At 41.4% G+C, this 1,153,433-nt stretch overlaps 3 protein-coding genes, 5 long non-coding RNA genes and 1 pseudogene across 14 annotated transcripts; 4 read left to right on the plus strand and 5 right to left on the minus strand.

The window, feature by feature from the left end:
• The first annotated feature begins 14,051 nt into the window (after positions 1–14,051).
• Ctnnd2 (catenin delta 2) lies at positions 14,052–828,252 on the plus strand. 5 transcript variants are annotated; one of them, XM_040757687.1, is made up of 23 exons: positions 14,052–14,136; positions 169,005–169,141; positions 320,145–320,257; positions 440,990–441,024; positions 441,605–441,721; positions 456,999–457,171; positions 470,624–471,179; positions 492,734–492,928; positions 505,174–505,429; positions 595,105–595,237; positions 621,875–622,088; positions 665,954–666,137; positions 710,910–711,027; positions 716,749–716,934; positions 731,851–732,024; positions 746,783–746,857; positions 747,837–747,987; positions 781,375–781,585; positions 787,053–787,137; positions 812,201–812,327; positions 816,289–816,420; positions 821,932–822,005; positions 827,074–828,252. In XM_040757687.1, exons 2-23 carry the CDS (start codon positions 169,010–169,012, stop codon positions 827,332–827,334), a joined length of 3,702 nt encoding a protein of 1,233 aa, XP_040613621.1. In that variant the 5' UTR covers positions 14,052–14,136; positions 169,005–169,009; the 3' UTR covers positions 827,335–828,252. The 5 variants fall into 5 exon arrangements, with proteins under 5 accessions (XP_040613621.1, XP_040613618.1, XP_040613617.1 ...); XM_040757684.1 differs by having other exon boundaries at positions 14,062–14,252; XM_040757683.1 differs by lacking the exon at positions 14,052–14,136 and adding an exon at positions 14,938–15,007.
• LOC121144283 lies at positions 212,367–222,869 on the minus strand. The gene is made up of 3 exons (XR_005881602.1): positions 222,029–222,869; positions 221,382–221,488; positions 212,367–212,638 (listed from the first exon to the last, which is right to left on the minus strand). It is a non-coding gene; the product is annotated as an uncharacterized LOC121144283 (long non-coding RNA).
• LOC121144409 lies at positions 239,220–239,347 on the minus strand (annotated as a pseudogene).
• LOC110343664 lies at positions 429,443–431,300 on the minus strand. The gene is made up of 3 exons (XR_002385973.2): positions 430,984–431,300; positions 430,222–430,375; positions 429,443–430,090 (listed from the first exon to the last, which is right to left on the minus strand). It is a non-coding gene; the product is annotated as an uncharacterized LOC110343664 (long non-coding RNA).
• A 156,281-nt stretch (positions 828,253–984,533) lies between the features above and the next one.
• LOC121144258 lies at positions 984,534–986,400 on the minus strand. Its single transcript, XR_005881572.1, has 3 exons — positions 986,302–986,400; positions 984,890–985,064; positions 984,534–984,777 (listed from the first exon to the last, which is right to left on the minus strand). It is a non-coding gene; the product is annotated as an uncharacterized LOC121144258 (long non-coding RNA).
• Positions 986,401–996,623: 10,223 nt separating this feature from the next.
• LOC101830654 (death associated protein) lies at positions 996,624–1,045,205 on the plus strand. The gene is given in 5 exon segments (XM_040757688.1): positions 996,624–996,808; positions 1,006,828–1,006,924; positions 1,042,879–1,042,921; positions 1,043,969–1,043,980; positions 1,043,982–1,045,205. Coding segments are annotated over 5 exon segments (309 nt in total). The 5' UTR covers positions 996,624–996,753; the 3' UTR covers positions 1,044,084–1,045,205.
• Positions 1,024,286–1,027,868, plus strand: LOC121144284. The gene is made up of 2 exons (XR_005881603.1): positions 1,024,286–1,024,581; positions 1,027,124–1,027,868. It is a non-coding gene; the product is annotated as an uncharacterized LOC121144284 (long non-coding RNA).
• A 13,031-nt stretch (positions 1,045,206–1,058,236) lies between the features above and the next one.
• Ankrd33b (ankyrin repeat domain 33B) lies at positions 1,058,237–1,122,900 on the minus strand. Of its 3 annotated transcripts, XM_040757689.1 has the most exons (4): positions 1,122,067–1,122,899; positions 1,084,310–1,084,439; positions 1,073,393–1,073,533; positions 1,058,237–1,066,094 (listed from the first exon to the last, which is right to left on the minus strand). In XM_040757689.1, exons 1-4 carry the CDS (start codon positions 1,122,421–1,122,423, stop codon positions 1,065,262–1,065,264), a joined length of 1,461 nt encoding a protein of 486 aa, XP_040613623.1. In that variant the 5' UTR covers positions 1,122,424–1,122,899; the 3' UTR covers positions 1,058,237–1,065,261. The 3 variants fall into 3 exon arrangements, 2 of the variants coding, with proteins under 2 accessions (XP_040613623.1, XP_040613624.1); XM_040757690.1 differs by lacking the exon at positions 1,084,310–1,084,439 and having other exon boundaries at positions 1,122,067–1,122,190; XR_005881604.1 differs by lacking the exon at positions 1,084,310–1,084,439 and having other exon boundaries at positions 1,065,963–1,066,094; positions 1,122,067–1,122,900.
• LOC121144285 lies at positions 1,119,929–1,124,628 on the plus strand. The gene is made up of 2 exons (XR_005881605.1): positions 1,119,929–1,120,164; positions 1,120,756–1,124,628. It is a non-coding gene; the product is annotated as an uncharacterized LOC121144285 (long non-coding RNA).
• Positions 1,124,629–1,153,433: the final 28,805 nt, after the last annotated feature.

The following is a 1,153,433-nucleotide window of genomic DNA, read 5'->3' on the forward strand; positions in this document are numbered from 1 at the left end:
TGATAGGTTTGCCTTTATATGTTATTTGACCTTTTTCCTTAGCTTCTCTTAGTACTCTTTCTTTATTCTGTATGCTTGGGGTCTTGATTATTATATGGCGAGGGGACATTTTTTGTGGTCCACTCTATTAGGTGTTCTGTAAGCTTCTTGTATAGCAAAGCTAACGATTTAAAAGTTGTACTTAAAGCTGGAAGTGGCAGTGACCACATCTCCAAACTGGAGTCACGCTTACACCTGCCATCTTGGAAAAAAACCAGCAGTTTAAAACAGCCGCGGTTTTAACAGATAAGACACGTGGCCAGAAAAATATAAAGATTTACAGTAAAGTCAGACTTGGATGAAGAAAAACCTCTAAAGGTTTACAGTGTGTTTCAAAATAGACATAGGATTGAGAGAGAAAAAGAAAAACGGCATAGTGATAAATAAAAATAGAGAAGCTGGCTGTGGTAGCACACGCTGGTAGGATTTGCTGGAGAGGCAAAGGCAGGTGTATTTCCAAAGAGAAACCCTGTCTCAGAGAAAAATAAATAAAAGTAAAAGAAATAAAGTAATAATAGATTAATAAATAAGCCACACAAAGATGGAAAATACACACAGAGTCTGGATAATGTACGCTATTGTGTTTTTCAGTTTTTTGATTGCTCAGGAAGGAACAACTGCTAAAGTACACTTAATTATAAGTGCTGCTGAATTAATTCAACTTATATCTTTTGAAATTGCCTTGACTTCAAAATTTAAGTATAAGGATATGTTACTTGGAAAAGGAGTTTTTATTTATGTCTCTACAGAAAATGAAAAGCTGAGGATTCCTTCCAGGCTTCTGTGGTTTGATGAACCAAGACCCCTGGAAGCAGTGGTCCAGGTGTTCCAACAACTGAAACAGCTAAGATGATGGAGCTTTACAGACCCTGAAAATAAGGACTTATACAGGTTTCTGAGTTTTGTCATGATCCCCATGGTATGAAGAGCGCCCCCTTCCAGCACGAAGCAGTTTGGAATGAGTGAAGTCCTAATTCCCATCGTGTTTATAAACCTTTGTTTTCATTTAAATGGGATTGTTTATAATTGGTTAACGATCACAACCAATCTGTTTTTAATGGTAAAAAGGGGAATTATGGTATGAGTATGGTTTTTCATTTATTGATACAAATTCAAGGTCAATTTTGTGATATGTATATTTCTCCTCTTGATTAAGTATTGTGCTTATAATGATCTTTTAAAATGTAATGCATAATTATAAATACAGATTATAGATAGTTATTTATAAGTCAGAACTTATAGTTAGGTAAGTTAGGTTTTCTAGATATACAGAAATATATTTGAGATAAATAGACAGTCTTCAAACCTTTCAAAGACCTTCAGAAAATGGCATTTAACATGGTTTAGGGTTTTTCTTGACAATGAGAAATGTCTGCTCCTGGCAGCACCAATTACGTCTGAGAGGAAGATGGGCATCAAAGAAACTCGTTATGGAGTTTGCTTTCAACATGGCAAGATTAGCCATTTGGGCAAGAAATTGCTCTTGCCTAGACTGCCTGACTGTTGTTGTATAATCTGGACATGCAGGACCCACAGGAAAGTCACTGCTGAACTCAGTCTTACAGGGTTCCTGCTTCATGGAAGAGTCTACGAGACTTTCTGCAGGACACAGAAAAATGACTGACAGACTGCCAATGCAGATGGACAGTTTGAAATTTCCTGCTTTGCTGAGAAGTCTTCCAGACACATTGTGGCCTTATGGGATGAAGATGGATGCCCCAACGTTACAGAGGAACTCCAGGTGACTGTCCAGGAAGCGAGATGTCTCTGTTAGTTCTAGTGTTTACATATTATCCTTCTGAGGTCTTTGATAGAGTTGAAGACATATAGTTATAATTATAGTTTTCCTTAGTTATGATAAGAGATAAGCTACATATAGGACTTTGGACTCACAAGAATGAGATAGATGATATTTTCTTTAAATCTTGTTAAATGTTGATAGACAAAATATTGTAAATATGTTCTTACTTGATAACTGTTATTTTATATATAATTTGACTATGTTAAAGTTAAGACCTTTCCTTTTGTTTAAACAGAAAAGAGGAGATGTTGGGGGTAAGTCCTGTGCATTTGTCAATAAAGCACTGCTGGCCAATAGGGAATCAAGATAGGTGGGACTAGGAGTCCAGAAGGAGAAACACAGAGAGTCAAGATGTAACGCCATGGGGTAGGAAGCCCGGAACTATTCTCCGGTAAGAGAAATACTTAGATTAACAATTATAGGGTAATTACTTAAGTCAGAGCTAGCCAGTAAAAAACAAGCAAGGCCAACAGCTTCATAATTCATATAGCCTCCTGTGTGTTTATTTGGGACTGATGCGGCTCTAGAACCAGGCTGGCGGGAAGGCTTCTCTCAAGGAAAAAGGTTCTCTTTACAAAGACCTTATGTGTTTATATATTTAACTAAGCCCCAAGTCTGTGGTCAAAGAGAAACTAAAATATTCAAAGTACTTTTCAACTTCCCAAATCCAGTGGTTATCACATCAGTCTCTCTTCAGAGAGAGAGAGAGAGAGAGAGAGAGAGAGAGAGAGAGAGAGAGAGAGAGAGAGAGAGAGATTCAGTGTCAGCCTGTGGAAGCAAACTGACCTTAGGCCTCTTAGGTTACACAGTGTCTAACCACCCAACATTTCTATCATTCAAAAACATGCAAAAATTCAGAGGGAAGAAATTCCCAGCAGAATCCTTTCCTATGTCACTACCAACAGTGGACAAGGATTGGCAGTATTGTAAGATTCTTGGATAGTATCCTTTATTTGACCCATAGGAAGGGGTAGAGGAGTCCAGCTCTTTCAGAATCAGTTTTGCTTTGTTCACATTGTTGTCTGAAAAAGTGAATTGTTTTAGACTCTAGCACATCACATATTTGTGAAGAGCAGACCACACATGGTGCTGTGATGCCACAAACCCCAGGAATACTTGTTTTGACTGGGGAGTCCTGGACCTGAAATTCCTTACCATGCCTAACTCCATCTATGCCTTTGCAATCCTTGCCCTGGTCTGGACAAAGGCATCATTACACCTACTTGTTTCTCTGAGTGTCCCTACTCAACAAATAGTACATTAGACAAAGGTTCTAAATCAGATAATAGCAGGATCTGGTCAAAACTCACCTATGCCCCCTCATAAGTGTTATGTAGAAGTCTTCCTGTGACCTAAAGTGCATGATTTAGACCGTGAACATGCTATGTCCATTTTCTTCCATAATTGTATTTGCTAAAATAGCCATTGGTGTGACATCTACTTAGAATGTGTGCATCTGAGATATTAATACAATTTCTCTATGTGTAGAGACCGGAAATGTCATCTACTCAGAGAAGGGCCTACTGAGCACAGAATCTAAAGGGCATGCTGTAAAGCTCCAGCACTTGCTTCAAGGCCCTTCAGGTTTCAGCACTGACATCTGATGCTACAACAATATGGAGAAAATTTCTTCTCTGCTCATTGCTTTTGTCCCCCTCTACAGTGTTTGTTCCAGGACAGCAGTGGTGTCTGCCACTCCTAGACCCACAGCATGACCTACAATTGAATAAGCTCTTAATATTTGATGAGCTAATGAAGGAATGAATAATGAATTAGCAGGGTGAGTGAAAGAGATCTAACTCCCCAATTACCAGTACAGACAACCAGCAGATGGCCATGCTTACAGTTAGAATTGTGACCCACACATTAATTGAAGCCTTAAGCCTCAATTCTTAAATTATGACTACTTTTGGAGACAAGGCTGTGAAGATTGTAATTACATTAAAACTATAGGGAAAGATGGAAGACTCATAAGCCCACAACAGGAGACAAGAACAGAGCAATGGTTCAGAGGAAACTGCAAGAAGGAAGCCATGGGAAAGCCGGGGCAGTCTCCATGGAAACCAAGCCTGCACCCGGCTTGATCTTGTACTTCTATCCACCTGTAGTGGTATATTTGCTTTGGAAATCTTTGTAAACTAGCATAGTATCTGAGCTGGTTAAACCAACAACTGGGGTAGAGACTGATATGTAAAGGTGAACAACAACAAAACACAGGATATTACTAATTCACAGGTTAGTAGGCATACTGAGCTGGAATCTAAAAATTTAGGCTTTAAAAATTATACATTTGTTAACATTCAGATCATACAACTTTCCTTTTAGGTCTATTTTTGAAATAGTGTTGATTTCTGTCTTAATTAGAATATTTGTCTGAGAATATATTCTGAGTCAGTCTAATCTTATAAAGCTTTCTGAAATTTTCCTTACAAGTTAGTGAATAGTTTATCTGTTGAATGTTTAGAAAATATTGTTGTCTAAGGTATTAGATACAGTACAATTAGCTTCAGTTATGACAGACATTCTTAGACTCCTGACAGTTTTCCTTTCAGATTCTAGTGTTTTGGTAAATTTGCTGATCTTTTGTTTCTTTGTCACTTCCTTGATTTTTATATTACCTTGAACATATAGATCATTACTGTTCTAAACATCCTGTCTCCTGATTCCAACTTCTGGAGTACTTGTGAGTCTATTTCCAGTGTGAATGTGTTCACTAGTTTTTAGTCATTGTTGTATAGACATTATCCACACTCCTGACTAATACATTTCACTGAGTAGTAGGTCATATGTATACACATTTTTTAAAATTTGCCTAAAAGGTCTCATGCTTTCCCTACCTCTTCCAGGCAGATCTTTGCATTCAGGGACTTCACTAATTGGACCTGAGCCATCATAAAATACACCATTATTATTCATTCAACAAGAATAGCACAACCTCTTTCATCATTCAAACAACTTCTCTATACTTGGGAACCCATCCTCTTCCACTGCCCTGTACTGGCAGAGACTCCTAAGGGAGAGGAAGAACGTAACATCAGCTCTGACCTGCTCACTTTGTTGTTTGGAATCTTGGCTTTTCTAGTTCTTTCTGCTTCATCAAGGTTCAGTACTTTCCAGAAACATTTCTGTTCTGCATTCAAGACATCTTCTTATACCCAGCAGAGATCGAGAACTGCCACAGACTAGCCCATCCTACCTAGAAAGAGAAATCGGAAGTATTTCACAAATGAAACATTTATCCTTTAATGAGTGAGAAAAGTCTTCATTGAATATTTTGTTGACATGTGAAAGATCATATAAAGTGGAATACTGGATATTTAAGGGATGTTCTTGCCTTGGAACAGAGGCATGTTAGAAACAAGTTAAAAGTACAAAAATATGGTTTTAAGTTAATACAAGGATAGGCATTTTGTACAATATCTCAATTTAAGAAAAATATGCAATAAACATTAAACCAAGTGTTTTGAGGGTTGATGGTCTTGCTTTTTTGTGTATTTCTGAAATTTCCATTTTATTTAGGTCAGAACTTGCTGATTTTGTAACCAAAAAGGAAAATATATGACAATATACACACTGCAAAAATAAATTTGATTTCAAAAAGCATAAAATATCACTTCTATATATCCCATGTAGAGAGATAGAATTCTCTTAAAATATGGATCTCATCTGATAACGTATTAGTGAGTAAATCAGAGTGATGTACTGATAAAGGAAAAAAAACCAACAGCACCTAAAGATACATGACACCATGAAATATAGTAAAACAGATAAACTCCTTGTGTCTGTGGCATAGATTTTCCCATTTTAACTCCTTAAAATTCAGTGAAGGCATTTAACAGAGCTAGTCTACACAGTGGAACTGATTGTGAAATCTCATCATTAATCTGCAGGATATAATTACCTGTATATAGGAGAAATTCAGCTAATGCTTCTTTGAAATAAATGAATATGAAAATACTTTATTGCAACATTGCATATCACCTGTGTCTAAAGACAAAAAAAATGCAGTAAGTGTCTTTTGTTACAGCAAGACCAAGACAGCAGCTGTCAAGGACATTTCAATGTCATTGCTCATAGCAGTCATCAATTATTAACCATTTCCTTGCCCAGGCACAGGGGCATTTGCTTGTGATATGCCGATTCACTAATTTCAGACTCACAGCAGGTTAGCAAACAGCATTTTGCTTATTGGAGGTGACAAAAATGAAACATTCAAGGGCTTTATTGAAATGAGTAGATTCACTTCATATTATACTTTATATACCATCTTGAAAGTAACCCTTGTGTCTGAGGGGGGGAAAGGCTATCCATTAGGGACAATGGTAAAATAATCACTGATACAGCCTCTTTACACAAAGCTCTGAATGAGATGCCATCTGTGGATCAGTTAACAAATATGTCACATCACATACTTCTCACTGGCCTCTACTCTCACATATGATGTTGCAGACACTCCAACTACTTACTTCATTGAAAAAGTTTAACTTTTAATTGAAGAGAATTTACATGTGAGGATAAATCCACAATACAGATTCTGCACCAAAAACATGTTTATCTAGTTTTCATTTATTGAAAATAGATGTTTTCCATAGAATATATACCTACCAGTTTTGCTTCCCTCAAACCCTCTTAGATCCCCTCACTTCTCCTTCCATGTACATTCAAACCCTTCCTTTCTCTCCTTTAAAAAATAAGTATCTATGGAATAATAATAAAATAAAATCAGAAAGGACAAAAACAAACAATCTGAAATAGTATAAAGCAAACACACAGAATAAAAAGAGCAAAGAAAACACACAAGAAGTTAGTATAGAGGCAGAGTTATGTTCGCACACATAGGACTCCAATAAAAAAAAGGCAACACAAAACCAGAAGCCACAATATATATGCAAAGGACCTTTAAGGTAAAACAAACAAACCAATGTCCTGAGAAAACATGATAAGACAAGGAGCCTCTAAAGATGACAGTAAGTTCATTTTGTTTCAGACATCTATGTAGGGGCATGGGGACTTAAACCTCAATAAACCTTAAGAGTGCTTTGTATCCCCAATGAGATTGTTGAAGAGAATTAATTTTTCATTTGCAAGTGGTTATCAATTGGAGGTAGCTTCTGGTTTAGGGATGAAGGCATATGTCCCCTTCTCCTCGCAGTGCTAGGAGTCCATTTTGGCACAGACCCATGAACGCTTTGTGCATGCTGCCACAGTCTCAGAGAATTCATGTGTGTGTTGGTGCTGTCATGCTGTGTTTGAACAACAAGGCCTTGTTCTCTTGGTGTTCTCAATCTCCAATGGCTCTTAAACTTTTTCTGATTCCTCCTTTACAGAATTCCCTGAGCTCTAAGGGAGAGAGTTGAAGAAGACATCCCACATAGGACTGAGTGTTCCATGTTCTGTCGCTCTCTGCACATTGTCCAGTCTCTGTATTTGTTTCCATCACTGTGGCAGGAACCTTCTCTGATGATGATTGAGTATAGCAGAATATCATTAGGAGACATTTTAGTGCTATGTTCCTTTAACAGAAGAGTCCTATTTAGTTTTACTCTAGGTCCCTGGCCTGTCCCTTCTCAGGTTCTTGGATACCTGGACAGTGTAGGACATGGGTTCCATCTTATAGAGTGGTCCTTAAATAAATCAGGCATTGGTTGATTACTTCAACAAGCTTTGTGCCATTAACGCACTAGAGCATCTTGCACGCAGGTCACCATTGTAGATGAAAGACAATGCAGTTAGGTTAGTGTTTATCTTTCCCTTACAGTAGCATACAGAGCACATTCCAGTACTGCAAACACTAGTCAGTATGGGTGAAGGCTCTAGCTAAGCGCCACCTCAGCTTCTCCATGTTAAATGAGTGAGTTGTGTAGGCGTTGTCTTCAGCAATAATGCTTTACTGTCAATTTGAGGAGAGCAACCGAAAGCCTTTGCAATAGGCTTGGTTATTTGGGAGTTTCCATGGGGTCTCTTTGGCCAAAAACTCAATTAGATTTTTTTTCTAACTGGACACATTCATCTGCGAATTTCATGATTTCATTCTTAATGACTAAATAATATTCTACTGAATAAATGTACCACATTTTTTTCATCCATTCAGCCATTGATGGACAACTTGGCTATCTCTAGTTTCTGTCTATAATGAATAGAGCAACAATGAACATAGTTGAGCAAGCGGCTTTATAATAGAGTGAAGCGTCCTTTGGGTATATGCCCAAGGATGGTTTATCTGAATCTTCCGGTAGATCAATTCCCATCTTCCTGAGGAACGACCACACCGATTTCAGCAGTGCTTGTACAAGGTCACACTCCTACCAGCAATGGATGAATTGTCCTATGACTCCACATCCTCACCAGCATGAGCTGTCACTTTTTAAAATTGATTTTACTCATTCTGACACATGTAAGATAGAATCCTGAAGAAGTTTTGATTTTTCTGTCACCATGCCTTTATTCCATCATCATGAACTCTAACTCTTTGGAATCATAAGCCCAAATAAATCCCCCTTTTCTGTAAGTTGCCTTGACCATGGTGTTTTATCATAGCAATAGAAAGAAAACTACCACAGGGTATTCTCCAGCATCCAGGAAAACTCCCATTTTCCTGATGTCATTGGGGGTAATGCTGAGTGATACCAGGAATTTTGCGCCCAGCCTCATTTCTGTAATATGTATTTTGGTAAATGTAACAAATTCATCAGTTCTTGTTGGCCTAGACTCCCAACCCACAGTCCATTTCTGATGACTAATGTGTGTTGTTTCTACATCTGACCAGGCCACACAGAATTCAGAAATGTCAGTACAAACTGTGACCTTGATTCCTGCAAGGATATTTATTAGACTCCTTCACTGAGCCCCCAGTCTTCCTGTCAGTATAAGTACTGGATGCACTGTGATTCAGAGAAACTCCGCTCTTAACCTAATATGATTGCTCCTAGTTTTGTGTTAGTACTACAACACTATTCTTCTCCATTCTACCTTCAGTGGTTTAAATGATAATGGGCCCCATAGGTTCATATAATTGAATAATTAAACTCTATTTGGTGGCATTTTGGGAAGGATTAGAAGGTGGGGCTGTTGTGTATGAGGCTGTGCAATTGTGATTGGTTTAATAAAAAGCTGAGCAACCAGTAGATAGGCAGAAAAGGATAAGCAGGATTTCTGGGAGGAGATAATAATGCTGGGAAGAAGAAAGACAGGATTTTACCAGTGAGATGCAGAGCAAGTTGGATGCACAATACTGATAAGAGATAAAGATTCACGTGGCAAAATATAGATTAATAGAAATGTGTTAATTTAAGTTATAAGAGCTAGTTATAAACAAGTGTAAGCTAAGCATAATCTTTCATAATTAATAAATCTGTGTCATTTTGGGGGGTTGGTGTTCCAAAGAAAGTATGACAAGAAAGACCTGCCATATGTGTCCTTGCTGGAGGACATATATCATTGGGGCAGGATTTAAGGTTTCAAAAGACTCTCACCACTTAGAGATCTCGCTGTCTCTCTGTCTCTCTTTCTCTCCCATTCTCTCTCCTTACAGTTCAATATGTGAGCTCTCAATTGTTCATGCCAGGCCTTCATGGACTCTAACCCTCTGGAACAATAAGCCCAATTAAACCCTTCCTCTTATAGATTGCCTTGGTTATGGATTTTAGTCCAGCAAAAAAATGTAACAAACACATCCTGTCCTGGCATAGTAAATAGCACTGCTTAAAGAGAAATGAACAGTTAGGAAGCATTAGAAGATGGAAATGAATCAATGACTCATAGTACTACATAGCACACATACAAGCATGAAGAAGGAGAATGTTTTCAATCGTAGGTTCTGTTGGGACTTTCCCTTGGATGCTTTCTTCTATTCTTATTCAATATCCCTAGAATAAGTCATATGAATTCATCATCTACTCTATTTTATAAATTTATCCTGGTAGTAAACCACAATAGACAACCAACAAACATTTTCTGAATGAACAAATAAAAGAGTGTCCCTATTATATGAGCTTTAGTGGTAATAAAGGACAGTTTACTTGGGGTGCAAAGTTTTTAATAAAATGATGAAATGACCATGACACTGAACTTCACAAGTGTGGTTAGTAAAGATTAGAATCACTGTTTTATTTTTTCACAAGTCCTCAAAAATAGTAATGCTCTAAACCAAGATGCTGTATCTCTCATGCTTACTATTATTTATGTGCATCATATAAAATCACATGTCATGATGACACTCACAGGTGTCCATATATATGGAAAGAATTGCAGTGCCTGTGGAGGCCAGAAGCAGGCATCAGATCTTCTAAAATCTGAGTTACAGGTGGTTGCGTGCTGACTCACATGGGTGCTGGAACAAACTTAGGTTCTTTCCAAGAGCATTATGTATTCTTAACCTCTGAGACATCTCTCCAGCCTATAAGTTATGAATTTAAAGGGATTATTGTGACTATCTGTGTTGAAATACAGAAAAGCAACTAAAATTTCTGACATATAGTTATACTTCCCAATTTCAACAGTTTTGTTTATCAACAGGTAATACACTTTAAAAATGACAAGCCACTATTTTCTAGTTAAATTTCCTGACCAAGATAACAATTTACTAATATAAAGTGAGGAGGCCTAGGTAATCTATTGAGCCTTGGGCAGTAGATCAATATTCATCCTGAGTATACACATGGACTTTGGACTCCCATCCAACAATGTGAGATGCACTCTAACCCTGAACTCTTGGGGGAGGGTCTGGGCCCTGCCCTGGATGAAATGACAGTCTGTGGACAACCCCATGGAGGGCCTCACCCTCCCTGGGGAAATGAGGGGATACCGGAGGTGGGTTGGGGGGAAGGCACCGGAGGAGGGGAGAGAAACGGAGAGGGACCTGAAACTGACTTGTGAAGCAACCTTGTTTCTAATCTAAATTTAAACTTAAAAATAAATAATAAAAAATAAAAAAATAAAAATGACAAGCCACTATTTTCTATTTAAATTTCCCGACTAAGATAACAATTTACTAATATAAAGATTACACTTTTCCTAAAACCAGCATACTTTGAACTCTGAAAAATGACATAGGACTTCATAAAAATGTTTTTCATTATGATATTTTATTCTAAAAAATTAAGCCAAACTTCCATGTAAAAATATGATTGCTTGCCGGGCGTTGGTGGCGCACGCCTTTAATCCCAGCACTCGGGAGGCAGAGGCAGGCGGATCTCTGTAAGTTCGAGGCCAGCCTGGTCTACAAAGCGAGTTCCAGGACAGCCTCCAAAGCTACAGAGAAACCCTGTCTCGAAAAAACCAAAATATATATATATATATATATATATATATATATATATATATATATAATTGCTTTGGGGCTGGAAAGATGGCTCAATGGTTAAGATCACTGACTGCTCTTTCAGAGGACCTGGGTTCAATTCTCAGCATCCACATGGCAACTCACAACTGTCTGTAATTCCAGTTCCAGGGGGCTTGACATCCATGGCTACAGCACCAATGAATATAAAATAAAAATTAATAAATTAAAAAATAAATTCCTTTGAAAAACATAATTGGTTCAAGTAATGAGCTGATGTGGAGAAAAAATCAAGAGACAGGTGCAGCTTTTCCATGTGCTCTCTGTAACACATGACTCTAGTAATTTGCAAACAGAAGAGCAACAATAACGGATTCTCATTTAGCAGCGATTGCTATGGTTTGAAAGTAACAGAGTAGCACTTTTCTGGATTCATAGTGGATGGGAGAATTTAGGGTACTGCTTGTGACAGGCGCCACCAGAAGCAGGAGGCAAAAGATGGCAGCAGTGAGTCGTCCCAGCATTCAGCATCACACAGCAGCATCTCCTCTTATTTTTCAAAATTATCTAATTGTGAATTTAATAATATCTCCAGTTACGAATCATTCTGGAAGAATAGAAATCATAAGTGTTTCAATGAAATGCTGCAAAGAGTAATTTAATCAACGTAGTCCAGGGCACTTCTGTTTCCTAAGTACCCACACCCACTACAAGAAATTCTGTAGGGACTGGTCCTGGGTGTTGCCTCGGTGCCCAAAAAAACAATGCGAATTTTGCAATTGCTCATAAAAGAAAGAAAATAGAGAGAGAAAAAGAACTCTAAAAGATCATTTTGTCACACTGAGTCTGTTTGGACACAAAAATATGCATATGCTTGAGAACAGAATCTGGCACCTGCTACATACAATAACTGATTTTGCCTTAACCTGCCCCTTCACCCCATTGCCTCGCTGAGTTAAAATACAGAATAAAAACAAGTGACCCAAAGAGATGGCTGGGTAAGTAAGTGTGTTTGTTCTACAACTGTGAGAATCTGAATTCAGATCCCCCGTACGAAAAGCCCTATAAGCCCAAGCTCACGCCTGTAACCCCAGAAGTGTGGGGACCTGGAGACGAGAATTCTGTGGCCTGCTGTCCTCCAGATTAAGAAGTCCCAAATCAATTGGAGCTGATGTAAATGACACCTAAAAATTACCACAAGTCTTCCCACACAGGAATCAGGCTATGTTAATGTCATACAAGATTCAAAGTGATACCGGTACCGGAGAACTGCTTCCTTGGGTGAGACCTAGCTCAGGTGAGACCACAGGTCAGCGGAATGATGGCACATTTCACTGCTGAGAACAGCCATTGCTCCATCTTCTGTTCATTCCTTACCCTGCTCAGTGTGTTTAACTTTTCTTTACACTTGCCTCAGCCTTTAACTCCAGAGAATAATAGACGATGTCTTAGATTCAATACAAGCAATTTGACTTCGTTGGATAATCTCTTGCAAGCTTCGTAGAAACTTCCCTGAGATGACTGAAGCTGGGACGGACCCCGCCTCTTATTACAAGTTCGTGCTTTCTGTCATGTTTATCTGTGTCTCAGAACCTGGTTCTAGGAAGGGGTGGAGTGAAGAGGACAACATCAGAGTGTGGGATCTTCAGGGTCAAGGAAGATGAGTACTGGGGCAATTATGAGAAGTATTTGTCCTGAGTGTGACTCTTAGGTTTTGACACACATGAATACTGCAGCACAGGGACATAGGGGAAGGGTCTGGTGGCCTGCCTTGCTTGACATGTGGCACGGGTTTTGTTTTCCAACAAGACTTTTCATAGCGTGACATTGCTGGCTAGTGTTCACACTCTGTGAACTAACAGTTATCTAATGGAGAGACAAATGGAAAACTCAGTTGGAAATGGAGCAAGCTGTACAGGTTTTCTTGGGAAGAGGAGAAGGGAATAGTGATTGCAAGCGCAGAAGGTACAACTGGATAAGAAGTGACAGGAACATGAGAAGAAGAAATCGACAGTCTTTAACGCTCTAGATCCGACACGGGTCTTCCTCGCAGGAAGTTCACCTATATACCAGATTTGAAACCAGACTGAGTTTGCACAAGGAGAGAGTATCTGTGGAAAAACACAATCCAAACACTGGAGGTGGTGAACACAGAGCAGACAATGTGACCAGAACCTGACAGACGTCATGTGTTCTTTGCTTTGGAAACCTAGAATCTGCAAGAGCATCCATCCCCATCCACTGGCTCGCACGGCTGGCTCGGTGCTCTCCTTAACTCCCATGCTAGTCTAGAACCTCTCCATCGCTGCCCTGCCACAGACTGGCATCTGCCCCGCCAGAATCTACTCTCCACACCTGCTCCAGCCTGAGTGCGGTGAGCTCCCGAGGATGCTCGCCCAACCTGCTCCGCCTCCTCCTCCCCTCACAGCTGCTGTTGCTGCCGCCGCGAAAACCTGAAGTGGAATTCGCGTGGCGAAGCCGCCGCGCTCTCTCGGCGGCGGCACTGGGCATGCTCCGCACCCGGGGCGGCTTTCGGCGGCGGGGCGGACGCTCGCTCACTAGCCAGGCGCCGGAGTCGGCCGCCGCGGCTGAGCCGGAGGCTGAGCTGCGGCGCGCGGCGGGAGGAGCCTCGTTCTCGGCGGCGGCGGCGGCGGCGGCGGCACAGGTGGCGCGGGCCGCGCGCAGGGCGCAGCTCGGGAGCGCTCGGCGCCGGGCGCCAGGGCGGCCCAGGCTCGCGCCCGCGGCGGCAAGCGGCCGAGCGGAGCGGCGGGCGCGGCGGTTTGGTAGCCCCGGCCGAGCCCGGGGAGCCCCGCGGAAGCCCGAGCAGCCCGCGGCGCCCGTGGAGTCGGGCAGGGGGCGCTACGCTCGCCGCGCTCGGAGGGGCGGCCGGGCCGGGCGCTGCGCACTCGCGTCGGGAGCCGCCTCTCGCCTGCCGCGCTCGCCCCTGCTCCCCGCCAGCATCACTTGTCCCGCGGCCGCGCTCCGACAACAAAAGCGGAGGATGCTGCAGCTGGGCAAGGTCAGGACCTTGCTCTGAAGCCGGGCGGCGGCGCGCACGCCTTTCCCCCGACTGAGGAGCTGTCTTTGGCGGCGGGTGCATGTTCGCCAGGAAGCAGTCGGGCGCTGCGCCGTTCGGTGAGTTGCCTTAGCCGAGCTGCTAGAGCCGGGCGCATCCTCCGGGCGTCGTCCTCTTGCTCGTCGCCGGTGGGGGTTGGTCCTCTGCTGCCGGCCGGGCCAGGGGTGGCGGCGGCGGCTGTGGGGTGCTGTCTGCCCCCGGGGAGGACCGCGATCGCTCCGGGTCCCCTTTCGAAAGACCGCTTTGCCCGGAACGGGGTCCGGGGCCAGTGTCTTTCTTGGAGCGGTTACCAAGTGGCTTCTCCGCGTGCTCCCCTCCCTGCCGCCCCTCTCCCCCGGAGGATGCGTATATAGGGCAACACCGACTGCTCCCCGCCACCCTCCAGAGCAACCCGGTTGCATTCATGACGTCCCTAATATAAGGGAGAAGAGGGGGTGGGGGTGGGGAAGACTTCCTTCCAGTCTTTTGCCCTTATGTTCAATGTCATTACGATGTTTGGCTAGAACAAAATGGAAAGACTTGGTCATATGCGTCCATGGCCGTTTCTTCAGTCTCCCGCTGCTCGCCAGACCCAGACCCCTTTGGTCTATATTTAGCGTTTCCGAGGACGCATTTTCAGAGGGATTCACAGGCTTCCGGGGCTTCGCTGCCCTGACAATAGATAGCGAGGCGCTGGAAAGCGCTGCCTGTCAGCCAGGTTTGGCAAGGGTGCTTGTGCTTGGGAGATACGCGTAGCGATATTTGGGTGATTCGTAATTAATGGCTGAAAGCAAAGCTGCGTTTCGCTCTCCTCCCACCCGACCTTCTTCTTCTGGTGTGTAATGTGTTTTCATCGATTGCTACTCAGCAGGTTTGAGCCACTCTGTTCGGAATAAAGTCTCTAGGAAGGAGGTGCAGCCTCCTTGGTTTGAGGGTGGGGGTCTGAAAACAGAATTGGGGGCCTAGGGGGGTGTGAATCTCTGTATTTTCCACAAAGAGCCACTTATTTCCCAAATGCCCAAAGTTGCGCATCAGTGTAAACACCCACCGGGGTGATGAAGGGTGTGGAAGAAGAGGGTAAAGGGGGAGGCTCTGCTTGCAAGGGGGTTTGTATTTCCCTCAGTTGAACTGATCTGATGCGCTTTATCTCTGCAAGGCTTTATAAATATGCATGCCTGATGTTCTCAAACAAATATGTTGGCTTAGCAAAGAGATATGTGATGAACAAAAATCAGGCCTGAGAAGCATGACGGACCGTTCACTTTTAGGAACTGTGTGACTGATATGTAAGATGCTGGGAATTTTCTGCATTGACTTCCATGAAAATGGGGAGGTGTTGCCACTGCCCATGAGTTACCTCATTGTGCGCCCTTCCACTGATGGTAGTTTAGTTGATTTCTGCTGGTGGGCACAAGTCTACATAAATAGAAGTCTTCCCAGCCACACCACTAAAAATGCCATGGTAGAATGTTTGATATGACTCCATTTAGACTGTCAAAATAGATCTGTGCATGATTTGGGTATTCAATCTATGGGAAGTATGACCAATAGGGGCAAGAATCCTACTGTATGAAATAGCTGCTTTCAACTACCGGATGATCTCTTCCTTTAGTGTTTCTCTGTGCCAAGCAGAATCCATTGTTAATGCTGAACAAGTATTCCTACTGGTGTGTGGGTCACAAGGTCTCAGGGCTTGACTGAAGATGGTTATGTTTAGAATGAGTTGTTGACAATTTGTAATTATGCTAATAACCAGTGAGTGTGGTGGGCGCTCTGCCGCCAGAGGCTACACTGCTCAAGTTAAGGGAGCACTGTGGCTCTTTCTACCATTGCTGTACTTCCACCTTTATTCACATTTCGGGAACTTTACAGGGGCATTCTTATCATACTGTGGCAGCTCTTGCATTATATTAATGTAAAATTTCTCTCAGAAGCATGCCTTAGATGAAGGAGGAATGCCTTTCTCCCTCTTTTCCTTTCCTCAAGTCTAGTGTTTCAGTTTCAACCATGAGTCTCAGAGACTAATTGACACCACTGTGTAGCAGTGTGCACCTTCAGAGAGCATCTGGGCATGGGAGAAACCTCCATGTAGTGTGCACTAGGCTTTTATGATAGTACCTGACTGAATGGTAGTTACAGCAAGTGCGTGAGGTTGTTGCTGTAATGAAATTGTCTTAGTCTTGTTGAAAGAGGTTGTTTAATCTTGTGTGTGTTTGCACAGTTGTAAAACCCAGTCATTATAGATGTCACTGATGTTTGCATTGTTTGTACTAAAAGTCACGCACAGTCAAATTACAGCATTACCAGCTACTTCACATCTTTCACAATAAAAGTCATCAGTCCTTCCTTGCAATTCAGTAGTTCATCACAGAGAAGAAACAAATGAAATTCAAATAATATTAGTTGGAAAAGGCAATTTGTAGTTTAGTTAAGTATTTTCTAAGAATAATGTCATTTTCATAATGAGCTGTAAAATTGAAAAGTGAACTTACAATATTCTCCAATATCTCTTCATGCACATAATTGGGTGTATAGTTCATCTCCCTGAAATGCAACTCTTTGATGTTAAGCACAAACGTGGAATTGATGAAGAGTTTTACACAGTTCTCTTATATTTTTGTCAGGCTCCTCTTGTAAAGAAAAGCCATCGGTTTTAAATTGGAAATGACTTATAGTAATTTGTCTATAAAACCACACATTCTTTGTATGGATCATTATATCTAGTTGTAACAAGACAACTGAAAGCAAAATAGGAAATGTTGTATTTCAGACTTCCCCAGAATGTACCCCTTGCTCCCCACATTTTGAATAGAATATGGACACACCCTTCTTGGTGGCTTCCTTTATGAATGCTGCTGTTACTTTTTTATTATTTTAATTTTAAATAGCTTGTTTTGCATGTCAATCCTAGTTTCCTCTCCCTCCCCTCCTCCTGCAACCCTCCACAATCCCCCCATCCTCCCACCCTATTGCCAATTCCTTCCACATGCTGCTGTTACTTTTAAAGAAAGTGAGGTTTGTGTTTTTCTTGCTGACATAATTTTCATTTTATAAACATCTTACATAGCTGGATATTTAAGCTCAAATTTATACTGTGAATAAAGTCCAAGCATGTACTGTACAGCTTTTTTTTTAAAGCCAGTAGTTTGGTTGAAGATGTCACACAATGGGTTTCTGTTGACTAGCTTATGAGTAAGTAATCTTTAAATCCAAATTCTCCCACTGGATTCCAAGAGAGTTGTCACTGTCCATATTCTAAAAGTGAAGTCTTTCAATGGCTTCATGAGGTATGTGTTGTGTGTGAAAAGTTAATTTCAGTAAAACAGCTTACAAATTTTTGCTAACTTCAAGTTTATCTGATTACATGCCAAAGTAGCAGCTTTTTATATGAGTATAAAATATTAAACATGTCATACATAAATAGTTTCCATAACATTATCTGCCAATCCAGCCTACTGATTAATAAACTGCCTGGTTAGGTTTAATGAATCCAATTATGTTCACAAACAGTACCTCCAACACAGGAAACTCATAGGAATATTTTATCATTCTGTGATTTTAGTCCATTAAATTATGACTCAGAACAAAAAATAGGATAATGATAACTCCAATTTTTCATCTTTTAATTACATGACAGTTGAGGTGATTTCAAGGTCTTCGTCTTGGTTAATTGATTTGTAGGAAATGGTTAATCAACATTAGGATATTGAAGTTAAATTCTGTATTAATTATTTTTTGACATGTTACAAATAATGACCAAATAAATGAGACAGTGATTCCTAGAAACTTCGGTCTTACATAAGCATCTAGCCATTTTCCTGGTCAAGTTGTATGCTGAGTGATAAACTTATTTTTATGTTTACAAATATTGCATATTACAACACATCCCACTATTTCAAATTCTTTCAACAATGGCACATCAAATGTAGGACGTGGCCCAGTTTTCTGTATACCTATGATCTGCAATACAAGTTATTAGAAAAGTGAATTTAGATAATGTAATGCTGTCTTGCATCTCTCCCAATGGAGAGAACATTGGCTTTGAATGAATGCCAACTCATGTCTTTTAGATGCTTGCCCCTGACCATTTATGTGATCATCAGACCCAGATTATTTATCTGTAATATGGATAAATTAAGGTAGAACATCTGAAAATGAAATGGTGGTTTGAATATAAAATATGTGAATAAATGGCTTGTAAATTTATGCATACTAATTAAGATGTATGTTTTGAAGGAGATTATTGACATTAAATGATTCCCATCCTCTCTATCTAAGATTAGACATGGTTGTAGTATTATTTTATATGCATACACCATTATGATATTTTATTCTGTAAATTGACGTGTCAAATGGCAAATTTTCTATCTTGAAATACATAATTACTTTATTTATTGAAATATATAACCATTAAGGTAGAGGAAATTAAGCTATATTTCCTGGCCCTATTTCTTTAAAGATCGTCATATCCCAGTAATCAGAATTTTCAAGACTTTGATATTCTTTATTTTTATATCAGCCTAATGATAAAGATCAAATTTTCTACAAAGATTAATGTTGTACAGAGACTATTACAGACTGTTTAATCAGCATCACTCTGTGAGGTCAGATATTAAACAGCTGCTCAATTTAAAGGCAGATAGTCCCATCCTCAGCAGAAAACTCATTGTAAGGGAATAAAAGGAAACACCAGCAGCAAAAACTGTCTGGAAAGGAGACAGCACCCCCCTTTAGCTGATGTCACCAGAAACAGAACTGAGCATGTGCATTGGTGCCGTTGTGAACATCAGTGGTCATTTTCATGCATTCCCTCATCCTGGGGATCTACAGTGAAGACAGACAGGTTGGCTTTAGTTCCTCCAGGCTTGAGGGTGCCTCCCTCCTTTGGCATAGCTGAATTCTCCAATGTGGGTGCAACTGTGACCTTCTGTAGCTTAAATTTTACGGTTACTACACTTTGATATGTAGTAGGATTTGTTACAGAATGTGACCCCTGTGACAGCAGACTAATTTATCTTCAGTCAAGGAAACATTTTGACAATCATGCACAGTTATTGATATTCAAATTTATGTTTTGTTGTGAGAAGTGCCAGTTATGTTTTCAGAGTAAAGTACATACTCTAGTAAGAGGCATTACTGGCTTTGTTTTTTGTTTGTTTTTGAGCAAAGTAAGTAGGTGAGCCAATTATATTTGACTAAATCAGTGTAGGTATATGCGTCTCAAAATTTTCTTTAAGTCTTGAGTGACATGAACACACTTCTTTCTGAAAGTGATAGTAGCATTAATCTAGAAAGACTGTTAGTCGTGTCATTAAATTTAGTAAGTATGGTTTTCCTCCATAGGTAAGGACTGGGATTTTCTCATTGTTATTGTTTTATTCATTTAATAATTGTGGCTACCACAACTGACTTTAGAAATTAGATTTAAAGATGTGTGTTGGTTAAAATACATTTTTGTAGCTGTTGCATGTAGTTAGTTCTGTTGGTTCAGGAAACTCTTAATGTCTACTGAAACCCTCTCATTTACAGATGTAACATTATTATAGACTATATAGTTTGTTTTAAAATTATAAAATACACAGTCATATTGGTTACTGATGTCTTTAAAGAGCCAGATAAGTAACCCCACCCCGATGATCTGGGCAAGCTGGTAAATTAGAAGTGGAAAGATGAAGGAATTCTCTCCAGGGACCAAACTTTGCTTTGTGTGATCACTGAGTGACATCCTAGGCCCTTGGTCTCTCTTCTTTCTTTTTCCCTTTGGAGATTCAACTGCCTCTGAGCTGGTAGAGCCTGGCCTTGCTCCAGGTTGACAGTGGTTTTTTCCCAGAGAAAGAAGGAAGAAGCAAGGTAACACGTTCCTGTGTTCTTCAGAGGCACAGATAGTGGAACTTTGGACAGGGACAGGAAGTGTTTCATTAACTAAGTTGCCTTCAACTGGAAGGAAGCATCAGAAGTAAGATAGAAGTGTTCCCTATTGGCATGGGAATTATATAAAGAATTATGTATCATAGAATTCAGGACAGAGAGGCATCCACAGCATTTCATTTAGTAGTTGAGTTCTTTAAATATTTCATGCTGTTTTGTCACCATATGAGGAATCATCAGGGGAGTGCCTACTGCCCTGCTGATTTATAATGAGGGTGATCCAGGAAATTCTCCTGAGTTATGAATGGAGTACTAGAAAGTAACTTGCCTTAAGGTTTCTTTCTTACTCTCCATGTTAGCTTTTTAACCAAAATTAATTGGATGGCCTTGTAGGTGACAAATGTTGACCATGATAAGGATCGTGTCACAGGCTAACTTCCCAAACCACATACAAATACTCATATAAGATAGCTATTACTCAGAGCACATTTCACCTCAGTGGAGTTAGAGTCTGACTGGTGTTTAATGTCTTAGGACTAATAGGCACAATCATGGGCAGAGTTAAGAAGGAAAAAATACATTTAAAATAAGAATGTTTTATGTGACTCTGTGCATAGTGTTCAAACTAAAAAGCCCACTTCTTATGTAAATTTTATTCTCTATCAAATATTTTATTTAATCCTTCAACTATTATAGTAGCACAGTAGTCATTATCTTCAACATAGAGTAATTTAACCTCCAGTAAGAACAGTTCTTCAACAGTAAATAAAATTGTCAAAATAAAAAAGACCTATAACTCAGCCCTCTGCCTCCAAGTAGCCCTCATAGGTACAGAGTAGCATTCTTGAGTTGTAGGGAGACTGACTGAGAATTATCTAGATATTGTCAAGGTGTCTTCCAAAGAAGTTGTATCATTTATATTTTACCACAGCAAAAGTAAGATTGTTTTCCCATAATGATGACAACAATTGTCATTAGAAAAGGAATTGCCCATTTGATTGCCAAAATGTTGTTTTCCTGTTGTTTAGTTTGCTTCTTTTAAAAATATTAAGGTTAAACATTTCACCAGCTTGTGTACTTTTCTTTGGGGAATCCTATATTCCTACCCTCTATTTATCCTTTTCTCTATTGCCCTTTAGTTATTTAAATTATTTATTTCTAGTAATTGTATTTCCCCTTTCTATGTCTTAACAGCTGTAGGTCTCATTCCATTAACTCTTATTTGCAGGGCATTGTTCTAAACCTTGGCCTGTGGCTTTTATGAAAGACAATATCATATAACTCACACTGGTTTTGTGTCTTGGTGATAAATAATGCAATGAAATGGCTACTGAGAGGACAACTTAAAAGTTGGCCCCAAAGGGGTGGGTTGCTACTGTCCTTATAAGTCGAGGGGGCATACTAATTCCTGCATTCCACGATATTGTTTCATGGAGTTCTGCCTGTTAGGTTCAAGTACAATGGGGAAGTAGAGTTTGGCACTGATCTAAGGAAAAATACATTTTTATTTACATTCATCTTTTTTCTCCAGAGATATGTGCCCATTTCCCTTGTTATAAATAGTAGGCCTTTTACCAGAATTAGCCCATTTCAGAATTTATTTTATCAGTGTTCCTCAAAATTTAGGTGGTGATTGGCACATAATAAATATGTTAATCATTACAAGCCAAATGTACAGCTATGCTTTTATTGTCTAAAGTGGTTCGTGAACCTTCATGAGGTCTTGTTGTTATTCCTTTTGGGTTAGTTTTGGATACTGACCACTGGAACTTTATTTGGGAAAGGGGTTGTGGATGCGATAAGGCAATTAATGTAAAAACTGTGTGGGAAACATTTAAGTTCAAATTTTTTTTGAATTTTTGATGTTCTCCAAATATGGTAACTTTTTATGAGTTGGAATAAAAATATTTTTTGCCTGCACCATAGTGTTTGAGCTCCATTATAAAAACAATTACAACATTCCCTCACTAATGACTTCAATGATTGCTGTATGGGAGGACATTGGGAGATGCACAAAGGAAGGAATCTCAATGGTAATATACTTGTTAGTTCTTTATACTACTTCAAAAATTGTAAGTTACACTAAATCGAATCAAGAAATTTGGAACTGTCAAAGGGTACCAATGGGGCCTGAAGCCCCATTGCTCCTCAGCAATGAAATCTGTCAAGCTTTCTGTAGAAGTTTTCTCTCCCAGAGGGCTGCTATGTCTGGTGCCAATCAGACTTTATCAGAACAATTTTAGAAGTGTGAACTCTGTTTTGGCTTCTGTTTTTTAAAGCATATTTCTTTTAAAAATACTTTGGAAAGAATTGCAGAGACTCTTATCACTCCAATTGTCAATTGAAAAAAGTCAAGGGCAGCCACAAAACCTTAATTCTCCAAACCTTTGAAGGAAATAAGGAACAGACATTAGAATTCCCTGCTGAGTATTATCACTTAGCAAGTGGCAAGATTTTAAGAATTGGAGAGGACATGTTTCTGTTGCTGTTTATTTGGTCTATTTCCCCTATAAGTCTTTTCTGCAATTCAGGTGCATAAGTTGTAGAACGACACCATTTTTCCGGCTTGAGAACTTAGAACATGTACAAGGGGCAATCGTACCTTGCACTTGTGGGCTCTAGATAGAAAGGAAGGAGCTGGAAGATGGTTGGTGTGATTGAGAGTTAGGAGACACCCCTTGCTCAGCAGGTTTATGTATGGACCCCTGGGCCATGCGTGTTGGGGCTTGGTTAAAGAGTGAAGACATTTTGAGAACTGCCAAAAAATGAATGAGTAGCTTAGAGTTTGTTCACTAAACTGGGCAGAATTAACTTTTAGATAAGTAAGAAGCCCACAAAGAGGAGCAAACAACATGTTCTGGGTGTGCTTCTCCAAAGCAAGAAAGGCCTTCTTCCCATTTGAGGTGTGGGCCTCTTGACTGACCCAGACCCCTTGGATGTGGGTGTCAGTGAGGAGGCCTAGGTAATCTATGGGACTTTGGGTAGTATTTATATATACAAATATACTTTGAGTGTCCATGCCACAATGAGGGATACTCTCTCAGCCGGGACTCTTGGGGGAGGGCCTAGGCCCTGCCCTGGATGAAATGACAGACTCTGGAGATCCACCACGGAGGGCCACACCCTCCCTGGGGATTGGAGTGGAGATTGGGTGGGGGACTGGGGGACCTGGTGGAGTGGGTGGGGGAGGAGGGGAGGGAGAGGGAGCTGGGATTGACATGTGAAACAAGCTTGTTTCTAACTTAAATAAAAAAATTTAAAAAAGAAAGGTTACAACTTTCCCGTTGTTCAAAATCAGTTTTTAAAAATGTAGATGATGGTACAGCATTATTTTCCATCAGGGCTCTGACTTACTTTCCTTCCTCTGTGTGCACTCTCCTTAAAATATATTAATAGCCACAGGGCCTCTAGATCCTTTAGCATTGTGCACATACTCTCTGTTGCCTGCAGTGTCACAAGATGAATTTGCCTGTCTTTCATGTAGCCTGACAAACTGTCTTATATAGTATCTCAGTTTCTTCACAGAGGATGGCAGGTGATGCCAAGTCGGAAGATGGTGCACAGCTGACAGCGCCTAGAAGCACTGACTTTCTTTGAACAGGATATTGAAGGAAATAAAAACAAAGTAATTTTTTGAGATTTCATAGCACATTAGTTTTTACATATGCATTCTCGTATTCTAGCAATCGAAAATGATAAATATTTTAAAGTAACATATCTGATTTCTGTCCAGTAAGTTTTGTTGTGCTCATGGATCTTCAGAATACCCTTCAATGACATCTACTTTATTGCAAATAGCAGGAAGTAGTCTCAGGTGTTTCTCATTGTAACATTTGAGGTGGGGTGTGGCAGGATTCAGTTCACAGCTCTGATCCAAAGAGGATAATAATACTAAACTATGGGTCACATACTCTCTCAGTATTCTTCATGCTCACACAATTCTATTTATTGCATGATACTCTTTCTTTTCCTTCTTATATTTAGAACAAACTGCAGTCTACCAGTGTCTTTTTTTTGTTTGCTATAGCTTATTAATGCTCAGTGTGCTTACTCATAATTGAGTGTTGCTACCTAGGAGTTTATTGCTGATAGGTCTTTGAGGGGTCATTTAGAAAGAATCATGCTGCTTGTATGTTCGTTACAAGACATCAAGAAGGACACTCGAGATGGTCATTCTGGGTTTTGCACATCCTGCTCAACAGTTTATAGTGGAACTTCCAGCATGTGGAAACTCTCATCATTGTGTCAGGAAGTAAACTGTACATGTGTACTGGTTTTAAGTATGGGTACACAATAGGGTTCCAGGTGTAGCAGTGTGTGGCTGTTGGCTGTAAGGAGTACCAGGATGCTAGAAGACTGTGAAGATCTTAGGGATGGCAGGGAACAGATAGCATTTTAACAAAGTGTCTATGGATGATCTGTAGCATTATAACATTGCAAATTGAGTAGAATGCTGAATGGCATAACTTAAACGTAAATCAAGGCCGAAGAACATGCCATGTTTCCATTTTGTGGGTAGTCCTACCTGACTTTGGGGGAACTCCATTAATCAAGATACAAAAAGACTCTTGGCATGCTTAGTCAGCCAAAACAAGATACCAAAGTGTGTCAGGACAGGCAACAAACAGACTTCTTTTCACATTTTAGAGGTTGGTTTCTGGTAAGGACTCTCTTCTTAGTTCCAGATACACCTTTTAGCTGTAGCTTCCTTTACATGGTCATTTGCTATCTGACTTTTCCTGAGAGGTATTTGTATCCATTCCTAACAACAGATTGAAGGAGTGATTCTATCTAAGACAAGCTTGGAGAATCAATGTGTTTGCTTAACAGAAGTATCTCTGACTCTTGAGCACCTGCATCATTGAAACATTCACCCCAGAACAGATGAATGACTGATAGAAGGTGTATTGGCACAATCCCCATACAGTTTTTAGGTAGTTACCCCACTGAAGAGTTTTGTCTTCATTCCATAAACCATGGGAAGCACTTTATGAATCTTATGTTTTCTTAATGAGTCCTGTGAACTTTTCTCTGTTCATGTTTCACTGTGGAGGAACAGCTGCACACTCATGTTCCAGATTTGTTTTTACCCTACATTTTGTAAGGTTGCTGATTCCATAAGACTTCTTCGACTTTATCTGACCCTACTTATCTTCAAAAGACCCCAGTCCAGCCATTTCCAGAGCTAGGGCTTCATCAGACGCATTTCTGTTGGGACCAGCAAGTGTTTCAGATGTGACTACAGGACAAAGCCAGTGAGGTCTCCAAAACCAAGAAGGTCAATATAAATAGGCTTTCTGACTTTAATACAGAATAATTTCCCGAGTGATTGAGAATGTTCAATAGATAATGTTGGCAATTCTTGGAGTAATTTTAAATTATTCTCCAGGTCTTCTTAAATATTTGGCTTTGATTTATAAGCTACAGATGATAATGTGAATCATGCTATAGAGTACTAGACACACACGTATGTTACTAAGGTTTGGCAAAGCTATTTTTGCATGTATTGTTCAAAATTAGATAGGGTAGATGGGTGCTTCTCACCTTGGTAAAACCTATTGCATCTCCTTGCTTGAATTCTTATGCTGGTTCAGTTAGCCCTACTTCACACACACACACACACACACACACACACACACACACACACACACACACACACTTAGATTTCAACTGTAGATTCCCGATAGCAGGAACACTTGCCTTTGCCCTGCTTCTCTCAAGTACATCATTCCCACAGTTTCAAGAAGGCTTGCATCTTGCTTTTGCTTATGACACCTGCAAAGATGGTTAAGTAAAGGACCAAATCTTATGATTGTCACATTCCACATACCCCCCATTCAGTGTTCTTACTTTATTCAGCTTCAGTTCCTTTGACCAAGTTTCTGCCTTTCCCAGGTTAACATAGACATTTCTCTAGTAAAAAGGCCTCCCCCATTTTTATCACCTTCATAATATGCAGGTGAAGCAGAAGTCATCTCATCTACCTATTAGTTTGCATCCTTGACGTGGATGTGGCACTGCACTCTGTGAGCACTACTGCATGCCTGGCTTCTAGGCAGATGCCTTAAGACAGATATATTTTTAATATATGATCATCACTGAAGCCTGTCTTACGTGCATGTTGAAAGCAGAGGAGTTAGAAGGCAGATAACCCAACAGTAGATGGCTGTGACTGATCAATATGGCTGGTAGTGAGGAAGAGTTGACTGAATTTACATAGACAGGTCTTACACAGTCCCCTCCCTAGTAATTTAGCTGCCTTGTATTTCTTGGCATCATCAGAGACAGCAGGTTGTTTCTCAAAGGCAGATTATCTCATTGTAAATAGGATTCAAATAATCATAATACGTTGCTGCAGAATAATATTATGCATATTTCTGGAAACTAACCAACTTTATATTTCCATGGGAAAGTAAGTGTTACCTTGAAAAAAGTTGTATGTTATGAGCCACATGGGAGATGCTGGTTTGTGTAAGAACTTGGTGACCTTCCTTCTAAGAACATCTTTTTAAGGGTAAATGTAGATGAATAATGATAACATTAGAAGTGATTAGCACATTTAACTATCAAGACCAGATTTGTTTTCCTAAAGTGTATACTTACTGTCAGATGTAAATTTCAGACACTATTATGTGATAGAATATTGAAATTGAATATTGAAATATTTAAACTGAAAAGAATATTGAAATGGTATATTGAAATATTGAAACTAAAGGGTAGATTATTTCTGACTCTGCCAGTGTCCAAATGTTGATGCTGGGATAAGACCTTGATTGTTTCATGTGATCACATTGTATTGTCTTTCATAAGGAATACATTTTAGTGTCTATGGGTTATTAATGGTTTTGAAATACTGCAATGTAATAAAAATGTTAGGTCCCAATGATATGACTTCAAGAGTAGAATTTGAGTAGTTTCTTGGATACTTTTGGTTTTGTTTAATTCATGTTTGTGACACAGAATTAATGCATTTGCTTTTATAAACATTCATAGCTGTTGTTTGGACTTTCTTGTCACAAAACCCCCTGCTTAATTAAATTTAGTGTGCCTTAGTGAATTTTCTTCAAAACAGAAAACTTTCACATTTAATCTGTGTTATTGTCAAATGTGCTACCACACTTGGGATTCTCCTTCTGACCCAGGAAGTGTATTTTAAGGTAGTTTCCTTGTGAGACTTTTTTTTTTAACTCTCCACTCAAAGAACATTGTAGTGGTTTGTAGAGAGAGATCTATGTACCTGTAGCGCTGGCCACACTCAAATGGGCATGGTCAGTGCTGTGGGTATGTGGATCTCTCCCTACAATTCCCCTTTCAGTCTAAAGAAAAGATTTATACTTAAAACCACGGTTCTGTGTTTATGAATCTTAGGCTTTTGGATACTCCATTCTGTTAATTTTTCCTTAAAACGCTTGACTCAGTTTAATTCTAGAGAGGGCTCTATTATTCCTTACCTAGTGTGTGTCCTCAGTGGCTGTGCTGAGAGAGGCTAGTGACCTCAGGGCTGGGTGTCAGGTGACATTCTGGCTTTTCTTACCATTTTCATGGGCATTGTTGACATTCTGTGTGCTATTTCAGATTTTGGCTTTGAGTCTCACAGAAAGCAAGAAAAAGAACATTCGGCTGACTATTTGCCAAATGTGTCCCATGCCTTGAAAATGTTCCTGAGGATTTGAAAAATATACACTCTGGCCAGCATTACCACAGTGTTCCTGAGAATATTAGATAGGCTCAAGAGAATCCCTGCTGTGTGTCCTTTTCCTCATTTTATTCTTTCCATTTTTCTTTTCTTGAAATAGGGTGTCACATTATAGATCAACTATTTTACAACTCACTATATAGCCCAGACTGGCCCTAAATTTTCCATAGTTCTGCATCAACCTTATGAGTGCTGAAATCGTCACGTAAGGTACCATGCTTTTACATCCATCTTTTGTCTACAAAAAAATATAATTTCAATGTAATTATTTTTCCCCTTAATTGAGGAACTGATTGATCATTTAAATACAATCTTTAAGCTTTTTTTCACTGAAATTTTCCACTTGGTGGCTTACCAAGTAAGACACTCAAATCCTCCTGTGTTTTCAAAACACTAAGGGAGATGTGCCAACTGCTAGGTCACAGGTCACAGGGGACCTCATGATTGGATTAAGATTGGTGTGGCTGAAAAGAATTATCTGAAATCCCCAAGCAATGGAAGAACCTTTGGGCTGTGTGTGTGTCTCTGAGGAGGGATGCAGAGTCACTCTGCCACAGGCAATCATTCTTATCTTCAACAGCACTTTTGTTTTTCCTGGGTTTTTATACCCAGCTGTAATATGTGTTTGATATTTAATCCCCAGGGAAATCAGTTGAAATACCACTGTAATATGCTAGAATTTTTCAAGAAAATTTTATCTCCCGAGTTTTACCTATTTTTTAAAAATTATCCTTCTTTCACATATTGCACTCTGACCACAGTTTCCCCTCCCTTCACTCCTCCCAGTTCCCTGCCCCACCTCCCCTCTCCCCCAGTTCCAGTTGTCCATTTCCCTTCAGAAAAGAGCAGGCCTCCCATGGATATCAACTGAAAACAGCAAAACAAGTTAAAATGATAATAGACACAAACCCAGTAGGAGGAAAGGAGTTCCAGGAATAGGCAAAAGAATCAGAGACACCCTTGATCCCATTGTTAGGATTTTCACAAGAACACCAAGCTATATAACCATAAAGTATATGCAGAGGACCTAGATCAGACCCTGAGTTTATGGTGTAAATACTTGCAAGTAAAAATGCTTATTAAATATTTGAAAAGAAATTGTAATTAATATAAGGCACCACTCACTTTAAAATAAAATTTTCAACTTGGAAGCAACCTAGATGTCCCTCACCCGAATTGTGGATAGAGAAAATGTGGTACATCTACACAATGGAGTGCTATTCAGCAGAAAAAAATAATGGAATCATGAGATTCGCAGGCAAATGGATGACACTAGAAGAAACCATCCTGAGTGATGTAACACAGTCACAAAAAGAGAAACATGGCATGTACTCTCTCATATATGGATTTTAGACATAGATCTGGCGAGTGCCAGCCTACAATCCTATGGCCAGAGAGTCTGGGAAACAGAAACTTCATTTAGTGGCTGATCGAAGAAGAGGCAGACTCCCTTGGTTAAGTACTGAGCTGAACTCAAGAAAGCCAGTAACAGAGAAGGAGGACTGATGACCAAAGGGATTAAGACTGGGCTGGTTTAACCCCCAGAAACAGCTGACCAGACAAAGGTTAACTCTTGAATCCCAGGCATCAGCCTGGGAATCCAGCATGGGACTGATCAAGACCCCCTGAATCTGGGTGTCAGTGAGGAGGCCTAGGGAATCTATTGAGCCTTGGGCAGCAGATCAGTACCCATCCCAAGTATACACACGGACTTTGGACTCCCATAGAACAATGTGAGGTGCACTCTCACCCTGAACTCTTGGGGAAGGGTCTAGGCCCTGCCCTATATGAAATGACAGACTATGGACACCCCCATGGAGGGCCTCACCCTCCCTGGGGGAATGAGGAGACAACGGGGGGGGTTGGTTGGAGGGCAAGGGAGGAGGGGAGGGATTGGGAGAGGGACCTGGAACTGACTTGTGAAGCAACCTCGTTTCTTATCTAAATTTAAACTGGAAAATAAAATAAAAAAATAAATAAATAAAATTTTCAGCCAGTGACAGTAAACCTGAAAACCTGATTGTAGTCCTTGGAAACATGGCGGAGTAGAGAACCCCTGAAATGTATGTGTATGTGCACATGTATATATACATACACATAAATAGATAGTTAAAATTATTATTATTATATATTATGTATAATACAAAAGTGAATCCCGTCCAAGGTTTCAATGCACTTTGAATATTTTGATGATGTATCTGGCCTTCTGTATGTAGTATTCTTCATCCAGCGACTCAACTAAAAGGGAACCAAAAATAAAAATAAACAAATACTATCTATACTGAATATACACAGCGTTATTTTCATTTTTTCCTAAAAGTTTCCATGTGACAGCTGATCGTATAGTGTTTGCACTGTTTTTAATGCTGTGGCATTGAAAACTGATATAAAGCATAAATACCATGCCTATAGGTCATATAGACACTATCATTTAGCCTAAAGGGTTTTAATATCCAAGTACCATGGCAAGTGCTAGAACCAATACACTGTGGATAGTGAAGGATCACTGTACCAATTTGTGGGAATTAAAATATAGTTGTGTAGTCAAGGATACGAGCAACCAATTTATAAATTGTCAGTGACAATGATGCAGTTTATGCTATTGATAAAATGTGAAGAGAGTAGCACTTGATCTTTGTGGGTTCCTGTGAAATGCTAATGACATCAGTCTCCTGTGGGAAGCATTCTGTGTGTCATAGGAACAATGCTATTAGAATTGCTAAGGTCCTCAGAACAAGGGACGTTTTAGCTGCATAGTTTTAAGTCCTGAATTCAGAATTCACTGCTTCAGAACATGCAGTTTGATCCACAAAACCACACCCGGTTGATGGGGATGTCTTCTGTATGTATGTTTCTCTTATTGGCTGATGAATAAAACTCTGTGGCCAGTGAGGCCAGAAGTATAGACAGGGCTAGGAGACTGGAGATTTCTCAGAAGTGTAGGCAGACAGCAGATGCTATGTGTGAGACCATGAAGGTCGGATGTGCCAGGCATTCCCCAACAAGATAAGACCACGTGGAAATACTTAGATTAATAGAAATGGATTAATAATTAAGACAGAGCTAGCCAATAAGAAGCCCTAGTCATCAGCCAACAGTTTCATAATTAATATAGAGTCTGTGTTTTTATTTGGGGCTCAAGGCCAGTGGGACCAGCTGGGACAGAAAGCTCTTGTTACACACTTTTTGAGAACTCTTGTACTTATATATGTATTTTGTGCAGAAGAAAGAAAAAAATGTCAAAGATTCATTTGTCAATGGCACAGAATAGTATGTGAAACACAATTGAGATTCAATATTATGATAATGTGCCCAAATAAAGTAGCAGCACTTTCCAAAAGCAATCTTGTTAGCTTTCAAGAACTACTGTTTCCAGACATCAAGAAAATCAAGACCCATTTTTTAATAATATTAAAGGCATCTGTGTTTATATGTGTGCCTATGCATATATTAAACAAGTATTTGCGTGTATTTGGGTGATAGATAGGTTGACTCATGGGTTAATTTTTATTTTGTTTTATTTTCATGTGTTTACTTATACATGTGTGCATCCCTGAGTGAGTTTTATGTATATCACATGTATTCAGGAGCCAGGGCTGACCAGAAGAAGGTCTTAGATCCTCTGCAACTGGAATTCCAAGACCTTGAGTTACAAGAGGTTGTGAGCTACTGTGTGGGTGCAGGCAACCAAACCACGTTCTTTACCAGAGCAGGAAGTACTATTTGGCTGTTGAGCCATTTTCCAGCCCCCACCGATTTTACATTTTTGTCTTTATTTGGTAGAAGCAATGGCTCCTCACCAGAAATACTTGCTCATTTTCAGTCTCCGTCTCCCCCCACTTCTTCCTTGCTGCCCTCTACCCCCATCTTACTTGCCTGCCACCCGAACCTCAAGGGTGTTAGTTCAGCAGTTATGTTTCCCTGCTCCACTTGGCTTCTACCTCACCCTCCCTCTTCATGCTGGCATTGTCTCCATGGCAACCCCAGGCTGCTCCACAGGCAGCTGGCCATGCAGGATGGCTAAAGCTGGCTGGCAGAAGCGATCAAAGAGTGAGGAGGCCTTGAAGAGCCCCAGGAAAAGCTTCTAGTGTAATTGCAGAGACAGAAATGAAAAATGTTATTAATTTGAGATATTCAGGAGAGTGGTGATAAAGTCCCAGGAGGACCCATCTTACACCTGCACATTGCAAATGCTAGTATTCCCAAGTGCCCATGCTTCTTCCATGGGTGTGTTTACTCTCTTGGTAGTTGCAAAAATATGGGACAGGCAGATTGACCACTGAACAAGGGCTAGTATCTGCACTGGGCAGTATGAACAGATGCCAGACAGCAAGGGCTTTAATGAAATACTAGCAAAGGTGGTGGCACCAGATACCAAGGTCACTGCATTTTATGCTGCAGATTTCAGTGTAGTAGTCTAGAAATCACCTTTAATAAGTTCCTTATTCTACATGCGCTAGAGTTGTTTGATTTGCTTGTGCTCAGTGTAAGCTCTGGACTGCAGAGCATTGTCCAACATTTACTGGTCCTGTGTCCTTTAAGTATTGATTAGTCCTGAAGACATGAAGCAAGTTGCAGAGCAAGCTCTGCTTATGCCTTGGGTTCCTCTGAACCTTGCTTGGCTTGATTGACCTTTCTCTAGGGAGTCCATCCCAGAGACAAGCTATCAAATGTTTACAAGAAATAGCACATAGTGGAGAAGAGTGAGAACAGAGAGCAGTGGGGAGACACTCTTTAGAGACCACTTCCAAAGAAAATGTACAATAGTCATATTACAGTTTAAAATAATATCCCCTATGTGGAAGGATTTGGCAATAGGGTGGGAGGGTGAGGAGGAAGGGGAGTGCGGGAGGAGGGGAGGGAGAGGGAACTGGGATTCACATGTAAAACAAGCTATTTAAAATTAAAATAAAAAATGATAAAAAATAAAATAAATTCCATGCACACACTTACTGCTCTGTGCTTCTTAATGCATGTTGCTGTTGTTTTTCACCACAAAGTGAAATACAATTCAGACAAAGATATATCTTTAATCATGTCTCTTGCTGCTTCTAAAACACATTCATTTTTGCATATGTGTGTGTATGAAACTGTTAAGTGTTCTACACTGAACTTTTAGAAAGATAAAGCTGGATTGGAAAGTAATTGTTTCATGTGTTTATTTCCTTATAAGATTCAGTTACTTAATCCCACTGTCAAAAATGTTAATAATTTTGCTCTGTGTCATTTAAATAATTTCAGTTATTTGGTTAATGTATATGTGTAAGTACAACATATGTCTAAAATACATAAAATATATATGGAATTTGCATATAGTTTATAGCTGAATGTACTTTCAGTTGTAGTATGGAGATTTTCCTGATGTAGAATAAACTACATGCATTCGTTGCTTCATGGTTTGATGATGTTATTTGTCTTACAGATTATTGATATTCCCAAACATGTGTTAATGATGTGATCCTGGCAATAATGAAGAGCATTACTGAGTGTGAGGAATATTTTTTCCATACCTGTTTCCAAACTCTAGACTGGATGGTTACATGTAGTAAAAGCTTCACAATAGATAGCTACAGCAATTCAGGCAAAGCATCTCTAAGAATATTCAAATATTAATAATGATGATAATTGAAACAGGTATTTCTTCAGCCTTCAAAACCTTTCTTTCAAGAGTTAAATCTGATTTTTCAATGATAATTCAAAAGTTTTAAAAGTAGATTGAGATGCCACAATGATTCGTGGGAACCATATGCCTTATTTCCCATTAATAAACAAGTATAACTGAAAGAACATATCTAGCCAGTAGCATTTGATAGTTTTTAATGCACATACTGGAAAAGAAAAGCATCTGTGCTTATCTGAAGGCATAAGGAAAAAAGATAGTAATGAAAATGAAAGAAAGCAGTTGAAAACTGGCCCTTCCTGATATGTGTGGCGTAATCAGTCCTAAGAATATAGAAATGATTTAATAATTTAAAGTTATAAGTTGCAAGTCACTTCAGGTTTTACAACAGAGCGAATTTAAAGGAGGGTGTTGGATGCACAGTTGATAGGAAAGCTGAGAAGCCAAACAAGAGATTGGAGAACTTACTTAGGGACTAGTCTAAGACAAGCTTTGCTCTCTTTAGCCTCATCCATTGGTCCTTACATGGGGCTATGTTGAGTGCTCCTCTCCCATCCCCCATCACCAATTTCCTCACAAGTAAACCTGTTTCTCATGAGCAGGGAGAAAGGGAGGACTATTAGTTGAATCTCATATATAGACAGAAGGGATGCTAAAATGGAGGGAGAAATGATGGCCTAGAAAGATAATGGAAGGCACTTCCCATGAAACAACAGCATGGGCTATACAGGAAAGTTACAGGGAGTATGTAACTGCCAGCTAGGAGTTTGAGGAAGGCAGAGAGGAGGGACAGTGAGGTTCTGGGTCTTCCATTCTTCCTTCTGTTCAGGGTGTCCAAGTGGATAAAGTTCATTAAAATCCCACAAACAAGTACGGAGGTCTAGCTACAGGGCAGCCCAATGATATGGGCCAAGCCTTGCTGTGGCAGGCATGGAAGTAAAACATATAGAGAGATGAACCAGCTAGCACTTCTAATCAGTGCCTAAAATATAATAAATTCCAAAATTATACACAGTCAGCAACTCTCAGTAAACTAGGAATTTAAGAACATATTCTGAACCTAAATAATACTGAAACCCTAATTTTTTTTACTCATTTTGTCATGAAAAGGGAAATAACAGTTTCCTTAGCTACAATAGTATATATAAAGGCTAGGCTCACAACCAACAAAGTAATAGTTCATGAAGATTTGATTATTCTGATATTCAACTGTCATGCAAAGCTCTTTCTGTTTTGGTTATTGCTTTCTTTTACATTATATGTGTCCATATGTATGTTACAAACGGACTTAATTCTATGATATTTTGTTAATATATGAACCTATAGATGGAATTTCTTTTTTCTGTGAAATGTGTACATGGCCAAGATTACTGTCTTAGTTACTTTTCTATTGTGCTGAGAAAACACCATGACTATGGCAACTTAGAGAAGATAAAGTTCATTGGGATTACAATTTTAGAGGATGAATTCATCTATGACCACCTTTACATGGAACATGGCAATATGCAGACAGTCATGGTACTGGAAGCGTGGCTGAGAAGATGCATATTGAGACACCAGCCATGAGGCAGAGAGAGAGAAAACTGGAAATGGATTCACAGTGACACACAGTCTAAAATAAGGTTGTGACTCCTCCAACAATGTGATGCCTCCTAACCCTTCTCACACAGTTCCACCAATGGATATCAAGTATTCAAAAATATGAGTCCATGAAGCAGTCCTTATTCAACATTTACCTTGTTGAAAAATTACACATATCCTTTTTATATCTATCTACTTACCATCTATTCACCTTCTACCTCAACTCCCAACATCAATCATCTATCCATTCACTCATGGGAACATGACTATGCAGTGACTTTTGTCTTCTGTTTTGTCAATAAATATGATTGAGTATAATATAAATAGAAGCCATTTGATGATATTGTTCAGTTGTGATTTGAAAAGTGTAGTGTATATACAACCTTTTCACTATTTTATTTGCTTAATTCATCACTAACCATGGTCTTTATAAGATTGCATGGAAGCAAAAAAAAAAAGATTTATCAGAGAACCAGCATTTGAGGTCTTACATCATTGTAATAAAAATCAGAATCTACTCATGATCATGGTGAGAGTTAACTTAGGATCCTGGGAGAAGAGGAGTGGGGAGGAGAAGGTGAGGGATCAGGAAGATGGAGTTGGGGGAAGAATAGAGGAGAGCAAGAAAAGAGATACCTTAATAGAGGGAGCCTTTATAAGTTTAAAGAGAAATCTGGAACTAGGGAAATGTCCAGAGATTCACAACAATGAACCCAACTAAGTATCCAAGTAATAGCGGAGAGGCTACCTAAAATCCTTTCCCCTATAATCAGATTGATGACTATCTTAAATGCCATCCTAGAGCCTTCGTACAGAAGCAGATATCCACATCTAAGCACGGAATCCAATTGTAGAGACAGAGGAGTGATGAGCAAAGGTGTCGAGACCAGGCTGGGGAAACTCACAGAAACAACTGACCTAGTTCACAGACCACAGTCCAACAACTTGGGAACCAGCACAAGAACGAACCAGGCCCCCTGAATGTGGGTATCAGCTTGGAGGCCTGGGCAATCTATGGGACATCTGACAGTGGAACCAATGTTTATCCCTAGTGCAAATGGTCTTTGGGAACCCATTCCCATGGAGGGTTACTCTCTCAGCCTAGATACACAGGGATATGACAAACTTTGATGATCCTCCATGGAAGGCCTCCCCCTCCCTGGGGGAGTTGATGGGGGAGTGACATGGGGGATCGGTGGGGAGTATAGGGGGGTGGCAGTGAGAGGGAACTGGGATTGATATGTAAAATAATATTGTTTCTAAATTAAATAAAAAGTATGCTAGAATGGATCCTGGAGTTTCTTCTTATAAGAACATTGACCACATCACAAGACTGTAGTTGTTGGTTTTACTCTTTGGCTCCTTGAAGGGCCTGTCACTCAGCTCCCAAATAAATACATGCAGTCTTATTCTTATTTAAGAATGGCTGGCCTTTGGTTGACTTATTTCTAGCCAGCTTTGCTTAACTAATTATTTCATCTGTAGTAATTTAAGAAAAGCAGCCTGTGAGAGAAAGATGCCATATGACAGGGTTCAAGCAGAGGGTTATTTTTTTTTATTAGGGAAAGGGATCATTAAAAGGGGAAAGGGAACGGGAGACCAGCCTCCAGGGACAGGAGCAGCAGGGGAAAGGAGAAAGGAAAGATGGGGAGAGAAAGGAAGGGGGAGAGGAAGATAGAGAAAGGAGTAGAGAGAGGGAGAGAGAAAGAGAGAAAGATGGGAGGTAGGTAGGGTTCCTTTAAAAGAGAACACAGTGAATGTGCACAGGCGGTGCTCATAGTGGCTGCAGCTGAGGATGTATCCTGTCAGGACCCCAAGGACAGGCCAGTACAGATGCTTGAATACTAACACCATCTATCTTTTACTTCTGGGCTTTTGTCTTTCTCTATTTCTTATATTTTTGGTTGTGAGCCTAGTCTTTAACGGCTGAGCCATCTATCCAGCCCGTCTTTCTCTATTTCTGTATACCTTTTTTTCTTATTCAGTGGCTGGCTGTTTAGCTTGAGGCCTCCACCATCTTTTTCTCCTTGATCCTATCATATTTTTCTTCCCATTTATTCTCTTTGCTGCCAGCCCTACCCATCCTTTCCTGCTAAGCTTCTGGCTATTCAGTTCTTTTTTAGACCAATTGTGTTCTAGGCAGGCCAAGTAACACAGCTTCACAGAGTTAAACAAAGGCAATGTAAAAGAATGTAACACATCTTTGCATCATTAAACAAATGTTCCACAGCATAAACAAATGTTACACACTTTAAAATAATGTTCCACAACACCCAACTTTGTAAAATTCTGTAAACACTTCCTCCCCCACAGTTCTATCTGTCAGTATCATCACACTGGGAGTCGAAATATCACCATTGGCCTGGGGGAAAGAGAATACATTCACTCTGCTTCAGTCACTGACCACAGAATCTAACTCGATTTCAAACAGTCAACCCTCTTCCTAGATCCAAAAGTTTTGAGAAGAGATATATGTTCTTAGACTAAGAACAATAAGAAGTGTTGGGTGTGCTTGCACAAATTTAAGCATGATTATAGAGTTAGGAAGCAAGACCCAAAGTTGTGGGTAAGGTAAGTAATTTCAAGTTGAAGAACTGAACACCTTAATAGACTAATAGATAGTCTGAATCTAGGGTTTGAAATTTAGCAGAATACAGGTTTCTTCCAGAATGATTCAACAGTTTGGAAACCTTTGTTTGTAGAAGAATAAGGGCTTTGTACTTTTATACAAAAAAATATTTTTAAGCTATCCACCTAAGTGAAGAAATCCAGCCTTAAATACTCTCTGAGGCTAAAATCTTACTTGTCTTCTAGCTGTGAAGACCAATTTGGTATAAATAATTTATAATTATTACCATAACTGTTTGGAATATTAAAATTAATAACTACTACATAAACATTCTTTCATGTCTATTTTTACATCTATTTGTGTTATATTTTTCCTTCAAAATTAATAAGAAGATTTGCCTTTTTTTAGGACAGGCTACCTAGCTGACAAGTTACATAAACTTATTCCCTGAATTAAAAACCAGTACATCTCCTTGGATCCATGATACTTGATCCTGCTTCTCTGTCTTCCATGGTATGGAGGTTAATAAGTGTTTCTCAATGAAGTAGTGTTCAGGATAAAAAGAAATTATCAAATCTTGTTATTTTCACTTAATGGTAGTTGAGGAGTAGAGCTTTGACGTTTTGTTACTGAATTCCAAAATTTCCTTTGTTCTCAGATCCTTTCTCTTAAAAGCAAGCCAGTATAAACTTTTATCAAGAGTGTTTCCACCAAGGACTGAACAGGCTCTGAAGGAGTATTGGGAGTGTGCTCCATTCCACTTCTCTCCCACTTTTCTGTAGATGACTCCTTCCTTTTCTTTATAATATCCCTCAGTCTCTCAAGAGGCTACCTGCTAAGACACCCAGTAGATGCCTACAACTGTAGCTGATACTGAACAAGGTGTACAAGAAGCGATATTTATCCTAGATGGCTTTGAGGTAGGTGGTATATACAGCTGGGCCACTCATTATTCCTTTATTTAGATATTTAATTTATATTTGATTTATGTTTATATGGGTGTATTGCCTGAAATTGTTTGTGCACCAAATGAAAGCAGTGCACATGGAAGCCAGAACAGGGCATCACATCCCCTGGGACTGATGTTACAGATGGTTGTGAGTCTCCATGCAGGTGCTGGCAGTTGGACCAGGACCTGTCTGAAGAGCAGCCAGTGCTCTTAACTACTGAGTCATCTTTCCAGCACCAACATGACCACTTTAGATGACAAGAATTCTCATCACAATTATCAGAAATACATGCAGTTTCAAACTTACTAATTTTAGAATTACTCTTTACATTAAAAAGTTATATGTATGGATATTTTGCCTTTATGTTTGGCTGCAACACACCGTACAATTGCCTGGTACCTACAGAGATTAGAAGAAGGTGTTGGATCTCCTGAAACTTAGTTTGCTTATGGTTGTGAGCCACTATTTGGGTGCTGGAATTGAACCTGGGCCCTCTGCAAGAGCAGCCAATGTTCATGGCACACAGAGCAACCTCACCACTCCCTACAGTTTCCCCTTTAAACTCTTTAAATTTTGGTTAACTAAAGGTAATCAAAACTATAGGAAAATAAACCATAGCTAAGAAGGAATTACTATACTTTTGCTTTGACAATGGAGGGAACAACATCCACCAGCTCTATGTGTTAAAGAAATGAATAGAAATTCAGATTCTTCTATTCATACACTCCCTCTGGTCACTTCCATGTTGAGTTGGTATCATAGGTGCAGCCTTGTTCTGGCTCCTTCTTCAAGTGGGAGGGTTTCATTGAAAAGGGAAGTTATAGTCTGCATGCTTTGGCTACTGATCCAAGCTTGTGATTTGTTCCATCTGTAATAGAGTGGATGCATTCTTGTATTTCTTAACTAGTAAAGAATGAAGAAGTATCTTATATACTATGTATTCATTTTGATTTTAATCTTGTGATAAGGTGGTAAACTCAGGGACTATCAATTAAAACCAGAAGCTTTTGTGACTTTATCTTGGAAGATAAATGCATACTACTGATGAAAAGCCGTCTCATTCTTCCTGAGATGTATCTGTGTACATTTGCTGACTTGAATTATGTATTACTGTTTCATATTCACCATTGTCTATGGTGCCTTGTTCAGCTGGGACAAGATGGTGTTTTCATCCTTCAGTCTGAAGCCTGGTCATTGCAGGAAGAATTATAATATGGTCCACAGTTTATATATTTAATTTAGATTCATTTTAAAAAATAATTTAATTAACTTTATTTTATGCACATCGGTGTGAAGGTATCACACCCTGTACTTGGAGTTACAGAGTTATAGACACTTGTGAGCTGCCATGTGGTGCTAGGAATTGAACCTGGTTCTTCAGGAAGAGCAACCAATGCTCTTAATTGGTGAAACATCTCTCCAGCCCCTCTAGATTCAAATTTGAGTGTGTGTGTGTGTGTGTGTGTGTGTGTGTGTGTGTGTGTGTGTGTGTGTGTGTGTGTGCCATCAGAGGCCATGAGAGGCTGGGATCCCCCAAGGCTGGAGTTACAGGCTGCTGTTGGCCATCAGATGTGGATGCTGTGGGTGCTGGGTATTGAACTTTGGTCTCTAGAAGAACAACAAGTGCCCTCAACTGCTGAGCTATCTTGCCAGCTCTTATTCACATCTTTACTACTTTCGTTTAGATATGCTTCAGTTTTCATACCATAAGCCAACCACCTTCTACTTTTTGATATGTTTTAAAAAGATGCCTTGGGTGAGTCTGTTGAATCACTGATTAAGAGTAAATATGTTTTTTCTAGAATATATATTCAGAAAACATCTACCAAGTCATGCTACTACCTCCCCTGAAAAGTTTGCAGAGAAAACTCTTCCTCCTGTAATTAATTCTTGTTTTAGCTGCTCTCCTCTCAAGACTCCAACTGCTCAATAAGTGTTGAAGATGTGCTGTGTCTTAATTTACTAAATTATAAACCACATCAAAAAGAGAACCAATTATTTTAAGGTCATTTAGAGGCCAAAGTATAAACCTAAAGGGGTGTTGGGGCTGGTTTCTTTAGAATAGTAGTGATGATAGGAAAATTCAGCTTTTAAATATTTTATCATAGCACACCTTTTAATGCAATATTTTTATTTATTCTGTGAAGATTTCAGACATGCCTACAATTTATTTTGATCATGTTCTACACACACACACACACACACACACACACACACACACACACACACCCCATCACCAGCAAGTTCAGTTTGTATGGCCCCTCTGCTGGTGTGTGTGGAACCATGAACAACAGTGTGGAGTACAAATAGCTGAACCCTTAAGGAAAAACTGATCTTTTGTTACCCTTCAGAAGCTTCCCACTGTCAGTAGTTTCTGATGATTACAAATATGTTAGTTCTAAAAAAAAGATGGCGCGTAGAAAGGAGGGGATCTCTGGCTAACATCCCTACTGAACCTGTTGTGTACGCTGAAGGGATGCCATCTCTAGCAGATCTCAATGCTTGTGCACAGGCTAGTTGACAGTGGCAACCAAGTGAGCACAGTGGTAGCAACGGACTGGAAAAGATTCTCTGCTGTACAGGAGCTGTAGAAGTCACATGTTTCTTGCTGTGCCCTGTAAGCCAACCTGGCTCTGGGAATATTTTTAGCACCTTTTGGTACAGAGGAGTGAGTCCAGAGAGCTCCCATTTATCATCAGGCCTGTTTATGTCAAGAGATGTTGCAAAATAATGTTTGCTATAAGCAGATTTGTTTTTTTTTTAAATATTTTTGACTGTGACTTGGTCACTGTGCTCCTGTTGTTCCAGTTTTAATGGAATGAGCAAACTTCACAGAGTTTGTTTTCATGTAGCTATTGACTATTGACACTGTGGATTTAATGACATCTGAACAGTCCTTTTTGTTACAGGACTTTTAGCAACATCCTTGGACTCAAACTTACTGAATGATTCTCTTTTTTTGGTTTTTACAAGACAGGGTTTCTCTGTATTGTTTTGGAGGCTGTCGGTCCAGCCCAGCCTCGAACTCACAGAGATCCACCGGCCTCTGCCTCCCAAGTGCTGGGATTAAAGGCGTGCGCCACCACCGCCCGGCTACTGAATGATTCTTGACTTCCATCTCCCAATGCCATAGCTAATGATGTCATAGGCATGGATAAATATCTCCTGGAGAGAGAATCATAGATGCATATGTAAAGAGCCTTTATGGGAGCCCAAGCCCTGCAAATGTTCCTGGTGACCCTTTCAATAGGCTGTGAGACTGTGTTCAGTCCTCTGCAACATGTCACTTCCTACCTCATCACTTAGCAACTATCTATCAAGTGAATGACCTACCCCAGCAAGATCTCTGTCATCTTCCAGACACTTTGAAATTTTTGTGTCATGCCATTTAGCAACTGTGTCCAGAGAGTTAAAAAATCTTACTTTCTTATTTTCCCTTATTTCATTCCCAGTGCCTCAGTTCTATTGTTCAAGGAATTAACTCTTCTGTTCTGTGACCAACAGCCAAAGGATTGGTCCTTGGCGCTCTTTCAGAACTAATAAATGGTAATTTTAAAAGTGCTGATCACTTACTGCTCACACGATAGCCCCCGCGTCTTTGCATCTTCTGCCAGACTGAACAGCTATCATCTCCATGTGGAAGGGAGAAAGGAAATCTTAAACAGCTCATTAAGGTTCTGATTGGCTGATTATAATAATCTGACATGTTCTTGTGAGCCTGCAATGTTTTCTGTGATTTGTATTTTCTTCCCCCAAATAAAAACAAAACCAGCAATTATTTCTTGCCTCAAATAATCATTGGACGTTTTCTCTGAAATGAGTCCAACGTCTGAGCAAAGGGCAAATTTTCTGGCTAGAATGAACGTGATATAAAATTAGCACTTGAGCCTTCAGCAAGTCCGTGTTTTTCTGGAATAATTTGACTTGTTGAATCCTTCCCTGGCTTCAGTGCATTTTGCATCAGCCAGCCAGTTGGGCATTCTCGGCAAGGTCATTATGATTTGGCAGTCCAGGAGGAATGAAACTTCAAGCCTTGATCAGAATCACGTGGTATTATAGACAGGCTTGTGGTATTAAAACAAGGCTGGGAAGAGAAGGTGTAATATCATGTCATGCAGCTGTCACAATGATAGATGTGCTTTCAGATACCTAGAAAATTTGTTCCAGCTTATCTACTGCTCCTGATAAGGTGTCACAGAGGCAGCTACTAGGATTGTGTGCATGATGACTGGAATCACGTATTGATCCAGACCACACTGAGTAGCACACAGTTATCGATTGTTCTAAGACTTCTAGCAGTGGCAGGGTAGCACGTGACTCCCCTCTCTGCCTGTGCATTTTGCATGGGCACCAGAATTGATTTTTATGAGTTCAGCACAAGGAAGACTGCTTTTAGGACAAAGATTCCCTGTCTTTCAATGGGAAAACACAAAAATGTTCACAATGAGTAGTTATTTAGAACTTAGGAGATGCCAGGCACTGTGCTGCCCATTTTAGGTATCAAGTCTCTTCAAAGTCTCCCAGTAGCTCCCTAAAGTGGATTTTTAAAAACAATTTCAGTATTATCTAAAACCTTCTGATTTTTTTATGGAGAGTTGACTGGGCTCACAGTGATATTTATATAACCATTGAGCATTCTGTATTAAGAAGTTTTTGCTAATTCCCTTTGACTTTTTTGAGATTGGGGTTTGCTGTGGAACAGCTCTGGCTATCCTGGAATTTGCTTTGTAGGCCAAGCCTTGAAATCACAGAGATCTGCTTGCCTCTGCCTCATGAGTGCCAGGATTAAAGGCCTGCATGATGGTTGACTTGCATAGTCTTCCAGGAGTTCGTTACATCCGAGTACATTAGTTCCTTTTTCCACTGTAACAAATCACTGTCTTGCAGTGCTGTAAAATACCACATATTTATGCTCTTAAACTGCTGTAGACCAGAATTCTACCTGGGGTCTCATTGGTACCATGCAGGCTGTGATGTCTGTGGATGCTTCCTCCATGAGAGAATCCATTTCCTGCCTCTCCCAGCTTCTGGGGGTGGCCATAGTCCTTGACTTGTCTACTGCCCTCTACTTTTTCAAACTCAGAGACTCACAATATGAATTGTTTGTGTTGCACATTCATTCCATCCCCCTTGCCACCTCCTCTGGCTGTATCACTCCCCTTTATCACTTTCCATTCTTTCATGAGTTGATCTCATGAAGGGGATCTCAAACCAGAGTGTGTGAACCACAGGGTGTGAACCAGAGGGCGTTTCTATGTTGTTTGGAAATCTCCTCCCCTTCAATAACAAAAGATCTACCAAAGGGGGATGGTGGTAAAAAGAACTTCAGAGCTGTTGGATGATCATCCTGAAAGAAATACCTGAGTGGACTATTTCTTCTTTTGACCTCATTTTAGAAATTTAAGCCATAAATCCCCTGGGATTTGACGGGTGGGTTGTTTGTGGTTCTCAATGGAGGATGTTGATGCTGTGTGGGACACTCTGGGCACTGACTCAGGCTGTTTTTTTTCCTCACCTGGGCATTATGGGATGACTAATAGCCTCTAGTTTATAGTGTTCAGAGAAGTCTCTAGCACCTTGCTTCCTTTGGGAGAGCCTCCATAATGAATGGTTATCCAATCTGCAGTACTGTTGGTTCCTTAACACGAATGGTGCACAGGTAAATGCTCAGTCCAGTAGCACTCTGAAGTCCATGATGAGGCTGCCAGATGGTTACAAGGGACCTGAGACTAAGGAGCTTTTATCTTTCAAGAGGTGACACCTTGGGTAAAACTGTTCTTGCTATAAGTCGGTGTACTCATGAATTATGAATTCTGGTCAGGGGATTTCTAAGTTTACACCACATAGTGCTTTCTTTGCTTGATGTGACTTACACCTTTTAGATAATGATGATTTTTTCCATAAATAAACTCCGTATGGATTTTTAGGAATTGTAGCATCATTTGTTGGACTTTACATGTAAATGAATACTAGCTTCTGTCTTTCCCTGAAGGGACTAGAAGTTCACCAAGGTCATTCCTAGTAGAAGCTTTTGACCTGGGTCTTAGAACTTTCTTTTTTCCTTTGAGGACAATGCCATTTGCTATAGAAGAAGACAAAGAATTCAAGGAACAATTAGGATGTGGAGAAGCTGATATGAGTGAATGGAGAAACAGATCTGAATGGAGAAGCTGATCTGAGTTCTTTAAGAGGGAAAAGTGCAGTTCATGATCTATTTCACAATCATGATCAACATTTCATGCAGCTGTGAAGAACCAGGATGATCAGACCTAAGCTGCTGAAAGAACTCCACCTTCTGTCCCAGGTGGATGTCAAATGAAATCTTAAATAAGTGCCTATTAGTCTAGATGAACTTCTGCTGGTTTCAAATACACACGCCTCTTTTGTACAGAATTGTGGAGAACATTCTAGAGTTTGGTGTTCCTAATTCATTCCATGGTCAAACAGCCCAGTTTTATACCCTTAATTTTGTACTATATTCAGTTATGTTTCCTTCATATACATGATTACATTATTGTGACATGCATTCTGGACAAAAGTCGTACTTTGCATCTTGGTATTTGTAGGAGTTGTTTACTTTTCTGGGCTTGCATTTATTATTATTTTGTTTTAGAAAAGTCAGGATGTGAAGGAAAGAACTCCATTCCATTCTTGTCCTGCCTATAATGATTATATGCAAGCACCTATTAGGTGAATAATTGAATTGACCGTGGCAAGTTATTAATAATTTTATTGTCCTAGTAGCATCTGCCCATACAATGCCTATTCCAATCAGAAATAATTGGTTCCCTGGTTAGGGAATCTATTGTGCTTGGGGTCCTGGTGTGATATTTCTAGCCCTGTAATTTGATTTATTCCTGTGAGCAAAATCCTTTGAGACCTGCATCCCTTAAGCTCTAAAGTAGAATATTTTCAGGAACAACGTTCATGCTAAGAAGCAGCAATTGTTGGCAATCAGCAGTTTTATTATTGAGTATTTATTTGCATAACAATGTGCTGAGTACCATGGAGAATGCAGATGGATATCTATGTAGGATTCACTTTTTTGAAGAGAAAGTTTTCATCTTTATTAGGAAGAAACCATATAGACACATGAAATTCAAGGGTTTTAGGAAATCTGATAGAAGAGATGACATCTGGCTGCGTTGATGACTCCATGCCAAGCTTCTCAATCTAATTCTGAGCTCTGTCCCTCCACTCTTGAAGTCTGAATGGACTTAATATATTATTTTAGCCCCAAGTTTCCTACTGAATTGGATGTAGAGGACTTTTTTGCTTTAACTTGTATCTTCAGATGATATTCACTCTATTTCATTCATGTTCAATTTAATATAGCTCTTGTTTGTATCACCTTAGATGTATTCAAAATGGATTTACAATAACTATAAAGCAGTTTGAGAACTGTCAAGAGGCTAAGAATGGAAGGGTTTCCTCATGTGTAGAAGGAAATAGATTGGAGTCAAGCCTAGGGGTAATGGCCTAATAGCTATGATAAACAGAAGCCCCTTTGACAGAAGAGGTTGGGATGTGGAAAGGAAGTTACAGTCAGTAGCAGTAGGATTATTATTGTTTTTTAAGTCACTTTTCAATTTAAATGCTTACATTTGTTACAACCATAGGTAACTGACCAAAAATAACTACTTTAGCAATAATGATTAGGAATGCATCACGTTTTAAGTTTCCTTAACCTGTGCATATTCTGTGAGCTCTTTTAACACATGAAGTATGTTATTTAGCTTTTTCAAACCTTTGGTCTTTTGAGGTGGACAGGGTCATGTGGTTAGTGCCCACTTCAGTGTTTCCAAGGAGCACTGTCTGGGAAATGCTTCAGCAAATATGAATTACTATTGAAACACATGGCAAAAGAAATACTAGCATTATATTGTATGATACAAAATTATATGAGTAACTTTTCAAAACTAATGACCAAATTAAGAGATTACACATATGAAAATATGGTCAAATCTGCAGTTGAAAGAAGCCTCAACTGCTGTTTTTACTGAATCCAGTTTTCCTTTAGTTGAGTATGGAGTATTTTACGAAGTGATGTGTCATTAGCAACTGTAAGGCAACCCATGAGGGGTTGTGTATTAGAAGGTAAGGTGTATCTTTTGTAGTTGAAAATAGAGTAGTGAGAGACATTCATTGAAAAGATATCATTCAAGATAAAATATCAGGAAGGTGGGACAACAGACAGTAGACATGTGGATGATTAGGTGCTAGGCAAAGAACCAGTAACTTAGTTTCCTGAAGAGTGAGAATGCCTCGTACTTGCAGAATGTCAAGGAGATCAACTGGCTGGACCATGTAGGCAGGGCACACAATATGAGATGTAGGGATGATGACAGAGTTAAAACGAGAAGTCAAACCAAGTGAACTTTGTGAGTCACTGTGAAGGTTTCAGAACTTTCATTCTATAAAGTGGGTACAACCCACCTCACATTTTCAAATGGTATTTTTTTCCTGCCTTAATTGTATGGGGACCAAAGTTGGAGCAGCAAGTTCAGTCAGGAGACCCTTCCAGGGATCTTGACAAGAGAGATGAGTTGTTTTGTACGATGACACTGATTGTATTATGTATGTAGGTTTCCAACAGCTCAGGTAGGGTAGAAGAAATGGTGCCATAGAAGGTGACTGTAAGATTTGGCATGAAAGAATCATCTGAGCTGTCATTGAGCGTGCACTGAGTTAATCTTTGGGGAGAAAAGTTTAGTAGGTCAGCTACGCATTGAGATGAAGCAGATACACTACATTGTGTTAGGCTATGCCTGGTTGTAGAGGTCTACCAGATGTTTAAGTTGAGGGTCCCATTAGGTGATAGGTTGTACATATCTGGCACTAAGCAGAAAAGTCTCATTGGAACTCCAAAACATGAAAGTATATAAAATAGAGAACAGTATGCTATTAATAGAATTAAATAGGCTGCTAATATTCTGCAGAAATAAAAGTAGGCTGCATAGAATAATGATGCATAGGAGTTTGTCTTCTATTTAAGTCATTTCCTAAAGTTTAAAACTTACAGGAAAATAATAATAAGAACAGTCTTTTGCTTTTTAGGATCCTGTTACCTAAAAACAGTAACTTAATTATGATTGGCAATAGAGATTTCCAAAGACATTATCTTTATTTATCCCTTAGAATAAAAACAAATTATGATGTGTTGAAATGATAGAAACTCAACTGCGGTAGTAATGTATTGATGGCCCTTTAGACAGGTGCACTGCCATGATTTATGCTTTTTATATTGCTAGGATGGGACATTTTATACAAAACCTTGAAGTAATGGAGATGTGGCAGCTGTCTTTAAGAACTAGTGTATTTAAACTCCTTGTTGCAGTTCATTGAGATCATTGCTTGAATAAAAGTAAATTGCAAGTTCTAATTGATTTCTAAGCCTCTTTACACATGTATTGCAAGGTAGGTTTTCACACTTGTATAAAAACAATCAGCCTTCTTCTGTTTCCAATAGGATACAGTTTATAAGTGAAAGCAACTACATGAGTTTTGCTATCTTCTAACTTGAATATTTGAATATTTCTCACCTCTGTGACAACTTTCACTGTAATTATACAATACTCAATTAAAATAAGTTGTGAAAATGATAAAATTAGAAATGAACTTAGAAGCATGTAGTTTTTATAGTTTGTTGCAAATCTCAGTTTAAAAAAAAAGGTACATTACTTGTCTTTTGCAATATTCCAAAACATGATATTCGGATGTGGCCATTGTAACAGAACTTTCATTATTGAGAAGTGAATTGTGCAGTTAATCTAATTATTCAAATGTCCAATGGTTAGAATAGTTGCAAATATGCACAAACAAACAAGCAAACAACAAAGCTGCTTCTAGGAAAGAACAGTTGCTCTCTTGATCAGAATGTCTAAACCCTTATCAATAGAAGAATTAAAATAAGACCAAGATGCTGCTATGGCCAGTTGATCTTGCTTATAAATCATTTCTACTATAAAATTTTGTTGTGTATTGTTATAATCAACGCATTCATTTTTCTAAGGATTCGGAAATATTATAGTACTTTAATACTTAATAAAACTACATGCAACCTAAATTCAGTGTGAGTGAGCAAATATGATACACATGAACACTGCTGATGAAAATGAGCTTTAGGCTAGGAATTGCCTGCAAGAACTAGCAATTTTTTGCATTTTTACAACTCCCGCCCTTTCTGTTTTCATGAGAAATTGAAGTGGAAGTGGGAAACCTTGATGAGATCATTCCCCAACTCAAGCATTTGGAGTCAGATTAGGCTTCACAGCTGAACCCACAACTAGGCATGCATTGTCTGTGCTTTGAATGAATTTGTAAGTTTACTTTCCAATAAAGTTCTCCGAGTTTTCACATTGTTATTTCAGTGTAATCCAATTGAGGTTGGAGTATTTTAAGAGACATAAATCTGATTGACTCACAAATGAAACCAGGGTGCACATCTTTTTCTTATTGTGATGACTCCTATATGACAAATAAAAGGTTAGGGGGAAAAGTGGCTAGTCTTTCCTGGTAGGACAGTATTGTGGGTAGTGCTTGTATTTGTAGCTTAAAACAATGGACCTAGCTTCTACTCCAAGGATGCTCATTTTTAGCTAGAGGAAGAGGTTAGCCTGTGAAGGCAGGATTCTGGGAAGAAGTGAGAGGACTGAGACAAAAGCTAATATCCTATAAGATGTGTTCAAAGAAGAGATACTTAGGTCAAATGGAAGGACAAAATAAAAGAAGGAAGTTCAGAGAACACATGTGTAATGAACTCTGAATTGAAAGAAGGCTCTCTCAACAAGGGATGGTGAATGATCGAGGCTCTGGATCTGTGTTAAGACCTGGGGATTTCTAGAAAAAAATCTTGTTTTATTCTAAGAATTAGGAACGGATTCTTATAATATTCTTCTGATCCTTGGAGCTAGTAAGTGATGGAGAGATACTTAATTATTGCTGTCGTTGTTTATTGTACTTTGTCGTGTTTTAGCAAACTGTCTTAGGAAGGTTGTCATTTGGAACTTAACTCCCATAGAAATAGTGGTATAGGATAATTCAGAAGAGAACTGCTCCAGGCATTCACAGGAAAGTGATGTTAGCACTGACAGGAACTGAAGATTCTATAGGTGATGGAGCTTAGGCTGTGAATAAGCTGGCAAGCCTGGAGCAGGTGCTAGTCACACATTTTTAATGAAGGCTCAGGGTCCTCAAGATTCTAACAGTCTGCTTCAGACTTCATCAAAGTACAACTTATTTATATCACTGACTTTTTTACATGAATGGTGTCATGAAGACAAGATATTTAATCTGAGGACAGCATATAGAAGCTAACCTAAATATTAAATACCTAAAATTGTTGTTGCTCTTGCAATTTTGTTTTGTTGTTTGAGTTGATAAGAGAAGGGTTGGATGGTCCTAGAATATTTAAAATTTCGTAGATAGGAGTGAGGGTCTGCTATAAGACTCTATATCAATAAAATATGTATACTATTAGCAGATAAGACTAGAAAGAATGAGGTAATATTGTTATATTTTGCTAACATTGAAACCTCACATTGTAGGTAGAAATTTTGTTTTACTTATTTCACAAACACTTCAAGTTCTTACTATCCAAACTTTTTTTAAAAAGCCATATTCCTGTCAATTAGAAATTTACCTTTAAAATTACCAGACTCTCTGTGTGCGTGTATGTTGACATCACTTACAAGGAGCTATGAAATAAAGCCAACTATCTATTTTTATTGTTAATTAGAGTCCTGTGTTTGGGAAGATGTTTAAGAAGACTTCTACAGATACCATGGTAACTAGAAAAACCAAATTAAAACTTGGGGGGAGTAAGTGGAAAACAAGGATGAGCAGTCACCAAATAAAGTAACTTTAAAAAAAAGGTACATGGCTGAACCAAGCTGTCTGTGGCTGAATTCTACTGCAGCCACTCTTGAGTGTCCAAATACCACACTGTTGCCGTAAGGAGTGCCATCCTTATTAGTAACCCCTAAAACTATTCCTAAGGGAACACAACCAATGCTTTCCTCTCTGATAAGTGTTCTTTGTCCCTTTAGGGTTTTATGATCTTGAGCAGAAGACTGTGCAGAAATAATGATATTAGATTTTGGGTTTTATATTCTTCCTTTGCATGCACATGCACTATTTAAAAACATACCACAGAGCAGAGAGGCACAACTTTCTTTGTATTGAGTTTCTTTGTCTTTAAAAGCATGTATATCCCTGATGAAATATGCACATCTCAGGTTTATTAAACATGACACTAAGTAGGTTAACCCACTCTTAGTTCATATCAACTCTGGTGCTTGCTGACCGTAAAGCTCATAGTCATGCTTAAGCATCAGAAACTTTATATTATTCCGGGTCTCGTTAGAAAGCAAGTGTAAAGTCATTGGCAAGGGGTACTCCATCCTACTGTCATCCTGCTCAGGACACTTCCAGTCCTCCCGTGTAAAAAAGAGCATCTTTGTGTGTGTGTGTGTGTGTGTGTGTGTGTAATTGGTTTGCTCTTTTTAGCTTTTATCTGCATTCCTTTTTTTTCTTTTCTTTTTTTATTATTTATTTTTAGGTTTAAATTTAGATTAGAAACAAGGTTGCTTCACAAGTCAGTTCCAGGCCCCTCTCCCTTTCCCTCCCCTCCTCCCATGCCCTCCCGCCAATCTCCCCATTATCCCCTCATTTCCCCAGGGAGGGTGAGGCCCTCCATGGGGGTGTCCATAGTCTGTCATTTCATACAGGGCAGGGCCTAGACCCTCCCCCAAGTGTTCAGGGTGAGAGTGCATCTCACATTGTTGGATGGGAGTCCAAAGTCCGTGTGTATACTCGGGATGAGTACTGATCTACTGCCCAAGGCTCAATAAATTACCTAGGCCTCCTCATTGACACCCACATTCAGAGGGTCTTGATCAGTCCCATGCTGGATTCCCTGGCTGATGCCTGGGATTCAAAAGTTAACCTTTGTCAAGTCAGCTGTTTCTGGGGGTTAAACCAGCCCATTCTTAATCCCTTTGGTCATCAGTCCTCCCTCTCTGTTACTGGCTTTCTTGACTTCAGCTCAGTGCTTAGCCATGGGAGTGTGCCTCTTCTTCCATCAGCCACTGAATGAAGTTTCTGTTTCCCAGACTCTCTGGCCATGGGATTGTAGGCTGGCACTCCCCAGATCTATGTCTAAAATCCATATATGAGAGAGTACATGCCATGTTTCTCTTTTTGTTACTGTGTTACCTCACCCAGGATGATTTGTTCTAGTGTCATCCATTTGCCTACAAATCTCAGGATTCCATTGTTTTTTTCTGCTGAATAGTACTCCTCTATGGGTTTCACCAGCCTGGTCATGATAAGTTTGCTCATCACTCCTCTTTGCAAATGGATTCCAGGAGGTCAGTTCAGTTTTTAGCTGTGGGTGTCTGTTTGTGCTTGCATCAGCTACTGGATGAAGGTTCTAGGATGGCATAAAGGTAGTCATCAATCCCATTATCAGGGGAGGGCATTTAAGGTAGCCTTAATGTGAGTTGGTGTCATTTTTGTAGATCTGTGAAGATCTCACTAGTGCTGGATCTCTCCTCCAGCTTATAATGGCTACCTTTTATGGCATCTCTCATCCTTCTCTCCTCTATTCTTGCCCTGGCTCAACCTTCCTGCCCTCCTGTGTACTCCTCTCCCCTCCTCTTCTCTTCCTCTCTTTCTCCCATCTCCTTCTTCCATCCCCTCCCCCCAGCTCCCAATCCAATTAGGGGATCTCCTCCTAAAACCCTTTTCCAGGTTACCATGCATATCTCTCTTAGGGTTCTCCCTGATCTCCAGACTTGCTAGTGGTGGGATTGTAGGCTAGCAATCCCCTGCTCCATCTCTAAAATCTATATATGAGTGAGTACATACAATGTGTATCTTTTTGTCACTGAGTTACCTCACTCAGGATGGTTTCTTCTAATGCCATCCATTTGCCTGCAAATTTCAAGATTCCATTTTTTTCTGCTGAGTAGTACTCCGTTGTGTAGTATTACAAATAATGCTGCTATGAACATAGTTGAGCAGATGTCCTTATTGTATGAGTGGAGATCATTTGGGTGTATACTTAAAAGTGGAATTGCTGGATCTTGTGGTAGGCTGATATCATTTTCCTGAGAAATCTCCATACTGATCTCCACAGTGGCTGCACAAGTTTGCATTCCCACCGACAGTGGAGGAGTGTTCCCCTTTCTGTATATCCTCTCCAGCATAAATTGCCATTAGTGGTTTTGTTTTTTTTTATTTTATTTTCCAGTTTAAATTGAGGTAAGAAACAAGGTTGCTTCACAAGTCAGTTCCAGGTCCCTCTCCCATTTCCTCCCTTCCTCCCGTGCCCTCCCCCAACTCCCCCCCCCCCCCCCGTTATCCCCTCATTTCCCCAGGGAGGGTGAGGCCCTCCATGGGGGTGTCCATAGTCTGTCATTTCATATAGGGCAGGGCCTAGACCCTTCCCCAAGAGTTCAGGGTGAGAGTGCACCTCACATTGTTCTATGGGAGTCCAAAGTCCATGTGTATACTTGGGATGGTTACTGATCTGCTGCCCAAGGCTCAATAGATTCCCTAGGCCTCTTCGCTGACACCCAGATTCAGGGGGTCTTGATCAGTCCCATGCTGGATTCCCAGGCTGATACCTGGAATTCAAGAGTTAACCTTTGTCTGGTCAGCTGTTTCTGGGGGTTAAACCAGCCCAGTCTTAATCCCTTTGATCATCAGTCCTCCCTCTCTGATACTGGCTTTCTTGAGTTCAGCTCAGTACTTAACCAGCCACTAAATGTAGTTTCTGTTTCCCAGACCGTCTGGCCATAGGATTGTAGGCTGGCACTCCCCAGATCTATGTCTAAAATCCATATATGAGAGAGTACATGCCATATTTCTCTTTTTGTGACTGGGTTACCTCACTCAGGATGGTTTCTTCTAGTGTCATCCATTTGCCTGCGAATCTCATGATTCCATTATTTTTTTCTGCTGAATAGTACTCCATTGTGTAGATGTACCACATTTTCTCTATCCACTCTTCAGGTGAGGGACATCTAGGTTGCTTCCAAGTTCTGGCTATTACAAATAAAGCTGCTATGAACATAGTGGAACAGACATCTTTGTTGTATGAATGGGCATCTTTTGGGTATATGCCTAAGAGTGGAGTTGCTGGGTCTTGTGGTAGGTTTATTCCCATTTTTCTGAGGAATCTCCACACTGATTTCCAAAGTGGCTGAACCAGTTGGCACTCCCACCAGCAATGGAGGAGTGTCCCCCTTTCACCACATCCTCTCCAGCATAAATTGTCATTGGTGTTTTTGATTTTAGCCATTCTGACAGGAGTGAGATGGTATCTCAGAGTTGTTTTGATTTGCATTTCCCGGATGGCTAAGGATGTTGAGCACTTTCTTAAGTGCCTCTCAGCCATTTTAGACTCTTCTATTGAAAACTCTCTATTTAGTTCTGCAGCCCACTTCTTAATTGGGTCCTTTGCTGTTTTGGAGACTTGCTTCTTGAGTTCTTTGTAAATTTTGGAGATCAACCCTCTGTCAGATGTGGGATTAGTGAATATTTTTTCCCATTCTGTGGGCTGCCTTTTTGTCTTGCTGACTGTGTCCTTTGCCTTACAGAAGCTTCTCAGTTTCAGTAGGTCCCATTTATTAATTGTTGATCTCACTATCTGTGCTACTGGTGTTATGTTCAGGAAGCTGTCTCCTGTACCAATTCGTGCAAGGGTACCACCCACTTTCTCTTCTATGAGGTTCAGTGTGGCTGGATTTATGTTGAGGTCTTTGATCCATTTGGACCTAAGTTTTGTGCATGGCGATAAACATGGATCGATCCGCATTCTTCTACATGCCAGTCTCCAATTATGCCAGCACCATTTGTTGAAGATGCTTTCTTTATTCCATTGTATATTTTTAGCTTCTTTGTCAAAGATCAGATGTTCGTACGTGTGTGGGTTAATACCCGGATTTTCAATTCGATTCCATTGGTCTACCTGTCTATTTTTGTGCCAATACCAAGCTGTTTTCAGGACTATAGCTCTATACTAGAGCTTGAGGTCAGGGATGGTGATGCCTCCGGACGTTGCCTTGTTGAACAGGGTTGTTTTGGCTATCCTGGGTCTTTTGTTTTTCCATACAAAATTGATTATTGTTCTTTCAAGGTCTGTGAAGAATTGTGCTGGGATTTTAATGGGGATTGCATTGAGTCTGTAGATTGCTTTTAGCAGGATTGCCATTTTTACTACATTGATCCTACCTATCCAAGAGCATGGGAGATCTTTCCATTTTCTGAGGGCTTCTTTACTTTCTTTCTTTAGAGATTCAAAGTTCTTACGATACAGGTCTTTCACTTGTTTGGTTAGCGTTACCCCAAGGTATTTTATGTTGTTTGTGGCAATTGTAAAGGGTGATGTTTCTCTGATTTCTCTTTCAGCCCTTTTATCATCTGTATATAGTAGGGCTACTGACTTTCTTGAGTTGATCTTCTAGCCTGCCACTTTGCTGAAGGTGTTAATCAGCTGTAAGAGTTCCCTGGTAGAGTTCTTTGGGTCATTGATGTAAACTATCATATCGTCTGCAAACAGTGAAAGTTTGACCTCTTCCTTCCCAATTTGTATCCCCTTGATCCCCCTTTGTTGTCGTATGGCAATAGCTAGAACTTCAAGTACCATGTTGAAAAGGTATGGAGAGAGTGGACAGCCTTGTTTTGTTCCTGATTTTAGAGGAATTGCGTTGAGTTTCTGTCCATTTAGTTTGATGTTGGCTGTTGGTTTACTGTATATGGCTTTTATTATGTTTAAGTATGTCCCTGTTATCCCAGATCTCTCCAAGACCTTTATCATGAAGGGGTGTTGGATTTTGTCAAAGGCTTTTTCAGCATCTAGTGAGATGATCATGTGATTTTTGTTTTTCAGCTTGTTTATATGGTGGATTACGTTGATGGATTTTCGTATGTTGAACCATCCCTGCATCCCTGGGATGAAACCTACTTGATCGTGGTGAATGATTGTTTTGATGTGTTCTTGGATCCGATTTGCCAGTATTTTATTGAGTATTTTTGCATCAATGTTCATGAGGGATATTGGTCTGAAGTTCTCTTTCTTGGTTGTATCTTTGTGTGGCTTGGGGATTAAGGTTATTGAAGCCTCATAGAAAGAGTTTGGCAAAGACCCTTCTGCTTCTATTGTGTGGAATACTTTGAGGAGAATTGGTATAAGCTGTTCTTTGAATTTGTGGTAGAATTCTGCACTGAGGCCATCTGGACCTAAACTTTTTTTGGTTGGGAGACTTTTGATGACAGCTTCTATTTCCATAGGGGTTATAGGTCTATTTAAATTGCTTATCTGTTCTTGATTTAATTTTGGCAAATGATAGCTGTCCAGGAAGTCATCCATTTCCCTTAAATTTTCGAATTTTGTGGAGTACAGGTTTTCAAAGTATGACCTAATGATTCTCTGGATTTCCTCAGAGTCTGTTGTTATGTCCCCCTTTTCATTTCTGATTTTGTTAATTTGCATGTTCACTCTCTGCTGTTTGGTAAGTTTGGACAAAGGTTTGTCTATCTTGTTGATTTTCTCAAAGAACCAACTCTTCGTTGCATTGATTCTTTGTATTGTTTTCCTGGTTTCTACTTTGTTGATTTCAGCCCTCAATTTGATTATTTCCTGGCATCTACTCCTCCTGGGGGAGTTTGCTTCTTTGTGTTCTAGAGCTTTCAGCTGTGATGTTAATTCTCTGGTATAACTGTTTTCCTGTTTCTTCATGTGAGCACTTAGTGCTATGAACTTCCCCTGTAGCACTGCTTTCAAAGTGTCCCATAGGTTTGGGTATGTTGTGTCTTCATTCTCATTGAATTCGAGGAAGTCTTTAATTTCTTTTTTTATTTCCTCTTTGACCCAGGGATGGTGCAGTTGAGCATTATTCAATTTCCATGAGTTTGTAGGTTTTCTGCAGTTTGTGTTGTTGTTGAATTCTAATTTTAAGGCATGGTGGTCTGATAAGATGCATGGAGTTATTCCAATTTTTTTGTAGCTGCTGAGGTTTGATATGTTGCCAAGTATGTGGTCGATTTTTGAGAAGGTTCCATGTGGTGGTGAGAAGAAGGTATATTCTTTTTTATGTGGATGAAATGTTCTATAGATATCTGTTAATCCCAGTTGGGTCATTACTTCTATTAGAACCTTTGCTTCTTTGTTGAGTTTCTGTCTGGTATTCTTGTCTAGTGGTGAGAGTGGTGTGTTGAAATCTCCCACTATAACTGTGTGGGGCTTTAGATGAGATTTAAGTTCTAATAATGTTTCTTTAACGAATGTGGATGCCTTTGTATTGGGAGTATAGATGTTTAGGATAAACACTTCATCTTTGTGAGTTTCACCTGTGATGAGTATGTAATGACCTCCTTTATCTCTTTTGATTGATTTTATTTTAAAGTCTAGTTTGTTAGATATTAGGATTGCTACCCCTGCTTGTTTCTTGGGTCCATTTGATTGAAAAATTTTTCCCAACCTTTAACTCTCAGGTAATGTCTGTCTTTGAGGGTGAGGTGTGTTTCTTGTATGCAGCAGAAGGAAGGGTTCTGTCTTCGAATCCATTCTGCTAGTCTGTGTCTTTTTATGAGTGAGTTAATGCCGTTAATATTGAGGGATATTAATGACCATTGATTGCTCATCCTTCTTCGATTTGTGATGGTTGATGTTGGTGGAATTATGGGTGGAATTTCACCCCTTTGTTCTTTTGGCTGTTGGTAGAGAGGGATTCTCTAATGCTTATGTTTTTCTGGTTGTAGTTAGCTTCCTTGGGTTGGAGTTTTCCTTCCAAAATTTTCTGTAGTGCTGGGTTAGTGGACACATATTGCTTGAATCTAGTTTTGTCATGGAATATCTTGTTTTCTCCGTCTATAGTGATTGAGAGCTTTGCCGGGTATAGTAGTCTGGGCTGGCACCCATGGTCTATTAGTATAGGTAGAATATCTATCCAGGACCTTCTGGCTTTCAGAGTTTCCATGGAGAAATCAGGTGTAATTCTGATAGGTCTGCCTTTATATGTTACTTGACCTTTTTCCTTAGCTGCTCTTAATATTCTTTCTTTATTCTGTATATTTGGGGTCTTGATTATTATGTGGCAAGGGGATTTTTTTTGTGGTCCACTCTATTTGGTGTTCTGTAGGCTTCTTGTACCTTCATTGGCATGTCTTTCTTAAGGTTGGGAAAGTTTTCTTCTATGATTTTGTTGAATATGCCTTCTGCCCCTTTGAGGTGGATTTCTTCTCCTTCTTCTATACCTATTATTTTTAGGTTTGGTCTTTTCATGGTGTCCCATAATTCCTGGATGTTTTGTGTTAAGGATTTGTTGGATTTAAGGTTTTCTTTGGTTGATAAATGCATTTCTCCTAGTGTATCTTCAACACTTGAGAGTCTCTCTTCCATCTCTTCTATTCTGTTGGTAATGCTTGTATTGGTAGTGCCTGACTGTTTGTGCAGCTTTTCTATTTTCTGCCTTTCTTCAGATTGTGTTTTTTTTAATGTCTCTATTTCAGTTTTCAACCCTTGCAGCGTTTGCATTGCTTCTTGCAATTTTCTGTTTATCTGTTTGTCTGTTTGTTGCCTTTTATGAACTTTTTGGTTTGTTCTTTCTTCCATTTCTTGCATTTTTTGGTTTGCTTTATGTTCCATTTCTTGGATTTTGTGCTTTGTTTCTTCTTCCATTTCCTGCCTTTTTTGGTTTGTTTCTTCTTCCATTTTTTCCATTTTTTGCTTTGTTTTTTCTACCATTTCTTGCATTTTTTGCTTTGTTTTTTCTTCCATTTCTTGCATTTTTTGCTTCATTTCTTCTTCCATTTCGTGCCTTTTTTGGTTTGTTTTTTCTTCCAATTGGTGGAAGAGAAGATCTGGAGTCTGGGGTGCTTGGCTCCCGCCGGGATTGGGAGCTCTGTGCAGTTCCCAGGCGATCTGCAGGCTCTGGAACACAGGCCGGGAAGCCTGTTTACCTGATGCTGCTGGAGGGACAGCTACTTCCCTGTACTCCCAGCCTCCTCTAGTTTCCTGGTCTCGTTGGTGGAAGAGAAGATCTGGAGTCTGGGGTGCTTGGCTCCCGCCGGGATTGGGAGCTCTGTGCAGTTCCCAGGCGATCTGTGGTTTTGATTTTAGCCATTGTGACAGGAGTGAGATGGTATCTCAGAGTTGTTTTGATTTGCATTTCCTTGATGGCTCAGGATGTTGAGCACTTTCTCAAGTGTCTCTCAGCCTTTTTAGACTCCAGTCAAACTTTCACTATTTGCAGATGATATGATAGTTTACATAAGTGACCCGAAAAACTCCTAGAGCTGAAAAATACCTTCAGCAAAGTCACAGGACACAAGGGTAACTCAAAAAAATCAGTAGCCCTATTATATACAGAAGATAAATGAGCTGAGAAAGAAATCAGAGAAACATCACCCTTTAAATAGCCCCAAGTAACATTAAATATCTGGGGATAACACTAACCAAACAAGTGAAAGACCTGTATAACAAGAACTTTGAGTCTCTAAAGAAAAAAATTAAAGAAGATAACACAAAATGGAAAGATATCCCATGCTCTTGGATAGATAGGATCAACATAGTAAAAATGGCAATCTTAGCAAAAGCAATCCACAGATTCAATGCAATCCCTATCAAAGTACCAGCACAATTTTTCACAGACCTCGAAAGGACAGTTCTCAACTTTATATGGAAAAATAAAGATCCAGGATAGCCATAACAACCCTGTGCAATAAAGGAACTTCAAGAGGCATCACCATCCCTGACTTCAAACTCTACTACAGAGCTATAGTCCTGAAAATAGCTTGGTATTGGCACAAAAAGAGACAGGTAGACCAATGGAATGAATCAAAGACCCTGATATAAACCCACACACCTTTGAACATCTGATCTTTGACAAAGAAGCTAAAACTATACAGTGGAAAAAAGAAAGCATCTTCAACAAATGGTGCTGGAGTAACTGGATGCTGGCATATAAAAGACAGCAGACAGATCCATATCTATCACCATGCACAAAACTTAAGTCCAAATGGATCAAAGACCTCAACATCGGTCCAGCCACACTGAACCTCTTGGAAGAGAAGTTGGGAAGTACCCTTGAACAAATTGGTACAGGAGACAGCTGCTGAACAAAGACCACTAGCACAGACACTGAGATCGAGAATTAATAAATGGGACCTCCTGAAACTGAGAAGCTTCTGCAAGGGAAAGGACACAGTCAACAAGATGAAACGGCAGCCCACAGAATAGGAAAAGGTATTCACCAACCCCACATCTGACAGAGAGTTGATCCCCAAAATTTACAAAGAACTCAAGAAGAAAGTCTCTAAAACACCAAAAGATCCAATTAAAAAGTGGGGTACAGAACTAAATAGACAATTCTCAATACAAGAGCATCTTTTACACATCCTATAAGGCTATGACCCCAGCAGTATTGCTGGTTTCTGTGTGACACAAAACAGGTCAATAACTGCCTTGGACCTTTGTGATTGTCATGTGTTCTGCATAAAAATGGCTGACTGGCTCTTATCAACCCAAGCTCCATTGAAGAATTTTTTCTGAGCACATCCCTGCATTGGTCATGCGAGAGTACATAATGCTGATATATGAAAACCAATTAATTAATTGCTACTAGGCATGTGGGACATTAAGAATAAAATCTATAAATCAGTGATATAAGACTGAATTTTAAAGCCAGATGTGATAGCACACACCTTTCATCCCAGCACTCAGGAGGCAGAGGCAGAGGCAGGTACATCTCTTGGGCTTGAGGTCATCCTGGCCCGCATAGCAAGTTCTATGCAAGATTTACATGGTCTCACACACAAAAAAAGATTTTTAAGTACATGTAGCCAACATGAATGATAGAAAAACAATTAAATCATTTTAAAATCTTGTAATTGAATACTGGTATATGTTTTAGACAGATTTTTTAGCAATATAATTCTTTACATGAGGATTTGATAAATGAGTATAAACTGAATTAGTTTATATGCAATAGATTTCTGTAATTTTAGTTCCTTATTGCCTTGACACTCCAAACTGATGGGAGTTTAGTTTTTATTCCAATGCTAGTAATTAATCAATTCAAACTTAAATCTGTTCCTGTCCAAGGATACACTTAGAAGAGCTGCACATAATTCTGATTTAACCATGTTGTTGATAGACTGTGTTACATGTCAATTGTTGAAAAGTGTGTGTGTGTGTGTGTGTAATTTTCAACCCCAGAACCACACAGATTTATCTAGAAATCCATTCTAGAGATGAACACTACTTCACATTCTTATTTGCTATGTCTACTTCCTTTCCCTCCCTCTCAGATCTTTTCTGGACAGTTTCCAGTTCTTTCCATCTCTGTTTTTTTTTAATCAAGGTTCAGTTGCTGCTACAATTCTACCCTGGGATGTTTGTTGTATATAGAGAAAGACAGGCATTCTTTAAGCCTTTGGCATCTTTGTCCCAAGAGTAATAAAGGGCAAGCTACCCGGGATGACCCTTGAGCATTGGAATGTTCCTTTTGTACTACAACTTGTCCTACAACTGTCCATGTTACCTTTTCCCTGTCCTTAGACCACAAACCTCATTTGAATCTTTGGTCATATCTTGAGTCACCTAGGGGTTTCATAATTTCTTAGCCGCTGTAGCAGGACTTATATTTGTCCTTTTCATTTCACCCTATCCTTCCTGTATTGACTTACTTTATCCTATTATAAATTCTCAATGAGTAACCCACATTTGTTTGTTGATTTCATTATTTATATATTTTTCTTGGCTTACTGCCTTTCTCTAGTTTTGGCATGACTTTTTTTTTTTTTAACTCTTGAGAGCTTCAAACTTTTATTGTTTTTTCCCATTTTTTTAATTTAACTTTTTATGCATGTCACTTTCAGTTCCCTCTCCCTCCCCTCCACCCCCACCCCCTAATCCTCCCAACCCCTCACCCCCACTCCATCCCTGCCCCTGCTCCCCAGGGAGGGCAAGGGCTTCCATGAGGGATTTTCAGAGTCTGTCACATCATCCCGGGAAGGGCCTTGGTTCTTCCCCATGTGTCCAGGCTGAGAGAGAGTCCCTCCACGCGGTATGGGTTCCAACAGAAGCAGCTGCCCTAAACAAGGGGGAACACATGGACTGATGACTGAGGGGCCAACATGGGACTGATCCAGACATCCCTCCCACCGAACCTGGGTGACAGAGAGGAGACCTTGGCAATCTGTGGGACCTTAGAGAGTAGAGCAGTATTTATTCCTGGCATACATAGGGACTTTGTCATGAATTCTTACAAGTTGTTATTGCTGTATTTTTTGAGTTAAAGTTTCTATATATTATCCAAACAGTGTGATCTTTTAAATGAATATCATGTTCACTCTCTTTTACAAATATGTTTATAAGTTTTATAAGCTCACAGACTTTATAAGTTCACAATATATGGGAAATCAATAGATAACCAAGCTAAATTCTCCATCAGTAGCTTCATTGTCTTGTAGTGGAAGACTTCAGACACTTTTGCCTCCATCTTCTTCATCTGCAAGGACTTTTCAAACTCAAATTGCTAACCCCTTGATCCAGACTCTCTGACTAATTTGATCTGGAATCAACTTTAAGAATGTGTATGTCTGCAGGCTGGTAAGATGGCTTAGTAGGTAAGGGCACTTGCTACAAACCCTGGTTACCTGTGTACAAACTCATAACCCCGCTTGTTGGGAGGAGAGAACCAACTTCCGCAAGTTATTCTTTGAAATCCACATGCATGTCATGACTCATATGCATACACACATACATACTAAGTAAATATTTTTTTAAAAAGGGAATACATGTCTAAGAGGTTCTGGATGACCTGGACAAGGCTGTGGTACCTCCTCAGTTTTTAATTTTCTTTGCATTTCTACTTATGAAGAATCTGTATACAAACCTTTTCCTGACCATTATTCATTTAGAGGACAAAATTCTAACTTCTGTTTATTCCTCATGCTTAAATGTCCAAAAAATACTGCTGAATAGGTGATTGTTCATATGTGGGTGGTCACCAGTTTTCAAAAGGATCTTGTGGATTGTTCCTGTTTTCAGAGAAGAAAGGCCATGTTATAGGCTCACTGTGATCAGCAAAAAAAAGCTGATAAACTAGGATGCTAGTCTGGGCCTGGGAACTTTACCTCACAGTTCTCTCCTCTCTCTGGTGCTGAAACAAGCTGCTGTTGTCCCAGTTTCAGCTGGTGAGATGATGTCTTTTACACAGATTCTTTTGGCATCTCGTATTAATCCCTGGTTGACTGCTGCCCTTTGGGCATTACGAGATTACTTCTGCTTGAGTGGGAAAGCCCAAGAAAACATCATTCTTTAAGGAACTGTGACTTAATAAGATTTATTGGGGGATTTGAATGCAGCTGCACATTATAATTATGGTATATTTTTAATGCTTCCTTTATGGAAAGTGACAGCACATCATAACTGGCCAGGTTTGAAAGGGAATAGTGGGTGGTCATCACAGTCACCATATAATCTTCCTCTTGTGGATATATAACTCGACAGTGTCAGAATACTTAATCTTGGAAACAAAACAACCAAACTGTGAAAGGTGATCTTTAATTTGTAGAGAAAGAACTTTGTGAAAGAGAAGTTGAAGAAGTTCTTCAAGGCTAAGCCATATATTGTAGCCCAGAGCAGGCTGTTCATTTCAATTCACTGATGGGTTCTCAGGATGGCTGATGTTCGTTATGAAACATGATATTTACCTTTTGTATTATGGGGTGAGATCTTTCAATTACTCAGTACAATTGTTAATTTTTAGTCTTCTAATCAACAAATATTTGCTGAGTTTCTCATTTAAGTTATAGGGTCTTGCAGTTCCTTGGACATATCAGTGATCAAAGCAATATGGCATTGCCTTTTTGAAGTTTTCAATGTGATGGTGGGAGAATGACAGTGACAGTAAATTATTTTGTATAGAAACTGATGTGTGCTGTGGGAAATGAAGCAACAGTAGATCAGGGTCAGGGAGAGTACAGTCCAGGCAATGGCAACATGGCTAGATTTTGACTTAGGGTGACACATAGAAATGAAGGATTCGTGAAATTTGGCCCCATCTGAGAAATCACTGGTCCATAGAGAGCAGCAAGAGCCTAGGTCCACATATTGGAGTGCTTATACTACATTATGATTAGTGTCTTGGATGCTGTAACAAAAAGAAGAGTAGTATAGTACACTTTAGAGAAGTAACCAGCAGGTAGATTTTATAGGTCATTGTAGCTCAGTGAATGTTTTGAACTAATAATGCATAGTCCAATATAGCCTTAGATAAGCCTAAGTCTATGATAAGGAGAGAATGGTGGGCATATGGAGACCTGTTAACAAACTATGACACGACTTCAAGTGATGACTCATGCTAGGAGGGGACAATAAGGTAAACAGGTGACCACATGTTGGGCATATCAGGATGAAATGCATTGAGTATAGAATGAAAGAGGGAATGCTAAAATTAGAATGATTAGGGGTAATGTAGGCACCAGCTAAGGGGGACAACAATGCGCATTGAGCATGTTTGTGAGATGAGTCAGCTTATGTTATCCATTGTGAATTCAAAAGGCCTTGCAAGCAATAAGACCTCAGTGTAGACATGTGTACATAGAGAAGCGGGGTCCAGCTGGAGACAGTGTCTACAGACTCATTCACATAGGCATGATGCTGAGACATTCCAAATTGCATGTTACCCTTGAGCATGCAAGTTACACAGAGAGAGCCTATAGGATCACTGAGCCTGAGAACATTGGCAATGCAACATCAGCAAGAGCCCCTGAGGATTTTCCAGAGGCTTTGCAAGTGGTGCTTCTCAGACACAATGTCACAAACTCCTATGACAGAAGGAGTTGGAGTCATGTGATAGAAACAAAATTTTTTTGGAGTGAGCTTTCCATAGACTTGGAGACTGGGTGGGAAGAGGCTGCAGAACAGGTGTGTTCTTTGCAGATTTATATCCACTTTCTAGTTCTGAGAGGCTTTCTGTTCTCCAAGTGTAAATGTGCCTCTGGTATTTGAAGCTCATTTAACAGCAGAGAGGAAAACAAAAACTTTGGAAGAGAGACAGAGAAGTAGGTAAGAAAATCACTCAGAAGCAGCAGGAGAGATTCTCAGAAAAGTGGGTAGGACTCTCATTACTTAAAAGTGCATGGGTAAACATTCTAATGGCTTCCACTTGCTTATTTCCAGATGCCTCTTGGTGAGCAAAAATTCAAATATGTATATTTTGGCTCTCCCTTACATTTCCTGATTATGTTTTCAAATGTATACTATAAATCAGTGTGGTTGAAACAACTACAATATTGTTTCCCATGACAAATCTATGTTTCTGAAATTTACACATACATTACTTTTTATTACTTTTTAGTAGATATATGTTATTTGCACTGAATATTGTTTTGATCACACCAAGGGCAGGGGTTTACATCAGTGGTAATTTCACAGTGCAAATTTTCACAGTTATAGTTCCCTTTGACTGCATGTAAAAGTGCCCCGTGTGTACACTAGTGAATTTTCTCACTTTATCTCCTCACTTTCTTTGTACATTCTTGTCATGTGTTTGTTTCTGCCACTAGACTTTCACTTAGGGTCAAGTCAGCAAAATAGTGTGGCTGATCAAGGTTGTTTATTTTGAAATTGAAGAATAGACTTTTAAAAGATCTCAATTGTCCTCTACTGTTTGAGGATTTATTTTATTATGAGGTTGTCTCATGTAGACCAGAATAACTTTAAGCTAACTACTATTCACAAAATAGCTGAGGATAGCCCTTGACTCAGTATCCTCCCAAGTGCTTCAATCATAGATTTATACAACACTATAGTTCTTTGGGCTCTTTGTGTTTTTTAATAATGAATTTCATTATAATAAATTGTATCACAAAATCACATGTGTGGCACTCTTATGGTATTTTGTAGGTTACAGTTTGGCTATAGTAGGTATTGATAAATGAACAACTGAAATTTGACAAGGTGTTGGGGATATGCATCCGTTGGCAAGCAGGAAGCCTTGGGTTGAATCCCTAGTGGCACACACATCTAATCCCAGCTCTTGGGTGGTGGAGGCAGGAAGATCTGAAGTTCAAAGTCTTTCTAGGCCATGTAACAAATTCAAGACCAATCTGAAGGACATGAAAATTTTGTCCCAAACAGCAAACTAAAAACAGCAAAAATAGGACCAGAGAGAGTAAGCAATACATACATAGTGTTCATCTAAGAGTGTAGAACAGTTAAAAGTAAGAAACCAAGAATCTCAGAATCTTTCACTTGTATTTTTTGGAAATTGTGGAATGAAGTCAGCTGCCCTTTGTCCTCACCGAATCATCCCATGCTGATTGAAAAATAAATAGCTTGTCCTAGCCAGGTTTTTTTTAATATCAAGACAGTTTTTGGGATTCCTTTTCTCATCAGTACCTTTTGAACATATTGTGTTTATCAAAATCACAAATGGAATCCACATTGCCCAAGTGAAGACTTGGCAGCCGCAGCAGACCAAGCAAATTCCAGAAAAACAAACATGCCTGCAGACTGACGGAGAACCACAGACAGAGGACAGCACTTTGTGGCAGGACCTGGGTAGAGCTGGATTACCAAATAGGCTCTGTATGAACATGGCTTGCCACTTCAGTCCAGTAGTGGGTTGAGGACACATACCTGAGATCAGCTTGTTACATTTCCTCTAGTCATGAAGAGCACAGACTTCTCATGGGCTGTGGGGTGTGCCAGTCATTGCATTGTTGCCATGCCCAAATGCCTGACAAGAAACGGCTTAAGAGAGAAGGGATTTATGATTGGGTATATCTCAGGAGGCTCCATCCTTCTTGGTTGTAGAAGTCATGGAATCATGACCAAGATAGTTGGCCATATTTCACCTACAGTTTGGAATTAGAGAGTAAAGCAAGAATTGGAACTAGACTATAAAACCTCAAGACCATCACCCATAAATCTACTTCTTCTGTTGAGGATTCACCCCTTAGATTATGCAACTTCCCAAGCTACACACTTTCTTGGAGCTAAACATTCAAAAACATGATCCCATAGAGGATATTTCTTATTGACACCACAATAGTAGAACTCAGCCAGGATATTTAAATATTTTTTTAACGTGAGATTTTCTCTGGCCCAGCTGGGTCCCACTGCCCTTCTCTGCTCCAAAGAGATACACAGACACTATAATTGTTATAAGCTGTTGGCTTTCAACTTGGGATTCTTATTGGCTTGCTCAGTCTTAATCATTCACCCATTTTCTAATAATCCATGTATTTCCACATGACCATATCTTACCAGAGAAAAGATCCGGGCCTTGTTTACTTCACATCTGCTCAGCGTCTCCACAGAGAAGTGAAAAGAAGACTGATTCCCTGCCTGTCCCTGCTTATATACTGATTCTTCCCTGCTATGTCACTTCCTTCCTGGATCACATGGCAACTTCTCTTTACTACATTTCCCAGAATCCTCTTTGACTAGTACCAGCTATCTTGCTTCCCTATTGGCTAACAGTGCTTTATTCATCAACCAATAAGACAAGCATATACACAGAACATTCCCCATCAAATACCACGCCAAGAAGCTATACACGTATGAATAAAATGTGTTATGTGTGACTATGTTCTGTACCTGTGGACATATATACCTATGTATTGTGCACATTCAGAGAAAGAATGAATTTATTGTTATTCATGAAATTCTGACATCATGAAAAAGTCTAAAGTATTCATATTATATTTCTAATGTAGTGTTCTTGTGACAGGGGTATCCCACAGAAGTATTTCTACTTCAAGATGAAATCTAATATTACTAACTCTCAAGTCACATTCTGTCATTATTCAGTACAATTGTCTGTTTACCTAGCATCTATCTATCTATCTAATCCATCCATCCATCCATTCATCCATCCATCCATATTGCATAATGATTGTAAAGATTTAACCCTGCTACAGCAGATTTCAAAATGTTTGAAGTAGGCACAAGACACAGAAGCTGAGAGAGATGCAAAGAGAGTTTCTGTAGGTATATGATAACTGTTACAGCCTGAGGTTGCTAATGCTATTGCTGCCATACAGTCTGGCTGCCATATTGGTTAGGTGTGAAACAAGCTGCAGCAGTGAAGGACAGAATGACATTGAGATGACTGAACAGGCAAAGGGGTGAATGGCAGGTCCATGTGGGTAAATGGGAGAAGAGACAGAAAACAATTTGGGAAGGACACATCAGTGACCAATTCTTAATAAAGGCAGGATGAACTTGAACTTCTTCTGTATGATGTATGCAATAAATTCTTAGACCTAGTTCTCTTCATTGGATATTAATATGTACAATCCCAATTAACTTTGACATATATAGGGTGACAGCCTTTCTTCTATTAGGAAAAAGTTATTTATTGGTCTCTGCCATTTGGTGTTTTTAGACAGAGTTATCTATCAAGGTGCAATTCCTGCAGATGTAGTCAGAAGCTACTTATCAAGTTGTGTATCTTTGGGGACAGCACAGACTGAAAAATTATTGTTTTACACAATGTAGACTAACCTTGAACAAGGCAAAACATTGTCTCAGCTCTTATATATGAACAAATTTGGGGTATATAACCTAGTCAAGCCGACACATGTACTTCCTTATCACAGTAAATAAATGTGTACTTTATAAAGTAAATACTCTGAACTATAATGAAATCTATCTCCAATGATGCAGAATGTGCTCCATGCCACAAACTCATGCTTGCTGTTAAATGAAATGCAAACTTTTGATGAGTATACTGCGATCTTGAGTTGGCACTCAGGGTACTGGCATCTCCTTTGCCACTCAGTAGTATAAAGGATTTCAAAGTAAGTGAACAAAAAAAATTCCCATTAGTTTTATAAATACTCTTAATATTCTACATTAATGTCATTTGCCTTCATCATCATTCCTTAATGCAATGTGTTCTGCCAATGTGATTTTTATTATAGATATGGGGTTGGATAAAACTACTGCTCACACCTAGGCAATCTATGGGGCCTTGGGTAGTAGATCAGAATTTATCCCTGGCATACAAATGGACTTTTGGTGCCCATCCCACAATGAGAGATGCTCTCTCAGCCTGGAATCTTGGGGGAGGGCCTAAGCCCTGCCCTGGATGAAATGACAGACTATGGATACCCCCCAGATCTACAAAGCAAGTTCCAGGACAACTAGGGCTACATAGAGAAACCCTGTCTTGAAAAACCAAATAAATGAGTAGATCTCATAGGAATCAATTTTATCAAGAGAATGGAATAATGAGACTCAGAAGGCATGGTTCCCCTTCCACAGTTCCACTAGCCTTTGCCGGTGGAAGTGTACATGGAGGCTTGTGTTTCGGTGCAGAACAGGTATCCCTCATGAAAAGTATGAGAAATGGCATGAAGAGTATGTGACATGTCAAGGTATGGGATTGAGACATTTCAGCCCTCAGGAGATAAGATGAGGAGAAGGGCTCAGAGATCAGATGACAAGTAGGATTCATGAAGAGAACATTGGGCCAGAGAAAAGAGCATGAGGGGCACAACTAGAGTTGTCAGAGGATGGATGTGTGTGTTAGGTTAGGAACATGGACCTTATTGAGATCATGAGCAGGACATCCTACTGAAGCGGTGTAGGCAAGGCCGCCTGGGGTCTGTTGATCAGGACATCCTACTGAAGCAGTGTAGGCAAGGCCACCTGGGGTGTGCTGAGCAGAGACTTATAAATGTTCTGCAGCAGTGATTTTAGTCACCAGAACTGTCATATTTCTAGAAGGAAGACCAAGGATTGGCTGAGGACACCTGCAAAAATTCATTCACAGTGAAGATCACTATGTCCTTCCTGAAAAAGGTAGCAGAATTGAGTCATCCCCTGCAACCAAATTCCCAAACTGTAATATTTTATTAGTACAACTCCAGGTTCATAGTGTGGACGGTGACTTATCTTCCATAACAAATATTACCAAACACAGGATATCAATGCCATTTACTTATATTTTATTTATTGTATAATAATGAATAAAGTACTTTTAGCTGAGTTGTGTATGATTAGAGCACTAGTTAATTTAAAGCTAGATGTCTTCATTTATTTTTATTGAAGGATATGATTTTGTGGAGCATGCCATTTTTTCTCCATAAAACATGGTCATGGCAATATCTGAATATAAGAATGTAATTTGATAAGCAGTTTTAAGATTCATTTTTAAATAAATAAGTAGAAGGAGTAAAAGGTTACTATTCTTGTTTAGGTAGTGCTCCATCTGCTTCTGTATTGTGTGCATTTTAATCAGCCTTTTAAAAATATAACAACTTTGCCACCTGCACAATATGAGATAAAATTTGGCAAATAGTTCTTTGATGCATTGAAAACACTATTGTATGTGTGTGCTTGTATTGCTTTCACACTGCCAACAAACGGTGTATTTCTTATTTTTCCTCTAGAGTTTTTTTTATTTGTGTTTGAATATCTGATACACAGTTCTTCAAGTAGTAAAGAAATAATATTTTCCTTTGCCTACCTCTGTTTCAAATTTCTGATTTTTCAAATTTTGTGAATTTAGTATATCCCTTGCTCATGTATTTTGAATTAATTTTTCTGCATTATTATTCAATAGACAAACCAGGATGGTTTGTGAGCACAATACAATAACTTGTTTTTTTTTTACTTTTGAGGTTGTGTACAGTTTTATTTCTTTTCTTCTCAAATGGCTTGTGTTGATTTTCCCTGACTAATTTAATTGTTCTGTTCTTGCTTCTCTAAGAGTAAACAGACACTATACATTAAACTCTAGATATTAAATTTTATAACGTATAATTTGACACTTTTTCTCAGCATTGGAACACTGTTCATTTTATTTGAGTTTTTAAAAATCTCTAGTTCTTTGTTTTCTTTTTATAAATATTAAGATGTAGACTGTCTGGGCTATAGTACTGGTTGCTAAGACTTCTGTAACAAAGGCTACAGAAATGTACTGCCCCCTTCCAGGTCTGCAGCCCAGAAGTCTAGGGACAGGTGTCCTCCAGATCCATGAGGGAATTTCACATCTCTCTCCTGTTCCATATGTCAGTCTTTGGTAATATTGTTCTCAGTCTCTGCTGTCATCCTCCAATGATATTCCCTTTCATGTGGACACTGGTCATATTGAATGCCAGTCTTTCTCTGCACTCTTAGGACTTTGTTCTCAGTAGCTGTATGGCAATGATGCTTTCTATTTACAATTAAGTAAGACATTCTGAGGTCTTGAGGGTATAAGACATCCACACAGGAATTTTCTGAGTGTACAGGAATCAAACCATTTCATAGCAGCTACCATTGAGTTGTAGGAATTTTGTGAATGTGTGGGAATTACATCAATTCATAGCAGATACCATTGAATGGATGATCTTTATTTTACTAAACAAATTTGCTACTTATCTACGAAGCCCTCCTGTGATAGGAAGAGCCATTCAGCATTCACAGGAAATTAACTATATTAAGACCCTCTCTCCCTTATAACAAGTCAGCTTCACAGTAGTGAAGAGGCATGGACACCTTGGCTATCCAGGTGTAGACACTGATGACAAAATATGTTCTACTTAGACATGGTCTCCAAACACAAGTCTGGGTTCCTTCTCTGTTCACAGTTATCCAGCTCCAGAGAGTCAGGTTCATTGACATGTCACATTAGGTGACTCTAGTTGGACTACCCACTCATAACAGGACTTATCATAGATGAAGTTTAGGAGTAAAAGAGTTTCCTGTAACTGGAGAGTTGGCTCAGTGGTTAAGAGCACTGCTTGCTCTTACAGAGAACTTGGGTTCATTCCCAGCACCTATATCGCAGCTCACAAGCATCTATAACTCCAGTCCCATGGTGTCCAATACCCTGTTCTGACCTCCACAGTACCAGGCATGTATGTGGTACATGGATGTACATGCAAGTAGAATACTCATACACATAGAAAAATATTATAATTACAAGTGGTTCTCTGGGTAAATGTACTGGTTAATTGTTTTTTTAAAAAGTAGTATTTGATTGTTTTATTTATTTATTTTTTGACCCTTCATTTTTCTAAAATCTGATAACAGAAGGTACCTGGCTTCTGTGAAAGACTCAGGTAAATTGAACCAAGTGCTGGACGCATTTACTTACTTGTGTCTGTATTATAAACAAGGTGAGACAGACATTCTAGTCTGGGCTGGTTTACACTGGACACATTCTCCAAATTCCAGAATGAGTGAGATACTTACAGCTGGACCTTGCCTTTATTTAAGTGGGATCTGCAAGTGCACATCCTAATTTGGCTTCAGGAGCTGCCTGAACAGATTTCAGAATCTGTCAAGGAATGTTGCACATGTGTTTCTGTCTCGCATTCCTTTCTTAGGAGACCTTCATAATGTATTCAAGATAAATGACTTTTTAATTTTTATAACAAGTCTTGGGAATTACCATGAAAGCATTGTAGAAATAGGTATTAAACTATCTGTAAGGATGTTTGTTCTTAAAGATCACCTAGGCTTTTATTTGGGTAGGTAAGGTCTTTATTTTGCTAACTATGACACACTTTCCCCCCTTCCATTTACATGAAAAGTATGGAATGTGGAAAAGTTAGAGTTGTAAGGAAGCACATCAGCACGTCCATGCCCCTCTCAGAGATAGGAAACATGCAGTCTCAGAAACTGCTTGAGTGTGATGAGAATGGCGGTCTTGTTTGCAACCCTTGAGCCCAAGTTACTATCTTGTGAGCGGTGCTTCAACCATTTTGGACTACTGATAATTCATAATTTGGAAATTGGTCAAGTTATAGCTATTACATGTTCTTATTTTGTATGTGGAAACAGAACAAAACACTTGCCCTGAAAGTCAAATTATTGTTACTAAGGAGTGTGAAGGGTTTAAAGTGGGACAGAGAGTGCAAGAAAGGTAACTAGAAAGCATCAGTGTATACTGCATCAGTGATGTATACATTTGTGGTGGCGTTGTGCTAAATTCCTTCAACATTAAAACACTTGATAAGTGTATAAATTCTTTTCAAATGCCATTGAGCTAGTGTCTTAGCATATATCAATTAGCATTCCTCATATGCATCTAAAAGATAAAGTACTTAGAATTAGTGAGACATGAGTCAAAATATATGTTTATAACTGTAGTAATGGAAAGGTAATTATTTGCTCAGATCATAGTATATTACTGGTAAAGGCAAAATATAGGAGAGATGGTTAATTTTGTTTCACAGGTCTGAGCAAGAGGTCCATCATGGTGGCAGGAATTGAGGCAGCTGATCACATGGTATCACAGTCAGGAACCTGAGAGTGCTGGATGCTGGTGCTAAGTTCACTTTGTTGTTCCTACTGAGTTCAAGACTCCATCCCATTGAGTGATGCTGCTCACTCTTTGGGTAAATCTTGCCAACTCGTTAAACCTTTACAGTCATGCTCAGTGTCCTGTCTCCTAGGTGACTCCATATTCTGTCAAGTTGACAATTTGTGTTAATAATCACACATAACATCATAATGATACTTCTGCTGTTTCCTGTTATACACTGTTGTCAGTCTGGATGGTGCTTTGTTGAGGTCAGGGTTGTAGAAACAGTGAGATTTTATTCATTTGTTTTCCTTCCTCAGAAAATGAAACAAGCTGGCAGGCAGTTGGTTAGTTTCAGTACAGTGAATAGATGAGGATATTTGGCAAGAGTAATTAAAAGGCATCTGCAGGAGTGTGTTCCCTTGGCATTAAGAACACTCTTTCTCCACACAGTCAATGATGTTGAGTTCACCAGAGGAGTCAAGTGGAGAATGGATTAGGAACATCTCACAATACAGTGGTTTTATTCAATAGTTAGACATGGCTCTCTCATGCTATTGGCATTTGTTGAGATGTTTTTATATGATAGGCAAGGAAACCTTTCAAGAGTATGTGGATATGATGAGTGTCTTTGGGTGATTACACTGTTTACCTTGTTTGAGGGAAGAATGGTTCCTTTTTGATTTGGCTTATGCAGCAGGATTCAAGCTTAGTCCTAATCCTGGTCTCTGGTTAGGTTGGTATTTCTACTACTCAGCAGTGTTCCACATGTGTAAAGAGAATTATCTTACAGGTACCTACTTTACTGTAAAGCAGAACTTTCTAGTAGGAATTCCACAGAGGTAATTTTGCCTTTCTAATAGGAATATTAGCAAGAGAAACAAAAATAAGAAAAATTATTTCAGTAGTCTATTAACATTTAATATCATCCAAAAGCCCTATTTTAGTCAAGTTATTTGAAGTGTAATTTCTATTGGTTTCTCTTCCTGGTGATCCACAGCTTGTGGTGTACTTTAGGTATATCCTTTAATACTCAGATTATCACAGTTTTAAGTGCTGAAAGCCAAATTGACTAGGGGCACCATATTGATTATAAGCCAAACATTCAGAGTCTTGGGATATTATTGATAGTTTCAGAGGCTCAAGCTTGTCATGGGCTGGCCCAACTGACACGTGTCATAATTATGTATATTGGGCCTTGGTGGGAGGTGTCAGTCTATTCTAGATCACAGTGTCAACCATCAATGATAATAAACATTGGAAACTGCTTCTGAAATCTGGGTGTGCATAATATATCTTTGAAACTTATTTTGGAGGTGATAGAACTAGATTTTGTGTTCTGAGTTCCCTGGTGGTTCTTACACAGTTGGACCAGAGAATGTACGTCAGGGGTAGCTGTTGGGGAATGTCTTACTGTAGCTGCCTCTTTTGAACTACCAGCCCCCAAATAATGACATGGAGACTTATTATTAATTATGAAAGTTTGACTTTAACTTAGGCTTGTTCCAAACTTAAAGCATTTCTATGAATCCACATTCTTCCACATGGCCCTTTACCTCTTCCCTGTCCTGTGTGACTTGCTCAACACCTCAGTGACTTAATCCCACATGCCTCAAATTCTTCCCAAATTCCTCTCTTTTTCTGGAAGTCCCACTTATTCTCTCCTGCCTAGATCTTGGCCATTCAGGTCTTTATTAACTAATCACAAGGCATCTTGTAGGCAAGGTAAAACAGGGACTCATTTTCTCACACAGTGTCATCACATATTCTGCAACATCTTAGCATTGGTTATTTTGCCTTCTACTTCTATTGCTAAAGCTGCCTAGTAAATTTTATCCATACACATCAATACCAAGCTGTGACTTTCCATGCACTTCTGGTATATTTGTTTTCCTAAATTCAGCTAGAACTATGCATTTGTTGTTGGTATGTCTGTTTAGATTCAGTTCATCAAGGGCAAGAGATCGTTGTGTGTCTACTTCTTCAATTGAAGTATTCTGAACTGGCTCCTTCCTTCAAATAGTCACTATGTTCCCAATGCCATGTCCTTCATATGATGTCTTATGTCAAAAATTGGTCAGTAACTTTTTGCATTGACAATGAGTCAGAGACACTTTTTCAGGTTGTGAAAGTTTGGACCATAATTAAAAAATAGATTATTATCATTATCATTATGGAGACTCTCAAAATCAGCCAATGTGGAATACTATAAACTGTTTGGTGATAGTCAGAAATACAGTGTCTCTCATGTTTAAATATTTACTACTAAGTCTTAATGGATTGGAAAGGGAGCAGCCGCTCACTGCTGGGGAAAGCTGATCTTTGTAAAGGGATATGAGGAGGACACTGTTGGAGCAGCTGGTCACTGTAAACATTTCTTGTGGCAGAAGGTGTCAAGTCACAGGATTTCAGAGCCTGATGTTACATTCTGTGCCACTTGAGGCCAGTCTCTAGGTTTTATAGATAAGCAGCCTCAGTCATGAAGTGGTTACAGCAGTAGTTTCTGAACAAGCTATGTCACCTTGTCAGAAATATCACCACCGAGGAAGCCCTTCCCTGCCATCACCTTCCCTCTCCTTGCCTCCATCTCATTTCCTTTTGCCTTTTGATCTGGCATGTCTCCACTTGGGATATCTCTCAGCCTGTAGTCTATAGGCTACATAACATTGTCCTTTGAACCATTTACCTGGTACCTGGCAGAGTATGTACATGTGGCCCAAAACTTTTTTTTACTGATTTAATCAACTTGTGACCTAAATCTAGAAGTCCACATTAAAAATATAGAACAGTTTACCTATAATGACCAATGTGGCTGTGTTTTTTTACTCTGAAATTAATTTTCTGCTGATCATGAGGGCTCTTACATGCCTGGCTGCAGTGCTCATAATTGATTAAGGGACTGCAATGAGTGAAAAAGTGGCGAAAACTGATAAGGGAGGGTAGGGTGACAGGTAGACACATTGTGAAAAGTCCACATAAACCTTTGTATTGTTGTGAGAAATGAATGATCTGTACAATAGGTGTGTCAAGTCCAAAACATAAGGAATGTCACTAAGTGTTTGGGCTGGCATATTAATTGAAATGGTATATTCCTGACACTAGCATAGTACTTCAGATACAGTGTGTTGTTAATGCTTGTGGAAGTTAACACCGTCAACTTCACAGACTCTGGGATCACCCTGGAGACAACACTCTGGGTATGTCTGTGAGGGATTATCTTGATTATATTACTTGAAATGGAAAGATCCACCTTCATTGTGGGGCTGGAGTTTTGGACTGTATAAAATAGAGAATGTGGTCTGAGCACTGGAATTAATTTTTCTTTGCTTGCTACATGTGGATTGCGTAACCAGCTGCCTCATTCCCCTGTTGCCATGACTTGTCAAACAGTGATAGTTTAGACCCTGTAACTGTGAACTTAAGATAAACCTACCCTTGCTTAAGTTGCTTCTGTCAATTTATTGTGTCAACAAGACAAGTAATTAATACAGTATAGGTAACATGAAAACATGCTTTAATGTTTGTTAATAGCTGCTTGGTATGAGAGGTATATATATAGTGAAAAGTAGTTTCCAAAGAAATCTATAAGTACCTGGGTTTTTAGATTTTAGGTAATTTCTATTGTAAGTATAATAATCATATAATTTAATTATAATAAAGACATTTTAACAAACATTCATTCATAATAAGCTTATATAATTCTCCTATGTCTATTTATTCTTGTTGGTAGGTTATTAAAGAATGCTAGGTGCACTGGGTTTTCACAGTCATGATCCGTTATGTAATATTCATATTAATTCTTTGATAATCCATATACTATATTTTGATCATATTTAACCTCCCTTCCCCCAATTCTTCTGAACCATTCTTTTTTAGGTGGATTCCATACAGTACTTAATGTTTATATTTTCATAGAGTATTTGACAAAAAAAAGACAGTCTTCAAAGTGGACATGTGTTGAGTGAACCTGGCCTTCATCCTAAAGTATAGAGTGTAAGGAGTCAGTTATAGCATTGCTTTCTGTGGCAACTGAATTGTGTTACCTCCAATCCTGGTGGCACCTTTTAAATACTAAGACATATCCCAATCCTTACCCTGAATCAATGACAGTCTGGACTTGTCATTTTACTAAATTGCCTGGTGACTCCAATACACACCAAAGTGTCAAAACCAGTGCTCCAGTGTATAAAACATCTGTTAGAAATATGGTGTATTTCAGATCTTTGAAGGATACGTAGGGGAATCCAAACATGTAGATTTAGCAAAGGAGAAAATTTTCACAAAACATAGATGTCAACCCTAGGAACTGTAGGCTAGTGCAGCTGGGAGAATTATGTTATCAGAAAACTGGTAATCACTGTTGCTCTTTTAAAATATTGGAAAGGGCAAATTCTCCAGGAAGGAACAATGAAGATATGAAGGAGATGAAATACAGGGATGTTCTGTGTCATTTGATATAAGCTCTGAATAGATTGATGGTCCCAGCATAGTGGGAGACTGGAGTCAGGAAAGCAGTCCTCGCACCTGGGGTCAGGCTACAGGCTGTAGTGGCAGCTTGTAGTAAAGAAGTGGCTGCTGCAATTAGACAGTCGCAGGCTGGAAACACAAGGACACCAGAACTCTGCACCTAGTTGTTTTCAGAACTAAAATTCTTCTCCAAAGATGAACCAAATTTCCAATCCCCACTTCCCTGTGGACATAGAAAACATGAAACAGCACCAGTTTCTGTTCTACAGAAGAAAAAAGAAACTCAAAAGTCTGTGCTCTGAGGTGGGGGTGCAAATATATTTAAGGTACATGTGCCAAAGATCTGACTGTTCTCTGAAGATCCTCACTCTGGAAAAAAAATGATCTCCGTATTGTTACTTACAACTCAAAACATGTGCAGGATGGAGATGTACACATTGGATGATGTTCAGAATTACTCAAATTTGAGATAACCTCGACTACAAGGCATCCTTCCTAATTCTGCCTTCATAGTTCATGTAACCAGTGGCAATTCTATGCCAGTCTGTGATTATAATTTGCAAACCATATCTACTTACATTATTCTATCAACTTTTGAATAATCCTTTCTTATTGGATAACACAAATTTAATGTCAATGGCTTGCTAGTCTGTACAAGTAATAAAATATAAAAACAGGTAATAATAATAGTAATAATAACTATGAATTTAGCATTTTTGTTTTTATTCTTGGTAGTCATAATCATGCTATGGGCTCGAGTATAGTGATTTGATACATATGTACACTACTCATTGGTCAACTTGGGGTATCACCTACCCTAAAAACTTATTTCATTGTGGTCTCGCGTACTTTAATACAAGTTCTTTGATATTCCTCTTCTTTTACCACTTTCCCCATGATGTTGAAACTAGAGCTTTAGGCCTCAACATGGCCCATCTGTGGAAGTGGATATTTTGCCATTGGAATGATTTCTTCTTGTAGCCCTGAAATACACACACACACACACACACACACACACACACACACACACACACTCTGCATAAGTTGGCAGCTCTCTGGGATATGTGTCCCTGCATTTTTATGGCCAGTAGGGCTATTCTTAGTAAACTGAAATATGGTGTAAATGTGTTGATTCAAAACAAATGTATTCCAGGACTTTAAATAAAGTGATTTATTAGATTATTAGGAAGTAAGGGAAATCAAAATAATTTCAACAAGGACATAATGTATCTCCGTTTTTAGGTGAGAGGACTTTCTTTTTTGGGTTTTCTATCTTTCTTTGAATTTTAATTTGTATAATGCTTGCTGTATAGAAATAAAAGTTTGTGTGAGTCATTTCTTGTTGTTAGTTTGTTTTGTTCAGTGATGCTATTTAATTTCTTAGAATGAAGGGAGGCGTTGTGATTTTGCAGTATCAATCAATGGTATCTGTACCCAGTGGGAGGCAGAGAGTCTTTGTGTTTACTTCCTCATCAATACTCATTCTGATAAACTAAGTACTTCCTATCAATAAGGGGAAGCACTCTTCTGCAGTTCTGAGATTTCACATAATAAACCTACTTACTCCCCACCTTCCAGAGCTTTCTGTGAGATGTCGAAGAAGCTGACATGGACTTCACTTTCTTCTAAATTTTCTATAAATTGAGTATTTGAAAGTTTCCCATTTACAAAATACTTCATTCTGTTTTCAAATCATCCAGATCATTTTATTTGTCCATCTGAAGAGAGATGACACCTTCATACTTTTGAAAATTAAATATCACACTTCTGATGAATCTGTTTATCAAAGAGGAATGTCCATGAGAAATAAATAAAATACACTGAGCCATTTGAAAATTAAATGCATCACATCAAAATTTTGTGAGCACAAATAAAACACCATCGGGAAGGAAACCTCTATCCCCAAATGCTGAAAATATAAAGTGCAAAAGAAGACATATCCAAGATTCAGCTAAAGAGCCTAGAAAAAGAGGAATTAAACCCTTTGGACAATACATTAAAAGTAATATTAAAACTATAGTATTTCACAGAGACAAATATTAGCAAGAATGATAAAACAGTTGCATCTTTAGGATTGTGTTAGAGCTCTGTCAGTGTGACAAACACATGAAAAAAAAGCAAGATGTTTGATTTTGTCTCACCAGTTGATAGGGTTCAATCGATTGTCATTTGACTAACTGGTCCTGGGACTAGTGCAGGCAGAATAGCATGATGAAGAGTGTCAAGGGCAACATATTTGTTGAGCTAATGACAGCCAGCCAGACAGAGGACAGGAGGGTCTAAGATACATATATCTTCCACAAAGCCCTACCTCTGTTCTACTACCCTAGTTGTGCCATACACTGGAGACTGTCCTTCACTATGATGATTTGTAGAGGGGACATTTGAAATCCAAACAGAACAATAAAATTAACATTGCTAACATGGGGAGACAGAAATTACCAATATCAGAAAGCAAATGAGAATTGTTATTACTATCATGCGCACAATAAAATGAGGTACCAGGGATAGCTTTATATGTGTTGATCTGGCAAATGAGGTAGATAAAATATAACAAATCCTAAAGAATCATAAACTAACTATACTGGTTGTAATTAAATAGATGGTTTGAATAATCCTACAGATGTTATTGACATTAAACCCATAATTTAAAACTTCCAAGGTGAGAGTGTTCCTATGAAGAATTATGAAACATATTTAAAGTTGAAATAGCAGCAATTTATAATATGTTCTTTTGTGTGGAAATAGAAGAGAGAAAGTGCTTGCCAACTAATTTCATAAAGCACATTATTACAATGTGAAAAAACTGCAGGCCAGGATAACTTATTTTGATAATATGTAAGAAAGTTTCAAAAATATCCAATCAAATCCAGATGTATGAAAGAAATAATTTACCATGACCATGTTACCTCTACATCACATTTCAAAGTTGGGTCAAGGTTTAAAACTAATAAAAAAAACCAAAATACTTGTAAGTATAATGCATATAATACATATGCCTTATGAGAGAAATTTACATAATCTTACCAGTTGTTACACTAAATATAATTTTCAAAAAACCAATGCCTATTCATGGTAAAAATGAATAGAAGAAACTATAATTGTGGGAAAATGTCTTATGCAAAAGACTTACAGCTGTTTTACTTAGCAAAGATCTACTGACATACATGTATGTTTTTCCATCAGACTGAAATATAGTAAATGCATTTACTCTCAACAGTGCTCACTAAAGTGCTACAGTTATAATCAGTGCAATAAGAGAAGAAAATTCATCTAAACAGATTGAGGAGAAAGCAACAAAGCCCTCATAGAGGACAGGCTGATCCATGTAGAATACTACAAGTAGTTTTACAAAGAGCCTGACAGTAGATGTGTATGATGATACACAAATCTAATGATATTTAAGTTACCATCAGGGAACAATTAGAAACCATTATTTTAAATGATTTCATTAGTTTTCCAACAGAAATATGTTGAGCAAACTATATGCTGAAAAATCACAAATGCCTATAAAAGAAATTCATGATATTTACGAAAGAGGGACCAACAGACATTTCTTTGTGAGACTACATAGTCTGTGCTATCCATCTTATCTACAGTTTTAATGCATTTCTCACCAGATCTTTGTAGGAAACTTTGCAGATGCCAATACTGAAAATCTTCATTCCATGGAAAAGGAAAAATAACTATATTGTTTAAAGTAGTTTAGGTTTGAGGAATCTTAGAAGCTAGTGTTAAGCTTCTTGATCATGTGAAACAATCAAGACACAGTAATATCTGAAGGAAACAGACCCAGGGGAACATAATAAAGACTCTAGTTATAGCTTTCCATGAATATATTCTATTGATTTTTGTGAAGTAGCTGGCAAAATAAATGTAATAGCAAATGATTTTGATCAGGTGGAGAGACACATTAAAAATGAAAAAGAAAACTCCTCAATTTAAATTTGACAAAATTAAAATAAAGTCTTATGCATATAAACACAAATAATGGGTTTTTAGGAAATATTCCAACCTTAGGTAGGTAAAAATTTACTAGACTAGCCTCCAATTCAGGGTCCATGAATATGGACGCTGATAAATGGACTTTAGCAGTTAAATTTTTCTGTGACTGCTGCATTAATAAAATGAAAAGATAAATTACAGATCACCTGGCAACATTTGCTTATCATCTGCTCAAAAAAGGGACTTGTATCCACTACATGAGAAACTGTCTAAGTTCATGTGTAAGGAAAAAATACAGTTAAATAATATCTAAAGATTATTTCGGTGGTATATGCCTCTATTTGAAGCGTCTAGAAGGCTGATACAGGAGGATTGTGAGTTTAATGTCAGCCTAGGTCACATAGTAAGAACCTGTCTCAAAATTTAACAATGGAGATGACGATGATGACAACAAGTGAGTGAATCAGAATGACACTGCATCAAAAAAGATACACTGTGCCATTTTGTGTTCTTTCCTTCAAGCTGAAACATTCCCTCTTGGAGAGATGAAGGAAGTTCTTATGACTTACCAAGCTAAGGAAAGTCATAGGCTTTGGAAAGCTCAGATAATGACATGCTTGATAAGGGCCCTCAACAAGATCACAAGACTCACCAAACAACCGCTAAGAAGAGAATCCCTAGTCGAGCTGCCTCCAAGTTGGGCAGAATGCTCTATTGACGTAGCTTTTTGTGTGTCACTGCCCATACATGCTTGGCCTTTCCAATAACAAATCTGCCTTTGATTCACCATGTTCCTGTAAGGAATCCCAATAAAGTCACTGGGTCACCAGCCTGGATTTGGGTGGAATCTTGCCTTTGGTTTGTTATTTTTGTCTAATCAGAGTTGAGTGGTCATTTGTTAATTCTCCCCAGGAAAAGTCTTACATTATATGACAAATATATCAACATGGATAGCAGACACAAAGAGATATGAAAGATAACTGTTAGGAAATTATAATTAAAACTTTAATGAATTTCAATTTATGTATCTCATAGAATGATTCAAATAAATGATACCAACTATTATTAACATGATCCGCAGAAACTTAGAACTAGGAACCCTGCAGTTTCCTGGTATGAGTGAAAAATGCTTTAGCCACCTGGAAAAATAGCTTGACATTTAATATATATCATATAATCCAGCAATTCACCTCTTCAGTACAGTAGTATGTTTTAGGTGTATAAGTACACATTTACATATAAACTTGCAATGAATTTTTGTATGTGCTCTCTCTACAATTTCCCTAAACTTGAAACCTCATGGTGTTCTTTAATGAAGGGACGTACAATTCTGGTTTATTCAAACAATGATGGTTATTTTTGCTGATAAAACTAAATGAATGGTGCAACATGCTTATGACCCACCCCCTGAGGGTGGCGGCATTGCTAAGCATAGTTGCCTGAGATGTAAGAAAGGTAGCTGTGAAAGTCAAGGGAAACATGGTTTCTGTTTCAAGTTACTCCTTTGGCATTTCTCAATGACTGACTATAAACTGTAAGCTAAAATAAACATGCTCCTGTCTGTGGTAGTCACCTTTAACCTCCACAAACATGGGGACCCAATGTGACTTTTGTCCCCATGATTTGTCTTTTCCAGAGTTTGATGTACAGAGAGTTACACTGCTTAGCTTTCCTGTGGTGTGTTCCTATCACCCAGAAAAAATGCATTGGAGATGACAATGCACAGCTTTTTGTAGTGAACATCAATAAGGCCTTAAAAACATCTGATTAATATTAAGTGTGGGAATGTATCACACTTATTTATCCACTTACTAGTAATGTACTTTTGTATTGTTTCTGGTATATAGCTATTATGAATAAATTGTAGTAAATATTTCCTTACAAATACCAATGGTTTTTTTCCCCAGCTGCATGCTAGTAATGGGGTATACTTATCTCTCTGTGGTACTGGGGCTTGAACCTCGGATGTGTACATGCTAAGCATTTGCTGTACTGAGCTGTAGTTCACCCCATTTTAATTTTTTGTTTTGAGGCAGGACTTCTCTAATTTGTCCACACCATCCTTGACCTCACCTTGCAGCTTAGGTGACACTTGAACTTGAGATCCTCTGTCCTGGCTTCCCAAGCATTTGATGTTGCAGAACAGTGCCTCTAGTCCTGGCTAGAATACATATCATAGGTCTATTTAATCTTTCCTAATACATCACACCCTACCAGACTCCCTGTACATGCTTATGTTTTGACCAGCAATGTCAAGTGGTTGTAATTTTTTCGTATTTTTCAAACCACAGTGTAGTTCCTTTATACTTTCATTCATGCTAGTTGATGGGTTGTGTTATTTCATTGTGGTTTTTAGTCCATCTCTAATGGACATTGGCATTGAACATATTTTTATGTCCTGTCTGTGATGCACATCCTTCCTTCCATGATGTCCATCAGGATCCTTCACCAGTGTTTTAATTGAGTCGTTTATTTATTTATTTTTATTTAGGTTTGAAACTATCTTGTTTGACATGTCAATCCCAGCTCCCTCTCCCTCCCCTCTTTTCCCGCCCTCCCCACCAGGTCCCCTAGTCCCTCAACCAATCTCTGCTCCGATTGCCATGGAGGCTGAGGCCCTCCATGGTGGATCTCCAATAACTGTCATTTCATCCAGGTCAGGGCCTAGGCCCTCCCCCAAGAGTCCCAGCTGAGAGAGCCTCCCATATTGTGGCATGGGCACTCAAAGTCTAATTTTACGCCAGGGATAAATACTACCCAAGGCCCCATAGATTACCTAGGCCTCCTCACTGACACCCACATTCAGGGGGTCTGGATCAATCCCATGTTTCCACACAGTCATCAATCTGGAGTCCAAGAGCTCCCCCTTGTTCAGGTCAACTGTTTCTGTGGGTTAAACCAGCCCGCTCTTAACTCCTTTGCCCATCAGTTCTCTCTTTTTGACACTGGACTCCAGGAGTTCAGTTCAGTGTTTAGCTGTGGGTATCTGTCTCTGCTTCACTGGGTGAAGGTTCTGTTTCCTAGACACTCTGGCAGTGGGACTGTATGCTGGCACTCTCCTGATTCATGTCTAAAATCCATAAATGAGTGAATACATCCATGTTTCTCTTTTTGTGACTGGGTTACCTCACTCAAGATGGTTTCTTCTAGTGCCATCCATTTGTCTGCAAATTTCAAGATTCCATTTTTTTCAACTGAATAATATTCCATTGTGTAAATGTACCACATTTTCTCTATCCACTCTTCAGTTGAGGGGCATCTAGGTTGCTTCCAGGTTCTGGCTATTACAAATAATGCTGCTATGAACATAGTGAAACAGATGTCCTTGTTGTATAAATGTGGATCTTTTGGGTATATGCCTAAGATGGGTCTTTCCAAAGTGGCTTTACAAGTCAGCACTCCCATCAGCAGTGGAGGAGTGCTGCCCTTTCTCCATATCCTCTCCAGCATAAACTGTCTTTGGAGTTTTTGATTTTAGCCATTCTGACAGGGTGAGATGGTGTCTCAGAGTTGTTTTGATTTGCATTTCCCAGATGGCTAAGGATGTTGAGCACTTTCTCAAGTGCTTCTTAGCCATTTTAGTCTCCTCTATTGAGAATTCTCTATTTTGTTCTGTACCCCATTTTTTGATTGGATCCTTTGGTGTTTTGGAGACTTGCTTTTTGAGTTCTTTGTAAATTTTGGGGATCAGCCCTCTGTCAGATGTGGGGTTAGTGAATATCTTTTCCCAATCTGTGAGTTGCCTTTTTGTCTTTTTGACGGTGTCCTTTGCCTTACAGAAGCTTCTCAATTTCAGGAGGTCCCATTTATTGTCTATCTTAGTGTCTGTGCTACTGGAGTTATGTAAAGGAAGCGGTCTCCTGTACCGATTTATCCAAGGGTGCCTCCCACTTTCACTTCTAAAAGGTTCAGTGTGGCTGGATTGATGTTGAGGTCTTTGATCCATTTGGACTTAAGTTTTGTGCATGGTGATAGATATAGATCTTTCCGCATTCTTCTACATGCCTGCATCCAGTTATGCCAGCACAATTTGTTGAAGATGCTTTCTTTTTTCCATTGTATATTTTTAGTTTCTTTGTTGAAACTCAGATGTTCATATATGTATGGGTTAACATCAGGGTGTCCAATTCAATTGCATTGGTCTACCTCTCTATTTTTGTGCCAGTACCAAGCTGTTTTCAGGACCACAGCTCCGTAATACAGCTTGAAGTCAGGGATGGTGATGCCTCCAGATGTTGCTTTGTTGACTAAGGTTGTTTTGGCTATTCTGGGTCTTTTGTTCTTCCAAACAAAGTTAATTATTGTTCTTTCAAGGTCTGTGAAGAATTGTGCTGGGATTTTAATGGGGATTGTGTTAAATCTGTATAATGCTTTCAGTAAGATTGCCATTTTTACTATGTTGATCCTATCTATCCAAGAGCATGGGAGATCTTTCCATCTTCTGGAGTCTTCTTTAATTTCTTTCTTTAAATACTCAAAGTATTTTGCTATGCAAGTCTTTCACTTGTTTGGTTAGCGTTACCCCAAGATATTTATGTTGTTTGTGGCTATTGTAAAGGGTATGTTTCTCTGATTTCTTTCTCAGCCCTTTTATTGTCTGTATATAGTAGGGCTAATGATTTTCTCGAGTTCATCTTGTATTCTGCCAGTTTGCTGAAAGTATTTATCAACTGCAGGAGTTCCCTGGTAGAGTTTTTTTTTAGGAGTCACTTATGTAAACTATCATATCATCTGCAAATAGTGAAAGTTCCTTTCCAATTTGTATCCCCTTGATCTCCTTTCATTGTCATATTGCTCTAGCTAGAACTTCAAGTACAATATTGAAGAGGTATGGAGATAGTGGACAGCTGTGAATTGTTCCTGATATCAGAGGAATTGGTTGAGTTACTGTCCATTTAGTTTGATGTTGGCTGTTGGTTTGTTGTATGTAGCTTTTATTATATTGAGGCAAGTTCCTGTTATCCCAGATCTCTCCAAGACCTTTATCATGAAGGGGTGTTGGATTTTGTCAAAGGCTTTTTCAGTATCCAGTGAGATGATCCTGTGATTTTTGTTTCTCAACTGGTTTATATGGTGGATTACATTGATGGATTTTTTTCGTATGTTGAATCAACCCTTCCTGACTGGGATGAAGCCTACTTGATCATGGTGAATGAGTTTTCTGATGTGTTTTTAGATCCGATTTGCCAGTATTTTATTGAGTATTTTTGCATCAATGTTCATGAGGGATACTGGTGTGAAGTTCTCTTTCTTAGTTATGTCTTTGTGTGCCTTGAGTATCAAGGTTATTGAAGCCTTGTAGAAAGAGTTTGGCAAAGACCCTTCTGCTTCTATTGCATGAAATACTTTGAGAAGAATTGGTATAAGCTGTTCTTTGAAATTCTGGAAGAATTCTGCACTGAGGCCATCTGGCCCTGGGCTCTTTTTGGTTGGGAGTCTTTTGATGACTGCTTCTAATTCCTTAGGCATTATAGGTCTATTTAAATTGCTTATCTGTTCTTCATTTAATTTTGGCAAGCAATATCTATCCAGAAAATTGTCCGTTTGCTTTAGATTTTCAAATTTCCATGTCTTTAAGGGATTTTCTCATATCTTCTTTAAGGGTCTCCATCATTGTCACAAAGGTCTTTCTCATCTTCTTCTTCTGCAATGGACTGTTCAGGTCTTGTGGGTGTAGATTCTCTAGTTTCTGGTGGTGTCATATTGGTTATTCTGTTGGTGGGTGTGTTTTTGTATCGTCTCCTTCACTCTTTTTCTTCCTGTAAGTGCAGAAGGAGTCTCTTCCTCCCCAGGTGGGTATATAACCCTGGTTCCTTGCCAGTGGGTGGGAGCAGGTTAAATGCCTTGGTGGGTTTCCTCTTGCGTGGATGGAGGCTGTTCTAGTATCAGGACCATAGCAAACTCTGAGTAGGCTGGACCCTCACCTAGCCTGTCCCTTGGGTGGAGACTGGGACTTGTAGGCTGGTAGGCTCTGGGCAGGCTGAATACCATTGGGCTGGGATCCGGATCTGCTGTACACAGTCCTAAGGTCTCCAGTGTTTCTAATTGAGTCATTCTTAAAGCTAGCAGTAGGGAGATTTTTTTTTCTGTATTGTTATCCTAGATATATACTTCTTTATTTTTTATATAATATTTCAAAGAATAGATGCTTTGTTTAGGTGTTTTTTGTTCTCTTTTTTCTGATTTCTGTGTTTTGAGTTCTATATTCGAAAACTTTTAACTTGTAACTTGGATTTCTAAGGACTTTTGCCAATTGAGTCACTGAATATTTGTACCTGGAAGCTGTTTGTATATAGTATGAGAGTTTTCTGTGCATTCTCATAATTTATGCATATAGATGATAAATCTGCCATTCTTTGTTAGGAATACCTTTCAGTATGCTGGGAGAGACTATGATCAGAAAAAACAACTGACCCTCTTGTGTGAATGTATATATTTCTGAAATTTCATTGGACCCTTATTCTACATATCTTGTCTTACATCAAGGTGACACAATCTAGACTCACTTAATTTTTCAATGTTGTCTTTGAAGGAGATCAAATATGCTTGTTTTTCACTCTAATTTCTTAATGTTGTTGTTTTAAACCATGAAAAGATACTCCTACCACATTTAGTATCATCTGTTCTATTTATGTGGAGATGCCTACAAGAATTTTGACTAGGATTCCATTGAATGTGAGGAGAAGCCATTTGAAATGAATTTATGAAAAGTCAACATCAACTCTTTGAATGCAGCACAGTCAGCTATGCATGTGAACTTAACTCTTTTAATTTTTTTAGATGGTTGTTTTAGAACTTTCCTTTTGTAAGTCTTACAGTTACATCTATCCTTACACATCTCATGTGGTTTAATGTTTTAAATAGTCTTGGTTCATTTCAATTTATAGTTGCTAATTAAGTTTTTTAGCATTTTTAGAAACACTCTTATTTATATATTCCCCCCCCATTCCCTTGCCCTCCCATCCTCCCATGTTTCCCACTGATCCCCCCAACCCAGCCACCACACACTACCCAGTGAAACCTGCATGAGGCTCATCAAAGTCCATCACATTATTTGGGGGAGGGCCCAAGCCCTCCTTTCTGTATCTAGGCTGCAGTAGTGTCCCTCAATTGGGAATGGGCTCCCAGAATCCATTTGTGGCCTAGGAATAGTATATATTTAAAACATACCTTTTTTTGTATTGAGACTTGTCCTGAAACCTTATTCTTCTAGTAATTTCAATAAATTCTTTGAGAGCCTTTAAGATCTAATGCATTATGCCGGACGGTGGTGGCGCACACCCTTAATTCCAGCACTTGGGAGGCAGAGGCAGGCAGATCTCTGTGAGTTCGAGGCCGGCCTGGACCAACAGCCTCCAAAGCAATACAGAGAAACCCTGTCTCGTAAAAACCAAACCAAAAAAAAATATCTAATGCATTATTTGTGAATAATTAATGTGTCCCTTTTTTCATTTATTTTTCAATAGTGTGAATTTTTAATTCATTTTTAAACTAGTAGTGAGACTGCCTGCCCTTACCACATATACACCACTAAATATCTTCACTCAGACCCTCCCTCATTATTATGCCTGTGCTTTATGCCTTTCAAATTTTACTTTTATTGACAGCATTCCTTTGATTCCTGATTTGAATGATTTTTATTATTCAGATCAAGATGATTTTTCATTTATTAACATAATTTAGTCTGTATTCTTTGTTCTTAAACATGAATTATACTTCTACATTTCTGTATCTTAACTTTTTCCACTAGAAAGTAGTGTTGAATTCCATAACATACAGTGGATTTTTCCCTTTCTTCCTTTACCTCTATACATTTTATTTTCTGTACAGATCTGAATTTTGTCTCAGTACACTGGGAGAGACTGAACCCAATGTCTTTGTACGTTAAGTAACACACTACCAGTAGTTTCTTCTTGTATCTCCTTGATGAATTGGTCATCCTGCATTAGTCCCTGTACTTAATATTATTGAAGCTATCATGTTTGGCAGAATGTTACCACTCTAAACATCTTTGCCTGGTGTTTGATGTTATACAAAGCCTGTTTGTAGTTACTGTCTCATACAGTATGCTGAACTTCAAAACATACTGGCCACAGCACATGCTGTAAGTGTTGATGGTTTCCTATTATCAGTGGGTACCTGACTGAGAGCTTCAACTCCCAGGGAGATGTTAATGTCCAAAGAATCTACATTCTACAGAACGCAGTTCTTCAGATTAACAGGGAAGCCAGAAGAGGAATTGCTCAGATTGGAGCCATGTGATCCAAGAGTCACACAAAACTTTTGCTTCTGCTGTTGTATTTCTCACCACTTTCATCACTACTTTGGATTCATTGGAGTTCCTTCCAAAACATTTCTTGATCACTACTTTTGGCATATTAGTTATATATTTTCCTTTTATTATTCAATGGATGTTATATGGTTATTAATGTATTTGTAACTTACTCAGTTTCACATTTTATTTCAGAGTTTATTACGCATTTTGAGAAGCTAAAAATAGTATACTTTGCTCTTATTAACTGTATACTCTGTCCCATACTTTTGCATTTTTTTCAAACCCCACAATACAGCACCATTTTTGGTCAATTGCTATTTCAATGATTAAAACATTTGAATATAAGAATATCTCTGCCTAATGATTTTTTTATTAAGAACATGTTTTCTAAAAAAAAGAACATGTTTTCTGTGTTTATACTGAACCTTGCCTTATATATCTCACTATTTGCATGAATGTTTTCATACATGCCCATTTATTATGCTTCCATAGATTTAATTATGAAGTACTACCAAGTAGTTTGATATTAGTATGATACCTAATGACCAAGAAGACTTTTAAATATTGTTATGAATAATGGTTTTCTTGAACACTCTCTGACATGACAGCATTGTTCTGCTTTGTGAAGTATTTATCAATTAAAGAAAATATGTAACAGTAACTTTAGTAACAAAAATATACTATATGTTAGCTGAGCACATGATCATTTTACAAAACCTCATATTTCTTTATGCACTTTAGCCTTGAAATTCTGTGCTTATGATTTGGGCTAGCTTCTAATGTGTTTTTTAATAGTAGTTGCAACATTTTCTGGATCAAATTAAAATACAAATAATACCTTCGGACAGATTTTCTTTGAGAAAATTCCTGATTGACTGTAACACTCTTTTGTTTTAATTGAAAATAGATTCTTCTCTGAGGCTCCAAAGGATGCTGTAACGATAAGCGACACACTTACTGAAAGTAAAACTAAGTATTTATTGTAGAAATTACTCACAAGATACCAAACAAGTAACCCAGATGAGCCAAGTAGTTTTCCGCTGCCGAACCGGAAGCCGAACTCCGGGAATAGAGACCGAGACTTCCTGTGTGCTGTCTTTTATGCCTTCCCCCCGTAACGCCCCCTAGCCATGCCCAAAAGTGGGCCTGGCTAGTGATGTAGTTCACCGCCTATGTACGTATACATCTTTACGTCCGTCCGTATACGTCTTTAGTCATGCTTAAAGTGGGTGTGGTTAGCAGTGTGGTAAACCGCCCTTTTATTACCTCATCCATATGCGCCTCTAGTAAGTCACATGGTTAATGGCGGCATACAGGCTCTCTCCTACACTTCTCTCATTAAAAATTGGAATCCCAACCACAGTTTCCTTCTCCCTCCACTCCTCCCATCTTCCCTTTCTTTTTTTCCCTTTCCCTCGGATCCACTCCCTATCCATTTCTTTTCAGAAAAGAACAGGCCTCAAATAAGACTATAGCACTCTTCATGACATACATAATCATAGTAATTGAAAACATTGCTTATGTCAGGTATGGTTTCCTTCACTGATCTTTGCATTATCTGTTTGTGGGATGTTAAATGTCAGTATGAATTCTTTATCGAGTGTCATTGTAGTCCTCATTTATGCCAGTCGTCTCAAACATTATTCCAATATAAAATGGGAATCCTGCCCTACTGGTGAAACCTACTCATTCTTAGTAAGATGAGTGTACTATTTCCTTATTTGGGGTCAGTTGTACTCCTGTAATGGATTGTTAACAAATAGTTCCAGCATATGCATTGCTAATTAGATGGTTAAAATAACATAATGCTGAATTAAATTAGAATGGCTTCAGATTTTCTCAATTTAATAGAAATGTCAGTACTCCTAATTGACATCACAATGTGAATTTAAGTGTCCCTTATGCTGGTATTAGGTCATTGACACTGACATTTAGCTTAGGAAATGATTCCTAAGTGATGTATAATGGGATGTGGTAAATCATATATAGAAAGTTAAGCAGCTAAAGCAATGAGGTTCCAAAATAATTAACCAGCAATTCACATATAGAGGGTCTAAAGTAAAGTGTTGGGTGAAATTTATGTTTTAAGTTTTTATGAGCGATTTAAATAAATTTTCTAGAATTTTGCTGTAGAAACTTTAACACGACAAAATGTTGACTTTTCTAGTAAGTAGCCACACAGATTTGTTCTACAAGTGGTAATTTACTACCTTAACTTTTTTCACATTTCAATTCATTCTGTCTTTTTCTTTATTCTTCCAACAATCTATTGTTGGTATTTACAGCTGGAGCAGCAACTATTTTAGCTTGTTTGCTCTCAGGTGCAACTTATGTTCTGACAAAAGGAATTTAATCCCCCACCTTTATAGGATATATTGCAGGTAAAAGCCAGCTGGAAAACAAGGAGGTGTTGTTTTGATAACTTGTTAAAATGTTTGGATGATAATGTTCTCACTAAGAATGCTACAGATACATGATTTATTTTATAACATAGACCTTGTGAGGGACTGCCATGGACATTAGCAGTTCGGCCATTGATGTCAGGTTCTGAATTGTGCATGCCTCTGAAAGCTTCATTTCCTATTCAGGATCAGTTCCACTGTGGGAGTAATTCTGGCCCCATGAGGCTATAGTGGATTAGCCAGTGGGATGAGTCTGATACTATTATGCTTCATAGTCTACCATTCAAAACCTACATCCTATAATTCCTCAAGTTTGAAGGACTTTATTTCACAGTTTTAAATGTATTATAGACCAAAGGTGAAAAAAAGCATCTGATTTGTAGTTAACTCTTCTTGCAGCAAGATAATCCTTTAGCTAGGGTACTGACCAAGAGAGTCTCAATAAGAGCAGAACTTCCTCTGAACTAATTTAACAGAATTAAATACAGTTTGTGAGCACAAATAGATGAAAGAAAGTAATGTAATGAAATGTAGCTAATGTTTTAGAAATAAAGTATTTTCTTTTTATTTGTTTGCATGAACTTGTCTGTTACCATTTTCTTTTAAGCTCTATCGTATTGTTTATAGTGAAGTGGAAGATGAAAGCAATTGCTTTATGAGACAAGGCAACTTTGAACTTCAGATTGACATTCTTGACCCTTTAGCATGATGGAATCATAAATTTCATAGGTTGCATACTCAGAGAGGGTTTTCCTAATTCCCTATAATCCATGCACCAAATTAGTAACAATTACTGGCAGATTAGTCTATGTCAAATTTCATATTTACTTCTTTCTCAGTTTGGGTTTCTACTGATGTGAGGAGATACAATGACTACAGCAATTCTCATAAAGGAGAACATTTAACTGGGCCTGGCTTATAGTTCAGAGGTTTAGTCCATTATCTTCATGGCGGAAAGCATGGCAGCATGCAAGCAGATATGATACTGGAGAGGCAGCTGGGAGATATAACTCCCAATCTGTTGGCAACAGGAAGAGAGAGTGACACTAAGCCTGGCTTGAGCACTCAAAACCTCAAAGCACACCTCCAGTGACACACTTCCTCCCACAAGGCCACTATTCCTAATTGTGTCACTCCATATGGGAGCTATTTTCATGCAAACCACCAGAGTTCAAGCAAACAAGTAACAGAGAATCTAGATTTCCTCTGGTTTTGCATTGGGGAGTTGCAGAGCTGAGGCAATGTACAGAGAACAGACTGACATATGAGTCACTGTAACTATGCTTCTAGCCAGTGTAGGGGTGTGGGATCTGGGGAAAGCCAGTGGCTGAGGGCTCTGAGTTTGCCTCACTGAGACTAAGTCGACTACATAGGTTGCATTCTGCTCCGTTAGACTCCATTAGGGGTGTAGGCCCCTTTCCATCCATCTTCTGCTCTCCTGAGTGTCTTTCCCTTAGCAGTCAATCCTGAGGTGGCACAATCAGGACAGACATCTGCTGAGATGGTTCCTGGAGTGTTTCAAGATCGCTGCCATGACCCTGAGGACACTTTCACAGAGGCAGAAATACTTTTTCTTTGGCTTAGACTTAGTCAGACTCTATGCACATGACAATGGTTGCTTCAGCAGCCATGCAGGGAAGCTACCTAGGGATTTATAGCCTCCAGCTGCCCTAGCTTATGCTGACAGAACAGTGCTGGAGTTAGTTTGCCTACAACACTCCTGGGACCCTCATTCTTCAGCAGATCTTTATAGAGATCTAGATAGAAAATAAGACTTGCTGCTGCCCATGACCCACTGAGCTGAGAGGGGGAAATCCATCAACCTAGATCCTGCTTTTCTTGTGTCAGAGAAAACATTCCCTACAGTTGTGCAATGTTTATTTTCCCATTGTGAGGTTTAAAGTCAGATGGAGACTGACTGCCTTTAAACATCCTATTCTTAACAAGAAGCTAGTTTTAGTTCATAGCATTAACATCAGGCCCCTTAGACCACCTTTAACACAAGCCCAAGATGATCTCATATTCTCTTCTGGCCTCTGTAGGCAATTGCCTGCATGTGGACATATTCACCTGCAGATGCACACATACACATAATTTAAAATAAAACAAATCCTTAAAAGAAAAGATATTTATAAAGATGTTTTTATTTCTTTTAAATTCCATACCCTTTTATTCTTCCATAGTTTCAAGACCTGATATCATCCTGCCAATTAGATATTCATTAGATTTTCACAGCTCATATATGTAGACACAGGGACTTCATAGACTAACTCATAGCACCTGTCTACAAGGAACCACCAGTCAAAGGGGAAAGAAAGGTAGCACAGGCCATGTGTACTCAAAGGGGATGGAATAGACCCTTGTGTCAGTCCGTGCCCTTTTTCTCAGCCACCCCACCTTTACCATCATGACCACAGTTCCCTGCTATTAGAGGAAAAATCCAGTGACTGAACACCTGGTTCATTCATTGTATACATTACTTAGATTTAAGGGTTAATTTTGGATGGCATTTGGATTTTCTATCCGTGGGTGTGTACTCTATACTCTTTTGTCTTAGTGACTTTTTTATTCTGTTAAACGTGCATTTCAATATTTTCTTGCTACTTCGTTGTAGCAGGACACAGATTGGTCAAATTAAATTCCTCTATTTCCCAGCTGTGAGTTTTGAACTTTAATGAATTTATTATTTTCCTACATTCATGTTAAAATCTTTCCAGTAACACCTAGATTGTAATCACTGTACATCCTTCTTTCTGTCTATCTTTCCTTCTTTCATATTTGCATAAATACTGCTAGTTGCTTTCCATATTAGAAACTATAAGGATAGACTAAGGAGCCGCAATCGTCTTCCAAGTTAATGACACAACTGTTCTCTGAAAGGAAATATACCGTAGGCTTAATATTAGATTGAAGAGAAATGATACACAGCACTTCCCTGTAACACATATCTTCCCTTAATCAAAACTTGAAACTCCCCAGAAAGATTTTTTCTTATTGGAGTTGTAATTTTCTTCATAGACTCCAGGTCTTTATTTGGATGATACCCAAGCATTGATTTTCTTATTTTATAATCATGTTTCCCTTTAGGGCAAAAATGTGCTTCCAATGCCGTTTGACATGAACACAGCATCCTGATTGAGATGCTTGCATCCAGCTGATCTCATGGACTCAGTTCCAGTGGCTCCTGGGGCCCTGCCTGTCTCCACCTCCTCTTTCAGCAGAGATGCGGGATCCCTAACTGCTTCTCCCATGTGCACACACAGAGCACAGAAACTATTTCAGATAGTGTAACTGGTCAGAGTTCAGTAAGACCATGACTTTCATGCATTGTTTGATTTAGAGATTCTCTGATGTAAACCAAAACACCAATCCCTGTCTCCTTTCCCTTCCTCAACCTAGACTTGACTTAGGGGATGTGGAAACTGGAGATTTCTGGTTGCTTTATCTGTCTGCCTGTCTTCTCTCTCTCTCTCTCTCTCTCTCTCTCTCTCTCTCTCTCTCTCTCTCTCTCTCTCTCTCCCTCTCTCTCTCTCCCTCTCTCTCTCCCTCTCTCTCTCCCTCTCTGTCTCTATATCTCTGTGTGTGTCTGCTCTCTCTGTCTCCTTCTCTCTCTCTGTCTCTGTCTCTTTCTCTGTCTCTGTCTCTCTCTCTTTTTCTCATCTCCTCTCTCCCTCCCTCTCTCTTCCTCTCCTTTCTTCTATGTAAGAGAAGGGAACTCACCCAGATAGTGACAGGCCCTCCATTGTGACAGGTATCCCAGAGCACCTCTCTGTGTTTTATAAAGTTTTACTTACACTCTGATTCACAGACTTTGTAGTTTAGCTGACATCAGGTGACAACAGAATTCTGCCTTCACCTCCACCCATCATAGAGCTCACTGTGTCCTTCACATATGCCATTAGCTGCATGAAGATTTGTGGTGCATCCATGCTCTCTGTCCTTCTGATACAAGACAGTCCACATTTTCTGTAGCAAGCATGTAGGGGTCATCTCAGCTGTGTTCCTGAAAATGAGCACTTCTCTGGACATTTGCTGAAATGTCCATGCAGTAGGAAGCTCAATTCCTCATACCGCTAAACTAACAAATTGATTGTCCATACCATTTTACTTAAAAATAATACTCGATTCATTCACCGCTGTCTCTAAATACTAATACTTGCCAGTTCCAGTGTGGTACAGTTTGACAAAGCAGATAAAAATAGAAATAGAATCTCAGTCCACTTGATGTTGGTTTGTGTATTGAGAAGAATAACTGTTCTATAATTAGGTTTTCCTAATATAAAATTCCTAATGATGGTCAATTAGTTAATATAGAATTTGTAAGATGGTATCTTCTTGTAAGCACTGGTTCCTGTTCATGTGATAGATGGTGAAAGTAGCCTTAGTGATGGCAGTTGCCTTACCAGGTCACAATGCAGAGTGAATTAGAAAGTATCAATGAAGGTTGTATGCTAACCATCATTTTAATTAACATTTAATCTTAGTGGGGTGTGTTTTTGCTGCATTTCTAAATAGGTTTAAATTAATTTAAATATACTTTTCATGTTGATTTCATCCATGACTATTTTCATGCAATTTCTACATTTGGATACATGTAACTTTTCAAATATAATATCCTATTATATTTTCACTTGCTATGTTTGTGTGTTTATGTATCTATGTGAGTACAATCTCTCATGTCTGGAAGCCAGAGGGCCATTTATTGGAGTCATATGTGGAGATAGATGCACACTAAGCCATCTTATTGGCCCACATGCCACTCCTTAGTAATATTTTCCCTGTCTTCATGAATCTTCATTTCATAGGGATTTTTTTTGTTTGTATAAAAGTTTTAGGTGGAATCCTTTCAGCAAGTACAAACCTGGAATTCCAGAATTTCTGTAAGGTGAGAAGAGAGATTTAAAGCAAAGTCTTCTAAAAGCTCTTATGTCTATAATACACATCTACCGTGTTCAGTAATACCTGAATTCCCATTGATCTTGATGAGGGAAATATGAACTCATTCATCTTATTTAGAAGTCCTAAGCATAATCTATATTGTGGCCTCACAGCCAGATATATGGAGCTATTTGTACAGCAGTTCCTTTGGCATTTTTTTACTTTGTCAGCCAGGCCAGCTTTGCATTAGGATGACTGTGTGGTCTGGTATAGTGTGAGAGTGGGGCTGGGCTAGCAAGATTGCTGTCATTTGCCCATTGAAACCTTCAGCTTGTGTGCAATTGCAAACAACTTATCTCTAACTAGTAGGTGCCCGTTACTTTTTGGGTGGGATTTCTTTTCTGGCCAGAAGCTGCTTCCTTAACTTATTATGTGTTCTATATAGTTTCCCCCACATGCGTGTTTGCAGTTGTCACTGATATAAAGTTGAAGGCAAATTGTAGATATATCTGTATTCTGTATAATATCCACATTGTATAACAACATTCTGTAAGTTAGTAATCAGCATCAGAGTATAAATATCTCCATTCCTCCATGGTGTCCCACCCATGTAGACTTGAACTTTGGTCATATCCTTTGTTAAATGCATGTCCACTGAACACTCAGGGTTCTGTGATTTAAAGATGTCTTCACTTTCTTACCTGGAATTTCTAGTAACTCTCTGCAAGTATTCAAAAGTATGCATATACAATTTGAAAATACAGATGAATTCAATGCCTATTGAGCATCTACTTTGTCACAAGTTAAAATGTGTCAGCAGCAACTTTAATGAGCCCTGATCATTTGATTTTCATCACCATCAAAATGCCGTATTATACAATTAGTACATGTAGAAGTACATGAAATACATAGACAGTAGAAGAAGAGGCCAGGGGTTTGGAAGGAAGGCTCAGCAGTTAAGAAACTGGCTGCTCTTGAAGAAGACCAAGGTCATTTGCGAACGCCTACATGGTGGTTCACTACCTTCCTGTAACTCCAATTTTAGGGGTCTGATACCCTCCTCTGGCTTCTGTGGGCATTGCTTGTGTGTGGTATGTATATATACATACATACATACATACATACATACATACATACATACATTCACATAGAATCAAAATTAGTTTCTCAGAAAATAAATGCAAGACACATTAAGTTTAAAGGAAAAAAATGTCCTCAATGGAATTCTATTCTATTAGCAATTATCTCATACTTACATTTGATTATACATCCAAATAACTATACATAGTCTTGTAGGATTTTCTTGGATCAGTGAATAAATATGACCCTCACTGATTTATACTAAAGAGTGAATTGTGGCTTCATTCTAAGATCTTGTTGATTTTTAGTTAAAATACTCACTAAAATCCTTGCTAAAAAGCAGATGCAGACTATTTTATAGAGGGGATGCTGGCATAAAATGTTTATACAAACATATATACTTATATATGTGTATACATATATATACATACATATATATACACATACATATATCACAGTTCCAGTTGCTAGGAGATAAGGAGATATATGATTTAGTTTATATAAAACCCAACCAAGGGTAGAAATAATTGAATTCATTTTTATAACAAGTGGAGGGGGAAAAGGGTTGCTAAATTTTATAAAATGAGCAGATTACTTCTGATTGTGAAAATTTTGCATGATCTGGTGGATGAGACAAATTAATGCTCCAATGTATTCTTGAAGAGAACATAATATGAATTCTATAAAAATGTGATTATATAGCCACTGAATTGTTGTTGTTGTTGTTGTTATTGGTGATGATGGTGTTTGTGTGTGTGTGGGTGTGTGTGTCTTTGTGTCTCTGTGTGTACATGTATTGTAAAGTACTAGTAACTTAGGATATTTTTGCCCATTAAGCATGAAGCCTTGTAGCATAGGAATATGTTGCTTGACATGTCTGAAATTTTACTGTTACTATGGGATTCAGGATCTCTGAACGGGATTCCAATAACTTTCATTGGCTTCATGCTGCCCTCTGCTAAGAGGCAGTTTGATCTTAGGCCCAGTCCCTTTGCTGTATAGCAGAGTGTACCTCAGTACTGATTCTCACATGCTCAAATACATCAGCTAAAGGAAGGGACCCTCTGTTTCTTGATCATAATACAAAATGCTCAACACTGCTGTTGTTTTGCTTTCTTAACTTCATCTCCACTTGAGCTGTGCACAATTACAGCTGCATGATCTGCTTGGATGTCCACCATTGAAAACAGCAGTGCTAGGTTATGTCAGTTCAGTGCAAAAGTCATGACTATTGACAGTGAGATAGAGCAGGAGTCAATGCTGGTGAAATTCAGTCTGTTCTTGAGAGGAGTGTAGAGTAGGAAGCTTGGAAGGTAAAATGGACCATGTTGTGTCAGGCTGAGGATACTTTTCCAGTTAGCTCTTTCATAGAAAATGCATTTTCAGACTGACTTCTTAACAAGTGTATATTTTTACAGTCTTCTATTTAATCTGAAAGCTAAAATGAATAGGATAGCAGGGATGGCAAATTAGGCAAGAACAACCTGAGTCAGATGAATACAGAGATTTGGATTCCTGTCCCTCAAATGCTACCATAGTGTTAACATGGCATTCTCGGGAAGAGTAGCAGCATGATCCACTCCATGTAAAGAGTGAACCTTACCCACTAACTCTGTCTTTAAACTCCTCCAACAGTGAGACTGTTTCTCAGGAAGGGCAGCTTGATTCCCCCCCCCCAAGTAAAGAGTGATCCTTACTCACTAACTTTGGTCTTTAACCTCCCCCTACAATGACACATAGAAGATAAGCCACACAGAGGCAGGGCTTTCACTCTTCTGGATTTTTATAGATAGCCCTTCCATTTGACAATGAACTTCATCATCATTTGGCAGGTGTGGTACTCTGAATCACTTCATTGGATGTTAGCAACACTTGAATTTCATAGGAAAGGACAGTTTGATAAAGTATTTTAAAGATCATTATATGTAAAATGACTATCTTTTTCCTCCTACTGGTAGCTCTAACCCAGGATGTCCAGTTCCTGCTTTTCAGCCAAGGATAGCTAACCTGTTGATCAGTGTCCAGGATAAGTCTGCTCAGCCAGCCAGGAAATTAAAAGCAACAGCGGAATGTAGTGTGCTAGGGTCTTGTTAACCAGATCCACATAAGATTAAAAATTGGAAATGCATTGCCTGGCCTGTTACTTCACTTTACTTAAAATTTCAAAATGAAAATAGATTATAAGGTTAATTCCATTTTTGTCACTTTATAAGCAATAAAGTTATCAACTGGATATTATGTGACCAAAAAAAGAGAAAAGAAATTAGTAGATATAGATTTTCAGTGCACAAAATGAAAATGTTTAGAGCCTTGAAAACATTTTCACTTATGCATGGGGACTTCAGATGCAGCTGAGTGTTATCTGTGTACAGAAACTTTCTTGATGAAGATCCATAAAAATTCAACTCATGGCATGTAAGTGAATAAGTAGTGCATTCCCCTGGAGAGACCAGTATAGACAGAAAATAGCACCCCCTCTCCACAGTTTCAGTGTCCCCTACCATCCACAGTTTCAATGCCCCCTGATACAGTAATCCAGAGCTAACTTGAGTTCCCAAAGCAGAACTGAACTACTTTCTCCATTTTAATAATGTTTACCCAATTGTTTATAATTCAACCTTACGTTGCTATGAAGAGGATATAGAACTGTAGTTGGAAGGCTATGGGCAAACTGAGCTTGGTTAGAAATTATGTGAGAAAGTTTGCGTGATGAGTGGTATGAATCCATGGGTCTCTTTCTCCTTCTAATCTCACATAGACCCAATGGTAGTGGACCACAAAGAAACCAAGGCAGAATGTGTTGGCTCACTGTAAAGTACACATAACTTTAGAATATTGCTTTTTAAACACAAACGTCTCATTTTTAAGATGACCTCCTAAGGATTACAATTGAATGCACATATGTAACATTATATACATTATATTAAAGTTCAGATGATCTGCACAAAATATAAATTGTTGTCATATCACAAGCAATTTTGTGTCACGTATCATAAAGTTTGTCTTTCATTGAAAATAGTTTTCCCTGTGTTAAAGTGAAGTACTGATTAATTTCCTCCTATTTTAAACTTTCATTAGAGGTAATATGACAATACTTAATTAACAAACTTAAATGGTGTGTTGCTTTTAATTTCAATAAGTAGAATACCTGTATGTAAATGCACATGCTTGCACAGGCACACCAACAATTTGATTGTTTTCCAAATTACTCATGTCTCATAGTAAGCATTAGAAGCAAAGTTGTTTTTCTAGTTAATGATTTTCTGACTTGACACAATTGATGTAATTGCAAATTATGTTTTATAGTGAATGGAAAATACGATCATTTTTAATTTCGAAATCAACATTTGTTAAAAGTAGTAATCCACATTAAAACATTTAATTCAATGCACATTTAATTTTCAAAACATTGCTTCAGGCAAAGATTTGACATTTACTTACAATTATAAGATTGATTTTCAGGATTAAGCTGAAAAAATTAATTTGCTATAGCAAATTCTTGCAAAAACTATGAACACCATCCAAAACTTCATACCCATTTTTAGTGAAGGCCTTTGTTTGTCAAAGTCAGTGTCATAGTTACACTTAATTACTCTTTAAGCTTATGTCATTATCATGGAAATTTAGCTTAAATTAACACAATTGCTCAGATGGCAACATTAGTAAAGCTCCAGAAACATACTTATCAACAATGAAAATTGGCTCAATAGACACTGGAAATGGATTGTGTAGTATCCGGGAAGATGAGCTAGGTGTGGTGGCACACACATGGAATTCCAACATAGGGGAGGTAGAGGTTAGCTCGCTGCAAGTGGCCCTCTCTCAAAAGAAGTAAAACCCAACATATATTAAGAAATAGAAAATACAATTGGGGTGCATGCTATCTTATACATAACTCCTTACATTAAGATATCACATTGGTCAGGGGACAAGTATTCCATCCTGTTTAGAATGTAAAATGTTGTCAGGGTGGATATTCTTGCTTAGCCACCAACAATTTCTTTGGCACATTTCCTAAATGATTAAGGTCAATATTTACATTTGGGAACACAGCATAAGATATGTTCTTAAAATGAAAAGCAGTCTCCCATCCAAGTACTAACCAGGCCCGACCCTGCTTAGCTTCCGAGATCAGACAAGATTGGGAGCGTTCAGGGTGGAACAATGGAATCTTGAAATTTGCAGGCAAATGGATGGCACTAGAAGAAACCATACTGAGTGAGGTAAAAAAGACAAACATGGTATATACTCACTCATATATGGATTTTAGACATGGATCAGGGGAGTTCCAGCCTACAATCCCACTGCCAGAGAGTCTGGGAAATAGAACCTTCATCCAGTGACTGATGGAAGCACAGCCAGATACCCACAGCTAAACACTGAACTGAACTCATGAATCCAGTGACAAATATGGAGGAGTGATGAGTAAAGGGGTCAAGACTGCTGGTGAAACCCACAAAGACAGCTGACTGGGCAAGGGGGATCTCTTGAACCACAGACTGATGGCTGAGAGGCCAACAGGGGACTGATCCAGACTCCATTAATGTAGTGTCAGTGAGGAGGCCTCAGAAATTTCTGGGGCCTTCGGTAGTAGATCAGTGTTTACCATGGCATACTTGAATGAGCTTTGGGAGCCCATTCCACATGGAGGGATGCTGTCCCAGCCTGGACACATGGGGAAGAGCCTAGATCCTGCCCTGGATGAAATGACAGACTCTGGAGATTTCCCCCAAGGAGGACCTCATCTTCCCTGGGGAATGATGTGGGGATGAGGTGGGGGCTAAGGGAACTGGTGGAAGGACAAAGGAGGAAGGGTGGGAGAGGGAGCTGGGATTGACATTTGAAGCATGCATGTTTTTAATTTAAATAAAAACAGAAAAAATTAAAAGCAGCACAAAGCTTTCCTCCTATTACAGTATTGTTTTGGCTGCAGTCTGTTGACCATCGGCACACTTTCTACCCAGTGAGTCATTATTCTTTGTCTTGTATGTTTGGCAAGATATCATTATGTTTACAGTTGCTTTTCAAATGAGAGACTTCTATACTAAAATGTGAGACTTCTATTAGCTGGCACTCACTCATATACCTAATAGAGGATAGGGCTATAAGTTTTCTGAATGACTGGTGATTAAACACTATTTGGGTCAATGAGGAAGTGACATTGGATATCTGTAGTCTTTGAAGTTCCCTTACTCAGTTGTTATGACATCAAAGTTTCAAAATTAATATATTTTTCATTATCATTTGTGAGATTTATGCTTATTAGCATCCAGTCACGGCACAGAAGAGCAGAGATTGTTTATTAAATCTTGATCATGTGTCTGTATTTTTAAATGGGCCCCTGAGCCTCTGCATTCTAAGTACAGGTACTCAGCATTTCACGGCTTCATGTGCTACACACATTTGATTTTAGAATGCTGGCCTTCAGAACTTTGTACGACTCATTCAGAAATCATCCCTAATGCACTGCCATGATGTGTACAGTTTACCATCACTAATATAGAATGATGATGTGCTAGCATTAGTGAATGCAGATATAGAATGTGATGCTTCAGTTACCCAAAAGGCATTAATATAAGATAGCCATTATTGAAAAACTTGATTATGAGAGTATCCAGGTTCCCCATCAGTATCTGGGATACTCAGGCTTTCACACATTTCACAACCATTTATATTTTAGTATAATGCTCAATGTATCTCTTCAGTGAATTATGGACCAAGAATCCTGCTCTCCATTCTTACCACAGTTTTACTTGGTTTGGGGAGATCTGACCTTTGGTCTTCTTGCTTGTGTGATTTGTTTTAACCACCAACCAACTCTACATGCCTCTGATGCTCTATTCTGGTTTTGAGATCATATTTTACAAGTGTCTGCTGTGTATCTGAGCTGTTTGCACAGTAGTTAGTTTCCTCCTTCACATGTCAGTGTCCTCTGTTGGCCACAGTCTGCCTTGTAGTCACTGGACTAGTAAGGTTGTCATCACCTCCAAACTTCCCAGATCATAGTGGTGAAGGTTCTAGCTGGGTCATATCTCCTAAATGGATTACAAGTGGAGGAAGCAACCACATCATTGGCATCTCCATATTGAAGCTCTTACATCACACTTCCTACACCTTCTCAATACCGATCACCCCATGGAAGAATATCACTGTACATAGAAAGTTTCCCACTGGAATTTCACTAGTGGTTGGATGCTACCAAAATGTTTGATTGGATAAGTAACCATTTAGGCCAAGCCACTTGATGACCCAAGGATAAGTCTCACCAACTTCAAAGGTTCTCTTTCCACTTGCATGTCACTGGCTGAATTTCAGCCTCTTCTTCCAGCATCCATTTTTCCTGTATTTCCACACCTTCATCTGGCCTACAAGCTTGTCCTCGGTGTGTAATGTAGTCAGCTTCCTCCAGAGCTTCCTGGTCTACCTTTTAGATGGGACTTCTGCTTCTCTGCTCACCAGAAAGCCATATAGCCTCTGCTTTGCCTTCCTTCTCTTTTGATAACTCACCTGTCATTTTCTCCTCATTTTCCCCATGACCTTTTATTAATTTTGTTAACTACTGAAACTCTCTATAGAAGAGTCTTTTTTCTTTCTCGTTTGACTTACTTTTCCCAGGTCACATGGAACAACCTCCTAGTCCATTCTCTTACTCAAAGCTTAACCAATATTATTTCTAAAACATCTCCTTATATTAGATTGACATACCGTGGGTGATGGCCCTTGTACTGAGTCATGTGGAATGAAATACTTGGATGTCTTACCTGGAGGTTGAAGCTGGCATACCTCTGAAAATCATCAGCTTCTTGTTTTCATGGATATCATATGGAGAAAAATGCTGCCCTACCCTGATGCACAGCTATTTAGAATTATTTTGTGTATCTTGCATATTGTGGATATTCATAATCTTGTCTCAAATATATAAACATAATTTTCACCAAGTCTTACCTGACACATTACTATGACTTACATAAAAATGATACATTAATTTCTATACATCCAAAAATGATTACACATGGAAACACATGTAATTCCTTATAGCCATATAAAACATGGGGGGTATAAATGATGAAATTTAATAGTTAATCTTGAGCTTGGGATATTGCTCAGCAGTTAAGACCATTACTTGTTCTTACAGAGGACCCAAGTTCAATTCTGGACATGCACATGGAGGGTCACAACCATCTGTAAGTCTAGTCCCTGATGATCCACTGTCCACTTCTAGTTTCTGCATATACCAGGTACACATGTGGGACTCTGACACTAGTGCAGGATGAACACCCATAAAATAAAGTGTTTCTTTAAAAAGTAGCTGATTTTACTTAAAAAAGATATGTTCATGATCAGGCATAGTGTAGTGTTACCATGGTTAAGCAAATGCAGAAATCTCACTACATATGTCTAAGTCTTTTGAGTGACTGTAGTTTATATTTTTTTCAGTGTCTGTGTCTCTGGTAGAGAGTTGGAGAAAAACAGAAGCAGGTGCATCCGAGGTGGTCGACAGACCAGCTGGAAGAGGAAGAATTAGAATAGAAACCATCTAGTTGTAACAGACTTCAAGTTCTGGCAGCTATGGAAAATACCACAGAACAGTTGGCATGAAACTGTTTGAAGACCCAGAGCGACAGAAAAGCCCTGAGAGGAGCTGGTTCCAAATGAAAGAACTCCCCGTGGGAGCTAGGGCTAGTTTGAGTAATGACTGATCTCAGTTCAGATTTCACTAGGCTGTAATCTCCTGTTTGTATCCCTGCATCCTATCTAGACTGTGAGCGTGGGCAGTAGTCTGTCTGTGCTGCCGATGGGGTGGGAGAGCATGCACTCCTCAGACATCATCTGGCAGCTGGTGGGTGTTCATTAGCTATTTGGCAATATGGTTAGAATGGGTCTCATGACTTTAAGTCTGCACCATATTTTCAATATTTGAAGTTTAATGAGTGTGCCCCAGTTGGAGCAAGGAAAGGAAGTGCTTTGTGCTTTTAGACATTTAGGAGGAAGCACTTTGGAGGGAGGGGTAGGATTTATTTTGACCTCACTGCTTCTGACATCCCATTCAAATTCCCCATATATCGTTGCAGTCAGGGTATTCTATGTCTGATGCAACTTGCTGATGCACAGCCAGAGTGACTGATATGCTTTTTCCCATGCTTCTTTGGTACCAACATGGAATATAAGGGTGAGAACCACTGTTGGGAAGAGGTCCACATCTTACTCAAACACATTAATGAATGGTGAAAGTTAGTCTGTGCACTTCAAAATTGTAATATCAATGTCTGTTTTAATCTTTGCTGGAAAGTAAAACCATGCCATGTATTCTTTTGGGGCATTTGGGCCCTGGGAATGATTTGAACAGTACCGGTGCACCTCCACTCCTATAGCCAAGCATGTGAACACTGAGAATGGTGGATAGTACTGGTACACTGGCACTCCTATAGCTAAACATGTGCACACTAGGAATGGTGTGGACAGTACAGGTGTACCTCTACTCCTATAGCTGAGCGTGTACACACTGGGAATGGTGTGATCAGTACCGGTTTACCTCCACTCCTATAGCTGAGCTTGTGCACCTGACAGATGATGTTCAGAGTGGAAATCCAATATTTTGGAGATAGATTTACAAACTCTTTCATCTCACAATTCTTGGGCTGTAGTAGTTAACAAATATGTGTTTCCAAGATTTACAGTCCTGAAACATCTCATACCTGGTAAGTGCATTAATACTATTTTTCTGGGCTCTGTTACACCTGGTGAAGTAATGTTAGGCAGTATTAGGCAGTATTGATGACAAGAGAAGTAAGGCTCACATATATTAAAAAATTAAAAGCTGAGAAATGCATGGACTTTGTGAATAACAAAGCTTGGGAGGCAGATGGAAAGTAGGTGAGTTTAGAAAAACTGCATTGTGACTTATGTAAGCAGGAAGACAACAGACAGTGTCTGACTGGATACAGTAAATATCCTTGATCTAGGTGTGTTATCCAAAGATGTGGAAGTAATGACTGGACAGCACAAAAACAGAACATGCTTTCAAATCACTAACAGGATAGAAGCAAAGGTTGGGGGCAGGGTAGAATTGATTCTCAACAGAACAAGTTCTGGATGATTAGTATTTAAATTTGTGCAATACTATTATCATAAGACAAAGGATAGAATACAAATGTAGTTGCGTATGTCTCAAATGCTTGTTTTATTATAAGTTAATGCATAGTTATCTAGAGGTTGAAAATAAGAGAACAGCATAAAGAATATCACCCCTGACCTGAGCACTTAAAGGTAATTACTGCTTGCCCTGCCCCTCTCCATTCCACCCTAGTTACTTAATGAAACTGGGGTGAGAGGAGTGACTGCCTCTTTGTTTAAGATAACATCTTAATGATAATCTTCAGGATCATAATGGCAGGTAGCACTTGTGTTCATTATGTTAGAGATGCCTCTAAGTATTTCATGAGCACATCTCCCGAACACCCGCTGAGATAAGTGTATTTGGGACAGACATGTCATAGGTGAGGGAACCTATATGCTAAGACCGCTTGGCTCACCCAAGATGTTCAGTCAGACAAGAGAAGACCCAAGAATCAACATTGGAGTAGAGTCAGGGTGACAAAATAATGTCTGCCAAATGTTGATGGGATGTGTTCTACCTTATTAAATATAGATTAATTTGAGAATACCTTTGAATACCTTGAGTTTACTTTAGGAATTTATTTTGTGGTTAGAATAATGTTGATTTTGGTAATTGGCTCCTATTGTTATTTGATTGCATTAGCTGTTGCCCAAAGATTTGTCACTGATGAGTGTTCAGAGCTGTACTGATCTTATGGGTATATATTATTTAAAGGCAATTTGATATGATGGCCCTTTAGCAAAATATTAGTAGTAGGCACCTCCTAGGATCTTATGGACTTAGTCCTTGGTTTCTTGGCCAGGTTTATAGTAACAGTCCTGAGTTCTACCTGTGAAGAAGATCTTAAATCGAACCAGGAAGAGGTTATTATCGCCATAACATCATGTCACTATTGTACCAATGCACAGATCTGTTTTAACTATAACACTCAGCATTTTCATCTAGATAAGACTGTGAATGACTTATTCAGCCTCCTGCATGGTCCTTCTGTCGCTATGAGAGCTGCCCAGTATGGAGGAAGGATCTAGCTCAATAGACGCTCGATTTCTTCATGTTTTGTGAGCAAATTATAGGATGTATTTTGCAATATAGTCTCATCTTCAAGTTCTTGTTGCCAACAAAGAACAATGACAATGTACTGTGTTGTTTTGGGGAAACCCCTTGACTAAAAACTTGGAGGAGGAAATTCTATACCCAGAATTAGTATTTTTGCTAAATAGCACATGTCTTCTGGGAGGAGCATTATCCCCCACATATGCTGTACATCCATATATATATATATATATATATATATATATATATATATATATATGTAGAGAGAGAGAGAGAGAAGAGTTTCTAAAACAACATCCTACATGCATCCATATGGCTTTTTCAAACAATAATTTATGTATTTTTATTATTTAAAGCAATCTTCAAACTCAAAAGTTTTGATTGTATTCTTCTCCTCCCTCAAGTCCTTCCATATCCTCTCCCCTTCTTACTCACTGAACTTTAAGTTCTTTCTCAAAAATAAAACAAAAAATCCCAATACAACAAACCTATCCAAAAACCAAGAAAAAATAAACCATCACTGTAATGTGCAGCCTTCCCGCCAGCCGCTTGTGCCCTGCCGAGCTGTCTGAACCCCCAAATAACACATAGGATACTATATTAATTTTGAAGCTGTTGACCATTTGCTATTGTTTCTCATTGGCTAGCTCTGACTTAATTATTGACCCATAATTAGCAATATATATTTTTATAAGGACTTATCTTTCCAGGAAAGCAGACTTGTGTCCCCTCTTCCCAGGAATCACATGGTGACGTCTCAGTTCACTACATTTCCCAGAATCCTCCTAGACTCCTAGTCCCACCTATTTTGCTTCCCTATTCACCAACAGTGCTTTATTGACATACACACAGGACTTCCCCCATCACATCACCACCACCAAACTGTAACCAATAAAAGCATACAAAACTACTCTGAAATCCATTATATGTTGGTCAACTACTCCTGAACAGGTTTAATGTTAGTTGACTTCCTAGCTCCTCCTCTTATGCCTCCTCATTCAAATTTCTCCATCAGTATATCCCTTTCACACCACCACTTTTTTATTATTCCCTCCCATAAGTTCATTCTTTACCCATAAAAGCAATTGCTGTTAGCAGCCTTTTTGTAAGAATAGACTATTTTACCAGCTATGTAGTAGTGTGTTAGTGTGTAATATTTTACTAAACATAAATTAATACTAGTAATAGCATCTTCTTTGAAATTCCCCAGTCAGTCTTTGTATATATTTTCCAGAATACATGAAAGCTCTCAAAGGGTAGAAAAGTCAAGTGGGTCTTCAGAACACAGACCAGACCAGTAGCTGGAATTTGTATGATTTTTTAAAAAATTTTTGCTGACTAGATAGGAGTAGGGAAAATGAGTAAAAGGATAAAAGAGTAGTATAGCTTTCCCATATGGGAAAAAATGGAAACTCGCAATAGACTGTCAAGGATTGTAGAAAAAAGTGGCATAAATTACAATATACTAGTGCTAGGATGATTAATGTTCAATACAGTGCTGCTCATGGTGAAAGGAAAAAATGAGTAGGTAACTACAGGAAATTGTTAAATAAATTAGTTTAAGTCAGGATAGATCTTCCAGATATGGCAGGACTGATAGACATGTGAACTCACACAGGGGTCAATCCAAATGAACTCGCAGTGTTCAAAGGGGAAAGGGCCATGGACTTCCATCCCTAATCAAGAAGTTATCTCTAATTAACTACTGCTTACAAAGAAAAAGTTAGTTTCTCCAATAGCCTGACTGAGCATATTAACCACTTTTAAAGGTAGGTCCTCATGGCCACCAGGAACTCAGTGCTACTTTCATAGACGTTTTGTCTCATACTATTTTGTTCAGGCACTTTTGCTTGTATATTATGGTTTCTGATCTTTGAGTTTTTAGGGGTTTTGTTTCATATGTTTGTATGTGTGAGATTCTTATGCTTTTCATTAATTCTGGTTTGTGTGGTTTTGCCTATTTGTTGTTTTTTTAACAGAGTTGAGGCCTGGAATTGGATAGGGAAATAAGAGAGGAGTTTGGGGAGTGGACACTGTGATCAGAATATATTTTACGAAAAGAAATAAATGTATATACATAGATATCTGCACGGTAGCTAATATTATAATTTAATTCTATATGATCTGATAAGTTTATAACACCTTGCAATAAATAAAGTATATGTAATGTGATGCAATACTCAGGATTACAAAAGTCCAGAGAAAATTATTCAAATTCCCAGAGCATCATAAGTGTATTTTTTCAAATTTTATAGAGCATATAATTAATCATGTAGTATTGTTTTTTGGGGTTTTTTTTTTGGTTTTTCGAGACAAGGTTTCTCTGTATTGTTTTGGAGGCTGTCCTGGAACTCGCTCTGCAAATTAGGCTGGCCTCAAACTCACAGAGACTCGCCTGCCTCTAACTCCCAAGTGCTGGGATTAAAGGTGTGCACCACCAACGCCCGACTGCTGGAATTGTCTTTTTAATCACTATAATAATATATAATTCTTGGCCACTGACTTAAGCTGAAAGTCACTTATTCTTACTGATTTTTTTGGTGTTTTAGGATTACTTTTACTTTAATATCAAGACAGTGCTCTTAATTTTTATTGAAAATAGATTTTTGTAAAGTCAAACACTACTGGTCTCTCCCTCTCCCCCTCTTTCTCTCTCCCTTTCTCATCTCTCTTTCTCTCCCACCTCTTCTTCTCTTTCTCCTTCCCTTACTCCCTCCCTCACTTCTTCCCTCCCTCTCTCTACAATTTCTGGCTGTGGGTTTCTGTGTCTGTTCTCTTCTGCTGAAGGAGGAAGATACTCTGATGGTGACTGACTAAAGCACCTGTCTGAATATAGTAGAAAGTCATTAAGAGTCATGTTATTGATAATTCTTTTATTTTTAGACCAGTAGTGTTTGACTTTACCCTGTATCTCTGGTGTATCTATTCCCTGGTTTTTGGTCACCCAAGCAGTGTCAGATGCTGTTTCCATCTTGTGGAGTGGGCTTTAATCAAATCATATATTATTGGCTACTCCTACAAGTTCGGTGCCACCAGCGCCTTGGCATATCTTACATAAGGGACAAATCGTAGTTCAAAGTATTTGTGGCCTACCAGAGCTATGGACACCTGGACATAGTAGTGAAGGCTTCATGTAGGCACCCACTCATCTTCTCAATTTTCAATGAGTTGTATAGATATTGTCCTTAGTAGTGGGGCTCAGGTGTCTGTGTGTGGAGGTTGACCCATTGTCTTGTCAACGGCCTGAGTTTTGGTGGGATTTATCTGGGACATTCTTGTCCAACAACTCAATTGAGTGCAACCCAGTCCTGGTACTGGAAGCCTCATTTGATAACAAGAAATGTCCATCTGGGACTCCTTTTCCCCCATTATGAGAAGATTTCATTAGGATCATCTTTCTGTATTTTAGGAAGTTTCCCTTTCATTAGGTTCCCATACTATCCCTTAAATGCCCCTCAATTCCAGTTGTCTCTCCCTGCATTCACTTCCTCAATCCTATCTCCCCTTCCCTCCTCCTGATTTTGTTCATGCTTCCCCATCACCACCTCAAGTCCACCCATAAAATGTATTCTGTTTACTTCCTTGCTATGGATTGTAGGTTGCTTATCATTTATTTAATGGTTAATATTCACATATAAATCAATATTTATGTTTGGGCTATTTTAATACTAGCACCTGTATAGTAAACATCAAAGTTTTTCTTTCAGTATAGCACAGCACAACACAGCTAAGTACCTCTAAACAGATGCCAAAAGAAAATAGACTTGATTGCTACCTATGGAGTTCCTATTGCACACGTGGATGGTGCCAATCATGGTTGCATTGTACAAACGGAAATTGTAATTGTTGGGTTATCATAGGTAAGGAATCCTAACCTTGGCTCTACACTTTCTGTTCCTGCTCAGTTAAGCTGTTCACTACTGAGGAAAAGCCCCTTTCGTTGTTGTCTTTTAATTCCAAAGCAGCCGTATTGTCATTCTAACACTGCGCCCTTGGTAAATGTAGCCATAGCTGTTACTCACCCTAGGTGATGAAGAATTTGCTCATTAATACATTTTTTCTATATTGGCTCAGAAAATAAAACCACTGTGCATGCTTACGCAGAAGCACCGGGCTTAACTGGTACCTGTCGGCTAGCAGGACATTCTGCCAGCATGCTATTTCACACAAGGAACAACAACAATCAGTGAATGTGTTCATTTGGGGAGACACAATTGTGAAAGATAATTATGGAAGAACAGCCTAAACGTGTCTGAGCCTCGTATTATTCCTGTAGGAGATGAGATTCTTGAATCCCTTCTTTCTTTATCACAGGTGGATGTAAAGAGCATCCTCGGGAACAGTCAAGGAACGCCATCTGCACCTCCTCATTACAAGATTTCACGCTGTGGGTTGTTAGCTGCAGTGTTTTCAGAAAGTACTGAGTGTAGGAGAGGCGAGTCATACCATGTTTACATGCGTAATAAATACGACTTGTTAAGCATACCCTGCTTTGTCTTAGGGCTTCAGATATATACTAGATTTGAAAACAGGATGCTCAGGATTACAAATATTCAAAAATATTATAAGGAGGTACTAACATTTAGCTTAAATAATGGCTGTCTTTGCCTGATTATTTTAATTGGCTTCTTTTTTATCAGTTACTATTTGATATGTTGATGAACCCACAAAAGCTTCCTCAGTGGCATGAAATATAACCTGCTTCCCACTGTCACTTGTTACCCAGACACAGAATGGGACACAGCAAATATCTTATGCTTGGAGGAGTACATTAGAGATTTTACATTGGCCTGTCTCTCTTTAGCACTAGTGCCAACTGGCTCAGAGGCTTGAAAATATCCTTCATATGTATCACATAATTCCATGATCACAGTGCTGGTTACATTACATTTATAGGAGGCTTGGAGGAGATAATCTCCCAAAATTTATGTCATGAAGCATGTTGAATCACATATGTAATTCCTAGGAGTAGCCACATAGGTGTCTTTCAATCTCAATGTACCAAAGTATCCTTGCCTCCAATTCAACTCAGAATTAACCTAAATAAGGACAGAAAAACCAATAATGCATGCTCTTCCATGAAGACTTACATTCCAGTGAAGAAATACTTACTCAGTGTTTATGATATGGCAGCATTTAACCATACTCAATCTTATTTTATCATCTGACTGACCATTTTGGTTGCTGTTACCTCTCAAAGAAACTATACAACTGTCTAAGAAGCATTCATTCAGTAGATATAAAGTCATAGATAGCCACTCTTGACAACCCACAGTTCTAAAATGACAAGTTCTGTAATTTGACAAGAGGTGAATGTAAGAAAGTGTTTTTTTTTGTCACAGTTGGAATCTTGCACTGCTGTTTGTATTTTGCATGAGAGAATAAAGTAAGGAATGTTTTCAAACTCATGTCCCTTTGTTGATGATACCTTGACTGGCACAGAAATAGTATCTATTACTCTCCATGCTGTCAGGACACTGTCTTATTGTCTTTATAGATATTATTAGCCCCTATAAAACATCATGTGCCAAGTCTGTGGCCAAGAACATATCTCGACAGAGAAGAGTGACTTCTCACAGCACTCTAGGACAAATATATAATATTTTCTATTAAGTCTTTTAAAATATGTACAGGTTGTCCCAGAGATAGTCAATGTATTGAAGATAAAGCAATAAATCAAAAAGGATGTAGAAGATGTCTTAACAAAAGGCATAGAAGATAACTGTTTAGAAAATACACTCTTGTTTTCAGGAGGGTGTGACCCAATAGAAGTTACCAGATTGAATAATCTTTGACACTGTGGAACATAAATAATGAATAAATTAGCCAGAAAGGAATAGAACCTTCACTATAACATACAGAAAAGAAGGAAACCAGTAAATAAAAATAGCATGTGAAAACAACACAGATTTTCTATAGGAAGTAGACACAGAAACGAAAACTAAGGCTGTGGAGGTGAGAATAAGGCATGAACCAGCCAGAGGAGGTGGGGAGAACTGTTTCAGAGGAAACCAGATAGATGACAGATGATAGGCATCCTCAGGCAAAGCTGAAATCTGACAGGTGTGCTCTTTCTCAAAGGTAAAGCATATGTCATGAAATAGCCACATTCATATATACACAGCAGAAAGAGAAATTTAGTTTCCATAGGAGGTCATTTTAGAGAACTTGAAAATGAAGCCAAAAAGGGATTTAAAGCAGACTAATGTTCAGTTTTTAAATGGGGACATGAAGTATTATATTAGTTGAAAATGGTGTAATATTCAACGACTTTAATTTTCCTGTATCATAGTAAGGATGACATAATGCATATAAACATACGTCAAAGCATGAATTTTCTATATCACTATATACAGATGTATATGAATAATAAGGTAAGTTGTGATTTATGTGTATTCTCATGTTGTACAGAGATAAATTGATGTAGTGAAAGAGAACACTTCACCCCAGAAACTCTTACCACTTCAGAGGTACACTCTTACTCTTGAATGGAGGGTGGAGCTGTTACTGTGGAAATACGCGAATGGAGATATGGGTGAGCCAGGCAATTTTATAATGATGCCATTCATTAAGAAAGAAATAGAGCATCCATTGAAATACTTAAGAAGTCCAAAGTTTGTCTCAGCAGTATCTTAAGATGTTAATGCTTGTCAGTAATTCACAGTCACCAGATGAAAGCTCTACTTGCACCCAAAGGGGCTTGTTAATGACCCTTATACACACAACAACATGGACTTCCTACTGGTCTCTTAAAAAGTGATGTGATTCACAGAACACGGTCATTTTCTACTAAAGGATGCTCACTCATAGTAGCCTCTAAAATGTCAAGTAACTGGTAGTGATTCCAGTTACAATTAATTATACATGTGGTCTATAACAACTTCAAGTGCTAGTTGTGCTTGTTCTTTTATTCAGCAGTGTTTGGGGCATTGCCTGTAACATTTGTCATTGTGCTTAAATGCTGTGTGTGTGTTGTGTGCTTTGAAAGTGAGGTAGAGTACTGCAGTCATGTGATTTCTGGAAGGGCAGAATGAAGTGAATCCCTCTCCTACACCAACCTCCCTCTTGCCTCGTCCTGTCTCCTACTCCATTCTACCTCTTGCCTCATCCTCTTTGGTTCCTCAGGATCTGTGTCCCCAGTGTACTTTAGTTGACAGTGTAGCTAGTTTTCAGTATCGTTAGCAAGTCATTCCTATTAATAATAATGATTAAAATAATAAGCTATACTCTTTAAGAAAGTGCTACAAGAGAGAGTGCATGTGTTTTTAAAGTTTAAACATGCTAATTGTATTGAAACTGAGCCTGGTTTCTGGAGGGGAGGGAACCATTGCATGCTTCTCACTGAAGTAATCACCTTAAAATGAGTGATGAAAATCCTTGGTGTGCTTATAGTGCCGTGTTCCTTGGGGAACAATGATGGAGATAAAATGGCAAAAGGGAAGCTCACACTTGGCTTTGAATACTCTTATTAATGTTTTATGAGAAAGCTAGCTTTTAGTAGCTTAAAAATGTATTTGTTTTAAAAGTACTGGTTTAGAAGTTTGGATTAACACCTTTGGAAAATATAAGAGAGAAAGCAAATACATCGACTGATTAGATATGTCTGTCATAAATTTTTCCCTTTCTCACGTTAAACAAACATGCCTTCTCAGTACTTAATGACAAGAGTAATATGTATTGAGGTAATTTTCACTAAAATAGTTTGTTAAGTGCATATAATAGTAAATTCACATCTTGGTTTGAAGAAACAGAAGTTTTTAAAAATATACTAGTTCCTTAATTTTGCTAAAAATATCTATTATAATTTTATTCTGTCTGACAAAATACATACATACTTAGTAGTTACAAGAATGATATATACCAAAATAATTTCTGCAAAAATAGTTTATGAGATGCATGCAATAGTAAATTGGTATCTTAGTTTGAAGAAATGCAAATTATTTAAATATTTTCTCTCACTTTGCTCACTCCCTCAGAAGTCAGGGTTTTTGTTTGTTTGTTTGTTTGTTTTGTTTTTCTTTTTTTTTTTTTTTTGGTTTTACGAGACAGGGTTTCTCTGTATTGTTTTGGAGGCTGTCGGGTTTGTTTTGTTTTTCAAGACAGGGTTTCTCTGTATTTTTTTGGAGGCTGTCCTAGAACTCACGCTGTAGACCAGGCTGGCCTCGAACTCACAGAGACCCACCTGCCTCTGCCTCCCGAGTGCTGGGATTAAAGGCGTGCTCAACCAATCAGTTTTTGAAGAAAAAGTTTCACAGAGTCATGCATAAAATGTTACAAAATTTCATTCTTACCCAGGATCCAGGGATGACTGAGAATCTTGTGATTTCACTAAAAAGAAATGTGTCTATTTAAATTTGTTCTCCACTTCAGAATCATTCCTTAAAATCCTGCACATTATGGTATTGCAGATGTGGCTCAATGCTTAACAGATGTGCTGGTCTTACAAAGCACCTGAGTTTAGTTCTCCATATTCACCATTGCCTGTAACACAATATCCAGGGGATTCCATGCAATCTTGCCTCCTCAGGGGACTGCACTCATGTGCTGTACATGAACCCATTTAGGCATGCACGTATCACAAATGCATAAATACATAGAAACCTTAAACACATTTACATTACATTACATTAAAATAGCACATTATTCTGGATTAAACAATCATTTTAATCTATACCTATGCTATTTAAATCTGCATATGGGTCCCTTTTACCCACATTTATTAGTGATAATCTAGTCAGTGTACATGCTAAAGGTGCATTGTTTAATTAAAATACTGAAATATAAACATGTTTATTTTTAATTGGCCATATAATGATAATGTATTTCATAATCCATATGACCTGTTAATATTCCCTTCACATACTTTTGTTGTTCAAGTTCCAAATAAATGCTTAGTATGCTAAGAGTCTACAAATAAACAAATTGAGGCTAATAGAGGTTAAGTTACTCAGAGACAGATTAGCAAGGAAAACGAACTGATGAAGACCCAGGAGTCAGCTTCAGCTAGTTCACATTCTGAGAGAGTATTCACAATCATGAGTAAAACTGACTGTTCCTTCCCCTAATGTTTTAGATTAAACTCATGATCATTTGTCATTTAAACTACACAAGACAACCACTTTCTATAAAGAACAGTTTGGTCCACTCTGTAAAAAGTTAAATGTGCATTTTAATACAAAACCTTTAGGACAAATTATTTTCTATTAAATATTACTTCAGACTGTGTCTTTGAAATAACAGATGCTGATAACTATGTAAATTCTCTGGTTTTATAAGGAAACATTACTTTCATGACACTTTCACACAGATGTTTGTGCACAGATAGTAGTTATCACAAGATTAATTAGACAAATGTGTAAGAAAATAACTTAAATGAAAATAGCATACAACATGTTAATGTAATAAACTAATATCTTGGTTGGAAGAAACATAGGTTATTAAAACATTTTTGTTTTCATTTTTTTCTTTTTGATAGACTTAGCATGTATCCAAAGTTGAATTTTGGAAGAAATTGCATATAAACATACATTAAAAACACAATGGCATTTCATCATCACTGAGGAGGAGGGGAAACTTGCTGTATCTTTCTGTGTTGTATCTATTTTGTTATTCCCTGTATGTTATCTTTCTATATTGCAGCCTCAAAGCTGTGCTGTAAACAAATAGCATTGAAATGTATAGTAGGAAGAAAATAATTAAAATTTTAAGTCTAAATCAGACAACCTTAAATTTCTTGAATTCTAGTAAATACTTACCCTGATCATATTTGAAAACAGTTTCTTATTGTTGTCATAATTGTGCCTCTGAAAAATTTTCACTTGAAAATTTAAATTATTAAGGTAATTAGTAAGGAAGCTTTGTTTTTTTAGAGATAAGTTATTTGTGGATAATAGTTAATTTAGTATGAAAAATTTTATTTTGGGGTGTATGTTTACAACTAAATCAATGTAACATACATATAGTTTTTATGCTTGTTTTCAGTTTATTTTGGCCTCTGGTGAGATACAGGCCAGTGCAGAAGTATGAAGACTAGAGGAACATAGTGTCCCCTCCTGCCCTGGGCCCACAGCCAGGCTCTTCACAAAAGCCAATCAGTGAGCATTAAATTGCTTTAATAGAGGTGCCCTTTAAGAGTCTTTCTCCATTGTTCACCAAGAGTATTTTATTTTGGAAAAAATATTTTTTCAGTTCAATTTCCTACTTCAATATTCTTCTCCTGGCTTATTTACCTGTTTACTGCAATTAGTAATGAAATGAAAACAGGTTACATATGAACTCCAGTATTTTGGAATGTTCTGTAAAGCCCTCACCGTGGGACACATTAAACACAAACGTAGTATTGACTCCGTACTTGTAATGACTCCGTACTTGTCGTCAATAGTCTGGCCCTTAAGTTTTACCAGCAGAAGCAACTCTGGTTAAAGCTTTTTATATGGCTTCTGATGATTTCTTTTACTGTTAGACTTTAGCACTAGTGAGCATTCTTGCTGATTGTTTGTTACAAAGAGAAGAAAATGGTTTGTATTGATAGATGCTTGTTTTTGTATATGGATTTCCCCCTTCTATTGAAAATAGATTCTTTTTCTCATACAATATATCCTGAATACAGTGCCCCCATCCCTCTACTCTTCCCAGTTCCTCCCCATTTCCCACCTCCCCCAACAAGTCCTTTGCCTTTCTGTCTTTCATTAGAAACGAACAGGCTTCTAAGAGATAACAACCAAGCATAACAAAATGTAATAAAAGATTAAACATAAAGTTAAAGCAAAAAAACCTGACATCGAAGATGGGCAAGGCAAACGAACAGAACTTGTTCTCCTGATGTCATCCATCTACGCTGGCTCTTACACTCTTCCTGCCTCCTCTTCAGCAGGGTTCCCTGAGCTCTGAGGGGAAGAATTTGATGGTGACATCCATGTAGAGCTGAGTGTTCCAAGGTATACCCACCCCCATTGTGTGTGTGTGTGTGTGTGTGTGTGTGTGTGTGTGTGTGTGTGTGTGTGTGTGTGTGTTTTGCCTTTCCCCGCTTTGACCCATTAAATCTGGAATCGCAGCCTGGTTAGCACCAGTTCACTTGGGTGGTTTCTTAGTACTTCAAAGATGAAGTTAACTTCATTGCATGTTGAGTCTTGCTGCCAGTTTTCCCTTCCTTCTCTGTTTTGTCTCCTTGTGTGTGGGTTTAGCCACTCCTTTTTTATCTCAGTGCACAGCTGACATGTCATTTCCTTTACGGGTCATTCCTGGTCTGTGTGCAATAATCTCCCTTACGATAATTCAGTTGATGGACAACCATTTTTTAATAATACTCAGTGGGGGCTTAAGAGCATTTCCTACTTTTGCATTGGGCCTGGGTTCTATTCACAACACTCATATGGCAGCGCATAATCATCTGTAACTCCAGTCCCAGGGGACCCAGTGCCCTCTTTTGACCTCTTAATATATAGTGCACATATATACATATGGCAAGACATTCATACACATGAAAAATAATAAAAGAATTTAAAAAGTACTCAGCGAGGGAATCAGATGGATCAGTGGTTAAGGACATGTGCTGTTTTTACAGAGGACCTGGGTTCAATTTCTACTACATTCATGGCAATGCACAGCTATCTCTAACTCCAGTTCCTGCTGATCTAGTATCCTCTTAAAAACTTACTCAGTGGGAAATTCCAGAAACAAATATGTAAGTTTCAAGTAAATTTTATGTATATTGTTATAATTTCCCCAACTCATTATTGTTGTTGTTTGTTGTGCTTAATTTGAGTATAGATGAAAACAGTATAGAATTTGGTATTAGCCACAGTTTCATCATCCACTGGAATGTGTCCTCTGTGAGTGACATGATTATATATAGATGGTTACAGATATACCTGGCACTCATTGTGTCTACTTCCTCCCTTTGATGTGCATTAAGGTTTACAACTGAATTCACTCACAGTACCTAGGATGGCATCTCTAAAATCCAACTGTGTAAATTTTGTTTCAAAATTGAATGAGTTGATAAGTTTTTTTAATCCCTGAATAGTATTGTGTTTCTTTCTTCCAAATTTCATAAGGTTGTGATGAGGAGAAATCAACATATAAAAAGAAATATGAGATTTGTAAGTATGAGCACCGTGGTATTTGAAAAGGGATATTTCTGAATTAATTTCTATTGGGATAATAACATGATTTACTGAATCAAGCCTACTAATCATTACTACAAGTGTTTGAACCAATATGAATACACGAAGTCATCCAAATGGATGAAACTCCTACCCCGAAGAGGTAGACCCAAGTGAGTTGAGAAACCCATCCCATTGTGTCCTAAAAATTTTGTTTCATAACCTATAAATCACTTATTTTCTGGAGGACAGATGATATAAAATCTAATCTGGTCAATGACTGCTGTTGATAGTTCTTGTTTCCTAATGACTGAAAGTTCTCATCTTTCAGTCCTATTGAAAACCATCCTTGTGGACAAAGATGTTTAAGCATGCTTTCAAATTTCAAATGAATTCTAAGTACTTAATATCCCAAACAGAGATTAATCCACAGACAACAAAGTAATTCAAAGAGAGAAACACAAAGCCACACAGCAAGGCTCTTGTGCTCAGGCCAGCACTTATTGATCTACGATGCTCTGATCTCTTACAGACTGTAGCATCCTTGCCTGCAGTTCTGTACCTAATTACAGAGTGTCTTTCTCAGTAGCAATTGTTTTTCAGGTTCACAATCTGATTTTTCCCCCTAAGTTTAGCTCAGTTTCTAAATTTTCTACAAACCAAAAGATAAAATATGAATATCCATAAAACTTGAGACCATTCTTGCCACGTTGGCTCATTCATGAGAAATACAATAACATGAGGAGCTAGCTTGTGAATAATGAATGCTGGTTTTAGTGCTTGGAGTGATTCATAGTAAATATTGCCTGCTGTGTGATTGACAGGAGCATTGGCATAGTGTTTGGATGACTAGGTTCACTATGAGCCAGCAGTGGTACGGATAGCATAAAATCATCATGGCACCTTATAATTAGTTCTTACTAGTAAAGTTGACTTAACTGTTTGCCATGTGCATATGGTTGAGACAAACATTGTTTCTTAGAAAAATTTCTCACAATAAAATATATAAGAATAAGCCCATTAGTAGTAAGCATTTACCAGAAATTTTTTGTATGGGTACATAAAATATATAGTATTGGCTGATCCAGTGAATATAGTCCAAATTTATTGGGTGCCTTTTCAAAATATGGTGCTTGAGTGGTGTAGAAAAATGAAGAGTTTCTTACTGTTCTAGAGGCCAGAAGAGTAAGGTCAAGGTGTCAGTAGGATTGGACCTCTCTTCAGCTGCTTTGGGATCTGACTCACAACTGGGTCTTTGGTTTCTGGCCTAATGGAAACAGAATTCCCAAGCTCAGGTGGCCAGTTCCAAATGACGTTTTGTCTGAGTGCTTGTTTGTGTCCAAAGGTTATATAAGATAGAGGATGAGTGAGGATCTTTATTTATTTTTTAATTTTTTATTTATTTTAGGTACCAACCACAGTTCTCCCCTCTTTCCCCTTCTCCTGCTCCCTCTCACCTCTCTCCATCCCCATCCACTCCTCAGAGAGGTTAAGACCTCCCATGGGGAGTCAACTAAGCCTGGCATATCAAGTTGAAGCAGGAACAAACTGTATCTAGGCTTATCAGGGTATCCCTTTTAGTATTCAGTCATCTCTACTGGCCTGTTCTTGGGGTTCTGAGAGGATGGATATGCCCTCAGCTGCAGCCACTAAGAGCAACACCTGTGCATATTCACGATGTTCCCTTTTAACTCAGATTAGCTGTTGAGTGAGGATCTTTAGAAAGAGCAACTAGAAGAGTATGTAAAACATCAGAAAGAATAAAATTGGGAAGACCAGTTTGATGATATCAGAGGTGGGGCTTCAGGTACATTGACCTTGAAGAGGCTCGTGTGAGGTGTGCTATGTTTATGCTTTGAATCAGAGTATCACAAAACTACCAAATGATAAGCCATATGTATTTGTTTAATTAAAAATTCTACTAACAACTCAATATCTCTCTGTGGGTAAAATTACAGACCTAAAGCATTTATAACTTGCACTGACATGTATCACTAATCAGTCATTGTGTGCAGTTCTTTTTTGGCTAATGTGAGCCTTTTACGCCTTCATAAATAGAGCTTATGTATTTATCCATGAGTTGGTTTACCATTTCAGGACTTTTTGGCAAGAATTTGTTGGCCATGAATGGGATCTGGCAGATGAGCTTCCCTTAGGGGATGAGGAAAGACAAGGAGAATAGAAGCATTGTAAGCTGCTAGAATATTTTTCTTTCAACAGGACATTGCTGCTTTATTGGTGGAAGTAACCATGGAATTTGATAATTAAAAGAAAGAATAAGCAAAATTTTAGGCAGCAAAAAGTGAAAATTATTAGAAAGCCATGTCAAGTGTGAATAATAACTTGAACACACAATCCGATGGCCTTGATAAGCTTTCTTTTAGACCCCTGCTGTAATTGTGTTTGAATGTCTGCAAGTTCTCACACTTACATAAAAAGACTTAGGGAAAGGGTTTTCAAGACTTTTCCTGTCTCTTATGCTAGGAGACCCTGGGATCATTGGACCCATTTCTTTTCTTATTTCATTGGTACTTTTGAATTACTTAAAAATACAAAACTCAGTATAGCACTGAGAACTAATTTTCATAGATAAAATTTGGACTACAGTGATTATTAGTGATGAATTTTAATAGGCATATTCAGACTTTTAAAATATGTGTATGAATATATTTTAGAGGAAATGGGATCCTGGTGTCTAAATCAGCATTGCCTAACAGTTTATAAGTGTAGAACATTGCCATAATTATTATCAGTCCTTCCTGACTATGTAATTAGAGCATTGAGTTTGGCAGGAGTTCCCTCATTTAAATTGATTATCATCTGAGAATAAAAAACTTTGAGACTGCCTAGTCTAGTGAAGAGAAAGGAGAATTGATGGGGAGAAATTCTGGTTTCATTCCCAGATTTAGAATAGCTCCATCATATGACTTGGACAGCAAGTCAATTAATTCTATTTGTAGAGTGTTAAATGCAGCCACCCTGTTCCTTGGCATGGCATCTGTGTCATCGATCCTCTTTGACCAGAGGGAATGCAGCACGGCTTCTCTTTGCTTGCCTCATGAAGCTGATCAGTACACACTAGTTGACTTCTCCCTACTCATCAACCAGATAATGAGGTTGGAAAAACAAAATTCCACAGTACAAGAGCTGGGCTTTCCAAGAGGAGTTTTGGATGTCAATATTCAGCAATGATGGATTGAGAGCACAAAAAGAAAGCACAAGGTGAGGATTGTGCTTCCATGGCCAAGATATATTTTCAGGAGCAACTTTCATTGATACACTGGAGATTTCTTTTGTGTCTCTATGGCCCATGGAGTAAGGTTCTTAGGCATTGTTTCCCAAATATATTAACGAGTCTGTTTAGCAGTTAGAAACAAAAGGGATCTGAAAAACTTCTGATACAATGCTGGTGACTTCAACACACAGTCACCATGCCTCAAGTGACTGTGTTTATTGTAGCCTTCCACCCATCCCTTTACAGGTGCTCTGGCTCGCATGCTGCTCAGAACATCCTCCTGATTTCATCCCAGTTGGGATAACATTTGACTTAGTGTCAACATTTTCTTGTTGCTGGTGGCATACCATCTGGCTCTTTGTTTACTTCATTGACATCATGAGTCTCTATCTCCTCTCCTGGCTTGGAGCCATTGCACCACCTTCCTGTAGCTCCCTGAACAAAGCAACATCAGTGGCACTTCTAAAGAACAGAAGTATCTCACCTCAGGCTTCTGGAGACTGAAGATATGAAATCAGGGCACATACAGAGCCACGATCCTCTAGACCCTGTAAAGAGGTTTCTTCCACCTCCCCAACCTCTAGCAGCCCCTTGATTTGTAAATGTGTCAGCTCAGATTCTGTGTCTGTCTTCCTATAGCATTTTTTCCATTTGCTACTATCTTTTAAAAACTATTTTCTTTTGATCATGCATCTTGATCTCTCTCATCTCCCTATCTCTTTCCATCTGCCCTCTACCCTTGCAACCTCTCTGCACCCAGGATAAAACAAAATAAAAATTTAAAAAGAAAGTAGAAAAATAAAAAAGAAACGAAAAGAAAATCTCATTGTAGAAGCTGTAATGTTACAGAGTGACTCACACAGTATATCATTTTATCCATATATAATTACTTATAAGTCTTCATTGCAATGAGTCATTGGGCTGTTTCGAGGTCTCTGTTGTTTTTTTTTTTTCCTACATCATTAATATTGGGCTTTCATGGGAGCTCCTCTTGTATATGTTGTAATTTTCCTGTATCACAGAGATCCTGCATTTCTGGGTCTATAGGACCAGTCTCTTTACATGCTCCAGCAGGTCATAGATGGGGTGGATTATGGGATAGCCCAACTCATAGCTCTGGCTTTGGGTCTAGGTGGTTGCAAGGTTGGTTGACTCTTCAGTTCTCTCTCATCCAGGACTAGGATGAGCTTCCTAGCTGGCTAGCTCACCCTATGTAGTAAGCAGCAAGGGGCATGGCTGGCTTTCCTGTTCTCATGTCCTTTGGGTTGGCTGGTCCACACCTACAGCCATGTTGGATGGGGCCCATCCTACTCCAGTGTGATCTTACGTTAGCCAATTGCATCTATAAAAATCCTATTTCCAAAAAAATGCTATGACTATAGATACAGTGGCATTAGATAGACCCTCTTGTTCTTGGTGGATGACAGTCAGGTCTGCACACTTGCCTCTCTAAGTCTCTAACTCTGCCGTATGATTTTTATTTTCTATATTGCAAGATTGTCCCATTGTCTACATAACATTCATGACTCCATTTTTTCTCATAAGAATGCCAGAAGCCTTTCTTATATGAATATTGTGGGAACTGAATGAAATAAGTTCACCTGTTAGTAAGTACAAACATGTCAGGAATCAAGGGAATAAAAAGAAATTTATGGAAGGGAATAAAAAGAAATTTATGGAGGAGAACTCTGGGGATAATACCCAAGGGAGTGTTTTCCTCAAGCAGGCAGAATGGGGCTTATATTGGTTAAAATCACTACCAGTGCATTCTCATTCAGGATGAAATTCTCAACACATAATGTGAGTACGTAATGCTTAGTACAGGATAGATCTTTATACAGCAAGTAATCATAAGTAGACTGTAAGTTCAGGCCTGTAACCCCAGTTACTTGGGAAGCTGATGCAGGAAGATTAGAAGTTTAAGACCTAAGATGGCTTTAAAGTAAATTAAAACCAGCTTAGTCAAATTATAGAGACTTGTCTCAAAATAAAAATATAAGTAAAAATAGGCATGAATACAGTTCATTGGTAAAGTTCTTATCTAGCATACAAGAGGCTCTTTGTTCAGTCTCTATTACTAGACAACGGGGATTGCTGAAAACCTTTTACAGAGAGTTTAATATTATAGTAATCAAAATTTACTTCCAAGTCACCTAAATCCTTGTGTCTCAGTTCACTTCAGATTATTTGTAGGTTTATCTGCCAGGCCTTACCTGAAACAACCAAATCCAATAGAGATTGGTTTAAAGGCTTCCTCAGGGTACCCAGCTTCTTTATTGGGTGTAGGCTTAGGTGATTGCTTTTGAAGGGAGTGGACTAGCAGCTAACAATGTTGTATATCTCCCATGTAATCACTGTGTATCATGCAGAAATCAAAACAGACAGAGAAACAAATATTTTTGTCCCATTCATCAAGAATAATCATCATCGTTGTCATTTGTAGAAATGCTCCATGAGCTTTACTCAACCACCACAGCGGCATGCAGTTGAGAGGTCATACGTACTTCACAGAGGTAGAAAACATGAGGAAGAGACTAAGGTCCTATCAGACCTAAACCAAAGGCCCACACTTATTCTACATCTCACTCACGCAGAGGCATCTGGACAAGAACAAAGTAGAATGTACTCCTGATGATCACCCATAACAACACAGGCAGTACTAAACTGGGCGAGACAAAAATTATGGGGGATGAGAGTTAAAGGACAAGCCAATGAAATGATATAAATCAAATTGAATAATCCAAGAAATATTGCTTTAGAGAGTCTCATTTTTATAACATTTTTAAATGCAATGACTCTGATGAAATAAATAGTAAATGAAAACAGATCAGTCTCTGTTTTCATCATCAAAACAAAACTCAGAAAAACTAAGTCTAAGTGCTCAAGCTAATCATAGGAGAGTGAGTCTGACTTCAGAAAGGCAAAGAGGACTGAATTTTAGAAAACTAATGAATTAAATTCAGTAGGTAAATACCATGAGGACAAGCCTTATTGTCTTCCCAAATCATATCAAATTACATTTGAGAAACTTTAATTCATAGTATGGTTTAAAAATAATACAGGCCAATAAAAGTGTTTTCAATAGCAAACTATTAGAAATATTTCTGTTGAATTCTAGAATTGTAGGACATTGTATAATCTCTAACACTCAACATCAACTGATCCTAAACATCAGAAGTGCAAAAATGAAGAAGCATGAGGCATGCTGTTTTAAGGACTTTATAACCATACATTCAAGAAACCTAGAAAATAACCTGTAGGTTATTAGAACTAATCCATAAGCACATTTAAATACCCATATCAAATCTCAAAATATAATACCAGATATTTTTTACATAGCAGCCATAACCAGGAAATATAAAATGCAATTGCAAAAAAAGTGTAAGTTGATAAGAAACAAGTAAAATCTAAGCAGTTTTATGAAAAACACTATAGGAGAAAATTATAAAATTTTATTGGAGCTCATAAAGGAAGCAAGAATAAACTTTGGTTATAGCCACTTAATGGATGGGAAAAATGAGTATATGAGCCTTATCTAAAATGATTTATCCTAATAAACAAATGCATTAGTCAGAATTTCCTAAGGTGTTCAGGAGTGGCAGGAAATTCTCAAGTATTAAATATTTCACACAAGTGAACATGAACAAAATAATCTAAAACAATTTCAAAAATAATAAGAATTGTCATAGGACAGAATATGTAAGCATTGCTGGTTTCCATTCATAATGATTGCCCGATCAAGTCAGAAAACTATATTTCATTATATAACATCATATAATTAAGACTAGGAATATACTCTTGAGTGTATGGGAGTTTCCTCTGTTGGAAGAAACTTGCAGTCAGTGTCATTGTCATATATGGGTCACTAAGTATCTATGTGGAAAAATGACCGAGCTTGGACTTTTCATTTCACACTATAAACATGAATCCTGGGTTAGTTAAACCTGGAATTTAATGTTTTCAAATTATAAAATGTTATGTAAGGTTACTGTAATTTGATCTATATTATATTCAAATTAAGGAACATAATCACTCTCATAGATGTTAGTGAAGGACTCAACTTCCTTAGCACCTTGTTGGATAGGAATTTAGTTTACTAAATTAAGGACAATGTATAAGAATAGGTTTAATAGCTAGTCAGGGCTTTGTAGTCTTGAATAGCCACATCTCTATATAACCTGTCACCTGACTGACTATCTATCTATCTATCTATCTATCTATCTATCTATCTATCTATCTATCATCTATAACAGCAAATGTCAGGAGTCTGAAATATATATTTATGTTGTTTTATTTATGTATGTAAATTATAATATGTACATATACATATATATATGTCTTAGTTTTGCAATCCTCTAAAAAGACATTGAAATAACATTTTAGAAGAGGAATTTATTGAGGGAATGGTGTTGAACACTTGTAGAATAGGTCTTTCCACCCTAGTTAAGCAAATCCCTCAAAAGCATACCTCATAGGTTTATCTGTGGACTTTTTACCTAACTAATTCAAGATTCTGTTAATCTCAACATCAACACTATCACACAGTATGCATTCTTCAGATATTTTCATGACCTTATTCAATCCCAAAACTCCATAGAATATTAGGAGAAAAAAGTTGTTACTTAGTATAATAAAATTAAAATGGTGTTACTCTAAAGCCTTCCCAAAGCTCACAAGTTCAGTTAGTGTAGCTTTTAGAATTTCAGACATGTTAAAGTAATTCTAAGGCAGTTATTGAGGGAAAATGCTTAATTAGAAAGAAAATGGTCTTGAGGAGTTACCCCTTCTTTCTATTTTCTTTCTATTTTTTAAAAAAACTTCAACATATTTTTTCAAAAATAAATTACAAATGTGATGATCCTAGCATAGTTAATGTTTTTTCTTTCTGTCTGTCTAGTGTCAGAGTCTTTTCTATAACTGTGCATTTTTTAACTTGTGCATTTGTTAATGTTAGGAAAGAATTGAAGTATCAACATCAATTAATTTATCTAACATTTCTCTGGAAATCCAGTGGCACTTAACTTTCTGGGTTGGATACTTAGGGATTTAAGGTGTAATACTTTATTTATAGCCAACTCAATGATTTATCTGACAGAGTGGGAAGCTGCCTCACTTTTAAAAAGTGTTAACAAATTAATATATATCTGAATGAATTTCCAGGAACTATGTAAATTGAAGAATTCCCTTCGGAGAGGGCCATCGTCCACTTTACATTTCTAAAATAGAATTGCGACAGCTGTAGAAATGTGCCATGATTATTGTGAGAGAGAAAAACAGCCCTTGCCCTTCCAGAGAAGATTGAGTACTCCTAGCTGTGTTTGTGGAGGCTCAGCCTGTGTGCTAGTCTATCATACACTACACAGAGAGAGAGAGAAAAAGAGAGAGGGGGGGGTGGAAGGAGAGAGAGAGAGAGAGAGAGAGAGAGAGAGAGAGAGAGAGAGAGAGAGAGAGAAAGAGAGAGAGAAGGTAATTAAAATACAATTACCCTATAATTGCCCAATAGTGTCCCTTCTAGATACCAAAGGCTAAGAATGGGTTTCCTCTGAATTGTTGGTCAGTGTGGTAGCTTAGAACCCCAAGTATTAGAGGTTATTATCAATGTTATTTGTTACTCTTCATAACTTCTTAGTAAGACCTGTTTGCTTAAGACATGATGTACTTGAATAATAGAACATGACACTATTAATCTGGTACTTCTAGAAGCTTCATTCCCACTTGCCAGATTTCATAATGCTGGAAGGTGCAAGCTACTGGAGGAGAAAGTAAAAGTGTTCATTGATCATGGTTGGCTGGGAAACCTATAAACTACAATAGACACCACCACTGGTGAAGTAGTGGCATGAACATGTGGGAGTAACTAACCAATTTCTGATTGAATGCAAATCCTGCTCAACAAGGTGAAACCCAAACCTGTCATTATTGCTGTCTAGCTTTCTTGTATAGCACAAGACCATCTACCCAGGGGATAGTACCACTCAAACTAATCTGAGTCATCCTACTTTGTCCTAGCTTTCTTCTTTCTATTCCTGTGATAAAGACCTGGACAAAAGAAGCCTAGAGAGAAAGGGGCTTATTTGGGTTACATGTCCACTTCACAGTCCATCCTTGAGGGAAGTCAGGTCAGAGACCTTATCCCACGTGTAGGTCATCTGAAAAGAGGTAACCTCAGGTGAAAGAATACCACCATCAATTGACCTTTCGGCAAGTCTTCAGAGACATTTTCTTAACTGGTGGTTAATGTATATATAAGAACCTACCCTACCAAGGGCAGTGGTATGTCAGGTGGTCCTGGATTGAATAAGAAAGCAGGCTGAAAAAGGCATGGAGAGCAATCCAGTATACAGCATGCCTTCATGATCTGTTTGAGTTCCTGCCTCCAGGTTCCTGCCTTAAGTTCCTGTCTTGACTTCCCCTTTTAAGAGACTCAAGCTATAAGATGAGAATAAATCATTTCCTCTCTAAGTTATTTTTGGTCATGATTAATAGTCAATTAGACAGGTATAGAAAACAAATCAAGATATGATTTACATCAATTAACAGTCAAGGCATCCCTTCAGAAATATACCCACAGGACAGCCTATCTGGGCAATTCGTTTTTAGGTAACTCTAGGTTATATCAAGTTGACAGTCAAATCTAAGTAGGACACTCAATTTCTTCTGCAAGATAAATTCTAATATTTATGAATTTTATTCTACTTAAACCAGAAGTGTGTGATCTGCTTTTACATTTTTCTTCCCTTTACTAAAATATGTTCACAGTGTATTTCCATCCCTCTTTCTACTTGTTAAATTCTTTAGAATTATTTTTGATGGACATATATTATGCAACTGACTCATATTTTATTCACTTTAAACTGGCACTTAAATATTTCAAGCATTTTTATATATATTTGATGTTCATATTGCGGGATACTGCTTTTTTTTAGATTTATTTATTATGTATACAGTGTTCTGTCTGCATGTGTCCCTGCAGGCCAGAAAAGGGTACCAGATCTCATTACAGATGGTTGTAAGCCATCATGTAGTTGCTGGGAATTGAACTCAGGACCTCTGGAAGAGCAGTCAGTGCTCTTAACCTCTGAGCCACCTCTCCAGCCCACGGGATACTGCTTAAAACAACTATTTTGGGAATCTACAGTAACAATTTCTTTACTTAAATCATTATTATTTAAGATCTTTTCATTTAAAGTCTCTCTGCAAACTGTTTCCAAAGAGATACCTTGCAAGATAATCAGCCTTCTGTTTTTTCATCCACATTGAGTTTCATGGCAAAGTAAAAACACATTTAAACATATTAATAGGAAATACACAGAAATGTGACTGTATTTCACTTTTCTTACTGCAAGTCAAGAAAACTGGATGAACTACTCTTCATATCAGTGATCCTTATTGATTTTTATTTCTTTTATTTCTGATATTATGTTATAATTAGATCATTTTTCCCTTTCCTTCTTCCAAACACTTCCATGTATACCCCTTTCTCTCTTTCAAAAGAATGCCCTCTTTTTTTCATTAATTGTAGTTATATACATATATGTAAATATATATCCATATCTATTCCTAAATACAATCTGCTGAGTCTGTATAATTTTTCTTGTATGTATGACTTCAGGGTTAGGAATCTGGTATCAGATAACAACTTGATGTGCCCTTCGCTGTGCAAGATTATTTATTCTGCTCTCAGCATTCTGAGTTGTTTGTACTTTTTTGTGGTAGTGTTGGTGCCTTTTGTGCCTTTTCCTTTCCACATTAGCATGTCTACTGTTTTCTTTGTTCAGTTCGCATTTAGTTAGTCATGTTAACCAGGTATTATGGATGTAGCTTCAGCTGTTCCTAGGAGGCACAATCTGCCCACCTCTGCAGTGACCGCTAAGTCTCAGGTGTAGTGATGCTGGTCTTGAGCCCCACTTTTCCTGGTATAATCAGGCTATTGTGGACTAATGGGACCTGGGAGGAATGAGACAAGCACAGCCAAAGAACACTGGGAGACTATGTCAATGGAGAGCTCGTTTATTCAGAGGGGATAAGGGGACACTTATACCCTAGGAAGAATGGTTAGTTGGGGACAGGTACTGGCATATTGGTTGGGGCAAGAACATTCAAGGGTGCTTCATTTGCATACTTAGGGGATCAAGGGCCAAGGGAGCTCCCTGTAGCCTTGGAGGCACTTCAGTTTATCAGTTGCTATGCACAGTTGGGACACATCTTTATTGGGAGAAGCCTAACTGCTCAGGTCTGCTGGCATCTGAGCAGTGGGGGTGGGGAAGCAGCCAAATTTCTGCTGCTCTCTGGATGATAAAACCTGGGGTGTTAGGCATGCTTCTACCCCCACTTAGCTTCAGGCCAGCCCTATGAGAGTTGTTTTGGGCTCCAGAACTACGTTTTGATTGGTTATGGTTTTCCATAATCTCCATCTATCACAAACAGAAGTTTCCTTGTTGAGTTGTGAGGACTACGTGTATATGTGGGTATCCGGACAATTTAGATTACAGTTAGGGATTATGTTGGTTATGTAAAGTAGTTCTTTTCCAAGAACCATGAATTCACTAGCCCTTGATTTTGACTGGGTTTCCAGTATCAGGCACAGTTTCTTTTTTTGTCAGGTAGATCTTAAGTACAATGAGAGAACTGTTAGTTAATGCTGAGGGATTCATGCCACATGCCACATGCGGCTACTGCACAGTTAGGGTTATTGTGCCAGGATGGTCATTGTTGTGGTTCATAGGTGTTGCAGTGGGTAGGATGGCTGGTTGCTTTCCTCCTTTGGAAGCTTCAGAAAGCTAGTCCTCAGGGTGTGGGGGACATTCAGGTCAGTTCCAACTTAGGGGTCTCTAGGCACTGTGTCTGAAGTTCATGTTTTTTCTACATATATGGGAATACACTTTTCTATATGTTGATTACATTCTCTGATATATTGTTCTTCAATTATATTTTTAGAAAGAAAATCATGTACCACATACAACATTTTGGCCAGTGATGGACTGCATGTGATTATATCATCTAATGATGATTATTTATGATGTTTGTCTTAGGACAAAATTGACTGAAAACTCACATTTCATGATAGTATAACTGTAAAGTAGTATATGACTATGCAGTATTTTAAACTACTAAAAGTAAAGGTCAGTATTTTTTTTACCTTGTATGAACACGAGTATTCATATATGTATGTTTTTAATTAATTCATGAGAACATGAAAAAGAACAGTTGCACACATTGTCCCAGTGTTCGCTCATGTTTGGGTGTCTTAATTCTACCTGTAAAACTCCTTCTGTCTTTGTCATGAAACCCTGCCTTGTCACAGTCACTGTATCCACAGGACTTTCTTCTGGGCATCTTTTTACATGTTTGACTCCCATCATCAAGAAAAATCTAGAAACAGTAAATAAGCCATCATGAGTTTCAGGCCTGTGATAGGTGCTGTGCTATCTTCATCTCCTACACTTTTAAAGTCATCTTTTCTAAAACATGTGTTGCATGATTTCCTTTCCCTTGTATGTTTCTCCTTGCCCTTTGCATGTGCAAAGAGACACCTGTCATCAGGGATGGAGGGAAGAGGATTTTTTTTCCAGGATTTCTCTTTCCATGGAGGAACCACACTCAGGAAGTCTGTGCAACTTTCTTAGATCCCTTGTTCTTCTTTTCCCTGGATGATTAGGAACCTAAAAAAAGGAGATGAAGGTGGATGCTGCCCAACTCTTTCTCCTTGAGTTCAATTCTCTCCATAATGCATTAAGATTACAAAAGTGTTGTTTGTTGGTTCATCTATGCATGAGCTTTGACTTTCGGATTCCCTTAGATCACAGCTCTGAAGAATCTCTTAGAGTCTATTAGACCAGCACCCAGAAAGTACATTTCTATGTCTCCATAATCCCTTCCTCAGGCTCCTGTGTATGAACATAGACAGAGACTATGAGTAGCAATTTACTCGGTTCCCTGAAATGTAAACGTGTTGTCTGGGAAATTCATTCTAATCCAGTGAAATAAGGATCAATATGTAGATGAAAAATGAAACCTAAATCTCATCCTGGAATATGGTAAAAGTATATATAAATCCCACCAAATGAGATAACTCTAAGAACTCAGGGAAAAGTTATCCTAAACAGTAATGAATGATTTAGGAACTATTAGTGGGAATAAGTTTGTGCTGATAATATATAATTATTATTAAAATATTTGAATAGTAGATGACAAAGGATAAAATTTGATGAGAAAAATCACATATGAATGGTATTCTTTGTGCAGGTTACTCTTGGATAGTATTTAAACGAAGGGTCTACCATGGCTAGTCTCTCAAACTTTCCCTGTCCTCATTGGTGCACATTCAGAAATCTAGCTCAGGCTGGACTTAGGACTCGCTAAGGATGAACTTAAAGGTTTGATCTTCCTTTCCCGTCCCAAGTGCTAGGATTACAGGGTGTCACGATGTTTGCCTCAATTTCTTTTAAAACAAGTTCTAAGTGTACTAAATTTACAAAAGAGTATCATGTTTTTGTTTTATTTAAGATTTAGTGGCACAGTGGTTGTCAACTTTTGAGCTTCTTAACATTCCTTCCCTAGACCAGACCACAGTCAGCTCTAGTTGCTTGAGCATCTCAGATCTCAGTTTTTAGAAACCCAGGCATAGCTTAAAAGTTGTACATTACAGAAAGCATTTTGAAAATAGAAATGTTGGGAAATGAATATGGAAGACCAATGAGATCTCATTGTGTATTGTTGTAAGTAAAATGGGGCCTCATTGTGTTCATTGTGACTATAATGCTGTACGGAGAAATAGAAAAGAATGATAAACTGATGCTTATTTTATCTGCATTCACAGTATAAAATCAGATGTAAATATGTGTGATTTATTGTGTAAATTAACTATTGAATATATTAAGGGAAAAGTGGAGATTTTCTATTGAATATTACTTTCTACTTTACAGCATACCTTCATGTGTATTCATACATATGTTCATGGGTATGCTTATGTGACTTTCTGAATTTGTCTCCAAATCAATAATAATAATAATAAGTAATTGTTACAAAAGACAATAGACGTGCAACATAACACAAAACAACCTAAGGTAAGAAATGAGTTCTTTAGTTGTAACTAGTTCTTTGTAGTTTGAAAAATCCTTGACTTTATTTAACAAACTCTGTTTTTAGCAACGGACCATCTTAAATATCAGAATGCTACAATGAAGATAGCAGCTATAGAGGAAAGGGTGGAAATTACATAGCATGACTCATATATGAAAGCCTCAACAAATAAAAAGCTTAAAGAAAAAAAGAAAATGATAACAAGAAATTGAAAAGTGGAGTTTTTTGTTGTTTGTTTTGTTTTGTTTTCAAATTAGCTAGGCACAAGTTTGGGTCTGTCTGTTACTACTTGTTTTCCTTCTAGGTAAAGCAAGTTTTTACTGTCTGTTGTTAGGAAGGCTGTGTGAGGTAGTGCTTTTCAGACATTTCCTGATTGTCAGTAATAGGTATGTTTTAATGACCACTCTCTTCAGCACTAGCCTAAAAATAGCCTGTATGTGTGCTTGATTAAATCAGTGCCTCTAAAAGGGAAATAAAATAGTTGAAGGAAACACGGCATTTAAATGGAAGGATATGTAGACAATCCATGAGTCCACAGATATGACCTGCTCTCTCCTCAACATTGAAGTAGCCACCTATTTTCAAGGAGACTCCTTAGTTTGTGGGGACATTGGTGGAATTATCTGAAATGGGGTTAGAAGATGCTAAGTGGCATCTTCTGTTTTTGAGTTGGGAATGGAGGGTGCTGGTTCAGGCACACTAAGTCCAGAGGTTTCCCTGAGCAGGGGTGGTTAGAAATGGCATTTTACAGAATGGCTACCAGGGTCAAAGCACTGTCCAGGCAGAGGGAGCATGGTGTTGTAGTCTTAAAATTTACAAGAACTAATTTTTATTAGTGGAAATGGCATCATTTTATTTAAAAAAGCTTCATTGATAACTTAGCAAGTTATATTGACTATCATTGAAGACACAAGCCACTCAACATGAAAGGGAAGTCTAAAACACAGCAGGTACCAGGTACTTGGAAGAAAGGGAGGGAGGGGGTAAGGGAGGAAAGGAATTGCTGTTTAACCATCAACAGTTGGTAAGTCCTCATATAATCACATTGGATGTTTCAGGTGTAAGAGAAAACTCTTCCATCTAAGGGATTGCTGGTCTACCAACCCCTAGTGTTCCAACACTGTCTCATGCCACAGCCCATGCTGCAAGGGTAATGATCCCACCACATTCATGTTCTCCTTTTCCCCCTCCTCCTCCTCTTTCTCCTCCCCATCTTCATCCTCCTTTTCTTTCCCCTCCACCATCAAGCACCTGCATCTCACGCACCAAGTGAATGTTAGTCAACAGGGCTTGCCACGCATATGCTTTTCCTTGTTTGTTGGGTTATCTTCAAAACACCATTTAAGCAGCAATGAGCCACCTGAATATAAGGACAGAGTAAAAAGACAACTGTTGTTTCAGTGTAAGCTATAAGAAAAGCCTAAGGTAAAAAAAAAAAAAAACCATACCTGTTGGATCCTAAGGGGGTGAGAAAGCACTGAGAAAGCTTTAAACAAGTGCTATAAATCTAGGATTGTTTTGCACTCAACCTGTTACAGAGATTTGTTTTTTGTAGTTAATTAAACACAGACCTACAGAATCCACATGTTTTCTTATGAATGACATGGTATGGCTTTAGACCCCAATGCTTAGATATTGAAGGACCATACTAAAGATGGGAAGGGTGTTGGCTAGAACTCTTTTATGTCTTTTATAAAACATGTTAAAGGGTGTATTATCCACTATTATTATTTTTTATTGCCTTGACTGAGTTTTAGCTAAGTTTTAAATTTAGAACAGTGTTAGAACCAAAGCGTTTTGGGGATACTAGAGTTCCCACAGGCTCACCCTCAGTTGCCTCTGATACTCACTTCTCTCAGGGATACAATGCACTAGTCATGATGCATAGTCCAGTATGGACACAAGATCATCAACTAAAGCCTCCAGGTACCCTGCCTCCTCCATTTTCCCTAACACTGTATATCTGTCCAGGACCCAACAAGGGCTGGCTAGAGACTGTACTCATAATCAAGTCTGCTTCCGCTGTTTCTTCCTTACTGTGACAGTTTCTGCCACTGTTGTCTTTTTGATGAACTTAACAGTTTGTGGGAGTACTACTCAGACATTTTTATGGAATATTTGTCATTTGGTGTCTGTCTCATGTTTCCCTCATGATTAGTCTAGAGTTATGAATTCTGGAAAAAGTCATGAAATGTCTTCATCATATCATTTTATGGGTTCATGCCTCATTATAACTGAAAGTTGTGAGGTTTTGCTGCAGAAAAATGGCTGCTGCTCTTGTCTGACAGTCATTCTACTTCCTAGAACACTTACTATTGGTCAGAGAAGAAAATCTACCCAACCCTCCCCCCTTTCAGAGTTGCTACTAAAACTCTAAGATTCTGTACCAAAACTCACCTGTGAATCTATGCCATCTCCTTGATCTTTGAAGTCTGTGAAGGGCCGGAAACACTATAGAAATCAGCATGTCTAACCAGAGATTTGCCAATGAAGGGGAGAGGGGACCATAAACTTCTGCCCTTTGCAGATGAAAACAAGCATTCCTTAGATCTGGAAAGAAATGGTTTTTTTTTTCATTTGCAAGTGAAACTATAAATGACTAGTATATCTTGGCCTCCAGTGTGGCCAATCAGTATTCAGAGTGGATCAAAAGTTTTGTTTTCTGCCAACAAAATGATACACACTTGAAATGTATCCCAATGAACAAGTGTGTGTATGTGTTTTTCATTAATAATAATCCTGTAGATTTATTAGTTTTGTTAAAAAAACCAAAATGAAGCTACTACTTGGATTTCCTTCTGCTCAATATTATTTGATAACCAGATGCAGCCCCACATATAATGTAGTTTCTCATCTTGTTTAGCTTCTCATTATCATGATTTTTGGAAAAGAGTTTTGATCTAGGTTTATGCATTTCCTGCATGCTTCATTGTTAAATTTGGATACTTGGTGCCTTAGTGTAAATCAAAACAAAATTTAGGTATTCTGTCTATAAAGAGCACCTGAAATCAGAGCTGTATTTTGTATCCCAAGAGTCTCAGACTCATTGGCTGAAGAGATCATTAAAAACCATATCCGTGGCACACACCCTTAATCCCATCACTATGGAGGCAGAGGCAAGTGGATCTCTGTGAGTTAGAGACCAGCCTGGTCCACAAGAGCTAGTTCCAGGACAGCCTCCAAAGCCAGAGAGAAACCTTATCTCACAAAACCAAACAAACAAACAAACAAAAAACAAACAATGACAAAACCCATACCTGACTCTTTTCAGCAGTGTTATCATCACTTGCACAGTTTGTGATCCTGTACTAAACGGAAGTGCTAAGGAACCTAAACCTACTTCCAGATGAGGATCGCTGTGTTGATGTAGATTTATGGATGTGTTGAAATGTGTTCACAGATCTATTTCCCTCCTCGATTACTAATTCAGATGAGTGGAACTTGGTCACTCATTGAGAGAAGGGATTGGAGCTCAGTTTTCTCCACTGGCATTTGGATTGGCTTTACATCAACAGAAAACGTTCAGCACAAAATCGTCCTGGGTATCATAGTACTGATCTTGCAGGAACTCCAGGCTTGTTGACGATGCTGGCCAGGGCCATCTCCTACTCCACTTTGAGAAAAAGCATGTGTGTCCCTTACTTAATCCAGAGTGTAGGGTATTGTTTTTTGCTTGTTTTTTTTTATCCTATTTTATTAATGAGTCTAAGCTACAGTGAGTTACTCTGGACTCACTTTCATTTAGAGGAAGAAGATGAGCTCTGATGACATGGGCAACCTAGAGCTGTATCTCAGTGCAATGATTTTGAGTTCTGTAGTAGGTTCTAGGCTCTCATGGAGCTCTCCAGTAAGATGCCCTCCCTCTGTTGGGCTGACATCACAAACCCCTGCTGTACCCACTGAAGTCAGAAACCCAGAGGTTTCCGTCTCTGCTTTCTTCTTTCAGAATCCCTAAAATGGCACAACAGAAATCTGTTACTACATATTTGGGGTGCAGATCGTATGTATGAGAATCTGTTATCTCCTTCCCTGAGGGCCCCAGGTTGTCAGGCCTGGTGGCAAGTCTGTTTACCCCTTTACCTACTGAACCATGTTGCCAACCCTCCTTCCTTAAGAACTTATACACTGAAATGGATAGGTTAGCAAAGCATCCTCTGTAGTTCCTAATGGGAAGTAGGAGACACACTAACTTTGTGGAGCAGTAGATCAGGTGATAAGCTATAAGCATCAGCTAAGAAGAGACTATGACACCACTAAAATGACCGCATGGATGATTTCAGTGTAGAAAGGGATCGATCGGGAGAATGTGTTATTCAAAGAGTACATGTGAAACGTCATACAACATTGCACATCTGTCCGTGAAAAATAGCGAATCAATATCAGCATATTAACATTGATTTATCTGGATATTTATTTTAAATAATCTTGTTCTTTTGTGATTATGTTCCTTGTCTATGTTTGTATTTTCTCTTATTGACCTGCATTTAATAAATTTTTTAAAGTTATTTTAAAAAATTCAAATTGCTACAGTACCAGTGTTGGCCAGCAGAGGGGATCAGATCCCTGGAACTGGAGATACAGATGGTGTGAACTGTCTTGTGTGCTAGGAACCGAAGGCATCATACTTTTTCATTTTTTAGAAAGCACAGTTTTTCTTTCTGTGTCTATCCTGTGACCTTGAGTTCTTATACCTATAGCAGACTTGTTTGGTTGTGACACAATTCAATTCATATGCATTTAGGAAAGGAAGTGGTTTCCGTTGGTTTTAGATGGCTGTGGTTGCTTCTCTCATAAAGAAGAGACTGAGTGTTAGGGGTCACAGAAGCCCTCTGCTGCTCCTTTGGGGCAGCTCCTATGCCTTCCTCTCTGTCCTTTGGATCTGGTCTTTAGCTGTGGCTTCCCCTCCCCCACTTTCCTCTTCCCTCTCCTCCTTGTCTCTTTCTCCCTTTCTCTCAGTCTATCTTGTTGAAAATTCAAATGCATCTCTCACACTTTTGACGTCTTCCAGCTCTCTTCACTGGAAAGCAATGTGGGAAACCTAGATGGAGCTGGGGACAGTGGGATTCTCTCCCACACAAGGAGGTGGCATGCCAGCGCCTCCCATTGCTGATGTCACTTGCACAGCTCAGGGTAACCCCCGTAGCATTGGAAAATCCCCTGTCAAATTAAAAATATATTCACCATATTTAAAAACACCTGTTTTTTTCATTGTAGAACATGTAACAAACTAGACCGGAATATTCCATGGCGTCACCAAATCTTGCCATGTTCTAAATATGTTTGCTTTATGTAGTACACAGTGAGACAGCAGGAAGAGTTTCTGTCAGATTCTCTGACTAATATCCCTGAGTTTGAGATCTGCAGTTTCAGTATTTCTCGTACTTTTGTCTAGTTTGTGATGCTGCTGTGGTCTGTCTCAATCTAAGGCAACTGTCTCCAGTTCTCTGTGACATTTCTCTCCAAAGACTTCCCCAACCCTAAAAGCTTACATTCTCCCTAGCAGTTTAACCTGGAGGCCAATTGCATTCTTTGAAATTCGCTATTTTAAATTTTATGGTTTTCTCCTGAAACTTAGCAGTGTATATTCCTGAAAATACACAGAAAGTTATTAAACCTGGAATTAGACTGCCAGCATATTTTCAAATCGAATGTTTAATTTCATAATTGGAAAATGATACATCTGCCTAGAGAAAATCAGTGGGGTTGGAAAACAAATTATGTCGGCAGTGTTGGTACAGAAAGATTATACATATTTATGAATGGCCAAATCATCTTATTACTGGGATTTGAAAATATAATTATTAACTATTTATAATGTAATGATTTCATTTGAATGTCATATCCTGCAGCATGGTGTGTGTGTGTGTGTGTGTGTGTGTGTGTGTGTGTGTGTGTAAGCACATGTGCATATTTAGATGAATGATTGTATAGGGTCTCTGGTTAAGATCTCATTTGATCTTTAAACCTTTGCTACATAACTCAGCCTGGTGAGCTGAGTGTCTGCTTCATTGCTATAGGCGAATAGATACAAATGATATGATTAGTAAAACAAGTTGACATCTTAATCTGTAGAAGAACACTATAATTTACAGAATCTTAGTAAGGTATGTAATTTACTCCTTCAGTATATCTTGTTTAGTGCTCTAAAATCATATTAAACTAAGTTCTTTTGAGGATAGAGTTGGCACAATAAGAGTGAAAAGAGTGTGTTCTGTCGGTAAGTTGTAATTGAAGTTAATTATGAACACTGGTATGCTATCCACCTCAGTTTATGTTAACATGGTTAGGAACCTTATACCAGCACCTTTAGGGGAGACGTCAGGAGGGCACTGTGCCAACCCTCATAAAGCTGTCCCCTAAGACTTGGCTTCTTTTTTTGTCTGGTCATTTGTGTGAGGTGCAGGGTGGAAATGAACAAGATTTGTGGCCCCAAAGGAATTTGAGAACTTCTACATCAGAGTTTCTGAGCATGCTGTCTAGAATTATGTGTTTTGAGGTTTGAGACGTACTGATTTGATTCGGAGGGAAAAGGTTTCACTTGTAGAGTGCAGCATGGGAGAGAAAAGGCAAATGGTCTCCTCTTCCCTGTAAGAGAAATCAGCTTTGTTGTGTTAGCCAAGGGAGCTGAAGCAACAGGAGTCTGCATCGAGCAGTACAGCAAAGGTAGGCGTGTCTGCCTGAGGAGGTGGGACTCTGTCCTGAAAAGGTTGCTGGAGCTGTAGGAGTGTGCTTCTCTTGGGAGCCTCTGACTGACTGATCTATCGCCCTGTTGGGTCTCAGGAATAACTGTAGGGTGTGTGGGGGGGAGGGTGTTGGAATACTCTGTGGTTCTGGGAATCAGGATGATGTTTTAGTTGTTAAGAAACATCTCATGCTGAGCCAGACTATGTGAGTTCTTGCCCAGGCTTAGTTAGCTAGATTTGGCTTATAGGAACCTTGTATACCTGTGTCCCTGATGGTCCCCCATGCCTTGTTTTCTTCTTGACTTCCTGAATAGGAAGAATACTCTCTGGCCTCTGGATGTCCTTCATTGTCATTTTCAGTAGACTATATCCATAACAGAGTGCAGGGCACTTGTCAAAAAGGCCACACACTAATGAGGAACCATAAGCAGCCTGCTGCACATAATTGTGAAAGACTTCAAATGAAAGCCTTGATGTGATTAATATTATATTGGAGATTTGGTATGACAAAGACATGCCAACCTCATTTGAGATTATTAATAGAAGTGAAGTAAGGAACTTGCCATTTCAAATCCAAATCCTTGCATTGTTTTTAAGGATTTAGCAAAAAATTATTGGAGTGTTGTCTTAGTTGACAAATAAACCTGGGATATTTTGCATAGTCCTTGCTTCTACATGTTTTTTTTGTCTTTTCTCTATATTTGGCAAACAATGTTGAAGCAATGTAGGATGAAGTAGCTAGTGGCTGCTGTAATACAGGCTTAGTCGACACATGGAAGAGTTAGGGGTTGTTGTAATATGGGTTCAGTCAACAGGAGAGGTAGGTAGGGGGTGTTGTAATGCAGGCCAGTCAACAGACAGAATACCTAGGGAGTATTGCAGTAAAGTCTCAGTCAACATTTAGAGTAGTTAAGGGTGCTATAATGCAGGATCAGCCAAAATTCTTTCTAGAGTTATTTATTAGACTGCCAAATAGCAAGTTGACCTTCTAGCCTTTAGTGATACCTTCAAAAGTCAGCTGAAAACTAGCACAGATCCCAGGACAAATATGCCTTATGGCAATTTGCTTTGATAGGTGGCCTCTAGAAACCACATTTAATTGTCCTTAAAAGTAGGCTGAAACATAACAGAGGTACTAAAAGGCACTACATTGTGTGGAGGCATCCATCTAACTCCCTTTGCTGAGGGGAGACTTACTTTTCTCATTTAAAATAATCGCTTGAATGTAATATAATATATACACTTTGTGGATTTTTTTTGTTCCTGTTTATAGTGATAATGAAGCAGAATATAGCATTGCAGAAATTGCCTGCCTGCCACCATACACCTGACATCACATGACACACTAGTAATAAGTAGGTGATATGTAGCCGGTGGCTTTCTTGCATTAAAAAATCATTGATATATTTAATTACTCAAAATTAGAGACCATGAATTTGAAGGAGAACCAGGAGAGGATACGGAGGATTTGGAGGCAGAGAAAGGAAAGAGGAAATGATGTAACTATACTGTAATCTCAAAAACAGTGTTTCAAGAAATAAATAAAGCTAAAAATAAAATTAACAACACTGAGTCAGCACGATGTTGAGGTACAGCAGAGGCCTTGCGCTGCACAAGTTGATCAGTTGCAACTTCCTGCACTCCTCATGTGGCTTTGATCTTAAAGTGATGGTTGTACTCAGCAAGTGTGGGGACAGGTGCTATTTGCTACTTTCATTGATCTCCCAGCTGATAGCACACGTTACACAGACTCGGAGACAATGGGCCTGATTCCGGTCACAGCTGCATGTGTTAGACGCAGAGCAGCTTCCTGCATCTCCTGACTAAGGAAGATCCCACACCCACAGAGCTTCTCTCCTTGGCAGCTTATGTTTGAGGTCTTGCGTTGCCATGCTTTGTTTCTAGAAGAGAAGGGAAGTAGACTTTGCAGCAGTCCTAATTGTGTGCATTAGTTCATATTCCATTGCAAGAGCAGAATGCCATAGCCTTGGGGAGTTGCAAGGAAAAGATGCTTGTCATTTCTACCTTCAGGGTAGGGGAGAAAGAAAGAAAGAAAAGAAGGTAAAAGAAAGAAATGTCCAGCAGATGCTCAGAACTCCAGGGACACCGGTGGTATGGACTGGTCCAAGGTGCCACCATTGCAGGGTCACATTAAGTCATTTATGAGGCTGTTGTGGCTTACCCAGGGGCTGAAGCACACACACCTGCAGTAGACCCAGGGACGACGGTTGTTAGAGTATCCTTTGACTTCTGTGAAAACTTACCATGAGTGCAGTGGTTTAAAACAACGCAGATGATCATCTTCTGGCTTCAGTCATTAGCATTCTGAAACTGATGTTAGTGAGGCTGCATTGCTTCTGTAGTCTGAAGGAGCAAGTCCGTTTCCTTGAAGTTTTTGATATCTCAAGGCTGTTTGAGTTTCTTGGCTCCTATCTCCCTTCTGCCTTCAAAACCAGCATAACCTTGTTGTGTCTACTCCTCTGTCCCACCCTCAATCTTGGTTCACTCTTTTACTTATAAAGCCCTCTGTGATTGTACTAGGTTCAAACAGACAGTTCAGCCTGGACTCACTATTTACTAATGACCTATTTATTTCCATCCACTTAGTAGAGTCTCAAGTCCAAGAGAGTGGAACAGTGATATTTAGGGGGACCATTTGTCTGCTTCACATAGATGATGACTCTGTTAGAAGCCACCTGAAATGCATGCAGTGCTGTGCAGATCCATTTAAGTTGCATTTAAAAGGAGCAGGGAGAGAGGCTGCATACAACAAAGGATGCAAATTTGCAGCACAGATATTCACATTCATATTGTCTATGTACATTGCGGAAGAGGGCGTTTTAATGGTTTTTCTCCATGTGGTGAGGAAATATTTAAAATATTGTTCAAGGAAGGCATTCTTCATGCTTCAGTATGAAGTAACACTCTTTGGCCAACTGTGATAGGCACTTAAGTCTGATGACTTTCAGTAAAAAGGGTTTGTTTTATCTTACTCTCAAGTAACACTCCATCACTGGGAGAAGTCAGAGCTGGAACTTGAGGAAGGAACCTGAAGCTAGGATCTGAAGCAGAAGCCAAGGATATACACTCCTTACAGGCTTGCTCCTCAAAGCCTGCTCAGTTTACACTCCAAGATCACATTCCCAGGGTTGTCACCCCCTACAGTGGGCTGGGTCTTCCCACATCAAAGATCAATCGGGAAAATGCACCACTGCCTTGCCTACAGGCCAGTCTTGTGGGGACATTGTCTCAATTAAGATATAGACCCCAGCCTGATAGCTGAGAGGCTAGCATGGGACTGATACAGACCCCCTGAACGTGGGTGTCAGTGAGAAGATCTCAGCATCCTTTGGGGCCTAGGGCAATAGATCAGCATTTAACCCTGTCATCAAGATGGACTTTGGGAGCCCATTCCACGTGGAGGGATGCTGTCTCCAACTGGACACATGGGGGAGGGCCTAGGCCCTGCCCTGGATGATATGATAGACTTTTGAGATTCCCCCATGAAGGGCCTCACCCTACTTGGAGAGTGGAGTGAGGATTAGGTGAGGGGTTGGGGGAGGCTTGAAGGGGGACCAGAGAGGAGGGGAGGGAGAGGGAGCTGGGATTGGCATGTGATGCAAGCTTGTTTCTAATTTAAATTAAATAAAAAATTCTTCTTTGCATATAACTCAAGCTTCTGTCACATTAAAAAACAGCAACAACAACAATAAAAACCCCAAAACAAAGACAAACAAACAAAACCAGGGCAGTGTGTGAGTTTGTGCTATTCCTATAGAAGACTTCAGTTTGATTTGCGGCACTCACATTGGGCAGCTCACAACTGCCTGAAACTCTGGCTCCAGGGAGACCCAACACCTGTAGTCTCAGTGGCACTGGGACTCAGGACACTCTCACTCTCTCTCTCTCTCTCTCTCTCTCTCTCTCTCTCTCTCTCTCTCTCTCACACACACACACACACACACACAAACACTTAATTAAAAATAAAGCAATTCTTTAAAAGATTTACTAAGCAAAGTAAGTTGAAAGTAAGTTGGCCTTTCTCTTACGAAAGTTTGCCTCATCAGCTGAGCCACAGGCAAATTAGGCACCAACAAGCCAAATGACTAGGTTACCACACAGCAATAAAGTGAACTAAAAGACTTTAGTCAGTTGCTTATTTTCATAGAATCGTTTCGATTTGTGTTACCGGGCAGAAAGGTAATGACTAAGATTTACTGATTCCTTCTGTTTCCTGATCTCTTACTAGCAGTAAGAAGAAAGATAGTCACTGCTCTAGGTTACAAACTTTTTGACCCAACTCATCAATTTTTGTTTTCTTGCAAACTATGGTTTGATTCAAACCCGTGCATGAGACAGAGGAAAAAACAGCACAAGAAGTACCTTCCCCATGCCAAGTACCAGTAAAAGCAAAAGTGTTCATATGCTTATGTATTGTTCCCTGTCTTAGGCTTTCATTTGGAGATTGCAGGGCACATTTATGTTGTCTCTCATTTGCTTTTAAAATGCTCCTATTTGAGGTAATCCAGCGTCCTAGATTAGCAAGTATTTGCATGCGTGTGTGTGTGTGTGTGTGTGTGTGTGTGTGTGTGTGTGTGTGTGTGGCTTGATGTCAAGTGCTTTCATTTTGGTAAGATTGGAAGCAGCCCCTGGACATTGCAGTTTACATCTAACAGCCAGAACTTATGGTTTTGTTCCCTGCTCCATTAAAGAGTCAGGGTATGACCTTGAAAATATTACTTAATTCTTTTATGCCTCATTACCCTCCTACTTATATTATCTCGGCAAAGAGTCCTTCCTCTCCCTGGGGCTGCTCAAGGACCACTCATGTGCTTCTGAACTCTTTGTTCTATGCCAAGAAGAAATGTGTAGAATGACTGTCATTATTTTAGGGGGCTGTAAAATTGACAAGGGAAAATTGGAATTTCACCTCATCAAACCAGTAAATACTTTTCAAATTTAAAACTACATTTCTCCCTGCCTATTCGAGGAACTAAGTGTGTTAGAAGTCACTTATATGTGCCAGAGATAATGTCATACAACCATGATCCCTGAAAATGGACAGCTAGAGCAGGAGAACTGCTAGTTAAGGTTAGCTGGGACTATAGCAAGGCCCTGTCTGAAAAGCAAAGAGGAGCCAATGAGTCACACAGCTATGTGGATGACTTGTTTTGTGACAGATTGCATCCATGTCAGCCCTTGTACTTTTATTATCTAATTTTCTAATAATGTTCCAAATTTTCCCATCACTTTCATTAACATAGCCATTTTTTGTTGTTGTTGTTGTTTGGTTTTGGTTTTGTGTTTCAAGACAGGGTTTCTCTGTATTGCTTTGGAGGCTGTCCTGGAACTCACTCTGTAGACCAGGCTGGCCTCATACTCACAGAGATCTGTCTGCCCCTGCCTCCTGAGGGCTGGGATTAAAGGCGTGTGCCATTAACGCCAGGCATAAGATAGCCAATTTTAAATATGAAGCTGGCAGTTTTCTTGCTGGCCAATATAATCCACACATTTTGTTCAGTGTAAAATAGACTGTGGAGATAACTGTCTGTAGATACTGTTGGTGGTAGGTGGCTACCTGGTGATCTCTCAGATAAGCAGGACAGACTCTATTGTGCTCAGAGGGGCAGACTATAATAATGTTGGTCCTAGTTCACATAGAAACCCAGGAAGATTGGATTTAGTGATACATTTGCATATGATAGTACAAATTTAATTTTTTGTTACTTATCTTCTCTAGGTGTCCATGCAATTTAATATTTTGTTACTTATCTTCTCTAGGTGTCCATGCAATTAAGTAGTGACTTAATCATGTGTTTGATCACATCTTGAAAATAAAGTGTGCAAATAAATTTGTAATTGATGTTCCTCTTCCTAGCTTATTCAGTCTCTTTACTGTGTCACTGGGGCTTTAATCTTGTGTTCAGAGTTCAGAGAGCTGTACCACTTTTTAAAATAGCTAATTGAGAGACATCTTTTCTCAATTGTGCAAATTATATGTGTGGTATGTAGAAATTAGATAATGATTTGCCAATAAGATGATGTGTAGATTGGTTATTCGAAATTGAAATTCAGTCACTTGTACAATTTAAATTTAGCACCCTTCTGAGAGTAATTACCACTCCATAAACTCAGCCTGTCTGTGTTGCCTCTTGTGACTGTCATGCACAAACACCCTCCCCAGGGAGCAGAAGCAGAGTCCCTGTAACACAAAAGGCCCTTCAAAACCAGGCTTCCATTTCTCTGGAGGAATTACTGACATCATCAAACACCAGTAGCCACTTGTTTGTTAATCAAGTTAATAAATGACTAATTGATCCAATAAGTAAATGATTCTAGGCAAAATACACACTCACACTATGAAAAGATCAACTAAAAAATTCACATAACACACAGACAGGGTTTAAGCATCAAGTCGATTATTACTCATTCCATCAGTCACTCGTTCCACAAAGATTACCGAAACACTAGTTGGTAACAAAAACTCTGCCAGCCAAGCCATAGAGAGCAATGGGCTAAGATGAGTTATTCCAATTAGGGAATCATAAAGTCCCTGTGTGCCGGTTTCCTTCCGGCTCACTTACCATGTAACAACCAGGTTATTTACAGAAATAAGAGTCTGCTCCTATGTGGGTCACATGAACATTCCTGCCCTGCCCCCTCTTGTTTGCAGTTTCTGCTTCTTTAAGGAGAGTGGGGGATCTAAAATGCTGCCTAGGCCTGCTGATGGGAGAATCATTTCTACGTTTATAATGTGTCCCTTGCCATTTAACATTGACTCCTCTGTAATTAATTTCACGGTGTTTTAATGGTTTATCTTAAAGGGGGTTTACCAGAGCAGGCATTTAGTAACAATAAAATTCTCTTCTTGATGCAGTTATGTTTCCTTATTTTACAAATATTTAATTGAATAATTTTGAATTAAAGCGAGGTTAGTGGTTTTGGGAGCAGCATAGCCAGCTTCTGGTAATATGCCCTTCAAACATTTGTGGGAGGGGTCCCCAGGCTTTCTTAAGGTAAACAGCTGAGCATAGGTGCCCAGAGCCCTGAGCAGCAGAGTGACATAATGGAGCTAATCAAGAGTGCCTTTTTAAACGTATTTTTTGGATGTCGTAGTGTAGACAGATATTGGGGCTCAAGCTGAAAATCAGAAAAGCAAAACAGTCAAACACTAGAGTCCTTACATCTACCAGGGCTGGGGCGATCCTGTCCTTAGACTGCAGACTGAATACCCTGTACTCCTGTCTCCACCTGCCTTTTATTACTCTCTAGTGCTGGGATTAAAGGTGTGCACACACACAACCCCCCTCTGCCCCCCCAACTTCTGTGACTAACTAGTGTGGCTGCTGGATTAAAGGTGTGTGCCACCACTGCCTGACCTGTATGACTAACTAGTGTGGCTAGCTTTGCACTCTGATCTTCAGGCAAGTTTTATTGTTAGATCATAAACAAAATATCACCATGTCGTAGTAGAAACCAAAACACCTAAATACTAAGTTTGCCTTGGAGGAACAACCTCAGCTTGTTTGTTGACCAGTCAGCATTGTTGATGAGCTTAGCCTGGTGCACAGTAAGCGTTCGGGTAGGGCTGCCATTATATGGTTTTGAGAAAAGTGTTCGTTTAGATACAGCTTAAAGCTTTGAGCCTTGAAGCAGGAGAGAAGCCTCAGTGGTTAAGGGCATCTGCTGCTTTCCCAGAGGACCAGAGTTCGGTTCCTAGCATTTGCAGTCCTGTGTAACTCCACTTTCTGAGGATCTGATGCCCTCTTCAACCAGGCATGCATGTAAACTTTTTAAAAAATAAAAACTTTGAGCATATACTCATTTCTTTGACAGATATCTAAGTGCATATGATATTCTTTAGCATAACTTCTGGGCCTGGTGTACCACATTGCAAAATTCCAATTGCTCTTTCTTCTAAGAAAGACAGAAATGGATTGATATGGAACCTTTCAGGAAGCAAAGAGAAAGGATATGCTGTTAGGTGTTTGTGGATTTTTTTTTCTAGCCAAAATCTGTATACTTACATTGTCTTTTATTTTTCAGTTTTCTTTTATATATATGGAGTCATAGGCATCATAGACTGGCCTTGAACTTGCTATGTATGAGCTGAATATGGAATTGAATACCTTATCTTGCCTGTGTCCATCTCTCCAGCACTAGAATTATAGGTGTGCACCAACTCACCTGGTTTATACAGTCCTAAAGATTAAACTCAAGTTTTCATGCAAACATTCTAGGGTATTTATATAATGGGGAATAGGGAATTTTAAATTCATAGAGAAAGGGCAATTAAAATGTGTAAATTAATTTTGACAAACAATTCCCTTCAAATCCTTGGACAGTTGTATGAAAACAAACTTATTCCTTGAGAATTTGCTAGCACGTCCCTCTTGATTGGAGGCGCAGGTGAAAGAGGTTTTCACCCTGGAAAGAAGGCAAAGTCGTTCCTTCGCCCTTTCAGAAATAATGATGCTATTGATGAAAATTACTGTTACACAGAGTAACCCTGTATCCAAATCCAAAACCAAAACAAACAAACAAGAAAACGTTGTTTACCAGTCATCTTTAGAGATATGAAAAGTTTATCCACAAGATAGAACAGAAACTAAAATCTGCTTAATCTAACTACTGGAGCTCTCAGCTACAACAAAGACACCATTCTTAAGTTCTTGTTCCATAGAGAAAGATCAGTGCTTTCCACCAAAAAGAATTGCTTTGGGTAAACAGCAGTGCCAAAAGTTTTCCTAAGTGTTACACTTCTTTGTTTTATCTTTTTGTAAACATTTTAAACACTTGTAATTCAGTCATTTTATTGCAACTGCATGTCATGGTATTTGACATTTATTCAGTATTATAACACCATGAAGCACGGAAGTAGAAAATGGGAAACCTGATGGCTGACAGAGGGACAGCATCCCCAAAGGCAGAGTCATTATACAGGGTGTAAAGAGGACAGCATTTAAAGGCACAAATTAGCTTAAAAAGGCTAAGTATTATTATCACTGCATTTTGAATAAGTAATCTTGAGTAAACTTTTCGTTCATCAATGATTTAGAATGTGACATGTTTATATAAAACAGAAAACCTACCTATCTAACAACTTGGATGAAATTTGCCTTTAGAATTTTCAACGGACTTCACAAACACTGGGAAGGTTTTCTGGGCTCCCAGGTAACCAGGTGCTCAGGGAGGCAGATGAGGAAAACTATAGTGTTGGCTGTAGGATTCAGAGTCTCAGAGAAACAGAGGGATATACTCGATGGATTTATTGTGCACAACAGTGATTGTAATTATAATGCATAGTATGTTCCCAATGTTTACATCTAAAAAAGCATCTTCTGTACATTTACAAATTATCTTTTCATTTTATTCTACAGTGATAATATAGTAGTCTAGCCTATAAAATATATACAGTATTATTTGTCAATTAGAGTTTTATTTAAAAGATAACTAATATCATAATGGTTAAGACTGTAGCATCCTATATCAGGTTCTCAAAAAAAGTGAACATCTTACATACACGCATACAGAGAGAGAGAGAGAGAGAGAGAGAGAGAGAGAGAGAGAGAGAGAGAGAGAGCCAGGGGGAAGAGAGAGAGAGAGAGAGAGAGAGAGAGAGAGAGAGAGAGAGACTCTTGGCCCATGCCTGTAATTCCAGCTACATTAGACATGGGGCTGATATTCAAGTATAATGCCTGCCTGGGGTATACAGAGTCAAGACCAGATTGAGCAATTTAATAAAGCTGTAATGAAAAAAAAGTGTCTATGATTATAGTCCCATTGAAGAGTACTTACCTGATACCACTGGCCTTGTTTTTGCTTCTAGCTGTGGCAAAAAGCAACTGCAACAGCAAAACAAACAAACAAGCAAAAACAGAACAAAAGCACCAAACCCTTGAAATTTAAAATGGATGAGCATGGTTTTAAAGTAGGGTTTGTAATGTTAAATAATTATGGCATTTGTGACCCCTCAGGGATAGCTCAGCCTGCTAAATGCTTGCCTTCCAAGTACAAGGGTCTACATTTGATTCCTGGAACCCGGAACCCTGGTTAAAAAGCCAAATGGCAGATAAAATGAGGTATATTTGATATCTTTACTAGGGAGGCAGAGACAGGAAGATCACTGGAGCAATAAGGACCGTCTTAGGAGATGAATGGTCTTCCTTAGGATGACTTTTGATGTTGTCCTTTGGACTCCCATCTATATGCACACAGATATATGCACACCTACACAGACATGATCATATAGACACATGCACAGTGAAGAAGGCTGAATTACCACACTGAAGTATTAGTAGTGATGCAGAATAGCCAAAAATTTAGTGCAAAATACTAAATTGCTGTTGACCACATACTGAGAAGATATGAATTTGATTAGTCTCATCGTTTCCACTTATGAAATAGAGTCATTAGTGTCTTGTACTTTGGTGTGAGAGTCAGAATAGTTTCATTGGTAATGACACAGAAATGCATAAGTGCTATAAGGAAATAGAACACACAAGTCATGAGGGGATGCAAGTGACTTTTGTTCTTTGTGGCTGGAATCAACTGTTTATGTAATGGATTGTTCGGCCTAAAAATCCAGTTTATACTGCATAAGACAATGGTACATTACACCTTAAATATCACATTGTCAAAGATATCAAAGATCACTCATTAGTACTTGCTACAGTGCATGCAAATTGTCATTCTTTTATGACATAAGTGAACCTCTGCTAGAAAATCTCTAAGGGAAAGATATTATCTCTCTCTACCTAACATGTTCAGATTTTTAGATGCAAAACATTTCCTAGGCATCTAAAATAATACATGGATGTGATACAATAAAAAGTGGCCTCAATTTAATATCTTTTAAAAGATTGTAAATGGACAAGTAAGAAAAGAAACACACCTCAGTGGCAAAGACATGCACAAACTGTGAGGCACAGGGTGAACAAGCCTCCCATCCACAGAAATGAAAGTTCTTAATTATCTGGAGCCCCAAAACAGCTTCATGTGGCTAACTCAGGTGTGTAGTGTACACCTGAAAACCTTCCCTAATAATTTGCTTTCCTTTATGGATATTTGCCATGAATTAGAGTAAAACAATGTTTATGCATGAAGGCCAGCTTTATCTCAGAAAGTTATGAGTGGTGGGAGAACTATGAGGGTTGGTCAGCTGCAAACTTGCCAGTAAGGTGCTTAGTAAATGGCTTTTGAATTTGCCTTTGATTATTACCTGAGTAGAAGGTTTGCATATACATTGAAGGAGCATTGCTTTATTTGCCTGTTATGATAAGCTGAGTACCTATGTGGCCTGAATTTTGTCCCATAAAGGTTTCAGAAATGCATCCTTATTTTATTTAGAAACACATCTTTGCCTCTACAAATGCATCATTTAGATCACACCTTAAATTTTGTGTAATATACCATGTGTGATTATACTTCATTTATCAGTAACTATTGATTATATCTCAACATATAAGATGGCTTGGTATATAGCAGACATTTTTTAAAACTTAGAATCAACTTAATAATAATTCTAATGCCAAGTGACAAACTCCAAAATTTTTAACATATAATAATGAGTGCACTTTTGAAACAGACATAATCCTTGAACAGAAATTATTGGCTGCTCTGCCAATTACAGTGGGGCATGCAAGTGTATTTCCCAGTGGTATGGTAATTAAACCTGATCACTTTCAACTCTTTAGTCTGCCACAAATTGCAGTCACTGATTTCCAAGCACAAAGCAAAAGAAAACAAAGAAAAATGAAGAATAAAATTGGTCTTTAAAAGAAACTCATATTTCCATGTCTTTTTTTAACTGAGCAGGCTTTGTAAGGAGGCTTCATTGGGACCTAAGGAATGATATGTCAGTCAGTTTGGGCTGGGAATTGTGGAATAAGGAAGAGTCTCAAAACCCTGCTGGCTTTCTCTAGGCAATGGCTGTTTGATATCCCAGGTGATGTTTCTACTGGAGTTGACTAAAACCTTTACTTCTTACAGTCACTTTTCAAATGTTGTGCATCTGCCACCCACATACAAAACACATAACCTCTAAGAGCAAGGGGGGACACAGAATGAAGGTCATGTCCAGGTTTTGAAGTATATATACACATGTACTCTGCCATGTCTGTGAGAGAAGACAAGAAATTCCCCGTTTCATAATCATAACATGGAAAAAAAGCCGTGCTTTTGGGTTCATATGAGTTTACTTGCGTGTGGCAAAGAAAGGAAAAGCACACATATTAACTACAAAAAAGAAACACAAAGAGTCATCAACAGTAAACAAATAGGCACATTCATTTTGGGTACTTGACTGAGGGATTTTTTTTTCAGACAGGGCAGAGCAGAGGGTTGTAATGTGTAGTCTTCCCACCAGCTGACTGGGTTCTGAGCTGTCTGAGCCCCTAAATAATACACAAGACACTATAGGTGTTTATCAGCTGTAGGAGTTCCCTGGTAGAGTTTTTTTGGGGGGGTCACGCATGTAGACTTTCATATCATCTGAAAATAGTGAAAGTTTGAACTCTTCCTTTCCAATTTGTATCCCCTTGATCTCCTTTTGTTGTCATATTGCTCTAGGTAGAACTTCAAGTACAATATTGAAGAGGTATGGAAAGAGTAGACAGCCCTGTATTGTTCCTGATTTTAGGGGAATTGCCTTGAGTTTCTGTCCATTTAGTTTTATGTTGGCTGTTGGTTTGCTGTATAAAGCTTTTATTATGTTTAGGTATGTTCCTGTTATCCCGGATCTCTCCAAGCCCTTTCTTTATCATGAAGTGGTGTTGAATTTTGTCAAAGCCTTCTGCAGCATCTAGTGAGATGATCAGGTGATTTTGTTTCTCAGCTTGTTTATATGCTGTGTTACATTGATGGATTTTTGTATGTTGAACCATCCCTGCATCCCTGGGATGAAACCTGCTTGTTTGTGGTGAATGATTGTTTTGATGTGTTCTTGGATTCTACTTGCCAGTATTTTATTGAGCATTTTTGCATCAATATTCATGAGGGAAATTGGTCTGAAGTTCTCTTTCTTAGTTGTGTCTTTGTGTGGCTTGGGTATCAAGGTTATTGAAGCCTCATAAAAAGAGTTTGGCAAAGACCCTTCTGCTTCTATTGCATGGAATACTTTGAGGACAATTGGTATGAACTGTTCTTTGAATTTCTGGTAGAATTCTGCACTGAGGTCATCTGGACCTGGGTTTTTTTTTTGTTTGGGAGACTTTTCATGAGTGCGTGTATTTCATTAGGGGTTATAGGTCTATTTAAATTACTCATCTATTCATGATTTAATTTTGGCAAGTTTCTCTGGATTATCTCAGTGTCCGTTGTTATGTCCCCCTTTTCATTTCTGATTTTATTAATTTGAATGTTCACTCTGCCATTTGATAAATTTGGATAAAAGTTTGTCAATCTTGTTGATTTTCTCAAAGAACCAACTCTTCGTTACTTGATTCTTTGTATTGTTTTCCTAGCTTCTACCTGATTGATTTCAGCCCTTGATGTGATTATTTTTTGGTGTCCACTGCTCAGGAGTGAGCTCGCTTCTTTGTGTTCTAGAGCTTTCAGTTGTGCTGTTAATGCTCTACTGTGACTATTCTCCAGTTTCTTCATGTGGGCACTTAGTGCTATAACTTCCCTCATAGCACTGCTTTCAAAGTGTCCCATAAGTATGGGTATGTTGTGTTAATTTCTTTTTTATTTCTTCTTTGACCCAGGAATGGTGCAATTGCACATTATTCAATTTCCATAAGTTTTTAGAATTCTCCAATTTGTGTTGTTGTTGAATTCTCACTTTAACGCATGGTGGTCTGATAAGATACATGGCGTTATATCAATTTTTTTTGTACCTGTTGAGGTTTTATATGTTGCCAACTTTCATGAGAGGGTTTCATGTTGTACTGAGAAGAAGGTATATTCTTTTGTGTTTGGATGGAATGTTCTATATATATCTGTTTACTGTAAGTCTTTATGTTTTTCTGGCCATGTGTCTTCTATCTGCTAAAAACAATGGCTGTTTTAACTGCTCTCTTTCCAAGATGGCAGGTGTAAGTTTACAACCAGCACTAGCCAAGCAAGTCTCTGCTTGTTTCTAGCAAAACAGAGCCCATCCGAGAAAGTGCTGCCATCAAGAAGCCATGCTTCTCTGTTCTTCTGTTTCTAAAAGTTCCTATTTAAGCTTTTGTTAAGTGGAAATTTGTGCCTCAAGTCATGGCGCCATATGTAACGTGTATTCTTCTTGCCAGCCTGGTTCCAGTGCTGCATCAGTTGCAAATGAACACACAGGACACTATATTAATTATGAAGCTGATAGTTGTTTGCTTTGTTTCTTTTTTTTTCTCTTCCCTTTTTTTATTTAAGTTAGAAACAAGCTTGTTTCACATGTCATTCCCAACTCCCTCTCCCTCCCTTCTGTCCCCGCCCTCCCTACTAGGCCCCTCAGTCCCCCACCCAATCTCCACTCTGATCCCCAGGGAGGGTGAAGCCTTCCATGGTGGATCTCCAGAGGCTGTCATTTAATCCAGGGCATGGTCTAGACCCTCGCACAAGAGTACATGCTGAGAGAGCATTCCCTCATTGTGGGATGGGTACTCAAAGTCTATTTGTACGCCAGGGATAAATACTACCCAAGGCCCCATAGATTACCTAAGTCTCCTCACTGACACCCACATTCAGGGGGTTTGGGTCAGTCCCATGCTTTACACACAGCCATAAATCTGGGGTCCTAGAGCTCCCCCTTCTTATTGGCTTGCTCTGACTTAATTATTAACCCATAACTGTTAATCTGAATATTTCCACATGGTCTTGTCTTACCGGAAAAAATGGTGTGGATCTCTTACTTCTCCAGCGTCCTACATCATGACTGACTGTGCCTCTCTTTCCCAGAATCCTCCCTGACTCCTATTCCCACTTGTCTTGCTTCCCTATTAGCCAACAATGCTTTATCTAATCAACCATTAAGACAACATATACATAGAAGGACTCTCCCCCTTCAGAGGTTGTTCTCCCCAGCGATGAACTTCCAGCTACTTGTTTCCAAGATGGACAATTTTATGCCATGGGATAAATAATAGTGATCTCATTTTGAAATGTTTCACTTTTGAGCTGGTACCATATATACAGTGCTTTTGATAGCCACAGATATTTGTCATTCTTCTTTTCCCCTGTTACAGAGCTAGGGGGACAATATAATCCAAAGAACAGGGCCTTGTAGGCTTCCAAGTCTACTTTCAAAAATGTAATCACCTCACTCAGGATGGTTTCTTCTAGTGTCATCCATTTGCAAAGAGAAACATGGCATGTACTCTCTCATATATGGATTTTAGACATAGATCTGGGGAGTGCCAGCCTACAATCCTATGGCCAGAGAGTCTGGGAAACAGAAACTTTATTTAGTGGCTGAGCGAAGAAGAGGCAGACTCCCTTGGTTAAGTACTGAGCTGAACTCAAGAAAGCCAGTAACAGAGAGGGAGGACTGATGATCAAAGGGATTAAGACTGGGCTGGTTTAACCCCCCAGAAACAGCTGACCAGACAAAGGTTAACTCTTGAATCCCAGGCATCAGCCTGGGAATCCAGCATGGCACTGATCAAGACCCCCTGAATCTGGGTGTCAGTGAAGAGGCCTAGGGAATCTATTGAGCATTGGGCAGCAGATCAGTACCCATCCCAAGTATACACACGGACTTTGGACTCCCATAGAACAATGTGAGGTGCACTCTCACCCTGAACTCTTGGGGAAGGGTCTAGGCCCTGCCCTCTATGAAGTGACACACTATGCATACCCCCATGGAGGGCCTCACCCTCCCTGGAAAAATGAGGGGATAACGGGGGGGGGGGGGGGGAGGGCACGGGAGGAAGGGAGGGAATGGGAGAGGGACCTGGAACTGACTTGTGAAGCAACCTTGTTTCTTATCTAAATTTAAACTGGAAAATGAAATTTAAAAAAAATGCAATCACATGGAACAATTTTTCAGTATGATTTGCATCACAGAGTATTTTGCAATGTATATGTAGCTTCTCGGGAGGCTAAAGCAATAGTGTTACACATTCAAGTTCAACCTTAGCTACAGAGTGAGTTCAAGGCCAGTTTGAGCAACTTAGCTAGACTGTTTCAAAGGGAAAAACCTGCAAAAGGAGTGGGGATGTAGCTCAGAATTAGTGGTGAATTCTAACCCTAAGAAAATAAAAAATAATAGATAACTTAATTAACATGTGCATGTAGTTACTAATAATTTATTGACTAAAGCAAGTACTAATATCAAGACCTTTGTTTTGTTTTGTTTGTTTTTTTTTAAGACAGGATTTCTCTGTGTAGCTTTGTGGACCAGAGAGATCAGTCTGCCTCTCTCTCCACGGTGCTGGGATTAAAGGCATGCACCAACACTGCCCAGCTCATATCAAGACTTTTTTAATGAACAATTTTCCTGCATAGAAATATACAAAGAGCAACCCTGATTTCTGTCTGGATACAATTTCATACCATCTTGTATTAGGGAAGAATGCAGTTCTTTTAGAGCAAGACCTGAAAGGGACCAATAGAAAAAATGGAAAGAACTTTATGTGTCTAGTGACTGACTTCAACTAGAACACGTAGGAAGTGAACAGGACCTGCCAAGAAAATCTCACAAAAATACTTTCAGGAAATTCATCTTAGAAACTTAATGGCAGCCTTAGCTTCATAATGGAGGATTACTATGGGCATTCACTAAGGGGGAGCAGATGAAGCTGCAATGCATAAGGATCTGTTTTTTTTCTTAATTGAGGTACAGTATATGAATGAGATTAGATCGACTTAGGGTATTAAAACATTTTGTCTCTATCACCGTTCATGTAAAAGAGACCACTATTCTATGTATATTTAATGAAAATTATAGAATAGTCATGCAAATTAACAGAATTTCTAAAAAGAGCATCACAAACTTAGCTATAATATGAGATACTTACTTTACAAATGTGTGCACTGTTCACTCAAATCTCTAAGCAGACCCAAATAAAATGTTCTGTGTAGTCATCATTATACTCAACTAATCATTAATACATTGTTTGCTGTGATTTCTCAGTACCCTTAGTTCTATGTAAAGATGGTTGCCTATTGGAAATGATGAGTTTGTGATGCTAACATGGACATGGGAAATATCAGGAGTCCCCAGCCCTTGTTGAAGAGCAAAAAGCAGTTAGCAGCTGCTGATAGAGAAAGTCTAGTCTTCCTCATGGATACAACCTTTGATTGGTTATGCAATACTAAGTGGTCAGCCCTAAAATCACATATATATAAGTAACACTAAATGGACTTGGAAGATTGTATTTATTGTGTGTGTGTGTGAGTGTGTGAGTGTGTGTGTGTGTGTGTGTGTGTGTGGTATAACAATAATAACTAAAGAAAAAGAGACCATGCACTTGAGCTTGAGGGAGGCATAGAGGAGGTTGGAGAAAGAGAGGAAAGTAGGAAATGAAATTTAAATTAAAAAATAAAAAGACAAACCAAAGAATGAGCTTATGATAAATCATAACATCTAAGTAATTGTCTGGAATAGATTCTTGAGGATGAGGGATGATTGTCTGGTTAGCTTGTTTGTGGTTTGTGCTACATGGCTGCCACAATAATGTTAGCATTGGCATTGAACACTCAAGCACATGAAGACTGACAATGATTTCACTGTTGTTTATTTGTAGGTACAGACGACACTGTCCAGTAATCTAAGAAACTAACTCGTATCGTTTAGTTCTTTGCCCAGGAGTTTGGTAGCAGCTTAGGTACATGCCGATGGATTTGTGTTTCTAATCCTGTGTCTGTGAGGATGTCAGCCAGGAAGCTGCCTTCCTTAGAACCCTAGGGAGACTTGCCATTCTAGCCCTCTTATACCACTATGACTTGTAGGTATCTGTCCTTGGCCTTTGTTGGAGGAGTCTGTGATTTCTGCTTATATGTACTTCTTCATGAGAATGGTAGAGCTTTCTCTCAACACGACACCTTGTTGTCAACACAAGCCACATGGGCAGCAATCACAATAATTGTTATAATTCATTGTCACAATCTCACATCAACCCTTCTACCATTTTTTTGTGAAAGAGTCATCAAATCATGCCTACTCTCAGGAGAGGTGAATTAAGCTTCAGAGCCTGAAAACAAAATATCAAAGGATTTGTCAACATATTTTGAAATCACCACATTCTTTCAAATAGCCTAAGAGAATATTTTGGAAGCATTAGCACATAAAATGGATATGGAAGTGAAAGGCATATTTTTATTACTAATTAATAAATTCATATTTATAATGTATAATATTGATCCTACCCCATCTTTAAAGAGGTAACAGTGCTCTAAGCTTTAAAGATTAAACAGGGACTTAGGTGTAGGATCTTCATATATTGAACAATGTCTAAGGTACACAGATCAGCAGTAAGCTTCAGGAAACTTATAGAAGGAAACCTTGCAATGAAAAATGTGCAGTCAGTGTTGAGATCCCAGCTGTATGAAGTTTTTACTAGCATGCAGTATTATAGTTGGTGTTTTCCCAGAAGTTCTCAACTGATGTTTATCTATTTTTGGAAATAGTCAATTGATATAAGGAAAAAACACATTGTTCTCAAAAAGTAGACCTATGCTATTATGGGCAGCATAAGGATATGTCTATAAATAAATAGGAATCTGGAGTAGTGTGATATAATGTGATGACATTTGGTCATCACTTTGCAATTTCATGTTTGCTGTCTACATTGTTATATAAAGTGATACAAATTTGGTCTTCATCATCAGTCTCTGGACCAAGAACACTTAAAATCCTTGAAAAATCCTGAGTCTAAGGGTGACAAAAGCATCTTACATCATTCATAATAAGCACCTTTCAAGCATACCTTGTGTAAAACTAGTGAGGTAACCTTTTTTGCATTTAAAACAAGATGAAAGATCTTTTTACTTCCTTTTTTATTTAAGTTAGAAACAAGCTTGTTTCACATGTCAATCCCGGCTTCCTCTCTCTCCCTTGATCCCCCACCTCCCCACACCAAGCCCCCCCCAGTCCACACACAATCTCCACTACTATCCCCAGGGAGAGTGAAGCCATCCATGGAGGATCTCCAGAGTCTGTTATTTCATCCAGGGCAGGGCCTAGGCCTTCCCCAAAGAGTCCAGGCTGAGAGAGCATTCTCTTATTGTGGGATGGGCACTCAAAGTCCATTTGTATGCCAGGGATAAATATTACCCAAGGCCCCATAGATTACCTAGGCCTCCTCACTGACACTCACATTCAGGAAGTCTGGATCAATCTCATGCTGTCTACCCAGCCATCAGTCTGGTGTACAAGAGCTCCCCCTTGTTCAGGTCAACTCTTTCTGTGGGTTAAGCCAGCCCAGTCTTAACTTCTTTGCTCATCCAGTTCTCCCTTTTTGTGACTGGATTCCAGGAGTTCAGTTCAGTGTTTAGCTGTGGGTATCTGCCTCTGCTTCCATCAGTCGCTGGATGAAGTTTCAGTTCCCCAGACTCTCTGCCAGTGGGATTGTATGCTGGCACTCCACTGATTAATGTCTAAAATCCATATATGAGTGAGTGCATACCATGTTTGTCTTTTTGTGACTTGGTTACCTCACTCAGGAAGGTTTCTTCTAGTGCCTTCAATTTGCCTGCAAATTTCAGGATTCCATTGTGTTTTTTTCTGCTGACTAGTACTCCATTGTGTAAATGTACCACATTTTCTCTATCTACTCTTCGGTTGAGGGGCATCTAGGTTGCTTCCAGGTTCTGGCTATTACAAAAATGCTGCTATGAACACAGTGGAACAGACATCCTTGTTGTATGAATGGGCATCTTTTGGATATATGCCTAAGAATGGAATTGCTGGGTCTTGTGGCAGACTGTTTCCCTTTTTCCTGAGGAGTCTCCATATTGATTTCCAAAGTGGAAGTAAGAGTCGGCACTCCCACCAGCAGTGGAGGACTGTTCCCTTTTTTCCACATCCTCTCCAGCATAAACTGTCATTGGAGTTTTTGATTTTAGCCATTCTGACAGGAGTAAGATGGTATCTTAGAGTTGTTTTGATTTGCAGTTCCCAGATGGCTTGATAACTCTTGATGGTCTCCTAAATAGATTCAGGATGAGAAACAGCTATGTGACTTTAGTAATAGAAATTTAAGCCCCACCCCAACCTTCATGCTCAGGGGATGAATACCATTTAATTATTAAATACTTAAATAAGTTAATGTATCATGGGTTTGTAATGGGTATTCATAAAAGCTCCATAAGATGAGAAAGTGTCTAGAAACTCTAGGTTGGGAAACTCATGCCTTACAGTCCTACCCCTTATCCCATGCTATAAACCCCATGAAGGACCCTTCTGAACTTGGTCCTCATGACCCTTTTCACCTGATCATCTGTGTCATTTAGATTGTGCCTCATAATAAATAGTAATAAGTTAGAGGGAATTGAAGAATGGAGCAAATAACTAAGACTCTTATTTTTGAGACAAAGGGAATTTCTCAATAATTTCTGTACCTAAATTTTGATAGAAATAATGATAGTTGCAAATTGAAAAATTTGAAGATGAAGATAACAGATTTCAAAGATAGGATTAATGACTGGTTAATAATCTTTCTCTAGCATCCAACTATTTTTCAATTTAAAATCATCTGTTGATGATTTTATATATGATATTTAAACATCTAAAACAAAGTATTTAATGGATATACATATATATGTATATATTTGTTCATAAACAAACACACTCACAAAAGGAATGTTTCCCCATTTTGCAAATGTTTTGAGACCATACCCACAGACAGAAGAGGATCACTTATTGGATTTAGTGAATTAAATTAATTAATTAATTAATTATAAAAGGACACAAAGTTGGGAGGGAGATATGATGGGCAGAGCCTGAGAGGAGTTTTGAAGAGGAGCAAAGAGAACAAACTGTTAAAATACATTATATAGGTATATGGACATTTTTAAAGAATGAAAAGTCTTCTAGTTACAATTTAGAACAACACTTTAATCAAAACTCGCTTTATTTTTTTCTTGCAGTTATATGATGTAGTAAGTGAAATATGTAACTTAAGATTTAGACATTTCAAGTCTCTGAGTAAAAAAGAAGTGTAAATTTATCTTCCAGCTATTGTATTTCCCTTCAGCTTTTTTCTTTCATTCTCGTTAAGGAATGGTTTTTGAAAAAAATATTTCAAGTCAATCATAGCAGCTAAAGTTGTGTAACATTATTAGGAACACCACGCTCTGTCTTTGGCGGTGTCTCTGTTGGAATGAGATAAGTATGCTCTCTGACAATGAGCGTTTCCTCAGAGTGACCTGAAAAGCTCACTGATAGTCATGGGGGACAAGTGGCTTCCCTCATCCTGAGAAATTGTGAAGAATCTCATGTATGTTTGTGACCAATGTGAAGGGTAAATTGCTGTAATTTTGGTGGAAACTTTCAAATGCGACACAGTAAGAACATGTTGCTGACCAGTGTGGGGCTGGCATTTGGGGACTTTCCAGTTAATGGATAGTGACAGTTAGAATTGGTAATTCACAGCAGTTAATTTCTTTTGAGGGCTGGCTGCTACACATCATGGGACACACTTTTTAAACGAGGATTTCATCATGCAGACCTATAATTGAGTGTGGGAATAGAATGGAAATCTACGTATTTATTTGAAATATGGTGAAAGAGAGTATTTTGGAAGGCACACTCTTTTCCTTGTCAAGCCTAGATTGTTCAGCATCTTGCACAGACCCCAGAATTAGATGCAGCTTTCAGCTGCAGGAGCTGAGAAGGGAAATCCTCAACACTCTGAGGCAGTGGCAGGCTGCTCTGGATGTTCACTGGGTGGCATGCGCTGTGTGGTGGACTTTTTATATTTTTCTTTTCTTTTGCTATTCAGCTAAATCATATTCAAGTAGCCTGAGAGAACCTCCCGTTATATAGATAGTCAAAACTCTTAATGTTGCCTGGACCAATTTTCTATTCAGCATATTGTCATTGTGACAATATTGTCATTCTAGAATCCCATGCTTCATTTCTTTGTCCTGATGAGAAGTGTCTCTGCAGCTGGTCCACTCGGGAAAGGCGTTTGTGTGCTTTTGGCATTGACTGCGGTTATTGACTCCAGAGGCGGACATCTCTAACTTGTACCTGCAGTGATGCTTTGCTGTCATCTTTACATTCACTTAAGCCTTCCTGTTGTAACTGGGGCGCAGACGGCTGTGCCATTGGCCCACAAGTATGGTGCTTGAGCACTTTCTTAGTATGTGAGTTGTCCAAACTCATTAGTTTGTCACTTTCACAAACATGGAAAATATATAGGACAATTATATGACAATCAGTGTTTTGGCTATAAAATTCCTTGGCATTTTAAAATAAGTCTGATGGTGAGGTCTAAGTCTCTTCCCATTTTGACGTATTCAGTGAGCACTAATCATGTCAGAACTTTATAGGGCACGGTTCTAGGCACTGAGTCATAAATATGAATGAGGCACAGTTTCTGAGCCCAAAGAATCCATGGCCTAATTAAGAGACATAAAATGTAAACCTACAGTGTTCCCAGAAATCTAAGTGCATCATTGATTTACTAGCACTTTTAGTTGCAAGTGACACAAAAATCCATCCAAATAGCTTAAAGGAGAAGGGGATAGCGTTATCAAGTACTATCGTAATTAAAAAAAAAAGTTAAAGGATGCTGTTTTAAAAAAAATCGAGAAGTTAGATCGTTAGATCTCCCAGTGATAAATGCAGTGCCAGAGGAGAGCTCACATATCAAGGAAACAGTGAGGAGGAAATTATTCATAATGTCTGGAGTTGTCCAGAAGGGCTGCAAAAAGAAAAAAAATAGGAGAATTCATAAAGAGAAAGTACTCATCTTGTTGATGATTAATGCATGCAGGAGAATGCTATGTAGTAAGATTCAATGTTATAAGGTATGGTGTGATGATGAGTGTGTGGGGGAAAGTGCCCCGTGACCTGAAATTCGTCCCTGGAACTTACATGGTGGAATGAGAGGACTGTGATCTGGAAGTTTTCCTCTGAACACACACATTTTATGGCATGCACATCCCTATATGTGTGTAAATAGCTCACACACCCACATGTGCAATACACATACACAACACACACACAGGTAAAATAAATAATAAAAACATGATGTGCATGGGACTACAAGAGACTGTGTGTAGGGCTTCTAGGTGTAGAAAAGCATGACAAGAATTGAGAAAGAAACATAGTCTTCACACTTTATTCCAGTGTTTTATTGCCTACTTTGCTCCCATCAGTTTAGAAGGGACTACTGTTTCAAATGACATTTATTTATTGTGGGGGGGGCAAGGTGTGTACACCTCAATGCTCATGTAGATGTCAGAGGGCAGTCTGCAGGAGTCCATTCTCCTGTCTGGTATGTGAGTTCCAGGACTGAACAGGCTGTGAGGCTTAACATCAAACATAAGTACTGCTGAGCCATCTCACTGGTACTACTGTAAGCGTTTTTTAATGAAAGCAAAGGAAACAGAATAGTGTTTGTGTGTTATTTGGTGATAATTTAAAATACTCTTCCGTCCCAAAGAAAATGAAAGGCTGTGTTTCAAGTGTTGGTGTTCAGTGAAACAAAGAAAGCAGAGTGTGGTAACCAGGCAGAGAAAGTTGACTCTTATTGAAAATGTTGCCATTGGAGGAGGCAGCGCTGCAGGGAGATGGATGACTTTTGCTACTGTTCTGTTAAGAGATAAGAACTATCCCGAGCTTGGTGTCTGTGGGATTCCCAGGGAGATGATAGCAGGAAATGACCTGTGTGGATGTCGGGGTTCGGCTCACAATAAACTTCCGGGTCATTATTTGCATGTCTGGCCTCAGATGAGTCTGGATTTCCCACAGTGATATGTAGACAAGGTTTGGTGATATGAATGAAGCAGGAGGTTGTACTCCTTATGAAGGTTTGTGTGAGGTTCTGGGTTTCAGTCTCTGTGGGCCATGTACTAGAACTCCCTACTGTATAGAGTGCCTGACTGGTGTCACTAGGTAATGACATACACAGAATGGGTTTTTTTGTTTGTTTGTTTTTACGAGATAGGGTTTCTCTGTATTGTTTTGGAGGCTATCGGTCCAGCCTGGCCTCGAACTCACAGAGATCCGACTGCCTCTGCCTCCCGAGTGCTGGGATTAAAGGCGTGCGCCACTACCACCTGGCCACACAGAATGTTTTAAATGGGTAGTTTTCTAACATTACAAATCCACAACCACTAACAAATTCAGGGTTGCCTCTATGTTTTAAAAAATCTTCTTCAAGGTTCTCTTAACCAAACTGCTGCTTCCGGTTCCTTTCTTCTTACTGTTCTGAGAGTCATCCTGATGTCCCCCAAATTCCATCGCAGTGGCTCATTTTCCCTGATCCTCTCATCTTACTTAATCTGTCCATTCCTATCCCTTTCATTATATTCCACTTTTCTAACCCTAGTCATTCAACCTTCTACTCTCTTTTGCCATTTTTCCAGACACTTAGATTCTTTTTTTATTTGTTTATATTAGAAACAAGGTTTCTTCACATGTCAATCCCAGCTCCCTCTCCATCTCCTGCTCCCACACCCCCACCAATCCCTCCAACCCCCCACCCAATCAACACTCCATTCCCCAGGGAGGGTGAGACCCTCCATGGGGCATATCCAGAGTCTGTCATTTCACTCAGTAAAAGGCCTAGGCCCTCTCCCAAGAGTCCAGGCTGAGAGAGCATCTCTCATTGTGGGAGGGCACCCAAAGTCCACTTGTATACCAGGGATAAATACTGACCCAAGGCCCTATAGATTACCTAGGCCTCTTCACTGGCACCTACATTCAGAGGGGTCTGTATCAGTCCCATGCTGGCCTCCCAGTCATCAGTCTAGGGTCTAAGAACTCCCCCTTGTTCAAGTCAGCTGTTTTTGTAGGTTAAACAAGCCTAGTTATATGCCATCCTAGAACCTTCATCCAGTGACTGATAGAAGCAGAGGCAGACACCCACAGCTAAACACTGAACTGAACTCCTGGAACACAGTCACAGAGAGGGAGAACTGATGAGCAAAGGGGTCAAGACTGGGCACTTAGATTCATAGGATCACCAGAGGAAACTGTCAGCTCTCATTGTAAACTTTTCCTGTTCGTTGACTCTACTCTACCTTTGGTATTAGTCTTGGCGTCTCAGGATGGAAGCTCAACTGGAATAGGCTTTGGGATGAGCATGGCTTACCCTCAACTGCTCACTGTCACCTTTTGCAAAAATACTTTTGGATACATGATTGACATGGAAAATAACTGATCTCACACTTAAAAGGAAGAGGGCTTTTCAACACTCAGAAAAGAGAACATGACTCTTCCTCTCTCACAACCCTCTGGGCTCAAGAATGTGACTGTGCATCTGCCATTCCCTGATGTAGCCTCCACATGCTCTTCTCTTTGACCTGAAGATGGAAATGTATGTCCCAAAGAGTAAAAAGACAACAGACCTTAAGTTTATGGTGACTCTCAGTTCATTTCATCTTCCCTAATGATCATGCAATGATACAGAATGTTGCTGTTGGACCTCCAAGCTATGATTAGTTTCCCACTGTTCTAATGTTTCTGATACACAGGTAGACTGTTTATCCAGTGTTTATGGTATGAATGAATTCAACACTTCACCCAAGAGTTTCCCATGCTGATATCACATGTTCCATTGCAGCAACAAGTTGCAGCTGTGTCTCTGACATCGTATGTCTCATTTCAAGTTCTTATGTGGAAGTGTTCATTTCTCCACTTCCTGGCCTTGCCTTCTTTGGCCCTTGCCATTCTGCATTCTGAATATAGTCCAATCCTGTTATTTTTCCATCCCTGAATGGTATGTTACATATGTTTTTTTCTGATTCTTCAAGTTTGCTATTTTCATGTATCAAGTCCTAGAAGCCTGCCTGATTGTTGGTTGTACCTTAGTGGCCAAATACCCCCGATTCAAGATTGTTGGTGTCCAGTGAGACAAAAGCTTTAACTAACTTTAGGATTTGCTAAAATGGTTCCTAAGTCAAAATAAATCACTCAAGTACTGTACAGCAAAGTGCTCCCCACCAAAAAAAAAACCATTTTTCTCGTTACACGCTGTAGTAAGCAGCCATTATTGATGTTACTCTAATAGTTCATACATTAACGCAACAGATATTAACTGGCTGATATATGTCAGCTACTGAGCTAGGTGTGGAATAGTGAACACAGATCAAGACAGATCATACTCCTATCCTAATCAGTCAGTCTTGACAGTGATTAACTATTATCCTGTTTACATTATGATGAGCTGTGATTTTTAAATTTCTCTTTTAAAGGACAGTGAATAGTGTTCTGCCCTCCCCGCCCCATGGTATATTACTAACAAATTTAAGATTCAGCTAGAGTCCACAGTGATCACACAGAGGAGGAGTTCAATGTTAGTGTTTTGATGCTAACCTATACTAGAATGGATTCTATACACCTCACTTTTCATAAAAACTTGGATGCTTATTCTTAAAATCTTTGAAGCATTGCAATATGAGGTACAAAACATAAAATCAAACATTGAAACATGTTAAACTTTTAAACATTAAGCCACTCATATCCATATGTATATTCAAATGGCAATACTTTAAGTACTTCATTATTTAGTATTAATTTTGTATGAGTGATACACTGTAAACGTGATAATAAGTGATGGAAGCAAAGCGAATAATCAGTCTGTTATGACAGTGTGTTTGTGTTTTAAAACATGCAGTCAAGAGGTCATCGTCATGAGGAGGCTGTTCTACACTGTGGGAGCCCAGGGTGTTCTAGTCTGGAGTGAGGAGTAGTCCAGGGGAGTAACATAGCTTTTATAGAGTTGAAGTCATGGGTTGAAGGTAGAGATGAGAAGGTCAGAAGGTGTGCAGACATCCTTACCAACAATAAAGTAGAAGGTAAAATACATTATTGGGAGAAAAGTAAAGTACAGGAAACATGCAGACTTGATATGAAGTATTCAGAACCATCTGATTTTCATTCTGATTCCAATGAAGATGTGGTTTCTGGCTGACTATTCAGTCACATGGGTCTTAGCAGCAAACAAGGACCAAGGAGGGTTGATGTGGGTTTGAAGTTTCCATGCAAGGAAGGCTGCTTTATACTTTATGTTAGATCCTGAGTGTTTCCTAAAGGTTCAAGTGTGAAAGGTTTGCTCTCTGGGGTGGTCCTTGAATGATGTGGTGGAACTTTTAGGATGTGGTGCCTAATGGGAAGTCAGTGGGTTATTGATGGAGACTGTAGATCATGCCCTCTTCCTTTTCTTGCTTCCAAGCTCGTGAGGTGAGCTGTAGTAAGACATTGTTTTGTGGTACTACCAGCCTGCAAATAATGACATGGAAACTTATTAATTATGATAGCGTGGTCTCAGCTTAGGTTTTTTCCCAATTAGGTCTTATAACTCAAATTAACCATATTGTATTAATCTACCTTCTGCCATATAGCTCAGTTGGTATCCCTTTAGTTATTGACAATAATTGTTCATTTACATCGTGTGAGTTTTCCTATAAAGGGGAATGTGTAATAGATGATCTTGAAAACATACTGTTAGAAAAGAGTAGTTCATTTGTATAAGTCAGATGTCAATCTGTAGATAGACTAGATTCTTAGACTCAATGTTTTTATTCCTTTTTTCATCCTTAATATCTGTGTTCTACCTTATCATAATTTATTGTCTCACATGTAGGATAAAAGACAACAAAGGGAGGGAACTGGGATTGATATGTAAAATGAAATAGTTTCTAATTTAAATAAAATTTATTTAAAAAATTGTCAAAAAAAAAAGACAGCAAAGGTGGACCCATGCTGTCTCAGACATGGTTGGGCTTGGTAACATTTTTTTGACTTTACTCCTATCCTTGTTATACAATTATACTACACTTGTTGGGGTAGCTTATAACTTTTATTCCTCCAACTGTTTCTATTTATGATTATGTCTGGCTGGTCTGAACTTGTCCTTTTGTGTTGCAGGAGCTATGCCTGTCCCAGACCAGCCTCCTTCAGCTTCAGAGAAGACCAGCTCCTTGAGTCCAGGCTTAAACACCTCCAATGGGGACGGCTCTGAGACAGAGACCACCTCTGCCATACTCGCCTCCGTCAAAGAACAGGTAGAAGCATTCCATTTGTGTTTCATTAATGGGGACATGTAAAAATTGTTTCTTTGGGTATACATTGATGGTTACATTGTTTGAGAATAATATCATGTTAGTATTTGCTAGATAAATAATACTAAAATATGCTTAAAATTGTTTTTGACTCTATGCTTTTACTTAGGCAGCTTTGTGGTTTAGGCAGCCTTTCTTTAAAACATAGTACAACATATTCCATAAGGAGAAGAACACCTTTATGGGGTTGAATTTTTGAATAATATGTTAACATTTATTGTTTTGGGGGGTTTCAGGTCAAATAATTGGTATACTGAAATAGTGTCTAATAAACTGTCAGCATTTATCTGCAAAGCTAAAATTTGGGACTATGTTGATAATAACTAAGTATCTCAGGAGGTGAAGGGAAAACACCCTTCATGGTGTTTTTTTGGTGGGGAAACTGGATCATACTGGTATATCAAAGGTTGTGAGGAAACATAAATACTTGAGAGTTTAAGAAAAATCAGTAGAATTCATCATATAAAACATGTTAATTACAATTCAGGAAAAATTCTACAACTTTCCTTGTCAAAGTCATCAAAATCTGATTGACTTCTCAGATATGACAACACTATAAAAATAGATTACTTTAAAAAAAAAAGCAAAATTCAAGTCTGAGATTTAAAAAGAAACTGTTCCACGAAAGCTATGCTTTTATAAATCAAGGATGGTAAATGTTACAGAAATCTAGATGGAGACTCATATTTTCTTCTGAGCATATTCTAGGGAATAAAGCAGGATTCTTCATTTAAAAAATATAATTTATATGTAACTTCTGCACTTATTTAGAGAATGCAGTATTATAGCTTGAAACCTGACCTATATAATCTGTAGATGGGGTAATAAGCATTTCTACCTATGAAATAAATTCGGGCTGCTTTCTTCCAGTTATTTAAGTCAACAATGGATTCTTGCAAGCTTTAGTTGCACTGTGATGCTGTAGAACACTAGACAAATTCTTCTGTTCAATTATGTTTTGTTGCCCAGCGCGCTTTACCTCTCTGCACCTTCACACCCTAGTCTCTTTGGGCCTCATTCAGCTTTCCATTGGGTTTGAGTCATTTTATTCCATGATGCTGGCTTAGCAAACGCTTGTGGAGATGTGACACAAGTGATAGCAGAAACACTGTGGCAGAGCACAGCCCAAAGCTGGAAAAACTAAGAGTATTCACTGCTCTGTGTGCAAAATGAAAGGGTGCAGAGGAAGCAGATAATGCTTAGTAAGCAGGGCTGATTGGATAAGTGTAGGATGCCTCCTACATGTCAGTCTCTCAGTGAAACCAAAGAAGATGCCATTGACAGGAAAGATCAATGATACTGACAGATGTGCCCCACCCCCAGCCCTACTTCAGGAAGTGTGCAGCTAAATCGCTCTACAGGGAGAGCTGAGTCGATCAATTTGATGGACTAGAGTGGGAAAATGTTAAGTAGGAGCTTGTGCTGCTCCATGAGTTTGCTAGTGAAAATCTCACCTTTGAGTTTTCTGATCATTCTAAGGAAGAGCAGGAGCCAATTCAGGAACTCAAGGTACTTCCTCACCATAGTTGAGCTAGCCTCGTGATCTGGAAGTCTTCCTGAGACACTGACTTTAGTTCAGTGATGAAATATAGAATGTGAAGTAAAAATTTAACAAGGAAATAGCAAGACATGTCTAATGACAACTATGGTGTTTTACTGTGGGACTCAGTCGTATAGCTTACAGTGAGTGAAAAGGCATGTCAACTCAAGGTCCTGTGTAGAGAAACTTCAGGTCATCACATTATCACCATCTCTGAAAGGGACACATAAAGCTAGACAGCTGTGTAGCTGTTGCTTTGAGATAGTCTCATGTAACCCAGTCTGAGCTTGAAATCATTATTTTTCTAAAAAAATTGACTTTGAATTTCTGATTCCCCTGCCTATACTTTAAAAGGGCTACAGTTAACAGCATGTATGAACATGCTTGGCATATGAGATTCTGAGGATTCAATCTACGGTCTCTTGGAGGCTAGGGAAGCACTCTACTGAGTCACATACCCTGCCCAAGTTTAGGCAGTTGTAACTAGTGTCACCTGTCTGCCAGTGTCACCTGCTTGTAGACCAACAGTATTTTTAAGATCTTATGAATGTACAAAGATTTGAAGGTTCAAAGAAGGATAGTGTCTACTTCATCAAACATAAAAGCCACAGCAGTATCAAGTAGATGGAATTAGAAAGACTTATCTATGTAGGACACAATGAAGGGCTTAGTGCAGATTCAGATGTAAGTCTGGGCCAAAGTCATTTCCAGCTAGTATTTCAGTTTAGTGCTGAGAAACATTTAAATGATGCCAGTGAGAATCAACATCTTAAATAAAATTAAAGTTATTGCCTTTCAATATATAGAAAACATGCCCAAGGGAATACTGTAGCCATAGACATGGAAAATAAGCACACTTGAAACAATATGGGGAGATAGTTGATATAAGGCAATGTGCTGAGGGCTTTTAGGCAGAAAAGGCAAATTATTAGGGAGTGTGGGGTATGTGAGGCAGTGGGGTATGAAAGATAGTTAAGTAAATTATACATTAAAAAGTAGGAAAGTGGGCTGAGAGATGGCTCAGTGGTTAAGGACACTGGCTGTTCTCAGTGCTGTTGACCCCTGGGTTCTGTTCTCAGCACTCATATGGCAGCTTACAGTGGTCTCTGCAGCTCTAGTACTGGTGCCCTCTTCCGACATCTGCAGGGACCAGGCACGTGTATACAGGCAGGCAAACCACTCATATACAACATGAAAATAATAATTATTTAGCGGAAAGTGGAACATACCCAAGAGGCAATATATGCCATCCTGTAACAAATGTTAACAGAACTACTGGTCCACTTTTTAATGCTGATGAGAAAAAAAATAGACAAGACTAGGAAACTAAGTAAAACATAAACATGAAATTCACAGGAGGAAATGCAAACAAGCCGTGACTATGTATTTAACCATGGCATGTATTGTGAATGCTGAATTTCAAATACAAATTCTCATTTGATTCTACCAAGTATACAAGTATAAAAAAATACTAATAATTGATTCCAGCTAATGGTTAAGGATTATGGAAATCCTCGTTTTTTGTTTTTGTTTTTTTATTCCAAAAAGAAAGAGAATTGCTATATGTTTTCCTTGGTCAAAATCTGTTTGTATGCAATGACACTGAAGTGACATATAAAATATTCAATAGGAGTATTGAATACTTTCAAATTTGGATATATCTTTTAAAACTTCACTTTATATATATATACACATATACGTATATATACATATATATATGGGGGAATCTATCTATGGATATTTAATACAATACTTTATTGGGGGTCACAAAAAAACCTAGAAGACTGTTTGCTAGCAAAAGTGGAAGCAATGAAACAGCAAAGGACCCAATTAAAAAGTGGGCTGCAGAACTAAATAGAGAGTTTTCAATAGAGGAGTCTAAAATGGCTGAGAGGCACTTGAGAAAGTGCTCAACATCCTTAGCCATCCGGGAAATGCAAATCAAAACAACTCTGAGATACCATCTCACTCCTGTCAGAATGGCTAAAATCAAAAACACCAATGACAATTTATGCTGGAGAGGATGTGGTGAAAGGGGGACACTCCTCCATTGCTGGTGGGAGTGCCAACTGGTTCAGCCACTTTGGAAAGCAGTATGGAGATTCCTCAGAAAAATGGGAATAAACCTACCACAAGACCCAGCAACTCCACTCTTAGGCATATACCCAAAAGATGCCCATTCATACAACAAAGATGTCTGTTCCACTATGTTCATAGCAGCTTTATTTGTAATAGCCAGAACTTGGAAGCAACCTAGATGTCCCTCACCCGAAGAGTGGATAGAGAAAATGTGGTACATCTACACAATGGAGTACTATTCAGCAGAAAAAAATAATGGAATCATGAGATTCGCAGGCAAATGGATGACACTAGAAGAAACCATCCTGAGTGAGGTAACCCAGTCACAAAAAGAGAAACATGGCATGTACTCTCTCATATATGGATTTTAGACATAGATCTGGGGAGTGCCAGCCTACAATCCTATGGCCAGACAGTCTGGGAAACAGAAACTACATTTAGTGGCTGGTTAAGTACTGAGCTGAACTCAAGAAAGCCAGTATCAGAGAGGGAGGACTGATGATCAAAGGGATTAAGACTGGGCTGGTTTAACCCCAGAAACAGCTGACCAGACAAAGGTTAACTCTTGAATCCCAGGCATCAGCCTGGGAATCCAGCATGGGACTGATCAAGACCCCCTGAATCTGGGTGTCAGTGAGGAGGCCTAGGTAATCTATTGAGCCTTGGGCAGCAGATCAGTACCCATCCCAAGTATACACATGGACTTTGGACTCCCATAGAACAATGTGAGGTGCACTCTCACCCTGAACTCTTGGGGAAGGGTCTAGGCCCTGCCCTATATGAAATGACACACTATGGACACCCCCATGGAGGGCCTCACCCTCCCTGGGGGAACGAGGGGATAACGGGGGGGGGGTATGGGGGGAGGGCACGGGAGGAGGGGAGGGAAAGGGAGAGGGACCTGGAACTGACTTGTGAAGCAACCTTGTTTCTTATCTAAATTTAAAAAAAAAAGAATAAAAAAAAAGTGGAAGCGATGACAAATCCTTTCTGTCAATAATGCAATCATAATAAACATCAGTTGTAGCTATATGAGTAGCATTTAAAAGACAAAATTGTGAGACATTGTATAAGAAAATGGTATATGATAATGTTACCCCATCTTTAAAATAAAAGACCAGAAACTAGTATTTTAAAAAAAAAGAATTGAAGTTGGGTAGGTAAGGAAGTGGTAAGGATCTGAGAGAAGCTGGGAGAGGAGAAAACTATGATCAAAACATAAAGGATGACAGATATGTGACTTGATCATTGTGTATGTGGAGGATTCCTGGTAGTGGCACTAGGACCTATCCCAGGTGCATGAGCCCATTCCATATGGTGGGATACTTTGCCCATTCCCTATGGTGGGGAGGGGGTTGGTCCTGCCTCACCTTGGTATGCCAGACTTCGTTGACTCCCCAAGGGAAGGCCTTACACCTTCTGAGGAAAGGATGGGAGATGGGAAATGTGGGAAGTTGGGGTGGGAGAAGGAAAGGGAGGAGGAATTTGGTTTTGTATGCAAAATGAAAAATATTTTAATAAAAAATAAAAATGAATCATTTAAAAATCACTTGTGATATTCTAGAGAAGTAGGAAGAAAATATAAAAATGTTGCCTGTGATTATATTGGTTATGGTGTGTTATTTTTTAGGAAGATATTTGAATATACTGTGTTCATGGGGGAGTATAGAAGAAATCAGAACTTACAGGGAAAAATTATGAGTGCAAAATAAATATTTGTAGGATTTGCTATGTAGGAATTACTCTTCAAGCTGAGTTAGTGTTGGATCAATGTTGAGAACTTAAACATGGCCCTCAATGCCAAGATTCATTGCTGTAAATAAAGAAGCTTCAACAAACCCTTTCCCATGCACACAGTTTTTTTTTCATTATAAAGGATAAATCCAAAGCACCAACATCCTAGTCTGGACCTGTAACACCGAGCTACTCTTCTACTTTCAAAATTCTAGAGGAAAAGAATATAATAAAACCTAAATGTTGATTCTTTCTAAGTAATTGAATAATTCACAGTTTGGCTTCAGGGAGCAAAGCTGAGACTATTCCATGGTAGATGATTAAGATGAGAAGGAATCAAACACCTTCCTGGCAACTTGACATAGAGCAAACTGAAGGCATGTGTGTGCTCTGATGTGCAGTGTTTGCTTATGGGGGGTGAGAAACCCATAAGGAAAATAAGGAACATTCCTGGGGTAGCCTGACCCAGAAAACCCATCACATCTATCTGCATTGGGGGATTTTAGTACTAAACAATTTTAAGGATCATTTGCTCTCTTAAGTATAATTTTTATCCATACAGTTTAAAAAAAGAATGATATACCCACCAAACAATATGTATTCATAAAAACTGACTTTAAAAGTTAGGCTTTTATTTTTCAAGTTTTCTTTTTATCCATGGATTTGTAGGTATGTCTGTGTAAGTGTAGTAAGTGTATGTCATTTTTCCAAGTGCCCTTAGAGGTCAAAAGAGGGTATAGGATCCTCTGTAGCTAGAGTTATGGGTAGTTATAAGACACCTACCTGTGGATCCTGGGAACTGATCCAAACTTCTGAGATTATGTATGATATATACTATATATCATATACATATATGTCTTTTTTACAATTAGAAACCTGCTTGCTTCACATGACAATCTCAGCTCCCTCTCCCTCCCCTCCTCATCCTGCCCCCACCAACCCCCCTCAAACTCCCACCCATTCCAACTCCACTCACCAGGGAGGGTGAGACCCTTCATGGGAGATCTCCAAAGTCTGTGATATCATCTGGGGGGAGGGCCTAGGCCCTTCCCCATGTGTCCAGGCTGAGAGAGCATCCCTCTGTGTGGAATGGGCTCCCCAAGTCCATTCAGGTGCTAGGGATAAATACTGATCTAGTATCTGAGGCCCCAAAGATTGCCAAGGCCTCCTCACTGTGGGTTTCACCAGCCCAGTCTTGACCCCTTTGCTTATCACTCCTCCTTCACTGCAACTGGTTTCCAGGAGTTCAGTTCAGTGATTAGCTGTGGGTGTCTGCCTCTGCTTCCATCAGCCACTGGATGAAGGCTCTAGGATGGCATACAAGGTAGTCTTCAATCTCATTATTGGGGAAAGGCATTTAAGGTAGCCTCTCCACTATTGCTTAGATTGCCAGTTGGTGTCATCTTTGTAGATCTCCAGAAATCTCACTAGTGCCAGATCTCTCCTCAAATCTATAATCTCTTCCTCTATTATGATGACTCTCATCCTGCTCTCCTCTATTCTTCCCCTATCTCCACCTTCCTGCTCCCCCATATCCTCCTCTCCCCTTCTCTTCTCTCCCTCAAATTTCCCCAGCTTCCTCTCCCTCCCCCATGCTCCCAGTCCACTCAGGAGATCCTGTCCCATTCCCCTTTTCTGGGGTGCCATGAATATCTCTCTTAGGGTCCTCCTTGTTTCCCAGACTCTCTGGCTGTGGCATTCCCCTGCTTCATGTCTACAATCCATATATGAGTGAGTACATACCATGTTTGTCTTTTTGTGACTGGGTTACCTCACTTAGGATGGTTTCTTCTAGTGCCATCAATTTGCCTACACATTTCAAGATTCCATTGTTTTTTTCCACTGCGTAGTACTCTGTTTTGTAAATGTACCACATTTTCTCTATCCACTTTTCAGTTGAGGGACATCTAGGTTGCTTTCAGGTTATATCATAACTGCTCACCCATCTCTACAGCCCCAGTTATTCATTTTTATCATTAACAATAACATTATATCTCTGCATTTTTCATTTAAAGACTATAATTTTATATCAATTCTGTTGGTAATTATGAAAACTGGCTGTTTGAGCAGAAATCCCATTTATTAGCAGAGAATTTCAAGTATGATATTTTATATCACATCATGTTCTAATCCCGTCTCTTTGGAAGTCAGTCATTCCTGCAGCAGGGAAGTCATTCTTTTGTAGGGCAGGCATATGTTCTGAATTATCATGCACTAAGTTGAATAATTCATTAATCCATCCAGCCTACACACTGAGAACACTACGGCAATGTGCACAATGAAAATCTAGTAGCGTTCATTAGAATAAGTCGTTAATGAGACTCAGACTGGTATCGAACTTTGAATGGAAATAAATTCTAGTTTATAACCATAGATTGAAACATGATTTGTGAAATGCTTGCTACCACACAGGAAGACGTGAGTGAAATGCTTTTAAGATGAGTCCTTAAACACAGCAGTCCTTCATTGTTCAACACAAATGTGTTCATTGATTTTTCTCTTTCCTGCAATTTCCTATCTTGATTGTCATTTAACTGGTGGATTTTCCACTTTCCTTTTAGCATAAATAAATGGTTTAGCATGATAAATGATTAGTTAAATCCCATGCATAAGTTTCCTTGTCTCAGAATCCTTCCTCATTCCCAACATTTACAAGGTCTCTCCTCCTATAAGATTTTGAAGAGATACCTAACCTTTATTTCCTGTCTTATAACCAAGGGAGTAGGGAAGGATGAGGGGTCATTGTGTGGTGAGGGTGTGATGCCAATCATCGGGATAAATTAGCAGAGTGGTACCTTCATTTTAGTCAAAGGGCATAATTCAGTAGTGTTTACCAGGTTCCTATTGTGTGATCAGCACTGTGATTACAAAGATTGATTCTCAGGTTTGGGTTTTGCCTTCATGACAGATATATGATGCATTTCAGAATGCAAGGATGGTTGAGGCCACGTGGGTCTGAAAGCTCAGGAGAGCTAGTGTTATGATTTATGATGGAAATGACCCATGACTTAAGTAACCCGATATTACCTGAATGTTATTGAGTGGACAAGAGTGAACTGGATCTGTATGTAAGTTGAGTAGAGATAATTTAACCTTTACAAAAGAACTAGGACACGCAAAAAAAAATGGCTGCTGTGTCAGTCTGACTGAGTCTTGTTCAGGAAATTTGTGTTATTGTTTTTATTGTAATCATGTGTTCATAACTTCAGAATATGTAAGGAGCTGTGCTGAACCAAGTTAGAGAAGGAGACACATGGGAAATGAGAGAAAGATTTTATTTCCAAGTCTTAGGACGCCTCACTGAGTGAAAAAGTTTACTTACTGAAATGCTGACAGAGACAATGGATTCATGGTCACACTGTAAATGATGATGTAAGCCTTGGAATGGGTACTTAAAACAAGAAACTGAGAAGCAACCATCAGTAACGCCAAGACTCACGTTAAAACCATGAGAATGAGGAAACTGAATAGAAAAAGGAGACAGCACATCTGCTGTCTATCCTGTCTGACAGCTGGTGTGAGAGCAGAGCGGAGCAGTTGTGAGGAAGGCCTGGCACTCTCTCCAGCGAGGAAGAGAGAGAGCGGGAGTTTATTCTTCGCTGCCAGAGAACAAGCTTGCCTGCCTGTGATCTGCTGGAGGAAAACCACTCTGCTCTTCATTTACATGCCTTCATTTAAAAAAAATGGTATGATGTTGACATGTCCTTTTGGAAATGAATTTGTATTCGCCATCCTTTTTGACTTTTTGTTTTGTTTGCAATGAATATTACATTTGCTCTTTGCAATACTATGAATCCCTTGGAAATACACTTTTGATTAAAAATGACATCTCTGTTATTTGGCCACTATATCATCTGATAATCACATGCTTCCAAAAATTAGTATCCAGGAGCAGCTTTCTTACATTTTTCTTTGCATGAGGGTCTGGGTTGTGCATAGTTTGTTTACGTGTGTGTGTGTGTGTGTGTGTGTGTGTGTGTGTGTGTGTGTGTGTGTGTGTGTGTGTGGCGGGGGGGGGGGGAGGAGGGAAGGCGAGAAGTTGCTATCTAATAACTATTCTGATGACCATCACCTTATATATTGAAACAGTGTCTCACTTAAATTCACAGTTAACCAATTTTTCTAGTCTAAATATCCCGGTCAATGCAAGCATCTTCTGTATTTGTTTCCTCGATGACTGGGATTACAGACAGGCTGCCACACATACCTGACAATTAAGGAGGTGCCAGGCATCCAGTCTCTAGTCCTTGCGGATTACATGGCTAGTGCCTTTACCTTCTGATGCATCCCCCAAATACTCCAAGTCTCTTGATTATAAGGCAGAAGAAATCAGTTGAGGAGGTCTACAGTCTTACTTAGTGATTATTGGCATTTGCAAACTATGTTAGCTAGATAAATGACTTTTAAAGGAATTCTACTATCCAGGTGAATGGGCTACACAGATGATTTCTGGGCACATGCTAGTCTGTGTAAAGGCATTTCTAGTAGTGCTTACTGGCTCCTACTGTGTGTTCAGGACTGTGATTACAAAGGTTGGTTCACAGATTTGGAGTTTGCCTTCATGAAAAACATATATAATGAGTTTTTGAAATGTAAATATTGCAAAGTTTTATACATTATTAAATTCCAAATGATTTATATAGAAAAGTACTCAAAACTATGAAGCCTCATAAGCACTGATTCCCTATTGCTGTCCTAGTTTTACCTGTTCTTCCAGTGTCATACACTTTGTAAATTATATTCCTGATTTTAGAGGAATTTTATGGACCAGTGAAGATGGGGGTTTTTGTCCCACTGGATTCCACAGCTGCTTTGCCCCAAATAAACACACAGATGCTATATTAACTATAAAACTGGTGGTTGATGGCTAGGGCTTTTTATTGGGTAGTTCTGTCTCAATTATTAACCCATTTCTATTAATCTATGTATTTCCACGAGGCTGTGACTTACCCATAGTCTGGCGTCTTACTCCTTGAGCAGCCTGGTGTGTCTCTGAGGCCTCCCTCTCTCAACTTACCCTTCCTCTCATAGTCCCGCCTATCCTTCCTGTCTGGCTATTGGCCAAACAGTGTTTTATTCATCAACTAATTAGAGAAACATATGTACAGAAGAACATCCCCCATCAGGCCACTGTTGAGTATATTGGTATCTCTTAGATAGCAGAAACAGTCCTCTTGTTTATAGCCAATTAATCAGTTCAATATAAGAAACGACAGAGGTAGAGGCAATTTCTGAGCTTCTACTGAACCACTCCACTGTGTACTTGACACATGATGTGCCATGGAGAGGCATATATAAATTGTATGCAGTTTTCTTTTCTTTTCTTTTTTTTTTGGTGACTCACCCTTGAGAAGCTTATGTCCACACTTGTCTTGCCCTAACTCTTCCCCTGAGCAATTGTTCTCCTGTTAAGCCCTGTGAATTAAATACATGTTAAATGTGTCTCCTAACAAACTCCAAATCTGATTTTTAAAAAAAAACCTTTCTTAATTTTATCTAAAATTAAAATAAGTCTTGATTTTTTGTATTGCTCCATAAGATGTCATACCTCCCTTTAAAAAATATGACTTCTAAATTTATGTTTAAAGAACCTTAGTATGGTGTATGTCTCAGGATTTCTATTGCTGCGATGAAACAGCATGGACAAAGAACAAGTTGGGGAGGAAAGGGTTAATTTGACTTACACTTCAGCATTGCTATTCAGTCACTGAAGGACTTTAGGACAGGAACCCAAACAAGGCAGTGTCCAGCAAGCTAGAGCTGATGCAGGGGCTATGGAGGAATACTGTTTACTGGCTTGCCCCTAATGACTTGCTCAGCCTGCTTTCTTATAGAACCCAGGACCACCAGCCCAGGAATGGCACCACCCACAGTGGGCTGGGCCCTCCCCCATTGATCTCTAAGTGAGAAAAGGTTTTACAGCTGGATCTCATGGAGACATTTCCTCAACTGTGACTCCTTCCTTTGGAGACTTTAACTGGGTCAAGTTGACACAGAAAACCAGCCAATACAGTGCAGAAGAATACTATTTTTAAAGTAAGATTATCTTTTCCCTTTATAAAATATTATTTTAATTGCTACTCCCTAGTTTTGCATATTGCGTGATCTTATTAATGATACTACAAGCACAGCTGTAGCTCTGATAACACAGTATGGAACATGACAGAGCACTGGTAAGCATCCTCCAAACAGTATTTTGGAGAAACATTTTGTGACAGAATTATTATCCATGGAGAGAAGGAAATTAAAACACCTTTGGGAAAGGTCAAGTACAGAAAGGATTACCTACAAAGACCAGTGAACTTTAGATTCATTTAGTCAGAAAGGCAAGGATTATGCATGCCATAATACTAGCGGGGACATTTTCCCACATGCCAACATTTAAAAGAAACTTACTTTGTTCTTGACTTTAAACTTTCTATCTTGTTTCAAGCCTTGAATAGATAGAAAAGAAGTAGTGAGAGTACGGTTGCCCCTACATTTTCTTACTGGATCAGCAGCTGCTTTGGGAGCAGAGTGTTTTTCAAGGTGAGGATTCAGATGGGAAGGTGTTGCTGGGAGCCTGAATAGTGGGGTCTCTGTAGTTCAAAATATAGTTTATAACAAAGATAGGACAGAACTTCAGAGCAAGATGTCTGCATGTCACAGACAAGGGTGCCCTACCGGGGTGTGTAGAGCTCTGGAGTTCCGGAGTATGGAGGTAAAGGATCCTCAGGTAGGTCAGAGCAGTCACACTAATGATGGACAAACCTAGAAATGAGGGGCAAACAAGGCTAACAAGCTGGCAAGAACTTGAGAGTTAATGCTACAAGTAGCAGTTATGAGACTCATTCTGAAAACTATGGACACATCATCTTTTCCTCCCACACCATTCTCAGCTCACTTGTATGTGTTCTCTTGTTTCCTGAGAGATATTTTGTCTTTGCCTCTTAAAACAGATTTTCTCCAAAAGTTTCCGAATACATCTCTCCTCAAGACATTTCTGTATCCACTCGTCTGTTTGAAGACCTCAGCTCTATTCGAAGAGTGAATTCTGGGGTTCCTATGGCACTGGAGGGTGGGAAAACTCAATGTTGCATGCTAAGCTGGAAGGAAGCTTTTAGCATATAGTGATTGAAAAATATTTTAATGCCTCTCATTATTCTTTCATATTTGACAGAAGAAATCATTGTTAAATATTCATCATGTGAAATCTTATTAAATATTTTAAATGTGATATTTTAGTGCTTTATGGATCCTATGATGAAGGTAATTCTTGAATACTATGGGAAATCCACAAATACCAAAATTTTCTTCTATGAGTTTTATATGAAAATGTGATTATTGAGATAAAATGTTTAGTTTGCTTAATAACTATTTTAACCTGTCTTAGCTCTTTTAACATATCAGTAGTATTTTTATATCATTAAATTTCTTTGTGACATTTTTCTAACACATATAAAATGTAAAATTATTGCGAATTATTTACTAGTGTAATATTATTTGAATTTTATACTGTCGTTGGTCTTTTCTGTTGATTCAATTTTGTTAGTATTAGAAAATGCAGCAGCATGTCACACTTTCTTATACATAAGTCATTGGGTCTGCTCTGACAGAGATGCCTGGAGCAAAGTTTTGAAAAGGAGTTTAACGACCCTTACAAACTCACTGGGAAAATATGTCATAATTAATTACTGATAAGAGCCTCAGGCAGGACAACAGAGCAGGAACTCTGGAAGTATAAAAATCAATTCCTCATGAGTGGTTTTCTCAGAGCAGGAAATGAACACGTAGACCTCCAGGGAGAATAAACAGGGAAAGCTCTTGTCCCTCAGAAAAGCAGGGCCAAAATACTGTCAGCCTAGCATCTGCCCATCCAATGTTCAGATATGTTGTAGGCATAACTGGGATAACATACAACTTATTATAGAACAAGGAGGAAGACATAAATAATAGTTCAAATAAAAATGCTTTCTTAAAAGAGTATATATTAAGTTTCTTCAAAATTTCATTATTTTATAATCTATATGTAATTTTTATAAAGTCACATGCAAAATGTTCTATCGGGCATATAGTTAAATATTTTTTATTTTATAATTTTTGCTTAACATTTTTGTGTATGACAGAAATTCCTAAGACTAAAAATTTCTTAGCTTATCTGCTAAAAATTGTATTCAAGGAGATTTCTGGTAAACTCAAATGAAACATTAGAGTGTTTGTTGTGAGTTAGTGATGGCTTTTATTACAGTACACAATCTCCTGTCTTAAATACAATGACAGATATGTAATATGCTTTCTGCTGATCTTCCTAAGGAAATATTTTCCTACCACAAAGGTTCTATTCAGGCTAAGACAGGTTCCTCTTCAGCTCTGAGCTCCACTGTACTAAGGATTGGGTAGGGCTAACAATATCATTAGCAATTTCTGAGGAGGTCACTAATGACAATCAAATGGACACTGTAGCATACTTATAGTATTCTCAGTTAAATGCTGTTCTGCTTTATTGGTGCATCCCTATTGTTGAGAGACAGTGTCTGAGACTGGAGTTATCTGTAGCATGCATCAATGACATAGGTAAACATGCCCGAGGCAGGCTATCAATCATGTTCAAGTTGTTGTCACTTGGCTGCAGTCATAAAAGGCACATCCAGGTTCAAGCCCCAGGCTCTAATTGAGTTTGCTCTGTGGCCTGCTGCCACTGGAATGTGAAGATCAACATTCTCCTTTTTCAATAATAATGGGTTCTGACTTCCATGCTCTACTCACGGCCTTAGTCAGCTGGACTACTTGCCTAATTATTGTGAAAAAAAAAACAATTCAATACCAATAAGGCAAAAAGAGAATAATCACTTTTGACATATGATCCTCCACATTTAGAGAGACAGGGCTAAATAGCTCCATTCACCAAGTCAATAGATTGAATGACGTGGGGATGCACGTGCAGTCTAACACAACTGTGATGATATGCTTCCGGGTGAAGTCACATGTTAAAACACAGATTTTCCCAGAGTTGTTTTAGGGAATCACAAACAATTTGGTGTGCAATTTTGATACTCATTTATTCTGTTAGAAATGATATTGTAAGCCCCATGCGCTGGTCCCTGAAACTGCCATATCCATGATAGAGGAGAAGCTGCCTTCCCAAACAGGTAAGCATAATACTCAGATCACTTATTAGCAAAAGAATGTACCACTAACAAATAATACTGCTTGTTCCAAGTGCTTGTCAGAGACTTGGAATGACTTGCTATTGACCTCCTGCCAAAAGTCGCAGGCAATTTATTCCTAAAATTAATAATCTAGAATGCAAACACTCCTTCTTTGGGGAGCTCTTCTCAAATTGGGAGAAGCACCTTAGCCCTCCGTGGAATAGTGTCCAAGAACTTGGCCTTAATAATGCCAGCAAGAAAATACACATCCACATCTAAGATGATGCAAGATGAGAAATAGCCATTCTTGGAGCTTTTCTGGGTTGCACAGAAGGCTGGCATCAGAAACTTTTCCTGTGTGTTGACAATTTAATATTTTTTAAAAAGGTAACTTAGAAGTAGATGTACAGTGCTGCCATTAACTGGTAAAACAATTCATAGGAACTGACATTTTATGAAACTTTGGCTAATTACTTTATTTTAAAGCATTCATTCAGATCCTACCAATTTTTTAGCCCAAATTATGTTTCCTTGTCAGCATATATCTTACTTCATTGACCCGTTTACCTGTTGAAGGTCATTTGGGTTTCTTTAACTATTTTTTTTTTTTTTTGGTTTTTCGAGACAGGGTTTCTCTGTATTGTTTTGGAGGCTATCGGTCCAGCCCAGCCTCGAACTCACAGAGATCCGCCTGCTGGGATTAAAGGCGTGCGCCACCACCGCCCGGCTGGGTTTCTTTAACTATTATGTGAAACTATTCCCCAGAGATAGGGAACCAAAGACAGACCAAAGTAATGATACTATCACAGTCAACCTGGTGAACCAGAGATTTTGAGAGAGGGTTACTTACAGGAGCAAAATGACTCAAGAGACAGCTGCATCAACCTATCCCATCCCAGCATGGGCTACAACTCACACACACTGGAAAACCAGAGCTCATCACACATCTTGTAGGCAGCTCAGTTAGTCTGAGCCTCTTCTAGGTGGCCTGGCTTGTCTCAGAGTGTATAAGCAGTCTTTATTGCAAATACAACTATTTCTTTCTGTCAGGAATAATCATGCTGTGAATATTCAAGATTACGATTTTGTATGGATTATTATTTTTTATTTATCTTGTGTTATGATCTGTGAGTAAAATGTTAGTTTGCATGACAATTTAGGTTTTCACACTTTTAAAAGATTTAATTATTTATTTATTATGTACACATATAGGGTTCTGCATGAATGTATGCAGACAGATCAGAGATTGCACCAGACCTCACTACACATGGCTGTGAGCCACCATGTGGTTGCTGGGACTTGAACTCAGGACCCCTGGAAGAGCAACCAGTGCCCTTAACCACTGAGCCATCTCTCCAGCCCCCTAGGCTTTTACATTTTAAGAGCTACTAAAATGTTTTGGAAAATATGTTACAAATGTGAGGGCTCCAGTTTCTTCATAACTTTGCCAGTGTTTGATGACATCTTTCCTATTACACCAATACTAATGGGATGGAAAGAATTCTGAAATGAACTTAATTTTGTACACTATATGCACATAAATGAATGAGATAATGTTTATTTTATTAATGATGTACATTTGATTATTATAATATTTAATTATCTCTATATGTAACTAAATTAGAAACAATTTTGCCGTCCAAATTTGTTTGTTTTTAAAAAGTATTTTGTTTGTTTGGTTGGTTTCTTTTGAGACAGGATCTCACTGTTTGGCCTCTAGCTGGGCTCAAACTCAGAGAGATATGATTGCCTCTGCATCCCAAATGCTGGCAATAAATTCATAGGCTACCGAGAAGCATTTTAAATTAATAATCATGTAGTATCATATCTAATTTGGTGTGCTGGTTTATTTTGATTGCCAATTTGTCAGGATCCAGAATCATCTTGGAGACAAATTCATAGACCCATCTGTGAAGGGTTTTTAGATTCAGAAGACTAGATGATTGGTTTTCTAGAGTTGTGAAGTCTAGCCCCAATTGCCTGCTAGTAAAAAAGATACAGGGAATTGAGCACAATTATCATCCTCCTTTGTTTCCTAGACTGGATATAACATGACTAGCTCTTGACTTCATGATGTCCTTACCATGCTGAAACCTCAAACTATGAGTCCAAATTCACCCTTCCTCCCTCAGTAAGCATTTGCCATGACAGTTTGTCCATGCATAGCAGTTTGTCCATGCAATGAGACAAATAACTGGTACACTTAGTATGAATGGGTCAAGAAGTTATTGTAGGAGACACCTTTGTAGTGGCTGTCCAACCACCCTAAGGTCCATACTGTGTACATTGCCCCAAATCCATGCTAACCATGAAGGGTTGATGGCCAGTGAGTGGCCAAGTGAACTGATGCGAACATCTGAGGTTTGCTGTGTCTTTTTTTCTAGGTTGCTGCTTTGAGAGTACTTCATTGACTTGTAGCAAGAGTTAGGATAATTAGAATTTGTGTTCTGTGAAAAAAACCAGCATGTGTCATTGTCTGATTTTTTTTTCAAAGATTTAGTGAGATATACAAATATCCTTTTGACAAAGTCTTTACTGTTTGATTTAGTTTGCCGTGGAGGACACCTGTTTTTGATTGTTTGTTGAGTAATTAACATTAAGCTGGCACAACCAAATAATACTCAGTAGGTCACATATATGGGATCTGGTGTCTATCACTTTATAAAACACTGTGGTATACAGTGCCTTTGATGGCAGACCTGTGACATGTCTTTTTCATCCTACAGATGAGTATGAGATTCTTTTAAAAAACTTTGTGAGCTGCTGCAGCATTGCATGCTATTGACTTCTAACAAGGCATCCTAGATCTGACTTCCTAGGAAAGAGTATGATGGAGAAGTCTGCCTTCTACTTGTTTCTGTGACTTTGCTGGCATTCTATAGTTAATTAAAGGCTATTTCTTTAAGCAAAATGGTTCATTTACTCATAGGTAAGGTTTGCAATTAAGTCAGTTACTGTAAAGAAATGATTTAAGGAACCACTCAGGGTTGACTGAAAATGGAGCCTCTGCAGACAGACCGCCCTGTTTGCTTTGCTTTCCTGCCTTACCATTCAGAGAGAGCAGTGACAGACCAGAGAGAGTAGAGCGCTTCAACAAGGTGTTGGGCATTCTTTTGAGATAGCCTTTAGCAAAATGTGGTCATGAGGAGCACATGTATAATAGACTCACTCCCATCTTCCCACTGGGCCAAAGACAAATGTATGTTAATTCAGAGTCCTCTTTTGTCAACCAGTCTGAACTCACATATGCTGACGGATATTGAATCTGCAACAAAAAGCGTAAGGTATTTTATTTCCATGCATCTACTGTTGGTGACAGGATTAGCTAACAGCAGTGTGGCAAAATATAAATTTCCCTATTTATATTCCTGAATCCTTATCTTTTCCAACATAAGGAAGATTGCACTCTACCCATGTTTAAGTTAACATGAGACTGAGAAAAAATATGTAACTCATATAGTCACAGACTGTTAAGTTCCCAAGTGGGATCCAAAAATAAATTTCTCCACCTTTAGAGTAAATTCACTTATATGCTTTATAACTTCACTTATATGCTTTGTAACTTTATCTGAAGAAAGTATTAGAAACAAGAGAGAAATTCAGGCAATGAGCTTTAGGAAAACAAAGAACAACAACAACAACAGACACACACCACATAATATCGAGGAATATAGAGATATTTAAAGACTTAGAGAAACAATTCTTCATCTGTAAGATCAACTACAGTCAATTTTACTGGGTCTCCTTTTTTTTTATCATTTTCTACACATGTTAGCTTAGCAGGGACACTCCTCTGTCATATTTATTCTGTGTGTTTTTGGATAGATTTGCAAGAAAAATCTTTCAAGTTCTCTTTAAAAGTAAATTAAACCATCACTCACAGCAAGCACAAGCTCCCCATGTAATAAAATTATGTGTTTGAGTACAATTTATATTTAAACTAATATTGAACTTGCTGTTGGCACCACAGCCTTGTTACATCCCTGTCGTTTGGATGACTGCAACTGTGGAGTCCTTGGGCCCCTGTTACCCTCTCTGACTCATTCAGTACACCTACAGGACACAGGTCAGGAAGTCACAGTCATTTGTGTCAACATGTTTCAATTCAGTTGATGGATTCTTCAGACTGACGGTAACTTCCATTGCAATGTGCTAAGAATGCCACAGAATTGATGATTTGTATTTCATGTTACCCAGTTTAAGCAGACTTAATTTAAAAATGTTTTTATGGTACTAAGATTATTTGTGTAGAAAATCTTTATGATGAAATATTATGAAAAGTAACAATTTTGAGTCCTAATTCTCAGGTGGCTGAGGCAAAAAGAAGGTACACATGAGGCCAGTCTGATGCTATGGGGAAAATGTTATATACCTGTGAATAATTGCATTTTCTATGTAGATAAGCACTCTACAATCAGTAAGTAATTTTAACTTGGATGATATGTACACAGTAGTCATGAAAGTAGCAATAGTGTCCATTTTCATCAGTGAAATTTCTCCTTTTGCATGTTTCTCATTCCAAAATAAGAAAAGAAACTACTAACTGTACTTACTGTTTCTCTCCGGTGAGAGCCAATAATATTCTCTCTAGAAATTTTTAAGTTCTGGTCTCTTGTTGCTTTCCCCTGTGAACATGCTATTGTGTAGCCATAATTGCTGGGATTGGGATGGTGCCTTCTCTTTCCTGTACATTCAGGTCACCTCCAGGCAAAGATAGATTTTGATAATAAGAAATAAGCATGCTGTCAAATACTGCTATTTAATCCTATTTATGTCTCTCTTTTAAGACTTTATTTGTATTTATTTGTTTTGTTTTGAAACAAGATGTTGCTATGTAGCTTTGGCTGTCCTGAATATCCTTCAGGTGGAACTCATGGAGATCCACCAGCCTCTGTGTCCCAAGTATAGGGAATTATCACAGGCACCGCTATATTCAGCTGCTGATATTTGTTCTTAATTATGTATATGCATGTGGGGGGGAGGGGAGCCCTGTGTATGTGAATGCAGTTGCCGACATGGGGTGTCCATAGTCTGTCATTTCATCCAGGGCAGAGCCTAGACCCTCCTCTGGGAGTCCAGGGTGAGAGTGCATCTCTCATTGTTGGATGGGCGCCCAAAGTTCATTTGTATACCAGGGATAAATACTGATCTACTGCCCAAGGCCCAATAGATTACCTAGGTCTCCTCACTGAAACCCACGTTCAGGGGCTCTTGATCAGTCCCATGCTGGAATCCCAGCCATCAGTCTGGGATTTAAGAGCTAACCTTTGTCAGGTCAGCTGTTTCTGGGGGTTAAACCAGCCAAGTCTTAACCCCTTTGTTCATCAATCCTCCCTGTCTGTCACTGGATTCCTTGAGTTCAGCTCAGTGTTTAGCTGTGGGAGTCTGCCTCTGCTTCCATCAGCCAGTGAATGAAGGTTCTGTTTCCCAGACTTTCTGGTCATGGGATTGTAGGCTGGCACTCCCCAGATCTATGTCTAAAATCCATATATGATAGAGTACATGCCACGTTTCTCTTTTTGTGACTGGGTTACCTCACTCAGGATGGTTTCTTCTAGTGCCATCCATTTGCCTGCAAATTTTAGGATTCCATTGTTTTTTTTCTGCTGAATAGTACTCCATTGTGTAAATGTACCGCATTTTCTCTATCCACTCTTCGGTTGAGGGGCATCTAGGTTGCTTCCAAGTTCAGGCTATTATAAATAAGGCTTATATGAACATAGTGGAACAATGTCCTTATTGTATGAATGTGAATCTTTTGGATATATGCCTAAGAGTGGAGTTGCTGGGTCTTGTGGTAGGTTGGAAACAGTTTTAAATAAGTAAAAGCTGATGACAATTCTTGACATTTGTAAGCACTTTTTTTTTACTTGAATTATCTTATAAAATTGTTTTTATCTTGATCTGTATTTCTTGATGAATTAAGAACAAAAATGCAGGTATTTGGACATTTTCATGACCTCTTAGTATAATTAGTAGGAAAACTAAATTTGGGCAGTGGGCTTCATCCATGAACATGGATGCATGCTCTATAAAATGCCAGAAGGCCTAGTTTGTATCTCAACTGGTCCAGAAATTGTTTTACAGATCGCCCACACTTCACTGTAAAAAGTATGGAAAACTTTATCAGTGCAAGCCCACAGGAGCCCAGGGACCTTGAAGCTGTATGAAGAGGTAATTGTGGAGTAACTGATGAGGCAATTTTCTCATTGTTGACTTAATAAAAGGTGATAGTTGGTATACTTGATACAGTTTTCTGACTACCTCTGCAAACATTGTTTGATTTGACCTTGAACTGTGTGATGTGGTTTCAGGGGGGCATTTAGCTAATCTCACAGCACAGGCCCAGAAACTGGGGAAGAAATGGGCTTAATCAGTCCATACGGATTATAAGAGCTCCACATTGGCCAGGCTTCGAGCTTCTACTAATAACAATACCAACTAAAAATCACTGAGGATTTATTGTGACCCAGGGACCATGTCACTCATACTCTCTTACTCCACATGGGAACATAGGCAGTCACACAGTCCATCTGACAGGAAAAGCTCTCACAGCAAGCTTAGCTGGCCAACTGGCTGGCATATAGAGGAGTGTCAAGATGTAAGGATTATCCAAAACACAGAGCTACAAATGACTTCATTTTAATCATAAATGGGAGTGTTGTAAGATATGTGTTATATTTGTTTAACTTGTCTCTCCTTCTGTGTTTCCGTCTATTAAAGTCATTGTCAAGAATGTTTACCCTGAAGGGTTATGAGAAATTCAAAGGCAATCTCTAATAACAGCTTAGAATCATTTATAGTAGGAAGAATACATAGGGTAAATGTTAGGTACTATTGTTATTTGTTTTATATAAAAGGCAATAATTAATCTAGGGCATTTAACATAAAAAACTTGAGACAGAGAGTTAGATATTTCCATATGAAAATTCTATGTAATAGTACTGTTGAATGTGCAGTTTAACACTGTGCCAACTGAAAGAAAGAGCAATGCCATCAAATTGTCAATAGTAAGAGGAATGTGTCTCTCAAAGACTCCCCTTTGACATTAGTCAACACAAGAGATATTTGAATGCAATTGAAGAGTAATAATGTCTGTGTAAATATTCAGAATGGCAGGTGATGAGAAGTTGTTTTTAATTCTACATTTTTAAGTTGTTACAGTATCCAGTGATAAGCTGTGTTACCTTTCCATGACAGAAGACAAATGAATTATTAAGCAAAACTTTAATCCTGGTGTAGGCTCAACTCTAACCTTCTCTTCTTGTGTATTGAAAATGCTGTCCTGGCAGTTTACTGCCTTGAATTTCTAATGGAGGTGACAGCAGGAGAAAGACTCAGTACATAGAATTAAAGATTTATGTGAAAGTTATGCCAGTGTTGTTTTGTGGTGACATAGACAGGTATGGGGACTGCCATCTACCCCTTTCCTCTCTCTTGACTTTCTGAGTCATCTTTCTTACCACCCTGACTTTAGAACTAGGCTGTTTTCCAAGTAATCAGGAAGGACATGTTCAGACACAGGAATTTTCCATTTTTCATGTAGACGGTGAAAAAAAACAATACAAAGGTAGAGGGGGTAGTTATTCTGTTTTGTGACACCAGTCCTGGGGAAATGTAAGCAAATGTGTACTCATCCCAGATAGAGAATGAATGGCAGGCTAAAGTCAAACTACATAAACAAGAGTTTTGGGGCATTACCTACAGGAGTAAGGGTGAGATGTTAGGGGGGCAGAAACGGTTCAAAGAAAATTGCATCACCAAAAGCAACATCCCACACTAGGATGGGAGACAGTTCACAAGAACTGGAAAACTGGAACACACTGTACAACCTGCAGGTAGTTCAATATGTTGGAGAATCGTTTCCTGTAACTCAGTTGGTCTGAGCATCTTCTGGGCAACTCAGCTCTCTGTCTCTTTCGGGTGTCTCCCATAGTTTTTGCGTCTTCCAGGAAACTCGGCTCTTTTGAGCCTACTCTAGGCAGTGAGCTTGAATGTCTTTCAACAGGCAATACTGCCTACATATTGTTGTGGAGGGAGGGGGTCAAGTGAATCTTGCCAGTTTCAGGGACTTCCTGGAACTATTGTGTTGTTTACTTCCTGAGATTAAGGAACTTCCCTGTAGGATAGAATGATTTGCCTTTCTTTAAAAATCTTGTCATTTGGTTTTAAAGCAGGAAGTATAGTTGAAGGGACTTTGGGTAGCTCAAGCGTGGTGTATTAGCTCTGGCAGGAATTGCTCTTCTCCCCCATTCTCTCTGTCTTGCTAAAAACCATTGGATTATATTACTAAAGCTAAGCACCAACGTCTATTACCTTATTTGTTCCTCTTCCTCCTGAGGCTGACTACCAAGGTCCAACTATCAGAATATTGAAGTCCAGCCATCCAAAGTCCCCTTTAGCTCACCCAAGTAACATGCCCAATTAAAATTAAACACCTCATCTTAATGGGAGCTTTGCCTTTTACCTTTATAAAATGTCATTTTTCTATGTGACACTTCTGTTTCTCCTCTATCCAGAGGCAGCCTTTTATCCCTTCAGGACAAATGTCCCTGCTCCCTTCTCTTACTACCTTCCCCTTCTCCCTTGTCCTCTATTGGCTGTGTTTGTCTCTATTCCCTGCCTTCTGTTTCCCTTGAGTAAATAAATCTCTTTGTGCTGAAAACTTGGCTTTGGTGATCCTGAGTCAAAACTTTTCTTTGCAACGGTGAACAAATGACACTTTGGGAAAATCATGATGCCAGTAGCCTTGTGGTAGATTCTACAGAAAAGGTTAAGTTAAGGGTTTGTGTAATATGCTAGAACAGAGACAATAGAACAACCCCAAAAGAACACAGGAAGTGAAGTAGGATATGAGAGTTTTAGGCAGCAAGAATTTTTCTATAACATTTAGAAGAGTTTGACAAACACAGGAAGGCGCCAGCATGTGGTTCAGCCTGAAGGATCAAGGATCAACAGGTCCTTTAGGCTTTCATCTGACTTAGGAAATGAAGGCAAAGGGAAGTGGTTGAGACAGAGATGAATTTTTTCTTGGCTCTCTAAAGCCAGGAGAGATAGATGGCTATCTCTCTTTCAGGTATTGAGTTTAGCAATGTGATACATTCTCTCTCCATCTCCCCTATCCTTCTGAAAATTGTTTTATATTTCATACACCATAGAATGCATAGCATCCATGGATTTTAATTGAAATGCTCAAGGCTTCCAATCATTACCTCTTTAGTTTTTATATAATCTTCATCTAATTTAATCAGATGGATCTACACTTCAGTGACAACTTCAACATAGTATCTTTTACCTAATGAGACATAAATTTAATGTTAAGTGTTTTGTACAAAAGTCTTACCATGTTGAAATCAAACCACCCTCAGTCTTCTTAACATTTTTGTATCTTTTTAAGTCTTCTGTTTCCTTTGTTTAGACTTCTTTTTTTAGTGAGCAGTTCAATTCTCTTTGTGCTGTTCTTTTTGCTTCCTGCATAATTCTAAACTTTTTACATTGGTTTGCAGGTGACTGAATGTTCTTAGCAGGCAAAAAAAAAAAAAAAAGAACACAGGAAGTGTTTTGCATTGTTTTGTATAATTTTAGAATACAGTGTTCATTCATCATCTTCCTTTATGTGACATTTTGACAAGTGTCTTAACAGATTGGAGAATAGAGATGCTCTTACATGATTAAATTAGACAAAGAAACACACATACAAGCCATGTCATGGTGCAGTTCCGTTTTCCCAGAGTCACTGAATAAGAGATGCTTGACACCTCTGTGTGTTGGGGGCTGAAGCCAGCTCTCTTGTTAATGCTTAACAATAAAACTTTGACATCGCTTTGATCTTGCCAAGTTTCTGCCAAGCACTTCTGATGGGCCAGTCAAGACACCTCCACTCCTGGCTTTTGCTGTAGAAGTTGGAATGCTGAATTTGATCTTCCCAGCTTCTTCTGTAGCCAGATGTGCCTGGCGTGATATGATTTCTTGCCCTTTTAAAGTCATTCTTAATAAGTTTCTCTCTTGAGTAAACTGAGGCACATTTTTTGACATGAAATGCACACTCACCTCTACTGGATATTTTCACACTTTATGCTAATAAATCCATTCATCTCACTCCTATGTTTCAAAAAAGTTACAAATTCAACAATATTCTCAATTTTGTTTATTTCTTGTGAATGAGTTACCACTTAGTGTCACAACTTACATTTTGGAATTAGAGGAACAGATAAGAAGAGTATGGAAGTTTTCAGAAGTAACTTATTTTCATCTCTTTGCTTTGAATGTATATAAATGGAGGTTCCAAGAGGCAGTAGATTTTTCTGATCCCTGTAAATGGTAAAATACTAAAATTTCCATCTTGGTTTACTCTGTAAAATGCTTGAACATTTATCACTCCCCAGTGCTAGGTTGCTGCATGCTGTTTGTTTCGGTTTGGGACATGATTCATCATCTCTCACAACCTTTCTCTGCAGATCTTTCTGAGTTACAAGAAGAGTATGCCAATACTTTCTGAGTATTGACAGTGAATTTCCAAGACTGCTTTCCAGCCAGGCTTCTGGACCTGATACAGTTCGATGATTTGTATGAAACTGAGAATGCAGAAGTAATGTGAGGGTCTTTATTTTATAAATAGACATGGGGTGTCAGAAAGCACTCATTTATCCATGGTTCATGGGCTTCAGTGGGAGGCTAGTGGTCTAGCAGGTCGGCTGTTTCTGAAGTCATCACTGGGTAAAAGTCAGAGGAATGAGACACCTCCTTTTCCTTTTATTGTATGTAGCAAGTTCTCTGAGGAGAAAGGTCAGAAACAAAATTACCAACACACAGTAACAACTGACATGAGGCTCAGATTCTCTCTTTGATGATTTGTGGACTGCACAACCAGATGGCATTAGATTGAAACTGTTAGCAGATGCCTGGAGGAAGGGAATGGCACTGATCAAACTTTCTGTTCCTTGACCTGGTGACATGCATCTGTGTGCATTTGTCCAATTTTTCTTAAAGTTTATATACACATGGTGGATTTTACAGAACGGAATTTTTTTCAGCCCTTGACTCTTCAAAAATACTTAAAAGCATAGTTGTTATAAGTATCTATGTCCTGTCCGAATTTTGTCACCATGATTCAGACCATACCATACCACTGGTAAAAGTGTTGGGGGTGGGGCTTTGTTTCGTTTTAGATTTGGTCTAAAACAACACAGTGTGCAAGTTGTGAGTTCTAGCCAGTTCCTCTGCTCACAGTGTCAGAGAAGCATTCAAGGTGTCTGCTGTCGTTGGATTTTTTTTTAAAGTCCAAAGGAGGAAATGATTTGTTTCCATGTTTATTCAGATTCCTGACTGAATTTCTTTCAACCTGTCATATTCATCTGCTTGCTTGTCCAAGACTGTCATGCACCCATGGCTCCCAGAGGTCTCCCGTGGTTCTTGAAAGTTTCCAACCTCTCTTGGTCCTGCAGTCTTTCCCAGCAAGGCTGCTGACTTTAGCAAACTGCCCAAGAGGCTCTCTTAGATGCTGTCTGATGGCAGTGCAGTCCTCTGTTGTGCAGTTTGTATGATGGAGTGTGCTCATCATATTCTGTTGTTGAGAGCAAGTTACAAACTCTGGTTACTCTCAGGGTAGGCAGAGTGTAAGAAACTGACAAGACATCATATAGGTCACCCTGATGTCGATGTAGAGTTTAGAAGATGCTGTTACTCTGAGACATTGAGGACATCATGGGAGTAGATGGAAAAGGACAGTGAGTGTTGGAGCAGGAGGACACTCGACCTGGAGACAGTTGCAATGCCTTCCTGGGGGTTGTTCTAATTCTTGGAGAATAGAACCCATGCAAATTTTTATAGATATATGTTGAGAAAGTGAAAATGTAACTATATAGATAAAGAAAAAGACGGAATCCCTCCCTCTGTATTAACTACTCAAATATATGCTTTTAGTTTTGGACACCTTATCCCTGCCATTGTTGTATATGTATGCCTTCATATGTGTGCATTTTACATATGAAGAAATACAACATTCTTATTATCTACTGGGGAGACTTCTTTCTCATACTTGATTCTCTCAAATCTGGACAATACCAATTGGAGTGTGGAGTGTTTTGGATGATGCTCTGTTCAACTGTACTGTTTTCCTACACAGACATATGCAGACATTTCCCTGGGCAGAGCAACCAGGCACCCTCGTAAGGATTCCACACAATGTTTTCACCTTAAGGGCATTTGAATTACCACTTGGAAATTATTTATTCCTGCCCCAGTGACAAGTGTCAGTTCTTCACACACTTATAGCTATTTTCTCTTCCCTTCCTTTCTGGCTTTGTCATCATCAGAAAGCTTTTCTACTTTTTAATTGCAAGAAAATTGTCTCTTGTTTGTGAGATGCTTGGTTGAGACATTTCCCATTTATTTCTAACAACAGCTGCCTCTGGCTTAAGCCCTGCAGAGCAGTACATCAGCTCCCTGTGCCTCCAGTTGTGTTCAGCTGGGTTTGAATTATCATTATAAATACTTCCCATGTTAATGTGTGTGACTGTGTTATTTCCCTTCTATTCCAGTGACTTTGAGCAAAGAGCCAACCAGGTGTGTGGAGGTAGTTTTCCTTCTTTGCTAACTAGCTACAGCTAAAGGGAATCAGCTGTGTGATAATTGGGCAGGCTGAAGACTTCCAAATGAACAATTTCAACCTATATTTATTTATATGTGAGCAGAAGTACATGTCTTCATGTTAATCAAATGATGGGTTTACTTCATTAAGGTCAAAATAAATGGACTTATCTAGTGCCAGCACATTCAGTACCCAAAACTAATTTAACTGCGTCCATATTTGTGCTTATCTGGAACCTGGAACTTGAGTAGCATCTAATGCCAGCCAGGGCTTAGCACCAGCATCCTGCTGCATGGTGGAGGTGCCTTAAATACCAGCACCAGGTGGAACTGGGTGATATTCATTCCTTTTCATCAGGCTCATGTTAACCATCTGTTACTGTGTCACCATGTCTTGACCCAAGTGAAAAATGGGACCTGTCACTTTGACTCTGGTTAGGTAGCCTTCTGCACTGTGAGGAGCACTTTTAATTAATCTTCATAGAGTGAATGTCAGGCAGTGCCATGCATTGACTGTGTTCTGATGTTGGAGCTGTCTTCACACCTCTATAGCTGACTCTCTTGGGTTATGTCCATGCTAGATGGATGGGATGACCTCTCTGCTTTTCATATAATGAACTTGAAATTAGTTTAAGCAAATCTCATCTTCTAGTCATTGTTTTTAAAATTGCACATTCAAAGTTTTGGTCAAAAAATCATGTTCCCCCTGGATCACCTTCCCTGACATTCTTGTCAATTATTTCAAAAGCCTATTGATTTTTGCCAGAGACCCTGAGTATTGGTCACATCATCCTTTGTTTAATGCTTAATCTTGTCAACTTGATAGGCTTAGAGTCGCCATAGAAATAAGTCACTGTGTCTGTCTGAGGGCTTTTCTAGATTCCTTTAATAAAGGTAAGGACATTCACCTGAGTGATGGGGTGCAACATTCTATGGAGTCCTGAACTGAATAAAAAGGAGCAAGGGAGCCAAACAACAGCATTCAGTGTTCCTTTGTTCCTAAGGAGGCAGTGTAACCAGCTGCTTTAAGCTCCTGCTGCCATGATGGACTGTGTCCTCGCACTGAGAACACAAATCTCCTTTCCCTCTTAAGTATCTGTTGCCAGATATTTTGTCAGAGCAAGGGGACAAGTCACTGGCAGAGTATTTTTATTCCAAGTGTTAGTTTGTTAGGTTTACATTACAGTAAGAGGAATACTTTACGTAATTAGGGTTTTTGTTCTTCTGTTTACAAATCTAAACACTGAGAGTGATTTGTCCATTTCTTTACTAAATATTCCTGAGGAATGACTGGTCTGTTTCCCGAGGCTGCCCTCAATGTACCTAGTCAGTGTTCTGTTCTAGTCAAAATCCCCAAGACACCATAAGTGCCACCATTAACACATTATCTGTTGAGTGAATACTAGAATGAGGGTTAATGACTTATTTCCATTACACTTGGTATCTGCAGAATGTATTACAATGATAAGGTACAATGACATATGTGCTCTACTCTGTTTCTTTGACTCTTGACACCTAGTTAAAGGATGCTCTCAGTAGCTAATGAATACCATGCAGCTATACTGAGTGTAAAGCAACATTTCCCACTAGAAGCACTGGGCCAACCACACTTGCATCTGTCCTTTAAAGACTGGTCTTATTTGGATCATATTAAATCTTTTTTTTACTTGCCAACTACATGTTTTCTAGTTCCAGTGAAAAATGGGAAGATAGGAGCTGGCCATGAGGACACATACTGGTATTCCTACCACTTAGGAGATACAGGCAAGAAAGTTAGGAATTCAAGGCCATACTTGGTTTCATAACAAGTTGGAGGCCATCATGCTTTAAACAAATGTTCATTCACTTCAGTTTGGACTGACAAAATTAACAGGTTTTCATCCAGAGTCTCCAGGTACCCAGTTGAGTGTAGGTGTTTTCTCCAGTGCTGACAATGATTCCCAAAGCTTCAGAGCCAGCAAGGGGTTGCAAGTTACCCTCTCACAAGAATTCCAACAAGGGGACTAATGGAATCATGTCTTATGAAAGCAGAAATAGATACCCACTCAGCCAGTGGTGTCTTCAGATAAAGGAGAGAAATCTCCATCGAAGGTCTGTGTTTATTTGTATAGAACTGTTAGAGTTTTGACAGGTGATTTGACACCTGAAAAGGTTCCCATCCCTGGGTCAAAGAGGAAATAAAAAAAGAAATTAAAGACTTCCTCGAATTCAATGAGAATGAAGACACAACATACCCAAACCTATGGGACACTTTGAAAGCAGTGCTACGGGGGAAGTTCATAGCGCTAAATGCTCACATGAAGAAACAGGAGAACAGTTATACCAGAGAATTAACATCACAGCTGAAAGCTCTAGAACACAAAGAAGCACACTCCCCCAGGAGGAGTAGACGCCAGGAAATAATCAAATTGAGGGCTGAAATCAATAAAGTAGAAACCAGGAAAACAATACAAAGAATCAACGCAACGAAGAGTTGGTTCTTTGAGAAAATCAACAAGATAGACAAACCTTTGTCCAAACTTACCAAACAGCAGAGAGTGAACACGCAAATTAACAAAATTAGAAATGAAAAGGGGGACATAACAACAGACTCTGAGGAAATCCAGAGAATCATTAGGTCATACTTTGAAAACCTGTACTCCACAAAATTCGAAAATTTAAAGGAAATGGATGACTTCCTGGACAGCTATCAATTGCCAAAACTAAATCAAGAACAGATAAGCAATTTAAATAGACCTATAACCCCTATGGAAATAGAAGCTGTCATCAAAAGTCTCCCAACCAAAAAAAGCCCAGGTCCAGATGGCCTCAGTGCAGAATTCTACCAGAAATTCAAAGAACAGCTTATACCAATTCTTCTCAAAGTGTTCCACACAATAGAAGCAGAAGGGTCTTTGCCAAACTCTTTCTATGAGGCTTCAATAACCTTGATCCCCAAGCCACACAAAGATACAACTAAGAAAGAGAACTTCAGACCAATATCCCTCATGAACATTGATGCAAAAATACTCAATAAAATACTGGCAAATCGGATCCAAGAACACATCAAAACAATCATTCACCACGATCAAGTAGGTTTCATCCCAGGAATGCAGGGATGGTTCAACATACGAAAATCCATCAACGTAATCCACCATATAAACAAGCTGAAAAACAAAAATCACATGATCATCTCACTAGATGCTGAAAAAGCCTTTGAGAAAATCCAACACCCCTTCATGATAAAGGTCTTGGAGAGATCTGGGATAACAGGGACATACTTAAACATAATAAAAGCTATATACAGTAAACCAACAGCCAACATCAAACTAAATGGACAGAAACTCAATGCAATTCCTCTAAAATCAGGAACAAAACAAGGCTGTCCACTCTCTCCATACCTTTTCAACATGGTACTTCAAGTCCTAGCTATTGCCATACGACAACAAAGGGGGATCAAGGGGATACAAATTGGGAAGGAAGAGGTCAAACTTTCACTGTTTGCAGACGATATGATAGTTTACATCAATGACCCAAAGAACTCTACCAGGGAACTCTTACAGCTGATTAACACCTTCAGCAAAGTGGCAGGCTACAAGATTAACTCAAGAAAATCAGTAGCCCTACTATATACAGATGATAAAAGGGCTGAAAGAGAAATCAGAGAAACATCACCCTTTACAATTGCCACAAACAACATAAAATACCTTGGGGTAACGCTAACCAAACAAGTGAAAGACCTGTATCGTAAGAACTTTGAATCTTTAAAGAAAGAAATTAAAGAAGCCCTCAGAAAATGGAAAGATCTCCCATGCTCTTGGATAGGTAGGATCAATGTAGTAAAAATGGCAATCCTGCCAAAAGCAATCTACAGATTCAATGCAATCCCCATTAAAATCCCAGCACAGTTCTTCACAGACCTTGAAAGAACAATAATCAATTTTGTATGGAAAAACAAAAGACCCAGGATAGCCAAAACAACCCTGTCCAACAAGGCAACGTCCGGAGGCATCACCATCCCTGACCTCAAGCTCTAGTATAGAGCTATAGTCCTGAAAACAGCTTGGTATTGGCACAAAAATAGACAGGTAGATCAATGGAATCGAATTGAAAACCCGGGTATTAACCCACACACGTACGAACATCTGATCTTTGACAAAGAAGCTAAAAATATACAATGGAATAAAGAAAGCATCTTCAACAAATGGTGCTGGCATAATTGGAGACTGGCATGTAGAAGAATGCAGATCGATCCATGTCTATCGCCATGCACAAAACTTAAGTCCAAATGGATCAAAGACCTCAACATAAATCCAGCCACACTGAACCTCTTAGAAGAGAAAGTGGGTGGTACCCTTGAACGAATTGGTACAGGAGACAGCTTCCTGAACATAACACCAGTAGCACAGGCAGTAAGATCAACAACTAATAAATGGGACCTACTGAAACTGAGAAGCTTCTGTAAGGCAAAGGACACAGTCAGCAAGACAAAAAGGCAGCCCACAGAATGGGAAAAAATATTCACTAATCCCACATCTGACAGAGGGTTGATCTCCAAAATTTACAAAGAACTCAAGAAGCAAGTCTCCAAAACACCAAAGGACCCTATTAAAAAGTGGGCTGCAGAACTAAATAGAGAGTTTTCAATAGAGGAGTCTAAAATGGCTGAGAGGCACTTGAGAAAGTGCTCAACATCCTTAGCCATCCGGGAAATGCAAATCAAAACAACTCTCAGATACCATCTCACCCCTGTCAGAATGGCTAAAATCAAAAACACCAATGACAATTTATGCTGGAGAGGATGTGGTGAAAGGGGGACACTCCTCCATTGCTGGTGGGAGTGCCAACTGGTTCAGCCACTTTGGAAATCAGTGTGGAGATTCCTCAGAAAAATGGGAATAAACCTACCACAAGACCCAGCAACTCCACTCTTAGGCATATATCCAAAAGATGCCCATTCATACAACAAAGAGGTCTGTTCCACTATGTTCATAGCAGCTTTATTTGTAATTGCCAGAACGTGGAAGCAACCTAGATGTCCCTCACCCGAAGAGTGGATAGAGAAAATGTGGTACATCTACACAATGGAGTACTATTCAGCAGAAAAAAATAATGGAATCATGAGATTCGCAGGCAAATGGATGACACTAGAAGAAACCATCCTGAGTGAGGTAACCCAGTCACAAAAAGAGAAACATGGCATGTACTCTCTCATATATGGATTTTAGACATAGATCTGGGGAGTGCCAGCCTACAATCCTATGGCCAGAGAGTCTGGGAAACAGAAACTTTATTTAGTGGCTGATCGAAGAAGAGGCAGACTCCCTTGGTTAAGTACTGAGCTGAACTCAAGAAAGCCAGTAACAGAGAGGGAGGACTGATGATCAAAGGGATTAAGACTGGGCTGGTTTAACCCCCAGAAACAGCTGACCAGACAAAGGTTAACTCTTGAATCCCAGGCATTAGCCTGGGAAGCCAGCATGGGACTGATCAAGACCCCCCTGAATCTGGGTGTCAGTGAAGAGGCCTAGGGAATCTATTGAGCCTTGGGCAGCAGATCAGTACCCATCCCAAGTATACACATGGACTTTGGACTCCAATAGAACAATGTGAGGAGCACTCTCACCCAGAACTCTTGGGAAAGGGTCTAGGCCCTGCCCTATATGAAATGACACACTATGGACACCCCCATGGAGGGCCTCACCCTCCCTGGAGAAATGAGAGGATAACGGGGGGGGGGGGGGAGGGGAAGGCACAGGAGGAAGGGAGGGAATGGGAGAGGGACCTGGAACTGACTTGTGAAGCAACCTTGATTCTTATCTAAATTTAAACTGGAAAATAAAATTAAAAAAAAAAAAAAAGGTTCTCCTGTCCAGAATGAGTATCAAATTATCATGAGAATTTTTAACTGAAATGAACATGTGTTTAATGAAACAACTGCCTTTTGATTATGTGTGACGTTGCCAGTGAAGGATAATCTGTATAGCAGCGTGCTGAGTTAGCAAGGCCTGCCTTCAAAGCTTCTCAAGTGTTCTCTCTACAGGAAGTGCGCACAGTGTTGGCTAAATTGTCAACTTCAAGTGGACCACTTGCTTTCCTGGAGGCCTTTCTCCCTCTTTAGCTCAGTTGTTCAATAAGAGTCTTATTTAAGGAACTTATCTCTTCTTTTTCTTAAGCTCCTAGCCCTATTGTGTCTTTTAGAAATGCTCTGAGATCTGAGAATATTCTTTCTAGGAAAAAAAAAAGGTCTTCTATTCATCTGTTTCTATTGACTGTTGGCTTCACTGAGTCAACAGGAAACATAAATAAAAAATGATGCCAGCTGAGGAGGATGGCACTGTGTGTGTGTGTGTGTGTGTGTGTGTGTGTGTGTGTGTGTGTAGTAGACACTGCAAAAACTTCCCCATATAGCACACTTTTACTGGACTTCATTTCCCAAATACTTTAGAAAACAAAATAGGCATTTGATTCTTTTATGTAGTTTGTTGAGCAATAAACTGGAATCTCCTTAAGGTGAGAGCAGTCATCTTTGGTAATTGAATCTTTGACTCAAAAATTAACATAAAGGATACACAGATACGCACAGGGGAAGGAGAAAGGGAAGGAGGCAGGGACGGTAGGGGCGGAGATTTAAAGCCAAGTTATTGTAAGTGATTGTATGAAGCTTCGATTAGTCAAATGGATTTCATCAGAGGACCATGTGGTAATATATTATTTATGATTTATTAAAACTTGCCTGAGGATTCAGAAAGCAAAGTCAGCCTCAAGCTATAGAGATCAGGCAGTGGTGGTACACACCTTTAATCCCAGGACTCAGGAGTCAAAGGCAGATGGATCTCTCTGTGTTCCAAATCACCCAGGCTACATGGGATTGAATCAGTCTAAAAGAGTAATAGAGCTCACACCTCTAATCCCAGCACAAAAGAGGCATAAAAGATAGGAGAAAGGTTTTCAGTGGTCAGTCTCAGCACTCTCCAGCCTTGTTGATGAGACCATAGAAATCTGAGTGAATCTGAGGAGTAGTGAAGTTGGGAGCAGTCTGAGGATTGCCCCTTTGGTCTGAGCTGTGGTAGAATAAGAGCTAGTGGGTGGCTGCATTGCTTTCTGGTCTTCAACTTGAAGCTTGAACCTCAATATCAGTCTCTGGGTCTTTTAGTTTTCATGCAACAGACCCAGCTTCCTCTGCTGATGAAGAAATGCTACTGGACCAAAGAGAGAATCCATCTGCCTCTGGAGATTCATTGGATTCACACTTGGGGGCATTGCACTCATTTCATGCTCACCTTTGTAATTTCTAACTTCATAAGAACTAATTAAGTTTCTTACACTGGTACAAGTTGGAACACTTCAACAAAGATTTCATTTTAAAAAGAAGCTCTAGGCTACCCATTCACAAAAGTGGGCAAGATGTAAATACATGGCTAGAAGAGGAAAGCAAATGAGCCCTTGTGTTTCAAGTCTGTCAATATCACTTCCATCTTGGCCCCTCTTCTTTCTAAGATGGTTTTTTTTTCTTTTGTCTTATTGTACTTAAATAAGTTTCTGCTGAAACTCTGCAAAACTTTGGTTTATTGATGTTTAGTAATTTAAATTTGTTTCAAGTTTTTATAGTCCCTGGACACATTGAACTCTACACACCCTTGACTGATCTCCTTCCCATTGCCTCCACTTTTACCTCCAATCATTTCATTCTTAATCATCTGATGATCCAGTCATCATCCAGGTCCTTAGAGTAACTGTAATTCTCCATCTTCACAGGACACAGTCCATCAATTTCCAAGACCTGGTTTTTCTCTTGTTTGGATCAAACCCTACTCTCCCACTGGCCTCTCAGGAGCCTATAACCACTTCTCTTAGTTAAAGACCTAGTAATATCTCTGTTCTCCTAGCGCTTAATATTATAATTGTGTGAGACAACTATTCTGTAGTCACTGACTTGATAAGATTGACATACTTTGTCACAATTATCTTAGAAGTTTCTCTTTCTAGAAGCATACCTAGATGATTTATAGGTACACTTACATTTATGTTTACCTATATGTATTTATGGGCACATCACACAAATGTAGCTAACTAAACCAAATTGTAAAACATTTTAATAATAGCATAATGATATAGCAACTGGTAAAAGACAGGTAATATGCTTATTGATATCCATTAGATTGGAAAAGTCTATACATTGTGTTTTAGAGTAAATTAAGTAATTTATAAATTCTCTGATGATTTCATTTTCTAAAAATAAATAATTGGAATAACTACTTGTATTTTACAATTCTTCCAATTTTGTGACAATACTAACTAGATACCCTTAGTTATACTTTAACTGACATTGTCTGTATGCTAGCTGGAAAAGAACATTTTCTCCATGTTACAGTTCATCCCCTTACTCGTTTTCAGGGCCCCTGAGAGATAGGTAGAAAGTAATGTGCTCCTCCCCTAAAACAATGCACTGCATTCATGGGAAGTAGTATCAAACGGCTCAGAGAATTAGGCCAGGAGATTTTGCGGTGGAGCTGTCTCCTTAGCAGATGTGGTAGTTTTCCCCCTTTTTCTCTGCTGCCTTCACTTAAATTTAAGCAAAAAGCATATCTTCAGAAACCTCTAGTCTTCCCCCTTTCCATTCTTGTTTCCCACCCCTTATCTTCCAACAGTACAGCCACCAGGCAGATTGATTTGTTAAAATGAGATTGCCACTGGGATGTCTCTTTGGCTCCCTGGTCCCTGTGAGCTCTGATAAAAGAATTTGGAGGAGACAGAGGGTAGAATAAAAGCAGAGTTTGTTACAGACAAAAGTGAAGTACTTTCAAGGGACAAGGGTGGACAATGACAAAAAGAATCATTGAAAGCAGAATACTCTCACAGGGTGAGAGTAGACAATGAGCGAAGAGACTATGGTGGTAGCCCCCATTTTAGTGGCCCTTACGTTATTTCTAAAGTCTCTAGATTGACAGTTTTCCTTGAAGGGTATTGTTCTTCCCAGATGATTGACAAATCCATTTGGGTTAATTCAATGGAAATGGCAGTAGACTTTGTTCTTCACTAGAAATCCTCCAACCAGATAGCACTCTTAGAAGATTTAGATTTTTATCTGTTAATGATCTCTGAGGCAGCCAAACTATTATATCTCTGCTTTACTCTTTCTACTGAAAGATAATTATCAGATCACATTCATTTGAGTAATCAGATTCCTGTAGGTGAAATTCCTTATTTTATAAGCTATGGAGTGTGAGGGAGGGGTCCATCCCCATGGAACTTCAAGACTTTCATTTCTAACCACCAGCCTAACAATATCTGATTTGTAACTCTTCCTTGTTCAACTTTTTGTTTGATTATTTTTTTGGTTTAGCCCAGGCTTGCTATAAACTTGTTATACTCCTGCCTCTATTTCCTAAGAGTTAGGATTATAACACTACACACAGCTCTGCCTGTCTTTGGAAGACTCCATAGCTGTCATTGTTGTGGGATAAAAGTTGAGCTCCTAACCAAAGGTTTTTCATGTTCCAGGCATATCAGCTTTCCCTTTGTACAAGGAGCAATGTAGTCTTCCAGAAATAGACACTATACTTGCTTCATTTAAAATGTCTATCTCTTCTCACTGTTGATGCCCTCCATCATTCTGGCTTGGTTTTAAATCACCATTGCTAAGAAAGACTTTCCTTGACCACCCTCTCCTCAAATGACCCCTCCCTAAAGTTTATTATCTGAAACTAAAATACCAAGATTGAGATCAGGCCTCCAACTTCTTGGGTTAAGATCCAAAACCCAGCATAGGTGTGGTGGCTCATACCTTAACCTCAGTCATGAGTCATCAGTCATCAGTCATCAGTGGCAGAGGCAGAGGCAGAGGCAGAGGCAGAGAGGCAGAGAGGCAGAGAGGCAGAGAGGCAGAGAGGCAGAGAGGCAGAGTCCGGTGTTTTGTACCAAACAGGACTACAGAGTGAGAATTTGTCTTCATAAATGAAAGAAAGATAAAAGTCCCAACTTACTCTTTGAAGGGTTATATTTATATAACCAGGTTGGAATTTTGAATGCATTTATGTGTCCTGTGCTTAGAATTTATTGACATACTGAAAGGTGATAGTTGTTATAGCATCCATTTCTTTCATTTATTTTACATCCTGGCCATAGTTTCCCTCTATCCTTTCCTCCCAGGATTTCCCATATATCCTCTATACCCACCCCACCCAATCTACTAATCCTCCATTTCTGTTTAGGAAAGGACAGGCCTCCCTTGGGTATCAACAAAAAACAACATATCAAGTTGAAGCAAAACTAAGCACCTCCCCATGTATTACGGCTGAACAGGTGACTCAGTATGAGTAGTAGTCCCAAAAACTAGTAAAAGAGTCAGAGATAGTCACTGTACCCACTGTTACGAGTCCCACAAGAGGACCAAGTTATACAACTGTAAGATATATGCAGAGGGCCTAGGTCAAGGACTGACTTAGAATCCCATTCTTGTAAAATGCTAAGTAATATTTCATATATATTAACTGGCTGATTCTTAAACTCTTATCTGAAGTAACAATGGCAAGTTAGGAATGGCTTTTGCCTTTTTCTTCAATAGTGTTCTGGTAGCTGCACAATTAAGGGATTTCAACATTTTATTAAAGAAATGAAGATTGGGGTCAGACATTTCTTATTCACACATTTGAGGGCCTTCATTCCTTCCAAGCTACTCCTGTGAGCACAGAATGGCCGATGCCACTCTGATTTCTGAAAGCCCTTTTGGGGACAGCTGACCTTTAGCTTCCTTGCACAGGACAACCATATTCCTCATTACATACTGCTGTTCAGACTGGGGGTCCTGGACCTCCATTAGGATAGAGCTGTAGGTACTCAACCCAAATGACCACAGAAGTCTTAGGAGCTACCTGCCAACATCACTAACTTGAGCAAGAACCCTTGTCTAATAGCTGTTATGTTAATGTACCACTGGTTTCAGCTGTGGAGACTCATTCTACTGCAAATTCATTAGTGTCCATCATCCATCATATTTAGGGATGGGTGATTCACTCTTGATAGTTCCTCCTTGAAGGAAGAGATTTCTGGTTGGAGCAATAGATGCTTATGAGGCCATGTAGCTAAATCTGTACATGGATCTAGATTAGAGCTCAGCAAAATACAACTAGAGGTCAAATCCAGTAGGCTGCCTATTTTTCTGTGGTCTGCGAACATACAGTGATTTTCAAATAGGGATAGTTGTGAAGAACTGAAAGAAGAAAACTTCATAGGGTATGTGAAAATTACATAAAATTTAAAGTGTGTTTTTTGTTGGAACAAAGTACATTCATTTATTCATGTCTCTATCACTTCTAGACACCAACATGATGGTGTGGGATGCCTTCAAAAGAGTCATCATTATTGACATAACACCCAGTTTGCTGCTTCCTAGTTTAAACTACCAATATCATATTCTCAATTTTAAATGTGTGTGTGTGTGCATGTGTGTGTGTGTGTTAAATCATCATAAAAGTGCAAAATATCAGTAATACCTGTGGTGAATGCTTCAGGCACATCAAAGTCATGTTTTTTAAAGAGTGTTTCATGACATTAAACTATGTCCAGTATATTTCAAAAGATTAAATACTTTAATAATTAGATTAAAAAATTAAATAAGACAGCCAGACATAGGGGGATACTCCTAAAATCTCAGTACTCAGCAGGCAGAGCCAAGTGGATTTCCATGAGTTCAAGGCCAGCCCATTCAACAGAGCAAATTCTAGGCTAGTCACAGATGGCAGTGAGTGAAAGCCTGTCTCAAAAACATTTTGTTTGTTTGTTTCTGTTTTCTCAATGCAAGGTTTCTCTATATAACAGCTCTTGCTGTCCTGGAACTCTAGTTGTAGACCAGGCTGACCTTGAATTCACTGAGATAGTCTGTCTATGTCTCCTGAAAGCTGGGATTGAAGGCATGCATCACCACCGCCTCCACCTGGACCAAAACCAGTTTTCTAAGTAAGCAAATACAAGACTCAATATATAGCATCATCTAACTTTCATTATTTATCTGTAGGCACATAGTTTTGTTTGCTTTATTAGGAAGTGCGTGGAACAGATTAAGAACCTGTGAACAACAGTAGTTGTACTGGTTACATAACATCTCTAAAAAAGCCTGCATGTGTTTAAAATAACCAGGCCACATACTAACATGTGACCATCCAGTTCATGTCAATGATTAGCTAGTAAAAGGAAGTTTTGTATACTTTTTCTCATTTGTGAAGTAATCTTAAGATGATATTTCATTTGTTTTCAAGAGATACAAAAACATCTCTGTAATCCACAAATGAGAAAATAGCCCCAAATAGCTTCTTGTTTGTCGAGTCTATTTCACAGTGCAAAAGGAAAATTGTAGAATGTTCTGTGCCTGGTCCTTAATCAGTCTGTAGACAATAACTCAAGCCTTGTGCCTCAGTGCAATGAAAAGCAACAAACCAGGGGCTGCTGGGACAGAGATGTTTTCCTCATTGTTATTGCCACTAAACAACAGACCAGGTACAGAATGATGGCATAGTAATTTCCCGTAAGGCCGCTTGTTAAATAATTGTCTTGAACAATAGTCAGTGTGAAACAGTATAAAAGAGTTGATATTTTAAATCACAGATGGTATGAACCCTCCTCTTCCATTGTGTGATCCCAAATCTTCCAGACCATCTCTTCCCAATCTGGCTTTCTATGAATGAAATAGGTTCCTGATCCACAGGGGTATGTTTTAAGAGCTATCTCCCACCCATATACACATTCACAGTGGATACTCAAAACATCAAATAGTACCTAATTCATATATACTGTATTTTCCCCTCTATACTCTGTGGTTTGGTCAAATAGAGTGCATCTGTTCTTCCATGCATTATACACCAGGGATGCCTCTACAATTAATATTCCCTCCCCCCTTTTTTATTTAAGTTAGAAACAAGCTTGTTTCACATGTCAATCCCAACTCCCTCTCCCTCCCCTCCTCTCCCACCATCTCCACCACGTCCTCAAGTCCCCCACCCAATCTCCATTCTGATCCCCAGGGAAAGTAAGGCCTTCCATGGTGGATCTCCAGAGTCTGTCATTTCATCCAGGGCAGGGCCAGCATCCCTCATTGTGGGATGGGCATTCAAAGTCTATTTGTATGCCAGGGATAAATACTACCCAAGGCCCATAGATTACCTAGGCCTCCTCACTGACACCTACATTCATGGGGTCAGGGTCAGTCCCATTCTGTCCACCCAGCCATCAATCTGGAGTCCAAAAGCTCCCCTGTGTTCATGTCAACAGTTTCTGTGGATTAAACCAGCCCAGTCTTAACTCCTTTGCTCATCAGTTCTCCCTTTCTGTGACTGGATTCCTGGAGTTCAGTAGAGTGTTTAGCTGTGGGTGTCTGCCTCTGCTTCCATCAGTCGCTGGATGAAGATTCTGTTTCCCAGACTCTCTGGCAGTGGGATTGTATGCTGGCACTCCCCTGATTCATGTCTAAAATCCATACATAAGTGAGTACATACCGTATTTCTCTTTTTGTGACTGGGTTACCTCACTCAAGATGGTTTCTTCTAGTGCCATCCATTTGCCTGAAAATTTCAAGATTCCATTTTTTCCCGCTGAATAGTACTCCATTGGGTACTCTATCCACTCTTCAGTTGAGGGGTATCTAGGTTGCTTCCAGGTTCAGGCTATTACAAATAATGCTGCTATGAACATAGTGGAACAGACATCCTTATGTATGAATGTGCATCTTTTGGGTATATACCTAAGAGTGAAATTGCTTGGTCTTGTGGTAGACTGATTTCCATTTTCCTGAGGAATCTCCATACTGATTTCCAAAGTGGCTGTATGAGTCGGCACTCCCACCAGCAGTGAAGGAGTGTTCCCCTTTCTCCACATCCTCCCTAGCATAAACTGTCATTGGAGTTTTTTATCTTAACCATTCTGACTGGAGTAAGATGGTATCTCAGAATTGTTTGATTTTCACTTTCTTAAGTGTCTCTCAGCCATTTTAGTCTCCTCTATTGAAAATTTTCTATTTAGTTCTGTACCCCAGTTTTTTATTGGATCCTTTCGTGTTTTGGAGACTTGCTTCTTGACTTCTTGGTAACTTTTGGAGATAAGCCCTCTGTCAGATGTGGGGTTAGTGAATATCTTTTCCCATTGTGGGGGTTGCCTTTTTGTCTTGCTGACTGTGTCCTTTGCCTTTCAGAAGCTTCTCAGTTTCTGGAGGTCCCATTTATTAATTGTTGATCTCAGTGTTTATGCTACTGGTGTTATGTTCAGGAAGCAGTCTCATGTACTAATTAGTTCAAGGGTACCTCCCACTTTCTCTTCTAACAGGTTCAGTGTGGCTGGATTTATGTTGAGATCTTCGATCCATTTGGATTTAAGTTTTGTGCATGGTGATAGACATGGATCTATCTGCAGTCTTCTACATATAAGCCTCCAGTTATGCCAGCACCATTTGTTGAAGATGCTTTCTTTTTTTCCATTGTTTAATTTTAGCTTCTTTGGCAAAGATCAGGTGTTCAAATGTGTATGGGTTAATGTTGGGGTGTTCAATTAGATTCCATTGGTCCATCTGTCTATTTTTGTGCCAATACCAAGCTGTTTTCAGAACTATAGCTCTGTAATACAGCTTGAAGTCAGGGATGGTGATGCCTTGTTGAACAGAGTTGTTTTGGCTATCCTGGGTCTTTTGTTTTTCCATATAAAGTTAAGAATTGTTCATTCAAGGTCTGTGAAGAATTGTGCTGGAATTTTAATGGGGATTACATTAAATCTGTATATTGCTTTAGGTAAGATTGCCATTTTTACTATGTTGATCCTACCTGTCCAAGAACATGGTAGATCTTTCCATTTTCTGGTGTCTTCTTTAATTTCTTTCTTTAAAAACTCAAAAGTTCTTGCAATACATGTCTTTCACTTGTTTGGTTAGAGTTACCCCAAGGTGTTTTATGTTGTGTGTGGCTATTGTGAAGGGCAATGTTTCTCTGATTTCTTTCTCAGCCCTTTTATGGTCTTTATATAGTAGGGCTAATGATTTTCTTGAGTTGATCTTGTATCCTGCCTCTTTGCTGAAAGTATTTATTAGCTGTAGGAGTTCCCTGGTAGAGTTTTTTGGGTCATTTATGTAAACTATCATATCATTTGCAAATAGTGAAAGTTAAGGTTTAAGTCTATTATTTAAGGCAGATTATGGTCACTTGAAATTCAGTCTTGTAAGTGATAGGGTTAAGTGACCTATAGGCCAATAACATATATATATGGGGAAATATGTAAAAGTTCATATCCTGAACATAATGGAAAAGAAAGACCTGGGATTTAATCATACTATCCAAGCAGCCATGCAACTTATAACTGTTTGTGTCTAGAGCTTTCCGTTTAAGTATTTTCTCACTTTTATTTTACTGCTGATAATTGAAAGGTGGAAATCAAAGCTCTTGGTAGGGGTTGGGACTTCTGTTCTGCTAGCCATAACCTTTAATTGAAGGTAGCAGCTTTCCATATACTTTCTATCCACTCAGTCTCATTGTGAATCAGTGTTTTGTACTTGCCTTCTTGCTCAAATTCATTGGTAACTCTCCAACTAATTGCCAGTGTGCTCTTGAAGTCACATACCACATTTGGTCATGTGGATACCACCAAGGATGCGCTGATTTATATGCTAAAAAGTTATGTGAAGATATGAATGAGTTTGCTTTTAAATTTTTGATGCTTATATGAATGGTAGAAAAAAATCATAGTTTGTAATTATAACAGGCTGTTATTTAATTTTCAGACAGCATAACCTTGCTCTCTTTCAAATTGATATCATCTTACCCCAATTAATGGATCATGGTTATCCAATACCAAATGGTCAGTCCTGAAAACATAAATACAAGTAATATTATATATACTGAGCTGGTTTTATTAGTAATACACATGTATATACATATACATATATACATGTAATAATCACTTAAGAAAGAGGCCATGAATTTGAAAAAGTTTGCAAGGGGCATATAGGATGGTTAGGAGGGAGGAAAGTGAAAGGAGAAATGATATAATTATATTACAATCTCAAAAGGAAAGAAATGATTAAAAAGTAATGTCTAATATATCCTATGTAATAAATGGAAGTCTTTGTCAAGTCTAGTAGGGTGTTAGGTTTTTATTGTTGCTATGGCTGCACAGTCTTCTGTATGATGTAACTGTTATAAAGAAATAGGATTTGACAAACTATGAGATTCTAAAGTAGCAATGTGGAGAATAAATCCCATGAGCAGCAACACTGGTGTTGCTCATTCAATACCTCTCATTCCAAGCCATTCCTCACTTCTCATAGCAATAGGTCTTAAGTCATCCCAACTTCTCATAGCAATAGGTCTTCTTTTGTGGTCCTTGCCGTGATCTTCAGCACAGGGGCCCCACTGTGATCTGTGAACACACAATAGATTGTTCCTACTGGTGTTCTGTGCCCACACTCCTGAGGCTCACTTAATTCCCGTGGCCTGTGGTTATTTTCCCTGCCTCACTGTGATGCAACATTGGGAAGGAGGTGTAGGCGGTATGAGAGGAAGCAGCTGTAGGGCCTTTCTCACAGAACAGATTCTTGATCACATGACTAAATTTTCATTAGCTGCTTCATATTTTGGTCTGCACTTTCCTTTCTTGGAAAATGGAGTTGTTTAAATCCGAATATCACAAGGTTATTTTTGAATTGTATTTAGATAACACATGCAAGAGTTTTGAAAATTATAGAAATGAAATAATTTTAGCAAAATAGCCGAGCACTGCTGAAGTTTGTGCTGACATTGCTTAAAGTTGAAAATATGTCAGGGGAGGGGACATGCTTATTTCCTGTCGCTATTTTCAGACTCTTCCAGAGCTGTGTGTGCACACGCCTCTGTGTTTGTGTGTATGTGCCTGTGTGCATGAACGTGTGTGTGTTTAAAGCTTTTCATTAATTTTTTCTCCTTTTCCTTTAACACCCAGTCTTTGGAGGACCACTCTTCTGTGTTAAATAGCCATGAAGTACTGGAGAATTGAGATGACTACCAACCCTGGCTTTCCAGAAAGTAACTGAGGGTGTAGAAGTGTGACTACAATAAGTTATAGGAGAGGAATAGACTGTTCTATGACAGCTTAGACCTGGGAGTTGGAGAGGAACCACAGCTTCCAGAATTACAGTAAGCTGCCCAGGTCCTTAGGCCAGGCATGCTAGACAATAGATTTTTGGACCTTGGTAGCTCTGGCACTTGTTAGGGACTCCACATACACTGTACCTAAGAACCCTGCCAGGAAATGGGATGTGGTGTATTTGGACAATAGCACCCCATGATGTGGCTGAGCCTGCCAGGAACTGAGGCTGGAAAGGTAGGCAGGTAGCTTTGTGGACTTTCCAGTACAGTTTGGTTCCCATGGCAATCACTGGAGGTTTAATGTGAGAAGTGATAGTGTAGCAAAGTCACTCTTGATAGTAGTGTAAAGAAGGAAGGGAGGAGAGGGAGAGAGACAGAGAGAACACTCTGATCACTGATCATATATTTCTGAAAAGAAGAAATGAAACAAAGGATCCGTCTCTTACTTTCTTGATTATATTTTCTATTTAACTCTGAGTTTGGAAAATAAATATATAATAATTAATACCCATATATATACATTCCTTACAGTTTTATGTAATTATATACTACTCATATATTTATGTATGGATATCCTATGTCTGTATATAACATTTATAAATGTATATAAAAATAAATATATTCCATTATATAATGTACTTTTATCTATACTGTACATCAATCCATATTTCCTGATCATATATTTATGCTGTATTTAATCTCATATAACATTATTATTCATATACATGTTTTCAATTATGAAGCACAGTGGTTAGGAATTAATCCCCCTTCCTCCACTCACACTGTCCCTTATCAGAAGTTTTGCTTGATGAAGAGCCAGGGAGTGACAGAAAGGATGCCTTTCTGGAACTCATGGAGTCCTGAGAAAGTGCTATGATGAGATGCATGAAATACAAGTGTTGTTGCTGGAGATACCAGGAGCCACCATTCCCAAGGAAACATCATTGTCTAGCAGGCTCCCAACTAATGGCTTCCTCCTTACAAACATTTTTTTTTCTAAATTCTTAGAAGAGAAAGATTATTGAAAGTGAAGGACTGTGGCCACGGGTATCCAATGAGATGCTCTGGTATGTCAAGTCCTCCTATTCTTCCTAGCAAAATTGTCCACACTCAAAAGTTATGTAATAATAAAAAGATGAATGTTGATGCTCACTTCCCTTTCTCCCTTTTAAATAATGCAGGAGCTCAGTAGAACAGCACTGCTCACATTTCCAGTGAGTTTTACTGGTCTACAAAACCAGTCTGTAAGGTTCTTCATAGATGTGTAACCTGGAAATACTAAGCAACACAAAGTAGGGTTTTTCCTATGGTATTTATTGAGGGAGAAGTCACTTACATGAGAAGCCAAGAAAGTGGAGAACCAAAGGTCAGCACACTGCTCTCAGGAACACAACTAGAACCCAAAGAGAGAACATATCCTTCCTCCCAGCTCTTTTATCCCTGTATATTCTAAGTACCTGTGACCACACCCTAATGTTCATCATCAGTGATATGGGTACATAAGATCTCTCCCTACAGATGTGTCAGGTGTTTGTTTCCTAAGTATTTCTAGATCCTATCTAGTTGTTAAGCTCTCAGTTTTCAGTGGTCAGCACATGCATAGGCAGAGAAAAGGTTGGGGTTTTTGCATTGTTCTAATTCATTTAACTATTGCTTTTGGGAAGCATTGTCAGCAAGGAATTTCAAGGCACTTAGGAAATGAAGAAAAATCTTAAAGGGATTAAGACCATGATGTGGAAACTACACAAACAGCTTACCTGAGCAAGTGGGAACTCACTAACTCCAGACTGACAGCTGGGGAACCTTCATAAGATCAAACCAGGCTCCCCGAATGTGGTTGTCAGTTGAGTGGCTTGGGCAGTCTATGGGACCACTGGCAGTAGAACCACTATTTATCCCTCTAGTGCATGAACTGGCTTTTTGGAGCTCATTCCCTAGGGAGATATACCTTGCTCAGCCTAGATGCAAGGGGGAGGGCCTTGATACTACCTCAAATGATATGACAGACTTTGTTGATTCCCCATGGGAGGCCTCACCTTCGCTGAGGAGAGGTTGGGAGATGGGAGGGAGAAGGTTGGGGAGCAGGAGGATGGGAGGGAGAGGGAACTGGGATTGGTATGTAAAATAAGATTGTTTTAAAAATATAAAATAAGGTAAAGTGGAAGCTGATTCGGTTAATAGCTTCAAGAAGTATGACTGACATGATTTACCAAGGGGACTGAAGCAGCTCACACACTCATCTGTCCCCTGGTGATGAAGGCAGCAGATGCAAGCACTGTAGAACTGGCATGGTCTCCAAGACGTCCAGCATTTCTGCAGCCCACCTTCCTCTTTGGCTTCGTGTGTAGAATAAGCCTGACATCTATCTGCTCATTTTCTGCCTTGATCCTGTCTTCGTCCTATGGTAGGCCTTCTCCTCAGGCCTTCATTTGTCCTTTCAGTCATCTGTGTCACTAAGCAAAATCAAACTGTGAATTCAGAAATGTTGCTAAACATGCCCACCAGTTTCTTGGTTGGGGCCAGCAAGCCCAGCTGTTAACTTGGAAGCTGTCTTGACATGTAAAGTTCTCTCTGGGGGGGCTGGGGGACCTGCTGGGGAGGGCAGGGGAGGAGAGGAGGGGAAGGGAGCTGGGATTGACATGTGAAACAAGCTTGTTTCTAACTTAAATAAAAAAAAGAAAGAGAGAAAAAGAATCACTCTGCTGCATCAAACACATTGTCTTGGTAGTTACGTCATTGAGAGCCACAAAAGCAGGTCCTAATCTGAAACATGCTCTTTCCAGTCACTAGATTACAGTGGATAAAAAAATACCCAAAAGAAAGTGCTTAACCCCCAAAATGCAACAAGGAAGGTTTTAACTTAGCATATGCCTGGTGTGTGTGTGTGTGTGTGTGAGTGTGTGTGTCTGTGTGTGTGTCAGTGTGCGTCTCTGTGTGTGTGTCAGTGTGTGTGTGAGTGTGTGTGTGTCAGTGTGTGTGTGTGTGTGTCAGTGTGTGTGTCTCTGTGTGCGTGTGAGTGTGTGCTTCAATTACTTTCCACTTTATATACTGGGGCAGGTTTCTCACTTGAATTTAGAGCTTGCTGATTCAGTTAGCCAGCTTGCTGCAAGAATTCCATGTAGGCGATCATGCTCACCTGGCTTTTATGCAGTCCTTGTGAAATCTGGCCTCATACTCAGAAAGCTCCTTATCCCCTGAACAATTCCCACCCCTCCTCCATGAAGCCCTGTGGAGTGTTGTTTGTGTTTTTTATTTATTGTATAGTTCTTGGCCATTCACTTATTTTCCATACAGGATGTTCAGGTGGGACTCACAGGAGCTCAAAAATTGAGTGTGCTGAGAGACTTTACTACCATGGAACAAGTCCGTGGACGTTTAAGTCCCTTACCTTAAGTCTTTAGCACACATTTCAGTGCATTTCTTTCAAGATTTTAATTGAAGTACTGGATAATTGTGTCCCTTTCCATTGAAAACATTTTGTTCAGCTAGGGTGTGGACCTACAACCCTGTAATCCTACCACATGCCAAGATAGTATATGGAAAGCAAACCAACCAAAACAATCTGAAAAGAAAAGGTTGTTACTGTGAATATTGTATTGTGTCTAGGCATGATAGGTTTTATATCATTTAAGGAAAACTATACTATTCACAAGTACACATATACAACTTCAAAGTTTTTATGTATGTGTATTAGTTGTGTGTGTGTACACATGGGCATGAGTGTGGGGGTGTGGGGGTATGAGAGTGCGGAGGCTAAAGGACAACCATAGATGTCATCCTCAGGAAAGCTATCTCCCTGTTCTAAAGCTTACCAATTAGGCTAGACAGGCTGGCCAGGGAGCTCCATGATCCCCCTCTCTCTACCCTCCCAGTGTTGAAATTTTCAAGTACACCGTCATGTCCAGCATTCTAGCAATGGGGTGGGGGGGACTGGTTCAGGTTCTAATGGTTCAAATCATTTTCTGTAGAGACAGAGACTTCCTCTCAACCCTTAACTTCAAACTGAATTCCCATGTCTTCTTTTAGGAAATAGGAATGTAGGAGGACACATACATGCACTATCTGTCCATCATTGTATTCTGGATTCATAAGTACCTTAAAACACTTCATACAATTTGGGGGGATAGCCATGCTTAAAAGAAAAGGTGTAGAATGTTCTATTTTTGCTTAAAGTAGTTAATTTGTTCAATAAAACAGTTTCTCTTCAAATATTTGAGCTACTTTTCTTCATATTGATAACCTATCTAATTGTGATGGTGGCAGCTCCTCTTTATTAAGAGTGGATTAGCCCTGTGATGTTATGTTATTAAAGCTATGTCCTTTTCCTTCTCCTTCTTCAAATCTCAAAATCCTAACTCTTTTGCTCTCATGGTGTTTTGGGATTATTGGGAGTCTGGAGTTTATTTCCTTCAAACTGCTTACATTGAAGTGAGGAAGCAACGGCATGGCTGACAACTGTGACTCAGGGCTTTAACTTAAGTGTGTCACTCAATCATGGTGAGGGAAATACAGTCATGTTGCCTGGAGCGCTAAATGTTGTCGCTCTGTGGGATTTCCACAGATTTTCAGGTTACTGAATGGATCCCATATGGTTTTTTGAGTGAGAGAAATTAGAAGCTTGTCCAGGGCATGGTCATCCCTAAACTTCAGAAGTTGTGCACTCATTTTCTGAGTATGTTGTGAAAAGCAGCTTTACAGAAATTGCTAAGTACCATTCAATGCAAAGGCAACAATGTCAAGGATAACATTGGTTATGCTAAGAATCAATGGAACTGATAAAATTTGCATTTTGAAAAAATTGTTTTAAGTTGAATTTTATTACTTCTTATTATGAATGTTTATGATATGGCTTATAAGACAGTAAGGTTAAGAGAAAATGAAACCTATCTATATTCTTCTACAGTTTGAAAACTAATGTGCCACGCTAGGGCATTTAATTATTCTGGATGGATTTTCATTTTTCATTGGACTTTGCATTCTTACCTGGAAGTTTGACATTCTATTTATTGAATTTCTCTTCAAATAATATTTAAGTGTCTTGAGGCTCCCTGGTGTGTCTGTGGATTTATAACTGAGGATTAAAGTAGTTATAAACTAGTTAAGTAAAATATTAACACAGATATGCTAGCATGTCAAACTGAGCCACTTTAAAATATAGTACATGCCTGCATGTATGTATATGCACTTCAGACATGCATGGTGTTCACAGAAGCCAAAAGAAGGCAGCAGATCCCATGGATGAAGAATTACACAAGGCTGTAAAATGCCATGTGGGTGCAGGGAACTAAATGCAATGTTCTCTGAAGATAGCAGGAGCTCATTCTTACAAGCATCTCTCCAGCCCTCTCTTAACTGCACCTTCGAATGTGTGTCTCCATGTGAAGACTCTTGTCTTGGTTGTATTTCTAACCTCTTACAAGACGAGAGACCATTTCCAATACCTTCTTCAGTCAGCACTTTTCCTGGCACATTGTCTACTCGGGGGATTCAGTGCTGCCTGCTATAGTCTGGATCTACAACAGCTCCCAAAGGAACACGTGATAAAGTCTCCGTCACCACTTAGGGCACCAGAGGGACATGTGAATCTTCTAGGAGAGAACCTACCAGATGAAGTCAGGCCATTAGGATCATGTTCCTAAAGGGGAAGTAAGACCCAGATGCTACTTGCTGCTTTGTATCCCAACCATCAGCAGTGCCACCCACAGCTACCAGGACATGGTTCCTTACTCTCTACTCAGAAGCAATTGTAGTAACGGAGATTGGAATCTCCAAAACTGAGCCCAGAATAGCCCTGTCTCCTTGTGGGTTTGCTAGGATATCAGGAAACTGACTAACATCCTGCCTTTGAGTATAAGATGGTTCACCTTTTATACACATTATATGACCTGCATAATGTCCTCATTTGTTTTCTACTGCTATGATGAATGCCACAAACAAAAGCAACTTGGGGTCAAAGGTTTTATCTTACAGCTTATAATACAACATGAATGGAAGTTAGGGCACAGACTCACCACAAGAATGAGGAGGGAGGAACTGAAGCAGAGACCATGGAGGAATGTTGCTATTGACTAGCTCCTCTTGCCTTGCTCAAGCTCCTCTCTTAGACTACCCAGAATTACCAGCTCAGGGATGGCATTGCCTACACTACAGACTTTCCTACAAGAATATCTGATAGAACCATTTTTAACTGAGGGTCCTGTTCTCAGATGACTCTGACCTATGTCAGGATGACAGAATACTAACCAGAACACACACACACACACACACACACACACACACACACACCACGTGCGTGCATATGCACGAGCAGGCACTCACTCACAAACATGCGCATGCACGCACAAGCACACACACATGCACATGCACACATCTTGCTCTAGAGGTGAGTGAACCTGGGAGAATGAAGCCAATAGACGAGGCCTACTGAAGTCTCATGCAATAGCTAACTTTATTAAAAGCATCACAAAACTTACTCTCTAAGAGAAATCATGACTAAAGTTCTCATAGGTTCAAGCTGTTTACAATCAAAAGTATATGGAACACATGGCAAAAACAAACAAGTTTTCCATAGAGGAATATAAAGGATAGTTTAAAATTTTAAGTGAATGACAGCAGCAAGCAAACATGAGTAATCCGAAGTAAACTCCTCTCACCCACCACACCTGGGAAGACAATGATACCATTATAAGAACAATTCTGTGTTTTCTTTCTTTCTTTCTTTCTTTCTTTCTTTCTTTCTTTCTTCCTTTCTCTCTCTCTCTCTCTCTCTCTCTCTCTCTCTCTCTCTCTTCCTTCCTTCCTTCCTTTCTTTTTTTATTCCTTCCTTCCTTCCTCCCTTTATTCCTTTTTTTCTGTTTTTTTTTTTTTTTTTTTTTTTTGGAGACAGAGTTTCTCTGTGGCTTTGGAGGCTGTCCTGGAACTAGCTCTTGTAGACCAGGCTGGTCTCCAATTCACAGAGATTCGCCTGCCTCTGCCTCCTGAGTGCTGGGATCAAAGGCGTGTGCCACCACTGCTTGGCTTAATTCTGTGTTTTCAAGTAACTGAGGTTATACGATTCTTGTCTTGTTTTCTTGGAGTTTTCTCACAAGCACTCAGAATTCTCATACAAATTCATTCCTGGATTGTGCTCCACCATATATGGTATTAGAGTCAACTACTTGGTATTGGATAAACAATTAAACTTATTGTAAATATAAACTAACAAAGGCACATAGTTCCAGATATCTTTCATATTTACAAATACAAGAAGTATTACTAAGGAAGAAAGAAGTTTTATTTTCTCCTGTATTTGCTAAAATTAATATTCTTCTACTATCAGTTTGTGGAATCTTTTTAGTTTAAATATGCTCACTATGCAGAGTAGACATCCTTGTATTTTTGTAATACTGGTATATGTATACATTGTTCTAAGCAATGTGTTTTGTTTGAAATACTGCGCATTCTAACCACAGTGTATCATTGTTATCGATACTGTGGATCAGGTGTAGAGCCCTATACATGCTAGGCAAGTGTTCTACACTAAGCTATTTTATAATCAGATTTTGGGTTTTTTTTTGCTAAGTTATTCCATCTTCCCTTAACCTCACTCTATTGCACAGGCCGGCCTTGAACTTGTAATCTTCCTATCTCAGCATTCTGAATAGCTGTGGTTATAGGCATGCACCACCAGACCTGACTAGTAAATTACTTTTGATCTCCCATGGAATATTGCATACTGAGGTGCCTGGGCAATCATCAGTACCTGGGCAGATCTCTATAATGTTGTTCCCATCTATTGTTTTCTAGTAAATATCAGCCCAAACTATGTACTCCAGTTGTTATATAAAGGCGATATATGCAATATAATATTTTGAATGTCTAGTAAGAGAGTATGAATTTGCCTTGTATTAAGATAAAGTATACCATCCTACTCAGTTTCTCTTTTGAAGCAGGAAATGATTCAAATATTGTCTGACTTTATTCTGTGACTCTGCAGTAGAAAGTTACAGTCAGGCCAGTTGCTATACCCAAGTACCCAGGGCGAACAAGATGGCACTCACCTGTAGAGAAGGACAACATGCTATTTCAGGACTCTCCTCGGCAGACAGTTTGGCTGTGTCTTACTGCATGGTGAGATTTACTTCCAGTGACAACTATAAGGATGCTGCTGAAAAATATTAACCCATTCCTGATAGGTCAGCAGATTTCTCATAAGTAATTAGTAACATCACAGGTAGCTGGCAAGCTCAGCCTTTCTAACAGGTGTGTGCAAACCAATTTGTTTAAGGAATCAGGCACACAGCTCTAACACATATCTTAATGTCATGGCCAGTAGTCATTATATTGTGATAAATGGCTCTATAATTAAGATTATTATGTAAATATATAATTGTTGGTTGACTCAAAACTAGCATTTATATTTCCTGTTGCAATTATTATTCCTTCACTATCTCTGCCTGGTGAGAATTGCAGATATTTCATTTCATGAACATCCTTGACCAGGTGCAATAGAAGCCAAGATCAAGTATTCTTAAGATAAATTAAGACTGTTTTAGAAAAGATGCTAGTTTTGACTTACATTTGAAAAGACAAAAACCACACCTTCCTATTTTATGTCTCTAAACTCTTAAGTTAATAACTGCAAGTAGAATTTTCTCTCCAAAACCAAGTCCTCTCCTGGACATGACTGGTAGGTATTTCTGCTTACCCAAATGTAGAAGACAAAACGGGGGAGATCACTTCTTGGATCCTCCCCTTTTACACTCCTCATGTGAAGGCCAGGATGTAATTGTATCACTAGACGGAAGATAAAGGATAAATGGGTGTTTATTGAGTACAATTACACAGAAAAATACAAAGAACCACCTGAGCATTTCCCTGCTCTTCCTACCGGATCCACTGACCTAACAGAAAGAGCACACGAAGGAAAGCCAATCCTGAAGCTCCTCTCTTCCCACTTCTGTCCCCCTGAAGCCACACCAGGGGTGTGTGGCCAATATTTCAGGTCCACAGACCAGAAGCCTCCAGTCATGGCTGACTATGGACAAGCCTATTAGATTTTTACCTTTCTGCTTCTTGCATATGCCCATACCATCCTTTTCTATAGGCACCATGCTGGTCTGTGACATTGTCATCCTTACATCATGGATTATTTCTAAATTCATCTTCCTCACATATGTGTTTGCTGTCTTTTTATTCATTTTCTTCATATAGCTACCAGAGTTTGTGCAGTTTTAATTGTATATTTCACATATTTATTACAGTACTTCTCAGCTGACCCTCTTTACAGCCTTCCCATTGTGTTAAGGCAGTGTTGTTGTTGTTTAACACTAGTATTATTGGTCTTCAATCCACATGACCCTCTGCTATGGAGAGCAACTTTCTGCAAAATGGGTGTTTAGCAACAAGCCTTAAACTATGCCAGATGGATGTTATTACAACCCACCTATTACCCCTGACACTTGTGACAACCATAATTCTATGACAAGTATTGATGATATAGGGATAAAACTAATTGAAAATTACTCCATAGTCTTCATATAAGCCTTTCCTTCTCTATCCCTTCCCTTGTCCCACAACTACCTTATGACTTCCTTCCCTATTTCTCATACCTCTAATCTTACATCTTCATGTATCTAATTGCATCCTTATCTTTTCATCTCTGACTTGTTTTCCATGTACTTATGGTTCAAGTTCACTCTCTGTGTATCTAAGTGACTTGTTAGAAGTACCACTGATGAGGCTGGAGCTCTCTGATGGAATCTAGGAGTTGTGTGTGGGAACCACAGAATCTTTGACTAAAATAGAATTAATTTACAGTGTTCTCTCATATTTTGAGCAGTGTTGACTGAACAACACAAAATAAATCTAGGTACATGGGTTTATAAAAGATGATATATACTTTTCTTTTGTAAATTTGGGGTTTATATAACTGTATATTCTCTAAATATACTTATTTTATATTGGAGTTTTAGGTACTTGTACCCAGAGCTATTTCCATTTGTTCATAATATTACATGTTCATATTAACTCTCATTTCTAGACAATAACAACCATGGTGCATTTCTGTGGGAGATAATTTAGAACCCAAGGTTAAGACAGAATCAAACAGTAAAAGAATCACAGCTTCACATAGTTAAACAAATACAGCCTAAACAAAACTCACACACCTTAAAATAATATTGTACTATACCTAAGAGCTTCTTGGTAAATTATGACAGTGTTGAGCATGACACAGCAATGGGAGAACTATAGAAATATGATATGGACCTTTTTCTCAGATTTTCTGCAAATAAAACTATGTACTAAGCTGGCTTTATATCTGAAATGCAGTAGAAAGAAAATGAGAATAAGATAAGAAATTTTATTTATATATTGCATAGATATAGATACAATACATTGTATAGGTAGGTCAGTAGATAGATAGATAGATAGATAGATAGATAGATAGATAGATAGACAGGCATTCTTTAAAGTTTTGTTTAATGAACTGAGAAGCTAATGATAATTTTTATCATCTTTACAATAAAGTCTTTTCAGAATGACCCATGATTTCAAGGAGTAGAAGATGAAAACAACAGGAATGAAAGGAAGAAAAGTAAAAAGAGATAGACACTGGAGATCCTACAGTTACACAAAGGCATTGAGGAGAAGACACAGGGCCCTCTTTGGTTTCTCCCTGTGGAGCCTAAAGCCTTCTTTCCATCTCATCACAGTTCCAGAGAGATGGCATCCACATACTTACATTGAAAGTCTCTGTCCTCACCAGGAAGCCCAAACTGTGTAAATATGTTTCTGTTGGCAATGTCAACAGCTGTTTGAAAATAGGATTACAAATAGAATGGATTGGGTAGGCACCTGGAAGACAAGTTTTATTTCTGACTACATGTTAGTTGACAGAATTAACCTATTTCCCATTTCTAGTGGCATACCAAATGTCATTTCTGTGCTTTACTTGAGTAAATGATGGTGTTTTCTTCAGTTCATGTCTCTCAGAACAGTTCCATCTGCAATATTTCTTTAAATATTTGCGTCCCTTTAATTCCTGCCTGCTTTCAGCTGTATCCAACATTGTAGACCCAAACTGACAACACTACATTCTTTCTAAACAAATTTTCTCTGCACTAGTTATTTTCTGTTGTTGTGACAAAATAACTGTAGTAGCAGGCATAAAAGGGATATGACATGTTTGACTCTTCATTTCAGAAAGTTCAGATCCTTAGATCGGTTGACTCTGGGCTCAAGGAAAGACTGAAAATATTGGGACTGTGATAATGTGGAGGGAGAAGCTGTATTCAGAGAATAAAGTGAAAGCTGGGAAGCAGAGCACAGGATGAGGACACAAGTCAAAAGAAAAGTGATGAGGGTGTGCCACCAGTGACCCTGTTCCTGAATTCGGCCTTTGTAAAATGATGTCATCTTGTGAATCCTCCCAGTTATTTAAACAGCCATCAGTTTAGAGCCTTCATGGTCTCACTCTCCATGGAAATGCTCTCTGAAACAAGACTACTAGAAGTACTTCCGCCTTCATGTTCTCACCCTCCATGGAAATGCTCTCTGAAACAAGACTACTAGAAGTACTTCCGCGTGCTCAGTCCAGCTGGATGAACTACCAAAGATAACCATTACACTGTCTCATATTCTGTCATCAGAAGTTGTGACCAAAATCATGCATACTTTGTCAAAAGTCAGTTGACTCCTTGATACTGAAGAAATAAACTGGCTTGTTGATGCCAACTGGGTCTTTGATGCTTTTGACTTGAGACCATTGCAGAACTCCCAGCAACAATAAAATATAACCTAGAGAAAAGATTGATAATGCAGAGGAATGTTTAGACGCATTGGAAAGCAGCAATAGTCCAAGTTAATTTGACTCATAAAAAAGCACCTAATTAATTATTTGCTATAGTTTCTATTGGTCTTGTTAGAGTTCCTAGGTCAAGATGATATTTAGCCCTAACATTTCAATTGGACCTGATCCTTCACTTAGTTACAGGGCCATCCCTAGGAGGATGAACTCACTTTATTCCATGCTAAATATATGGGTGGAATCATTAGTCCTTTAATGGATACTTTAATTTTTTTCTTCCCAGAGTCTCTGCCTTTGGTGCAGTAGCTTATGTAGGACTGCAAGCCCATCCAGTTTCCCGAATTATTCAGAAAAACCCAAGTTTTCCTTTTCCTTCTTCTATCTCTTCTCTATGCTTGCTTATCTTTAACACGTTGTGCTTTCCCAGTCTTCCCTGCAGCCTCTCCACCATGTGGCTGCTTGTCCACCTTGTCCCTGACATCCATTCCAGCTCAAAATGGCACGGACTTGTTTGCTTCTCTCCTCAGTGCTCTTCCTCCAGGATGCTGCTGATATCTTGCAGCTTGACTGCCCTGGCCAGTTTTTTCTTTTCAAAGTCTAATAATAAACCTTGAACTTCTTTTTGGTTCTGTTTATAATTGCCTTTATTAACAAAACTAAGAGCCTCACCTGAAGGCCTTGCTTTCTCTTCTATTAGTCTTTGTACAACATTAAAGCAGCTTTTTAAAAATAATCTCTGAGAGCCACAAACATCATTTTCTAGTACAGTGACATTTGTATCTTTTTTGTTTATGTATAAGGCAAGATTATATCTATGAGTTGGTCAATATACGGATAGTTAAAAGAGACATATAGGCAGTTAAAATCACCTAGAGATGCTTTCTGTCCTTTCCTTTCTGTTATTTCTTGGGTAGAAAAGGCAACCCTTCTGAGAAATGTCTAAACTATGTTCACTCTATTCTGGACCCTGACTTCCTGTTTGTCCTCACCTGGAAGAAATTTGATCTCCTTTCCAGGCCTGCATCTGAGCTCCTTACTGGTTTCTTAGAAGTCACTTTCTCTCAATTTCAAGAGTAGAATTTCTTCCTTTACATCACAAAAGAGTAGCTAAGCATCTCAAGTGCTCTCTTTGTTTTGTAACCCAAGGGAAAGTAAGTGCCAAGCAGCAAGCTCTTCTCTGCAACTCAGATGTGAAAGAGAGCAATTCCTATGATGAGGCACAATTAGTTCCATTCTGTAATTTCATTACACCGCACTTTTATTTTTACCCAAATATATTCCTTCAACTTAGTCTCAGATTTTTTTCTCCTCATTTTGTAATTTCTAGTTGTTCAAATGATCCCATGTATGAATACTCTTTAAAATCTTCCACTCTGAAGAGTGCATTGGAATTGATTCCTGCCTTAGTCTGTACTTTCCTTAAAGTGCTTATTGCTTAAGGATGGGCTGAATGTGCTGACTTGAGACAGTGCTTTTTTCTAAAAGGAAGCCCCTATGCACCAGGATGCAGGCAGCATGGGCGGTGTGAACTGCAGACAGAGGAAGAGAGGCCATTCTCTTACCTAAGGTCACAATTTTTATACTTGTGTTTATCCCTCTAAGGCTTACATTTGGAGCTTAAGTCTTGTCTTTATCCTTTGTTGATACATCTACATCTGATTAAACTGGTTACTATCTGATAGGTATTACATACAAGTGAAGCCTTTACTCAAAGCACATGTGAGAGGAATATATATATATATATATATATATATGTATTTTTTGGTTGCATAAAGTGGGAACATGTAAAATGGGAACACATGCAGGTGATGTTTTGGGAAGAACAAAGGCATTATTGGCAAGATGATGCTGAAAAGGCCGGGGGTCTTAATTGCCTGTTCTCTCATCACTCAGCTATTTCCTAAATACACTGCATGTCTTTTCTCTTCCCAGTTCCATGTCATTATAAATTACAGAGAAAAAATGGCATCCTTCACTCAGTATGTGAGTAAATATATGCCTTTCTGGAATGTTAAAATGGGAAGGAGGAAGGCATACTTGCATGGACTGTCCCATAAAGCATGGGCAGTAAAGCAAAATTGCAAACACTGAAAAGAAAACAAACCCTCTAGTGACCTAGTGTGCTTTTCTCTCACAGGAAATCCCAAAAGACAGTAGTTTTCTGTGTTGTGGAAGTGTAGAAAGAATTATACTGGTGTCTCGGGGGCTCCATTTTTATCAAGTAACCTTCATATGCTATAAATTGATGGCATTCAGAACAATGTGTACGAAACGGAACTACAACTGTTTGATGTCAGTTTCACTGCCCCCACTCCAGCCATGAAGCAGTCTGCTGGAGTAATTTGCTCATTTTACAGCTGCTAAGCAGTGGACTTGAGATGCTTGGACTGGGTTCCCAGATGGCCCTAGACTCAACCGCCAACACACACACACACACACACACACACACACACACACACACACACACACACGAGAGAGAGAGAGAGAGATAGAGATAGAGAGAGAGAGAGAGAGAGAGAGAGAGAGAGAGAGAGAGAGAGAGAGAGAGAGAGAGAGAGAGAGACATTTATGTGATTCATTGGTGTGCTCTGATTGGAGATCTCATATGCACCAGTTGCACACACTAGGCTTTCTTTAAAGTAAACCCATGATTTAAATTATTCTTAGGAACTACTACTGTGTGATTGTTTTTCAGTTCATTCTCTTGCTTCCTGATTAAAAAACACTGACATCTCTAACACTAAAATGTCACTAAATATGGGCGGAGTTGGTGTCAAAGAGGAAACTGTCAGTGATGACTCGCAAGAAGCCATTCTTACTTGGATACTGTACTCAGAGTGCTCTCTCCACTCTTGTGCTGCCTATCATTCTACAATTGCATTGCCGATCCTACAAGCAAAGGTGACTTCACAGTGTTCTTGCACATATTATGTTGAACAGTTCATTCTGGGGAAGAAGGATGATGCAATGGCCAATTGAGACTTCCCTTAATCAAGTGTCTCTAGTGAAGGTGGTGGCAGGAGTGGCAAGGGATAAGCCCAATTAATTCAATTGAAGTTGATAATTTTATGAAAACAGTCACAGCTCAATGGCCATGCGACCACATGTTTTTCAGTGATAATTTTTGTTTGTATTTTTGTTACAACATTTAAAATAAATTAATTTTTTAAAAAATCTACTTAATGTACCCATCTTTGGAAACTCTTGTTCAAACTTACGACACAGAAGAGATTTTTTATTAAAGTGTTGTTTAGCGTGGAAGTATTTGATGCATATAGGACAATTTTGACAGAGTTTTGATAGTACCAGCCATTTCTAGTACTATGAAGTTGTATTTTCTTTAGAACCTTACAATAGTCAGATCTGAAAAAATTTTAGACTAACATTTAACATAACTGTTGGCAACTTGTGCAGTTTGAAGATGGAAGAGCACCTGGGTGAATGAAAAAAAAAGAAATAAAAGAAAAGGAAGGACATGACTGCTCCCAGGTATGGTGGAGGGGAAAGTTTATTGTAGACATGTGGGAAAGTATAGTTCCAGGCAGGGATATCTGGTAGCATGTAACATGAGTTCTAAATGGTCTTAATAATAAACACCCTCAGCCAGATATTGTGGCAAATGCTGAAAGATCAGAGAGAGAGAAAAGAGCATACATTTTGCTTGTGTATAATGACGTTAAAGAATAGACTGAGGCTAAATGGAGATTCTTATCCAGAAGTCAGGGCTGCCACCTGTCTGGAAATCAAGGCTGGGGCTGGCTCATGCACTTTTCAGGATTGCAGAGCTGTCTTGTTGAATGTAAGAGCAACCAAGAAATTTGGCTCTTCCCAACTTTCTCTCCCTTCATCTCAACCCACCTGTAATCTGTCCTTCTTGGCAACTCTTACTTTGCTAACTCCTTGGCTGCAAGAGTCCAAGTTCCTGTCTCCTTCTGCCTTATATTCCTCTCTCTGCCCACCAATATCACTTCCTGTCTATCAGCACAGACCTCCAAACCTCTATGGTTAGTTAGTGGCTAGCTCTGTCATCTGATCTTCAGGCAGTATTAACAAGATATCTCCACAGGAAGAGTCCAGAGTGGACATGACCAGGCTGAGCTGGGCCATATGGGGAGAGGGGGAGGGAAAAGGAGGGGAAGAGAGCAAAACCAAGGGCAGCATCAAGGAGGCCAAGGGTACAAGAGTAGGAGGGTAACAAAAATCAGTGGGTTTGTGATGGTTTCCACTGTTACAAGTTCAGTTGCAAAGGAAGAAATCACCAATCTGAGGTGTCCAGATAAGTCAAACTTCACTCTTGATCAGGAAGGGTGTGTTGAGGAAGAATAAACACGCAGGAAGGCAGGAAGTGCATTTGGTTTTATTTTAAGGAAGGGTGATTGGGTCTTTTTCCCATTTGCTCTCCCACCTCCTCCACAGGTCCCCCAATCATATTCAGTTGACTGGTCTGAAAAGAATTGGAGCATAGGAAGTGGAGAAGGGCAAGGGGTCACTGTCATAGGCCATCAAAATCCTAGACTACAGGGCAATGGGACTTTCTGTTACTGGCTGGACAGGATTAAAACATTTGCATAAAATGTTTACTGTCTTACTAGGCAGGACAGATGTAAAAGATGTTAATTTCTTGTCCTAAAAGCAAATTTCATATTATAGAAAGCAATCATATTCGATATTTCTTATACAGCCACCACAGATAACTAAGAACTTGCTTTCAATTTCAAAAGGCTGCATAATGCACCTAGCATTGAAAACATGTTTTTCTTAAGACATGACAAAGAGGAGTTCATTTCTTAAGATTCTATTGTGATAAAATAATCATTAATGAGTGAGTACATATATGGAGATGTACTTCCAACCACCATGAAAATTAAATTTATGAACTAATTTAATTTACTTTATAATTTTAGTTTCTGAATATTGTTGGCCTTGAATGTGTTGGCAAAGATATCAAATATCTTTATTATTGTATTACATGTCTAACACCTTACAATAATTATTTTGTTATTTCTAGGTCAAATTATGACTCCTTTGGGAATTATTTTATTAGCAATAACCTTTTATTTATACACACTTTTTTATTGAATGAGTGTGTTTTAGTACTTTGTGGAAGTTTAGAATCTGATCTTACTAGTCTTTCATTTCTAAAAACTCCACTATTGTGTAACTCAGGGAAGTTGGGTTCCCTTTTGAATTATTAGTCTCACTAATAAAATAGTCTACAAAGGGTCACAGGGAAGTTCAGGGAACATTGTATTCGAGCTTGAAAGAAATACAAAGGAGGCAAGCTGTCACTCTTAGCAGGTGCCAGGGCAGAGACAGGGAAGAAAAGGAAACAGAGTCAAGCCCTTTTGAGATAGAGTCCATGAAAGCTGCTGTGTTCAGCAGTAAGGAGCATGGTGAGCAGGAGAAGACTTGAGAGAGAAAGTCTAGAGAGTCAGGGAAAGAATACTTAGACATTGAAATCAGGAAAAGGAAAAGTTACAATTTTTGAGTTAGTATTGAGAAAAACTGCTGGAAGCACTATAAGCAACTGAATCAGAGGAAGAATTTTGCACCTGAATGAATTGTGGCAACATTATTTTGCAATTTCATTTTTTAAATTTTTATTTATTTTTTATTTGTATTTATTTATTTATTTATTGTTTTCTCTGTATAGATTTAGAACCTGTCCTGGAACTAGCTCTAGTAGACCAGGCTGATCTCAAACTCAAAGAGATCTGCCTGTCTCTGCCTCCCAAATTCTGGGATTAAAAGGCATGCACCACCACCACCCAACTTATTTTGTAATTTTGTGATATAACTTATTCTCCAAATTGCAGAGGCATAGAAGACCATCTCATTGTATGTCTTGTCTTTATGTAGACCCAGATTGGAAGTACTCCTATAAAAAAAGACATCTTGAAAATTGTTGGAGATCATTAATTATCAGCTTTATTTCCATTATTGCCCTTTAACAATTACTAAACTTAGTCCTGGATTTGACATCATGATTTGTTTATTTCAGCCCTTAGTAAGTACAGACTGGAAACATTTGTACTGTTTTATGTATCGCATTCTTTGAAGTAATTGTTTAGCTGGATGCAGTATATAGTGGTGTGAACCTGAAATACCAGTGTTCAGGAGACCAAGGTAGATTCAATGAAAAAAAAATGTTTTTTGGTAGTTGGAGATGTCAACATATCTCTGTCAGTAGCTAATATAACACACACATAAAAACATTACGCACAATATTTTCAAATAGTCATTGTGGTTTATGTGCAAGGATACAGACTATAATAGCAAATTATAATGAAGTTGAGTAAACAAGTCTCACATCAATTATATTTCTTTAATACCAAAGTAATGTGTTAAGGCTAGCTCAAAAATCTGAACAATTTTGAATCAATTCTAATGAGTCTAAACCAGGAAAGTTAAAAATGGAGCAACATTCAGGGTCTGTGGCGGTTTGAATGAGAGTGTCCCCCGTCCCCCACACATTCAGATGTTTTAATACTTGGTCCCAAGTTGATTATGCTATTTACATATGTTTAGTGTCTTAGGATTTTATTTCTGAGAAGAGACACCATGACCATGGCAACACTTATGAAGGAAAACATTTTTAATTTGGCTTGTAGTTCAGAGATTTAGTCCATTATCATGGCAGGAAGAATGGTGGTTCACCGTCCAACATGGTGCTAGACAGGTAGCTGAAAGTTCTATATCTAGATCCTCAGGAAGCAGGAAGAGACAGTAACACACTGGCCAGGCTTCAGCTTCTGAGACCTCAAAACCCCAGCCTAGTGATACACTTTCTCTCGCCAGCCTCACCCACTCCAACAAAGTCACACCTCCTAATGGTGCCACTTGCCATGAGCTTATGGGGACTATTTTTATTCAAACTCCCACATTTGAGAAGTCTGGCCTTTCAGGGTAGTGGTGGTACATGCCTTTAATGCCAGCACTTGGGATGCAGAGGCAGGTGGATCTCTGTGAGTTCCAGGCAAGCAGGCTCTACAGAGTGAGTTCCAGGACAGCCAGGACACTGTTTCAAAAGACAAACAAAAATGTGGCCTTAATAGAGGAAGTGTGTCAATGGGCTGGGCTTTAGGTTTCAAAGACACACGCTTTCCCAGTGCACTCTTTGCTTCCTGCTCGTTTTTCAAACTGTGGGATCTCAGCAATTCTTAAAGCCATGCCTGCCTGCTACCATGCTTTCTTCATGATGGTCATCATGTACTGCCTTTCTGGAGCCATAACCCCCCCCCAGTCCCTTCCATTTATAAGCTGCTTTTGGTCGTGATGTTTAATCGCAACAATAGAAAGAGAAAGGGCTACAGAGTCAACATTGTTTAGTCAAGGTGATAGCCGTTTTTTTTTTTCAGCAGGAGAGTGTAAGTACAGAAATGTTGGAGAAGAGGGAATGGGGAAGATATTAAGTCACCAAGAGTTACAATAGCTAATGATGGTTGTGATATAGCGTTGAGCCTTATGTTGACATGTGTTTCAATATGTGGAGGGGCCATGCTATTTATGTGTGGTCATTCCATTGAACAACATTACTAGACCTGGTCCTTATAATCCTCTGTAGTCATGTTCCAGTTAAAGATGACACACACCTTTTAATCCCAGCACTTGGGAGGCAGAGGCAGGCGGATCTCTGTGAGTTCAAGACTAGCCTGGTCTACAAGAGCTAGTTCCAGAACAGGCTCCAAAGCTACATAAGGAAACCATGTCTCAAAAAAAAAAAAGAAAGAAATATGTGCAAGAAATTATCTATTACCATGCAGTCTACGGAAATGAATTTTTAAAAGCTTTTATTAAACTGTTAAATGGTTTCTAAATGTTATGTAATTATAATTCATTTTATGATAATATTTAATTCATAGTACATCTTTAAATGCTTTTTATTCATCCTTTGTAAACTACAGTAAGAGGGCAATATTTGTATTTTTTAGAGAATGCAGTGAGTTTTCAAATTTCAAGTTCCGTATCTCTTTGTCAAACTCATTTTAATAGTCAATAATGCTGATTATAGGCAATGTATTCATATTGTATGAGTAAAATTTTAATTCATCCATTTGTCACATCCTCCCATCAGCAATCAACTGTCATTTGTGGAAAGCTTGCAAGCCGAGTTCATGGAGCCAGAGGGCTTAAGTGACTTTAAGACATTGACTGTAATGTTTTTAAGGCTTTGACAAAGATGAGGGATGTCAGGATTTTTCAGTTTAGTGAGATTCTGACTGAATAAGGCAAAACCCATACCACTTGAAGCCAGGAAGTAAGAGTTTTGCAATAATGGATTTGGTTTAGTTGTTCACTGTCTATAATTTGACTTGACTGAATCTGATCCACTCAGAAGAGTGGGTACAGTCCAAATGTCCAATACCACTGCATATCCTTGATGTGAAGAATCTGCATTGATATAGAGGGATTCTTTCCTTAAGGTGAACTATGTAATGAGAGAGAGTTTTTACAGACCAAATATTTAATGGGGAAAATGTTGAAGTATATAAGAACTATAAAACTCAAATTTTTTTTTAACCACTAACCCAACTAAAAGAAATGAGAAAGGAATAGACATTCTTGTTTTCCTCAGAGAAATGCCTGACAGGTTTATCAAAAAGTGATCAACATTGTTCATCATCAAAGGGATACATATCAGAACTACAGTAACATATTTCTTCACACATTATGATAATGCCCATTATCAAAGAATAAAGTAATAAGTGTTGGCAACAGTGTGAAGACAAGAGAATCATTTTAGAAAAGTGTTGTAATGATAAACTGGTAAATCTATTATCTATTATCATAGGTCGGTTCTTCATAAAAATAAAAGCCATTATATTTTATACTACAGTAGATGGTATATATCCAAGAATAAAAGAGTCAACACATTGAAGAAATATTTAAAGTACCATGATTTCTGAGGTATTTTTAACAATATGTAAGATATGGATACAACCATCCAGGGTCTATCACGGGTAAATAAATAATGAAAACTTGGCAGAGACGCAAGATGCATACACTCAGGTTTTAAATTATATTCTTTTCAAATTATCAATCATTTATGTAATGGACTTTATTATATCTATTTTTCACTCCCCCTCCTCCAACTCTTCCAAGAACTCCCCATATCATCCTCCCTCTAACTTAATGTCCTCCTTTTAAATTAAGTCCAATTAGTTGCTCTCTGTATGCATGCAAGCTTGGGACCATCCTCTGGGACCTGGTGAACCTGCCCATGAACACACTTCTAAGGAAAAATGACTTTCCCTCTTGCAGTAGTCATCATTTGCCAATAGCTTCTTCACTAGAGATGGGATGTCCCATGATGGAATTTTTAACTGACTTGATGTTGTGCAGGTCTTGTGTGAGTAAACAATACCATTGCAATAGGAAGATTATCTGCACAAGGTTAGAGCAACACCAGCATATTAATATAAACATGAATATAAGGCAGTTTGACAATGTGACCATTTAGAATAATAGTATCAATAGGTTGTCCCCTAGGGGCAATGACTTCTGAGTCATGGGTTTTGACTATACTTATAGTATCAAACAAAAAATTCACTCCTGTGGAGGAGACTTAAAATCTAATCAAGAGACTAGTTAGTTACCCTCTAAATAGCTTTGCCACCATTGTATTACGGAGCTTCTTTACAAAGAAAACGAAGTCCTACACATTTCAAGTAACATGGATAAACACAAAAGACATTAAGTTAAGTGAAATAATCCAGGGATGGGAATATGGCTCAGTGGGTAAGAGTGCTCACTCCTCAAACATGAGGCTCTGACTTTGAACCTGCACCTACACAAATAGTTGAATATTTTGCTACTGTGCACTGGTAACCCTAGCATTACACTGAAAAGATGGGAAGAATCCAAGGGATTGTTGGAAAGCCTGCCTAGTAGAAAAGATGAGTTTCTGATTCTACATGGGACTCTGTCTCAAGTCCCAAAGGGAATACTCCACAAAGGAAGGCACCCAGACACTAGAGCTCATCCTCTATCTCACGCCTACATTCCTCCCCAGCATAGGGAGGTGGAGGTACTCCAGAAACCCAAACCCCATCTGATCTCTTTTCTTTGTGGAATCTGGTGAAGGGTATAAGTAGAAACACAGAATAGGATAATTGTTTCCGGGGACCAGGAAGAATGGTGGGGGGGGCGCATCTAGGCCATAGAGCACAGACAAACTTTAACTTTACAAATGAACAAACTCTGGAAATCAGTTGGACAGCATGATCACTAATATTAGTAACAATGGATATCTCAAATGACTAAGAGAGTCTATCTTTTGTGCTCTTACTAAAGAAAAATATGACATAATAGGATGTTTACCAGTTTGACTATGTTAATCAACCTATAGTATGTGCCAATATTTAACTATTTATCATACTCATAAAGTATACCTAAGAAAACAAAGACTTTTCCATAAACTACCAATAGCAAGAAAAAATACAACTTTTCTTGATGGTAAATTTGAGGAGCTAGAAATACATTTTGTCAGGTATTTGAGAGCTAGTCTAAAAGGCCATCACCTGAATGTTAATCAGATGTTCTGACCAAAGATTGTAATAAATTATGAGTTTTCTACTCAGTGATTATTGATTTATTTAAATAATATGCCTGTGCCTAGACAAGGAGGAAGATACTAAGAGTTATACCAGTTCATATGATCTAACAAAGTTAGAGCAGTTGATTTTTCAGACATTCAAGTAGTTCCTGCAGTGTAATAAGTTCTCTGAGTTATAGTTTTATGTTCATTTGGATGAACGCACCACTGCACATGAGTCCAGGAGCCATTCTAGTGTCATCAGCTTCCTGAGCTCCAGGACAGGAGCTCCATCTGAGATGATTTCTCACAGTAGGAGTCCAGGCACTTGAGAAAGCTCTCTGTCCACAGATGTTCTCATGGAAACTGAGGCACAGGCCTTACCACTGACATCTGAGAGTAGATGAGGATTCTTCCTATTTGATTATGGGGAAAGTGGATAAAGTGTATTTTAAATAGAGTGAACAAAATTGGGTCTAAGAAGAGGAAAACCAAAGTGGAGCATGTGTTACACTTAAAATATTTACCTAAAATCATGCAAAAGTATGTATCAGTTTGGTTTTAAAATTAGCTTCCTAACAGTTCCACTGACAGAGGTGTATTCCAGGGATTGTTCACACAAGAGTATAGTTTCATGTCGTGTGTGTGTGTGTGTGTGTGTGTGTGTGTGTGTGTGTGTGATGTTTTAGGGTTGTGAATGTAGACATCAAACCTCCTGAGTTTAATTCTGCCCACTACTACCATGATCCTGCCAAATCTCCCAGTCTGTCTAAGCCCCTCTATAATTATCTCTAAACCAGATGCCCTAATAATGACTTCTCATAAAGTTATGAGGGAAGTAGAATGATTAAAACACACCTACATAAATAAATAAATAAATAAATAAATAAATAAAAGCATATGAATGTAAAGCACTGAGTATAGCTTCTAGGACCCAATTCCATAGGTACTTACCTCTTTCAACCAATCTGTAATAGAAATGACAAAAGAGAAGCCACACAGAAGGGGCCTGGGTTGAAAGCAAGACAAAAGATGGGAAGGGAACTAGGTGGAGAGGAAATAAAGATCATTTACACACCATTATCAGGGCAGATATATTCCATAAGATGGAATAGCATATAAATATTAAAATTATATCATGTTATTAAGCATATTGATTGACAGGTACAGATGTGAGACTTAAGTATTTTAAATTTAAAAACAAAACATGAGCCGGGTAATATGAGTAGTTTCTTTTGTTGAGAAACATTAGTTTTTATAAAGTAGTAAGCGTAGATACAAATGAAACTGCTACATTTTCTCTATTTCTTTTTGGTTTTCCTAGACATGGTTTCTCTGTATTGCTTTGGAGCCTGTCCTGGCACTCACTCTGCAGATCAGGCTCCAAAAACAGAGATCTACCTGCCTCTGCCTCCTAAGTGCTGGGATTAAAGGTGTGTGCCACCAACACCTGGCCATTTTCTCTATTTCATAAGAATTTTGTAAGTACAGATGTATATACATAGATAGTGACTAGAAGAATGTTTTTCCTCTATTTAAAAAGAAAAAAATGCATGATATAAAAGCAATACATTAAACATGGACATCAGCACTTAGGGTTTGTTCAGTATTCAAATATCTGGATAAAGATTGCTAACGCGTGGTTAAATTTAGTATCACTTACTTGAGAAAGTAATTTTATGTCAGGCTTTTAGACAGTTCTTTCAGATGCACAGAATTTCTGGCATGCAGTTCTCTGTTCTATGTACCAGTTTTAGAATGTTGAATAATGTAATACATATACAGAATGAATTGTTGTGAATCATAACTGTATACCAAAACTAATGTATGATTTTGCTACTTTGTGGTTTTGGACCACATCAACAATTCTGCCATTAAATCAAGATACTTCTTTCATATTTCTACATTCACAGAATTATCTGCAAAATAAATTCATGTTTATATTTATCTTCAGTTTGATTTCTGTGAGATAAGCATCCATTCTTCAACTGTGTGCATTAAAGTGCCAATACAGTGAGCATGTGAGAGGCAGCCACGACTGCCCGCTCTGCTCTTCTGGAGTCAGGAGAATTAAAAATATATATTGTTCGGTGATACACAGAGACTTTATCATTGAGTAATTACCCATTTGCCTTTAAAATATTTTGGAAGTTTAAAGCAAGAGAATATCTTGTTATGAAAAATATATAAGCTGTCACCTTAAGTTTCGTGTCCTGTATCTGGAATGATATGTTTCTGTAATATTCTCAAGTACTATTGATAGTGTATAATAGTGTCTCTGGAATGGCATGTTCTCATCAGACTTTCAAATACTATTTCCTTTTTTTTTTTTTTTAACTCTCCCTTAATGACCTGCATATTGGTTTTCCTGTTACTGAGACATTCCCGTTCGGAAGAAAACAGCCAACATAGTAAAGTCAGCCTCTAGCCTAAGCAATCTTATTGTACTTCATGTTTTGAATATTAGGAAAAGAGAAGTCAAGGTGGGCTTCCAACCTGTGACCTAATTTATGTGTTTGACAATTGGAATGGGTCTCTTTAAAGGTTTCTTCCCTCAGTCCAATAGTTGTTTGCAACAGTAACCATGAAATCAGATGGATGATACTGTAACCTTATGAATAATGATGACAAACAAATAGAAATGGAAACTTCTGTCAGATCAATTTATATGTTTATGGTAATAAAACATGATATTACAGTAGAAAAAAGAAATAGATAATAACCATAACTATGTCACTGCATTTTGAGATAATGTTTTGTAGAAATATAATTACCTTTGCTTCTTATGATAATATGTACTGTTACACAATTTAATAGCATATAGCAATTTTGTCTAAAATAATTGAAACATAATATTTTTTATTCCTGAGGTATGTTTGAAAACCAGTAAAATAGGTATGTATGAACCTAACATCTGCATGTGTGTGTACTCTCAGCATTGACACCTAATTGCTTTTGGTCTATTTCACTGTCTCAATTTGGAGCACAAATAAAATGTCAAGATGCTAAGGGGCTTCAAGTGTACTCAGAGCTAGAATAGATGCTTGGCCTAGGCCAGCCCCAGTTTTAAACCCTGACACACAGGAAAGGAAAAGGCCAGGAGCTTACACAGATTCCACCCCAATGTCTTCACTCTAGAAATACCTGAATTATTATTATTTCTAAATGCAGGCTTATGTTGCCCCAGAATTCTGCAAAGGAAGTTCAGATAGTTGGCCCCTCTTGATGCAGATGTGAGTGGCTGAGAGCACATCTGTAGGAAGATTATAAAGCAGGGAGTTATATGTTAATTATGCACATTAGTGAAACTTCAGTGTAGCCACATGATGTAGAATTTAGACAAACAAACAATTCAAATATCAAGGAACATTGTCTCTCTGACACTAGTTAGAATTGTTGCTACCTTTTGGCTGGCTTCCTCTCCTCCTCTAACTTTTTGATCAGAATCATGTTAGACACCCCAGCTTGCTTTTCCCACATCAGACTTCATTCTCTCTCTGTCACATTCTACTCTCCTTTAGAAGACATGATTACCTTCTTGGAACATAATATGTAATTTGTTGACTTGCTATGATATTCTTTGTAATTGTTCTCTGCTTCTTGCTCCAAGAAGGCAGTGCTCTTTATTAAACTGAGAAGAACAGATAATACTCGTGATCTTAGCCAAAGGGCAAAGAAGCGATGACAGTACTCTTTATAAATTTTCATCACTGATACATTCCACCACCTGGTAGGTAATAGATACTTGACAAACATGTCTTAGTTACTTTTCGGTTGCTATGACAAAACCCCATGACCAAGGCAACTCAGAAAATATTTAATTTGGGGTTCATAGTTCCATCACCTGGGACAAATGACTCAAACTTATGAGCTTATGGAGGCCATGTTCACTCAGACCACCACACATCAGTACTATTGCTTTTAACATGTATTCACTGTACAGGTCAATGGGTTTCACTGTGAAATTTCAATACATGCACACAACATATATTGGTCACATCCACCCACCCTCTTTCTCCTCATTCTTCTTACTTAATCTACCTCAGCAACATCCCATTCCCAAGTACATTAGTTATTTTTCTCATTGTGACAATATACCAGACTAAGTACAATGTAGCTATTCCTCATGGTCCCTTGGCCACCAATCTGCCAGGACAAAAAGAGCAGAGGTGGCTTCCAGGGTTTGTATGGCTGTGAGTATGATGGCAATAGCCCTCTATGAGTCAGCTTCACTGAGATAGAGCAACTTTATGACAGAATGAGGGGGAATATATAAGACAGGTACAGCAGCTAGGACATCACCTACTGGGTGCTCATTGTATGCTTCATTTGCACTTGACAGCATGGTCCCATCATGCTGATGGGTGCACAGCACCTACTTATCATGTGGGGAGCAGGAGGAAGGCATTTGTGGTGAACTGTGTCAGAGGTCACAGGAAAGATAAGTCTGGCATGCAGGCTCAGGGACAGCTTCCAGATGAGGTCAGGCAGAGTGTAGGAGGTCTTGCTAGAAGGGAGTCTTCCACTTTGCTCTGAGCTCAGAGAGTTGTCCAGACATGGTGTACTGAACTTTAAGCAGTAGGGTTTTCCAACAGTGTTCCCTTAAATTTTAGCTAAAAGTTTTGGGGGTAAAGCCTACTTCACACTGTTGGGAAACTATGGTGATGGGAGGATGGAGCAATGGGTCACGTTATATCCAGTCAAGAAGCAGAAATGAACGCTGATATTTAGCTCTTTTTCTACTTTTTATTCACACTAAGACTCCAGCCCTTTGGATAACATCATCCATGAAAGAATATTCAGTATTAGTCTTTGCTTTCAAATGCTGTAATACTCATGTTTACAACGCAAGGAATTTAAATCTTTTTATTTCCTTCACCTTGTAAGATTTTTATGCAAATGTTTTAATCCCCCCACTGATAAGGACTGTTATTTGCACAAAGACCCTGCTATATTCTGGGAATCGAATTACCTACATGCAGGCTAGTTGCTCTCTTCATTCACTTCCTTTGCACTGATTATTTGTAACTCACCAAATAGAAAGTGACTATGTGGTCTGATCCCAGCCTCTGGGGAAAAAACAAGAATAAAGTCAGGTGCATTTTCTGCCTTGGTGCTCTTGCTCTTCTGTATGCATCATCTTGATCAAATGTGAAACTTTGCCTTGTTGAGCAGGGGTCTCCTTGAGACCCCGAACTTAATTCTAACAGCACTGAGGATAAGTCTCTCTTCATCAGTGATTCTTTTCTGGGAGCATCCTCATAGATACACCAACTGGTGTGTTTCCATGATGATTCTAAATTCAGTCTGGTTGATAATGAATATTAATCATATACCTGATAGTCTGTGCTTTCAGATCAACTTTTGACTTCCATGTGTAGGAGATTACGTGTTATAATTGTTTCTATAACTGCCTTCTTTTGTTTTATATGGTGTCCTCTGATACTCTTATGTAGCTGTGAATGACAGGGCTTCATTATTCTTTATGGTAGAATCATACTCCATTGCTTGTGCATAAAATTTAGTTTACTTTTCTTTTCATGCATCTGTTGACAGATACATGTACTGATTCTGTATAATGGGCATTGTAAATAGTGCTGCAATAAACACCAGTGGACAGATGTCTTTTCTGCATGCTGACCTCATGCTCATTAGCTAAATGTGAAGGTTCTGTGTTTAGTGTTGTTTTTCTCCTGGATTCTTTGTAACATTTTCCATAGTTGCTGTCTTAGTTGTTTTTCCTATTGATGTAATAAAATACCCCAATCAAAAGCAACTTAACAGAGAACAGGTTTATTTTTGCTCATAGTTTGAGGTCACAGGTCCATAATGATAGGGTTATTAAGGCAGCAAAATCTTGAAGTAGCAGGTCACATTGCATCAGTAGTTGGGGTGAAGTAAATGCTTTTGCTCAGCTCAATTTCTCCTTGTTACACAGTCAGAATCCAGACAGAGCGAATAGTGCCAGCCACAGTGGACAGGTGTTCTTCATATTATTTACTTAGGATCATCACCACAGAATGCTCAGAGGCTAGCATACCTCACAGCTATGCCTGAAACTGTCTCCTAGGATACCATCACTTTTGCTATATTATTTTATACTTTCAATATGTAGGAGAGTTGTTTTTATCCATGCCCTTACCGACAATATTTATAATAGTTTTCGTAACTGGGGAGAATCCTATGGGAAAAAAATCATTGCTTATAAGTATATCTCTAGGAGTTTCTTATTTTTTGTACTCATTCCAGTCTTACACTAAAGGTTTGCTTTTACGGAATGAAGGTTTGGTGTTGAATTTCACTGCTCTGCAGAGGGTGATCCAGCTTTCATGGGACAGTTGTTGAAGATGCCCTTTTCCCAAAGGGATGTAGCTCTTTTCATTGTGTGGAACTATGCTGAAAGAAATGTTTTTTCAAACTTCACTTTTTTTTCACTCTTAAGAAATGATTTCTCTAATCTCACCAGTGAAGCTTCCTCAATTTAATATTCACCATGAAAAGCAAGCAACGATTGCCCTAAGCCTTGTGAGAGAGAAAGCTGTGATGATGTTATGTACCATAAAGAAAAAGGTTGCTGGGAAGGCAATGGAATCAGTGACTAGCTTTATCATTTTTAACTGTATAAATTGTCATATATTACCTAAGTGAACACTTTCAATTACATTGTGAGTAGGGGGAAAATGTCCTTTTGTTCTAAGAAGGAAGTAGATGCTAAAAGAGATTAAATATCTCTTCTCAACTTAAATGACTAAAGCTAAAGGGAGCCTGGGGTGTGGTTTATCTTACTCTTTAACTGGAGCTGTTATCATTATTGTACATTAGAATAAATCTGAGACAGTGAGATGTGGTCATCACATTTTCTATAATCTTAAATAATTGTTTTTTTATCCATTCCATGTATATTCAGGAAGCAAGCACAGCTCACCTTTTCCAAAACCCTGTACCTTGAATGAACTTAGGACATACCTCCTCTCAGCACCCACCCATCAATTGTTGTGCAGAAAGCACTCAGGGAAGGATGGATAAAAGTCAAGATCACTGTAGTCTGTGCTGTGTGGCGCTGGCTCTTTATTACCTCATTAATCGGCAGACTTGATTGGCCTTATCATTCTCTCATCACCTATTGACCCGATTCACTCCAATACTCAGAAAAGAATGACTTTGGTTGATCAAAATGACCATTTATCATCCAAAGATGATGAGTAGTTATTGGGTCCAAGATAGAAAACTTTGTATTTGTGTGTGTGCATGTGTGTCAGTGTGCATGTGTGTGTGTGTGTGTGTGTGTGTGTGTGTGTGTATGTGTGCATGTACCACATGGAAGTTAAAGGTTACCTAAGGAATTGATCCTCACCTTTCACCTTACCCCACCAAGTATAACAGTGTAGTGGGCCCATTAGGTGCCCAGGAGTTTCTTCAGATTTGCCTCTCCACCTCCCATCTTGTCATAGGACTTCTGGGAATGGAGATAAGCTCATTGTACCTAGCCTATGTGGCTGCTAAGGATTCACATTCAGGTTTTTATGCATTTGGGACAAGCGCTTATACTCACAGAGCTAGACTCCCAGAACTCTAGAGCCATAAAAGAAATCTGAAATCTAACTAAAATCATACTTGTGTATACATGCATTATGGTGTGTGTGTGTGTGTGTGTGTGTGTGTGCTTTGTCAAGAATAGTGATTGGTGATTGTCAAGAATAGTGGAAGTAGAGAAACACTGCTACTGTTGCACACTGCTGCCAGCATCCTGTTGTTCTCAAAGACCTCCCCTTAAGTGAAGCCAAATATTTCACCATAGAAAATAAGTTCAGGATGAACTGAAATGGAGTATAGACTTTAAGCATGGGAGAAATAGAGAGATGCTTAAGAGGAAGTCCTGATTTAAGGGTCTTATAGTTGCCACAGTTTCTGATGGCTTCTGAAACTTCATCTCAAAGAACACTAAAAAATCTTTTCCTTTTTGGCAAATTACATCATGAGTTGGTTCCTGAGTTGGTAGTGATAGCTTCAGAGTAGATAAGGTAAAGTCACCATAGGTTAAGACCTGCCAGGTAGTTTTGATGTCTGTGATACAAGCAAAGGCTTAGTTCTCTCATTGAGGCTGTCTGAAAATATCTGAGAAGAGACTAAAGCCACACATGGAAGTCATGTGGGCTTAGGCCTTATGCATGGTTCATTGCTATTTTAACATTTTTAGTAGAAAACATCTCTCTTATCATCTTATATATTAGAGAATATATGAAAGAAATACTTGTGTCAAGAATCTGAAATGTTATTTTGGGGGTTTTTATTGTGTATGTGTGCATGTATGTGTGTGCATGTATGTGTGCATGTGAGTGCAGATTTGTTGGCCTTGTACATGTGTGTGCAGGTGCCCATGGTGGCCATCAAATCCCCTGAGAGTGGATGAAGTACAGGCAGTTGTGAGCAGACTGATGGGTGCTGGGAAGCAAACTGGAGTCCTCAGTATCAGCAGTATGCACCCTTAGCTGCTGAGTTATCTATCCAGCTGCTAATGCCTCTGTTTTTAAAGACCTTTCTTTTAGTTTTTTTTTTATATGTCAACAGTCTTCTAAGCCAGGGTTGTCACTTGTGCCAGAATTTTTGACTCTCAGCTTATGAAAAGCTTCAATATGGCTTCTACTGCTTTCCCTGTCACCTTAATTTTCTTTCTCTCCCTGTCCTGCCTTAGTGATTGCTAATGGACTCTCTGAAGAGGTCTTTGCTTTGCTTTCTTACCTGTCATTCAGTTCATGCCACCTTTCACATAACATTTGATAGGTACGGCGCTTTGCTCCGTTTGGCAGAGGTGTGGGCATGTCCGTAAGTTTGAGGGGTGGGATGCATAGCTCCATTGTTCGTCATTAGTTACACACAGGAACACCTTCTGTGCTTGCTTTTTCTCAAACTCTAACATTGCATCTTTATGCACAACTACATATCTGCATGGAAAAGCAAGGACACAAACCCAGGCTGTGTGACAACCTGAGGAACTGTTAATTGCTGAGGATGTGCTCATGGTTCTGCAAAACTGTCTACACTCAGGCAATTGCCTTCATTAAGTAAACCTTCAGTAACCCTTAATATAATTAGTGATGAGAAAAGACAGCCTGTGACTGTGTATAATTTATGCGCATAATAAAGCCAACATTGATGTTATGAGTCACTCATGGTTTTCCTTTCTCTTTCACAATTGTTTCCAAGAATTGCTGAATTATTTTTTTTCCTTATTCCACACTGGGCTAAAGCAGCTGGATGATGTGAGGGAAAATTGTAGTCTGATTCTGAATGACGAGAATCTATTCCTAGGTCTAAACTATAATAGTTCTTTCAGTGTCTCACACTGGCACTGCCTTGATTTTTTTTTTTTTTGCATCTTGCAGTGTGTATGTAAGAAAATGTCCACTGTAGGATTCTCCTCTGTTACAGTTAACCTTTTCCCTTATGAACTTCTTTGGGATTTTCATCATACTGTCCTTGTCCTGGTGGGCCTTGGATGCTGTCCTTTATTGAGGCAACATATATCCTCAAGAATAAGTGATCCAAGTCTCTATGTAGAGAAGTTTGAAATTACTCAATTTCTGCTTATTTCCACACTGAGAAAAGAATCTGTGTTCTCTGAAACCCTACCCTTACTAACGCTCTGGGGAGAAAATAGATTCTACAGTAAAATGATTTTGCAGAATGATACTTGTACTATCACTCCTTTCACAGATTCTTCAGGTGCCTTAGTCTTGTGGAGTTTCTGTAATCCATTTGTTTGGTTTATATAGAAATTTCCACATTAGCTGAGATTTTTTTTGGTGACACTTTGTATGTAATACTAAAATACTGAAAATAGTGACAATTGCATTAGAGACAAAATGCTGTAAGAGGAAGTCTATTGTTTAAGTAAATGATATCCTTTGGGGGCTGTCAGACACATGCTAATATTTTAGGGTTGCCCAAGTATTATATAGTCAGTCCTTTCAAACTTTCCAAATATTTGAACCAGTTGTTACTTTAGTAAATATAAATTACTGGAGTAGATTTTGGATGTGCCAAGATTTGGCAACAAGATCATATAAGAAGCCAGAACCGCTTGAAGACAGTGGTGTTCAGTAGAAATGATTTGGATCAGTGTTCTTCCCTTGACATTTTACATCCTGGGTACTGGGTAATTATTTCCTTTGTGGGTAACCCATGGCCTCAGCCTGAGCCTGAGCCATTAGTGAATTCATGACTAATAATTCTCACTATGGCTATGACAAACACAGTGTCTCCTGGCAGTGGGAATGGGAACTAAATTGCTCTAGAGAAAGGACTATTGGTTTACATGATTTTCATGCAGCTGACTGTCTCTCTGACTTCCCAGGTATTTCACCTTTGATGGAGAAGGTCAGCTAGCACTGGAAGTCTGTTCAAATGAGTAGAGATGAAGGATACTATTATTATTATGAAATATAGTAGCTGTGAGTGTAACTTTGTGATTCAATCTTTGACTAAAAAGAAAAAATGTAATAAATAAAAACAATGTCAGAGAAAATATGAATAAGTAGGTAGATGAATGGTTGGATGAATGGATGGGTGGATGAATGAATGAATGAATGAATGAATGAGGTATAAAAATACTAGACTTGTTCCAAATTTGTGTTTACTGGAACAAGAATGGAGAGCTGTGGTTTTCTTTAGTTACATTCCTTGTTGGTAAGAATGTTTGTTGACCTTTGCCTGAATAGTATGTTTGTGGTCTAAGTGGACTTTATAATCAAGGAAGGGATGGCTGGAAGGTAATCTAAGGTCCCTGAAGAGGGAATAAAGAATGAAGCTATCTTGCTCTTTACTAGATGGCCTGACATTCATTTGATAAATATTATTCCTTTTGGCATTTTTTAAAATTTAAAAATGAAAGTATAATTATAAGAGAAATAAAAGATTGGCAGCCATAATATGAAATATCAAACATTAAATGTTACTAGGGTTCTAAGCAGCTAAGTTCTGTAGTATGAGTAATAGACTGAAGGTTTCAGGATATGGTTCCTTCTAGAGAGAGGCAAGTGCATTAGTCAAAGGATAAGGAGAAGAGATATTCTATGTAGACTTGTGCTGTCAGTCTCCCAGAAGGGCCGGAAGGAAAAGGAAATGTGACTTCTGATCTACCTTCACCAATCTAAAGTTGAGAGAATATATTAAAACCTTAATAAATCTGAAGCTAATTCATTATTACCAAAAAAAGAGAGATGCTATTATCTTTTCTCATTAAAAGCAAAGACTTTGGAGACCAGTTCTTTACATTAGATTTTACTGATGGCTCCTTACAAGGTATTACTTTTCTTAAGCAGATTAATCCTGCATCCAATTTATGTCAGTTCTCCGGGCCTTGCATCCTGGTGTATAAAGTGAAGGTTAGATAAGATGGTCTCTAAGGACTCCTTCAGTTTCACAACGCCAGGATTCAGCCATTCTGTATTGGGTTTGCTGGAGGGCAGAAAAGTCAAATTAGATATGAAAGAGAAATAAGAAATGGCAGATTTTTTAGAGGCAGTTTTATAAATGAGTGCACTGTTCATAAGCAGTTACTTGATGAAAAAAATCAATAGATGGCCTTTTAATGGTCAGTTTGGGGGTGTTTACAAATATCATAATGTTCACAATTAATTAGAAATAATCTTTGCAGTGTTGTGCAGAGCTACCCTGATTTCCAGCAGTGTTGTTCTGAGGCTAAAGGGGTAGAACTCTATGCTAAATACACATTTACCAAGCAAGTTTTTGAAAATAACTTGGGCACATGACAGTCTGCAGTAGGGACAGCTGGATGGCTTAGTGGGTAAAGGCACTTTCCAAATCATGGCCTCAGTTAGATACCCTGAAATCCACATGATGGAAGCAGAGATCCAACCCCTGAAAGCAGTGCTCAAACTTCCACCCCCACATCACCTAATTAGTAGTGTTAAAAAGAGTCAACAGTGTAACTGGGTAGAAATTGTATATTAATTATTTTCTTCCATAACCACAAGATGAAATTGTTTCTCAAGTTTGTTTTTCTGAGGTCAGCTGATTTGGGAGGCCCCCATACTCATTGTTTGAGATGTCTGTACTCAGCTCTCAGCAGAATGTCATTGTTGTTATCCGCCTGGGTGATGCCTAATCATTTCATTGCAAAGTGCTTGGGTTATTGACAACTGTAAAAATTGTTTTTCTCTTCATCTTTTCAAATATTCAGTATGTGTTTATAAGTGGAAAAAAATCAAGGTAAACATTTGTAAGTAGAAAAATTTAAAGGTACATTTAAGCATTTTAGGGTAATATTTTAAAAGTTAAAGAAACTATAAACTCTGAAATGAGAAGGCTAGCCTTGTTATTCTAAAACTGCCATCTGTCTGAAGTGGTGGGTGCTTTCTTTTACTTTCTTTCTTTCTTTCTTTCTTTCTTCTTCTTCTTCTTTTTTTTTTCTTTTTTTTTTTTTTTTTGCTTGTAGCTATGGGTTTTGTTTTGTGTAGTCGCTTCTGTCATGGTGTTCCAGATCATAATATTATTCATTCATGGTACAATCTACCTGCACCTTGGAACCCTGAGAAATAAATTCTGAATGCACAAAAGCCTGTGTGAGGAATTGCCTCTAACTCCCAAATGGAAGGTCATTGCTTAGTATTTATGCGCCCTCCTCTACTCCTTCTTCATGCTCCATTCAACACCAATGTGCAAACCTTAAAGCCAATCCCTGTGCTTGCTGATAAATAGATCTGCTCCAAGTGGTCGCACTCCAGCTGCTTGCCAAGATGAGACACTTTATAATGTCTCAGAAGTGTTTCTCAAACTTGTGCATTGAATCTGATATCCTTTGATTAGCAATATTCTACTTTTCCGGGCAGTAGAGTTGATACAAGCTTCCCAGGTTGTGTCTGAGAACAAGAACTATCACAGTAAGAAGCTCTCACATATGGGGGCTGCCCTGTTCTACCTGTACCTTGCTTAACTGTTCACACAGCTCAGCCATTTACACAGCTCCCCCACCACAAGTCTGTATTTTCTTACTACTCAAAATGTTATTTCCCTGACTCCTGAGGACATATAGTGTCTGATATAACCACTATCCACATGGATGTGGAAACATACTGTTCTCCTTCACACAGAATTATCTCCTACTCTAATAGATGTTTTTATCCTCAAATGGAAGGAGATAGGAAGGCAATGATATTTTCAGATACAGTTGTATGTACAATTATCCTTGGGCAGGAGTAGGCTTAAGTTTGGCAGTAGTTAGATATTAAAATATTCTACAACCAACTTACAAACAAATTAAAAATGTGTATGTGCTTAATTTTTGGTTTGGTGCTTTTATTATTTTTCCTGTCTATTTGTGGGTAGTAACAGAGGGCTAAGCCATTGATGTATGGAATGTCTGAGGAATTTGAAAATATTTGTAGAAAACTAAAATTTATGGAATAATTTTTATTTATGATATGAAATAAGTGTGAGAGAGATATAGCATAGATATCAAAGAAGTCATAAAGGACTCAGGGCAGGAGCAGCCCTGGTGAGACTGTGAGTTTCCCAAGGAAGGATGCATGCAAGACAACATGAAAAAAGGCCCTCATAACATGTCAAAAGATGTCCTGCATATAATGGATAGATTGGCCTGTGGTGGTACAGTAAGACAAGGTCTGAAAATTCCCAGACTACAGGATATTAAATGTGTTCATTTAATTAAGATATTGAGCTCTGGTTGAAAAACTGAGGGAAATTTGGAAAAGAACTGTTTTGTAATTCTGAGTGCTGTAGAAGTCAGTGCTAGAAATACATTGTTATCACAATCAGGAATGGTGACTTTCATCCTCTTCTATCACAGCCGATCTCTGGTTGTTGTTGTTCTTGTCACAGACTCTCCTTATCCCTCTCATTTCCCCTCTTCACTCTTCTTTGCCCTGAGGTCACTTGGCTATTCCAGTCCCACCTCTCTGGACTCCAGTCTTCTGCTCCCTTGTCAGCCCCTGGGCTCCATGTTTTCATGGTCTAGTACATTCCTGCCCCAGATTCCTAAGCTGTGTTTCCTCTGTGCTCAGTAGGCGACTTCAGTTTCTCTGTTCTTCTCATCACTTTTCACTTCTGGGTGGCCTCTTCTTTTTTTTTTATCATTTTTTATTTTAATTTTAAATAGCTTGTTTTACATGTCAATCCCAGTTCCCTCTCCCTCCCCTCCTCCCGCACTCCCCATCCCCCCCACCCTCCCACCCTATTGCCAAATCCTTCCACATAGGGGATATCTAGAGTCTGTCATTTCACTCTGGGTAGGGTCCAGGCACTCCCCTAAGAGTCCAGGCTGACAGAGCATCCCTCTCTGTGCTATAGGCACACGAAGACTGTTTGTATTCCAGGGATAGACACTGATCCACAGCTCAGGGCCCCATAGGTTGCCCAGGCCTTCTCGCTGACACTCACATTTGGGGGGGCCAGATCAGTCCCATGCTGGCCTCCCCACTGTCAGTCTGGGGTCCAAGAGCTCTCCCCTGTTCAGATCAGCTGTGGGTGGCCTCTTCTTAATAGAAACATTGTACCATACTCCAAGTCATTTTGTTACATATTGGAATCTTGGATCAGTAGTTTTCTTTTTCTCAAAATTGAAGGCAGTCCCCTTCTTAAAGCTGCAGGTTCTTGCTGAAACATGTAGCCAAATCCCGTCTTTACTCTAATCTCATAGCCAGAGTACTTTATTTTTCTTTCTCACTATTCTTTCCTTGCACTTATCATGGAATGCCCTTAAAGGACTTCTGTAAAATCTCTCTCTCTCTACTTTATTTTTTATTGATCTTTCAACCCCTGCTGCAGTATGACATGATCTCCCGTTGGCTGAAAGAAATGTTCTCTAATACCTCTTAACTCACCTGACATACTGTGGAATCTGATGAATGCTGTGAGCTACACGAACAGGAAAATCTTCCTCTGGATTTTCATTGCTCCCCCTCACCCTTATTTTCCTTTTCTTGTTCATCTCATATCAATCTTTGTTTCATTTCTTACACATTTCCCCCCATGGTTCTTCCTTTTTTATTCTTTTTAATTTTTTATGTATTTAAAAGTTTTTATTTTCATTTTACACACCAAGAACAGATCCTCCTCCCTCTCCCTCCTCCCGTCCTCCTACTCCACCCTACCTTCCCCCCCACCTAATCTCCCCATCCACTGCTCAGGAAGGGTAAAGCCTCCCATGGTGAGTCAACAAAGTCTGACATATCAAGTTGAGGCAGGACAAAGCCCCTTCCCAATGTATCAATGTTGGGCAAGGTATCCCTCCCTAGGGAATGGGTGGCTCCAAAAAGTCAGGTAATATACTAGGGATAAATCTTGGTCCCACTGCCAGTGACCACACAGACTGCCCAAGCCACAGAACTGTCACCTCCATTCAGAAGGCCTAGTTTGGTTCTATGTAGGTTCCTCTGCTGTCAGTCCAAAGTCAGTGAGCTCCCAATAGCTTATGTTAGCTGACTCTGCAGGTTTCCCCATCATGATCTTGACCACTCTGCTCATATACTCCCCCCTCTCTCTCTTCAATTGGACTCTGCGAGCTTGACCCAGTGCTTAGCTGTGGATCTCTGCATCTGTTTCCATCAGTTACTGGATGATGGCTGTAGGATGACAATTAGGAGGTTCTTCCTTTAAACCTCTTGTCATTGTACACATAATTTTTGAGTCATTTCGTGTTAAGATGCATTCTGTCTGCTACCCCATCACCAGAAAGTTAAGTAAATGTTCCTCTTTTTGATGTGTCTTCCACATTGTAAGTTCGCAATTTGCAGGGACAGAGAATCATATGGAGAGCCCTGACTTGTCACTTACTCAAGAGTAAGATGGCAGAACTCATAATCAACTTATAAATGGAGGGGGAAAAAGATCATGTAGCAGCAGCTTTTGTGCACAGGGAAGTCACACTGTACAAAGTGCTGAATTGCCGTTGGGATCTTCTGCATGAAGTTAGTACAGGGGCTTCTTAACTGGGGTGCATTGCCTCTGCTCAGATGACTGATGCTAAAGACAGATGCTACAGAAATGTGCTGTTATGTCCACTCAGATATGTTCTCTCCTTCTGGTGAATGAGTGGTCCCTTGAAAATAGATGTGTCTCACTATGACAAAAGTTCCAAGAGTCACAGAAGAGAACAGATAGGATCAGGACAGCTGACATGGGGTTGTGTCACATATGTCAGAGGCATAAGCCTGATTTGTACAGCTTAAATTTGAACCAGATCTCACAAGTCTTTGCTTGTGAGTACTGCCTGGGACCGTTCTTTTAGGAGTGCCCAGGCTCACAACTAATGCAAGCTTCCATAAGTTTTTGAATGTGCCACAATGAGAGGAACAAGATGTATACTCATCTTCTCAAGACTACAATAGGGATATTCTTGTGCTTATAAACAATTACTGAAGTCAACTAGTCTCAATGACAGATTCTTGATCTGTATCCTTGAACAATACTCAAGAAGAAGAAAATGGACATTTCATTCTAAGTTCCAGAACCTTAAAGATGACCTACAGTAAAGAAAGGAAGACCTTCCCATCAAAAAGAATGTTTTAAAACAATGGCTAGAATAAAGTCCTTCAAAGGAAAGCTTTGAAAAAAGCCATGGATTCAGAATTAACTGCCTGAGAAACTCTGCAACACACAGGAAATATTACAGAGCATGTCAATCTTTGCTGCACTGTTCTGTTTCTTGGCTTTCAATTCCATTCCATTGATAAAAGCCATGTCAAGTGCATTTATTTGCTACTTTAAGGAGTGCATTTATTCTTTTTCAGTTACTGATAGGTACCAATTTGTAATTGTTTAGTAACCAATCCGTACTGCAGAATTGTCCCTGTTTCTTTTCAGATCTGTTTTTGCCTTGTATATTTGGGGAATACTGTATTAATTGTAGGCATATTAACTTTGGATATTTCACCCTCACTGTCCTCTGCACTTTTCTGATTAACAGTTGTTCGTTTCCTTGGCATTTCTGTGTATATGTTGGACCATTTTTTCCCACTTTCAATCTTTGACTGTAAAATGCTTGTCTTGATCTGTCTGTTTGTGCCTCCTTGTAGCTTTTTGAGCTTTTTGGATGTGTGAGCTATGGTTTCTCACTGAATTGTGTAAGTTATAGTCATTAGGTGTTTGGCTTTTCTCCCTTCTCTGTCACACCTTCCCTTCTGGATGCTGACTGGTGTCCCATACTGTTTTGATATTTTGTTCAATTTTTTCCAGTCTCTTTTTCTCCATCATTTATGTTTTATATCATGTGATAGTCTACCCTCAATCCATCCAGGTTACTCCTGTTAGCTTAAGTCTGCTATCAATGTTTTCTGATAAAATTTTCATTATGATTATTTTCTTTTTCTACCACAGAATTTCAGTTTGATGAGGAACTGCTAAAAATGCCATTTGGGACCTTTATGAGGAGGCCAGTAGTGTTTGCATTTTGTTCCTCTATCTGACCCATATTTTTGTACTTCTCTGAAACCTTGTAAATAGTTTAATTGAAAACTAGACATTTCAGATAACATCATCTCTGGATATTGAGTGTCACTCTTATTGTTAGCATGTGGCCACTGTATGTTTGTTTGTTTTGTGTTGTAGTCTCATGAGACAAGGTTTCACATACCCTATGCTGGTCTCAAACTCCTTCTATAGCCAAGGGTGACTTAAGCTCCTGATCCCCTTTTGCCACCTCCCAAGTTCTGGGTGTGCCACACCTTGGTTGTATATTAGCAGAACTCATTTTATGATATTCAGTTTTCTCTGGTAAGCCCCTGCAGTCACTTCATATGTGACTTCAAGTCACTGCCTTCCCTCTCTATCAACACCTCATGGTTGATGTTCAAAACCGTAGCTCTGGTGTTATGAGAAGCTTTTTCTTTTGCTAGCCGTTTTGGTTTATCCCCCGCCAGTCGCCTGGGCTCTGCCGCGCCAGCCTGGTTCTAGATCCGCATGAGTCCCAAATAAACACACAGGAGGCTATATTAATTATGAAGCTGTTGGCCTTGTTTGTCTCTTACTGGCTAGCTCTGCCTTAAGTAATTACCCCATAATTGTTAATCTAAGTATGTTTCTTACCGGAGAAGTTTCCGGGCTCCTACCCGGCGTTACATGTCGACTCTCTTGTTTCCCCTTCCCAGAATCCTCCTCGACTCCTAGTCCCTCCTATCTAGGTTTTCTAGTGGCCAGACAGTACTTTATTGACAAATGCACAGGCAAATAACAGGACTTCCCCAACACTCTGGTAAGGAGTATTGGAGCTCACTCTTCTTTGCATCTCTTTTGAGCTTCTTCTTCCTCATCTGACGAGATACAAGGCTTTGTGAATAATCCTGACCACAAGAAGGGTCTTCACAGATATCTCACTTTTTGAGTCTTCCTATAACTTTCTCGCTAGTCTTGATGCCATTTCATTTATTCCAGTTTTGACTTAAGTGAACTGCACAGATCAAGGATGTCTCTGTCTAATTCAGTATTCCCATTCACTTAACCTTTTTATGCTACGTTAAAAAAAAAGTCCCCTCAAGATAACTCTGGATTCCTCTGTCTATTCACCCTTTGTCTCTTTGGGCAGCACTTGTCTCCCATGACTCTGGAGGCAGAAGGCAAGATATTGAAGCGTTGCTTTTGGAGTGAATCCTTTCTCTTCTCCAGGCAAATGTTTCTGCACTTGCTATGGGCCCTTTAGACAATTTGTAGGTAATTTTAATATTTTCATTAAAAGACAGGTCTTACCAACTATGGTTGTCATAATGAAAGTAGATCTTTGGAGCCCATAGTCTCTCATTGTCAGGTGGATATCCTTCATGAGTCCTGTTTTAGAACATCCTCATCACTCTACACTATTCCTTTATGTCATTTGCAAGCAAAGCCTTGCAATTTGCTCTCAGCCATAAAAAGCCACTGATCTAACTTTTGACTCTCTGACTTTGCTTTTCCAAAAGTTTCACAAAAATGAAGACACCTGCCTCTGATCTCTTCTTCCTACTACTGCCTTTGGGTCCTTCTGTTTGGAAATTAGTCACTCATTCCTTTTAAGTGCTAGATAGCATTCTATTGATAGAATAAGTTCCTGTTTACCTACTTACCACCAAATGAACATTTGTATTATTGCTGTTTTGAAACTAATAAGTGAATAATATTTCTATAGAAATTTGTTTACATGTCTTTGTAAAGATAAACGTCTCATGAATGTGTCTGATGAAAGTGTAATTTCTGGGCATACTCAGTGCATGTTTAACTTTTAACCAACCAAAAAAACTGCTTTTTAAATGGCTGTGTTATGATGTATTCTAACAAATACTGGGTCACCGTTTCATGTGCTGAACAGATTTGTTGTTATCTTTCTTTATTACACATATTCTAATGATTGTATGATGCCCTGCCTTTTGTTTTTATAGATTTTATTTTTATTTTTAATTATGTGTATGTGGGTATGGATGGGCTGTGCACATAAATGAGATATCTGACAGAGGAGGGCATTAGATTGCCTAGAGCTAGAGTTACGAAGTTGTGAACCATCATCCATGAGTATTAGGAACCAGAGCAGTATGTACTTCTAATGGTTGAGTCATCTTTCTGGTCCCTGTTCTTCCATGTCTTAATTATGGTAATGAAAGTTTTCAATTGACTCCAAATAAAATCTGCATTTTCAAAAGGCGCAGTGGGATCCCTCGAGAATATTTGAGGATACTCAAGTTTGTCTCAGGGAAAAACTGGTTTAATTGTAAGTTTTCAGCATTTTCTTAAAAATGACATTATATGGAATATTCAAAAACTGTATATACTAAAATGAGATTAATAACTCCAGAAACTCAGATACGGTTTATCATATCATATGGTTCCTGTCTCATCTTTTTCATCTCCGTTCTCACTGAACTGCTTCTGTTGTGGAGCCTTTGCTGACATTAACTGCATATGGATCTCATTCTTCTGTGCCAGCTTGCTTCTTTCATTCTTAAGTACCTCACTCTGCAGTGACAGATGTCGCTGATTCCTCAGCTGGCCCCTGCGTGGTTGTCTAAGGCAAGGCATGAAGGTGAATGCACAACTGAAGACTCCTTTCTAGGAAATTTGTCCAAAAAATGGAGACAAGGAAATTGCCTTTTTTTCTGCTGAAGTTTCTATTTGGGTGATTTTTATAGGCTCATAAAAATTTTAGAGCTTAAACAGACCTTCAACACTATCTTGTGCATTTTACTTTAGAAGTTTGAGACATGGGTCTTAGCATTGTATTTTACTAGATTTAAAAAAAGAAAGTATTTGAGTCTGATTAATATTTCTATGTTTTAAAAAGATTATTCTTCAGAATAAATATGATAGGGTGAGTCTTTGTCAGTGAGTGTGCTTGAATTTCTTCTTAGTAACTTAATGCTATTTCTTTTCATATGGCTTCGGTATTCTCAAGAATGTAAGGGTTTCATTAGAGAGGGTGAAACGCAGACGTCAATGTTTGAATGTAGACATCTGCTCCTTAGTATGTAATTGAAATATCAGCAGTTCTTCTTGGGAAAAAATAAAATTGTTCATAGTAAAATAAAGTATTTGTTTAAGAGTAAACAAACATATCATTGTTATAGAAGAGTTCAGAGAGTATAAGCAGGAATATGTAACCTTGAAGTCATGAAAAAGACAATACAACTTCCATAGAAACTTGACTTCCTGTTTGATGATCCTATTAAATTTCAGTTAAAAAAAAGACAAGACTAAATATGACAGGCAATCTGCATTAGTTAGCTTTTTGTTTTTGTTGCTATAACCAAGCACCCGAGTCAGGCCACCAGTGAAATAAAAACTGTATTTAGCTCATGCTTTTGGAGGTTTAAAGGCATGGTGCTGGTGTTGACTCAGATCACGGGAAAACCTCCCTTCCTCTATCACTGCAGAAGGCCATGGTAGATCAATTGCTTAAATCACTAATGAGGACCCCAGACAGCAGGCTAGGGGCAGGGTGAGGCTTAGGTAATAGTCCTCTTTCCAGAATCCTGCTGGAAATGACCAAAGTCTTTGGAGGCCATGCCCCTCTTTACTGAGGTGATCCTACTAAGTCCTACCTTTCGACGACTTCTTCATCTTTGAACATCAACTACCCTGGGATCAATCTACCTGCACAGGAACATGTGAGCCCCCTCAAGTATTTCATTATAGTAATAACAACAACCCAAAGGCAGCTACAGCATTGTGCTAGCTATTTTAAGGAGATCAATGTAGTGAGATTCAGTTTGTTTCTCTGTGTTCTCCACTACACTGTGATGTATGTCATATTCTCCCATGGCTCAAAAGATGGTTTAAGGGCCATTTGCTACAGCATTGTTGTGGGAAAAATGGTCAGAAACTCCTCTAGCAGTGGGTAAGTGAAGTGTGGTTCATGCATTTGCCTGTACTAGTGTGCATGTCACTGTCCAAGGCCAGGAACAAAGATATAATCTGATGTGATAACAGCAGGAAGCAGAATCAAAGGAGAAGGTATACTGTATTTATAAAGATGTCGAAGGAGCAAACTATTCTGAGACAGAATTCAAATGACATTAATTTGCTTCAGTTAGTTACTCCTAGGGAATGGTGCTTGAATGGGAGCTGGCAGATTTATAGAAAGATAAGCAAAGCAAAGCACACAAAAGCAGACATTAAAAAAAGAAATGACATTGACAGACCAAAGGTAAGATCTCAACAGAGAACAATTATATAAAAAAGTTTCCTTTGCCCATAAAACTAAGGTAAATTAACATTCAGTTCATTGTAACTAGCATTGTTCTCCCAACAATTGAATGATAGTAAATCATACCATAGCTTAAATGATTTAGAGATCAATAATATGTTAAAATAAAAAAATCAAGTTATGCTTGAAAGGTAAGTGAGGTGAGTTACAGGTTCACAGCTTTTAATTTGATATGCTTGAAATGTCTGGGAGTGGAGATAGAAGAACTTCTGAGTGGAAAGTGTCACCCTGTGCAGTCATGTCACCAGCCAGGTGATCTCAAGGTACCTGCAGCTGGCGTGGGCAGGATGTTTTTGTGAGGGGCTTGTGGAGAGCATTTGTCACTCCAGGCACCAGAAAGGTCTGTTCCATCATTTACCTGTCCTTTTGGTTTGTGGGTTATTGATTGTTTTATACATTCTACCTTCCCGCAGATGGTGGGGACATAGCTAGTGTTCAGTGATTCAAAGAAAGACTTTATGTGCACTATTCAAAAACATTGGCTTGTAACTTGCCAAATCATAGCTTTAGCATTCTTACTTGTATTGATTAGTAGATCATTGGTAAGTAGTTATGGATATAAGCACAGGGGAAATTACTCTGTGCTAGTCTACCCAAGATGCCCACCCCATATAACTCCCTGTGATTCCCTGAAGCAAGGAATTGACTTCATGACATTAGGATTCACTCATTTTCCAAAACAGATTTTTGTAGGATCAGTCTTATCATCCAAATAGGGATAGACCTCTATAAAAATCCCAATTAAGAAGAAACTTAGAGGTTATGAGAACTTCCAGCCAATTGAAACAATCAGTATAATGTCAAAATTATTATTGGGAATATACCTGTATGAGCCATTACATATAGTGTTTTCTTCATTTTCATTATGACTTCAACTGCTGGTTTTAAACATTTGTTTAGTGCCTGTGGGTTTGTGTGCACATGTGCTTATGTGCATATAACTGTGTGCATATGTGTGATGTGCACACAGGATGGAGCACTTGTGGAGGTGAGGGACAACGTGCAGGGGTTGATTCTCTCCTGTTTTGTGGGTTTGGATGATTGGACTCAGGTTGCCAGGTTTGGTGGCATGTACCTTTCCCTGCTAAGCCATTCAGCTGTCTCTTAACAACAGATGCTGTTAGTAATTGTTAGAAACCTTAATACAGACACACAGTTGGCTGATACTGTAGCATTCTGTTCTGGAAGATGCTGGTGCTAGCAAACTGTTCAAAGATTCGATGCAGAGCTGAGTAACTGTGCCTTGATGCTGAAGGAGAGCTGCTGGTGACTGTTGAAACCTGGAGAGGTCTTGAAATGTGATCACAAATGCTGAGAGTCAGAAGGACATCCCAGGGTACTGTTACCAGCCTTTTCTGATTGGAGACCAATCACATTGTTTTTACCCAATTTCCCAGTTCTTCCCACTTGCATAAATCTAGCAAGTCATAAAGACACCAAGACAGCCTTGAGGGATTTGCTCTTCATGACCCAATATGGGAGCTTAGTGATCAGCAGTCAGGTTTTTTGGGTGCTTTGCATATACTTCTGTGAATTAACCCTGGTTGTATTCAATATATATCTGCTACCTGACAGCTAAAAACAGACCAAATGGATTTCAGGGTTAACAAAAACAGTCAGAGCCCAGAACAGTTGAAAGAAACAGTTGGCATTCTTCCTAAGACTTAGAACAAAGTGGCCAGTGCTATCTCATGCTTTGCAAATGTGTGTGTTTGGTTTGTAAACTCTGTAAGCTCTTCCCATACCTTTATTTTTGAATTTGCATGAGTTTACTACATTTTTATTTTTATTTTTTTGAGCTGTACCAAAGAAACAAAAGCAAACACAGCATGGCTTTGTATACTTCTTGGGATGGGATGTGTGGTTAAACAGCTTGCTATACCTGAGATATTGTTTCTCTTCCTGCTTCTGCAACTCTAAAGAAAGTACACTAATTACACAGTGACAGCCACTAGAGACAAAGTCAGAGAGTTTAGCAAAAATGAAAACACATTCCAAGGCTCAACCACTTAACAACTTGTTGAGACTTAAATACCCCGACTACACAATTTGTGCTAGCAGATGGAATATAATTTTGTAATTAGCAGTGTGTACCTTGCTAATATGATGGTGTTTCCTGAACTCTCAATGAATTATGCAAATCTCTTTACCTGTAAGTTTATGTTTTACCTCTCCCCTCATTACTAAATATCATGCATAGCACAGTGTTCACTCTGAAGACAATGCAATTAAAATCTTTAAATGAAGTAGTCAGTAGGCCACAACAGCAGTCCTCCCTGAATCTTTAGTCACACAAAGTAAGAAGCAAAACTCTGCTGCATGTTTCCCTGAAAGCAGACTGGCTGATGGAGCATGCAAGCACAGCCCTGAGTGGAGTGGTTGCTGTGCCTGTGCCGAGCTTGCATTGACGGCTCTATGACCAAATGGCTTCTGACAGTTGTCCTGGATTGTGCCTGCAATGGGTCCTTGTAATTTATTTACTTTATATTCAACCTTGAGAGAGCCAGTCACACTCTACTATATGTATTTCCAGACATGCTATATAATTGAGGTAGAAAGGATAGGCTCATAATACTAATTCAAATTAAATTTGTTTATAATCCACAGGTAATTCTATGGTAAACATTTACAGTGTTCAATTTCTTAAAGGGCTTTATTGAGGCATAACCTATGAATTGTAGAACTAACCAATATTTTAAAAAACTTACAAATATTTAAAAATAATTCAAGTGATTATTAATTTATGTATTATGAATGCTTTGCTTGTATGTATGTTTGTGCACTTCATGCCTGCCTAGCACCCACAGAAGAGGGTGTCAGAGCCCCCAGAACTAGAGTTACAGAAGGTTGTGACCTGTTATGTGGGTGCTGGGAACTAAGTCTTGGTACTCTGGAAGAACAGCAAATGCTCTTAACCACTAAGCCATTTCTCCAGCCCTTAAAAATAATTTTATTAAATTTTTAAAAAATTATTTATTTTCATTTGTTTCATTTTTTGAGATTATAAGACAATTACATCATTTCTGCCTACCCTTTCCATCCTTCATACCTTCCAATATAGTCCTCCTTATTCTGTTGGAAATCCATGGACTCTTAAAGGCTTTATCAGCATGACTGAACAAAGCGCTAACAACAATAAGAATGCTGATGTGGACAGCAGAAAGCGAAAGCAGCCTCAGCCCTACATAAACAACTGTAGGCAACTAAGGCATGCTGAAAGCAGGAGAAAATAGCCTTGCCTAGAGAAGCACACACCAACTGGTTACATTTGTTTGTTGTTACATATGTAAGGCCTTCTAGTTACTTTCATTCTCTGCCATGTCCTGTCTCCCTCCCATTCATAGCCTATCCCCTTCCCCCACAGTTCCTTTCTTACTTTCATATCTTTTTGTTTTGCTCTGAGAACTATTAGGTATAACCAGGTCCCCCTGTGTTTCCATGAGTTTGCATCTTTCTGGGAGCTCCTCAGCTCAGCTATGGGTACACTGCTGAAGACAATGACTGCCCCTCTCCCAGAATCCACCTGTTGCTGTAGTTCAGAATGGAGGAATAGGGCCCAGGAACCTCTCCTGGATCTGCTGCTGACTTACAGCAAGGCCAGTAACAGGGCCAGTGCTGCTAAACTGACTAGTTTTAGCAGGACCATTCAATACACCTATCCTTATGAGACCTGCTTTGTCATTCTGTGTGTTCCCTTGTGTCCCTGGCAGGTCAATGACTTCCCAGCACTCACTTGCAGTTACACCCACTGGCCTGTTTCCTGTCACTTTTCCATGACTTACATGTATAGATTCTGGGTGTTTAGTCTTTGGGATAATACTCTTCTACCCTTCACTCCAACAACCAAACAAAAGAAAACAAACTTGTAGAATGAAGATTAAATGGCAAAGTCACTTTTTTATAAAGACTAGAAGTTAGAAACAAACAAAAAAAAAAGAGTATATTTACTCATAGTAGTTTTCCTTTACTGGTTAAATATTTTTACCTTCATTTATGTTCTAACAATTCAGAACATCTGACCATTTTTGTGAGTGCTGTATCCATAGAGAATACTGCTAGAGTTTAAAAAAAAATATTCTTGTTGCTGTGATAAAACATGCGGGCAGAAATGCCCTAAGGGAGAAAGGGCTTATTTGGTTAACAATCCCAATCCATTGTTATGAAGATGAGGAGGCAAGTGCTTGAAGCAGCAAGTCATGTCACATGAGCAGTCAACAGAGTGTAGTCAAGGGCTTTCCCAGCCCAAAGTTAAAGCTCTCCTTCTCACTCCTTCCATAGAATAGTCCCAAGCACCTAAAAGCCACATGGTATCCAAGTTTGTCACAAGTGATGATCCCACTCTTGGCAGTACAATCTGTACTACTCGGGGTTCCATCAAGGAACAAAATGAATAGACTGAATATATATTACAAGAGTATTTACTAGATTAATTTCCACAGGTCATGAAGTTAAGGAGGAGTTGGAAGAGGAAGAATATAGGGTGGAAATGATACATACTTGTTACCAATGGATGAAAGTCTCAAAAAGATTTAAAGTATTTATGTTTGTGTCTATGTGTGTACATGTTTATGTGTAAGGGTGTCTACATGCCACAGTGAACTTGTCTAAGTCAGAGATCAAATCCAAGAGTCATTCTCCCTTGCTTGTGACAGTCTCACTTATCAAAGCTACCCTGCATATGCCATGCTTTCTGGTTCACATTTTCTAGGGAGTGTTTTATTCTGCTCTTATATGCTATAGAAGTTCTAGAACTAAAGATACGTGGTTTCCAAGTTCCAGCACAGGTCCTCAGGTTTGAGACTCAAGTGGTTTTGTTTATTTGTTTGTTTTTTATTTTGTTTTTGTTTTTTCTTTCCCATGATCTCCATGAGCTCAGCAACTTTAACTTTAAAGCAGAGAGAACACACAATAAATAATAAATCCTACAAGTGTGAATGCATCCGTCTTCAATGTCCTTTTCTTTACCTCCCAACGGGTGGACACTTCTCTTCTGGTGTGTTTTCCTGTAAAGTGTGTTCATCGTGGAAGTCAAAACAGTTCATGAGGTTGAAATGATCCATGTTTAAGGTCAAAATGTTTTAGTTTTCCTGAGATTAATATTGCTAGAAGTAGAACTCTTTGTTTGTTGCTTAGTTCCTACATTGATGTCACTTTTTCCTGTCCAGTCCAAAATAGATAGGAAATATAAATAGATAGACAAATAATTAAACAAATAAATACTATGAAGATTAGTTTAGCATAAAGATAGGAAAGGTTTCTGAGCCAAGTTCTGTAGGGATAAGTATACATTCAAGGCTATATCGTTTTGGCAAGAGCTGTAAGAAAAAGAGTTATATCTATCGATTTGATCATTTTAGCTGCATGGTCAGTCTAGTTGATTGTGTCTTTTAGGATGGCTGTTATAAAACCATATTATCAAAACTGTTTATGAACCAACATGAATGCAAGGAAGATTGTTCTTTTAGACAAGGATTCTCTAAGAAAACAATAAAAATTTATTAAATTGCTATTATGCTCACTGTAGAACTATCAATTATATGTATATGTATATATGCTGTACTCTGTTGAATTGACTCTTCTCTAATCTCAACCAATATTATGTTAATAATTTTCATATTGTTAAGAAAATAAATTCAGCTTATCTTATGATCTCATTTGAAGTAATTAATAGTTCCAGAAACAGGTTGTACTCAATATGTATTTCTTGAGGATGGCAACATAGCTCAGCAGGTCCTAGGCCCTCCTCCATGTGTCTAGGCTGAGAGAGTATTCTTCTATGTTGAATGGGCTCTCAAAGTCCATTTGTACACTGGGAATAAATACTGATCCACTACGAGAGGCCCCATAGATTGACCAGACCTCCAAACTGACATCCTCTTTCAGGGGGTCTGGAACAGTCATATGGTGGTTTCCCAGCTATCAGTCTGGGGTATATGAGCTCCCCCTTGTGTTTCCATTGGTTCATGCTAAAAAGGCCTTTAGTACATTACTTTAGACAGTTTTTGGAAAAAAAAAGAACAAAAAAGTCCCACAAAGTACTCCACATTTGTCTTTAACTCAAATTAAGATAAACTGGAAGCTGCACCCTGAGAGAAAACACCAATAGAGCATACAGCATTTGGAAGCCCGGAGAGGTCAAGCCAGGAAGAACTTCAGAGATGGTATTTCCAAGCTTCAAATGCTAAGGTGACTCCCATGAGTTTCCTTCTGTGAGGATCCAAACCCCTGCCAGTTTGGATGCCATTCCATTAGTACCAACAGATGGCACCAGTAGTTAATGGAGAAGGGTTATGACTCTAACTGAGATAAGTAGAGGGGATTAGAAAGTCCCAGCTACTTGTGAAGCATTAAGAAGCTGGGATATTTCAGATAATGTCATTTTTATATCCTTACCTAAGCCAGAATGCTCATACCATCTGTTTGGGATGCTCAGAGTTCCTACTCTGCCATCATATGAGCGTACTCAGAAATTTAAAATATATTAATTGCAGCCCATGGTGGGAGTGCAGATTGCTTCTGATCAGCAGAGACTCTTCTTGCTCATTTGATTTTTAATAATTCTAAATAATAAATAGCAGGTCAGGGCCACACTCATCTCTACCCTTAAATTCTATGGAAGACCGGGTAAAGGAAAGAAGGCATACTGAGAATCTGTGTTGAACTCTTTTCCCTTCTAGACTTTTTGTTTTATTTCTTTAGTTTTTGAGGCAGGGTCTTACGATGTGCCACCGGCTAGGCTCATGCTCACTTTAACCCTGTGGCAGTCCTTGTGCCTCACTCCCCTGTCCTGTGCCACCACACTTGGCCATTTGAAGGGCTGTTAAGTCAGTAAGTTTGTTAGTGTTGCTGGTGTGGCATGTAGTGTGGGTATGCTGTATTTGTGGTGTATATGTGTGTGTTGTGTGCTTTGGATATACTGTGTGTGTGTTGTGGTAATTGTTTGTGTGTGTGTGTGTGTGTGTGTTATATGGTGTACAGCATGCAGTATGTAGTATGTGTGTGGTATGCACTATGGATATACTATGTATGTGGTAGATGTTTGACATGTATTATTGCTATATTTTGTATGTGCTGTGGAGGTATTATATGTTTGCTGTGTGCACACTGTGTATGTGGTGTGTATGTGACATGTTTGCAGACAATCTTATGAAGATGCATCCTTGGAACATTTAGCAGAGCTGGCAGTGAGTTGTGAAGGACACCATGATCAAAGGCCTCTGATTTTGAGGCTAAATTTCACACAAACATGCATGAAGCCATTTAAAGTGCTGTCAGTCTCACAAATATATTTGCAAAACCTTTATTTTGGTGATTATAGGTGTTTTTCCTTAGCCCTCTGTCACAACACAGAAATATGCTGTGTTTACAGCTTCCCAGCTGAGATGCCTGTCTAGCTCTAAGCAATACTTGTAAGGGGCTATTTTCCTATGACTGGTAAAGGATGCTGTACTGTTAAGATGCTTTGAAGTGGGTGGCACCAGTCAAGTGTGGCCAGCTTTGAAGGGAGCAACAACAACAAATACACAGTGTTTGGATTGAAAGGAACACAGACTATTAAGGATGTAGAGCATGTAAAGCCAAATTATACAAAGCAAAGGAGAAAATACAGACTTTATTGATAGATATTGACGATCATTTTATAGTTTATTACTACAACTGATTTCCCAGACATCAGTTTCTTCAACATGTGTAGGCACCTCAATACATGCATAAACACACAGATGTATGTACACACATACATACATACATCTCATATACATATGTCCATCCATCCATACATGCATACACACAATCACCCATCCATATATGTATGTCTATCCATTCACACAAGCACATACACACATCCATCTACACACACATACACACACACACACACACACACACACACACACACACACACACACACACGTCCATTCATAGACATACACATAACCAGTTTGAGAAAAGAGAGTTAAGTCTCCAAATCTCCAGCAAAACAATTAGGGGGGATTTGCTCACCCATCCCTTTCTAAGAAATTTCTTCTGTCTACTAAATATAACTCATCTAGAAGTTCAGGTAGTAAAGTTCTGGATCACCTTATGGAATGCTAAACTTGCTCACTAATATTTGTGAATTTGCTTTTCCTGCAAGGTATTTTAGGAAATGGCCCATATTTCTCAGATCATACATATTAATCAAGAACTAAGGCTGTCAGCATTTTTTCTATTCTTATTATTGTATTGTACACTACAATAAACCCAGAAACCAATAACATCTCAGTGCATGATTGTCAACACACAAAAAAATTATTCATGTCTCTGTATCTATACTCAAATCATAAACAAACACTAATAAATTTGCACAGTTCTACATAGAAAATACATGGATGAGGCATAGGGGATCATGGTATGAAGTACCTTGTAAGTTTATGTCAGGGGAGATTGGAATGATCCCAAGGACCCAGCCATAGAGGATGCCATAGTAATTTACTTCCAGGAGTAAGTAATAAACATGAATCACATGTCTGACATGTGACTGGGACTTCGAAATAAGCATACAGTGGGAAGCTGAGCAAGAGGATTCAAAGCCAATATATTGATTTGGAATTCGGTGAGAGCAAGAATAAAACATCTTAAGGAAGCCAGAAATGTGAGTATTTATATGATAGAGAAAATATTATTGCAGGTATGATTTTTAATAACATGATGGGTAGTGAATGGGAGAGAATGTGAACAAAAGTCATTCCTTACAAACAGAGGGAGGAAGGCATGCCATTTAAAGGAAGCAGGGAGACTGGTATCAAGAAGCCACAAGAAGTGGTGGCTAAGGTCATTTTAACAGCAGTGCCACAGGATGTAGTGAGAGATCTAGGTACTTGTGGCACTGACCATGTATGCTTTGGGTGTGGCCACAGATGCACAATAGAAGTGTGCTGAGCAAGAAATCTCGAGTTGGGAAATTGCAGCCAGATAGGGGAGACCTCGAGACGTGGTGGCTGTGGGTGGCCACAGCAAGGGTGACCACTCCTGACCCCACTTCTGGTACCAGTTGTTGAGGAAATGTAACAGTGCACAGGATATGAATGTTGTAGGTTATTTATTGTGGGAAATCACTTACATGAGTGTGGGAAATTACTTACATGAGAAACTGAAAACCCAGGTTAGTCTCTACAGCCTTTTGAGACCCTGGAAGACAGTGAGTGTCCCTCTTTTCAACAATGTGGACTGTGTCTTCATGGAGGAGCCATCCACAGGTACACCACAGTCGTGAAAATTAATTTCTCAGATGACTCCTGCACTGAGAGGTCAGAAAACCCTGGCTGGTTAAAATCACCATGTTTGTACAGCAGAGGCAATGGAAAACCTTTTTCAGTGAGCTGAGACAAAGATGGGAAAGAGGAATTAAAAAAACTGTTTTCAAGTCCTTCACAAAAATTACCATGGTCAAATGCATCTTGACAGAAAAAGAAAAAAGAAACAAGGATTAAAGAAAACTATAAAATGTTTTTTCAGATATAGTGAATATTTGACTAGAATGGAGGCAGTGCTGTTAAATATGCATGAGAATATGGTTGCATCAAGTTAGCCACTCCCAGGAGGAGGCAAGCAGAAACATGAAAGACCTAGTGTAGAAGGGATGAGGAAGTTGGTGCCAGCCTACCCAGGAATTTGGAAGTGGAGAGAAGTCAGAAACTATGACATTAATCTCTTTGGAAATGGTTTCACTAACAGTTTGAGGCATACTGAATTAGAGTTCTGAGAGAGAAGTCCTTATCACCCCCTCAGGCATGACTCTGCTTGCATTCCTTTGAACTTGCTTCTCAAACATTTTCTGCTTTGTATGTCCAGAAAGCCCTGTCCCTCCTCACAGATAAGATATCTAGATGTCCCTCACACAAGGAGTGAGGTACCCATGGTCTCATGATTAGCACCTTTCACATGGTTTGACACATTATTTAAAACAGGTCTTGAAGTATGATTCCCAGAAAAGACTCTAATACATGTTTCTACTTATTATTTTGTCATCAAATCTTGCAGTTTTTAAATCATTTACTGATGTCTCTAGGTCTTTGCTTTCTTTCTTCTAAATATCGAAGGCTTTTAAGGGACTCCAGTTTCAAAAATTTACCACAGTTTAGATTTTTTAGACTCTCTTGGTTTCTGTTCCCTGCTTCACTGGACTATCTTCACCTTGCTTGACGGAAAGGGAGTCATCAGACTGGAATAAACAGGATGCAGAGTTCTTGGTCCTTCACACTTATCATGAATCAGACTTCAGGACAATGCTAAACACTTTTTAGCATCAGTATATACCTTTGAAATTTTAAGATTTCATTCAATTCACTAAAGATAGTATCTACATAATAGGTAAACCTCATGGGCATATCCCAGAGCTGAGAAGACTGAGAGGGAAATGGAGATTCAAGGACAGCCCACACTACAAAGGAAGAGCCTCTTTAAAAAACTAGTGAAGGGCATACAGGCACTCAGAAGTCAGTGATTCTCTTAAGACTCAAGTCCTCTATAAATAGTTAATATGATTACATTGTTTTTAGAATTGAAAACTCAGATGAAAGTAGAGTATCAAATAGGAAATTATGTGATCTTTTTATTGAAAATATGTATGCATTTTTAACCACAAATGCCCATATATTAAAAATAGAGTTCTCTCGAGACAATTTATGAACAATGATTAAGACTTAAATAAATTAGTAAATCTGATAAAGTGTGAGTGAAGATTTTTGTTGAGAGGCAAGAGGACCAAGAGAAAAATTCATGGGACTCTGATGGGTTCACAGAAAGTTAGACAACTGTACTATTGTTACATCAAAAATTTAATCCTAATTCCCCCACCTAGGTTACTGATACTAGGGAGAAGTGGACAGATTGGAGGTAAGACATTAGTAGGCAACATCTTTTAAGTCCATGAGGTCCAATTCCATGAAGTCCACCTGAATGGAAAGTACGCAGTTTGGTCCAGTATTTCTTCAACATGCCTCATTCCTCCCTCTCTTTTCCTGGTGGTTGTGTGTCAAGATGTAAACCCTCAGTAACTTCTCCAGTCCCATGCCTGCCTAACTGCTATCATTCTCTTTGCATGATGGCCATGGACTCTTCCTCTGAAACTGTAAGGCCCCAGTAAAGTATCATGCTATCCTATCACAGCAATACAAAAATAACTACGACATTTATTTATCCTTGTAGAATTGTACAAACAAAAATTAAATTCAAAACAGGGGCAATTAATTGCTTGAAACATAGAACTCAAATTAATGCATAAATACCAAAATCATCTATTTGAATACCTGAATGGACCCAAGTTTATCCAGTCCCTCAGCTCCTGGTTTATTCCTAGATGCCACAGAATTTTGGTTTTTCCTGGCATTCCTTTTCTTATCATTTTGTAGGAAGCATGAGGTTTACTTGAAACTTATAAGTGGCCTTCAAAAACATTATTCAGTGACATTTAGAAACATTTCAACTTAACGTTCAATAATAGAATTTCTATACCACATAGTTGTGGTGAAGAAGCAACTTAAGCTTTGCTTTCATTACTTACACATACTACTTGAAGGAGGATAATTGGTATATGAATGCTGTCTTGACATTAAAATAAAATAACTGAAGCAAAAACACATTTTAATGAAGGAGTTTTGACATTGGTGAATCTTCTTAGAAAATGTCACAAAGGGCATTTTGGACAACCGACATATTTCATTGTCATTGTCAAAGTGAAGCAAGAAAAGTACACATTCAAGAAATGGATGTCGCTCTCTCGGATCCCATGGCTTGGGGACTGCAGCCAGGTAAACTTGCCCCAGAAAGGACAACCAAGTGATTAGGAGCCTGCAGAGAGAGCTGGTCCTCTTCTGCCCAAACTCAGGGCAGAGGCCAGAGGTGAGCTCCAGGTCCCCATCTTAGACCCAAATCCCTCCCACTTGCTCTCTCTTGGATTCCCCTGACCTGGGGACTGCAGCCAGGACGACTCGCCCCTGGACTGATGACCAAGCAACCAGGAGCCTACAGAGAGCTGGTCCAGTTCTGCCCACACTCAGGGCAGAGGGCAGAGGACAGATAGCAGAGGCCAAAGAGTATTGGATTTGCTTGTACCCACCAAAAGGGAACCCTGGTCACCTAACCACCAGGAGAGGAAGAGACTCTTTCTACACCCACTGGAAGAAGTGATGGGGAAGAGGCAATATAAGAACACACACAGCAACAGAAAAACAATATGACACCACCAGAGTCTAGAGATTCTATACCAGTAAGACCTGAACAGCCTGATGCAGATGAAGCAGAAGGGAATGACCTTAAAAACACCTTCATGAAAATGATAGAGGTCCTCAAAGAGGATGTGAGAATATCCCCTAAAGAAATGGAAGAAAAAACAAACAAAAAATCCAACAAATGCAAGAAAGGGAGGAAAACACGAAGCAAAAATTACAAGAAACAATTCAAACAGTGCAAGGGTTGAAAACTGACATGAAGACAATAAAAAAAAATACAGTCTGAAGGAATGCTGGAAATAGAAAAACTGGGGAAATGGTCAGGTACTAGAGATGCAAGCATAACCAATGGAATACAAGAGATGGAAGAGAGACGTTCAGGTGTTGAAGATACACTAGGAGAAATAGATTCATCAATCAAAAAAAAAAAATCTTAAGTCCAACAAATCCCTAACACAAAATGTCCAGGAAACATAGGACATCGTGAAAAGACCAAAACTAAGAATAATAGGTATAGAAGAAGGGGAAGAAACCCAACTCAAAGGGACAGAAAACATATTCAACAAAATAATAGAAGAAAACTTTCCCAACCTAAAGAAAGACATGCCAATGAAGGTACAAGAAGCTTACAGAATACCAAATAGAGTGGACCACAAAAAAGTCCCCTTGCCACATAATAATCAAGACCCCAAGTATATAAAATAAAGAAAGAATACTTAGAGAACCTAAGGAAAAAGGTCAAATAGCATATAAAGGCAAACCTATAAGAATTACACCTGACTTCTCCATGGAAACTCTGAAAGCCAGAGGGTCCTGGATAGATATTCTATCAACACTAAGAGACCACAGATGCCAGCCCAGACTACTATACCCAGCAAATTTTCAGTCACTATAGATGGAGAAAACAAGATATTACATGAAAAAAACAGATTTAAACAGTACATATCCAGCCCTACAGAAAGATCTGGAAGGAAAACACCAGTCCAGGGAAGTTAACTACAACCAGAAAAACATAGGCAATAGATAATCCAACTTCACCAACACCCAAAAGAGAAAAGGAGTGGAAATCCACATACAATTCCACCAAGAACAACCATTCCAAAAAAACCGAGAACCAGCAATCAACGGCCATTAATATCCCTCAATATTAATGGTCTTAACTCTCCCATAAAAAGGCACAGGCTAACAGAATGGATTCGAAGACAGAACCCATCCTTCTGCTGCATACAAGAAATACATCTCAGCTTCAAAGACATATGTTCCCTCAGAGTTAAGGGTTGGGAAAAGATTTTACAATCAAATGGTCCCAAGAAACAAGCAGGGGTAGCAATCCTAATATCTAGTAAACTAGACTTTAAACTGAAATCAACAGAGATGAAGAAAAAATCCATCATATGCATCACAGGAAAAATCCACCAAGATGAAGTCTCAATTATGAACTTCTATGCCCCAAATATAAAGGCACCCACATTCGTAAAAGAAACATTACTAAAACTCAAACCACACATAAAACCTCACACACTTATAGTGGGAGACTTCAACACCCCCCTGTTCCCTCTAGACAGGACTACCAGACAAAAACTTAACAAAGAAACAAAGGAACTAATAGAAGTTATGACCCAATTGGGTTTGACAGACATCTATAGAACGTTCCATCCAAACACAAAAGAATATACCTTCTTCTCAGCACCACATGGAACCTTCTCAAAAATCGACCACATACTTGGCAACATAGCAAACCTCAACAGGCACAAAAAATTTGGAATAACTCCATGTATCTTTCAGACCACCATGCTTTAAAGTTAGAGTTCAACAACAACACAAATTACAGAAACCCTACAAACTCATAGAAATTGAATAATATGCAATTGCACCATTCCTGGGTCAAAGTAGAAATAAAAAAAGAAATTAAAGACTTCCTAGAATTCAATGAGAATGAAGACACAACATACACAAATTTATGGGATGCTTTGAAAGCAATGCTAAGAGAAAAGTTCATAACACTAAGTACCCACATGAAAAAACTGGAGAAAAGTTACACTAGAGAATTAATAGCACAACTGAAAGTTTTTGAACACAAAGAAGCACTCATCCGGGAGGAGTAGATGCCAGGAAATAATCAAATTGAGGGCTAAAATCAATAAAGCAGAAACTAGGAAAACAATACAGTCAATGTAACGAAGAGTTGACTCCTTGAGAAAATCAACAAGATAGACAAGCCTTTATCAAAACTCACAAAATGGCAGAATGTGAACATGCAAATTAACAAAATCAGAAATGAAAAGGGGGACATAACAACGGACACTGAGGAAATCCAGAGAATCATCAGGTCATACTTTGAAAAACCTGTAGTACACAAAATTCGAAAATTTAAAGGAAATGGGCAACTTTCTGGATAGATATTACCTGCCAAAATTAAATCAAGAACAGATAAGCAATCTAAATAGACCTGTAAACCCTATGAAAATAGAAGCAGTCATCAAAAGTCTCCCAACCAAAAACAGCCCAGGGCCAGATGGCTTTAGTGCAGAATTTTACCAAAAATTCAAAAAACAGCTTATACCAATTCTCTTTCAAAGTTTTCCATGCAATAGAAGCAGAAGGGTCTTTGCCAAACTCTTTTTATAAGGTTTCAAAAACATTGATACCAAACCCACACAATTAAGAAAGAGAACTTCAGACCAATATCCGTCATGAACATTGATGCAAAAATACTCACTAAAATACTGACAAATCGGATGGAAGAACACATCAGAAAACTCATCCACCATGATCAAGTAGGCTTCATTCCAGGGATGCAACAATGGTTCAACATATGAAAATCTATCAATGTAATCCTCCATATAAACAAGCTGAGAAACAAAAATCACATGATCATCTCACTAGACACTGAAAAAGCCTTTGGCAAAATCCAATACCCATTCATGATAAAGGTCTTGGAGAGATCTGGGATAACAGGAACATACCTAAACATATAAAAGCTATATCAGTAAACCAACAGCCAACATCTAACTGAATGGAGAGACACTCAAGGCAATTCCTCTTCCATATAGTACTCGAAGTTCTAGCTAGAGCAATAAGACAACAAAAGGAGATCAAGGGGATACAAATTGGAAAGGAAGAGGTCAAACTTTCACTATTTGCAGGTGATATGATAGTTTACATAAGTGACCCAAAAAAAACTCTACCAGGGAATCCATACAGCTGATTAACACCTTCAGCAAAGTGGCAGGATACAAGATACAACTCAAGAAAATCAGTAGCCCTACTATATACAGAGGATAAGACAGCTGAGAAAGAAATCAGAGAAACATCACCCTTTACAATCGCCACACACAATATAAAATACCTTGGGGTAATGCTAACCAAACAAGTGAAAGACCTCTATCGCAAGAACTTTGGGTCTTAAAAAAAGAAATTAAAGTAGACACCAGAAAATGGAAAGATCTCCCATCCTCTTGGATAGGTAGGATCAATGTGGTAAAAATGGCAATCTTGCCAAAAGCACTCTACAGACTCAATGCAATCCCCATCAAAATTCCAGCACATTTTTTTTCAATTGTTTGAAAGAACAATTCTCAAGTTTATATGCAAAACAAAAACCCAGGATAGCCAAGAAAACCCTGCTCAGCAAAGCAACATCTGGAGCTATCACCATTTCTGACTTCAAGCTGTATTATAGAGCTATAGTCCTTAAAACAGCTTGGTCTTGGCAAAAAAATAGACAGGTAGACCAAAGGAATCAAATTGAATACTCTGAGATTAATCCACACTCCTATGAACAGCTGATTTTCGACAATGAAGCTAAAATTATACAATGGAAAAAAGATAGCATCTTCAACAAATAGTGCTAGCATAACTGGATATTGGCATGTAGAAGACTGTAGATAGATCCATGTCTATTGCCATGCACAAAACTTAACTCCAAATGGATCAAAGGCCTCAACATAAATCCAGCCACACTGAACCTGTTAGAAGAGAAATTGAGAGGTACCCTTGAATAAATTGGTATAGGAGACGGTTTCCTTAACATAACATCAGTAGCACAAACACTGATATTGACAATTAATAAATGGGACCTCCTGAAACTGACTAGCTTCTGTAAGGCAAAGGACACAGTCAGCAAGACAAAAAGGCAACCCACAGATTGGGAAAAAATATTCACTAACCCCACATCTGACAGGGGCTGATCTCCAAAATTTACAAAGAACTCAAGAAACTATTCTCCAAAACAGCAAAGGACCCAATTAAAAATGGGGGGGGGGACTGAAGTAAATAGAGAATTCTCAATAGAGGAATCTAAAATGGCTGAGAGACACTTAAGAAAGTGCTCAACATCCTTAGCTATTAGGGAAATGCAAATCAAAACATCCCTGAGATATCATCTTACTCCTGTCAGAATGGCTAAAATCAAAATCACCAATGAGAGCTTATGCTGGAGAGAATGTGGAGAAAGGGGAACACTCATCCATTGCTGGTGGGAGTGCAAACGTGTACAGCCGCTTTGGAAATCAGTATGGCGATTCCTCAGGAAAATGGGAATCAGTCTACCACAAGACCCAGCAATTCCACACAAAAGATGCCCATTCATACAAGAAGGATGTCTGTTCCACTATGTTCATAGCAGCATTATTTGTAATAGCCTGAACCTGGAAGCAACCTAGATGGCCCTCAAATGAATAGTGGATAAAGAATATGTGGTACATTTACACAATGGAGTACTATTCAGCAGAAAAAAAACATTATAGCTTTGAGAAGAGAGCTGAAACTAGTGAGATTTCCAGAGATCTACAAGGATAACACCAACTGGAATACTAAGTAATAGCGAAAGACTATGTTAATCTCCCCTACCTGATGATAAGGTTGATGACTACCTTATATGACATCCTAGAACTGATGGAAGCAGAGACAGATACTCACAGCTAAACACTGAACTGGCCCCCTGGAACTCAGTGACGGCGTAATGAGCAATGGGGTCAAGACAGCTGACTCGACAAGGGGAAGCTCTTGAACCCCAGACTGATGGCTAAGAGGCTAACAGGGGACTGATCAGACTCCATGAATGTGGTGTCAGTGAGGAGGCCTCAGAAATCTCTGGGGCCTTGGATATTAGATTAATGTTCACCACGGCCCACAAATGAACTTTTGGAGCCCATTCCACATGGAGGGATACCTTCTCAGCCTGGACACATGGGGAAGGTCCTAGGTCCTGCCCTTGATGAAATGACAGCCTCTGGAGATCTCCCCAAGGAGGGCCTCATCTTTCCTGTGGAATAATGTGGGCATTGGTCTGGGGGTGGGGGGGTAGCTGGTAGAGGGACATGTGGGGGACTGCTGGGATTGACATTTGAAGCATGCATGTTTCTAATTTAAAAATCATTAAAAAAGATGGATGTCACCATAGAGAGATGATGTCTGTGCCTGTAGATCAATGGAGTTACAAACTTATGCTGATGTCAGTTTACCCTTAGAAATTTTTAGAAGTTTGAATTTTTTATTCTTAGAAATAACACTATAGTCTTAGTGAGCAATTTAATCTCTACTGTTTGCAACTATGGTTTAAGTGAATAATTTTTCTTTAGATTTATGTTTGGTTAATGCAGATACCTTGGAAATGTAGGCATAGTTCTGCTTTTTTGGGATGCTAGCACTTTAAGGATCTTTGAGAAAGACAGACATGCTTGGTATTGTTCTTGAAAGTAATTAGTGATTACACCTGACAGTTTCTTGTTCCTATGAAAAATAAGCTTCCAAATATAAAGCATGAGTAATAATTTATTGAAAGAAAGAACATATAATCAAGCAAGTTCATTCACCTTCTAATGTTTCTTTTGTAAAACCATCTTCCTTTTTATAATCTGAGACATTTATCCTTTTAGATAAGCTCTCACCATATAACCCTGGCTGCCCTGACACTCACCTTGTAGACCAGGCTAGCCTCAAATAGTAAACCTCCTGCCTCGGGCCCCTGAGTGCAGATATTAAATGTGCATGCCACCATGTCTGTTTTTTTAATCACTTTGATTATAATGTATAGCAGTACAGAAGGATGGATTTCATTATGATGTTTTCATACTTGTATGTAGTATATTCTAGTCATCCTTCCCCTCCTACATATCTCTTTCCTATTCTCAAATACAAACCCTTAAATTTTCAGGTAATGAATTCTGATTATACTCACCTCCTTGCCTTTGTTTGTTTGTGGTTTTTTTTTCTTTTTTACTTACTGAGTTAAACACGGGAACTTTTTGTGAATATGTGTTTGAATTGTCTCATTAGAGTCAGGTAGAGTAACCAGTAGGTACACAAATAAAGAAAATATAAAGTCTTGTCTTTCTAATACCCAAACAAAACCGTAATGACATGACAGTATGGAACATTCACTTTCTAGAGCACAGAATTTTCTGTCAGTCTTGTTCTTGTGTTTTATATTATGTCAGACTTAATGTATTGTAGTCTCTCCATAGATGTGACTTGCCTTTCAGTCTGTATGTAGTGAAAACCTGAGACTGAGATTAAGCATTATGACTATATGTATTTCAATCAAAAGAAAATATTCTGTTTGTAATGACAAATTATCCCTTGATTTCTTAATGAATTAAGGACACATAGATATAAAACCATTGCTGTCAACTGTATCTGAAGGGACTTAAGGACAGAAGGATAAATGTTTTTAACACATTGTAGTGAGACACTCACTGGATCACATGCCAGGAATGTAAATGCATATGGAGACCTACTTCTTGGCAGGAGCAGACTCAGTTGTCTGTGGCATTTGACCCTGAATGAGAAGTGAGGTTTTCTAGACTAGCATGGGGGTGACTCTGTGTAGATTCCAGATGCAGAAAGCACAAGCATAAATGGGGGAAAAGCATGAAGGTGTCTTTGCAGATGTGATGCAATTACAAAGGCGAAAATGGTACCTAGACTTATGTGCTATGAAAGATACCATGTGAACAGTGTGCTCACCCTAGTTTTGGTTTCAGGGAAAATATTTATCATTGAACACTGATAAACATGGTTAAAATTACATTATGTAGACTCCATGATCAAGTGACACCTCAATGCTAAGTCTACTTAAAAACAAATCTTAAAGTTTGAACATGTTTTTCGGTTAGACTTTTGCTAACAGATTGACTTACACCTCATATTCATGGACTAACTCTTGAGTCCAAACCTGTGTATATCTAAGCTGTAATGTGTCTTTTCCTCAGGCCACAGAATAAAGAGGAATATCCCTGTTACCCTAAGCAAATAGGCATACATGACTCAACCAGCAACTGGGTAGCTAAACAAAAATGTCAGTGACTAAAATATGACTTCATAGCATTTTTGAGGACTAGGTCCCTGAGGATGTTTTCAGCAACATGTTTTCTTGCAATTGATGTGGGCAACATCTTTGAGAATGACTGTATTACTTAAGTTATGGACCATCATATATAACCCAAAGTGTTTATTTTGTGAACAAGGGGAAGGGAGTGGATTGTTGAAAGGGGGCTTCCCTGGCTGTGAGTCAAACTCACTAAGTCTTCAAACATTAACACATATTGGCTCATCAGTCCGAGCTGGTTACTTCCCTTCTCAGTTTATCAATGTTGAAATTGGAATACTACTGTTCTCTTGTATGAGTTACACTGACTTGGTAAGGGGTTATGGAGAAATTAGTTGTTCTTACAAATACATTACTTCTGAAATGAAATCCTCCCGTCAAAAATCCATACATTTGTAAAGGATTACTTAAGGGCAGGAATGTAGCAGGCCCCAAATTAGTTTGTCTTGGGTATTCTTCAGATCTACTAATAGCCATTTATTTCTTATCTCTGTGTTTGACCTAATATCCATTTTGGAGCGTTAAAATTGACTCTAGCTAACACCAAGTCAAAGGCTAAGAATGGCACCATGCAGCATCTGAGTCCTTTAGCAAATACTTTGCTTTGCTTTGTCAAACCTACCTGAGCTTCCACCAATGAATTTTAAAAATATCTTGGTTTATGTCCTTCTTTCATCTGTTACTATATCAAAAATTGAGAGAAACCATTACTATGTTGGAACATGGAATTTGTGGACATCTAAATGCAAGTTTCCAGGCCATGGTTACTCATTTTTTGACTCTAGTATAAACTGTCTTTTACCTTGAAGAGAGAACTCTGTTGTTGTTTTCAACATCTTTAAAACTTTTGAGTATGCAGCTTAAAAAGGCTTGGTATTTCAATATAAACTATAGAGGGCATAATGAAAATTTTCAGTATTATCTTCTTGATAATGCACATAAAATATTTGCCTTCTTTATGTGGTCAAGTATTGAGATTTTGCTTAAGATTCAGCTATGAAGGTCAACACTGTCATTGGACTCACTAAGTTTTACTGAGCTTGAATTTCATGGAATGACCTAGTCATTTCAGTGCAGCGGTGTGGAGGTAACAGCATATGGGCTACTCGAGTGGCACTTTGTGTCCAGAACAAGCAGTAAAAGTCTGTCACGGACACTTATATTGTGATCATAAATCAATAGCAAATATGAGGACTCAAACCAAATTGCTGTCAGATAAATCAGTTCTAAATTTCTGCTTATATTTAAACGAGGTCATTGTGTAGGTTAAAGGATTCTCAGTGTGGTTTTGTTAGGCAGGACAACTACAATGATAAAAGGTTGAGGTGGGCTGGCCAAGTGGAGGAGCTTAGTTCTTTATTACCTTGAGTCTGTGAAGTGTAGATGGATAGGGACCATCTCAGGTTCAGCCTTCACTTGGCTTTAGCCCAACCTGGGACTGAGCCAACCTTGGTCTAAACATACCCTCAAAAAAAGTTTTTTCCTGCCCTTTCATTGGTTAGAGGTGCATATTATTAACAATACTGTGCAAAACATAACTTTTGTTCATTATAAAGTTCTAAAAATTGAATGTTATATTTTCTAAAATTCAAAAAATGTCCTTCTTCCATTAGGGGTCAGTGAGCAATGAATAAGTCTTTTCACACTTATCCTAGTGTGACTATCCTAGTGAGGGGTAGCAGATCCTACTATTTTAGAAAGAGGGTCATACTATTTACGAACACATAATTTTCTGTCTATATTAGGAAAATTGTTTTAAATATCAACCACTCAAAGTTCAAATTAAAGGAATAAAACACTCATTTTTGTAGAAAGTGTAAAAGAAGGCAAATTTCTATTTTACATTGACATTCTGGGAAAACAAGTATGTAAACAAAACCATTAAAATTCAATAATTCATATTTGTAGTGACAGAGAATGGTACTAATACAACAAACCCCATGGGACATTGGAATTGTAAATTGGAGGGCAGTGGAAGAGGAAAAGAAGGTTGCTTGGTTGAGTTCTATGTGACTCGGACATTCTGGAAGGAAAGCTGGACATGGGTGAAGATGAACTGCCATACAGGGTGAAGGAATTGCTTCAGTCATTCAAGGAAGACATGCTGCAGCATGGTTAGGATTTGGAGCAACATTAGAGAACAGAAAAGATAAATAAAAGAAGAAGACAGTCCTATCACATCTGATTCACTGTAAGATCACAGTGATGGCCATGATGATTGTGAGTGACAGGACACCACTGTCCATGTGAGGGCAATTGTGGGTGACATCTGTCACCCTGCTGATCACCAAGGTTGACTTGGTCATGGATGGTTTACCCTTGCCTCACCCCCCTCTGTGTATCTGCCAACCCCCAAGCTATTGGCACTCAAACATCAGAGCCTCCCAATAAGGGGTACCCTACTTTGGGCAGGGTTATATGGATAACTGCATTTCTTTATTAAAACCTCCAAACAGGTTCACAAGGAAGCCATTTCAACTTTTGTTGCAAAGTATGTGGTTAAAAATCAAGAAAGCCCCCTACTCTGTGGAAAATAGAGTGGGGATAATGGCTCGGAATTAGGACAAGAACTCAAGGTAACTAAGCAAAACAATGTTGCAGAATTTAAATTTTTGTTATTTATTTACATTTTAAGATAAAGTATCACCCTGTTGCCCAAGATGTTTTTCTTTTTTAACTTATATGGGTTCAATTGTTTCTCCCTCTCTCAGGCTTTGGAGTAGCTGGGTCTACATATGAGTACTGCTCCAAGTTAGACATTTAGAGCAGAGAAGGAAGGGTAACTGGCATTAGTAGAGCTCATGGGAATGTGTCAAGGTACAGTGTGCAGGGGAGTGGACTGAGCAGGATCTGCCTGGTGTATTTTTGTGGTGTGAAAGGAAAAACAACTTAACTTGAACCTTCAATGAAGTTTCTATCCCTTAGGCCTCCAGTGCTGAAGATCTCATTTACAGAGGTGGGAATGACTAAGAACTAGAAAGGCTAGGAGGGATTGGACAGGGATAACAGGAGAACTAACAAATCTATTCTGGGGCACAAACTTAAAGACGTCAGATACATAAATACCGAGAGAAAGGGGGAGGTAAGTAGTTGATTGGATGAGCCAGAGCTCCACAGGGTCATAGAGCTGAGATGAAAGCCTTGGGAGCCATCAGCATATAGATGACATTTAAAGACTTAGGCCTGTCAGAGTTAGGCTCTGCATTAACTTCTACTTCTAACTAGGTATTTTCTGGGTCTCTATGAATCACGGTGATTCAGAATCTAACAGGACTCGTCATAGTTTCTGTTGCTTTGAGTCAGTCCACGGTGCATTTAGCACAGTACACTAAGGCGGTGACTTCCATTCCAGAGCCTTTTGCAAATTGTTGATAAAATTCAGAGTTGCTCCAATTCATGAGATTATTTTCCCTCTGGGTTCTTTTCATGGTTTACCATGGACTTGAGAATTTATTATAATGCATGGTGTCAACCTTAAACACATTCCTTGCATGAGGCCTAATTATGTATCAATTTCTGCTTATAGCAGAAGGTGTGCTCCTTTTCAAGTTGGAGGGGGTTAGATGCCTGCCGTGTTCACAGACGTTCAACTCAAATTTTGAATTTATGCCATTTGGATTGTTGACAGTTTGACATTTTTAACTATTTTAAGTTAAATAAAACATTACTTGGATAAACACAAAGACCATTATGCATTAATGGCTTTATAGTTAAGAGTATCACTAGTTTTCTTCCCATAATTTTTCATACAGGATTAATAGTTATTTGTACCAATTGAATCTCAATAGATTTTGTAACAGATCATGAAATAAAAGGATTTAGTTTGTAAGTCAATTTATGCTTGGTAATGAATGGTTGCTTTCTGTTTCTTAAACATTTAAAATTACATTTAAAATTATGAATACTGCTGTAATTGGGTGAACAGATTATCTTTCATTGTCATATTTTTATATCTATCATTTATTATGGCATGGGTGAAGGCCATTATGCTCAAATTACTACTGGCTGTATCTGTCACTGGCCAATTTTTCTACAATGTGTGTAAATTAATTTATGAAGGCTGCTATCACAAAGTGCCTGTCACTGGGTTGCTTAAACAACAGTGATTGAATGTGCCAATCTTGAAGTCAGACGTTCAGTTCTAGGTGTACTAGCAAAAGTGTTTTCCTCTGAGACTGTGAAAGTGAATCAGCCTCATGCCCCTCCCCTGGTCTTTGCTGGACTGTAGGCTATTGCTGCTATCCCTTGGCTTCTAAAAGCATTGTGCTGGTCCATGTTGTCACATTGATAGAGGCATGCTTACTTTGTGCAAATCTATCCTTCACTCTCAATTCTTACAAGGTCACTGATCACTTACTGAGATGCTGAGCTACCTAATGACCTCTTTTCAATTTTATTACATCATTAAAGACTCTATCTCTAAAGATAGTCCCATTTAATTGTTCTCGGATCAGGATGCCACAATTTTTTCCCTTATAATTTAGTCTGTTATAGTTTAGCCTCTTCTCATTCTTAATGTTCAAGGCTTTCCTGACATGCAAATGCATTCTGAAGGCTTTCTTTCTTCATCAGTACTTCCTGAAGCACATTGCAGCTCTACTTTATCATGTGGTCCTGACACAGCTTATGTCTCTTACCCCTCACATCCTCACTGAACTCCAAATGTGTGTTTCGTACTGTCTACTGCAAAACTTACAGACATCTCAAGTTTGGGATGTTCAAAAGGCATGTTGCTTGTCTCCTCTCAAAGTTAGAGCATAGAGCCCTCTGAGCCCATAAACTCAGTTTTATGAGCCATTCAAATGCTTCTTTCCTTTAGACCTTTCCATTATGATCTTACTGCTGTTAGATATGTATTGTTGCTATATCTAATTGTAACTACAACTGTGTTACAATTGTAGCACGAACTCTTGTGTCAAATAAGGTTTTCCTTGAAGAATTGTGATGGAATTTTGATAGGGATTGCATTGAATCTGTAGACTGCTTTTGGCAAGATTGCCATTTTTATTATGTTGATCCTACCAATCCAAGAGCATGGGAGATCGTTCCATGTTCTGGTATCTTCTTTGATTTCTTTCTTTAAAGACACAAAGTTCTTGATATACAGGTCTTTCACTTCCTTGGTTAACATTATCCCCAGATATTTGATGCTGTTTTTGGCTATTGTAAAGGGTGATGTTTCTCTGATTTCTTTCTCAGTCACTTCATCATCTGTATATAATAGGGCCACTGATTTTTTTGAGTTTACCTTGTGTCCTGCCACATTGCTGAAGGTGTTTATCAGCTCTAGGAGTAACCTTGTGGAGTTTTTTGAGTCACTTATTTAAACTATCATATCATCTGCAGTGGGTGGGGGTAGAAAAGGGGGAAGAGGCCATTCCTGATAATGAACTTGATGTCTATAACCATCCGGGAGCCTTCATCCAGTGATTAATGGAAGCAGAGGCAAACACACAATTAATCACTGAACTGAACCCAAGGAACCCAGTGACAGAGAGAGAAGTGATGAGCAAATTGGCAAAGAATGGGCTGGCAAAACCAGCAGGGACAGCTGATCTGAACAGGGGAGAGCTCTTGGACCCCAGACTGACAGCAGGGAGGCCAGCATGGGACTGATCTGGACTCCCCAAATGTGAGTGTCAGCGAGAAGGCCTGGGCAACCTATGGGGCCCTTAGCTGTGGATCAGTGTCTATCCCTGGAATACAAACAGTCATCGTGTGCCCATAGCACAAAGAGGGATGCTCTCTCAGCCTGGACTCTTAGGGGAGTGCCTGGACCCTACCCAGAGTGAAATGACAGACTCTAGATATCCCCTATGTGAAAGGATTTGGCAATAGGGTAGGAGGCTGGGGGGGGGGAGGGAGTGCGGGAGGAGGGGAGGGAGAGGGAACTGGGATTGACATGTAAAACAAGCTATTTAAATTTAAATAAAAAAATGATAAAAGAAAAAAATAAGGTTTTCCTTCTCGAAAGACCAACATGACCCTCATTGACCTGAAATCCAGGTGCAGTAAGTCAAGATTCCTTTATAGCTGACTAGGACATACCCTGCTTCGGTGATGGAGGTTGTTGACTGACTTCAGAACTGTTATCCACTGCAGGTGTTGGGGGCTCTGGTCCCTTGCTATTTTGGTAACTAAGTGTCATCTCCTCTTGGCAAGACTACCTGTGTTCTTTGGCTCATGGCTCTCTTCTCTCTGGCCTCATCTTCTCTATTAACTACTGTCTCTTCTTTATCCCCCTGATTGTAGCCACATAGCATCTTTTGTGTCTGTGGACTCCTGTGATTTAATTTGGTTAACCAGGATAGATTCTAAATGCTTCCTATTTTATGTCAACTATGGAGAAAGCTTAAGCTAATTTCAAAGCCCCTCCACAGTAGAACCCAGGTGAGTGCTTAATAGCTTAACTGTGAATGGGGGATGTAATTCTTCCACTAACAACAGCCTTTTCTCATTAGTTCCATGCTGACACATTCTATCTTCTCTACTACAGCCTTGCTATTTCCAGTCCCCAACTGTTTCTGGGTAATTACAGTAGCTTCTTTTATCATTCCCTATATGATTTCTGTGAATAGTGGGCAGACGGATCATTTTCTAAAACAATACCTATAGATCATGAAATTTAGGAATCTCTTCAGTTTTTCTTTATAAAGCAATCAAGACTCCATGGGCAAGGGAGAACCAACCTGGGAATACAAATGCTTGAAACATGTGTTTTCTTATTTCTACTGTCTATATATGATAGGCATTAACCAACATCATTGATTTCTGAGCTATATTTTAATATTGTACATTCATCAACTTAAAAGGGAAATACTATTTTAATATTTTCGGCCGTGATAAAATTCTTACTATAAGGAATTCACTGTAGAAATAAACAAATGGATTTGCTTAGCAGAGATATCAAACAGTTCGTAAAAGAATTGCTTCCAAGCTCAAGTAGATTGTACACCCTGTGGAAGTGTGGTCACATCTCTCAACTTCCTTGACCTTCAGTAAAGCTTCCATAACAAAGCAGGACATTAATTATTGGGAGTCAGTTAACAAATGGGAAAATAATACTTCTCAAGCTAATAATTTATTTGGTTATATAATAGATGTCTATATTTATAATTTATCATAAGTTTAAGCTCTGTCTGTATTTATTGTCTTTTATTCTTAAGGAGCATAATCTTCCTGGGTTTTATATTTCATACTAAAATATGTGATAACAAAACCACATACAGCAAAGTCTATACTTAGCCATTACTCTGGATTCCTTTGAGTCTGCAGTCTATTTGAGTTCAACGCAGATATGTAGAGGGATCTTGGTTATCTAAAGACAAAAAATTTGAGGAAGAGTCTTGTAGTACATCAGGCCTTCACAGTAACATTGGAAAAGGGTGTTAAGTTTGAAAACAATCTGCAACTACAGCATTAGCAAGTAAAATACAGGTAAATTAATTGTGTTTGCTGCATAGGATGATGTGTTGGCATGTTCTGAAACTTATGACATTTTGCAATATTTTCTGAGAACCACAGCTGACAGTGTTAACCCTGAAAGGTTAGATGCTACCCGTCTAGTACATTAAATGTAGATGGAAACCTGCTGGTGTTTGCAGTCTAATGCAAGCATCCCATCTGATGGTGGGTGTGATCTCCATTTTAGAATGAAAGGCACAAATGTTCAACAATTTTCTCTGTTTTTAACACACATATTGTGAAGTATTCTCCTCTATTCCTCTTCACAGAAAGATACACAACCTGCTATACTTAGCTTTCAGTTTAAATTGCTGACTAATTTAAGTATACTTACCAAAATCCTGCAATAAAACATTAACATTCCCTGTGATGTAATGTGCCAGATCCTTCGTCTCCCTGATGTTGTGCAAAGATCGCTTCTCCCACCAGCGTATTTTAATATGCTTAGTCTGATAAGTGAAAAGCAGTGTTATGGTTTAGTGATTTTTACTTCAGCATTGAAAAAGAAAGTGAGCTCATGCACTAGTTTCTTGTTCATTTCTGAATTCTGTAAGTCTATTCCATTAGCATTTCCCATGGCTTAGCGCGTCACTCCTCCATCTGTACTGATGACTGGAAGAGACACTCTGGTCTCCCTGGCCAAAGGGCAGTGGCCTTGTTTCTTGCTGTCCTGCCAAGAAAGTGTTTGAATAGCACTGTGGAGTGTCACCGTGATTATTATGCATACTGACACATGGCCCAGAGGAACTTGCCTGAAAAGAAATATTCTTTTGTGTTGCTTTGAATTCCCAGATACTTCCAGATGACAAAATTCATGGAACTATTCTTGGTACCAAAAATGAAAATAAATAACTCACATCCACATCTCCCTGTAATTTATAATTATGACTCTATTAACACTGAAGCAGTGAGGCATTGCTGTGAACAGTTTCCAGCATTAAAAGTTAAATTATTATGGTTGGGTCCTTTATAACAACAAGATGGATAAAAAGAGAAATGTTCTTAATTTTCCTAGTGGGAGAAGTGGAGTCCTTTAGTGATTTCTGTATGTTCCAACTCTTTGAACATTGTTGTTGTCTCCCTGACTCTTGGGACCAGAGGTTACTAGGAGGAAGGGGCTTCTTTTTTGCTTCATAGAAAATCTCTCTGGAAATTTCTGTATGTGAGATTGGAGGCAGCGGGTAAATGGTGTAAGATATAATAGTACCTACATGTGTTCTCAGTATGCAGACAGTACCTAGATATGTTTTGATTGGTGCCTGAGTATTTTCTGTAATTTTAGCCTGGCAATTTAACTTCCCAACTAAGAATTTTGGGGTGATGCCTCCGCACCAGGTCATCTGTGTATATGCCATGGCTGTTAGGGATAATGAGGTGTGGGTTGGGACCACTGGTGGCAGGTCCCCCATCCTGCACTGGGTGAGTGATGGATGGTGGCAGATCGGGAAACAGAGACCTGTAGACCTGACTCATATTGAAAGTTTTACTGAACTCCTGGAACCCAGTGACAGAGAGAAAGGAGTGATGAGCAAATGGGCAAAGAATGGGCTGCCTGGCCAAACCAGCAGAAACAGCTGACCTGAACAAGGGGGAGCTCTAGGACCCCAGACCGACAGCTGGGAGGCCAGCATGGGACTGATCCAGACCCCCTGAATGTGAGAGTCAGTGAAGAGGCCTGGGCAACCTGTGGGACCCTGGGCAGTAGATCCGTGTTTATCCCTGGCATACAAATGGACTTCTTATGTTCATAACACAAAGAGGGATGCTCTCTCAGCCTGAACTTTTGTGGGAGGGCCTGGACCCTGCCCTGAATGAAATGACCGACTCTGGATATCCCCTATGTGGAAGGGAGTGGGGATAGGCTGGGAGGCTGTAGGGGATGGTAGGGGAGTATGGGTGGAGGGGAGGGAGAGGGAGCTGGGATTGACATGTGAAACAAGCTCTTTTCTAAAAAATGTAGTAAAAACTAATGAAAAAAAAGAGAAAGTTTTATTGAGGGGGAGGTAAGAAAATAAGGTAAAGAGACACAGAGAGAACAGAAGAGAAGAGTCCTGTCTGTCCCAGGGGAAGAGCAGGAAAGAGAGCGTAAATGGGCAAGGTCTGTCCTTTAAAGGGGTTCTTTACACCTGCATGCAGACTAGTAGTCTTGGAACCCTGGGCTGACCATGGCATTGCCTGAGTGCATTCTGACAGGTGGCATGGGCAGGCCAGAATAATGCCTGAATCCTCATAGGCTGTTAGTTTGGTGTTTTGCAGGACTCCTAACAGTGAGAGTGGCTGTGTCTCTGACTCTTTTGCCAGCTCTTGGGACTCATTTCCTCTTATTGAGTTACCTTTTCCAGCCTCGTTATGAGGGCTTTTTTGCCTTTTCTTATTGTATCTTGTTATGCCATATTTGGCTGCTGTCTCTTGGAGGCCAGCTCCTTTCTGAAGGGAGTCATAGGTGAAGAATCTATTTTCAGTTAAAAAGTGAATGCTGTGGTGGTGTAAATTAGCATACTGTTATTAAATTCATAATAGCTTTCTGGTTTTAGATATTAATAAGTCCCTGAAAGATTGAGATTATCAAATGATTTATTTAAGATCATTTTGTAAACCATGAGACAGGAGATATATTCATGTATTATCATAATGATAGATTTTTTTATTTAGAAAATTATAACTTCCTAAAATCATAATGAGATCTAAGAAGCAAAGAATTAAATATTTCCAATTAAATCTAATAAAATAATTTAAATGAATTTGAAATGATTAGGGATTTTCAAACAGATCACATTAAAATTTAACATCTAAACTTTATTTTTAATAGTCTGAATTAAATCTATTTCAGCTATTAACATGATTATTTAGCAAAAAAGTCCACAAAAAATAAAATTCATGTAAAATAATATACTATTCATTGTCTGTAGTAATGAAAGACATCATCAATACAGATTAATAGTTACAGCAAACAAATCATTTTTATTAGTTCATATGCTTTAAAATGTATGTATATCTGTGTGGGGGATTTGGAGAACAACAGTCATTGGTCATAGGATTCTTTATGTTTTGTTATCTTGATCTGGGCTGTAGTTTTGAACTTCCAGTGACATCAGCAAACAAGTGCTGTCAGATTTCTTCAAACATCTACCCATGTGTTTCTCATGAATCTTTCCCCATCAGTGTTTTCATTTCCTTTCTGTTCCTGTCTTGACAACTGCTGACATTTCTTTCCAAATCAAGCCTTTCATAAGTAGCATCATTGTAATTCTTCTACTCAATAATTTTAAAATAACAATATCCTGCACTAGAACTCATTTTAATAGATTTGTTCATTTGTTGACCTATTTTTCTACTTTGGAAAAACAAAGCACAAGATGTATTAAATATATGTATAGAAATTTTTTGTTACATATTATACAAAAGCTGCTTTTAGCTTTCTTTTGTTTATCAATTAATATTTCTTATTGGGGAGTCATTGAATACTTTTCATAAATTGAATGCAGCCCACATACATATGTATGTATGTATGTATGTGAATATATATATATACACACATTTTTGAACAACTCCTTTCCTGTTGTACACAATAAATGCTCAGGTTTCTGGTTGTTCCATAGTTGCACATATATGTATATAATCTTGATAATATCTCCTCATTGACTGTCTTGGAAAGCCAGCATTATTAGGTGAGGAAATTTAAGTCATATACTCCAATCATAGATCATTTCAACTCAGACCTATAATTATGATTGCACTTCAGAAGGCAAAAAATTAATCTCGGTATTTGAGACTTTTTACCTTCCTCGCCTCTGAGTGTGAATGCTGGCAGTGTGTGCAAAAACTAGCAACTTCTACCTTCTCTTTCCAGATGTTTATAGGATGAGACTTTTGGACTAAGAGACCACCTACCAATGTCTATCTATGTCCTCCTCCTGTCCCGTTCTTAGCAAATACGCTCAGGTTCTGCATGTTCCACAGTATGTGTGCTGGGTTAGAGCATGCATGGCTGTCCTGAGACCGACCTCTCTGCACGTGCATCTGTGTGCTCATCTTTTCTTCATTCCCTGGCTGTCCTGAGTCAGGATAAACTGCAGTTGTGTTCAACACATTATCAGACACATTTTACCATTGATCTCCTAGATGAATAGAGGCGGTCATTTTTGTATGGACTTTAGGAGCTGGCAAAAGTAAAGGGAACATTAAAAAACAAAACAAACAGACAAACCCTGTTTCTTTTGTCAGCATGGATGTAATACTTTGAGAAAGTGAAACACATGGCAAAAATGCTGTTGGTATCTTACCAATTTCATACACAATAAATTAACGAAAGCCCCCCAATAATTTTATTAACTTGGAATACATAGGGCTGGTTAAATGACTTGGTGGATAAGGGCACTAGTCACTAAGCCTGATGACCTGAGTTCATTCCCTGAATTAACACGAAGGAAGGAAAAGAATTCACAAGTTCACAGTAGCTTACTCTGCCTCTCTCCATCACACAGTGCATACCCTAATCTTAATAAAAGGCATAAACCTTCCCGTGTTAAAAATCAGTAACTATACATGTGTCATAAAAGATCTATTAGAGGTAAATTGTTTTCTGGAGATGACATTTTCTTTCAGTTTTGCAGAAACTGTAGCAAGCAGACTGACCTGTATATTTTTGTCGTAGTATGCAATCCCTTTTGATGTTTCTTTTCTTTCTGAGCAAGCCATTACTAGATACTAATGAAAATGTACAGGAAAGGCTCCTACTTTTGGTTGAGTCCCATACTTTTCATAATTTTCATGTGCACTAACAGAGATTTTTCAGGTCTTCACCCTCAGTCCTGCTATTAAAGGACTAAGTGGTAGATACTGCCACTCTGTCTTCAATTTGCAAACCTTCCCACAGAAGGCTTATTGAAAGGGAAAGGGAAATGTATTTCCTTTTACTTAAAGAAGTGTAAGTGCACCATTCAAATGTCTTCATATACAGGATTTTAAATTTTGGGGTGCGTAGTGGTCTTTCACTGTGCCTAAAGTGACTAAGGAAATCATGTCTGATGTGGAATTGCTTAGTGGATAGATTGGAAGGGAGACCGTCATAGCTATTCATGCCAGTGGGGCTTGGTTGATGTTGCTTGAACTGGAGGCTCTCACCAGAACTGTGCTGTGTACTGAGGGAAGGGTAATTTCAAGCCTTCCCTATATTTTTTTTTTTGGTTTTTCGAGACAGGGTTTCTCTGTATTGTTTTGGAGGCTATTGGTCCAGCCCGGCCTCGAACTCACAGAGATCCACCTGCCTCTGCCTCCCTTGTGCTGGGATTAAAGGCGTGCGCCACCACCGTCCAGCCAAGCCTTCTATATTATGCAAACATTTTAAGCGTATAATAGAATACACCTGAAGTGTGACTGCTAGAAGACAGACTTAAAGCTTCAGAATGAACCCTGGTCACTAATGGGTAAGAACTCTGAGCTCCTAAAATTCAAGTATGGCTTCTGCCACTTCAAGTATGTGTGATGTGGGAAAAATAATTTAATGGCAGAAAGTGTTTCTTCATTGATGAAATGAGATCATGACCCACTTCCCTGGAATGTGTTCATGAAGTGTGGAAATTCCTATCTTATACCTAAGCTGTTGTTTTAAAGAAACTTAATTATAGCTATTTCGTATCTTATGAACAGATGTGTACAAATGCACATTCAGTAGTACAGGAAGTAAGTTACTCTTGATATCCAGGAAAATTACATGCAGTAGAATACTGACTATTCTTAGCTTCATTATTCTTTAGATATTTTTTGGTCCAGGATGTTCATAAGTAAATAACTCACCTTATAGACTGGGCCTGGTTATATAAAGTCAGACAAAGAGTTAGAAAACATAGCATGAACAAAGAGGGCTAAATGAACCTCAATTTTTCATGAAGTACTTGTGTGAGAGTAGTTCTGAAATGTCATGGAGTCATTCCATTCTCAGTGTTCTGAGGATATGAAGGGACAGACTTCAGTATTTAGGAGCTTTTCAGAGCTGTGAGTGAATCCATGTAGATTCTTACTAACTCAATTATAATTCTAGAACCAGCTTCAGTTGTAGCATACAGTTACAACTTCTGGTGTCATAGACTTGTATGAAAATGTCAGGCATGAAGAAAGATACATTCAGAGTCCTATAGAAAAGGCTTCAAAATTCACAAAGCAATAAATTTACCAACAAATGACAAGGCTCTGCTCCCATTGTATATCATTTTAAAGTGGTATAGAATGCTACCATATTATGAGCAAACTTCCCTATATGTGTTGTGGGATGGCCTGGGTGCTCTTTACCAATGATGCATGTTCAGGCCAGAAGTTGACTTAGAGATAGCTTCCCCAGTTGTTTTTCTACCTTTTTTTGTGACAGGGTCTCTTATAGAACCCAAAGCTTACTGATTAGCCACACTGTCTATCCTACACGCTAATGGAATCCAGGTCTCTCTCTGTCCTCAATCTCTGGGGTTGCAGATGTATGCCACATGACCTATCTTTATGCAGAAGCTAAGGATTGCCTCTATAATGGCCTCATGAAATCTTATTTCACCTACATAAAATCTCACTCCATGATCACCTCACAAACAAGCACAAGGACAAGCACTCCACCCACTGCATCATAGACCCACTCCAAAATCATTTTATTACAAATTAGTTTGGTCTAATTGGATCTAGTACCCTAAATTACTCCACACACAAATAATCCAACTGTAAGACAGAGCATGTAAAGTTTGATTTAGCTATCTAAGATGAAAAACAACAAGCAGCATAATTCATGAAAGACTGATGGTAGATGGTTTTAATAGTGGTACTGGATTTTTTTTAAACCACAGACCATCAAACTAAAGCATAAAGAGAATACCAAAGTCCAAGAGTTACAGGAACACTGGTTATAATGGGCCTCCCCAACCTTGTTTATTCCTTTACCTTTGATGACTATATACTATCACTATAGTCCTCTACATTTAGCTGGCCAAGGTGCAAGTTTACTGCTTAGAGGACAGAATGTCCTGGCATCCATGCTGGAAATTGTAATAATACTCAAATGCTGCATAATCTACAGGAAATAATTTTACGCATATACTTACAAAAATATAATTTGATATATTGAGTGGTCGTATGTTTTCAAGAATTTACTCATGCTTGTTTTAAAGTGTTGTATTGGTTTCTTTGCATCTTCCTGTGGGTTCTCTGTATGTGTCTGCCCGCATGCAAAAATAGTTTTCAAAAAGTCCCTTTAGCTGGGGTCTTAGCCAAGCACATTGTGTGAAGAACTAAAATGCTTAGTCTTGTGCATTTTCTTATTGGTATTCCTCTGGTGCCTTGGCCAAAGGCAACAGAATAATATGTAAATCCAACCAAAGAAACAGAGCTCACTCTGTTTTGATAGGGTATTATTCCCGATCACCTTATATAAATGTTAGAAAAATATAAGAGTAAAAAAATGAGCTAAGTATGTGAAAAATTGAAACAAATGTCATTTCTAATGCTGGGAGATTAAGATGCAATTGTTAGTAACTAGATGAACTGAATTGTTCCTCCAAAGATAATGTCTTAAATATACACTTCAGACATAAAGAGTAAAATGTGCTAAACATTCTCCAGCCAGTTATAAACATAAGAGAGGGCTCAGTTATACCACAAGGGAACTGTCTTTTATAATTTAAAACTGGATCACATTCTGCCAATGCTTTCCAATGTATGTGTGCCCATTTGTGTATGTGTCAAAGAATTAGAAACAGAGAGGAAAAGTGACTCCTTTCCATATGGGAATCCTACATTTGTTTTATTTCTATTATTTGGTAGAACATCATACATTACGAGTAAACCCAGTACAGCTTGCTGTCATGTATCTAGTAGCCTAGGAATTCTAGTTTTATTTTTCCCCAAAACACAAGTCACAGTTTTAATGGACTAATTATTTACAGCATGAAGAATGCCGAGGGGTCAAGGAACCACTGCCAGGATGGTCAAGTTCACAGCCTGCTTGAGAAACTCAGATTGCCCCTAAGACAGTGAAATTAGTTTCATGCCAGGACGGAGAGCTACAACCAACATTGTTTGTTAATCTATCATTGCTGGAGCTTTATTTTGAGATAAAATGAAGGAGAGCATGTAATTTGCTTAGTGTGAGGTCCTATATTCCTTGATGGAGCAAGCAGTAACCAGAACACATTTGATTAGTGAGATTTACAATTCTCTGCATTCCTCTTGACAGAGTTCAAGTTTATAATGATCGACAAATACGAGCTCGTGTGTGAAGGCGTGTAATTCTAGACTCAGTAACAAGAGGCTTGCTTTGTGTCTGAGGAGCTCTCAATAGTTCAGAGAAGCTAGAGGCAGCACTGGCACTCTGATTTTATCTGAGAAGGTCACTGCTAAGTCCTAGGCACAAGTCCAGCACTGTTTGCAGATCCCTTCCTCTTCTGCTTCTCCTTTTCTTCCCTTTGCCACCCCCTACAATCTGCTTTGGCAATGGACAGCAGAGATAACTGCAGGCCTACATCTGAAAAGCTGAGCTAGGTCCAAAACTGTTAATCCTTGCAATTGTTTAATTGCTATAACACCCCCTACTAGAGTTTCTTCACCACCCTTGGAAGGCCAACTGGGTAGTTTGACTGTCCAACACTTGTCATTTTATAACTTAGACTTTCGAAGGATAATGGATAGAATTATAGACTCTTATATAGGATTGCTTATTCTCACAAAAATAAAAAGACAACATTTCTGGAAAGATTTGAGTTGTAAAAGACTCATGGAAATATCAAAAAATCTTATTAAATAAGAAATTGTACACGCTGATGTGACACTTAATAGCAAATTACTACGAAGCCACCTGTACAAAAGCCACAGAGCTTTCAGTGTTAGTATTACTTCTCTTACTGCTCTGAATTTACTACTAGATGATAAAGCCAAGTCATTAAATATAACTTTGTTTCTGTTGTGGTTTGAGAAGGCCACAGCATACCAAATTATTATTATTTTTAATTTATGATCCTGTATTTTGTGGCTATTCCTCTACCCCTGCTTTTTGTTTTTAAAAGCTAAAATCTTTTTCTTTCAGTGATATTGCTAAAAACTTAGATTATAATGTATTTGTTTTTTAAATCATGAATATATAGTAGCTAAATAATGGTCCAATTTTCAAGTGCATATACCTGTAGTACCTGTAATAGCTTACAAAAATCTTGCATGGAAAGTAATTTAGGACTTATAATTTTAGTAGGATATGGTTTAGTCTTTAGTATTTGCTGTCAAAATGGATATAACATAATTTCTGATATATATTGGTGTAATACAAATGTTTCTGGCCTGGCAGGTCCCACTGCCTTTCTCTGCCCCAAAGAAGCATACAGATGCTATATTAATTATAAAGCTTTTGACTAGCTCTATTTTAATTATTGACCATTTCTATCAGTCTATGTATCTGCATGAGGTCTTGGCTTACCGGGGAATGCCGGACCTTCAACTCCTTTGCCTGCTGTATGATGACAGAGAAGAGTGTGATTTCCTGTTTGTCCTTGCTTATATCCTGTTACTGCCCAGCTTCATCACTTCCTGCATGTCTATACAGGCCTCCAGACCTCTATGGTTAGCTGCTGTAAGTTTATGCCCAGTTATGACACTTTCTATCTGACCAATCAGCCAATCAGTATTATATTCATTAACCAATAAGAGACATATATACAGAAGAACATTCCCCATCACACTGATACATCAAAGTCCTCAGTCAACTGGCATTTATGGGACATTTACTATGGATTTTAACTGTTAAACATGTGTCTTTATTACCTGCAAACTTCTAGAAATACTTAGTAATTAGTGTGATTAAATCATCTTGTAGGTATAACAATAATGTTATTAGCATATATTCATTTCTCATTGTGATGGGTTTAATGAAGACATTTTCATTCAAGTATATGATATACATCGACTCTACTCACTCATGAATTCTTTTCCCACCCTCCCACTCCTGGGACATTATTTCATTGTGACACACATATGAAAGTTCTGAAGCCATCAAGAGTAGCCGGCCCTCTATCATTTGTCTACAGCCAGTCTTAATGTCATACATGCGTCTGCTGCTGTGCATTCTTGCTGAGTAGTAATCCATTGTGCACATATGTCCCTCTGCATCTATTCTAGTTGTGAGACACAAAAGTACTGTAGCAAATATACAGTTTGCAGTATCACAGTAGTTGAGCTCTGGTGTGCTGGTATGCACATTATAGGGTGTCTTTTCATCTTAATTCATCAAATTTAATTAATAGTTACATACTCATCTTCATATTTAATGTGCAGAAACATCAAGACCCAAAGTAAACATTGTTCCTGCTCTCCACTGTTTTGTTATTATTATATCGAGGGATTCCTCTGTTTTCCTAGTTTTCCAAGGTTACTATGTCCTCCTGTGTTCTGATGTATGGGGCTTGAACCCAAGACCCTGTGTGGTATACTGAGTGTGGGCTCTGACATGGAATCGTATCTCTAGCTCCTAAAAGGTTTGTTGCTTTGTTTTGTTTTTTTAAGATTACAAGTTTTGTTGTATTTGTCACAAACAAATATTAACTTATGTGTGTTTACGATTTGCCTTAAACCATTTTTATGCAGTCTCACAAGTTTGAGTTCATTCTGCTCCATTTCTGTGAACAATAAAAATAACCAAATGACAAAATAGTGGTGGGAGTATAAAATTCCATTTATCATCATGCTAGGAACAGAGTATTCCTGATATTGTGAAATGCTGAATTTAGGTGTATATTTATTGATAACATAACAGGAGGGGACAAGGACAGTCTATTGAGAAGAGGGCCTTTGATTCCTAGCCAGAATCTTCAACTGGAAAGCCATCAAGAATTGGAGGGACACAAGTGGCAGGGAACCTCAGTTCAAATTCCCATGAGACAGAACAGAGTGTGGTTTGGGGTTTGCACTGGAATTGAGGGCGACACAAAAGCTGCAGTGTTAGTTGACGGCCACTTCCCTCAGCACTGTGCATCATACCTCTCCCTTCCACATCTGCTCTTATGGACATGGTTAAGATAAATTTTCCATAATGCAAATAATATACCAAAGGGTTTAAATATGACTGTCGGTGCTATGAATTTAAAAGCATGAAATAAATCAGAAAGAGGAAAAAGAAATCCAACAGTATACAAAAGGTCCAGAAATTATAACTCTGGAGTAAAATCATTGTTTCACCCCGAAATACTGTTAAGACAAGGTTAACTATGTTCTGTGTCATAACATAACAAAACTTAAAATGTTGAAAATAATATAAAACAAAGCAGATGTAAGGCAAGGTATGAAAAGACTAATTGAACTCATGGAAAATAGAATAAAAGAAAAGGAAGTAAACCCGTTGCCCAAGTGAAATCGTTTCAGAAGCATCAAGAGAAACCACAAAATATTGGGGAATTGGGAAAACAAAGCTGGAAGAAGAAAAAACTACAGGAAAGCAACCAAAAGGAAGATAATAGATGCAGAACATACTTGAGTGGGAAAAGGCCTATCAATGGTTAGAACAGCCCTTACCTCAGTATGTTGTTTACAGACAGGAAATGGCTAGCTTTCCACACCTTTTCTGCAGGGGTCAGTGTCGGAAGGCATCACAATGATTTCCTTAGAAATACTTTGGGGGAAGAGCTCTCTACTTAAAGGTTTGAGTCCCATACCCACCAAACTTGGCAGGACCCCAGCAACACTTTCACAAAGTATGGTTCCCCTGCCGTTGGGGGGATCTTTCCTTCTGGGATTATGTAAGGGGCATTTGCCTACCTTGCTGGCAACAGAAAACTATCTCTAAATGGTGTCACAGAGAAAACAGTACAAAAAAGATAAAATTGAGATGTGAAATTTAGATTTAGACATGGTATTATGTTAAAACACTATTGAAATTGGAGTGGAGAAAGTTTGGCCTAGAACTACAATATAATCTATGAAATTTGATACTCATTGCTTTTGTTATTGATTTGGTGGCTTTGGAGGGTGGTTAAATTTAGAACCCTGATGGCTAGAAAAGTGTTTTGTAACTGATTAAACTTCCATCCTTGTGTGTGTGCGTGTGTGCATGTGTGTGCGCACATGAACTTGTGCTCACACGGGTATGCACCCATGACAGGGGAACCCTCAGGAAAGCCTCTGCTGTGTGTTTTTCAGGTGATATTTTGTTTTGTTTTTTTCTTTGAGAGACAGTTTCTCATTAGTGTAAAACTCATTAACTAAACTAGGCTCGCTACCAACAAGCCCAGGGTTCAACTTGCCATAATATCCCCCAAACAGAGATTTAACATGTCTGGCTTTTAAAACCCTGGTTTTGAGGTTTAAACTCCTATCTCAGTTCTTAGTTCTTGCTAGGTATTTGCTTTACTACCTGAGCTATTCCCACAACCTTGTGTGCATGTGTGATGTGTGTTATTGATGTGCACATATGATATATTTGTGATGTGTGTGTGTGTGTGTGTGAGAGAAAGAGAGAGAGAGAGAGAGAGAGAGAGAGAGAGAGAGAGAGAGAGAGAGAGAGATGACACGGGTGCATGGCTGATATGTGGATGTCAGAAAATAGCCTTCAGTGTTAACCCTTGCCTCCCACCTTGTTGGGAGAAGGCTCCCTTAGTTTTTGTTGCTGTACTGTGAACATCAAGATAGCTGGCCTGTAAATTTTCAGGAACTCGCCTACTTCACCTTCCATGACTGGGACTATACTAGGATTGCAGATAACATGCTACTACCCAGTTCACTTGATTTAATATGGGCTATGGGAATTGAAACCCAAGACTTCCTACTTTAACAAACCCTTCACCCATCAAACAGTCTCTTAAACCTTGATGTGTTAATAAGCTTGCACTGTTTTAAAAATCACAATTTCATTTTACAAAGTTACCACGTGTGGTGGTTTAAGTTTGAATTGTTTGAACTTGGCGCTTTGTTGGTAGAGCTATTTGGGAAGGATTAGGAGGTGCAGTCTCCTGGAGGAGGGCTTTCACTAGGGGCAGACTTTGAAGTCTCAAAAGCCTTTGCCATTCTCAGTTGACTCTCTACTTTGTGGTTGGACCCAGGCACAGACTCTCAGCTGCTGTCCCAGCACCATGCCTGCTTGCCTGTTTGCCTGTCATGATGGTCATGTATACTAGCCTCTGAGATCATGACGCCCAAAATGAAATGTCTTCTTTTACAATTGCCTTGATCATAGTGTTTCAACACAGCAATACAAAAATGACCAAAATGCCACATTTAGTTCTTGTGTGAACCAATCTTAAATTGAATATCTGTAAGTTGGGTACTGGTAATGTTTCTTTTATGCTTCACCCAACATTATCCTGATATCTTACAATTGTCTCTAGTTATAGAATTGAAGCATGTGACCCTGGATACTCACAGCAATCTTATTACATAGGAGTGCAAGCTCAGTTTGCAAGTGACTTTTTTTAGTTCATGCATTATAAAGTTGACTTGCTACTAATTTGGTCCACAGTTCAGTTAAAAATATTTTAAAGGTACAAAATTTGGTTTGGGCTAAAATTGAGAGACTAAGATTTTGTTTGAGGTTTACAATAGCTTTGTTGGGTGAAGACTTATATCAGTATATAAAATTTATACCCGAGGTCAGTATCTAGACAGGTCTGTTTTCAGAGCCTCTGATGAGCACTTTAGATTTTTTTCCTCATTTTATTCCTTTGCATTACAACCACATTTTAAAACCAAACATAATAAGAATAAATGCATGTTTTTCCAGTAACTTCATCTTTGAAACAAACACTATGTTGGCTACAATATGAAGTAGGTAAAAGTTGCTTTTTAATTCACCCAGGAGTCAACATCTAGAATTGGTCTGGGAATCTTATTTTATGATCTTTGCTTTAAAAAAAATGGTTGATGTGGTTTTTGTTTGCTCTGTTTCTTCAGATTCAGATAAGGACAGCTAAGAACCCAGGTACAAATCTGGGGCAAAAGAAAGGAAGATTAGAAAATTAGACTTTGCTAGGCTGGTTAGTGGGAGGGTCCTTTTGTGATGAAATGTTGCATAAATAATGCCGGTGGGGGTCTAAATTCACTGTTGCCATGGAGACCTTTGTGCCTGGTTGAACTCTATTCTTTTCTCTTTTAAGACAGTCACCACTAGGCTTGCACTATCTGATGCGTCTTGCTTTGCTTTCTCTTAACACTGTTTGCTAGTGGAAGCAGAAATTAAAGTGTGGAAATTCGACATCCCGACTTTTCCAGGACTGCTATTCCCTGTTTTCTTGGGCTTTGAGCCCTTTTGCTTGCTTTTAGCCTTCTTTCCAGGAGGGAGGAGCAGGTGGTTGGAAAGCCTGTAACAGCCGGCTCTGTGCCTGGGGAAGGAAGGCATTGCAACCCTTCTTCATCTTTAGGACTGGTGGACTTTCCTGCCTCGACTACTGTGTTCAAGTTTTTAAGGATCCTTTCTTTCCAAAAGTCCAGCAAAGGTAACAGAAACGAAATAAAAACTAACCGTTTGGCTTTCCAATGCTTTCATTACTATCCGTGTTTTTTTCATGATGTTTCTCAAGTTTTGTAACTGCGGACTGAGAGTTGTGTTTAGAATGTAAGGTAAGAGTGTATTCCTGACCTCACAACAGTGGGTTTATTCACTGTGTGAACACTGAACTTGGGAGAGCCAAGTAAGGAACTGAACGGAAAGTGATTGTGAGGTCTGTTGCTCCCGTTCTGTCTCTCTTATCCATCGTGTCCAGTGACTGCTTTTAGTAAAACTTGGTGTATCATAGATGCATGTTTTTGTTTCGAAAAGTTATGGTTGTTCATGTCAAAAAAGAGTGGTTTTATTTCTGGATCTTTAATTTTTTTCTTAAAGAAAATAAGCCAGAACAAAATATCCATAGAGAATAAAGACATAAAAATCAGCTGGTAGTGTAATTATGTGAAGTACATGACGAATCCAATACAGTGGGTAACTTGTTTCTTGTTGCTCACTTTCTTGTACTGGTTGTTCGGTTCTCAATGGAGAGTTTTACATTAGAGCCAGAATATGATAATTACATGTTTTGATTATTGCAAATAGTGCAGGTGTAAATTGGATGCACGTATCCCATAATTATGGAAGGCCATTATCATGCAAGTGTCTTCACCTTGCCTTGATTTGGATACTTCATTGAGGGCATCATTGCCCAAAACTGGCAATGGCTTCCTATTTTTCCACTGTCGTTAGGAAAGTGTTTGAGATACTTAACAGGCTGTTGAAACCAATTGAGAGCAGACAGGCAATGTGACAGTCATCACCATGGTGACAATCTGCCTATGGGAACCAGACGTAAGGTTGTCATATCTGTGTCATACATGTATATTGTAGAATTGTGAGTGATAGAACATGGAGAGGCAGGGAATGCTTATACTTTTATCTTTAAAACTGAAGTATTTCTGAGTGAGTGATCATCGTGACAGGAAATGATTTCAAATCAATGATACCAGTAATAGATGCATCCCTATTAAGTTCTGAGAATTAGTTATCTCTTCAAGAGGATCATAAATGTCTTCTTTAATGCAGGTGTGAAGGTGAATTACCATATTGGTGTAAACATGACTTCCTATTTTTAGTTTTGTGTGGCGAAGGTCTTTGTAAACACATTCATAAAGACATTAATAAAATTTTGATAGAAACATACTTTCACATCTTAAGATTTTAATGGCCCACCCTGGGATATTTTTATTTCAAAGATGTTCACAAAGTAAGCTCACATATACTCTGCAGGTGCACCTTTAGCTCAGTATCTCATTGAATTAAAAGTTAAAATTTATGCTAATCATATTACCTTTAAGAAGACTTTTTATTTTTAAGACATGGAAGTAAGCTTCATTGAGTGGGTTTAAAATCTTGCTCTAAAGACTGGGAATATGCCTCAGTGGTGGAATGATTGCCTAGCACTCACAAGCCCCTGGATTGAATTCTCAGCATGGACAACACAAACAAAAAGGAGTAGTAATTTTACAAGACTTTTTTATCTCTGGCAATATGCTCTCTATTGATCATTATTTAATAATATTATGAAATTGCCTATGAAGATTCACTGTAGGCCCATATGATAGACACATTTTTTAAGTCAATGTGATGCATTTGGGATGACTATAAGCCTTCAAACTGTATGACAAAATACATGTATAAGAGCAAACAGTTACTTTTATGTTAACCATTAGATAGTATGGTTGCCTGTTTCCCTAAGTCACATAGTTTAGGTATTTGATGTGAGAAAGTAATTTGAGTGGTATTTTTAAGTTTCTGTGTGAGGTGGATACAGCAAAAGATACAAAATGTAAACCGAGCTGAATGTGGTTCAACAGGAAAATTCACCGTGAAACTTTCCAAATGCCAAGTTGAAAAATGCTATCTGTGCAGTTTTATTTCTAAATGCTAGCCACACAATTAAGAATAAAAGGCAGTTCCACTTGTCTGAAAACATCACTTTCTTGAGAGTCATAGAACTGGTACAAGAGGCCTCACTCTATCAAGCTGGAGAGTCCTAGGTAGAAAGTCTGACAAACAATGCTTGGATCAGCTGAAGATTGAGATTGTTGTATTTTTCCAGTGAGTTAGTTATGTCTGCATTTCTTAGAGTTACGTCTGCAGTTATCTGAAAGGAGAGAATTTCAATTGAGAATATGACTCCCTAAGATCCAGCTATAAGTCATTTTCTGAATTAGTGATGGGGGGAGGGACCAGCCTACTGTGAGTGGTGCCTTCCTTGAGCTGGTATACCTGGGTTCTTTATAAAAACAAACTGAGCAAGCCAGGAGAAGCAAGACAGTAAGCAGCACCCCTAAGTGACCTCTCCATCAGTTCCTGTCTCCAGTTTCCTATCCTGTTTGAGTTCTTGTCCTGGCTTACTTCATTGATGTGAAAGTATAAACCAAGTAAACCTTTTTTCCTCCCTACCTTGCTTTTTGGTCATGGTATTTCATCCCAGGAATAGAAAACCTAACTAAGATATTCACTGTTTTCTTCATTAGAATATATACTTTATGAGGGGAGGGATGTTTGTCTCCCCCCTTCAACATCTGCCTCTTTGCCAAGCATATTTGGTTAATGATTAATGAATGTATATGTATACTACCCTAAACACAGTGTTCTATTGCCTTTCCTAGATGTTTAAAAATAGAGGAAGTAGTGAATATTCAGGGCTATCGCTTGCAACATAATATTTTATCTTACAAGAGAGAAAGTGGCCGTGCTGACACTGCCGCACCCTCAAAGAATGCATCATGACCAAAATGGGGATCCAGCTTTAGCACTGTGTAAAGTCAGGTAGACGTTTAGTGAGAACACATGATTTCTTTTCAAGGTATTTTTTTATTTTTAACAATGTGCACATGTGTATGTATATGTGTGAATAACCACTCTGAGTGCAGGTGCCCTCAGAGGGCAGAACAGGACACTGGATCTCCTGAAGCTGGAATTGTAGACAGTTGTGAGCTGCACAGTGTGGGTGCAGCAAACAGAGTTGGACTGGGTTCTCTGCAAGAGCAGTAAGTTCTTCTAACTACTGAGCCATCTCTCTAGACTATGTTTGATGCATCTGATTCTCAACATGTGATTTTAAAATAAACTGCCAACTCAAGGATGTTGATAAGCATGGCATTGCGAATGATTACACAGCTTCCTTCTCCCAGCTTGTATTAATTTATGCAGAGATCTGATAATTATTTTTGTCAGGAATAAAAATGTAGAATTGGTGTATGACTTCTGATTGCCTATGTTGGTTTGATTTGCTTTTTATCTTAATTGCTTTTCTATTGCTGTGCTAAGATACCATGACCAAGGAAGCTTATAGAAAGTAGAGTTTAACAACGACTTATATTTTCAGAGAATTAGAGTCCATATCCATTGTGGTGGGTAGTATGTCAGTAGGAAGGTGGTGTAGAGCTGGAGTACTAACTTCAGAGGAAACGAGGGGGGGGAGTGAGGAAGAGAGAGAGAAAGAGAGGGGGGGAAAGAGAGAGCTCATTGAGAATGTACACAGGGTTTTGAAACCCCAAAGTTCACTCCTAATAACACACCTCTTCCAACATGGCCACACCTTCTAATCCTTCCAAATAGTTCAACCAACTGGAGAACAAGTATTCAGATATGAGTCTGTGAAGGTCGTTATCATTCAAACCACCGAACTTGTTTTGCTTTTATAAAACGCTAATTTGGGCTACAGAGACGTATCTCCCTGGCTAAGAGCACTTGTTGCTCTTGCCGAAGACTCGGGTTCAGCTCCCAGCACACACATGGTGGTTCACTCCCATACATAACTCCAGTTCCATGGGATCTGATATCCTCTTCTGATCTCTATGGGTATCAAAAGTACAACTGAGGCACACATGCAAACAAAACACTCAAACTTTACAAAATTTAAAAAGTCTTAAAAACAAGAGCTTTTTAAGAAGTGTTTGTCACCTGTCTGTTTGGTTGAGTATAAAGTAAATAGATATTTAACAGACTTTTGCCTACTGAGTGACACCCACCCTTTTAGGCACAGGCGGTAACCCTGGAGTGCATGTTCCTGTAAGAAGGGATTCTCTGGATTGGATTACTTATTGCAGAGCTCCCTCATTAGTCACACATTCCCTCATTGTGAATTGCATCTGCTTTACTTCATTTCAAGATCCTATGCTCTTCTGAACCAATTTCTGGTAATTTTCATCAGCATTTGTAGAATTTCTTTAAGAGATATATTCAGTGTCAAGCTGTTAAATGTAATTAAATTTAGTTGCTGAGGTTGAAGATTGAATGTGTACACATTACTACAAGTACATGCCATAAAAATTAGAAAAGCTTAACTATAGAGTTGGAGATGGTAAGGAATTAAAGAAGGAGACATTGAATGTACTAGGGACAGTGACCCTGGAATCCTTTGACCATTTAGCTCAGGGCTCTGAAATTCTTCTCCGTTGTTAGTTGTTGGCACTGGCAACATTCCACAGCTGTGTGGACCTCAAATTTGTTTTCAGATTCAGGTGTATTGTGAGATATATTTGGACAACAGAGAGCACATGTGTTGGCTGAGGACCATTCATTTCCAGTCAGGATTGGTAAACGCCAATTTTAATGCAGTAGTGTTACACTGTTTGCCTAGAACAACATAGATAATTATAGTTTTTTGAGTACCTATTGTATAGGAGTCTCAAATTAGATGAACATTCCCCATGAAGAAGGCAGCTGAGTTTAGTGATGCTCACAACCCATGTTGTTTCACTATGCTTGATGCTTACTGCTCTTTCTGGAAACTAGTTAACAAAGCAGAACACTGAGAAATGTTCTCTGCCCCTCTCTGGTTTATTATGTTTTTTTTTCTTGTGTTTTTGCTTCATTGACTTGTTTGCCTCCGCACTGGGGTAATATATTTTGACAATGGATTACAACCAGCTCTGGCATTAACTCTACTTCATTTTTCTTCTCCTTGGTTATGTCCCATGTGGACTTTGAAACTGCATAGTCTAGTCATTTAATTCCTCTCTGCCTTCGTTTCCATAACTGCAGAATTAAGATCTTCCAATCTGTGATCCCTTATAAATGAATAGGATTTTGTTGTCTGTCCTGTGGGGCTCTCCATTACAAGTCTGGAAAATATATTTTAACTATGGAGGAGCAAGCCAGAGTGGCTCAGGTGAGCTGTCACCTGAGTTTCTGGCCCAGCACCTCCATGTCTGTGGTCTGGCAGTCACTGGCCTTTGTTAATTTTCCTCCTAGATGAAAGTCTCTTGAGCAAGAATATCTATCACAAACTCGTTGAGTTTTATAAGAGAAAAATATGTCACTCTACCAAAACATACATGTCATAAAAATAGCCTAGGTTTTTGGGTATGAAAGCAATGCACTTAAATATATACTTGAACCTTTATACGCATGCTCTATAGAATCATTGTGTATACCTTGATTTAAAAACAGCTGCTTCTCCTAGACTGGATTGGCAGGTTCAGCATGAAACAGGGGTGATAGATAGCACTCCATTTTCCAGCCAGAGGTATGGGAAGTAGGCCAGGAAAGAAGTTTAAATAGTAATTCTTCTAAGGCTTTCTGCCTTAATCACCATCTCAGTTGAGGGCCTCTAAAGAAGATTATCATACAGTTGTGAATAATTGTTTGTTTCTTGCAAATGAGCATATAACTGCCTCTTTTTCTTCAGAAAGAGGGGCACTCAGACAACGTTGACAGCACAGTGTACTCCATAAAGATATTAGAAATCTACCCATTTTATGCAAATGGTGTGTATTGGGCATATGTTTATATATCACAGTGATGTCATGTTTATGAATAAACTATTGGTATGAAAGTGAGTGTCAGGAACCTATGAACTGTTCATTTACTACTCAAATTTGTATTCAAAGAATTGTACTGATGACTTCAAAGTAAACACAAGCATATCATAATATATTCATTTTTGATATAGCACATTTTGCTAAGAACACACAATGCTAAGAGCTAGCATATAACAACAACAATTTAAAAATGGGGGAATATATTTCCTGCCTGTCTGTAGGCATAAAGTTGTCAACTGCAGGGTATATACTGTAGAGATGTCTGTTTCAACAGAAGGTTCTAAAAATAGTTTAGTTGAATTGTGATTTCATTTGATACAGCTACTTGGCAAAGTTACGAAAGTTCATTTTAAAATATGCTAATCCAGTGGAAGTCCTATTCAGAAAGTAAGAGAAGTCTTGGTACTAGGCACTTGATACTTGTTATGATACGTCTGGAGTAGTATGTGAATTGTTGTGAGTTACAAAGTGGGGTAAATGGAGTCAGCAAACATGAAAGGAAACAGATATGGCCAATAGGAAGTTTCCCATTTCAGTCACAGAAGATGTGAGATTTTTCACCCCACAAGTAGTGCATGCTATCAGTAGAAAAGTCAGCATCATGTTAGGTCTGAAAGTGGACTGGAATCCAAGCACAGTCAGAATCAGATTTTCCTAAGTTTTTTTTTTTTTGGTTTTTCAAGACAGGGTTTCTCTGTATTCTTTTTAAGGCTGTCCTGGAACTCACTCTGTAGACCATGCTGGCCTCGAACTCAGCACTCTGCCTCCTGAGTGCTGGGATTAAAGGTGTGTACCACCAAAATCCTAAGATTTTGATTTTGATGATAAAAGCTGACATTTGGTGAATTTGAGGTGCTGTTCTTGGTAACCCTCCATGGAAATCAAACTCCATGGTCTACTACATACCACCCACATAAAACAAGCATGAGACTCTTTAGGAATGATGCCTAGATTGACTAGAGTCATGGGAAGTTTGTGTAGCATCTGAAACTTCCAGTCTTGAGAGGTAGTAAATAAATTGCTCATTTTGACTGCATAAGGAACTAAATGCAGTCCCCAGAACTGTGTAAAAGCCAAGTGCTGTGCTACTGAGTTTGAGTTCTAAATCTGGGAAGCTGCCTGGAGACAGATCCCTGGGACTCTCTCGCCTCCATCCGACCTATCAGACTCTGTGAGTAACTTTGACTAAGAATTAAGGTAGGCAGTTTCTAAGGAATGACACTTAAGACTCCTTTTCATCTGTACACTCACACTTAGCTACTATATGCACACACACAGACACACACACATGTGCACCTACACACACACACACACACACACAACTTTACGTATGAAATAATGTTTACAGCACTCAATTTTATGAACACTGAGGTTTCTGGAGGTGAGGGCTGAACTGCAAGAGTGAACATGCTCTCCAAAGAATGGAGGATGCCTAATGATTAAGGTGCAGAAATGATAAGAAAATTAGAATACTCACAAAAATGCTGACCTATCCTGTACATAAAACTGCTTAAAAATACATTTAATTAAACATATTTGTAGATTCTTGTCCATATTCTAGTCCTGTTTCTTCGTCTATAAAACATAAGTAACAATTAAAATAATGGTTATTTTTTCTTTTGCATCACTTAGGGAAGAAAAGTGGGACATGACTTCTATGGCAGAATGCATTGCCTGAGTTTATTAAAACAGGTCCTCCATGCTGAGTGAGATAGGATCGGAGTAAATCATTTGATTTGACTAAATCTAGTTCTGTAGTGTTTATTAGGCACACATATCTTGTTGACTATTTAATTTCCTCCTAGACTATTGCTTTCCCTTTTGATTAACAAGGGAAAATTGTTTGGGCAAAAATTGTCCTAATAAGTATGAAACAGCTGCCAGAATCTGGAGCAGCCCAAAGCCCAATGCTACAGCCCAGGGGGGTTAATGCTAGCCGGCCCTGCCCCCATTGCCAGGTAAAGCTGCATTTGATGGGGATTTTAGTACCTGGTTTCAGGGGACAGGAAGATAATTTGGCTGTTCCTAAGAAGGCATAAACAAAATATTGGCTGAGTGTAGACAGATGCTAAGGTTATACTTTGTACATGAATTCATGTGCTTGAATTCACTTTAATGGAGTCTAGCTTATGGTGTAGAATCCTGCCACCCATTATAACTAAGTTGTTATGAGCTGCTCATTTGCTAGAAGCTGCTGTATCATGTGCAAACCCAACTGCCTTGATGGGTCTCATGGTACTTACTTTGGATTAAATGCGGAGTCTTTTATTTTTTCCCCTATGGTCTCACATAATGATATTAGCTTGTCTGCAGTGTGACAAATTCAGTGTACCAGGAACATCTGGTAAGCTGTTCTTGATAAGTGAAAATAGCCTGCAAGCTCAGTGATGCACACCCAGTAAGACATTTCACAAACTGAGGGCTGCGGAGGCATGGTGACTATGGAGGGCAGGAGTCATCCTCACAGTTCATGTAGCTGCAATGTAAGCGATTCACACTGTGGCACATTCATCAACACAGCATTTCTACAAGCTCCTGTGTGATTATCAAGAGGCAAATATGAGCATACTCCTTGTCAAACTATGCTTTATTTATCACTGGTAGAGGAATTTCAAAACGGGGGAAAATAATAAAGGGAAAAGAAAGTAAAACTTCACAGGTTGAAGAGAGATTTAAACTCAGTCTTTTGATGTTGATCTGAAAACAGATCACACCGGTAGGTTCAAACCACAAACCTACTGTAGTGAAGAGACTTTTAAAATTCAACACATAGTGCTGTAAGAAACAATACATCTGATTCTACTGTCTCATTTGGATTTAAACATGTTAATATAAGAATGTTCATGTTTTGACTGCTATACCTAAGCTGAGGAAGATATATTTCAAAGATGAAAGGCAAGAGTTGACAAGTATATGCATATTAAATAGTTTATCAAGAAATGGGGAAGAACTCTGAGTTGTCTCTGTTGGTTTTACTGCAATTCTACCGACTAACTGAATGATCTTAAATTGTTTATTTAACCCCCTGATTGTCAGTTTACTCCTCCTTACACTAGTGGAATACTTTTCATATTCCAGATCCTTCACTGGGTCACAGTGAAGAAGAAATGCAGTAGGACCATAGGTGTTATTATGTAAATAGCAATGCTCTTACAACTATTACATAAGGTACAATTATAGGTATGACTCCTTTTATCTGATACTGCCCTAATGATGACCTGAGACCCTTCAGTCAATATCAGGAGTTACAGTACCAATGAAAATGCATATAGAAATGTGTGCTTAATGTAAATGGCAATAATTTATGTTCAAGTGCTAAGTTGGAAATGCACTCTGAGCTGAGGATATACAACAGTATCTAGACTTTGTTGTTGACTTAGAGTCACTGCCCATATTCATTCAAAATGTTTTATTTCAGGAAAAATAACACAAGAAAACAAACAAAATCACAATGGGGCAATGCAGAAAAGAGGTTCCTAACTTTGTATATCCCAGATGAATAAAGTATTGTCAGCAACAGCAATGAAACAGAAGCAAATGAGGCTTTTTCTTTGGATAAAACGAGTAACAGTTTTATATTCTAAAACCCTGGAGTATTTTACTATGAACTTGACTATATAAAGTTTCAAAGTCAGAAATGATATGAAGGCACAGGCAAACAGAGGACTTCATAGTTTAACTTTGGACACAGGCCACATTTACACTACCAGTCCTGAAATTTCCCCAAATAGTCATTTTCATTAAGTACTGTATTGTCAATGCAGCAGAGCTAAAAATTTACTAAGGGGTTTTTACTAGGTATATGAGAAAGTGTTAACATTTTTGTCAAGCAACTCATTTGGCTGACACTCTGGCCCATACTGAAATGCAATTACATTGAGCAATTGGTTGTACTTCCTATAATATGATGGCTTCCCTACACTCTTACATGTGGTCACTGGTAAGTCCTTATTGTCCTGAAATGATAACTCCTGCACCTGACATGGGCTCTGAGTTCTTCCTTCTCTGCTGTCTTCTTTCCTGATAAGTTGTCTATAAGTTTCATTCACATTTCCTTCTTGCTACTTCAACAGGCTACTTTGTACTAAGGTAAATTTTGAATAGAGTTCAACTCTCTTGCTAGAATTAATCCCATTAGCATGATTTATGCCTGACTTAATTCTACATCCATATCCTCCCTGCCTATATCACTCAGTACATGCAGAAAGTACATATCATTTTTCCTATTGTTAATTTATTATTTTAACTTTTGTTTATTTGTTCATAACATGAGTCAATGGAAGAGCTTTGCGTGGAAAAGATACAGTTTTGCCTTTGAGTAAAATGCAATTATGTAAGAATGATCGGGAACTCGCCATTTGTTGCCAGAAAATGGGAATGAAAGATTCTGCACATGTGTTTGTTATGATGCAAAGGTGGCCTTTCCTTACATTTCATTAATATGAGTTTAGGCAAGAAAGGGAAATTCACCATCACATTTATACAAATGTTGCTTTTCAATGACTCAGTGAGAGATAACTCATTAGGAACTGTGAAGTCACCAAAAAGAGGGGCTAATTACTCCTCATACAATACTAAGTCATTCCCACCTCTCAAACAGCTACCAGGAAACTTAAGAGAATTTTATGCCACAAAAAGAATAAATTATGGGAAAATGGAGAGTTCTGACCCAGAAATGAATTAAGGTAATAGTGTATGGGAAAAGCATCTCAATCTTAAAATAGTTAGTTTTCCTCTATATGTACTTTACTTTGGGGAAGGGCAATCAGTGGGTGGAAGGCAAAAATGTCCCAGTGGTTTTCTCATGGCCAGAGAAGTTTGTCTTCTCTCTGAAAATTGTTACAAACGTTCCTGGCTTACAAAGCATCTATTCCCTTAATGTCAATTGAGTATATCCTTCCTATATAAGGTGAAAGAGGTAAGTATGGTTTCTACTGCCGGGCATAGACAGTTGAAGAAAGAAGACAAGTGTATAGTTAAGTAAATTCAAGAAAGTACCATTGGTCTTGTGAATGTCCGGGCCAGTTTTTCCCAGGCTGAGATGAGAAATAAACCTACAGAGAGCAGGTGGCAGTGGCATGATGCAGACTTGAGATTTGTTGCCACAAAATCAAAAGGCAGATGCATTCTTCTAGACTTAAGGATCAGGAGTTACAGGGAAGAAGAAATGGGTTTATGGAGCAGGGAGGGAAGCTGAGTGCATGCAAAGTCCTTTTGAAAATGGGTATTGATTTACACCGAATCTAGTCTTTCCCTTTTTGTCCTTTAAACAACAGAAGACTACTGTCCCAACTACTGCAAGAATGTTGAGGTATTACCCTTCTGTCTTGTCATTGCCTTTTTAGGGTGTTCCCAAATTTGACAGTTACCCTCTTAAAAGTTTAGGATTGTGTTAGAAGGCATTAGTTCCATCTCAGTATGAACTTAAACATCACAATGGGTATTCTTCCTATCATTTTATTTCCAGATGTGTGTGGGAGCGAGAAAGTAGAGAGAGCAGTATGAAAAGAGGGGTTTTACTTGTTCTTCATTAAAGAAATTTGTATTTCAGTTATGGCTGCATGATTCCTGCTTCTGCAGTCTGCATGAAAACAGTGTATGCGATTAGCACTAGTGTTCTGAAGCAGTGGAATTCTGAACATTGAGATTGGGTTAGACCTTTAGTTCAAGGTCTGGCTACATTTGTGGAAACCATTTAACATCTTTATTTCTGAGATGTCTCAAACAATTAAATGTCTACTTTGTTGGGATAATATTTGTTGGAATGAGTAAGTAATGTCATGGGAAGCACTTAGGCAAGAAGGCTGTAATTTACTATTTATCAACCTGTTGCCTCAGTCATATTTATTGAGGGCATTATATACCAAGTAAGAAGAAATACTTGAGTAAATTATGGTTTCTAAGATCATGTATATAGTTAAAGAGAAAAAAATAGTTAGGTGAGTTCAATATCCTCCAAAACTACTTATATGCATTGTCTTTGGGATGGCTATGGAGCCAGAAATAATATAACTGTTGCATGCCAATAAATATTTCAAACATTGACTGTCACTAATATGTGCTATTTCCATAAACATAATAGATACTTCTAGCAGATGTGAACATCAAACTTGTTACCTGAAAAAAATACCAAAATACAAACTCCAGAGCCCTTCTGTATACATATTTATACTCTATAGTCTAAGAGATTTACAAGGCTTTATAATTTTTCTAGAAATTACTTGGTATAGCTAACAGTCATCAATATAATTGTATTCCTAAACTAAGACCAATGGAATTAACATCACCTTGAACTATGCAGAAACTAGTCTCTCAGCTGAGTTAAGAGAATCAACTCACATACTTTAAATACCTGAAAAGGCCTTTGCCAAGCTAAAATAGCAGACCATGCAGATTAGAGCCCGTTGAATTAAAGAGTTGGTCAGAAAAGATGTTTTGTTATGTTTCATTGTGACTACTCTTGAAAGGTGCCTTCGAGTCTGCTTTAGAGTGCTCAATCCTGTCATCTGCTGTCTTGCTAGGTGACCCAGAATGACACCATGGTTGTTTAAAACATTTTTCTGTCAGCTTTGTAAACTTTTGTAGACAGCTCTTCGCCATAGTTTTTGACTCTCCAATGAGGTCTACAGAGCTGAACAGCTGACATTGATTTGTTCCATTCCATCTTGACATCATGGCTTGTTTTCCCCACATTTGTTGGACACTTGACTGTAAGATTCCTATTATTACCCTGTCATTTCACCATTCTCTCTTTAGATGTGCCTTGCAATATATCTCAGTTGGACAGAATTAACATTTTCAGAAGGTGGTGGCTATGAAGTCAAGTCATTCATGTGAAATGGCAAGTTGGTGTTATATAAGAAAGTAGGTCATTCAGAAATATTTATACTGCATGCCCTTGATTCATAAAAACAAGAGACATTAGACTTCAAGATACTACCTCAGCAATGAGTTGTTGAGATAGAGAAGCCATCCTGTACTGTACTGCGACCCCCTCCCTGGTAAATCAGCATCCAAAGATAAAATATTGATAGTAATCCTGACCAAAATTGACATGAGCCTTGATTTTGCTCCAGTGTTGAATGTGTGCTGCTGTTAGAGGCCCTGAAAGCATTGTCTTAGAACCTGAAGACAGAGACAGCAGTGATCTTTAATCCTCTCATTGTATAAGGAACTGACTTGATTGTGTTAACAGCAATGTTAGTAAGGACCAGGTCTCATCTGGAGACAGAATGGCCACTACACTGAGAAAATAGAGGAATATGGAATCTGGTGGAGGGAGAATTCTGAAAAAAATGGACAATCCTGTGAGATCCACTAAAAGCTGTGGTTGTGGTGGAATTGACTGTTCTTAGATGGGAGTAAGAAAGAGTCCAGACTAGTACAAGGGTTCATTAGGATTGTAAGTCATTAGATGTCAAATCTGCCATCAAAAGAAGCCAGCATCAAATGAAAAAAGGCTAGGGAGAAGCAGAATATTGGTCCCCAAGAAGTTTGAATTGTTAAAATTCCTCCCATTAAGAGGACATGCCTAAAAATTGACTGCTATCTTTATTTCTCACCCACTGATTTGCTCAAAATAAAATAAAGTATGAAACCAAATTCCAGAAATAGAGGCCATAGGAAGAAAGTTGACCAAATCGGAAAGTATCAGACATCTAGAAATTAAAAAAAAATCTTCCAAAATAGGAACATTGCAAGCACCTTGGTGTATAACATGTTCGTGCTTTGAATGGGAGTGTAGGGACCAAGCTGTGCAAACCCACATATTCAAACTCAGGGAGTTTCACAGTTGGTGCAAAGTCTTGGAATGTAATAGGTTCACCATTCCTCTTAGGTATCCTTCTTTGCTCTGAAATTCTCAATTTTCTTTCAGAAATTAACCAAAACTCTTAAAGGTGAGCTGAACCTGTATTAACCTCTCTTCTCTGGCCCAAATGGCAAGGAAACAGTTTTAAGAGCCTGTAATGTATAAAATGCAGATGTGATAAAGAATTGTGTTTCACTAAGGTTGCAAAGCATCAATTGTTTGAATGTCCTTAATTAGTTCTATGAGGAAAACAACAGTGTGTTATAACTCAAGAGGCCAAAGTGAAAAGTATCTTTGGACTTCCTGATAGGAAGTATTGATGTGGTAGATGGACAAAGTGTCAGATTACTCATTCCACTCAAGAAAATGGAATTGTAAAGAATGAAGAAAGGTTAAATTCTAAGTCATAGACACAGAATTCATTTCCAAAGGGTGTGTAGAAATAGAGGTTTGGGTGGGTTTTAGGAAGAGGGCAACTAATATTTCCAGCTATCTTTCATGGGGTGCCACATGGTACTCAGTTATCCTGAGAAAACACAGCCAGGGAACCCCACTCAGGCTGTATTCACCATTTGTATAATAAGTACTCAAATGGGAACCACGGGATGTAGTATTAGAATATTTTCAAAGATGCTCGGTCATGAAAGAGTCTGTCACATATGGAAAAACATTATAAAATCAAGAAAAAGAAAAAAACACTAAAATAATGGAAAGGAGAAATAACATATATAAATTTAAATTAAATTAAATACCAGATGATAAGTAAGGAAAGTGTTCATGGCATGGTATTTATCTCTTAAGTTATCAGCCCAGGAACAGCAACAAACTAAAAGTAAAGGAAGGAATGCTTACACATGGGGAAATGGAACGTAACATAGTCAAGAAGTAAAGAAGGATGCCTGAATGAAGCAGCCTGGGGACAGGCATAGCTTTTATTATGTGAATAGCAAAGAAACAATGATAAGGAAACTAGTTAGAAGAAAGTTTTAAAATGAGAAATGAAAACATTAAATATTCTGTAGAACTGTGTTACTGAACTTTATACTTCTCAAAACATCATGCTGAATGGCCACCAGCATTTCTAAAAACAGCAATTATATTAAGACAAACCACCCGCAAAGCTTGTAGCATGAGGAATGGAGAGAATATGAGCAAGGGATTAAAATAGGATTTTCCTTAAGTAAATAAGTACCTCTGAAAGTTTACCTTCTCAACAGTAACACTGACCAACTCAGATAACAAACTCCACTTGACACCTTGAGAGGAAATAATTTCCCTACTTTCATACCCAGCCCTAGTATTAGCTAGGTGTGTATGTGCTAAAATAGAGAGCTGTTCAAAGTCTTAAAAGAACGATTCTCATTCTGTCTATCTTGAAAGATATTTTTTAATCAAGAGAGGATATCAGGTGGAATTAAGAAAAAAAATCTACAAAAGAAAGTAAATGCTAGAGTGCAGAAACCTGGCAGTCCACAGATGCACAAATATGGAGGTTTGAATAAGCAGAAACTCTGGAAAAGATTTCTTCCATACCTTGCATTGATGGCATTTTTCACATCGCTTGATGGGATATTCCCAAAGAATTTATATCATGAGAACTTGATTTAACTGAACTAGGAGAATGCTATGTTGAATTTATAATAATTACACAAATAACTAAGCAAAGGAACAGCAACAACAAAGGCATCCAACAGTGCTAACCAAGTTAAAAAAAAAAGGAGGCATTAATGGATACACTGGTTTGCTATTTGTTCACAATTGTTTCTGATCATGAAATGTATTTTGTGGGAATTACCTTGCATTAAACAACCTGCATTTTGCACTCAAGAAGCTATGATTTGTGTTCTTAAACAATTCATTCATAAACAAACACGTCCTAAGCCAACTACCGGCTAGCATTTTCTCAGAGGTAAAATTACAGATTAGGAACTGGCCCCTTCTGCATGATTCTTTCCACCATGCAGGGACAGACACTGAATAAATAGTGATTATAAATGAAGTTTACTAACGAATTCTATTGTTGGGTCTTTGAATCATGTGATCTCATCATACATACCTTATTTTCATTTTACTCACCTATTTTAACTGATCAAATGTGTATATTCAGTTGTCCAATATATTTTGAAAGCCATATATATCATGAAGTGGCTCAAGTTAAATACTACTTCTATCACCTTACATGCTTAGCACTTTTGTAACAAGAACCTTCAAGTCTTATCTCATCAATTATCAAGAATCTAATATATTGTTGTCAGTTGTCACCACCCACAGTGCTCATTAGACTTCTTGCTTGAACCTGCCTTTCCTACATAATTGAAAATTTCTGTCCATTGACCAGATCCACTAATCCACTAAATGTCACACACACAGTTCTGAGTAACTAGCATTTTCCTTCTGTAAATTAAACTTTAGATTCCCCATAAAAATGGAATGTGTTTGCTGTGTTTTATTTTATTTTATTTGACACTTTCTCAAGGAGCTTTTTACATTTTTACTAGTGACATAATTTCCTACTTTTTAACGGATGGATAGGGGATATGTGTGTGTGTGTACATGTGTGTTTGTCTGCATATACATATACATACATACATATACACACACATATATATGTGCTTTTACATTCTCATGTAACTAGACACAGCAGGAAGAACATGCTCTTTTTAGTGTTATGGTAGAGAATCCTGATGTCTTCAGTAGTGTGATTGTGATTATATGCATCATCCTTGGTTCTTTCTACTACTAGTTATCCTCAGGCCTGTTCCCATGCTGTCAGAACACATAATTATCTTTCTCTGCACGTCTAATGAGTCCTTTTGGACCCTCTACATAGGATTCTTTTCCTCTTCATGGTAGAAAGAAGTCAATGAAAACAGCTCAGCATGTTAAGTACACATGGAAAGTTTTCAGACATACTTGCAAACAACCTCCCTATTCCACTTAGTGCTAAGCCTTGATGCAGGAGGTTAAAATCTCATGTCATTGGTTTCCTGCAAGCAAACTACATTATAGCATAAACATAATTTCTATTTTGGAGTCCAATCTGTCTTCTCTGTGCTGACCTAAAATCTGGTCTGCTGTTTATCTTCCCATCCTAGTAAACGCATCACAAGTTTATTTTATTCATGACTCTTTCTCAATTTTCACCATTCTCAAGTCAGTTTGTTCCTTCCCAGCTGATGGTCCATCACAATAATACATAAAACATTTACTGCAGGAATTAGATGAAGTATGAGTTTTCTCATTTCAGTTTTTATACTGACTAGCTAAGCTCCCTCAGGAGACTTTATATGCTCTTAGACACTTAAAAACATTTAATAAACCCCATTTAATTAAAGGAAATAAATTATTAATTCAAGCTCCTCAGGACAAAGTTATAAAACTATATGATAATTTTCTCAATAATCCAAATGTATAGTATGAGTCAGTGATGCGCTGTTCTAAAAGTAAGACTATTTATGTCTGCTCATGTACATTTCAATAAACTTGGAGTCATAGATCTGATGTTTTTTAACAAATGTTTGTTCCCTATGAATCAGTGCAATGCCTATATATTGAAGGAACAGAGAAAACGTATGTTTAGTGTTTCTTTATATTTCTTAAAGTGTCCTTCACTGCAGGTATTTCTATAACCCTTGCACAAGATTCTCATTTGATCCTGGTGTCTCTAGCCAGTTTCCATATTGCATATTTTGTAGCCTAATTTGTATTACTTCTTCTTCCCTGGAACTGTGCAGGTGAAGGTCTTAGTAGACAGTTATTCTAGAGTCCCCCTGCCTCACTTTTTTTGTCTAGTCTGCTCTCCAAGTCTATGCATTTCCTCTGTCTTATCTCAGGACAACCTCATCTTCATTGAACCAATTCAGTGTCATGTAGCTGCAGACGTCTAGTGTTGTCTGTTTGACTGTGTAGTTTTCTTCTTCCAGTCGATCTCATACATAGTCTCCAGATTGGACTAGTGTCATCTCTCTTCTTGATTGCTCGGGCAGCTCACATTCTTTGAAAAGAACTTGAGAGCTTATTCAGGCCTTAGAGGCCTGTTCTCCCTCAAAACACCATGCTAATTCGGCATGTCATCTTTCCACCCCTACCAACCTTGCAGTATCCCCTATGGCTGCAGGGTCACCTCCATTCTGAGAAGATAATGGCTGTTCTAGATGCAGATGCATTTTTGATGAAATTGAGGGTCCATGCCAAGGGAAAATGAACCTTCCACTGAATGGTCCATTACTTTTCCCATCACTTACAGATCTTCACAGCTCAGCTGTTAATCTATATATAAGGGTATGCAAAGATTGGGTGGTTATAGCCCAAGTGTTTCTACATCCAGAGGGTGATGCACTGTGGCTTAAATAGCCTTTCTCATAAACCTTGAACCATTTTCTTGGGAAAGGAAAGATACTGTCTATGATCAAATCGTCTATGATATAGGATGGCAGAAACAGTGATGAGAAAACAAATAAAGCCATTGAGGTTCCCAGGTTCCTGTATTTTAAAAGGTGCAGGAGGTTATGTTACTAGTTTCTCCGGAAACAAAGACTCCAATTTAGCAGAGAGTAGAGAAGGGAACCTGAGTAAAAAGTTACTAAGGAACAGAAAAAGAACCATCTGAAGACACAGGAGGATATGGTTTCTGGTGTTCAGTCTGAGCTAGCAATACATGCTAGCTTCCTCTAGTAGAGCCAGGCCTCCCCGTCTATTCATGATGTACTGAGTAGAGCTCTGAAAGAGTCCTGTAGGATGATTGACACTAGTTTAGACGGTGTGGTTTCCCAAGCAAATCTTCAGTATCCAAGGAATCAAATTCCTTCTAGTGACTTCATAGTGCCTCACATGGATATATGGTCACATTTGTAGGAATATGAGGTGTTTAGAACCCAAAACAGGAAACTGCAAAACATTTCATATCTAAAGGTCACTATGAGTACAGAGGAGTCAGGACTGACATCCACAGTGAAGACAGAAGTCAATCAGCTGGACAGGGACACAAAATGCTGCAACTAACAAAAACAGACATCATATTAGTGACATGAATGTATTCCTACATGCCAATGAGAAGCCCAGTTGAAAGACCCAAACAAAGCTATTCGGAATTTTATTTATCTGAGTCTGAGATAAAATACTCTGGGAATAATTAATGAAATGTTGCACAATGCAGAACAAAAGACTATTTAACTGGGATATACCAACAAAAACATGCAAAATGAAGCACAAAGAAAATTTAATTAAATAATCTGTGAGTTGAGGGTTAGTAACATATAGTATTCTCACTGAAGGAAAGCATGAAATGAAGAACATTAATAAAGATAATGATTTATTTTTTCTCCCATATAATGAAAGCTAACAATTCACAAATCTGATCCGCTCAGTGAATTCTAAGTAAATATTATGTCAAGGAACATTATCAAATTTCACATAATTGATGATGGAGAAAACTTTCTTACAGGCAGAAAGAAAAATACCATACCTATCATGTTATAAAGGCAAGGAAAGGTAGGCATTTATAAAAATTTTATCAGAGACAGTGTAAGTGAGAAACATTATGGAAAAATACTTTTAAAACAGATCATTTTTCTTTACATCTGAATAGTATTCCATCATGCACATGTACCATATTTTCCTTATCCATTTGTCAGCTTTAGGACATGTAGGTTGTTTCCATCTCCTAGTTACTGTGAATATAGTAGCAACGAACATGAGAAATTATCTGTGTAGTATGATGTTAAATCCTTTGGACAGATTCCAAAGGTGGTATAATTCAGCCCTAAACATACATACAAATGAGCAACTTTGAATGGACTCTGCAGATTATTTATAAATATACATATTTAACAATAATAAGTAAAGAAGAGATCAATAAGTTGAGGAGTCAGGGGTCATGACAAGTGTTGGAAGAGTAGAAATTATGTAAATGCAGTACTCATGCATGAATTTCTCAATAAATATATTTTAAATTAAAAAGGGTAGTGTAAAATAAAGATATATTCAAGTCTTGTACATTTCAAAGTATCTTCCCTCTTAAAAACTTACAATATAGGAAATATTCAAAGATACTCATCAGAAAGATAAATGCTGTGTCTATTTAAATGGATGTCAAATGCTGGAAATTATTACTATCTGTTCATAATGCAGTTTTCAAATGAAAATTTGCTACTGTCTCCTGACAACCGATGGTCTCTTGACCAAGATACTGTATCCCATGGTCCTGACTGTTGAGTGTCTCCCATCGCTTTTGACAACTGACTGTCCCATCCCCTTGTAATGACATTGTCTGCCACCTCTCCTGACCATTAACTGTCTTCCGTTGTCCCAGACTGTTGGAATGGCATGAAGAAAGCATACTAAGGAGCAGCTGCAAGTAAACTGTGTGTCCTAAGTGTGTGCCACTTGATTTTGTGGATTAGATTGTTGGACTGTGTCACCATAGTAGTATTCTATGGAAAAGCTGAAATACCGTAATTTAAACACAAATCACAGACTTCAATCTGACTGGGAACAAGCCTTTGCAGTCTTTAAGTTCATTGTTTTAAAAGTGTACTCAGTACAAAGAATAATTTGGTTTCCTGTAGCATGGACAGATTTAAGACAGAATATTATTGAAATACTAGAAATGAGCCATTGGATATTTCTATGAGGAGGAAGTTCCAAAGAGATAGATCTTTTGAGAGGAGGCCAGGATATAGGTCAGAGATTCATCCACCAGGGGTCTTCATGTTCACTTCGTTCCAGAAGGCATTTGTACCATTCAGAGTTTTAAAAGGAAAGACTGAACTTGACCAACATGCTTCCTCAGATGTACCACTAGTGTAGGAAGAACGGCCTCTCATTTGCAATGTGTCTTGTATTTGAATCTCAAATAATGTCAATATTAAAAAAATTCCACATTTATGAACAATAGGTTTTTTTTTGTTGTTTTTAATAAAACTAAGGGAATCATCACAGCCTGTGATATAAAACCTCATCCATAAACAAAATTTTCTGTTTTTCTTTCTTTCATTTTCTTTTTTTTCTTATTTATTTATTTATTTGTTGTTTTTTTGAGACACGTTTTCTCTGTGTAACTTTGGAACCTTTCCTGGAATTCTCTCTGTAGACCAGACTGACCTCATACTCACAGAGATCTGCCTGCTTCTGCCTCCTGAGTGCTGGGATTGAAGGCATGTGCCTCCAAAGCCCAAGGAGAGGTTTTAATTTTCAAAACAATCTATTTCTGCTCTACTTTTAGGTTACAATAATATTTTTTCTTTCTTATTCCTGAAGTATAACTGTGCAGATAATTTAATTTTTGAAATAGTTAAATATGAAATTGCAAAATAATAACTTAATTTTTTTTCTTAAATATGGGTCTTCTTATAATTTTGCTTGCTAAACAACAGGATAAAAATTGTAATTAAAATATGTAAGAAAAGTGCTTTAGCTAGGTATTTCACAGAGTTCTCACCTTCTGTTTATGAAATTAGTATTTTAGCCCATTTTGAATATGATGAAACAGATAATAAATAGCTTAGATCAGTGTCTTGGGGTCAGTATCTTACTTACCTAATTCTCAAGCCCTTGCTTTATTATACAGCAACATCCTCTGTTTCTCATAGTTGATGCCTTTAAAAAAATCTTATTTTCTCCATCCATCATCCTGCCATCTTGGTTCTAAACTTTGTATTTCATATAGATGCTACCATTCAACTTTTTGGTGGATTTCTTTCAGGAATTACAGTTTGAAAGACTGACCCGAGAGCTGGAGGCTGAACGGCAGATCGTGGCCAGCCAGCTGGAGCGATGCAAGCTTGGCTCGGAGACAGGCAGCATGAGCAGCATCAGGTACAGGCTCTGTGCTCCCTGCATTTTTTGTACTTTGAGTTGCCATTGGAAGTGGTTGTGTTTGTTTCCTCAGTCAGACATGGGAAAGAAATTGTAAGTGACCTGAATTAAGATGTGAGATGTTCAAACAGTGTCCGGAGTAGCCTGGTTTGTACTTGAAACTCTTCTGAACAAAATTAGTGCTTGTCCTGAATACAAAGTGTGCAAATTTTACACAGTTTTGCACAAAGGGAGGCTTTGCTGCTGCAGTCAACTTGTTGGGGGGTGGGAAGATGCCAAAACATGAGTTTTATCCTTCTTACCCAAATGATACTGAACTTCAGGTTACCAAGATGAATGTTTTGATAGAATCCAAGTTGTTTGTTAATATATTATACTGTTAAAAAGTACTCCTTCAGTAGCAACTGCACATGGAAGAATATTTGTTAATTCACAGCAGAAAGTGTCCAATTAGTTTGAGACTTATATCCTCTAAAAACACTTTTTGATAGCCACTTGATTACAAGCAAATTATCCTTCTTGGAACTGTGTGTAAGGCTTAATTTTCTGTTCTGAAACAGTGTAATTCTTTAGAGTCTGTTTGGTGGTGTATTTTGGGTACTTTACATCTGTAGGAAATGTCCTACTATTGCAAATGGATTCCGACATCTCTCTGACTGAATGTCAGAGCAGTTTGTTGATCACTGACAGACTGAGGCAGGGAGTCTGTGTCGAGGCTGCCTCTCTTCCATACCAAGAATTAAGGACGGATGCTCCTTCCACCTCCAGGGCTCTGACATTCCCTGTGGACTTGCCCCCAATTGCATTTTTACTTCCTTCATCGCTACCACAGTCTGCTTGTGGGAGCCAGCACCATAGCCTGTCATGGGTAGAAGTGTGCCAGAGATTTTATTCTTAGGCTCTACAGACTTTATTCTGAAAGGTACATTGTGTGTTTGGTTGGCTCTTTGCTCTGAACTCCAACTCGGAACTCCAAGGTGAGAATTAAACTACATAGTATCAGTTGACTGCTAATATTGTTCTTTTCTTATTTCATTATAAGCAGTTTTTGGTAGAAGTCTTCCCACTCTGTTTCTGGACCAGGTTAGCATCATGGGCAGGGTGTTGTTTTCTGTTTGCAAAGCCTTATGTAAGGTCTTAGTTACATTTTTATTGGTATGCAAAGACACTGTGACCAAATCAACCAGTTTAGGAAAGAACTCATTTGTCCATCCATTCTTTTTCTAATTTTTTAAATTGTAATTGGTTTTTTAAATTTAAATTAGAAACAAGCTTGCTTCACATGTCAATCCCAGCTCCCTCTCACTCCCCTCCTCCCCCGCCCCTCAACCCTCCCCCAGCCCCCCACCCAATCCCAACTCCACTTCTAGGGAGGGTGAGGTCCTTCATGGGGGATCTCCCATTCTTTATTGCCTCCATTGGTCCATAAATAATTCCTCTAGGGAAGACATCTTCAAATACAGGCAGTGCCCATGAATAGTAATCATTCTACCTTTGTTATATGTGTAGATAGGGAAAAGATGCATACAACTCCTGTTACATTTCCTCTGTATTGTTGTTGTTGTTTTGACAATACCATTGACCTTATCACATATAAACACTCCATCCTACAAAGTATAGAATACATCTTATGGCCATTTTCTTTAGATTATATATTTGTGTATATAATGTCATCATACATAGTGTATGATATTTCAGTCAATATTCAACCACGAATATGGCAGCTATGCCATAAGATTATATAACTTCATGATGTGATCATCGTGGTTGTGTAAGTAAATACAATATTGTTTGCACAGTAATAAAGCTCATCTGACTATGCACCTCTAAGAATGTATGTACCTGCAGTTAAGTAACACACAATTCTACATACTTGTCATGATCATATTTATGTACTAGTATATGTACCTATTGTATATGCATTATATAAATATATGAAAAATAATACATTACCCTGACATTATCAAATAATAATGTAAACTCTTACTGTTCATACCAGTTAGATTTTGTGAATACAACTTGCTAAGATAATTACATGAAGTTTAGCTATATTTAGATTGTTAAATGTAGACTTATGTAAGTTCTAGGCTTATAGATTTTTATGATTTGAAGATGATAATACCTCTAAGTCTTGAATAGATCTTCTCGACCACTTAAGTAGGATTCAATAATACTATATATTATAATACCTAAATTATGATAATTTAGTGATTATTAAAGATAATATTTGCTGAGTAATTCTCATAAGCTAGACAAAACACCATATGGTTTACCTAAACTATAGAATGTACTGTAACTATCCTATGCATTAAGGTTGAGATTTTCATTTTTTAGATGGAGTCTTTGTGACAGAATAGAATATTTCCCAAACTATTAAAGGTGTATACTACTTTTTGAAACCTGGTATCTTTCTTCCCTAAACATGTGTTAAAATGCCATGACATAGGATCTCCTGTTTAAAAGAACCCTGTCTATGTCTCCTGTCCTTTTTTGCCTTTGGAGTATGAATACTCCTGAACTGACTTTCTGCACTCTTCTTTCCATCTGCCGAAATGATGATTATCTTGAGATTATTCATCTGAATATATTTCTGAGATTTATTCTTCTACAAGTAAGATAAAGTGGTACTGCTGTTATCAAAATATATAGAAAGCCCATTTGGTATTCTCCTGTGAAGTTTTGGTTCTTTCACATACTGTTCATGATCATTTGATAATTTTATAAGACTTATGTCTATAAAACCAGTTACCATATTAAGCCCATTGTTTTCAAATTAACAATAGTCGTCATTTCCAAGAATTTTATGTAGGATATTAAAAAGGATGAAAACTTAATGCTTTCAGTTTCTCATGAATAATGGGTCTAAACCTTTCTACCATTTTTGGAGCCAAGCTCCTTTCCAAAATGTCATTTCAAGTAACTAGTATGTATTTTAAATCTAAAAATAATCAATTCACAAAATTTTGTTCACAGATATTTTATCATGAAACAGATGGTGGATGATAACTATAATGGATTTTGAAATTTAACATTTTGATTGGGAGAGAATTGAAATCTGTGTTTAATTAGCCTAGAAGACTGTGTGTGTGTGTGTGTGTGTGTGTGTGTGTGTGTGCTATCTTTGTAACTGTTTTGAAGAGATGTGAAATAATGAGTCTTTAGTTGCATAAATTATATTTCAGTTTCACCATTGTTGGGCTGGGCGTGTACCTCAGTGGTAGAGTATTTGTCTAGCCAGCATGAGACCCTGAATTTAATTGACAGCACCCAATACTAACAAAACTAAACACAGGACCATTGTGTTTCTAGGTATTGACTAACTTTGCCTTGGAATATGTTTTCCATGTCTTTGAATTTCAGTTTCCTAGCTATAAAATTGCTATAATGCATTTCTGTATCTCTCCAAAAAGAAAAGGAAAAATGTAAATATATAAGGAACCTCATAGTTTATCACCTGTAAATCATGTATGTTTTTCTGTCTAAGCAAACACACAGAAACCTTTTCATTGCAACAACTTGCTTAATTATTGAGCAACACAGATTATACAATCCTAATTTCCTTGCACTCTGGACAAAAATATGTGTCAGGAAATACAGTGCTTGTGTTCACAATCTAGACCAGGAAAAGATAAGGTACAAGGAATATAAACTCACACAGGGCAACTTACCAAACCAATTTTGTTTCATTGATTCTATGTATGTTATATTTGTTCTATTTCACAGATGTCAGCTTTGAGTTTTATCATTTCTTCCCTTTGAGTCTTTTTGGGTGTTGTTTCGTCTTATATTTTTTAAGCTTTTAAATGTATCATTAAGTTATTTGTATAAGATCTACAAGTTGTGTTTTTGTTTTATTCATTTTTAGTTTTAATTAGGCACTTAGAGCTATGAAATTTTCTCTAGGAAATGCTTTCACTGTGTACTACATATTTTGTATAATTGTAGTTTCATTTGGTTCATAAAGGTTTTTTTTATTTCCTTCTTTAAGACTGTCTTGACCCAACTTTCATTCAATAGTGAGTTATTTAGGTTCCATGAGTTCGTGTACTTTCTATAATTTCTATTGTATTTGGTATTTAGCTTTCATCCATGGTGGGCAAATAGGGTGCAGGGTGGTTTTTTTTTCAGTTTTCTTATATCTGTTAAGACTTTCTCTGTGTCCAAAGATGTGGTGAATTTGGAGTAAAGTACTATTTGTTCCTGAGGAAAATACTGCATTCCTTGTGTATAATTCTTTGTGGATGTCTGGTAGGTCTTTTTTAATTAAGACATTATATTTAGCTCCTGAATTTTTCTGTTTTTTGTCTTGATGACCTGCCTATTGGTGAAAGCAGAGCATTGAAGTCATTCACTATTACTGTGTGTAGTTCAATATGTGATTTTACCAGCAGTAGCGTTTCTTTTATGAAATTGGGAACACTGTTATGAACTGTTATAAACATAGACATAATATTTCCTTTAATGAACTTATAGTGTCCTTCCATACCTCTTCTAATAGTTTTGGTTTGAAGTCTCTTTTGTCAGATAGTAAAATACCAACTCCTGCTTGCTTCTTGCATCCATTTGCTTGGGATGGCATTTTCATCATTTTATCACAGGTTATGTCTCTCTGTGATGGTGATGTGTGTTTCTTGGAGGCACCAGAAAGATGGACCATGATTTCTAATCTCATCTGTTAGGCTGTGTCTTTTTATTGGGGAATTGAGACCATTAATACACAGAGTTATTATTGAACAATACTAAGTAAGTACTCTTATTTGTTGTTGTGATATTATTGGTGTTCCCTTGCTTGTTCCAGAATTCTTTTGGTTAAATGCTCTGTGAGTATTATTCTTCAGTATCCTCTTTGGTGCAGTTAACATCTTCAGGCTGAAATTTTCTTTCTAATATTCTCTTTAGAGCCTGTATGGTATGATGTGGATGTGAGACGTTTACTTGTATTTGTGATTGGTGGGTACTTCCTCACCTGTGCATCAAAAAGCAAATGGTCCAGGGTTTGCTCCAGCTTTCCCTCCTAAGGTCTTCCCTTGTTCACACTGTCTCTTTTAGTCAGGAGGTGGACATTTTTCTTTCTATTTTTCATGCATGATCTGTGTGCATGTTATACATGGGATCATGTATACATGTGGAGTTTCATGTTGGGGTCTGTCTCAATTGTTTCACCTCATTTTTGAGACATAATCACTTACTGAATCTGGAGGTCACACGCTAATCTAGATGGGTAGTAAGCAAGCCTTGGGGATCTGATGGTACCCTCCCCTTTCTAGAGATAGGCCACAGAAGTTAAGCAAAAGTAGTTAGTGTCTCCAGAGATTTCCAAAAAGAATAGAAAGTGATTGTTTATTTAAAATATTTTAAAAACATTTGATGCTCAAGACCAACACTATACGCTTAACTTGTACTAGAAGCTTTCCCATTTCAAACAAAGACTCCTTGATTTGTTTTACTGCATCCTGTGTGAATGTATTCTAATTCTCTTTTATCCAGGAGAAACTATCAGAATTTTAAATTTAAGAGATTGCTGTGTTAGCAGCAGGCAGCAAGGATGTTGCCTAATTTGTTGACAGTACAGCGGTATTCATAAGCCCCAGCCTTCTCAAACATCTGCTTGTTTAGTACCTCAAGAACTGAAGAGGTTTAAAGACTGCCACATATTGTTTCTGATTCTTATGTACTTATTTGAGAATGTAGCTCTCAGCAAGATTTTATTGGAAAGATCTGTCCAAGGAATTAACTGCCGACTTTTCTCAAATTTTAGCAATTAACCTTCTTTCCCTAATGTTTGAATGATGATGTCCACCTGTTGAGAACTCATTGTCATTTTAACATGCCTCATTTAAGGTAAATAATTAAATTGTGTCTTTAGGGACTCTCATATTGCCTGTTAAGTCTGAATATCTAACAAATGCTTGGCTTTCAGTTAAGGAGTTTTTGTAGGGTGATATATAAGAGACAGTGGAGTTGGAACCTGTGTGTTCTAGATTTGAGCGTCAGAGTTACATATTACTAACTTCATGCATGTCCTTATAAATGTCCCATAACTACTTGAATTTAGGACATTACCTTTTAGGTTTGTTACAAGGATTGCTTGTGGAAACAAGAAAAAATTATTATAATCTTTGACACTAAAAAAGTATTTGATTCATATGGACCAGCCTTAAAATAGTACTTCATTTATCCAAAGATAATATGACAGTGTTTAAGTCACATTCACAAGAGGTCAAAGAATGCCCTGATTTTTACACAGACAGAAAAACAGATGGACTGACAGAAATACACACACAGATGGTTTTTGGTCTGTTTCTTTTAGTTGGTGGGAAATTATGACAACTAGAGATGCGGTTTTAAACTATTGTCATTTCTGGCCAGAAATGCCATGGTAAAATTATGTATGTAATAGGTATGTGGTATTATAGCCAGGGCATCTTTTATGATGGTATATTTAGTTTGAAATTTGTTGTTTCTCTCATATTGATTATTGCATTATGTCACTGAAATTCTTAGGTCTTTGTTGAACTATTGATAAGGTACATTTAATTCCCAGCCACCTGGTGCCAAGAAAGATTTTACCAATGAGATTAATGTGGGGATAGATAAAATTCATATTATCACTTAAACCTCAGAATTGTTAGTGTTCTTTGAATACCATGAAGTGTTTGAGGGGTTATAGAAACTAAAGTTATCGTGTAGGATGTGTGTCCAAAACTTGGACTCTGTCTATTGCTATATAGGTGCCAAGGGCAGTGCCAAAAGAGAAGCAAAGGCCATAAAATTTTATATCCTCTAGTAAAAAGAGGAATGCAGACCATCAATTATTCATCCATCTATTCACTCAATCAGTGTAAGTCTTGGACAGTGTAAGATACTGAAAAACAGCTATATATAAAAAGGGAAATTTACCTTCTGTCATGCAAACTACAGGCTGACTTACATGGATCAACAGGCTGTTCTTCAGTGACACATCCTGAAGGGAAGGAGCAAGTCATCAGAAACTAAAGAAAATAGGGAAATTGGGGTCAGAAGGTCTTGAACAAACTCTGTGTTATGAGACCCAAGTTTATTAATAATTGCAACATCTTATATATGTTTTGCAGGAGAGAAATGGGGCAAAGTGAGCAGAAAGTTATCGTACAATGGGATGAAGTCAGCAGGAAGCTAATCTACCAATGTTGCAAAGGGTGAATAGGAAATCTCCTCATGTGTGTCAGAAATAATGTGTTCAACAACCCTGGGGGTTGATAGTTCCAATCTCTTCCGGGGGGGGATCCAAGTTCCCAGGAACTGAAACATAACTCTTTTGAGACCCTGGCTTTAGCCCCAGTCCCAGGTTAAACCCTGCCATGTCTGCTCCCAGGCAAAGACATAGAACTAGGTTCTCTTTGTCCTTTCATCAGAACCTCTGAGAGAGCATTGAGTGACCCAGCCTTCAGTGATTACTTCTATTTCAAAGATAATACTTCATTTAGCATGGATGTAGCAACATCTTGCCCAGGTGAGAATGTTTCTGTTAAGCATCTATAACAAACTATCTGCTGAGGTAAGCTTTGTGTTTTTTTATAGACTACTCTTTCCCAAGAGAACACAGAGAGAGAGATAATCAGAAATTCAAAGGAAGGAAACTAACTTGATTCCTTTCATTCAGGGAGAGGCTGCAGAGGTATGATTTAACCTTAGCATTGACCATTTGAGACATTGATTAGACTACCTAGTGAACTAGCATTCCAGAGAGGTGTTAAGCCCAACCTTGTTTTGTGTGCAACACTTGGGGTCAGAACAGATGAAGCATAAACTAATGAAGAAACAAAACTCCAAATGATATTTGAATGGTTTTAAAGAAATAATGAAAACAGAAGACTAAGGAGATCTTAAGTAAAATGTAGAAGAACGGTTGGTGGTAACATCAGGGGATTGGATTTCCAGTTTTTCACAGATTTAGCTGTCCTCTTTCCAGGGAGAATGTTTTCATTAGCAATCAGGAAAGTACAAAGCAAGCGAATCTCCAAGATGCTAATTAGATCCAGTGATATTTCCAAATAAATCTCTTCTCAAATAGTAGACTAAACCATACAATGTTTTTTAAAAGGTTTCATTTATTATAGGGTTTTAGTTGTAATGGAAAATGAATATATTCAAGATTGTGCTGTATAAATGCAATTTTCAGAAGCAAATGATATTTCAAGATAGTAGCATGCACAGTTAAACTATAGTATTACATTGAGAATATAGAATATTTGTAAGTCCATGGTTCTTAGGAAAATGCCTTAGTTCTGCTGGCCAGTTGCTACCAATGACTGTATTTCTCTCTCCACTTTCTTCCTCATGAGATTAGACTAATACATTTATGTATTTTCATTTTATTCATTTCATTAAATTCTTTATATTTTCTCTCACAGATGTATTTCATGTATAAAAATTTAGGTGTTTGTTTGTTTGTTTATGTTGCTTCTTGGGATCAGTTGGGTTGGTATGGATGCTTGTATTACATGCATTTTCTTAGCTGGTAACTTCTACTGAATCATGTGACTATGTCCCAGAGAATTTGTTATATACACAGAACATTCTCAAATTTGCAGAATTTTGACTTCATAAACATTTGGCTAGGATATCGTTGAATGACATTCATGGTAAGGGCAACCATTGGTTCCCATGGGATGGGCGAAAGAGCAACAGACATTGTGTAAGACTAAGAAATTTCTCAATTCTTTCAATTAACTTGGAGCAAATATTTCCTGGATTGTTATTTGTTCTTTTAATTCTGGTGGATTTGAAACTTTCATTATTCTGATTTCTACTCTAATAGAAGGCTGTACACATTTATTAGATATAGATGTTTACAGTTCTCCTAAATGATGTTCATATTGTTTTCAATTGGCATCTTCATTTTAACTTAGGTATTTTCCTTCTCAATATATTCAGTTACTAACTTTCTATTACTTGGTATACTACAGTCACATTCTCCAAAGTCTTTGTCATTCATCACCTTCTTGTGTCACCTTTTGATGGACAGATTATCTTTCTTTGCTTTTATTTTCTTGCTTGTGTATTTCCTTTTTGGTTCTAGTCTCTTTATTCTTAGGCACTCCCTAGTGCCCAACACACCATTTTAATTCCTGTGGTTACCCAGTCAGCATTTCTTCTGGTTTATGGCTTTAGAAACTTGTTTATGAATCTTTAAATAATTCCCAGGAGTAAAAACAATGACCTATGAGAGTGATTCATTAACTGAGAATGTATGATTTTTATGTCACAATCTGTTGATTGTTTTAAATTTAACATATCAAAATGCATTCAATTTTTATTTTTTCCCCATGTAAACAGCTGATTGTCTCAACAGCTACTCTTCAGTAGACTTCCTTTTGCTTCATAAATGCCAGTGGTCTCTGTGACAAATCACATTTTTTGCAGCTGTGTGGTATACTTCTGGGAAATTGATGCTTGACAGTTACAAGTCATTCAGTTTGTGAACACAATGCCCATTTATTTCAGTCTTTGAACATGTCTCAGTGGAATTTAGACAGTTATCCTTAAAGGTTTCATTCATTCATTAGACTGTTTCATGTATCTGTCAGACACACTAGCGTGTCCCCTTTAAAACTTACAAACAGAAATCAGATCATGTTCCTTAGACTATATTCATGGGAAATGAAACTAAGGACTGGATTTAAAATATGGAATTCCCAGGAAAGTTTGGACTTGTTCTGCCTAGCACAAATGCTTACCAATCACTCCTCATGCCTGCGAACTGAACTGTTAGTCTATTCTCGGCAAACATAGTAATGAACACAAACTCAGTAGCAAACACACAGGAGCAAGTACCCTACCATTTTGAAATGACTGTCCCTTTTCTTATATTCTGGTGCTCAGGGGTGCATGTCATTCACATTTCCACTGTTCACCTATAGTCCCCTCTGCACTTAGCGACAGGATGTACCACAGATAATATAATCATTGTTTTCTCCTACACATAATCATTTGTGATAAAATTTAGTGTATAAACTAGGCACAGCAAGGCACTGAAAACAGTAATAATATAGGACCACTGTAAACCATAGAGTATAATCAATATTATTTGAATATGTTTTCTTATTCTATCTCTAAAATTATCTCCTTATAATATGTTCCCATCTTGTGATGATAGGAGATGATACAATGTCTATCTCATGAAGGGGTGTGAACTAAAGCATGTAGATATTGAGACATGATGTTCAGCTGCTACTGGCCTTCTGCTACTGGTCCAAATGTTCACTGAGACTGAATGATATCGGATGACCAGGTGTAACTAGAACTGCAGAAAGACAACTTCAGATAGGGTAGGACTCTGTACATGTTATTGCTATAAACAGAATTTGTGTAAATAATTATATATCAGCTCTGCCATTTTTCATTTATCAGCAGTGACTGGGTCGCATGCAACAAAATAGCACAACCCAAGGTTACAGCTCTCTCAAACCATCTTGTAGCAAAAATGAATTATACAAGCATTATCAGTCCTGTTTTTATTCTCTAGTTAGAAATACTTTATCATGCACCCTGGGACATTATTTTAGTCTTTATCGCTGTAAGGAATGTTTCTTCTTGGGAAAGAAGCATGTCATTATGCCCTTTCTGAACATATGAGAAAGCTACAGACTTAATCAGTGTAAGGTATGAAAAGGAAACCACCCATCTTTGCCCCTTGTGAATGATAGGAACCTGAAAAGAATGACAGAATTTAGACATCATTTGATTAAGCATCTTATAAGCAATGGGTATTTCCATTTGCCTGAATACTTGTTTGTTCTCAAGTTAATTAATTTCTAGAAGATATAAAGAATTTTTAAAAATGTAGATGCAAGAAATTAAATGATCTAGTCAATTAATAGATCAAAGAAATGGATCATTCTCAAAAGACAAAGTGTAAATAGCCAATAAACCCATAAAAAACCTTCTTAACCATCAGAAAAACATAAATCAAAGCTATGCTGAAATTATATCTCACCCCAATCAAGATAGCTATCATCAAGTAAACAAGTAACCACAAATACTGCTGAGGATCTGGGATATCTTTATTGCTAGTGGGAATGGAACTGAATAGGCCACTGTGAAGATCAGTGGAAGTTCCTTGGACACACTAACATTAAAGAAATAGAACTACCACAAGATTGTTTTGCCAGTCTTACATACTACATATATTTTCAAAGGAATAGGTGAAAGTACACCAGAGATTCTTCTTGTGGGAGCACTGTTCATAATAGCTAAGCCATAACATCTGTCTAGGCATCAATCAACAGGTTAATCAATAAAACATTCACATGCACAACACTACACAATGTGTTACTTTCAAGAATAAAATTATGCTATTTGCAAAAAATGAATACAATTGAGACCTTCATATTAAATGAAATAAGTCAGATCCCCATTAATATGTCATGTTTTCACTTACTTGTAGACTCTCACACTTATATAAAAACAAAACAATGGGTATACAACAAGAAAGTGGAGTTCAGGGGATGCTTTATTGAGGGTTTGTAATGAAGAGTTGGCATGGGGTTTCAGTTGATAGGTAATTTAAGATTAAAAATAGATGCAGCGGTCTTTCTTGAGATTCTTGAGACATTGCTTTTGAAATGCACAAATTTAAGTTGATTGCATTGTGTGCCTTCTCAAACAGATGATTAAAAAAGCTCATCATTCCTGAACCTTGCCCTCACTAAAGTATGAACACTCATTGTGTCTTTTAAATGGGAATGCACTGCGTGTCATTTATCATAGTTAGCGACAAAACATTTGATGTTAGTGGCTGGTTCATATCACTGACTTACAGTGGTGGCTGTAGCTATTTTAGCATTTATTTCAAAACTAATTAGAGTTAATGCCCATGATTCTCCTTTAGAGGCTTTGCCATGGGATGAATAGAAACATGGCTTAAAATACTTTGGTGCTAGAGCATAGTCATTATTTTTCTTTTACTTTTTAAAAATTTAAATAAGAAACAAGCTTGCTTCACATGTCAATCCCAGCTCCCTCTCCTTGCCCTCTTCCCTCACCCCCCACCAAATCCCCCACTCCCACCCAACCCCAACTACAGTCCCCAGGGAGGGTGAGGCCCTCCATGGGGGCATCTCCAGAGTCTGTCATTTCATCAAGGGCAGGGCCTAGACCCTCCCCCATGTGTCCAAGCTGAGAGAGCATCTCTCCATGTGGAATGGGCTCCCAAAGTCCACTTGTATGGCAGGGATAAATACTGATATACTACCCAATACCCCTTCTTGCTGACACCCAAATTTAAGAGGTCTGGATCAGTCTCATGCTGGCATCTCAGCAATCAGTTTGGGAACCAAGAGCTCCCCCTTGTTCAGGCCCACTCCTACCACTAGAAAGGACTACCAGACAGAATAGAGTCATTATTTATTTTTAACCTGGCCATCTCTTTACTTTGCTAACACGGAAGTTGTCTTATCTCACCATGAAGAAATTCTCAATATCATTCTACAAGTTCTGAGTTACAAACTCACACACTGTACCACCTAGCGGGACAGCTGATTGATTCTGAGGATGGGCTGTGTTGTTTTTTTGCAAATCCTCATGTCTAGTATTTTTTGTTGACTGAGCCATTGCACTGGCTCCTTTCTTGTCAACTAGACACCAGCTAGAGACATTTGGAAAGATGTCACCTCAACTGAGAAATTGGGCTCATTATTCTGGCCCTGGGAAAACTGGTGGTACATTTTCTTGATTGATGATTGATATGGGAAGTTCCAGTTCTCTTTGAGTGATGCCATCTCTGGCTGGTCATCCTAAATGAAGTAAAAAAGTTGGTTGAGAAAACCAGAGGGAGCAAGCCAGTCACAGCATTCTTCCAGGGAGTCTGCATCAGTTCTTACCTCCAGGTTTTTGCCTGCTTTGACTTCCATCAGTAATAGATTGTGCTAGGGAATTGCAAACTGAAAAGAAAATTTCCTCTTCAGGTTGATTTTGATCAGAGGTGTTTTATCACAGCAATAGAAACCCTAACAAAGAAAGCCTTTCAAGATATGCTGTGTATTTTAACATATATTAATTATGCAAAAGGGTTTTTCATACCGTTTTCATACATCATATGGAAATATACTGTGATGATATTCACTCCCACCATTTCTCTTTCTTAATCCCTCTTCTTTCAATGTTTTTTCTACATCACTGAAAGTCATCATATTTTCACATCCTGCTTTCTTCTCCATAGTCTACTGATGAGAGAAAAATGTGACACTTATCTTTGTGAAAGTGGTTTGTTTCACCTCATGTGATTTGTAGTTCTACCCATTTTCCCCCAAACATCAGTTTCAATCAGTATAGCTCAACAAAACTCCATCGTGTGTATATCCATTCATTTAGCTAGTCCGAATGTCTTCATAAACATGACTGTGCATGTATTGCTACAGTAACCCAACTTTGATACTTTGGGGTAAAATGCAGAAGTGTTATGATTCATCCTGTAATGAAAATTTTATTGGACCGCATTTCTGGTTTTCCTGTGGCTAGACTAATTTATAACCCAACCCCAGTCTAATTTTCTCCTCCATCCCCCATTTTCACCAACATTTGTTGTTGCTTATTTTCCTGATGGTAGCCATGCCAACACCAACCCATAATGTACCTTTAGTTTTCGTTATTGACATGTGGATGGGAGGATGTAGCTCCTCAAGAGACAAAAGGATATTTATTTATTTATTTGTTTGTTTGTTTGTTATTTATTTATTTTTAACTGGATTGTATCAAAAAGCATTAGAATCATTGTAGTTTGTAACCATCCAATAGCCACAGGACATAATCAGGCTGTAGTTGGTTGAGAGTCAGTGACAATAGTGAGATAACCACTGCAGTTTATGCAGAGCAGGGAAGTCTGATGAGGAGCAGCTACTGACATGATTGTTTAGATGGGGGAAAGATAAGTAAGATGACATTTAGCTAGATCTGCTGAATTACAAATCACCAACAAACAGATCAGAGATTGTAAAACTGAAAAAAAAACACCAACAATGTAACTTTACAGTTAATATGTGTAACCCCAGAAGAGAGTGCTTTAATTTATAAGATTATTTAAAGATTGAAAAATCAAGTTTCTAAAAGCCACAAATCAAAAAGAACAGTGACTAGACTGATGTGAGGCTACGCAATGTATATACTTTTAAAGTAGTGGATCAGTCTATGTCCCTGGCACACAAATGGACTTTGGGCACCCATCCCACAATGAGGGATTTTTCTCAATCTGAACACTTGGGGGAGGGCCTAGGCCCTCCCCGGAATGAAATGACAGACTGTAGAGATCCCCCATGGAGGACATTACCCTCCCTGGGGAATGGAGTGGGGATTGGGTGGGGGGTTAGGGGTTTGGTGGTGGGGAGCAGGCATGGAGGGGAGCGAGAGGGAGCTGGAAATGATATGAGACACAAGCTTGTTTCTAATTTAAATATATAATTTAAAAAGTGTTTTAAAAAAGCGGAGTGTCAGCCAACAATCCCAGGGCCAGTGAGTCTGGGAAATAGGGAAGTTCCCAAGAGATATGCATTATACCCCAGAGAAGTGGAAAGAAGCAAGATCTCCTGAGCAGACTGGGAACATGGGGTGAGAAGAGAGGGAACCAGGAAAAAAAAGATATGGGAGAGAATACACTACATTGCCGATATCCTGTCATTTGACTTACTGCAATATCAACTCATTTGGCTCAACCTGAATGGGCAGTTAAGATAGAATAATAAGAATGCATGGGCCTTTTGGACACCACAGTCTCTAAAAGACAGCATCTGCCACAGTGCAGCTGTGACTCCAGCTGCTCCATGGCATTGTCCGGGGATTACTGATTGTACAATGTCACACTAAGAAAATCCTGACAGTTGAATGATTTGCTCATCTCAATCATGGGCCCGCAATGCAGGTCCCTTAAAAGCATCAATCCTGGCTGATTCAAGTAGTATTCAGCCACATGTGAGTAGACAGGGTACAACGATGATCTGGGTGATGTCAGCATTTTGGAATGAGAGCTCCCTGTCTTCAAGAACCTCAGGGAAAGGCTTGTGGAACTGAACCCCTACATCTGAAGACAGACAAGGCCTTAAGGAAAAGATGAGTGAGCTATTTCCCACGGCACCAATTGTCAGGATGGGGCAACAATTCAGATGCCCTTCATAGTCACTCAGAGTGACTTTCACAGTGGAGAACACAGTTCTTATCTATGTTATTATTCATGAATAGCATGTCTAGCATCCGCTGAAAATTAGAGAGAGGTCCCTGATGTTTTTGTTATTGCTCTTCTTACTTTCTGAGTATAGGACACAAGTTGAATTGACCTTAAGTATTTACTGAATATCTAGGCATCTGGAAATAAAAAGTTTGTATTAATGAAGAAATGTAATTAATCTTAAAAAATAGAATATTTTGAAAAAATACACATCATTTTTATCCAATTATGTTTTATTATAGACATTCAGGTGAAAAAGTTTTTATTATGTCAGAAAACAATTGCACATTTTGTGTGACAACATCCTCGTTAAAAACAACATCCTGTGAATTGCCAGGGCAAGCTACAAAACAGAATACATTGACCTAAGTATTCCCAGCCAGTCTTATTATTGTGAAAGCTCTTCAGAAACAATAACTAACAAGACAGCAAGAACATATTGCTTACTTTCTCCTCGTTAAGTATCTGTACCTCAAGCCACATGTCCCTGAGTAATGATGGGATATATATAATAAATAAAATAGCCCAATTGCTGTTTTGCTGGCCTCCCGGGCATTCAGAAAGCTTACAAAAATGGCAAAAGCAGCACCAATGAATCTTTGAAATTAGGACAAGAAGAAAATGTTATGATAAATCTTGTTTGACCTGTCCAATGCATCCTTCATTACTTCGGTATTGTGAGAATACAATTAAGAACGATGCTTATAGGTCAAGGGGAAACTGTTATAGTTAACAAAAGTGCTGGGCCATGTTTTGCCGGAAGAGCCTCCTTGTTGACATGTCAATGTGAGGTAGCAGACTCCAGTGGTTTGCTGAGAATCTACGGTGGAATGTGTATTATTATCATTTTGCCCCACTTTTAAAATATCCTAATATTTGAAAGCAAGTCTTTCTAAAGCTCTTGGAATTTGAAACTGCTGTCATTTAGCCACCTGTAAGGAAGGAAGTGCCTTATGGGCATGTGGCTATCTTCCTACTGTAACAAAAACAGTACAAAATGGATAATCTGCTCCTCAGGACTCCTCATGAGGGTTGTTGTGGTTGTTGTTGTTGTAGATGCAGTTGTTATTTTCACATGTAGTCCATAGTGAATCCATTATGTGATAGGTAGGCAGTTTCTTCAGAAGCTTCAGATTTTTTTTGGCCATAATTAGGTCATACGGAGAATCTTCTGTTGGTGTTTGTGACTCATAATTAGCACTTACAATTCCTAACCATCCTGAGTGAGGTAACCCAGTCACAAAAAGACAAACATGGTATGTGCTCACTCATATATGGGTTTTAGACATAGAGAAAAAGACTAACAGCCTAAAATCTACATTGCCAGAGAAGATAGGAAAACAAGGTGGACCCTAAGAGAGACATACATGGTCCCCCAGAGAAGGGGAAAGGGACAAGAACTTCTGAGCAAATTGGGAGCATATAAATGAAAAATCTGTCTCACATATTTATCTTTTTGGTGGTGAAAATATTTAAAATCTATTAATTTATCAGTTGTAATGTAAAATGCTTTATCATTAACTATATGACCTATTTCAAGTGATAAATCATTAAATATATTCCTATCCTTAAGATGAAGATACATTACAACAAAATAATTTCAATGTTATTTTTTAAATGTTGACTTTAGCAAAGGAAGAATTTTGTTAAAGACTGCTGAGGGCTCAAAAAACATCTCTGAAAACAGTTTTGGGAGAGTTAGATCATCTGTAAGTCAGGTGTTGGTGATGCTGAGTGGCTTTTCCCCTACTGCACAAATTAATTCATACATGAAACAAAGTTGGAAAGCACTAGCAATTAATACCTATGAAAAGTCAGTGATATTTTTTCTCCCCTTACATTAGTGGTTTGCAAAGGAGAACAAATATATATGTCTATATATGTTTTCTTTACAGAAACATACTTTTACAGTGATGCATATGCACCCCACTGATATTTACACATTTACATAGAAACTATAATTTATCTACAAGACTGAGTTAGGGTTCAATTTCAACGCTGTACTTAGATGAGTCAGTGGAAGGTTGAGTAGTTTGGCAAAGTCTTCTAAGTGTACTAAGTGGCAGATAGTAGTTTTAAACCATGCATTTTTAGGTTCAAGCCTCTAGCTTATAATACTAGCAACAACTGGTGTTATAACACATATTTATTAGCTGCATTTTTTTCAGTGTGCATTGTTATGTGTCATGAATTGTGTTTTCCTGAGGTGGGTCAAGCATGGAAATACCATATTTCTTGCAGGAGCAGATGTAAACATGCTTTTATCTTCCCTTTAATTTTTGAATTACCAAGGAAAATGACCTATTTCAAGATTACACTTGGAACAAAAATGTTCTTTTTATATTGAAGAGGAAAAGGAAGGGAAGAAAATTCATGTTTATTGTAACGCTGTGTATATAGGAAAAACAAATAAAAACAATATAAATATCAGTATTCACAAGAGAGAGGTCTATATTGTTTGGGTGTGTTGAAGTACATTTGACATTACATGGCAAGCTGAGGATTTTACGGAAGAATTACAAGGTGTGTATTTGAGTGGGAATATGAATTATTTCATCATAGTTCCCTTTATACTTTATATTAACACAGATGAGTGAGTACCCCATAAGAAATGGGATTCATTTCCCTTTCAGGACTCATGCTCACCTAATGTCCACTCAAGAACAAGTCAGAACAGAGAATGGTTGTCACAAAAGCCTTTGAGAAAATGCTCCCGTGTGTGTTTCTGAGAAGGTGTGAATCACATATAGTGCCCAACACTTCATCTTCCCAGTAACTTTACAAAAAGAGGGAGTCATGACTCCTACCTTTACACAGTTTTAAAATGGATATCACTAGACCTTAGGGGAGAAGAGGAGTCTCAGGACTTCTGCTTTCTACCTACACCAGTCTTGTTGTTCTGGGTTTTCACTCTAAAGTAGTGGAATGTTAGTGTCTACAAAAAGCCAGGAAGGCTGTGGGAATCTTTGGGTTCTTGCAACAGCCATGTGGTCTTTAATTTCTTTGCAAGATGTTCCAATGACTTCAGCTAAGTTGAACTAACGAAAGTGAAAATGGTTCACAAAACAAAAACAATATAAAAGTCTAGTGAGAAACGCTGCTTTTATATTCCTCCAGTTTGAGAATGAAAAGACAGATGTTGCTGTTGTTTTAAATTTGGGGAGACATCAAGGGAAAACTATTTGCATGAGAGAATCCTGGAGGCAGCACAATATGCCTTCTTGTAAGCAGTGTGAGTATAGATGGTCACCAGCATGATAGAGGAGGGCCCCCACTCTTCAAAGTGCACACTACTAAACTCTAGTTACATAAAATGATGCTATGGGCTCAGATATCATGTGTGCCTGCTGAGAGCTAAAGACAATCAGAATTAAAGTCTATAACCCAGACTCCTGGGTCAGATTGCATTTTAGCAGGATCTGGGAGCATTAGAAAACACATCAAGGTTGAAATAACTGTCATGAGTGGTCTACTGATGATGAAAATGGCCTTTGTGGATTGCAATTGGCAGAGTTGCATAAGGTACTGATGGTGATGTTGAGAACCATGGAAAGAGGTTTGCTTTAGCAGGGCTGGGCTATCCCGTAACTATAGTCTTCTGATAGAGTCCTGAGCTGTGGTCAACATGGAGGCTACATGTTACCTGAGGGCCATGTACATTTTACTCCTGGTTCCTAGTAAAGCTAGTTGGAAAACATTTTCTCTGGGAGGCTCTCCAGTATAGCATCTATACTGTCAAGTGCCATTCCAGGTGGAAGAAGCTATGAGGTCAAGTGCCCTTAGATGATCAGAACCTTCCTGAGTATGTGGGCAATCCATAATCCTTACCATTTACTGATCACTCCGAGTCATCAATACTTCTTAGTATGTTGTTTACTAAAATGCATGTCCCTGTGTTCATTGGAGGTTTTGCATTTAATGCAGGAATTAATGCTAATTCAAAGTTTTTGGAAGAGAAAGCTACCTCCTGTACCTGTGGATGTTGACTTCTCTTGGATCCTCTTAATGCTGAGAGTCTTTGTGGACTTACATCTCCACCTTCCCTGTTTTCAGCCCCCTGTGGCTGCCACTTAAGTGTGTTACTTCCTGTGTTGAAATTCTCCACTAATTGCTTTATTATTTCATGAAAAGGCATTAATTGCTAACATAATGTTCCCTCTCTTCTGAATTGATTACTCTTTTAATGCAAAGTGACTACTTCTAATTCTCTCCTATTTGTGTCCCAACTCTAACCCCCACCCCCACACAGTAATTTTTTTCCCCTATCATTGGAGACAGTTCACCATTTGGAATGACTATAGAAATCTCTGCCTATGGTGCTGGATTCTTGCTTTATAATAGAAAACTTATTTTGTGACACATCAAAGTTCAGTAGATGTCTGTTTTCTCTAAGATCCTTCTTGATGTTTTTTGTTTTTTGTTTTTGGTGTTGTTGTTGTTATCTTTTTAAAAGGTTGACCTAGTTTTAACTTTCTAAGTGCCCACATTAAAGTTTTCATGATCAAAATAGTTAGTAAACCTTGAGCTGGGAACCAGGTGTGAGCTGAGGATGCCAGCATGACTCGTTGTATCTAAATTTACAATGTGTATGCCAAGGAAAGAGTTCTTTGATAAATATGGATAGCCTCAGATGGTCAGAAATTGCCAAGAAGAGAATTATCTGAATTCTGTCTCTACAATGGTACATTCGTTAAAGTGAATCCAGTTTTAGACTCAGTTCAGCTTAGTTTCCAATATTTATCATGTGACAGTCACAGGCGTCACATGGCCCATGCTTATGCTCTATTGAGACTCTCAGAACATTGGTTATGAGAATCCATCATGCTTAGGCAAGGGGAGGAACCCCTATCAGAATAGGTAGGCCAAAGATAGGTAAGTAGCAGTAACAACCCATCTCTGGGTCAGTTCAGAAAACTCAGCCTTTCTAAGGTGGATATCTGGTCCACAGAGCTCTGTACCTTGAACCCCGAGAAATACATTTGAAACACTAAAATGTAGGATTTCCTAGAATGTGGCATCTCTCATACCAGAGTGGCAGGGTCTTGACAACCTTCCTAATCACATAAAGATCTTAACATTATTCATATTGTCAGTTTCTAAACACCTCTAGCATCTCTTCTAAAATCAAACCTGATTTTAATTTGCATGACCTGGGGATCATACCCAGATCTTGGCCCCGCACCAAAGCTTTTCCATTGACAACTAATCTAATCTCTCATATTAACTCCCACAAAAGCAGTGCTATGTTTATTATGGAGTACCTTTAAAGCTAATCACTGTGGAGACAATATGACACATGACTTTCTTGCCCTGCAAGCAATGCGAAGGCTATTTTCCAGATGGGAAGAAGCAACATAGCCCTTGTGAGAGGTGATAATTCTGAATTCACAAGACATCAGATTCAACTTGAATATGCAAGCATAGTGGTTCAAGTATCTGAAATACAGTATGCCTAGCCAAGTCACATATGAGGAGTGTCAGAGCCATAATAATAAGTATATATGGATGAGAATATGGAGGTAAGTAAAGACATGACTGAGGTTATCACAGTCAACTCTGAGAGTCAGATGTGACACTGTCATTATGAAATTTTATCGAATGATACAAAATATTGTCAATACATGAAAGGATACAGGCCAAATTTAAGCCACCCTGAGATAACACTAACTATACTTAGGTATGCTTTCTAGCCTTCTTTCCTGTGAGTATTTTACACCCTTCATTGTCTTTCCTACCATGGCTATTTTGGGGTGTTGGAATGACTAGATAAAGATCTGTCCAGCTGACAGAAAAATCATTCTGGGTTTGTGATACTGAGTCCAGAGCAGAGGGTCTGCATCAGTGGACTGAATGGAGAAGGTCCATCCTCAATTTGAGTGGAGACATTCACATTGTTAGAACTTCCATTAGTATGCGGCCCAGATAGAATATGAAGAAATTCCTCTCTCTAATTTTTGTCCTGCAGCAGGAAGATTCCTTTCTGCCTGCCCTCAGACATGTGACCCCTATGCTCTCTGACTTCTCGCTTCTAGGACTGAAACAAGTGGCCCTTGGGTATTCAGTTTTTGATCTCAGACTATGGTGAAATTATTAGCATCAAAACTCTAAGCCTGTGGGACTTGAAATGTGCCATTTCTCCCCCCTGTGTCAGATAGCCTATAATGGGACTTCTCTGCCTGAATAGTCAGATGAGCCAATTGCCCTAATTCCCTAATAAGTCCCTTTGCAGCTATCTATAATTTATACCTACTGCTATATCTGAATGTGTCTCTGTGTGATCTATCACAAAGTGATCCATTTCTAGGTTACTACCTTACCTCAGTCTTTCTGTCTGTGTCTCTACCTTTTGGTCTGTTGGGAGAACCCTGACTAATACATCACCCGCCTTCCCCTTCCTTTTGCTGTTTGATCCCTAGAGAGGCTCCACTAAACTAGCTGCTTTCATGTTATACACTATATCCAAGTCAGATTCTTGGGGAACCAGAATAACGTTTATTAAAAACATAGGATATTTAGTCTCCAACTGTTTATAGAAAAGCATTCTTCAAGCCAACTTCAATTCCAAATTATTAAAATCTTCTAATTAAAAGGATATTAAAGAACTTTGAACTCTAAATTTTCAATAAATTATTGAACAACTACTGTATTTCAAATACTATAGAGCATCTACTTGGCTGGGAGGCTGAGAATAAGTGTGTGTGTGTGTGTGTGTGTGTGTGTGTGTGTGTGTGTGTGAGAGAGAGAGAGAGAGAGAGAGAGAGAAAGAGAGAGAATGTAGAGAGAGAGAGAGAGAATGTGTACATTGTGTGTGCTGTGTTATAATAAATGAGTTGTGTGCTATGAGCTGTAAGTGTGTATAGTATATGTCCTGTTGTGTCTTGTATGTGATAGACTGGAATGGGCAGTCTAGAGGTTAGAATATTTGAACATATGATATAAAACTAGTGAGGCTGACAAGAAAGCCACTGTACATAAAGGATTTTGCCCTATTATTTCAAATTATTCCTATGCTACAAGAAAATGTAGGATGCCATTTTTACAAAAATAGTTTAATATATGTAAGGTAGAATACTGAATAAATTCTAAGGTAATGACAGATTTAAAAAAGCAATTTTATAGTATATATTATGTGATTTCTAATATAAATGACTATTCTAAATAATAGTAGAATAACTGAACTGTTTGAACAAAAGAATTTTGTAATTCTACTACAGATATTGAATATATTGAATTATTTTAACAATAAAGCAAAGCAAGATCTCTCAAATCCATGATTTCAGAATGTTTGAAAATACCATTAATCTCTTTATCCACCCTTTTTAATGAAATATTTCTTAGTCTGTTTGAAAATTTGCCTTGACTAAAGCTTAAGATAGCTCCATAATCATAGTTGACTCTGAAGTGCCATTCATATTCATAGTTATGCTAAAGACTTACCAAACCCATCCTAGCCCTTTGTTTAGCAGAGGCAGCCGGTTTCCAAACTCAGCTTCATTTGACTGTGGTCCCTTGGGGATATTGCTTTTTATTGAACCATTTTTCCCTGTGAGTTTCTCTTAAGCACCAAAGCAGAGCTAAAAATAGATCAAAGATGGCTTAAATCATGTGGAACTGTAGTGTGCATTTCTTATTTATGAACTGTGTAAGATTTGTCCTCATTTGTCTCCTTTTCTGGGTATCTACAAATTAAATGGTCATTCCTGAGACAGGTTTTAACTTTCCAGTACATTTGACATCTTAACTGAAATTAAATAATCTGTTAGTAATCTTGTCTAAATAACAATATTTTAAAGTAAAATCTGACTTTTTTAAACAATCATAGTAGGAGATCATTACTAAGTAAGGTGAAAATATCAACACCGTAGACAAGGTATGCCTAACCCCTGATATGTAAGCAGGATTGTCTTCAAAGTTTATGATAGAGAACTCACACAATCAACTTTCCAAGCATAGATAAATAAACAAAATTTGGCAATACATCTCATGATGTTTTACACAAGCTTGCCCTTGATTTCCTAGATCTCAGAGGCAGTGTCCGCAGAATATCTCTATCACCATTTACTACAAGTGCCCATCTGCCCAGGTTAGCACTGTGCATGTAATGCCGGGGTTTCTCTTCCAAAATGTTTTCCTCACACCCCCAATGTAAGCATCGATAACACAAAATAAGCATGATCTTTGACATATGTCTTATAGCCAGTTCACATCAATTAGTTGTCAAGTGCAAAGAGCTGCCCTGATCCCAGAAGACTTTGGGGTCACCTCTCAAAAGATGAGAGGAAGTCTGAGGGTCCCTCCTAAGCCAGGGATGACATTTGCCTCACAAGAATAACTCCTTATGTTCAGACTGTGCCCCTAGTGACCAGCAGGGAATGGCTAGCATGTCTAGTTTTCCAAATCATTTTCTCTGATAGTTGCTCAGGAAGGGTTGAAGATAGTTTAGCATCATTTGTAATTGGACATGTGGGATAAGCTCCCTGGGAACTGCATAGAAGCCTTTGTCACCAGCCCCAGACACCTTTGTCACCAGCCCCAGACTCTCAAACTTCTTTTGGTGGTTTCTAGAGACTTTATTTCCCTTTCTGATCAGAGCTGTCACACTCTCACTGATACATTTCAATTGTTGTGAAATTTCTAAAGTCCCCATTAAATGGAGACCAGATCCTGAACATATATATGAAACTCCTCTGTGTGTATGTACATATATGTGTACACACACACACACACACACACACACACACACGCACACACACATCTCACTTTCAGTGTGAACCACTGGAAATAAAAGTTCTTTGTTTTATGAGTGGTTGCATTTTGCCTGATGAACCTAGAGTGAATGTATAGAGGGGAAGCTGGCAAGTCATTCTTTTGCATGGCTTTGAGGTGCTGAGAATAATCACAGATCCAACGAACCCCTGTGAATACAACTTGTGCGAGTTCAGCTTCCAGTGAGTGTGACTGGATGACGGATGATATTGTCACTTGACACAGTACAGTTGCAGGGGGAACAATATGTTCATTCTTTGTGAACCCTGTATGTGATGCTCAAGTTTAGAGACCAATTCTGGAAGTGACAGTGATTGATCAGTCCCACAGGGAGCTTTTAAATGTGCTTTTCTTTACAAGAATGATCATACTGCAGAATGCTTTAAGAACTGACTCTATTAGTATTGTTGTGGTTTAATATCATTTCAATTTATTGACTAGTATAAGATCTGTTTAGAGAAACCCTCTTGACCCTTCTGAGTCTCAGAATTCATGTCAACACTGTGGCTCTTGTGTGGACTGTTCCCCAGGTACCCATTTGGCAGACGTGCATGGCAATTTGTATACTAAACAACCTGCATGTCCACTGTTCTCTCCTAAGCACTGGACAACCTCATCCTTCCTCATTATTAATATGCAGTAATATCTGCAAGACCGAATTATATGGAATCTTAAATATGCACAGTACCCTCAGAGAATGTCATTTTTGATCACTCATAGGGGAGAAAAAAATAACTAGAAGGAGAAAGCAAAAGTCTCAGAGACACTGGAATAACCTTTGACCTCACCTCAGGTTCTGTCCATCCAAATGAAATGAACCTTGAAAGGTGATCTTTAGCACCTAGAGGTGTGGGGAGGGACACAGCGAGTTTGGTGGGGTAGAACAAGTACAAAAGTCTGAAACCAAGGCAAAGGTGGTTTGGAAGGAGGCCAGGAGTCAGGACAGGCAGGAAAGTGAGCTGTCAGGGTGGCATAGGGCCCAGGAGGAGCTGTGACCAGGCATGGTGAGCTTTGTACGTGAGTATCATGGTTCACCAACAATCAGGACAGCTAACAGAGGTGGATGCTGCCTGAGTACCAGTCTTTTGGCTCACGGGTGAGAGCTGTTAGCCATGTTCCACTGAACTCTGGACTTGCTGGAATAAGCAGGACATTCCACTCCTTTGAATAATATTCCTGTACATATTATGTGATTTATTATGTATATCATATACATGTGTATAGTGGTATCTTCAAAGTTGCCATGTTAGCTGTTTTAATGATCAAATTTGTATCTTTAGTACATTTATAGCAATGTACAGCTGTCACCATCATCCATTTCCCAAATACATTTATCACCTACAACTGAAATGCCATGTCTATCCCATGGTTTGAGAAGGGAACCTATGCTGAAATCTGATTGCTAGCCATTGGGGCTGTGTTGGTAGATGGCTTTTAAGAACAAGGCTACATACAGGCAGCAATACCTGTCCTTGACATTAATGTGAGACTGGGCAGTTAAGGAGCCACTTCTCCTGCTCACATACTTTGTGGGTACTTACTTGCACTCTTCTCTGCAACAGGTAGAATCAACAAAGGACCTTTGATTATACCAGGCTCTTGAATGTCCCAGCCTACCTAATGTGAGCCAAAGCAAACCTTCCTCCTCACAAAAACCTAACTTCAGCTACTTGGTTGCAATAATAGACAATTGGCAGATGGCCTGTTGAGCAAGAAATCTCTACCCTGACCTGTCTTCCTTTGTCCAAGACAACCACTCATCTTTTGTTTCTGTTCATTATGCATTTGTCTCTTGCATGTACCACATATAAACAAAACATACAGTTTTTTTTCTATGCCTAGCTTATTTCCTTGGACATCTTCAAAACTGATCTATGTTGTAGGATGGTTGATTCCATTATCATCATCAATGGTGATGGTGCAGGAGAAACAGTGTTTCTAAGGTAGAGTCTTGAGTCAAATTCAAGATCCTTCTGACTCAGATGCCAATTTCTGGAATTGAATCCTGGATTCATTCTTTCATGGGGTTAAATGTAACTACACTGTATATGGAAGCCACATTCCCTAATGCATATAGTTATCCTTATCTATTTGGTTGCTTCCATATTTGGGCCTATTGTGAAGAAGTATCTGCCTCAGTCTCTGTATTTCTTTTGTATGTATACCCTGGAGTAGAATTGCTGAACCAAAGACCATACTGCATTTAACCTTGCATGAAAGTTTTCCTCTGGCTAAAATGAAAATATAGGTATTCCTCGCAGGCAGTGATCTTGGAAGCATTAAGTGCTGGTGCATACAAAATGTATAGCCATGTGTAGAAGCATGCTGGCCCAAGAAAAGCTGTTATTTAGTGCTAACCGCTGTGACTTCATATTGCCTCAGTGTCAGACCATCTTGATAAACACCTGTAGGTGAGACCTGGTCATCAGCACTATCTCAAGAGTATTAGGAACCTCATATGCCTGTGGTGGTCTTCAACAACCCATACATTTTGCCTTTGTAGGTTTCTGGCGCACTGTCACTCCTTCAGTGTCTGATTGTTCTAGCAGGTGAGGTAGCTCATTCAGCCCACTGACTCATAACAACTGAGAGCCCAGGTCATAACAGTTAAATGTCTACTCTATCAGTTTTCTTTGAGGAAATAAAATGTGACTTTGTTTTAATTGATAAATGCTAATTCATAATATAAAAATACAGTATATAGCTCACAAATAGTTTTCTCTGAAGCATCCCATATTAACAGGAGTCTCTTGATACAGGGACTGCCCAGAGAAGCTGATTTAACATATAGCTCATTGAACTCAAAGTTATATGTGCTGGTCTGAGTAAGAAAAAGCATTTCCCCCAATACAAAACTGAAGCATACGAGTGTGGCCATGCCTAAAAAACCTGAATGCTCATTCAGTTTACTTTTTCCTGCAGAAGATAGTTTTGTCAATAGCTTGCTTCCTGTAACTTGTCAGAGGTCAGCTTACAAAAACAAACAAATTAACAAACAAAAGTCTTTCAACCACTTTTGATAACCTGATTTTTCTAAAAAAATAAAAATTAATCAACTATTCCATTTAAATTCTGGAATGTCAAGTCATGGCCCTTGCGGGTTTCTGAGAATTGTAACAAACAAATAGCATAGAAATGATTCAAATAAAAGCACCATTGAGGGGCGGAAAAGGTTCTATGAAACGAATTGATTGCATGGGCATGCATTCATGTACAACAAAAGCACTAGTGTACATTGCCACCAGGAAAAATTATAGAACATCTATTTTCCTAGGGACAATAATTATGTTAAAGTGAATAGGTGCTTTGTTGAAAAGGTGGGCTCTTGTAGAGAGGAATTTGTCTGGGACAGTAGACAAAAGCAATTCTCCTTCATTTGCCTCCAGCATTAGTCTTCAAATTACTTGTAATCCTTTTGAGGTTGGAGGGTTTGTTGGGGGGAAAGAGACTATTAAACCATCACTCTCTGTGTCACCATCAATGTCCTCATTCAGCCCCCACTTCAGCCTGAGGACTTCAATGTCCCTTGTTGGACCTTTCAGACATTAAAGAACAATTAAAGTCCCTTGGTTGCTGATACTGAAATTCCCTAAATGAAGAACAAAAACCTTTTAGTCTGCCTGCAACTTACTACAAGCACACTTTTGGGGTTCCTGCTTTAGAATGATTTTGTTTTGAGTTAGGATGCAGTTAGATCAGCAGACAATTTAAATACCTCCATTTCATTAGGATACAAATGTGTATGTGCTTTTCCAGACATGGTGGGAGAAGCTGGACAGGTGGACCAGGGCCAGGTTAAGGGAGGGACAACTAGGGGTGAAATGCCATGGAACTGGATTAAAGATGCCAGTGACAATTTCCTGCCCCCTCCTCTCCATCCCCTTCCCTGTAGCTGAGGAACTTCCCAAAGGAGCCTGCCCTTAAGAGAGCTTTTATTTTTTTCTTTTCCTGAACAAGCATTTCTGTCTATCATGATTTATGAGGATCACTTTTTAAATATGGCTGAATTTGTATAACCAGGGGATTAATTAGCTGAAGACTCACAGTGGCAATAGCAACTGATAAAGCACCAGAAACCTAGAGTCAAGATTGGAGGCCTCTGTTCAGCCAGTACATGATGGAAAGAGAATGTGCAGCCTGTAGAATCTGTCCCTTGTACATCCTGGGTATGCTCACTGTGTGCTAGCTTCAGGAAGGGCAGAGATGTTCTGATTTGGAAACCTGAAGAGAGGCCATGCCAGACACAGAAGGGGGAGCCTTCCAAGCACTGGTTCTTTATGGATAGCCATGAGTAGTTACTTTATATTCTGCTTTGAAAGGACACAGGATAGTTGCTGTGATGTGTTCATCAAATTTATTCTTCCAAGAGGCATAGCCTCAAGCCTGGAACACTGTGCACTGAAACAATAAACCTGTCTTCAATTGAAAAGTGCCCTTTTTCAGACTTGTGATTATCCTGGTCTACAGCTCTAAAGTATAACTAGCGTTGAAGGATCCGGTGGCTACTAAGGTTTAGGGTAATCATGCTATTGGAATTATAGAGAATCTCTTTGTGAAACTGCCATCCACAACTGTGGTTCTTAGTCTCATTATTTAAGAATGGACTCAAACAGAAGCAATAGCACAAGTTTATCAATTTAATAGGCCCTAACATGAAGACTCCAGTCTGTGACACAACAATGGGAGATAGTTGAGTTATAACTTTTAATAACTTTTTGATCTTAGAATTGTAGGTGAAATATATATATATATTGAAAACAAGTTCCCTTTATTTACTTTGATTTTTAACTAAAATATATATATTTCTATGTAATAATCTATGTGCATATGTAGCTTGGAGAGAAAGAATTTATCATGTGACATTTTTCTTGTATCCATTTTTTTCCTCCTTTATTATCCAAGAATGGTAGTTTTGTCTATATGGAATAATGAGCTTCAATTAGTCTTGAACAATGCAGTCAGATACCTGTTGCAGCCCTGCCTGGCACTCTGCGACAAGCTGGCTGTGATGACAATGAAAGGGAAATCCAGAGTAGGATAGCTCTGGACGCTATGCAGATTCAATTTGCACTGACAGTCTCATTCACATGGAGGCAGAGCAGGCGGCTGTATGTAGCACACCCTCATTGTGAATGCTGATTTGATATTGTCTCCCTGTAGATAGAGCCTGGGTGGGATGCTGAATTCTAACTCAGATAATAGAGTTGATTGTGGTCCATGGTAATGGCGTGGGAGAATGACACTAACAAAACAACAGATTGTGTTGGTGGACTGTTGTTAGAAACTTGGGACTTTATAGCTCTAAAAGGAGGATAGACAAATTTCAAATAAAAACTAAAGCCTGCCTGTAACATGGCTTGTCTGGTATCAAAAAGCTAAGACTGACCACTATTGCATTCCTGGAACTTACAACTCATTCCCTTTCCATTCAAGCATTCATTGTAGAGATTCAATAATAAATTATACTTCCATTATGCCTGTCACTCAAAACTTACATTCTATGCCCCCACACAGAGATACAGAAATTTGTTTAAATGTTAGACTCCAGGATGTTTAATATATACCTTTCTTTTTAGCAAAAGAGTAAGAAAGGACAGTTTACAAATTATTCTTATTGAAAGTGCATCTGGTATCACTGGCATTACAGTGGAAAGCATAAAACTCCTAATTGTTTACTAATGGGTATCTAACACTGGCAATGCAGTCTTCACTCAGTGAACACCCTTGTGTTGCCCTGCCTCAAGAAGAATACAGAATAATCATTGCTTTGTGGCCAATATTTAGTATTTGCGCAATGCCTAGTGTCTACTGGAAACTTTGTTTGAAACTGAACACTGACATGTGTGGCAGATGACTTAGCTATGCATCTGTTTAATTATAATGCTGGTGAAGATAAACATACAATGAACAGTTAATATGAGGCACACATTATGCTCACTATTTTGTGTGGATTATTTAATTCAGTCTTTAGAACATCTCTGTAATATAAGAGCTATTGTAACCCCCTGCCATGAAGAAGAGAAAGAACAGAAATACACACTAAAACGTATTTGGAAAATTGCATAAGAATAATCAGGAATACACATTTAACAACAAGAGCCCTTTAATTCATGCTTTGGGCTTTCACAATTTACATTTGGTTCCTGGTAGAGGAGAAAACTTGGAGATAGTATTGAAAGGTAAACACTTTTAAAAACATGCCAAAAGGCTAACTTTGAACTCATGTTTCACTTCCAGCTTCCTCAGTGCTGAGATTACAGGCATGTGCCAACACACCTCATTTGGTCATTTCCATTTTGGCGAATTTCCCTCTGCTATAAATATTTCTTCTGTTTCCTGGTAGTAATAAGTGCATCTGCTTAAACATTCAAAAATTTCCTTTGTTTTTTTATGACTTCAAATTGGAAATGTAGAAAACAGGAAAACAATGAAAGTTCCATTAAGTAAATAATCCAAACAGCATAAACAACTCATTCTCATTTGTTTCCTTGGGTTCATATAATCACAGTGTTTCACTGTAAGATGTGAATTTTACCAACATTAGCATTTCTTACAGAGACCTTGCCTATATTAAGTCTGTTTCTCAAACTGCTAGGCACTAAGCTCTGACTTATGACTGTTATAATGGTGTAGCTTCCCCACCAAAGATACTGAGATACTCCCAGCCAACAAGGGAGAGCAGGATACATGGCAATCAGTGAGGTACCCCTGGGTTAAGTAGAAAAGAGGCATGGTTAGAGCAGTCTCAACAGCACCAGCTAAGACTCACAAAGAACAGAAATACACTTTAGAAAGTCTCCCAGTGATATGCTGAAGTCAACGTGGGATGTTAACTAAAGGCACGTTGGAACAAAGAAAGGAGCTATTACTTTAGGCAAGTGCACACAGTACTATACTCCCATGATATCAGCATCATGGTATCTGCTCCCCCGCCGGAGATTTATATTCATAGCAAGCATCACAAGTTCCTCTCCCAAATGTAGGTTAACTTTGCATGTTGGCAAGCTATGACGGTACTTTGAGTCAACATTTCTAATGCAATTGTCCTCAGATATGGAATGCAGGGAGATGATATGTGTAGGCAGAGTGGATCTAGCTCAGCCTTGTCAGAAAGGAGAACTTTATAGTCATTCTTTACTACATCAAGTGACTGTTTTCTTGGGAATGAGAGATTGATGCTTGCAGGCATCCATCCCACACTCTGTCATTTTATTACATGTATACCCCATCAATCTCTCTATTCAGCAGTCTAGTGATTTGTTTTTAAACAATTTTGTATGTTGTGCCTCATGAGCTTACATACTATTCTGAGGAGACAAAAGCTAATCCAGTAAGTAAGGAAGTGCAGTCGCTTATGGTGCTTCAGAAAGTTCTGGTGTGGAAGCCAAGATGCCAGTGTTCTGTGTCTGTGTCTGAGAGCTGTGGAATCTACAGGCTGGCTAGAAAGGCTAAATCTACAAAAGTGAATGAAAAGCAAATAAGCCTTTGAGTCCTTGTGACCAAGGATGGAGGACTTTCAGTGTGGCTAAGAACATGTGTTAAATGAATGATACCTAGGAAACATTAAATATGCCATCAAGAAACAATGCTGCTGATGTCTCCAAGGTCACTTTCAACAAATCATGGAATAGAAGTCCAATAAAGTCCCCAGACATATCCTAAGTATTAGAAGCAGTTTTGAAAAGTTTTTTTTTCTTGGTAAAAGTGAGTATGTGACTGTTTGCTTTTGAGGTGTGATCTAACCACATGTATAGAATGGCTACTGAGCATGTTGAGGTTCAGTAACAGATATGCAATGGGTCTCAGTTATGCTTTCCAAGGAAGAAGACACTAGTTGAATCTTCTCTCTTTTTTCTCTCAATTTGCTACAACTTGGTACTCTTACCCTGACTCACCCAATGACTTTTTCTCCCCTGAAACCACTCTTCACATGTGCTTCTGTGAGTTTCAATATTTTAGATCCTACATTAAAGTGAAGTCAGTCAGTGTTTGTGTGTATGTGTGTCTAGATATCTTATATGTGACAATCTGGTCATAATAATATTATATTGTATGCTTGAAATTTGCTACCAGGGGTAGACACTAAATATTTTTATTATATACACACAAAAACTAGAAAGAAAATTATACTATAAGAGGTTATGGATATGTTAGTTACTCTTATGTAGAAATGTTTATATTTGTGAGAATATGCAGTTGGACATGTTGAAAATGTGGGCTCCCTCCTGTTTATTCAGTAATCTGTTGACATTTCCTTGAGTACCAAAATCACTTAACTAGAGATATCCTAGCAGAAATGAGAATGTAAAGCTTATTAGAATTATTTAAAGTAATTCTGCATGCAATTTACTTAGTTTTGGAGTGGATAAATATGAGAATTAGGTGTTTTAATTTCTTCTTCTGAGATTAATGTCATGGCAGTATATCTAAAGTAGATGTAACATTTGAAAGATTAACTAAGTCAGTATTTTAACCATGATTGCATGATTTAAGTGTGTTTGTGCTCAGTTCTTATTGTGAAATTCACAATGGAATTTCACATTGAACATGAACACAGAGGTCAAATGCTGGAATTTATTTTAATATTAGAAAGCAATTCTTAATCTATACTCACCAAAATATGTATATTCACACTCACTTTATAATTTTTATAAAAATAACAATATATTTTTATATGTTTATATAAATGTCTGTGGTGATAACTACATAAGCCTCAGTGAGTTTGAGTGTTGGAATTTCAGTTCTGCATATTTAGGCTTCTTTGTCACTTCATTAATTATTCCATGTCATTGTATTGCCATTTAAATTTCTTGATCATTACTTTGTTATTATATGTATATATATGCATACATATATAATTATATAAAGCTTATTACATTCTGCCAAAACAGAGAAAAATTACATGGTATGTTTTATAGCCATTGTGATCAGGCTGAGGTTTGTTTAATGGGCATCATAATCTTAACAAAACTGGGTTTTCCAGGTTATGGACATGACTAATCTTTGTGTTGACTTAGATCACCTTTAATTTTTGAACACTGATTTTTGGGGAGTTTTGTTTGTTAATTTCATGCTACATCTATTACATGTATTTTGGTAAGTTTAAATATGTTGATGCTTGTTTAAGTAAAATCATATTTCAACTTTATGTTTTGAGCAGCTCATTTCTATAGTGTTAAAAATAATTATTTCTGTAATGATGTCAAAAATTTGATGAAACCCACTGCCAGTCTAAGATTTGTGTTTCTGTACTTTCAGGATTTGTTATTTGCAAGATTATGTCAATTGTGAATTGAGGATAAATTTATTCTTTACCCTCCTGTCTAGATGCTGTTAATTTCTGTTTCATGCCTAATTGCCTTGGTCAGGACTTCCTTTACCATGTTAAATTGAAGTCTTGAGAGCTCCCTGTTTTTACAATTATAATTTGCTGTTAGAGAAGATTACTCATAATTACATATAAATGATGTATGGTGATGGTAAAGGCAGTTCCTGTTTTTTCTCCTTATTATTTAATAGCACTATTGTTATTACACTTTATAAGTTAAGCAAATGTTTTAACTGAATTAAAATATTAATAAGTTTTCTATTCACTATAGTACAAGGTTCCATAATTAGATTTTTATAGATTCTGTAACTACTTTAAACCTTTGTAAGAGAAAGTTGTACCTTTGAGTATTTAGGTTTTCCCTACAGGTAACACACACTTCAAACAGGACTGGTATTTAACATCTCAGTGTGGTGCTACGTTCATAAAAAAGGCATGTTTATAGGATTGTAAAATTCACATAATGGCATACTTAAGGATTATTTTTTTATTTTTCGAGACAGGGTTTCACTTATGGATTACTTTTATGTCAGGGATTGTCAAATTCACAGAAATTCAAAGAAACATTATAATACAGAACATGCTATAAACCAGCTAAGTGTGTTCCTTGCTAATAACATCAAATCCTCCTAGGCATCATTTAAATAATCACATACACTAATACATGCTACCTGCTAGAATGGAATGATGGGAGATGTTGTTCTGTATATATGTTTCCCTTATTGGTTGATGAATAAAACACTTTTTGGCGAATAGCCAGGCAGATAGTATAGGTGGGGATACCAGCCCAGGAGAAGACTGGAGGGAAGAAGGCAAAAAAGAGACGTCATGTGGCGGAGGAATGAGCACCAGGTATGGTCCCTTCTCTGGTAAGATAAGACCATGTGGAAATACTTAGATTAATAGAAATGGGTTGATAATTAAGACTGAGGAAGCCAAAAAAGCCCTAGTCAACGGCCAACATTTTATAATTAATATAGCATCTGTGTGTTTATTTGGGGGTAAGTAACTGGGCAGAAACTTCCATCATCAGTGGTGCCCTGCTAGTTACCGTACATCATAAACTGAATCTTCACCTGAGACACAATATCCCTCTTCTTGATTGTTCATACTGCATTAGTGCAATCTTGTCAGCACAAAGAACACAATAGCTTCTTTTTTCCCACAGAGCCTCACATCATTAACCTTCCAGTGTCACTTTTATTATTCAAGGAAAGTAAATGGACTGATATTTGAGGAAATACACGGCAACGTCCCCTGTGCAGAGAAAGTACAGGGTGTGAGGACTGCAGTCCTTTAGCAAAGAGGAGCATCTCCCTTACATTAGAGGATTTGTTTTGTTGGTGTGAATCATTAGGCTGAACATTTCTGAGGTCCTTTGCTTGCTTTTCCTTCCAGGAAATGTCATTGATACTGTTTCATGTACAAATTACATGGAAAAACATCGAACGTTATTCTTTTCATTGTTTCAAAAGTGTCTAAAAATGTCTCATACACACAACACTGCCTGAGGTATCTCAAGGGGTATTAGCACACACTGGTTTTCAGTCAGGTGGCAAGTTTGGAGCCTAGTGAAGTGGATATTTCAGAGTCTGTTGCCTTCCTATAGTTAGTGCAGAATCTGCCATGTGACTACTTGCAGTAGTGCTCAGGAACAGAGCATAAGAGACCTCTTTTAGAACAAGGTACGTACTTATAAATGCTAATTCACAAAATCTAGATCATTTGCTTAGAACCAGAGAGTCGGATTCATCTCAAATATGTATACGCACAAGCACATTTGTCTTTAGTCTGGTCAGACACCACATATTTGGTCTTAAAACATGTATTTATTTATTTAGTGTGTGTGTGTGTGTGTGTGTGTATTCCACAGTGCACATAGGGAAATAAGAAGAAAACTTGAGTTAATAGTATTCTCCACAATGTGGATCCTAAGGAGCTCCCCAAAATTCTCTGACTTGATGCCAAAAACATCGACACATAGAGCTATATAGCTGACCTTCATGTATTTTTTTCTCTCATTATTTTAACAATGTATTTTTGGATTTTTACTGGTATATATTATAGTATTAAATAGATTCATCTATGTTTTATAACAATGTAATAACATGATATTAATATATATCAAATATTATGTAAATATCATGGGTTGTTAAATATCTCATAAATGAATGGCTGAACTTACACTAAATTAACACATATACAATGTATTGCTTATTATACTAGTTTTGACTTTATTATATATAAAATCAGGAGCAAAATTTATAATACCAGTTGGGGTTGTTCAATAACATGTTTTTGCCTATGTTCTACTTCGGTGTCATTAGTCAATTTTACATGCCTATAATACCAGAACTTTGATGTGATGTGGTGAGTAGCATGCAAGGTTGGAATGTAGACAGGCAAAGCTGGAGTCCCCACACTTGTCTGTAGATTTTCCCTGTACCCACTTATGGATGCCTCCAGTGAGCATCCCTGTGCATACTAACAACTTTAGAGAACAAGTAGTGATGGTAATGGAGTTGACCATGATTAGAAGTGGGCATACTAACTACAGGAACATAAGGAAGAAAGGATTTGTGGCTTTTATGAAGACCTCAGTTGATGTGGGATGCTTGAAGGATATGTAGGGTTGAGTGTATTCATCTTCTTTCATGGTGCTTTTACCCAAAGTCAATGTAAGTAAGAAATCATGTAGCTACTTATCCATGTTTGGCCTTTTGTTCTCATCACATATGCTGGCATGAAGAAATCCAGGACACGAGATCCCTACATGGATGAGATGACTGTCACTGTTCTTACTAATACTCTTGAATAGGAGTGATGAGCCACCCAGAGTGGGTACAAGAAGGCCAAGGGCTAGCACAGTGTATGATTATAAATAATGCTTGATGAATAAGTTATGTGTCAAATAGGAGTAGGAATGAGTTCAAGTCCCTGTTCAATTACCGCAATCACAGGCCTACCAGGGCAGGCAGCCCTTTTCAGCAAGATGCATATTGGTAGTTGTATGATTGTCTAAGTTCTAAGATACTTACTTTAAAATTATTCTTTGGAAAACGAATGACAAATTATGTTTTTATTAATGTGTCATATGTGGGTCTATGTGACTGTATGCCAAACGTGTGGGTGCTCCAAGGTGGTCAGAAGAAGGTACCTGGTCCCTTTGAGCTGGCTTTAAAGATGTTTGAGTGCCACCTGACATGGGTGCTGGGAACAAAACTCAGGTTCTCTAGAATGATAGCAATTGCTCTAGCCACTGAATTCAGCCCTAGTGGAAGAATATATTTTTCATCACCTTTTCTGAGTAAACAGACTGTCTAAATACAGGGAAACTCTTCCAGTTCTCCTGTGAAGGGACAGGCTAGAAAGAAATACCAGGAAGGACACCATTCACACAGTTGGTGACAGGAGAGTCATGCATGTCACAGGGATGAATTTTATCATGATGGACTAGTGAGATGGCCTAGCTGATGAAGGCATTTACCGCTAAATTTGACAACCTGAGTTTAAACCCTGTAGCCCACATGCTGGACGGAGAGAACACATTCCTGTGGGTCATCCTCTGACCTCAATGTACATGCCTATATGCAAATAAATAAATAAAATGTAATTTTAAAAATGAAGATATCAGCAGAGAATTAAACTAAACACTGTGTTCTCTGGAGTATGAGTCCTGTGTGATGGCATGAATCACATGACCTTGGAGCAGTCTTGGATGGGGAATGAGTGATAGTTGAGTTAAATTTATGAAGGCAACAGCATCCTATTAAATCATATTGAATTCAGGGAGACAATATGCTCCTCCGCCCCCACACACAGAATGGATTTGCTCTAATAAGTCTGAAGTGACTTCAACAGAGAAAGCTCTTTGGCTGTGCCAAGAAGAGACAGAAATTAAACCTCTGGCTCACAATTGTGAGTGACGCTCTAAGAAAACTGAGTGTAGTGATATATAAGTGGCATATAATGCTTTAGGGAAAACTGTATGAAGATGTAGATGGGATGGAGGTTGGACAAGGATATAGACTGTGAGACATAAGAATTCAAAATATAGAATTATTTCCTCTTTTTCTATAATAGAGTCTCACTATGTATTCTAGGAAAACCTCAAGCTCGTTGTTCTCCTGCCTCAGGTGATAAAATTCTGAATTTGCAAGTATATATGATATGTGCCACACCTGATTATATTTCGAGGTGCTCTGTCCATGGTTCTGAAGATCACTCTTCATTGCCTGTGTGCGCTATTCACATGCTCTACCATGCCACTATATTTCCTCTTGTGGGAAGTTGTTTTTGAGATCTAGTGTTCTAATCTCAAGTATAGTGCCAGGCATATAAGTGGTTAATTAATAGAAAGAAGGAAAACAAAAGCTAAAATAATTATTTGAAAGAATATACCTGTTTTTGCTACATATCTAGAAATAGTCCCAAATGTTTCACATGGACTTACACAGTTTGGGAAAATGCAATGGGATTTTACTATTCTTGCTGTTGTTGAAGTTCTGGGGTATCTCTCCTGGTCCCCAACTCACTTGGCTTGAGCATACCTTTTCCGCATTCCCAGCCCTCAGCTTCTTCCATTTTATAGCCAAGACCAACCTCATGTAGAGGCCACACTGGTTCCAGTCTCCCCTGGAACATAGCTCTAGGTCTTTGTTCTAATCTCTAACACATCTGGGTTAAAACTGTGTTTTGATCTTTGCCTGTTGCAGATAGAAACCAAATAGAATGCTGTACCTGCAACTCATTAAATATTAGATTTTTTTTCTTGAGAAAGTGAAATGACCTTTAACATTTTCTAAGAAAACACGACAGAAATGCTGTGAGCAATGATTCCTTTAAAGAATAGCTCCAGTCCTCTCTCAGCAAGACTATGTGAAATGCCACAGGGCTTCTACTGTGTGGGCTTTTATTATCATAAAGTTCAACTTCCTAGACACAGCACTGCATTATAAAAGTCTCCTGTCCTGTCATGTATAAACTGCTACAGGCTTCACTTCCAGATGTGGTGTGAAAGCTAGTGATATTCTCTACTTGAAATGTCTTTGAAACTTGATCATATTTGCTTTGTGTGTGTGTGTGTGTGTGACTTTGTTTATGAAATTTTAGCACTGTTCACAAGTATGTGCAATTATAGGAAATCCTACTGATAAGTTATGAGCAAGGATTAATGTCAATCAGGCGCAAAGACAGGACTGACAAGCAAAACTTGCCAGAAATGGAACTCGAACAGTGCCTATTTCTCTCTTCTAGCAATTTTGTGATAATTAATTCTCAACTTTGCTGAGTGTAGGGTTCAGTGTTTTTTTTTTACCCACTTACAGCTGAGTAGTTCGGGATGGGAAGTGTGGTTCTGTTGTGCAAATAAGTTTATTAAATGATGTACCATTGCTGCGACTGTGAACCACACTTAGACTGTCAAGGATATAGGTAGGGGGATAAAATGAAATGGAAATTTATTTTATTTTTTCTGACTTATGTATCTTTGCTTTTGTATGCAAAATAACAGGAGGCATTGCTGCGTATCTAGAGAGAGAATTCCAATTAGAAAAGATGAGGAGAGTGAAAGATTGAGGAGGAATTTCAGAGAAAAGGGATTATGAGAGAAAAGGCAAGACTAAAGAGAAGGGGAAACTAGAGAGAAAAGGAATAAATAAATGCAGGGAATGGTTTAAATAAATATAACCAAAAAACCAATAAGAGACAGAATAGGAGACAGTGTGCCAGAGGATAATGATGAAGTACACATATATGAAAATGTCACAATAAACATATTTTTGTATGCTAAGCATTTTAAAATCCTTTGGGTCCTCTCACTAGTCCATTAAATAAAATTTTGGCATGCCCCCTCATAATCCCTGTCTGTAACCATCCTATGCTAAAATTAAAATCCATTTCTGTCTAAAGAGAAAGAGGTTGGATCCATTTTCAACATTTTCCTACCTTAGAGATTCTATGAGTTACAAGTTAAAAATATAAATGGTATACTAATTTCTCACCTAGCTATCTTGTATTTATTTATTGTGTTTTCCTTTACCTTTCCTTTCCTTTGAAATGTTCTGGGCATCTTATCTCTGGGGTTTAGTTTTTCTAACTGCCATGATCTATACTCTGATGTAAATTCTATTCATAGGGTACTCTTTTAAATTACTATGTGGTTCTTAACACAGTGTTAATTTCCGTGCTTACACTTTTCTTGCCTTTTCATCCTTCCAAAAAGTAAGGTTTGGGTGGGGACAACAGGAGACATACACACTTGTTTTGAACTAAATAAATGTTATAAAAATATCTTGGGTGATGGTTTTTAAATAGTTTTTATAGCTCCACAATGTGTGCAGTCTCTGGAATCTTCTATCTGTTTTATAAGCACCTTTTATAAATCTAAATGGCTGTATTTACAGAGAATTGTTCCCGTTAGCCAATAAAGCTAAAATCTGTTCACTGCTACTATGTCTGAGAAAAAGCCAACTCTGAGCCAGACCTTAGTGTCTTTGGCAGCGTGTTCCTTTTTGTTAGTGCTTGGTTATTTGATTTCCATGGCACTCTTGTATTTTAAGGCAATAGTTTAGTCTTCATGTTAACAAAGTGCAAGCTTAGCAAAAAGTTATACAGACCAGAGGACAGTTGCATCAATATCTTACAGCCAGACCTTGCTCAATTATATTTTTAGTTTTTTTCCTTGTATTCCAGTATTAACATTATCCACTCTATAGCTTTAATGATGGCATGGAAGGTGTTCTGGATCCTCAGAAATTTCTATATTGTTTTCCTTTTCTGCTAGTAAGCATTTTTGTTATTCCACATGAATATTAATTGTTTTTTTAGAGTACAGCATGACAGACATTGTTTCACTTGATAATGTGTTGATATATGACAATTTGGGGCTACGTTAAAGAAAACTGATTTCCTCTTTGGCTTTATTATGTCAAAAGCAGAAGGGAAATTCTTTTTCTTTCTGACTCCACATCTGCTATTACAGCCTGATGTCTCTGTAGCCCGGCAGTTGTCTGTTTAATAGACACCGACAGGAATGCAAGGGGGAATCCAGGTCCCATAGCACACTAGCGTTTGCTTTACGGTGCATCTGTTGAGGAATGAACCTTTGCTATAAAACAGACACTGACATTTTTACTTTATCACCAAAATTACTTCTGGCAGAGGAGAGCCCCAAACACTTCCAGGTGCTGAGTTGTTTCCTTAGAATGACCTCCTGGAAATGAGAGGGAGCATCACTTTCTATACTGGAGTCATTCTCAAACCTAACTATCATCACATAAAAAGAGGACTATGGGACAAAGGTGGTAATTATATGTCATTTTCCTCTGTCATTAATGTAACGAAATATGAACAACATTTTTATATGGCTGAAGCACCAGGTTTCTTAGCCTTAATGTTTAATGATTCTGGACATTGCTTGACTTTCAGAGGCTTAGTTCTCAGTGTTCTTGGTGTGTGGTACAGGCACAGCCATGTTTCTCCTGTTGCTCAGTAACCCGGATGTTGAAGCAACAGGTTATGGGATGCTTTCCCACATCATCTAGTTCCCATTGCATATTTATCTCTGGAAAACTTCAAAGAGAAAGACGAGTGAATCTCAGAGTCCCCATTGCTTTGGATGAGGGTACCACATCTTCTTTGCCATGTCCCTCATCCCTTTGAGACTGGGGTCACTGATCTTGTGACACTTAGCAAGGCAAGGGTTTTCACTCTAAAACCCAGCCCAATTGTAACTTTGGATTATGCTCTTGAGACCTCTTCATTGGAATCCCCTTATCCATGTTTTAAAGGCAAACTCTGGGTAGTGTCATAGAATTTCCATTCAGTCGATTTTCTTAGATTAAATGAATAGGGGTTGCAACCATGTACTCCAGGAAATTAAGAATCAAATACAATGCAGTTTCTAACCACAGACTTCCTTGAATGGAGCTATTGGAGTATCACACTCCACTGTACCTGTCCCTCATCACTACTTCTCAGATCTTCTAAAATGTCTTTGTACAATTGTAGACAGCTCTCAGAACTAAGGGTGATTTCAGACTTACCGAATACACCCAATTCATACAAGTAAACAGCACTCAGAAATGTGACTGAACCATCTATTATTTTCATCTCCATAGCCAGCCAGAGAGCTTCCCTATGTCACCTTTTCCCTCCTGTCCCCAAGGAAAAACTACAGCATGAGACCAGGTTCCATGTGGTAGCCTCACGTTCAGCACCTGTAGTGCTTATGGTTGTAGTGCTCCAGCTCCAATAGTCCCAAGATCCTTCCCCAACACACTGTCATCACCATGGAAATAGGACATCACAATTAAACCAGGATATTAGTCAGGAAGTGCAGAAGGTGACTGCCTTTCAAGGTGTCTCAGATGTCCCCCAAATTCTGTCAGAATGAAGAGTAATCACCTCTTTGGCATTCTGAAACCTGGTAATTAAGTCATATCAAACAATATACTTTCCAGTAGCCATCTCGTAACTGCAGCCTCTGCTGAGAATTTTAATAACAACAAGAGATACACATATTGAGGATGAGATTGGATTGTGTTGCTGCAGAGCTCAGAACTGTCTGGATGTCACATATCATCCACAAATAGACTATGAATATCACAATCAAAGTATGAAACCAAGCACAGGCAGGATGTTGCATTTGTCTTGTTGTCTTAGCATCTTGGAGAGGGAAAAATGCATTTCAGCTTACGTGTTCTAATCACAGTCCATTATGAAGGAAAGCAGGACAGGGAACTCAGGTCAGGAACCTTGAGACAGGAGCTGATGCAGAGACTATTCAAAGAAATGATGTTTTTAACTTGCTCCTCGTGGCTGGTTTAGCCTGCTTTCTTATACTATCCAGGACCATCCTGGAGATAGCATCACCCACAGTGGGTTGGATGCTCTTATACCAATCATTAATTGAGAAAATAGCCCCCAGGCTTGCCTATAGGTTAATCTTATGGCTGCATTTCATCAATTGAGGTTTGGTTTCATCCTCTCAGATAACATTGACAAGAACCTATCCACCAAAGGAAGAACTGAAAGATAGATTTTTTTGTCAGGTAGCTCCCATAAATTTCTTTATGTTGATTTATTCAATGGGTAGAAAGAAAATCAAAACAGTCTGTGTCTATATATTATTTAATAAGGTGGTGGATGTTCACTGAACCTTGTACACAGATTATAATTAGACCTCCCTGCTGTGGGGACTTTTTGATGAGGTTCGATGCCTCTTTTCCACATGGCTTTCTGTTAAGCAATAATCTAAGCTTTGTCTTTTTCATGTGAATGGTTTTCTGATCAGCTTGTACCTTGTTTTATATAAATGGGGTGGGCCACTCCCAAATACAATGCTGTAGTGTTCAGTGCTCCAGACTCATGAGAGTTGAACAGACTCCAATAATCTAACACACAATGGAAACCACAGTCCTGAAGTAAATTTCCTCTGCACACTTAGAAGGGGTGCTCAGGTGCACTCTTGCTTCCTATCTATAAAAGAAAATCTCAACCATTAAGAAAATGAATTTCTGCCATATAGGGGGAATAAAAGTAAACAGGGATAACCAGATTAAGTGAGTTATACCACACATGTTTTCTCTTCTTTGTGCTTCCTAGATTTTAGATAGATGCATTAAATTACATATAACATGAGAGTACAAGAAAACCTGTCAAGGAGACAAAGGGGACAAATAAGAAGTATATGGATGAAAAGAAAAGGTAGGCATTTGGGGGAAAATATACTCATCATAAAATACCTACTTGTGCAATGCTGAAAAATAGCTGGGAACATTATGATGTTGAGGTAGTTAATTAACTCTTTAAATTTAACCTGCAGAGTATACATAAACCAATATATTCAAAATTGGGGCCAAGAAAGGAAAAGAAGATGTGGGAGGGTAGTCAGGGGGCACCAAATTTAGGAGGCCTTGTTATTTTCCATTCTGCTTCATTGTTTATAGTTTTCCTTCTTATTTTTTACTGTACCCTGTAAAAGAAGGTGACACCTTCTCAAGGAGACACTTGTTGCTACAAATCCATAATACTTTGTTGATGAGATATTAGAAAAATTGAACCACAAATAAAATCATAGACATGATATATGTATTTACCAGAATGCTACTTTTAACATGAATTGTGTAAATGCAAGCTTATAGTCAACCTTTGCCTGAAGGATTATGCCCTTTCCTGGCTATATGCTTGGTGTGTCTCCCCACTAACCAGAGTCTACAAACGGCCTCTACCATCAGCTCTTTTGCACAAGTTATGATTTCTTTCAGTGGGGAAATATGGAATGACTTGTAAAGCCATTTGAAAAATAGGAATGTCCTTGAATCCTTATGAGTTCATCTTTCGTCATTTTCCCTTTCACATGCTGTTGAACAATTTTGGATGATGTCTTTCCAAGAACTCCACTTATGGAAATAACTCTCTTTTTCACAGCACTATCTTCCAATTTACAGTATAAATCAAGTCCACATCAGTCTACAGGCACGAAACTAATAGAAGTGGGCTAGGACAGGAGAGTCCTCCTCCAGGAAACAAAATAACACTTTGGAGTATAAGGGGCAAATTAGGGAGTCAATATTTGGGCTTGGCAAGCAGGGGCTTTCTCAGAGCATTTGGAAGAGGCGTTGCCTCAGGAGACCTACCAAGAACAAGGACTGCTACATCAACGAAGGATGGCTGAATCGTGAGAGAAAAGAATAGAGAGCTATTGCCTAGGAGGCATGCCCTAGAAAAGGCTGCCAACTGTTCTCTAGAAACATATAAAATGCACCCAGCAAGGAAAAGAATTGACTCCCAACAGTCATCTACACTGAAAGAACAATGGCCCAACTATAATACAGCAACTAAATTAGACTGTCCTGTTCCTAAACATCCTACTCTAGAAGAATGAGACACTCTGGTCACAGCAAGTGGATTTTTTGAGGGAGAGCCTCATCAGGGTGGTGAGTGAATTAGAAGTGAACTATACTCCATTTAGAAGAGAGGTTTCTCAACTGAAGGAATCACTGATGTAAAGATAAAATATGTATGTACCATAGCCATCTTGACTTCTTGAAAAGAATATGCATTTGAGTTATTAACTTTTTCTTGACTTTACAATTAAAATGGCCACAATGCTTACAAAATTACTATTTGAATAACAATCTAATCATCATTCAGAATACTTTCATCCCCACCTAATTTCCCTTCCTATCCCTATTAACCTCTTTGTATCTTACCGCCCAAGTATGCAGTGTGTTCTGCAGTAGGGTCGTACCTTCTAGTTCTTGAAGGCAATTAAAAAGAATGACAAAAGAGAGCCTGTATTATTTTGTGGGTGGGGCTGTGAAACATCCTTGACCAACAACCCATAAGGAGTATCCCACACTTGGGAATTGGTTGTTCATTTAATAATTACTAAAGAAATATTAGAAACTATGGCTAAGATGTCATGGGTCTAAAATGCATCTATACAAAAAAGGAAGCAGTCAATTGAGTGAAGAGACAGCATAAAATGTTGAGGAAAATCTTTGCCAGATGTGCATCAAACAGATAATATCTAAGATGCCAAAGAACACAAAAACAAAACACTAAGATAAATCCAACCCAATAAAAAATATGGGCTTTAAATCTGTAGAGAGTTCTTAACAGAAGAAATATAAATGGCAAATGAACATTTTCAAAAGTGTTCAGCATCATTAACTACAAGATAAATGCAACTTAAATGTACTTTGAAATTCCCTCTTGCCACAGTCACAATGCCTATTATCAATACAATAAATGACAGTAAAGACCAGTGAGGGTGTGGGAAAAGAGAAATCACCATCAGTTATTAGTAAGAATGCCAGTTGGTGCAGCCACAATGGAAATCAGTGAGGGGTCACTCATAGAACTAGAAATACATCTAACATATGATCTACCTGTACTACTGTTGAGTATAGCTTAAGAGTATAGTCAAAGGACTCCGTAATTTATTATAGAGGTAGTTGCTCACCTATGATCATTACTCTGCTATTCAAAATAGCTAGGAAATGGAATCAGTTTAGATATCCATCAACCAATGAGTGGATAATGAAAATATGGTGTATATATGGGATGGAATTTTACTCCGCCATAAAACATGAATTAGAAATTGTGCCTTTTGCATATACATATTTGTCTGGGAAAGGGGAAACTGGTGTCATGGTTTGTATGTGGAGGTGAGAAGACAGCTTTCGTGAATCAGTTCTCTCCCTGCTCCATATGAGTTCCAGGATTGAACTTAGGTCACAATTCTTGATGTTTAAATCCCCCTTGCTCACTGAGCCAAGAAAAATAAAAATGGAAAAATAAATAAAATTTTGAAAATTACAAATAAATGTATAGAACTGGGAAAATTTTAGTAAATAAGGAAAGCGAGACCCAGAAAGGTAAATATACACATTGTTTCTCCTGTGTGGATCTTAACTTCTGATCTTTTATTTGTTGGTTTAACATGGAGCATTTGCAAAACCTGGGAAACTGGAAATGGACAATTGAAGAGATAAGGTAGGAGAAAAGTAGAATGCGGGTGCTATGGAAATAAAGACGGGGAGTTTCGGGTGTAAAAGTTTAGACAGGTATTAAGGGCAAGGATGGGGAAAATGAGGGTGAGAAATTAACCAAAACCAAAGGTGTATAAAAAGACATATGGAAACCTACTGTTTTGTAAGCCAATTAAAAGAGAGAAACAAAAGGAGATAGCCTGCCCATAACTTTGGCAGAGCCTGAGTCTTCCCTCACAGTTAGGGTAGAGAACAAGTTGGGAGAATCAAATTAGACTGTCTGTGCTCTTTCTGGTTATCCCATTAACATGTAAAAGATACAAAGCATGGCCAAAATGTAGCTCAGTTTCAAGAGATTCCCAATTATAAATATAATGAGTCTTTTGCACCCTCATTCATATCCTTTGTATGTTTGTAATTATCTTTCAGAATAAAGTAATAGTAAATCTATTTAAATGGAAATATCAATTTCACATAATTCATGAAGAGGTTCTTTTTTTTTGTTTTTTTTTAATCTAGAGGCACTTCCATTGAGCTATGCTTCCTCTCCCCAAGGCCAGGCATGTGGAAAAGTGGTAGAAGGAGACTGTTTTTAAGATTAGATATTTTCTTCTACCCTGTGTTTCTTATAGTATCTTTATTTGTGCCATAAATATTTAGCACATGTGAGGAGGCCTAGGTAATCTATGGGGCCTTGGGTAGTATTTATCCCTGGCATACAAATAGACTTTGAGTGCCCATCCCACAATGCGAGATGCTGCTCTGCCTGGACTCTTGTGGGAGGATGAAATGACAGACTCTGGAGATCCCCCATGGAGCGATTCACCCTCCCTGGGTATCACAGTGGGGGTCTGAGGGGCCTGGTAGGGAGGGATGGGGAGGAGAGGAAGAGAGGGAGCCAGGATTGAAATGTGAAACAAGCTTGTTTCTAACTTAAATAAAAAAGGAAGAGAAAAAAACATTTAATTTGACTGTGGGTACCTTAGATTTTTATATTAAATACTTTTTAAAGGTTTTGTACTACTATTTGTACATTTCAGATTAAGATAGCATTGTATTCTAAGAAATTGATTTAATTAAATTAAAATCTATGGTAAAATTAGAAAGGTCTACAAATATTTAGCACATGGTATGTATAAAGCATCACCAAGGTGCAAGTACAAATAAAAAATATACAGAAAGATAAAAACAAATAATTGTAAATTCCATTGTGTACTTCAGCTTTCTCTGACTTGAGTAGAGCTCTGTTGAATTCTTTCAGCATTTGTGCCAACATGGCAGAAGCTCCCTTTGTACAAAGTCAATATTGTGAGGAATTGTTGATTTCTGGGAGAAAAACACCATGATTAAGAACATTTGAATCCATAGCAAAGATGAGGTGACTTGGTGGCTGATTGACAGGTAAAAACTTATAAAATATAGATGACAGCCTAAGGAATTTGTTCAAAATAAAAATAAAAGCAAAATCTTTAAATAGGAAAACCTCAAAGAAGGCAAACCCCTGTGACATTCAGTGTATTGTGGACAGTAGGTCTTCAAGTTGAGGTCATAATTTTCAAGTGAAATATGAATATGGTCTGCTTTTCTGAGAGTTGTTTATGAACAGACATTAATACTTGTAGCATTCAGTAGTCATAGTACTAGACCCTTGCATCATTCAGATACTGTTAGTGAAGGACATTTGATCAGCTATGTCTTCAGGCATTATGTTGGCACCAGCCTTTATATATATATAAAGAGAGAGAGAGAGAGAGAGAGAGAGAGAGAAAGAGAAAGAGAGAGAGAGAGAGAGTACAGATTCATCTGCCAATGCTGAATTGACAGAGATAAACTGGTTCCTATAGTGTCATAAATACTCAATACCATAATTTATGCATTTATTTCTATTGCAGTATAAGCTTCATTCGTTGATAAACCATTTGGTATGAGTATGATAATACAGTTATTTACACTTGGTAATACTTGGGAATACTAACTTTGAGAACTCCAAAGTCTTTCAGTAGATTTCACATTGGATGCTAAAATGCAAATTGTGTGTGTTGATAGTTTAGGTAGCCATATAGGTGAGATTTTGTGGTATAGCTTCTGATATTTTGTGACTGAGGAGAGGAAGCTTACATGTCCTCAAGCCTATCCAAAGAACTACAAGCAACTAAGGAATGCAAAAGCAAGAGAACCATCTTCCCCATGGAGGAACACACAGATCGGTTATCCAATACCACATCGTCAGCCATTGTAATATACTTACAGGTAAGTAATATTATACAGACTGAGAAGGTTGTACTTATGTATTGAGGATCACACACACACACACATCCATACACACACACCAACATTTAAAAATGAATTTGGAAGACAGCAAGTGGGTACATGGGAGATTTTAAAGAGTGGAAAAGGAAGGAGTAAATGGTGTGATTATATTATCATTTCGAAAAATACTTTTAAAATGCAAAGCATGCCATTAGACATACATTCACATTCCACGATTCTACTGACATTTCCATTATGTCATTATGTGAAATCTACTTGTCTGTCTGTGAAGACACAGTAGATTAGAATACAGTAGGAAGCTCAAAGAAATGAATGAGGGTGGATGATGAACTTAGATGAGAGGATATGCAAAATAGTATGAATATGATGAAGAGAGGCTGGTGTGAGCTTTGTGCTGTCTGATCCAAGCAAGAAAGAAATGCACAATTAACCCCACTTAGGCTCAAGATAAATGGTAGTGATGAGAGAAGGGATAATAGTATGGGGTCTATGGAAAGTGAAGGTTTGTTTTAAATTGTCTTTATGAATACTCTTCTTTATAAATAAGAAGCTTTCTCTACTTAAATAATATTTTTATTTATTCTTGGATAATGTATAGAATATATAATACTATATAGAGATCATATTCTTTTCCCTCCCCAACTTCTCTCCACACTTCTGTACCCATCCAACTTTATCTTCTTCCTCTCTCTTAACACAAAATCATGGAGTCTCACTAGAGCTCAATAAACATTCTTTATCATGGGGACTACTCTGGTATAGATGTACAGATTAAGATATATGGGACTTAGTTAAATATAGGTTAATTTTATTTGGGGAGAAGTCACTTACATAAGGAACTGATGACCCTCAAGTTCCAGCTTCAAGTATCCACACCCAGTCTGCTCTCCATGACCCGACCAGAACCAAGAGAGAGCAAGCCTGCTCTGGACCCCAGACCAAATACCACATGCTCACACACACATCTGTGGCCACGCCAAATGGGAGTGGTCAGCACCACAGGTGAGGCTGGGTGGATTTCTCACTACACTCTGGAGTGTGGTTGATGTATCCAGTGTCACTTTATTGAAGAAACTAATTGTCTTCTCCAAGAAGCAATCAATTATGAGTAGCTCTGGATGGAACTTTGTACCCACTTTTCCCTTGTCCTGGTTTGAGATTGAGCAGGTCTTTTGCACATGTGTCACAATCTCTGTGAGTTCATAGATGTGTCTGTCCTGTTGTATCTGGGAAAGAGTTTCCCTGAATTCATCTACCACCTCTGACTTTTATACTCTTTGCACACTTCCTCTTTATGTATCCCTGAGCCTTGGAAGGAGGGGTGATATATATATATACACACAGAGGGCTGAGCATTTCAAAGTCTTTTTCTCTGCACACTTGTCTAGCTGTGGATCTCTTTTAATTACCATCTACAGCAAGAAGCAGCTTCTCTGATGAGTATTGAATGCTGCAGTAATGTATGCATGTTCTGGTCCTGTGTGTGTGTGTGTGTGTGTGTGTGTGTGTGTGTGTGTGTGTGTGAGTGAGTGCTCACATTATGTGTCTCAACCTGACACATAATAGCGTTATCTAAGAAAGCTCAGTTGAAACAATGCCTCCATAAGATAAAGTCTATGGGAAATTTTCTTCATTTATGATTGATATGCCAGGGCCCAGCTCATTCTGTGTCATTCCACCTCTGGGCAAGTGGACCTGGATGGTATAAGAAAGTGAGATGAGCAAGTCATGAGGAGCCAGCCAGTAAGCCAGTAAGGTGCACTTTCCCATGCCTTCTGCTTTTCCTATCTCCAGCTTCCTACTCTGATTGGGTTCCTGCCCTGACTTCCCTCAATGATGGACTAGCCTGAGAGTTAATAACATGAACTAATTCCTTGCCTACCCAAGTTGTTTTTGGTCATGGCACTCCTGCCTCCCCAAGTTGCTTTCAGTCATGGTATTTTATCACAGCAATAGAAAGGCAAGGGGATATACCATTAGGTGTTTCTTTATTGCTATGCTTATTTATCATAATAAGAGTAATAGGTTGCCCCTAGGCCTATGACCTATCTCATGGTTTCAAGTTTTTGACTTCATGGATAGTGTCAGATGTGGGTTACATATCATAGAGTGGAAATTTATGACATAACTAATTCATGGACAGAGTCTCAACACCTTCCAAGTGTAGGTGAGAATGTAGCTCTTGTTTTGATTTCACATACAGTACTCCCAAGATCAGACCTCTTGACCAGGCTTTTGCTTACAAACCAGAGCAACTTCCAGCTGTTATTAATCATGCCTTCACAGTTACATAGGATTCTGCCTTCTCCATCAGATTCCTTGAGTTCAGTTTCTTAGAAGCAAATTATCAGTTTGCTCATCACTGTACACACAGTACCTAGAAACATACCCAATTCATAGTACTGCATATTTAATATCACAGCCAATTTGGGCATCAGTAACAGGCTGTCATAACCTCCATTGCTTGGAAACCATACACGTCTTTCATTTCACAGATTTTGTGATCATGGTGAAACAGAGTTGTGTTCTTGATATAAACTCTCTTTGTATTTTAAATCTTTAGCTATGTCCTCACATGGAAAAAATAGATCAAGCTAGCCCTCTATCATTTTTTTGTTAAAGTACTAATCCTATCTAGGTAGCTCCTCTTTATTGACCCATGTCCCCAATTCCAACCTCTCTAAATTCAGTCCTTAGGAATAAACATGCCTCAAATTATGTTGAGCCTTAAATAATGATTTCAGCTGGTGATAAAAAGGCCTCTCTGAGTTTGAACCTAATAAATACTCTAGTAGCTTTTACTTCTGACACCATGGATGATCACTGGTCAGTTTAGAACAGTGGTTCTCAACCTGTGGATTGTGATCCCTTTGGCAAACCTCTTTCTTCAAAAAATATGTACATTACAGTTCATAACAGTAGCAAAGTTGTAGTTGTTAAATATCAACAAAAATGATAAAAATGATTTATGGCTGGGGTCCCCACAGCATGGGGAACTGTATTAAAGGGTCTGCAGAATTAGGAAGGATGAGTGCCAGTGATTTAGAGGCTCCACAGTTGCCTCCTACTGGGAAGGCTGGGAACATTTTTTGGGAACACACAATTCTACAGTGTCATTTTCATTCATTTTAGGGTGGTAATGGGCTTACTTTGAAGGAGTTAATCTTGAAGGCTCCTAAGACTGTGCTTTTTCTGATATCTCAGTAATACTTTAAGGAGATAAGTATAATACAAAACAACAACCTTGAGGCTCTTGGGGAGAACTGACTGAGGTTTTTCTTTTATTAGTCATGTTATTCTATAAAAGAATCAATAATCAAACAACTCCTAACTTCACTTAGTGTCTTCACTAGAGTAGCCATTTTTAAAGATTTTAAATATGTTTAATTATGGAAATTAAAACAATAAGAATACTCAATATAAGAAGAGACTTAAAAGGAAATTGACTAATTACAAGTTAAGAGATGTTAATACCTGGCATGTTCATGCTTTTCTAAATGCAACCCAAGGTTATGGTTCATTAGTCATATTCTATATAACAACAACAATAATAATAATTCTTAGTTTTCTTTGACTAGTAAACTTGGATTTTACCTGAGAGAATAAATCAATTTGTCTGTATTATTAAGAGCAATGTTGTGTACTCTGAGACACAAAATCCTAACCAACTCTGAGATTAAAGTAGGACTCTAGATCAGCCTGGTAGTCAGTGTGGATTCTAGAATAACTATAGGAGGAATGAACTGGGCAGCATGGTAAGTCAGATTGAGGTTAGGTGTTCCTGATGTTCACGTTCCCACAGCCATGATGCACAGGTGTTCTGAAATGCGTATTCCTCTACCGTCCTTGTCTCCTAGGTCTTTACGGCTTTGGCTGGCTGTTTTTGTTTAAATCATTTTTCACTTCAGCTAAGAATGGGAAGAGGGATCCATACTGCACTGGCCATGCAGAGCACATTTGTGCCTTAGTGGTGATGGGCTATAAAGTACTCTTGACCTCAGCCTGGACACTAGTTATTTTATAGGCGATGTTCTGTTATTTTAAAGACAGAATTATATCTCTTTCAATTTGATTTTAACTTTGAAATCTTGCCGTGTGCTGGGGATTGTGCATACACTGCTCTGTGTAATGTCTCAGTGCAAGATTTGGGGCCTGTTTCACTGCAGCCAACCCAACATTCAAAGCAGGACATGTTCGAGGAGAGGAAAGGCTTGTGCCATTCCAGAGAAACACCTCAATGACACGCCTCACTCTGCTTATATGAGACAAGAAGGAAGTGTGATAACAGCAATGTCAATAGTAATCACCTGTGTCTGTCTATGAAATACAGCAACAGATTGGGTAGCAGTTCAGTGAAGTAATTAAACAAACTCAATGTGTATTCTAATAAATATTTCAAGAAAATAACTTTTTTTAAAAGTCAAAAAAATAAAAAATAAAACAAAGAAGAAGCCGTTAGATAAATAGGAACCTCAAAATGTAGCAAGGCAATCAAACAAACAGGTTTTTAAACTCTTATCCAAATTATAAATGAGCAAACAAACAAAAACACTTTCAGAAGAGAATTTTTAATATCAGCTAAGAATTTGGCCACCTAAGAAGTTTTTGGAAGTTGTCCTGGGCATTTGTAGTTAACCAGGATAATAGAATATACTTCTTATTTGGAATTATATACTACAGCATCTGTAGGAGAAATCCAGGTGTCTTGGATTTGCTTGAAATACTTTCACCCAGGGCTGGGGAAATGACTTGGTGGGTAATGTATTTGTTGCAGGTGTGTAAAGGCATTGAGGTCCACTCAAGCTGTGTCTTTCACACATTGCTTTTTAAAAAGAGTTATGACAAAAGGCAATCCTTATCCAGGAGACTTGGGCTGGACAAGGTTACAGGAGTGGTAAAGTAGTTTCCAGCTCTCAAAGTCAGAAAACATGTATCTTTGAAGAAGAAGTTTAATTGTTCTATTTTTAGAACTCTTTGTACAGGGGAAAGGATTCCAAATCTCATGAAATGTGCATCTTAATATATTCAGATTCTTAGGATAAAAATAAAATGCATTTACCAGGAAAACAAATCACATTGAGGTCTTAGACTGGCTCAGCCATTGATACAATGTCAGAGGGTATCAGTAGATACTCTTCAGTGTCATCCCAGAGTCTAAGTAGTAAAACTTCATTGATAAAGAATCAGCTTCAAAGAGAAATAAATACAAACTCTCTTGAGGTGGAGAGAATAGGGGCAGCATAAAAATCCCAACTTTACACAAGAGAACAGTGTGACAGCAGAGAGAAAAATCTACACGGATCATAGGAAACATCTGTAGCTTGCATGGAAATGATGTGTATGGAAGGCAGTAATGAATTGCTGTTTATCTCTCCATCTTGCAACCATGCTTTTTATTTTGGAAAAATGCAATTTTATCGGCAGGTAATTTACCACTAGTTTTTGTTTTGTTTAAAGTATGAGTTATGCTATAGAATGGGTATACAAGGAAGCTTAAAGCAATAGGCTTAGAAATAGCAACCCAATTTTAATCCAGTTACTAAAACACAGCCTTACATGCCATTCTCTGTGTCTTCCTGTTTTTTTTTTTTTATCAAGTCCAGGTCTAAGCCCAAGCAGCTGATCTGTTATGTGTTTTTGTTTGGTTGTTTGGCTGATTGTTTTGTTGTTTGTGGTTTTTTTGTGCGTGTGTATATTAAAGCTTATATTCATCAGTTGTTGCTGTAACAAAATTGCATGATAAACAGCATGAAAACTCAGTGATGTCTAGTACACAGAATGTACATGCACACTCACATTTGTGTGCACTGACATAAGCAAAGGCTTGCCATTCCTTAGCTGATCATCCCTGACCCCTTGCCTCAGACAGCATTCAGACCAATGCAGTGTGCAGGCATCCTGGGTCCAGGATGAAGTGCTTGGGCTTCTAGTAATGGATTGCCAGAGCATCTGACAATCTGCTCTTCATAGTCTCCCTTACTATTGGCAGAATTAATTTACCCATCCAAATCCAATGCTGATGGGGCATGGCAGCCCATTCCATGGAAGTGGGGAGAGGAGGAGTATAGATGCTGAAAGATAATTGAATTTATTACAAAACCATTTCACCACACAATATTACACAAGCACATCATTAATTTTTCTCGCTCAATTTCTAGATAATGTGTTATATAAACACATTAGATTTATGTTTGACTCAAACATACAAATCAATGTCCAAAAAATAAGCCCCAGGATTGACTGTAGTTTGACTTATATTTTCCTAATGTAAGTTGGCTGCCTTTTTGAGATGCTCTTGCCTCACCCTTCCTGTGTTTACAGATCCTCTCCATGCAGGTAATCTTTCAGGACTCCAGGATATCTTTTATGCCCCAATGCCATTAGTCCTGATGCTCCTTCTGCTCTATCTAGCTGATTTTTTACACTTCCATTAGACTCAGGGCACCTTACTTCTTCCCTCATAGTTACACATAGCTTGTGGAGAGATTATATCTGCCAGTCACATTACACAGTATCACTGATGCACAGATGACCTCTCCTCTCCACTTTTCATTTGGAATCATCATTTGAGTATTTTAGAATGTGTGTCCAAATGCTTCAATTAGTTAATTAAATACCCTGGATGTTCAATTTTCTCTTTTCAGATGACTAGATGTCCCAGTTTGGAAGCAGGTAGAGCTGCACAAGTTTGAGCCCCATTCTAGTGATTCATCCTTTCTAAATGCCTGGACTTCTCTGTGCCTATATTAATAACCCTATGTCCATAACTCTGGTTATGATTTTACAGTCAAGCAAGATAGTTACTGCAGTTTCTAGATCAATAATATTCTGGCATCAGGCAATCAAAACTCAGGAACTGAATATGGGTTTGATCTTTCTTCTCTATCCTCAGAATCTTATCTTATCAACTGCTGGTTATGGCCAAGAGTAGTCCTGGATACTACTGTGATATTGTGAGCCAAACTTAGAAATAGAGTGTCTATTATAACAGTCGAGCAAAGGGCTTAAGATCACTATGATTCGGGGCCTCTCTGTGAAAATGAGTACAATCAAAATCCTTTAGTTATATCATTCAAAGCTGCAACTAGAGTATGCAAACTCTTTAAGTCTTTGATTTCAAGTCATTAATTTAACAAGTGATCATTTTAAAGATGATGGAGAAAACACTGGAAATTCTACAGTACTACTACTGTCTTAATAAAATTGTCTTGAGTCATTATTTTTCTGCTTTCATAAAGGCATGTTCATGCTGGTTGATGACATGCATTGACCATGTTTTCCCTTTGTCTGACCCTCCCCTCTTTCCTTTCTTCCTCCAGTCTACCTCCTAGTTTCACTTCTGCCTTCATGTTCCATATAAACACATGATCTTATGGATCTAGGATCCACAAATGACAGAATGCATATAATTACTTTTCTTTATTGGTTCAGCTCAAAGTGATAACCTTTGGTTGCATACACTTTCTTACAAATGACCTAACTTTGCTCTTTCTGATGAATGAATAAAATTATATATATACATATAATATACTTTATAAATATATAATGTGATATATATAGCAATCTTTTTATTCATATATTAATTGACACTAGGTTGAAGCCACTAGGTTGCTTTTGAGTATAGTATCACTTTTTAATTGAAATAATTTTTACTTGGTAATTTATGCTGCAGATTTTAATGCCTTAAAATATTTATATCAATAATAAAAAAACAATCAATGAACTTGCAAAAGACTTCCAACTTCAAGTCAGGACAGTTAGTGAGGTTGTCAACAAATCTAAAGCTTAATCTTATTTTAATTGTTGATCCAATGGCAACTGTAGTAACTACATTCAGTAAGTCTCTCCCTTGGATGCTGTCTGTTCTTTCAACACTAAAACAGAATAAACCCATTGGGACATTAAAGAACTTAGACAGAGCAACGAGAAACATATTTTTCTTTCTGCCTTAGAAGCCACAGTGAGTGAAAAGTTATCTTGATTATTGGTAACAAAATGGCAGTCTGGATCTGAAAAGAAAACTGAGAATAGAATTGTTGGACCTTTTAATCAAAATACTAGGAATTATCAGTTATTGCCTAAATGGTATCAGAGAAGAAACAGTAATATTCTCAATTCCTGTGAAACTCAGAACATTTCCCCATTTCTGAAATGGATATTTTCTAGAAAGTGGCATATTGACATTTGGGAAAAAAATGATTTCCTACCAATGAGTATCCTTCATACCTGTCCGAAAAGGTGGAAGCTTCTGAAAAGAAGTAGTGATGGGTGGAACTCTTCTTTGTTCTGGTGTTTGTAATACATGTGTACATGTGTGGTGGTTGCAAGTCTATACACATGTTTAGGTGAATGGACTGCAGTGCATGGCTGACTGTCCTGAGTATATTATACCTCACAGAATAGCTGTCAAGAATTGGTGACACATCTTTAGGAAAATATTGGTTTATTTCACATCCAATATTTTCTTCTAAATACCAATTACAGATCTGGTTTGTGAGCCATGCAATAATAAGCATTTGTAGATATAAAAAAATCTCCTTCCCAGTGCAAACAAAACATGCTGAAAAGCTCAGTCAAATTGATCTTCTGAAAGGGTTTGCTCCTGAAGGTGTGTGCTTCCTTCTACATGTATGAACTGAAATGATAAAACATGCTTGTCTGTTAAGCCACTGACTCCAGCTTCAGAGTCAGGAAAGTTGCACTGTGTCACATGATCAGTCTTCAATGATTGTAGTGATTCTCCAATGGAAGGCTTAGGATCTTGCTCATCAGGACATTATGAAAACCAATGTGTTGTTATGGATTGCAAATAGATCTTTTAAATACACACTGAATTGAAAAATCTTTAAATTGATTCTGTCTTCCTTAAGTCTAAATTCTACCATGGGCTTCATGAAAATGATTGTAAATCACTGTACTATTTGACAACTTTTAAATGTGTAATATGTGTTTAAATGATTGTTTTTAAAAGCAACCAGTGTCATCGGGGGAACTGGTGCAGCACTTGCTGTGCAAGCTTGAGTACCTGAGGTTGGATTCTCAACACCCACATAAAAGCAGGGTGTGGCTGCATGTGCATGTACTTGTGGAGGCCCGTAATCTCAGCACTGGAGGGATAGAAACATGCTGACCCTTGGAGGGGCTGCTTGGTATCCTGTCTAGTGGGAGAGAAAATCACCAGGTTCAGTCAGTGAGCAATCACTTTCAAACAATAAAGTGGGACACAAAAGAAAAAAGATACCAGAGTCAACCTCTGGCCTCTACATGTGATATATATATGCAATGCACACACATGCAACCCACACACATGTATACATATATATCATCTTCATAGTATAGCACACACAAAGAAATTAATATAACAATAATTCTAAATTATCCAGATTGCACACTTGTCTTTCCTAGATTAGAGGTTTTCAGTTTCTTAAACTTTCTTCACTTATTCAATTAAGTTTTTTTTTTACAAATTAGTGATACCAAGTGAATACCAAGTGAACAGTGTTTCTTAAAATAATAGTCTGCCCTCCTGAAATGAGGCACTAAATTAAAGCTCACTGTTCAAAGTCTAAAAACAGTAGTTCTGTTTCATGGAGTTCCATTTCTGTTGGTGCCTAGAGACTACTTAACTTGAACTCTCAAGACAGTAGCTATAGCCAATGCTCTGCTTTGACATATACATTATAAAGTGGTGTAAATGATATCTAGGTAATGAGTGAGCTTCAATAAAGTAGCAATATTATATCTATCTGTGCTTTGTAAAGATATCTATAAGAGCACAATTAATGTAAAGATCAATATATCTCTAAGTCATTAAATTATTAAAACATACGTCTATATGGGACCTTTGAGGTCTGAGACATTTACATCTTTTGAAAGAGGTTTTCACAACAGCCTTGATTTCAAATTTCTAGCACTTTTTATTTATCTGAAGGCTAGTTTATAAGCCAGCCCAGATGGGACATTTGAATTCCTGAAAACTGTGGCACCTTCTCTCACCTACGTAGCCTCTGAACCCCAAATTTGCCAGATTATGCTTGACAGCATCAACAATTGGTGCAGTGTGTGTGGGGGCATATATCAACTTCAGGTGTTGTTTTAACTATGTTTCATTGTCATGATAAAACACTACGATCTAGACAACTTATAAAAGAAAGCACTTAATTTGGGGCTCACGGTCCCAGAGGGTTAGAGTTCATGACTGTTGTACAGGGATCATGGCAGCAAGTAAGCGAGAATGGCATTGAAGCAGTAGCTGAGAGCTCACATCTTCAGACACAACCACAAGGCAGAGAGTAACTCGAAATGGCATGAGCTTTTGAGCCTCAGAGTCCATTCCCACTCGTACACTTCTTCCTACAAGACCTCACCTCCTAACCATCACCAAAGGATTCTGCCTACAGGGACCCAAGTGTTCAAATAGATGAGCCCATGTGATGTGTGGGGGGAAGCTTACATCTTCAAAGCACCATAGGTGTTGTTCCTCTCACTGTCAGTAGGTAGCCAGTAAGCCCAGGTGGTTCTGTCTCTCCAGTCCTGGAGGCTCACAGCAACACACCTAGCTTTCTTTTTAATGTGGGTCCTGGAAATTCAACCTCAAGTTCTCATGTTTGCATAGTAATCTTTTTACCAAATGAGCTACATCCTGGTTTTTACACTACTATAATTTTAAGTCAATCTCTTTAAATTACACATGGAAAGTCAGAATGCGTCTATCTAAGCATCTGGACAAAGAACACAGTGATTATCAAGAATCAGCCAGTAATGGTAAGGATATTACATGAAAGAAACATATACATGTATTACAAATTTCATATTAGTACTCTTTGTGTTTCATAATGAAAAACTATCTGGTTGGGGAAAGTCTGGATGCTGATAGAGATATAGATGAAATTCAGCTCACAGGAAGGATTCCTATATGCAGACATCTGCACAGTTATCTCCAGATACATTTTGATATTTATAAATATGTATATCATACTCACACTATTGAGTAAAACTTTCCTTGAGCCAAGACCCAAGGAAGTGAAGAATGCAAACTGTTCTATACTGGGAAGCACACTAATTCAGAAGCTCGTTCATTAACTCTGGATCATGTTTTCACTTCTTCATCTTTGACAATCTTCTCCTAGATACACTAGTGAAAATGCATGTTCCTCTGTCCTGCTTACTGAATGTAGAAAATAGGAAAACAAGGTAGCAAGTGTGACTTATTAATACTGTGCACCAGAGTAGATGTTTTGGGTCTGAGGTAAATGTTGAAGTGTTAAATCTGGTTCCCACCTCACCAATGGGGCTACCCAGTTATCCAGTAGTTAATTTCATGATTCTTCACATTGCAAAGGTTATGATAATCTTTGACAGCTGTCCTTGCTCTTTTTGAAAATATTTTTGCTAGGCAAGTTCTCATGCATGAAACTGGTGGTTTAGTGACAGCAGAGTGTCTAGAGAACCAAATGTTCAATGGTAATTAGAAAGAAAGCATCATGCATAGTTGCTGAATCCTTGGATTCTGTCTAAAATACGTTACTTAAAACATTGAGTTCTGCCTGGAAATCAGACTTGTCACTCTAGTGTCCTTCCATTTTGGAATCACAGAGTTCCTGCTCTGACAGTGTCAAGGTTCACTTGCCAGGGAGGGTGGACTGTGGTGGTGGGTACCATGGAGCCTTTGATCTTTACAGAGCAGTGAGGTTGAGGTAAGGTCTCAGTGCTGGGTGCTCCTGACCTCCTAGGATACAGGGCCGTGTAGGATGTTCAAAATAGGATGAGACGATGACTCTGCCGGTAAAAGTAAAATGTTGCTGTGTGACCATGAACACCAGAGTGCAAATCCATTAGACCCAAGTAAATGCTGAGTGGGTGTGGAGGCGTCATAACATAGAGATAGAAAGGGAGGATACCTGGAGAAATCTGGTTAGCAAAACTAGCTAAAGTCATGGACTTTAGGTTTAAAAGTAAGAGTCCTTGACTCAGTATATAAGAGTGAGAACCAGGCAGTGGTGGTGCATGTGTTTAATACCAGCACTTAGGAGGCAGAGGCAGGGGGATCCCTGAGACTTTGAGGCCTATTTGGTCTATGGAGTGAGTTCCAGGACAGCCGTAGTAGTCAGCATGACTTCATAGTGCTCTGGGGTTTTAACTGCTGCAGTCCTTATGAAAATTCATCCTGCTTCCTCAAAATCTGAAAATTGCTAATCACATTCATGACTTTTTGATTTCTTAATCATAATTACTGCTTTCATCATAAACAGTCTCATGTTTTTATTTTAATGCACATTTATTTTGCATATTTTATTCCAAGGACAGGGCTTACTAAAAATTATGCAAGGTTTTTGATAAACTGTAGGCTATGCATCCTAATATGTTTATTTACGTCTGCTAATGTGGAGATGCAGACTGAGTAAACAATGTAAAGACAAAATTCAAGGTGTGCACAAGTGCATTTGAGTGAGGGAGTGTGGGGGTGTAATTGTGAGTATGTTCATGTGTGTCTGTAAAGTCTACATTCTTTATCTTTATTTACTAAAATCAATACTTGTTGTCAGGCAAAAAATTTGGGCTATAAAACTGAAAATGAGATGGCTTGAGATATTAAGTAGTTCCATTAAATCTGTCTGGCACGTCATGGATCTTTCAGATTTTGTAGTTAGTACATAATCCATGTTTGCCAAAAACTAAATGCATAATAAAATTGCATTTAATTTCCAAAGCTATGAAAAAATTAATACCATGTAGAGTAATTTTTTATCTTGTTGTTAGGCTTAAGTGTTGTAAATAAATGCTACAGATAAAACATGTTCCTCAAATATATCATTTCTTTTCTTTTTTTTTTTTTGGTTTTTTGAGACAGGGTTTCTTTGTATTGTTGTGGAGGCTGTCCTGCTGGAACTTGCTCCGTAGACCAGGCTGGCCTCGAACTCACAGAGATCCACCTGCCTCCGCCTCCCAAGTGCTGGGATTAAAGGCGTGTGCCACCAATACCAGGCAAATATGTCATTTCTTAATAGTTAAAGCAGTTTTGAAGCATTTAAAATTTTTTGACTCTTTAATGTTTGGTATCAACTGAAAATCTAACCTATTAGTGTTCTTAAAAATGCTCTTCATTAGCTTCCTGTAGTTCTTTATCTAAGGGTGAGACCCTGCAACATCTTCCTCTTCCCACCTCAACAAGCCCTTAATTATTGCCATGGTTCTGCTCTTGTCTGTGCAGCCATTCCTAGGAGAGACTGAACAAAATTGCAATGGTAAGTCCTGTGCAGCCAATCGCGCCAAGTGGGAAACTGAGATGGCAAAGTGCTGAGACCTTGCCTTTCCTGGAGGTGTGCCTGCGATGTACGCCTGCACGAATTTGCATTCCAGATTCTTCCTCTCTTCCCTGTTAGATGGACAGATACTGAGGTAGTTGCAGAAGTCTTTCTAGAATCTGAATCTGATCAACTACCAGAGCATGTGGAGACACAAGGCAGGAGTTGAGCACAATAAGCCTAGAACAAGATTTCTAGGCAGCCTCAGCCTCTCTCGCGTTCACTGGGTTCTCATTTCACACACAGCTGTGCCTGCAGATGACAAAATCCCTTCCTAATGACAAATCTAGCTTGTTTCGTTTTTAAAGACAATAAATAAAATGAGTGACAAGCGAATATGTATCAGGACACCTCGATGAGCAGGCACAGAGAATAAATTCACACAACTGTAAAAGTGATATGGGAGCTAAGCGTCTATCAGCACATTATTATCCATTAGTTTATCTCTACATTTCCAGTCACATGATCCAGAATGCATCTTCCTAAACAGTCTGTTTCATTACGCTTCAAGGAAGTAAAAGTATATGCTAAGCAATCTTCTATTTAAATGTTTCCTCCTCTTATTGTCAAATCATAACTTACTTTGTTTTAAAACATAGTTTATATCTGGTAAGTTTTAGCTATTAATCTGATCCCTGTAGTTGAAAGTGGAAGGTGACATGGAGAACTTGAACAGACATTTCACCAATAAGAATACAAAGATGACACAGAAGCCCAGACAAATGCTGGGCATCATCAGAACTCAGGGAAGGGTCAACCTCACTGAGCACCGTGGCAGTGCTTACTGGCTGCAAACTAATATCACAAAACACTATGAGTCTCGACAAGCATGCCGATAATGTCTTACAGAGGGACACTCACCAGGTCATTTGGAACTTCATCTCTGGGCATTTATGATCAGAGATGAAAATGTGACTTTGTACCAGAGCCTTATGGATTAGCTTCTCAATATTAGATGCAAGCTCAACCCTTTAATGCTGAAACAATGTTGTCTGCATCCTAGGACATGCCTCTGCCCCCAAAAGGCCCACCTTTAAGGAATCTTAGTACCACCAAGTCACTCAGGAAAGATATGTGTGTGAATCTATCTGGAGCCTTCTCCAGGAATGACGTCCCAGTGTTGAAAAACACATTTGTGATTGGCAGGGACTGGGAGGAAAAGAAGTTACCTGGGCATCTTCATTTCAGTAATTAAATATTATCTTAGTGAGTATTTAAATATGGTATAAAACATATCAGATTGGTAAGTTCATACATTATGTTGCCTAAAATCAGGCTGCCTATAAAAAACAGCATATTTCAAGAAGCACTTATGCAAGGTTATAAATAATATGTGAACAAAGATAGCCCAGAAATCAGGTGAAAATTGGGAAAACTGGATAGACGGCGGTTCACAGAGACAATTGGCAATTTACATTATATGCAGCAGAAGAGAACATGTTCTAGGAGACTAGCTATATGACCAGATGCTTAATTTAAGTAAAAATAACCATCTTTTTCTGAAAATAGAAGAGACTACTAAAGGATGTTGATTGTTTGAATGTAACTGTTTGTATACGAGTGGTTTATACTATCAAACTAAACTGCAGAGCAGACAAGAGAAATTTAGATTGTGTTTCATAAAAATAAAACCTAATAGTTAAAGAAAGAATAAGCCCAAGCCAACATTTTGTCTCACTTTAGCCCTGTTAAATTATGACCAATATCATTATTGACAGCCTGTGTTCAGTATTTTCATCAATCAAGAAAATAAAACCTTACTAATGTACAAACAAATAAAAAAGTTAATTCCTTTCATATTTTTACTGAACTGGGAGTTGTTTTATGTGAACATAAATCTGGATATTTAGAGCAGGTGATTTTGCATACTGTAAAGTTTGAGGTTATTGCTATATGTGTCAATTGCTGGTAAAGCCTGTGGGTAATTTCATCTATGTTTCAACTACTTTCATGGTTATTTATTTCTCATTTGGGTTTTATTAGTCTCAAGTGTACTGATCTTGCTGAGGTTTATTTTCAATATTGTATGAGATAGTCAATCATTTTCCTTCTAACATGAAAATAACATGATTTTAGAGACACTGACTGAATGGTATTGTTTGTTAGTAAGCAGTACACTTAACAAGTCTTTGCATGTTCCTGATATCACCTGATGCCTCCTTATTCTTTCAAGTGTCTGCATTTGCATTAATTGCAAGGTATTTGACATATTTGCTTTTATAAATTAAATGTATTTGTTTTCCATAGTTTCCCCTACCTCCTCTCCTTGAATTCCCTTTCCCACATCCTCTCCACCCTCACCCCAACCCACTTCCCCTCTGTTTTTGTTCTCAGGGGTATCAACAAAGCATGGCATATCAAGTTGCAGTAAGATTCAGCACCTCCCATTGAATTAAGGCTGAGAAAGGCTACCCAGTGTGAAGAACAGAGTCCCAAAAGACACCCAAAATGTTAGGGACAGCCCCTACTCCCACTGTTAGAAGTTCCACAAGTAGACTAAGTCACACAAATATGACATATATGTAGGGGGCCTACATTGGTCCCCTGTAGGCTCCCTGGTTGTCGGTTCAGACTGTGAGCTCCTATATACCCATGTTACTTGTTTCTTGTTAAGGGAAGCTTTTTCTTTGCTAGCCGCTTTGGTTTATCCCCCGCCAGCCGCCTGGGCTCTGCCGTGTTGTAGTCCCCAAATAAACACACAAGACGCTGTATTAATTATGAAGCTGTTGGCCTTGCTTGTTTCTTACTGGCTAGCTCTGACTTAAGTAATTACCCCATAATTGTTAATCTAAGTATTTCTCTTACCGGAGAATAGTTCCGGGCTCCTACCCCATGGCGTTACATCTCGAACTCTTGTGTTTCTCCTTCCCAGAGTCCTCCTGGACTCCTAGTCCCTCCTATCTAGGTTTCCTATTGGCTCAACAGTACTTTATTGACAAATGCACAGGACTTCCCCCAACAGTTTCTGATGGTTTTCTTGTGATGTCTTGACCCCTCTAACTTGCACAATCCTTCCTCACTCTTTTCAGCAAGATTCCTGAGTTTGGTCTAATGTTTAGCTGTGGGTCTCTGCATCTGTTTCTATTAATTATTGGTATGAAGGCTCTCTGATGACAATTGTGGTATTCAGCAATCTATGAGTATAGCATAATATGGCTAGGCATCATTACATTGACATTTTTTTTCTGAAATCATGTTTGGTTCTATCTTAGGTCTCTGAGCAGAGCATCCTCCAGGTCCCCATACTCCAGGGAGTATCAGGGGTGGATTTACTCAACTGACACGGGTCTCAGGCTAGACCAGTAATTAGTTGGCCACAAAATTTGAAAATATAAAAGAAATAGACAAATTCCTTCACATATACCACATATAAAATTAAATCAAGATCAGATAAACAATTTAAATAGATCTATAACCCCTACTGAAATAGAAGCTGTCATTAAAAATCTCCTAACCAAAATAAAGCACAGGACCAGATAATTTCAACATAGAAATCTACCAGACTTTCAAAGAAAAGCTAATACCAATACTCCTCAAATTATTCCACAAAGTAGAAACAGAAGGAACATTACCAAATTCCCTTTATGAGGCCAGAGTCACCCTGATAACAAACTACATAAAGACTCAGCAATGAAAGAGAATTACAGACCAATTTCCCTCATGAAATTGATGCAGAAAATATTCAGTACAGTACTCACAAAATGAATCCAAGAACACTTCAAAAAGATCATTCCACCTTGATCAAGTTGGCTTCATCTCAGAAATGCAGGGATGGTTCAACATACAAAACTCTGTCAGTGTAATGTGCCATATAAGCAAACTGAAAAATATGGTTTTTAAAGATGTTTAGTTGCACCGGGTGGTGGTGGCTCACGCCTTTAATCCCAGCACTCGGGAGGCAGAGGCAGGCAGATCTCTGTGAGTTCGAGGCCAGGCTGGACCGACAGCCTCCAAAACAATACAGAGAAACCCTGTCTCGTAAAAAACCAAAAAAAAAAAAGATGTTTAGTTGTACTTTCTTTTGTTAAGGCAAGTATCTAGGTCATTTGCAAGTGTGCAAATAATTTCATCTAGACTTGATTTTTCAAGTAGAAAGAGAATCCACATAGATATCAGGAAACTGCATTGAATATAATCAAGCACACACATACAAACACACACACATACACACTTTGGTTAGACATGGTATTTTAAGAATTCCATGTATTTCCTTCTAGAAATAAAATACCTTGTTTTCTGGGTGCATACTATTTCCTTTAATATAAATTAATTTAACACTAAATTTCTTTTACCTTTTCTTTTGAGTCCATTCAGGAAATTAAAAACTGTGCATGACTGTAGAGAAGTTATCACTCAGTGGTGTGCATTTTTAACCACTTTCAGAAAAGTATTGTTTTTTGGTGTATGTCACATCATTTTCTATTAAACTGGTTTTCAGGATAGCTGATTTCATAGTTCATATTTTAGATTCTCTTGCATATACATGGAAATCAAGCATAAATAAATATGAGGTGTTTAGCATGTTTTATCCTTGCACCTCATTTAGAACATTTTTGATAAGTTGTCAGACAGGAGCGGACTGTCAATGCATGTTAGGGTCTTGGCATCAGAGCAAGACCAGTGGACACTGTGCTCTGCACTGGCTCAACAGCTGTTTGATTTGCTAGGCTTTATATTATTTTTCACCACTGGTAATCAGTTTTAGGTTGGCACATAAAGCTATGGGTTTGTTTATCACATTTCCAATGCACAGGTGTTTATGTTTGTCCTCTGGTCGTGTCCCCAGTCCTTCCTTCTGCAGGTCACCTTCCACTGACTCATAATACCCCTTCTGCTTTACATTCTCAGCATTTATTTACTGACAAGAGTGACCTGTGTTTCCAGTTCTCACAAGTGTCTGATTGTTGCGTATAACACACATGGAAACCTTCTGTCATTCAGAATAGCAGGACATAATACACAACATCATTGGCATCAAAGATGCCTGGAATGTGGACGTTTCTCAATAAGCTAGTGTGTGTTGGTTAGTAACATATAGTCTGGGTTTAACTTCCAGTCTACTTTTAACTCTCAGTTTGCTCTTGTGCCCTTTGTGTCTTCATTAAAAACCATTTTGTGGTTTTTGTAGCACAGTCAACAACAGCAACTGTAGAGAAATATCCACTCCACCCACACCTATAACACTGTCTTGAAAAATAAAAAAATAAAAAAATCTAAACTTATCAAGAAGATAACAATATATCTTGTAATTGGTTGAACTGTGAAACTCCCTTACTTTCTCTTCTTATTTTTTTCCAGGTTTTGATTCATAATTTTTCTGGTTAAATTCGTTTTAGTCATCCATAAAATACCAACTAATTGTGGCAGAATCTAATCCAAACAAAAAAGCTACCTTTTAAGCCACAGTTTTTTTGTTTTGTTTTTAGAGACAGGGTTTCTCTGTGGCTTTTGGAGGTTGTCCTGGAACTAGGCCTTGTAGACCAGGCTGGTCCTGAACTCACAGAGATCTGCCTGCCTTTGCCTCCTAAGTGCTGGGATTAAAGGCATGTGCCACCACTGCCTGACTAAGCCATACTTCTTATTTGTAATGTAGAAACCATAAGTCATGAACCTCATTGAAAGTCATATATTTCCCATTTTAAAACACTGGGTAGTAAACTGAGGCTCACCTCAGCTTTAAATACCATCCACTTTTGCCAACTGTCATCTCTCCAGCCTGGTATTATCCAGAGATCTCTCCCAGAGCCATCAGGATGTTTCAGAGATTCCCGGTGTTCATTCCACTGGAAGTAAACCCTGATATTCCCCACAACAAGACTCACTCTTCTTTGCTAAGAAGTCTGGTCAGGAAATGGCAATTCCACAATTTCAAATGCTTGTCATTGCCTTTGACTGATACTGTTTTGTCTTGTAGCTTGTTCAGTTAGAACAAGTTAGAGTTCAGGCAGGTCTCTGTGCTGTCTCTGTTGCCAAAGCAGGCTAGTCTGTGACCTTCTCAAACCATGCCATCCTCTCTAAGCAGAGCCCTTCCGTGTTTGCCCGTTGTAAAGAAAAGACCGTCTTGAAAATGGCCTCCAAGCCCCTGAACGCTGTGCCTTCTCCTTCTCTACTTTGCCTTCGGACATTGTTTTCTCTCCCTCTAGTGCCTGCTCACACTCCACTCTCAGCCCTGTTTCTGCTTCAGCATCGTCATCTCCTGCCTGTTCCTGAATATTCCATTCTAAGTTCCAGCATCATCGGTGAGAATTTTCCTTCATCTCTCAGACATCACCACCCTCCCTCATCTCCAATTTTGTTTTTGTTTTTACAAAATATGTTTCTTGGGGAAGGCTTTTAGATTTTCTGATCAACTGAATTAGAACATGTCCTTGCCATTGATAGCTGTCTCTGCTAACCATCCCTGTTTTTTGTTCATCCCAGAACTTTCTTTTCTTTTGCTAGTATATGCTTCTAGGTAGTGATCCACTGAGATGCTCTCACCTTGAGACCAAGGATTTGGAGTTTTATTCATTTATCCATGTTTAATATAGAAAAGACATTCAGTGCTTCTTTGTTTATTAAAGGAGTATAGGTCTGCATTTCAGAAGCTTCCCATTCACTAATCCTGTATTGATGAATGAATATTGACCAGGCAAATAGTGTACATGTATCTTGATTAGGAGCTTGACCCTCGGAAACCTGTTACCCTGACATTATCCACAAGGACACCCCCTTATATCACAGGTATAAAAAACTCGGATGGTGGAGCTGCTAGAAAGATGTGATGAATGGCAGTCTGCAAACAAAGTGCCCTGGGAAAGCCAATTTGTGTCATTTTGAGGTCAGTGCCACAGGGTCCAAAGTTCATGCGTGAGTCTGGATTCTACTGGTAGGAGAGTATTAAATTTTCTAATAGCTTTTGGACTGGTATGAAGATGTGTGTCTCAGACACAGAAAAGCACCGGAAAGGGGCAAGGCTGGCTCTTTCTTCCTCACCCCAAGGCTATGTACTGTTTCTTAAACTTTACACTAAAAAAAAGATGTAAAGTAATACAGAGAGAGAGAGAGAGAGAGAGAGAGAGAGAGAGAGAGAGAGAGAGAGAGAGAGAGAGAGAACAGCATAGTAAAATGCTCTGAACACTATGCCCTGGCATGAGAGTTCCTCGGCCATCAGCTGTCTATCTTTCTACAAAGACCTACAGAAGAAATGAATGTCCTATTTCAACCCGGTCCATACAATTGTGACATTTAAAAGCAAACAATACTTTGTGTGAGATGCTCACAAAATTGCCTTTTAGTGCAGTTTTATTTTATTTGTAATTTTTGATGGCTATTCATAAACCCAGGAAGAGGGTTAGACAGGAAATTAATCAAAGGTTAATATTAATATAGCTAGCCCAGTTGCACCTGGATCTACTCGCTCCATCTTCTAAACACTGAGATTATGGGTGAGTCACATCCCTTCTGGCATTTTCATGAGTTTGTACCCTGGACTCCAGTCCTCATACTTTAACACTTGCCGTCTCCCTAGCCCGGTCACCTGTCACTCTTGTTTAGATAGTGGTGCACTTTAAAAAAGATGTAAACACAGCTGTACATTCTTCCAACTTTCCAGAACTGAGTGCATTGTTAATAGTTGGTCTCAAGCTCCTAAGAGCATGTAAGTTTGTTCTAGCTTTGCAACTCATTGCATTGATAGATAACTATGCTTTCAGGAGCCCAGTATTCAAAAACCACCGCAGATTCCACTAGACCATGAATTAAAATGCATAATTAGCACAGGTCAGTGATTTGCTTGGACCATGGAGGGAAGCCGTGGCATATGTCTTTGGGATGTACTGAAGCAGCAATATGCCCATCTTAAGAGTAGAGCTGTTTTCTGTACCTCACGTTAATGAACAGATGGATCTGTTGTGATGCATTCTGACAAAGTGCTCCAAAAGCATGCCACTTACAACGCTGCAAAGTCACCTCCCCAGCAGTCCCTGCCTTCCAGAGTCACACTGTCAGATTCCACAGGCCTCCCGAAGGAAATGAAATGACTTTATAGGAGTGCAGGGGACATGGGCCCTTTTGAGCCGTGGGTAAAATGCAAGCTTTTAAATTCAATGAGTTGTGTGATAAAAACCACTTCGGTAAAATAGATATCAAATTCATGGGTCCCCCAAGCACAGCAAAGGGAATAGGCTCATGGTGAAGTGGATACAGGTTGATAAAATAAAGTGGGAAATTAGTAAAAAAAATTTCAGTCTTCTACAAAGTGAGGGAAATGTACAGACACAAATGCTCTTGTACATGCATATATAAGTGCACACACACACACACACACACACAAACAACACACGATGGGACCAGAACCCACATGAAAATCCTGTATATTAAAAATATTTTCATTGACTAGTTTGGAAGTTATGTGATTTTTAGCCAAGCCACATTGTCCCTGATCTTTGAGTGAATTTGGGAAGAGAGTCACTCTAAGCTGGATGTCCTGTGATGCGCAGCTCAGGGATGCTATCCTGATCCCTGACATAAAAAGTCACAGTGGAATGTCATGGCTCATGGAAAGAAAGTCTTCCTAGATCAGTATATAACAGTGGGAGGGTAAGTAAGGGTGCTGTGGGGGTGTAAAGATAGACAAAGCATGTTCACGAGCAGTTTTCCTTACCATGACTCTAGTCATGGTTGTAAGCTGAAGTGTGGCCGGTGGGCTCATATGTTTGCAAGTCTGGTTCTGCAGCAGCTTACACCCATGGGGTGGATTCAGTTGGGTGAGGCTTTTGAGGGCATCCCCTCAGCTCTGCTTCTGGTTCCACTCTTTGTTGTATGCTTTCTGGGTATGACCTGTCATCTCATCTCACTGCTTAGATGATCAATCTCCTGCACCCACCATGCATTTTTATCCCTGATGAACAGACACCCTTGTAAAATCATAGGTCAAAATAAATCCACTGAGCTGCTTCTGCCATGTAATTTATCAGTGTAAGGAGGAAAGTGATGAGAAGTACAGTCTCCATTCCCAACTAATGTATGTTTGCTCAATAAAGCATTAAACGAGTGTGTTTGTTAAGAAAAAAAAAAAAAAACAAAGCTGAAAAAAAATGAAATAAAGGGCCAAAGTGTTAAGAGTTAATTGTGGTTCATGGGAGTTAATTACCATGATAACTGCAGAATAAATCATTAACTGCTAGTAAAACAGTGAGATATAATGATCTGCCTATACAGTTGATGAGTAAACCCATTGCACAGTCATTCCGTGGGTCTTCCTAACACTTTCTTTTGGTTCATTAAGAACAAGATCATTACAAAAGACCTATTACTTCTACTTTCACATATCTGTACTAGTGAGACCCCCAATTTCTAATGCTAAAGGGTTCCTCACATCAAAGTCAGTCATTTGACTTCAAGCAGCTCATTATTAACTGAAATCCATTCATTCCTTCATGGTGCAGTTTTAAAATCTAGTTAAAGAAACAAAGAAATAAATATAAAAACAACTATAAATACAGCAGTTACTAAAGTGGTACACTTATTTGGTCGGCATTATTAAAATATCTAACTTTTGGAGCTGGAGAGGTAACTTAGTGTCTGAGAACACTTTCTGTTCTTGCAGTGGGCCCACGTTTGGTTACCACCACGCACATAGGTGCTCCCAACCGCCTATCACTCCAGTTCCATGAGATCTAATCATGTCTTCTGTGGGCACCAAGCATGCATGAGGTACACAGATATACATGGGGGCTGTACACACACTCATAAAGTAAAATAAATAAATCTTTTTAAAATGAATAAAAATTATATTGCATTTTACAGTGATATTTTAAAACATAATTCTTTATTGATTCTTTGAGAATTTCACATCATGAACCTCAATCCTGCTCACTCCCAATCCCTCTATATCTGCCCCTCACCCTTATAGCATTTCCCCAAAAGAAAACACCCCCAAAATTAATTTAAAACAAAACCAAACAAATAACCCACCTTGTTCCTCCATCTTTCCTACCTCTCCAATGCTTCTTCATTCGTATTGGCCCCACCCACAAATGTTCACTACAGGGAGTCATTGGTCTGATTCAAGGCATCTGGTCTCTTGCAAACCATCATCACTGGACCCTCACCAAAACTCCTCTGGGATATCCTGTTGTTGCCATGATTCATTGAATTATCCTTCCATAGGACCAGTCTCTTCATGTCCTCCATCAGGTCGTAGGATCAGAGATGGAATAGATGTTAGGGTGGGCTAACGTATCTTTGAGCCACTGAAAAGTTGGGCCCACTCAGAATGTGGGCCTAGATGGAGGTCTGGATGGGATCCACCACCCCCTTAGGCAAGGGGCAAAGCCAGCTTTCCTAGGCACATACCATCAGGACCAGCTTTCCTGTCCCTGTGGTGAGTAGCAGAACCATCTCTCCTGAGTGCACATGTAAGGGTATGGAGGAGGAAACACTTTTGCTTTAGTGTCCAGCAAAGGGCAGGGGCAGTTATCTCAGGGCCAGTGAAGGATGGTACCTGCTCAACATGGCTTTCAGATTTCTATGACTATATGTTAAATAAATTCTGAAAATATCACATCACTTTAGTTTATGTCTCCTGTACTGATAAATATTTGTCTTTGGGCAGAGTCCTCTACTGGATATGAAATAGATGTTATAATCATAGAAAAAGTAACTTGTGATTACACGGGGGAAGATTGCATGACTGTGTGACATTTCTCCAGGGGAAGATTTCTCATCATCTCTGCCTTATCATGAAAGTGTGATCATTGATCATTGCTAAGTTCCCTGGCCCAGCTGAGCCTCCCATTCTCTCTCCTGCAAACATGAATAACAATTTTTATCTTGCATTGTTATTCAGAAGTTTAGTTGTAATTGTACACAGAGCTCACATAGCATGTTGCGTAGCACGTGCTAAATTGTCTGAGTAAATTATAGGTGAGCATGGAAGGGTCAGGGGAATTCAGAGACATCCAGAAACTCTGAGAAGTCATTAATAATGCAAGACTATTGATAGAGTTACAAGTCCTTAAATAGATTTTCCAAGTTAATTAATCTCCCAAATCGTCTACTTTAAGTCCGGCTGTGTTTAGCAACATAAACTCACTTAATTTTTTTCTTTATGTGAATATAGACATAAAATGCCTGTGGCAACCATACTTTAAATATATAAAATCAAAGTTTCATTTTATGGGCCTCTGCCCTCCACTATCAGTTGATTCTTTCAGCCCTAAACCATATTATAATATATCATCTGTTTGGACTTCTGTTTCTTGGTTTTGGAGCTGACCTTAATGTTTTGGGAAAACTGTAGCTTATACAAGCTCAACATTAGCTCTAACTTGATTGGAATTTAGTTTTCATACATGTATATCTCTACACATGTGGAAAGATGGAAGAATCAGAGTGCCAGTGTTTTAGAGGAAAGCTGCTGTGTCTCAGCCAGGAAGCAGAGAGGATGAGTCTTACTGTCATAGCAACATTTTTCAATGATGACATTTAAGTTTTCTTCTGTTTCCCTGAAATTAATTAGAAGAACCTTGATAATCCCTGCTCTTGTCAGTTAGGTAAGGAGAGTTAGTCATAACATCTATTCTAATGCTAGACTTAGAGCTACCAATCAACTGAAATATTAAACAAGTGAATTATAATCTGTCCATATAACTCATCCATATCTTAACCATACAGGCCATATTTGATTCTCCTTACCCAATTTCACATGAACATTGTGCAGCTAACATCTTGAGTTTTCTTCAGACTATAGAAATAAAAAGAGAGATAACATGAATCTGGGAGGAGATGAGGAAGTGTGGGGGTAGATCTGGGAGGAGTTAAGGGAAGGAATAGGGGAGAAAAAAAAACAGGAAATGCCACAATAAGATCCAGTTTGGTACGGCTATATGGTCTAATAAAAATCTGGATTTTTCTTTCTTCCTAAAGATTTGAAGTAAACTAAATAAAAATGGAGTAATAATTTGTTTTGGGGACTCTGCTCCAGAGAGATGAATTCTCCGAAGATTTTTTTGGCTGCTTATGAGTATACATGAATCTGTTTGATTCTAGTTGCACTTAGTCACAAATCACATGCCTTATAAATATTAATGTCATGTTAAACCTGTCACTGAAGATTCACAAGGAGCTGTGTCAACCCCTTGTGTGCTGAGGATATGGCCAGTACTCTACTGGAAAGCCAGTGGTCCCCACAAAACACCCCCTTGGATACTACGATCTTAGACTTTTCATTCACTGGTGTTCCCTACATTGTTCTTCTTATGTCCTCTCCTCTCTGAATAGTCATGTGTCTTATCTCAGTATGTTGTCTGTGCCTTATCTCTTTCTCTCATTGTCTGGTGTGTTTTTAACTTTACGTTGGTTTGATTAATGTTTATGAACATAGTGATAATGATGATGTGGGCAAGAAGATGCTATAAGCTGCAGTACTTCTTACTGAGTTTGCATTTGCTCCTTCCCTCCATTGGCTTTTTGGTGAAGACCATAAAATCATTGTGCTATGTCCCTCTGTTACTCTTAAATCCCACCGTCCCATAATCTCCCTATACAATAAATCAATGCATCCTATTACTTGAGCCACTGAGCTTTGTCAATCTGTTTACTATTCCCTACCGCACCTTTGCTGCTACCACTAAATATTGAGACATGACACTGGTCAAATTGAAGCAGTAAATACCTCTCATCTTAGAGAAGACTAGGAAACATTTCATTTTTATACGTTTGACTCTTGGAACATAATTGCTGGTCAGCCTAACACTTTTTTCCTGCATATCTTCTTCAAATCATAAAATACACTATAATGGAAAAATCAATAGCACCTATCTCCCAGACATGTTAGAAAGTCCAATACTATGAAACTGTTAAATAAAAGTGAAAAAAAAACAAAATCATTACATTATTAGAAGTCAGTTGGAAAAACTAAGTTAAGGTCTAAATATTGAGCTTATGGAAATAATTAAGAAATAAAAGTATAATTTACAATGTTTGTCAATATCACTCAATACACTTATATACTGACTACAACCCTGACATGAACACAGAGAAGTAAGGAAGAAGCAAGATCCCAGAGATAAAAATTAATCTAAAATCTATCAAAAAAAGCCAATGAGGGAAATTAAAAAAATAGGAAAATATTAAAAGAAGTGATATTACCCTTCAACTGTGAAAACAAAATGCTAAATCACATAGAACTAAATGGTACCAGTGATGCCAGGAATTATAAACAAAGTCAGGACAGCTATGAGTACACTCTACTGAGAAAAACTATAATTTGTGTCATTGGCTATGAAATGAAAATTAACATTGGGGAGGATTCTATATTCAGTTTGAAATGGTCCATGAATTGTGAAGATTAGTTGGGAATCTACCAACGAATGCAAGGGTGGGTAAATAAGGCTATGAAGACTGAAGTCTTAACAATGACAACTTTTAATTTTTGTTTTACATTTATTTATTTGTTTTGTATGCTTTACTTTTCCTTAACGATAAAGTCATCATCTGCATGTGGTGCATACCTGTAGCCTAGCAGTGGGAGGCTGAAAAAGACAGAATTGCAAGTTCAAGGCCAGAGTAGGCTTCCTAGTGAGACACTGCCCCCCAAACAAAATAACAATATCAGTAATGATAAATGAGCAGATTTTCCAGCCTCTATTATGGAAAGAGTGGAACATAGTCCACCAGTTTGTATTTTGCATAAATCTATCCATCTTTTTACTACCTCATAGCGATGCCATCATGTAAATAATGCTAATTTACCTAATTTTTTGCTTCTCTTTGAGAATTATTATATTAAACTTAATTTCTCCTTTTCCTGAAAGTTACATGTATCCTTTTGGGCACTGGCAATTCCTGATTAGAGATCAATCCTTGACAATGACAGGAAACTCCTGTGTCAAATTTTCTCACCATGATTTTGATGTGATATTTAATGGACCAGTTTTGGCCTTTAGAGAATGAACTGTCTGTGCTTTAAAAAGTCAAAGTCGATATGTGTCCATCAGATAGAGTAGGGTACACTAATTAACCACAGGAGCTCAGGAGTTGGCTAACATTTGCTGTACATAAATATCTTTATCAAAACCAATATTCTCTTCCTAAAATTTGCAGTTTACAAACATTGATAAAAATCAATGTGAGTTTAACAATAAGGATTGGTGCTTCCTGAATATAGTCAGTCCTGCTTCTCCTTTTTAACATAAAAGAAAAAATTAATCCAGTAGAAATATACAATCAGCTGTGATTATGTTCACTCCTGAAACTAGTAAATATATACTGAGATATTATAATATTATAATAATAATATACACAGCTAAATTAAAAGCTAAAATGCATGAAAATTATAGATTTCTTTCATCTGTGATGGAATAAAATGTAGGCATGCCCATACTAGCTGTTAAGAACCAAGAATAGACAAACGAAAATGTGACCTGAACCATTCATTAAGGTCGGCATCCACAGTGACATGCAACCTTGAAGTATGTAGTCTTGCAAAGATACAAGATGGATAAATCACCAAGCAAAAGTCAGCAGTTTCAACAGACAGGATGATTAGCCTCCCAGGAATGCTAGCTACTTCAACAAGATGCAAGAAACAATGAAATTAGTGTAGAGACTCATAGCTGCAGTAGAGGTAAGGCAAGTGATGGTTGAGTACACTGCTCTAAATAAGACATTTATACAATCCCCCCTGAGGCTTGGGAAACAGAGGACCAAAGGAGTGGGTGGGGACAAGAGAGGGCAATGGGATGAATATGACCTAAATACATTATATACACATATGAACATGCATAAAAACTCATTATTATGTTATTAGACTTCAGTCTCCAATACATGATACTTACATAGCAGTGACATTCCATGAGTAACAAGAATAAAGCACAAATCATCTTTCCTTAAAACTGAATGGTACCAGTATGAGATAATCATGCAGGGACCCTGGCACTAGAGCCCTTCCCATGTTCTGTGCTGCACTGTGTTCAGCCCCTACTCCTGCCTACTTGGTGGCATGGACAATCACAAACTACAGTTATTTTAGATAAGTTATATCTATGTAGATTTGGGGTTCAGCTCTTACATGCGTTTGAATCTGACCATGATGCAGACCATTGTTTTCTCAATCTCAGAGTTTGTCTAAAGGAATTTATTTTTGTGGTATGAGTAAAGGATGAGACAGATAATAATAAAGCAACAATGATCTCCCCACTGAAGGTCCCTCAGAACCCTATAAGTGGTTACAGAGGTATTGGAAGTGTCATTAAACCATCTCAGTCCATTTTTTTTCTGACAGCTCAGTGCTACAAATTGGTAAGTTGTAAAGAAAAAGCAGCTGATTTTGGCTCATGGTTCTGGTCAGAGTTTGTTGGATGCATCTTTTTGGCACAACTCTGAGTATGTGTGTGTAGAAGCTCAAGCAAATGAGTGTATGTGAGTGTGTGTGTGTGTGTGTGTGTGTGTGTGTGTGTGTGTGTGTATTCAAGTGTGTGTTTCTGGAATAAAGCCACCAGGAACTCAAAAATGAGTGTTCTATCCCAGGGATTTTGTCTAATCCTAATCTCTCTAAAACTCTACCTGTAAACACTATTCAGATTAACTTTCTATTGCATAATAACAGTAGCAAGGATAGCATTTCAACATGAGATTTCTGGATGGAATAAACTGTAGCTGTCTCCTAAACATTTAAGAAGTTGGAATAAAATGACCTTGCAGTTATCATTTTTAGAAACCTGATTCTGTAAGGGCTCAAAGATAAAAGATAGGTTCCTGAGAGTGTTTAGCCATTTGGAAACAAAATGGGAAGGAAACAAATTTCATATTCCACTTGAGTTTTTAGGCCTTTTTCTGTGTATGGTGTGCCACATTAGTTAAGGGTTGTATTTGCATTGGATATGGTATACATAACCCATTTTTTTCTTTTTTCAAACATGGAACAGAGGGGACTCTGTAAGTTGACAGTCCAGACTTAGGACACAGATGAAAGGCTTAGGACTCAGTGTAATTACTAGCTGTCCCACATGCACTTCCTTCCAGGTGAATGACTGGAGGGCAGAGCACTTTGTATCAAAAAAAATGCTTTTATCTTTGTAAATGAGGCTCAAAGCTTCCATGAAGTTCATTTTTAGTTGCACCACTGGTTTATTTCCATAGAATGTGCTGTTAGGGAAGCATTCCAAAAATGTCATCTGCCCCTCTAGATTTGCACTGACTGTTGTCTTTAAATGTTGTGCCCTGAGTAAGCCAAGTGTGAAAGCTGTGGCAACACCTCCATTTTTGTAAGGAAATTCCAAAAAAAAAAAAAGCAAAAGTGACAGGAAACTTCGGATGCATTTTGGTCATCTTTTCTCCGGTACTTTTGGAAAGGATTAGCTAGACCAGCCTACTAAGTGGATTTAATTGCTTTAATTGGTTTTAATATTTTGAGAGTCTGCACCATGTGGAAGGGGAAGCAGATGTTGAGTCACAGTGTGCAGCTCCTAAGCAGCTATGCTGAAATTTTATAGATCAGGATCCGCACAGTCAGAAGTGATCTCCATTCCAGTCAGTCTGGCAAAAACAAAGGTGACAGGAATGCTGCCTGACTTTTGTCTACTTAATCCTTGAGCTTCAAAATTAGAATACAGATCATGTAAAAGTGCCCAGATACAGAGTCCCTGCATTAATTGTATTTTTTATAATCTTTTACCATTTGTCAAAATATGCATCCTACAATAATCTGGAGCAAATCCACAGTTCTACACTATCAGTGGGCAGACAGAGAATGCTGAGAGAACAGCTCAGTGTAACATATGTAACATATGTTTGAGCTTTGTATCAAGTTTAAATCTTTTCTTTAGACTAACAGGGGAATTGTAGGGAGTGATTTTATGTATCTGTAAGAGCTAACCACTCCCGTGTGGTTGTGTTCATGGGTACTTCCACAATTAAGTAAAAGGCAGTCACCCTGTCTGAATGCCCTGTAGCACTCACTACTTACAGTGTCTCACACATTTATGTAGTAGAGTTTATGAACCAAGCTTGGCAGTTTTTAACTTCTGAAACTCTCACAATTGCATACCATGGGAAGTATGTTACATGGTCTCTGAACTTGAGAAAGCAATGGCAGTGTCCTCAAAGTCATTTTTCTCATTATAAATATGTTTATAAGATCTTCTTTAGAGACTGAGAGAGCTCATACAGAGAATACTTACCTAATACACTCAGGCTTGGGTTTGGTCACTAGCACCACCAAAATGGAGCAAATAAATAAGTAAAAAGTAAATCTGTAAGACAAGAAGATGGAGTACATGTTGGATGGTGGCAGCTCATGCCTTTAATTCCAGCACTTGTTGACAGAAGTAGGCAGATCTCTGCGAGTTAGAGTCCACTCTGGTCTGAAAGTTAGTTCAGGACAATCAGGACAGTTACACAGAAAAACCCTATCTCAAAAAAAAAGAATACAAAAAGCTAAAACAACTAAAGAACAATTATTCGTGTTATTGAATTTACTTATATTTATGTTACTATGCAGTTTAAAAGACAGATGAGTGGGTGGATAGATAAATGACTCTTAGTTCTGAAGAGTCTTGTAAGTCCATTTTCAGTATTGTACATAAATTAACATGGGGAACAGTCCTAGGAGTGTATCATATACCAAAATAGAGTTATTATTTAAATACATTTTTCTAACTTGGCCAGAAGCAATAGAATATAATTACAGTATATTTGAAATGAAATGTTGAAGGGGAGAATTTAAACTAGCAAGATATTATGCTGGACTTGTGTGATTAATCTTTGAAAGGAATGGAAAGCAGTTTTTTAATGAGTTTTAAATGTAAGACCAAGATTGATGGATAGTCCACACTTAGTATCAAGACTGAAGAATATGCAAAAGAAACGGGGAGGGCATCTAGGCAAAGTCCACATGGGACAAAGGTGGTTTCTGGGTGGCTAATTCCATTGTCATTTTTCTTATTTCTCTGAAATGTAATTGTTTGTTTGCTATGGACCAGTGTTAAGAAACACATAGATTAGAATCATAGTGCCTCATTTCTTTGCTGACATTCACACAACATATCATAAAAATAAATTACTTCCCAGATCTCAGTAATAGAATTTAGCTTTCATTTATATTTCTAAATTTGTCTTTTCTTTTTATTCCCTTTTTTATTTCTGATGTCTTATTGATGTTTTCCTTCATAGCCTATTTCTGTAGACTACTGATTATCCTGTAGAATAAAATTAAAGACAATATTTGTTTCTTGTTCGAAGGTCTGACATCCTAAGAATCAAGCCTGAGGCTACAAATAGTACGTATTGTCACCCCCAGATTTCAATCTACTACCACAATAACAAATGAACAGCAAAGGGCAGAAGAGCCAGCAGAGACCAGTCCAGAGCCCCAGGCGAGAGACGTCTGGCATATATCAGTGCTCTGTTGTAGGTCAGTTCGGAGATAATGCTAAGAAGTCATGCCATGCCTAAAGGAGAGAAAGCACTTATCTGAGTCCTATGCCTGATTGAGCTTCACAACCAATGAGTAAACAACTCACTAATAACACCTCAACTGTTTGATTTGGACAGACATTATGTCTTGGTTTGGTATGAGTATCTCAGCCAAACCATGCCTTCAGATGCTAGTAGACTGTAGCAAGGGTTAGCAGGTAGCATTCATGCTACAGTACCCTCTGTTAAAATTATGAAATAACCCTGGCCTCTTTATTTCTTAGTATGTCAGCCACTGCTGTAGAATTTAGCAATATCATAACATAACCAAGTGTCATTTGGAAAAAGCATCAAAGCTAATGCAACTTTATTATATACATATAATATTTGGGTTTTCGAGACAGGGTTTTCTGTGGCTTTAGAGGCTGTCTGGAAGTAGCTCTTGTATAGCAGGCTGGTCTCTGATTCTCTGATTCACAAAGATCTGCCTGCCTCTGCCTCCCGAGTGCTGGGATTAAAGGCATGCGCCACCACCGTCAGATTATTGTAGAAGTATTAAGCTTTACTTCAGATCTACATAAATGTTCTATAGAATCCCCCAGAAACAATACCCCATCTTTTTCATCTATAATCACTTCTTAGAAAATAGTTGACCAAATAGTTAGTATGGTAATTTGATTCTTTTGTGCATATATTCTATGGTTTAGTTATTTGTGAGAAGAGTTAGTTAAATAATCCAAAAATCTAGTGCAGCTTTGAGTATGAAAGGTTTTATTATATTTGTTCTTTGGCACTAAAACATGCCCCAGATGAGTTGGGTCAATAGCAAATTCCATAGTAACCTTCACCTTTGTCCTCTGGCCTTACAGTACTCTAAGGAAAAGTAATTTGAAGTTCATATAACTGTTGGTTAAGACACATACAGTTCCAATATGAAATTTATGAGCAACCTCTGCCCTTCTTGCTTCTTACTGGAATTCTTCCCACCTGGTTGATCCTGGTTTCTGTGAGTTGTGCTTGTGTCTAACATGACATTGAGGTTGTGAGTCCATTTCTTATTGTGCTCCCTGTATTCCTAGTGGATCTGAAGGTGAGGAGCAAAGTGCTTTACTATTCTGGTCATCCAGATCCATTCAATACATGAATTCATGATTATCAGAGGTGCCTTTTCTCTGTGCTCTTATACAGGCTGAAGGAACATCAGTAAACTAACAGGAACACCCAGCCTTCATCAAGTTTGCACCTGGAAATAAGAGAAGCAAATGGAGGAACTGTAAATAACAGAATGTGGAATAAGAACGAGGGAGGGTTGCTGTTGTGTACACTGTACTCAGTAAAATATAAACGAAGGAACCTTGTAGGAAAAAGAAAGGGAGTGATCCGTCTTTTAAAGTATCAAGTTCAAAGGCCACGTGATGCTGGGAGAATAGTCCACCTGAAAATAGCCTAAGTGGGCATTAGCGCTGAGAATAGGCAGAGAAATGCAGAGGATCCACCCTTTTGTACAGAGCATTTCACCCTTTGAAGACATTGAAAACTCATGTTTTGATTTTCGTATACAAATACACTTGTCAATATTAAAATATAAAACATACTAAATCTAGTATATCACCACTTAGATTCACGTACCAATCAAATCCCTAAATTGGGTGGACAGTTACAGAAACAGGTGGCCAATATTATATGTGATGTTCAAGCACAGCTGTTGAATGTCTTCTGTCAAGTTGCTCCCATACTGTTCCATTTTTCTATTTTTTCTTGGACTGTTGTTTCCAAATACACCTTAAAATTTATCAATCATCATATGATCTCCATGTGGCATGAGATTTATTAGGCTGTGGGCAAGGAATGCTCTGGTCTAAACAATCCTGTATACTTGGGGTGTGTGTGTGTGTGAGTGTGTGTGTGTGTGTGTGTGTGTGTGTGTGTGTAGACTGTATTTAATAAAAACAATCTAATTGGGATACAGACTGTAAGAAAGACAATTAAACCTATTGCTGAAGGATCAATGACTCTCTCTCTCTCTCTGAAAAGTGGTGGATATTTAAATAGTACTGTTTCAGAAAGCTTCAACTCCATAAAAATTGTAAACATTGGTTTTTCAATGAAAGTGGACAATTTTAGGAGCTGGAGTGAGATGTTAGATCTCAGATGTTAGATCATCAGTACATTGACTCCATGTTTGTTATCTGTGAGAAGAAGGTATTTAAATTCAGTTGCAGATGGTTGCACTGTGTCAGTGACCTTAATATATCTGTGCAGCCATAAAAAGCTAAACTGAATTGAAATGTTAATTGAATAAATACTGTACATTAGATATACAAGTATACCTGTACCCCTTACATTAGAAATATATGATATATGAAGTGTTTTATTATCATTAAATTTCAAATGAAACTTTATTATATTTCTGCTTGTTTGAGTATAAGTAAATGAACCACCGAGATATAATCTCCATTCTTATAATAGAGGTGACTGATAATGCATGTTCCTGTATAGTAGGCAAGGTTATGGCTATGGGGATACATGATGTTTACACTGTTGCCCATAAAAAGAGAAAAATCCTTTTGTATTTCTATATGTTAGAGTTAATAACAAAGTAAACCCCCTCCTTTAAATGACACCAAGTAGATCTTCTTATGGCAGATTTTAATTACCTTGGACTGCACTCATTTTCCTGCATAAAGTAACAGTTAAGCCTGTGATACTGTTTGTAAAAAATGAATTTTGAAAGAAAATCTAAGTCTGCAGTGCTCTCGCTATAGAAAACCAATGATTTTTGTCGATGAAAGAGATTTGCACTAAACTCTTTAAACTCCTTTTAGCATGTAATTAATTTGTGCGTGTGTGTCCCATACAAATGCCATGCTGCACTGTAGAGGTCAGAAGACAACTTGCCTGAATCCATTCTCTTTCCACAATGTGGTTCCATATATTTAAGCACAGTTTCTGCAAGTTCTTGGACCTACTCAGCATCTCACTGTCCCTTGTTTAAAGTTCCTAACTCTGTAAATGGTATGATGAAATAGTAACACTAGAGAAAGAAAGAAAGATAGATAGATAGATAGATAGATAGATAGATAGAGATAGAGAGATAGATGGATGGACGAATGGAAGGATGGACAGACAGAGGACAGATGGAAGATAAATAGGTAGACAGGTAGGTAAATAGGTGGATAGATAGATGATAGATGGACAGACAGATAGATGAGCTGACTTAACAAGAGAGAAGGTGGCTGCCTGAGCAGACAGAGTAGAGGAAGCAGAGTAAGAAAGAAGAGGTCATCCATTCATCAGCTCTGTGAATGGGGGCAGGGGAACAAGAACTCTGAAGACACTAAGAGCTATATCCTCACGTGGCCAAGCTCATTTTGAAACAAGTAGGAATATCAGGTAAATTTGATGGGTGTCCCTATAATGATTCTTGAGTCTATATCCATTGAGCCCTCCTTCCTTTGCAAGCAGTCAGGGCTGAGTATGTTTATACATGGGTAAAACAATTACGGTCTCCTTGATGCTGGAAGAAAACCAAACACAAATCTTAATCTCCTGGGGAACATCAAGAAGGAGTAGAACTCATTAACACCAACCATTTAGATGATTGAAGTAGATCGCATATGAGTGACAGTAATAAGTGCTTATTTGACCAACTTGAGCTGTGATTTGCAGTATTGTGGATGCTGTACTCTATGCAGACATATATAATAACAGATAAAAGTTTCACTGCTTTTATTGTGTTCATTCGAATTATTTGTTCTTTTGGCCTGTAAAAGGCTTGCTTTCTCTATAATAAATAAGTAAGTACACACCCATTGCCAAGGGGGAGTTTTATGCTGACAGAATCTAAAGCAGATGCTGTCGTGTTTCTGAAAGGGCCTGAGCAAGCATAATGTTGGTTTGGATGGAAAGCAAAATTCTAAGCTCTCATTTCATCTGATCACTTTAATTCTGAGTAGAACAAGCCTTCCTTGATAAGCGTTAGTTACTATTATTTGAAGTAAAAAAGTCATTTTTCCTCATGCCCTCAATCTCTCCACTGTGAGAAATAGTCAGCCTTTGTAGGATATGATTGACAGTAGACAACCGACACATCAGGATGGGAGGGAGGTAGCAGGAAGAACCAAGTACCACAGAACTTCCTAAGCTGTCTGTAAAGAAATTTGTTTTGTTTTGTTTTTCCAGGCAGGGTTTCTCTCTGTAGCCTTGGCTATCCTAGAACTCTCTCTTTATAGACCAGGCTGGCCTTGAACTCACCGAGATCTGCCTGCCTCTGCCTCCCAAGTGCTGGCATTAAAGGCTTGCACCATCAAGACCCTAAAATAATTTTAAATATCACGGTTTACCATCTAATGAGACATCCCTAGTGCAGGAACCAGAAGAGGAACATACTGGTTCCACTTCTGCTTCTGAGTACACTGTCTTTCTGTGTGCAGTTCAGTTCCATGTTGGGTCCTGTCCTTGCTGTTTTTCTAATCTAACATTTGAGCGTCTTAAAGGTTCTGCTGCTATGCATTCCTCTAAGTTAGCCCCGAACGCACACAGACGGACAACCCAGGCGCTGGTTCTCTGCCTGTATCACTTAGACCTCTAACAACTCTCAATCTCCCTTTGTTAAGGCTCTGATACAAAAAGGAGAGACCAACTCTTTACAAGCAGTTAGTTTTCTCATACTCGGAAATTACACCCTATTTGGAGAAAGTGCCTAAAAACCCACTCTTATTTTTAAAAAAAGATATTCATTTTTATGCTTACAAAAGGTCATTTAATGAAAAATACACACAAAGCCTTCTGATACTGATATTTTGTTTTATTTTTTTGTTTTCAAATTGTATTTTATTTATTTATTCTTCTCTCATTCAGTACTTCCCAACTGCAGCCTCCCCTCCCTCTCCTTCCTCTCCTCCCAGTCTCTCACCCTACCCCATGTACTCTCTATTATGTCTTAACATACAGCTTGGAGCAATCAAAGGAGACACTTGATTTGAAGATAAAACTTATTTTAGCATGTAAAACTATGCTAATTATATTTAATTTCTTTATTACATTTTGGTAATAAACACAATGGAAAATATTCATAGATCAGAACAAAGAAAAAGTTTGCACATTGAAACAGTCAATTCTGCCTGTTGCATCTCTTAAAATGTTAAAGCTTTTAGGACCAACCATTTGGTGGTGGATAAGCAATTCCTGAATTCTTCCCTGAGGAAGGCTTTCTCTGGCTCTCAGCATTTCTTAGCTGCCTGCAGTGCTTTGTGTAGGATTGAGGCCTCTTGGGTTTTCCTCCATCCACTTTAGCATGTCCATTGTTGCTATCCTTGTTTGGCTCATGTTTATTTGTGCAGTCGTGTTGGTCAGAATTCATGGTTGTGCATATACATGTACATATTCACACACACATATATATATGTATGAATGTAACAACAATGAAGAAAGGAGGCCACATATTTTAAAAAGAGCAGGGGAGGGCATATGGGAAGATGTATGGAGAGGAAAGGGAACTCAGCTCCCTAGGACCCAAGTGATTAAAGGAGAAAACAGTACCCCACGAAAGTTGCCCTCTGGTCTTCACATGTGTGCAGTGCATGTGCATGTACATACACACATGCACACACACATTCACACACACATGCACACGCGCATGCACATACACACATGCACATATCACACATATGCGTGCATATACACACACACGCTCAGAAAAGACATAATGAAGCTAAATAAGTTAACAAAGTAAACTTATTTATTAAATGAGTGAATACTTTAAAAATTATAGAACTATATATCGCACATTATAATAAACTTGAAACCTTACATATTCTTTGGTTTTGACAGAACTGAGCTTGAAATGAAGCTTCTTGGGAGGCACAGCCCAGTAAGTCTGCTAGGTCTTCCCTGAACTCTGTTGGCTGTAAAACTCTTAAAATTATATGACCTAAAATGTTTGAATTTCTGAAAACCTTGTGACTAGCTGGCATTTAGAAGGGGCTCTTAAATTACATTTGTTTTGTGTATTTTAAAAGACAAGCCATACAATTTTAATCTGATTTTGGTTTATATTTTTCCATAGCAACTCAGTTTCTCTTTGTGAAGCATAAAATGCATTTCTATTTACCAGCATGTTCTCTTCATTAAATTGGAGAATTTCAATAAAATTATGTCTATGATAATAGCTGAAAGATTAGGACAAAGGAAGCAAATATTGAATCTGTGTGCCCTCTTTATGGATGGCCTGTAGCCTGGCTTGTCATCGTTTCTCTTCCAGCATAGGGTACTTAGCCCAGAGGGGTATAAGAATTCTAAACCATCCTGGGTGAGGTAACCCAGTCACAAAAAGATAAACATGGTATATACTCACTCATATATGGATTTTAGACATGGATCAGGATAGTGCCAGTCTGCGCTTCCACTTACAGAGAGTCTGGGAAACAGGAAAGAACCTAAGAGATATATATGGTACCCCAGAGAAGAGGAATGAGGCAAGATCTTCTGAACAGATGGGGAACATGGTGAGGGTTTGGGGGGAGTGGGAGCTGGGAAGAAGAGAGGGGGAGAAGAGGAAGAGAGAGTAGGTCATGGGGGAACAGGAAGGTTGAGTGGGGGGTAGAATAGGGGAAGAGGGAATCATAGGTTAGAAGACGGATCAGGTACCAGTGTGACCTTTAGTGATCTAAAGGTATGACACCAACTGGCAAGCTAAGCAATAGTGGAGAGACCACCTCATATGCCCATTCCTGATAATGAACTTGATGTTCATAACCATCCTGGAGCCTTCATCCAGTGACTGATAAAAGCAGAGGCAAACGCCCACAGTTAAACACTAAACTGAACCCATGGAACCCAGTGACAGAGAGAGAGGAGTGATAAGCAAATTGGCAAAGAATGGGCTGGCAAAACCAGCAGAGACAGCTGATCTGAACAGGGGAGAGCTCTTGGACCCCAGACCGAAAGCTGGGAGGACAGCATGGGACTGATCCAGACCCCCTGAATGTGAGAGTCAGTGAGGAGGCCTGGGCAACCTATGGGGCCCTGGGCAGTGGATCAGTGTTTATCCCTGGCATACAGACATCGTGTGTCCATAACACAAAGAGGGATGCTCTCTCAGCCTGGACTCTTAGGAGAGTGCCTGGACCTGCCCTGAGTGAAATGACAGACTCTAGATATCCCCTATGTGGAAGGAAGTGGCGATAGGGTAGGAGGCTGGGAGGATGGTGGAGGAGTGTGGGGGGAGCAGAAGGAAAAGGAACTGGGATTGACATGTAAAACAAGCTATTTAAAATTAAAATAATAAAAAATAAAAAGCAAAAAAAGAATTCTTACCCATGCAAACATAAGACGTCATTAAAATAAAATAATCCCCTTTTCAGCTCCTTTCTGATTTTACCACTATGAGTAGGATTATCTTTGTAATGACTACAGAATAGTTGACTGTGGCCATTAGAATTTTGTGTCTACTGGTTGCAATTATCAAAGTATAGAAGACTAAAGTTAATGTGGGTTTTGAGGAGCATATGCCACTGTCTTTATTTTTGATTCAAGAATGTTGTATCAACATGTATTGTCCAGTCTAAATATGTCTTCATCAGTTAATTTTTCAAGTTAAAATAGGCATATAATAATTTAGGTAAATACATAAAATCCTGAATATGTGAATCACATGAATAATAATATGGACTAAAATTTCTATTACAGATAGCATGCCCATAGGAGTAGAAACTTGTCATGCTTTATCATTTATCAAAAATAGTCATGATAAACATTGCTCTAGAAGGCCAGATTTAAGGAAAAACCATGGTTAATTTATCTAATCAAAGTTTCTTCGTGACTTAAGAGACTTAAGAAATGAAGACAGTGGTGTAGAAAAATGGTATCCATGTAACTGTGAAGAATGGACCGTGATGGAGATATGTGAATGAAGACTGGTAGGGACTGATACGTATCGACTTACTCCCAGGCAGTAAGCAAGACCTGCCATTCATAAACTTCTTTACTTCCTGTGTGGACGGAGTCCCTGGGAACATGGTGTTTAAAGGATAATAAGGAAGAAAGACACAGACTATGATTAGTTCTGGGACTTGATTAGCCTGTCTATGACCTACTTTGAGGAAATAAAACTCTGGCTTCTAGTACTCCTTTGGTAAAGGAAGAATGGCAAGAGACAAGAGGGCAGATAAGCTTATAGGAACTGCTTCTGAGGACTTGCAACTCTTTAAGTAAAGACAGCAGGCAGTAGGGTCTGATTTGTGCTGATTACAAATACAACCTAAGAGTTTGGTATTTTGGTATGACCATACTACCTGAATGCACCAAAACTCAACTAAGTCAGAAGTCAAGCAGGTTTCAAGCCCAACTAGTAGTTGAATGGGACAGACCAGTATTTTCCTCTGGTGATATGGTAACATTGCCACCCGTGAGACAGTCTTACTCACTTGTCTTCAGATACATCCATGGAAAAGGAGAACTACACTATAGTTAGGTTTTTAGAGTACCTATTGATGGGGGATGTCTTTTATATGCTGTAATATGTTTGTCTTATTGGTTGATAAATAAAGCTGTTTGGCTAATAAAACTGACAGACAGGAAGTGTAACCAGGCAGGAAGAACAGGTAGGTCGATGATGACAAGAGTTAAGCATGATCATGTGCAATATGAGGAGACAAAATAATACAAACAATAGTGCCACACACACAGTACCACAGATAATGATTAGAGTTTGCATATAGAAAACTCATTGTCTCTGGTTAAGCTGTATATCATAGGATTTTGTATATATATATCATGTATGTAGGAAACCTGTTTTTTTATTCATTTTGTATCTGTAGTGTTTGAGGTATAGCACATTATGATGATTTGATAGTTTCATAAGGAAGCTGAATTTAATCTCTCATTACTGAAAATGATTATAATTAGCTACTTTTCTCTGATGCTATGATAAAACACCATGACTAAGACAACTTAGGGAAGAAATTGGATTTTGCTTAAGGTTTCAGAGGGATAATAGTTCATGATTGTAGGGCAGAGGCATGGCAGCTGGAGCTCAAAGCTAAGAGAGTTTTCATCGTTAAATATCAAGCGTGAAGCAGAGTGTGAACTAGAAGTGAATAGGGTTTTTAATCCTCAGAGCAGCCACAGTCACCTACTTCCTTTAGCAAAGCCTTACAGCCTAAACCTCCCCAAAGTGCCACCCACTAGGGACTAAGAATCCATATGTCCAGGACTGTGGGGGGCACTTCTCATTCCAACCATGAACACATTTACTATCCAAAAGGCGATTTATAAAACTGCTGTGAGATCTTAAATACATCTCTTTCCAGACCCCCCCACCCTTGTAATGATACAGTACTAGGTGCTATAAGGAAGCTTCTGTATGCTAAATTAGCAGCGCAAACTTGGGACTCCTTGGCTTCCTGTCTCCTGCACGAACACACTGCATGCGATAACTATCAATAAAACTCCTTTCAACGGTGTGAGTCACTTTTCAAAGACTTGTGTTTCCTCACTGGCACCATGGCTGGAGGCATGAGTGGTCCTTGTAGAGTGTGACTCTCAACACTATAGTCACAGGAACTTGGGGATGCCATCTGGAATAACACCGTCTATAGATTGTGGTAGTTTAACCAGTGTGACCTCGGACTGATACAAGTTTGATATACACCATATTCAAAGAATTGTTGGTAGTGAGATGTGTTGCATGGCTTGGAATGTAAATGGTAAACCACTGTACTTAATGATACTTAAGTTGAAAGATGGTTTGGAACAGCAATGGAGGGATGTGGGCAAAGGATTTTATAGTCCAGACAAAACAGCCCTTGCTAATCTGCAAAGGGATTTTCTACACTCAGTTTCTGGTAATTCTGAGAAAGGGCTTTGGAATAAAATTGTGCAAATAATACTATCCGACAACCATACCGATGATGAATTCCTTAGGCTTGTGTTATGACCATACTCAATGGCTGCTATTTCTGTAGAGTTGATATTTATTAAGTGCCCATTTGCCAAATGTGATAGTATATGTTGCAAGTACAGCAATAAGGGACATGGTCACTACATTTACCCTTGGGGAGATTATATTCTGGTGAGTGATATATATAATAGATAACTTAGCAATAAGTAAGTTGAGTTAATATAGAATCCAGGATCATACTGAAGACCAGTAAAAGCACATAAGGATGCCACTAATTGCATGAATGGAGAAGCCAATAGTGTGAAGCACCCTATTAACTCAGTATGCCACTTCCTTTGAGGGGAGATTGAGGCTGATGGTCAGTCACCTGGGTCATTATTATTTAGAAAAATCATGTGGTTTCAAACTCAACTCCAAGTTATGTTTGGTCTATGATATGTGATATCCACCTCTATCCCTGAGGCTGTCAGATGGCTCCCAACATCGACAGAACCACCTGCCACTAGGTCATGTAAGCTACCACAGACTAGCGTCTTGATGAAAATTTGGTCCAAAGCTTGGCAGATACCAGAGCAGCCAATGACAATATGGCCCTACATGCTTACTGCCAAAGCCTGAAGATGCTTCAGAGTTTATTTAAAGAAGTCAGTTAGTTAATACACCATCAGAAACAGGGACAGCTAGCCATTTTAAGCAATCATATCACTTGAAGGAACATTGACATAATTAAGGTTGTGGTGACTGATCTATCACCGTCCTGCCTTTTTAGGAGATTCCATCTTTGTCTTTCATCTGTTGCTTTCTATAATACTTTCCAAAGGCTTGGCTTGAGGGCCATTTCCATGTCTCAATTTCCATTCATCACAAGGAAAGCTAAATGCCATACATTTGTATACTAGACAATCTCTAAGCCTCTTAGTTACTTACTTAATGTAATAATGCCTTTAGCACACAAGACTTATAGAACACAATCAAAAAGACATTTTCTCCAGTTCCCTCTGTCCCCTAGGCTGTATTCCATTTGGGAAAATCCATTGTTGATAACTATGTCTATGGCAACCATGCCACACATTATTCCTGCTCATGTACCTGGGTGAATCCCCACCATCTGTGTTTAGTTACCATACCTACCCACACCAGTGATGGGCACCCATCTTTCTCCTCATTACCAGACTGACCTCTCATGTTCCACAAATAGAAGGTGCTATAGGTGACTTCATGGACAACAGTAGGGTTATCTCTTTAGTTGATTGGTGCTCAGACAATAGTGATACTATATCTTAATATATGCCAATTACTATTATTGGTTTGTAGCATAAATAATAAAAAAAACCCAGAGACAGATACTGGGGTTCAAGCTGAAGAAAAGTGAAGCAAAGCAACCAGCCAGCCAGTAGCTCATATGTTTACCTCAGGCTGAAATGGAGATGCTGTGACTAGAAACTAAATCTCTGAATACATCATGAGACACTGGGCCTCCGTCATTTATATACTTCTCTAGAGCTGGGATTAAAGGCATGAGCTCTGTTTCTCATTTAAACTGAGATCCATTTGCCTCTGCCTGCTGAGTCCTGGCACCACTGCCCAGCTCTATGGCTGTGGCTAGCTTTGCATTCTTATCCTTCGGGAAATCTCGTAAACTATTCACCCTTTCCTGAAAACAGCTCGAGTGATTATGGCAACCTCCCAGAACACATGGCAAGGGTTTGCTGTATGTTGAGGGAACAGGGTGTGGATGAATGGCAGCAATGGAAGAGTGGAGAGGAAGAACATCAGACTGATATTAAGGAAGTTCTAGAATCCTTTGTAAACCATTACTCCACCATCCAAGCATCATGACCAACAGCATCTCTAAGGAAAAGTCCTTTCTAGTGTCTTGGTGATGTGCTCCCCTGCCTATGCCTACTCCTCTGTGACCGTGCATAGATACCCTTAAAATCTGAGTCACTGCTTATGCTCTACATCTGATCCAGCAGCTCTTTGTTCACTTGCTAACCTGCTCTCTGATATAGCTTGAGCCTTGTTCAGGAACATTTACCTGTATATCCAGACAGCCTGTAGCCAAATGGCGTATTTCTTAGCTTCTCCCATTGAGAGTGAGATTCTGAATTCTCTGAGTCACCTCAAAGATTGTCCACAGACTTGGAGGCAGTGGTGCCTCTGCAGAAGTACTAGGTGTGCTGCAAGTACTTCACGGAAAAACACCTATTTGCTTGCACCTCACTTCCTGTTTGATCTTGCTACAGGCCTGTGCACACACTTCCTTTTGTGACATTTGCATCTGATTGTCGAGGATGAGAGAAATTTCACTTTACAAGATAGGTTTCCTGGTTATTTATAGAATTTATTGTCAGCAAAATCTCCAGGCAGTATGGAGTATTTTCAACTCTGCCTTCCAGAAGTTCTACCTCACCTCCCTGTGTTCCAACCATGTTTTTAAGTGACCTTCTCTGAGCAAATGTTCCAATTAGTGCAATATGACAAAAAAAAAAAAACTAAGACACTTATGAATGTTGTCTTAAGGGACAGAATTTAACTTACAATGGGAAATAAATAGTACATTCCATCCTTCTCTGTCATGGAAGTGCCTGTTGATAAGGCCTGACTATCTATCTATCATCAATGAGAATACTCATGAGTTGTGAAGCAATTGAACATGGAGCTCAGAAAGGCAGTCAGTCCACTAGTTCCAAACAGGTACCCAAAAATGTCTTTGATGTCGTCACTCCCACTGCTCCCACAGCTAAAGGCGAGTGGAGATGGAACTTACTATTTAGTTCCTATTATAAGTTGAGTTTTATTCCCTAAAACAATGTTTGTATTGCCTTAGGTTTTCTTTTTCCTGTTGCTGTAGTTAAATAATCTGACACATAGAGAAACGGTATCCTGGCTCACAGTTCTAGAGGCCAGTCCATCATTCCAGGGAAGTCAAAGCTACAGGTCCTTGAAGCATTTGATCACATCACATCCATAACCAGGAAGCAGAGAAGGACAAATGCATGCTTGTGTTCAGCTCATTTTCTCCATTTTATATAGTCCAGGACCCACAAGTAAGATGACTCTGCCCACGTCAATTAACATGATCAAGATACCCTCCACAGGTATGATCTATGTGCTGTCAAGTTGACATTTGACTCTAGTTACTACAGTACAGTACTTGACTTGACACAGGGTCAATGCAGATAGGTAAGGGTGAAATCACACTGGGTTAAAGGGTGACTGACCTCCCTCACCGCCCAATGTGAATGGTGTTCGTATAAGCAGAAGACTCTCTGACACTAAGACAAGCAACCAGATGATGATGCAAGTTAGAAAGTGAAGTGATATGTCTGTAATTCACCCAAGGAGCACACCAAGACAGATGAGGCAAATATCTGCTTCTAAAGTCCCTAGAGGGAGCACAGCCTGACTAACTGCTGCTTTCAGGCCTCCAGCCTGAAGAACTCTAGGAACATGCATGTCTGTTGTTAGAAGACGGTTGTTCTGCCCCTTTAAGGAAGCTCAAACTGTTCCATTTTGCCTCTGAGGGTAAGCAGGGCTTGTTAGCATTCAGACATCTGTACTGGCCTGTCCTTGGAGATCTGACAAGCTATGCAGTCAGCTGCAGCCACTAAGAGCACATTCACTACCTACCCTTTTAAAGGGGTCCTGCCCACCTCCCATCCTTCTCTCTCTTTCTCTCTCTGTCTGTCTCCTTCTCTCTCCCTCTCTCCTGCTTCTCCTGCCTCTAGAGGCCAGTTTCCCCCTTCCCTTTTCCCCTTTTTATGATCCCTTCCATAATTAAAAAAACAAACAAAAACATCTCTGTTGTAACAGAGTGCAAGCAGAAGGTTTTTTATTAGGAAAAGGGATCATAAAAAGGGGAAAAGGGAGGGGGTACCAACCTCTGGGTACAGGAGCAACAGGAGAGAGGAAAGAGAGGGCAGTGTGAGGGAAATGGAGGGAGGGGGAGAGGGAGGAGAGAGAGAGAGAGAGAGAGAGAGAGAGAGAGAGAGAGAGAGAGAGGAGGAGGAGGAGGGAGGAAGAGAGAGAGGGAGAAGAAGGGTCACTTAAGGCTGGACCTGTCAAAAAATTACATTTTAAAAATCAATTATTAGGATCAATTATTAGAGCCAACCAAGTTTGGAGAAAGGGAAACCACTTTGTTCATTGTTTACATAAACTTCAAAAGTGATCTGTAGTGAGGGAAGGGAAAAAATATGATCAATGTATTTTATAGAAAAAGGTGATAACTTATTAGAGTGATCAGGTAGATAAGCTCTTCAGTAGTCTAGCATCCTAATTAGCTTTAACTGTCAACTTGACACAGCTTATAGTCACCTAAGAAGGATATCTTTACTGAAGGACTGCCCAGATCAGATATATCCTTGCCCAGTTTATAGGGGATTGACTTCATAGTTTATTGATATAAGTGGGCCCCATCTTAAGTTGTATAAGAAAGCTAGCACCCCATGATACTGTCAGTGGGCTAGTAAGCAGTGTTCTTCTATGACTTCTGCTTCAACTTCCTGCCCTGACATTCCTCAGTGATGGACAATAACCTGTAAGCTGAAGTAGACCCGTTTCTCCTATAAGCTGCTTTTGGTCAGACTGTTTTTAGCAACACAGTATAACTAGGACTCCTAGTAATTTATCCAAGGCCCATGTCACTTGCAGAGTGCACTCAGTCTGTTGTGTGCTGCATGCTTCTAAGTCTTTTAATTGCCCTGAAGCTTGGCATTAAGTCAATGCCAGGATAGCACAGTTAACATCTTTGCGAATTACTGCTTCTGAAGTGTGTCAAACAAAGCCAGCATTCTACATCGTTAATGGGGAGTAATTAATCATGTCACTTATCAATATGTATAAGTGAAATTGTGCCATTGTCAAGCAGCCAATGGACAGGAGGTATGAATGTGGAATAAACGGATGAAGTAGAAATGGATGTCTACCCAACACCTAGTTGTTGCTATGCCCAACTGTAAGTTGGATATTATAATGTCATCCTGGAGGAGAGGCCTGCAGCTCAGAGTGTTTACATCTCTCTAAAGCTGACACTATGGAGAAATAACAAAGATTCAATTTGAACTTGATTTTATTAAAATTTCATATACCTTCTTACAGCACAGATTTTTCTTTCCATTATTTGGAGTTACTTTTTTTTCTTAGGGTAACAGTATATAACTAAAGGAGATATATAGATAACTAAGAAAAAACACAAAATAGAGTAGAAAACAAATCTAGAAGTTGAATTTTACTACAGAATTTAATCAGCATACATCTGCGTACTTACATACAAAGACTCATGCATGCATACATCTCCCTCTTCACACACACACACACACACACATACACACACTCACACACACTTAGAGAATGAAGTCAAAGGCAGTCTGGATGTGCTGTTAGAGACAAAGGCACTGGCTTATACCAATTCTACTGGGCCAGGTACTTTACATTGAGTCACATTAATGCATATTGTTCAGGTACATTTTTGAGAAAATGCCAATAGAAATCAACATACACTCTTTTTAATGTCCCCCTTGTCTTTCTTTTGTCCTCTTCGACTGCTAATAGAAAATGGAGAATATTCTCGATTATGTATGTGTGTGAAGAGCAAAGAATACATGAACATATGTGTGTGTACTTACACATGCATGTACATACACATGAATAGATGATAGACATAATTAGATAGATGTAGATGATATCAATTCACATAGGGCAGAATGAATACACCACCTGTTTTTACACTATCTCTCATTAAACTTCAGAATTTATTTCTGTTCATAGCCAGAAAACAGTGCATCTGATGTTTAGCCTGGGTTCACACCTTGAGCACTGAGGATCCTCTACAAAAGACAAACATATTTCCCAAACCTCACTCTTAGTTCAGAACTTAATTCAGACCCTCAATAACTAAAACTTAAACTTGATTCAAAGAAATACACTTCTCTTCCACAAAGAGAAAATAAATATTTTTAATTATTATACTGAATGTATGTAGCTCCCACTTTGTGCCTATTCGTTCAGCATCAATTATTTTTGTATTTCATAATACCAACTCACTAAACAAAATCTAGACAAAATGTATTCTGAGTATTCACAAAATACTCTGGTTTTACAGTTTTTCAATTAATAAAACTATCTGCAGCTACACTACCCCTTCTTATACAGAAATGAAGTGTAGAAAACCTCAATACATAAATCATTTTGGTGAAATTCACGTTATTAGCATACTCTATTGAGCAATAGATTTGTTTCTGTGTGAAATGTGTCTGTGTGTCCTTTCCCTGAGCTTTAAAAGCAAGATATGTTTAGCAGGCTTTACACAGTAAAGTATGCCTACATGGGAATGACAATAATAGAGAAGACATAATCACATCCTCACTATACTGGAAATGTCAGAGTCAAACTCCTCACATCTAAAGACTTCCCCAGTTCTTAAAATTAAATATTAAATAAGTAAAGGTGGACAGACATATGCCTTACAAGATATTAAACAAATAAAATGAGAAATCATATACATGTCAATTGTTTCTCCAGCAATCATAGACTCAGCTTCTACATTGGAGCTTTACACAAATGCATAGTTTTCCAAGTACAGGTGAAGTTTCAATATATTGTGTTGTAAGAACAACATTCAACACAACTCTTCACCCTTAAGACACTTCATGTAGGTACTTTCTCCCTGTAGCATAATGGGCGTGAGAAAGCTGAAAGTGGTTTTAATGGTTCTATCAGCACAGAATGTTGTTCAATCCTTTTCATTAGTTATTTGTTAGAAATTATAGGGAGTGTTGCATGACAGATATCTATTACTATAAAGAGAAATTGAATTGTTGTTAATTAAATGGTTCATAAGCATCTAAGTGGTATATTTTTAAAGACATGAAGGATAGAATGGCTAACGATTCCTGTCATCCACAATATTTTTCTAAAAAAGGAAATAACACACTGAGAAATATAGTTATTCTTTCTTCCTCTGCTTAGGTAAGGTTGATCATAATAAAATAAATTAGACACTTAGATGTATTGTTTTAATATTTAAGAAGGTTACTTCTATAAATTACTTGGGAGAAATTGGCACAACAAAAATAAAGACATAGTGCTCTATTAACAAATAGACTTTTCAGCATTCTAATCAGTTTGGGACTTAGTGTGCAACTTATTGATTTTATATACTCATGTGAATATATGTTAAACAATTAGGGAGCTAACTTACTGAGACTCCCATTTCTGTATTGACTTATGTATAAATCTTAAAGTTAAATTCGAACACTGGAAAACTTTAACTGAATTTGAATTCTTCTAAATTGTATCATTTGGGAAGGAAATTGTAAAACAAGTTGATAACAATAAGATAGTTTATATCTTGTCGCAATCATTTTGATGTCAACTCTGGAAGTCTGTCTAAGGAAAAACAGCAAAGCCTCACAGGATACTTATTGCAGAAGGTTAAAAATGTAGATAGAACTCAGGTGTCACAATTTCTCAAATACATATCAAATTGCAACAAATTCAATTGACTGTTAAGAAATGAGAGAATATGAAAATACATACATAGCAGTCTGATTATAAAGTCAGTAAAAATTACTTATTCAAATTCTGAAGAAATACTGAAAAATTATACCTAACAAAAACACATGTTAACATGGAGTAATAGGGGAAAATACAGCCAAATGTCCACAAATATTTGCTATGCTTTACAAAATTCTGAATGGTTTAAATATTTTCAACAGTACTGATTTTTATAACCATAAATATTTATTACTTAGGTCTTTTTTTTCAAAAATAATTTTAGGCAATCAAAATACATTTCACTGAAACACACATAAAGGACTCTCATACCTGTCAACATTGGGGAAAAAGTCAGACAAGAAACCCATGTGGGCATATTTGATACTGTTAATTTTGCCAAATTCTATTAACGAAAAAGAAAGTAAGATAATTATGGCCCATAGTTATGCTAATGGCAGTGAAGGTTAGAAAAAATACTTTGTTAATACTCACAGTCACTGATGACTAAGGGACAGGGTGGTCTGACTGCCACTCTCCCCTCCTACCCTGTAATGGAGCTGAGAAAATCACTCACTAGTTTTGTGAATTCTGTTAGAAATAATTTCAATATTTTTGTTGAGAATTGAATACTTTTCATGTTTGTACATTGTAAACATAATGAACCAATGATAAAAGGCTAGAGAAGCAACTTTTTAATTTTTATCAACTCTTCAAGGCAAGTGAAATCAGTTATTCTGAGACCTTCAATATAGGTGCAAGAATAACTCTAAATATCATTGGGGTCCTGACACACCTTTCAAGAAAGTCATTAGCATTCAAGCTCCTGGTATGCTATTTTTCAATTTTCTTTCATACCAAAATCATCATCATTTAAAAGAAATCAGCGTATGTCAAATGGTGACACCACCAGGCTATAATGGTTATATAGACAGCCCTGCATCACTCAGGGGAGCTGCAAAAGAAAAAAAAGGCATGATTGTAGGAAGAGGGTCTGGAGGGGAGTTGAAGGGTGAAAGCGAGATAACAAGAGTTGTTTGAGAGCAACAGAATGCCCTATACTCTTATATGAAATTGCCAAAACAAAGCTTAACCAATGAAAAAAGTTAGTTCAGCAGTGGAACATTAGTTTTTTTGTATTTATTTTCTTGGGGGACATACACATATGTGTCAGTTGTGGGCCTCACACTCAGGTGATTATAGTTGACAACAAGCAACTATGCTCCTGAGACACCTCACTGTCTCAAGGATGCTTTATATTTTCAGCTCTCAGATGGGCAAATTCATATTTTTTAAACAAAACCCAGACTCTTTCTCTCAGCTGTAGTTTATATACATTATGTATTTTTACAAGACAATCAGAGATGACAAAATTGATGCACATGATTATATTTAAACTATATTTAAGCTCAGCATATAAAAGCTAAAATGCAGTTCTACAGTTTTATAGAATAGACAATATAAGGAATGATTCTGTTACCTAGAAGTTCAACATAAAATTTCAAAGAATCATATATCTGCCCATATTACATTTGTCTGATATATATTTTGTCATAAATACATTTATGACTGTGTACCTTTACCCTGAACTATAGTTAATCTACAGTGGCCATTGATATATATAGTTCACAAATCTAATACTATGAGCATTTTCAAATGATAACTAAAAGCTGAGACATGTTTCTTTCCATCTTCTCAAATCAGGCATGTCGTCCAGTAATTCTCATGTCAGGATTATCCACAATCAGTCTGTTCTTATGTAGGAATAGAGCACAATAGTTTGGAAATGCATTTGCTCTCATCTTTTCATAAACATTGAAATAGTCTTAAATAGCTTATCTTATTAAGTGGGTTTTTCCCACATTAGGATCTTAGCAAATCACAGCTGGAGTCCCTTGTCATCAGTTGACTAGGAAAACAGAAATGGACTTTGAAAGACATAGAAACATGGCTGCATCTTCACACAACCTGTTGAGTCCAATTAGAGTTACTACTACACCAAAATATTTAGGCCTAACCACTTGGTATTGAACAAACAGTTAAGGAGATCATCCCTGGGTAAAACTAACTATTTTCTCTCAACAGTCACTAATTGCCTGTATCTCATTCCACCTGTGGTTGGGATGGTAGGGACCACATGAGATTTTTGCCTATCCCTGTTGGAATGTCAGCTGGTATTATCATTGTTCAGGATCCATATTTTTGAGATTTCATGGGTGCTGCTTCCCTGTCGAGAATCCAATCTGTGATGGTTTGGATGAGAATGAAACATCCCTCTCCCAAATACATAGGCTCATAAATTTGCATTAGTTCCCCGGATGATAAACTGTTAGAAAGGGTTAGAAGGTGTGGCCTTGTCGTATCCTTGTTGGAGATGTGTAACTCAGAATGTGCTTTGAGGCTTCACAAACCAACATGAGGCCCTGTCTTCTACCCACTCTCTCCTCTCCTCTCCTCTCCTCTCCTCTCCTCTCCTCTCCCCTCCTCTCCTCTCCTCTCCTCTCCTCCCTCCCCTCCCCTCCCCTCCCCTCCCCTCCTCTCCTCTCCTGTCCTCTCCTCTCCTGTCCTGTCCTCTCCTCTCCTCCTCTCCTCCTCTCCTCCTCTCCTCCTCTCCTCCTCTCCTCTCCCCTCCTCTACTCTCCTCTCCTCTCCTCGTGTCACCTCTCCTTTCCTCTCTCTCCTCTCTGTCCTCCCTCCACTCTCCCATCTGTCCTCTCCCCTCTGCCCTCTCCTCTCTCTCTCTCCCCTCCAATCACCTCCATTCCTCTCCCCCCTTTCCTCTCTCTGTCTCTTTCCATCTCTCCTCTCTCTCTCTCTCTCTTTGTGTGTGTCCCTCCCTCTCTCTCTGTCTCTCTCTCTCTGCTTGCTGCCTGTGGATCAGGATGTAAAACTCTCAGCTATTGCTCCTGCTCCATGCCTGTCTTTCGCCCCCTTCCCCATGACAATAATGGAACTGTGAGAGAGCTCCCTAATAAATGATTTCTCTCATAGGAGTTGTCTTGGCCATGGTGTCTCTTCACAGCAATAGAACAGTAACTAAGACATGATATGAGGAGAGCAAATTAGTCATCAAAAGAGCAACTGGACATTTCCTGCGCATTCTGCATTCATGTGTAAGGGAATACAGAGGTGAAATACAAAGTGCTCCGCTGAGCAAATGACCCTCTCATAGATCTACATGCATGCTAGGTGGGCAGATTTCTGATTGATCACAACCCTCTTCCTGTTCCAGCAGTTTACCTTAGCATAACTCTTTCTAACCTCCTTCCTTTATCTTTCTCTCCTAAAAACCAGCCAACTTGATTTACATTTCAAATTATCCATGGGTAGTTAACTATATCTCTTATCCCATATTCTCCAATGCAGCCCATTAACAAAATAAAGGATGGAGAAGGGACAGTATTGGGCCATCCCTTTTGGGGTAATGGCATAGCTACAGAGCTTCTTGCTAAGTCACACACGGATCCAATGTAGATATGTCACTACTGAGTCCATTTGATGCAAACTAAAGCCCCATGGATGGTTGCAGGAAGCCCATGTGGTTAGATCTCATCTTCAGCTCTGAAAATGCCATCTTTGGAACCCTGTACACTGGACATCAGGCCTGTATCACACAAAGTATTTTTTATTATTGAGGGAAACTCCCAGTGTGGGGGAAAAAAGCTATGGTTGCACCCACTACGTGATGTGATTTTTAACTCAAATTAAAACCAGATATTGAATTTAAAGCATTTTAAGACATTTGTCTTACATCTTTTAAGTATAGCTATTTTTGAAACTAATTTTGACTTTGAGTAAAACAACAAAGAATATAGCAGGAAGAATCTATGTTGCCATACAAAAAGATGTCTATATACTCATGCTTTTGCTATACAATCCATAGCTATGTTATAGACTCTGATAGACCCCCATTATCAGAAAAAGTGTGTGTGTGTGTGTGTGTGTGTGTGTGTGTGTGTGTGTGTGTGTGTGTGTCCATGTGTTACATGAAAGTCAATGGGTGGGGTGCTATTGGGATATGAAAGAGTCAGAAAAGGGAAGTCGGGGCATAAAAGTGGGCAATAAGAGCTAAGTATAAGAAAATATATGAACTGTACTTATGAAAGTGTCATAATAAAACTAATATCTCATGCAATGAATATATCTAGTAACAGAAGAAGAGGCATCTAATGTACTTAGGACCCACAGAACAGACTGGTCTGCACTTTCATATGCCCAAGCTCTACACACGTAAGTGACAACTGATTAGGTAATAAAATGTCATTGACACTGTTCCCTAAGATTCTGTGTTCCTGTCTTCTCTTTTACATTCATCACCATGACATTATAAAACTATCAACAAAAACATGGAGGAAACTCTTTTTATTCCATTTTGTACATTACATGCCTTCTGTTTTAACACTGATTTGATGTGAATTGGCAGGTGCTTAACTTAAAGTAATCAAAACCTGAAGGAAACCTAGTGAACACCATGAGAAAAGCATTGGCAATGACTATCCCCTGGAGTCCAGAGAAAAATGTAGGTATGGGTAAAAATAACTGAAAATACTATAAGCATCACTTGTGTTGCAAGATATGTCAGTGTATTCACACGTTTCCTCACATCCAGTTTCAAGTTCAATTTGTAAAGTGATCTGATGCCATATTTGGGCTTTAGAAATGTGTCACTGAATATTTCCAGAGATGCTGAGCTTATCTGCCACCCAGTGTAAACTTAAGCTCATATTGTTCCATTCTTGGGAAGGGCTTCATAATGAATGATGGCCTTTCCCATACATCTGCTGTCCATTTGGTTCATCTCTAACACGTCCAACAACACTGTAAATGCCACAGTAGAAAAATCATGACTAATATTGTAAACCTGGTCAAGAATCCATAACTAGGAGGTGGGCCCTAAATGGGCAAACTACTGTGATTAATTTGCTAAATGGACACGGTAAACTGCCTTTAAAAACATGTTTATAACTATAGGTTAGCCCGCTCTCAGCATTCATCAGAGAAGTTTCTTTTTGAAGTGGGGCAACAGTTGTTTCTGAGCCTCATCACTAGCCAAAGTGCTGAAAATAACAGGGACATCTGCATCACCCCCTCCAAGACTTAGAGAAGATGACAGAAGACTCAGTGGAAAGGATATAAAATCAGAGGATGGGAATGAGTGCTGTGAAATGTTCTCTTCTGTCATACATGTCAGTCACAACATTGCTGGGAAGGGCTCACAAGGTCCCACCCAGTCCTGAGGGACTAACAGTCACTAATAGTTGCAGAGACCAGGGAGTCCGTTTCAGGGGTATAGACATTAGTAAACTGCTCATTGCTCATGCTCCAATAAATAACCCTCCACCCATGCTTATTCAATCTATTTTAATTCAAAGGGTCTCTCTCCCTCTCTCTCTCTCTCTCTCCCTCTCTCTCTCTCTCTCTCTCTCTCTCTCTCTCTCTCTCATACACACACACACACACACAGAGCAAAACAAACTATGAAAGTGGATGAGGAACTTGTTGGAAGAGGTTTTAGTAGTGGAGGAAGACAAGGTGATAGAAATTACAGGGTTTGTAAGAACTTTAAAAATATCAACAGAACAGTCTCCCGAAGTAAGCTATAAATTCATCATAATTGGAAGACTTGGGAAAGCCAGGTTGACACACACTGAATAATGATGTCACTGGCACATTATCAGTGCTACAGAATCTGTGATGTGACATTGCAGGGTAATTTCATCTGAGGATTGTTTGGTTCTATAGAACTGGAGCTGGAAAACTGCAGCTCTTAGGCAACATCAGACCTTTTGCCTGTTTTTATAAGTGCTGTTGTAATGAAGCATGGCCCATGGCCATGGTGGTCGCTCATAGGTTTTGGGTTTTGTTGGTGGCTAATTTGGTTCGTTTTTTATCTTGTGGCTGCTTTTCAGTTTTGTCCTGTAGTCACAAAGTTGTGCATCTGCTGCAAAGACCTGTGTCCTGAACAAACTTCAGTATCTGGCCCTTGGTGAATGGAATTCATTTTTCACATTACCACAAGTCTGTTATATTTGTGCACACTATGTTTTCTATAGAGCACACAAACCAGACAAGATTATATAAACTGGTGAGATAGAAAACTTGTTCCTTTTGACATACCTTGTTAAATCCAGGAATTTTAACCATGCTGGAAGTAATTAATTTCTTACATTTATTTTGGAATGTTAGCTATTGGGACAATTTAAAAGAATTTAACCAGGAATTTGTGAAAAGAACTAAACACACTCAGCAATTGCATTTTCTCATTGCTATTTAATACACTTAGCTGATCAAATGTCTGTTCATCTGTCTATCTATCTCTGGATGTTATTTGTTGCTACATTTTATATAGCATCATAGACACTGGTATAGTTCTCCTAAACGTTTCCTCACATGTAGCCATAACTGGACTTTAGTCTTTATTTTCCATTTTCCCCTTTGTGGTACCATATACATATTAGGAAACACACAAATATTAAGAGCACTCTATTAGTTGCTTTCTCATTGCTAGGATAAAGCACCATGACCATGTCAACTTATGGGAAGAAGACTATATTTGAACTTATGGTTCCCAAGGTTTAAATCTGTAATGTGAGGGACAGCGTGGTAACAGATGGCTGGTGTCCATTTATAAGGTTTCTTCCACTGGTTGTGCAGCTCTGAGATGCCTCCTGGCTGCCACATATCACTGCAGTCCTGTGTAGCTTTCCCTTTGGGAAGTAACTCTCCACTGCATGATCACACTCTGCTTATCTATGCTCTTATGGATAAACAATGGGAATCTTCCCACTTTGGGAAAGTTATGAATAAAGGTGCATTCTTCGACTGATCTTTTTTCCCTTTTGTGCTTCCTTATAGAATTTATTGGGTTGGAATCACTCAGCCACGGGTTCAGGTGTAGTTTTCATTTACAAAGAAACTTCCTGCCAATTCCTCACATTTTTGTGCAGTTTACATTTCCATAACAAATTGTTTGAATTTTGGTGGCTTCACACCTTTGCTAAGATTGATAATGTCAGTCTTCTTAAAAATGACTCTCCAAAGGGCCCCAGGAAGGGAAAGTAGTTAACATCTCCTGGGAAAACTAGGAGAGGGATAGAAGAGGAACATGGGGGATGGGAACATGAGGGATCAAGAGGACCAAGTTAGGGGAGGGAAGGGGGGAGACCAATGAATGAGATATCTTGTTAGAGGGAGCCATTGTGGGGTTAGTGAGATACCTGGTTCTGGAGAAATTCTCAGGAATCCACAAGAATGACCCCAGCTAAGACTCCTATCAATAGTAGAGAGGGTGTCTGAATGTGTGTTCCCCTTTAATCAGATTAGTGTCGACCCTAATTGTCATCATAGAACCTACATCCAATAACCAATGGTAGCAGACACAGTGACCCATAGCCAAGCACTGAAATGAGCTCCTGGAGTTCAATTAAAGAGAGGGAGGAGGGGTCATATGAACAAGGGGGAGTCAAGATCATGATAGCGAAAACCACAGAGCCAGCTGACCCAAGCTAGTGAGAACTCAGACTATGGACTGACAACTGGGGAACCTGCATGGGACCAAACAGGGTGCTCTGAATGCGGGTGACAGATATGTGACTTGATCTATTGGAGCAGGGGGTGGGTGACCCTGGCAGTGACACACCAGGACCTATCCAAGGTGCATGACTGGCTTTTTGGAGCCCATTACCTATGATGGGATACCTTGCTCAGCCATGATACAAGGGGGTGGAGCTTGGTCCTGCCTCAACTTGGTATGCCAGACTTTGTTGACTCCCCAAGGAAGGGGACAGGTGGGGGCAGGAGAAGGGGAGGGAGGGGGAACTGGGGTTGGTATGTAAAATGAAAAATAATTTTATTTTAAATAAAAGGAAATTACTGTCCAGGGATGACCCTTTGGTATCGGATAAGCCATATATGTGCACTTCCCTAGGGAAGACTGTTTCTCCTACTCTCAGCATTACTTAGTTGCCTTTAGTTCTTCCTGTAGGGTTGAGGCCTATTAGGCTTCCCCTTGAACACATTAGCATGTCTATTGTCATTGTGTGTGTGTGTGTGTGTGTGTGTGTGTGTGTGTGTAGTTAATAAAAAGAGGCCATGAAAACTTGATATGCCAATTTTCCATGCTTGGTTGATACCCATGGGAGGCCTGCCCCTTTCTGAACAGAAACAGAGGGGGAGTAGATAGAGGAAGGGTGGAGGGGAGGAGAGGGGAGGGAATAGGTGGAGAGGAGGAGAGGGGAGGGAATAGGTGGAGAGGAGGGAAGAGAAACTGCAATCAGGTTGTAAAATAAATAGGCCTTGAATTTGAAAAGAGGGTTTAGAATGATGGAGGTGGGAGGATGCAATTATATTATAATCTCAAAAAAACACAGAAGAATTAATTTTAAAACTTACTCTCTCGTGCTCCCCGGGTGAGGGGACAGGCCTGCTCTCCCAGAGTGTTGCAGCTGGTAGGGGGCACAGCACTTGGCCAAGTGGACCCTGCACCTCACCTGGGCAGCACAGTAGAGCTGACTCTGTTGCAGGAGGTGTGAATGAGCCAGCTCCGACCTTGTGAGCTTGGGAGAGCTGTCTCTGCTCCTCATCAGGTGCAGCACTTGGAAGAGTGGCCCCTACATCTTGCCATGGAAACACAGTAGAGTGGGCCCTGAAGGTGTAGGTATAGGAGAACTGACTCTGAGGACTTGATTTAGGGAGAAATGGCCCTGCCCCTTTGCTCATCACTGCAAGGAGTGAATGAGCTAGCCAGGGCAATGCTGAGAGCTCACCCTGGTGCCTCAGAGAGCTAGCTGGTGGGCTCACAAACCCCATACCTACCCAGGCCCAGAACCACAGTTCTATGTTGGCCCACCCCAACATCTACCCCATCTGTGATCTCCTGGAGTACAGGCATAGACAGAATTTTGGATCCAAGATCTCTATGTCACAGCGCAACAAAGGGATGTCCAGGAAGTGTCCCAGTGAGCTCCAAGATTCAATGGTGTAGCAGAGACCGGGGACCTTTAACAAGACCAATGGCTCTTTGAGATAAACTCCTGCATGTAAATATCTGTGGATAAAAGGGTTTCTTTGTGACTTACTATATCGATGTCGAGTGAGGGAAGGGGATGGGTAAGACCAAGAGACATGATGTGAAAGACACAAAGAATAAAGAAAAAGTAAGTTAAGAATATTATTCTCCAACTACATGTAAGGCAATACCTTAGTTTGCTCCCAGTGTCGAGTTCTATGATAACTAGTGATACTGGGCACTTTGATGTTGTTGTGAATTATTGTAATATTGATGTTTACTGCTGAAATGACTGTGTTATAAATATGATTCCTATATAAATTTGATGTGGAATACACACACAGTTATGTTACTTTACAGGCGATCACCCCCTGTAAATTTTCATTACATTAAGAATTGCAACTGCTTTCTCTATAGAAGTGCCTAAGATACACACTGCTTCAAATGTGTACCTGCACATACAGAGAATTATCTAGAGCCAGGTGCCCTGCAGCAGAACCACATTTCTGTGCCTTTTGTGACTGCTGTTTCATCATGTCATTTAGCTTCTCCCATGACAGAGACTCTCCCCACTATCACAGTGTGACTGAAACAGTGACCCAGGTGATTCCTTTCACCATGGTAACATGGTGGTATCTCACATCTACACAGTCCTTTTCTTCCACCTGTAACATCATCTATAAATGCTAAACTGACTTAAATAAGTCATTACTTTTTTCTCTCATGCTTGTCTTATGTTGTAAATCTGCCATGTGGATGCTGCTGTATAGTTCCTTTTCTTTCTTCGTTCGACTTTGCCCCACCATTTCTTTCAAGAACTGATTCAAACTATGTTTGTGCTCAGATGTCCTCCCTGGTGCAGGAAAGCTGGGGGAAAATTTCCAGTCCAGGTCTTAGCTCACTTCATATATTCTAATTTACATCACTTTCCATGTCATCATCGTCTCTTTATAATTTCCATGTTGTTTCCATTCTGAACATTTTCTCAAAGTAATAAGACTTAGCGCTTTAATAGTTTTGTTTTAAAATCTCAATTTCAGAAATACAGAGTATGGAATACATCTAGTGCTTCTTTTAAAAATTAAATAAATTCCAAGATTGACTCATGTAATGAAGACAATACATGATTCCTAACCCAGTGTTTCTGCACTCATCTTTTTCTTGATAAAAGTATCTTGCAGAAATTCAGTCTGACTAGTACACTTACTAGTCAGTCATTTGAGCGGTTTCACGGAGTGTTGGCTGCCAAGGAGCACTGTGCTCTGTGCACACTGTTTTGATTATCAGTTACACTTTAACAAACCTTCCCAAGCTTAGGGCAGGAACACAAATGTGCTTGCTCCAGATGCTGTGATCAGAGAATATAAGTGGGGCGTATGGGGGGAGCTCTCCCATCATTTGTGGCATTAACCAAGGTCATTCACTCTGTCAGCTGATCTCGGAAGAAAAGTTCAAGACCATTTCTCTCATGTATCTGCCAACTCAGTGTGCCTCTGTGCAGCTCCTGTCTCTCCAGCTGGCCAGCTTGGGCTTTCTCATAGCATGGTTGTCATAATTGCAGTCAAACATCATCTATGGAAGCCGGTGTCTCAGAGGTACTTCTGTTTATTAAAAGGACCAGCAGCTGAAGATCTCCTAAGACTCAGCCTGCAGAAGCTTGAAATTAAAAAGTTCCAGTCTCCCCACTCCTAACTCCTCCCTTTTATTAGTAGAAATGGGTCACTGGCCAGTCCAGACTCCAGGGGAGGTAGAGAAATGACCGTTTCTTCCTAAAGGCTGGAGTTGTGGGGATGGCAAGTCTAATGGACTACTTAAACTTGTTTCGTCCGGATTAACTGCTTCCCAGGAGCTGTGGAGTATCAGTAGTTATTGTTTGATTTCTTGACACTCCCATAGATTGATGGTGGGCTTTGCTGAGACTGCCTCCAAAGACTTTTGTCACCTTTCACTTTAAGTTGTTGAACACAAACTAGAGGCATGCAAGTAATTTAACACCTGCCTCCAAAAAGGAGCCCAGAAGGAAAAAAGAAAAAGAAAAGAAAGAGTCCATACAAATCCCCTGCTATGTAGATTAATCTCAGTAAAGAAAAGCTGCTGGATACCGTTGCCTTCACAAAAAAATGTTTCAGACTACTCTAACACATAGCACAGGCTTACTCTTTTCTTTAAACAGTTGTGAGAGCCTTTAAGTAAACTCAACTGCACATCCCTACAGAATATACACTCCCTTCTGATAGAATGAAGAGTTCTTGATTGAATCTCTACAAAGGAAGAAAATGAGAGACATGAAGTATGACCCTTATGCACAGTTTATTCCTCCCAGACAAACTGAAATTTCATTCCCTGTGCATCATTAACCCTAGGGTTAGATACTGACATTTCCAAATGTCCCCATTCTAAATTAGGGCAAAAAGGATGGTCTTGTTTTTGTTATTGTTGTGTGTAGCCCTGGTGTGTGTGTGTGTGTGTGTGTGTGTGAGAGAGAGAGAGAGAGAGAGACAGACAGACAGACAGACAGACAGACAGACAGAGACAGAGACAGAGAGAGAGCTCTCAAAATCACGTATGCATTCACATGTATGAATATGCTAATCAAAAGTTTCTATACCAACATTTCACCCCATTTTGTCTGTGTTTTTCTGTTAATGCAACAATTTCAAAGGATCATTTTATATTTCAGCAGAGAAATCAGATTAAGCCTATCAATTACAAGTAAAAGAAAACAAAAGTCACATTTGATTTCCTTGTTATTTCTTCCTGACCACAAAAGGAAAATGAAGGCGGCCTGGACCCTGGGGATGGGCACGATTTTCTACTTAGTTGACAATTATCTCTTTTAACCTTACCCCACTTCCTAGAGACCCTTCCCTTATTTCACTTATGCAAAAAAATTCAGTCACCTCCACTGAACTCCCCTTTACTCTCCTTTTCATTTAAGTTGCTTATAATTACTGTATGAAACAACAGATTTCATTAGACCATCATATACATGCATATCATTACACACAGTGTCTTTTCTGCACAGATGGCTCATTTCAACATTTTGTTCAGGGCTGTAGACTCAAGGAGTTGGGTAAGAACTAAGTCAACACCACCCACTAGGTTCATTAGGACCATTAAACACCTCAGGTAAGGAGTATTTTGTGATTTCCTCTCAAGTCATATTAAACTAACAAATTAAAATGAAGGATGTCCTCTCGGGCTATGTGCTTCCTGTACTGCTGCTTCATCAAGCCTTGATCTGATCCTGAGTTCCCTGTTGTCTCAAACAAACAGGAAGTCCTGTGGGGCTGAGCAGGGTTATGGTAATGACAACTGCCACTGCTGAGTTTACATTTATCATCTTCTTCTAATTGTCCCCAATTAGAAGCCACTAGGAACACATGACAGAACACTGATAAGTGAAAATAATGTTTCATTGAACAGGATGCTTGAACGAGTGAAATATTACAATGGGCTTAATTAGACAGGGGAAAATTAGTTTGCTCAAGTTTATACATTGGGCAGAACATAACTGAAAGCAGAAGGCATACAATAATGAAGGATAAAATCTAATGGTATTTAGATAGGAATATACAGACATTAAGAGAGAATGGCTGTCATCACCAATGGCTCTGCCTTTTCCTGTCCTTCTGCCCCTTCTCTTCTGTGATGATCTCTGAGCCTTGGTGAAAGGAAGAGGGAGATAGGCATGCGTGAACACACAGCAGTTGTGATGGCATGAACAAGACGTTTGCAAGATCGAGCCAGACAAAAGTCCTAGCCTGGATCGGAGAGAATATGAGAAAGTCTCACCCGGACCTGGGGATACATTGTCAATCAATGGCTGCTAGAGGAAGGATAATCACTTGTCTTCCAGGAGATAGCCCACACCCATGAGCACAGCAGCAGGAAGGAGTGCATCTAATCAAAACATCATATATGCATGTATGGAATTCTCAATAGATAGCTAAAGAACCAGAAGAAAAAGAAAAAAATGGCTGTGTAAATTTAGGTGTGTAAAATATAAAATAAAAATTCCCTGGTGCTATAAATGATTCCATTGGGGGGCTGTTAAGTATAGTTAGTGTTCTTAAAGTATTGATCACCTAGGGTGATAGGGGCAGGTCATAGCATGCCAGATTGGTGAACTATTTTATTCCCAACAAGGTTTTGTCAATCACAACTTTTACTCAGTGGGTTAATTATTTATTCCAGCCATGCTTTATGACAAAGATAATGAAGGGTTTACTCCCTTTTTTTCCCAGTAAGTGTCCAAATAAGATGGACTTCTTCAAAAACAAAAGTAAAGGATCCAATTAGGGAGAGGAAGCTCTGCTCTGTATTTACTGTGGTGACTCCCACCCCTGAACACAATGACTCATGAGTGGCAGTCCCCAAACCCCAAGTTTCCTGGGCTACAAGATAGAAGTTTCTGGATCTCTGTCTTCAAGGAGCTCATAGTTCATCAAAGCCGAATACAAAGTGTCTCAATATGCTTTGATACGTGATAAAGCAAGGCTGGGGTCTCAGAGATGCAGAGCCTGGCTCATCTATACCTCACTGAATCATACATACCGAAAATGGACATCTGAGATAAGGTCCTCAAGGCAGGTTGGGGGTGTCTCCACAGACCTACCAGGGCTCTTCAGAAGAGCTGGGGTTTGCTCTCACATCAGTGGACAATCTCTGGCAGCTTCTGAGCTGGGGTTGCTTGATTAGATTCTGTTTAGAAAATCAATTCCAATAATGCTGTGCATAATTGATTGGAGTAGAATCACTACCAGCCTAAGGAGGCGCAGCTAGATACAGTGAAACTGAAAAGAGGCATGAAGTTCTGTTAGTACTCTGCCCCTCAGAACTTCATGTCATCTAGTTGCCATGCCATCAATCAGTCACACATCATGTTGTCATAATCGACAAAGCCCAGTCCATGTGTAAGCTATAGTATACAAAAGGTTTGGGGAAAGGTGCTACTGAAGGTATTTAAGGGACTTGAGGGATGGCATGGCTCAGTTGGTAGCACACTTATCTTGCAAGCACAAGAATATGAGTATCTGGGACTGGAGAGATGGCTCAGAGGTTAAGACCACTGACTGCTCTTCCAGGGGTCCTGAGTTCAATTCCCAGCAACCACATGATGGCTCATAACCATGTACAATTCAATCTGGTGCCCTCTTCTGGCATGTAGGCAGAACATTGTATATGTAATAAATAAATAAATCTTAAAAAAAAAAGAATATGAGTATCCATCCCTCAGAACCCACATTTAAAAAATAAGGCATGGTTGCATGTGTTTGAAATTCTAGATGTGAGTAGTCAGAGGAAAACAGGGAAAGAAAAGTAAGAATTTAGCATTATCAGCATAGATGTTACTTTTTGTTTATACTGTTCGGTTCCAAAGTGGTTGGCTCGGGTGCTACAGCACTGAAATCCTAGAGTGTGTGGTTTGTGGACTGTGGGTGTGTGGGCACTCACACACCTGGTCCTCTCCTGAATAGAGAGATTCACTCCTATCCTCTAGATACAGAGCTCCCTGTGCCACTGCACAGGAGACAATACAAAGTTCCAGCCATGACAATGGGGATTATGGGAATCAAAGGACATTGATAATGGAAAATAAACAGAAATACTGTCAAATAGAGAGGTGTTTTAAATATCTTAAAATGTGTTAATTTGTGGCTCTGTAAAAGGCTTGACACGTTTTGCAAAGCATCACTGTGGTTTAGCAGGAATTCTTACTCAAATCTTCATTACTTCATGAGCATAGTAGTTCAGAACAAACAGCTGGTTTGTACCTGCAAAAGATAAAAAGTCTTATCTAATCTTTCAATTCTAGATCTTCTATACTAAACATTTAGGAGTTTGTTTTAAATGTGTGATTTTAATTTTTAGCACAAAATATATGGAAAGCAATGGACATATGTTAATAATCAACGGGGGGGGCAATTTCCAGGCATGCAGATAGTGGTTTATAAGACATGGACTCTGCAGTGATCTGCAAATCTGTGGGAAGAACAGGAGAATGTCTACCAGACAACAGCCCATCTTTAATAAATGTTGGTAGAGCCACAATACATTGCATTATGTGAGATTTTCTGAATTTAAAGCACATGCACTACAACTTGCATTCAGCTCCAATACATGAAACCAAAATATCACTTTAAATTTTCCTTGAAATCCTAGGGGGAGGATGGACAGTAATTTTGAGTCCTGATGATCAGAGAACCTAAGGTATAACACATGAGCTTTTCTCCAATGACAGCTCAGTTCTTGCACCTGATTGGCAGTGTGATTGGTACATTATGTTGCAGAGATAACACCTAATTTGCAGAACAAAGCATCAATGAGCCTGGGTAGGTCCACTCAGCTCTGATAAGAAAGAAGAACAAAAGGATAATCACAAGTGAACAACACCCTTTTCCCCTCCATCTTTTCTGTTCTCCCATCTCCATCTCTTTCTCTGTCATTATCCCAGTGTCTCCAACCTTCATTGCATTCTATTTTATATTACATGGGAGAACAATCAAACACCATCTTGCATACAGAAAAACCTACTCAGGGGAAAGAAAATGAAGCATTGTCAAACCATGCTCCACTTTTGTTTCAGTTTTTATTTGTGTATAGTTACAGGTGCATGAAAATACAACAATTTACACAGAAAGTTCACTTGCAACTTTGCCTGGTTCCCTCTGCAATGTAACATGTAAGACATTGGTATAATCCACAATTTCCTATTTTAATGTACTTCTCTCTCTACTCTACCCCCCGGATGTGTGTGTGTGTGTGTGTGTGTGTGTGTGTGTGTGTGAGAGAGAGAGAGAGAGAGAGAGAGAGAGAGAGAGAGAGAGAGATTTGTATGTGTGTTCTTAGTTCTATGAGACTCTAACACCACAAATGTCAGTTCAAAATAATTATATCATGGCAAGGCTCACTCATCCTGCATCCTACCTATCCTTAATATTTCACTATCATTAATCTATTCTCCAGTCCTTTAGTTTTGTATTTCAAGACTATGACTTCTTCTTTAAGGCAGCTTTGTCATTTGAGATTCATTACCCACTGTTTCAGAAGCCATCCTTTCATTTGCTGTAGGGGTTTCCATAGTGTGATATATAGGTACCATACACTGCTCAGTTGATAAGTTATGTTTGTTGGTATTCTAGACCTTGGTAACTATGAATATTTGTACACCCATTGAATTTTTCATTAAACCTTTGGATGATTTCAGGTGGCTTATATAGTCAAAGGCTGCTACTACCCTTCATGAAGTGAAGACTGTAAAGCTTTGGCCACTGTTGTCTATGGATGCCACGTGGGTTATTCTCTATAAAAAGTCAAAAATAAATTTTTATTTTTACAAATCATATATTATTATTCACCTTTTTCTCTCTTGAGAAATAGAAGACTATTATTTGCATATATTTCCACTGAAGATCTAAGAGAGATAAGCTTCATATATACTAACAAAACCATATTATTCAAATCAGTGCCCAGCTTTGACATATTCATAACACACACATATTCATAACAGGAATATACCTATATTCATGTGTGTGTAGAAAAGATGAATGAAAAGCTGGGAGATTTATGTACACATGCACACACATGCTCAAGAATCACACTCATGTTCAAACTCATACACATAATCAGAGAAAACAATAGAACAGGAGTTTAAGTTTATTTTACTCAGGAGTTGAGGTATTTCAGTGAAGATGACTTAAAGGACTGGTACTTGGAATATCTTGCTGGGAGCATCTATCAGCAAAAAGTTACTACTCTTTTCCCACTCCCTACTCTAAACTGCAGTCATGAGCAGTCAGCTTCCAGATCCAGAGAGCTCTGAACTCCAAAGATCAGAAAATAAAGTGCTCAAATTAATAAACCTCTGCCTGTGAGTCACAAAAGAATGCCAATGTTAACTGATCCATGTAGCAATGTGCAGTTCAACAGTATTAACACATAAACTACACAAATGGTTCATTAAATGCTTTGGACTGCACTTTACCATAGGAACCCTAGCGATCAAAAATTACAATTTACTATACTCAAATTTTTGGAGTGCTCACTGGCAGAGATACTATGATATTTTATTTTCTAAAGTAGAGTTCTCCAAATAGTGTAAATTCCTTGTGTACTAGTAAAATCATTTAAAAAGTAATTTCTAGCCCATGCATGAGAAGATTCTCAGGATCTGTGGAAGGAGATATAGCATGAGAAATTCATATTTCATAATACATCATTTGTTGCTGCTTTCAATATTGGACAGTGTACATAATATGCCTCTTGTAATATAGCTACAATCAACTCTGAAACTATAAAATTAATTTCAAGAAGAGAAACTTGAATTCATTTCCTTCCCATGGTAAGTGCTCAGCTTTTGTGTAGCTAGCACATTTTTGGATGATGGAGCCTTGGGCTAATTCTTTGTGTTTGTGATAAACTGGAATCTGTACTTCTAAGGAATTAAACCCAAATGGCATACATGCTTTTTCTGTCTTGCTTAACTCTAGCTGGCTCACTCTCACATGTGCTGTGGCCCTTTGTGATACACACAGGAGCAACTTTTACTCTGGCTACCCTGGGGGATCATGTGTGCTTTGCTGTATCAACTGCTTGCAGATTTTGTCAGTAATCAATGCCAACAAAATTAGCTTAGGAATTAGCTTCTGGCTCAAACTTAAAGAAATTCATAAGAGCAATTTGAGTCCTATATATTTTCTCATATGGTTTTGAAAACAGAAAATTATCCTGGTTTTCACTATAGCAAAAGTAATGGCAAACACCAGGAGAGACAGTCTATATGGCACTGGTTGGAGAAACTTACAGTTCAAAAGCAAGTGTTCTTTCTTTTTAAATCATATACCCCTGTTTTAGTCCTTATTTTAGTTTTGGTGAAAGCATAAATTCTGCAGAACCTGTGACATAGTCATGTGGTAATATTTATCTGTCCCCAAGCAAAGACAAGTTGACTTCTATGTGAATGTATCATGGAAGCTCATTTTGTTTTGTGAGTTGGCCATTCTTTCCCAAGTGTTTGTTCCTCAGGATTCTATTCAAGACATCCCTCATGATACCAAAACCTATGTTCCCATCTCTGTTCTGTGGACTTAGGTTCTTTAGAATCTTAGTTTTCATGAATCCCTATGAGAAAGGTATCCCTATCTTTCAAATGAGGAAACTGACAGTTAGACAGCAGACATGCCAAAGACTCCATTGATTTTCACACAAACTCCTTGAACAGGACTCTTGATACAGTACCTCCCAGCTCTGTGAACTTGACTGTAGATAACCTTGTCATATTGTCACTTAGGTAAATCCACTTTCCATCACTATAATACAATACCTGAGATAAGTAACATATAAAGATTAAAATTGTTATTTGGGCACCCAACTTTGCAGGTTTCTGTCAGTGGTTGGTTGAATTCATTACTGAGCATATCACAATGAGAAAATGTGGCGAGGCAAACTCCTAACCACACTAATAATACAAAAGAAAGTAGAAGGCCAGAGTCCCACAATCCCTGTGTGGGGTCATGTTCAATGACTTAAAACACACACACACACACACACACACACACACCGTCTCTCAAGAATGCCACAGTCTTTCCATAATTTCTGCTTGGGACCACATCTTTAACACATGAACCTTTGGGAACCTTCAAGTAGCAAACTATAGTGAAAGTCAGGGGAATCTGGTGACATGTCCCTTCTGTATCCTCAAAGCTACACTGTGACTGTGATGTTCAACTGGGGCTATTTCAGGGACAGAAGCCACAAGCAGTAACGAAAGGGTAAAAAAAAAAAGATATATGCCCTAACAGACTAGGAAGTGGAATGCACATATAAAAAAGCCGCAGTGGCCATAGCAAAGTACCACACATCAAACAGACCAGTTTCTCATCATTTCACCACACACAAATCATCCCCACAGTATTTAAAGGCTTTTGACTAAGATCATTTAATTTTGCAATCACTGCCTACAAGTGTGAGGTACTGTGTACAAAACTACTAAAAGCTATATTTTCTGTTAGAGCCAGGGTCAAGACACACAGATGCCATCAATATGAGGATCTTTGTCCCTGCAGGGTAGAATCAAACATTAGTTTGGAAGCAATTTATTTTAGAGGCGCTTCGGCTGGCCTGTGTTTTAGGTGCTGTGCTCGGCTTCAAAGCAAACTTAACAAAAGCCTCCTAGTTTTGAACCCTTTATTTCATTTTGAACGAAGTTGTGAGCAATAATGCCCCGCACAGTTCAGGGTGGAGAGTGATGCTTTGGGCATCTGAAAGTCACAAAAGAAAATATATTATAGCAGGCCCATCGGGGAGAAAGTATCAGTAGTAATGGGTTACACTGTGTCTTTTCCTGACGTTGAGAAAACTTCTGAACTTTCATGTTTATTCTTTATTAGAAATGGCCTGTAGGTGGGTGAGATGGTCATCATAAAATACAATGGTGGAAACCACCTTCAAGGCGGGTTTAGTTGACTCTTCCATCTAAACCAGTCTCGCGAAACACACACTTCACGCCCGCAGATCATAGAAGTTATTGGTTGCTAGCTAGAAATGTCCCAATGTCCTCTACTTCATTATTTTGCAGAAGCGATTCTGTTGTTTTCTCACATGTGACATGGAGAAAAAAATGATTTTTTAAAAATCGTTTCGGCATTTTAAGCTACAGCTATCCTATTCAGCAACTGCAACTCCTCCGCTACCAGTCGCACTGAAACCTGAGGGAATTCTCTTCCCTCAGGAAGTGACTCTTTCAAAGCTACTAAGGAAACTTATTTAAATCTCTGACACACTAAAGAACTCAAGATTCAAAGGCTGAGGTAGAATCCTGCTTCCTAGAGAGGTTCAATAGCAAGCAGCTCACCCAACTCACCTCTGTGATTCTCCAAGAAGTCCTTGTGATCATTCGAGCCCCTCCTTATAAACCTTTCTCCACCTGGCTTCTTCCTACCATTTCCTGTCAGCTAGTTGCTGACCCAGCCTCCTGACCACAGGTGAATTTTATTTAATCAAACACATTTTGCATCATTAAACAAATGTTCCAGAGCATAAAGAAAAGTAACACACCTTAAATTAATAGTCTACAACAATGAATTATGTCTTTCTACAAATGGATTTTTCCATTGTGCTAAACTTACTTATACAATTGAGAATGTTTACTGCAGGTAATCCCTAACTCTGTATATGAGAAAAACTGTGACACAGGCCTGTTCCTTGATCATTTAATCAATACTTGGACTTTTTGTTTTTGGAGTTTTGTTTTAAAAGATGGGTCCACCTTATAGTACTTCTTAAGGGAAGGAATGAAGCACATAAAACATGCAATTACATGGAATCCTGGAGCAGAGAAAGTAAAGTATGCACTTAAGGAAACAAAATTCAAACCAGGTTCCTCTGGGGATGTCTGCACTCTGTGATCAGTCTTAGTGCTAATGCATTTTAGCTGTGTGAAAGAAATCAAGGAAGCCACTGAAGTGATTAATGCTCTTTGTCTGCCCCAAAGGAATATGACTTTTTTCTAAGAGGATATTTCTCTATTACCATCAATAGTGGGAGTTTTTTCTATTGTAATAGAAATGATAATAATAAAATGTTCTTTCTCATTTCTGTGGCATCATAAAACCAAAACACTTTAGAAAGAGATGAACCAGAGAATAACTATGTGGTCATGTGATGGTATGCAGTGATTCACCTATTACCTATTACCATAGAGGAACAGACAGACCCCCCCTCATGAACAAAAGTCCCACCTTCTCTTTGGGCCACTTCTTTTCCAGCTCCATCCTCTGCAAGGGTTTAGTCAAGAAGGAAGAACTACCTGTGAACACCAACAATGGCACATTTCTCTAATGGTTAGTGTGATGTGACTTCTAAAGAATCAAACTTCAACTTCAGAGTTTGCACACCACAACACCTTATTTCTCACCTGCATTCTGTGTGCTTGGGCAAGAAATGACTCCCTCCTCTTCTTCCCTTGAGGCTTGTGTAACACCATATACATATCATGGGCTGGGGCAATGTGTATCCCAGTGTCCCACAGGGAGACAGCAGGACACTGATGATCCCAAGGACTTCAGACCCAGGAAGCTTAAGAAGCATCCATACTCCACACCCCAGTGAGTGACTTTGAATTGTGGATGAGGGGTTGACATGACATTGTCATGTTGTGCATGTTAGTTCAAAGGTTAGATGAGACTCTTAGTAGATATGTGGTCACATTCCTTAACATCTCTAAGTTCTGCTGTTAAAAGGAAGAAAAAGATTGGTGAATGTTGAAGAATATCAAGGACCTGTTGTATACTAGGTCTTAGTACCAATACCTGGATTGCTTTCTGCCTTCTATAGTGTAGAGATAGTAGCAATTATTTCATTGTATCAGCCAAAAAAGTAATATTAGAGTTCTCTGAGGCTGCCATGATGTCTCACCACATCTGCCTGACTTACAACAACACACATTTATTCTCACAGTTTTGGAGGGCAGAAGTTTGAAGCCATTGTGTCAGCTAGGTGACAATGCCTTACAAGACAGAAGAGGAAATTCCTCTTCTCAAACCTCATCCTGATTGTTTGGTTTCTACTTGCTTGTGTCTGTTTCACCCCAGTATTTGTCCCTATCTTTGCCTGGCTATCCCCATGTCCCTGTGGGTCCTCTTCAGTCTATTATAAGGATATGACATTTAAATACATGGTATAGAAGACGTGACTGAAGAAAGTTAATTGATAATACATCCTCCAAACTTGTGTACAAGTTTCAGGACTTTGATCTAGAGTTTACTTGGGGGGAAGCCTCTATCCTTCCCAGTATATTATGAGAATATTTTCTATTCTCATAATGATATACACACTCAGGAGGTTATGCCACCTTTAAAGTTTGTCTGGTCTTAATATGCAAAATAACAAAGCTTGGATCAGCACTAAACCAGCAATGAATGTCTTACCTAGTAATTCTGACATTCATAGCACTTAAGGACTGTAGAACGTATTGTTTACAGCAGACACTCAGCCACGCCTACATCTTTTCTGAGCTTTTAGGTTTCTGGTGGGGCATCACTTATACATTGAAGAAGTGATCCAGATGATTATTATATAAATAATATGCACTTAGAGTTACTCAGAATCAACATTTCCAAGTTCTAGTACAGTTTCTGAAAAAGTCCAATGATACTGACATATATATTAGAACCATGACAGCAAATGCTTGATAAATGGTATTTTTAAAGGAATAGGATAGCTGTGATGGCTGTGGTAAAGATGTATCATGGTGATTCTTGAATTTTAATATGGAACAGCCTTATATTCTATGTTACCTATTAAGGGAAGCTGCCTTTTAATTTAAGAAATATTGATTTGTGTATTGCATTCCTATGGTAAGGGTTGAACTTTGAGGTTAGAAATAGCTTTTTTATAATGCTATATCTCTTTAATGCATGTAAGAGCTTCATGGAAATGAATTTGTAGTTACCTTTTCATGTGTCAGATCTGTCTTTAGCTCTCAGCATTGTAAATATCTTTTACATTTTGCTGATATGAGTTGGCTCAGGAGCAAGACACCCTATTATAGTCATTTCATTTCTAAAGGGACCATTCTTGTTCTCATTTACATCAATCATGGCTTTTCTGAGTGCTGATTTATACCAGAATTCCCCCTTTCCCACATAAATGTATTCAGAAGCTGCCTCCAAGGTACAAATTAAGGGTCTAAAATCCACTTACTGTTAAGGGACTGATGAGCCATTCATAGAAGTTGCTTGATCAAGGTAAAGATCGGGTGAAATACATGTAGAAAACCATTCTCAAAATGCTGTCTGCCTCTGATAGCCCTATTTCTCATCAGTTATGGTGGTACTGTTAGAAGAACATACAATGGAAGTTGTTCAACCAGAAATTTCAAATGTATTTGTCTATTTTATGATTAATAAGTCATGCAAAATAAATCAGCCATCTATGTGGGCCTACCCTGAAATGTCACTGACATATCATAGTCAGACAGACAGATATGAACAACTAGCTGGATCACTTTATAAGATACATTGTTAGGAAAGAATTCCTAAATCTACATTCAGTTGGTGGTAATACATTATGATTTTTAAGTCACATTTTTTAAGGCACACAATAAACTAGAAAGAAGGATTAATAGGAAATGTTGAAGTAAAGGCAAAAAGTTATTTTATCTTGTTTTTAATAAAAATGGGGGTATATATTTCTTTACTAAGCTTCATTACAATGTCTACTACTATGCAGGCTCGTGTTTTAAAATAACCAAAATTGAGTAAACCTGAATTACCCATAAGCTATTGTTCAATGGATTGGATTGGTGAAAAAAATGAGCTACCTTTATTAAAATTACTGAACAATGTCCACTTGTAGCATGGCATTATCTGTGAATCAAAGAATGATATAGGCCAAATGCATTAAAATTAAGATTCTATCTCAATGGGACCCTCTGCCTTTGTGTAGACTTACAGAGAGCTCCAAGAAGCCCTCTTTCATGTTCTGAGGTCCCCGTGTCTTGTGTTTTGGGTCCTTCCCTTGCTAATCAGTTCATTACAGCTGTGTGTTCTCTTTCTTGCAGTTCAGCAGGAGAGCAGTTTCATTGGCAGACACAAGGTAAAGTATGGCCGCTTGATGGAATCTTACTTTTTCTACATGTACCTCTATTGATTCATTTTCTTATGAACTGTAGATTTCTAAAAATGAATTGAAAAAAGGTAGTAAGAATTAAGTGAAGTTATTACGATAGCTCATGATTTGGGGTGAGGGGGCTAACTTCTCTTAATTTTCTGACAACTGTATCTTCTCCAAGGATACACATAATTGATTAGCATTTGCTTTTCTACTTGATGTCATGGCCTGCAAAGGCATTGTCTGATAGACACAGCATTTGATTGTTAAATAATAGACTAAAATAGTGTTCTCAACCTTCCTATTGCTGCGACATTTTAATACAATACCTCATGTTGTGGTGACCTCCCCGAACATAAAATTGCTTTGTTGCTACTTCATAACCATAATTTTGCTTCTGTTGTGAATCATAATGTAAATATCTGAAATTCAGGTGACATGAAACCCCTGTGAAAATACCCTTTGAGTCGCCCAAAAGGGTCACGACCCACAGGTTGAGAACTGCTGACTTAGAGCTTCAGTATTACCCTATCATGTTTACTGTTTTATATATATCTCCTTACAGATGGTCAAAAAGACATCGAAGATGAACTTACAACAGGCCTTGAGCTGGTGGATTCCTGTATTCGTTCTCTGCAGGAGTCAGGAATACTTGACCCACAGGATTACTCCACAAGTGAAAGTAGGTCAAACAGTAGCCCCACTGGGTTTGGATTCTTGGCATTTCTTTTTTTCTTAAGGCAGTCTCATATGACCCAGACTGTCTTCTCACTCATTATGTATGGAGTGAAGAATGACTGAACCACTGATCCTAACTCCTTTGTCTCTGGGATGCTGGAACTACAGGCGTGTGTCTCCACACTCTGAAATGGAAAGTTCATACTAGGCAAGCTCTCTACAAACTGAGCTATACTCCCAACCCGAGGAACCACACATAAGGGAGCTAAACTAAAATAAAAGTACAGTGACTTTTTAAAACATAACATCAGTACGGATTATGCTTGTTACTTATTGGTCTCGGATAAAACCCCATGACCAAAGGCAACACATATAAGAGTTTATTTTGGCTGAGGGTTGCAGGGTGGTGGTCCATGGTGAGGAAGGCATGGCAGCAGGCAGGCATATTTAGAAACTCTCTGATCCCATTTTGTAGCACACAAGGAAATACAGAAGGCAAAATGGAATTGGGGCAGGGTATGTACTCTCATGGCCTGCCCCAGTGACGTAATTCCTTCCAGAAGTCATCCTGTTTTAAGCCTCCCCAAACAGTGTCCACCAACTGAAAAACAAATGTCAGATACAGAGACAAATATTCATAATATCTTTCTCTTTCTTCACTCTCAACAATTCCCTCATAGTCAATTAGGTTACATAGTCTCCAAGTCAGCAGTTTTTCACCCAAGTTTCAACTTCTTGACAAACATAGCTTATGAACTTACATGTTTGTTTAACCAACACAACAACTACCTTAAAATTAACTGTCCCAATGGATCATTGCTGGGAGAGATCCTCATGACCCCAACTATATAACAAAATGGGTTTTCCATATACTATAATCACTCCTAATTATTCTGTACTATGCCAAAGCAATTTTGCAACAACTTTATTATTTCTGTATTTAAATTGTGTTATCACTATGATATTTAAAGATTTATTCATATGCAGTTATGTTTTTCACCTAGAACAGTTGAAGCTTAGAAATAAAGAGTGAATACATTGGAATGAACCCTTTATTAATAAATTTCTGTGCACTTATTTTAGTAAAATTTCACAAATGACACTATCAAACTATCAAAACACGCATTATCTTGGTAATGACAGCATCAAAAAATCAATGAAGCATTAAAAAAATTAAATTTTCTCCACTGCACATCAAAGTTTATCATAAAATGGAACACACAAGAGTAAGATACCACAGTTGTTTTTAAAATAATTTAATATATATATATATATTACTTTCTCTACACTATCATTTCTCTGTAGTATACATAATACCACTATTATTTTAGATAGTCATTGTGCTCACCCAGACATGTTCAGAGCAAATTTCCTGCATTTATACTCACAAAATAAGATGCAGAGTTGGCATTATACTTGGTCTCCATATTTATATTTTAAAATGTGCAATTCCCAGGGCTTTTAATGGAGCTATTATATCAAATTGTGGTAAACTAATACTTGAAATGCACACACTGTATTGAAGAGTACGGAAAGCACCACACAGCACAGTGTGTCTTCTTGCTCAGGGGAACAGAGAGTAGATGTCTCATTTTCCTGTAATAGAGTAGCATATTTGAATATTAGTTTTAGAAAAAGGTTAACCTTTAATAAATAGAAAGTAAAGAAATTACTACTAAAGACCTAGTCAGGATTTTTTTCTTTTTTTATTTGTTTTATTTAAGTTAGAAACAAGCTTGTTTCACATGTCAATCCCAGCTCCCTCTCCCTCCTCTCCTCCCCAGCCCTCCTCACCAGGCCCCCCAGTTCCACACTCAATCTCCACTCCGATCACCAGGGAGGGTGAGGCCCTCCATGGTGGATCTCCAGTGACTCTCATTTCATCCAGGGCAGAGCTTAGGTCCTCCCACAAGAGTCCAGGCTGAGAGAGCATCCCTCATTGTGGGATGAGCACTCAAAATCTATTTGTACGCCAGGGATAAATACTACCAAAGGCCCCATAGATTACCTAGGTTTCCTAACTGACACCCACATTCAGAGGGTCTGGGTCAGTCCCATGCTTTCCACACAGCCATCAATCTGGGACCTAAGAGCTCCCCCTTGTTCAGGTCAAGTGTTTCTGTGGGTTAAACCAGCCCAGTCTTAACTCCTTTGCTCATCATTTCTCCCTTTCTGCCACTGGATTCCAGGAGTTCAATTCAGTGTTTAGCTGTGGGTGTCTGCCTCTGTATTTTCTTATTTAAATTAGAAACAAGCTTGTTTTACATGTTAATCCCAGTTCCCTCTTCCCTCCCCAACTCCCCTACCCCACATTGACCCCCTATCCTGTCCCCTTTCTGCTCCCCAGGGAGGGTGAGACCTCTCATGGGGGATCGTCAAAGTCTGTCAGATGATTTGGAGCAGGGCCTAGACCTGCCCCTGTGTGTCTAGGCTGAGAGTATTGCCCTATGTGGAGTGGCCTCCCAAAGTCCATTAGTTTACTAGGAGCAAATATTGACCCGCTACCAGAGACTCCATAGATTGCCCAGACCTCCAAACATTGGGCAATGAGGTATCAAAACTGTTTTCCCCTGTAAAGATGGGATAAATGGAAGACTACAAAGGAAAGAAATAGAACAGCACAGGCTCTGGGTGATCAGGCAAAAATTCAAAACTTAATGATCAGCCCTGAAAACATACATACAGGTGACAGTATACAGATTAAGCATGTTATATTTCAGGATATATATATATATATATATATATATATATATATGCATGTAATGATAATGAAAACACAGGCCATGAGCTTGAAAGAGCAAGGAGAGGTACATGGAAGGATTTGGAGGGAGAAAAGGGTAAATGATGTCATTATAATCTCAAAAATAAAAGCAATAAAGTATTAATTTGACCTTGTCAGTGCACACTTAGAATGAATAATAAAAGAAAGAGTACAAGAAAAGTAGATGTTACTTAACAATTGATAAGCACAGACTGTGGAAGTGACTGCATTGTCAGACTCCTTAGGTAACATGCCCAGAGCCTAGTCTTCAATCCCACAGGATGGTACACATCTGAATATCAATCCTTGGCATATGCAGACAGGAGAATCATAAAGTCAAGACTACAGAGAGACTTTGAGGCCAGCCTGGAGTATATGAGTCTCTGTCTCAATTAATAAATAACGAGTAAGAAAGTATTTGAAAAATCAACATATTTATTATTTTTCCAACTTTTGTCATGTGATTATAAAAAGTATCCAACAAGGAAATTTTGGCATGATGGATCAGAGAAGAAGTAAAGACATCAGATAAAAAGTTCACATTCACTAATAATAATTCACAAAATTTAAAAACATAAATAATAGTACCCAGGAACCATGCTTCTGGGAAACATTGACTCTGATGAGAAACTTATGCACTGTTTACAAAACAAGAATGTTTCACCATAAAACTTGTATTTGGTGGAAATCTAAACTTTATTATTAAAAATATAGGAATGTTGTATTTATTTTTGGAAAATCTTAAGAGCCAAACAAGGTCTGGAGAGATAGTTAAGTGGTTTACTGTGCATGCAGCTTTTACAAAAGACCTGAGATTGTCTCTCAGTACCATGTGAGGCAGCTTACAACCTGCTCAAACTCCATCACTACAGGAACATGATTCTGTCTTTTGGACTCGATAGGAGCCTTCACTCACATGTGTTCATTCTCACTCAGAGACATACATCTACACACATAGCTAAAAGTAATTTAAGAAGCTAAATAAACACCAGTGAGAAATATGGAAACGGTGAAACGTTTTTCAGAAACAAAACAACAAAATGAAATAGTTGAAAATATGAATATGCATGATGTTTCATTGTTTAATGAAATAAGTAACCACCACATTTACCTTCAGTTGAAAAACTCTCTTTAAAGGACTCTAAAGAATGTCTACTGAAGGCTTTCCTTCTTGAAGTGTGTGCGGAAAAGTCATCCACAAAAGGCACCACCCTTTATTTTTATGCCTTACAGGTCGTTAAACACTCCAGTCATTGCAGATACATTTTGTTCTTGCTCTGTGTTTTAATGGAGATTATGTATTTTCTATAATGGACTGAGTAGTCTGAGTCAAGATAGCTAAGATTTTTCTCCTAAACTCTGGCACCCAACTTTAAAGTAAGGAAAGGTAACCAAAGCAAACTGCCTGCTAGCAAGACAGCTGCTCTTTAGATCTGTGTTTGCTTTTCTGCATTGCAAACAAGTGCACTCACATAAGTATCTTCTTTGAATTGTGGCTGTGATATTTGTTCATTCTGTTACAAAACACTAGTTAACTTTTTCAGTACTAAATAGAGTTACATTGTAAAAATATATTACAACTTGTCCTCTGGAATTTTGATTGCTATTTGGCTGTTTTCTAATTTGGGTCATATACATAATGTATTATAAATATATATTTTTATATAATGTATTATATATTTCTATATAATGTACTAGATGATGAGGGCAGCACCAAATTTTTGTGCCAAAGGCTTCTGAACCACAGCCATGTGGAGAATGCTGTTACTCAGGAAAGAAATCTGCTCATAACAATTTCAGAAGCACTTTGAGACTAAAGTCACTGTATAAAATTTAGGGGGAAAATTGAAAATATCGGATGCATAACTGTAGTTGGAGATATCAATGCATTGCTAACATTGAGTGTTGAAAGGATCTGAAAATTAAAATGTCAGTTGTTCCCTTTATGTCTATCAGCTAGGGGTCAGATAGAATAAAGATTCTATTCAAAAGAGTTTAACTAAAAGCAATTTAATTAAGAGGCTATTTACAAAGAGATAGGCAAGATTAAAGGAGCAGACAGCACATGCTGGAACTCCTGGGAATTAGTAACAAACTGACAGAAGCTGTCACCACCCTTGAACCTGAAGGAACTTGCTAGAACTGGTAGAAGCAGAGTCAAGCAGCAAAAATTGGTAAATTTAATCTCCTTGCTCCTTTCCTAGATCCCCACCTCACCCGTGCTTCTGTCAGATCCCACAAGTGGCAGGCCTCCTTGTCAATGGAGGGATTTAAAGGAATGAGTATGGGGGTCAGAAGTTTAACCAGCATAGTGGTCTACTGTGTGGTGCAATAGTATCCAATGTGAATGCTCTTGATCTAGAAACAGCACATAGATATGTAGCACCCTTGGATACATCCATCTAATTAGCAAAAGCACATCAGATTTGGGGAGTCCCTTGTGATTATTCAATCAATGGCTTCATTAGCTAGAATAGCTGTGAACTAGCTAATGCCAAATTGAACCTGGCATCATGCCCTTGAGTCTCCTAATCCCCACTCAAAGGGGACTGAAGCAACACTAAATAAGTGTAAATCAGCCTGGAAAAAAATTAAATAGGAAGTTATTTCATTACCTGAGTGTGTGCTACTTGATTTGTCATAATGTAAAGCTTTTGTTATTTTTCTTTCCAAGGTCTTATTCAAAATAAATGTTAAATCATAGTAATCTTGTCTTAAGAATGTCATGATGAGCAGTAACTACCCAGCTATATTAATTTATGGTGTGATAGTTGTAAATATCTTCCAACTCTGTTTTTTAAAACCACTGTCCTGAACAGTATGAAAACATGAACAACCTTTGCCATCATGCCATTTTCTCATACATATATGTGTCCCTGAGTAAGTAGAAGGATGGCTTAACTTCAGTTACATGAACCAGAGCATATGACCAACAAGAACAATTTACTGATGGTGCTAGGAGCCATTAGCTTTTCAATGTTCTGCACGGCTTAGCCTGAATGAACTTGGATCAAGAACTTCATTTAACTCATGCATCCTTTGAGATACAAGCAGATATGATTTATAAGGCTGATGGTATCTCAGCCAATAACTAATAAAAGTACTGTCAGTCAAAATCAAAACTAAAGCTGGACAAATACAGAAATAAATGGACAGCTTAGGAGAAAATGACATGTAAGTTAACCAGAAATTAAGATGTCTAATATATTTTAAAAGAGGGATTACTTCTTTATTTAGTGTACTAATGAATTTGAACTCTACTATATTGTGGATAGTTCTGTCATTCAGTGGGAAGCTCATGAGAGCTCATATATGAAGAAAATTTTCAAATCATGTATAATAAAATGTCAAGAATCAATCATATATAGAATTCCACTTAGAGCAGACAAGACCCAAATATAATGTATGCAATGTGGTTACTGTGAATGCGTTATTCACTGTGGATCTACAATCTGTCCTTTTCATTTTGTTGTTAGAATATTTAATTCACATGAGAACCTTTGAGACATCAAGTTATTAAAATGCTGTAAAATGTAACACCATATATCCATATGACTCATAATATTAAAAGCAGGAGGCATTTTGTGGAGTGACTTTTCTTTATCCCAGAAAGGAATACCAATAGCGAAGATAGAAATAATAGCAATAAAAATGAAACCTACTAACCAAAGTAGTTCACCACAGGAAAGCCATGGTCAAGGGAAAGAGGATCATGTGTTTTCTTCCCTGTCTATCATGGGATAGACCAAGATTCAACAAGACAGAAAGCCTTGGCTACTTTGTGGACTTGCTCCCTGGTTCTTTTTTTGTTTTGTTTTGTTTTTGTTTTTCGAGACAGGATTTCTCTGTGGCTTTGGAGGCTGTCCTGGAACTAGCTCTTGTAGACCAGGCTGGTCTCTAATGCAGTCTCGAACTCACAGAGAACCACCTGCCTCTGCCTCCCGAGTGCTGGGATTAAAGACGTGCACCACCACCACTTGGCTGCTCCCTGATTCTTATGACATATCTTTTCACATGGAGAGCTGTTGGTGCCCCAGCTACATACATGAAAATAAAGTGTTCTTGGGAATTCTTGGGGGTAGAGGTCTGTGTTGAGATTCTTGCAGAGAACCCTCAAAGTCACATGATCTTCACAATCTAAGAGATCAGTTGCCTTTCAGTGATTTTTTTTTCTTCCCACATGACAGTTCAGGGCATTTCCCTGATACCATGGGGAATGTGCTGCTATCCATGCTATCACAGTAGTCTTACTAGTCTTCTGTTTTAAATATGCCACCAAATACCACTGCTTATAATCCATATCAATACAAACTGGTAGAGATCCTCAGGAGTGTATAAGGACACTAGTTTGGGGACCAGAAAGTTTGAGAGCTACTAGAACTGAGAGATGACGTAGCACCAGTATATTTCTATGTGAGAAGATGGATCGTAAGAAATAGAGACAAAGTTCACAAGCAACCATGAAGACCTCAGGGACAGGGACAAGTCCACCATTGTGAGACACTGGCTGTTGAGTTGTTAGATTGGTTTTAAGTCTTTTCTCCTTCATCACTGGCCTCCATTAATTTTCCATTTCTTTTCAAGATTTTGGTATGCAGAGATGAATCTTCTTTCATTAGATTATTAACTTATTGTGATACATTTAGTATTTTTGTCCTCATTATACAACAGTAATACCAATGATAAGTAATCAGAAGATAAACCTTATTTAGAAAGGACCACTTGGGAGCTATGATGTGAAGTAAAGTCACTGCTTTATGGTTATACCCACGGGCTTTGTCAAATTCTTTACAGAGCATTGCAAACTAAAATTACATATTTGGTCTCTGTGCTTTTGAAAAACAGGCTTCCTCAATATTCTCTTTCATGTACAAACCTAAAGAAACAGATACTGTATTGTGCAAGACACTTACCAAGTGTGGGTCTATGTCTCTGTATCAATCTGGCTTGCAAAAGCTGCAAGACAATGACATTTGTTGGATTTAAATCAGTTTAAAGTCTGTGTGTGTTCAGTCTTCTTGGAACTATTGAAGTTTTAATTCTCACATAAATCATTTTGCACATTGGAATCAACCAGATACAGAGACAGAAATGAAATGTGAATGCCTCTCTGCTCACAGAGCTGCCCTGTCAGCTCTAAGTCTGCTTGTGTAACAGGCCCCTGGAACTTCTTCTGCCTGCAGTTACATTTTGATGGGGATGGGTTAGGCCACTATTTCTAGGGCCTCCTCCCTGGGACTTCTCCAAATGGTAACTCATAAATAAGTTACTAATGAGTTTCAGGAGAAAATAACCAGTTTAGTGCCACCTGGTACATCTTCTAAGTGTCTTGGTAAAGTGACAGGTTCTCTTAGAACCCAGGAAGAAGAATCCTCTCCAAAAGGTAAACAGGATTTATGGTTCATTTTAAACAAAGTCAGTGTTTATATTCTGCAAAACAATGTGTGGTGATTATGACCATAATAATCTTACAAATAATTATCAGTCTTCTCCTTTATTTTGTAATTTGTAATAACACCCTTGTATATAATCACCATCGCATACTTAGCCCAACCTAGTACTTTCCATCAGCCAACTCCCTCATATCCCTCTTATTTGGTATTGTTGTAAGAGTTTATTCTCATTTAAAAAAATTCTTCATCTATTATTCTTAACCTCCTCCAAAGGTCAAATAGCAAGAATGCAGAAAAAATGCCATTTTCTCCATTGTTACAGATATGTGTGTGAGATTTGGTACAACTATTTTTCATGGCCAGGATAAAGTAAGTTTATTAAATTATCTTTTAAAAAGAAAGTTTACCCCAGAATGTATCCCATCTCTGTTTTTCCCGAGAAGCATAAATTTAACTAAAGTTGTGAGTGTGAGGTATTCCCCTTTCCTGAAGGTATGAGTAGTTTGCATGTTTATTTTTCTGTTGATTATTCTAAATTAACAGTCTCACAAAACATCTCTTTGTTTGCCTGTTCAAGCCTTACTCAATCTTCTTAGGGTGGTTTTCCTTTTTTTCTTAATGCATTTGACAATAGTAAATAATTCTTTGAAATCAACTCTATAAACTCTGCCCTTCGAAGACCTACCCTAGTTCTTGGGTCTTGGCACACTTCTACAGATGACTTCCACAACCACACTTCTACTCTAGAGTTTTATTTATTTATGATTGAAATATGTCTTTTTAATTACTTGGGAAATGATTAAAGACCTAAGCTATTACATTAGCCAAGTTTCATTAGGGTCTGAAGTGTCTTTAACCTCCATAGATGAATTCCCACCATCTTCTCAAACTGCAGGACTGAAGCAGTCAGGCAGGCAGTCTCCAAACCTGGGTCGCACACACACACCTTCCTGCCACTCATCCTTTTGGGAATGTTTCTCCTATCTGCTGAGTTCTTTGCATACATCTCTTAAATGTGTGTCTCCCTTTCCACCCTTTGTCTCCCTGCTTCAGCTATGAATTTTAAAATCATCACAGATTACTTTGTCTGCACTGAAAGGGGTTCCCAGTCTCTTGTCCCTACTGCCACTCAGCAGCAACCTGCTGTCACTATAGATGCCTGTGGCTTTATAAACATACCCCATGCTAACTCATTTGGCACTGGCACAACACTTCTGTAGTTCCAGCTCTCATCCCATATTCCAAGAACCTTTTATTGTGCTATACAGTACACATGCATCTGCCTGACTATTAAAACTTCTTGGAGTTGGGTCTACAGAGAATTAAGGTAGAAGGGGAGGACAAGGTTAATTTTCCCTGGGCTGTTGGCCATCAGAGAAAGGTTCGTGGGGGTGATGTTTAATATTTGACATTTGATAATGAGCTCCACAGCTAGCAGAGAAAGGAATATCAGGTTGAAAAAAAAACAAGAACAGATTTCTCCTAATGACAAAGATTTTAGCTTTTCAACTCTTGGATGTGACAATAAGTGTTTGTTTTTTTATTGCAGCAGGCCACTTTGCTGAACAATGCATTAGATGCCTCCACCTACAAAACAAAAGTATGAAAAGAAAACCATAAATAATGAGAAATATCACAATAACATGTTCCCAGGTAAACAAACCCACTCTGGGTTTTACCATTAGTAGAGCACGTGGCTCTGTAATTGGACAAATAGATAATTATTGATGATGATGGTGATGTGGCAGAAAATAATTCACATAAAATCTTGAAGTCTGTGAAGAATTTTCAAACTCACATTTGGAGAGATTAAAATGTGAAGCAACAGAATAGAATATAAGGCAAGCTCTGGGTTAAAAGCACTACTGAAGCTTGACAGCAAGTTTGGCAACTCCCCTCAGTGGTGCCACTTACTAAATCCCTTCAGCTGGGGGACTCTTCAGTCCCCTCAGCAGCAGAGAGATTGATAGTACTATTCCTTGCTGAGACTCGTTTCAACTTCAATTTGTTAATAGGTGCAAAGTACTCCCTTCAGTTCTTGGGACCTAGTAAAGAGCACCCTCTACTGCTGCCACTGCTACCCCCATCAGCATTTGTGACTATGGAGATATGTAGGAGGACTTGTCTCACATCTGCTGCCTTCTGCTTCTGGATTGATTTTTTTTCAGCACTTACCCCATCATTTTACTTACATGGCTGTGACTTACATGATACCTTGCAAATGTCACTTAGACGACCTCTGGCCTTAATGTGCTATTGCACAATGTGTAGTTTAATTGGGATTTAATGTGTCTAGAACAGATATTCAGCTAAATCAGAGGAGAGCTGGGAATTCCAGATAAGTTCTCCTTAAACCTTTACAAACATACATACATAGTCAACCATGCATGATCATAGATACTCTTAGAGTACCCAGTTAATTTCATGAGAAACTGACTGTGTATCGTGGTGTCTGTGTTAATATAACCTATAAGTGGGTCTAAAGTTCTATCTAAAAATTAACAATTTAGCCTTTGTGTTTACGGAGGTTCAGTCTGTTAAATTAGCAGTAGGCAGTGAGCTCCTCCAGCCCCAGTATCAGTTCACTGGGGAAATAATATCTGAGAAGTGAAGGCTTTCTGCTGTCTATTTTGTAGACTATTTCATGTTTACTGTGCTGATGTGTACAGGAGACTTAATGTTTGGGGTTTAAAGACAGCACTTCCTGGATGTGGAAACAGAAGACTGGGGTTCATGCATCATCTTCAGCCACTAAGCCTGAGACCCCAGCTCTAATTCTGCTTGTCCCTCTCTAGTCACATTCTGGGAGCAATGAAAACAAAGTATAACCTTTCTGAAAGCTTGCTGTGTGGTCTTGTAGTTGGTTCATATATGTGAGAGCCTGTTGAGGTGTTACCATCACACTCAGTAGCCCTTGCTTCCTGTATCCTATAGAAGTAGTTGAATCAACTATGGCAGTTCCTGGGAATTTTTAGCCTCCATCCAGTAGGAATGGGGAGCATTGATTAGATCAAGAACAAAAAGAGTTTTTAAAAAACAAACTTATCAAGAAATGGTTTCACCCCTCTCCCTGACCTTCAAGGGACAATCCTTCTCCACTTACTTCTGACCCATGTTCAGGACTCCTCTATGATGGGCAAGCTCTACAGTGATCAATCCTGACCTTCCAGGTCAGTTTTCTAAAAGCATGCATCCAGATCATGGCTTCAATTTTCTGTGAAGACAGAAATTGTAATTCTCAGCTGCTAGGAGTTCAAATGTCTTCTGGTAGAGTTATTGGCATTGAAGACATTATTATCCATGCAAATTAAGGGGAAAATGTCCTTTGTTTCTCTCACTAAATTCTTCCATATTACCCCATCATTGTCCAACACATACACCCCATTGCCTCAAGATTATTGCCTAAATTTGCTGCTGGCCCAAGCAAGCTTACATTATTATTGCCTAAATTTGCTGCTGGCCCAAGCAAGCTTACATATAAATCTAAGATTTCTAGAGAAAAAAAAGAGAGATATAATTCAAATCCCTAAGCTAAAATCTTTGACAAGTTTACATTTTTTTCTGTCTCAATGAACATTAATCAACTAATGGAAATTTGTATGCATATTTGATTTCCATTATAAAGTGATTTAGGGATGTTGTGTGATATTTTTAAACCATTTTCATTTTCTCATGTATGCATGTTCTTCAAAACTAGAAAAAAATCATGTTGATTTGAAGCCTAATGAGCAGTGGGGAAAAGTCATTGTATGGTACATACAGGGTCTGGGCTATTTTCTGCCTGTTCTGTCCTTGACAGGTAACATCACTGTGTTGTGATGTTACGATACTGCTCGTTGCTGTGATTATCATTGTCAGAGCACATCTTGGTTTCAGGGCTTGACATGTATTAGCGGGATAATGAGATAGCGAGTCTTACTTTGTTTTCATTGAGTATTGATCAAATACATGACTGATTCTATAAAAGATGAGCAGGTTTGATTACCCATGATGCATTTCTCAGAAGAAGATAAGCCACAACTATAATTGCAATTCTTTTTTCAAAAGAACCTTATGTTGTTATTTGAAAATCCTTTATCAGCAACAGCATTTTTATGTTTCTGGGGATAATTGCAGGAAATTCATGAGACATAATATTATTTAACTTGCTACTCAGGAAAAGTTCATTGGAGCAAATTCACATACTGTCTTAAAAGGCAAATAATTAGAGCATGTGAGCCTTTTGCTTTGTGTATTATGTTAAATGATGTGAGGTGTCTTCCTTAACCTTCCTTGCCCTTGAGGTGCACTGTGGGAATAAGCTATGCCCAGTGCATGATGTTACATGCCCATCTACTATCCTGAATGTAATAACAGTTGAAGACAGCGTGAAGCTTCCTGTTTCTGGTTGGTCAGTGACTATCAAGAAAGAGCCATTGCTCTTCCTCCATGGTCACTCTCTCCCTTGTAGTCTCCACTGGGGTCCAGGACTAAAGCAGTTAGCCAGAACTCATCACTGCTCTTCCAGTGAGGACGCCCTATCTCTTCTCCATGGGCATCCCCTGTGGATCACTACCCCTAACAGTTTCCTACTGTGCTTACAAAAGCTCTTCCAGAACTCTGCCTACCCATTGTCTAGAATGTAGAGACCAGCTGTTGTCTTTGCTATGCCTAGCAGCTTCCAACACTGCCATCAGAATAGTGAACTTCTGGTGCCCTGAATGAAAGGAGATGCATCTCTGCACAGAGGCAGCATCATTCTGGTGATTAAACTTGCAGTACTCTCAAAATAGATGACATGGTCTTTTTGCAAGCTGTTGAAAATATAACTGTCTGATGTGTACTGTTTCCTTGGGACTATGTTTTATGTTAAAAGAAAAGAGTTGTGCTTGTGCTTTTGTGAAGCCTTTCATGATAAAGGTGGGACTGAATGGAAACAGTTTAGAATGGTATCCTCATGCTGTTTCAAACTGCCAACAGGGAATGAGGGACTGCAGAGATTCACAGGATCATGTGAATGAATACTCCTAAAAATAGGCATGTTATAGTTATCAAAGAATGGTCCTTGTCACATCTACGATTTCAATTGAAAGAGAAGGCAATGTTTAAACACAAATAAGAATCCTGCAATTTCTAACTTACCAGAAATGATACTGTTATTTTAAGGAGCAAAGAAAGCATCCAGGATGTTCCATGACTGTCTTGTAGGCCGTATATTTTATTACTCTGCATGAGTGAAGAGATGACTTCCTACCATGCTAAAGGAAGCATGAGGACATTGGTATTGCCAAGTTCTAGCTCTTCTAACACTGTTCCTACATCAGCCACCTCAAACACACTCAAGGAAAACTAACAAATACTCACTCACTTCTTCGTGAGGGCTTCAGTTCCCAAAGTGAATATTAAATTTGAGTTTAAATTTTTTCCTAAAATAAAATGTGTAAACTCCTACAAGAATTCAATATAAGTAAACTACAAGAAAATAAAGTCAAATTGTACATGCAAACTGTGATTTTAAGGTCAGGACCTGCCATTCCTCTCCTCATTCCCTCTAATGCACCCCACATTAACAGTACCAATGTTTTTTTTTCTTTTTTCTTTTTTCAAATTTATTTTCCATACCAACCAGTTTCCCCTACATCCTCTCTCCCTATTACTTCTGACGACCTCCCATCTACCTGCCCCCATTCACTCCTCCTCCATTCAGGTTCAGAAAGGGGAAGGCCTCCCATAGGAGTCAGCAAAGCATGGCATATCAAGTTGAGACAGGATCAAACTCTTTCCCCTGCCTCAAGGCTAGGAGAGGCATCCCAGCATGGGTAATAGGTTCCAAAAACGCCAGGGTATGTGCCAGAGACAGGTCCTGATCCTACTGCCAAGGGCCCCACAAACAGGCCAAGCAACTGAAACCCACATATAAAGGGCCTAAGTCACTCCAATGCAGGTTCCCTAGATGTGTGTTCAGATTCCATGAGCTCCGACTACAGCACATCACCTATCTCTGTGGGTTTCCCCATCATGATTACACACACACACACACACACACACACACACACACACACACACACACACACACACACACGCGCGCCCTTGCTCCCTCTCTTCAACTGGACTCCTGAATCTGGGCCCAGTGCATGGTTGTGCTTCCATTCCTTACTGGATAACAGCTCTAAGGTGAAGACTAGGGCAGCCATCAGGTCAGGTACCCTCTCTATTATTACTAGGACTCTTAGCAGGGGTCATCCTTGTGGATTCCTAGGAGTTTCCTGGCACCAGGCTTCTCCCTAACCCATAATAGCTCTCTTTATCAAGGTATCTCTTTAATTACTCTTCCCCTCCATCCTAACCCCAACTCAACCAACCAGATCCCTCATGTTCCCATCCCCCATCCCTACATTCTACCCCACCCCTGGCCCCCATTTTACCCAGGAGATCACATCTATTTTCCCTTCCCAGGGAAGCCCATGCCTACCTCTTAGGGTCCTCCTTGTTACCTTGCTTCTCTGGACTTAACAGAGACAATCTTAACACTACATCTTTCTCTTTGTTCTCCTGTGGAGCATTGCTGTGATGACAAAGATAACTAGTCAGCGGGGACTATGTGAGATGAGGGTGAATCCTACATTATATGAACAGCTATTAATATTTTAAACACTATCTGTTCTCTGGCACTGTGGTATTACATCATTATTTATACAATGGAATCTGTCACTGATCAGAAGGTTTTGAGTGTTTCAGCATGCCAGTCATGAAGTGGGAGATATAATTATATTAATGCAATTAAAATGTACAAAAAGGTGAAGATTTTTTTACATTATTTCAAATGTTTCTGATATTGTCTGATCCAAAAATAGCTACTTGATTAATTTGCTTCATAAGAAATATCTCTATGTAGGTCAGGATGAGATCATTTGAAAAATCTACTCCTCTGAGAACTTTTAAGCCACACACACACACACACACACACACACACACACACAACCTCATCTGGAGCTGAATTATATGGTCATTTTAGTTCTCAGAATTCAAAGCATAGACGGCTGGAATCATGTGCATGTGATAATTCTAGGCTACTCTCAATAAATAATACATGTCATTTCTGCTTCACTGAGACTGCCACTGACTGCTCTAAATGACTTTCAACGCAGGGCCCAGCCTGCTCTCCCAGAGTGCACTTCAGCTCAATTCCAAACCTGAAGGGTCTTTCCAGTATCCTGCCAGCTACCATAGCAACCAGACCCTGGCCCTGGGTGACACAGCCCCTTCTCAGCTCCCAGCACGCAGCACACAAGCCCGAGCTGCCACCCAGAGCTTCAGCCAGGTAAGCGCCCTTTGCTCTTTTGTGGGGTGCGCTCCAGGGGAGCAGGTTTAAAGACAGAGGACATAAGGAATGTGGGAACCAGAAGGTTTCTGTGGATGTGTGAAACAACTTACCAAAGGTCCTTTGCTGTGAATGAATTAAAGAAATGTCTAACTATGAGTGCAGAGTAACATACAATAGGCAACGTTTTCTTTATGAATGTCTGTATTTCTGTTGTAAGTATTTACTGCATGAATATGTAAATGAGCATATTGTTAACATATTTAATCTGTCTGTGTTATCAGTAGATCAGACAGTCTGAATTTGTGAGTTTACCTGGGAAAAGGACAATAGTCTTTATCCTTAAAAAAAAAAAAGAAGGCATGCAATTATTCTTTGAAGTTAATCCTATCAAGAAGCAGTGCCAACTCTTAATCAAGTATAGAGAACTAAACTGTAGATAGTTGTGATTACCTTAGGAATACTTACACGTTGTCAAGTTAGATTTTGAAGTATACCCTTAATTGTTTCTTTAAGGCATGTGAGTATTCTTACAATTTTATTGCACAAATTCATTATCTGTAGTTAAAAACAACTTGGTTAAAAGCATACAGGTCTAACACTTGGGGTACTCATGCATAGGGGAGTGTACATGCACACATAGAGGTGCACGAATGCGCGTGTGCACACACACACATTCTTGTTTGATAACTTTTATACCACCTAAAAGAAAATCTGTGTGTGTGTGCATGTGTGTGTGTGTGTGCGTAACATTTTTGTTTTTATGATTTGGGCATATTATATATTCAATTGTATGTTATATATCCAGACAGTCCATAAGAATTAGTATATTCTACTGTTATCTTCTTTAATGAAATTTTGAGCATATTTTCAACTGTATATGAAATTCTAAACTTATATGCTTTAGATCCTGGAACAACAACTCTCAACTTTTAAATGAGGAGACTAGTTATTTCTTAGGCACTTACTGAGTACTGCATTTACCAGGAACCCTTACCAAGTCCTAGGGTACATCACTGAATTCTGTAAGCCTCTAGTCCATCTGTCTCTCTCACTGATTTCATATTATTCACCCATGTGTTTTTCCAATAAAACTGAGAGGTGCTTGAAAGCAGACTTTCCTCTATGAAGCAGAAGGGCCTCAAAGGCACAATGTTTAGAGGTTAGATTATAATGGCCTCATGTAGCCACTATACCAATCAAGTGACATTGTGTATTTCATTTCTTAAAGTTAAATCATTCTGCTAATTGTATTTAAAAATGACTTCTTTCCTGGACAACTGCCTTGACAGATGTAGTTTTGTAAATGTTGCTGTCTTGTGTGCTGGGCTGTAACAAAGTAGATAAAAGAGAATTAGAAAACAGTTCATGGACTTGAATGCTTGGCTCTCTGCCTCTCATGAAAATTTAATCAGAAAGTGTTACTACCTTGTAAGGATGTCACAGCTATGTGTTTGGAGTCATCCTGGTCGTAGTTTGAAGGCACCAATGAGTGCAAATGCTCAATATATAACTTGAGTGGGTGTCAAATGTTGTAGAGTAGAGAGGTAGGATCAAGAAGTCTGAAGACTCAAACCAGACACTGATGGACTAATGACGAAATGGGAACTGACCAACTCAACTCTAAAGTCTCACTGGTTATTGGTGATTGGAACCATGATGAACTCCAACTGTGTGCTGTATATGAGAAGCTGCTTCACTGAATATCCCACAGGACCTGTAATTTCAAAGTAGTAGCAATAAAATGCTGAACCAGAAAACTAGCAATTAAACCAAACAATTAGTGTTACCCTCTTAGAAACAGAGCAACCAGGTCACATTTCTGATACATCTCATTGAGATCCATTGTTTTCACAAAGCCCATTGATATATTCTTGTCAATATTCTAAATGATGTTACCTCTCTCCTTCAAGCAATATTAATTTTTTGAATGTCCTGTGGTTAACAAGTGTTGCAAGGACAAGTAAGCCCAAATTGTGGCTAATGGATGATGATCTGAGTATGATCAGCTGAGTAAGATCAATGATTAACAGAAAAAAATTTATTCATTATCTCTAAAAACATAAATTCTAAGGTGATATGAATTGTTTCTCTCTTACTCACAAACCATACCCCAACGTGAATATGAAGTAGTGTCATCGGTGTCTAACTTTCCAGTTTTAACTTTACGGAAGACTCTAGTTGATCTAGCCACCTAAGGGTTTACTGAAAGGCCATGGCTAATTCTGCAGTAGGCCTTGGGGAATGATTATATCCTCGTCGTTGTGTCCTCTCAAGAGTCCATCCGTCACGGGAGTCACATCAGACCTTCTTCTGTGCTACTGGCTAGACTTTTTTCAGATGCTAAGGTGAATTCATAAAGTTGAATTGGAAGACAGCAGATGTACAGCCCACTCCAGCAAATGTCACATCCAGGAAGTGATGGAACCTGATTTGCCTCCATCCCTCTTTTCTCCATCTCAGAGGCTCTGCCCATTCGAGCTGCTTACCTGTCCTAGTTTTTAAGCAGACAATGTAGATTACTGCTCCTCATCTGCTTGCTGCTTATAAGACATTGGCTCTTATAAGCAGCCCTAATAGAATCGAGCTTCCTTCCCACTTACTTCATCTATTACTTTATCTGTTCATTGATTCATCAATACATTTATTCTGTGCTTGTTTATGTCATAAGCCTGTGTTCTTGGGAGTATGAAGAATAGAAAAAAAAGACATGGCCCTGGTCCTTAGGAACCCTTTTTTCTAGCAATACACATGGAAATCAGAAAGTCAACACTTTAAGTAAGTATATCTTATGTTAGAAGGTAAGAGTCACTGAGGAAAGGAAATGGACACAGAATAGGATGATACTCAGGGAGGAAAGTAAGACACTGTAGAATTTTGTATAGGAGACATTTAGAGAGGTGCATGGTTATCTGGGGGATGGTGAGTGTTTGGCCTCCAGGTAGAGTTGTCGGGCATGTTAATAAAACAACACGTAGGTCAGGGCAACAAGATCAGGGTGCAGAGATTTGCCAAGTGACAGGAGACTTAGTGGATCATTGGTAGAGCCCATCTTTGAGTAAGCAAGAAGCCAGTGAAGAGTTCTGAGCAGAGCACAAGGATATGTGAAGGGGATTGCCCAGTCACATTTTGTTGCACAAAAGGTTCCCATTGGAATGATTCAGTTTCCATTGGTTTGATTCAATTACTGCATCCTCACTAACTTTCCTGAGGTCCACCAAATTCCATCAGGTTCTGCCAGCATCAGGGAGATACACTATAATAACTCCATACCAGCTTCTGAGTAGGTTGGAGAACAAGGAGTTAGCTATCCTATAGGCTTTGCTTGCTTCCATGCATGCAAAATTTCCAGTGTATTGCTTGAAATGCTGTGCATACAACTTATGGCATAAAAGAACCACTCTGAAAATGACTTTTTCCTCATGTCTAAACATAAAATAAAATCATCTATCAAGTCACCGCTAAAAGAAACAAAACAAATGAGGATTTATTAAATTATGTATCTGAAGACACAAAACTGGGAAATGGTATTGGAGCACAGACATGTTTTTTAAAGCCACCCACATGCTTTTGTAATCCTAGGGAAATAGCCAGCAGGAAACTCAGAATCATGTGACAGAATCATGTGACAGTTATCTAAAATGAAACCATACAATAACGGACATTCTGGATGAACAACAAGCTTTTTTATAGAGCAAAATTCCTCATTTATTTTACGTCTGGCCTATCTGTTCAGTGTTTGTTACACCGACTTCATGTCCTAAAAGTCCCTGTGTATGCTATATCATAATTATGAATATGTCAATGCTCGTGTCTCCCAGAGGCAAGTATGTACATTGTTGGAACACTGACAAGTAGATAGCTACTTTCTGAGTGATGGTGGGGTAGATCCTAAAGTCTCCTATGGTGCAGAGAAGGAAAAAGTTCCCAATAATCAGCCAATGTATTGATCTCAGCTTGGGAAGGGCATTCTTTCTTGCTTATTCATAAATGATCTTGAAGTAATAGTTTGGTAGACAAGTTACCATTACATTTAGAGGACACACCTTTGCATAGATGTATGTCATGTAGAATGCACAGAATGCATCCAGCATGCAGTATTTAGAGGAGAAAGCATGTTGTTTTATGCATTTTATTTGGCATTTCTGTGGGACTCCTTCAGGAGAGTTTTTTTTCAGATAGTTTTCCAATGCTTCTGGTAAATCTACATTTTATGCTTTGCTTTCGAGTCTTCTCCCCTATTTTTCCTTTCTAGCAAAATATGTTTAATCTGGCTTTGGCAATTGAAGTGTTTTGTATTGCAGGAAGTGTGTATTTGTGTTCCAAGCTAAGATTTCCTTTTCTGCGCAAATATTTAGGTTATTAAAGCTGTACTGACAAAGTTTTGTGCTGAAGTGGAACCTTTATGTGATTTATTTTTCCAGTGTTCATGTAGGCTTTAAAAAGATGTGCGACTAAGACACCCTTCCTATGTATTAATTATGAGAAATGTTTATAGGATCTTTGTGCCATTATTTCATGATCATGATTTCTTCTCCACTTTTCTTTCTATTTGGGGGTTTATTGAAGTAGCCATACATAAAATACTTATTAGAATACCCTATTAGCTATGACCCTCTCAAATTTTATTAAAGGGAAGATAAAGGACAGGAAAAATCAGTATCCAAGGGTCCACAAATTTGTAACACTGTGTTTGTCCTAATGACATCTTGAAATACTAAGGATTTAAGGAGTGAAGAATTTAAATCTTGGTACCTCCTGTCTGCATCACGAGGAGCCTGACAGCTTGCAGGCTCTCTTCACATCTCTGATGTGTCTTCTCCTTCTCCCTCCCCCTCTTCTTCCATGCCTTCTTTTCTTATTAATTAATTTTTCATTTATTTTGCATCCCAACTGCAGCTTCGCTGTTCCCTGTCCCATTCCTACCCCCTCCCCCATGCCCTCTGCCCCTCCCCCCAATTCACCCCTCTTTCACCTATGTTCAGAAAGGGGCAGACTTCCGGTAAGTGGTAGCAAAGCGTGGCATATCAAGTTGAGGTGGGATTAAGCTCCTCTCCTTGTATTAAGGCTGGACAAGGCAACCCAGCATTAGGAATAGGTTCCCAAAAGCCTGCCAAAGCCAGGCCTTCTTGCTCCTTCTCCTATTCCCACTGTCCTCACCCTCTTCCTTCTCTTTCTCCCCCTTTCTTCTTTACCTATCTTCCATAATTTTGGGAACCTACAGTAAAAAGTAAGCAATGAGGTGGTCTCTGTGATGATTTACAAGGCGATACTTGGTGTTTTGGCCCTTTAACTGAAGGAGGAGAATTACCTTCATTTTTGTTTTCAATAAAGTTGAATTTGCCAGTGAGATGTTACTCACAATTTTACTAGCCCTTCCCTTCCCTCTGATGGTAATCTCTGTTGCAGTTAATGCCTTCAGGAACAGTGCAGGCCCTGTATGTAGATGTTGTCTCTTCTCTTTATGCTATCGGTTTTTATCAAAGCCAGTACCCTTAAGAGAATCGCTTGACAGGCATCACATCATTTCATTTCACCGTTTCCAAAATCAAATCTTGCTTACAGTACCAGGATTTTCTTCCTCTGCAGAGGAACAATTAACAAATTCCTATGGACAATGATAATAATACAGAAGCCAATTCATTACAATACAGGGAGCAAATTCAGGGAACATAACTTATTTGGGAATGTAAATTTATCCTCATAGTTACATTTTCTATAATGCTTTAGTGAAACCATTGGCATTTTAGAGTTGGTAATTTTTTTCTTTTGAAAGGTGGGAGAGTCAACAGCTTTGTCCATACTTGTGGGAACCCCTGAATGCCAGGCAAGTGTCTTCTAAGAAATCACAATGATTTTTCTAGAGCTCTAATCAGTTCTGAGCTGATGTTACAAAATCACCTTGCTTGATGATTCTCAGTGAGAGATCAGTGTCTCCAAAGCTGTCATTGCAGTGTCTTGTCATTCATTCTGGGTTTTCTGAGTCACTGGAGGAGTACACCTCAGCCATCACCTTACTGTTGGCTACATTGCAATCACCTAGACTGCCCTGTGTTAGTTCCTACAAATGTCATGACAAGGCCTTCTGGATGCAAGCTCAGGCTGCCATTCCTGCTCCTCTCTTGAAAGACTTTTTATGGAGGTTCTGCTTACTTTGAAATGTGCAGCCCAGACTTTCTGTTTATGACTCTGTACTGACCCAGAAACATTTCTGCTAGCTAAGACTTAGTCACCATCATTCAGAGCTGTCTTCAGGAGGGACACCTTTAGTGACAGGTCTACCCATGTGTTGTAGCCATGGGAAACTGAGAAAGGGCAAAATATGCTAAGATGGAGGCAGCAGTCTATAATAGCCATCCAGGAGGCTCATCTTGGGAAGCCACCAACCAGTGACTTCAGTTGCCCATTCCCGACTACACCACACTAGCTGCCTAGCATTGTGGTCAAACAGCTATACTCTCCCAGAGCTGGGGGCCTTCTGACTACTTCAGCAAACTTGGCAGGTCTCAGTGTGTCCTCACGAGGATTGTCATAAATCAGGGATCTGTTTTATAAGATGTGGCTTCATTTAGTGTGATGGTAGTATACCCATGATTGGAACTCAAGATTCCTGAGAGCTTGTTAGCTGTCAGGTCACTGGAGTTTCTTTGTTCTTCTCCCCTTTTACTGTGCTTTGCTTTGTTTATATTGTCAGAATACCAGAAAAAGAGAAGAAAATAAGCATCTGGGCTCCAAGAAAGGTCCCCTTTGTGACCTCTTTGCTGTCCCTGGTTCTTTTGTAGATGATTCAGAATGAAGATCAGGAAGCAACAGTATGCTACTGAGGCCATTGCAACTTTCTGGATTAAACCCATTATATTCTCAGGGACTCCATTCTTCCAAAACAGGACAGTATTATGTTTGTGAGCCAGATAGTACAGATAGGATACAACACTAAAATACAATGAGATAATATCATAGACAGGACTGTATTCAAGAGGATTGGTGAACCAGCTTCAAGAGCACATGTCTTATTGTGCTGGGGCAGTTCCTCTAGTTGATGACTTGTGGAGGTAGTGAAGTAACTAAGTGATACATCAAGCTGATGCTCTGCTTTGAAGCCTGTTGTGCCTTGCCTAATTCTCATATCAATTGTCTCTTGGTAGCAATTGGACAGTATATCCTCTATTCAACAGTTCTATCAAAGAGGCTTGAATCCATTGCACAGAGACATCCACAATAAACAAATGAGTAGCACAAACACACACACACACACTCACACACACACACACACAAAAATAGAATATAAAATGTATAACCATAGTATATCCTAAGTCTGTCCCAACCAAAACTTACATACAAAGAAATGTGAACTATTTGTTTTATAAAAACCACTTAGGAGTTTGTGGTTTCTGTTTTTCTTTAGGATTTTCTCACAATAATAAGATAAAACATAGCTACACTGAGCATGTACCCAGATTCAGCCTGTTGGAAGCTATTCATTCAGTCATATCACCTACTTGATAGCTGTTTGTCTCTGATATCTGCTTCCTTCTAAATTCCAAAGAAGTGAACCCCTACTTTCTCAGGAGACAAAGTAACCTTTGTTCTGGTACTAATCCAAGGAACTAGGAAGGAAGGTATAGTTAAGAATGATCCCTGCGAGCATCCACAACCATGACAAAGTACAACATCAGGGCTTGCTCTGCTCCAAATTCCTGTGCAATGTGTTTTATCATTATTTGTTGGGGGACATTTTTGTCCAACCTGGTCCCACAGCCATTTAGTCCCAAATAAACACACAGAGGCATCTATTAATTATGAACTTTTTGACCTATTGCTCAGGCATACTACAATCTAGCTCTTACAACATAAATTAACTCATAATTCTTATCTTTGTTTTCTCAGTAAGGCATTTTCATCTTCCTTCCTTCTGCATCTGGCTGGCAACTATGCCTATGCCTTTCCTCTTCCTAGAATTATCCTAGTCTGGTCTCCCTGCCTACACCTCCTTCCTGGCTACTGGCCAATCAGTGTTTTATTAAACCAAAGTGAGTGACAAATCTTTATGGTGAACAAGAACATTATCCCACATCGTTATTGTTCCTTAAGAGCCTTTACAAAAATGACACATTTCTTTCCATTGTCATTGCTTATAAATATCACTATGGAAAGGAGTCCAGTCTTTAATTTTTAAAAAGTCAAATTTTGGCTGATATCTAATTTTAAAAATAGTTTTATTGTATGAACTCATGTTTGAGGTATAGCTGAGCCCCTACTGGAGTGGGTTGAGTTCTTTACATCTATTGTGTACTGTTTTTGATTCAACAATGGGTTATAACAAGCCATCCTATGAATTGTAAAGTAGACTTGAACTGCAGCCTTATGTCTCCCAAACTGGCTAAGAGTTACTAAATGAATTTATGCAGTGAAACAGGAGTGGATTTGTGCTCCCAAATTCCCACTTTTGCACAAATGATGAGCTATTCTTAGACATTTATTACTCCATCAGCCCCTATGATGGACCACAGCACCTCTGGACTATTTGTTATGAGCTATAGATGGGCTTGTGCAGCTGTGCAGCCCAATAAGGAAGTCTCCAGTAACATGTGGCTATGTAAATTGAGGTTAATTAAATGTACACTAAATCCAGACCTTCAGCTGACAAGCAACATTTGAAACACTCACTAAGATTCTCTGCCCGGTGACTGCCATACTGGAGCACACCAATTTGGGACATTGCCAGGCTTACAGCAGTGGACATGGACATGCTACTCAACAGGTACTGGTAAGGGTGGCATCATGAGAAGGCCAAGTGATGAAGGCTTTTGAACAAATGGAAACAGCAGGCTGTGTTAAATTTGTATTCAGTACACAGTGAATAACCCCTGCTTACTGCCTCAGCGAGAATATATGTTGTCATTGTTTCTTTCTCCTTCCCCTTCTCCTTGCTAAAAATTTCACCAAAATCCTAGGGTCCTGAGCAGTGGATCAGTGTTTATCCCTCGAATACTAACAGACATCGTGTGTCCATAACACAAAGAGGGATGCTCTCTCTGCCTGGACTCTTAAGGAAGTGCCTGGACCCTACCCTGAGTGAAATGATAGACTCTAGATATCCCCTATGCAGAAGGAATTGGCAATAGGGTGGGAGGATGGGGGGGGGGAATGGTGAGGGGGTGCGGGAGGAGGGGAAGGAGAGGGAACTGGGATTGACATGTAAAACAAGCTATTTAAAATTAAATTAAAATTTTTAAAAATCCTCCTACTTGGACACCTTTGCTTTCAAAATGTCTAGAGATAATATGGCATTTTCCGAAATTTCTACAGATTAGGGAACAATTTAAGGAAACTGTGTAGATGTTCACATTCTGTTGATCAATGTAAAGGCAAGGTATTTACAAATTCTAGCTTTCTTGGGTTACACACCATTCAAATACAGAAATATTGAGCAACTTTTCTATGTAATTAGTTAATTAGCATGTTAATTGGGTTATTCCTTTTTAGATTAATTTTTATTATTAAAAATTTCATACAAGTGAACTGTATTTACATTATATCCACTACTCCTTCTCCATGCTCCAACTCTCCCCCTGTGTCACCTCTCAAATATATGACCTCTTTTTTAATTATAATTCTTTTACACACACACACACACACACACACACACAGAGAGAGAGAGAGAGAGAGAGAGAGAGAGAGAGAGAGAGAGAACCAAGTCCATCTAATTTTGCTCATATGTACATGTTTTTATGGATGACTACTAGGGTTTGCAAAATCTCTTGGGGAGCTCATCCTTGGAGAAACCTGATCCTTCCTTTCTCCGGAGCTTGTAGGTCATGATCTAGGCTTGGGGCCTTGTGAAATCTCTACCATCTAAGTTGACATGTTGGGATGTCAACTTGTGTGATCATTTTGTAGATCATGTTTAGACAGACACATTGTTGAGGTTTCATATATAGACATATAAAGTTACTGTCTCCCAGTAGAGGTCCTGTCTTGTGTCCTGGCTCTTAGAATCCAACTACCCCTCTTTAGCAATGATCCTTGAACCTTAAGTATACAGGCTGTATTATAAATTTACTAACTGGAGCTAGGCACACCACAGTCATTTATTCTATGCATTTTTACTCATTGTGGGTCTCTATAGTAGCATCTATCTACGATGAAAGACATATAAAATATATATTTATCCCTTGAGAATTTCAAACATGCACACAATGTTTTATAGTCATACACATCCCTCACTCTTAACCCTGTTTGCCTCTTACTCTTCCTAGACCCCACCAATACTCTGTCCATCTTCATGCCCCCTTCTCATTTGTTGGAAACCCAGCCAGTCCAATTTGTGCTGTTTGTGTGGTCATGAATGTATGTATAGTCATCCACTGTATCATAGACAAACTACCAGGGCCAAACCCCTAAAGAAAACAAATTCTCCATCCCTCAGCAAGCATCTCCATTCAGTATCTCCTGGGTGGAACCTTTTGATACACTGTCCCATTCATACTGGGACTGACTTTATCTTATTAAGGTCCTCGGCAGGCAGCCACAGCTGCTATGAGTTACTGTTGTATTGACCTTGTTGTGTCCAGAGGACACTACTGCATGGCACTGCTCCCTGTTCTCTGACTCTTACAATCCTTTGGTTCCTTCTTCCACAATGTTCCCGAGCTTTGAGAGGAGGTGGTCCAATACAGCTGAGAACTAAGCAGTTCACAATTACATATTATTAGCACTCTTACCAGTTTTGTATCTCCATATCAACCTTCATCCGTTAAAAAAAGGAGTGACAGCTGCACTTAAACTAGTTATATTTATCAGTATTTTTAAAACAATGTATGCCATTTGGTAATGCAATCATCAATGTGTTAGCAGGTGATTATTAGTGCCACAGAAGACATAATGAAGTTTTATTGTAAGCAGGGTGCTCGTTTTTCCCCCCATCATTGTCTTTCTGTATGAAACTCTCCCACCACTTACTAGCTGGGCACCAGGTTGAGAAGTCCTAATCAATAAGGAACATAACAGAGCCTCGGAAGGAAAATGTCTATGTGCTTGTCAGATTTTTTTCTTTAGATCAGTATCGTCTACCTCCCTTGGCAGATGGTTTGAAATGCCAACCCCAGGACCCATTTTAGACTCCCAGAACTAGGTAGTCTGCCATTGTTGATTCTCAAAGTTTGGTGGGGACTCAGTCAGCTAGATAGCTTGTCCAAACAGAGGTATCTTGGCGTCCAGTGGGGTTTCTGTTCTGTTCAAAGTAACACTGCTGCTGCTTCATAAAAAGGCAGCACCCTCTAAAACCCCAGCTCTCAGAACTGGTTCTCTTGTGTGTTGGGCATTAGAGTCTCCTGGGAAACTGGGCCGCTTGCCTATGGCTTAGGTACCAGCTTAAAGGTTCTGAATGAAATGTCTAGAGTAAGTTATGGGTGTTCCAAATAGTTTAGAAGTACTGCTGGCAATTTTCACTTATAGTTTGATGTTGAAAACCCAGCCTGTTATGTTCCATGCTCAGAATTACTGCTGAGAGAAAAGCTCCAAGCTCCTCAGGGTGAGGCTGGACCACAGGTCTGGGATCCATGGAGATAAGGGAGTTCTGCAGAGCTTGTACATTCTTAAGATTCACAAGGCCAAAGCCTCAGGAGCCAAGTTTGTGAACCACTCCTTCATTATTCAGTAAAGGCTACTGTGGTCTCCTTTGTGGATGAGGTCCTGCTGTGGTTGCTAGAGAGACTTCTTGAAGCAAACACATGGGCCTTCTACTTCTAATCCTCCTGTTATTTCAAAAAATAATTCCAGTTCAGATAGGACACATAATGCACTTATGACATTTATATTAGAATACACATTATATATAAACCAACGTGTGTGAGAGAAATACACACATATACCTTCCACTGAGAATGTCTCTTAGCAAATCTCAGGCACACAAAGCTGTGCTTACAGTGTGTTTGTGTATCTGTGTGAACGAGTGTCTAAGTGCTCATGCCTGTGGGTGCATGTGCATGTTGGGGTGGGGTCCTGAGACATCCCTTCATTCTGTACACCTTTCTCCCCAAACAGTGTCTCTCATTGGTCCTGAATTTTCCCATGAGGCTGTACTGGCAAGCCAGTGAGCCCCAGGGATGCTTAAACTATGCCTTCCTATTAAATATGAACCACATTCACCCCTCCTTCAAGCTGGGTTTTAAGGATCAAATTGGGCTCCTCAAGCTCAGGGGGCAAGATTTTACTAACTGACATGTCTCCCAAGTCCCAGCTTGTTCTTACTAGAGGAACTTGATGTTACCCAGCTAAACCCTCAGCATTTCTCTTGACATCCCAGAGACAGTTTGGGATGCTGTGTGTGTGCAGATAAATTGCCCAGGCTCCTGCTTGCCAAATGCCACCCCAAAGGGCAGAGACACGACTGAAATGTTTGGTGGAGAGCACGCACCTGCTCTTCTGCCCCCTTCCCTCCAGCTCCTTCCTCTCTTCCCTGCCCAACCAGCACTCCTTGTTCCCAAACCTCCTTTTCCAGCTTCTCACACAAGCAGAGCAATACTCCTAGCTTTTCACAACCAGGGACTCCCAGGACGTTTTCTATTCCCCAGAGGATCAAGACCTTCTTCCCCACTGGTTGACAGTGCAGTGTTTTCATTGTGATGTAAATTTGTCTCAGCTTTCCCCTTCGGAGATCTTTCTAACTCCACCCCAGCCCTTGTCTTTTGTGTTCTAAGTAAAGGAAAGCTACTGGCTTTCAGTTGGATGACACCGGTGCTGGGGCTCCTAGGAGCCTACCAGAGAGAGGAGATTTACTGGGCCATCTAGAGTACACTTTTAAAATCCAGAAAAGAGAAGCGCTTTTTGTCGTTTCAATCTTAATTGATCTGCTTCCTCCAAATGTTTTTTGTTTGTTTTTGTTGTTGTTGTTTAATACTGAAAAACCAAGCTTACTCTTGTGAGGTAGCATTTCTCCCTCCGTTTAACTCTTACCCCCCAAAAGAGTCTTAACGGCAAAGCAGCAGAATAAATTCTAAGAAGTACATCTCTTACATCCTCAATCTAAGTATACAATTCAGTCAGTTTTTGGTGGCAGGAGGTGTGTCTTCCTGAAATAATGCGGGCGTTTAATGTCTGGAGTTTTCATTAAAACTGCCAGAAAGGGATGGCATTCTGGGAGATCGCCTGTTAGATGGCCTTTAATTTTTTTCCCCCTGTGACTAAAACCTCTTGAAACGCTGAGCAGAGGCATGCCTCTCGCCCCTTTTGTCAGCCTGCCTTTGCTAGCCGACTCCTTTCTCCCTGGAAAGGAACCTGGCTAAGGAAGGACTGGGGTGTGAGTTCGCGTCCCTCTCCTCTCGCAGCCTGAGTTCCCGAGGCTCTGGGAGCAGAAGTTGTCCTTTGCAGCCAGGCTGGCAGGCGGGCGGGGCGGGTGGGCGGCTGCTTCTCCATCACTGAGAGCGCGTGTTCTCTGCTCTCTCGGCACAGGGCACGACCAGTCGCGCGGGGCACCTGGCGGGGTCCGAGCCTGCTCCACCACCGCCGCCTCCACGGGAGCCGTTCGCGCCCAGCCTGGGCAGCGCCTTCCACCTGCCCGACGCGCCTCCCGCAGCCGCCGCGCTCTACTACTCCAGCTCCACTCTGCCAGCGCCGCCGCGCGGGGGCTCCCCGCTGACCACCACGCAGGGCGGCTCGCCCACCAAGCTGCAGCGCGGAGGCTCAGCCCCTGAGGGTGCCGCCTACGCCGCGCCGCGAGGCTCCTCGCCCAAGCAATCGCCCAGCCGCCTGGCCAAGTCCTACAGCACCAGCTCGCCCATCAACATCGTCGTGTCCTCGGCCGGCCTGTCCCCGATCCGCGTGACCTCGCCCCCCACCGTGCAGTCCACCATCTCCTCTTCGCCCATCCACCAGCTGAGCTCCACCATAGGCACCTACGCCACTCTGTCGCCCACTAAGCGCCTGGTCCACGCGTCCGAGCAGTACAGCAAGCATTCGCAGGAACTGTATGCCACGGCCACCCTCCAGAGGCCAGGCAGCCTGGCAGGTAAGGGGGTTGGCGCCCTGGCGCAGCTCACCTGGGTGCATGTCAGGGTACAGGGAGGACTGGGTTCAAGCTACACGTCTTGGCATGCCTCGGGGCCAGTTTTTAGATTCTGGGGCTGTGGACGATGTGGGCTTGTCTGGAAAGAAGGTTAACATCCTTGTTCAGATGTGCCCATCACGTGGTCTCTCTGCCTCTAATACCTGCCTGTCTTCCCTCTTCCCTCCCCAGAGTCTGGAGACTTAAAATGAGCAACAAGGTTAATTTAGTAGGACCTTATAGACCTGTTGCTTGCATCCAGAAAGAAATCCAGTAACTACCCCAGTGGGTATGATCAGAGTTAGTTGGCAGAGAAAGTTAGATTTTTTCCCCCAAAATCAGATTCTGAACTTACATAGGTTACAACAGCAGAGTAAAGAAACCAATAAGGAAGTGCCCTCAATGTGTTACCCATTTCTTTATAGACTTGCATGGACGTTGGGAGGGGGAGAGGCAGACTGGAGTTGGGGAGAGGGGGCTGCTTTCCTCCTCCAGTTAGGGGTGGCATTTCTGTGGTGCCTGTCCCCATCAAAGACTAGGCTGAGCTGGCGAATCTGCTGTTAGTATAACATATGCTCAGCTTCAACAAGACACTGTGATTGCAAGACTAATGCTCCCTCCTTAAACACCTGACAAGTAATCTGGATTTATTGCCTATTTCTTCCCTTATAGAAGTATTGGTAATTTTGTGACTCTAGTAACAGATGCTGTGCTCATATGTTTCTTTTCTTGACACAAATAGATGACTGTGAAGATAAATAGGATAAAAAGGGGAACTTGTTGCAGGCACAAGGCAGGTGGCCAAGGGCATCTTTAATTCAAACACAGTAATTGCCAGCATGGACTAGGCTAGCTTAGAGGGATGCAGGCTGCGGTGTGCTGCCTGCAGAACTGTGCTAGGTGAGTTTAGAGAACTGAAAATATTCACTCTTACTACATTGCTTGGAGAGTGACATTTTGCAGGTACACCATCATTAACGCCCAAATATCTCTAATGTAGCCATTTGAAGAGCAGCCTGAGAAACAGGTACCAAACTTTAAATTTATGAGATCAGACCAAGATGAAGCAGAGAAGTGGAAAGTTATAGGAGACAGAAGCCCTGGAACCCTCCCACCCCCTTTTGCCCCCCTGTGGAGAAGCTTCAAGGTGTCCTGGTCCAGGGTCCAGACAAGAAAAACCGCATTTCATTTCTGAGTCTGCTTGAGGAAAGAAAATATGAGTGTTGTTGTTTGCTTGTTAGTTGGGGGGGGGGCCCCAGCTCTTCCCTCACCTGCTTATGTGTGACAGACATCTGCCTTGTCACATTACACCACCGCAGCGAAGCAGAGGGTGTGGTCAGGCAGATGTATGTGTAGGGTCTTGAAGAAAGGTCTAAAGAAAGGAAATATGATAACTAAGAACTCAACTGTCCCCTGTATTGTTGACTCTAGAAAAAAATGAGTTGGTTTTTAAAATGGTTTATGATTTGATATCTACAAAGAATTTTTCAGTCTTTGCTGCTACTGGTGGTGGTGGTGGTGGTGGTGATAGTGGTAAGGGTTGTATTCTTGTTGTTGGTGGTGGTGGTGATGGTCGTATTGTTGCTGTTGTGGTGGTGGTGATGGTTGTACTGTTGGTGGTGGTGGTGGTGGTGGTGGTTGTGGTGGTGATGGTTATATTCTTCTTGTTGTTGTTGGTGGTGATGGTTGTATTGTTGCTATTGTGGTGGTGGTGATGGTTGTATTGTTGCTGTAGTGGTGGTGGTGGTATTCTTGTTGTTGTTATTGTTGTTGTTGTTGTTGGTGGTGGTGTGTGTATGCATTTACGTTTCTATTGGTTAGTGCTGAGAACACTTCTCTGTTTCTCTGGCCAGAAAGAGAATTCCAGTTGACCAGAAAATTCCCTCCCATCTGTTCCTCATATTTTCTGGCCATAACTCATTTTTGCTACCTAGCGAGAAAAGATATTCAATGTGATATTGAAGAGTCTTAATTTTAGAGTTGCAATGCACATTTTAAATGTTTGAATTCATTTGTTTAACATACATGTTAAAATATTCATCTAGAGATTTCTTCATGCAAATTGATACTGGTGGTTTTGAGTTCAAAATTATGCTGTCAGAGTGTGTGAACATTGGATTTAAATAAGATTTCATGTTCCACTTAGAAAACAAGGACCCATGGTCCAAGAGAGATGTAGGAGACAGACTATGGTCTGTGTGAACTCACAGATATCAGAGCTTTCATACTCTGATGCCCTGTGTTTGAAACCATTCCAAGCATCACAAAGTTGGGAGTCACCCCATCTGCTAATTGAAAGATCACAAACACATTGAGGTTAAAAAATATATTTTGTCTCAGCAGAACTGGGAATTGAGAGATCTGTCACTGACCACTAAATTAGCAATAGAGGGTAGTGACACCCATTAGTAACCAATTTCACATTCCTTTGCTATTTATCTCTTGTGTGCCACCACTGGTTCGGTCTCTGGAGATTAAGTAGCCCCTGAAATCTCTAATCTCCTCCCAAATATAGAAGGCATAAAATTACATGTATATATTTATATAATATACATATATATGTATGTAGGTATGTATATATAAAACTTTCAATAGTGTGGCTAATGAAGTCTCTAATGAGCATGTGACTTTTGAATCTTTCCTTAAGTGGTGACCAGCTAGGCCTATGGATGCTAGAGGAAGAGTACTGTGACAGAAGAAAAGTGATTTTGAAGGCAAGGGACTAGGAGTGTACCTGGTGTGAACAGTGGGGAAAGCAGAAGGAAGGCTTGGCCATGGGATGAGATTGCCAAGGGGCTGGGTAGAAGAAAATATATATCAGGAAGGCCTCATAAGACAAGCCATTGAGAGCAGAAGCACAGGTGACACAACCTGGCTTAGTTTGTAGCAGGCTTATTCTTGTGATATATTAGGAATAAAACTTGTAGATCAAAGGCAAAAGTAAGAGTGTAATTTGTGAATTATTACAGTAATGTAAATTAAAGTTAATTGTAGAAATATTATACTTAATTGAAGGTGATGACCAACAGTGTGTGAGTGAGGGAGTGTGTGTGTGTGTGTGTGTGTGTGTGTGTGTCTGTGTATGCATGCACACGTGAGCGCGCAAGTAGGCATGCCAATGTGATTTTCTCATGAGTTAGGTGATGGTGGTAAGAAAAAGATTACCAACGGAACACAGTTTCCATGATGGAGATGGAGCAGTTTCCAGAAGCACCTGAGGAGACCTAGGTTTTCACATATGGTGGCATCCTACCAGAATCCCAGTGCACAGGTCACACAGAGAGTTGCATATGTGGGTCGGATCTTCTATTCAGGACTTTCTTTGTTTAACTAAAATGATGTGGAGATGGCAGAATGCTATCCAAGGATTTCAGGCTGTTGGTGGCAGAAAACATGTGGGCAGGACATAACTCACCTTCTCTACTGGGTCTTACTGATGACTGAATTTTATAGATGCTAGATCAAGATTCCAGAGATTTCACAACCTGGACTAAACCCAGAAAAGTGTAAGATTTTTAATCTTGAGTCATTAGATACCCATGATTTTTAGTAGTGTTTTTTTTTCTTATGCAATTATATCTCTTTTCATTGTATAAAATTGAGTGGCAATCAGTTCTGCATCACTGGAGGTCCCAAACCTTAAACACCTGCCTACTTGATGTGCCAGAGAGGGTCACTATAGTATCTACTCTTGGCATTTTATAAGTAACTCATGTAATGTGATGTATTTGTGCATGGCTGACTTGGTCAAAGTTAACTTTAGAGTTAACATGGGAGCTTAGAAATAGCTGGAAAGAAATCATACATTTTGCAATAGGCAGAAAGCAACTATGGTGAGCTGATAAACATGCCATATCGCGTGATTAGCATAGAAAGGTGGTATCATCCCTGTGTTCAAAATGCATGGCCTCAGTTGAGGATGATTTAAAAACAATGGCTCCCAGCATAGTGGAGGTTGACCTGGAAGTCACTGTGTAGCCCAGGATGGCTCTGAACATACAGCAATTACTCTGCTCTGCCTCAGTCTTCACCTCCAAAGGGCTGGGATTACAGTCATGATCCACCATTCTCAGTTTTTCAAGAAAACTGCTCTGATTTCAGTTTTAGTGCCAGTGTAGAATGAGACAGAGTTGTAATGGGAAAATCCAAAAGGGACCAATTAGTGGGATCTCATGTGTGCCTAGTATGCTCCTTAAGGAAACCATCCCAGAGTCTTGACTGTAAATGAGGAACTAGTTTGAAATGTAATGTAGCTGGAACTAGCGAGGCATCATTATGTGTATGTGGTAATGGACAGGGGACAAAGGACCAGCACATCAGTATCTGTTCATTAAAGATGAGCAAGGGACAAGAAACGTCTTGGGAAGCTGTCTTTTGGGGGTTGCAGTTGGAGCCAGCTGGGCATCCCACAGTTCTTATCTGAGAGGGGGAGTGTATACCAAGAAGGGCTAGGTAAGGGAGTTAAGAGACAAGATGGAGACACAGGAATATTGTCAAGAGGGCCATTCAGTCCATACTGAACACGGAACTCTGAACGCCCAGAGTTTATCTTTAACAATCTTAAGTACCCAACCAAAAGTGGAGACAATGGCAGAATACTATTATCATATATAAGGGATAAACAGACTTACTTCCCTTAATCCTCCTGATATTTGGTAGCCACACCTGCCATCCAGCCTTGAGGGTCAAGAGAAAACACACCTGAGCCCAAGTCTGTTGTTGTTTAGATAAAGACATAACTACCAAGGCAGAAACATCCTGCAGCAGCCAAACTATAGACTTATAGGTATAAGGACTGTTTTGGACTCTCTGACCTTTAGTCAAAATGGACTGGAGCCATCTTTATAGGCCCCAACAAAATGTCAGGGGAGTGACCAGAGAGGACAATACAGAAAAAGAGGAAGTGGATCCCAACCTAAATGGCCTGTGATGTTATCCACTCTGCAGATGGTGGGCAAGACCCTCTTTGCCTGTTGGTAACTGGTCTGGGAGTTCTGTATGAGATGGGTCAAGAATAATGGCCAAGTGAACAGAAAGAACTTGAAATTTTTCTTTCTACCTGGACCAAAGCATTACAACAATCTCCTGCTTCTTTCAAAGGGGTAAAACTCAGTGCTGATCACTTAAAAAAACAATAGAGTAAGGAAGCACTCCCAATGATATAACTTGACTTTGACATTTTTCTCTTGACAATCTTGTTAACATAATTTTCTATACATTGAGTTCAGTGTATTTATCATAATGAATGACCACATTAAATATGGATGAGGAAAAATTGTATTGAAAAACACATTGGCCAGGCATTGGTGGCACATCCCTTTAATCCCAGCACTCAGGAGTCAGAGGCAGGCAGATCTCTGTGAGTTCCAGGCCAGCCTGGTCTACAGAGCGAGTGCTAGGATAGGCTCCAAAGCTACACAGAGAAACCCTGTCTCAAACCCCCCCCAAAAAAAAGAAGAAGAAGAAAAGAAAAAACATCATACTATAAAACATTTGCCTTGCATCACTTAGTGTGCCTCACTCTGAAACGTGGGTATCCTGTGATATCCAACAACTGATCAAGGTGGTGTGATTTTTACCTCCATCCCTCAGAGCTGAATGCTGAAGTTCAGAAATGATGTATTCTTTGGCCAAATCTGCAGATGACAAGAATGTCACTTGGACAATTTTTATTAGAGTCTTTATAGTCAAAGCTAGACATAACCCATGAGTAGAGAACATAATTATTATGTCACTAAAGAAAATAGTAAGGACATAGATATTTTTTCCTACGAGTGTAAGATTTTAGCGTATGTAAATCTCTGGTGATTTTGAAGGAAGCAAAAGCCTCTCAAGAATGTTTCAACATCCTATTGCGTATGATTTCACTTGTACCAATCTTTGTTTCTTTTTGTGAAGAAAATAGCATGATCTTTCATTTTCTGAGTTTAGAGCCAAATTAATCCTGTTAGAAATACAAATACGAGTTGTAAATATGTATTGAAGTTGTCAAGTTTCAGAAGCTTACTTTGAGATAGTAATAACACATGAAATGTAAATTCTTAGCCAGTGATTTCCATGGGAATTGCCCTTACATGGAGAGTTATTTAGTCAAGGCATGATCATCTTATTCTCCAGCCAAATGGACCTAAATCATCCTGGTTGGAGTCGATAAAGTACTGTAAACTCTGAGATTTAATAATTTGGAGATATTGTTCAGTCCCTGAGTTACTGAGGCTCCTAGGTCTCACTCTCCTAATAAACAAAAGTTAAAGTGCTGATCAAAGACCCTTTAGGGTCTGCTGTGCCCCACTCCTTTCCTGGAGGAGATGGTGCAAAATTGAAGGGCATGGTCACTGGGTAAGGTCATTGGGAACATGTTTAACACTCAGCTCCTGGAATTCTGTCTAGAAGCAATGAGATGCCTAGCTCTTACTCTTTACATTTCTCTCCCTGGAGCTCATGGTTTGGAAAAGAGTAGGATGAGTTTCATGAACATCTACTCACTCATGCACTAGACATCAATGAAAATTAGACCTTAAGAAAAACCCCTGTTCAGATTTACATTTTCTCCTTATTATTTGATCAGCCTGAGGACTTACTGAATACCTTCACTTGGTTAAAGAGACATCCTTTCAGCTGTATCATCAGCAGATCTCTTAGCAAAGACTCCCTGGGCAGCTCTGCAAGCCAACAGACACCTGTATCTCCCTTGGCCAAGTCCCTCATCCAACTGCCCTAGGGTTTTTGTGCTGGAAAACCGTTTTTCCTGGAACATTTGAATCTGCGAAGAATGTATCTCTACTATGTGGTGGGTACACTCCACCTGTTTGAGGAGTGTAGACCATTTACCACATCTTGACTTTCTCTTTCAAAAACACAGGAATCCTACTCTACAGTAGGCGATCATAGTCGTGGTGTCTCATTAGAGGCTCTTATCATTGCTCCCTTACCTCCAGGAAGGCAGACACTTGGCTCCAGTATGCTGTCCTTCCTGTGTGAAAGTTAGCCCTGTCTAAGTCTCTGTCTGCCTAGCAGGCCAGAATTCACAGAGGGATCAAATCCTCCATAGCTGCAAGTTAAGTGTATGCCGCGTATGGATAGCACTTTCCTGGCTATCTAATTTCTATCCAATCAATGTCCAGGTAAAGCAGTAGTGGGGAGAATGCTGCTTGCAGCATCCTCTTCCAGAAAGCACACAGCTACATCTTGAAACTGAGTTCACATTGCGAGAAGGCCTCAGAGGCCTTGCTCATTTCTCTTTATTGACTCACCGGTAATAGTACCTCCCCTCCTATCCTTCCTGCCTTATACCAACCCTGCCAATGAAAATGCAGTAAACAGATTGACTTGTTTGGGAAAGGGAAGTTGTATCTTCATATTGAATTCCTATAATACAAGTAGTTATGTGTATTGTATTTAAATTACCTGAGGAAAATCTAAACTAAAAACTTAATTGAAATCACAAGGAGTGGTTCAATCACACATTTGTCATCCTGTTTCTCACATACCATCCCCAAATTCAGATGTAGATATACAACGGGAATGAAGTCACAAGAGAGACAGAGCATAGACTCCAGCATCACCAATAAGTCAGTGAAGAGTTTTATAAACACTGGAAGTTAAGAGTTAAGAGTCAAGCTGGGGCTTCTGAAGAATCTGAGACTAGAGTTAAAGATGTGGGGGAGAAAGGGAACGTTAATGTTTGCCATGATCAGTCCTAAATTGGTATCCGTCTTTCCCTCTGTCCTCTCTCTTACCAGAATGGCTAAGGCTTAGTCCAAGAAAAACACGTGAATATTATCTTGAATAATAGCATAAACGGTGTTGGACTCCTGATTCAGATGGCATCTTGAGTGAAGTTCAACTCACATAGGCAAACACAGGGTTGGGAGAAAGGAGGAGGATGCTGCTTACCGCCCAGTCATTAGGAAGGAAGGTGGTCATCACACATGACCCTTTCTCATTACCATAAATTCACATTTGGAAACCACATGTAGTAGGAAACACTTCTACTCACACTGTGGAAAGAAGCTGCTGCAGGGTTTTTCTTCCTCAAATACAATAAATTAACAAGGATTACAGAGGAATGAGAAAGAATTATTGGCTTGAAAAAGAGAGATTAAAATAGAAAAATAAATTATCTCATAGAAGAAACAGATAATTTAAGGGATGTAAGAGATTAAAAGAAATAAGCAAAAACTTTAGGTCTGGTATTGAAGAGGATTTAGGAAGATCTTGAATTCATTAAATAAAAAGTGAATAGGATACGTAGAAAGAACAAATAACATGAAAATCCTTCTAGGCTGCAAAAATGTAACTTATAAAACTGAAAACAAATGATAAAAACGACTGGGAAATAGGTAAGGAAATAACTCAAAAGGTAGAGAATAAAGGGACAGAATCTAAGAATGGAAGAAGAGCCAAGACAACTTCAGGAGATATAATGTATGACTGGGGGGGGGAGTCTCAGAGAAGGTAAATTATCAAAGTCATAAGGTAAATTTCCTCAGGGCTCGTACCTTAGCTAGAAACACCTTGTGCCAGCAATTGAAAGCGTTCCTTATTCCGCATCATGAAAATTCAAAGCACCAAGATGAAAAAGACCCCAGTGTCTCTGGAGAGAAATAAAAGACTCTGCCTGACTAAGTAGTCACAGCTTTGGACAGCAGAGAACAAGAGGTGCTGCCTGAGGAGCTGAGGGAGTCATTCCCAGCCCCAAATCTACACACAGCCTGTTTTCCACTGTAAAGGAAACATCAGTCATGCTCTAACATGCAGCTCCCCAGAAAGTCCATCCTCTAGGCACACTGTCCTAGAAAAGCTACCATATTTGAAAACTGTATCCTAGCTAAATAAAAGCCTGAAATGGGAGGGAGCAGTACCCTGAAATAAAACAGACTGACTAGCAGAGCAATGAAGAGAAGTACAAAACAAGGCCCCAGGCAGCAGGTTAGGAAGCCAGAGAAGGAAGAGTAAACCCAAATTCCAGAGGATCTGTGTAATGTCAGTATCTAAGGACAGAAAACGTGAAACAGCAACCAGCTTCACTGCAGATGGGGAAGAAAGAGTTGTTACACTCTGTAGAGCTCTGTAAATCCAGAAGGCAGCAGTTGAGAGATTTAACACATAGACAGATGTGTGAGCATATAAGTTCCACCCCTTCTAAGCTCTGTCATGTTGTGCCATTTCACTGAAGCCAATGGAATTTATAGAGCACGACTCTCATGCCTGACACTCTTCTCAGGGCTGGGGGCTCACTGGTGAGCAGCAGAGGTCAAAGCCCTGATGTTCTATCAGGAGTCAGATGAGAGCAACCATGGATAGAGACTAGGAAATGCAGAGGTCAGAGACAGAGCATCTAGGGACACACCATCATTGGGACATCTGATGCAAAGGAGTGTGTGGTAAAATCATGCACTGCTCACTGGGATGTAAAATGGGTTTTCTCAAGCTGTTGTCTTGCTCTGCAGTATTGGGAGAAGAACAACTGCAGTCTTTAAGACATCCTGAAATTGCATTGTCCCTTGTTTAGCATGTCCACAGATGTTACAGGCTTCATAATCATGTCTTGTTTCCAAGGATGTCATAATGTCTAGCTCTTCTGGGCATTCAAATATGCACAGGTTGGGACCCAGGACATAGGATAATCTTACTGGAAAGACAGTTAGAACAAACTTGTCTAACACAGCTTGATGAGAGAAGGGATCTGGTTGAAGGAAACCTGAGAGACAGACATATGGGGGTGGGTCAAGGAAGGGTTGTCAAAAGGGGCGATTTTCAAGGTGCATTGTGTCACACATACATAAGAGATGGGTTTACATATTTCCACACTCATGCGAATGAGTGAGCAGCTGATTCATGAGTCTCAGGCACAATGTTTTGACTATTAGTTCATTTTCTGTTGCCATCACAACATCTGACTACAAAGAAAAGTAATTTAGGTCAAGGTTTTAAAGGTTGACAGACCATGAAGGCTTGCATCATCAATTTGGCCTCTGTTGGGAGTCCCTGAGGTTATGTCACAATATGACAAGTGATCTCAGAAGGATAGAATATGGGAGAAAAGTTACATGGTGACACAGGAAGCAAGAGATTTGGAAGCCATGCTTTTTGTTTGTTTTGTTTTGATTTTAGAAACCCTTGGACTCAGCATCTAACCCAGGTTCCACAAGAACTACAACAGTCATGTCCACAGGCAGCATTTTCTGTGACTAACTTGTCTTACATCTCAATTAGTACCTTCATCTTATAGTCCCACCATTGCCATCAGCACATACCCCCTTCTAGGACCAAGCCTCCAACATGTGACCCTTGGAGAAACTCTGTAAGCAAACCATAACAGAGTCACATTACATTTTCTTTTTTAAAGCAAGGGCCAAGTTTTATTTCTGAAATAATAAATTCTCCAAATATCCAAATAAGAGTCTTTGCATTACTCCAAGGGTGCCCAAGAGAATGTGAATGAATTCTGACAGCATCAGACACTGGAGGCAGAGTGAGGGTATGCAAGGAAATTAAAGAGGAATCAATTAAAAAGGGACTGCTTTTGGGAACAGAAAAATGAACCAAATGCCAGGCAGTTCCCTCATCCTTTGAGAAATAGGCCTCATGGTGAATGAGCCCTATAGTTTGATGGTACCAAAAGTGTTTCTTCAGGGCTGCAGAGAGATGGCTAGTATACCAAGCACCTGCTAGGAAATGCTTTCCTGTACAATCTATAATGGCAAAAAGAAACCATGGCATGTGAACAGAAAGACTCAGAAACAGGAATCTGTGTGTAGCTGGGACACAGGACTGGGGCTGTGGGGTAAGTCAGTTGACATTAGAGTTGTTGGTGAGTTTATCCCTAGCTTCAGAGTCTTTTAACTTTAATGCTTAAGTTAATGGGGTGTCAAGGAAAAAATAGAATAAGCACACATATTCCCTGCAGATTAAGTCAAGTGGAAGTATCTAAAAATCTCTATGGGATACTCCCAGTATATGGGTCATTATTCATTCACCGTGGAAGCACTGGCTTTGACACCAAGAAGAAAAGGGCAACAAATGTACACAGTGCTCATTTGGGCTCCTAAAAGACAGCTAATGGAAACTCTGTACGTCCAGAAAATCATTATATCATGTTTTGTCCAATAGATGTCAAATCTACAAATGTGTTGGCTGCCTATGGTAAGAAAACTAGTGAGTGAAATTGTTGTAGTTGATAAATAACCAGAAGCCATGGTTATATTCACCAAAATGTGAATACAAAGGGATACCAGATTGTGTTAGTTAGAATTCATGTTACTATCGCTATAATACCTAAATTGGAGAAAGAAAGAAAGAAAGAAAGAAAGAAAGAAAGAAAGAAAGAAAGAAAGAAAGAAAGGAAGGAAGGAAGGAAGGAAGGAAGGAAGGAAGGAAGGAAGGAAACCTCAAGAGTGAAAGGTTTTTTTAGCTCCCAGTATCTGAGATTTCTTCACATCATATCAGGGGAAGCATGACAAAGTGGCTCACCTCACACCAGGCAGAAAGCAGGTGATGAGGTACTAGGAAGGAACCAGGGCAAGATGTCACCCCCAAGGAAGCATCCCAGTGGCATACTTCCTCAACTCTGTCTCACCGTCCACTGTCTCACCGTCCACAGTTCATCCTCCCAAGCTTCTATAGAAATCTTAAATCTTAAACTGAATTAAACCCTCCATTAGGTCAAAGTCCCCATGATCTGCTGTTTCTGGAACCACCCCATAGGAATAGCCAGAGGTATGTTTCACTCATCACCTGGGTGTTTCTCAATCCAATCAAAACGGTACCCAAAATTAACCATCATACAGGTCCTGTCTAGCCTGAGCAAAACAATAGATATCAACAAAAATCAACAGAAGAAAGGTGACTCTGAAGGATATTTTTCTGTAGGGAAGGGATGCCTGTCCCGTCACCACTGAGCTTTGTGGCTCTCTAGAAAGCACTTCTGTCTTTCTTGGGCCTCTGTTGTGGGATGTATGGATACTTATAAAGCAAGCCATGAATATTGTAGGCTCATCAGCCAACTGAGCTGCCACAGAGTAACCCTGGGAAATAATCTTATAAAAGCAGACAGTGCCTGTTCCATGTTATTTCCTATGTAGTACTTTGAGGACCTTTCATGAACCCACAGCAAAGGGAATCTAAAGAAAACATTCAACAATTTGAGTAAGGAACAGGTTTGAGAATGCCATTCCAGTTTCTGCTTAGTGTGTAAATATCTTCAAAGAGACTCTCCAGCTGTGATTTCTGCCTGCTATTCCTCCTGGATGGCCCTGAGGTCAAGGCAGTGGGTTACTAGAGAGGTGGAGTCAATGCTGAACCTCAAACGAAAGTTTCTGATTCCAACCTTAGCCGTCTGTGTGTAGACGAACAGCATGGTATAGGAAGGTAAAAACCCCCTACAAAAGAAAGAAGCATACATTCCAACAGTTAGTATAAAAAACTGAAGTCATTATTCCTTCTTCTTAGGATGAAACATGCATATAAATGCTCACCATACACATACTACACATATACTCATTCATTCAAATTTTAAACTCATCTGGTTAGACACAGGAAACCTCATAGCTTTCTCTAGTTGTTCCATGTTGATGTGTTTATCTATTTGAGTTGCTATAACAGAATACCACAAATGTCATCATTTTTACACAACGGGAATTTGCATGTCACAATTCTGAAGGCTAAATGATCTAAGACCAGGGTGGTAGTAGATTTGATGTGTAGCACATTTTCTGGTTCATTGAGGGGGCCCCGAGAGATTCTAGGGTGTATTTTACAGGGGCCAGAAATGTCAGGAATGATGGCTCTGTATCATCCCTGCTTAGCACCTTGAATTTACATGCAACTTCAGAATTTGTGGAAGATACAAGCATGCTACCAATTCAATTAACTTGTTACTGCCCTATACTGGCAGTAGCCCCCACTCTGGTAGACAATGCACAGTAACATTTACTCCCTTTTGGAACTTTTTATCCTAGATAAGTGTCACTCATATCATAGGATACTCTTCTCTAATGACTGATAGGTCATCATTATCATTTATGAATAGAGAAATCTGAACAAATGGATAGGAGCATTTTGGCTAGACATGGGTGCTTTTATGTATGTTAGGAAGAAGTTAGTGTTTCAACAAGGGCAACTGGCATTCAAATGACAATGATATGTACCTAATCCAGAAATTAATTAAACTTTAAAATATACATGCTCAGAAACACATACTAGAACTTTTAGAAAAAGATAAAAACAAAAGCTAAAGCCTCCTGGAACTGCATATTTCGCAGTATAATTCCTGTCATCTAAAAGTTTTTTATATACCAAATTCTACATAAGTGAAATTATCAAAATTAATAAGACATCATTACATGAAAAGATTATAAAGTATAAACATACAGAATAAGCTGGGCGGTGGTGGCGCACACCTTTAATCCCAGCACTCGGGAGGCAGAGGCAGGCAGATCTCTGTGAGTTTGAGACCAGCCTGGTCTACAAGAGCTAGTTCCAGGACAGCCTCCAAAGGCACAAAGAAGGCTTATCTTGAAAAACAAAGCAAAAAAGTGTAAACATACAGAATAATGAAATCTATAAGATCTATATCTGGTACTTTCTCTTTGTAAATTGTGTTATAAGTTAATGTGTCTTTTGCTTATAGATACCACAAAGCCGTCTCTCTCCTAGTCAAACCACTACAGAAACACTGTAGAGAAAATGCACTACACTTGCATGTTTTTGAAGCTCATTATCTAATTCTTAAAGGAAGTTTGTACAGCCTATGTATGATATATTGAAAGCAATCTAACTAAAGGCTTTTGTTAAGATAGAGAATGTAAACAATCCCTAGTCGTGCATTTTAAAAATTGCATCCCAGTGTGGTTTTTGCAGACCTTTAATTCCAGCACTTGGGAAGCAGAGGTAGGTGTATTTCTGTGAGTTCAAGTCCAGTCTGCTCTCAGTAGTAAGTTTCAGGCCTGCCAGGGGCTACACAGTGAAACCTTGTCTCAAAATCTCAAAAAGCAAACTATCAAATTGTAACTTATGAAAACACCTGTCTCCTGATTTCCCCTCATGTTGAGCCAACCTCTTCTTTCTACTCTGAGACTTGCCTTTCTGGCCTGGGAAAGAGGCCACAGAACCCAAATGGGAGACAGCCCTCTTCCCCTGGGATTTTGAATAACTAAAGAAACTTGCCTTGAAGTATCAGCCTGCCATGCTGCTTAGATAAGAAGATGTACTGGGGCTACCTTGTTCTGGATACTCTCCATGGTAACACCCAGGATTGTCTATAATAAAGAGGCCTGGACTTAACAGTGCAGATACAGTATTCAAGAATGAGTTATTCCAAAACAGCAATTGAAAAATAAAATGAGATTCACTGAGTTTTATCCCCCTTGTTGATAAAGATGAGTTTGTGTGTATGGGACTGACCAGTAAAAACTCTGAGAAGTGACTAATTAATAAGGTGCCAAATCATAGATTGCTTTTATCAGTAGTTAACTAGGAAAATAAGAAGGAAGTAGTGAGCCAAACTTGTGGTCCATTCCAGCCATGAAAGAAATCTATTTGAAGCAAATTATAATAGCTGCAAAACTCCTCCCAGGTAAAAATTAAGTTTTATATGCTAAGCTTCTTTGCTTGCAGATGTCCAAACATTTTAATTACAAGTTTTAATATAATTATGTTGTTCTATATAAAGTATAGTAATTCCATTCTCCCTGACCTTGCCAGGAAAGGTCAGTGGAGCTTGGGTAAAATCTTTCTGAAGACCCTTTTGCCAGGCTCAGTCTGAAGCTGTTTTGGATGGATACTGGGGAGTCCACAGGACATTCATGAGCAACGACTCTGATTACCCTAATTCTGTAGCCTGGTGCAGAGGGACATCAAAAGTTTATTTCCCCTGATATCACACATCATGCTGCTCAAAGTCTTTTATCAAAGAACTTGAGAAGGGCAGGAGGCACGGGGAGGCAAGAGTGTCTTGATGTCTATACTTTGTTACTGCCTGGCAGGTCCCAGGGTTTCCCAGCAAGAAGCTAATTGCAGCACAGCATAAGGCATGCTAGGGGCAAAAGTCCATATCCTTGTGTTGTTGCTCTCAAGGGCACTGATTACTAGCTTTCCCCCAAAGCATCAGAAACTAAATCTCCTTCCAAGAACCTCTTTACATACCCATTCCAGAATGGATATTCCTGGGAATGTTCTGACTCTCAATTTAAGGGAACTACTGAAGACAAATCCTTGAATGTACATTGAATACCCTACATCTTGCCTCAAATCTCCAGTGACCATTAAAACCAGGTCACTTTTCAGAGACAGGCAGAAAGACCTGATGGATAAATACAGCATCCCTGTTTTCTCCCTCTTACAAATGACTCTTTCAGGCTGTCTGGAGGAAGAGTCATTCTAGGAGAGAAACAAAGAAATCATCTGTGGCCCTCTGGTGTGGACCTGGCCTTATGGAACCACATAGCAGCCCCAGGATGAGTTACCACAATGAACAGAGCACGCCAAGACAGGCTGCTGGGCCCCTGCCAAAGTCCACCTGTATGGCCAGCATCCAACTACATGTGCCCTGAGTTTCTGTTGAGGCCACTCGCGTTTCTCAAAAAAAAAAAAGGAGATTAAGGTATTGATATGTCTGCCTCCAGCATTCAAGACAGGTACCCAAATTGAAATCCTCTAGTGATCAGATAGATGTTCACAGCTAGACCAAAAGCCTCTGTCTTCTCAACCAGAGGAGAAGGAGCCTCCTCCATGTGCCTGTTAAGTTGTGTGACTTCAGGTACTCAGAGATGCTGAGGAAGAAGTGGAATTTCAGTCAGAACATTCTTACACATGGTTTCCTGAGAAACACATATCAGGCGAGGAGAAAGCTGGCCTCAAGGACAGGTGCCCCAGCACCACTCTGTAACTGGTGTGTCTCCCTCATTCATGGCACCATAGACAGTCCACATATTTCACAGTGGAAAGTAATAATTCCATAATCAAACAGCCCATCTTAAGAACACAGTGCTACCAGAGATCACATTCCTTGTGTTCCCCATCACTCCTGCTTTGCAAAAGCCTGCCTTCCACCAAAGAAATAGAACAAAAGAAGCCTGTTTTCCTAAACGTTAAGGAAGGAATGCTTGGGCTTACACAGATGAAGAAATCTTTGTTTTACAGATGACTAACTCACACAGACACTGTCACTGTTGAGTGCGGACCAGTGATTATGACCACTGGAGTTTTAGTTTTACTGGAAAGTACTCAACTCACAGTTGGTGACAATATTCATTTGGGGAAGAGGGAGATGGAGTATAATAATCATAGAGAATCATGTTGGATATCTCATCAAGAAAGTGGTGGGGAAAAAACCCTGGGTTTTGTATACTGGCACTTTGTTCAACACAAAGTCTCCCTGTTTATCCAAGGCCTCCATGATAGCAGAAAAGCTGTGTGATGTATAGAATATGAAAATCTAATATTTATGAGATAGAGGAAATAGGAAAGACACTTTTCTTTCCAAAAACCATCATCATGACACAGTTTTATGTCATTACATTGAAATTATTAGGTTACAATGCAATTTTATCATCGACTACCTATGAATTAATAATTTCCCTCACAAACATTGACCTGAAATATTTTTCTTAGTCTACATGTAAAATGTATCCATATAGTTTTGCATTTATCGCACAGGAGATGCATTATCAAGTGAATTCAGTGAATTGGTGTTCATTTGCAAATAAAATTTGGTTCATGAATCTAACTCAGAAGACATGAAGATTATTCTGGAATTTTTTAAATACTAAGATTAACTTTTGAATTAGCATAGGAGTAGGAAGTAAATTTGGGAATTTCAATTTGAGTCAAAAGCCAAACCCAAGAACAGATCTGTGCTGAGAAGGAGAAGTGCTGATGGGTTCACTTTTTAGTTGTCTTTCTCATTGGTTTGTCTTTTTGAGATGACTTATTCAGGAGCCCAGGCTGACCAGAAATTCACGGCAGCAATCCTCCTGCCTCAACCTCTTTAGTGGTGGGATTTCCAGTGTCGGCCACTCTACTGGTGGGCTCACTTCCTGGGTATCCTCAGAGCTTCAGTGAAAGCCCATCAGTATATTTTCTTTTGAAATCAGTTTCATTCTAATGATTTTTTTCTCAGTTCCACAGGAATATTTGCATTTCTATCTACTTACCTGGTGTACACTTAAGGGATTATGAGAGTAACGGAAACTATTAGACTTTATATCTTTTATATCCTATCTATATATCACGTTTTCCTCTGAGTTTAATCAAGCAACACAATTTCTTTTTCTCAAGAAAAGGAAAACACTATAATTTACATTTCATAAAAGTTTCAGAGAAATTTGCATCACTTAGGATGTTTCAAAATTAAATCTCCAGGTTTGTAAAATTTGGATACTGTATGCTAGAAAACGTATTTAGTTATTTTGTTTTTTAAGCTAACCTATACTTATGCACAGGATGGCCTCATTTCTAGAGTCTAAAGTCCAGGGGCTAAAGAACATCTGTCACTATGACTCTGTCAAGGGCAGAGCACTTTTGCACATGCTCTCTTGTTTCAAACCTCCAAAATCCCAGGCTGGGCAGCGCATGTTTCTCAGTCTTATTAACACTCAAGGAAACTAGGAATGAGGTTGCTTCGGTAACTTGTCCAATTTTCCTAGAGTTGTTACAGACAGATCTGAGATAGAGTTTGTGTCTGATTTCACCTCTGCTCTCCAAAACTGAACACAGTAGAAACAGTAGAGTGTTTTTCAAAGTACTGTTTCTATTTACATCAAAGTTTTCCACATCACGGCCAGCAACCGCAGACGCCTTTCCTGTGCATCATGAGCCACAGTGTCAGACGTCCCCATAATGATAGTGCATGTGAGATTGGGATAACATACAGCATGGGATGTATGAAGTCCCGAGTTGGTTCTCCAGCTTACACAACTCTCACGGACCCTAGCATTTCCCACAGAGGACTGAACTTTCTCCTACCCACCTCCAACACCATAGTTAAGTGGTCTGAAGCCGACTGTCAGTAGCCATGAAAAGACAGCTTGGAGTTCAAAAGTAGTTCTGGTAGTAGCTGCCATGCCCCACCCAGTACTGTGTTAGCCTGAGGGTTCTCTCCTGGGGGCACCTCTGGGAGCCATGGCCTGCACAGAGCACACATGTAAGACATACTGTAGCCATTCTGTATCACTAAGTCACAATCTTGTATATCATACTCACATTCCAGATGTGAGTCTTCAAACATACTTTCAGATACATTGTACATTAAAATTGCCAGTGACTGAATTCTGTCGCCCCTGAATTTGAGGAATAGAAAGTACTGAAATTTGAATGTTAGAGTGATTACATAAATAAGTTATAAAATGTTGTATATGGACATCATTCGTGCAAGAATGTACTTCTGCAATGGCAGGAAAAACTGTCCAGGAAATTGGTCTGATTTTTTTCTTTGATCCATCATGTTTTCATTGCATTTTGCTACTTTTCAGCTCTGAGCTCCCAAGGGTGGTTAAGGTCAAGTTCCCAGAATTGTTTGCTACCAACATAATTGGTAAGGGCACTTGGCCTTGGCATTGGTGACATTTTAGACCAAGTCAAAAAATTTCCCAGCATGTTTCTTCTTATAATAGCATGGTCCAAGTTCCTGGGAAAGATATAAGTGCTCATGAGTGATGCTTAGCATCTTTTGTGGTGCTTAGAACTTAACTGTCAAGTAGATCATGATGGCAAAAGGAAATTTTTTACCAAGGAATAGTACATTTTGTTTGAGTCAGAAGATATATAAAGCATCTAGGGAGATTTTGATGTATATTCCCAGAAATGGTTTTCAGTAAAACTTTTCCTTCATATTGGCCATGACCAGATAGATATTTTTATGTATCTAATGATCCTATTTTCCCCTGAATAAGGCCAGTAATTTTTTTTTACATTTTTAACTCCTAGACCTCTCATCTGGTCCACAGTCCTTTTTGTTCATCTAGATAATAACTGTGTCCACCCACAAGGTCTTTAAAGCTGACCACAGTGGTTAAAAAAAGAGTATAAACAATAGTCTTTTGAGAAAGATTTTCCCATGTTCTATATACAACTTAAATAGGGAATTTTTTTTTACACAACTGTTCTCATAGGAAAACACTATGAGCTATTAATATTCTAGTATTTGATAATGCCATTCTTTAAAGCCCCTTGGGTTCATGTAATGCTTTTAGTATGTGCAGTAGTATAGAGGCAGCCTCTTGTTCTAAAGAAAACAGAATCTCCCTCTCCCAACAACCATCAATTGCCAACACCCCTCAGTCAGAGACAAGACTTTTGGAACACCTCCCTACTCCATGCTTGGAATTTTGTCTGACTTCCTCTTGTGTAGGTGTTGGACATGCTGTCACAGGTATTGTGTGTTCATAGGTGCAGCTGGACTGTTGATTCTGGAAATTACTGTTTCACTGTAGTCATCTACTACTTCTGGCACCTGTAGTCTTTCTGCGCCCTCTTCAATAATGATCCCTGAGACTTGGGAGGAAAGAGTATGTTAGAGACAGCTCATTTAGAATTGAGCACACCATAGTTTCTTACTGTCTTCACATTGACCATTTTCGGGTCTCTGCGTTAATTAATGACAATATTTGTAACAATATCACCCTACTGAAATTATTATTGTCACAAAAATTAGGCTTCATACTAAGATACTGACTCCTCGCCTAGCACTAGATTTTAATTTATGAATGGTACTAATAAATTTTAAGAAATATTTGCAAACATGTCCCAAAGTCACCACCAAAGTTTAGTAGCAAGGCTATTTGACCATCACTGGGTGGGATTTCTTTCTTTGAGACACAGAGCAAAGAAATGATGATGTGAGTCCAGAGTCGTGCTTAGCTTTAGTCGACCATGTAATGTCAGAATGAAAATAATGTTTATTTTCTAGACTTGAGGGATCTTAGCAACATAATCCGAGCCTGGAGGAGGAAGAGTTGACAGCAGGAACTCAAAGCACACTGCACTCAAATATATTCCTGGCAAATCTAAACTTGAGATTTAGTGGGGTGCTGACATTTGGAAAATCAGATGCAGTGCACCTAATTATGCAAAACAGTTATCTCCAATCTATCATTCATCACACTTCTGTCCAAAACTGAGATTATTTAATTATCAACAAAGAGAAGGAGCTCACCTGCCCTGATCTTTCCCTTTCTGTGAGCACCTAGTGCTATTATTTTTATTCATTTATTTATTTGATATAAAATATAATGACATCATATCTCCCTTTCCTTTCTTCCCTCCAATCCTTCCAATGCAGCTTCTTTAACCCCTCTTTTTTTTTTTTTTTTTTTTCTTTACGAGACAAGGTTTCTCTGTATTGTTTTGGAGGCTATCGGTCCAGCCCAGCCTCGAACTCACAGAGATCCGCCTGCCTCTGCCTCCCGAGTGCTGGGATTAAAGGCGTGCGCCACCACCGCCCGGCTTCTTTACCCCCTCTTAAAGAGCTCCAAACTCAGGGTATGGGTGTCAGGGGCTGGGGGTAAACATTCATTCCTGTAACAGACTGCAGTCCCCCTTGGTTCTAATGAGCATTCTCTGCTCACCGTACATATCTAGCACTTCTCCATGTTGCCCCAAATCCATGCCATGATGCCATTGCCCTGACGTCTCTCCTCTTGACATTAGCTCTAAACCAGTTTCTCATTTCCTGTCATTTAGTGCAACCAATGCCAAAGTATTTCCTGCTGTAGTAGGCTCCCTTCCTCAGGACTTCCTCATGGCTCTCTGCTTTGGAGCTTTGCTCCACAGTAGCACCTTTCCCAGGATGTAAGGAATGTTGTGAATAAGGCTTCACAATTTCTAGAAAGCCAAAACACTCATGACCATCAAGTGTAAATAAGCCAGTTAGTGTGAGCATTTGGATTGTGCAGAGGGAGGCAGACTAAATGCAAATGCTTCCCTTTGGTTAGCCAGAGGGAAGGGAAACAGGATGCAGACACCTTGCCCTTAAACATCTGCTTGTCTCAGGGGTTGGGGCCACTGTCCGTCCACTTTGTCTCATCCATTGTGCAGGGCAAAGCCTGCTGATGGCAACAATTTCTAGTTCCATTTTCAGGAGTGAAGGTCTTCAGGAAGATATCCAGAGGACCTCGCTACTGGAGCCTATTCACTTACCTCGCCATTTAGAATAATTTCTGTCATACTAAATCAAAATGGTGCAAGGACTTTTAAGATTGTCTGTCCATCTGATTCCTTGGGTGAGGAGACAGGCTACATTCATCAGGTTATGAGAAAAAATGTTCCGGTGGTCCTGTTTGGTGTGGATTTTTTTGAGAAACCCCAACATCCATCCAGTGACATCAGCTTTGGGAGCAGAACAGAGCAGCTGCATAGGGTGATAAGCTGATTAACCTGGCACATTGCTGCCTTTGGTTATTCATTGGCTTTTTTTTTTGTAGATTTCAATCATTATGCCCTTCCATTCAAATGTTCTTGGATAAAATACTGTTTGGATGTTGGCTGAGTCTTAATGTACCCATGTTCATTTATTTCAGCTGGGTCCCGAGCCTCGTACAGTAGCCAGCATGGGCACCTGGGCCCTGAACTGCGAGCCCTGCAGTCCCCAGAGCACCACATAGACCCCATCTATGAAGACCGTGTCTATCAGAAGCCCCCTATGAGAAGTCTCAGCCAGAGCCAGGGGGACCCTCTGCCGCCAGCACACACTGGCACCTTCCGCACGAGCACAGGTGTGTATTGGGGAAACATTGTGGCCTGCCTACTGGGTATGGGGCCTATGGACCTACTTGAAAGCTAAATATTTTTCTCAAATGAAAGTTGTGTGTGTGTTTGTGTGTGTGTGTGTGTGTGTGTGTCTGTGTGTCTGTGTGTGTCTCTGTGTGTGTGTGTCTGTGTGTGTGTGTGTCTGTGTCTGGGTGTCTATATGTGTGTGTGTGTGTGTGTGTGTGTGTGTCTGTGTGTTTGTGTGTGTGTCTGTGTCTGGGTGTCTGTGTGTGTATGCTTCTCTCATCAGTATTTTTGATGATGATTGAGAGTGTAACTCCAGTTTAGCTACCTAGTTATACTATGAATGATGGAAGTACAAAGGGAATTGTAAAGTTACTATATCAAGTAGAAAAACTAAAAACAAACAAACCAAAAACATGATTGATATTTTCTGTGCCTTAGGTAGTTTATATAAGTGCTCCACAAAAAGCAATCAGTACCCCTGTCATGAAATATAGATGCATTATTTTGATAAGTCAGTTTTAATGATGTAGTCTACCTTTTAGCAAGCTTGGAGATCAAAATATTTGCTAGAAATGTGACATATTTTGAAAGGTAGACTTAGAATGTGTTTCCTACACACTGATATACTAAACCATTCTGAATTGTTATTTAAATGCTGGAATTGTATAATTGCTGAAAACTCAATAAACTGTGTAGCTCTCCAGGATTAAATATATTTAGTTGTACATAACCACACAACACATGGAGAAAGACAAGTGTTTCCTATGACCTATAGACATCTATCAAATTCTCTAAGGTTATGCTTGTGTTCCTAATGACACTGACACTGATAAATACAGAAAAATTAGAGAATTGTTGAGTGGTGCATTCATTATAACACCTTATTCTCCCAAGAAGGAAGCAGAGTTGTCTTGTGGATTAGCTGCAGGTGAAGCTTACCCCTGCTGCACATGCTGAGAGCCATAGTCAAGGTTTGGGACAACTGTCACATTGGTTCAAAGCTTTGCTGGGGTCTCTGTAGCCTCAGAGCATTGCAGCTTCTAGTGACCACTGAGTACAGTGCAGTGACTTTGTTAAACAGTGTGTGATGCTGAATTACATGTTTTGGAGTCAAGGGACGATGCTGTTGTGGTTGATTACTGACATTTACATTTCAACAGTCCACAGCATTGAAAGAGGAAAGGCTCAATATACTCCTTGTGACACCATGAATGCCATTCAATGTTAATAATACACATTTAGACTTAGATAAAGAAGAACGCTGATTTATCTTTTCAGACCTTTCACTCTCAGCCTGCTGTGTCTGCCGCTGTCTGAAGTTGGGCCACTTGACTGTGGCTATCTGTGCAAATTATCAATTAAGATATTTTTATTTCCATGTATACACCTTGAGAAAAGAAGAGATGACAATCTCAGCAGTGTTGAACACCTAGTTTGAATAAAATCAGACAGCAAAAAAAGTGTATTGAGTCCCTACTATGCAGATATTTAGGATTGTGTTTTGTTAGTAAACTTCTGAAGGAGCTAAAATTAAAAAAAAAAACCTGCCATGCACTTGGCTTGTATTCCAAGCCATAGAAAATGTGCAGAGTTAAATAAAAGGAAGCTATTTCTGTGGGTTACTTTTATTACTGGGACAAAGTACTCAGCCTCCACCCCTCCAAAAAAAAAACCTTAGAAAGAGTTCATTTCAGCTTATATTTGCTGAAGGGACACAGCCTGTCATGACTGAGGAGGCAGCCATGGTGGCAGGAAGCTGGCTGATAGCATTTCCACACACAGGAAGTAGAGAACAAGAGCAGGAACAGGAAGTAAGATGAGGCTGCTATAAACCCTCAAAGTCCACCCACAGTGACACACTATCTCCAGCAAGGCTACACATCTTCAAGGTCCCACAACCTCCCAGACACCACCAACCAGGAACCAAGTGTTCAAACCCGAGAGCTTAACAATAGTATTTCTCATTCAGATCGCACGCCATTTTGTTTCCTATGGCTTAGAAAGTGTAAGCCTGTAATAGGCAGATAATGGCCTATTACAATCCAAATCCAGCTTGACACTTGTTTCAATGACAAACAAGAGCTAGGACTGATTATTAGGTGTTGAAATGGCTGGAAAAAAATTAAGAGATAAATAATGTTTTCTAATATGTGGCAGTGATATGACATTTAAATTTTAGTGTCCATGAGTAAAGCTTTGGATCGTGCCCTCACTCTTACCTTTAAGTGTCCCCTACAGCTGCTTTGGGAGTGCAGAGGCAGCCTATGATGGCTGTGACAGACATCATACAGTTCGTAGACCCTGGCCTTTTACAGAATGTTTACACACCTATTCACCAGCACCAGTAGAGAGACATCTTTAGCAAAGGAATGTTGTGCTTTTCTCCCTCCTTTGAGGGCAACCAACAGACTCCTGGAAAAGTTACAAAGGGTCTATTGCAATGACAACCCTGATAGAGACCTGTCAAGATGCAGGAGTCAGAGGTTTGACCCCTCATGCCAGCTGGCACAGGGGAACTTGACACTGTTTTGAGCAAGTGTGATGATTCACACAATGCTGTGAGCATTTCTAAAGGCACACAGAAAGAAGGAGGAGGAAGTGAAGCCACAAACCTCAAGACACATGACCCCAACCCACCGCTGCCCAGGAGGCCTTGTGCCTGCATCTGGCCTGCTTCATGCCCTCACACCTTTCTAACTGCAGAACCCACTCCATTAGAGATTGAATGTTTAAGATGATGCCTTTAATACACACACATACACACACACACACACACACACGCACACGCACACACACACACGCACGCACGCACGCACGCACACACACGCATTAGTCTTATATTGGAGGAATATAAAATAATATTAAGTTGTAGCTAGCTCTGTCTTAATTATTAAACCATTTCTATTCATCTATGTATTGCCGCGATTCTGTGGCTTACCCGTAATCTGTCATGTTACTCCTTGGGCAGCATGGTTTCTCTTCACAGAGTTCTTCTGCCTTCCTCTCCCCAGCCTGACCCTGGTCTGGTAGCCCCACTATGCTTCCTGCCTGGCTATTGGCCAATCGGTATTTTATTCATCAACCAGTAAGAGAAACATATATACAGAAGGACATCCACTATCAGTGTCCCATCACCAAGCATGAGAACTCTTCCTCTCGTTGAGGACCTATAAATGTGGGTGGTGAGATAAAAAGGAAAGACATACTGGCAAGTGACATAGCTGTCTTTATATTTACATCACATCAGTAGACAGAACAGTGCTGAAAAGAATTGAAGCCAAGGATGATGTGTCAACTGAGCAGTGAATATGGCATCATTTATGATTTTCACATAAGGGCTTAACAGCACCGGAGGTTAGAACTTAAGAACAATTAAGTTGTCAGCAGAAGATATACCTCTGTGAATCCAAAATTACAGGTTAGCAGCTTGTGACCACCATCCTAGACATTATCTATCAATACAAATGGCTAGAAAGTTCTAGAATTTATTTGTACAGCCATTCCAGTTCTAGGCTATGTTTCAGGTTTGTAGAAAAGTGAATTGGTCAAGACCAGAGCACAGCATACATTTGAAGTAGAGGTGTTTATTTTGTACAGTAAAAAATGGCCACAGCACCTGTAGACCCAGTGCCACCAGATTCCAGTCTATGCCCTTGACTTGGGTTCTCAGCTGTCTAAGAAAGCTTGCTTGAGTAGTTAACTTTGCACAGTGTTTCTTCTTTAACTTCCTATTTAGCAGGTAGATATTTGTGCACATATGGAGCATAATATGCCTTTTAATCATAAGAAAATACTTTATGTAAAAAGTCATTGAATCCTTAATGTAGTGGAGCTTCTTCACTCCGTCCTGCAACCATCCAGTTCTTACAAGCAGCTCTGTCTCCATGTTTGAGCCTCATGTGAAGCCAATTCAGGATGGGCTGTCACTACCTTCCTAGAGATGGGCAACTAGGATATCTGCTCATGTTCTCTCTGCAATCTCTCCCTGCTTCTCCATCTAACCCTATGTTAGGTTTGCTCAGCCCCTTTATGTCACCCGAGGTAATAGAGGTGACTCCATCATGGATATGTTAACATTTCCCCATTCAGCTATGCCATTCATCCTCATGTAACACAGTATCCAAAATCTTCATCCAGGCCCATTCAGTTTTCACTTGAAAGCATTTTTAGCACAGTTCTTTCGAAGTGAACAGATACTGATGAATATTTAAATAGAGCAGATAATAACTTAAGAGAAAATCATAAATATTTATCAAAATATGATATACATACATACATGTATATGAATATGTATATCATCTTGTATTTTCATTTTCTTTGAATTTTCTGAAAAATATATTATCTTTCAAAGGCTATGGGATATATTTTCTGAGCATACCCTAATACATAGTGTCCAGAAGATCAAATGGGAAGAAACAGGCAGAGAAGGGCCAGTCAACCTGGGATTTGGTCCCCTTTTTACCCATTCTGTCCTCCACTACCTCCCCTGTGAAATGAAGAGGTGGTAGTCAAGAAATGGTAGCATTCACACAGGTTGTTGCAAGCTCTAACTGATGACTTTTGACTCATCACATTTTATCTGCCGAAAAGGAAACTCTGCATGAGGATAATATTATTATTCTCTTCTTGCCTTTAGTCATGGAGACATTGCTATACAAAACTGAAAATGGGCTCAGTGTGTTTAGAACACAAGGCTATGTTATCACCCACCAGTAACTACAGCACACACTTTGTAAATGGGAAGAAATAAAAAATGTATAGCATGAAATATGCAGATAAAATTATATGGAAGTATAAGTGTGTAAGTCTGAGTATGGATTCATTTACTTCCCAGTGTGGTCCATTCATTTGTTCATAATTTTAATTTTTAGAATAAATTCTACAAAACTACTGAATTCTACTGTACATTGCTGGGTCTAGACTGATAATCAAGAGTAGCCATTCCTAAGTATTGAAAAAGATCCTACTAATTATTTTTCTGTTGATCCATAGTTTTAAGTACCTGGTTAAAAACAAAACTTCTTAAGTATTCTTAGAGCTTGATTTGGAGAGATGGTTCAGGGGTTGAGAGCAGATGCTGATCATGCAGAGGACCTAGGTTTGATTTCCAGCCCCACCTGGCAGCTTGCAGCCAGATGTAACCCAAGTTTGTAAGGAGTCAACACTTACTCTGGGTGCCAGGCATACATATGATGTATAGCTATACATGCAAACAAAATATTCAAACATAGAAAATGTCTCAAATACACAACTATGTCTAAAAAAGTGTTTGGAATTCTCTTTCCTCATAAAAAGAACAAAACTGGTCACTGCTTAAAATAAGATTTTTTCCCCATTTCTTTTTCAAACCTATGTTATATTCATCCATGATGACCATGTCTGTGGCATTCCTACATCTAATTTCACATTTGGGGGACATTTATACTCTGTTTCCAGTAAAAGCAGTAAAAACATCCTGAACATTACTCGTAAGGATCCATCAGGAGTGTAACCATGCTGAAAATACTTCTTTCAAAAGAGATAATGACAAATGAGGCTATAATACCAGGTTGTATGTATTCTTGAATAGCTATCCATTGATTATAGCCAATTTCAGATTGTGTTAAGAGAAACTTGGAAGACACTTTGAGTTCAACTTTGCTGAGAGCATGCTGAGGGCCAAAGAGTTTTTCTTCCTGAAGTTATAGACTTGAGAGCTCTTGACCCCACTATCACTGAGTGATCCTCATGCTCTGATTAGAGGCAGTATTCCTTAATTGCCTTCTTTTATATTCCTCCTGTGTTAAATTATCTAGATAATACATGTAAGTACATGTTGTATTTTCATATTTATCTGTATATACAAATATATATAGAAACATGATGAAAGGAAAAGTATCACATCAGGACCCCCAAGACTAAGTTCTCAGCATACTGGAGATTGATTTGCCCCAGAGGGACAGAGGGCAGGGAATAAGAGACCAAGATGGGAGATAGAGGATAAGGGAGAAGTGAAGGGGACAGGGAATGAAGGCAGGGGTATTTGTCTCAGAGAAGGACAAAAGATGCCTCTTAATAGTGAGGAGGCAGATGTGACACATAGGAAACTGGCAGTTTATAAAGTTACAGAGGGAAACCCTGTGTTAAAATGAGGTGTTTAGTTTTAATTGGGTGTGTTAATTACATTAGTCAAAGGAGGCTATAGATTGCTGGACTTCAATACTTTCACAATTGGATTTTGGTATTCAGCCTCAGGAAGAAGTGGTCAAATAAGGGTATAGACCTTGTTGGCTAGGTTTAGGAATGTCATCTAATGGTTTTTAGCAAGGCAGAGGGAATGGGAGAGGAGGGTAAGGCAATGCTCAACAGAGTTGAGCTAGCCCGAATCCCTTTACATAAGGCTGGAGAAATAGCTCAGCACTTAAGAACATGATTGCTCTTTCAGAGGTCCACAGTTCACGTACCAGCACTTACATAGTGGCTTGCAAACATTGTGACTCCAGTTTCTGGGTGTCTGAGGTCCTCTTCTGGCCTCTGCAGACAAAGACATCTACATGAAACACAGACATACATGGAATCAAAACACCTATATATGTAAAGAAAAAATGAAAAATATGTAAATATGTAAAATCAAGGGTTAAAAAATACAAAAAGAAAGTTGTTTTTCTTACTCTTTGTTGGATTCTACTTTATATTCCTCACAACAGTTTCTTACCATGTACTCAGATTCCTGGATCTTACTCTCCTCTTGTTTTCTCCTCTTTTCCGTAAACAATGCTTGTAGCCATCATTCATAAAGCAATGCTTGGCTTTATTAACAAGGATACAGTGTTCCTCTTTCAAATGTAGCACACAAAGCATCTCTCTGTGTTGCCTTGGCAGACGAAGGTTTTATTTGTGTAGCTTTCTGAAAACACACATAATTTCAGCAGCGAGCGGCATAGGTGTCAGTCGAAGTGTCAAGTCCACTGCAGAAGAGGCAGCTTGCTAAACCTCCCCAGAGAGGCTGGCAACACAGTTCATTGAGTTCTAGGAGCTCATGGGAAGAGAAGGGGCTGTTTGCAGAGGAGGTGAAAGGAAGGGGACAAGTTTGCGGAGCTGATGAAGTGCCAGCCCCTCCAAATGTTTGCCGGGAGGATATTAGATTTATTGGAGTTACCTGTAAGGTCAGTGGAGCTCTAGAACTCAGACTTAGTGGCAGAAATTCAGGGGAAGGTGCATTAAATGAAAGATGTCTAATACAGGAATGATAGCTGTTGATCCATGTTAATAAACAGGCTTGCTTTGTATGAGATGTACCGAGAGCTAAACAGCAAATCAGAGGGCGGTGTTGAGCCCTGACTCTTACAGTGCCTTCCCCACTGTTGTCCATGTAACCCCATAAAATAGCAGTTGTGACATTGTTATTTTTCTGAATCAAGGTTCTGTGATGTAGCCCAGAACGTCTTCCCAGTATAGATCATGGTAGGCTTGAACTCACAATCCTCCTGCCTCAGCCTTCTGTGTACTAAGGATAGAGATGTCCATCACTATACCCAGTCAGTTTCAATCTTTATAGTGCTGCTACAAATATTCATTCATTCATTCATTCAGTGTTTTCTGTGTACCAGAAATCTAAAACAAAGCTATGAACCCATGGGATAGCTCTTCAAGCATTTGCCCTAAATATAAAGAAGCCCATCATTGCATTGCTGGAGGTTATGACTTCTCACATAGTTTGTTTTCCATGATCACAGGATCTTTTCTTTACATTGACTTTGAGCTGTTGCTGCCCTCTATGTACTGATAGATACTTTATTTTCATGGCTTGGAATTCTGAATTTAGCACCATAAATTTGAATTGTGGCATTCTATCTTGAAATTTCTCAAAAACTACCTTTCTCACTGGGACCTGCACAGAGATTTAAGTATTTATCAGGGTCAAACATGTTCTGACAGGGTAGGTCAGCAGGTGATGTGCTTGCTGTCCAGCTTGAGGACCCAAGATTATTCTCCAGTATCCCATGGGAAAAAAGGTAGTTGTGGGGTTGTGTATCTGCTATCTGAACACTGGGGAGGCTGAGAAAGTAGGATCTCAGAAGCTCAGGAACCCGCCAGCCTAGCTGAATCAGTAAGCCCTATAGCCTGTGAGAGATCCGTGTAAAAAAAGCACAGTGCAAGAGTGACCGTTCCTGAAGAAAGACACTGAAGGTTGACCTCTGCCCTTCACATGTATGTGCACTGACATGTTCACCTCCCCAGATTGTATCTACATACATGCATGCATATGTACATGTAAACATATGCACACACAAACTCTCCCTCCACCCCTTCTTTCTCATGTTGATGGATGATACCTTTGAAGGGCCACTCATAAAAATCAAATCTACCAAAGTCAAAATTATTGTGACTTAATAATAAAAAATACATAACTTTTGGAAAGTTGCTCACTCATCTTATATTTTATAGCCCTCATCCTCATAGCCTAGCATCATTATATCAATGATGAGACACAGAGTCAAGATGCTTTAAAATGAAGACTATGTATTCATTCTTACCTTTTGTCTTCTGCAAATGAAAAAAGTCTGATTTTTGGAATTTTTATATGTCTTTTCTATATATCTATGTAAATTCAATTTCATACAAATAACAAATTAGTTTATATACCAATCTATGATAATGTTTCCAGTGTGATATTCAGGTATTTGATTCCAGTGACTAACCCATGTCTTTGTCTACCTTTAGTTGACATTCTAGCTCCTTGTTATTTCAAATTTACTAATTCTACATAGCAACTCACAAACATTTATCTTGGAAATTCTAATTGTGGCCTAGAAGTTTATGCTGACAGCAGTCATAACATCTGGAGTCTAACTACAGGGGCTTAAATTCATTTCCTATTAAAGACAGACCTGCAGGGGACTTCATGTCTCCACGTCTCAATTTCCCATCTGTAAAGTAAAACTGGCATGCTTCGTTTCTAACAGGTTGTTGAGGAAGTGTGAGTTGGTACAGTGGAGCACATGAAACAGCGGGAACACTCTGGTGTCCAGGGCAAGGACCTCTCCCTCCTCCACCCCAGGCCATGTACATAGTTCCTTCAGGTAGTGTTGTAGATTTCAGCGTTGATAATGGAGTGGTGCCTCCTTAGTGTAATATTTTCTCTATGGTACATATTGGATGCTTTTCCTGTGTAAAATGAAAAATTATCCCAAGAGACCATTTTGCTCCCTTCCATAACTCCCAGTAATTCATCTTGGAGAAACCAGTTGCCTTTTCTAAAACAGAAGACTGGAGCCAGGGTGCAGAGCTGACTTCTGAAGCCTAACTAGCCCTCAGTAAGCTGCATGGTCCTTACCAGGAAAAGGCCACAATAAAACTCAAATAAGAGTCAGGAGAGTTGGCACAGTGGCTAATGGCACATGTTCCTTTTGCCTAGGACCTGTCACTCACACGGCAGCTCACAACCATCTACATCTCTAATCCTTGGGGATCCAGTGTCCACTTCTGATGTATGCAGGAACCAGGCACACATGTAGCACACATACATACATGCATGCAAAACATTCATACACACAAAATAATAAAATAACTCTAAACAAAACTCCGAACCAAATGGGAGCCTAACCTTCTTCACCACTCCTTCCTTACACATCTAGGTTTTGTTGTAGCAGATTTTCACACCTTTGCACATTTTGAACCTTTTATCCAGCATTCTTCCCAAGTTTGGGTTCACTGGTCATCAGTGTTTTTCCCCAATGATTCCCTTTTCCACTTTAATTTGGTGTCCTTAGTCTGATTTGGAGGCAGTCATTTCATTCATCTTAACTCTCCTAGCATTAGTTAATAAACATTATTTTAAAGATGTAGGTGTGTGATATATGAGTGCGTATGTACATGTTCATGTGTGTGCAGGAGGAACATGTGTTTGGTATGTGAGAAGGTGCATGTATGGTATGGAAAACAAGTTTCTGTGCCATTCTCTGAGACACGTTCTAGAGCTCACAGATTAGACTGGCTGGCCAGGGCAGCCCAGGGAGCCTTTGTCTACAGTCCCAGCATGAGGATGGCAAGCACCACCTCCTTGTCCAGTTTTGTATCATGGGTGCTGGGGATTGAACTCAGATTCTCCTACATTCACAGCTATCATTTTACCAACTGATCTTTAGGTTTTAATAGTATTTCTTGGTCTCTACTATTTATGCCTTCTTGTGTGAATCACCAGGTTTAACAGCAAATACATTTGTAGAGAAGAATTTATTTTTGCCTGTAAACAATTTTCAGCAAGAATAAACACTGATGCTTGGTTTCCTGGGTGAAGAATGTTCTTCTATGAAAATGAGGCAGTGTACTAAGTTTCTCCTTTTGCCCTTCAATTTTTTTGACTGCTAAACAGAACTGTTGAGAGAAATGACATTTTATTTGTGTCTGTTTTCTTATCCAGATTTTTAAACTACTCTGACTGTAGTAAAAAAGTGTATCCTTCATGTTATTTAATATTTTTATTATATTTATTTCTTTATGGACCCTGAAAGGGGGCACCTGCAACACTTGCAGCCAAATACAAAAAGAAATGCTTATATAGAAGAGGATCTCCAATCTTAGAAAATATAGACACTTTTTCTTAGAGGGATTTTTCATAAATATATCAATGGTTTCCATCCTGTCATTTAGCCATTTATCCTAATTTTTGCTCATCATACAATAAATGTGATGATGTATTGTTTATGACCTAATGAAGTCACTGGAGATAAGGATGCAAAGCTAGCCATAGCAGGAAAAGCTGGGAAGAGGTGGTACACACCTTTAATCCAGGACTCAGGAAACAGAGACAGTATTGAAAGTTACTTGGAAGAGTAATAATCTGAACTCATAGGTTCAAATTCTGACCTCATCAGGGAAGTCTCTCCTCCAGGGTTCTATCAGCATTTATTGTTTTGAAGGAATTCCTTACATGCTCTTAGCATCATTTCCTTGATGTGCCATAATTATCTTTGTGTTGCATTTGTTATATGGCACTTATGATAAAAAATATGCACTAGGAAATAATTCCTGGGAACTCAAAATTGTGCTGTGTGATTTGGAATTGGAATCTAATTCCATATAGCACACATGGGATATAGCTTCCGATATGTAGACATTTCTGTAATTCAGCATCTGCAATGCTCTAAGATGTCACAAAACAAATGTCCTCACAGTGATCGTTGCTGGAACAGAAAATAACTAGTCAACTCCCACTCATAAGAAAGACATGTTATTTCCATTTTACATGTCAATTTGACATTAGATGTGAATATTTTTGAAAGACAGATTAAAAACAGTGGCCTGGTGTTGTCTAAAAAGACCTCAGGAAAGAAATAAAAAATGAGATTCAGCTGGGAAACAGTGAAACTGATTTTAGTAACTTGTGTGAAATGTTCTTCTCAGAGTAACCTAGACATGTTGGAAAGGTGGGGAGACTTTGGGGAAGGCCATGTCAACTCCTTACTCTCTGCCTTGCTATTGGGATGGCTTTTTCCTTCCCCCACATGTCTCCTGTCTCCCGAATGCATTTGTTCCTGTGAAAGTCTAACTGAGAGGGAGACCCATGAAATCTTTAGGGGTTTACTTTAGAGAAAAGAGAACAGCCCATCATGAGATGCTGTGATACTAATTAAGAATATTTGAGCCCTGCTCGATCCAATCCACATCCATCCCCAGGCATACACTCTCCCTTCCCCTTCCTCTAATCTGAAAAATGACTTAGCTGCTAAGTGTATTACAAACTCAGTAAAGTTAGTGTAATGTTAATCCCAGCTCAACACGAATGCTCTCAACCAGGACAAAGAAATAAAAATTAAAAAAAAAAACCTAATTGCCTATGCTTCCTTTTAAAATTTTCTCCTCTGAGATTTATTTTAACCAGTGCTGGAGTTCAAACCCAGGGCCTTCTGTACACGGAACAGGCACTCAGCCAGAGCCATGCCCCAGCCCAGGTTTTAGTATTGAAAAAATGTTCACATGTTGGATGCCTGTGCCTTCCCTTTGATGTTGGTTAGTAATGAACTCCCATCGGGTATACTCTCTCCCAGTATTTTCGGCTTTCTTCTGAAGCAGCATGTGAATTGTCATTTGAGTAGATAGCATTGACTGTGTTGGGTCAACTGTGACAGATTAATTTTGTTCTATTTTTTCGAACCCCTATTTTTTTTAATGTGTGTAATGTTCCCCCCCTGCCTAGACCTGGTTAACCGTTTCTGTGAGCAGGTCCTCAGTTTTTTACTTTGTCCCTACTTTCCTGTCCTAGCCCCATCTTCCCCCGGTGTCGACTCCGTCCCCTTGCAGCGCACAGGCAGCCAGCATGGGCCACAGAATGCCGCCGCAGCCACCTTCCAGAGGGCCAGCTACGCTGCTGGCCCAGCCTCCAACTACGCAGACCCCTACCGACAGCTGCAGTATTGTCCCTCCGTTGACTCTCCGTACAGCAAATCTGGCCCTGCCCTCCCACCCGAAGGCACCTTGGCCAGGTCCCCATCCATTGACAGCATTCAGAAAGACCCCAGGTGGGTAAAACCATATTTATTTACTCTGAGATGTTTAAAGAGGTTTTTATAACCCAGTCTCCTCTTGGCGCTCTCTGGGACGTCATCGCCTTCGCCTTCTTGTTATTGGCTGAGAATGAAAATACTGGCTTTTCTTGAGTTTTACAGGTTTTATTTGTTTGTTTGATACGAAATATGGACTCATAGGATGGTCCCCCAATATCTCCTGTGGGTCAACACCCAGAAGTAAAACATAAAGAACAACTTTGGGTGCTTATGGGTGTAGCCATCTGATTTGATCTGGAGGGGTCCTCTGTGAAGTAGGAGCAGAGGCAGGAACTGGGCAAAGGTCTCACCTTCAATGCCATTGCCATCCTCTGTCTTTCTTTTTATTAGAATATAAAGATCACCCCCTAAATAGTCTCAAATTTGAAAAGTCAGAGATTAGTTATCAGGAATGATAAGAACTTGGCTGAGGATTGTTGGAGAAATGATTCGGTAAGGGGAAATGATTCGGTGAGGTGAAATGATTCAGTAAGGAGAAATGATTCGGTGAGGTGCATTTCACCTTCTCGTTTCTAGCAGCAGCAGGGGTTCGCATGATGCTCTCCACCTCTGGAGTCAGGACTGGCTCCCTGTGGATTTATGTAGATGCAGTCCCATGTTTGCATACATACTGATGATTATGCTCAAACATACATATATACATAGGCATATACATATACATATACACAGACATATATGTAACCTACACCTGGGAACACTCTAGATAGGCCAAGATGCCAGTATTTCTTTAAGGCCAGGCTTGAGTATGACGATAAATTTGAAATTCATCCCCAGGCATTTCCCTGACAGAGCACACAGCTTCTTATGTACTCTATTGAGAATTTGCATGGTTTCCCTTATAAAAAGAAATTGCTTCTTCAGACATGAAAGGCAAATGGAATCATTTCATGGCATGCTTTGAGATAGCTGCCTCAATACAAATGAAACCCACATGGAGGGACCTTGCTAAGTGCTGTGTTTGGTACAGTCTGCATTGTAAAGTTGAATTGTATTAAAGGCTCAGTTCCACCTGCAGGAGATTGACAGTATAGCTCATCCACAGGGCTCTGCCCTGGTCTCTGGGTTTTCATGCTTTCACAGCAGTCACAATTCTTGGACTGAATCCTGCCCTTCATTTTTAAAGCACGCAGGGTTAGGACCTTCTCCAGAAAGTATTTTTATCACTCTTTATTTGGAAATGTTTTATTCTTAACAACAAAGTAAAACTATATGGAAATGAAACTTTGGTGAGAGTAGAAGAGATGATCTTGTAGAAAGCTGTATTGACAGACTTGACATTGTTTGACTTTGACATTGTTTGTTCAACTTAAGGATATACACATGTGTTATATTGGATATTATGTATTCTAGTCCTCCTTCTGCTGCTGTAATAAAACACTGACCAGAAAGGGCTTGTAGGGGAAAGGGCTAATTTGCTTCCAGCCATAATACATCACTGGGGGAGTCAAGGCAGGAACCCAAGGAGGAGCTTGAAGTAGAAACCATGAAGAATGTTGATTCCTGGCTCTCTCCTTCTCAGGCTAGAGCTTGGCTAGCTTCATTACACAGCACAGAGCCACCTGCCTACCTGCCTAGGGATGGTACCACCTGAAGTGGGATAGGCCCTCCTGCATCAATTAATCTGGATAATACCCAACATACATACCCACAGTTAAATCTGGTAAAGACAGTTGCTCACCTGAGTCCCTTTATTCACTATACTTTCAGTTAAAGCAGGTGTTGCTCTACAGGCATGGCTGTCTCCTAACGCACTCTGTATTCCAAGTTAGCCTCAACCCTGTGGTCCTCCTGCCTCAGCTTTCCGAGTACAGAGATTATAGGGATCTGCTACCTCATGAGAATAAGATTCTATCTGCAATATAAAGGCTTTAAATGTTCACATTAAGGAATCTGTCTTACTAAGAAACTAAATTTATATTTCTGGATGCAGTCTAGTGTCTGTGTTTTATATTGTTATTAAAGGAACTTTATTTTATTAAATGGGTTATCCTTCATTTTCTAGATTGCTGTCACCTTCATAGGTTACTTTCTTTCTGTGTGTTGTCAAAGCTTTTTTACCATTTCAAGTTATGGATTATGTTACCTGTATTTATTGAGTGCCTACTATATTCCAAAGAGAAAAAAACGGCAGTAATAGATGGTAGAAAGAGTAAGGGAATATTGGCCGCTAATCTTAATTATGTGTTAAATTTATAGACAAATAAGCGCTATGTGGATTACAAGTTCACATTTTTTTTAAAGAACACTAGATTCTGGTCTTAAGTATGTGTGTAAATTCTGAAAATTCTAGCATGCTAAACACGGATGTACAGACAAAAAAATAGGGAATCATGGCTAGGACCAGAAAAGATTGTTTCGTCTTAATAAAAGACAAATAAACCCAGTAATATTTGGAATGAAGAATAAAATACAGTAATGCCTTTTTGCAGGGCTTCTTTAAAACTCTTATTATTATTGTCATGGATTCAAAAACCATGTGACTTCAATTCTAAAGTATTAACTTTTAAAAGACATTTTCTATTTCTTTCAAGTGATAATTTTTGGTTGTTTCTAGGTGCATACAAGAAGTAAGTGTGGTAGAACAAAGATATCTAATTTTTAGGGCTCAAGAGTATTTGCTTTGTCATTAGAAGCTGTTGACGGGAACCCTTTGAGCCTCTTGACTCTTTTCATGCTTCTATACTTAGTATTCATTAGACTAGAAGGAATGTCCAGTTTGCTGTTTACAGCCCAGTGAGCTATAAAGACAACTACAGGAGCTGTCCAACACACAAGCCCACAAACCTACTGGTGATATTGCGAGATAATTTTGTGATTTTTTTTTTTTGGTTTTGATGTGCTAGTGTGAGTTGCTTTGTTCCTTTGGAATCTTGTGTGGCTCTTTCAGAGGTGTTGACAGTAAGTTCTGGGCAGCTGTGTAGCAGCGGGGAGAATGAGGAAATGGTTTAAGAGGCTCTAGTATATCACAGCAATCGTGAGATATGTGGTTTCTGTTACAGTTATGCAGTTTTTCCAGTATGTGCCACTTCCTTTTTCAATAAAGACTTTTAGAGTATCATTCAGTTAGACGTTTATAAGCAAATATTGACTTTTAACATAAGAATTTGAAGTTAAGGGAATCTTATTCACTGTCTGTACTGAAGCCCCAGAGACTAGCTATTACTTTTGAGTTACTCTCAGCCTTCGGGTAAGGAAAGACTGTTCTCAAGGGCTTGGAATTTGGATAACAGTGGGCTCGGTCACACAGCTTCAGGGAAAATGTTGGTGTTTTATGCTTCTAACTCTTTTAGACTCTACCAAATGTACAGAAATCCAAAGAAATGGTGACATCCAGCTTCCTTTGTAAAGTCAGGAATCCTAGGGGAAATGGATATTTTACACATATAAAATTAACTTCACAGCTACATATGCTGAAGGTTCTTTTTTTAACATAATTAGGTACTATTTTCTGTAATATGTGAACCTCATGACTATGGGGAATGACTGATATATACTTTATGTATGATATCAAATATTGAATTGTTTCTATGTATATGTTAAATATGCATGTTTATATATGCCTATGTACAAGTTAAATATATGTGTAAGTCAGAATTATTTAGTATAAAAGTTAAATAATGAAACAACTAGAAACATAAGTAAAGACAGACGTTTCAGTGTCTCATGGAAGGCATTGTAAGTGTTCTCATGCATAAAAGAGTAGAGGTTATGTTTACAACTTTTGTGTCATGTTGAACAAATCAGGACAGTTGTTACAACTTTTAGTAGATTTGGTTAATCCCTTCTTTCAGGCTGTTGAAACTGATGCACACTGTTTCAAAGAAAAATTTCAAATGCGCTCAAAGACCTCTCTCTCTCTCTCTCTCTCTCTCTCTTCTTCTTCTTCTTCTTCTTCTTCTTCTTCTTCTTCTTCTCTCTCTCTCTCTGTCTCCCTCTCTCTCTCTCTCTCTCTCTCTCTCTCTCTCTGTGTGTGTGTGTGTTGTGTGTGCATGCATGCATATAAAATGTTGGTGCACATATGTGGAGATGTACATGCCACTGTTCACTCAGTGGTCGGAGGAGGACACTAGGTGTACTGCTGTGTCGTTTCCACCTCACACCCCTGAGATAGGGTCTTGAATTGAAGCTGGATCTAGGCTGATGGCCAGAAATTACCAGCAGTCCTTCTGTGTCTACCCCCATAGATAGGCCTGAATGTATAGACATTTATAGTCCACATGTGACTTCCATGTAGGTTTTGGAAATTTGAATACAGCTCCTCAGCTTGTGCAGCAAGTCTTCTTATTAGCCCAACTGAAAAGAATGCCAAAAAAAATCACATTTACAAATGCAGTTTGCAGTAACTTTTAAACGACATTGGGCCCAAGTCAGCAATTGTGTTTTCAATTGCTGCTAGTGTATACCTATTCCTTGGACTTCTTTTAAGTTAACAAAAAAATCCTGATAAATAATATAGAAATAGACACTTTTAGGGAAATATATATTTATGATGACTATACTTATTCTATATTTTATATATTATACTTACTGTATTCAAAACATCATAATTATCTCACTAAATAATATTGGTTATTGGAAATGAACGTCTTCAAATGTTTTTCTCATTGTTCATTAATGTGTATCACACACATAGTATATATTAAATGAACCTTCAGGAAAAAAGTAGTTTTATAATGCTAGGAAGGTAAATTAAAAATGTTTTTCAAATCTTAATGCTTAAACTATATTACTTTGTAATTTAGATTATTATCTAGCTTAAGTCACATTGCTGGGTTACTTGCAAAGTGTGTATAACATTCCTATAGTCTACTTCTCTTGTGCTATTAATCTCTGCAGATCCTAATATTCATTTCCAACACCAAGTTATCACTTACCTAACTGGACCTTCCAAATTTGAAAATCATTATTCATTTTAGTGAGTAGGAGCCACCCTATCCCTTCTCTTCCCAACCTAGTCCTTCCAGCTGGCTACTCAAATTGAAGCATTTTACAGAGTTGTTGTATAATAAGCCAGACCCAATGATATTGATGATACTTTAAATTGTTGTTATTTTGTAGTTTTAATTCTGGAGAGTTCTCATTTAGTCCAGGTTACCCTCAAGCCTGATATATAGTTAGGATGAGCTTGAGCTTCTCATTATCCTGCCTCTGCTACTCCAGTACTGACATTACAGGAGGCCACCGCCATGCTGTTTTAAGAAATGCAGAGAGTCAACCCCAGAGCTTCACCTGAGTAGATCAACACTCTACCAGTGGAACTGCATCTCCAGCTCTCCACATGTTGTATGTATTGTTGTATGTATGTATGTATATATGTATGTATGTAGTGTGTGTGTATGTTTGCATTTGTATGTTGAAACAAAGTCCATACCTTTCATAGGTTTGTTCTCTGGTCTTGTCTCTTATCTTTGAGACTACAAGAGAATATGCTGGTACTCACTTCAAAAAATAGTTACTTCTCCCTCCCCTACCCACAATAGCCATTCCCTCTGTCCCTTGTCAAGCTGCCACTGGCCTCTCACTGTCCTGTCTGGCACCCTACCTCACCATTATTTATAGAAATGATGTCACGATTACCTTGGACCACCTACATTTATTGTGGTTTTTAGCTTTGGCTAAATGACAGTGATGTTCATAAGTGACAGTCATGACAATTAAAATTAATTAAAATTATGGGTCATGTTTAGTGTTTATATCCATTATTCAAGGTGATCATTGATCATTCCAAGATGCGTATGGCATAACTCCCTCTTTAATTACCAGTTAACACTCATGTTAAAAAATATTCTTGGTCATGACTGCCTGTCTTTCATCATCCTTAATCATGTAATGCCATATATTTTTCATATCATGCTTCCATATAAACCTGCTGTGATATCATATCAGTAATGGCTCTTTATTGTACTTATAAGAAATGTGATTATTTATCCTCCAAGTGGTCTGAGAACAGGACTGAAAAGGCTTGAAGCTTCAGACTTCTGACTTGTATTCATTTGAAATGCCTCTGCTATTGGATGTGACCATTGGATTTATCATCTTCTTCCAACTGTGCATGTGATGAGTTTTCATAATACTATAAGTAATGTGGGGGAACTTCTTAACTGTTTGGAGTCAAGAGAAAGATGTTGTGCTCCTGGGACAGGACATAAGTAGATAGAGCTGGCTTTAGGTAAAAACATGGAGGGAGAGCTCCAAAATGAAAATTCATTATCATCTGCCTTGTTATTCCATCACAAGTGATGATGTGAAATCCCTGTTGCCTACCATGTACAACCAATACTGATATGTGACTTGATGTCATATGTCACTTTTGTTTACCATCTTGCATTGAACAATTAATTGCCCTCAAAAATGGAGCACTCAAAATATTTGTTGTTGCCAGACAGCTGGTACCTGACTGTCAGTTGTTAACCAGTGACAATTAATTTCCATTGCCTCTTGAAAAGTTTTGTAGAAAATTGAGGTCATTAATTTAGAGATTCTGACATTGGCAGAAAGAAGATTAGCATTTCAAAGTCAGAATAACAATACATTTTAGCATAAAGTTCCATTGAGCATGGCATTTTATAATTTGGCAAGTCCAGAAACTGAAAATCTTCCATCTACTGGAGATCATCGAGAACCACTTGAATGGGATTGCTGCACTAAGTGTATTATCAGATAGTAAATGTGTTAGGAAGACAAAAAAGAGAAGGAGGGGAAAATAGTGAGAAAGGGCATTAGGTATAGCTGTGGGACACAATTACATAAATGAAACATGTTGACAGGTAAGAGAGAAGAATATCCATGTATCTTTGTTCTATTACTTTCTCAATTTTCTAAGACATTTCTGCATTTCCTTTGTTCTTTTGTTATGTCTCTTCTTTAAACTTTCATGTTGGAGCTTGTCACCTGAGCCACTAACTTGGAGGTGCCTTAGAGACAGGGCACGATACTGATGAATTTCACACTATGATAATTGTGTCATTTGCAAGAAATCCTGAAGTATAGGCCTCAATCTGCCCCATGCAGTTGCAGTGTGCTGAAGGGTGCTGTGTTAGAGGTGGGTCTCCTGACTTTCAAAGTTAGCTCAGTGAGTCACAGTGTTTTTGACTCCATATATCAGTTTTTATTAAGTGTTATGGGTACCAACAGAAAGTGACCACTCCTTTACCTTGCATAGAAGCATCCCAATCACTTAACACATGGGGGAGAGAGACATGAAATAACTTTGAATGTAGGACAGGTGTTTCAATGGAATAAAAGTAGACTTATGAGGGAAAAATTCCAAAGTTGGTTAAAGAGAGATGTTTGGAAACCTCTGACTTAAAAGTCACAATGAGGGAGCAATCATTTCTTGAGCAAGTGAATAATATAAAAATTAGTTTAAGACACATATTTTCCACTCCTGTGAGTGTGAAAAAAGGAGCCTTGGCCTTTTGTTTGCTTTACCTACATAGACTGTTTTGAGTATTCTTAAAGAATAAGTGAGTAGAAGTAGAGAAGTTCTTCTGAATATATTTATGCTCTACCTAAAAGTGATAATAACTACTTTTAATCCTTTCTAAAAAAAGTTTACCAATATCTACTACACCATATAAAATTAATAGTTATAAAGTTTGAGGTGACAAGCATCCAACATGACTCCTAGCAGTACTGCCTTCTTTGATTTATATCTTGTGTCATGCTTGTCCATGTTGGATTTGAGTGGTCCTATGTGCACAGCAGAATAATGCAGAGGGAAAATTGTGGGTTAGGAAGACAGAAAGCAAGTCAGAATTCTAGGGACATGAAAACAGTGCTGCGAGCCAAGTTTGAAGGTACACTTCCCTCTGTCAGTTGGGTTTGAATCTTCCAGCTTAGCTCTCAGAAGTGGTGGAACAGAGATGATCATCCCTGTTGCTCCTTGTCCCGGGTTGCTGTGCAAAGACACCATGAGATAATAACTAACATGGTTGCTGATTTCAGCCACTGAATTGTAGGGTGAGTTGTTAAACTGAACCTGAGTGATCTCAACAAACTATTAACCTTTCTTATAAGTGTCTCCTCTGAAGTCTTTAGCCTTTTGCTTATTAAAAGGGGAATAAGCTGTCAATAAGTTGGCAAAACTGGCATGTTCACCAACACATGAATGGATAAACAAAATACACAGTATGCACACAATATTAATACTGATATGAAATGCAGTGTAGATGTGTTATAACATGGATGAACCTTGGGGACATTCTTAGTGAAATAAGCCAAGTATAGGATGACTGATTGTTCTCTCATGAGGCAGTAAGAGTATCAAATTCACAGAGCTCTAAAGTAGAAGAGTGACTACTAGAAGGTGTGGGAGAATGAGTAGTTGATGCTTAATGACTATCAACTTTATGTTTAGGATGAGGATTTACTAGAATTTTATTGTGAAGGGATTTTCACTGAGTTTGTGAATGGGTTTAATAGCACTAGCTTTGAAATACCTAGAATGGTACAATCTCTGAATGTTTTATAGCAACAAAAATGTAATCAAGGGCTCTGGTAGGGCACATCTCAACCAGTAAAGTTCTCATGGTACAACCATGAGAACCTGAGCTCTTATCACCAAAGCCTCTGTATAAATCTGAATGTGATGGAATTTCCTGGCACTGGGAAGGCAGATGGGGCTTGCTGCTGACCAACCAGGCTAGCTGAATTTGTGAGTTCCAGGTTCAGCGAGAGACTCAATCTCAAAAGAAAACAAAAATTGAGATATGCAATAAGAGAAATGGTTCAGTGGTTAAGAGTGCTCACAGCTCTTCCTGATGCTCCAAGCTCAGTTTCTGGCACTCACATCCAATCCCCTTTAACTTTAGTTCTAGGAAATCTAATATCCATTAGTGTACATGGTCACTTGCACTCAGATGGTGCACAGAAAGTCATATAGTTATACAAATACACACACACACACACGATTTTTTAAAACAAGAAGTAGAACAATTGAGGTAGATACCTAATGTTGACCTCTTGCCTCTACACATGCCCCCATACCTGAACACATATGTATGCAACATACACACAGAATAATAGCCAGGAAAATGCTGTTCAGGTACCGCATTATTACAGATAGAAGCCTACACAGAAGCAGGATAAGGAAACCATGGAGAGAGAGAATGAATGAGTCATAATTGTGGATCCTGACTATGACTATTTTCCAAGCTGTGCCTTCCACTACCTTATAGGAAATGGTAAAAGTCACTTCTGTGGAGGTCACCACAGCATTTTTGCTTTGTACTACTCCTCAAATGGACTACTGAATTCTATAAATATATCATAAAAATAAATTGCCTAATTATAATAACTATAATACCATGTTAAAGAATGAATGTAAAGTAGCTTTTTAAATGAGATGCCATATTATTCTACAGAACAGAAACATTTATTCAAACAACTTGAGAATTAGCATCTTTATGGTGATCAATTTTAGATATTTTATTCTTTTACTCAGCAAATATCCATTGAGAAAACTGTCAGGCACTGTTTTGGATACTGTAAAACATTTTCATCAGGTAAATGAGGTGAAATAGTGACTAGGAAATAAATAGAAAATAGACACACTTAAAATCATATAAGCTTTAAATTGAATGTAAATGAAAACTTAGCTTTTACATTTATATTTAAAATTACCCTTAGTAACTACTTATGCCAACCACCACATAATTCTGTATAATAACTTCAGTCCTTTTCATACTGCCTATTTGCTTCAGAGCCAAAGTTCTATCTCGTAATTTCTGCCTAAGTTGAGTTTCCCTCACCCCACAAACAAGGCCCCAAATCCCCAAGCGTTCAACCAACAGCAAGGAATCCAATAGAAAAGCATCCTGTTCTCCCAAGAGAACTCTCCCAAGGACTCTCCTCCCTCTCTCTTCACAAAGATGCTGCTGTGTTTCAAGCCAGGTCTGCATATATTAGAAAATTACTCTCTACGGTAAATGCAGTTGACAACAGCAAGGTACTTCTGACATTGAAGGATGAAATTTTATAATGGCTGGACATCTTTAGATAAGATGGCATGTTTCTGCCAGGGCCTCATAATGTGCTCTTTGTCCTCTGTTTTGAGGATGACTAAAACATTAACAGATTTAAATTTGCCATAAATCAGATTGAAAATAACAGAAAATGGCAGCGCTAATATTGTAAATGGAGCTTTAGTAGTGCAAACACTGTGTCTCCAAAGCAATGTATAAATACCTTTGTGGATATACCTACACAAATATCCACAGACACTTAAACATATTCAGATATGTATATATAACATATAACACACACACACACACACACACACACACACACACACACACACCACACACACTGGACCTCCCTCTGTAGCTTTAAAGCTAACCATAACTCCAAGTCAAGACAGCAAATCGTCACAAGAATGCATCCTCACTCCTCAACAGCAATGCAGATGCAGTTTTATTACTGACATCATTGGTTTACTAAAACTGGAGGTGAACTGAGCAGTGTAGAAGAATCTCTTCTGCACCCAGGCCTGGGCAGTGCATCTGCCATTCTGGCCCATGCTCCAGCCTGAAGCGCCTGTGTGTAATATGCGGCATTAGCTCATTCTGCACAGTGAACACTTACAAGTTGCAGCGAATGAAAATGCACTGTGGCAAGCTCAGTCAATAGGAGCTTATTGTAAGTTTCCAGAGAGGTATGAAAGAGACAGGAAATGGGCTCAACGGCCTCAGCCATGAGGGCCTCATTGGAAACCAGTTCACAGACATGGGTACAATAGAAGCATTTGGAGCCTGGGCAGGAACTCAAGAATGGCACTGTGGGTGGAATGAGCCTGCTCCGGGTCTTACTGAAGTCTGCGGTGAGAGGCCAAAGCCCCTCTGCCCCTTCTCTGCCACCTTGCTATGCACTCCCACTCGACTCCTTGTCTTGGCTCTGCTCACCAGGGCTATTATGGCAAAGATCAGCCTCTGTGTTAGGCCTCCACTCTTTCCTCTATGTGCAGAACTCTCCAACTCCTTGGAGTCCACCTTGCTCAGGAGAGGTGTTTAGGACTCGGTACCATCCTCCAAATTCCTGTGATGAAGTCTTGACTCCTAGACTCACAATATGTAAAAACTATATCCAAAGAAATATTTAAAGAAACTATATACAAAGAATATAAAAAATATCCACGAGGGTGGATAAGGTAAACTGAGAGCTCTGTGCTAAGACCCTGATCCCATAGGACTGGTGAGAAAGACTGTGTCCACACAGTGGGAATCCAGCCATGTGGAAATTGAGGAGAGAGGCCTCAGAAGAAGGAAAATGGGCTAGCACCTTGACCTCCAGCCTCCAGAGATGTGAAAAAATGAACAAGAAGGAAAATGGGCTAGCACCTTGACCTCCAGCCTCCAGAGATGTGAGAAAATGAACAAGAAGGAAAATGGGTTAGCACCTTGACCTCCAGCCTCCAGAGATGTGAGAAAATAAGCATTATGTTGCAAATGATGTGTAGTCTGTAGTATTTTGTTGCCACACCCGTAGCAGGGCTTTGCACCTTTAGTGAGCAGCCATGGAAGTGCCAACTAGACACCAGTTGTTCAGAGATTATGTCATCTTCCAGAAGCTTAGAGAATTAAGTTGCCCCTGGGCCATGTGAATCCCAAAGCTGTGATGGATCTTGTAGGAATCTACAGAGCTGTGTCCTCGGTTGAGTGGAGCTGTGACTGTGACTGTGACAGCTTCTTCGAGAAGGCCAAAGGCAGGCTGGTCTAGCTGACCCAACATTTTGTTCATTGAGATACACCTTTTCTGACATAATGTGGCATAGACTTAGAGGTTCGATGTGCAGGCCAAATTAGAGCCGTTTATCAACTCTAAAAACTTTGAAGATTAATATATAGGTTCTGTAAAATGAGATTTGAAAATGGAGAGTTCTATACTTTTCCATGTATCACTCACCCCCTCTCTCTAGTGTGTGTGTGTGTGTGTGTGTGTGTAAATAGTCCCGATACATGTTACATGCCCAGTTACAGAAGTGAACTTTAAATTAATTTCTGTAAATTAATCATCATTTCATCACTTCAGATTGGAAATCACTGAAAAACTATTCACTCCACCATATTTTGAATTTTGCACTAAAGCAAATTTTACTTAAACAAAAGCTCTACAGCAAGAAAACTTACTAGCATATAGAGGTAGAGGATTGCTCTACAAAGCATAGGCCTGAGCCTGGGTGCTGGTGGAAATTTAGAATCATAGATCCTACTCCCTGCCTCTGATGCCACAATCTGAATCTCAACTACACCAAAAATTTGAGCTGTGCATGTGGAAGTCGGAGTCACTGCTTCTATCAAAAACACCTCTCAACCACCACACCCAGTTTATTGCAGAAGCCAGGAATCAAACACTGGCATTAAGATGTCACTCTGATTGGACCTTGTTAAATGTGCCTGGTATTATATTGCAATGTTATGGCAGAATAAAGTATAAGGATCATTTTATTTTTATAGACTTAGGTTGTTTCTTATTTGATGAAATGTCTGAATTTGAGAACACGGGTGTTTCATGCAGTTGATATCATTATCAACAAAATGTAAACTCACCATTTAAAATGTCAGAGTATACATTTTAACGCATATATTATCTACTAAAAATTGTGTTTTCTTGGCTTTCAAAGGTTTTCTATGTCCCATCCCCCTCCAGAAAATCCTTCAAATGTCTCTATTTTCTCCTATTGAACCTTTCTTGGCTTGATGCAGGAGCTTTGAACTCTTCATCCCAGAATTACTTATACTTGTTATTTCGATAAGGCTTTGTTCCACTCCCTGGCCTCCTGTCATGCCCTTGCTCTCCATCAGTCCCAGTGTAATGCTACACCCAGGTTCCTCTGATTGCATCTAAATAGGAGTATCTCTCTCACTCTGAGATCCCTGTCTGGACATGGACACTTCCTGCATGATCATTCTTCACAATCTGCATGGAGCATTGTGTCTGTCTCCCACCACCAGGTAGATGGTCCTCAGGAAATTCAGTTGTGTATATCTCATCAGCATGGAAAAACATTCAAGTCTAATGTCTACAGCCAAGTGTACTGCATTGCAGCCTAAAATTCCCTGTTAGAATTGCAGAAACCCATATCTACTCCCAGACCCACAGACATGTATCTGCAAGAGCATTCAATACCGATTTGTTTTACATTAAAGCTTAAGAAGCTTTGATTGAAAAAATCAGTAAAGCCAAGCCTTTTTCCTTCTGAATTGTCAATGGAAGGTAGCACCCTTTTATATACCTTATTATGGTGGTAAGCACCTTTGATTTGGGGGCTCAACTCTTAGGGACCAAAAATGAGGGGCAAATAGCTGATTTTAACCTTTGTAAGGGAGGAGAAAAATGTAGATACACCTAGAAGGGAGCCACTATGCTGGCTGTGTTGCTAGACTAGATGTTTTCAGAGATTACCCATAGGAGATACAACCCTTGAGTTGTAGATTAACAGCACTCAGGGTGAGGTAGTGTATTTGAGAGCAGGGAGGCTCATCTTATTCTATATCTAGCTCAGAGTCTGCATTTCTCCAAAGGCCCCTTCCAAGTTGCCTTCACAGTTTTCTATTCATCCTCTTCATAAATAGTGAGCAATACCTCCCACCTCCAAAACTCACTATGTATTTACCTGCATAGCATTTCAGAAAACATACATGTATAGCAAACCAAAAGAGGACAACTAACCTGTCTCATTAAAAAACATTCATGCATGGAAATAAAACCATCTCAACAAAAGTTTTCCTTTCAATAAAATTGTACTGTTTTGTTTCATAATTAAACATGAAAATTTTTTGACTTAATACATACTTTTGTTCCACTGTGTACTATTGGCCATGACAATCACTTCATTCAAAAATTGATAATTAGATCTTTAATGTCAGAAGAAATGAATTACATGTGTATATTTATGGGTGCCCATATTCCAATGAATTATAACGGTGCTCTAGGCTCTCAATCATTTCAAAGGGATAAAGCATGGAGGTTCCTTTAACATGTGGGAATGCATCGTGATCTATATTTTATTGGGTCAAATTCTGACTCTTTCATTAGGTGTATAAAGGAAAATAAAACCTCTGAAGGCTTCCATTAGGCATCACCTTTGAGCTAGTTTCTCAGAAATAAGAAAGGAAACAGTCTCAGCTCTTCTCAAACCCCAGTTCAGGCAAAAAGGGGTCAGTCCTTCAGCTACAGACTTTGATTTCCATTTAAGTCTTTTACTCTTTAGAAAAACAGAATAATGTGTTGGGTTGAAAGCTGGAAAAAAATGAAACTTGGCCTTCAGTTTTTTGAGAAATCAGTACCCATTCCCTACCAGGTCTCAGAAATAAACCATTTTAGCCTCAAAACAAATGGTTTCTTTCAATTAACACACAACAAATGAAGATGTCTGGAGTGCCTTTAAAACAATGGCCAACTATACACTTTCCCATCCCAGACTCTTCATGTTCTTTGGCACACTGTCCAAGCAATGGCACACTGCCCTCAGATGGAGAAGACTTGTGTGTTTCATCTTTTCAAGAAAGCCAGAATTCTCCTCTGCCAGTAACCTGAGATGCCCTGGCCTTGTTAGGTATCCTAACCATCTAGTGTCCCATTATTTTTTGCTAAAGTGAAGAAGCCAATCAGATCTACTCCCCAGATTCTCTGTACAGGCAGAAACTAGGCTTTCTGGCAGTTATTGCAGCTAATGGGGAAAGTTCCTTTGGTGATTTTTAAAACGACTGGGCCTGCCTGTGATCACTCACTCAGATAGTCACTTTAAGGTTTGCCATGCTGTTCCAGTGTTAACAACTGGGGAGTAGTACCCTAGACAGCTAGGAATGTGTCCTATTGTGTGATGGTATGGTGATAGGGCATGTGGTCTCTATCATTGTTGTCTGCCCTATTGGTGTTTGTCATGTAAACTCAGGAAAGGGTACCAGAACCTGTATGAAATCCCCTCATACCCAGCAGCAAGTCCAAACATGCCATGTCCTAAAGACAACCCAGACTATGGTCAGAACACATCTAAAACTGGAGATCAGTATCTCAAACATTTGGCATCTATTTCATGATAGTCTACCTGTCACCTGATGTCTGCAGTTATGCCATTTAGATTTGCCAGTTATCCATCTAGGAGTCATCTCCTAGTGACCAAACTATGAAATGCTTTTTCTCTTGGACTGAACACACCTTAAAATCATAGCGCTCATTCCTATACTCCTACAGCCAGACACTAACTGCATTGTGGTGATGCTCCCCTTTCCTCTCTGGCTTTAGGATAGTTCCCTGGGCTGGGATTAGAGGCTTGCTCATAAGTATTTTCTGCCAAAATAGAATACCGGTACTTCTGTGAACATTATCTTGACCTGCAGTGAAGATTCTGTCCTATGCCATGCATGCTTTGACTCTCCTGCTTGTAATGAAACAGTTGCTGTCTTAAAGCATGTAAAATAAAAATGGTTTTCATGGTAAATGTATTCAAAAACCACACAAAACATGTAAGTCCACAAAAGACTGAAACAACCAAACAACTTAGGGTAGGTTGGCTGCTTTCCAGATACAGGTGTGATGTCTAATGGGGCCCTTGTGTGGGAAAGTACCTTTGGTCACTCATCATTTTGGAGGTACTGCACACATGCTTATGTTATTGTGCAATAATGCCTTCTCTACATCAACAGAGGTTGAGGCAGTCAATAAGGTTATATCCCATTTAAATTACCAAGATGGACAGTCTGTATCTACACAAGAAACTTTGTGGTGCCTCTGGGAAAAGGACGTATCAGCAGTTTGCATCCTGACTGCTTAATGTGAGAGTGACAGGCACTGTGAGAAGAATAGTGTGGAAGGAAAATGGGCAGACTTCCTAGAGCAAAGGTGCTAAACTGAAATGCAAAGGTGTAATGGGTCACAGGGATAACTGTGGGGGGCGAAATACTAGCAGTAGTGAAAGGTCTCAATGGAACATGAATTCAAAATCAAATGTGTAATGAACCCAAGTTCTGCCAGTGATTGGCCATGTTGTATATTGTGACTTCACCAAAGCCTTGGTCCTAAACACTACAAACACCTTGCACTGAGCAAGACCTCAGACCCCTCCACACCAACAGATGCTACCTGAAACACACCAGTCAGATATAATTGTTCTATGTCATTACAAAGTTTGCTGCTATCATAGAAACATGATGGTTTAATGTTATGATGGCATAAAGACTTTCACCATTTTCCTATCATTTTGTAGAATGTTTAAAAATGTGTTTTGAATTGCTGATTTAACTTCCATTAAAATTAAATGGATTTTGGCTTGAAATAAGGACAGTATTTCTAACTATTTAAAATTACCCTAAACATATTTCTGTCATTTACACTAAGTATTTGTGTGAAATGCTATTCTCAGCATTGATAATTATAAAATCAAAGTGTCAATCAACTGAAAAATGTTGAAGATACACACCATCCATCTACATCCTGTAGTGTCAAATATTCAGCCAAGATTTTGTTATTTACAGAAAAAAAGAGCATCTATCTAATTAGTATGCAAATTGCTCCATTACTATATTATATAAGTTATAAACTACATGTAAACTATATGTATATCAAATAATTACTTCAAAAGAAATGTCTATGATTTGTTATCAGTAAATATTGGATTTCTCTCTCTTTACTCCAAGTCATAGAAAAATTTTCTCTGATGAAGGGTATCCACTAGAAAAAAGAAGAAAAAAACCTAAGAAGCCCTGTTCTAGAGCAGACTGCATGAGATAGTTTGAAGATAAGCAGCCCCTACACTAGACTCAGGCCAACTTTCCCACAAAGTGAAAGTACTGTAGTGTACGGAAGCATCAAGTACCCAGCATGGAAGACACAGCTATGGAGGGAACATACTCTGTAGAGGCATCTTTCAACTTGTGATGTGAGATGTCTCTCATGTTTGTCTTATTGGCTGATGAATGAAACACTGGCCAATAGCAGTAGAGGCAGGAAGATAGGCAGGACTAGGATATGAGGAGAATTCTGGGAAAGGTATGCAGAGAGAGATCACAGGGAGACACAATGTAGCTCCAAAAGGAATAACAGGTCCAGGCATTCTCCAGTAAGCCAAGACCATGTGGAAATACATAGATTAATAGAAATGGGTTAATAATTAAGACAGAGCTAGCCAATAAGAAGTCCTATCAATCGACCAACAGTTTATAAATTAATATAGCATCTCTGTGTGTTCATTCGGGGGTGAAGCAGCCTGAACCAGACAGGACAAGAAACTCCAGCAACAAAATTAGCAACGTCCTGATGAATCTGGACCTTGTGAGGCAGTGTAAACTGATGTCTTTATCATACTTCCAATCAAGGCCCCAAAGGGTAGGAAATGGGGTTGAACTTCATGACGTCCATATCTTCCCCAGGATCAGAGACAAGAGGGCTGTGTGTCAGCCAACCACCATATTCACAATTTCTAAGAAAAAAATACAAGGAATCTCATCTGTCTACACATGAACACATTCTGTATAGTTAGTTCTGTCATCTCTTTCAAGTACAACTGTCTGCTGGTACATGCTCCCTGTCTTCCTCTATTAACTCCAGCACTTTGCTTTTCCTGAGTTTCTCACAGCTTACATCGTTTCAAGATGATGATGTGTGCCAATAAGATCAAAATTTAGGATGACTTTGCAATAATAATAGTAATAATGGACTGGACTCGAACATATGATCCTCCTGCCTCCTCCTTCATCAAATCCTACTGGCATTTGCCACCACAGCCAGGAATAATAGTAACAGTGGGTGCAGGTAAGAGAGAAAGTTGTTCTTGTTTCTCTGGCTTGGTGACTGCAGTTTGAACCTTTAAACTCTGTCCAGTTTCCAATATGATCTAGGAGATATATGGAGCTATAACTAGGGTTCTTCCACATGCAGCCTTACTTTGACACAATGACTTTTGTTATTGATTCATCTATAGGTGACAAAAATGAAAAATAATATTCAGTATAATAGCATATAATTTTGTTTTGTAAGTTTTTCCTGTTGTTTATAAAATACTATTTTATATTAGTTTTTCTGATAGCTGAAACTGTTTTGATTCTGTGTCTATTGGTAGCAGGTCAATTTCCAGTTTGGTTATATGTTCCATGATATTGGAAAGGAGATAAAGCTTGGAATGCATTGATGAGGTCTACATGTATTCAAGGAAAAGGGGAATGGGAGGTATAAGCTTTGAATTTATAGAAAACAAAATTTGTTCTATAAAATTGAAAATGTCTTCATGCTTATCAAATGAAAGAACAGATTATATGAGTCAATGTTAAGTTCTGTTAGCCCATTCTTGGGAATTGGTCTCACTTTAATAATGCTGAATATTAAACAGTTCTTGTTTTCAGAGTAGCTCTAACACGCTTTTTCCTTTTCAGTTGCTCAGCTGATTAAATGCTTAGTATTCTGCCCCATTCCCTCACCCACAGAGCTTTTTTGAAAACCATGACATACTTTCTTGTTTGTCTGAGGGTACCAATATTTAGATAAACAAAAATCCTAATAGAAAAGGCAAAATTGAATCGACTGTTCTTCTGTGCGTGAAAATGAAAGGTATTAATCCCCAAGGAACAGTACCATTTCTGCCAAAATCTGTCAATTGAATCTACAGAAACTAAAAGAAAATACATTTTACTCTTGGTTCATGTTGGTCTTACCACTTAGTCCATGCCAGCTAAGTGCATTTTAGTAAGTCCTATAACCAGTAAGCTCAGGTAATGACACCCTATAGAATAGTCAGGAACCCAAGGCTTCATTGCAAGTCAAATCCAATTAGTATTCTGAAGTATCGGGTCCATGAGGGGGACTGTGCCATTTCCATTTGAGGCCAAAGAAGCATCACTAAAAGCTTTGTGGAAATTCAGAGTATGTTATCCGTTGCTGAGTCAGATGTGGCATAGCAGAGCATTATGAATGTATGAAAAATCCAATGCAATTCTGGATTTATTCTGTGCTTTGTCACACTTAAAACTTACCAGACAGCCTGTCAAGTCTATATGCATAGTACATAGGTGGTCACAAAGTAGCCAAGGAAAGGCATGTCTTAACAGAAACCTGAATAAGAGATGAGTAAAATCCAACAGAGACTGAGGGATAGGGCCCTAAAAGGAACACAAAATGCAAAGGCCTGAGAACTGCAGCAAGGAGGTCTGTGAGTCTGGAAATACTAATCTGGGGAAATGGGACAGGAAATGTGGAGATTTGTGCTAGGCACAGTTGTGGGACGATACTGTTAAGACTGGATATGTGACAAGTCAGATAGAGAAGGATTCATCATCTTTACAAATGTAGATATTAAATTTTAAAAGATCACTGGGGCTTTGAGGACTGAATGGGAGTAGACGTTATGCCGTAGACCTAGACAGTAAGCAAGGGGTCCAAGCATGGAGTTAGGAGGATGAATGGTTATCAGAAGTCTACACATTGGGAATGTACTCAAGGTGGGATCCACAGAGTCCTGAAATGAATTTAACTTGGAGTTCTCAGAACAACAGGACTAGGATAGCCACAGTACTGATGCCCTGAACAGCCTGGAAGAACCTTGTTTCTCAAGATGAGGCACTGCAGACAACACCCACTTTAGGTGGCTGAATGGTAAGGTTGAGGCTTGTCCATTTCTATCCAAGTACAGATGTGAGACCAGAGCTCAGGGCACAGACAGGGCCAGAAGGCAGACCTTGACATCCTATGGGTCACATACTGGCTTAAGCTTTTTTTCCATATTATAGCAGTTTGATGATTCCTAATAAGGTAAGCACTATTCTTATCCTCGGGTGACACTTGAGCAAATCCCCTCAAAGCTGGAAAATAGCTTTGAGCAGAGCAAAATTTGGCAGAGAAAGCTGCAATGGTGCCAGCAGTGAAGGAAGGATGCAATCGAAGAGGTTGCGCAAGCCTGGAAAGCAGGAAAGAAAGCAGGTAGGGAAAGGACAATCCTGGGTCAGCTGCCACTGTGCCATCTTGTACAAAGGTTGATAATGAACCGCCGGAGTCTGCAGCTTTAGATCTGCCATCTGGGGCAGTAAAATCTCGGTTTGCTGGACTTCAGAATATGAAGGGGGAAGAAATAAAGTCATCAAGTGTAGGGAAGTTTAGAATCCAGAAGTGTGCCTTCAGGGAGATGAGCAGCTGCCTTGGTTCAAATCTGTTCGTCTCAATTCCAGCTGCTGTAACTTTGATCGGGTTGCCTAACCTCTCTGTGCTCCAGTTGTTCATAACTAGTATGATGATAATAAACCCTACGCCTTGCTATCAGTCATAGACTTGTATTGATATGTGCAAACTGCACAAAATGATGCCTGACATTGTGTGGTTATTTATCATTATCAATACAGCATTATTATCATGGGCAACTCTGGTTATTTTCCTAAAGATGGGTGCAGGCATTGTGATTAAGTACACACACACACACACACACACACACACACACACACACACACGCACACACACACATGCACACACACACACAGAGATGGGGTAGGGGAGTTCTTTCCAGTAACAGATTTGCTAACATGTTGTTAGCTGCTGGAAGGCAGACAAATACAGTGTGTGGTGAAGGTAGGTAGTAGGGTAATTATGAGAATTATGGTGTTTAGCAGGAAAAAAGGATTAAGTGGTATCAAAAGAAAATGGGGTGATTCCATCTATTTTAACAATAATAAAAAGGCCTGAGGAAATTGGAATAGGCTCAGTCAGGCAGAAGGATCTGAAGGGTGTCACTGTCTGTTTTCTCACAAGTGTCTGAGTAGAGAACAAGGAGAGATCTGGAATCTAGAGTCTGAGGAGGCTCTGTGGAATCAATGTCTTGAGTGTAATAGGGTATGTGGCCTGGAATGGTAGGGTTGCAGATAGGGTTGAGAGGTAAGTAGTGGTGAATGAAAATGGACCTAGCATAATGGTTTTATGTTGGCCTTGGCCATAGCAAACCAGACCCCACAGTCTAGATGATAGGGCACTACCAGGAGGATGTGAACAGTCAGGATCCAGAGCTTGACTGTATCTGACTCTGAGCCCAGGCAGGGTGATAGCCAGGACCTGAAGAGTGACAGATAGTACACAGGTCTGTGTCATCAACACACTGAAGAATTCTTTTGTGTTAATAGAGAAAGAGCTGGACCCTTTTGAGTTCTCACAGTGGGAACAGTAAACTCAGAGTTCTACCCAACAGGGACTTTCCTGAGCATCGCTGAGGCCCCCCCACCCCCTAAGTGTCTCACATATGCTCCTTACCAGACAGACAACACTTGATCAAACTCCTAAGTCGAGGGCTCTCCAGTTCCAACAGGGGCTTTGAAACAACTCTATTTAGCACTGCGTTAGGGATCTTAGATTCTTCAAACATCTGAGGAAAGGGCCTCTTCACATTTCCATCCTGACATAGATAGATCCTCAAGTAATGTGGATAGGAAATGCAGTATCCAAAAGCGTGTTGATGTAAAGATGGTTAAAAATGTACTTATAATCATCACAAAATGTACTTTAAGTGGAGAAAAGTTCCATACAGAACTCTATAAAGGGTAATTTAGAGTTTACAGGTTTTCTTATTTAGGGTTACTGTTGCTGTGATGAAAAACCATGACCAAAACAACTTGGGAAGGAAAGGGGTTATTTCATTCACAGTTCATCATCAAAATCAGTGCGGGTAGGAACTCAGGCAGGGCAGAATCCTGGAGTCAGGAGCTGATGCACAGGCCATGGAGGGGAGCTGTTTACTGGCTTGCTCACCTTGGGTTGACTAACCTGCTTTCTTATAAAACTCAGGACCACCACACCAAAGCCGATACTACCCACAATGGGCTGGGCCCTACCCCATCAGTCACTAATTAGGAAAATGCCATAAAAGGCCTGCCTAATACCCAATCTTTTATAAATAAATAAACAGATAAATAATAAATACATTTGTTTCATATCCAGGCTGAAGTTTTTGCCCCTTCTCTAAGTCCCTCCTCCCACCCCCTCACTCCTCACTCCCCAATCTACTCCTCTTTCTGCTTCTGCTCAGGAAAGGGCAGGTCTCCTGTGGACATCAACAAAACATGGCATATCAAGTTGCAGTAAGACTAAGCACCTACCGTGTATTAAGGCTGGGCAAGGCAATCCACTATGAGGAGTAGGGCCCCAAAAGCCAGCAAAAGAGTCAGAAACAGCCTCTGGTCCCACTGTTATGAGTCCCATAAGAAGACCAGGCTACACAACTGTCCCATATACGCAGAGTGCTAGGTCAGTCCCATGCAGGTTCCCTCGTTGTCAAGTCAGACTCTGTGAGCCCCTGTGAGCCCTGTGACTCTGTGGGTTTTCTCCTGGTGTCCTTGATACCTCTGGCTCCTACAATCCTTTCTCATTTTCTGTAGGATCCCCAGAGTTCAGCCTAATGTTTGGCTGTGGGTCTGAATCTGTTTCCATCAGTTCCTGAAGGAAGCCTCTTTGATGACATTTGGGCGAGGCACCAATCTATGAGTGTAGCAGAATATTGTCAGTCATCATTACATTGACTTTTTTTCTCCAGTCCTGTTTGGTTCTGTCCTTGGTCTAGCACACAACTCATACAAGGAGAATAAGCCCTGGCACTGCCTGGAACAGCAGGACCCATGGGCCGGATGACCCAGAAACCTAGAATACTACCCAATCTTATGGAGGCATTTTCTTAATTGAGACTTGTTCCTCTCAGATGCCCCAGCTTGTACCAAGTTGACATAAGACTAGCCAGCATACAGGTAAAAAGCAAAAGCATAATGCAGATACTTAGAGCATGCATTGCTACAACTGCCTTATAGTTCAGCCTCATTCTTCTTGCTAACTGTGCTGCCTCACAGTCAACCTCTGCAGCGTCTAGTATGGAGGGGATGTAGCCCGTGGTGTGGTGTACGGTAGCTAAAGCAATGGGATGTACACATACAGGTGGGAGGGGAATGTTCTTTATTTTGTAAAAGCCAGCATGTGGGAGGAAAGGATGGAAGAACGAGGAAGAGATTGGGGAGGAAGACGGAAGAAGTTGTAGGAGCAGGCCAGAACCAAATGGAGTATAGCTTAGTAAGACAACAAAGACTGTAGTCACCATTCTCAACAGATGTCTGGTGACATCCAGGTTCCCTCCCCGCTCTGGGATAAGTGCTAAGGGCAAAAGGAACTGCAAACCATAGACACTGTCAGAGAGAATCCTAATTCTCCACGGAGGGATGGAGTTTAAAATGATCTATAGCATGTTAAAATGCAAGTAAAAATGTTCTGGAAAGATGAAATGTCATAAGCAAAAAAACTCATTCAGAAAACAGTGTATAGGACAAAGGGTGTGTTGTCTGAGGTATTGTGACTGAGTTTGGATGAGTTCGTGTGGCATCAGTGTAAGAATGAATCTATAAGTGTGAGAGTGAGTCTGGAATGTGTGAGAGTAGATGAGGGTGATGAGAGGTGTTTGATGTTGAGTGAGGACATTACTGAGTGTATGAGTATACATGAAATTGAACATCAGTATTGCAAGTGTGTGTTAGTATATGAGGGATATGACTATAGGGGGAAGTGTCTTTGTGTGTGACTGTGAACACGAGAATTTAAGAAGCTGAAGGTGCACATGTAAGAGTTTATGTGACTATGTGAGGGTGAGAGTATGTAGGAACTATGAATGCATGTTTGTATGTAAACAAGGGGTGGTGTGTGTGTGTGTGTGTTGTAATGAGTGTGTAGGGTGGAATGAGTGTCTTGCTCATAAGGAGGAGCTCTCTGATCTGAACCAGATGGCGATATCAGTGGGAGAGCCAGCTAGCCTTTCCCTTTGGTGGCCTCACATGAAGAGGCAAGGACCTGTGTTTCTGAAAGCCAGAAGCTCCCAGGTGTTATGAACGAAGATTGACAGAATCAGAGCTGAACTGCAGGAAGATTATAGTGATTTTAATGTGTAGGATGGAGTGAAGAGACAGATCTATGAGCTGTCATAAGAGATGACTTTGGAGTTTTAAACCTTAGAAAACAGAGTTATAAATAGAAGCAATGAAGGTAGGAAGCGAAACAAAGTTTGAGGGAAACTAAGGATTCACTTCTGATACATCAAATAGAATATGGCAAGTCACTTGGTCAACAGAAATGCTTTGAACACCTCCTAGAAGCCAGATTTGTGCTCACACTTGGAGGGGCTGGGAGACAATGAGGAATATGATGCAACCACTGGGCTCCGTAGATGGAAAGCACTTCTAGAAGTAAGTGTATTTCTACCTAGCCACTGCTGAAACTGAGGCCCAGACCCTTGAAGTGGCCCAAATGTGTGTTAAGAAAGACTAGCGCATCTGAATGGAAAGATCTAATCTGAGCAATGAAAATTTCTAATTGTATTTGAATTCTGTGTATTCAGTATCTCTAATTTGTTTTGCCTTGATTGATTTTGCAAATGCAATATATAGATGGCTATTGACCCCAAAGTAGTAATAATATTGACCCCAAAGTAGAATATATAATGTTCTTTGTGCTATTCTAACAAAATACCACAAATTGGCTGGCTTATAAATGAGATAAATGTTTTCTCTCATGCATGAAGGCTGAGCAACGCAAAATGAAAGTTTCCTCAAATTCAGTGTCAAACCAGGATCAATTTACTTGTAGATGATCAAAAGTCATTTTCTGTGTCCTTGTGGCATTAAGAAACTAGAGACCTCTCAAAGAGTACTGTTGCCTAATGACCTCAACCTGTGACCATAGGGATGAGGATTTCAACATACTCATCCAAGGGCAGCATGAACATTCACTCCACAGTGAGCACTCTATAACCCCTTTGTGGTAACATTAGCCATGCTTGCATGGGGGAGGGAAGGCACTAACCTAATACAAGGAAGAGTATGAAGAACACAGCTCATTTTATCCTGAATGTCTGTCATCCATACATTTTTCATCATAGAGCAGTGTTCTGTTTTGTTTTGATTTTGTTGTGTTTTTTTTTTTGGAAAAGCTAGGTACTAGTTAAAATGAGGTCAACAACTCTGTGTAGTGGTTCATGCCTATGATTCCAGCACTGGGAGGCTGAGGAAGAAGGACTCCTGCGTTCTCACAACCTCTTGGATTAATATGAACTCATTTCTGGTCAGAGTGGGCTACAGAGTAAGACTCTGTTTCAGAAAACAAAAACAACAAAGCCATACAAAGATAAAATGAGCATAGGAGCTCAATAAATAATTAATTGATATAGTGTGCACATTAGAGAATATGGTTTAAAATCTAGGCAGTGCTTGACTAGTGAAACTTCTCTCACCCCCTTGGCTCCATTTAATCTTAAATCAGTTCCCCAAAACGACTTCACATGGTCTGTCTTATACTAAGAATAGACCCTTCCTCCCAGCAGGCTGCCTTCTAAATTTGGCTACCATGCTTTGCAAGCCTGAATCATGAGTTAAAGCACTGTATGCACTCACACACACATGCACATACACACATACACACCCACATCCCACACACACACATACCCTACACAGAGGCTAGGGTATATAACCTTGGGGACAAATGCCTCTGATCTCCCTTCACTTCATTACTGACACAGGCACAGAGAGAGAGAGAGAAGGATGACATTTCCAAACCAGTGATGTGGAAAGAATTGCTATAGCCGTGAAGAGAGATTTGTCTATGGGGATGGATAAACGGCTTTGAAGGCAATTCAGAAAATGCTTTGGATCACACTTTGAGTAAGCTTGCCTCATTGAACTGAGCTGGTGGCCTCAGGTCAGGGTCCACTCCGAAGGAAACTGATCGCTTCCACTTTCACCCAGAAACTTTGGTCACAATTTCCAAAGAGGTAAGGTTAGCCTTGCACGAGACTTGAGCACTGCCAGCCCTGCACAGAGAAGGGGCACCATGGTCATTAAGACAACAGTGAGCTCTATTCTAGGGCAGATAGTGACAGTTGTCACTAATGACAGAAAACTGGACTGTCTGAATTTTAGACCAAACTCAATTCTTTTGCCTTTTTTGTTTGAACACCATATAAGCTGAACCTTTGAGATATTTTGGCATTTCAACTCAGCAACATGGTAAAAGATGACAGCATCAAACATCCCCTTGCTCAGGTGTGGATAAAAGCACACTCTTATGTTTTAAAGATAGTTGGTCCTTGCATGCCAAGGTCCAGGGTCAACCTGTAAATTCTGCAAAGATAGCAAATCAAGGAGGCAACAGTCTTTCCGTTTCCAAGGCAACAGAATCACACGCAAAAAAAAATTGATTTTTAATCCATTAGACTGGGTGGATCTTGTATCTTTTCAGTTGAAATTGTCTGTAGGAAAGTAGATATCCCAGGATCTGCCCTATAGGTCTGTTTTCCTAATAATGTTAATGGAAGAAGCCTACAAATTCTAATATAGAGTTTAGTGTAGATACAAGGATGACTAAATGAAATATGATGTATCAGTTATCTCATTATGTAGGATCAGTTTCAGTGGTTGCTGATAGAGTCCTGAAAATATATACTGATGGAGGAAAAAGAAAAGAGATGGATTAGTCACAATGCAGAATTAAGAAGGTATATATTAGATATATCCAACAAGCTGTGAAGGATGGGTAGAGATTGGAAACAAAGAGGAAAGGGACTTAGTATAGGATAGAAGCCTCCTGGGCTCTTGTGAATCTATATTAGTATGTCTACTGTTGTTGTCCTTCTTTTCACATTTAGGGCAGTCATGATGGTGATGTCTATGGGTGTAGCTTCTGACATTACAGGTAACTAAAAACTGCTGAGAGCAGAAGAAACAGTTTCTCCACGGAAGAGCACACCAATTGGTTATCTGATACTAAATATTCAGTCGTGAAAACATGCAAATCAGTAACACTATAAAGACTGACCAGGTTGCATGTATGTATTTTATGAGTATAGAAATTGTGTGTGTGCTTAACAACAATAAATGGAGGGTAGCCATGAATTTGAAAAAGAGCAAGGGAGGGTCTAGAGGGAGGAAAGGAAAGGGAGAGATGTATAATTACAATCTAAAAGCCTAGAAGAAATCATTGTAAAATGAGGCAAGGGACTGCAAATCAGGAGAAGAAGGTAGTTATCACTGGCAATAGGGAACTGTGACTAGCAGCTTGTGGTACTGGAATGGGAAGAAGGCTGTATAAATCCAAGGAGCTTGCTCAGATTTTAGCAGTTGCCATTTCTGGAAATATGGATATTAGCATCCAGCCACAGCTCTATCCTAATTTTTCTAATTTAAGTGGAAATCAAGGGAAGCTGAGTAGATCAGGAAAGAGTTTGGGAGAAGGATGAATATGATCAAACTGCATTGTATAAAACTCTCAAAGAAATTTAAGTAGGATCAGGGAGGATGCAAGAAGAATATGATTATGTACAAAGATTTTGGTGTACATGATCTCTTAGCCCTTTGGGGGTCTTCTGTAATGAATAGGAAAACACTGAGTCACTCCTCTGGATGTCTAAAAGTCTGATACAAGGGCTAATATCTGTAAAAGAGAAGCTTTTTCCTTGAGAAGGAGCCGTCCCGCCCCCCTGGTTCCAGATCAGTCCCAAATAAACACACAGGAGGCTATATTAATTATGAAGCTGTTGGCCTTGCTTGCTTCTTACTGGCTAGCTGTGACTTAAGTAATTACCCCATAATTGTTAATCTAAGTATGTTTCTTACCGGAGAATAGTTCCAGGCTTCCTACCCCCATGGCGTTACATGTTGACTCTCTGCGTTTCTCCTTCCCAGAATCCTCCTGGACTCCTAGCCCCACATATCTAGATTCCTATAGGCTCAACAGTACTTTATTGACAAATAACAGGACTTCCCCAACATCTCCTCTTTTCTGTTTAAACAAAAGAAAGGTCTTAATTTTAACATAGTCAAATTGTATATGACAGAACAGTTATCAAGTAAGAACACAGTTACAACATTTTGTCTATTAACATTTAGCAAGATCTAAAGAAAATATCATCTATCTCATTCTTGTGAGTCCAAAGTCCTATATGTAGCTTATCTTTTATCATAACTAAGGAAAACTATAACTATAACTATCTATCTTCAACTCCATCAAAGACCACAGAAGGATAATATATAAACACTAGAATTGACAGAGACATCTTACTGCCTGGACAGTCACCCGAAGTTCCTCTGTAACCTTGGGGCATCCATCTTCCGCCCATAGGCCACAATGTGTCTGGAATACTTCTTAGCAAAGCAGGAAATTTCAAACTGTCCATCTGCATTGGAAGTCTGTCAGTCATTTTTCTTTGTCCTGTAGAAAGTCTCTTAGACTCTTCATGAAGCAGGAACCCTGTAAGACTGAGTTTAGAAGTCACTTTCCTGTGGGTCCTGCATGTCCAGTTTATACAGCAACAGTCAAGCAGTACAGGCAAGAGCAGTTTCTTGCCCAAATGGCTAATCTTGCCATGTTGAAAGCAAACTCCATAACAAGTTTCTTCGATGCCCATCTTCCTCTCAGACATAATTGGTGCTGCCAGGAGCAGACATTTCTCATTGTCAAGAAAAACCCTAAACCATTTTTAATGCCATTTTCTGAAGGTCTTTGAAAGGTTTGAAGACTGTCTATGAAAAATATATTTCTGTATATCTAGAAAACCTAACTTACCTAACTATAAATTCTGACTATTATAAGTAACTATCTATAATCTGTATTTAATTACGCATTACATTTTAAAAGATCAGTATAAGCACAATACTTAATCAAGAGGAGAAATATATATATCACAAAATTGACCTTGAATTTGTATCAATAAATGAAAAACAATACCCATACCATAATTCCCTTTTTTACCATTAAAAAAGATTGGCTGTGATCATTAGCCAATTATAAACAATCCCATTTAAATGAAAACAAAGATTTATAAACAAGATGGGAATTGGGACGTTGCTCATTCCAAACTGCTTCCTGCTGGAAGGGGGCGCTGTTTATACCATGGGGATCATGACAAAACTCAGAAACCTGTATAAGTCCGTATTTTCGGGGTCTGTAAAGCTGTATCATCTTAGCTGTCTCAGTCATTGGAATATCTGATCCACTGCTTCTGGGGGTCTTGGTTCGTCAAACCACAGAAGCCTGGAAGGAATCCTCAGCTTTTCATTTTCTGTAGAAACATAAATAAAATCTCCTTTTCCGAGTAACATATCCTTATACTTAAATTTTGAAGTCAAGGCATTTTTAAAAGATAGAAGTTGGATTAATTTAGCAGCATTTATAATCAAGTGTACTTTAGTAGCAGTTCCTTCCTGAGCAAGCAAAAAACTGAAAAACACAATAGCGTACAGTATCCAGACTCTGTGTATTTTCCATCTTTACATGGCTTATTTATTTAGCTATTATTACTTTATTTATTTTACTTTTATTTATTTTTCTTTGAGACAGGATTTCTCTTTGGAAATCCGCCTGCCTCTGCCTCTGGAGTAAATCCTACTGGCGTGCGCCACCACAACACTGGCTTTTGTATTTATATACCACTTTGCCGTTTCATTTTCTCTCTCAGTCTCACGTATATTTTTAAACACACTGTAAACCTTTAGAGATTTTCTTCATCCAAGTCTGACTTTACTGTAAATCTTTATGTTTTTCTGGCCACGTGTCTTATCTGTAAAACTGCGGCTGTTTTAAACTGCCGTTTCAAGATGGTGGGCGTAAGCGTGATTCCAGCTTACCGCCTCAGTCCATGCTGACATCCAGCAAAAGCTGCCATTTCCAGCAGAACGTACACACCTTTAAATCGTTAGCAGAGTCTCTTAAAACAACCTTGGTGGTTTTTTTTGTTTTTTGGTTTTTTTTTTTCTTTTTATGCCGAGTCAGGAAGACTCCAGTAAGTGAGCCACGTGAATCTCGGCTTGTGGCTAGCAAAACAGAGCACACCTGAGAAAAATGCTGCTACCAAAATCTGTGCTTCTCTCTGTTCTTCTGTTTCTAAAATTCCTTTAAAGCTTTTGTTATTTTGCGTGGAAATTCATGATTCCACTCCTGACACCATTTTGTAAAAGAGAAGCTTTTTCCTTGAGAAGGAGCCGTCCCGCCCGCCTGGTTCCAGATCTGCATCAGTCCCAAATAAACACACAGGAGGCTATATTAATTATGAAGCTGTTGGCCTTGCTTGTTTCTTACTGGCTAGCTGTGACTTAAGTAATTACCCCATAATTGTTAATCTAAGTATGTTTCTTACCGGAGAATAGTTCCAGGCTTCCTACCCCCATGGTTTTACATGTTGACTCTCTGTGTTTCTCCTTCCCAGAATCCTCCTGGACTCCTAGCCCCACCTATCTAGATTCCTATAGGCTCAACAGTACTTTATTGACAAATAACAGGCAAATAACAGGACTTCCCCAACAAGTATCCAACAGCATCCTCACATGATAAAGGAGGGCAAAGAGGAAAAAGTAAAGTGACAGCCTTAGCCCCCGTCTCTCTGGATAATACAGCCACTGGGGAGACATCGTGATCTCACTCATCAGAACACAAGTGGCTGGACCTAAGCCTCTCTTAAATGCAACGCTGACGACAGAGCAAGCTAGGTAGTCCCTTTCTTGCAGATTTTATCCTTGGCTTCTGTGTTTAGCTTAATTCAAGACCCTAATTTCTACCTCCAAAAATAATGCTGTAGGGTCCCCTCTTCTTTCTTATTTTGTCAGTCTTACACGTTTTTCAAATGCGTTTAGGGAAAATGTGTTCTTGGAGTTCACCGCTCCTTGTCCCTCTGAGTCAGTTTCTTTGTTGAAAGACCTCTTACCATCCTTAATCTTTCTTTCCTACATCCAACCATAGTTTGCAACAATGCACCAAGATCTGTGTGCTCCTGCTTGACTGCGGATTTCCCATAGCAATCCGCTGTGTGAATCATTAGCAGGCTCATGCTAGACACCAAGAAATATTTATAGATAGTGTGGGAGAGAAGAGACAGTACTGGGTTTGGACAGGATACATAAACAATTCAATAGAACATGACACACGATACAAAGTAGGTACACCACAAGGCACAGGGGTGTTACAGGTGTAAATTCTGGGGCTGTTCCATTATTAGCCTGAAACTGAAGTGGTCTGTCCTACAGCACAGAAATTTGGAGAAAGGAAAACAGGAGCCAAGCCTAGGGATTAGAAGACAAGCCCCAGAGCCAGATCTTGACTCTTGCCTTTCAGGTTGTATCACCCTGGAGAACCCACTTAACCCCTCTGGTGCTGGGTTCCTTATCTGCAGAGTGGGAACAGGAAAAGCAGTACCTGCCCTGCCAGGCTGTAAGGTAGAGAAGAGTTGGAATTTGAAAGGCACTCTGACTCGTGCTTTAAGTTACCAAGAGCTGGGTCAGCATGTTATTCCAGCAGTTCTGACATGACCAGGAGGCTGCCGGAAGTCCCACTGCAGCCTTGGAGGCATCTCAGAGTGCTAACTGAAAGCTGAAAAGAACCCAGCACTCAGCAAGAAAATAAGAATGCAGCAGTTCGTAAACTCATTCTTGACCTCACTGGTCCCTGGTCAGTGGGAAAGATGTGGCACTGTCCATGGGAGTGGAGACTAGGAGGAGATATAGAAGCAGTAAAGGAGTGCCCTGCCTCTGCTTGTGATAAGGAGTCATAGTGTGTCTAGTTGAGCATAACATAGTTATTTGATCATAGTTTTGTGTGACAGGAAAGGTTTCAGATTGAAAAATGAAAGGCCTAGGGTTCCATGAAACAAGCATAGTCGTGTGTAAGTGCTATTGAACAAAATGTGTGTGGCTAATGGTATCAATGTAAGTGATGAAATCCAGAAAAAACCTGTCTAGATTCTTGGCATCTCTGTGCAGCATTTGTCCCTTATAAGTATAAGACAGCCCTTCTGAGAGAGGAAGAGGGTTTTGTGACCTACTACCAGGCAAAGTGGGTTATAGACTGTCTCTCTCTCTCTCTCTCCTCTCTCTCTCTCTCCTCTCTCTCTCTCTCCTCTCTCTCTCCTCTCTCTCTCTGTCTCTCTCTCTCTTTTAAACACGGAATGGTTTGAGAAAAGTTTACATTTTATGACAGCCTTTGAGGAAAGGGATTTCTATGACCCACTTGGAGGAAAGGAATTCTAGTTCTTATAGCTCACTTTGAGAGAGATTGAAAGATATGAGAGAAAATCTCCACTTCTGATGTTTTCACTTTGGAGTTCAGTTTGCTGAGGCCAAACAATGATTAAGACTTATTGAAAAGGAAGAGAAAGAATCCAGCTGATCTCTGACTATGGTGGCCTAAGGGAGGCAAACCCACCTACACAATTGACAAAGGACAAGATACAGTTAAAAAAATAAGGGTGTTGTAACTCCATGGGTAGATAGCTGCCTTTGACAGGTAAAGAGAGACAGATACAATGTCTCTTCTCTTGCAAGAATCCCTCCCACAACCTCAGCATACTGCTTCTTGCCCCAGTTCTCAGTTTAAATAAATAGCCCTTTTAAAAAGAGAAAGAGAGAAAGACACTGGGGGTTGACAAGATGGCTCAATGGGGAAGGATGCTTGCTGTCAATACTTCAACTTGATCCCTGATACCACATGATGGGAGGAGAAGATTGACACCCCACACATATATAAACAACATGAAAGAGCTCTAAATCTGAGTAATTTTATACTTTATAGAAGAACCCAAAATTATTGTGCCAATTTCAGATCTTCAAACTCTGTGTATCTGGGTAAGTGGTACAGCACTTGTTTGGCTGGTACAAGGCTCTGGGTTTTATCACCAGTAAACAAACAATCAAAACCTAATAATTAAAAACTTCCTGTATAAATCTGGGTGTGAGAAGTACATGGATATGATCATGAAGGGAATAAAAAAGAAAACCAAGCCTGTGGTGGTAGGACATGCATGTGAGTCTCTCTCTCTCTCTCTCTCTCTCTCTCTCTCTCTCTCTCTCTCTCTCTCTCTCTATTCTCTCTCTCTCTCTCTATCTCTCTCTCTCTGTGTGTGTGTGTGTGTGTATGTGTGTGTGTGGCTGTGTCTGCATGTGTGGCTGTGGCTGTGTCTCTCTGAACCTGAATGTATTTAGGTACAAGAAAGGCCAGTTTAAAATAACAGATTGCTTTTGCAACATTTCACGAATACAATACTATCACTCAATACCTAGTAGATCAAATAACAATACTCCCATTTTAGAAGGAACATTGAGTTCAATGTTCATGAGTGACCACCCTAAGGTTACTGTACAGGGTGGAGACTGTGGAACCAGGGTAGCTTTCTAATGCCACTCACTTCCTTCTAAAAGGCAAAAGTAGCTCCAGGAGAAACATGGATCTGTAGCCAACAATGGTAAATCATTTCTCTTCCAACACTGATAGACACCAACAGTGGACAATGAAGGTTTACTCTATGCCAGACACCTCATTTAGCAACTTCTATCTTGTATAGCACAAAGTCTCAACAAACACTGAGTGAAAGAATTTATTTTATTACTTTTTATAGCAGAAGGAAACTAAGACCACAGACTATATGTGACTGGCCCAGGGCCTCCAAAAGTGCAAAGAGGCTAGAAGCCATCTTCTTCCCAGGCTCCTGCTGGGAACCAGCATGATGGCTGCCAGGACAACCTGTGCTAATCAGAATAAATAATTAGTTTTTAACTTTGTGCTAAAATGAAAAGCAGTAGTCTCTCTGCCCATCTTGTTCTTGTTTTTTTTTTCCTCTAATGCCAAACAGAAGTGAAAAGACTCCTGAATGCTAAGGACTTAACTAAATAACGTGGAAGAGAAGGGAGTTTGTGTCACAGCTGATGGCCTGAAGATGGTCACGCCCTTGAAGTAAAAAGAGACATGAAAGAGTTATAGATGGCCAGATGAGCAGTGATAAAGGCACCAACTAGGGCTAAGAGTCCAGCCATCCCTGTGAGTGTGGACACCTGAGGATGTTATGTAGGGCCAAGAGGTGGAGAGATCTAACTTACTAAATGGCTGATCTCCCTGATTTCACTCTGCTCTCACAAAACTTGCTCAGCAATGCTTTCTAACCATGAACTCCAAGTAAACAACAGCTATATTTTTCATCCCAGATATTATATTAGACATACCTCAACTAAAAATGTCGCTTATGGCTTAACAGGGATTCCTGTGATTTTTTTTTAATTGAGAAGTCATCAAGCTAAGAGAGAAACAATAGGGCAGGCAATGAGTATTTTCAGTCAATGGAGCTACAAGCTTCATCTTCAAGTGGAGAGTAGAAGTAATGGAACCTTGGGGATCATGGACCCCTAAGGAGGATGGATCATACAGACCAGAACTGTGAAAGTGTGAGCAATGGGCTTCCATGAGATAACCAGTGACATCCAAGGACTAGATGATTTCCTGTGCTTAAATTTCCAAGGTAGCAAATAACCTTCCGTTTTACCCGCTTATTCCATCTCTCATAGGGATCAGGCTTGTTCATACAAACTTCCTTTCTGTAGGACAACTACCTATACTTCCTTATCCTGGAAGCCAAAATTAATCAACCCCTCCTCCCAAGAATAAGGTTTTCATCTGTTTTTCCTGTTCAAGGTATCTGAACATTAACCACAGAACCTGCAGTACAGTAGGTCCAGACTGCAGAAATACTTCCCTAAGGAAGGTCTGCACTCTCCCAGAGACCACAGTGCCATAGCCCTCAGCTATGGGTACCCACCTCCAAAACAATGGGTACCAATGACTTCAGCTCATTTCTGTTACGCTTGCAGTCTTCATGGACCTTAGGCTAGAAGTGACCCCTTTGAATGAATGATCAGACACACCTTAGCAGAGGAAATTTCAAAGAAGAGAGTAACAGCATGACCATCATAGGTGTTTCTTGCTAAGAACCTACTAATAATGTTGCTAATAAATAGGGTAACTTGATCCAGATATAGAATGAAAGTATGAGGAGGTATCAGTGGGGGGTGTGAACAGGATTGATGGTTGCCCTTTTTGGGCTTTTATGAAAAAGTTCAAGATCTGTCTCCATTCTGTGACTTTGGGAAAAATACTTCCCTTTCTTTTTTTTTTTTGTTTTTTGTTTTTGTTTTTTTTTTTTGAGACAGGGTTTCTCTATTGTTTTGGAGGCTTTCGGTCCAGCGTGGCCTTGAACTCACAGAGATCCGCCTGCCTCTGCCTCCCGAGTGCTGGGATTAAAGGCGTGCACCACCACCACCTGGCATACTTCCCTTTCTTATATCTTTGTTCTTTCAACAAAACTGAAGATAACAGGCCATGCAGCATGGTTTAGTGCAAGGTAACTTCCCAGGACCCATACAGTAGAAGGAAAAAGCAGATATAAACAAAGTGCCTGGTGGCTTCCATGCATGTTCAGTGTAGCACGATCTCACACACATACACAATAAATGAAATTTTAAAATACCAAAGATAAAAATAAAAATGAGATGATGATGTGAAGGCTGCAACTTGTTGAACTAAAACATACAGCATATTTGTTTCCTGCAGTAAATATATAACTAGTAGCTATGCTCCCCACCTTGAATATGAAAAAATTAAATTGATAAAGAATGCAGGATAGAAATGCTTGTTGAAGCCATAAGAAGTGATCTTTAAGTGAACTAAATACTTGTAAAAGTTTTTGGCTTTTTTAAAAAAGTAGACAAAATGACTAATATCTCCATAATTTCTTTCTCTATTAAGAGTTCATCAAAGGGACTCTTATCAACTTATCTGAGCCAAACATTCTTATACTTGAACTCAGAGTTTCTGCACAATACTGATTTAAATGTAACCCTAGTAAGTATATGTATCAGTTACATATAATATGTCAGCATGACTCACTGGATATTTTACTAATCTGAGCACAACTCATCCATTCATTTTATATCTTACAAAACTCTCTACAGAGTCAAGTTTCTCACACTTGTGTGTGTGTGTGTGTGTGTGTGTGTGTGTGTGTGTGTGTGGTTGCACATGTTGTAATTCTAGCACTCAAAAGGTTGAAGGCAGAGGATCTTGAACCTGGAACCAGCCTGCTTTCTACAGCAATGGAGTGAACTTCTCTATCCTGGGATAACCTAGGCACAAGTATACAGAGCCTATAGTTTAGCCATCCTTGTTGTTATTCCCACTTATACCCTCTAGCAAGAGGTTCACATTTTTTTAAATTTTTGAACTTCCTTTTACACTTTTAAAAATTACAGGATACTTCAGAGAGTTTTATCTATGTCAAATATATCTGTTAGTATTTATTACAAGTAACACTAAAAATTTAAATACTGAATTTCATGTATTCATTAAGTATTCATCTTAAAGTAAAATATAAACCCATTACATATTGAAATAAGTTTCATTTAAAATACTTATACTTTCTGCATATAAGAAGATAGCTTGGGGAGAATGAGCCTTTCCCAGGTTTGAGCCCTCTTATTGGTTATCCAACACAACATGGCTCAGCCTTGAAGCCATACACTCACAAACAAAAATAGACTCAGCAGGTTGTATTTACATATATACAATTATTTCAAATAATAAAGAAAAAGCGACTATCATTTTAAGTGTAAAATGGGCTGGCAGGAAAGGCATGGTAGAGATTAAAGGGAGAAATGAGAAGGAGGAAAATGATGTGATTCTATTTTATTTGAAAGTATAATTTAAAAGAAAAAAGAAAAAGCAGGCCTATATTTGATGACACTGCAAATATATAGACTGTTTGCTTAATAGAAAAAGCTGAATTTTCATATCTACATCTGTAGTTATCATCTATAATAAATTTTGTTTGAATCACATTAAGATAATACACCCACACTCATTCACCGATAGTGTATTAGTTCCTTCTCTGCTGCTGTAATAACGTATACTCACAAAAGCAACTTAAGGAAGAGAGGATTTATTTTGGCTTGGGAAGCTGAAAACTAGAAGGAAGAGCAGGAAGCCGGCTAATCATAATTTCATCCAGTTCAGAGGAAACAGAGTGAAAGGGAAGTGAGTCCAGACTATCAACCTTCAAGTCCCACCCCCCATACTTCCTCCAACAAGGCTGTGCCTCCTAAGGGATCCATAACCTCAGAGACAGTGCCACCAACTGGGTATCAATCATCCAAATACAAGAGTCTGTGAGACACATTTCTCATTCCAAACACATTTGTGGAAAACAGTATTTCCAGAGCTTTTTCAAATAATTGCAGATACTCTTTGAAACTACACTATAGATTATATTTCCTTAAAGGAATGAAAACACCACTCCTCTTACTCAAAATCCATTGCATTCTCTCAGGTGGACCTTGGGGCCATAAGTGGATGTTTTAAATTCCCATATGATGCTGACATATTCTGCAGTAGGTTTCTTTCAGATCTTCTGAATACTGACATCCATTATACAACTTCCAAACATCCCATTTGTTAACATTTCTGATGACAGAAATCATTGAGAACTGCATGTGATGAATCTGAGTTTTCCCCATGCTATCTCTGTGAAAGCTCATGTTTAAGCAGTGGTGAACAGTGCTGTCTTAGGGGTTGTGTTCCTTGAAGTAAGATACTTCCTTTGTTTGTCTTCAAGAAAGTGACCTGCAAGGTCCCCAAAGTAAATAACCACATACAAGAATAGTTGCTTGACTGGATAAAGAAACCACAGAGACTATTACAGGAGAGAGCCACTGATAACAAAGCGTTTTGTGTAGTCTTCTCTGTCACTCAGAATATTAAAAAGACTGACCTTGTATTGTTGGTTGTTTTGTACTCTTTGGCTCTTTTTGGGAGCCAGATACCCAAATCCCAAATAAATCACACACGAGGGCTTATTATTAGTTATGGATGCCCCACATTAGCTTGGCTTGTTTCTTGCCAGCTTTTCTTAACTCAAATTAACCTGTCTGCCTTTTTCCCTCTGTGCTTTTATCTTTCTTACTTCTATATATCTTACTTCCCTTTTTACTCCATAGCTGGCTGGGTGGCTGGGTGCCTGGGTGCCTGGGTGGCTGGCCCCTGGTGTCCTCTCCTTGTTCTATTGCTACTCTCCTCTTTGTTTCTCCTTCTGTTTATAGGCTGGCTGCTTGCCAGCCCCACCTATCCTTGTTCCTGCCTCGATATTGGCCATTCAGGTGTTTTAGACAGGCACAGTAACACACCTTCACAGGGTTCAACAAATGTAGCATAAACAAAGGTCACACACCTGAAAATAATATTTTACAGCTTTCCTGTGTCAGATTCCTTAAAAATTGACCATATCCAAGGTCGCTCAACTGGAACTGGATGTGTGTGTGTGTGTGTGTGTCTGTGTGTGTCTGTGTGTGTAAGAGTGTCATGAATAGCATAATGTCATGATGTCACTGAAAGTAAGGTTTGGTGTCAACTCAAAATTCATACTCAGCGCTCAATAATTTTACTGCCTATTGTGCAATATTCATTTACACTATGTGAAGATGTGTCACTGTGATTGGTTTAATAAAGAGCTAAATGGCCAAGAACTAGGCAGTAAGAAGTTAGGCGGGACTTGTAGGGACAGAGAGATCTCAGGGAATAAGGAAAATGGGGTTGCCAGATGCAGAACAAGCAGGAATTGCAGGAGGAGAGGTAAAAGCCACGAGCCATGTTATAGCACATAGATTAATATAAATGGGTTAATTTAAGTTCTGAGAGCAAGTTAGGATGGGGATGGGTTTGGGTCAGGAGTACTGCACATAGAAGAGAGGGTAATGCTTAGTATCAACCAAAAAACACTATTCCTTAATGAAGGTTAATATGTGACCACCTATTTTTACTCTCCTATTCATGGACTCAGGTTCTTTCTCCCCACAGCAACATAATTTAATCTGTCAACATTTTAATGGAGGAACATCCAAACTTCCTGGAACTTTGTTAAGACCAGTATTGTATTGAATCTCACAAAACTAGTTGCCATCATATGCCACTGTATGGTTCTTTTTTTAGGGATCCCTGTGCCTTGCTGTGGTGTGTTTTGTTAGAGAGAAGATGGAGGTAACTTTATGCTAAAACAGGAGGGTTCTTATGAAAAGAGTATACTTTGATTCATACATTTTAATGTAAAAGAGTAATTTAGGCATGAGGGTCATGCCTAACCACCAAGTGACCTCCATTGTCATAAAAATGGACAAAATTGGTATCTCTAATGAAATGTCCCCTCTGATAGGATTATTGTATCCTCTGTTAGAAGCTCCTTCCAAATGCCAACTGGAGTGGAACCCAAGGTCATTTTTGAGCAGGCAGGATGAAATGATGTGTATTTATTTGTGTGAGATCCTCCGCATGCTGCTAAAACGTGTGTTTTTGAGACAGGGCCTCAAGCTGTGGAAGCTTGCCCATAACTCATTGTACTCTTGAACTCCCAATCCTGCTTTTCCACCTTTGGAGTGCCAAGACTGAAGATGTGCAGTACACCACTCAAAGTATAATTTTAGATATAAAAGTGATAGATACTTACATCTGGAGAGATAGTTCATTTGGATGAATGCTCGCCTTGCAAGCAAGAAGACCTAGTTCATATTACCCAAAACCCATGTTAAAAAGGCCAACACACTTACAATTCATTGCTAGGGAGACAGGTAATGATGGGATCCCAGGTCAGCTAGCCTAAACTAGTTACCACGTTACTAGTCAAAAAAATCAAGGTAGAATGTTTGTGAGGAAAGACACCTAAGGTAGACCTCTGATCCTCAAGGCATCATGAAGATAGAAACAGTAAAAGGCATGTGGTCGTGTTCGTTGTTGGAACTGACCGTGAGTACTACAGACTTCATCTTGACTTGAGCAATAAATTGTGCTGCTAAGAAACACACATATCCCAGGTTCATCAGGTTTAGCCTTGACTGTACAGTCAGCATCCTGTTACAGTGCCTTGCAGGGAGCTACAAACTAAATTAAAGGCAGGCTTTGTTTACATATAGCTTTTAATCTAGGCTAAGGAGAAGAATACAGAACCTTTAAAATTATTTAAGGACCCCTATGCTTTAAAATGATGAATCTCTTCATATAAACAAAGAACAGAATGCTCAGATTAATGTGACTTAAGCAGCAGAGCATGGAGACAGTTCTTGGAGGCATATAGCGCATATCCTGCCATTTATAAGTCAAGGGCAGCACAACTCCTAGCCTTCTACATCTTTCTCTAGACCCCATCTGATTGGTTGCAGGAGGAGCCAGGCATTTCAAGGCCCTGTGTGGAATTCATGATCAGCACAGAAATTACTGGAATCCCCACATCCAGGTGTCCGCAGCTATTCCACTACCTAGTATCTTATGTAAAGTGAACCTGTGATATGCTTCCAGAGGTTCGTGGGGCTAAAAGGGTGATCTGCATTCATCTCTGATGGTGAGCAGTGAGGAGTGCAGCCAACAGCAGCCTCAGGGATGATGGGGAACAACACTTGAGAGAAGCATTGATGGGGAGCAGGTGAAACCAGTCCCTCAAGGTATTCTTAGGGCCAAATTCTGTTTGCTATGAGCAAATGCCCCCTTCCAGAATATAAGAAAACTTGTAATGCTCATTGGTGAATCTCCATAATAGCTCTTGTATTGGGAAATGACATCTACAAAGGAGACTAGAAGTATCTCTGTAAAAATGAATGGATGGGATTTTGTTTATCCTCCCTATCACCTGTTCTGTGTCATGTACAGCTTAGATGCTCTGAGTCAACACTTGAATGAAATAAATGCTGAGAGTCACATAAGCAGAAAGCAACACAATAGTATAATCAGATTCATGGTGAAGTATAGGAGTGGAGAACTGGCGAAATGGGAGGCTTGTGGGAATGAACCAAGACACAGCAGAACTGAGTTAAGTGAGATTAGGCATGTTCTACAGTGCACTAAGGACAAAGGCATGGATGTGTTTTTGCATTACTAGAGTCAGAAGAAAGTGACACTGGAGAACTGATGATTTTTATTGCAGGGAGAAGCCTAGAATACACCAGAGATAAAGAGATTAAAGTTATAATTTTGAAAATATTTTATGACTTATTTTTATTGATATTTGAAATCAAAACATGAAAGTATATTAATGATAGAACATACAACATTGTAGTAAATATATTTTTCTGGAAAATATAAAACCAAATACAGTTTTTGTTCTTTAGGGCATCATCTGTTAACTATTAAAATTAATAGAATGTGGAATATATGATCCAATACATTATGAGAAACTTGGCAAGGCATTGTAAAACTCCTTGAAAGACAGAAAGGACTGACAGTATCATTCCAACCTGTCTTTTTTACTTTGCCAAACAAGATAGTAAGATACAGGGTGGATGAATGTCTCATTCGGTTTCCTGGGAAGAGCAATCTAGACTAGTGATTTTCCAATCATGTGCTATGAAAACAACTCTAAAACACAAAGAGGAGGAATAAAGAAAGACCACTTAGCAAGGTAGACAATGCCAAGTTGCAGTACAAATAGGGAGAATGGTGTTTTTGTAACCTTTGATTTCATTTACATATATAGTAATTAGCAAATATATAACCATATGTCTGGCTGCAAAGCATGGAAAAGGATGTTCTGGGCACTAGGGCCCTGAGATGCAACTGAAGTTTGGCCATTAGCTGCTGTTCTTGGAAAGAGGAGATGCTCAAGGGCCTGTGTGGACCTAACAGATTGGCTGGTACCGATCAATCACATGCCACCCAGTAATGCAAAATGCAACTGTCATCTCATAGGGAGTAAGAGATAGTTCATTCTTGAGCCAAATATGGGTAACCATGACCAGAGAACCTAGACTAGGTTGCCCTTAATAACTGAACAACATGGAAAGGGTTTCCTGGAGGGTTTATAATTACAGAACAAAAGAAAATCACGAATTAAGGTAGTGTTCAGTTACACTGCTTGAAGCATCAAATAAGTGAATTACAGCAGAGAAGAACACATATCTGCTGTAGGTCTCAGGTATTATCCGATGACATGATTAGCTTTTGAGTTACTGGAAGCTAGTTTGTTGTTAATGAATTTCTAAAGGTTACATTATAGTCACAGATGATAGGTCACACACAGGTGCATAATGAATGGCTATTAAGGGTTTAAATTTTAAGTCCTTAATTTTATTATTTAAGCCTTAAAAGCCTAAGGTATTTTGACTCTGGATTTCCCACGTTCCAACTCTCACAGTCATCAGGCTCTAATCTGTCACTGAGCCTTCTAAAATCTTTAAATTAGGAACTTCTTCAATATGGAAAAGTCAGCACCACCAAGCCCACACACATTCGCATGTGGGCATGGGAGCACGTGTGTGCACATGTACACACAAGCGCATGCATGCTCGTGCACACACACTCACATTATTCCACACTTCTCAATCTTCCCTCCTACTGCCGCCTTTTCTAAGTCTGCTCCTCCTTCCCTTCCTGGTAACCCCACCTTCACCATGCAACCTGAGTTTTCCTAATGAGCATCTTCATTCTGCCCTAATTTAAGATGGCCACAAATAGAATAGGAGACAAGGGCTTGAGTGCTGGTTAGGAGGTAGGGAAATCAGACAGAGACTCTAGGCACTGAGTGAGGACTAGTTCCATTTGTACCTGAAAGAAGCAGGAAGGTCTCCTCTACTTGCAGTCTACCAAGGTAGACTTCTAACTGCCAGCTCCCACTGGTTGTCCTTATCCTTGTCCTGGGAACCTTAACTTCTCTCTACTTCTGGGCTTTACTCAAGTGGAAGCAGATGGTTTCTGTAGCTTTGGGGAAGGCTTTTGATACAAAACTACAAGGCAGAGGCTCAGCTATGTACCTGAGCTCACAAAGCAATGTCCCTTGCAGGGTCACTTCATATTAGTGTTGGATTGCAAAGCCTCTGCTGTGCCCACCCTGTGGTCCTTGTGATGCTCTCTCACGAGGCAGCAGCATTTGGGTGCTTTCGAGTGAAAATCCCAGCCAGGAGTGGCATCCAACACCCAGATCCCTGAACAGTCCCTCCTCCCACTCACCCACACTGCTGCCAGCACTGTTGAGCTCCTCTTTCTTTTGTTAAATGAATTTGCCTGATAGTCCCTGGAGTGCCCCTATTTCGTAGCATAGGAAACTGTATTTACACAGGCCAGTTATTTGTTTTCTGTGCAGAAAATGATTCTTTCTATCTCATTTGAATTATTTATTTTCCTTTGAAGAACGCTGAGTGTACAGGTTCATTTACATCCCTGGCATCTCAGAATGGATTCTGTCAGGAATCCAGTAGTAAAGACTGCTGGGGAATGGCACATGCTGGAGACAGGAAGGATACTCACTGGGCCTTCCCACAGAGGAGGCTAGGCTGTTCTGGGCTTTCCCACAGCACGCCTGTTGGCACTTACTGATGAGTTATATGCAAGTGTGTTTTCAAGAAGAGTCATGTACAAATGTTTTCAGGAGCCCAGAGAGGATTCAATTCCTGAAAGACTGCCTTCCATGCTGATTAGTGCTTTAAGCTTTCTTCTTCCCTGGATGGAGTATAGAAAGGTGAGGTTTTAATTATAGATGTCTTAGATACATAAGTAAGTGTGTGTCTTGGACCCTCGTTTTACACAGATCGCAGTTTTAGGTTGTATTCACCAGTTGCAGTTGTTGGATGGAGAAGCCTGGGATTTCCGTTGTCTGTATTCCCCATGTCTTCTGAGACTTGTGACAAGCTTCCTCTGCCTTACATTGAGTGTTGTGTTTTTGCCATAGCTCTGGCTATGACATCACGACTTGCTTTGGGAGGTGCCAGCCTAGTTCCTGTTATGCCCATCCTGTCCTTGCCTTACACTGTGCAGGTGGGAACTGAGAAAACTAATATCAAAGGCTTCTTGTCTGCCATCCGTAAGTGGTTACTGCCAAGAAGAGTAATTTGCCAATGAATGAAAGGCATTTTCCACAAATCCTGTTCTTCATGGTGGGCCTCTATCCCCTTGTGGTCTTGTTCCTGCTTCTCTTTGTAGTTTTGGCTTTTTTTGACACCCTGTTCCCCAAGGGCAAAGTTCCAGTCACAGAGAATGTATTGCTGTCCTATGAAAATGTTTCCCTCATTAAGAATGCCCCCAGTGTAAAGCTGTCTTCCTTCCCTCTGTTTGTCAGCTTTTGTTACCTTAAGACTCTGTTCATCTGGAAAACCATCTGCGAGTCTCAGCTATGGTAAGTGGTCCAGCATAGCACAGTACACCCTGTATTCCACTTGCTGGTGTGCTACCTATATTCCCTATATTCCTCCCCAGGAGCCTCCTCCATCAGACAGGATCTGTATCTTGCTTAATGGTGCTCTTAGAACCTAGCACATTAGGGATAGGAAAAGACATACTCGCCTTATTGAGAGTTGCTTAGGATCTTAATGTTCTTCAGCAGCTCACATCTCGAAGGCTTGACCTCTAAGCTGATAACACTATTAGGAAGACTATTTAGGAGTCAGGGCCTGGTGGAAGGAAGTTAGGTTGTTAGGAGTATGTTCTTGTCCTTGACAGGGGCATTGACACCCTGGTAGCTTGGACACTCTGTCTCTCTGGGAGCCCTTCCTTGATTTCTCTCTAGTCTTTTACATCAATGAAAGAAGCTAATGCATGCTGTCTGTATTTGGTAGCACTTGAAGTCACATATCTTTTCCATTACCAAGGACTCCTATATGTCGTAGCAAAAAAAAAGTTTCATTATTTTTAGTACAGAACTTCATATAACCAACTTGAAATGAATTAATATTCAACTTCCCTATTCACTGCTCCAGAGTCCCTTTAGAATGCTGATTTTTCAAACCTCTGTTATACCTACTGTTGGTTGATTGATTTCCATCACATGCATCATTTTAGCCAGATGAAAAGCTATGTGAACCCCACAGTATAGGTACATAAGTGAATGAGTATCTCATGTCTGACAACCTATATAATCATTACACTCATAGAAGCAGTGAAGAACAGATTTGCATAACAATGGTTTTAATTAGAAATCTGTTAGCATAAGTGACGTGGTGTTAAAATTAATTAGCAATTGGTTTTCCTGGGCCTTAAAAACATCACTTGAAGGTATAGCAGGAAATATTTTATGAGCTGCTTTTTAACAAAAGCTATATAATGTATATGGTTTTTAATATATCAATGTCATTTACTGTTACTTTTCCTTGGGAATCCTAATCTCATAGGACATTAAATATACAGCATGTGGTTTCCATTCATATCACATTAAAGTATGGATGTAATATTTTATACAAAAGAAAAATATGCTGTAGCAATGGATCAGGCTGCAGTAGAGTCCTAACCTAGAAGACACTCCATAATTTGTCATACCTGAATGATGTCTGACATGATCCACAAATTAGGACAGCATAAATTTTTGCTAATTCATATTTACAACATACATTATAAATTATAATAGACATCAGAATACAAATTATTTGCTGTTACAAAATACAAAATGTAACAAGAGCCCAGGAGAAGGAAGAATTTTAACTAACAACTGACTGGTACAGTTTCTACTCTGATGTAACAGTTTTATCAAGGTTTCAAAATTGACTCAGTCATTCAAACGATAATTGGGGAAAATCAACTCATCTTCATGTGCTAGAAATGAGGCATAATCACTGTCCTGAAAAATGAGATTCACTTGAAATTGAAGTCTCAGGATTGTCTAAACCTGTCCCCTGCAGTTGCACAATAGGGGACACTCGTTAAACAAGCCTTTGAAGACTGTATGTAGACTATCTTGGCACTTCTTGACTAAAGGCAACATACCATCACTCCAGTTCTAAGCCATCTAGGTAATACTTGCCTGTCAGACACTTTATGTCTTTTAAATAATACTTACTTCATCTAAATCTGTTAGTCAGTATTCTCTGAGTAAACAACCAACATAAGATATAAATGATAGATACATAGACATACAGACAGGGTGATATTTATATTGAAGAATTGGCTCATGACTTTGTAGAGCTTGAGCAAGCTCATATCTGCAGATAGGTTTGCTGGCTGAAGATCCATGGGAAAGTCTAAGTGCGAAGGCAGTTTGCCGGAAGAAGTGCTTCTTCTAACCTGAGCTTCTTAGTATAGAACCAGGCTCTTAATTTACCAAATTTTTATCTTAACAAATCAGAGGAAGAGAACACTCTGAGTTGAAACAAATGTGATCTTATTTTTCTTTTGTGTTTGGAGGAAAAGTTCTTTAACAAAATTTATCATTAAGGGGACCACACAATAGCAGAGTCTTTACTTGTTGTCTTTTGAGTTAAAGTTGATAGGAACAATTAAAATAGTAATAGTGTTAAATTAACTCATGGTTCATTGCTCTGTAAATATTAATTGCTAGAAATCTGCATATGAACGCCTAATTTTAATCACAATTAATTGATTCAAAAAAGATATGCAGATCAGCCTGCCTGGGTGATCTGAGTCAATGTTAATTGCCTAGCAACTAGAGACCCAGCAGCTATTTCTCTATCCCCTGTGCAGCAAGATGTAGGTCCCAGTAGAGCAGTTCCTGTCTGTTATTAACCAAGGCCATCACATTCACCTGAATGGGGCTTGGAGCTAGGCAGAACAACTTTGCAGTGACTTCCTCAGCAACACTTACTATTCCCCATCCTATACCTAAATCAGATCTTTCCCTTTGGGAGGAAGGCTGTCACAATTGCCAGGTCCCTGGAGCCAACCTATAGAGGATACCTTCTTTGGCCATTTAACCACCAGTAATAAATATTTAGCATCCACTTTCTGCCAGGCTTGCAGCTGGATGATGTGACAGAAAGAGATCAAGTGTGAATGTCAGGTGGGAATTGCATCCTTCTGAACACCCAATGGTGCTGACTAATGATAATGACAAAGGCTGAGAGCTCAGAGTCCAGCCCCACTACTCGTTGGCTGCCAGCCAGCCAGCACTACTTGTTCAAGCGTGGGAGGTGTGTTAGTTACTTTCCCACTGCTGTAAAGAAATGCTTGATAAAAGTGACTTCAGGGGAGAAGAGTTTCTTTGGGTTTACAGCTTAGGTCTATCATGGCAGGCAAAGCAAGAACATGAGGTGGCAACTCATAATGGATCATTAGTCAAGAAGCACCCTTACCCCCCAGAAATTGTTGCAAGTTTTTTGGGAATTCCATCAGGTAATGAATGGACCCAGGAGAACCCTCCATGATAGAGTCACCTCTCTGTGATTGGATCTACCAGCTGAGAACCAAGCCTTCCACACATGAGCCCTTGGGGGATGTGCCATAGCCAAAAGGTAACAGGTTCATTTTGGTTCTTGATTTGGGAGTCTGGGAAGGCTAAGCCTGGACTACCAAGAGCCTTCTGCTTAATTCCTGGTGCATAGAAGGAAGGCAAGAGGACATGTGAGAAAATGCAAAGGTGAAGGTCACTTCTCAGTGATCCACTCTCAGGGTGACTGATCCAGTCTTACCAAAGTGACAGCTCACACCAGCATTGAAGGCATTGATCCATTCATGAGGACAGACCCCATGACCCCCAATGCTTTCTTAGTAGGCCCTGCCTCTCAACATTACTACTTGAGGAATCTGTGTTTAGCATGAGTTTGGGCAGAAACATTTCCAAACCACTGTATCTTTGTAGGTACCTTAGTTTGCAAAAAAGAACAGAGCTGTGATAAGACATGGAGGAAAGTGTACTGAGGTACTCTTCTCTCTCACATCCAACAGCATCAAAGCTAAGAGAAATGAAGACATAGTAGCCCATCTGAAATAGCACTTGGTCTCTGGCCCTTGGAGTTTCTAGACATCAAATGTTGTGAAATTCTTTAGAATTGCATTTGTCTATGCATGCTTGTAGGGGTGTTTATTCATACACTTATGTGTGCACATGTGTGCTTGTACATGGGGAGGTCAGAAGTCAATGTCAGGTATCTTCCTCAGTAACTTTGCATTTTATTTTTTGAGATAGTCTCCCACTGAAACAGAGGTCACTAATTCGACTAGTCTATATGGCCAGTGAGATCCAGGAATCCCATTTCTGGCTCCCCAGCTCTGGTATTAAAGGCAAGCACTGTTGTTCCTGGAATTTGATATGATGCTAAGGATCACAGCCATGTTCTCATGCTTGCATGGCAAGTATGTTACTGACAGAGCCATCTCCGGACCCCCAGGTATATATTTAGTTAACAAGAAAGTTATAACTTTCATGAATGAACTGTTTTTGCTCTTAAGTTGAAAAGGTAAATTATAAAATGGAGGGAAAAATTGGTTTCTTTTCTCAGTACAAATAGTAGTTTTAAAATTTGAATATTCTTAAGTTATTTCATAGAATCTACATTTCTCTAAACTTCATAGGATTAGATCATGCTTCAAAGATGATTTTGCCAATATTTCTTCTTGTGATGGCAAGATGACTCCGCAGGTAAATGCACTTGCCAGCAAGCCTGATGTCCTGAGTCCAATCCCAGGACCCATGTCACAGAAGGAGAGACCAGGCTTCCACAAGCCATCATCTGGTGTCTGCGTGTCTCCTCTGACACACATCTGTCTCCCCCACCACTGCTAGAACACATACTTATAAATAAACAATAAATGTCATTAAAAAGTATGTCCTCTCATTGCTCCAGGATGAAGAAAACAGCCAACAGCACAGAGTCACATTCAAGTTGTACTACATATTACATACTTTGATTGCATGCTTATTATCTTCAAATTCATGGCTTGCTTGTTTCTTTGGGCTGTCAAAAGAAATTGACATAATATTTGAAGCATAAATCAATAGAAACATCTCCTCTCACATTCCTAGAGGCCGGTGATCTGAAGCCACAGCATGAACAGACCCCAAGGGCTGTCTCAGCTGTTTAGTCCCATTCTTCTCCTTTGTCTTCATGCGGCCTTCCTGGTTCTCTTTGCACCCCAAATGCCATCTCCTTTCCCTACAGGGGTATAGTCATTGAATCCACCCTAAAATGATTTGTCTTGAGACCTTTTCTTTAATTTTGTTGGCAAGGGCACAATCACAGGTACTAGGAACAGCATGTAGGCATATTATTTTGTTGTAAGCAGATTTGCAACTCACCGTGCATGTTTTTGTAATTTGAGATGCATTTTGTTTTGGATCAACATGCCATTGTTTTATGTTCTGGGAAGTCACACCATTTAAAATAATTATACAAATAAAGTTGTTTTGAGTTTCAAAGAAATAAGTAAGTCTATGTTTTAACTGTATTTTTAAAAGCATGTACCAAAAATAGTCAACATGGGAATTAAAATCAGATATTCTGCAGCCTGCAAATTGTATGTTTCTCTTGATGAAATTAAATTGTCTAGAAAACACAATTAGTAAAATGTCTGTTGAAGAAATACATTCTGTTCAGTGCATTCTCCCATGGGTTGGCACAAAAGAGCAACCTGATTGATTTGAAATCATCTCAATTCTAGCCATTTCAAAGTTTCATTTCCCTTAAATGTAGACCTGCAGGGGTTTATGAACTAGCAGGAACTAGAAAATGTTCTGCTTGTGGGTTTGAGAGAGAGAATGGTCTGTTTCACTTAATGCTTTTTCAGGCTGGGCTCTCCCACGTGACTGGTGACTGGAGCAGCCCCATGAGGTGGATTGCAACATATACCTCCTCCTCAGTAATGGTGGAAAAGTGGACACACACACACACACACACACACACACACACACACACACACACACACACACACACACACACACAGTCACGTACCTATCTAAGAATCCATCTGGCCGGGCGGTGGTGGCGCACGCCTTTAATCCCAGCACTCTGGAAGCAGAGGCAGGCAGATCTCTGTGAGTTCGAGGCCAGGCTGGACCGATAGCCTCCAAAACAATACAGAGAAACCCTGTCTCGTAAAACCAAAAAAAAAAAAAAAAAAAAAGAATCCACCTGGCAGAATTCAAACCCAGAACCTTAGGATTTGAACTGCCTGGTTTGGAACCAACCAGAGCAATAGTTTATTTAGGTTTAGGAATTTTTTTGTTTTGTTTTGTTTTGCTTTTTTTCCCCTAAGTTTGCCGCTAATGTTGAACAGCTGTCAGGGAACAGTGCGGTGAGGTATACTCCGCATGTCACTTCTGGCATTGATGTCTTTTTCTTCAATGCTGCCTCTAATGTTCACTTGGCCCACTTGCTTTTATCTTCATGTCTCAATATCCATCTTTAAAGTGGAGGTAGTGGTATCACGTGTCTTGTCATATAGAGTAAAGATGAAATAAAGTGATTCCTACGTGAAGCACTTATAGCAAGGCCTGCACTCAGTAGGGCCTGTTGAGAACGCCTGACCCCACCCTTACATGCTAGCCAGAGTCAGGTTTTGTCTTGAGAACTCGAAAGCCAGCTCTTTTGCTTTCCTCATCTACCATTCCTCGGGAGATTTTGCTTTTATTGTGTGTGTGAGTGCGTGCACACGTACGCACGCACAGGCACATGTGTGTGTGTGTGTTTGTGTGTGTGTGTGTGTGTGCACATGTGTCACAATGTTCATGTGAAGGTCAAAAGACCATTTCAGTTGTGGGTCTTCGTCTTATACTTAATTGGAGACAATGTCTCTTGTTCATAGTTGCACACTTGCCGGATCAGCTGGTTTGCAGTCTTCCGGATGGTCTCTTCCCCATCTTGTAATAGGAATGCTGGGGTTACAGACCCGTGCTACTGAGCTCTGCTTCACACAGGTCCCTGAGCCATCTCTCCAGGCTAAACATGTACTAAATGAAATGCACTCAGGAAAAGTTCCCATGAAGCCTCAAATTTACTGCTTTCCTCCCAACAGAGAGTTTCGTGGTTATGTGCATTAGCTAAAGACATTCTTTGTCTCTTGGGGTTTCCTTTTAGAGCTGTGCTTCCAACCTGTCTCAGGCTTGTCCTTAGAAAAAAATTATTTTGATTAAAAACTGCTTATATTAAAAATATTTTAATTGGAGATTTAAAAGCAAAACAAAGTTAGAATATTTTATGCATAAAAGATTTTTTAATTATTATGCTTGATTTGGGGAGCTTATAATCTGTTTCTAAACATATACCTTAATTTAACTTGTTCTACGATACTGTGTTAAAATCAACTGCAAGTAAATCTTGTTCCAGTGAAATTTTAATATGTTTTGGCGCTCTTTTTTTAATCAGCTACATTTTGCAGAAACTTTTATTTTGTTGTGTTTTCTAATTACTCTCCAAAGTGCATTTTTAATGTGATATTGAATACGTGCCTTTTTCCTTCCTTGAGCTTGTCTAATGGTTTTACTGATATAGGTTATTTACTGCATAGTGTGAGCACAAGAAATGGAGGTTTGATACAATAGGTTCCTATGAAATAGCTTTTTGGTTTTGCTACAACATACATAAGAAGGTCAACAGAATTTAGTATGGGCCCAAAGCAGGCCCCAAACCCCAGTGTCTATGAGGTCAAGGCATTTGGGAGCAGGGTTTCGTCATCAACATGAAAGGCTCGATTGCACAGTGTCGGTTGCAGGGTGACTGTAGCTTCAGTGACATCCCAATTAGACACCTTGTCTCCTGCCCCAGTTAGGAGAAAGTGACTGATGAGGATCCAGAATGGACGATTGAAGCTTTCCACCAAGGAGTCCTGCAGAGATGTAATTCTGAGAGGGGGAGAGCATGGGAGAGGGAATCAGGAATCACATCATAACAGAGTAAAAATTAAAAGCATAAATATTCCCTGGGAAATCCAGGTAGACATCAGATTGCTCCTTCCCTTACCATTGCTAAATTTTAAAGCCTGAGTACCCAAGGGAGCAGCATGTCCTTGTAGAGAAACTTGACTCGATAAAGCAAAGTGTTTGTGTTTTTGGTTTTGGTTTTTTTTTCTTTTCTGAAAGACAGTATTATACCAAGCCAAATCATGATGCTTCGTGTCAACACAAGAGCAGACTATTGCATCCTGACTGTAATAAACACCAGGCTGAACGTAATACCAGCTACTGAGCCCAGGAGTAGGAGCTATTGGGAATCCACTGCCTTGCCAGGAAAGCAGGAAGCCTTCACTTGCTGCGTGGCTCATAATGTGGAATGCCTCCCACTGCAGAGGTGTGCCGCTTCCCAGGAGGTCGGGGGAATTCGTTAGAAAGACATTTTATTGGATGAAAAGCCCAGTTTTCCTTTGAGCTTATGACTCTTAATAAAAAATAATACCTAGTTATTTTTAACAAAGACATCTGCCTCACTTTAGCTCAAGAGGACTCATGTTCAGAGTGAGGTTGTTCCCTCCAGCCAGCAGAGACAGACTTGCAGGTGACGTACGGAAGGACATGAGGCTCGTAGCTCAGCCAGTCATGCCTCTCTTATGTGTATTTCCCAAGTATACACATAGGCACCCATTGTCTTTTTTTCACTGAAGATTTATTGTTAAAACAATATACTGTGGTTATGAGTTCCCCTAAGCCAGCTCCTCTCGACAATACAAATCCATAGCCTTTTTGCGCTCTCTCTCTCTCTCTCTCTCTCTCTCTCTCTCTCTCTCTCTCTCTCTCTCTCTCTCTCTCACTAGTAAACAAACAGGTATCTAAAAATAAGATAAAATAAATAAAATCAGAGGACAAAATGAATAAACAGGCAGAAAAAAAAGGAGCCAAAGAAAACACACAAGGAACACATATAGACACAGAGACACACACATTCACACAGAGAGGAATCCCATAAAAATAGAAAATCAGGAACTATAATCTATAAACAAAAGACCTATGAGAGAGAGAGAGACAGAGGAAAAGAGAAATGGAGGGGGGAGGAAGCTAAAGAGAGAGGTGGGGGGAGAGAGGGAGGGAGAGCATTAAGAAAGGAAAAAGCTCCAAAAACTTCCATTGAGTTTGTTTTTGGTTGACATCTACTGCTGGACACGGGGCCACCCCTTAAATGTAGTTTGTATACCCAGTGAGACTCTGTTGGAGAAAACTAATATTTCCTTTGCAAAATGTTGTCAACTGGAGTTAGCTTCTGTGTTAGGGATGAGGGCCTGTGTTCACTTTCCCTCTCAGCACTGGCACATCATCTGGCCCAGTGCTGGGCAGGGCCTGTACATGCTGACACAGTCTCTGCGAGTCATTTTATTCCTATGTTCCTTTAGTAGAATAGTAGCATTTGGTTTTTACCTTAGGTCCATGATCTATCTAGTTTCAGGTTCTGACAACCCAAGCAGGATCAGGACAGGCTCCACTTCATGGAGTAGATCATGATTACAATCATATCTTGATTGATCACTCCCAAAAATTTTTTTGTTAACTATGGCACTACTGCATCTTGCAGGCAGGTAACCATTCTAAATAGGAGGGATTTTAGATCTACTGGTATTTACCTTTCTCTTCTGGTAGCAAGTGGAGCACCTTCCAGTACCAAGAGCAGTAGTCGGTAGGGGTGAAGCCTGTAAGTAGGCCCCAGCTTAACTTCTCTGGGTTCAGTAAGTCATATAGGTGTTGTCTTCAACAACAGGCCCTTACCATCAGTTTGTAATGAGCAACCAATATCCTTGGCAATAGCCAGCTTGTTTGGAGGTTCTCATGGGGCCTCATTTTATCAACAACTCAGTTAGATGTGACCCATTTCCAGCAGTGGACATTTCATTTCATGATGAGAGATGTCTAGTTGGAGCTTTATCTCTCCGCTCTTTGATGAGTTCATTTAGATTTATCATATATATATATATATATACAATATATATATATTGTAAGATACTTCTATTGCATTAGGTTTCCATATGGCCCTTCGAGTGGCCCTTAGCTTTAGGTAACCCTCCCCATATTTCCTCCTTTAACACACTCTTCCCTGATCCTCCCACTCCATTTCCTCTCCTAGTCCACCTATAACTGTCTATTCTATTTTCCCTTCCTAGGAAGATGCTTCCATCTGGCTAGTCCCTTGTTCTGTACTTATCCTCTATAGTTATTCAGAATGCAGTCTGCTAATCAAAGGCTTAATGGCCAACACCCACATATTAGCAAGTACATACTATATTTATCTTTCTGTGTCTGGGTTACCTTACTAAGGATGATTTTTTTTCTGTCTCCATCAATTTACCTGCAAATTTTAAATTTTTAACAGCTAAGTAATATTCCACTGTTATAAATGTACCACATTTTCTTTTTCCATTGATCCATTGACAGACATCTAGTTTTCTTAAAGGTTGTGTTCAGACTGCTCTTTGAGCTAGCAGAAGAACATGTGCAAGACTTTAGACATTCTGAAGGCAACTCAAATACAGTAATAGGTAAATTCTCTTGGAAAGTCAGGAATCAGATAGTCTAGCCTTTGTGGCTGAAGTGCAAAACTGAGAATACTATGAAGATATTCATATAATATGTGGAAAGTAAATTTCATAGTTATTACTAATGGAGTTAAAATAATAGTGTTAATAATAAGGATGAATGTTTTATCCAGCTCTGAAACACTAAGATTGGGATTTCATTAGAGGATAACACATTGCCTTGAAGGGCTTCAAAATTCTCTCTTTATCATCAAATTGGTCACCAGTGTTCTCTGTGAATGCTATTGTCTTACTTCAGTAAGTATTTATTTTTCAAAAATTTTAATAATTATTTGAGAATTCATGCAATCTATTTTTATCATACTTGCTTCCTTCCCTTCCACTGATGTTCCCCATATCCCCTCCCCCAGGTTCAATTTGTGCTGTCCGTATATTCATGGCTGTGCAGCCACCTCCTGGAGATGCTAGACATATTAGGGGCCACACCCTTAAATAAAGCTACCTCTCCATTCTCCAGAAGTCAACTAACTCAGGTGCAGCGACTTGCTGGCCGGCCCCACTCCTTGCTGAATTGTTGACTGGCTTGCTATTGTGCTGGCAACCACAGCTGTTGGGAGTTCCTGAGCACAGAGGTCCTGTCAAGTCCAGAAGACAGTTTCCGTCAACCTTTGGGACTGACAGTCTTTCATCCACCTCGTCCATGGTGGTCTTTAAGCATTGGGAGGTTGTGTGAAGGTCCTTTTCAGTTCACAGGGCATATATAATGAGGATGTGGCCCATATGTGACCAATAGTCAACCCTCTTTTAATATACCAATAAGGTGTGTGCTAATGAGTATAATTGTAGCATTTTTCTCAGACTTAAAAAAATAGGTGATTTGTCCTGCCTTGTTTCCATAGGACACTTGTTTGAGTCTTCTTGAAGCAAATGAAATTTAGCAGTGTTTTTATGATATGGTTGTGTGACAAGAGCCTGTGATCTGGTAATATAAGGACCACTCAATACACAGTGTTCAAGTTAGTGTCAGGAGCTTTAACTAGTATTTAAAGGACACAACAGGATAGAACAGGTTATAAAGGCCACAATATGGCAAACATGGTTTGGTTTAGTGACTTGGAAAAGCGTTATCAGGCAAGTGTGTATGACCCTAACATAGACTTTCTTTATGGGTCACGATGCAACATATATAGAAAACATTAACTCAGAGGCAATTGTCTTCCAAAAATACTATGCTCCAAGCAGTACCTCCAAGTTTCAGGCAAAGAATCAACAATGCAGCATGCCATCACTGGGTGTAAAATCACATGGGTAGCTGTGGGGGTGCATTGAATTGGCTGGTGTGACCAGAGACATGATGTAATTTGTTCAGATAACAACCTAATGTTTCTCCAGTTATTTTCTGAATTCATCTATGTATTTAGTACAGTTATTTTTGCAATATTTTTGAATACTTGGTATTCTAATTTACATTATGAAAAGAGTTTGGGAATTGTATCCGTGGGTAGAAAGTTTGGATTATACTCAGCAGGAGTTGTTTTCTCCTTAGGCTAAATGGGAAGGTCCATATCTCAGAACACACGCCAGTTCTTCTCTCCCTTGCTCCTTCGCTCTTAGGCATCCTGAGGTGAGGACCCATCTAGTTATCACACCCATTTTTATCATATCAACTTCTCAAAGGCAAATCATGACTCTTTCCAATGTATCATTCAAGTCTAATATTCTCTGTTCATCTAACTATGTAAAAACTTTCATGGTGGTGATGAAGCTCCCTTGATAATTAGACTCTAGATTAAAGCAGGTAATGTTGTCATACCACTGTTGTTTTTGTCTTGCTCACTGTCTGGAAATGTACAATATGTTTGTAGGAAAGGAAGGAGGCAAATACTCAGAAAATCACTAATTAAAATCATCAAAAAGTTCTTTTTCCTGATGTAACTTTACTCTTTAAAAAGTGATTACTGCACAGCTTCTCAGACCATTAGTGGTCACTAAACTGTACAGTTGATAGTTAACAGGATATGTTTACTCTGGTGTGTGTGTGTGTGTGTGTGTGTGTGTGTGTTTCCCAGCTATAGACTGCAACTCATTCATAGGTAGTAAGGGCCATTTATTAATCACAAATAGTATTTTAAAAATGATTCAGAGATGAATAAATAGAAACTTTCAGTGTATCAGTCCCATCTGGGTGATTGGTTTTTATTTATTTCTACATACACAAAGCTATGGTTGAATGTGTTGAGTGATGGCATTTAATACACATATTTAACTCATTCTTTCAAGTACTTAAAACATAGAGCTAAAACAGTGCCATCAAACAAACTCCTTTTCTTATCTTATACATTTATTTTATTATTGGCACATTACTGACTACGATTCAATTTCCATAAGAATTTTTAGTTTGCTTTTATATGGTATTTGCATCAACTATGATTTGGTTAGCTCTTGTCTACCAGAGTGTTGTTATTGGATGTTTCTTATCAGCTGTTTTAAGCATTCTTGGGATAATAAGGAATAAGGATTGGGTTGCAATAATCCAATAGAGCCACACAAAGGAAGTATTAAGAGGCACAGCCCAGAAACACAATGCTAGACACTCATTTCAGGAGAAAAGATCCTGATCCATCCTTAAGCTGTTTCTAATGGTGCCATGTGTTGAAGTGGGAACCTGTAGTTTTCATGGGCATTGCATCATATCTATTGTTTCTCAACCATGTAAAAATCAGTCTAACCAGAAATATGACCCTGGAAAAGCAGGAGGATTTTTAAGAGTGCATAATAGAGTTCTGTGTTTAAGTTCTCTTTCCTGCCAGCTCATTTTCCTTGAAGGTATATAATAGGCTTATGGAAATACAATCATGTGCATGACAGCCGTGTCACATGTTGCCTGGTGTGTGTCACCAGTACTTATCAGTTGCTACAGGCTCATTATATACAGTACAACAGTACAACTTTAGTGCGTGTCACAACTTCAGGGAAAAAATGGAGAAAAAATCCTACTGTGCTCATACTTTCTGCTTACGGACAAAATAAAAATAAAAACAGCCCAGTTTGGAGGAAGATCTTAAATGAACTATTTCAGATAATCTCTATATTCATGGAAACTTGACTCGAAATTGAGGGTTGTCTTCAAATGTTGTCCACTCCGTTGTGGGCATTTAGTTTCTGATTTGGAGTTCCTTCCGTGAGAGGCTTTTTGATGTTAATTGTTGTTATACTTAACATTCACTGGATTAGCACAGTCTCAGAGCTCAAGATTCCATGTCTTACATATGTCCATCAGTAGGGTGATCATATAAATCGGAATTCCTGAATGAATGTGTGGTTCTGCGATTATGTAAAGGAAGATGGTGACAGCCTGAGTGTCTTGGGCAGGGGCTTACCCCTGGAAGACTCATTCCATGGGGAGATTAGAAAGGGCAGGTCCAGAGAGAAGCTTCAGCAGCAGTTTCCAAAAATGCATTTTTAAAATATGTACATCAGAACTTACTTGCATGTCAACGTCATAAGACCAAATGCTTGGGTCTCTCTTCACATTTAACTTCTGAATCTATATCATGTACTACATTCTGTGCTCTGGCTAAATATGAGTATGGCCATGAAGTAAACTTGACTGAAATTTAGATTCTTCTAAATAAAGATTTGGGGGTTTGGTCTGGTTTGGTTTTAAACAAAATGCTCTATTAATTTTGGTCAGCCCTTGGTTAAATACTGAGCTGAACTCAAGAAAGCCAGTAACAGAGAGGGAGGACTGAGGATCAAAGGGATTAAGACTGGGCTGGTTTAACCCCCAGAAACAGCTGACCAGACAAAGGTTAACTCTTGAATCCCAGGCATCAGCCTGGGAAGCCAGCATGGGACTGATCAAGACCCCCTGAATCTGGGTGTCAGTGAGGAGGCCTAGGGAATCTATTGAGCCTTGGGCAGCAGATCAGTACCCATCCCAAGTATACACAGGGACTTTGGACTCCCATAGAACAATGTGAGGTGCACTCTCACCCTGAACTCTTGGGGAAGGGTCTAGGCCCTGCCCTATATGAAATGACAGACTATGGACACCCCCATGGAGGGCCTCACCCTCCCTGGGGGAATGAGGGGGATAACAGGGGGGGTTGTGGGGAGGGCACGGGAGGAGGGGAGGGAATGGGAGAGGGACCTGGAACTGACTTGTGAAGCAACCTTGTTTCTTATCTAAATTTAAACTGGAAAATAAAATATAAAAAAAAAATTTGGTCAGAATAAGCTAAGTCAGGAAAGCTGTGCAGTCCTGCTTGTGTTATGACGGACCAGACAGATACCAAATGATATCATAGAAGGGCTTAGTGTGATACAAACCTATCCTCTTATATTTCCAGAGGCTAAAGGTCAGTCACAGATGAGGGACAATAGATACCTAATTTCCATTCTCAGGTAGGTATTGCTAAGCAGGCTGCCCAGTTTCTGTCATTTGCTTCTCCGCCAGCCTATGGACATGATGTGTTTACCCCTGCTCCCATCGTTTCCAAGCAAAGCAGGTTATTTTCTGAGAGCCAGCATCCTCAGTCACTCAGTGATCTCACTGAAACCAACCAACCATGACAGGCTGCTTCCAGAAAGCATGCTCTTCACCAGCATTACATATCTGGAATAAAAAGTTTTCTAAGATAAACGCCAGGCAGTGGTGGCACACGCCTTTAATCCCAGCACTCTGGAGACTGAAGCAGGCAGAACTCTGTGAGTTCAAGACCAGCCTGGTCTACAAGAGCTAGTTCCAGGACAGCCTCCAAAGCCAAACAGAGAAACCCTGTCTCGTAAAGCAAAAAAAAAAAATGGAGAGAGAGAGAGAAGCAACAGGGTGAGTGTGAGAAAAGTTGGACATTCTTAGCTGGCTTCTCTGTCCAGATGTCTGTGAACATGTTATTGGCAAGCACTTGCAATAGTGTAAAATTTTAAAAGGCCAGAAAACACACAACTCACAGCGATGGAAATCAGATGTTTAAAAAAAAAAGAACCATAATTTCCAGGACAGGCCACAAATGCCAGTGCTCACAGGTACATGAACTCTCAGTGTTGAAATGTTTTCTGGTAGGAAAAAACACAAATCATAATGACTTCAGTGAGTCTTCATTTTATAACACCTATCATGTAATACATTTTGTGTGCTCAATATGGCATTTTAAGAGATAAGAAAATAGATGGAAACAGGACAGAAATGGCTCTTTAACTCACTCATCTTGCTTTTTAAAATTATAATTATTAGGACTATTAAATCAATAGATACAAGAAAGAATCCAGCTAAAATGGTGTCCCCCAAACATTGGTGAGCCTTGTTTTGTGAGGTCCTTTTATAGAATGTCCCTGCAAAATATAGTGACATTCATGTCACAGTTTTTTGGGGTTTGGGTTTTTGTTGGTTTTGTTTCATTTGCTTTTTCTTATTATCAATGCCAACTTGTCACACACACACCTACCAAAAGTATGCAGTCTTTTTAAATTGCATGGCGAGGATTTGACATTTCAGGACTGGGCAAATAGGTTGGTCCTCTCTTGTTGTTAATCAGTCTCTCACAAGGGGTCTGTGTGTGAGAGAGAGCTGGTTGCTGTGGTCTTTCAAGTTAATAAAAATCTCTTCATGTGCTCCCTCTCTGTGTCTCAGTTAATGACTGGTGACATCTAGTGGTAACTAGTGGTGACTGGATTTGAGGCACTAATGGCTGTGCTGGAGAAGCAGATCCAAAATAAACCATTAGTGTTTGCAGATGGAGGTAGCCAGATCTCAGCATCTCATGGTGCTGTTGCCAAGGTACTAGTGCCTACCGTAACTAGTGAGGGCAGGCCCTTAGCTGCCTGTGCCTTGGTAGACAGTGCATGTTAGGGGGAACTCTGTTGGCCCCCTTTTGAGAAGCCTGCCCTCCTCCTCATTGTCATTCACAGAAAGCAGTGTCAGACCTGCTCAGGGCATGTGTGGCAGCTCAGGAGTAAGAGACTTAGTCTCCTCCTGGCGTTCCCTGCAAGGCTTCCCACATGGGAAGCCAACCCATAATGGCAGCTTCTTTATTAAATATGTTTGGTGGAAATTATGCTAATTACACTGGAGTGTAATTATAGACTAGAAAGATTCTCTCACAGTCTGACTTGAATTGTTGTAGATAAATGTGCATTAACTTAATAGTGTTCAGCTAATTGTGAAAGGTAAAGGGGAGGCGGGCATGTAATCAGTTTCTCAGGGTTTTAAGGATGCCTGGTCCCAGGCAGACAGTACCCATAAGACCCAGGTGCAGGGAAACCCAGCAATGAAAGTTCCTCCTCCATTTGTGTCCAGAGTTTCAACACAGCACTAAAAATAGTCACTGGTGAACCAGTTAACTAGCCTTACTCTGCTAGTCAGTAGAATTCATTATAGCAGAGAGTTAAATCCTATGGCAATCTGCAGCTATATGTTTTAAGTGTCTTTGTATAGTTAACTCTTTAGACTTTATTTATGCTTTTGTGTGTATTTATAATTGTGGAAATGAAAAAAATACCCATTAGCCCAACTGACTTCAAATACTCAACAAAAGCTGAATTCTGGGAAATTAGTTCTATTACATGTGATTAAAGAAGCCCAAGTGGTCAAAGTTACCATTTCAAAGATTGGCATTATTGGCCTGCTGTGGTGATGGGAAAGATACACTCGTTGCTTAGAACTGTTAGTTAAAGATTTCTTAAACCTGCCGGTAAGGTAACACCATCAAAGCCCCAGGATCAGTGGACTGGATGGTGGTTTTAAAAAAAGATAGCATGTGTATGGGGAATGCTGAATGATTTTGCAAGTAATGTCAGAAAATGTTCACATGTCTTCTGAAAATGATTAATAACCCAGACAAACATTGATAGGGAGTTTGGCGAATACGTCTTTGAAGGGAGCAGAGACTCAGCAGAGTCAACAGTTTAAAAGGTTTGCACTGACAGGAAGGAAAGGCCACAGTTATAGTGCTGGCGGAGGTTCACCATGGGTACCTAACTGTCCTATGAAGGAAAAGGCTGAGTTGTAGGATAGCATACCTATTCCTTCTTATTCCAGCAAACTTTAAAGAAATCCTTATACTTGCTTTTACAGTTAGAAAACCAATGGAAGCATGGAGATGTAGAACAGGCTTTTACTGACTCCTTTAATATATTTTTAGATTATATTCATTATGCAAACTAATGGGTTTCATGACACTATCACACAAATGTGTTATATACTGTATACTTTGACCATATCCATCCCATTATTCTCACTATTCCACTCCCTACTCAATTAATGCCCTTATCTTCCTAAACAGTCCACCTTCTGCTTTTGCTCCTGGGGTGTGTGTGTGTGTGTGTGTGAGAGAGAGAGAGAGAGAGAGAGAGAGAGAGAGAGAGAGAGAGAGAGAGAGAGAGAGAGAGAGGGCTCTAGATTCTACATATGACAAAAAGCTTGTGTTATATGTTTCCTGGGTCAGCATGATGATCTCTAGGTCCACCCATTTTCCTGCATGTATCTATTCCTATATTCTGATGGCAGCTAGACTGATTCTGGCTATTATAAATAGGTGGCAGTAAATATGGATATGTGAGCATCTACGTGGATGCTGACTTAGATTCCACTGAGTTTATTTCCAAAAGGAATACATATAGCTATATAAGTTTATCACTTCGTTTTCTGAGAAGCCTCCATACAGACTTCCACAGGCTGCACTCACATCCTCTCCACAGTGTGTAAAGGTTCCCTTCTCCCCAAATTCCCACCAGCACCCCCTGCTGTGCATCTTTCTGGTGATAAGTATTCAGATTGAAGTAGGATAGAGCCTCCATGTAAATCTGATTTGGCTTTTCCTGATGACTAAGGATGCAGAACACTTTTCATTTTCTCATTGGTCATTTGTATTTCATCTTTTGAGAGTGATCTGTTAAATTGCTGTTTTCTCATTTCTCTCATTTACATTCTTCTTCTGGTCTCATACATAAAGTGTTTGAAGCACTATCAATCAAGAGCTCTCCATTTCTAATTCCCTACATCTTTTCTGGCGCTGTTTGCCAGTTCTTTAGAACATTTACACTAATTTCTTTTCTGACTTAATAAAATTTAGGTCAGATTTGTTTTGCTTTTGACAAGCCATTACATTTCTTTTTTGCTAAGACAATAAAGGCATCAGAAGAGTTTGTGGAGCTGATTATTTAATGAATATGCTTTTGATTGAAGTGGTAAATTGATCTTTGCTATATGATAGTATGACTGGATGGCTACACCAAAGAGTTCAGCTGATTTACACCCAGTACCATGTGCAAGCTCCATGATTTCACAAGAGATTTTTGCCTCCCCTGTCGACACCATATACCTTTCTCAGATATGTTCATCTTATAGAACAAATTACAGTACACTGGCCAAGTCTACCACCCTACTTGCTTCTATAAATAAAGTTTTATTGACACAGAAACATGCCCATTTGTTTGGACCTTCCTGTAGCTGCTTTTCTGCCACTAGGGCAGAGTTAAATAACTATAACAGAGATCATGTTCAGGCAAAGTCTAATATGTTTATTTTTTTACCACAAGAGAAATACTTCTAAGTATGTATAAATGCATATACATATTCATATACTTATTAAGTCTCCATCATGCAGTTGCCATGTTGTAAAAAGTCAATGTATGTTGGCTATTAAAAATATCTATTACTGTCATTTCATTAAATCCAGTTTTACTTACCTGTTTGAAAATCAGTTGTGAAGAGGGAATCAGATGAAATAGTATTAAATTTCCCATAACAATCTGTGAGTTACAGTATCTGTCTTTGAAACTACTTCATAAATTATTTTTCTGCCTACCATTTTAACAGATTTGATGGTGAGGATATATAATATATATCATGGCACCATTGCAAGAATGTGAGGCCCTGGGCTGGTTAAAACTGCTGTCAACTTGAGTAGTGGAAACAACAGGAATCTCATACTCTTAACAGCAGAATGTCTGAGACTAGGATGTCAGCATGTTCACTCTGTCTCCAAAGGCTAAAGAAAGACCCTCCCTGCCTCTCCCAGCTCCCTTAGATGAGGGACTCGGTTCTACTTGGCTTATAGATGCCTAACTCTAATCTTTGTCCTGTAGTTACATTGCTTCCTTCCTCTATCTTCGGGGTATTTGGATCCCAAGTCCCCTCCTGTAGAAACGTAATGGTCATTGGATTAAAGCTCTTTCTGTCTGCGTGATCCATTAACTTGATGTACCTACAAATTACAGGAATTCAGATTTCAGCATGGCTTTCTAGTTAATGCTTACCAATCTAAATCCCAAGAAACTGTTGTTTGGGAGAGCAATGATTGTTTTTGTGTTTTAGACACATGTTTGATTAAAACAAATGATTAAACCAAGTATTTCAGTCAGCCAGTCCCATAACAAACTAAAATTAAAAGCTGATCAAAATGCTGTTGGCCACACATATTTCTAAGAGCATCTATGTTTACTCGACTGGAAGGTAAATGTCAGAATACAGATAAGAAGCCATGAAAGGGAATATGATTTTAGACATGTGGATAGAAGGAGGTGTTCAGAGCAAAGGACTCTCCCTAATCTACACCACAGGGCCACTCCCTGACAGCTCTGTCAGTTTCTGACAGAGACACATGCACAAACGGGAGTGAGTTAGAGGAGAGAAAGACACATTCAAACACATGCCAAGGCAGGAGTCATATGTGCTGGATACAATAATGTCTGTATACTGTGGATAGGGAGAGACAAAGAGAAGCGAGAGGACATAAATTCACATGTAAAATAACACATAACAGCCCGTGTCCGGATGTGGAGATGTAAAAACTCATGGTGGGGTCTTCTGCACTGTCCCCGTTTTCGTTTGTTCTTTCAGAGTGTCTGTGGTTTCTTGTCTAGTCTTCCTCTGTCTTCTCTCTCTTCCTCCAGCACACATTTGGAATATTTCCTTTATCAATTTGAGTCTTGCTTTGCTATTGACTGTTGTTTCTTGACCAATTCCCTTTTATTAAATGTAATTTCTTAATGTCCTTCTTATTGAATAATCTTTAATATTTTCTTCCACAATCATTCAATCACTGTAGCTAAAATACATTTAAGCTAAATTCCCGAAATGTATCCTAAAAGGAGATAATACATATATTAGACAGTTTGATATGTTAAGGATAAAGATAAATGGGTTGAAGAATCCTTGTTGGTCAATAGCAAAAAAAATTAAGAGTAGATGCTTCCTAAGGGTACATTGGCTAGCTGCCTGAAGAGAAATATCTTGTTCTGCAGATATTCTTAATGCTTTTTTACTAAAAGTTTCCACTTGGGGTAAAAGTTGGCTTCTGTAGGCACCAGGTTTTTGTTCATCTCTGGAATGTTCTGTTTGCATCAGAGCCATTGGGAGTTCCTTCTGAAGATCCTGCCATTAAGTGATTCTAGGACAAAAAAAAAAAGTCTTTTCTCAAGGCCTAGTTTTAAAAGCCTGTGTTGTTGAAAGGAGTTGTAAGCATTAAGCTAATCCAGAGCTGAGTCTGTGAATGTAAAACTGATGTCAACAAAAAAATCTCACCAAATGTGGTTTCAAAGATCTAATTGGCTTTTAGTATTGATTTATGAGCTAGGCAGCATCCACTTAACAAACCGGAGAGGTGCTCTGCTGGGAGAATGGTCAGTCTGTAAGGCAGCTTTAACTGGTCCAGTAAAACAGCATTACACAAAACTTCTGCTGGTCATTATCAGGTTATTTTCTGTGTATGGCTGTCAGCTGAGAGTCCATCTCTGTGATGTTGGCTCGGGTTGACTCAGACTCCTTTTGCTATGTTCTCCTGAATATCTATGATTGTTTGGTTTCCTTTTAAAGCACTACTTTGAGGAATCAGCTATCATCTGTCTCTGATTGTCAGGACAGGTTGTACACATCAGCTTGTTTGGTTTAGCAGTGGGAGCCCTCAGCATGAGCGACTGCATTTGGGGCCAGATACTTGGCTTAACAATCGTGACAACTTTAATAGGAACTGTGAATGAACGATGCATGGTTATCATTAGACTGTGTGTGTGTGTGTGTGTGTGTGTGTGGAGAGAGAGAAAGAGAGAGAGAGAGAGAGAGAGAGAGAGAGAGAGAGAGAGAGAGAGAGAGTCCCAGCACTGTTGGGATGGATACTCATCACATTGTTTTGTAGCGTAGTGCCCATTATTTTAACCCCAAGTTAACTTACATGATAGGAAAAATTGTGACTCTACTAACCCATGCTTACAACTACAAAACCCATTATGTTCTGTATTCTCCCTTTTTTTTCAACCACCAAGTCAAGTTGTGGTTTGGAAAGCCAAGGTTTGCAGTGACAAGAGGCAACTTCTCAGCCCTCAGTGTCAATGGAAATAAGACACTTGGCCTTCAGAATGTCCCACCAGCTAGCAGAATAAGCAGTTTTCTATTTCTTCAGAGGGACCATAGGAAACTACTTTCCTGTGAAAGCCAAGTGAAAAGCCAAGTAATTCTGCTTACTAGAGAGCTAGCCACCTGTTCAGCAAGAGGCTTGTTATAATTGGGTACTTGTCAGACTCAATTGCAAAAGCCCAGGAGGACAGTGGGTACCTAGCCAGATCCTAAACATAGTGTCAGCAGCAATAAATAACAAATATAGTTTTAAGAGAGCAGATTCATGGGGAACAAACCTTCAGAATATAAAGAGCCTGGACCCTATCCCACCCCATATAACTTTAGGGGCAAGACAAGTAGGGACAGACAAGGTCCTTATAAAAGGCGGGGGAGTCTAATGTCAATTTTTTTTGGAATGATAGCTTTGGACCATAGTCATTTTGTCTCATACTAGGGAGTACATTTTTCCTTTTATTAAAAATATACTTTTCCTCACATATCATATTCTAATTATAATCCCCCCTCCCTCTACTCCTTCCAGTACCTCAGTTCTCCCCATCTCATCCAGGCAAACCACCTTTCTGTCTCTCATTAAAAAACAAACAGGGTCCTAAAGAATAATAGTAAAAAAAATAAGATAAAACAAAAATTAACACATTCAAATTGAGCAAAACAAATAAATAGAAAGATATGGTACAAGATACAGACATGTACTTGTTCACACACTCAGAAAGTCCATAAAAACACTAAATTGGAAGCTATAATATATACAACAAAGGACCTTTATGATAAAAAGAGAGAAGAAAAATATATAAAATAAAAAATAAGATAAAAGTTTGAAAAGGTAAATGCCTGACGTGACGTTATGAGACAAGGAACCTCAAAGATGCCATTGAGTTTGTGTTTTCTGATAGATATCTACTGTTGGACATGCAGTCTACCCTTAAGGGTGGTCTCTTTCCCCCATTGGAACTCCCTTGTGGGAAACTAAACATTCATTTGCAAGTGGTTATCAATTGGAGATAGCTTCTGGGTGAGGGATGGGGTGTGTGTCCACTTCTCCATTCAGCTCTAGAACCCCTTTCTGGTGCCGACTCATGAAGGCCCTGTGCTTGCTGCTTCAGTCTCTGGGAGGTCCTGTGTGCACCAGTCTTGTTGAGATAAAGGAACTTGTTCTCTAGGGCCTTGCTTTCTGTCCTCCAACCCTTGTGGCTCCTACACTCTTTGCACCCCTCTTCTGTGGGGTTCCTTGAGCCCTAAAGAGAGAGATTTGAGGGAGACTCTTTTTGGATGTGTTTTTTTTATTTAATTTATTCATTTGTTTTCCATTCTGACCACAGTTTCTTCTCCCACATCTCTTCCCATTCCCTTCCCTTACCTCCCCTCTGCCCTTTTCACCAATCCATCCCTCTTCTGTTTCTATTCAGAAAAGGGCAAGCCTCCCATGGGTATCAGCAAAGCATGGCATTTCAAGTTGCATTAAGACTAAGCAAACACCTCCTCTTGTATTTAGGCTGGGCAAGGCAATCCAGTATGAGGAATAGTTTCCCAAGAGCCAGCCAAAGCATTAGAGACAGCCCTTGCTCCCATTAGCAGAAGTCTCAAGAATCATCTATGATACACAACTGTCACATATATGCAGAAGGCTTAAGTCTGTCTCATGCAGGCTCCCTGGTTGTTGGTTTGGACTCTGTGAGTTCCTATGAGCCAGGTTAGTTGTTTCTGTGGATTTTCTTGTGATGTCCTTGACTCCACTGGCTCCTATAATCCTTCCTCCCTTTCTTCAGCAGGATTCCCTAATCTTGGCCTAATGTTTGGCTGTGGGTCTCTGCATTTGTTTCTTTCAGTTACTGGATGAAGGCTCTCTGATAACAGTTAGGGTAGCCACTAATCTGATCACTGGAAGTGGCCCATTCAGGCTGCATATCCACTATTTCTAGGAGTCTTAGCTAAGGTCATCCTTGTAGATTAGTGGGAGTGTCCCTTGTGTCAGGTTTCTACCTGACCATGAAAAGCAACCTCTTTCTAGTCATTTCTTTCAGTACTCTCCCCATCAACTCACCCCAAACTCAGTCCCTCAGGTTCTCATCCACACTCTCCCCCAGTTCACCAAGGAGATCTCTTCTATTTCCCCTTCGAAGGGAGATTTGCACATATCCCTTTTAGATCTTCATTTTTACCTAGTTCTCTGGGTTTGTGGATTGTAACCTGGTTATCCTTTACAGCTAATATCCACTTCTGAGTGAGTACATATCATGTTTGTCTTTTTGAATCTGGGTTACCTCACTCAAGAGGATGTTTTTTCTAGTTCCATCCATTTGCCTTCATATTTCCTGGTGTCATTGCTTTAAACAGTTGAGTAATACTTAACTGTGTAAATGTACCACATTTTCTTTCTCCATTATTTGGTTGAGAGCCATCTTGGTTGTTTTCAGTTTCTGGCTATTACAAATAAAACTGTTAGGAACATAGCTGAGCAAATATTCTTATGGTGTGATTGAGCATCCTTTGGGTGTAAGCTCAAGAGTGGTAGAGCTGGCTCTTCAGGAGGATTGATTCCCAGTTTTCTGAGAAGCCACCATATTGATTTCCAAAGCAGCTGTTTGCACTCCCAACAGCAATGGAGGAATGTTCCCCTTTCTCCACATCCTCTCCAGCATAAGCTGTCATTTGTGTTTTTTATCTTAGCCATTCTGACAGGTGTAAGATGGTATCTCAGAGTCCTTTTTGCATTGTATTTCTCTGATGGCTAAGGATGTTAAACATTTGTTTAAATGTTTCTCAGCCATTTGAGATTCTTCTGTTGAAAATTCTGTTCAGGTCTATACCCCATTTTTATATTGGATTATTTGGGTTTGTTTGTTTGTTTTGATGTCTAGTTTCATGACATATTTTGGAGATCAGCCCTCTGTCAGATGTGGAGTTGATGAAGATCTTTTCCTAGTCTACAGACTGTCATTTTGTCCTGTTGATGGTATCCTTTACCTTACAGAACCTTTTCAGTTTTCTGAGGTCCTGTTTATTAATTGTCAATCTTAGTATCTGTGCTACTGGTGTTCTATTTGGGAGGTTGTCTTCTGTGCCAATGGGAGACATCCCTTTTAGGGCTGAGTGTTCCAAGGTCTCTCCTTCTCTGTATAATGTCTGATCTGGGTATCTGTATTTGTTCCCTTCTGTTGTAGGAGGAAGCTTCTCTGATGATGTCTGGGCAAGGTCACTGATCTATGATTACATTAGAATGTCATTAGGAGTCATTTTATTGTTATCTGTTCTTTTCTTTCTTTTTTCCTCTCTTTTATTAGAACAGTAGTATTTGATTTTACCTTATGTCCCTGGGTTTTCTTTTCTCAGGTTTTTGGTTATCCAAGCAGGGTTGGTTATGGGTTCCAATTCATGGAGTGAGTCTTAAGTCAAATCAGATAGTGATTGGTTACTCCCACAAACTTTGTGGCTGGTAGAATTCTTAGCTAAAACGATCAGCTGAGGACATTTTTTTTTTTGGCTGAGAGTTTTAATGACTGTTTCTATTTCATCAGCGATGAAAGTTTTCTTTAACTTGCTTATGTGATCTTAATTTAACTATTGTAAATGGTAAATGTTGGGAAAATTATCTATTTCTTTTAGATTTTACAATACAGTGATGTACAGGTTTTTAAAATATATCTTGCTGTTATGCCCTCTTTTCATTTCTAATTTTAATAATTTGGATATTCTCCCTCTACCTTTTAGTTAATTTAGATAAAGATTTATCAGTCCTTATTGGTTTCCTCAAAGAATCAATTATTTGTTCCACTGATACTTTACATTGATTTTTTATTCAATTTTATTGATTTCATCCTGGCGTTTGATTCTTGCTGTCTACTCCTTTTGGGTGTGGTTTCTTCTTTGTGTTCTAGAGATTTCAGGTGTGCAGTTACATTGCTAGAATGAGATCTCTTCAATTCTTTTATGTAGGCACTTAGTGCTGTGAACTTGCCTCCTAGAACAGCCTTCCTTGGATCCCACATGTTGTGTATTCATTTCATTCTGTTCTAGAAAGTCTTTAATTTCTGTCTTTACCCACTTTTCATTCATTAGTAAGAGGTTCCATCTCCATGACTTTATACAATTTCTGTTGTTGACTTCCAGTTTTAATCCATGGTGGTCAGAGAGGATGTAGGGTAGTATTTCAGTTTTCTTGTAGGTATTCAGACTTAACTTTAATTTAATCTTTAGTTTTTTTCTTAAAGAAGAAAATGCATTAAAATTCTTTGGGTGGGAATGACATACAAATACATACAAGCTTATACATGATTATAGCTGTGTATGATACTAAAAATGTTAGCCCCTAACCTGACATTGCCATATGTACCAAAAGACAGATTCATTACTCCAAGAAGTGTGAGCTAATGACAGTTAAAATCCTCAGAGCCCTACTCTGGGCCAGTTCTAATTAGAAATATGTCAGAATTAATTTAGTAACCTTTATATGAATTAATTCTTTACCCATTATTTCATCAACTTCCTAGTAACACTGAATTTTATATTATCTCCTAATTTTTGAAAAATTATCATCTTTGCAACCCTGACACTTTTCAGATTATTGTCCACTTTTTATTTATTAAAATTTATAATACATAAAAGTTCAAATATTTTGATATTTCAATTTTTTCTTTTTTAATTAAATTTTCATGTAAAACCTTATGTTTTTAACTTCAGTATAAGAAGTAACAGGCTTAAACTGTGTCATTATGTTATTTACTATCATAACTATTTGCTATTTAACAGTACCTTATGGTCTAACCTCCTAAAGGGCTACCCATAACAAATGTCATTTTATGCCTTAACCTTTCTGGGAGGATCATTGTTTCATGTAGAAATGTTTGTCTCTTTTCTCCCTGTCTTCTTGTCCTCAGTGGTTCCTCATTGTTCACTCCGACCCGCTTTGTTCAACACAGTCAATAGCAGATATGCACATACTGTTTCTGTCGTGAAACAGCCCCACCTATTATTCTGCTAACCATATGCAGAACTCCACAGGGAATACCTCTGATGAGCCAGAAACTTTAGGGTGTGGTTTCAATATTTCCATTTTGATATAACGACAGACAGTTGAAAAGAAAGGTGTCTTAAAGAAGAACTGGAACCACGATGTATCCTTTGTGTGTGTGTGTGTGTGTGTGTGTGTGTGCGTGCGTGCGTGCGTATGTGTGTGTTGCAGAGTGGATCATGAAGTTGTGATTTAGTAAGTTTAAAACCTGTAGGGATGTTCACAATGTGGAAATTCGGGAAGACAATGGTTCTTCTGTTTCTAATGATGTCTTCTTCCCCAAAACACCCACAATCTCAATATCCTCTCTCTGTGTATCTCTCTCGGTCTCTGTCTCTCTCTCATCTATCTCTCTTCCTCTTTCTTTCTATGGCCACACCTCCATTACTGAGATTCTCTTGTCAGGATCACATCCGCGAAAACCTTCTGAGCCATACCGATGTTGAGGTTTCATTGGGTGACCATGGGCTGTGGCCTAGTCCAGCTGACACAGAAAACAGCCTTCTATAAAAGGGACATGCTAATTCACATGCAGGCACAGTTGAAGATCAAGAGAAAGATGCAAAATCTCCCACATAGCTAGGGGTTGTGGAGTAAATCAGATGTTAAAAGAAAAGAAAGCTGGGCAGTGGTGACAAAAGCCTTAACACCTTTAATCCCAGAACTCAGGAGGCAGAGGCAGGTGGATCTCTGTGAGTTGGAGACCAGCCTGGTCTACCAGAGGTAGTTCCAGGACAGCCTCCAAAGTCACAGAGAAGCCCTGTCTGGAAAAACAAAACAAAACAAAACAAACAAACAAAAATAAATAAAACAGAAGAAAAGAAAAAGGAAAAAACGCTGTAGGCAATATATACAACTTTTAAATTAACTGTTTGAAATGTTTCTCTTTAACTTTTTAAAACCAGGATATAATCTCATACCATTATGATGGAACTAACCAGGGTGTCTTTTATGGTTGTGTTCCCCTCACCTCCTCAACCCTGTAACCTCCCAGATCTCTTCCTCTCTCATGTCCCATGAGTCTTCCTGCCCACCCCAGTCCTTTCTCATCAAGTAATTACTACTTGCCTTGGTCCTCTTTCTAGAGTTTAGACTTTACCACACTTACGCCTGTTTACATATTTACACATCTACATTCATAAGCTGGTATTCATGTGTGAGACTATGTATGACTTTTGTCTTCTGAGTTTGGGTCACCTTGCTTAATATTCTGCTTTCCAGATTCAGCCACTGCCATGGTTTCATTTTCCTTCACAGATGCTACAAGAAGCTCCTTTCATGAAGGATGAAGCCGCGCTTATCTGAGATATAAGAAGAATAAGCATTTAGAACATGATTAGGAATGACACCTGTTTAAGAAATTGGCCCTCTAGGGGCTATGAACTCACCAGCCATGGGTAGTTGGCTGTGTTTTCAATACGAGGCATACATTATTTCCTATTGAATGGAACCTGGATGTCTTATTCTTTCTCAGCTTGAGCCAACTCTACCAGGCAAATGCTTGTGGAGAGTAATTGCAGTGTTGATGAGTAAATGTTGTAAAGGATTTGGTGGTTGCCAGAAGGAAGCCACTGTGCTTCTTAGGAGAGCAAAAACAAGTGAGACGGAGCCAGCTCTGCCACATGCTTTCAGCCTGACCAGCTTTACACCCCTGAGTCGATCCTCATGGCTGTGGTCTTCCTGGCCTATGGAAGAAATGGTTCCAATTGCAGTACTGCCAGACTCCCTAATAGGAAGGTTTTTATGCTTCTCTGATGTCTGACTTCATTAGAGAAAATACATCAAGGTTAAGGTGCTAGTATAGCTCCAGACAACTGTCTTCATGAATGCCATACTGAAAGATCTGACTTCATGACAGATATAAATTTGTTTGAGACACCATAGCATTTGAGGAGTGTTGTTTACCCCAGGGTTATGACATTGGAAGGTGCCCCTGACAGAAGATGGCCTAATTGGGTGATAAGAGGATAAAATAGTGTTAACATGCTCCAGACTCTTGGGTGCCTTCCCTTACAAATATGTACACATAATGCAGAGTTCCGTGGAAGCAGACAACATAGAACAGTCACATACTCACTCACTGAACTATATTTGTTGAGAACTGAGAAGGCCCATCAGCTACCAAGCTGCTGTTTGGGTGGCTGATAAGCTCTGGAAATTTCCCTAAACCAACAGCCACCTCATGTTCCGTTTCTGCCCCATAGCTAGTCATTCACTTAGATTGCTTGAACCAGAAGTAACAAGAGGCCAGTATTGTGTATCTTTCTTGCTCTTTCTTCTGCACACACAGGACACAAACAGACCCACAGTAACTGAGGGAAGACATAGAATGAGAACCTGTGCTGCAGTAAAACCCTGGGATGACAGAGCACAGGTCAGGGCTGCTGCAAAGTCAGTGAGATAATGGAGCTCATCTTTAGAAGCCAAGAGTGGCCACGGTATGCAGGATCAGTGGAAGGTGACACAGCCTGGAATAAAGAGCTCTTTAGAAAAGTATTCAAATTTCCAAAGCATCAAGGCTTGGGAATATTATGGAAAATAAATTTATAGTCCTTTGGTTGTGCGTTAGAGGTTACAAACCATTATTTTATTCCCAGTAATTATTCAACAGTTACTGAAATAATGGTCCTTTGGACTGTGTGTTCCTCTGGGATAATACTTCCCTCTCATCTTCACCATGTCCGTTTATGATGATAACAATGTCATGGGCTTTGCATTTCAAAGAAAAAAGAGAAAACAAATGTGGTTGAATTTTGCTTTATGTAACAGCATCCCAGGTTTTAATTCTAAGATAGTACTTTTTAAAAAATTTTTGCAAAGAAAAAGTAACAACTGAAGCTTTCCTACCTACTCAATGAAAAGAAAACATACTAGTACCCTGGAATGCACCTGTGTCATATGTTTGCCTGCTTGAGGTTCTGGTTGGCTTCTCTGTGAAGCTGCTGTATAATGTCTGATCTCTGAAACCGATGTCTAGGAACAACTGGGGATGCAGCTGCCACAGCAATGGGATGTAGAGTCAGAAGAACCATCCCTTCTAGCCAAAATAGGGGTTACAAGGGCACCATGTCTGCCTGCATACTGCCATGACCCACCGTGATGATAATGGTCTGAACCTCTGAAATATAAGGGAGCCACCTCAGTTAATTGTTTCCTTTATAAGAGTTGGTGTGAAAAAGCTAACTAAAACAGGAAGATGGAGTTTTTATGCTTCTTTTGGGAAAATTGAAGGATGTTTACAAGAGGGCAAGCGAGGCTACAGAGAAACTTGGTTTCCAAGGTCACCTCTGGGATTTTCTTTCTTGGATACCATTTCCTGCACCCTCACAGACCATATATGGAACAAGCCCTCACTTAAAATACACATACAGAGACAATTATGTTGAAGTAAGCTTTGGTATTTGCCCATCTCTTGTCTTCTTAGTGCAAACCTGTCTCCCTTTGATTTAACTACAAAGGAAGTATTAACTTACACAATGAACAGTAAACTTGAAATCTCAAATATTCAAAGATTTAAACATAAATAGGTCAAGGGATGTTTAGAAAAAAGTTACAGTTGACACATGCATGATGGATGGAGAACAGAGCACATCTTAAAATGTAACATTAGCTGCTTAACTGGCATGCTTAGAATAGAAATTGTAAGCATACAGCTAGAAAGATGGCGCCATGGATAAAGGCAGTTGCTGCTGAGGCTGGTGACCTGAGTTCATTCCCCTAGGGTTTATGTTCTAGGCTATCAGAATGTGTATATTTTTTAATCAACCATGAGTACTTTCATATGTAAATAAGAGCCACAGTTGACTCTCCTTAGTCAGGGAAATATAGACTTTTCACTTTCCTTGGCAGATAAAAACACATTTTCACCTCCAATCATGTTGAATGAGTTTGAGGGCTTTCTGGGGTCTAGTAACTACACCTTTCCTTTGGCCTTGTGAAAGAAAAACTGTTTTGCTCTGGCCTCTCAGCCTGGTCTGCATCTCTGATGCCTAACAAATAGAGTCAAAACACTTGTCAAGGACGACAGGGAACTGAGTGGCATTCAGGTCTCTTCTGTGTCACAGGAGCAAGATCCTCTGACTTTCTTAGGATTAAATTGCTTCACTGTATACATGGAACAATGCAGCCTTCTTTGCCAGGCTTGATACCTTCAGTTGCCATGGGGTTGGCTTTGTGCATGGAACAGAGGGGATGATCCTATGAAGACTACATGGGGACCCATGAACTCTGGGTCCTTTTACAATTCTGGGCATGTCACTAAAGCTACCTGGTGTTCCAGCTCTTCCTCTGTTCAACAGAAACAGCCAAAGCCACCAATTCATCACTTTGGGGAAGATTACTGAATTCACTGTTAGCATTTATGGAACAGCTACATTAAAATAAGGGATATTTGTATCTTTTTCAATCCAGTTAAGGCTTTAGCTTGTTAGATTTGATGTCTAGTCAGGCATCATTTTATGAATGTCCACTCTACTTTTCTAGTCATCATAATAAATTTGAATAAAAAATTCTAGGGCAAAGTAACATTACACCAGATAAATAAGTGACTATTGAGACCATTGAAGGTTACATGTTTTATATTACATCATTCTTAAAGAAAATGTGAACCTTAAATCTCAGTCAGCAGATTGTGATTGCCCTGAAAAAAAAATCCCGTTTAGAAGTCTTCAAATAGGAAAATACTAAGATTGGTAGAAGAATGCAAATCATGAAAAGGTTTTTTCCCCACCTAACTAACAAGCAGCATAATTCTCTAGTGAAACAGGTATGTAGACAGTCCATTTTATTTGATCACCATGGTGATTCATTAAATGGTTGACAGGTGACTAACAAATGCCAGAGAAAGAATGTCAATTAGGAAGAGATCTGGAGAAGTAGACTGTCTGCAGAAATGAGACCAGATCATGAATGAGAATCGAAGAAGCTGTGCAGGGTATAGTGGGCAGGGACCATCTTTCCATGCTCCATCACCTGATCCTCTTCTCCTGAGAAAGCATGAAAGTCAGTAAAACACAAAATGTCACCATATGGGTAACTAATATATGTATTTTAATTACAGAACTAGATCTAAAACTACATTATGCCTGATGTCTGCACTAAATCCAATAATTTCTTTTTTCTGATCCTAATGGAATTTCCAGTGGGTACATATTTATTCTTGTACCTAACTTGTAAAATACAAAAGAATATTTGATGAGATGGTGAGCATCTTGCTTGCAACCACAGACACAGTAATCACCTGATTATCGGCTTCAGGCAAACTGCGGGATGACTGAACCTTGCTGATGGCATCCATGTGGGAGAATTAGCATACCAGCTGATGGGAACTGAGTGCACATTAATGGCCAAGGCATAAATGTAGTTCCCATCTGCACAGAACATGCTTAACACATGTTACTTCTTACTAAACTGATTATATGTCCAATAGTTAGGTAATAATCATCTCTAGGATGGAAGAGTGAGAAGTATCTATTTCACATTTCCTATCACAACCCCCGCCCCCTGCAGTCAAATCCAAGACAAATTGCTTGTTACATTGACCCCAGAGCAGAGCTCTTTCATCACTGAATTTGTTTGCTTTCTCTGGCTCTCAGCTCTCTCTTGTGATTTCTCCTCCTGCAATCTGAGTACATCGCAGCCCAACAAAGGCTCTGGAGAAAGGGCAAGGAATGGGCAGGAAGGAAGGCCCTTAAGATCAAATAGAAGATTGAAGATGTTAAGACCAATTTTGTACTGTGAGGAGCATGTTGTATGTAATAAAAGAAGTGTTTGCACTGACAGCTGCCATTTAGTGGGGCTCTTGTTGTGAGCATTGCTTGATTCTTGGATTCTTGTGCTATCCTGTGACCAGGGGTCTCTGTCTGCACTGATGCTTCCAGGTTCTTGGCTTCCAATTCAGAGAGTTAGAAAAGTACACATACATAGCAAACAGTAACAAGGAGACAACATGGTACACACTGCAAGGGAACTTCAGTGCCTTGAGCTAGAGTGCCAGGAACAGCGAGCTGCTGTTTGGGACTTCCTTCATGGATTGCAGGAGAAGGAACTGATTGCTAACATTGTGGTTTCCTGGTTTGGTTGACAGGTTTGAATCATGGAAGCTTTTCTTCAATGCATATTTCCTTTCCGTTGGTACATCTGACTTTAATCATAGGCACGACCAGTCATATGTAACCAAAAATGTTGGGGTTTTGTTCCCTAAAAAATTCACTCTGAGGACAAAGGTTGTCTCACTGCAATGGCCCCCTCCCTCTAGTTCCTAGATATCTTCCCAACATGTTGAAAGGAAGCAGGGAGTGACTAACGGGTCTCGCATGATTTGGTGTGAAATGCAACTCCATATAGGTGAGGGTCCCAAGATGCCAGGTGCATTCGTAGGAAACAGGTGTGAGCTCAGGCAGAGCCCTCAGTTGCTAAGCTGTTCCTACACTTGCTGCCCAGTACTCTAAGGAAAGAGGGAGATGAAGGAGGGAGATGGGGTGGGGTGCAGAGAATACCTTAAAACAATCTTACCCCCTGGTTATATACGTATTAAGAAATGCTATTATTTATGTCCTTCATCGTAAATAGCATATTTCAAAACATTCAGAAGAAAATTCTTAGAAACGAAAATCTATTTTTCTCCCCAAAGAACAAATATTTACATCAGCTGACTTATCTGGTGTGTCATTTAATTGAAATTCTAAAATTAAACTTTAGGAGACTGACTTTCATTCATATGCAAATGATATCCCCTTCCTCCAACAATTGCTCATTAGGATAAAGTTTTTCACTATGATTTCAGTAACAGCTATAATAGGGACCTTTCACTTATCCTTGTTCCCACAGTGCTCAGTTTACTCAGGGACACACAAAAAATTCAAAGGGCAGTGGGTTATTTTAAATATTTTGAGAAACTGTAACAAAGCCAAGCATGCAGTAAAGCCCGGATGAATTTAGCTATGGTTTCAGATATTGACGATGACTTGTTTTTATTTTCTTTATTTTCTAATCAAGTTTTTCATCGCTTTGCAACATGGATTTTCAGAGGTTTCTATGATTTAAAAAAAAAAAAACATCAGTTGCTATCAGTAGAGGAGAGGAAACGAAGACAGCAGAACCTCTGCAAGGTTTGGGTTGTTTGGTGCCAGAAGACTTTACCTTTTGTGGAGCTGACAGTTCTTTTGTTGTTGGGTCCATCCACTGACTAAAGGAAGCTGTCAGACATGTCAGCCAGGAGCATCAGGAAGCACAGAGCCACTCCAGCTCTCCCAGCCAATCACATTTAGGAGCTCACCTCATGCCACCAGATCAAAAGCATCTGGAGTTTGCTCCTCTTTGTGTTCAATCACCTCTTACTAAGGGAAAGGAGGGTTTCACAATTTTTCATGCACAGCTAGTACCTTAAGCCAGTGTCCCTAAGAGCCACTGTTCTTACCCTCAGCGATTTCAGATTAGTGTTTATAAGGTGGGCTGAAAACTCACAATCCTTATGGATGAAAAGCTTTCAGTCTTAATTAGTGAGAAAAATAATGGATATACTATATGAATTTATGATTCGAATAAACAAACCTCTATTTATCTGTCATTTTTCCTTCTCCCTGCAGTGAGACCTCTGCTACCTATCTGGTCACACTCTGCTCATCTTAAGTTGTGACTACTGTGACAATACCAAGAGTGGTCTCCAAACTCATTGCAAACTTTTCGTTAATTTTCAAGTTAATCAGAGCATTTCTGCTAAGAGTTAGGTACATGCTGATCCAATAAAAACCATACCTAGGAAGTTATTAACACAGAGAAGCATACAATAAGTGGGTACTATGTTTTAAAAATGAATCTTACTATTGTTATTGTAGTTTGAAAAGGAATTTACATATACACATTCCATTTCCCAGCCATGAAATTCTCTAGGATAATACCCAACAGCTCCCTGCCACCACACACCTCTTTGACTCTACCCACCGACCGACAACTGTTGTCACTTATTTGATTCAGACTGGAAGGTGAAAATATTTTCTGTATATGGAAAATATTTATATTTTTATATTTAGAAAATCCAGACATTAGTAGTTTTAGAGTAAAAGGCATTAGGATTGGATTTTTAAAAATTCCTCTGCATTTGATACCAGGAATGAGAAGTAATGGTGCACACTGACTTGGACACCACAATGCTCTTCACATATTAAGAGTAAGTAGCAAGAAGAATCCATGCCTTCCTTAACCGAGCTCAAATGGATGCATTTTGGTTCGGTTTTGTTGTTTGATTGGTTGGTTTTCTTGTTTGTTTGTTTGGTTTGTTGTTTTGTCAGAAGAACCAGTAGCTACAGACCTAATTAAGCAGGTGTCTTTCTGCTTCTTTCTCCTTCTAGCAGCTAAGCACCACTGATATTTGTATCTCGGTTTAAAATAATGTAATCTATGAATCACTCTTCAAGAGTTACACAGAAGTGTCAGACTTGCTGCCTGCAACATTTTCTGATATAACATTACCCAAGAGAAATGTGTATACAAGCAGTGTGGCTTCTCTGTGACAGGGCTACTCATCTGTTCTGGGCCCTTGTTTTATAAAAGTTATAGCTTTGCTGTGATGTACAGAGGGCTTGGGACATAACTGTAGACTACAGAATAATACTTAAGTGGAGGCATGCAGCTTTAGAGTGGGAATTTCTTCCTTTCTTCCTATACTGTCAAGATCTCTTCTCTGGGTAGCTGTTGCCCAGACTATAGGGTAGGAATAGAGCCCTGGCCGTACAGGACTAGCATCCACCATGGGGTGGGTCTTGGTATTGTTACACTGAGCATGAACACTTTTGTAGTTCACCAACAACAGGCAAGGTGACTGTCTAACAAAATCTAGACCCTCCATCATCATGTTTGAAGACAGAGAAAAGATGAATGCCATCTAAAACTCAGAACATGGCCACCAGTCTCCCTGTGCTGCCTGAATGATGGGTGTTTCAGTATTAATCACAGGATAGGCGTTGTTCTCTTCTCAATTCTGCATGAGTTTCTTTAAGGCACTCCAGTACAGTTGCATGCATATAGTCAGTCTAGAACACAGCCATTCTACCAGGGCTCCAATACAGCCAAGTTCTGAACAAGCTCCTGCACCATCATAAGTACCTGTCCCACCCACAGTCTCTGTAGCTTGGGTTCTTCTTGTTATTAGCACTAAAGCCCAGCTTTGTGCAACCATGGGTGTGATCTGGTAATCTTTTTTTTCTTATTGGTTTTTCCAAACAGGGTTTCTCTGTGGTTTTGGAGGCTGTCCTGGAACTAGCTCTTGTAGAACAGGCTGGTCTCGATCTCACAGAGATCCGCCTGCCTCTGCCTCCTGAGTGCTGGGATCAAAGGTGTGTGCCACCACTGCCCTACATGATCTGGTAATCTTGGTTAGAACCATTGATGTGGCACTGATGTGGTTAGAAACTTGTTTTTGAGTTTACTGAATACTACCATGTATGACCTAGATTCTCCAGAAAATTAATTTATATGTCATAAAGAGAGGCACTGTCCTCTTCCCTCATCCTGTGTGTTTCATATTCTATATTATGCCTCCTAACAAAAGCAAGGATTAAGAGCTAAGAGAGCATGACCAAATTTTACAGTGGATCAGGTTTAGATTCTACTGAGATTTTCTTTAAGGACAGTCTCTCTCTTGGATGTCATTTTACATAGAGATAGCACACTTTAGAGATCTCAAGTGTGACAACAAGAGTGAGTGTGCTTGTGGAAAGCATGCTACAAACACTTTTAAGAGTAACACAATAATAGATAAGGTTACCTAATATAGTGGCTGAGGCCAAACTCGGGCATACAGACAACCTCAAAGCCCCCATGTTTTGTGTTCATGACTTACATTGTAAAGCGCTGGTCACAGGTGCCAGAGAATAAACACATTTTTATGTCCAGGAACACATAGACCAGGGCGGAACACAAGGGATGGTCCTATAATTACAGTGTGTCTCCCCATATCAGTGTGCCTTCTAAGAGAAGCTACAAGCTTTCGTAAGGGAGGCTCATCAAATGTAGCACATTGTACTGAGTACTGGCAGATTAGGTATAGTGACTTACTTTATTTTTTTATTTATTTTAATTTTTGAGTTTACAATATAATTATATATCCCTCCTTCCTCTCCCTCACAAACTCTCCCATCTCTTACTCTCTTTCAGATTATGGCCTTTTTTCATTAAGTGTTATACATACAAATATTTATATGCAAATATATTCTTAAATGCATAAATACAGCATGCTCATTCTAAATAATGTTACTTGCATGTATGTTTTCAGGGCTGACCACTTGGTATTTGATAACAGGTTGATGTGCTAGTCCCTGGGGAAGACTACTTCTCCCTCTCTCAGCATTCCTTAGTTGCCTGCAGTTTCTCTTGTGGAGGGTAGAGGCCTCATGGGCTTTCCCCTGTCCATTTAAGCATGTCTATTGTTGCATCGTGTTTTTAGTCTACTATTTAATAATCCTTTAAAAATATGTGTATGTGTATTATATAAATATATATGAACATATGCAATATATAGTCAAAGTATTGTATGGATATATGTGTGTATAATACACATAGAAACATATAGGCATGAACATGCATACATACATGAATATCACATAAAAATATCTGCACAACACATTCTAAAGGTGACCAGTTTTTCCTCATGGAACATTTGTATTTTATTATTTTTTAGCATAAATAATAGAAATATTTTAATTTTCAAATCATGAACTACAGAAGACCAAGCAGTACCTATTGATTTATAAAAAGTGGATTTTAGACATAGATCTGGGTAGTGCCAGCCTACAATCCTATGGCCAGAGAGTCTGGGAAACAGAAACTTCATTTAGTGGCTGATCGAAGAAGAGGCAGACTCCCTTGGTTAAGTACTGAGCTGAACTCAAGAAAGCCAGTAACAGAGAGGGAGGACTGATGATCAAAGGGATTAAGACTGGGCTGGTTTAACCCCCAGAAACAGCTGACCAGACAAAGGTTAACTCTTGAATCCCAGGCATCAGCCTGGGAATCCAGCATGGGACTGATCAAGACCCCCTGAATCTGGGTGTCAGTGAGGAGGCCTAGGGAATCTATTGAGCCTTGGGCAGCAGATCAGTACCCATCCCAAGTATACACACGGACTTTGGACTCCCATAGAACAATGTGAGGTGCACTCTCACCCTGAACTCTTAGGGAAGGGTCTAGGCCCTGCCCTATATGAAATGACAGACTATGGACACCCCCATGGAGGGCCTCACCCTCCCTGGGGGAATGAGGGGATAATGGGGGAGGGGGTTGTGGGGAGGGCACGGGAGGAGGGGAGGGAATGGGAGAGGGACCTGGAACTGACTTGTGAAGCAACCTTGTTTCTTATCTAAATTTAAACTGGAAAAAAAAAAACTCAAAAAAAAGAAAGCAGGCTGGGCAAGCCATGAAAGCCAACCAGTAAAAAAAAAAAAAAAAAAAAAAAAAAGCGATAGTTGTTATGAGAATCTTTTTCTTTTGCTAGCCGCTTTGGTTATCCCCCGCCAGTCGCCTGGGCTCTGCTGCGCCAGCCTGGTTCTAGATCCACATGAGTCCCAAATAAACACACAGGAGACTATATTCATTATGAAGCTGTTGGCCTTGTTTGTCTCTTACTGGCTAGCTCTGACTTAAGTAACTACCCCATAATTGTTAATCTAAGTATGTCTCTTACTGGAGAATAGTTCCAGGCTTCCTACCCCCAATGGCGTTACATGTTGACTCTCTTGTGTTTCCCCTTCCCAGAATCCTCCTCGACTCCTAGTCCCTCCTATCTAGGTTTTCTATTGGCCAGACAGTACTTTATTGACAAATGCACAGGCAAATAACAGGACTTCCCCAACAGATAGTTGCCATTCAGAAATAATTAGAAGTTACAGGTGATTATGAGTCACTCCACATGAATGATGAATGATGGGAACTAAACTCTCTGGTCTTCCCTGGTTCTTAAGCCAGAGAGACATAGTTCTAGCTCATGGGACATTGTTAATTGAATACATTTAATAACATTAGTGAATACATAACTAGCATTTTAGGGTCCATCGACCCTAAATGGTCTTCTTTTACAGCCTCGTGGTCTTTGAGAATATTTAGGTCTTTAATAGAGGCAGAACTCTGTTGATTTTAAACTACATGTAATTAAAGAAAGTAAATAAAAGCATTAATGTTGTGGGTCCTCTCCTTTCATTTTCCCCTCTCAATTCTTAATAAACTGAACTCAAAGGAGTCTGTGGCTGACCAAGCTTAAATTCAAATATTTGCAATCCATATAGTTCAGAAATACCCACTTTTCTCATCATTTCACCATTTGTCTCTCTGTACTCCAGCAGCCACTAGGAAACACGCAATTTCCCCTTGACCATCCTCATCTGAAGTGGTAGATACGGGCCCAGCGGGTGTTCTCCCATGAGCAGCATCACCCATAGCCCCAGAATGGATCTGAGATGGGGTAGCAAGGATGGACAAGTGGAGCAGGGTTCCTGCCTGGTGCTCACGGAGTTCCTCTTTCTTTTCTCCCATGCACCCCAGCATGACAGCCTGATGGCACTGCCTGCACAATGCACCAGACCTCACAACTTGCCCCTCAGCACCCCTGCTTTCCTCTGCTGCTCCCCACTTCCAAGCAGTCCATGGGTTCTGTTTTCAGTAGTGGTCAGAAGGATCCTTCCCTAAACTCAGCTGCATCCAGGAGTCATTGACACACTTTTCCCTACAGATTGTGATTTTAGCAGATGCATACAGCCCTATCCAAGCAATCCCTTCAAAATGTGATCCAGATTAACACACTCCATTGGCATCCATATCTCCCCATGCTGCAGTCAAGGGCAGCAATGGTTGACACATCCCACAGTTTCTGAACCCCTTTGACCTCACCTACTGAGGCTCAGAACCTGTTCCCTTCACCCACTGCCCTCTTTCCTGATGTTCCGTGCACATTCCTGCCCCTGCATCTTCTTATGTAGCATCATTTCCGACTTTGTGTGTATGATGGCAGTACCCCAGAACTCCCACAGACCTACATGTTGATATTTTGTTTTCGGTCTTCTAAGTACCCAATCACAGTTCTGTGAATGCCCCATGGTAGTTGTAACATAGTACCATCAATGCCAAATAAACAAAAGGGAAAAAAAAAACGAGAAATAGGAACCAATTTCTGGCCATCTGCAGTGTCAGATGATGAAGTTGTTGGCCCAGCTGGCTCTTTCCCAAGTTGATGGAGGAAGCATCTTGTTCCTGCCTCTTGTGCTGTCAGGAAACCTTCAGTCTCGGCTTGCATCAGCACACCATTTCTGCCTCCATCTTCACATTCTGCCTTCTCTCTGTGTTTTGTGTCCTTTTCTGTCTTTTATAAGGGTGCTTTCTTTCAACATAAGGACTATTCTGGTCCAGTACGATCTCTTCTCATCTTCTCAGGTTTTACCTAACTCTGTCTGTCTAAGGTTTCATCTAGACATGAATTGGAGGAAACACTACCTAACACACTACACACTGCACATATACCACAATATGGTAAGGAGTCTGGTTTGCTCTTTCGACAGTTAAGTATCACTTACTATTTGAAAGTAAGTTCAAGGCCAAGACAAAAAGTGATTCTTGTCAACCTCAGTGACTAGATACTCTATAGATGAGCAGTAAACACAGACAGAGTGGGGTGTGGGGGTGGATAGATTTGTGACTGGACGACATGGATATACAAGAAGTTAAGGCTACATGGTTTTGTAGAAATAAAATGAAGATTAAGAAAACTCTCATTAGAAATATGTAGATACCCAAGAGGTGGTAAGGAAGTCACAGAAAGTCAATAATCTGTGCCTTAAAATGGGAAGTGACAGGGAAGACACTCAGAATTAGATTTGAGGTGATGTCCCTTGTGGTATACCAGGCAATTGTCACCCATCTCTTTGTCCTTACAGGTTTCTCTTAGGCTTTCCAGGCCTGTATCTTGACGATCTAAACTTCTGAATTGATTCCTTGCTGCAGTTACAAATCCACACAACACTGAGGAGCTTAAAACAGTGCAGCTTTATCCCTTTGCAATTTTGCAAGACATAAATTCAAATTCGGGTGCAACATGCTACAACCAAGCGGTCATGATTAGCACTGTCTCTCTGGAGGAAAGTCTCCTCCTTGGCCTTGGAAAACTCCGGAGATCTGTGTTCTCCAGCCATACCACAGCTCTTGACCCTTTGTTAATCCTTTAAAACAGCATCCTGCCTTATCTCAAGGTGCCATTGTCACCTTCCTCTGTGGCCATTGTTCCTCTCCTCCCCTCTTTTAAGAATGCTTGAATTAGCATCAGAAAACAGTGGATTGTTCAAGATAATCTCCTTTCCTCAGGGGGTCCTTCACTTGATTGTATCTACAAAGAGTATTTTTCCAGATAAGGAAGCATTCAAGGATCCCTGGAGTCAGGTCTTAGAGGATATTTGAGGCTGTGATGTACCTTTCCATAAAATCTTCTTTCTTGGCTACTTTTCTATCACTATGCTAAGACACAGTAATCAAGGCAACTTATAGAAGAAAGAATTTATTTGGGCCTACAGTTTCAGAAGGTTAAAGTCCATGACCATCATAGTGGGGATCAAGGCAGTTGGCAGGCAGTCTCAGTGCAGGAGTAGTAGCTGAGAGCTTACATCTGACCCACAAACAAGAAGCAGAAAGAAAAGGAGATAACTGAATGAGACAAGCTTTTGAAACGTCCTAAGGGGATTCATGCATTTCACTTGTCCATCTAAGTTTGGGTTTCTGTTGCTGTGAAGAGACACCATGACCAAGGCAACTCTTATAAAGAAAAATATTTCATTGGGGCTGGCTTACAGTTTCAGAGGTTTAGTCCATTAAAGGACATGGTGGCATGCAGGCAGACATGGTGCTGGAGAAGGAGCTGAGAGTCCAGAAGACAGCAGAAAGAGACTGTGCCACATTGGGCAGTATCTTGAACATATATGAGACCTCAAAGACTGCCCACACAGTGACACACTTCCTCCAACAAGACCACACCTCCTCTAACATGGCCACACCTCCCAATAGTGCCATTCCCTGTGGGCCAAGCACTCAAACACTTGAGGCTATGGGGGCCATAGCTAGTCAAACCACTACAGTATCAGAAATACTCCTTTTAATTTTTTTGTTGTTTTATCCTAATGCCATGGTTATTTGTCATATCCCTCATGAGCTAGGTGTAGTGTTAATTCTAATTGGTCTTATCAATAAAAACCTGGAGTTAGATATTAGGGGGTGAAAGCTGAAAGATCAGAGAAGCAGAGCAGCCAGCCACCAGTTCTTACTCTATGAATCCTCAGACCAAGGGGCTATCCTGTCCCTACAAATCCTCTGTATGGAATGCTGTGAGCTCCTGTCTCCTCCCAGCCATATCACTCCTGTTTCCATCTCCCCAGTGCTGGGATTAAAGGTGTGTGACTTCCAAGTACTGGGATTAAAGGTGTGAGCCACCACTGTCTAGCTTTGTCTTTCTTTCAGACTGATTCAGTCTCAAGTAGCCCAGGGTGACCTTGAACTCACAGAGATCTGCCTGCCTCTGCCTCCTGAGTGGTGGGATTAAAAGTGTATGCTACCACTCACTGCCTGGCATCTATGGCTAACTAGTGTGGCTAGCTCCAAACTCTGATCTTCAGACAAGTTTTATGTGTTAGATCACAAACAAAATATCAGCACAGCTAGGCACATTTCTGTGGAGTGGATGGCTTGTCCAGGCATGAAGTTGAACCAAGGAGTCATAAATGTTTGCTTGTGATATGGCTGAGTGAATCTGTTTTTACTAAAACTGTACAGTGTGAGCAAAGTCACTTCTTTCTACAAAATTCTAACAATTCACTTCCTCTATGGTCCTAATTCTAGTACTATTTTTATTAAAGATTTTAAAAAATATAATTAACAGGTTTTTGGCAGGTTTTTGTTTGGGATTGAAAGTACTCAAGAATGAAGTGGACAACATAAAATCTTTCATGTGAATATCATCAAATAACTTCACTTTGGTTAGTGAAAATGGAAATACCTCCTTTTTATTATTAATGAAAGCCTTCTGTCACCTTTCTAATTCCATCACCTCTGAACCACTCCCAAGTTCTTCAAGATAAAGTGAAATAAAGAACAAAACAGCCTACCCTGAGGCTTTGGATCTGAAAATTAAAATTAGTCTTTAGAACTTTTAGAGTTCAAAAGTGTGTAATGATCTTGGGCCTAGAAGAGATGGTTTAGTTGGGGAAGTGCCTTCCCTGAAAGTATGAGGAAGTGAATTTGGATTCCAAGTACTCCCATTAGAGAGAGGGGGGATCTCATCAGTATGCTACAGTAATCTCACAGCTTGTGTGTGAGAGAGACAGTGAAGTGATTGGCCAACTAGTCTACCCAAATCAGCGGTTCAGTGAGAGACTCTGCCACAGAAAAATAGAGATAGATGGAGGAGATCCCCTAATGCTTACTCGTTATTTCCATGTTCTTGCACACTTACATATACACACATACCCCAACACACATGTTCAAGAGCATACACACATATAAACCAACTTTAGGATATATGTACACACACATGAATGTTCCCACACACACATATATGCATACATGCACGTGTGTGCACACACACACAAACACAGGTGAGATTTCTTACATTAGGTCCAAACAGGCAATCGTGAAGTTGTTCATGTTGCAGTCAAAGGGAGAGTGTCCACTCTGACAATAACCTTTGCTAAAAGTGAAATTTGAATTGAGAGAACCCTGGCTGTCCTGGGATTCTTTTCCTTGGGGAACTTGATAAAATGTTGTGATAGCCCACCAACTCTTTGATTTTGGTGCCAGCATGGCATAGTAAGTAATTTCACAACTGCTAGCTACTTAGCTCTGCGCCAAGCCTTGTGATCTTAACAATGCAGACAGTCCATACATGAGAGAGGGTGAAGTCACAATGTTGTTGGTCTATGTGACAAGACTTAATGGAGGAAAGGTTACATTTGCATATTCTCCAGTCCATTAACATTTTCAGGGTAAAGCCCAGTAACATATGAGAGTTATGAGTTCACCTTCTAGGAATTATAGGTAGTTCTTATTTCTTACTCTTCTCGCCTTCATCTAGTTATATGGAATTCCTGACATTTCTAGAGGGCCCACACTGGGTGCCAGCTGTAACTATTATTGCTAACCATCCCACCAGTATGCTAAGGTGGGATTATTATCTCACTCCAACAGATGGGCTGGGTGAGCAAGCATCCACTCAGCCAGTGCCCCCCACCATATCAGTGCACAGAGCCTGGAGAGTATAGAAAGTCATGGGTGACCTCTAAGCCTCTCTTCCAAGACAGTGGGATCTTTGGAGAGTCTGAACCAGAGAGGTGCAGCCAGATTCACACTGAGATATCTAGAAAAGCAATGAGGTGGGAGGAGATTAAAGAGATTTGTGGATGGGGGATGCAGGAGCTGCAGGAGCCTTCTTTTCACCTGTCCAAGATCGAAAGATTGTTTTTGATGTATGCCCTATAAGCCTTTGGCTAATAGAGCAATTACCAGATGGCTTATAAAATAGGCTGGAATGAGTTATTTACTAATTGCTTTCTGAAAGTGTAAGTTTACCTGTATTCATCTTAGGGACACAATGTCTTTGCATGGAAGTTTAATTTATAGGTACTCTGTAGATTTCAGCTTCATTTACATAAAGAACATAATTCTAGTGAGCTATTATTATGAGGATGGTGTTTTTGTTTTTAGTTTGCTTTGTTTTTAATTTACAGAGGTGATTTGGAATCATGGAACAATGGGAAATTAAATTAACAGGAAAACAAACTTGTCATTCTTTGACCCATAGTTATTCTGTGATCACATAGGTGAGGAGAATTCAGTGCCAGTAATCACTTAACTATTTTTAGCGAATATGTGCCATATATATCTTTTGGGAAATTTATCAGCATAAGAGAGGATGCATGTGTATTGGACACTTCCTCCACATGGAATCAAATGTTTTACCTCCCCCAACAAAAACAAACTATCTTCGAAAGCCTTCCTGTTCCATTTGTCTTCAGCACCAGCATGCTTCAGGGTTTGCACGTCAGTTCTACCAATTGTGATAAAAGAGATATAAAGAGGGCAGGTTAGAGTCTGTCAGGAAACTTTTAACCTCTGTCTCTACCTTCTCTGCCTCATTTGTCATAAGTCCTCTGCTCAGGCAACAGCTTTGACCTGCGAAGGCAGGACAGATTCCTCCGAGTCACTTCGCCAGGAGAAGTGGCAGCAAAGTCACCCCACTTCTCCTCTAGCCCATCTTTCAGATAAACAGTCCCCATTATAGCTTCTGAGGTCAGGTTTTTATCTGTGGTCTCAGAGGTTGCTTTTTATTTCTCTGTTAAAAAATCAGCTCTCTGATTTCTAAGAATAGAACCCACAGAGTTCACCCCACTGGCCATGTGGTCCACCTGAGGACACACAGAGCTTACCCACTGGCCCCATGGTCTACCTGAGGACCCACAGTTCATTCCACTTGCCACATGGTATTCCTGAGGACCCACAGTGTTCACCCCATTGGCCACATGGTCTTCCTAAGGACCCACAGAGTTCACCCCACTGGCCACGTGGTCTACCCAAGGACCCACAGCTCACCCCACTGGCCACATGGTCTACCTGAGGGAGCTGAGAAATTTAATAGATTAACATTCTTAAGAACAACACAAAACATGACCTTTAGAGCAGATATAAATATTTTGGAGCATATATCTTGAAACTAAGGAAGAGGACACAGAAAATAAAGCAGGACACAAAATTTGCTAACATGCATTGAAAAGCTCTTCAAAAAATAATTTACCTTTTTTAAGTTCAACCTCAGATCATTAGAGGGGTCTATTCTGTCTCTGTTTTGTGTTGTCTCTTAAAAGGCTTTGAAAATAATGATAGTAAAAGATCAATATTAGTATGCTCACCTATTCTTGTGGCATATTAGATTGTACCCATTGTTTTTCTCATCTGATAATGTCAGCGAATGCTATATGCCAGCCTTTTGAAATCATGTCCTCTACCCACTTAAGCCCAAGTAAAAAAGTGGGGAGATATTGTAAGTTATCTTTTCCGAATCCTTTGTAAATTTTGAGTGGAAACGTTCAGATCATATGTATGTAATCTTCATGGAGTATGAATGTATACAGATGTGAACAGATTGAAAAACCAATAGCTCAGACCTTTTCAGAAATGCTCTCGGCACTTGACCCAGCTGGGCATGAGGAAGCCAGCACAATCACTGTGACATGTTGTCTTGGCTGTGAAGCACATGGAGTGGGTGTTAGGAGAGCATTGCACGTTCTGGGCTTTGTTCCTCATGTTCTCCTGCTTCCTTCCATGCAGGGAGTTTGGATGGAGAGACCCAGAGCTGCCCGAAGTGATACAGATGTTGCAGCATCAATTCCCTTCCGTCCAGTCCAATGCTGCAGCTTACTTGCAACACCTCTGTTTCGGGGACAATAAGATTAAAGCAGAGGTAAGTGCTCCTAGCATCATCAAGTGAGTGAAATTGGGTTCATAAGAACTTAGGTATGTGCAGACTCCTGCCAGACAGAAAAGGATATGGGAAAATGAAAAGTACGCTGTTGACTTGGAGATTCATCCTTGAGACTGAGACACGGCACTTGTCACATAATTAATTGCACGTGTGTGTGCGCATCCACATGTTCTGCTTGAGTACTATGGATGGGAGGATCATGCACATCTGCCCATCTTAGAGAAGCCGAGTCTTCAGGGCCTCATGCTGCTGTGATTCATCTTGCTTTTCCTAATTCTGTCTTTGTGGATAATCTGTCTCCTAAGACTAAAAAATACAGGGCATCAATTGTTATCTCCTCAAATTATTGTCCAGATTCATGATGGCCTGTCTGTCTTTGAGAGCTTGTTAGTAGGATAAGCACTGTACGCTTTGCCGTATACCCAAATGTTCTGAGCCATTTACAGAAGCAGCAGTGGATATAATATGGATATATGCGATCCATTAGAAAGCCTGTTGTCTGTGTCCATCACATAAATGGTTGTTAAAATGCTACATGCTCTTGGAGTACCCTAAGGTGCTTACTACACTGTAGTGTGTTTTATCTTTGGAAAATTACCATGGGCACCACAGCTAACTCAGATTCTTTTTTCAGATAAAGGACAAGCGTTTGCATGCAAGGAGCTGAGTAGTCAAGTTTTTAAAAGACTTTATAAACTGTAATGAGTCATCTCCACAGCATGTGAGCAACTTTGAGCATGCGTCCAAATCGTTATAACAGTGGAAGGAAAAGAAGTGAGGATGTCGTTGCAATTTAGTGTGGATTTTGGCTTTGCTTATGTTTAGATGCAAGTAGCCTGACAGGTTTTCCTTTAAGAAGTTGGTTCGTGCTCACTATCAGAAAAACCACACTTCTTTGTAGTTCTCAGGAAGCTGTGACTTGGTGACTGGATGTGCTTGAACTGTCACAATTGGAGGGGATATAGTAGTGAAACTGGGCAGAGACTAGCAGTGCCACAGAACACTGTGTAGTGCACAGCGCAGCCACACACAGCATAGAATTACCTGATCTTAAATGCTAAGCAAGTAATTTTACATGTAACAATGTACCTACTGCTAAGGCGACCTAAATCACTTTAAAGTTGTATGACATATGTTCCATGTAGACACCATCTTAGGATCCCTGCTTTGATCTTTGACATGTCCTCCATGCCCAGGTATTCAAGGTGAAGGGCAGACTCCTGATTAGGATACCACAAACTAACAGTATTCTAAGAGGAGACCTTTTGAGTGTCTCCCAAGGTCAACGTCACGAAAGCTACTCCTCTTGTTGTTGGCAAAATGCTGTTTCAGGAGCACTTGGTGTGCCAGTACTAGTGGGCTAGGTTTCTGCCCCAAATCTGGGGCTGATATTGGGTTTTCTGACATCACTCATACCCCAAGAACACATAGTAAGGCATGTTGCTCACATGATGGGGCTTTCATGGATGAACAGAGTGGCTCTAGCATAATCCAGATACAGCTTCCAGGAGGTTTGGAGAGGACACTGGCTCAGCCCTGTGAGTGCTTGGTCAGTGGGTTCATGCCTACAGACTGGACTTCCTCTGGTTTGAAACTCTGTCAGACAGAGAAATATGAGCTTTGTGTCACGTTGTTTGGATGAGGGACAAAGGGAAGAGGGGAAGTGACAGCTTTTAAGCTTTCTGAAGTCGAACATCAGGAAAGAAAGTCACCGATCAGGCAGCACAACCACCATGACCCAGGGAAGTCTCAACTTGCTTGTCTAACTAGCTCTGCACACGTGCTCTGTAGACTGGCCTTGAGGTCTATTGGCTACCATACAGCCTGGTAACAGATCTCAAACTCACTTGCAGCTATATCAGAATTGCCCTCAGTACCCTGTGGTAGACAGAGACACATCCATCAAATCAGATAAAGGAAGTGCCCCAAGCCAGCAGCCAAGCCTGCCATCTGGAACAGAAGCTATCGTCTTCTGGAGTCTCTTTGCTTATCTTTAAAACAGTGAAAGAATGGAGAGCAGGGAAATGATGGAGTTAGTGCTAAGGTAAAGACATTTTAACAGAAAGAAAAGTACAAAAGCATAGACATGCTTGGAAAACTAGTGATGCTGAAACTATTGGTAAGGCCTTTGTGGGATTAAAGAAGTTGACTTATACAGGACTAGTGAGTGAACATGCTTATCCACAGTTTCCTATCTAAGAACAAAAGACATCAAGTTACAGTTTTAGCTTATGAATGTATGTACATGTCTGAATGTGAGAACTTGTATGTATGTGTCATTGGGTACATGTATATGTTATATGCCAGTATGCTTGTGAGCATATGTACGCACAAGCATCTCTGTGTGTATATGTGTGTATGCCTATATACATTAAGTATGCATATTCTAGTGTATGTCTGTGTATGCCAGTGTGTGTGTGTGTGAGTATGGAAGTGTGAGCATGTCATATGTACACATGTGCACACATAATTCTTTTTTTATATGTCATTGATCTGCCTGTATCACCTTTCAGTGTCTAGCAATTTTTCCAACAGCTAGCACTTGAAGGCAGCTAATATTATCAATGGAACACTTCCTCCCCACTGATGCTCCCATCCTCAACTCTGGGTCCCCATGGTGACTGTCCTCTGGTTCTCATGAGCTGGATGAGAAGGAAGACTAGGGTACTGTAGGACTGAGGGCATGACCTAATACTGAGCTTAGAACAGGAAAAGGAACTTGCCCCCCACTTCCTGTAGTCATATGTGGAGTTATGCACATGGGTGTGAACATGTGCACACACAAATGTTGTAAAGTCTGATAAGAATTCTGCATGGACTAGTTTTGTCTTGTGATCCTTACTTAGAGTCCAGACTGTTAGTAATTACTCCCCCTTTGCGATGGATGGCTGCCTGTCATGTTTTCATATACAGGTATTGATTTTTGTAATTACCTGTTGTCCAAATACTAATCTGGCAGGCACTAGCCTTTCCAAATTTACTCAGTCCTCTAGTCTTTCTATTGCATTTTATTGAATTGATTTAGCTCTTCAGTCTACATTTCATTATTGGTATTGACTTTGCTCACACAATAGATAGACCATTGAGCAGAAGGCAGAATTAAATCTCCTCTACACAGAGAGCCATAAATCATAGTCCCCATGTTCTTTATCATGGTGCTTTGTACAGCTTTCTTATCATGAAGTAAAAGGAATTCTGTTTTGCTCAAATGATGCTGGAACTTACAGGTACAAAGTCTTGGACTCACCTCTTTCAATCAACAGATGAAAGCCAGCCCTTTACCTTTTCTTATGGAGCTAACGAATTTGAATGTGAGCATCCATGCAACTCCCTGCAGTGCAGCAAACCTGAGGCTTTAGGGCTAAGGAGTGTTAGCTTGACAGTGTCCAGTGACTGAAGTGAACTTCGCATCACAACAGGTGTACCGATCCAGGGTAGGACACTTAAGTGTCTGTACTTTGAAGATCAGCAAACACCTGAAGATTGGAAGAGATGGGAAGGATATACACAGCTCCTTCAGAATCTAAAGCAAGATCACAAGAAGAGCAGCTGAAGAAACATTAAAAAAGAGCAGAAGTAGTAGAAGGGATGGAGAGAGGGTCTGAATTCTCACACACTACATTGTGTGCATCATTTCCACGCAGCTAGAAGACATCTCATATCTAAGACTTGAGCAGCATGAGTAGATGTCAGTAAAATATGAACAGTGCTTTCTATGTGTGCTAATTGCTGGAGATGTCACAGCAAACTAACTTTAAGTCAGAGGGACATGGGACATTGAAGCTTGCTCAAGAGTATGAACTGCAAGCATGTCCAAGGAAGTGCATCAATATTGATAACTTTTGGGCATTTTTTAAATCAATTTTTTTCTGAGAAGTCTCTTCAGTTAAGTATGCTAAGAGCATGCCATTGATGCAGGGATAATACCAAAAGCCTTTGTAAATTGAAAGAATTTTGGTGTATGTCTGTTTTTCTTTCCTGCATTTTCCATGTCTTTTTTTTTTTGTATTCACTCTTGAGTAGACAAGAACATAAGCTCTTTTATTCACACATGGAGAGATTCACATACCAGGAGCACACACACATACACACCCCCCACACACACGTATGTCTGTGCACTTCAATCAATTGCATTTAAGTAATACACATCCTAGATATTAAAAAAAATACTTCTACCCTTCTAAGTCACAGTAAAGGATTATTTTTAATATTAAAAGCATTTATATTTTATTCTATTATCTAATCAAATTAAATGTAATGAAAGTAATAAATGGAAATTAGCTTTATAAAAGTGTTAGATTTGTTTACATTAAGGATATGTTTTCTGTTAAATATAGGACCATTCATGACTGTGTTGTTTTTCTGGAAACTCAGACATTTTACTGTGACCCCCATATGTGGGAAAATTTGACAAATTGCCTGAATCTACCAGTAATGAAGATTTAATGTAGAGTTGTGACCTGATCCCTCCTTATAAGGAAAATTAGCTTGATGCTAAAATGCACAATTGAAGCATTTCAAGAATCTATAACTAAACTTATATCATTCCAAAATAAGAAAAATGGTATTAGAAAAATAATCCTGGTTGTATTTACTCCACCTCCAAACAATCCTTTTCTGATCTTCATCCTTTTAATGATGTCAGTCTCATTCCTCAGCTCTTCCCAATGATGTCATTTCCATTCCTCACCCTTCCCAATGATGTCATTCCTGTTCCTCACCCTTCCCAGTGATGTCATTCCTGTTCCTCACCCTTCCCAATGATGTCATTCCTGTTCCTCATCCTTCTCAATGATGTCATTCCTGTTCCTCATCTTTCTCAATGATGTCATTCCTGTTCCTCACTCTTCCCAATGATGTCATTCCTGTTCCTCACCCTTCTCAATGATGTCATTCCTGTTCCTCACCCTTCCCAATGATGTTATTCCTATTCCTCACCCTTCCCAATGATGTCATTCCTGTTCCTCACTTTTCTCAATGATGTCATCCCTGTTCCACAACCCTTCCAATGATGTCATTCCCGTTCCTAAAGCATACTTTGATTGTTACAGAAAGGTGATTGTAATGGAAAGAGACAAAGGTGACTCCCAGATGGGTTGGCATTAAAAGAGAGATTCAAATGTTACTAATTTGTAGGTTAAGGAACCCACACTCACCAGACAAGCATATAAGCAGCACATTGTCATATAGTGATTACACCCAAGGGAGGGTAGACTATAGCTCCAGAGTGTTTGGAATAAGTCCAGTTAGGGAAGTTGCAGGCTTTCTGTAGTGATGAATAACACAAGTAAAAGAAGAAGAAGAAATCCAAAAGTTAGAGATTTCCAGAAAAATACTATCTACAATGTACCCACTTAAAGATGGTGGAAGAAGACTAAAGTTAGCTCTTCATCTCTGAGGGTTTTGTTTATATGTACCTATGGAACTTCTTTTTCTTTCTCTAGAGACAAAGGCTTACCATGCAGCCCAGGCTAGCATTGATTTTCATCCTCAGCCTTCTGAATGCTGAGATTATAGATGTGTGTCACCACTCCCCATTTGTATGTATTTGTGTGTGTGTGTGTGTGTGTGTGTGTGTGTGTGTGTGTGTGTGTGTACTGGCATGCGTATGAGTGCACATGATGTTGAATTTATATCATTATAATAATAATTTTCCAATTTGGAAGTGTCTTTATTTAGTCAGAACACAGAAATTGGTCTTTATATATGATGGCCCTTTCTCCATAATTGTGTTTTATCCAGACTGATTTAAAACATTTCCAATGTTAAAGAAATCAGGACCTGTTCCTGTCTACTACATGTAAAGTATTTCCTGGTTTTACTTCTGATTCTTTCTACCTCATGTAGTTCAAGGGAAGGTTCTGTCCATCTTTTTACTCAATTGCCTTTGAATGCCTCCTTCTCTAACCTTACTGTGAATTGTTCCTCATTGCTTTTTCAAAGAGCCTGTATTTGGTTGCTAGGCATCAGAAAGTAGAGTGCCATTGCTCTTATCAAAAGGATGCTGGAACAAGCACTTAAACTTTGGTTGTCGTACTATGTAATGTGGCTCTGTGACCTTGGAGAAACTGCTTTGCCCCTGATTCCTAGACTACCAGGCTGAACTGTGGCCTGGGGACTCTGTATCCTTTTTGCAAGGACACCACTATGCTGACCCCAAAGAGCAGATGTCAATGGGAAAACTTTACAATACTTTAATGTGAAACCAGTGTTCTGGTTTTATAGACAAACATGTGTGTGGACATCCTGTTTGCCTGTCTGTCTCCTGAGGCCTGCTGTTATCAGCAAGGGGGACACTGATAAGGAGGTGTTGATGTTAACAGATATTGCTGTGGGACCTGTTTCCAGGGAAAACCTTGATGCCATCAGCTACAATCGAGGCAGGAGGAGAGACAGGCTGGAAATGTGCTTTAGGCAATAGTTGGGTCTATGGTGAGCTCTGTGGAAAGCTGAAAGCTTGCAGAGATCACTGCCCTTGCCGACACAGGAGGAAAATGATGTGTGGTCCACTGTGAGCACTGTGCTGTCAGAGCTAATGGAGAATGAGTGACGATGATGGCCAATGAATTTTTAACATTTTCCCTGAAAGCCTGGTTCTTCACACATGAAGGATGATGGAAGAGGTGGGGCACCAGTTACAGGACCTCAAAGGGAAAGGACCGTGACTCACCCTCAGTGGAGGAGATAATAGGTTAGTAAGAGTGTTACAGGCTGTGGCAGAATTGGAAATGAAGAAGACAGATATGGTTCCACTGAGGCATGATGGATGAGGGAGGATGTCAAAATTATGACCCTTTGGAATGTGGAGAAAGCAGTGGAGACAGAGGCTTTCAGAGACAGCGGGAGCTCTTTATTAAGAGGCTTTTGTACTTACCCACCCCCATCACATGCTGTTCATCACCTGCTCTGGAACCCCCTCTACCCTTCCATTGCCAACTCCTGCTCCTGTCACTTCTCTCGTCTTTCTTGGGCCCGATCCAATCAGATCATCCCTCCACCAAACAGGCTTGCCCTGAGCCAGTCAGAGCATTCCTCCATCAGTCAGGCTTGTCTGGCCTTGGAAGTTTTTCTCAAGGGCTAAAAAGACTAAGGGCTGATTAAGGCCCTCCTTATAGGTGTCGTGGAAACATCAGACACCAGCATGACACTTTTGGTGACTTATGTGATATGCCAGATAGGAACTTCCCACAGTCCCAGAGGGACATATCATACAGATATAAGCAATTTTCATACCCACTACAAACTGAGTTCATGAGTACTAGGACTAATTCCGAAAGGATCAGTTTTTGATAGAACTGTATCTTGATAGACTCTTCAGTGGTTTCATGACCATTTTCACAGGATCATAGAAAATGACAGAAATTCCACTTGGGAAAGATGGGATGGAAGAATGTTGGTGTTTTATCGGAGGCTCAGCTTCCTGAGGTTCACACATGAGTTGGCGTCTTACCTTGTGTTTCCAGACCACGGGGAGGGTGACATGAGGATACACTTAGTCTTGGGAATCTAGGACTGCCCTAAGATTTCAGGACTCCTAGAGTAGACCATCATAAGGTTATGGAACAGAAAAGAGTTTGGGAGCAAAGAGGTGTCAGATGTGTTCCTTCTGGATCATAGCACTATGTGGTTGAAGACAGCTGGAAGCATCAGAAGACACAGATTGAGACTTCCCACTGTAGGGCACCAGAGAACCTCAGCATCTCAGATGGATGGGCCTTTCTGTGGCCCACAAGCCACCTCTGCACAGGTGATCTATGGAAAGTTAGTGTTCTCATGACCTGTCTTTAAGTAAGCAGATATGCTGTCTCTGTTCCACTCCAGCAGAGGAAGAAGGGAGGAGAATAGAGCATGACTATTAAGGTGGATCTAGTCTCCTCTATAAGGGAGGCGTAGGACACAGGGAGGGTGGAGTGGGGTTAGGGTGGGGAATGAGGTTCTGAGTAGAAACATGGCCAGACTTGAGTCTGTGTGACCGTATTGAGACCCCAAGAAGTAGAACTTAGCAACCTAGTGTCAGGACAAGAAACCTAACTTAAATCACCAGGTGTGTGATGCTGTCTCTGCAACACAGTGATGAGTCAAGAGACACCTCAAAAGCTGCATGGTGATAGGAACAGTCATGCAGCCAGTGACATTTCTAGGCTTGGTTTGTTCAGTTTTACTCTGGGTTGTTTTCATTTCATTTCTTTTGTGGGTTACTCTCTCCTCCTGTTTGAATGGCTCCTCTTCTTTACCTGCCCCTTCTTGGAATACTTTCTAGTCTTTGCTGTTATGAGAAAGAGCAGTCAATAGCCTGCCTGGATGTCATTGGTTCATATTATGTATGGGACACAGCGATTTCTCTCTAAGTTTTGTTTCCTTGGTAGAGTTTATTTTTTTCTGACAAGGTCTCATGTCTTGCAAGCTGACCTTGATTCCTTCTTCTCCTTCTGCCTCCCAAGTGCTGGTACTGTGCTCAATTTTTCTTGCTACATTTCTGAAGTTTTTAAATAGACCTATTTCTGAAATACGACTCCATCCCTCGGAATGTGATCAACTTTATATACAACATAAGCTGCTTCACCCAGCATTTTAGGCTTTTTTTTTGTCTTGAGGGAGATAGCAGAAAAACCCTGACCTCTCACCTCCTAGTAGCCATTTGATTCTGAATCACTGCCAACTCGTCACCCCGAGGCCTCACTTCCATGCTGGAAGAAAAATCTCTAAATCATCGAACCAAGGAGGGCACATCGTGTTAATCTGCCGTGTTTTCAGTTTTCCCTTGTAAGATTCATTTTCTCAAATACTAAGTGCAGTGCCATAGGAAGGCTTCGGCAGTTTCTTTTACCCATGCACAGTGCAGTCTACTGTGGGTTTTCATCTCCTGTCTGTGCTAACTGGTTATGTCCACTGCCTCTGTTTTCAAGAGTCTGTCCTCAATAAGTGAACTTGACCTCACAGATGTCCTGGTGTTATCGCTCCATTTGATCTTAATCAGAAGACTCAGGTCTTCCCATTCTGGTAGCATTGCCAATGTGGAAGGGCCTCTCCCTGGGCTCCACGTGGCACTCTTAGAAGTGTTTGGTGGGTTTTTTTTCTGAAGCTATAATTTTCATACAGTATAAATTTTTATACAAGACACTTCCTGTATTCCCCAAGGATCTCTACAAGGCTAATTTTAATTTCCGTAACTGTTGGAAAACTATAATTTTATGATTCAATGCATTTACTTGGTTAACAATGATATATGAAGAGACAAGCTCCCGAACAGAATTCACCAGAGCCTTGTTAAGTCAAAATGTCCTTGGAAATGTGAGAGTAAACAATACTGTCATATACAATATCTGTGTAGTTCTGTGGATGAACAGTGATTTTTCTAGTAGGAATTCTGTGAATACCTTCAGCATTTTGCATCAAGGGAAGTCACAGTCTCTGTATGATATCTTCCTAGGTTTTGGAGTGCGAGTGAGGACAAACCACCAAACACAGATGATATAATCTGTAATCTAGAGTAGGGACTTAAGGGCAATGAAGACAGTATTCCCCATAGTATGTAATAGATAAAATAGATTTATATAAAATATTAATGATAATAAATCATTTAAAGAAATATTTTATATACCTATAATGTTAGCAAATCTGCATACTAATGAGCCTGATGAGCTAAACTGTTCTTACAATAAACAAATCTTAACTGAATATTTAATACTATAAGATGTAGACATGGTTTATGTCCTTCGGAGTTGATCAGTGTTTTTATTTTATAGTTGTCATTGATGAGATCTCCTCTTTCCATAAATGCATATGCATTAGTGATGCAAAAGTGTTCAGAAACATTTCAGAAATTATTGAATATTCTATCCTAATCCCAGCTCAAACATCAACTTAAAAATCAAACTTTGTAACACAACACAATTCAGAGATACATCCGTCTTGTACTTACCCACTGAGGAACAATACTAGGAAAATTCTAAAAGCCTTTGTTTTACGTAATTGAACCATGATGTTTCTATGAGGGCAGGATACTGTGTACCTATGCAAAACCACTGTGGTTCATGAGACAGTGTGTGCTTAAAGCTGAGCTGCAGTTCTAGGGCACGAGTTGGTGGCACTGTGTGGCATGATGACATGTGTACTGTGAAGTTCCATGTGTGTCCAGAGCCAAGGCTACAGTAAAGCTATACAGTGCAGCCTGGATGCTCACCATCAGGGACTCCTCAGATTCATTCACATTGGAATTTGAACTATGCCATAGATGTTCACCTGACAGTTTACCACTTCTAGATGGTGCAGAACTGCCACATCCATGTACACTGCCCATGGAGTCACAACACACAGGTTGTTTCAGAGGAAGTTGGGCTTTTCTGTGTTTAAGAAGTTGTGATTATGCCGAGGTCATCCCACAGAATTCCAATTTGATTTTATATGGAGACATTTGGGAACTGTTGGCAAGAGGCTGGGCAAAGTGAGAATTAGGCCCCATGGTCACATCTGGGCTTCATCATGTAATTGCACTTGGACATTGTTTGAAAAAAACTGGAGGGATCTCAGAGAATGAAAGGGGATTCTTCAAAAATGAAAACCGTTTTAACTGTAAGAAAGTTTTTTATTAGAAATGAGCTGTAAGAAAAAGAATTTCAGATTTACCAGAAAGTTAATATTCATAGTGGGGCTGGAGAGTTGGCTCAGTGGTTAATAGTAGTTGCTGCCATTACAAAACACACCAAGATTTGGTTCCCAGTCCACATGGTAGCTAACTACTTTTGTCACCACCTCCAGATGACCCATTGTCTTCTTCTGGCCTCCAAAGGCACTGCACACACATGGTGCATAGACATACATGCAAGCAAAACACCCATGCACATGAAATAAAAATGAGTAAGTCTTTGGGAAAAGAAAGTTAATATTCATAATTTTCATTTGCAGGTACACATCAAACTATTTAAAATACTCAACAGTTGGGTTATTGGTCTTTTAAACTACTTAACTGTTTTTCCCATGGCTGTAGAGGACACTGAATTGTCAGTTATTTGTCATTAGTAAATCATATTGACTTCATGTATGTTTATGTTTATGTTTTAAATGACCGAACAAAGGCAGAATTATTCCACACTCTTATAATTTTCCAACAGTTCAATAAATATCTGGTAAGGGAATAAGAAAGAAAGGAAGAAAAGAAAGAGAAAGAAGGAAAGAAAGAAGTAGAAATAAAGAAGGAAAGAAAGAAAGGAAGGAAGGAAGAAAGGAGAGGGAGGTAGGAAGGGAGGGAGGGAGGAAAAGAAAAAGGGAAAGAGTATTAATGGTAGTACAGTCCAGTTATTCACACTGACCCTGAACCACTTGACAGCCAAGACCCAACAATCTTGAAACAAAAACAACACACACCTCCTGGAAGATTCCAGCAACACCACTGCTCACAGAGGAAACAGCAGAGTGGTTACCATGGTTCACCACAGTTCTCAACACAAAGGACCTGTTAGACTAGAGCAGTGGACTGTAGTAAGCTTTATCGATTATTAACAACTGAATAGAATAGAACTCCCGGACTCTGACCATATCCAAGCCAGTGAAGTTCAAGCCAATAAAGAAGCTCAATAGCTATCAAATGTTTATGGGGCTATAATCAGCCTGCAAACCTGCTGGGATTTTTGTTTTGCTTTTTTTTTCTTTCTTTTTTAAATAATCCATTTCTGAGAAAGAGCCAATTTCAATTTTCTTTTTATCTCAGATACATGCCATCTATCTTAATGGGTTTCACAGAAGATATGTTAACTACCCTATTCCTGGTGTTACAAGACCCAAGTGCTCCAAGATGTGGAGTTGATGATATCATGATTACAAAAGGGTGGGGGGCAACCTCATACAAAGAGTATGATTTGGGTGATGAGCTGAGCTGGGTAGACAAGTCTGCAGAGCCACGGAGGCTGACAGGGACAAATGGGAGACTTGGGGCTGCTTCCCGACTGACCAGAAGTGTTTCCTGGATGCTCTCCTGCAGAGAGTAGAAAGTATAACAACAGATAGAGCTCCTTGGACTGTAGAGAGATGGTAACGTATATTAGGGATATTAAGGTCAATTAGAAAAAGAGGCAAAGAAACAGGAAAAAGACGGATGAAGGAGGAAGAGAACGAAAAACATAAACAAAACCGAGTATCAGCTCTGGGCATTGGTCCATGGTGTGGCCATAAATCAAGCAATGAACTTCTTGACCTTGGTCCTTCTTCAAGCAGAGCAGGTAATCATTTGTCTTGATTCTCCTAGACCTAAGTTCACCTGTGTCATTTGCAGATTACTTCATCTAGCTGCCCAGAGAGTCCCAGTAGTTTGAGCACGGGAAGGTGATGTGTAAGTTACTATGGTGGAGATAGGAATTTGGACATCAGAACAAGAGAGCCCAGCAGGCCCCTGCTGTCCACAGGTGTGCAGATAAAAGCAGCTGCTTTGTTATCTACTGAAGGCTGCTCATGAGAGCCTAACCTGGAACTCAACCACAGCCCCGAGTATTAGCTTCCTGCTGTTGCTGTGACAAATTACCACAGATCCAGATGCCTCATTTTGTATGATGTTGTCATCTTAAAGCACTGGAGCCCAGGCATCCACAATTGGCCTTTCTAAGCTGAAACCCACTGCCTAACAAGGAGAGTTGTGTTCCTTTTCAGAGTTTCCATGGTACAAGCTATTGGCTTTGGTTTTTTCTTCCCTAACTTCTACTGGTTTCCATTGGTTCATGGGCTCTTCAACCTTCCAAGCCAGCAATTTCTAGTTGAACCTTCCTTCATACTGTCATCTCCCTTATTCAAAATCTTTTATCTCCCTCTATCATATTAAACGGAACTTTGAGATTCTGTTGGGTTCATCAAAGCAATCTTGTAGAAGCCTGCATTTCGAGGTCAACGGATCAGCTACTTCATTCCCTCTGTAACCTGAATTCACCATTGTCAAGTAACATATCCAAAAATTAGACCATGAATGTGTTGTAGCACCAGGCTTAGGTGCAACTGTTTTCAGTACTTCAGCCTGTAGAGCAAAGCAATATTTCTCTCAGGAAGAGCCCTAGGAAACTGCACCTCAGAAAAAATGATGTCCTGTTGCCTTGCTCTGTGGAGTCACCTTCCCTCAGATAAGGTTCTAGACTCCATGACTAGGTTATGGGTACGAGTCCTTCCTTCATGATGAGTAGCAAAATCGCATTGAGCATATACCCCAGTGGTTATTATGAAAAATCCCCTTTCAAATACTTGAGTGAGCAATCACAGTTTCCTTGATATTCACATTCAGTCTTGCCATTTTCCAACCCTGTATGTCTACATTAGCAAATCCCTTGCAACTTTTAATATTACCTCTCAGAAAAACCAGAACCGGTATTTTCTTCCCCTGCCAGTTTCTCTGGTTCTAGATAGAATTTTTCTGCAATGAACATCCTAAGAAATAAATCAATAGATGATAATTTGTTCTGCAATTCAAATTTTTCTATTTTAATATTTTAATTCTGCCTTCGACCCAGAAGAATGACAGCAGAATGTGAAGACTATGCGGTATGAATAATCTCCCTTATTGTTCTGACTTTTGTCTGTCTCTTTACCTTATAACCCAGGCACACCTCACAGAAATTGAGTATTCATCCACAGACCTGAACGATACCTATTTCGTGAGATTTTATGTATTTTTACATTGTGGCAAACAAGACATCTGCATGTCTATAATTAGCTAATATATTCAGGATCAGCTTGCATAAACAAGATGCAGGTGCACATAGCACAGAAACACAGTGGTGGCATTTACTTGTGGGGAAATTACTGTTGCTTCATAAATGAAGAAGTTCGAAGAAAAACACTTTCTACATATGCAAAATTTTGTCTGAGCTCCTGTCTACATATTCAGGGTTGTATAATATTCTAGAACTCTGAAATAGCTTCTTAGGTACTGAAGTGTATGTATGTATGTATGTATGTATGTATGTATGTATGTATGTATGTTTTGCTTAGTATGTGTGTTTCTCCAAAAGGGTACAGTTGGCAAACAGGATGATGGATGATTATAAAGTTTCCAGGTCTAGGGTTAAAGTTTCTTTCTTCCAAAGAGCATGGTATGTCTGCTCAGTGCCAAGTAGTCCTCTAGACCCTGAAGAACTGAGATGAATACTTCAGATAATATCTCCTTTCTCATGGTGCTTATACCCTCCAGACTTGGGATGGAAGGAGAAGTCCAGGGATGTTCATAAAACAATCAGGAAACAAGCAGAAAATATAACAGGACCTAGAGAAGGGAGGCAGACCTAAGGCAGAGAGAAGGGGTGCCAGGTGAGGTCATTTCAATAGCTACTCAGGCTGGTCAGATGTCTTTGTGATGGAAAGGGAGCCCTCTGTAGCCATGGTGGAGCATATCTGCATCCAGCTGCCCAGAGCAACAGAAGCCAAATGTAGTCAATGGGAGATGATAGTGGAGTGGGTAGACCAGACCTTCTGATGTGGGATGTGGAGGATTTTTAGCAGTGATTGACATGTCTGATTGTGTCTGCTCAAATAAAACAACTGTGATTACCATGTACCTATAGTTTAAAACTCAAACCAAAACCATCTTTGGTACCACTCTGCTCTGCTACATATCCTTTGGGTCTATCAGCTTAGTTAAAAACTCAGTGTGTATCCACTGCCTGCCTTCAAGTTTGGAGAGAAACTTCATTTTCCAGCACATTTTAATTCTTGAAGAATTAGAAACAGAAACCAGGTCACTTTTATAGACTACTTTTATTTAAATGCAAAATTAAAAAATGACTAAAGAAGGAAACTTGGTAGTTTAAAGATGGGATTCGCACAGTAGAGGTTTTGAGTTCTTGAAGAACTGTGTGCATCATGAGGTGAAGTCTGAAAGTGGAGTAAAGCCAGAGCTCTTAGTGACTTACAGTGGAGATTGCAGACATTTAACCTGTAAACTCCAGTGAAAGTGTAGAAACTAAAGTTACTGACAGAGAGAAATGATTGTTCTCAGTCTTAGTGGTTGCTTCATCTATTGGAGAGTCACAGACCTCCTCCAGGACTTTTGATCCTACAACTAATGAGTTAAAAGAACAAAGAAAATGAGTGTTATATATTTTAATTAGAGCAAAATAAATGAGTGACTGTCATTTTGGTGAGGAGACAGAGGCCTTTCTTCATTCTTTTAAAATTGTGTGTATGTGTGTTAGTTAGTTACCCCCTTGCTGTGATAGACTTCCATTACTAAGGCAACTTACAAAAGAAAGAATTTATTGGGGCTTAAGGTTCCATAAGAATGACAGTCCACCATGACTGGGAATCGTGATGGCAGGTGGCAGTCATAGTAGCAGGAACAAATGAGAGTTCACATCTTGAACTTCAAGTAGGAAGCACAGAGTGAGCTGGGATAGCATATGCTTTTTAAAACACCAAAGTCCACTGTCAATAACATGCTTCCTCCAGCAAGAGCACACCTCCTAAGCACACCCAAACAGTGCCACCCACTGGGAACCTAGTGTTCAAATATCTGAGCCTATGGGAGAGAGTCTCATTCAAACCACCACAACATATACATGTTTCTTTTAAATATATAGTAAATACATACATTAATATATGCTAAATATAAAATATGCATTTATGGTATATAATATTTAATAATATATAATATTTATTAAATATATTATTTTGGAATGTTTTTATATGTAGAGTTTTAGTAATTCAGCATTACCGACATTTAAATGACAGGGAGAATTGCTAGGCCTTCATGAAATCCCTCACATATTCCCCAGAATTAAACCTCCTTCTTCCACAAGGGATAAATCACAGGGTGGGGATGCACACCAGTGTGCTTGATGGGATTTCATAGCACATGATTTTGTTTTTCAGCTCAAAGGTCATGGATGCATCGAAAGTATCAAACTCCCAGTGTTGTGTGAATGCTCTTGGGTTGACAGTCATGATGATGAGTGTATAACATTGAATCAGCTGTGCAGCGCTACTGAGGGTCCCTACCTAGACACCATGCTGCAGAAGGGTCACAGCTTTCTTTGTGTTCCAGAGCAACACAGGAAGAACTAAGGACAGCTTCTGGTGTGGGTTTTTAGCATGACTTTTTACAGTAGGTTGAGCCTGGTAGAACCCCAGGGAACTCTGGGTCACAGCATTGTTTATGTCCCTTGCTCATACTTTGGGACTTCCTGAAGGCTCCATATCCAGTGACAGAGCTCAGGGGAGGATCGTAGATGGACTCCATTGTTACCTTCTGACCTCAGGAAATAGAACTATCAAATTAAAAACAGCAATAATAGTATACAGTTGAGATAAGTGGAAACAGCCACATTTATGTCAATACTTACAACATTGCAGATGTGAAAGAAGGGGGAAAATAGATTCTAAGACTCATGTTCACACATTGTAAAATGAAATCACTGAAGTGCCTTCCCAGATGGATTGCTGCCTCTGAAGTCACAACCTCCATTGCTTTTCCCCCTGCCCGGGAGCCTGGGTTGGTCCTTCCATGCTGCTGTCTCCACCACGTCCACATTTACGTGGATTTCAGCATCGTCCTAGTATCCACTTCTAGGAAGTGTTCTGTTCAGGCTGCCAACACTCATCCCACCACCTGCCTCTCCTCCACCCTTTCAGGGCTCTCTTTTCTTGAAGTCACTCAATGAACCCACAGACTGCAGGGATCTAGGGCTGCTGGCCAGAGATGCTTCCCGTCATCATGCAATTCGATTTGGGTCTGTTTTTCCTTTAAGATTTCCAAGAATCTTAAATTATACTCCACAAAGATTCCAGACTATCCCCAGTCACGTATTAATGTTAGAAGAAATTTGAAGATGAAGAAAACGTACTGTCACCTAACACTAATGCCAAACCCTTCCCCCCAAACTATCACATGTGTAACCAACCCAAAAGAAAGTGTGACTCTCTGGACTGGCCCGCGGACTCAGTGGGTAAAGACTCTTCCTGGAAAGCATGAAAACCCAAGTTCAAACCCCAGAACTGACATGGTAATAGGGGAAAGCTGACACCTTCACATTGTCTTCTGATTTTCATGCATGTGCACTGCCACATATGCACTTACACACTCACATAAACACGCACATACTTACATACACACACTCACATAAACACATACATTCTCACATAAACACACACACATGCTCACATATATGCACTCATATAAACACATACACCCTCACATAACACACATACTCTCACATAAACACACACTCACACACATTAAACACATATGCACACTCACATTAACACAAACATACACACTCACATATGTATATACATACTCATATAAACATACAAAAATTAGAAAAAAATGCTGTCCCCTGGGCATTTCAGAATTTAATAGCACCCTGCTTGCCCTCTGAAAACCCTCCAGTGGACTTTGCAGTGCAGTTTATACCTTCACTGTGAGATCCTCCAGACCAGGACCAACATTTAATAAATAGTCTTTCTCAGCCACAACCCAGTCCCTTGGATATTGGTTATTACTACAACAAAAAAGAATAGGTTTTTCGAACTTGTAGGATGCTTCATAACTGTGTACAGAAGGAAAAATATAAATGTATAACAATAAGAGGCTTTCAATCATGTAATTTATATACAATTCCAGGAGGTTTCGTGAAAATCTTACTTGAAGTAGCACTTTTAATAAAATTTATGAAATTTTAAAATAAAATAAATAAATGTGAAGGAAATTTTTGCTAAACATTCAGCATTGCTCTTCCAATGGAATATGTTGCTTTTTCTTTCATATTTATCATCTGTTATAACTGTGGACTATTTGAAACACAAAACAATTTCTTTATCATGTTTTTGAAAGATGCCATTTTTCCATTTTACATGGACAAGGGAATAGTAATTTTTTAAATGTATGCTTTTGTGTCAACACAATGAAATTTAAATGAGGGGCTGTGTCTCTCATAAGTGCTTTGCCATCTGTCAATCAACCAAAGTATGGCTGTGATGATTATCAACAGCATGCCTGTTTATTAAAAATGAAAAAGCCAAAAATTACAGTCAGGCATGATTTCTTTCTTTGATTCAGGCAATGTACTTACAGCCCTATCTACCAAGAAGCTCTGGAATTCGACACGATACAAATCATCTTCCTGTCAGTCATATGAAACCTGCTGAGTTTCTCTCATAGGGATGGTCTTAGTGGTTTTGTGTGGTACCCAGTCTACCCTTATGCATATTCATTAGCTTGTCAGATAGCACTTTAGAGCAACTCAGCTCTGCTTCTTGCCTGCTCAGAGTAAAGCCGACACCCCAATGATGACCAAAGTCCCAAGATCCATCCCTGCAGCATGGTACCACATCACGCTGCAGCCACCATTCTCTCTCTCCATCCCTCAGCCCCAGGCCCTGACCTTCCTGCTGATGCCAGTGACCATCACCATATTAACTCATCACAAGCAGTCTGCTGCCCCCTGGCACTCACATCCTCTCTTCCGGTTCTGTTATTGCTTTGGTTCTTACTTCCTGTGTACTGGAACTGTACATACAATTTAGCTGATCTTCTGTAAGGGAAGACTGCAAAATGATGATGAGATGAATGCCAATCTCTTCCAGGTAAAGCTGCCCCCAGTTTCCATTGTCCATTCATCATATTTGATTCGTTTCTGGCTTTAGTCTCCAACTCCTGTCTGGGCATGTTGCCTCCTTAAATGAGAAAGTCTTGGTTATCTAACCCTACCCTAAAGGGTGGAAAGAAAAATGAATTAAATGAATAGCAGCCTGACTCTTACAAAAAGTATAAAGGCTTGGAGAGAATATCTGTGGACTCCTATATTCTGGTATGGTTTAGTCATTTTCAGATAATTCGGTTGTGTCTTGACCTTTTGGAGTTTGGAGATTCAAAAATTGTAGTAGTGTATACACAGAGCTCTGTAACATGCTAAATCCCATGTGAGCTTCAGTTTTCCATTCATTATCATGTGAAAGCTTATCTTTTCCCAATGAAGAAATGAAAGAATGTTAGTAATTGTTAGTCTACAGGGATAAATATTTAAGCTCAAAGGAGATGTCTAACGTGTTTTCTTCAGATCAGAATTTGAAGAGCATTTGCTTTGAGTCAACACTTACATCTTTGAATTTATTATGAACTCAGACCTGCCCAGTTTGGCCCATGTTGGTGCTGAGAGACAGGGAAGGATGGAGAGAGGAAAGGAGGTGAATGTTTGGAGTAGGAGTCAGATGAGGATGTCCCCTCACCTCAGCTTGTAACTCCTAGCAGGTTGTGTTACAGTCTTGTTCACAGTTCTAAAATTAGTGCTTCTAGGATCCCAAGCACTGGCTCAGTTAATTCCATGTGTCCGCAAGTATGCTTTTTGGGAAATAAGTTACTTATGTTATTTGTGGCATTGTTCATCTTTGAAACAATTTTTATATTCATGCCAATTGATTTTATCTTTATTTGGTATATTTAGCTCTTCCTTGGAATACTTGACATATGATCACCTCCCTTATGAGCCTTCCATCACGAAATTCAATCCTCCCACGCTGGCTTTGAATGTTGCCTTTTATCAGATAACAAATTCGAACTGCAATCAGCTTTTTTCCCTCAGACATCCCTCAGCCATTTTAACTCTGTCATCAATAACCCAACATTTTATTTATTGAAACCTTATACAATATTCACCCATGAGAGAAAATTATCCCTCTTTTTCATTCCTCCTTATTGAAAATGGTCATTATTTTATGATGTGTCAGGATTACAGATCAAAGTTATGCTATGTTAAAAAATCCATTTTGATTGAAATTTTGTTAAAACTATAAATAATTTTTTAGCAAACATTGACTTTTCAGCATCTAGTTTTTCATCCATGATCTGGGCATTTGCTCTACTTATTAATGTATTTGTTTATGTTGCTTAGCAACCCTCTCTAATTCTATCCATGTGGTTAGAGAGTTTATTCAATGACCCAGGCTCACCAATAACAAGAGGATGATTAAAACAAGACTGATGTTATTTTGTATAAAGTAGATTGGGAAAGTTAGAAGGATTCTAAAATGTGAAGTATATATGGTTGCTCTTGCTTGCTGCAGTAGAATGTAAATTACTGTAACCATTTATACTACACCAAGTGGTTAAACACATGCAGAGCCTACCAACCCTAAGCATGTGTGGAGACTTCTTTTCTTTGCACTTGTTTATTTATCCAAAACACAGGCAGTAAGAAATGTCGGTCTTCGTGAAGCTAGATGAAGAATCTGCAGTATACATACTTATAGAGGAGCACATCCTAGTATTAAATGCAAATGGTTTTGAGAGAAATACTATTTACATATTTGCTCAAATAAATATCACCAATGTAATTTGTGATCAGTGCAAGTAGAGAGAAGTAAGGCCACCACAATACCACCCCAAGACTCCTTTGTAGATGAGCCCCGGATGTGTGTGGGCATTAGAAGCACAAACTAAATTTAATCATTTAGGCCCCTGTCTGCCTCAGTATCCCCACCTAAAATAAGGCTGTGAGCATCTTGTCCAGCATGTTCAGAGTCAGTAATTACTATGGTTTTCCCCTCACTGGTTTGTGGATATGGTGGGTGGGGGTTGGGTTTTCACTGTGCAGGTGGCTTTTGTGTCAGCCTTAGCTTCCCCAGTTAACGCCCACTCACGCCTTCTCCTGAGGGTCTTCCACTTCATGGTTCATAGCTATATATTTATGCACCTGTTTATTTCATAGGTAAGGTCATGTGTATCACCCTGTGGCTTCTCACTGTGTAGTCAGTCTAATGTCTAACCCTTTTGAATTTATATTATGCAAGTTTGAAGAATGGAAGGTGACACTCCCCTGCTGTGTTTTCATTGATTCTGAGTTAAACTCCTGCTGTTTCTGGACGACATTCTAACTTTTTTTTAATATTCAAGTCTTTTGGGGTTCCTTCCCGTTTTCTCGTTCCTTTCTATTCGTGGACTCTTGGTCCATTGCCGTGCCGTTCTGCTGAATGGTGCTTTACACTGTGTCCCTGGTTCCATAGTCCTGTAGTTTCACTTTGACTTTCCCCCTGTATTAGTTCTTCTAGATGATTTTTCTTCTTTTTTACTGTCATTCTGTTCAAAACAAAGTTGACTTCAGATTAAAAGAGCTTTAGTTTTTACCCTGATGCAGGCACATGAAGTCTGATCATTGTGAAAAGTTTCCAAAATGTGGTCCTCCAGACACATTTTTATTCACAGATACTCCTTTGTACTTCAGTAATATATGTAAATTTCCTCACACAGCACCCTTAACCTTTGTTTATTTCCTCAGAATCTTGATTCTTTTTAATATACTCACATATATGGTAACTATGGAGATAGGTAAGGAAAGTCTTCAGTTTTCAACCTTATTGAGCTTGCTGCTTTTTCCTGACTAACTTCGGAAGCATTTCCGTGATTGTGAATCTTCAGTTTTTCAGTCTTATGGACCACTTTATCCATAACAAAGCTAAATAAATGATTAGGTTGACCACTGGCACTCTCACACTGCTTTTTATTTAAAGTGAGGTTGATTCTTGAGTTGAGTAAACACATAGTAGTGATCTTTACTGTGGGTCAAGTTCAAGTTTAAAGGGTCCACTCACTGAGCCTTAAAGCAAGTGTTCTCAAAGGGTAACTAAAGCCCCAGACAGAAGCTCAGGTAAAGGAGCCTTAGGAATAGCCTAGACCCAAGGCTACTCTCTGAAGATAAAAGTATATGTTCTTCCTGGAAGGACAACACCAGCATCTGTCTACCCCTGGGTAATATAGGATCAGGAATTTCTGGAATAAAAGGAGAGAAAATCAAGGGAGATTTTAACCAGTATTGAGCACAAAAATAGTGAAAGCAAGTCTGTCCTTGAAGTAAGCTGTCAAGAGCAAACTCCTCTTTACCATGGTCTCACTTGAGAGGACAGGGAGGATACATGCCTATCATTGTGGGGTAGCAGATCTCCCAGAGTTACACAATAGTCTATCTGTCAGTCATTCAAGACCCGCCCTGTTCTCACCACTGGGACTCCCTCTTTCCTTCTCCTGTGTCACTAAAAGAACCCAGAAGAGACCTCAGGTCTCTTGACTCAAATTTTTTCTTGTGCTATTCCCATGCTGCAGAGTATAGACAGTGTTTCTTTTTTGCTATTGATAAATTTCTATTTAGGTGTTTGGGATGATGTCTTAGTAAGCAAGATCATGTTTTGCTCAACCATACCCTGTTTGAACCCCAGCACTCTTGTAAAAAGCTGAGTGTGGCCACACATCCATATGCCCGGAGCTATAGAGGATGAGATAAAGGGGTTTCCCAGCTGCTGGCCAGCCAAGGTTCAATGAAAGAGTCTGTCAAAAAGAATTAAGTAGAAAACAAGAGAGCAGGACACCTGAGTACATCTTGGGCTTCTGTGGTACACATGGATGGGTCCATCAGCATACACACACACACACACACACACACACACACACACACACACACACACACACGCTCTATACATATATTACTGTGCATCTTGTCCAGTTTATTGTTTCACACTCATAGAACCTGGATAGACATCCTGTCATGGGCGTGGGACACACTGAGACCTCCTTGAGGAAAAGAACTTGGAAAATTGGCTTGTATTTTTTTTAAAGGAAGTCCTTCCATAGCTGCATTAGAGACTAAATGATGCTGAGACTAACTTTGGGGTTCAGTAATTCTGATCACCCAGAACTGTATGGAAGACATGTGATCCCAGCCCACCGGAAGGATGCACTTGGCATCTTTGCCTGTTTCTTTGGCAGGTAGCCAGCTGCTCATACACTGACAACTGACCTTACCTCATCCTCATACCATGTCACTGACCAGAGACCTTCACTCTGGTTATTGTCAGCAGGAGGAGAGTAGTAGGCAGAGCCTTGCAGTGTAGGGAGGGATTTCTTGTAGTGTTGCAGGTATGTTTGTGTCTTTTAAGTACCTTACGTAGTGTGGAAAATGACAATTCACTTGCAGTCCGAAATAGAGGGTTCCCCCCTCTTCTTTATTCTCCATGAATGATAGGGCTCTCAGGTGGTATGAACTTGAAAGTTAATACAGCAGTAAAACAGATCATTTCAGAGGTTCCCATGAGAAATGGTTTTCTTTAACCAGTTATGGGCAGAAAATTTTACTGATATTTACTGTAACCGCAGCTACGTCTCTTAAGTGTGAGGTAATTGAAAAAGATTTAAAATGTCAGAGTTTCTTTTCCAAGGTCTTTTTTGCCACATGTTCCCAGAGCAGCCTTTGGATGGTCTTATCTGATGCCAGTGCCAACCAAGGAAGGACACATTGATGGCTTCAGAGTCTGTGAAGAAGCCTGTAAGGGGTGGCAAAGATTTTATGAATTATGGAGACTTTATAGAGTTGGTACTTTGTGGCAAGAAGAAAGAATTAGCGCATATTAGTACATCTGTAGACATGTGTCCTCCTTAAGCATCCCTCTGTGCTGTCTCATCTGCTTCCCAGCAATTCCCTGAGTAGGCAGGGCAGGAATACACACTGCAAAAAACCAAGTAATTTTGTGCCAGATGCAGGTGGAGATGAAAGTCAAAGCCTTACACATCCTCCACCAAGGTTCATGAGCAGTGCCTGGAAGTCTGTGAAAGACAGAGCCATCTGGGCCATTTAAACTCTTATTGGGGAGTCAGTTGCTATAGTTTTGTTTTCTCATCGACTTACTGGAAGTTACTCTGCTAATGAAATAAAAAGCATCCTTCTATTTAGTATATTTTTCATTTAACAAAAAAAAACCCTAACACAAATTGAGAATCTGAGTTTTTTTGTGTGTGTGTAATTTCAGTTCTTGGCATAAAAGGAAATATTTTTCTGAAATATATAGAGCACTAAGTTTGCTCAAACTTGTTTAAATGCCTTTAAGAAAATCCGTTAATTTGCCATGAAAAAAAGCAAGCCTTGCCCTTCTTTTTAAGACATAAATTAATTCATTTTCCTTATGTTGGAAATATAGCTAACAAAAATCTTGCAGGACTGTATTTGTCTATGTTAAAGTATTTCTTAAATGACCAATACAATCAATACGATTGAGTAGAATAATAAAGCCCCTATTGATTTCATTAGCCACATACCAGATGGGATTCTGAATGTATTACATGATATTTTAAATTTGCACTAAAACTACTATATAAAGACACAAACAGAAACTGCATTATATTCACTGGCTACTATGTACTATGTTATTCTATTAGTAAATAATTTACGTATTGACCAGATAATAAGTTTAATAAGAATATCCTTTAACAGGTTATAGTTATAGTTCCTTGACAGATAATTTTTTTGTAAATATTTTATTATCTCTTTGGGAGTTTTATGTTCTATGTATTTAAATGGTATTACCCCTTTGCCAACTTCACCTACTTCTTCTCATTTCACTTTGACTCTTTGGTTTTTAAAAATTACAGTTTAAAAAAATCATTAACTACAATTCATGCTCCCCTAATAGTGTTGGGTATGGGGCTATTCCTTAGATCATGGTGGTCAGACCTAGCAGAGTAATATCTTTAAAGAAAAAAAATAGCTCTATCTTTCCTGAGCATAATACCAGTGGCACAGACACTGAGATCAACAACTAATAAATGGAGCCTCCTGAAACTTAGAGGCTTCTATAAGGGAAAGGGCACAGTCAATAAGATAAAATGGCAGCCCACAGAATGGGAAAAGATCTTCACCAACCCCACATCTGACAGAGAGCTGATCTCCAAAATATACAAATATCTCAAGAAGCTAGTCACCAAATAATCCAATTAAAAATGGGTTTAGATCTAAATAGAGAATCCTCAATACAGGAATCTCAAATGGCTGAAAGACACGTAAGGAATTGATCAACATCCTTAGCAAATAAAAACAACTCTGAGATTCCATCTTACATTGATAAGAATGGCTAAAATCAAAAACACCAAGGACAGTTTATGCTGGTGAGGTTATGCAGAAAGGGAAACACTCCTCCATTGCTGGTGGCAGCGCAAACTTGTACAGCCATTGTTTGTTTCTAATCAACTCAGTAATCGTTTGAGATGCCTTCCCCAGGCACCATTACCCCCTGCAGGCTGTGCACAGTGCAAGGAAGAGAACTCAGCATTCACTGAGACATGCTGTGCCCCAGGAGTTCTTCCCTCCACACCCTCCCCCACCTTCTCTGGTGCCTTTCCCATGGGAGGCACAATACACAAAACACTACATCATACTTTCCAGTCTAAAAGATTTGGGTTCTGTGAGCGCGGTAAGGCTTTCTCCTTTTTATGTTTGCATTATGTGCATGAGTGAAAACACTTCTTGTAGGCTCTTAATGAATCATCAGGGTTTTATCCATGTGCATGAAGCCTTCCCTCCTTATGTGTGTAAGCTGGTATGGGAAATGCCACTGGAGGTCCCTGCATACATCCTCGACTGTTCACAAAAGGCCTTTCTTTTCTCCTTTACAAGGCATATCACTCAACTTTGAAAAGCAGTGTTTTCATAAATCTATAGAATCCTAAGGTAGCAAGTCGTGTATTCATTAACTCTCCTTATTCATTCAGCATTTATGTGGTGAGCATTTACGGTGAGCATGGCGTTGTATGTGGGATGAAAACACATTGGTCAAACAAATGAAGAGCATAGTCCCATGGGACCTTGGGATGCTGGGCTGGGGAGTAGGTATGTCCACATTGCAGCTAGAAACAGTGAGGTTGAGCTCCACTGAGAGAGTGGCAGGATGCAGCCATGTGTCCTAGCACGTTTCTGGGATGAATAAGATTTCTGGATAAGAAAATTAAGTCATAGAGGTGCCAATCCTTTAACCCCTGGTGACACTGAAGTCTAAGGAGAAAGAAAGAAGCCCTCACAAATGAATCAGGTGATTTTCCACATAAGGGCAGCAGTGTTCAGATGTAGTTTTGCTGACGGCGATGCTAAGAGTCTGTGTATTAATGAGGCACTTTGTTCTCTTTTCAATTCAAATATTTAAATTGCCCCCAATGTTAATGGGCAGCAAAAAGAACACATATCTGGAATCATGCCACAAAACATTTCTTGGATTCACCTCTAGATTACAATTTCCTTTAAACAAATGGAACACTAAAACATAGCGTGTTTTTCAGCGTTGTTAATCAAAGACTTCAGTATGACTTGCCTTCTGTGGTCACCCATGCTGTGCCTCTCACTCCAAGTGACCTCCTTACACCCCAGAGCTGCTGAGACAAAACCCCCTGTGCCAGTTATTTCAGTTTCTCATCTAGTTTCAGTGCCTTCTGTGTTTGCAGTCTTTTCCTGTTGAGTAGAATACTTTCAATGCTTTCTATATCAATACCGTGGCCCTTGAAGACAGTGTTCAAATTTAGTTATGTCTCAGGAATGGTATTCACTTTAACTCTGTGAACCCATGACATTTTTGTTTTGTTTTAAAGAAATGTCCGATGTACCCATTGTGAAGTTAAAACTGCCTTTCCAAGATTCTATGGTTTGAAAGCAGTGTATTCACTATTATTAAATCGGTTACAGGAGATGGGATCCAAGAAGACCACAGAGTTTTCTTTCCCTTTCATAAGTCTTAATTCAGTTCAGTGCAGTTGTCTCTAGCCACTTTTCGAAGGAAAACAGTGCTTGGGCTCAAACAGAAGAACCTGACACTCCAAGGCCAAAACTGTCTCCCTTGTTGTTTCAGATAAGGAGACAAGGGGGCATACAGCTCCTGGTGGACCTGCTGGATCACCGGATGACAGAAGTCCACCGTAGTGCCTGTGGAGCTCTGAGGAACTTGGTATATGGAAAGGCCAACGATGACAACAAAATTGCCCTGAAAAACTGTGGTGGCATCCCAGCCTTGGTGAGACTGCTTCGCAAGACCACAGACCTGGAGATCCGGGAGCTGGTCACAGGTTAGACTGCTCATTAAATAGTTTTGTTTTGTCTCAAGACCTGTTTCATTTTCCAGCCCAGTAGCAAATGTGTGAACCAAGTATTGTACCTCAGAGCCTCCCAGAGCTGATAAAATAGTCATTCTTCAGTTTCAAATGAGTGAGTAAAATACCATCAAAGGCAACACACAGAGGTTGATCATACTCAATAATTAGTATCCGGTAAATGTAGCTATCACTAAAATTCTGTGATCTTACTTCTGCCCTTATCTTTTGCTTTAGAAGTAGCTGCGTATCTTACAGCACCCACAGGACATCATTAGAGTAACATTAGAAATAAATGATAAAAGGACAAGGCATTCGAGCTACTGGCAATCAGCCATGTGTTTTAGTTTGTAGGTACACTGAGCATATTGTGGTTCTGGAGTTAATTTATTAAAATACCTTTCTATGCTCAAAGCTCCAAGTACTGAATATTAAAGAACTGTTTGGAAGTTAACTTGAATGCCTTCCTTTCCACACTCACAGACCTGGGTTTTTAGACTTAATCGTTGCAGCTTGTCGAATAATGAGGGTTTAAAGACTGAGAATGTTGAAAGCATTCCGCCAGTACCTTTCTTGCAATAATTGGGCAGAATAAACGTTAGCCATTAACTGTCATCCCAAACATGGTAAGTGTACAGTCTTAACTTGTTGGAGGTCTAATGACATACATGTCCCCAGTATGGGGTTCCAAATTGCTCTGAAGTTACCTCTTCTTCATTATGCTCACTACTGTTGTGGGTGATGTTTGGCGTCTGGTTCATTAAAGTACTCCTACAATCAAGTATTTGACAAATGAGTTGCAAATACGACTTCTCCAAAAGATCTCTTAATTATCCACTATACCACTGCATTGACCTCCTGTCTCAGGTCTAAAACTTCCCTGTATCTGTGCAGATGAAGTATGTGAAAAAATTATTTAAGGAAATACATAGTTCAAGCTATGGAATCATAAACAGGCATACAAGCTGGTTCAAGACTTCCAATTTCAGCACATTTCTTTGTGTTTTCTTCCTCCAAGGTCCTCGTTCTCTTTCTGGTTCGAACAAGACCCAGAATGGCTCACTCTTTTTTATTTTTTATTTGTCATGTCCTCCCCTGACCTTTACTTGATTGCCAGCTTCATTTCCTCTTCATTTTTCTATAAGCAAAGGATTTTCCTTGTGGAAATAATTATTGGGAAGGGTTAGAGTGTTATTAAAGTAATGTTTCACAATAAATTCAGATGGGTCAGGCAAGGTAAGGTCGTCATCATCTGCATTTTGTGATTTTTGAAGACTGCTTTGAGGTGAGTTACATAATCTAAACTATTCCCTGCCATTATGGTTATGCAAGACCGTCTTTATTTTCTCTGGTTGTTCCTGGGAGGAAAGGACTCCATATGTGTGAGGGAAACAAGATGCTTGGTGCTTCAATATATGGCCACTGGATACAGAAAGCCAGGAATGAAAGTCTTCACAGCATCTTATGCATATGCTGTACCTGCCATTTCATGCTTGGAAAAGACTTGGAACTAGGTCAACTTTGTACTGTCTGCAACACAAAACCATCACCTGGAGGCCGCTTCAATAGCATTCATCCCATGTGAAAGCTAGAGGTAGCTGATGTCTTACAGAGAAAGAAATTGCAGTGGGCCCATTGCCTGCCACATGGGCTGCTGCTGGCACTTGAGGTGTCTGTAAAGGAGTCTGGAGAAGCCATAGCATTCCCGAGCTGCTTTGGGGAGATCTTGGAGACCACCACTTTAACCCCAAACTATGGTAGAACTGTCTCTGTGAACTCCATTTGGAAATATGAAAAGCATACACCCTTCTTAGAAGGTTAAGAAGATTCCACTTTGCGGTGAAACTTGGGCTGTGGGAAGGATGTAGTGCTTGGCATAAAGACAGAGGCCTTCCTTTCTTACTCTGCTTCTCCTGAGGAAAGTCAAACAAGCGTACCCCCAGGGTGGCCACAGCTGGCTTCACTGTCCTTCCTGAAAGGAAGCTACCTTTGAAACACCAGTGAATCAATGATCAACAATCATAGTTACCAACCTAGCAGATGTTCTCTGCCTTCCCAGAGGCAGAGTGTTGTGTTCTCCCTGTAGCTGGAGTTAGCATTGTAGGTGATGTTAAACAGCAAGTCTTGGGCAGCAGTGCCATTCTGCAGAAGAGGATGGGAAGAAAACACATGTGAGGACAAGCTTGAGCAGAGGGGTGGGGGCTGGGAATACAAAGTCTTCTAAGCTTCCCCAGTGGCAGAGATTTGAGGGGACCAGGAAGGCCACATGATTCAGCTGACTTCTCTTGAAACATCACACCAGTGACCAAGTCTAATCAAAGCCAATCCCCCAGCCCGAGGTAAAGGAAATGAGGTGAACTGAATGTATCTCAGAGAGCCTTAGAGACAAATTTTCATCTTCAGCTCTGGTCAGTGTCACGCACCAAAAGGGGCTTTGAAGTGCTGATTCCTTTGGCTCCTACAGAGCTTGAGGAGTTCATTGTTCTAGTTCAGCTAATCCAGTGTAGCCCCAAGGTCACCAAACCCTCCATTTCTTTTTCTCTCTCCTCCTCTGAGACATTTGCCCAAGTCCAATAGTCTCCTTGGTATAACAAGCCTACCTGTGTGGGCCCAGGAATTCCATCCTTTCCATTCATTCCCTCAAACACTTGAGAGTGCACAGCTGTTAGGTGTTCTGCTAAGCCTTGTTAGATAATTCTCCATCTAGAACTCTCTGCCAGGGTGAAGCTCTGCTCTAAATGACCAGCACTTACATATTACTGAATGCTAACTTTCTGAGGACTGTGGTGGTTTCAATATGCATGGCCCTCATAGACCCATGTGTCTGAGTGCTTGGCCTATAGGGAGTGGCACTATTAGGAGGTATAGTTCCATTGGAGTTAGATGTAGCCTTGTGGCAGGAAGTGTGTCACTGTGTGGGCAGGCTCTGAGGTCTCATATACTCAAGTTATGCCCAGTGTGGCACAGAGTCTCCTTCTGCTGCCTGCAGATCCAGATGCAGAACTCTCAGCTCCTTCTCCAGCACCATGTCTGCCTGCATGCTGCCATTTTCCCACCATGATGATAATGGACTAAACCTCTGAAACTATAAGCCAGCCCCAGTTAAATGTTCATAAGAGTTGTCATGGGTATGGTGTCTCCTCACAGCAATAACACCCCAACTCAGAAAGAAGTATTCTGACAAATGTGTCCACATTTTATGAACTTACAAGATGAGTAGTGGAGAAGTCAGTGTCTATGGAGGGTAGAGGGGGGATGTAAGAGTGGCTTGCTTCACTTCCTTTGCTCCAAGAAGCCTCCACAAATCCTTTGGGGAATGAGATCAAGCCTCCATGCATGAATTAAATAAAACCGTGACTTTTCAGTTCTCCAGGAGGCATGGCACAGAATTCATCAAGGACTCATGACGTGCTGTGTTATGGGAGTTACCCTAGGTAAAGGGAATTATTTCTGTCTCAGTCTTTCTTCTACCTCTCAGCTCATATATTGGAATAGAATATACTGGGAAATATTATAGGAACAGAGGAAGGGGCTTCTTTGGAATCATTCTGTCTATTGCTACATATTAGAATTTGTAGAATTGTAAGGTGATTAATTTAGTGATTGTAACATGTTTTATAAACAGGAATTTGGATGAAATCTAGCTATTAAGTGGAGGCAGCCTCTGTGTCTATCAGCAGGGAAATGAGTAAAGAAAAAAGTGGCAAAACAACATTGTGTTAATCACAGGAAAGTGGATGCAATGAGAGATTATCATGATGCAAATTTAGTCAGGTCCAGAAAGAGAATTACCACCTTTTCTGTCATTTGTGGATTGTAGAATTTATACAGAGTCATAAAATTGCATATGTATATGTGACAGGAAAGTAGAGGTGAAGTCTCTAGGTAAACTAGAGGAACTCACAGGAGAGGGAGGGTTGAGTGGGAGCATGACAGGGCCACGTGCCTTAATACTTGCTTTAAAATGACCACATGAAATGCATTACCATGTGCAAGGCGTATATACCAATTTTAAAATGATACTGAGGAGTCCAAAATACAAACAATAGAAGGATAAAAAAAGCAATCATCCTACAGGTCCATAAATTACTTATTGAATAATTATTGGAAAACTATTTGAACAATAATTAAGTGTCAAAATAGAGGTGTCTGTGTGCAGCATGCAACCACATATGCTGGAAAACACCTGCCCGCTCAACTCTGCAGCCTCATCTCACAGCAGCATGTATTTCGTCGCTACCTGGTAGGCCTGGGAATACATCATTTTCCTCCTATGCAATAATTATGGTGAGATAATAATCAGCATTGTATTTAACCCCAGTTGAAGTTATTCTCTGCTGTCCATTACTCATAATGCTTGGGAGCAAGCGAACCAATTAGAAATGTTACATGTCCTTTGGGCTTGAGTAATGGGAGTTTTTCTCTCTCTAAATGTGGAAATAGTCAACATAAAATTTGAAATACACAACTGAAGTTCTGAGAATGCCTCACAAATCATAATAAAACAGTGCTTATTGGAGCATAGACTTGATTAGTAAGTTTTATATTGGTTAAAGCAAGTGTACCTGGAAGCATCGCTTTTCCAACAGTAGGGGGTATTCTGTTTATGCTGTGCATGGCCAAATGGCCCTTTCTTTTAATTAAGGAGACCAGCCACTGACTTAACCTTGCCAATGATTTCATTTTTCTTTCTTGGTTTTTAGATTGTCATACTAAGTATATCATGGCATATACTTCATTCTGATTCCTCCTAACCCCACACTGTTGTCCATTCTCTGATCTTACACTTTTTGGTTCATTTCTGCCCCATAAATAGTTCCTCTTTCTTTCATACTACGTATTCTGTTACCTGCTCTTTTTTATCTTCCCTTTCCTTGAAATCTCTTCCCCCCTTTTCATGGTCCCCTTTATGACTTCATGATGTAAACACACACAGACACAGACACATAGACACAGACACACATACACACAGAGACACACACACAAACACACACACACACACACCACATTAAAGTCCTGCATATGAAAGAAAACATGCAGTTTTTGTGTTTTAATCTTCGCCTATGTTTTATGCAACTGCTGATTTCCTTCTGTCTGCTCCACATATTGTATCCCAAAGTCCCACACATCTGGCGATATCAGGGTCTTGTTTCCCTGATCTACTGCACAGCAGCCCTGCCTTACAGCATTTATCCCCTGGATCTCAATATCCTCCTCCCTAGTGTTTTGCTGTCTTACATATTCGTGAAAATGGGCAATCTGGAGATATAATTATGAAAATAGTGGTTCTAAAGGCTCACATGTAAGTGAACTATACTGGATGTGGAATTTACAGTATAAGGTCATTTTTCATATGAACATTTTATAAATTTAATTGTATCTTTGATGTTATAGGATTTTGTGAAGGTGTGTGCTGATTTCTAACTGCGTATTTCTTTTAAAAAAATCTTCCTTGGTACTGAACACTTCCAGGTTAAACAATAAACTTCTCCAGTGCTGAAATATTACCTTTTTAAAAAAAACACTAATTCCCATAACCTCCTTTTCTGTCCTCTATGTGATTGGTTAGACTTTGACCCTCAAGTTACTTTTTTCTTTTCTTATGTAATTGTGAGACCTTTGCCATTTCTGTTACATAACCACTGAACAGTGTCTACTGCCTACCATTTATTTGTGACAATCATTTTCCTCACTCTTTGTATAAACCTCAGGGAGAAGGGTCAAGGAATAGGATATCATCTGTTTCATTAATTTTAATAACTTGCTTTCTGATTTTATGGCATCTATATTTTCCCTTTTTTTAAATTTTAAATTAGAAACAAGCTTCTTTTACATGTCAATCCCAGTTCCCTCTTCCTCCCCTCCTCCCCTGCCCCCCACTGGCTCCCTAACCCACCCCCTTTCTGCTCCCCTGGAGTGTGGAGAATGGCCTCTATTTTTGATTTAATAATATATACTGTTAGAGAATTTCTTTAAGAATGTTATATAGCATGAATTATCTCACTCTTCCCTAATGTTCACTCTTCTGTTTGGGAGTGATTGTCTCTTTAGCTTTTTAGGCATGTTTTGCCTGTGACAATCACTCTCGATTTTCTAACTTTAAAACAGAAGCTGGGGTGAGTTGAGCTCTTTGCACACAAATGAAGTGTGATAACTGTTGGTGAACTGTTACTCAAGGTGGACTGGTAGGGTGAACTTTTACTCAAGGTGGACTGGTAGGGTGAACTTTTACTCAAGGTGGATTGGTAGGGTGAACTTTTACTCAAGGTGGACTGGTAGGGTGAACTTTTACTCAAGGTGGACTGGTAGGGTGAACTTTTACTCAAGGTGGACTGGTAGGGTGAACTTTTACTCAAGGTGGGCTGGTAGGGTGAACTTTTACTCAAGGTGGATTGGTAGGGTGAACTTTTACTCAAGGTGGACTGGTAGGGTAAACTTTTACTCAAGGTGGATTGGTAGGGTAAACTTTTACTCAGGGTGAACTGGTAGGGTGAACTTTTACTCAAGGTGGATTGGTAGGGTGAACTTTTACTCAGGGTGGACTGGTAGGGTGAACTTTTACTAAAGGTGGACTGGTAGGGTGAACTTTTACTCAGGGTGAACTGGTAGGGTGAACTTTTACTCAAGGTGGGCTGGTAGGGTGAACTTTTACTCAAGGTGGACTGGTAGGGTGAACTTTTACTCAAGGTGGACTGGTAGGGTGAACTTTTACTCAAGGTGGACTGGTAGGGTGAACTTTTACTCAAGGTGGATTGGTAGGGTGAACTTTTACTCAAGGTGGACTGGTAGGGTGAACTTTTACTCAAGGTGGATTGGTAGGGTGAACTTTTACTCAAGGTGGACTGGTAGGGTGAACTTTTACTCAAGGTGGACTGGTAGGGTGAACTTTTACTCAAGGTGGACTGGTAGGGTGAACTTTTACTCAAGGTGGACTGGTAGGGTGAACTTTTACTCAAGGTGGACTGGTAGGGTGAACTTTTACTCAAGGTGGACTGGTAGGGTGAACTTTTACTCAAGGTGGACTGGTAGGGTGAACTTTTACTCAGGGTGAACTGGTAGGGTGAACTTTTACTCAAGGTGGATTGGTAGGGTGAACTTTTACTCAGGGTGGACTGGTAGGGTGAACTTTTACTCAGGGTGGACTGGTAGGGTGAACTTTTACACAGGGTGGATTGGTAGGGTGTTCTTTTACTCAAGGTAGCCTGGTAGGGTGTATTTTTATTCAGGGTGGACTAGTAGGGTGTACTGTATGGTGAAGAGCCCTCAAGTGTCTTTTTTAAGTAGGTTTTTCTTCAAGACTGAATTTTCCCTATGGAAGCTTTTTAGCTCTCCCTTATACAATCCCTTAATTTTTTTCTGAAGTTCTTCAGAGTTGTCAGTTCTGCATAATTGCTCTGCCTGCAAGGATGAACCAACACATTCCTGCCTGTGAGTGTTTGTCACCCTTGCATAGCTGTGGCAAAAGCAGAGAATAAACCACTGTTTCTATGCAGATCCTTCATAGCTTCTCATGTCCTATCTCCTTTCCATTTGCCACATGCTTGCCCTCTGTGAAAATCTTCAGGACAATCAGTCTACTCACTGAAATAGAGCCCTACTAGTCCACTAAACTCCTTCTGTTTGCATGAGACACGGGATGGAATTTCTCTTTTGCTGGATTACATCTTTCCATTCTCTTCCTAATTCCATTAGATTTTTAATGACTAATATCTTCCCTGTGTGAGTTCTGAACAGTGTCTAGATATTAGTGAATATTATCCTCCTTCCTGGTGGAAGACAGGTTGGAGGCATTACTCCCAGCATAGCAGCTACTTAAGCTTACTAATTCAAAACATTGTATTATTGTTATTATTATAAATTTAGTTTTGCTGTGGATTGAAGTCATACTATACTAGCATTTTACCATTGAACTAAATGGCCAGGCCCAAGGCACTTTTCTTTCTACCTAGTTTTCTACAATCACCCAGAGGCTCCTTCAGAAGTAGTAGCTAGTGGTTTGCCATGACAGCCTTTCTTCCACATTTATGGCTTTTGAGGGAGAGGGTCACTTAGAATTCTGGGCAGAGAGTTTCTGCATCACAGCAAGAGTTACTGAAATGGGTCAGAAGAGCAAGATTTTTTAATCAACCTCAGAGCCATCATGTTCTCAGGATTCAAAATTATACCCTATTTATATTCTTATTCCAAACAGCATGTGCATGTGTAGTCCAGCATAGTGAATCAAGGCCTCCACAGTACAAAAAGCAATGACACAGGAGTGAAAATGAATACAGATGCCCCAGAAGGATAGAACAACAGTGCAGAAATGTCAAATTCCCAAGGAGAAATTAAAATCAAAGTGTAAAACCTATTTCATGTTGAAACCAAAAGGCATGAAAGTTCAAAACAAATAAAGTTTAAAAAGCCAGTATCTCTTGCCATTGCGCATTCTAGTTGTGAGTGAAAGAGGTTGTAATCACAGGCTAAGATGAAGGCATCTTTGATGGATTATCATTCTGCTGAATGGAGTGTCTGAACCAAGAGGCACCCTTGAACTCAAGTTGGAGAAACAAAACCAATCTGGTTTCATTTAGCTTCAAGAATCCATTATCAGTGAACTTAAATGTAATTAAGAGAAAGGCTGTGCAAGTTAGTTACAGTGGTAAGGGGGCTGGAGAGATGGTTCAGCAGTTAAGAGCACTGGCCGCTCTTCCAGAGGACTTAGGTTGATTTTCAGCACCCACATGGTTGCTCAAAACCATCTGCAACTCAAGTCCTAGGGTATCTGACCCCTTTTTCTGGCCTCCTCCTTTAAGGCACATACACACAGGCCAAACACTGAAAACACATAAAACAAAATTATATAAATAAGTCTTTCAATTTGGAGGAGATTTGTCTGTATCTGGTCTCAGGTCGCTTATTTCAGAAAGTGGAACAATGTTTAAGTCCCCTTACAATATCAGAGTATGGCACGGAGGCAACCTACCCCATCACCAGGTATATTAGCTGTAGTTTCTCTGGAGGAGTAGACACCCTGGAGTGACATTAGAAAATGGACTTACTAGCTGGGCGGTGGTGGCACACGCCTTTAATCCCAGAACTCGGGAGGCAGAGGCAGGCGGATCTCTGTAAGTTCGAGGCTAGGCTGGACCGACAGCCTCCAAAATAATACAGAGAAACCCTGTCTAGTAAAACCAAAAAATAAAGCCAAAAACCAAAAACCAAAATGGACTTACTGTCAGAACTGGACCTGATGCTGGGAGGAAAGTAATCACAGATTGTACATAGCTGCATTGGTATGAGTGACTACATCAACATGGGAGACTGCTCTCGGTTACAGTTTACAGAAGCTTCTTCCAATACCCACTGTGGGTGGCACTATTTTCTGAATAGAATCCTGTACTTTGTAAGCCAAGTGCATCTGCATCCTGAGTATAGACATGATGTGACTGGCTAGCTTCCTGATCCTAGCGCCATTCTTTCTCTCCTTCTCTGCCTGTTGCCATGTCCCTACCATTGTGAACTGCATGCCTCTGCAACTGTAAGCCAGAATAAACCATTTCACCCACGATCTGCTTTGGTCAAAGCACTTTATCACAAGAAAAGTAGCGAAGATGGTAGACATATGCAGCATCAAATGGGCAACCTCCAGAGGTACCTGGCTGTTTCTCCCTCCTCCTCTACCAAAGCCAGGACACCTCTTATGGAGACCAGGGAAGCTCAAACTCCTTATGGTTACTCTTAGAAGAGGAAGAAGGTCAGAGCCTAGCCTTACCAGACAAGCCATCAGGTGGTTTCCCTTTAGCACTCTGGGAAGGAAGGCAGGAGTGGTTGGAAGTAGCCTGCATTCTATTAAGTGTGGTCCACTCATAGGAAGGAAGATATCCTATGGGATGATTCCTTCCATGTGTATGCATGACTGCTAATTCCAGTTGACTGCTGAGGACCCAGAAGATTGAGTTTTCTAGGTCTCTTATGAACCACAGGACATCTAGCCAGCTTCTTCTCAGTACATTTACTATAGAGACATTGCTATCATTTTGGTTATTTTAGATTCATCTCTCTTCATTGATTAGCCCCATGATATCTACATGCAAAGAAGCAAAAACTACAGTCCTCAGCACTGTTCTGACACTCAATTTCCTCCTCACTGTCTGTCCTAGAGGTAGACACACATCTGTAGGTTTATTCTCATTCATTCATTAAACACATCAGTGAGTGCGACGAGTGCCCACCCTATTGATGTGGGGCCAAGGTGCTTAGTGTTTCAAGAAGGGAAATCCCAGGTTCCTCATAGTTGTAGACCAGCTTTCCCATGGATACAGATTCCTTTTCCATAGCTAAGATCATGGTGAGTGCTTTTTAAGGAACCAGATGGAAGATGAGGTTGGGAAGAAGCCAAGTAGAGAGTAGTTCTGCTTTTTCAGGTGAATCCTATATGAGAGAACAAATACCCTAAGTAGAATTTCATAATCAGGCCATAAAACCATTGCAAGAGGTTTAAGGCTTAAATCCAGAGGCATGCCTTCCCAGATCTTCTGTCGTAGTAGACAAAACAGAGAGTAAGCCAAAGCAATAGATCTAGTTCCATGGAGTGACAAGAGCTGGCGTGAAAAATCAAGTGAGCTCTTTTCCTGAGATCAGAAAGAGCTGAGTGCTTATATCCAAGGAAACTCTGCTTGGAAGAGCAAAGCCTGCATGTGGTGACCAGTTAAAGTAGATTCAAGTTTCACTCTCTCACATTGAAAGTCTGAAGGAGTCTGTCCACGTGACAACACATCCCAACCCCTTGGAGTCTTCATACCCATGTTCCTTCACAGCTATGGCACTTCTGTTTCAATAGTTTGTCTCTCTTACTGCTGCTCATGAACATGCCTCACATGTGAGATATTTGGATTTAAGTTTTACAAAGAATTTATAACATATTATAATTATATCTAGACAAGCCATCCTTACATCTCTTCTTTATTAACTGTAACATAAGACATAGCATGTAATCAAATATCACTGATGATGTTGTCTTGGGGGGTGTTATTATGGTCTGTCTTATACTTACCTAAAAACACTGAAGTGTTTCACCAGATCCTTTGTATGGGCCATATCAATGGTTCAGTTTTTAACTTGCAAAAATGAGGACCTGAGTTTTGATCACCAGAACTCAGAACATTTCAAGCTTATAACTCTAACACTGGGGACACAAAGATAGCAGAATCCTCTGGTCCAGCCAGTTAAAGATCTGGGCTAGGTTATAGACCTTGTCTCAAGATAAAACATTATCAAGGTAGAGAAATGATTGAGAAAGATACCCAACATTAATATCTGACACATATGTGTGTGTCCACAGGCTAATGTTAAGTGATCATCTTCATCCATACTATATATTCCCAAACCATCTGAGGATGCCTTTGCTGTTCATGCAAAATTCATCTCTGTGTTATGCAGTGCTGGAGACCTAAGATGAAATTCTCTTATACACCCTTATACACACCTTGCTGGAGTCTTAGGAAGGTCCACGGGAGGATATTAGTGAGCACTTTTGGTTTTTTGTTAGCTCACAAACCTTGAAATGTACAGTGCATTTGTGCTCACTAGGCCTGACAATGTGTAACTGATTTCTATCTCTACTTTGCAACTCAGGAGTTACAAGTTAATTAGAAACACTTTTCCCTAATTATATTTGAGGGTTTGCTCTATTTGCTCTACAATTATCACTAAAATTACGTTAACTAGTGTTAACAAACACAGCATAGAAATCCACACCGGATGCTGGAGGTGAGGGGCACAGCATACTGTGTCAACATCCCTTGCCCAACACCTGGTTTCCTTTCCAACAGATGTTTTTATTCTATACTTAGAGTAAATCATACAGAACAGATTTCCTTCCTGCTATGTCTTAGAAGACAAAACCAGTCTGGCAGAATGGAAGCTTCGGTTTTGCTTGTTCTGAGCTCGATTTTCATAGTGCCTTGCTCCTACAGGGGAGTTTTCTTTGATGGCATGATTGACATTAGGAAGTTGTGGATAAAGCATTTATCTAATTATTCTTTATCAATAAAAACCCGGAAGTCATATATCAGGGTAAGAACCTAAATGATCAGAGAAGCAGTGGAGAAGTGACCAGTGACTTTCTCTCTCTCTCTGTCCCTCCCCCATCCAAGGATGAGAATATTTCTAAATCCTATCCTATGACTTCCTGTGTCTCTCTATATGTCCTTGGTCCTCCAAAACCTCTATGACTAATTTTGGCCACCCTCTAATTCAAGGTAAACTTCATTGTCAGCCTCACGGGTATCAGAGTGCAATCAAAATGTCCTATAACATATAGATGTCTGCACATGTCCTCAAGGAAATGCTCAGGGACATGGTCTCAGGGAAATGCCTTCTTAGCATAGGAACTATAGTCTAGGAACTTGAGAAGAGGGGAAATTGGTATAACTTGGTCTTCTTGTCATCTTACTTTGCTGCTCTTGTAAGGTATGTAGTCAAAGTATAGTATACAATAAAGAAAAGAGGGAGATGTGAGCTCTGCCCTCAAGGAGTGGCCATTTGAGAGGAATGGATCCATTCTCCATAAGATGAACAGCAAGGAAAGGATAGAGAAACTTAGAGCAGGAAACATTACCAGTCAGCTGGCTCTGTGCCTTCCTACACTGTGGATAGGCAAGAAGCTCTCCAAGGACTACATGCTAATAGCTTGCGTTACCCCAGTGTCTGACAGCAGCAAGCAGCAGCAGCAGGAGGTGCCCTCTAATTTTGCAGTTGTTGTGCCAGCCTTAGGCGTCCAGATCCTCAGTCATTGGTAATGGCTAGTGTTCGAGCCTTGCCTCTACAGAGTTGGTATCTCTCTGAAGCTCTCTCATGACCATGGCTTGCACTTTCTCCTCTTGACTCTTTGCTACATTTTATCAGTTCCCCCAGTTACAATTCCTCTCTTTGTTTCTAATTCCTTTCTTCATGCTCTGCTCTATTTGCCAGTAACTGCTTCCAGGATGATTTGGACACTTGCCTCTGTCAGGAAAGCATTCTGGAGATGAAGCATCAGGAACCAGGCAATAGGTTAAGCAAAAATCAATCAGGTTCAAGCAGTCTTCTCCCACTTGTTGGATTCTAGAAGGTGAATGGGAACCTTGGCTAGGAATCAGTAAGTTGTCTGTGGAAGGAGAAACAGACTGAGACCACTAGATGAATGTGTGCCTGTGGTTGCCGCTGGGAGGTGGATCTAATATCTATGTAGGAAACTTGCTTCTTCATCTATTGGTAGCAGTTGCCAATGTTCTACACTGGAAATTCTGGACTTGGGGCAAATAGGGCTATTCCTGAGTGTGAGAAATGGGGCAGCAACTGCTGGACACCATTGAGGCCCTAGAAACTCTTCAGCTGTCAAGAAGCAGTTGTGGAGAGCTCAGGTAAACATGCTGGACTGTTTGGAAAGCCAGTGATGTTGTAGGAAGTAGTGTTACAAGGTCACCATCTTGGGTTCAGGTACCAGTGACAGGATCTTCAACTGTCAAGCTGTAGCCAGGCGTCATGCCTGTGAGATCAAGCTGGTGTCAGTACTGAACTGAACTGAGCAGTTGTGAACTCAGGATCACTTGAGATAAACCTTTATCAGACCAGACAATGACAACACATGGAAAGTAGCAAGAGAGTGTCTCTCAACCAATTCATGGAGTAAACTAAGCAACCTGCGTATGTACCTGGAGAAGGAGTATCTGGGCCAGTCACAGCTGTCGTTTGGCCAGGCTTTGATTCTGGACCAGTCGTAGTCATGGAAGCTTAAGTTTTGGATCGGTCATAATCTTGCTACCAATGGTAGTTGTCTGTCCTCCAAGGGAAGTTCTTCCACTGTGGCCAAATTAAAAAAGGCTCATCCAAATATGTGAGTGCAGAAAGTCTAGTTCAAACTGTTTACAGTCCTCCTGGCAGTAACCATGCTATCTAGAGCCAAGGAAGTCGGTGACAGTCTTTTCATGGCTGTCTCAAGGCATCTGTAGAATGTTCCAGATTACTGCTGCTAAGGGCAGTCTGATTGGTGTTAGACTGATAGTCTTTTTGTTCAGAATAGCATAGATAACAAGAGAGAGTCCAACCACAGACAGCAAGAGAGAATCCAATTAGGAAGTCAAATTACTACATTCTCAATGTTCTTTTTATTGTGGTTGGGGGATGAACAGCAAAAAGGAAACTTAAACATTTTGTAGAATCCATCATTAACAATGATAATTTAACAATGAAACTCTGATTTTAACAGATCTTAACAATGTTTTAGCAATGCTCATACCTTCCCAATACACATGGGAAGTGTGTCTCTGGACTAATCTCCAATGGAGAAAAATTTAAAGGTTTTCACAAGGAAAGCAATTTGTGGAAAGAGATTTAAAGATGGACGCTTGGCTTTAAGGTAGTCATAGCAGAAAAAGAAAATGTGAGTCAGGGAATCTTTCACTTTATCTAAACCCCATAAACTTCCTTGGCAAGAATGCATTTAAGCTGAGTCATCTGTCTGCTTATCTTGGTAAATGTGTGCAAACTTACACACTCACAGATAAACACACATTCCCACTGAAAGTAGAGCCCCTTTCACACCTGACATTGCCAGTTCTTTTCATGAAGGCCCAATTATGCATGCTTGAGTCTGTCTGGCATTCTCTCCCCATCTGACCTCTGTGTACCTCTGCATGGAGTGTGTGAGGCGAAGATTGTATGCATCCAGACCCATTTCACACAAATTACACACTTGAGCTACATTTTTCTTGACTTCAGTCTACGTTGACTTTTTTTTTTTTGCAGCAAATGGATTTTAATTCAAGAACTCGGTTTTGTTTTCAAGTACTGTGCATCTGTGTTCACACACATGGTGTCCGGAGTTCATCTGTGCAGCCGCTTAAATGAATACAGAAGGGAGCCTGCGTTCCAGCCAGGTGTCTGGTATTAAATACTTGCACACTTGCACTGACAAGGCTCCCTCACAGTTCGTGTTAAGAGGTGACTGACAAGTGCATGATGTTTTCAGAGGGAAGCACCACCCTCTGTACTCTTCATGTGACTTAGAGCCTTCCTTCTGAAGTTAGCGAGAGGAAATAAGACACCGGACATAAAAGGCCTAGAAATGCAAATCCCCACACATTGAGAAAACATTAACAAAACAGGGTAGTGGGCACGAGAGCTAACAGTTTGATGGCACTGGTGGTAGCTCTTTTTATTTGTTTCATTGGGGGGTTTTTGTTTTTATTTTGTTTTAGTGGTTTATTTTTTAGATAATTTTCTAGTCTTAATGTAGCAGATGCCCGGTTCCAAGCATTCCCCGGGGTGCTGAAAAGAAAGAATGAGAAAGTGAAGAGAAAAGAACACAAAGCCGAGAGAGGCTGCAGTTAAAGTAGCAATGTTCCTCTCCTGTACACCCGTCTCCTCCAAGACAAGAATCCTCTGTCTTCCACACAGGCACATGTAAATGCAGATGTCTACACACAGGTGTGCACCCATAATGAGTCCTCAGCATCAGTGTTGCTCTCCCAAATAATGGTTGAGCATTATGCTTCTCTCTCCATCTCTCAGCCCTCAACCTTGACCTGAGGGGTGTTTCCTGTGATGTGCAATCACTGTATACATTGATCACCACATCCACCCTTCCTTACGGATATCTGCGGAAGAATTGTATTAGCATCCTTACCTTCAAGTAGCCTCCAGGAGTCTCCTGATACTTTGTTACATTGACAGGAAGTAGATATTTCTACTTACACATATTTGAGCTTTTGAGATGAACGTGGATCATTTAGGCTGTGCGAGCAGTTAATCAATTTAATAACTTTCTGCAAAACTGTCTTTGCTATTAACTTAGTTATTGGAGTGTGTAAACACAGATGTGAAGTTTTATTGTCGGGGGAAAGAAACTTCATATTGAGCATGCCAAGTTATTTCCAAGCTGAATCTAACGAACATGTGATTGAAAAGGGAAAACTGTGGGATTTCTGAAGCAGAACCTACCCACAGCAAGCACAAAGCCTCATTAAGTCAAACAGACAGCAAATGGAAAGGAATGTTTGACAGTATACTCTGTAGAGTTTGAATGAGAAATGTTGTCCATAGGTTCAGGTATTTGAAGATGTAATTCCTCGTTGGTGATAGTGTTTGGGGAAGTTTAAGAGGTATGGCCTTTCAGGAGGAATTATGTCATTGGCTGCTTGGTGCTGAATGTCCTTACCATGATAGACCCATCTCCCTGGAACCATAATCCCTAGTAAGTTGCTTGGGTTGTGTTCTTTTATCGTAGCAACTGCAAAATAAGTTAATACAGTCTCCAAATATTAAATGTGTCTTTACCGCCAAGGAGTTCCTTTACCATCTCCATCAAGGCTGCCTGTTATTTATGTCTAAGGAAACAATGTTTGCTATGGCAACAGCCAACTCAATGCAAAGTCCTTTATTAAAAAATAAAGCTGGATTAGGTCACAGTAAGTTGGTGTGACTTGGAATTTATAAGTACTCGAGCTCATAGCCACACTTGGAACTACTGCTCCCACCCCATTTTATTCTCATTAGTTACTTTTTCTTTATATTTTCTTCAAAGATACTATTGAATCCTTGGAGGAGAACTGTGACACAATGCAGTGAGGACAGGAAAGTGACAGCAGTCCAGTCACTTATAATAAGAGCTCCCCTGCATCTGTGGGCTGTGGTAAAATAAAGCCACCTAGACATGGATGAAAGAGGAGAGAAGTTGAAGTTAGAGCATATCCATTTAAAACAACAAAGGCAAATTCATTCTTCTATAAGGACAAGCTATGGAATAGGAAATCCAGTCGTGTATGGCCAGCCCTAAACACATATACGTAGGAATGATAATGAAGGGAATCAGCAGGCTATAGATTTATGTATTTACGTGTGTGCATGTGACAATAACTGAAGAGTAATAGACCTTGAATTTGAGAGGCTGTAGAGGGGAAGACAACATGGGAGGAAATGGAAGGAAAATGGGAAGGAGGAAATGGTGAAAATCAAAAAGAAATTATTATAAGCCATCTATTACCTCCCATACACATCTCCTCCAAGACTGTGATTCATACACAGGTATGCATATACAGGAGCCAAACATACCTTTAATTGTGCCTATGTAATATAGGCATGCTCAGACATGCGAGTGTAAGCATGCAAACACATATCCAGACATGCATACACAACTGTGTACACACCAGTACACATACCACACCACACACACACACACACACACACACACACACACACACACTCACCAGTCAGTGTGCCCTTGGATTTATCATCCATTTGTGAGACTTCTCGGATGAAGTTCTGTGTCTGAAGGACTTCTTTCATAGACTTCATTTCTGTATCTGTTTTGTGCACCAGGCCCAGCAGATTTCCTGCAATGCTTCTCGGATTGTCAGCTCCCCGGGGCACTGTGATTGCTGCTTTGCTGGCTGCTACAGTCTCACAGACTGGTATCCCAACCAGTCCCTTGGGTATCAGCCTCAAGTCCTCAGAGAGCTGTACCTGCAAGCTGTTATATGACCCAGAAAGAATGGCTTGCAGCCCCTTGCAATATGGTTTATATAGAAATCCCTGAAGAGTGCTCCTAAGGCCCCAGACATGAAGAAAACAAAGATTTCCACCTCTATATCTTCCCCTGAGATGAAATTCAGGCTTCTCCTTGCTGGGCTAGGGCAGACTGTTCTTCAAATCCCTACCCAGTACTACCAGGATTGCATTCTGTCCCTGGTATCGTGTAACTGGCTTCAATTTGGATCGGTTTCTCTCCTAGGAGCTTTTCTGCCCAATCAGCCAAGACTCTCCCAGTACATTTGACCAATCCAGGACAGGTCCCAATCCTCCTAATCGTTTTTTGTGCCCAGAACCATCTGTGTCAACACACCACAAGTTGATGATCAAGTATGTAGAAACAAAGTGCTTTTAATCATATTTTAGAATGCATCATTCAGTACACACTATGAATTATCCTTGAAATGGGGCACAGTCTAAGCATGGAATTCATTTCTGTTTCATACACACCTCATACACATTGTCTGAAAATAATCTTGTATATCTTTTAATAATCTTGTACATGAAGCAAAATTTGGAGTGTGGCAAGGGAATGGGAGTGGCTCTTATTTTTTCTTGGTGACACTGGATAAATGAAGTGGTACGCCTGCATTTTTATTACAACTTGTCACATAAAGTAGGGTGTGTTATTTTCCACATGAGCCTCAGGACATTCCTTAAAAATCTTCATATTTGGAAATACTTGGAATTTGAGGTTGTCAGATTGGGAATGCTTAACCTGTAATAGATTCTGTCAGCCCTGTGTCTCCACGCTAATTTCTTCAATGGACACAGGCATTGTGATTCCAAGAAGTTAGCAGGCTATGTCACTTCAGGTGCACGAATTTGTTTGGCTGTCTACAGATCTAGGCCAGGTTTCCACTGTTTGCTAGGAAGTTGCAGGACAGAGAGTTTGCTGCACTGAGTCCCTGGTCAAACATGGAGAAGGGCTGGTTGCTATTAACCCCATCCTTTAAGCCAGGTAAGGTCAATCTCTACTCCCTCATCCTTCACTTATTGGGCATTAACAGAACTAGACTGTCTCGTAGACATCATGATGCTGAAAATTCCATAATATGTGACACACACCACCCTCATACATTTATTATGTAAAGCTTAAAAATGAGGGACACTGAGGGTGAGGGTATCTGAAGGAGAGAGATATGGCTTCTAAGCTAGGGACCAAGCTCCACTTGGGTTTTGAGGTGCTGGGCAGTGAGTACTACACAGGTCCTGAAGCATTTGGCTTGGAGTGCCAGAGGGAGGAAGATGCAGTCTCTGACCCAAGGAGTACCACCCTTAGATAAATCTAGTGGAGACTGTACTCTAGTTTTCCCCTTCCACTGCCTGACTACATCTCAAAGTGCTCAGCTAATAACCACTTCTTACTATGTCCTTCTGCTATCTTACTGAGAAAGGCTTAGTCCTATTGCAGGTGTATCTGTGTTTTCTGGCTGCCCATGGAGGGATAGGGTCTCAGCCAGTCAACTGTAAGTATTTTCTTATAATGCTTTAAATATTAACTTGAAAATCCACTTCTAAAAAAAATCCTTACATGCTAAGGCTAAATATCCAATTTCCTTTGTTAGCCATAAAGACTTAGTACGTGCTGCCAGAAAATTCTCAAAAAGCAGCACCACTGGATCATTATTCAAATAAAATAAAAAGCACATTACCAGTGCTATCCCCATGTTGGGAGGGAGAAACATTTTTTAATTAATGTCATCTGTCCCAAACTAAAAGTTTCTTCTTGTTTATGAAAAAAATCACTTTAGAATACAAATCAATTCTTCAAGAAAAATATGTACATTTTAAAGATGTAGACACTCTCCAGAAAGGTGTGAATTAGCCATGTTCTCAGATCTGAGACATTCTGACAGGAATAGAGGCTGGCGTATAGTTTTAAGGAACATATTTAGTATAAGAGTCGATCCCTCTGTGAAAGAATTTAAATTGCATGTTTTGCAGATGCCAGCATTATATATGGTTAAATCTGTGCACTTAAAAGTTGGTCCTTATTATAAATAGTAGCATTGTACTGAAAAACATACAAATTACTATTTTATCTTTAAAAATAAATGTCCACATGCCTTAAAAATATTACCACACTGAAAAAAATGTAGCATCTGAAAACTAATGTAATAAAGCTATGAGGAAACTATCCACTTATTTCTATACATGCCATGTTTATAATTAATAACTCTAAAGTATGGGTTCTTATCTCAGTTAATTTTAAATAAGTATTTTCCAGTTATTGAAGTTCTGTATTCTATAGATCATTGTCAAGCCATGGAGTTTTCTAACAAGGTCAGGAGCTCATCATGTTTTGTCTTTCTTGTATGATAAACAGATAACAGCTATTACATTATCTTCGGGCTACAAGTGATTAAATACTGTGGTCCTTCTTAGCCCAATTCAATTTAACACCAACATTTAATGTGCTGTAAGTCATAGTATGAACATGTTCTTTTTGGAAGAATGAGGTTGGATCGGTTTCTGTTATCAAATATGCCAGGCTTTTCAGATGTACTTGCTTCTGTTTTGTTACAACTCTATAACAATGAGACATTCATTGTTAATGACATTCCTGTGGCTGAGACTGACAGAACAAATTCCATGTGAGCTACATTGCAGATATTTGATTTCATCTCTCCTACGCACATAAATACACAACTTCCTTAAGGGCAGAAGAAATGACATTATCACCAACGAACTATCATTGGACTAATCTGGTGAAGACTTGTCTCCAGTTTCCCCTTAGGCTGCCTGACTACACCCCAACATGGCCCTCAGCTAATACCCACTGCTATGTCCTCCCTCTAGCTGAAACAGGCTTAACCCATTGTCGGCATGCCTCTATTCCCTGGCTGCTCATCTACCCACTTGTGACTGCATGGTAAGACCTCCCTGGCTGTGGGAATTGTTATGGTTAGGTGTGTCCTAACGCTTTGTAGGTGCTTTGACACTACTGCAGGAATGGAAACCGGCATTGAGAGATCCCATTTTCTGCTCCAACAGCATCCACCCCGCTTGAACACCGAGCCAACTCTTGGTCTTCTTCCTTCTACATTTTCCTTCTGTTTCTTCATCTGTCACCATCACCGCCAGCTCCATCATGCTGCTAGATGCCAGGGATCAGCAAGCGCCACCCGTGTCCATTTGTCTTACAAAACAACTCAGTGCAGTTTTTAAATGCATGGTTTTATGAATCCCCATGATAGAATTCATGGTAATTTTCATCTCATTAGTTGAATTCAGTCCATAATCTACCTGGAAAAATAATTGGTCCCACTCTCTAATTATTGTTAAAAAAATAGCACTCTGCATCATGGATCATAGAAGTTCTGTTGGCAAGTTACTTTCCAGAATTTAAATTAATGTTATAAATGTTTCCATCTAATGTTAATTCTTCATGATATAATGAGAAACATTATAGATCTAATGAGCTCTTTATAGGCTGAAGACATTTTATTTTGCAAGTTTCAGTTTCCCTAAATATTTGTAGTCTTTGTAAGATGAGATATAAAACATATTCTTATATTTTGGTTGTAAGCCTATACTTTAACAGCTGAGCCATCTCTCCAGCATAAAATCATTAATAATTTGTAATGCTTGTATTCTGAACAGTTTATATATGCATAAACTTTAATTAATCTGATTAATTTTTGTTAAATGAATTGGATAGTTTTAAATAAGTACTGAATACATCTTTCAAGATACCAGAAATTGATTCCTTTTTTATTTTGGTGTGTTTTGTTGTTGTTGTTTTAGGATAACAGGAGTCCCAACTCTAGTCAATGTTAGAGGCTATAGTATTATAAGTGATAAGTTGATCAGAAACTGAACAGCAATGCCTTGATATCCATGATTAAACTCATTTCCTTAGCTGGAGACCCAGGGGACATCCTGCAGGATTCCCTTGTGAGTATGTGTCCAGTGTCTACATCTCACTTCCTTATTGGAGATTTAACTGAACTTTCTTAGTCCCTGATGAAAACCAAAGTTTATTGAGATTTGTTGTGGTTAGTTGAGAGAGCTAATATTCATCCAACTTTGCAGGTGTTTATGTACTCTGTTTACAACATTCACAGTCACAGGGTTGAGTTTCTGAACCTTATTTCCTCAGCCCTGAGAAAGGTTGACTTTAATGTTATTTCATTTCCTTCAATTAGGATTATAAGAAGTTATATGAAAACCAGTTTTAGCCAATCCTGAAAACTTTTTCTAGATACTCTCTGATCTGTCATTTGTTCTCGAATCTGTAGATGATGGGGACGAGCAGCTGGTTCCTGAGGAGGGTAGTGACACAAATCCCTCCTGTATGGTAGCAACATTAATCTGACAGCAGTGGCATAATGATTGGAATTTTCTTCCATGAGATATGCAGAGGTAGTGGGAACGGTTGAGTTCTTGTGATTTTTAAAGCTAGAGATCTTGGGTTTCTGCTATTTCAAGTTAGGATGAGAAAACTGTTCTCCATGGGGTAGGGTGACTTGAAGAGGGACATGAAGATCTATGGGAAAGAACTCAATGTATGAAAAATATAATCGTGCTTTCAACTATGTCTACAGTATCCTCCTCAACCTGCAAAACCAAGCTAAGCCATATGCTTACAATAGGAATGACTGGAAGCTTTACACCCTTGGACTCTGGTGACAGAGAAGAGTTCATTATTGAGTCTGTAAAAGGTTAATGCCCATTGACAGCAGTATCTGAGCAATGGCTCTTTGTTTCCAAAGCCTATGTATATATAGTGTCCATAGTTGCTAAACCTCAGTAGAAGAATCATGTTGGTAGGAAACAGCAAAGATTGCCCACCAGATTTTTTAAGTAGGATGAATTGTAGAATAAAAATGAATGAAATGGCACTGTGAAAAATATAGCAAGGGCATCAATAGACAGAATTCCCCCAAAAGGGAAAAGAAAAACTAATAGTTTTACACATCAGTACCGGAACGGATACTTTGAGAATTCTTCAGTTTAGTTTGTTTACTCCCAATACAGTCAACTAGGAAGGGATGTTCCAGAAACCTACCTGAAAGTAGCTGAGACAGAACCCTGTGGTGGGTGAAACACCTGTGCTGTGAGAACCCCCTTGTAAAAATAGCTGCTTTGTCCATTTAGAGAAGACCTCACACTAAACGTTGTTGGTTGGAATTGTCATTTAATGGTTTTGGAGCACACTGGCAATTTATTATTGTATAAAATATCTACAATCTTTACCCAGTCATATAAGTTTTTGGATCTCATACTCACCAGATGTTAAGAATGGTTTTCAATGAAGTTCAGTTAAACATAAGATGTATTTAAAACACCTTGTTTATATGGTATGAACTAATGTCAGAAAAAAGAAACATCTCAGCTCAAATGTCCATAGGTATGTGATTGGATTAAATGGACCACTGGTACATGCCTTTAAGCCTAGCAGTCAGAAACAGGGACACATAGCTCTTCAAGGTCACAGCCAGCCTGCACTCTGTAGCCAATTCCAGACCGACCAAGGCTACCTAGTAAGACCCTGTTCTCTCTCTGTGTGTCTCAGTCAATAAATCAATAAAACTGCCCATGCAATGTAACATTACTAAGCATTAAAATTAACACATGACTACATACTTGTTGATATGAAAATAGATCAATGCTCTGTGCCGAATGTAAGAGCTAGCCATTAGCATGTGTGCTGATTTCCATAAAGTGACTTGTGAGTGTCTGCCGAGCAGAGAGAGACCATGTGAGCCTGTCCCAGTAACTCTCAATGTCTGTGGTTGCATTTCTTTTTCAGGTTATCTTTTTACCTAGACTGAAGATTTTAAACTTTTCATGTATTAAACTTAACGTTAGAAGCGAAAACTAACAACCTATACCAAAGCATGCACTTTTTGTGAGCTTGATATTGGATAATGATTAATTACAATGTAAATTGAAATTATTATATAGTGTATGCATCCATATAGGAAAAATCAGGAATGCCAAAAATAGAAGCTTTGTAAAAGCTTGGTTGAAAGAGACAAAGCATGGGACCTCTACAATTTGGAATAATGGCTCAGTAAAAACTGCCTTTGATTCTCGGGAAACAGTACCATTTCCACTCACCTGAGGGTTAGTCAACAGATAAATGCATTACATGTGTTCCGCATATGCAACAATATCTCTGGAAGTCATTTTATCAATTTTGTGATTTACCTGGAGGAGTAATGCTGAATGTCACACGGCATTTAAATAAGCAAGATTGTCACTTTCCCTAAATTGTTTTCTGAAAATCCTATTACACTTTACATTCCAGTCATAATAGCGGCCCCATCATTATGCATCCTTTGCTACGCTCTGCTTATGCTATTGCTTTGATTCAGAAAATGCCTAAAATAAGTGATTTTATCCCCTCCTGTCATTTGTTCTGCTTATAGTCACGGAGTACCTGACGTAATGATCAACCTCTCTTTGTCCTCAATCAACCCACTGATGGGTCTAAACCAGATGCTTTGCGTTGAAAATTGCAACTCAGTTTTTAGTAGGAGTGGTTTTTGGGAGCTTGCATAATAAAAGGAAGCTTGCAGGTTGGGGGCATAGCTCAGTTTGTAAAATCCCTGCCTCACAAGCATGAGAACCTGAGTTTGGATCCCTAGAACACACGTGAAACCCAGGCCCAGGGTAGGTGCCTGTGATCCTACTGTGTGGGGAGAGCAGAGTCAGGTGGATCTCAGAGCTAGTCATCCAGGCAGCCTAGCCAAACCCATGAGCTGAAGCTTCAGTAGGAGTCCCCACTTTAAAAAAATAAAGGTAGCACACTTCCAGGAGAGATAGTGATGTCTGCCTCTGGCCTCCATATGCAGGTATACCCACAAGCACACAAGCATACACATACACACACACAGTGTACACATCACATACAAACAAAGCAGCACACAAATCACACACATATATACATTCACACACCACACACAAAATATATTCGTACACACTTACATACCATCAACACTACACACAAATCAATACTACAGACACATACATTCACACACATATATATACTCACACACATACCAACACCACACACGCATATGTATATATACACACAAATACCAACATCATACAAATACACACTCACACATACACACATACCAACACCACACACATACACTCACATACAGATGTATATACTCACATACATACACTCACACACATACACACCATACACACATGCATTCACAAATACATACCAACCCCCCCACACCCATTAAAAGGAGACTTATACTTTCAGACTACTTTTATATTTTAAAAAGTCTGAGCAGTTGTGAGTTAATAGAATTGTCAACTGAGACATCAGACCCATACCACTGCAAGGCTAACAAGTGCTCAAGCTAAAACTTCTATAACGAATGCCTTTCTTCTGGTGCCAAACTGCCTCCACCATTAGCCTCTCCGATGCCGGCTTGCTACGGACCAGCCCTGGGCTGTTGGCTCTTTATCTGTACTCTATTTCTGTGATTTCATCCCACCCTGTGCTCTAAATACCACCTAAATGCTGAGGCCTCTGTGTTTCTATCTTTAGCCCTGTGCTGCTGACTCTCCCAGCAGCTGCCTCCTGCTATCACTACTGGATAGCTAATTGGCATCTTAAATTTAACTCATCCCAGCCTGGAACCCACAGCTTCCTGCCAGGTCTCTCTCTTCCTGTCTTCCAAGGCCCAAACGCCTGACTTCCCTCCTCCCACCTTTAGTCCAGCCCGACATTCGGACTCCAACAGCTGACTGAAGCATTTCTCCCATGGAATCACAATGTAACCTCCATCTTGGCTTACTTCTAATCTCTCTGGAACACATAAGCACTTCCAGAGCAGAGCCTCCACACACCAAGCATCTCCCTAGGGCAATCGAAACATGCTTTCCTTGGGAGGCCTGATACCTGCCCATCGTTGTGAATGTATCAATGCTACTGAACTGTACACTTCAAAATGGTAAGTAGTGTGTTACAAGAACTTCATCTTTAAACATCCATTTAAGAGAATGTACTTAGACATGCATAAAAACTCAAAAGAGCAAAACTATTTAATTAATAAAATAAGACCTAAGAAAAAGTGAATCCCAGTCTGTTAAACATATTTTAACTCAAAAATGTTTGCTGAACAAAAGAAAAACCTTAGCACCAAGTGGCCAGTGCTTCATTTTGTACAACTGATGCTCCAGAGACACTGAACTCTGTGAAACCAGCCTGAGGACTAGTGAGGTGGCTCAGCAGATGGATGTGCTTGTTTCCAAGTCTGATGACCTCAGTTTAATTTTTTAATTTCTGGAACCCGGATGATGGAAGGAGAGAACCTACTCCTACACATTGTCTTCTGACATCCAAACTCAATATGTTCTGTGGTAAACACAGCATGCACGCACACACACACACACACACACACACACTCACGCATACACTCACACTCGCACACACTCCGTTATAAATAAATAAATGTAATAAAAAGGTTTTGTTTTGTTTTAAGACAGAGTTTCTCTGTGTAACAGCCCTGGCTGTTCAGGAACTTACTTTGTTGACCAGGCTGGCCTCAAACTCACAGAGATCCTCCTGCCTCTGCCTGCCAAGTGCTAGGATTAAAGATGTGCACCACCATGCCTGGTATTTTAAATAAACAAAACCGAGCACAAACCATGCTTGCCATCTGCTTAACAACGCCTGGCTGTGTTTGCAATAAACCTTCATAGGACGTGCCTCTCCTCTCAGGCTTTCACCATGGGCCCAGAAGAGACAAAGGTGTGGGGAAAGGCAGAAGAACCCGAATTTGCCAGGAAATCCAATGAAGCAATCCTCTTCCAGGAACATCATCTGGCTGATTTAGGGCAGGTCAACAGTCTGATTCTCCTGCTTAAGCAGAAAGGTGTTTGCAGAGCCAGAGAAGACAAGGAACCATAGATAGAAAGATGACACCATCGCCAGAAAGGCTCTCAGCTTCAAGTGCCAAAGTGAGGACTTGGTGCAGCAACCCCGCTGTCTCCCTCCATACCCTCTGGATTTGCTCAAGTCCTTCCGTTGGCTGAACCATGCTGCCCTCGGGAAGGACATAGGTTCCACATCAGGAGACAATGGCATCTTTTTTATAAGTTCTCTAACAGTTGTATACAGGCATAGAACATAATCACCAGGCTCTCCTTCCCCTCCCCCACTAACTCTTGCTGACTCTCTGCTTACCAACCAACATTCATCCAACTCCCACATCCATTTTTGCAAACAAATCTTGCCTTTAGAAGACTGTAAACAGCATTAGACATCATGGTGCCATATAGTGAAAACATGGCTCCTTAGGTGCTATTTTCTTGTCAATCTATACAGACAGTAAATCACAAAAGTACAAGAATTTGCCTGGGATCTAACCCATAATATCTGTGCATGATTTCAACTTGGAGTTGCACACTTACTGATAGTCTCATGGAATGTGGAATCATCAAATGGAATGCACTTCATACCTCCTCCCCTACGATGGGTAACTCTTACAATCTGTTTGGACATCCTGAACTTGAACTCCAAAGTAGCTTAACTGCCCTGTGTCTTCCATTTACCACATATGTACCATGTAATCCGTTACTCCTCCCCAAGACTGCTCCCACCTTTACACATTTGTCTTCCTGGATCAGCCTCTACCCCATGAAGATTCTCAAGACTGACCCTCCCTCTTTTCTCTTCTATCCCTTGTCTCCAAGCACCTGCACAAAGATTGCAGAATGTTTATAAAGCTGATCCCTACCAGTTTTAACCTTAGAAAGTTCGCAGCCGTCCTCACACTGCAGCCCTTTAATACAGTTCCTCGTGTTGTGGTGACCCCACAGCCATAAAATTATTTTCATTGCTATTTCATAGTGGTAATTTTGCTACTGTTATGAATCGTAATGTGAATATCTGATATGCAACCCCTGTAAACGGGTCCCTTGACCCCCAAGGGGTTCTCATCCCAAAGATTGAGAACCACTGCTCTAGAGTTTCAGATACTTTGGTTGAAGAATATCTTCTTTATTGAATAAATGGATAATAAAGTGAAGTGACAATGCTAAAGTAAAGATCTCCCTTACCACATCCTTTAATCTTCACATAGTTTTTCTCTACTCCTCAAGAGGAAGTGACATGGAGTTGAATATTGATGAACTCTATTCAGTTGCAGAACTAGGATACAATAATGGGCAACTACAATGGTTCTTCTTTTTAACAATTCTTCAAATCATGGAGGCAAAATCATGATGGCATTCTGGACTGAAGAGATGGGTCATCAGTTAAGATTACCTGCTGCTCTTACACAGGACCTGGGTTCAGCTCCAGTACCCACATAACAGCTTATAACCATTTGTAACTCCAGTACTCAGTGATTCAATGCCCTTCTCTAGCCTTTGTGGGCGCTAAGCCCACAAATGGTGCATATAGATACATGCAGACAAAGCACTTGTACACATACGGTAAAAGTAGTTTTAAATAATGGTGATACCCACTCATTCCCCGGACCATTTCCACTAGAGATAGAAATTGGGTGGATCTTTTCCTAATTTCCTCATGGTGGAGAGGTTAATTACTGTTCTGGTATATGGTTGCAGTTGCCCAAAGAATAGGTATCTTTTGAATAGTTAAGAGTTATACATCTTGATTGAGCAGTTTAGTTGACATCTATCACGCAATTAAGCCTCCAGACCACTAAGTCTCTTACTCATTCATCACAACAAGTCTTTGCTGTGTCTTTCTTTTCACCTGAATGTCTCTGTTCTTCCCTGGATAATTCTTTATATCACTCAAGGGTCATCTCATGGTCTACCTCTGCTATTGAGGCTTCTTTTATTTCCTCCCTTGGAAAATTTTCTTACCTGTATATTCTTGTCATGCTCTCTCTGATGGCTCATGAATTTTTTTATGTAAGACCCTCTGGAGTCATCTTTAAATTGTCACTGAGCACATGCACATACTTTATTTTATCTCCATGGGTGACCTCTGCTTCTTTGACTGTTCTTCAGAGTGACTAACAGACTAACAATGCCCTGTGTTGGCAGATATTCATAAATTGTCTGCTGAAAAATTAAAACCATTAAAAATGGCACAAGGAACAGAAGTGCCCCCAAATGTCTGGTGAGGCAAGAGACGGGCTTATGGAAACTGAGTGGAAAGAACACTTACAAGTGACCTATAGTTGTAAAAGTGAGACTGCGAAGCATAAATCTGAGGATGATCAGCAGTGACTACAGCTGTCTGAATGGTTGCATCAATTGCTGTCACATATTTCCTATGAAGTAACCTCTAAGAGTATCTGTAGGGGGCAGTGGAGTTCGGAGTGTGGGAACCAGCATTTATATTTGAGCTCTGTAATTTGTAACTTCTCCTTGAGAAATTTTTCTAAATTTTTAATCACTGGATATATAAATCTATAAAATGAATCCCCCAGCTATACTTCTTTGCTTGGTTATAGTTATGAAATATGTGGGTTTATAGTACAGCATAGTATATTATGGCTCTTATGTAACTGAAAACAGGAATAATTTCATGGCGTATAATTATAGTGATGGGGATTTAGTTTGAGGTTACTTCCCATTCCACATTGTATTTGTTCAGCTTTCCACCATGAAAGACTATGATTGTGTTGCTATAGCTTTGGTTTTGATTTTTTAAGTAGCAATAATAGAATTAAATGTTTGCAAAAAAAGTTATTAGCAGAAGTAGTTTCACAGCTCTAAGTGCTCTTTATTTTGAGGATTCGAATGGCTTCTTGAAATTTCTTAAGCTGTGTGACTTGAGACTAAACAGAAACTGGAGAAAAGGCCAGAACAGGGAGGCCTTCTGAATTTATGCATTCTGCTCCAAAAAACATGGCAAACTCTATCACCTCTTTAATTCAAGTTTCAAATTCATGTACCTGACATTCTTCAGATCGCTCACATGCATCCTATGTCATCTGACTTCCAGTCTCATCCTCAAGTAGAATGTCTTTGGACAGGGAACTCAACTTCTCTTCCTCTGAGTTTTCTTATCTGTCACTCTATACGTTGTGAGTAGCAGAGACCATAGAGAATAGTAACAACTCAAAATGTGAGACTGGCCATTTTAACAATGGTTTTTCTTTATTTTCCTTTTTATTGCAAATAGGTTTTTTATCATCAATATGTATCTTGATTATGGTTTTCCTTCTTTCCCTCTTACTCTTCCTAGCTCCTTCCCATCTCCACTCTCATCTGGAAACACCGTCTGTATGTATCTCATTAGAATATGAACAGGTTTTTAAGGGGTGATAATAATAAAATATAATATAATAAGATAAAACAAAAACTAATACATTAGAATAGAACAAAACAAACCTTAGGAAAAGAGGGCAAGAAAATATAGATAGAGAGAACCACTCATAAAAATGTAAGCTATTTTATATATGTGTGTGTGTGCATGTGCACTCATGTGTGTATATGTATATAATATACATAAGTGTGCACACACACACAACACTCTCTGCCTCCCCTCCCTCAGGTTTCCCCACACTCTGAGGGGAAGAATTTAATGGAGACATCCCATTTATGGCTGCATGTTCTAAGGTACTGAAATATGAGTATAGCAGAATGACATTATGAATCATTTTATTGTTCATGTTGTTTTTTAAAAAACAAAAGAATCTGGTTTTGCCCTAGGTCCCTGGATATCTAGTCTCTGGTTCTTGGTCACTCGAGTATTGTTGGGCATGTGTTCCATATCATGGAGTGGGCCTTAAGTCAAATCAGATATTGGTTGGGTACTCCACAAGCTCCGTGCCATTGCACTAGCATGGAAGATAGCATTGTAAATCATGCAGTTTGTGGCATTTCTCTTTCAGAACCATTCAGAATACCTTCCTTCTAAAGATGCTAGCACATAGGCATGAAGGCTCTACATAGGCACTGCGCAACTTCTCCATGCTCAATGAGTTGTGTAGGTGTTGTCTTCAGCAATGGGGCCTTGCTTTCAGTTTGTGGAGAACAACCTGTAGTCTTGGCAACAGTGTTAATTGTTCAGGGATTCCAATAGGATCCCTTTGAGCTACAACTCAACTAGGTGTAACTCAGTTCTTGTACTGAAGCTTCATTTGGTGATAAGAGATGTCCAGTTAGGACTCGGTCTCCCCATTATTTGGCAATTTTATTTCTATCCCCTTCATATACATATGTAATTTGCAAAGCTTCTACTATGTTATGCTTTCATACTACCCCTCAAATGATCGTTAATTTTATCTGTCTCTCCCAATATTCCCTCCCTCACCCCCTTTTCCCAATCCCTTCCTACTTCATCCACCTGTTTCAGCCCAGCCCCCATCCTTAACTGCCAGAGGACACTGAGGGTTTGCAGCAGGTGACAACTAGTATTTAACAGGTCGACCCACAAGGCAAATAACTTTCTGAGGGGGCGCCCCACTTCACAAGGCTGTGGGGTCACTGACTATAAGTGACTGCCTCTGTCTGGAGTTTTCCTCATATGGCACTACAAACAGTTATGAGTCCTTTTCCCACTGCTTGTGTGTTCATCTCATGAAAATATTTAATCTACTGGGCACATGCATATAGCTGTGGTTAGTCAGGTAGATGATTTCTGCTTAGCTGTATAATTCTGATGAATAGAAGTAATACCAGGATGTTTTTCATTATGCAGATTGACATAGGAAAATAATAGTATTCTCAGTCACAAAGACAGCTAATTTTAGACTTCAGTACAAATTCAAAGTAAACTGTTTGCCTCTGGAGATGAATATCTGGTTGCCCCTAGAGACAAATACTTGAGGTTAATTTCCTAGATTTTTTTTCTGATTCAAGGTCAGAGCATGAAGCAACTTTAGTTGACATAACTTTCTCAGCAATGGATTTTCTGCTCGTACTCCCCAACCTCTGGTTCAGCCAACTGTTTATTGTTTAAGTCCTGTTTATTGTTTAAGTGAATTTCAATGTCACTTTCTATCTGGGAACCCGAGTCACTCAGAGCTATGTGCTTGCTTTGCACACCATGTCCAATCAACGTGACTTCCCTTGCCTGAAAGAAACTGTGAGAGCAGTATGGCTCTGTTTCTCATTATTTACTCAAGAAGTGCTATGCGACCCTGAAAAATGTGATCCATACTTGTCCAGGTGTTTTGGCTGTGAGAAGAAGCAGGAGAAATATAGGGGGAATTAGGAGAGAAATGTGAGAGAAGTAACAGTGTGTGTGTGTGTGTGTGTGTGTGTGTGTGTGTGTGTGTGTGTTCATGGGGAGATGTAGCTCAGTGTGCAGATAGAGAAGTGTGAGGGGAGGCATAGGAGATAGATGGAGAGAGAAGTGTTATGTATCTGTTATAGAGAGATGTAGATGTGTAGAGACTGTTAAAAAGAGAGATTATTGAAGATGAAGTAAAAGAGGTTACCTTTTTTTCTAATTACTATCAGAAAACATGTTTCTTTATTTACCCTTGAATAGAAAAGTCCAGCCCTAAGATAGAGAAGAAATATTTTTTAAGTTCCTTGCTGTTCTGAGAAGGCAGTCCTGAGGGCTGGTCTCCAGGGCTGCAATTCTTAACTATTCAATTTCCCTTTCCAAGGGTGATATATATGTCCCCTCCTCCCAGTTTTTACTCTATACATAACCTCTGTGGTTATGACTTAACAGCTAATGTATACATATAAGTAATACCATATTTGTCTTCCTGGGTCTGGGTTACCACACATGGGATGATTATTTTCTAGTTCCATCCATTTGCCTGCAAATTTAGTTTCATTTTTTAATATTTGAGTAATGGTACATTGTGTAAATGTACCACATTTTCTTTATCCATTCATCTGTTGAGGGCTATTTAGGTTGCTCCCACTTTCTGGATATTATAAATAGAGTAGCAATGAACATGGTCAAACAAGGACTCTGTGGTAAATTGAAGCATCTTTTGTGTGTATGCTCAAGAGTGGTATAGATGGATCTTGTGGTAGATCAATCTCCATCTGTCTTCCTGAGGAACTGCCACACTGATTTCAATAATGGCTGTACAGATTTGCATTCTCACCACCAGTGAGTGTTCCCCTCACTTCACATCCTTGCCAGGATGAGTTGTCATTCGTTTGATTGATCTTAGCCATTTGGACAGGTGCTAGGATGACATATCGAAGTAATTTGGGTTTGGATTTCCCTGATTACTAGAGGTGTTGAACATTTCTTTAAGTGTTTCTCAGCTATTTGAGTTCCTTTTTGGAGAAATTCTCTATGTATATCTCTAACCCATTTTTTAGTTATTTGTTTTCTTGATATCTAGTTTTTATGTTCTTTATGTATTTTAGTTGTTAGCTCTCTATGAAATTTGTAGCTACTAAAAGTCTTCTACCATTCTATGGGCTAACATGTTATGTGAATAACAGTGTCATTTGCCTTGCAGAAGCTTTTCAGTTTCATGAGATCCTATTTATTAATTATTTATCTTAGTGCTTGTGCTAGTTTTGTTCTTTTCAGAAAGTCTTCTTCTGTGCCGATAAGTTCAAGACTATTACTCATTTTCTCTTCTATCAGGTTCAGTGTATCTGGTTTTATGCTGAGGTCTTTGACACATTTTGAGTTAAAATTTGTGCAGTGTGATAAGTATTGATCTATTTGAATTTCTTTACATTAGCTATCCATGACGACCAATACTATTTGTTGAAGATGCTATATTTTTTCCAGTTTATATTTCTGGCTTCTTTATCAAAAATCTGGTATCCACAAGTGTGTGAATTTATGTCATGGTCTTCAATGATTTTTCAATGTGTTCTTATTTTGGATACCTTACTCAGCCATCTGTGTGATAATTTACATATTAGCATTTGTATGGCCCAACAACTTTCCCATAAGCACCTATTGCAGACTCACCTGAGGCTATTTCTTAATTGTGTGTGAGAACTGAAATATCAACTTCATACTTTGGTTTCCAATTGTTGGTCTTTTTATTCTGCTGCATAACTTCATAAAGGCTTATTTTTTTAAATCATAGGAAGGATATTCTTAAAAGTGGACCCAATTGTTGTTCCCAGTTGCCCTCCTCCAAGAGTATATTAGTTCATTTTTCAGTACCATAACCACATAGCATTTGGATCTAGATGACTTTATAAAGAAAAATGTTTATTTAGTTCATAGTTATGAAGACTAAGAATAAAGAAAAGAAATCTGACATCCTCATTTATCTAGCCTGGTATAGCTGTCATCATAGTGAACTTTCGTATGGGAACAAGACTTCACAGGGCAATTCAGGAAGCCGGCAAGGCCACATCCCAAGATACCTTCCCAGGCCATTCCTACATTGATCTAAGCACTTCCTCCAGATTCCACCTTTTAAAATGCTGACCTCCACACTGAGGCCTATGCCTTTTCAAGTGAACCACTGGGAGACAAAGCAAGAACAAACCACAGCCCAGAGATGCTTAACTGTGAAAGGTTCAAACTCTGATACTATACCAACAGCACAAGAAAAGGCTGCAGTTATATGCATGGCATAATACAGAAGCCCCCAAGGTGGCTGACACCCTGTTCTGTATAGAGGTTACATAGCTTCACTCCATTTTTTTTCTCACTAGGCCTAGAGTCTGTCAATTCGTCCAGGGCAGGACCTAGGCCCTTCCCCATTTGTCCAGGCTGAGAGAGCATCCCTCGGTGTGGAATGGGCTCCCAAAGTTCATTTGTACGCCATAGTGAACACTAATCTACTACCCAAGGCCCCACATTCATGGAGTCTGGATCAGTCCCCTGTTGGCCTCTCAGCCATCAGTCTGGGATTCAAGAGCTCCCCCTTGTCCAGTCAGCTGTCTTTGTGGATTTCACCAGCATCGACTTGACCCTTTTGCTCATCCCTCCTCCATCTCTGTCACTGGGTTCCAGGGGTTCAGTTTAGTGTTTAGCTGTGAGTATCTGTCTCTGCCTCCATCAGTCACTGGATGAAGGTTCTAGGATGGCATATAAGGTAGTCATCAACCTTATCATCAGGTAGGGGCTATTAATGCAGTCTCTCCGCTATTGCTTAGTTTGCCAGTTGGTGTTATCCTTGTAGATCTCTGGAAATCTCACTAGTGTCAGCTCTCTCCTCAAAGCTATAATGACTCCATCTATTATGGTATCTCTCATCCTGCTCTCATCTATTCTTATGCTGACTCAACCTTCCTGCTCCCCCTCCTCTTATCCCCATCTCTTTTTCCTGGTTCCCTCTCCCCTCCCCCCATGTTCCCAATCTGCTCAGGATATCTTGCCTCATTCCACTTCTCTGGGATATAGTGTATATCTCTTGGGAAACTCCTTGTTTCCCAGACTCACTGGCCCTGGGATTGTAGGCTGACATTCCCCCCCATCCATATCTAAATTTCATTTTTGAGTGAGTACATACCATGTTTGTCTTTTTGTTACTGGCTTACCACACTCAGGATGGTTTCTTCTAGTGCTGTCCATTTACCTGCAAATTTCAAGATTCCATTATTTTTTTGCACTGAGTAGTACTCCATTGTGTAAATTACCACATTTTCTCTATCCACTCTTCAGTTGTGGGATACCTAGGTTGATTCCAGGATCTAGCTATTACACATAATGTTGCTATGAACATAGTGGAACAGACATCCTTCTTGTATGAATGGGCATCTTTTGAGTATATGCCTAAGAGTGGAATTGCTAGGTCTTCTGGTAGACTGGTTCCCATTTTCCTGAGGAATCTCCATACTGACTTCCAAAGTGGCTGTACAAGTTGGCACTCCCACCAGCAATGAACAAGTGTTCCCCTTTCTCCACATCCTCTCCAGCATAAATTGTCATTGGTGTTTTTGATTTTAGACATTCTAACAGGAGTAAGATGATATCTCAGGGTTGTTTTGATTTGCATTTCCCTAATAGCTAAGGATGTTGAGCACTTTCTCAAGTGTCTCTCAGCCATTTTAGTTTCCTCTATTGAGAATTCTCTATTTAGTTCAGTCCCCCACTTTTTAATTGGGTCCTTTGTTGTTTTGGAGAGTTGCTACTTGAGTTCTTTGTAGATTTTGGAAATCAGCCCTCTGTCAGATGAGGGTTACTGAATATCTTTTCCCAATCTGTGGATTGCCTTTTTGTCTTGCTGACTGTGTCCTTTGCCTTACAGAAACTACTCAGTTTCAGGAGGCCCCATTTATTAATTGTCGATTTCAGTGTTTGTGCTACTGGTGTTATGTTCAGGAATTGGTCTCCTTTACCACTTCGTTCAGGGTACCTTCCACTTTCTCTTCTAACAGGTTCAGTGTGGCTAGATTTGTGTTGAGGTCTTTGATCCATAGGGACTTAAGTTTTGTGCATGGCAATAGACATGGATCTATCTGTAGTCTTCTACATGCCAGCATCCAGTTATGTCAGCACCATTTGTTGAAGATGCTATCTTTTTTTTTCCATTGTATAAATTTAGCTTCTTTGTCGAAAATCAGCTGTTCATAGGTTTGTGGATTAATCTCAGGGTGTTCAATTCGATTCCATTGGTCTACCTGTCTATTTTTGTGCCAATACCAAGCTGTTTTCAGGACTATAGCTCTGTAGCTTGAAGTCAGGAATGGTGATGCCTCCAGATGTTGCTTTGTTGAGCAGGGCTGTCTTGGCTATCCGGGTTTTTTTGTTTTTCCACATAAACTTGAGAATTGTGCTTTCATGGTCTGTGAAGAATTGCGTTGGAATTTTGAATGGCATTGCATTGAGCCTGTAGATTGCTTTTGGTAGGATTGCCATTTTTACTACATTGATCCTACCTATCCAAGAGCATGGGAGATCTTTCTATTTTCTGGTGTCTTCTTTATTTTTTTTATTTTTTATGGTTTTTTTTTTTTTTGGTTTTATGAGACAGGGTTTCTCTGTATTGTTTTGGAGGCTGTTGGTCCAGCCCGGCCTTGAACTCACAGAGATCCACCTGCCTCTGCCTCCTGAGTGCTGGGATTAAAGGCGTGCACCACCACTGCCCGGTTTCTGGTGTCTTCTTTAATTTCTTTCTTTAAAGACTCAAAGTTCTTACGATACACGTCTTTCACTTGTTTGGTTAGCATTACCCCAAGGTATTTTATGTTGTGTGTGACAATCATAAAGGGTGATGTTTCTCTTATTTCTTTCTCAGGTCTCTTATCGTCTGTATATAGTAGAGCTACTAATTTTCATGAGTTGATCTTGTAGCCTGCCACTTTGTTGAAGGTGTTAATAAGCTGTAAGAGTTCCCTGGTAGAGTTCTTTGGGTCACTTATGTAAACTATCATATCATCTGCAAATAGTGAAAGTTTTACCTCTTCCTTTCCAATTTGTATCCCCTTGATCTCGTTTTGTTGTTGTATTGCTCTAGCTAGAACTTTGAGTACAATATTGAAGAGGTATGGGGAGAGGGGACAGCCTTGTCTTGTTCCTGATTTTCTTGAAATTGCCTTGAGTTTCTCTTCATTCAGTTTAATGTTGGCTGTTGGTTTACTGTATATAGCTTTTATTATGTTTAGGTATGTTCCTGTTATCCCAGATCTCTCCAAGACTTTTATCATGAAGGGGTGTTGGATTTTGTCAAAGGCTTTTTCGATATCTAGTGAGATGATCATGTGATTTTTTTCTCAGCTTGTTTATATGGTGGATTACATTAAAGGATTTTCGTGTGTTGAACCATCCCTGCATTCCATGGATGAAGCCTACTTGATCATAGTGGATGAGTTTTCTGATGTGTTCTTGGATCTGATTTGCCAGTATTTTATTGAGTATTTTTGCATCAATGTTCATGAGAGAAATTGGTCTGAAGTTCCCTTTCTTAGTTGTGTCTTTGTGTGGCTTGGGTACCAAGGTTATTGAAGCCTTGTAAGAAGAGTTTGGTGAAGACCCTTCTGCTTTTATTGCATAGAATCCTTTGAAGAGAATTAGTATAAGCTGTTCTTTGAATTTCTGGTAAAATTCTGCATTGAAGCCATCTGGCCCTGGGCTTTTTTTTTCTTTGGGAGACTTTTGATGACTGCTTCTATTTCCTTAGGGGTTATAGGTGTATTTAAAATGCTTATCTGTTCTTGACTCAATTTTGGCAGGTTCTGTCTATCCAGAAAGTTGTCAATATCCTTTAAATTTTCGAATTTTGTGGAATACAGGTTTTCCAAGTGTGATCTGATTATTCTCTGGATTTCCTCAGTGTCCATTGTTATATCCCCCTTTTCATTTCTGATTTTGTTAATTTGCATGTTCACACTCTGCCGTTTGGTGAGTTTGGATAAAGGTTTGTCTATCTTGTTGATTTTCTCAAAGAACCAACCCTTCATTACACTGATTCTTTGTATTGTTTTCCTTGTTTCTACTTTATTGAGTTCAGCCCTCAATTGATTATTTCCTGGCATCCTCTTGTGTGAGTTTGCTTCTTTGTGTTCTAGCGATTTCATTTGTGCTGTTAATTCTCTAGTGTGACTATTCTCCAGTTTCTTAATGTGGGCACTTAGTGCTATGAACTTTCCTCTTAGCACTGCTTTCAAAATGTCCCATAAGTTTGGGTATGTTGTGTCTGCATTCTCATTGAATTCTAGGATGTCTTTAATTTCTCTTTTCATTTCTTCTTTTACCCAAGAGTGGCGCAATTGCTCATTATTCAATTTCCGTGAGTTTGTAGGGGGTCTACAATTTGCATTGTTGTTGAACTCTAACTTTTAAGCAGGTGGTCTGATAAGATACATGGAGTTATTCCAATTTTTTTGTACCTGTTGAGGTTTTCTATGTAACCATATTTGTGGTCGATTTTTGAGAATGTTCCATGTGGCACTGAGCATAAGGTATATTCCTTTTTATTTGGGTGGAATGTTCTATACATGTCTGTTAATCCCAATTGGGTCATAACTTCTATTAGTTCCTTTGCTTCTTTGTTAAGTTTCTGTCTGGTAGTTCTGTCTAGTGGTGACAGTGGGGTGTTGAAGTCCCCCACTATAACTGTGTGAGGTTTTATGTGTGCTTTGAGTTTTAGTAATGTTTCTTTTATGAATATGGATGCCTTTGTGTTTAGTGTGTAGATGTTCAGAATTGAGACTCCATGTTGGTGGATTTTTCCTGTGGTGAATATGAAATGACCTCCTTCATCTCTTTTGATTGATTTCAGTTTGAAGTATAATATTAGGATTGTTACCCCAGCTTGTTTTATGGGTCCATTTGATTGGAAAATCTTTTCCCAACCCTTAACTCTGAGGTAACATCTTTCTTTGAACCTGAGGTGTTTCTTGTATGCAGCAGAAGGATGGATTCTGTCTTTGAATCCCATTGTGTTAGCCTGTGCCTTTTTATGGGTGAGTTAAGACCATTAATATTGAGGGATATTAATGGCCTTTGATTGCTCATTCTTGTTTGTTTTGGAATGGTTGTTCTTGGTGGAATTATATGTGGATTTCCAACCCTTTTATCTTTTGGCTGTTGGTAAATTGGGATTATTAATTGCCTATGCTTTTTCTGGTTGTAGTTAACTTCCTTGGATTGGAGTTTTCCTTCCAGAACTTTCTGTAAGGCTGAGCTAGTGGATATATATTTTTTAAGTCTGGTTTTGTCATGGAATATCTTGCTTTCTCCATCTAGACCCAGAGTTCAAGCAGCAACTCAATCCCACTCAAAACTATAGGTGTGTGTGAATCATGGCAGGAAAGGAAGTAATATGTTCCATCTTGGCTCCCTTTAAATGACCTCACTAAGCCCAACCCTTATTTCATTACAAGAAGAACTATTTGGAGGCTAGAGAGGTGATTTAGCAACAAAGAGCACTTGGCTGCTCTCTTCAAAGAGCCAGATTTGAGTCCCAGCACCTACAGAGTGCCTCACACCTACTTGTGACTCCAGTTTCTAAGGATCTGATTCCATCTTCTCGATTCTGTGGGTATTGCATGACTATGGTGCACAGAAAAACATGCAGTCAAAATACCCAAACACGTATAATAAAGATAGGTGGCTTTTTACGGTTGTCTAAGACAAGGCATCGCCATATAGCCTTATCTGCTATGTAGACTATATAGACCAGGCTAACCTAGAACTCATGGAAGTCTCCCTGGCTTGTCCTCCCCAGTGCAGGGATTAAAGGTGTGCACCACTAAACCTGACCTGTAGGCCTACGTTTTGAAATTTTTAATAAAAGAAAAGGTTTTGATCCCATTTATCTCTTTCTACTGCCTCCCTCAGGTACACAAACTGTCACTCTCAAAATTAACTAAATGAAGGTGTTCCTTAAACTAAATCCTCATAAATGCATACATTAATTTTTCATGAACTGATTAATTTTAAATAAATAGTTTTAAAACATTTAAAAGAAATTAAGCCCAGACAACTTCTGGGCAGTTTTAGAGCACCACCTTTTGTTGGAATTCTTCCTAAGTTTTATAGTGAAGATCAAAATAGCTTAAAGCAAATAGAGAGTGAAATAAAGACCTCTATAACCCAAAGGGCATGTTTGAGACTTGCTGTTATTAAAGTGTGGGTTTTATTCATTTTTTACACAGAGATTGGCATCTCTTTCAGGTTTAAAAATCACAATTACCCCCTATTAAAACAAAATAAAGGATCAAATGAAAGTAATTAAAACCTTATTAAAGAAATTTTAATAAACCAATTACTGCTCATGAATATGGTAATCTAAAAAAAGCCATCCTTTGCCTGAAATAAAAATAAAGTATCTCTTAAATATATTTAGTATACATCATTAGTTATTTAAATTTCTTCTCAACTAAATGAACTGTCAATTATATTAGGAACAGTAATAACTTTATACTGATAAAAGGACGCTACTGGATGATGTCATTAATGGAACATTCCACCAAAACAATTTTATTACAGATCATTATCAGAAATAAATTAGCATACCTTCATCATGTAAATTAAAAATTTCCAGTTACAGATTACAACATTTTTTTATTTAGCTCCTCATGGATGCTGATACTTTGTGAATTTAGTTTATTCTACATTTTTTTATGTGTTACAATTTGGTATCACCCTGGGTAATTTAGCATTATTGGTAAGTTAATGTAATAAAACTACCTAGATCAGCTGCAAGAGATGAAACTCCTAGTGCTAAATTGATTACTGTTTTTCAGAGGTATAAATATTCCTCTGCCAGCTACAAGTAGAATGTCTGTATATTTGTGGCATTTAATGCCATTTAGATAGCATTTTCATATTTGCACCTGGAAGTATTATTTGTCTTGCATCTGCTATTTTACTCTTCTAATCCATTACACCATCTCGCTAGCACTGTAGTGATCTACAAATGCTTGATGCTCAGAGCCCCTGGCATCCTGCAGGGTCATATCCTGTAGTTAGTCACTCTGCTTTTTTGCAGTAACTTCCTGGCAAGCACCCCCTGGGTGCTGAAGCACATTCTGTATGCTACAGACCCTGAATTCTGGGCGTTCAGCATCTTTCTGATACTAACACAAGTGCCTCCTATCCTCTCGTGGCTGGAAGGAAAAGCAAGGGCAGTAAATTGAGGTGCAAGTAGAGGGTGTCTAAGGTCAGAGATCCAGGAGCAGCCCCATCTTGTAGCCTTGGCTCTGCTCATTTGCAAGACTCAAGTCTCTAAATACTTGGGTGGAACTTGAGGACCTGCTTACAAAGTGGTGTAGCCATGTGTCTTGTTCGATGAAGGCCACCCTCTTCGCCACAGTGGCCTGTCTGTGGGCCCTGCAGCATGACAGCAGGTTGCACTGCCAGCAACAAACCCAGAGGGAAATATGAAAAGAAAAGCCTGGTGTGGGCTCACGGACTGCTGTTCTGCTCCGTTGGCCACAGAAGCCATTGAGTACAGTTCGCTCCCCTGTGTTCAGGCTTTGGTTGCCCAGCTTTGTAGGAACTACCAAACAGTCTATGGTCAAGTCCTACATAAGAATGGAGAAAAGAAAGGACTGGAGAATTTACTTACTTAATTCTCATTTACTTACATAATCTAGTTTCCTACATGAATCTCAACTCTCTTTCTCTGTCTCCTCTCTCCTTCTCTCCTTTTCCCCCCATCCCCTCCCCCCTTATCATCCATCTCTCTCTCTCACTCTCACTCTCTGTCTCCTATGTTTTTCTTAGGATAGCTCTGAACCCAACTCTTGCCTAATTTTGACCTCTCAATATATCAGCCATTGTGCCAACTATCTCCAGAAAGTACTGATTCAATGTCCCATTTCACCCACTTTTCCATCTTTTTAGCTCATACCAAGGTTGTCCTTGGTAGGATCATGGCCCTCCTTTCAGGGCGTGTACTGTGGGTCTCAGATACTCATGAAGCTAGATGGAAGACTTGGAGATGCAGACCAAGGACTTTCATAGTTCACTGGACTATGATGCACAGTAGCATCAGTGTAGAAAGGTAGACTGTGTATGAACTGAGGGACCACCCATACTCAAGTCTGAACTAGCTGAAGCTAACTAATAAGTCAAGAAAGGTGAGGGAGACATCACAGTCCAATGAAGATATCTTCTCTTTCATCTTCTCTCTTCTTGTAAAATATTAGACTATTTCTTATATTTTCCTTCAAGTTTCACCACTTCCTCCCAATTCTTTTTAGTTCTTAAAATAGCAAAACTTATTTATTAATTATTATTATCACAGAACAGCTTACATGTAGAAATACGTATGTTTTACTATTTAATTATGTTTGGCTGTGAAATGTCACCCACATTTTAAAACACTCACTTTCAGACTTCAGTTTGTATGTGTTAGTGTTTTCAATCAGGGGTTGGTAATGAAAATACTCATTGTCATCTGTCAACATTATTTACATACAGTGCATACCAGTGCTTTAACATGGCTTTCTGAAAGGTATCCTCAAATACTGAGATGAAATATGATTTATCTTTATTTAATGTTCTTTTTAAACTGAAACATCTATTGTTTTGTTATAAAATAACATTGTGACACTACAGGTGATTGCTGGTATACATTTTGATTATTTCAATGATCAGAATTCAATAAAAGATTTTATCATGAATGAATGAACACCTTTATCTTATTTTTCAAAATGGTATAATAAGTTAATGTTTCTAGTATCACAAATAAGTCCCACTCAAAACATATTTTCTACATTTACCATTTACCATTGACTGTTTTGTATACTCAATTATAGGAGAATAATGAGAATAAAAGTCATACACAGGCATATAGAAAAGCACTGATACATTAAAAGGAGGTTGGGTAAACTCTTTTCTGGAAAAGACAGGCTGGAAAGTTGTTTGTGAACAAAAGCAGAGGTAAATGTGTGGATGTACAGAGATGGCTGGTTCAAATACAGCTTTGTTTGTAGAAACAGGCAAACCAGACCTGTCTTCAAGCAGTGCTCTGAACTAAAGGGCCAGTTTATAGATGCCAGCCAATTTCTTTCACATAAATAAAACTCTCAGTCAATGCTGCTTCTGAAGACAGTTCAAAGTTTATGTCTAAAGTAGTTTTTATACAACTATATAGTCACTTAATTAACAATCAGATTTGTGTGACCAGTGCCTATGTTTGGTATGTGGAATGCAAGACTTCATCAAAATGAACAATGTTCTGCTCATCTAACACAATAGATGAGATGATATCTCATCTGGTTAAAGGCCAAAACACCCCTAAACAAGTAACCTGGAGGTCGCTTTTTTTTAAAGAACAAGTCAGACTTTTCTCTGCTTTCAGTGGTAGTTACTCCAGCTAAAGCACAAACATTTCCTTTTTAAATGGCTATTATACGGAACACAAATACAATAAGAATTATTTTAAGAGCATTTTTAAATGGTGATATAACACACAGGCAATGTCTGTGACATCACCTACGATTAGTTTTGTTTTAGGTAATTCATATGTTAAAACCCAAAGCATTCTGTGTGGTCAACATATTTTATTTTGTTCTGTCTACATTAATTATTGTTATACTCAGTCTCCTACTCTCTGTTACTCCATTTTTAATTTTTTAAGATCATAATATAATCATTTCTCCCTTTCCCTTTTCTCCCTCCAACCCTGTCCATGTACCTACTGATGCTGCTCTTTTTCAAACTCATGGCATCTTTGTCATTAACTGTTGATGGCAGGCTCTAAGACACACATGTTTACCCCCAACCCTGTCTTTTATATTCCTGTAGTGTGTGTGTGTGTGTGTGTGTGTGTGTGTGTGTGTGTGTGTGCGTGCGTGCATGCATGCCACAGCACATTTGCAGATGTCAGAGAACACCCTGCAGGAGTCTGGATCCTAGTCATTGAATTCAGATATTCAACCTCGACAGCAAGCATCCTTTCCTACTAAACCATCTTGCTGACCCAGCTCATACTATTTACCCTTTCCTGCCAATGCTTTTAAATCCAGTAAGGCAAACTGGCTGCGATGAATAAGAATGGTACCATTCAGTGGCTCTCCTTATATGTGCCTTACAGGAGTCCTTTGGAATCTCTCATCATGTGATGCACTCAAAATGCCAATCATCCAGGATGCCCTGGCGGTGTTGACCAACGCAGTGATTATTCCTCACTCAGGCTGGGAAAATTCACCTCTTCAAGACGATCGGAAAATACAGCTGCATTCATCACAGGTGCTGCGCAACGCCACTGGGTGCCTAAGGTCAGTTGCTTTCCTGCCCGCCAAGCTCCCTGTGAGTTCTTCCTGTAACCTTGATGGCTGTTTTCTGAGGACCAGACTGTCCTGCCAAGACAGATGTTGACATGGCAAATCAAAAGCTAAAGGAAAGCATTTCAAGAGGCACTTTCCATGATTCTAGACCCACACAGTGTTTAGCTGAGTTAGCTTGCTATCTTATATCTAGAGCAAAACAAAGAGTTCTATCTCAACCAAAACCAAGTCCTTCCCTTTCACTGGAAACAATAGTTTAGAGTAATTTGACATGATATTTTACATGTAAAATAACTAGGCAATTTCTTGGGGAGAGTCTGTGGCAAATGTATAGGGACATAATTAAGCACCACCAGAAACTGCTTTTATTCTGTTTCTTTCCCCTTAATTCTTTGTATGATTACAAGAGTTCACAATTTCTTAGAAATACCACCTTAACAAGGCCCGCTTTACTTTGTGTTTTTCAAATGCTAGAAAAAATAAGTATCCATAATTTTTTCTAGTACATTAAAAAACAAATTACCACACAGAAATCTCTGTGGTCTTCTTAGAGTTGTCTACATGCCTTGATTGAGTTTTAGGAAAGGGGGTACTAAACAAGACAGACAGATGCTTCTCTAAAGTCAGCCTGTGCTACTAGGGAAGGTTTATATTAAAGTTGGAAATTTCTGCAAAAGGGGTTATTTGTGGGATAGGAACAAAAGAGCTTGTTGAACATGCCTAATCAAAGAATCTGTACATCAGAACTAAAATGTTTAGAATGGCCTCAGCAAGGCTGTCACAGACCTGTGGTTTCCCCAGTAGTTGGCTAGTTTTTAGTTGGCAATACCTGGTCTCTGCTAAGAAGGAACAAAAGCACATCAATGAGAATTGCTAATAACCATCTTATGAATATCCATACCAATGCTCTCAGAACAGGAATCCTCTGAACACTTTCCCTCTAGCATATGAAATGTGAACCTTTGACATGGTTTCTCTGGATAGTCTCCACCATAACCCAGATTTACATGTCTCCAGAATTTCCTGTTGGAGCATCCTTTTATGACTTCTTCAATTCTATTATCCTATGGAGGCACCACTCTGCCTAAAGAGCTCTAACTCTTCTGGCACCAACACTGGAGGCACTCCCAAGCAGTTATCTGCATCTATGAAAAGTGATTTTCCTCTTTCCTGTGGTTAATAATAATTAATAATAATAACCACCCTTGCATCTTCATGACTTTTGATTAAAGGTGGGGGCATAGCCACATGGGTGTGTTCAACACCTTTGATAATAATGTCACGAGACCTTTTCATGAGGCCTCTGTCTGTGTTTAACATCTGTGAGGGTGTGAACCAGATTACTGTGAGATCAGATCAGGTTGACATCTCATCCTTCTCCACACATGGAGAGGCTCCACCCCTACTGCTTCTGCTTCTGGGAGGAAGTAACCACAAACAACATAGGAAATACTAAAGGTAGAGCGTGCTAGGTTCAGGAAAAGTATGTCATAGCCAAGTCAGGTATCCTCAGCCATGATGCAACAGCGTTGGTGGTTTCCCACATTTCTAAGCATGTTACATGAGCTATGAGGCAAAGCCCCTTCGCGTGTAACCAGCTGTATTTTTTTTTTTTGCTAAACTTCTGTCCTACAGAAAGCAGTTGGGTAGCGCCATTTTTGTTCTAATGCGGTAGCCTATCATGCTACACTGATAGTCTCTCTGAACTGGGAGAGGAATATAGTAGTGATACAGAGTGGGAAAATAAATGTATCAAATAAAGACTCCATGAACAAAAGGTTTCAAGGGGTTACCATGTTTATCCATCCATGGTCCCCTGAGAACAAGGACAACACATGAAAGCAGTTGCATGTATCTATGACTTCACAGAACTTTTAGGGTTCTCAGTGTGAGTTTATTTGTACTCTTGCTCCTCTCCGCAGCTCTTCCAATGCTGCTTCTGCCTTCCAGCCCTTTGACCCCATGATCCTTTGCTAAGTGGACAGCAGTGTGCCAGAGAGGGACTTGGGGCACAGAGATCCCCACTATAGCTAGGTTAAGAGTTACTAGCCCTTCTGGAGGGTGAGACACACACAACCCTAACAAAATATTGTGCTGTCATATGAATACAATGATAGTACAGGTGGAAAATTCTGTGTTACTTTGTATCAGGATTTGAACTCATATATATTTTGGCATCCAAAGAGGGTCCTGGATCCAACTCTTCATAAACACCAAACTGAGTCTTGCTTTCTTTGTTAGCACAGGAGTCAAACCCAGGGCCTTACATGTGCTAGACAGCTAGTCTACCACTAAGCTGTAACCCTAACCCTATGCACAGTTTATTCTCCTACATTTTATAAGCTCAGTAAATTTCTGTTTAGTTGAGTTATGGGGTCATTCCTGACCTTTGACCCATGCCTTGAGTCTTCTGCAGACCATTTCCATTTGACCACAACAAGAGGATGTGTAGGGTCATATGGCAAGATTGTAGCTAGCCCTCCTGAAATAGCATGTAACAACCAGTCAACCAGTGAATAGTCTACAGTCCTATGTATTGGTTCATTTAATTTCATTTCCCTTTTTCCTTTGGTGTTTTTGAGACAGAGTCTTACTCTGGGTTCATGCCTAGATTGTTTGTGGAGATCTTGCCTCTGCCTTCTGAGTGATGGGAATTCAGCACGTACTAGCACTCTCCACCTTTAATTTCTTTGTTAGCATTTACTGAGTAGCCAATGGCCCTTTTGCCTTTAAACGCCAGTTGTTTCTTCTTTTCTCCCTTTCCTCACTTTCCATCCTCAGCCCTACACTGTGGTTTGATGTGAGCTGTGTCCCTGTGGTCATATTCTGTGGTTTGATGTGAGCTGTGTCCCTGTGGCCATATTCTGGAAGTTTGCTCCACACTCTGGAGGTATAGAAAGTTGGTGGTGCCTTTGGAGATGGGATATGGCTGGTTCTTGGGGTGATTTCTTCAGAAGAAACAGCTCTAGCTTCTGACTGGTTCCCTGAGAAAGATCCTCACAGAGTAGCTGAATCCTGCCCTGCTCCTGGTTCCTTCCATCCTCTCCTACAGTGGTGATGGACATGCCTTGAGGCCCTCACTAGAGAACAAGAGAAAAGTATCACCTGACTTTGATCTCTGAGTCTCCAAAACTCAAAATTATTTATCTCTGTAGAGCCTTGGGCCGTTGCCCAACAAGCCGAACATATAGATATTTATGTTAGGAATATCCTAGTCACTCCTTTGTCAGAATCATCTATCCCATGACTGGGATGAGTTTAAGATGAGTTGATATTTTAGACTTATTTCTGAAACTTCAGCTTACGGATACATAAATAAAATGAAATAGAAAGGAAAATAAAACTATTTCCACATCACAGGATTGTCTAACCTAGTATAGCAAAAGGCAGGTAAAGATAAATATATCAAACCATTCTTAGCCATCATGACTCTTGACTTTATTCATAGCATAATTCAAACTTGTTTCTGTTACTCCAGGAAGAGAAGCAAAGCTAAGAATTGAAGCAATTGCTTTTTTTTCACCATTTTACTTTTCAGAGATGAATTCAAGTTAAGAATGTGAGCCACACCACTCCTCACTGTCCAAATGCTCAGCAGAAAAAAATTCAAGTAAAATAAGTTTAACTTTATGAAGCCAAAATCTGAATGTCCAGAACCCTATGTCCTCAGGCAGCTCATGGTCTTGGTTGACAGTCCAGGCACTTGCGTGTCTCTCAGCAGTAGATGCTGCAGTGCATCCCCAGTGGCTACCTCTCCATCCTGATCCACAGAAGCCACCTTCACAGAGTGCTCTCCTGGGAAGAGCCCCCGGGCTCTGCCTTCCTTAACAGGAAACAGTCATCTCCTGGGGACACCTCAAAAAGTTAAGCACAGATGATATGTAAAATGAAAACTCAGTGCCCTCAGCCCTTTTCCATTTAAAATTCATTTTGGGTAGGAAATGGAATTTTTCTCAGGCAGATCCATCTATTTGTTCCTGAAATACCTATTTATCACTGATAAAATAAGATAGAAATGGGGACAGGGAACTCTCTTCAATTTTGTGGAAGGAACGAGTTGGTAAAAGATGACAGAGGCTGGACTGTGGGATGGGACAGAGGGCTTGAGAGCCATGAGTCATCAAGATGCAGGGCAGGGTAGAACGTAGATCTATCGCTGCCTTCACCATGGCTACCTCATCCCAAACACAGTCACACCCATTCCTGCTCATTTCTTCCTATCTTATAATTCCATCTTCTGTTCCAAGACTGCTATGTCCAAACTTTATTTTTAAACAAAAACGATTTGAAAATATTGCCCAAAACAAGTGTGACAAATTATTAGAAGGGCTTGTTACATAAATCTAAGTGAAATTATTCCATTAGTATTTTTCTTCCTCCTTTCATGATTAAGAACTCCTCAGGGGAAATGACTTCATGCAGACCGGGTCAGACCTGAGAATAGATTTGGGTTTGCACTGACGACTGTTTTGTTGAGCACTGTGTAATCAAACGTGTCTCTTAACCTTTGTCCATTATAATGAGCACCTTCAGCTGAAAATATGTATTAACGGGCTGCACGAGGCCAGATCCAGTCTGTCTATGAGTAAGTTCTTGCTGACTGAGGTCAGTGTGGTGGCAGAAATATAACATTCCTCCAAAATCCATGTCTGTCTGTAACCTTGGGAGGTGACCTTTCTTGGCAATGGTGTCTTTGAAGATCTGATTTAGTTAGACTGGGGTGGGCCTACAATTAAGTAGTGCCCGTTTTTAAGGAGAGATGCATGGAGGGAAAGGTCTTGGAAACAGACATATAGGAGAGGGAGGCAGCTATGTGCTAAGGAGCACTGAGGATGCCCAACAGCCACCACAGGATAGGCTCCCTGGAGCCTTCAGTGTGAGCATGGCCATGCTGGCACCAGGATTTTGGACTTCTAGCCTCTAGAACCCTGAGAGAATACATTTTTGTTGTTTTAAGAGAGAATACATTTCTGCTCTGGCAGACCAGAAAACAATACATCTTGCCTAGTTGGAAGCAGAGGGACCTGCAGAGTCAGGGGGCACCCAAGGACACATTTCAGGGAGGAAAATGAGGAAGCCACTGCTCCCAAGCAGTCCTCAAACACTAGGATAGAATGACCAGAGGGGTACTTTATTTTGTCTGTATGCAAAACCAGTTGCCTCTACAGCTCAGGTAAGGAGCAAAGGCATTACCTATGCAGGGGTGAGGCCTGCATGTCCACATGTGACTGCCTCGGACTAAGGAGGTTTGCCTCCAACCCTCTGACTAGGTGTGCATGAAGAGGCTTCCTAGGAGGGTGTGTGATTTCTGTGTGCCCCATTCTTGCCCAGGAGCCTTTCTTCCCTTTCTGTCCCAACTCTGAGTCAGCATGAAAGGACAGATTGGATTTACAGGGGAGTGCAGCCAGAAGTCATTCTGGGTTCCTATACAGGAAACATGACGTGATACATGCATTATTTCCACTGTCCACTCCAACAGCTGTGTTCAAAATGGATTTTCTGAGAGGGATGGCTGTGTTTCCCATCTAAAACATATAGATCAATAAACTAAGAATCCTTGGCATGTACATAGTCATCATTCAGAATGAGCTGTAGGTGAAGCCTTGATAAGCAGCCCTTCTTTCTCCCTCTGAATCCAGCGACTAGCTCAATAAGACAGCTCAGAAACATTACTCTGTGGCTGCGCTGCATTTCGTCATGGGTACTTAGGACTTTATCAGCAGTGAGAACGTGTGCGCAAGGCTGGCTCTGTTAACGTCCACAGCTCCTTTGCCCATGCCACCAAGTGGTTTATTTATTTTTATTATTCTATTCCCACTTCAGCGTCTTGTCCTGAAGGACAACAATATACAACCCTAATTTTTCTCATCTATCTTTGTGTACACAGAATGTTATTAAGCCTGTCAAAGGAGCTGCACTGGGTCTGTGCTTATGAGCATAATTAAACTCAGACCCCCAATTAGTCATTTCAACCCATATAATGGACGAATGCTTGGTCCCACAGTGCCACTAATTCTAGAGTGACCTTGAGAAAGCCCATCACAAAGTAATGCTAATAATAATAACACCATTGCTAGAAGGCCCTGAGGACATTATTTCATCTGGGTTACTCTTGCATTAGCCACAGGTAAGAAGAGGAAAATTACTATTTTTATGTTAAGATCAATGCCAGTATTATCTACCTATTCAGATGAATGTTTTTGAAATATTTTATTTAAAATCCAAACATACAGATAATGTGCTTGGATCAAATCTACTCCCACCCCAACCCCCCATTCTTTTCCCTCTCTTGCCTTCCTCACTGCTTTTACCTCTCAACTTTATGTGCACTCTTTTAAAACTCACTAAGTCTACTCAGTGCTGCCTGTATGTGCATGGATTGGAGCTGTCTACTAGAATACAGACAGCCTTTGAAGGCCCACATCCATGAAGCATGCTGCACTCATCATCTGTGCGTATGTAGACAAGCACTTACAGTGCAGTTTGCTGTGTGCCCGTTTAACAGAATAATAGTGCAATGTTCTCCCCTAATCCTATGACCTACTCCTTTTGGGCCTACCCATTGGTTCCAGGGATTCCATCTTGTATGACCTAGTCCTTTTGGGCCTACTTAATGATTCTAGGAGTTCCATCTTGTAAAGTAGTCTTTAAATCCAACCAGAAAGTAATTGGCTATCCCCACAGCAATATTACCACAATTCCACCAGTGGTTAATATGTTGGCAGACTAGTTATTACTGTAATGCAGGATTCATAGCTAGGTACTGCTATTGAGTTGTCTCTCCTAGTAACATTCAAAGAGCCTTTCAGTACTGCAGAAGATGGCCAGAAGGTCTGAAAATGTTGGGATGTTGAATTTTGTGGTGGCTTGCCCATCTGGACAAGGATGTAGGTATGTGCCAGATGTATAGAGCATTGTGTACCTGGTGTTTGGAGGCAAAAAGACTTTGTCTCTGAGTAGTATACAGAGATGCTACATGGAATTGGTTCCACCTCCATCTTTTCTACACCTGGACTTCAAGCAGCAACATCTCCTCACTAGCTGTTTCTCACTGACTAGAGGGTCTAATGTTGATATAACAGAGCTTTCTTGAGTCATGCCTCAGCAGCGAAGGTCATCCAAGATGTGGTCACAGAGGTCAGTGGGATAGAAGCAGGGAGTGTGAGAGCTCATCTGACTAAGAGGTGGCTGCCTACCCAGTGACCACATTGGTAGCAGGGCTGTGTGCCCCATCAACTGCAGTCTGGTTCCCTTAGTACAATCTCCAGAAGGTAGAAAGTATTTGTACTTGCTCAGCTGTTATAGCAAAGTATCATGGGCCGTGTGACTTGAGTCCCTGGATGTATGTCCTCACAGCTGTGTGGCTGGAAGGCAGATATCAAAGTGCCAATGGGACATGTTCCTCTAAGGGCCCTGAACTAGCAGACTTCTGTCATCTGCTGAATCTTCGTGTGGTCTTCTCTCAGGGATCTTTTCTTTTAAAGACACCAGTCAGACATGGCTAAGACCAAAGATGTTATTCTAAGCATATTTGCTTATTTTAGAGTTCCTGCCTTTAAATAATGTCCCATCCTGGTAGGGGGTGGGGAGTAGGCTCTAAGTTAAGAATTCACTTTGAATTTCAGAGAGACATACCTCAGACTATGGTAATGCTGTCATGGTTGGATTTCTCTGTTTGATCCCATTTTAGAAAATACTGGGGGTTTTTTCTTTATAAATAAGCACACTAAATAACAGGCTTAGTTGTGGCGTGTTCATACATGCTTCTTTCTTTGTTTCTCCTTTGTCCCTCCATGGCTGGCCCTCTCCTCCTTCCTGCCCACCTCCTTCTGGTCTCCTTTTCTCCCACCAGGGGCTCCCATTCCTCATGTCTGTGTCACATGTATTCTATTACCATCTTTCTTCTCTCTCCCTCTTCTATTATGCTCTTTCTGCTCTCATGGCTTATGGCCACACCATAAACATATATCTGTCTGTATAAAAAATTAAAATCTAGGATCTCCATATGAGAAAAAAGATGTCTTTCTGGGTCTGAAATACACAAATCTCATGGTTTTGTTTGTTTGTTGTTTTTTTCAGGCTGAGTAACATTGCATTGTGTATATGTACTGTATTTTATTTGCCCATCAATCTATTGATTGGCATCTAGGCTGGCTCTGTTTCCTACATATAGGTATCTCTATGCCTGCATGTGGTGTAACTAGATAAAATCATTCTAGTTTCAGGGTTTCTAGAATCCACCATACACATTTCTGTAGTTTTGGTTTATATCCCACCAGCAGTGACCAAGCTATTCTCTTTCATCATGTCCCTGCCAGGATTCACTGTCCTTTGTTTTCCTGATGTTGTCCATTTTGACTGGGATGAGATAGGCTCTCAGAGAAGTTTTAACTTGTATTATTCTAGTGACTAAGATAACTATCTACTTTTCAAAAACATTGATTGGTCACTTGTCTATATTATTTACTAAGAGCTGTCTGCTTAAAGCATTGGCCCATTTATTAGTTGGTCATTCTGTTTTTATTTGGGGTGCTTAATTTTTTCAATTCTTTATATATTCTGTACATTAACCCCCTGTGTGAAGTAGAGCTGGCTAAGGTTTTCTCCCATCCCGTAGACTGTCTGCTCACCCTGCTGAACAAACACCTCACCCCACCCGTTGTGTGAAGAAGCATTTTGGTTTCATGTAATGTACATGAGAGTTCATCAGTTCTGGGAGTGACGTCTTGTGCTACTACAGTCCTTGTCAGAAATTTGTGCCTATGCCTGAATCTTGAAGTGTATTTCCTGTTTTCCCTGAGCAGTTCCAGAATTTCCAGCTATAGATTAAAGTCTATGACACATTTTTAGTGTGTGTGTGTGTGTGTGTGTGTGTGTGTGTGTGTTTGTAATGGGATCTAATTTCATTCCTTGGCAGGTGTATATCAAGTATTGCCAATTCCATTTGTTGAAATGGCTGTATTTTTTATGTGTATTCTTTTTACATACCCATGTAAAAATGATATGGTTGTAGCTGTGTAGGCTTATTTCTGGGCATTCTATTTTATTCTATCCTCTGTCCGTTTGTGCTAGTATTGTCCTACGTTTGGCACTTTGGTTCTGTAATATTATTTGAGGCCAGTTATTGTGATATCTCCAGCATTGTTCCTTTTGCTTACAATTGCTTTGGCTATGTGGAGTCTTTTCTCTTCACATAGGTATTTTACGATCATTCTCTCTAGGTAAGAGAAGAATGTCTTAGAATTGTAATAAATACTGCACTGAATCTGTACACTCCTCTTGGAGGTACAGCCATTTGATCACTGTCAATTTGAACAGTTTGTTAGCAAAGAAAATCTTCCCATGACCAAGTGTTTTTAACTTCTATTTCTATTTACAGGTTCTCATTATATGTGTCTTTTATATTCATTAGGTTTATTCCTAAGTATTTTTAAGCTATGGTAAGTGAGCTGTTTTCCTAATGTCTTTCTTAACAGGTTCATGATTGCATATAGAAAAGCTATCAATTTTTGTATGTTGATTTTATACCTTTCAAATTTGGTGAAAAGTATTTATCTGAGCTAGGTACTTTTGGTGGTTTCTGTGAGTTCTTTTAAGCACAAAATCACATCATCTACCAATAGGGATAATTTGTCTTTTTTCCCACATGTATTCGCTTTTTCTCTCATATATCCTTCTGGCTGAGATTCAAGCACCGTGCTGTAAGAGCAGAGAGAGTAGACACCTGTGCTTGTTCTAGACTTGGAGGAAGTCTCAGATTCCTCCATTCACTGTAATGTTGGCCATTTTCTCATGCACAGCTTTCTCATGTGTATGTATTTTCCATCAGTTCCCATTTCCTTTAGGACCTTTATCATGGAGTCATGCTGAACACTTTCAGATGCTTTTTCTGGATCTGTTGAGATCGAATGATTGCTTTAATTAAGTCTATTTATATCATGTGCTACATTTATTGATTTCATATTAATCTAAGTCTTGTAATTTTTGCATCATCAAATTAATTAACCTATAGTGTTCTTTTTTGTTGGGTCTTTGCCTGGTTGTGGCATCGGGATAATTCTGATTTTATAAAAAAGACTTTGGTGGTGTTCTTTCCCTGTATAAATTTTTTCAAAACAGTTTGAGAAGTATTGATCTTATTTTACCTTCCTTAAACTTATGGAAAATGGACATCTCTCTGATGGATGTAGAGTCCTGAGAAGAGCTTAGTGCTGTTGACACGCCACCAAACTGCCTTTTACACATCTTTTAACTTTGTTTCTGGTATTTTATCGGTTTATCTTTGAGACTCTGAGGGAGCATGGAAAGCCCTTCCGTCCCCCCACCCACCCATCATTTGTCCTTCTATGCTAAGGACTCTGTTCCAGGTTCCACAGCTTATTTCCTGTGATCCTCTGGAACTCACCCAGCACTGGCCTGAGAGGGTGTGTGGTCATCTTTGGTGAACGTCTTACTTTGGCATCTCTCTCCAGCTCCTACTTTACATCAGCCATTTCCCCATGAGTACCTTATTCAGACTTTTGTCCCATTTCAATAGCCCAGACCTTCTCTCTGGCTTGTGTGTCACCTGCCTAAGAGAGTGTTTCACTGGCAACAGTACAGTGAGCCAGTTGCCAGCAGTTTGGCTCCTTCTTTCTGGAGGATTTCCACCTCCATGTAGTTGTGTTTCCTTTAGGCCTTTTGCTTCTGCAGATAAAAGCTATTGTGTTCCTATCTTAACCTTTCTGAGGCATTTCTCAGATGCTTCCCATAACCTGCCAGCAGGCCTAGAATGCAGAAATGGTGGCAAGTAACTTTCAATAGATTCAAACCTTTGTATAGCAAAATCATGCTGACCAGCCTGAAATATATGTGATTTGTTATATAATATAAACAAAATGCTTATTTTATAACCTAAGTAAAAATATCTAATAATTAGCTTTTAGGTCCTATTTCCAAGTGGTAGTGATCATAAACACAGGCTGTAAAAATGTCCCTGTGCAGGATTCCTGTTCATTTTCTTACCCCCAGGAGACCAAGCTAGAGCTCAGCACAGTGGTAGAGGGTGAAGCAGGAATTCTCAGCTTACTCTGCTTCTTTCAGAAGTTACTGCTTGTAGTGTGACTTCTTCAGGCCAGTTAGTGAATGAGGGAGTCGTATAATTGTATGACACCAGAACTATGCTGCTCCCACTGCATGCAAGACAGAGGCAACCACCTCTCAAAAACACCTCTGTTTATTTATAGCAAGACTGATAGGCTGGCACAGTCCAGATGCCTCTAAAATCATCAAAAGGAAATTAGAAGTTCATGTAGGGTATCTACTCAGAGGCCACCACTCTGAGGAAAAGTGAACAGAGGAACCAGGAGAACCATCAAAGCATAGTTCAAGTTTCCCTCAAGTAAGAAAATGGAAGGGAAGAGGGGAGGAAGGAAGGAGGCAAAGAGGCAGACACTGGGATGTCAGGCTGACAGAACTCCTGAAGGCCCCGGAGAGTTCTTCAACCCACTCATCCTTTACAGGAGCCACATCTCTCTCATATGAGTTTGCCTTGTGGATGCTGCTGAGCTCTCTGTCACTGACTCCAGCATACATGGGAAATGAAGTCTTAGTGTGAAGGCAAGACGACACAGTGATGGATTTCAGGGCACAGCAGCCAGGGCCTATCAGTCGGTGACACCCCTTCATCTGTAATCTAGCAAAGCACTCTCATGGAGCCTACACCAGCATTTTCATTCTCTGCAGACTAACTGCATGAGGTAACAAGCAATGCATAATCAGGAAGCTGCCTAGTGAAATCTAGACCAGAGGAGTGCAGTCTATCATCTGAAAGCCTGGTTCTCTCTGAATGTTCCTTTGGGCATCCTCCATGTGCCAGGCCATGGGGTATGTGCTGAGGAGCAAATGGACCGTGTTCATAGGGTTCGCAGCAGACAGCCCTGCCTGTGTATCCTGAGGTATAGAAAACACAGATGGGTGTGTATTCTCGAATTAACCCACCATAAGACAATAGTCTCTGTCTTTCTGTCTGTCTGTCTGTCTGTCCGTCTGTCTGTCTGTCTGTCTCTCTCTCTCTCTCTCTCTCTCTCTCTCTCTCTGTGTGTGTGTGTGTGTGTGTGTGTGTGTGTGTGTGTGTGTGTGTGTGTGTGTGACTGGAAAAGACTGACTCTAATTATCCATGGTTCTTTCCAGCATTCATATTTCATGAACTAGTAATGAGGACCACTTCTTTCCAAATAGTATGTTGCCTCTCTTAGCCAGAAAAGGTGAGCATATAATGATTTCACCTTAAATATAAATGATTAGCAAAAAATATCCCAGCATGCCATTCATTCCATCTTACAGGCAATAGCTAAAGCTTTTACAAATATTTTTGTGTTTTAATTTGGTTGTAAATATTGGCTTCTTATAGTCATTTTTGCTAGCTAGGCTAATCTCAATACTTAGGAATAGAGACAGGAAGATGGACAGTTCATTTCCAGCCTAAACTCTGTTGCTGGTTCCAGGCCACTCTGAGTGCAGACTAAGACCTTATCACAAGAGGTCAAAAAGCAAAAAATTGTTCTTCCTGTCAGCATATAAATACTCTGATATTTCCATTACATTTTTAAATGTAAAGAAATTTGCTTCTCAAAACAAAACAAACAAACAAAAAACCCTCCTATGGGGAATCATCAAAGTCTGTATTATCATTTGGGGAAAGACACTCTCTGAGGAGTGGATGGAGTGGGATTGGGAGATGGTGGGGGAAGTGGGAGGACCAGACGGAGAGGGAACTGGAATTGATATGTAAAATAAGTGATATGTAAAATAAGATTGTTTTAATATATATATGTATATATATATATATACATATCTCCTCAGTGAAATGTAATTCATTCCCAAACAGTATGCCAAAATATTTATTTTTTCAGACTTTTTATTGATTCTTTCTGGATTTCATATCATGCATCCTGATTCCATTCATCTCCCCATCCCTTCATATCTGTCCTCTGTCCTAGCAACCAACCTTCCCCCGAAAATAAATTTAAAATAAAAACCAAAACAAAGCAAACTGAAAAAAAAGTCTCAGTGTGGCAGCTGTGGTATGTATTGCGTGATGAGTCACAATGCATACCCTTTAGTCCACGCATCTTTATTGTAAGTGATCATTGCCATGTGTCATTGGTCTGGTTCAAGGCTTTGGGCCTCTGCTACACCCTCGATACCTGTCCCCCACTAGGACTCCTCTTGGATATGCTGTTGATGTCTGGTGTCGAGGGCATACTGCTGCTTTCTGTCTGTAGGTCCAGGCCCTTCGTGCTATGCCTTAGCAGTTCACAGATGAGGTGGCAGTTGGGGTAGGCCAACTCATAGCCCTGGTTCTAGGCCTGGGTGTTAGCTGGGTGGTCCACCTGACAGTTTTTTCCTCCTTGACATCAGCAGAGCCAGGTCTCCAGCATTGCCGAGCTATGTCACCCACTGCAGTAGAACAAGGAGCAGGGCCAGTTCTCCTGCTCTCATGCCCTCAGATCCTGGGACTGTGGACAAGCAGGCCCTGAAGGTGTGAGAGTGGGAGAGCTAGCCCCACTGTCTGTCTGTCATGGAGTGGCGTAGGCAAGGGAGAGATGCCCCTCACCCCTTGCTACCGGCTGCAGGTAGGAAAGCTGGTCGGCGGTAGAAATTGGGAGAGCGGGCCCTGCATCTCACCTGGGCAGCACAATAGAGCTGACCCTGTTGACCAGGGCACAGGTGATCTGGCACCATGAACATGTATGAGAGATCTGGCCCCACCCTTCCTCTGCCTTATGGTGTGGTGAGCAGAGGAGTCAATATTTATTTTTTATAAAACATTGTTTTCTAAGATAGTGGGTCCCTGAAAGATAAATGATGGTAATCATTCTTTAAATCATCACAGTCTCTTGAGCTTATATATATATATTATATAAAATATATATAAAATATATAATCATTATATATTTACATATGTATGTGTATATCTATATGTATATGTGTATATATGTATATGCATATGTCTCCCAGATTGCTTTGCCAGCACTGTGTAAAGGTCAGTTTCCCCGAAGATGCAATGAATGCAGTCTAGTAACTGACAATGCAGGATGAAAGAACTCAACTCCTTCACTTACAGCTTACATCCTAAGCCTTTGCAATGCGTTGACACATCTTCTCACGTGCACTACTTCTTTGCACAGTGACATTACTTTAAAAACAAAGTCAACAACAACATAGTTGGCACAGAACAGCAACAAGGTGAATATGCTTCACACAAGAGCGGAGATCAGCTGATGACCCTCAGTGTGTCTGTGCGAGTCCTCTTGGAAGAAGGGAAGCTTAGCAATGAGAGCCCTCCAAATCTTTCAAAATATGCTGCATCAAAGGTCTCACCTCCGACACCTTGTATTGTGAGTTCCCAGCTAGATGCTCAAGCTGGGACTACAGTGTATCCTCCTGCTGTCTTGTGAGTTTGGAGCATACTGCGCTGTGAGTTCTCATGCCGTCTTATCAGTTCACAGCCAGTGCTCTGCACAAAGTGGCTTCGTTCTGTCATCCCTTGTACTCATCTCCTTGATTCCAGTACACATTCAGGCAACAAAAACATCAAGAACTAGTACAGGGTTTTTTCTTCTGAAATATCAAAGAAACAATACTTCAGCGTGATGTGTACAAACAAGTTGATACCTTCAGCTTCCTGCTGCCGGACTCCGTGCTTTTCCGTCTGCGTCATGAATGTTTCCCCGTCTCTTGGTTTGCTAAGTAAGAGCACAGACTCACTAAGACTTCTGATTAGCCTGTGTCCTTCGTTATTGTTCCCAGGAGGTGCAGGTGCATCGTTATCCCCATTAACAAGCTGTGCACCAGCACGGAAGACTTGATGCCACAGAGGTACCCACTGGAGCTAACGCATTCTTTACAATTAATTACACTTCTCTTAGGGTAACCTATTACCAGAAAGCAGCTAGGCTAGCACGAAGATTTTCTGTGAGAATGGCTATACCCAGGGGAGGCCAGCTGATTCACCATGCCCCCATGATGCTTCATAAATGCCCTATGTTGAATTTCGTGTCCTGACCATTGTTCTCCCTGGAGTTGCATTTTTACCTGACCTTATTTTGGAAAGCAGTGTAACAACTAATTGCAAGCTGATTCAATTTAAGCAGAGGAGAGTCCCATCAAATACAAGTGTTCCCACCAGAAGTGGTTGTGACCGCCCTTACATCTCTGTTTTGCACAAGGGTGGGTCAGGCGGTTGGAGCAAATGGAGCTTACAAGTAATTACTTCACCTTTTTGAGTCTGCCGGGGGCGTGACTTGTGGCCTGTTACAGTGAGTGAGTACCCATGGCTGTGGAGGATCCTGGCTCTGGTCCTTGGCTCAGTCTGGCAGCACCTGAAGGTCAGGCTTTCTCCCTAGCATGTGGGAAAGCAGCACTGAAAAGCTACTTTCTAGAACAAAGAGGAATTTTGTTTCTTCCCCACTACAAGTAACACTGATTAAGTGTCATTTGCCCTTACTTCTGAGCTGGTAAAGTAGATGGACAGGACTCCCCAGTCAGGTGGGGTAAGAAGTCTCATCCATCCCGGAGGCAATAGGTTTAAAGAGGAGAAGGTGGAGTTTATTGGGATTTTGCAAGGATAATTCCCATTTGAGGGCAGATCATTGAGATAGATGATCCAGTTGTTTCCTACCAAGCACAGTGGCAGCTCTGCAGCCTCAGAGGGAAAACTTAACAGGCAGCTTGTCTACCCCAGGGTTTGAAAGGTGCAGCAGCTCCCACCCAGGACAAGAAGGCTGCTAGACAAAGGGCAATCTTACTTCTCACCTTGCAGGCTTCTTCCTCTTCCTGCAGAAACTCACTGAGCTGGGCAGCCTAGTTCAGGAGACACCACAGACCTTCAGGATCGCAGGGACTCCTAGAGATCCAGCTTTCTGGCCTGAGTACAGTTCTGGCCGGCAGAAAAGTTAGAGTCCATAACTAACTTGTGTTGTGATCCCACATCCCATGAGCGTTTCCTTCACTTAGCTTGTTTTTTTCATAAAAAGAAACTCAAGTGAATGTCATACAGCATAAAGCTAACTAGTTTAAAGTGAAAAACTTGATGGAATTGTGTTTGCTTAGGATGTTCTGCAAACCACTAATGTCTAATTCCAAACTATAGCACCTCCAAAGGGAACCATGACCCTGTTAAACAGTCTCCCTGCCCAGTTCCCAGGTACTGGTAGTTACCAACCTGTGCTTTATTTCTGTGCATTTACCTGTTGTGTGTATTTTGTAGCAGTGGACTGACACCATGTGTGGAGTTTGCTTTCCTCATGTTCTGGGTCAATATGTTCTGGATTCATTCATACACTGGTTGGCTTTTGTGAACAGGAAAACAAACAAGAGCACATAGCTTGATATTCCACCCCTTTCTGTCTGAATAATATCCCTTTGTGGAAATACTGTCCTGGGTACCTACTCAATGATTGGCGAGTTAGGCTGTGTCCACTCTTTGGACACTAGGAATAACCCTGATATTGATACCTTGGTCTAGGTGTTTGTTTTTAATTATTTAGGATATATTCCTAGGAGCAGAATTGCAAGGTCACATATAACTATGGGTATAATTTTCCAAGGAAAAACAAAAACTTTTTCCTGAGTTTTCTTTATGATTGTAAGTATGTGAACCTTCATTGTGTTTGGGAGCTCAGATACCTCTGTTCACACACATTGTCTTCCATTTCTCTATTGGATGGTTTGACTAATATGACCCTTGTCTTCATATCGATGTTCATGAGTTCTTAGAAGGAACAGCTGTCCATCAATGAGGAAAAGTTGGGCTAGCCCTCCAGTGTCCAGCAATATTTGGAAATTTTTTTTGGTCATGAAATCTTCTCCATTTTATATCTGTGTGGATATCTAACTTGGTAATATTTTCCATAAGCAATTATAGACATCAAAAATATTCTGAGAAAGAAAAAAAGCTTGCCCTAGATAGACAATGCACGTCAGCATGCACAATCATTTTATTTCTGCGGATGTCTGTCTCCAGAGTGCTTGAAGTAGCTCTGGCCGTTCATTTGGTACCTGCTTTCTTTTCCTTTCCTGAATTTTCCCTCCCATACCGGGGTCACAGAGGGGGTTGCAGGCCTTCCACTTACCAGTCTTCCTCCCAGTGCACTTTACAAGTATTGTGTCTACAGCCATGTGTAAATAACAAACTAGGGCCTAGAACGCTTATTGGGAGTAACATGATTCACGAGTACAGAGAGCCATAACCAGCAAAGACAAAATGCCTAAACAATTTACAGTCTATGTAATTTTTACATTTCTTTCCAAAGTCTCACCTACTTTATATGGTGACATACCACATCTTCACCACACTGATATGAAATCCAACTATTCTGGATATTTTATAATCAATGTTAAGGAAATCTTGACTTTAGAATATCATTTGACAAGTAAAACTGGTTGACTAGTGAGTGAGCAGATGAATTCCTCATATGGTTTCTCTGTCAATCAATCCCTGTAGATACTTTTCCCAGGGTTTGGTTCAATATAAAGTAAGATATGTTCTTGATTCAATAATGTGTATAAAGAGCTTACACTGTGCTAGACCTTGGTAATATTACTGACAAGAAGGACACACACACACACACACACACACACACACACACACACACACACACACATGCTGAAGGAAGCAGTAAGTGGGACCAGATGTAAAAGCCGACCCTGAAGAAACATAAAACAATTGGCTCCAACCTGGTTGGGACTATAGGACACTTTCCTAGCATGCACAATGCCAAGGACTTTGAGTTTGATCAAAAGCAAATTGGAAGACCTTAGAGAGGACTGGTACTCCGGTGTGTGTTTTCTAAGAATCATGGCATCACTGCAGTGAGCTTCCATGGAAATCAAGGAAGGAGGAAGAGCAGAGAGCCTGTTTGGGAGATGGGAAGTGATATATGGATAAGACAGTGGCCTTGCAGGATGACTGGTGGCAAGCTGCGGAGCTGCAGCTGATTGGCTGTGTCAGTTGAATCAGCCTTTGTGGGAGAGAGTCAAGGACTTGAAGCAGATGCTACTGATGAGTTAAGTATCCTGTCACACCACAGAGTTACTCTTAGGGAACCTCCAAGTCTCTCCCTCCCCTCCCCTCTCTCTCTGCTTGCTTCCCCCTTCCCATCTCCTCTTTTGCATCCCTGATCATGGCAGCCACAGATTGATTCGCTTTGGGAAAGCCTGTGCTTTCCTCATATTATTTCTTATCTATCCATCACTAACTTAACCCATGGCAAATAAATTCATAACTAAGAGGAAAAAGGAAAGAGATGGCTAAATGTCTTTATGCAGGCTGCTATGACAAAATACAAAATAACAAAACAAAACAAAACAAAAAAACCCGGAAATTTGTTCCTCTGTCCCGGAGGCTGAGATGATGGAGGTGCCAACACAGTCAATGTCCCCTGATGGTTGCTCTCTGATCAGACATTATGCCTTCTCGCTGTGTCTTCACATGGGAAAGGGGACAAGCATCCTCCCCCAGGCCTCTGTAAATCCACTGATAGTTAGTGTTCAGGCATCTGCACTGGCCTGTCCTTGGGGTTCTGACAGGATACGCCCTCAGCTGCAGCCACTAAGAACACCATCTGTGCATATTCACTATGTTCCCTTTTAAAAGGGTCCTGCCCACCTCCCATTCTCTCCATCCTCTCTCTCTCTCTCTGTCCCTCTCCCATCCTCCCCTCCCTCTTTCTGTCTGTTCCCCCTCCCTCTCTCTCCCCTTCTTTCCTCTCTTCTCTCTCCTCCCTGCTGCTCTGGAGGTCAGTCTCCCCTCATCCCTTTCCCCTTTTTGTGATCCCTGTCCCTAACTAAACAAACAAACAAACAAACAAAAAACTCTGCTTGAACCCTGTCACATGGCATCTTTCTCCCACATGCTGCTTTTCTTAAAATACAGCACTGATGCCATCTTTCCACCTAATCACCTCCCAGGGGCCTCACCTCTGAATACCCTCACCCTGTAGGTTAGCTTCAACATGTGACCTTGGGGTAGGGTAAGGAATATCACAGCTTTTCATGCCTTCACATTGACCAGCGCTACTGTAGAGGAAGATGTTCCCTGACCCATCCCCAAAATTCAGATCGAATGGAGAGTTAGTACATCTCCCCTGCTTGTAACCACAGGGCTCCTTGTGTCACCTTGTATGAGTAGTCAGGGTTGATAGAGAGCGAGAGTCATGGCACACACGTCCTTTCAGATGTGTCCATGTGTGCAACAAAAGACAGGAACATGTTGCTGTGACAACTGCAGCAATTTGTAATTTCCTTGAATTTGGAATAAACTAATGTGCATTTTATTTTTTTCACATTCTATAAAAATATCCCAAGTTGAGTACTTATGATTAAAATTATGGTGTGCTTCTTGGGGATTGTAGCAAATTATCAGATTAAGTGAAGCCTTTCAGTGCCTGGCTAAAGCAGCTATAGCTTATGCATTTGTGTGGCATAGAAGGATCTGGCAGTATACATTTTAAACAAAAAGTTCACCTACTCTGCCTTCTTGCAGCTATGCTATTTATAAGTCAACAGATCTCTAAAGCCCTTCTGTCTTAATACTCATCAAAAGGTTAGTCATAAAGGCAATTTTGCTAGAATGAGATTTAAGAAAATCTTGAGTGTCTGGCTTCTGTTTTCTAGGTTATTGCTACACCACACTGTTTTCTTGGTATGGTTCATGCCAGGGTTCTAAGAATAATAATTTTCTACAAAATACAGTGAGGACATGACTGGCAGGTAGGCGTACCTAGGCTGAGTGTGAAAGAAAAACACCTTCTCTTTTATATTTTAGCTTTTCTTGAGGAAGACAATAGATTGGTTAATTGTATAATTTTTAAATAAAATATTTATATCTGCTTAAAACCGAGAGTGCTGAAAGAACTACATGCAGATTAAAAACCCTTAGATGGTGGCACTTGTCTGGTGTGCCTAGGCTAAGCCATGAAACTCAGCTCTTCAAGGCCGACTCATGACTTGTTTAGAAAGACAATTTATGGATTCTCAAAGTGTCTTTGCATGTGACCTTTGAGGCAGCTGGTATAATCCTTGTGTTTGCAAAGCATCGCTTCTTCCACAGCCACAACAATAAAGTGAGATGGCGTACCGTACCCTGCAGTATTATGCTACACTCACTATGATGAACCATTGTCCTATACTCACCCTGAGTGCCCCCATCTATGAACTGTGGGTAACTACTCTTGTTTGTTTCCTAGGGTTGGTGAGAATCTTGCTTAGATTGAATTGTTGCAAGAAGAGGCATCTAAAAGCCCTAATGACTGTCTCCCATCTTGTCCCAAGCTTCTAAAATGTGCCCATGTGAAGAACCAGAAGGCTGTTCTCATATCCATTAAGTCCATACACAGCAACATTAAACCAAACATTTATATGAAATTGTCTGATGAGCTCCAGGCTCTGATGAGCTGTCCCAACAAATTACTGCAAACTAGAGTCACAGAATGTACAGTTTTATGACCACAAAGTTCTGTCCCCCAGAAGGATAGCATTCATCTAGCAGAACTACATGATTATCTCTAGCTTTTCTACTGGATTCTGGATTTTTCTACCAGTTGTGGCATTCTTTGACCCAAGTAACATCAACAAGTGAATTTTCAAACTTATGTCATGATTTAAGAAATTGCAGAGATAGGTACATTTCTAAGACAATCCATTTTGGACACACACTTTTTAATCTTTTAATGAAGCTTTAATTAGCATGTTTACCATAAATTAAGAGCCCCCTATCCCTTGCAGGAAAGAAATATGAGAAAATTGTCATAGTTCAGACTTCCATAACAAAATGTCGTTGACTGGATAGCTTATAACCTACATAAATTTGTCACAACTCTGAAGACTTGACATCTGAGATCAGGGGACCAGAACAGATGGATTCTCATAAGTGTAATGTTCTAGAAACAGATAGTGGCTGCTCCTGTGTCTTTACAAAGTAGAGGAAGAGCTAACCAGATCCCTAGAGTCTCCTTTATGAGAGCAATGATTCATTCAAGTAGGCTCCATCCTTATAACCTAAAGCACAAAAGTACACCATCTTCCAGTATCATCACACTGAGAGAAACTCAACATTTAAGCATCAAAAAATCAGAAGGAAGAGGACACTAACTGGGCCTGGCATGGAGTAACAGAACATGGGCAGTTGACTGGTGCAGTCAACTACCTTGGGGCTACTTAACCCAGTCATTCCACCCAGCCATGAAGGGTAAGAACTCTGAAGTCAGGTTAGAAAAATGCCCATCACAACAGTTAGGAGGGCTGGGGAGCCACACAGGAGGAGAGACTAAGCTATAAAAAGTATACCGCTCTCTTCTCTGAATATACTTTCAGGGTTCTTGTGGTTGCTACTGGTACCCAAGTCATCACTATGAGATCAAAGAATTATGCAAATGAGAAACGTGCCTGGAAGGAAAACTTAGTATTCAGATAAGTGAGCTTTTAGAGACCGCTTGGATTCCCAGCTTCGGGAAGTCTTTGAAGTACAGTTTGTTAATATTTCCTCCAAATAAATAAATTTAAAAGATTACATGACTGCATATAAGGAATTAGGTGAAGAATAGAAATGGAAGCTAAAAGGCTCATTTTAGTATCTATTAATAATCCAGACTGCCAGATCTTGAGAGTTTTCAAACCACAATCTGACACCTACTAGGCAGGTGGCCAGTTCTCAATTGTCCCTTCCTTGTCAGTTTTGTTCTTCTGCTCCTCAGAAGATGGAGGGTTAGAGCTGTGTGTGGTGGCGCACACCTTTAATACCAGCACTTGGGAGGCAGAGGCAGGTGGGTCTCTGTGATTTTAAGGCTAGCCTGGGCTACATAAGTTACAGGACAGGGAGACCTATGTAGAGAGACCCTGTCTCAAAAAATAACAATAAACCCCCCAAAACCAAGCAATAACAACAAAAAATAAACAAATAAATCATGGAGAATTCATACTGCAAAGAGTTGGATTATATCACCATTTGCTTTTTCTCTTACTGGAGGCTCAGTGAAGTTAATATCAAATTTATATTCCAATGTTTCTTTCTATGCCAAACACAGCTGTCACTTCAAAGGCAACAAGAGACACGTTATTCTTGAACCAAATATGAGTGACCATGGCCCTGAAAACACAGATTCACATGGCCCTCAAACACCATAATCCAAGATAGAAATGGACGCAATAAAACAATGAAAGAAATTCACAGATTAAACCATTTTTTGAATACATTTGTGGGAACATAGGGTTGCCCTGAAGGGGAGAAATAGATTATCGTCTTCAGATTCTGTCTGAAGATATTCTTGGTTTGATGATCTACTAAGTTAACACATCTGAGGTTATATCTGATGTTCATGAACATGTTAGAGAGAAATGGGCAATGAGTGGCTATTGGCTAGTGATAGCCCAAGATAATCTGACCCTGGATCTGTAACATTTCAATGCAGTACAATCACAGTGCTCATTAGTCAATATCCTAGTTTCATTTCTGTTGCTATGATAGAAAACATAGGACAAAAACATAACTTAGAGGAGAAAGGTTTTATTTGGCTCACAATTCCAGGCCATAGCTAGTTGAGGGAAGGAAGGCTAAAGCAAGTGCTTGAGTACCCTGTTCACACGATGGCCACAATCAAGAGCAGAGAGAAGGGGCTGGGGAGATGGCTCAGCAGTTAAGAGCACTGGCTAATCTCCCAGAGGTCCTGAGTTCAATTCCCAGCAACTATATGATGGCTCACAACCATCTGTAATAAGATCTGGTGCCCTCTTCTGGCCTGCAGGTGTATATGCAGACAGAACACTATACAAAATAAATACATAAAAATTAAAAAAAAAGAGCAGAGAGAAATAAATGAATGAGTTTATCATTTGTGTTGAACCTAATCTCTTCACTCATGCACAGTTCAGACCTCTTGCCTAGGGAATGGATTCACCCACGATGGTCTGGGTCTTCCCACATCAATCAATTTAGTTAAGACAATGCCCCAGAGTCATGCCCACAGGCCAGCCCAGTAGAGAAAATGCTTAATTGAGATGTTCTTCCCAAGTTATCACAGATGGTGTCAAGTTGACAACTGAAGCCAGTCACCACAGTCAGCACTGTGCAATCCTCAATTCAGGTGTGGATTTTGCTGGGGACTTCAGCTTTTGTGCCCTAGCATATGAATTTATATGTATATGCCTGTGAATACCATACAGCACACATATTTATATGTGTATAATGTATATGTAAAGTTCAAGTTTTCTGATTTCTCATATGAAACCATATCTGACTGATGAATAATTTGCATTAGCAGTAAAGGAAGAAAATACTTGCTTTTGTTAGTTTGTGAATTTAGTTTGCTTTGGACCTTTGACATTTCCTTTAGCTCTTACTGCATTTATAACTGGGCCATCACCAACCCATTATTTAGCCTAGTGTAAGCTGCTGTAGTGTGTGCCCTTCACAAGGGTAGAATTGCCAGATCTGTAGTTAATATGGGAGCTTCCACATGTAAGTCTGGTCTTCAAGTCCATCACATGTAAGTAAAATTTTGTACATTAGTGTTATCAAGGACGTAGGCACTGTTTAGGAGTCGAACCACATGAAAACACTCTGAATTCCAGAAGTGATCACCAAAAGATCAAATACCAGAGAGTACAGCTCATGCCCTTAGTACAGCCAGATAGGAAACAACTGTGAATGGTGTGGGCATGTTTGGGGAGCGCAAAGGGCCACATGAACAATTAGGTTCACAGCTAATGGTTTTAGACACACAGCATTCGTGTTCTTATCCCTATGATTTCCCTGTAATTTAGCCCAATGGAAAACTTTTAGCAGACATTTCATGGAGCAGTTAACTCTGTGGCAACCATCTAGTCTAATTGGAATCATGTAGCTAAAGCCCCAGGTAGTACTTGAGAGTGAAAGGGTGTCTTTCAACTCAGGTACCTCCGGTTCTGCTTTGGGCTTCCCTGGAACAATGTTCCCTGATGCATGGCTGACTGCAGAAGATTCACACCCAGGAAGTCTTTAAAAAGGACAGTGTGTCAGCGTCAATGGAAGATGAGCTCATCCATCTCCATATGATACTTTTCATTTATGAGGGGACCTGGGGGTCTTGGGGGATGGTGCATGCAGCTGTGGATGCTTTGAGCACAGAATCACAGCAGGGTTCTCTGCTGGCCACAGTGGGTAGCTGGTCTCTGGCCATTGAAGCATTCTGTCCCTGCAGTTCAGCAAAGCAATTACCAAGCCCTCGTCGTCATCTTGATTTATAAAGAAATCGCCTTCCTCAAGAGAAGACAGCCAGGTGTGCAGTAATCCAAACAGCTAGACTGTGCTAATGTTTTAACAATTAAGGAAACTCATTTCTCAGGAAACGGTTCTGACTGGGCTGTGATGAGGTACCATTTGTACTCAGCTGTGGAAGCTGGGGGGTAGGGAACAGGAAATCCTTAAGTCACTTCAATTCTACAGTGAAAGGATACAAAGGTATGACTAATACTAATGTGGTTAATGTTTCTCGATATTTTGGTTGGTATTTCATATAATGCTTTTATAAAACTTTGGTCATTTTTAGTTAGCACACAAAATAGTAGCTTTTGTTACAGGTTTTCATACATCAATGTTTGCTTGATACTCCTCCCATTTTATCCCAAATCTGTCCCTACTTGTACCTCTGCACCTCTGGGAGCCTCCTTTTATGTCACGTGTTCAGTTATAGACACATGAGTGAGCATGTGCATGCTTCCTTAAAACCTACTTCCCTTGTTTAGTTTCATCATCTACAACCCACTCTTACACTGGCACACACATGAACATGTGCAAGCACATATAGACAAACAGATATTAAAAGCAAGGATCTACATGTGAGAGAGAACATGCAGTATTTGTCTTTCTGAGACATCACTTAACATAATGATTTCCAGGATGACCGAGATTCCTAAAAACTTCATAATCTTACTTTGCTTTAGAGCTGAATAAAATAATCTATTATGTGCATGTACCATTATACATGTTTCATTCCACATTCATCTGGGATGAGCAGATCGCTTTGGGTTAGGACAGAGAGTCTCTTAAGTGTAAAACCATAAGTGATATAGCTGAGTCATGTCATAGTTTTAATTTGAGCTTGCTGAGAAATCTTCATACTGATTTCTGTAATAGCTAAACCAGTTGGCACTCCAGCCAGCAGTGAGGAAGGATTCCTCTTTTCCCACATTCTTGGCAGAATTTATCATTCATCTTTTTTAAATAACCATTCAGACTGGAACATGAATGAATCTTAAATTATTTTTAGTATGAATTTTCCCTGAACGTCAAATGATGCTGAACAACTTCCTGGATGTTTATAGGATATTTGTGTTTCTCTGAAAACTGGTCAGCTAATTAGCCTATTTGTTGACTGGTAGTTTGGGGTAGGTGGTATTTAACTTTGCATTTCCTTATATATAGTCCAGATACTGACCCCCGATCTAACTTGCAGCTGGCTGAGGTTCTCTTCTGCTCTCAAGGACATATCATTGCTATGCTGATAGTTTCTTTTACTGTGTGGAAACTGTAATTTCATGTAATCCCAGTTTCCTGGGATACTGAACTCTTTGTCAGATTTGTTGTTGATATATAGAAAAGCTATTGAATTTTGTATATTACTATTTTAGGCTGTTAACTACTCAAAGTACTTACAAAAATCTCAGTTTTCTGCCAGAGTCTGTAATTTCTTTTAAGTATAGAATTGTGTTATCTAAAAAGAGGAAAAATTTAACTTCTTCCTTTTCTGTCTATATCTGTTTCTATCTTTCTCTTGTTTCATCTCCATGACTGTGACTTCAAGCATTATATGGTAGGAGAGTGAAAAGATTGAGCATCCTTGTCTTGTTCTAGATTTTATAGAACACAATGTTCTTAGTTTTTCCTACTTAAGTAAGTGTTATTGATTGGTTTGTTATATCCCACCTTTTATGTAGAGATATGAACTCATCTATTTTTAATTTCTTCAGGAACTTGCTCATGACAATATATTGATTTCTGCCCTTAAGACAATTTATATGATTTAATGATATGGTATATTGAACCAACATTGCAACCCTAAAATGAAACAATTTGGTCACAAAATGTGATCCTCTAATGTTTTCTTGAATTGAGTTTGAAAGTATTTTGTTGTGAAATTTTACATCTATGTTCATTAGGAAAATTGGTCTACCATTTTCTTCCTCCCTCCCTCCCTCTCTCCCTCCCTCCCTCCCTCTCTCCCTCCCTCCCTCCCTCCCTCCGTCCCTCCTTCTTTCCCTCCCTCCATCCATCCTTCCCTACATCTCTCCCTCCCTCCCTTCCTTCCTTCCTTACTTTTGTGTTAAATATTTACCAGGTTTGAGAATCATGGTAATACTGGCTTTGTAGAATGCATTTGGTGGTGTTCCTTCCCTTTGTATTTTGTGTAAGAAGTGTAATTGTTAGATCTTATAAACTTTAGTGGAATTCAGCAGTAAATCTGTCTGGTCTTAGACTTTTCTTTGTGGGGAGATTTCTAACATTTCTTCCTCTGGGTATGTTGCAATTTTCTATATATCCTGGTTTTAATAATTTTGGTAGATCATATAAGTTTAGAAGTGTATCTTTTTCTTCTAGATTTTCCGGAATTTTGAGTTTAAGTTTTTAAAATGTTCCCTAATGACCTTAATTTCACTGGAGCCTATTGTAAAAACTCTGTTTTCATTTCCTACCGGTATTAATTTGGGTCTTCCATTTTTGTTAATCTTTTCAAAGAACCAGTTCTATGTTGTATTGATTCTATGTATTTTTTAATCTGTTTCATTAATTTGTGTTCTGGTATCTTTTATTTCTTAATGCCTACCACATTTGAATTTGCCTTCTTGTATTTCTAAATCTCTGAGGCATACCACTAGGTTATTTATATAAGATTTCCTATGACTTGTTTGTTTATACTCACCTGGCTATACATTCAATAAAATTATAAGAGAAATGTCCCAAACCTAGAGAAGGAGATGGACATCCAAATGAAAGCGGCATAAAGAACCCCACGTAGACATGACCAGAAAAGAATTGTTCCATGATGTCATAGACAAGATGTCAAAAATACAGACCTCAGAGGTTGTGTTTAGTTATGCCATCATTTTCATATGATTATGGGAATTATTTTAGTCCCTTCTTTGACCTATTTTTTCAATGACCCACTTTACCTTCTAAGCATATTCTTTAGTTTTCAAGTATTTATGTTGTTTCTAAGGCTTCTCTCAGATTTTATTTCCAGTTTTATTTGACTGTGATTGGATGAACTATAAAGAAGTATTTCCAAGTTTGTTTCACTTTTTTTTGTAGTCATAAAAGCTTGCTTTGTGGCCTATGGTGTGTATGTTCAAGTTTATACAAAGTACCACTTACTGTTGAAATGAAAGTGCATCCCCTGCCTGTTTGAGGCAATAGTCTACGTATATCTGTTAAATTCAATTGATCTGTGGCATGTTTGACTCTGGCTTTCTTTTCTAAGTTTTAGTTTGGAAAATCTTCTAAATATGAGATTAAGATATTGAAGTCTCCAAGTATCATTTTGTCAGAAACCATGTGATATTTTTGTTTTTCGTGTTTTATTTTGCTTTGGTTTTCATGAAATTGGAAGCCACAAATTTAATGCATAAATAGTTACAGTAGAAATGTAATCCCAGAAGCAAGTGATCTTTTTTGAGTTTTAGGACCATCAATCAGAACTGTTATACAGAGAAATCCTGTCTCAAAAACAAAACAAACAATAAAAAAACAAAAACAAAAAAGAAAATAAAAACGATTCTCAATGAAATTTTCTCTTTATTGAAGTCTAACAGAACTCTTCATGTCTTTCTAACTAATTTTTGTTCAATATCTATTTTATGTGATATAAGAATTGATGTGCTAACTTGTTTGCCTAGGAGGTTGTTTCCATCCACTGACTCTCATGTTTTGAATTTCTTTACAACATTAGTGTGTTGCTTATAGACAGCAGACAGTTGGGGCTTGATTTTTAATCCAGTCAGTCTATATAGCTTAATTGGTGAATTGGGACCATTTGTATTTTAGGATGTTATTTTTTTTATTTTAATTTTAAATAGCTTGTTTTACATGTCAATCCCAGTTCCCTCTCCCTCCCCTCCTCCCGCACTCCCCTTCCACCCTCCCTCCCACCCTATTGCCAAATCCTTCCACATAGGGGATGTCTAGAGTCTATCATTTTACTCTTGGTAGGGTCAAGGCACTCCCCTAAGAGTCCAGGCTGAGAGAGCATCTCTCTTTGTGCTATAGGCACATGAAGACAGATTGTATACCAGGGATAGACACTGATCCACAGCTCAGAGCCCCATAGGTTGTCCAGGCCTTCTCACTGACACTCACATTTGGGGGTCCAGATCAGTCCCATTCTGGCCTCCCCACTGTCGGTCTGGGGTCCAAGAGCACTCCCCTGTTCAGATCAGCTGTCTCTGCTGGTTTTGCCAGCCCATTCTTTGCCAATTTGCTCATCATTCCTCTCTCTCTGTCACTGGGTTCCTTGGGTTCAGTTCAGTGCTTAGTTGTGTGTTTGCCTCTGCTTCCATCAGTCCCAGGATGTAGGCTCCCGGATAGTTATAGACATTAAGTTCATTATCAGGAATGGGCATTCGAGGTGGTCCTTCCACTATTGCTTAGCTTGCCAATTGATGTTATACCTTTAGATCACTCGAGGTCACTCTGGTGCCTGATCTGTCTTCGATCCTATGATTCCCTCTTCCCCCTATTCTACCCCCACCCCCTCAACTTCCTGTTCCCCCATGACCAACTCCCTTCCTCTTTACCCCCTCTATTCTTCCCAGGTCCCACTACCCCCTCCTCGCCCTGTTCCCCATCCATTCAGAGGATCTTGTCTCCATCCTCTTCTCTTGGGTACTATGCATATATGCATATCTTTTAGGTTCTTTCCTGTTTCCCAGACTCTCTATCTGTGGAAGTGCAGACTGGCACTATCCTGATCCATATCTAAAATCCATATATGAGTGAGTACATACCATGTTTGTCTTTTTGCGACTGGGTTACCTCACTCAGGATGGTTTCTTCCAGTGCTATCCATTTCCCTGCGAATTTCAAGATTCCATTGTTTTTTTCTGCTGAGTAATACTCCATTGTGTAAATGTACCACATTTTCTCTATCCACTCTTCAGTTGAGGGGCATCTAGGTTGCTTCCAGGTTCTGGCTATTACAAACAATGCTGCTATGAACATAGTGGAGCAGATGCCCTTGTTGTATGAACCTGCCTCATTTGGATAAATGCCTAAGAGTGGAATTGCTGGGTCTAGTGGTAGATTAATTCCCATTTTCCTGAGGAATCTCCATACTGATTTCCAAAGAGGCTGTATGAGTCGGCATTCCCACCAGCAGTGGAGGAGTGTTCCTCTCTCTCCACATCCCCTCCAGCATAAATTGTCTTCGGTGTTTTTGATTCTAGCCATTCTGACAGGAGTAAGATGGTATCTCAGAGTTGTTTTGATTTGCATTTCCCTGATGGCTAAGGATGTTGAGCACTTTCTTAAGTGTCTCTTGGCCATTTTAGCCTCCTCTACTGAGAATTCTCTATTTAGCTCTGTACCCTACCTTTCAAGTGGATCCTTTGGTGTTTTGGAGACTTGTTTCTTGAGTTCTTTGTAAATTTTGGAGATTAGCCCTCTGTCAGATGTAGGGTTAGTGAATATCTTTTCCCATTCTGTGGCCTGCCTTTTTGTCTTTTTGATTGTGTCCTTTGCCTTACAGAAGCTTTTTAGTTTCAGAAGGTCCCATTTGTTAATTGTTGATCTCAGTGCCTGTGCCACTGGTGTTATGTTTAGGAAGTGGTCTCCTGTACCAACTCGTTGAAGAGTATCTCCCACTTTCTCTTCTAAAAGTTTCAGTGTGGCTGGATGTATGTTGAGATCTTTGATCCATTTGGACTTAAGTTTTGTACAAGGCGATAAACATGGATCTATCTGCAGTCTTCTGCATACCAGTACCCAGTTATGCCAGCACCATTTGTTGAAGATGCTTTCTTTTTTCCACTGTACAGTTTTAGCTTCTTTGTCAAAAATCAGGTGTTCATAGGTGTGTGGGTTAAAATTAGGGCTTTCGATTCGGTTCCATTGGTCTACCTGCCTATTTTTGTGCCAATACCAAGCTGTTTTCAGGACTATAGCTCTATAATAGAGCTTGAAGTCAGGTATGGTGATGCCTCCTGAAGTTCCTTTATTGTATAGGGATGTTTTGGCTATCCTGGGCCTTTTGTTTTTCCATATAAAGTTGATTAATGTTCTTTCCAGGTCCTTGAAGAATTGTGATGGAATTTTGATAGGGATTGCATTGAATCTATAGACTGCTTTTGGCAAGATTGCCATTTTTATTATGTTGATCCTTCCAATCCAAGAGCATGGGAGATCTTTCCATTTTCTGGTATCTTCTTTGATTTCTTTCTTCAAAGACACAAAGTTCTTGATATACAGGTCTTTCACTTCCTTGGTTAACATTATCCCCAGATATTTGATGCTGTTTTTGGCTATTGTAAAAGGTGATGTTTCTCTGATTTCTTTCTCAGTCACTTCATCATCTGTATATAATAGGGCCACTGATTTTTTTGAGTTTACCTTGTATCCTGCCACATTGCTGAAGGTGTTTATCAGCTCTAGGAGTAACCTTGCGGAGTTTTTTGGGTCACTTATGTAAACTATCATATCATCTGCAAATAATGAAAGTTTGACTTCTTCTTTTCCTATTTGTATCCCCTTTATCTCCTTTTGTTGTCTTATTGCTGTAGCTAGAACTTCAAGTACAATATTGAAGAGATATGGAGAGAGTGGACAGCCTTGTCTTGTTCCTGATTTTAGAGGAATTGCTTTGAGTTTCTCTCCATTTAATTTGATGTTAGCTGTTGGTTTACTGTATATTGCTTTTATTATATTCAGGTACGTTCCTGTTATCCCTGATCTCTCTAGGACCTTTATCATGAAGGGGTGCTGGATTTTGTCAAAGGCTTTTTCAGCATCTAGTGAGATGATCATGTGGTTTTTCTTTCGCAGATTGTTAATATGGTGGATTACATTGATAGATTTTCTAATGTTGAACCATCCCTGCATTCCTGGAATGAAGCCTACTTGATCATGGTGGATGATTTTTCTGATGTGTTCTTGAATCCGGTTTGCAAGTATTTTATTGAGTATTTTTGCATCAATGTTCATGAGGGAAATTGGTCTATAGTTCTCTTTCTTAGTTGTGTCTTTGTGTGGCTTGGGTATCAAGGTAATTGTAGCCTCGTAGAAAGAGTTTGGCAGTGAGCCTCCTGCTTCTATAGTGTGGAATACTTTGACGAGTATTGGAATGAGCTCTTCTTTGAATTTCTGGTAGAATTCTGCACTGAAGCCATCTGGGCCTGGGCTTTTTTTGTTTGGGAGACTTTTGATGACTGCTTCTATTTCATTAGTGGTTATAGGTCTGTTTAGATTATTTATCTGTTCTTGATTTAGTTTTGGCAAGTGATATCTATCCAGGAAATTGTCCATTTCCTTTAAATTTTCAAATTTTGTGGAGTACAGATTTTCAAAGTATGCCCTGATGATTCTCTTGATTTCCTCAGAGTCCGTTGTTATGTCCCCTTTCTCATCCCTGATTTTGTTAATTAGCATGTTCTCTCTCTGTCTTTTGGTTAGTTTGGACAGAGGTTTGTCTATTTTGTTGATTTTCTCAAAGAACCAACTCTTTGTTTCATTGATTCTTCTCAATGTTTTCCTGGTTTCTACTTGATTGATTTCAGCCCTCAATTTGATTATTTCCTGGCGTCTGCTCCTCCTGGGGAGTTTGCTTCTTTTTGTTCTAGAACATTCAGCTGTGCTATTAATTCTCTAGTATGACTGTTCTCCAGTTTTTTCATGTGGGCACTTAGTGCTATAAACTTTCCTCTCAGCACTGCTTTCAAAGTGTCCCATAAGTTTGTGCATGTTGTGTCTTCATTCTCATTGAAATCGAGGAAGTCTTTAATTTCTTTTTTATTTGTTCCTTTACCCAGGGATGGTGCAATTGTGCATTGTTCAATCTCCATGAGTTTGTAGGGTTTCTGCGATTTGTGTTATTGTTGAATTCTAATGTTAATGCATGGTGGTCTGATAAGATGCAGGGGGTTATTCCAATTTTTTTGTATCTGTGGAGATTTGCTATGTTTCCTATTATGTGGTCAATTTTAGAGAAGGTTCCATGTGGTGCCGAGAAGAAGGTATATCCCTTTGTATTTGGGTGGAATGTTCTATAGATGTCTGTTAAACCCAGTTGGGTCATAACTTCTATTAATTCTTTTGTTTCTTTGTTAAGTTTCTGTCTGGAGGTCCTATCTAGCGGTGAGAGCGGAGTGTTGAAGTCTCCTACTATTAGTGTGTGAGATTTTATGTGCATTTTGAGCTTTAGTAATGTTTCTTTCACGAATGTAGGTGCCTTTATATTTGGGGCGTAGATGTTTAAAATTGAGACTTCGTCTTGATGTATTTTTCCTTTGATGAATATGAAGTGCCCTTCTTCATCTCTTTTGATTGATTTTAATTTGAAGCCTAATTTGTTAGATATTAGGATTGCTACGCCCGCTTGTTTCTTGGGGCCGTTGGATTGGAAGATCTTTTCCCAGCCCTTTACTCTGAGATAACGTCTGTCTTTGGTGTTGAGATGTGTTTCTTGTATGCAGCAGAAGGAAGGGTTCTGTCTTCGTATCCATTCTGCTAGTCTGTGTCTTTTTATAGGTAAGTTGAGGCCATTGACATTGAGGGATATTAATGACCATTGATTGGTGATCCTTGTTTGCGCTTGATTTATTGTTAGTGAGGTTATTTTGTGTAGTTTCTCCTCCCTTTTTCTTTTAGTGTTTTGTAAAGTATGATTCTATATTGCCTGTGTCTTTGTGAATGTAGTTATCTTCCTTGGCTCTAGGTTTTCCTTCTAGCATTTTCTGTAGAGCTGGATTCATGGATACGTATTGTTTAAATCTGGCTTTGTCATGGAATATTTTGTTTTCTCCATCTATGGTAATTGAGAGCTTTGCTGGATATAATAGTCTGGGCTGGCATCCTTGTTCCCTTAGCGTTTGTAGGACATCTGACCAGGATCTGGCTTTCATCGTTTCCATTGAGAAGTCAGGTGTAATTCGGATAGGTCTGCCTTTATATGTTACTTGGCCTTTTTCTTTAGCTGCTCTTAATATTTTCTCTTTGCTCTGTAGGTTTGATGTTTTGATTATTATATGGCGAGGTGACTTCTTTTTCTGGTCAAACCTATTTGGTGTTCTGTAAGATTCTTGTACTTTCATAGGCATATCTTTCTTTAGGTTAGGGAAGTTTTCTTCTATGATTTTGTTGAATATGTTTTCTGTACCTTTAAGTTGAAGTTCTTCACCTTCTTCTATACCTATTATTCTCAGGTTTGGCTTCTTCACGGTGTCCCATATTTCCTGAATATTTTGTGTTAAGGATTTGTTGGTTTTGAGATTTTCTTTGGTTGACGATGCTATGTCCTCTAATGAGTCTTCAACACCTGAGATTCTCTCTTCTATCTCTTGTATTCTATTGGTGATGCTTACCATTTTTTATTTAAATTAGAAACAAGCTTGCTTCATATGTCAATCCCAGCTCCCTCTCACTCCCCTTCTCCCCTGCCCTCCCACCATGCCCCCCAACCCCCCTCCCAATCCCCATTCCCACTCCAATCCCCAGGGAGGGTTTGGTCCTCCATGGGGATCTCCAGAGTCTGTTATTTTATCCAGGACAGGGCCTAGGCTCTCCCCAAGAGTCCGAGCTGAGAGAGCATCCCTCATTGTGGGATGGGCACCCAAGGTCCATTTATATGCCAGGGATAAATACTACCCAAGGATCCATAGATTGCCTAGGCCTACTCACTGACACCCACATTCAGGGAGTCCGAATCAGTCCCATGCTGTCCCCCTTGTTCAGGTCAGCTGTTTCTGTGGCTTAAACCAGTCCAGTCTTGACCCCTTTGCTCATCTGTCCTCCCTTTCTGTCATTGGATTCCAGGAGTTCAGTTCAATGTTTATCAGTGGGTGTCTGCCTCTGATTCCATCAGTCACTGGATGAAGGTTCTTTTTCCCCAGACTCTCTGGTAGTGGGATTGTATGCTGGCACTTCCTTGATACATGTTTAAAATCCATATATGAGTAAGTACATATCATGTATCTCTTTTTGTGACTGGGTTACCTCACTCAGGATGGTTTCTTCTAGTGCCATCCATGTGCATGCAAATTTCAAGATACCATTGTTTTTTTTCCTGCTGAATAGTGCTCCATTGTGTAAATATACCACATTTTCTATAGGATGTTATTAAGAGGAGTTTGCTATTTACTGTGATTCTGTAAGCTGAGGCACTGATTGACTGGGTTACTGGCATTTCTCTTCCTCTTCACCTAGGATTCTACTGGTTTTGTGTATTGGCCATGATTGATTCATTCCCAGCTTATCTCTGTTCATTTGTTCCTCTTGTGTAATATATTGCCTCCAATGTTCTCCTGAATGAGATGGACTTTCTTCCTACTCCCTGTACTTTATCCCTTTCAGAACTTTCTAAGAAGCCAACTTGTTTGTCATGAATTGTCTTAATTTGTTCTTGTCTTGAAATGTTGCTTTATTTTTACCAGTTTTAAAGATAATTTGCTAGGCATACCATGTACTGTGATCTTGGCTAGCATTTACTTTCAGGGCTTGGCATATCATTCTTTGCTTTTAAGATAGCTAATGAAAGTCATGATGTTATTCTTGCATTTCTACCTTTGCATGTGAGTTAGCATTTTTTCTTATAGCTGTTAATATTGTTTCTTTTTAATTTTGCCACATTAACTATGATATATCAAAGAAAGATTCTTCACTTGTCTTTTCTACTTGGAATTGTTTATGCTTCATTTAGTTAGATATTCACTTCCTTAGGGATGGGAAATTTTCTGCTTTAATTTCATTGAATAATTTGTCTATGACTTTTGACTTTATCTCAATTCCTTTTATTGCATGGTTACTTAGGTTTGTTCTCTTGAATGTATCCCAGATTTCTTTGAAGTTTGAGTCATATTTGTTCATTTTTATGTACGTCTGTGTGTATTATTTCTTAGTCTCGCCTTCCACCTCTGAAATTCATTCTTATACTTGGTATTATCTGTCGATTGTGCATTCTGCTGTGGTTTTTGATTGGTTGAGTCTTTCATTTTCAAGAAGTTCTGTTTGGTTCATTTTCAGCATTTCAGTTTGCTTCCTGATCTTTTTTTCTCCATGTTTTAACATTTATCCTTTAGTTTATTATTTCACTAACTTTTGTAACAATCTTGTGTAGGTCCTGTTTTTTATATCCTTACTTTGTTAATCTGCATATTGGAGTCCTTTGTGTGAATATTTATCCTTTACAAAGTGTAACTCTTGACTCTGTGTCTTTCTTTTCCATTATTGGGGAATTGTGAAGCTGTGAATATGACTTGATGGGCATTAATTCTCCAGCTTTATTGTTTTGTTTTGTTTGTGTCTGTTGGGATGGATATGTCTGGGATGTGTATTCAAGTTTGATTTCTTCCTTTTCCCCACATCGTTTTTGTTGTGTGAAATGTTTTTTTACTCATTTGTCTTTTTGAGGTCCCACCACCCAGCTCCCAAATAAATCACACATGGAGCCTTATCATTACTTATGAATGCCTGGCCTTCTGCTTAGCTTGTTTCTAGCCAGCTTTTCTTAGCTTAAGCTAACTCATCTTCCTTCTCCCTCTGGACTTTTATCTTTATTACTCCTGTATATCTTATTTCCCTTCTTACTTACTCATGGCTGTCTGGGTGGCTGGCCCCTGACGTTCTCCCCTCTTCCTTGTTTCTCCTTCTATTTATACTGCCTTCCTGCCAGCCCCGCCCATTCTTGCTCCTGCTTTGATATTAACCAGCTGTTCAGATCTTTATTAGACCACCAGGTGTTTTAGACAGGCAAAGAATCACAGCTTCACCGAGTTAAACAAGTGCAGCATAAACAAAAGTCACACACCTTAAATTAATACCTTACCACACTTGTTCTTTGCTCATTTTGTGTTATCTGAATCTTCCTGGAGGGTTGCCTTCAGTAGAAGTAAGGCTTATTGCTTATTTGTTCTCTATTTACAGATGAGATGGATGAAGTTCCCACATTGATTTACCACCTCATACACCTGTGCAGTACCTGGGTCCCTGATTAGGTTCAAATGTTGTAGGTTTGGAGGTACTGGTTGAGAGGAAAGTTTAGTTTATAGATGCCCCTTGCTAATATTTAAATAGTCAAAAAAGGAAGAAATGGGGAAGGGAGAGTAAAATGTAATACATGAGTAATAATGACAATATGAGTTGGACTTATGAGATAGTAAAAAGAGTGTTATAGATCTAAAAATGTATAAAATGAGAAATGTTTGAGTATAGATGAGGAAGGGACTATTGTGAAATTCTTTTATGATGAGATCAAAGTTAAAACATAGTACCTTAACAATTAAAACACAAATTTTATGTAATTAAACATAGAAAAAACTAAACAGCACAAAAAGTTAATAACATGAAATAGAAGAAGTCATGTGCTTTTTATATCTTCTTCATTAAGTTAGTATAGTTTCTCTCTACCATCATTTGTATTAATCTATACATGTGGTTAGATAGAAGGAGTTTAGTCCGTGTGTTCTTTCAAGCAAGGATTTCTTTGTGTGTAGACTACGTCTACCAGAATTTCCAGGCCAGTGAACCTATAGTGAATTAGGTATGGAATATTCCATAGGCACCACCTCTGAAGGGAATGAAAAGTTCCACCCAACTGAGTGCCAGTGTGTGCTGACAGAGCACTCCACTAAGTTACACACATACTTCCAGATCAACATGACACGCTGGCAGTGATGAGGATGTGTAGGTGTGTTTGTTTCCCATGGTAGGTGCTCATTGCCTTTGGCTGCTTGTCCCATACCCATGTTTCCCTGGCTACACTTTTGCTACACATGCTCTTGCTCACCCTGCTTTAGTCTATTCTTTGTGTTTGCTCTTCAGCAGCCTGAACCTTCACACAAGGCAGAGCTATTGTTCTCACTTAGAGATACTACATCTGAATCCTTGTCTTAGTCAGTGTCCTATTGATGTGAAGAGACACCATGACCATGGCAATGTTTATGAAGGAAAACATTTATCTGGGACTGGTTTACAGTTCAGGGGTTCAGTCCATTGTCATCATGTTGGGAAGCATGCATGCAGGCAGACACGGTGCTGGAGAAGTAGTTTGAGAGACTACATTTTGATCCATATGCAGCTGGAAGAAATAGACATTGGACATGGCTTGAGCACTTGAAACCTCAAAGCCCACCCCCAGTGACACACTTTCTCCAACAAGGCCATGTCTCCTAATCCCTGTCAAGTAGCACCACTTCCTAATAACCAATCATCCATCCCTATTCAAACCACCACATTCCTCAAACCCAACCTTGATTTACAGTAGCAATGTACTACTCAAAGTCACTTACTTTGATTTCTTTCCTAGACTCGTGGAAAAGATGTATGGCATCAGTGTATGATAATTTTTTGTACCTCTATCCATACAGGAGTAAGAACATATGAATAAAACTCAAGTAAAATGATATAATGCTAGTGTTCAGAGACCCTTTCCTGAATCCTGTAACTGAGAGACAGATGAAATCCAGGTTAGGAGTTGGTACTCTGGCCCATGAGCCCAGTCATGCCCATGACTTTATCTCTATAATGGAGAGTAAAAGTGAGTTTTATACTTTTAAAGGGTTACAGAAAGTAGGATAAAAGTAACAGGGTCATTGTATGGCCTCAAGAGCTAAAGTGTTTACTCTGTTCCTCTCCATGAGACGTTTCTAATCCTTGGTTTTGATACTGCAGTAAATACAAGTAGTTCATAGGTGATGGGTAGCCTATAAATAATTTGAGACAAATTCACTAGTCACTGAGTAAGTAGTGACATGATCAAAAGTTTATGTTTTACTTAGCTTTCCCCCTTGAAAATGCATTATGCCCAGTCATTTGCTGGTTGGCTACTAGAAGCCGGGACTACTGGTCTAAAAATTATCTGTGTTGTGTTGGGCAACAGACACTATGTCCTATTGTGTTAGGAGTTGCCTAGTTCAGAGAATATAAATCATGCCAGTATTAGTTTATTCCATGGCTTCTAGTCAAGCAATCAGTGTCTTCATGTGAACTCTTCTGTGATTTCCTGCTGTGGCACAGACAGCAGTCCTTAGACTAACCTGTGTGTGTGTCAGCCAGACAGTGGAGCACACAGACTGACTTGGGCAGGAGATGGCTTTTTAGGTTTGTGTTTTTACCAAATCCAAGGCTGATTCTGACATTCTCAAAGTCTTAGAGTCACTGGAGAAAGCAGAATTTGAGTGTTGAGGAAGATCTTCCGGGGTCCCAGCTATTGAAGGAAGGTCCATGGCCTTCCCACTGCTGAGTTTGTATGCCTATTGTAGGATGATTACCAGTGACCCTGGCTACCTCCATTCAATAGATGCATGCTAGTGATTCCTCAACCCTCATGCAGTTTGACAACTTAGAGTACCCTGACACCCAGAAATTCTAAGACCACTGGTCTAGAGGCACACAGGACTGAAAGGAATGCTTTTTCACTGAGAACAGTCACTCAGTCTGAATTCTGAGTATGTGCTGTGCAGGGAGAGGCAAGGCACAAATAAGAGGAGACCCTCCCACTGCCCTCCCAACTTCATGGGGAACTAGTTGGAACTTCAAACAGGAAACCTGGAGTGAGACTAGGAGGTGGTGGAAAGGCTGAGGAGATTACCTCGGTTTCCATTTGAAATGTCCCTCAAAAAGCTATTTTGTTGAAGGCTTTGCCTCCAGCTACTGGCATTATTAAGCATTTACTGGATGATTAGGATATGAATCTATCAATGGATTAATCTCTTACTAATTTCATAACTGAATGGGTCTTTCAGGAGGCATGGTCTTGGTGGAGACAGTAGTTTACTGAGGGATATGTTTTGGTTCAGAAGCCCTGTTCTCATGCCTGCTGTCCCCTGGATGCCATGCTGCAGGAAGCTTTCCTCTTCATATCCTTTTGCCATGATATACTACCTCACCACAAGCCTGAAGCAACAAACCCAGCGAACCCTGGACTGAAATCTAAGAAACAATGAGCAAGAATTAATCTTCCTTGAACTTTTTTTAAGCTTGTCAGAGCAGCGACAAGCTAACTAAGCTAACTAAGGCCCAGAAGATGGGCACAGTAATGCTCTTATCTAATCCTTGAAACTGTCCCATGGTCAGAGTTTATAGATCAATGGTAAAAAGAAGGACACTCTAGGTCAGTGGTTCCCACCTTCCTAATACTACAGCCCTTTAATACAGTTCTTCATGCTGTGGTGACCCCAACCATTTTTGTTGCCACAGCATAACTGTAATTTTGCTACCATTAAGAATCATAATATAAATATCTCGTGTACAGGAAAGCTGATATGCGACCCCTGTGAAAAAGCCAAGGAAACAGGCTAGGTGGTAGGGAAAAGACATAGAGACACCAGAGGGGAGGATAATTTCCATTTAGAGAGTAAAAACTCCTCCCCCAAGTCTCCCAGGTTGTAGATTCATGTTAAACAGGAATATAAGGCAGTCCTCGGTCTGCAAAACATGCCATCTGTCAGTCCTCTGAACCATCATAGGAGAAAGCCCATCTCCAAGTGAACCATACTGCTTTGTTGTTTCTCTGAAACCTGAGCTTTCTTGGAATAAGCCAAGTGAGAGGAATAGGGTCAAACACAAACTGTAGACAAGAAGGCTGCATTCGAAGTCAGAAGCAAACATCTGATATTTATACATAGGCATTTTACATGGAGGTAGATCATCAGTGCATTAGGAGTGTCCCCAGCTTTCTGAATTCCATTCCAAATGAAGAAGTGAACATACTTAATAGTAGCCAACTTGCGCTGAGCACCTACAGCAAACATTTCAGACATTCAATGACAGGCATGCACCTTGGATAGCATGTCTCAGCTCTCCAGAAGGGAACACTGTAAAACAAGGTCCCATTCTTAGGAATTCCCATATAAAATCTGCGGTAGTCAGCAGTGGTGGTCCAAAGAGCAAGGGAGTGTTGAGGAAGAGGTTAATTTCAATGTTACATCCCTAAATCCATGCCTTGGTTTTCTGTGTGGTTTGGTCTCTCACATGCTGACTTTTTTGCAGTAGACACATCTATTACATGATATGATATTGCCATTCACATGTGATCTAAGTGCCCTGTGGATCCTGAGAGAGCACTGTATGTGCAGTTTATTTTAAATTAGTCAGTAATGGAGGACCAGTAGTAGCACTGGGGATGAGAAAAAACAAGCCAGTTGTCTGCTTGCAAAGGAATAAAAACTTGGCCTTTTAATCAGAAGATATAGAAACAAATTGTGTAATTTTTTTCATAGATAAAAGAATCATAGAGCACACTGAAATCTAAACCTGTTGAATAATGTGCTGACAGTTTGGCCAGGGTTATATGGATTATTTACAGGGACTAGATATTATATATGTATTCAAGGTTTTCACAAAGAATCCTCAAGAATGTTTTTCAATGCAATGTATTTTTTCCAAGTAATTGGTTACACAATTTCTAGAGAGATTTAGAAATAGCCTCTCCCAAGATGGACAGAAAATTATGTCAGTGCAGTGGGCATAATGACTCTCTCTGTTAGGCACTGGCTCATCGTCAAACACTTACCTGTGTCTATGATTAAAAGTAGCCACTCACTTGTAGCTCATAACCAGCAAAGCACTGATGGTAAATATATAGGAACAGATACTCAAGCCAAGGTCACTTGAAGCTTATATCTTTATGGTGTCCTGGTGACGTCTCTACATTTAAACCGGCAGCTGGCATGACTCCACTTTAGTGATGATCAAAAGTCTCCAACATTGATAGATGCTGAGTATCACAGTGGGAGAGTAAGCTCGTCTTTAGGGAAGAACAACAGGCACATTATGGTTTGAACGTGAAATGTTTCTCATGGGGTTTGAACACTTGGTGCCCAGCTTGTGGTGCTGTCCTTGGAGGAGCTGGAGCTTGGCTAGCAGAGGTGGGTCAGGGGATAAGATAGGATGGTTGCATTGAGAGACCTACCAGACACACCTGTGGCACTGACCTCGCGCGTTTGGGCGTGGCCACAGGTACATGCATGAGCATGTGAGACTTGGGGTCTGGGACAGGCTTCCTCTCTTGGTTCCAGTCGGGTCATAGAGAGCAGCTGGGCATTGACTCTTGGAGCTGAAACTTGTGGGCTATCAGTTTCTCATGTAAGTGACTTCTCCCCGAATAAAATTAACCTATGTTTTCCTAGTCTTGTGTATCTCAATCTGTGCATCCATGGGGGAGCCTTATATGGCTTCCAGTTCCTGCATTCTGCTTCCTAGTGTAACTACCATCTGAAATGAGCCCTGCTGACTTGAACGCTGCTGTGCACACCCACCTCACCCCTGCCCCACCCACCCTGAAAGTAGTGATGGGCTGCATCTTCTTCCCATAAGTGGTGAGAATGGTAACTGAGACACTCTGTTTCACTTCACAGCAGAAACAAAGGCCATTCTAACACATTCAGGAATAGTTGATTCAAAGTATCAGCACAGATCCAAGTGCATCTAGAAAACCATCTCTAGAAAAGAGATACTGCACGTGGTCTTACATCCACTTAAAAGTACATGCTCAGCCTCCTCACTGATACAGACAATTGTGTGTGTGTATGTGTAATCTCTATATGGATCTATGTGTGTGTGATTCCATGTTTGTGTGTGAGTCTGTGATTGTATGTATGAGTCACTGTGTGTGTGTGTATATAAGTTTACTTATACATGTATCTTAGTCATTTCCCTTCTCTGTTAATGTGTTAGTACTATTTATTTATTTAGAGACTAGGTCTTGCTATGTAGCCCTGGCTTACTTATAACAACCTTTGTAGACCAGGGTAGCTTTTAATTCACAGAACTCCACCTACATCTGCCTCTTAAGTACTAATATGAAAGACATATACCACCAAGCCTGACTAGTCTTTCTTATTTCTCAGTTCCTTTCACATTTCAAAATAGAAGCACATTAATATTTTTTGGAGGAGGCTGAACTCGAATTAAATAGAGATAAAGAAAACTGTTGGAATTGACATTGACAACATCTAATGTTGGTGAAGTTTCTCATTCCTGCTACTTCCTGTTGGCTGGTCCTGTACATGTGTTGAATAGCATTGACGTGAAGCTGATCATGGGGTTCGGAGAAAGGAGGCGCTTGCTGCCATCATGAGCTTAAACAGAAAAAGGGCTGAGATTATCAGTGAGGGGATGGTACTGTTGCTAGGGTATGTGTGAACCCTCTCTAAAGAGTCTGGTTTTCATCATTATTTGGTAAAACTCCCTCATGAAACAAAACACACATTCTTCTTGCCATGAAAGACTAACTAAAAGTTTTGACAAGCTTCCTGAACATCTTCAAAGCTCAACCTGGTGGAAGTCATTTTTAGGCAGCGTGATCTAAAATGTTGTTTTATAATTGCCCTTCTAGATTAGAATGATACCACTATGCGTCTCAAAAATTTTTCCCAACAGAAGGTTAACTCCTCCTCCTATTGCATACCCACCAGATATCTTCTCAGAAACAAAGGTTGGAATTTACAAGAATTCACATTTAAATGTTTTTAATATTTACCTAGTCACCTTATCTAAGCAACTAAAATCTTCTATTTATATTTTAAGATGAGTAAAAAATCCTATTTAAATTGAATAACCTTTCATGGTGTTATATTAAAGTACTGATGGATCCTATTTTAACCCACCCTATAAAACATTTAGATATCAAAGTAAATAGTTAGGATCAGTAGCCTTTAACAGCATTACCCCTGTTTTCTTTTCATTAAAATAAAATCCCCAACAAAACCAATCACTCAGATTCCCCATCAGTCCTGTAGCGCTTTGCATCCCCTTCACTGACTCTCAGACCCTCTTGGGTGGGGATGGGGTCAGCTCCTTCATCTTCCAAACAGTCCAGTGCCAGCAAAGAAACTGGGAGTGAAATGAGAAAGCACCCATGTCATCCAAGGTGGTGAAATGAAGTCACCCTTGCTGCCTTCACTCCAGAATCTGCCCAGATGCAGATTCTTGTAGTTAGCCTCTTTGACTCCCAGCAATCAGCGAAGAGCACTGCTCTTTCAATAAAGCTGTCCATGGAATTGAAATCCAGATGTCATGCTTTACATTATCCAGAAGGCGTGTTATCTACCTCCATCCAAGCTTTTTGAGTCAGACTCCAGAGTAGAGTGCAATACTCCATCCTAGTTGCCTTCAAAATCATCCAGATTCCCAGATTTGAGGACCATTACACTCTCTCATTCTCTTCCCTTCATTTCCCTTGTGCTCTAATGTTCTTCCAATCATGTTGTGCCTCCCATGGATTCACCACTTCCAGCATTCGTTATGTGTTGTCAATAGTCATGGCAAAAAAAAATCTCTATTGAGGCTGAACCATAAATAGAGATAGAAGAACATTTTAGGTGACAGAATAAATAAACAGCATTCCCAAAGACTCTCTCTAATAACATGCCAGGGATTCCCCATCTACTAGGACACCACATACCATTTGTAGAATTAGGAGAATGTCTTCTTCTTAACCATGTGGGGGTATTACAACAGGCTCCTTCTGTTGCCTTTAGCTCAGCATATGCAACATGGGGAAGAGTGCCGTTCACTTCCTTCCTGTGGGCTATGTCAGAGACATCCCAATGACACAGAAAGGTTATGTCCCTAGAATGAATTCCTATAAGTATACTCTGGTAGGGCAATGGAAGGTACATGTTTAAAGCATATGTATATGATATTTAGTAAGTTGGAAACTGTATTGTGAGAATACTTGAGATTTCTTAAAGAATTTTCAAAAAGTTTCTGAATCCCTCTTCAATTATAAATGAAGTAAACCTCTGAAGTTTCTACAAATCTCTAATTCTCAAGAGTCCTGGGATTCTGACACATTGTGTTGGGAATTCTACATTTTCTCTTTAACAAGTTGCAATAGATGCTTAATTGGATTCAAGATGTGTTTGTTGAAGCCATATCTACTTGCTAAAGCTACACTCTCATTGTTGTAATTTTAAAAAACAGCATGGGAGAGAAATTCACCATGAGACAGCTTGGGTGGAGTGTTTTTTTTTAATTAGGGGAAAGTGAATGGGAAAGGGAGAGGGGAGAGGGGAAACTGGCCTCTGGGGACAGGACCAGCAGAAGAGAAGAGACAGAGAGAAGGGGTAGAGAGGGAGAGACAGAAAGACAGGCAGAGAAGCAGAGAGAGAGAGAGAATGGAAGGTGGGCAGGGTCCTTTTAGAGTGAAAGTTTATTTCTATTTTATTTGCATTGGTGTTTTTCGGGCATGTCTGTCTGTGTGAGGGTATCAGATTTGTAGCTACGGACAGTTGTGAGCTGCTATGTGGGTGCTGGGAATTGAACCCAGGTCTATCTGGAAGAGTGGTCCGTGCTCTTAGCCTCTGAGCCATCTCTCCGGCCCCAGGCAGGGTCCTTTTAAAAGAGAGCATAGTGAATGAACACAGGTGGTGCTCATAGTGGCTGCAGCTGAAGTTGAATTCTGTCAGAACCCTGAGGACAGGCCAGTACGGATGCCTGAATACTAACACCCATTAAACATTGTCAAAAGGAAAAGAGCTTCCTGCTGAAAGAGTAGTCTCTTGGCAGCCATCTGAGGGTCCCTGACGTGTTCCTTTGCTTTGCAGGAATGTAAGTTCAGCTGGAGAGGAGGCCCGCCGAAGGATGCGGGAGTGTGATGGGCTCACGGATGCCTTGCTGTATGTGATTCAGTCTGCGCTGGGAAGCAGTGAGATCGATAGCAAGGTTGGTGGTGTTTGCACAGATCCAGATTCGTAGTGATTCCAAGTACTCCGGGGTTTAAACAACTACTAGCCGCCTTGGGAAGCTATCACATGGTTTCATTCTTACGTTCTGAGCTCTATCATGGTAGAACTCCAGTGTTGATCCAACATCTAAGCCATGCTCACTTAGAACCAGCATTTGAGAGTTGCTGATTTTGGAAGTTCAGTAAGTTAAAGTGAAGTTTAGATTGTTGTAAGTAAGTCATACCAGGGTGGTCCTGATGAGTAAACTTTCACAAATCTGAGCCTCCAGCTTGAACTGTAAAAAAAAATAATCAACTCTTGAAGACACTGGAATTCTCTGAAATTTGAATAATTATAAATTCGTGTGAACTAAGCTTTAATAACTAATTATATTAATTACATTAAGGACTGTTTTTAAGTGCCTGCAAAACCTTTTTTAAATTTCCAGAATGTTCAATCAATGCTTCCAGCATGCTGTGTCTCAATGTCACTGCACTGTGTTAGTTCGAAGACTCAAAGAGAATTAGTTGTTAGGTGGGCCTTTCCGGTTGTTGAGATATCTTGTTCTCTCTTTATTAAATTAGCTATTCCCAACAATTAGAAACTTGTAATCTTATAGTGTCCTCATATATAGCCGTATGTCACCTACACTTTTAAAACTAATGCATGTGACAAATGCCACTCTTTAACCAGGACTTCTCTGGAGCTACTGTTATAGACATTCAGAGCAGAGCAGGGCTTTGTTATGAGAGCCTGTGCATTGGGCTTGCTGAACACCCTCTCTGGCCTCTATGTACACACTAGATGCCAACAGCTTTCCCCACACCCATCTACCCACAATGGTACAGTTGACACAAAAACACATCTCAACTCAAAGGGCATAAGACAGAGTTTATTACGGAGCCAAATTTTAAAATTTTAGTGACCATGGTCTGGGAACGTGGATTTAGGTTACTCCAAGTCCCAATTTTTCAACATAAAATCAGTTGCATGGAGTTCTTTAAAATTGTGTTGGTGGGAATATCAGAGAAGATGGGTTAAAATAAAATGGAAAGAACTTTGTTTTAGGCCTTAGATGCTGCTTCATTGGTAGAAAGCCAGAGTTCTGTGAATACGTTCCAAAAGGTCTGGCTTGTTACAGGATGTTAGGTGGGATGGTTGGAGGGGTCAGGAGGGCAAAGAGTGATTATTTAGTAAGTTAAAGATTACACATAATAAGTTCTGAGTAGATTCTGGATCTGTAACTTTGAAAACACTCCGCAGTCATGGAAGTTTTAGTCGGTCAGCCCGTACAGCCATATTCTCTTCGGGAATTCTCATCCATAGTAGCAAACAACAGTATCTCCAGACATGGAACCTGTCCTATGAGGAGTTCAGCTGGCATCGCTATGAGCCGCTGCTTTGACCCCATGGTTTCCAGCTCTGACTCTTCATCAGAGTTGCCTCTGGAACAACTGGTGAAGACACCTGCTAGGGATCCCATTACCCGTCTCCACAATCCAACACCCCACTCTGGCCTCAAGTATTTATCCACATAAGAATGAGTCATGGTCTGATGATATTGCAGGCTAAAGTCTTGCCTGACTGAGTAGATGGAGCTTTGAAATGTACCATTTAGGAAGTGTGCATAAGGTAACATAGTTGTAAAATCAGATGGAGAACAAATACATGGGTTCAATTTGTATGGTGTTTGCTTACAGTGCTTCAGGGGACCCCCGTGTTCAAGCCCCAGTACCGCATAAATGGTGTGAGGTGGCACAAACCTGAATTCTGGCACTAAGTGAAGGCTGGAATATCAGAAGTCCATGGCCATTCTCAGCTACATTGAGTTCAGTGTGAGCCTGGATTTCATGAAACCTTGTCTCAAAATAAGACAACAACAAAAGAACAATAATTAGGGGCTAGACAGGCAGCTCGGCAGTTACGAGTACTTTATGCTCTTGCAGAGGTTCTGAGTTCAGTTTCCAGATTCCACAGTGCAGCTCATAACTGTCTATAACTCCAGTTCCAGGGGGGAATCCAATGCCCTCATCTGGTTTTTGCCAGTATCAGGCATACACACGTTACACATATTTACATGCAATGAAATAATCATGTACATAACATAAAAATAAATCTTAAATAATAGCTCATTGTGCTTAGACATTCATTAGCTTTATGGGTGAGTTGGTGTAACCCTTCTTAACTTTGACTATACATTACAGTTACTAGGAAACTTAGGAAGTTTTACTGATGTCTGAGCCTGTCACCCTGAAGATTTGGGCTTAAGGTGTCTTGCAGGAGTATGGTCTCACAAACACCGTCTGCATCCAGTTGTACACATCATGGTCCTCCCATCATCACTGCTCTCTAGGCAGAAGACCAGCCGTGAACCATATACTACTAATCTCAAGCATGGGATGTTGTATAATCAAGACTTAAGCATCCCACTCTTGAAAAGCCCTCAGTAACCATTGTAGACCTATTAATATTGTTGACAGGAAAATTACATCCCTAAAATTGTGACCAGCCAAGAAATCTTGAGTGTTTACAGGAGCCTGTTAGCGTGATAGACACATGAGTTATGAAAGAGCTCATGTAGATAGTTCACTGCCATGGTCATGCTGAGACTTTCGTATTCACAGTAGCAAAAGGCTGAGGTGTGGAGAAGCTAAGTCTGTGAGTCTGGCAAATACAAAACAGCTTTCATGCTATCTGAACCTTGCTGGTGAATAAAAGCCACTGCCTTGTGTCTCCACCAAGCTCCCTTACTCCCTTCTCTCGAGTTTTAGGCGGTTTTCAGGCATGGGGCATGGGCACCATTATCCTCTGTGGCATTGGCGACATTGTCTGACTGTTTGGATGAGCAGACACCTAAGACTCCTGAGAGACCTGGGAGATGGTCTGTTTTGATGTCCATGTTTTTTCTAAAAGATGAAATAGAAGCGGAGGGCTTCTCCAGGCTCGAGTGAGAAGACTTGAGTATCCCTGATGCATAGAGAATGTGCTAAGCTGGGCATCCGAACAGGGCCGGTAACCAGTGCCCTCTCCATCCACTCTCTAGAGCACTGTACCTGAGTGCCCTCAACTTGTGACAGGAAGGACCATCATCACCACATGCCCTGACGGATGGAGGGCTCCATCTAGTGCGATAAATTACTCCACCATGCTTTGCTGGCTGGATCGTTCTATTGACTTTTAACGTATTATTATTGCACCATAATTTTCCACTCAGCCCTCAGCTTGGCCGCTTCTGAGCTTTCCCAATGACAAGTTAGAAGGGGAAACATGAGTGCACATTCTTTATAAGGCCAAAGAAGTTAATGAATAAGAGCCTGGATTCCATGCAAGCTCGTGGCTCTGCTCCTGTAATTGGGACAGTTTATTGAATGGGTAACATATGGTAGAGCCCTCCACAGATGACTCCCAAATTAGCCTGTTCTAATAGAAAATAAGGAGTCAAAATGACCCTGGTGACCAAGAAGAGCACTAAAACGCGCTGTTGACAGTAATGGATGGTGCAAACATAGCCACCAGACATCACATGCCTTCTGCTGATGTCGCTGGTCTTCTCTTTTTTTCCACACTCCCTTTTGAGGAATACTCTTGAGCTTGGAACCTACTAACCACAGCCAGACTGCCCAGCTCCGGGAAGCTCTGTAAGAGGCACACTTTCCCCTCTCTGGACCCTCTCCTTCCTACCCTCCCAGCTCCCTCTTTCTCTCCAGCCTCTTCCCCACACCACCTCCCCAAATGCAGAATGATTACAAAGCACCCCTTGAAAATCCAGATTTAGTCTCCTTAGTCCTGTTAGAGGAACCACAAAGCCCCAGGGGAGACAAACAGCAAGATGAGGAGGAAGCTTATTCTCTGGTGAGCTTGATGGAAGAGACATCAGTTTGAGATGATTTGAAAATTGTCCTGGCTTGTGCTGTAACTTTTCCCTTTCAAGGAGAGAAGTGTCTGTCTCTCATGTGTCCTCCTATGCTGGCCTGCTTTCATGCGGCTTCCTTTCCTGATGTGCAAAGGATGCTCGAGGCAGAAAATCAAGTTGACTCAAAGCCTGTGGGATCAGCAGCCATGAAACCTTGGCAAGCTGAAAAAGGAATAGCTGAGGATGGCACGGGCCCCAGAGTGTGTCCCGAGCACTGCTTTTTGTGACTGACAGTCACAACACCCCTAATCAGGTAAAGAGAATGGACTACCCTTTACGAGTGTTCTACCAACGAAGGCAGCAGGCCAGGATTTGAGTCACACAGCCTCTGCCTGTTCTGGCACCCATCTCAGACTGAAGAAGGGTGGCTTTCAGCAGTGAGCTACCTGAAGTTGGCTTCACCCATCCTCTTCCCTCTGCAGTATGAAATAAATTGTGTTTACTGCATTTAGTAGCCACATAGTGGGTCTCTGAAACATGATCGCCAAGGTGCAAGGGTTTGTTTGCAAAATAAAATTGGGGGGGTTCCTTTGACTTACTTTTTTCATTTCTTAAGATGAGTATTTTATTTTCTATCCCACCCTGCCCCGGTCCATTTCTTAAGTCCAGAGCAAATTTTAAAAGGTCAATTTCAAGGCCCAGTGATATGGCTCAGCCAGTAAACATGCTTGCTGCACAGGGCTGCTGGCAACGTGATTCTGATCTATACAGCCCACAGCAGAAAGGAAGAAACTTCTCCATAAAGTTGTCTTCTGACCTCCACATGTGTGCTGTGGGATGCACAAATACATAGGCAGAAATACACAGACAAACAAACACATACACGGTAAATAAAATGTATTCTTTTAAAGTCAGCTTTCTTTCAGGGAAGCACTTTCTTCAGGGGGTCAGTGGTCAAGTGCAAAGGACAAATGTGTATCACCCGATCTCTTTTTCAACTCTCTTGTTCCCCTATAGCAGCCTAGGGTATGTTTTGCCCTCGATAGTGGTGACCATAACATGGACATGCTGGTTTACAAAAGCATTATTTTAAGACAAGCCTCAAGTTGGCTCCATCCTGCAGGTTGCAGCTGATTGAGCCTTGTTCTAAGCTTCTAGAAGCTTCTAGGACCTATTTTGCCTCACCTCCACAACTTACTGGTGGCAGCAACAAATGGCACCAAGTCTCTAAGTTCATCCCATCCTCTCCACAGCCCTGGGATGCTGGTGCTTTTATCATTACTGGTTTACCCCTGAAGAAACAAAGGCACAAGACAGTCACTATGCAAAGAGCCACACAGCCATCTGGCAGAGCTAAATTCACACCAAAGCCAAGTTGTGTGCCCCATGCTCAGGGTCCCCCATATGTGGTCTCCAGCATTTCTGACACTGTGTATCAGCCAGAGCAGAACTAAAGCCACTACCTGAGATTTTAGTGCCATGGGTTCCTAAACTCCAGGTAGGAGTTACTTGTAAATGGTGATCTTGTAGTTGTAAATTTGTTCAGTTCTCACAAGTCCATTTTGATTACCCATGACTGGTGTCTGTTAAAGTACATAATATTGATGATTATTGCCCCTTGAGTGAGAAATGGGTCTGAGGACCCTCCAGGCTTATCCAGATTCTTCCCTTTGCAGCTGTTAGTGGAGCCCTTGAAAGCAGGAGCTAAATGCAGTGAGGACCATGGAAGATTGACTACATTTCCAGAGTGGAGCTGTTTGCTGATTGGCTTACACTCACTCCTCCCTGCCTTTTCAGGATGGGGGCATCTGCTGATTGACTTACACTCACTCCTCTGTTTCCCTTTTTCTTTTGGGGATGCTACAGACCGTTGAAAACTGTGTGTGCATCTTGAGGAACCTCTCATACCGGCTAGCAGCAGAAACGTCTCAGGGACAGCACATGGGCACAGATGAGCTGGACGGGCTGCTCTGTGGGGAGGCCAATGGCAAGGATGCGGAGAGTTCCGGGTGCTGGGGCAAGAAGAAGAAGAAAAAGAAATCCCAGGATCAGGTGATGCTACATGCTCACAGCTGCATGCAATTATCCCCTTCCTCACTAAGATACTAAAAGCTGCATCAATACCTAGAGATACAGGGCTGTGCATTTACAATGTATGGTGAAACCGCTAACATGTCTGTATGATTTTCCTGTCTTCTACTTCAAGCTGGATAGAACCTTTCAAAGTAAAGAAAAAGCCATCAGCATACTCTGGTTCCTATAGTGTAGGTAGAGGCAGGTACGCTTGTGCGTTGGGGGACAAATGCATTGAGTCCTCTTTAGAGATGGTGAAGGTGGCTGCCATGAAAGTGATAGAATGCCCAGGACAGGAAAGAGCAGGGAAGCAGGGAAGCTGACAGAGGAGACATGATATACAGCACATGTTTGACAACAGGTTTCAAAAGGGTTGGTTATTGTCTTATTTAACCTTGAAAAGTGGGGATGAGAGTTCATGGGCTTTACAAGTGAATGATGTCAGAATTTTGGTCTTGGAGAACAATTTTAGTAAGTTTGGAACACTGCAGCTGGAGAACAAAACCTCCTCAACATAGGGTGCTCTGCACTGTAGACACCTGTAGGAAGGTTTCCCTGCCGCACTGTGAAGGCCATTAGGCAGCTCTCCTCAAGCTGGTGGTGAGATGGCCTTCAGTCTGTTCCTGGGGTTCCTGGGGTATAAAAGCCCTCACACCCAGTGCCTCTAGGACAAGACGTGGTGGAGCTGCCATCTACAAGCAGCTGAGAACCCCGCACTGGAGTAGGCCTTTCCCAGACACTGCATCTGTGTGATGGACACGAAGCCTCTGGCATTCCCCTCAACCCTGCAAAACATGTCCACCTGTCCTCAGACAGGAAAGTCTCACAGTCAGCAGTCACACATCCAGTGTCCTTCTCTGGACACTGAGGTCACATGGCCAGCTTCTCCTGGACACTGTAGTAACGCACCCAATTGAGAATTTTGCTAACCCATGACCTGATTGACCTGAAGAAGTGTCTGCTAAGGAGATATGGGGCACACAGCCATGTCTGTAGCTACATTTTGAATCCAAGGCAGCAGTGGTAACTATCAGCTTTGTGCAGCCCCTGAGATTTTTGCAGGTGCTTCCCACATCTGAACCTGAATGTCCTGCTTACCCATGCCTCTGAAAGGGCCATGCTACATGGCCTGGACAAAGCTGTCTCACTCTGAGATCTGATCCCCAGTTCTGCCTTTTCCTCTGTCACAGTCAGAGCTTTGCATCTCTAATCTTCTTCCCGAATGGATTGAAGGACTGAACTGTGAATCTTAACCCAGCCACTTAATACCCTCCCACCACAGTGCTGCAAAAGACATCTCATCCATGTTCACTGAATATTTGAATGCCAGTGTTATGCTAGCTTCTATGTCATCCTTCAGTATTGTTCTAGGACATCAGGGACCCAGAATATACATTTCTTCACATTTCTCCCCTTGAGCCAACTAAACCGGGAACTTAGGAGAACACAATGGGTTCTCCCTGTCTGTAGCCATGCTCTGTGACCACAGGGCCCACACAACTTTCCCTTGGAAATAACAGCCATGGCATAAAGATACAGAGGAGACAGCATCTCCCATCACCATAGGAATGTGCTGGGAAAGCGCTGAAGGCTGGACTGCTAAGATGGGCCAGGCAAATCTACAAGGTGCATTTAAGAAACAACTCTAAATTATCAGTCTTAACAGAAGGAGCTTTTGACTGATGTAGCACCCACTCCCATGACTGGCTTCACCCCCAGTTTGAGCAGCTACACCCTTGCCTGAGCCTTTCAGTTGACACTAGTGCCTTGCTTCATAAAATCCTGACCTGACACAGAACCATTCCAGCTGTGCCTGGATGTCCCTTAAGAACTCTTGGATGGCAGAGGGGATCAGTGTTGATTGGGTTCAAAGAAATGAGTACCCAGAAGAGAAGGAACATTACGGGCCTCACTCAATCACAACCCTTCTCTCAGGTTGTAAGCCTCCCTGTGAAGCCCCGAGGAGAAGGACTTTGTAGTTTTCACACTATGCTTGTAGCCATATACTACGATATTTTCAACTTTCCAACACTGAGAATGATAAAACCATTCATAGAATTTTATGATTTTTGCCAAAAGTCAACATAAAATTGTTCATGCTTCATTGCTCGCATTTTTTTCTAAGAATTTTCGTGAAGAATGTTTTGCTAAAACCTCTAAAAGATGCAGTGGAATGGTGTTGTCTACAAAGACTCTTGGTATTCAAATATCTACCAAATCTTTGGTCTGGTTTGGTTTGGGGTTTTGTTGTTGTTTGTTTATTTGTTTGGTTGTTTAGTTGGGGGTTTGGGGTTGTTTTGTTTGATTTGGTTTGAATTTTGGTTTTAGATTTTCACCATGAGCTAAATATATATAAAAAAAACTATCAGGAAGTTCCAAAACTTCAATATCAAACTTAATTGGGGATGTGAACCGACAACTTCGATTGTTTTAAAAACCATCCACTATATTTTGTAAATTTCAATATATTTTTAAAATAATCTTGTAGTTACAGACTGGTGGGGGAAAAACAGGGGTGAAGGTCCAAAGACTGAAAACAGTTATGACAGAATATAAAATAAATGAGGGATATAGGCAAGGCTTGGGGGTTTCATGCTGTCTTCAAGGGAGAGAACTGTGGTCTATGGTGGGACTGCTGGGGCCAGTCCAGCTTCTCCAGGTCAGACTAAGCAGTGATTTCGTCCAGTAGGACTTTGCACATGAGGATGAGGCCACCATTCAGAAACAGGAGTGAAGGAGCCTATGGGAATTGGGGGCAGGACTCGGAGCCCAGTTCATCACTTTTACTAAGTTACAGGAGCCTGAGAAATGCAGATTTCCAAGGCCTCTGTAGAACATAGCGTAGTTGTCTCCTCTGAGTCTAGAACAGCAGACTACCTTCTACCTGGAAATCCCCAAGTTTACCTAGAAGCATCCAGGGAGTTCTCCATATATAGCTTCAAAGATGGTCAAAATATCATCTGACCCCAAGACCACTACTGCCCCAAAGTCAGGAGCTGGTTCTGCCTTGCATTTGTCCTTAGCTGCTGTGTGTGCTGGATACATGCTCAGCCCTAGCCACACCATCACCCCGCATGCCTGCGTTTTAAGGAGTAGTTAGTGATTTGAAGGAAATATATAATACAAGCTTTAAAAAGTAGTAGAAGACATTTGCGTATACAAATATAGGTACATAGATGATGAAGACACAGATGAACCTTCCTCAATTTCATGATATGCATGTTGTATGAAAAATAAAATATGTGTGCAAAATATTCTAGAAAAATACAATGACGTCCAAGGTGACTGGTTCTGGTCACACTTAGAAATGTCATTTAAAAGTAATGTTCAATCTGGGTGCCTGTGGTACACACTTGTAGTCCCAAACATCATGAGTCTGAAGGAGGAAGATAGTCATGAGTTCAAATACAGCCTAGCCCATATCATAAGACCCTGTCTGTAAACAAAACCAAGATGTTGGGATATTGTTCAGCTGTAGAAAGTTTCCCAGGAGGCATAAGGCCCTGGATCTGATCTCCACTACAATATAATTATAATTCCAAAAGGTCCTGGGTAGAGAACTCAGTGTATTACTATAAAAATGAGTGACTCCTATTCTGTTGTTTAATATGCCCCAGAGAAAGGCAGAAAGGCCTATATAAAACCAAAGGGTTTGTATGCACAACGAAGGCCTCCAACTAAGGAGGAGCCAGATACTAACCAGGAAACCAAGTCATGACATCACAATTGGCTTAATGATGACCCTGGAGCCAGCTGTTTTCTAGATATTGGCATCCCCCCTTAAATTTGACTTTAGTGGGCCAGGCATGGTGTATACTCCTTTAACCACAGCACTTGGAAGGCAGAGGCAAGTGGATCTCTGAGTTTGAGGCCAACTGGTCTACAAATCAAGTTCCCTGGCCAGCCAAAGCTACATAGTGATATATAGTCTTAAAAAAATGGCGTTTGTGTTTTGGACCTTAGAAGAACCTATACCATTCTGCAGGTCAGATTTAGTTATAAAATCTCAGAAATGTTTCCTTTTATTTCCTTGATGGGGTAATTCAGGAAGATGTATACTATGAAGGAATGCCACATACTTGCTTTCATTCAATGAAGTGGTTGCTATGGAAACATAGCTGAACTGTCACCCTGAGTACAGACCCTGTGAAAAGTATGTGCTTTACCCTCTCCTGTGACTCTGCTCAGGGTCTGGTGTTGAACCACAAAGCTGGTAGTGCCAGGTGTCCCTTTCTGAATAAAACTTCCCAAAGGGACTGCCCATCAGGATTCTCTCTGTCTCACAGTTCAGTTTTATGATGACAATCTAGCCTCTCAGGGCAATGGGGAAACCTAAAAAGGTAGAAGACAAATTAATATTTCCCCTTTTGTACAAAGGAGCCCTTTGAGGTTTGTTTTTAGCATGTGGCCAAGGACCTGGTAACAGAACACTGATGGGTTCTGCTCCACCATAGCTGAAGGGTCACACCACACTGTCCTGCTGTTGGCTGCAAGCCAAGCAGACCTAGGTCTCACTCAGTCACCCAGCATGAGCCTGACACCAGGAAAAAAAACTGCTGAGATAAAACAAGCAAAAACAGCAGGGCACTCTAGAGCTCAGATCCCATATCCCAGGAGTCACCAGGAAGAGCTCCTGTCAAAGAGATGAAAGGTCAGGTATGTGTTCAAACAAGTGACAGGAAATTGATCAGACACCAAACATGATTCTGGCCCGGTGTTTAAACAGAAAAAAATCTTCTCTTGTGATCATCTTTGTTGCATGATCTATTGCATGCTTATCAACGTAAGAGATAACATTTTGCTTTTTGCAGATATCTTTCTTTGGTTGTAGATGCTAAATGCTTAGGTTAGTGAAAGGTTTCCTCTGTGAAACTCTCCTTGGCATCCCACTACTTCACTGGGAGAATGACTCCTCATAGCCAAATCAAACCTCAGCTCCACCCTTCCAAACCAACCCCGTGTAAAAATGCCCACTGGTCCCTAATTGATTCCATCTCTTTAGTTAGACTCCTGTCATAATCTCTGGAGTTGGACACATCAGTGAGTCCCACAGAGGATGGACAGAAGGTCTGTGTGGATCTTATTCCCATATGCGACTTTCAGTCTAACTCCTAGCTCCAGTTACACTATATGGTCATCAAGTGTGGCTGCTGGTGCCTCTAGGTCTTTCTGGGGTCTTGTTTTAAGTGGGTGTTCACAGCCAGGATTTGTCCAGACTCATTTTTTTCTTTCCTGAAGAGATACTATATCCAAGTGGCTATGAGATGGCACAATCTTCTCTTTCCTGGGTTTTCATCTCCACTGCCTCATATCACACTGATAATCAGCATCTAGAATTTTCAAGAAACCTAATCTAACACACATTCTACCTCTACATCATCATGTAAGAGCTTAGAATATGTGGGCTGGAGAGATGACTTAGTCAATAAGGTACTGAGTTCTCTCTCTAGAGTTATATAAACTAAGAAGCTGAGCATGGCAGTGTGTCCTTCCAATTCCAGTGCTTGGGGTAGGGAGATGGAATCTCTAGACTACATATATGTTCTTCCTGAATAGAGAGACATCGTCTAAAAAAATTAAAAGATGGATTGTGCCTTAGGAACAACACCTGAAGTTATTATACTCTGGCCTATGTACATATGCACACACACCTGAAAAAGGCATGCAAACACACACACACACACACACACACACGTGTACACTTAAATATATAGATATAGACAAGCGGACATACATACCTTAGAATTGCATGAATAGAATTAAATGTGTGTCAAAACATCCTTGCAAATGCTGTTCTATATCATACTGGAATAAAAGAATACTTGGCCTCAAGGGATTAGCATAGCATTTTGAATGCTACCATGTACCCCATCACCTGCCACACTTTCTTGAATTCTTGCTATTTTAGTACTGGACTTCAGTCTTTTGGAAGTCCACCAAGTCGTGTGTATGAAATTGGCCTAAGAATGAGACTCTGATACTAAATAGCATGCAATATCTCAAGGCACAAATGTGAATGTTATTACTCATTCAAAATGTTACACTAGAGATTTGAATCCATTTGACAGTGTTTCCTATCAGACAAAACAAATGTTAATTATGAAAAGAAATCCAAATAGTTTCCACCTCTGGGTACTGTATGGACAGATGCAACCAACAACAGACAAAATACTCAGGAAAAAAGTCTGTTCCAAACACATTCAGACTCTTGCATTATTCCTGAAATAATAAGGGATAGCCACTATATACACATAATTTATACTATGTTATACACAGTAAGTGATATTGACATGATTTATATGTACAGGTTTTATGCAAACACTACACCATTTTTGTGTGGGAATTTGAGCGTGGACTTTGCTATCTGCTGGGAGTCCTGGAATTGATACTGAATCCAAAACACTAAGGAATAACTGCATATGTACCCATCATATGTAAATAGTATGTAGACAAAATAGAAACACACTATAAGAAGACATACACAAGCACACACAATATCCTTGCCTGTGGGAACACAGTTTACAGTTCATACACCCATCAATTTGGATGTTTTCCATTCCGTATACATCCATAGCTTTGTTTGACCTTTCAGAGTACAATGACACTCTGTTGGTTGGGTGTAGACATATATGTTCTTCTAGTAAGTCTTCCCAACCACTCTATAGTTCTCAGGAGCAGATGCTATGTGTCTTTGAGAGCTCTTACCCTTAGGATACTGAGACCCTCTTCCTGGTACAAGAACTCTTCACATACACAGTCCATAAGCAGAAATCGAGAAAGAATACAAGCGTTCCCTTCCCCCTCCACACATCACTGATGTCCAGGTGCCCTGTGCCTCATAGCAGAAACTCAGCTGCTGGGAGCTCTGCAAAGTATAGCGCTTTCCCAGAACAGCCTGAATCCTCTGCAAAGTTCCCTTCAGTGTTGCCTTAGTGAGCAAAACCAATGGAGTATGAAGTAGGTTCATGGAGAGATCTCTCTGAGAGAAGTATCATTGTTCAAGTTATATAGCAATGCCTACACAATTTATTAGATCTTTTATTCATTTCATTATTCATAAACTCTGCAGGGAATGCAGCCCCTTCTCACTTCCATTCAGGCCACCTCTTCTCTACCTGACTTGGCCCGTCTGTGATAGGGAGAAGTGTAGGGAAAACCTACTGTTCTCCTGCCAGCCACTTATCACCTGATATAGCACGTCCTGGCAAATAGCCATTTAGTCTGGGAAGCAGAACAGCTACTGAAAATTCCATCCTGGACTCATGCCATAGCGTGCTGACCCAAGCCTTATAGAAAATTTGGGTTGCTTCCAAATTTTCTCTGATGTAAACTGTAGTAAACATCTGTGTAGTCAAATCTCACCTACCTCTTTAATCGCTTCTTTCAGACTTATTCTCTTGCATGAAACACATAGACTAAACGAATGTCTTTTTTATTTAAATTAGAAACAAGCTTTTGATACACAAACCAATATTTATATTTTTGCATGTGTATGGCATGTGTAAATACAATTGTGTTCAAATATAAATATACATGTTTGTGTATAAGTGTGTATACACGCACATGTGGAAGCCACAGCTTTCTCAATTACATGCCTTGTTTTTTTTTTAAGACAGGTTTCTCACTGAACGTATAGCTTAACCATTTGTCAAAGTCAATGGAGTCAGGCAACTCCAGACATCCTTTTGTGGTTGCTTCCCCATGTGTGGGGATTCCAAGTGGATGCCACTATGCCTGCCTTTTTTCAGTGCCTGCTGGGTTTTCAAACTTAAGTTCTTGTGTTTGAACATTCTGACCGAGTCTCCAGTATTTGTCTGTGAGTGATAATTTAAATAGATGAATTTAGTTTTACATACATAATCACCCAGTGACTCTGTCCTTTGTGGCACTATTGGTGAGCTTAAGTTTTCATGTCTTAATGTCACAGTTGCCTTCTTCTTTCCAGATAATTTTCTTTTGACTAGTAACCATGGTTTTGTTTTGCTACTTAATACCACTTCCTTTCTGGCCATATGCTGCTTTCTGTCACTTCTGCTGGCTGCAGCCTCGTCTCACTCCCCTCTCACCCCACCATATGCTGGGATCGTGTTGACTTAAGACACCATATTCAGTGTCACAGGAACAACACGTTGCACATTCCCATGACAATTGGCTGCTCAGTCCCATTGTTTCCATCCATACCTGAGATTCCTCTCCTTCATCACTGCTAATAGCACGTCAAAGGCGTGGTTTAAGTTCGGGAATTCACAGACTGAAAGATATGTCTGATTTAATTATCTTAGTTTTACCTGACTGCTCACTACTCCTTGCCATCAAAAAGGATTCCTAGTCTATTGGACCAGGGTTTTCAGGTCTAGCACTGAAAACATTTTGCAGCAGATAATTCTCTGTGTTGGTTCTGTCTGGTGCGTTAGTTTTTCTCAGCATCCCTAGGCTCTACCAGTGGATGCTAGTAGCTGTTAACAACCAGCTGAAGCAACCAACTGTAACAACCAAAACTCCTTCCAGACATGGCCAGTTGCCCCTTTGAAAGGGACAACTCTACAGTGAGCAAGCCCATCTGAGTGACCGAACAAATAACCAAGACAGCAGAGTTGGCAGAAAGACATTAACATGCCAGAGACAGTGCTTCTACAGATAGCAGAATTTGGTGTCCCTAGGCTAGATGGGAAGCAGGAGGAGGAGAATTCAGGATAAATACAGTGCTGCTCCAATGGTCTCAACACAATGATGCAGAAAAGGATACAAATGAATCCAGTAAGGCTGAGTTGCCCTAGTAACACATCTTCCATGGAATATATGCCCATCCGCCATGGCTATCCCCAAGGTATCCCCGGATGCCTTTGTCCTGATACTTTGTAGCAAAACAAGTGTCGAGTCTCTTCCCATTGGAGTCTCTTCCCATTGTCTGCAAGTAGAGCCTACAGACAGTGTAGTGTCTCACAAACACAGCTGATTAGTCCCATCAACTCTGCCCAGCCTCAGCTACGCATGGTAACCTCTGTACAGTGCTTGCAGAAATCCACACGACTAAGCTACCCTCACTTTTAGAATTCCTAAGAAACATGAAATATCCTTTCCCTTCTGGATTACAGTTAGAGTTTTTAAATCCCCATCTCCTCCATCTTTCTCCCACCACATCCCTATCCCCCAAAGACTGGAAGTGATCAAGTAAAAATTATTTTGTGCTGTTCAGCCCACCCCATGCAATAACAACAGTGGGGAGAACTTGGGATTGGATTGTTGCTTTTAAAGGCTTTTTATCCAGTCTGCAGCCCAATTAAATCAAACCCCGCTTGAGAAAACATTCTGTATATATTTTACAACTTGTGACTTCCATGGGAAAGAAAAATGGGATCTCAAGTCAGACTCTTCCCCCATTGCTGCAAATTCACTCCCTTTATCTTGCAGCAATTCCTGCCTTACTGGAATTCCTTTAGGTAGAGTTTGCCTGCACATACATAATGGCTGTGGTTGGCCCTAATTGGCCAAGAAATCTAGGAACTATGGATACATTCTGCTGGTGAGGCTGAACTTTGCTGTCTGTGTTCCTAAGATACAACTCACCAAGAAAACATATTTTTGGAGTGTAATTTTAACTGGCTGAGACTAGAGTGAGGCTATGACACTTTGGCCAGAGGAAGCCAGTCTTCTGACACTTCTCCTTTGATGCAATAAGTGCTTTTTATTTGTTAGCAAGTCCATGGTACAAAACCTAGGGCATGCCAGCATCCCATGAACCACCACACCAGCATCCCATGCACCACCATGCCAACATCTCATGCATCACCAAGCCAGAATCCCATGCACCACCACACCAGCATCCCATGAACCGCTATGCCAACATCCCAGGAACCACCACACCAGCATTCCATGTACCACAACACAGGCATCCCGTATACCACCACACCAGTATCTTATGAATCACCATGCCAGCATATCATGGACCACTATACCAACATCCCATGTACTGCTATGCCTACATCCCATAAACCACCATGTCAGCATCCCATGAACTACCCTACCAGCATACCATGGACCACCATACCGACATCCCATGAACCACCACGCCAGCATCCCTGGTGCTCTCACTGTGTTTTGTCCTATTCCAGTTTGCTTATCTTTGTTTTATCCTACTTTTTAATATTACTCTTTAGATGCCTATTTGTTTTCCAACAAGATCCAGAAAGGGTGTGGATTTTGAGGGGAGAGAAGATGGGGATAATGTCTACTAGTTATTTTTAAGTATAAAATTACTTCTTGTTGCTTACTATTATAATGTTCTGATATATAAAAGTGGCAGTTTATCTTGCTACCCAATAGCACCTGAGCATATATGACTCACCCACCAACATGTTGTCACATATCTGCAGCTATCTAATAAATACACACTGATGAAAAAGACAGCATCTTCAACAACATCTTCTGGGAAAACTGGAGATTCACATGCACAAGAATGAAATTAAGACCCATATCTGTCACCCTACACAAAAACCAACCCCAAATATACCAGAGGTATTTATGATAAACCTTAAAGTGCTAGAAGAAACATAAGCAGTGCCCTACACAGTATAGGAATAATAAGGAATGGCATTCTAAATAGAACTCCATTTGTTCAGGAATTAAAGTCGGTAATTAACAAATGGGACGTCATAAAACTAAAAACTTCTATACAGCAAAGAAAGCACTCCACCAAGTGAAGAGGAAGCCTACAGAGTGGGAGAGATTCTCACAACTCTGCATCTGATAGGAGAATTCATGCCCTGAATTAACAAGTAAAAAGCAGACTCAAGAAAACAAATGACCAAATTTTAAAACTTCGGATATAGATCTAAACAGAGAATTCACAAAAGAAATATCTTTGAAAGTGTTCAACATCCTTAGTAATTAAAGAAATATAAGTTATAACTACTTTGAGATTTCATCTTTCCCCAATCAGAATGACTAAGTTCAAGAAAGCAATAATTGGAAGGAGGAAATAGAGGGGAGAAAAGATGTACATATAGTACTAATATCTGAAGGTATTTTAGTACTGCTATATATCACCATATGATCTATATGTAGCTTTATAAGAATTCTCAAACTGATTTCCATAATAGCTGGTCCAGTTTGCAATCACAATGAATAATGGTCCTCCTTCCTCCACATGCCCGTCATCATTTGCTCTTAGTATGTAGACATATGGACACACCTCATTACTGAAGACAGCACAAACTTTGGACACAGGTCCCTGAGATGTCCATAGAACTAATCTAAAGGCTCCTTTCTGTGGACTGATTCTCGTATTATCTAAAGTTGCTGTGAAGCTGCCAAAGGAGAAAAACAAATCCGTAGTCCTATCCAGCTGTAAAGTGTATGAACCACAAAAATGAGCAGCATCGCAAGATGCCCACAAGGGTACAATTGTGGCACTTCGATCTTTCAAGTAACCAACCACTACCTAATTGGACTTACAACCTGTTCAATGGGAGGAAATGCACACCTGGTCCTACAAACCCAGCAAGCTACCCATGGCTGGTTAGGTGATGGACCCTGGATGCTACTGACTCATTCCTAATCAGTATAATTTCTAGCATCTCTCTAAACACTTAACCTTGTACCCAGAGATAAGTGTAGATCCTAGATCTTACCCATTATCAAAGAAGGAATGTCTTTTTTTCTTCAGTAGATAGAAACCATGGCAGAAATCCACAATTTGTCAAAAATACAGAGAACAAGTAAGTGACTGTGGGGGTGGCAAACCCCAGTGGATAGATCCACAGCACATTTCTACACCTGAGGTTCAGGGAACACAGTGGAAGAATCAGCAGAAAGACTGTAAGAACCAGAAGACTAGAGCGTATGCTGGAAGATACTGTCAACTGTGCTTCAGTTGTTATACTTATGAATTAGTATAACATATATACTTAACAATAATAATTGAAAAAGAAAAGGGTCATGACTTTGAGAGAAAATTAGGGATCATGGGAGGAGTTGGAGAGGGAAAAGATGTATAAATGATGTAAATTCAGTGCTCATTGTGTGAAATTCTAAAGAAAATAAAAAATACCGTTTCTATGTATAGAATAGTTTCACCTGCATCCTGCATCCCTTAAATTTGCACCACCATTGGCCTATACCTTCTTGATGTCGATTAGCTGGCTCAACAAGGTCATGTCTATTGACGAAGTCCTTAAAGAAAACTTCCAACTGGTTTTTAATGGAAAATTGATGCTTTCTCTTTGATTAACTCAATAAAAGTTTGGAGGAAAAGCCCAGATAAAGGTCAGTTACATTGACTGGCTTTGAAATTGTTCTTATTCTTTGGTATTAACATGTCTGGGTTTCATCAACTTTGTGAAATGGCCAAGATTCCCCTTTGAACTCCAGCCCCGGGTCACCATCAAAGATTAACCACGTTCACATCAGTTGTTCTTTTATTTCCTCAGATTCCCTCTGAAGCTGTTAAGAAATGATTGTAATAAAAGGTATTTAAGGCTTGCAGAGATGACATGTCAGAGCAGAAGGAAACTGTCTAGTGATCTAATCATGTATCACGCTTTATAGAGCAGAAGTTAGGAAAAGGAGATAAGATGGCTCCCGGCCAAAAAGAATGCAGCTGTCCTCCCCATACACATCAGCTGCCACACTCCAAAGCAAGCATCCCAACACATCTTCCTTCCATGGGGCAGGGGGGACTGTCCCATTAGTTCTGCCACACTACATAGCAAGAATCCCAACACATCTTCCTTCCACAGGTGAGGGGCTGCCCCTTTTTTCTGATAGAGGTAAATAAAGCTAGTCCTGGCTCAGCTGAAATTTTATATTCTGATTTCTGTGAGTATCATTAGACTTTTAGAGCTTGAAATGTTCTAAGAAATGACAGACAGACTAGAAAATGAAACAAACAACAGACACATTAAATCTTTGTCTGTCTTTTGTACTAGCAGATAGACTCTCTCTGCCAGACTGGGCTCTTGAGAAGCCTATGTTGTACCTGCTCATCATTGGAGTAGACAAAGCTACAAAATGACTGCTCTTACTCTGGTGCTGTCTTTATCTTCATTGCAACAAGCTAGTTTCAGATAACAAGCCAGGAGCAGCGTGTCAGGGCTGAGTTACTTTCCTCCTAATATTTAAAAGGCATAGACTTCTGTGGGTGGTTGCTCACAGATACAGTGGCATCTTGGAGTAGTCAAGATGAGATTTTGTTGAAAAGAACAAGAAGCCTCGTACACTGAAGTGCCCTGATTATAAAGTTGAAGTTGTGTGTCAGACTAATTAGGAATGACCTTTTATGACTTAGCCACCATCCATCTGTGGGATGTCATTCACTGCCAAGCTGTAGCCTTGACTGAGCAAGCTACAACATAATTGAGAGAAACAAGACAGGAGTGCTTTATCTTTAGCTTGGCAAATAATGAAAGTCTTGAAACTATTGTGGCAGTTAAATAACTTTTAAATCTCTCTCACATTTCTGTTTTTATGTAGCAAGGATACTAGACAGGCCTGAATTTTCCTCTGGTGAAAACTTAAACACTTAATGAACTTATTCTGATCTGAAATATAGTATTTTTTCAGGTTGACTCACCTGTAGACATATCAACAAATATATGTGTGTACATAAGGTATATGCAAGAACACTAAATATATATCAACTATGCTTATTTTTATGTAATTATTAAGATACACAATAATCCAAATAGCATTTCTACTCTAAATTTAAAAGGAATTGTTTTGTCTATGTTATCTCAGGATTAAATGCATTTTTTACATAGCTCATTTTGACCTATACTCTCTGCCTTTGGTTTTCATAGAAGATAAACTTGATGTGATCAAAGATGAGTACAATTATTTTAATGTTATTTTAAGAGTAAGAATGATATGACATTGGATATGCAAAAATAGAATTGAATCATTTTATTCAAACTTTTTGTGATTATTGTGGGCTTTTATAATGCATTTCTTGTGATAAAACATTAACCGTCACACTTACCTTTACTTTGCTTTGTTCATTTAAATGTTATTGTTACCATTTGTACAAGAAGCCACAGTACTCAGGACTGTCATTTTAATGGCGAACAGGTATTTCTTTGTGAAAATAAGCCACACTTTTTAAGTTATATGCAGTTAAGTTATAATTACAAACTCTCTTATTATTCATTATATTCAAAAGAAAGAAAATTTAACTATTAGGGTGGCTGTAAGATCTAAATTTGTCATCTGGTGTAGTGGGACACACCTTTAATCTCAGCACTAGTGAGGCAGAGATAGGCAGATCACTATGAATTCAAGGCCAGCAAGGTCTTCATAGCGAGCTCCAGACAGTCAGGACTAAGTTTGCATATAGTTCGTGTCTACGTATATACTAATTGTAACAATTTGGCCCCCATAGTACATCCTTAAGTGTTTGTTAGAAACAGCAATGGTAACCTACATCAAGCATAAAACATACAGAATCCTACCAGAACCGTGCAAAGGTTGTCGCACTCAAGCAAAATAAGTGAAGGTATTGAGCTGAGAGGCTTGTAGCTTCTGTTCAGTGTCTGCTATATGCCAATAATAAAATATGTGACCTTGATATTGACATTCTCCTACTCCAAGGTTATGGATCTGTTTCCTTCCTTGTTCTAGCAGTTATGTTGGACTATTTCCAAGAGCAGACCTCCTGCAAATGCTAGGTACAATCACTTCTGAACAGGTTCCAACCCCTCAACCCTTGATCAATAGTTCTATCTCAAGAATAGCTCTCTGATTTTTTTCAGTGGTCCCTAGAATGCTGACCCTCTCTCCTTAGTTGGTTTCCACCAGACGCTATAACGCCTGCTTTGTGTTTACTTGTGATGTGTGTAGGAGGCAGCATCATGAAGCATAAACATGTTAAAGATATTTACTCTCTCATTTTTCTTTCACCAGTGGGATGGAGTAGGACCACTTCCAGACTGTGCAGAACCACCAAAAGGGATCCAGATGCTGTGGCACCCATCCATAGTCAAACCCTACCTCACACTGCTCTCTGAATGCTCAAACCCAGACACGCTGGAAGGGGCAGCAGGCGCCCTGCAGAACTTGGCTGCAGGGAGCTGGAAGGTATGGCCAGTTCATTACAATACAAAAACAGTCTGGAATTATGAGCAAGCCTTAAAAATGGTACAAGTATACATTTAAAAAATGAAATTCTAATAAATATTTTTAAGACATTAGAGAAAAACCAACTATATTGAGCTGTGGGCTTAGAATGCCCTTAGATTTTCTTCTTAGGTGCTGCAGTATCCTTGAAGACCATTGTGAATGTAAAGGGATAGACATGAGTACAGCCATTGAAAACACTCTAAAATGCTTATCATTTTACATGGATAGATAACTTGCTTATTTTTCAGGAATTATTATGATAGGTTGCTATTTCAAAGCATTATCATTGGCAATTAAGGGAGCTAAGTCTAAATATCTTCTCTAAAATACCATGTGAATAGTGTAGTACCAATTCCTGATCCTTAAAGCTAAGAACCCCATGCACTTTAAGAATACAGACTTACAGAAAGGAAACAGCAAATACATGCATGTAACAACCAGAATGAAATCCTTTTTCTCCAAGGTGTTGTAGACAAATACTGCTTCTGATTGATTTTCATAAGAAATTATTAACCCTTCATTTGGGTTAGAAAATATTCTCCTTATTAAAAAAATCCATGGGTATATTCACTAACAGTTCCATGTACCAGTCTTCCCTGTTGAATAAAAAGGTATGGTCACTGAGTAAGCTGAGGTTGTATCTGGGAAATGTCAAGAAAAGAGATCAGAAAGCTTTGAGTTTTTTCCTATCATGTTCCATCCATTTAATACCAGTGCCTGAATTTGGAATGCTCATAATCTCTTTATTCCTCTGATATTCATTATCTTCAGAAGCACATTAGCATTGACATGTGGAAACATAATATTCAGAACCACAATGCCAGAGATGCACAGGACACCACACAGCTACACACTCCTGCTCATACCTTCCAATGTCTGCCTGATCCCTCTGCCCTCATCCTTCCTTTCTGTTGCTTTGGCCTGAGTTTTCAAAATTTCTTTTCTCTCACCAATGACATCCTAGCTTTCTGGGCCCAGCCCTAATGAGTTCTCTTGAGGCTGCTGATGTTGGGTAAGCTCAGTCTTCTCTTAAAGACCTAGGGATAAAGAAAACTGATTGTTTCACTCCCACCCATGAGGCATCTCCAGTATTTAAAGAATTCAGGTTGAACTGGGTTGCAAATGAAGCTGTCTCTTGGTTTCAAGCTGAGATTGGGAGACAAGTTTTAAAAGAGGAGTCATACTCACTCTTCAGAGGGCCAGCACATAGCATGCCATGGCTAGGAAAGGTATAATTATGGAAGCCACTCCTTGGAATTAGCCCTCGGAGCTTACATTTCTCTAAGCTTTCATTTCTCAGAAGCTTAGATTGGCATCACAGTTCAAACCTAGGCTGGCCCCATCTTTTCTGCACATGAGAAGACCTAGCAAATTAGAGCTCGCTTGTGTGTCACAAGACTTCTACAGCATGCAGGATCATCAGGACAAGGAATGCAAAGATGATAGAAGATGTAACAGACCAAGAAGTTTTCTCTCTGTGAGGCCAAGAGTGCCCCCCATACACACAGTTCCCCTCCACCTTCCCTTCCTCAATGCACTAACTGGACAAGGAGAAAGTTGGTTCTGGGGTGAACTTGACCTGAGGCATGAAGGCTTACATGGAAGCAAATCACATATACTACTTTAAGATACAAATTCAAATAAATTATTTAATTTATCAATATGCTTTTCTGTTTTTTATCAATTTTCATGTTCCTTAAGAAATTATTATGTCCTTAAGAAAATTTAAAAATGAAGAAATGTTTTGGGCTCTACAAGATTTTGAATGTAAGATTTTAAACTAAATTCTGTATTTCATGTGTCCTATAAAGTTAAGGGGAGATACAGATTTGAACTTAATCAAGCCTCTGGAGTCTTGAAAGCAATGTCTGAAATTAACACTGCAAGGAATAGAATTAATGGTAGACTAAATAATGCAAAAGAAAAAAATCAATGGACTTGAAGACAGTATAGGAAACTATTGAGAATGAAACACACAGAGAAGAAAAACAATGTAGGCATAGATGTACTAAATAGGCTGATGTGTGTAATGAGTCCCCACATAAGAGAAGAGGGCAAGGAAGGGAGCAGAGAATAGTTCAATACAGTGAATACTTTTCATATATGACAAAAGTCATGCATTTATATATCGCTCCAAGCACAGAAAGGAAAAAGGAAGGAAGCTGTACAAAGAACATTGTGATCAATTGTTCTACACTGGTAATAAAGTGTTAAAAGTATCCAGAGGAAAGAGAATTGTTACGCACTGCCCAGCATACAATCAATGTCACCAGTCATCCATTCATTCATGATGTAAGGTTGCTGAGCCACCTACTGTTCTCTAGGAGACAGTGTGGTCCATTAGGCATCGGACAACTAAAGCCATGGTGTAGTTTTCTCCTTGTGCTTTTCTGAATGGCCTGAGCTTAGATTAGCAGTTCTCAAACCCTGGCGCTTAGCCCCAGCAGCACCTGTGCACACATCTCTATACACAGCTATAAGTTTGATTCCTAAGGCATCAGCAAGCCATTTACAGCACAAATTACTCCCCAGGCCATCCTTACAGGGTCACACTTTAGGACTCTTCATTTGACTTTGATTCTGATATAAACATGCTTTGTTATTTTCATCTCTCTCTCTCTCTCTCTCTCTCTCTCGTGTGTCTGTCAGTCTGTCATAGAACATATGTGGAAATCAGATAACCACTTGCAAGAGTTGATTTCTCTCCTTCCACCATGTAGGTCCCAGAGATTGAACTTGGATCCTCAGGATTGGCATGAATGCCTTTTCCTATTGAACCTTCTAAGCAGCCTGGCATGCCTTCACTCATTGAATCTTCTCATCAGCCTATGGTGTATCTTTACTCATTGAGTCATCTTCTCTCAGCAGCCAATGGCATGCCCTTACTCATTGAGTTATCTCACTAGCCTATGGCGTGCCTTTACTCATTGAATCATCTCACCAGTCTATGGTGTGCTTTTGATGTGAAACTGATAGTGAGGAGTCACAGGAGAGTCATGGTTTCACCAGTGCCTAGGCTCAGCAATGCCCAGTACTGCCACCTAGGTCCCCAGTATCTGACTGAAATGTGGAATATTTTGTGTTACTTATCAGTCTCTGTGATTGGGGGTAACCAAGATAGTTTGGAGAGTTAATGAGATGTGTCTTGAGTTCTTAATTAGAAGGAGAAAATGATAGGGTTTTAAACTTTTGCTCTTTTTATGTTTTCAAACTTTTTGCTACCTTGGATCGCATAATGCAAGGAATGAAGGATATGTAACATCACCCCAGGCCTACTTCTAGCAATCACACTATTCTCCTCTCAGCCCTTGAAACTGCACGTTAGTTCAGCTCAATTCTCCCTACTGTACGTCTATCTCCACATGTCCAGAGGACATTTGTTTACCAACTTTCCTATTATCAATAAAGTAGAGATTCACAAATGGGAGAGAGAAGAGCTTAGAGAGATGAACTTGCCATCACAGAAATCTGGATAAAGTTTAAGGATTATGACAATTGACCTTTTCAAGTCTATATAGATTATGAGCTTAAATTAGAAAATACAATGTTATACCCTTATAACAAGGCATAAAGATGCACCATAAGAAATGCAGTAGATATCCCATGGCAAAGAGAAATGATAAAAAATGTAAATATGAGTGTGCAGAAAAGAAAACTGCCAGAGACCATTCCAATAGTCTCTATTCCTTAGCTTCTACAGAGTGATTGTCATAACATCATCCCACTCTCATCAGGATGTCTAGTTGTTATTGGCTATTTCAGAAGGTAGAATTTTAGAAAGATTTCTATCCCAGATGGACAAAGTAGAATAATGGCTTTTGGATGTCAATCTTAGTGTAAACACTTCTTCCCTAATAAGTCTAGACAAATGGGCCAGTCATCTGTTATGTAGAAAACCTCTTCATAATGTTTCTGTGCATTTAAAAATATGCACACATACAGAGATCATTATCATTGGATTCACATGTGTATGTGGGAATCAAGCACATTCCCGCCACCTATTATACACTGTTTTTACTCTGTTATAGGGAAAAGGAGACAGAGGGTTCTTAGAGAAGAGTAGAGAAGATTATTTTTGCACCAAACAATGATATATTATGATAATCAAAGAGATTAAGGGAGTCTAATATAAAAACTGAACAGAAAAATCCTTGCTTGAAAGAAACAGTCTCAGTTCAAAGGAGATGACTCAGTCAGTCATTTGCTGTGCAATCATAAGGCCCTGAGTTCAAATTTCTAGAATCCACATACAAAGCCACTGCAATCCCGGGTGCTGGGAGCTGGAGAGAGGAAGATCAATGGGACTCACTTTCTAACCAGTCTAGCTGTATTGATGAGCCCTGGGTTCAGTGAAAAACTCTATCTCAAAAATGAGGTAGAGAATGACTGAGAAAGACAATGATGTTGGCTTCTGGCCTCTGCATGCACCTTCACACAAACATATGATTGCATATGTGTGCATATAGCACACTCACAAATGCAAAGATTTTTTTTTTTAAAACACAAATAACCAAGGCTATGGCAGGGCATACAATGGCTTTCACATAGCACTATCCTCAGCAAGCTAGCCCTCTAAGAATGTGTTTTTATAGAAACTGTCAAATTTTAGTGGCATTTCTTAGTAGTCCTTAACTTTTTATGACCCAACAAAACAGAAATGAGGAGGTAAAACTGGAGAATTTTGCATGGAGAGAGCTCTTTATGGACCTCCTTGTCTGACACGATAACTTCCATTTATGAGAAGAGCATGATCACTCTTTGCTGTGGCAAACTGACTAGAAAACTGGATCTTCCTAATGGCCCTTAACACTTTCTAAACTTTAAAATGTTCATTACTTGGTTCATGAACATCAGACAAAGGTAAAGGCATTACGGCAGTGATAAATGTTTCTCAGAACAAGTATGGACTCTAGTTGCACTCTTCTTGTTCACAGACAGTGAATTTATTTGTAGCAGAATATTAAAATGAAGTGATACAGTAGTTTGAAGATTTCCAAAATGTGAATGGATGCTCTTTCAACTCCTGTTTGTAGATTCTTTCAATTGTAATTGAGGTTTATGAAAACCCAGGCTTTGAATTGTAGAAATATGTGCATGATGGTGATGAAGCTAAACTTTTAGATAGTTTAGTCTATTTCTATTAAAATATGAATGTTCTCTAGGAATATTGTCAGCCTGTTTTATTAAAAATAAAATAGAATATGCCGGGCGGTGGTGGCGCACGCCTTTAATCCCAGCACTCGGGAGGCAGAGGCAGGCGGACCTCTGTGAGTTCGAGGCCAGGCTGGACCGACAGCCTCCAAAACAATACAGAGAAACCCTGTCTCATAAAACCAATAAAATAAAATAAAATAGAATAAAAAGTAGCACATGTAAGACCCCATATTTTATAAAGTGACATGATAGCAATGTGAATTTAAGGAGAAAGAAATCGAATTTCTGGCCATGTGACCCAATCAAAATTATTTGAATGTAAGAGAACTCAGAAATTAGAGATTTATACTTAGACAAAGAAATGACAAATTTGAAAGGGACAGCGAGTTTAGCTTAGTCTACCAGTCACTTTCTTGTAGTAGAAAACCAGAGGAGATTAGTAGACTACAACAAAAAAGCAACACTTGTGGTTTGGCATATAAGATGGAATGATTCATCTTTGCCCTAGTTTATGGCACAAGTGAAAGCATAACTTTTAAATGCAAAGAAGAGTTTTATAAAATGGTTTTTTAAATGGATCTTGAGGTATCATGCCTAATAGAGGAAAATAAAGAAAAACTGTCCCAGAATAAGCACAGGGGCTGTCTGAAGGCTCCACCTACATGGAGTGTGTGAGAAACAGTGTGTTAAGAGTGAGGACAAGATGTGGAAGCTAAGGAGCAAGAGGTGAAGGACCGAACCTAGGGCCAATTCTTGACCCTAGTCACACATAGCTTGACAGCTTCTCCCCTACATGACGAGGAAGTACAACAGGGTCATGAGCCACAACAGTATTGCAAATGCCACACACACTGATGTCAACTCCAGAGGTGACCTGTGCTGATAACTTGATGCTGGGTTTGTCGCTGTTGAGACAGATCACCTGAATTCTGCTACAGCTCTAATATAAGTGTCAGAATCCCTTTCTGGAAGTGGAGAAACTGCTGAACCAGAGATAGCAGGAAGAGTGACAGGGTCCAAATTTACCTTCTTCTAAAGAAAAGCAACTAACAAAAAGAAATAGTTAGAACAGTGGGGTTTTGACAGAGAACTTGAGGATAAGAGATAAAAAAAATATTATGAACCCTGTAGCTGAAATAAAAATAACTAGAGTGTAATGTTTAGTCTTCCTGCCCACCACCTGGTTCCTGTTGCTGCTTTCAGCCCCCAAATAACACACAGGACTCTTTAATAATTATGAAGCTGTTGGCCATTTGCTTGGTTTCTTATTGCCTATCTCTGATTTTATTACTAGCCCATAATTACTAGTATATATTTTATAAGAACCTGTCTTTTGAGGACACACTTCTGAGCACCCATTGTTCCCAGGAGATCACGTGGTGAGAGCTCTCATCACTACAATTCCCAAAATCCTCCTAGACTCCTAGTCCTACCTATCTTGTTTCCCTATTGGCCAACAGTGCTTTATTCAAACCAATCAGACACATATTTACAGAATGACATCTTCCAACACTAGAGTTTGTGGGACAAAATACCAAAGATCAGGATTTACACAGGAAAGTCCCTTCTAACATTCAGCAGGGAACTTGTAGCACTTGCCTGTGAGAAAAATGCATAAAACTGGCAGAGGTCACCTGAAACTACAAGAGGGAGTAAAATTTGGCTCATACATAAGGTGGACATAGTATGTGTTTTCAGGTGTCATATGGGGTGGGCGGGAAGCTCACAATTTATGGGCTATTGGATAAATTACCCAGAAAGATCTTGTTTATTGTGAAGAATATTAGCCATGAACTGGGCGTATTCTATCCTTTCCTATAGAACCTTACAAGCAAGATCCAAATTCACCAACAGTTTCAAATTGTATGGATCACAATTCCAAACAACACTACTTAGTGGAATGTAGGTATTTCCGTCTCCCACAGTTAAAATTGGGAATGCCTGCCATTCAGTTGGAAATGACTCTATCAACAAATGAAAAAAGAAAATGTAGTCTATAATGGAAAAAAAAAAACAAAGAAAGAGTGAGCTCAGGTCTGACAAATGTTAAAATTAGCAAACATGAGAAAATTATGATGGCTTTGTTTATGTTCAGAAAGTTAGAGATAGAGGACATGCGTTTGAAAAACCAAATCAAGCATCTTGAGTTAAAAGTACCATGTTTGAAATGAAAAGTACGTGAGATGCAATGAATAGCAGATTAAACATTGCACAGAAAAAATTAGTACAGGTGAGGACAGTGAAACATCGGTGAATCTCAGCCAGTTCAGTGCACACATCATTGGGCTCCCCAAACAAAAGGACACAAAAAGGTTCAAGAGAAAAAAAAATATTGGCAGGAGTAACAATTTACATTTTTCCAAACATAGTGAAAACCATAGACTCACAAACCCAAGAAGTTCAAAGACCCCCAAACACAAGGAAATTGAGTAAATTACAGCAAGTACTTCATAATCGGATCACTCAAACTCCACATTAAGGAGAAAAGCTCCAAACACCCCTCCCTGGAAAGGGGGGAGCGTAGCTCACATCAACAGGTCTAGGCCAGCACCATAGACAGCATTTCTAACTAAGACAGGCTAAGGAAATGCAAGACTTACAAGGAAGATACAACTTGACTTAGAACAGTTGTAAAACTACCTTTCTGAGTCTTTTTCAGAATTATACTATGCTGAGAACAGACATTGTCAGTCACCCATGTAGTCATGCCAGAGAGAAATTATGACAAAGGAACTTGAGTTGAATTGCTATAGCATTGATTAGAGTATTGGGGATAGCACCTCAATATTCTAATCTTCCCACCCTGAAGAAAAGCATCTACTCATAAGATCTGAGTCAGTAGTTCTGGCATCAAATGTAGGGTACAGAGTTAAGGGATTAGTCTGTCTGCAGAAAAGACTCCCGTGAGAGGACACAAACACTTAGAACCTAGAATGCCCCCCAATGGAAATGGGTGGAAATCTCTGGCCTCATCAATGATTGCACTGTCTTTAAGGCAGAGACACTTTCAGCGGAGATAGTGCTGCCTTACATAATGAGTACTTAGTGCTGAAAATCAGCCTGATGCTTTCTTTCATCAATTAAACACTCTTTAATCTTCTGCTATGGGCCAGAAGCTGAAGACAACTGAAAGAAAGAAGAGATGAATGTAACTTATTCTCTGTAATACAGGTGGAAAAGTTCCGATGGACATTGTCATTGGTATGATGAGAGTATGTCAAGGTCCAGGAGTAGCCCTGATGCCACTTTTACAAGAAGGCAGGAATTGGCATATTCCCAGCATTGCTACTTAAAACCTCAGTATAGAAGCTGAAGGCTTAAGGTTACTTTTGGCAGACTATTCCAACGGTCTGTTATTTAAAGTAAGGCTACCTGCTATGACATTCATGCCTCCAAATATGAAAAGTCTCAGACAAGATAGAAGGCAGAATTTATTTTCTCCTGACATCACAGGAAAGACCAGGGATTAGAGGCAGGAAGCAGTTCACACACAGGCTAAGAGTCATTCTGTCATCTTCAACATGTGACTCCAAGTGTCCTCCCATTGTTACACCCACCAGCAGAAAATGAAAGAAAAACAAAATTCAGTCCCTAGCAAGAAATATTCTCCCATGCAAATCCCAGTGGCTTCTCTCTGTTCCCTTTCATGAGAAGAAAAAGCTTCCACTAATATAGTCCACTTATGTTGCAGAACAAAGTGCTGTGTTAGTACAAAATGATTGAAGTTGAGTTCTGCTGCTGCATAGGAATCCTCTACAGACACTATACTTTATGGTCACAAGAATAAAGGCCTCATTAGCGTGGCCTCTTCAGACTGTTCCACATAACAAACTACAGATTCCCCCCACCCATGTCATCAAAAGAAGAAATGTTTTAATATCTCCAAATGGAATTCTCTGACTCCATGAGAAAGACACCAAGACTAGTCCCCTATTTTCATAAGAAACTACATTTACAAAGTAAAAGATAAGGGAAATTTTCTGGCTTGGCATCGAGTAAAGAAAAAGCAAACTATTTGAATTACTTTTCTTGTCTCACATTGAATAAAAATGATGGCCAGTCAGCCTCGCCTGTGTGCAGAGGCTAAGAGCCTGCCACCTGCATTACACCCTGCTGGTTGGAGTTCAGGATGCTATCAGTCTCCCCTCCTCAAGGATGTATTTACACCTAGGGGGAAATACAGGTGGTTCAGGTGAGTTCTGAGACAGCCTTAGTTTCATGAATGCAAGACCTATCACCAGAAACAGTTGCATCAAATTCCCTGAAGGACATTTCTAAATGGCAGTCACACACAGTGCCTTTTACCTCCAATGTTTGGTGGAGGGGGGAGGTACTTCAGAAAGGTTCCATTGACAGATAAGTTGTTTAAATTGATCATTGCTGCTCTTTAACATGGCCGAGGACAGGATACAGGTATTTGTTCAGCTTCTTGAATACTTTCTCTAGGTCACAGTCAGTTAAGCCTGGCCGTCCTTACTTCTTACATGAAAGCACATCAACAGCCTTTTCCTCCTAGGAAACCCAGTCACCTGTACTTTAGTATTTTTAGCAGATAGTGTGATAAAACTCAATCTTTGCTGTAATCTGACTTACATGGAAGACATATGAACAGGGGTGGGAGACCCACTCTCTAAGCACACAATATCTGCTGCTACCTTATCCAATATCCCTGCTTACAAATTATAGCTTTGTAACAAGGAAATTCCTCACAAGTCCCTTGACCAAAGATTTCACTCCTCAAAGTAACTATTGAAAATTTGAAGACAAAAGAGTATAATCTTATTACATGGCTGAACTAAAAGAACAACAAATGAATGTAGAGGAGCCCTTGTGAGGAAGGCTTTGTGCTGACATTCCCCAACTACACCATGGATCCCATAGTAGCCACCAATCACAGTTCTATTCCAACTATGAAGACTTAGTAACTCAGACAATAATTAATAATAACAATAGTAGTACTAACATAAACCACAAAATAGAAACCACATGATTTCTGAATATTTAATACATTTTTAATAATAAACTTCCAGTAAAGTAACACTGAATAAATAATTTGGCCAGTGGGATATATTCTGCCCTAATATAGTGCTAATTAAATTGCCAAGAAAATAACATGGCATTATAAATAAATTCAGAAGCAAAAACTTTTAGACTCTCATAATTTATACTAACATTGTTGTTAGATAGTTTTCATTTCATGGAATAAGAATTAGGTACATTGAGACCCTATGACAGCAGAACATGCTAGAATACTTCTGAAAAGTTAAATTATGGGATGAGATAAATGAGTTGGTAAGGAATTTGCAAGATCTGTTAAATAGCTGGCCCATCCCTATTACTATATGGGTTCGGCTTCAAAAGAGACTGTTTTGTTCTTGATGGAAAACATCATCTTCAGTTATTCAGTGCAGTATTAAGATTTCAAGGTGGGTGGAGGTGACTAACCTAGGAAAATTACCTCTTAACTGCATAAATCAGTTTTAGTGGAATTGTCTCATCTTCAGTATGGGATAATTTATGGAGATGTCATAACCATCATTTGTGTTTTATTCTGGCTCATATTTTTAAATTAAGTACCTGGAAAGCCACAACTGAATCAGGCAACCTGGATTTAAAGGATTAAAAAATATACTGACTTTACTTATCTTTTAATTCTTTAGGGTAAGGAAATTTATTAGATACAGTTTTGGTCTGGGTAGTTCTTTTGAGATTCATCTCTGAGCTTCATTTTGCCTAAAATGACAAAAGTGGAAAAACAACAATCTAGACACTTACAGGCAAATTCAGCTTTTCTGTGTTGGCATCTCTTGCCTTCTACTGACCACAAGGTGATGCTGACTTTGGGTTTTGTGAGCATAGCTCTGTAGATGGGGAGTGGTTAGATCATGCATTGATTCTTTCTGAAGTCAGCTTTGTCCTGTGGTGCCTCCTGTCTGGGGCACACAGTGGTGTGATGATTGGTGGTTGGACAACCCCTGCTCTATTGCACACTCACAGCCTCACGTCAAAGTTGAGCATCTTTGGATGCAGTCATATCTCCTCCATGCTAATGATTCTTATGTGTCGCCTGCTTCCTAGCCAAGTGACCCCTCTGTAATTCTTGTCTATAGCTCTTTCTTCCTTCACACTTCAGCCCATAGAAGCTCTCAGGGCTACCCTTGGTGACACTGGGGTCACAGAAGCCATTCATACTTCCTGGATCCCTCCAGGATGGTACTGAAAACCTCACTAGTTAGTTATATAGTCCAATAAGGGAAGCCATTTGGTGACTCTTCATTCTGCCATCTTTGTTGAGGGGGAGGAAGAAAGTAACACTACACCCTCACCCACATCAGCAACTTGCCCCTGGAGACTCCAGCGTTGTGGTGACATCTCACAAAGTACTGTGACATCTCTTCCTTCTTCTCGTAATACCCCACACCATTTGGGAGACTCTGTGTAGACTCTGAAAACTGAACAAATTGTTTTCTGCTTCTTGTAATCCCCTTTCAGTCTACCCAAGCCTTTACCTGGTGTGCTAACCTTAAAAACAACCACTTGCTTTTACTTCTCTATCCCACTCTGGCAACATCTTTTGGAGTCAAACGATGACCCAAACCTCTGCCCAGGAGAAAAAAAGAAGAACACAGTATTTACTGTCTGAAGTTTTGTCTCATTCCATGTAAACAAATATGACACAGACAAGATATTCCAGTCATGTGTGGCTTTCATATCAGCCCTAGTGGATCAGAACAGCTGTTCCCAAGAATAGATTTAAGTGTCCAGTAATTAACTAGCTTTAACTCAGGAATTTGGAGGAAAATTAAATGGGTTATTGGCAACCAAAAATGATTAAATGAAAACCAGCATTAGCTGACTAACTTGTAAGGAGTTCTGTGAACTATGGAATGAAGATGTTCATAATCGAAGCTGTCCTTCTGAGGAACTAAGGAAAATGTATATCAGGCACAGTGACTCAGAGATAGTGCCTCGTGGAATTCAAGACCAGGTTGAGCATTCACAGTCTGCATCATGCTGCACTTCCCTTTAGTGAAGGCACAGGCTTCACAGAGTTGAGGGTTAAATGAGTTCAAACATACAAAGATGTTAGAACGTTTCCTGGGAAGTGTGTTGTCAGATGTTCACTAGCATGCTTTGAGGGGACTCGCCTTCCGGTGCCATCTTTGGGAAATCCCCACATCAGGGATAATCTGAGTCTGCAATCCTGCTCTGCTTGTGTGCCTGGTCCTCTCGTTCTTCCTTGCTCCTTCTCCTCCTTCTCCCTGTGCTTGCTTTTCCCTCTTTCTCTGCTGCTCCTGACAGTTCTCAGCATTTTACCTTGATCATGGACCACCCTTCTCAACGGTATCCTTGTCACACCTGGCTTGTCTCTCCCCTTCTTCGCACTGCCCTGCTCAGTGCATACTACCCTCAACATCATGGTTCAGTCAGGTAATTTACTCCAATCAGGGTGCGCTGTGTACACCTTTCTCTACTGTCCCCTTACTTCATTGACACCCATTCTTTCTGATTAAAGCTTTTGCAGCTCGTACACCTTTCAAGCCACCACTGGTTGTGTAAGCCTCGTCCTTCTATACTACTCCCATCTGTGAAGCATCCCACAGCGCCCAGGCAGTTTTATCTCAATCATGCCTTCTGTTCTTTTAACTCTCTACCTGGTGACTCGTGGGCTTCAAGCCCACTCCCTGAACTTCCAGGCTAATGGCTTAAGAACATTGCAACCTCTTATCTTGCAACATATAGAAACATGCAGATTTGCAGCACATTTGAATATGATGTAGATGTCAGGCTATAGACTGTGGTGATATGAGAAGGCCCCCCAACACACACATACACACACAGCACACATACACACACACAAGTTCCAAAAACAAAATAAGAATGTTCAGCTCTTGGATCACCTGAGTATCAAATCCATTGCCAGGCTATCACTTTTCCTGTTTATTTTTTCCAAAAATAGTTTTTTATTTAAATTAGAAACAAGCTTGCTTCACATGTCAATTCCAGCTCTCTCTCCCTCCCCTCCTCCCCCGCCCCCTCCTGTTCCCCCCAGGGAGCATGAGGCCCTCCATGGAGGATCTCCAGAGTCTTCATTTCGTTCAGGGCAGGACTTAGGTCCTCCCCCAAGAATCCAGGCTGAGAAAGCATCCCTCATTGTTGGATGGGCACCCAAAGTCCATTTGTATGCCAGGGATAAGTACTGATCCACTACCCAAGGCCCCATAGATTGCTTAGGCCTCCTCACTGACACCCACATTCAGGGGGTCTAGATCAGTCCCATGCTGGTCTGGGGTCCCAGGCTATCACTTTTCATATCACAAAATATATATCCAGAACTCATACCTATTGAAAGTTTACATGGTCAATTTTTTTGGTTCAGTTTTGTTTACTATCCTCTCAAGTTCCCATCAGAGTTAAAGGGACTCTCTTTAATCTTCACTCACAGGACCATCTTTTTTATCCCTCATAGGTGAGGTGAGTACAGTACTGGACCCTCCAAGAATGTCATAGCCGTCCCATTTAGGGACATTACAGATATAGCAGTGAGCAGTGTGGAGGATTAAGGTCAAAAGCAAACCAGAGTTTGAAGACTGATCATAGGAGATCACATGGTCAGAAGGAGTGACAGCTGCAGACAGAGAGAGAGACAGACAGAGACAGAGAGGAAGAGAGAGAGAGAGAGAGAGAGAGAGAGAGAGAGAGAGAGAGAGAGAGAGAGAGAGAGAGCATACTATCTTCAGCCAAAGGAGAAGCATATTCAGGAACAGGGGTATCTCTTGTGATGAGGTTATTTAACATTTCATATTTAAATGTCCCTATTGATAAAGTGATGATGCTGATCTTCCCATGGTTTGGGAATTAGAAGAAACCTCAACTGTATAAACCAAGAGCACACTTGGAAGGAAGGCTTGGTAGTGGAAAGGGAGCCATCTCTAAGGCCCATGCTTAGGGTTCCAGGAACTGTTTGCAATGGTCTTTCAGGACGAAAGTGCCTCAGTACCAATTTTATTAATGTGCATTTTCAATTCCTCCATGTTGACCCAAACTCTGAATCCCATTCTCTACACTCCAGGCTCTCTCCTTAATTTTATGGAAGAGGTCAGCCATAAGTGGCTGCATAAGCTTAGGCTTCACTCTTTCCTGGGTTGGGTGCTGGACACTCAGTAGGGAAAGCAGTGTGTCTAGAGAAGGTCGTGTTTTCTGGGCGGGAGGCAGATGCACACATGAAAGTGGGCACTTGAGGCCAGGAGGAGCACTCCCTCTCAGGGAGACGGTGTGAGAGCCACAAGACGTAATCGAGGTTAGTGACTGGCAGACCTTGGTGTTTCTCCACTGTCGACCAGACTCCTGAATATTGTGTCCTTGCCTCTGTACGTGGAGCTGTTGAGTAGCCTGAGAGGTGTCTTGGTGAGTTTTATCTGTGTGCCTCCTCCTCGAGCACGAAGGGGAAAGAAGAGAAACGTGCACTGGTGGATGGTGGTGATGAACAGAATGTGAATGTGACTTCTAACATAGGCCAGGATGAAGTTGTTTGTTTTTTTTAATCTCATATTTCGTGCAGGGCTGGGCTGAGGATGTGGCAGGCATGGCGTATGCCCTACGTTCACTGCCAGAGGGGGCTCCCTGCCTGCCACAGGTGAGAGCCAGCTCTGGGGTGCCTGTCCCTATGGGGGTTTGGGGGCGGCTGGAGTGGGCCTGGTGGGGGAGGGGTGGGGAAGGACTGGTTCCCTCAGAATCTGAATCTGCTTTCCTGAATGTATTTTTTCCAGATTGTAAATGGAATCACAGCCAATCAAACCCTTACAGTCAGTTTTTCTCACAGCTGTCTCTGGAGCACTATGGAACATGCATGCACGTCTACGAAGCTCAGGCTACCTGCGTTTTGTTAAATGACTGAGTCTGGGGCCTTTATCTGCCCAACAGTCCTCTTCATTTAACAGGAAGCATCAGCTGTGTTGCACAACAGCACCAACCCGAACCAAACCAAATTATAGGACATTGGATGATAGCCCTGGAAATAATACATTTTTATCTTAATGTTCTTATTTCAAAAAGTGTTATCATTTTCACTCTCGCTTCTCGATGTCATATTCAGTCCTCTATTCTTTTTTTTCTACTTATTTCTCCTCTACTGGTGAACAAAGGGTCCCTTCCTTTGCATGCATGGCAGTTGATCTCTACGGGCCACCACAGAACTCTTTACAAAGGCCACCCATATTCAACCCACACCACCACTTCCTGCCATTTGGTGGTTCTTTTTTTTTTTTTCTCTAATGTCAGTGGTCAGCTCTGCCCACCCCAAATCTCCACTTCTTGTAGTATCACATGTCCACATCCTGTAGGTGGCTTTTAGCCCCCAGTGCTGAAAACACTGTCACCAGAGAAAGGAGCTGTGGTCTATGGGGTGCCCCGGAACCTTTATGTTAGCTCCAGAGGGGAAAGGCAAATGCTTCCCAGTGCATGTCTAACGTATTCAGCCTGTTCTGCAGCTAGGTCTTGGCAAATCAACCTTTTTGGCTCCTGCGAACAGCCGTCTGACAACCCTCAGAGCTATTGGCTTTCTAGGGCTTCTCACCACCTCTTTCTAATCTCCTTTGCCTTCCCTCTTTTGGCAGTGGTCCGTATATATCCGAGCCGCTGTCCGGAAAGAGAAAGGCCTGCCCATTCTCGTGGAGCTCCTCCGAATAGACAATGACCGTGTAGTGTGCGCAGTGGCTACGGCACTCCGAAATATGGCCTTGGATGTCAGAAATAAGGAACTCATCGGTATGTTCTCTAACTCAGTGTCCCAGCTTTTTGTTTTTTGTTTTATTTTGTTTTGTACAGATGTGGGGAGGAGGGGCTGAGTTCCTCTTGAGAGCATATGCATGTGTGTTTATTAGGAGCTTTGTGTTTTCCAGCTCTCCTGCATTGATCAAGGCCCTGGCCGGTCCTTTAGAACGTAAAGGAAAATGTGGTTTCTAATCCGTACAGATGGAAAGTGAGCTTCATGTTCAGTCCTGTTATCCCAATACTCTGAAGCTCTGCGGCGCTCTTTGTTTACTTCCTACCTGATGAAATTAGGAAACCATATAGGGAACTATTCCTTTTCTCCCACTCTGTGTCTATTCATTCATATGTTTGGTTCTCTATTTCTGTGTTGTTTATCTATTTTCATCCTACTCAGAATGAAATAATCTCCCCTAAGAAATATCAAAGATCTTTTATTAAGAGGGCATTAAATAGGTAATATATGTGCGTCCTCTTCTACAAATGATTTTTCATTACCTCTTAGTTCCAGGCCTGCTCTAGGTCCAGAGAGTTATACAAATGAGTGAAACAGACAGGAAGTCCTGGGACACTTCATACAATAACAAAAACAAATAAACTAATCACATGCTGCCTAGAAGTGTTCTTTGAGGGCAGTGATAAAGGAGGCTGTCATCGATGAGCTTGCAAGTTTTTTCAGTTGTGTTTAAACTTACATAACCACTTTAAAATATGCAATTCCATGGCATTTGGTGGTTTTTTCCAATGCCGTATCATTGCCACCTCTTGGTTCCAAAACATTTTCCTCATCCAAAAGGAAACCCTTTAAGCAGACTGGAAGCTTTAAGTTGAGGCCTAAAGGAAGGCGGCTCTGCAGACCTGTGAGGGAGGAGAATCCAAGCTGAAGGGGCAGCATCTGCAATATAGGATCTGGAGCAAGTCAATGGCCTTGGAGCCCTCAAGAGGCCTCGTTTGTGCATCAGAGGAAACAGAGGGATCCCAAGTCAGAGAAGCCTCCTTGTGCCTCTCAGTAAGTGGGGAGGTGCAGGCCAAAGGTCAGTTGATGCCTGGAAACTGAAGAATCCGCAGGAACCTACAGAAAAATGGCCTGAGCTCCATAGTTCAATGTCACAAGGGTGGCACTGGAGTTGAGGAGATGGCAGAGTTCCTCCTGGGCATCCTGTATGACTCCCGGACAGTGTACAGGCTTCCCTCCTTCGGCATCACAGCAGCAGACAGTTGTCAGTAGATGGGATCTGGAATCTGAGCAGCAGGGTGCTGGACCAACCACAGTAGCCAAGGTGCAGCTTACTGTACCAGCTGGCAAATTTGGAGAAGTGGGATATGAGTGGGCAAAGCTCCATCCCTTGAGGAACCAGGCATGATGTGCTGAGTAGACCCTTGATGGTCCCCTGCCATTTCCCAGTGCACATCAGATCATCCATGCAGAACCAAAGTATTTTCAGGTCTTTCCATCAGACTTCAGGTCGGTGTCTCTTTAAAAGCACTCACTCATCATCCTAACAATATATTATAAAGGAAGACATAAACTTGCAGATTTGGTTTTTGTTCTTGGGTTGTGCTTAATTTTAGGATTTGCAGACTCTATGTGCTTTGTGTATTTAAACTAAGCTAGTAGATCAAGAGGTCAAAGGACCCTCTGCATATGCACGTTTCCTTTCCTTAAGTAGTTATTCCAGACAGAACCAGCAACGGGCCTTCCAATAAAAGTCTCATAGCTTCTCTATAACACCGTGGGAAAAAAATCAATAGCTAATCAGTCTACTGCCTGGATGCTCAATACTAGGTATTGTGTGCTTACGTGTTTTATGTCTTTTGTTGGATTAATATATAACAAAATAGTGAACTATCGATTGGCCTTCTGGTTCCTGGGCATATCTCCTTTCTCTGAAGCCAGTTGTCCAGTGTTCCATCTGAGCTTGGAAGACTTGAAGCTCCAAATTGTCCATTAAGTCATTCCTAGCAGATGTCACCAAGTAGGAAATGGAGGTGGCCAGTCAAAAGCAGAGCTGAAAACTGTGACGCCTTGGGCTTTATGAAAGCAGTAGCTTGTTTGTGAATGAAAAGAATCCAATTTAGCAAAATGTTAAGATTCTGCTTAGGAAAAAGCACACAGGAGTCTTGTCAACTAGTTAACTCTAGATATTGTATCGAGAAATGCTATATAGCACTTTATACATTGAGAACAAACAATGACTTTGAACCAAGAAAAACAACAGCAACAAAGAAAGACAAGTGTGGCCATCTTGTCCTTTCCATCAACTCTCCCTGAAAGTGTTGGTGACCTCATCTAGGTTCATGAACTTTAAAGATCCTCTTTGTACAGGTGTCCACACACTCTGCCCTCACCTCAGCAAATGCCACTTCCCCAAGAGAAGCTTTGTCTCGCACCATCCATCAACCAACCCTACCTCCTTCCCCAATTGATTTTTAATAGAAATGAACCATGTTTAAGGTGGCTTCACTTAAAGCCTTTCAACTTTATGATAATATACACCCAGAAGAAACTGATTTGAATTTTCATTTTATTTCATGCTGCTGATTTGTCACCCAGGGCCATAGCATTAAGTGACAACTCCAATCAGTCGTAGGATCATGGGGAAAAGAACTCATATGCCATGTGCTGTGTTACTCATCTATGATGTTCAGTAAGTTAGGTGTGTCAAATCCATAGGCTTACAATACTCTCAATTTATAATGGCATGTTTTGACATAACTCCAACATGGTGAGGATCTCCCTATTTACATTCTTTACTAGTCTTGTTTCTGTCCCCTCTGCTGCAACACAAGCTAATAAGAAGCAGATGCCTTGTCTTATTTTCTGGTGTATCCATATGCCTGAAACTATATGTGACTCCCAACAGAGACTAGATAAATATTTGCTGAAGGGATAGATGAGACAGATTTTTTTCCAATCCAACTATCATCTTATACTCCATATCAGAAAAAAACATTAAGTAAACAAATTAAAGGAAATATCAACCAACAAAAAGGACTTTGTGTTCATCTTACACACACTTAAGATGAACACAAAGTCCTTACCTGTTCTATTGCAGGCAGACACTTCAAATTTCAGAAGGAATCCAGCTTTTCCCATCACTGTTTCTAGGGTTTCAATTTAAATCACAACTCTCTTGAACTATTCTCTTAATTGGCATGAGTGCAGGCAGACAGCCACATTTGAACTCGAGGAACAGATCATCTCCAGAGGACTCCCTTATCAGGAAGCCGTTGAGTAAGCAATAGTCACGCTGCCCCCATTACATCTACTGAGAACCAAATAGCATCACACTCGGGAGCATAGCTGCCTCCACTCTACTCATCTTCTCATTGAACTGTTTCCATGGTTATGTGTACATCTCTGCAAACTGATGATAAACATGTTATAGATAGATCCTGGATTCTTCTTAATGATGTGGCTTAGTAGCCAAGGTTAATGCAGGTATATACATACTTTGAAACCTTCAGAAACGTTAATTATTCTTCTGTGTAATGAAGGTTGTTGAAAAGAATGGCAATAATTAGCTTCCATGAAAAGGGCGGACCATTCTTCACTTTGCCTGAACCTTTTACTTTATCAGCTAGTCGGGCTCCCCTCGGGGCATTGCCCTCCCAGCCAAGAGAGTCACAAGGCAAACTGTGTTTTCTCGTCACCAAGGAGCTGTTTCCTACCATAAGTCCCCCAAAGATGGACACAAGTGGGACACAGTCTCTCCATGTGAACCAGGCAATATGAAACTTATATTTCCACACAGGAAGGAGATCTGGAATGAACTAAGGACCGATTCCTACCTGTGAGTCACTTGCTTTCTAAACAGGAAACCCACTGCGGTTCTCACTCACTCCTTTCTTCTGTTGTAAGAAGTTCAGCGGGTAGGCAAGATATTTAAAGAATGACAGAAAATATTCAGCCTTTAATCAAAATGAATGAGTGGATGAAGGAAGTAAGAATGTTGTCCATAGGATTACAAGTCCCTCTTTTCCCTACACTGGACGTTATTTAGTGAGACCTTGTACTTTCTCATGGAGACCTGAGGAGGATGAAGGGCAGGGGATCTCTACTGTGTCACTGATATCCTGACTGATGCATGGCATGGTAAACTTCCTTTTTCACTAACTCATCTGTGACTGAATTCTTGATGAGTAAGTGAACCTATGGAATTCTACGCCTGGATGTACTTACTTTCATTTAAACTTTGAAAACATTCTTACCTACACTGGAAATCACAACTGTGTGTTCTTTGAGGACTAAGTAGCTTCACCTTTGTCACTGCCTCCATAACGTGACTTCACTTGAAATAATTTTGAAAATGCTGTGTAAATTTGGTAGGGTTGAGAAACATGCATGTTTGGAATATGATATTGTACTGTGTCTCATGGCAAAACTGAAAAGACTTTCTCGCTTAAATCAGATCAATGCATGCATGTGAGCATGCATGTATGGTTTTCCTGTCTCGTGTCAGAAAACAAGGTATATATAGCAAAGGCTCCTGGTCTGCATCTCCTCCATTCTGGGAGGCAGACATCCCAACCAGTATCCATCACATGACACCATCAGTACCTTCTTCATCTATGCCCTTGTCCCTGATGAATTTCATCTGTGTCCAGGAAAAGTCTTGAGACTCTAAAAAACCTCAGGACACCCAGGAGGCCATTCCTAATCCTGGAATGGATAACTTCACTTTATTAAGTAGATCTGAGAAAAGTATAGAAACCTACCTGCTCTGCATCTCAAAACAAGCTCTTCAGCCCAGGGCAGATGTTGTTTTAATTAAAACACATGAAATTTCAATTAGTATTTTAGGAAGAGGCCTGATTTCACGGACAGGGTCATTTGTGGGAACATTCTCTGCTGTCTCCCTTTAGTTTGGTCTCACATGCCAGACCCTAGCAGAAGGAAAGCTCAGCTTCAGTCAAAACCTCTCAGTTTCAGATCAGTTGCTTGTGTCCTGACCTCCAGAACCCACTCTCCCACAGGCTGCTGCTCTTTGCAATGAGGCCACAAGTTCTTTGTTAATTAAGTTTGGACACCTATTGGGGAATGTTGGTGGCTGCGTCTGGCAGATAAGAATTTCTTGGGAGGGTAGTTATAAATAAATCAAAGAGTCGAAAATTATTTTATTAGACAGGAGTTTAATGGCTCATCCCTTGGAAATGATTCATGTGGGTAAAATGCAAAAATAAGAAATTTCCAGTTAATTCCAATTCAGCTTAAAGACTTAAGAGAAGGCAAGAGAAAGGGTGCAGGGCTTCCTGGTGACTAGGCATTCATCTAATGCCTAGCCAAACAGTTTGAAGAAATGCTTAGACCAGGGGATCTGTGAGAAATGAAGTGGCTGTCTGTAAACATCCCATCAAATCTTGAGAACTCAAAAGCAGAAAGGAGGACTTTAGGAGGATAAGATGTTTAAATTGCATTCCTGCTGAAGCAAGAACTGTCACCTTTTCCCCTTGTCACCCCTACCATTCCCAGATGCCAGATACTCACAAAGTCTTGATCATATGGAAAGAAAGTTTTACTCTCTAATCTAAGAATAACATTGTGCAAAGGCCTTAAAACATAAAAGACGAGTATTCTTTTAGCCATCATAGCTTATAGTTGTTATTTACCCTGCTGGATCTTGAGGAATGACCAAGCAGACAAGTACATTTGTCATTAAGCAATCAGATTTAAGAGAGTAGTGGTGTCAGAAGGTAGACAAAGTCAGATGGGCAAGAGGGTCTACCCTGAGTGTACACGTGAGGCAGCAGGGAGAGGTAAACATTGCAGAGGTAGCAGTCATAAAGGACAGAGGACATAGTGACTCCCCAGATACAGGACAGGGAAGGAATGAGCTAGAAGCTTTGAGATGCAGGCTGAGGCTGTCCAGGTAACATAAGCCCAAGGCAAGGGTGTTGGTGTACAGGAAAATGAGGATTCTCTTCTTGGAATTCTTGGGCATGATGATACCAGATTTTAAGAGGAAACTAAAAAGTGAAGCTTGAGGACAACTTTATTAGACTTTCAAAGAAGAACCACAAGGTGACAAGCTGTAAGCCTATGCAACTGTCAGGAAAGGAAAACTGGAGAAGAAAAGAGGACAGGCCATGCTATTTGAGTTAAGCCATCACAGACGTTGGCCACATAGTCCACAAACAGCCAAGTGGCAGGGAGGGTAGCATTAGGAAAAAATAAGGAAGTCCAAGCACCAAGAGGAATATCCTGAAGGACTGACAAGTACTGAAAAGGGAGACACAGAAAAGAAGAAAAAGGAAAGGTTAAACAGACCCAGCAGAACTCAGAGCCAGTAGCTCTGTAAGCAACTACACTACTGGTGGGAATTCTGGGAAGGAAAAGGTCATTAGATGGGTAACTATTCCTCCTGTGTCTTTAACATTGCTTACAGAGGAGTTGCCTTCCAGAGGAATGGTGCTGAGCCAGGTGATTGGCCTGCTGATAAGCTTCACTCTTGGGGAAGGAGACACTGGTGTGTAAAATCCATACTTTACTATAACACGATGAAATGCTTTCCACAAGAGCAAATTTTGATCCAATGTCCAATGAGTCAAGAAGAACCATTTCATTATGTTCATGGGGCCAGAGAGGAGCCAATGGAGCAGTTAGTGACAAGCATGGCTGAGGAAGCTCCCAGGAGCCCCTCTTAGATTCCCCTGAAAATTCTTCACAGACCTTTGATGTTCAAATGTGTTTTCATCTCTCACATCCTAGGAAATTCATGATCCAATACTGTGTGATAGAAATGCCTCTCTTCTATTTATAATGAAATTTCTTGTTTAATTTTGTATATTATACCTTTAATTAGTATCAAGTAAACAAACAACTTTCAAAAGTACAACAATTAAAAAAACAAAGGAAGCCCATCTCCTAATGCACTTGTATCCTCCAAACCCCTAGCCATATCATCCCTGTTATCATTTGATAAATGCTTGGAACAGATGGCCTGGGATGAAGTGGATAGAAGCCACTGTGTCCTGTACTAATTTTAAGTAGGAAACATTGCAGCTCCAACATTAGAAGGTATCCTATGCTCAAGACAGACCAAAAGATAGAACCCCAGTGGTCCTCACCTTGAGATTTCAGTAGTTTAATTTGCTTGTCAGAAAGACAAGTTACACCATGAAATAGAAAGGAATAGTATTAAATCTTTAATTAAGTTCACAGACAAATGTACCTGATGCCTATGTGAGTCAGGCCATTTTAAAAGTGACCTTATTACTTTTAAATGTTAGAAACCCAATAGTTTTAACTTTCAGTCACCATCAAGTTCATTCTTCTAATTTGCACTCTGATTCTCTGCTTGCTGCCTTTTCCCCAGTGAGGGATGTGTTGGAGCTGATTTCTCCTCTACCTTTTCCTTCACTCCCTGAGGTAAATCTGTAAATCTGGAAATCCAGTTCTTGAGTTTTCCTCCCTCCCTGTTTCCCCCCGCCCCCTTTCTCTCTCTCTGTTCCAGCTAAGTGCCTGGAGTTCCTTCTCTGTCCCTTCTCAGCTTCCTGCACACAGACCTCCACCATCATTCTTGCTGCCCTGACACCTTTAAGTGGCTTCAGTTGAGAAAGATTCAGGGTTCCCAAATGTAAATGATGCAACACAGGCCAACTTCCCAAATTTCTCAAACAAATCAGTTTCTCCCTCAAGAATCTCCACCATGTTGATTCTTCCTACCATAGGCCATTTAAATTTTTTCCTTTAATTTTTTTGAGATCAGGGCTGCCCCATAAAGTCTTCAGCAATGTGGTTGTATGAACATGAGTTGTACAAGGACACCAGTGGACATGCTAATGTGTGTGGGGGTAGAGCTCAGGAGGGCTCAACCACGAAGAACTACAGGCAGCTAAGGAAAACTGCGAGCAGGAGACATAGTCTTATCTAGAGCAGTTTTTTTAATCTTGCTGTAACTGTCCAGTAGCATTTGATAAATTTATAACCTTCATTTCTAAGATACACAGTGCCTAGCCCCTCCCCTCCTCTCTTTTTTGTCCCTTCCCTGCTTCTCTCCACCTTATTTCAGGATTCTAAATCTGCCCTGCCCCTCCCTCTCCTTTCTCACTTCTGTCATCTGGTCTCTTCATTTTGTCCTACCCACTCTGTATCATTCACCCACGTCTGGAGTAAATCTCTTCAGCCCAAATGAAGTCCTGCTTCCTATAGTGAGGGTCTTTTAAGATTAATTACCTTGGGCATTTTTCCTATCTGAAACTATTGATTGATTTGCCATCCAGAATATCTCTCTGCTGACTTTTGCTCTCCATTCCATTTTTTATATTTTATTCTTTGGCGAATTCATACTTTTAATAGCACGTCATTCATTCTTACTGCTGTTACCTTGAAAGAAGTGTGTTACAATCAACAAAGTTGAAAGGAGTTGGATATCAGAAGAGTGTTTTAACATCAGACATGGAGATGCAGAGTTTGGCATTTTCCAAAATGGTTTTCAGTCATGCCTTGGTCCATAATTTCCTCACTATGCTCTCTTCCCCTGTGTTTTGGAATGGTGATGTATATCCTGTGCCATTATATGTTGGAAGCATGTGATACGCTTTTTGATTTTTGTTTTTACAGGGGATTACAGTTAAAAGGTTGCCATGTGTCTCAGAAGAGACTTTGAACTTTAGGCTTTTAAATAAGTTCGAGACTGTTGGAGACTATAAGGACTTTTGAAGTTGAACTAAATGCCTTTTGCATTATGATACAGCTATTGGCCTTTGGGGGCCAGGGAGTGCAATGGAATATGGTGGTTTGAAAGAAAATGGCCCCCAAAGGGAGTGGCACTATTAGGAGGTTTGGCCTTGTTGGAGTAGGTGTGTTCTTGTCGAAGGATGTGTGTAGTCACTGTGGAGGTTAGCACTGAGGTCTCATATATGCACAAGGTATACCCAATAGCAAGGACCACTTCCTGTTGCCTGCAAATCAAGATTAGGACTTTCAACTCCTTCTCCAGTACCATGTCTGCCTGCATGCCACCATGCTCACTGCCATGATGATAATGGACTGAACCTCTGAAACGATAAGCTGCCACCTAAAGGAAATGTTTTCCTTTAAGAGTTGCTGTGGTCAGCCGCGCGGTGGTGGCATATGCCTTTAATCCCAGCACTCGGGAGGCAGAGGCAGGTGGATCTCTATGAGTTCGAGACCAAGCCTGGTCTACGGAGTAAGTTCCAGGACAGGCTCCAAAACAATACAGAGAAAACTTGTCTTGAAAAAAAAAAAAACAAGAACAAAAACAAAATGTGGTCATGGTCTCTTCACACCAATAAAAACCCTAAGACAGTCCTCCTTTATATTATTGTTTATAAAGGATAATTATTTGTAATTGAACTGTCTGTTCAGACAACATTGCTACTAATGGCAGTATAATCTAGAGTCTAATATTTTTCATGTGTCTGTCTGTCAGTCTGTGTGTATCAAGGAAACAAGGAATATCAAGGGGACATTATTCCCTTGTTTTAATATAATCTTTGATAACAAACATAGCATATGAAGATACCACAGTTCTCTTTAGTTTAGCCGAGGACTCTGACTTTACCTTTCCACTTAAAGAAGCACCTATTAAAACATCATATTCAAAGACCAATTTGATCAAGGGACAGGCTAAAGGAGCTGTTGAGAATATTGAACAAAAGTCTAAGGCTGTCATCACTGTGCAGAGACAGCAGTGGTGCAGGGGCCATCTCATAAAGTGGCCCAGGATCTGCTATAACTTATACAGCTCTTCTTGTAGACCTCGAAGCTTCCCTGGAGGACTTATCATAATTCATGTTCTGTGCTAATATATGCTGCTGTTTAGGGGACAGTGACACACGAATGTCTCTTCAATTCAGATGTAGGCTTTTTCAGAAGTATTTTCAGTCTTCAGTTATGAACTGGCAGGTGTTAAAACCCACAAAATGTGGATGAGAAGCTGTGGATTATTCTTTGCTTCAACTATGTCATGACAGAATGTTCTTAACGCTGTCTGGTGCAGGGGAGACGCAGGAAAGGGTGGTTGTGTGCTTTAAATTACTTTTTTTTATTCTCCTCCATCTTGTCTCCTTCCTGTAGCCTGACTGGTCACATGTGTCCTGTGAAAGACACCTGTGGATTTCAGTGTGGAGACTGCCTCAGATTCTAGGAGCTGTTAATTCATCCCCTTGAAGGCCAAACCTTTGATCTTGCCTTTGGGGCAGTTGCTAATCTACTGAAATAAAGAATGACAAAACATTAGGGAAAGCCAAGGAGTAATTCCATTGCCTGAACTGAATATTTCTGAGTAGCCTGGTACCTAGCAGTCCAGTTAGTGGTGTGCATTACCTTCTGCTTTATGCCTCCCCCCAAAAAAACAACCAACATTGGAACTGTGTTTCTTTCCAGTTGGTACTTCAGTCATTCAGGCTATGGAAAAAGAGCTAGTAGTCTGGAAACAGGGAAGTTAGGTGATGAATATTGTCAAAGATGTTGCTTAATGAAGAAGGAACTATACCATGCCTAATCATCTTCATAGCAGAAAGAAAATGGAAGTGTTTTCCATGAAGCAAAAGACTAGGATTAGGGTGCGTTCGAGGCCAGGCTGGACCGATAGCCTCCGAAACAATACAGAGAAACCCTGTCTCGTAAAAAAAAAAAAAAAAGACTAGAATTAGGTAAAAAATTTGAGTTACGAGTCACAGTGGGCCTCCTCTGAATCCTTATTCCGTACTGCAAGCCTGAGACTTGTTCCTCTGAAGTGGAAGTCATGATCTCTGAGTGAGAAACGGTGCAGCAAGCCTACCTCAGGACGCCTGTGTTCTCTTGTACACACCCGGCATTTTTACCCACAGCAGTGCAGCACAGAAGGGAGAACACAGAAGAAAGACAGCATTGCCTTTTTCCCACAGAGTCTTTAGGCAGCAGCTTTGTCTACCTTGTTTGTCATTTCCCTGTGTGACTCCAAAGGAACCCAGCTCTGATAGGCTCCACCCAGGCATGGGGTGGAGGGCTTAGGAGTTCTAGAAGCAGAGAGGCACTTTGGAAACTGTTATCACTCTATTTGTTGGTGTGAAACTGGAAGAGTGGAGCCTTAAAAAATGAGATGAACTAAAGGCGTCAGACAATTTATATACCGAGGATATTCTGAGGGTCAGGCAAGGTCATATGAGCAAAGTTCACTTGAATTCAAGCTGTAGACAGTCACGAGGGCAAGATCACATATATACAGTCATGAGGACAACCTATAATTGAAAACACCATTCTGAATAATAATGGGTAAAATGATGGGTAATCTGAAGTAAACCTATTCCTATTACTACACCTGGGAGGGGCATAAAAACACATTATAAATAATAATAACTAATAGTAATGATAAAATTATAAAAACCAGAATAATACAAAACAAACAAACAGAAAAAAGAGCCAAAGCACAAGAAACACATGTAGGTGCACACACACACACACATTTGCACACACAGAAATTATATAAAAACAAAACCAGCAACCATAATTTATAAGCAAAACCCTGTAAGGTAAAGGGGGGGGGGAAGTGACTACACAAAGCATTATATAAATCCTCGAAAATACCATTGAGTTTGTTTTATGTCAGCCATCTACTGCTAGGTATGGAGACTACCCGTAAGTGTAAAAAACAACTTTTTAATATACCAAGGACTGTATGTCAGTGGTATAATATCTACTATTATCATCATTTTTAACAACATATAAAAATATTCATTGAAGTAATTAAGTTTATTAATTCCCTATCATCCTTTCACTTCCATAAACACAGACCCCTTTCACAAATCCCCCTCTCCAAATTTTGCCAATTTGTGCATTTTGTGTCCCAAAGCCTCTTATTTATAGTACTTTACATAAAAAATTAAAATGTAAATATTTCTCATGGTATCAGACTTTAAACAATCAATGTCTTAATTGTTATTTCTCTATTACTTTATTACTACAGATATTAGCAAAATACAGTTCATCAAAATAATATGTATATTTACAAAACTTAGTTAAAATTTAAATATAAAAGTAAAATTGTGTTGAAAATGCATTCCTTAGACAAATGCACTGTTTTTCCTCAGCCATACTCAAAACTGAATACTTTTTATTGCTTGAATGAGCAGGGTTCAGTATCATTCCATTTTCATCATTGTTTTGATTTGATTCATAGATTTAAATCTAGGAAGCAGTCTTCATGTGTCTAGGGTTAAGGGTTGTCAAAGCCCTTCACTGTAGCTGGGAACAGCTTCTCTGAATTTCTTTTGCCTTTCATTTTAAAAGTCTCATTAGTGTCTATCATTGGAATCCATTTTCAATTACCTGTTAATGGACACCTTGATTCAATCTCCCTTTGATGTTGCTAAAGCTGAAGAACTGGAAAGTTCTGTCTTAGAAAAAAAATTAGTGACCCATGCTTAGATGTGTTTCCTTCACAGGCCAGATTTAGGCCATGTTGGGGTGGTATCTTAGTTCTATCCCATAGCCATCTGAAGCAGAGAGAGCAACCCTGTTCATGTAAAGAAAGAAAGGAAAAATCACAATGGGCATACCTGTGTGTTCTCCAGACAGTGCTCTTTCTAGTAACAGTGCATGGGGAAACTGAGAATCAGACATGGGTTCTCTAGACTCCCACATCCCTCCCCGCCAGACAAACTCCATGGGACCTCAGGGACCATGGATTCCATTTACAAAGCACTGTCCCAGAACAACTGAACCTGAAAGATGGTAGGTATGACCCCCAAGGTCGTTCCCACAACCCAAGGCCAACTTCAAGAGGATATGCCTCTCACAGGCATGAGCCCCAGCTTCCCAAGCCGATCCCCTGAGTGCCCTTCTCTACCTCACTGAGTGGAGTGTGAATGCAGGATGAGATTTAAGAGTTACATTTTAAGTTAATAAGTCTGCAGGACAGGTTTTGTGCTAGATGATCATTTCTTATCTACACATAGAGAGTCATTATTGGCGAAATGAGTGTAGTATTTAAAACTTTCCAGGGACCAATTAGATATAAAGAGATGTCTGGCTTTCTGACTGCTAGTGTCACAGTCCAGCTCTTATGCCATTAAAGTCTAATAGACTGTTTAATGTAATTGTCATCGTCCAGTAATAAAAATCATTAACTATGGGGAGCTTAGTGTCATGTCATTTTCTCCTTGTCTATTGACTTCCAAGAAATGGAATTTATTTATTTATTCATTTGAATGATAATTGTTGTTGCCTGCTGTGCGCCGGTCACAGTTTAGCATCAAGCATTCTGCTTCATGGAGCCATGGTCTGCTGTTTCAGACTGTCCCCCAAGCAAGAAAACAGTATTTACTTCATGGTATAGAGATGATGAAAGAGGATAAAAGGTCAGAGAGTATAAAGGAGAAAGGGTATTCAATGTAGTGGTCAGGAAATGACTCTTGGATAGGAGCTGATCATGGAAACATCTGAGAGCATCAAGTACCCATGGTGTAGGAGGCAGCTGGAGTGCAGCAAAAATGGGCATGCATCCTAGTTGGCAACTGAGCAGGGGAGAGTTGGATGCTGGTGCTTGTTATGCGCGGGTAAGGAATGGATTGCTTCTCTGGGGCTTTGGGCCAAAGAGGTCAAGCCTGGATTGACATTAGAGTGTTTCCTGGATGTTAGTTAGATTCTAGGCTGTAGGGAAGGGGAGTGATCAGGAAGGCTTGGCTACAGAGTCAGAACCTAGTGGAACCAGCAAGACATGCTGACAGATGGAGAGCAAAATACCATCACCAGGAGGACAGAGGAGAGGAGGAATCAAGAGTTTGATTTTGAAATGAAAGTTTGAAATATCCATTGGACATGAAAGGGATGCAGGTACATAGGAGGCTGATGATATAAATTTGTAGATTAGGACAATGGTACTTATGTTCCCTTTATAGAGTTACAAAGCAAAGTTTAATATGTTAGTTCCCTGAGTACAGAAAAGCAATCTCAAGGAAGCTTCATCTTAAAGTAAAATGACCAGGGTGCTAGAGAGAAGGCTCAGTAGTTAAAAGCACTGACTGCTCTTCCAGATAGTTGGGTTAGGTTGCCAACATGCACGTGGTGGCTCACAATCATCCATAACTCCAGTTCCAGAGCATCTAATGACCTCTTCAATGCTCCACAGCATCAGGCATACACATGGTATGGATATACATGCATGAAGCGTGTTCCTAATTGGTCTTATCCATAAGAACCCAGAGTCAGATATGGGGGTAAATGCTGAAAGATCAAAGAAGCAAAGGAGCAGTCACAGTCACTTCTACCTCTCTGACTCCTCACACAAAAAGGGCTGTGATCCTGTCTCTGCCCTTTCTGTCTCCTTTCTGTCCAGACCTCCAGGTCTCTATGGTTTCCTATTAGCTAGCTCCACCTTCTGATCTCCAGTCAATCTTTACTTGACAAAACACAAAATATCATGACACATGCATCCAAAACACCCATATACATATAAATACATATAAAATAATTAAAAATAAAATTGATAATCAAATAAAATGCCTAGCCACTGGCAGGCAGGCATTCCATAGCTCATTAACCAAAGGTGGGTTTCCTTAAAGTTTCCTATTTCTTTTTGACTCTTAAATAGAAAGGAGTAGTAGTGTTTCCACCTGAAAAGCCTAGGCCCACATTTGTTTCCATAATTTCAAGATGACCTGTAGGTTTTACTGTGAAGTGTTTTGAAAGTCATCATCATTATATAGTTATTGTACTTAATCGGGAGTTTGTGTACATGTGGCCCAGCTTGTTAACCGGCCCTGGAAAAACCAGTCAGCCAACGAGCCTGGGAAGTGTGGGTCTGCAGTCACCAGTCTGCGCTCACTTGTTGGCTATTATTTACTTCCCTATGTTCATTATTCTGGATGGTCATATTTTACTAGTAAAATTTTCATGTGCCTTATGTATGTGAGCAATCATCCTTCATCTTATCTCTTCTGGGAACTTGATGAACACATATGGAGAGGACAGGTGACCTACTCAGTCTGTCTTATACAGTTTTCTGTGTGACAGAAATTACTTTTGGAAGCTATGTCAGATTATTTATCCATGGGATATATTATAATGAATATGACTGGGAGTGCATCTTTGCTAGTATCCTTATACTGCAGGTAGAGTGCCTTGTCTCCTCCAAGGTCTCCATCAAATGTTCTGGCTGTGAATAGGCTCATGTTTTTCAGCTGAGTGCAAGACTTGGTGGGAGACTTTGACAAACATTTAGAAGTGAGAGTAGCCTGTGGTGAGGCAGATGCTTCTGGGATGGATAAATATAATTGATGGAGTTTCATGGGAGGCACTTTGTAGTCAAGATCCCTTTGTTTTCCAGGAAAAGAACACTGTAATTCCTTTTCTGATTTTAGGTAAGGCTCAACACTCTATATAGTATGTATATATATGCATGGTATATTTATGTGTGTGTATGAAGCAGAGTTTCTGTGATACTTTTTCTCATAAATTTAGTGCTCCTTTACTTCCTTTGAATTTTTGAATTTTAGGTGGCTATGAGTGAGTGGCTTTCTTAATTGTGTGTTTGTGTGTGTGTGTGTGTGTGTGTGTGTGTGTGTGTGTGTGTGTTGTTATGCCACAGGAGTTTTTGTATGAATTTTTTCCAAAGCTATTTTGAAAGATGTGTGTGAGTAGGAATAAGAACACACGAGAAATCATGTTGGTTCTGTCTTCAGATCCCCAAGAGACCTTTTACATGTTACAAAAAACCCTAATATACACCTTCCAATTGTTTCCACTCAATTCATTGTTACTGTCCTACTGAGACTTTGCCCTGGTCAGGACAGCTCAGGATGTCACTGACTGAAGGAAGATTATTGACAAAGATACATGATTTCTACATTCTTTGACAAGTAAAAAATGTTCAGCATGCAGACAGTCACCGTCAGAAACATCTTGAATAGTATGTACCCTGGGCTGACCCCAGAACTCCCAAATCTGTCCCTTTCAATGGCCCTGGGCATCTGTCTGTCTGAGATCATCACAGGTGGTGCTCATGGGTAGTCCAGGCTGAGCATCGGTGCTGGGGTATGATTCTCACCAGATAAGCCTCCCTCTTCTCAGGGATGCTGCTCTTTTCTCGCATGTGGGAATACTATGTTTTTAACTCTAGATTATTGCTAACAAAGGTTTTTAAAATCTTAGAGGAAACCTAAACTACATGACGTTAAGGATATGCAACATATCCATGTGTTTAAAACACTTAACCAATTAGAGTGACAACTGTGTCATTGTTACACACAAGAATAAAATTTAAATGTTTCAAAAGTTCACTTAACTTTATCTACTCTGTTCTTGTTTTAATTTTTTCTTATTGGTAATTATATTCAGTCAGTGAACATCAACTGAGTGATTGCTATATTTAAGACATTAGGCTAGGTTGTGTGGTTCCATGCCCATTATCTATTTTGTTTCCCAATTCAAAAGAATTGCTGAGTAGTGTAGAAATGTGAAGTGCTTGTTCTCAGAAATAAAAACAGTTGCTCAGACATCTCTTTTTAATCCAAGCGTATACTTAGCAAAGTATCAGTGGTAGGCAACATTAACACCACACTCTGTGGTCCAGAGTCATAGTATTGTACTTAATGCACAAGGAACAATCAGACTTTTGTATTCATGAGTGAGTATATGTGAGAATCCTCACAATCATATCTGCTTTGACCATGAGGCAGTCCTCTTTCTGTAGTCTTGAGGCCAATGAAGCTAAGCTTGGTAATATACGTTGTCTTTCCATTCCCTTAACACAGAGACATCCAAGTATGAGCCAGCCTCATATGATTACATAGTCTGGGCAGTCTGCCTGGGTTCTGTCCTTGCCTAGAAAAGTCTTGGGCACTCTGATAGTCTGTCCCCTACTTCACCCCACCTACATTTTCTTTGTTTAAAACCACTTAGCGCAGGATGACCAAGCATAGCTACCTCTATAGCAACTTTACGCAGTTCATGACAGGGACACTCCACTTTGGATTCGCCGCTCCTGTTGGTTATACACGATGTTCTGTATTGAACAATCAAGCTGCTTGCCTGGTGAAAGGAAGAGGGGTAGACTGATAATAGCAGGCTATCAGGAAGAGACAAGATGTGGTCTCAGGCATGCAGTAAGTCACTGATCAACATGGGGAATTAACCGGGAAAGGAGGAGAGAGGCTTCATCTGGTAAAAAAAAAGGGGGGCTTGGAAGAACTCAATGGTATAGGTGCAGTCCCTCACCCTAGTGCTAAGAGTCAGTCCCCTTGCCTGGAGCACCCTAGAGGGAATTTGTTTTAGTTTAATTTTCAGAAAACTCTGCCTTTGACGAGGAACCTGCCTCCAAGATTTATCTTCAACCACTCTAAGATCCATCCAGGGTCTGGGCAGCCTTCCCTTCAGCCTCTATGTTCCTAACCCCAATGGCTCTGGTGGCTTCTTTACCCTCACTCCTTGGGCAAAGAAGGGAAACTGGTCACGCTGGACTTCAGTGTGACAGACAAGAAAAAGGACCCAGAGTGTTGCCAAGCTCTTTGCTAATACAAAACTGATTTTGTTGTATACAAAGGAGGACAGTACACAAGGGCCTGAGGGGAGGACAGTACCCAATGGTCAGGGATGGGGCTTGGAAGGGCAGGGGTGGGGCTTGGAGGGGCAGGGCTTGGAAGGGCAAGGGCAGGGGGATTTTAGAATCTGAAGAGTAGGTTACAAGGCAGACCTTTCATGCTGGAACTGGCCAGAATTCAGGATTGGTAAAAGCAGAAATTCAAAGTCTTAGGGTACAAGCTTCCCCTTTGATACTTCCAGTTAAAGCACTGACAGCTGTTTCCACAACTTTCTGTGGAACAGTCAAGCTACTTGTCTGAGTCAGAATCCCTTGGAAGTGATGCTGATGAGGACAATTAAGTAATGTTAATGAGGAGAGCTAGACTTGGCATGTCAGTTCATCATGAAGCTGTGTGTGTAGGTGCAGTGAGGAAGCAAATTTGGTGATACAGGGGGAATCGGGGTCCTCTTTGGGGCTCTTAGTACCATTAATAAAAAGATTTAGGAATGGACCCAAAAGTACAAGGACACTCTTGTTGGTATTTAAAAGTAAAAACCCAAGTGCAAGCAAGGCATAAAACCTCCGCAACTGCCTGGAGGAGAGAGGAGAATGGAAAGTAGGCAGGGCCCTTTTAAAAGGGAACATAGTGAATCTGCACAGGTGGTACTCTTAGTGGCTACAGCTGAGGGCGTATCCCGTTAGAACTCCAAGGACAGGTCAGAACAGATGGCTGAGTACTAACATCAGCCACTTTGCCTTTCTTTGGTGGAAAAGGTCACATACTCTGAACTTAATATAGCAGGGAAACCAGATACCATCATTTGTACTTTCCAGGCACCTAAAGACAAAGGCATAGTAACTATTCCAGTACATTCATGGTTGCACATGTGTATGCTCACATATGTGTGTGCACATGTGTGTGTATTTGTGTGTTAGGGGGTCTTTGTGTACCTGATTGAAGGCTGAGAGCCCAGGGTAGCTGAGACAGCAGGGTGTTCTGTGTGAGTGTAGAAGAATACATATTTATATATTTGGCACTTTTTTTAGTTCCAAATGGGAAACAAGCACGAAAATTAGAGACACTGTCAGTTATAGAGTGCTGGTCATTTTCAGCAGCTGTTAATGGAAATACCGAATGGTGACTGGAGATAGCATGCTTTTCTAAAAGAATGATTCTTAACAGACAATCTTCCAAAGTAATTTATTATAGACAAGAGTCTGCATCCCTGGTCAGGTAGCTAGAGACTGTGGGTCTGTTTAGCTTCGGAGTCTGACAACTTCATTTATATGTTTAGCCTTTCAGTGAAGAGGCATGAGGCTTTCTTTACAGAGCTGGGAACCAGACCCAGGGCCTTGGGTTAGGACCAAACATTCTACCACTGAGCTAAGTCCCCCACACTGAGAAGTGAGTTTGACAGCAACAGAGCTCTTATCCTAATGTATTTTATATTAGTTTTAATTACAGTTGTAACAAAATGAGACATAGGTGTTTTGGAATAAGTTATGCACTTGCTCTGAGTGTCTCCTCTCCTGTGTTGTGTATTAAGGTCCTGTCTGTAGAGAGGAGTCTTAGAGGAGAGTGGAGTGGAGATAGGAGGGTCAGGATGATTCAGTCCAAGCCTCTGACTCAGTTTAGGGTCTCGGTATACCCTCTTGTATGAAAGTGCTCATAATCTCTTGGCTCATACTGTATGAGTTGGTAGACTGGAGAAGAGCTACAGGATGCCTTAAAGTGAGAACATGCTTCTAAAACTTAGTAAGCAAGGAGAAGGAAAGAGTACACACTCAAAACTCTAGGGCTGCAAAATATGTGCAATAATTCTGTAGCCTAAACCATTTTTAAACCTGACTTGTAAGAATATGTTTAGAGAAGAACTACATTATTTAGTTTCCCTCACTCTTCCTCTAGGCATTGTTGGGTCCTACTATGAACCTGGTGCCAACGATGCCTCCCTATGATTTGTTAGTGTTTATCTATGATGCCACGGGAGGCACAGCATATATTTTCACTAAGACAAATTGATTGGACCTTACAATTTTACTTTTTAAATGGAATGACAACAAAGAGATGTAAATGGTAAAGTATGTTCCTCTTAAGGAAAAGCACGTTTTATGTTAGCCTCATAAAATTGCCATGAAAACTTATTATTTACTAAATTATTTACTGTGCAGCAAGGGGTGCAGTCATGTGACTGTATACAGCACAGTGATTACAGACATGAAGGAATTTCAGGACACCTTACAGATGAGACACACACACACACACACACACACACACACACACACACAAATGCATTTACCCCTACAGTACAAGGGAATATGAATGAGAAATAATTTGGGTCTTTTGGTATCTCAATGGAGTCCCTGGAGAATTAACACAATCCACTTGACAAGTCTTACATTTTCATTCCTCAAGTTAAAGGTTTTCCTGCATAGCATCTGTTCCAGTGCATGCTTGCACACTTCTGTTCCAGTGCCTATTTGCACAATTATTTTCTTGCATGGTGTCTGCTTCAGGGCATGTTTGCATACTTATTTTCCTGCACAACATCTGTTCCAGTGCACGCTTAGATACTCATTTTCCTTCATAGCTTCTGTTCCAGTGCCTGTTTGCACACTTATTTTCTTGCATAGCATCTGCTCTGGCACATGTTTGCACACTTATTTTCCTTTGCAGTGCCTGTTCCAGTGCCTGTTTGCACACTTATTTTCTTGCATAGCATCTGCTCTGGCACATGTTTGCACACTTATTTTTCTGCACAGCATCTATTCCAGGGCATTTATTTCCTCTGCAAATGTTCCCTATGTTTGCACTCTGTTTATTACACCAAATCATATCTCCTGTTTTCCCCCTCTGATCACACCAAAAAAAACCATTAAGCATGAAGTACCTTTCCTCCACAGCAGTGCCATGGCACACACATCATGCACACACACTGGGCACCTCTACTCTGTAACATATTCACATAGTTAATGCAGGACCACTTGGAGGGTATGGTGTGGTCCAACTTCAAGGTTCCTATTTCTTAGTTTCCAAATGCTGGTGTTTGTCTGGTGTGGTGATTTGAATAGGTATGGCCCCCATAGACTCATGTGTTTGAATGCTTGACCCATAGGGAGTGACATTATTAAGAGATGTGACCTTGTTGGAGTAGGTGTGGCCTTGTTAGAAGAAGTGTGTCACTGTGGGGGTGGGCTTTGAGGTCCTATAAGCTGGAGTCTGTCCAGTGTGACACAGTTTTTCCTTCTGCTGCCTGTGAATCAAGGTGTAGGCCTCTCAGGCCCATGTCTGCCTGCATGCTGCATGTCTCACCATAATAATGGAATAAACCTCTGAAACTGCAAGCCACCCCAGTTAAATGTTTTTCTTTGTAAGAACTGCTGTGGTCATTGTGTGTGTTCACAGCAATAGAAATCCTGCTACCCATGTGGACAGCAGTAAGAGTGCCACATAGTCTTGTGCTCCCTATTTCAGATCACTAGGATTGGAACTTACCAAACCATCTCAGGAGCTACTCAATATCAAATAATGGCATGTGTAGAATCTGCAGTTATATTGACTTCCCAGTGAGCAAAAGTGACAGGATGCATGCATAAGTGTGTGTAGGGGGGGGTGCACACACACGCATGCACACATGCACATACACACACAGTAGGGAATATCATGATATGCTGAAACATTTGATATATTCCTCTCATATGGACAATGTCGTCTTGGTAGATAAGACTTGGCCATGTCATGAAGCACCAAGCCAGCATAATGCCTTACATGTGGGAAAAAAATTACCAAAAAAAATTTGTCATTACTCTGTGTGGTAAACTCTATGTGAAAGAGCAATGGCCCAAACTTCTCTTCTGACGCTTCATCCTGGATAGATGGAAGTGGGCACTGGAAGTTTTCACTGCTTCTTTGAAGCAATCAGAGCACCACTCCCATGTAATCTTTAATTTCCAGAATAAAGATCCTAAGCACATATGCATTTCCCTGAGAAAAATCACAGCTGCACAGAGATGTTTTCAGTAATGAAACCCGTCTAATTAACCCTTCTGAAATCTCTGAGGGATCCAGCATGGAGAGGGATCATGGGATAAAACTAAAACTCCTTTTCTATTCCCAGTACTGTTGGTGGTTACTTCATGGACTTGATGCCATTATCAGTGACTTTATGAAGGCAGAGATATTGGGTGTGCTCCATGAATCTCATGGCTTATTCTTCTCAGTAGAATAGTACAGCAGAACACACACACACACACACACACACACACACACACACACACACACACACACACACACGACAGCAGCCAATAGATTTGCTGAAACATCCTCCTTGGAAGGAATGATGCTTGTGTGTTTTTCCTTCATTGTGTCTTAAACACGAACCTTAGCTTAATTGACGGGCACGCCGTTCATGTTGAAGTATACTTGAGAGAATTCCAGGACAGTGTGCTGCACACACTTAGTGTCCATGCTTCAGAAGGTAACACTGCTAAGATATTGCTCTTACCAACCTCAAGTACAGCCAGAAAAATAAATAAAGGCAGCAACAGCTATCCCCTATTCCCAGAGCAACCACTATCTGATGTGAGGCCAGTGCCCTGAAAGCCAGCTACCTTCAGACTGCTGTGAATGACAGTGTCACCACCCTTGGCTTGAGCTCCACAGTGAACAAGACAAATAGACACTTGGAGATTTCAAAAAAACTGATGGCATAGATAAGAAAGCTAAAACACCAAGCATTTGCTGGGCTCTGGAACAAGTGAACTACAGATACCCAGTGCCTAATATTTTTCTGCTTTTTTTAATCTTCCATACAATCTCCCCCATTCATCATGTCTTTCTCCTTAGCAGCAAGTGAAATCCCACTACAATAAACAAATTCTCAAAGGACTGTCCAATGCCTTTTCTTTTCCTAGCATTTTCAGTGTTAAATATTGCTTGTAATAAGTGGGTTATCAGTTGGGCTCAGATCTCATATATAGCCATTTTGATTGAGCAGGATTAGCAGAAGTAAACTTTGATTTGATCTTTGACTTCAAAGCTCATTTTGTTTCTGTTACATCTGCTTAGTCTCCCCTTTATTCTTTTTCTTTATGTCTACTTCTGAGTAGTTCATATAATTGGTGTAAATTGTTGATTTTTTTACTGTACCACAAATACAAAAACTTTTAAACTCATCAAATATAAATCCAATAAGTTTTCATTTTTTTGCACATATCAAGAGCCTGCAGCATATGTGCTGGCAGATTAATAATGCTGACAGTGCCATTCAGAATGTCCACTGTGGTTAATTCACAAAGAAGTACTCAATATTATGTGGCCCAAGACATTTTCACAGTTCATAGGAACACTATTTTCACTAGCTAGGGAATTGGGAGAAATATCTAAAACATAAACCCACGGTTATTAAAATAATTTTTCAATATCTTTGGGTTCTAATATCCTTTCTCTCAAATTCCATGTACTGCAAAAATATGAAAAATGCGGAGTGTCTTTATCATGAAAATAGCACATAATATATCAGTGGGAAAAAAGTACACAGTAAGCCTGATGTAAAGTTCAAGTTTTATAAACTTGTACTGGCAACAAAAAACAAAAACAAAGTAGACGTGGATAATGGAAAGGTTTTTTTTTTGCCATTTGTTTTAAACAAAGGATCTTGTTCTAGTTAGCCTAGCTGTCAGTTTGACAAGGCGTAAAGTTATTTGTGGGAGTCTCGGAATTGCCCTCATCAGATTGACCTGTGCCTCTATCTGTCAGAGACTGATGATTCATGGTAGATATCGAAAGTTGTAGCCTACCGTGAGCAGCACCATCCTTAGGAAGATGGGCCTGGGCTGTGTAAGAAAGCCAGCAGGATATGAGCAGATATAGGATCAGTAATTTGCGTTCTTCTATGACTTTTGCTTCAAACTGCTGACTTGAGTTCATGCCCTGACTTCCCTCCATAAGGAATTGTGACCTGGAAGCATAAGAAGAAATAAATTATTTCCTCTGAGAGTTGTTTGGGATTAGAGTGTTTTTACCACAGAAACAGAAATGTAAATTCAAACAAAGCTGTTACATTGGCTAGAAGAGGCTGAACCCGGCCCCTCATACCATGTGTCTTAGTTAGGGTTTCTATTGCTGTGAAGAGACAACATGACCACAGCACCTCTTACAAAGAAAAACATTTGACTGGGTGCCTTATAGTTCAGAGGTTCAGTTCATTATCATCATGGAGAAACATAGCAGCATGCAGGCAGTAATGGTGCTGGAAGAGCTGAGCGTTCTATATCTTGTGCATGAAGCAGGAAGTTGGTTTATCTCACTGGGCATGGCTGGAGTATGTATGATACCTCAAAGCCCACCTCCACAGTGACACACTTCCTACTACAATAAGGTAACACCCCATAATATTGCTACTCCCTTTGCAGTGGGGGAGGCATTTTCTTTAAAACCACCACACTAGGATAAGGGACTATCTCCTATGGAGAGACAAGTGCTTCAGAAGATCTGGGGGCAGGTTTGGGCCTAGTGGCCTATAATTTGGGATCCATCTTGTATTAAGAAAAGATATCAAGTAAATGTCCTGCCAGCACCATCACCCACAGCACCTCCCCGTCCCCTCCCCACTACCTGCATTTGGACACCTGTCTCCTGAGACTGGCCTCTGCTCTACAGGAAACCCTTCACAAGTTGGTTTTACAGACAGAATCATGTACAGGGAACCAGTTGCAGAAAACTACATAAGACATTCTGGTACTGATAGCTCATAGTAAGAATAGAAGTAAAATTAGAACTGACCGTTGGAGATCGGTAGTTGGTTAGTTGGTAGGTACCAAAAATAGAATACAGCTGTTTGATTTTAAGACAACAAAACTTAAGTGAATTTAAAACAGAAAACTTCCTGCATTTAAATAAAATGTAATCGGTTAGGAAGAGGACAAAAGTTTAGGTAAATACATGTCTTCCTTATGCATCTTTGTCTTTCTACAAGGCTTGAGTGTGTAGAGTCACAGGAAGTATACATATGTGAAGTCAGGATAAGGCAGGTGCACTTGGGAATAAGGCATTCCTAGCTGTTCCCATCACCTAATGTAAGCATACATTTTTTTCTGTCATCTTGTTATTTTAATGTCTGAAAATTTCATATGTTCATATAATGTGTTTGAATCAAATATACCTCCATTCTCCCCCCCCCCCCCCGCCGGACATTTCTACTTTATCTTACCCACTATTTATCCTTCCCATTTTTATGTTCTCTTTTACACCCACTGGGTGCACTTAATGCTGCCTATATGCACATGGGTATAGGACCAACTACTGGAGCATTAGTAATCTCTCGGGGCCCACATCCCTGAAAAAAAAAAGCTATCTCTCTCTAAGCAACCACCACTTACCAATAACTCTTCACCTAGGGATGGGACTTCATGACCACCACCCACATCTGTGCTGATGCTTTTCTGACTTGCGCTCACATAGGGGTGTATATTCTGTCATACTCACTGTGAGTTCATATGTGCAAATGGCCCTGTCAAGTTCAGCAAGTACCATTTTGCTGTATATATTCACTACCTCTTGGTTGTACAATAGCACCCCTTCACAGTGATCCATGAGTCTTGGAGAGAAAGGTGTGATGTCCCATTTAGAGTTGAGCATCTCTATATGCATATTGACCAATTGTGGGTTTCTATATTAATCTCACTTTCTACTATATCCAATTTAAAAGAAGGATAATATTAAGTTCACATCTAGGACCTAGAACCTAGCCAGTCATGGGGTTTTGGCCCAGTAAATGGTACCAGACCATGAGTTCCTTCTGGAGGCACTGGCTTTAAACCAAATGAGAAAGTGGCTGGACTCACATAACATTCAGGCCACTATTGTACCAGTGAGAATGTGTCATCAGGCCACTTGTTATTTTAACTCACGGAGTTCACAGTCTGCAGTCCTGTTTTCACAGTCAGAGTGAGTCCGTGCATTCTTATTTCTTTTGATATTTGATTATATTCACATTGCTATGAAATTTAAACATGTTTTGTGGTAAAGATGCATGAATATGTAGTAATTGCTGTGTAAGTGTAAGAATAGGTAGCAAAAACTACAGGGTGATCCCTTGAGTCATAATTCTCCCGTTGCACATTTTCTCTGTTTGTGCACATTTAGAGAAGTCTGGGTTAAGCTTATTTAGCCATGTAGCTCATTTTTTTATGTCTAGTAGATTGTATAGGACATTTACTTTTCTAATTCGAAGTAAACTTGCTAATACGGTATCATAAGTCAATGCCTTGGATATCAAGTACAGCACTTCCCACATTCAGGCTACATGAACCCATTTTAGCAGCATCTTGTAGACTCTCTGTTCCCAAGACATTTAATGGAGGTAGGTGGCTGTAGCAGAAGGATAAGTACTCGCTGTTTCTGCATTGTGTGTTCTAAGGGTATATACAGTTGTGTATTAACTGGACCGTAGACATCAGGTTGTTGGGTTTTTCTAGTCTTCAGTCTATAACAGTATCAGAAAAGTAAGTCCAACATAGAAGTCATGGATGGAACTCTGATGAGTATCTGTGGAATACCCAAAGGAATAAATGATGGTGGAATATTGTCCCAGCGTTTCGAAGGTCTATATCGTGAACGGAGCTTGAGCATTGGACACAGTGGGAAAGTTCCCACTCATGAGACTCGCAGGTGCCAAGATACAAGAGACTTCTTGAACTGCATGTGTCTTATACATAAGTTGGAAATTGTGTGTCTCCTTTCCGTATCTCTCAGAGTAATGCAAAACAAAAGTGGCAATAACAGATGTGAATGCTCTTGAAAAAGTAGGGCCACTGTGTCATGCAAACTATGAGGAGTTACATATTCCTCTCTTGGTAGCCTAAATTGAAGCTCCCCCCCCCCGCCCGTTTTAGCAGTGGTGCAAATCAATTTGCTAAACCAAAAATGAAAGAATGTGATTTTGTAATCCATCATTAGGCTACTTGTTGTACTCAGCACACTATCCCAATGTGCTCAAGCCAGACTTCATTCCTGTAACCAAATCTTTATTATGGAAATACTGACACATCCTGTCTAAGGCAGGCTATTGTCTTATGAAATGTTTGTCTTGGGAGAATGCTTGGACCTTGATAGATGCCAATTCTAACCAAAAGAAAGGGCCTTTCTTAGGTTTTTCTCTCCCGAAGCTATAATTAGTTAAGTTTGAATGTTCTCACTTCTGCTAAAACTAGGCGATGAGTTGAGATAATTATTTTGAGGGCTATCATCGTACTCATTATTTAATCATATTAGCTGAATCCTGTTCAAATGTGTATCAGCTGCTTGCATCATTTTCAATATTTCTAAACCTCAGTTCATTTCTGGTTCAGAAAAGCTCTGCATTCAGCCTTCTTTTAATTAGCTGCCATTCTTATTTTTAGAATCATTCTCATGCTAGCTGGATGTGCATAACCTAACCGTCTCCTTGCTGGCATTCCCATTCCTTCCCTTGCAGTCCTTGACACTCAAAAGTGTGGAAACTCTCAGATCTAATTCAGTGACTCCCTCTGGATGGAATCTCGAGGTGCTGAAAATACAATTCATTTTGTATTCCCAACAGATGAAAGGGTTATTTATTGGGAGTGAGAAACTCTTGGGAAAGCTGTATACCACACAGAGGAAACAATAGATTCTGCCTCATTTAATATTACTTCTTTTTCAAAAGGTTGGTTACTCTTTGAATCATTTTCTCGGGCCAACTGCTTATCAGTTCATGCATGTGAAGTACGTTCTTGTACATAAGTCAATACTTGTTTTTGAAAACCACATTTACCAGACAATGCAAAAGAAACCATAACCTATCTTCTAGAATGTGTCTCAACCTCTGCCCACACTGGTCATTGGATTCCCTACCTCCAAATGACCCCACCTAACTATGCCCCACTTCCGTATTTTTCCTTCTGTTAAATAAGTCTCTAATCAAGTACAGTAACAGATACATAAAAAAGAATCACTTAAAAATATTCATGTCTTGCAGTATCTGTTGCAATCTAGCCCATGTAGAGCAGGTCTCCTGCTAGAAAAGGAACTGGTGTGATCAACCCAGAGGGTTGCTCTTATTGCTGCTATTTCCCCCCTGGTCAGGGGAGAACTGGAGAGAAGGCATCAAGAAGAAAGGAACTTGGAGAAAAGTCGTTTTACCTTTAGAAATGGATGTCACTTGGAGATAGCTTCTTAGTGATGGGTGGGAGTCTATGTCCACGTACCTCTCTCATTAGCACTGGGCCACCATCTGACCTGAACCTGTGCAGGTCCTGTTCTCACTGCCAGTCTCTGTGTTCATATGTGCATCAGTCCTGTTGTGTTGGAAGACAGTTTCCTTGGAGTCACACATCCTCTTTGGCTCTTAGAATCTAAGCGCTGTACCCTGCAATAGATGGCCAACACAAAATGAACTCAACAGTAATTTTTAGAAGGGAGTCAATGTTTTTTTTAAAAAACTTATTTATTTTGTATACAGAGTTCCGTCTATGTGTATGCCTGCAGGCCAGAAGAGGGTACCAGATCTCATTATGGATGACTGTGAGCCACCATTTGGGTGCTGAGATTTGAACTCAGGACTTCTAGAAGAACAGCCAGTGCTCTTAACCTCTGTGCCATCTCTCCAGCCCAAAGGGAGCCAATGTTAATAACTGGTATCCATATATGAATTAACAGAGTACATGTTTTCCGTGATGTATCAGGTTATACATGTTCACACTGCATGGAACAAACAGGAGTTTATGCTTAAGATAACCTTACCATCATCCATAAGGATATAGCCCATATCAGAAATGAAGTTGGGTAGGAATTTACTGTGGGTCTTTAGGAATGTGATGGTATGTTTCCTTTGCTTTTTTTCTCTTCTTGTTTTTTTATTCTCTGAGCTGATCTTCTGTGCTGTGCTGATTTTTTTGCTGATGTGCGTGCTTCCATGGGGGAGACAAAGCTAGGGACTGGTCTTCTTTACTAGTCTCCTCTTATACTGAAATACAGATGCCACCACAGATGTCAGCTTAGCTGTATTAATTGTTTGTGACCATTTGTGGAGTGGTCCCCCACCTAGACAGTTTTATAAACACAGACAGGGCAAGCAGTGCTGATCCATTCTTGTGGTTAGCAAGGGGAGAAGAGTGTGCTACAAGTCTCAACAGTTAGCTTTTACTGTCATATTCTTTTGACGGAAAAGTTCCATTCCTTTTCATCTCAGCTACTGAGGTCAGGAACACAGAACTTTAAGGTGTGAGCTTCACCTCTTCCAAGTCTCAACTCTATTGCCTCTCCAGAGATTACTCCAGGTTTATGAGTTCCACGATTTCAGTAATCCCAACCATGCTATCCATAGGGCTGAAATCCCCTACACTATGTAGCATGAGCCAAGCCAATGCCCCAGGAGGAGGCTGCAGATACCAATTTCGCACACAAAATGCTCTAGTTCCTTAATGGGCTTGTTGTGTCTAATTAAATTTTATTTAGCTTTAAATGTAATGTAGCTGGTAAGGACATGGTTACAGGTTTATTTATTTGGTTACGTGCTTCTGATATGCAGGTTCATTATATATCATAAAAAAGGATACACCAAGGATGTGAGAGCTCCAAATTCCAACCACTAGACCACTAGGCCAGCCATGTGGGCTGGTCATGGAATCTACCCAAGGACATGGGGTGCAAAAAAGACAGGTGATAATGAGTTCACTAGACCCAAGATAAATGATAAATGGGTGTTTTATTGGGGGAACAACTTACACAGATAATATTAAAGAACCACCACAGCGTTTTCTCTGCCCTTCCAATCTGATTTGTGACCCAAGAGAGATGCAAGAGAGTGAGAGAGCCTTCCCCACTTCTGCTTCTCTACCTTCTGGTCATGTGCTCACCTGAAGCCATGCCCAAAGGGGCGTGGCCACTAACACCAATTCACTGACAAGGCCAGATGCCTATTCAAAAACCTATAGTTCAGGAAAGTACAGAGATAGAGAAGGGCTTTGTAACTGTTATTCCAAGAAATATTGACCCAGGCTGATCAATGTATGTTGTTACATTTCCAGGCATAATAATCTCAGTCATCATCATCGTCTTTGTTGACAATTGTTTGTCTTATCCTGTGTTTTAGAAACTTTCACAAGGATCTTTTCAATGAATTCTGAAGGATTCATTAGAAGAGGGTTCCATTTGAAGACAGTGTCATTCAAATATTACACTATAACCTATTAGATGAGGCAATGAAGACAGAGGAAATGGGAAGGAGGCTTTCATAACGAGCCTAATTTGAAATGTGTTTCACTTTGGTCATCGAACTTTATTTTATTGATCTTGGATCAGTAAGCCATCCAGCTTCTCCAAGTGGTCTGATTGGAATCTGAAAGAGCTGAGGGAATCCCATCTTCTACATTACATTGATGATGTCAGTTTTGGCTATGAGCCTAGTGTTTAAAATCACACCATGTGTGAGAACCCTATAAGCAGGCTTCTTCTACCTAGATACTTTTTTTTACAAAGGCCTAGTGGCTGAGCTGGGCCTTAAAACAGGGTCTTAAGCAAGCATGAGAGAAAGTCAGGAATTCCCTACTGGCAGTAACGCTGGGTATCTGTGGTTGCATACCCATCCTAACCAGTAATACCAAGGCTGTGACAAATGATCTGCCACAGGAGTTAGCTGGTGACTCAAATGAAAGCAAGCACACTTGATATAAACCTAAGTATAAACACAAGGAGCATGTGAGAAAGCTGTGGCCTTATGCTTGTCCATCGTCACCCAACCAAGTGCGTCTCAGGACCACCAGCTCTCTGAAACCTTTGTATTAAAAGGTAAATGATCAGCTGGGTGGTGGGAGCACACGCCTTTAATCCCAGCACTCAGGAGGCAGAGGCAGGAGGATCTCTGTGAGTTTCAGGCCAGCCTGGTCTACAAAGTGAACTCCAGAACAGATAGGGCTACACAGAGAAATCCCGTCTCAAAAAATAAATAAACAAATAAATAAATAATTTGATGATCTTTGTCCTGTCCCCTCTCCCAACCTAAAGTATTTTCAACGGACAGTCCACCTCCTGTGTGAAGCCTTCCACAACCACCCCAAGCCAAACCAATTTTCATTCTCCCCAAACTCCCCTAGAGCACAGAGTCACCATTAGTTTGTGGTCCATATCTCCCTTCCCCACTTCAATTAGCCTCTAAGTTTCCAAATACCAGAAAGACGTGGAAAACTTTCCTTACTGCCCAATTTTCCCATGCTAATAGTATTCAAATTCAGGTGTGAGAAGATGTTTTCATCTGTTTTTAACACATTCACAAAGACACTGAAAAAGAACATTATGTTCTTAAAGGACTCAACACAGTCAGCCAAGAGGTCTTCTAGCTGGGAATAGTTGCACTGATTGCTTTCTTCACTCAGCTAGTTAAAAATATATAGGCTATGATAACTTGAGAAAAAGTCCTAGCAGTCCAATAAAGCATTCATGTGCTATAGTTGACATATTGGAAGCAAAAAGGTTCCAGTGCATTTCCAGCAACAATGATATCCTGGTCCTTTGCATGTTGTCCATGTGGTCTGGCACACAGGATTGAATAGAAAGCTGCTTGGTAGTGGGGTGGTTTCCCTGGCACGTGAACATTATGGGAACAGTTGTGTCTCCTATAGGCCTTACAGATTGGGAGGCCATGATGAAACCACACATTCACAATTGTCTGAAATAGGTTTTTTTTTACTTAATTACTTAGAGACAAGGTCTCATGTAGTGTGAGCTGGCCTCAAACTTTCTATGTATGCAGGGATGGATGACCTTGAGCTTTTTTTTTAAATCATTGTGGCCCTACCTCCCAAGTGCTACAGATCAAATCTAGGGTTTCACATATGCTAAGTAAGCACTCTTCCAATGAAGCCACAACCTTTGCCCCTGACATTTTTAAGTGAAAACAGCAGCTCAAACTAAGAGATTCTGCAGGTAAGGCTCTCTTCAATGTTTTCACTCTCAACCATGACAACATTAAGGTCACAAGACCAGTCTTCCATCCTCAAAGTGTAAATGTCCCAATTACTCAGTAGTTGAAGTGTCTCTGAATCCCATGGTCAGAACACCCCCCTCCACCCTATCCCCTCTTCTCCATCACTTCCCTTATAGAGGCAGGGAGACAAGGACATGTCTGTCTCCTCATATCCATGGCTGACAGATTTGTCTTCCGGTGGCTTGTGACAGAACTGCAGGCATGCTGAGCTCAACAGAAGCGAGCTCTTCGTCAGAGTTGAGTTGATTTAACGATAAATATATCAAGCAATTTGCTGCGAGGACTATCCACGCACAAAGCATCCTCTCCAAACCACTTTGAATGCTGTCATTAGAAAATAAATACACCATATTTGGGGGTTTTCAAGTCAAAGCACTTCTGTCAGACACTTCCTCCGCTGTCGTCAACTGAATGCAGACATTCGTCTATTTCCATAATTGAAACATCAGCGATTTCTGTCCAAGCAAAAATAAGCCACTAAAATAAGGATAAGAGCAGATATCAAAATATCGCGTTACAGAGCCCTGTGTTTTATTTATTACTGCCTGGTGCTAAGATACTGCCTATTCCCATGGGATTCTTTCTCTCGCCCAACATTGCCACACACTAGACAATGTGTCAGCAAAAGGTGTCATTTAGAAGTCTGTTACAGGTAAAATGTTTCCTGTAACTATTAAAGCTGGCTACATATGTCTAGTTCAGGGATGGGAGGTAGGTAAAGAACCTAACTTGGAACACTTGCCAGTTCCACATTCCATAAAGTTTAGAGGTGGCCCACTTTGCTGCAGGCTCATGTTTACTTCCAGAACTAAATTAAGGAACAGAATTGGAAGCTGCAGGTGGGATGCATTAATTGTCTTGCTGGGCTGTTGGTAATGTCTAAAGTGCTTTGTATACTACAAACACTCCATAAATCTGTCACTGTAAGTACCTTTATCATTGGGAAAGGCATGGCCAGTAATGATAAAGTGAATTAAGTAAGCAAAGTTGGGTTTTACTTTACTTCTCACACAAAGGAAAACATGCCAGGTTAGTAAATTCTGTATTACAGAACCATGCATTAAGGCTCATAGGAGAGACAAGGTTACCATAGCACGCAGGACTCTGCATTAGATGATTTGTCAGGGTCTCCTCCCGCTGCTTGTGATTCGGCTGCTATTAAATTATACAGATCCCAATCTAAGTTGGTGCGGTTGTGTCAGTCACCATACATTTTATTTACTTCCATGGATATCAACATGACATCTGTTGAGGCTGTGTCCTTCATTAATCATGGAATAAATGCTTCCCAGGGGTTTCCTCACTTCATCGTTAAAATGATCTTATAGTTTCTGTATCATTATTGTTCTTGCTTTAAGAATTGAAATCACTGAAGGTTAGAGCCATAAAGTCACTCGCAAAGAGAATGAACCCTACATCTATGGACTACCAGACCCTAGGCCTTTGCCATGAGCACGCACAGTTGGTTCTCTGTACTGTGTATTCCTCAGCCAGGACCCATCCACCTGCAGATCAAATTTATTTGGTTAATATTCATGTGTATTAGTCACATGCAGAATTTTCTTTTTAGTTGCATGACATCAACTGTTTTTACATGGAATTTATATTGAATGGAGGGAGAGAGGTGTTGAAGAAATGATTTCAAGTACAGGGAAGGATGCATATGCTCTGCTTTGTGTGATACCTCGACTTCCGTCAATTTGAATATCTACAGTGTGGTGGTGAGGATGTACTGGACGCAGAGGCCATCGGTGGGCGACCCTCCTGTTCCTCTTGTGTGTGTTTGAAATCATCCTACACAGCACAGAAAATGCAGTGCCTTCTTGCATCCTCTCTTCCTCCTCTGTTCCTATCTTCCCATTGTCCCTCTTCTTCCTCCTTGACCTAAACTGTTCCCTTCATTTTCTTTCCTAAAGGCAAATATGCCATGCGAGACCTGGTCCACCGGCTTCCTGGAGGGAACAACAGCAACAATGCAGGGAGCAAGGCCATGTCAGATGACACCGTGACGGCCGTGTGCTGCACCCTGCATGAAGTGATCACCAAGAACATGGAGAATGCCAAGGCCTTACGGGATGCTGGTGGCATCGAGAAGTTGGTCGGCATCTCCAAAAGCAAAGGAGATAAGTAAGTCAGGGACGGCATTGTCTTCTCATTGAAGTAAGTTAGGGGTGGCATTGTCTTTGCATTGAAGTAAATCAGGGTTGGCATTGTTTCTGCACTGAAATAAGTCAGGGCTGGCATTGTCTTTGCATTGCTAAAGTAGACTTCATGTCCCAGCCTGCAATCTGAGTTCCTTCACAGGGCAGCCAACCAGTTTAGGCTGGAAACATGACGTTATCTCCTTGCTGTTATAGCTCATTTGTGGTTGTCAGTCCCTGTATCAGGGGACCCATATCCTTTGGTTCTGTGTTACAAGCCATCCCAGAGGAGTCTTCTCTCTTGTGTCCTTCCTATGGAGTCAGAGAGAACTAAATTCTACTCTAGTCTCCTCCTTTCCTTGCTGTGAGATTCTAAGCAGGTAATTTAATTTAACAAGTTACTATGCCCTTGCTCTCTAACCTAAAACCGAAGGCAGGCCTGTCATGATACCTTTCCTGGAATCAGGGATCATCAAATCTGAAAAGGTAAGTGAAAATTCCCCAGGAAGAGAGGAGAATACAAAGTAGTGCTTTCAGTCAAATGGAACAAAAGGAAGCAAGGCTTGGTCTCCTAGACATTGCACCTCTTCCATAAGTGGGAATGTTCCCTGTGATTTAACCATCATGGGTATTTTACTCATACAACTAAGAAACAATTCATCTGCCAGGATGTTAGTGTATCAGCCAGTATATCAACGTTTACGGAAACCTTCACTACCCTTAATTAAATTTTGTCTTCTGCAAGCCCCTCAGTGTAATCAAAGAAGATTAAACGGGCAAACTTTTTTATTATCAAGGGCCTGCCGACTTCCTGACTTTTCATTCCCTGCCTCCCATTCCTTTACATCTAAATGCTAAATAATTAATTTTTCTTTTGTTATCGAAGATGGTGAAGAATGCTCTTCGAGACTCTCTGGAAACTCTGTTTCATTATTCCATTTAACTCAGGTTATTGGCAGTGTGTTCTAAAGGTTTCAGGGCGGGGTGTTAAATACCCTGAGATCCTTAAATAGGTTCATTGAGCAATTCAACATTAGATTTGTATACATTCTTGTATTGAGGAGTGAAGCCCACTGGACTCAGGCAATTGGGCAATGTAGATTCAGGGCTTGAATTATATTCAACTTATGATGTTCTGTCTGAAAATAAAACACCATCGTTCACAGTCAGGAAGCAATGTGCTTTTCTTCTTCATATAATTCAGCAGAACTGTGGGTCTCAAGGAAAATAAATGCTTGCTTGCCTTGAGCACTGTGAGCCCAACAGATTGTTGTTGTTACTGTTTTTTTAAAGCATATATACTTAAAGACACCATAAAATCACAGTTGACAGGAGCACTCTATTTGCCTGCATTCATGAGACATCCCAAGGTTAAAGTATATTCTATGAATTTAAGGACAAGAAAGATGGGGGTGGGTGGCTGGGCATCTATCAAGTCCAGTTGTGTTGAGTTTCTCCATAGCAATAAGTGACACTTGGTGGGCCTTGAGTAGAAAAGACACTGTGTCAGTCTTATGGCCAAAGAAAACTATTTGGTGAAACTATTTTTAGAAGTCTTTTTGGAGAAATCACCTGTGAAATATTGAAGTTACTCATTGGTGACCCAGCAAATTGCCCTGTAAGGTGTGGTCCAGACTTGATTGTTGTAAATGGGCAGGCATTTTTTTTCATCAGTGGGAGATCTCAAGAGTGTCCTTTAATTTAACTAAATATTTCTTCATAGACAGTCACTCATTTCATCTAATTGTTCCTTTATCTCATTTTTCTTTGTCAACAGCCAGGAGTTAGGACTTTAATAACAAGTGTTAAATTGAACTGAATCGGATCTCTTACAATTGTGGTTCTCACACTTAATCAGCCCTTCCATTTTTCCATGTGGTTTGTCTTTTTTGTATATAAATATACTGACTAATTGGAGGATCAAGGCAAGGTTTTTGTAACTTCTCATTTCCTACTTACACTTTTGTTTATAATTGCTTATCACTGCTTTTGAAACAGAAGGAGTCCAGGAGAATTGTTCTGATTCTTAGCTTGAAACTTGTATTTGTTGTTCAGTCCTATGATGACAGTAAGCATTAAGATTCCCTTGAACCTCTTTGTGTGTTTTAATAAAACAGAAAACCTTTTCAGGAATGGAACTTTTTAACTTGGGAGCCAATAACATAGTATAAACAACAGTTCATTCAAGTTAACCTGCAAACCTGTCACAAGTATGTCTGCACTAAATTGCTCTTAAAAACTTGCTTCTAGAACCAAGTTCAGTTGAAATCTGACTTTTATTTGAAACAGCATGGGAATAAACATGACAAAGCAAACAAACAAAAACATAGAAGAAAATGTAAATATGTGTAACCGTGGTCCTCAAGTTTTAAATATTTGTACATTTTGCTTCTAAGTATGAGCAAGCCTAACCTTGCAGTGATGTGAACAAATCAGACTATTAAGGTACTACAGTGTACTGAACCACACACCCACGGCACTGAGAAGACATTCAAGGTGACTAGTGCTCTGGGATGCTACTCTGACGTGACTGAGTTATACGGTCATGAGGAATTGCATCATCAGACTTCTTCAGCTGCCCCAGATTTGACAGCTCCCAAGAAGATCAAAGCCCTGTGTGATTGTAAGCAACACTTGTAGGAGCCAAATGCAGACTGTTTTTGAAGTCTGATGACTTATTATTTTCCTATCATTTTTAAACACACATTGCAGACATTCCGTCATGTCCATCTGTTTCAAATATCCATAATTATATGGGAAATCGTGTTGGATGTGTCATTGTATTTATCATAAGGCAGAGAACCGTCTGAACTGTTACTTGTCAGTAGAGAGTTGTGTGCTATGGTTCGACTCGGGTTATAATCACTTAGGAATATTCAATTGTTCTCGTCCTTCGGTTGACAGTTACAGCCATCCAAGTAGATATGTTTATGACACTGGTCTAGTGGAGGGATCAAAAGTAAAGATGAAGAAGAGGGCAGTGTTATTATTATACCATGCTATACTGGCCTTTTAATTGGGAGGCAGCTAACCTGCTTTCCGTACACATTCACAGTCTCTATTTTGTAACTAAGCAAGAAGTTGAAATGAACAACGAAAAATTTACACTGTGTCAGAATAATTTTTCATGCTAAATGTGTCAGCCACACTGCCACTACCTGAATTCTAATAATGTTCCTCTAGGGTTGCCTGAGCATTGCCAGAGACAAATATCCAAGTAGCAGGGACAAAACACAACAAGAACATTTAGTCTTTGTTTAACCTTGACTATACAAGGCCAATGGAAGCTCTAATTTTTATCCATAAAGGGGTTTAAATTTCTCTAAAGTTACAGAAATTTAAAATTATAACTGGAGCATGATACTCTCATAAAGTATAGAATAATTAGACATCCATTCATTTTAGTGAAATAAAATAAATGTTACCTTATTGTAGCTAATGTATTATGGAGAAAAATGGAATTCATAGGACCTCATTTTTTATTGTAATACAGCCGAAGTTATTTCTCAGAAACAGGTAGCTGTCACTGTTGCTCTTCAGTAAACAGATGAAGGAGCTTTAACCTTCACTCACACAAATTACAAACATGCAGCCCCATAAAACAGCAGCCACACTATCCACATGTCCTGACACTCCATGATTTCATTATAGAATGCCTGTCATAAATGTTCATTTTCTTTCAGCTCTCAAATCCAAGCTCACCCCAGCACATCTACCATCTACTTCCTTTGCATTTCAAAGACCTTTTAATTTCAAATATATACTTTTATTTAATGTTTTGAGAATCTCATACATGAGTTCTGTACAATTCCACCTCCTTCTCCCCCTTCCAAACTCCACACCCCGCCAACCACCTCTCAAATTCATGATCTCTTAAGACTCCTATGATTGTTATTGGTGTGTGTGTGTGTGTGTGAGAGAGAGAGAGAGAGAGAGAGAGAGAGAGAGAGAGGAGTGGGAGGTAATCTGCATCCATTTAATGTTGCTCTTATGTACATGTTTAGGTGCTGACTACTTGGGAATGAATAAGTTACCAGGGGACTTGCTCCTGGTGAACCATCTCTTAGCAGCCACAAGTTGCCTATAGCTCTTCATATAGGTGTGGGACCTTATGAGATTCACCCCCAAACACATTGGTTTGTCACCTGGTGTTGTAATTGTGCAAGTCTAGTTAAGCCCACCATATTGTTGAGATTTCATGGGTACAGCATCCCTGTCATTGTTAGAAAACACTAGAAGCAGGTGTCCTGGTCCCCTGACTCTTCAGGAAGAGAACACAGTAAGAGTCAAAGACAGTTTTGGTCTCACTTCTGAGACTGTTTTCAGTGGATCTGTCATCCATATGAATCAGTTTCTGGACTATCCATTGCTTTGGAGGGCTCATTACTTGTAGCATTCTGCCCAACACTGGTAGTCTCATGGACCACAGACCCACAACTGAAGCCCACAGCCCAGATCATATCTTCTTCTTGTTTTGAGTACATACCGTGTTGTATGCACTAAAACAAAGCTACATTATGCTTGTTAGAGTGACAATTAATTGAGTAACTGTGACCAAGAACCATATGCTCCCTGCAAACTGTCATACTCCTTGCAGAAAAAGTGGTCTGGCCCCTAAGGTAGACCATATCAATGGTGGCCATTAGAATTAAGCAACTAGTGGTGAAACAAGTAGTTAGTCCCTCCTCTAAGCAAGCACTAGTCCAAGTCATTTCCAAGAATCTGATGGGATTAAATCAATACGACTAAACTGAACTAGTCTCCGTTTTGACATGCAGATTGGCATTCACCAAAAGGCAAGAGCTGTGTCTTCATAACAATTGCAAAGGCAAAATCTGAGAAAAGTCAATAAACTATGACTATGAGTTCCTGTGATCTTGATGCCAAGGACCACACTTGAGGAGTACATGGGACTTCATAGATTCCTGTTCATGGGCATTCTTAGGTATCCATGTTAGGGTGCTTTTGTGTGTGTGTGTGTGTGTGTGTGTGTGTGTGTGTGTGTGTGTGTGTGTGTGTTTGCTTAGCATCCTCAAGGAACAAGGGGCATTTGTCTGTGCTCACATAGATCAGTGTGCATTTATGATTTGTGCCCCGGGGATATGGATATCTCCATATTTCTTGTCACCCATGAATGGCACAACACTGCTGTAATGGATTCCTAGATCTAGTCAGTGCTACTGAATCACTTATTTGTATAATTAGAGACTATATCTGCTTTCTTCCTAAATGCCATGGTTCTGGTGTTTGCATTTTTGAAATTATTTGCTGAACTCTAGTGCCTTCCTGCTGTCACCTCAGAGATGTCTCAGTGAGAAGAAGAATGGGGACTAGGAAAACAATACTGAAAAAAAAAACCAAGAAGATGTGATTTTTGGTGATTCCTGACAAGACAGTGTGGTTCTGAACCAAGATGCCATTGATCATCTGCATTTCCTGTCTTCCCTTTTTAGGCATTCTCCAAAGGTGGTCAAGGCTGCATCTCAGGTCCTAAACAGCATGTGGCAGTATCGAGATCTGAGGAGTTTGTACAAAAAGGTAAGCACTGCTTCCTTCTAACCTGAGGCTCCTGAGCTCACGGGCTTTAGGCCCAAAGGTGCCAAACATGACCATAGTAAGAAGCATCCCAGGTATAGTGGGTGCTTATCCTGAAACGGGAAGAAAAGTTCCCTTCTAGATACAAAGATACCAACACATGAGCCTTCTTGACTCAACAGATCTAGAATTCTATAATTTTATACCATATCATCTTTTTTGATCCCCTAAGAGCCTATAATTTCTTCTTGAATTGTTTATTTATCATCATTACTATTGTTATTACTAGTGTGTGTGATGTATGTGGACACGTGTGCCATGTTGCACATATGGAGATCAGAAAACAACTTGGTGAGTTGGTCCCATCTTCCACCTTTATGTGGGCTCTGAGAACTGAGCACAAGTCTCGGGACTCGCTTGGCAAACACCTTTGTCTTCTGAGCCATCTCACTGGCCCTGTGATTTCTTTTATTTTCAAATATTTCCTTCCTTATTCATTTTTTATTCTGCCAGTGTGTGTGTGTGTGTGTGTGTGTGTGTGTGTGTGTGCCTGAGTGCACATATTGACTCCACACAGAGGTCAGAAGACATGGAATCCCCTGGTTCTAGAGATATAGGAGATTGTGAGCCTCCGTGTGGGTGCTGGGAAGAGAACCAAGGTCCTTTGAAGAGCGATCAGAACCACTGAGACTCCTCTCCATCCTTCTCTTCCATTTTTAATTAACACATAATGCATATACATATTTACAGAGTACAGCATTCTGGTTCAATACATTTATCAATTGATTATTGGCCCACTCAATGTATTTCAGTCTCTTAAGCATGTATCATTCTTTATGGTGAAAAGAAAATTCAAGATTCACCCATCTAGCTACTTTGAAATACATGATACAGTATTTTGAATAATACTAATTCACTTTATAGAAAAAATAGCACTGTTTCTTTTAGAGCTGATGAATTCCAAAGTAGACCAAAAAGTTGTAAATTTAGAGGTTTTGAAAAATTTAAAAAGCATCAACAACTTTGAACAAGTAATTAGAGAGAGGACACAGGAAAAAATAAATAACTCAAGAGCAATTGAGGGAGTCAAACATATGGAAGCTAAAAAAAAAAAGTCACCTGCAAGATGCAATCACTGCTCTGTGTTCCTAGGTCCTGGTGACCTTAGTACACGGCTGCCCAGAAGATAGAGATGAAGGTCTCCCTGGGCGCCATTGATCACAGGAGAGGCTTGGCATTCATTCTGTGTGCTTGTGAGGAATGCAGGAATTCATATTTTACATTTCAAAGCATCTTCACTCTCAATGTGCTTCAAAACTAAAACCTGAAAAGTACCACTTCTGGAGATGTTAGCTCTGCACATCATGGCTGAGTTCTACCGAAGAAAGGGATGCTTTAGGAGGTGAGGGTCAGGCAGGCATTCTGGGCTATATCTTCCAGGCACTGGCTTTTTTGTTTTGTTTTGTTGTTGTTTGCTATTCTTGACTGAGCAAGTGTGGGAGAATTTAAATTCACTAATACGAACAGATGAGGAACATTGTAAACACACGAAGAACACCTGGGTTCAGAAAGAAACAGCAGGGCTGGGTAAGGTGGGTGACTTCCATCCACCACAGCCGAAGACACTGGTGAGAGAGCCAGTGCCACTGTGCACATGCCTGGCCACCAGCTCCTGCATGCCTGCAGCCCCTCAGGCAGGGTTGCGAGGTCACACACAGTATCTAACATCATAAGGCATAGGACCCGTCTTGCCAAAGGCACATTTTATCTTTCTCTAAGCCTGTGAGGAAAGTAAAATATTTAATACCTGGCTTTCCTATGTTTTAGTCTATTTTTGGATTTCCCAAAGGGCCCTTCTCCTGTCCTTGAGACTCAGTACTTGGCACTAAGTTTATGAAATTTAACTTGTGAATTTCTCTTTCCAGGCTTTCCTGTGCTTCTGGATACCGCATGCTTAATTTAAGACAGAGGTCATAAAATTATGAGTTAGAGGACCCTTCCAGATTGGTGATAAACATTTCGAGATATTTTCCTTTTAAAGATGAGCAAGTATTTAGGGGTTCTTTGCAGTTTTGCATGTAATTCTGACCACCCCCATGGCCCCATCTCTGCTCAGCTCCTTCTTGAACTCCTCCAGAAGCCAAGTGACATCTCCATCAGAAAAGGTCTTTGAGCTAAGCAGGGGGGCAGACATGGAGATCACCCCATAAATTGGGGGTGGAGCTGCTAGGTCCAGACCAGTGGCTTCAGGAGCTCCAGGAGAAATATCTGTACTCACCTCCCAGCACTTCTCCTCTGCAGGGCTTCTGCTCACACTGTGTGCTCAGTGGGAACGCAGCTTTGGGCACTCTGAAGCTATTTACTCCAGGGTAGGGCGAGCTTTCACTTTAGGGCTTTTTCTTTCTTTGTTGGTAGTAGAGTTCAAAAAGTGTAATTGTCTTTCTATTTCCACAAAAAGAAGTTTGTGTTGACAGAAATTTAATGGAGCTAAACCTCGAGAGCTGAGATGGTTTAAAATGTGTTTCATATGAGCACATTCAAGAAAGATGGGCTGGAGAAATCAATGTGATGTTTTTAGTTGGCCCGTGATTAAAAAAACGTTGAGAAAGAGCTGTTCTTAATCATTTCCAAATTATGCGGTTGTGAAATGAAACAGGGACCTCTGAGCTCAATGTCATGTGCTCTCCTGATAAAGCCCCCGCATTCATAATCACTTTCCCTTTGAAAGAGCTGCAGAAAAAGCCCAGTCCATTCTTCCTCTTCAATTGTCTTTAATCGGTGGGGAGACTGATTTCTGTTCTGTTCTTCACCGACAATTTGCATACCGCTGAAAGCTATGTGATCCATATCTTTTAATTATCCTTATTTCAGATCTACTTATTAGAATCTATTAGAGATCAGCAAATGAAGGGCTCCAAGGAACACTGAATGCACAGAGGCCATGACTGTGGACAAGTGTGGAAAGATGGAGCAATTGTTGGCAATTCTATTACTTTCGGAATTATATACTTTAGGTGTTAAAGCAAAGGTCAAAGGGGAGAAAATTACAGAGCTAAATCTTGAAGAATGTTTAAAATTTGTATAATTAAAAGTTTGGGGTAAGGGCATTATAAGAGGGAAAACATAATTGGGAGGTGGAATTTGGGATGTCTAAGACCTAATTTGGCTACATCCATCATTGGTTTCAGTTGGCACACAGAGGCCAGACATGCATATCATTAGCTCGACTGCTTTAATTTTCAGAGATGCATTTCATCAGCTGGAATACTTTAGCTATGTGGGTTCTGATCAAAGCAAAACAGCAGTTTATTCATGATGCATTTGCTGCCCCAAACAGTTATCTGAACCTTCAACTTGAGTGGAGCCCATCTGGATTATCCACTTCTGGAAAAATAAATAGAGGTTATCATGGTTATATAATGCATCAGTTTTTCTAAACAGCCCTTATGTTCAGCTAGCCCTGCACAGAACTGTAAAATCCCTTATTGTCTGTGAATGGCTGGTGGTTGGTTCATAAAAGCAATGAAGGGATTTGTGAGCCTGCTGGATATACAGGAGGTCAAAAGTGCTTGTCCCTCTAGAAACTTGGGACTAGAAACAAGCCCCCTGACAAAATGGAATGCTGTGTTTGACCATGTTTGGGGGTTCTATGATGGGTGGCTTGAGGGAAGAGTAGTTGAACTTGGGAGGAGGGTATAAAACTACAAAAACATAGCCGGGCGGTGGTGGCACACACCTTTAATCCCAGCACTCGGGAGGCAGAGGCAGGCAGATCTCTGTGAGTTCGAGGCTGGGCTGGACCGACAGCCTCAAAAACAATACAGAGAAAACCTGCCTCGAAAAACCAAAAAAAAAAAAAAAAAAAACTACAAAAACAACTGTCTAAATTCTGTGTGACTCATGGGGATCGATCCATGTGACATCACCAAGAAATAAAATGGGATGTAACAAGTCTCTAACAAGATAACTCATCTATGGGTGATGCTCTTAAGGACGAGTCTTCTCCTGAAATGGACCAAGATTAGTCAGGAACCCAACTGTAGATTCAATCATTTCTGTGTTTAAGGAAAGCTTATTGACTTGCCCCCTTCTCATTCCAACCAAACCGTGAAAGAGATCTGGGCAGGCAACGAGTAGGAAGTTGTCAAGCTCTTACTCATACCCAGGGAGCTAGGACTCAGCCTGGGCCTGCACTTAGCTGCTAGGGTGTCCCAGAAAAGTGGTTGGCTGTAAGTCCTTCGAAAATTCTATGACAGAAGAGAACCAGTCCAGAATCCAGGAGTCATTTCTAATGTTCAGATACTCCTAGTGTCAGTTGCCAACCTGACCTACCGAAGCATATTATTCTACTTCAAGTTGGCTGCAATTAACCACACTCTGCACTTATGTTAGGCACATATCTCTTTATCTGCAACTTCTGCCTCCAAGCCACACTGAGAAAGTCCAACTTCTCATCTCTGTGACAGCAGGGACATCTGTCTCCAGGTCTCCAGGAGGTCACATGCTGGTGGGTAGGCATTCTGAGTTTTAATACAGCAGGATAGCCTGAGCCTTGTAACTTGCAGCCATGGGTATGCAAAACCTTTCTCATCTCTAGTGTGATTGAGCCTTCATGAATGAGTATGAGCTTCATATTTCTATGAGACAGGGAAATCAAAGGGAGGCTAACCTACCCTGGTGCTGGGCAGTGAATGTCTACTAAGAACGTTTGTCAGAAGATTCATGCCATGTAACTTGAAGAAATAGAAAGAGCAGTAGACTCACAATCAAATGGCGCAAGGTCAAGGGCACATCCCGAGCATTTCCTGGTGTCATGACCTCAGGTAGATCACTTGCCAAGACCGTAGGCAGACCCAAGTGCACCACACTTCACACCAACACAGAGATATAGTAGATGGTTTGGATTCCATTCCCCCACTCCTGACAAATGCCAGAGTAGTAGCTAACCTCTTCCAATAGTCCACTCCAGCTCATGTTTTACTAGCAGAATCTTCCTTCCAGATCAAGAACCCTGGAGGTCCTTGCACAAACCCATCCTTCTGCCATCTATCAGATCTGGGAACTTTCCTCAACCCCAATCAAAGACCCTTTGCTCCCTCCAATGAAGTCCTTGGGCGTGTATGTATCCCTCGGACCCTCTCCATCTTTAATATTCCCATGTGTGACATAAAAGCCATAGCCCCTGTCTGGCTGGGATTGTTGATGGTCAAATAGAGAGCAATCAAGATGTTTTGTATACACTAAAATAATATAACTAAGGGAGTTGCTGATGGTGACTGGAAATTTTTTTCATGCAGTCTGCTGTACACATTCCCTATCATCCTCTCCATGGGCTGCTGGGGGTTTGGAGCTGAAGATTTCATTCTGTCACAATTGCTATAAAGATTCCCTTCCATCACCATTTTCACTGCTAATTTTCCCATGATCCCCTGCTGTGTCCTGCTGTCTGTAGATGCTGGTACCATATACTTTACCCACAGTCTTTTTCCTAAGCAACTGCATGTGCCAGCCATTGCTTTGTCGTGGAGCCCAGTAGGAAGAGTGTATGATACCTGTGGAGGTTTAGTTAAGCACACCATGGGCTCCGAGTTTTATGACATGGATGTGAAAAGCAAACTGCCTTGGGTTTTGTAGGTGGCTATCTCTGTTGCATATCAGCACATTGCATGGTGGGATAATATACTGAAGACTCCTGTGACTTTGAAGGGCAGAGAGAAGCCTGAGAAAGAATAAGATATGAGTTCAAGCAAAGCCTATCCCCACTTTGGTCCCATATGCTTCTAGTTTGAAATGTTGTGGAACAAATGAGCAAAAGCAGCCTTCTCATAACTTCCATTATGGGCCAGTCCCCTGTCTTGCTTCGGGTCCCTCATTGCGTCTTCTCCATTCTTGAGCAGCTCATCTTCCTGTTCATTCCTTATGTTTTGGTGTGTTGAGCTCTTTTGATGCTTGGGACTCTGTTGTCTAGTGTGCGTATTTCCCCCGAGTGGCCAGAACTCTCTCCCTCGGGTGCAGTTAGGCAAATGTGGCTTTTCCTGCAGTCTGTTTCTCTAACCCTAACTCTTTACACCGTTAGCCATCTACACAGCCTATTTAAATAACTTTTCTGCAGTACCCCGCTGAAATCAGATGCCAGACAGTCTGCTCCTTCTGAATTCAGCTGCTCTCCCTGCACCCCTGCACTGTCATCACAAACTAGCACTGCTCTCCACATCGGACAGTCTGCTCCTGCTGAATTCATCTGCTCTCCCTGCACCCCTGCACTGTCATCATAAACTAGCACTGCTCTCCACATAGGTGCCCAGGCACCCTTCCTGGCTCTACCACCAAGTTGTCGATCTCAGCCTCCACCCACCCCTTTCTACATTCAGGGTCATATAAACAGCTGCCTCTTCTATGCTGGATTCTTGGGCTGAGCTCTTATCTGGGCTTCTCCTCTTTAGACTCGGCCTTTGCCAGTCTGCTCTCCAGAGGGCTGCAGGGATAAACTTTTTAAAGAGTCGGTGTGATTTATGCCTTCTGGAGGACCCTTGGCCCTCTGGATGGTGTCTAAATATCTTGACATGGCTCATGAGTCCTTCCAAGACCAGCCTTGGCCTCTCTATCTAGTTCTTCCCATCTCTTGCAAGTATGTATGAAGCCATGTCTGATCTTCCCCTCAGACCTTCCCTTATATCTGAATTCTGTCTAGTGACATGTGTCATACTTCATTCTCCTATAGTATTTATATTCCCTTGAATATAAAAATACATATTAAAAGCACTGCATGGTAACCTAAAACAATTTTTAAAAAACGATGAACTTAATTTACTTTTAGTTTACACTTTGAATTACTTTTCAGTATTATAAACCCATGCCTACACATATTTCAGTATACTGGCAATATACCATTTAATGACTACATAAGTATTTATGCTTCTGGTAGAAACAGTTTCCATTCCTGGCTCAGGTATTTATTGTGGAAGAGTTTTCACCATGAACTTATTTACATGGCAAGTCGTCCATCCTTTCTTAAACATTGAAATCACACTCGTCTCCAGCCCTGGAACAATTAATATCCACCCTAATGAAAAACACCAAGTGAAAGAATCCCCAAACATATAAAAGGCAAGATGAAGATACGCCTCTGGAAAGGGACCTCATCTGTATGCAAGAGAAATCAGACTGTACTCAATGAAAGAAACCAAAGCTGCATCGCTGCCAAGGGTAACAGAGCTGCTTTTTAACTTTTCCATTTAATAAGAAGTCACAGTTCTTAGTTTATCTCAACTGCTTTGATTACTCTCTGTGCCACACTTAAAGTTTCCTCTTACAGACACCAGTATCTGTGAAGATACAGCCCACAGCTTAATGGAATAGAAAAGTGAAGCTTATCTCATCCAAGCCAGCGTAGATCACTGGGTTATGGGTCTTCATGAGGCATTATGCTCATGACCACGTTAGCAGACCTTCCTGAACACAGGCTGGGTCAGAGGTATTGGTTTTAAATTTCACACAGCCCATTCTGCTTCCAAAGCATCATACGTATAGCAGTTGCTTGAAATGGAAGCGTCTTTATCATTTGGACTCTGGGTTTTTGTTATTTTTGAAGTTTATTGTTCCCTATTAAGTTTAAATCTTGGTGTTTCTTAGTTTGGTTTTAGGTTCATACAAAAACTAAAAGGGTTACAGATTTTCCGTATGCCCCATCTTCATACATGGACAGCCTCCATTGTCAACATGCAACAGCACAGTAGAGTAATTGATTCAGTTGATGTGCACATCAAAATCACCTAGAGTCTCATTAAGAGTTCTCTATTGATGGTAAAGATGCACTTATATCACTATACCCAAGATAAATGATACATGGGTGTTTATTGGGGAACAATTATACAAAAAAATACAAAGAACCGCCGGAGTGTTTCCCTGCTCTTCCTACTGATCCACTGACCCAATTGAAAAGTGCACAAAGGAAAGCCATGCCTCAAACTCCTCTCTTCCTGCTTCCATCTACCTGAAGCCACACCCAAAAGAGTGTGGCTACCTTTTCAAGTCCCATGGACCAGATGCCTATTCTCTATTGCTATGTGTATTCCATGAATTTGGACAAATGAAGAATGAGATGGATCTATCACTGCAGTGACCTCCAGGTTCTCACTGGCTTGAAAGCCTTCTGTGTTCTTGTGTTCTTCCTGTGGATCCTGGACTTGGATTTGAACAAAATTAACTGTGTGTGTGTGTGTGTGTGTGTGTGTGTGTGTGTGTGTGTGTGTTTGTGTGGTGTGTGTGTACTTGGGTATGTGTGTGTGTGCGTGTGTGTGTATGGGAATGTGTGTTTGTGTGTACATTCAGAGTCTAGAGGAAGACATTGGACTTCCTATCTCTGTCTTGTTTCTTTGAGACAGTTTCATTGAGCCTGGAGATATTGTTGCTGTCCAACTAGCCCCAGAAAACCTACCACCACCTACCATGGAACTAGTTACAGAGACATGTACTGCCACTGCCAGCTGTTTATATTTGTGCTGGGACTGGAATTCACAACTTCATGCTGATGCAACAATCCTTCTTAACCCACAGAGCTGTCTCTCCAGACAGTTCATGGACTTTGAATCAGTCTTCTTCAATTACAGTAAAATACTATATTAATTTTAGTCACTAAAATTTCAGACAAGAACTTCATATTTGCTCTCATGTTGTGACAAACTGGACTCTTACAGAAGAACTGTAGCTGATGTACCTGAATGTTTCATCAGCTGGTGAATCAACCCTGCCTGGTTGGGGTTGGCACCTAGGCTGATATATATATATATATATATATATATATATATATATATATATATGTCAGCTTGTCCTCTGGTCACCCATGTCATCTCTCTATATATGATTCATTCCTCATTTCTGGATAACAGTTCAGCTCAGCTCAGCAGACGAGCTTCTCATTCTCACAATCTGGTCATAAGGTGTTAACAGGGACTCCTAATAGGACCAGTCTCTACAACTAAGGCCTCTTGGAAGTTCTAAGCTGCCATAAGTGGATTTTGAAAACAGCTATTCCACCAACCTGAATCATTCCAGGTCATCTTGTGTGACAGCACAGGCCCCTTCTCTAGGTAATTGATTTACAGCTCAGCTTCGGAACTCAGGGTACAGTCAGCCCAACTCTGCCTTCCGAGACACAATTATTCTAGTAGAAACAAGGCAAAAATGTGGTGAGAAGCTTCACACCAAAGTGGTAGCACATCTGAATGAAAAAGGTGAGTGGGATGGAAAGGCCAACACCTGTGCTCGTCTGGGTCCCTAGCATAAACCCTGCACGGTCACTGTGGAAGAGATGGAGCAGTTCCTGCCCTTAGGTAACAGATGATTCTCCAAGCATTTAACATTGTACTACTGACACTCGTTACTTTTACTCTTAGAAAGTTGAGTGTGCCCCAGAGAAAGCAGACTACTCAGTCTCCCAATAAGAATTAACTCATCCTTTTGTTAATTCCAGTAGCAATTCAAAGGTAGATCAAACATCAGAATCAACTTTTTATGAACTATTGGAGGAATTGGAAATTAATTAATTCCCTCCCCAAGTAATATTTTGTTTTAGGAATGCCGCATCCCCCATATGAAACATTGATATCTTCTATGGCAAGCTCTTGTATTCAAGAAGGCTGAACCACCTATGCTGAAAGCCAAGGACCACCATATTTGTTAGAATAGTGACAGTGGGTTTACTCTTTGCATGTTGACATGGGAAACAACACACAACTAATTCTAGGTGTCCTTCCTTTTATTGCTTGGGAGGACAGACTGCCAGGTTCCATCAGCCATTCAGCAAGAGAGTAATAAGCTTTGGCAAGAGTAAAGCCATGCCCTTCCAGCCTTTCTCACACAGTTCCCACCCCCTTTTCTTCCTAGTGTTGTATTTGTTTGGTTGGCTGTTGCTACTATTGCACAAATAAAACAGGCCGAGTGCCTTCAATGCCCAAGCCACCGTGGGCAACAGTCTACTGGCCTGGTTGGAGTCTTCTGATAACTACGTACAGGTGACCCAGGTGTTCTGTTCATGTAAACTGAACTTACAGGCATACGTTTAACATCCCTTCATCATATTCATCTTCTGTGTTCCCATGTGAATTAGAAGACTGTTTTGAGAAACTGTCAAGGAAATTCACAACAAGGTCAAAATTAGAAAATTTCTAATTTTCAGCTTTGCAGTCAGAAGAATGAGGACCACGTTAGTACTTCTGTCACTGTGTTAGCATGTTAAGAATTAATAGATTCTACTTCTGAGTATCTAAGATAGTGATGGAAAAGCAGTGAGTCCTTTGTCAAAACAACTTGAACTCCTAGATTGGAAGCCATTGTTTTTATCGGGGAACTTGCACACCAGGAGTTTATTAATCCTTCTACTATGCTAAAAATAAAATAAAAAAACTTCTCTAAGACATTACTAGAAAGCCATGAAGATATGGGTGAGGTTCTAAAAACGAATAAAGAAGCAAATACCCAAGGCTTATATCTCAAGGCATACAATTGCAACCCTTCAAGTGCTTTCCTTCAGAATCACTTGATGTTAAGTCAGCTTAGCAAAAGAACAGGCTGAGGTTAAACTCAGCTATGAAACATTCCCCTCCATAAATCTTAGGAATTTACTTGGTGATGTTTGTATTGACAAAGAAGGTCTTTCTTCATGAGGTCCCCTGACCTCTAAGAGACAATTCTCAGACTCTCATCATATGATATCTGTCCAAAATCAAATGCACAAATGGGAATAGTAGCAAAAATCAATTGCACAAAAGTGGAAATCGATGTACGTGGCAGTTACTGAACAAGAAGTGACTAAATTACAGCTCTTGCTCAGATAGATCCCCAAGGAAGAGAAACCCATATAGCTGCACCCAAATTAAAGATTTCCTCTTTAATTCTACTCTGTCACAAAGCTTCATTCATACAGTTTGAAGTCACTAGAAAAGTCAACAAGGTAAATGTAAGTTTAAGCGTACACAGAAACTCACTTTGTGCTATTAACTCAAACTGGACTGCTTGTTTTCTGGCAGGTCAGGATAGACCGGGTGTTGTTACGCCTACTGTAATTACCTCCTCTTCTCTCTCTTTTGTATGCTGTACCTTTGCCCATCCTACACCTGCTAAGCTGGTTAAATCGGGGAAGAAATAAATGGCTCCATGGAGAAGAAAATTAGCCTGATTCGCAGAGTTGCATCTGACTTTGCTCACCCTGCCCAAGAGACATGTTGCCTCTTTCTCTCCTGGGGTCATTGGTATCATTTGCATGGAGACATGAGTTATTGAGCCTTTCCCATCTGTTAATGGATCACTCATACCTGGACTCTTTCACTGGGATATTAAGAATTGTCTATCAAACCCAGGCTTCTGCTAGACCCTACAAGCAAACTACACTAGATACAAAAGCTGTGTCCTTATATCTCATGCCACTTGGGAAGTTCTGTTTAAAAGGAAATGTTTATGATCATGAGATCATGCGCAACTCTTGCAAGCATGTCATGCAGTGACTTGACCTGAAACTTAAACCACAAGAGTAACAGTTATTTCGCCTCTGTCACTCAATGTGTAGATCACCCTAACACCACTTAGGACAGTAGTCCCTGCAGCCCCCAAGTATTCAAGAGCACACAGCTATTACTCCTTTTGTCTGTAGTCAGATTTGTAAGAACGTGCTCTCTGTCCCACATTTTCCATCACAGTGAAAATGCTACAGTAGTTACCAGTCACTTCAACCTTAACAGCTAACCCACACCCACGGTTCCCCAGTTCTATGCAAGACCAGTGCACTAGGAAAGATCAAAAAGTCTTCAGATGATCTGTACAGGGTGAACAATATGAAAATTAGTATCAGTAGTCAAGGGAGAAATAAAGTCAAAGAATGCAGAATCTTGATGCTTCTTTTTGGTGATACTAGTCCGGTGGTAGGGTGATGCCCTTGACATGGTTCCCATGCACTCCTGTGATGGACACTGAAGCCCCATTTCCACAGCTCCCACTGGCATGCCCTGAGTGCCTCAATCCTAGTCTTACCAGTAAACAGTCATTTCAATATTCATTTGGCACACAACTGAGTTCCTATTTCCATGGTTGTCTTCTGGGTTCTGGAAATTTCTAAGGGAGTTTGTTCATATTGGGCTTCCTTTCCATGTTTCTTAAGAATGTGATTCTCAACAGTTGTTTATTGAATGCTTTACATGGTTTTTTTTCTGCACTCAATTCCAAAACACATCTATGTTTCTCTTGTTCATGATTCAGAATCATGTGAGATTCTGAAGCCATTTTCTCTGAAAACGAACTGGTTTATTGATGGGGGAAATCTTCTGTACATATGTTTCTCTTATTGTTTGGTGAATAAAACCCTGTTGGACAATAGGGAAGCAAGATAGGGGGGACTATCAGACCAGGAGGATTCTGGGTAGTGTAGTAAGAGAGAAGTAGCCTTGTGATCTCGGGAGGAGAGGACACATGAGTCTGGTATTCTCGGTCAGGTAAGACCTTGTAGAAATACATACATTAGTAGTTATGGGTTAATGCTTAAGACAGAGCTAGCCAATAAGAAGCCCTAGACATTGGCCAACAGAATTATAATTAATATAGTGTCTTATGTGTTATTTGGGGGCTCTGAGGCAGCTGCGGAACTGGGCGGGAAATGGTAACAGGGTATGTCTGTTTCGCTCCTTCCTGTTCCACCAGCCTCCTCTATTCATTCTTGCTCTATAGATACACATGATCCTTGTATTCTTTTTGTCTCCTCTCCTAACCACCCTGCTCCAATGTTCACATTGATATCTCCCTCACACTTAAGTTTCCCAACTAAGGTTCACTCTCTGTCTGCCCGACTTTCCACTTTATACTTCTGTGCATCTTACACATCTGCCCTGGAAGGTGGTCCTGGCAGCTGTCCTCACACTGCTGGAATCATTTCTAAATGCAGAATTGTCGGGATGAGTTAGGGAGGGCTTCCAGCTACATCTTTAATCTTCATGGTTAATGATTCACCAACACAGAGCTTTGATTGGCTTCGCTGGTAGCCATTCTTAGTGGCTTTATGGGTGGGTGGGTCAGTTCTTCCCCCAGGAACAATCAACACACTTTGTACCTGTGGCTCTGGGAAGCTATAAGGCTCATAGCCATACCTGTCATTCGTGAGACCATCTTTTCTGTTGAGTAGGCCTCTATCCATCCATTAGCACAATCTCGTTCACCCTTGCCTGGTAGCAAAGGTCTGTAATCTCAGCTATTCCAGAAGCTGAGGCAGGAAGATCACAAAGTCAAGGCCTGCTTGAGCAGCAGAGTAAGATCCTGTCTCTAACTATAACTAAGAAATGGAGGTGGAGCTGCAGTTTGGTCGTAGAGCTCACATATGCAGGTCTCTGGGTTCAACTCCAAGTACTGCAAAACCTTAAAAAAAAAAGCTGTTGTATACAAGATATGCTGGGGTGTATTGTCCAAATGCCTGTCCAGGAAGAAATGAAAATGAAGTTTGTAGATCAATTGCTGACATTTCATCACCTGGGAAACACTCTCCTCGGGGTTTTTGATCACTAATTTCCTTGTGTTTCTCTTACCTTGAAAGACATTCCTTCTACATCCTTTTTAAGTCCCTGATCGTCTCTGGGGTATCTTTGCTTTGCATCTTATCCTATGAGTATAGTAAATCTTGTCGATTCTCATTCAAATGCATGTGAACACCACTGGCACCCACATTCATCTCTCTGTCTGCTCTCACTTCTGCATTTTAAATCTATATAAGAGCCTAGTTATACAGATGCCTATATGATGTTTCCACTTGGGTAGCTATCCTCTCGGTGGTCCTCACACCAGTACTCAGCTCTCAGTAACATCCCCAAAGCTGTTCTTCCTCATTCATTTTGGGTACGGTCCCTCCTTGGATTTATTGCACCATCTTTACCATCTGCAGAACGCTCTTCTAATTCCATATTTGGCTTTGCCGATCTCCTGTAGAATCCGGTTTCTCCTGGTCTCCGAGCCTCTCTCAGTCTCTCTCTCCTCGATTCTTTACTCTCTAGCCTCTCTAGCCTTGCTTCTCCTTGTCCTTCCTCTGCAGGCTATCCCAGGGTCTTTGTGCAGCCCCCACACAGTTTAACTCTTCAGTCTGTCTCCACTCCCTCCAAGCCTAGCTACTTGTAACTCCTGCTTAGCTCTTGCATCTTGCGGGAAACATTCATGACTCTCTGGAACTTTTCAGGGTAGAAAACAATAGTTTCACGCCAGGGCTCTCACTCTAATGATGGTCGCTGTGGCTGCACTGAAATACTCATCCCTCCTCCATCTCTCTGTCACAAGCCACACCTGTCATGTTCTCTCTGCGCACCTAGTATTCTGCTCCATACTTGTCAACACTTACTGTATAATAACAGCCATATATCTGCCTCAGATTCAGGCTTAGCGTGGTACCATTCTGCAGGAAGTGGATGGGACCCAGGTGAGCTTCCACGTTACTGATTGCTCATGAACATGCATGAAACCTGGCGTACAATGTCCAAGCTATCTGTTAAAAGCCATCTATTCAGATCCATAAACATGAAGGATAGACTTTGTTCAATTTTATCCCAAATTTAGCTTTATACTATTAATCAAAACACAGAGGACATAGAATAAAAACTGTTAAAGTCAGCTTTTTAAATGTTTCTAATATAGTTTGTTGTTATTGTTATATACCTGTGTGTGGTATATAGTAACATAGGTAAATACAACCTGCTGTCCATTTTTGTTGATGCTGTATATGCAGTTTCAAGTACTCTGCACTGAACAGCCAATAAGTGGGCCCTGCCTCCCCCACCCCCATAGTCATTAGTTACCTGTCGTTCTTTGCCTAGGACTGGGATACTGGGAAATTTCCCCCTTCTACATTAACAGGTCCATTGATGGTGCCATTGTTTTGGGCTTGTTTATGCAGCCATTTCTGGGAGAGGATGTTTCACAGCAGCCTTCCTAGAATTCTGGTTCTTACAGTTTTTCTGTCCCTCAATGTTCTCTGGACCACAAGTACAGGAACTGTGATGTAGATGGATCTGTTGTAGCTGGGCTCCCCACAGTCCAGTGACCTCTACATGTCTCTAGTTGTGGTTTTCTATGGTGGTCTTCGTTTGCTATAAAGAGGGTCTTCTTTGACAAGAGTTTGTAGTTACACTTATCTGTCAGTATGAGGATGAGGTTTAGAATATAGTGAGGAATTATGCCGGTCTAGAAAAGTGGCAGTAAGAGATTCTTTTCTAAGATCTGTGACCTTACTAGCCAGGAGAGGCTGGTCTAGTTCCAGTATGAGGCATGATTTGCCTCGCGTTGAGTGGGCCCTAAGTTAAATCAGACAGCTGCTGTTTGCCACCAACAAGTGCATGAATTATTGCATCTTCATGTGTATCTTGCCAGGCTGGTAGTTGTCTTGGTTCATGGGTGCTGCAGCTGGGTGGGACCACTTAATTGTTTCTGTCCCTTGGCAGCCTGAACTGTGCCTTCTGGAATTGCGGAAGCTAAGCTGCAGGAAGAGGCTGTCGTGTCCAGTGGTGTCTTCAGGTATAGGGTCCCACCCTCAACTCCTGAGAGGCAACCGAGGGCTACAGCAATAGTCTATACTGTTTGGGGAGTCACTTCGACTTCCCAAACTAACTGTTTAAAAGGAGATTCCTTGTGCCTGATACTGGGGTTTTGTTAGTCTTTGGTTCTTGTGGGGAACATTGTCAGTCCAAGTGGCTCAGCTCATACCCACACATGCACTTACACACATGTATGCAAACACATGTATCCATATGTTTTGGGTATAATTTTAGGTAAATATAAAATAATACTATCTGTTGCTTTATCAAACAACCTTGGTGTTGTTTGTCCCTCCTTCTCCTTCTTCTTGGCTTCCCTTTTTTACCCTAGCGTTAGCCCCATCCCAGTTTCTGTTTGCCCCTTCTTATCACCTGTATCCTGATGCTCCCCTCTCAGGAAACACCCCCCCCAATATGATCCCTTTATACATTCCTGGTTCTGTGGCTACCCCAGGCTGTATACTCATATGTGAGGATTTGGAGGTAGGAACCACAGAAAAGACAGAACATGTGGCATTTATCTTTCTAGGTCTGAGCCACCTCGGTGTGATCTTTTCTAGGTTCATCCATTTCTTTTCAATTTCATGGTACCATTTTTCTTTACCTCTGGAGAGTATTCCACTGTGTATATGTGCCACATTTTCATTCTCTGCCCCTCTGTTCAGGACATTTATGACCCAGCTATCTCACTCCTTGGCATATGCCCTAAGGACTCATCCTCCTGCTCCACAGCTACTTTCTCAGATGTGTTCGTTGCCATCCTATTCATGAACAGGAAACGAAAGTCTACTTTTTCATTTCAAGTCCCCAAAAGGGACAGCAGAAAAGAGGCTGGTTTGATCTTCTTCCGGTTTCTTAAGGTCTTTGCTTTCCTTCTGTTGGTACTTATTGAATCTTGACAAGTAATGCTTTACCCTCTTTGACCAAAGTACATGCATTTCTTTAAACTTGTCAGATCTTCTTGATGATAATAGGTATTCAGAATTAGCCCAACTGAATTAAATTGAGTTTATAGAATTGATTTATAAGTATTTTCTTTTAAAAGACAGTGCTTCAGAAGAGCCACATATATATACTGTACCTTTAAAACCCAAATCAATTTAATTAAATTTCTTTAAAAGCAGCAGAGCTGAAACAAAGTAATGAAAGTCAGGGGTCTGTCAGGTTGTGTTTATTTTTGCATTAAACTGCAAATACTCCCTTTTGGCCCTTAACATTTAGTTTAAATATTTAACACTAATAGCTTCTAGAATTGTTGGTGGAATCAACTTAAATGAATCCTTAACAAACGGTTTACCTTTAAAATAGAGATAATTTTATATTATTGCAACAAAGAACAGCAAAAGGTATCATTGCTATGCAAAATCTGGCTTGGTCTTCAATCACCCTGACTGTGTATCAGACACTCTACCTCTGTTGTTTCTATACTAGTGAGTATTTTCTATTGAAATAAAGACAGAAGGAGGTAATTCCACTAGTTCAGCATACTTTCTTTATCTGCTTAGTGAAGTTACATGAACGAGTGCATTCCACCTAGAAACACTGGGAAAACAGCACATCTCTGAGCAAGCATTTTTCATATATGAGGGCAATCTGAGATTTTCCAGAAGCTGGCCACAATGTATGTTTTGACTATTATTTGAACAATTGCTTCCCCAATGAAGAAGTCCTGGATGTGAATGAGAGTGACAAGCTCTAAGTATATGAGGTTGATGAGTGGACGAGCTTGAGTTACTAAAAGCCCGAAGGATTTGCAACACACATTCTCTTCTGTCTCAAGTCACTCAAAGAAAATTAGAATTGACAGGCTGCATGGACTGTAGAGCCATCGAGGAAAGCAAAAAACTTGTTTTTGTTACTTGAACATCAAGTAGTTTCTGGATGTCCACTGAGAAATCCTTGTTCTGAAGCCAAATAAATCTTTTCAGAGGAAGAAAATTTCAGAGATGTTTACAAAACAAGAACAGGGCTAGTGGCCATACATGGGCTACCACTGTTTAGTGGTTTTTTGTTTGTTTGTTTTTTGTTTGTGTGTGTGTGTGTGTGTGTGTGTGTGTGTGTGTGTGTGTGTGTGTGTGTGTTGGGTTTCAACTGATGTCCCCTATGTAAGTAAACAATGTTTTTTGTCAAAGTCAATTATTTACTGAAACCCATGCAAGTCAGAGGTGTCTCTTTATCATGAGAAAAGAGCTTGCCAAATCTAAATTTGAAGCACAGAAAGCCATACACCAACCTGGCATTGAAGATAATGTTGTGAACATGGCCATCAACTTTGACCTTATCTGGGCTGTGGCTCTTCACTGTCATCCTTCACCTCTCTGACGTGGTCCCCAAAGCTCATCTTACAGAAGCAGAGGCCAGAGGCCACAAAACAAGTGACCCAAAGTCCTATGCCCTGCTAACCCTCATTTTTTTGTGAGAATTCACTATGGCACCCCATTTTCTGTCTCCTGAAGACCAAGTCTCTGACTTTCCTATGAGCAACTGTTGAGACATTTCTCTTCCTTCCATCTTCCCATAAACTCTATTCTGTGGTCTGAGTCAACACCTAATCTCCTTCCTCCTGCAATGTAAATTACAGTTGCCCATCCTTCTCTGATTGAGTGGGAGAGTCTGCACAACCCCACATCACAGTTCTTATTCTATCTCACCCAAATACCCTCCACCCCTCTGGATAACATGGTTAGCAACCCTTCTAGAATGTGACTCTGTCATCACTGTCCCTATCCAGCAAAGGTCCCACCAGGTAAGGCCTTCAGGAGCCAGCCCCATGGTGTGTTAGGCATGCTTTTGCAGTGGGTGTGAGTGTCTGTACCCAACCATGAAGGAAACTGGAGCACAACTAATGGAACTGTGATATGTTCTCCCTTCTCATCCCTTTATCCCCAGCTCTCCTGAGGGTTTGTGGCTGGGGAAAGCTGAGTGTCTTACATTTTCTGAAACAGGAACAGAAGAGATGAAAGAGCAGGGCCACATGCACTAAAAGATGGATATGGAATTGGTATCAATCCAGGGGCCAAATGTACAGAGAGACTGATGCTTCGTAATTGTTCTTGAGGTTAGACAAAAGGGAGGCAAATTCATATACTCCACACTGAAACGTAGACAACACAGAGAAGTAACCACTGACGCTGATGGAGCCGAACTGAAGGCTTCCTCCTGAACTATTTCAGCTAAGCCAATGCTGCTTGGCAGCCCAGGTGTGTGTTCGTCAAGGACCAACAACAGAAAAAGATTCTCCTGTGATTGCTTTTTGCGAAAACAATACCAAAAAGATCATAAGGCTCTGATCACCTTCTTGATAGAACCAGAAAATACAGGGACTGTAGAGCTAGCAGCAACACCTATGGAATTGATTAGCACTTTGTGTTGCAATAATTACTGCTATTATCTTACAGCATAAACTCCAACGAGCATATGTCAGGCATAGCTGTGTTCCGGCATTAAGCCCAGCAGCAGAATTTCAAAAGCCAGCAAGGGTCTCTGCCTCACAGGTGGGAGACAGGCAGACAGTCTGTGGTGTGATGCGAACATGCAGTGTTAGTGGGAAACGGAAACTGTAGTGTGTTTCCTAGATGCTCCCCAGCCTTGGAGGCGGCACATGGTTAGCTGTTGTGATTTGATGCACCTGCGCCTCCTGCTTGCCTGGCAAAAAACAGAGCCAGGTTGGTATACTGAGCAGATTGTAAAAAGGAAGGCACTGTGCCAGGTCTCTGAGCTAACAGCTAGAAGGTGTGCACATGTCAATGTGAGTCACATAGCCAGTGAGGCTCCACACACAGGTGTGACTACAGCTAGAAGGTGTGCTCATGTGAAAGCCAATCACAGAGTCAGCAAGGCTCCACACATAGATGTGACCCGACTGAGTAGTGAGTTAGGTATCTCTAAGCTCTGAGATAATGACCTATTCTTGTTCCCATAGAAGTTCATGTTGAGAATGCTTATGTGACACTCCCACATACACTAGGAGACTGATAAACTTTTTGTTTGTTTACATGTGTATTCCAACTAGCTGTCACCTCTACCTGTGCAGAAAAGCTATAGGCTTGCAACTAGGGTGAGTCATTAGTATCAACGGGGGACAAGGGAGATTTTACAGGGAGTTATGCCTTAGGTCTCCTGGGAATAATGCAAACAGAATGGCATGGACTGAGGCACCAATGTTGCTACATTTTAAGCTCCATGCTGATGAGTTCTGTCACCCTTGTTCTATGGAGGAGAAAGTAAAACAGAGATCCCACCTCTCCATGATGTGAGCCCTCAACAGTAGATTAGACGGTGGTCTTAAGAACAGTTAGGGCCTTGACCAATACTCTGGCTCAGCCCTGTGAACACACCTAGCAAATTCCGTTATGATATGGGTTTAGTGCCTTGTGATTTCCCTAATACGAAGTTATGAGGCAAAGGTGTGCTATCTTAAGCCGTTTGTAAGCCATTCAGCCCCTCTTCCCACCCTGTCAGAGAGGTCCACTAATAGCATTCTGTTTGGAAATGTCAACTGCATGCTCACAATTATAAAATGAAGGGGTTGGGGAAACAGCTCAGCAGGTGAAGGGTCTGCCGTGCAAGCGTAAGGACATGCATCAGATTGTCAGCAACTACACAGAAAGTTTGGTGTGCAGTGTACATCTAACTAAGTCTCAGTGCTAGGAGGGAGAGACAAGAGGATCTGTGGGTTGCTGACCAACTAGTCTACCCAAGTGGTGAACTGGTAGACCTGACTCAAAAGTAAGGTGGAGAGGGAAAAAGACACTGAAGATTGAGCTTTGTCCTCCACACATGCACTTATGAATGCACAGGTATACTCCACACATGGTGTGTGTGTGTGTGTGTGTGTGTGTGTGTGTGTGGTATGAGGTGTGGTGTGTGTGGTGTGTGTGTGTCATGTCTATGTGTGGTGTCTGTGTGTGTGTATGTGTTATGTAATTTGTGTGGTGTGTGTATGTGTGTGTGTGGTATGGTGTTTGTGTAATGTGTGTGTGTATGGTGTGTGTGTGTATGTGTCTGTGGGTGTGTGTGGTGTGAGGTGTGGGGGGGGGTGAGGTGTGGTATGTGGTATCTATGTGTGTGTGTGGTGTGTGTGTGTGTTGTCTCTGTGTGTGTGTTATGGTATTTGTGTGGTGTATGTGTGTGTGGTATGGTGTTTGTGTGGTGTGTGTGTGTGTGTGTGAATGGTGTGTGTGTATGTGTCTGTGGGTGTGTGTGGTTATCAAGCTCATCATAGCTACAGGAGCTACTTACAGTCACAAAAGCACTAGTGCTCCTGAGATGGTTCATAAAGTTGACCTGCTTCCCCAGCGCTTAGAACTACTGAAAATTCCACTGTAGAAAGCCACAGTTTTGAGGGATAATATACTTCTTAGAGAAACACATAAGAAATTGTGACACAGAAGCCGGAACTGGTGGGAAGACAACAGGGTATGTAAAAGGGTCAGATGAATCCTAGTGCTGAGTTAAAGCTCTGGACTTTTCTTTGAATTTCGGTTTCTATCTACTCGAGACAATTGAGCAGCCTCCAGTTTTAAATTTAATGTGTTAAAAATAAAACCAATTTGAGGTGCCAGATATCATATCACATTTTTGATGGCTTAGCTGGGTCTCTAGCTAAAGGGCACATCTTCTGGGTCACTGCTTGTGTTTGCAGAGTCACAGACATTTAAGAAATTCCTTATCGTCAGCAATGGGGATTAACAGCTCTTCCCTAGCTACTGTGGCCATTCCTCATTCTCCAGTTTTCTTCCCTGAGCTTTCTTATCTCATCCCAACAAGCCACAGGGATGGTACAAAAGAATCTTTGGGTAAGCATTTAATAGAATAGAATACAAACACACACACACACACACACAATATGGCCAAGAATGAGTTAAAATTTGAAGGAGACAAAGTAGTGAGTAAAGATACAAATGATAAACAAAAAGATCTCCCAGAGTTATATATTTGTATAAACCAGTTTTAAGTCTTTGTAAGTGACAGCAAGAAGTTAGTAAATGATAGTTTATTGCTAGCTAGATAACATGTGTGCACATGGCTAGTGGGGCCATGTTTAGTTAGCAGTAATATTCCCCTCAAAACTATATATCTTCATTTTCTGAGCTTAGTTAGAACACAAAGAATCAAATGATCAAAAATTAAAGCAGTAAAGATGTGGAGAGCAGCGAGGCTTCACAGTAGCTAATGAGGCAGAGTGTGTGCTTATACACAGCTGTGATCCATCTACACCTGGTCCAGCTGTGCACTGGTCTCTAGCATCCAGTGTTACACCAGGCTATGACATTTGTGAACATGTGCCATCAGAATAGAAATCTTAATGTCCCATCCAGGCTTTTTCAGATGCAGCCATATCAAAGTTCTACAGCGTGACTGTTCCAAGATTCCTGCTTCAGTGAGCAAGAGAAGAGGGGAAAAGTCACCTCTTATCCAGGGTTGTTTGTATGGGGTGTGTGTGTGTGTGTGTGTGTGTGTGTGTGTGTGTACGCACGCACACATGTGTGCGTGTGTATGTGTACATGGGTGACATGTGTATATGTGTGTTACATGTGTGCAATTGTGTGTACGTGTGTATGGTATGCATGTGTAGGGGTGCACATGTGTATGTGGGCCTGTGGGACCGAGGTTGACATTGGATTCCTTCTCTGATCACTCCATGCCTTATAGATTGAGACAGGGTTTCTTCCCTTTCCCAATTCAATCCAGAGTTCTCCAGTTCAGCTGGTCTAGCTGCCAGAATGCTTTGGGGGTTTAATTTCGTTTCTGGAGTGCTGGGATCACAGGTGGACCAACACATCAGTTCAGCATTTCCATGAATTCTGGGGATCATGCTTGCTTTGTGTGGCATGCACTGATCCTTCTCTCCAGCCCCAAGACCCCTGCTTCCCACTTAGCTCTGACCTGAGCCCCCTACCACTCACACACAGTTTTCAACCCCCTCCTGTTTCTTCTCCTGTTATCTAAACTGTATTCCTTGCTTTCAGCTGATGACCTCATTTCTCGTTTTCATTGAGAAAACATGCGAAACCAAGAAAGGAGATTTTGACCCTCATGTCCTTGAATCTCCCCACTTCACAATCTCTTGACTGGACAGCCTGTCTCCTCACCCTTTCCTCCTGGCCAGCAACCTCTTGGTGCACTGCATACTAACTGTCCTACACCATCCTCTAATGGTTCCCACAGCCCCAGTGACCAGCTTCTTTGTCTTGGATGCTGTCATTCCCATCAGCACACAGAATGCCCGAGTGACTTCCAGACCATCTCTTAAAGCCTCTCTCCATCCCTCACTCTATCCAAGCCCCATTTTGCTGTTTCCCTCAATTCTAGACCTTTTCCAGGAGCTGTCCAGACTCAGTCTTCCCTATCAATTCATATGATCCTCTGAGCCTACTTGAGTTATATTTTACCAAACTTCTCAAAGTACCTCAGTCCCCACCACAGTGGTTTCCACAAAGAACAATGTGAATGCCATTTTATTGGTCTCCTTTTAATACACTCACTCATTTCCTCATCCATTTACCATTTACTCCCCTTTCCTTGCCTGATGTCACTCCTGTTTCCACCTCCTCCCAGATGTTCAGTTCCGGTCCTCTCGGCTTCCTTCGAAGCTGCTCTGACTCTAACTACTGGAGCGTCCCCGAGCTTGCTTAGCCTCTGCTTTGTACTTTTCTTAAATTGCATTCACCCTCCAGGTTCTTTCTGTTCTCTTGCCTTGGATAATATCTGTGTTCTGAACTCCAGAATGTTACCTCTGATCTTACTCCTGAGAGACAGATTTGCAGATTCTTGTTGATTCTTTTTCTTGCATCCATGTCTTTCAGGCATCTCTTATCCAACATCCTCCAAAAGCAGTCTTGAATTCCTTCCAAAACTGCTTCTCTGCCTTAATTCTTTTCAGAAGCGGCACCTGCAGTGCCAATGGCTCATAGCATGTAGCACAATTTCTCTGTCTGACACCCAGAGGCCAAGGCTTCAGATCTTCCAAGAGAGAGTCAAGCATTCCTCTTCTCCCCCCAGATCTCCATCTGAGTCAGTTGCTCATGTGCTCTCTCCATCCTTCCAGAGCTGCTGCTTCTGCTCTTAGTCTATAAGCTGTCTTCCCTTCCCAACACTCAGAATACTTTGTGTCTTTCTGCACCCTCCTCAGTGCAGAGCAACTGATCACTCCTCAGTCACAGCAACCATTCTGTTTCCACCCAGTGCCTTCACATCTGCTTTTTCCTTCACTAGGAAGCCACATTTAGCACTTGAACGTTCCCAAGTGCTTCCTTGACCAAATTTCACAATGCAACCACGCTAGCACTCTCCTCTAACTGCTGTTTTCTCTTCCAAGTATAAGAACTTCACTTTTACTATCACCATCTTTAACTTGCTTCTTTTTTTACTTAGAGTAGCCTCACTGCCTTCTTTCTCCATGAAATGTAATCCAGCTCTTGGAACTGTTAATAGAATCTTGCCTCACAGTCACTTAACCAGGGTGTGTTAGGTAACCTCTTTCAAAGGACCCTACTATAGTCCAGGTTTTATCATGTGAGTAAGAACAGGAATTATCAAAATCAGATTAAGACATAATCAAAGATTGAAATGAGTATGAATTTTGTTCTTAATTTCCATCTATTAATATTTGCAATGATTCCTCATAGAACATCAAAGTCTAAATATTATCTTTTGAAAATACAAACTAAAAGAGTTAGAAAGAGTTGTCTCCATGAAGAGGGAATTGAAATCTGGGCAGGTGCCCACTGTTCTTTCCTGCTATGCCAGAACTACTTGGGACAGTACTTCAATAGACATACAATTGAATTAAAGAATAAAGCCTAAAAGGAAAGCCTATGACATGGTAACAAGAGTTAGCAGTTAACTTTGTAGTTGGGAGGACTTAAATCATCAGCTGTTTTAATTTTCTTCTTTGTTCTCTATGAATTCATAAGTGACCCACAATGCATTTGTGTGGGCTAGGGAAGATATGATGGGAAACATTTTGAGGATGCTCTGATAAGAAGAATTCCCAGGATCACCCAGGAATGCACCAGAACCTTGAGGTCCAAGGCAGGAGTGTTTGGAAATTATGTAAAGGGGATAAATGATATGGTTCGATGCTCCCTTGGCACGCTGTTGTTCACAGATCTGTCCTGGGTATAAGAAAGTAACACTTGAGAAAGGTTCATCAGTGAATGGAGAGCAAGGAGGCAAAAATAGACATTTGGAACCATTTGACATTCTGAGCAGTGTATTTGCCTTTAAAAATGCACATGGCCAAAACAAGTTGGCACAGAAACCACTATTCAATATTTGTGGGGGAGGGAGCAGACACAAAAGGCTCACCTGCCAGGGCCAGGCTGGAGGAAGAGGTATATCCTCAATTCCCGCTGCTCTGGGTTAAGCCTTGGTGATGTGCGGGGCTCTGTAATCTCTTCTGACACCTGCAGAAATGTTCTGCAAATTCAAATGCCTGGAACTCTGCAGAGTCAGGAGGTGAAGCATCACCCTGCCTACCCTGCTTAATAGGAGTGCGCTGTCTTTTGCAGGATGGATGGTCACAGTATCACTTTGTAGCCTCATCTTCGACCATTGAGAGGGATCGACAAAGGCCCTACTCCTCTTCCCGCACACCCTCCATCTCTCCTGTGCGTGTGTCTCCCAACAACCGCTCAGGTAAGAGCCAGCCCAGCCCTTAGTTTCTTTCTGAGCCAAGGGACTCACATCCGGTCATTCATCTGGACACCACACTGAGAGCAGCTGTCTGGCTTGTTCACTGGGTAGTGTGTGGGCGCATGTTGTTTGGTGTCAACTCCGTTGGCTACACACAGACTAGGAACCATGTCAGTTGAGCTTGCTTCCTACCTATGGGATGCCCTCATGCGCTCAATGAGGAAGGAGTCTAAAGGAAGCAGGACAGAGTTCACACATCACAGTTACATAGTGCTTCTAACTATCCCCTACCCATCTCACTTATTATAAACTATGAACCATCAATATATTTGTATCACAGTTAACTTCTACTTGTAATTTTTCCCTCATTGTGCCAAATTCCCTAGCACTTAAATTTTGATCTCGGTTCATTCCTAAAATACTTCATATGATTTTCCAGTCATTTTGAGTAAGCCCAAAGATTAGATGGAAATATGAAAAGAAAATATATCTGTCATTTAGTACCATAAGCATCCTATTGTTCCCTTCCTCAAAGTATAGAGAGTTAAGCTTATCTTCCCCTGTCTGAATGTTTATTTCTTGGGTTGAGGAATGACTGAAGACTAAATAATCAGGTGTTCCCATACATACCCTGATGTCTAGGCTCTTATTTATGACAGCTTTCTCTTCCCTGACCTGCCCCCAACCACCACCGAGGAAGTCCTGTCCTCTGTAACAGCGGTTTTTGGAGGGTTGGGCAGAAAATCTGCCCATCAAAGTAACTTTTGTGTTCCTGAGGATAACTTTCCTCAAACTTTACATCAGATTTACTGTCATAGGGTTGAGGAAAGAAAGCAGGGACAAAGAGAGGAATTTCAAATGAAATCTATTACCCTCTCCAAGCTCTGTGAAAGTTTGTGTATTCAAGGTATGGCTGTCACTTGGGACATTTGATCCAAGCATACATGAGAGTGAGGGATCCCTGTAACTGGGAGGCACGGAGGTGGGCACATACTTCTAACTCTACAATTCTGAAAGCTTAAAGCATGCCTAGGACACACCAGGAGGGCGGCTCGCTAAAGGCTCTACGTAACTAACAGCTACACTCCACCAACCAGTCAGGAAGATGAAGTGACAGAGTAGATGGGAAGGCATTGGGGTGTGGACAGCCTGGGGTCCATTCCACAAGTGCTTTGCCTCGGTATTTCCTGGGCCAGGCACATCAAGACGCCTAATAAACATTTGTTCGCATGGTTTGGTATTTCCTGGAGCTTAACCCTGATTTACTGAAGACTGGGCCCATCACCGCGTGCAAGGTCTCAGGAGATAATTACACACTCCATGTAACTTAATAAACGTCACCATCTGTGCAATATTAGGCTCTCATTTTAGACACTTTGGTCAAAAGGCTCCAAAATACTGTGTCTTCTTGATTGATAGCACCGACTCCTAAGTGGCCAGGTTCTGTGCAAGGATAGCCAGGACTAGAGGAACAAGAACAAAAGTTTTCCCAAAAGAGAAAGGTTGAGCAGTAGAGAGTGAAGGTGGGGGGGGCTGTGGAAGTAAGTGAGACCCCTCTTAGCTGATGAGACAAGAACGGGAAGGAATGGACAGAGTACAACCGAGCTGGAGCTTGTTGGAGCCTGAGTTGTTCTCTCGGTAATTCTCCTGTAAGCTCAGGATCCTAACGATGCATACACTGCAGAGCCCCTTCGCTGTGCCACCCGTCTTTCATCCAGCCTGAAGTAGACAGCAGCCCAGTCCTACTTTGTTCCCTGCCTTCATCAGCCTCAGATCCCTCCTTGAAGAACCAGAGTCCCTGTGCAGCAGGGAAATGCACCCTTGAGTCAGATCACTAAGATTTCAAATGTGACCAGGGAGACACTGCAGGTTGTCATGTTTGATGCCCATGGATTCCCACTGGGTGCTTTGACCCAACTGGTGTTGTATGGAGTGCAAGCATCTATGTTTTAGGAATTTGGGGAATTCTTTCAGGTGGGTAATTGGGATTGGAAACCTCCAAGTACCTCAAGATCCGAGCAGTGGGCCTTTGTTTCGTTTCTGATCAGGTTGGGGTGTGTAATGAGACTCTTTTAGCCCAGTCAAACAGCATGTCTACTTCCTTTCCCCACATTTGGATGTGACTCATCCCCAATACTTCCAACTCAGATTCTGATGTATCTGAACATCTACTCTGCTCGGATGCCCCGAGTTTAGCAAACACGGCACAGCTCACATCCCTGCATCCTGGCACAGGGATTTGCACACAGAGTTGACTAAGTTTGACAGAATCCAATGATTCACAGGGTGGAAAGAGACTCATTTGGGGAAAAAAGCCCTGTGTGCTGCAAAGGATTGGAAAGATGCTCTGAAAGATAAATTGAGGCATGACTGGAAAGGTGGCTTAGACACTAGCAAAGATGGCTTTATGTTAACAGTCTGTTTCTAAAGAAAAGAAGTGCAGCCTTAGTCATCATCAGGTCTGCTTGTTGAGAGTGGGCTCCAAGGCCTTTCCGGGGAAAGTTCAATCCAGAAAGGTTAAGGACTAGGTGGAGAATCACCAGATCCTTGGACAGATCTCTGGGTAAATCAAGATTATATAGAACGATTCCCTGGGTTTAGGAAGTCAGAGGAAAATGGAAGATAAAAGCACACAGTGGCTGAGGTCTTCACACTGCGCATGATGTCCTCTTCGTGGTGGGAACAGGCCTGGCCCACACCCCTGTAGCACTGACACTGTTTTCTGCATCTTCCCACATCTCTGTGCTGGCTCACTGTTGAGTTGCTACAAAGCCGTCCCGTTAACTGTGGTTCCCCTGTTTCTGGTGCCAGTTTACTTTAAAGACATGGAATTCCTGTAACTACAACGCATCTGTCTCAGAAATAGGAACATGGCTATGGTGAGGTGCACTCCTGTTGTCCTTTTGCCCAGCAATCAGCCAGCAACTGAAATGTAAGGGGTGCACGAGACATTATTGACATGATGACTCCAGGAGCTGAAGCCAAAATGCCCTGTAAGGAACAAAATGTTCGCGCCACCTATCCCAGGCTACCTGGAGCAGAGCCTGGCGGGTGACATGGTTTTTAGCTCCACAGGTTCCCCATGGGGGTGATGTGGTTTCAGCCCACAAATTCCCTTCATGGGAGATGTTCTTCTGTCTTACATAAGGCAGCCTCTGGGAAACTTTGGGTTGAAATCACATTGTATTTCTTTTCATCAGGGAGTCTTCAGTGTCAACATGGGCCTAATATCCTTAATTCAAGTGGCTGAGTCAAGAAATTTTTGTGGTTTCTCATTTTTAAGAATTTTTATTTTAGTTTGGAATAATTTCATATATATCGTGGAGACAGTGAGCAGAGAAGACAAGTCTAAATACAAAATGCACTCATGTTCCCTATAGAACATTCATACAGCCTGGGGTCAGTTGTATAAGAGTCTACAGTATTTGGGGTGCTTTGACTAGAGCCGGTGTTATGAGGTAGGGTGTGTGGGATTTTCCACTTCCGATTGTCATGTCGGTGTTCAGAAAGTTTCAGATTTCAAAGTGTTTGTACTTAGGGTTTTCAAATTAGGGATGCTTGAACTGTAACAGCTCCTTTGAAGCATATCTAATTAAAAAATAAAGAGGGTGAGGGAGAAGAGAAGGAAGACGAGCTCGGAAGACCAATCTCCTTCGTAAAGCGCTTATGTACACCTAGGGAAGGTCATGTCCCCGCCATTTCTACTCAAGCAGGATGATCCAGAATATAATCCTCAGTTCCCGGCCACCAAGTCAAACTGTCCCTTTTATGATAAAGCAGCAGTCACCATGGTCTGAGGCAAGATGGTAAAAGCAAAAGTCCAAAGAAGCAAAAATAAAAAATAAATGGCCCACATATCATACTGACATAGGTTGCACCTTGTGTGTCTGTGAGGTGATTATAGGGAAAGCCACGCATGCCATGGAGTGAGGCACAGACAAAAACCTTTCTCTTTTCTTTATAGCAAGTGCCCCAGCTTCACCTCGGGAAATGATCAGCCTCAAAGAAAGGAAAACAGACTATGAGTCCACTGGCAACAATGCCACTTACCATGGAACTAAAGGAGAACACACTTCCAGAAAAGACGCCATGACAGGTGAGCACAGTCACGCACTTGACCATATTCAGTGCTGAGGGCCAAGAGGATTCTCAGAGCACGGGAGACCTGATAGTACCCAGAACTGGAGGAAGAAGACAGTGCTACCCACAGGACTCTTATTGAGACATTTTCTTCTCTTACTGTGATGCCAGTCTCCTGTATAGCAATGTCCATGAAGCTGCCAGAGAATGGATGAGCTTTTGTCTTCACCCCCATCCAAGTCACAACCATCCTCTTTCCATCCCGTCAGCTGGGACCCTGGGGAAGCCAAAGCTGATACACTTGGTGCTGTCTAGTTTCCTTCCCAGAATGCCTTACTCACCCGGCCTGCAAGTAGGTGTGGCCCAACCCCCCATGTACTTTGTACAGTTTTCCTTGGGAGTTTACAACTATCTTCAGGGTCTGCATACACTCCCTTCCCAACAGTTTCTCTAAGAACACAAGTATAGGGATGGGATACAGGAAGTAAGACATGGGAGGCTCCAGTAGGGGGCTTAGATCTACAAAACTAGACTCTCGGAACACAGGATTTTAACAAGGGATCAACACAACTCTTTGCCACATGGAGATAAAGATGGGTCCCTCCTGTAAATAGACTATGAGTAATTGATCTTTAAGGGGAGATCAGGTGGTCATATAAAACTGGGGTACAAAGGGTATCACCCTAACGAGACACAGATGCTCTCATCAGCACAAGCCTGGGTCTCTGATCTTATTTATGCACAGACCTGCAGGGAAGCAGAGCAGACAAATTGGAAGATTTATTAAATGTCTCCCAAACCCAGGACAGATAAGATAAATTTTTGCAATAACAAATGTATTTACCCCAGCAGCATAGTGCTCTGTGTTAACCCTGCACAGCTGCATAAAGAAGTATGTGCTAAAGATATATGTCCTACCTGCACCCCTAGGACCACATCTGCCTCCACGTGCAGACCCTACATGTCAGCCTCAATCCTGAAATGCCTCTTGAGTGGGAGAGATGAATTAGTTTCACCACCATAGCCGGTCCTCCTCTTTCACTGGCCGTCCCCCTGCCCCCTCACTATGAATGTTGTTCTAGCCATCATTGAATATAGACCAAGAAAGTGAGGCACCCAGGGGAGAATCTAATTCATACTGATTAGCCTGAATTAGTCACGACAGCAAATTCATCTGACCAGTCCAGTTTATAATTATTATTGCCCCAGATAGCCACAGCACCAGAATCTGGGATGACAGATTGAGATTATAGTTACAAGAATAATTGTAAGATTGATTGTATTACTATCATTTGAGTTTAGTGTTGCTCTTCAACTCTCTGGCCCCGGAGAATCCTCCCAAAGGACTTTAACTGAATTATGCTGAAATAATTCTAGTGATGCCTGAGTTTGCCCACACACACATAGTAAAATAAAACATAGATGTCTCATGTGCCTGATAGTCCTCCTGCCTAGGAAATGGCCAAGATCTTGACAACTCTGCAATTGAGATGTATGGAATTCTTTAAACCTGCTTAGAGGCTGAAACAGCTTAACACTGACTTACTCGAAAATTCAGTTCAAAACAATGCTATCAGTCATGTAGCCAACCTAGAAGAAAATTGAGCTCTTTACTGAAGTTGTTTATATAAGAATGGTCTTCTCAAGTCAACAGGTGTTTATGTAAAAACAGGTTGTTATCAGTGGCAGCAGTGAGGGCAGTGGGAGCAGTGAGAGGAGGGGAGGGATAGAGAGGCAGTGGGAGCAGTGAGAGGAGGGGGGGATAGAGAGGCAGTGGGAGCAGGGAGAGGAGGGGAGGGATAGAGAGGCAGTGGGAGCAGGGAGAGGAGGGGAGGGATAGAGAGGCAGTGGGAGCAGGGAGAGGAGGGGAGGGATAGAGAGGCAGTGGGAGCAGGGAGAGGAGGGAGGGACAGAGAGGCAGTGGGAGCAGGGAGAGAAGGGAAGGTGATTGTGCCAGTGACTTCATGACCGTGATAGTATTGGGTGTGACAGGAAAGAGTAGTTGAGACAAAGGTTAGTGAAGGAGGTCTAGCTCCCTGGCAGGGTGTTAAGGGCAGAGGTGAATGTGTCAGGAATGCTGGAGGGGAAGTGACGAGTGTGCTGAGAGCGGGTATTAATATGCTGGCAAGGATGAAGGTGGCGGTTTGGGGAATGAAACTGATGGTAGTGATTATTACCTCTGTCAGTGGTGCGAATTAAGTCACCAACCGAGCCATTATAGCTCCCAGCATGTCACACTGCAATAGAAAAGCTTTTTCACCCATTTCCATTCTGGAAAATCTGGGAAATGCCCATCATTCGAGAATTCACTTACAAAGTCAGATTTCTGAGGATCTCCATGTCAAAAATAACATTTTTTTCTCATTTAAGATTAAACCCAAGGTGTGGTAGGGTTTGATGGGGGGGAAAACCTCAAATGTTTCCACTTGTCTTGGTCCTGAGGAACCAGTGATGCCCTGCCATTCCCCAGTGGGGAGAGGCTGTCTCCTATGGGAAAGGACGGCCGCCTGCCCTCAAGAGCCACACTGGCACGCTGGCAGTCGGCACAGTCCCTCGCCGTGCTGCCATTCCCTAGCTTGGATCTTGGAACTCCAGATCCACGTGGGGTTTCATCCCATCCCTTCCGCTGCTCTCTTCTGTATCCCTTTGCAGCTTCTATCACGACTCTGAGAAAGCCGTCCCTCCTTGGGTTTCTGCTGCACAGGGGCCCTGAAAATCTCCACGTCAGCTGTGCGCTCAAGCATGCCAGACACTGGCAGCTAGTTCTCCAGCTGCGACTGCCCAGGAACCTCTTTGTGCCACCTGATCCCTGGCTACACAGCCTAACTTTTAGGTTTATCTGGAGGCTTCACCTTCCCGTCTGAGCTTCCCTTTTCTTCCGGTGATGCCTGCTGTTCTTGTCAATGCCTCTCATAAGCCTTTTAAAGCCATTCTGATCCTCCCTGTTAGAAACTGAGTGTTTAGGGAATGACACAAAAAGCAAGGCACTTCTCTATGGAGAGCATCCTTGAGGTCCTCCACTGCCTATGCCTGCGAATGTAGTTCACTCTCAACCAGCCTTCTCTACACAGGCAAGTGAGCCAAAGAGCTGAGGGCAGAATTCCAACAGAAACATCTCCTCCTGAGAAAACAACAACACAACGTGGAAAGAGGCTAAGGTCATAATCACACATATGTCCCCGCCCCTGAAAATAAGTTATTCCAAATAATGGCAAGCCATTATTTCACCTTGACCTTGAAGTGACATTTTTATCAGAACATTTACATAAGACAGGCAGATGTGTTGGGGAAGTCCTGTTATTTGCCTGTGCAGTTGTCAATAAAGTACTGTCTGGCCAATAGAAAACCTAGATAGGAGGGACTAGGAGTCGAGGAGGATTCTGGAAAGGGGAAACACAAGAGGGTTCGAGATGTAACCGCCATTGGGGTAGGAAGCCTGGAACCTCCCCGGTAAGAAACATACTTAGATTAACAATTATGGGGTAATTACTTAAGTCAGAGCTAGCCAGTTAGAAACAAGCAAGGCCAACAGCTTCATAATTCATATAGCCTCCTGTGTGTTTATTTGGGACTCATGCGGATCTAGAACCAGGCTAGCGCGGCAGAGCCCAGGCGACTGGCGGGGGATAAACCAAAGCGGCTAGCAAAGAAAAAGCTTCTCTTAACACAGATGAGTTTGTAAGAGTGGTGCCTTCATTCCCTCCTTTAGTAATTATGTCTCTTGCTCTGTGAAGATCCACTGAGACCAGGCCCCATCCCAAAGGCTCTCAAGCAGAAGGGACCAGACATGCTTGTCTGTTTTTATGGGGCCTCTGCTCTACTAAACAAAGGCTGGCAATAAACAAGGTCAGCAACAGCATAAGCTCTCCCATACGGTAACGACACACGATGCTGCACATTATGATGGGAAACACATAGAGGAGGCTGGGTAGAGAGGGTAACTTCACATGCTATGGGCAATAGGGAGGCATCTCAGCTGATAACTGGGCACCAGCCAGATCCCAGAATCTGGAATAGAGGAGGATTTGCAGGTACAATCTCCCTGAGGGCATACGAACTTGACTCATTTGATAGATCAAAGAGGAGCAGGCTCCATAACAAGAAAGGATGGTTGAGAAACATGGTGGGAAGTGGGATTGTGGGCAGATGATGTCCAACTTGAGCATTCGAGTATGACCAAGTAGAGAGCGTGATGTAATCCAACCCATAAAACACAAGAATCCCCCTGGCTGTGGAAGATTGGTGAAGACAGGGCAGGCAGGAAGTTGAGCCCACTAGGAAGGTTCAGTGACCCAGGAGAGAGTAAGGAAGACAGAGATAGATGCAATGTGTGTTTATCCACAGAGAGTAGCAGAGTGGTATAAAAGTGAAAGGGGGGGATGGAGGAATTGCTCAATGTGCCTTGCAGGCATGAGGAACTGAGTGTGAATCTCACACACTCATGTAAGGAGGTGGGCATGGCTGCCTGTGCCTGTAACCCCAGTAATGGGAGAGGCAGAGACAGACAGATACGGAGTGCTTCATATCCTGCCTGTCTAGCCAAATGTGAGCTTCCACGTCAGTGACAAGAAAATAAGGCGGAGAGCAAGAGTGGACAACTGACATGCTCTGTCCTCCTGCATGCGTGAGCAAGGGTACACACACCCACACTTCCGTGTGCAGGCAACACACACGGGAGGTGAAGAGGAGGCTCACCCTCACTCCCGAAACACTGTCCTCCAAGAGTTTAACTACACTGCTACTGTATGACTTCTAGGCAATAATAATAGCAGTGAGTAGTATGAAGTTAAATATTGATTTGCTGTTCTGATCTGGTGTGCTTTTGAGCCTGAGAGAGAAGGTGGTGTGAAAAATTCATTATCCTCAGATCCTGGAAACCAGGGATATTTTAAAAGGTGTGTGTGTGTGTGTGGTGTGTTCTATTGACCCTAGACAAGTAGCATTTTCCAGATCTTTCTTAAGCCATGACCCCTCACCTAGAGACAGGGGTATAGACAGTGTGGACTCTGTACCTAACAGAGTTCTGAAGCTCCCCATCCCCTCCACCAGCAGATGAGCAAGGGGTGTTAAGATGGCGCTGTCTACATGGCCTTCAGGCCTTGTGGAGTAAATTGTCTGAGAGATGACCACGCATTTGTGTGTACTCAAATTAGAAATTGCATCCTTGTCACTCTCCAGCTAAATGCTAAGCTGCTGATCAAGCCCCTGCATGCTCCAGCCCAGGTGACAAGCTTTTGTGACCCTGCAATCAAACTTGCAAGATGACCACCTGCCAGCCGCACCCTCCCTGACCCCGTTCATAGTGCAAACATTATTAGAATAAGCTGAGAGGCCATGGGAGTTCATAGCACGGTTTCTCTTCTTCCTGAATATGTAAAAGCAGATTTGGGGACAAAGGTGCCTTTCCACTTGAAATGTTCTATGAAAAACCAAGCTGGATGAAGCCAAAACCTACCTCGGTAGCCATCCTTCCATACTTGGAACCTGGTTTCTATTGCTAATAATTTTGTTTCCCTTTTATTTTTAGCTCAAAACACTGGAGTCTCAACTTTGTATAGGAATTCATATGGTGCGCCCGCTGAAGACATCAAACACAACCAGGTGAAGTGCAAGCAATGCGTTTCTATTCTTGTTCCTATTGGCTCGCAAGGAGAAACCTAAACTGGTTTCTCAAGGAGTAAACTGACTTCTGTCTCACATTATCAAGACAGAATCTCCCAATGTTCTGTCCTCAGTATAGCATACCTGTGCTGTGCAGCAGCAGGCTCTAAACAGCCTCAGGCTTCACAAAAACTCCTGTTTCACTGTCACTTCCTACCTGGCAGTAAAAAGTAGGTGTCACACTATGGTACTGTCATGGTTTGCTAATAGCTAACTGTCCCATTCAGTTTCTGGGCCCTGCTAAGTGAATAAATAAGCTGGGTCATGAGCAGTAGACAGGAAGTTACCAGGTGACCTCAACTATTTTCTTGACAGCGAACCTGTCTACCTGTAAAGAAAAGGACAAAGTGGGTTAGAAGTATCAACTCTAGTTATGGAAATCAACTCTTTTTCCTGTCACAAGTATCATGAGGTTCTGTAGCTACATAGAGCAGAGAATCTCAAGCTCTGAAAGAGATTTGTAGGGATGAAAGTAAACTCTTGATTTTGAAGCCAATAGTACAGGATTAACTTTTCATTACACAGTAGAGACACGCTCACGGCGAAATCAGCACAGCCCACAGAAGCCTTCCTGCCCACACAATCCTGCTGTACTTGGTAATGAAAACACTCCCTGGTGTAGCCCAAGCATGGTCTGACTCTAGTAGCTCCAAAGACTGTTCCCTACATTTATAGAACAGCCCATAATTTTCTCAAGAGCATATTTTAAGAATATTCTGATGGTTTATGAAAATTAGAACTAAGGTTTGCAAAGTACCAGAGAACAGATACTTGACCTGGGCCAGGTATGGTTCCTCAAATCCTTAATCACATCACTCAGGATAGCGCTGGCATGAGTTCAAAGCCAGCTCAGGCTGCATAGTATATTCTAAGCCAGTCGGGGCTGTAGAAAGAGAGCCTCTCTCTAAAGGAAACAGAAGGGGCAGACAGCAGCTGATCTTCAAGAGTTGGGTCTCCAGAACAATGAGGAAGACTGGAGTGCCAGCACCTGATGTGTGAGCAGCATGGTAGGGTAGGAAAGCAGCCCTGGACCACACTTCCAGTGACTTCACCGAAAAGCAGCCAGGCCCTGGGGCACACGTCATGTGACTCCCAAGAACTCCATGCATATTCTCAGTAAGTTATGTGCCAGGAGAAACAACCAATGGTGTAAAATAAAGTTGATGACCCTTGGTGCTTATGCCTGGTGATAGACGGGTCATATACATTATTTGAGCACTCCCCAAAGTCCCAGTGAATATGTGCTCATCAATCTCATGCTCAGAAATGCAAATATGTCTAACTGCACACATCTGCCTTGCAGTGGACGTTTTCTTCTATAAACTCTCAACAAGGAGGTTCATGTTTTGGTGACCAGTGCTCAAAGTTATACTTAAACTACAGCCTTGTGGATTTTTCTTTTGGTGTCTAGAGTCCCAATCTCAGATAATCAGACATGTATGATTGTCACCAGCAATAAGGAAATGGTTATCCAGGGACAGGGTTTCCCTTCAGTCCTCCAGCTGGGAAGAAGCAATGATTCAAACTGATTCCTCTGCGTCTGGGTCCCATTTTCCGTCTCTTGACTCAGTGGCTTTAAAAATCTGGTCAGGAGCCCCACCCAACCCTCTTTCTCAACCTTCCACCCCTGCTACCACCACCCAGTGCTGTCAAACTGTAAATCTGTGGCCCCCGAAACCAGACTTTCTGATTCAACAGATGGGGGATTTAGCCCAATAATCCACATCTTGGACAGCTTCCTGCTGCTGTGACAACACCGAGACACAAGAGATAGATGAAGTCCTTACCACGTGACCCACTTCACAGATGCTCTGAATCTTCAGTTTTCCTGAATGGAAAACATTGAAGACCCAGCTATCAGCAGCTACATTTGCTTGTGTTTAACATAAATCCCATTTGCTAGTCAGTCTTGAGCTTTTTCTTTCTGATGCTGTAACAAAATGCTGGAGGCTGGGTGCTACATAAAGGAAAGCAGTTTAGCTCTTGGTTGGGGACGCTGAAGGTTCAAAACCAACCGGCCCCATCTATTGAGTCCCTTGTAAAAAATGTCCTGGCTGCACAGTGTGGCTAAGAAGTGGGAAGGGGAAGTGATCGCTGCAAAAGAGGCCAGCAAAGTAGGACTCAAATGGGCTGACAGATAAGTAAATAAACAGACAGAAGGCACAGACACAGGTTGATATGGTATGCACATACTCGTGCTTCTGTGACACTTTGAGGGATACAGGAAAAATGATTTATTCAATGCTGAAGGTGATGCATACTCAAATACAGAGGGTGAGTTCCTCCAGCAAGCGCCCTCTGTAAGTTTCCAAGCCTTCTAACTGGGCCCTTCAGTGCCCAAGCTTAGACTGCAGCACAGTCTCACAGAGCACACAGCTCTTTCTGGGATGGGAAGGGTGCCTGCCTGGACATACAGCCTGCTAGGCTTGGCCTTCACAGGTGTTGCAGGCTGCTTCCAAAATTCCTCTCAGGCCCAGGATCTGGGGCTAGCAGAAGCCAATGCCCCATGAACATCCAGACTCACAGGAAAATTGAAGCATGACTCATTCACCACCAATAGCTGGAAGATGAGGCATCCTGGACAGCCTCTGTGATGAAGTTCCCCACTTCTGTGGAGAACTGATCGATTTCTAGTATAAATCCATTATGTATAAAAGATGGAGTTTCTCTTACTTGAGAGAAGAATTGTATGTGGGCCATTAGAGGCATTCATTTACACACACTGTGCTAATTACAAATCACTACCTATTAACTAAACCCATTTCTAAAGGAGGCTACCACCCCGAACCTTAGTAAAATTAATAGGGAGTTATTGAATGTGCTGAATGGTAATCAAACTGCATCTTATCCATAATGTTTTGTATTCCATGCCAAACACCCTGGCTGTTATAAGGTATATGGCTTTCCACATGGCTGTCGACACTGGCTATGGGGTATCCATCATCCCATACCTTAGGAATATCTGCTCACAATGAGGGGTCAGGTACCTGAAAAGGAATCCTTGAGTCAGTCAAGACAGAAAGAGATTGGGGGGTGGCTAATGTATTATCGGCCCAGGGATGGTGCTTATCTTACTTTCACTAAAGCCAGGAAGAGGAGTTAGTTCTTAACTTCTAGCAAGACTCCTCTGACTTTTGAATGTTTCTAGACCCTACACCAGATAGTGACCACAGAGGCTAAGCACAAAGATCACTGAGTTGGGTGGGGATTCCCACTGCAGACACTGTCTTCTAATTAGCAGCTAAAGAATGCCACTGAGATACTGAGGATCAAACCCTAGGCCTTGTGCATGAGAGGCAAAGTCCTGCCAAGTTGCCTTGAACTCCCAAGGCCTCAACTTTGCATCCTTCTGCCCTACTTCCCTTGTATGTGGTATTACAGGTGTGAACCATTGTTCCTGCAGTGTTCTTTAATGTAATCAGTTTTTAATTGCATCAAGTGTTAGGAAGCATTTGGCCTTCCAGAGGGTAGGATATTTGAAGCATGTACTCGTGTGTTTGTCTGTAGCCCTGGTCACTTTGGGCAGGTGCGATGGAGTGGTCCAATCTCAGGGAATCCACAGTTCCTTACATGATCACAGAAATGTGTGATAAGTAGAAACTGTGTGGCCATTAGACCTTGTACATCTCCAGCCTCTTTAAAAATATTACAGCACCTAAGTGTGATGCCAACAAATGTGAACACCCTTTAGTCTATCCAGTTTAGTCCACACTTCTTTACTCCACAGCTCACCCAGTAAGATAGCAGAGCTGCTATGGCAAACAGTTGGGGTTCCTCAAAGGGTTAAACATAGAGTTACCTGCTCTATCTGATCCAAGGTACACACCAGACAGACCAAAAGGGGAGACCCAAATAGACAAAGGTGCATCCAATTGTCTACCAAAGACAAATGGATAACCAAAACCTGGTATATGCATTCAAAGTAACATTTATTCTTCAAAATATTCTGACAAATACAATATATACAAGTGATGGAAACTTACTGAGGGAGAAAAGCCAGATACACAAGCATAAATACTGTGTTGTTCTATTCATGTGAGGCTCCATAAGTGGGAAAATTCAGAGACAGAAATCACCATCAATATTTCCAGGATCTAGGAGTGGACAATAGGTTTAATAAGCACAAAATATGGAACTGCCAATCCTGTCTAACCAGCTTGCCCCAGGGATCCCCTGTCTCTGCCTCTGTGGCAGAGGGGTTATCTCTGCTGCTGTGGTGGAGGGGCTATAAGCAGCCAGCACACCTACCAACAAACCTTTACGTGGGTTCTGAGGCTCCAACCCCTGGTCTTCAATTTCATGGCAAGAATTTTATCCATTGATACATCTTCCTAGTCCCCTGGACCAGTTATTGGACCTCTACTGGTCCTCTCATTCCTGGTAATCATCAGAAAGACCAAATGTACTTGTTCTCACACAGGGCTGCTAAAACCCAAGTTGCTTTCACTGAATAAGCAAGTAGACTAGTGGTCAGCAGAGCCAGGAAAAGTGGGGGCGGGAGGGAGAGAGAGAGAGACAGAGAGACAGAGAGAGACAGAGACACAGAGAGACAGAGAGAGAGACAGAGACAGACAACAGAAAAACAGACAGAGACAGAGATAGAGACAGAGAGAGAGAAGGATGCCAGATAAGCCAGATAAGGACTCTTCGGCTCCCATGAGACAGGAAGAGTAAGCCCTCACATCCATAGTACCCCATTCATGCATTCATGATGAATTTTCTGTACTTTATAAAGATCTATAAGGAAAAAATGTGAAGATTTCCAACACAATGGGGTTGAAACACTACTCACCACATTGAATACCAGTGTCACATCGCCAGACTTCACCCCATAGATAGGAAATTAAAACTAAGATGTCAAATTACGTTGGAAAGAACACAGCCACTGGCGGTGTGTATGGAAAGCCTGGAGCAGGCCCCAGCCCTTTCTACCCAGGGTGGTAAAGTGGCATGGGAAAGAGGTGGGTTAGGGAATGGCTGACCTGGAATGTCACTTTCTCTCTGCCAGGTTTCAGCACAGCCTGTCCCCCAGGAGCCCAGCAGGAAAGACTATGAGACCTACCAGCCGTTTCAGAATTCCACACGAAATTACGACGAGTCCTTCTTTGAGGACCAGGTCCATCACCGCCCTCCAGCCAGCGAGTACACCATGCACCTGGGCCTCAAGTCCACCGGCAACTACGTGGACTTCTACTCAGCTGCCCGTCCTTACAGTGAACTGAACTATGAAACGAGCCACTACCCGGCCTCGCCCGACTCCTGGGTGTGAGGAGCCAGGCCACGAGGCACTCGGGGAACAGTGCATGTGCATGCATACCACAGGACATTCTGTTGTTTTTCTTTTTCTTTTTCCCCCTGCAAATTTAGTTTGTTAAAGCCTGTTCCGTAGGAAGGCTGTGATAACCAGAAAGAAATATTCAGAGCTATTTTAGAAAGCTAAATGAATCGAGAGTTAACTGGGAAATTGATAGAAAGCTAAACGCAATCCTAGATGTGACCATATTCGACACCTTTCTAGTTTGAACTATAGAGATTTCAAAGTGCTTTACAGGCCATGTGGCTGAAGGAAGGAGAGAGGGGATGGTCAGGGTGGTAGGCGTGGAGGTTATCGCTAAGCACAAGACAGAATAGTTTACACACTATGGGGGACGGCTTCTCACGCTTGGTTTACTCTCTTCATCCGTGTGACTCTAGGCTTCAAGTTGCATTGGGGTTTCTCTGTACAGCAAGACGTCTCTTGCCTTTTGTTAATGCATTGTTGTAAAGTATTTGATGTACATTACAGATTAAAGAAGAAGAGAGCATTGTGTATATTACACCAATGCCGCCGTGTTTCCTCATCAATGGTTCTAAATATTGCTTCAGTTTCAAACTTTTGAAAGATGTATGGATTTCCAGTTTTCTTTTCTTTCTCCCAGTATGTTTTAACAAAAAAGAAAAAAAACAGGAAAAAAAGGAATATTTAGCAGTATTGTTCGTTCTGATATGTGATTTGTTTGTGGCAACTAAACAAGGCATCCAGCAGTTTCTCACAGCTAACACGTCATTCCACACTCCTTGTCAACAAAGTGCTTTTTCACTGCCTACAATTTTAGATGTAGATATTTGAAATAGACTTTTTCATTTATACCAGTTTTCTTTATGATGATACAGTGTTAAAAGAAAATAAATTACAATTGATCTGTCATCCATATTTGCTAAGAATGTCTATTTCCATGGACCAATCTTACAAAATACACATTCTCGCTTGTGTGTCTGTATGTGTGTGTGGGTGTGTGTATGTAAATGTATGTATAACGATAACCTGTGTGGGATTTTATTTGAATAGAAGCGGTTTCATCCGCTGTCCATCTTGTACAAGCCTTTTGTTTTTCAATATCAGTGTGCATTGGTTTGTTCCTTTTGTAATGTATCTACTATTCTCACCATCTAGTGGCTCGGGTTATTAGCCCAGCTGAAGTAAAGTAGGATTTTCACATGTTCACACATTCTTGGATACCTACTCTTTCTACAGGTCAATCCCTTCCACATTTTATGCCCTCAGAACATGCTAAACCATGGTCAACTCGATAGTTTCACTTTGGGGCCAATTACTTGAAGTATCCATAGAAGATGTAAACTGCTCGCCTTACCCCTCTCAAACATTTTTGTTCGTGTGGCAGGGAGCAGTAGACAATTATGGGCTAGATGATTAAAACTGAACTTGAAGCTAACGTTAGACTAGTGGTTAACAGAGCTAAGAAATAAGGCTAACCATTTCAGAGAACGTGGGCTGTGGGTAAATTAGCTTTGCTCTTTAGATGCAAGTGACTGAGGCCAACACGTGCCTGGCAAATGTTAACTGTTCTTGGAAAAAAAATAAAAAAATAAATAACAAAAGAAATTGGCTGCCATCTTCCTTTAAAACCTGATTTCCACATCCTCCACCACAACCACCTGTTTCTGCAGTTTAATTCAGCTCAAAAATCTAAAAATCAATGGTTTTCCTCAAAGTCAGCAATGATCCAAATATACTTTATTCATGCAGCATTTGGGGAAGGAAATGTTAATTTTTGCAGTAGACCAGCATGCTGAAGCTTACATGTGAATTGTACTACAAATTGTATACCTTGTTGTTTTGTCTGTTAAGGACTTTCTGAGTCCCCTCAAAGAAGTGTGCTCCCATCCACAGACAGATAAATATGTAGCATCAAGGAAAAGAGCGCTTAGTATTTCCTGTGTCACAAAGTGAAATTGTCATGTTTATCAACATAGAGAATGTAAAAGTTTCACTTACCACAGCCTAATAGCTGGTTTAGTCTTTTCAATTCCTTGTTCAGAGCTCAGCAGAGAGAAATCAATACAAGTGTTGAGGATCTCCTTCTTCCAGAAAGGATTTGTTATTGTCTTTATGATTTTGCCTCTCAGTGAATGGCTCACATCAGTAATTCTTGGATACCAAGGATGACTTTGATACCTACAATTCTTTAAGGGTACATAGTACCCGGCTATAATTAACTAGTTCATACATGATCCCCTGGTATCACAGGTAGAGGTACAAAAAGAAGATTTAGAGTGATCAAACTTATTTTCTTTTTAATTATGAAGCTGTTGGCTGTTCACTTGGTTTTTTTATCAGCTAGCTCTGACTTAATTATTAACCTATAACTGCTAATCTAAGTATTTCCATGTGATCTCCTGTTACTGGAGGAAGGGTTCAGACCTCTTACTCCTCTGGTATTATACATCATGACTCTCTTTCCTAGAATCCTCCTCGACTCCTAGTCCCACCTATCTTGCTTCCTTATTAGCCAACAGTGCTTTATTCAGCAACCAATAAGATAAGCACATACATAGAAGGACTTCCCCCATCATCTCCTCTTTTCGTCTAAATAAAAAGAAGGAGTTCAACTTTAATGTAGTCAAATTATATATAACAAAACAGTTATCAATCAAGAACTATCCTGTCTTTGTGAGTCTGTCTTATATCAATAACCTATCTTTTATCATCACTAAGGAAAACTATAATTATAACTGTCTGTCTTCAACTCCATCAAAGGCCACAGGTAATATAGAAGCACTAGAATTGACAGAGACAGCTTGCTACGGTGATCAAACTTATTTAAACCAACCAATTTTTCTTTTTTTTAAATATGTTTATACAGACGCAGATACATGACAAATATAGACTGTGGTGGTAATATATTACTTATGATTTATTAAAGCTTGCCTAAGGATGCAGAAAATGAAGCTAGTCACAAGCTATAGAAGCCAGGTAGTGGTGACACTCACCTTTAATCCCAGGACTCAGGATTAAGAGGTAGACAGATCTCTGTTAGTTCAAGGCCACATTAACTACTCGAAATTGATCTAGTCATAAAAGAAACAGCTTACACAAAGTGATCTCAGCTCCTTAGGGAGGTGAAGATAGGAGTAATATGGATGGGCAGAGGAAAGAATAAAAGGCAGGAGGAGACAGGAACTAAGAGATTTTTACCCCCTGAGGATTCATGGAGGCAGGATTGCCATTTCATCTGGGTAGAGGTAAGATCTACTGGCTTGGCCGTTTTGTTTCTCTTGAACCCCAATGTCAGTCTCTGGGTCTTTTATTTTTGGTGCTACAGTAGACTGGGAAAGAAAGAAAGATGATCAACAATGGAAGAAGGAAGGAAGGAGTGAGTGAACAGGTAGATAAGTGCATGGAAAGGCTTCACCTGGATTGTAGAGTAGCCCAAAGCCCCCAAAGGCTTCCTTGGCAAAAGCTGGTCAGTAGTTGAGTCATGATTTTTAACATGGCATGCACTGAATAAAATATTGAGGCAGAACTCGACATTTCTTTGGTTTTGTTTTCATTGAGTTGATGACCAAGTAAGTAAGACACTCCTATCCCAAGTGGCTCCTTTTGGTTCATCAGGGAATCTGGATCCCTCACTGAGCAGAGAATGGTACTTTTCAGGGTAATATACAGGAACCCCAGCATTCTTCTTCTACTTAATCCTTATAGTAGAAAATAAATATACTCAATGTACTTGAGAGAGAAATCCAGACCCTATGTATGAAAAGTAGACACCCTTTTTACATGAGAATGTCACCAGTAGAAACCTAGGAGCATTTGTCATTGTTATGGTTAATCTTAGCCCATGGGCTGAGATATTTCCATACTGGATCAATTGTGATGTCACCCAGTACTCTGATCCTTATTAACAAGCGCAGAAATTGAAAGGCAGAAGCACAGCAAACACAACCACAAAGCTCCTCTGTGTCCTTCATGCCATGTTTCTCCTTTGTCATATGATGCTGTCCTCCTGGAAACTGTGCCTCCAGAGGTACAGTTTCTGTCTGGAGAAACTAGGTATTATTCACGTGAGTGGAAGAAATGTAACACAGCCCTTGCCTGAGAAGCCACTGATTCCAGCAATACTCCCCCACCAACAAGGATACTCTGGCCAGTACATCACCTGTGATTCAGAAGATGCCGTGACCCGTCTATTAACCCAAGGCTAGCATTACCAAATCTTTATCATCCAACCGACAGTCATGCTGGAACCTCTGTAAGATCAAGGAGGAAAGTAAGCCAAGCTTCTTGGAGGCACACAATGTATTTTAGAGATAACTGGTTGTCCAGTCCACTGACACCCAGAAAGATTTTCTGGGGAAATGTACTCCTGTAACTCTGGTCTCCAAAATCCTGTTGTTTTGCTTCTTCCTCAGGATCATGCGAATTCCTAAAACTAGCTTACTTGAGGCCAACAACCTGTGCAGTCTCCAAGTTCTTCATGGTCTGTGTTTATCATTCCACTGAGCTAGTTCTCCTGCCCATGTTTAGACACCAAATGCTGAGTGTACCAGGTGGTGCGTACCTGATCCTATCTGAAAATCTGAACCTTTCTCATTCTCATTTACCCTGAAGTTATCAAACAAACAAACTAGTACATGAATCCTTAATAAGAGAACTGGACCTTAGGTTGTCAAGGCCCACAAGCTCCTTCCCATGGTGCATCTCAGACCAGAATCTCACAGGCAGTACCTTGGGGAAGGTTCTGTGTCTAGACTCTCCAAACAGAGTGTGCTCCTGTGTCCTGTAAAACTAAGTAAAAAATGTAATGTCCTGGACTATTCTTGTCCTTACAAAAAGAAGTCGACAGGATCTCTTGATGTTACATGAGCTACAACTGGAAGAATCCAAGCTGTGGACATACATAGCCTTCATTCCATATTCCTGTGCCACTAGGCCTATAATCCCAGATACTTGGGAAACTGATAGAGGAGAATCACAAGTTCAAGGCTAGCCTGGGCAACTTAATAAGACCCTGCATAAGGTACTCGGTTCAATGTCCAGTAAAGGAGGAGAATCGTGTGCAATAAGATTTATGTAAGTCGGTAGCAATAGCTGCCACTTGATTGATTGATTGATTGATTGATTGATTGATTGATTGAGGCTCTTAACGATCCTTCAGAGATGTGAGCCTGAGTGTCCAAATGCCCAGATTTAAAAACCTATCCCTAGCAATTAGAAGAACTTTCACAGCAATGAAAATCCACTGTGTTTGGATACTTCGTGTCATCAATGTTGATGATAAATCCAAAGAGGATGTTGCAAAAGGCCATTGTAAACTAGGATTCTGAAATGAGATATAAAGTTAAGTATCATCTCCCTAGGATGGAGAATTGAAGAGTTGACATGGGTAGAAAATACTTTTTTAAAAAAGTGTATGGAGAAAAGAGCAACCCAACATGGTAAAAGTCCTGAGGGAATGCCAGAATCCAGCTCCAACCAGTCAGAGAAACTGCAGAGTCGATGTAGAGTCAGTAGCTACACAAACACACAGGAGACTTATCTGAGGGAGCAAAACTGGATTCTCCTTCCTTTATTTTTCCCTTATCCTTTTTATACCACCTAAGACAAAAATTCTATGCAAGAAGGAAAACACAATCACAAGTTACATATTTTCAAAAACCAAAATCTTTACATAGGAAGAAATCCCATTATGATCACAAGTTAGATGTTTTTCTTAGGAGCCCACATATAGTTAAACATTTTCCTTTGTATTAATTTTCCCACCACAACATCTTCACTCCAAAGCAGTGATTCTGTTATTATTGCTTAACAAAAGTTTTGAGCAAGCCGAGTATATTTCAGTCACTTTCTTTGTGCTGATAGACAGCAGTTTGAGGTTTTGATGTAGCAGATTCCTACCCTATTTCTACTCTACAAAGCCTTACTCAAGTGGTCAGCTAACCATCTGTTTTTCTTTTGTCTTCACACACAATAGGGTCATTTAACTTCCTTTCACTACTTTATTTTTTCAAGGTGCATACTGAAACCTGTGGTTAATTCTGTAAGTTACATGACCAAGAAACTCAAACTAACCTTTCATGTAGGGACATAAGTGATTTCTTTGTTCATCAACCTGTTTTTCCACAGACAGCTTCCACCATTCACTTAGCACCATGGAGCAGTGGGGAGCAAATTTAAGTTTAAGGTTTATTTCCTTAGGGTTGGAGAATCTGTCTACAGGCTTCCTCAAGGAAGATCATTTACACTGCATCCTATACCACAGCAACCGCCATCCTGTTTACTGTTGCCATGGATTGCCAGATTCCCATCCTTCCTCCCATCTCACCTATCCTCTCTAGGCAACTTTCCATTTCTCCTGTGTGCACAAATATGATCATTGACAGAGCCCATACGGCATTGTCCTTTAAGAAGGTCTTGGTGGAACATGTCCTCAACATCACCAAGTTTCCCTTTACTTGTGTATTCAGCAGGAAACCAGGAAATGACTGCGAAGAATCTTTAGACTCAGAATTGAGGTCAAACAATCTTTCAGATAATCACACAGTTCATCCACACAGACCTTCATGCAGATAACATGCAAATCACTAGCCTTGGTAAACTATGGGTATACGACTCGAGTAGCCTGCCATTAATGAAAGAACTGCTATAATATCACTGACTTTATTTTTGTTGCTTTAAATTTTTTATTAGTTCTTTGGGAATTTCATACCCCCATTTTGATCATACTCCCATTACCTACTCACCCAGTTTTGTGTTCTCTTATTTATTAAAGTCTTCAAGTTCAATTGTACTGTCTAAGTACTCTTTGATGTATTACCATTCATATGGCCAACCTACCAGGGGTCACATGCTTAAAGAAAATTCACTCTTTCTCTTCCAGCACCTATTAATTGCTAATGCCTCCTCAGCTATGTAACACCTCCTAGCACGATGAGCACTATGAATGAAGTTTCTGAGTTAATACCCACATATGTGTATGTAAATATATGTGTGTGTTTGTATGTATTTATATATGCATATTAACATATATGTACATTCATTAAAATTAATGAAAACGAAGACAAGTATTTGAAAGTGAACAAGAGGTTATATGGGAAGGTTTAGAGGAAGAAAATTATATAATAATATTCTCAAAAATTAATGCATAATTTTTAAAAAATCAAGGCTGGACTTAATGAAATAGAAAAGACAAAATGATCAATGAAATGAAGAGTTGGTTATCAAAAGGATTAACAAGGTTGGCAAACCTTTAGAAAAATTAACCAAAAGAACGAGAATCAATATTATTAAAATTTATTTTAAAAGGGAGACATTACAACAGACATGGGAAATTCAGAGGCTCAAAAATACATACTTTAGTCTATTATCCACTAAAATAGAAAATCTAAAAGAAATAGATCAATTTCTGGATATATTCAGCCCACCAAAGTTAAACCAAGATGATTAAATAATGTAAATAACATTTAATGATATAGGAGTAATAGTTTAAAATATCCATATAATTAACTATTTAAATATATTGTAATCAATCCCAAAAGATAGAGTTGAAAATCATACATACATATAACTTAAGATAGATGCATTTTGATTATTCCCTGCTATGTAACAAATTGCTCCAAACATTGTTAAACAATTTGCAATGTGGGGGCTGGAGAAGGGTAAAGGAGCTTGCTATACAAGCATGACAACCCACGTTCACATGTACATACTTACATAAAAAAGCAGGCATAGTTGAACATGTGTTTATAGCCCCAGTGCTGGGGAGTGAGGCAGAGACAGGAGGATTACTGGGACTTGTTAGCTACAAGTCTAACTTCAGCTTCAGTGAGAGACCTTCTATCATAGGAACAAAGCAGAGAGTGGTAGTACAAGACACCCAACATCCTTCCTGGCCTCTGCACCTGTGTGTACAGACACATACACCTGCATGAACTCATACTCAAAACACACACACATCATTAACTAGTTTAATTATATTACTAGTTATTATTGTGAAAGTGTATAGTAAACATTACAATGAGAATGCACAATGGCATATCCAGAGAAGTCAATGATTTTTGTAGGTAAAGGAAAAGGGGATTATTATCATTGTTCTGTGAGTATCTGAGACTAAAAGCATCAAAACCAGCATGTTATCAGACCAAAGCTGAACAGACAGTTCTGGACACACATCCTCTTGGAAGTGTACCCTGGTGTGGTTGAGTGTTCCTGGTACAAGATGTGATTCTGACAGAACTCTTTGTGCCCCCCATCTCTCTCTCTCTCTCTCTCTCTCTCTCTCTCTCTCTCTCTCTCTCTCTCTCTCTCTCTCTCTCTCTCTCTCTCTCTCTCTCTCGCTCTCTCTCTCTCTCGCTCTCTCTCTCTCTCGCTCTCTCTCTCCTTTCTTTCTTTTGTTCTGGTTTAGTATAAGTGAATCCATCTTAAATGTAGCAGTCTTCACAAAGCAAGGCTATTAACTTAAATAGCCAGAGCAAAATGGTATATATACCTTCCCTGATTTTGCAAATCAACGGTATGGCACTCAAAGTAAAGGCACTCTGGAAGGAACACTAAATAACTGGCATCCTCCAACCTCAGGCTCATGTTCCTTGACAGGCCCACCTTCTTCCTCAGAGGCCATCAGCAGAATCTAGATTTTATTAAGAAAAGCTGGTGTAACAGTCAGAGTAGTGATTGCAACAGCCTTATTGACCAACGGCATCACAGCATGGTGCTGTTGCCCTTCAGTCTTAACCCAATCTTTAGCAAGGGTTGACCAGGCTAAGTAGGTGATGACATAGAGGTAAGTTTAGGAAGAGCAGGAAAACTCCCATGAATCCACACTGTGACTGAGTACAGGCTGGCAGTGCTGCCTATGACTGGTTCATGCTGCCAATGAGGCCCAAGCTTGGCACTGGCACCAGTCTGAAGACATTATTGATCAAACTCTCGGCACCCAATGAGCACACTACAGATGCTGCTGCTGTGGTTTTTAGGGTACCATTTCCAAGTGATAGCTGCTAAAACACATCAAGCAGACATTTCAGGTCAAGGCATTCTTGAAGTATGAAAAACAGCTGTCCTGAGATCTAAGAAGAGGTAGATAATTTTTAAAAGATTAGTTCTGGGTGGCACAATGCATGGAAGAAAGGAAACAGAGCAGCCAGGTTGGGAGTTGACACTAACCAATGACAATATGGCTCTAAGGGTGTGAGAATGTCTTTCTGGAACACTTCGGCTATCACAATTCTTCAGTTGCATGTGACTAAAACCCTGGCCCAGATTACAATTAGTTGACACATGGAAACGAAAAGTTTAGTAATGACTAGGCTTTGGGATTGGCTGGAGTTGGAGACCAGAGTCACCCTGGCTTGTTTTTCTCAAGCTCTCAAATCTGTCTCCAGCTGTCGAGGTTTTCATCTCCAAGTTCAGAGGTACAGGATGCCTGTGCTCTTAGCCTTGAATCCATTAAGTAATAATAAATTCAAAAAGCCTAAGAAAAACACTTGGGTGTCTCATTATTATAGTGTCGTATGCTCATCCCTGGATGAGTCCTTACAGATAGAAAAATGGAAGCCTCTCAAGACACAAACAATGCTTTTCAGAGAGTCATTTCTTAAATGGATTTTAAACAATTCCTAAGAAATATCTTTGATCTTCCTGATATTCTAGGCAGGAAAGAAATGTTCAGGGAGATGAAATAGCTTGTCCAGTACACTGGAGCAATGGCTCAGTGGATAAAGTGATTACTTCACAGTGTGAGGAACAGAAAGGGGATCCCCATAACCCACATAAAAGCTGGATAGACATGGTAGTTACCGATGGTCCCAGTGCTCAGAAGGAAAACAAGGAATCCCATGGTAAACTGCCTAGCTAGACTAGCCAGAACTGACTGATTACAGTTTCAGTGAAAGATCTTTCCTCAACAGTTGATAGCATCAAGGAATATACCAGACATAAACTTGATTTCTTCATGTGTGTATGGGTGCGTGCATGCATGTGCGCACACGCACACTCATGCACACACCCCCACATCCACCTTCATTCATGTAAATATCTGTATACACATAGGTGCAACACAACACACACACACAAATAATGTATTCAGAGTTACAGAGTAAGTGATGGGATTTAAAGATTTAAAGGGTAATGCTGGACTTGGGACTCTTATAACTGAGTCACACTAGAGCCTAGAGTTGTCTACTCCAAAGCAGAATGGTCCACAGGATCCTGGGCAGCTAGTCACTGCTTTACATGGATGCACACTAATTTGTCAGTCCAATTAATAAAGTAAACAGAAAGACAGCTAATATTCCACCTGCCTCTGTACTCCCTATCAGACACAATTCTAGACCCGTTGGGACCAGTTTCTATTCTGAATGATCCAGACTTTCTTTCTGTTACTTTAACAGCTCTGATGCACCCTACATCTCAGTCTACTAAAATTGTAGGTCTTTTTATTTTGACTTCACTTTGTGTTCGTTTTTCCAGATATGAACCTGTGTTGCCGAGAGCCTCTCTTCTTATGTCTATGGACTTTATTATTTCTTTTTTTTTTTTTTTGGTTTTTCAAGACAGGGTTTCTCTGCATTGTTTTGGAGGCTGTCCTGGAACTCACTCTGTAGACCAGGCTGGCCTTGAACTCACAGAGATCCGCCTGCCTCTGCCTCCTGAGTGCTGGGATTAAAGGCGTGCGCCACCAATGCCCGGCTGGACTTTATTATTTCAACTGCACTTGAATTTCATCCTGTTCCACCTCTGTCTTTTGCACCTCCCTACAGCACTTACTATAAGCCTATCACAGACCATTCAGACACATGCAGACCCAAACAACATTTCAGAGCCAGTTTTATCAGTGAAGACTATTGCTTACGTCATGTACAGTGAACCTTATGTGGTCAATGTCTCATGTGATCACAATGACCATATTATGTAGTAACAGCATCACAATGATCACATTATGTAGTAACAATATCACAATGACCATATTATGTAGTAACAGCATCACAATGACCACATTATGTAGTAACAGCATCACAATGACCACATTATCTAGTAACAGCATCACAATGACCACATTATGTAGTAACAGCATCACAATGACCACATTATCTAGTAACAGCATCACAATGACCACATTATGTAGTAGCAGCATCACAATGGCCACATCATTTAGTAACAATGTCACAAAGATCTCATTATGTAGTAATAGCATCACAATGGCCACATTATGTAGTAACAGTATTTTAGCCTTAAAGTTGCTACAGTTCTCCAAACCTTTACATTGTGTATCTAGATTGAAAATGGCTGCCTTTGTCTTTCTAGACTGCTATAACCAAAATACGAAGCTCAGTTGGCTTTAACAGAAATATTTCCTTTTCACAGTTCTACAAGTTGGAAGACTCAGATGGAGGCACCAGTAGATTTTGGGTCTGAATCTCTCTTAATAGGAAGCCATATTTTTATGTCCTCTTTCTACAGTAGAAGAGAAATGAGATGTGGTGTGTGTGTGTGTGTGTGTGTGTGTGTGTGTGTGTGTGTGTGTGTGTTTGCTCATGCCCACACCACACTGCTTATGTGAAGGTCATCTTCCACCTTGCTTGAAGCAAGGTCTCTGTGTTCACATTGGGTACACCAGCTTATGGCTTGTGGGTTCATAGGGGCCCCTATCTCTCCCTCAGCTCACTGTAAGAATGCTGAGATTACAGACAAGCTCTACCATATCTGGTGTTTACTTGAGGTTTGGGGATTAGAATTTGGACCTTCAACTTTTGGAAAGTGCTTCACCCACTGAGCCATTTTCTGGTCCAGAAAATTACTTTCTTGTCTGAGCCCCCATATTCTCCATCACCAGAATAAAAGGGTTAACCTAGAGAGAGTCCCAAGGGCCTCTCCAGCAGACTTACTCTCTAATATCTATGTTCAATGATGCTTTGCATTCTTGCTATTATAGTTTTGAATTCAGACACTATTTTTAAAACAAAATTTTGTGCAAGGATAAACAACAGATCATACAAAGTGTCCCCAATCATCCTTGCAGCCCATACACTCAGTTTTTTCATTCTCTTGCTCTATTTGGAAGATCTTTTGCAACAAAGTAGCTCTTTGCTTGTCCATAAAAATCTCACCAAGTACTTCTTGGTGATGAGAAAAGTGCTTGGTTCAGATTTTTAATATACACTTCTGCTCTGTACAACTCCCTCCAGAAAATCAGTGGCACACTTTCTATTACAAGACAGGAATAGATCACCTATTAAAAAAATCAGTGGGGCTGGGCAGGAGGTTTGTTCTGCAAAGTGCTTGATGTATAAGCATAAGGACCTGTGTTTAATCCCCTGCATCCATGATTGCAAATGCCTGGGGCAGTGGCATATGTTCATAACCTTAGTACTGGGGAACGGAAAACAGGAAGATCCTGGGACTTGCTGGCCAACCAGACTAGCTGAATCAGTGAGTTGAAGGTGAAAGTAAGAGACCTCATCTCAAAAATTAAGGTGGAAAGCAATAAAGGAAAACACCCAAGGTTGATCTCTGGACTCCACTTACACCCACATACCTACATACATGTACATTGACACCTGAACATGCACACACACACACACACACACACACACACACACACACACACCCCACACAAAATAAACAGTACTTCTTCACTAATTTCTTGAAGTTGACTATCCAACAGGTGCCTCACGTGACTTTAAAGTCTAGGAGGACGTCTTCTTCCAGCTACAACTCCCCACCCTGCTTCAAAATGATGCACAGTTACCCATGCAGATAACTTTGGTCTCTGCACCATGTGAGACGTGTTCATCTTTCAAAAGGATCAATTACAAACACAGCGCTTTGTGTTTAGCTTATGAATGTGAAGGAATGAAAAGTCACAAAATACATGATGCTGGTTCCAAATCCCCTGAGAGAGAGAGAGCCATTTGTCAGCAGTACACACCCCCCTCCTTGATTGCAAATGTCCACCTATAGATAGACTGGTGAAGCAGAGAGACTTATTCAGAGAATACAATTTGTATAGTGCCAACATAGGTTTTTAAAGTATCCAAAAACAATCACTAAGAGGGGTTTTATTGTAGGTAGAGAAAAATTATCACAGTTGGAAACAAGAAGAGATAAGACTTAAAATAGTTTTAGCTTACACATTTTTCTGGCCTTCAGCTTCAGTCTGTGACATACACATATGGCAAATAAGAGAGGATTTTGGTCTCCTTGGGAGCAGTTGTTTGAATCTAGCCTTTCTTGATTTCATCAGGCACTATTCTGTTTTCTAGAAACATATCTGTTGATAATTTGCTTCTTAGTCGAATAAGATCATGACCAAGACATAATTATTTCTGGTAAGAGTGTCTGAGTTGTAACACGCATTCTTCCTGCCAGCCGCCTGGGTCCTGCAGCTGTCTCAGCCCCCAAATAATACACGAAACACTGCATTAATTATGAAGCTGTTGACCGTTTGTTTGGTTTCTTATCAGCTAGTTCTGACTTAATTATTAACCTATAACTACTAATCTGAGTATTTCCATGAGGTCTTCTCTTACCGGAGAAAGGGCCGGAACTCTTACTTCTACATCTGACATCATGACTGACTGTGCCTCAGTTTCCCAGAATCCTCCTAGACTCCTAGTCTCACCTATCTTGCTTCCCTATTGGCCAACAGTGCTTTATTTACACCAATCAGACAAACATATACACAGAAGGACTTCCCCCATCACTGAGTGATAGTGGAGAAAGGGGGTATCTGCAGGATGCTGGAAACCCTGGTAACACAGACAGGAAGAGAGAGTCTCAGTACAGGAGCTGGAACACAACCACAGAGCATACCAAGCAGGAGCATCTGTGAACCCCAGAGGAAATCACACTCAGTCGCCATCATCCATGAAGCCCCAGGACAAGCTGATCGAGGATGCCTAGCACCTACCAGATTAAACCTTCCTTACTTCCTGTGTCTGTTCTCCCTACCCTCTTCAGTCCCTCTCTCTCAACCACGTGTAAAGGTCAAGGGCTAGAATAGAGCGACAGGAGTCAGTTTTACCCTCTCACCTTCAGCACTAGAAAACTGGACTCCTGTGTGTGTGTGTGTGTATACATATATGTGTGTGTGTGTGTGCATGCAAGTGTGTGTGCATGTACAAGGGTCTGCATAAGGAGGAAGTATCAATGAGCCCTGTGATGTGATGTAAGCAATACACTGTCTATGGCCCGGGAAGAAACCCCAGCCAGAGCTGACTCGGTAGAGGGAAGAGTACAAAGACTGGTGAAACCAAAGAGGAAGTGGAATCTGTATGACAGATATAGGAAAGAAGAGCTGAGAGAGGAAAACCAAGGCTGCAGCCTGAATATTTGTGCCTCCCCCGCCAGGAATAGTGTGTTGAAATTCCAAGTTGGAAGCATTTGGAGGTGGGACCTTTGGGTGGTTCTAAAGCCACTGGGAGCCCTTTTGGCATGATCAATATCTTCAAGGAAGAGGTCTAAAGGGAGACACACACATCAGCTTTGACCTCTCTGCTTCATTTGATGTTGAATCTCCCCAAAATACTTCCCATCACTGAGGAAGACAGATCATCTCTGAAGATGCTTCCTTCCAAACATGGTTTTGGGTCCCAAGGAACCCCAGTTCTAGAGGCTTTATTGTTGTGGAATATTATTTTAAAATGTGTTACATTTGTTTATGCTGTGGAACATTAGTTTTAATGATGCAAAGATATGTGTATTCTTTTTGTTGCACCCTTCCCCCATGGGGCCTACTGACCAGCTTGTAACTAGGAACTTCTAGCAAAACACCTCTTTTTGCCTCCTCCTAGTAAGGCCTACATGAAAGTTCCTGTTTTCTGTCCATCCTTATTGTTTAAATGCTAATTCCTGTTTTTGGCCCACCCTTTTCCAGAGGGCCCTTGGAACGTAGGCTTCTGACATTGGTGGTTTTCCACCATGCCTGCTACTGGTATATAAGGCTCCACTCTTGTTAAAATAAATGCCATTCTCCTTGTAAGAATGAGCCACTGTCTTTGTCTTCATTTACACCCTTAGCCCTTCGCACTGGGATCATTGTGTAACCCAGTAACCACCAACAGCTCGCTACACTTTTATGTTGCATTTGTTTAACTCTGTGAAGCAGTGTTACTTTGCCTGTCTAAAACACCTGATCGGTAATCAAGAGCTGAGCGGCCAATAGCAAGGCAGGAAAGAGATAGGAGGGTCTGGAAGGCAGAAATAATGAACAGGAGAAGAAATCTTGAAATAAAGGACTAAGGAGCAAGAAAATAAGGGGCCAGCCACCCAGCAAGACAGCCAGCCATGGAGTGAGAAGTAAAGAATGATACAGAGAAACAGAAAAGGTAAAAGCCCAGAGGCAAAAGATTGACAGGATAATTTAAGTTAAGAAAAGCTGGCAAGAAACAAGCCCAGGCATTTATAAGAAAGAATAAAACTCTGTGTGGGATTTATTTGGGAGCTGGGTGGTGAGTCCTCAAAGAGTAAAGAGCAACCAACTCCACTTTATGATGGGAAATACTGTCAGACCACATCAGTTGCATTTCATGGGATTTTTTTTCATGTGCAACAATGTACATCATGAATTTTCAGGGTTCATTTGACAACTTAACATACCTCCCAGGTGGCAGTTCTTATATTCTGGAGAATTCACAAATTCCAGTTACAGCCCAGCCTTTCCAGCTACCTCAGATAGTAGAACAGGGCACAGCTCCTTTGTAAAAAAAAATCATTCATCAGATATGAGATGCCTGCCAGATCTCAGCAATCTCCATGGAAGACAAACAGTAAGATAAAGAGGATGAGCCCAGATGAGGCTTCCCATTGAGGGAGACTGGCAACTGTGGGAACAGTTTGGAGTTTGTGGTGAAGTGGGAATTAGGAGTGACAGCAGAGAGCGGGAAAGAGGTAATGAACACTTCCAACTACACTTAGAACAGGCTTGAGACATGACGCATACTCATTCCATAAGAATGTTAATAATGGCTGAGTGTGGTGGTGGCACACATCTTTAATCCAAATACTTGGGAGTCAGAGGCAGGTGGATCTCTGTGAGTTAGCCTGATCTACAGAATGAGTTCCAGACAGCCATTGATAATGGGGTTGTGCCTATTAATGAGGAGTGGAATGGTATTTTTTTAATCACTTACTAACACCTTTTTCCCTTTCTGACAGACACTCTCACACCTCTAAATCATCACTGTGTGAACAAATGTCTCAGGTCGCAAGCCTTCGTGAAAGCCATTATCCTTATATTGAACAAAAGCCCTTTACACTGTTTATGGAACCTGGAAGAAACAGAAATGACTGCTGACAAGTCAATGAAACTAAAAACAAACCTACAAATACTTGCACAATGGGCCACAAGCTTTTCTTTGTATTGTAGTACCTGTCATGCCTGTTGGTCATAACTTATTTCCATTGTGTTTGAAACACTGAATATGCACTTGAGCAGATGAGACTCTTAAATGTAAAAATCAATAAAATGCATTTGCTCTGGACCGCCAGTGGAGATGGGCACTGAGCTATTTGCCATGCCTGCTGGCAAGCGCACAATGGGACATTTTTCATGCAGCTGCAGTCTCTTGTTTCCTCCCTATCTTGTCTCATAACTTACCCAGAATTGAGAGTGCACATTATCAGGTACAGGCTGTATGTTACATTGATAAATTAAAGGTATGTAATCATTACTCCTGCGTTGGACCTTTCAAAATGAATAAAAGCAATGACTAAGTGTGAAAATTAAAAGATAGGGAAGAGAAATGGTGAAGTGTGGGTCGTAGATGAGCAAAGCTGGGAGGAAAGCAAAGGTGTCCCCTTCTGGGCAAAGATCATAGGGTCCAGGGCACTGGCTCCCTCCCACATGGCACTCCCACTCCAAAGTGGGCACCTTTTGTCCTAATAGGTCCATGGTGTAGATGAGATCTGCAGTTGTTGGCTGAAGTCTTGAGTTCAGAAATATAATCGGCCTATAGAAGAGAGGAAGGGAGGAGATAGAGTCTCCTATGGAGACTGCAGAAGAAATGCATCTCCATCAACACATTGCATTGCTACAAGATTCTGACATCTAGAAGTACAAAAAATAAATATGTGTTGTTCTAAGACACAGTCTGTGATAATTACCTCAGTATCATACAGATACCACTCTATCTGAGCCCTTCAGCATCAGTCTTTCTAACTATTCTGATGGGTGCTATGCTTAGAAGGCATTTAAGGGCATCCAGTAATAGTGGGAGTTGAGTTGGTATGTCAGTTTCAAATTTTACTTAGTCTACATTTGGGCTGAATATATCTGAAGAAGTTTTCTGAAATTGGTACAAGTGTCTTTAAGCAAAACTTCACCCTACTCATCTGTGTATAGACCTAAAAGCAGGCAATCAGTACGAGTTATGTGGCTACTTTCTTATTGGGATGTTCGGCCAATCAGCACATCTCACAGCGTGACTGTGTGTTTTTATTACAGAATCTAAAGCTGGAGCAGGAAGTGAGGAGAGAATTGGAGTGACAACTGGTCAGTGTTCTGATAAACTGGGAGCGACCAATTTATACCACTTTACATGCATTGATCATTTCCCATAGAGAAGCAAATGCTGGGTGCCTGTTCTAAAAGAAATCACAAAATAATCTAGCCAGAACTGGCCTAATATACTGAAAACTGAGACAAATGAAAGCAAAAGAAGTCTACAACAGCACTGATGATAGGAAAACTGGTCCAGGAATATTTAAGAATAAACAAACGCCAAGATAGAGCCCATCAGGGGAGTTCATTCCACCATAGATTGTGTGAAAATTGATATAATATTGCAGTGGTTAAGAAAAATATGAAAGATAATGTCCAGCAATTCCCAAGTATTTTTAGCTATTCAAGTTTTCTCTAAACATTTAAAATGTTTATTGCATGCCCCCAGAAAAGAAACAGCCTTCTCCAAGGTACAGAACACACAGAGGGTAATGCATGGCATTCCATCTCCTTTAGCCCCTCAGACGAGATCCATCATGATCTGGGGATTTGTGTAGTAGGAGAAACTTCTATTCTTTGCAAACAGCTCACACAGGAAGAACCGACAGATTGTGTACCAGAGAAAGTAGGTATGCCTGCACGACCAGAAGCAACATGGGCTGTGAACTGATGATTCTGGGATAATCCTGGTCTTTCTTCACATCCCCGACTTCTTTCATTGGTGTTTCTTTGTTTTCTTCCTCTTCTGTTTAATATCTGAACAATGAACGTCCTCCAGCTCCTCCCCTTCCAGCTCTGGCTCCCCTCATCGCCTGCGCAGCTGTCGACTGCTGCCTGAGTGAACAGAAGTCCCTGTTTTCAGTCAGGACCTGGGTCTCGAGTTGCAGACTTCATAAAGAGCCTCATACCACACTCATGCAACAACGATGATAAAACTCAGTGGGCGACACACAAGAAGACCATACGAAAGTGGGGGAACGTGTTGGGAGGACAAAAGACTTCATCAGGAGAGGGATGGGGTAAGAGAGGAGGATGGACATGAAAACAGCTAAAACCCATCACTTGTGTTGAGGACTCTAGAGGGGGACCACCGTGTGGAGCTCTCTGCTAGAACTCCTGTGCTTGCCAGGTGTCCCTGTAAATGAGCGCCTCTAATCCCGCCACCCAAGCAGCTGGGGGTTCATGCTGCCACCTGCACAGCTGTGGGTCCATCCTAAACTCTTCCTCCTCCTCTGCTCTGCCTGTTTCAGTAAACGGTTTAGAGCTGGGTACTCTCCAGTCCTGCATTTGGTCTTTCCACTGTCTCCTCTTTCAGTCAGCCCGATTTCTTCCCCACCTGGTTCACTGTGTAGCATTTTAAGTGTCTTCTATTCTGTAGATCCTGCCACATAGTTTTATGCTGGATTTGCCTCCTCAACATAAATCCAATTCCATTGCTACATTTCCAAGACCTTCTAGGATATAGTCTGAACTCCAAGAGTCTTCACATCAGAAACGGCCTCTACAGTAGCTCCTTCGGCTTTGGGCCTGGATCTATACCTCTACCAATGCCAGTCTCTTAGCCATGCCACAAATCCTTCATGACTTACTACTTGGTGAACATTCTGTGTATTTGACACTTACAAATACCTCACAGCTTAGATGGAACGTCCCGTCCTCTATGCAGGTTTCTCTGGTGCTATGACCTGACTCACTCCCATTACACCTCCATCACCTCATGTTGCAGGCACGTTTAGATTTGATTGGCACACTTCCCATAAGATACCAGCAATTCAGGTCCATCTTGAATGTCTTGAAGGCTTGATTGACATCCTGGTACGGTGTCTGACACAGGATGGCCAATAAATGTGGTGGGATAAAAATGTTTATGCTGGGGGAGAGTTGCTGTGACAGTAAAGAGGGTACAGGGAGCAGGGAGTCTCTGCTCAGAAAGTCTCTCACACGTGTGTGAGACCTGAGTGTGTTACACAGAAGATAGGTAGCAAAGAATACTTTCATTGAAGTGGAAATGCAGTTCCTGGGATTTAGAGATCAGGTGCAACACTTGTCAGATTTCTCCAGAGAGAGGACAGGGTTCCTTAAAAGAGGAAAAATCAGAGAGAGAGGGGCTGGAAAATCTCTGTGAGTTTGAGGCCAGCCTGGTCTACAGATTGAGTTCCAGGATAGCTAAGGCTACACAGAGAAACCTTGTCTCAGAGAGAGAGAGAGAGAGAGAGAGAGAGAGAGAGAGAGAGAGAGATCTCAAGTAAGCCACTGTTCTGAAACAATGTCTGCATGTTCTGTTTAATTTATTTCTCTCTTTTTATATTTTACTCAGGCCATCTATCAGAAATCAGGAAGTAGTAACAATAAAATGGCCTTTATTCCATGAAGTAAATGTTTTATTAAACTATAAAATAACAGATAAACTCCCATTCTAAGTTTTCTAAAGTAACTCCAGAATGCCATCATGCTTGTATTTGAAGAATACAACAGTTTTTTGGTTAATTTAATGTTTTTTAATTCTTTGGCAATTTCACACACACACACACACACACACACACACACACACACACACACACATATATATATATATATGAATTGCCAAATTTCATATGATCATTTTTATCCCACATTAGTCTTTCTCATGTCCTCCCCCACCCTCACTAAATTCTTCTTTCCCATGAAGTCTTTCTCATTTAATGTGTCTTTGGTTTTCTTTTGGATTTGTTTGTTTGGTTACCCAGTGAGTTTAATTAGGGTTGCTTGTGTGAGCATGGGCAGAGGCTTCTTTTTTTAATCTTTTTATATTTTATTTTTTTATTTTTAAATTAAATTTAAATTAGAAATAAGGTTGCTTCACATGTCAATTCCAGGTCCCTCTCCGTTTCCCTATCCTCCTCCCATGCCCAACCCCTCCAATATCCCCTTGTTTCCCCAGGGAGGGTGAGGCCCTCCATGGGGTTGTCCATAATCTGTCATTTCATCCAGGGCAGGGCCTAGACCCTCCCCCAAGAGTCCAGGGTGAGAATGCATCTCTCATTGTTGGATGGGTGCCCAAATCCATTTGTATACCTGGGATAAATACTGATCTACTACCCAACGCTCAATAGATTACCTAGGCCTCCTCACTGACACCCACATTCAGGGGGTCTTGATCAGTCCCATGCTGGATTCCCAGGCATCAGTCTGGAATTCAAGAGCTAACCCTTGTCAGATCAGCTGGGTTTTAAACCAGCTCAGTCTTAACCCCTCTGCTCATCGGTCTTCCCTCTCTGTCACTGGATTTCTTGACTTCAGCTCAGTGTTTAGCTGTAGGAGTCTGCTGGGCAGAGGGTTCTTTGTTGGAGCATAGACAAGCTGCCAGTGATGACACCATTTAGGGAAATGATACCCACCCCCAGCACTCACTAATTGCTAATAATTCTCAAGGGAGGGGTGGGACCGATGATGGAATATTTGTAGGCCCCGTTTTGTGTAGGTCTTACACAGATAACCAGAGCTGCAATGGGTTCATGAGTGTAATGTACATATATTGTCCAGGAGACAGAATTTTACAGCTTTCCTCCTCCTCCAGCTCTTCTGTTCTTTCTGCCTCCCTCTTCTGTGATGCTCACTGTTGTAATTTTTAAAAAGTGGTGCCATGTAAGGAGAAAGATGCCATGCAACAGAGTTCAAGCAGAGGGTTTTTTAATGCGGGAAAAGGATTATAAAAAAGGAAAAGAGGAGGAAGGAGACCAGTCTCTAGGGAGAGGAGCAGCAGTGGGAGAGAAGAAAGAGAGAGAGAGAGAGAGAGAGAGAGAGAGAGAGAGAGAGAGAGAGAGAGAGAGAGAGAGAGAGAGGAGAGGGGGAAACAGACAGAAGAGAGGGGAAGAGACAGAAAGAGAGAGAAGGGGATGGGAGATGGGCAGGGCCCTTTTAAAATGGAACATAGTGAATGTGCACAGGTGGTGGTCTTAGTGGCTGCAGCTGAGGGTGTATTCTGTCACAACCCCAGGGACAGGCCAGTACAGACGCCTGAACTAACACTCACTAAACATACAGGGGCTGATATTGATGCTTATAGTTAGCACTCAACAGTTACTTACTCTGTGTCCTTTGGCCATTCGTGAATCTCAGCATTGACTGCTGTCTACTGCACGGACAAACTCTCTGACCAAGCCTGAGAGTATCACTAATCATCAGGTACTAGAGTCTACAATTCCTTCTTGGAGGATTATTTCCTGTTGTAAATCATTGAATATTTCCATGTGTTTATTACTACCTAGCTAACAGAGTTTTTCAATCTGCAATAACCTTTTTTTCCTCTGGCATAAGGTGAATATCTTAATGTACCTGAAGTACAAAGAGAGCAAGAAATACAAATGCAGTATGGGCATTGACAGAGGTTCAATGGTTTAATGGTTTAACTGTTCCTCACTTAGTAAAGAGAAACCCACAAACCTTCCACCCTTCAGGAGAAGTTTTCAGACTTCAGTAAGCACCAGGATGTCAAAGCCATTTCGCTTATCCACTCAGTGACCTCACACATAAGAACAGAAGAGTTCAAACATTAAAGCATCATTAACATCACTTAGGTTGCAGGATTCCCACAGGCTCAGCAAATCTAGGTCTAATTACTGCTGCCTTAAATGTGAAAAGAGGGTATTCCAAAGTTGCTTACAGGAAGGTCTCACGTGATTGTAAAAAAATGAAAACAACAGTGAGAGAGAGCAGACTGTAACTTAATTAAACATAGCTTCTGGTGAGAGAAGCAAACTGTACTCAGGATTGCTGATACCGGAAACTGTGAGATACCTGAAGTGGCCTGATAATTAAACAATCAAAATGCCTTAGCACTTCTGTTTTCTGTTCCATTACAGAAGAAAAAACAGATGCTGGGAAGACCAAGGGTAACATCCAGGGAGCTCAGAGAAGATGAAATCCACAGAGGCACCCCCCACCAAGAAGTAAAGAACATGCAATATGTATCCCCTTCCCACCCACTGCAATCTGAGAACTGCCTGGAGCTTCCCTCAGCAATTCTGACCGGTGCAGCAAGCCAAGGGAAAGTCCCTGTGCCCCCGCCCTTGGCTGGTCTGGAATAGCAAGTGTCAAGGGGAAAGGAGCAGGAAGAGAACAATTTCTCCTTCAGTGATCTGGAGTCACCTGCTCAAAGAAGGCAGCCCTGCTCTCATGCCCATCTGTGAAATTTCAGAAGTGTTTGGGGTATCCTTAATGCCACCACCCTATCCCACTATCCCATCCTGACAAGACCTGAGGTGGAACAAAATGGGGACATTTCCCTGGACTTGGTGAGCCATGGCCAAGGCAGAGCAGGGATAAAAACGGGTGAAGATACCAATGTGATCATGGTTTTAAGCCCATTGAATGGCAAGAGATGGACCCCAAGGGACTGGGGTACTACAAACCTTTAGTGCCTCAAAGACTGGGTCACAGAATCAGTTAAAAAGAGAGGCCACCTGTGAGTCACCACTGACAGATCAGACCCAACATGGTTTTTTGGTTTTGGGGGGTGTTTGTTTGTTTGTTTTGTCACTGGGCTCTGTGATACAACCACTTCATGCAATGACAGCTTCATTCTGTTGCTGAACATTCATTGAACATTGCCGCTTGAACAGGACCTCAGGGAAAATGGGGACTTACTCTCCAAGCTGTGTATGACCTAAAACTTTGAATAATGCCTGGCATGCCATAGACTATGATCCAGACTTGAAAAAGGAGTAACTGTTGAACTACAATCTCCTGTACCATTGTTTCTTCTGCCATCAATGCCCCTGCCTGTCCAGATCCCACCTTTCACTCCATTCTGTCCCACCAAGTTCTTATCTCTTGGTCCAGAGACCATTGTAAGCCCCACACTGACTATGACCCTCACTCGAAGATGACGAGGAAGCAAAACCTTAATTCATTGTATCTCCACATCCCTTTATCACTGTGCAAAAAGTCAAAAACTATGAACAATATCTGACAACACAATGACGAAATGACAACTGTGCACTTTCATCACCTTAATTAGGTAGCAATTAGTTCTGTCTTCAAACTACTAGAAGAGTAATGACTAAACCAGAGCTATGGTTCCACCTGGAAGTGACATGCCAGTGGACATTTCATTCCTGGCTCTCATAGTTAAAATTTCACCATTCTAGCAGCATCCCAACATCATAATTACAAAAGCTCATTTTCAAAAATCTGATCCTGTTTGAGGTTGACAGGAGTTATATATGGTCTCAGTGTGTCTCCCAAAGATTCTCAATGCCAGCAGCTTGTTCCAGGGTGGCAGGACTGAGAAATGGTGAAACTCTCAAAAGATGATGCCTAATGGGAGATAATTAGGCTGTCAAGAACATCACCCAGAAAAGGAATTCATGCAGATCTCATGGGACTAGATGGGTCCCCACAAGAATGAGTCACAATAGAGAGCATCCTACCTCCCCCTAGCCTATTGTCCCTAGCAATCTCATATGACACAAGGACCTCACTAAAGCCAAACAGATGCTCTTGACACTCCAGCATTGTGAGGGAGGAAACATTTATTTACACTAATAGAAAAAAATACTAAGATGCTTATGTTAGCATGTACAAAGGGCTCATAAATATATAATAACAAAGATGAAAAATACCTCAGAAGGCTTGAGATCTACCTCCTTTTAGTCATGTTAAATCCTCTATTTATGAAACTGACTCCAGGTTGTTCTTAGGGAGGTGTCACGGAACCCCCTGCCTCTGATCCTTTTCAAGTGCTGTAGCTCTGTCCAATAGCATCCTTTTGAACTTACAGCCTCAGCTTATCCATCACCCTACCCAAGACATCACCTTTTGTTCTGCTATGACACTTCCCAACACTGCAGATGTGATGGCACACAGAGAAATGACAACCCTTGGCTGCTGTGGAGTAATGGGGGAATTGAGAGGAACAAAAGCCCCTGGAGGAATCCCTAGCCAGAGATCAGAATCTATCCTGCAGGTCCTGACCTGGATCCAACATAGGTGAAAACTGCAAGCCGGTCCCCTCATGGCCCTCACAGAGTCATTGGCACCTGCTCATTGGAGCTGATGGGTGTACATCTAGTGCTCTGCTGGTGTGAACACAGTGGCTGCTGAGAAACCTGGCAGTGGCCCTATCTGTCACAACTGCTTGTGTATGTGATGAGAAGGGAGAAAGGCCCAACTGTTTAGATAATTGTTTGAGTAACTGATGATTAAAAAAATAAATGTCTCTTTCTGTTCAGTTATAGGTGGAGGGAGTATAAAGACCAATATAAAATATGCAAAAGGTGTTTCTCTGCGCTGTAACACAAGAACCATCCCTCTACATGGGATCTGACTCCCTCTGTGGCTTATATTCACCATAAAAAGTCCTGAGTATGAGAAGTCTTCTGTAAGTTGCTAGAGCTGATGAGGTGGAGATTTCTCTTGACAACAAGGCATTCAAGCAGCCCTGAAGCCCTCTTTGAAAGCCCACCTTCACCAGCTTCTCTGGGGGCCCAGGTCTAGAACCTTCTACAACTCAGACACCCAAGGTTGCTACAATGCTGCTCATGACAAAAACTGCAATACCATGTCCCCGTGGCACATGGCATTAGCGAAGCACTTTTTATAAGCTGAGTGCCACAGAGCCAACACCCTCCCTGTCTGGCTGCCCTCATTGCTCTCCCAGGAGGCTTAATTGAAGAGTTGATATCAAGGCCTTGTGGCAACTCCAGGCAGGCCAAGCATACCTGAACACAACCACCAAGAAGTGTTTGTCAAAAACAGCATAATTCTGAAGACACAAAGGCATACTTCTGTTTTTTTTAAACCTACCTTTTATTTAACTCTATCCCTAGAACTAAAATTACAGGCTTGCTTTGCTGCAGGCCCTGGCACCAAATGCAGACAAAAGCTCCCATGGCAGCCCCACAGCAAATGCATCTGACCCTAGTACCCCTCAGTTTATGGATTGCCACCTCCTCTACAAAGATGCAAATTGTGAAAGGACAGAAGTGGGCCAGTCAAGCTGTCGATCAGTTCAGCTCTTCATTTTTCGGAATAGAATTTTTCTTTTCTTGATTAAAAAAAATGCATGGCTGTCCATTTGTAATCCCATGCTGTGGAGAGACATTAAGTCAAATCCATTTTGCCATTATTTTTGCAGAAGTGTCTTCATTTAAAGGTCTGCTCTCCGTGGAAGGGTTAACATCTTTATCTCTCAAGACAGCTTTTACTCAACTCCCTGAATTTAGCCAAATGAGGCATTTTTATGATGTCACCATAATTTATTTCAACACATACACATACAGGGGATGGATATTCATGTTCAGCAGCCTTTTAAAGCTCTGAAGAAGCGAAATATTAACCTGTCTTTATCTGTGTTCCCTTCAATACATACTGCATAGTGAGGACTTGGGAAATGTTCATTGAATTAATTTACACCTGAACAAATATCAAGGGTACATAGGAAACTAAGCCATGACAATGGTCACCCATTAGGTGAGAGTCGCTGACTCAGTGTTGGTTTTCACTAAATTGGCTCCTGGGGTAGGTACTATTCTAGGTATTGTCCGTGCAAAGATAAAGTTTCAACTGAAGTGACAAAGGTAAAGCCATCTTGTCCTGACTCCACTTTGTGTCATCTTAGGTACTTTTCAGCCCTCCACACACTCCAACAGCCACATCTGCCTTGACAGCACATTTGGGAGTGCCACACCCCTGACCATGGTCTACAGGTATTAACCAAAAAAATGAAATAACTGAAAATGTATAAATCAAAATTGATCGTCATGTTGGAACTGAAATAACTATGCTCTGTCAGACAGATTTTACATTGCTACTCTGACCTTCATCTAACACTGAAGTAACTGTGGTTTTTGACATCTTGTATCCCTGAGATTTGGTGCCAAGAAACTTCAAGGCATTAGCCTGTTATCTGTCTCAGGCCAAACTTAAAGGACTCTAGGACTCTTAATTGGCTTAATCAGCATGGGTGTCTGTATCTTCCTCAAATGAACTGTTCCACTGACCCATGGGCTCATCTGGGGTCAGTTTAGACATATACTCAATCTTCAAATGTTCCAAAAAGAAACAATATCTACCAAAGGTACTGTTGAAAATGAGATTTATTTCCAGAGGGTCCCACAGAGAGCCCAAGAGCATGATGTCCTCACAGTGAGTAAGAGTTCTTGCTCCCACAGCTCTAGCCTAACAGCATGGTAACCTCTACCCTGCAACCCAATCTGTCACACTCCTGACCCAGTATCCTCATCATAGAGGAAAAGGAAATTCTCATGATGATGTGCATCAAACTGAGGGGTTTTCATGTTTCTAAGATGAAGAAAGACACAAAGATGAAATGCAAACAGAAGGGCTCAATCTTATCACAGGCTTAGCATGCCACACAGACAGCTGTCTAGACTGGCTGCAATGCTAACATCATAAACAGGAACTGGACCGGAGACCTGAGGACTTCACACCACAGATCTAGATCCCAGCCCAACAGAATTCAGCCCGCCCAGAGACTGCCAGCTTCCAAGTCCCATTCTACATCTACCTGACAGGCAAGGCAAGGGTCCAGTCTACCCAGAGTTTGCCAAGGTCCTGATACAAGGATGGTGTCCATCCATGCAAGAGAAAAGCTACCAGGATATTGGGCCTGCTCCCACCCACAGGTAAGGAACTGTGGTCACATACCCACCAAGGGAGGAAGAGACTCCTTCTGCACCCAAAGGAAAAAATGATGGGAAGGAGACAATATAAAAATGCACACACCAACAGAAAACCAATATGACACCACAAGAAACCAGAGAATCTATACCCACAAGACCTGAACAGTCCATTGTGGAAGAAGCAGATGAGAAAGACCTTAAAAACAACTTCATGAAAATGATAGAGGCCCTCAAAGAGGATATGAGAAAATTCCCTAGAGATGTGGAAAAAATAACAAAAAATACAAGAAATGGAGGGAAAAAATCCAAAACTGCAAAAATTGAAAGAAATGGAGGAAAAAAACAATCCAAAAAATGCAAGAAATAAAAGAAAAGACAAACAAAAATTCAACAAATGCAAGAAAGAGAGGAAAAGACAAAGCAAAAATTACAAGGAAAAAATTCAAACACTGCAGGGGTTGAAATTGGAAATGGAGACAATTAAAAGAACATAGTCTGAAGGAATGCTGGAAATAGAAAAGTTAGGCAAATGGTCAGGTACTACAAATATAAACATAACTAACAGAATACAAGAGTTAGAAGGGAGAATCTCAGGCATTGAAGATACACACTAGGGGAAATAGATTCATCGACCAAAAAAAATCTTAAGTCCAAAAATCCCTAACACAAAACATCCAGGAAATATGGACACCGTGAAAAGACCAAACCTAAGAATAATAGGTATAAAAGAAGGTGAAGAAATCCACCTCAAAAGGACAAAAAAACATATTCAACAAAATCATAGAAGAAAACTTTCCCAACTTAAAGACATGCCAATGAAATTACAAGAAGCCTACATAACACCAAATGGAATGGACCACAAAAGGAAGTCCCCTCATCACATAATACTAAAAACCACAGACAGAATAAAGAAAGAATATTAAGAGCAGCAGAGGAAAAAGACCAAGTAACATACAAAGGCAAAACTATCAGAAGCACACCTGACTTCTCTATGGAAATTCTGAAAGCCAGAAGGTCCTGGATAGATATTCTACCAACACTAAGAAACCATGGATGCCAGCCCAGACTGCTATACCCTGCAAAGCTTTCAGTCACTATAGATGGGGAAAACAAGATATTCCATGACAAAACCAGATTTAAACAATACGTATCCACTAACCCAGTGCTCCAGAAAGTTCTGCAAGGGAAAACCCAACCCAAGGGAGTTAACTGCAACCAGAAAAACATAGGCAATAGATAATCCCACCTTACCAAGAGCCTAAAGAAAAGAGGTGGAAATCCAAATATAATTCCACCAGCATCAACTATTCCAAAGTAAACAAGAATGAGCAAACAATGGTCATTAATATCCCTCAATATTTTTTTAATTTATTTTTCAGTTTAAATTTAGATAAGAAACAAGGTTGCTTCACAAGTCAGTTCCAGGTCCCTCTCCCTTTCCCTCCCCTCCTCCCGTGCCCTCCCCCCAATCCCCCCATTATCCCCTCATTTCCCCAGGGAGGGTGAGGCCCTCCATTGGGGTGCCCATAGTCTGTCATTTCATATAGGGCAGGGCCTAGACCCTTCCCCAAGAGTTCAGGGTAAGAGTGCACCTCACATTGTTGGATGGGAGTCCAAAGTCTGTGGTTATACTCGGGATGGGTACTGATCTGCTGCCCAAGGCTCAATAGATTACCTAGGCCTCCTCACTGACACCCACATTCAGGGGGACTTGATCAGTCCCATGCTGGATTCCCAGGCTGATGCCTGGGATTCAAGAGTTAACCTTTGTCAGGTCAGCTGTTTCTGGAGGTTAAACCAGCCCAGTCTTAATCCCTTTGGTCATCAGTCCTCCCTCTCTGTTACTGGCTTTCTTGAGTTCAGCTCAGTACTTAACCGAGGGAGTCTGCCTCTTCTTCGATCAGCCACTGAATGAGGTTTCTGTTTCCCAGACTCTCTGGCCATGGGATTGTAGGCTGGCACTCCCCAGATCTATGTCTAAAATCAATATATGAGAGAGTACATGCCATGTTTCTCTTTTTGTGACTGGGTTACCTCACTCAGTATGGTTTCTTCTAGTGTCATCCATTTGCCTGCGAATCTCAGGATTCCATTGTTTTTTTTCTGCTGAATAGTACTCCATTGTGTAAATGTACCACATTTTCTCTATCCACTCATCGGTTGAGGGACATCTAGGTTGCTTCCAAGTTCTGGCTATCACAAATAATGCTGCTATGAACATAGTGGAACAGGCATCTTTGTTGTATGAATGGGCATCTTTTGAATATCCCTCAATATTAATGGTCTTAACTCACCCATAAAGAGACACAGGCTAACAGACTGGATTCAAAGACAGAACCCATCCTTCTGCTGCATACAAGAAACACACCTCAGCCTCAAAGACAGACATTACCTCAGAGTTAAGGATTGGGAAAAAGATTTTTCCAATCAAATGGACCCAAGAAACAAGCCTGGGTAGCAATCCTAATGTCTAACAAATTAGATTTTAAAATAAGATCAATCAAAAGAGATGAAGGAAGGCACTTTATACTCATCATAGGAGAAATCCACCAAGATGAAGTTCCAATTTTGAACATCTATGCCCCAAATACAAAGGTACCCACATTCATAAAAGAAACATTGCTAAAATTCAAATCACATAGAAAGCCCCACACAATTATAGTGGGAGACTTCAACACCCCAGTCTCACCTCTAGACAGGACTACCAGACAGAAACTTAACAAAGAAGCAAAGGGACTAATAGAAGTTATGACCCAATTGGGATTAACAGGCATCTATAGAACATTCCACCCAAATAAAAAAAGAATATACCTTCTTCTCACCACCACATGGAACCTTCTCAAAAATCAACCACATTCTTGGCAACATATCAAACCTCAACAGGTACAAAAAACATTGGAATAACTCCATGCACCTTCTCAGACCACCATGCATTAAAATTAGAATTCAACAATAACACAAATTGCAGAAGCCCTACAAACTCATGGAAATTGAATAATGCACAATTGCACCATTCCTTGGTCAAAGAGGAAATAAAAAAAAGAAATGAAAGACTTCCTAGAATTCAATGAGAATGAGAACACAACATACCCAAACTTATGGGACACTGAAAGCAGTGCAATGAGGGAAGTTCATAACACTAAGTGCCCACATGAAGAAACTGGAGAAGAGTTACATTAGAGAATTAGCAGTATAACTGAAAGCTCTAGAACACTAAGAAGCATATTCACCCAAGAGGAGTAGATGCCAGGAAATGATCAAATTGAGGGCTGAAATCAATAAAGCAGAGACTAGGAAAACAATACAAAAAATCAAAGTAACTAAGAGTTGGTTCTTTGAGAAAATCAACAAGATAGACAAACCTTTAACCAAACTCACCAAACAACAGAATGTGAACATGCAAATTAACAAAATCAGAAATGAAAAGGGGGCATAACAACAGACACTGAGGAAATCCAGAAAATCATCAAGTCATACTTTGAAAACCTGTACTCCACACAATTTGAAAATCTAAAGGAAATGGACAATTTCCTGGATAGATATCACTTGCCAAAATTAAATGAAGAACAGATAAGCAATTTAAATTATCCTATAACCCCTAAGGAAATAGAAGAAGTCATCAAAAGTCTCCCAACCAAAAAAAGCACAGGGCCAGATGGCCTCAGTGCAGAATTCTACCAGAAATTAAAAGAACAGCTTATACCAATTCTTCGCAAAGTATTCCATGCAATAGAAGCAGAAGGGTCTTTGCCAAACTCTTTCTACGAGGCTTCAATAACCTTGATACCCAAGCCACACAAAGACACAACAAGAAAGAACTTCAGACCAATATCCCTCATGAGCATTGATGCAAAAATAGTCAATGAAATTAGAGCAGAAAATTTCCCATGCCTAAGGAAGTAAACATCTAACTAAATGAAGCATAAACAATTCCAAGTAGAAAAGACAAGTGGAGAATCTTTCTATGATATATCATATTCAATGTGGTAAAAATAAAAAGCAACAATATTAAAAGCTATAAGAAAAAAATGCTAACTCGCATGCAAAGGTAGAAATGCAAGAATAACATCATGACTTTCATTAGCTACCTTAAAAGCAAAGAATGATATACCAAGCCCTGAAAGTAAATGCTAACCAAGATCTCGGTACATGGTGTGCCTAGCAAATTACCTTTAAAACTGGTAAAAATAAAGCAACATTTCAAGACAAGAACAAATTAAGACAATTCATGACAAACAAGTTGGCTTCTTAGAAAGTTCTGAAAGGGATAAAGTACAGGGAGTAGGAAGAAAGTCCATCTCATTCAGGAGAACATCGGAGGCAATATATTACACAAGAGGAACAAATGAACAGAGACAAGCTGGGAATGAATCAATCATGGCCAATACACAAAACCAGTAGAATCCTAGGTGAAGAGGAAGAGAAATGCCAGTAACCCAGTCAATCAGTGCCTCAGCTTACAGAATCACAGTAAATAGCAAACTCCTCTTAATAACATCCTAGAGAAAATGTGGTATATTTACACAATGGAGCACTATTCAGCGGGAAAAAAACAATGGAATCTTGAAATTTGCATGCACATGGATGGCACTAGAGGAAACCATACTGAGTGAGGTAACCCAGTCACAAAAATACAAACATGGTATGCACTCACTCATACATGGATTTTAGACATGAATCAGGGGAGTGCCAGCATACAATCCCACTACCAGAGAGTATGGGAAACAGAACCTTCATCCAGCGACTGATGAAAGCAGAGGCAGATACCCACTGACAAACACTGAACTGAACTCCTGAAATCCAGTGTCAGAAAGGGAGAACTGATGGGCAAAGGAATTAAGACTGGGCTGGTTTAAGCCACAGAAACAGTTGACCTGAACAAGGGGGAGCTCTTGGACTCCAAACTAATAGCTGCGTGGAAAGCATGGAACTGACCCAGACCCCCTGAAGGTGGCTATCAGTGAGGAGGCCTAGGTAACTATGGGGCCTTGGGTAGTATTTATCCCTGGCATACAAATAGACTTTGAGTGCCCATGCCACAATATGGGATGCTCTCTCAGCCGGGAGTCTTGGGGGAGGGCCTAGACCCTGCCCTGGATGAAATGACAGTTACTGGAGATCCACCATGGAGGGCCGCACCCTCCCTGGGGATCAGAGTGGAGATTGAGTGGGGAACTGGGGGACCTGGTGGGAGGGCAGGGGACGAGGGGAGGGAGAGGGAGCTGGGATTGAAACAAGCTTATTTCTAACTTAAATTTTAAAAAAAGGAATTTACTTTCTGAAGGACTGTCAAGACACATGGAAAGATGAACATCAAGACTTAACATAATCCAAGAACAGACTTTCGCAGGAGGGAACAAGATATGCATCAAGGTGAAGGAAAAATACCAAATTCAGGTGCGAAAGAGGAAGGACAGGGCTAAGAGATACAGGGCAGACACTGAGACTAATACAGCCCAGAACCATCAGTTGGTGACATTATTCCTGGAATTTAAAACGTAATTAAGAGGGCCTTCTTGAAATATACAAAATGCTTGTAATCATATTAAGTAAAATGGGAAAAATTAAAAAGCAACAGACCATGGTTATGGATTAGAGTTGCTTAAAAATATGTGTGTGGAAAAGATTTGAAAGTACTCTTAGAATTTAAAAGTACTCTTAGAACATAAAAGCAATTAGATTAAAGCTTTTTTTCTATAAAAATTAACACTTCTTCAGCTTTTCAATTTAAAGGAACAAAAAAAGTGTTTTTGTTTCCAAAGTATAATTTGTTTGTGTCTCAGAGTGTGTGTGTGTGTGTGTGTGTGCACGCGCGCATACATGCTTGTGTTTGCATGCACGTGTCTATATATGTTTGTGAGTGTGTGCATGATGCTGTCAGTCCTAGGAGGTCCCTGAATATGTTGTGCTACTGAACCACATCCCCAACTCCAGAAATCCAAGGAAATCTGATCTGGTAGTCCATGGTGAGTCACCTCTTAGCTGCTACACCCTCAGCACACAGGCACAGCCTTTCGGGGAGGCAGTGTAAGGACAGGTTTTCCGAGATTCTTCCAAGTGTTAAACACCAACTCTTTTTTCAACTTCCCAAAACCAGACCAACCACCAGTGTAAAAGAGGTCAATAGTATACCTAGCTCCATCTCTGTCTCAAAAAAAAAAATTTAAATCATTGTAGAATAAAGCCATTTCATCGGTATTTGCACTTTGCTATCCAAAAATGGTCTTAAAGAAATATCCGGTGGGCAATAACAGGAAAGGGGCTGTCAAACACTTTTTAAGTGTGTCCTGGAGGAGAAGAGAGTTATGACATATCACACCTGCCTAGACAAGGATCAGGAACGGCTAGAGCCAAGATGGGCTTCACAGAGCAGGAGTTGGGTCTCAGGCGTTCTTTCATCGTCTCTCAGATGCTGAAGCTCATTATCTAGTTGATATGAAATAAAAAGAATGTGACATCGGGTGCCTTATAGGATGTAATAATGAAATAAACTGAGGTTGTTCATTTCAGTTCCCCTTGAGCGCGGCTTTCTTATTTAGATTTGGAAAAGGTGTTGCTAGTAAACTTTCCCATCGGACTAGAATGCAAACCCCAACATCAATCTTTATGTGACATAGGAGGCACCCAAACTGAGTAAAATATTTACCCATCCATGCCAAGGAAACAGTTCCGTAACAAGGGAAGTCTGCGGTGGAACCAGCCGGTGTTATTGGCAGCCAATGGGAACAGAAGCCGAGGCTTCCAAAGAGGACCCTTGGGCAAATAGACATCTTTGTGGTGAATGTGGCTGACCCCTGTGCAGAGAAACTAGTCTTGGCGGTCATGAGTGTCCCAGGTGATTGGACTGAGACAGACTGAACCCTAGTGTGGTAAAGGTGCTGAGAGTTCAGGATTTTATACATTTCATTGCAATCAGAAGAAACTGAGCAAGAAGAAAACAGTTCACCCTGATGGAATGTGTAAGAGCTTCTGAAATCCCAGAGCCCCACCCCCTGTGATGCACTTACTCCAACAAGGCCACACCTACTTCATTCAACAAGGCCACTTCTTAATTGTGTCACTCCTTATGGGACTATGGGGGGCATTTTCACACAAACCACCACAGCATCATACTGGAACTTCTGAGGCTCCTGCTTTGTGGATTGAAGACCTCCTGGGTTCTCAGTCTCTCCAGTGTGAGGACAGCCATTGTTGGGCTATGGCTACCAGCCCATATCATGTAAGCTGATTAATAAATCCCTTCTAAATGCAATCACTCATTCCATTGGTTCTGTCCTCTGGGAAACAGGCAAACACACCACCTATCAGTTGAGGTAAGCTGTTTAAACATCTCTTAGCCAATAGTGAGAAAAATGAGGAAAGATGGAAGATGAAACTCTGGTAGAGGTGTGCGCACTGGGGGTGTTACAGTGGTTCCCCAGGGTCCCCAAGCCTCAACATCAGGAGAGCTCACCTGTGAATGTGGCCCAGGAACGAGATTTCCATAGATCCGAATGCAATTAGATTATTTTTAGTCTATCTTATGTTGTCATAACAAGCTATCTGAAGCAAGACAGTTGGTAAAGAATTTTTTGTTAGGTTCATTCATCACAACGAGGCAGCAGAAAAGTACAGATCATGACCTCGGTGTTTGTTGGGTTTCTAGAAACTTCCTTTTACAATGAAACCACTCCCATAAGAGCCCACTGACTTAGGATCACATGCTAGCCACCTCACATGTGAGGGCTGCCCAGGCACCTCCCAAACGACCCTTGTCCAAACACCTTTGACATGAATTTGGAGGTTAATTTCCCTATAGATGAATTTCATCAAACACATTGAAATTGTATCGGCTGCCTCGAGCCACCTCCGCAACCCTCTGCAGTGTTTGAGAGGATATCTCAAAGAGATGCAGAGCTCTGACTTTAGACATAAGGTCTTGGTGTGTCAGAGAGATAGATATCCAAGCCCACCACCATTTTCTCCTTTGAATCTACCCACATTGTAGCTTTCAGCAGTTCCCAGCACTGTGTTTGCAAGGCATCCTACAAGCAACTGCCACCCACCCCCACCCTTGCCTGCACTTCATTCTCAGTAAGTAGCACAGCAAGATTTTTATTTTCAAATTACTTCCCTGTCTACTTGTAAATGCGTTGCTGGAAAGAAAAGATGGCCTGACAAACCTACTGAAAATTTTATTTATGGCATAAACCGTGTACAAAATTCCTTCATTTCAAACCTGATGAAATTTTTCTATCCTCCAGAATCACAAATTACGCATGAATTTGCCTGGATAGACATCTTCCTTCTTCCCCCGCTGCTGTGGAGAAGTGAGGACTCTGCACTCAGGTGACAGCTGGTAGAATTGCACCTGGCAAGTTCTCGGCATAGTGTCAGGGATGACAAGCCGCCACATCAGCAAAATAAGCTCCAAAGACCAAATCGTTTGCAGATGAGAAAAAGCACATACCTGCCTACATGGCGAACATTAGAGGGGAAAAATAAGAAAGCTGGCCTCAGAGAAGGAGGAATGCAGTAAGTATATGCCTTCTCTGAGTCAAAACCAATAGCACCAGAAAGTCCTGGAAGTCAGAAGTCTGTGGTCAAGGTCAGGGTCTCACAATGTACTCAAGTTGAAGATGCCAGAAGGAAATTATTCCGAAGTTAGGGTGGGCTCAAAAGCCAACAGTTGATATGTTCTTATGACAAATAAAAATTAATTTCAACGTGCAAGCTAGGAGAGCAGCCGGGGTCCTCCCTGGAGAGAAAGAAGTCAGCCCAACTGAACGCAATGGGTCATGGCACCTTTTGCTCAAATCATTCTTTGAATATTTAATCTTATTTACACAGCCCAAAAGTGTGAGGACAAAAGGCTTTCAAAAATGCTATAATATTTAAGCCCTGAAGCAATAGAGTTACACAGTTAAAATGATAGACAAAAACAACTGTCAACACAGAATAAATACAATACTAAGGAGAAATGACTCTCTCGTATTTATAGTTGTGAGCCTAGCCGTTAACGGCTGAGCCATCTCTCCAACCCTGAGAAATGTCTCTCAAAACATAAGATAATTTTTTTCACCAACAAACTTCACTAAAATAAAAGGATTGTTTTCAGACAGAAAAACTAGAGTATTATCTAAAAACACAGAAATTGCCAATAGAAAATAAAATGAAAAAGCAGTATAAAATATAAATAAATCTCACTAATGCATAAGATAAGAATATCTTGCAACACTTGAAACATGCAAAATTAAAGTACATGGGGACAGTCCTGCAAACATAATCTGTGGCAAACATTAAAACTAAAAGGGAATCTGTGAGTTCCTGCGGCTCCAGAAGGGAACCAAGGCAACACTGAAGCAGATACTAAGTCAGATTTGAGGTGGATATATGAAGAACATATTCCATAATCCCCAGAGAAGTCACCACAAGGCTAGTAAAAGGATGTCACTAGAGAAGAGTTATGGCAGAATAATAAAAATCAAACCTTGAAAATTTCAAAAGAATTATGAACTCAAAAAAAAGAAACGTAAATAAGATTAAATATGAAACACATACAGTATGGTGACCAGAAGCCACAATGTGTTAGTGGTCATATTACACTTGGAGTCACAAAACACCTTCAGGAACACAGAAGCAATGGAGGCTTAACTGAAAGGAAAACTATGTTTACCTATACACGGGCAACACAAGACGTACTTGAAAATAAGAAATATGCAGCAATTAAACACAAATACAATAAACTGCTGAAGTACTGGTCAAGACAGCATGTGCCTGCAGCCCCAGGACCCCAGGAGCTACAGTAAGGAGGATTATTTGACTTGGGAGGTCAAGACCAGCCCAGGCAACACAGCAAAGCACTGTCTCAAAACAAAGAAAAGCCTGCTGCGAACCAAGTCAGTCCAGGAAAGCAGATTAGCTAACATGCATTCCTAGATATACAGAGAAGTATTTTATGCAGAACAACAAACTTGTGCGTCCCTCCAGGAGATTAAACAATGGTTTGCACCTGAAAACACGGGTTGGAGACCCAAAGGAAAGACTGACAAACTTGCAATGAAATTAGACCAACCAGGAATGTTCCTCACCTCCCCCAGAAACTTACAGTACACAGAATAAAGAATAGAGCAGACCAGAACACAGTTCATGGACCTGTCATAATTGTCATACAGAGAATGCTACATTTGGAGGCCAAGCATTGTGTAACATGAAAGCAATGCTGATGAGAAGCTTGACTGTGAGTTCAAGACCAGCCCGAGCTACCAAATCAGACTGCTTCACAAACAAACAAACAAACAAACAAAAACCAATGAAAACAAAAAAATCCAAGAGGGCAGCAGGGGAGAGCCCACATGGCAACTACACACAATAAATAAAGTCTTAACCATTCAAAATGTATAGTTTTGGGCCCCACTAGGATTGAGCTAATCTTGAAGTCACTACAATATCGTAAAGCTTCTGAAATTAAGGAATAAAGGAATAAAAATAATCTATAGGCATCACTTTCATTGTGTGATTACCAGTGTGGTAGAGGTTTAGGCTTTGCCAAAGCCAAGAAAATCAGAAAGTCTTTTATTTTCTTCCTATAAATTGAAAATATTTTAAGACGTAAAAATTCCTGAGATAACGTTCAAAAAGCTGTACTTTGGGTGTCTCTTCTTACTGTTGTTAAGAGATAAGATTTGGTACTTGCTATTCCTCTATTTTTTTAATTAAAAATAAAAGACTAACACTGTAAAAAATTGCCATTTTGATTATTAGTATTTATTAGTGAAAACACTCAGCACCGTTTAACATTTCTTGGTGATTTACATGCTTGTCCTCTACTTGCTTGAGTTATTTGGAATATTTTTGAAAAGTACATGGTTGCTGCTGATTCACTAGAAGAAAAGTAGAATTATTGACACAAGGTCTCCCTATATAGTCCAGGCTGGCCTGGAACTTGTCATTCTCCTTCATCAGCATCTTGAGTGCTTGCTTGATTTACAGATACACACCTGCAAACCTGGCCTTGTATCTCACTTCTTACCCCAGAGACCTGCTCATGATATTGTCTTCCATTTTGTATGTGCCATCTGGTATTTGACTATCACAGGAATGGCCTTGGAGGAGCTCCTAATAGTAACACTTAGGCTGCTGGTATTTTAGTATGATATTCTTTCTTGCGAAGAACTGTGCAACTATCACTGGAAAGGCTGTCCCAGCAAGAAAGAAAGAGCCTCCCAGTGGATGACCAAGCAGAAACTGGTGACCACAGGTGCTAAGGAAGCAGTGTGCACCTCAGGGATGGGGTTTCTCGGGTTCTATTTACATGTTTGACATTAATAGAATGCTATGCCTGTAAGCTGAAATGTAGGAAAGTGCTTAGTTCAAATGTGTGTTTGGTGGAAATCCTCCATAGATGAGTCATCCAGCCCTCTCCATGATGTGATCATCCTGCCCATCAGCCCAGAGCTGTTCCTTATAGTTTGTCATAAAGATTGATCGACAAGGACATAGCAAGACTAAGGACAAGAGCAGAGAAGCCAAAACCAGCTGCTACCTGCTCAGGACTCATGCTGCCAGCAGGGAGAAGCCAATCAGAAGTGAACTCTCCAGTCATGGGCACTCATCACCCTGAACATGGAAGAAAGAAAGAGGAGGTGATTGGTAAATTGGAGAGCAAGGTATTTCCTTCAACACCTGACCCTGATTCTAGAGAGACATTCTCACTCCAGAGGCAATAATTTTTTTTCTTTAAAGAATCATCTTTAAACTAATGTGTTTGGTGTCCTTGCCTGTATATTTGAGGAAAAAAGAACTCAATACAGAAAAGTAAATTAAAATTAGCAACTAATTGGATTGATGTTAATGGGGAGAAAATGTAATCTACTAACAGTCGGCCACATTAGTGACAAGTGTAGCCCTGATTTTCTAAAATTTCTCATCAGGAGAGGAGAAACTCTTTTGATTTTAGCCTTTTTCTTCCTGCTGCGTATGATTGCTCTTTGTGATTTTCCTGCTATTAGCAGGATCCACAGAGACCCTCATTTCAACCTGGCGTTACAATGTAGCACTGTTAAATTTTGTGAAATAAATTGCCAACCTGCATTGAATTACTCATAGAAGGGTTGATTTAGCTACACAAAACTATAGAAGCAAGGACCATATTCCAAAGAGGAATTTTATCAAGCCTCTATTTTAAGTCAAAAGGGAACTTCTCTCTTAGTTCTGAGCTAAGGTACTCTAATGATGGTTATTTATTTCCTTGAAGATCAAAAAGATCTTAGGATGTTTTCTCTGGACGTGTGCCCATGGACAAATACATTTTGAGGGTAATTATTTGGCCCCGCCCTTGGCAGCATTCAGAACTAATTTGATCACCTGTCCCCAAGCTGGATAGTGAGGTCATAGGCTCCTCTTCATTCCCCGCCTCTTCCAGTCATCAACTGCCCCAGTCACTGTGAAATAAATTACCTATATTTCTGTGTGCCTCTCCTGCTGTTATTCATTCACTTACTCTTTTTTTCACAATAGTCTTTGTCCTCAGCCCTGTCTTTTACCTTTGTTTTCTTGGTCATCTAACAACATGAAGTCATTGGCGTGCCAAGTGCTGACTCTGGACTCATTTCTTGCTTCAAACTTACAACAAAGGTGGATGATTCTGAGGACATAGAATGATTCCTCGAGCTCCTTCTGATGAAGATGTTTCTGTTGAATAAAGCAGATCAATGGGTAAGCTTATAGTTCTCTACCTTGCCTGAAAGTTAGCATTGCTAAATGTTCAATCTCCATCCATAGTCAATATGAAGAATAAAAAGAAAACAATCCAAATTATCAAAACAGGGGAAGTAAGACTGATTGTCTCACTTGGCAGTTTCTATAAGCAAGAAAACAACCAAGATCTGAGTCACAAGGAAACAAAGCACAGACACTAGCCATGTGACATAGGTTCGTCCCATTTCAGAAAACATACTCCACACATGTTCATCTTATTTTTTATAATCCATCTGTGTTCTTCATTGCCTACTTGGCCTGTCAGCTCATGGAACACCCCGAAAGGTCAAGCTCCTCCTGAACAGAGGCTCCATTTATGTGGCCACAATTGCTGTAGTTCTGTTTACTGCCGTGGATAACTCTGACACCAAAATTTAGAGTTCTTCAGAAAGAGAAGGGGTCTAAAGATTTAGTGGCTTTCTCTATGCTCATCACTTTCATATATTGGCCTTTGCTTAAAAACAAAACAAGTGTCTTTGCACTGGTATTGAAGAGGAAATCAGAAACCCAAGAAAATACAAAGGAATTTGCTAAAATAACTACCAAACAGATCACAGACCCTTTGTAAGTAGGACAAATGACTACATTTTATGGTACATTCATTTACAACTACCAAGATATTCTGAAGTGCAACCTTTCTAATATTTTTTCTCTTCCCCCACAGTCTGAAAACTTTGGCTCATTTGAAAATATTTTATGAACTCTTGGGTATCATTTTATAAAGAGTCCTTTGTATATTATGCTCTACTATGTCCAAGTGTGGCCAGGCCACAGACTTGATGGTAGCAACTGTCACAATGAAATATATGCTGGTTTTTCTCTTTGAAATTGGTAGAGTTAAAATACATGAGTTTTGGTGATCAGGACTATTAATAAAATTAGCTTTAAAGACAACACTAATAATAGCAATAACTGTCAGCCTCGTGAGGCTAATTAAAGTCAGTAGAAAGAGAAACTAGACCCTGGTACTATCTTACATCTTGAGGCCAGGAAACTTGTCAAAATATGATGTATATTGTGTGGAGCATTTACTTTGTGAGTGTATTTATTGTTTACTTCATTCCACTTTTCTTCTGTCCCCCCTGAAGTTAAAGAAAGGGGACAGACATCCCTAAATTATACCTTTTGAGGTATAAATTGGACAGATGCTTTCCTGGGACTTTCCTTGAAGAGTCTCTGGATCTATCTATTGAAGACAATCATGTACTAGGATAGACACTCAATCACCTTGTACCATGGGTGCAAACTCTAACTAGAATAACCCATGCCAACAGCCTGCCAAAGAAGCATTCCCTGTCTTACCAGTTTCCAAATGTTGACGTTAGCTCCCATTTCTTTCCTCGCTTTGATCTCTGCCTTACTGCCCTTTACTGGTTCTTTCTTATTTGCAAGTCCTTGCTAAACTCCATGTAAATATTTCAGGAATACACAGTGAATAAGCAAAGTATGTTATCGAGGGTGGAAGAGGACATAGCAACAAAGACCAAAGAAAAGGGGAAACCACAGGACTTGTTTCAGCAACAAGAAAGGCAACACAACAAGCCACTGTCGCTGCTAGTAGCACTTGCCTTTGTCTCAATGGAAGACTGTTGAAGCCATTCAGACTCTGCATCCATGTGCCGGTTTCACAGACATATCGTCCAAGGGCTTCTTTTTCTTCTTCGCTGAGCTTAAATATAGTGATTGTGTCCTTCTAATTACCAACCTGCTTTTTGGTTTCTGTTTGAATTTTCCTCATTTTTTACTACCTCAGCCAAACATGACATTGATAAATGCTTTTTTTTGTAAACTAAGGGGGTGATTGTGTCAAAGGGAGAGGAGTTTGGGTATAATCTGGACTTGCTGTTAAAAGGGGAAGGGGATTACTGTATATGTATGGGTATTTTGCCTGCAATTATGTCTGTGCCTGGTGCCTACAGAAGCTACAAGAGGGTATCAGACACACTGGAATTGGAGCTACAGGTTGCTTTATGGGTACTGGGAATTGAACTCAGGTCCTCTGGAAGAGAAGTCAATGTTCTTACCTGCTGAGTCATCTCTCCAGCTCACACCCTGGAGTTTCTAAGTAATCTCCTTTGAGGTCTAAACAGCAGCTTACAAATAGGAGATCAAACACATCTGATCTGATTCATCCCCAGTGTAATACAGACAAGGGAGCCACTGGGGAAACTAGGTTGCTGACACATCTTCCCAGGTCCTTCCTTCAACTGTCTGGCATTACCTCTGTCTGCTGCCTTTCTGGATATGCTGTCCTCCCACAAGATAAGGCAGAATTGTCTGAAAATTTGCCAACTGCTGTTCACTGTCACCTTGCCAAAGGTCCCAGTGCAGACAGGGAGTCATAAATTACTCTGCCGGAGCCTTATTTTGTTTCCTCTGAACCTAAGAAAACTTCACATTTGGGTAGTGGATAGCAATTTTCCTAGATAAGTCAACTTAAACGCATGTCTAGTTAAAAACATACTCACAAGCACGATTGGAGTCAGTGGTTTGAGAAATAACACATTTCAACAGTTTACAGCTGTATCCTTATTAGAAGTTATCCTCTGAAAGTGTCCATGTCACAGGAGCACAGTAAAAAGCGCTCACTGGAGACTGTATTGGAGGCTTCTCGAAGTGTTGGACAAAGGACACATAGTTCTATGTCAACAGGAGAAACAAGTACTTGGACACCATGGTGCCCACAGTTACAGGAACTCCATTATCTACTTGAATACAGCTGACAATATGATTGTTCTTACCACACGCAAACGGCTATGGTAAGTATGAAATAGTGCAGATGTTGATTAATTTCATTCCTATTCAGCAGTGTAAGTTTATATCAAAACATCTTTGTGCTCCATAAAAGCACACATATTTTTATTTGTTAAATAATAGTGATTATTAATTCTTAGTGTAATTATTTTTAGAAGAATTGCTATAAATATATAAGCTTGAAATGCAGTCACTGTGTGCTTTCGTTGCAAGATTTCTGGCCCATCCCGTACTCAATAATGGAGTCAGAGAAGTTGCTTTTAATAACCACACTAAATTCACCAAAAAACAATGTTTCCTGTGAAAAACAAATACTTGTCATGCTGCTACACAGTCCCTAACATGTGGGGTCCTGAAAATATGCTTATTTTGCAATCAAGTGAGTGACTAAAAAACAAATCGCATACTAGCGTTAGTATTCAGGCATCTGTAGTGGCCTGTCCTTGAGGTTCTGACAGGACATACCTTCAGCTGCAGCCACTAAGAGCACAACCTGTGCATGTTATTCACTATGTTCTCTTTTAAAAGAGTCCTACCCATCTTTCATCCTTCTCTCTTTCTCTCTGTCTGTCTCTCTCTGCCCCCTCTTTCCTCTTGCTGCTCCTGTCCCCCAGAAGCCAGTCTCCTCCCTCCCCCACCCCCTTTTTATGATCCCTTTCCCTAATAAACAACTCCTCTGCTTGAACCCTGTTGCATTTCATCTTTCTCTCGAATGCTGCTTTTCTTAAATTACAACTGGAGGGTGCAGCTCAGTGGCAGAGCACTTGACTATACTACATGAGGTCCTGAGTTCAATACAGGAGAGCAAAACAACAAACAAATTAACAAATACAATATTTAGTTTGATGTTAACATAAAAGGAAAACATGTATACAAACATATATACATACACATGCATAAATACATCTGTTAAACAAAAGAGTATTCAGGACACATACTGGATTAACTCAGCAACGTATAGACAATGAGGGACTTGGGATCACTTGGTCTTAGGTGGGATATCTTCAGCAAACTCCTCCCCTGCAAGCTCAGGAAGCTCTGTAGAAAAGACAGTGAGAAAAATCACAAGAGCCAGAGGTGGTGGGCAATTCTAAGCAAGCAGTGTCTTCCAGACATAGCAGGATGGGTGTACATATGAACCCTGTGACAGCATCCATAAGCCAGACAGGGTCTCAGCACTGTGAGGGGGAGGTAGAAACCAAGAAGCTATTTGCAATTGATATCTGCTGGAAGAGGGAAAATCAGTTTTCTCCAGTGGGGTGTCAATGGGTGTATAAATCACACTCCAGGGTTGGCCCTGTGCCCAGGAATAGTTGGCCAACACAAAATGAACTCTATGGGGGATTTTTGTGGGCTGTTTTTTTATTAATTTGGCATTTGTCTTTGGATTTTTTGTTTTTATTTTACTTTTGTGGGGTTTCTAATTTGTTTTTGAAAGAGAAAGAAACAGAGACAGAGAGAACATAAAAGTTTGGTGGGTAGAGAGATGGGGAAAATATGGTAGGAGTTGGAGGAGGAACAAAGCTGATCAAAATACATTATTTAAGAAATTTAAATAGTAAGATGAATGATGGTGGAGCATGCCTTTAATCTCAGCACTCGAAAAGCAGAGGCAGGTGAATCTCTATGAGTTCAAGGCCAGCCTGGTCTAAGGATCGAGTTCCAGGACTGGCTCCATAGGAAACCCTGTCTTGAAAAACAAAGACAAAACAAAACAACAACAAATAAACTTAAATAACAAGAAGGAAAAAACATAAAATTGCTACATACAAGGCATTGGAGAGATGGATAGGGATAGTTTTGAGTAGACTTCAGACTCTTCTGCTATGTTCAACTTTTAAGTAGGAACATGAAGTGTTTTTGAAATACCAATGACTGTCTTTAAAAAAATAAAAGATTTATATGAAATACACAGTGGCAGAAGTAGTCTCATCTGATTAGTATGTGATTCCAATATGTATATAAGCCATGGGCTATCTAGCCTCTTGATCAAGCAGCAGAATAATGTCTGTTATAGGAACCATGATGAAAGGGTAGTAAGATCTTCATGGTGAGAAGTCCCCTGCGACCTCCAGGCCTGATTCATCCTCATCGGAGTCTCTGGGTTCACCATGGAACTTGGAGAACATATGTGTACCTTTTTAAAAATTTTTATGAGGCCGGGCGGTGGTGGCACACGCCTTTAATCCCAGCACTTGGGAGGCAGAGGCAGGCGGATCTCTGTGCGTTCGAGGCCAGGCTGGACCGATAGCCTCCGAAACAATACAGAGAAACCCTGTCTCGTAAAAACCAAAAAAAATTTTTTTATGAGGATTTCATGCATGAGAACTGAATTTACATCATTTCCACCCATCCTCCCTCCTCCAACTTCTTCTCTGCCCCTACTCCATCTCAAGTTTGTGACCTCTTCTTTAATTATTATTGTTTTACACAACACACAAATTCAACCTGCTGATCCCATTTAGTGTTGCTCATATTTGTATGTATTTAGGTCTAACCATATGAAACTAGATGATGAACAGGCGTTCATCCATGGAGAAGACATTCTTTCTCTCTTAGCAAACATTTGTCACCTAGAATTCTTCATCTAGGGACGGGACCTTATGAGAGTCTCCGTACCCATGTTGGCATGTCAACTAATGCTGTGACTATGCTGACCTTGTTTAGGCAACAATACTGTTGAGATTTTGTGGATGCAGTTTCCCGTCGTATATAAAAGACATGCTCTCTCGGCAGCCATCTTGGTCCCTGGCTCTTGAAATCTCCCACATCCCTGTGTCCACGATGTTTGAACTTTAGGTGCAAGAGGGTATTGTAGGTAGATCGAGTGAGGTCAACATCCCATGGTCCATTCCCTTTGTTTTGATCAGTTGTGAATTTCTGTAGTAGTCTCTGAATTCTACAAGGAAATCTTCTTTGATCAGAGTTGTAGGTATAGGGGTAAGGTTTTAGAATGCAGTAGGAGCTATATTGCTTTAGGAGAGTGGCAGAAGTAGTTCCTCTGTAGGGTCCATGATGTCACTAACCCTGAGTGTTGACTAGGTCTACAGTGCCACGCATGAATCTCCTCCTACTGACTGAGTCCAATCAGACAGCAGTTGGATAACCCTCGGGTATAGCCTCTATAGATAGAGATAGCAGAAACTGGATGCTTTGAAGGGAGTGATAGGAAAAACAAGGGGGGGGGCAGGGGACTACAGCAGGGGAGGGAGAAAAAGAGTAATACAGAGAGAGCTGAATAACACTAAGGATTTTTTAAAAAGCCATAGGAAAACACCACTTTTGTTTACTTAGAATACATACAATATATATGTATATTTTATAATGGTCCCCACAAAAGCCATGAACTGACTAACAAAACTCCAGTGCTAATCATGGAAACCTTCTCTTTAGTTGGTTGGGGAGGGTCTAAGAAACCTCAAAACAATATAGGATATTACTGCTGCCATTAGTGCCCTCCCAGAACTTGAAGGGAGGACCCTGTTGCTGAAGACCCCACAGGATTTGGACATAGGACTTGGAGAATCCAGCAGAAGGGCTCCTCCCTGAGGACTATCTCTCCTTATAGCCAAGTGAGGGACTCTAAAGACTATGAAATAGGAAGGAGGGAAAAGGCTTGTTTTAAGGACAAGTTGAAGAAGGCCCTGGGAAAATGAGTGGCTGAGGAAAGAGGTCCCTGGGTAAAGAGAACACATCATGCAAAGACCATGAGTCAGATTCACCACTGATGTTTGAGGTTGGGAAGTATTTGCCAAAAAATTTGCTTAATAAAGTTCATTATTCACTCAAGAGTTAGACCTTAATCAGTGGCATCTTTTATAGACTAAAATATACAATTTCCCTAAAGGGTTTTGTTTTGATCTTTAAGATAAAGCCATAGACTATATCTCTTTCTCCTATTTTCTTACAGCAGGATTTTCATGCAGACTGATTTTTAGTCATGTTAAGTTGCTACTTTCTCCATGCTGAGTGGCTTCTTAATAGAAAGATAATAAGGCCACTTAAGCTGATCTGGTTAAATGGCTACTCAAATTTCATATTGTGTGCTCACTTTCCTTATAGTGAGGTAACAGGACAACAACAACAACACAGAGAGAGAGAGAGAGAGAGAGAGAGAGAGAGAGAGAGAGAGAGAGAGAGAGAGAGAGATTTGCATTACAAATGCTGTCGATTAATTACATTTCCATTTAACATTATTATATGGACTGGCTTCATTTTATGTAAATTCTACTTAAAGCCACATTGTCTTAAACACAGCCCCTTCTAAATGAGTCACACCATAAGCTGGAGACTGGAAAAAATAAATTGTACTGAAAATGAATCCTCTGTAAGAAAACATAATTCTGAGTCACGGCTCCAATGACTGAAGGGCTGTACAATGTGAAGAGACCTTAATAGCCATGACAATTACAGTAACAGAAGCGTGCGGAGCCCTGGTAATCCATCAGGTGTTCTATTAGGTACTTAGCCCATGCGCCTCATTTAGTCCTCATGGCTCTGAGGGGTATATGATTCATTACTGGCTATGGTAACTCTGAAAAGGCCAAGGCTTTAGAAACCCTTTTCCGGAGATTCAAATTCAGTCTTGTCTGGCTCCTGGTGTGCGTGCTGGTGAGTCTCACTCTGTTCCTGCACTCTTAAACTCTTATCCCTTTCCCTGTTGGTGATTGTCTAGTAAGAGTCTCTGTGTCATGCATAATTTTACTTGTGAGACTTATGAATATGTCCCTATAAAATATGTTGAGCTTACATTTCTTGCTCCTCATGCCCTAGGTGTCTCAGCATTGCTTTAATGTATACTTATAAACATGAATGATGTTACAGCTATTTTTTTTCTGTTTTCTGTGAACCAGGCTTTTTTTTAGGTAGATCTATGTCATATATTCACATACACTGACAGTCAACCCTCATAAATGTTTGAGTTTCTGTTTTATTTTCCTGATGCTGTTTTGGGAGGATGTGCTATTTCAGCACACAGGGTCTCCCTGGAAAAAGTAGGTCTTCCTAGCTATGATGAACTATTGCCTAAGAAACCATAACCCAAAATAGACTTCTCCTTGGATATGCCTGTCTGGTATTCTGTTCCAGAGATGAAAATAGTAAATACTACAGGAAATTGGTACTGAGAAGGGGGGGTCGTTGCTGTGATAAAGCTGGCATACCAAGAATGATGTCCTGAGAGCCCAACCCATCTTCTCAAAGACTCTGGTATGTAAAATTAGAAATATACTGGGAAAGCGGTCATGTAGAAAGAAGAAACCTTGTATACAGAATGCCCGAAATGCTCAACCAGGGTTCCTAGAAATGTGTTCTACCCCACAAGCACCCAGAGGCCCCTCCACCAACAACATCTCATGCTGTTATCAGAACTTGGCATCAGCCATGCGGCAGTTGTAAGGGTGGCAGAGCTCCAAGAAAGTTTGCTCCTAGGTGTGTGGTGGCATCTGGTCCCAACAGGATCTCTGCAAGGCCAGTCTGGTGAAGCAGTGAGGACATAATCTAGCCTGCAGTGAAGAGCCCAGGTTGTTGTGAATGACAGGACAGTGAGGTCTCTGCTGTCCTTCCCTGCCCTGCTTTGGAGGTGGGAAGGTTCTGTGCCATTGCATGTTAGGCATATGTAATTTGCTTCTTGATTTACAGTAGCTTACATTTAAGAGTTTTCCTTCAGCATCAAAAGACATGTCGGGATTTTGAATGGTGTTGAAGCTGTTACAACCATGAGGACCCTTGAAGTTAGTATAAATGCATCTTGCACGACTAGTAGCCCAAAGTCTTTGGACCTAGAGAAGAGCATAATGGTTTGACTCTAAAATGGGCCCCCAGAGGATCTTATTTTGAGCTATTGATCTTCAGTTGATAGGTGGTTGGGAGATGGGGTGAGGAACATTGTAGAGCCTTTGGGCTCATGGGGTCTATGGTGACTAAGGAGGGATGAGCTTTGAAAGTAATACCCGCTTTCGGCTCCAGCATGCACTGCCTGCCTCCTGGTCCATCATAGAACAAACTGTCACCACAAGCACACACTGCTGTGAACTGAGTTACTCCTGCCACTGTGCCTCTCCTGCCATGGTGGCACACACTCTGTGAAGTTGCGAGCCAACATAAACTTCCCTCCACCGGGTCATTTTAGCCAGATATTTGTCACAGGGGCAAGGAAGGGAATACAAACCTAAATAAAGCTTGTGAACTTTTCTTTCCCCCACCCAGTGAGTTAAGATGTCACTTGATTCTTTGTATCTACTTGAGTTTTTTCTAGAGTCACTTCTTCAGTGGCCAACCCTGATGTCTTATAGCAGCACCATACTGTTTTAAATATGAACAAAATAACTTAATGTTAAAGTAATGGGATAATTAAAATTACCACTACTTTTCCATGTACTCTTTAAAAATACATAGGAGGAAACATCTATAAGAAAATTAATTTTAATAATTTTTAGCTTTCCAATTCAATCTCTGTATATAATGAAAATATGTCACCATTTACAAGTCTTTGTTCATATTTTTTCCCAGAAGTGTTTTTCAGTCTAGGTGTGGAGAAAATGCTCACGTTTATAAATAAAGCAATGTGCACATGAATGTTCATGGCAGCACATGACATAACAGGCAAGGATGTATTTATTTCTGGAGTAATCCATAGCAAGAAGATGTGTTAGAGCCCCCCCCACCCTTTCAGTCCTTCCAGGAGGATCCTGCAAGCATGACGCTGGCCACAGCAAACAAGCTAAGACATCACTCCTTCAATAGGATGCTATTTCCACGGGGCCTTAAACAAGCCACAAGGGACTTTAGGAGATATGAAACTCAAACAGATATTTAAGAAAATCATTAAGAACAGCTTGAAAAACAGCCTTCATGACAATGAATACCTATGAGGAAAGAAAGGGATCAAGAGCAAAAAAATGTGAAGTTTCAACTGCATTGGCAATGTTTGATTTATTAACCAAGACAGTGGCCCAAAAGCAGACACATGGTTTTCTAATACTATTAATTATGTCTGAAATGCTTTATACTAAATTATAAGTAAAGCCACTATCATTTTATATGATGACTTTGTAACAAAATAGCTTATCTAACTTTTCTCTTGTTCCTATGAGTACTTTCCATTGGATACTGATGGGGCTTCCAGGGAGTTAATCATATCATATCTGAAAATATTGTCCATGCCTTACTAAGGCATAGAGCTCTGATCAAATTTTCTGTAATTTCCATTTTTATATATCCAGAACATTTTTACAATGATGGCTATAGAAGTCACTTATTCTACTGTTCATCTTCAAACATAGTATAGATTATTATTCCAATATAATGAGGAGACATATTAAACCAAGTGAAGAATACACATTGTGTATATATTTGTATACAATGTGTATATATTGTTTTTTATCTCATCTTACTACAAGGAAACTTTTATTTACTTTGAGTTGTGCTGTGGTAAGCACTTCTCTAAGTCAATGTGGGTTGGATTGAGCAGTTTTGTTCTACCCTCTATATGGTACTGGTGGACTGTCATCCATAAGTAATGGGGAAACGTCATTCTTTCTGCTTTAGGGGAAAAGCCTAGAATTTATCAATCCCTTAAAGACATGGAAGCATTCCCTTGGAGAGCATAAACTTTGAAGTGAAATATATAGAGTCCTTTTTGACCATTTTCCTATAGTCTCCATTTCTAGGGATGGCTTACAATCTTTAGGAATAAAATCCAAACCCAGCATTGTCTTCCAACCACCACAGCTGTGATACCATGCAATTTTACACACTTTCCTACTGCAGATAAAATGACTCCTGCAGGCAAAGGGCAGATTTGACCACCTGTACAATGAGTGTTTTATTTGCAGAACTTTTTGTGCAGACTTCTCTTTTGAAAAATATCAAATTGCCTCCATCATACTTCCCTGTAAGGTTATCCACATGAAAGATGGCAGAGTGGAGGGAAAATACCAGTCTTTCACCAGAGATGTGATAACTTCAATGTGTCTGACAGAAAATTTTCAGCTAGTTACAGAACATTAGCGGGATTAGTACTCTTCTTTCTAAGAAAGGAAAGCCCATGTGTGGAGTCCAGCTATTCCATTCACACAGAATAGAGTATTTTCTGATATCTTGACTGTTCAGCACTATGGACTGCACTGACAGACTCAGGAGCTCCAGTCCCTGAATACTAGAAGCTTATATCTCAGGCATTGGAAGCCAGAACTTAACAGCTTCTGTTCTCAAGACAAAGGCTTGATGCTCTGAGCTCTGATTTCCAGTGGGCTGGCACTTAGACCTAGTTAATGAAACCTTGGCTCTAAGCAGTGGTTAGTAATCAGTGCCAGCTACTGTGATGGTTCCCAAGTCTTGAGTCTCAAGACTCAAGGCTCCTAACAATGAATAGCATTGCAGTTTGCAACCTTTAGGTTTCAGGACCCTCCAGCCCTTACAGTGGCTCCTGTTCACTTCTCAGACTTTGGGACCCTTGACCTGTAGGGCACAGTAGCTCTCTGGAATTTCCCAGGGGCTAGGGCTCATAATTCATCTTCAGTTCCATAAGTCTTCTGCCCTCCGCTGTCTTGGCACCCCATCTTCACATTCTCCCTACTTCTATCAGCCTTTGCCATCTTTACCCTCCCAGCATTCAGACATTCACAGCTGCCTTTGTGTTGCCTCTGCTGCTACCATGTCCTGTTTACCATATTATCTCTATCTACACTACCCATAATGAAGGTCAGAAGTAGAATAGCCTGTTTAGAATAGACTGTTTAGGACTCTTCTCTTGGGTCAATATCACAACACTAAATACAACAGAGAAGGATGTCTCCTGGCTGACTTGGTAATATAAGCAGAAAAGGTTGTGTGTGTGTGTGTGAGGGGGGGGGCGCGTACAATATTTTAATTTGCATGCATCACTGCATTTCTGCCTGTTTTACCAACTGTAGTCCTACATATTGATCAAATATGCAGACCTCGCATTACAAACTCCATTCTGAGCCACCAGGAGAAGCACACCCTTCTGGGCCTGGTAGAGAAGCATGCCGGGGTCATTTAGAGTAAAAAAGGCATGTCCTGGAGTGATGCATGCTAAGACTGCACAGGTTATCTGGAATACCCATGACTAGAACAAGTGCCTGAAGCAAACATAGCGGCCAGGGTGATCTGCAACTGCTGGAATGCTCTCAAAGTGGTAGTAAGGTACATACATCAGTCAGGCCTGCCCTGGAGGCAGCCTGGCCAATTGCCAAAAAAGGGACAGTTTGCTCAGGACAGTCAGCCAGGCATAAGGGACTACAGCCCACTTCTGACCATCTCACTCATTCACAAAAATAAAAAAATAAATGAGTGGTACCTTCAAAAGAGACCTAAAAGTTGAATGTAAAACTAAGAATCTTAGCAACACTGAATTATTCCTAAGCCCTATCTAAGAGCTGAATACAACTGAGGTATCTCTAATATGTCTTGAGCCAATGAAGCATTGGCTGGGGAACGAAAGGTACCTGTAGATGTTTCCATGGAAGTATGTCAAGATGGTAACTTGATATATATATCAACCCTTGTTTTTCCTTTCAAATTTGACACATTAAGATTATTTGTTGAAAAATCTCAGGCAGGATAATAAAAACATCCTGAATTATAGTATCAGGAGCAAAGTGAACATATAGACATTTATGGACAATTACTTTCTACATCTCACCCAAAACACACTGTTGAGAATATCTACTAACCTCCTTTTCAGACAAGGTCTCACCCTGAAGCCTAGACTGGTCTTGGACTTCAGACCCTCCTACAAGGGCCTCACTAGCTCTGGGATTACCGCCCTGTACCACCATGCTTGCCAAGTTTGAATTTTTGAAGTCACCTTAGATGGTTTTATGACTAACTCGGAACAGAATTTATGAGTGACAGTTAAGATGACCGCCATGATTTTGTAAGTGTCCCAGTAAACACATACTAAAACTGATTAGATGGTTCTAGTTTTTGAAAGAGAGAGCGAGAGCGAGAGCGAGAGCGAGAGAGAGAGAGAGAGAGAGAGAGAGAGAGAGAGAGAGAGAGTGCAAAGACATGGAAGTTTGTTATCCTTTCTGTGTGTAGTTCTAAAGTACTGACCATAGTCTCCTGAAACCTAAACTACTAGCTCATGGATGTATTTTCAGTGTGCAGATGGATAGTCAACGTCTCCTCCCCGACCTTGTTTTACCTCGTGTTTGTACTTTGGCGTTTATCTGGCCACTTCTTTGCATGATGCTTGTCTTGTGTGCTACTATACAGGGCACCAGTGGCAGGAGGCAAGAACTTGTCTGCAGTCATTGCAGAGTCCTCCTCAGGTTCCACTCTGTTAATTCTTCGTCTAGTCCTTCACTTCTTCCATTTCCTTCAGTAATGTTTAGAAAGTCGTCCCTAATGAAGACAGGAAACTCCTGTCTTCCTATCATAAAGATGCCCTCACCGGGGTAGGAATAAGGATTAGACATTTTGTCAATCATAATTTTTATTCTTCTATCACACATTACCTCCTGACCACAGTTTCCCCCTCCCCTTCACTCCTCCTTGTCCCTCTTCCCACCTCTTCTCTCTGAGAGAACAATTCCTCTTCCTCCTCTTCTGTTTTCCTTTTAAAAAAATAAAGGAACAGCCCCTGCCCAGGGACATCCACCTAATGTGTCCCAACAAGGTACAATGAGACTGAGTACAATCATCCTTTCACAGCTGGATGTAGTCATCCAGTAGTAGGAAAAGGTTTCCAGTCACAGTTGAGAGTCAGAGACACTCCCGCTCCCACAAGAACACCAAGCTAAACATCCATGTGGTATTTGCAGAGGACCTAACTCAGCCTCATGCAGGTTCTGTGTTTATTGCTTCAGTTTCTGTGAGTCCCCACGAGCCCTGCTTAATTGATTCTGTGACCTGTGTTCCCATGGTGCCCTTGACCCTTCTTGTTCCTACAATCCTTCCTCTGCTTCTTCTGCAGGGCTCCCTAGCTCCATCTAGTTAAACAGCATATTTTTATTTGAGACTGTTCTATTTATTTTGGGGGGGTTTCAAGACAGGGCTCCTCTGTATTGTTTTGGAGCCTGTCCTGAAACTCACTCATAGGCTGGTCTCGAACTCACAGAGATCCACCTGCCTCTGCCTCCGTGTGTTGGGATTAAAGGCATGTGCCACCGACGCCCGGCTTGAGGCTGTTCTATTATCCAATGATTCTTGAATATTATTTCAAAAGCCTTGACAAAGTACTCTGAACATCTTCTCTTCTAAATTCTTGAAACAAAGTATTTCAAGCCCCATCCAAGTTTAACAAGAATGTTATGTTCTTGTTGTAATTATGATCTTTTGAAAGTTCATTATCTGGATCACAGTGATGACATGAGACCGTGAACTCTTAGAGCAGAGAATGTGGGTAAGTTGAGTGTTTATGTTCTCTCTAAGTTAAAAAATCTAACTTCCAAGGTCATGGTATTAGGAAGTAGGGCCTTCAAGAGGTCTTTAGGTCATGTGTGATGTTTTCATTGCATCTGACAGTAAAGTTTGCTTTGAATCAGAGGGCAGAGCTAGCACCAAAATTAACCATAGAGCTTTGGCAGGACTGAAGATAGATAGGAGACAGGAAGTAGTAAGGCTGGGCTGAGAGAAGAGCTTAGTCCTTTTGAATGGAGGAGCACAAGAGACAGGGGGTCACTGGTGGCTTCTATACTGCTTCTCGGATCATTCAGGTTCTTACCCCAATATCTGACTCCCGATTGTTTTATTGATAAAGAATAATTAGATAAATGCATCAGTCATGAGGCAGAATCATAATGGGAAGGATTAATGCTCTCACTAAACAGACCCTACAAAGTTAGCTTGTCTTTTCTACCACGTGAGAACACATCAAGGAGGTATTGCTTATAAACCAGGAGGTGGTCCATCACCAGACACCAAATCGGCTGTCACTTTAGTCTTGAACTTCCCAGCCACAGAAGTACAAGAAAGAAGATCTTGTTGTTGATGAGACCCATGCTGCATGTTATTTTTAAAAAAGAAAATCCCATCAGACCAAGAACTACATCAGTATCTGTAAAACCTGAACCTTAACCCTCTAGTGGTAGACTTCACCAGGATCTCATAGAACTTTGAACACAGAACCCTGGCAGGAGCATAGTCAAGCTGAATCAAGCCCTGTGCTGTAACTGTGAACTTCTCATTCACCTACAGAAGGTGGATGGCTAAGGTTATGGCCTGGAACGATGCATTGGCAGAGAGTCATGACAAACACAAAATGATAGCATTATTTATTGGAAAATACATTCACACTTCACCATTAAAACTGGAGGCCCCTTTTGTGTTAAAGACTTCTTACAAAATCATTCGTCATGGACTTTAAAAGAGACTATAATTCAAAATGAACACTTAAAACTCATAATTAATACTGAGAAAGTATGCTCTATTGTAATATTGCCAGACACCCTTTTAAGTGCTTTTAAGACATCATTTATGTATGCACATACATCACACCCTTTAGTTCTTTACTTCAACCCTAAGAATACTGTTTCATCCTGGTTTTATAGATGAAGAGAGCAAGGCTTTAAAATCTACAATTTTAAGAACCACCCAGTGGGAATTTTACAATGACAGTCACTCAGATGATGAGTCATTCTCGGGAAAGTTTTAAGACAGTCTAACTGGACTGAAACACAAATTCATTCATAAATCCATTGTAGGAAATAGAGGTTCATAGCAAAACACACACATCAAATTAAATTAAATTAAATTAAATGTTAGTCAGGCTTGGTGAAGCATACCTATAGTTCTTGTGCTGGAAAGGTTGGGAAGGAGGAAGGCACTTGAAACTAGCCTGAGCTATGCAAGGAGTTCCAGGCCAAAAGAAAAACTATATAGTGAGTTCAAGGCTAGCCAGATAAATAGTAAGTCTCTGCCTCCTGCCCCAAAAGGAAAAAATATGCAATGAATGTTATGGGTCTCGCAGCTCATACATAGTTTATGAACATTCTAGGCCATGATTCTAAGACTCTTGTACTTGTTTCTAAGTAAACTGTGTAGCATCAAAATAGTTACATAGCATCCACGTATGTCACACTTGAAAACCCAGTGAGCAGCAACTCTCTCACTCATGCTAGCAGCCATCCTCCTTCAAGGCCCAACACAAGTTATTGTTTTCTGTCACAAATTTTGGCTTTAGAAAACTATGAAAGCACACGTCACTCACACTCCTAGGCAAAATCCCAAAGTTTTGTTTTCCAGGTCACTTATTCACTCCAAATTTGCCTGTGATTTATACCACACACGTATCCATCTTCTTCTAAGCAAATATTTGCCTCTGAGAGGTTCAGAACTCAGACTTTCATGCCTGTTTGCACTCTGGGAAGGACATGCTGGATTCAGGACACAATAAATGTTCAATGAATGTCTATTAAGTAAATGAGCTTTTTAAAAAAACTAACCAAAGACAAATATCACCCACACAGCAAATCCACCTGCCCATGTGTTTCATGATGTTCTGTTGACTTCTACAAGCTTGCTGCAGCATCTCTCCTGGTTGTTCACTTGAGGGGTACACAGGTGCCTATAAGGACACACAGCTCGTTGAAGGGCAGGGAGCATGCTGATGAACAGGTATCTTGAGTAGCTCATTAGTCCCTCTTGACATTGCATTAGAGAGTGTACCACTGTGTCCCATTTTGTTCAATTATGCTCTCTGATATTGACCAATCAGAACGTGCCCTCCCATCCAGTACAGCGAGTATGTGACAAGTGTTTTTAATCTTCATTTTTCCCTGGGTTACTGAGGCCTAGAAGATTTAAACCATTTGCCAAATGTCACCTAAGTTAGCATAGATATGAAAACAGTTTTCAAGTATTTGGCCATCTGGGTTAAAAGCTACAGGAACACACAACCTACATTTCCAGTCTACCAAGACCTTCGTAAGCACTTAAACCACACTCAGATTTACACTGTGCTTCTGCAATGGATGGATAAGTGCATAAATTAACGGCTCTACAAGCCATACATAGAGAATAAATACCCACATACTGTGCCTTACAGTTACAGAAAAGAGAGATGAGCTTGAACTGCTTTGTGAAGGAAAGCCACAAGGTGATTCATGAGAATATTTGGAGATGGTACAGGACTCTGGAGAGATTCTTGCCAAAAACGGAATACCACAATATGCTCTAAAAGAAGCAGCAATTGGTATCTTGGCTCATGAGGCAGACATCATGGGAACAGACTGAGACACCACTTGGCAGTGTGCCTGTACTTTCCCTAATTCTCAATAAATGCAACAAGTCTCCAAAGAAGACAGGTGAGATTCACCCTCACAGTCTCAGAGCAGAGACCTTCCTCTTCTGGTCCTCAGAGGTCAGATGGGCAAAACCATAACAGCAGAAGACACCATATCCTGCTTTGTGAACTCCTTTGGTGAATGAAAGGAAGATCCCAGGCACCCTGCACTGGGGATGAGACAGCCCTGCCTGGCCATAGCCTGAGTGGTACAGGGGTGAATACAAGGGAGACTGCACCCAGCAGTATCAAGCACCAATAAATGCTTCGGTTCTGTGCTGATCTTACTTACTTACTTTGCATAGCCTGTCCATCTTTCAGACTCTGACTCATCAAGACAATCTTGAAATGGATCACCCGGCTCGGCATTTTTGTTGTCTCCCAAATTTATCTACGTCAACTATAACTATCCCGTTTCCTCTTGGACATTTTTTAGAGAAGTTACTCTGTGTGACTTTTCCTCTCCAGTAGATGAAGGAAAGATAAATACATAATTTCTTGAATTATACTTTTCTCTTCTGCTGTTTCACAGAGCAGGAGAAGTCTTCCAGTGATATAAGAAGACTTATTAGCACACCTCTAAGAGAAGTCAAATGCCAGGGCTGATGAACATATACGCGGAAAACACATTATCTGTTGCCAGTTTTGTTTGCCTCATGTCTTCACTGGTTCTCTAACTTCTATCTGCATGTCCATTCAGGGGTGTCCTGGCCACTAGCCACCAAGGTACTGCAGAGCCAACAGCTGCAGACTTCTAAAGAAGTGAGCTGCAGCTTAGCTCAGACTTGAACACCATTGCTTACCCTGATCGCTCTTTAAAGATGTGTCTTCCAGTTTCCTTTAAGTATGAAATGCACCAGTGAGAAACAGAGCACCATGAACAGTCACATTTGAGAATGTTGGGCTCAGACTCTTGGGCAGGTAACCGCCTGCTCTTCCTCATCCCTTTATTCAACACAGACCCAACTCTTCTTGACTTCCTCTCTGCAAGGAACTCTCTTATCTTCCTTAGTTTTTAACTTTTTTTGAAAAAGATAAAAGAAAATCTCATTAGCACATTTTTGTCTTCTCCCAAGAATGTTACTGAGTTCTTAGCCATAACAAAGGAACTCTATGATCAGCTATTATCTCTAATAATCCTCCTTTGTCTTTAGGCAGAATGGAGTCATCAAAACAATCTTTGAACCCAAGAGGATGACAACAACCACCATGAGCAGACCCAGGAAAATGCATCTGGTGGACAAGTTTCACAGAGTCATAAAGCGACAACAATGAGCTACCATGCAAGACCAAGACAAGTATTCATTAGGGAAAAAGTCATTACATACACAGCCATAGGCCCGCCCCCTTTCTCACAGTGGGCCACTTAAGCACATTATCCCAGAAACAGTCACTGTTCTCAGGCCAGATCATCACCCACAGAGTTCTCTGTCAGTAGCTTACTAGACCATCACCCACAGGGTCTTCCCATCAGTAGCTTCATGGAAAACCCTTTCTGTGCTGAGAATGTGTTTCAGTGTCTTTCTAGAATGAATGGATGACCACAAGCATGACTTGTCTGTAAGGAACTTGGGATGCTGCAATTCAGCCACCACTAATCCACCAGAGCCCATTCACAGAGGCTAATCCAGGAACTAAGCATGGAATTGAATCAGGAAATAACTTATTATCATCATCATCATCATCATCATCATCCTTCTGACATGATTGTTTTGCTGTTGCATCAACCTGAGGTTGCCCATTGACACTGGTTCATTTGAAGAGTGAAAACTGACAGTAAGACTTCTCTGTTAGTTCACCTCCACTCTTAGCCTCTCTCATGCTCATGATGGATAAAACATTGATGGCTTGTATCTTAGGATCACCACTTGCTGTGCTCCACACATGGCATCAGTTTCATTCAAGCCTAGATGAACTCAGCCATCTCTGCAATTGAACTCATTCCCAGCATGCTGCAGGCACAGCTCTCCAGATATGAGTATCCCAGACAAGGAAGCACTGAAGCGTTCACCAGCTCAACTCCCCGGCTTCTGACTTACCCTGCCTCTGTCTTTCCAGTTTACTGAGCCAGAAAACCCAGATGTCTTCACAGCTCCAGTTCCCACATCTCAGCCCAAGTTCACCATCACATCATACGGGATTGTCCTGTCTAACCCTCCCTTCAACTTTGTGAGTAATCCCCTAGCTTCATCTGCCCCTCCACAGATGTAGCAACTCTCCCCTTTGTTCCCCAGAAAGACACCCCAAATCTCTGTCTCAGCACATCCCTAGTGTCTCCATTCTTCCCAGTAGAGAACCAACTTTCCATAGATTCTCTGGCTCTCTATGTTTCTTAGAAGAACAGTCAAGGTATCCTCCTCATCCTCTTGGGGCCAATAAATTCTATTTGTTTAACGAAGCTGCACCCTGATCACTTATAAAAATGGAATGCCCATACACATACACTTGTTTAAATTATCACTGAATCTGTTTATATCATCATAGCACAGCTTCTAAATATATAGCTACTTTGATATCTGCTTATTTAAATCTAAGTCTTCTGTTAAATTGTGAATCAAGCCAGCTTCTACTCTCCCCCTTGCACTGGGCCTTTCATTCAACAGAATAAGATGCCAAAAAGAACTTGATGAATAGTGAGCCAGTGGTGTCTTCTAAACTGATCTCCTCTCTGAGCCCTTTTAGTACTTCATCTTCAATCTGGAGAGCTAGAGAGAAGTCTTATTAAACTGTAATATAACTTCACCATTCTGCTCCTTAAGACTTTTAGAAGGGTATGGGCATGGTGGCGCACGTTGGAGCCATAGCATTTGGTAGGTAAATTCGGGACACTGATAAGTTCAAAGCCAACCTGAACTCTATAGTGATGCCTTGTCAGGATGCTGGCTCCTACATGAGTTGTCTCAGCATCTCCAAAGAGAACATTAGCTGTACAATGCTAGTGGCTCTACTCAGATGTAGGAAGTTAAAATTTTTCCATCTTCAGCATCTGAGTCATCTTTTGTCTACCAAGGGAGTCAAGTTTAATTTTGTTATTCGGGCATCACATTGGATTGAAAATGCACATATTCTGAGCTATAAACTGTTAGGATCTTCCATCATCCAGCTCACTGGGCTCAGCATTTCCTGGATTATTGGAACTCTCTTGCTTATTATAGAGTCCCGGTTTAAATTTATGTTTTTCAATGTGTATTTCTTAGATGACAAATATCAAACAGGAAATGTATGATGTGTCACTGTCTGACACAATGCAGCATTGTTTGTTTTGTTGATACTGTCTGCTTCTTTGCCCTGAAGTTAAAATTTCATGTATTCCAGGGATTGGCTTAATTGAACACTGGATTGGCAGTGTCTAGTTGGCACCTCAAAACTTATTATCTCTAGTTACTAAACTAAAGGACGACACATATCTTAATGACATAACAGAAACATGGGGGCAACTCTTCAACAAGCTCAGGGTTCTTTGGGAGAGGACACTAACCACACTGAGAGATCTATGGGTATAATGATAAGTCATTGGGAGTGGATTGAATGCTATGTTCTCTTAGCAGCGTAAGAGTGGTAGATTCTCCACGAGGGTCCATGGCTGCTAGGAAGAGGATAGTGACCTTTCTTTAAGTATACAGCCACTTATGTCCAACGTGCCCCAGTGATGGCTACACACCCAAGAGCACTCACTGAACTGGAGTTTTTAAATGAGGACACAAAGTTGAGTGACTGCGGGGAGGGCCTGGGAGGAATTGAGGAAGGAGAATGAATAAGAACAAGGTATGATATATGAAATTCTGAAGGCATTAATAATAAAAAGGAGATAAAAATTTTAAGTAGAAAGGGCAGAATCATTCCATGAAATGAAATATATCACAAGATGTTTTTTCTTAAATCCAGACAACTGCATGGTTAAGATACACACACCAGGGAAGTTTGGGATGCACATGTGTGGTGAACAGAGTGGACAGCTTTGAACTGAGACGTAAGCTGTTTTAGCAGAACTAATTGTGAAGTGACTGGAGGTTGGGGATGGTGATGGGAAGGCTAGAGACTAGTTGGAAGGCTGCAGGGAACACACAGGAAAACAGAGATAGATTGGCATTGAAAAGGCTACAAGGGAATAAAGCCAGTGGAAATGTGTGAACAAAATATCATGGAACAGCCAACTGGGCAGAGGTAGAGAGGTCATTCAGCAATTGCAGGTCAATTAGGCAAAGCAGGGTGCTGAAATAAGTTACATAATATATAAATTCCAGGTAGGAGGCAGTTATGTATCATGGTGATGTTGGGATTGGAGAAGTTATTCTTTTTCCTACTAACAGTGGGTGACCCTTTTGGAGAATTTACTAGGAATTGACCCCCTCTCTGTAAATGGGGTGGGATAGAACATTTGCCCCAGGGTAAGTAGACTGAGGCACATCGACTCGGGCCTCACTGGGCATTCTGCCTCTTGTGGAGGGAAAGCACTGAGAACGGCTGATTCGCTCTGAGAATGCAGCCCCGGCAGTGCAGAGCCGCCTGTTCATGTAGAGTACGTTGGTTCAGCTCCTCCGTGAGGATTACAGCCCTCTGACAGCCTAGCATAGTGTCTCCTCTCCTGCACTCAGGAGCTAATTCTCCACAGGACTTGTATCTTGGAATTGTTTTTTTCAAAATGCATCTTTTCCTATCCTTGGCGAAATAAAGCAGTGTTGACAAGAAGTTCTGATAATTACTCCCCGAACAATAAATCACTCTGCCACTGAACCATGTGAACTCCATATGGGGCATGAGAGTGGTTCAGGGGAAACACGCTGAAGAAAAAAAATGGCTCCCAGTGAGGTGATTACAGCTCACTCAGGCTCTTACACAAGACCCTGCTGACTGCCAGGTTGGCAGGAACCATCCAGAGCAGCCATCATGAGGCTTGCGGAAACAGAGGAGATCTGTTCCTCTCTGCTGCTAGTTGTCCTTGGGAAAAGCAGGAGGAATAGGCACCCGAGGGAAGTTTTCAGTTTTTCTCCTTCCCTGACTTGTCTACCCATCCATCCACCCACCCACCCATCCACCCACCCATCCATCCATCCATTCATCCATCCATCCATCCATCCATCCATCTCAGTTGTCAGCACAGGCTGGTGCTCTCACAGCCGTGCAGGTGAATAGTATTTACAGCCAGCATATGTCTACTATACGCATTGACTGCTATTGCCTTGCTGTACGGGATGCGGATTCTTGTGAATACCACCTATTAACCAATGAAATCAAATTCTCTATAGTCTGCAAGAACAACAGAAGTACTGTAAATATATAAATGAGTGACCTGGGATTCATCCTTAAGAAGTATACCAACAGGGAGGGAGATGCTGCACCTTAAGAAAGAAAAGGCCCTGCCAATGTTTACACTTAGTATAAGCAGAAGTCGCACCAGGGCCCAATGTTTAAACTGGAGATGGCGTGGAAGGATTATGGGAGGCACAGAACTCAAAGAAAGGGCTTGAGTCTTGTGAGAAAGGGTGGTTGCCTAGGATGGTGTACTGGTTTCAATGAGATATCCCCAAAGTTGGTAGTACATTTGGGGGTGGAGGCTAAATGTATATGGCCTTGCTAGAGAAAGTGTGTCACTCTAAAGATTATAAAGTTTCACCCTACTTCCAGCCCGCTCACTCAGTTTCCTGTTCCTGCTGCCATGTGTGCTTCTCATTGACTTGCCTTCCTCCTGTGATGGACTCTTATCCTTCTGGGTACTAAAGCCAAAATAGACTCTTCCTTTCATAAATTGCCTAGGCCTTGGTACTTTATCACAGGAACAGAAAAGTGATCAATAGTGATGGGTAACCCGAAAAAAGTCCCAGTGGGTGGCATGAAATTTTAATGGGTTCTTGCAGTTCTCTTGTTGAAATCTTTCTTCTGTTACCCTCTTCCTTCCCCCTCCTCTCTCCCTTTATCCCTCTCTTCCCCCTCAGTCCCCTCTCTCCCTTCCTCCCTCTATCCCCTCCTCATCCCTCTCTCTCTCTTCCTTTCTCTCCCTCTCTCATCATCATCATCACTTTCATTATCATCCTCTCTCTCTCTCTCTCTCTCTCTCTCTCTCTCTCTCTCTCTCTCTCATTTCTTTTCTGTCTTCCTGGGTACCAGATAACAGCATGAGATACAGACGAGAGGAGATACACCTTGCACAGAATAAGCGGGCAGACTGGACACTGGGCTGCAAAGGCTCCAGAGTCTACCTCTGGAATTCCAGGTCCCACTGCTTTGTAAATGAGATACAAGTGATCTACAGTTTTAAATGTAAGAGCAGCAGCTAACAGCCCAGAGGCCCTGAACTTGACACTGTACTATCGGTTGTATTAACTTCTCAAGCCTCCCAGTGAGTCTGCACAGTAGATGCATCCTCTTCTTCACAATGAACAGTTTGTGGCATTGTGTCAGCCACACTTACTGTGGCTGAGAAAAATAACTTAGGGGGTAAAATGGTATTTATGTTCACAGTTTCAGAGGTTTGGGTTTTCGTTATGTTTTGTTTTTTGAAACAGGGTTTCCCTGTGTAGCTTTGGAGACTGTCCTGGAACTAGCTCTTGCAGACCAGGCTGGTCTCAAAAGGTTTCCATGGTTCATTTATTCCACTGATATGAACCTGAGATGAGACTAACACCATGGAATGAACCCTGCTGAGGCAGAGCAGCTAGCCCCATGGTGGACAGTCAACACAGAGAGATGGTGGGGAGGAAGGGATTAAGATTCATCCCTAAAAGGCATGTTCCAGTGACCTTCCTTCCACCGGTCCCCATCACAATATTGCAATCAAGTTATGACTCATCAACAGATCACAATCTAATCACATCCTCAGATTCCACATCTGAACATTGTTGTGGAATATGTGTTTAACTATGCAAAGATGTGTTGCCTTTGTTTAACTATATAAAGATGTGCTGCATTTGTCTATGTTTCAAAATATTTGATTAATTATGTAAAGATGTGCTGCATTTTTTATGTTGTGGGATATTTGTTTAGCTATGTAAAGATGAGTTGCATTTGTTTAATTATATAAAAATGTATTGCTGTTTTATCTTGTCTACCTAAGGTACCTGATTGGTCTAATAAAAAACTGAACGGCCAATATCAAGGGAGGAGTTATAGGTGGGGCTTCTGGCAGGGATAATAAGGAGGAGGAGGAATTTAGGCTTGGGAAGAAAGAAAAAGAGATGCCAGAGAGATGCCAGGAGCCAGACAGACACAAAAGAAGCAGGAGAGAAATGAAAGAAAGGTAAAAATCTCTGAATCGAAACAGGTTAACTTAAGGTAAAAGAGTCAGTGGGACAAGCCTATGCTAAAGTTGAGCATTCATAATTAATAATAAGTCTCCATATCTGTACTTGGGAGCTGGAAGTCCAAAGAAAAGCCCAACTACTGAACACTGTTTGCCTCAGGGACCAAGCCTTAAATGCAAGCCTTTTTCAGGCACATGTCACATCCAAACACTAGCAAGCACCCAGACATTATAGAACCCATCACCGTCAGCAATTGGCAACTAGGCAAGTTACTATCAGCATCCAAATCAACAACACATTTGTTGTGGTCTGGTCCAGCTGATTCTGCCCAAACAGACTACCGCAGATTCAGATTTTGTAAAGAATTTTTGCCAGTTTCCTCTGAGTTATGGAGGCTGGATGTGACAGCTTCTGAGGAGGAACTCCTTATCACATCGCCTCGTGATAGAGAACAGGAACATTAATGGCAACCTAGGCATGCCAACCTGCACTTCTTGAGGAGCCCACTTGAAGATGGAGGTTTTTGTTCGGCCTGGTCCCACAAACAAATAAACACAGGGACACTATATTAATTATTAAACTGTTTGGCTGATGGCTTAGGCTTCTTATTGGCCAGCTCTCTATTAATTATTAACCCATTTCTATTAATCTATGTATTGCCCTGAGGCTGTGGCTTACCTGTAATCCAGTATGTTACTCCTTCCGCACCATGCTGTCTCTCCCTGGCGGCTTCTCTCTGCCTCTCGCCCCAGAATTCTTCTTGTCTCGTTGCCCCGCCTATACTTCCTGCCTGACTACTGGCCAATCAGTGTTTTATTCATCAACCAATAAGAGAAACATATATACAGAAGGACATTCCCCCACCTGGGGTGGGGGGAAATTAAGCCCACCTGGGGCAACAGAACGAACCCAGTCACTTTGCCCTGTATGCCCAGTCACCTCAAATGCAACCCCATTTTCCAACATGGTTGCATTGGGGCTTAAGTGCCTAGCACTAGAGGGAGGTGCTTACCCTACTTATCCCATTTCTCAGAAGGAACCCTGGGAATCCGCCTGAATCACCCAGCTCTCACTGAAGCAGAACTGTTGTGAATGTCCACCTTGACCTGAGGGAGGCCCCATTATGGCTTCCAGACCCTGGCTGCTGCATGCTTACAAGATGGCATTTTTGGAGGGATTTACATCTAGATGAGAGGAAAAGAGGCCATTTCTTAGATCCAAGCTATTAGAAACAAGGGATAAATTTTCAATTTGTTTCCCTTTTCTCTGAGAATTTATAGGGTATCTATTCTAATTTACTTTTTAATGTTTGTGTGATGGGCTCCCTGGGATATCCCTTCTTGCATCTGTCCACATGGAATTGTTTTCCTTCATCCACTCTATTTACCCAAGGGAGCCTTGGCTTGGGTCATGGGCTCATTATCTTCCGTTTATTAATAGCCACCTCCATCCTAAGGCAGGAAGCTGTGCTTCTAATAGGAACACAAAGAGTAGGGAACAGTGTGTTCTTTTGAGTTGAAATAAATAAGGAGACTGTGTGGGAAGTGTGGTGCTGCGAATTAAGGAGAGGAGAGAGTCATGTATGTTGCAAGCAATAAAAACACACTGTCCTCCTGCAAAATGAAACACACCACCGAGAAGGAAGGAATTCTATCTCAGCCTGTCAGAGGCAAACCTCAGAGACTTGGTTTTTGTTTTTTTCCTCGTGACCCATTTTGTGATAGAAGATGGTCTGAAAACACCTGTTCTGGCCCACTTTTCTCCCTGATCTCTTGCTTGTCTGGAGCGAGAGTTTGGATTCCCACACTCGAGGATTCTCCGGGCAATGCTAAGGATTGTGCTGAGGAGGAAGCTAAACTGAAGGGAAGGATGATCCAGCGTGAGTCACTGACATTGGAGTGACTTAAGAAAAGAGTCAGCAATGGTTAGCTAGGAGGAGGGGCTGTTGCGGAGTGGAGAAGGCTGTGGCATCAGCCAGATCAGAGCTCACTGTGCCACTGTTGCATTGCATTGCCCAGACACAAAGTTAAAGGTGCCTGGTGATGATAACAGCACGGATGAAGGAGAATCCCCCCAAGCTATGCTGTTTTAGTACTTTGTTTATTATTTGTGTGTGTGTGGTGTGTGTGTGAGTGTAAGCACAGAGAATACACATATGGCGATTGTAGAACAACTTTGGGTATCAGTTCTACTCTTCCACAATGCAGAAACTCTGGTGTTTAAGACTGTGAGACAAAGAGCTAGTGAGAGATCACTGACTCAGGTCTGACAAGTGGAGAACCTGCATAAGACCAACTAGACTCCCTTAATATACGTGACAATGGTGCTGCTTGGCTTGGGTCATGGGCTCGTTATGAGGGACAATATATGAGGCCACTGGCAGTGGATCCAAGATCTAACACTAATGCACAAGCTGACTTGGTGGAGCCCATTCTATATGGAGAGATACCTTGTCCAGCCTAGACACACGGGTGTGGGGGTGGAGAGGTGCCTTGGTCCTGCCTCAACTAGATGATAGGACAGACTTAGTAGACTTCCTAGGGGAAGCCTTACCCTCTCCATGAAGCAGATGAGAGGAAGAGGGGGGTGGAGAATTTGGGAGGAAAGGAGGGAGGGGGAACTGGAATTGGAATGTAAAAATTAATAAAATAAATAAATATTAGGGAAAAAGGATTGCAGGGCAAGTGCTTTTACCGCAGTCTTGCTAGCCAAATTATTCCTAAAAGAGTTTCTCTCAACTCCCATTTCCTCCCAAAATGGATCAGCTAAAAATCTTATAAATTCTTCTTCCTTAATCCATATGCCATGGATACTGAAGCTCCCTGAATTTCTGCTGCCTGGTCCCCTAGGTTACAGAAAGAACGGACCAGGGATAAAAGGGTGTCTATAAGTTCAGAGAATCAAGCATGGTTGTCTCTGCATTGTCACTCATGGGTCCCATCCACACTGTTCCTGCCACAGGGACTAACCAACACCTCCAGGTCCCCCCAGCATTGGCTGGCACTGTGTGCCTCTGTTTCCTGACAAAGTGTGGGTGAGCTGGGGAAGGCAGTCTCTATTGACCTCATCATAGCTCATGTTCTCCCTGGGTGGCTGGCGGGTGGTGCGGCTCCTAGACCTGACAAGAAAACAAACATCAGAACTGTGGAACACTGAAGTGAACAGAGAGACATTGAAAACCCAAAGTAAGGTCCAGCTATGGCTGGTTAGGACAGGATCACTCCTGGAGCTCCAGAACTGGGAGCTTAGTGTGTAAGAGAGTGAGAGTCCCAGGGAAGGTGTTACAGAAAGAAAGGAGGTAGGGGAAAAACACAGGTGTTCACTCAAACTAATTGCCAATGCCAAAGGGGCAACTGTGTTCCTGGAGACCAACACAGACACTGTTTTCACACAGGAATAGGCTGTCATCACAGGCAGTTTCATGTCTCTACAGAGACCTTGATGTCACTACAGGCAGTTTCACTATGTTGGGCAGGATAGGGAGAGGAACACTCTCCCAGCAGCCGGGTCCTGACACAGACCCTTGTAAACTGGTGTTAACTGACCACCGACACCTGACCTGTCTTAGAAGGGCCCTGCCCAGCCACTCTGCCTCCATGTTTTTTTTATTGATTGTCAGTCATGTGGGAGTGTATGCATACTATCTGTCTGTGGACCTCGTGTTTGCAGGCTCGCATGGAAGTCAGAAGAGGGTGACTGATACCCTGAAACTGGAGTTCCTGGTGGCAAGTTGCGCATTGTGGGTGCTGGGATTGAAACCTTGGATCTCAGTAAGAGCAGCCAGTGCTCATAGCTGCTAAAACCAGCGGGAAGACAAACCCACTGACTGCTCACATCTCCCTAGTAACAGTGTCACATTATGACTGGGTTTGGTCCTCTCTGGCTGGAGCCCAGGCAGCCTCTTGTGTGGGTGAAGTTGGTGAGTGGAAAACTATTGACTCAGGACCCCCAGTAATGTGTTCTCAGCAAGAAAGAGACGTATTTACCCGAGAGGGACAGAGGGCAGGGAATAGAGACAAAGGCAGGAGATAAAGGACAAGGGAGAAGGGGAAGGGAACATGGGAAAGGGGGAAAGGGCATTTGTCCTGGAAGGACAAAGGACTGCCTCTGGATAGAGAGGAGGCAGACATGAAACATAGTAAAATGACAGCTTATAAACTTTCAAGGGGAAACCCTGTGTTAGGATGAGGTTTTTTTTAAATAGGGCATGTTAGTTAGTTAGGTGAACCAAAGAGGGTTTTTGATTGCTAGACTTCAATGCTTTGATAGTTGGACTTTGGTAGTCAGTCTCAGGAGGAGAAAGTGGCCAAATAAGGGTATAGACCTGGGTGGCTTCAGGAATGTAATCTAATGACTTTTTAGTAAGGCAGAGGGAATGGGGGAGAAGGGCAAGGCCTGCCAGAGCCAAGCTCACCATGCTGAAGCATCCCTTCAATTGGTAAGGCAGGAACCTTGAATACCTGTGTTCCCGGGACCCTAACAAACAGGTTGTAGCACAGGTGACAGGCACAGCCACTGGCAAGAACTCAGCGGTGTCTGCAGCCAAGCTCAGTTCTGCTTTTCTGTCTCCATGATAGAGCTCAGGCCACTCAATGGCATTCAGGGACTATGGGACATCTCTGGCACACGCATCCTACAGCCAAAGTGTCAGTCATTTACCTGTTTCCTTCCACATCCAGACTCTCTACAGAGTCACAACATCGCCATTTATATTTTGTTTCATAAGCAAGCAAAGTGAGTTTTAGATGCCTAATATGACCAAGGAGTTGAGTTCCAGCCTTAACACAGAAAAATAAAAGTATAAAGAACCCAAAATGAGAGTTTCAAAGAAACTTGGAGTGCCTTTTCCTAAACATGCAGCCAATAAAGGAATAATTGGTTTACTTGGTGCTGCAAGTATTCCAATAAACTAGCTTTTTCAAGAACTGAGATATGAGGACATTCATCATAATAAAAGTTTCCCTGTTTTAAGAATATGAACTCTAAAGCATTTATGAGTTTTGGTCAAGATCAATGACTCAATTCCTCAATTAAGGGGGAAATGTGTCCATACAGATCTGTGTCAAGCAGCCAGAGTACATAGCCACACTGCAGCCCTGTCAGAGTTCCCCTGTGATAGGGTACTGGAGCCCCAAACCCATGCACACACTGGCAGCACAAGGGAACTTGAGATTTCAGGAAGAGCACGTGGGAGTCAAGAATAAGAGGGGAGAGGAGTTGAAAGGGAAGAAGTGAGGGATGGGTTTGATCAAAATAGATTGTTTGCACGGATGAAATGCTCAAACATTCAATTCTTTAAAAGAGTAAATATTTTAAAGTTTCCAAAAAAAGTGACATGAAAATGACAGTGTAGAAGCTGTTACCTGGTAACCCAAATTCTGCATCATCTGGACCAGGTGAAATCAAAGGACACAAAGAGCCAGTGACATCTCCTCTAGGAACTGACAAAATGTAGTGAACTCACATATTAGTCTCCTGTGGTAGCCATAACAAAGCACCATTGACTGGGTGCTTAAATCACAGACATTGGCTTTTGACAGTTTTGGAGACCGGAGGGCAGAACCCCTTGACTGCAGACTGTTTCGGCTGAGGCCTGTCTCCTTACCTTGCAGTGTTTCTCCCTGGGCCTCCTCAGGGTGTCTCTTCCTCTTTTTACAAGGATATTCGTCATGTTGATTATTGCCCCATCCTTATGACCTCATTCAACCTTCATTATCTCTCAAAAGGCATTGTCTCCCACTGCAGTGACATTAGAGGCTTTAGCTTTGACATGAATTTTGAGAAAGACACAATTCAACCTGTAATTGTTCCTTGTCAACCAGACCACAGTTCAAGAACAAAGCATATCCAAACACACCCCTTTATAGTTACCAAATAAGAGAGAAGAGTCCACCAATTTATCTGAAATCACCAAGAACTATTTGGAATTAATTCATAATTATTCCACTACAATTTCCCCAAATCACACAGATCAAGAAAGATACTTCTCTGAAATAGGAAGAATTTACCCTTCTGATGTTCTTGAATGAACAAATGACATAACTGTGTATGATTTGTATTGGCGAACAAAGACGGGCTTCATTGTGATGCATTCATATGTAGATATTACTTTGCTCTTAGCTCCCTCTGCCATCTCGTTATCCAGCCATAGTCACCCACCTCCTCCCAAAGTTCCCCTTTGTGATGGCTAACCTCAACTGTCAACTCTAGATCTAGAATCACCCGGTACGTGGGTCTCTAGGTTGGGGATTACCTTGATTAGATTAATTATGGATCAGCACCATGTAGGCACCATTCCCTAGGAGGGACTCTGGGCTGTATAGAAATGAGAAAGGTGAGCTGAACCTAAGTAAATACTGCTCTCTGCTTCCTGACTGCTGGTATGATGTGACAGATCACCTCAAGCTCCTGCCACAATGACATCTCCTCCATGATAGACTGCAAGCTCAAACTGTAAGCCAAAGTAAGCCCCTTATTCCTTAATTTGCTTTTGCGAGAGAATTTCATCACAGCAGGAGGAGTAACTAATACAATCTACTTTCATGTCATATAGATTTTTTTCAATTTAGATTCCACAGAGAAGACAAACATCTGTGTCTTCTAGAAATGACAGGGAAGCTACACACATCATAACTCAACAATATGGCTGCCTAAATAAGACCCCAACATTGACAATACCAATAGATATGCTAATATGGAAAAAAGAAATCTCATATGAGCCAGCTAGTAGAGAAATGGAGAATAAGTGTATCCCTGAATGAGCTGCTAACTAGTTATCTATCACAAAGAGGTCAGCCCTGAAACCATATACACATAAACAGCAAACACAGATACAGCAGCTTGCATTTTGCTTTTTGAATCCACCTTATTTTTGTTTAATATGATGATCTCTAGTTCCCTACATTTTCCTAAGTATGACATAATTTCACTGTTCTTTATGGCTGGGTAAAACTGCATTGTGTGTGTGAGAGAGAGAGGGGTGTGTGTGTGTGTGTGTGTGTGTGTGTGTGTGTGTGTGTGTGTTTGCGTGTGTGTATCTTGTTTTCTTCACCCATGCATCTGTTGACAGACACATAAGCAGATACTTATATTGGCCTCTATGAATCATGCTGCAATAAACATGAATGCGCTGACAACTCTGCTCTACTTGCTTATGAATCACTGGGTAGTTAGACTTTCAGTTATGTTGAAGAGCCTCCACACTTATTTCCACAGCGACTAAAATAATTCATATTCTCACCACCATCCAGTGAGGTTACTTTTTCTCCACACCCAAGCTAACACTTGCTGTTGCTTGCTGTTGTTTATTTTCCTGATGGTAGCCATCCTAGATAAGATATTTAAATGCAGTTTTGATTTTGCATTTCCAAGATGACTAAGGACATTGAATATCTAATATATGTATTGTACACTTACTAATTAAATATTGGCAGTGGAGTTGGCACTTGATTTTAAGAGTTGTTTATATATTCTGGCTATGGATCCCCAGTCTGATGCACAGTTAGCAAAGATTTCCTTCCACTCTGTAGTCTGTCTCTTTGTTAATTGTTGCCTTCCATCTCTTATAGTCTTAATATCAGAGTCCTTTTCAGACATCCCTTGCCTTCACCTGTAACTTGAAATGTTCTCCTTGTCTTTTCCTTTAGTGGTTTCAAATTCTCTATCTTTGATCCATTTTGAAATTGTTCTTGTATAGAGTGATAGTTAAGACCTAATTTCACTATTTTAGGGGTGAATGTCCAATTTTCCTAGCACAATTTGTTGGAGAAACTATTTTTTTTCTTCAGTTTATATTCTGGGTACCCTTTTAAAAAAAACAGTGACTAGCTGTGTGGGCTCACTTCTGGGTCCTTTGTTCATTCTGTTACATGATATGTCGGCTTTGTGACAGTACCTCAACTCTATACTATAATTTGAAATTGAGTGTTATGATACCTTCTCTCTAGGATCAAGATTGTTTTGGTTATTCGGGAGTTTTCTTGCTTTCATGTGAATTTAGAATCGGCTTTTTTTTTCTAGTTCTGTCAAAAATGTTACTGGAATTTTGATGGGGATTGCACTGAATCTATAGATCACCTTTAGCAATACAGCCTTTTTCACAATATTAATTCTGACAATCTGTCTGTTTAGGAGGTCTTTCCATCTTCCGCTCTCTTCTTTCATTTCTTCCTCAATGTTTTTAAGTTTCTGCTATAGATATCCTTCACCATTTTGGTTAGGTTTAATTGCAGATGTTTTGGAAGATATTTCCAATGGAATCGTTTTCTAGAGTTTGGTCTCTGTATGCCTATTGTGGGTATATAGAGCCAAGACTGCTCTTGTGTGTGGATGTTTGAACTTTGCTGAACATCAGACCTCAGGATTTTCTGGTGGAATCGTTTATGGCCTTTTAATTATAGATCACATTACCTACAAATAGAGATAATTTAGCTTCTTCATTTCCTATTAGTGCCTTATATTTCTTTTGTTTTGTGTTAGTCTTCTGGCTAAGAATACAGGAATTATATTAACTAAGAATGGAGTGAGCCCACACTCTTCTCTCATTCCTGATGTTAGATAAAATGTGTTGGTTCTGCCTATTCAGCATGTTAGTTTAAGGTTTGTCATATATAACCTTTGTTATGCTCAAACATGCTCCTTATACGCCTAGTTTCTTTAGGATTTTTATCGCAATTATGTGTTTTAATATGGCACTTAGGAAAATTGACCAAATTGAGCCAGAAACCTATCTTGTTAGTATAATACTGTACAAGACCCAGGGTTTGAGCCCCAATATTCATATAAACACATAAATAAATAAGTGAATAAAGTTTATAATTATGGCCGGGCGGTGGTAGCGCATGCCTTTAATCCTAGCACTCGGGAGGCAGAGGCAGGCGGATCTCTGTGAGTTCGAGGCCAGGCTGGACCGACAGCCTCCAAAACAATACAGAGATACCCTGTCTCGAAAAACCAAAAAAAAAAAGTTTATAATTATGAATCAAAGCTAATTATTATTTGAATTGTTTTCATTTTGGGTTAATAGTTATTTTTAACTTACAATTATTTCCATTAATTTAAACTGTTAATAGTTTATGTAAGTATGATAATATACTGTTACAATTTATAGCTCTATAAACTTACACATTCCTGGGTATTTCTGGATATGTCAGCATTTTATTATTTCCAACAATATTTAATGTGTAATAAGGATGGATTATTAATGAATTATGGGTAATGTTGGGACATGCCATTCTGCTATCCTTGTGGTCTCTTCGATTGGCCTCTGACTCATCCACCCCTGTTTTTCTGTTCCTATTGGGAGGTTGATTTCTTGTCCCAGACACAGCACATCGGTTCTCACTGGCATTCACAGGGGTGTCCACTGGTGTCCTTCCTGAAGCCCTGCACACTCAAGATACTTCTCTTCCTCGTTCTTAATCCCAGCTCTCATTTGCCTATTAAGACCAGGAAATGTCCCAGGCATCAGCCTGGGAATCCAGCATGGGACTGATCAAGACCCCCTGAATGTGGGTGTCAGTGAGGAGGCCTAGGTAATCTGTTAAGCCTTGGGCAGTAGATCAGTACTCATCCTGAGTATACACACAGACTTTGGACTCCCATCCAACAATGTGAGATGCACTCTCACCCTGAACTCTTGGGGGAGGGTCTAGGTCCTGCCCTGGATGAAATGACAGACTATGGACACTCCCATGGAGGGCCTCACCCTCCCTGGGGAAATGAGGGGATAATGGGGGGGCTGGGGGAGGGCACAGGAGAAGGGGAGGGAGAGGGAGAGGGACCTGGAACTGACTTGTGAAGCAACCTTTTTTCTAATCTAAATTTAAACTGAAAAATAAATAATAGCCACAGGAAATAGCCACAGTCACTCTCATTAACTGCTGCATCTACCAATAGTGGATCATAGGAAGGTCTCGGTGGCCCCTTTATATTTCCCAAAGACCTCATCTTCTTGATGACAACCCACCTCCCACCAAGTTTTAGGTACTGGGTCTTTGTACCACCTGACCCTACACCCTTGGTTGCTCCACAATTCTCCTCACACTATCTCTTCTTGTTTCTTTATCTTTCCTGAAGCACCTTCTATCTTTCTTGAAGTTCACTCAGTAGTCTCTCATAGCTCTAGGGTCTGAGTCCCACAAGACAGGAGGATCTAGAGGCTCTTGGGTGCCACTTCTCATCTCCTGTGCAGAGCCAGAGCCTACCCCTTACCCAGTGTAGTAGATTACTGTGTTGAATGACTCACTCTACCTCAGTCAGACTAGGGAGTCTCGGGAATGCATGGACTTCAGGGGTCCTGACTATATTCTGTTTCTTGACCTGGATGCTCATAGTTTGGGAGAATTTGGAGGGCTTATGAATTTTGTTGTGGGAAGTTTTAGCACATGACACTCCAATATGTCTTTTCTCCCTAAACACTCATTGAGATAAAACACAAAAGCCAATCTAGAAAACCATAACAACAAAGAAAAATGTCACTCACCCTTTCCTTCCACGTACCTCATCCTGGACTCTTTGCGTATGCATCTGTGAGCACAGGCAGCTTCTTCTATCCTGCTTCTCACTTAAGATTCATTAGTGGATATGCAACATGAACTGGCCATCTCCTGTGACCAGGAAGACTTGTAGTGGAGAGATGGAACACCAGCCAAGCCACATGACCTTCAACCTACACTAGATCCTGCCTGAGGGATGTGCCAGTGTAATAGTGCTCAGAGACCAAGGGAATGGCCAACCAATGACTGGTCCAGATACCTAGGATAGAACCAAATCTGACTGGAGAAAAAAAAGTCAATGTAATGTTGCCTAACAATATTCTACTATATTTAGTCGGGCAGTGATGGCACAACCCTTTAATCCCAGAACTTGTGAGGCAGAGGCAGGTAGATCTCTGTGAGTTTGAGGGCAGCCTGGTCTACAAACCTGTGTACAGAGAAATCCCATCTCAAAAAACAAAACAAACAAAAAAATTCTACTATACTCATAGATTGGTGCCTACCCCAGCTGTCATCAGAGAGGCTTCATCCAGCAACTGATGGAAACAGTTGCAGACCCACAGCCAAACATTAGGCTGAATTCAGAGAATCCTGCTGAAGAGAGGGAGGAAGGGCTGTAGGAGACAGAGAGGTCAAGGGCATCACAAGAAAACCCACAGAATCAACTAACCTGGGCTCTTAGGCATTCACAGAGTCTTAACTGACAACAAAGGAGCTTTACATGGGACTAATATAGCCTCTCTTCGTATATGAGAGAGTTGTGTCTTCTTGTGGGACTCCTAACAGTGGGAACAGGGCCTGTTTCTAACTTTTGCTGGCTTTTAAGACCCTATTCCTCATACTGGGGGGGGGGGGGATTTAGTCTTACTACAACTTGATATGCCATGTTTTGTTGATATCCATGGGAAGCCTGCCCTTTTCTGAACAGAAACAGAGGAGTAAATGGGTGGGGGAGGGGGCAAAAGGGAGGTGGGAAGAGGGACTGAGAAGACAGGAAGAGGAGGAAGGGGAAATGGTGGTCAAGATGTAAAATAAATAAATAAATAAATTTAAAAAGGATTATGTAATATTTCCCATAAGTTAGCTACTATAATTTAAAACTCCCATGATTTTATACTTTATCTACAGCTAGATAAAATTTATGGGCAAAGCCTTTATTCAGACTGAGCTCTGTGCTATGCACCAGATCAAATAGACTTGCTCATGCTCAAGTTCCAGATCCCTTTTTATTTGTGGTTTATTAGAGAGATGTAGTAACCAAAGCCCCCAGAGGCCAGTTTCAGCCAGCTCAATAAAGCAAGATAACAAGAAATCAATCCCAAACTGACCAGGAAACTCTCTCCCTGCTATTTAGCTTCTGTAGACCTGGAAATTGTTATGCAGGCTACTGGGGAATAAAGAACCTCAGTAGTTTTACTCTCTCCTGGGCCTTACTTGCCTCCTGGGCAAGTTATAGCTAATGGCGCAATAGAGGTGTGATGGTTATGGAGATAACCAACCACTTTATGATTGGATATGAAGACTGATCTATGGGAGGGATACATGTCTACTACTGTGAACCTTGCCAAAAGCCCAGGACAGGGTAGATCATAGACCTTAAGGAATAATCTACTGATATAATTGCACTATGTGGTTGTAGTGTCAAACTAGTAGTTTTTATGTTTATTTGTGCTACTCTCAGCCTGGGTCAGAGAAGCTTCTTTTTGCAGTGGACAGTAGTTAGTGCAGAGACTTGTCATAACTGAGAATCAAGGACCATGAGAGCTCAACCATATATAGGTCAGAAACATCACAGAAAAGTGGACAGAGAAAATGAAAGGAGGCACAGTGGGGAGAAGAGCTGTGAGATGCTGTCTTCCAGCCATGGCATGGCTGATGTCATAGCAGCTGTGGTGGCATGCACAAGACAAAACAGTCAAAATTCCAGCATGGATCATGGAGAGGCTCCCTGGGCCCACCACCTATCTGAGGAGCTATTAACAATTCAAGGCCACTGAGAGTCTAAGAGTCACTCATTTTAGGGGATGTGCCTACTGGTAGACTCCCCATGCCTGTATGGATATACTGACACCTATTCACATGTGGTCAGAAATAATTGGACTGGGATCTGGTGCTATTACTAATAACAATAATAATTTAAAATAGGACATGAATTCAGGGAGGGATGCATTAGTGTTCCCAAAGCGAGTGGGAAGGAAGAAGTGAGGGTAGATAAAATGGAAATACATTGTGTCTGTACAAAATTTTCAAAGGATAAATGTATTAGCACTTTTCTACTCCTATGATACCATAACAAAAGCATTTAATTGGGTCTACAGTTCCAGGGGGTTAGCATCCATGATGGAGGAACAAAGTATGATGTCAGGTACAACTGAGAGCTCTCATCTCAAGCTGCAAGCAGGAGGCAGATAGAACTAGCTCAAAATGACAAGTCTTTTGAAAACGCCAAGTCTACCCCTTAACACACTCACTCCAACAAGGCCACCCTGCCTAATCCTTCCCAAACAGATCCCCCAACTGAGGACCAAGTCTTCCAACATTAGCCTATGGAAGCCAATTTCATTCAAACCACCACTATAAATTAATATATTATTCTGTAAAATTGTAGAAGAGGGGCTGAAATGATTGAAAGAGTCATTGGACTAGGACAACTGCTGTGAAATTATGTCGTCCATATATGACAAGAAAATTCCATGTAAGAAATCTCAAAGAGGAAAAAAACTGAATAAAGCAGATACAATAACAATTCTAGTTGACATGCCAAGATGTATGGGTGAAATCTTACAAGGTCCTTACCTAAATGAAGAGTGTCTTAATTAGGTTTTGTGTTGCTATAAAACCCAACTGAGGAGAAAGGGGCTTAGTTGGCTTATACTTCCAAATCACTGTTCATTGTTGGAGGAATTAAGACAGGACTCAAGTAGGGCATGAAGTTGGAGGCAGGAGCTGATGCAGAGGCCACGGAGGGGTGCTGCTTACTGGCTTGCTCCTCCTGGCTTTCTCAGCCTGCGTTCCTATATACCCAGGACCACCAGCCCCAGGGATGGCACCACCCACAATGGGTTGGGCCCCTCCACATTGATCACCAACTAAGAAAAGGCCTTACAGCTGGATCTTATGGAGGCATTTTTGTCAATAGAGGCTCTCTCCTCTCTAATGACTCCAGCTTGTGTCAAGTTGACATAGAACCAGCCAGTACACAGAGCTATAGGCAATTAATGGCTGCTGTAGCTACCAAAAGAGGAAGAGTCAGTGGTCTCCAGGGATGAACCCCCGATAGGTTATCCAGTCTCAAGCAGTCAACCCTAAACAAATGAACATATGAGGAACACCAAATGGACTTGGCACACTGTGTGTGCGCTTGTGTGTGTGTGTGTGTGTGTGTGTGTGTGTGTGTGTGTGTGTGTAGCACCACTGTGTTGTGTATTAGCTGTGGAAACTGCAGCAGATATCAGGTACAGGAGAAGACTAGCCTTTGAAGTTGACTTGGGAGGGTCTAAAGAGGAGGCTAGGTCTCTGGGGATGCCCTGGTCTTGCAGTGTAACCTATGTACCCAAATGTTGAGCTGGCTTGTTCTGAGGAAACACAGGCTTCTCAGAGTAAGTGGGAGTTCTGTCCAAAATTATACTTCGCATCTAGTGTGCAGGGTTCCAATCAGCTAATTGCTGTTGGGAGACACGGAGAACTGTTGCTTCTCAGAGCTGAAGACGGAAAGGAGTAACATGCTGTGTGGCTAGCACACAAATGCTTTTAAACTGTGTATGAGTGTTTGAAGAGGAAGAGAATTATTGTAATGTGCTCCATCAATGTCTACTCCCCAACCACCAGGGTTCAACCAAATTGCCAAGTTGCATCTGACAAACCTTAGGCAAGCAACTCCCACTCTCATAGTCTCAGTTTGATATTAACATGGGATTACAGTGAGAATTAATATGTGCATCTGAAGTCTTCAGATATGGTAGCCACTTGAAAATCAGATTATATTAAACAGTAAGTGTTTTGTTAAATTTCAAAAATTTAATTTACCCAGAGAGGACAACCGGAATGGGAGCTCAGCTTCCTTCTGGCTATGTGACATCAGAAACGTTATCTGAGTTCTCTGAGCTTCCATTCCCTCAAAAGTGAGGTGATGTACTGGGACACAATAGAAACAGTTACAATGTTTGTTTGCTTTTTTAGGGATAAAACAGCATATCCAAAATCTGAACATAATGTCTGCCAAATGCTAAGTAAGCTCTTAGTAATTATCTTAATATAGCAAGAAGAGATAAGATTCCATAAAAGCCACCAGTCCCACTACGACATGGCACAGACGCATCCGAGGGAATGGGTCATTTTTAGGAGTTAGTAACTTGAAATTCCCTCTAGTGGCAGTCCTCTAAAGCTCTCAGTGTGATGGCGGCTCTCTGAGTTTGACATTTTGAAATGACATGTTTTCCCACCTCTCAAGGGGACCGGACCCCTAGACAACAAGAAATGTGACTGCCCCAGACTAACCAGAATGCTTCTCATAGAGACGAAAGAGGATCCAGTGAGATGGTGTACACTGCTATGGTTTGTATATGAAGCAACCCCACTCCTGCTCCTGCATTAAAAGCACAGTCCCATGTGCAAGTTCAGAAGAGGGCCCTTTTGGGAGAGTGACTTTCTATGACCCCTATCCAAAAGCAGCCAGCGTCTCCGTACTGTGCAGCAAGTTTTATGAACAGCGTCAGGCTCCATGGTTCTTGCCCTCCAGCATTCAGCCCCATCCAGCTCTCTGGAGGCACCACTCAGGAGCTGCTATTCCCTTCGTGGACTAGGACAGATCCATTGTGCCTGAATCCCACCCCATGCATTCCCTTAGCAGCAGTTGTACACTTTCCTACCTCATTTTGCTGGTTAACTTTGGTCAGCTTGACACAAAGAGTCACGGAGGAAGAGGGAACTTCTGCTGAGGAGTGGCCTCCATTGGGTTGGCTTTTGGGCATATCTGTGGGGCATTTTCCTGATGGGCACACACGTAGTCCACTGAGGGTGGTGTTATCCCTAGGTGGGTGGGCCTAGGCTGTATACTAAAGGTACCTGAACAAGCAGAGGAAGCAAACCTTTAAACAAGGTTCCTTCATGGTTTCTGCTTCAGTTCCTGCCTCCGGGTTCCTGCTTTAGTTCCTGCCCTCGATGATGGATGTGTGAGGATGGACATGTAAGCCAAATAAACCTTTTCCTCCCATCAGTGTGTTATTATAGCATCAGATAGGAAATGAGGGTACCAACCCATTGCCTTCTGAGATTCAACTACTCTTTGGTACCTCTCTGCTCCGGGGATATAGCATCTCTCCTCCCAGCTTATACTTACTAGTAATTGTTACCCTTTCACTATTAAATGTTCCTTTTGTCTGATACTTAACTATGCCATGGTGGTCATTTTTGTGCTAATCTTTACCTAAATCCATACCACTGCTAGGTTATAATATCATTTAGGGCCAGAAAGATCACATGTAGCCCAAATTTCACAGCATACCCATTAAAACATTTGTCGAATTTTGTTATACACAATTAGACCCAGAAGATAGTCCAAATGAATTTCTGTGGGTTTTCTCTTAAATTATAATTCAAATATTCATTTAATAATCATTGTATGCATGCCTTTTTATATTCATTTTTGTTGTTCTTTGTGAGATTCAAAATGGCATTATGAATATAGTAGAGTTGTCTGGGAAATTAATTGCACAAATAGAGGGCACAGGCAGCCAATGATCAACAGTGAGTGATGTGTATAGGGACGCTTAAGGAGATAGACTTGTTATTACCAGAATATTTCTTAGTACCTTGTGTGTGTTCATAGACAAAGCGCCAACCAAAAATACATAAATACATTTCAAAAAAATTTTACACTCTCGAAGTGATTCTAGCATTCAGTGAAGGTTTAGCAAGCAGTGAGTTCACAAGTCTGGGGTCCCAGCAGAGCCTAAGCATTCCATAATCCACCTGCCTGGTTTTCCCCCTCCTCTTCCTCCATCTATCCCACTCTCACCCCGGGACTTCTATTCAGGGAGTACATGTGAAGGATGTCTCCCTCTGGGGACAATGCCCATCACCATCACAGAGGGCACTTGGTAATACACAGGAACACTGTTGGTTCTCGGCCCTGGAGGCAGCATGACTAGCATATGAAGTGTGGGAGACAGGGATGCTGATAAGTATGCAGAATGCACACAGCCAATGTCAGTAATACCTAGGGCATAAACCTTTGTCTCCAGGAAGAGAAAACAGGCTATGGTACCCTTAGACCCGTGATTCCTGAGCCCAATCATGAGAGGGGACAGAAGGAGGCAGAGCACAAATTTCAGGCTCTAATGTACCTCACTCACATTCCACATGGAATAATCTGCTCTTATCAAAGTAAGCCAGATAAAGCACTACAACCAAAAAAGAAAAATCCCAAAGAGACTGGGGTGGTGAGAGATAGAGGAGGAAAAAGGAATAGAGACAGGAGAGGGAGAATGGGGAGGGAGGGAAAGGAGAGAGAGATTTGCAAAGTCCATAAACTCAGCAGGTATATTATAGCTGTGCAAAACTATTAGCCCATGAAAAATTAATTCTAGTTTTCACTCAGTAGCAACTGACATTAAAATGAAAATAAGACCACTCAAGTAATTTTGAACAGCATCATCTCCGCCAAGGCAAGCTGGTAGACTATCTGGGGAAGGTGCTGTCAGTCACCAGGCCTATGGAGCAGAAAAACAGTCATTTCAGAGGACTTGCAAATCACCCAGACGGCAGACTGTTTTCTGTTCGCTTTCCCATTTAAAAGCATTCAAGAATCAGTTCGATAGAAAGCACCCCTCAGAAAATTTAAGATAGAGGGTTTATTGGCTCTCCCCAGACCAAAAGAGAGGAAATAAGGCAGCAACCACAAAGCAAATGAAGTGTGTGTTTCCCTCAGTGACACCTAATGAATGGGATAGTCGGACGAGTGACTCAGTTGGGTTCTGAAAATGAGCTGTGCATGCTTGGTTTCCAGCTATAAGCAGTAGGTGCTGGAGCCAAAAACAGGGTTCTGTCTCCTGACAAATAAAAACACTTCCCTGGAGAAAACGTGGGTATCTGTTGATGGAGCCTGAGACTGCTGCTCTGAAAACTGACAGCCACAGATGTACAGTCCTCAATGGAGCTGGGACATCACTTGGAAATAAGTCTCCTGCCAGAGATTTTAGAGTCAACCCCTGGGCTATTAGACCCCTAACAAACTAGACTTGATACCTGTCTTCGGCAGATTAATGGTTTCACAGAGAATATGGAAATTGTTCAATATGGTTACAAGGGAGAGAAATAAAGATATCTGTGATTTCCCATCTTTGGTTTGGCAGTAATATGAAGTTTTATATTAAGGGGTGTATATAGCTAAGCAGTCCTGGTCAAGGGATAGTGCCTATCACCATCTCTTTATTGTCCAGCTCCTAAGGCCTGGTCTGTCTTGCAAATTGTCAGCACCATATGTATTCCTTCTCCAGGAGACGCACTGCCCCTCTGGCTGATACAAAGGTCCTAGCTTTTTTCTCCCCCAGGACAAGACTCCTGTGAAAATTCCAATTCCTTGGGTTCCATCTGAGATCTAAAAGGAAGTGTACAGATCTCTCTTTAGAATATATTCGCTTATGATTCTTATTTTATTTGGGGGAAGGATCCTCCTAGTTGACAAGCGCTGATGGGAGCAAACAAATGTCTGGTGAGGGACATGGTTTTAAGGAGTCACCTCTAGTTAGGATGGGAGGCTCTGACTATAAGGAAAGTTGCAAAGTTAAGTCAAAAACTTCATCTTTGCTATTTCCACAGTGAAGGAAGAACTGTCAACTACTGTTGTGCCCAAATTCTGAACCCCAAAACCATCAAGAAGCCCACTTTGATGCAAAAGCAAAGAATCTTTTATTGTAGATGTTTAATGAGCTAACACCATTAGCTCGGGCCCTTCACCCCACCATCATGGCAACCTCGAGGCAGGGATCTTAAAGGGCAGCATAAGGGGAGTGTCTAGGGGTATGAAACAGACTCAGGATTGGTGCACTTCCAGGTTTGGGTGACCTGCCCTGTGTTGATTGGTCAACCTCCCCGGGCGGTTGCTATGTTCTGCATGTCACTGTTGTGCACTGTCCATAAAACACACCCAGAGCCATAAAGCACAGCCCTGCCAGCTAACTTCTGATTGGCTTCTTGCCACGAAGAGGAGATCTGACCTCCTAGTGACCAGGACAGGAGCTGCAAGGTCATGCAAGCACATGTTAGCCTGTCATGGCTGCTAAAACGGGGAGGCTGGTCACTACACTACAAAGTTTCAAATACTGGGCTGTCTTTTCTGTGTCCCAGTTGCTTTGTGTCATTCCCTAAAGTTTCTCTTCTTATCGTGTTTACCCAGAGTCCTTTGGCTCTGAGATCACAGAAAAGAGTAACTAAACACCCAATGATGATGAAATAGCCAGGGCTGAACACTTATAGTCACCTCTAGCTCCAGTATAAGAAGTTCATTGAACCCATAATTCCAAGTGTATTCAAAGAAGCAGTAAGTGGCCTGGGCAGTGATGGAGGTAGCAGGAGGAGGGTGTGTGCAGAAAAGGATGGTTGCCAGCCATTGCTGTCACTGAATTTATTTTATTTATTTACTTTTTGTCACAACATCCAGAAGCTACATTTCAAATCCACATGAACCTGGGATGCTGGGAGCAGTACTCACCTGTATGACATCATATGATACAACTGTAACCTTGACTCTGAACACCCAACCTTCGAGCTGTAGCATGATGAATGAGTTCAAACTTCAAGCTGAAGAACAGAAAGGCAAAGTAGTGGGCCACTGGCTCTTACCACTACCTCAGGCTGGATGGGCTGATCTCGCTGCCTCTCCTCAGCATGGCTGGAGAATCCTCAGTGTGGCTTGAGAATGAATGCCTCCTACCGAACACTGAACACCCTCCTTCTATCTTTTATACCCCTCTAGTGCTGGGATTAAAGGCATGTGATCTTTTACTCTTTTAGACTTATTCAATCTCACATATCCCCGAGTGTCCTTGAACTCAGAGAGATCCGTCTACCTCTTAATCCTGAGTCCTAGGATTAAAGGTGTGTACCACCACCTCCTAGCTTCTGGCTGCTGGAATTAAAGATATGTGCCTGGCTTCTATAGCTTGTGACTGACTTTGCTTTCTGAATCGTCAGGCAAACCTTAATAAAACATAAGTAATACGTCACCACATCAAACTGCATGGTGCATGCCATCATTCCATGCAGTGTCAGCAGCCTTGACTCTGAACATCCAGCATCCGAACTGCACATTGCCTGTTACTATGCCATGCAATGGCAGCAAACACTTCTTGAAATGGACCTTGGCTTGAATTCTGGACAACTCTGTTCTATGGATCACAGTGTCTTTACTATAGACTTAATTTACTTCATTATAGAAAAAGATTTATTTGACATTTTCATGTCTTTGTTTCTCATCATTCAAGCATCAAATCAGTGTGTCTTTGGATTACATTCTGTTGGAACGCTTGATTTGAAAAACCATCATTTCAGTTGCTGACTTGAATTTCACTTAAAAAGATCATTGAATAAAATATGTCTTGTGATTAGGGTGGAATTTCCAAAATCACCCTGAAATTTTTATATTATGTATTAATATGAAGAAGAATTCTGAGCCCGGGAAATTACAATCAAAACATCAATCAAATCTGAAAACATTGAAGATGCTTACCCTGCAGTATCAAGTGCTAGGCCAAGACTTAGTCCTTTCTGTGGAAATCATTAAGCACATCCAAATTTGATTTCAAATTTAATAAGTGGCAAAATTATATACACTAGATAATTATTTAAAATACATTTATTTGTGATTCATTTTCAGTAAATATTTGGTCCCTATGCCTATTAACCTGAGGTTACATAACACTTTCCAGATTGCAGGGTCACAGGTTGAAACAGTTTAAGAAGCCCTGGTCTTCTGCATGCATAGATTATTTCCTTAGCTAGATGGAAGCTTTTTAGTTTTATGAAGTCCCACTTGTCAGTAACTGGCTTTAATTCCTGGTCAAATGGAGTTCTGTTCAGAAAGGCCTTTCCTTATATCTTGCCTGTGTTTTCTTCCAGCAGTTTTAGTGCTTTGGGTTTCAAATTGAGGTCTTTGGTCCACCTGGAGTCATTTGTGTGTGTGTGTGTGTGTGTGTGTGTGTGTGTGTGTGTGTGTGTGCGCGCGCGCACATGCGTGCGCACACGTGCATACATGTGCACAGGTGATAAACTCAGGTCCAAGTCCCTGCTTCTGCAATGCACACCAGGTTTGCCCACCACCACATGTTGAAGATACGTGAGCATCGTTGTCATATGTCAGAGGCTGTAGTTATGGATATTCATGTTTACTGCTCTTCATGTGTATTTTTATGCCAGTGTTTTTATTATAGCTCTATAATATATCTTGAAATCAAGAATGCTTATCTTTCCAGTATTTTTTTTTTGCTCAGGATTAATTCAGTTATCCAGGGTCTTCTCTGGTTCCCTATGATTTTTAGGACTTTTTCTATTTCTATTCAATGTTGTGGGGATTTTGATTGGGATTGCATTGTATCTGTAAATTGCTTTTGATTTAGAGTTGGAGAGCATCTTTGTCAGATATACATCTGACTGAGGATTAATTGCAGAATATATTTAAAGAAGAATTAAAAAAGCAAAGGGTTAGGAAAACAAATTACCCAGTTGAAAGGTGGGCAATGGATCTGAACAGACAGTTCATGATATAAGAAATAAAAAGGCTAAGAAACACCTCGGAAAGTATTCATTGCCCTTGGAAACCGGGGCATACAAATAAAATGACTTTAGACCTCATCTCATCCCAACCAAAAATGTCTAAGCTCAGCACAACGACTGACAACAAATGCTGGCAAGGTTGTGGAAAGAGGAACCCCTGTTCACTGTTGGTGGGAATGAAAACTAGTGAGGCACTCTGGAAGTCAAGATAAAGAATCCTCCAACTTTAAACGAAGATATGTTACTTAGGCTGACAGTGCTCCCGACAAGAGCCATAGACTAACAAAAGCCCTCACACAAAGCACAAGAAACTTGCATCCGAGTTGTTGGTCAGAGTAGTTCAAGAGACTCTCCAAACACCATAGGCTATTGTTGTAGCCCTTGGCTGCCTTTCAGAGGTTGAAGAAAAGTCCCTATTGCTGCAGGTAACACACACTTCAGACACAGGACTCAGAGAATTTGATCTGGATCTAGCCTGAAAGCCTCCTTGCTGTGGTCTCCAGAAAGTACTATGCAAGCTGCTGGGGATCTGGGGGTGATCAATACTTCTATCTAGATATGATGCCTATGAAGCACAACAAAGACCAGCATGGCAAGATGTCCCTAATGGTGGAATAGTATCCATATGTTTATGACAACCAAACACATATAATTGGACATAGGACCCACTCAACATGAGAGAAATCATGCCTAGTACCAGAAACGTAGCCATCTAGGTCATGGATCCTAGAAGAGACCCTACTACAATCACTGGTGTGGCATAATGCTCTTGTTCACTGTAAGGATTTGTCACTCTTATTGGTTGATAAAATGCTGATTTGCCAGTAGCCAGGCTAGAAGTATAGTCAGGGCTACCAAACTAGGAGAATTCTGGGAAGAGGAAGGCAGAGAGGAGTTGACAGCCAGACAAGAATGCCATACTGAGAAAAGTTACCAAGTCACATGGCTAAACACTGATAAGAAGTATGGGTTAATTAAAATTGTAAGAACTTGCTAGTAATAAGCCTGAGCTAATAGGCCAAACAGTTGATAATCTATATGAGCCTCTGTGTATTTATTTGGAACTGAACAGCTGCAGGACCAAGCAGGACAGAAACTTCTGTCTACACACCAATTTACTAGATCAGTAAGTATCATACCTAACCACACTCTAAAACACATCCTTATGCCCACAGATAAGTGTGGTTCTCACCCCTCACCAAAGACACTTCTCTTTACAGCAAATGGAGACCATCACAGAAAACCACAGCTGGCCATAAATGCAGAGGTAAATGAATGGTCTACAACACAATTCCTACACCATGTGGGAGGGGGTGGAAAGATTGTAAAAGCCAGAGGACCAGCAAGTCTGCTGCGAGACTGTGAATCCTGGAGATTACAAGGAAGATACATCGAAATGGCTGCTGCGACAAGACCTGAATGGTGACAATGCCAATAGACAGGCTGACAGGGAGTGGGAGACTTTCACAGGATCCCACCTCGATACAAAGAACTAAAGGCAGCTAATGACCGGTGAAGGAGGGAGAATTAGTCTATCTGAGGAATGAGCCCTTAATTAGTTATCCAACACAAAATGGTCAGTCCTGAAATCATACACACAGATACCCAACTAAACAGGTTCATATTTACATATATTTGCATATTTGTGCCTGTGTATGTCTATAATAATCAAAGAAAAAGAGGCTGTCGATTTGAGAGGGAATGAGGGCAAGGATGTGGGGGTTTGAAAGTATGGAGGCATGGGAAGGTTTGGAGAGAGGAAAGGGAAGGGTGACGTGTAATTCTAAGTTTTTTTAATGTAATAACTAAACTATGAAGAGAAGAAGAAAGCCCCATTCTAGAAAACTATTAGCATAAGTACAAGGCAGGGCTATTACCTACATAACAGCTTGTGAGATGCTGAAGATGCACTGCATAGCTGGGTAACCTCAGAAATTTGTATTTTTAAGTCAACTCAGAGTTAGTGAAGCCAGAGGGTTCATTTAATCGCTCAGTCACCATACAATTGAGAAAAGTTTTCCTGACTCTTGTTAATGGCAGGAAGGCAGACTCTGTTAAGAGTAACAATAGCAGAGGGGTGGGAGTTGGGGGGGAGGTTAGAGTAGTAGAGATAAATGGGCTCATCCCTTAAATACAAGAGCAAATGAAGATTTTTAGACAAGGAGCAGAATAGGAATGAATAGGAATAAAACTGCCAAGGGGAAACATTAAAGCTAAGGAAGCCTTGTTAGATATGGAAGATCACTGCTGAGGCAGGACAGGCAATGAGATGTGGGGAATGGGAGGAATTGGATCCCAGGTCAAGCACTGAGGGTTTTCACTTCACCAACCCACAAGGTAAAAGCCAACTGCCAGGAACTTGAGGGATTCGGTCACCTTGATTGGCCTAGGAGGAAGACAGAACCATTGTCACATAGAGGAAGTGCTACAGTCTGGGTCACCAAAGGCCGGGCTGTGGTGGCGCATGCCTTTAATCCCAGCATTTGGGAGGCAGAGGCAGGTGGATCTCTGTGAGTTCAAGGCCAGCCTGGTCTACAAAACTACACAGAGAAGCCCTGTTTCAAAAAGACAAAGAAACATACAAATGAACGGCCCATGTGATAAGTCCTGATCTTCTTGCTCCCTGTGCTATTGGGACCTTACACAGCTGGTCACTAGTTGGGAGAAATTAGGTCACTGGCGACATGGTCTTAAAAGGGATATTGGAACCTCTCTGTCTCTCTTTGCTGCCCTACCTTCTCAAGAATGGGCTTCTGAGAGAGGCAAAGTTACGTTTTAACTTTTAATTACTGTGATCAACAGATCTATGAAATAAAATGCCTCTAACCTGTAAGCCCCTAGCCCAAGCACAAATAGTTCTTGAAATGCTGGAGACTTTCTTTATGGGAGATAACAAGTCACAAGTTTTCACTCCCCTAAACAAGGTTTTTTTGACCCAAGTACACAGATGTACTTGATCACATGTGGGCGGGACATGCATAGACCAGAAATACGTCAGGGAATGTACTTGCCCCTGACTGGAACTGAAGAGAAGTATGGTAGCTCCATGGTTTTGCCCTTTCAAGTCTCTGCAAAACATGACTCATGGCCATTTCCTGGGAACCCTGGAATGGACCTGACCAGAGTCCATCAACCTGGCCAGTACCTAATTAAAGCCTGCTTCAAGTTTGTCTTTAAGTTGTGGTGGTGGTCTTATTCTCAACCAGTGGGATTAACTCCCTACTATGTACCCAACAAGGTATACTGTGCTGACCCACAGTAGGAACAAAATAGGAGCACCAAGAAATAAGGGTTTAAACCATGAGCCAGAACGAACTTCTTTTCTTTTTAAGGCATCTCCTGCATTTTATAAAACAATGCAAATCTACCACAGAATTAAACAAAATTCAGTGACGATGGCTTTGAAAGCATCATTAATCTGTCTAAGTGTGTCTTTGGACTAGACATCAGACGTGCTACACTCAAACCCAAAGCAACCTGACCTTTGGGCTTTCTCCTAAAATATTTCTCATTGCCTTCTGCTTGACTTTTTACATAATTAATTTTTTCCAACCCCCCTCAGAGCCTGAAACAATGCCATGCCTGGTTTTGTTTTGTTTTGCTGTTGTTGTGTTTGTTGGGTTTTTTTTTTTTTTGGTTTTGTGGGTTTTTGGGGGGGGGTTGGTTTTTTGGGGTTTTTTTGCAATTTAACTTAGGCAAGCACCAATCAGAATTTCTTCCTAGCAAATGATATGATTTCTAGCCCTCCTTTCTGTTTATAGCTATAAATACCACCAAAACTTGGTAAGATCCCACAGCATTTTCACAATTGCTTGAATCTGTGTTTTTCCAAGATTACATTCCTAATTAGCCCCAAGCAAATGTCATTTTCTTCGCTCTCCGCTAGGCTGATTTCACTCTCAATCAACAGTCATAAGGCATTTGATTCCAAGTCTCGTCTCAGAACTGGAATGGTTTGAACCTGAAACATCCCCAGCATGCTTATGTTTTGGATGCTCTATCACCAGCTGGTGGCTCTATTGGGGGGGGGCCTAGACAGAAACAGGGCGTAAGAGGAGGGTCTTTGAAAACTGCCCTGGCCTCTGGTCTAAGATTTCACATTACATGTGCTCAATACTCCAAAATCCTACTTCTGTCCTGAAGCATTTTAGATAAGGGGCCCACAGCCACACCTCGGGGGCCCTTTTATTGCACCATTTGGGAGAGATGAAGGCCAGGGCAAGAGGCTCCTGGCATTTATTCTCTGGATGAGGACTAGGCTCTGAGTCAGGAACAGAGGAGGGGATGCAGCCTGGAACTTTGTCGAGAACCAGTGTTGTAATCCAGGCAAACCTGGCCCAGCTACTCACCTACCTGACCAATGCAGGTGTATGTCCTCTGACTCTTTAAAAGGAGTCTCCACCCAATTCTGTTCTCTTTCCTGCTGGTCCCTTGGGTCAAACAGGACTTTTCCTGTCTCCCTCTTCTGTCCTCTCTCTGTCTGTGTCTCTTTACCTCTTTTCTCTTTCTTTCCCCCTCCCTTTTCTAATAAAGCTTCTCACTTAAGTTCTGTCTGCTTGGCATGTTTGTCCCTGGCTCGCCATGGAATCTGCCAAGGTCCCCACATGCTTTATTATAATAATCAGGATCTAGAAGTAGAAGGTCAAGGGTTCCTAAACATAGCACAATTCCTTCTGTTGTGCAGCTTTAATGCACAGCAGCAGGCTCGCCCCCCCTTCCCAATCACACTCACTTCTCCTCCCGGCAGGCCTGCCCTCGGCTAACCCTAATGGGATAAGTCCCCATTCTGGAAAGAAAGCAGAATAAACATTTCCAGGCTCAGTGGACACTGGGAGAGCCTGTGGTCTAGTTACTGAAACTGAACACTGAATTTTGGTTATCAGAAATACTTTATACCTCACATAATTTTATTCTGTTGCGCTATTAGAGACTTAGGGACTATCCATGGGGAAATGATTAATGAGTTCCCAGAACCTTCCTGTAGCAAACAGGAAACCCATGGTTAGCAGATGGGTGACTGTGAATGATTTTTCAACCCCCAAACAAGATCGGGGTCTTATGCGTTCAATGCACACTTTGTAGAAATTTCTGAAAAGGCTGAGTTGTCAATATTTACCAACTTTTTCACATCTTTTAAGGAAAAGGCACTACGGATTGCCCCTCCCATTCTCTTAGAAACCTTGGGGGCATTAAGTGGAGGACTTCTGTCAAGAACCAGGGACAAAAATCCAAAATGATCTGTCAGGTGTGAATGACGAAATCCCCAAAGCAACTACAGTGTCTTTCCATCCTTGTGTGTCTTTACCTGTAGCTCAGCAGCTTTTCCTAGCCAGCCTACAAGCACAGGTCCTCATGACACTGCGCTGACAGCTTATCAAACCAATCTTGTTTAGCAGCTGTGTAGAGGCTGTCCCATCCCATAGGTGCACTGGTTTGTCTATGCAGATGAGACCTTGAACGGCCTGAAGGAAGCGGAGTCTCAGCCTGTCTGTCTAGTTTTCACATCTACCCTAGTTACAGGCTTGCTCTATCTGCAAGGAAAGTGCCAGCCGGCCGTTCCTCCCATTTCCATTTAAAAAACGAGGAGCTTGGAGGCAGTGTGCTCACCGAGCATGTAGGGACCCCTGGGTTCAAACTTCAACATCCCAGAAATTAAGCATGGTAAAACAGAACTATAATCTCAGAGCTCAGACTATAGACGCTATACAATTGGATGTTCAAGATCATTCCCAGCTTCATTTTGCAAGTTCAAGGCCAACCTGGGCTACTAAGAGCTTTAACTAAAAACAGTGTTCTTCTTGCCCAGGTCCTTCTCCCCTGCTCCCGGTAGGAGGGCCCTCCTGGTTCTGGACTTTAGAAACATTGAGTGAGGGTTCCCGGAATCTCTAGTGAGTTGACATCAGAAATCTGGGTTCTGAAGTGTGAAGGATCCAGTGAGTGTGCACAGAAGGGAAGAGCAGGTGCCTCTGAGTTCCCAACTGCAGGCTTCTCCACGCTTCTTTCTCGGCATCCCAGGGACAGCCTTGACCACTCTTTCCTCCTTCCTTGATGAAATATTTATTGAGCAACTGTTTTCAGTAAGAGGGGGACTTTGACTCCTACACAGCCGGGTCTCTAGCTTGAGAGACAAGATAGATAAGCACCCATAAAATATTTAATAATGATACAAAGGCCAGAACAAGCAATTCAGAAATAATGATAGCTGTAGGGTTCTGGGGAGAAAAAGAGCCACAAGGGTCAACATGCTCGAGAGAGGCTTTCTAGAAGATACCAGACAGGGTGAACTTTGGACAGTGCAAAAGCTAGGGAGAGGCCATCCCAGGGGCAACAGAAAGAGATGAGGAGAAAATGAGCTGATGGGTTTTGCTTTGTTTTGCTTTAAACACAATACGGTTTTTATTTCTTTTCATTGGTATGTAGTCATTATAGATGACACTAGATTTTTTTTATTCTCTATTTTTATTATTTTTTATTTAGGTTAGAAACAATCTTGTTTCACATGTCAATTCCAGATCCCTCTCCCTCCCCTCCTCCCCCCCTGCCCTCCCCACCAGGTTCCCCAGTCCCCCACCCAATCTCCAGTCCCATCCTCAAGGATGGTGAGGCACTCCATGGTGGCTCTCCAGTAACTGTCATTTCATCCAGGGCAGGGCCTAGGCCCTCCCACAAAAGTCCCAGCTGAGAGAGTCTCCCATAGTGTGGCATGGGCACTCAAAGTCTATTTGTACGCCAGGGGTAAATACTACCGAAGGCTCCATAGATTACCTAGGCTTCCTCACTGACACCCATATTCAGGAGGTCTGGGTCAGTCCCATGCTTTCTACACAGTCATCATTCTGGAGTCAAGAGCTCGCTCTTGTTTAGGTCAGCGTTTCTGTGGGTTAAACCAGCCCACTCTTAACTCCTTTGCCCATCAGTTTTCTCTTTCTGACACTGGATTCTAGGAGTTCAGTTCAGTGTTTGTCTGTGGATATCTTCCTCTGCTTTCATCAGTCACTGGATGAAAGTTCTGTTTCCTAGACTCTCTGGCAGTGGGATTGTATGCTACCACTCCCCTGATTCATGTCTAAAATTCATAAATGAGTGAGTACATACCATGTTTCTCTTTTTGTGACTGAGTTACCTCACTCAGTATGGTTTCTTCTAGTGCCATCCATTTGCCTGCAAATTTCAAGGTTCCATTGTTTTTTTCCGCTGAATAGTACTCCGTTGCGTAAATGTACCACATTTTCTTTATCCACTCTTCAGTTGAGGGGCATATAGGTTGCTTCCAGGTTCTGGCTATTACAAATAATGCTGCTATGAACGTAGTGGAACAGACATCCTTGTTGTGTGAATGTGCATCTTTTGGGTATATGCCTAAGAGTGGAATTGATGGGTCTTGTGGTAGACTGATTCCCATTTTCCTGGCCCAGCCCAACCGGATTCAGCCCGCCTAGAGACTGGCAGCTTCCAAGTCCCAGTCTCCACCCACGGGACAGGCGAGGCGAGGGTCCAGCCTACCCAGAGTTTGCTAAGGTCCTGAAACTAGGACGGCCTCCATCCACACAAGAAGAAAGCCACCAGGGTATTGGACCTGCTCCCACCCACTGGAAAGGGGTCACATACCCACCAGGGGAGGAAGAGGCTCCTTCTGCACACACTGGATTTCATAAGGCAACGTCAAGTGTAGTGATCTTTATTCTCATTCCTCCCCCTATGCTCTTCACTGTCTCCCTCCTCTCCATCCCCTGCCCACTACTATCCTTCCTTTCCCCCGCCTCCCTTCTGCTTTCACACTGTGTGGGGGCTTTGGAGAAGCACTGAGATTATACTGAGCCTAGGAGGCTCACACTGGGCCCTCCAAGAGGAAAAGTCGCTTTAAAACAGGCTGGCGGTCTGTGGAGGACTATGACTATCCCAGGCTTGCTTCTCGTTTCCCTCCAGCAGAAGCCACCAGAGGGTATGCCACCCCGAAGACATTGCTGGATTTTGCTTTTTTTTTCTTGAAACTTGAAAACAGGATAGGACATAATTAGGATGAACTCAGGACCTTCATATACTGAAGGGAACAAACCAAGGTATTCAAGATGTTTTGATTAAAGGGAAACTATTGGGGTGAGAGTAGAGAGGTCAGTGGTAGAGTGCTTGCCTAGATTTTATGATCTCCAACATTACTTTAAGAAAAAAAGAAAGAAGGAAGGAAGGGAAAACACAACAGAAGATTATCTTAATGGTACAAACTTTTTATACGCACACAAATGTAAGAAGGGTCACAATTCCTTATTTTTCCTAAATCAAGTTACATCCAGTGAACAGAAAATTCTAAAAAGAGTCCTCAGACACCCATCATTTAACATGTGACCACAATGACATCACAGAGAGAGTAGAAAGATATTTTCCAAAGAAGGGCTGGGTCAACTAGAGTCATCTAATTAGAAAGAGAATCTTATACCCTCACACCGTTCAAAATGTCAAATTCCAGAGAGGCTGCACAGATACAAGATTGCATAAGACTTCTAACTTAGAAACAGGAAAAATAATCATAAAATTACACAAAAGGTCATCAGAGGATGAACGTGGTAGAACAGGTTGGGATTAGGAGGTCTTCATTTATTACAAGCTGACACTGTGAGAATGGATGGGAGCCTAGGGAGGAAGAGAGAATGCTTCCAGGGCACATGAGTTGGTTTGGAATGCTATGGTGTAATCATAGACTAAGTAGTTTATGACCATTGGACACTCACCCCTCAAGAGCCCCGAAGGCTCGCAAGCTCAAGACCCCTGAACACACGGCCCCATGAGGACTTGCTTAGTAGTCAGTAGGTTGCTTGATTTTTGTTCACGCCATTCTCACATGTTGCAAAGCCCACAGAGCTCTCTGGGGATCTGTAATGTTCATCATTAGGAAGGTTCCACCTTCAGAGCCAGATCCCCTCCAAGATCCCCCACCTCCAAATTCTGTCATATGAAGGATTAGGTTCCTGGATGTGAATTCACTTTCACTCTGATAAAGGAGCTCTGTCCAGAACCCTTGAAGAGTGCCTTCAGATATGTAAAACAACCCACCCAAAGAAACAAGAAAAAAAAATGATCCAGCTAGGAGACTCATGAAGAGGAAAAACAAACATCCAATGGGCATACAGAATTATACAAGCTCATCAGTAACTGGAAAGATATAAATCACAGCCATAGTGAGCTATGTGTCCTTCAGAATGGCTAAAGTGGAAAATCTGACAATATCATGTGTTGACAAGAACCTGGGGCAGCCAGAACTCTTGTACAGTGATGGCAAATGAGTAGCTTTTTATAAAATTTTGTTTGTGTGTTGTTTTCAGTTTTTATTTTTAGATTTAAAAATATTTGAGCTCTGTTTTTCTTAAGTTTTCTATCTATATTTTACTAAGTTGAACTTCATAGTTTTCTCTGACTTACACTAATGACTATTATTTTTTTTTTGTAAGAAAAACCAACCTTAACTTGGCAAAAATCTCTAAAGTCAGAGAAATCTGAAGTTGAATAGGTACCATTGAATCGAACTTAATTTTTCTTACAAAAGGGCTTATGTTTAATATCTGCCAATCCATAAATAAGTCTTTTAGGTACCTTTGCATTCTCCAGTTTACACAGTCTTTAGAACATTTTTATTAGTCTTTGAGAATTTCACATACGAATATAATGATTTTTATCACATTTAGTCTTCCCTCCCCGGAACCCTTCCTCAACCCCCACCCTGGTCTCCTTCACATTTTCATGAATTTGTGTAATAACTTAGTAAGCTCTGTTAGTGCTGTGCATATATACATGGCTGTGGGGTCATCCACTAGAATATGAATAGCATACCGGGGGCCACACTCCTGAAGAAAACAGACTCTCCCTCCCTCAGCAGCCATAAATTGCAAATAGGTCCTCAGTCTTGGTGAAAGAAAACACACAATGTGTGTGTGTGTGTGTGTTACATTGTAGTAAAAAAATTAAGCCCTAAAAATAATCTAAATACTTGAGTGTTTAAGGGTCATTTCATTTGTATCAGTGTCTTGTGTGTGTGTGTTTGTGTGTGTGTGTGTGTTTGTGTATGTGTGTGTGTGTGTGTGTGTGTGTGTGTGCATGCTGTGGTCGCAAAGGCCAGAAGAGGGCACTGGGGCATTGGGTGCCCTAGAACTGGAGTTGCAGACGGTTATGAGCCACCAAGCAGGTGTTAGAAACTGATCCCAGGTCCTCTGCATGAGGAGGAGATTCCCCAAAGCCACTGGGTCCCCTGGGTGCTGTTAAATGCTGTGCCATCTCTATGGACCATATCTTAATCTTTGAATCATTTAACTTCATATAGCAATGGCAAACTTTGCAGATTGATTAATTGAGGAAGGCAGAGGGAGAAGGTGATAAAATCAAGGATACAGAGACTAGAATGATATACTTGAAGATGAAATTTGGGGCCATAAGCCAATCAAGGGAAGGCTACAAAAGGGATCTTCCCCCTAGAACCATCACAGGTAATGTGGCCCTGCCAACACCTTGATTTTAACTAGTGAAGCCCATTTCAGACCTCTGTCCTCCAGAACTGTACATTTGTATTACTTTAAGGCAACAGGTATGGTCATTTGCTTACAACAATGATAAGACAAACAAACAAAAAAAACTTGCTTAAAAAATATTCTAACACTGAGAAGGAAAAAATGAATCTTTCTACCTGACAGGTTGTCTTGCCGTGTAGAGAAGCCATTAGGCAGCATCAGGTAGGTCCCTGTCACCAGGGACAGCCACCTGCTAGGTCACACTGCTCATTTGTCAAGAGGGAGATTTCATTTGCATAGCCCATTACCTTCTCAGTGATGCTTGCTTACTCAACTTTGGATGTCAAGTTTCAGGATTCAAAGATTGGATTCTGTTGCTGTGTACAATTTCCCCCACATGAGAAACAACCCAACACACATTCACAAATTAATATGTACACACTCTGATTCAACTTCAGACTTTGACCAGAGTCTGTGGTTTGGTAGATCATCAGTAAGTGTTGAATTCTGGTGAGGTTGTCTTTTAGTAACAACTAAAATTGCCTGTGTATGAGCTGAGAACTCCTTGGCTTGTTATCATTTTTATTAAACGCTAATAAAATATAAGTAACAAAAGTTTCTAGTATAAATGAACTAAGTCACTGTGCACACCAAGATTACTCTTAATGGTATACATTGATCATTTGAAAGATTCAAAATTGTCCAATTGACTATACTAATCTTAAAAGATTTTTGCTTCACATAAAATTACCCAGAGACATATTTTTACCTAAAACAGTTTCTCAGGTACAAGGAAAGAGGTATATAAATTACAATTTCCCACTTTCATTTTTAAAATTTTCCTTTCAAAATGTAAGTATTGACCGCTTTTTTTTAACCTAAGAAAGGAAGCTGCTTTTCAGAATGGAGTTCTTAGTGCTGGGTTGCAACTGTTTTCTTGGTGGTTACATTACCATCATCTTCCTCCTCGTCCTGGGTATTTTCATCATCTAGAGAATTTTGCAGTGTGGGAGTTACTAGCACATTGTCTTTCAGAAAGGATGCTTCTGGAAAAGAGGAACTCGGAGGTCTGCGTGGAATGGGGGCAGAAAGGAGGAATTTGTCAAGCGTTCACACCACCATTTCTTTAACTTCTGATGTAACTTCTGACAATTGTGCGAGCTTTTCTCCAAACCATTAGCACGGCACATCAAACAAAGATCCTCCCACTGCCTCTTGTCTTCCTGGGACCTTATTGGTTTTGTCTCTCTGCATCTCTAAACAGAGCCACATAAAGTAATCCAATCCTGCAGTGCTCATGCTACGGGGTCCTGAAGAGAAGCGAAACATCACAAAAACTCACAACCTGTCCTTGCAGACAGCCTCAGCTTCAGGTACCCCAAGCATATAACATCTTGACTACATCTCTGATAAAGAGATGTGTTTTAAAATAATTTCCGGAATCAGGCTATGGAAAGAAACAGGAGAAGGGAAGGAACTGCAATGGGAGGAAAGCTATGCTCAAGGTTAAAATGCTATTGCTACTGACCCCTCCATGTCAATGGTGCGTGTCGGTCCTTCCCTCCCTCGCTTACACAGATTCACACTCCGTTTTCTTTCTGAAATAGACTCAAGGAATCATTTCAACATCTTTTCCAAGGCTGCTTTTCTTTTAATCCCATTTCTCCCCTGAAAAAATACCTTTTCTTTTCTTTATTTCAAACTCTCTGTTTAGCCAAGTTTGCCTGACAACAGAAATGTGGCAGGGCACCTTTGAAGAACTCTTACTAGCTGCTGCCTTCTCTGCTCCCTCACTGCCTCTCTCCTTTCTGCCTCCTGCAGAGTCAGGGCCATCTGCTCTTTGCCTCTGACCAAACAGATCCATGGCACTGTCTCTGCTCAGCTATGGAAGAGATTGCCACCAGGAACTAGAGCTTGCTCTCTCCAGAACTGAGAGCCATTAGCACTCTTGCCTCTGTTAAACAAGACTTGGCATAAGACGGCTTCCACGGAAGAGTAAACAGGGTTTGACTACAGACTGTTTTATGCTGACATATAAATTTGAACCTGGAATGTAATACTGTTCTATGGTCAAGGTCCAGGTGGAGGACAAGGAAGGAAGAAGAAAACCAACGGAGGGACGGAAGCAGGGTAAAGGGTCATAGGGAAACTTGAAGAGAATTGTACACAGTCCATGGAAGTTTCCTAAATTGCTTGAGTTTCTACCCACTTTCCCCTAAAATGGATCACTTATTTTGCTAAACATCCCTCCAAATTATCCAAATACCAGGAGAGTTACCTGTGTTAGCTTTTGCATCTCTGCAGCAAAGGCCATCAGATTATTACGGGGCCTGTTTTCTGGGCTATGGATAAGGGATGGGCATGCAGTCCGTGGATGCTATCCTGAGCATTCTCTCAAGCACATTCCTTGGGATCAGGACATCAAAAACCAGCTGAAAGAAAGACTCCATGCCAAGGACCTCTAGCTGGCCATGCTGCCTGCCCATAGGAGGTCCTTGGCAAATGGTGAGGCAGCCACAAAGAGAATTTGCTAAGGAAAAGGATGATTTGGAGAAACTGCATGGAGCCTGGCAACAGTAGGCATAGTACTGGTGTGTGGTGCTCTGGAGATGCTCCAGGGAGTTCAGTGGAAGCTCTGAGCAGAAGAGCCACAAACCTGAGAACTTGTGTCCATTGTCATGCCCATGGCAAGTCAAAAGTGGGGGAAACCAGTGGTGCCAATGAGGAATTCTTAAGAACTGAAATCAACTTTAAATATCAAGAAATGCACCTCTTGTGTGTGAGGTAAAAGGAAGGTGTCTTCTTGACCCTGGCATTGCTTCAGTCTTTGGTGTAAAAGCTGTTGTCCCTGCAGCATCCTGATGATGGATGTGATCACTACCTGACTGTGTTTGAATATTAAGAAAGCTTGGAGTTTGGGCGAATACTCTTTACATAGCTGTTGCTGCACAATGTGTTATTCTCCAAAGGATGTAGACTTTATGATAGCTTGGAGCCATTTGGTGCTTCAGCAGTAATTCTCAGCCAGTGGATTTTATGCAGCAATAACTCTAAAGTCTTCCTGCCCTTTTGTCTTCCTCGCCTTTGTCTCGCCAGTCTTTCCTTGATCTCCACCTATAACTTAGGTAGCGCTAACTGCCAACACCATGAAGCACTTTACAGTATACAAAGTAGTTTTTTTAATCTGTTCCCTGAAGTCATTTGATTTTATTTATAGTTTCTGAAAGCTCCACTCCTGCAACTCTACCAACAGTGATTGTTTTGATAAATACCACTGAGGGAGGTTTCCCAACCCCTCGCAAGATCAGGCCCAAGTGACCCACCAGGAAGAACCCCCAAAAGGGCCCCAAAGGGGTGAGCAGGGAAGAGAGACAGGAAGGGCACAACACCAGGTGAGGTCAGGCCTGACTTGGTCCCCTCAGGCCTCTGGAAGGGACTTTGCACATTAAGTTTGTCCCAGCTCTGAGAAAGGAGCCTCTTGCCTAGTGACCCATAGGCTGACCTTGAGAGAGAGAGAAAAAATTTATATATATACATATACATATATATATATATATACTGCAACTTTTGTTTATGCACTTCCCCACCAACCACAATTGACTCCACACATCCTCCATGGTCTACATGCCTGCACTGTCCTTTCTCACATTGCCCCTTATCAACCAGATGAACTCCTTCTTGGGCTTCAAATCTAGCTCAGGTGTTAGTGACAACATTCCTTGATTGCTAGTAACCCAAAAGCAATCGCTGTCCTTTCCCATTCTTTGTCACCCTTGAGCACCTGCCTAAGAGGAGAGTTTCCCATTATCAGTTTAATGAGTCGTTCCCTGGTGTCAGCCGTGCTCCCTGTTAGCGGGTCGGATCCTAGGCAACCGATATTAATACATCACTCCAAGACCCTAATTATCTCCAGGAAGGCAGTTGGGGAAGTGAACCCACTAGATGACAATGACTAATGGTAGCACAGTGGCTCTCAGCCATGGGGACGTCTGTGTTCTTTACAGCGTAACACATTGTGTGTCAAGAGCTTTATACAGAATGTTTCTCAAAAGCCCAAGCTTCCCAACTGTCATGGATACTCAAGTAGTAGACACATCTATTGTTGGGGTGCTATGTGGATGTTGGAGCTTACACCAAGAGTAAAGTGATGCCATGTGTACATATGGCTTTACACTTCACTTGTGTCCCAAGCATTAACTTTGGTTTTTGAAATTCTCCTTTCAACCCAATCAAACAAGCTCATGGGTATTTGACAAGGTACATAGACTTAAAGGGGAGAGAGAGGGGGAGATAGAGAGAAGAGAAAGGAGAGAGAGAGAGAGAGAGAGAGAGAGAGAGAGAGAGAGAGAGAGAGAGAGAGAGAGCTGAATCTGCTGCTAAGAGAGGATCTGGGCCATTTTAAAGATTTACACCCACATGACACTCACAGAAATACAAAATTTGGTAGATACCTGTTAAAAGAATACTCATGCCAACTATCAGAATAGGCTACATTGCTGTATCTGTATGTTTATAGTTCAATAAGTGGAAACTATCCACGATCTTTACCAAAATTAATTTCTTAGCATCTTATAGAAGCTTTCTTGGGATTCCAGTACAACTTTAAACACACACACACATCCACACATATGCACACATACACATTCACACACATGCACACACACACACACACATCCACACATATGCACACATACACATTCACACACATGCACACACACACACACACACACACACATACACACACACTTGTAAATGCTGTTCCCGAGAAGCAAAGCAGCAAAACTTTCCACTTTCGCTTATCAGAATTCCAACCCATTTTACTCTGACAAGCTGCCCACTCAATTCACACACTGATTAACCTCCCTCCAGTCACTGGAAATCTGTGTTTCTGGGATATGCTTTTAATTGTCTCCAGAATGTACTTGGAAGGTCACTGGGGAGCTAACACATGCAACATTTCCTGTAGGGCACACCGACAAAACAAAGACCCAGGACAGTGGCACCCAGGAATCCGGAACCTCCATCCCAAATTGGCCTCTGTTCTCTTTCCTAGATCCTTGCTGCTTCTTTCCCTGTGGATATTTGTGTAGATGTCGGCTACATGCCTGACTCTGTATGGTTTGTTCTTCCCCAGGGCTCCAAGACAAAGCAACTATTCAGTCAAAACCCTGATATTTTTCATTCTCCCTATATTTGTAGCAAAATTAGGCTTGTCTGATAAATTTATGGGGATGCCAAAAAGCTCGATAATCAAGATAAATAATGTCTGAAGGCATTGCTTTCCAAAATCAGAATGAATGCCAATGAATTGAAGCACAATGAATAAAGAATCAAATTTTTAACACCTCTACCTTGGCAGGGACTCTGTGGTGGTCATAAGTTGTCATTAGCACTTCTTGGCCCATAATGCATTGTTTCTGATTCCCCAGTCAATATAGACAGGGACATGTGATCAGTTCTGGTCAATGTATCCAAACAGAAATAGTCACTGTCACCTCTACATGGGAGCCTGTGTTTGCCATTTCAGGGTCTTCAGGTCATTTTTCTTTCATTCACAGCAATGGGCAAATTTATAGACTAGCAACAATGCATTGCAAAGCACCCAAACATGTTAAACAGAGTCTCCCTACAAATCCACAATGGCCATGTGATTTAAGCAGTAAAGAAATCTATATATTTCAATATATCTAGGTTCTGGGGAATGTTTGTCACAGCAGCTGGCCAAACTTCTTGTGACTGATACAGACTACTAACAAGGCTGTCCCTAGCACCAAGGATCTGCTGAAGCTTCATAACTAAGAACATACTGCATCTCCTCTCTTTCTTTTCTCTCCTGTTGATTTTATTCTTAAATCCAATATCTTTGCAGATGGACAAATACAGATGGAAACTCATGTCATGTCTTAAAAGCACCTAATGTTTCAGATAGCTCCTGAGAAAGGAGTCTGAGTTGCCAGATCTATGAAGTCAGGCCAGAAGCCTCCCCACCTGGAGTAGCTATGAGACAAAATAAGGTAGCACAGGAAGTCCCTGGAAGTCAGCTGATAATGCGTTTTAATCCATTTTCACTTACACCTGATGTGATCACAGAAACACAGCTCCACATCATCCATCCCCTACCCTGCAGGGCAGGCCTGGCAGGCTGTATCGTAGAAGCAGCTTTGCAATGGAATCCCTTCAGGTTCCCGTTCTTCCTTTCCCTGCTCCCTGCACGGGCCATTACTGCCTTCCATCATCAGTAATCTAGGTTGTTGCATCTATAAATTTGTTTACTTTGCTAAGATGACCAGGGCAGGTGGGGTGATGATCCTTTTCAGATCAGTCTTTAAAACTCAGAAAAGCAGAGTGAAAAGAAAATTGGTATCACTTTTAAGAACGTGTCCTCTGTTAGTCATGATAAGTAGATGTAATGATGATTGTGTCCTTATGATCTCTATGCTGAAACCCTGGCCCTCGAGATGACGATGTCAGAAAGCGGAGCCTAGAAATGACCACAACTCTAATTAAGTGGATCCGTCCCTTTATAAAAGAGGCTCTGTAAAGTCTCAGGTCCCCGTCCATGAGGAATGTGTGAGACAAAGTCAAAAGGCACTGTACGAACCCGGAAGCTTCTCTCAACACACACCAAATCTACAGGGCCCAGATTCCAGACCTCTAGACCCTAAAATTAAAAGAAATAAACTTCTGATGTTTATAGGACAACCCCCTATGATATTATGGGTTTTGGTTTTATTAATAAAGATTTATTTATTTATTATACAGTGTTCTGTCTGCACCTGTCCCTGCAGGCCAGAAGAGGGCACCAGATCTCATTACAGATGGTTGTGAGCCATCTTGTGGTTTCTGGGAATTGAACTCAGGACCACTGGAAGAGCAGCCAGTGCTCTTAACCTCTGAGCCATCTCTCCAGTACTGATATTATGTTTTAAAAGCCATTGCGGATTCAGACATGGTGATGTCCCTAGAATTAGCAAAGTTAATGGTTTAGTTGGATAATACGGTATGCTGTGTGTAACTACTCACCAACTACTAGGCTGTATCCTAGCTATTTGGAGTATGTGTTGTATAAAATTGCCACTCTCCATGTTGAGTCCAGGGGAAGGGGTGTTTCAATGAGTCAGTCCAATAAAGGGTGCCAGGACCTGCAGATTTTCCTTATTTTTCTTCCGATACAGGAAGCCAAATTCCTCCCATCATTCAAACAACCACACCTTAGGTTGCTGGAGGACAAATTTGAAGTCTATGGGGATTTTCCCTAAAAATCATGTCAAAAGATTACTAGACATCATCGCATGTCATTTTCCATTTCACCCAAGATCAGCACACGGTCTGGGACTTCAGATGCCAACTGCTAGTGGTTGCCCTGAGATCCTAACTCAGAAGCATAGCTCAGAATATTTGGGAAGTCTTCTTAGGTTTGGGTCTTAGGGGAAATTCATGTTCAGCAGAAATTAGAGGTGGGAGGATGACATTTCATGTCATCTGTAAATGTCACCAGTGAAGCTGGTACCCAAGTCTGGCAGCCAGAGTCAGGCAGAGAAAGCATCTCTCATCTTGGTGAACAGGAGTCACTTGAAGGCCATTAATATAAGCCATAAGAATTGTATGTCACCCATGTCTCTTTTACAGAACAAGCTGAATGTTGGGAAGGCCTGGAAATGAGCACAGGGTTCACAAACCAGGCAAGGACAAGAATAGTTTCGGTCCTAAGGAGAGACCCAACACCCCCATTTCTCATGGAACAAGTGATCAGAGAGGTCATCAGTAGGTGAGAATGTCATCAGGGGGCATGTGTGGTAGAGGCTGCCATGTTTCATCCATGACCTGTTCTTCTAATTTTCCTTACAGTGAAGATTGGTGAGAAGTATGGCATTGCTGCCCCTGCTTCAGAGGCCCATGGCCACGGGACACCCATGTATTTACAGGGCCCCACGATGGTGTAGAGACTTGAAACAGCAACAGTTTATTGCCTCAGAGTTCTGGAGGAGTGAAAGAAATCCAAGATCAAGGTATTGGCAGAGTTTTCTTCCCTAAGAAGGCTGCAGGATAATCTTTGCTTGCTTCTTTGGGTTCTTATTGGTTCTTCAATATTCCTTGGCTTGCAGTAGCAAGTCAATATACCAGTGTGTTCAGTGCTCACTAAATGCCCACCAGGAGTCTCCAGAGACCAAAGAGAAAGCTTTCCTCTACAGCCCTGGCATGCACTGAGGGCTTCTAAGCTCTGCATCATCACTCAGATAGTAATGACCAATACTGAAGACAGGGCACCTAATGAGATGCACAGGGGCAAAAGTTCCTCTTGGTAAGGGCTGCCAAGAATTACTTTCTGTTGTTTGCACAGTGGTTAGGTCTAGCTTGACATGTATTTTCCGTGTAGTTCAAGTACGCTAAGGTACCCCTAGGGTTCATGGAAATGGCCCACCAGGGCTCTTACATATGAGGGCTCCAAAAGACAATGAAAGTTCACATATGAGAAATCTAGAGTGCCAAAAAATCATTAGTAAAGGTGAATGCACTTTTGTCTCTAACCCAGTCCCCCTGTGAATTTGAACCTGCGCCTGTTTGAAGGAGTGTAATAAACACCAAGTGAAATATAAAAGGCTATTACATCCAAATCCCCATGTGACAGTGGGAGCATAAGGCAGTAACTCCTAAGGATTTCTGTTCAGTGAAGGATGCCACAAGCAAGGGAGACAGATGGCCCACTCAACAGAGATATTTTCCCTATGTAAAACCACCCGGGATTGATGTCTAGAATAAACAAAGAATGTCTCTCAACTATTTTTTAAACCAGTAGGTGTTTCTCTAAGTGGGGAACTATCTGATAAGTGCACATAGAGACAATGAAAGTTTCCTGTAACACGGAGAAAATGACAACAATGGTGAAAACCCACATTAAAATATAGGCCACTGGGAAGGGCCCCTTCTAGTTGTAGGAGAGCATGTGAGGAGAGACACTCACATGAGCCAGTGAAGCCACCGGGAACCATCTGTAGGGTTCTGTGAAACTAGGCATACTGTCCCCAGTCTTGGCATGCACACCTGATGACTGTTTACCCAGGCATCTGTCACTCCAGTCCAACGCTCCACATGCAAGGAAAGGCATAGAGGCTGTGTCTGTGGGCACATCAAGGAAGACGCAATATATTTGGTAAGTGATTGTATTCAACGGTAGCTCCACTATGAAAAGGAATGAGAGAGCTGGGTGGGTAAATAGCACCAGGAAAGGTCCCAGACAGATAAAGTTCAGTGAAACACACAGAGAGTGTGAGCGTGAAGAATAATATTCAAGTAGGTTTTACACACATGCATACTCATACACAGATACACACTCACACACGTACATACACGCACTCACACATACATACTCGTGCACACACGCACACACTCACAGAGATATACATTCACATACTTACTCACACCCCACACACTCACACAGATACACACATACAAATACACACTAACACATATACACACAAAGATACACACATACACAGTCACACATTCCACACACAGTCACACATTCCATGCTGGTTCCCTGAATGCAGATCCTGAAAGAGGGTTGGATGTTAGCAACTCAACTGAGGAAGGCCGGCGGGGAGAAAGAAGGAAGGAAGCGGTGTAAGGCAGGTGAGCAGAGCAGCAAGGGTGTGTGGGAGTGGCTAGAAAGGCCTCTTGGAGGGACCGTGGGACATTAATCATATCCCAGACTTGTCCTTTTGTCTCAAGGGGACTGGCCTTTTGCACCCTTTATCGCACAAGCCTTGGTTGGAGCAGGGAAGCGACCGTCAGCGACGGTCTACAGTCAGCAGCTGTAAGCCCACTCTGAGCCTGATCCTGGGACAAATGAGCAGGGCACTGGGAAAGGGCAAAACTACAGAAAATATAACAGAGCCAATCTCAGGCAGCGGGGTGGGGGGAACGTGCCAGAAATCAGAACGCAGTTAACTTCAGGACCAAGCCCCTGCCTTTAACTCATAACAGAGAGGGAGGCAGTCAGACAGACAGTACTCTGTGCAAACCCTGGAAACTTCCATCAAAAACGAGCAGGATGCACACCCCGCCACCTGCTGGCAGATGGCATGGTACAGATTCTGTGCTTCAGGGAGAAGCAGGGCTCGGAGCCAGGTTCATTTGTGAACAAAGAACTCAGAGAATTCAAATCCCCTCTTTGTGAGGTAAGCTATGTATAGCCTCAAAACAAGTGGCCATGGAGGGGAGCAGCAGCAAAGGCGGAAGGATTCTGAACTTCCCTCTGTGTAATCCACACAGAAAGGCAGAGCTGGAATGAAGGGCTAACTGGAGGGCTTTGCTGGGTAGGTATGAAGCAGAAAGTGCAAGATATTCAGGAAGTGAAGATGAAGAGATCTTTCACACAAAAATAGGCGGCTACAAGTGGACAGCAGCATTCAAAGAGATGGGTTTGCTTGCTTCAGGGTGGGGCTCTTGCCACCTTTGCTGGGGAGCCGCAAGTGCTGGTGGCTTTATCTTGCCTGAGCAAAGCAAAAAGCATGTGTTGCCCCAAACACATGCCTACACACAGGTGCCCGTGTGTTCCTGCACACAGCTGCGTGCTTGTTCATGTATACATGTGAACAGGATCCATGCAGTTATACATGTGTGCACACATGAAAACTGACCTTCCTCTTTTCTGAATCAAACCTTGTCCCATCTACCCACAGGGATAGTGTTGGGGGCCCCTCTGCTTCATAGAAACCATCACTTTGGACTTATCCTCAGTTTTATAAGGACTGAAATCCAGTCCCAGGGGCTGGGCCTCAGAATCCAACCTTTGACATCATGCTGATCCCAAGGCCCACACAGACTTCTGCATGGTTTCCCAGCATCACAGCTCACACATGCAAATTTGTTTCTGGAAACCCTTCTACAGATTTGCCCTCTCAGGCCATCCGTCCTGCCCAGATTCAACCTGGTAAGATCCCATCAGCACAGGTAGCTCAGGCCAGTAAGGCCCAAAGCCTGGACCCCAGATTAATCATCACAACTATAGAAGCTTGTCAGAGGTGTTGGCTCTCATATTCAACCCCAGACTTAGACTCTTGAGTAGGGTGAGGAAAGTGTGACATCAGCCCCAAGAACCAATGGAGATAGGTGGATTAGGAGGAACTTCCTGCGCTTTCTCATTGTCTTGGGCTGCTGGAAGGAAGCAGCACAAAATAGATTGTTTAAAAACAACACAAACCTTTCTGCTGTAGGGAGAGGAGCCTCTCTGCTTTCCTTCCATGGTGATACTCCTTAAGAGAGTGGGCAGTTTGGCCCCACAGAATACAGACAGACAGACAGACATGTGGAGGCAGTGACTAACAACCATGCCCCAGGAGGAGTGAGATTGTGCTCCCAAAGGCTAGGAAAACACTGGTGACTTTCAGATCCAAATCATACTCTAATGGCAACGGAGTGTCATTGCTGCTAGTTTTTCCTGTCCAGCCAAGTCCTGCTGCCCTTCAGCCCCAAATAAACACACAGAAACATATTAATTATTAAACTGTTGGCCGATGGCTAGGGCTTCTTATTGACTAGCTCTGTCTTAATTATTAACCCATTTCTATAAATCTATGTTTCTGTGGGTCTTATCATACAGGAGAATGCCTGGGGCATCCTATCCTCCTGGTGGTCCGTTCATGGCATCTCTTCCCGGCACTTCTCTGCCCACCTGTCCCAGAATTCTCCTTGTCTCCTAGTCCCACATGTCTTCCTGCCTCTATCGGCCAAACAGTGTTTTATTCATCAACCAGTAAAAGAAAAATTTATACAGAAGAACATCCCTCATCATATCATTCCTCCTTGGTACTTCTTCTGGGTTATCATTTCTGCCCTGAGAATTCCTCTCCACTAAAACAAGACTGTGAGGGACAAGTTTCCCAGCTGCAGGGAAGAGACAGCAGCTTGAGCAATTGACCTTTTCACCAGCATCTGGCAACAAAAAAATAGAGGTGGAGTCATGGAATCCAGGGATGTGGCTACAAGATGCAGGCAGGAGAGAAAGGAAAGGGTTTGGATTCATGTCAAATCAAGACCCACAGTAAGAAATGTGTGTCTAGAGCAAAGAATGCAGCCCAAGACACATGTGCGGACAAGTGCCCTTCTTGGCCTTAGGGGGTCCTGGGGGCCAGAGCACAGGAGATGTGCCTGAATATCAGGCTGTGCTCTGGGTTCACCAGGGGACCAGAACGAATAGGAGATCCAAGTGCACATGGAGATGAGACGGAGGGAAATGGACAGAGAAAGGAAGGAAGAGAAGAGAGAGAAAGGAAAGAGAGGAGAAAGAGAAACGGGAGACTCACAGGTAGTTCCAGGGGCACATACAGGACCAAGCTGCCTTGGGTAGTCAGGGTACCTAGCTGACCCAATGCCTTTCTCCCATGTGAAATGTACAAAGACAGAAGAAGTTCCTGGGGTGTAAGAGGATTGGCCCTCAAAGATTGGGATGGGGAAAGGACTGGGCCTGGAGTCCAGGGACCATGGAGACTCTAGCTGGGCACAAGAAGAGGGCCAGGCAGAGTCTGCAGAGGCTAAGCTTGGACATAAGCAGGATGAAGCCTGCAGGGATAGCTGCCCAACTCCAGACTGCTGTCTACCGTGGTCAGAGGTCAGCCCCCAGCCCAGACAGTTTGCCTCCCTGCCATACTTGCTAGAAAGCACATCATCCCCCAGGAGAAAAATATTCAAAATTATGAACTAACTTATTACCCCCCCCAACAGATACCAAGATTTACATCAGGGCTTGCCAGAACAGTTCTGGAGTCAGCAAGATAAAGTTCTCTACCATTTGTAGACATGAGGGTCTGTGAGCTAAATTAAACCCAATTATAAAACAATAAAGAAAGTTACATTTCTGCACATCAGAGTTTTATGGTCGTGGAATTTGCACCTACCCATGCAAGGACTGGAATTGCAAGTCAAGACAGCATGATGTATGCATACCACCTCTACCAGAGAAGCAACGTGGTTTATGAACTCAGGAAAAAGGAGAGCATGTGCCTAGAGGAGCTTTAGAACCTGTCCCCACTTATAGTTCAGCCTCTCCATCTTACAGATTACCTGACACATTCCCTCAAAGCCTGCTTCCCATAACCCTATTAGTTATGACTCCTTTGGCTGCAAGTGACAAAATCCCTAACTCAAATAAGCTTAAGAAAAGAAAAAAGGGATTTCTTTGCTCACAAAACTGAAGAATCCCAAGGGTGCCATTGCTTCAGGCACAGCTTGATCCAGGCTGCACAAGGTCTCCCAGGGATGGAACATCTGCCTCTGACTTCTCAGCCCTGAGTAGTCCATGCTCAGGAGCCATGTGCTCACAAGAAACTGGCCATAATTCCAGCCCGGTGACCCTTTCAGATGCATGCCAACAGGAAAAGCAACTATGCCTCCCTGATAGTTCTAAGGAAAGCCTAGAGAATAACTCTTCTCAAATGTGGGCATCAGGCGACCACCAGAAAGCCAGTCTCTCTGGCACCAAAGGATGGAACATGCCGATTGGCTTAAACAGAGTCAGCTTTGCCCCAGGACCTCACTGGAGAATGATGAAGACTGACTCCGTAAGGTTGTAGGGGGTGGAAAGTGACAACGCAAGTGTCTAGTGTTCTATCTCAAATTACAGTTCAGAGTTTGGGCCCTTCACATTTCAAGACGGACCATTCCTGAGCCCAGGCAACTTTCCAGTCCTTTGCCCCAGATGGAGCTGTGATGAAATACTGAAGAGTTCCTTGGATTGGTGAATGTCACTGGATGAAAGCAACCACCAATACAGGATACCTTAATGAAAAAAGAGGCAGGGAGAGGAGGGAAGATAACGGGGAGAGGGGAGGGGGAGTAGAGGGCAGAGAACAGGGAGGAGGACAAAGCATAGAGAGCAGAGGATGGGGAAGGGGGGAGGGAGGGGGAGGGTGCACACACAGGAGAAAGGGAAAGGAAATGTAAAGTCAAGTACAGAAGGATCATGGAGCATCAAACTGTATCTGCATTAAGCCCCAGGCGCCAAGCCACAAGAACCTTTGTTTTATTTTTTTCTGTGTGTTCACGTCAGTCTTCCATTCGAGTCGATGACCCCTCTGTGTCTCTGTCTGCATGGTATCCTGTGGCTCCTGAAGTCTGTGGACGTTTAGCATCCTGAAGCAGTCTCTTGCTGTTGTTTTTCCTATATTCTAAGCTCCTTGACTCCTGCCCCAGCTCCAGGTGGGATACGATCGGAGCAGCACATCTTTCCTCAGGGGGTCACAATCGGAGCAGCACATCTTTCCTCAGGGGGGCCACAATCGGAGCAGCACATCTTGCTAGCTTCGAGGGTTGGTGTAAGTGTGGGCAGGTGATTGAAGCAAAGCCAGTGAGGTGGGAAGACATTCTTGGTGTGACTTTGGGGAACTGATGATGCAATGGGCACTTTAGCCTGGGTGTCATCGACTGGAGCTTCTGCAGCCTCCTTGGTACCAAACCCTGAGATTTCACCAGCATATTGAAGACAGAGGTGAGAAATGGAGAGAGTCTTTCATACTGGCATGATTGATTAGTGTGATATTAGTGTGATTAACTGGATCAAGCTAAGGCTGTGGGGAGTCCACCTTGAGATCTAAAGATCTCCTTCTGGGCTGGACACCAGTCTCCTCTACCTGAAATAGTGCTTTATAGATATGTCCTACTCTAGTGCCACATGTCACCTTCTGCTGAGAATACAAGTTCCTGGTGAAAATATCTAAGGGTCCCAGTAGAAGAGATGCCCATACCTCATCCATCCAATTTGGCCAGAGGGTTTTATAACCCACTGTGATAGGTATGGAGAATCCCCATAGAACAAAGCATACGTGTGGCAAGGAAGACACCCTGTCATATACAAGTTATCCCTATGTGTTCAGTACTTAGCTGTCATTTTTACATGTGAGTTGAGTGGGTAATTCTTCCTACTCCATTGATATTCTGTTAATGAACCGCACGTGTGAGGCATAATGTGACACACAGATAGATAGATAGATAGATAGATAGATAGATAGATAGATAGATGATAGATAGATAGATAGATAGATAGATAGATAGATAGATAGATGATAGATAAGATAAATAGATGTGTGGATGGATGGATGGATGGATGGATGGATGGATGGATGGATGGATGGATGGATGGACAGATACACTCAGTCATAAGGAAACATTTCAACCCTTCACCAGGTCTCCACAGGTTCATTGAATCTGCTTCTATTTTAGATTGTGTTTATAATCAGTGTGCTAGAACGCATGTGAGGGCACATGGATGACACAGTGTGTGTGTGGAGGGCAGAGGACAACCTTCTGGTTTCTCCATTCACCCTTATGTGGGGTCTAGGGATCAAACTCAGGTTGGCAGGCTTGCATGGCAAGTGGCTTCACTAGCTGGGCCATATCACCAGCCCTGAATCTGTTTCTTATCTCTTGAGATGGATTGAATGTTTGTTTTCTACCCCAGCTCAAAAAACGTTCATATATTGAAGCTCTGATCTGGAACACAATGGTATTTAAAGGAGGACTTTGGTGAAGAGATGAGGCTGTAGCCTTGGTGATGGCATTAATGTCATCAAAAGAGAATAAAAACAGCTCCCCCCTCCTCCTCTTCCTTCCCCTTTCCTCCTCCTCTTTCTCCTCTTCTTCCTTCTCCTTAGTTTTTTCTTCCTCCTAGTCCCTCTGCCCCTACCTCTTTGCTCCCCCACAGTGAGAAATGAACCATCTACAAGCTGGGCCAAAGGCTTTCTCCAGAAACTGACCAAGTTAGCCACCTAATTATGGATGCCTCGCCTTCAGAATTATAAAGAATACATATCAATTATTTTGTCAGAGAAAAATCAATATCCCTTGGTATGAAAAGAGATTCATCCAGGTAAAAGGAAGGAAAGACACGTTTTTCTTAATGTCAGTATTTTCAGGGTCAAATTTAGACATAAATATATTCTGATATACCAAGGAAAATTTTGCTCAGACACAGCTTGCATTCAAACGTTATTTAAATCATCAAAATGTATTCAGCTTTGCAAATCAGTGAGGATTGCGACGGTTCTAATGTAAACAGGGAACAGGTGCAGGGTGCTGTGAGCAGCAACTAGAGGCAAATGGCTGGCAATACTGAGTGGCAAACGGGAGCGGGGAGAGGCTGAAGAAAGTCTCACTATCGAGAGATGTGTGTGGGCAATTGCTACGTACATCCAAAGGGTTTCAGTCAAGGGATCAGATCCTAGGAAATGCATAAAAGTACATGTCCATGTGTATGTGAGTACACATGCTACCTGTTACATGCCATGTGCTGTGCTTATATGTCAGACAGCATAGGTTCTATGCTTTCATTTTTTAAATTCTTACCAGTTCTTTGAGAGTTTCATAGGATGTGTTTTGATCATATTCATCTGCTCCCCAACTCTTCCAAGATGCACTTCCCCTTCCTTATCTACCCAACTTTGTATTCTTTTTTTTTTCAAGCATTGAAGACCCATTTGTATTGCCCAAATATTCTTGGACGTGTGGCCTTTCACTGGAAAGTGATCAACCTACCAGAGTTCAGATCACTTTTCCACTGAGTGTCATCAACATTCCAAGAGAACATTATCTCTTCCTCTCCCAGCACCTAACAATTGCCAATAACTTCATGGATTGGGGTGGGATTGTGTACCCAGCTCTGCCCTTCATGCTGGGACTCTATCTGGCTTGGGTTTGAGTAGGTTTTGAACATGCTGTTACAAGTGCCATGAGTTCATCTGAGCAGATACTTGGATGTGTCTAGAAGGTAATGTTTTCTTGTAACAATCTGTATTGGTCAGAGTTCTCCAAAGGAACTGAACTGATAGAATGAATCTACATACATGCACGTATATATATAAAATTATATATATATGTATACACATACATATATATATATAAAAAGAGGGGAGTTATTAGAATGACTTATGGGCTGTGGTCCAGCTAGTCTAATATATGGCTGTCTACCAATGGAAGATCCAAGAATCCAGCAGCAGTTCAGTCTGCTAGGCCGGATGTCTCATCTGGTCTTTAGTATATGACAGAGTCCTGGAGAAGTGGGTTCTAATGCCAGTGAAGGAATTCACTAGCCAGGCAAAGAGTGAAAGCTTCCTTCTTTCTTGTCCTTCACATAGGTTTGCCGACAGAAGGTGTGACCCAGATTAACAGTAGGTCTTCCTACCTGGGAAGATCCGGATTAACAGAGGAGAGAGCTGACCCTCCTCCCTACCAGCTGCAGCACTCAGGAAAGTGGGCCCTGCTCCTCACCTGGGCAGCACAGCAAAACTACCCAGTGGTAGGAGTTGAGGGTGACCCAGCACTGATGTTGCCAGCAAGGGAGACAGCCCCCATTATTCATCTGACATGTGGCAGCATGGACAAAGGAGAGATGCTTCCCACCCACTGCCCATCAATGCCTGAGACAGGTGGAGGAGCTGGTCCTGGGGTCATAAGAGTGAGAGGGATGTCCCAGCCCCTCACCAGCTGTAGCTCTTGGGACAGTGGCCCCTATACCTCACCTGGGCAACACAACAGAGCTGGCCCGGATGGTGTAGGTGTGGGAGAGCTGATCTGAGGCCATGAGAGCAGGAGAGATAGCCCCATTCCTCACTCATTGCTGCAAGAGGTGAATTCACTGGGGCAATGCTGGAGAGCTCACCCTAGTGGTGAGGACGGGGACAACTGGTGAGCAGACCAACCCTGCAGCTACCCAGGCCCAGAAACAGGATTGTGACTTGACCCGCCCCAACTTCCACCCCCTCTATGATCTGCTGGAACATGTGAGGGGACCTGACCCACAGACCCAAAGCTGTAGGCTCTCCCCAACACAGGGTAACAACATAGACCCACCTAGAAGTGAAGGAGTCAATAGTACCTGTGTCAAAATAATAAATGAAACTCTGTCATTTGCATCAAACTAACAGAAAACTTACATATATTTGAAAACTTAGAGAATAATACATTTGCTAGAAAACTATATCCCATGTGGTGCTCTAAGACACTAGTTGGCTTGTAGGAAATAAATACGAAGCAGTTGATACATCATTTTTCTCAAAATTTTAAAGTTACATCTTTGTTGCCAACAAGAATAGTGGCTGATTTACACACACACACACACACACACACACACACACACACACACACACAGGACAACTCATTGAACATGGAAAGGTTCAGCTGGTGCCTACAAAGAACTTTCACCCCTACATTCTAGTGTCCTTGGTATGTGAAGGTACTCTAGGTACTCTGCAAGCTGCCAAAAGAGAAATGTAAACATCAACCCAGCCAATTGTTACAGTGGCAGTTGTTACAGTGATGAAAAATAACAGTGTTGTCTTCAGGTCTTCCATTTTATCTACATACACCAAATAAAGTCTGTGTTATCACTTAGCCACCACATGTCGAATAATTCCCTGTGATTCTTATTTACTTGCAATTTTTATTAGTTCCTATGTATTTTGAACATATTCACATGCATGCACACACACCCTCCACCAACACCTCCCAGATCTGCCACCATTCCCCTCCCTACCCACCCAACTTTGTTTGAAGACATAATCTACCACTCAACCACCAGATACTATAACATGAGATTGCTTCCATGGTCAAGTGACTCTGGCTGTTCCTGTAATAACCTCAAATTCACTGTTGTCTTGGTTGTCACTGAACTATCACTTACTCATACTGAATAATCTATAATGTATGTTATTAATGTGAAAAGGCAATGGGGATTATGTAGGTTACAAGATTTAAAAAAATATCATGGATATGTAACATGTAAAAATCAGAACTCTTCAAACAGTGACTAACACACCCTGAAAAGGAATTGCATTGCTTCCTCTATGCTTCCTTTCCTCCAGTGATCCAGCACACTTATTTGTGAGCACACAGCTGCACATGCACACACAGCTTCATTCTTTATCAGTTATTCAAGAAAGAATGGAAACCTATTAAAAAGTGACTCTTTAATGGACCTCAAACATGAAGTAAAAGTCCTGTGGCAACTACATGCTGTGGATCAATTTGAAAAGGACACTGAGAACCAGAAGGGACGCTTGCTCCTCATGGTATCAATAACATCTTCCTCCCTCCACATTTGAAACTGTGAAGCCTTAACTAATCAAGAGTCCTGGAGTGAAACACACCACCTTGAAGACTAAACCTGCCACCCATCCATTTTACAATGACTAAACTTGCCATGAGGTGAGGCATAAAGGGGTTCCCCACACATCACCTCTAAGCTCCCGAGAGTCAGGGGATGTCAGGATGTAAGCTGTGGCTATAAGATGCTCCTGGGTGATAATTTTGTAAAGAAAGGTCAGCATGGGCATTTCTGAGACCTGACTCTGAACTGTCCATCAGACTGGCATCAAGAGATAAGACCTTTGGGGGAAAATTGGTTTGAGTTAGGTCACAAAGATGGAGATTTTATGATAGAATAAGCATCTTGTTAAAAGGAAAAAAAAGAATCTTGTTAAAAGGATGGAGTCTCTCCTCCCTCCTCCCTCCTCCCTCCTCCCTCCTCCATCTGTGTCTTCCCCACTAAGGAAGGGTATGTTAGTATGAAAGAAGAAGGAGAATTCACCACAAACCACAGTGCTGCCACCCTGAGTTTTCCCAGGTGCTGGGTCTCATACATACGAAACTGTTCTCAGTCCCTGAGCGACATCCCAGCACTTAGTTCTTGAGACATGATCTCACTGTACTTCCGAGGCTGACCTTGAACTTGTGACCTTTGGTTTTCATTCTTTGGTGGTGAACATGGATTATGCTCATTTTGCTAAATCCATTTATCATGGAGCCACTACTCCAAGCAATCAGTGATGGGTGCTCATTGTCACATACACTGTGATTATTTGCTTACTGTGACATGAGATGACTGCCCCATCATGGGAAGCAAAAGGAGAGAAGTGCCACTATATATGTATTCCTAAAGAAAAAGCACACAGGAAACATGCAGTCTCCTTAGTGTTGGCCAACTACTGTTGTAGATGAGGACTGCCTGGAGTGTGGTTGATAAACCCAGTGTCACTATATTGGTGCAAACTGATTTTTCCCTCTCCCAACAGGTTATCGGTTACAAATAGCTTCTTGGTCAGGAGTGGTACTTTATGCCCCCTTTGCTGTTTCTGTGCTAGGATTTTTGTCTGGCCGAAACCTGTGCAGGTCTTATATGTGTTGTCACAGTTTCTGTGAGTTCACATGTGTAGCAGCCCCATTAGTGTTATTTTGGAGTCAACCACTACCTCTGGCTCTTATAATGTTTCTGTCTTCTGCATAGATCCATGAATCTTGAGAAGAAGGATAAGATAAAGACATCCCATTGAGGACTGACTGCTCCAAGGTCTTTAACTCTCTGCTTATTGAACAGTTGTGGGTCTCCATGTTAATTACTATCTACTGCAAGAAGTTTCTCTAACGGGGGTTGAGCAATGAGCTCATTGGCATAGGAACAATCTTTCTAAATAGTACGGGCGTTAAGACTGATAATTAATAAATGGGACCCTTTGAAGCCAAAAAGCTCCACAACAAAGGACATCATCATTTTAGCAAAGATGCAGTCTACAGAATGGGTAAACATCTTTACCAACTATACACCAGAGAGTTGATATCTAGGGTGAATAAAAAGCTAAATATCAAGAAAACAAGTAACCCAATTTTAAAATGGGATATAGATTTAAATAAAGAGTTCTTAAACAATAAAGCACAAAAGGCTGAGAAACGTTTCAGGAAATGTTCAGCATCCTTAGCTATTAGGGAAATACAAATTAAAACTACTTTGAGATTTCTTCTTACCCCAACTGGAATGGCCAAGATTAATGAAACAAATGACAGTAGATGCTGGCAAAAGTGTGGGGGAAATAGGACACTTTTTAATTGCTGGTATAGAGCAAATTTATATGGTCACTACAGAATTGCGGTGGAGGTTTCCCAAAGTGCTGAAAACCAATCGATCTCAAAATCTAGCTACCCCAACTCTTGGCCATATGTCCAAAGGGGCATACATCCTGCTAGAGAAATATTTACTCCTCCATGTTCGTTGCTGCTCTATGCATAATAGCCAGAAAATGGAAGTAAGTTAGATTGTAATAACTGATGAATGGATAATGAAAATGTGGTTTATTTACACAATGGATTGTTACTCAGCTTCTAAGAAAAGTGAAATTATTAACTATGCAGGTCAATGGATGGAGCTAGAAACAATCATCCTAAGAGATCCAACCAAGACTCAGAAAGACAAATAATACATGTCTTTTCATATGTATGAATGTTAGCTTTGTGCTTTGATTCTATTTAGAATATCTACAGAGGTTCTGTAGCTATGAAGGGACTGGGGAGATAGGAATACTACCAAAAAAAAAAGGAACTGTAATATAATACTATAATGGGATAAAGGGGAAAATACAATGGTATTAAATGGGGAGTGAGATTGAAGAGCAACATAATTGAAGGAATATGGGGAGGGACAATTAACACTAAGGGCTTTCTGAAAAGCTATATGGAAACCTACTACCTTATAGTCTTCTTAAAATATAGGCATAGTAAGAATTTCAGTGGAGTCACCATTGAATGATATGATCCCCCAACTGGACATCATATGCTACCAAGAGTAAAACATCCAGTACCAAGAATTAGTTTTGTATTTTTTTTGTAGTTGACCAAAGGGGTTCCATAGATGCCACTAACTACAACAGGCTATTGCCAATACTATTGGTTACCCTCAACAACTTAATAAGGCCTTCTTGCTGGACGTAACTTATTTATGTCATTGAATGTGGCGAGATCAAGCTAGTACCTAACCAAAAGCTTCACCCACTACAGATTGGTGTTCACAGTGCTGGAAGGTACTATATACTCTACCAGAGGAGGAAAGCAATGGTCAGCCTCAACCAGCTATGAAATCTGCAAGCTAGAAGAGCTGACCTGCCTGCCTTCCAGATACACTGGTACAATAGCGGCACAAATATGGGAATAAACAACCATTTCTTGATTGGATTTAAAGTCTACTCCGTGAGATGGAACCCATACCTGATGCTTTCAATGAAGCCAGGAACCTGGTACTAGACAGGACATAAGTTCTGGGGGAAAAGCTAGTATTACTATTCTACTAAATGAACATAGCAACAAAATGACTCTTAATGACATGTTGCTAAACCAGAGACTTCATTTATATAAAACTGTAAAAGCAAGCAAAGCAAAAGTACACTGCTGACACTCGGAGGAAAGTTTGCCACTTACTTTGGGCTGCTAACTTTCTGTTTCTTGTTGAAGGCTAAAGGCACATGGGCATGTCCCATCATTGAGCATGTGTTGCATAAATTCTTCCCTGTAACTGGTATATTTCAACATATTTTTCTCATTTTAGTTGAAGTGAAACTGGAGTGACCATATTGGAGGATGAGGGTGGAGAATTGAATACAGAATGTATTTATGGCTTACATTTTAACATTGTATTACAATTATGTTTGAAGAAGAACAAATTGAAACCCTAAGACAGTGAGGCTCTGGTCATCCCAACTACTCAGGACACTGAGGTGGAAGAATGCCTTGTGCCCAGGAGACCCTGTCTCCAAAACAAATAGGTGACTGTAAACAGACCTTAGAACAGGCAGAGAAACAACACCCTTTATAAATTACAGAATCGATAAAGGACACTCATTTGGCTTACTGGCCATTGGAGAATACACACATGCACGCACTCATGCACGCACGCACGCACACATGCACGCACACAGGAGTGGAGGGGCATAGGGCATGGTTAAATGAAAGGAATATAGGCAACACCACTCCGTTAAGCATGGTAGGACACTGTGGAAGTCCAGGAGGAACTTGAATCTGTAAAATGCATGACCCTGTACAAACCCTAAGTCTTCAACTCCCTCACTATAAAATAAGACTAAGAACTCCTATCATGCAGGGTAGTTTTAAGGAACAAATGGCATAAACTGTTAGAGGATATCTTTCATCTACAAAATACCATGCAATGAAAGGTATCCACTTTAAGAGGTTTTATTCTGTGCCTTGTACAAACCAGACAAAAATAAACAAGGCCACTCTTGGTCACAGTGGGCTTCCGGCCTGAATGCTAGAGTGTGTTTTTGTACTTGAAGTTAAAATTATTCATGCCAAGCAATCCAACACAAGGAGTTGGAATGCTGCTTCATCATTTGTTCTCCAAACTTTTATTTAAGACACAAGATGCCAAGACTTGGAGACAACACCATTTTAATTCAGAATTGCCCTTGCTAATCCTTCCGAGAAGTGAGAGATTGCCTCATTACCCGGCGCTATGCGACCAGTTTCATCACTTTGTGATCAGCGTTGCTTGCACTTTCCTTTTTTATGAGGCCCTCCTTCCAAGGCTGTGGCACCTAATTCTGATTTAGTCTAATTTTGGAACCACAAATATAAACTTGTGTGGCATTTCACTTATCTCCAAAGTGAAGTTATTGCTCCGGTTCTAAGTTCCCTTTTAGAACACATTAGTGTTTGTTGAGTTATTGATCTTACTTGGAAAATTAGAATATTAGTGTTCGTGTCCTTTACATTAAAATGTCATTTGTTAATTTGCATTAAATAGCTGGCATTATGGGCCCACTGTGAATTAGTTTTGCTTCTAGCTGTTACTAATTATTAACATTTTTTATCTTTGTGCTTCAAGTGTTTGTTTTGATATCCTGCTTTCCTATCTGTTCCAAGTCATAAGTCATCGGGGAGGAAGCAATTAATCCACAGATTGCCCGGATGGCATTCATCCTGGGAGACCATTTATATTATGAACTAGAGAGTGCCTTTTAACAACTGGTAAAGATCAATCTGTTTCAATATTGAGAATTGAAATACAGAGACTTCTTAATGCGTAATTATCCTGTCTAGGAATGGCCAGGGCCTTCTGCTTGACTTTGATTTCTGCCAGTGGGTAGAGAACAAGCTGTTGAGGACATCCACTTCTTCCTAAAATACATAGAAACCCTGAGGAATGTGGGAAATATTTAGAAGAAGATGAGTTTACAAGTAAGAGAAACTCTGGGGTGACTGCTCAGTTGGTGAAATGCCTGCTGTGTAAACCTAGGAACCTGAGAGAAGCCTCGAAATCCATGGACGAGCCAAGCATGGTGGCATGAACTTCCTGCAGAGGAAGAATCTCCAGGCTCACTGGCCAGTTGACCTACTCAAACCAGGAAGCTCCAGGCCATCTCAAAAAACAAGGTAGACAGTCCCTGAGGCCTTCACTTGTGTGTATACACATGTTCACAGGTGCCTCATACACACAGGCACTCATAAATGCATGCGCATGCACACACTCACACTCACACACACACTCTCTCTCACACACACACACACTCACACACACGCAGAGGGAGAGGTAAGGCGACAGATAGATAGATAGATAGATAGATAGATAGATAGATAGATAGATAGATAGATAGGCAGGCAGGCAGGCAGACAAACAGACAGGCAGACAGTATGGAATGTGCAGATGCTTCTAGACAATAGTAAAGAGGTCACACGATGTCCAAGAGGCAGCCCTGTATCCCAGGGCCCAATGACTAAGTGCCAATCCTAAATGCTTGTGTTTAGAGAGAGTGAATTCTGGCCCCTTTAGAGGGTGGAGGTAACTGGAGCTTGTAACTTTTCTCTCAGTGTGCTCAAAGATCTTTTGCTTCCAAGAAAGAGTGGATCTGTTATCAGAAGTAGAGTTGCTTAAAGCCAGATCATGTATGATCTCATTGGCTACATATCCAGGGGTGGCTAAGCCGCCTTCCAACATGGTATCTCTTCTAAGGCTCCACTCAAGATATCAAATGCACAAGGAGCTCTTTCCAAGATCACTCCTAAGGGTAAGGTTGGTTCTTCATCGTCTGTAAGCCATAGGCAGACATTGACTCAGGCTTCCCTCTGCTCCTCATCACTGGGCTTCAACACAGAGAATCTTGTAGCAGAGTAGCCAGCTTCCTTGCAGTGAACATGCAAGAGAAGAGCCAAGATACAGCAAGGCGGAAGCCAGAGCTTACTGAAGCTTCGTCTCAGAAGTGGCATCCGCTCACAGTCAGGACTTGCAAACACCATACAGAGATGATTTGGGTCTACCCACCACGGGCAGCTATTGCTCTCCACACACAAAGTATTTTCGCCCAAGGTTGGGATTATTAGAAGCTAACACCCTGAATTAAAGTCCTCACACAACTAAGATACAGACCTCAAAGAAGGGGTGCTACCGGCTGGCACTGGTGTCCCTGAGGCTGGACTGGATACTTTGAAAAGAACAGAACGTCTGCCATCCCTGAAGGAGCACTGTGGCTGGGTCAATGGCTCCAGAATGAGGACAACCAGCAAGTGGCAAAACCTTTCCTTTGTTCTTCCATTATCACTCACAGTGCCTATCTGGCAAAGCGAAAAGAGAGTTGGTGACAAAGAGTACATGTTTCTTGCAGAACTGCAGCCCTGGGGTCATAATTCGAGTGCAGGAAGTGAAATTGAAGCTAAGAGCTCGCCACTTAACAATTAGCATGTAAGGTAGTGGGAACTTTCTTCCCATTTACCCAATGATTCTGGTCTCTGTCTGGGAATCAAGGCAAAAAATAGCTTAAAGGTCTTCAGCAAGAAGTCAAAGTAGCAATTTTGTAGGCAGCTTAGGTGCAGAGTCTAAATTTATACTACCAAAACAGTGCAGAAACCTCAAAATAAATCTAAATAACAACAAACATCTCAGAGCAGTGAGACTCTGACGTTACCAGTAGAGACAGCTGTGCAGTTTCTCCTGTTGCCAAGGTGAATGGGCCTTCATGTCAGAAATTAAAAGCAGGACAGTCGATGGCATAGCAGTGGTTCAGTAATCACCAAAAGAGTGAGAAGAGAAAACAGGGCAAGAAGCATAGTCAAGACCTCGACGGACCAGAAAAGCATGCTAGAAATGATGATGTGCATCTGCTGATAATGATCAAAGACACCAACATGGGATCACCATGGAAGAGGAAGAAAACAGGGAGGGAAGAGGCAGGCTCTCCCAGTAGGACAAACAGGGCTTCCAGAAGAGAAGCTCATGCTGAAAAGAGGAATCAACAATGGAAATTCTAGGTTTGAACAAATTTCCAGTCTGCAGCAGAGGGTGAGAAAAAGAGAGACCATGCAGAGAGAAAGAGAGAGAGGGAGAGGGAGAGAGAGAGAGAGAGAGAGAGAGAGAGAGAGAGAGAGAGAGAGAGAGAGAGAGAGAGAGAGTTTCTGTAGGGTGTATTGGCACATACCTGTACACCTAGTACTAAGGAGACAAAGACAGGACTGGAAATTTGAAACCATGCTTGGATGCATACTGAAAGCCTACCTCAAAAAGTAAAATATGTATATGCACATGGATACCATCCAACACACATATGCATACATGTGCACAAACACACACAGAGTCCCTAGCTTATGAAGATTCAACTTACGATTTTTTCAACCTTATAATGAATGCTTCCAAAACAGTATTTATCTAGTAGAAAATATGTGTCCAATTTTGATCTTTCCCATGGCTAGTGATGTGTGGCGAGGTGCTCTTTTATGTGGCGCTGGACCCCATCAGCAAGCTGTCCCTTCCCATCAGCCCTGAGTTCATGAAGGGAGACAGCCAGCTGGCTACAGTGCCCTGTGTGACTAAGGCAGGTGATCTGCAGGCCAGATAGACTGAACGCCTCTGAAGCTTGTGGTGGGCTTATGGAGCTGTAATTCCATCCAAATCCAAGAGTGTCTGCATATATACTGAAAGTGTCCCTAAAAGGAATGCAGAATAAAAACAGGGAGGTGCTACATATGCCCACAAAACTGAAATAATAGGGGAAGTGAAGCCAGAACTGTCTAGAAACTGTGGTCTCTGAGATGCGTGCTGGTCAAGAAACTCTCAAAATCCCAAGCAAGATCAAGTAATCCTCATGTCTCCTGACTACATTTGATTTGCCATCTCATCTTAAATGAGATTTCCATTTCCTGGGGTCATGCTAGATGGGTGAGGCCTGGTTTCTCCTATGCCTCCCCAAGGATCCTAGCTCAGATTCCTGTCTAGGATCATTTAGAAATCCCCCAATGACATTTTCCACACAGTACAAAAGACTGCAAAGGGAATCTTCCGTTTCTTTTCTTTCTCTTTTGAAATCCTGGGCTAAGTCTCAAGGACGAGAGAGTGATAGAAAATGTTGCAATCAGTAGGAAAGTTGACTAGAATTAACTTATTATCACACACACAAAAAAAGTCCTAGAGATACAGCAAGCACAGCAGAGCCTAACACGACCTAACACAACATGGCCGAAGGTTCACAAGTGCAGGCTGGAAAGCCATCTCGATATCAAAATAGGATAAGAGGAATTGGAGAGGCAATGATGGCGTTTTTAAAGCAGACTCAGGTTAGACGATTCAAAACCCTACAAGACCAAAGGGACAAGTCCTTTACAATCTGGCAGGCGTCTCCTACGTCTTGGTGACACATAGACACCTGACTACTAAGGTCCCTGATCCTAGCCCGATCTGGTGACTCCCCTCCCCCTGTGACTCTGCACTCTGTTACCCACGGAAACCCATGAACTACAGCTGCAGGCATGTTCCTTCTAGGTAAGACCACCCTTGTTCCCCAGTCCTCGCTCTTGTAGCAGAATGAAACAGCACTTCTTCCTAGCCTTGTGTCCAACACTCTCTTCCCAGTTCATCCTCTCTCTTCGGTCTGCTTCCTGGGCTCCTTGGCCTGCGCTGACCTCTGGATGATGAATGTTTACCACTCCTCCCCAAACATCCTAAGTTCTGAGCGCTGAATCCCCACAGTTCTGACTTCAACCGTTGCTTGATGCTGTGCTCCAAGCCAAAGACCAAACCCTTAACCCAGGGGGACATTCCAGATCTGAGGACTCAGCTCTGTAATCCTGCAATTCTCACACAGCTTGGGAGTGTTTGGGTGTGTGGGGCCCGGGGTCTAGAAGCCCATAACAGAGGCAGCCAGCATAGTTCCTCATAACCGGGGCTCCTGGACCAGCCAACAGACAGGACCGCAGCGTCCCTGTTCCTCACTCACAGTCCAGTGAACTGGCCATCTGCCCCATGCCACTGTGAGCTCCCTCAGCAGCCAACAGCACTCAGAAGAACATAGAGCAATGAGCAATGTGACCCAAGGGGACAGACTAGAGAATTCTAAAACAGAACCACTTTCCTTTGTGTGAAATTGCATGGCTCTTTTTTTCCCATAGACATTATTAGTTCCTTAAAAGGTACTTTTAACTTAAAACAAAATAAAGCCTGTTGAATTTAACAGGATTTTTTGTAGACACGTAAGGTCCGACTATATTGTATCCAATGTTTGTCCAGCATTTTCAAACCTACAAATGTGTTTTGATACCTAGATTTCATTTTCACAGTACTGTGAATTAAGTAGATCTGGTTGAGCTATTTTCGTTCTTAGATGAAGGGTCTTGGATATCGAGAGCTTAGCCTGTGGCTTCAGATCCAGTAACAAAACAGTGGTGATATAAACACCCACCTTGAGATTCTCATTACAGCCATGTCCATCATGCTACAAAGCCGGCATTAACTGGGGCGCAGGTCTCCATCACGCCACAGCGATCAGGTCTCCACTCCTCCTGAGAATCTGGCATTCAGCAGATAAGGGAGATAGGGAGCAAAAATATCAAAAGCAATAGATTCTGTCAGCAAAGCAGAGCATGAGAGAGAGGGGAAAACAAGAAAGACGGGGCAGAATACAACTGCTCGAGCAAAAGCAGATAATTCTCAAAAGGTCCAACTAGTCAAATATCTACACGCCAATCAAATGTTACACTGATGTCAAAGCACTGAGATCTTAGCCATTTACAGAGGGGACCCAGAAAGCCCCAGGAGTTAGAAACGGATCCTGGGCAGCTGCTTTGAAAAGGGAAGGAAGTTAGAACATGGCCGAAGGGTCTGTAGAAGTCCCAGAGTCCTCAAGGCTCCCCAATTCCTTGCCCTCTAGTCCTTCATATGCACTGACATATCCCCCCATGCAAAGCCCTGGTGGGAAAGATAGTCCACAGCTTTCGTTCTGAAACATGGCCTGTGGGAAATGTGGTTGGCAATGAAAAGAACTGTGCAAATCAGGAGCCCCACCCACCTATCCCCAGTTCTGCTGTTGACCCAGCATCAGCCTCCAGGGGCACTCGGCGCTTGCTATAAACGATGGATTGCAGCAGCTCATCTTTAAGGTCACCTTTGCTTTGAACCTCAGTAAACCAGGGAAGATGAGGAGAAGGAGATAAATCCCTGGGATTTACCCAGGTCTCTAGGAGCACTGGCTTTTCTTTTTCCATCTCTGTCCAGGCAATACCTTTACTTTTTCTCTCTTAAAGCAGGCTAGGGTCCAACTCCAGCACCTAAACACAGATAGTCCTTTGCCTCCCACTGTTTATATTGCAAACTCTTGGATCTAGATGAAGCCAATACCAAGGGTAGAAACTTCATGTATACCAAGAATGATATTTTAGCTCTTTCTAAACCTTACCCTGAGGGTGACCTGGCTGGGATCGTTTAAGAAAATCTGAGGCTGAGTCAAAGAGAAGTGTGGAAGAGGGCTGCTTTTTCTTGCCTTCCCTGCTTTCCCCTTCTCCAAACACCATCTGTCCCCCTGGAGAGGATGGCAGGAAAGCAGGGAGTCCCAGAGGAAACTTCTCGTTCTTGGGGCTTGAGTTTCTAAAGTCCGTAATCCCAGGTCTCCCACATCTGAAAAGCTGTGTGTTTCTGCATTACTCGAGAGCTGGGCTGCTTTACAGTACACTTTTGCCCTGTCAGCTGGAGACAATAAACCCGCCCCCTTGCTGGGGAGCATATAAAAAATGCGCAGGAAACTATTCCTTTCAGATGCACCTTCATTTTAAATCCAGCGATCAGCCATAAACAATTTATCTACAATGATCAGAAGGGCAACTTTGCAGTAGGGTTCAAGGTCATAGCCCAACTCAAGATGGAGTGGTCTACAGGTGAAAAAAAATGAAAGTTGGAAATAAATATCGAAAGTTTTTTGGAGAGGTATTTGGTTTTGTTTGTTTATTTTTTCTTTTTTTTTTCCCCTTTTAACTAAAGAGGTCACTCATAGCCTGAAAGCAACTTGTTTGTTGTCATTTTAGATGCAGTGAGGATGAGCAACGATACCATGGACTGTTAGTAACACAAATAAATAAACACACTTCCCAAAGAATAAATGTGAGTTTATTCCTTTTGCTAGAAATAGAAGGTTTAACATTTATACCCATGCAAGAAAGAAAAGGTATAAGAGAGACATGAAAAATGAAAAATAGTTGTGTATCAGGATGTTTTAAAATAAGCAAAACTGATGACCCTGTGTGTTAATCAACTGGAGGTGTAGTGCATGCAGCTTCCCAAATAAGTAGTTAATGGTTTCTGCACTGTAGAGAACAGGAGCCGAGGGGAAATGTGTCGCCTCAGACTCAGCAATTTAAACAAAACAGCAATCAATAGCGAGTCAGCAGGCTCTCGCTGTGCAAATGCACACGGGCTCTGTGACCCAGGGGGAAGCAGGAGTTGCAGCCACACTGCAGGCAGTCTGAAGACTCTGTCTTTACCCTTTGCTGAGCCATTACAGCTCTGAGAAGAACAAATGACAACTGTCTCCAGGTTACTTCTGAAACATCAGTGCTGTCTGTCAAAGCCACCCACCAGCAGCAAATCTTTATGACTGAGAGAATAGATTCTGCATATGTGCACATTTTGAGTAGAATTTTAAAATATTTTATAGCACATTTTTCTTATATAATTTGATATCCAGGAGACTAAGAAGATGGCTAACATTCCAGGGTCAGAATTTTTGTGTTCCTCACCTCTTTCTTTCCCATTTACATGCCTACACATTTTCATACGCATGTGGTGTGTGTGTGTGTGTGTGTGTGTGTGTGTGTGTGTGTGTGTGTGTGTGTGTGTCCTGTCTAATTCATTGGGAAGATTGTACATGATACTAAATATCTTTGATTTTATGCAAACTGTATTCCAGATCATTTAAAGTGCTAGAATGCACTATTACTTGCAAAATAAATTGCTCATTCTATAAGGTGTCTAGTCACTGCTTCATAAACATATGCGGTTCTCTGTGCTGTTGAACATGAAACAACACAGACCTCCTCTGAGACATTTTTCTTCAAACCGCTGATAAAGTTCTGGGAGGGATGGTGGGGTTACTGACCAGAAGTGTTCTAGAACACCGATTGGCCTGGACAACTCTCTGAAAACTCTAGGATCACAACTTCTTCTTCAGCATGAAAACAGTAAACAAATGACATGGCACCTCTCTGTTTGCTACTAATGAAGAGGTGACAGAAAGGAATCAACCAGCCCATCAAAGCAATGATAGGATGGCATTTATGATGGACAAGAACACTGGAGTTTTACACTCAGAGCCCTCATGGTATTTTTATCTTAATGCTGTGTACTTCTTCCCGTCAAAACTTGATTCTCCTTGCTTTCGCTATGCCTCAACACGGCCTCTAACCCTGAAGGTAAGCTTTTATCACATGAGGTAGAGACACAGTGCTGAGCTGAAACTGTGTCCTCTGTGGCTGGCCATCGAAGCTGCATGTCCCCACACCCTCCAGTCCAGAGTGAAGGGAAGTGGCTTCCGTCTATCTTCACGCCCCAGATTCAGAAGTTCTGCGAGATGCCTTCTTCATCTCCTCACACTTGTTACGCTGGAGGAGGGGGAGGTCAGTAGAAATTAATTAAAAGAATCACTTGAGCATAAAAGTGATATTTACCAAGCAATTTCCCACTTCTTGGTGAAAACCTCATCCTAGGCCATGTCCCCTGAACAAGGGGCTTTACTTTGTGATTTAACAGTAGGACAGTAGGGTGTTTCATAGCTCATCCAATCTGCATCCATTTTCACACTGACTGAACAAATGCAATTAGCTTGCAGTGAGCCAAGTAATGGTTTTCTTCAAGGACTGGGAACACTTTTTTAGACTCTAACGCTCTAACGTGTACAAATGTCTCCAGCGCCTTCTTCCACCCAGGCTCCTGGTAGCGTTACCACATGTCTTTTCCACTGGACCAACACAAAAGTTTTGTGGCAAGAACACAATCCTATGGGACTGGAGAGCCAGTTGAGATTCAGAGGCGATGGGTCTCACTGACATTCCTAGGTTGCATCTTGACCTGGAAAGAAAGGGAGCAAACACTGCTGAATGCTGGGCACTGCACTGATGTGCTGCCATACGATAGATGAGCACGCCCCAACCTCAGGTCTACCAGAGCAGAGACTGTGTCTGACTCCATCACCATTGTGTCTACAGCATACAGGGCAAGTCCTCAGAGTGTTTACCCAACAGCCAAGTCCAGGGGCCCTCGTGGGACCAGTGAGTAAAGGAAGGGTGGTGTGTATGGGTGTCATGGTGTTGTGGGTGGGGCTACCAGCTCAGGAAGATTCTGGGGACAGGAGCCTGAGAAAAGCCGCTGTGTAGCTGATAAAAAGAGTAACATGTTGGAGTATTACAGGTAAGCCATAGCCTCGTAACAACACATAGTTTAATAAAATTGGGTTAATAATTAAGGGAGAGCTAGCCAGTAAGAAACCTAAGCCATTGGCCAAATAGTTTAATATAAACATCAGTGTATTTATTCGGGGGCTGAAGGGAGGTGGGACCAGGCTGGACAGAAACAGAGTATTGCTCAACAGCAAAGGAGAAGATGCTGTGTCACTGGCAAGAAATATAAGCAGAACTAGAAATTGTCAAGAAAAGTGAAAAAAAAATCTAGACGTGAGGGATGGGGTGAAGAAGGAAGAAATGAGGAAAGAGGGAGGGAGGGAGACAGAGAAGGAGGGAGGAAAGTTAAGGTAATTTTTTTCTATTTCTTTTTGTTCCTTAGATGGGGAAGTTGGCTTTCCTGGAAAGGATTTTGTATACAGATACCAAAGATTTCCTAATGATAACATCTAATGCTGAATCTTACAGACTTTAAGGTATGAAGCCTTGACTAGAAAAGTAAGGCATAGCTTTGAAAGGCTCCTGTAGCAGTCTCACAGCAGGGACTCTCAGACAGGGGAGCAATAGGCACAAGGATGACTGACACTCCTGAGCCGCCTGCCTCTCACAGCATCAGTATGGGTGCAGGGTCTCAGGGTGCCTCGTGTAAGGGCTTAAGAACTGTGCAATGAATGACTGACTTGAACATACAGTAGTGTGAGAAATGGCCTTGTTAAGCAAAGGAGAGCAGTTCCCAAACCATAGAGTATTAAGTATAATTGTTTATCAGGATGCATGATGTAAAAACCATAAAGAATCAATAAAGGTTAATTAAAAATAATTTAAGTGGGGCAGACATAGTGGTGCACACCTTTAATCCCAGCACCCAGGAGACTGAAGCAGGAGGATCATGAGTTCAAAGCCAACCCAATCTACATAGGAAGAACTTGTCAAAAAAAGGAGGAAGAGGAGGGGAGGATGAAAGGAACCCTGAGTGAATTTTCACTGTAGGAAAAGACGGAACAAACTGGCTAAGACGAAATTCATCTATTTCTAAGAGGGTTACGGGTGGGATACTGTGATCTGTGGAGTGAGAGAATGTGAGTGTTCACATAGACTATGGAAGCAAGCCAAGCAGAATCGGAATGAACTTCCTAACAAGGACTTTAGGAGTTCTAAAATCAGCTGCTATTTATAGTCTTCTGGTATAGATTTTGCAAGACCCAAAAGCAGCCCACAATGCATTGCAAAGCTAGAACACTTCACCATTCATTTCCTGGACAGTGCACAGCCAGTGGGAAGATGATGGGTAAAATCAACCCCAAACTCGTGACTTTTACCCAGAATATATTCCCTCTTTTTGTCATGTCACATGTCTGCATCAAGGTGTGGGCTGTAGGGTCTGGCCTTAAAGAGTGGAGCCTGCTGCCTGAAGCAGCCGGTGAGGGAGGGAGCTGGAGGTTGCCAGGCCGTCCCCTTTTCCTGACTAACACTTCGCCCCATGAGAACTGCGGAGCTGGTCCGTGCTGTGCCGCAGGTGTTACAGGCAGCACTGTCACTTAAGCAGGGATTGCTGAGTCTTTATTCCTAGCAATGAGGCGAGAAATAGAATGTGCACAGCTAGATTTTCCGATCACAGGTGGGGTTTACCAGGCTTAGGGGTGTGGAAGGGGAGCTGTCTTTCACTACGCTGACTGCAGAGTCAGGCTGGGAGTCAAAATCCATAAAATCGAAAAGGAAATCCCACATTTTTTTTTCGCCAGCTTCCCCTTCTCAGTTGGAGAGATTCTTGAAAAAGAAGTGGCAGTTTTGTTTGAGGTAATTAAATGAGACAAGCAAGAATCCCCCCAAAGTGAAAATCGTTGAATATAAATAATTTCAATACAACTCCTGTCTTCTCTTTACAGGCAGTCTATAAATTTCCTGAGAGAGGGATGTTTGTCCACTTCTTTTATCTTCCATGGTACAATTTATCATGGTACACACACACACACACACACACAGTAGGAATGAATATTTATTTTTGGAAAGAGTGAAAAAAAAGCACAACTCAGACACAGCCTCACTCTCCAGCAAAAAAGGGGGAAATCGCAAAATATCAGAAGTATATATAACAAAGTGTTTGTGCTTAACACATTAGGAAAGAAATGCTTATGGTAGACAGGACAAGGACTTCAGATAAGGAGACCTGGGTTCAATTCCCAGCTCTATCACCTTCAGAAAGTTATTCCATTTCCATGAATTCAGGCTAATGACTCCCTGGGGTTTGCATGTTCTATGGGAACATAAGTCAGAACTGTCATGACCCTTCTCTAAGACCTCCTCCAATGGCTTCATATCTCCCGGCAGATAAAAGCCAATGCTACATCAATGACTAAAAGTCGGGAATAGGGGCTCACATCTGTACTCTAAGTACTTGGGCTAATGAGGACATGAGTTCAAAACCCACCTGCATTACATAACGAGTAAGTTCTGGGCCAGCAGAACAGAACTAGAACTCAAAAGTTCCACATGATCCACTCCTTAACCGCCTGTGTCCACCCGATGTGTCTCATCCCTTTATGCACTGTGACACCCCTTTGGGTCACAGACTGTCTTCTTTGCTTTCTCAGCTGACAACTACACCTGCTATTGAATATTGTAACCTGAGCACTAGAAACTTGCTCGACTTTTCTTCTTAGTGTTTGTTCTCTCCTTTCATTTCCAGGAGAGTTCAGCAACTGAGCTGGCTCCACTCTCCAAGAGGCACGCTGTCTCAGGGATCCAGACCCCAAACATTTGAGTTGGCAATAGAGATAATTTTGTAATGTATAATAAATAACATATAACACATTGATTTGTTATTAATATGTTGTTTACTAATAGAAATATGATGACTAAATAATGTAAATAAGTTCTTGATATAAAGGTTTTACCTTATGATTGCATAACCAGAAAATTCAAACACATCAACAGAAAAGATACCATTACACCAAAAAATTTAGTGAGATTGCAATATTTAAAATTAGCAAACAAAAATGGTCACTGTGCATTAAAAAATGAAAAATAATAAGAATATGTAACAGAAGATCATTATTTCTATTATTTGTCTGTTTAATCCTTTATGTTTGTTTTCCTGGGTTTTTGTTGTTGTTTTAAACAAGATCTGACTGTATGACACAGGCACTCAACTGTTTGGTCCTCCTGCCTCAATCTATCATGTGCTGGGATTAGAGTTATTTCCCTTGCCTACACTCCTAGCTTTGAAGCCCACATTAGTGACAGGGAAAGACACACAGAAAAGTGTCTAACTCTTACTAAGGAGGGGTTAAGACCTGTGTGAAGAAAACCATTAAACATCCTGAAAAACACAAAAGAACACTTGATCCAATGGGAAATCCAAGGCAGGTCAGGTTGATTGCAACACTGTTCTCTTAAAGGCGGGTTAAGCCAGCAGGCTGAGAACACAGTAGGGTAGCAGTCATAAGTCTTAAGTGACCTGAAGGTATGTCTTAGAATGTACATGTTTTCCTAATAATGCATCACCACAGGCCAGGGAGTGATTATACAGTTCATTTAAGTAACAAACAAGCATGACAGAGACCAATGGGGGAAAGCCAGTGTGGCTAGACCTCACGGGTGCTAAAACACAAGGTGAAGCTCTCTCATTTAGAAAGCTTTACACTGGAACTCAGACAGAGGGACTCAGCATAGAAGAGACGATCCAGACACAAGTGACCGAATACTCAGCACACAGTGACATCTCACGAAACCAGGAGAGACCGTCTTTCTCACAAGGGGAAAACAAAACAAATAAACAAAAAGTCTGAGTCTTAACTTATGTTTTACATTAGGACAAATGTCCAATGATAGGTATTTGGATGAAATATATATATATACACATATATATTCCGAATGTATATAATATATATATTAGATGAAAATGTGGAAAATTCCTCTTTAAACTGAGAATAAAAAAATTCCCCTAATTACGATCTGGAATCTAGAAGAAATAGAGAAAATATCTGCAGAGGGAGGAAGAACCAAGAAGCAGCCAGCTTTCTCTTGAGTGTCACAAGCCCATCCATCACACTCCGGTGAAGGTCACACATCCTGGTGTATATGTGCAGCCCAAACTGAGACTTGACGGGTGAAAAAGAGAGAATGTGGGATTTGAATGGGTAAGGAATGAGAGTGGGTGTGAGAAGGGATATGGGGAAGATGAAAATGATCAAAACGCAGTGTACAAAATTCTCAAAAAGCTAATTAAAAATAAGAGAAATTAGCTTATTTGATTATCTTTAAACCCTTTTTGTTTCCCTGTTTACTTTTGAAAACTTCACACATATTTTACAGTTGTATTATGATCATATTCCCCCACATTGCTTTTTCTTTATAAAGAAATAAAATCTCATGAATATAGTAAAAATGACCACTGATACACCAAGAAAAGTACCGAAATCCATGAACTTAATTTGTAAAGAAGTTCTAGCAAAGGAAGAAAAAACCAGCACTGGTACTCCACAGTAACCTAGAAATATTGAGTGGAACTTTTGTGGAGAAATGAATGCAGCTGACTCACTGACAGACAAAAAGATACTCCGCTTTGCTTATAATAAGACAAATGCCAATTAAAATTGTCCCAAGGTAACATGGGATTGAGCTGCATTGATGTTAGAGACATATGCTTTTAACAATACAGACAGATGAGAGAATAGCTTCCTCGGTTGCCTGTGGAGGATGCCTGAGAGCCGATTCATTATGCTAAAAGTCAGCAAGCAAAGAGAAAGACTCAGCCACCAGTCCAGACTTTATTAAAAGCCTGTCGTTGGGAGCACTCAGAGATGTGATAAAGGGGACCTTCTCCAGGTTATGAATAAAGGAAGATGGAGTTTAAATATCATCATTTTGCAACCTCCAACGAATTCATGCATTGGCAGAAGCCCAAATTGACAAGATAAGTATCTTTAGCCCACTTTCAGGATCTAACCCAATGGGCTACTGGCAAGAATTTGAAATTTGAAATCCCAAGAGCTATTCATTACATCATCTTTTGTTAGATGCACAAAGCCTAGAACAACCCAATTGCCTATCAATCAATTTCTCAGTAAGTTATCCAGGTACCACAGTACTACATAGTACTAAGGCATGATGCAACTATACAGAATGTTGAGTATATTTGCTTTATGAGATGATTTCTACAGTCAAGTCGGAAGAGTAAAGATAGAGAGGACAGTGAATAGAGTAGGGAGGGAGACATTATGAATATATGAAGAATTCACCTAAGTTCTTTTAAACACAAGAATATGAACATTTATAAAGTCACCTATAGAAAAAAGAAGTAATAAAATAGAAGGGACAGAAAGAGAAGCCAGAGTCTGTGGAGGTGGTTCAGTCAGTAAAGTGCTTGCTACAGTCTTTGGGACCTGAGATAATCCCCAACACCTATAGAGAGAAAGACAGAGAGGGTGAGATGATCTCCAACACCTATAGAAAGAAACACAAAGAGGGTGACATAGATAATCCCCAACACCTATAGAGAGAAAGACAGACCCCAACACCTATAGAGAGAAGGACAGAGAGGGTGAGATGATCTCCAACACCTGTAGAAAGAAACACAGAGAGGGTGACATAGATAATCCCCAACACCTATAGAGAGAAAGACAGACCCCAACACCTATAGAGAGAAGGACAGAGAGGATGAGATGATCCCCAACACCTATAGGAAGAAACACAGAGGGGAGGATGGAGGACAGAAGGAAAGAAAAACGCTGACCACAGCAGCACTCACTTCTAACCTTAACACTGGGGAGGCAAAGACAGGAGGGTCCTTGGGGCTGGATGGTCAGCCGGTCTTCCATTATCACCAAGCTTCAGGTTTGGTGAGAGATCCTGTCTCAAAAACTCAGTGGAGAGTGATGGACAAAGGCACCCAATGTTGACCTCTTTTACACACACATGCACGCACACATGACCATCTACAGATCCATAGAAACACAAGGAAAAAGGAGCTAGACTAATTTAAATAAACTTTATTTTGTAGATTTAACTTTGGGACATAGTCTAAAAGAAAATTAAATTTTAAAAATGATCCATAGAAACAGAAAGGTGAGTGAACCAAAGAGAGACCAACAGCATCCAGTCAACAGCAGAGTCACACAGGGGGACTTTCCAAGTGGTGCTGGATTTCTGCCTGCACATCTCTAGCAACACATTCACGGTGTGAAAATAACTAACAGTTCCTAAGCTGTTTTCAGTCACCAATCGCTCGAGTGTTGATGCTGGGGAGGCTGTGTGTACACGCATGCACACTCTATGGCCTGCACTATGCCTTCCCTACTCATCTCTAGCTGGACTCTCCAGCACATGAGCCCACATCCATCCAGGACAGCCTCATTCCACAACATAGAACCAAACACACACACACACTCACACACACACACACACACACAATGTTGAAATGTGTTTGCTCTAGTTAGGCATGAATGGTAATTCTCTTCTACCTGAATAAGTCATAGTGTGTTGGAGTCCCAACCGCAAAGATTTCCAAAATATGACCTTATTTAGAGACATTGTAGACAATTATCCTCAAGTTTTGTTTAAAAGATATGTATGAACTTCAATGTGTTTCTTTTTTGAACTTTGGTCTCATCTCCAACATTTCCTATGCGTTTGTGTGTGTGTGTGTGTGTGTGTGTGTGTGTGTGTGTGTGTGCATGTGTATGTGCATGCGCGTGTATGAAAATATTTCAAAATCTAAAATAATAGCCAACACCTAGACACTCTTGTCCCAAGCACTTCAGATATACTTTGTGCAAACAGCCATGGCAGAGAAACACAGCCTAGAACTCCTTATTGTCCTTCTTTGACTCATGTCCCACCTCTCCCCTACCCCTAGCATCACTGCCAGTGATGGGGCCAGCAGGGACAGGTTATGTGATCTGATTCATGCTGTAGAACTACTCTGGGACCCAGCAAAAGCTTCCTGCCTGATCCATCCTCCTTTCTCCTGAGGTCCCTTCCTTTATTGATCCCTTACACAGGCTCCCTGACTGTGTATAGTCAGGGGAACCAAGTTCAAAGCCTTGGCCTGTAAGTCAGGCCTTTTGGTACCCAGGGGCACGTCCCAGCCTGGAGGCATCTGTCTAGTCCTGTTGTTATACAAAGCCAATCTCCAAGTCTCCCATTGACATCCTCACTGCCAGCTGTCCTTCCTCCCGGAAGTCGTTACTCATGTGACAGGCCAGGGTGTGTATATGTGTGTGATGACTAAGGACTAATGTACAAAGTTTTCCTTTGGCTTCCATATACACTAGCACACGAGTACACAGAAATGTATATAAAATAAAAGACTTCCTAAGACAGAAAAATCCACCAAGAGCCCACAAACTCGCATGACAAGGAGTTCAGATCACATTTTCTTCTTGAGGAAGTAAGGAAAGTGTCCAGATTTTGCAGGAGTTTGAGGGAGAGTAGACATGTGTGCTTGTTTCCCTCACATTTTGGCTCTAACCGGGTTTCCAGCCTAGGGAAGCAGCCCAGGGAACAAACAGGAAGGTAACTGCAAGCCTCCCTGCCTTTGATTATGTACAGTAGGTCTGGGCAGTCTGTGTCAGCACCGTGAACTGCTGTTTTCCCGGCTTGTGCTAGACTTCAGAGGATTCCCTCCTGCCCAGTCCCAGTGCTCAATGTCCACTAGGACATCTCAGAAGCAAGCGCAGAGTAAAACCATGTCAGAACTCCTCCAGACAGCTTTCCCAGCAAGGGTTCTACTGAGTTGTCTCTGGGCATCAAGGGTTTTCCTTCCAGAACAGTAGTCTAAAATTCCATCTGAAGCAGCCTTAGATACATTTCGATAAGACAAAGTCAGGGGAAGATGTGACTCTGTTCTTCTATGGAGACAGAGTTGCCCCTGTTCAGCTGGAGCCTCTCTCTCTCACCCCTGCATGGTCCTCTCCTTCTTTCTGTCTCTGTCTCTCTCTGCCCACTCCCCATCTGCCTCTCCATCTCCAAACCCAGCATACTCAGAGAGTCTCCAAACAAAGAAAAGGCGCCAAAAAGCCTAGTTCCACATTCTTAGTGGCTGTTGCAGCTTCCTCCCCTGAAGTTGCCAGCCACCCAAGTCCCCACCTAAGCACTCAGCTTTTGATCATACTCAGGCACAAACTCAGCCTGTGGCAGACATGTCATCACCCCTTCCCTACAATCTACAAAACCTTCCTGCCCTGGCCTCAATCTCTGGGACTAGAGAACCTGCCCAGGTTGCTTTGCTCAATGTACCTCTTCTTAGGCTTTTTCGATTCAGCTTGATCTGGCTTACTGCATGGACTAGTGAAAGAACTCAATAACAGGCAGCAGAAAATCTACTAGCCGCCTCCCACTTTTTCACTTTCTCCTAGGTCATCCTAAGGTTTGACTAACTAATTCATGCTTACTATTTCTGGTTTCCTTTCTGGCCTGAGTTTTGAGCCTGTATTCCAGTCAGCCGGCCTGCCATTTCATCATCCGCATTTGTGAAAACATATGCTACTTTCCCCACCCTTCCACACAGACTGAAAGATGGATGGAATGAAGTCTTGACCTTGAGAATGGCAGTAAGAGGAAGACCCTCCAGCACACTTGAAAGATGGATGGGGTCTCAAGCGTCAGATGGGAGGCTGCGTGGAATTTTACGGAGGGATGTAGGGGAAGCGTAAGAATGATATCACTCACTGTGGCTTTAAGAAAATGCCACTGGGGTCATTCTGAAAGACTGATGTGTTTGAAAAGGTAAAGATGGGAAGGCAAGGAAACGAAGATGGAGGTGCAGCAAGTCTGCTGACCAGAAACCAGCCAGCAGGAGCGTAAACAGGACACAGAGGACAGGACGGACAGGTCAGTGCCAGAGCAGCAGGGCCCGGAGAACTCAGAGAGCATTCGGCCTCACTGTGAAGAACTTGGGAGCTGTTAAAATGCCTTGGAGAAGAGAGTAAAGTGTGAATCTGCTAAGCTGCCGTAACAAAAGGGCACAGGCTGAGAGACTTGGACGGCAGGCACTTGTTTCTCACGGTCCTGGGAGCATGGAGGGTTGAACATCAAGGTGTAAGTAGGTCTGGTTTCCTCTGAAGCCTCTTGCCCAGACTTGTGGGTGACTGTCTTCTGCCCATGCTTACACATGGTCAGGTTAAGTGTGCCTGTACCCTAATCTCCTCTAAAGGATGCTTATCAAACTGGACACCAGAACACCTAAAGACCTCAGCAGTCTTCAACCAGTGACCTCTACCTTGAGTGATTCCTTGTTAGCTAGTCTATCATAGCCCACAGCTCCCTCATTGGTAGAAAACGCTTTGCTTCATGTGAAAATCTCTGGGTCCTCCTTGATTCATTTCTCCCTGTTTCCTTTGCCCAGATTGGGGGTAGATTCTGGCAGGTTCCTGTGCAGAACCCTGAGTACTAGCATCTTGCTATGAGAACAAGTTACATACCCATGAAGCATCCTCTTGGAAGTGTTAGCCACTGTATACAATGACCTATGTTTGCAACAACAGGGCAGGAAGGGAGGGCCTGTTGGCTAAGGACCTTTGGGTTTGTTTTGGCTTCAGTTATGGCCCTCCAGAGAAACAAGAAACAGGCCCAAGTCCCTGAGTCACTCTGACTCACTCTTTACATGACCTAGAGCCAACTCTGCTTATTACTGATACTGGATTTTATTTTTCCCCAGAGGCCATTCACAATCCATCACCCCTTGGACATGGATATGTAACCTTTACCTGTGCGTGCCAACTAACCTGCCTGCTTCAACATCTGTGAATCAGTCTTTCCTACAAGAATCCATGTGGTTTCCCCTCAATGGCAGCCCCTTGCTTTCCTAGTTTGAGGGGCACTGCATTGACTGGTCCTTCCTTGCCGCAAGTAAGAAACCCTGGCCCACTCCACCTCTCCTGACCATGCTTGACCTGCCATGCCCTCAGATGAACTTTAACAAGCCAGGAGGACACTGCCCTGATGTCAAAACCTACATCTGCTCTGCAGCAGTTGTACTGAGTCTTCTGGGGAGACGGTATAAAAAGGAAAAATGGAAGGGCCAAGAGAAGGGAAGAACTCATCCTGGGATCTGTTTCCTGCTAGTCAAGTCAAAAAATTCCACCCAACAGATAAAATCCAAATGGTCTACACTGACAGTGCTTATCTGCCTAACAACATCTCAGACAAGGGTGTGTTAAAATCAATAAACCATGTCTACCTATGTCCGGAATGTTTGCAGACTTGTGTTTAATTGTGTTAGTAATCCACCTTACCATTTCATTTTCAAAGGGAAATTCTTTAAGAGGAATAGCCAAGGGCTGGGGAGACGGCTCAGTCAGGAGAGGCCTTGCCATGACATAATGGGAACCCGACTTAGATCCACAGACCATGTGAAGACAGAGGGTGTGGTGTGCATGCTTGCAATCCCAGCATTGGGAGAGGCAGAGATAAACAACCGCTGGACTCTCGGGTCAGTCAGCACAGCCTGCTTGCTGAGCTCTTGATGGTGAGAGATCTGTCTTAAAAAAGAAAACGAGGGTAAGGTACCCGAGGAACAACACCCAACATTGACCTCTGGCCTCTGCATGCATAGACACACACATTCACCTGTATGATTATGAACACCCACAACAAAGAGAACATAAATAAACAAACAGCCCATACTTTTTCTTATAGTTCATTTTTAGACTTTGCTTATTCTTTAAACTTGTTACAGATTGCAATCTTGGAAAATGTAGTAAAAAAACAGAGTCTTATATATTTCTTTCATAAAGACTGTGAAAGATGACACCTTTGTGTTTTCTCTCTTTCTCATTGTCTTACTCTCCAGATTCATGTGTTGGTGTGTGTGTGTGTGTGTGTGTTTCCTAAATTGCATTGCTTAAATCCAAAATGTGTTCTATCCCTTGTCTCTACTTGGTGTCAGTCTGACTTCTCCTGAAGTTGTTTTCAGCATAGCAAGATCCCGCTTTGCCCGAGCAGAGGTCCTAAGGGATGCTGGGAAGAAATCCTTGGGATGCTGGTGGCACTGCACAGCCTCCCCTCACCGCTATAACTGACACCGGGACTCCTCCCCACGTCTGTGTTACCCAGGGACCTGTGTTCTAACCCTGAGACAGAGCCCCAGCCATGGTTTGTCAGTGTCCTCCAGTTCTCTGTGTCTGCCAGCCTACTTTTGCACATTGAGAAGCAAGTAGGTAAGGGTTCCACCCTGCCACCATTGGGCCACACACTGGTCTTCTAGGTCCATTCTTCTGGTGTGGACATGAAGTCGGAGCAGTCTTAGCAATACTCCACATTGCATCACACCACCCTTTCATAGTTTATAAAGCATTTTCACACAGGCCGTTGAACATCATCTAAATGATGACTAAGTAGAGCAGACATAATTGGGGATTTTTTTGGGGGGGTGAGACCATAATTATTCTTATTTTACAGAAGAAGTACATTTGTAGAGAATGACTGGAGTCAAAGGGTAAAGATTTGGAACAAGTAAAGATCAAGTCCAAAATCATTCAGTTTCTGTCCCTCTAATTAATTCAGTTCTACTCCATACATACTTAGCCAATCTTCCTTTCCTACTTTCCTACTCAGCACTTGGGGATTGCCTGGGATGTCTGTGAGGAAGAAACTGATGTTCATGCCCTGCTTAAAAGAGAAAGAATGGGGTCAGGTTGGTGCCAAACAGTGGCAGTCTCACGCTTTGATTTGTTGTGCTTAACTTAATACAGCTCCAAGAATCTGGTATATTCTGCTAGAAATTCCTTTGGGCTTGTTTCTTCTCCAGCTCTATGTGGGAATGGGGACTGGAAAATAAGGTTAGGTAGTGTTTATGAAACTGATGAGCACCTGTGTTCAGCAGAGGATAAACTCTGCAGAAACTTAAGAGGAGAGTCGTGGGGTGGGGAGGGCACAGTGAGGGGTGAAACTAAGATTTATTAGGGGAGAAGGGAGTCACCCAGTGTCGGAACTAAGATTTATTTAGTGAGCTGGCTAAACAACAGGAAGCATTAACTATATTTACAAATGCTTATTGTTCTTCGGGAATATCTATTAGTTATTCCTAATTAACCAAATGCCTACAAATTCCATGCTTGCAAACCAGACTCATCAGTTCTAAGTCTGGTGGCTGGTTCTGCTCTTCTGGGGGTTTTAGTTTGATTGGCTCATGTGCCTGCAGCAGGCAGGTGGCTAAGAACAGGCTTGTTGAAGCTGACTTGGGCTGAGACACGTGGTCTTCCATCCTCTAACAGGCTGGCATGGTCTTGTTGTCATGGCAATCTGAGGACCATGTGAGTTAATTGGTATGTCAGACATCTGTAGGCCCAGGCTTAGGTCTACTACACTGCCATATTTCTTACCTTATTGAACCTAATGAAAGTCATAAACTGGGATATACCCAGGGGCTAAGAAATTCAGCCACCACCTCCCAATATGAAGAGCTTCAAAAACAAGGGGCTGGGGAAGAAGGAGAGGTGGGAATGGGGGCACTGATGGACACGTGCCAAATTTGAGGGCCAGCGGAGCGCTGTGTAAGACTGACATGGCCTTTCTTACCCTATAGAAGATATTCACAAGGCACTTTTGTGACCTGGTAATGTCCACTAAGAAAGACTGCCTAGAAAGGCAACAATGAGCACGGTCTTCCTGATTAGGAGACCAGGGAGAGGAGACAACTGGAGAAATGACCCAGCATCTAAGACGGTGTGCTGTCTTGCGGAGGAACCCGTTCTGTTCACAGCACCCACTTCAGTGGGGCTCACAATTGCCTGTGACTACAGTTTCAGGGCTCAAACAACCTCTAGTGGTCACATGGGTCCCCAGGCATATTCTCAGCGCACTCACACAGGCACATGTGCAAAAACACAGATACACATAAAAAAATAAATTAAAACTAACCAGTTTTATATAAGAGAATACAGTGGCACTATACTCCAAAATAAATGAACAGACCAAGAAAGCTGTTGTAAGTCAAGGCCAGGGCTATCAGCAGCTCCTGGTATATTGGCACTGGGGAACTATGTGAAAAGGAAAAGGTGCCATGGAAAAGGGGTTTTAAACACATAGTTGTGTTTATTGTTGGTTGTCAAAGCACATAAAAGTATGAAATACTCTAAGATTTGTTGCCAAGTTTCATTGAGCACATTTCTGAGACCCCTGATGGAGAGAGCATACTTGGGTTTATCTGAGCTGTGTCGGGAACACTTCCTCTACAGAAGTGAAAAAGAGTCTTCCAAGCTTTGTGTTGCACAAAAGATATTGTTGCTATTTCAGCCGCAGCCCGCAGAGCTATCGAATATTTTAAAGCTTCACATCCTTTTATTCAAGACCAAAATATATGACCAGAAAAAAATAGAAGAACTGAGACAGGTTGCTCTGAATACATTTTTCATTATGTAATTACAATTAGTCAATGAGTTTACGGAGTGCTCAATGTCAGACAACCCAGAAACAGCAGAGCATTAGTCATCGCTCAGTGACTCCAATCCTACCTGCGTCTTTGTTTTCTATAGTAGTTTTCTGATTGACCAAATAAGAAATACCTTTGCAACAACTGTCAATAGAAGGTATAGATTTGGCAGGGAATCCTTGGGGAATGTTTTTAATTATAAAATTCGCAAACATGTAACATGCAAGCATGTTTGCTTTTAGTAGTCAGTAACAAAACGCCCTTACAAGCCCAGACAAACAAGGTATTGCAGTTTAAGAGATGGAATGTAAACAAGGACGTAACTGACGGTACCAATGTAACCAAATGTAACAGATTTGACCTCTAAGATGATTCCTGCTTAGGAAAAGAATGCTTCTTGCTTGATGGAGGCAGACAGACAGTATTTGTTGTGTCTTTATTGAGTTATTTGTCCTTTAGCACACTGTTTGGGCACCTGGTTTGTACAAGGTGACTCCTCTGAGATCTAAAACACCATCTTCCCCATGTCTGAAACTGTCTATAAGGTCAAGGTGTGTGGGAGTGCCACGCTTGGCCTCAGCAGTCACCAGCATTCACTCACTTCAACTGTGACTACACTGATGTCACAGTGTCTACAGCTCCAATATGCATTTGGGACATGTTTTGCCTCTGTTGGGATATGTTCTGTGCCTCTTCCTGCCAGAGCCCTGTAAGTTCCCCGGGTTCTTCCGTAAACCTTTTGGCTTCTGACCAGTGAAACTTAGACTGGTCTCAAAGACCTGAACTTTGGTCCAGTCCTAGGTTTCTGTGGTCTCTGCTGTCAGTGCTGGTAGTGTTGGGGGAAAGGACCAAAAGGAACACACCCTGAGCAGAGCCAAAGAAACACACGTTGGCCCTGCAACCAGAACCAAAGAAATGTACCCTGACTCTAAAACCAGTGCCAAAGAAACGCACTTTGTCCTTAGAATCAGAGCCAGTGGAAGAAATACACCCTGGCCCTAAAACTAGAGCCAAGAGGATAAAAAGGACCAGAGAAAGAAACACACTCTGGCCCTGAAAGCAGAGCTAAATCTGACCCTAACCCTGTGCAGAAAACTAACCAATCCTTGAGCAGGAGCTCTAGCCAATCTGAACTCAGCATTGAAATCTGACCAATCCCTAACCCTGGAAAAACTTCCCCTGCCCCCAAGAATCCCTATATAAACTCTGTATGCGTTCAGCTTGGCAGGTCCAGCTGCTTGCTTCTAATAAAGCCCCCCCTTTTTTTTTTGCAACCCCCGAGCTAGAAACCTTCTCCTGCTGGAGCGGAGCAAAACTGCTACACTGGGCAAACAATCCCAGCTGGAAGACCCTCTCCTGCCAGAGCAGAACTGATACACTGGGAGCCTTTCCCTGAGGCTGGGCTGTAAGCAGCTAAGCTTACTACAACCAGTGGTAGTCCTTTGCTCCCGAGCTCCAGGATACCTTTCCATCTGAGCTGTGTAACACTTAGTATTCTGTGACTCCCGAGTGCCAGAATACCTGTCCCATCAGATCTGTCAAAACACTTACAGGTAGGAGTGGAGGTCTGAGTTTACACTCAGAGACATTGTAAGACTGGGAAAGATCAGGCAGAAAGAAGACTCAGAAGAGGAGAGACTTGAGAAAGAAAAGATTTGAAAACAGGTACCTCAACTTCTAACAGTAAAATTGAATGGTCAAATCTCCAGGCTTTTGCCTGAGAGATCACCTTCTAAGGAGAAGGTGTATTGAATTAATCTCCAGCATTTCACCTGATCCACTGAGGTCAGAAAAGTAAAGGGGAACTTAGAGATCACCCTCAAAGGCTGGCCAGCAAGTAAGGCTATGAGGGTGTGTTGGAAAGGGGTACCACGTTATGAGTACCAGGTTAAATCTCCAGGCCTTGCTCAACACCAAGATCAGGAAAGAAAGGGGAACCTGAGAGATCACCCTCAGTTGGAGGGTGGATTGAGTAAATCTTAAGGCTTTTGCCTGAGGGACCATCCTCGGTTGGAGGATGGATTGAAAATGGGTAACAGTTAGTAAATGAGGTGCTGGTATTAACTGAAATAAAAGGAAAAGATAAAAGTATATGGAATGGAAAATACATGGTGAGTCTGGATACTGTGTGCTGTTGTGTTGTCTTTGAATTGTTTAATTGCTAAGAAAGGAACAACTGCTAAACGGCATTTTATTATCAATGCTGCTGAAATAATCCAACTTATATATTTTGAAAATGCTTTGACTTCTAAATTTAAATATAAGGACAGGCTACTTGGGAAAAGAATTTCTGCTTTTGTTTCCACAGAAAATAAAAAGCCGTGGGTTCCTTCCAGACTAGTGTGGTTTGATGAAGCAAGACCACCTAAGAAGTGGCCCAGGTGATCCAATGTCTAAAACAGCTGAGATGATGCAGCCTTGCAGACCACAAAAGCAAAGACTTCAACAGGTTTCTGGTTTTTTTGTCATGATCCCCATGGCATTTCAGCACCCCCTAACAGCAGGAAGTAGTTTGCAAAGAACAACGCCCATATTCACAAATATTGTTTATAAAGGTTTGTTTGCATTTATACAGGGTTGGTTATTGATACAAATTTAAGGTCAAAAGCCTGGCCTCTCCACCTTGCATACAAGGAGTGGGTACAGCTGTAGCCCCTGAGTGTAGCTCAGAACTTCTCAAATGGAGGGATGATGAGGGGCACACAGGACTTTTCAACCTTTTGTTTTAATTCAAGGATTTACTGGAGTTGTTCTGGCATAGAGATTTAAATTAAGGAAGTTTCATTGCAACAAACTAATCATGACCTAGGGAGAAAGGATGACTGAAAGATGTATGTATGTTCTGAACATATGGTGTGGCCACACCAGTATGTATGAAATGTGATTATGAATGTGTGAGTGTGAACTGCTTAAATTGTCTTGGATATGATTAAAAGGATACTTAAGTTGCTTTGGAACTAGTTAAAAAGCTACCTAAATTGCTTTGGATATAGCCAAAAAGAACATCCAGCCAGTCAATGTCTTAGCAGGAAAGGTCGGTGATTTGAGTCCTCAGAGCCAGCCAGTGAAAAAATAGCAAAAGCCTACAACATGGCCTGAGAGCCAAAGAAATCTGTATGGAAGATTCTATAGAGTAGAAAACAGTTCAAACAACATTTCAAAAAATAAAAAAGGGGGAGTGATGTGCCAGTCCCCACATGATTTATTAAATCATGCACTCCTCATTTTAAATTGTTAAATGCGGATGCCAGTAAGCAAGATGCTTCAGACAGATTCTGGCATGATGGAACTTGAGTGATTTTGCTCAGGTCAAATGGAGACATCCATGCACTAGACAGTGGAGAAGACCTGATTCTACCCTAATTTGGGGTCGAGGGCATGTTTGTGCTTTCTTGCAGGAAAATAACAAAGCTCCGTGGCTGCCAGAACATTTGGTGAGATGCATGAAGCAGAGAAAAACTGGACCTGAGACCATGGGAGCCTGCACAAGCCAGTTCTCGTGAGATCCCCCGTGGGAGCCTGCCCAAGCCCGTTTGAGTGAGATCCCCCGTGGGAGCCTGCCCAAGCCAGTTCCAGTGAGATCCCCGGAGCCAGTGTTCCTGACCCTTGATGTCATTGAATCTACAGCCGAGAAAGAAAGGAAACAGTCGGTTCGAGATTTCCAATTTCTCAACAGGCCCGCTGCATCAACCTCCAGGACCCATGAGTTTTCATCCCAAAGCCAACAAAGAACTGGAAGATTAGCAGTTTGCCCTTGATACACCTTGAAACAACAGAATTCATTTTGCCAGTTTTTCCCTTTGGGGAAAAAAAGGACCCATTTAAAACAATTGGACACTGGCATAGACCGAGATGAGTGGTAAAAGCCCCTTTTCAGTATTTGAACAGGACATGGCTGCTTGAAATATCACCCTTGGTGATTCTGTTCCTGGAATTGCGCCTATGCCAGTGTATTTTTCTGGAGAAATGCAACTTTCCCTAAATGCAGCAAAAAGGAGACTTTGACATCACTGCTGGGGTGATTGTAGCTATTACTGTTGCTGCTACAGCAGCCATTGTATCTGGGACTGCCATCTCACAGTCTGTAACTACAGCCAGCACGGTGGATAAACTGGCAGGGGAAGTAACAGAGGCTCTCAGCACTCAGAGATCCTTAAATAACTTAGTCCAGGTAGGAATTTTACATCCTTAAACCTGTTCGCCTACCCTGGCACACATTTGTGTTACCCCTGCCAAAGTTTATACTCATCACTTGGCCAATCAAATTATTAGGATAATGAGACTCAGGTTCCTCCATCCTCTGGAGAGATCATCCTTAGGGAATCCCAGATGGCAGACCGTTTAATCAAAGAATGGGCCGGGTCCCCATCTCTGGGCCTTGTAGCCATAGGACTTATTATCAGATGCTTCATTTGGTTAAGGTGCCTCAGCGCTAGACCAGCCCAGGCTCCAGCTGTCACTCGAGGATCACAGAGAATCCCTCAGCTCGACTACGGTTGAGCCTACAGAAACATTAGGCAGCCAATGACAGGTGAGACTAGGGAGATGCCAGCCAACCTAAGACAGGAGGGTCATGCAGTCTGGGTGATTTCTCCATTGATGGGTAAGGTTGGCATTAATGTCCTAATCACCTGAGATAGGTGCTAATTTACATATAAAGAAGTGGGGAGATGTTGGGCCCCAGCCCCACGGGGTCTCTGTGAGTTGTTGGTCAGCCTACAAGTGCAACCTGTTTTCCAGTCCAAGTGCTTCCTGTTTTCTAGTCCTGGCTTACTGCCCCAGCCTTGACCCTCTGACAACATCTAGCAGGAGGAAAATGCACTCTCTTCTGCCTGGGGTTTTTCCACTGTGCTGTAAGCCTTTATATAAGGCTGCTCCCTCCTACAAGAGAGAGACCACTTAGCACACATACACATACACACACACACACACACACACACACACACACACACACACACACTCTACACATTCTCCTGGCAATAAAGTCAGCACATGCATTCTCTTAACACAAACAGCTGGATGTCTTGTCTTTCTTTTCCTGATACCTTGGACTTGCTTGTGGCTCGGGGCCACAGGGAGGGTTGTTTTCTTTGCTCTGGTTTTGTTTGGTGTGTCTTTGAACAGCTTTATATCAGATCAAGTTTAGAGGGGGAAATGACAAAGAAATCACATTAGAAATACACCTCAGTCTGGAAGACGCCAATGCAGAAAGAGTCTCCATTACACACGTGAGGTTGTTTTGCAGAGTGATGATCACCTGTGCCCCCGGGGAATGGCCAACTCTGTGGGCAAAAGCAAAATCCCCCCCCAAGAAACTGACTCAAGCAGCAGCCTTGCTCTGTTGTTTTGCAAAATGCTCACGGAAAAAACTTCTCTTCATGCCTCCGTCTCCACAGGGTTGTTTGCAGCTCGCACTATTAGGCTTTCTGGATGCAAACCTGAGATGACTCCCAACGCAAACAGAGAGAGAGAGCTCCGTTACACTCCATTTGAAAAAGCTGCACGCTGGAAAAAGGAAATAGGAAACACACTCTGTATTTATCCAAAAGCAATGGAGCCGCAAACAATAAGTTAAGATTGTATTCTTGAGGGAGGCAAAATCCTCGATTCTAATATAAACTACATGACTGGTTATCTCTCTATATCATTAACAAAGTTCCCCGGCCAAATGAACTAAATATACTCTGGATAGAGGAGATCCTCTACAGAAAATCAGGTCATAGACAAAGGAGAGATTAAAAACAGAGGGCCTCACCATGTACTGACCTCCAGGCAGAAGGCTAAGGTCTAGATAAAAGTGTGTTGATACAAAACAAAGCTCTCAGCTCAAAGGGAATGAGAGATGCTTTACTCGAAAGCTCAAATATGAGTGACCCTGCCCCAGGAACATCAATTTAGGTAATCCCAAATACAGTGTTCCCACATGGAAGGAGCTTATTGGAGTTTTTATGGTAACAGAACAAAGAAAGACATAAATCAAGGCATTGTTTTAATAGATGGGAATATCAGAGGTGGGCTATCATGAGATAGAAGACTTCAGTTGTTACTGGCTAGAATTGTTAGCCCTTCCATCAGTGGAGGATAGAGCTTTGTTGTAGGAGAAACTGCGGCCAGCCCACCCACAGGTGCCCAGGCCAGCCTGCATGAGCATGTGCAGCAGGCACTTCCTCCCTGAGCCATGTATGCCTCTATGCCCAGAGACTGCTGAGGAGGAGACACCTGACGGAGACACCAATGAGGAAAAGACAGGCAGCGGAGTCAGCCGCCTGAGCCAGTGGGACCTTCAGGCCTAACTTCCTTAATTAGCTAGTCTGCAGCACGATCTGCTACTCACTGACTCCCAGTGCCTGAGTCGTTGGTTGCTGCATCTTCTCACCGCCTCCCCAAAGGGGTGTCCGAGCAGGGTCACCCACAACATCTGGTGTCCAGATGTGGGGCTCGTGGACCCTGTGCTGCCATGGGTCTCGACCCCACTTGAATCAAGGTATATTCTTTTTTCCATCACCATGCCTGTTGTTGGACCCTGATCTTTGCCTTTGGTTGCTGGCGGTGCCTCGGCTGTGCGCTTTCCCGTTCCCTACCAGCGCCTTTGCTGACTCCTCTTCATGTTCTCGGTGCGGTGCGTTCAGGTGCCCCTTCTTGGGTAACTTGGTCCCTGCGTGTTTCATGTCCTTGGTCCTCGAGACTCTCCTCCTTTTCTGTCTTTTCCTTTGTCTGTCTGGTACCCCTGGCGCATTAGGCAGGAACATCTACTACACTTAGGTCTGACACACTTGCTGTGCTTATTCGAGTCCTTGTGTGTTTTAGACTTTGTTCTTGTCTATGTCACCTGCCATTAAGAGAATGGGTAACCTACCCTCCCACTGTACGGAGCCTCAGTGAGGACATTAAAACAATATGAGTTACCAGGTGCCTTAAGGTTAAGACTGCTGATCTGGAGTTTTTGGGGGGATGAAGCTGTGGTGTTGGTCCGAAGACATGTGGCAGCCTGACCTCTGGATGTGTGTGCTCTTTCCTGCCCGAAAGTGTGAGGTCACCTGCAACACTTTAAGTTAATACGCTCCAAAAATGCTTATCTCTTTATTAGAAAGTTGGGTCTGACAGAGTGGGGCAAGGAGTGGCTCTTAGGGCGAAGGTAAGGAGGAAAACATAGCCCGAGGGAAGCCGTAATTAGGTTCCTAACCTTACAAGAGCCGAACTCTCCACAGTCATTGAAGATTTGATTGGCCGTTGTAGACACAGCTTCCTCATGGGAATTCTACTTCACAAGTGTAAATGGAGCCTACTGTACCCTAACTGTCAGGTAATGGATCTGTGAGCCTCAGGTAAATATTTAATCCTCACTTTGCTACACACAGACACACACACACACAGGGGGGGGGGAGAGAGAGAGAGAGAGAGAGAGAGAGAGAGAGAGAGAGAGAGAGAGAGAGAGAGAGAGAGAGAGAGAGCGTTTCTCTGTACAGTTTTTGGAGCCTGGCCTCCAACTCACAGAGATCCACCTGCTCGGGGTCTGCCTCCACAGTGCTGGGATTAAAGGCATGTGCCACCACTGCCCAGCTTACTTTGTCAGAGGAAAGTATTCAAGGACACTGGGTGTGACCACTGTAAGTGATACCCAAACCTCACTGCCATAACCACAAGCTAACAGGGAAGGAAGACTAAGCAGCCAGTCCCTTTGGCCTTGGTCAGGTCAAGCTTCAAACTCCCGCCCAGGGGGCTCCATAATGAGGAAACCAAGCCTTGGGAAAGGGAACTCCCACTATCACCCCCATAGTTGGGCTGAGCTGGCCATAATTTCTTTCTGCTGATGGCATGTTATTAAAATATTGTCTGATTATCTTTTTTTATGAGACAGGCTTTCTCTGTATTGTTTTGGAGGCTGTCGGTCCAGCCCGGCCTCGAACTCACAGAGATCCACCTGCCTCTGCCTCCTGAGTGCTGGGATTAAAGGCGTGGGAAAGAGAAGAGAATGGAAAAGAGAGAGAGTGGGCGGGGTCTGTCTTTTAAAGGGGTCCTTTGCACCTGCGTGCAGACCAGGGTACTACCTGACTGCATCCTGCCAGGTGACAGGGGCAGGCCAGCAGAATGCCTGAATCCTTAGAAGCACACATCAGGAACTTGTGACTGTTCCTGTCTATGAAAGAAGTCATTTTCCTTATCCCCAGCAGAAGGGACAAATGGCTCCCCGTGGTGACTATTAGCATATCAAAGAGCATGCCAGCCTCCAGGTTCCCTCAGTATCACAAATACCTGTTGTGCTTTTCTGATTGTCTGCTAACACCCTAGCCCTTCTCACCTCCTCCCCACTCCAAACCCCCTCCTGCCCAGAGCTTCCGCCCCCCCCATACTCATTCTCCATACAACCCTGCTAGTTTCAGGATTGCCTCCCCACTCACTTGCTCTGCTCCTGCTTCTCTCGCCTTGATTTCACTGTTCTCCATTCCCTGTTTCTCTCCCCTCTCTTGCAGACAGCCCTGGCCACGCCCAGTCCCCTGGCCATGTTCAGTCTCCTTTTTTCTCTCTCTGGTCTGGACTCTTGTGGATGCCTCTGGCTGTTCTCTAACTCATATATCTACAATAAAAATCTCCCTCTTAATCATACCAGGGAGCAGTCATGTCATCAATTTATACACATTTTATTTTATCTATCTTTTTAAAGATTGAAATTATTTATTTTGTATACAATGCTCTGATTGCATTATGCCTGCAGGCCAGAAGAGGGCACCACATCTCATTACAGATGGTTGTGAGCCACCACGTGGTTGTGGGAATCGGACTCAGGACCTCTGGAAGAGCAGCCAGTGCTCTTCACTTCTGAGCCATCTCTCCAGCTCCACAAACATTTTATTTTATGGACATTCTGGAACCTGTGCTTTAAACTGAGATGAACCATGTAATGGGATAGTACAGTGGAGGGCAGGGCAAGGAACTAGAAATTTATAACCTTGAGACAGGGGCATCCTGGGATCTTGAGTGGATTCCCATTCCCAAGCAGGGAACCTCCTTTGCCTTTCCTTGGCTTCAATTCGAGTTACATCATTTCTTTCAAACTTTTTAACTCATAGTGCTACCAAGATGGAGGCTATGAAGCAAACAGAGGAGGAGGAAGGGTGGATAAAAAGGAGATTAGGCTAAATGAATGCAGACTATGTTCAAAGACGGAAGCATCACACTAAATCCCATTAATTTGTGCAATGAACACATGTTAAAAACTAAAGGAGCTAAAATGGAGGCACTAAGGGGGTCATTTCACAGCTGTGCCCAGGGTCCTAGGTGGTTCAAGGCAGAACAGTTGCAAGAAGTAAAATGTAAGATCCTGCAAAGGAGCTACAATAGTAGATAAAGTGGTGTCTTGGTTACTTTCCTATTGCTGTGATAAACACCATAAACAAAAGAGACTTTGGGAAACAAGGGTTTATTTCATCCCTTGTTGGGGAAGTCCTGTGTATATGTCAATAAAGCACTGTTGGCCAATAGGGAAGCAAGATAGGTGGGACTAGGAGTTGACGAGGACTCTGGTAGGAGAAACACAGGGAGTCACGATGTAGCCTGCCAGAGAGATAAGAAGCCCGGAAACCTCTCCGGTAAGAGAAATACTTAGATTAACAATTATGGGATAAATACTTAAGTCAGAGCTAGCCAGTAAGAAACAAGCAAGGCCAACAGCTTCATAATTAATATAGCCTCCTGTGTGTTTATTTGGGACTGATGTGGCTCTGGAACCAGGCTGGCGGGAAGGCTTCTCTCAACAATCCCTCACTGAGGGAAGCCAGCGCAGGAACCTGGGGGCAGGAACTGAAGCACAGGCTCTGCGGGAGTGCTGATTACTGGCCTGTTCCTCTTGGGTTACTCAGCTCTCTTTCTTGCAGCACCTGAGGCTACCACTTTGGGGGAAGCACTGCCCTTCCTCATTAATCATCAATCAAGAAAGTGCATTACCGTCTTGGCCGCAGACCCATCTAGTGGGGGCTTTTCCCAACTGTGGTTTCTTCTTCACAGATAACTTTAATTTGTGTCAAGTTGACAGTTGTCAACAATGTTTAAACAAAGTCACTTGTGAGAATTTCCACCTCCATTTTGGCCCAGTAGAAAGAATCTAGAAGACTCTGGGTGATTTTCTGTGAAGGAGTCGAGCCTCAGAAAAACGAAGGTCATGCACAGAGGCCCCTCTCCTTCACAGGACCCAAGGGAAGTGACAGCACTCACTCTGCTGTGTCCCCGGCTTGGCTGTGGCCTTTCTAAGGCAGGAAGGGCATGCAGACCTGACACTCCTTTTCTAGGATGTTGGCCCATTGGAAATGGGCTCTACAGCACCGTGTACCATGCTCAAGGCTGCAAACTGATGAGGCTCTTCTTAAAAATGTTCTTGCCTTGCTCCTGGGCAGGCTGTGCCAGGTGCAGCTGCCTGATCCTGACCTTTCACCTAACCACAAACAAGTGACGCAGTTTGACTCTCAGCCTGAGGCCCTTTCTGGTTGAGACAAATGGTAGATTGAATCCACAGAAGCTGGAGGGGAAGGAAGAGCAGAGATGGGAATGTAGAGGGGAGGGAAACCAAGGCCATCTTGCTGCTCTCCACAGCTGCTGGAGGCCTCTGTCTCACTCACAAGGCTCCAAAGCAGAGAGGCTCAGGGGGTCATTTCATAGAGGTGTCCAGGATCAGATGCAGCTCAGTCAGGGGGACACTTGCAGGATGTACCCTCATCAAAAGTCACCTGGTTGCATAGGGAAGACCTTCAGTTTCCAACTGAGGAAATTCAACTGCTGCTTTGTAGAACCCTCTCTACTGAATGAGAGCAAATGATTGCCAGGAGCCTGCTGCAATGTCAAAGGGGTGAGAGTTACTGTTAGTAAAACAGGAATCTGGTTGCAGGGGTGGGGAGGTATTTCTCACCAGAAGACCCCAGAAAGGTTCACACACACACACACACACACACACACACACACACACACACACACACGTGCACATGTACATGCAGATTCATATAATTCATATGCACACACCTCCCATTACCCTTCGTCGTTTGGTCATGGTTGTTGCCATAACCTAAGCGTGTTATTTACTTGTACCAAGAGTTCAGCTTGTGTCATGATATGATCCAGTGGAAGGACAAAACTTAGCTTAATGGGACACCATTCCTAGGAGCCATGGGGCTTTATTTACTAGGAGTACACTAAGCCAATTCATTTGCAGAAGACAGTGTCCAATTTCACCTCCAGTTTGCAATGGAACCTTGAGATGCTCACTATAAAACTAACAGACTCTATGGTGATGGTCCTTGTGGTCAGAAGATCTAGCCTATTCTATTCAGGGAAAGGACGTTTTCTCCTGGGGCCAGGGTAGGGATAAAAGCTAGGTTTTTATCACTGTCTGCACTGAGAAAGAGGCCCATGAACTCTGGCTAGAAAAGAAGAAATGATGAGGCCACTAAACAAATACTGGCTTCAATGTTGGTTAATTGTTGTTTCCCAACAACTGAACATCCAATGTGAATAATATTGCTTCTGGAGTCATACTCTACCATTTACCAGTTGTAGACTGTGGCTAAGCTGCCTAGTTTCTTTAAGCCTCTGTTTTATCTTCTTTAAATAAGATGTTGTAACAAACTTCTTCAAAGGTTGCCATAAAACTGAATGGTACACATAAAACACTTAACGTGGACAGAGAGCACCCAGCAAACATCGGCTGTAACTTCTGTTGAAATACCTTTTAGGTAAAGCTTGGTTACATACATTTGATTGTGACCCCACCCCAGCCCCAACAAGAGGGAATATGCTGGATTCCTGATTCCCAGGACAACCAAATGTGAGGTTATTCGCATTAAAGTCATTACAGAGGTGACAAAGCCCAAAATTGGGTCATTGAAGAGGAGGCCGCATTCAATATGGCTTCCTTGTAACACAGAGATGTTAGACAGAGGTGTGCACTAGAGGTAGATGGTGAGAATACACAAAGGAAGAAAATAGCTTCCTACAAGGCAATGAAACTTTTAGAGCAGACTCCCCTCAGAATGAACCAACACTGCTGCTATAGTCTGAAGCTTGACTATCCCCAAAAGGTTGGTCCCCACATGGGGTACTTTGGGATATCATAGAAGCTTTAGGAGCTCTAGACTACTAGGGGGTGTACTCTTGAACGGGATATTTACACTCTCCTCTCCATGTTGATCATTTTGGCTTGCAGCCCCCATGAGGTAAACAATCTTCCCTACCACATGTTCTGTCATGATTTAGTTTGCTGCTGAAGGCACAACAGGGCCAAACAACCATGACTGAAGCCTTCTTTATAAAGTCTGTTGTCTTGGGCATTTTGTCTTGGTGTGGGAAGCCAACACATGTGTTGATGCATTGTTGTCAGACTTCCAGCCTCCATGTCTGGGATACAATAACCTTCTGCTGCTTCAGCCACCAATCCGAGCGCTACACAATAGTATAGATCAGGTATGTCTAACACAGCCCAAGGCCGCCTGCATCCCAGCACAGCTGCATGAATATGGCCCAGTGCTTTTGTAGATTCCACATTGCAGTGTTAAGAGATTGAAAACTCTAAGAGCCGGTTCCAAGACTCAGTAATCACTGAAGTAGAAACTGTTAGGAGCAGAACCCTGTGTGTCACCACTAGATGTTCTCACCCAACCATGTCCAGCCTGAGCCCTGATTCTATATTTTACAGGTTTCAACAGTTGGCTTAGAGCTGCTGCTGTCTTTGCTATCTGTAGACACAACACCAAGAAGGAAGGTGTGTCTGCGTGCAACCTTACATCTAGATTGTTCTAAGTTCATGCCCATGCATAGAAAGTATCTCCAAGAGTCCAAACAGGCGAGTAAGTAGAGAAAAACAAAGAGCATAGGTTGGATTGGTTTCCCTTTACCATCCTGGTTTCCACCTAGACCCAGGCCTCACTGGCAGCCATTAGTCCTGTTCTCCCACCCCCACAGTTCTAACTGATGGCCACAGAGATCCCCCTCCCGACTCTGCTGGCCTCTGGACAACTGTCAGGGACTCATAGCAGTAGGAACCAACAGCATGTGGGGCTGGCAAGGCCACTGGGCAGTGACAGCTGCATAGACATGGTTGCTGGTGGTTTCTCTGCCAGGCCACCAGAGGTTCTGGGAGCTGACTGAGCGTGAGAGCTGTTCAATACACTGAATACAGTTTGAGCTTGTACACAGTCCAGATTCTGGAATCTGTGATGTGCATAGCATCATTGTAAAAAAAAAATAGATACAGCCTTTTAATCCAAAATGGGCATTTTGTTTCACATAAAATTAGCCTATTTTCATGCGTGAGACTATGATCCTACATGTATTATACAATTACATCTGTACATGAAGACATGAAAACCTGTCTGAGACATTCGTCCACTTTCAGAACAATGTGCAACCTAGAAGTAGAGAGTTGGGGCCTAGGCACGTTAGACAAAAAGTAGAGACATGTGAACTCATGTTGTGACAGTATCCCTGGACCCACATCCATGGGTTCAGTTAACAATAGTCTGAACATATTCAAGCAGTTTTAAAATGAAAACTGATCTAAATTTTAAAAGCATAGTAACTGCCTACATAGCACTGATATTGTATTAGATATTACAAATAACTATTCATTGTTTAAAGGCATTAACAGATAATATGCATAGGTTGTATGTCAATGTCTTACTATTTCAAGTAGGGAACTTTTGTAATGAGGATATTCATATCTCTCAGGGGTCTATACACACATGGGATCTGTATATATGCATGTATATGTGTGTATAACATAGTATATATTATGTAGTATATACCATATATACTATAGTATACTATATACTATATAGTATATATAGTATAACTATATATACTCATACATAATATGTAGTATAACTATATAGTATAGTATTATAGTATAACTATATTCATATAGTATTGTATATATGCATACATATACATGAATATAATTCAGAAGGGTGATGTTCCTAATACAGAGGCCCACAACTGAACCATGTGCAGAGAGTACAAGACTCAGTAGGAACACTCAGTCCTAAATGGGATGTCTCCATCAAATCCCTCCCCTCAGGGCACAGGGAACTCTGTAGAAGAGGAAGCAGAAAGACTTTAAGAGACAGCTGGGATGGAAGACAATAAGGAAACAAGGCTTTCTAAACACAGCAAGACCAACACACATACACACTCACAGAGACTGTGGCAGCATGTATAGAGACTGAAAAGGTCTAAGCTAGTTGGGGTTCCCAGGTTCTAAGACGGGAAGTGAACACAAGCCCTCATCCAAATCCAGAAGCTATATCCAATTGATAACTGCTTGCAAAGGAAAAAATCAGTTTACTCCAAAGAATTCTCACTGGGTACACAAACCACCCTTAAGGACAGACCCCACGTCCAGGAGTAGATGTCAACATAAAATGAACTCAAAGGTATTTTTGGAAGTATTTTTGAAGGGTTTTTTTTTTTTACTCTGTTTTTGTTTTTTGTCTCAGAATGCTTTGTCTATGTTTTTTATAACCTTACAGATAATTCACTCATAAGACGTTACATTCCTTATGTGGTATCTTTCTTTTTATATGTTATAGATGTGTGTGTCACACATGTGCGTGTGTGAGCCAGTGCACACCTGTGCATGCCCATGCAGGGACCACAGGAGGATGTCAGGCTTCCTGCTCATTCTTTCACTAATTCAAACTGAGCTGTCACTAGGACTAAAGTTTTATCCAAAGGCTCAGCTGGGGTTGTGAGTGTGGAGTTGCTTCTGAGGCCACTCAAGACTACAAGGGCCTCATGGTGCCCTGGGGTATTCATGCATATATGCAGAGTACTACAGCCTGCCTAATTTATAATAATAGAAATTATGAGAACAGTCTGCAAAGGTTTATATGTTTGATTACTTGGTCACCTGTTGGAGGAGGTATGTCACTGAGTGTGGGATTTGAGGTCTCAAAAGACTGGATCCATTCCCAGTGCCTTCTCTGCCTCCGGGCTGCACATCAAGATGTGAGCTCTCAACGGTTCCTGCCATACTGCCTATGTTGTGCCATCATGGACTCTAACCATGTGAAAATGTGTCTTAGTTAGGGTTTCTTTTGCTGTGAAGAGACACCATGACCACGGCAATGATTATAAAGGAAAACATACATTCGGGTGATGGCTTGCAGTTTCAGAGGTTGTATCCATTATCACTTTGGTAGGACATGGTAGCGTGAACGCAGACATGGTGCTGGAGAAGGCGCTGAGAATTCTGCGTCTTGATCTGCAGTCAACAGGAAGTGATCTGTCTCACCGGACATAGCTTGAGCACAGGAGACCTCAAAGCCCACCGCACAGTGACACACTTCCTCCAACAAGGCCATAACTACTCCAACAAAGCCACACATCCTAATAGTGCCACTCCCTATGGGGGCATTTTCTTTCAAACCATCACAAAGCATAGGCCCAATTAAAAGCTTCCTTTTAAAAGTTGCCTTGGTTGTAGTATTTTTTACTACAGCAATAGAAAAGTAACTAAAACAGAAGTTTATTAGTTCACAGTTCTGGAGGCCAGAAAGTCCAGGACTGCGGTGCCAGCACCTGATGACAGCGTCCTTCTGCCTCACTCAGAGTGAAAGGTAAAAGGAGCAGGTAGAGAGCAGGACAAGGGCGTGGACTTGTCCTTCTGTGTGGAATGTGTATGTTCTGATACTGAGTCAGGTAGAGAGCAGGACCAAGGACGTGGACTTGTCCTTCTGTGTGGAACGCATATGTTCTGATACTGAGTCAGACTTATCTCGTGGTCCCTGCACAGACAACAGCATGCATTCTGTATGAAAATAAGGCAAAAATTAAAGTTAAATGTCCAATAGAACTAATGTGCTACCACTTCTGACAAAGCATTTACAGATGATTTACCATAAAGAAGGAAGAAAGCTTACCTCAGGATCTACAGACTTCATATTAAAATGTGGTATTAGCAATCACTGTCCAAATGCTGCAGGTGTGACCCGTGAGCTCCATCATCTATAATCATTTCAAAAGTGGTATGAAACTGTTGAACCCATGAGGCGAAGGTGGAAAGATCCGGAACTCAGTCTAATGATGAATTCCTTCCTAATCAACCAGAACAATGGAGTGATGGTTAATCTTGATTTGATTGCATGGAGAGAAGCGGACAGAGACAGTAAAGCACACCACAGAGTGTGTCTGAGACGTTTTCTCCGGAGACAATTAATGTGGGGTGGTAATGGGGGGGCACTGCCCTGAATGTGGGTGCCGTCAGCCTATCGTCTGGGGATGGCGGGATGAAACAGAAGCAGAAGGAAGTCCATCAGCGCAGACCCCACACCTGCTCTTCTGCCTCCTGCAGAGATGAGCAGCTTCCTCTCCCATGTACCCCCTGCATACTGTACCCCCTGCTATAACATTTTGCCTCACTACACAAAGGCCCAGAAAACCACAGAGTCCAGTACCAAGGCTGAAGCCTCTAAAATCATAACAGAATCAAATCCTTTCTGTCTTGTTATTTTCTCAAGATGATGTCATGGTGACAAAAAACCTAACACAAGTAGTGCTGCTGTGTGCTTCAGTTGATCACATGACAAAGATTCTTTAGAAAATCCATCTGTCTGGGGGGCATGAGTTAAGTCTTATAGGGATGATTCCTAAGCCAATGATGACACAGAAAGAGCCAGTCTGGTCAACTGTTTTTCAAATTTTAGTGTCTATAAAGAAGAACTAGACAAGTTAAACGTTCAGTGAAATCTGGACCAATCTCACTCATAATCCATGTATCTAACCAGAGAAACTCGTCGTTTCAAATAGCGGCCCAACAGTTCCCAGTGCCCATCCTTCGAGTTCCTCATTCTGACTGTGCCTTCAATACCCCAGACTTCTAAGTTCAGTGTGTACATGCCCATGGTGTGACCTCTCTTCTTTCCAGGAGTATGCTGTGGTTGAATGTGTCCCTCAAAGTCTACACATTAGAAAATTAATCTCCAATGCAACCGTGGTATTGAGAGACAATTAAGACTCTAGACAGAGCCCTCCTGAGTGGGTTAGTATGATCACTGGGGCACATTCACTGTCACCACAGTGTAAGAGCAAGTTCAGGGCTCCCTGTGTGCTGTCTTCCACCATGTTATAATGCACACAGGGCCTCACCTTACTTTGGTCTTTTGAGCCTCCATAACTGTAAATCCCTTTCTTAGTGAAATATCTAAGCTGTAGTGCTCTGTTACATAGGAAAAGGTGAGCTACAACTGAGCACACTTGGGAAACATCCTAAGATGCAGTGCCATGAACCATCCCAGCCAGGATGGATGCAGGAATGTCCACACCTGACCAGTACCTTTTGTGGGAGTCTGTGAACCTGACTCATTCGCTGCCTCCTGAGACAGCGTGGGGAGCTGTTACAATCAGTGCACACTAACACACAGCCTGCTACCATCTTCTGAGCTGTAACAGAAAAAGGGAACTTAACAAAATTTAGCATAAACAGAGACATGAGTATGATACTCATATACCAAAGAGCTAGATATCAGCCTATATGTTATAAAATTAACTATTTATATTATATTAAGCGCCACCCTCAGCCACTTACACCATCGCATCTGTCATCTCCCACACAATGTGCACTTTCTAAAACGTAAGGAGAAACTAGGAACCCAAAGCTCCTGCAGGCTTCTCACTTTCTGAAAGTTCAAGTTCCCTGAAAGCCATGGATGGTATGATTGATGTTCTGTAGTTCTGAATCCTGGCCACAGACTGGAATCACCAGTGAGCATCACAGAGTGAGTATCAGAGTTTCTGACTCCATAGGCCTGAGGCTGGATGAGAACTTAAAGAGCTTTACGGGTTTTTGATGGCATGTATGCTGCTGGCCTGGGGACCACACTCTCAGAACAACGGCTCTGAAGAAGACAACTGCAAATGGCATGAAAGGCAAATAAATACTTCGAGTGCTGCAGCCCAGACCATCTCCATTGCAAGCGCCCCATGCACTGTTAACAAAGCAAAAACCACCATTGGCAGCACGTGTGTGCGGTGTGGCTGTGCTCCAGCAAGCTCAAGTACAAACACAGGCAGCCGGCTGAGTCTGGCCTCGTGCCACGGTTTACTGATCCCTCCAGGGAGAATTAAGGACTCTTCAAAAGGCTCACATGGAGGAGCAACTGACAGGGATAAAGTCTATTCAGGCAGCACCTTCCTACCCATACTTCCTCCTAAAAACATACAATTAGAACCACAAATCCAGTGGCACCTGCCTTTTGCCTTCAAAACTCTGCCCCAAGGAACCATAGCGTTTGATCAAAAACAACTCATCATATTAATGTCAAAATCTTCGGAGTGTGAGGTGTTATTCAGCTTTGCAACTTGTTTCAGAGAATACCATAGCCTATTTCTGCCACCTGTCAGCATGCCGTGTGAGCCTCCTGTGAACGAGACTTTAAATGCCCTGAAAGTGGAGACCTTACCTCTGCTTTCTAGAAAGGCTCTTGGCATTCGGTATGTACTAAAAATATTTGTTGAATGAAAGAAATCCTTCAAGATCAATATTCCTTCTAGCCTTATGATATCTAAATTTGGCCTTAGGGCCTGGTAGCCAACTGTGTTTACCTTGTCCTCACCATTGACACTCCCAGGATTCTAGCAGCAAAAAGGGACCATAGGATCGGGCGTGATTATATAGCTAAGAGCACCACTCTTGGAAGAATGCCAAGAACAGGATTCCTTTTGTTCTGGAAATGTTTGGGAGCCCCACATTAGGTGATGCATGTCACCATGAGATTTGGAGTTCCCTCTTTGGGTTCTTGTCCTCATTAATAAAAGAATTCAAAAACAAACTCAGGAGGAAGTCTTGGGACAGTTTTCTTGTTGTTTAAAAGAAAAGCAATAGGACAGGCAAGCTGGAACTCTCAGCAGCTGTCAAGACAAGGGAGATGGAGAAGGAGAGATGGAGCCATGCCATTTGAGTTAGGCGTGGAGTTAGCCATGTGAGAGACAAGCAGCCACATGGCAAGGACAGAGAGCACTTCAGAGGAAGTATAAGTACAGCTAGGGGGCCAGCGACAGACATCTACACACTGGCAAATATTTGAAAGAAAGGAAAAGAGATAAAAGGAAGGAAAATGGGAGAGGCATGTTTTTCTGAGTAACTCAGAATAGCAGGCAAGTTAACAACACCAATAGTGGAAACTCTGCTAGCAGCCGCACTAAGGGCAGGAGGCTGGGACCAAGGCTGAGACCCTAGGGCCACTGGTGGGCAGGGTCCGGAGTGGATATCGAGTCTGATGGGACTCGGGAGCAGAGAGGTCATCTGGGTAATGCTGGCCAGTGTGAGTAAGGTGTCAGCTGCCCAGAAGCAAGAGGTGACTGTGTACGTATAGCCATTGAAAAGGGGGAAACGTGTCCTGTGTGCAACAGGCACCAAGAAATTGCTGATGGAGGATGAGGCCTGGAATCCCTCTTTGTTTTACACACATCTCCTTTATCTTGAAACGTAGAGTCAGGCTCCCATTTAACTGTTTGCCGACACATCACCCACTCAAAACGCGTCTTCTCTAAATAACTGGCCACCTGGCTAGCTCAGTCAGCGAAGCATGGACTTAAAACCTAGACATACCTAAGCCGTTTCATACACCTTCAAGGATGAAAGCTCAAAGATACGAGTAACGGAGACATCTTACCATCAGCGTTTGCAGTGTGTGCTCCATCCTGAAAGTCTGCAGACATCCTCTTGGGCATGTATCCCCCGGTCTTCTAGGAACCACAGAGTCTCGCACACAAGATCACACAGAGCAGCAGCAGCCATCTCGTGGAAAATGGTTCATTCCCCCCCCCTGAGAAATAAGGATGGCTTCAGATCATCTCACATAACCAGAACTGAAACAAAGACTACACAGCCCACACTGTGACCGAGACCACATAACCATGCACACCACTCATCTCTTAGCCTGTTCTCCCTCTATGTGAGCCTAACCCAATGCCCAAAGGTGAGCTGAAATGCATGTTTTCCCCCAGATGGCCGTTTTCATTGAAACCCTTTCCTTGATTTTCACCATGACTTTTGTTTGCTCTATTTGAAGGCAACTAGATTGGGCGCTTTGGAACCAGCTAGGAATGTAGTCACATATGCAAGCACTTAAGTGAACCTTGAAGGAATTTTTTAAGTGAAGTAATGCAGTCACTGAAGGGCAAATACTGTGAAATTCTACTTAAAGGAGAAATGGGAAGTGAGTCAGTATGGGCTGATGGAGGGAGGCGTGGAGATGCCAGTCAACTTGATTGATACGATGCTTCATCTGTCCAAGATGAGTACATCCCCAAGTACTGGGCCTATGGAGGACAAGCCTGCACTGTACACTTGATTTTGGTAAAATGGCCACTATGAAGTTTGTTGTTCCTACCGTATTGTAACAAGCCACCAGAACTTCATTTTAATTCTGTGAGGTTTGAAAGTTAGGAAAGCAGGGAAAAGCTAGACCTTGAGGTCTGGAAATCTTAATTTTCGAGAGAATTTACACAGATCTAATGATAAGCTGAGTAACTGAAGCCAGTGAGACAGCTCTTTGCTAAAGGTAGACACCCCTGTGAACAAGAACAGTTCCCCACAAGGAACAGGCTCAGGACCTGATAAAATGCTCTTAAGTTTATTTCCCAACTTGGAGCTACACAGGTACGAGGCCTAGGAGTTATGTTCCTGGAGGGGAAATGTGGCACCAGAGGACAGGGGTGCTCTTTTCCCCTGACATCAAGTTACAGAACAATCGCATAGGGTGCGTCAGAACCTTAGATCCCCAGACTGAACAGAGAGATGGCTCAGAGGTTAAGAGCACTGGCTACTTTTCCAGAGGTTCCGAGTTCAACTCCCAGCAACCACATGGTGGCTCACAATCATCTATAATGAGATCTGGTTCTCTCTTCTAGCCTGCAGGCATACGTGCATACATAATAAATAATTTTAAAAAAGAGCCGGGCGGTGGTGGCACACGTCTTTAATCCCAGCACTCAGGAGGCAGAGGTAGCAGATCTCTGTGAGTTCGAGGCTAGACCGACAGCCTCCAAAACAATGTGGTAGAGAAGGCACAACCGACAGGAGTGTGAAGTGATCAGTCACATGGCATCCACAATGAGGAAGCAGAATTATGGGGTGTCTGAAGGCACAGTAGGGTCTCCTGAAATGAAGGAAGACCCGGTAGTCCTCAGCCTCAGGAAAGGCCAGGAATTACCACAAGCACATTTCTTCTGTCAAAAAGAAACCCAAACTTAGTCATAAAGGAAAGGCACACTTGTTCTCCAGTGAGATTCATGTTCACCCCTCTATCCAGCAACAGACCAAAGTATTTCAGATTCATGATAATGGTATGGAGCGAACAAGCCTGTCCAGTCCCTTGGATATTGGATATTGGATAGGTATTTCATGAATCGGAGCTAGGCTATAACCTCAGGGCTGGAACCCAGAGGCTCACCGTCTCTAGCAAATCTCTATTTCCTGAAGATCACATAACTTCCCCCCAAAGAGACCCAGCAGCTATGGACCAAGAGCTCAAACACAGGAACCTGGGGGGGCACTTCACACCCTCAACAGACACTAGCAGAGAGAGTTGTACGGAGTCAGTGTGTAGCACTGCAGTTGGTCTTTCCTCCATTCAGGGGATCCATGGTTGGGCACAGCTTTACCATGGCACCATGGAGGGTCATCGCCTTTACTCCAGATTCACCGATTGAAATACCCACCCTAAACTAACACTTAAGATAGAGGGCCACATTGTGTCATCCACTGATAGTGTCCTTAGAGAGGACACTCTTGCCATGTCCAGAACTTCCTGGTCATTGCTGAGGCTGCACAGGAATGTTTCCTTAACCTCAGGCACACCCCTGCTGAGTTCTGCAGAACTTCCATAAGGTTTCAGAGTGTTCTGGTTCGAAATGGGTAAGTGGAAAGAAAATGAAGGTGGCAGCTCCCGGAAGTGACAATAAATCAGTAGACAAGCAAACCTAAGAGTGGCCCAGAACATCATTTTGTGGTTTGTTGCTAAGTGTTGTCTTGTTACACTGTATCTTTGCCTCAGCCTTGCAGGGCATGCTCAAGTGTAGCATTTCTTCCCCAGATCCCCCATGGCTTTTCATTAGGATAAAGAAGATGGGAAGGCACCCAATGAGCTACTGGAATTGTTTCTTTTCTTTCTGGTGGCCAAAGGTAGTCTATTAATTTGTACCAGGGAAAAGCTCCAGAATGGCACCCAGAGGATCCTTCTACCCCAAAAGGACAGGTGGAGATTTGTCCTTATCTGGATTAACCGCAATTGTATTTCCCAAGCTTGAACTTTTTCTAGTATTGAACAAGCACAAAACAGGCTTTGTTTTAGACACTGAGGACCAGGATGTGACAGAAGTCATTATTTACAGCCTTCCCCAGCCTGTGAAGTCACACAGACACTCTGGTGGGAGCAGAATAATTAATCAATGATGGGAAATCACCAGCAGAGAAGATAAATGGTTTTGAAAGAAACCCAAGTAATTTCAGCAGGAAAATAGGCTTTAAATTTGTTAGGAATATTGCTTTGCCACCTCTAACCTCAGGAGATAGAGAATCAGGAAGAGATGAAGAAAGCCACAGGAAATATCTTCCAGAACCACATCCAGAGATAAGCTTGTTAATATAGGCTCTTAGCAACTATTATGGGACTGAAACTTAATATTGTCTTAGTCTGTTTTTTCATTACTAACAGGAAATACCTGAGTTGAGTTTTTTAAAGGGAAGGAAAGATCTGTTTCTGCTCACAGCATAAGATCCAGAGGTCTCATCTGACGATGACCTTGACTGGCAGTCTCTGACCAGCATGTTGATGAGAGCTGAGCAGGCATGTGTGTATGGGGGGGGTGGGTATGTGCTCAACTCTCTCTCTCTCTTTATAAATCTGCAAAGATACAATGGTAGGGCTTCTACCATGATAAACTCCATCCCTTCCTGAATGTCCCATCCCCATAGAGCAACCTCATGTCAAGTCACCATCCTTTTCACAAGGATGGAATTTCCATACATGAAATCTTGAAGACATTCACATCATATCCAAACACAAAGTCAGCCAGTTCACAGTGATTACTAAAAAAGAGCTGACTGCACCAATACATTAACTTTCACCTTATAAAATTGCCATATTTCAAAACCTCCTCCATCAGTGGGACGATAAAGGTCCTGCAACAAGACACACTGACAGGATGTTCTCCCTTGCCTGTGAGGTTGATGTCCCAGGGGCTTCCTCCCCAACCCCACAGTCACTGTTAATGAGGAAAACATCAAACATCAACTGAGATAGTGGGAAAAAGACCTTTGCTCAGCCTTGTCTGGCAGTCTGGATGGGCACAAGAAAGAACACAGTGGCCAACTCCGTGGACTGGTGGGCCACTGACCAAGTGTTGGCTTGCTTTTCTCTCCAGATGTCACTCTGCTGTGTAGATTTGACAAAGGGCCTTGTTTTGTAGTTTTCTTCCAAAGTACACTCAGAGCCTGTCCCTGTTTCTTGAAAGCAGTCCCCACATCCATGTGGCAAGTTGAGAGAGGGCGCAGCAGAGCTTTGAAGGGAGCGAAGTGGCAGCAGTCTCTAGCAGAGTTCTTTCTCTCTTCCTCTCAGGGGAGCCCTGAGAGGGAAGAGGGTACACTAACCCACTCAGAGCTCTGAGACTAACAACCTACCATACGGACATACAGAGCAGGGCCCAGAAATATCTGAGGTACATGGTTAAACATCTGGGGCTGCAGAAGAGCCCATGCAGCCTTCTATCCAAGGGTCTATCCAGCAGCTGTGAGGCTGAAGAAGATGGAAAGGCCTTAGACTTTACCTGTTGACTGGCACTCCTGTTCACTGACTAGTGTGCCGATATCCCCATGGCCTCCATTGTTCTTGTGCTCCTGTGATGTACATGTGTGTGTATCCATGTGTTTGCATGTGTGTAGGTGTGCATGCTCATGTGCGGTGGGCGTCTGAGGTTGATGCATAAGCACCCTCCATCGCGTTTCTATATTGTTCATTGAAGCGGAGTCTCTTGATCAAAAACCCAGAGCACACCCAAGTAGCTAGTCTTGTAAGCTAGCTTGCTGTAGGATTCCACCTCTACCTTTTGAGACTAGGATTGTAGAAGGCAGATATACCTATCAGGCACTTACATAGGTTTTGGGTAATCCAGACTCCAGTCCTCAAGCACTAGAAGCAAGGGCTCTAACTGCTGCATCATTGTCTCAGTCACAGATTCAGCTCTATTCTGCATCCTCAGTCACTGTCACAGGGCTGAAATATAGCAACAGTTCACAAACTGTCTTGGGGGAACCTGGTGGCGGTGAGAAGAGGCTAGGCTTCTGCAGAATGGCTGGAAGACCATGCTTATAATGTACTAAAATCTTACTGTTTACCACTCCATCTCGAGGCTACAGTGGAGCTTTCTTGTAGCTACATGATGGGAGATGTGGAGATAATCAGTGCAGTATAGAGATGATGCAGCTATGTGGACTCAGGACAGGACCTCCTACGTCTGCTCACGGTGTTCTCATGTCAGGCGTGGTGACAGCGTGGTCCTCTGTCTTCCACCTGCTGTGTCTCTCCCCTTTGCTTCCTCTATATGAACACCCTCCCACTTCCAGCCAAGTGGAAAGACTCACGCTCTTGGCCTTGAACACCTTTCTCCTCACCTTTCCCTGAACCAGCACAAAACCATGGGGACCTGTGAGTTCATCACATTCTACCCTGTTCATTTTTTTCCTTCAAAATCTCTAAACGAGCAACACGCTTTGGGTAGACTTGTGTTCAATCCTTAAGGCTTACACAGTGTTCCCAGTATGTTATATTATCAACGCACACATCTCAGAGACATTCCAGAGGGTACATTACGATCTCTGTGTTAATGAAATGATAGACTCTAGATATCCCCTATGCGGAAGGAATTGGCAATAGGGTGGGAGGATGGGGGGGGATGATGGGGGGTGTGGGAGGAGGGGATGGATAGGGAACTGGGATTGACATGTAAAACAAGCTATTTAAAATAAAAAATGTTAAAAAAAAGAGTGGGACACTGAGCCTCTGGAACTCATAAAGTGATATGTGGTATAAATGGGTCCAAGTGTGTCTACAGACCTTTTTCATTGACTCTTCTTTCTTGTTTGCCTATATAGGAAAAGTCCCAGCAGAGCCCTGGGGGCTTGAAAAGGTCATGGTGACCTCAACACTCTCCTGGGGCTTGTCTCACATCCATGCTGTCTGAGATTGATGGACTCACAGCCAAAGAACCCTCTAGAAGGGCTTTATATATTTATAAGAGCAAAAATATGCCTTAGTATCTCTGTCTCCTGCCTAGATTCTTTAAAAACAGAGTAACAAAAATACTTTTATTATTCAATTTTAGATTCTGGGCTCCCCTGAGATGATTTTGTCTGACTGAAAGCCTCTTTATCCTCAACGTCTTTGTCTTGTTTATTTTTATACTTATAGCAATTTATATACCCTTGTAAGAAATTTTATATAAGGAGATAAATGCTAAACCATAACATTGAATAACTATTTGAATCCCTAAGGTAAGTATTATTGCCTCCAATGTAGAATCATAATCAAAGGCTTCCACAAGGTCAAATCACTGCTCAGAAGACAGGCTGGATATGCCACATCCATACCCTTCCCCTCATTCTCCATTAAACACATCTTTTCATAAATAATCAACAACATGCTTGGAGTTCTACAGGCAATCAATATTCATAGAACCAGAACTCTTGTTTTCTTTACAGTTTCTATTTCCTCACTTCCAAATAAAGATAAGAGGAATACTTTCCAAGGTTCAGGTTGGTCATTTCTTTCTTCAAAAGTCTTTTACTAAACTATAAGTTCATATGGGGTTGAAACTGACTCCACATTCTTTAATAGCTATTGAAGCATTTCTGAAAATCTCCTGGATGGTTTCTCAATCACCCTGTGACTGAGGACAAGTTGCAACCCAAGTGAAACCTTAAAGGATAGCTTGCCTCTGTGCCCACCCATGCATGAGTGTGTGTGCTTGTGCATGTGTGTGTATATGCCACAATATTTTTCTTTGGCTTTTGGAACCTGTGTGGAATTTTCACGCATGTATTATATGTGTGGATGGCAACATCATATGCGTGGATGTCAAATCAATTATACCTAATTTTATTTATAACTTCTATAGCATAGTAAAGGAGTACCTCTAATGATATGAACTAAGTCAGGAATGAAAGCTACCCTCCCTTTATGAAGCCAAACCAACAATGGGAAAGAATTCTGTGTGGTAAGAATATAAAAGTTCTTATCCATAAGACAGCGGTATAGGAAGACCGAAAGTAGAGGTTAGCCTGGAATGCAACAGCAGCTGAACTGACTGATGCACTGAGTTATTTTAATACACCACAAGACAATTCCTGTGTATTTTATACACAGTGATAAAACTCCATTGCAGAAACAAAAATGTATTCTCTAGGGTATCATGGTTTACAAGTACTTTCAAACATGCAACCTGAACAATGGAAAGAGCGTGTTCTCTCAGGTCAGCTGACCTTACAAGCTGCTTGTAAGGAGTCCATCTTTCAAGTGTCTGGAGGAGGTGGTACTCCTGGATTGAAATGGTAGATGCTGAGACTGGAAGAATTGGCCTGCCCCTCTAAGGAAGCACCAGAACGGCCAATGAGAGCCAAGGAGCCATGAACAATGAACTAACGATTTGCCAGGCTCTATCACGAAAGAGCCTTGGGGGCTGCATGTACTACAGGTTGCATTTGGTGTTTGTAAGGGCTTCAAACTTGGGAGCCTCCTCTACTTGGAATTTGTTTTCTATACAAGCCTGCAATCCACCTACCTCTTGAGGACTGTGAAGTTAACTCTTCTATGAATTACCCAGACTCAAACACTATTACAGGACAGCTCACCCAAGGAGGTGGTAGAGAAGAGGGCTCAGACTGATGCTTGCCAGACGCAAATATTTACAAGTCTCTAGGGAAGCCGGCCAAGAATGGCAGCCCTGATTGTCTCGGACTGGACAAGGCCGTGGCACAGCATCCCTAAATCTAAAGAGGATTCGCAGCTGTCCCTAGTGCTACTAAGAGATCAAGGACACTGGACAAGTGATCTTTGGATTTGGCAGCGTGGAGTCAGGGAGGGGACTAGTGGGGTGAGGAATGAGTAGAGGGGTGTGGCACCCGGCCTCTTCGAATAGCTGCCAAAGGGGATGGTGGCGCGCCTTTTCCTAAAGACAGGAGACTTGTCACTGCTGATCTTGTAGAGCTGCGAGTTCTGGAGAGGCACCCGTTGGGTCAGTCGCGCAGCAGAGTGAGCCAAGGAGCCATGAGCGATGAGCTGATAGTTGAGATATGAAGCGGGTCCTTGTCATCTCTGAACAAAACCCGGCGTTAAGGTCTCGAACCACCGGCAGGCGACGCTTCCCTCAGTGTCATCTCGGCCGGGGACGCGCACTGCTACTCCAGCTCCAAACGGATCGCAGAGCCGCGTGCCCTGCCCGGAAGCGCGCCTTGTCACCTTACCCTGCCAGCTGCTAGGAGATAGACGTGGCGCTGGCCGCTGCGCATGCTCCACATGGCCGGGCGGGGCAGGGCGGGGCGGCTCGCCCAGCGCGGGTGGGCGGGACCGTGCCACGCAGCCTCCCGGAGCCACGCCCCCGGGCCAAGTCGGCAGTGCGCGTCCTCGAGCCGCGCGCGCCCCACGCCTTCCTCCCCTGGGTCCCCCGCGCGCGCGCACCGCCGCCCACCCCGCCGTCGCCGTCGCCCCTCCGAAAGCCCGCGGCTCCCGCCATGTCTTCGCCTCCAGAAGGGAAGCTGGAGACCAAAGCCGGACACCCGCCCGCCGGTACTGACTGGTTTGCACTTTGTCTCGGGGGCGCCGGGCAGGGGCGGGGCAGGATCGGGGGTCCCCGTATCGTATCCCCGTGTCAGTGCGATTGGCACGCGCGCAGGTGAGCGGGACTCCCCGCCGGGTCGCAGGTGAGCGGGACGCGCTGCCAGCTGGGGAGTCGCCGCGAGTGCCCGCGCTAAGCCCAGTTGTGCAAGTCAAAACTCAGACGTAGGCAGTTTCTCTGAGACTACACAGATGTTTGGGGGAAGTCCCCAACAATTAAAAAGCAGTGCTAGGTCATGGTGATTAATCGTGGGCTGACAGCATTTCACACTGACAGACCAAAGGAGCGGAAATAATTCTGATCGTTTATCACCCGGCACGACTTCCTTTCCTTACATTTTCTTTTCTCATGCAGCTTTGTCTTGAAAGTGGTTAAAACGATCTTTTTACACCAAACTCTCAACTTCCGAGCCAAGGCAGTTAAGGCCAGGAAAGAGCCACCTTTTTTAGGAAATGGCAAGCAACCTTTGTGTGCCTCGGGCGCCGCCTCCACTCGGTTCCTGTTTTTCCTCCCTGGAGGCCCATTGGTGGGCCTGTGGAAGCACCGCTGAGAGCCGGCTCCCAGAAGCCAGCGGTGGCTACTTAAAGTTCCTCCAGGTCTTCGCTGTACATGCTGGTGCTATAAACCTGGGCTTCAAACAGCAAACCTTACAGGAACGTGTGGGCTGGGGGACACATCTGTTGCATGTTTCTGTAGTAAAAAGTCTCACTGCAACTGCTGGCCCCCACAAGAGTGACAGGGGAGAGGAGAGGCCCTTTTCCAGAATCCATTCACTGTGACAGCGCCTCTCAACTAACCTAACTGGGTTTAGGAGTTAGACTAGGATCCCACTGCGGTGGAAACAGCTTTGGGAGCCTTTGTGTAAGACATCATTATGGAGTATGTAAGGCTCTGGGTTCAATCCTCACTTCCAAAAAAAAAAGAGCCACCCTTGAAAGATTTTCTTTAAGACCTTTAAGACACTGGCTCCACCTGTAAGGACTCAGGCATTATGCTGGCCTGCCCCTGTCACCTGGCAGAATGCACTCAGGCAGTGCTCTAGTCAGCCCAGGGTTCCATGGCTACAGTAGTCAGGTGCAAAGGACCCCTTTAAAAGAAAGAACCCAAAGAACCGGCCCACTTACGCTCTCGTTCCCTCGTTCCCCTGGGACAGACAGGACTTCTCCTGACTCCCTTTTCTCTTCTGTCATCTCTCTGTCTCTTTACCTCTTTACTTTCTTTCCTCCTCCCCTTCCCTTTCTAATAAAACTTCTCACTAAGCCCTGTCTGCCTGGCATGTTTGTCTCTTGCCTCGGTCCCTCTCGCCTGCCGTGGAATCTGCCAAGGTCCCCCTCATGGTTTATCATGACATCGACCCCCAACCATATCGGAAACTGGTACCAGCTTGCAAAGGAATAGGCTTCCCCGGTGGTCTCACTGGGTGTACTAAACCACACTTCAGGGCAGGCCCCACACCCGTAGGTACAGGGCCAACACAAAATGAACTCAGTGGTATTTTTTGTAGATTTCCTATCTCCTGTTGCTTTATTTGAGCCTTTTTTTTTTTTTGGTCTTAATATTTTCCTTGTGTATTTTGGTTTCTGGTTTGGTGTCTGTCTGTGTCTATGTGTGTCTGTGTGTAAGAGAGAGAGTGAGTTAATTTTCTAATTTTAAAAAAGAAAAACTGAATTTGCGTGGGGAGGGAAAGCACAATCAGACTATATGAAAAAAATTCTATTAAAAAAAAAGGCAAAACAAAACAAAAGAATTTCCGTTAAGGAAAACCCTGACCTTTAACTCCTAAAGGAGTAGTCTGAGTCCACCTCCCTGTGGGTCTGCACTGCCTGCCCTGACCCATGCTGCAGGATTACAGGCAGAGGCCATGGGCCTGACGCTGTTGAGTCTCCCAGGATAAGGAGTTCATTTATGTGTGCCTGTCAGAAAGACGTGGAGTGAAAACAGCATTGATTAAACTGTGCGTGGAGGCGCTCCAGATGCACGTCTTAGTGTCAGGAGGAAGAGGCACACCTGGGAGAAGCGAGCGTTCCAGCTTTCTTCGGTTTGCACACAGGCTTTTGAGTTAGAAATGAAATGCCTTGTTGTGCCTGCAGAGAGGACCACCTTTCTGCGCCTGTGCAGCAGTGTACTTGGACTCTGAGTCAGAGTTTTGAGGCACACCACCGTGCTTCTCCGGAACTCAGGTTTCCTCACCTGACATTAGAGGCTGGACCAGATGGTCTTCCTCTGGCTAGCCATTGGTTGGGCTTGGCCTTGGGTCTATAACTCTTGCTCCTTTGCCTGTTTGTTCCTCTAGTTAATCAAACAGATAAGTGCAGGTGACCCTAGGGCAAGCCCTTACTTAGCTCACCTGGTCCAAAAGCCTGTCAGTAATGTAGCCGCCTGTGTCACATGCCCGATACCCAAGGCCAGCTAGGGCGTGAGTGGGAAAATGCTGTAGGTAGGCAGGCTGTGGTTCTCCCTCTCTGCACAAGTCCCTGGACTTAGCCTTTCTGTGACGGGAAGGCCAGAGTGTGCCCTTCTTGGTCTGACAGTACTAGAGAACAGCAGCGCTACAGAATAAACATTTTTAAAAAGAAGAAAGGGCCACCCACTATTAAAGAATAATGAAGGATTGCCAAGAACGCAGTTCATAAGTCAAAATGACTGCCTTAAGAACTTCGGGAACACTTTCATTAAGTGCTTATGTTGTATAACAGACTTGCACTTACATCTTTAATTGGGAATAATAAAATTCTCTTACCACGACTCTTTTGCTGTCCTCTCTCGTGTTTTCTCTTTATGGGCCTCTCCAGTCCTTTCAGTGCTCCGTTTCCCTCCTTACCCCTACCTCCTTCTCTCTCCCACTCTTCTGGCGTCCAAGCTTGCAGCAGCCTCCCCGCCGTCCTCCTATGCACAGGCGAAGATTCAGAGTGGCGGAAACTGTAACTGGAGTCTGGACAATGTCACAACATGCCACCAAGTATGTAAGTGCTAGGCACTTTCACTACAGTGGCCTACCAACAAGATACTGTGGACAGTGACATTTAAGTCACTGGCAGCGCTATTTGGGGTGACTTGCTGACCTCCAAGAGCTGGTTATGGGGGTGGGGGACTGGCCTGAAGGACCTCAGCAGCTTGACAGTGTTCGTCACTCAACAGATGCCACTCCCAAGCTCTGAGACTACTGAGGTGGTTTGCAAAGAGGAGGACAGAGCCCTTCCTGTGATAGGTGGTACTTCACTGTGCTCTGCACTCGCCTCCCTGAAAGACGCCAGTCAGCCCTGACTGTAGCCCACACTGCTGCTTCTCCCCAAAAAATATGTACGGAGAAATGGGGGTGAGCCCGTCTGTTTCACCGCTGTGACTAAGACAGCAACGTTCTAACCGCAGCCATGGCCTTCCCAGCTGCCCAGGCTACACGTGATTCCTCATCCCCGCCAGTCCCCCTGTGAACTAGATAAAGATTTGCTTGGCAAATGCATGTTTCAGGCCTATGGCCCCCACCACATGAACCCATTGCCCAGGGGATCCAGAACCATGTCAGGTGTCATAAATCTGATGATGAGATCCCGTCCAGTGCTGTTGATTTTCTGTGAGGTTCCCCAGCAAAAGTTGTCCTCATATCCGCCACAGAACCAAGTCAAATGAAAATAAATATAAACATGACTGTTTAGGTCTAGTTGCTGTTTTCAGCAACACAGTAATCCAGCTCCATTTCGTTAATTGTTCAGACACGGATTCAGGATGCATTAAAGCCTGGGGATGATAATGTGCCCTGAAGTACTTCCTTGCAGGAAGTTTTTGGATTATCCACACTGCTCTGTTGCTAAAATGCAAAGTGAATCCGCCATTTATTGCGGCGAGCATCCTGTCCTATATGGGGTAAACAGCTTCCTATGTTTGGCCAGTGGACCCAGCCAGTAACCGCAGGTAGATGGAAGCACCCCCTGCTTCCACTCCCAGCATGCCACGGGGCAGATGGTGCTTTACTGACTGGTTTGTCTTAGTTGTTTCCACCAGGGCTGACCCAGCATTTCTAATGCAGTTATAGTTGCTTCCTCTGTCCCTTAGACAGCTCTGGTTCTCTTCCCTTTCTGGAACCTTCTGTGTGTGCCTATTCATTTCATCCATTGTCCTGTGTCCTAACTTGGGTTGGTAGCCTTTTCCCATACATATCTCCGACATCTTTTTGTTTACATATGGAATATTCACTTTTTAAAAACAGTCCTTTTAGGTACAGCAAATGAACTGAAGGAATCAAAGTTTCTTTTTCTCCTGCTGAACCTCCAGCAAGGAGCAGTGTGGAGTCCCAGACACGTTCTGCCCCATGATGCCGCCATGTCTGCCCAGGCTGCCACAGACGGATGAATGTGGTAGACATATCAGGTGTCTGGTGGGGCCCAGGAGAGGTGTGCTTCTCTGTGGGAGTTTCTGTAGCTACTGCAGGTAATTATAGTAAACTTGGTGGTTTTGAACCACTATGAACTTAAGTCACTAGACAAACGATTGCGTTTATTTAAAGTCAAGTGGGAAATAGTGCACTTTGCTCTTTGAAGTCATGCCACTATGCTTTTTGTGTCTCAGTAAATGCAACATAAGTCAGTTCTTTCTTCTTGCACAGTCTGGGACGAGTCCAAAGTAGGTATCACAATGCCGAGGCCAAGGTGTGAGCAGGGCTAGCGTCCTCTGGAGGCTCTGGGGAAAGCCTTCTTTCTGGGCCTTCTTTCTCCATGTTGAGTTCACCCGCATGCCTTGGCTAGTGGCCCCTCCCCCACCCTGCTGTGCCCCTGACTGACTCTTCCCCCACCCTGCTGTGCCCCTGATGCTCCTCTCACCTGCTCCATCTGGCTCATGAAGAGTAACCTTAGATTAGCTTCCTAATTCCATCTGCAACCTTAATTTCGCCTTGCCATAGAACACATTTGGGGAGAGGGGACATTGTACTGTCCACCACAGTTACTCTTTCCCATTCTATTGCCCATGACCCAGCTAAATGGCCTTGACCCAATTGCAACAGAGTCCAGAAGTAGTACCAACCAACACCTAATACTCCTTGCCTCCAGGATTTCTGGTGACACGTCTCCCCAGACCTCTGGCAATGGGTCCTACTTTCTCTTCTGACTCACGAGGCTGCTCCGTGGCTGCCTCTGCACTCAGACACAGTGGTGGTGTGGAAGATGGACACAACCTTCCTAGACCACACCCTGCCTCTTAACTTCATTTCTCCACCCTGGAGAGTGAAAGGAGTTGCCGTGTAACTTAATCACTTAGCACCTCAGCATCCTGTATTCTAAGTGTAGAGCATTTTTTTCATTCGTTCATTTCCCTCTCAGCTTCCTTAGTGATGAGCTGTCTGAGGTGCAGGATCAGAGCATCAGGGAGGGGCTGACAATTTTAGCACATATTACAGAGAGCCTCTGTTGGGACCCTACACGGTCTGGGGAAGAAGGTTCTATGGAGTATCCCACAACTGGTTCTGCCCGTCCCTCTTCTTTCTGCCACCTTTTCCTTACAGAGCTCATAGTCCGGGTTGCATGAGCACCATGAAAGGAAGGCCCTTTCTCTGCCCGGTAACCTAGAGATACTTGTAACTAAGACAGGCTGCATTCCTTTGCCCTGTTCCCTTCGATTTCAAGCCCCTGTCCCATGTGTCCTAGGGGAGGTCCAATTCCACCTCCCATTGCTTACGTGCCTCTACAGTGCACTTCCTGTGCTTAGCTCCTAGCCTACAACATGCTGGTCACTTTCTTGTAAAACAGTCATTAGAGCTCTTCATCCATCTCTTAAGGGTGGATTACCTACTTTAGGTATCACTTCAGCAGCTCTTCCCAAGGAAGAACAAGGGCAGCCGTCCTTGCACAACCTGCTTTAAGATCTGCACTCAAGCTTTGGAGACATGGTGTGCATTATTAACAGCTAAACCCACTCCCCATCAGATGCTGTGCCCAGTGTCCTGCAGGGTCCTGGAAGACCTTCCTCTCCTCCGTCTACCGCCCTGCTGCAGGTTTTCCCAGCTTCTTGCTGAGCCTTAGCAATAAGTGCCGGTGACTCCCTCTCAGTTCAGCTCTGTAACAGCTGAGGGCAACTTCAGCCAGGGATGGCAGTCACTGGATGGCAGTCACAGGGATGGACAGCTGTTCCACAGATGGCTTTTTTATTTCAAACTCTTTTCCCTCCTACAGGTGATCTGATGGTCAGGACGTGACAGTAGTCTGTCTGCACTCTGTGCTTGGACGGGTTCCCGGTGATTAAGGACATAGGTCTAGATCTGTCTGGTCCAGCTGTGCCCCTTGCAGACTGTGTGCCCTTGGGGGAAACTGGGCCCTAGCACAGGGTGACCGAAGTGTGATGATGATGATGCAGTTAATTCGGTGCCTAGAACATCGTGACAATAAAAAAGCAAACATGGCAGAATTACCCGGGATCTGAGAGTCCCTGCAAGTGTCCTTACCTAGCCATGGTTTTGTGATGAAGGCCCGCTGATTGCCAACCATCACATGTCAACACCACAGTGGTCTCCTTGCCTATGGGTTCTGTTACTCCACAGTGAGGAGATGTTCGAGCACACAGGCTTTGAGTACTTGAGATCATTCTGGGCTCTGAATCCTCACTTCAGTACATGCTTGGTAGAGAGGAGCGTATCGTACATGCCAGGCTCTCTCGGGAGATGCCTCAGGAACAGACTGGGTTATCCTGAGATATCTCTGGATATCTGGACATGTTTCTTCGCAGATAGAGGGCCTAGAGACACAAAGAGTGTCAGACATGTATATACGTTCACACAAGTGCGGGCAGAGCTGGGGTTTGAACCTGAAGGCCCAGTATCCTGTCCTTAGCCTCGGCTTTACGCTTAGCCTACAAGGAAGCTGTCATGCTTCAAATGTGAATTTTTATCTCAGTAATGACCACAAAACAAAAACCTGCAAGTCTCCTTTCTAAGGGTCTCAGAAAAAAAACACCTAGATTTGCAAATGATTCCATAGATTTCTGGTTTTTCAAACAGAATTCTAGATAAGCTGGATAGAACCATGCAACATGCTGTCTTAACTTTTGGCATTATTGCAAGCTAAAATAAATCTGCCTCCGCCTTGAGTTATTATTAACATTGCCACTTTTTATTGCTGCATTAATCACAAACATACTGAGATGGATTAATGGAGTTAATTGTTTTTAGAAACTGAATTAAATGCGAGCTCTAATGCTAGGTGACTGGGCTCTGGCACCATGTGCTTCTGCCGAGGAGTGGACAGGCTGTTCCAGGGGCACCTGCAGAGATGTGATCATTTCAGATGTCACCTTGACATTCATTACCAGCTCTCTTTGTCTCCCTGGCATAGCCCTTTTCATTTGTCGTCAGTTTGTGGAACACGTCTGCGAACAGCCACTCTGAAATAGTCCAGAAACGTCATTTATCAGTAACGGTCCCTTTGCCACCGCTTCTGTAACAGAATGCCACACCTGGGCAGCTCCTGCGATAGATGTTTCTTTCTTGTGGTTCTGGAGTCTGGAAGTCCAAGATGGCAGATGGACTCACGTGACCTTTTCTCCTTGTATGTGCACTCCAATGCACAAGTTCAGTTGCGTTGGAATTCACCCTCCTTTTAACTTATAGGTTTAGAGGCCCTGATAGCAACACCATCACAATCTTAAGGCTATGGCTATTAATACTTCACCTTATGTGTTTGGTGATACAACGGCATCTTCCATCAGGTTCTGGTGGGCATGGGCAGGAAGAAGGAAGTATATTCTGAAAAGCACTTATGGAGCAGTTCTAGACTCTTTATTTTGTCTAAAATGTCCACAATTCTCAGATAGAAAACCATAACACACCACAGAATTTTGATCTAAAGTCTCCACTTCAAGTGAGGCTGGAAGTCTTAAGTTAAAATTTTGCCTACAAATATTGGCTCTTTAATTTTTCAATCTGAATCCAAAATTAGGCTAAACCCTAAGGACCAGGAACAAAGAAGGATCTGAAATTGAGCGTGAGACTTGGGCCTTAGTGGGTGGGGTGTGGGACCCCAGGTCCCAACATAAATCTGGGTGCTTAGGGGTCAGACTGTGGAGGAGGGGCCTGTCCAGCAGCACAGTGAGACAGCAAGAAGCCGGATTCTGTTAGCCCAGGCTCCAGATGGAAATAAAAGTCTGAGAATTTATGACCTTGGAATGCTTTTAGTGCCAGTTAAGTTGAAATATACATTATATGGTGTGTTTCTTGCCTTACTAGTCTATGAGAAAAATACCTGCCAGAAGCAAGGCAAAGGAGGAAAGATGAGATTTGCCTCACAGTCTCAGTCTCTTGGAGCCAGGCAGGCATGGCAGAGTTCATGGGGACGAGGGTGTGGTGTGGAGGCTTGGCAGATCAAGAAACAGTGCCCAGGACTGGAACCAGGGCTGAGTGGCAATCCTCAAAGCCACCCCCATCGCCCTTAGCTGTTTATGTCCACCAGCTAGGCACTATATCTCAAAGGTCCACAGTCTTGCTAAGCAGAGCCACCCACAAGGGCTCCAAACAGAGTAGAGTGGGACATGCCACATTGAAACCATGACATCTGCTGTTGCCCTTCCCATGCTAAGAAATCCATCGGAAGGGTTGGGTGATGGCCTGAACGGAAGCTGTTACAGCCTCTCCACGGACAGACATGGAGGCAGAAATAATTCTACTCTACTCTACTCTAAAGAAAACAGTTTATCCTGTGTCTTAGGAACAGATTTAGGAAACTGTCACAACCCCTGTGAAAGATGTACTGAGCTTTTGTAGCCACAGAAGGAAGTCACAAGTCAATACAGTCAGGAGATGCCTTGTCAGGAGTGTCAGGTCAGCTGTCCCCACATGGGAAATTTTTCCTACAGGCTTCAGATGTTACTTCATTCGTAGTTTTAGGTCCAGTGGAGCCTACTGAGCTTAGCATGAATACATTCTAGAGAGTTATCCAAGTCTTGAGAACATTAGGTTAGAGACAGAGGTTAAAAGTCGATGGCTGATAATGGCTGAATGTAACCAAGACAGTTTTAGCTCTCAGCCTGCAGGATTCCATCTATGCTCTGTCCCAGTGCTCAGCTCGGGCTAAATCAGGCATTCTCCAGGGTCTTAGGACCGATGAGCTGCCTCAAAGAACTTCAGCTCCACACTGGTGAGCATAGGGCCTGGACTTGCAAACCATGTCCTGGAACAAGGCTACTAGAAGATGACACTCAGAAGCCAAGGAGGCATGGGCGGGGAAGACTGTTCGTGGGGATGGGATTCTGCCCAGGGGGAGAAAACGCAGTCATAGCAATGTTCTCACTGCTCTGAATGTACTCGGGCTGTGTTAGACAGTCTACACAGGTGAGCTCTGTAGTACATGAAGGGTGTTTCCAAAAAGAGAACATGACACCTGCCAGCCACAGCCTTCTTAGCACAGGTTGGGAAGGGTTGTTCTAAACGGCCTTGCAGTCCATGGCTGGGATTTTGAGAAGAACCCATCTGGAGCTGGGCAAACAGCCGTGTCAGCCCAGTGCTTACTCTGAAAGCCTGAGGACTTGAGTTCAGATTGCTGGCACCCATCCAAAAGCTGGGCATGATTCATGTCTGTAACCTCAGTGCTAGGGAAATTCCCAGAACTCACTGGGAAGCCATAGCTACGTCACCATGTCCAAACTACTGTTGTTTGAAGAAGTAAGATCACTAGGCAGGGTTTAAGTGACCCGTGTTCTGTCCATATGACATACAGACCATAGAGTAGCCACTTTGTCACGTGGCCTATGTTCTGCTCACACTGATATTCTTCGTACTTGAGAGGTAATCAGAAAGGAACTCCGGAACCTTGGGAAGTCCCTAAGACATCAGAGGGCACGAGGACTGTGTCATGTCCAGTCTCCTCTATATCACACTACCCTCCTCTTGTTAATGATTGTCTCTGTTCTCGGAGTCCATTCAATACGGGCAGCCTTCCATCAGCACGGGCAGGTGCACCTCCACCCTGGTCACCCGACTTTGTTTGTGTTTCAGTGAAGGCTGGTGGAATGCGGATTGTGCAGAAACACCCACATACGGGAGACGGGAAGGAAGAGAAGGACAAAGACGAGCAAGAATGGGAAAGCACCAGGTGAGAGGCGTCCGGTGACTCCAGCAGACTGCGCGGGTGACCACTCGGTTAAACATTAATGTCTGCTCTGTGCTTCTGGCACCTCCTGGGCTTCCAGCCCGCACGCTGTGTGTTTCTCTTTCCCATCATGAGTCAGGGTTCTGTGCTAGCCAAGAGGGAGACGGTGCATCTGAAATGTACCACCTGGCTCGCCTCTCCAAGCACCCTGTCCTCTGGTGTAGTCAGAGCTGCTGAGCCCAGTGGCTGAGCAGAAGCATAGCCTCACCCTGCAGCTCTTTAGTGTGAGACTGGGGGACACACAGCTCCCACCTCTCATGCGAGGTCATGATGCTGGAACGGAGGAAACAGATTCTTGTGCTGGGTGGTTCTTTGTGCCCAGGTCTCTTTGTGCGGTCCAGAGATATGTGTACTGCCCATCTGTTGACAAGAGCTCTCCACTAGGCTGTAGCCTGACACCCCCTGGAAACTCCTGTGGCCACTCACACTAGTGGGACTTTAGCATCCTCACGGGCAGGCTAGACAACTTCTAAGTTGAGAAATGCCTGACAGGCAGATCCATAATAAGCAAGGCTACCCTCCAAGTGACCTTGCGTGTCCTTGAGTGACATCTCTGCCCTATCCATCCTGGGTCCCACATTCTGTTTGCCCCCTCTGTGCTGACCACCTGTTTCCTCGAAGGTTCTGGTCTCGAAGTTTGGTTTGAGGGCAGCATCCTTCATCATGAGTAACCCTGTCATAAGTTGTCACCACAAACACAACCGTGAATACATCCAGTATTCACGCTCTGCAGTAACGTTCCACTGCAGACAGTGTCTCCACTCAAGAAGGAAGGGGTGGGGGGCGGGGCCAGGAAAGGGGGTGGTTCAGCCCCTAGATTTTGAGGGGTGGAAAGTTCCCTGTGTGTGTATGATCAAGGACGAGACGACCCCTTGCATTTTTTTCTGACTTTCTTGTGAGAGGAAATGCAACAGCTGCAGGAGATGAGCAGCTACAGTAACAGAGGATGAGCAGGGTTGAAAGACTGGGCGTGCCCGCCTTAGAGTACAGCATCTTCTTCACCTGAAAGATTACTCAACCTCCCCCACACCTGTAGAGCCGGGGATGCTGAAGCAAGCTGACTGCAGAGTAGAGTCTGCGTAGATGCAAACAAAGATCCTCTGTAGTGCTGATGTTAGATTGCTGTGCTCCTTGTGGGTACACTGGCTTTGGCTTGGCTCTTCGCCAATGCGACTTAAACCCTGTGACCTAACAGGAGAAATCTGAACACTAAGCTGTTGGCTCGTGTTGCCACTGCAGGCATCAGTCCTGGTATCCTGTGTAACGGTGTGACTTTGACATTTCCCACCCTCCCTGTTTTGTGTTAGGTGACTGAATTAACTATAGTTGGCATAGTCAGTAATGATCATGGCTGTTGCTTCTTTCTGAGATTTTGAAAATACTTTTTATTGCTTCTCTGTGTGTGCACCCATATGCCACTGTCCACCTGTGGAGGCTAGAAGACAACCTTCAGGAATTGTAGATCCTAGGAATTGAACTTGGGTCATCAGGTTTGGCAGCAAGTGCCTTTATCCACTGAGACATCTTGCTGGCCCTACTTTTTGATTCTTTCTGGTTTTGGTTTTGGTTTTTGAGACAGCCCAGGCAGGTCTCAGACTCACAATCCTGCTCCTGTCTCTTGAGTGTTGCACGTACAGGGGTGTGCCACCACACCAGCTAATCATGGCTGCTCTGTGGTGTGTAAGGAGCCTGCTTGATCGGAACTGCATCTACTTTAATACACAGGACTCTTGCCACTCTGTCATTTCCATTCCATGGTTATCTATTGTCCCCTCCTTAGCTCTCCAGAGGGTACACCCTGCTTCCATGGGCTCTTAGCAGATGTGTGTCAGAGTGCAGGAAGCTGGCTCCCTTTTTCTCAGGGTGTGTCTCCAGGCTGTGCTGACCAGTTCAGCTCCTGTCTGCAGACGGACACTTACTAATTCCCATCAACGTTGACACCAACTATGCCCACTGTGTAGATGAAGGAAGCAAGGCTTAGGCAGGTCGTTCAGTCCATTGATACTTAACCAGTCAGTGTCTTGGCCGAATTGCAGCTCAAGAAGCCCAAGAGCCCCTCATCAGCACAGACTGCAATCTGGATCCTTCTCTTCCTAAGATGAATTAATTCTGAAAGTCCATACTTCTCGACCCCATTGTCCTCCATTACTTCTGCACCTTCACTGTATAAAAATGGGAAGTTGTCAGCTTTCAGCAGGGCTGGCATTGCTTTATACATGGAAAGGCCTGTTTGTTTGCAGAGTGTATAGAATATGTAGTCATCCTCCTGGGAATAGCATTGGGTGTGCAGTTTGAGCATACTTATTCTCACAGTCCTAAGCTTTTACTCTGGGTATGAAAATATGCATGCCATCTATGTCACAAGCCAGTTTCCTCCTCAGATCCAGTTCTGGTGGCTTCCTCCTTCCTCTTGAGGACAGAGCAGCAATTACAGAGAAAATGAATGTTCTGAACCCCAAGGAGGTCATTTTGTGACCCAAAGAATCCCATAATCTTCCCTGGCAATTATTTCCTCATATAAGCTTATGCAGCCCTTAATCTTTAATTTTCCAGGGTTTAAAAAAAAGCCTTATGCTGCCAGGCTGTTTTGAGATATTACATTTAAGGGGAAGGAAAGACTATATCAAAGTCATGAAAATCGGGGCTGGAGGGATGTCTCAGTAGTCAAGAGCACTGGCTGCTCTTGCAGAGGAACCATATCCGATTCCCAGTACCCAGATGGAGCCTCAAACCATCTATGACTCCAGCAAGGTATGCAGTGGCTCTTCTGGCCTCTACAAGCACCACACACATGTAGTACAAATATATACATGCAGAGAAAATGCTCAGCCCCAGGAACATTTGGTATATATACAGACATACAGACAAAATGCTCATACTCCTGAAATAATGAAAAGTAAAAAATAGAACTTTGAAACTATTCTAAGACACCCCCCCTCTGTGTGTGTGTGTGTGTGTGTGTGTGTGTGTGTGTGTGTGTGTGTGTGTGTGTGTGTGCGCGCGCGCGTGCTCCCGCTCCTGGTATTTTCTCTGTACTCATCCCTCTCCGACCCCCTCACTCCAAGTGCTCTTGCTATTCTCTCTGCACTCGCTTATCAAGCTGGGAAATGCCTAACCATTCCTCTCCTGAGGACCAAGCCTTGGTTTGTAGCGCTTGCTGTTTTTGTGTGCTAAATACTCCCACAACAGCCTATTTTAAATCGAAACATGGTATCACTAGCACAGACTTGTGAACAGGGACCTCTAGCCAGCATTCACATCAGAGCTAGCTCCAGCATGCCAGGGACTACAGTGCCCTTGTACATAGTTGGGTTTGTTGTTTATAGCCCATCGTCTTGAAAGAGACTAAAGATATGAAATGCCTTATGATCTGCTGTAGATGTTCACATATTTATTCTGTCTGGTGCCCTCTATAGGGAAGGTGTGTAGCTTGGAAATGGCTTAAGTTTGCCCCTCAGACACTCATGTGTTGAAATTCACCCCCCGCTGTGAGGCGCTGAGAGGTGGAAGGATCAGACTAGCAGACTTTAAGTCATAGCCTGGACCCCATGACCGAATTCCAGTAACTTTATATAAGACAAGATGTGGGGGCACAGGAGAGTGATGCATGTGCAGTACCCCCAAGTTTCCCTGCACCCCCTTGGAACTGTTACCACACGCAGCCTCTGGCCTTGGACTAGACATGAGCTGGGGTCAGACTCTTTTCTTTAAAATTGGATGACTATCTTAAAGTGACAGAAAATGGACTGTTGGCAGAGTGTCTCTTGGGGATGAATTCTTTTCATCTATTGTCTGTCTGAAAATGTATTTGTTCTGCTTTAACTTTGAAAAGATGGTATGTTCGTTAGCCTCCGTGTCACTATGACAGAACACATGACATCAACAACTTAAAAGGAGATGTGTGCTGCTGTGCTGGCGGAGGGTTTGTGTGTGCCCATTCAGCTCTGCACTGGGGAGTCTGTGCTGCGGAGTCTGGGCTGGGGAGTCTGGGCTGGCGGGGCGGAGTCTGCGCTGGCGGGGCGGAGTCTGTGCTGGTGGGGCGGAGTCTAGGCTGGTGGGGCGGAGTCTGCGCTGGTGGGATGGAGTCTGCAATGGTGGCCGGTCTTCTCAGGATGCACAGGAAGTGAAGGGGGCTGTGGACATGGCAACGGTGTCATCCATGTGCTGGGTTTGCAGGTTTTCTCTCTGTGTCTCATGGCTACAGTGATATAGATCCTTCTGTTCCTCCATGCCCTCTCCTCCATGATGGACTGAACTTTCAAAACTGCACCAAAATCAATCTTTTTTTCAGTTGTTTCTGGTAAGCGTTTGGTCATGTGATAAAGCCAGGCCGACAACCGGAACTATCGGTGGGGGTCATTGCTGTGATGGCCTGGCTGTGTGAACCAACAGGAGTGTGGAATTGCAGAACCGAGACATAGCTGTGGAGGACACAGGGTCCTGGGGCCTTACATAGGAACAGGTGGTCTCCTGAGTGCCCCATCCTAACCCCCCCCCAGAGAAGCTGGATCTCCCCAGGTCTGTGGCAGTGTTCACAGCTGCTCAGCTTCCAGGTGGCACTGGCGGTGTCCAGCCTGAAAGAAGCAGCTTCCCCACATCTAGCAGTGTCTGAGTTGAGAGATCTAATTGCACTTTAAAGGAAATGCTCTATAAAGAAGCAGGCAGGACCCAGTCTCGGTCCTTCTAGAAGGGGGAATGAAGGAACCAGACCCTCACCCAGCTCCCTGCTTTGGCAGCCATGACAAGCTGCAGAAAAGACCCAGGCAGATGTAGCCTCTGACTCAGCATGTGTTGCTGAGTTCCTGGCCTTCTGACCTTGCTGGAGCTGCTCCAGTCACTAGGAGGTCAGATACCCTCCATGGCAAGGAACCAATCAGAAGTTAGCTGGCGGGCTCTGGACATGCTTCATGGTAACATGTGATGTCCCATGGCTTGTAGATGTGTGCCTTGAATAGTCTGCCTTTATTTTTCCTCACACACTCCACCTCCTCCCATCACGTGTCCCCATGGCATCCTGTCCCTTCTTACTGCATTAGGGGTTCACCTTGGTGACTTCTCTTTACCCATCTCTAACGAGACCCCATTTCCAGATAATGTCATAGTTTGAAAATTTGCTGGTTTAAGATTTCACCACATTCCCTTTAGAATGAGTCCAAAACAAATGCCAAATTGTGATCCATTCCGGTCTTAGTAGTTCTCTCAGTAAGTTTTCTATTGGGATAAGAAACAGGGAACTCGGAACTCTGAAGTCAAAGCATAGCACAGATGTGTGCCACTTAGATCACTGCATGAGACTGTTTATCTTTGAGCTGTGATCTGGGCGTTTGAACCATAATGGCTCTGTGTGGTAGACTAATGTGAAAATCGTCCGTGAGTTCAGTGTTGTCTTTTGTGTCCAAGCCAGTCACCAGCTGCCTTTTGAAAGTGTGTCCTTTTCCTAACATGAATGCAGATGCAGGCAGACCAGGATAGCTTGGTACCAGCAGACCAAACTCAGCGTTGCATTGGGGCCCTAGAGACATGACAGCAAGACATGGTATGCAGTGGGCCCTCGAATCTTGCACTGCATCAAAGGCACGATGTCTGTGTATCCAGGGCCTTGTGTTTCATGAAAGGTCTTTATGGAGGGCTGACTGGTGGCCCCTAGTTATGGACCGAGATGACACGGCTGTCAACAAGACTCTCAGAGCAAAGTGTGCCTGTGGTAAGATGTGTGTAAAATGGAAGTGAGCAGCCAGATCTGCATGGGTATCATAAGCGGGAGATTAGTGACCCTGTCAGACAACTCTTCATCAGGGTTTCCCAAGTGAGACGGGGGCTTCATTTTAAACATGAGTCCGGTGAGAGTCACCATTTGACTGTGGCTACTCAGAAGGCAGACAGAGCCAGCACTGACTCCATACTTCAGCAGGGTCAGCTGGTAGTATCAGCTGCACGCTGTCAAGTTACATTCACCGGCATCCAGAAGAGAGGTGCAGTGTGATATCTGTCTGTTTCAGACAGTCCTCAGTCCATCCCATAGCCAGAGTCACAGACAGACCCACTGCTATGGCCATGAGGCCACTGTAGACAAGACTTCCTCATAGCTGCTGTCTCTCTGAGTTTCCTGGGCTGTAATGGTGGTATGCCACAGGCTGGGTGGGTTAAACAGCAGAACTATGGTCTCTTGATTTCTAAAAGCTTGAGGTCAAGTGTCAGCAAGTCGCATTCCTTCTGTGTGCTAAGGAGGTATCTGCCCCAGTGCTCTCAGCATCTGGTAGTATATCAATGTGCTGACAAAAAAATTCCTGTTTCAACCATCTGTAATGAAAAACATGCAGGTAGAACACTGTATACACAATAAATAAATCTTAAAAAAAAAGAAATACATCACACTTGATTGTGGAGTGCAGTGTCCTTTAGACTCTTTAGGGCTTGATTTGCTAGGACTTTGAAGAGCTGGTTTTGTATCTATGTTTATTATTGCTCTTGGTCTGCAGTTTTCCCCCCTTGATGTCACTCTCTCTTGTTTGTGTATTAATATGATGCTGATTTCATTAAACAGGTGACCATGTGTAAAAAAAAAAAAAATTCCTGTTTCAAAAGTGCACTGGCTGTTAGTGGAAGTTTCTGTCCTACAAGCCACTCCCAAGTAACCACACAGAGCCTTAATATTATGAATGCTCCGTCAATAGCTCAGTCTTGTTACTAGCTAGCTCTCACATTTAAATCAACCCATATTCCTTATCCACACTTTGCCACATGTTTTGGTACCTTTTCTCAGCACAGCATGTCCATCTTCTCTCTGCATCTGCTGGTGACTCCTGACTCCACCCTTCTTCCCAGAATTCTCAGTTTCGCTCTTCCACCTAACCTTATCCTGTCCAGCCATTGGCCAGCCAGCTTGTTTATTAAACTAATCACAGTGACATATATTCACACAGTGTAAAGGAATATTCGGCAATTAGTCATGGTAGAGTAGGCCCTAACGTTGTATAACCTCAACTTGACTAATTATAACTGCGGTGACGTCACTTACAAATAAGACCCCATTCTGAGATGCAAGAGCTAGGGCTTCAACATAAATTCTTTGGAAAAAATCCACCATACACCACTGACATCCCAAAGGCAGTGTCAGTAAAATCATTTAACTATGAAGTTCTCATAGCAAAGGAGCTCGTCTGCCAGCATTTACTGTTGTCCTGGTTGAGCACTATAGCAACCTGTCTTCCAGGCCACATAGACGTTCTGTTCCGAGGGTGTGGCCCCACACTTTGATTTCATGCCTCATCAATTTTAAAGAATATTCTGTATTCATCCTGTTGAATTGTTTGGGAAAGGTCTCATTATGTAGTCAAAGCTGACTTCAAACCTAAGGTCCTCTTCTCCAAGTTTCCCAAGTGCTGGGATTATTGGCTTGTGCCACAATGCCTGGGTCATTTTTACATTACATGCACACACACACATGCACACATGTACACACACACAGTTTAGTTATATATTATCTACAAAGTAGGTGGCAACCTAATTGATAAAGGTGAAATAAGCAATAGCAACTTGATACTGTCATTAGCTAATATCTCAAGGTCCAACCACCCTTGTAGTGAAGTTTCCCATTAATGATTCAGGATGTGAGTTTAAATTTATGATGACCTTCTGGGTGATTCAGGCTTGGTGGGGGCGGGCTGCTGCTTGTCAAATCCTATTAAATCATTGGCATTTACCACATTGTTGGCGATGAACCGAGATGAGACTATTTCCTTTCCTTTTTGCTCACAAGGGTGCATTTAGATTAGCTTCATGTAAGTCACTTGTCCATTTTCTGAAAACTAGTTTAAATTCATTCCTAAGGCAGCATTTGAACACAGTTATAGGTATTTGGAATGTGTCAAGGATGAAGTCGGACAGTTTGCCTCAGTAAACCATCAGTCATACACATTGTACATACATTGCAAGGTGCTGAGGGCAGATGAAGGGACATGGGGTGTGAAGGGTCATCCTGTCTGCTTCCATGGGAGCCCTCAGGACCATGAGGCCTGGCGATAGACACATGTGTTAAGTGGTGACTGATTTAACTTATTATGATTTGTTTCTTTGGGGCAAACAAGTGTGAATGGAGTGGATTCTCAAGTTCATCTCCCTCTGCAGACTAAACACAGGCCATCCTAGGCTCAAGGCCGGCCTTCTTCTCGGATTGGCTTACACCACAGTTCCTGTCTTGTCATTGTGTACAGCAGAAATTAAACCTTTCTTCCTAAACGCATGGGCTATGGGTTTTGCATGATAGAGAAGATTGTAACTATGTTTAAGAAGTGAGTTATAGTCTCCTTATGAGCATACATCACAGACTCCTGGCTGAACTCTGAGTCTAGAGACGAGAAAGGAAGTATGAAATCTCAGCTTTCCTCAGTCACGCTGTGGTAATGGGCTTTGAGGTACTATTTGTCCAACATCTGACTCCATAGCAGGTGTGGAAACCAGAAGTGGTTTGTCCGCCTCTCAGTAGCCCTTGGAAGCCAGATGCACAGAGTCTGTGCTGCAGTAGGGCAACTCTCAGCACGTGGAGGAGGGAAGACCGAAATGAGACATTTCTGTTTGTTCACACCAGGGCTGGCCTCTCCGTTCTGTTTATGGAGATCTCAGGAGTTGTCCTGTGCATCAGGACTGTTTGCTCACCATGAACATGTGAGGCAAGCTTCGGCTTATAAAATGAAATATGTGACAATAGCTCCATGGAAACAAGCCTTGGTTGAGTCTACCACCTGAACTTTAGGCTCTTTGAAATAACCCTTTTGGCTGCAGCTGTCTGACAGCACGATGCTCATAAAATGCCCGGCAGACTCTTTAAAGATGTATTTCTAAGAAGACTACTAACTGGCTGACTTCTTACAGCTGGTGGGACAGGCGACTGGGCCAGTGGAGGGGAAGAGTCCTCTTCACCTTCCTGGCCATGTTCTGTCATTGCTCAGATCTCTTGGGGACAAAGCATTCATTGATTTCTGCTTGTGTTCATCCTGTGGGACAGGGTGTAGTCATTAAAGGTGAGTTATTGTGGATCGAAAGTCTGAGAATAGTGTCACACTCAAAAAGGTCCCTTCACTTTGACAGGACAGTGACTGCATCTATGGGTGCTGCCCCAGAAGTATAGTTGATATGTCCCTCTCTTTGTTTATTTGTGCAACCTACAAAGGCTGTTTGTGTCCCCCCAAAAAATGATAGTTCTATTAGGATATACACTCAAATATTAGAGTTTCTTTTAATTGATCATCTCTAGAAAAGATTATTTATGATTAAATTATCTTAAGCAAAATTGAACAACTATATTAAGCAAACCTAAGGTTTTTTTTTCTTTTTAGATAGGGCCTCACTATGTATACCTGACTAGCCTAGAGCTCTAAGCATACCACACTGACCTTGAACTCATCACAGAGCTCTACCTGCCTCAGTCTCTCAAATGCAAAATCCCAGGTGTGCACCATCATGTCTGGATGTACTCAGTATTTTTACAACACCTTTACTTTTAATCATAAAGGGAGTATGATATGCTGTAAGTGTTTAAGACATCTGGACCCAAATACTTTGACTTGTGCTGATGAGTGTCCCACAAGTTCAGGTGGCCGTGTCTTATGGAATGAATGTTGTAATTTAAAAACAGTGGCTTGAGAAATACACCGTGTGACAGGGTTCAAGCAGAGGTTTTTTTTTAATAGAGAAAGTGATCATAAAAAGGGGCAAGGGGAGGGAGGAGACCAACCTCCCCCAGGGACAGGAGCAGCAGGAGAGAGAAGAAAGAGGGGCAGAGAGAGAGAGAGAGAGAGAGAGAGAGAGAGAGAGAGACGGGAGGAGACCAACCTCCCCCAGGGACAGGAGCAGCAGGAGAGAGAAGAGAGGAAAGAGGGGCAGAGAGACAGACAGACCAACAGACAGAGACAGACAGAGAGAGACACAGAGAGAGGGGGGATGGGAAAGATGAGAAGGTAGGAGGTGGGCAGGACCCTTTAAGGGGGAACATAGTGAATATGCACAGGCTGTGCTCTTAGTGGCTGCAGCTGTCAGAACCCCAAGGAAGGACAGACCAGTAGTAGAGATGCCTGAATACTAACATTGAATGGATAGAGATGAGTGTCCCATGAGTTCAGGTGGCCATGTCTTATGGAATGAATGGATAGAATCCATATCTAGCCCTCCTATGAGCCATTTATGTGCCTGACAATTCATAGGTGAGGATTGGAAAGAAGTCTCTCCATCACCATACTCTGACCAGCTCCTGGGAGGTCTCTCTGCTCCCAGGACCACACAGGGCCACAGAGTACCAATGACAGAACAGAGAACCCTATAGCCACCTTGCCCCTGACCTCCGGCTATGCTGGCCACAGCCCATCTTGCTGACACTCTCAGAGCTGTGTAAGGAAAATGATAAACTTGAACAGAAAGGAGCAGAAAATGCCTGCATTGTTTTAATCAAGCATTCCTGCTGTAGATAGTGGCTCACACGCACTTCCCTTGATCTGCGCTCCCCACAAGGGAAATATTTCTCCTTTAACAATGTTTGGGGGTGCGATGGAGTTGACCAGTGTGGTGAGGTTGATGAAGTGGGCCACAGATTGAGGGTTTGAGGCTTCTGGCTTCAGGTAGATCTGGGCATCATTTTGGCAGTGTCAAAGGTCACACTCAGGATGGGGTTCTCCAGCTATAGCTGGTGTTCACGGTTGGTAAGGTGTCCCACCGCCATTGGCTGTAGATTGGTAAACTGGGGGTCATGGTGATGTTGGTCAGGCCAGTGGAACCACTTTGTTTTACAAGGGAGAGATTGTGTCTCCTGCCAGAGCATGAGAGGACCTTAAAATACCGTGCCAAGTGAAAAAAGCCAGGGGAGAAAGGACACAGCCTGCAGGAGTCCATGGGCAGGCTCAGTGCACCCCCGTTTGTAGATTAGGAAGCTGAATGGAAGCTAACAAAGGGTATGGGGAAAATGGAGAGGGGCATTCAGTGTGCAGTTTGGTGCCCAGGGGAAAGGTCTTTGTCTCAGCACTGTGAACACACTCAGCACTTCAGAAATGTACACCTGAAAATGGCAAAGGTTGCCAGTTTGATTGTTTACCAGTGTACGTGCATAAGCACACCACAGCAAAGAGACCTTCCATTCTGTGGCAATGCTTTGGAGCTCAGAAGCTACTAAACAGCACCACCTGTGACTCAGCGGAAGCAAAACAGCACTGCCTGTGACTCGGCAAATAGTCCTCTAGGCGTTTACCCAAGAGGATTCAAAACCAGGGACCAAACAAAAGCCTGTCTGGAGATGTTTGGTGCACCACCGTTGACAAGAGCTAAAAGGTGACACAGTGCCAAGCGTCTATCATCTGATGAACAGAAACAGTCTGCTCCGTCCATATGGAGAATGAGTGAGGGCTGAGTCTTGTTACCACAGTAGTTGGAACTTGAAAAGTGTTTGCCAAGTAAGGGAAACAGACACCCAGCAGTGGCCATGGTTCCAATATCATTTGCAGGAAATGTCTGAAGCAAGGAAATCTATAGAGACAGAAAGTAGCTCACTGGCCACTGATGGCTGGGGAGAAAAATGGCCCATACAGTATGGTGGCTTAATGGGTAGGGGTTCCCTTGAAGATAATGGAGTGTTCTAGAACTAGGTAGTGACAATGTTCCCATAAGAAAATGAATTCAGTAAGTAATGTCACATTATACAATTTAAGGTAGTTGATATGATGATTCTTATATCCTATGGATGTTACCTCAGAAAAGGGAGGAAGCCCTGGCTGTATTCCAGCCTTCATTTTTTTCTTAACCAGGAAAGCATACACTCAAGTGTCAAAAGGATTCCCTGTAGGGCTATAGCTGTCATACCAGGGGGACTAGGACTATTCTGAGAGAAGGGGAAGACAGATGCTTGGCATAATGGTCTCATTGAAGAAGGGCCAGGGCAGCTGGGCCAGGCACTCACCAATGTCCTGAACTCATTATACATTTGTTTCCTTAGGCTCAGAGTGCTGGCCAGATAGACAGGCCACATCCACAAAAATGGTACCTGGAATGTGAAGCAGGCATCTCTCGTATCTGGTTTTAAAAGCAAGAAGGGGCTATGCCAGAAGCTCCATAATGAAGCCATTTGTCAGAACTGGGTCACATGACTATCCCTAAATCTAGCATGCCTAAGGTTCTCTTAGACCCACAGTTCTCAGCAGAATGAATGTTTGGCATAGGTCTGCATCTTAAAGGTTAGTCCTTATAGATACCCTTGGCACTAACTCGTTCAGTTGCTAGAATGTCACCGCCACCAGTCTTCTAGTAGACATGAGTGTGGGACAGAGATTTGACATCCCACTGGCCTTTTAACAGCAGCTACACGGCGCTGGGTACCAGGTACTTCCCTATGCAGGGCGTGCTAGTGAGCTTGCATTCCTTTGGAGACTGTAAGCCTGAATAATTGAAGTTATATTTATCACCAGAAAGAAATGCTGCGGCTGAGGACATCTAGGGTTCTTCAGCTCCTAAGAAGCTACATGTAGAAGACAGCCTGACTCAGTGTTCTTAACCACCCATGAAGATAACCTGATTCCATGTTCTTAACCTCCCATGCGGAAGACAGCCCAACTCAATATTGTTAACCGGCCATGATGACAGGCCAAATCAATGCTCTTAACCACCCATGTAGAAGACAACCCGACTCAATATTCTTGTATTTTTGGTTGTGAGTCTAGCCTTTAACGGCTGAGCCATCTCTCCAGCCCCTGGCTCAATATTCTTAACTACCTGTGATGAACAACCAGGGCATTGTTGGGGATGGGCATGGACAGAGAAGCAGTGAAAACGAATGCTGAACAGCTGTGTCAGGCCATGGCTGAGCAGGCAGTATCTGATAATCCCGCCAGTATAGGGAGTTCACCAAGCCTAGTTCCTGCGGGTGCCGGGGCACCGGAGCACTTCTTCTCTGCTGTTGCCTTGTGACACTGGGAAGACGGGCTTTATGCTAAGGAGAAGCTGGAACAGGACCTTTGCAGACACAACTTCGAGAGTTATGCCAAACCCAAGCCTAAGGATTTACAAATGATACACGGTCGTCATAGTTGCAAGATGTGTGGCCCGGGTGTGGTTGGCTCAACCTCCCTAGGATTTCACAGAGTAGAGCCCGTGTGGGACAAGCGCAGCATGCTAGAGAAAAATAGAATGTGTCTTAGATCTTTCAAGTATGTCTTTGCTATTTCAGTCAAAACAGTTGTACTACCACCGCTGGCAAGACGTTGGATTTGTGTGAGTCACATGGAAAGAAGCTGACGAGTGACATGTGTCTCCGAAGCTGCATCAGTGCTTTGAGTTTGGAACCTGTGCTCTTGGTAGGGAAAGACTTGTTGGGGTCGTGCAATCTTAGTGCATTTTGCATTTCTGTAACCAGACTCCTGAAATGGATGGGTTATAAAGGCTTTGTTTTGACAAATGGTTCTGGAGATTTATAGCTGAGGGACTGCATCTGTCTGTGGCCTTTGCAGAATCACTGGGTGGCATGGTGCATCACATGGCAATAGCGGGGTTGTTTGTACATGTATGTGTGCATGTGTGTGTCCTCTGTCTTCTGGCCTCTGCCCCTTTCCTTATAAAGCCACCAGTGTTCAGTCACATGGCTTGATGACCTTATATAACTCCAACCATTCCCCTTAGGTCTCAACTCTAAATAACCATAGACACTAGGACTTCCCAGTGGGGATTAAATCTCAGCACTTGAACCCTCAGCCAACACTCAAACTACAGAGTATTCAATCCAAAGCTAGGACACCTGACCTAAATGTTGTTACTAGATATGCTGTTTAATTTACAGCAGAGCATTTGTACTCTGTGGAATGCAAAGCACATAGGAAAATTTTCAATTACATTGTGTGTGTGTGCTAACGCATAGTACATATATGGAGATCAGAGAACAAATTGGGGGACACAGTTCTCCCACAAAGTGGGTCCTGGGGTTCAAGCTTGGCAGCAGGCTCCTTTACCTGCTGAGCCATCACACATTTTGATGGGAAAGCGTGAGGATTAGGTGTCGGTTCAGGGGAATGGCATCGACGGTCCTTCTGAAGAGGCAGAGTCGTGCTGTGGACACTGGAGTGCGGATCCCCTCTTCTCTTCCCGCCCCTTCCTGTTCACAGACTGCCATCATCCCCTCTTCACAGCACGCTCAGCTCCCCCAAGGCTTCCAGGTGGGATGCCGTGGGTCATGGTCAGGTGTTTACTTTTCAGGCAGGACTCACTTCTGGCTTGTCATTGATTTGAGCCTGGAAGGCTGGTGATGTCTGCTTTGCTGAATAGACTTAGAAACACAATGGAGAAAACAAAGCCAGTGGAGGACATCAAGGACTGATCAGCCCCTAAGAAAACCTCATGTGGGGACAGCTGAATGAAATGGTCTAGCTGAAGGCAGTGACAGCCAGCCCCTGGGGGGGGACAGATGTGTGCACTGAAGCAGCAGAGGTGGGTGGCAGTTACCTAGACCGACAGGCTGGCTGTCCAGGTAATGTCACTGACTGAAAGATGAGTGTCAGTGAAGTCATCTCACGGGACCTGCTTTACTTCACTAGGGAACCTGCTCTCCACACACGGGCTTGTAACTCATTTCCCCAAAGCTCTGAGAAAATGGAGCAGAAGGTGGTGGTGCCCTGGTGGTCACTGCCACCTGTCCCTGGGCAGAACCTAAATCTTCCCAGAACCTTAAGGATCCTCTTCTTTGATATTTTGGAGCATAGCCAGCTCACTAAAACCCAGAACAAACTGTCAAGACAAGTAGAAATCCAATACAAATGGGTAAGAATGCCGGATTGCCAGGAGGTCCAAAGAACGCAAATCATAAAAGGCTTAATGTGTATAAATAAATACTGGTGGCAAACAAAAATAAGGCCACGATTTCAGAGAGAGAGAGAGAGAGAGAGAGAATGGTAACGGATGGGCTGGGGAGATGGTTCAGTCAGTAAAACTCTTGTCACATAACATGAAAATCGTTCCAATCCCCAGCACCTCATAAAAGCTGGGCATGGCGATTAGAGCCTGTTATCCTGGGGGACATAGTCAGAGGGTCCCTGGGCTTACTAGCTAGCAGAGCTGAGCTATAGAGATCTCAGTTCCATGAGATGCCCTGTCTAAAACACAGTGAGGTAGAAAGCCACTAAGGGAGATACTTGGTGTCAGCCTTTGACCTCCACGTGCTTGTGCAGGGGAGGAAACTTCCTCCATACTGTTTCTTCTCTGTTAGCTTCCTGTCGGTTGGCTGTCTCAGACTGTCTGCAGACTGAATATGCCTGGCACTCCCTCTCCTTCCTGCTTCCCAGATGTCTTGTTGAGCCAAGGAATCGGCACTTTCTCCTCAATGTCAGGAGGAAGTCACCTCTTGACTGAAAACAAGGCCAGAGCCCTCTCCCTCATGCACCTCACACCTGACTGTTGTGGTCCCGCTGAACACTGTGGCCCTGCAGACTGAGAAACACTTGGACTTGGGGTTCACATACCCCAGGGCCTCCCTCTGTCAGCACTGACCTTATCATGGCCGCTTCTCTACCCACAAGCTCCTAGAGCTGCTTCTGCCATATCCTGCACGTCAGCCACCTGCTGTCCTGACATGAAAGTCAGTTCTGGATTCCTTGCAGCTCTGCAGTCTGGATCCTTAGAGCCAAGACACACCTCCAAGATGGCATTGCTGTGTCTGGAGGCATTCCAGGCCTCCAGGCCTCGGAGGCTTAAGCATTGTCCCCTCCCATATCCATCCAGACTAAGAAGGGAAGACTTACCCCCTCATCCCTGAGTCGGCTGCTGGTGTCTACAGTCAAGGAGAGCTGTCTCCTATCCCCAGAGAAGAGAGGGATGTCACCAGAGCCCTGTGCAACATCAGCCAGCCTCATGTAAGGGAGGATCCCACAGGTGACACCTGGTCCTCATGACACCACTGTCTCACTGTGGGAACCGATACTCAAGGGGCTGCTGCTATAGGGTCACTGGCCTGGTTTTTATTCCTGTTTCTCTGGAAATGGTGGTTGTTTTTCTCTGATCTGGAGAGAAAAAAAGAGGGCTTAGGTCTTTGCTCTCTCTCCCTCTCTTAATTTTCTTCAGTGAGTATCTCTCTCTCTTTCTCTCTCTTACACAGAGAGAGAGAGAGAGAGAGAGGGGTAGACTAGTGCACGTTGGGGGACACACACACAGAGGTACATAGCATGTTGGGGCACAGACACACAGTGGTAGACTAGCATGTGGGACACACACATAGTGGTTGACTAGCATGTTGGGGCACACAGGCACACAGACACACACACACACACAGTGGTAGACTAGCATGTTGGAACATAGATACACATATGGTGGTAGACTAGCACATTGGGGCACACACACACACACAGTGGTGTATTAGCATGTTGAGACACAGACATACACGATGGTATACTAACATGTTGGGGCACACAGACACACACATAGTGGTAGACTAGCATGTGGGGTACACACAGACACACACACACATACACAGACACACATACAGACACACAGTGGTAGGCTAGCATGTTGGGACTGAGGCTGAACAGCACTCACAGTCCTGGTCTCCTGCTCCCTGGGCCAGGACCTTACCAGCCATGGTCTTCCTCCTCTGGGTGTCAGGAAGTGGGCAGAACCTACCATGCTAATGTGATGGCAGACCACGGGCCAATCTATATCCATGGATCTGCTGGACCTGAGGTGCATTTCCCTTCACTCCCAGGGCACTGAGAGGGGAGTCTTCCTCCGAGGTGTACACACTCCCCAGCCTGTATAGTAAGCACTCTAAGAGAAGAACCTCCTTTGTGAGAGAGTCCTTACAACTCCCTGATGAACTTCAGGATTGGCAGGCTCCCCTGAGGGAAGGAGGAGGAGTTAGAGACACAACTGTCCACAGAGTAGCATTCAAAATGTTTTCCATGGGACTCTAATCTGCTTTACAAAGTATGTCATTCAGCCTACTGAATTTGTAATTACATGGCATCCTCCCTGGGCCCTGGGGGATAAGAGGTTTAGAAGGTTGTTGTGGATGCTAAACAAGCAATCTGGCCTTGTTCAGGAAGCCTCGTGACCAAATAATGGCAAATGTAAGCTACCCTCTCACCCCCAGCCTCGGCTAGCTCATGTCCTACAGGGAATTTGATGTGGCTCCATTTTATGGTTGAGGAGTTCAGCCAGAAGGCTAAAGTCGTGTTCTGGATCACACTGAAAGGACCGGCCAGGCTAGGATTTGACCCAAATGCCTGATTGCAGAGGTGTCTGCCCCTCTCCAGCACGCCACCTCTGTTCTGGTGACTAGTGCTCTTTCCCCAAGACCTGTCTGCCTGTAACTTTGCAATTCCAAAGCATCTTTGCAGAATAGGGAGTTGCATTACTGGACGCTGGTTCCCAGCCCAGGCCATCTCAGAAGGGGACATTGCTGTCAGCCCAGGCACTGAGGGTCACGTGACACTGCAACAGTTGGTGTGCACGTGTCTGTGCAGCAGGCACAGGCGTCTGTGGGGACAGCTTCCTTCTGGGCTGCTAGTGTGGAATGACAGTTCACACCTGAACCAGCCGGCCCAGGACCTGGGACCCTGTACTTCCAAACTGGACACACTGGTACACAGGTGGGCACCCGGGTTTCCAAGACTAGAAATCCCCAAGACTGATGCAAAGGAAAGAAATCAGGAAGGAGAAAAACAAATAGGGGGAAGCTTGAGTCAGGGTAAAACTGATGACTCATTGCTGTGAAAGCCTGTTGTGTCCCTAAGAGGAGAAAACAAAACTTGCTTTAAACGAGAAGGGCGGTGCCAGGGTAGCCACAAGCAAAGACGGCTTAAGAGTGGGGTTTGTTTTCTATGGGCCACAAGCTGTTCCACTGGAGATGGAAAAGAAGGCCAAACACTCTGGCCCTGGCAAGGCCGTGCCCACGAAACGGAAGTATCAGAGAGGCAGGAAGTAGGTGCAGGGTAGGGCAGGGTAGCAGGCGGCTGTGGAATCCACGGGTGTCTTTGCCTGTGGCGCAGATCCTTTCTGAGAGAACTGGACAGCCCAAGCCAGGGAAGCAGTGAGCCTCTGCCCCTTCAGCCTCCCCTCCTGCAGCCTCCTCTCCTTCAACCCCCACAGTCGCCCCCTTCAGACTCCCCTCCTGCAGCCTCCTCCCTAAAGCCTCCTCCCCTAAAGCCTCCTCCCCTTCACCCTCCCTTCACCCTTTTCCCCTGCAGCCTCCTCCCCTTCAGCCCCCACAGTTGCCCCCTGCAGCCTCCTCCCCTGCAGCCTTCCCTCCTTCGATGCCCCCCCCATCACAGGCTTGAGCTTGACTCTTTTCCTGTTAGTCTGTCCAACATCCTTTTCATTCACCGACTACGTGTGTGATGCTAAATTAAACAACTTCGGGGCATGTCACCTCCAAGAGTCAGAGTTCATCCTAGGCAAAGGAGCCCTGAGCTGCCTGGGACTCTGTGTCCCTGCAACCCCCACCCCCAGTTGTCTCTGGGGTCCTGGCCTATGGCTGCCAGGTGGCCACAGGTAGGTCACTAGGCTTTGGTGCCTGTGCCCTTGTCTAGAGCCCAGAATTTGTACATCTCTTTCTCTGCTGAGACATTTGTGGTGAGAAGGAAAGGAAGATCTGTAGTTTTGAAAAGCAGGCTAAGTTTGGCATGCTTTAGTGACTTTCCATATTCATGAGGGTCCTGGAGCCTGGCTGGAGGCCTGAGGAGACTGCAAAGCAGAAGTTGGTCTACAGAGAGCTTGCTGGTTGGTCCTTGCAGAGCATCTCTATTGGGAGGCTAGTTTCCAGATGTTTCAAAACGACTGCACTCCAGGATTAGAGGTGCTATAAGGTTTTTTTAATTTTAAAAAGTGGAATTTATTTATTTATTGTGTGTGAGTATTTTGTCTGCATATATATATACATATATACATATATACATACATACATACATACATACATATATGCGTTGGCTCTCCTCAAACTGGAGCTACAGATGGTCCTGAGCCTCCGTGTGAGTTCTGAGAACCCAAGTCCTCGGCAAAGCATTCAGTGCTAGTAACATCTGCGCCACCTCCCCAGCCTCGTGCTTATTGTAAAGGCTTCACAGAAAATATTGTGCAACATTAGTACAGGAAGTGCGTGCTGTGCCCGTCAGTGTGTTATTCCCACTGCACAAGTTACTTTCGTGCTATACCTTTACTTCATACCCAGACAATGTACCATTTGTAGCTGGGCATTTGCTGCAGCCATCTTCCAAACAGATGCCTGGAAAACACAGCTTAACAAACAGTCCCTGAGTTGCAGAGCTGGGTGGACGAGTCCCCTTTTCAGTACCCAACATAGAAGGCATTGCCATTCAACATTCTAATGAGGGTAAGATAAAGGCATGTGATAAAATGCACAGCCACTGTAGTTCGGAGAGTTAGAATGATTTAGGAGCCTGAATGCACACGTTGATTTGTTTACCTGAGTGTCTGGCCTGGAGCCTGTGATGGCATCTCTCCCTGGAAGGGCCTGTGCTAATTAGTGCCTATGGGTTGCAGTCTCCTGTTACTGTTCAGGACCTCTTGTGGGTGTTTTGTTTCTTTGTTCCTGTGCTTATTTTCTCAGCTGTGTGCATGTGTGTCGGCAGGTATGTATGAGTGCAGGTAACCGTGGAGGCCAGAGGCACCAAGTCCTCTGGAGCAGAGTTAGAGGTGGTGCTAGGACCCAAACTTGGACCTTTGGGAGCAGTACATGCTCTTTTTTTTTTTTTTTTGCAGTACATGCTCTTAACCACTGAGCCATCTCTCCAGCCCAGGAACTCTCATCTTAGTGGTTTATCTGGGTCTTCTTAATGGGTAAACCTGCAAGTGCCTCCTTCCCATTGCAGGCTCTGCCTTTCCCTAGTGTCCCAAGGACATACAGGGCACACACTTAACAACAGCAAGTCATGGTAGGATGGCCCAGAGAGTAAAGGGCTACCGTTGTACAAGTTGAGTGGCTTCTATATAAGGCATCGTGGAAAAATGCAAGCCCTGTTAGAAGAGTGGGCTGCCCGCAAACTATAAATATCAAATATAGGGTGTGTGAGCGTGTGGGTGTGCGTGTATGCACAGTGCGCATGCCCCTGGACTTTATCATTGTTTAATTTTCTATCTGAGGAGTTATTGATACAGTGTTTCCTCTCTCTGCAGGGAGGGAGTGTAGAAGTCTCCACACATACTGCCTCAGATAGACTAAAGGCTTGCCCTTCCCTCGAGGTGACCATGGTGGCTGAAGGAAACGGTGACACAACTGTGCAGGTCATGTCCGTCTGTGTCTCCTCACCACTGGCATGGAATACAGCTTTAAGGAGTGGCTGTCCTTGCAGTGTCAGGACTTTGTGGCTGGAAGCATAACATGAGGAAAGGATTTCTTGGGACATCGAACTCTGGCCACCTAATGCTGCGGCTTTGTTGATTAATACCAGCTCTGTGGGCTCCTTTCCCCTGATGACCTTAGAGGGTGGTGGGAATTCAGTCTCAGAGAGGAGCTGGCACGAGTGTCACCTACTGGGTACTGTGGGGAGAAGGCCATTACTGTTAAGTTAAAGCATCTTCAATAGGCAGCATCCAGCCTGGGTGCAGTGTGGCCTCTGACAGCTACCCCCTGCCGACGTAAATGTTTGGAGTTGCCATGATAGAAAGGAGCTAGATTTAAAAGAGTCTTTCTTGGCCGGGCGTTGGTGGCGCATGCCTTTAATCCCAGCACTCGGGAGGCAGAGGCAGGCGGATCTCTGTGAGTTCGAGGCCAGCCTGGTCTACAGAGCGAGTTCCAGGACAGCCCCCAAAACAATACAGAGAAACCCTGTCTCGAAAAACCAAAAAAAAAATAATAATAATACTAATAAAAGAGTCTTTCTTGGTACCCGAAGACATCTAGACTTCAATTTACCTTGCACATTGACTGTGTTTCTGAGTTTCTTTCTTTCCTTCTTGTTTTTTTTTAACATTGTTGGGTGTATTCAGCCTCATTTTCTCACTAATTTCTTCAGGGTGGCACGTAATTTCTGTATCTCACTGTCATACACTTTTCGTCCCTAAAATTTGGTATGCAGTAATTACAGAAGCCATTGGGTATCACGCTTGCAAACACTGGCCACAGTGCTCACTAAGCCAAGGCAGAGTTGCTGTGAGATGGACTCCAAGCAATCCTGGCCCAATATGTTTCCCCTATTGGAGAAATTAACAACGTTGTTTATCTCTGCTAAATCCGGGCATGATGTATCAAGAGACATGCTGTCAGGCCCAATTTAGATGAACTATTACATGTGACAAGTTGACAAGTACAGAAGGTGATAAATAGCTCCTGTTGAATTCTGTGCTGGGTTCTTGTGGTTAGGGGCACAGGTGATGAGCGAGGCTCACATCCCCCCTGCCTGCTACAGCCTGCCTCTTCCCCCCATGGCATCACAGAACTGGTCCTCCAGACTTGAGTTACCCAAACGCTCTGTGACGCTTGTGTTTACGCGTTGTTGTATTGCTTGAGATAGGTGCTGTTTACCTAGTTTTGACCCAACAGCTCTTTTCAGCAAGTATTTGTTGGGGACACAGGAGGCTAGGGAAATGGCTCAGTGGCTACAAGCCCTTGCTGCTCTTCCAGAGGATCCAGATTCAATTCCCAGGTCTGCTGGGAATTGTACTGCTCCCAAAGGTCCAAGTTTGGGTCCTAGCACCACTCAGAACCATCTCTGAACTCCAGTTCCAATGGACTGAATGCCACCTTCTAGTCTCTGAGGTCACCAGGCATATATGTAGTAGTGCACAGACATACAAGCAGGCATAAAATACCATACACATAAAATAAAGTAATTTTTAAAGAATTTTTGTGGCTCTCCAGGTTTGTAGCTCAATGGTATATAGGATGTTTGTCTAGCACCACCAAAATAAAAAGAAGGTATTTTTCCAGGTGGTCTGGACATTGTCAGTAGTGGGTCTCAGGGTCAACAAATGTCAGCTGGGAACTCATCACTTACCTGCTTCTGTACCTCCGAATGGAGTAGGGCCCACTGTAGGGAAGCACGTTGTGAGGTCACGGGTCTCCTCCATTTTCAAGCAGAAAAAAACTGAATAGACCGAGGAGTTCCCGCGCATCAAGTGTCCCTGTCGCTCAGCCCTCAGACCCTGTGTTTTTTCCACTTACCATTCATCCACCAGACTTGCCCCTGTCCCTGCCCTTGTCATGTCTGAGTGAGGAGCAGCCGCTTCCTCCCTGGTCCAGGACTGTGTCTCTGAGTACACCATGCATGTGTGCTGCCTGGAACACATTGCATGCAGCATGGCTAGCAGAGGAAGAGTTAGGTGTTGTTAGCCTCAGCCCTACAGGACCGTGGAAATGCATCCATCCCCTGGAGCCTGAGGTTCTGGGTCGAAATGAAACAATATGAATCTCTCATGTAGAAAGATGCAGCATGTTATGGGTGGTGGTCACTGGTCGTTCTCAGCAATAGCTATGAATTGATGACATTTTGGCTGTAACCAGCTCATCTACCCACAGCTATCATGCTGTTTCACTGAGACAGGCTGGGACTGGGACCACTGTCATTGAAAGCGTCAAGGTACAGCAGCTCGCATGCAGCCCAGCCTAGGTTTCTATCCTGGCTTGCCCTTACCACAGCCAGAGCCTTTTCCCCATGCCAGGCCACAGGCTCCGGTGAGAGGCACCATCTTCCCCAGCCTCCAGCTAAGCCAGGCAGAGGACTGAGAACACTCTTTGTACCGCATCATCTGAGGCCAGCTTCTTAGGCTCGTGGTCAGGGGGTCCTGGGCATCCAGCAAACACCCTCCTCTGGTGCATCTTGGAAATTCACAGTGCACCATGCATGGGGTCTGGTAAAGGGGAGGCCCTTGCCTCAGAGAAAGCCACAAAACCTTGTTCACCCCACAGTGCTGTTTACTGGGAGTGTCATGGGTCACTTCTGATCACACTCTGGAGGTGTGCGAGGATTTGAAACCTCCAATGGTGGTATCTACATGGTGTCCTTCCCGATCACCATGCCCTGTCTGGGAGACTGCTACATCTACATCTGGGTCTTGTACACCAGGCAAGAGTGACATGGTACTCTTGTGTATTGCTAGAACTGGGCCTCCGTGTGTCTTCTGTAACAAACAACTCACCTCAGTCTTTGTAGGACCGTGTGTGTGTGTGTGTGTGTGTGTGTGTGTGTGTGTGTGTGTGTGTGTGTGTGTTTCAACGGCAAACACACATTTGCAAGGTGTAATACCTCAGCAGCTCTCATTGCTACTGAATGGCAGTCTGCTCTGTATCTACTGACCAATTGGGAGAGCAATGCGGGACTCCCTTTCAGATTACAGTCCAAGCCTGTCTTATGGAAACGATTTATGCACAAGTAGACATATTCATAATAAACATCCCAATTATTTGTGTAGAGATTCTTATTGTGGGATGTTTCTAATTTCCTTCCAAAGTCTTGTTTTCTTATGAGTTTTTAATATTCTCCTGCCATCTTGCTCGTGTTGTCTGTAGCCCTTCCCCTGTAACACAAACTTCAAATTAGTGCAGGAGCTAAGCTTGTACTCTGTTGGAAAACTCGTCCCCCTGTTAGGGACACACTACCTTTCTGTCCTATGGTGTATATGGTTACAGGTTCTGGGAACCTGTTACAGTGGTCACAGACATTCTGTTGCAGATCCACCCTTGTGGCAGTCCTATAGTGTAGGTGACTTAGTCACTTTTTCCATTGCTGTGACAATTGCCAGAGGAAAAACAGGAGGAGTTGTGTATTTTGGCTCACAGTCCCTACCCATAGTCCTTGGCGCCGCTGAGTCAAGGCCCAGCATCATGGTGGCAAGGGCATGTGGCAGAGGCCACTTAGTCGTGGTAGACAAGAAGCAGAGAGGGAAGCCAGGAATGAGGGCCAGCCCCCAGAGCATGCCCCCAGTGACCTTTCTCCAGCTAACCTCTACCTCTCACAAGTTCCCAAAACTCCTAAAAACAGCACGGCCAACTGGGGAACAGGGGGTGAGCCTGGGGGTGTCTCACACGGCCCAGCATGAGCTGTACTGGGAACCCAGGCCGACAAACCTGTGAGTTTGGATCCTAAGTCTTTCCGTCACCGTTTATGTAGCAATAGGCAGCTACTTTTTTTTAAACTTATGTATTTCTTTGTTTGGTGTGTGTGTGAGTCTGTGTCTATGTGTCTGCGAGAGAGCAGGGATCCCATCAATCAAACCATAAGATCAGAGAGACCAAGAATTAGGTGTCGTGGGCCACAGTCCTGAGGTTGTACATGCAACAGCTACACAGAGTCCTGTGAGCCCAGGCTAGGTTCCCTTCGGGTCCCAGCCTCCTCTTCATCTGTATGGGATGAGTCAGCACTGTGTGGTCCTGGCCTGCATGCCTACGAGGCTGAGGGACCGTGGGCAGAGAGGCACAGACATCAGTGAAACACTGTCAAGCCACAAGCCAGAGTGTTCGTACTCAGTGAGGTTAGGGCAGAGAATAAGAAGCTGTGGCTGGCAGTTCAGAAGGCTGTACCATCCCCTCTACCTGGTGAGTGGTTGTCAGTGAGACCCTGCTCTTTGCAGATCGTGTGTGGGGCCACACAGAAGTTTTCTAGGCAGTGTGAGGGAAAGACCTGACGAGGGTTTTACCACCTTGTCTCTGCCAGGTCCATTCCTCTGTCCCAGTGGGCAGAGTGTGGCGTAGAAACACATAGGATGCATAGAGCAGAAAGTTCCAGTGCCACTGGGGCAGGCAGGTGAGCGGAGTGGGGCGGGGGGGGGGGGCCGCTTGGAAATCTGTGCTGTTTCACATTTCCAAGCAAAAATGCTGATTGACAGTGACCTGTGCCCCCCCCGGGGGGAGGGGGCTGCTTATCTCTCCTCCTCAGGGGAATGCTGTGTTTTCCTGTAGATGAATGAGTGCGGTTTTTAGATGGTGGGCTGTGAAGGTCCTTCCCCCGCAAGGGGGTCCTTCACACTTACAGAACGCGTGCCCTTTATAATATCTGAGATGCTGGTGGCCAGTGAGTAAAACGCACTCCCTATGCAAACCTAATGGACTAAGTTCAATCTCCAGAAACACCCCACACACACAAAACAAGCAAACAAACAAAAAATCTGGATGCAGTGTGGCATCTGTAACCTTTAGCAAGATGGGAGGTAGAGACAGAATCACCCAGAAGTTCATGAAGCAGTCAGCCAGGAATACCCCTGACCAGCCAAAACAGATAGCTTGCCTCAATAAGACAGAAGGAGAACCAACTCCCAAAGGTTGTCCTCTGGCCTCCCCTGCACACAGCACACCCGCACCTCCACAGCACTGTACCATAATAACAAATCCCTTTTTTTCTGAAACCGAAAAACAGTTTTGGAAGCCCGAGTGATCCCTGGGAGAAGAGATTGGAGCTGCAATGGAAACCTGAGGGAGAGAGCTGTGAGCTAAACATGCCCTTTCGGGCCCTGGGTGTTTAAGGGACATGCTCTGTCCCTCAGCCCAGCGAACGGCTCTCGTGTCTGCAACACTTCCCACTGGCATGTTGTGAGTGCGGAGGGCCTCTCCTCAAGGCTTCTGCACCCACACTTGTCTGTCAAGAAGCCATTGGCACATGTCCCAAGACGATAGCTGCCACTACAGCCAGCAGGGCCTTGTTGTACCCATCCATTATGAATTATTGAATTGCATGCATATTTATAGCAACTTCCTAGTAGTTTAATAATTTATTCATCCCATATGGCTCCTTCGGTCTATTGCTTTTAATTGTTCGGGGAGTCTTTTTAGAGCTAACTCCACCAGGTTAGGTTCTCGGAATGACACTTGCAGAATTCTAAAATAGAATCCCACACACTCGTCCCTGGTTGGAAGTACCTGCCACACAGTAAATAGAAATCCATACAGAAGTCCAAAGCGTGTTCCCTGCCCACATGCATCACTTCTGCTGCAAGGCTGCATAAACAGCCGGCTCTTCTCTTAGCCCTGGAGATCAGTACACAAACATTCAGTATCCTACAGTTGGATTGTAAGATGAGACAGATGAGGGACATAAAGAAAAAGGCATCATATATAAGAAGAAAAGATTTTTCTATGTCTCAACAAGCTGCCTGTTAGGGAGCATCCTGGCCTGTCCATGTGACCCAAAAATGAACCATTCCTCACAAACCCTACACCTCTCACCATCTCCAGCTCTTACCACTCAGTGACAGAGATCAGTGGAAATGGCCGTCTTCTGTTTCCCTGCAGGTAACTGAACCCAGGTAAGAAGGGAGTCTTTGGTGATATAGTCTGGCTGTGGATTTTCCAGTTGACGATAAGGCTAACACCCATACATCTTTGTCTTAAGAATAGGCCTTGGACATAGTGGTCTCTTTTGCATTCAGTTGAGTTTCTTGTCTTAAATGACATCACACACTATAAAGACATCAGTTCCTTTTTTAAATTTCTTATTAATTGCCAGGCATTAGTCACAGCACTCTGGAGGCAGAGTCAGTGAATTCGAGGCCAGAGGCCAGCCTGGTCTACAGAACGAGTTCCAGGACAGCCTCCAAAACAATACAGATAAACCCTGTCTCAAAAAAAAAAAACAAAAACAAAAAATTCTTACTAATTTTTTTATATCCCAATCCCAATTCACCCTCCCTCCTCTCCTCCCATCCCCCACACAGAGATGTGGGGGGTGGAGAGGTACCTTGGTCCTGTCTCAAGATGATGGACAGACTTCCTAGACTTCCTAGGGGGGGTCTTACCTTCTCCGAGGAGCAGATGGAAGGTGGTGGTGGGGGATGGGAGGAGAGGAGGAAGGGTGAGCAAGGTAACTCTCCATATAGAATGGGCTCCACTAAGTCAGTTTGTGCATTAGAGTTAGGTCTTAGACCCACTGCCAGTGGCCTCACATATTGTCCCAGTCACACTATTGTCACCTATATTAAGGGAGTCTAGTTCAATGTTATGTAGGTTCCCCATTTGTCAGACCAGAGTCAGTGATCTCTCACTAGCTTGGTTCAGCTAATTCTGTGGATTTCTCCATCGTGGTCTTAATTCCTTTGTTCATATTGTTACTCCTCCCTCTCTTTGATTGTACTCCTGGAGCTCAGCCGATTGGTTTAGTTGTGGATTTCTGCCGCTGCTTCCATCTGTTTCTGAAAGAGAGTTCTAGCTTCTCTGGGGTTGTGGATTGTAGGCTGGGTATCTTTTGCTTTATGTCTGATATCCAGTTATGAGTGAGTACATACTATATTTGTCTTTCTGGGTCTGGGTTACCTCACTCAGGATGGTTTTTTCTAGTTCTGTCCATTTGCCTGCAAATTTTAGGATGCCATTGTTTCTTACTGTTGATTAGTACTCCACTGTGTAAATGTACCACATTTTCTTTATCCATTCTTCAGTTGAGGGGCATCTAGACTGTTTCCAAGATCTGGCCATTACAAATAATGCTACTATGAACATAGTTGAGCAAATGTCCTTTTGGTATGAATGTGCCTCCTTTAGGTATATGCCCAGCAGTGGTATTGCAGGGAAGACGTCAATTTCTTTGCATGATAAATGTCTTCTATGCTAGTTTTATGCTGGTCACCTGGACTTTCAGAACCATCCCAGATTTTTAGGGACATATCACAAGAGTTCTATGAAGAAAGCCAGTCTTTGCTGTGCCATGAGTTAACATACGGAGTGTAAGCAGGGTTATTTACTAATAAATTTAACTCAGTCTCTTGAAAGTGACCTTCAATAGGTACATACTTTGTCCTTCTCTTCATTTCTGCGCCCACCTACTGTCCTTATCATGTATTCAACTCCTGACCCTGTGTCCATTCTCTGGTTCTCTGAAGAAACACTTCTTCATGCTCATGGCAGGAGGCAGAAGGATGAAGGGGAGCACTCGTTAACTTGGGCTCTAGTGTAGTGCCCCATTGCCCATGGACCCAACTCATCCAGATCACTAGGTGACGAAACTGAACCCACACATCTCCAGTTGCTCTTTCTCAAGCTTTTGAGGCTGATAGTGCACGCACAAGTAGCCGCACACATTTCTACAAAGTGAGCAGGGGTCAGCACCTCTGGTTCCTTGACTCCCTCTGACTGAAACCTTGTACTAAGCTTATTGTCACTCTCTGATGACATTGCTCGCACCCGAGGAGCATCTGTGCATACCAAGCAGTATGCCGGGCACTAGGTGCTCAAACTCCCCATAGTCTCCGATCTTCAGAGGGAGCCAGGGTGCAGAAACCTCTATCACATCATGTTTCAGCTTAGTTCTCATGGAAACACAGCTGCCTTGCGTCGGTCCAGCTCTTGGGGAGTCAGGGAAAGTACAGAAAGGTAGCATATGTGGCAGCCTTTGGAGCAGATGTTAACCAGCTGGGAAGCAGCAAGGACAGAGTCGTCTGAGGGAATATGATCATCGGTTCTACAGGAAAAAACTGGAAGTCTTCAGTGCCTGTGTAAAGGTTAGGATTGCTCTAGACTTATGTTTCTACTTGGAATGGCATACAACATGAGTGTGGTATGCCTTTGAGAATGAAGAGGGCACTGTCAGTCATTACACCTGGACAGACAGACGGACTGTCCTGGAGGCATGGCCACCCTGCAGATGACACCAGGCTTCCTCAGTGTGTTTCCCTGAATAGTGTCTTCTCCCTCTGCTGGTCACCAGGGAGACAGCAGGAGTTAGGAGTGATCTCATTTGTTAAACTGCTTTAGAATAAAAGGATGGAAGACAGATACAGTGTCGTCCACCGTTGCAGTCACTTCTGAAAACTACAGTGCCAAAAAGTTTGCACTCAGGTCCCCGATAGCCATCTCAGGCCTCTCTCTCAGCCCTATTACTGAGCCACAAACATGCTGGGGTTTGCTTTCTGTGCCAGTTGGTCCCTTATTGAGACCAAATGCGCCAGACTGCATCCTGAACGTGGACAGAGTCCCTGCTTCCCCTGTGTTCAGGGTTAGCGCTCCTGGTCCATCTTCACCAACAATGTCTTTGACCCACTGTCCCATGGAAAGCCCAGGGAATGAAGGCTCTGAGTGATTTAGAGCGGGACTCTAATCCATGCTCCTCCTCATTCAACACCTGAACCCCTGATTTGCCAAGTTCACAGAGATGCTGTGGCTCATCCTAGAAATAGCTAAAAATAGGGGTGGGGTGGGGGACTGGCACCCCAGTAGAAGATCCATTGTGTGGAAGTTCTGTCCATCCTTCAGTACACACTCAGGGTTTTCAGGGTTTCCACAGGGACCGCCACATTGAACCTTGATAATGTTGTTTCTGGAAGATTATTGTGGCCTTCCATCTCAGCTCCTGGCAGCCTTCATGGGTTGTTTTACTGGCCTCTTGATGATCTAAGGGACCTTTTGGGAAAAGTTCTCGCCTTTATGTCATCTGTGAACAGGCCCTGGGCAGTTGTCACCATCTTCTTGCTGGGGCAGAGAAGGGAGATAATGTCATGAGGACAAGCCCCACCCCTCCAGCTACCAAACAAGCAGAAACCAGGAAGCACACCAGAGGCGGCACAAATGCTTCCTGGATTATGAGTATACAGGCCAACCGTAGGGCCCTGAATATTGATTGGCCCTAAGTGAGCCAAGGTCAGAGAGCATCCTGGTTGGTCTTTGTCAGGGTGAGAATGGGCACCTTTCCCGAGGCACTCAGAACCACTTTGGTTCTGGTCTGTGCCATGGCCTGCCCTGCTGAGCTCCATGCCTGGCTCTAAATATGAGGGTATCAGGGCCCCTGGGTGGGATGGAAGTTGATCTCTTCACTAACTGCTTTTAAGAAGGGAGCAACGTTGATGTGGTGGATTGGGTTTTTTTCATACTTTGCTGTCTTCCTTTGCCAAGTCTGGAAGAAGCAGAAGACCCTGCTGTGATCTAAGGAGGGTTCCAAAGCTAGCATCTCCACACAGGCAGTAGCTGTGTTTGCAGATGGCCAGACCAGGCTGGCGACTGACATGTCGTCTCAGAAGGTGGAAGAGGTTGATGCTCTCCACATGTGACAAAGAGGGTCACAGATGCATCATCCTATCGTCCAGCAGTAAAGAAGTCACAGCCCTCCTACTGGACAGATCCTCTGCATGCCAGGCTTGGGCCACAGCTGTGTTTTGTCCTCTTGGCCATGCTTGATTCTTGCGAGATGTATAGCTTCATAGCCTAGTGGTTGGTAGAAGCTACCCCGAGGAGGTAAAACCATCACTTCTCCACTCTTATTGCTGGGTTCCGCCTCCTGGTGGCCATAGGTAGAATCATCACTTCTCCAATCTTACTGCTGGGTTCCGCCTCCTGGTGGCAATAAGTAAAATCATCACTTCTCTGCTGCCTCCTGGTGACCGCTGACCTGGAGTTGCAGTCAATGCAGACAGTTTATGATGCGTGGGTTTATCATCATGCCCTTTCTGGTAGGAATTCTATTAGTAGTTGTCTTGCCAGGTTTTTCTCCTTTGGGAACCATAGTAGAACTTGAGTCTAAAACTACATACTTTGTCCTTTGACCTGTGGATGCCCTCCCCGTAGAAACCCTGTCGTTGTAAAGCACGACCCTTGAACCTGAGTTTTATTTCCAGATGTAACAATTAATACTCGAGTTTTCAGTACCTGCCTAATCAGCGCTGGTGATTCCCTGGTATTTCCCTGTAATTGAAATTCAAAAGAATGCACCTAACAGCATCGCTGCCTTCAGAATCAAAGATGGGAGAGCCTTAGGTGCGCTGCTTACTGAAATCAAGGCACTTGGAAAGCTTTTAAAGCGTGTATGGTTTTACACACAGCCTGATGATCACACAAACTAGTTTCAGGCAGCTCAGCTCTGGGTGTAAAAGCATGCAGGCCACTCCTTCCCCATTTCAGGACACTTCCCAGATATCCTACAGACAGGTCCAACTCCCGGGTCAGCACGTGCGGGTGCTGCCTTCCACCAAACCCTTCACCAGTGGCTCCGGAGCTAACCAGCGGGGCCCAGCCCTGCAGCTCCTCGCTCCTGCACTGTCGGATGACAGAACACAGAACAGTTAGAGATCACGTTTGATTTTTAGATGTGTTCCTTCCTTTGGCGTTGACCCACATTCTTCCTAAAAGCTGGAACCCCAGCAAAGCAAAGTAACTTGCCAATTTGCCCTGTCGGAGATACAGAACTTTAGCACTGGGGAGCCTCTCTCCTGGTAATTTCTGCCAGTCCTTTGGTACCAATGATGCTTAGGGTGAAGAGAGGGGGAACTCAAGGGAGGCATCCTGACACCCCTCAGAGGAGCCCTAAGAAGCCCTGAAATTCTGTAGTCAAGGAAAGAACGAGGGAGGAAGACAGGAAAGGAAGGAGAGAAATCGTCCTTTGTGAAGGTTTAATTTTCTTGTGTGTGAGTGTGTATGGGTATGTAACACATGAGTGCAGGTGCCCCCGGAGCCATTGAATCCTCTGAGGCAGAAATCACAGGAGGTCGTGAGCCACCGAGTGTGGGTGCTGGGAACCGAACGTGGGTCCTCTGCTACAGCAGTCCATCCTCTTAACCACCGAGCACCTCTCCAGTTCCGGAGAGGAATTCGTAAGCTGCAGTTCAGAAGACAGAATTAATTCCATTATTGCCGTCCAATGTGAGCTTGTGAACAGGTATGTGCTACATACAGCCATAGGTTTATTCGTTTAGACGCCCAGCTGTCGCATGAGATGGACCTCACTCCCATTTTACAGGCAGATAATGAAGCCAGGAGGCTGGACGCAGAGCCTCTGTCTGCATAACCCATACCCCGCCCCAATGCCAGTGCCCTTGGCATGCTTTGCTCTGTGCTTCAGAGTGGTAAAGTGTAGAGAGACGGCAGTGCTGGGCTTCCGTGGTCTGGGGTCTCTCATCTGTGGCGGGATGAAGGTAGTGACTCCTGGGCCCCAAGTCCTCACCATATAGAGTCTGGGAGGAGAGATCGGTCATGGAGTAGCGAGGACAGCCGTACTGTGTGTAAGGGAAGCAGGGGAAGGGGGCAAGACAGGGGGAAGGAGAAAGGGTTCTGTTTTCTGGTTGCAAAGAGTCCCTGCCAAGAGCAGCTTTCTGGAACTGCCTAGAGATCAAGTGACAGTCACAGCCCCTCCTGGGACAGCTGGTAGCTCTCACACTGCATCCCCGAGTGAGTGCATAGTGAGACATTCAGTAGAAGCCAGACTAACCCTCACTCAGCCCTGAGAGTTTTAGCTCCTGTTGTGTGGAAGGTATATACTAAGTTCAGCCCTTGAGGTCTAGTCAGCCAGGTCTTATAGAGAGAAGCACTTTAGAACGCCAAGCAGGAGCTGTGTCATACAGGACCCTGGCCTTGGCCACCTCTGGACATTTGGGAGAACGGGCTGGGTGAGGTTTTGTCCTGCAGAGGCAGACCCTGGACTTGTGATGTCTACAGGAAGGAACAGGCACTTAGGACCAATTCCAGTGAGGAAACGTCTCCTTGTTTCCAAGCAGCTGCTCTAAACCAGAGTGAACACGAGCCACACGTCTGCTAGCCAGCACCTACTCATGCCCTCTTGAAACACACAACCAGCTGCATGTGCCAAAGGCAGAGGGCTTGGATCCTCCCCTCTCTGGCTAGCCACACTGAACGTCCACGGGTGGAGTTCCACCTCCACTAAGACCCATCTGACAGTGACTCTTTAGAATAGACACTGGGTTTTCTGATGCTGTGCCTGGCCACAGCCTTCACCAGCTCTGAAAGGACCAACACCGCCATCTGGTGGGCACATCAGGCAGCACAGGAAGCAGAATTAACCTGCAGACTTGAAGAATGCCATTACAAACCCTGTCTGGGTGCAGTGGAGTGAGACAGTAGCCTCTACTCAGCAGCCATGCTAATGGTTATTCAGGCGTCCATGAAATTAATAACCCCAATAATAGAATACCAGGCCAGGAAGGTAGTAAAAGGCAGGAAAGGACTTGTCTTCCATCTGTTCTCTAGGAGATGCTCTGGGAAACACCCCAGGTGGGAATTCTGGAAGCACACAAGGTCACAGGTTTGAAACAAAACTGAAATAAGCATCCAGGGTTTGCTTCCAAGTTGTCATAACTCTGCTTCCATGCAAAGGGTAGCCAGGAGGTGTGCATTCTATAAGAGCCGCCCAGCCAGAGGGGCCTCTTTTAGTTTGTCCTGACAAAGCTACTGCATGCCTGCTTCTTCCCATCAGTATGCTCTGACTTCAGCATGGAGTCCTCAGACCTGTCACAGAGATGTGCACACTCACAGAGCTCAACCCTAACATCCAAGGGTCAGCACTTCCATCCCAACCCCCACAAAGTCCCCAGCATAATGAGCAGGCTCTCTACCCCAGCAGGAGGCCACAGAACCCTGCCTGCATTTGAGCCCCGCCCTGGCTCTAACTGCTCCCATCAGCTTTGCCTGGCTGGTGGGAAGGTGCAATTGATGTCAGCTGAGGTATGGGCTTGATTCTGCAGCCCCTCTGAGGGACTGTGGTGTCCTCTCGTCAGTGTGAGCCCCCTTGGTCCAATAGCAGTAAGACATGCACTAGAAGTGTCCACTGGGTACTGGCTGACTTGGGTGTCTTCTACTACCTGGACGTCAGTGTCTGTGATGGACTTCCCGGGATTGGGGCAGCCTGGGACTTCTTATAAGTGTGCTTTGGGTAAAGGAGGACGCTACTGCAGGCTTGGTCGCAGGAAAGGAACCTGTTTATGCTAAACCTCTTCCTATAAACTGGCATCAAGACTCTGGCACTCCGCCCCTGCCTTACCAAGCAACTCTGGCATGCTAGTGGGAAATCCTCTTCTAAATGCTGATGTACCTTCGCACCAGGACAGACACTCCCAGATCCTCCCAGATCCTCCAAACCCTCCCAGACCATCTGGATGGTGCTACATGCAGCTGGCCTGTCATATCCCAGCATCGATCCCTTCGTGCTGTTTCCTGCTTGGGTGGCAGAGCTGGTAGCTCATTGCTGACAGCCCCCCCCCACTTCCCCCTGAGCCAGGCTGGCATCCCCTGTACTCAGGGAGGCCAGAGTCAGGGCCGAGCTCCAGCTTTTCACTGCGCGTGGGCACTATGTCACTTTCCTTTGTGTCTTGGCTTCAGTGAACTAGCAACTAAGGCAGCATCTGTGTAAATCATGTCAGACAGACAGACAGACCAAGTAGAGTGAGAGCCATCTGTCCTTCGAGTGCAGTCTGTGGTGGTGTCTGTTCTGATGTGAGACGTTTTTCTGCTTACTGTGTATAAGCAGGGTGTGACTCCATGTGTCCAGAGGTCTAAGGATAAAACAGCCGAGCTGGTTGGCATTAGCGGTAGAAAGGCATGCCTGGGGAGCAGGTGGGGACACGTTGTTACCACTCTTGCTGTCTCAGCAGCTGACTTACAGAGTGCATGCTATCTGCTCAGCCCCACGAATGTGTTGCACAGTCACACCAGCACCTGCAGAGGGAGGGTTTGCTGCCCATCCTTGTTACACGGGAGAAACTAAGCCACAGCAAGGGTAAGGCACGACCTATCAGCTGCACAGCAGCAGAGCTGAGATCCCGGTATAGACCCTGAGAACCTAACCCATGCTCTGGTGGCTGGAAGCCACCTTCCAACCTGTCCTTCCCCTCAGGCTTGTCCTCTGTGCTGTGATTCAGTGCAGTATGGAGCCTGTGTTCCACTGTGTTCCTAAAGTGAACCGTGTGAGACACTGGGGCAGATTACCCTGCAAGAGCTCAGTGCCAGGACTCAGAACAAGTCTTCAGCCTCTCGGACCTGCCGTTTCCTCCATCAGACTGAAGTAACATAGCACTTGCTGGGGAGACTCGATGAGCTAGTAACCTATGCGTGAGTTCTCTGTATGCAGCTTAGGTGTTGTAGACATAAATGGCAGTTTTAAAGAAAAAAAAAACATTATAGAGTCAGAAAGCAAATGTTTGAATAGATTTGAATGAGTTCTGTCAAACAAGGGGTTCTAGGATTCATTTACATGCTTCCTATAAAAGGCTGCATCTTGAAGTCATATACAGAAGAAAATACCTCAGGTGTGAGGCTGAACACGCTAAGGGTGCCTATAATGGTGGCCGTGGCCCTGGACAACCCTGGGTCTGGGTCCCAGCACTTGCCCGCTCTGCGGTTTGAATCCTCCTGCTTGTGTTGGTATGAACAGAGGAAAGCATTCGCGGGTCTGGGGTGCACCAGTGACCCAAACAGCCTCCAAACTCCAGCTTCCCATAATCCGCCTCAGCCTCCCTAGTGCTAGGCTTACAGGTTACCACGACCTCCAACCAGAGTGTGCATTTTAAGACATATGGCCAAAGTGGATTTGAACTTTTTACTTCATGTTTTTAGTGTTTATTAATTTTTAATATTTAATGTCAACCTGATACAGAAATGTAATATTTACCTCTCCAGTTTGCCATGATTACTCCCTCTCAAATCCTTTCCGATGGGATCTCTGGGCTATCTGCACCCCAGGAGGCCAGGGTTATCAGGAATGTTGTCCTGTGTTCCTCCTTCTTGCTCCTAGTAAGTTTCAGGTACAGTGTTCCATAAACAACACCCCCTCCAGCCCAAAAGAAAGACCTAAGTAGCTGCATTGTACAGGACATGGCAAGGCTGGCTGTCACCCACTCATCATTGCACCCGCAGACAATAGAGCCTCATCACCTGCCGCCTAGTGGTCCCCCAGCACAGTTGTTCCTCGGAGTCCAGTGTGCTTTCTGGGACTGTCCCTTTGGGTACACTGAGATGGGGAGGTGACTTGTAGCTGCATTTGTAGGACATGGTCATCAAGGACCTTCCTGAACTAACCTCAGAAGTGTCCCCTGAGCCCCCCAGCCCCCAGCCCCGCAGCCTGATTGCTGACAAAGTAACAGAGGGAAGGAGGCCAGCTTTCGCTTCCGGTTCCTCCTTCCCTCCTCCGTGGCAGAAGCCACCACTGCTCATTCTGGGCTCTCCACAGCCTTCGCTCCTTTTTCCATTGTGCCAATCACTCACTAAATCCCCCTTTTTCCTTCCTGTTCCCCAGCCCGCCTAAACCAACGGTGTTCATCTCTGGTGTTATGGCTCGGGTAAGTGTGGCCTGTGCACACGGATGGGTGGTGGAGGTGTGGGGGTGGGTGGTCCTGCACCTGACCTGCCCCACGCGATCTCTTCTTGCCTTCGGTGAGCGCCAGTGCTATCCATCTGACCCGGGACTGGTAGCTTTCTTGGGTGACAGACTTCCCAGGAGAGTGAGTCAGTGGGTAGGAATTTGTGATGCCCACAACTGAGCCTCCATGCTGCAAAATTACCTCTTCATCATAGGCTATGGCTCTGGGCCTTATGTGGCCTGGCCTGCACACGTGTTCCCAACATCAGGACAGGGTGTGTGACACAGGAGACTTAAATGACTTACCAGTTCAGGGTTTGTGAGCGAAGGTTTGGTATTACGTATGCAGCCAGGCATGCACACGTGTGTCCTGCCTGAGTGCTCTTGTCTGCTGACCCTCGGGCTACACTCATGCTGCCTGCCACACCATATACCTTTGAGGGGCCCGCTTCTCTTGCAATCCAAGCTCCACTGTTCGAGGAAGCCACCATTGTCGGGGACAGCTTTGCTAACACTACTGTCACAGCCATCTAAGATCTGGGGCCAACCCATGTTAAGTCTGCTGTGTGCAAGAATATTAAATGCCTGCATATGGCCAGATCCCTCCTTGATTGCATTGTTCTGTCTGCCCTTGCCCAGATCAAAGCTGAACATAGCTGGGCCCTTTCTCCAGGCCCCCAAAGGTTGCTTCTCCCCCACCACGTGTCCTAGACCCGCTCTCAGCCATGTTCACAGATCCAAGCGTGAAACTAGATTTGGGCTGCCTTGTCCCAATTCAGATGACAGAAACAGACCTAGAAGGGAAAGCAGCTGAGTCTTCTGAAGGTAAAACTGCAAGCATAGCCACTGTTCCATCGTGGGGGGCTCAGGTTACTGTCTGCTGCCTGGCTCTGCTGGCCTGCAGGACCTGGCCAGCCACAGCAGTAACCCACTGCTAACGCATGCCCCGCCCCTGCAGGAGGACTTTTCTCTCTATCTCTACTCTATTCATTTATGGTTGACCAGCTTGTACACTGTCTCCTTGCAGGGTGACAAAGACTTTCCCCCCGGCGGCTGCACAGGTGGCCCACCAGAAGCCGCATGCATCCATGGACAAACATGTTTCTCCAAGAACACAGCACATCCAGCAGCCCCGCAAGTGACCGGCACCCAGACCCCGGCACCCTCTGCAGCAGCACCCAGACCCATCTCCCATGATGCTCCCCCAACCAAAGGAACGTGCACTTTCCAAGCGGTTTACCAAGTTCAGAAACCCAATACAAAGTGAACCCCCATTGTCTCTGATCCCGTATTTAAAACTAGAGGAGGCTCAAACTCGAAACTTTGTTTCTAAGAGTCCTAATTGTGTGTCACTGAAGAGTCATTGTACCCCCCCCTCCCAGAAGTGCCATTAGCAGGACTTGGCAAGTCCTGAGGAAGCTCTTCATACCAGCAATCACTCAAAGTCCTTACTCTTGGTCCTAAAAGGAAGCCATTTTGGGGTGATTGATAAAGTTAGAAGAACAAAACACTAGGATATGGCTTTTATAAATTGTGCTTACTTCCTACCCTAGGATACCCTGGGTTTCCCCCTGCCCCCCCCACTCCCATCTGCAGTTCATGGCTGCAGAATTCCTGCTTTTCTGAAAAAAAAAATCAAATCAAAGGGCTCCCTTTAGCCAGATGTAGAACCTTCTAGAGTGCTGCTCATGGAGAATGCTCCTGCATGGCCCAGTGACCTGCAGTGGAGTCAGCTGCAGGCCACAGTGACTCTGTGAGCAGTGTCGGCACCACCGGCTGGCCTGGCACTGCTCACCAGGCCTGTGCCATTTCACTGAAGGAGACGTGGGCTTCTTGAATCTTATAAGCAATTTGGTGCCTCAGCAGTGGAGTTAACATGGAGCAGAGACACAAACGTCCAGACCCTGTCTTGTCAGTCTCTTCCTTCTTAATTTCTGAAATGGCATGAACCAAGGGTCATGTTAGAGGCCGGGGCTTGGCTACAACGCTGCCATGGAACCCCCAGCCTTGCTCTGTCGTATGGAACCAAATATAGTAAAGAACCTTAGAGCAGGCAACACCAGGTCCCCGTGCAGACCTTTCCACCTTCTGTGGCATAAATCCTGAAGCACCCCGAGGGGCCACCCCGTGTTCCTTGTACGCTGAGCTAGCTCTGGTGTGCATCTGGGGGCTCTAGGTCACTGAATGTGACACGTTTCCCTAAATGAATTTCTTAATCGTTGGCATTGAGAATATGTTGATTATAATAAAGCTCCTGCATTGTGCCTTGGTCTCCCTCTTATGTCTCAGGGATCCCCTTTCAGCTCCGCAGGGCTGCCAGCTGTTGCAGTGGCAGCACAGACAGGCATGCACGGTGGATATCCTCGACACAGATTTCCCACACACACAATTAAGCTGCTGGACACCTGGCAAGCCCAGCATAGTCTCCTTCTGTAACTGTCAGAAGATGGAAAGGCTTAATCCCATTGAGTGACATGTCCTGCTTGGGTCCAGCAGCTGGCCCTGTGCTGGGTAGGTACTTTCGGGGCAGAATTAAAAGAGAATTACTAGTAGTAAGTCCAGAAGTAATGCTGAACAGCTTTTGATGTGCCAGGCATTTACCTATTTCGGATCTTCCTAGACACCTGCTAAGGCTGGAGCCCCAGCATCAGGCCGCCCAAGTTTTCCACCAACAGCTGCGTATAAGTCGGAGAGGACTTGAGAAGCTGAGAAAGGAGGATAAGGAGTTGAAGGCCACCTCGCATGTGGCAGCTTCTGCAGGTCCCTCCGGCCCTGCCCTTCCTTGGCTAGTCTGGTGTTCGGTTGTGTGTCATGAAGAACAGCAATGTGGATCTTCATCTTGCATCCAGGAACAGAGCTGTTCTTGGTAACTAAGTGTGGTCAGTAGACACCAAAGCATCCCCAAACCTGTCACCTGCTGCAGGTTTCAGAACTAGTCCCAGAGCAGACAGACAGAGAAGACAAAAGGGACGGAAGTGCTAGGCCCCACACTGAGCAACTGTCCTGGTTATGCCGTCTGTGCTTCGGTCACGTGTCTGCAGTTCCAGGGCTCCCTGTGGACTAGGCTCAGCTTTGCACTGATTGACCTGTCAGAGGTATGTTCTAGTGTGAGGGAAGACGATAAATCTCTGAAGCCAATGCCACAGTCCCATTACCAGAAGGCTCTCTGATGAGATACACCAGTGACCAGTAAGCACATGAAAAGGACATGTCCTAGCTGGGCATGGTGGCACATGCCTATAATCCCAGCACCTGAGAGGCTCAGGAAGGAGGATCATGAGTTCAAGGCCATCTTGTGCTGCATAGTAACACCTTGTCTCAGAAAAATAAAAATGAATAAGAGGTGTTCCTCTTTAGTCATCAAGGAAATGGAATTTAGACCCACAATGAAATACTGCAGAACAATAGCTAAAACCAAGTCAGACAGTTACAAGAGCTGACAAAGATATATGGAAAGCAGAGTTCTCATCCAGTACTATTGGGAGTGTAAAATGGTGCAGCCCCTTGCGGAAAGAATCTAGCAGGACCCTGAGCAATTCAGCACGGAGCTGCCAGCTACTTACTGCTGGGCATGTATCCAGTGGGAATAAAGATGTGCCCACACAAACCTTACGCTCCGTGTCTAGCAGCATTATCCAAAAGGTAGAAACGACTCAGATGCCTTACCTGGACACTCCCCCAGGATCACTGCAGATGTGGCCGTGGAGGTGCCACTGAGGCAGGGTGGAGGCGTGCCAGGATGCACATGTGTTAGATAAAACACGCAACAAGACCAAGAAGTTAAGCAGGTGACCCTGGGCTAAGAAAGCGCCCATAAATAACCCAGAGAGTCCAGAACAGATGACAGCCCAACATTACCTCCTCATGTCCAAGGAGGACAGATGCCAAATTCAAATGAATCCTGCATTTGTTCTAGGTAGATCAACACTCATCCATCTCATCCATTCTATAGGTTTCCCTTGGCTCCTAGTGCCTGAGACAACAGAACCCAGAGCTCAGGATGAGCCTTGGTTTTAAGATCTGTTCTATCTGCTTATTACCCACAAGGTCTTAGGAAGCTTGTTTTTTTTCCTAAGTCTCAGTTTTATCATCATAACACAGGGGACGTTGCAGAAGTTCCCAGATAACCCTTGTACATGATAAAACAGTCTCCGTTAACACTGATGTATCATAATTCTTCCTATATATAAAGCAAGATCGGAGATGCTGTGAATTCTGCCCAATTATCAAATCTCACAAGGAGGTTGGGGAAGAGAGGGGGAAGCCAATCCTGAGATGCACCAGGAGCACGGTAAGATGACAAGCTTAGCTTCCGCCCTGAAGGTGCACACTGCTGCCCGGCACACCTGCTCTTCATTCACTCTTCCGTGTGTCCAGGTGTGGAAGGCAGGTGAGCCTTCATGTGCGCCCAGGAGCAAAGACACTGGTAGGACATGCCACAGCTTCCGCTAACCCCTGCCACTGGACAGTGCAATGGCCTTCAGCCACCTGGCCTAGTGGAGCCTGGAACTCAGATGTCCTAGAGCTGGGTGGGGGCAGAGATTGGCGGGCCCAGCAAGCTTGTGATTCTTTTCTAAACATCTGCCTCCCACCACCACAGCCATGGTGTTCCACTGTTCTGCAGATTCCTGAACTAGCTGTTGTGCTGATTAAATGTTCCTTTTACAAACCCGAAAGGAACTTTCCCCCCCAAGACAGGGCATCCTTCTGGCCATCTGCAGGATCAAAACACAAACCAAACAAAACCTAGGCCTTTCACAAGGCTCCAGAGGGACATCTACAGCCATATGTTCCTAAAGAAGCAGGGGACAGCAGGAGGGAATTCTGAGTACTTGAAATTGCATCTTAACTGTGGCCTGAGCCAGGAGTTCCCCAGAGAGCCAGAGGCAAAGAGTGTGACTATACACAGTCACATCTCACATAACAGTGGCCAGTGATGGACCTCATCTATCTCATTCTGTATTATTGGGTGTTTCCATGAGATTACATCACCTAGGGACCCTGCACCTGTCATGGGCTGTGTAAGTACACATGAGGTTTGGAAATGACAAAACCATGTCATGGCTCATTTCTCAGAGCAAACACCTGTTCTTAAGTGGCATCTAACTGTATGCATGCAAGCACAAACACGTTTGTGGAAGCATGTTTGCCCTTATTTACAATCTCATATACACACACCATGTGGGTTCTTTTTCAGTGTGTGTGTGTGTGTGTGTGTGTGTGTGTGTGTGTGTGTGTGTGTGTGTGTGTGTGCAGTATATGGGCACCTGAGCACAAAAGGAAGCCAGAGGAGGACATTGTCCTGCTTTCTCATTCTCTGCCCTTTTCTTTTGAGACTCAGTCTCTCACTGAGCCTATAGCTAGGCTGGAAGTCAGCAAACCACAGGGATCCTACTGTCTCATTCCACACAGCACTAGAGTTACAGGGACACACGGTGAAGCCTGCACGTGGGGGTTGGAGGGGGCATGTTGAACTTGGGTCTCCATTTTTGTGAAGCAAGCCCTCTTGCTAAGCCAGCTACCAGCCCTGCACTGTTTATTTTTAAAGTTTCATATACACAGTGTATTTTGGTCAGATTTATCCTTCTTTCCCTCGACTGTCATTCTTGACCAAACCCTGTCTTTCCAGCTAGACCATCTCCTACTTTTATGTCTTTTTGTTGTTGTGGTGGTGGTGGTGGTTTTGAAACAGTCTGTGTAGGTCTGACTGACCTGCAACATGCTACATGGACTAGGTTGGCCATCCTCCTGCCTGAGTCTTTTTTAGTGCTTAGATAAACAGTATAAGTCACCAGGTGTGGTGGTACACGTCTTTAATCCCAGCACTCGAAAGGAAGGGGAAGGCAGATCTCTGTGTTCGAGGCCTAGTCTACATAGTGAGTTTCGGGACAGCCGGGGCTATACTGGAAGATCAAGTCTCAATCAATAAATAAATAAAATAAGAACAATAAAATACAAGTGTGAGCCACACTCTCAGTAGAATGAACTTATAAAAACAACTGGCCCATGAACCTACGCTGGCAAATGCACCCTGTAGACTTTGCTGGGAGGATGCATCCCTGGCAAGGCCCAAGGTTGTCTGTGATAGACCTGCATGATTCTCAGAAGCATCAGCCTTGGACAGACTGTTTGGAGGCCAGTCACACGATGGAGGACAATCTGCTTTAGCCAAAGTCCACCAACTGAAACCATGTTCACAAAGCCCCCATTGAGCATAGTGTTTAACCAAGTATCGGGACACTGCGGCATGCTGACACAGAAAGTGAACCCACATGAATTCACCACAGTTCATATTTAGCACGGCCTCAAAGCATGCTATTGAGTGCTTAGATCTATTTCCCTCTGGCAGCACTGACATGTCTGCAAGTCTCTGCAATGTTCTGTCTAGCATTTAACTTGCTCATCCAAACAAGCATTCTAAAATTCAATTAACCACATTCATGACAAGAGAAAATATTTTTCCTTCTTCCTCCCCTTTAATCCTAAATATTGTGATAAATCCAACTGCCCTGCTTTAAAAAAAAATCCAATTTGTCAACTGGAAAAAACCCAACACCATCTGATAAAATAAACTAATATAATCGGGAGGATTTGGGACTCTTCTTAGAAGTCCTAAATGAGATTTTTTATTGCGTTTCAGCATTGTTGTTCTGCACTCCTGCAGGTCACTTGAAAGAGACAGGCCAGCATTTTAAGGCAGAGGGCTTGGTTTTCCATGCAAGTCACAAGAACCCTTCGTAGTCTCTTCCAGAGAGACCCTTGGGACAATGGAATGTGTTTAGAGAATTGATAAGGTCCCTCGTTATCCCAAGAACGGTGGCTGTTATCTAGGAGTGATATCACCTGACAGGGAACGTTTGGCAAAGTCTGGAGACAATTTTTAGTTGTCACAACTGGGAAGCTCGGGATGGACTGGTTGGGTCGCATCCCCTCGCACAGAGGGGCCTCACTCAAAAGGCAGCGACGCCAAGACCATCAGCGTCGTCGTATGTGCCTGCCCTGTTCTAGAACCCTCTGGTTTATTATAATGTAACTAAACAGTCAAAGGCCATTTCTCCTCCATCTGAAATCTTGAAAAGCCACCGTCCATGTTTCCGGGGTGAAGGCAGCGGAAGCGGCTGCCACTGCCTGCACGTACGCGCCTTGGCAGTCCTCAAAGCACAGTGGAGAAAATTGCCGTGATGCAGATTCGCTCCTGGATGTGTTAGATAGAGCAAATCTCTTCCTTCAGGGACAGTGTGCAGCAGAGCTACAGTGTAATGGTTGTTTTCTCCTACGCTGATACAAAGGAGAAGTGAGATAAATGTCCCCTGGTGGCTTCCCCGCCAATTCGCTGAGGGCAGGCAGGACAAGCTTACAGGCTTTTGGCTCAGCTATTTAAATTTTCTCTAAGAAAGGTCTCAAAACCTCTTTCTGAATGGTTGCAGCCTGTTTTCCATGGCGAACGGTGTGCACTCAAGCTGATTAACCTCGGGGCTATCAGGACTCGTTGCAAAAAGACGAGTAGCTGAAGAAGAAAAAGGGTGTCTCTGTAGAATGAGCTGCTAGGAAAGAAACTTGAGTAGGTAAAGAGTGCCTGCAGGGAAAGGGGGCGTTGGCCTTGGCGCGTGTCCCTGCCGCGTGTCCCTGTCTTCTAGCACCCGTCACAGCCCTCGACACACGCTCACTTCTGTCCTGGGGAGAAAGGACTACGCATGAACTGGAGAGACATGAGCCAACACCTCTCCACCCCTACGAGGGCACTGTTGACAGACCAAGGACATCATTCCACCTGTCGGGCGTGGTGACTATGAGTTTACTGGACTTCCTCACAGGTGCATGGGGGAGGACGTCCTCACAGGTGTGTGGGGGAGGACTTCCTCACAGGTGTGTGGGGAGGACTTCCTCACAAGTGCATGGGGGAGGACTTCCTCACAGGTGCATGGGGGAGGACTTCCTCACAGGTGTGTGGGGAGGACTTCCTCACAGGTGTGTGGGGAGGACTTCCTCACAAGTGCATGGGGGAGGACTTCCTCACAGGTGCATGGGGGAGGACTTCCTCACAGGTGCATGGGGGAGGACTTCCTCACAGGTGTGTGGGGAGGACTTCCTCACAAGTGCATGGGGGAGGACTTCCTCACAGGTGCGTGGGAGAGGACTTCCTCACAGGTGTGTGGGGGAGGATTTCCTCACAGGTGCATGGGGGAGGACTTCCTCACAGGTGTGTGGGGAGGACTTCCTCACAGGTGTGTGGGGAGGACTTCCTCACAAGTGCATGGGGGCGGACTTCCTCACAGGTGCATGGGGGAGGACTTCCTCACAGGTGCATGGGGAAGACTTCCTCACAGGTGCATGGGGAGGACTTCCTCGGGTGGTTAGAAAGATGGCTCAGGGAGTAAAGGTGCTTACTGAACAAGCCCAGAAACTTGGTAGGAGGAGAGAACTCATGCTACAAAGTTATCTTCTGGCCTCCACATGTGACCACAGGCATGCATGTGCACACATATCATACACACACCCATACACACACTCACACACATGCATACACTCACACACATACATACACACATTCATACACACACACACACACACATATTCACATACACAAAGAGAGAGAAAGAGACAGAGATTTTTTTACAACAAAACCAAAAGACTATTACATTGGGAGCACAACACAGCATACCTAAGAAGGCTAGCTGGCATTAGTTCACTGAACAGGTACTTTCTCCAAGAACATTTAGTTAACTTGAACATAATGAGATAATGATAAATGGTGGGCACTTATTTGCTTTGCTTAAACCGAGTAAACTTAACCATAGTAACACCATGTTTCATTAATCACAAAGACATTGAACTAGACAGATATCCCTTGAAGGAAAGTCTGGGACTAAACCACCGCTGTGATCAACCATATAACTGCCACCATCATCGTTAACACGATTATCAGAACCCTCAATGCCACCAACACTAGCATCTCCATCTTCATCATCTCCGTCTTCATCAACTTTCCCACATTTACAAACCAAGTATCCCGCCTCCCAGCAACCTTACTTGCTACACATCGCTATTTTGCAGACAAGAAAAATAAAGTTTAATGTATTGTATGGGGAGTAATAAGTGAAGTTTATTCGGGGAGAATGCACTTACACAAGAGGCAGGTGACTACCACAGGTTCCAGCTCCAAGGATCCACACAGGCTGTTCTCTGTGACCCGACCAGAAGCAAGAGAGAGAGCTGTGGTTGGGGACCCCTGATCAAGTCCTACCCTCTGTCACAACCACACCTGTGACCACACCCAAGCAGGCGTGGTCAGTGCTACAGGTGTGGGTGGGTGAATATCTCCTTAGGCTTGAAAACAAAACTACATACAAAGATAGCAAATATCACCACATGTGCTCTAAGAGAAGGAAAAGTAAAAGCAAACACACGTAAGACCTATCGCCAGTGAAGCAGCAATAGTAAATGGCAAGAATCGCATTAGTGAAGTAAAATAACGAGCCTGATTCACACAGTTAGGTGGCAAAGCTTTGGTTAATCTGACACTGAATTCTATGCTCTCTAATGCTAACCTTCCTTCTCTTTTTCTTTTTTCCTTGTCTCTCAAGACAAGCTATCATGCTAGCCCAGGCAATCCTCAAATTCACAAATTTACTATATGGCACTAGCTTACGTCTGTCTTACACTGACTCTCTTGCCTCAGCCTCCCCAGGGCTGGCATTATAGGCATGTACCACCACACCCAGCTGTCCAGAACCCAAGTGTGGGCTTTGAAACTGAACACCTAGCTGCTTCCCTGTTATTAGGACCAAGACCTCCTCACCTCTCAGTTTTCCAGTCTGTAAGAATAGTAACAGTTCCTGTATTTCAGTATTGTAACATGCCTGGCCTGTGATATGTATAGAAGATACTTTGTATCGTTGTTATCTGTTACATGAAATTGTGTTTTTCATAGTGTCTTATTAGAGCAATATAAACAAAATTAAGACAGACCAACAGACCAGAGAGAGAGAGAGAGAGAGAGAGAGAGAGAGAGAGAGAGAGAGAGAGAGAGGAGGATCCTCAGTGCTTACTCTATGGAGGGGGTCACGAGTTACACTTTCTTCTGCCCTGTTTAGTTGGAGGTGGGTACAGGAAACGACACAGACTGCGTGTTGGGACTAGGTAAAACATGCTTTTCCTTTCTGGCTTCCTGCAGCATCCTATCTGTCTGAAGCTTCTTTAGGAAAGTAACATGAGCACTGGCTGCCTACAGATGAGGGAAAAGGTACAGACTAGTTCAGGACTTAGCTGCTTTCTGGAAGCAGTGCCCAGCTCTAACCTCAGGATCGGGCAGGGCTTGTGAACAGGACCCATGGGCTATGGAGTTGGCTGGGTCACATGACAGCAAGGTGGAGGCTTTCCTGGCCACAGTAGGCTGTGTCTCCTTATTGCCGGGCTGTGTTCCCTGTTCTGAGTAGCTGAATGGCAGAAGGCAGGCAAGCAACCTGGCCCCACTTAGAGGAGCGCCTCCTTTCAGAAATCCAGAGCCAGTCCTCAGACAAGCCCTACACTAGCCCTGGGGAAAATGGGAGGCTCTGCTGTCAGCCACTCTTCTTGAGTTTCAAGACAGAAAGAAAGATGTTGGCTTGGAGGTTTAGGATGCTGTCTCTGGTTCTGTGGGTACTGCCATTGGATCTACAAAGTATGGATTGTACAGTCTCCTGGACCACAACTACAACGAGATCCTGAGAAGTCACCAAATTTCCACCTCCACCTGCAACTCCCTGACACCAGAGTTCACACAGGGCTGAGACTGAGGGGGTCTAGCCTCTGTCTTCCCAGGGATTAGAATTCAGGAAGCCTTTAAAACACACATCTCTCTTCTGCTCTCTGCCGGTCATATTTTGCTACTTGACTCTCCATCGGGAATTACTGGGGGTCTTGGGAGATGTCCCTGGTGGTCTGAATGGCCTAACAGCAGAGGAGGGTTAGGGAATCCTGAAGATTATAGAGACCAAATACTAGGAATATGATTAGAGTCACTCCCAGAGGCCACTCTCCTGGGCTTGAGTTTGGATCAGCACTTTCTGGATTCACTAAAAAAAAAAAAAACACACACACACATCACAGAGGAAAAATGTAATCAGGACTGGCTTCCAGTTTGTCTGCCTCCAAAGACTTTCCTCGCACAGCTTAGACTATGCACAGTGTCATTCGCTTTAATTAAGCAAGGCAAGCATCTTCTTCCCCGTATGCCTTTCTGGGAGAAGAGCCAGCCTGCGCCTAATAAAGCTGGGTGTTTTCCACATTGTGTCTTCAACTGAGCTGACTTAGCTGGTTTTCATATTGTTCAACATTCTCCTAGCAAAATTGCCAATGCCCTTATTAGCATAGCCCAATCTGCAATGTCCAGACAGGCATTTCATAGGACAGTTACCAAATCCATGCTGATGAATGGCAAGCCCTTTTTCTGACTCCTGGGTAGAAGGGTTATGTAGGCAATGGGTGCCTTCCTATGAGAGCTCAACATGGGGAAAGATGGGAGCTCACCACAGGGAATAGTGGGAGCTTTTTGCTGGCAATGTTGGATGCCAGAGAAAGTAACACGGAAGACATCAGGATAACAAACAGGGCAGGGCCATGGAGGCCTTGGTTGGGGGTGAGAGGTTCCCACAGACCCATGGGCTACAGGAAAAGTGAGCCACGTGCTGGATTTCTGACATGGTGCTGGGTCTTCCAGATGAGGTGGAGCCATGAGCAGTCCACCTTTGTCCTTTGGGAAGCTGAAAAGCATGAACCATGGTCCAGTCTTTGTAAAGGACAACAGCTGGACTCTGCTCACGGCCACGGGCACGGTGGACACGATGGAACAATGCTACTAAGCAAACCCAGGAGGGACAAAGACGTCACCACCTGCTTACAGTGGATGGAGGGACAGATGGTTGGAGTGCAGCTTGTGACATGAGAAGGTAGGGTACCAGGAAAGACTGATGAGGGCCTCTGCTGAGTGGCCAGGACAACACCAACAGGGACACTAAGGTTCTGAGTGAGTGGTAGACCTCCAAGCTGTGAGTGCTGCCAGCTAACAGACAAGACATTCCCGTCTGTAAGGAAGAAAAACTGTTGTCACATCCTATGCAGGGAGAGCCCGAAGGGCTGGCAGCACATGGCAGTGGGAGATTTGACTGCCGGTGGCATTTCTGGGAGACGGTTGAGCCTTCATGAGGTGGGGCTAGCAACTGGGAACATGCCTTTGAATATGACATATATCCCTGCCTCTCTCCCCTCTCCATCTCCTACCTGGGTGTTCTGCCTTATCAGGGCCCCAAAACAACACAGCCGGAAATCTCTCTTCCTTGAAGTTGACTTTCTCAGGTGTCTTTCTGATAGCAAAAGAAAATTATCAAGAACTAAAATTAAAACTCAACATTAGGCAGCACTTGAACAATTAGCTTAACTAGAAGAGACTTTCATGGCTTAAACATTTTGTTCTTCACTCTGTTCCCTGGAGAAGTCCCTGGCTCATAGCCATTCCTGTCACATGATCAGCCACAGACCCTCTTTCCCCCCCACTCCCCCCCAACCCCCCAACAGCTTCAGTTTCCTGCAGGTTTTTCCAGACTGACTATGGCCAGTACTGCTGCTCTGTGGACCATCGTGGGTCATTAATGTCAGTTGCAGTATGAAAGTTTCGTATTGCTTTGGTTTGGTCTTTGTCTTACTGGTTTTCTTGTTTTAAGTTTGCTTGTTTTGTTTCTTGTGTTTGGGGTTTTGTTGCTTTCTTTGGGTTTTTTTGAGAGGGAGAAAGAACATGAAGCTGGGTGGGTAGGGATACGGGAAGATTTGGGAGAGTGGAGTAGGGAAAAAAATATGATCAAAGTATACTGTATGAAAAAAATCAAAAAATTTTAAAGAGAGTAAAATGCCTTATTCCCTTCTACCTAACAAATACTGTTTCTTTATTCATATGTAACATTTATATGTATATACAAACAGGATATTTTACTCTCTAAATAGTAATGTCCAAGGACATTTAACAGTCCATCAACGAGAAGATGGTTGACCAACCATATTTACTTCCATTCTGGAATTTTATACAGTAAAGAGAATGGAGAGGATCTAAAATGTTCCCTATAAACAGTGTGTTCACAAAACCACATATTCAATGACAGGAGACAGGGAACTTGTTTGTACAACAAAGAAAAAATACATTGAAAACACAGTTCTAGGGGCTGAACTCAGTGATTAAGACTATTTGTTTAAAAAAAGAAAAAAAAATAACTTGGTCTTGCAGAAAACCTGGATTTGGTTCCCACTATTCACATGGTGGCTCACAACCATCTGCAACTCCAGTTCCAAGGGATATCACGCCATATTCTGACCTCTGAGTGTACACACATAGTTCAGATGTACATGCTGGCAAAACAACCTATCCTAGGGTTTCTACTGCTGTGAAGAGACACCATGGCCATAGCAACTCATAAACGAAAACAGTTAACAGGGTGGCAGCTTATACTTTCAGAAGTTTAGTCCATTATCATCGTGGTGCAACATGGTGAGTGTACAGATGGAAATGGAGGTGGAGAAGTAGCGGAGGGTCCCAGATCTTGGCTTGCAGGCAACAGGAAGTGGTCTCAGACACAGGGTGTGGCTTGAACATACAAACCCACCCCCACAGTGATACACTTCCTCCAACAAGGCCACACCCACTCCAAAGCCACACCTCCTAATAGTGCCACTCCCTTTGGAGGCCATTTTCTTTTTAACAACCACACATCCACATACATAAAATAAAAAAAATCTTTAAAAGATTAAAATCACAGCTCTAAATAAGCCAGTGTCTACATATAAGGGAGAACATGCACTTATAATGCATATACATAAACGTATATGAATGTAGATAAAGTCCAAAAATTTAGAAAGGAGGCTGAGAGGGTCATAGTGGGTGATGCAGAAGGATGGGGTTCAGGCAAAAGAACACATAGGACATGAGAGAGGACAGAAAGCTAATTTTTCTCTAGTTTCACAGTAGATATGTGAATTCAACTTTTTGAGCATTAAAGCAGCAAGAACCATTTTACATTTCAAAGGAATCCAGTATGTCTTATTCCTCTGAGCCATAGAGTGTACAAGCTGGGCTTTCTTTAATTCCATTGACCATTCATGAAATAGACATGACTAGCCACACTGACCCAACTTAGGAAAGCAGTTTTTAAAAATTCGTTCTTGGGGAGGGGTTTTGTAACCTGATTTTTTTTTCTCTTTTTTTTTCTTCTGTTTAAAACTGTATCCATTCTATTATAATGTTATTTCACATATAAGTCATATTACTATACATAAAATACAGTTTTTAAAAATAAATGTACATGGCTGGAGAGATGGCCCAACTGTTAAGAGTGTTGACTGCTCTTCTAGAGGACTCAGGTTTGATTCTCAGCACCCACATGGCAGCTGACAGTCATCTGTAACCTGTTCCAGAAGATCTGAGGGCAGCAGGCATACAAAACATACATGTACGGTAAAATAATAGTAAAATAGATACACTTAAATTAAAAGTTGAAGAGACAGCCTCACATGCAGGGCAGTTACTTCTCATCACAGACCCTCTCAAAGCTTTTTTCCCCTCCCTCAGGTTTACTGCCTTTTTTCTGTTAAAACCAATTTCCTAAATATTTGAAACCAGTTGTGGTGGCACACGAAGTAGGATATGCTGAAGAGGCAGAAGCAGGAGGATTACAAATTTGAGACCAGCCTGAGCTACGCCTTTATACTGGAGAGATGGCTGAGGATAAAGGGGTTCACTGCCAACCTGACAGCTTGAGCCTGACGCCCAGTAGCTACCTGGTGGAAGGAGAGGACCAGATTCCATAACTGCCCTCTAATCTACCACACCAACACACACTCTCTCTCTCTCTCTCTCTCTCTCTCTCTCTCTCTCTCTCTCTCTCTCTCTCTCTTTCTTTCTCTCTCTCTCTCTCTCTCTCTCTCTCTCTCTCTCTCTCTCTCACACACACACACACACACACACTATAAAAACATGTTTCTAATATATTTTAAAAACTCCATGAGGACATTTTGATCAATGAAATAAAATCCATGCTGTGTGCCACTCAGGTAAGGGAGACGAAGGAACACAGAGTTGCATTGTGTCTGAGGGGCGCTCCTTCTGGAAGGCTGGACCATGAGCAGATCATCGTGAGGTCTGAGGATGCACTCATGAGAAACCCCACATGAAAGGCCCTGACCTTTGCAGAATAAAGTGGAAGGATGTAGAAATAAAATGTGTGAAACCACTTCAATCAAAACAAATGACAGGAAAATATCATATGCTTCATAGTATTTTTAAATAATTTATGCACATAAATTTATTCAAATATCACAATTTTATACCATGAGAATGTTTATTTTACATGTGATCGATTCTTTTACCATCATTTTATTTTTTTCTAGTGTCCTTTGTTTCTATACTTTTAAAACAGAATTTTCCAGAAGTTAAAAGAGAGAAACATTCTTTCTACTAAATAATATCACATTTAACTTAGAGGTTACATAACTTTATACTGGGGGTGGGGTAGTCACACTTGTTAGTGGGTCCCAAGGTAGCCCTGAGGTCTAAATAGGAAAATATCCTATATAAACTATAGTAAAATTCTCATCTCAAAATAAAACACTCTGTAATTTACAGTTATATCCATATTCAACATCTTTACAGCATCCAGAAACTAAGGGGAGTTTTAAAAATGATGAAGGAAATCACTTCACGTTCAGAAAACAGCCCAAACCAGGAAGGCAGAAACCAAACTCTGGCAATGCAGAAGTCTGCTCTATTCCTCATCTGTCAGTCTCCGAGGTGGAAAACACAGAGTCTCACACACCCGGCAAATTCTAGGCACAGGTCTTTTCTTGTTTGCCTTTTGGAACTATCATTTGGACCAAGGAAGTTCCAGTCATAGTAGACTTTGTCATCACTTGAATGGAATACTGGGTTCTAACTCCATAGCAGGCCCCAGGCTGTGGGTGGAGAGGACAGTGGTATAACTTCTAGACACACAGTGCCCACTCACACTCTCCATCAAGTGTACTCACTGTTCACCATTGTGAACCAATTTCCAGAGCTTTCTGACTGGTGTGAGTTGGGCGCCTGATCACTACTCCTCAAATCTACAAAGGGTCAGGTCAACAGAGCCTACTGCTCCACCTCGGATGGCTAGCTTCAGTTCTCACTCATCTGCATCTTCTTTTAAAATGACGGAAGTCACATCACAGCGAAGACAATGTTTTCAACACCAGCACTGGTCAGCCGATCTAATACCAAGGCAGACTGGGAAATCCTAACGCTGCCCCCGAGTAACACGCTCTTCTAGGGTGTTCGTCTGTGTCAAGTCCCACAGAACATACTCCCCCCAAGCAGGAGGGCAGCTCTGGGAGCTCTCCAGGGGGTCCTCTTGGGTCTGGGTCCCTCATACAACTGACCCACATCAAAGCCAGAGCTGGACCAGAGGCAGCTACGTTGTTTGCTCTCAGTCAGCACCATCTTCTATTAGGACAGCCTAGGGTATGCAAACTTCAGCCATGTCAGGTCTCACATTGTTTGGGGACTCCAGGTAGACCTCCAGGCCTTGCAATCTGCCTGAGTACACACTTCAAAACAGGTCACAGACACTCCCTGGGGGCCACTGTGAGCTGCTGTAGCTAGTACAAGCAGAGCTCTGGCCCTTTGGTTGGCGTATTTGAGTGGACAGCACGCACGGTCCCTGCTAATGTAAGCTGCTGCTGAGGGTTACCAATGCACAACAGGGGCTTCACCTTTCATTGTCATCTCACTTCAGGGCAGGGGAAAGGGCTGGAAAACTGCATGTGTGGCCCATGGCATCCAACAGCAACACCTGAAAACCAGCCAGACCAAGGCAGGCAGCATCCCGACAGCATGGCTGAGTCTTTAAATGGTAGTCCTAAATTAAATAAAGCCTCCAGAGGAACTTCAGTCACTTATTTAAAACGTTAAGGAATAAGCTGGGAATTCAGGGACAAGGGAACAAATGGCTGACCCGAGTCACATAGATGTAAAGAGCTGGCAATGGGTGATCATGAACAACTTTTCATTCTTGGTGGCTAATGCTACCGTCACTTTGAGAGGCCCAGTCATCCCTGTGATAAATGTGACTTTGTTGTTTCTTCAGGATCCATCATGGTCAGGGTTCCCTCCTTCACTCTCTAGAAACCATAACCCTCCACATTGTTGCCCAGCTTGAAGGGGCGCAGGGCTAGCAGCACAAACCAAATCCAGCACTAGAGAACTCATGGGGACCCTTCTGGAACTTCCCAAACACGAAGAGAAAAGGCCTCACTGTACAAGAAGAGGGAGTTTGCAGTGAGACACCATCACTCAGCAGCATAGGGAATAACTGGTGATGCTTCCAGACTCCTGGGGACGGGAGCAGCCCCGCTCCGCACAAGCCTCTATCTTATCTATAACAGCCTTACCTCCACTCTAGAAACCTGGTCCCAGCTGGGAAGGAATGGGCACAGGCCTCTGGGCACACCCTCTCTGAGTCGCTAAAGCCCACTTTCTGGCTCACCCCATGAATCCTCCCCATCCTGATGTGTAGTCAGGGGAATCCACAGCTGAGATGGAAATGCATCATCATTCTGACTTTTCTCTAAGGATCAGCTGTGGCCCAAGAGCCTGGAAGGGGCTGAAGAAGTTGTGAAGTCCCTGGAAGAAGCTGAAGAAGTTGCGAAGTCCCTCCTGCCCATGGAGGCCATGGGGACCAAATGTGCAGTTTCCCTCACCCTCCCCTACGAGCTCTGTGGAATGACTGTGGAGAGAAGACCAGGGTGTGGCATCAGTCACCTCTGCCTATCTAGAACCAACTGTTAACACGAGGACCACACCCAGAAGCAGTAGCTGAGAGACACAGCTGTGGTTTCATATGCACAGCCATTCCCCCTGCCCTGGTCCCCAAAAATCTCCAGAGAGACAAGTCCCAAGAGCTCACTTAGAAACAGCAGCTTTGCCAGGTGTTGGTGGCGCATGCCTTTAATCCCAGCACTCGGGAGGCAGAGGCAGGCGGATCTCTGTGAGTTCGAGGCCAGCCTGGTCTACAGAGCGAGTTCCAGGACAGCCTCCAAACCAGTACAGAGAAACCCTGTCTCAGAAAAGAAAGAAAGAAAGAAAGAAAGAAAGAAAGAAAGAAAGAAAGAAAGAAAGAAAGAAAGAAAGAAAGAACCTGCAGCTTTGATACTATCCTGGAAATACTTCTGTCCAGTTAAGTCCTAATTGACTTCAACATCAAAGAGATTTAAAATACACTTCAACTTTTCCCCTAACTATATTTATGTATAAATCCCTGAGAAGACACCTGTCCGCTTGGAATTCACTATTTACAGTTAATAGACATGAGGGCCTGCTCTTCTGCTCTCCTAAGTCAGGAGAGAGGACCAGGCCTCCCTTCCAAAAGCAGAAGGCAGAGATGATGTCCTGAAGCCACGGCCCTGCCCTCCATCCACTCCTGGGGATCTAGAGGTCTCTGCCTGGTAATGCAGTGGGAAAAACAAAGGCTTCTCAAGAGCCGTTGTTTTCCTGCCTTCTTAGACCTCAAGGCACCTGGCACCTGGTGCCACATGAGCAGGGAGTTCAATCAGACGGGGAAAGAAGCAAGCAGAAGAAAGGGTGATGGAGGAAGAGGTCACACGAAGAATGTCAGGGGATGGCACGATGCTAAAGTATATGGATTCTCGCTGGGTTATGTGCCAGACTCCCTCTATGAATAACATGGGGTACAGGGAGATTGTCTGTGAGTAGATAGCAACTGTTCAAACAACAAAACAAAAACTATTCCTAAAGAATGCTGCTAGAGCCGGGCGGTGGTGGCGCACGCCTTTAATTTCAGCACTCAGGAGGCAGAGGTAGGTGGATACCTGTGAGTTCAAGGCCAGCCTGGTCTACAAACCGAGTTCCAGGACAGCCAGGGTTACACAAAGAAACTCTGTCTCGAAAAACAAAACAAACAAACAAAAAAGAATGCTTCTAGATGTCAAGGGCACTAGGGGAACTTGAAGACTGATGAAATCTCTAGTGAACCCCTCAACTAAAAGAAGATAAAGCTAACAATATGGTTTAAGAACGGACACCCTCCTTCAGTTGCCCCCACAGAATACCAGCGGCCTGAGACAGCTTCTTCCTTCTCAACCAGGAGTGAGCCCCGCACCTCCCTCCACCTCCCCTCACCCTCTTCACTCCCAGGTGGCCCCGAAGGCCCAGGCAAGCATGGGTAGGAGGGCTCTGCTCACAAGTGTTTGTCCCCATGCTCCTCCCAGCATGCACTCTGAGCAGGACACCTGCTTCCTTTCCGATGCCCCACTCGAGAGAGAGAATACAAGAGTGACAGCCACCCCAACCCTAGAATGAGGAAGAGGCTGGGCAACATTTTCCTTGACAGGGAAGTCCCTGAAGGCGTGGTCCCTCCACTGAAGAGAAGGCCTCCCACAGGACAAGCTCAGACGCACTACTGGAGAGACACTGAGAAGACTCTACAGCCCAGGATGCACTGGCCTGTCCTTCCCTTGGGTCCCCTGAGTTTCACAACTCAGTTTTTCTCCCTGGTAAACAAACTAAAGCTCACCAGGAAGAGGGGCTTCCCCAGACTTCCACACGTCTCTCATTGACCTCGACCTTCTTAGTGCAAGGCTCATCAGACAAAGGCAGTTCCACAGAACAAGGAAAGAGTTCACAACAACAGGTGTTGGTGGTGCACACCTTTAATCCCAGCACTCGGGAGGCAGGCGCAGGAGGATCTCTGTAAGTTCGAGACCAGCCTGGTCTACAGAGTAAGTTCCAGGACAGGCTCCAAAGCAATACAGAGAAACACTGTCTCAAAAAAAATGGACAAAAAAAAAAATTCACATCAAGATCTGAAAAAAAAAGTCCCTGGACTGACCCAGGATTGAGGGTTTAGAAGCCTTTTAAAATAACACATGTTGCCAAAGCTTCTTAGAGCTAAGAGGAGTGACATCATCCGATGCCTGGTCAGGGCTGGCACATTTAAGGGGGGAGTTCCTCTTCCAAACGCTTGGGAAGCAAAAGCAGCCTCTGACTCCTTACTGCAACACCAAGCACAGTCCATGCTTGTGTGGGATGGGTCTGAAAATGAATCATGAAAAGGTAAGTGGATGGGAGGGACCAAAAATGGGCATCTCTGATTGGTCAGCAGCAGGGACCCAGGCTTCAGAGGGTTATGTACCATTGCTAATGTGACCCTAACACAGTGTAAACAGGATGGGCGACTTGCCAGTGCACAAATACCAGACACTAAGTCATTCCATGTCGGAGCTGCCTGAAACCAGACAACCTGCAGAAATGGAGCCTGTTATGGGAGCTTAAGCTGGATAATCCAGGAAAAGCCCCCTGAAAGAAGTGGGGCTTCCTACAGTCTCTGCTGAGAAGCCACAGTCCCAGTTCTACAGCAGTGGTTGCCTTGGTGCTCCCCGCAGCACTGGGGTACAATTCCCCTCTGTGGCAGGGAAGTGGGTTAAAACTGTGTTGTATCTGTGGACAACCAGCACGAGGAAAGTGGATTGTAAGCAGTGTAGCTAACAGCGGCAGGGTCTGTGATGAGCTGGGTGATTATTACATATTCATGTCGGGAAGATCCACAGTGCCAACAGAGTCAGAAAAGATGGTCCCAAAAGATCACTGAGGTTGGTTGCAGTCCTCACAGCCCCCAAGGAGATGTAGTCAATCAAGTCCTAGGTCACAAGGATGAACCCAGCCAAATAAGATCAATAGTTGTATAGGAGGGTCCAGACGCCTCCCCCCATTCAGCTTGGTACCTTAGAAACTTACTAAAATGTGATTTTTGAACACTGAATGGTGACATCACCTGGGAGCAACCTACACTACTATTTTATGGAGTTTTGGGAAAGGTTAGGGAGAACTCCTATTGTTCAATGCCTAATGGTACCAAATAGGAAGGAATAAGAATAAGCCAGTCTCCCCCACCCCACCCTGCCCACAGTGTGAGATAGACCTCAGCGAAGGGCTTCCAAGTCTGTAGTATTCTGAATCTATAGCTTCCAAATATTATATTAAATGTTCAAATAAAGTGCATGTGTAGCAGATACTCAAGACCCAGTTGGGATTTTTTCAGTGCTTTGGAGATAAAAGAAAGAAAGATATACAGGCAAAACTTTCAAGACAAATCCCATTCCTACCAAAGTCCCACACATTGGAAGGTCTACAAAGTTGGTGGGGGAATAAACCAAACACTGGGGCCCATCAAAGTGGAACCGTCAGTCAAAACACAGAAGGGACTCTTTGGAGGACAGGACCACCACAAGAGTGCAGTCCACCCCAAGAAAACCTTCCGAAACTGCTCAGTATCCAGGCGTACCACCTGCTTGAAAAGTCACCCGTCTGCCCTTCAAAGTCTGCAGCATCCCTACCCGCTGCATCTTTGACATCTTTTAAGGGTATCCACATTCACTTGTCTGAGCACTCACGACTTTGTTTCTATTACTCACTTGTTAAATCTTCCCACATTAAATAATTGTTTTCCTCAAATAGCACAAGCCCCTTGCTTTAAATTCTACAATATGCCATAATCACTTTCAATGTTATGAGTGATGAAGATGAAGAAGATGATGATGATGACAGGAACAAAAGAGTTTAAAAAATTGAAACAAAGGAAGTAAGACTTCATCTCACTTGATCACTTTGAATAGAAGTCAGTGCCTTCATCAAGTAGAAACAGGAATTTGGCATCACTCAAGTTAATAGGAAAAGCCAGTGAGCAGGTATGTCCATGGGACACAAGAAGGCCAAAGCCAGAACCAAATGGCAAATGGGGAGAATTCCACAAGTTCCGTGTAATTCACAGTCATTACAAGTATTTATTGCTAGAGACAGCATTTTAAACAAAGGGTCTCCAAACACAAGTATTAAAACTGCCTTAATTACAAAGAGCCTGTCACTTGTAAAATGCTGCAATTTTTCATAAATAACAAAATACAAAAGTATGTGAAAATGCCCTTTGATAAATTAGTTTTTTTAATTCTTAGTTGGGGTCCTCTAAGGGGTGACTTCTAGGTAAACTGCCCTTTCGGTATATAGATTGCACAGGGAACTAGTCTTAAGCGAAACCATCCGTACTCTTTTCAATTCTGCCTTGGGAGCAATGTGCCCTCCCCTTCCTGGGTCTAGGAAAGGAGAACGGCCCAGAGGCTGTGTGATGCAGGATGCACCCCATGGCAGAAAGGGGCACCCCTCTCTGTGGTGCTGTCTACACCACCCGCAGCCTCCCAACTGGATCCCTGCACTGGCTCCCCACACCAGGCACACACGTGTTGGGCATCACAGCCCCTTCACGTCCTTTTCCTCCAGCGCGACGCCCGCTTTTCCTTCTGAACCTCTGCCTGGCGTTTCTTTTCTGCCTCCTCCGCCTTCCTCTTCTCCTCCTTGGCCTCCTTGTACCGCCACTTGGGGATCTGCAGGTATATGCTGTCCTTGGTGTTGCTCTTGGGAGCTGCGCGCTCGGGCTGGAAGGTGGGCGCAGGGGCCTTACTGATGCGCACTCTGGGGACCACCACGCCTGGCCGCACGCTGCTCCTCCGCAGCAACTGCAAGGGTAGGAGGCTGGCCTTCCGAGAGACAGGGGCAGGGGTGGATCCTGGTGCCCCAGAGGACTGGGACGACCAGGGGCTGGCTCTGGGGGTCTCCAAAGTCTGGAATTGCGTCTCAGAGCCCTCTACCTTGTTGCTATCCTGAGCATCGGTGTCCCGGTTCCTCCTAGCTGCTAGGATTTCCTGCACTGCTAGGCGTCGTTTCCCCACACAGGGAGGGTTCTCCGGGCACACAGTCTGGCAGACAACAGCAACAGCAGGGCTATAGAGGCTTGTGGTCATGGTAACCATGTGATCAAGGACACCTCCATCCTCCAGGCTCTGGCCTGAGCGGGAGGTCAGAGTGGTCCGCAGGAACTCGGTGAATCTCTGAAAGCAGTTTTTGGAGCCTGCCGGTTTCAAGAGCATCTCAGCCGAAAGCGGCAATTCCAGCTTGTACTTTTCCCCAAACTGTTCTGGGCAGGGTCGCTCCATCAGCCTCTGCATGACACGAACAGCCTCCACTCGGCCAGTATATGCAGCCCACTCCTGTGGTGACATCCCACGGTGGGGATCCCTCGCTTGAACATCTGCCCCTGAAAAACAAGAACACACATGAAGAAGTGAATGGACCAGGCGGCCAAGTATGCTTTCTACAGGCAATGAATGATGGCAGAATTCCTGACAATCATGCTGGTTAATTTTGTATTCATTTGGCTAGGCCAGAGTACCCAGTGGTTTAACCAATCCTGAGCTGGGCACGAGCCTGGACTCAAAGCCGAAGGGTTACTTTCCAAATATGGCAAGCCTCATCCCATCAGCTGCAGACTGTAAGAGCAAGGACAGGTTTCCTGGAGCAGAGGCTCCTGACTGCACACACTCTATACATTTCAGAGTCCTGAATGACCATGATTGCCTAAGACTCGTTAAACGAACCACTCTACTTATGTGCCCTGTGGGCCGCTTCTTTAGAGACTCCCCAGGCACACCTGGAAATCTCTCCTCTGAGTTCCCTTTCCCAAAAGACACTGTAGATTTAAACCCCAGCTCAGCAGAGATCTGCACACATCCCAACTTCTGCCTACAGAAATGGATGCAGAATCACCATTCAATCTCAGCCCAATGTAGTTAAAAACCATGCCGGAGTTCAAGTCCCATTACTCTCCACTGGCAAAGCATCCAGGAAAACTAGGTCAATTACCTAGCGTGTGAGCTCCCCGGGGACCCAGCCAGTTAGGGCATCTCCATTTGTATCTTACACAGACCCACCTGCCTAACATAGTGGCTGGTTGGTTGTTCTGAGCCAAGAGTATGGGGCTCAGCCACTTCCCTGCCCTGCAGGCCAACAGCAGCCTCGTGGCTGGGAAGACCACCTTCCTAAACTCAGCTACTGCAAGCCTGGGTCCTGCGACACATTAAAAGAATACCAGGTCTTAGGAAAGTGGCAGTTATTTGGAACTGGGATTCAGGAGGAACTCATTAGCTGGAGCACAATTTATAAACTAGCGAAAATGAAAAGGGGGCAGTAAAAGTGCCACTGCAAAAATAGATGACACATTAAACCTTAATTAATTGCATGTCACTTTAAAAGGGAACAAACTGCGAAATTAAAACTTTAATGAACACTGCATGAAAGAGACATTTTTCAAATGCTAATGAAAAAGGAAAGGAATGGCTGTCAGAGCTTAGCAGTCTTCCTCCCACCTTTTAACATGACCAGAAAACAAACTCTATAAATCAAGGTGACCAGCCAATCCTACTGTAGCAGCCCTGGGCCCCGAGTCACCATGCTCCATGTAATGATGCGATTCCCTCTGGAAACTGTTGCTAAGGATAACCACAACTGAACCATGAGTGATGAGTACACCTGTCCCTGGTCTCCCTCCACAAGGGATTGGGTCCAAGACCCCCAGTGGATACCAAATTCTGAAGTGACCCAGGTCGCACATATAAAGTGGTACATTTGCACAGAACCTATGCACATCGCCCTATATACTGACACACGGAAACATCTCCTGATTGCCCATAATCCTAACTCGATACAAATGCTATCATTGCTGCATTGTGTATAGGGAATGGCAACCAAAAAGGTCTGTCCATGAGTGTGTGTGTGTATATGTCTGTGCGTGTGTGTGTGTGTGTGTGTGTGTGTGTGTGTATGTGTACGCGCGCGCTATCAGAGCTAGCTAAACCTACAGACAAAATCTAAGACACAGAGTTGCAGCACTGGGAATTGAATCTAGGACCTTGCATATGCCAGGAAAATGCTCTAGAAGATGATTCTAGAAGATGGTTCACACTTTACACTGCTACCTTTGAAAGAGTGACAAGAGCTTGGGAAATGCTGCTGCACCCATGTCCTTACAGTGGATCATCAGCGCCCCGCTCCCAGCCAGCACCATTTCACCCACTGAAAAAAACTGGAGACATGACTTGGGCTCTCACTGCTGTGTCTGACAGCTGCCATGCTACCTATACAAAGTGCTCTACTACACTCAAGGCAGCATTATTCTCAACTACATAACAATACATCATGATTGAACCAATGTAGGGTTGCTCAATGTTGGAAGTACTAGAATTTTTGGCCAGTATTTCTTTGTTATGGGGCTAGCCTGTGCACCATGGGATTCTAATAACATCTCTGGTCTCTAAAAGATGCCAGTAGTAATCCATTTGTTGTGACAGCCAAACTCTCCTTTGGTCATTTTCAAATATCATCTAGGAGACAACATTGCCGCATCTTAGAATCACTGGTCTAACCTAAGGACTATGGTCCTGTCCCCCATCCATCCAGCCTCCTGTGGCCCAGTAGGCCAGGCCTGACCAGTGAACGCTAATGAATTGTTTGCCTCCTGCTGCTGTTGATTCCTACCTGAAACACAGATCAGCTCTGGTGACTCCCACAGAATCAAGGTGGCAAATGGGGCTGGCAAGATGGTGCGGTGGATAAAGTGTTAGCCACGTGATCATGAAGACCTCAACGGATTCCCAACCCATGTAAAAAGCCAGGCACTAGGCACGTTGGAGTGCACCTGTAATCCCAGTGCTGGGGAGGCAGAGTCGGGGGGATCCCAGGAGCTCACTGGCTAGCCATTTTAGCTGAGTGAGAAAGCTCCAAGTTCAGCAAGAAACCCTGCTCAAAAAACAAGGTACAGAGAGAGCAAAAGGCCTCCACACACAGTCACATTCACATGCATGGACACCCACACACCAACATGCACACATGTATAAACACACACCAACATGCACGCGCGCGTGCGCGTGCACACACACACACACACACACACCAATATGCACACATGTATGAACACACACACAGAGGTGTCAACTCTGAGTAGGATGTACTGACCCTGTGCTTTCTAATGACCTGAAACATGTCTGCCTTCTTTACATCATCCCCAGGGTGGGGATTTTTTGTTACTGGAACCATCACAAGCAAATGCTAAACAGAACAGGTGGGTCTTCTATCACCCAGGCTCAGAGCCATGAAGACCCAGGCCCAGGCGGCCTATGAGAGGGAGGGAATACAGCAGGAAGCAGAAATGGGTCGCTTCCTTTTACTTTTCTATCTCGGTAGCTACCCTTCATGTTATCTACCCTACAAACCCAGCTCAGGCCTCCCTCCTGCCACTGCAGAGGAGTCCTTGCATTCATCACCATTGTGCCTGCTCTAACCTCTAACTTAGGCCCTGATGTAAGGGCCACCCTCCAACACAGCAGGGATGACAAGCTCCTGTGAGGCTCAGCAAGCAGGAACCTGGCCCTCCTGGGATACCAGCAGGAGGAAGCTCTCACAGCCTACCTGGGCCTTCAGCTGGTGTTCCTGGGAAGCCTAAGTCTCTCGGAGACCAGGCTGCAGCCCAGTGGCCCCCAGGGAACTCAGTCACTCTCACCCCCCCCACTGTGCCTCTTCCAAAGGTCACATTCTACAAAAACTACTCCCTGGGTCTTTTTAGTGGAGAGTCCCTGCTTGTGGGCAGCTTCCTGACTTGAAGAGGAAATTGTTGTCTTCCCTATAAAGGGAAAGCAACTTCTGTGTTGACACAAATCCCTTGGTTTTTTGAGAAGCATGTCATGAGGGCCTGTCTAGGATGAGAGCAAATATACAGCAAATCCTCGCCTCCCTTTCAGTCGGTTTTCTTCCCAGGAACCACGGCAAGGACGCTAGGCTTCAACCTCATGCTCTTCCCAGAGGCTGCAGCGATTACATCACACTTCAGGAATAAAGTGAACTGTTAAGTCTGGAACCTGGCAACCTCTATGGAGGGAAAGAAATCACATCGTTGACAGAGTCACTTACGGAAATAGACCTGTCACTTTGGTGCGTTAATATTCCACCGGGTTAACAAGGAGCTGCATGGCCCTTTCTATTCTTATCAGAGTGGCTGGCATTATCAGAACACTTGATCCCCAACAGTAACCAGGTCAATTTGCAGAATCGGCTGTGCTCGTCATTAAATTCAAAGTTCCGATAATCCTCACGTTATTTTATTCTACCTGACAATGCAGATAAGGGCTGACATTTGTCTGTGGTTTGCCAACTGCAGAAAAATCTAAAGGGTTTAGGGGGTCAGACAATTCAATCATTCATCATTCTAGGTGGAGTGGTTCTAACTGAATGTAATAAAATCACAAGTCAGAAACTCAAATCTGGTGTTAAAAGCACTCAGGAACCAAAGAATCCTGCATTCTAAAAAATAAAAGTCAGAACAAGATACTTGTGTTTTGTGCTAATATATGATATGGTATATGCTTCTTGCTTTTATAATAATCATAGGATGGCCATTCTGCAGTCTGCTACTGAACCACTGTCCTCCAGCGTACATAAATGCACTTGATGCTGAGAGGTTAATTTCAAGAAAAGCACAGGCAACTGGTACCTAGGAATATCTCCATTTTCTTAATACTGTTGTATTTAAATGGAAATAAGAAATCAAAATATCAGTGTAAACTTTTTAAACATCTCAATAGGCATCCTTACCACTGTCTAACAAACCCAGTGGGGGTGGCATTCACTTACACACTGGTTTCTTTTAAGATGCATCTGCTATAAAAAGAAAATGAAGCTAAAAAGACAGGTATAAACTAGAATATTCTAGAAGTTAAGTGTTCCAATCAAAGCTTCTCCAGGAGAAGCTCAGATGCAACCTAAAGGAGGTGCAGTCCAGAACAGAGCAGGCCAGGAAGGAGGACTGTGTCCAACAACAGAACATCTATTCCTCTTTTATCCCACTTTAATTAATTTTATCTGTGACTCTTGGTAGGAAACAATCACATCCTTGGGAGGAGGTAATATCCACAGGCATTTTGGGGTGTCCCAACTGCAGGAAGCTACTGACATATGGTAAGTAGAAGTAATAAAAACTGCTAATGCCCTATACATTGGCAAGATGGCCTCCACAAGGATTGAGCCAGGTCCACACGTCACTAGTGTCGAGATATGCTTATTATTAGCACAAATACCTCATCACAAGGATAATTTTTTAAAAGAGAAATGTGCTCTATTTTTCATTCACAAATGACTCCTGATCGGGTCAATGTATTAATAATGAAAGCTGATTGTAACCAGCACACACTGGCAGTTTCCTCAAAGGTAGGCATCCTGTCCTCACATGAACAAAATCTGACCTACAACTTCCTGTGATAAGGCTGTCATCAGTCCTCTGTCATTGTCTGAGGTCCAGAGAGGTAAGTGACAGGTCCCTGTAAAGGTTAGTAGCAGGCTGCACAGGTAGCTGCACTACTTACTGGCTTTGGGCTTGTTTCTGGTGCATTCTAAAGAATACAGCCAACAATGACATGTACTCCTGATGATTATTCTAGACTTCAGCGAAGAGAAGTTCAAAGTAGTTGTGGGGATCAATAAGGAAAAGCTGCGAGACCTTATGTCAAATTTGTAAGCAAATAGCAGACGGGAGGACTTTATCCTGGGGTTCATCAGTGAAGAGGTCAGTCCCAAGGACTTTCTCCTGGGGTTCATTAATGAAGACGTCACTCCCAAGGACTTTCTCATGGGTTCCCCAAAAGGGAACTCTGATCCCCAGACCACTAAGGGACTCTTTCTGCACCCACTAGAAGAAGAGATGGGAAATACAAAAACACACTCAGCAACAGAAAAACAAATATGACACCGCCAGATTCTAGAGACTCCACACCAGCAAGACCCCAACATTCCAATGCGGACGAAGCAGAAGAGAACGACCTTAAAAGCACTTTCATGAAAATGATAGAGGCCCTAAAAGAGGATATAGGAAAATCCCTCAAAGAAATGGAAGAAAAAACAAACCAGAAATGCAAGAAATGGAAGAACAAACAAACCAAAAATGCAAGAATTGGAAGAAAAAACAAACCAAAAAAGGCAGGAAATGGAAGAAGAAACAAAGCACAAAATGCGAGAAATGGAACAAAAAGCAAACCAAAAAATGCAAGAAATGGAGGAAAGAACAAACCAAAAAATTCATAAAAGGCAACAAATGGACGAAAAGATAAACAGAAAATTGCAAGAAGCAATGCAAACACTGCAAGGGTTGAAAACTGAAATAGAGACATTAAAAAAAAACACAATCTGAAGAAAGGCAGAAAATAGAAAAGCTGGACAAACAGTCAGGCACTACCAATACAAGCATTACCAACAGAATAGAAGAGATGGAAGAGAGAATCTCAAGTGTTGAAGATACACTAGGAGAAATGGATTTATCAACCAAAGAAAACCTTAAATCCAACAAATCCTTAACACAAAATATCCAGGAAATATAGGACTTTCTCATTGGGGTTCAAACATCTACAAAGTGCTATCATATGCATCCTGGGGAGGAGAAGGTGAGGACAGGGAAGTACTCTGGAGGTCAAGAAAGACATGCAGAGCAACTGTGCAGTCATGCAGATCCCGCTTCAGCCTGAGGATATCCCCCATGGAGGCTCTGTGGGAACAGTCCATTCCTACCTGTCCCCATCACCTGTGTCATCTTCAACACTGCAGTCCTTAAGACACAGGCAAGGTCAAAATGAACACTTTCTATACACATGTGTGTTCAAGTGCATAATATACACATGCACCTAAGGAGCTAGGCATATGGAGACCCAAAACTGACATCAGGAATCTTCTGTGAGTACTTCTGACTTGTCCTGGAGCATATTCATCCAGCTGATCTAGCTAGACAGCTTGTTCCTGAGATCCCCTTACTGTTTTCACCTTCCTAGTGTGGAATTCCAGCTGGGCTGCCCTGTCCACTGAGCCTTTATGTGAGTTCTCAGAATCCCGATTCCAGTCCTCAGGCAAGAGGGACATCAGTCTACCCACTGAGGTATTCGCCTGGCCCCCAGAATATATGCCCTTGAAGAATAAATCTGAGCACAGCTAGAGAGCCAATAGACAGACAGACAGACAGACAGACAGATGAGGGAACACACCAATAGGGAGCAATAGGAGTTTCAGGGAATGGCCAGTGCTATAGTCAGTCCTCATTGGCCAGCCCCTGAAGTCATGTGCTTTGGACTTCTTTTTCCAGATGTAGACAAACTCACATATCTCAGGCTGGTCTTAGACTTTGTTATGTAACTGAGGATGGCTTTGAACTCCTTATCCTTCTGCGTCTGCAACGTGAGTGCTGGGCCAGCATACATTACCACACCCAGTTTTGTATTACGCTAGGATTGATTCCCAGGGCTCTGCGTATGCTGGACAAGCATTCTGCTGACTGAGCTATATACCCCGACTTACTTTTGGATTTTTCAAAGAAATTCAGTCACAGGGCTCAAAAAAGCAAAACAAAACAAATCTATTCCTTACTGCCACTGTTTCTGTAAGTGGCATGGGTCTATTTAACATGCATCTTTAGAAGAACCTCCTTGGCATGTCTAGAGCCTAGAGACTACACTGGGCAGGTGGACTTACCTGCCAGCATCAGAGCTCGCACACATTCCGTTCTACCCTGCATGGCAGCTTTCATGAGGGCAGTGAAGCCGAAGATGTTCCTCCTTTCTAGGTCCAGGCCAGGGAAATAATTGAGCAAGTAGTTGGTGATGGTGGCATGCCCTGAAAGAGAATGACACATGCATGTAGAGTCATGTACCCACACAGGTGATCGCTTCTGTGTGGCAGAGAAAGAAACTGCTTAGTATCAACGTGTCGGCTATCACTTGTGTGTGTGCTCCTTAAATCCCCAACACCGTGCTCCCCTAGAACAGGAGAGCAACTAAAACACCTCTCCTCTCCAGCCCTTGACAACCAAGAAAGTATCCAGACATTGCCTCACGCTCCCTGAAGGGGGCTATGCAAGATCACTTCCGTTGTTTCCTTTGCCAACCCCCCTGTGTTCACGTGAACCCCTCCCCCACTTAGATGGCCAGCAAGCCTTGGGCAATGAGAGACTGCAGAATTCCCTCTTCCTCTGTCCTGGAGGAAGCTTCCAGTGCCCAGAGTCATCCATTCTTATGCGGGTCAGGCAGTCTGGGTCTCCATGTTCAACTCCATGGTCAGACCCACAGGTACGGGACCTTGGGACATTCCCGCCCTCTCCGTACCTTATACCACCCTTCCCTTTATCTTTACACGTATGAAGTCAGACCCCTGTGGCCCAGAGTCCCCTTCCCAGCATGATTCCTGGGCAGAGGTTGAATGGGTGGTACAACATAGGACCTTGGGCCAAGAAACACTTCGGAGGCTCTCCTGCTCACCGCCGACTGACAAGTCTGCAGCTGGTGGCAGCTCTGAGAATTGTCTCCCTGCTGTGGCTGCAACCACAGCGAACAGGGTTCCAGGATGGAGGTAGAAGGTGGAGGGGGTACATATGTCCTCGGCCTTCATCCCCCTCCCCAGCCCTCCCACTGTGTGAGCACAATATTAAATCCACCTCATACACTGAGGAGCTTTGGTCGGCCCAACCACAGCCAAGTGACACAGTTATCCAGGCTGCAACCTCTGTGGTCCCTTGTGAGGGACATTATATACTCCAGGCTGCTGCCCATGCTGTTCAAACTCAATCCTTGGGGTTGACCTGTCACCAACTTAAAAGTTAAAAAAAGCCACATAGACCAGAGTTCCGAGTCGTAAGAAGCAGGTCTACGGCTCACCACCGAGCTCAGTCACCGCTCTGAAAAGGGGGTCAGAGCCTTGCTGACTGTTAGGAAGTCAACAAGACAGGGCTGTGGCCCAGGCTCCGTAACACAGAGGTTCCAACTTGCCGATGGTGTCTTTTGGACTTACTGAGCTCTTGGCCTCCTCTGTGTGATGGGGTCAGGATGAAGCCAGGGGTCAAAAGCTCACAGTAGCTCAATAGTTCTAAGCTGGTGGGGTAGTAGAAGATAGACCTTTGATCTCAAGTGAGCTTGTGTTCCGCTTGAATGCTCGCCACACCACTCAGATTTAGACCGGGTCTCAGTGAAACGAATTGCGATTTGTTTCAATGATTTTCTTTAAAAGCGTGACACTGTGTGTCGGTCACAATTTGCAGATGCTGTTTGTACACACGCACACACACCCTTTGCAAGTTGAATGGGCAGAGAGAAGAAAACAGAAAATCTATAAAGCGAACTGCCCATTATGTTAAGGTCAGAAAACCCAACATGGGGAAGTCGCATGCTGACTACAGTCTGGAGCCCGGAAAACACAAGAGTCGCCCCTCGTCCCCAGGTTTTTCCATAAGGAGAACAGCACCTCTACCATGCAGATGGCTGTGTTCAGTAGAAATTAAAGATGGGCCTGATGCTTCTAAGACTGTACAAACATTAACTGTTCTCCTTAAAAGTAGGGTGAGTGGAGACTGGGGCGGGGATGGGGGGGTGACTCATGGATGTCACAATATGTCACTTGACAGCCATGAAAGAGATCCTGCTTTACTCCTCCAGGAAGATCTATGACAAGTAAACAGCAGGTTAGTTCTCTCTCTCTCTCTCTCTCTCTCTCTCTCTCTCTCTCTCTATCTATCTTTCTATCTTTGTGTGTGTGTGTGCATGTGTGTATGTGTGTATATGTGTATGCCCAAACATGCATGGGCATGCTCATAAACGCACTGTGTATTTATATTAAACACAGTCTTTTTATAGTGCAAGGGAACCCAGACACTGAAGTCTGGTTTGAGTCTAACCTAACTTACACATTATAGGAGCTGGTTCCATCTTAAGGGCAGGCTCACCACAGAGACTCCCTGCTTCCCCCAGTGACCCTCACCCTGCCCAAGAAAAGGGCGCAAGTGGTACCCAACATAGCTAAGAGGTCACCACTATACTTAAGAGAGCTTGCTCTAAAACTACTAGAGTTCAATTCCCAGACCTGCCCCTCAAAATCCCAGGTGACCCGGAGAAGGGAACCAGTTCTTCTGTGTCTAAAAAATGGGGAGAAAGTATCAATGCACAATTACAAAAGGTGCCGCAGAAGAAGTATGCAGAAAGTTCCCAGCAAAACAAGACAAATAGAAAATTCTGGTGCACACCAATACCCCCAGCACGTGGGAGGCAGAGGCAGGTTAATGGAGGCAGAATCTCAAGCTCATCTCAACTTTGTGACGGGGCTGGGGCCAGTGTGGAATACAGGGGACCCTGGCTCAAAAGACCAAAACGAACAGAAGAGCAAACCGCACACAGAAACTCAAGAACCTGAACAGGCACTCCGGAGTCACCAGGCAGAAAGTGACTCCTTACTCCTGACTTGAGGGCTGAGCCTGGTAACTCCTCTCTAGAGCATATATAACACGGGAGGGGGCGGGGAGGGGCAGAATAACTTCCAAGTAGAGAAACTGGCCACTACTACTGAACCGGGTGACCAAAGTTGTGTTCCTAGCGCGTGCTCTTTGACGATGTGGTGAGGTGGCCCTGCGCAAGCTGATCCTACAAAGAGCTCCTACCTGCATCCCAATTACCAGGAAGGCACCTGACATGACTCAAATAGGGGACATCCTAAACACACCAGCACCTGTGTGCAAATCTATTAAGTTCAACAGATACAAGAGCAGGCTGAGAAAGTGCCACAGCCACACGGAGCCTAGAGACACAGAAATGCAATATGGGATCCCAGGTGGATGGGAACCTGGAACAGAAAAAGGACATCAGAGGCCAAATGTGTTGGAAAACTCATGTAATCCCAGCATTGAAGAGGCAGAAGTAGGACTGATGCACATTCTAGGCTTGACTAGTCTATATATCAAGCTCCAGGACAGTCAGGGATACATAGAAAACACTGTCTTGGGGGAGTAGGCAGGAATGACAGTAGGGAACATTTGAGGTCCTCACGCTTGCACAGAAGACATTTTAACAACTGAACCATCTCCCCCAGCAAAAAATAACGCTAATCAAAGATGTCAACTTCCCAGCTCTACAGTAGTAACAGCAGCAGTGGCCGTGATAACATAATAACTAAAGATGCCAGCCTGTCATCTTACACCTCCTGGGCTTGAGCCATCTGTGCCCTCTTTCCTGGAATATCTAGCCATCTTTTGCCTCTGCTCATCAATCGCACCCTCCTGACAGACACAATCCCACAAGATCACGTGAACGGCCCAGGGTTCTTCACCCTGCCCCTTGCTGTGTGACTTCATGGTTCCTGTGTCACAAGAAACTCAGCCCCGTGGGATATTTGCAGATAGGAATCTAGCAGAAGTTCAAATGCACTCACCCAGACTCTCTTCATGGTAAGACTTTCCTCCCTTAGGTCATTCCCCAGCTGGCTCATTGCTCCCAAAATTAGCAGGACAAGAAACGTTAGAATAGTTACCCTGAATACAGTGTTCAAGAACAGTGCCCCAGCTTAATCACAGATGTGAGCAATAAAATCAAGACCAGTGGACCTCTAGCTTGTCCACAGAAGTGTGAAATAATAATGTCCGAAACTCGACTCTGCAAGGGCAGGGAGTTATCCAGCAGTAGTGAGCTGGCAAGCATGTTCAAGGCTCTCATCTCTCTGTGGCTAAGGGATGGCTCTGCTGTTAAGAGTGAGTACTGCTCTTACAGAGGTCCTAAGTTCAGTTCCCAGCACCTACATCAAGTGACCCACAACACTATGGGGTCTAAGGCCCTCTTCTGGCCTCCTTGGGCAGAGCACTCACATACACAGATACACGTACATACGTAATTGATGGGGTTGTCCTCCTGTATATATGTTTCTCTTATTGGTTAATGAATAAAACACTGTTCGGCCAATGAGGCAGGAAGATAGGCAGGTCTAGGAGATAAGGAAAATTCTGGGAAAGGTAGTCAGAGTGAGCCCAGGAGGAGAAGACACATCAGGTGTTCCCAGTTAACCAGTATTTCTATGGAAATACATAGATTAATAGTAATGGATTAATAATTAAAACAGAGCTAGCCAATAAGAAGCCCTAGACACTGGCCAACAGTTTTATAACTAATCTAGCATCCGTGTGTTCATTTGGGGCAAGGCAGCTGAGGAACCGGGTAGGAAATCCCATAACACATAATTAAAAACAGAAACCATGTATTTCCAACAATAACCCTGTGGACCTGTCTTCACACACAGTCACCCTCCACTGCCATTTCCCTCCTTTCAGTCCTGTACTTAGCTGATACGACACTCTTCCAACTCTGACTGAACCCTCCCAACAGTTCTCCACCGACACCTTGTGGTGAATTCAGCAGCTGTCCATTCTGTTACTTAACACCCTCACAGCACTGACCATTTCCCCCTCCATCATTCACAGAGCTGCCTTCCCATGAATACTCCAGAAGCTCACCCTTTGAACACCCACACCTCTCTGAGCTACTGTTATGAATTGTAATGCAAATATCTGAAATGCAGGATACCTGATATTTGACCCCTAAGGGGTCTCAACCCACAGGTTGAGAACCACCATTTTAGAGTTTTATTTCTACTTTGGTGTGTGTCTGTGTGTGTGTGTGTGTGTGTGTGTGTGTGTGTGTGTGTGTACATGATCATTTAGCTACTATATAGAATAAGGAATCAAAATTGAGAAAAGACATACAATATTTGTCTTTCTAGAAACTTGTCCCCAGTCATATCCATTTTCCTGCAAATAATATAACTTCCTCCTTTGTGAATGAAAAAAATCCATTATGTATACATACCACATTTCTTTACACAGCCCAGCTGTGGATACCTAGGTTTGTTCTATAACTTGGCTACTCTGAACAGCACCTCCATAGACACGGATATGTAAGTATCTCTGAGATGTCTGCAGCTCCTCTGTTAACCCCCAGGAACTCTGTCTCTAACCCGCGGCCTCTGCATACACAATACCCAGCCTCCCTTTGCCCGGCCACCTGACGGACTGTCCTTTCCAACACTCCTTCCTCCCTGGTTTTACAACAGGATTTGAACCCAGTGTGCCAAGGGAGAGCCACAGCCCTCCAACTGGTTGCAGACTCCAGGCTCGGTGACTGCCTATCCAATAAGAAGGTCAAAACACACCCACTTCTCCCTCGGGAGAAGCTCCCTTAGCAGACACTTCATGATCATCAAGCCACGAGCCCCACTGTTGAAGATTAACGGCCACCACAGTAATTAATCACCAACTCATTCAACATTGTCACAAGCACCAATTACGGATGAGTCTTGCTGTCACTAAGAACAGGGACAGGTGAAAAGATGTCTTCCATCATTCAGAGCTGCTGTTCTCAGTCGTCTGGCTTGACTCACTATAGTTCTCCCAGTCAAGCCAGTAGAGGGAGCTGTTGGCTTTGGAAAAGCAGCATCTGACTAGGCGGGCAGGGGTTCCCTGAGAATTACTACTAGAAGGGGGGAGATCCCAGCGCTGGGACAGCAAGGCTGGAGGAAGGACGTTTCCCTTTCTGTCTTCCAGGATCAATGAGGAGATCAGGGGCTGGGAATGTTCTACCTGACTGCCCCTCAGGCACAGGGGTAGTGAGCTACAGGTATGAAAGCTGGGTTGACTGGAGGAGGCAGGGCAGGGCTAGAAAAAAAAAGGCTTGCCAAAATTCTAATCTTTTCTTTAAAACCTAAGAGAGAGGAACACGGAGGGTGGGGAGGAAAAAAGTCCTGCATAAAACTCAAGGTAAAACCAGACCCTGATGGTTGGAGGCCATAAACGGGTTGTTTTAAAAATGAAGGGCTGGCCTGTACTCACATGCATGAACACACACACACACACACACACACACACACACACACACACACACACTTAAAAATAAATGTATGTTACAAACGAAGAGCTGGGCACAGTGGAACGAGCCCATAACCCTGGTTACTCAGGAAGCTTTGATGGGACAACTGTGAAGTTGAGAGTCGGCTGGGGAAGTCTCAAGAGAACAAAGGGCGTGGCTACGGCTCAGTGACCCTCTCTCCGGCTGTCCCTCAGTCCTCCACCTCCTAAGGGCACGGGGGGTGGAGAAATAGATGGGTATTAAGAGCACACGCTGCTCCTCCAGAGAACCTGAGTTTGGCTCCCAGCTCATGCATCCAGGCAGCTCTCAGCCGCCACCATCTCGCCCGGCAGCTTCATTTCTACTGCTGTGATAAAAGGCAACCTGGGGGAGAAAGGGTTTATTCAGCTGACCATTGTGGGTCACAGTCCATTGCTGAGGGGACGTCAAGGCAGGAGTTCAAGCAGCCAGTCACATCACATCCACAGTCAAGAGCGGAGAGTGAATACACGCTAGTTTCTACTCTGCTCACTTTATCTACGCGTATACACTCCAAAACCAGCACCCGGAGAACGGTGACACCCACAGTGGGCTGGGTCATGTAACCAAGGCAGTCCCCGACAGACATGCTCAACCTGGTCTAGACAGTCCTTCACTGGGGCTCTTGTCTCTGGTGACCCTAGATCAGTGGTCAGCCTTCTGAATGCTGCAACCCTTTAATACAGTTGTTGCAGTTTCATAACGGTTATTCTGCTACTGCGATGAATGGTGACGTAAATATCTGATATGTGACTCCAGTGAAAGGGTCATTTGGCCCCACAGGTTGAGAACCACTATTTTAGAGTGTGGTAAAAGTTGACGAAATTAACCATTGCCCTGGTCCCTTACTTGACATCTGGGTGAGAAATGGAAATGAGTTGAACACACCATGAGGACCATGCAAAGCTGTGAGAGATTCACAGAAAGAGCTCCTAGCCAGGCCAAGGGGAAAGGGTGAAGTCACAATCTCCGTGGCTTTGTCCTGGTCATGCATGGTGATTTCAATGAGACTGGTCCCCACAGGCTCATAGATTTGAATGTTGGACCACAGTTAGTGCAACTGCTTGGGAAGGGTTAGGAAGTTTGGCCTTGTTGGAGGTGGCATGTCACTGGAGACAAGCTCTGAGGTTGCTAAGGACAGAGAATAAAGAATGATGCTGTAGCCAGGCGGTGGTGACTCACACCTTTAATCCCAGCACTCGGGAGGCAGAGGCAGGTGGATCTCTGTGAGTTCGAGGCCAGGCTGGACCGACAGCCTCCAAAACAATACAGAAAAACCCTGTCTCGTAAAAACCAAAAAAAAAAAAAAAAAAAAAAAAAAAGAATGATGCTGTAAAACCCTGACATTGGATGGCATGGTTACCAAGGTTACATGAGGACCTGCTCAGTGCCCGTTAGTAAAACAGTGGTAAAGGCAGGGGGGACGTCTCTCTCATACACATACCATTTGTAGTGACTTTACTGCTTTACTGCAAGCAGCAACTTCTACATAGTGGCTGAAATTTAAAAAAAAAAAAAGAAAGAAGTCAAGCAGGTAAGAGGGCTCCGGCCACCCAAAGAAACCTTGACAGCCTCACTTCCCTGTTTTATGTTTGACATTCGCAGTGCCTCTGTCACTCTCAATCCCATACCCTCCACACACGCCTGCACCTTCAAACTGCAGAGCTCAAGTAAGTTCCTCCTTCCTGAAGTTGCTCTCGCCCAGCATTTTGTCACAGCAGGGAGGAGAGTAACTAATGCAGGCAGTCAGTAAACACAAAAGTAAGCCGGTAAAATCACCAGCTGCCACCAGGTCCTTGGTACTTTTCTTTGAATGCTTCTGGGTTTCTCTCAGTAAACTCACTTGCCTGCCCAGGAGCGCTAATCAAAGCTGTGGGAACTGGCATTAAAAAAAAAAAAAAGCAGTGAGGGTACCATGACGCATTTCCCAGTGCAGAGAGGGGGCTGTGGGTTGAAGATGAATGGGCTGCTCCACTCCACAGGGCTGAGAACAAAACAGGCAGATGGGGATTCCAGAAGCAGCTGGAAACTGTTTCCTGAAGTAAACACACACCCAAGAGGAGTCCAGACATGCACACAGAGGAGCTGAGACGTGCAATAGCAAGTTTTCATAGATGTTTTTAAAGGTTTATTTATCATTTTTTATTTTATGCATATAACTGGTGTGTGTGTGTGTGTGTGTGTGTGTGTGTGTGTGTGTGTGTACTGCATGCATGTCTGGTGCCCAATGAGGCCAGAAGAGGGCGCCAGATCTCTTAGAACTGTAAAGATGCCATGTGGGTACTGGAAACTACATCTTCATTTCCAATGTCAAGCATGAAGGATGGATGACATTTTCCAGGATCAACAAACTACAAAAGGGGACAGGACTCCAACTACCCCCTACAACACCTGGGAGGGAAGAAAGTGGAAAGACAGGGAGGGGCAAGCCAGGGAGAAGAGCAAGGGAGAAGGGCAGCCGACATTCTCATATTCAGACAAGCCAGGGAGAAGAGCAAGAGGGAAGGGCAGCCGACATTCTCATATTCAGACAAGCCAGGGAGAAGAGCAAGAGAGAAGGGCAGCCGACATTCATACTCAGACAAGCCAGGGGAGAAGAGCAAGGGAGAAGGGCAGCCGACATTCTCATACTGTGTCAAGCCAGGGAGAAGAGCAAGGGAGAAGGGCAGCCGACATTCTCATACTCAGACAAGCCAGGGAGAAGAGCAAGGGAGAAGGGCAGCCGACATTCTCATATTCAGACAAGCCAGGGAGAAGAGCAAGAGGGAAGGGCAGCCGACATTCTCATACTCAGTCAAGTTGTTGCTCAAATGCTTACACAATCCAGAAACATTTCAAATAGGCAAGAACTCGGAGAGCATCCCTCGGGCATTAAACACTGACATGCAAATCAATCAAAAGAGACCTCTTCACATTCTCCCGCTGTTGATCTTGTCTGGCCCATGGCCCTTGCTACCCTGTCCCCCATCAACCCCACACGCTCCTGGTGCTGTACCCTCCACCAGCCACTGGACCCTCCTTGTCGATTATCCCAGCATTTCAAACAGAACCAATGCTTCTCCAACTCCCCGCGTCTTACTTTCGCACTCCCCACAGTCAGTACTGGCCCCAAGCAGACACCGGAAAGCCCAGACTCCTACCTCATCCACCACCCACAGCACCACCTCTGACAGCTGTGCTCCAGGCACACAGCTCTCCTTCCTCTGCAATCCCCATGCATCACGTCACTTGGAGTCACCCTGCTAGACACTGGGTGTCCCAGCCCCTACCTTCCTCGCAGGACTCTCCCGTCTTGTAGATATTGTTACTAAATCACATTCCCTACCCCATCCCTGGTTCCCTCATCCCTGAGACCCATGCCTGTACCTCCGACCCAGCCCCAGGCTATGAGACACATTAGCTAAGGTGTAAGCCCAGGTGTTCTGAGCCCTGGCCCTGAGTCCAGGCCAGATAAAGTGTCCCCATTCCACACACAGCACAGACAGCGCTAGGCTCTGTGTCTATTTGTCTGTCCTGTGAGCTGGAGAATGAAGGACTCAAAGCAAGGTGGCCCCTCACTTCTGAGTTCCACCTCTTCTACCGCCCCCTTCTGGCCTCCGTGGGCACTGCATGCGTGTGGCACACAGACGTGCAAGCAGGCAAAATACCCATACACATAAAGTAAAATAATTTTTAAATGTTTTAAAAATCGTGCTGTGTTGGCATGTAACCTACACACATCCCCTTTGTGCTTAAAGCATCTCCACATTACCTACAATAGCTAATGTGGTATAAATATAAATATTTATTACACTGTGTTTTAAGCAAATGACGACAAAGAAAAAAGTCTATATGTGTTTTAGTGCTGACACACTATTTTTATTTGAGTGGGTTTTGTTAATGTTGTTTGTTTCACTCAGGATCGAATCCATGGCCTTTTACTTGGTTAGCAAGCACTTCACCACTGAGCTACCGATGGCCCTCGTTCCAGATCCAGTTAAAACAATAAAACAATGTATTTTCTAACCATGTTGAATCTGCAGATGGGGAATTTCAGGGTATTGTGATCTACAGAGGCTAAAAACGTAGGGAAAGATCAGTTACATGTGCTGGGGATCGAACCCAGGACATTCAGCATGCTAGGCAAGTATTCTACCAACAGAGCGGCACCCCAGCACTCCAAGCCCTGGGAGTCGCAGTGCATTTGGTAATGGTGCTGGATACATCCACTTCCAGAGATGACCGCGACACGTACTTGGAACAAGAGTGCTGACTCTTACTAATTTCGTCTCACTCTGGTACATGAATTCTCTGCCGCTCAGAGAGCTGTCGTCCCTGGTGTTTCTTTATAGGTAAAGGTCGCCTTTTTCAATGCACGTAGTTACATAACTGTCAGCAAAGCATGTGACTCTGAGTCCTGCCCACTGGCACCGTGCCCCAGTCTTGGAGGGTGTTGGTGCTCCGGGTGGCAGGAAAGCCTGCCTTCCTGTGGTAGCTATGTAGTGGAGACACCGGCTGGTGGCAGCCCCATTCTGAATCCTGCCTAAGTGGGTAAATGTGTTGCTCCAAGAGCACAGAGGGAATGTGTGCTCCCGCATGCCATCCAGCCCCCTCCTGGCACCTGCTCCTAGCACGCCCATTTCCATCTTTATGACACACATTCAGGAGGCAAAGGAGCCCACACCGCCCAGGGGCAGCACCTGAGGAGATGAAGGCCAGCTCTTACCTGCCTGCGCAGCAGTGATGAGGGCCGTGTTCCCTTCGCTGTCCTGCCAGTTGACATCAACGTGGGGGCACTCTGCTAATGCCACCACAGTATCCACAAAGCCGTGGTAGCAGGCAACAATGAGGCCAGTCTAGAAATGAAGAGGGGAAATGGGTCAGAGGCACACAGCCCCAGCATCACCAGTGAGCTCTGGGAGTGGGATGGACTGTCCTCCTGGAAGCTGAAGGGGAGGCAGCAAGGACCGCAAGACCCCAGTTCTCAACAGTTTCAACTTTTAGGTCAACTTACTTATCTGCAAATGAGCAGAGCCAATCCCCATGCAGCACAATGTGCAGGGACATCAATGAATGACTAGATCTCTGCCCTCAGAAGTGTTTCCTTCTGATGGGGAAGAAAGCAAGAGCGCGCACACACACACATGCATACACACACACATACATATGCATACACACACGCATACACACATATGTATACACACACACGCATACACGCATGCATGCATACACACGTGCGTATACACACACACCATTAAAATACAAGGGAGTTTATATAGAAGGAGAAGGGACCCTAAAAGGGAGGGATGGGAGACAAGGAAATAGGAAAGACAAATATTGTTTTTTTTCTCATATGCAGAATCCATCCATATAGAGATTACAATAGCATTCATTATATATATTTTATAATCTCAGACCACTTGTGGGGGTCAGAAAGAACCAGTGGAAAGGGAAGCAGGACAAAATTACTCTTGGCTCTGGCTAGTGGCAGGGGAATTGGGAGGCGCAGGGTGTAACTGCCATTGTGACTCGTGGAGGGGAAAGGCTGTTGCTGAACAGGGAGGAAGTTGTTCCTTCCCCCAAGAAAAGTGAAGACACAGAACCCAGGCTGTCAGGTGCGGTGGGAGCAGCTGCATCCAGCCTTCCTGCCTGGATGGTTCTGGACTTTCAACTTATGTTGTTTTTAGGATTTGTCTTTGGGTTAGTGCCCAAAAGCTAATTAGAAATGGATGTTGTTCGAGGGAAAGGCTCTTAACGCTCTTGCTCCATCCACTGGACGGACCACAATGATACTAGAGTCACCATCAGATCTATGCTAGACCCTCACAGGTCTGTGACTCCCAAGGGAAGGATTCCATTTCTGGAACTCAGTGGTAATCTCTCACGTGTCTGAGGGCTTACAAATCCATGGCTTAGTTCTGTCAGTAGATCAAGTTAGAAGTAGACTAGGACACGGGGAGGCGATTCCATGCTGCCCTTTCAACATGTGTAAGCAAAACATCCAGGCATAGCATCTTAACACACACACACACACACACACACACACACACACACACACACACACACACACACACACACTTTCGAGGAAATGTATTGGGTAGATGACTCAAGAAAGCACAAACATGAGATCCAATGCAAGGCTCTATCTCTTAGTCCCCAAAGGCTTTACCTGGAGGGTCTGGTGCTATAGATAGACAGACTGCCTTTGTCTTCCTTCAAGTCACCTATGGACTCTTAACCCACGGTATGATTGTAATGACATTAGAAGGGGGAACCTTTGAGGTGATCTATTATGAGGATGGCACTGCCATGAATAGGGTTAGTGCCCACAGAAGAGGGACCTCAGACAACTCTCCAGACGCTTCCACAGCATCAAGAACAGTAGAGAAGGCAGCCATCCGAGACCTGAAGTGGCAGGTGCTCAAAAGAACTGAGCCCTCTAAAACCCTGACCTCTGACTTCCACAGACTACAAGACTGCAAAGGAAGGAGTTTCCGTCACTCGTTAGGTCACGCCATCTACAGTGTTTTGTTACAGCAACCTCAGCTGACTTCTAATAGCAAAGATGCAGGGTTACCTTCTCCAACACACAGATTAGCAGTCACCTAATCCAGGCTCTCGGGAGCCAAGTTTGATGATTAAGCTTCTTTCAGCACAGCTAATGCATGTTTTCTGCTGCAGGAGTGTGCCAAGGTTAAGTTCAGAGCAATCCCACGGTGGTTCAGTGCTGCTACAATCAGATTTTCAATAAAAATGTCACTTTTGAGTAGGACATGGCGGCATCAATATTCCTGTGTCTCAGCCATTTAGGAGGTGGAGGCAGTAAGATCCCAAACCCAAAGCCAGCTTGAGCTCCAGGGCCAAACTGATTCAAAGCTACAGGAAAAGAATGATTTTTCATAAGGTACCTTTCCAGTTATCATAGTAAGCTGTCCTGCCAAAAGGCTATTAGATCATGTGTCTACATGTCTCAAGCTCTAAGGAATAATATGACAGCATGATCCACTCCATAAAGATTGCCCAATACTCTCCGACTGATACGGTTTTGAAAGAGGTTGCCCATACATAAAGTAAAATATTTTAGCTCTTTAATTTTAGAGAGAAAGCACAGAGCCCTGCAGGAGGGCTAGACGAGCAAGATGCTGCTGGAGTTGACAGTTTTCCTGCCAACCTGGTTACTGCACCAACTTCTTCGTCCTCTTCTCAATTGTCAGCACAAATGAACCAGAATGCTCCCTGCACCTCCTGGGAATGCCTGAACTCATCCCTAACATCTCTGGGTGGAAGCATTGCTCTAGCGTTTGACAATTTCCTGACTTAGAAATAAGATGCACTGAACATACTGTAACTTCCTCTTTATGTGCTTATCATGTATGCACGCACGCACGCACGCACGCACGCACACACTCAAGAGTTTTTCTTCCAATTAAAAGCAGAATCTTTGCTGTGTGCTTCTGGCCTTTCCCCATCACCAACAACAGTACCCCTGAAAACAACTCATAGATCTAGAGGGTTAGACTCACAGTTACTGAAAAGCCCTTCTGTTTCTCCCTTAGGAGTATAGAGACCCCGCTGAAGCCCACAGGCCTAAGGCTTGCTGCACTCGGGTCCTGATGCTCTTAGGAGTCACCCATGGGAAATATCTGGATTCAAGGATAGAAACTAGCATCTTTGTACAGACAGCCCAACCACCCTTGAGAGATGTCCTATGTGTCAGGGGCAGTTGCCACCCCAACAGGATCCTCCTCCTGTACATACTCCATTTCCACGGGTGGCTATGTGACCATCCCTTCTCTTGGGACCGCTGCCACTGTCACACTGCTCACTGACTGCTGAGGGGTCTGTTCCTCCCACCACCTGAGGAAGAGTTGCAGAACAGGAAACAGGCTTGGATAACGGCAGCCTGATGTTTGGTCAGGAAGAAGACTGCCAGAGAAAGAGAGATGACTAAACACGCGGGTCCAGGATGAACCAGCAGGAGACAGGAAGCAGTGACGCACCCCAGGGCCTGGTGACTATGCAAAAAACCAAGATGTTCACAGCCTTTCTTCTTGGGCCTTGGTCCAAAAGGCCAGCACATCCACGTTTAAAACTCTAGTTCACATTCCAGAATGAACGGCTGAGGAGCTACTGATGATTGAAGGCTTCTGGGGAGGAAGAGTCGGTTCTCTTCAGGGATGTCGGCCTTCGTGGGCTGCCTACGTCCGTGCAGATGAGGCAGATGGTGTGGTACACGAATAAAGAGGACACGAAGTTGGGAGGGGTGCAGAGCAGGAAAGGCGGGAGGGATCGCAGGGGTGGATATGGTCATCTACACTGTAAACATGTCTGAAGTCCTCAGCGAACAAAAGCTAAAGTTTTTAAGATGCTCATGTTTAGCTAGTTTAAATTCCATCTCAGCTGAAGAGTGTCCGTGCCCCCATGTTATTGTGATTTTAGTTTGTGCTGCCCCAATTTGGAGTAAGACTGAACATGGTCGGTGTCTGTCAGTCATCTGCATTTCCACTCCAATAAACAGTTTATTTATAGCTTCTGTCCACCTCCCACTGGCTTCTTCATCTTCTCCTCACTGATCAGGCTAAGTTCTTTATGTTTTCAAAGTCAGCACTGTCCACAAGAAATAGAACAGTTACTGCCTATAAAACTGCCCTATTAAACGTTCCAATGGCCCTATTGATACAAGCAATTATCCTGACAGTGCACTTTATTTTACCCAACATATCCAAAATATTTCCATTTGAACAGCAATCAATATGGGGGAAAGGCGGGACCTATCTTCTGTCCTTCCTATTTACCTTATATTTTGCCATAAAAAGAATTCATTTTGACATAACAAGATTGTTAGTGTTTTCCATTATGGTATTGCTTTTTGTGATTTAAGACATCCTGCCTGAGCTGAGAAATAACTCAGTGGGTAAAGGCACGTCCCAGGAAAGCCTGACAACCTGAGTTTGAGCCCCAGAACCTACACATAGGTGGAAGGAGAGAACTGTTTCCACAATGTTGCCCCCTGACCTCCACATGTGAGCTGTGTCATGTGCACACACATGTACATACATACATACATACATACATACACACACACACACACACACGCTAAACTTTCAAAGTCAGAAATCTCTTCTGGTTGAGCATGGTATTTACTCCTGAAATCCCAGTACTCAGAAGGTGCAAGCAAGAGGATTAGAGGTTCAAAGCCAGCCTCAGTTACATGAGAACTTAACAAAAAATAAAAATGAAACACCTCCTGTGTCTTAAAGCACCACAAAGATACTCATACTTCCTTTGGAAAGTTTCAGAGTTTACATTTTCATTTTTAGGTTTAATCCACTATCATAGGTAATCTTTGTAGAGATCTAACTTTCCTTCTGCCACACGGCAAGCCAACTTTGCATCACAATTTGTGAACAAATTCTCTCATCTTCACTGCTCAGTAACACCACAGTCAGGCATGTCCCAGTATCCCACAAATGCCAGTGCACTCCTCCGGCCCCCAGACAATTCTGACTTCACACTGTAGCCTTTACTCCTCACACTACTTCACAATTGCCATTCCATGCATGCTAAGGTTTGGCCACAATGGACACTAACTGTGCAAAGTGACAGTGGGAAGTGAGCCGCTCTCAAGCGTGGATTGATGCTAGTTTTATGAAGGCCGCAAGCCGAGTTCTGGCCTGCTCAAGCATGTACGCTGGTTAGCACTTCTTCATTCAGCCACGGAATGACACAGCAAGAAAACCTCTGCTGGACATGGCTCCTTGATCCAAAGCCAATCATGCTTTTGTTTACATGTTACTGAATGTACAATAATTTGTTACTGTAGAATGAAACAGACTAAGACAAGGACCCTGTTTTGAATTTTTTTAATTAAATCACATTAGGAATGGAAAAAGTAAACCATGCAAAATGGGAGCCCACAGGCTATGAGAAGACAGCCCAGAATGATGGTCAAGTTGCCAACAAAAGGTATTTTCTACATCTCCTAGGGAAGAACAGAGGAAGCAGTTCTTAGAGTCACTGACTTAATACTGTTGCACTACAAGAGGGAGTCATAGAACCTAGCAGCAAAACAAGTAGTTAGAAGTAAAACATCATCCAGTGTTTCTATCTGACCCAAGTAATACTCTATATCATATTCTCAGGAATGTATCTAAGCTACAGTGGAAATCCCAGGATAACAAAGATGCCAGAAACATATGACATTCATGAGGCAAGCTGCAGACAGAGTGGAGTGACCCAAAAGAGAGGAGACATATGCCACGGGCAGCACTCTGGGAGAGACGGGCTACCCAAGCCCATTGGAACCCAGATGGTGACACCATGAGCCCCGATTGACACACATGGAGCTGCACATTGGTGGCCTTGCTTCAGTCAACTCTGCCCTTGCTAACCTTCTACGCATCCTCCTTTTGAACAGGGAATGCTCACACTGCACACTTGTATACTGGAAGTATGCATTATTTACTTCTCTTTTCACTGTAACTAAATGCCTGACAATAATCAATTTCAGAGGAGAGGTTTATGTTCAGGTATAGTTGAAGACGACATACAAGCAATTGTGGTAGAGAAGCCATGATGGCAGTAGGAGACAGGTGATCACATTGCACCTGCCATCAGAAAGCAGAAGACGACAGGAAGTAGAGTCACATTCTAAAGCCTCAGGTTTTAGAGAATACACCTGGAAGGTTCCATAGCTGGGGACCATGAACTAAAACAAAGAACCTACAAACCAGGCATGACAGTGCATGTCTTTAACCCCAGCACTCAGGAGATGGAGGCATGCAGATTCTGAGAGTTCCAGGACAGCCTGGTCTACATAGTGAGTTCCAGGATAGCCTGGTATACACAGTAAGTTCCAGGATAGCCTGATCTACATAGCAAGTTCCAGGATAGCCTGGTCTATATAGTGATACTTAGTCTCAAAATCAAATACCATCAAATAAAGAGCCTATAGCAGTGATTCTCAACCTGCAGGCTGTGACCCCTTTGGGGGTTGAATGACCATTGGAAATTATCAGATATTTACACTGCAATTCATAACAGTAGGAAAACTATAGTTAGGAAATAGCAACGAAAATAATTTTATGTTTGGGGGGTCATCACAACATGAGAACTGTAGCAAAGCACATTAGGGAGGGTGAGAACCACAGCCTATGGGGACAGTTCACACTAAAACCACAACAGTATCTAACTTGGTTGGGATTTTCACAAGAGCTGACAGCTAAGGGACTCCTGTGAGTCTCAGAGGTGATTTTGAACTTGGAGATTTGAATGTGTTAGGATGGCAAGGACTCTGGGGACTCTGGAGATGGGCTAAACGCACATTGCATTGAGATCAACACAAGACTTTAGAGCCCTGAGGTGGTGTGTTACGATTTCAAGTGATGCATATGGGTATCAAGTTGACAAAAGGCAGGCTTGTGATGATTAATTTTGATAGTCAACTTGACTATATTAACAAACACCTAAGGAAGTGGCTTTCAAGCTTCCTAACGCTGTGACCTTTTAATGAAGTTCCTTGTGTTGTGATGACTCCCTAACCATAAAATTGTTTTGTTGCTACTTCATAACTGTAATTTTGCTACTGTTATGAATTGTAAATATAAGTATCTGTTTTCCGATGGTCTTAGGCAACCCCTGTGAAAGGGTCATTCAACCCCCAAAGGGGTCACAGCCTTTGAAAACTGCTGGCCTAGAACATTAACAACCTCTACTTTGGATCTTGTATGTGAGAATGTTTCCAGAACAAGTGGCACCACCCCATGAACTGGGGTTCTAAGCTGAACAAAAAGGAAAACCCATCTGAATCTGAATCTGCCCAGATGTGAGCAAGTAGCTCCCACCACTATGCATGACCTGGTCCTTCCATACCTAGATGGATGGCATCCCCTAAACCATGAGCCAAAGTTCTTTCTGCCTTAAAAGCTGCTTCTTGTGGGGTATTTGGTAGCAATGATAAGAAAAATTAACATACTGAAATACATAATGATTGTCATCTTGTCAATAATCATAAAAATTACTAGATGTCGTATGAATTGTGGCTAGAGACATATAACTAATGCCACTTGTCAGCTTGGAAACTTTTCCTCTAGGCGTTGATCAGGATTTTCTGTATGCTTAGAAGACATGAGAGCAATGCTGTTTCTTCCCCCAAAAGAACGCTCTTCTTTTGAAATTAGGACAAATAGTTGAAGAACAATTTTTCTATTGTATAATCTCATTAAACATTTAAAATGAAGTATATGAAATTTGTAATCAAAAGGAAAGTAATAAATAGTAAAGTAAAAATAGATAAACTTTTAAGAAAAAAAAAGACTCTGAAAAAATTCACTTTTAACAATGCATGAGGGGGATGGGAAGAAAGTCCTCCGGATTTCAGCCTGTCTGGTCTGAGGTGAGGCTATTTACTAGCTATGGTGGGTTGAAGGAGAATGTGCCCCCCAGTCTCGAATATTTGAAACTTGCTTCTCAGTTGGTGGCTTAGCTTAGGGGAGGTCATGGAACCTTAAGGTAGTGGAGACTTTGCTGGAGGAAGTACATCACCGGGCCGTTCTGAGTTCCTCACCCCATCCTACCTCAGTTACTGTTTTCTTTGTGTGGCTAAAGATGCCATCTCTCAGATTCCCAATCAGGCCATCTGCTGCTTGCTGTTGGGCTAAACCCTTATGATGGGCTCATTATTCTGGGACCACAAGCCAAATTAAACTATCCCAGAGGTTGCTGTACAGGACATGATGTTTTATCACACGCAGAGGCCACCAATACACACGTGACATTTTTCTTCCATAGTAGTAAGTCTCGTTCTTATGTTATGAATAGTGGGTTCTATTTAATAATTGAAAACTTAATTTTTTTAAGAAGATAAAATCTTCATCAAAGCTTCCCATACCTTGTGCCTTTAGCCATGCAGGCAAGTTCACAGATTGTGGAAACATTACAGGGGAGAGCCGGGTTCGTCCCACGGAACGCATAGGGAGGGAGGGCATCGCGAGCTTGCCACACCAGCCATCAATCGGTAAGTGAACAACAACCTGAACCACCCCTCAAGGGCCTCAGCTTATGATCAGCTTTATGGATTTCTCAGGGGGCCCTTAAGATACAATTTAAATTAAGTCTAAACTGCCCATGAAAGTCAGGCTCGAGGAATTAAGGCCCTTTGAACATTTTTAGGTTATCTGCGAGCATTATCCCCTTCTGTTGCTGCTCCCAGCTGGTCTACTGCATGCCTCAAACAACATGTTCTACTTAGTGTTAAAGAAAACCCTATTGTGTGTCCGTGTCTGTTTTGTTTGCATATGTGTGTCTGTATATGTCTATGTGGGTTGGTGCATCTGTGTGTGTGTGTATGCATTCTTGTGCACTAACAGCCACATATGCACATGTGGAGTTTAAAGATTGATGTCACGTGTCTAAATCTGTCCCTTTCCAACTTACTTTTGGCACAGCGTCTTTTCACTGAACCTGGAGCTCATTGGTTACCTAACTGTCTGGTCAGTAAACCCCTGGCACCGATTTGTTGCCTGTCCCACATTCAGAACTTCTGGCTGTTTGAGGCGAGTGCTGGAGCTCCTAAAGTGGGTCCTCAGGCTTGCCTAGCAAGCCCTTTATACATTAAGCCTCTCCTAGTTGCCCCCAGTGCCCACAATACTTTGAAAGACTAAGCTTTCCCGAGTGCTGGACTGGACACACAGATGCTAGCTTAGAGCACATGAAGTGCGGGTGATTGAAAGCAAGCAGTGAAGGGTGGAGAATGAACAAAGCTGGCAGAGGATTCCTTCAAACAACCAAGCGGCTTGGGTTCCGCCTCTGCCCCAGCCACTCGAGGGAGGCCTCTGGACCGGTAACACCAGTGTTGCCAGGAGCTCCAGAGAACTGCAAACCTCAGGACCCAACACCAGCCTCCTGAGTCAGAGCCTACACTTTTTAATAAGCTCCCAAGTGGCCTATGGGACAGAAGGCAGGAGGATGTGGGGCAATGGGTGAGCAAGGCTCTCGGCTGGGTAGTGAAGATGCTCACACTGCCCGGAACCAGGGTCCACACATCTCTCCCTCCTTCAAGAAATGCCAGGTATAGAGTTCACCTCACTCTTCTGCTCTCCTTTAATTGTGACTGGACTTTTTTTTTCTTTGAATGAAGAGGCACACCTACTCTCTTGCCTTGTTCAGTTTTCTGGTGGTGTATCCTAATAAATTCTTACCTATTTCCAGCCGAGGTATTCACAGTCACCCTACATGATAGTATCAGCAGACTGCCTCCTTCAGAACACATGATAGCCCCCTGTGACAGGCTGAACAGCAATGGTCAAGAATAAAGGCAGGAAATGGTGACTTGCCATTCTGTCTCCGAGATTTAGGAATATATAGGAATAGTCATATCTGCTAAGAATGGGTAAGTAATCAAACATCCACAGAAAGAGACCCCAAGGAGGAGAGTCGCACTGCCTCTTGAACCATCTTTATCCACCACCACCAAACAGGCACTGGTACCCTGATTGGACTTGGCAGGGAGTGGAAACAAGAAGAGAAGCCAAGAAGATAGATGCAGATGTCCCCTCTGGGGACACTGGGTCTAGGGAAGGAGCCCAGGAAGCAAACAATGCGACATGAGGTGGCCCAGGGGACAGTGGGTGAGGCAGAATGAGAAGAAACTGTCCCATGCTGGGGAGGGCTTGGCACAGAGCAGACAGAACCTCCTTAGCCAGGCCACCAGAGGGAGAAAGGACCTTTTCACTGGGCCTGGGAGGACAGCACTTTGTCACAAATGCACAGAGGCCTCCAGGTCAAGGTGGTCACAATGCTGGTTGAGACTGCGACCCACGACCTCACCAGGAGAACCACAGCATGGGGTAGCATCACACTTCGCTCCTAAGAGCCTGGCTCTCCAGCAGGAGGCGAAGATGAAAGGCAGCCTTCCAGTTTCTTTCATTTTCAAAATAGTGTTTAAATACAAGTCCCTCCCCGCATTTGTTTTTTCAAGCCGAGCTCATTTGTGATTTCAGACGTAGCTGAGGCTGACATCTGTCTGTCTGACTCATAACTGTCATGACAGATGACTTGGATGGGACATTCTGGGCTTCGGAACGTCTGTGCTTTCAGGTGCTTGTTAATGCCCAGTAATGTGATTTCTTTATGTAAAAGGATTTAAATTATAACCTTTTCCAAATGTGAAGGTGCTCAATATCATTAGTCACCAGGGAAATGCAAATTAAACCACAAAGAGACAGCACCGCACACCCACCAGCACAGCTAAAATTAAAAAGACTGACAATACCGAATGTTGGCGAGGGTGTGGAGCCCTCATGTTCCCAGCAGAAGGGGTGGGGGCAGGGATGGAAGCTCCCCTGGAAAGCTGGTTGCTGTTAGAGCTTGGCACATGCCTACCTCATGATACAGCAGTGCCACGCACAGACATGCTCCAGAGAAATAACATCTGTGCTCAAATTTAGACAAATTCAAGAACACTGGGAGCCTGATTCTTACCTCACAGGCCCAAACGGCAAGCAGTGTAAACACTCATCAAGAGACTTAAACTGGGTACAACAGGTACAGCAGCTCATGCTTGCTATCCTATTTCTTAGGTTATGAGGAGGAGGAGAAGGAGGAGGAGGAGGAGGAGGAGGAGGAGGAGGAGGAGGGGGGGGGGAAGTGGAGGAGGAGGAGGAGGGGGAGGAGAAGTGAGTGAAAGAGGCAGATGACTGAACAAGTAAAGCTGGAGATAACCCAAATTACCAAACCTGCTTAACAATAAAAGAACAAAGTCTTGCTACACGAAGCAACACCGACAGACCTCAAACATCCCATTGGACGAAACAGGCAAACCCCAAGGAGCGCTTGCTGCCACACAACTCAGCAATTCCAACTCTAGGTGCACATCCAAGGGAGGTTAAATCGGAAATTCCAAGAGAGACCAACACATAAGTATGTTGGGGGAGCTCATTCAGCCAATAGTCTTTGAGGTACCCGCCCCTTCAGGGCGGGGTCTCAGGTGCTGTGTGTGTGTGTGTGTGTGTGTGTGTGTGTGTGTGTGTGTGTGTGTGTGTGTGTGTACTGGGAGCAAGCTGGCTCTCTCTTGGGAGGGGGTGGCAAAGCTGATGTCAGCATCCAGTGCCTAAGGGCAGAAGACCTAGGAAGTTCCCTACCTTTGTCAGTCATGGGCGATTCCCCAACAAATACCAGACTTCCCTTTATTCCAGCTTTCCACGACTCTATACTACATAAGTAGACCTTGAAAATACACCAGTGACATGCGCCAGGCACAAAAGAGCATGTACACCCCTCTGTGTATTATTTTCCTGCTGGGATAAAATATGATGGAGAGAAACTTGTGGAAGGTGGGTTCTGTTGGTTTATGGCTCCCAGGGGGAAGTCTATAACAATAAGGAAGGCATGGTGGTAGGCAGCAGGAACAAACAGCTGATCACATTTTGTCACACAGGAAGCTGGGAGGGCTAACGGAAAGCAGGGTGAGCCTATAAACCCTCAAAGCCCACACCCCATGATGTACAACTCCAGAAGGACTGACCCTCCTAAAAGTTCCAAGATGTCCCCAAAAAGTACTACCAACTGGTGACAACTGTTCAAACACCTGAGCCTATGGGGACACTGCTCATCCAAACCACTACATTCTGTCTATGTGAGGCACAGAATAAGAAAATCATAAGACAGAGTTGGCTGGAGAGCATGGACACCGAGAGGGAAGGGGCCAGTGATGGCTGCATGGTTACGGGGTTGTCTCTGGTGATAAATCTTTGGAAACAGTGCTGATGGCTGCATAGCGTTGTGAAAATAATCAATGCCACTAAGCAGCAAGCACTCTTGCAACAGTGGTTAAGAGAGACAGTTCTGTTACACATATTCACCACAACGTTTAAAAACAATGGAATATGCAAAATATTCAAACAGGTGAACGAACGTGCGAACTGTTTCTCACACAGCTATTTAAAATGCAAAGAAAAGGGCTGGAGACATGGATCCATAGACTAGCGTACCTACTGCTCGTGCATGGACTGGAGGTAAATCCGCAGCACCCACGGCAGGTATAGCACAACTGCCTCTAAATCCAGTTCCACTTGACCTGACTCCTCCTTCTGGACTCTGTGGGCTCCTGCATGCAGACAAGCACAAACATCTACATACTTACATACATACACACATATGAGACACCCACACACTTACATACATATCAGACACCCCACACACTTACATACATACATGTGTATACACATAACTTTAAAAATAAAAAGGATTTAAGTGAAAAGAAAAGGCAACTTAGAAGTCCACAGAACACAGAAAAATCTCAAAAACCATTTGTGATGAATATAAGAAGCCAGATTCAGGGCACGGCTCTGGGATTCCAGAGGCTTCTGCCTTGGCTCCACTGATCCACGGATTTAAAGCACAGTGGCCACTGCTGATGGGCAGGGACTGACTGGAAGGGGGGGCAAAGGGAAGCCCATGAATCTTGGAGTGGGAGATGATGACACAGGTCACACGGCACCCGGTTGATGCACCACACACCACAGTGAGGTGTCCTGCCGCTCATTAACCTCACAGCCATCCTGTCATAACCTACGATGGATGTGTTGTGGGTAAATTTACTATACTGACGTCAGAAGGAGTGATGTTCAGCACACTGTATCTGATAACAGTAAAATGTGAGTATGTTGCTGGATTATGTGTTTCCTGCCTTTTTCGCCTTTCATCCCTTTTATTTTTATATGTGTATATGTATGCATACACTCATGTATGCTCATGCATATGAAACTATGCATGTAAGAGTATGCACACATGTGTTGTGCATGCTTGTAGAAGACAGATGACAGCCTCAGAGTCATTCCTCATCCTCAGACACTGTTTTTTGAGATAGGGTCTCCCACTGGCCTGTAATTTGTCATGTAAGCTAGCTAGCTGATCTATGCTCAAGAGGGAACTACCTGTCCCCGACACCAGGGTTACAAGTGCCATCTACCATGCCTGGCTTTTTCTAATGTGTCTTCTGGAGATTTTCCTCAGAGCCTGGGCTCTCTCCAAAGCTCTAACCATTACTTTTTGTTTGTTTGTTTGTTTGTTTGTTTTTTTGGTTTTTACGAGACAGGGTTTCTCTGTATTGTTTTGGAGGCTGTCCTGGAACTTGATCTGTATACCAGGCTGGCCTCGAACTCACAGAGATCCGCCTGCCTCTGCCTCCCGAGTGCTGGGATTAAAGGCATGTGCCACCACCGCCCGGCCCTAACCATTACTTTTTTAATGTATCATTTTACTAGCAAAAATAATTTTTATAGTTAAAACAGAATGTTCTATTATGGCTCCAATAACCTCGTGTCTCCAGTTTACTTTGTTTTGTTTTGGTTTGGTTTTTTTCTGCATCACGAGGCCATTGTGAGACTGGCCCACACAGGCTTTCAGGAGCACAGTCTATGGTATCAGCACACTCTGTCCTAACCACTCATTGGCACAGGGCCTACCTATATTAGTAACACATGGCTAACCTGTTGCAAACACCCAGCTGTTAGAGTGCCCACGCTCTGCTGTATGTAAACTGCACATCTGTAAAGCACTGTTAACATAGCACCAAGCAAAGACAGAGCTGACAGGACAGGGTGACAAGCCAGAGCTAATAGTGCTGTGGCCACTGAAAGAGGAGGCAGCATCCCCTCAGAGAGAGAAAGCAACTAAAGGAAGAGAGGCAGGAGAGAGCCAGCAGGGTGAGGAGCAGAGTGAGGAGGGATCTGACTCAGCCCCAGATGAAGGAGAAATTGAGGGAAAAAAAAATCTAGGCCTCTTCATAAACACACCAAAGTCTAGAAATTCAAACCCACTAGAAGAACGCCCATGTACACACTCAACACTTATCAGTTTGAAGCATAGGTTCACATTAGCACCAAGTCGAGGTATGGCTTCAGAATAGCAAGTGTAATTAATTGCAAAGGATTCTGGGATTACAAGCGCACACATAATGGCATCATTCCATTGCTTTGGTGAGTTTTCTTCCTTGCCTGGAACAGGCTATCCAGCTTATTCCAGGAGCAATAGATGCCCCAGGCACCACCAAGATGGAGTCACCAAGTTCTGAGTCAGCCTCAGCATCTCTACCATGCCCTGGATGAACTTCCCTAAGAAAGCGCTTCCCATCAGCCTCAGACCGGCACCATTCATTAAAGAGGAAAAAGCTGGGAACTTCCAGAGTCAGAATCAACTAGGCGATGACCAGAAAGACAGGGAAACAGGGTAGGGACCCACAACGGGCAGAACATTAGGGAAGCATACAGAACCCTGAGTGGTGCGCAGCACACCCTGTTACATGGATTCTGAGCCATGTGCTCCTCTCTTTCAGTTACTACTGTCTGGGATGCTAGTAAAAACATTTGCAGCAGGCGTAGTGGCACAAATCTCACTCTTAGCCTTGCAGAAGCGGATGCTGGAGGACACCAAGTTCAAGGCTAATGTGGGCTTCTCAAAACAGAGATTCATGTGGGGTAGGGGGCTATCTTAATCCATGGTATCCATGAATGTGATCTTATTTGGATATGGTACCTTTGTGGATAAAAACCTAAAGATCTCAGGGGTTATCCAGGAGGTCTGAGGCAAAGAAACGACTGCGTGGAAATGGGGATGGTTTTGGAGCAATGCCAATATATACTCAGGAGTGCCTGGCTATGCTAGGGACAAGAAGAGGCACAAGAACTGTGCATAGGAGACAGGGAGCTTGGCTCTGCTGTCACCTGGATTTCTGACTTCCAGACTTCAGAACTGTGCGTTTCCAGCCCAGTCTGAGAGACTGGGCTGAATAAGGAGAGAGATAGGAGCCAGTGCTCCTCCCCCAACCCAGCACCAGGCTAGCCTTGACTCCTTAGCTCCTCCCCTGACCCCCATCATGCTCAGGGTACTCCCCTTGCCTCGCTTCCCCCCTTCAAGCCCCGCATCCCAGATGACTGCTCAGCCCCCTCTGTGGGCTCACAGGCCCCCCTCCCCCACTGCAGATTACTCCTACTCTATAGCCCGCCCCATTTAAAGATGGCTCATCTCCAGAGAGTCAGTTTCCTGAGATCCAAGTCCCAGGCCTAAGTATGAGGGCTCATCATGTGGTTCACTGTGGTGACAGCGGTGTAATAATGGCAGGTAATTTGTTCAGAAGTCCACTCAAAGAACAAAGCTGGCAGACCAAATGGTGAGTGACTGCCCTCCAGGGGCCTCAGAACTGTGAAGGGCTTCCCTTCTCACCCGGGCCAGAGACAATCTCTTTCTCTCTTTCCTGTGGCCTGCAAACACTGTTCCTCACTTCACTGTCTGTCTGTCTGTCTGTCTGTCTGTCCGTCTGTCCGTCTGTCCGTCTGTCCGTCTGTCTCTCTCTCTCTCTCTCTCTCTCTCTCTCTCTCTCACTCTCCCCCCTTCTCTTTGTTAGTCCCTTCAATGCAGTCATGAGTTCTGGAAGGACTCTGCAGCCACAAGGGATATGAGGGCTCCTGAAGTCCCTAGAGAGGTTTCTTCTATCTACTGGGTAGGGTAAGACAGGAAGCTAAAAAGAATCACTTCTTGGAAGAAAACGAGGTGACAGGAAAGGAGTTCACTCAGAGATGGATGCCAGGAACGCAGAGCTTCTGGGACTGGGTGAGATCAGCAGAGAGCCCTGGTAGGGAGGGTGCAGAGTGGGCAGGATCTGACCACAGATGGGGGATGGGAAGATGGCTTTCACAGGACTGGTGGCAGAGCTGGGGGTGTTCTGTCAGGGTCAGGTGTGAGCCAGGGTAGTCAGGAGGTCGAGGAGGACAGAACGGGGTCTAGAAGCGAGCAAGATGAGGAGACCGAGTATGGCATACATGTCTGGGAGACTGGCAGAGAGAAGCCAGGGCGCCTGGGTTCCCTGCTTTCCATGCTCGACACCGGGACAATCTACTGTAGAGATAAATGTGTATATGAGACCAAGAGGAGGTGAGAGAGGGAGAGAGATGTTGGATGGTTGTCTTGTAAGTTTTAGCATTTGAAGAGGCAAGAGGACTACAAAGGTGATGTCAGTCTGGGCTAAACAGTGAGTTCCACATGCTCCTGTATGCAACACAGAAATTGTGTCTGTAAACACAACTCTCCACGAACCTTACCTGAATGGGCAAGCCTGCTTCCAGAAGTGACTTAGCCATCATCTGCATGACCTATTAAAACTATCTGAGACTCTTCCCTCTGCATAACTAGGGGCAGGTTCCTTCATTAACCCCACTGCCTTTTCACAAGGGCTGAATCTGACAGCTGCCCTTACCTTTTCTTCGTACCAACATGTAGCATGCAATGCTTTCTTTGCCTGCTGCTCAAATAGAAATATAAGATTTATATATAAAATTTAAAAGATGAAAAAGTACTACTAGGAAAACAAGCAATTTACTGGATGAGTATATAGACATCTCCCAGCTCCAGTTCCCCATGGAGGGTGGGGTCCTGCCAGCCTCAGTGGTAACCTGTCACTGGCACCTGTTCTAAAAGTAGGCATTTGTTTGGCACATTTGCAAAAATAAATAAAATCTGACTATACCACACACACACCTATACTCAAAACACTCAGTCATTTGCGTACCTTTTCTTCTTCCAGCTACCGGAAGGCTGGGTGGGCATTTAACAAGAGAGACAAACAGCTGACTCAGGAAACTCACAGGACGAACCTGCTGCAAATGCCATGTACATCCGTCCCCCTTTAAAACAGCTAAAGGAGCATGAAAAAGCAGCCAGCAGGGCACCTCACACCATCAGAGAGATTCCCGGGTTCAGCAGGTTGAGGCACTCGCCACCAAGTCTGAGGACCTGAGTTGTCCTCGAACTCACTTGCACCATGACATGCACACACGGACCATTTTAGATAGTGTTACTCAAGAGTCATTTGCTCACAAGCTGACAGCGAATCCCTGAGTTGGTACTGTCTTCACCTCCAGCTACGTCTGGTCACAGCTATAACAAGTGTCCCTTGGGTCACTGTAGACGCAGACACATGGGAGAAGTTGACCACATACCTCAAACAATTGCTTTCTAATACCTGACGTAGTGTCTGACGTAAGGAAGCTTCCAGAGTAGAGCTGTGAAAGAGCAGCTTTGCTTTGCTTTTTGTAAAGAATAATGAGCTAGTGAATAGCTAAAGTTTTACCTCCAAAACAAGGATAAAGACCAAGTAAAATACAGGCTGCTGTAAGTTAAAATGTATCACCAAGGAGAAAAAAGGTGATTCCATCTTGCCAGGATCTGATTCAGAAAAGTGTTACAACAATACACATTTTACTTTTCAGTTTGTAAAATCAAACTAGAAAGTTGAAATAAAAGCATGGTTATGAAGTCAAGAATATGTCGCTAATCTTGCCAGCAGCAAAGCACCGAAAACAGAATGAGAGGTGGACACCGGAAGACATGGGTGTGGGGTTAAGAAAGTCCTTAACCTCTGGGGGCGGTGGTGGCACAGACCTTTAATCCCAGCACTCGGGAGGCAGACGCAAGTGGATTTCAAAGAGTTTGAGGCCAGCATATTCTACAGAGCTAGTTCCAGGGCAGCAAGAGCTATACAGAGAAACCCTGTCTAAAAAAAGGAAAAAAAAGAAAAAAAGAATGCCTTAACCACCAGAGAAGCTGAAAAGGAAAAGAAAAAATAATAACAAAATCCAGCACTGAATGGTATGGACAGACAAGGGTGACAGGGCTGGTCATGTGTACATCTATGACCTCAATACTCTGGCGTCTCAGACCAGAGAATCTCAGGTGGGCTAGCCTGGGCCACACAGGCTACAAATATGTCCCATATGCACATATACACATATGTACACACGTACCCACCCACACACCATACAAAGGAATGAGAATAACACGTATGAAATAATGCAGATGGATGACCAGGGTCTGACTCAGGAGGGGAAAAGAGAGGGTTAGGAAGAAAAAACTCCATCTGCCACTGCAGCAAGTCGTGAACGTCATCCCAAACTGGTAAGTCAAGACTCATCATGAGTGAGCAGGTTCCCTGTCAGAAAGGCATTGGGTCCTTGTCAGATGGAACGAAAGTGAAAGCGAGAAGGAGAGAAAGTGAAAAGTGATCGTCACTTTAAGCAGCAGCCAGGCAAGAAGTCTGGGGCGAATAACTGCTGCTCTCCACCACAAGCTCGTGGGCTTCTAAATGGTTTTCTAAATGCGTGTCTCTCTTACATTAGCAAAAGAGGGAGATAAAAAAAAATAAAACACAGGAAGAAGAATGCAAATTCATGGGGATGTGGGTAGAGCAGATGGTGGGGGGGTCCTTTAATCTTTAAAGGTTACATGTTAAAAGAAGTGACCTGGACAATAGATTGAAAACACAATTTCGGGGTGGGGGGCAAGTTAATGACTGAGTAATAAAAACATGTATAAAGCCAGGGGTGGTGGTGCAATCCCAGCATTCAAAAGGAGGCGGGAGTGAGATTTCTAGGGTATCCCAGGATAAACATTGTGAATTTGTCCCTCTCTCTCCCTCTCTTTCCCTCTTTCCCTCTCTCCCTCTCTTCCTCTCTCTCTCCCCCCCCCTCTCTCCCTCCCCCCCTCTCTCCCTCTCTCCCCTTCTCTCCCTCTCCCCAAGCATCAAAGTTCATGTGTTCAATCCCAGTACTCAACCGGCTGCACTGTGAGTTAGAGACCAGCCTGGAGTACACAGTAACTTCCAGACCAGCCTGAGCTACAGAGCAAAACCTTATCTCAGAACACAAAGCGGGAGAAAATACTTAAGGGGTTCAGTAAGTAAGACAGGTTACCAAGTAGAGGTGCTTGCTGCCAAAGCTGGCTACCTATGTCCCATCTCCAGGACCCATACGGTAGAAAAACAGAATGGAGTCCCTGCAGGTTGTCTTCTGACACCCACATGTATGCAACACACGCCATGCCATGCATCGCATCCCCCTCTCCACAGGCACACAAAAACAAACATAAAGAAATGCATAAAGACTTAAGAGCAAAAATAAATGTATAGATACAAACATATACACCTATATCCTGAAACAGTTTATTAATCAATAAGACAAAGAAGTGTTTTTGAGGGCATAGAAACAATGAATTAAATAAATAAGTGTACTGGAAAAAAATATAATACTACCAGGAATAAAATCATCAAAAGCAAAATTGAAAGGCCATTGAAGAACAGCAATCAAAATGCACAGTAAACATGGGTTTATTTAACTATCTACAGGAGCGTATTAAGTATCAGCCTGAAGTACCAACAGCATAATTATGATATTAAAATTATAATTATCCAAATGGGTAAAGAACAGGTTAACCAAAGACCAGCAAAGAGCTAATTTAATGAGCATGTGTGAGCTACACATCAGCTCGTCAGTAGACAGAGAAGGTAAATTAAAGCATTAATGAGATGCCAAGTACTCAACAACAAACCCAAAACATCAGATCACCACAGAAATCACATTACCCAGTTGCTGCTGCTGGGCAAATGCCCCCAGCCCCTCTGGGGGAAAGTAACGCTGGATCTTTACCTGGCACCTTAAGCCCAAAAATGAATCAATAAACACACGGCCACCAAGACATCGGGAGGAAATTCACATGGCTCCTTCTATAAACCTGGCTTAGAAAGGGTGGCTTGCAGCTCAGTGACAAACCCCAACCCATACAGAAATGAGTTGACATGGGCTGTAGGAAAATTAAATTCCCCTCAGCAAAGCTGTGCAAAACAAACCCGAAACTGCAGGCTTCAGCTGCAAGAGAGGGCACCTCTCAGACCCTCTCTTCATAAATAAAGGTGGCTGATATTTTCTGCAAGCTCCACAGCTGAGTGTGGTAGTGCAAGCCTTTAACTGAGAGGCAGATGTAGAAGAACAACCTGGTCTACACAGTGAGTTCCAGGCCAGCCAAGCCAGCTACACATCGTAAAACACTGTCTCAACAAAACAAAAGCCTAGTGGAGACATCCACCATCCGGCCAAGCGGGACTGGCAGGTCCAGTCCCCACAAAGGCGAGATCCCGGGGACCAGCTTCACACCCCCTTCTTAACGGCTGTTTACTCACAAGGCTACAAGGCAGAGAAACCAGGCAGGAAGTGAGCAAAGGAGTAGAAAGCAGTCCAACACGGGATTGATGTCGGGAAGACAACACGAGGATGTGGCCCGCCAGTGACAGCAAGCCCTCAAAGCATGCCATCACTGTAGGAAACCCAAAGCTAGCCCTAAGGATAAGGCAAGCCAGAAGGAGAATGGACTGACAAGACCACAAGCCAGCATGCGACCCTCTGTCCTGTTCTGTCTGCCAGGAGCAACTCTCTGGAAATAGGTCATCCAGCCAGGACTACACTATAATACAGATAAAAATGACCAGATGTACCAAGAGACAAGACCAAGAGAAAACAGCTTCAGGAGACCCACATATTAAAAGTTACACTTCAACTTCTTACATTTAAAAAGAAAACTGACTAACAAATGGAAAACAAGTATTTTTCTAGAAAAGATTAAACCGAGAGAGAACCAAATAAGAGCCAGGAAGATACCTTAGTGGTTGAGTGCTTGTTGGCATGCACAAGGTTCTAGAAGGTTCAGTGCCCAGGACTAGAAAAGGGAGAAATAAAGGAGGGGGCCAAGGAAGGAGAAGGAAATAGAGGATGTAATGAATAAAATATATAAGAATTTAAAAGAAGTGGGGGGTGGGGAGAGGTTGGTCAATGGATTCTGAGACAATTAGAGTTCAGTGCCTATTGCATAGTAGGGTCACTACAGCTACAGCAGGGCATTTCAAAAAGCCAGAAGAAAATGTCTTGAAAGTATTGGCCATAATAGTGTGACACCTATTTGAAGAGACAGGGAAACTTGCCCATAGTTAAGCATAACACTCTACATGCAGGAATACAGTGCTTTTGCTATGCATAATTTGGATGTTCCATGTATCACTCAAAAATGACTTTTAAAAAAGAATTTAAAAACCAAAAGAAGATTAGGCCAAGGAGAAAAGCAGTGCAAAGAGTGGCCAGTTAACCAAAACTTGTCAGACAAGAAAAAGCCAGTAGGAAAAAGAACTGAGAGACACATGGAGTGCACTGTGATGTATTATGGAAAATATCAGACAAGAGTGATTGAGTCAGGAGGGGGAGGGAAGGGTGCTTGGGCGGCGATGATGAAGGCTAAACTTATTACTCACGGGCCCTGAGGAGAGAGTGGTACCCATTGCAGGTCAGTGAGGAGGGAGGAGCCACCCAGGAAAAGCACACTTAACAGTCCAAGCGACCTGGGATCCAGACTGCTACCAGGTGGTTTGACTGAACTGGACAGGATCACTTGGGGACGCGCAAGTGAATCTCAGAAGCTCCGGCTTGCATCTTGGGCTAACCCGGATGTGCACCTGTGGCTCAACGAGGAGGACTTTCTCCTTCCACAATGTGAACGGGAGCTGAGGACACGCTGTCTTTGAAGGATGTTGGTGAAGGGTAAGCAGGCAGGAACGGGAGAGAAGATGGATACTGAGGCAGTACTGGTCTGAATGAGAGTCATGGTGGTGGTCCCTTTTCAGGGGAGGCAGTTTGTCATATGTGCTGTCTTGGTCAGTACATACTAGGTGACAACACAGTAACAAGCAAGCCCCAGTCCTAATGGCTTTGACAGGCATCTCCTTCTTGTCCACACTACATGCCCACTGCAGGTTGGTTCTACCTCTTTTCCATGGAGCTTTCTTGAAGGCTCCGGATGGTGGAATAGACTCTTCCCAAAACCGTAGGCCTCCTTGAAGAGGGAGAAGAGAGATGATCTACAAGGTACACCTGACCCCGGTAAGGCCTGGCAGCAGAGGAGCATGGGAGTGTGGAAAGTTCACACATCTGTACTTTTGAGGAAAGGGGAAAGAGTACTGCAGGGGAAAGACAGGGGTGATCTTGGATGAAGCTCAGGTGGGGGTCATGGCTGGGACCCCACAAGGTCCCTCGGGAGACACACTGAGTCCTTTCAAATCATTAAATCAGAAGCCTTTTCTTGCCACGAAAACTTCACATACCCCCGGCCCCCAATGCATTTCAGCAGGAGAGCGTGTCTCCCAGCTCCTTAGACAAGTGCACATGTTGGCAAGCTGAAAGCCACCCACCACGTGGATAATGTCCTGGTGCATGTAAATGTATGGGGAAAGGCACACATTTACACTGTGAAGTCCAACACCAGGAAACGTGAGTCATGCCCCGGGAATGCAAATATATCGGGAAAGGCCCACATTTACCCTGAAAAGATTGACATTTGAATCTGGTTTTGACGACAGGAGACAGACAGCAACTTTCTGAATTATGCATCCCAGTGCCTCAGAGGAAAACTGTTCAGTACTAAAAGATGGATGAGAACAGTACTCTGATCTAAATGTCATCTTACGGAGTGTTAGGAAAAGTGAGGGAAGAAAACCACACACACACACACACACACACACACACACACACACACACACACACACACACACACACACACGGGGGGGGGCACAGCAACGGGAGCCCAGGGCACACTGTATTCTAACATCAGATCCGAAAAACAAAACAGTGGTTTCGGAGAGGTCACTGGCTGTGACCTTTCTTCTCCACATCCATCTGTGTTGTCATATATTGTCACCTGATGGCAGAGACAGAAGCAACTGGCAACACACAGATGACAGAGGAACCTCAGGAGGCTTTGACATAGAGCCATGTCGTCCTCACAGGGACTGCCCAGGAGGAAGGCTGACGGCCTGGCTGCTTCAAGGGAGACCGGAGAAGGGGTGGGACTACACGGTGAGTCTAGAACTACAACTCTGTTTTCTACTTCAACACCCCTGTCGTCACCTATCACACAGCTCAGAGTCTCTCTGGGGACACCAAGGGAAGCAGTCATCAAGCACGCCTGGCGCCTGTGGGCAGCTGACTGGACAAGGTGTGACACCCACCAAGTGCTCTCTTGTCTCAGGCTTCCACACGCTTCCCTTCCCCCAGGGCAAGTGAAGTCTCCTGGTTCACACTCACAGTCACACCCGGAATCCTCACATGTCCCTCAGCAGTGGTCACATAGCTGGGAGCTGCTACCATGGTGAAGACCTAGTCCCTCCTGCCACCATCCCTGCCAGTGTCCTATGTCCTCCACACTAACGCCTCTAGCTGCCATGTCATTCTAGAAAAGTCCAAGCTCTCCCATCAGTTCCTTCTAAAATGGCCTTGGAAACAACACGGTAGGTTTTCCTCCAGCTCCAGTCTTTAACCAAGGACTTCTCCCTTGGCAGAGAGGGAACACTGCGAGACCTCATCACTGCCTGCTTATCTTCTGAGAACTCACCGCCCTCCCCCAGGAAGCAGTTCTCATGTTTTACTTTGTCATCTCAGTACTCACTCCTCTCCCAACAGCACACAGACTTCGTACAAGCAGCCAGGGACCCTCTGCTCAGCAGCCTTCCCACCAGAACCGCCCAACACAGGCACACACGCTCAAAAGCATTTGAATAATAAATATGTTAAATCCAAAAGGCAATTGTATGAAAACTCTAGCATGTTTATGCAAGTCCTCTTCGGCTTCAAGTACTACTAGTTATTTTTAAAAAAATCCTTTTGAAGAGGCCAAAAAAACGAATGTGTGCCAGGGACAGTTGTGCAGGCCAGTGAGGAAGGAGGATGACAAATTCAAAGGCAGTATGGGTTATATAGTAAGACTGTCTCTGTCTGTCTGTCTCTGTCTCTGTCTGTCTGTCTCTGTCTGTCTGTCTCTGTCTCTGTCTCTGTCTCTGTCTCTGTCTCTGTCTCTCTCTCTCTCTCTCTTTCTCTCATGCACGCACGCACGAGCGTGGGGCCAGGTAGCAGCTTTCTTGGTAAAACACAGATGGCACAATCACAGTAGGAATGAAGCCACCTTCGGCTTCTGGCTAGCTCCCTCCAGAGCTGTGTCCTCACTGCGCACATGCTGGCCGCCTCCCTCGGTGACCCTCACTGCAAGTCCCACATAAATGTGGAAGGACAAGAAGGGAATCTGGAGGAGTTTACAGAATTAAGAGTAGAGGTTTTAAGCCTCCTGGGTCTAATCCCCTCAATTTGGAGATTTGCAAATTCATTTATTCTGTTACAATTCCTAGAGGAAAATATAGTATAGTGTCAATATTCAAACAATAAAAATTCCAAATAAAAAGCAGCTTGTGCCAGCTACAATGGCTCACGCCTTTAAATCCAGAACTTGGGAGGCAAAGGCAGGCAAATCTCTATAAGTCTGAGGGCAGCCTGGTTTACATAGAGTTCTGGGCCATCCTGGATTACATAGTGAGACCCTGTTTCAAACAAAAAAATGAAAAACAGGCAGCAGAGCTTACGTGGCCAGGAAGCCTGATTATGGGAGTGTGACAGGAATGTCCTGAAGAAGCCAGCAGGCAGTTTCCTACAAAGGCATTTACGTTCTGAAACTTTCAAAATGGCGTTCCCTCAAGGTCATGCTGGGTGACACATGACCATGTCTCAAGAAACAAAGTGCACCAAGGATATGTGAGAGAAAGAATGAATATGTAATTAAAGCCGCTTGATCAACTGCAGCTAAGGAAGTGGCAGAAGGGGGCCGGCAACCACTCCCGAGGCCGAGTTCACCCTCCAGAGCCTAGCATCCACCTGCTCTAGCTTAGGGACTTCCACCCCAGGGTAACTGCGTCCCTACAGAACACTTGACAGTGTCTAGACAGCATTGTCACCACTGGGGAGCAGGTTTATCCTATCATCTAATATGGGAATGTCGGGACACTACTAAACATCCTACAATGTCGAAGCCAATCTTTCCACAAAAGTGGGGCCAAACACCCCAGGAGTGCCAAGCTTGGGAAATACTATTTTTAAACAATGACAGCCATGATTTACAATGGTGTGACTTAGATTTTTGAAGACACAGTGACATGAGAGTAATACACATGCAGGAAAAGAAAAAAAAACAAAACAAAAAATTACTCTGGGTTTGAGTTGGGTCTCTTCCCAGGCTAGTGATACCTTCCCTTTCAATGCTGGACAGCAGCAGCAACAGCGCATGCTACAGACAGTCCCTGATCAAGAGGGAGACAGCTAACAGTGCAAATGCATGCTGCTAGTCTGGGGTGCTTGGCAGGCTAGGTGTACTAAACACATTTGCTTGGGAAGGAGATACTGGTTTCGAGACACAGTCTCACTTGGTAGCCTAGACGTCACTTTGTAGCTCAAGCTGACTTCACAACCATCCTCCTTCCCCCACCTCCCAAACGCTACGATTACATGAGCCAACATCCACATGCAGTCTCCACATGAACCTACACAATAAGTGCACACTCACAGATGAACACTTACATGCACACACAAACGTAAGAACCCAGGGTATGCTGAATGCCCAGTCCAGCTGGTGCCTTCTGGGGGGAGGGGCTCCCCACCATCACAACCAACCGATCGACAAGGCCTGGTCCAGACCGCCATGAACAGGTAGCATACAGATGACAAAATGTGCTAGTCTCTCCTTCTCCTGCCCCACAGTGTCCACCGAGGGCCTTAGAAACTTTTGGAAACACGCCCCCGGCCAGCTCCAGAGAAAAGGTCACCACAGTTCAGCAAGCTGTGTTCAAACATTAACTAGGTGAGCGAGGCTGACTTTTCTGCACCTGGAACTCACTTCCTAGAAGCCCACTCATGTTCTCAAGCCAAAGAAAAGAACCCAGCGCCACTCCAAGTCAGGGGAGAGCCAAGTCAGAGCAGGCTATTTTTGGCAGATGACCATTGTCCCATGAATTGTCAAGTGGCCATGCTGAAGGATTAGACAGAAGCAGCAGAGTGGGAGGGGATGGTCCTTTAGAGTTGGCACCGCGCCCACACTGAAGTCAAACAGAAGCCGAAGGAAACCTCTGAAATCTGCCGCAACCACTGTTGACCAACATCAGACCCAGGACGGGCCAGCACCACCGCCCCCAAAGCAGGAATCTTTGCTCTGACTTGTACTCAAGGAAGACGAAAAGCTGTGGCCATCACTGACAGGACGGCTGCAGTCCCTCAGAGATCCTCCCTCCAGGCCCACCTGCTTACTGCAGCAACACCTCAGACTCGGGGTGCGCCCAGATAAATGCCACAGCTGCTTCCTCATCTGCCCCTTCCTAAGAGGACAAGAGTCCGTGACATGTGGGTGTGCATGTATTACACTCTCTGTGTAACCAAGGACAACCTTGAACTCCTTGTTCTCCTGTCCCTACCTCCAAAGTGCTGGTATGATGCTGTCACATCCCCAGTGTCTCACACTGCAGCCCAGACTGGCCTCCAGATTCACATCAGGCAATCCTCCTGCCTCAGTCTCAGCCTCTAGGACGCTGGGATTACAGGTGTAAGCTACCACAACCAGCTCCATTTCCTTAATTACCCCCCCTTTTTTTTTTACTTAAACATCTGCTTGGCTTCCACCTTTTTCCAGGGCTGAAGTACAGCCAGCAGTACTGAGAACAAGCACTCGTAGCAGCCATGGCTGTCGACTGAACAGCTACCGCTGGACGAAAGTTTCCTATTTAAGGAACTTTTTTTTTTTTCTTTTTCGAGGCAGGGTTTCCCTGTGGCTTTGGAGGCTGTCCTGGAACTCGCTCAGTAGACCAGGCTGGTCTCGAACTCACAGTGATCCGCCTGCCTCTGCCTCCCTAGTGCTGGGATTAAAGGCGTGTGCCACCAACGCCTGGCTTCACATATCCACGTTAGCGTGGGCTGCTGCTGCCATCCTCACAGACCTTTCTAGGTCAGGCCTACAGGACACAAGATCAAAGGAGCAGCTGCTAGTGCGTGAAGGTGCTTGCTGCCAAGCCTGATGCCCTGGTTAACCTCTGCATCTCACAGAAGTAGGGGAGAACTAACCCCTCCACGCGGCTCTCTGACTCCCACACGGGGACCATGGTACACATGCACCCACACACACACAAAGAAAACAAATAAGTATAAGCAGCATTTTCAGGACTGGAGAGTGACCCGGCCACTAAAGGCACTGGTTGTTCCTGCATAGGACTGGGCTTCATTCCCAGGACTCACATGGTGGTGGCTTACAACCATCTGTAACTCCAGCCCCAGGGAATCCAAAGCCCTCTTAGGACCTTCAAGGGCGTCAGGCACACACACAGTGCACATTCATATATGTAGTCAAAACCTGCGTACCCACAAAATAGTAAAATACATCAATCTTTAAAATATATTTTTGAAAAGAGCAGATGGCTGTCTCTGAGCACACACACACCCAGCAGCCAGAAGGAAGATCTGAGAAGGGGGTACAGGCAGGATACGCTGGAAAGATAAAGACCAGCACTCAGCCGTGCCTTCACTCCTGCTCTGAGCCTGCATAGCATAGCATCCAGCAGAGACAACAGTCACCGCAGCTGACGACGATGGCAAGAGGGCAGACATCAAATGGAAGAGGATGCCGGAAGCGGCATCTGTATCCAGCAGTCTGGGCTGGAGTGGCCCTCCGTGCCCAGGAGACCACTTCCTGGGTCAGCAGCCTAGGGAGGCCCTGTGCAGAGGAGAGCTCCTGCTACCCATACTGAGCCAGGTTCATGTCAGCTCCATCACCAAAGGTCAAATCAAGCAGAGGGTGAAGGTGACAACAAGGGGGAACCCCCATCAACGTCCTGAAACAGTTAACCGGCCCACAGGAAATTGCACTCTTCAACGCCTGTTCTTGATGCCAGTGCCCTGCTTATGACACAACAGCAATACCAGGAACCTGACATTGCTGCAAACCACTGATGTGTTCAAACTGGACCTGTACTGCTAGTGTGCATGTGTGAGGGTGAGTGCATGTGTATGCATGGGTGGTGTGCAAAAGTATGTGCATATTCACATATGTGAAAATGTGTCCATGCATATGAGTACTGGAGTGTATGCATGCATGCATGAGGGTGTGTACATGCATATGTGTAAGGATGCATGCATGCACTGTGTGAGAGGGTGTGTGCATACATGTGTGTAAGAGGGTGTGTGTGAGGGCATGCACATGTCTATGTTTAATTCCATCCACTTTAGCCCACATATGTCTTCCCATAGCCACTACAAGCAAGGTGCAGAACCATTTCATCCTCAGTGTTAGTATTCAGGCATCTGTACCGGCCTGCCCTTGAGGTTCTGACAAGATATGCCCTCAGCTGTAGCCAGTAAGAGCACCACCTGTGAACATTCACTATGTTCACTTTTAAAGGGCCCCGACCACCTCCCATCCTTCTCTCTTTTCTTTCTCTCCATCTGTTCCTCTCTCTCTTCCCCTCTTCCCTCTCTCAGGAGGCTGGTCCCCACTTCCCTTTCCCCTTTTTATGATTCCTTTCCCTAATTAAATAAAAAAACCCTCTTCTTGAACCCAGTCCCATGGCCTTTCTCTCTCATGAGCTGCTTTTCTTAAATTACAACACTCAGAGCTTCTCCAGTTGTCTTTATTTAGCAGCCCTGCCTTCTCCAACCCTGAGCTGTCCTCCATCTCTACAGCCGCACTATTCAAGAGTGTTACAGTGTCCAGTGAGCTCTTTTTCACTCAGTATAACTCCCTCGTCTTCCTCCCCTACTCCCAGAACTGGATACTGAGCCCAGGGCCCCCCACATGCTTCATGAGATATTATCACTGAGATGCACCCCTCTTTTCACTTCTTACTTTAAGACAGGGTCTCACTGAGTTGCTGCCCAGGCTGACCTTGAACTTTTGATCCTCCTGCCTCATTTTTCTCAGAAACTAAGATCACAGGTTTGCACCGTGAGGCCCAACTTCTCTATTTTAACCAACTTCATGGAAGGACACTTTCCTAGTATATGTGAGGCCTGAGGTTCCAACCTCAGCATCCAAACTGGCTCTTCTGGAAGGACATGAAGAAGGACTCCTAACTTCCAAGGCATCTCTCTAGTCCCAAATTCTCAATGTCTTATCTCATCTAAAATACAACCTTCTGAGAGCTACAAAAAGCCTCTGTGGTCATATTCCCACTCTGCCTTTCTCCATGTTGCTCAGGTCTCTGAGGCGCCCTTCCACCACCCTTCCCTGCCCAGTTCTTTCTCTTAGTATTGCTAGGTATCCAGTTAGTTATCAGCAGACTTGACAGGCATTGGGTATGGACCCCTCCCCCTCATAATCAGTACCATGTAAAACCAAAAACTGGAGCAGTAAAACTCAAAAAGACCAGTCAAGGGAAAGGGACCCGAGTTCCATCTCTGGCCCTGGAAGAAGACGCGACATTCTGGACATCCTGGAAGGTCATCAATTGATCGGTATCTAGCACTGGTTCCAGGAATCCTGACTCCTTCAAGATTGCTATCTAACAGAAGACTTTGCATACCATTGCTCTCTCCTGTAAGAGTCGATCCAAGCATGCCTATCAATCACCTGACAGGGAGATGTCCATGGGGAAGGCTGCTCCAGAGACGCCTGAAATAGAAACTGGGAAATGGCCTCTCTAGCCACTCTTCCTGCTTTCCCAGCGTGCCCTACACAGTTGTATCTCTGGCCATCGTCCATGCTCACCCACTGAAAGTATCCTGCTCTGCAACAGTCTCTTTGGCCACTGGGCAACCTGACCCTCTGGGAATGATGCAATTTACTCAGTAATAAATTCCACTTATCCTGTACACCACACTCTGTGTATCTCATCTGAATTCTTTCCATGGAGATCAGGAAGCTAAAGGAAGGCCAGAGCAAGATCACAATGGCATTGATTACACATGTGCATTTGTGTGTGCATGTATACACACTTTCACGCACTTGTGCGCACACACACACACACACTAGACTGCCTACATGATTACTTCCCAACCTTCTTGAATGAAGCACATTACCTTAGCTTAATTCAACTCCTCTTTTCTTCTTATTCCTTTTAATAAAAAATAAATAAGATAACATATTTTAAATAAGGGATTGTTTTGACTTATGTATGCCCTATGGCTATGATTTAGAATTACTACCCCAATAAGCTGAAACAGCGATCCACAAAAGTTAAAAGACAGGGCTAAAGTCAATCCTAAGCAAAAAGACTAAGGCCTCAGCATACCCAATCTCAACTTATACAATAGAGCTATAATAATAAAAACATGGTATTAGCACAAAAACAGACATGTAGATAGACTAGAGAACCCAGATTTCCATCTACACAACTACAGCCACCTAATTCTTTACAAAGACTGAAGACACTGAAGACTGTTATGATGAAGCAATTGAGAGGGGAACCTTGGATTCCATGGCAGGCGAGGGTGACCGAGGCAGACGGAGCTTAAGTGGGAAGTTTTATTAGAAAGGGAAAGGGGGGGCAGGGAGAAAAGAGATAAAAAGACACAGAGATTGAGAGGACTGAAGAGAAGAGAGAAACAGGAAAAGTACTGTCTGCCCCAGGGGGACAGCAGGAAAGAGAGCAGGGGGGGGGGGGGTAATCTGTCTTTTAAAGGGTCCTTTGCACCTGCTTGCCGACTATGCAACCATGGAATCCTGGGCTGACCAGAGTACTGCCTGAGTGCATTCTGCCAGGAGACAGGAACAGGCCAGCACAATGCCTGAATCCTTACAAAGACAACTTTGACAAATGGTGTTGGGAAACTGGATGTCCACATGTAGAAGAGAGGAACTAGACCCTTGTCTCTCCCTGTACAAAAATCAACTCCAAACGAATCAAAACCCTCAACTAAAACCTGAAATGCTAGAAGAGATGGTAGCGTGTGCACTGTAACACACAAGCACAGGTAAAGATTTCTAAATAGGAGCCCAGTTGCTGGGGAAATGAAGCCAACATTTGAAAACAGAACCGCACGAAACCCAAAGGCTTCTGCACAGGAAAAGTAGCCACCAATCAGGGAAGCAGCAACCTACAAAAGGAAGGAAACTTTTGCCTGCCCTACATCCAACAGAGGAGAGTAGTACCTAGCATCTCATGTGATGGCACATGTGTGACCCAGCGCTTGTATGTGGAAGCCAGAGGGCAACTCAGGTCATCAGACTTGGCAGCAAGTGCCTCTGTCCTCTGAGCCTTCTTGCCTGCCCCATGAACCAGCTAGAAACTGAAAGGAGACTATATATTAGCTCATTATAAAGTGGACATTGAGTGTTCCTCCAAGGTCCGTGTGTTGAATGTTTGGCCCTAGTCTGTGTCTCTCTCAGGATGTGATAAAAACTTGAGGAGATGGAGCCTACCAGGAGGAAGTTAGATCATTATCAGAAAGTCTTTGAATGACAGTATGTCAGTCCCTCTTTCTCTCTCAGCGTCCTGATTGTCATGAAGTGAGCAGCCTCCTGTGTTGTTTTTCCTCATTTGTTTCAGCCTTTTAAGCTAAGGCTATCCTATTCAGAAAATGCAGCTTCTCGATTAGTGGCTGTGGCAGCTAGGCCACAAGAGCCCAAACTGAGGGAATTCTGTTCCCTCAGGCACCAACTCTTTCAAAGCTACTAAGGAAACTTATTTCAACCTTTGCCCACTAAAGAACTCAAGATTCAAAAGTTGAGGTAGAATCCTGCTTCCCAGAGAGGCTGTATAGCAAGCAGCTCACCTCGTTGGTCTCTCAAGAAGCCCTCGTTCTTGCCCCTCCTTATAAACCCTTCTCCACCTGACTTCTCCCTACAAACTCCTGTCAGCTAGTTGCTGACGCAGCCTCCTGACCACAGGTAACTTTTATTTGATCAAACACATCTTTGCATCATTAAGTGTTCCAGAGCATAAACAACAGTAACACGCCTCAAATCAATATTCTACAACACTCCTCCATCGTATGTTCCCACCATGCTGTACCGTGCAGTCACAGGCCCGACACAGCAGGCCCAAGTGACTGTGAACACAAAACTTTGAAACTGTGAGCCAAAATAATCCATTTCCTGGTGTGCACACTACCCAGCATGCATGTAGGCAGGACTAGAAGGCAACATTCTCCAGTCGGATCTCTCCTCCCACCCTTCTGACAGTTCCAGGGATTAAACTTAAGGTGTCAGCCCTGTGTAGTCAGCATCTTTACCTGCTTGCTGAGCCATCTTGTCAGCCCCTCCATCTGTTCTGGAATAAGCACCCCCTCATCACAGCCACCTGGGAGCTGAACTCGGAACCAAAGGCTGTTTCAGTGGCCTAGAAGTCCCAGACATCCTGTAGACATGGAGGCTGAGTTTGCATCATTAAAACAACTCGGAAAAACCAACAGACAGCAACCCCCGCCAGCACAACCACACTGATCAAAGACGGTTACCCTCAAACCATGACCGTCTTTACCCTCAAACCATGACCGTCTTAGCTCCCAAACACTTCCCCGGGCACTAACACACTAACTAACACACTAACACACACACTAACACACACACCACTGCTCAACAGCTAAACATACAGAGGCCTGGGATTTGATGAAGGCACCCAGGAGAGAGCATATCGTTGTTCTAGACTTAGCCTCATCTTCCCTCAGGTAGACAGCAAGAAGAACTTCTCTCCCTCTACACTCCCACTTCAGAGGGAAAAGTCTGTTTTCTGCACTTGAGCTTGATCTGTGGCTTACTTCAGCAGAAGTGGACTTAAACCTAGACCAAAACGGCCCTCCTGGAACCTGCATGTGCCACAGAAAGCCAGCAGGACCAGTCGCTAAGGGTGAGCAGTCGTGAGGGGCAGAGATGAGTCCTCAGTTGAGGCCATCCTGATCTTGTCATCTGCAGCCCACCACCAGCTGGGTGCCGACAAATAGAAAAATCTAGCCTCCATAGGCTACACTCGGCCACCCTCAGCAGAGAGGTTCCTATTGAAGCCCTGGGGTTTCCTAGGTGTGAGTTACATGAGGAAATGTCCCGTGCAGCCGTTGGGTTAAAAGTTTGGTAGCATTCTAAGAAATGGTCAAACCATTAGAGGGTGGAGCCCAGCGTGAGGTTCTTAGACCCCTGGAGGTGTGTGTCCTCAAAGGGGACTACAAGACTGAGAGACCTACTGCTGCATTGAAGTAAGCAACTTCCTGTACCATGGCCAAGCAGCCACAGCCATCCAGCACCCAGAGGCAAAATGGGACAGGCCTGATCCGGCCTGGGCTGAAAGCTGCCCAAGTATGAACCCAGACAAATAATCAATTTATAAATCTTATAAATCAATTATCTCAAAATATTTTTATTGTAGGTACACAGACTAACACACATAACCCTACACAGCCACAGATAACTGATATCCTTATACCTAAAGCATAAGCTCCTCCTACTGATGCTAGGCCTGGACATGTCCCCAAGGACAGTGGAGGAAGAAGAGCTGGCTACCTACCGCAAGCCCACTTGAGCTGATTCGTTTTATTAAATATTTTCACTTATTTTACATACCAACCACAGTTTCCCTCCTCCCCCCACCACCCATCTACCACCACGGCCTCATTATTCCACCATGCAGAAAGGGGCAGGCCTCCAATGTTAGTCAACCAAGCACGGCATATCAAGTTGAGGTCGAGCCAAGCTTCTTCCCCTGCATCAAGGCTAGGTGAGGCATCCCAGCACGGGGAATGGGTCCCCAAAGCCAAGCTGATTCACTTTTATTGCAATCCATGGAGTTCCCAGTGCAATGCTTCTCAGTGCCCCTTCTCTCCTTCGCCACCCTCGAAGATGAAACCACCACAGGGACACCGTGGACCAGGGAAGTGGCTCAGAGGGCAAAGAGTTTGCCACACAAGCACAAGGACCGAAGTTTGAACCCCTGGGACCCACATAAGGCCAGGCTCCATACAACCCCAGTCCTGCAATGACAACATTCCTATGACAAAATGGAAGGCAGGCAGACAAATTTCTGCAGGTTCATGGGTCACTCTGACCCAAACAAGGCGGAAGGTGAGGCAGACCAGAGGTTGTTCTCTGCCACCCACACACAGTGGTGAGAATGCCCCCCCACACACACACCTCACAAACAAGCATACCCACACAGAGCTCACATACCCCCCCACACTCACACCCACACACACACACACACACATACACACACACACACGGGGGGGGAGGGGAGAGTTAAGAAGAAAAAGACATGAACACATTTCTCAAATGCAAAGCAAAGCTCTCCCTGTGTGCACTGGTCCCTGGCAAGCATTGGAGGTTCCCAGGCCAGAACCCACTCTCCATAGTAACTAGCAAAGACCTGAAGTACAGCTTCTCTATGAGTAAGTCAGTTTCTATGCACACACAAGACATTCGGGGCCTAGGAGGATGGAGGGTTGTGCATGAATTCCAACACTTTGATCCTCACTTTAGGAACAGAAAATTCCTACATTCATAATAAATTCTTCATTAAAAAATATGCAACAAATTTCTCAATTGTATTTTAAAGGAAGGTGGTGATCACACCCAAGTATCAATAGAATAGGAGATATTTGCCTCTTACATGAGGGGAGGCATCCCGTGCTGGGGGGCTTTGCTGTGCTGTTATTCCTGAGATTTCAGCATACAGACACACTTTACGCTTAACAGGCATAATTTGGCCCAGCTGTCTGGCATCAAACCACCCTTCCATGACAACTATAATGGCACAAATAGGTACCTTCCGTTCTGCTGTTAATGAAGGAGAGCCACCAGGGCTGCAGGAATAAGCCTGACTTAGATGCTAAGGTGCGAAGAATTAGGAAAAGGGTTTCCCCTCCCTTTAATGAGAGGAACCAAACAACCAGAGTCCAAAACCACAGCACATGTTCGGTTCCAGAAGGAAACTTCTGTGATAAATACTAAAATGTTGCACAGTAAATCCTGAGATCCTTGTGAAGACTTCAGCAGCAAACTGTGGTGGTCAGTCACATCCCCTAGTCTCACACGTGCCTCAGGCTGTAGCTGTCGAGAGGTGAGCTACTGAGGGTAACAGCAACTTCAAATGCCTCTACAGCAGCAGCTCCCAATCTTCCTAACGCTGCAGCGTTAATACAACCTGTCATGTTGTGGTGACCCCCGCCCACAAAAATTTTAGTTGCTCCTTCATAACTGTAATTTTACTACTGTTACAAACCATAATATAACTGTCTGACATGCAGGGTATCTAACATGTGACCCCTGTGAAGGGCTATTTGACCCTAAAAGGATCTCGACCCACGGGCTGAGAACCACTGCCTTAGGGGCTCCCGGGAAGCTGGCCCTAAGCAGAGGCTCACAGGAGCTGTCACCCGCTGTTAATGCAATCACCCCATTATTATTCTACCAAAGCTAAGGTTTTCATTAGGACGAATGATCAACCCCTAGACCAGGCTGGGACACTGCTCCTGCCTCGGGATTGTGCTCCAGTGACAGCTGCTGGCAAATGACCATCCTATGGACGCCCTCAGCCCTGCGAGTCTCAACACATGCACCCCCCTCAGCCAGCTCTGGGCTGAGATGGGAGGGGGTGGGAAGGCCTCCCAGAGACTGTACCCTTAGGACAGAAACCTGCAGGTGGAGAGGAAGTGAATCACGTGACCATTAGGAGGCACACGAAGCACTACAGACCAGACGGGCCACTGGCAAGCTACGCAATTCCCCATATTCCTCAGTCAACTAGGGATGGCTGGGTAATCTTCACCTGGCCTGAGCGACCTTTCTAGCCTTGGCTCTCACGGCCCCTCCTCTACACTCCAAGCCATTACCAAACCACAGTGTAACTGCCACCAACCCCTGACTCAACCTGCCTGACCAGAATGTCTTCTGCCACCTGACCCCCGAAGTCTCTTACTTTCACCTCAACAGCTAAGGGTAAGAATGTGGGCTGTTGCTTTTTCCCCTCAGGGCACACAGAACATGCGCCTGGGCCTCTGACCCAGAGATAAAAAGCCCAGGGCCCTTTCCTCGGGTCCCCAGGGGCATCTGATGGGTAGAAAGAGACAGAGACTCAAAGCAGAACAAAGGCCCCTCAGTCTCTATCTTCATAACTGAGGGAAGAGAAAGTTTTACCTGGCTCAAAGGCCACAAGGCTGGGCCTAATGCATTCTCTTCGGAACCGGAAGGAAGCAAATGAGGGAGTAATGGGGAGAAAGAAGGTAAATGAGAGCTCTGTGTGCCGGGGCTTCAGCAGGCTAGGGACAGGATCGCACTTCAGGCTCACAAACCATATAGAAGGGACTGTCACTGAAGGTGTGCTACACAAAACAGGAACTGTTGGGGGGGGTGAATGGACACGATGGACTCCTACCTGGCCCTTCCCGACCTCTGTGAGGGGGAGGGGCTCTACAGGGGTCCTGGAATTTGATCTATCCCGTTCAAGCCTCCCGTGGACGGTTTAACTTCCCAGCTTTCCTCCCCGCTTTCAAACTTTCGGTTATTGTTTGTCTGTCCGTCCCGCTACAGGAGTCATAATAAAGCTGAGGAGGCCAGCGGCCACTCACAGGTGAAGGCTTCCCCAAACACAGAGACCCTTTGTCACTGCCGATCCTTTCAAGCCGCGGCTGTGCTTGCTCAGGAAGAAGAGGTTTCTACTGAGAACACCTGACCCGGAAAACTAGCTTAGTTAAACTGAAAGTGGAGCAGAGAAATAGCCCCCCGAGTCCTCCTACAGCATACCAGCTGGAACAGCCACCACAGGGCACCAGGGTGTGCTGCCTTCATCATATAGGTCTTCTCCCTAATCCAATTCCATGCTGTCGGGGTTACCGAAAGCAGAAAATGACACACTAAGTGCTTCACATTTGCCAAAGTCTGACCCACACTGCAGCCGGGGCAAACCACTGCCTGCACACAGCCCCGAAAAAAAGCCAAAGCACCGGGTCACCACGTCCCTACATAAAAGCGCTCATTTTCTGTCAGCTGTGACTCGGGAGCAGAAGCACAGACGTCCCTAATTTGTGCAGGGCTGAGTCTGCAGAAAGCACGGGGCCTCCGGGAACATGGAAATCAGGTGAGGTTGTTTTGTCCACCCAGCAGAGGCCAATGGGGACACAGGCGCAGCGGTCACTTTCCCGGTCCGTGTTCGGTGGGAACAGCTCTCTAACTTTCTCTTTTCGGTTTTGAAACTTTCTGTCTTTCTCTGAGCCTTGGCATGATTAACGGAGACTGACTCCCTACCTCCCCGCCAGCCGAGCTCAGTGTGTGCCGCTACTGTGCGGCGCGGCACCGGGCCTGCCTGAAGGGTGGCTGTGAGAGCTCGCAGGCTTCGACCCGCCGCGGTGACCCGCCGATAAGGCTAGCTGGCCGTCGCGCGGCTAGGAGAAGCAGGGAAGACAGAGCTGGAAGGCAAGGGAACTGTAGCTTCCAAACCCTAATTCGGACACCAACGTGTTAGGCAAGGACAGCGGGAGAGGCCGAGGGGACAAATGAAAGTGGTTCCCTGCAGGGGAGTAGAGACGGTCACCTACCTGGGGCCTGGGGGAACTGAATAGACCAGACCTCCCCCACCTCCCAGACGTCAACACTTTACCAGAGCGGGCCTCCAGGTAGAAATAGGGGGTCCCCGGGGCGGTAAGGGGACCGGGACGTATTAGGAAGCCGGGTCGGGTCATCTCCCGCCGGCTCCGCACCTGAGCAGAGCAAATGGTGTCCCATTACCATACGCTACGCGGGAGGGAAAGGACGCTCTGAGAGGCAGCAGATCCAGAATTGGGGTAGCAAGCACGGAGATCGGGGCGAGGGAGGAGAGCGGAGGGGACCCGAACCCGAACTTACCCGGCCGTTGCGGTCAGTCTCTTGTACCTCCTCGGAACTCAGCCCGCGCTGCACTAGCGCCCGCAGCAGCCCCACGTCGTTGATGCAGGCAGCACGCAGGAGGGTCGCCGCCTCGGGGACGCCCTCCGGGACGCACTCCGCACTCGCCGCGCCGCACTCCTCCTCCCCTCCGGGAGGATAGAAGGAATCGTCTGATGCTATGCTGCGGGAGTCAGGCAGACTCGAGAAGTCCTCGTATTCCTCGTAGTCCCCTGGGTCGTCCCCTGTCTGCGCGTCCCGGGGTGGCGTCGGCGACTGCGGAGACGACAAGCAGCGTGTCCCGCCGCCCTCCGGCCCGGGCCCAGCCAGCAGCACCATGCTGGAGGCCTAGGCGCGGGCCGGGGGCTGGGGTTCGGGTTAGGGGACCCGGACTCGGGACTCGCCCCGAAGTCACCGATTCTGGCGCCTAGCGTTCGCAGAAAAGCCAGGGGCCCCGCGCGTTCCGACCCGGCGGAAAGCGGCGCCAGGCGGCTGCGCTCCCGAAGCAAAGTCACTGGCGACTGGAGAAAAGCCCCTGGGGTGGGAGGAGCCGCGGGGGCTTTCCCTGCGCTGCGGGGAGGGGTGGTATCTGGGCAGTGGGCGGGACGCCTTCCCAGCTGGAGTCAGGAGCTCAGCGGGGGGTCCCTCTCCTGACCCCGCCTCTGCCACCCGGTCGCTTTGTCCCGCAGCAAGGAAAGGCACGCGCCGGAGAACCCGAAGCTGAAACTCGAGAGACTGAAAGCCAACGTGAGGGACAGCGGGCGCCCCGCCCCTCCCAGGGCCGCTCCCTGGGGACCCCGGTGTTGATCGGGTCCCGGGACACCAAAGGCTGAATGCGTTTCCAGCGTCGGAAAGTACCGGTCCCTGGAGACCTACCCCCTTCTCACTCCCCCCCCCCCCCCCCCAGTTCATCGTGATCAGCCCCCGGGCGGGAGGAGGGGCACTTTCGCCTGCTGCCACAGAACCAGTCACCTCCGAGGCAGCCAGAGCTCTAGGGCCAGTCGCACTTGGGAGACTGTCCTACCGGGCTTTTGCAGCACCAAAGGGCGTCCACTCTGGGGCTGGCGGTGGAGCCATCCACTTTGGAGGAAACTCCACCTTGGGAGAACCTGCCCTAGCGACGACCATGATCCAAATAGGGACTGGATGTGGATTTGGGAAAACTAACCCGAAGGGGAGGCGGGGTCTGCGGAGTCCCCAAGTAAGGCAGACCGGAGCAGGCTGCGTGCAGCTGGATGGTTGGTCGGAAAGGGATCTTGGAGAGATGGAGAGGTGATCAGGAACCTAAGGGGAGGATGTCTAGGTGAGGAGGGACAGCACCCCGGCCGGAGCTGTGAGGGACTCCACTCTCCCCCATCCCTGACCATTGTCACTTGAGGGGGACCTAATGGATCCTGGCAGGTGAGAAAAAGAAGGGTTTGATCCCAGGGCTGCAGCCAAACACTTTGGAAATTGCGACCACTGGCCACGGACACCACCGAGTGTCAATAGCACCCTACTGCCCTTTGCCCATCTGTCCCGGTGGCTGTTTGTCGGGAAGCGTGTGTAAGGATTTGTCACCTGGAGCCCCTCACTTTGAGGAGGAGGTGGTGTATCCCTGTTCTAGGGGACATCCCGGTTGTGTCTCACGAGACGATGAGAAGCCCCTCACTTCTCTCCCTCCCTCCACTGCGTCCTTCTCTTCTTTTCTACCGATCTTGACAGCGTGCCCACCAGGCGCACCAGCCTGTGAGCGGCTGAAAAGTGAACAAAACCGAGACTCTGCCGGGCAAGACGAAGGGACCCTGGATGCAGGAGAGCGAGTCGAAGGACATAGTGGGAAAGCGCATGCAGTGTATGCTCCAACTGGCACTGTAGGCTGAGAGACGTTTGACCCTCGAGGTCCTAGAGTAGTTCCTGGTGCCACCCGCACTGGGCCAGTCACACTGTCGTGGTCACAGGAGCTGGTGTACTCGGGGCTTTCTTTCTAAAAAGCACCCACCATCCCCAGTCACGGTTCAACTTCTCCCCGCGTCTGTAACTGCCCCCAGCTGCGTATATTCCCACTGGGAATTTCCCCTTTCCAGGTCGACTTTTGTTACAGGGACCCAGGGGATTTACAAGGTCCAGCTGCCGGCCACCACCATCCCCTGTGTATTACAGTGGCCTTGGTGGTGCTGGCTTGCTGACTTTACTCTCCTCCCAGCTTGACAGAGGGTTGTTTTAAATCCGCATTCCACCATCACCACCCCAAAGCCACTTTGGGGGAACAGGGCTGTTTCTGAGGACCGGGGAGAAGATAAACGTACTGCAACCTTGGCAGGGGGAGGTGTCCTGAGCCAGCTGCAGTTTATCATCGCTGAAGGGGAGGGGCACTGTTGGTTTTCCACTTCCTCTTTTCTTTCTCAGAAATTCAGGTCCATATAGTGCTAGAATCTTTTGTCATTTAAAGATAAGCAAGAATGGGATTAGGGTACAGCTCACTGGTGCCTGCCTAGCATGCCTAAGGCTATATAGGTTTGGTCCCCAGCACTTGAGGGGTGGGAGGAATAAAACAACTCCAAAGAATGAGCCCTGGTTTGTCTTCAATTGCTTCCCCCTGTCCTTAAAAGCCTATCCTTGTTCACCCTGGTATTCTCTGTGCCTGTGATCCCAGCTCTAGGACACTGACGAGAAAGCAGTTTAAGGTCATCCACAGCTGCACCGAGCAAATTTAATGCCAGCCTGGGCTACTTAAGACACAGTCTCAAAAAACAGTGTGTGTATGTGTGTGATACATACAGCTTCTCAAAACTTCAGATAGACACAAGTTCATTTAAAAATCAATAGTAGGCTGGAGAAATGGCTCAGAGCTTCACAGCACTGGCTGCTCTTCCAAGGGACCCGGGTTCAATTCCCAGCATCCACAAGGCAGCTCACAACTGCCTGTAACTCCAGTTCCAGGAGACCTGACACATTCACACCAGTGCACATAAAATAAGAAAAATTCAAAATAAAATCAATAGCATTGAATGAAATTGTGTTTAGTGGATTGTTTTGAGTTTCAAAGGTGATATGTCATATATAATACATACATATATTGCGCAAGGAGGAAACCAACTCCAGAAGGTGGTCCCCTGCCCTCTCCACAAGCGCACATGCACAGACACAAACAAGTAAATGCAGAAACACAGTGCGAAGCTGGGCATGGTGATTCATGCTGCCACATCCCTATCACATAGGAGGTGGAGACGAAAGGATTGCTGCCAGTCAGCCTCAGAAAAGGAAAGGGGCTGGGGGCTCGGAGGACCCAGGGGCTCAGCAGTTAAGGGCAAGTACTTCTCTAGCAGAGGACCCAAGTTTGGCTCCCAGCACCAATACTGAGCAGCTCACAACTATCTGTACCTCTGCTTCCAAGGGATCTGACACCCTCTTCTTGCCTCCACGGATACTGCTCTCGTGAGCACAAACTCACATAATATACACACTTCAAAACTAAAAAGAAATCTTTAGGACTGAAGGACCGGGCGTGCAGGCAAGCATCACCTTACCAACAAATAGCCTACTCTTGACATTCAAGGTGTTCCTAGCATTCTCCATAGAGTACACGATTTTCCAGATGTTTCCTTTGGAGAACAACCCTTCTGAAGTGGCTTGGACTCCTTAAACCCCAACCTGCTTGCTTGTTTGTTTAGATTTCATTGTCCTTTTTCTTTTTTCTTTTTAATTAGTTCTTTAAGAATTTTGGCCGGGCGTTGGTGGCGCACGCCTTTAATCCCAGCACTTGGGAGGCAGAGGCAGGCGGATCTCTGTGAGTTCGAGGCCAGCCTGGTCTACAAGAGCTAGTTCCAGGATGGCCTCCAAAGCCACAGAGAAACCCTGTCTCGAAAAACCAAAAAAAAAAAAAAAAAAAAAAAGAATTTTGATCATGGGCCGGGTGGTGGTGGCTCATGCCTTTAATCCCAGCACTCGGGAGGCAAGAGGCAGGAGGATCTCTGAGTTCGAGACCAAACTGGTCTACAAGAGGACAGCCTCCAAAGCCACAGAGAAACCTGCCTTGAAACCCCTCCACCCCCAAAAAAGAATTTTGATCATGTTCACCAACTCCTCCCAAATCCATTCCCCCTTCTCTATGCACTGAGCCATGTGTCTTTTCCCCCTCGTCTATCAAACCCAATCTGTGCTGCTGTTTATCCATGTTTAACCTTTCATTGGAGCATGGTTGACTTAGGATGCACTACAGTGTTAAAGAAAACTGACTCTCTGACCAAGCGGTGGTGCCTTTAGTCCCAATACTCAGGAGGCAGAGGTGGTGGATGTCTGAGTTTGAGGCCAGTCTGGTCTACAGAGTGAGTTCCACGGCAGCCAGGAGTACACAATACACAGAGAAATCCTGTCTAGAAACAAACAAAAAGAAAACTGACTCTCCGCATCCCAGCAGTTACCAATCACCAGGAGTCCCTCAGCTAGGGCTGGGACTTCATGTCCCCCTCTCCGCTCCCTGCTGGGATTTGATTGTGGGTAAAGTTGCATGGGGCTTGTGCATGCTGTCAGAACTGCTGAGGTCATGCATGCAGCTGCCCTTCTCTAGCCCAAGGACGCTGTTCCTTGGATTAATGTTTTGCCTCTGGCGCTTCCTGTCTCTGCTTCCTATTCCAAAATGATCCCGGAGCCTTGGGGGCCGGGGGAGCGCAGTAGTTGTTCTCCTTGGGACTGAGCATTCTGAAGGCTCTCATTCTCCATGCCTTGGCTGTTTGTGGGTCTCCGCGTTGACCACCATCTACTGCAAATAGAAGCTTCCCTGATGAGGGACGAGAGATACCTTAGGAGATAGGTCTAACAATGTCAGTTTAATTTTATGCCCAGTAGCAGAACAACAGTGGACTTTCCCCCATGGCCTCTGACCTGTCTAGCTACAGATTTTTTTGCCCAACTATTGTACCAGGTATGAGTTTCATTTTGTGGACTATGATGTAAATCCAACCAGGAAGTGGTTAGCTGTTTTGTGAGATCAAGTTTTGCTGTGTAGCCTAGGTTTGCCTTCAATTATTAGAAATTCTCCTATCTTGGCCTCAGGAACACTGGATTATAGGCATGTGTCATCAAGCCTAGCCTTACCTCTAGTAGTTTGCTCAGTGTGTAGTCAAAGACTAGGGTACGGGGAAGGCTTGGGGCTGTAAGGTCCTTAGTGCCTCACACCGTTGTAAACCGATGTAACCAGACCCCAGTGGAGATGCTCCGAGGAAGCATGACAAAATGCTTCCTAAGCAAATCTCATGAGATAATGCATATCTGACATGCTCCTTTGTTGTTAAGTTGTACAGAGTTGCTTTTCCATTTCTAGCAATGATTTTTGAAAGCCAAATGGGGGAAGAAAACATTGCTGGAAAAACATTCCTTATGCTCGGTGTTAGCGGGAGTTGGTTCATAGCCAAATGCAGGGGAATGACTTGTGAACCAAGAGAAAGCTGAGCCTGTTTACCCATTCTGTTAACCCTGCTGTCTCCAGGTGAGTGGGAATTAAACAAAAAGCACGGAGCCTGGAGTGCTCACACATGTAATCTCAGAATCTGGGAGTCTAACACAGGAGGATTGCCATGAGTTCAAGCCCTGCTTGGCCCATAAGAATGGGTATCAGGGGGCTGGGGAGATGCCTCAAAGGTTAAGAGCACTGACTGTTCTTCCAGAGGTCCTGAGTTCAATTCCCAGCAACCACATGGTGGCTCACAACCATCCGTAATGAGATTTGGTACCCTCTTTTGGCATGCAGGAATACATGGTGGCAGAAAGTTGTACACATAATAAATAAATCTTAAAAAAAAAAGAATGGGTATCAGGATGAAAAGGGGGAAGGGAAGGACTGGACAGCTGGCTCAGGAGTTAAGAGCACTTGCTGCCCTTGTGGAGGACTCACGTTTGATGCCCAGCACCCACGGCCCATGTTGTATAGCTCACAAGCAACTGTAATTCCAGCTGCAGGGGACCTGATACCCTTTCCTAGCCTCTGTAGGAACCCACATTGGGCATACATGCATGCCTGTGCACCACAAATATAACTAATTTTAAATTAATAACTAATTTTTTAATGACGTGAAAAGGACCTGTTGGTTTTCCTTTGGAGGCTGGTAGCCAGGCATGTAGAGAGGCCTAGCCCTGCTCTTAGAGGAATGAATTGAGCAGTGGTATAAGATAAAGGAGAGACAAAGGAACTAGTCTATGGAACTGGACATCAAAAAAGAAAATGGGGACTTGGCTGGGAAGGTGACCCTGGAGCTAGGTTGCAGGTGGTCATCTACTTTCTCACACCCACTTTCCCCTCAGCTCTCAGATGATGGGGCTGGAGGGTCCCCTTCCCCTCCCAGATGCCACAAGCTCCCCAGCTCTGACTGCCTGCAAAGAAGCAACAAGGCAGGGAGGGTTAGGGCACCTCAGTCACCACACATGCAACAGGAAAACTCCACTTTCCCTGGAGACAGAAGACTTGGTCCCCATCTGCATCAAGGAGGATGGACTTTAAGACCAATTTAGCCTGACTTTATAGAAGTGGGAGCCTATTAAGATCAGCAGGAGATTCTCCATGACCCACCTCCTCCAAGAATAGGGTTGGGTGTGGGGTAAGGAGTGGGACTGGGGTGTCCACCCTTCCCCATCCATTCCCATCCTGGTGCCTCTGTAATAGTTCTTTTTACATATTTTCCCAAGGATTTTGTGCAGAACTATCTTCTCATCTTGTCACTGAATACAGTGTCCAGGTCTCACTCATTCCCCTTAATTCCATCATCCACAAAGGAGGCTCACCATCTTGGTGGATACCCCAAAAGTCCCAGTTGAACAAAAGAGAACTTGGTGCCTCCTAAATTCTACCCCTGCCTCCCCTGCACCTCATCTGGGCACCTTTTGGATTCATACATGGTGCAGCACAGAGCATCTGATGGAGAACATATCCTTTCTTTGTCTGTGTACATTTCAAAGTCTTTGGACCATCAGGAATATATTTGAAACATACCACCAGAACTAGCAATAAGGGTTGCCCAAGATTGTAGGACCACTTCTAAAACCCAGCGGCTCTCTAGAAAGCCAGGTTCATATCTTGCCACTGTTTGCCAGTTGCTGGAGACAAACCTAAGGATTTCAGACATCACCCAGTACTGATGTTAACATCCCAGGAGACATAAGATCTGTCTCCAAATCACCCCCTTGTCTTTTTCCCCTAACTGTGTAAATTCAGTAACCAAAGTCAGGCTTCATCAGAATTTGATGGTCACCAATGTGAACTACAATTTGGCTTATTCTTTCTTGAGTAAATTTCAAATCAAAATGTGTCCATGGAGACAAAACTCAAGATGGGGGAAACTTGGCTGAACGTGCAATGTATGTTGGGAAGACTGTACTCTCCTTTCCTGACCCTGCAAAGACCTCTCCATACCCTAAACCTATCTTGTCTAGAAAAAATATCAATAAAATTTAAATTCTCTTCTGTATTCTGTGTCTGGGGTTTCCCTAAGGAAACACCGCACACCCACACACCTGTGCCTTAAACTGTAGGAACTGCACTGTCTCATAGTTGTTTGAGTCTCAGAGTTCAAAATCAGGTGTCCCCAGTTTGTTGCTTCTGAGAACTTGGAGAGTGACTGTACCCTGTCTCTCTATAACAGTTCGCGGAGCATCTTCAGTGCTCCATGACTGTGGAAATATCACTCCCATGTCTCCCTTCATCTCCTGTGTCTGTGTCCAATCTCCCCTTCCTATGGGGACAAAGCCAGACCGGATGGGTCCACTCTAGTGGTGTCTGCATAGCCTATTTCCCAGTGAGGCCACACTCTGAGGAGAGGGTTGGGATATAGCACGACTATGAGAAGTCTACATTGAACTCACAGCATCTGCTTTGGGAAGGTTTCCATTCCATTGGTGTTCAATAGAGAAACGAAGGGTCCCTTTTGTATTCTCGGCTTTATTTAAAAAAGAGTTTAAAATTGGACTCAGAAGGGAGTTCAAGGGCAATTTTATTAGCGTTCGAGAGAAAAGCAATAGAGCGGATGAACTGAACATCCTGGCAGGCTCCAGAAGGAGAGGGATGGAGAAAGTCATACTTTTTAGAGACACCATGAGTATGCCCAGGATGCCAGGGACAGTATGCTCTCAGTCAAACCAGAGCAAAGGATTGCACAAGGGAAACAGAAATGAAACAGAAAGAAAGGACTCCCAAGATGGACATGGGCTAGCAAGCTGAGGAAAGAGTCCAAACGTATGTGACCACTCAGGAAATAGCACTTTATAGAGCCTTGATAGTCCTCACCTTTCCCATTTGTATGTTCTGTTCATTGGCTGAAGCAGGTAGGGAAAGCTTCCAGTTTTCCTCAGCAAACTGGCTGCTTTGATAAGCTAATTTTTAAGATGTAACATTTTGTATGTGTTGTGTAACAGTTTCCTCTGAGACTGAAACTTTGTATTCTGCAGGGAAGCTTCTTAAGCAGGAAGGTAAACAAATCACAATAGGTTCAGGAAGTCCCTGAAACTGACCAAATTCACTAGGCCCCACCCTGCCAGGGAAAGCAACAGAAAAAGAAGACTAAGGGACCAGATCAGCTACATTCTGGGAGAAACAGAAATAGCTGAGCTGAGCTGACAGGAAGAGGTTTAGACCAAGTGAGGCACCTGGAAAGGACACTCTGGAGCCTATTGAGCTGCCTGCAGGCTATGCAGAGTGCTCCAGCTTCCCAACTTCTGTGAGAAGCCACCCATGCTGGGGTGGGCCTTGGTGATGCAGCTGTCTTTGGGTCATTTGTCTTCCTATAAGTAGGCCCAGTAAAACCCATTGGTTCACCACGTTGGACTTCGGTGAGATCTCTCATGGGTTCCCTGTCTGTGAGTCCACATGTGTGTTGTTTTGCCACACTGCATGTGTATGGATTATGTGTGTATGTGCACACATGTGTAAAGGTGCCCCCCCCCCCGAAGCAAGAAGAGAGAGCATCCAATTCCCTGGACTTGGAGATACAGTCTCTTGTGAGCTGCTTGATATGGGTGCTGGAAACCAAACTTGGGTCCTCTGAAGAGCAGCAAGTTCTCTTACAACTGATCCATCTCTCCAGTCCCTGGAATGTTAATATTGATACTCCCATTCAGTCCCAATCTCCGGCCACATTGGTGAGACCTGTAAGTAAAAAGATGATAGATCATTAATTGCTGGCTTCTTGGATCAGAGCCAAGTTGGACATCTCACACTCGTGAATGATGAGGGAGAAGAAAGCAAACCTGCAAGGTTTACTGGTGAGTACAAAAGTGCTCCCTGCAGCCAGGAGAGGGATTTGAAAATGAGAGTCTGGTTGTTATTGCCTTTTCTTTGGGGAGGTGACTTTTGACTTGAAGTTCATTGTTTTATGTATTTCAAAGAAGCCTTTATCAGGTCATATGTAAATTGTACATTGATATGAACTTGATCTTCTTTAGCTAATGTGAATGTAGATGGAGAATACTGATTGTGTGTTGGCTCTGGTGGGAGTACACAGGCTTAGGGAAGCCTGGTAAAAGATTTCCAACAGGAGGAAGGTGATGAGTCCGCCTGTGCAGTTGGTATTTCAGTTCAGAACCTATTGACTAGGCAGAGTTCATGGTAAAACCTGGTCTAGGAGATGACTTTTGGGTCCCCCAGGAGACAGACCTGTTGTTATCTTTGGGCCTGTAACCTTGGCTGCCTACAAAGCTTGCTCCTAATTCCAATTGAAATGCACAGTGTGTTGAATAATGCTACACACCACATGCCCAGGGGAGGATTGTGGGGGAGGGGAACAGGAGGGTCTGTGGCAAGGTTTTAGAGGTTTTAGATGAGAAAGCCTGGAGAGATCCCATGGAGATGATGAGCTTAGAATCAAGGCACTAAAAAAAAAAAATGGGAGCAAGCCTTGCTGGCCCAGGAGTTCCAACCCAACCTCACCCCGTCTTCACATCCATCCTCAGAGGTGGGCAGTTATTCCTGATCCCTAACTCTCCCTAGACAAGCTAGACTCCTGCAGTCCTAGTTGCCAGTCCCCAAGGTGGCCCCACTCCCTTCCCACTTATGCCCTTCCACCTAAATCCTCTCTCTTGCTCTATAGAGAGGGTGCAGACTGCCTCCTGTGTGAACACCTGGAGTCCCCTCAGGCTTACCACAGTCTCCTGAAGCTCTGTCCTTTGTCCCTCTTGAACTCTAAACCCCATTCTGGATGGCCTTCCTCACCACTCCCCAGGGTTCTTTTGCCTCAGTCACTCATTCAGACTGCCCCAAGAAAGTCTCTACTTCCCCCTTCTCTCTATGTTACCCAGAGTCACAAAGGAAGGGGCCCAGTGAATTTCTACCTCCCTTGTTTATCTTCGAGGACAGAGCATCTGTAGACCTGAAGTCCCTCTTCAGGTAGGCTGTCTGAAACTGGTTGGGTCTTAGGTGGATTGCCAGAGTGATACCAGACAAACTCTTAACTTCATGATAATACAATAATTTCATCTACATATAAAACAACATGACCCTGTGTGCCAAAGACTATGACTGAGAAAAAAAAAATTCAAAGGAGAAAGAAGCAGAGCCTTAGTTCCAGGAAATCCCTGTATTCCCAGAAAACACAAGAATATCCTTGGCTTTTGTCAGCCTATCCCTTCCCCAGACTAGCCTCAAATTCATGGCAATCCTCCTGCCTTAGCTCCCCCAAGGGCTGGGGACTCCAGGTGTTCACACAGGAGGCCAGTCTTCACCTTCTCTATAGAGCTACTATATCTGGTTTCCTTGTTTTCTCTTTATTCTGTGTCTGTAACCACTGTTGTCAGCTATGCCTGCTCTTCCCCTTCCCCCTCCTCCCTTACTGATCAGTTGGTGCTGTGCTTTGTAATTGCTTCTGAGAGGGGAATAAAAATGTCCAGTTTGAAGGCAAAAACTGGTGCTGCCAGCCCTGTGCAGAACACATCTGCCTCACAGTTACTTACTTAAAAATCTATTTGGGCTGGGTGGTGGTGGTGCATGCCTTTAATCCCAGCACTCGGGAGGCAGAGGAAGGCAGATCTCTGCGAGTTCGAGACCAACCTGGTCTACAAGAGCTAGTTCCAGGACAGCCTCCAAAGCCACAGAGAAACCCTGTCTCAAAACAAACAAACAAAAAATCGATTTGGAAATTACAAAAGTACTCCATGCTTCTAGGGGACCTGAGCAAGTGCCATGGTCTGTAGAAAAAAGGAAAGAGTCTTCCCTTAGCTGTTTGTACCTCCTGTTCTTTCACCCCTGCTGGCTGCCTCTTGGCCGCCTCCCTCCCCTGGGCTACTCCCAGAGGAAGCCAGAAGCTGCTTTTCAGTTCAATTCTGTGCCCACCTCCAGCGGGGAGACTTGTGCGACCCTGACCCAGCACCCTTGTCTGTCTAAACAGTAAGAAAAGGCAGACTTAAGCCATCTGGACTCAGGCCAATGACCACACTGCTGGGGACTCCTGTTGTCCTCGGCTTGCCAGGAAGAGAAGAAAGGATCCATTCCCTCCCACAGAGGAGAATGGCTGCCGGTCTTGAATTAGATGGTGACTTCCCAGACTCCTGAGTATCTACAACTATGTTTGGCCCCTACTCAGAAATATCCACTGAGTGAGTAAGGGAGGGACAGAGGGACGGAGAGCTGAGCAAGCCCAGCCTTCTCAAGCAAGCCGCCCCCCTGACCCCACACCCAACAGGCCAGCAGAACCGCAAAGAGTTCTTGAGAATCGAGAACCTGTGCCCTAGCTGGAGCCAGGAGCCAGGCCCAGAACTCTGGCTTGGCACTTTCTTTGCATGGTCACTTCTCATTTTATGCCTATAAGATCTCTTGAACAACTTAGCAGAACATTCCTGCATTTTATTTTCAGGACCAAAAATATCCCACCAATACACATAAATACGCCCCGATCTATATCCTTCCATCTCCAAATCCGTGAGCACTCAGTCAGGCGGCTTTGGAGCACAGCAGATGCACCCTTTGCATTTCTTGCCTTGCTGATTTCCTCACTCTCCTCCCCCAGTGACTCATGCCCACATTCCCTGCAGGCAGCTGGCTCCCAGGCCCTCCCAGCCTGCAGGGATGCCTCAGGGGCTGGCTCCCCTTGAGGCTTGGCTCTGCTTCACTGGTAGACCTTTCCCACCTGAGCAGACACCTCTGGACTTTATTAATTAAGTGCTGATTTACTGCGTATGTATTTCTTCCAATGTCCACGGCAGGCAGGGGAGGACAGAAGGGTGTCCCAGCATGTCCTGCTTGCAGCTGTACAGGACGGAAGCTGTCAGAGCCTGCGGCCTCCTCCAAGATAAGTAGCTAGCATCTGAGAATCACTGTGCCTTCATATCCCCATGGTGAGGCAGGGAGGGAGGGACTTTATAACCCCAGCAGGAGGCATGGCAGGCAGGCAGTGGCCATCTGGAGGCCTGGTTGAGTTGACCACCATCAGAGTCAGACATGCACAAGTCAATCCCATGCCTCCTCTACCTTCACTGAGGTTTAACATGTGTGATTCCTGCCTCGGGGGTGCTGATGCTGAGGATGCCTGAGGGGACAGCTGTTGTCACAGATGAGCAGCAGGCTGTCCCTCCTCATCCCTACCAGCTTCCAACGAGCTCAGTGAAGTTCTCCTAATAGTCTGAAAGAGATACATCACACGCATGTGGAGACAGGCGCACACACATGAAAACATGCATAGGCAGACATGCATCCACGCGAGCTCTTTGTAAAGATGTTATGCACCTGCCATTCATCTCTCTGGTGTCAGTGAGTTATCTGTTTGCCCCAAGTAGCCAGCCCTTGGAGATGAAGGTGGTGACATTCTACAGCTCCAGTATGTTCCCGGGAATGTGAAAAAGATAGGCTTCAGCTTTATCTAGCCACAGAGGTCTGTGGGGGTGTATGGCACACACGCACGCGCACACACACACGCGCACACACACACACACACACACACACACACACACACACGTTTCCACTCTCAGCTCTCAATGCTCAGTGGATCTATGCTTCCTTCTGTTGACCTCGCCTCACAACCTTGCTAAGCTCTGCAGTCTCCACTCTGTTCCACACGCTTATTCTTGTGTTTTTTCCTTTTTCTGCTTCAGCTTGATTCTTTGAGGGTCTCCTCTGAAGTCCTCTTATCAAACTCTGTCTCACTGTGGTATCCTCCTTCAGCCAGATCCCTGCTGGGGAACAATCTGTGAACATTGCAAATATATCTTACTCTCATTGGTTAAAAAAGGAGCTGACTGGCCTGTAGCTAGGCAGGAAGAGATTGGGAGGGAGAGTCAGACTGGGAGGATGCTGGGAAGAAGAAGGGCAGAGTCTGAGGAGAGGCCATGAGACACAGAAAGAGCAGGATAGGAAGTCCATACATGACGTGAACCCGCTTCGGGACAGCACATAGATTAATAGAAATGCGTTATTTTAAGTTATAAGAGCTAGCTTCAAACAAGCAAAGTTATTGGTCAAGCATTCGTAATTAATGATAAGTCTCTATATGGTTATTTGGGGAATGGCTCTGCATACAGACCCCCTCCCGGGACTCATACTGACTGCCCGCCCTTTCTCGACACATTGTAGGCAGGTAGCCATGCTCTCTTTCCCACTCTGAACCCCTTCAGTCTCCATGACTAGAGTTCTGCCCTTCCGAGAGCCACTGTGAACTCCCATCATTGCTGCTCCCCCCGCATCCACAGCCTCTGTGGAGAATGGTGCCACTACCCCACCAAGCAGCCCAGAAGGGCCTCCTCTAGGTCCCTGATCCCTTCAGAGGGGTTCTCTGAACTGTTATGCTACCACCTAGCCATTTCTCCTTGGCTGAGCCATAGTTGTGACCCTCGGCATTTCTACTCTCAATTTCCCCAAACCAGATATTAGATAGGAATCCTCACTGTGTGTCTCACAGACTCTCTGCTGTGCATTTAACACAAAGAACAATGCTGGGGATGGAGATGTGCCTAGGAGCTTCCCCATCTTCACGGAGGCTTCAGGAAACAGCATCCAGAGGCTGGAAGGAGACTGGAGAGGCAGAGGAGGGATTTCTGTGAGGAAACAGACCTGTGAATCCTGGGTGTTGGGGGAAAAATGGGAAGGGAGGGGAAAGGAAGAGAGGAGAGGGGAGGGAAGGGGAGGGGAGGGGAGGGGAGGGAAGGACAAATGAGCTAGCAGAGTCATCTGTCCTTCCTGCCTGAGGTGACAGTGACCAGTCTCCATGCCCTTCAGTAACATCCTTTGCTAAACTGAGGTTAAGGCAGATTGGGCTAGGATAGGCACTAACCCTGCCGTTAATGGTCCCTTCACACGAAGAAGGAAGTTTTGACACAGTCGCACAGGAGGCTCTTGCCCTGCTTAGTTTTATGTCAACTTGACATGCTAGAGTCATTTGGGAAAAGGGACTCTCAGTTGAGAAAATGCCCCCATGAAAGCTGCCTGTACTCTAGTCTATGAGACAGTCTCTTGCTCAGTTAATGACAGATGTGGGTGGGTCCAGCTCACTGTGGGCGGTGCCATCTCCCGCCAGGTGGTCCTGGTACTATCAAAAGGCAGACTGAGCAAGCCTTGAGAAGCAAGCCAGTAAGCCAGTAAACAGAACCCCTCCACGACCTCTGCACCAGCTCCTCTCTCCAGGTTCCTGACTCAAGTTCCTGCTCTGACTTCCCTGGATGATGGACCGCCTAAATGAATAAATAAATAAATAAATAATTCACTCCCCCAAGTTGCTTTTGGTCGTGTTTATCACAGCATCAGAAATCCTCACTGAGACAGCCCTGCAGACACAGCCAGGGTCACTAATGCTTCCCCATGAGAGTGTGCCAGCAGTTGGAGGAGAGGAGAGGGTCCTCCCTTGAGCCTTCAGAAAGCACGTGGTCTCTGAAGCTGGGAGATGGGTGATTTCAGGGATCTAACATCATTTCTGGCACTGTGGTATGGTAACCTGGGAAACTGACAATTTCCTGAAAATAGCTCAAAAATGAGACCTGGAATCAGGTAACCAGGCATTTCTGCTCTGCTGCGTGTTAAGGAAGCACAGGACTCACCCCAAAGCAGAGTTTTACTGAGGCACAGAAGGTTTACCTGTCCCCAGCATTCAAATTAACTTCAACTCACTTGTACGTGGGAGGTTGGTGAGCCATTGCTTGCAACTTTTAATGAAGACACGATTCCACATTCCAAGTAAATGTGTCACAAATATACATTAACACATACCTTCATTCATAACCTGAGCTATTTTCATAGTTTGGTTTCACGTCCTTCTTGGAAAAACAGCGTTACTGAGGTCCACAGAATAACTCTTGTTTCCACGCCAGGCTGTTACATACTTATTGCATCTTCTTCTTACATCCTGTGTGGAGGGGGCATGCTAGAATATGGACGGCAAGCAAGGGAAATCTCATGAAACTGGTCAGTATCCCTGGCTAAGGGACACAGACGCCCCTCCGTTTACGATGGGGTCATACTCCTCGGCACCCGTGGGAAGGTGAAAACAGGGAAAAAACCCTTTAGTCCACTGGCACCCAAACTCAAGCTCAGCAACTCCACTCGCTCGCTTCGGAGTTCTAGTTCGCTGCCGCAGTTCCCAACCCCGGGAGGAAGTGTCATTTCGTGCTTAGCCCAGCGAGAGATGATTTCCGGGGAAAGAATGCACATTCGTTCCATACAGCCGCTATGCTGAAAACGCGAAGTTGAACTAGCGTTAGTTAGGTGTCTTCTGACCATCTTCAGGATCTTCTCAGAGAGGACAATAGAATAGGGATGGTGATGGGGTTTGAGAGTGTCCCACACAGGCAATGCACTGGAAGCATAGTTCTATTGTGGAGATGTTGGGAGGGAGAGCCCAGGGTAGTAGTCACACAGGACCCCAGTTAGTTCTCAGGCTCTTTTGTTATAAAGAACCACAACCCTGGGCTGCTTAGCTGTTGAATAGCTTCCTGCTGTGTGACCTGTTTCCCTCAAGTGAGTCCCCATCACCCACTATTCAGTTCCTAACAGAGCCACACTGATGTTCATGTATGTTCTCGGGACCAAATCAAAATGTGTGTGTGTGTGTGTGTGTGTGTGTGTGTGTGTGTGTGTGTCTGTCTGTCTGTCTGTCTGTCTGTCTGTCTGTGTGCCCACACGAGCTTGTGGTTCTGGAGAGCAACCCAGGCACCACATCCCTGCACTCACCAAGCTGTACCCTCTGCCCAAACCTCCTTTCTTTGTATTTATTGCTTTGCTGTTGTTTTTAGAGGTGTTGGGTATCCCAGGCTGACTCCAAAGTCAGCATGAGTGAGCTTTGGAACTGTCATCTGCTTCTCCCTCCTGAATACTGTCTGGGGTTGCAAGTGTGACCACTGCACCCAGTTCATGTGGTGCTGTGCCTCTTGCGTGCCAGACAAGCACTCTGCCCACAGCTATATCTCCAGCCCCAAACGTCTTTTATTGATAAGCACTCAGCATCAGGTATTTTGTTACAGTACAGTGGGGAGGGGGTGCAACATGAGAAGGGTGTTGAAAGATAACATCAAAAAATTTTGACACTGTTTCTTGTCATATATGGATTCATGCAAAAGGATTATTTTAGTATATGTTGTGTAATTATGCCAGAAATTCTTGATTTAAATAAAACTGAGTCAAAATATTTTAAGAAGAATTTTTTTTGTGTTTACAGTTTGTGTTCCCTGAAGACACATGTCCTCAACAGAAAGTTGATCGGACAGAGCTAGAACATAAGATCAGATGCCTACAAAGTGCAGAAGGTTCTGCTCCATTCAGCTTTTTCCAGCACCAGGCTTACACACAAAAGCTGCCATTTGTCGTGGCAGAAGACCTCTGAGAAAATGTGCATTCCAACAACTGTCAAAGTCCTTTGGAGTGGGATCAGACAGAAAACTGAAACTAGTGTTTAGCCAGGCCAGAGTTTCAATCAAATAATGATTCAATCAATTATCTTACTACAGGAAGCTTTGGGTATTGCAAAGGTTGATTCAACTTCTCTTTCCTTTCTGTTTAGGATGAAAACAAAAACAATAAAGGAAACTGAGCATTGAATTTGTTTAGGCAACAAAACCCAGAAATTTTTGAAAAAGAAGGCTCAGGGTATGGCTTAGTAGAGAAGGGCTTGCCGAGCATGGCATACCATTACCATATCTCACACACACACACACACACACACACACACACACACACACACACAGGGGGGCAGGGACAGACACAAAGAGAGACAGAGACAGAGACAACAGAGCTAGAGACACGGAGAGATTGAGAATGATTGTCAAGAAGGGAAAAGAAAGACTAGAGAGCAGTTGAAAGTTTCTCTTTCATCCCAAGTTTTGCTATTGCTTGGAGTAACCAACGAACAGCCAGGAGACATTAGATGGTCCATAAGTATTTTTCCTGGTTGACCATTGCTGGGACCCACAGGCCAGGAAGGCAAGAGACTAGGCACAGTTGTGGGGGCTTCAGTGGTGAGGACCAAATTACTGTAGTCATTGTTGCAATTTTTTAAAAAAAAGGGGGCATGAGAGAGAAAGATGCTATATAATAGGGTTCAAGCAGAGGGTTTGCTGATTAGGAAAAGGGGGGCGGGGGAGGCCAGCCTCCAGAGACAGGGGCAGTGGGAGAAAGGAAAGAGGGGCAGAGAGAGAGAGAGAGAGAGAGAGAGAGAGAGAGAGAGGATGGGAGGTGGGCAGGGCCCTTTTAAAAGGGAACACAGTAAGTGTTCACAGGCCGGTACAGAGGCCTGAATACTAACAGTTTTGGGAATTGTTACAGTTAACTACACAGAGGAACTCCACAAAATGCTGTGGTCCCTGGATAATAGATTGTGGGGGAAAGCGTGGGTTTCTTGAGTCTTGAAGATTATCATAAAAGCTCGTGGTTTTGAAGTGGTATGAACATTCTTCAAATAAATGGCCAAATAGGAAGAGGAAGAGAACGGAGGGGAAGAAAGAAAGGACACACATACACACTACTCACACACTACACACATACTACACACACACACACACACACACACACACAATGGATTCTTGATTGACAATGCATCAGAAGTTCCGAAGTGCAGGACTTTGCAGACAGTGAGGAAAACCAAAAAGAAATGCTAATCTCTAGACCACACTGCCTCAGACTTGGTGCTCACCTTAAAAACTGCCCAGGAGCTGGACATTGGTGGTGCATGCCTTTAATCCCAGCACTTGGGAGGCAGAGGCAGGCGGATCTCTGTGAGTTCGAGGCCAGCCTGGTCTTCAGAGCAAGTTCCAGGACAGCCTCCAAAAAAATACAGAGAAACCTTGTCTCGAGAAAAAAACAAAACAAAACAAAACAAAACAAAAAACTGCCCAGGAATTGATACAAAGCCTGGACTGTGATAACCAATTGTATGAGCGGCTATCAGTCCCCCAAGACTGCCCTTGCTCAGCAGGGACCTGAAAGTCAATCAGACAGCACTGGTCCACAGACATTTGTTAAAGGGTAATAAGCATCTTTACCTACCCCAAGAGGCAGGTGCCCTTTTCAGGGACTATAGGAGACAAGGCAGACAGCTGGCAACTCGTGAATGTTATTTTTCAATAAACCGTATTATATCAGACAACTACACCCCTTATTAACATATTCAGATCCCACGATTAGTCATGAATATTTGGAATTGTTACTAAAATTATCTTTTATGCATGTTTCCAGCTTCAAAACTTAAAAGGCAATGTTCTTTAAATAAATTGTGTTGGGAGAAAGCCCTTTCATTGAGTGCTTATGTAGGCTGTATATGGGGGCGCATTTCCAGCTGGAATCCTACTTTGAAGTTCAACAACCTCTCCCCACTTTCCCTAATATCCCATCTGTGCTAGGAAGTATCCCCAAGGAAAATTTCCAAAGTTTGGACTTCTGCAAAAGGCAACTTCTAAAAGATCACTGGGAAGTTCCCTTTGTGGCCTGCTGAGAACATCTGTTGACCTTTGCCCCTCCTGAGCCTAACTAGATTTTCATTTGGGTTCACACCCTCCTCCCAGGGAAGCCCAGGCAGGGCTGGGACTCCAGATGGTGGTTGGCAATAACCCTGATGTCCAATCCAGCAGCAGTCACCCTTTCTACCCAGGCCTTGCAAATAAGTCCACCCTTTCCCACTGCATGAGGAGGGTGAAGGGGAGAGCCAGGGACTCTACCAGACCTCAGAGGGAGAAGGGAGGCCTTAGGATAAAATCGTCTGTAGAAAAGAAACAAAGGAGTGACGGGTGGGCGGGGCTGGCAGGTGTCTGCAGCAGCCTGTGTGGAGATTTGATAGAGCCTCTGGGCTTCTGCTCCCTGGGCCAGTGACCCCTTTGTCATTCTTGCCAGATTAGGTTCAGAATTATTTGCCTCTCAGAGAATCCATGTGAAACAAAAATAAAGCATTAAAAAAATTGAAGAATTTTGCTGAATCCGAATTTGGTGCCAATAATAAATGCTAAATGCTAAAACCCCTTGACTAGCAATGGTGGCTTCTTTTAGTTTCCTGTTCTTTTCAAATAGTGATGGACCTTGAACTTGGAGTCTTGTGAACTAGTCAAGCGCTGACATTGAGTACATCAGTCATATCTTTTTTATTTTCAGACATATCTAAGCTGTGGAGTCTTGACCCAGAGATGTAGCTACACCCCCACCCTCCTGCCTCAGCCTCCTGAATAGCTCGAATTACATGTGTGTGACATCAGGCCTGGCTCTGCTTCAGAAGCTGGCATATTTGGTTATGCTCTTGCAACACAGTTCATTAAACTCCCTTCAATCGTATCATAGGCCATATGTGTACTGGGATAGCTTTATGGGAATTGGTAGGAAATGTTCTAGAATATGCTGGGTAATTCTTGAGTTTTTTTTTTTAATTTAAAAAGAAGAGAAAGAAGAATCAGCTTGAGCCAGAGGTGGTACTAATCCTACTGGTGGAGAATAAGACCACTAGCATAGTTTAAAGCCAAGTTTTAAGCTTTAGTTAAATACTGGCCAGGTCCATACCCAATTTCCCAGGAAAATGGCCCCGACTCATAGTTTGCAACAGCTTAAGGAGGAAAACCCATAATTCATTTCATTTCCCAGTAGGTCCAATCAGGGGCAAGCATACATCCTGAGGTACCTCCAGCCTACATCCAGTCAAGGGCAAGCATAAATCCTGATGTATTTCCTGTCTGTGAACCTCCCGCCCACATGTGGTCAAGCACATCCAATGCAGATGGGTCAAACAAACTTGTTGAGGGGAGTTAAACCTTGTGACTTGTTATCTCCCATAAACAATAGCCTCCTGCATTTCAGGAACTATCTGTCCTTGGGCCAGGGGCTACGGATCAGAGGTATTTTTGTTTCATGAATCTATCTCTAAGGCATAGTAATTAAAACCTAAAATGTAACTTTGGCTCTCATAGCGGTCCAAGTGAAGTGAGCCAGCTATGATCTCTGTTCACCATAATTGAGGCATGACTGGTACATCTTACTGTGGAGGACGGTTGGGTCTAACTTCCTTTTGAAGGGAGAACACTTTCCAGCCACCACTGCATTGTCACCCGCATATACTGCTCCACACCCAAGGGATGTGGATCCACTCCACACCAAGTGAGGATCAACTCACTGTGGATGAAAAGGATTGAAAATTAAACTTTCTCTTAAGACTCGACTATGTGTGTTTTCAATCCAAATAACCACGGAGGTTAAGTAGCTAGTGAGAACTTGAGGGAAAGGGGCTCTTCCAAAGAACAAAAAATAGAACATGGTGTTATAAAGAGATAAAGGGGAAACTGGAATATGAGGATTAAATAGGAAAGTAGTGGAAGAGAAGGATATATGGGGAGGGACAACTTACCACTAACGGCCATTTGAAAAACCATGTAGAAGCCTACTACTATAGAAGCTTCCTAAAATGTGTACATATATGAAAGGAACTTAAGTGAGGTCTACACATAATGAGGGAGACAATGTCCCAACTAGACATCTATTACCACCAAATAAATTCTCCAGAGCCAGAAATGGATTGCATCTTTTTGAGTCATTGACCAAATGGGTCCCTTGGACACCCCCATCAAACAGCACAGGCTACAGACAAGGTTATTGGTTACTCTCTATAGCTTGATGGTAAGACCCTACTGCTGAATACTCCACTGAGCTGAGGTCCATCTAGAAGCATCACTTCTAACGGGCAGCATTCGTGATGCTGGAAGGCGCTTTGCAAGCATCCAGAGGAGAGAAGTCGTCATTAATATTTCCCAGCTACAAACTCTATGATATTCAAGAGAGACCTATCTGCAAGATATACAGTTCAATAGTGGCACAAGCGTTACGGGAGTAACCAACCACTTAAAGAAATAAACTTAATGCCCACTCCATGAGATGGAACCCGTACCTGACTCTGGTAAAGTGGCTGAGAAGCTGAGTTACATAGGTTACGGTCCGTAGAGGAAAACCTTCTCCTATTGTTCTGCTAAAGGTGCATAGCAACAAAATGAATAGCGCTATACCCATAGATCTGAGCATCACTCAACCCTTGCTAGAAAAGCTTCTGGAACTAACACAGAAGCCCATGCCTGGATGATGTACAGAGAGTGAGAGACTTTTGGAACACTCAGTCCTAAATTCGATGTCTTTAGCAAATCACTCCCACTATATGGAAGAAGGGGCAGAAAGCTTGCAAGAGTCAGAGGTGATGGATGTCTCCAAGGAGACAGTGTCTTCCAGAAAGAATATGACTGGTGTGTATATATGAACTCACAGAGACTGTGACAGCATGCACACGTCCTCCTGCACAGATTCAAGCCAGACAGGGTTCCCGCACTGAAAAGGGGAGGTGGACACAAAGTCCTATCCCTAACTAAGAAGCTATTTGCAATTGTTACCTGCTGGCAAAGGGAAAATCCATTTTCTCCAGTGGAGAATCACTGGATATATGAACAACCATCCAGGGCCGGCCCATGCACAGGAGAAGTTACATAACACAAAACGAAATCCATGCCTTTTTTTGTGCATGTTTTGTTTGGGTGTTTCTTCATTCTTTGTTTTTTGGGGGGATTTGTTTTGATTCTTGTGGGGTTTTTTTGTTCGTTTGGGGCTTGGGGAAGAGATGAAGAACATGACATTGGGTGGGGAGGGAGGTAGGGGAGGATCTGAGGAGTTAGTGAGGGGAAAGGATGTGATCACAATACAATGTTCCAAAAATATGATTAAAAATATTGTGTCTGGGGGAGAGAGGGCTCAGTGGTTAAGAACATTGTCCGTTCTTCCAGAGGACCAGAGTTTGAGTCCAAGTACCCACATGGCAGCTCACAACTGTCTGTAATTGAAACTCCATTTCCAAAGGATCTGACACCCTCATACAGGCATACATGCAGGCAAAACAATGACCAATGCTCATAAAATAAAAATAAATAAATTGTATTAAAAATCATTGTGCCTGCACTGAGCACACAGAGACACTTGCTGTGGTCCTTGTTCCCTAGCAAAGAAGTGCAGTCACTGTGAGCACCAGCTTATAGTATGTTTTATAAATCATCTACAGGCGCTTTGAGTTCTCTAAGAGAATATGCAGAGGTTACATGCAAATGCTGCACTGTTTTGTTTGTTGTTGGATCAGCATCTCACTCAGTAGCTCAGGCTGGCCTACAACTCATAGTGATCCTTCTGCCTCAGCTTCCTAGAGTTTAGCTTTGCTTTCAGACAGGATACTTCAGTCCTCCCGCATCAGTCTCCCAAGGCTGTAGCTGGGATTAGAGGCCTGTGCCATAGGACCAGCTTGCTGATACACCTTTGCTCACAATGTCTTTTGTTTCACAATTTTAAGTACCATTAAAGGAGAGCATGTGGTATATTGTGTGGGGAGGGGCCGGGGGAAGGGTGGTGGTGTTAAGAAGTCTGAGATTATCCTACTGGAGACTCTAGAAGTAGAGCAACTAAAGTCACTTGGATGCCCTAGGTACCCAACCAAGAATAACCAGAATGTTAATGCTTGATAAAGGAAGCAAAGAGGGGATTTGAGGGTAAAGAAAAGTCGCTTTAACTTTCATAGAACTTGTCTATTCTGAAAAGGATGAATAATGAACTAATTTCTACGCATCTCTACCTTCCCATCATGTTGCTTCTGACAATGATGATGCACTAGCCTCAAGTCTCAGCAGCCCCAGGGAGCACTACACACTCCGGGGAGCATCACACACTCTGGGAAGCATCACACACTCCAGGAGCACCACATGCTCCAGGAGCACCACAAGCACCATATACTCCAGGGAGCATCACAAACTCCTCCAGGGAGCACTATATGCTCTGGGGAGTACCACTCCCTCCTGGGAGCACCACTCACTCCAGGAAGCACTACACACTCTGGGGAGCACTACACACTCTGGGGAGCACAACACTTCAGGGAGTACCACACATGTTGCAGTCCTTACCCCACTAGTCCTGATCCTATGCCCAGGTGCTGTACCCACCTTATCCCGCCTTCCAAAAGTAATTACAACACAAATGAACTTGATGCTGAGTCTCCTGCTGTCTGTATTTAAATGTTGTATGTGAATATGTACAGCAAGGGCTAATTAGTGCAGGTTCTGGGTTGCAGACAACGAAACTCTCACTGCAGTCAATTGAAGCAGAAAACGGGTTATTACGATGAGGCTGGAGAGCTTGCAAAATGTCCCCAGAACTCCTGGCTCATAGGCTGATTGCTGGAGATTTTTCTTTTTTTTTTTTTTAAGTGTGTGTGTGTGTGAGAGAGAGAGACAGAGAGAGAGAGAGAGAGAGAGAGAGAGAGAGAGAGACAGAGACAGAGAGAGAGAGAGAGAGAGAGAGAGAGAGAGAGAGAGAGAGAGAGAGAGAGAGAGAGAGAGAGTGTGTGCATGGGAGTGACGGATCCCACTCCGGTGAGCCCAGGGCTCTCCCAGCCCCTGCTCTGCACTTAGACGGTGTTTTCATTTCTGTTTCTACCTCACAAACCCTCAAAACCAAGATGCTGGCAGCAAAGCCCTTCTTTGATGGGCCAGAGCTCCACGGGCCGATGCTTTGTGGCTCACCACACGAGGTCCCCAGCTCGGAAGCCGGCCCACCCCCAGGTGACTGGGCCAAGCGACAGGGCCTGGCGGTGGTGAAGGTTCTGTGAGATGAGGCTGTGGGCACTGCAGGAAGCGGAGGAACAGGTGACACATGGTCAGGGAGGTTGCAGAGTCACCGTGGGGCATGAAGATGATGGGTTCCTCAGCACAGTGGAGCACACGAAGTCTTGACCACGGTTGCCTCAGCCCCAGCCACATCCCCATGGGATCCTTCCTGAGGAGGCGATGAACAACATTCCTCCTGTTTAAACTATACATATGCTTTTTAAAACCACCCCAAGCTTATTGTCAAACGTGTCCTGCTCTGGGTTGAATTTTACTGGGCTATTTTTAAAGGAACGCTTGTTAATGTAGGGGGTAGGACGCCTAGAGTGATCCTACAGTGATGCTTGCAGCGACTCATTGGAAGGAGACTGACATAAAGTAATAAGGAGGAGCATTAATTACGCCTCAGAGCAACGGAACCCTGGCTGGGGTTGCTCTCACATCTGCCTAAGACTCAGCCATCAGTCATCCCTCTGCCTGCCGCAGCCCTGTGCGTGGGAAGCGTAGGAACTTCTATTTGCTCCTTTTCCAACTTGTACAGCATGTTCTTCTAGCAAGAAGTTCATTCCCATCTTAGCACCAGGGTGTCCTAGATGATGTGTGTGGCAGAAGCGGATGCCACCACCAAGGTCAGAGGCCCAAAATCACTGAGAAAGGAGACTGATTGCTCACAGAGGTGCCAGGGACCCAAACACTCACAGTTCATCCAAAGATGTTGGTGCCAGATGTATAGTCACACACACACACACACGTTCCCGAACCCTTGTTCTACACTCCTCAAGCATGCACACTCAGGCACACTTGTACGCCCGCGTTCTTTCACACACACTCATGCACACACTGTATGCACTCATACTCCTGCATATAAGACTCCAGGAGGAAGGGATGTGTATTGAGAAAGAGAGACGGAGACACACAGAGCGAGTGTCTATTAAAGTATGATTGTGCACATGAGTGTTCCTAGAATTGTGGCCATATGTATATGAGAGAGAAGGCTGTGAGAATGTGGGTGGCTGTAACGGTGAGTGTGGGACTCATAGTTAATACAGGGAAGGCTACGATGGTCCTGTACAGAGCAGGTGCCGGATTACATAAGAAATTATGTAAAAACAGACAAGGAAAGAAACCCTGGCAAAGATGGCTGTGCCCACTTTCTGCTCCTGGTAGCACATGAACCAGGCAGTGACTGGCTTCAGAATATTGCAATGCCAGGCCCTCACAGAGTTCCTCTGCAAAAGCAATGAGGGCTGTCAGGGCTCAGGAGAACATAGTGAGTGGCACGTGGGTTTTGCTGAATGTCTTATCTGAAATCAGAATCAGACCTCCTCTTTTTGGTTAGGAATGCCAGTCCCAGAAGGTTCTGTGAAACACATTTCAGGAAGCTGAAATGAGTGGAAATTAAGATGTCACCTGCAGAAGAGAGAGCTCAGAGGCTGAGAGCTCATATTGCTCTTGCAGAGGACCCAAGTTCAAGTCCCAGCACCCACATCAGGCAGCTCACAACCACCAGCTTAGGGGGTGCAATCCCCTCCTCTAGGCTCTAGGGGCAACTGCGCTCGTGTGCACGTTTCCTCATACAGACACACACGTAACTAATTGCTCCAGATGGAAGGAGATTGGCTCAAAAGCACATGTTCAAATGTTAGGGCGGGGTCAGCCTCAATTAAAGCTGGAAAACGAAACTATAATGACATCAGGCTGGGGCACACTAATGTGTTTAAACTTAAGAAATAGAAAGTCTGGAGGATGGAAATGAACACAGCATAGTATCGTGCGACACCACAGAGTATGCAAAGCAGACAAGGAACTGTACTTTAGTGTTAGAGACCAGGAGAGTAGGCTGCCACAGGACAGCCTTTTCACAGAGCCAAGCATCTCATTCTGGTCATGCCCACCACTCCCCATGAAGACTGGATTAAGGATGCCTTTGCTAATGGACAACCTGACACTACCTTTGTCCCTAAGACCCAACATCAGAAGACAAGGATACCTCCACAGCATCTGCCTATGCTACCACTTCCTGCTCCTGCCCAGTAACTGGGACCCTCCTGGTCTATGTCAGAGAGAAACAGAAGCAGCCTCAGGTCTCAGGGGGGTCATCAGTTGCTGTTGGTCCTAACTCACAGTGGTTCCCTGCTGAGTCAAGTGGTGACATATGATCAGGGTTGTGGCTCTTCTGAGCTCTGGCTTCTCTTCCTGTCATCCTGGGCGTGGTTTCATAATTGCTCTCTGAAGCAACACAGCAGATATTATGTCCCCAGACAAACATCCTAGGATTTATTACTAAGCTCACAGGGCAGGAGGGGAGGTCCTCTTCACAGATAGTAGTCTTCCAGAGAGGAATGCTAACCTTACATGCCAACTAGATTATGATGGACAGGAAAAGAGAAAACACAATTTGGGGGTTAATCTAAAAAATACAAAACAAAACAAAAGAACTATGTTACACATTTTCTTCAGAGGATGTGGAACTAGCTCAGTCAAGACCAGGGTTCAAACCACATGTTGGCCCTGGAGCAGAAGCAAACAGACCTCTCTGGAAAGTCTGGTGTTCATGTCCCTCCAAAGTCCACATGATGCTCTGATGGACAGAGAGAAGGTTCCTTCCAGTCAGCTTTACACGCCCTTTCTCTGACACCGAGAGGAGACATCTATGATGTCCCAGGTTCTCTGTTCTCTCTCTCTCTCTCTCTCTCTCTCTCTCTCTCTCTCTCTCTCTCTCTCTCTCTCTCTCTCTCTCTCTCTCTCAGGATTGCAAGGGTTGCAAGTCATAAATTGATAAAATGGCAATGGCAATCAGTGTCCTACTAGAGAGCCCTGTTCACTATGACTCTTCTCCTACAAACTTAAAAGATTTTCTGAGATGACAATGTTCCTGGTGGGGACATCACACTAGGGACGGCCCTCCTTCCACTTGTCACTTCCTTGCCACCCCCATTCAAGCCCTTTTCAACTTCCTCCCATGTTTCTGGGTCCCCAGATTCCCAGAAGGACGGGTAAGGTGCTGGCCTTGGATTGAGAGGCCCGAGTGTGTCACCTCTGACCCCTCCACCCAGAGCTTCTGTGGCAGGGACATCGTTGAAGGAATGGAGGGTTCGGGGAAGGTGCTGGAAGGATCTTTAGAGAGGAAAAGGTGAGGAGAGAGACAAACCCCACTGACTTCATCCTTTCTGTGTGTGGGATGCATTTCTAAAATGGCTTACAGATCCCAAAGCCTCCTTGCTTTTTATAGCGCATCAGTCCTGGTCCCAAATTAGCAACCCCTAATCTCCCTCTGCTCTAGTTCTGAGGGGACACTAAACAGCCAGAGAGGAGGCCTTTCCTCTGCATGCTGAGATTATCTGGCCAGGGTGGGGGTGTGCAGGGGAGGCTGGTGTCCAGTGAGGAAGGTGGAGGCTGGGAAGCAGGGGGGCTGGAGACTGCCACGGGACTGTGCTCTGCACCCAGGCACTGGGACCAACCATGTTGTGGCTCTGTGGTCCTTGCCTCAGCTGCCCCAGGAAGAGGATGCTGAGTTGGCCTAGACCCTTCGGCCCTGGATTCTGATCTGGGTCCCTGTGTGGTGAGTTGGGAGACCCTGTTTTAAAACAAACAATCAACTAACAAAATCCAGCCAGAACAGAATCGTGCTCCAAGTTCTGGGCATTGTCCCGCCCCTTTTCTGTGGCAGGGGTTTGCTGCTTTTAGCATGGCATCCCCATGAGCCCCTGCAGCTCCTCCACAACACCCTTGTCTAGACAATCTCTTTGAGCTGGGAGCACCAAGCAGAGGTTCCTGGCCTTGCTTGACTCAATGTATCCATGTCCTGCAGATGCCAGAACAAAATATCACAAGCTGATGACTTGGGAACAGCCAACGTATGGTCTCTGGGTAGTGGACACCAGAATCCCAAATGTCAGTGACACTGAACCCTACAGAATTGCAGTGGGAAGACCCCATCCCTGGCCTCCTTCCACAAGACTGGTCACAGTGTTCCTGTGGACATACCAACCATGTCATTGCCATCACAGGCCCTCTCTCTCTATTCATTGGTGGCTTCACATGGATGTCTTCAAGATGTGTCTTAATGTCACTAGCCACACTGTGTTAGAGGCCACCCTGGTCCAGTGCAATCTCATTTTAACCCAAGGCCCTCTTCCAGATGAGGACCTTCTCAGTTACAAGTGACCAGGAAATTGGGGGATGCTATTCAGTCCCATACAAACAGTAACAGTCACATCTCAGGCCCAGACAAGAAATCTACCAGATTTCCTCTCTCTATGTCTGGGCAGCATAGGCCCAGACAGCACCTCCCTTTCTGGCAGCAAGAAGAGAAAGGGGTAGTGAAAACAGAGCCACACAAAGGTGAGGACCACCTGGGCCTTCACAGCATCCTCTGGGGCACACTACCTGAGGGAATCTCCTGTCCCTGCCTAACCAGGAGACAGCTGCCTCCTTCAGGAATGCGTGTCTTTATCATTTCACTTATTTCTTTGATAAGGGGGTCTCACCATGTAGTCCCAGTTGTTCTTGGCTCGTGATGCTCCTGCCTCAACCTCTTGAGTGCTGGGATTACAAACCTATGCTCCAGGTACTTGGAGCCAGAAGTAGCCACCAGGATGGCTGTGTTTCTCGTGATCCAGCACACAGGGGCCTCGTGGCCTTCACAGACAACGAGGATTCCAGCATCGTGTTGAGCTGCAGCACGTTATCGAGGCCATCCTCAAGTGGCCATGGATGAACAGTAACTCTCCAAGGATGACCAGTCTCTTGATGACAGGAGACCTCCGGGGCATGTGACTTCACGAGTCAGCCAGCACGACTACAGTCCCCAACCACAGTGGGCCAGGGGTCTGAGCAGATGATGCCTTCAAAGCCCACACCTGGAACCCTCCTCCAGCCTTCCAGAGCTTCTAGATGGGATGAAGCCCCAGGATTCTGGAGGTCGTGCCAGGTCACGCCATGTGAGACGGTGACATAAGGACATGCAGGTTTGGACCTGCAAAGCTCTGATGTGTTCTCAGCCTTCCTACACACAACCTACAGATGTATCCACTTGGCCACAGCACAGCCTTTGGGATGCTTTGGGTGGAAATAAAACTAATTAAAATGTATTTCAGGTTGGAGTGTTTGCTCCTGGGCCATATCCAAAACTCTGACCTTGATAGGGTCTCTGCGTGTTGCCTACAAGAAAGGCAATCCTGTAACTGTCCTCAGAGTGGCTTAATCATAACTGTTATTTTCCATTCTGACAAGAGAATTAGACAGATGGCCCTGGGTGGGTTTCTCATGAGCACAGAATTAGTGGAATCATCATAGCTTTGCATCTATTACTGTCTCTTTCAACAGTTCCTAACTGATGAGTTCTCTAAACAGTCCAGAGCAGCATCCTAAATTCACATGGCAAAGGGATGACTATAAAGTTATTCCCACAGGAAGAAAAGAACGAAGGAAGGAAGATGGGAGGAGGAGACAGAGGAAGAAAGGAGGGAGGGGAATCGACCTCCCTAGTGACACAAAGCTCTTCAGTGACAGACGTCTGTTAAGAACTTGTGGGTTGAGTGCAGTCATGCGAGGCACAGAGTTCGTTCGATGGGCAACGGCAGTGCTAGGAGGCCAGTCTGTCCCACCTGCTGTGAGACTGGAAAAATTACTCCTCACTCTAAAATTCGGGGTTCTGATGGATGAAAGACGGACACTAAGACCTTGCTGTCAAAGTGGTCCCAGCAATGGAATGAGGAGATACAGGCAGAGCCTGGTGCACAGAGCTGGCATGTAACTAACAGGGACCTTGGCCAGCACTGTCCAGTTCCTGACTGCAGTCAGGAGGCATGTGCAAACTCCAGGCTGGCTTCAAACTGGAGTTTCTCCTGCCTCAGTTTTCCAAGTGCTGGGATTGACTGTGTCATCATTATCATGGCCAGCTCAACACTGCGATGTGGAGTTACTCTGGTGCATTTTAAAGTCAGAGACTAATAATATGTTAGAGCCACTGATTCCAAAATTCTCTAACAAGTTCTGCCAGTCTTACAAATCTCTGCTTCTTCACACCCTTCCTCTGAGTGTTTTTGGGGCAATTTCATCTACCCCAAAGTTCCACGCAGCATTACTGAATGAGATGCCATTCTGGGTCTGCTGCTGAGAGAAGAGGCCAGCACAGGTTCTCCTCATCTTGCACGCTGTCACCAAGGACCCAGCTTTGTCTTCATCCCTGTCATGGACTCTTGGTTTTAAGGCTTGTTTCTTGTTTGTATAAGGGTCACATTAGCCCAGACATTGCATGCACCTTTGAAAAGCAAGGCATGACAGGAAGAGGCATCCATTCTTGTGTCTCCTGTCCCAAAACCCAGACTTTGCAGGAATCTGTTGACTTTTGCTTCCAACTTACTATGCCTCTGACTACAGGGGGAATAAATTTCACTACAGTAGCTAGAGGCCTCCTCAGAAGGCAGAGAGGAGACACAGACTTGGGTGGACTGATAATGAGTCTGCCACAGAAACTCAAGGTGACCTGAATGTCATTACTTAGGAGAGAGTCCAGGAAATAAATCACAGCTTTAATCTAGCAAATGCTTCATCCCAGTGAGTAAATCCCGCCTTTGTCATGTGGTGGGGCTGAGGCTTGTGGTTCAGCAGCAACCCCCTCTGAAGACAGAGAACAGGAAATGAGTCCAGTCAGCAGACACCAAAACTAGCTGCATTCTGATGCTAAAATGCCTTATGGGGTGGCCCGTTGTCTTTCAGGGGGAGCATGGGCAAGCCCTCAAAAAACATGACTACATTTCTCTCCCACATAGACGGATGTTGTCCCCAGTTATTTGTAGAAATACACTTAAAAATCACATTTGTTTGTTTGTTTGTTTATTTGTTTATTTGGAGGGGGCATCGTACCATGTGTGGAGGTCAGAGGACAATTTGGGGGACTTGTTCCCACCGTCCTCTATGCAAGTGCTGGGGATCCAACTTGGGTGTCAGAGCTAGCCTCAGGGGCCTTTACCCCCTGAGCCGTCTCACTGGCCCGAGAAATGTGCTTGTGATAAGTGCGCTGCCTTTGTAAAGGGAATCTGCATTAGACTTAGAAAATCAGGTTGGGAGTCACTTAGGAAAGCCAGTTTGATAGCTGTAAAGGCGTTCCTCAATTCCCACCTAAAAATGCATGTCCCAAAGTTGACCACCAGCCTGGCTCCCCAGACTCAGCTCTTTCTAGAACTCAAATCAACCCTCAGAGAACGACACCCATTCTTTTGGTGGGGTAGGGGTTTAATGGGAAAACACTGGAAACAGTGTGCTACACGGTTTGCAAGCAGCTCACATACATGGTCCTGAGTTCTGGGTTCTGGAGGCAGATC

Source organism: Mesocricetus auratus, unplaced genomic scaffold (assembly GCF_017639785.1).
Source record: "Mesocricetus auratus isolate SY011 unplaced genomic scaffold, BCM_Maur_2.0 Super-Scaffold_100015, whole genome shotgun sequence".
Taxonomy (NCBI): Eukaryota; Metazoa; Chordata; class Mammalia; order Rodentia; family Cricetidae; genus Mesocricetus; species Mesocricetus auratus.

Coding starts and splice junctions, on each gene's coding strand:
- Ctnnd2 (XM_040757683.1), top strand. CDS start 14,953: ATGGCTGAAAGCAAAGCTGCGTTTCGCTCTCCTCCCACCCGACCTTCT. Junction 441,722..456,998: donor GGATTACTCCACAAGTGAAA/GTAGGTCAAACA, acceptor CTTTCAACGCAG/GGCCCAGCCTGCTCTCCCAG. Junction 732,025..746,782: donor TGGCTGCAGGGAGCTGGAAG/GTATGGCCAGTT, acceptor TATTTCGTGCAG/GGCTGGGCTGAGGATGTGGC.
- Ankrd33b (XM_040757689.1), bottom strand. CDS start 1,122,423: ATGGTGCTGCTGGCTGGGCCCGGGCCGGAGGGCGGCGGGACACGCTGC. Junction 1,084,440..1,122,066: donor AGACTGACCGCAACGGCCGG/GTAAGTTCGGGT, acceptor CTTCATTTCTAG/ACTGGCCTCATTGTTGCCTG. Junction 1,073,534..1,084,309: donor CATCACTGCTGCGCAGGCAG/GTAAGAGCTGGC, acceptor ATTCTCTTTCAG/GGCATGCCACCATCACCAAC.